General features: G+C 37.4%; 5 protein-coding genes, 2 long non-coding RNA genes and 2 pseudogenes across 18 annotated transcripts; 5 read left to right on the forward strand and 4 right to left on the reverse strand.

Annotated features, from left to right (window-relative positions):
• Window positions 1-51,663: 51,663 nt before the first annotated feature.
• Window positions 51,664-642,879, reverse strand: CFAP299 (cilia and flagella associated protein 299). Of its 3 annotated transcripts, none has more exons than XM_086704767.1 (6): window positions 642,652-642,867; window positions 629,100-629,230; window positions 410,075-410,159; window positions 135,231-135,373; window positions 68,953-69,082; window positions 51,664-51,911 (listed from the first exon to the last, which is right to left on the reverse strand). In XM_086704767.1, exons 1-6 carry the CDS (start codon window positions 642,760-642,762, stop codon window positions 51,816-51,818), a joined length of 696 nt encoding a protein of 231 aa, XP_086560893.1. In that variant the 5' UTR covers window positions 642,763-642,867; the 3' UTR covers window positions 51,664-51,815. The 3 variants fall into 3 exon arrangements, 2 of the variants coding, with proteins under 2 accessions (XP_086560893.1, XP_025778107.1); XM_025922322.2 differs by having other exon boundaries at window positions 410,069-410,159; window positions 642,652-642,865; XR_015250377.1 differs by lacking the exon at window positions 51,664-51,911 and adding an exon at window positions 88,884-89,041 and having other exon boundaries at window positions 68,968-69,082; window positions 410,069-410,159; window positions 642,652-642,879.
• LOC147581906 (uncharacterized) lies at window positions 642,541-674,607 on the forward strand. 3 transcript variants are annotated; one of them, XR_015250379.1, is made up of 5 exons: window positions 642,541-643,154; window positions 643,439-643,485; window positions 644,186-644,423; window positions 645,425-645,485; window positions 674,154-674,607. It is a non-coding gene; the product is annotated as an uncharacterized LOC147581906 (long non-coding RNA). The 3 variants fall into 3 exon arrangements; XR_015250378.1 differs by lacking the exon at window positions 643,439-643,485 and having other exon boundaries at window positions 642,543-643,154; XR_015250380.1 differs by lacking the exon at window positions 644,186-644,423 and having other exon boundaries at window positions 642,544-643,154.
• Window positions 674,608-684,163: 9,556 nt separating this feature from the next.
• On the reverse strand, window positions 684,164-708,189 carry FGF5 (fibroblast growth factor 5). Of its 2 annotated transcripts, XM_086704768.1 has the most exons (4): window positions 707,543-708,189; window positions 699,772-699,875; window positions 695,662-695,718; window positions 684,164-687,396 (listed from the first exon to the last, which is right to left on the reverse strand). In XM_086704768.1, exons 1-4 carry the CDS (start codon window positions 707,901-707,903, stop codon window positions 687,049-687,051), a joined length of 870 nt encoding a protein of 289 aa, XP_086560894.1. In that variant the 5' UTR covers window positions 707,904-708,189; the 3' UTR covers window positions 684,164-687,048. The 2 variants fall into 2 exon arrangements, with proteins under 2 accessions (XP_086560894.1, XP_025777777.1); XM_025921992.2 differs by lacking the exon at window positions 695,662-695,718 and having other exon boundaries at window positions 707,543-708,186.
• A 59,504-nt stretch (window positions 708,190-767,693) lies between these two features.
• PRDM8 (PR/SET domain 8) lies at window positions 767,694-788,123 on the reverse strand. 5 transcript variants are annotated; one of them, XM_086704770.1, is made up of 7 exons: window positions 787,772-788,123; window positions 787,119-787,216; window positions 775,409-775,659; window positions 774,266-774,402; window positions 771,709-771,929; window positions 770,478-770,709; window positions 767,694-770,070 (listed from the first exon to the last, which is right to left on the reverse strand). In XM_086704770.1, exons 5-7 carry the CDS (start codon window positions 771,925-771,927, stop codon window positions 768,455-768,457), a joined length of 2,067 nt encoding a protein of 688 aa, XP_086560896.1. In that variant the 5' UTR covers window positions 771,928-771,929; window positions 774,266-774,402; window positions 775,409-775,659; window positions 787,119-787,216; window positions 787,772-788,123; the 3' UTR covers window positions 767,694-768,454. The 5 variants fall into 5 exon arrangements, with proteins under 5 accessions (XP_086560896.1, XP_086560899.1, XP_086560895.1 ...); XM_086704773.1 differs by having other exon boundaries at window positions 767,694-770,067; window positions 774,266-775,659; XM_086704769.1 differs by having other exon boundaries at window positions 774,266-775,659.
• Window positions 770,757-773,775, forward strand: LOC147581907 (uncharacterized). Its single transcript, XR_015250383.1, has 3 exons — window positions 770,757-770,967; window positions 772,506-772,694; window positions 773,366-773,775. It is a non-coding gene; the product is annotated as an uncharacterized LOC147581907 (long non-coding RNA).
• Window positions 777,945-789,484, forward strand: LOC147581908 (uncharacterized). Its single transcript, XM_086702968.1, has 5 exons — window positions 777,945-778,006; window positions 781,951-782,043; window positions 782,787-783,318; window positions 784,604-784,746; window positions 788,368-789,484. The coding sequence occupies exons 1-4, from the start codon at window positions 777,945-777,947 to the stop codon at window positions 784,613-784,615; spliced, it is 699 nt and encodes a 232-aa protein (XP_086559094.1). The 3' UTR covers window positions 784,616-784,746; window positions 788,368-789,484.
• A 40,757-nt stretch (window positions 789,485-830,241) lies between these two features.
• Window positions 830,242-831,870, forward strand: LOC112858753 (keratin, type I cytoskeletal 19 pseudogene; annotated as a pseudogene).
• A 13,710-nt stretch (window positions 831,871-845,580) lies between these two features.
• On the reverse strand, window positions 845,581-845,976 carry LOC147581909 (large ribosomal subunit protein eL31 pseudogene; annotated as a pseudogene).
• A 32,832-nt stretch (window positions 845,977-878,808) lies between these two features.
• On the forward strand, window positions 878,809-1,049,429 carry ANTXR2 (ANTXR cell adhesion molecule 2). Of its 3 annotated transcripts, none has more exons than XM_086704776.1 (17): window positions 878,809-878,829; window positions 897,023-897,094; window positions 899,157-899,228; window positions 915,454-915,535; window positions 915,991-916,098; window positions 916,235-916,303; window positions 917,053-917,133; window positions 939,180-939,240; window positions 941,239-941,337; window positions 943,599-943,668; window positions 956,879-956,957; window positions 969,881-969,976; window positions 985,511-985,555; window positions 986,403-986,495; window positions 992,722-992,889; window positions 993,207-993,287; window positions 1,046,138-1,049,429. In XM_086704776.1, exons 3-17 carry the CDS (start codon window positions 899,164-899,166, stop codon window positions 1,046,174-1,046,176), a joined length of 1,236 nt encoding a protein of 411 aa, XP_086560902.1. In that variant the 5' UTR covers window positions 878,809-878,829; window positions 897,023-897,094; window positions 899,157-899,163; the 3' UTR covers window positions 1,046,177-1,049,429. The 3 variants fall into 3 exon arrangements, with proteins under 3 accessions (XP_086560902.1, XP_086560901.1, XP_086560900.1); XM_086704774.1 differs by lacking the exon at window positions 878,809-878,829 and adding an exon at window positions 895,452-896,312; XM_086704775.1 differs by lacking the exons at window positions 878,809-878,829; window positions 969,881-969,976 and adding an exon at window positions 895,451-896,312.
• The last annotated feature ends 104,004 nt before the right edge of the window (window positions 1,049,430-1,153,433 follow it).

Consider the following 1,153,433-nt stretch of genomic DNA (forward strand, 5'->3'; position numbering starts at 1 on the left):
CGGAATCTAGGGCATAGACTTGGGGTTAGGAAGAGGTGGAAGCAACACATTGATCTTATTTCTTATTGGATGCAAGAACCTGGGAAACAGGGACAATCATTCATCTACCCCCATTGCCTTCCCCTAATATCCTTATACCTCATTATATGCTTAACAAATAATTGTGGGACCGAATCCAATTGAATAGCGAATGATAAGATGGAGGGGTGTTATATCAAATATCTCCCACCAAGAAGATTTGTAGTCCTATATAAATATACAGACTAAAAAATATGTTTATCTTCCTATAATATGAAATGATTTGACTTTAGTCTTCACTTCCTTCCATTTTTTCTGTATTCTTTTAACTGTTTCTCAACTTTTCAAGATGTTTTTTTAAAACTTTAATGATCTTAAAATTAAAGATAACTAAACAAATATAATAAGGAATAGGAATTAGCTCCTTGAGGGCAGAAACTGTATTTTATGTATTTTCATATTAGCTGTAATCATAACAAATAAATAAACAAAACCAAAATTGGTATCTGCGGTATATCTTCTCAGCCTTCCTTTTTCTATGCCTAGAGCGTAGAATATTTGCCTATGTTAATTATATCTCTATAATCATGCAGTATTTTGACCTTTCCTGTTTAATTGAAAAGGAATTCTATTGTGAGCGACTGGATTTCTTTTTTATGCTATTTTATACTCTGCCTCCTAATTAACATATCAGAACAACACACACACACACACACACACACACACACACACACACACACTAAGATTATATAACTAAATGACATGCCTAGTCATATATCCCCTTGTGTTACTCAATGCCACCTATACTGAAAATTTGTACTGATAATGGTGCTGTGAGAATTTACAACTACACCTACCCTGCCCCCATCCCAACCCACCAAAATGAAAAGGATTTTTAGGGATTGTACTTATAACAACTGCTATTCTTCTCCTGGTAGAACGTTTTGTGTCTTGCTTACATGACAGCATGAGAAATTTTGCAAGCCCACCTTGCAGGCTGTTCTTCCGCTGACTGTTAATTTAGCCCTTGTGATTTGATGGCTGCAGTGTCTCCCCAGGTGATGTTCAGATGTTCTCCCCATGTTGTCAGATTCTTGTCTTTTGGGAAAAAATTATTACTTTAAAAAAGTCTTTTCTTCTTACAATTCATCTCTCCTTTCTGTCCCGCTGTTTTGGCGATCCCTTCCTGAGTTGGGTTTCTAAAAGCCTAACACTGAAATTATTCTGTGACGAAGCAATTGTGCCATACATAATTCCATTCCTATTTCCATAGCATTTTTCCAGGTAATCATGTCTCCCAACTCCATTAAATGCAATGTTGAAGTACATGTGGTTCCCTGTTTTCCTCTCTCTGCCTTTTGCTGTCAAGGTCAAACCCCTCTCTACCTTCTCCCACTTTCCTCTTCTACCTCCTTTTGTTCCTCTTCCTTCCCACCAACGCTTCCCCTAAATACAGCCCAGGAGATGGCTGGCAATGGGACTGTGGACTGAAGAGGTTACTGACCATCCAGTAACCTGGAACTGAAAGGCACAAGAGGGAGGTGATCTCATTTGTCACCTCAGCAACCCAGGGACCCAATCATTGCCATGGTTGCAAGCATCTGCCTTTTCACCCTGAAGGTTTCCAGGTGTAGCTGCTCAGATGACCCATGTAAAACCTTAACAAGATCAATTCAAGTTGTTTAGGCATGGTGACGAGTGCTTTAAAAATATGGACAGATGGGGGTGTAGAAATGATAAATATCACCACTGGGAACTAATTTTATTCTTTACTTTTGCTTCAGGATTTCCAGGTGTTTTTCTGTCATTTCTTCCTTGAGGGAAGTCATTTTAAACTGCCCCTGGATATCTGCCCACAGAAAAGCAAACAGCTTGCTTTGACCACAAATGATCACCACCAACTTCTCCACCCTGTTTTTCAATTTTTGAACTCTAGGGTAAATACTTGCCTTATAAAATTAAGAGCTAGATAACTCTGGCAAGGAGCCAGGTCCTGCGAACCAAATCTTTTACTGGCAATGAAGAGTGATTGCATCAATGCTATGTAAATATTTCAAGTATCTGTGTTGTCAATCCTAGTAACTACTGCTGAGCTGTGAACAGAGCAGGAGTATCTGGACGGTGCTAGGTGACCCGAGTAGAATTTGGCTGAGCAGGAATTCAGATTGAATGGAAGCTGACAGACCCTAAGCTCTGCGAGACCAAGGGTGACTGCTTTTCCAGTTTTGTAATCCCCACATTTACGCTAAGTATGCAACACATTTTCAGCGAAGTACATATTTTGGAGGAAATGCACATAATTAAAAAGGGATTTGTGATTACCTTTGCAGCTAGGTCAGTATGTATTTTTGAATTCTAAGGAACTGATGAGGAACAGCCTCAAGAATCTGTTGCTGTCCTGTGGTGGTTGTTCTTGCTTCAAACGACTGGTGCAAATTTCCTCCTAAAATGACACACAACTAAAACCCGATGTTTATTCTCTTCAGATCAGTAAATTCCAGATTTAAATGTTTTCATAAGGCCTTCCTAAATGACTCAAGACCATTATTACTTGATACATAAACATATGAGAAGTGAACTGACCACATAAAGTGGGCATTTGTGTACATTTGCATCTCCATGTCAAACATAGCTTCTTACGGCTGGGATAACTCTTTGCCTACAGTAGGTATTCATTAAATATCCTTTAGAAGAGTGGCTGAAAGAAGAACACATAGAATCAGTGACATCCTAATGCTGTCACCTAGGATGGCAGAAAGATGCAAAGAGAGGCTTCCTTTTTTTTTTTTTTTTTTTTTTTTTTAAACCCGGGCATAGTCTATTATTATGTATCTGCAGCCTCAGCAGAGTTGTACAGAGGAACTTCAAGTTGATAGAAATTTGTTTCCTTTTTGGGGTGCTTGGGTGGCTCAGTCGGTTAATGGTCCAACTTCAGCTCAGGTCATGATCTCGTGGTTCGTGAGTCGGAGCCCCACGTCGGGCTCTGTGCTGGCAGCTCAGAGCCTGGAGCCTGCTTCGGATTCTGTGTCTCCTTCTCTCTCTGCCCCTCCTCTGCTCATGCTCTGTTTTTCTCTCTCAAAAGTAAATAAACATTCAAAAGATAAAAAACGAAGAAATTTCTTTCTGTTTTAGATAGTGGAAACACGGTACTAATTATCTTTCAGTGGTGTAATTGGGAGGGGAAAAACGTTCAATATTTTTCTCTGTGCGTTCAGACCTTATACATAATGTGTGGTTGCCTTCTCTAGAGCTTTGAAATGACGCATGTCATAAAATACAGGCAAGTGATTATATAGCAAACCTCATGTCCTAAGTTCCTAGTTCCCGCTTTCCTCTTGAGTCACGTGTAATAGACTGGCTATGTGAAATTACAGAAAATCAGATTAAGTCCTAATGAAGAGCAATGGCAACCAGGAATTTGCTGGTGGTTTCAAATTGTTCCCTTTCCCCACTTCAGGTTGGAAGAGATCTTGAGTGTTGTTGAACTTGGAAATGCTGTGGAAAATGTCATCCTGCTAGGTGAAAGAGATCCCACCTGGTGGCAGTTTGGATTGTATTCTCAGCACATTTCAGGAGACAATACACTTGCTAACAATACTTGGGCACAAAGAATGTAGTTATAAAATGCTCAGGCAGGACCCCCTCGGTCCTGATGTCAGGTAGTTTTGGGCACCAAGATGACTCTTTCGTTTTTATTTCTGTCCTTATGACAAAGTAAAACCTCAGTGTACTGGTTGATGTAGTAGGACAGGAGGCTTCTCTCTGGGGATGGAGAGTACAGGGGTAAACGCCCCCCCACCCCCCCAGTAGTCGGCTTTGTGAGCTCTGAGAAGAGAACAGACTCTTCATCAGCGAGTTAAAGAGCTCCTTTCTTTGGACTCTTGAAATTCAGCCAGTTTTCAGGATCCCCCTAATAAAAGGTAGATATTCCTGGGAAGGCTAACACCTTGAGCATTATCAACTGGTGTCAGTTAACACTTTGAGGGAGACTTTGGAGAATTGCTCAAAGTTGGTAGAGAAAGAAAGAGAAAATGGAACCAGCACCTGGGATGAAGTATTGCCTCCCTGACTCTGTCATCCAGGATCAGCCCTGCTTTAGTCTCCAGAACAAGTGGACTTCTGTCTTACCTCAGTGGCCTTGGGGAAGTCATTCAACCAAGCTAGTTTCTAGTTTAACTGTTAATTGGAGAGAGTGATTATTCTTTATCTCATGAAGGGTGTTTGGAGAATTTATGGTCTATAAAACATTTGCCATTTTCAGTGTGAGGAAGTTCGTAAGTACAAAGGGTTATTATTAGTTTTATTATCGGATTGGAAAGGAGAGCCAAGTAGCACCTCAGAGTAATATTCTGTGGAAATATTTCTCTTTACTTCTGCAGACAGGAGGCCTTTTGTATCTATTTTCCATGTTGTGGTAGAAGTCCTGCTAAATACTGATGAGTGTAGATTAGGTCCTGATCTAGAGGAGATGTTGTTGGCATTTATTACCTAACACAGGTGTTTTATGGTGTTTCTTATCAGGGAGTAATAATGGCCAAATGCATTACTGAGCCCTGCTCAAAGTCAGTCTTGATAGGAGTTTTTAAAAATCCTCTGAAAAAAGTGGGAAGGCCTTCTCTTCCACACCCACAGTCATACGATTATCCTAGTGCACAATGGCAGGCCTCACTCATATTCCTGCCAGTTTAGAACAATCGCTTGCTTACATTCTCTAGCTCTTTCCACACACAGAAATAGGACAACAATATCCAAGGATGGCCTGGGGTCTTCAAGCTCCAGGAATCTATAGTGACTGTTCAGAGCCTAACATCTTTAACATTTGAACTCTTCAGTCCAGAATTTCAGGGCCTCTTTCAACAGCATCATTTCTATTTACATTTTTCCATAAACTCAACACACCTAACCATTTTGTAGCAAATGGCCTGCCTTTGTGTAAACTCTATGACTGTAAGGACAGTTATGGCCTCAGAACCATGAAAAGCATCTGGTTCACAGTAGCTGTTCAGTAAAGAGTTATTGAATGCATGAATAAATGATTTAAATCCTGAAATACTTTTCCTCATTCTCTCTCATAATCTGTGTTCCTTGAATTGTCAGAATCTGGCTCAAAACCTAATTCCTTCAGGCAACCTTTTAACTCAGTGTGATACATCTTTGGACATGCACTGCATGTATAATACTATGACCTCCTTGATTGAGCCCACCTGATTATACATGCCATTCTACTTATTTATTTTTCACTTTTTTATTTATTAAACATGTTTATTTATTTTGAGAGAGGGAATGAGAGCACACCCACTTGTGCACAAGCAGGGGACTGGCAGAGAGGGAGAGGGAGAGGGAGAATCCCAAGCAGGCTCCACACTGTCAGTGCAGAGCCTGACAAACGATGAGATCATGATCTGAGCCAAAGCCAAGAGTCAGATGCTTAACCGACTGGGCCACCCAGGCACCCCAGTTTGTCCTCCTATTTCGACTCCATACTTAAGTTTGAATTTAATTCCCCCAAGCTGCTGTTTTATAAAAGCGAGTGTTTTATTTATATGTAAGGAATTCCTTATATGTAAGAGAATGGGCCTCAGTGTCAGAAGCCAGCCTTGTTCTTTTGCCTCTCCAATTGGGATTTTGAGGTAATTTGCTGAACCTCCCTAAGCCTTAGTTCCTCTATATATTACACATACACACATTTGTACGTAATATTACTAAAATACTTGGAGGATTAAATTAATAAAACCATTCTCTCAAATCTCTACCATTCCTTGGGAGTGGAAGCAGGTTGCTAAGTGATATCTGCAAAGATTTGTGCATAGAGGGTATAGTATTATCGGGGAGAAACAAGGTTAGGAGAGGATCTTTGCAAAATTTATCTTGTGGTCCTGAATGAAAACTTTAAAGAATGCCTTAATGTTTTCTTTTTGTTTTAATTCTTGTTTTGTGGACTCTTTTACAAAACCTGGTGTCCTTAGCATAGAGGTTTCGAGGCATATATATGGCATAGCATGTATTCAGTACTTCATTCTTTTTCATTGCCAGGTAAGATCCCTTACATGGATATACCACATTTTGTGTATTCCTTCACTTGCTGATGGACATTTGGGCTGTTTTTATATTTTCATTATTACAAAATAGAACTGCTGTGAACATTTGTGTACCAGTTTTACCTTGCATTTTATGATTTCCATTTATAGGAAGTACCTAGACAGGCATGTCCATGGAGACAGAAAGCAGATTAAGGGTTGTCAGGGCTTGGGAAGAGTGATGGCTTAATGCGTATGGGATTCTGTTTGGGGCGACACAAAGATTCTGCAAGTAGCTAGTGGTGATGATTGCACAGTGGTGTGTGACTTTAGATTGGTTTAAGCAGTAAATTTTATGTTATGTGTACTTCACCATACATAACCACAGCCTAGTGTAGTGCAAAGTTAACATAGTTTGACTTGTTATTGACTGGATAACTTATGCCAACAATAATTGGAAGGATCCTGTAAATCTGTGTAACACTAATATTCCCTTTCACCATGCAATCTGCTGCAGGGAAGAGATACTTTAATTAGGGTGACCAACTTGTGTTGGTTGGCTCAAGTCTATCCTGACTTTAGGGCTGAAATGTCCATGTCCCACACAATCTCTCAGTCCTGAGCAAACCAGGGTGGTTGGTCACCGGATTAGAGTTCTCTAGAGAAATACAACCAATAGGACGCACACACACACACACACATACAGATAGATATCGTCTGTAGATCTATCAAGAGATTGATCTATCGAGAGGTTTCTCTTAAGCATCATACCTGGTTCAGTGTAGGACTCAGTTAGCGTTTAGTATATGGTGGCTACAGAGACGGTAACAGAGTCTAAGAAATTACCACGCACTGAGCGCTTTCACGGGCTAAGTATCGTGCTAGTCACTTTAATCCCCATAACCACCTGATTATGTTGTGATTGTTAGTGCCCCCACTTAATCAGTGAGGTAACCAGACTTGGGGAGGTGGTTAACTGAGATTCCAAGGTCAAACAACTAGTAAATGGAAGAAGTAGGGTTTGAACCCAGCCACTATGTTCCTAATCCTTCTAGCGCATTGGCTATATGGAAAAATGAGTAGAGGTTAAAGTCTCTAGATGAAGCTCATTTTGAATAATTATTGAACCTGTTATTCCCTAACTGGAAGGCCTTGGTCAAATTATTTAAGTTTGCTAGGTTTCTATTTCCCTATATAATGACTGAGTAACAGTCATTATAGTCAATCCTCATCATTTGCAGATTCTGTATGTGCAAATTCACCTGCTTGCTAATATTTATTTGTATCCTTAAAATCATTTTTTGGCACCTGTGCAGTCATTCATGGACGTGTGCAGAGTGGTGACAAATGTGATGTGTCCAGTGTGCACATTTCCAGCTGAAGTGGGACAAGGAGACACTCTGCCTTCTCATTTCAGCTTTCATACTGAAAACAGGTGTCTTTTTCAGTCTGTTTGATGCCACGTTCTTTTCACATTTTTATGCTTCTTTGTTGGTGATTTTGCCTCTACTATGGCCCCCAAGCACAGTGCTCAAGTGCTGTCTAGTGTTCTTCAGCATAAGAAGGCTTGAGGTGACTTATGAAGGAAATACGTGAGTTATATAAACTTTATCAGGCATGAGTTATGCTTGATTGTTGGCCATGAGTTCAGTGTTAATAAATCAACAATTTATAGAAGATAAGGTGTCTTTAAATAGAAATATACATAAAACACGGCTATGTATTGATTGGTTAATGAAAATAACTGAACAGAAGCTTGCAGGAACATAACCTTATGTTTCTTTCCCCAGGAGCATTGGTTTTCTATCCTCCAATACAGTGTTTGTGGTGACTTTACAGAAGGTGACTATTGTATAACAAAGAATTGACTCTATTTCTTAAGATTATTTATAGATTAAATAAGATAATCTAATGTGCTTGACACAAAGTAGAAACTCAGCAAATTGTAATTAGATTTCTTGCTCTTTCAAGCTACTGTATCGCTTTGTTTTATTTTTTTTAAGTTTATTTATTTATTTTAAGAGAGAGAGAGAGAGAGAGAGAGTAAGAGCAGGGAAGGGACGGAGAGAGAGGGCAAGAGAGGATAACAAGCAGGCTCTGCACTGTTAGCACGGAGCCTGATTGTGGGGTTTAAACCCACGAACCGTGAGATCACGACCTGAGCCAAAATTAAGAGTCTGATGCTTAACCGACTGATCCACTCAGGTGCCCCTCGCTTCATTCTATTTTAAAGATCATTTAGTGCAAATCTTACTAGGTTGTTCCTATATGTCATTTCTAAAAGGTACCTTTGAAAGTACATGGTATAAATGAATACATAAAATAGGTGAAGGCTATTAAGAAGCACAAACTTCCAGTTATAATATAACTAAGACATGGGGATGAAAAGTACAGCAAAGGGAACACAGTCAATGATATTGTAATAACTTTGTATGGTGTCTACCTACACTTACTGTGGTGAGCATTACCTAATGTATATAATTGTCAGATCACTATGCTGCACACCTGAAACTAATATAATATTTACATCAACTATACCTCAATAAAAAACAAAAATTGAAAGGAAAAATACATGCTATAAACTGTATCTCAAAGAAAGAGAAGAAAACATTTTTTAGAATGCTATAGTTGGAGGATCTATGGCAAAAATTATTGCCTCTTGGACCTACTGTAAATCCTCATGTGTAGATAAATAGTACCTCATTTTCTTCTTGGTCATCCCCGTGGATCATGAACAGCGTTTAGTACAAAAAGGATGTTTAATGAAGTGAATGAGTGAATGAATGAATGACTGCTACCCAGGTTCTCAGAGGGGTGTGTGCGTGTGTATTTAGATAAAGCACATTGCTCTTTTTATTCAAGGTACATAGCTAGTGGGTGGAGGGGCAGGTTAGGAAAATACTGTTCTTTCGGATCCAAAGTTATTTACATTTTATCCTTAATCTTTAGCCTCTAACATTAAATGTGGGATCCTTGAGACCTAGTGTGTTTTGACAAGGAGATCTGCTTTATGAAAGGTGGTGAGTCTGTCTGTAAGTCGATGTCCTTAAGAATAAATAAGGGGTCATTCTCAAATGTGTTTTTCTTCCTCCAACACTTACTTCTTTTTGGTGTAATGAAGGATATCTCCACGAATTGTAAAACAAACCGTTGGCTCTAATGCAGCCTATGTTAACATTAAGGATCTTACTGATGAATTTAAGATAAGTAACACGGAAGCCTAAGAACTACTCTTGACCCCAGTACCTGGAAAGCTGTGAGTGTTCTGACATGTCTTATCAGTTACCACCGGTTTGAGGAAAAGTTACTGATTTCTTGGTTTTCTATAGTTCTTAGAACGACTTAGGTCATTTACATTAAGAAATTATTCTCTATCACGTGGGCTTTCTTAACTGAAAATGTCTCATCATTTTACAATCTTTCCTTCCTCTTTTATCCTCTGTCTCTAATTATTTCCAAGTTCTTCCAGTTCTGTTAAAGGTCTCATCCGTTTAAAAATAGTCTCATTGACATCGCTCTAATTCACATTTCTTTGGAGAACGATGTTAACGCAGCTCAGGACACTCAGGGAACAGTTTCCCAACCTTTCCAATTCTTGATTTTCCTTCTCTTCTATCCAGTTTGTATACACCTAATCCACAGTCTTTCTGAAGTATGAATTGATTCTGCCTTTCCTCTGATAAAAACACATTTAATGGTTCCTTGTCATCCATTTGATGAAGGATGAAAGGTCCAGGTAACTCAGGGTATAACCTTTAGGGGAGTCTCATGAACACGTTTCTACGAGCTGGCCATAAAGCTTACGCTCTATCCCTTCTTTGTTCATGGCTCTATCCCAGGATCCAGCAGGGCCTGGGGCATAAGGAAACACTCATGCACTGTTTTTGATTGAACAAATCAATTAAAAAACAGATTTTTAAATTCTATTTGACTTGGGTTTAACTTCTAAATGAAATATGTAGTTCTAGGACACTTCGTGTCAAGGTACTGGAGTCACATACGGAGGTACTTTAAGTCTAAAGGAGACAGGAAGGTAGGAATTTAGATCCAGCTCTGCTTCCCGGACAACCTACAACACAGTCAAGTTTCCTGAACTTTTTGCCTTCACACATTAAGTTGTCCCGAAATAGCAATGGTGCATGGATGACTGAGTCCATGAATATATCTAGTTTTTTGTTTGGTTGCTTTTAGTTGTTTTTATTTATATTCCAGTATGGCTAAAGTGGGGAAATGCTGAAACAATGGGAGTATGACTATTTGGTTTCCTCCTATTTCTTCCAGGCCCAGTCCCAGTGAGTCTCCAGTTTTCTCTCCTAACACCATTCAGTGGACACAAAAGGTGAGTGGAAGTCTCTCCACTAAGTATTTCATCAACTCAGCTTTTTCTGCCTCATCTCCATTGCATCTCTAGTGATTCTGCTATTCTGCCCTGTATGTGGGTGCTCTAAGACTTTTATTTCTAAGCCAACTTTTACTATTAGGGGAAGGCGTAGTGGGTGCCTGTCTCACCAGGTGCAGTATCATTTCACATTATGAAGGCGGAATAGATCAAGTTTTCCACATTTGCTTCTATTGGGAAAAGTCTTTCAATCCTCATCAGTTGACTTCTCTACCAGTTAAATCTTGTGAATCCTTCCTTGGGTTTGACAAAGGCTGGGCTCAGCTGTGACTTTTTAAATCGGCTCTCTCGAGATGTCCATGCTGCCCTTTTCTACTTCTTTCTGACCCTTTTGTCCCTGCCCCTCTTCCTTTCCTCCTGTCCTCTCTGTGTGTTTGTGTTCTTGCCCAACATCTGCCCTTGGCCCACGGGGCAAGTTCCGCTCTGGGTATTGTCTATTTTTTTTCTTTCTTTTTTTTTTTTTTTTGCAACATCTCCCTCAGGGCAATAAACACAAATTTGCATTTCAATAGCAACTCCTGGTTATGTTTAAGAAGTACCACCCACAAATAATTAATATCTTAACACAAGAAACTCTGTGGTTCCCCTTTCTGATCAGTCTTTCCTCTGCATTCAGAAGTGGGGCTACATCTCTCACACATTGCTTGCCATGAGTGCAAGTGAAGCTTGAAATAGCCATGTTTGACTAATGGTGCTTTTCACACACCTTGACCTTGTGATGAAGGTTCTTTAGCTCCTGGTTGAAACTGCTCTCTCTCACCTTTTTCCTCAGAGACCACACCTTGTTCCACATAAACCACCTGGTGCTTAACTTACACAGGGAAGCAACGCTGACTCCCTTCTCTCACTTCACATCTGCAGACAATCCCTGGAAACCATCAAAAGGAAAGATAATTGAAGATTCTCCAACTTCCTTCTGTAGGAATGTTTACATCGCCTTTTTTTCATTCTCCCCTTAACTTCATGCCCACACCTCTAGATACTTAAAGGTAGACTGAGAGGGACAAAATCTGTGTAAACATACCTGTGGCTTTTCATTTTTTTCAAGGAAGTGAAATAAAACTTACTTGTGTACATCATTTGTAAATTCCACAGTATTCCCATTTGAAATTTATAATAGCCCTTTGGGGTAGGAAGGGACATTAAATTATAATATTATGTCTCTCTGTTTCCTTCCTTCCTTCCCTGAAGGAAGAAACTGAGGTTTAGAGAGGTAAGGTAATTAATTGCCAATTTGCCAAAAACCAAAAAATTAAAAAGCACACATAACACATATGATTTTGTAATTTCTGTCTTTTCATAGCTCAGGATCAAACTCATTATTTATTCATCCGGCTCACATTTCTTGAATTCCTGCTATGAGTGAGGCTTGGTGTTGGGGTTGGTTGGGGTGTGCTTATGTTAGATCGTGTGGCTTAAAGTTGTTCTGCACATGTCTGAATAAACCTGTCTTCCTCCCCCCCGCCCCCCTTAATGCTTTGACTCTACTTAATCACCACACAGTTGGTTCCTGCTTCCTATGCCATCTGTCCTTCCATAACTGGAGAACTAGTTTTCTAACAAGTGTCAGTTATGATCTTTGTAGCTGTTTCCTGTAATGATTCCTTCTCAAGAATTAATGGGTTCTTATTTGTTGGACTCAGATTTTCTTGCTCACACACTTTTCCAGATTATTCCTTGTATTTAGGTTGTCTTTTGGGGAAAAGAAGAAGTCATGCATAATTATTTCCTATCCCATTAAAAATATGGCATATTGACATTTCATTTGCCAACATTTTATTAGACATTAAAAATAGGAAATAAGATACTAAATAAGTATCAATACTTAATGGACAAACCAAAGAAGAGAATAGCAAACATGTCGTTGTTTGTTTGTAATTCTTGAAATACTTGAAATGTATTACTTGTACATGTAATACTTGAAGCAATTTGGTCCTGGTGTAACAGGCAGTTTCATTCATTTAAAAATATTGGAAGGGGCGCCTGGGTGGCTCAGTCGGTTGAGCGTCTGACTTTGGCTCAGGTCATGATCTTGAGGTTTGTGGGTTCAAGCCCCGCGTCGGCTCTGTGCTGACAGCTTGGAGCCTGAAGCCTGCTTCAGGTTCTGTGTCTCCCCCTCTGTCTGCCCCTCTCATGCTCATGCTCTCTCTCTGTCTCTCAATAATAAATAAACGTTAAAAAAATTTAAAAAAAATTACTGGAGACAAAGGGTGCCTGGGTGGCTTAGTTGGTTGAATATCCTACTCTTGATTTTGGCTCAGGTCATGATCTCGAGGTTATGGTTTATGGGCTCCAGTCCTATGTCAGGCTCTGCACTGGAGCCTGCTTGGGATTCTCTCTCTCCCTCTCTCTCTCTCTCTGCCCCTTCCCGGCTCGTGCTCTCTCTCTCTCTCTAAATAAATAAATAAACTTAAAAAAAAAAGAGAGAAAAAAATTATATATATGGAGATAGGTAACGAGGAAGATGTGATAATGCAGTCCGGAAGGGTTTTCCTTTAAATGAGCAATTAAAGTTATAAAATATTGGCAACAAGAAATTGATAAGAATGTGTTCTTGTTAAGTTTCTTATACAGCAATACAGTAGTTATACATTATAAATTAAAAGCAAGGTAGAAGGTAAGATAATTTTCTAGGAATGGGTTAAATTACATCAATAAATCCATAGTTCAAATACAAATTGTATGCCCTTCTTATAGTATAGAGCCATTTTTGAAGTAAAATGGCAATATCTCTGTATTGGTCTCATCTAACAGTCAACTAAATTGTTTAATAGTCAGCTTAGATAAAATACTGAATTAATTTTTAAAACAATTTTTTGTTTATTTTAGAGAGAGAGAGAGACAGAGACAGAGACAGAGCATGAGCATGAGCAGGGGAGGGGCAGAGAGAGAGGGAGACACAGAAAATGAAGCAGCCTCCAGGCTCTGAGCCATCAGCACAGAGCCTAATGCAGGGCTCGAACTCACAAACTGTGAGATCATGACCTGAGCTGCAGTCAGATGCTTAATCTACTCAGTCACCCAGGTATCCCACTGAATTAATTTTTATTGAGAACTTAGTATGTGCTAAGGGCTATCCTAAGAACTTTACATTTGTTGCCTTTCTAAATTATTTTAAAAACCTAATACAAGACCTACTATTAGTCTTCATTTTATAGCTGAGGAAACTATGGCTCTGTGGGGCTAGATTGCATTCCCTGGTTCACATAGCAAGTAAATAGCCAATAGGGACTGTGTCAAGAACCCAGGCAATCTGGTTTCAGAAACATTAACTCTTGCAATTGATTCCTTCAAGTCCAAGTTCTGTGAAACACATTTTGAAAGGAAACCCTCACAAAGCCCACTGATGGTAGATGAAGCAAAAACTTATTCTAACCATGTTTTCTAACAAAAAACTAGGATACATAGTTTGACAAATACTGTGGCACATGGGAACTACTACTCAGTAGAGTAATTGCCTGAGGTGAATAGGACAGGATGTTTGAAATCAAGGTTGTCTCAGAAAACCTTGGGAGATGTGGTATCATGTATATGCTTTTCAAGATGTTAACCATAGACCTTATGCATTAGGTGCAGATTTGACATTGCTCCTCTAGAATGGAATACTATTTGATACTCTGTTTCAAGGCGGTGTCAGTGTTCATCTAGTCCTTCACCTAGAACTGAGTCACTTAATCTGTTGTTGACTTGGTTGTAATATTTAAACTCTTGATAACACGTGAATTGATAGAATGTTACTTACCTGGTAGAGCAGGAAACTTAAAATGGTTGTTGTATTATTTATCACTAACTTTAATCTAGACTTGATTCAGCATTATGGTATATTTTCCCTGGTCAAATGGAATGCTTGCTGAAGATTTTCTTAAAAATGAAATATTGTAGGGGCGCCTGGGTGGCTCCGTTGGTTGAGTGTCCGACTTCAGCTCGGGTCATGATCTCACCGCTCCTGAATTCAAACCCCACGTTGGGCTCTGCACTGATGGCTTGGAGCCCGGAGCCTGCTTCAGATTCTGTATCTCCCTGTCTCTCTTCCCCCGCTTGTGCTCGGTCTCCCTCTCTCTCTCAAAAATAAATAAACATTAAACAATTTTTTTAAATGAAATATTGTACACTGGTTGTTATTTAGCAATTAAACATAAAATCAAGGCAAGGCGAATGGGGAGAAAAGAGACATTCTTGCTCTTTTGTTTATAAAAATAAGAAAAACATTTCCAAAAGAAACATTGCCCAGTTCCATACTCCAATAGAGGTTACAGCTTCCTAAATCACTTTTTTTGGAAAATTCAAATAAATCTGTCTCTATTTGAAATTTCAGGATGTTGTGTAAGTCAAGTCTTCACACAGAAGAGAAGCAGCAGCAGAAACAGAGCTTGTATGTGGCCCATTGTCATTCTTGCAGGCCCTAATCTCCTGATGTCACTGATATTTTTTTTTTAATTTTTTTTTAACATTTATTTATTTTTGAGACAGAGAGAGACAGCGCATGAACGGGGGAGGGGCAGAGAGAGACACAGAATCGGAAGCAGGCTCCAGGCTCTGAGCCATCAGCCCAGAGCCCGACGCGGGGCTCGAACTCACGGACCGCGAGATCGTGACCTGAGCTGAAGTCGGACGCTCAACCGACTGAGCCACCCAGGCGCCCCGTGCCGTCACTGATCTTTAAAGGAATCTTTTCAAAATAAATGCGAAAAGTATAAACTAGTTCAGCTTACTTGGAAGGCATCTCCAGCATCACCAGTGATACAGTAAAATACCATGAAATAGAAAGTCTAGATTCACTTAGGTTCTGGTGATTCTGAAAAAATGTATCAGTAAAAAAACCCATCCAGACACACCTCAGGAGGGATGAGATAACTAGGCAGAAAATGTTATATGCTTACATCACACTGTTTTATCCAGTTGGTTGTATATGTATTCCCAGTGATAATTTATGTGTAGAATTTAGAGTATGTAATTTTAAGATAATCAGTGAATGAGGGTGAATGCTATGCTTATGGAAATATGACAAGTGGATATTATAAAGACAATTTCTTTTTTTTTTTTCAGCTCACTCTCCTATGTATGTGACAAATACAATGCAGAGCCAGTTGTACCTTTAATTGTTCCATTCACAATTTTTTCTTTCAAATGTCACCCGAAAAAAAAATGAAATGAAATAAAATAAAATGCCACCTGAATGTGAAGGTCTTTGTTCCACCAAAAAAATAAAAGTAGCAAAAGTAATCACACGAAATATTCTTAGAAGCAATGGCAGGGTAGATAAGAGCGTGATCTAGGGCCCCAGTGCACGTGCTCAAACCCCAGTCCTGCTGCCTGTCATCATGTGACTCTGAGAAATTTACATGGCCCTCGTGTGCCTCAGTTTCTGCATCTGTAAAATGAGGACAATTAACAGCACTTCCTTCAAAGGGCTGCTGTGAAGATTAATTAAAATAACACAAGTTCTTAGAACAGTGTAAGTGCTACCTGTTCAAATTATCTGCAAAACTATTCCCTGATGAAGATTGCAGGTGTGCAGTCACAAAAGTATCTCATTTTCTTTCTTTCTTTCTTTTTTTTTTTTTTTTTTACAAATTTTTCTAATGTTTATTTATTTTTGAAGGAGCGACAGAGCGTGAATAGGGGAGGGGCACTGAGAGAGGGAGACACAGAATCTGAGATGGGCTCCAGACTCTGAGCTGTCAGCACAGAGCCTGACATAGGGATCGAACTCACGAACTGCAAGATCATGACCTGAGCAGAAGTCGGGCGCTTGAACCGACTGAACCACCCAGGTGCCCCAAAAGTGTCTCATTCTAATTGAGGTATGTAAGCTGTTTCTCCAGAAGCTAAAAACAAGAACCATAGCCTAGTCAACGTTACTGCACCTGATGGATGAAGAATATATCAACAGGAGTTTGGTATTGGCCAGGGGAGGCTAAGAACAATTTATTGGTGCAAAATTCGACCTGGCTGCCATAAATGGTGCTGAGCAAACTGGTTCTCCTTGTCAGGTTGAGTCCCACTGTGGAGACAGACTAACATGACTCCCGAGTTAATCCGAACCCCTTTGAGCTTACTCCGTGCTCACTCACTAGGCCCCTTGCTGAGAGGAGTTTGGTTTCTTCTGTGCTGGGAAGGGAATAGACTGGCCAGCCAACTTGAGTATTACAATGTTCTTGGCATCGAGATTTCTTGTTATAATTCTTTCTATGATTGCATTCTGGGTCATATCGAGTTCTTGTGAGTTTTACTTAGAAAGACCGTATAATGTGCAAACATTTTCAAATTTGAATGTATGAAACTATCATTCAAGAAATTTTGTTTTGAAACATACTAGATTCTTGTCCCTTTTGCTTCCACAACACACACACACACACACACACACACACACGCACAAAACGGGATTTGGCTGGAAGGTCTGGCCTGAAGTTGAGGAACCTATGTTACTTATTAATAGACACCCCAAGTGATTCTGATGCAGGTAATCTTAGACCCCACTTTGTACTGGATTATTGAGGAATGTAACTTTACAGAGAGATCAGGGTTTGAAACAAGCTCTACCTTCTTCTAAAGTCTTTTGATTTGGGAGCAAGTTATTCAACATTCCTGCGCTTCAGGTCCTCGGCTTGTGAGATGAGGTATATTGTAGGGAAAGTACCTAACATGGTCCTCGTGTGGCAGTTCTTATGACTTTATCAATGTGTGGTGGACTTTCAGAACTTATTCATCTCAAAGAGAAGCAAAGGATCTATCAAAATGCTCCAGGGGCAGCTGGGTGGTTCGGTTGGTTAAGTGTCCAACTTCAGCTCAGGTCATGATCTCACAGTTTGTGGGTTCGAGCCCCACTGTCAGGCTCTGGGCTGGCTATAGGGAGCCCACTTGGGATTATCTCTCACCCTTTCTCTCTGCCCCTCCTCTGGTCATGCACTCTCTCTCAAAAATAAATAAATAAACATTTAAAAAAATGCTCCGAGGGGCGCCTGGGTGGCTCAGTCGGTTGAGCGTCCGACTTCAGCTCAGGTCATGATCTCACGGTCCGTGAGTTCGAGCCCCGCGCCGGGCTCCGTGCTGACAGCTAGAAGCCTGGAGCCTGCTTCCGATTCTGTGTCTCCCTCTCTCTCTGCCCCCCCCCCCCCGTTCATGCTCTGTCTCTCTCTGTCTCAAAAATAAATAAAACGTTAAAAAAAATAAAAAAAATAAAAAAATGCTCCGAACTATGAATGCTCAAGACTAGAGCTCAGAAGATAGCGACCCCACCAAGAAGCCTGCCCCCTTCAGAGGTCCTGTCTTTTCTGTGCACTTATTTTAAGCATCTAACCCACAGTGAGTGCTAAATGGATATCGAGTTCCTTCTCTCAGGCATGGGCAGTAGCATCCTTCCTGAGACCTTTTACTATGTATCCCTTTATTTCAGAATTTCCAACTTGACCAAGTAAAGTTCCAAAGCACACGGTGGTACCTCACACTTTTGTTCTGTTTAGGGGAAACAGCTCTCAAATTAAAGTTAAAAAAAATTGTCTATTTTTCAATCTTACCTCTGCAGCTAAAAAAGTAAACCACAGCCTGGTGATGCTTTTATTTATATTATGGAGTTTTTCAGCTGGAAATAAACTTAAAATCATCTGGCCTTTGTCTAATGTAAAGATGAAGACACTTAGAGCTGTGTCTTGATTCCTGTTTCTTGTCCTTTCTGTTACTCTATTTTTTTAATGGTCCTCTGGATAGATGTGTCACAGCTACTCAGAGCGCTTTGAGCTGTGAGCATGGGTCAGGAGTGGCAGGTTACACATTGACTGGGTTCTGTCCACGGTAAGGAGTGGCCGTGTGAGTGACTTTAGACAGCTTTGCTGTGCTTCCCAGATGAGAATCTGACAAAGTCCAGGCACTTTGGATACCACAGCATGCTGACAAATGGCTTGACAAATGGGAGATGTAAAGAGGGTGCTGGTGGGTGGGACAGGAGGCTAATTCTCCCCTTGGGAATATTGTAGACAAAAGCTAAGGGCTACAAAACGATTCCTGAGTATGTGACTTTTTAAAAGCTTCATTTGACTTAACTGGAATGCCTCTTTTTGTCATGAGTTATTTTGTGTTTCATTTGATATGCGTTGGCAACTATCAGAGGATTGGTCCTTTCTATTATGAAGGCTAAGTTAGAAATTCATTTTAGTTTTAGATGGTGAATTCATTATGGAAATAAGAGGAAGTGTGCTTTGTCTATTCCTTATAGCATTATAATTTTTTTCTCTGTAAGATATTGGGAACTGAGAGTTACATGCATAAGCGTTTAGACCTTAAACTTGGTTTGTACACACTGAGAAGAACCAAGGTTCAGCTTGATACCCCACAAATCAATTTTTCACTCCAAGCTTTAAAATTTTTTCTTTAATGTTTATTTATTCTTGAGAGAGAGAAAGAGAGAGAGAAAGAGGGAGAGAGAGAGAGAGAGAGAGAGAGAGCATGAGCAGGGGAGGGGCAAAGCACAAGAGAGACATCGAATCCAAAGCAGGCTGCAGGCTCTGAGCTGTCAGCGTAGATCTCGATGCAGGGTGTGAACTCATGAACTGTGAGATCATGACCTGAGCTGAAGTCGGACGCCCAACCTCCCGAGCCACCCAGGTGCCCCATCACTCCAAACTTTTAATAGGAGTATTAAAAATCCATTTCACCCTCACAACACACTTTTGTCTACTCCTGATTAACAGATCCTGATTCTGTGACTTATTTTTTATATCCTATTTGGCCAAACTACTTTCCAGAGAATGAGGGATGAATTATGTGTGATCTGTAACATCGGCAAACAGTGCCATGTATTATTTCAGAGCCTTGATGGAAGGACAACAATAAGATAGTTGTGGGGATGGGGAAGACATGAGAAGGGAGGAAGGATAGAAGAAAGGATAGGAAGGCAGATAGGAAGTCAGAAAGGAAGGAGAGATTGAAGTAAGAGGGATGAAGGAGAGAGGGAGAAAAAAAAGACAAACGTCAAGGAGAATGAATAGTTTGGCTACATTAAGAGCTAATGGGAAATGGTGGTTTCTGGGAGAGTGAGGGCTTAGGTTAAGTAGGGGGAAGATCATGGGAGAGGCAAAAACTCTGTTCCTGCTCATCTCTAGGAGATGCTCATCTTTCTAGGAGTAGGGGCGCCTGGGTGGCTCAGTCGGTTGAGCATCCGACTTCAGCTCAGGTCATGATCTCGCGGTCTGTGAGTTCAAGCCCCACGTTGGGCTGTGTGCTGACAGCTCAGAGCCTGGAGCCTGCTTCGGATTCTGTGTCTCCCTCTCTCTCTGCCCCTCCCCTGCTCATGCTCTGTCTCTCTCTGTCTCAAAAATAAACAAACATTAAAAAATAATTTATCTTTCTAGGGGCGCCTGGGTGGCGCAGTCGGTTAAGCATCTGACTTCAGCCAGGTCACGATCTCGCGGTCCGTGAGTTCGAGCCCCGCGTCAGGCTCTGGGCTGATGGCTCGGAGCCTGGAGCCTGTTTCCGATTCTGTGTCTCCCTCTCTCTCTGCCCCTCCCCCGTTCATGCTCTGTCTCTCTCTGTCCCAAAAATAAAAATTAAAATTAAAAAAAAAAAAACGTTGGAAAAAAAAAAAAACGTTGGAAAAAAAAATTTATCTTTCTAGGAGTCAGCACAGATGCTACCAGACACGTCTCCCCGATTGACATATTTATTGACACCTGTCTACCACATGACTATTCCTTTGTGTTCTGCTCACCTACTCCCGGTAGAAGCATCAGGGGACTCAAGAACGTCTATGTTTGATTTCCTTAACTCAGTCTGTTGACACCATTCAGTGTGCTCTAGCAGAAAAAAAGTGGGATTTGCAATGTAACATATCAAACTAATGGCACACGTCTTCCATATGTCTACAATGTGATCTTGCACAAATTATAAAACCTCTGACTCAGTTTCCTCATCTGCTGAATAGGGATAATAATTGGCTCTTAGAGTGGGGTGCTGGAGGGGGCTTGTACCAACTCATGAGAGACCAGAGTGCCCATCTGGTCCTACGTTAGTAGATTGAGACTGAAATATCAGTAATGAAAATATTTACACTAGAGACATTGGCAAAGACTACAGATTGAGACCCTACTTCTTTCCAGGGAACCTATTGTTAAACATGTATTAGTACATCTCTGCTTATGGTAAGATAATAAATAGTTTCTCATCAATTGCAGGGATGCAATATTAATTTTCCTTTACTTGAGCAATATCTATAGAATAATGTATCTGAAAACTTTTGATCTCAACACCCCTAGATAAAACAGAATGACCATAAATTGTTATTTGGAAACACCCTTTCATATTATTATCTCCATACTTAGTTTATGGAATTTTATGTATAATTCTGTTGTTTTCTGTCTGTTTCTCTTTCAAGACAGCTCAAAAGAGATTAGAACAAATTCACCTCTTTCCTCTAATACTCCTTACACGATGAATAATACAATGTTCTGTGGAGATCATTATAATATTGCATTTTAGTGATGATTTTAAATGTGAGCATACATAGTTCAACATCTTTTTGTTTGGTTTTTGTTTTATTTATTTATTATTTATTATTTTTTTAAGTTTATTTATTTTTGTGAAAGAGAGAGCACAAGATGGGGAGGGACAGAGAGAGAGAGAGAGAGAGAGAGAGAGAGAGAGAATCTGAAGCAGGCTCCAGGCTCTGAGCTGTCAGCACAGAGCTGGATGCAGGGCTGGAACCCACTAAGTGTGAGATCATGACCTGAGCCAAAGTTGGATGCTTGATCGACTGAGCCACCCAGGTGCCCTGTTTTGGTTTTTATTTTTGAGAGACTGGGGGGTGGGGGTAAACATATGAGTGGGGGAGGGGCAGAGAGACAGGGAGACAGAGGATCCAAAGCTGGTTCTGAGCTGACAGCAGAGAGCCTGATGCAGGGCTCGAACTCATTAATCGAGAGATCATGACTCCAGCCAAAGTCAGATGCTTAACTGACTGAGCCACCTGGGCTCTCAGTTCAATGTCATCTTTAATGGGTTTTGATGAGTTACAAGCGTAACATGGTAAGTTGTATGGGTTTAACATATATAAAAGGCAGGAAAAAAGTTTCTTGAGAGAGATGGCCTTTGTGCTGATCTGTAAAATAGGGTCAGATCTCCCTGGAAGGAGGTAAGAATAAAGTATAAGATAGATGGGTCAGAGAAGTCTTAATTGCATGAGGAAGGGCAGAAACCTGGGATACAGCTGGAGAGATTTGTGTGAGTAAGGAGTTTAAAATACAGTTGGAAGGTCAGGCTGAGACTACATCTTAAAAGGCAGACAGAGGAGTTTGTACTTCATTCACTAGCAAGAGAAGGGCACTGGAGTAAAAATCATCAGAACTCTACTTAGGAAGACTGACTAGGTAGTGTGAAAGATGAAATGGGGAGAGAGCAGACCGGAGAGTAGTAGCGTATAGGTCTCCCCTAGCCTTAGCTGACTTGTCTGCCCCGTGCGGACAATAAATAATGTTCTCCTTTAGGGGTTATTGCCATGATCAGAGGCAGTCATGGTTGTAAAAGAAGCACATGAGCCTGGCATCAAGATAGATACCTAAAGGACCCTCCCTTCCTTCCAACTCTGTCTTCCTATAGTTGACTTTTTACATTCCCCATAATAATAGCATACTTCAGACATAATTGGGAGCTGATAACATACAACTGGGTGGAAAAGATGCCAGTAATCTGGAAAGACACAGATGGAAACTGTTTTCCTTTAAAACACTTAAGGGCAAGAGAGAGATGTGTGGGAGGCAGACCTGCCATAGAAATACTGTTCTAGTATGTAGGCTCTGATTCTCAGCACTCACGTAATTAGCACATCTTGACAGGGTGAAAGCGGCCACCCAGCCTCTCTGAAGGGGCAGAGGTCAATGACAGCTGCTGCTTGGGCCTTTGTGGGGGGTGGGGGTGGGGATATGCTGCTTGAGACCAGCTGGGGGAAATAGATCCTCGGGAAGAGTGGTCACTCAGTGATGAGAGCTCCGTTCCTTTTTCTTGTAAACAGTGAACACCCTTGAAGGCCCATCTGCACTGTTCCAATACATTCTGCACCTGGGTTTTTGTTTTCTTTGCTGAGGAACAGTTGCCTGGTATGCACCAGGAGTCCCCATCTGCCTCACAGATAGTCATGGAGCTCTTGACTGTGTGCATTTTATCTGAGAATGAGTTACTCAGTTCATCCCCACTCCAAACAAAAGTCTCCCCCTGGCCCCAAATCGCAATTCTATGAATGTTTCAGTGGCAGAATTCTATTGTAGTGTCCGGTAAAAAATTATGTACCTGCACACGATGTAGAAATGATACACTTCTTGCCTGGTCATTTAATTAAAGTCTCCTACTTTTTCAGACTTCGACTTCAGATTTTTTGGCAAACTTCAGTGTCTGCAAAAACACTGTTCCTCCGAAAATTCCAAAACACTTTACATTTGTCACTTGGTGAGAAGTACTGAAATTTGTATTTTGCGAGTTCAAAAAGCAGGAAACCAAAGAGTCAAATACTTGCCAGCACCCTTTTGGAAAGCCAGAGAAACAGAGGGGCAGATAATTTATGAATCCGTAAGCGCCCAAATTCTAATTCAGCCTACTAAATTCTTTACAATGTCTTTTTGTGGATTGTTCCTTCCTGCCCAGTTATTGTTGCATACAGAGTATATGCCTTTCTTAAAAGGCAGCGGAATCTGATGGAGGGGTGCTCTTTTGCCCTTTCCTCAAGGAAGGGAGAACCAAAGAGATTTCCTGTCATACCTAGAAATTCCATCTATTAACTTATTATTCTGAAAACATGTCTGCCTAGATCAGTGGAAGTGGCTGAGCAGAGCTGGGACCCCAGTCTAGAGCTAAGGAAAGTAGTCTTTTAAAGAGAGTGGACTTAATGGACCACAAACATTTTTGCTACACTGTACCACTAGGTGGCAAATCCTCTAGCTGAGCGTAGGCTGATTCCTGTTCCCCATTCTGGGTCCTAACAGCACTGGCAGTGCGATGTGGAAATCGAATTGAACTCTCTCAGCCACTCCTGGCGACTCCGAAGTGCCTTTCCACAGTGAAGAGGGCACCACTGAAAAGCAGTTCACAACAGGTTTTGACGTTTACTGCCCAGTGTGCTTAAATGAACACCCCAATTCCATGAAGACACGGGTGACAGAAAGCTTGCATATGCTTTTGACAGAATTTTATTTGGTTTGTCCCTGTCCAAGTATCTTTACCCTTAAAATGAGGGCTATTATGTACCTTACAGAGTTGTGGTGAGAGTTAAGTGAAATAACCCTGGAGAGTTACCTGGTGAGTACTAGCTTGTCAATTAATGTTTGTTCAAAGAATGACTGAATCAGTCAGCAGCCAAAATACAGATAGTTTCCCTGAAATGCCATGACTTGAACATTGCCTTGCCCCAAAAGGGAGAATTTTAAAAATTTTAAATTATTTTACAAGAAAGTAGACAAAATTGTTTTATAAAATGTGTGTGTGTGTGTGTGTGTGTGTGTGTGTGTGTGTGTATGCACAAAACTTTCTTCCAAAACTTTCTGATAAAAGGTGACTCACCTTTTGGAAATACTCTAAGAGTGGATTATCATTGTAGGTCCTGGATACAGGTCTATTATGAATGCAAGAGGCCACAGTAATTCAGTCTAATTATATTTTTTTTCCCTTTGAGCAAGGACTAGGTGGGTTTTTTGTTTGTTTGGTTTTGTTTTAGAGATAGTGAGCATGAGTGGGGAAGAGGGGAAGCAGGAGAGAGAGGAAATCTTAAGCAAGCTCCACACTCAGCAATGAGTCTGATGCAGGGCTTGATCCCACGACCCCGGGACCATGAGCTGAGTTGAAATCAAGAGTCAGATGCTCAATCAACTGAGCCACCCAGGGGTCCCTGATGACTAGGTTTTTTGAGAACTCTGTAGTTGTAGATGATGAGACATAAAGTGTACAGACTGCTCAGTGTTCCTTAGATGTTTAAAAATAAAAATGTGGATAATAATGTAAATTTACCCCTGAGTATTTTGAATAATTAAATAGTCCATTCCATGTTTAAGATTGCTTCCAGGATTTACAAGGTGGGAAACTTCATTCCATCATTTAAAAAAAGCTGTATAAGTGGAAAGAGTTAGGATATATGATGAACATACAGTCTTTTAAAAACAAATTCTCCAAACTCTATCCGTCATGGTCAGATACTTATATTTCACCAACAAAATTCATTAGAAGACAAAATAAACTTCTGTATAGTATAGCCCAGCCAGCCCAACTCTGTGATATAATTCATTTTGTAGATGGCACAATTACAGAACAACTTTTCATGTGTTTCAAAACAAAGACTCCTAAAACAGCTCCCGATTTAGTCCAATTAGGCATGTTTTTGGTTTATTTGTTCCTTTGATGATAATGTTCCTTGCGTTTGACTGTGCATCTTATACATCATTTTCACTACGTTTCTCTCTTCTACATCCCTGTGAAGTGGGTTCGTTATGAAGAGGGAGACTCCGAGACTCTGAGAGGCTGTTTGTTCTCACCTATATGCCTGCTGTGACTTGGCAAAATCAGGGTTAGAACCCAGGTCTCCTGACTATGAGTTCAATGCTCACTCACTCTGCAAGTCTGTAGGTCTCTCTGTGGCTTTAAGAAACTGGCTTCGGATACGGATTAAGTGAGTTTTAGCTATAAAGAGGAGGTGCCACTCAAGCCCGTATCAATTCAACTGCAGAAATAGTAGAGGAACAGGTACTAAGCAGGTTGGGGCAAGAAAAATAAAGGAAAAGATATCTGGAGTAAGACGAGAAAGAGGAAAACAAGAAAAACGGAGGAGAAAATGGATGGAGGAGGGGGAAGAGAGGGCCACTCATCAATTTTCAGATCACTTCTTTGGATTCTGTTGCCTTCCACGCCCACAGCTCTTATGACACCTTCAGGTGCTTCAGCCATGTTCTTCCATAGAACACTGTTCCTCTTTCATTGCAGTATTTACCACACTATATTACATTACTTGTTTAACCATTTCCTTACTTTTTGTTAAGCCCCGTAGAGACAGGTGATGTCTTTCACACCATTAATATGGATATGCAATATGTGCTTACTATATATATTTTGAATGCATTTATAAATAGGGAATAGTATCATACCTTGCACGGCTTGGATGCCACTAAATTTTGGTCACGTCTCTTCTACAGGCAAAAGATCTTGAAGCTAGGATGCTTGCTTGAAAGTGGATCTGAAATGGTTGGATCTTCAAGGAGTTGCCACTTACATTAATGAAATATTTGCTATTATTCAGAAAATGTAATGGATATTAAAGACTTTAAATGAGACTAGAGGACAAGTTCCTCTCTGTTGAGGTGTAATTTTTTTTTAAATGAATGATTGCTGGGGCGCCTGGGTGGCGCAGTCGGTTAAGCGTCCGACTTCAGCCAGGTCACGATCTCGCGGTCCGTGAGTTCGAGCCCCGCGTCAGGCTCTGGGCTGATGGCTCGGAGCCTGGAGCCTGTTTCTGATTCTGTGTCTCCCTCTCTCTCTGCCCCTCCCCCGTTCATGCTCTGTCTCTCTCTGTCCCAAAAGTGAATAAAAACGTTGAAGAAAAAAAAAAAATTTAAATGAATGATTGCTGATTCTACTCCATTTCTTTATAGTAAGTTTTCAAATTACATAATTGGCCATGATTTGCATTACAGCCATCTTAGAAAGTGAGTTTATTTCATAATACTGAATCTGTTTGGTAGTGGAAAGTTTATTTCTTTTTCTTCACTAATTTGATTAGGAAGCCCATTTCATTCTCTTATGATAATAATGGCTCTAATGTTTTTGATCTGTGCCCGAGGTCATTTATACCTCAAGAGCCTTTATGCATCTTTTCTATCTTGTTTCACTTCCTGAGTTTAAAGACGATCTTTATTAAAATATCAGGTATTTGAATAAGAAAACAGGTAAGGAAAAAAAAGGTCTTCCTGAGAAAGAGTTTCTTTAATTGAGTTTTATGTTAGAACTTATAAGAAGTATTTGAACTCTATAGAACCCTAGGGCAATTCTTTAAGGGCTTCTCTGTCTCCCTACTATTTAAATCTTACTTAAGCTGGAGGATAGGCACATGTTTTTAGAAGATGGAAAATCATAAACTGCAACTCTTCAGCTTACTCTGTATGTGAATTTCTTCACTAAATTGTATAATATGAATCATATTATTAACATCAGACTCAAGTAGATGTTTTGTTTTTCTGAAGCTTAGGACCCATTTAAAATTCTGACTTTTTGGGATAGCAATCCCAGTTCACTTGGTGAATAGTCCAGAAACGTTTCTAGTTAATGAATAAGTCTTGAAATCATATGAAATTTGAAAGACAGCTGTGTGTATGTCTGTGACAATGCATTTTGAATTGTAAAAAATTTCTTTTAATGGACATCTTCTGATTGTGCATGTTAATATGGAGCCCTCTACACAGAGGCTAGACAATTGCTAGGCTGGTATAGGGTCTGGAATTTCTGAAAAGAAAACACAATTTTAGGCTAGCCACTGTCCTACCTCCATGTAGAGGGCTCCATATTAGCATACACAATCAGAAGACACCCACTGAAGGACATTTTTGTAACTCAAAATGTATTCACATTGTTCAAACTTCAAACAATGTAAACAAATATACATTGAAAAGTGTTGTTCCAATTCCCACCTATCTCATACAGATGCACTATAGGTAACCACTTCTGTTAGGTCCTGTTTTTCTGTTTCTAATGTGTGCTTTAAGAAAGAGCATCTACTATTGGGGTGCGAGAGTGGCTCAGCTGGTTAAGCCTCCAACTCCTGGTTTCGGCTCAGGTCATGTTCTCACTGTTCGTGAGGTAGAGCTCCACATCGGGTTCTGCACTGATAGCACAGAGCCTGCTTGGGATTCTCGCTCTCCCTCTCTCTCTGCCCCTCCCCTGCTCTCTCCCTGTCTCTCTCTCTTAAAATAAATAAATCCATTAAAAGAAAGAAAGAAAGAAAGAAAGAAAGAAAGAAAGAAAGAAAGAGCATCTACTAACTGCTTAGTGTCAGGGATGCACTAGTAACAAATTACAGTCTAGAGAGTGAGGCAGACAGCAAAAACTCACACAAATAGTAGAATTATTACAAATTGCCTTACATTTCTTAAATAAAATAATGGGTATTGAGAGGTCAGTGGTTCTCAAACCTGAATGGGGAGCCGAATCACTTTTTTTTTTAAAGAATACTAATAGATCTACACTGTAAAAATAAACTATACACTATAGAAAACTATACAATAAAAACACATATATTCCCCAAGTGCTTTTCCCCAAAGGTTAAGTTGTAATATGTATAGGTATTGTTCAAGATATTTTATATATAAATTCAAACAGACTTATAGATACATATATAATGTTAAATATGACTTGTTATCTCAGAATTTCTGCTGAGGCTCCAAAAGTCTAGAACAATAAAATAGGTACCAAGTTCTCCCTTCATAGTAAAGCAAGATACTAGATTGTCTATATAGGGTGTACTCAGAAGCCTTAAAGTTTTGTGTGGCCACTGTTGGCTCATTATCCATTACAAGGCTATATACAAAAAGAAACTTGGGAGAACATTTCTGGAACATTGTGTTTCTGTTTATGGATTCCTTTCCTCACTGGGGTGGGGGGGAGCAGATTTGGGGGATCTTTCCTCTTCATATTAGCCCAAGTGGGAAAGCATGTTTTGTGAGACTTACTGACAGATTGTGACCTGTGTCATCTGGCGTTTGGAGGGCACAGGGATCCTGACTTGCGTTTGCCAAGTCAAGGGCAGTAGACTCTTGAGGGACAGAGATGAAGAGATGATAGAGGGCTGCAAGTGCTTATTTTCTGAGGGAGGAGATGTGGACAGAGGACAAATGTGGGCGGGTGAGAGAAATCCTATCAGGAATCATCTTAAAATGATCTCATCTAAGGGGACTGCTTGGAAGGACCATGTAACCTCAATAGAAGATTGGACCCTCTGAGTCCAAAGGCTGAGGGAATGACCTAAGCAACCAGCCAGGGAAGTATCCAGAGACCAGCAGTTGGAGGTCCCCAGCCTGGACACTCTGATCTCAAAAGAAGAAGAGTATAGTGATTGTGCAGCCGCCACAGCCAGTGGGGACCAATGCCAGATTATAACTGCACAGCCACCTACAGCTGTGTCCCTTCCCCTTAATCATGTCTCCTTTAAAGCTCAACCTTAGAAAGATCAGAAACAGTGGTATTAAGTGGTGAGAGGAAGACGATTACAGCAAGGAGACTAGAGAAGGAGCTAGTCACTTTCCTCTGTTCCTCTCCCCCATTCTAGGCTTCTAAGCCTCAAGCCAGCTATAGTCTTGGGGTTCGGGAAATGGGGTGTTATTTTATTTTAACGTTTTTACTATTTTACTTTTTACTTAAAAACTATTTTATTAACACCTATTTTGTGCAAAATTCATACTTTCAGTGCTCAGATTTTAGGGAGGGGATAATTTTAAGTAAAATGTTTCACTGTTACCCTCAACTAGTGTTGGTAAAACTGGATCTCACCTCCAAAAAAACCCCTGATTTTTGGCATTGGTCAATTTTGTGGTGTAAATACTTCCATTATGTCTAATATCAAGCTACCAAAGCTTTAACAACCAGTGTGAAAAACCTCTGAATAGTAGACAAATTTAAAACGAAACTGAGCTGGTGCAAGCTCAGTTGACATTGTTTTTGAATAAGCAGAGAAGAGAAAAACTATAGGATAAGTTTATCATTATGGAGTCTTGGGTGGGGATTGGTGGGAGCAAGAGAACAGGCCCAGAGAATGAAGTTACCAGGGAGTGATAAGAAATAATTACATATCTGTATTAGGGTTCTCCAGAGAAACAGAAACAATCAGGACATCTCTTTCTCTCTCTCTCCCTCTCCCCCTATCTATTATAACGAATTAGCTCATACAGTTACGGAGGCCTAAAATCTGTGGCTGGCAAGATAGAGACACAGGAGAGCCAATGGTATGCTTCCAGCCTGAGTCTAAAAGTGTGAGAACCTAGAGAGCCAATGATGTAAGTTTAAATCCAAGTCCAAGTCAGAAGACAATAGAAGACCTATGTCCCAGCATGAAGACAGCCATGCAGAGAGAAATTATTCTTTCTTATCCAGCTTTTTTGTTCTACTTAGGCCTTCATTGGATTGGCCGAGACCCCCACACATTAGGAAAGGCCAATCTGCTTTACTCAGTCTACTGATTCTGATATCAATTTTATCCAGAAACACTCTCATGGACACATCAGAAATAACGTTTAACCAAATATCCGGACACCCCTGTGGCTAGTCAAAGTTGACACATAAAATTAACCATTACAGTCTTTTTATTATTGAACTCAGCTCACTGAGTTTAAGTATCTATGGAACAGGATATTAAAAGTGACATCCCGAATGTTGGCTAAAACTGAAAGCTGAAAACAATAAGAGATAAGTATTCCCATATTCTAAAGAGAATTGCTAAATTGATCTCCTCTTTTTGCATGGTAAATGAACTTGTCTCCTTAAGTAGCAGGATTTATATCCAGCATATAGAGGGATAAATTATAATTTAGAGAGATCAAGTTTCTAAAGAAATGTAGAGAAGTAGAAAATATTTTGACTTTTCTTTTCCCAGAGAGAAGAAGAGGCTGTTTCTTTTCTCAGCCAAATAACAGCCTCTAAGTCAAGAAACATTTAGGAGGCTGGGCAGGCATGTACTGGAATTGACTGGGCTACAGGATTATGCACTGAAGTAGCCATGGGCCTTGACCAAAGCATCAGGTATGACCTCAGTGCATGTTCCCTAGTGGTGGGGAATCTAGGTTGCAATAGGGATTAGTGATCACTTCGCACCTTGAAGATCCTGAAAGTGGGAAGCTAGCAGGTTGAGGAAAGAAGGCCACAGTTGGGTAAACTGCCCATTAGCAGGGAAGTAAAGCATGTTATTTCTTGAAGATAAAGGAGCATGTAGGATGGTGGCTAGGTCTAGGTTGTCTTGAAAGGAGGGTACCCCAGTGGGCTGCCTGCTGGGCCAGGGCACTCCAACTAAAAGGGGCTCTCTCATAATTTTTAATGACAGTGAATGGATGTGTCCCAGTCTAAAGGTTTTGAAGCATAGAGCTAGGATGTAGCTCAGAATATGTATTTTTAAAAAGATTTTCCAATTATGGCTAATATATTAGGCCAAGGTTAGATGCTATCGGATTTGTAGATGGTAACCTGTTTGAACATTCCTCTACAACAACCTGCCTCATCACTGCCTCTCTACAAAAATAAACAATCTAGAAATAGTACACTTTTTCAAGCTTCTTGGAGACCACATATATAAAAATGCAAATGGGAATATACATGCAATTATAGACATGATTTCTTATTTCCCTTACTGCTCGAACAAGCGCATACTCTGTGACTTCCAAATATAATCTTTTTCTTTAGCATATTGGTGTTAAATTGCTGTATTCCTGGGAACTGACAATCAGCTACTCAGAGAAGTTGTAACTGTCCTCACTTCCACCCTTGTTTCAGAAATTAGAGGGATTGAAGTGCAATCACATATAGTTGTTTTCTGATGTTTTCTTCCTAAGTTTTAAGTTGATTTCACTCTAACATTTCAGCATCTTCTCTCCTTTTCAGTGATCTCAGTTCAACACACACAGCAATCATGTTGCAAAGCAGAATATAACATATAAATGGTGTACACACATACTTTTCTCAGGGGAAAAGTATACGTGTTTTAAGGTATAATTCTTTTTCCTGCATTTCAAAATATCACTCATACTATAAAGAGAACGGCAGTAGGGTTTAGCAGAGCAAGCTGTTACAGATGAGAATAAATCCTCTCTGGCCTGAGTACACATCCTCACTGAAGCCAGCTCAGTTCTGACAGCCGTCTGGAGAGCTGAGTTTCCCTAGGTGCTTTGGGGTGAATGTAATTCCTGACATTGCTTTTCCTTATTACCATTTTGAGACACTGCCCAGGGAGATGGCCAAGATCCGTGCTTTTAGGACACACGGCTGGCTTCGGTCATTTATTTATTAGCTTTGATTTTGAATCTATTGTCAAGGTCTATCTCTGAAAAGTTGGAGGAAGTGAGGAGCTTTCTTAGAGGTTAGCCCATGTGACCGCCCAGAGATCTGGAGCAGGACTTTCCGGAACTGTACAAAGTCTGGTTGCAAGTTGCATCCTTGAATATCTCCAAAAAGAAATCAAGAAATAAAAACCATTAAAATACACACAGATCTATATCTCTATATTGCTTCTTTTGAATAAGGGGGCATCTTAGTTTGTTTGTTTTTGTTTTTGTTTTTTCACAAGAAGAGATAGATAAAGATCCCTATTCCCTTAATTCCACATGCCATCCTTTCCCTTCTGTCTTAAAACCAAATTCCAGCCTGCTGACACTGTTCTCCTCATTTCTCCCCCCTCAGATTCCTAATCTGGTGTCGTGATTTCACAAACAGTCCAACATAATAAAAGATTCCACTGATTTCCCAATATGGGGACAGTGACACATATTCACGCCCAGACCACATCCAGTTCAGAGTGTGATGATCATATGTGTATGGATCCTGCAGAATTTTTGGTGTTCACATTTTGTACTGGAACAGAAATATTTGAATGTGTTCAGATTCTTAATTTCGCTCTGAGAAAATTTAGCCCTTGGCCTTCTGGAGTTAATTTACTACACGTATTGTTTCCATCATTAAGGGTAATATGACTGACCTATTGCAAGTGTTTGGATGGACAAACTGGCAGGTTTCGCCAAACTGCCTTTTCTACTTTCTATTGGCAAAACACTATACAAGTCTCAGAAAGCCAGAGACTAAATAAGATTTCAGAAATGAAGCTTTGTTATGCAGACCCTATGTAATGCTGGCCCCAACACAGGGAACTAGACATGAGCCTATTTAGAATATTGCCATCCAGTGTCCAAAAGATATATTACAGTTCTAGCTTATCACCTGCCACAAGACCAAATGGATTGCCATGTTCTCGAAGATGTGCAAAGCTAAGTGCCCTTAAAGTATAACTCTGTCTATGGCCTACATTTGGACTCAGAAATGAAGAGCATTTGCTAGTCTGTGACCTTGGGCGCAATAGCCAGTTACTTACAAAGCTAAGGTTTAGGCTATAGATGTCGTCAGAGATGACTGCCTCAAAGTTTCCTGAACTTTCCCGGATGTCTGTCATCTTCTTCAAGTTTTGTGAGTATTAGAGCATAGTATACAAAAATACTCTAAAACAGTGCCTGGACATCGTAGGTACTCAGTAATATTAATATCTTTTCCTTTTGCCAAATAAAAATATGTAGAAATCCTTCTAAGGGGGTGATACAGAGGTCACTTACATGCACCTTGTTCTATGTATTAATGACATGTTTGGGCAAAATTTTAGAAAACATTTTAAATGACCCATCATATTAATTTATAAAGTTTTAGCCCTTGGAAAACTTAAAGCTAATAAAGGCACTGTGTTAATACATGTGCATCAACACAATAAGACATATTTTTCTCCCGGGTCCCCTGTGAACTCTGTGCCACTTTCAGCAGGTTTGACGTTGTTTAATGGATGCCACCATCACTCTCCTAGTTTCCCAGGCTGGAGGTCACTGGGGCATCTATAGTTTCTTCCTACCTCACTCCCAACAGGTCTCTCAATCATGTTAATACTGCTTCCAAAATACGGCTAGCATTTGTTTCCTTCCTTCCAGACCTCTGTCACTGCCTTATGATTCTTGCATGATCACTGCGGTTGCCTCCTAGGTGACTCTCCTGCCTCTCATCTCTCCAGTCCAGTTTACCCATGACATTGAGCAATCCAATTACACCCCTGCAGAAGCTTAAACACTAACCAAGCCTCTCATTTTTTTTTTTTCCTTCTAACCCCATGTGATCTAATCTAGAAACAAAAATGTTCTTCCTTCCATTTTATCTTACCTCAATCCTATTGATTATCCAAAAGTTTCTGCGCGGTTCTCCTGGGTTTGTCAAAAGAAAATACAAACGCATGGGTAGAGTGTGTGAGACCTTTTGTGATCTGACTTCTGTTTATCTCTCCTTCTTCATGCTCCACCTTTCGCATCCTGCTTCAGATATTTTGTGTCAGAAGGTCTAATCCCTTAGAGTTTCTCAAACTCATCCTGTCCTCTCTTAAATCCTTTTATTGTAGATGCCTCACCTTTGCCTGGATGTTTCCTTCTTCAGGACTTATCTCAGCCATCACCTCATCTATCCAGCCTTCTAGATGTTTCTTCTGTAGACTATCAAATAATCTGGTGAAAACGTCTGTCATACTTTTTATCCCACTTAATTCAAATAGTTTAATTATTTATTCCTACTATGATATTCTCAGTTCTCAGAAATTCTTGGAAGTTCTCAGAGTCAAGTCAATTGACCACAAGTCAGATCACTGGAAACAAATCATCAAAAGTCAGTTAGCTCCTTAGTGAACTAATCAAATTTGAAATGGCTTAGAACTTCGGCTTCTTAAGGGCAAAGCCTTATATTATTAATTTAGGTGTACTCAATTCCTATTCTAGTGCCCAGCAGAGCTCGCATTCAATAAATGATCTCCCTAATATAATTTAATTACTAGTCTCTTTATGTCTCCAAACATTGTTAGTTCCAATGGCAGTGATTTTATTTTTTTCATGAAAAAACCATTTCCCAACAGTTCCATTTTAGAAGCAAAGTCAATATTCTGTAAGAATAATGAAGACATTTTCATGTCAAGAAGCGATTCTCTTTTCCAAAAATATTGAGCCAGTTTCCTTATCCTTTTTCTTTTTATATGATTCCCACTTCAGCCCATATAATTTGCATTTTCTTTGGCTAAAAAGTCCCGCAGTGCAGGAGGGCATTCTGAGAACTTTCATGTGGTTATCATTTCTGGGAAAATCATTCCCCTGCATACATATGTTTGTCACATTTGTCTTTCTCTGTCTGCCTAGGGCTCTGGGTTGACATTGTTTAGAGACTACAATGTTGTCATTTTCAAAATCAGAAAAAATAAGCAAATCAGAGGATGGGGAAACAAACATTGGAACATCCTTAAGGATCCATATCAACCTTAGGAAAGCTATCGAGACTACAAGTATGTTCATGGCCTAAAGATTATCTACAGCATTTATTGCATTGTAGGTCATTGATAGACCCAGATGATACTATTGCATCAGAAGATTTTTATGATAGCTGTCTTTCTATGACCATAACATGATATTTACTCATTAGTACCATAAAGATAATTCAATAAAATTTGTTTCAAAAGTCTGAAGCACTCTTTTTAAAGAAGATCAGATATACTATACCAGGCCCTCTTTAAACTGGTCAAGAGGAGATGACATAAAAAGAGTGTGTTTTCTACACTTATTTATTCATTCCTCTAATGTTCCTCTGTTCCAACAAAAGAATTCTTGAGTATTTATTTAGTGCAATGACCTGGACTCATTCAAAGATAAAAGTCAAGATTCTTGTTCTTGAAAAACTAATAGAGGGGCGCCTGGGTGGCGCAGTCGGTTAAGCGTCCGACTTCAGCCAGGTCACGATCTCGCGGTCCATGAGTTCGAGCCCCGCGTCGGGCTCTGGGCTGATGGCTCAGAGCCTGGAGCCTGTTTCCGATTCTGTGTCTCCCTCTCTCTCTGCCCCTCCCCCGTTCATGCTCTGTCTCTCTCTGTCCCAAAAATAATTAAATGTTGAAAAAAAAAAAAAAAAAAAGAAAAACTAATAGAAGTAATAAGGACAAGGCAACATTTTTGCATAAGGAAGATAGAAACTAAAACAAAATGAAGAGATATAAACAATGGTAAAGAAAGCACAGAAGAGAAAAATGACTCATTTCTAGCCACAGAAATCAGAGAAGGCCACTTGGAGGAGACGGAGACGGATTTCAAATTTGAAGGACGACCAGAATTTCAGCAAGTGGAGATGAAGGGGATGCACATTTCAGAAAAAGATGTGCCTAAGCACAATGGTGGGCAAGTAAGGCTCTGATTTGGGGAATGGCTTATAGACATTTCTTAGGTGTGTAATGGTGAAGGAAAATGGTGGAAGATGTCTACAATGAAAGTATAAAGTCTTTTGTATGTAAAGTAGAGTCATTTGAATTATACTTGGCAGGTGAAGGGTGGCTACAAAGTCTTGAGTTGGAATAAGGGAGTAGGGATGTTCTTAAATTGATTAACCTAGCAGCGCATGCGTATTCACTTTCATTTGCTGCTGCACCAAATTACCACAAACTTAGTGGCTTAAAACAGTACAAATTATAGGTCTGTAAGGCGGAATTTGAGGCAGGTCTTGCTGGGTTAAAATCAAAGTGTCGGCAGGACCGCATTCCTTTCTGGAGGCATCAGGGAGGAATGTTTCCCGGTCTTTGCTTTTTCCAACTTCTAGAGGCTCGTTGCATTCCTTTGTCTCATGGCCCCCTTGTTCCGTCTTCAAAACTATGCCCTTCAGGGGCGCCTGGGTGGCACAGTCGGTTAAGCGTCCGACTTCAGCCAGGTCACGATCTCGCGGTCCGTGAGTTCGAGCCCCGCGTCGGGCTCTGGGCTGATGGCTCAGAGCCTGGAGCCTGTTTCCGATTCTGTGTCTCCCTCTCTCTCTGCCCCTCCCCCGTTCATGCTCTGTCTCTCTCTGTCCCAAAAATAAAAATAAAAACGTTGAAAAAAAATTTTTTTAAAAAACTATGCCCTTCTGATCCTTTTTATTTAGTCACATGACTAGTCTCTGATCACATGACAAAAAATTTCTTGATTTTAAGAATCTATGATTAAGGTGGGCTCAGTTGAAATCCATGATAATCTCCCTATCTCAGGGCCCTTAGCCTTAATAACATCTGCAAAGTCCCCTTTTGCTTTGTCAGGTGACCGTCACGAGTTCTGGGGATTAGGACATGAACATCTTTGGAGGCCAGTATTCTGTCTTCCACAACGTAGATGGGTCGACGCCAGGAGGAAACTTGTCCTGAATAACTAATGAGGCTGCATTTGATCTAGCCTAGGCAAGGGATAGTACAGAACTGAACTAGGGTAGTGGTAGTGAGAATAGGAGACAAAGAAAGTGTTGATACAGGGATCAAATATTTAATAGATGATCTCTGAAATGAAGTGATAGTTCCTGGGTATTGACAGGAATAGAAATGTCAGGAGAAAGACAAGGTTAAGAAAAAAACAATTATGAATTCCATTTTGAATTTGTTGAGCTTGATGTGCTAGTGAATTATTCAGGCAGAAAAATTCAACAGGCAGTTGGAAACATGCATCTGAATCTTGGGAGACAGGTTGAGGCATATAAATATTATGGTAAAGATGTAGGCCCCTATAACATGGGACTACATATACCTCTCTTGACTATGTGATACATCAACTTAGATATAACATCCTTTCATAATGTTTATCATAAAAATAAAAAAAACCAGATTGCATCTTGTCAAGTGAATGCAATTAATGGAGCAAAATTGGTAGTTCCCATATCAACTTATAATTTATAACATACTCTTATTTTATGTTCTTAGCTTTCACACTGATATGTAAAAATATGACTTGGCATTTAATATTTTTGCCCTGAATTTCACTAGATTTAGTCAATTTCTTTGGCATTTTAAAAAAGTAGTTACTTTTATTTCAAAGAAACATTTGAAAATCTCAAAGATTGCTATCTCAATGTAAGATCAGGGTATTGAGGTTTGCCTCTCGAAAATGCTAACAGTGGAGATAGGATCATCTGAATTTAATTTGGGGGTTTAGTCACCTCTTTCCTGGCCTTCTGCCTGTGCTGTTCTGCCATTGCTTACTGATGTTCCACCGAAATGAACAGAACATTAGGACATGTTTTATATTGGGCAATAGGAAGAATTCGGCACTTTGGGGTGTTTTGAATTGTTCAGTATCCATAAAAACGACAGCTGGAAAAAGACATTAGTGCTAGAAAAAGAATGTATCGTTTGAAGATGACTTTAACCTTATAAATATTTTCTTCTTTCAATATTTAATTGCAAGGGATTGTTTCAGGTATTCTATGAGTTAATTTAGCAAGGGTGGATAGTATCCCTCTTCTTCATGTGAGGAAGCTGAAGCTTGGAAAATTAAATTATGATTTACTTAAAATAATTTTGCTGACATGGCACATGAATGCAGGTCTCCTGAGTCCAGTCATTGCTTTTTATATTATACTATAGCTGTCTCTCAATCTTAGAAGCACAGTTTAAGATTAGAGAATAATGCTGCTCATGGCTGTTTGTTTGTTGTTTGTTGTCTGTTCCTCACTGGAAGGTAAGATCCCGGGGTTAGGGACTTTGACCATATTGTTTGCCACTCCAGTACCAGGGTGTAAGAAGATTGCCTGGCACATAATAAGTGCTTAAAAAGTAAGTATTTGCTTTCAGGGCACTTGGGTGGTTCAGTCGGTTAAGTGTCCAACTCTCTATTTCAATCTTGGCTCAGGTCATGATCTCACAGTTCATGAGTTCCAGCCCTTCCCTGGGCTCTATCTACACTGATGGCACGAAGCCTGTTTGGGATTCTATCTATTCTTCTCTCTGCCCCTCCCCCACTTGTGCGCTCTGTCTAAACAAACAAACAAACAAACAAACAAACAAACTTTAAAACTTTAAAACTTTAAGCAAAAAGTATTTGTTCTCTGGCACTTCACGTTCTAGGACAGTTTCAGATGTAGGCCTTCAGGTGTGATGAGCTGCGTGCTGACCTTCGTCAAGGGGGTGACTGAAGGAGGGCTCACAAACTAGTCCTCAGCCTATGAGTGTGGTACTCTGGTACGATACTCAAAACTATGTGACGTTAGCCAGAGAATGATGAAAGAGACGTGCCACTAAAAAGCAGCTCAGAGTAGTTAAAGAGCTTACGTAAACTGCAGGGGGTGTATTATCAGAAGATGAGGTCGGGTCTTCTAAGGCTAAGGTCGGTGAAGGTTTCTGGAATGTGTTGGCATCTATGGTGGTGGAGAACGAAGGCATATGGTACCTTCTTGCTTGCATTTTTATAGCTATGGCTGGGCAGAGCTATGGTTAGCAATAACAGTTGCAGAATAATTTGGAAAATGTGTCTTTAGGTGCAGATATCCAAAATCATAAGTTTTTATTACTTACATTACCAAGAGCCCCTTGAAGTTTTTTATTTGCTGGATCTGCTTCCCCTACCACCCCAGTGTATGTATATATGACTTTCTAAGTTTTCAGCTTCCTTAGTACACTTTTGAACTTACACCAGAATTCCTCATTATAACAGTTAATGCTTCTTAGAGTGATAATTTGAAAGGAACACTTACCAATTTAAAAATAATTGACAAATTAGGGGCACCTGGATGGCTTAGTCAGTTAAGTGTCCAACTGTTGATGTAGGCTCAGGTTGATCTTGATCTCCAGTTCTGTGAGTTTGAGCAGGTCTGTGGGATCTGCACTGAGAGGGGGAGTCTTCTTGGGATTTTCTCTCCCTCTCTCTCTGCCCCTCCCCCATTCGTACTCTAAATCTGCCTCTCCAAAATAAACATTTAAAAAATAAAATAAAAAATAAAAATAACTGGCAAGTTAAAAACTAAGAATTTGTTTCATAAGTTCACTGATCTTTTAACTTTTACTAGTGCAATTTTTTTTTTTCATTTTTACATGCCAGCTATGGAATAAATACACTGCCAAGAAAAAAGACAGAAATTATTTTTCACTTTCAAACATTACTTATTACATAATCAGATTAGCAAACACCTACTTATTTGATTTCCTGAAAGAAGTAACCACAACATATTACTGGCTGAATGTTTATATTTCTTCAGCAGGAAATTATTTCTGAGAAAAGGAAATCTTTCAAATGTTGGGGTTTGTTGTTGTTGTTAAAAGCCACTTCAAAATTAAATGACATATTATGCTTCCTTAGAAAGTGACAGTTGTGATCTGTAAAAAATAGTCATTATTAAAATAAGATAATATTAAAATCAGTGATAAGGATTGGGAGAGCCAAATCTGGTAGTATCCATGGACCCATTTTCCAAAAGGTACAGATAGAGCACATGAAATGGTAGAGAAATTAAGAGTCCAAACCAGCCAGGTAGAGAAAAGTAAAACTAAAAGCAGAGACTGAATGACGTGTAACATCACAGTGACCAGGTACCCACTTCTCAGGCTTCTGGAGGCTGAAACCCATCAATGAGGAGACACTGCTTGATTGCTTTATGTTTATTTGCTGATCATCCTTAACTGATAAACAGGTTCCATATTACTCTGCCAGTAACTTACAATTTAAAGTCTTCAAGGAGGCTGCTATGAAATGCTCTCACACTAACAGGACCTGCCACAGGTTTTGTAACCCCATAAACACGAAAACACTAAACCTAATAGAGTCTGGAGGGAACTACTGATCAAAGGCTGGTGAAGTGGGTTGAGAAACATAATTTGTCCTCAAAAGCAAACTTGTCAAACTGAAGGCAGATCTGGAGGTGGTTCATGCATCTACTCTCATGGCCTCACTACACAAAAGCCTGACTTAGACCAGTAGTTCTCCATTGTGACAATTTTGCCAACCATGTGATTTTAGGCAGACATTTTCACTTGGCATAATTGTGGAGGAACTGCGACTAGCTAGAGGCTAGGGATATTGCTGAACATCCTACAATTCACAGGATATTCCCACTACAATAAAGAATTATCCAGCCCAAAACATCAGTAGTGCTGATGTTGAGAAACCCTGATCTATACTAACTAGAGAATTGGACAGGGGTCTCTCTACTGTATTGTCCTCTCCTTTCCCACCTTTATTTATCCTTTTTAAAGTTTATTTATTTATTTTGAGACAGAGAGAGAGAAGGAGAGAGAGCCAGTGTGAATGGGGGAGGGGCAGAGAGAGAGGGAGATCCAGAATCCCAAGCAGGCTCCATGCTGTCAGTGCAGAGCCCGACATGGAGCCCCGACTCACAAACCGTGAGACCATGACCCGAGCTGAAATCAAGAGTTGGATGCTTAACTGATTGAGCACCCAGGCACCCCCTTCCCCACCTTTATTTTAAAAATAATGTCATCGTTTGTCCAAATAAAGTATTTCTTGAAACAGAAAGCTGAAAATGCACAGAAGTCTTGGAACATCACTAGCACTGGCTCCTATTATTACTCTTTGAGATGGCTCTTAAGGCTTTTAAACATAACTTTAAGACTGAAGAATACAATTTAAAAAACACTGCTCTCTGACATGGCTACCACTGTTCTAGCACCCCTAAATAACTGGAAAAGAAGAAGAGGGGCTCCTTATAGTGGTATTTTTGTGGGCCCCATGTATAATACCCTTGGGAAGAAATAGAAATAATTTTGGTAAAACTGTCTGCCAGGAATATCAATTGTCATGGTATCCTTTGGCATTTGGGATCATGAGCATATGAGAAAGTCCCACCTCAGTGAAGGAGAGCTACGCTATATACATGATTTCTAAGGACAGCTGCATGCATTCTGGCGTGGTTGAGGAACAGTTGGGGATAGAAAATCCAAGCAACATCCAAGTGCAGAGTGAGTGGAGACAATGGACATTTCACCTGCTGTGGTAGCAAGCACAAGGTTTAGATAGACTTTACTTTATTGGAGAATTAATTGAAGAGCTAAAATTTATTAAGTATTTACTATGTGACAGGTGTTAGTAAAATTCTTACCTTAATTGCCTTTTAATCCTTATATGCTCCTGAAATTTGAAAAATTATATTAAAGATGATGTAAAAAAAAATCATTGTCGACCGTAAAAAAAAGGAATGAAGATGAGCTTGCCCTAAATATAATAAAAGCTGTAAGAATAAAGAAATTAAAGCATGCAGTGACCCAGCAATACATAATATAGAGACACTAGAAATAAGCTAAAAAAAAAAGGAGTGAATTTATAATGATAAATTTGGGATTTAAAGTTAGTCAAGAAAAAATGGATTATTTTGAAAAATACTGGGGCAAATGAATAGTTACTTGAGAAAAATTTTTACTAAATTTCTGTATCATTCTTTATATCAAAGTAAATCTCAAATGGACAAAAATGTACATCTAAAAAATGACCACAATCGTGTCAGAAGAAAATTTAAAAGTAATTACTATCTTGAAGTGGGGAAGTCTTTCCGTCATGAAGTACAACAGCTATGAATAAAAGCACCATTGAACTTGACTACTCAACACTTAAGTCCTTTTGCACAAGAAAACTTACCGTAGAAAACCAAATCACAATAAACTGGGAAAAACATTTGCATCACATATATCAGGAAAAAAAATGAGTTCTTCAGTATATCCCAAACTTTTCCAAATCAATTAGAAAATAAAGAACATAAAAAAATAACATCAAGCTAATAGGCAAAACCTAAAAAGATAGTAAAGGTATTAGATAAATATACAAAAATAAGCTTAAACTCACTTAAAATGAAAGAAATACAACTTAAAATTGCAATGGAATACAAATATTTACCTATCAGAGAAGCAGATATTGAAAAGATTGCTAGTACCTATTATCAATGGGTGGGGGGGAAGATGCACTTTGGTGTTCACTTTAGGGTTATGAACTGGTGCAACATTTTGGAATGTCAATTGGATAATATCTCTCAATGTTTAGACACACCTGCCTTTTGATCCAACAGTTCCATGTTCAGGAATTCCTCCTACATATATGTTCACTTCATTGCACATAATACATGGAAAAAATGTTAACAAAATCATAGTTGCTGACAACAGATACTTAAACATCATCAATACCAGAGTGGTTGAAAACATCATGGTACATCCATACACTGGAAAAACATGCAGTTTTCAGAAAGACTGAAATATGTTCACGCCCATTGACTCTTCATTTTGTTTAAATGCCTAAAACAATAGGTTTACTATTAAATAGGCTCTTAGTAAATATTTGTTGAAGCAAGTGGATGACCCTATTCTATGTGTAGAGCAACAGGGAACTACATAGAGTGATGATCCAAGTATTATAAAAAAAAAAGCCACATATGCATGCATGCATCCATGCGTGCACGCATGCACGCACTCACAGAATTTTCTGGAGAAACAAACCGTCAGCAGTAATATCTTTTCTGCAGTGGAATAAGTATCAGGAAGCAGGGCTGGACGCAGGGTGAGGTGAATAAGGTACCCAGGTACAAATTTGAGGAAGTAGCCTGAGATGGTCTCCTTAAATTGTGTGTTAGTTATCTCACTTGTCTTACCCTATCCCTGACCTGTGAGGAAGGAACTTCACTTTTATCTATGTTTTCAATTCTGTTTGAATTATTTCCTATGTGAATGCAACTGTAATTTTGTAATTAACAAGAGGAATAAACAAGAAAAAAAAGCTTCACAAAATTAGAATTAATTGGGATTTCATGGTATAAGAGGACAGAGGGTGATATTGAAACATTTTAAAAATAGAGCTAAGAATAATTGTCATAAATGTTGCTACAAAACTAACTTTAATTTTAAATGAATATTATTAACAATAACCAAGCTTTATGCCACCAGATTACACTAATAAACACTGAAAAATGTTGGGAGTGGTAATGAGATGGCTACTCATTTATCAGACAAATAAAAACAGAAATAAAGCAGGGTTGATATTTTGAGTTTCAGGGAAAAAAATAGGATTCAAGTTTTAAGAAAAAGGAAGTCGAAGGTTCTTTTCCTTTAGTAAAGGTACAATCCATGCTGACAATACCCATGGAGAATAGCAAAAGAGGAATTTCAAAATCAATTAAGCAAAAATTGTTACATTTACAAGCATTAAAACTGTTTTTGGTAAAAAAAAAAAAAATCTTGGTCATATCTTTGTTAGCCTTTGATGCTCCAAAACACATGCATTCATACATATGTACATACATACATGAATTTATATATAAAACAAGAAATACAGGTTTTGGATAATATGTTATTAAAGCTTAAATACATATTAAAATAAACAACATGCAGGTTTTTTTCAACCATCTGTGGAACATTAAATTAAAAAAAATAAAGCTAACTGTAAGCTAAGTTACAAGAAAATAAGAATAAAATCCTCAAAATAGGGACTGTAAAGGCAAGGTTCTTTGGCAATAATGCAATAAAATTAGAAATCATGCTCAAAGCATAGATAAAAGTAAATATGTTTACTTTGAAATTACAACAAAAACCAGCAAAAATTTTAGGCTAGAGGCAAATGCAAATAGTGCAAATATGGAATATGTATAAAATAAGAAAAATGAGAACAATAATTCTCAAAATTTGTCTATTGTGGCCAACGGTGTTCTCAGAAGGAAAAATTTTGTGTTAACGGGTTTTGTTATTTTTAAGAAGCAGAAATAAAAATAAATGACTAATTACATTTCAAAATTTGGGGAAAAACAATAAAACACGCATTGAAAAAGGCATGAAGAAGGATCTGATGAAAAATAAAAATAGAAACAAAATTAATGCAAAACAGAATCTGAATCAATTCAAAAGCAAATGGTAGGTACTTTAAAACCAAATCTCTTATAATTAAGAGAAAAGGTATAATTAAGATAAAATGTATTTTAAAAATAGGAATTAGACATTTGATATCACAAAAAAGTACACAGGGACTATATTATAAATTCTGTACCATTCTATGAAAACATATGAAAAGATTTCAATGAGGTAGATTATTTTTCTGAGAAAAACTTAACATTCAAAATTGGCTCAATAAATAGAAAACAGTAATTTCTCTAATAAAAAGTAATCAAAATTTTGTCTTCTGAAAAGCTTTGAGCCATGTGGTTTTACTGTTGAGAGTTATGTCAAACTTTAATAAAAAGATAATCCAGATATTTACATAAAGACTTTTCTGAAATATGGAAAAATCCAAATTAACTTTGTTTTTTTTTTAAATCTGTTAAAGATAGTATTTTTTTAAAAAGTATATTACTTTAAGAGAATGAAGACAGAAGCCATAGACTGGGAAGAAATATATGCAGAACAAATATCTGATAAAGGCCTCGTGTCCATAATTTATAAGGAACTCTTAAAACTCAATAATAAGAAAATGGGGAAAAAGAGAAAAGAGGGAAATAAACCACAAAAGACTCTTAAAGATAGAGAACAAACTGAGGGCTGATGGAAGTTGGCGGGTGGGGGATGGGCTAAATGGGTGATGGGTACTAAGGACAGCACTTGTTGTGATGAGCTCTGGTTGTTGTACGTAAGTGATGAATTACTGAATTCTACTTCTGAAACCAATATTGCACTATATGTTAAGTAAATAAAATATAAATAAAAAATAAATTAAAAAAAGACAATAAAAAAAAAACTGTGCAAAATATCTGAACAGATAGTTTACCAAAAAGATATACAGATGGAAAATAAGCATGTGAAAAGATGCTCGACATCAGATGTTGTTAGGGAATTTCAGATTAAAACAACAATAAGATAACATTACACACCTAGTACAATGACTAAATTTCAAAACACTGATTAACACCAAATGTTGTGAAGTATGTAGGACAATAGGAGCTGTCATTCACTGCTGGTTGTGTAGCCACTTTGGGAGACAGTTTGACAGTTTCTCACAAAGCTAAACAGTCTTAAAACCATATGATCCAGCAATCATATTCCTAGATATTTACTCAAATGAGTTGAAAACCTATGTTCACACAAAAGCCCGAGCATGGATGCTTATAGAAGTTTTACTCAAACTTGTCAAAACTTGGGAGCAACTAAGGTATCCTTTGATTGGTGTATTGATAAACTGTGGTACATCCATCCAATGGGATATTTTCAGTGATAAAAAAGACATGAGCTATCAGGTCATCAAAAGAATGGAGGAAACTTAAATGCATATTGCTAAGTTAGAGAAGACAATCTGAAAAGGCTGTATGCTGTATGATTCCATAAATGACATTCTGGAAAAGGCAAAACTACAGACAGTAAAAAGGTAGGTCGTTGTCAGAGATTAAAGGAGGTAGAGGGGGAGAGATGAGTAAGTGGGGGGCACAGAGGATATTTAGGGCTTCTGGTAGACACAAAATAGTATATATTTATCAAAACACATAGAACTGAACAACGCCAAGAGTGATCCCTAATGTAAACCATGGACTCCAGTTAGTAATTTTTCAATATTGGTTAATCAATTGTAATTCATATAGCACATTAATGCAGGATACCAATAACAGTGGAAACTAAGTGTGGAGAAAGGAGGTATATGGAAACTATGTTTTTCAGGTCAAATTTTCTGTAAATCTAATACATCTAAGAAAATAAAGTCTATTGATTTCAAAAAAATTTATAAAATTCAATAGCCAATGTCCATAAATAAATTAGAAAAGAAGGAAAAATAAAACAACTATATATATAGAAAGCATTTTCATAAACAGAATTGCAAAAGTCTCAAATAATAAATGAGTAAACCAATTTGGACAGTTTATTGAAGAAGCCACTCAAGAAGCATTTTTTACCTGGAATGTATCTCAAAATTTATGCATGCAGCATATCATCTAATTTTATTTTATTTTATTTATAAAAATAATTTCAATTAATGGCAAAACTTCGTTTGGAAGGAAACACTGACGTCCATTTCTGGTTAAGTCTCAAAACAAAATTGGGAATAGGAGTATATTTCCATCCAATATTAAAATATTAATATTAAATTGAGTCAACATCATACTTAATGGTTTCTAATAAAGTGTGTTTATAGTACGAGTTTCAAGAGATTTAATGGTACATATTTCTTCCCAGCTCATAATCCCTCCTTCTCTAGAAACAGGCCCTTGAGGAACAGGGATGGACCTCTAGGTGTTATGACTACCTTCTGACCTTGACCACTGCTGATTGATCCAGAGATAGACACCTGACCTTCCTGAGGCTGATTAAGTTTGCTCTCCTGACAGACAGAGACTGGGAAGTAGCTGTAACTCAGCTTTATAACTGGAAGTGTGTGCTAGTTAGACTTCCAGAATTCCTTTTTATTTTTCTTTCCTGAGTCTTGATTTTCAACCCTGTTGGATTCTAGTACATTCTTCTTTCTGTTTAAATGTGTGAGATGTTTTTGTGTGTGCGTGGCTTGCAAACAACAAAAAACCTCAAGTAATACAGACACTAATAGGTGTTTTATGGTGAAAATGGGGGGATGTTGATTAGTGGACAATTTGGGAACTTAGATTATTAAACAAACTGAAATCTCTTTATTTTGGAACTTCTCAGAGTCAATAATAGGTCACTTATTCAATCACAGAATTTTTCTTGGAAGAAGATACTTTTAAAAGACTAGTATGCTATGAAACATACTTAGGACAATACTTCCCAAGTGGTATTCCCAATAAATCAGCAGCAGCATCTCATGACAGTATGATTCCAGAAAGTCTTGGCCAATTCATGTAGCATCTACAACAATCTATTGGTAGCTGAGGGGAAAATCCATTCACAATAGCAGCTGCAACAGGAACAATAAAATCATAAGATCCCTCAGATTCCTTTTTATTCCAAACTAATGGATTTCTTGAGGGAAGCACTTATTTGTTGTTATGCCCCTAGAAATGTATCTGGGCCGCACTTGGTCCTTCATAAATAAGTGAGTATATATTTCCTTTTAATTTCCTTGAGATTAAGAAAGTTTATGGTTACTATCTGTGGTTGAAAGCATATTATTCTGGGAGCTACAATAACATTGAAGAAGTCGGTCATATATCAGGTAGCTTTGATTATGTAATTGTTTATCCCAGACAATTGTGTTATAAAACAGGAAGCATACAGAGAATATTCATCCTATTGCTACTGCTGCTTTGTCTTCTGTTGTCACCACCAGTGAAAAGGGGAGAAATGAATTGCTGCTCTATGATTGAGTACCTGAGCATCCCAGACTTCTCCCTTTCCTCTCTCCCACACTCTCTGCTCCATTCAACTGGATGGATTGCTGTGTCCCAGAATTACCTGCTTTTCTGAAGATTCTCATTCATTCACAAGGTTACATAGTGGCTGTAATTGTGGGGAATATATTCTGTACAGTCTGACCATTTTAGATTTTAAATTTTAATAGGGGCTGGGCTCCTGAGTAAAGCTGGGTCAAGTGTCCCTTCTCTGGGATTCTGGACTTGAGGAAAAGAGAGAGGAGAAGGGAGGGAAGGGATGAGGGAGGGAAAGAAGGAGACAGGGAGGAAAAGAGGGAGACAAATGAAGGAAAGGAGCGAGGAAGGAGAAGAGAGGAGAGGAGAGGAGAGGAGAGGAGGAGAGGGAAGGGAAGGGAAGGGAAGGGAAGGGAAGGGAAGGGAAGGGAAGGGAAGGGAAGGGAAGGGAAGGGAAGGGAAGGGAAGGGAAGGGAAGGAAAGATGGAAGGAAGGAAGTTGTGTGTCTGTTGAAAGGCAGTTCTGTTGGAAGAGAAAAATGATGCACTGAGGAACACAATAATGAGATAGAGCAGTAGTTCCCATAGTGTTCAACTTTGATTATGATTATATGATTTTTCCTAGGATTCAGACATATTCCTTTCTTTAGCTCTGGGAGACACCTCCATGTTTTTATAATAACGATTCAAATTGGATTTCTGTCACTTGCAAGCAGAGTCTTGGATAATACACTTAAACTGTCATTTGGAGAAAATTACACTTAACTTACAAAGCTATTCTATTCAGCTGAGGGAGTCTATAAATAGATTAGAAAAACAGCAAGGGAAATCATAGATGTTTTGGATTTTGAAGAGACCTTCAAGAGCCAGAATCTGGAGAGATAAAGTGATTTGGCCAATTACCATCATCAGTTTGCCAAATAGTCTGGTTCTTAATGCTCTTTACTTTTTATTGCATTGCTCAATTTCTTGTTTCATTTCCTTTTGGTCGGCTTGCTCATTCTTTGGTCCTGTGTCTTTGGCGCACTGCTCTTCTGCTGATTCTCACATACATTTCACATATTCCCTTTCTTTGGCCCTGCATTTCACTGTTAGTATCAGGTTAAATTACTTTCTTAGTGTATCCTGTACTCAAACATGACAGTTCTCTAATTGATCTCTATTCTTTACTGGGTTTAAGTCACCTTAATGAGCTTCCATGAAGGGAATTTCTAGTCTCCAATAATTGCATTAGTTTGACGTTAGAACTGTGACCTCAGAGCAAAATAAGACATGAGAAATATACTGGATACAGTCAGATACCACTTAAATATTTATAGGTGTTGTGACTCTGCAGATAGAAATATGAAAACAATGCAAAAACACAATGAAACCTTACATAGATTCACTGAATTTCAGTTGACCTGGGTGGATGCTACAAACTCAAAGCAGACTGTAAAATCAGGTACAACAATATGTGAATCCAAGGCTCTTATACAGCAAGGCAACCCACATTTGAAAGGCATGACATTGGAACCCTCAGAGGTCTAGACGTGGTTTAGCATTGGCTGAAAGGGTCTAATCATGAGAAAAATATCCTGGATATTTTTGGTCTACATCCCAAGGTAAGGGGTGAATCGTATCCCTACAGAATTCATGGTTGAGGTCTTATCCCCCAGTCCCTCAGAATGTGACTGTACTTTGAGACAGCCTTTGAAAGAGACAAATTAAGATGGGGTCATTAGGGTGGACTCTAATCCAATCTGGTGTTCTCATAAGACGAAATTTTGCTATGTGAACAGACACCAGAGATACCTACACAGATGAGACCATGAGAAGAAATAGCAAGAAAGATGCCATCTGCAAGTAAAGAGAGAGGCCCCAGCATAAATCAAACCTGCTGACACCTTAATCTTGGTTCCAGTCTCTGGAAATTTAAGAAAATAAATTTATGTTGTTTCAACCACCCAATCTCTGGTATTTTGTTAAGGCAGCCCTAGCAAATGAACACATCCCGTAATCCAACTCAAATCTCCATGCAGTACTTACTAGAAGTAAATTCAGTTCAGAAGCTAATGTAAAAAATTATTTGTGATGAAATAATTGATTTTTTAGAGTCTTAGACCTTGGGATTAATGATAGGAATAGTCTGTAAATATATTAAGTATTTTAAATATTTTATAAATACCCATAAAAATATTTAAAATAGTTAAAACATTTATGAAACACTGGCATATACTCTCCAATTTAAATTGTGATATTTGAATAATTAATTTAGACATGATTTCAATTAAGTTTTATAAATTTACAAACCATACTGAAACTTTTAAGAGAACATGAGTCTTTATATTTATACATTTAAATTATTAAACTTACAAGAGTTATGTATATGTATATGAAGTCTTATTTGCTAGTTAAATTTTGAAATAATTAGAAAATTGAATGTAATGGAGATCACAAATAAAATTTAAAATATTTAAAGAAATTTAATTAAACTATAAAAGAACTCATAAAATGACAGTAAAAAAATTCACTGTCTATAGATAGAACAATAAAATTTATGCAAATACTTAGAATATAAGTAACTAGAGTTTTGAATTTATAAATGTAATAAATCAAATACTTACTTTATTTCAAAATAATCTCAGAATTACAGAAATAGTATAGCACAAAGACCTTTTCCCCCCGAAATATTTATACATAATTTGCTGACATGATGCCTGTTGACTCCCAAATGCTTTAGTGTAATTTCCCAAAATCAAGGATATTTTCTCATATAACCACAACATAATCATCAAAAGTAGGACATAGACATTTTACATTACTACATTTTGCATTACTCATCTTCAGAAAAATTCTAATTTCACCAATTGTCCCCAAATCCCCTTTATAGGATAAGAATGTAATTCAGAATCATGGGTTGCATTTGATGATCACGTGTCTCTAGTTTCCTTCAATCTGAGACAGTTTCTCAGTCTTCTGTTTTCAAGAACTTGACTCCTTGAAGATCTCAGGCCAGTTATTTTGCATAATGTCCACAGATTTTTTTTTTTCCTGAGTTTTCTCTTGGTTATATTCAGGTTATGTAAATTTGGCAGGATTATTACAAAAGTGATGAGGAGTTCCTGTGTTCATATTACTTGGTGGGGAACAAATTCAGTTTGCCTCATTACTAAACACATTCTCTTTGATCACTTTTTGAAAGTGGTGTCTTCCAGGTTTTTCCATCATTCCCTCTATAACTAATACATGTTTTGTGGGAGATACTATGTAAATATCCTGTTCTTCATCAAACTTTGCTTTTATTCCTTTCTGTGGATCCTTATGGCCTCATAATTTCCTGCTTTCTGTTGTTTTCATTATTTTGATGCCCAACCTTTCTCAGGTTTGGCCAATGGGAACGTTTCCAAGGTGGATCCATTATTCTTTTGACAAATCCCCTTCATTTTTCAAGAACTTCTTTGATTTCTGGTACAAAAAAAAATATTCTAGCCTTTGTATTTTCCCTGTCTCAGCCCAGGACATTTTCCCAAGGATCGCTATTTCCTTTTGGTAGAAAATGGTGGTGACAAACTAAGATCTGGGTGCTATATGTGCTCATCCATATAGGGTGTTGTTGCTTTGAGGCCCTCTCTTTGAACTGAGTGAGGGAAGATGTATATGTACATACATTAACATACATTCTGTATCTGTTGTATATATTGAAAATGATAAGATCACACCAAAATATCCCATTCTAATTTAACACGACTCTACTCATTCTGAGTGGATCTACCATCTCATGTCGGGCCATCAGTTTCCTGCTGAATACACCTTGCTCACCCCATTGGAACTCTGACACTCTGCTCTGGGCTTTCCCATTCCCACATAGCAGATTTCTACCTTGCTTGGCCCAGCTGATTGCCTTAGTACTAGGTTGTTTAGAATGGGAAGAGAATAGAAAGAAGAGGAAGAAACTAATATTAATTGTTAAACCACAAGTGACCTCTGAATAATATCTTTTCTGCACAAAAGCCACCTGCAAGGGCACATTAGGAAAGCATGCTTTTCTCTAATGAAGTCCTCACTTCTCTAAAATCTTTCAGTTTCTCTTAGATTTCATTGTCATGGGGTTCATATTGTCCAGGCACATAAACATATCAAACACTTCATTCATTTTATACATCATGTCATGGGACATTTCAGAATTTATTTACTCATTTAGGTCTATTGAAAACTTTGTATTTATATTTTTTTACTCTTGTTCTTCAATTTCAGACCTTTTATCGATATTCAACAAATTTAGTAGACAGCACTGCCACATGGTATGAGTTTTGGTCCACTATATTTGGCAACAGTAGGACCTGGAACATTTTTGTTTTGGAAGATCTGAGTTACAATATAGTCACTAATTACTATATCTTTAAAGTAGCAAGAAGATTCTCTCCCATGAACTGTTGCAGTCAGCCTCAGTATTTAGGGTAAAAAATTAAAAAAAAAAAACTCAAATGGGATTAATATCTACACCACACAAAGATAGTCAAGATTATGGTTTTCTTTCTAATTTCTTTATCAACTTTTATTATTCTAATTTGCCTTCCAGCTACAGAGCTCATTTATTATTCTAATTTGCTTCTGGTTACAGCATTCATTTAAATTTAGCAAGCCCATTAGGGGGGCCATCTAGCATGTTGGTAGTTAAGTCTTTCTTCTGGAAATGTGGTCAAAAATGACAGCTTGAATGTAGAGGTCTGTCTGGATAGGGATTCTAGTAGAGTTGTCACCTGGGGGAACCTAAAATATATAAATCATATTGTCAATCAGTCCAGTCCATACAGATGATGGGCATTAAATGAATTTTCTTCTTGCTTCAATGTTATAGTAAACAGAACAAAAAGTGCTATGGCCATGGAGACATTTTCGTGTTTCCTCTCAGATTCTTTTTCTTGAGAGTAGTGATAATTCCAATCAGAAGCTTTGAGTCCCTGGGCTGTGACATTGCTGAAAATATCTAGGGTCAAAACAGTCTCCAAGGCTCATGCTTGTCTAGACTCTACTAAACCCCAAGGGTCACTAACTCTGTAGAATTTCCAGTGAAGGACTTTGTAAATGCATGTGATCACAAGTTAATAAAGCTAAAAGAATCCTATCCTAATTTCAAAGAGTATCCAATAAAAAATGAACTCAAGTTTGGAATTGATTCAGACTAGTGGAAGTACCTGACCATAGTGGGTTTAATGAAAAGCTTCTGCTCTGTTTTTAAAAACTATCTGAACTGCTTTTCCCCACCTTCAAATTATAATCTGTGAAAAAAGATTTGCTCCTTTTACCTTATTCAGGATAGTCTGATAGTCAGGCTTCTACAGGGCTCCTGTGGGAACGAGTATTCACTAATGTGGTATTGATAAGAGAGAAGAGAGAGATTCTGAAAGAGTTGGTAATATCTACAATTAGAAAATAGTATTCAATGCACAAAAGAATGAAGTTACTTGCTCTTTCTTCTTATAGGAAGAGATAAGACATTTAGATGTGGGACTGGAGGAAAGTTTTGGTCCTGCCTTGTTCTTGTGGTACTAATTTCTTATGCTAGAGAAAAAATATATTGGACCCATCTCTTATTAAGTAGAGTCAGCAAAACTGTAAAGACTGAAATGGGCAAATAAAAATAGTGGGTGTCCTGAGTAACTCACCCAGCCAAGTTTTTTCTGCCTTTCATTATTTTTTGTGTTATTTTACAACTCTTTACGATGTGGAAAACTTGATATAATGCAAAATATTCTTGTCTAAAAAGATGCAAATTAATTGTACCCAGTAGAATTCAATTAAGTAGTTCCCTGCACTGAGTCCTATCTTGCATCTATTTGTAAATTAACTTCAGTTTTTCTTATTCCCTATATATGTTTTGCTCTTAGAATTCTCCTCTGAATTGCTTGCAACTTCCTACTGGTTCCCTCTGTAATTAGTAAATTAAATAAAATAGTTGGCACATTCATTTCATATCTGTATGAGAGTCATATCATTTTTATATGAGAGTTATATCCTTTTAAGAAAAATTATTTCGGAAACTACAATGCCCAGTGGATTCACCTGATGGCTGAGGAACCTGTATTGTTGGAGGAGTGCTGTACCTCATGCATGACATAAGTCAGGGCATTTCTTGGCTCCAAGAGGTAAATTCTCTGTTGTAACAGAACTTTCACTTTGCTGATCCTCTATTTCTTTACATATTTTCCATTTTACTACTTTTGTGTTTTGTTTTTGTTTTTGGAACTTTTACAATCAATAAATTATTTCCTACTGGTGACAGTAGTGATTCAGAATTGGGATTTGTGGCCAAAATTTTGTGATCTCTGTAAATGGAGTAATAGATTATAGAGATTTATTCTTTCTTGGATGTAAGACAACAGAGAATCTGATTTATTAGTATTTTATTTTATTTGTCTACTTGTGTATTTTGAGCTCAAATTAAGAATCTGGTGTTTATCAGGAAAGGAAACAACTTTTTGATATATGGACTGATAATTTTTTTGTTTACTTTTGGCCTGTGGCTAATGTTAAAATTCCAGGAAAATGAGGAAATCAAAGTTTTGATACTTGATATATGCTATATGTAAAAGGTTATTCTTATAGAAACTCAGAAATATTTCAGACATTTAAGTTCATGCAGTTAAGGTAAATTTTTGGCAAATTAGACGAGTCTAATGATTTTGGTATAAAAAAAATCTTGTAGTCTGATTTATCAGTGTTGGGTGTAATATAAGCTTATATTCTATTCTGCTTGGGTTTGCTTTTCTTAAATTTACTCAGGTATACTGATCAAATAAGCTAACATTATTCCTACACAATATTTAAGATAATGAAAAATGTAAATTTGTATTCAACAAAATCAAATCATTATTCTGATAACTTTATTTCAATGGTAATTAGGTTTTATTTTTAGTATGTCAGCTAGAAATTAATTCCCAAGATCTTTATAGGTAACATAAAACCTTGGCCTGCTATTAAGTTGAATTATATAATGAATATTCATTTGATATCTAGATAATTTCGAAGATAGAATACTGATCATTTAATGCCTAATTATTAGGCATCATTTTAAATTTATATACTTTTGCTTATATCTCATGAAACATTCCCATTTTGTCTCTTTAAAAAGGTATGTATGTGGCTGAAAAAAGTTGCAACATAAACTTGGCTTTCTGTTAAAATGCTTTTGGAAGAGGGGCGCCTGGGTGGCGCAGTCGGTTAAGCGTCCGACTTCAGCCAGGTCACCATCTCACGGTCCATGAGTTCGAGCCCCGCGTCAGGTTCTGGGCTGATGGCTCAGAACCTGGAGCCTGTTTCCGATTCTGTGTCTCCCTCTCTCTCTGCCCCTCCCCCGTTCATGCTCTGTCTCTCTCTGTCCCAAAAATAAATAAACGTTGAAAAAAAAAATAAAAAAAAAACAAAAAAAAATAAAATGCTTTTGGAAGAGAGACCATTGTTAATTTTCTACCTCTAGTTTTCTCTATGAAATAGAAGTTACTTTACACTATATATTAACTAACTTGAATTTAAATTAAAAAAAAGATGTTCTACACACACAATATTGCCATTGACAAATACATAATTTTATTATTTCCTTTCAAAAAAAAAACCCAACAAATAAAGCTGATAGGAATAACAACAAAAGAAATAGAAGTTACTTTGGTTAAAAGTTTCAATTAATATGAATGATTGAGTTTACACTAAGTAATAGGGACAGACTAATACCACTGTCTATGGGCTTTTGTATTCCAAAGAGAAAGTAGTTTTGTCTTATAGAGGAGGTTTTAAAGTAGTGGTTTTATATATACTTATACACTGTATAAATATATACAGTAGTGTTTTTCAGGCCTTATTTTTTTTCTTTTGCTCCTTTTCAGAACCCCTATACAATCTTGAGACTTACTGGGGACTCCAAAGAACTTTTATGTGGGTTATAACCAACATATTGGAAGCTGAAATTGAGAAATTTTAAGATACTTACTGATTCACTTGATGAGAGCAACGATGAATGTGAATTAAAATGTTAACAGAAATAACATCTTAATATTAATATAAAAATTATTTTGAACTACTGGATACACTGAGAATTGCTTTGATAGAAAAATCAAAATAAAGGGAAAATTTGGAGATAACATTTACTTGCCTTGGCTTATAGTCCTTGAGTTTGTAAAGAAGTGATGAAATGTACTAAAATTTTAGTAATGCTTTTCTTATCTTGGTGGGCTTGCTTTCTTTATTTACTGGTTCATTCCTTTGCCTACTATACAAAAGATTTTTTTTTTCTTTTTGACCTTCTGTGTAATCTCTAGATAGCAAATATTCTGCATCTTATAAGAATATTTTCCTGTGCTTTATACTGAATTTATTACATTCTTGATTAACAAAAAGAAAGAAAAGAGCAAAGAACAAAAATTCCTCACTTATAAAAAATAAGGTCTTTACAATCATTTTAATGTCCATATTTATTTAAAATGTTTTATTATTTTAAATATTTATTTAATAATATATAACTCTGTATTATATGATCTTATCTTTTTTTTTTTATTAATTTTTTTTTTCAACGTTTATTTATTTTTGGGACAGAGAGAGACAGAGCATGAACAGGGGAGGGGCAGAGAGAGAGGGAGACACAGAATCGGAAACAGGCTCCAGGTTCCGAGCCATCAGCCCAGAGCCCGACGCGGGGCTCGAACTCACGGACCGCGAGATCGTGACCTGGCTGAAGTCGGACGCTTAACCGACTGCGCCACCCAGGCGCCCCTATATGATCCTATCTTAATAAATGTCCAAATATCCTCTGACAATTTTTTTTCTAATTTTTGCTTTCCCATCATTGGATTCTAAGTATAGAGAAAATTAAACGAAACTTTACACCTACTTTATACTTACTTTCCATGACCATTTAGTTATTTGCATAGGTTCCATTAGAAGCTGTTAATTTTTTTTTTTTTTTTTAATCAGGGTGTAATTGTACAAATGGAAAAACCAAGGTTTTGCTTGCAATGTCACATTTGAAAATAATGCTCACTTAATCAGGTAGGAACAGCCATTCTTCAGGGATTAAGTTTGACTTTACTTATGGAAGCAATGCCTACAAAGCCCTGGCCTACTTCTTGGCTTAGAAAGTCTAAGAATATTATATATTAAATAGATGTAACCTTAGTATATTTGGGGGACCTTGAGAAAATAGGAATTTACCCAAATTTATAGGTATTTCAGGTGAAATACGGTGGAGAGCATTTCTTGGGCTTGGTTTCCTAGCCTCAGGTCAACAAATAATAGAGGGTTTTAAAAACCCAATTTGAGATTCCTTATGAAAATTTCCAGACACAATTTAATTTAGTATTTGTTCAATGTTGTATGGTTTTAGAGCTTACAAAGGAAACTTAAGGTGTCCTATATGGTAAAATAACACTTTCACTGCATTTATGTAAACAACCAGGCAAATCTAATGGCACCAGTCTTATTTTATAAGAATAATCATTCTTTGAATTTATTATGCTAAAAAGAGGAAAGGAGACTGTCAGAAAAAAATTGAGAGAGACTCCAAAATGGGAAAAAAACAAATAGCAGCTATCATGACTACTCACTCATGTAGGTCTTCTCATCTTTAACCGGTATTACAAACCTGTAAGTTGTAGAAATCTGATAATAATGCAAATAATTCATGTCCATATAAATGCAAAGTAGTGTTCCTTAGAATGCACCTGATTTTTGCATTGATGTTGACAGGCCAGTTTTGTGTCTATTTGTAAATTCATTTCAGAATTTCTTATTCCCTTTTCACATCACTGCCCTTTGAATTCTTCTTCACACCAATCATAACATTTTACTGGTCGCCATTAATTAATGAGTTAAAAATCTTTGACACATGTTTATTTTATGTCTATATGAGAATCACGATTCTACCTTCTTTTAAAAATTATTCCTTAACAACACATAATAAGAGTTCTAAAAACAATTTTACATATACAACAAAAATAAATGATGCCATTGGTTGAGAAAATTCAGTACTTAGGAAAAACTCTGATTTCAAATTCACAGCACTGTAAGGAGCTGCTAAAAGACTTCTACTTGAAGGTCATTACTAGTTCCCAAGAGAGATGGGACTCCTAGCCAAATATAAAATAGAAGTAAAACAAGTTATTGGGATAAGATCAATAGGTATAAATTACTGAGAAATAATACTTGATTGAACAAAGTAAAAAGATTCCAATATTACTCCATAAAATCCTAGAAAAATTACAGATTTAAACAACATATCAAGGAAACCATAAACTAATCTAGAAGGAAATATAGGTCAATATTTGTTTCAGTCTTAATGTAGAAATCTTTTTAAATATAGAAACGCAGAAGAAATCAGAGAGGGAAATTAATGGTTTGAACTATAAAGTTTAAAGTAAAAAAAAAAAAAGTTAAAAGTAAAGTTTATAAAAAACTTTATAAAAAAAGTAAAAAACTATAAAAAAAGTAAAAAAACTTTATTAAAAAAAGTAAAAAATAGTTTATAAAGTTTAAAGTAAAAAAAAACCATTAAGTTAAAAAATGGATAACTAAAATATATGTCACTAAAAAGTATGATAGCCAAAGGTTTCCTACCTTTTATATATAGAATACTTAAAATTCGATTAAAAAAAAAAACCTTACTAAAACTCTATATAAAAGTGTGTAGAGGACAATAACAATTACAGAAGAAATATAATGTGCTAACATGCATATGAAAATGTTCATCCCTAATAACAATAAAAAAGAAAATGAAAATGACTCCAAATAAAGGTGAACTATAAAATCAACAAGCTTAAAAAGTATGCAGAATAAATAGGGCATGGTGAATGGTCAGCCTTCAATAGTTTAGTAAACTGATATTGACTCATGCAAAGTAGTTTGCCAGTATCTCTATAAGGCTTTACTATATATGTATCTATCTTTTCATGAAACATTTTCCAAGTTAAGAATCCATCTTAAAGATTAAATCAGAAACTTGGTAATAGACAGTTGTTATTTAAACTTGGAGAGAAAAACAGAAACCAACCTAAATGTCCATAAATGGGAAATTCCTATGTAAATTATGACTACTTCATAGGAGAGAATATTATTTACATTGGTTTACAGCTTGTTTTTTCACTTAATGTATCTTGAACATTTACTCATACTAGGACCTCAACCTCACTAAATACAGCTTTATTCTTTTTTAAGACTCAGGTATATTATTTCACTGAGCTGATGTACCATAATTTATGTAACCATCGCCCAGTCATGGGCATATAGATTATTTCCAGCTTTGAACTATTGCAAGGAAAAATGATATTCTTTTAGGACGTCCACTGTTTCTAAGTTGATACACAAGGAAGCAATATTCATTCACTGAACACCTATTCATTGGCACATTAAACACATTTTCTTATTTAATCTCCACAACAACCCTTTGTGAAACGGTTGTTTTTATGGATTTTACAGATGAGAAAATAGAGGTAGAAAAGTGCTCAGAGAGATTGAGCAATTTGCCCTAATCACAAAACTGATAAGACCTATTTAAGTCTTACTCATTTTCCCTATTTAGGCCCCTCTCAAAAGGCCTTTCCCTGCTTGAGTCCTGGTAGTTATTCCTGTCCCTTTCCTACTCCTCCTCTTGTTCTACCAGCCCCTTCCAACTGCTTCCATGTATTTTGGAGAGTCCTCAGGTCTTCAATTTTTAAGTGGAATTCATTAAAAGATTTATGATTTCAATATCCTAAACTATTATTATGCTACTTGGTGTGTATGACCATATGTGTTTTTTTGTTTGTTTGTTTGTTTGTTTAGCCAAATACATGAAATTTGTCAGACTTTTGAAATAAGTTGTATTTCCCAAAAGATTAAGAACCTATCCTCTGGAGCAGCGTCATGTGCTCGTGAGGTAGTTTTCTGGGGTACCAAGTTGGGGCTACCATTTGTTTGATTGTGTTTTACACTGAGATATCCCAGCCAGCAAAAACAATTGAGAAGTTGTCAACATAAGATTTTCCACTCTTGCCAATGGCCTTGATCACTGTTCATGCTATTGTGTTCCATGTTCCAATAAACTTCGACATCCCTTACTCTGCTTTGGGATTTCAGTGCCTCAGAAACTCTAAGCATCTGCTGGGGTGGAGAATGGTTAAGAAGGAGCCATGGGAGTTGACGACTGGTTCAACTGTTGAGACCCAGAAAATATCATGCTCCCTTTGAATTAGAAATAATCCCTTAACTGTGGTTTTGCACCTGCAATGACTCCATGCCTGACTCATGGGTTTTCTGGTGTCTGTTTCTTTGTCATTAACTATCAGGTCTTTGAAATCATGGAGGAAACAATTCTTTTGTTCTTATTTATTCATTTCATTCAGCCAGGAACCTAACCTTCCACTCTTTCTAAGGCTTCTCATTCTAATTTGTGACAATAAATTTTGCAAAAAAGTGAGCGTGAATTGGGACTAAACCTCTCTTGTTCAAATTTCTCCTTTCTCACTTCCTTGTTGGTCTTATTATACCTTTGGTATAATGTTTGACTAGGCTGCCATTCTAGTTCAAAGCTTAAAGCAGCATTTTTTTCTTTGTCATGTATATTTTATTGGGATATGTTCTTTTCACTGAAGATATTCAACTTGGAAGTGTTATCATTTATACTCTTATTACTAAGCACTAATATACAAACAATAATTCAAAATTTTATATTTAACCTTTTTCTTTCCTCCAGCTCACCTTTCTTGTCCTACACTTCATATATGAGTTCATACATTGGACACTTAACAACAATGTGCTTATCTCTGGGGGTTGTTCTGTAATACTGCATATAAAATTAAAATCAGTTTTTCAGGTCAAGAGGAGGGCATAGCATTTAAGTTTTAGGAGTTCTAATTCATAAAAGCTAAGCTCTGTTATGTAATTTTTAATGTATTCCTCAAGGCCATTGATTTTAGCAGCAGTTTGTTGAGTAAATACTTAATTTATATGTGGTAGACTTTCAGTTCAGGTATACCAGGTGATTGCCCAGGGGAGAAAATGTTTAAAAGCTTCTTAGTATGTGGGTGTTTTAGGGCTATAATCAACCAAACATTCAGTAATTTGGGCAGCAAAACCAGAAAGTTGGCAAGGCCTCAGCTTTACTTAATAACTGTGCCTGTGCCACAGTTAAAAAGGAACATTTACAAGAGGCCCCGGAGGAAAATCTAGGAGCCAGAAGAGTGGTGTTGGTAATTCAGTGTCCCTTGCTCTATTAATTCAAGTTTGCGTGGGGTTTGAGGGAACACTGTTGGAGACTTTGAGGAAACCATACCTTTGCTTAAACATATTCTATTCAGTATGGGTTGTTTGTTTGTTTGTTTTCCCTAAATGTCCAACAGGAAATATATCTGAACTCTGTAAAAAGACAGATTGTAAAATTGTGAACCTTCACTAGGAGGGTGGAGCCTCAAGAGATTAAATTCGAATCATCTGCGGACAGCCTATAGAAATGTTATGGGCCTCCATTTTGAGAGGAAGAATTTCAATCCTGTGACAGGCTCCCTCTCATTTTAATGCAGTCAGTGAACTGGGAGGGAGCATTAAGGAGGCAATTAACACCTTTCTTACTAACAGCAGCAAATACTTGGGTGGGTGTTGCTGGGAGGAACAGAACAGAGCAGAGCTGTGATAAAATACCACTATAATCTTCCTCTAGATTGACCAAACAAAAATATGTTTTTATTGGTAGGAGTTATTTTTAATCTTAAACTTTGTTCATATAGATATTATTTTGCTCATAGAAAAAGTAGAATGTCTTTTTTTTATCTGAATTAACATACCATGATGACCATACATTTACTTTAAAAAAATAATAAAAATAATAAAAATATTTTTCTTGTTCACCCATGGACATAACATATCACCACTGCCCTGACACCCAATGTCACCACTCCAAAGTTCAGCGAAGAGCCCCCAGGTTTAATTCACCTACCAAGGAGGGAAAAGCACCAGAGTCAATTACTCTGGTAATTGCTAAAAATAGCAGATTAGCTCTACATGTGTTTCTAGTGCCTAAGATCCTAAAATATTTTAAAGTTAACCTCAAAAGTTTCCAGGATTATTTTTGGCCCTACTATTCATTTCTTTAGCAAATATTTAATATTCAATTTATTCATTCCACAGATGTTTACTGAGCATCTACCATATGCTAGCACTGGAGATACAACGGTAAAGAACCAGAAATGTTCCTGCCCCATGTTTCAGTTTATGCTTTATGAGTTTCTGTAGCATATATTGATTCATTTGAGTTTCTGAACAAACCTGCCTGACAAAGTGATTCTTGGTGAGATAGTGATGGCAGCAGTTTATCCATGGAAGCATCTAGTGTGGTCAGTCATATTACCGTGGAGGTTATCCAGAAGTCTTTGGTATATGGTCTATACTTTCTAGTCTGCAGTCTCAGGAATGTGTAATTTAGGCTACTTAAAATTAAGACTGTTGAATTAAAACTTGTTTTAGAGGAGCAAAGTTTGATTACTTTATGGACATACAGTAAGGTAAAACCAACAGCTCATAAAGTATTACTAATTTACTAATAAAAGAACAATGGATATGGAATCCAGCTAATCTGTAGGATCACCTGAGGGAACATTTAAAAGTACGGATTCCTGAACCTTCCCACAGATCAGTTCAGTTTGAATCATTTGGGGTGGAGTCTAGGGCTCTGATTGGTCAGTGTGCGGAGAGGGAAAGGGGAAATCCTTTAATGAACTGACAGAAATCGCTCCTAATGAAGCCATCGTGGGTTGGACACTGATGAGGAGCACTTACGGCAATAGTTTGCATTTATTATCACATTTTATGTTTGAGCAATTACAGTTTTCAAAAGGACAGGTCTGGATTAGGGGTGTCCTGTTGTACAGTGAGGAGTATTGATGTATAAAGAGAAAATAAATACATTCTGCTAAGTCAATGTACAGTCTGCATTGCACGTGCCTTTCAAGTTCTGTGACACTCAGGATGGATCCAGAAAGGTTTATTCTATAACAATGTCTTTTGTTTCGCCAATATCCTACATCAAATAGAAGCCACACATTTCTAAGATATCTTAACATGTTTTTTGTTTGTCTGATTGTTTATCAGCCATTTACCAAGTGACTACACTCAAGGGTACTTTATTAGACATTAAACAAAAATAATTAAAGGAGACTCTGTCCTATGAAGTTTCATATTTTTCATACTGATTTTCTTTTGCACACCAAGGGAATTTAGCCCGCAGAAGAATAACATCCCCTCCTTTAAAAATTGTTTAATCATTTTCATACTCAGAAATTCTGATTCTAAGTCATGACTCAAATGGTACAGATTCTCACTGAATCGTGTAAAATGACAAACAAACAAACAACAACTCCCCCCCCCCCCAAAAAAAAAACCCTATTAGATTTGGCTTCTACTTAGAGTTCCATTTTCTCTCAGATTTTCTCTGCTATTACTCTCCTTCCTGCACGTTGATCTCAACCCTGGTTGCACATTAGAATCATCTGGGGAGCTTCTGAAAGGTAGAGATGCCCAAGCCTTCCACTTGGACCAGTTAAATTAGAATCTTTGGAGGTGAGATCAGATGTTATGTATTCTAAAATTTCCTTGGTGATTCTGACAGCTGGTGCATGCTCACAACTCCTCTTTAACCCAAAGGGGCTCTCTCCCTTCTCATGCAGCTCATGCCTGGTCCTTCCCCACCCATGTATATGAGGCTCCCTCCTATTAGAATATCCCTTCTATTCCAATCCTCACGTCCTCACCATACCCATCCCTTAAGATCCATTTCAGATGCTATCTCTTTCATTAACTCATTCTTGAATGCCTTAGAGCCAAAGTAAATTGTGCCTCCTCTCAACTCCTTAGAACTTTTTCTGTCCCTCTCAGCTCATTTGTTAGGTTGCCATTTCTGTGCACATTATATTTTCCCACCTACCCATCAATGAACCTGTAAGCTTTTTAAGGGCAAGAAACCCACCTTTCTGATTCATTTTTGAATCTCACAGTGCCCAGCAGTTACTCAGTAAACATAAGATTAGGAAAAGGAGGATGAATGGAAGGGATGCCTGGGTGGCTCAGTTGCATAAGCATCTGATTCTTGATTTTGGCTCAGGTCATGGTCTCGTATTTTGTGAGGTCAAGCCCTGCATCAGGCTCTGTGCTGACAGCACAGAGCTTGCTTGGGATTCTCTCTCTCTTCTTTTCTCTGCCCCTCCCCTGCACATTCTCTTCTCTCAAAATTAATAAATATATTTTAAAAAAGGAGGATGGAAGGGAAATTGAAAAGGCAACAGACTTACCAATGTTCATTAAGCTCACATTTTTCTCTATACTTGTCCAGCACTAGCTCATATTCTCTCTCTTTCCTGAAGGTTGGGGTGAAGTGAGACTTCTCAACTACTTTTTCCAAACATATGCATTCTCTAAGTTTTTTCTTTGCCTGAATGATCAGGTAGTTGCAATATTAAAAACTTCAACTCAGAAACTTACTAACCACAGCAGGACCCCTACTCTAGGCCTCTTGGCTTTCACCTGGATTATTGTTATGCTGGTACCTTCTTTAGTTTGTCCTCCTTAGTCTGTCCTAATGTACACCCTCTCCTCCCTTTAAAACATAACTTTCATCCTGTTATTTTCCTATAAGAGCTTTGATGTATCCTCATTTCCTACCAAGTCCAGTCTGAAATTCTCATCAGCACTGCATTCAAGTCTTTCTATGCTTCATTCCCATGACAACCCTTCTTCAAGCCAATACATCAGTCAAATTGAACCAGTGAGGTTTTCCTCTGTCTGTTTTACCCCCATCAACCTTATCTTTGCTAACTGGGGTCACTCCTGGTATTGCCTGCCTCACCATCTCTATGAGTTCAACTCCTAATCATTCTTCAAGTCCAATGAAAAGATTACCTCCTCTATTATCATCTAACCATCCCCAACCCTGTCCTCTATCATGCCCTCTCTACCGGCTCCTACCCCGGATCAATAATCATCTCTTCTTCCGTGGAATTCCCAGAGTATTTCTCTTTTTGCAAGATATCACTTTCTGCCTTATGCTTATATTTTTTAAAAGCATGTATTATTTTTCATATGTCTGTTTCCCTAAATATATTATAAGCTTAATAAAGGGCAAGGGTTGAATTCTTGCTCATCTTTAGATCCCCTATGGTGTCTCATAATATTTACATTTAAGCTCCATTACTAGTTTCTGCTAATAATGAACTATGTGACTTTGAGTAAGTAATTAAACATGTTTGAGTCAATTTACTCATAAATTAAAAACATGTTCTAATTCAACAGTCTTAATTTGAGATAGTTTAAATTATATATTCCTGGGTTTGCACAAGAAAACTTGAAAACACATACCAAAATTAAAATTTCTGTATAACCTTTACAAAACCTAAAACTACGGTTGCAAGAGCTGTTTCTGCTAACAAACTCCTGCAGTTGTGTTTTCCCAGCTTATTTGGATTAATATAGAATGAGGTGGCTATTCCCATTCTGGCTATCACTGCTATCTCAAGTATCAGAGACATAATCTGCTTCCCAACTTTTAATTAGCGTAGGATTATTTTTGTGTGTTTGGAAGGAATCATTCAACCATTTATTCCATGAATACTTATTAAGTGTCTATTAACCAGGCATTTTTCCAGGTGATGGGCTCTCACATTTAGTGAATGGAAGAGGGGAGAGGAGAAAAGCTGGTGACATTAAGGAAGATTTTTCTTTTCTTTTTTTTTTTTAATGTTTATTTATTTTTGAGACAGAGAGAGACAGAGCATGAATGGGGGAGGGTCAGAGAGAGAGGGAGACACAGAATCGGAAGGAGGCTCTGGGCTCTGAGCTGTCAGCACAGAGCCCGACGCGGGGCTCAAACTCACGGACCGCGAGATCGTGACCTGAGCCGAAGTCGGAAGCTCAACCGACTGAGCCACCCAGGCGCCCCAAGGAAGATTTTTCTTACTTTTAATTGTTTTATACAATCTGTCTCTCCAATTAGTAGATCAGGAAGGTTTTAGACCACCTAGGTTATTCTAAGACTCAAGGAAACTCTCCCATGGTTGATGCTTCCTAAAAGGAAAAGAAAAATGCCTATTTTTTTTCATTTGTCCAGATAATGTAGGGAGTGAGTGCAAAGTGCTTCCACTCAATCCTTCTAAAGATAATACACTGGAAACATTTTGGTGGGTGTGAATCACTCAGACAAGCATTCTTCACTCAAAAATAGAAACTAACTTTATTTGTTCCAGATGTTATACAGCTGCAGGGAAGTTAAAGCCAGTGGTCCTGTTTTCAATGCAACCAAACTCTTATTGCATTTGGAATTTCTTAACCAATGAACTCATATTACTTGTTCTAAGATCTGCACAATTTTCTTTTTTCCACTGTTACCGTTCACAAACAACTATGTTTCGTGGGAACCACTTTTCAGAATTAATGAGTCTACATCTGTCTTGTGCAAAGACATCCTGTTTATCACAATTTCCACCTTTCATTTATCTTGACCTTTAAAAATTTTAAGCATAAAATATTGCAAAGAGATCATCTGAAGGAAAGGAAAAGGAGAGTTGAGTTGTATTGTTCTTACAATATTTTAGAGCACATTTTGGAGTTATAAGTTATGGTGTTTATTTTAGCAAGAATTTCAAATAAAATTATTCATAACAATGTTGAGTATAAAAATGCATCTTATCATTGTGCATTTGTAATTTAAAAAAACTTGACAACTTATTTTTTGATTCTCCTGTAGGCGTGTCTACAACAGATACTGTATGGGTGCACGTAGGAGAGGTACATGATAATTTCATATCTAATCCATAAAAATCAAAATATATTTGAGAACGCTTATGTTTGAAAACAGGAGTGCTAGATCTCTTGAGATTATTGTCTTTTTATGGAGAAGCTTTTCTCAAATTGTGGTTCATAGATCATCTGTAGCAGAATCTCACTGGCTGCCTGTGAAAATATGTATGTCTGGGACCAGTGGAGTCAGGATCTCCAAGAACTGGGGCTGTAGAAGGACCCTAGAGATCAGGGAACAGCAACAACAACACTCACATGTTCCATTATGAACTAGAAAACCCTGTGAAGTTAAGTGAATTTCTCAAGGTCAGTCAGTCAGTTAACAGTAAAGTAAGGCATAGAATTTTGCTTAATGATGCTGAAACCAGCATTCTTTTCCAGTAGGTCATCTATTAATTTTTATCTTCAAAGAGATAAAATCAATATAAAAATTAAATACATATAAGTATCTAAATATTATCAGGTGTCCCACCAATAATTTTTTTATAATTAATTCTTTTAGTAATTCCTTCTTCTCATCACTAATTAACTAAACCCTTGTTCTTTCTCCAGGATTTGGAAATACCTTTCCTTCAGACTCATCATGAATCTTTTGAATTATAGTCAAATTATAATCAAAACCTTCCTCCCCCAAAGAGGAAAATGTTATATTTCATGTATTGCTGACTAAATCTTTGAAGTATCATGATTAATTATTTAGGAAATGAGTGTTTTAGTTAAGTTATTTAAACCATGTTCAAATAACAATTTGTATTCAATAATGATTCCGCAAAGACTATAAAAACTATAATTCATGACATACATTCTTGAAGTATATATATGTTGTTAGTTAAAACAGAGCCTTAAAGCTTAAAGTAGTTTAAGTGTGATATCATTCAAAACTGATTCAAAAATTTACTTCACACATCTTAATGAAGCTGTGAATAATTTTATATCTTTAGCCCTCTTTTTTTTTTTTTTAATTTTTTTTTTTCAACGTTTATTTTTGGGACAGAGAGAGACAGAGCATGAACGAGGAAGGGGCAGAGAGAGAGGGAGAGACAGAATCGGAAACAGGCTCCAGGCTCTGAGCCATCAGCCCAGAGCCCGACGCGGGGCTCGAACTCACGGACCGCGAGATCGTGACCTGGCTGAAGTCGGACGCTTAACCGACTGCGCCACCCAGGCGCCCCTCTTTAGCCCTCTTAAAGTCTCTGCAGATGTAATTTATTAAGTTTCCTGTACTTTGCCTCAATTTTGACACTCATTTGTGATAAGGAAAGGGGCACCACTAGAGAGAAGATGTGTTGGTATTCATAAATTCATACTAAATATGGCCCCAATGATTTTCAAGTTCAGTCCTTCATTTTACTAACGAGAAACCTGAGACCAAAGGGGAAAAGGAAAAAAAGGAGTAGTGTTCTTTTTTTTTTTTTTTTTTTACTTTTATTTATTTAAGTAATCCCTACATCCCATGTGGGGTCTGGACTCACACCCCGAAGATCAAATGTTTTATGCTCCTCCTATTGAGACAGCCAGGCACCACAAGAGAAGTGTTCTCTTGAAGGAGATAGTGTTGTGTCAGAAATGCTAGCTGTCTACCCAAACCTCTTTTCTCCCTTTTCCAGAACTTCTGATTTCAGCTAAGTGTTTGACCACCCGAATAAAGATTCCATTTCCCAGCCTTCCATGCAGATAGATATGGCCATGTGACTAAGCTCTTGCCATGGAACATAAGTGACCCTTTGTGAAGTAGCTTTTGGAAAACTTCCTTAAAAGGTACTGTGGGGGTGGGGGGGGGGAAAGGGGGATGTCCTTTGTACCTTTAAACTCCTTCCATGAATTCTGTCTGGGATGTGGTTGTTTTGGCTGGATTTCTGTTTTGGCCCATGAGGATGAGGTCCACCTTTGCCTATAGACTGTGGAGCTGCCATTTTAGATTTGGAGTCACACTATCTAGACTCACACTTAAGAGAGAAAGAAGCTTCTATTCTGTTTAAGTCACTGTGTTGGGGTTTCTCATATTTGGAGCTATATCTGATTGCAGACAACAATCCATTTCTTACTACAAAATTTCATTTATTCATTCTTTGAGCAACTTTTTTTAGCATTCTTTGAGTTATTGGGCAATTTTTATGAGCAAGAAATTACACTAAGTAGATATGAAACAAAAATCATTTTGTTTTTTCAATTTTAAATTTCTAAGAAGTCTTGGAAAAGTTTTTAGAACCAGACTCCCACTTTCCTTTGGTCCATCCTTGCCCTTATCCTAGGCATATCATACAATTCCTATTTCTTTCACTATGAAGGATTATTTTTCTTGACTTGGATTTTAGACTGATGCTGTCATGTGAATAACATGTTTTCCAGAAGTTACAAACAAAATGCCTAAGCAACTCAAGCACAAATGACTTTAAGTTTTAACCTTCACCTCCAAACATATGACAAGCCATGATTAAAAGTCATGATGCAAACAGTCTTTGAAAATATATAAATATTTGTCCTTGAACAAGTTCAAAATACCATGGGACATGTCTTTAGAATATTCAAATAAAATATATTTTCTAAGTTACCACTTAGAAATACACTAAGGGCAATACTGTTTTCAGTGTCAGTCACATACAAAAAGTGACGTTAAAATTCTGGGAACATTTGTGAGGTGAGAGTCTCCCTTCTGTAAATGATTCATCTATCCATTTAGAGCAAAAAGTACTAGACATCCCCAGGATCAGAACACACAAATGCATTGCTCACTGGCTCCCTGATCTAATTTTGCTGGTAGGCACAAAGAAGCATTCTCACTTGTGAGTTCTATTTAAATTCTCTCAAACCCTTCCTTATTGATTTTCGAAAATTTATTGAATTTGAAGGTTTTTTTTTTCTTTAAGAATAATGCATGCTCTACATTTCAACACAGTCTTTTATTTCTAGATTCAAATACTGAAGAATGTCAAATATTTAATAGATTTTTTAATAATGGAAGAAATGCAACAAAATTTGGAGAGATATATAAATGTAAAAGCAGTCTTACCTTTGGATCCACATTGAGAATTTTTCTGTCTCTTTTGTATTTGAAAAGTAAGCCTTCTAGATTATCAGCAATCACTTGATAATTGGGAGTTGAATTCCAAACAGCAATATGACTGTCCCAGTTGTAAAAGCTAGAAAAATAAATATCTATTAGAAATGTATATGTATGATACAATAAATTGACAAATATATTTGAGACAATATTTGAGGCAATTCAGTTTCAAGATAAATGAACTGGATCATAGTTTGCATAGCCATGGAAAACACATGTGTCATTAAAATTCTTGCAGAAGAGGGGGGCCTGGTAGCTCATTTGGTTAAGCATCTGACTCTTGATCTTGGCTCAGGCTATGTTCTCACAGTTTGTGGGATTGAGCCCCACATTGGGCTCTGCACTGACAGTGTGGAGCCTGCCTAGGATTCTCTCTTCCTCTCCCTCTGCCCCTCCCCTGCTTACACTCTCTCAAAAATAAACAAATTAAAAAGATAAAATTCTTGCAGAAAAGATTAGGCTGGGCTATTCTCAAATTATTTGAATACATATTTATGACTATTTTGTATAATATCCTCATTTGGACACTCTAGGCATTAGGTTCCTATTCCAGTATTATATTCCCTAGGAAGTCATGGAGAAAATTGACGCATTCTGAATCTACGTCTTCCAGCTCAGATTCTTCAGGGTCTTAAGAGTATTCAGGGTATTAAGAGACTGTTTACTGGAAGGAAAGGCAGGCTAAGTCACCTCTTTTCATTCAAAACAAATTAATTCATTTCTTTCAGGCTTTATTTTTTAATAATATGTTTCCCAGGGAGCGAGGAAACTCTGCGAGTTTGAGAGGTTACCATAGGCCAGACATGATGTGATGTATTCTATCATAACACCCATATGAAGCTGCTCTCATTTCACAGACAAGGCAAATAGACTAGGAGGTCAGCTGGCATGGCTGAAGCCCTGTAACGAATACATCATAGGACTAATATTTCAACCCAGATCTGTGTTTCAAAGCACATGTGTGTTCTTTCTACTGCTCAACATTGCATACATTTTATCCTATTCCTATTTTTTGTGCTTGATCTATGGAAACCTCCCACTTTTTTGTGTGTGTCTTGCTTTATACCTATTTGTCAAAAATTAATATGTTACTTAAGATGAGTTGTAAGAATTCTCAATATATTAATTTCACAGATCTTATTCCTATTAACACAATTCTAACAGTATGTTAGTATGTTCAAATGTTAACATGTTTCTCATATGTCTAATATTATCCTGTATCTGTGTTGTTTTGCCCTTTATTATTCCCTTTACTCATTGATTAAACGCACTCTGAATGAGTGTTTTCTGAGGCATTAATTTTTGTGCTATCACCTGAAAACGTAATGTTTACCCTCAAATTTTTCACTACTTAGAAAGGACTCACTACATCGATCATATATTTATATGATTGAGTGCATATTAATTAGAACCATTTTCTCTCTTCCCCTACTACTTTTTCTATGGCCAACACACAGGAATGCCTGCCCTTTCTGAAGCACAGAGTTAGGAAAAGTGGTTTTCTTTTTTTTTTTTAATTTTTTTTTTCCCAACGTTTATTTTTGGGACAGAGAGAGACAGAGCATGAACGGTGGAGGGGCACAGAGAGAGGGAGACACAGAATCGGAAACAGGCTCCAGGTTCTGAGCCATCAGCCCAGAGCCCAACGCGGGGCTCGAACTCACGGACCGCGAGATCGTGACCTGGCTGAAGTCGGACGCTTAACCTACTGCGCCACCCAGGCGCCCCAGGAAAAGTGGTTTTCTAACTATCTTTGTCTGCTCAGTCTGTTCTCCCCAAGAGAGCAAGAATGACTATTTGATTGGTAAATAGAGGAAAGATGCTGAGTATCCATGACTTTCTACATCCTTACTTTACCTACCCTTCAAAAGTGAAGTTTATCATGGCAGGCTCAGCCCTCAATAGGTTGATATTAAGGTATAGGCCTACAGCACTGGTGATAAATTCAATACAGTGGTGAAGGTATTAGGAGCCAATCTGACTATGCACCCAGGCTATATTCTCAAATTCTGTTTAATCCATAATTAAGATAATTTGACCTCCACCTAACTGGCTATTCAGTTAAAAGATTGCTAAATTGGAATAGGGGACATGGGTGTGATTCAAAATCTCATATATGTCTCTCTAAATAATTATTTATGAGACATATAGATAGGGATAATCCCAGTAAAATGCTTGAGTCATAGCTGTGTTTAGAGTGGCATGATTTATATCACACATTCCTATCTTCTTGCTCTGATCTCAAATTAAAAATCTTATTAAAGTCCAGGCAGATTATATATATATATATATATATATATATATATATATATATATATTATATATATTACATATATATGTATATGCATATGTATATATATGTATATAATACATATATATGTGTGTGTAATATATATATGTGTGTGTATATGTATATATATATGTGTGTATATATATATATATATATATATATATATATATGTTCTTTATACAAAAACTTAATTTGGGGGTTGCTTAGTTAGTTAAGCCTCCAACTCTTACTTTCAGCTGAGGTCATGATCTCACGGTTATCACATATTGAAAAGAAGAATTTCCTTCTTTTTTTAAGGCTGAATAAATATTCCATTGTATGTATAGACCACATTTTCTTTAAAAAAAATTTTTTTTAATGCTTTATTTATTTTTGAGACAGAGAGAGACAGAGAGAGACAGAGTGTGAGCAGGGGAGGGGCAGAGAGAGAGCAAGACACAGAATCCGAAGCAGGCTCCAGGCTCTGAGCTGTCAGCACAGAGCCCGACGCAGGGCTCGAACTCACAAACCGGAGATCATGACCTGAGCTGAAGTCGGACGCTTAACCGACTGAGCCACCCAGGTGCACTTACATTTTCTTTATACATTGATCTGTGCATATACATTTAGGAAGTTGCCACATCTTTGAATAGTTTCTTTTGGACTGCATATAGTTGAGTTTTTGTTTGTTTGTTTGTTTGTTTTTGTTTTTAGATGCATTCAGCCACTCTGTGTCTTTTTACTGACATTTTAATCCATTTACACTTAAATTATCAATAGGAAAAAATTACTTGTGTCATTTTATTAATTGTTTTCTGATGGTCTTAGAGTCTTTTGCCTGTCTTCTCTCTTGCTGTCTTCCTTTGTGTTTTGTTGATTTTTTTTTATAGATGCGGTTTGAATACCTTTTTTTTCCCTTTTGTGTATCTTCTATAAGTATTATTTTGTAGTTACCTTGGGGTTCACATAATATCTTATAGTTGTAATAGTCAATTTTAAACTGATAATAACTTAAGTTCAATCACATACATAAAATCTACATTTTAACCTCTCCCCTTCATGAACTTTGTATTATTGTTGTCATGGTTTACATCTATTCATAATGTGTTATCTTTTAATGTTATTTTTAGTTCTATTTTAACTTTTAACTTTTATAGTAGAATTAGGAGTGATTTGCCCACTACCATGACAGTAGTATAGTACTCTGTATTTGTTTATGTATTACATAAAGTAGTTTCCTACTTTCTCATGCTTTCGTATTTTGTTTAGCATCCTTTCATTTCAACCCGAAGGACTCCCTTTAGCATTTCTTGTAAGCAGAGTGATGAACTCTCTCAGCTTTTCTCTGTCTGGATAAATCTTTGTCTTCCTTCATTTTGAATGACAGATTTTCTGAGTATGCTTTACTAGGTAGCTTTTTTATTTCCTTTCAGCACTGTGAATATATCTTCCCACTCCCTTCTGGCCTACGGGGCTTCTGCTGAAAATGTGCTGATTGTTTATGGGAAAGGGGATTTCTTGGAGGTGACAAGTCATGTTTCTCTTGCTTCTTTCGAAATTCTCTTTGACTTTTGACGATCTGATTATAATGTGTCTTGATATGGATTTATTTGGATTTCTCTAATTGGCCTTCTTTCAGCTTTTTGGATCTGGATGTCCATTTTCTTCCCCAGATTTAGAAAGTTTTCAGCCATTATTTCTTGAATAAATTTTCAGATCTTTTATCTCTCTCTTCTTCTGGGAATCCAAAAATTTACATATTGGTCCCTTGATGGTATCCACGAACACCCTAAAGCTTTCTTCATTCTTTTATATTCTGTTTTCTTTTTAATCCTCTGACTTAATTATTTCCAATGATCTGTCTTTGAGTTCACTGATCCTTTCTTCTCTTTGATCTAGTGTAATGTTGGGCAAGAAGACACAACCCACAGCTGCCTGCTTCTTTCTGGGAAAGGAAATGTTGGAAGAGGACTTGTAGAAGTCAAATGGACTTTTTTTTTCTTTTTGGTACAATTAATATGTTCTTGAGCTCCATGGTTTCCGTATTGTACTTTTTAATATTTTCTATCTCTTTGTTGAATTTCTCACTTTGTTCATGCATTGTTCTCTTGACCCTAGTGAGCATCTTTATGACAATTATTTTGAATTTTCTTTCAGGCAAATCGTGTTACTCCATTTCTTTAGGGTCAGTTTCTGGAGATTTATTTTCCTTTTTATTTTTATTTTTTGGAACATCTTTGCTTGACTCTTGATTTTCTTTGACTCTCTCCATTGATGCCTATATGTTAAACAAAGCAGGCACCTCTCCAAATCTTCATGGACTGGCCTCATACAGGAGAAAACTTTTACAAAGAAGCCAGGCTACAACTTCTAGCGTCCTCTTCCAACATTTCTTTCCCCAGAGAGAAGCAGGCAGCTATGGGTTTTGTCTGCTTGCCCTGTAATGAGCAGGGGGGAATTATTCTATGGTGCTTACTAGCCCAAGTCACTGCCTCCCTTCTTCCCTAGGTAGATAGGTTGTGCTGATCTTGAGCTCAAAGACTGGCAAGATAGAAGTCAGTCCTCTGGAGAGCCCTCTCAGAAAAGTTGGGGGTTTGGATGTACAAACCGACTCCTTCCTCCCTTGGGAGAAACTGAGAATTAGGAGTTTCTTTTTGATCATAAGGTGCTGTGTCAACAGTAAGAATTCTGGTAGAGGGTATCCCAAACCTCTCTACTGGGTTTGATCAGTCTGGTTTTGCATTTTTCTGGGGTGCAGGGCATTTTATTAGTTCCTGGATTTTTCACAAATTGTTGCTGAATCTGTATTTGCAAGAGGAGAGAGGGTTCAGAGTTTCTTACTCTGCTATCTTGCTGATGTCACTAATCCAATTATGTATTATTCCTGAATTATTTTTAAGTGGCAAAGTACTTGTCAATGAAGAATGGGTTAATGTATATCTCAAACTTAATTCCACTCCCTTTAAGACACCTATATCCAGATCCACACTCTAAATGTTGTCATAACTCCTAACTCTTATTGAATTTTTATTGTCTGTTATTATTCTTTGTTAGTTAATCTACAATGCTATTTTTACCTCATTGAAGCCTTGAGTTCCTTGGCTCACTCTTTTTATCCTAATTTACAACAACTAATTTCTTTACTTATCCATGATTCACTTGCCAATAATCACAACTTTATTGCTCAATTGACCCTATTTATATTGAAAAATACCAGCTCAAAATTGATTCAAATGTTTGTCTTCTCTGTTTCTCCATATGGTCTTCTGACAACTCTTGCTGAAACAACTCTATCACTGATGTAATTCTAAATTCCAAATTTCTAACCCCAGTTGGATTTCAGGTGCTGCAGAGCAATTTTTTTACATGTCTCTAGTTATCTTTCTCTATCACTCATTATATTGTTCCTGTCTCCTATTCCTCCACTTTCCTCCTTAGTCTCAGAAGATGAGTTATCTCTTACTTCACTAGAAAAATAAAGAACATCAATGGAAACATGATCAATATCCTGTTCCATCAGTAGCAAATTTGTTTATATTGACAGTGTCCCCTACCTCCTTCCATTCAACTCAGAGGAATAGGTGCACCTCTTCCTTTCCAAAGAAAAAATCATATCCATCTATATTCTAAATTCCATCCCTTAATGCCTCTTTAGTTACTTCAAATAATTATCTAAAATTTTTCTGATATAATCAAATTCAGTTCATCATACATTTTCCCCCAGAACCAACAAACACACGCCAATGATCCCAACTAAACAAGAAAAGAAAGAAGGAAGGAAAGAAAGAAAGGAAGAAAAAAAAGAAAAGAACAGAAAAGAGAAGAAAAGAAAAGAAAAGAAGTAGAAAGAAGAGGAATAAGAGAAAGGGAAGAAAAGAGATTTACAAATTTCTCCAAACTCAGATTTTCTCCAGGCTGTCACATTTTTCTCCTAATACTTATAATTAAACCCACTTCCCTTATGCCAATTTACCCCACCCTCTGCTCCAGAGTTGCTAATCCACATCACCTGCTTAATTGTATTTACTGGGATAAACCACAGACTTCTCAATCTCAACATATCAAAAACTGAATTTTACTCTCTCACCTTCCAAACTTATTTATCCTTGCTGTACTCTTTCTATTTTTTTAAAGGTTTTCTTAATGTTTATTTATTTTTGAGAGAGAGAGAGAGACAGACAGAGACAGGGTGCGAGTGGGGGAGGGGCAGAGAGAGAGGAGACCCAGAATACAAAGCAGGTTCCAGGCTCTGAGCTGTCAGCACAGAGCCTGACATGAGTTCAAACTCAGGAACCGCAAAATCATGACCTGAGTCAAAGTCAGACACTTAACCTACTGAGCCACCCAAATGTACTTTCTATATTATTAAGTGGCACTCAATAAATGTTTATGGATTAAATAAATCATATATACCCATCTCTACTATTATTATTTATGACCCAATTAATAATATCAATTTCAGTTATTACAGAATTAAAACAAAGTTGAAGCAAGAAAAAATTATTTTAAAAGGAAATTAAGAGAATTGATTTAGAACACTGACCCAGTACTTAGGAAATCTGAACCCTGATGCAATGATTTCAATTTTCTCTCATCTGAAGTCAGAAGTTGAACTGCATATTTCAAAGACTCTTTACAATGTTATGATTATAAAAGCCTCTTTTGATTCAGTGAGTTCTTACACATTATTTTGATTTATGTCTCAGTCAGTGTTCACAACTTAAAAATACAGAACAAACATAGTGTATCCATAATAGATAGAAGAAATTCTGAGGTAACGTATGTAAAATTATTTAAGCTTTTGGAATAAAAGAACAATTTTCCATTTATTCCTTATGATAAGTATATTGGAAATTGGGTATTCTAGTATACAGGTATGAGTGTACTTATACACAACTTATACAAGTAAACTGTGATAATGAAGTGATAAGGGGACCTCATGTATATTTTTTGAAACAATTACCTGTTTGTCATTTATTTTGCATGATAATTGTTGATACCAGAGAAAATATTCTAATGACATCACAGGGCAACAGGGCTTTGGACCACCAGGGGGAGTAAATTTCAAAGTCATTGTCCAGAATACCTTTTTTGGCCTAGTTTTGTTCACTACCTTCCTTTGAATGAATGGAAGGGACATAGTTATAGAAATTATGAAAACACAAAACGCACAATGTTATTAAAGATTTTAAAAATTGCATTAGAATATATTTAGAGGCAAGCTAAGGTCTTCGGGGTGAATACAGAATAAACATAATGACTGTGACAATTCCAGTCACCAGTATGTAAAGCACAGAGAAAAAATGAAATCACTACCATGCAAACATGAGATTTGACATCACAGAGAACATATCAGTGGAATCGAAGCTATTCTCGTCTAAGAGATTTTTCCTATGAATACAATCAACAGTTTATAAAAATTAGAAAGGAGTTTTGTTTCAATCTCTATTAATAATGGACTCTTTCTGGATTTTATATAGTTGGACCAACAGACTTTTACAGTACCTAACACTTGCATATGGTTATAAAATTAAAACACATTTCATTTGAGATAAAAGGAAAGAAGGTATATTGATAAAATATAATTTGTAGGACAGAGAAATACTCCTATTTAAAGAAAATTTGTAAAAACAGAAAGTTAAAATCCTACCAAACTAGTTTTTGTTAAATCAAAAGACTTTATCAAAACCTAAAAAAATCAGGAGATTTCATATCAACCATGGGGACACTTAAGGGTTAAACACTATTGTTTCCTTCTTTTTTAATCTCTGTATAGACAGCCTATATGTAAGGTTGCCTGATAATTTTACTGTCAAAACTAAGATCCTCTTGGAGAAGGTAGGGATTGCTACTAATAATTGTTCCAAGACAATAAGAATAAGCTCAGATGATGCTGGACAAGTCAAGATGTGTGGTCTCCACACCTACAAATCTAAAAATTTAAATGTTGCTGTTTTAGGGGCGCCTGGGTGACTCAGTCGGTTGAGCGACCGATGTCGGCTCAGGTCATGATCTCATGGTTTGTGAGTTCGAGCCCCGCGTCGAGCTCTGTGCTGACAGCTCAGAGCCTGGAGCCTGCTTCTGATTCTGTGTCTCCCTCTCTCTCTGCCCCTCCTCCACTCATGCTCTGTCTCTCTCAGTCTCAGAAATAAATAAACATTAAAAAAATGTAATAAATGTTGCTGTTTTAGAGTTGATTCACCCAATGTTCATGTAAAATGTTTCCAAAGTTCTGCCACAGATTTGCCAAAAATATGATAAAGATGTTTAAACAATGCTAAAACATGTTTTCTTATGGTTGATTTTTAAAAACTTTTATTGCTGTGGAAAAATTACATTATATGGAATCGCAATTGTGGTATAGAGACATGGAATTTAATCTAGAATAATAAATATTCTTGTTATTTTTTTATTTTCCATATAATATCAAAGTAGTAAAACATTCTATAATACCTAATTTCTGAAATATCATGTTCCATGTAAAAATATATGTTTGATCAATTATTTTGGTTGGTGAGAATATGAAATCTAAAGTTTAGTTTTTCCATAAGTTAGTTTACTTGGTTAATGTTCATGGCTATAAATCGCATCTCTAAATTCAATAAGCTATGTAATAAATGCTCATGCCAGTTGGGAAAATATAGATAATTGTTGAACAACACACTGTAACTATTAAGATAATTGGGAACATTAAAAGCCCCAGTGACAGATAGTCAGAAGGGTCATTCAATTCCATTCAACACAATTCCAAGCATCTATTTTGTGCCAGGAATGGTCCTAAGTATTTAACAAGAAGAAACAAAAAAATAAAAAACAAAAGAACAGTTCTTACTTTCAAGGAACTCATAGTCTATGGGACATCAAAAAGGTAAACAAAAGATTATGGGAGAGTATGAAAAATCATACAGTAGAAATTTATGTAAGGCACTTTTGGACTGTAAGGGTCAGAAAAGAATATATGTATTGGTCAACTGTATTTCTAGTGAGCGTTTCCTGACAGAAGGCAGTAGAGCCAAGCATTCTAGGTAGAAAGGATAGTAAAAGGTAGATTTTATAAAAACTGAAAAATGTGCATACCTCAGTATTCACCATTATGAGAAATTTTTAGTCGTACACTGGAAGGTAAGGCAGAAGGTAAATTGCTGTGGGTTTAAAATTAAATATGAAATATGATTCTTAACTGTCTCCTACTAAAAGGCAGAAACTGTGTGTGCCTTCCCTTTGGGGACACAGTGTGCTCAGTGAAGCATGGAGAGCTAGTAAGGTTGGCTCTCCTATCATCTTAAGGCACAGGGGTACAAGGGGGAGCTCACTGCCGGTAGGCCACCATTTTTAATTTTCACTTGTGCAAGAAGACAGATTAGCACCTGTCTGGCATGCTCACCATAGTGCTTTGAACCAAAAGTATTGTGTCAGGTGGATGGACTGGTGATAGAAAGCACCGAGGGAGAGGTGAATGGAATATAATACCTGATACCTGACTAATTGTAATAGATTCCCTAGGGTAGAGAATAATGTAGCCAATATATTTCTTAGGTCACCACCAGGGAGCAGCTTGTTCTGAGGGACCCTTCTTATAGGCAAAGGTTCTGAGGAAGGATTTCATACCTCTTTCCATAATCCTTTTTTTTTTTTTAAATTTTTTTTTTTTTTTCCAACGTTTTTTATTTTTTTTTTTTTTTTGGGACAGAGAGAGACAGAGCATGAACGGGGGAGGGGCAGAGAGAGAGAGAGACACAGAATCGGAAACAGGCTCCAGGCTCTGAGCCATCAGCCCAGAGCCCGACGCGGGGCTCGAACTCACGGACCGCGAGATCGTGACCTGGCTGAAGTCGGACGCCTAACCGACTGCGCCACCCAGGCGCCCCAGTCTTTCCATAATCCTAAACTGTAAGCTGGCCTCCTCACTGGGGACCCCAGCCCTCTGGCGGGGCATCTCGAATGCTTTATTGCCAGCCCCACGCGGTGGGAAAACAGTGGGTGATAGTAACAGATGAACACATCATCAGATTTCCCCCATAATAAGACTATGGAAATAGATTTACAAGTTATACAAACTCTTTCTGACTTGTCAATCAGAGCAAGTATAAAAACATTCTGGAGCGCCTCTCAGTTACAAAACCTAGAGCGAGAACCTCAAGCTCAAGCAAAAATGCCACCAGGTAGTCCCATAGCAATTGGCCTATATGGCCATTTGTGGTAAAGAGACTGAAGAGGAAACACTTTTCCAAAGCAGAAACTTGAAGGGATGGTGCAGGGATGGAGTGAGGTTCACAGTGAGCCCTCCCTTAATCTCATTCTCTTTCTGATATTATTGAAACAATAGCTGCTAATTTTGCATTGATGTAGTGCTTTATCACTTACAAAGAGCTTTCACTTTATACTCTTGTTTAACGTCCAAAACAATCACGTGAAATAGGGTATATATGTATGTACGTGTGTGTTATAATAATAATAATTATTATTAAATTATTACTTTATAGAAAATAAAATTAGAGCTACAGAATGTTCTAGATATTATGTAGCAAAATCAGCATTCAGCCTGTGATTTTAAGATGATTATTTCATTGTTTGTCTTTACTAACTATTACTCTATGTCAGGTTTATCAGGCTAGGCAATATGCTTATATCCCATGCAAGCAGTACAGATTCTCCCCTGGGAGCAAACCATGAGGAGGAAGGCAAGGACTAAAGTCCAAATAGGGAGCTTTTTGAGCCAAATTGTCCCTTTAGGGTAAAAAAGCAGCTAAAAAGGAGTTATTTCATCTCATGGAGTGTGAAGAGGCACTCTTCTCAAAAAATTGGGCCTAATTCATCACGCGCATAAGAGCAGGATTAGAAACCTCCGAGCTTTGCTTGAGTTCACCAGGCTGGGTGTATGTAGGGTGTGTGTATTAAAATGCAGCGTAGGTTTTCTGATCAAGCCATGGTGATAACTGAAATAAAGCCTTTCTGTGCAGTCTATTTATGTTTGAGAGTCCCCTCTTGGCACACTATAGATATTGTAATGGGTGGATCTTGTAGGAACAATTGCTTGTATCACGGTTATTACCTGAGTGAGACAAAGTGTTCTCTGAGATGAACAGAATCAGAGATCTGGTCCAGGACATCTCTAAATACGTGGCATCATTCATGGAAATTTTGCCATCTGGATTAAAAAGGTGCTCCCCATGTTAGGTACCATCTGCTGTCTTCCTCCGACCCAATTAGGCCATCTAAGGGGTTCTACTAGGTAAATATTTAAGAAAATAAGGCTTTTGGAGGGTTTCTCACTTCAAAGTCCTTTGTCCAATTTTTCCTGCAGGTTAAGAGGGAAATATTGTCTAGATGCCACATGCTCTATCAAGGCAAGGAGGTGAGAGAAGTATCTGTGAAGTCATGTTAATTAATTCACTAATTCATTCATTCATTTTTTAAGAGAATAATAATGGAGAAGATATACTATATATATGTATATGTAGCAAAATCAGCATTAATCCAATAAAATCAGAAATACTATATATATCTGTATATATAGATATATATAGATATATATATCTATATATACAAGATATGCTATATATATATATATATATATACTATCTACATATATGCACATATATATATATCAAGCATATATATATATATATATATATATCAAGCATATATATATATATATATATATATATATATATCAAGCACATTTTTACATGTTTGGGATAGAATGAGGAATAACATACAGTTCCTGCCTTATAAGTTCACTAACAGGAGAAAGCAGATAATTCAAGCAATACAAATATGCCTGAAATTCGATGGGAAGACAGAGGAGAGAAACCTTACTCTGACTGAGAGAAGTTCAAAATAGCTCCCTAGATGAAGTGACACGAGGCCTCAGTCTTAAATAAGTGATAGGAATTAGCCAGGCAGAGGGATGGCATCAGGGATGGAAAAATGGCCCTCCAACTAGATAAGACATCATGAGGAATCATGCTGTGAGAAGTGAAATGGAGAATGCTGGGGGTAGGGTGGCCAACAATTCAATATCAATTGAACAGAAAGTTCAAGTAGGTGGGTGAGAAACGAGACTGAAGACATACGCAGGAAACAGGTCACAGAAGGCCTTATTTATCACACCAAACAATACTATCTTCATCCTGTAAGCAATGGGAATATCTGAGGATTATAAATAGGAAAGTGGCAGGGAAAGATATGCAGTTTAGATAGGCTATCCTGGCAGTGAATGAAGAATGGATTTAAGGAGATGGCAGTAAAGAATGCTAGAATCCAGGTGACCAGTTTAAAGTCTGTTTCATTAATCCAGGCTAGAATTGAAAAGTATTATAGGTTATGGGGTTGCAGAAACATAGATACAATTAGGGTATATATAGCAGACAGCAATTCTAGAAGTCATTACTGAGAAGCATTAGAGATGACTCTTAGGTTCCAACCAGCTTGAAGAATCGGATGGATAGTTATACTAGAACTTAGGAATGTTAGAAAAAATGCTTTTTCTGCAAGCCTCCATGAAGAAAAAGAATTTACTTAAATACACCTAGCTTTTTGCTCTACTGATTTGGTGAGAACAAGAATAGTGGACTGTGAATAGTCCTTATGAACTTACACATATCCTAAATGTTTACAAATGCTATATTTTCTTTCTGTATTGGCCCTTATATCATTATATAATGGTCTCTTTTTGCCTCTTATTATAATCTATATTTTAAACCCCATTTTGTCTGATGTAAGTATAGCTGCCTCTGCTTTCTTTTAATTTCCATTTGCATGGAGTATCTTTTTCTATTCCTTCACTTTCAGTCTGTGTGTGTCCTCAAAGCTGAAGTGAATCATTTCTAGGAAACGTATAGTTGGGTCTTGTTTTATTTGTTTGCTTGTTTGTTTGTTTGTTTATTTATTTATTTATTTATTTATTTATTTATTTATTTATTTTCTTGTATTCATTCAGACACTCTAAGTCTTTTATTGGAGAATTTAGTCCATTTACATTTAATTATTGATAGGTCTGGACTTACTAGTGCCATTTTGTTTTCTGGCTGTTTGCAATTCCTCTGTTCTTTTATTGTTTTCTTACTCTCTTCCTTTGTCATTTGATGATTTTCTGTAGTGGTATGTTTAAATTTCTTCCTCTTTATAATTTTTGAATTTGTTATAGGTTTTTGTTTTGTAGTTACCATGAGGCTTACATAAAACACCTTTAATTATAGAGTTTATTTTAAATTAAGAACTTAACTTTGAATGCATACAAAATGTTCACATTTACACACTCTCCCCTGTCTCATTTTATGTTTCTGATGTCACAATTTACATTGGATATACATAAGTGAAAATCCCAAGAAGGAGACGGAGAATTGCATACAGCTGTAGGAGGGGTTAGGCTAGGACAGTACCATAAGGACAAAGGGAAATAGAAGGTGTGAAAAAACATAACAAGTAGATCCTTATTACCAAATGCAAGCAAGAAATAAGAAAATGAAGCCAAAACATGATGGTTATTATTGGTAATAACTTTCCTTAGGGGAAAGGGGGTAACATGCATTCAAATTGTAAGATTAAAATTCTGTTCTTTAAAAATAACAAATGTTCTTTGATTTATCATATTCTCTCTATCCTAGAAGGTCTTGGAAACTCAAATTTTGTGAATATAAAATATATGGAGCTATTCCATCAACAAACTCTTCATTCATTTTTACATTTTGAATATTAAGATGCTCTTTCAGCTTATTGGCCTTCCTAGAATAGTCACAAAGTCTACATTGTAATTACCATACTTTTCTTTCATATCTGTAGATAGGCTTTTGGAATTATAATTTTTTATTCATGTGATGGGTAAAGACTTTCATTAAAAGGCATGTTAGCATATTGGAAAAGGGAATCTTGGTTCCTAGAGATCAGGTAGAGAAGTTGGGAAGAATACACAGGGGGTAGGTATGTATGTTGTGAGGAATACTGACCACTCTTTCAGGCTCAGGCTGTGTAATTGTGCTTTGAGGTGAAATGGCTCTGCATGTGTATAAGCCAAAAGAGATGTGCAATTAGAGAATCATATTATAATGAGTATTGAGAAACAAGGTTTAGCAATGTGGAGCTGTGAGGGAGCAGCATGTCCCTGGAGGTGAGAATATGGAGATATATTAGCTCCAGGTCATTAAAATGCCTCTCTTAAGTGGACAGGAGTTTTACTAGGCAGATTCATGATCAAGTTTTGATGGTAGTGCTTATCTAGGAAACAGGATCATTTGGTAGATAAGGAAGATGATTTTGAGAAGGTTGAAGTTCACTGGTAGGTGCCTGGGTTTCAACAGGGATAACTTGCTACGTCAGAAAGGGGATTTCTTGGTAATTGAAAATGGTTTTGTGAGTTTGTGTCCCTCAAAGGATAGTAACTAAGACTTATCTCTTGGTAACAGGTAGACGTGGTTGGCAGAATTAAATATATCTACTGTGATCTCTCTTGCTGTTGTATCTGCAAATATGTTACATTCTGTGTTAAAAGGGACTTTGCAGATACAACCAAGTTTATAAATTAAAATAGGAGAAAATCCTGGATTATCCAGGAGGGCACAATGTAATCACCAGAGCCCTTAAAAACAGAACAGGGAGGTAGAAGAAGTCAGGGTAATCCAAGGCATGTGAAAGATTTGATGCTCTGTCGCTGGCTGTAAGTTGAAGGCGCAATAGGGACTTCAGTTCTATAATTAGAAGGAACTGGATTCTGGCAACAATCAAAATGGGCTTGGGAGAGTCTTCTTCCCCAGACATCCAGAAAGGAATCTAGTCTGCTGACAAATTAATCTCAGCCTTGTGAGACCCTGAACTGAGAATCCAGCCATACCATGCTACACTTCTGACCTACTAACTATGACATAATGAATGAGTGTTATTTTAAGCTGCTAAATTTGTGGTAATTTGTTACTCAGCAATAATAAGTGAATATATTAGACATCATGGAAGCTTTGGAGTTACCTTAAGGGAGCGAGCTGAAGAGGAAATAAACATTTATGACAGGATACTGGGATGGACCACAGGGTCAAAATTTATTTTGAATGTTAAAAGGAATGTGACCTCATTTTGTACTCAAGATTGGGGAAGCAGGAATATAAGATATAATTAGAATGTGATCAAGGAGAAATAACAAAAATAACACTGAAACAACATAGACTAAAAGCATTGAGAATCCACATAATAGAAAAACAACCTGAGGCAGAAAGAGAAGCTTAAATGATTCACAGCCTTCTCTGGAAATTTGGTATTTCTGTACATAATGTGGAAAACTATCTCTAAAAACTCTCTGTCTACTTCAACTGTACAGAGCTAAGCCAAGGAAAGGGGTGTTGTTTCTTCTGAGCCAGAACTAAATGGGGGGCAGCTATTTGTTGGGGTCCGTCGTGGTGAGGGTGGGAAGAATCAAAGAGGGAAAACATTAAGGAGAAAGAATTAGAACCGCTCATCCAGCTATCCCTCTTTAGCTGACATGTCTCTGTCTGAAGGTCTTCTCATTTAAATAGTAAGTGAGATCATTAACTTATACTTGTTCCATAAATTCTTACACCAAAACCCTTTGCACTACACTACAATGCTATGCCATCTTTTCCTTTGCAACTGATTCTGCTTCTTCCTTTGCCAGTTTTTAAGAGTGAAACAGTAGAAACAATGTCTTATCATGTTTATGAATCATGATTTGATGGGTATGAGTCATCAGCAAGTGATACCACTATCCACCTAGTCACCTAAGCTAGGAATGTGGGTCATCTCAAGCTTTTCCCTCTCCCTCACCATGCATCCTGTCTTTCATCAAGTCTTAGAGATTCTACCTCCTGATCTCTCATGTTTATCTGCTTCCCTCCAAATGCTGCATCATACACCAATTCATACCTGAATTAATACAATAGCTTTGCAATCAGCTCCCCCTTTTGTCTTCATCCCCTCTCAGCCTTCATCCCCTTGCAATTACGATTATCTTTTAAAATATCAGATATTACATCCTTGTTTAAAATATTTCCCTAACACCAGTGGCTTTCTAAACACATTCTGTAGCTCAGCATACACATTCTCCAAAACCTGGAAGCTGCCTCTCAGGCCACCCCGCGCATTCCCAACCCCAGATTTCTCTTGGGCTTTCCCACTACGTGCTGGAGGCGAGGTGGATGGGGGGATGGGTTAAATGGGTGATAGGCATTAAGGAGGGCACTTTTCGCCATGAGCATTGGGTGTCCCGTGTAAGAGATAAATCACTAGGTTCTACTCCTGAAGGCAAGACGACACTGTATGTTAACTAACTTGAATTTAAATAAAACAAAAACAATAAACAAAAATAACACGTCATTTCAGGCCCTGCCAGGGTCTCCCTGTAAGACATCCTGTTTTCTTTGCGTAGATTGCCCTCTCCACATTTTTTTTTTCTATCTAGCTAAGTCCTACTCAGTCTTCAAATCTCATATCACACATTATCTCCCATGGGAACCTGTGACCCTCAGCTAGCCTAATTTACATTCCAGTGTCTGGGATGAATAGATATTCTACCATAGAAACTGAAGCTCTGTCCTGTAAGAATTGATTTACTATTCTGCTTCTCAGCTGAGTTAAGGGTAGAAACCAGGCCTTATCTGATTATTCCTAGAGCAGTACCCGGCACTTGTTTAGTTCTAACAAATGTTCAGATTATTCCTCTGCTATCCTGAGACTGCCATGAGGGGTGTGACTTGATATTCATCTTCAGAATCAGCTTCTCTCCTGCTCTTGTGTCTGCTTTCACCTTCTTTCTCCTCTAGTCTTCTGCCGTGCTAAAAGCTTGGGGTGAGGACACTTACATTAGTACAGAATAGTTTGTCTCTTCTTCCATTTGCCAACACCATGTATCTCTAATTGTGGGGTATCTGCTCTGTCACTATAAGAGGAGATATTTTTGAGTAGACAGTGAGGCAGTTTCTTGAATCTCCTTCAACCATATCAAATACTCAGTAACCTCTTGTTTCTACAAAGCATAACTCTCTTGTCAGTATGATGGACAGATTAAACACCCCACTGGAAGTGGAATAGCAGAGAACACACTGCATTTAAAAATCCATTGTTTCACCCTTAGAAGCTGGTAAGATATGCCAGCTTGATAATACATGATAACAAACATAAAAAGGTAAACCAGCAGTATTTTGTTCGGGACTAACAGAGGAAGAAGTTTAAGAGAGAATATGTGCCATAAAAAACCTTCAATTATAAAATTCTCTTAAAAAATGAGTTTGAGCCCCTTGTCGGGCTCTGTGCTGACAGCTCAGAGCCTGGAGCCTGCTTCTGATTCTGTGTTTCCCTCTCTCTTTGCCTCTCTCCCACTCTGTCTCTTTGTCTCCCCAAAATAAATAAATAAACATTAAAAAAAAAAAGAAATCTGAGTAAAATGAAATGTTTTTGTCTTTCAAAGTGAGGAACAATTAAAAAGCCTAGGGGCGCTTGGGTGGCTCAGTTGGTTAAGTGGCCCGCTTAGGCTCAGGTCATGATCTCATGGTCCATGAGTTTGAGTTCCAGCCCCGCGAAGGGTTCTGTGCTGACAGCTCAGAGCCTACAGCCTGCTTCTGACTCTGTGTCTCCCTCTCTCTTTGCCCCTCCCCCGCTCACATTTTCTCTCTCTCTCTCTCTCTCTCTCTCAATAAATAAATAAACACAAATAAATAAACATTAAAAATATATTTAAAAAAAGCCTACCAGCTAGGGAACCATAAGATAAGCATGCTCATTGATAGCTCATGGGAGTGCAACTTACTCATTTTTGGAAAGCAATTTGACAACATGCATAACAAGCCTGATACCTATTCCTGTTACTTGACCCTGCAATCCCACTTGCAAGAATTACAGACAGAGATATACACACATAAAGACTCTTCACAGAATCATTTACAATGGTGATGGTTTGAAATTCGCCAAACTCCCATTCTAGGCAATCAGAAGTCAGGATTCTGATTTAAATTGGGTCTGCAACAAGCAGTAGCAACGATGAGTTAGTAGTGGGAAAAGGCTGACTGGGAGGTGGAACTTGGGGAGAATACTCGTTTTTAAACAGCGGATGGTGTGTTCCTTTCTTGAATTGGAAAATCAAATTTGTGGGCCACAGCCAGAATGAAAGTATGGAATAGCATAGAATACAATGGAAAATATCGGAAGGCACTTCACCGGGAAGGTGAACAGAAGTTTCACAAAATACTTATTTAGTGTATTTATTTAGAGACTCAGTTCACCCCTTATTCCCCTTTTTAAAAATGTATTGTGGAATATTTCAAACATACCTAAAAGAAGAGAGACTAATGAATCCCCATGGGCCTATTTGCAGCTTCAACAATTCTTCACAAAGGGCCCATTGGAATCATCTCTTTCCTCCCACAAACTCACTCCCATCAACTAGATTATTTTATGTCAAGTCTCAGACATCATATCTTTTCATCCAAAAAAGAACTTCAGTGTGGATTGTGTGGTTTTGTGATATAATAAGAAATATATATCTGGTCTTCATCCTGTTTGAGGCACCGAGCTCCTAAAACCCTTGTAATTTCCTGAATGACAGGCTGAGAGGAGCCTCTGTTCTTCACAATGAGCTCCTTCCAACCACGCCTGAGTTTATGCCAATGAGGCGACTCTTGGTGGGGCCTCAGATAGCTTCAGGATAGGAGCTGGTTGTCAGAGGAAACAACCATGTGATTAGCGAGTTAGAACCTTCAGCCTGACCCTCCCATCTCTTTAGAGGGGAGAGGGGCTAGAGGGCTAGAGATGGAGTTAATCGCCAATCTTTCATACGTATGTAACGAGACCTCTATAAAAACCTGAAACAATTGGGTTTGGAGAGATTCTGGGCCAGTGAACACATTTGCATTTCATGAAGATGGTGTACCCCAAATTCCATGGGAACAGAAGCTCCTGTGCTCACAGCCTCCCAGACATCACCCTGTGAACCTCTTTCTTGGCTGTTAATCTGTATTTTTATAATATTTTTTTTATAAAAGCCCTGTAAGCATAAGTAAATCTGTCCTTGAGTTTTGTGGGCTGTTCAAGCAAATCATCAAACCCGAGGGTGGTGGTGGTGTGGGAACTCTTGACTTTGTAGCCACTGGACAGAATAGTGGGCATCCCTGAGATCCATTACTTGCAATTGGCATCTGAAGTAAGGGCAGAGTTGTGGGACTGAGCCTTTCAGAAGTGTCGTGAGCAGAGTCAACAATCTTCCTTTAATCTTTCAAAGATCACTTTTAAAACTGTAACCACATTTTATTATCATGCCTTAAAATTGTAATTCTGTAGTATCACCAAGTACCCAGTTGGTACTCAAAGTTCACCAACTGTCCCATTTATTTCTTTTCAAGTGTGGTTTGCTCAACTCAGAATCTAAACAAGATCCATATTTTGTAGGAGTCCTGAGATGTCAATCAATGGAGGACAAAGAGTCCTCGCATGCACTGAGATGATTTCGAACCAATGTGAGGTAAATGACCAAAGAACAGCATAAAAATAAGATACCGACAGCTCTTGTAATTGATGTTCATGTAGAATTTTCAGAGAGAAGATAAAGTGCTTAGACTGTAATAAGATTCAGAGTTGCATATATACAGTAAGAGAGCAAATACATTCATGAACACACCTACATGTGCAGTTGATCACTTGCCAGTCCTTGTCACTTTTGAAGAAACTTCTCCCTTCTTACAATATCACAGAGAAAAGGGGCAAAGATGTTCCTGAATCTTGGTTTCCTGGCACTGAGAGCAGCATATATACACTATATGCTGTTTTCTGTATATCCTGAGAGCAAGAGTAAAGGGTGAAAAAAGACAGTGGTCAGTGTGGTGACAGGGTCACAGCTTGGGACTCAGTTGGATGCAACTCCAACTCCCCAAGCTGGGGGGAAGCCTGAGAGTGTTGGTAAACCCCCATCCCTACCTGGCTGGGGTCAAACTGTTCTTTAGCAGAAGTTCTTTGAAGGCAAAGCCCACAGCAACCATGAAGGAAACCCTCCTTGAGTTAGTGATTTGTTTTTTCCTTAGGAGAAGGTTTTTTTAAGGAAAATGTAAATGTTTTGCAGCTTTTGTCTTTGTTTAGAAAGTAGCAGGCAAGCAGCTGATTAGACAACATACATCTGACCTACAGTCACTGACTTGGTGAGCACACAATTTTGCCCAATAGCCAATCTCCTATCTCTTTAATATATGTTTGTGTGTATGTGTGTATGTTACATATATGTATATTATATATGCTATATTTATATACCTATGAAATTTATATTTATAATATTTAAAATATACTTATAAAATTTTATAATCATAATATTTCTTTACAGTTTTTTCTTTTTGAGAGAGAGAGAGAGAGAGAGAGAGAGAGAATGAGTAGGAAAGGAGCAGAGAGAAGGAAAGAGAGAATCCCAAGCAGGTTCTACACTTATAGTGGGTTTGACGCAGGCAGGGCTGAATCTCACAAACCGTGAGATCATGACCTGAGCCCAAATCAAGAGCTACCCAGGAGCCCCTATATTCATAATATTTTAACATTTATAACACTTTAAGATTTTGAGTTGGGAACTTAGGAGGGATTTCAATTTTCTCTCTTATACTTCATACTCTTCTACAGTTTACATATTTTCCACAAGAGTAGGCATACTTTTAAATCCAAAAAGAGCAAAGTGTTTCCTTTATTTATTTATTTATTTATTTATTTATTTATTTATTTATTTATTTTTAAATGTTTTTTTAATCTATTTTGGAGACAGAGAGAGACAGAGTATGAACAGCAGAGGGGCAGAGAGAGAGGGAGACACAGAATCCAAAGCAGGCTCCAGGCTCTGAGCTGTCAGCACAGAGCCCGACGCAGGGCTTGAACTCACGGAGTGTGAGATCATGACCTGAGCTGAAGTCGGACGCTTAACCAACTGAGCCACCCAGGCGCCCCAAAAATGTTTCTTTTTAAATGGAGGAACTAGAAAATCCTTTGTTATAAGATGTGTATTGAGTAGATAAAGAAAATACTAGGTTTTCTTTTGGCTCTAAACATCTGTCTGTGATATGCTTTGTAAGATTACATGAAAAACCTTGGGGTAGAAACTGGGGTCAATTTTGAGAAACAGCAACCTTTAGGTTTTTATCTAGGATAGTAAGAATACACATGAAATCCACCTATGAATAGTTAAGCTATTGTGCTTTCAAGAACAATATTTATAATTACCCCTCAAGTTTTTAGTCATGAAATCATAAAAAAAACCAATTGTGTCTGTTTCCTTACCTTTTATAATTCAAAAGTAAAACTGAGAATGTATCTGCCAACTGTATATCTCAAAAAATCTGTACTATTCACAAGTATACAAAATAATAACAGTCACTCTTCAAAAATAGTAAGCAAAGCTGGCTATCTTGCAAAAAGAACATCATCACTGCTAATGTTAGAAAAAATGACCTCCTTGAAAAATCTCATCTTTTCTTGTTGTTTTAGTTACTGTTTATATGTTAAAAGTTCCATATATATTTCCCTGACCAGTCATCTCAGAGATTCAGACGTACCTATCTATCCATGGTGTTCTAGATATTCCACACCATTTAAAAAAAATTTTTTTTTTCAACGTTTATTTATTTTTGGGACAGAGAGAGACAGAGCATGAACAGGGGAGGAGCAGAGAGAGAGGGAGACACAGAATCGGAAACAGGCTCCAGGCTCTGAGCCATCAGCCCAGAGCCTGATGCGGGGCTCGAACTCACGGACCGCGAGATTGTGACCTGGCTGAAGTCGGACGCTTAACCGACTGCGCCACCCAGGCGCCCCTATTCCACACCATTTTAAATGCAACCTGTGCAGAACTGATCTTGATCTTCTCCCTGAGCTACCATCACCTTGAATTTTCTATCTTATGTTTGCCAATTCCTGTTTATTGAGACACCCCTGACTTTGACTTGGAATCATGTTCACTTCTTCCCTGTCCTTATAGCCCATTTACATACAATGCTGCCAATTTCCCTCCATAAGTATTTGTCCCATTGGGCAGGCCCCTTATCACTTGTCCCTCCACCATGGCCCTAATCCAGGTCCTGAGCAGCAGCTTGTTTGTCTCCTTGCCTCCTGTTTTATATCTATTCAATCCATCTTCCTCACAGCCTCCAGGGGTGTTTCTCACACATGGATTTAACCATGCAAATCCCTTTCAATGACTCATTATCACTTATAGCAGAAATTCCAACCTTCTTAATTTGGTTTGCATGGCCCTTCATGTTCTACTGCTTTGTGTTTGAGGTTTATGCTGTAGCAACCCTGAACTGCTAATAGTTGCTTTTTTATAGATCACATTTTTTTTTTTTTTTTTTTCAGTTTTATGCCTTTGTTCATGCTGTCCCCTTGGCTTAAATCCTATTTCCCTATCGTCCATGCTTGGAAATGCCTACACGTTCCATACGAATAAGTTCTATCAGCACCTCTTCTGGTTAGTCTTGCCTTTCTCCCACCCGAATTCCCTCTACAGTTTCCTTTATACTTGGATATGCCCTGGGTAAATCTAGATCACCGTATTTCCAAATTGTTTTATGATTATCTCTCTATGTTGATTATCTCTCTATGTTCCTTGAAGAAAGGAATTGAGTCCTATTTTAGCTTTCATAGAATCACCTAACACTATGCCCAATGCATAATAGGTTTACAAATAGAAATTTAGAAAATAAAGTAATAAATCACGTGTGGGAGGGTATACTCACTTCCTGGAGATTAAGGATATGACTTTGGGTTTGGTGCTTGTCTTTGTCAATTAACAGAGGGGGAAACTGTCACAAATATTTAGACTCAAGGGAGGCAAATATACCTACAGGAAATAAGAAAATGGTTGTTAATTCATGGGGAACAGAATTAGTTAATAGAAGGAATTTGTATTTTTCATAAGGATTTGGTCGAGTACCCTTCAATAAGAAAATAATATTTTATTGGTAAATTGGATTTTTAATTTCAGTCGTATTTAGAAAATCAGCCACAGGCCAAAATAGAAGTCTTCATCCTTATTTAACAACATTTCAGACCTTCCTTTCTTGAATCCCCCCAAGTGCCCCCTGCCAAAGTAGTAGAAAATGAGGTGAGAGTTCACCCCCTGCTGCAGAGAGAAGTCATAGGCATTCAGGAGACTTCTTGAGATCATTAGTAAGCAACAAAAAGAAACTGGGGGTCAAGGCATCACTATTTTGTAGTAAAAGGTCACATGTCAAAGGACAGTCTGGCTCAGAGACATCACATGGAAAGGAGCGAAAAGGAAGATGTAATACAGGAAGCAAAAGTAGGAGAAAAGGTTAGAATTTGAGGATAAGAGAGCGTCCATGTGGCATACCCTCTCGAGACCTAAGGACACGGTGTGAAGACTTCAGTCATGAGTCTTGGCCCCTTCTGTGGGACAAAGAAGCAGGTTAGGTGATGACAGTACAATCTAGCTAGAACCCTTCACGACTCCACTCCCATTGCTCAGTTTAGCTTTGGTTCAATTTGGTTCAGCCAGGAAATGCTTCCATCTCCAACAGGATCCAGTATGTATTCAATGGAAGGAAGATAGATGAGTCATGGGTAGACTGAAGAGCTAGTTACCTGGCTCCATATTAGTCTCTGGGTATTTACCAATCCTCATGATGAACTATTTCTCAGGAAAGATTTCTGATCGGGATTATTTGTCTTGCTCCATAGATGTGAAAGAAAACATAAAAGAGTAGAAGTAACTTTGATGCAAGATCTGAAGGTGGCAATATGGGTGAGAAAACACATTGTATGAGAGTAATACTTTGAGGATAATAGGTACAGCACAGGGAATATAATAATCAATGGTGTTGTAATAGTGTTACATAGTGACAGATGGTAGCTACACTTGTGAGCTCAGCATAACATATAGCTTGTGGAATCCCCATGTTGTACACCTGACATTGCATGACACTTATACTTCCAAATAGATTAATGGACTACAATGCAAACTATAAAACAATGGATAATATATAAATGATGTATAACGACAAAAAAGAGTAGTGTTTTTCGTAAAAGGAGGTTCTGCATGTCTAAATTTTTCAGAATTTTAATTTATTTACATTAATTTTATTTTTTTTGGTCATATAACGTATTTTTTATTTAAATTCAAGTTAGTTAACATACAGTGTAGTCTTGGCTTCAGGAGTAGAACCCAGTGATTGATCTCTTACATATGACACCCAGTGCTCATCCAGAAAAGTGCCCTCTTTAATACCCATCACCCATTTAACCCGCCCCCATCAACCACCTCCTCTCCAACGACCCTCAGTTTGTTTTCTGTAAAGAATTTTTAAAAATAGTTCAGATAATTCTCTAAGATAGAAATTATGTTTGTGGCCCACATTGTGGAGCTGGGTGAAGTATTCTAGCGGGCCCACAGATAGGAGAGCACATCAAAACCCTGACCGTGTAAGTGATCTGGGGTAGGCATCCAATTTTTGGCACCCGAGGCACTTGGGTTCATGTAAGAAAACTACAGTCACCTTAATTCTATCTGTATGGTGATCTTTGTAATAGTAGAACCTAACATTGGTCTGTAATTAATAGAAATTACTACATTTTCCTCAAATGAATTCAATGTGCTGAGAGTATGTGTACCAGATAAATTTGGCCTGAAACAATAGAAAATGATGTCCACCTAGTAATGAAATAATTCAAACATTGAATTGGTGAGTCACGGACTCAGAAGAAAAACATTTTCTTGTGTAGCTTTGAAAATGGAAAAACTGCTTAACTTTTAAGTAATGGATAATTCAACTTTACCTGAGGATCTCACACTGATGGTGGAAAATGGAAAACATTGCAATAGCCTGAAACTATAATAGAAAATTCTACCCATTTGAATTATAATGTGCTGAGAACTGCAGATGACTGCATTTTTGCTTAGACAGGATTGTGACCAGGGGCTAAATTCTTGAACTTCATCTACCACATTTGTCCAATAAGTTGAATTAGAGAGTTGTATGGTAATTCAACATGGTTATTAAAACATATAGAGGCTAAAATACTGATATAATATATTGGATTAGAACCCGCATTGTGGAATCTAGAAACCATCTAACTAGGAATATTCTCCTTGGCAATTTGCTCAACTTGGAGCATGCTTTAGGAACTAATATTTAGAACTAAATTCAGGTCCTCAGGGTTTTGGGTTTAGTGCCAAACTGTGTAAACTACAGACAGTCCTTGGCTTTTGCCCATTCACGTTAAAAAAAAAAAATTTTTAATATTTATTTATTTTGGAGAGGTGGGAGAGGCAAAGAGAGAGGGAGCCACAGAATCCTGAAGCAGGCCCCAGGCTCTGAGCTGTGAGCACAGAGCCCAATGTGGGGCTTGAACTCACAAAATTGAGATCAGGACCTGAGCTGAAGTCAGAGGCCTAGCCAACTGAGCCACCCAGGCACCCCCTGACTATTCACCTTATAACTAATAGTTCCACGTTCTGTTCTGTGGGGCTCTCCCCTCACTAGCTTGATTGAAAGAGGGGCTGCTATTGCGGCCAGAACCTCAACTACCATCACGTCTACAGGTCTTTTACTTTCATGTACCTTACTTACAGATGGACCCTGTAAATAAAACTTCCATCCTCTGAGACAGTTCCCTGAACCTAGAGCTTCCCTGATTTAGCAGCTGCCCCTGAAACAACCCAAACACCAAACCGTTAGATTTGTAAGATTCCATCATCCTCTCCTCCCTCCTTCCCTCTGCCCTTCTTCCTCTATTGGAGCTGCAATTGTGCAGCCTAAGTAGGGTGGGAAAGTATCCTTTTATTTTGGGGTGGGGGAATATGTATTATTGGCAGCAAAACATGTAAATTTATAAAAACATGTTTTACAAACCATTATTATAAATTAAAGATAGTTATCAGTTTGTCATTGAGAGTTTAGGCGTGCCTGGGTGGCTCAGTTGGTTGAGCGTCTGACTTTGTTCAGGCCATGATCTCATGGTTAGTGAGTTTGAGCCCCTCATCAGGATCTCTGCTGTCAGCATGGAGCCTGCTTTGGATCCTCTGTTTCCCTCTCTCTCTGCCCCTCCCTGCTTGCACTACCTCTCTCAAAAATAAACATTAAAAAAAAGTTCACACACACACACACACACCCCGGAAGTAATACTATCAATGAATTTACCTAAGTGCAATATATAACACTGTTGGGGAAAGTATAGTAAATGTTTCTAATAGCCAGTTTGCTAACTTTTGGAAAACAAATCTTATGTAAAGTGGGATCTACAAGGATAAGCTAGATATGATTAAGTCATAAATCACAATCTATTATTTATTAGCTTTTCCTTCACTTTAAAGTGGGGAGAAGGGTGCCTGGTGGCTCAGTTGGTAAAGTACGTGACTCTTGATCTTGGGTCATGAGTTCAAGCCCCACATTGGGTGTAGATTGCAAAAATAAATAAATAAATAAATAGATAGATAAATAAAGTGGGGAGGGAATTTGCTTTGTTATTCATAGCCTTGGAAACCAGAAATTTATCTCCTAATTGGAGTCAAGGCATGTAGTAACAAAAGAGACGTAAGCAAAGTACTTGTTTTAGGTTTATTGTGAAATCAACTGAATCATTATAGGCCAATTACTGGGGGATTACCCAGTGTTACCCAGCTGCTTTATTCATGAGTGGAATAGAAAACTAGGACATAATAAGAGACTGACATTTAAGGTGAATGAATCAAGAAAATCATGTTTGATTTGCATCTTCTTAAGAAGCTTTTCAAAAATGTTTGCAAGTTAGCAGAGTTAATGGTGCAGTGTATAGCACTGGGCAGAATAGCAAGAAATTTAATTTTACTTCTAACTGTGCTGTACATCTGAGCTATACCTTTCCCAACAACAATTTTTACATCTACTCAATAAGGCATCTGGAGTAGGTGATTTCTAAAGTGCCCTAGAATGCCATAATTTATGTTTTTATCTAATTAATTCAGAGTAGTACCGGTGAATGGGTTGCTACCCCAGAAAATTGTTTGTAGAGAAAATTGTGTGATGTGTTCTGGAAATTGTCTGTATCATGGAACAAACAAAATCATAATGTGTTGTGTTTCTAAAGCCTATTTCTGCTGTATGAAATCTTTCCTCAAAATGCAAAAGGCTCAGATTCTTTGGGAAATGTGCCATGAAAAGGAAATGAAAGCATTAGCCTGGCAACTGCTGGTGGGGACTATTGAACTATTTGGAGGCTTGTTTATGTGAAGGTTAGCCAAAATCCTGGTAAAGAATATGGGCTGGAGTCCCCTCAAACACAACAGTTTATGCGAGGCTTCCAATACTTGTGTAAGTAATTACACAAGAATAGCTTCCCTTGCATTATTATGATATTTCTAATTCCTTTTCAAATCTAGAAACCAAAAGGCATTCAAAATCTAAAACAGAGAAAATATTATTAGTTTTTCTTTTATGAAAGTAAGATTGACACGAGGATAGAGTTTAGAACAGTAACACGTTTAAAAAGCAACTAAACTTATCCATATTAACCATGTCTCTTTTTGTCCAGACTTAGGTCTCCTGCTCAGATCTGCTGTTTGTGAAACTGTATGTTATTTTTCAACAGCCTCCAGGACATTGTTACTTGGATGTGCCACCTTCATCATAAAACAGAAGTCCAAAACTTACTCATCATCTCCCCTTGAAAGCTATTTTTCCTTGTCCATTTCTTTTAGTATCATCTTGGATAGGAATCTTGGTAGTCATCAACCCTTCCCTTTCCATTTCTAATATCATTTTATCCAGTTTGTCACCATGCTTTTTCTGTCTAATAATTTCTTCCTTGCAAATGCTGTTCATATGAACCATTTTCTCTCTTTTTGCTGCTCTATGCTCATCACTATTGAGCAACACCTGGGTTAAATTGACTTCCTAGCTGTTCTCCCTATTTCTAGCCTTTCTTTTCTTGAAAGAACATATTACTTCATCCCAGAATTTATTTCCTTATATTGTATCATTTATATTCTCAAAAATCAGTAATAGTTCCATCTTTACTCTTAAATTAAGTTGGAACTTGGCTGTTCAGCTTGACTGTCAGTCGGTGTCTTTTATAGTTTATATTCCCTTATTTATATAATCCAAACAACCATTATTCTCCTTTCAGCTAGAATTTTCTGGAACCTGTTCTGACTACATTGAAAAAATAAAGAGTTTATTAAAAATATCAAAGGAAGAGTTCCCAGAACTCACATAGGATTGGAAGCAGTTCATGTTCTCCCCAGCCAGCATGCAGAGACCACATAATACATAGATTATTGGGAAGAATCACTGGAACAGCCTCGACCTAGATATGAGGCTATTTGGACCTGCCCAAACACAGTTTAACAAGACCTCATTGATTCCAAATAACTTAGTTACATCTTAAGACAAAGTGCAACATTCTTTAAAGGAATAAAGTATCCAGAACCCAAAAATGTAGAATCCACAGTGCCCACTATCCAATCAATATACTAGACATACAAAGAAACACGAAGATATGATCCACAACCAGAATAAAATATCAACTAATGTAAATAGACTCAGAAATGACAAAGAAGATGCAGGTAGGAGACAATTATAAAATGCCTAGTCTACATTTTATAAATATGCTCAAAATTTACATGGTAATAAAAGAATATTGAAGGTATGAAAATAACCAAATAAAATCTTAGAGAGGAAAAATATATCTGAAATAACAAATACATTTCAGGGGATTAAGATTAGACACTGCAGAAAGTAAAAAAAAAATAGTGAATTTGAAGACATGGCAATAGAAACTACCACCCCATCCCATACACACACAAAATAACAGAAGCTTAGTGAGCTAACATATATATAATTGGTGTCCTACAAGGAGAGAGGAGAGAGAGATCGGGTATCCAGGATGGTAGTAGAAAGGGAGTTCTGAAAAGAATAATTGAAGAAATGAAGGCTTAAATTTTTCCAAATTTAATGAAAACTACAAACCCAGAGATTTACAATTCAATGAACTTCAAGTAGAGCAAATACCAAAAAAAAATACAACAAGGTACCAGTGTACCCCAAATAATGAAAAATATATCCAAGTGTGGAAAGTCAATGACAAAAAGAAAAAAATATTTGAAACCAGATAAAAGATACATGGTGTACATATATAAAAAAAGGGTAAGGATGATAGACAATATCTCATCAGAAACTACGTAAGCTGGAAAAGCAATGGACTGACATCTTCAAAGTACTTAAAAAATCTTGTCACCTTATAATTCTATCTATATTTATCAAAAATAAAGGTGAAATAAAGACACTTAAGAAAAAAGATAATTGAGAGAAACTTCCAAGCCTTTTAAAATAATTTAAATAAATGGATCAAAGCAAAAATTGCAAGAACATTTAGAAGATATTTGAAATAAATGAAAACGAGGGGCGCCTGGGTGGCGCAGTCGGTTAAGCGTCCGACTTCAGCCAGGTCACGATCTCGCGGTCCGTGAGTTCGAGCCCCGCGTCAGGCTCTGGGCTGATGGCTCGGAGCCTGGAGCCTGTTTCCGGTTCTGTGTCTCCCTCTTTCTCTGCCCCTCCCCCGTTCATGCTCTGTCTCTCTCTGTCCCAAAAATAAATAAAAAAAAACGTTGAAAAAAAATTAAAAAAAAAAAAAGAAATAAATGAAAACGAAAAGAAATATATAGAAATTTGTAGGAGGACACTACAGCAGTGCTTAGAGAAACATTATGGCAATAAATGCTTATATTAGAAAAAAAATCCTCTAATAAGTGATCTAAGAAAAAAGGAAATGATAAAGATAAAAGTATGCATCAATAAACTTGAGGGCAGAACACAACAGAGAAAATCTATGAAATTAAAAAGCTTGTTCCTTGAAAAGATCAATAAAATTGAGAAGCCTCCAGTTGGTTTGATCGAGAAAAAAGTGAGAAGACATATCCTACAGATAGTAAAAAGGGTAATGAGGAAATATTATGAGCAAATTTATGTTAATAAAATTGACAACCTAGATGAGATCTGACAGGCTGTTTGAAAGGCACAAACTATCAAAGCTTAACTGAGGAAGTAGATAACCTGAAGAACTCTATATAAGTTCATGCAAAGATGTTCACTGCAAGAGTACCTGCGTGATTCAGTCGGTTAAGCATCTGACTCTTGATATTGGCTCAGGTCATGATCTGACAGTTTGTGAGATCAAGCCCTTCATGGGGCTATGCTGACAGCATGGTGCCTGCTTGGGATTCTCTCTCTCCCTCTCTCTTTGTCCCTTCCCACTTGCACTCTCTCTCACTCTCAAAATAAATAAATAAAAATAAATGCTTTTTTTTTTTTCCCTCGGGGCTCCTGGGTGGCTCAATCAGTTGAGCGTTGGACTCTTGATCTCAGCTCAGGTCATGATTTCAAGGTTCTTGGGTTTGAGCCCCATGTAGGGCTCTGTGCTGACAGCGCAGAGCCTGCTTGGGATTCTCTCTCTGCCTCTTTCTCTGTCCCTCCCTTGTTTGAGTGCATGCTCTCTGTCTCAAAATACGTGAACTTAAAAAATAAAAAGATGTTCACTGCCATTTGTCGTTAGAGAAATGTAAATTAAATCTACGATATGCCACTACATTAGTGGTTCTCAGTAAGGAGGAGTGTATTTACCCCCAGGGGACTTTTGGCAATGTCTGGAGACAATTTTGATCATTACAACTGGAGGGGTGCTACTGGCATCCTGTAGGTAGAGGACACCTTACAATGAACAGAACAAAAATTCTCTGTCTCCAAATGTCAATAGTGCCGAGCTTATGAAAACTGATACACACACACACACACACACACACACACACACACACACACACACTAAAATAGCTAAAATTAAAAAGACTTAAAATAGCAATGTTGGCAAAGATGTGGAGCAAAAGCAACTCATAAAATGCTCATAGAGGGGAACCTGCGTGGCTCAGTCAGTTAAGTGTCAGACTTCAGCTCAGGTCATGATCTCTCGGTTTCAAGCCCCGCATAGGACTCTGTGCTGACAGCTCAGAGCCTGGAGCCTGCTTCAGATTCTGTGTCTCCCTCTCTCTCTCTACCCCTTCCACACTTGTGCTCTGTCTCTCTCTCTCTCTTAAAAATAAACATTAAAAAAATTAAAAAAAAAAAAGTAAAATGCTGATAGAAGTGAAAAATGTTGCACTGTCTTTGGACAAAAGTTTGGCAGTTTCTTATAATGTTAAATATGAACATACTGTATTCAATGATCCCACTGATAGGTATTTACCCAAGAAGAATGAAAACTTACATCCACACAAAGATTATCTGTTTTATTCAGATGTATCTATTTTATTCAGATTTTCTACAAACTGGGAAGAACTCAAATGTCCATCAACTGGTAAATGAATAAACAGACTATAGATTAGATACAGATATAGATGATATAGATATAGATAGATACATAGATAGATAGATAGATAGGAACACTACTAAGAAATGAAAAGGAATAAACTATTGATACATGCAACAGCATGGATGACTCTCAAAAGCATTAATCTAAGTGAAATGAGTCATAAACCAAAAACCACTTGCTGTTTAATTTCATTTATATGAAATTCAAGAGAAAGACATACTATAGGACCCAAAAAGCAGATCAATGGGGCTAGAGTGGAGTTGGTGATTGACTATATAAAGGGGTAAAAGATCATATCTCAAAATAAACTGATTAAATTTAAGAAAGAAAGAAAGAAAGAAAGAAAGAAAGAAAGAAAGAAAGAAAGAAAGAAGGAAGGAAGGAAGGAAGGAAGGAAGGAAGGAAGGAAGGAAGAAAGAAAGAAAGAAAGAAAGAAAGAAAGAAAGAAAGAAAGAAAGAAAGAAAAGGAAAGAAAGAGAACCTGTATGCCAAACACGGGAAACTCCTCTTACAGCTAGGAGTTTCAGAACCACTTAGCCTCTGTCAAAATCAGGAACGCTCCTTCCCAGGTAGGAAGCTGCATCTACAATTTCAGCTCTCTCTGCCTCTTCAGCCATAGTGCACACCACCAAATTAGATGCTTACCACCTGCCTCTTCTCCACAAAATCACTTCCACATTGCAGTAGGGAAGCCTATCATTTAGTGAGAATCCCAGCGGTCTGAAGTGTGAGCAATGTCTTTTGTTAGCTATCCAAATTCCACAGTACATTAAGGCATGTTAAATAGAAGTTGGAACTGAAAACAAATGAGCCATTCCAAAGTATCCACCACAATTCCTTAGCTCACCTTCAAGCAGTGACTAGCTCGTCTCTGCCCCACTTCACATGTAAACTATTTATTTTCTTCTTTGTCATCTGGGATTTCTCCCTTGCTGCCTCCCAAACTTTCCCTATTTGATTACTGTTATGTCCTTCTTTCTTTTTCTCTGGATCCTTACTATCTTTCCAAGTCTACTCCCAGCCTTTCTTTCTGACAGTACTGTCCTTAGGGCAGGGAAGCAGAGCTAATATCTCAGGGGCCCCCATGCTTTGGAGTGCCTTTCTAAAAAAATCTCTAAGTTCCCTTTCAGTGGTACCTAGTGATGGGAACAAACTGTGGTAGTTAGCCCTATCTGGGTGGAGAATCAGACTGCAACAAGACCTGTATTCTCCCTGGTCCTTGTTTTTCCCTTCCTGGTGCTCTCTGACCCTTTATCCCTGGCTCCTGCTTGTGGAGTCTACCAGAAGACTCAAAGAATCTCCAGAACCCCCACTTCTGGGGTCTTCAAAACCCTCTAGCTGGGCCCCTATTCCAGGAGGGTGGTTTGGTTAATGGATGGCTCCCACTGGCTGTCACAGCATTTCCTTCATAGGATCACAGGAGATTGTGCTGCCAGATGAGGCTGAAGTTGGATTTTGAGTGATTCTCACTTATGTCAGACACAAGAAGTGTTCAGGACAACAGGTAGGTCAGCTGTCACCTGTGTTGGGACTGCACCTTAATCAGGTCTGTAGCACTCCACACCCTCTACAGGCCCCAGGCAACGAAGGAGGCAGTGTTCCAGGGGTGGCCAGGCCTGTCTCTTCCATGGGCTTTCGACACTGTTGCTCAGTCAGGCCAGTTGGTTTTTCCAGTTGAAGTCCTCTCTGGGCTCTGATAGACATGATGACATTGTGTTCTCCTGGGTCTGTCTGAGGTCATGTGGGCCTAGGAAAGCACGAGGTCCTCACTCGCTCTGCCCATGAGCCCCCCACTGTTCTCCTGGTGTGAAAGTCAGGGTGTGATGATAATTTGATGCTTAAACATTCTTTAACTGCACCCTAAATATGAATTTTGCAGTGGAGACAGAATAAGATCTTGGAGAAGAGGCACTGTATCTTAAGTATCTTTTGCATCTTTTGCTGCATCTAGCTTTCTATTAGGCACAAGCATGTGCTTATTGTTTGTTTTTTCTCTGACAGATTGATTGAAAGGGCCACAGAATACTCAATATTCTCAATAAATCAAACATTCCATTTAAGGGATCAGATGCTTAATATTTCCTCACTAAATAAAAGAAGCTATTAAATAATGTTGACTTATTACCCTAAGGTCAGTATTCCTCAAAAAAAGAAAATAAAATATACATTTTTTTTTCCTTTTCACAATTGCAGACAAATTTTGCCCTTGAGATTGGGCTCTAAGTCTTTTATAATGTCAAAGACTAAAACATTTTTTGCGTCGTCTGAAAAAAAACCAGAACAGTAAGTGAATGGGTTTCTTGAATAAGAATAAGATAAGCGCCTCTTCCTTTTTTGTAAATCATTGGCCCCTTGAAGTACTTATTATAGCATTGTGCTGATCCTGACAGAAATAATTCTGACTTCCTTTCTCTGATATGCGGTATGGTTTTGGAGGTTGGTGTGACGTACTTTAGAAGGACATGAAAGTCATCATGAATTAATAGGATTGACCAGCATGTTATTGCAGCCAAGTTTTTTCCTAACAACCCTAAGCCTGACATCAATTTGGATGATGAATGCACTCAATTTAAATTTCCTCTTAGCATATAGACAAATTAATGGTAAAAAAAAATAGGAATAGTTACCTGGTTCCAAATCTATCAAAATACTGTTAGTAGTAAAACTAAACCAAAAAAAAGTTTTGATTCTCTTTCTTTAGTCAACGCATTCACTTGTACGTTTGATGTGAAAGTTTTCGTAAACTGATTTGTCATTATGTCAGAATAATGTCTTTGAATGTGAGTTTTGCAGAATACATTGGGAGGAATGTGTGAGTGAAGAAGGTGGGGAAGGGGAGAAAAAGTAATGATAATGGAGAAAAAAAGATATAGAAGATGGATTAAAAAACCCAAAATCAAACAAAAATAAGAAAAAACCTTGAAATAATCAAATAGACCAGAAATACAAGAACACAGAATGAGACAAACAACTTGTGTTTTATTTTATTTAAATATTTTGAAGTGTTCGATTGTAAATACCTAAGTATTTTAAATATAAATATTTTAAGAGTAAAGTGTTAAATTTGAAATGAGTCAAGAAATTGAAAGTTAAAGATTAGGAAAAGTTTATGAAGATAGAGGGCTCTTGAACATGTTGTTGAATTATCCAAATTGCTTTTTTTTTTTTTTTTAATTTGGAAGTGCTTCTGATAATCTGTCTTGAGAACTAGAGAGGATGGGAGAAATGTTGCAGAGAACTCTGAGTTCATATTTCCCAGGTTATTCTACTTACAGAGTAGCCAATAATAACAATGACTTGTTATAATGAACGTAATAACTTCTATAAAATAAACTCTCTATTTGGAGATAAAGTTCAGATGTAAACTTTGATGTACCAACTTGCTAGTCTAAGAGGACTTTTTATGATCAACTGTATATTTCATGTATTAAACCTTTTCTTTGCATATTTAATTTTGATATAAATATCAATCTGTGAACTTTTTCAAACATGGATTAATCCAAGGAATTATTATTCGAATTATACTCAGTAAAAAATAGGTTGTTTTATTTCCAAGTGTGGTTTTAAAAAAATTCAATTATTTTACTATATTGAGCCATTAAAAAAACTGTTATTGTTGCAAGCCTGTTTCAGGAAAATACTGAAATTATATAAAGGGTTTAAAGCATACTGTTTTCTATATCTTACATAGTCCATTCTTCCCTTTTAGAATCACAGAGGCTTTATAGTTTTAGAATATTAAAATATTTCAATCTGTGAAAGAGAATAAGAATTTTAAAAAATATGGTAACTTCTTTTTCCACTTGAATTTTAAGAGAGGCAAGGTGTAATGAAAAAAAAACTTCCTCAGAATGAAAAATTTCAAACTGCAAAGCATACACTGCATATTAAATTTCTAGTTTAAATGTTTTCTGGGACTCCAACATGGCATAGTATTGATACTATTCCTTTGGAATATTAGACCATCATATAGATTCATTTCTCACATCTGTTTAGAATAGCAAATTATGAATTTATCATTATAATTGTTATAGTAATTAAATTACAAATTTTAATCTGGTGCAACAGCTGAAAAGTGAATCTTGTAACAAATGTCCAGATAAACTTTTCTAGAAAATATTGAACTCTTTTTTTTTTTACCACAATTATGAACCACCCTGGACACCTATTGACATCTGGTGCCTGTTGAACCTAATATAGTTAACTTTTAGTATTCAGGTAGGAGAAAAAATAAAGGCAATTGATAAGATACACTTGGATTCAAATCAAGAACTGCCACTGCAGATATGAATTTTAAGTAAGTGATGACAGGTTTTACATTTGTAAAAAGGGGGAGAATTGTGAGAATGACAGAAAGTTGTGTAGGTAGTTTGGAGAGCACAAAGGCCTTAGCATGCTGTGAAACTACCCAGAGTTTGGGGGGTGCATAAGGTCAGTGTTAGCATATGACTCTCATTACCTGAGGGTTCATATCAGGTGGAACTAAGGCAGAATGTGCACGTGTGTATGTGTGTTTGTGTGCCCACAGTCACATGAATGTGTGTACATTTAAAATGCATTTCCAAACATTTGGATTAAATCCAGAGCTGCGATTTTGGTATAGATCCAACACAAGAGTAAAGCAGTAATGAGATAGGTGAGCATTAATACCTTAGGGTAACATTAACCAACCCATTTTAGCATTTGTATCTATTGACAATGAAACAACCTTAGCAATATTACCCAAGGCATGGTGCACTCGAACCAACAAGGCAATGTGGCTTGCACGATTACTTCCAAAGGACATTTTGATCTGGAGATGTAATGAGAAGCAGCACTTCGGGAAATGCTTTCTCTCTGGTGACTCTAATGTGTAGGGGCAGGGGCATCACCAAAGCAGAGTAGGCAAGAATAAAATTCTGGCATGGAAGCGACTCTATCTTGGATCCATTCTCCACTAATTTTTTCCTAGCCTTGTTACTTAAGCAGGTAGGAATGTCATGCTAAATCCATATTCTTAAAAATATTAAAGAAGAAGTGGGGGAGAACAAAACCTGGACCCCAAAAAATACTTTTTGAAGTTTAAACACTGCGGCACATCCTATTGGCAAAATAAAGTGAGCATTATTGACTTTATGTTTTGCAGCAATTTACACAACTTTGATAAATGCGACCCACAGATCTGTCCACCACTTACATTCAAGCTGTCATTGGATACAGATGTAAAATGTCTGAACCGCAACACTACAGTTCATTACACACTAACTTAGCGGCTATCGTGGACCATTGAGCCAACAGAAGGGTTTGTCAGTTGAGAAATTCAAATACCCATGAAGAAGACACTTCAGGCTTCCTGAGGAAAGTTTGAAAACACTTTGCATTTGCTTGTTAATCTTGAGATTAAAAAAAAAAAAAAAACACATACACATAATGAAAATCACAGGGATGAGCGCTTTGCCATAGAGAGACTGCACTGAAAGCCAACGGGAACTAACAGAACTATTCTTCCATTTGCTACAAGGTGCTGGGACACAGAGTCCCGTCAGCCTCCTGGCAGATTTCTCTAGGTGGACTTGATGCTTTTTTGGCACCCATGTAGGTGAGGGAGACGCAGATTGAAAACACCATTGGATTTTCTTTGAGATCTTACTGCCGTGCACATCCAAGTCTTTAGAATTCTAGTCTTTTTAGAACAGTTATACTTTCTGGTTAAAACTATTTTAATGATTAGAAGGAACAATGGAAATCAGCCCAACAGAAGGAGCAGGAATTAGATGGTAGTCCATATTTATGGGCAAACTCCCCGGTAAGTTTGGTATAACAACTGTTTTCTTTTTCTCCTAGCTTTTACTTTTTTAAATTTTTGTAATGTTTATTTATTTTTCAGAGAGAGAGAAAGAGCACGAGAGGGGGAGGGGCAGAGAGAGAGGGAGACACAGAATCCGAAGCAGGCTCCAGGCTCTGAGCTGTCAGCACAGAGCCTGACTTGGGGCTGAAACTCACAAGCCGGGAGATCATGACCTGACCTGAAGTCAGACGCTAAACAACTGATCCATCCAGGCGCCCCCTTTTTTCCTAGCTTTTTGCCTGAATGGACTAGATGCAAATATATTGCCCATTAACTTGATGGGTTAAAATGATTCAGTGGTTGAAACAGAAAAGTTGGCACTCAAGTAATACGTAGATTTGCACTGCAACCAAAGATAATTGTTAGTTTAATTAAGCTTTTCCAGTTTTGTTTAATCTCAAGAAATAGGGACCTTACTATAAAAACTATAGGGGTGGGGATACCGTGTCTTTTCAAAAAGTGTTTAACTTAAAAAATTTGGATCATATTTTCATTACAAACTTTTCTCATGCAAAATTTCATTAGCTCACACGTACTTTTAGATATCATAAAGCTTGGTATTCAAACAAAAGCTTATCATATTGCAAAAACACTTTTTATTCGTCTCCCAAAGTAAAATATTTCTTTCCTCATACTTAGCACGTGCTTTTTATTGCCTGTGACAAAGGCTTAAAGATACTCATGTTTGCTTCTTATGACACATATCACAGGGTTCCCTGTGGATCAGTACCAGTTTCACTGCATACCAAAAGGTTCAGTTCTTCTCTCTAGGATGTATACATGCATGCTTTTTTATTGTTAGGCTTTTGTTTCAAATCTCAATGTGTTCTCTTGAGAACCACAAGGCTGACCCACAGGGAATCACCAAGGGTGGCTCTCCTTGGAGCAGGTTGACCTGAGGCCTAAAGAAAACATGCTGACCAACTCCCCTGTCCTTTTCATCTGGGTCCATCTCTAATATTGGTCCCTCCAGACCTTATCACACCAATTGTGATGAAAGTCAAACCTCAAGGAAAAGTCCTTCAAGGAAAATGTTGGGGGAAACAGCATTTCCTTTGCTAGGGTATGAAAAAAAAGGTGAAATTATCCAACATAGAGTTTCTTTAAAAATTTTTTTTAATGTTTATTTTTGAGACAGAGAGAGAGAGAGAGAGAGAGAGAGAGAGAGAGAGAGAGAGAGAGAATCAGCAGAGGAGGGGCAGAGAGAGAGGGAGACACAGAAGCTGAAGTAGGCTCCAGGCTCTAAACTGTCAGCATAGAGCCTGATACGGGGCTCAAACCCACAAACCATGAGATCATGACCTGAGCTGAAGTCGGACGCTTAACTGACTGAGCAACCCAGGTGCCCCCAGCTTAGAGTTCCATAGCATCCAAGCAAAAGGGACATGCCTGCCAATTTGACCAGGACCTTGAGGTGGGGTGGGGAAAGGCAGATGTCCTTATGTCTTCGTCTTTACTCCAGCAAGCCTCACTCACTGACTTGCTAATATGTATTCCAAACTCTTTTAAAAAGCTGAAACTGTTTCTAGTCTGACTCTGAACAATTTTCTCAGAAGCACTGTTTGGATCCAGTGTTCCTCAGACAAAAACTGTTCATACTTCCAATCAGATCATAGCATTAAACCAGGTAACACTTAGCATCATGCTTCACAGACAGAAATAAATGTAACATTTCCAAACACAATATATTCAAAACTTGGAAACTATTCTATGTTAAGTTCATAGACAATTAGATAATTGCACCTCACATTTGTTGCTTAAATAGAATCTAAAGCATACACATACATAATTATGAGAATTATTTTAAAATAACATTACCTTCATGAAGTGTATCATCAAACAGTGACAGATTTTTTTAGTGTATATGTCTTTGAGCAGTTCAAAGAATGCTTCTCCATGCTCCTTATCAAGTATGAATTTAATTTTAATCTTATTTTCTATGAATCTCTATATAAATGAAGGAAATAAAAGTTTCTTGAGACCAATGACTATGTGTTACATTATTGAGTCTGTTATAGATAGTCAACATTACTTAATGGATTTCATTGGGAACTGACAGACAGGTACCTCTCAGATATATGTTTGAGGGACTTCCTTGAAATAATTATTGTAAACAAGACTTTCTCAGAGCAATTGAAATTATTTTGTATAACAGCATGATTAAATATTTGAAAAAAGCTATATTAGGATTTACATATTTTATCTATTTATTTTTACATTGATATCAGCTTAAATACTGCTAATATTTACATCAATTCTATACATCTCAATATCTATATCTCAGTATCTATTCCTATATATATCTATATACCATTAGTAGTATATATCTATATATCAATATACCTATATTTATCTCTATATTGACATCAATTTAATATTGGTAATTACATACCTCCTCACATACAGGAATACTACAAGGCTAAAATTCAAATGATAGTAATATCTCAGAATGGTAAAATCAGGGCTGATTTTGATTTCCTTTATACTTTTGTGTACTTTCTTTATTGCCTTCATAAAAGTAAATTATCTTTATAATTACATTAAAAATGTATTATAATAAAAATTTCTTATGAAAAAGTTCTTTACATTTGATTTCACTTTTTTCTATGCAACTGATAGAACTAGACATTTGTCCTTCTGGATAATCAGTAGAGGTAGCTTCCTCCTTTTTTTATTCCCCATTTTCTCTGGAATTTTAGGCTCTTTGTTGGGCCAGAAGGAAAAGTCTCCGCTTCGCTATGCAGGCTAATCATACAGGTGTGGACAACCATAAGCACTCCTTATCCCTGACCCATCTGCAGACAGACATGATTTGATTTCTAAGCTCAGGGTGTCCCCGAGTGGCAACAGTCATCAAAACAGAAGATGCTTTGTAACACTGTATTGCTTACCCTACCCGAAAATATAGGAAACCTTCCAATATCACCTCACCAAAGATTTAGGTTTTCTCACTTTGTCTTAGCCCATAAATTCATTTAAAAGGCTCATTTTTGTGGCGCCTGGGTGGCCCAGTCAGTTAAGTGTCCAAGTCTTAGTTCTGGTTTGAGTTATGGTCTCATGGTTCATGGATTCAAGCCCTGCATTGCGCTCTGCATTGACAGCACAGAGCCTGCTTGCGATTCTCTCTCTCCCCCTCTTTTTCTGCCCTTCCCCTGCTGCTGCTGCTGCTCTCTCTCTCTCTCTCTCTCTTAAAATAAATAAACTAAAAAAAAGTATATTAAAAAGAGACTCACCTTTGAGGATTTCTAAGAATCTAGTAAGTTATAAATAATGACCTGGTTTTACTGTAATCCTTTATAAGAAATTATACTAAAACATTTAAATAGCCTTAATTTCTTTCCAACATAATAATATTCCTTGACAGATATTTATAATACGCATACTTACATAGCATTTTTAGGTATACATATAAGTCAATAAGCCACTGCCCTAAAGTCCTACATATTCCAATTTACTCTGTAGAAATAATTTATTCTCTGATATGAACAGTTATAAAATCAAATCGGAGGTAAAAAGCAGTGTATCATCTTCTTTAAAAATAACTTCCCAAAGCGTGCATTTATACAGGGCGATATTCTCTTGAATAATTTCTTCCGTGGTTAGCAAAGCGACCATTTCTTTTTTACCAAAGACCGATGATATACGCCAGTCCTAACTAGAGATCCCCTAAATCAATTAAAAAATAAATTACTAAACTGCATCCTCTGCCACGAATTTACTACAGGTGTGTAGATGGTTGGGATAGATCTTATCATCCTGGCCCCAGAGAAATAAAAAGCTCTGGGTTCGTGTGCTTCTGCTCCCCCTGCCTTAGAAAAAATATTCAAACTTTCTCACAGAAGAAATGGGACTTGAGGGAGGCACCTGAACTCAGATGAAAAATATCACAATTTTACTATCTAAAAGCACGGCTCTTGAATGTCATTTTTTAAGAAAGGCTGTATATACATGCAGAAGTGTATAATTTTAGAGATAGTTGGGAAGAGCAGAGGAGGGGCAGAGGGAAAACAAACATCAGCCTAAGCCAAAAGCTAGCTGGCTAACTCAGGAGGAAGGGGAAGAATTCAATGGGCAATTCTTAAAAAGGAAACATGAAAATTATTCTGAAACTTTAAAAGAAGAATTAATTTATAGTTCTCTTTGGACATTAGGCCCCTGGCCATAGTCAAGATAAATTAGGTATCTATGTGTGAACGAAATGAGAGAGTTGGACAAAAACCTGGAAATGGTCAGGCCAAGAGGACAAAACGTGAATAATCAATAAATCTATTGTCCAGTAACCTGTTATTCTAGACAGTGGGACCAGATGAAAATTCACACAGTGACACAATTTCCATGGGTTTTTACAGTTCCAACTAGATAAAACAAGCTTTCATATACCTGTGGCAATATCTAAGGGTCATGACAAAGTGAAGCCACACATCTTTCTTAAAAAAAACGTCTACTACCTTGGATGATAGAACAAACTCCTGCCGCTCGTTTTTTTTTTATTTTTATTGTTATTTTTTTTTACCTTTAGAAATACCCAGAATGTCTAAGAAGAGTATCTTGTAACACCCATTACATCATTATACTGCTTCATCCAGAGGAGAAGAGAATGTTTCTAGCAGATCCTGAGAGCTGCCAAAAAAATCAATGCTTTGATAAAGCAATGGATTTCAAAAATGATAACTGCTTAAGATGTGATGTGCTTATGTGTGTGTCTACGCATGTTCTAGTCTGATTCTACAAAAATAGATCCTATACCCGAAATTTTGTTTTATAATATTGAACTGGGTATATTTTGTTTACCTTTCCACATCCCTTCCCCACCTTTATTTGTGCCCCCTAGGGAGAGTCCTGCCTCGGTAGCAACCTCGCCATCTGATTTGTGCATAGCTGCTTACTATGGCGAGGATTTGTGATTTTACTTACACTGTTCCACAGCTGAACAATGTCCAGTTTTAGGGCCAAAATTATCCTGTACTTCACAGTTTTTTTTCTCAAAATATAGTTCATATTATAGATGGTCTATGAAGATTTACATTTGTACCGGCCTTTGTAAAATTTTTATCCTACGTTTTTTAAAATACCATCTTTACCACTCACTGATACTCAATACTCCTTAATAAAAAATTTTAACAATGCCTTAACATATAGATGCCTATATATAAATATAGATGCCTTAAGCATCTTCTATTATAGGTTGGTTTTCATGCTAGGTACTTTACATGCAATACTATATTGGTCATATGATCCTCGGCCAATTGAGGAAGGTATTATCCATTTGTATAAAGATGTAGATAGTACATAGAGGTCAAGATACTTGCCCAGGATGATAAAACCAGAATTAGAAATGAGGTTTGAGTGATTCCAAACCCCAGGATTTTCAAACATAAGGTGTGCTACCAGATTAGGGTGTTGTTATTTTAATATTTCCCCATTATATTCATTATGCAGTTATAGGATGTGATAATAAGAGAACAACATAAAATAATTGATTTACAATGCCGCAGGATGAAATGATTTGATTGCTTTCCAATTCCTTTTTGCTCTTACATCTCTTATCCTAAAAAAAAAAGCTTTTTCTTACTTCCCATATCTTTCTTCCGTAATTGACTGCTGTTTTCATCTACCACATGAATGCACACACAGACTGTAAATACACACACATACACACACACATTTCTTTCATTTTCATTTTCATTTATTTCTTTTCTCATCAAATTTCTACAGTTTTCTACCTATGTTGTTTCTCTTTTTCCATCTCCAAGTCACCTTTTAATCCACTACAATATAGTTTTCTCCTGACCCAGTTCCACCGGCACATGACAGAAACAGTTCTTATAAAAGTCACTGATGTTCTCCACATATCCATATATAAGATATTATTAAATGCTCATCTTAATCAACAGATGGCACTTCTTCACCTTTCCCCCCTGCTTTATTGAGCTGTAACTGACATGTAACACTGTATAAGTTTAAGGTGTATAGTATGCTGATTTAACATAGTTTTGTATTGCAAAATGATTACCAGCCACAGTGTTGGCTAAGACTTGCATAACATGATACAATTAATATTTCATTTTTGTGATGATAAAACTGAAGAGCTACCCTCTTTTGAACTTTCAAGTATATCATACAGTATTCTTAACTATAATCATTAGGCTGTACGTCAGATCCTCAAGACTTACTCATCTTATAGCTGGAAGGTTTTACTCTTGACCAACAGTTCCCCTTTACTCCTCACCACCACCCCAGCCCCTGGTAACCACTATTCTAGTCTCCGTTTCTGTGCATTCACTTTTTTAGATTCCACCTATAAGTGATCTCATGCAGTATTTGTTATCTGATTTATTTCACTTATATAACACACTCAGTGTCTATCCACGTTGCCACGAATGTCAGGATCTTTCTTTCTCATGACTGAATTCCACTGTGTATACATCCCACACCTTCTTTATCCATTCATGTGTTCATGGACTCTTACGCTGTTTCCCTATCTTGGCTATTATGAATAATTCTGCAGTGAACATAGGAGTGCAGATAACTCTTTGTTATCCTGTTTTCATTTCCTATGGATATATACTCAGAAGTGGGATTGCTGGATCATAGGGCAGTTCTGTTTAGTTTTTAATTTTTTGAGGAAACTTCTGCTGTTTTCCATTACTTCTTCATTCCTGAAATACTTCTCTCTCTTGAATTCCATGATATGACAGTGTTCTGCTTTTCCTCTTATACCATTGTGCCTCCCTTCTCAGTTCAGTTTGTTGGGTTCTATCTGTCTTCCAAACATCTAAAATTTGGGATTCTCACATTCTGCCTCTTCCCTAGTTACTAACATTCCTTCCCAGAGATTTAAGCCCTACATTTCTTTTGAATTACTTTCAAATTTGTTATCTCCAGACTTTCCAACTCAAGACCTATCTCATAGATAACTCAAACTTAACATATTTGTAAAATTAGTGACAATAAAAAACGTGTCTACTGCACGTACTATATTCTAGTCACTGTTATAAGTTCTTTAAATCCACAAACTCTAATAATCCTCAAGTAACCTTCTTGGGTAGGTATAATTATTAGCCCCAATTTATAAACAAGGTCATATGATAAGTTAAAGGGTTTGAGTGATTTCCCTAAGATCATAAAGAGAAGCAAAGGGTTTTTTTTTTTTTTTGAATTAATTTATTTATTTTGAAAGAGAGAGAGAGCATGCACACAAGTGGTGGTGGGGGGGGTGGGCAGAAAAAGAGAGAGAGAGAGAGTGAGAGAGAGAGAGAGAGAGAGAGAATCTCAAGCAGGCTCCACACTGTCAGCACAGAGCCTGACACGGGGCTCGGACCCACAAACCATGAGATCATGATGTGAGCAGAACTCAGACACTTAGCCGACTGAGCCACCCCGGCACCCCAGGAGCAACAAAAGTTTTAGCCCAGTTCGGTTCCAGAGATCTTGCTCTTTAACTACTAGACACTGTATGATCTCTTTGCCTAAAATCAGATTTTCCTTTCTCTTCTCGTGAGAAGTTATGAAGCACTCTCATCTTTTATAAATAAGCCTAAATTTTACCTATCAAGGGAAGATGCTGCCCTTGATCATCTTGTCTACAGCAGCTCCTACCTGATGATGCTCAGCCTTAGCCCCCCACCCCCCGTTCACTTCCTTGAAATCATTTATTAAAAGTTGTAAGTCACGCAATTTACTCATCACTTTTGTCAGATACCATGGACTGTTCTGCTCAATACTCTGACCACTTTCTGGTGTGCCTTCCAAAACGCAGAGGTGAGAGAGCTATAACGTACTTTTCTAAGGTTACTCACAAGTGGGTTTTCATGTGATTTATTTTTCACCAATCAGAAGCTCTCATGGGAGCATTTGATTTGGAACTAAGTTATGTGGGGGAGACACAGAACATGAGGAACAATTTTGCTCAAACAGATCGTGGCAGAAAAAGCACAATTCTAGAGAAGTCAGGTGTGGCAGCAGATTCCAGACAGTGCGGCTCCTGATTGTTGCATGAGCAGCATGCTCCTGGAGCTGTCAGCAGTGGTGGAAGCTTCCTGATTGTGGTGCAGTCTGTAGCTTTGCCAGCTCAGACACTGCAGTGTGGCTTACTCAATGTGGGTGTGCAAATTCAATCCAGAGGCTGTTTCCTCGGTCCTCCAAGTGATTCTGTGAGCTATTTATAGCCGTATTAAATCTCTGCGTGTTTACACCAGCTTCCCTAGACTCCGTTGTCCGCAACTCAGAACGCTGATTAACACACCTAATAACTCTTGGGGTCTCTGTTATCTACCAGAATATAAGCACTCCAAGAGAAGTTATACTTTTGCTGTCTATTGCTGAGGTCTCGACGCCAGGAACAGCTTAACTTATGGTAGGTGTTAATATATAATCACTGGATTTCATGGCAAATTTTTAGAAAGACATAGCTTCCCTTCCAATGATATAATATACCTTTAATATACCTTCTAAAGAACTTTCTGCCAGCCTCCTTTGCTCTTTCTCTATGTGTATTATATTTCATTTCAGCCTGGTCCTAGAATATGACATATATAGCGATTTGAGAGAGCTGAATATCAGTTACTCGCTGTTCCTAAATTTGTCATGTTTCTGCTCATATTTAGAATACCTCCACTTTTCTATTGGGCAGACTCCTACTCATTTTTCAGGGACAAACTGAATTATTTTCTTGCAGCAGCCTTTCTTGCGCTTCCCCAAATATTTAATTAATTGCACCTTAATCTGTGTTCCTATAATACTTTGTAGATTTTTTATAGCATATCTAGAAAAATAGGTGACATTTTATTATTCTCAGTCACTGTGTTATAAATACTAGGTGAAATAAATGTATGGGTAAAGATCCTGAAAAAGACATAATGCTTGTGAAGATGTGCTATGAACTCACAAATGTAAGTTATTATCTTTAGTATTACATGCAGAAGCAGAGAAAAATTATTGCTCAATTTTATTTATTTCTCTTCCCAGGTACATAGACTTCCAATTTATTGCATTTATTTTTTGATTTATTTATTTATTTTTTTTTTGTGGACTTATTTGCCTTACATGTGACCTGACTTTTGAACAGACTAGCCAAGAAGCCCCAGGAGGCCACGCATTAACTGCATGGCTGACTTGAGGAGTAGACGAATAGCAATATTCAATCAGGGTAGTTCCTCAGGAAATTGAGGAAAAATTCATTTGGAACTAGTTTATTCCTGCACACAAACATTACAGGGGCACCTGGGTGGCTCAGTGGGTTGAGTATCTGACTGTTGGTTTCAGCTCAGGTCATGATCCCAGGGTCACGGGATCAAGCCATGCATCAAGCTCCTCACTGAGAGTGAAGCCTGCTTAATATTCCCCCCCACCCCGTCTCTCTCATCCTCTGTGCCTCTCTCCTACCTGTGCACACACTCTCTCTCAAGTTAAAAAAAATTATGATACTATCCTCAACCAAACATAACTACATCATTTTTACTTCCTTTTTTTCTTTTAAATGAATTATACCCACTTTGAAAATCATACTGTATTCCAAGTACCAGAAAATAATTACTCTGGTCATTTGGAGAGTTTTTTTCATAGTAGTTAATATATTAGGTGACTCATATTCAAACAACATAAATGTTTATTACTTCCAATATTTTCACTTTCTTTAGAGACTTCGTTAGCATATGTTAGAGAGCAGGTAATATTTTGTATTTTGAATATTTTATTTGAAATATTTAGCATCTGTAATATTAATACCACATCTCCCCACTGATTTCTATTTTATCTTTGTTAACAAACCAACATTTACATCAAAAATAAAATTAAAAAATGAAAGAAGTAATATTTACAATATTAAACATAAGCCAGATGTGGAAGCATGCTTTTCCAGATTAAACATTTACTGTGTTGGCAGGAAAAGGCTTTCTTCCTCATTCATCCAAGTAAGTTTTGTTTGAATGGATTCTAGTCTCTTATTCCTTTACCCTCTTCACCATCTTTCTGTTGCTTTGTTTACCTAATCGTGGTTTTTCCTTACCACACTGCCTTCCATAGTTCTGCACAGCTGCTTCCCAGATGAGCTAAATAACTCATTTTCATCTTTAGACGAGTTTAAACTACGGGCTAATCCTAGATGGCTTGTACAGAAATAGTGACTGAAATCTCTTTGTGACAGTTCTCATTAATACCTTTTTTTTTAAAAGAGAGCATTCGGGGCGCCTGGGTGGCACAGTCGGTTAAGCGTCTGACTTCAGCCAGGTCACGATCTCGCGGTCCGTGAGTTCGAGCCCCGCGTCGGGCTCTGGGCTGATGGCTCAGAGCCTGGAGCCTGTTTCCGATTCTGTGTCTCCCTCTCTCTCTGCCCCTCCCCCGTTCATGCTCTGTCTCTCTCTGTCCCAAAAATAAATAAACGTTGAAAAAAAAATTAAAAAAAAAATAAAAGAGAGCATTCAAGGATATTGACTATAGAAAGACACCAAGAATAATAATCTGGTTCTATATCCTTCAAGTCATAGGTATTTCTTGAAAACTAGTGAGGATGAACCTAAATTTATGAAGAACATAAAGTATGCATTTGGAAAATAAAGCAAACAAACCTTTCCAGCAAAATGAGCAAGTTTCTAATTTTGTTCTTATCTATTACAGGTAGATTCACCAACTTCTATGGAGTATTTTACCCAAATGCCTTTAAAGTGGCTTTTAATCAACACGAGTTGAAGAACCAAGGCAAAAATTCTTGCTTGATGGACTCTCTTTATGTATTCACACATGAAATGGAAAGATTCAAGATTTTTCAAGTTAGGTACCTCCATATAAACGTCAAGCTTTTCTTTTTTCCTTCTTTCCTTCCTCCCTCTTCCTCCCTTTCTTTTTCCTTTCTTTTCCTTCCTGCCTCCTATCTCCCTTCCTTCCCCCCCTCCTATCTCCCTTCCTTCCCCCCTCCTATCTCCCTTCCTTCCCCCCCTCCTATCTCCCTTCCTTCCCCCCCCGCCACTTTCTCTCTTATTTCTTTTTCCCTTTCCTTTCATTTTGTTTCCTTTCTCTTCCACGTTCATTTTTCTGCACTTTCTTGATAGTGCGTCAGAGTCAAAGGACTTAGGCACCCAGCACAACCTATGATTTAAACAGGAAACTCACAAAGGTTTGGCATTGCAGACTTGCAGTCAGATGGAAAATAATGAACAGAGATTATGGGAGTTAATAAGAAGGGACGTTGGCATTCCCAACGAACTGCCTTTTCGTGTTGGGCTTGTTTTTTTCCTTTCTTTATTAGAAGGTGGGAAAGGGAAACAAGAGGTTGAATTCTGGGTTAGGACTAAATAAGCTACACTGCTTAAGAAAGTGCCATAATTCCATTTCATTACATTTTGGCACAGGTGCGTGCACGCATTACCGGGCTGTAAGGTTGGTCATGAATAGAATTACACAGCTGAAGGGTTTATCTCCTATTCTTTCTTTAAAAAATTGTTATGCAAAAAGTAAAAATCAACCATAAATAGTGGTAGGAAATAAACATGCTTGAGAGTTAAAAGAAGAGCAGTGCTGGCAGAGGGGTTTTAAATCCATGTAACCAAATTATTTTTTAACGTTTTATTTATTTTCGAGAGAGACAGACAGAGTGTGAGCAGGGGAGGGGCAGAGAGACAGGGAGACACAGAATCGGAAGCAGGCTCCAGGCTCTGAGCTGTCAGCACAGAGCCGGACGTGGGGCTCGAATTCACGAACCGTGAGATCATGACCTGAGCTGAAGTCGAATGCTCAACAGAGCCACCCAAGCGCCCCAAGTCCATGTTACCAAATTAGCTTTCCTTCTGCTGTGCCTTTACAGATGTATGGGTGATTGAATATTAATGACTCAGAATATAAATGTCTTAATAAGCCTTTACTATTTGTGTGTGTGTGTGTGTGTGTGTGTGTGTGTAAGAGTTTAAATGAATACATTATACTGCTGTTTCTACAGCTAACTAACATCTAATTTTGCTAACGTGGGAAAATTGGGCAAAGAATTATGTTAATCGCTCCTGAATTCAAATGCTCAGGAGAACTGCAGTTAGGTTTGACTACTTCAGGTGAACACGGTTAGGACTGGGTGTGAAATCTTCAAATGTTCCTGGATTTTCCTATAGAGATAATCAAAGATCAAGCATAATTGACTCAGGGTTTCTGTTTCGTTCTTCTCAAGTTAGTCGATGGATACAAATTGAGAGATCATCAAATTGAACTGAATTATTTAGTTCTTTAAAATGACTCATTTTTACTCCTAAAAGTAGGGGTAGGGGAATTGCAAAATAATATACAGATCGTTCTTTTCACAAGAGAATGCTTAACATCAATTTGATTTTTCAAAATGTCCTGGTTTTGAAATTTATGTGACATTTTGTAATATTAAAAAGGAAATCCTATATTGTTTGAAGAAACTGGTTTACCATTGTGCCATTCAATTTCTTAAAATTGGAGATGAATTTAATAATGAATTTTATAAGTAATTTGGCAGTTGAAGTTTTAAAGTTCAAGCATAAGCTTCGTGTCTCATTGCCCAATGCATTCCTTTTACATAACAAACTGGAACCAGGAAATTCAATAAAATAAAGAAAATCATTTCTATACTAATGCCAGCAGGAAATTCAGAGACTCTGTACATATCACACATGATACTCTTGGATACTTAGGAAAACAATAAAAGCAAGCTTATACTCAAATTTTAATTACTCTCTAACTTTCACTTCATGCTGTGAGACCGAATTTGATTTGGAAAACACCTATGAAAGGATTATCATGCTATCTGACAGTTTCAAATCTAGTAAAAACTCTGTCCTACCACCAAAGCAAATTTTGTGAGTCAATGGCAAATAACCAGACTTAACATACAATATAATAAAATCATATAAGTATAATACTCTTTTGACAGAATTGCTATAGTATTTAACAACCAGTTCAGTTTCAAAATTATTGTGCCAGATACCCAGGGTTATTAAAAAATAAATATCAACTCCAAGTACAAGGAATATACAACTTTTCTCTCGTGTTGGAATTGTCTTTCACAATGCTGTTTAAGTAAATATTGTAAGTGAAAACTTCATTCCTGAAAGTTTTCAAAATTGGGTTAAAGATTTCCTTAGTAAAAATCACTCGTTTCATTACATTTGTTCGTGTAATGAAGTTTTAGTAAGTCCCTGCCATGTGCCAGGCTTTAGATAGGCATGAGAGGTACAATTGTAATATAAACAGGAACATATTGCCCCACATTTCCACAGAAGAAGGGTTCTGTAGGAGGGGTAACTGATTTGAGGTGTGGCAATCTGACTTCCTTTGAGCCAAATATTCCCAGGGGTAAGGGTTGCTACACTGAAAAGTCAGCACAGAGCTACTTGGAACTTGTTTTCTTTTGTGCAATGCCTTCAGATGGCGGCTTGTTAATGAGATAGGGCTGCTGGGAGTGGGGCCCAGAAATCTGGTTTTAACAAGCACTTCAGGTGATTCAGGGGTGTGGTGAAGTGTGATGACCACAGCTCAGAGCAACTTGGTCAGGACACTCAGTGCTTGAAATTATTGGACCGCCACTGACAGATCTGATACTTTCGGCTCCAGCAGCCTCTATTTTTCCCTACTTCTCTCTCTGCTCTCTCATTTATGCAGACAGCATGATTGTGTAAACATTTAATGCACATCACACCATTCCACTGCTAAAAATTCTCCAGTGAGTTGCTTCCTATTTTACTTGGAATAAAAATGAAGTCCTGGGGCACCTGGGTGGCTCAGTCAGTTAAGTGCTTGACTCTTGATTTCAGTTCAAGTCATGCTCTCCGGTTTGTGAGTTCAAGCCCTGTGTTGCCTTCTGCACTGACAGTGTGGAGCCTGCTCAGGATTCTCTCTCTCTCCCTTTCTCTCTGCCCCTTCCTCTCTCTCCCTCTCTCTCTCTCTTTCTCTCTCTCTCTCTCTCTGTCTCTCTTTCTCTCAAAATAAATAAATAAACTTAAAATAAAATGAAATCCTTACAATCTGTAAGGCTCTATGTGATTGGGATTCTGTTACCTCCTTGACCTTGTTACCTAAACTGTTTCCCATGGCCACTCCACTGCAGCCATGCTGCGTGGCCTCCCTGATGTTTCCCACACAGACAGATTCAGGGCCTTATGTCCTCCACCTACAACATCCTTCTGCCTGGTCTCTCCGTGGCTCACTTTTTCAGGTCTCTGTGCAAATGCCAGCTTAACAGTGCAGTGAGGCCTTCTATGGCCACCTTAATTTAAAATGGCAACCAGAAATCTCCTTCCCTGTTTTATTTTCCTCCACAGCACTTATCTTGCTCTGACATTTCATATCGATGTTGAATTTGCTAAGCTACTTAACATAAATCTATATAATATATATGTATTTGTATGCATACATATAGATGAAGAGATATATTTGTCATTGGTTTATTTTCTGTCTCCTACTACTGACAATAAGCTCCATGAGAAAATGTTTACTTTTTTTCTGGCAATTGTTGTAACCTCAGCCCTAGAACTTGGTAGGTGTTCAGTAACCATCTGTTGAATAACTCCCCATGGGGATTATTGTGTTAGTTACTTGCCAGTTATAGCTATGAGAAGAGAGGAGGTACAGATATTTGGCACCCAGAACCTCCAGCATCATGGTTGTTCCTGTGTTGAAGAGCTTACAGTAAACGTGCCAAAATCAAGTTGTATCTGATACAAAGGAAAAGAGGTGGACACAGTGATATGGGATCATATTGGTGAAATCAGCCCAGAGAATTGAAGAGTTTGGAAAAGAAGGTCACACTTGAATTGTGTCTTCAAGAAAGGGTTTGCTCAGGGGGACTTGGGTGGCTCAGTTGGTTAAGCATCTGACTTCAGTTCAGGTCATGATCTCACAGCTTGTGACTTTGAGCCCCACCTTGGGCTCTGTGCTGACAGCTCAGAGCCTGGAGCCTGCTTTGGATTCTGTGTCTCCCTCTCTCTCTGCCCCTCCCCTGCTCACACTCTGTCTTTCTATGTCCCTCAAAAATAAATAAACATTAAAAAATTAAAAAAAAACACACACACACACACAAGTAGAAAAGGGGTTTGCTCAGTGGAGAATGTGGGTACAGGTACTTCTGGTAGAGGGTCATGTAAGAGCATGATGTATCTAGAAAATGGTGAGTAGTAGTTCTTTGTAATTAAAGCATGAGGAGAGGTGGGTAGACCCATGAAAACAGACAGGGAAGTTGATGGGAGTTTTTATTTTTGGGACAGAGAGAGACAGAGCATGAACGGGGGAGGGGCAGAGAGAGAGGGAGACACAGAATCGGAAACAGTCTCCAGGCTCTGAGCCATCAGCCCAGAGCCCGACGCGGGGCTCGAACTCACAGACCGCGAGATCGTGACCCGGCTGAAGTCGGACGCTTAACCGACTGCGCCACCCAGGCGCCCCTGATGGGAGTTTTTAATTTAACTTTGGAAGGTTTTGATTGTCTTGAATCTTAAAAGAGGTTTAAGTAGAATTCTATCTTACTGAATGCTAATCTCTACTCCTGAAGTTCGAGATGATTCTTCTAAAGTGAAGAGTAGAATTTCTGGGGGAAGTGGAAAACAGGGTGGGAAGAGAGCCATAAATCTCTCTGTTAAGTTCAATTTCAGAATGGCTCCACAATTTCCCCCACAGGAAGTACTGTAGATAGACCCCACTCTCCATTTTCTTTGCATGTTAACTCAGCCACCGACCAGAGACAATGGTATAGTTTGATATGTGATTAAGATAATTATTTCAAGCAAGTGGACTAGTTTTGCTTGTCACTGGTTAAGCTAGTGCTGCTTTTAAAATAAAATGAAGCAAAGCAAAATACAGACACTCAAGTCATATGTACAGATAGATAAATATACAGCATGCTGGACTCTTAAAAGAATCTGGACTACGGATTAAGAGACCTAGGACATAATAACCTTTCTATTACATCCACTCTTTTGTGCTTAAGCAAGCCATGAATCTTCTTCTCATTTGTGAGATTTACACTCAAGCATCCTTACATTTCTAGATTTCCAATAATCAGTATATTTCTAGTATTCTCCAAGCTTTAAGTGTTGGGCTTTTGAACAGAATCTACCTGGAATGTATTGACTCATATGTATTCTAAAATTAGAAACTGATCTTGCCTACTACTCCAGAGAGCAAGGTGTATTCCCTGAGGCATCACGTTACCTTACTTTTTGATTTTGTGATGGTCACAGTTATGGCATCTGAATGAACGTGATCCTGGTGAGTCCCTACTTATTTTATTAACTCAGTGAGATGGCTGTCCTATAGCTGGAACAGCAAAGGTACCGGAGGGTGGAGACATCTATCTCTTTGATGTCCTCAAGTTTCTTTTTGTTACATACAACAGAATTAATTTTTCAACAGAAATAATGGGTTTGACATTTTGTGGAATGGCCCAGTTTCTCTAGGAAAATGGTTCTGAGTTTCAAGCAATAAGCAAGTGTAATTTTGGTGCACATTGGAAGTTGTCTGTGATCCCTGATAACACTACACTAAAACTTTAACTCCATTTGATGAATTCTGTTATAACAAATACCATCTTTTCTCCTAATTTAGAAAATTAAATGAAAAAATTTCGGATACGAAGGTTAATTTGCTAATAACCTTTCTTTTAAAAATGTAGATTTTAAACAGGAAATAGACAAACAAATAAGTTTGTACAAACACATAAATGTTAGTTCATATTAGGTTAGCTACTATAAAAATTTTGCCAACAAAGGAAAATAAATATTTTCAGAGGAGATATTTAACAATTCTTCTTTAGCTTGGGGTCAAACTGAGCATTACTAATAATGGGACAAGTTGACATTAGGTATCTCATGATATGATGCAATATATAGTTACTCACCACTGAAACTCCTTGGTGAAAAAATATTTACACTTAATACAATCACTCTTTTAGACTTATCTTCCAGTTTCAAGAAAATACAGAGACAAGAGAAACAAGTTAAAAGATACCACAAGGAAACAATCAGACAAATACATAATGTGGGACAATGTAAAAAGCAACTGGCTTTATCTCATTAAAAAGTCAATGTCATGACCAAGGGGAAAAAAAAATCTTGTTGGGATGTGCAGGGGAAGTGGCTTAGATTAAAAGGCAGTCAACCCTCAGAGATACAAACAATTATCAGGGAATACTATGAAAAATTATATGCCAACAAATTGGACAACCTGGAAGAAATGGACAAATTCCTGAACACCCACACTCTTCCAAAACTCAATCAGGAGGAAATAGAAAGCTTGAACAGACCCATAACCAGCGAAGAAATTGAATCGGTTATCAAAAATCTCCCAACAAATAAGAGTCCAGGACCAGATGGCTTCCCAGGGGAGTTCTACCAGACGTTTAAAGCAGAGATAATACCTATCCTTCTCAAGCTATTCCAAGAAATAGAAAGGGAAGGAAAACTTCCAGACTCATTCTATGAAGCCAGTATTACTTTGATTCCTAAACCAGACAGAGACCCAGTAAAAAAAGAGAACTACAGGCCAATATCCCTGATGAATATGGATGCAAAAATTCTCAATAAGATACTAGCAAATCGAATTCAACGGCATATAAAAAGAATTATTCACCATGATCAAGTGGGATTCATTCCTGGGATGCAGGGCTGGTTCAACATTCGCAAATCAATCAACGTGATACATCACATTAACAAAAAAAGAGAAAAACCATATGATCCTGTCAATCGATGCAGAAAAGGCCTTTGACAAAATCCAGCACCCTTTCTTAATAAAAACCCTTGAGAAAGTCGGGATAGAAGGAACATACTTAAAGATCATAAAAGCCATTTATGAAAAGTCCACAGCTAACATCATCCTCAACGGGGAAAAACTGAGAGCTTTTTCCCTGAGATCAGGAACACGACAGGGATGCCCACTCTCACCGCTGTTGTTTAACATAGTGCTGGAAGTTCTAGCATCAGCAATCAGACAACAAAAGGAAATCAAAGGCATCAAAATTGGCAAAGATGAAGTCAAGCTTTCGCTTTTTGCAGATGACATAATATTATACGTGGAAAATCCGATAGACTCCACCAAAAGTCTGCTAGAACTGATACATGAATTTAGCAAAGTTGCAGGATACAAAATCAATGTACAGAAATCAGTTGCATTCTTATACACTAACAATGAAGCAACAGAAAGACAAATAAAGAAACTGATCCCATTCACAATTGCACCAAGAAGCATAAAATACCTAGGAATAAATCTAACCAAAGATGTAAAGGATCTGTATGCTGAAAACTATAGAAAGCTTATGAAGGTAATTGAAGAAGATTTAAAGAAATGGAAAGACATTCCCTGCTCATGGATTGGAAGAATAAATATTGTCAAAATGTCAATACTACCCAAAGCTATCTACACATTCAATGCAATCCCAATCAAAATTGCACCAGCATTCTTCTCGAAACTAGAACAAGCAATCCTAAATTCATACGGAACCACAAAAGGCCCCGAATAGCCAAAGTAATTTTGAAGAAGAAGACCAAAGCAGGAGGCATCACAATCCCAGACTTTAGCCTCTACTACAAAGCTGTCATCATGAAGACTGCATGGTATTGGCACAAAAACAGACACATAGACCAATGGAATAGAATAGAAACCCCAGAACTAGACCCACAAACGTATGGCCAACTCATCTTTGACAAAGCAGGAAAGAACATCCAATGGAAAAAAGACAGTCTCTTTAACAAATGGTGCTGGGAGAACTGGACAGCAACATGCAGAAGGTTGAAACTAGACCGCTTTCTCACACCATTCACAAAAATAAACTCAAAATGGATAAAGGACCTGAATGTGAGACAGGAAACCATCAAAACCTTAGAGGAGAAAGCAGGAAAAGACCTCTCTGACCTCAGCCGTAGCAATCTCTTACTTGACACATCCCCAAAGGCAAGGGAATTAAAAGCAAAAGTGAATTACTGGGACCTTATAAAGATAAAAAGCTTCTGCGCAGCAAAGGAAACAACCAACAAAACTAAAAGGCAACCAACGGAATGGGAAAAGATATTTGCAAATGACATATCGGACAAAGGGCTAGTATCCAAAATCTATAAAGAGCTCACCAAACTCCACACCCGAAAAGCAAATAACCCAGTGAAGAAATGGGCAGAAAACATGAATAGACACTTCTCTAAAGAAGACATCCAGATGGCCAACAGGCACATGAAAAGATGTTCAGCGTCGCTCCTTATCAGGGAAATACAAATCAAAACCACACTCAGGTATCACCTCACGCCAGTCAGAGTGGCCAAAATGAACAAATCAGGAGACTATAGATGCTGGAGAGGATGTGGAGAAACGGGAACCCTCTTGCACTGTTGGTGGGAATGAAAATTGGTGCAGCCGCTCTGGAAAGCAGTGTGGAGGTTCCTCAGAAAATTAAAAATAGACCTACCCTATGACCCAGCAATAGCACTGCTAGGAATTTATCCAAGGGACACAGGAGTACTGATGCATAGGGGCACTTGTACCCCAATGTTCATAGCAGCACTCTCAACAATAGCCAAATTATGGAAAGAGCCTAAATGTCCATCAACTGATGAATGGATAAAGAAATTGTGGTTTATATACACAATGGAATACTACGTGGCAATGAGAAAAAATGAAATATGGCCTTTTGTAGCAACGTGGATGGAACTGGAGAGTGTGATGCTAAGTGAAATAAGCCATACAGAGAAAGACAGGTACCATATGGTTTCACTCTTATGTGGATCCTGAGAAACTTAACAGGAACCCATGGGGGAGGGGAAGGAAAAAAAAAAAAAAAAGAGGTTAGAGTGGGAGAGAGCCAAAGCATAAGAGACTGTTGAGAACTGAGAACAAACTAAGGGTGGATGGGGGGTGGGAGGGAGGAGAGGGTGGGTGATGGGTATTGAGGAGGGCACCTTTTGGGATGAGCACTGGGTGTTGTATGGAAACCAATTTGACAATAAATTTCATATATAAATTAAAAAAAAAAAGGCAGTCAAGAGCCATAAGTGATGCAATTTTTGTACACTGATTGGATGATGCATCACAAAACCACTTATAAAACACATTTTGAAACAATTAAGACAATTTGAATTTGAGCTGATGATAATAGGAAATAATCACTAATTTTCTCATGTATGATAATGGTGATGTTGTGTAGGAGGATATTCTTATTCTTAGGAGATTCACAGTGAAATATTTAGGGGTGAAATCTGCAAGCTATTTTAAAATGGTATATACACACAGCAACATACTAAAGAGAGTAGAAGCAAATTTGGAAAAATGTTAACAACTGTTTAGTCTAGGTTGTGAGTATATTGGTATTTATTGTACTGTTGTTTGAACATTTCCAAAGTTAAGATAATTTTTATAATAAACGGGAAGTGTTGCATGACGATTTAAATGTATTTAGTGCCACTGGACAGTGCACTTAAAAATAGTTAAAATGGTAAATTTTATGTTACATATGTTTTACCAAAATTTTTAAATGTTGGAAAATATCTTGCATAAAGAATAATCCTGTCCTAATCACAGTATTGTTGACAATAAACTAGAGGTTGTCTCAGATCTGTAATTATTCACTTAAGGTTTACCCAGAGCATAATTTTTTGGGAAGCACATTCCAGACAATTAAAGAGACTATCAAATGATAGCTCTGATAGTTTGATTTTTTTTTTTTTAACAATGAACCAAACAGGGTCTGGATAAAATTCTACAATAGAACAATGCAGGCAGATATTTCAGTGGGTGTTTGGTAGGAACAGTTAGTTCTAGTATATTTGGGTTTTATATAGACAGGCAGGAGGAGGTCCATCTGAATCTAACTTTGGGGACCTCTCTTCTTCATCCTTGAGGTTTCCATGAGAGATAGGACTCAATGTTTAGCTTGGGATAAAGAGAAACTGAAATGAGTTAAGTACTGGAAAATTAAATTTATTTGTATAAGAATTCCAAGTAAATATTACAAAAATTATGTGAACCACAGTTCAGAGGATATGAATAGATTCTAAAAGTATCCTGGGACATAACTGAGGTTCAACAAGTCAGGGCCAATTTTTCCCTAAAGACTTTTAGGCTGAAGCCACAATTAAAGGCCACTTTTAGTTCTGTCCAGAGCTCTTCCACACACAAAGCTGTGGGACGCTGTAATTCTTACTCACAGTGACTGAAAATAAAAGCCTGGTTAAGTACAAAGGGCTGTTTTCTGCCAAGCTCAATGAAAGGAGGAAGTGGCAAGGGTGGGTACAGGATGGCTGAAATTCCCCAGTCTTAACTGTGGATAGCGGGATTGCTTCGAGTTCTGCAAAACAATCCCAAATTAGGTCTTGTCAAGTCAGATACACATCTGCAAAAGAAATATACAACCTGACAATGACTGGGATATGGAGATGAGACCAAAGGGGAAAATGATATCTTTTCATGACAGAGTCCTAAAGTAGAATCATGTACTGATTAAAAAAAAAAATCATGGCATTTGGGGTTCCACAGATCTCTGTTTGGTGCTGGATTTCTAGTTGTGAAAGCAAATGTATCTGTGTGGAACTTTGGGTTAAGCCAATTAACACCTCTACGATGCACATTGTTTGAGGTTAGAAGATGAAAAAAAAAAATCCCTAAGCCATAAGGCTGCAGTGAAGAGTAAGTGAAATAATGAATATAAATTATTTGTATATTTTTATGAGTTCCCTGTACACAGTAAGTGCTCAGTTAACTTTTATCAGCATCATAATTATCTCTGACTTTGAGTACAGCCTCGTACAGTGGCATGGAGGAACCTGAGTGGGTCTAAGGGCTGGAATTCAACTCATCCAGAGTGGTAGAGCAACACAGGGCATGACTGGACTGACGGCAAATATGACTCCTAAAATCTGAGAAATTAATTTAGGCCAGGAGTCAGAAACTCAAATGCCTGCAAGAATCCAGGCGGTACTAGAAATAGGTAACTTAAGGGGGATAGTGCAGATGCTAGTTTGTGTGAGTGGTCAAGTCCACGACTTTGTTAACCTGGTGAGAACATACCCCATCTCAGGAGGCAGCGGCTATTGAATTCTAGATCATGTTGAAATGAGAGAATACGGGCTCAGTGTGGGAAGACCTTAATTAGTTTTTAAGAGAATCTGAATCCAATATACTTTATGTGACGTTTCCTGTTTCTAAAACACTGAAACAATTATTTAAATACATTGTATAGGCCAAACAATACATGTCTGCAGCCAGACACTAACTGGATCTTTGGTCTACGGCTTCTTACATCACGCCTATCTAAGATTAATATTGGTTCTAAAATCAGGATGGGATTAAACCTCTGGGTTGAGGACAAGTAGACAGATATACACATACCCACATACAGAGAAAGAGGTGGGGGGGGAGGGGGAGGGAGAGAGAGAGAGAGAGAGAGAGAGAGAGAGAGAGAGAATTGAACCAAAACAAGAGCCACATATGCCACTGTAAATTTTCTAGCAGTCACACTAAAGAAAAGTAAAAAAAAAAAAAAAAAAAAAGGAAATAATTTTAATAATATATCTCATTTAACCCAACATATCATTTTAGTATGCAATTAATGCATATCTATTATTCAGATAGTTAATATTTTTATAAAAAATCTTCAAAATCAGGTATGCATTTTACACCTGGCATATTTTATTTCAGAGTTAGTTACATTTAAAGAGCTCAACAGCCACAGCACAGGTCTCGAATATGCTTCTCAAACTTTAATATGCATATTGAAATTTGGGGGATCATGTTAAAGGCTAATTGTGATTCACTGGTTAGCGTAGAGCCTCAAATGCTTTATTGTTGATGCTACTGGTCCATGGACTACACTTTGGACATCAAGGAGCTAGAGGGTTGTGGAAAGTCTCCTTCAGTCGGAATTCTTTTTCACTTAAAGTATTCCCTCTCTTTCAAATTCAGTAAATATCTCTTAAAGAGACTAAACTGATATTCTACTAGTTAGTCACCATATTTAGATGTGGAACAACATTCATAACTTTAAAAATAGGCAATATTTTACATACCTCTTGCAGAAGAACTGAGTCATTTACTCCTTTTTCTTTTAAACATGAGAACCTGCTAATCTATTACCAGATGGTTTCATGACAACACACTTAGGCACACGGTAAGCACAACTTTAAATTCTAACTTCAGAAGTTTGGCATGTTAAATATTTTAATAAAACAGACAATGGGATTTCAAGGGAAATTTGATAAATAATATCTCAAAGCTTGAGTATTTAGGGGCATTCCTCGGTCAAGGGTATGAATATTTCATAGACTCTCCAAAGAGAAACACGAAGAAAACTTTTTCATTTCCTCCTGACCATTCAACTTGAGAAATCGGTAGTGCTCTCTAGGCAGACCTTAGATCTTTGTGGACATGATATGGATACATAAATATGGAAACATAAGCAGCTAAATGTGGAACAGAATAGAAATCAAGGATTCTACATAGCGCAGTTACGCTCAGAATACAAAAGCTTTTAAAGCCAAAATAGTGTTCTGGAGGTGAGCAGTGAATTACAGTTGCTAAGAACTTGCTCTCACTCACCATTGTTTCTCTCGTGAACTTTACCAAGTGGTTTACCTATTCTCTCCTCTCTCAGATGGTAAGAATACTGTGTGTTGAACAACTAAGTTATTCACATATGCTGACCGAAGGTATTGAATCTTAAACATGTGGTCAGGATGGACTGACAAAACGTCAAGTTTCCAGGGCCCTTTCTTCTGCTGCATTTCATAATATTCTCAGCTGTGATATTTATATTTTCCACAACACAGGATTCCAATCATAGAACTAATGTCTCTTCCTACACAGAATAAAATAGCATGTCAAAAGGTAAGTAAATATAAAGAGACTTTTATGAAATCTTCAATTTTAAAGTCTTTGTTTTAGTTCTGAATTGAACTAAGTATGGAACTACATATACCAAATATACCCCCCCCCACCCCGGTAACAACTGTTTAGTCATTTTTTTGGCATGAAATCTGTTGAGTGAAACATCTAAAGTTTGATTGTGATAGATGGCTTAAGTTAAGTTCATGTGGTAAAAATTATTCAGTGGGATCATTAGAATAGAGATAACTTTTTTAAAAGGTCAGAAATTATCTAGCACTGATGAGGAAAAAAATGATAAAACTCACTAATATGTTAAAAGAAATTTTAAAAGGCATAAATAAATTAAGCAGATAAATGGAAGATTTAATATCATAAAGATGACAATTAATTGTACATTGGTGACAACTCAAAAGCAATTCCAATCAAAATTACAACTTTTTTGTGTGTGAACTTCACAAACCAATTCTAGAATTTCTATGTTAGAGTAAGGGACAAACGTAACCTAGATGCTTCTGAAGAAGAAAAACCTACCTTTCTTCATGCCAAGAATTATTCCTAAAATATACTAAATGAGCAAGATCCTATTATTTCAAGGAAAGACCAATAAAACTAAAGAGTGAGCCCAGAAACAAGCTAACATGTACAGAACCTAACTTATGCCACAAATGGTGTAGCAGATGTGAGAGAGATGATAGTGGACATTTCAATAAATGTTCTAGGACAAACTATGAGTCATACAGGAAAACAATAATAAAAAGTAGATCCTTGCCCAATAGCCATATATAATATTAAATCTGTCTGGGTTAAAGATGTAAAAAAAATAAAAGCAAAACCCTACTCTATAGGACAATATCATTGTGTCTTCCATAAGGACAAGGATGGTTAAACAAAACACAAGAAAGTGCAAACTTCAGATGAAAAGAAATATATTAATGAAATATATTAATCTATCAAAACCTCTGACTTCTGACCATCAAAAGTTAATGTAAAGGAAGTGAAAAGAGAGTTGCACATGGGAGGGTGGGATTTCTCAATACATACAAGAGACAAAGGATTAATCATTGTCCAAAAGATAAAAAGAATTCACAATCTATAAGAAAAAGAGGAATAAATAACTAATAGAAAAGATGAGGAAAAGTCTTAATAGATAATTCACAGAAAGGAAATTTGAACAACCAATAAAAGATACCCAGCCTGATCAGTAATTACAGAAATGAAAGTTAAAAACCACAATGAGAGATCTTTTATAATTCACTACAGGGGGAGGAAAAATGTGTGTTAACTATACAGCACTTCTGGTGGGTACAGATTAGTATAACCACTTTGAAAACAATTTAGCATTCTCTGTGTACTCTTTTGTGTTTTTGATTTTGCATTTTTTTTCATAAGTGTAGGAAAATAATCAAATGTTTATTTTGTTTTTTTGCATGAACTGAATTCTATTTTAGGATAACCAAATAAGTGATGAGGAAAAATTATTCTCTGTGGAAGAATTCTAGCTAAAAATGAGGAACAAATGACAGTAGTAGAGAATTACCATTATACAATCCTTGGTAAAAATATTTAGATACATTTCATTATTATATGCTAAAACCATTTGGGTGAAATGATGGGGAACTTTATTGTGCAGTGATCAGACTGATACCACCTGAACTCATTCATCAAGCTCACAGAGGTTCACATATTAAAAATTTTTACCTAAAAAAAAAAAAAATTGAGCCTGGATTTCATCAAGCTGGCTGACAGGAAATAGAGGGATAGAGGTGGGACATAAAACAACAGCGTAGAGTGATCAGTCACATTTAGAATACGAGACATTTCTTAGGATAAATGATGTGGTTTCTCCAACAAATCAACAGCATAAAAAATAAAAAGAAGGAGGGGATTGTTACATAGGAAAAGAATTGCAGAAGATAGAATAAGAAAACACAAAATTATTTGGATTTCGATGTGGTTAAACCAACTGTGAAAAAATAACTTTAAGACAATCAATGAATTTTGAGTAAAAACTATGTGTTAGATGATATTAAAGAATTATTAGTATGACAACATCTTGATGTTTTCTGTTAAAATGTTATCAGATAAAGATTCATACTGAAATATTAGTATGAGCAATTCATATAGGTGAAATGACACATTTTACATTTGCTTTAATATAAACAAAGATGTTTAGGTTATAGAATCTAGTATTTTTGGTAAGTTATTAGTTATGGAGTGGTGGTGGAGAGGAAGAGGTCTAGGATAACATCTGGATATGCCTTGGGTTGCAAGGGCAATGCCATTATCCAAGGCAGGGGATACAGAAGCAACAGCACACTTCAGAGATTAAAACAAGTTTAATTTTGAAAATAAATTTTAGGTGCTAATGAGATACACAGTAGGTTCTCTGAAGTAAGCAGTAGGATACATGAATATGAAATAAGAAGAGAGACCTGTGTTAGGGTTGTAGCTGTGAACACAACTCAACTCTAGAAAAGTGATCAAATCACCCAGGAGAATGCACATTATAAGAAAAGAAGCCTACGGATGATCTCTGGTGAATGCCAACATGTATGAAATAAACAAGGGGACAGCTCAATGAGGGATTCTGAAAATAAAAAGGGTATTCGAATAGTGTTGAGAAGAAAGGCTGATTAATCAGCATAATGATTAATCAACACTAACCAAATAAGGTAGAGAAGTTAAGTAAGAGCAGAACTGAAAATAATCCACAGGGTGTTGAAGTTGGCAGTCATTGGTGCTGTTTGCAGGAGTCATTCCATTTGAATAATGGTGGCAGAGAACTAATTACTGTGGGTTAGCACCTACCTGAGGAGTGAGAAATGGAGACACTTGTTATTTTGAGGAGCTCAGATAAAAACTGAAAGAGAGGGAGTGAAATAGTTGGAGTGCAAGGAAGATTTCCTTATTTGTTTATTTTTTATATTTTTAGTTTATTTTTTATTTATTTTGAGAGAGAGAGAAAGTCAGGGAGGGGCAGAGGGAGAGGGATAGAGAATCCCAAGCAGGCCTTGTGCTGTCAGCACAGAGCCCTGATGCGGAGCTTGATCTCATAACAGTGAGATCATGACCTCAGCCACAATCAAGAATCAGATGCTCACCCGACTGAGCCACTCAGGTGCCCCAAGACGATTTCCTTTTTTAATATAGAAATAGCTTCAGCATGTTTAGAGGCAAGATAAAGGGGCTAGTTGAGAGAGTCAGTTTGAGAATTTTTAAAAATAGGGAGAACAGATGAAGTGTAGCTTCAGTGGAAAGATGGATGGAAAGCATCAAAAACATGTTGAATAAATTAGCTCTAAACAGAACAAGTTGGTATTTTTTCTCTGGATTCGTAAAAATGTTGTGAGACTAGATATATGTATAAAGGAATATTTCACTTGGTAAGAATAAACTATCAATTCTTCTTCAAGAAATAAATCTATTTCTAAAAGTAGAGGGTGCAGCCACCTAAGGTCAGACGTATTTTGCTTCAGAACTGTCACCAGAAAAAAAGCCTGAGTCATTCCTAGGGCATATATCCCTTATGGTTCTTGGGGAAGCATAGGTCTCGCTGTGTTGGAAGAATGTGCACAGGTTTGCAGCAAATTGGCCCTCTGAGAACTGGGCGAATGGACAAGACAGCATGGTTGTAGGCCAAGAGTCAGGAGGAGTCATATTCTGAATGCAGATGGCAGGCCCAGGGGCCAAAGGCTGCCGGAATGGAATTGTGAGTGAAAATAATCAGAAGGGTACTCTGAGGGGAACACTGACTAGTGAGGAAGTCTATTTTGGTTGACAAAGAGAAAGAATCAGTTGGTAGTCTCTATGTTTAGACTGAACGTAATATGTGAAAAGTGAGGCAAATCATATATTGAGAGGAGTCAGTGTCAACAGTTGGCAACAAAGGTCTTGAGGGTGGGGTGGAGGTTTAGAATATTTCTGGATATTTTTTAGAATATTTCTGGATATCCACACCTCAGTGAAATTTCCTAAAATTTCCCCTAGGAGAATCCAGGAATTCGGCTACAGGTGCATTAAAAAAAAAAAAAAAAAAAAAAAGTCCGTATCAATCTACTTTTGATGTTAGCAGGATAGATACAGCCAAAGCACAAAAAGATTGGAAGAGAGGAGTTAAATGACTTGTAGGTGAGATAAGAAAAGGTGGGTCCATTAAGGTGAGGATGAGTTAAGAAGTCTTTAGAAAATAGCAATAGGATGCATAAAAATGGCAGGAATGTCAGAGGAGCAGAGTGTTATTTATTGTAAGTGTCAAATAATCTGGATACAGTGGAGAGTTCAAGTAGAATACTGCTACCACTTTTGAATTCTATGGAAAGTAAGAGAATTAAAAAGTTAGCTTGAGAGCTATTCAGAAGAAGATAGAAGGGCTGATCTGTGAATAAACTGATGGTATAGAGCAGATCATCTGTGATAGGTTGAGGTCTCCAGAAGAAAGGGCAGGGGTCAACAGTAAAAAGAATGTGGGTGGGGAGGAATCCCAGAATAGGCCAGTGATGAGAATAAATGAGGGTGAGCTAGTCAAAGGCTTGTACTTTGGTTGGTGGCCAAAGAAAAGAGGGAGGAGAATGTGTTAGATGGACTGTTCCCGAGGCTCCTAAGCAGACCAAGTCCCCAGTGGGCAAGAGCTTATGAGATTAGCCATTTTTAGGCGCTACTTATCATTTAAAAGGAATGTCACTGAAAATTTACTTACCTCATCTCTGAAAAGTTCTCTTCCTCAGACTGTTAATGGAAAAAGTACATCTATGATCATTCCCCACTTAATTTTTTTTATTTTGTATTCAAACCAATCTTATCATATTCCAAATGCATATGTATATGCATATCGACACAGATATATACATACTTTAGAGACAGAGATAGAGAGAGAGAGAGAGAGATACATACACACATAACTATATAGATATATATAGATATCTCTACTCCAGGCACGATGTAGAACATAAAATAAAGATCTTTTACCATGCCACTGAGGAGCTTGTTCTCTTATTGAAAGTGTGAAGAGTGCATATAATTTACCTCATATCTGTGGGTTTTGGAAGGAGTCTTCTTTTTCCACTAAAATAGACTTCAAAATCTTCAATCTTTAGTCTGTGGGCATAGTCAATGTATCCTGACACTTCTTGCCCATGCGAGTTTTTGTCACGAATAAAGATCACGGTCTGGTAGAACACACAAAAGATGGAGAATAGAAAGAGTAAATGAACAAAAGTTATTTGAATACATTGCATATGATAATGAAAGCTAGAGATTTGGGGCGTTACATGTATCAGACCCTATTCTTTTAAAAAATTTTTTTTTCAACGTTTATTTATTTTTGGGACAGAGAGAGAGACAGAGCATGAACGGGGAAGGGGCAGAGAGAGAGGGAGACACAGAATCGGAAACAGGCTCCAGGCTCTGAGCCATCAGCCCAGAGCCTGACGCGGGGCTCGAACTCACGGACCGCGAGATCGTGACCTGGCTGACGTCGGACGCTTAACCAACTGCGCCACCCAGGCGCCCCCAGACCCTATTCTTAAATGCTTTACATTTCAGCCTCGCCATGATCCTAGGAAGTCGGTATGATTATTTACTCCTGACAAATGAAGAAATTCATTACAAGTTAACTTCACATTCATATAATGTGCATTTACAATAATTTTATATGACAATATCAGTAAATAATTTATAGAGGTCTTCTAAAGGGCAGACATTAAGTATTTGTAGTATATTATTTACTTGTCCCCCAATCCTATGGTCTTCTTGATGTCATAATTTTTTTAAGTTTATTTGTTTATTTTGAGAGAAAGAATGGAAAAGAGAGAGAGAAAGCATGCACAGGAGTGGGGGAGGGGCAGGGAGAGAGACAGAGAGAACCCCAAGCAGGTTCTGCACTGCCAGTGTAGAGCCTGATGTGGGGCTCGAACACAAAACCACCAGATGGTGACCTGAGCTGAAATCAAGAGCTGGATGCTTAACCAACTGAACCACCCACAAGCCTCTTGTCATACTATTTTTTAGATGGGAAAACTGAGGAACAGAGAGGTTGAGTACTTCACTCATGTTCTCACAGCTAGAAATGGAAAATTGAGATTAAAACTCTGGCTCATGTGATTGTCTTTCTAATCACTACATCATTTTTCCATCTGAATGCTTATATATTTTCTGTTATAGAGATATAAATATCTGGTTCCTTCTCATGACCATGAAAGTCAAAAAATCTCTTTATAAATTAAAGTCACCTTACAAATTAATTCCATAAGTCCAAATAAACAGCAAGTACATATTTCTCATTCATCTTAATTCTTGCACAATATTGTTATTCACCTACTACATGTTAGGTTCCACTGTAAGTGCCAAGGACACAAGACAGTAAGTATCCTGGCCTCTCAGAACTTATGTTCTGGTGAGGGGAGACAGATGAGATATGGAAAGGAAAAAGTACTTCTGGAGAGTGATAAATGCCATATAAATAAAACAAACAAAGAAGCAAATAAAGCAAATAAATAAACAAAGCAAATAAAGAAGACGGTTGACTGGAGAATGAGTTGCTTGTGGTGAAGCTTACTTCAAGTAATCAGAAAAGACCTTGGGGAGGTTAATTTAAGAATTTTTTTTTTTTAATTTTTTTCAACGTTTTTTTTATTTTTGGGACAGAGAGAGACAGAGCATGAACGGGGGAGGGGCAGAGAGAGAGGGAGACACAGAATCGGAAACAGGCTCCAGGCTCCGAGCCATCAGCCCAGAGCCTGACGCGGGGCTCGAACTCCCGGACCACGAGATCGTGACCTGGCTGAAGTCGGACGCTTAACCGACTGCGCCACCCAGGCGCCCCTTGGGGAGGTTAATTTAAACCATGACTTGAAGTCTGAAGGATGAGAAAAAGTTAGCCATGTAAAGATCTAGAACAGAAGCCTCTCAGGCAAAGGGAATACCTGATGGCAAGGTCCTTAAGTGGGAACAAGCTCACGCAAATAAAAGAACTGTAATCTTTTCTCTATCGAGCCAACGGACATTGATCTCAAGTTCTAAGAGAAAAACAAAACAAACAAGTGAGGAAACAAAAAAATACAACTGTAACTGGAAGAGCTCTTGATGTATTTATTTCCAAATTGAATTCAAACTGCAGAATTTTATGGCAAAGTTCTACATTTGGAAGAAACGATAAAGAATCTTCCTTTTCCTCTCCAGCAATCATTAGATGGTTCCTTGTTGTATCTTTGTGTAGTCAATTATAGGAAGTACTAACATGGGTTACCTTAGACAGCAGAGCTTCCAGAAAACTAAAAGAATTTTTTCCCAGCCAAACCTGAGGAAACACGTTGCTAACAGTTTCCCAGTTGAAAAGCAGAAGAATAAGCCATGGTTTACTGCTAGTTGCTAGTTTGCTAAACTTCACCTGCCTGCTGTGGTTGTTTGGCATTGAGTGCTTAACACAGGATACTGTGTTAAGAAGGATTCTGAGGCACATTCTTGGCTTAAAGACAGGAAGTATGGTGACGGATTAGTACCATTTCCCATAGATATGGCAGAAAGAGCTAGCATTGTCATTCCTGTGCTCAGACTTACATAGATTCAATCCCTAGTCCTTTTCATTTTCACCATATAACTCCAGTTAAATTTAGATTTCTCCATGCTTTTAGCCACACAGTTTTTAGCTTTTGCAGCACAAATTCTTAAATGGATGGTATCTCAATGAGACTTCCTGGGACTATTACACTATTAAACCCATACCTAACATTGCTATCCCTGCTTAAACAACACTATGTGCTGTAACTATCGATGAAACTATCGAGAGATAGATAGATGTAACTATCGAGAGAAATAAAAAGTCCCAAATAAGTCCTCTACTTTAAAATGGAACTCTATTAACAGGGGGAAAAAAAGACTCCTCTGTCTACCTCTGTCTTTGTCCCTGTCTCTCTTTTTAAATGAGATGGGCCAGCCTTATTTTTTCAACAGAATGGCATACCAAATATTGTAACAGACCTTCCTGCTGAAAAATACAAATTCTGGGTAATATCTAAAAAGCAACTTGTAACATGCGTTGATGCACGGGCAAGAAAACGAGAAATACTAGTGTCAAACACTTAGTGAAACCAGACCCCCAGAAAGGAAAGCAGAGCCCTAAAGCCATCTTTGGCCTGCAGGCATGTGCCCAACCCCAGGGAATCTCAGCAAGAATTCCATGATTTGGGTGGTTGGAGGTGACCGGAAACAAAATCCAGCCTTTCAGGTAGAGAGACTAATAGGACTTATTTCCTCAACATAGGGCAGAGAAATAAAAGGATGAAAACAATCTTCCATGTGTCCAGAGAAAAGAAGAATCGTTCCAGAAGTATACATCCAGAGAAAGTATCTTTCTAGTGAGCAAAATATAGACAGTTTCAGACCAAAGAATGAGACTTTTCTTTGATTGACAAAAGACTCTTGCTCAGAGAAATCCTAGAGGATGTCCAGTTGACCCTTGAACAACGTGGGTTTGAATGACACAACTCCACTTGTATGTGGATTTTTTTTTCAATAACTACAGTACAGTACTGTAAATGTATTTTTCCTTCCTTATGATTTTCTTAATATTTTCTTTTCTCTAGCTTACTTTATTGTAATAATACAGTATATAATACATACAACATACACGATATGTGTTAGTTAACTGTGTCATCAGTAAGGTTTCCAATCAACAGTAGGCTATTAGTTAAGTTTTTGAGGAGTTAAAGTTGTATGCAGATATTTGACTGCGTGGTGGGGTTGGCATATTTAACTCCTATGTTGTTCAAGAGTCAACTGTACTTCATGCAAAAGAAAGTGACTCTAACTGAAAGGTCAGAGATAAAGAATAGAATGATAATCAAAGAAAATAGTACATATATGGAAAAAATATAAACAAATACTGACTGTGTAAAAGAATAATAATAATGTCTTCTGTAATATAAAAAACAATAATATGTCTAAAATTTTAAAACAAACATATATGTTAAAATGTTGGAATGTCCTTGGATTTTTAAGAATAAAGGCAGTTATATTGATTAATTCTAGAATCTGATAAATATACATGTATAAATCTAGGACCACCATCAACAAATAGAAAATACTGTATATGATCTTTAAATTATTAAAGGAAGAAAAAAAATGAGGAAAAAGTGATCAATCAATGAAACAGAGGGCAAGAAGGTAGATGAAAAATATGGGAGAGGCAGGAAAAATCCACATACAAGTGGAGCTGTGTCATTCAAACCCACATTGTTCAAGGGTCAACTGGACATCCTCTAGGATTTCTCTGAGCAAGAGTCTTTTGTCAACCAAAGAAAAGTCTCATTCTTTGGTGTGAAAATGTCTATATTTTGCTCAAAATGTAATGATAGTGGTATGGGCTGAATTGTGTCCCCTCAAAATCCACATGTTGAAACACTATCCCTCAGTACCTCAGAGAATGTATTTGGCCATACGGCCTTTAAAGAAGTTATTAAATTTAAGTGAGCCCATGAGGGTAGTCCCTAATCCAATCTAACTTTATAAGAAGAGGATATTTGGACCTATAGACATCAGGGGTTTGTATGCAGGCGAAAGACCATGTGAAGACTTAGTAGGAAAGGGGTACTGGCAAGCCAAGGAGGAAGGCTTCAGAAGAAACCAGCCCTGCTGACATCTTGATCTGTCTTTGACTCCTAGCTTCAAGGACTGTGAGAAAATAAATTTCTGTTGTTTAACCACCCAGTATGTGGTATTTTGTTATGGCAGCCCTAGCTAACTTATATATATGGTAGTAAATTAAAATAGTTAAGTAATGACAATGTAAATGGCTAAGTGTTTAAGTTAAAAAACAAAGGTTCTTAGAATGGATAAAAAATATGGTATAAAATGTACAGTTGAAAGTTAACTGTTTAAAGAATATGCATACGAAGATGTCCAAAAGAGGGTTGGTATTAGCATATTAGTATGAGACAAATGAGTTTGAAGACAAAAACTGTTCCTAGAGATGGAGAGTCACTAGACAATGATAAAAGATTCAATGCAGAAAGATAGAACAATTATAACCTTGAACGAACCTTTGAAAACATAGTTTCAAAATATGGAAAGCAAAAATGGATAGAACTACAACGATAGATACACAAGTCATCAGCATCGTGGTTAATTTATCTCTCACCTTAGGTTTCAGACCAATCCATAAATTCCATAATCATTCTAAAATTAATATAGATTGTAAAGAATTAAAAACACAAGCTTGAGTGCTCGGTTTTTACCTTAGCCAAATACCTAAACATCTCAATGTTTTGCAGATAAAATGACTGATGGTCTAAAACTATATATATATATAGCCACGATTTAACTATTTTATATTATTATATAAAACCTTCCCATGTGAGTTAAAGACCATTGTCCATGGGAATCTGAAGTAAATTATTTCAAATCACACTTCTCCAGCCTCGTGAGAGTTAAGTGGATGCTCTGTGATTTTTGTGACTCCTGGGATTTTTCTGAAGCTAGAGAACTTAAGTCAGGCCAAACTGAGTACAAGTGAGGGTTCCTCCAGGTTCACTGTATGCCTTTGAGTGGGTTGTTCAAACTCTTAACACCTCTCTATATTCATAAGGCTTATGCCCCTAAATTGGTTCCCGCAAAATCTAGGGAGCTTCTACCAAACAGAACTAAATACCTCCAAAACAAATAGACAGAGAAACAAACAAACAAAACCAAAATAAACAAAAGACAAAAATCCTGTTTGGACCTAAGCATTTAGTTAGCTAAGCCTTCTTTAGCCTCTTCCTTCTTCCTGTTTCTCCTTCAGCTCTATAGAGCAACAAAATAATCTCTTTCGTTTTGCATCGGATTGCTCAGCTCATAAATCAGGTGCTGTCAGAGCCTTACCTTCTGCCCTATGCACTCAATTTGTTAGCAACATGCAAATATTGCTTCTTTTTCAATGGGGGATTTCTAGTGATCATTGTATCTATAATTTCTTTTCTTTTCCATAGAAACAAATCAGTTCACTGATGACTTTCCAAGTATGGCTACATAGGTGTAAAAGTATATTTTGAAAGACTTTTTAGTAAAATAAAAAAAAAAAACTGCTAAAATAAAAAAAATCCTAATGAAGATGCTTCATGAAATCATTTTTAAAAGTTGATTAAAGCTATTGCTGTGTAGTAATTGGTGACAGATTGTCAGGAAATTACAACTTAACATTTAACTACAGAATTACATATTATAAAAGCACAGTGCAGATAACATGAAAAAATAATAAAACAGAAGAGGTAAGAGAGAGGTGCAGTATTTGACAGCTGGTTGAAATGTTATTGTCTCATTTATTTTTTATTATATGAATTGTCCAAGAATTAGAATTCAGTTAACTCACACTCTTGACTAACACATTTAATGTATTCATCTATGAAATGTATATTTTCCCCTAAAGTGGACACTAATTACTCCTACTATTAGTACCACTAGGTATCATTTCTTTTTTTTTTTTTTAATTTTTTTGCTAATGTTTATTTATTTTTGAGAGAGAGAGACAGAGTGTGAGAGGGGGAGGGGCAGAGAGAGAGACACACACACACAGAATCTGAAACAGGCTCCAGGCTCTGAGCTGGCAGCACAGAGCCCAACACGGGGCTCGAACTCACAAACTGTGAGATCATGACCTGAGCCGAAGCCGAACGCTCAACCGACTGAGCCACCCAGGCGCCCCTAGATATCATTTCTTAAGAAGACACTATGCTCTGAGCAAAGAGTAAAAGCTTCATATTCATTATCTTTTTTAATTCTCTCAAACATGTATAATGGCTAGATAGCATTGTTTTCCTCATTTTGTAAATGTAGGAGTTAAAACATTGAGAAGATTCCCTTCAAAGACCTGCAACCAGAGAATGAGATACCCACGTCATACCCAGGATGCCTTCGCACGAAGCCCATGTTTTTAACCACTCCATGGTGGACACACAGACTGGGATCCAAACATGGCCTTGCCATCTACTTACTTTGTGACACTGATAAAGTCGTTATCCTTTTTTAAGATTCAGTGTCACCTATTACAAAATGAACATGACAGCTGCTTCTCAGAGTCGCTGTGTGAACTAAAACCATTTTTGCTAAGCGATGAACAATGCTTGGCACACGGTAAACATTCTGAATATTGTCTATTGCTTTTTAAACTTTTTATTATTACCATTACTATTGCATTTATACTATGCTAAGAGTTTTATCAGTTCCTTAGGGATAAGGAAATGGAATATTTTTATCAGAATTCCATTGCCTGGGTGTGTATAATTATGTTGCAGGACATGGTTCAATTCATTTGTTACGTTCAGTCATTCTCAGTTAAAACTTTGGATGTATTTGGAAGTTAAAATTTAAACAATTTTTCCGGATACTATTATATGCAAACAGGATGGACCCAATTGACAATAAAATCATAATGCTGGCATCCAGAATGGGCAGAATAGGCTAAGAGAACTCTTTTTGAAGAATTAGCTTAAATCAGCTTGACTGTGGGGCGCCTGGGTGGCTCAGTCGGTTGGGCGTCCGACTTCAGCTCAGGTCACGATCTCGCGGTCCGTGAGTTCGAGCCCCGCGTCGGGCTCTGGGCTGATGGCTCAGAGCCTGGAGCCTGCTTCTGATTCTGTGTCTCCCTCTCTCTCTGCCCCTCCCCCGTTCATGCTCTCTCTCTGTCTCAAAAATAAATAAAATGTTAAAAAAAATTAAAAAAAAAAAAATCAGCTTGACTGTGATGCCTTTTAGTAGCTGCAAGCTTTCTTTTTTTTTTTTTTTTTTTTTTTTTTTTTTTTTTTTTTATTTTTTTTTTTCAACATTTATTTATTTTTGGGACAGAGAGAGACAGAGCATGAACGGGGGAGGAGCAGAGAGAGAGGGAGACACAGAATCGGAAACAGGCTCCAGGCTCTGAGCCATCAGCCCAGAGCCCGACGCGGGGCTCGAACTCACGGACCGCGAGATCGTGACCTGGCCGAAGTCGGACGCTTAACCGACTGCGCCACCCAGGCGCCCCTGCAAGCTTTCTTATTTGGAGCCTTGTATTGTTTCACTAGGAATTATCAAACGTTATAAATAATTGGGGCACTTGGGTAGCTCAGTCGGGTAAGCATCGGACTCCTGATTTTGGCTCAGGCCATGATCTCACGGTTGTGAGTTCAGGCCCCGCATCAGACTCCGTGCTGACAGTGTCTGCTTGGGATTCTCTCTCTCCCTCTCTCTCTCTGTTCCTCCCCGACTTGTGTTCTCTCTGTGTCTTTCAAAATAAATACATAAGCTTTAAAAAAAATATTACAAATGTTTTAAGTTTCTCTAATAACACCTTCCTTTAAAAAAAAAATAACAGCTTTATTGAGGTATAGTTTACATAACATAAAATTCACCCTAAAGTTTTAAATGCACAGATCAATGATTTTCAGTAAATTTGAAGGGCCATGCAACACAGTCCAGTTTCTAGAATATTTGCATCACCGCAAAGAGATCCCTTGTGCCCATTTTCAGTCATCTCTGTTCCCACCCCCATCCCCCGGCAACCACTAATCTACTTTCTGCCTCTATAGATTTGCCTTTTCTGTATTTTTCATATAAATGGAATCATACAATATATGGTCTTTTTCATTCTAATATTTTTTTTATCACAGTTAATTTCCCAAAAGACACATGAAAACTATAAGGGCTCTTTTAAATGATGATGTTATGTTTATAAAAAGGCAAACTTCCAAAATGCTCACTGTCCGTAGATAAAACCGTTCAGTCCTCTTTAGAACAAGTCAAAGACCAACACAAATACTTCAGTCAATCAAATGATATTCATTTGAAGCCATGAACACTGGTTTACATTTATTTGCAACCTAAGCAGAAAACACTAGTTTTTGTAACAATGACAAAAACTACAAGAACAAGCCTTTGATAAATATTAAGATACAAGTATTCCTGATTTTGAAAAGGGTTCTGACACCAAGCAGAATAGGAAATCTGAGATTTTATGAAGAAGGTCTGTGACCTCAAGTGTGAGTCAGTGTTAGTTGAAAAGACTTATGGAATGCCTAGTCAGGTCCTCATTACTTCTCATGTGTTCGGAAAAGATGAATTAAACTACAATTTAGACCATTAATATATCATTTGGATCTTTGGCTGCTTGTCTTTTCCCAGAAGTGGATTAAAATACAAATTCATAAACTTGTTATGAGTTGAGTACATGTGTTGCCTGATTTTTCTTGCCAAACGCTAATGAGGAGACATAAACCTGATACACTGAAACGGGACTTTTTCAACAGTGAAGCCAAAGTCACTTGGAAAAAAAAAAAAAAAAAAAAACATTGCAAGCAGTATGTTGCTAAAACTGAAACACCCATTTCAGCGTATGAAAGCTGTCAAGCAAGCTAAGTTCTTGTGCTGCCCCTCTGGGATGGTCAGTATGCTCCCTGAAGGAGAACAAGTGAAGAAAGAATTTGTATCTCCTGTAATTTTAAAACTCTTGGAATGCTTTCATGAATCATTAGTTTTAGGGAATCTTCTCCTTTCAGAAGAGAAATGACTCTGCAAAGGGAGTCTAAGTTCTGACAATCTTTTGTAACATTTCAAAATGTCTGTCCTTACATACATTTCTCTAAAACAAGCTCCTTTCTGAAATTTATACTGATAATTATTTTAAAATTCTATATCCTCTTACGTGATTGCAATTGGACACATTTCTTTTTACTTACACACACAATTCTCGTGGGTATGTTTAAGAGAGTTCTTTGTTCTTCCTGTTGGGAGACTTAGGCTCAGAACCAGCACACTTTTGCTTCTATATCCTATTGGCCAGAGCAGGTCAGAGGCCAGCCCAGATTCCAGAAGCCGGGAGAGGAACTTCTTGATGGGCGGAGCTACAAAAGTGTCATTGCAAAGGGGCGTGGATAAAGGACAAAATGGAGTATTGTGGCCCCTTTTTAATCTATAGTTATATACCGTAAAGAACCTAGGAGTCGGGCATGTGGCAGGTTTACTCGTTTTGCAACAGTTGGAGATTCGATTTCTGAGAGGAATCATGGACTCATAACTTTTTTCACTACCACGTTATATAACAGATCCATATCTGAAAAGGTTTTTTGCATTACCAGTGAGGTTAAGAATAATTTAGGAATATTTGGCCCCACTGCTAGTATCCAAAATGTTCTGGAAATTCTAGTGAATGAAAATAATACTAAAAGTACATAAAAGCTCTAAATACATGAAAGGAGAATAGGAAGTTATTATATTTTGTATTAAAGGGCAATGACTTAGAAAATCCAAGACAGCTAACTAAAACACTTCTAAGACCACGCAGTAAGTTAACCCAATTCAAAATATCTATGCAAAAATAAAAAAATAATAGCATGGTTTAACACTAGCAATAACCTACCAGCTACTATGCTATCAATATCTATTTAAATGATGCTTTTTAAAAAATTATAACATTTAGGGTGCCTGGGTGGCTCATTTGGTTAAGCGTCCTGCCGACTCTTGATTTTGGTTCAGGTCATGATCCCATGGTTCGTGGGGTCGAGCCCCGTGTGGGGTTCTGCACTCCAGGCTCCATGCTGACAGTGCAGAGCCTGCTTGGGATTCTCTCTCCCCCTCTCTATGCTCCTCCCCTGCTCAAGCACATGAACTCTCTCTCTCGAGAATAAATAAATAAATACATTTTTTAAACAAATTTAAAATATTGTAACATTCCTCCAAATATTTTTCACAGTTTTTTTCTAAAAAAAATAATAAAAATTAAACAAAGAGGCTACACTGCTGAAAGGAAAGTTATTATTATACAATAAATGTACTGAAATTCTAAGCAAAACACCAATGGAGCATTTCCGATTACTTAAAGCTCTACCTTGAAGAGTAAGTGGTTAACACTATCTAAGATAATTTTTAAAAGGAAAAATAAACAGCAGAACTTGTACTACTAGATATAATGCTATCGCAAGTAAATCTTGTATCATTGGTAAAGTGATAGATGCATAATGGAAAGTAATAACTTCAGAAATACCCCCATACATACAAATGCACACAGTATATATGTTTTTCTATAGGGTGATATTTTTAAATGTTCTACAATGAATATCTATTCTTCCTTTAACAACATGATCCCAAAATCTTGTCTTCAAACATACCACTCTCTGACCTCCATCTCCTGTCTTTGTAGCTCACACACTCTGGAAGCTCCATTTCCACAGTGCTTTCAGATCTTTGGAGCTGCTAATCCATTAAACCACCATGTTTCATTGTTTATTACCCTCTTCACATGCCCCCCTGTTTATCCAGCTTACGTTCCACAGTGCAGCATCATAATTGTTCACTTGCACACCCTTTCAAATTCCTTTCACACATCCTTTCGGTATGCTCACTGAAAAAAAGCCCAACATTGTTTCAAACCACCTTCCCTCTCAGTTTGCTTTTGCATAGCAACAACGGAGTTTGGCTGGAGAAAAAGAAAACTATGATGACTAGTCTCACAGATATTAACACTAGCAGCATGAACTCCCTGCAGCATTTGACTATAAACTCTATTGGCCCTATATAGTCCTTGCGTATTGATTATGATAATTTTCTTCCTCCTGCAACCTGATTTTTTTTATATTGTCTTTCCTCAAACTTTCAAAAGTATCCTTTTTCACACTCAATAGTTCTCTCTTTGAAAATAGAAGAAATCAGAGCAGGGCCCCTCATCTTCCTTCAATCAAATCAATCTATGCAAGTTAGATTGAGGATCTACGTGAGGATTTGCGTTCTTCCGTTTGTCCTGTTGTGAGAGCTGGAGTATCCACGCTTCTATCCAAGGCCAGCCTGTTGTTTTCCACATTGAACCACAATGAGTAACCTCTCTTGTTAATCTTTAATCATTGATGTTTTACCTTCTGTAATATCATCACTACTGACATATAAATATACTGTATCATCTATTATTTGAAAAAAAAAACAAAAACAGCTAGTTGCAGTCCCAAGGTTTTGCTTTTCTTTACAATTCTTATGATCTCCTTAGCCATTGCAAACAGGTTTTCCTGGAGCACTCTGATAAATGGTTCTGTCTCTCACATCTACTATTCCATCTTGCCAAATCCCATGGTCAATTCTCATTTTTAATTTCACTTGAACTCCCTGCAACATTTGACACAATTGTTCACCTTCCTCTTTCTTGAAACATTTTTTTTTCGTGTAGTTTCAGGGACATCATATATTCCCAAGTTTTTCTTTTGCTTCACCAATTTTTTCTTTATTGGATCCTTCTTTTCTTTCTAATGTCCAAGTTTTATAGCTCTCCAAGGCTCAATCTTCATCTTTTCTCTGTCTGCATTCACTCACCAATTGATCTTATCCAGTGTTCCATAGCTTTAAGTATCAGTCTTAGTCTCTCATGAGCTTTAGACTCATGTGGATAATTTTTATAAAAATCTTTATCTCCAGCCTTGAGGTTTTCCCTGAATCTCAATCAACGTTGTATGTGTTTTTGTCTACCACATCATTCTAACTGGATGCAATCTGGACATCTTGGTTTGCAGAACCATACCATCATTCTGTAAATCTGCTTTTAATTATGCCTCCTACAAAAGCAAGTAGCTTCAACATCAAAATGTAGATGTCTCTGCATTAACCCCGATTTCTCTTCTACTTCCCACATCTAATAAATCACCAAGTTCTCTTGATCATACCTTTAAATATATATTTCAAACTATGCCTTCGTTTTCCATAACCATTGCTAATATCAAATCAGATATCTGAAATAACAAACCTTATTGTTTTTCTGCTGACCTGTCACAACTACCTTCTGGGACATCGTTTTTCACTCCAACCACCTTCAAAAATATCCCAGAATTTCTGCTGTAGCACAGAAATCTGAATGTATTTCTCCTTGTTTTGGTAGTTATTTGGAGTCTGAACTGCGAACCTCTTTAATATTGTAGATTGTCCATGATCTGATGCCAAACTACCAGTCCAAGCCCACTCTCACCTCCTCTTTCATGTAACCCCTTTTGTGCAAGATATTTGCTTAATTTCACACTTACTATTTCTTTGTATATTAAATGCATTTATATATTTTCAAAGACTCAAATACTACCTCAAAGCTTATCTAGAAATACAATTTTATCTTCATCACTCCTCCTTGATCTTGGTACCTGTTCCTCACAAGAACCCCATTTACTTTTTCAACTGTTTCTAAATAACATATTAATACTGATACTTCTTACTTTTTTTTCTTTTTTACCTACTTCCTACTGTGGAAGATGATGATTTATCTCTATTACCTGTCTCCTTTTTCCTCTCAAACCACTTCTAAACCTTTCTTCTATTCAGCCCCCCAGTAGAGCAATATTATAATTTTCGGTTAAGTGCTTATGTATTGTTTACAATTTTAGTACCATTTAAACATTACCACAACTAAGCCACAGAGTTAGAGAGGTCAAGGTGTTTATTCCCCCAGCTATGATTACTTTCCTTTCTTCAAAACTTTTTATTTTCCAGAAGTTTAATGACCTTGGCTTCCCACCCCTGAAGTTTTCTATGAACCTATCACTAATCCATTCCAAAATTTTCAACACAACTACCATTGTCTCCTCAATGCATTCATAATGCAACCATTTTATTTTTTCTCGGAGACTTACTTTTTGGAGTTCAATCTTCTTTCACCTATATTTAATTCTTTCTAGTCTTCCACCAGAATTAACTACCATTTTTGGGAATTCTCTTCACTATTATCTTAGGAATCTCCTCTGCTTCTCACATGAGCTCCCATAACATTTTTTCATTTATTTCTTTATTTAGAGAGAGACAGACAGAGAAAGCAAACAGGGGAGAGGCAGAGAGAATTGGGGGCGGGAGAGAGAATCTCAAGTAGGCTCCGTGCTATCAGTACGGTGGCCAACACCGGGCTGGAACTCACGAACTGTGAGATCCTGACCTGAGCAGAAAGCAAGAGTCCGACTCTTAACCGACTGCGCCACCCAGGCGCTCCAACCATAACAGTTTTTAAAATGTTTCTATTTTGTACCTACTACTTTATATTGTAGTATTTGAGGTCCTTGTAGGCCGGAGACTGTATCTAACTTTGTATGCTTTATCTAACTTCGCATGCTTCATATCTCTCCTGGTTCTTAGTTTATGGTAGGTTTCCAACCAGCAGGTTGGAATTCAGTTAATTAAATAAAGTCCAGCAAGATCATCTGCCAATGTACTATTGATTTAATTATTCTTCACAGAAAGTGTCCCCATGCAACAGAATAATTGTGGTGCTAAAAGCTAACTTTTTATGAGTGTTTACTGTATGCCAAGGTCTTCTCTTGTTTAATCCTAACAAAAGTTCTGTAATATAGGTAATAATAATTATTAATTATATTGTTCACTATCTATAATATTATTCATTATTTATATTATTTATTTATTATTTATATAATGTATTATTATACTTATTATAGATACTATAAATATTATAATGTTTTATTATTGATAATATTATTATATTATTAATTATTATTAATTATACATACTTATCATGAATTCTATTTTATAGATTAGAAAACTAAAGCACCAGGAGGTGTTTGGGCCTAGGCTCATATAGTTAGTGTGTCATCAGAATTCCAACAGAAAACAATGGCAACACTTGTTTATTAACAAAGGAACTAATGGATGATGCACAGGGTCACCTCGAGGAATACTGCATGTAGCTGGGGCTACTAGTAGTGAAACTGACACCATCCCTGCCACTGGCTTTCTCCTTATCCCTTCAAGTAGGAGAGCTTACCAGAATCCCAAATGGAGAGAGAGATACACAGATTGAGAGCATCCTGGAGAAGAGAAGAGACCTTATATCAAGTGACAAAGAGCTGGAGGAAATTCTGCAAAAGGAGGGCCAAGGGAATAAATCCTTCCTGCAGGGGCTCCATGCTGGCTAAATCTAACTGGGGCCAGATCCCTGATATCACATATGTACTCCCATAGAAGCAGCCTCCCTGGGTAGAGAGTAGATTGGAGAAAAATGGAAGAGAATCTGAAGTAGCAAAACAAAGGTACTAGGAATTGTAATGGTAATGCTGGGATTTGTACCCAAGTATTTGGTTTTTTGCCTATGCTCTTACTACTTACTGTGCTATGCTTGTGGGGTGGCAGGCAGGAAGAGAGGATCTGCCTTCAATTCAGATTTCAGAAACAAAGTGATTCTTATGAACAAAGGAATTCTTATTTCCTTTTCAAAATCAACATCCATCTTGCGAGGAAAATACAACTGTTTAGGAGAATAAGAGACATCTTGGAACCTAACACAAAAATGACTACAACATTGCATTGGCATTCTCATTAGCAAGCAGATAGGCCCTGGGTACATTGCAGAGTGTATTGCTTTGTTTGGATCAAAGGGCTCACGCACAAGCAAAGACTAAGCAACCAGGAATAAGAAAAGCTTCTCTCAATGGGATACTAGCATCCTATGACATGCAACAAAGGATATGACCAGGCCAGAATAGAGTCTCATCAATTAACAGGTCTAATTAGGGCTAAAACCACTTCCTTGGTAGGGAGCAACTATATATTGATATCTGAATCCACTATGTAGGCTTTATAATTGATTGAATATGAATTTGTAGTAAATTATTTATCATTGTCATTATGGACTGACATTTGTCTATCTCAAGAAATCCTTTCATTGTCTCCGTACAATTCTCAATTAAAAAACACCCCTCATTTTTGTCTTTTAATACAGACTTCTGAAGAGTGTAAATCATACTATACTTTAGAGGTGATAATTCAAATACAGTAAAGCCTTGGTTTGGAAGCATAATTTATTCCAGAAACATGCTTGTAATCCAAAGCAATTGTATATCAGAGAATTTCCCCATAAGAAATAATGGAAACTCAGATGGTTCATTCCACAACCCAAAAATATTCATATTAAAATGATCACAATATTGTAACATAATACAAAATAATAAAGAGAATACAAAAGAAAAAGAAAAAGAAACAAATTAACTTGCACTTATCTTTGAAAACCTTTGTGGCTGGAAGCAGGGAGACAAGAGAGAGGAAGGTTATTGCATAGGACAACTTTCACTATCACTAAAGGAATCACTGCTATCTGTTGGCTCCATGGAATCTTTTTCTTTTTGTTCAACTTTAACAAGGGACCTATCCAATGACGCTCGCTTTTGCCTCTTTTTGGGCATTTCGCAGAAATGTGACATCGCATTATGATCACCCACAATCTCGCAACAAGTGAGCAAGCACACGCGCGAGAGAAGAACCATTGGCTCAGTTGTGATCATGATCATTGATCATGTGATGTTTGGCATCACACACTACTTGTATTGCAAGACATCACTTGTTTATCAAGTTAAAATTTGTTAGAAATGTCTGCTGGTCTTGTGGAACACTCGCAGAACAAGTTACTTGCAATCCAAGGTTTTACTGTATACTTAAAGAGAGATCAGGAGGCACCAGGTGCTGTCCTCGGTCCTGGAGATATAATGTTGAACAAAATAAGACCTTGACCTCATGGAGTTCACCGTCTAGTGAGAAAGACAGACAACTTCTCCATTCTGGAAATCTGGAATAAACTTCCTCTCCTTTACCGCTTGAGCATTTTCTCCTATCCTTTGAAACTCATCTTGGAATATTTTGTGGACAAATCCGTCTCTCTCTTACAGTGTCCCCACACAAGCCATTTCTTATCTCCTCCTTAAATGATCACACTGTATCTTATTGGTCTCTTGACTGATTTGTCTCCCTATTAGATTGTGAGCTGCTTTGTGATCAGGGATGCTATAATGTATTTTGGTTCTTCCATAGCCAAGCCTCTTGCCCAACACAGAGAAGACACACAATAATGTTAATTGATTAAATGCATAAACAAACAAAAGAAACAAGATAATAAAAATACCTTTCTTCTACCCACTTCCTATATGCTAATCTCAAAATGGGCATGAGTCATCTACATGATTGATGGTGAAAAGTATAAAGGTCACACATTATTGAAAATCCTCTATGTGACAGGGACTTTACTTGTATGTATGTTAAGTAAGGTGGTCATTTTTATTTCCATTTTTTAAAATCATATAAGAAAAACATTAAATATTTTGCCCAAGGACTCACAGCTAGTTAGTCGCTGAGTTGGAGCTTTGAATGACAGTTTATTAACTTACATCTTTGATCCCTCCATTATACCAGTCTGCATTCCAGCAAGCACGGAAGAATGTCTCAAAATTAATTGTGAATTGTTGCTATGACAACGAGCACATTCTCTACGAGGATGCCATCAACCTTATTTATAAATTAAAAACATAGCAGGGTTTGAAAACTCACACTGTCCTAACCTCCTCTTCTATATACGATTGTGCAAGATCTAAGGAAATGACTCAAATTCTTATTTCACTTTCTTTGCTTAATCACTGGGGGCTTCCACTTGAGTTCAGGGTGACTTTTTTTCTTTAACCTATAGATACAATATCAAGCTCTTTAGTTGATGGAATAAACTTTTAAAAACCTGTAATATAACTAGAGTAAAGATCAAAGGAAGTGACTATTTTTCCCATAGCCTTAAATAGACTTCTAAAATGTTTAGGTTTAGGAAAAAAGACTTTTTAAATGATATGCATACATTTAAATTTAAAAATAACATGTGGTTGTTTGGGGTTGGGGGGAGGCACAATGGAAGAACTTTGAACAGACCAGCATAAGACACATAATAGGCACTCAATAAATATTTGTTGAATAAATAGATGAATGGCTGCTTGAATTAAAGAAAGTAGGCATGACAGAAAGTCATGCTGATTGCTATCTCTTCTTGCTTAAATTATTGGGGGGGTTCCCATAAGGGGCATAGAAAATGCAAATGAAAGTGGGAAAGTTAAGAGGAATGGCATGGTAATGCACAAATAAAGAATGTACAGATAAAACAATGCGAGAAAACAGTTGTGGTTTGGAATTGTTTAAAGGGCACCGGTGAAACTCAAAGAATATAAAGAAGTCTTCATGTTTTCTGGGACCAAATATCTCCAAGTGACACTGCCTGGAAATGATGCCTTTCTGGTGGGAACTCTAGGGTCCATCCGAGGGTTTTAATAAGCGTCTCTGGGGGCCCTGGGTGATTTAGTCTGTTAAGCATCCCACGTCGGCCCAGGTCATGATCTTGTGGTTCATGAGATTGAGCCCTAAGTAGAGTTCTGCAATGATAGCTTGCAGCCTGGAGCCTGCTTCAGATTCTGTTTCCCTTTCTCTCTGCCCCTGTCCCACTTGCCCTCTGTCTCTCTCAAAAATAAACATTAAACATTAAAAAAATTTTGATAGGTGTCTCATCTCTCCTTCCCTCACCCAAAACAGAGGTGGTGGTGCCTCACCCAGCAAACAGTGAGGAAATGCACAAGGGAAGACTGTAGTATTACCAGGAAGGTAAAATGCAGGGTGATCATGTAGGGAGTAAAAGGGTTATATAAAAGATAGTTGCTATGAAGGTAGCAAAGTTCTACATATTATTACTCAGTGCTAAATTCATTTCAGAGATATTGAAAGGAGAGTAGGTAGTGACCAGTTTACTATTAAAGGAAGATACCAGGCCATTCATTTATTCTCACATTTAATAATTACTTATTGAGAGTCCATGAGCAAGTCACTGTTCTATAAACTGGTGATAAATGGTGAATAAAATAAGACTTCTGCTCTCAATACATTGCTTTTTTTGGGGAAAAAGAAAAAAAATGCATATGTAAGCAAATAATTATAAGTAGAGCTATTGTACTGTGAGGGCAATAAAATTGATATTAGTTAGAAAGGGCTTAGCTGCTTTAGACAGGAGATTAAATTGTTTCTTAAACAAGAAAATGTGTTTTGTTGTTGTTGTTGATTTATTTTGAGAGACAGATGGAGAGAGAGAGTGCACATGTGAGCAGGGGAGGGGGAGAGAGAGTGAGAGAGAGAGAGAGAGAGAGAGAGAGAGAGAGAGAGAGAGAAGGAGAGAGAGAGAATCCCAAACAGGCTCCATGCTCAGCCCGGAGCCCAACGTGGAGCTTGATGACGGCTCTGTCCCACGAACCATGAGATATGACCTGAACTAAAATCAAGAGTTGGTCAGTTAATGGACTGAGTCACCCAGGAACTCTGGAGAAGAAAATATTTTAACTGAAACTTGAATAATGAGAAAGACGTAAGAAATTGCAAGGGAAGAACATTCTAGGCAGAAGGAAAAGCAGGTGCGATGGCCCTCATACAGGAAATAGCCTGGTTTGTTCAAGAAACAGAAAAAAAAAAAAGTCAACGTGGTTGGATTACAGTGAGAGCAAAGAAGGAGTTAGGGAAGGAATGACCGGAGATAAATTTTGGGATCAGGAAGTAGCCCAATTTTGCAGGCCAAATGGGCTCAAAGAATGGCTTTCAATTTGATATAATTGCAATGGGAAGACATCAAGTAGCTTTATGATATCCCACGGTCAGATTTTCAAGTTCACTGGAGAATTTGAAAAGTGTCTTAAAGAAGGCAGTGTGGGGTTTGAGCAGATGATGCTGTGATGGGAATGAAGGATAAAACAGAAGGGATGACTGAGATGTGCAAATAGGGTGAAGCTGTGGCCCAAGCCCTTCAGGGTGAGAGGGCTGCTACAGCAAACAGGAACACAGGAGACATATAAATTCTATATGTTTTTGTTTTAAGCAGTGTGTTGACATTCAACCTACATGATGGCTAAAGAAATGATAGTAAAAGTGTATTTAGCTAGAATACCCCAGGGTCTCAAACCTTATCCACTACCCACTCCTGCAAAGAATCTGAAGGAAATAAACTTCATGACCACTTGGAGGCTTTGTTGTCAATGCCTGGTGTCATATCGTAAGGACTTAGGCTCAATCACATGAAAAGACCCTGTTATTTAGGTGTCTGAACTAAACTACAGTCGAAGATCATATCTGGCTGAAAAGCTTCTTCTTCCCTCATTCCCTTTATGCTCACACCCAACCTTTGGCTCTTGTTATTAAAATCTAATATTTACTGAATGATGAAACGGGGTCATGCACTGTGTTAAACACCTTATGTGCATTATTTCATCTAATAGTGAACATACTAAGCAAGCACACTTATCACATCCATTTTACTGATTAGAAAACTGTGACCTAAGAGAAGTAATTTTCCAAAGTTATGTGACAGAGCTGGAATTAGAAGCCAAATGTGTCTGATTCCTGAGCCCACTTTCTTCACCATTACACACTCCTGCCACTCTGTCATCCTCAGAGCAAAGAAAGCCAGTGATAGGAGAAAGGAAAGAGATGCCAACTGCTCCTTTGTGGCTGGGATAGAACTGGTAAATATTTCACTTGGCCAAGTTCACCATGCAGTAGGTGGTGGCACCAGGATTGGAACTCAGTAATCCATGGATATCACCCAAGAGCACACTGCAGCCTCTTCTATGTATAATCTATGCTTCGGTCTAGAGGAAGATTCAGCCAAAGTCGCCTAACTTTCCCTCACCAGCAGTCACCTCCCTCATACCACTCCCAAGAGGAAGTGATGGGTCAGGTTCCAGGATGAGTGTCTAGCAGAAGAGCCATAGGCTGCTGTTCCTTCTCCTTGCTTGCACACTGAGAAAGACTGGGGTGAATACAGTAGGCTAGTTCCCTCTTGTCCTATGAAAGAAATTCTGGTTTGTATTCTTGCCCAGACTTTCTCATCAGACTGGCAAATAGAGATTTTGGAGAGCTTGGTTGAAAAGGGGACAAGATGTCTTCTTAATCTACTTCAAGCATCTTAGGTTACTTAGGATAAAATCTAGTATAGGCAAAAAGGCACCCTCTATGTGGTTAGCTTAGCTCATGATGGGTCTACTTTGGGATTTGAAACAAAAGTCTCATTTTAAAAGAAAGTACCCATTTGCCTGGATTATTACCTTAGAGTCCTATTGGGGAATGTTGTCACACTAGTTTTAGTTGTCTGGTATTTAGATCAAAATATTTGGATTTAGATCAAAATATTATCATAATACTGCCTTAGAATTAACTTACATTTTCATTTGATAAATTTTCAACTACTTACTTGGTTTCTTAAAAATCTTATTAAAGGAGTCTATTGTGACAGAAATTGCTGAACCTGTGAGGGCCTGTCTGCTCATCTAGGCAGCATAACCATATAGTCAGGGCTGTGTTAGAATATCAACTTAAGGGGTTGTGTATCTGTGTAGGGACCTTTGTATGGTCACTTTGAACATCAGGATTTTTGAGACAAGTGCTCTCGAGGTGGTTATTTCCTCTGAGACAGGAAGAGTTCATGACCTTTATGCCAGTGAGACCACAAAATGAAGGCTAATTGAACAGCTAGGTTTCAATTAAGATGTTTAACTCAGTCAAAGATGATGCACTGATTCCTATGGCATGTAATAGAGTTAAATGAGCACTGGTCAGCAGCTCAATTATTCAACATATATTTATGAAGTGTTTATTGTTACTGCATGCTGGGCACGTGAATGAACAAAACACCAACCTTGCCCCCAATATTCCTACATGCTAATGCATAATTACATATTTCTCCTTCTCGGAAACATTTCATTGCCACGAGTGGCAGTTTGGTATAGTGGAAAGAATCTAGACTGGGTGGGACTGAAAACATCAGTGTCTACTCCCAGTTCTGCAATTAGCCAGCTCTATGACCACAGATAAACAACTTGAGTTCTTCGTGACTCAATTTCTTCTTCTGTAAAAGAAAGGTGGAAGGATTGGTTAGACGTCTGAATCTAAAAATCTAAAAGGCAAACCCATTTTCTGAGGCTATTTTAGTTTGGTATTTTCCAAACACTCTGGAATAACTTGTGTGCTTAATAAATATTAAATAAAAATAAAATCATCTTAATCCTCTGCTTCCTTTGCTCATAAATCCAGAGAATCTTTAAAGAACTCAAAACTTTTATGTATCATGCTAGGGAAAAAAAAAATCAAACAAACTCTGAGAATAAGCATTAGATAAAAAGAACTTCCCTTAATCCTAAACTCTCTGAAATCCAAAACATGCAGGATGTGGTTTAAGGGTAATGTGCAAATACAAAATTGTGATCTCTAGACTTAAAAAAATGATAAGTGTGTGTTTGTCTTTGTTATCTGCCCATGTAAAATCCTTCTGTTCTTAACCATAATAATTATGCCAAAATAGCATTTAAGACAAAACATCAACTTGTTTTACTTATATTGATGTCAATTTAAAATAGCAAAGTCATCCAGATCCTTTCTGCCTGTATGATTTGTTTAAGCATTTTTAAAGTTCATCAAAACGGTAAACAGCTTTGATAGACTTAGCCATACAAGCCATACAAGTAGGCTGTATTGCATTAATTAATGAAGATTGGAACATACCACATACCATCTAGTTAAGGTTACATATTTTGATTATGAGAAATATTAATTTGCATGTGGATCACTCAAATCTGAAAGGTCAAATTTGTGAATTTTTCATAAGCTATGTACTTCCTGTTAACATCAACAAAAAATAGATGAAGGGATGAGCATTTTCAATTTTCCTGAGTTAAACACTTAAAACCAATAAGCTTTTGCATAAAGGTTTTCACAAAAGTTATCTTCTTTGCAACTCGTGACGATCCTGTGAGGCGGTTTTGTCATCTGTACAGTGGGGACAAGGATAAGAAGACACGTGAAGCTTCAGAGTGAGTCTGGTTTTTCCTTGCTGAGATCCTGATCATTCCTGAGTGTTTCCCAGGGACATCAAAGTCTCAGAAGCAAGGAAGGCAAATGAGTTGCTCTAGTGTAGCACTGCAAAGCAAAACAGCAGCTTTTATTACCTTGAAACACATTCGAGGGAATTTTTATCATTGTGGGCTGGGATGATCAGGATAGGCTTGTTAGAAGATAGGAATTTAATGAGTTTTGATGAATTTGTGAATTTGAGACAAGTGTCCACATACCTAAGAAAATTAGCAGATGGGAGTCTGCTAATTTTCTCCAACACGTAGGCAACATATACAGCTAAGATGTTAAAAATGAATCAATAAATTGGTGACAATAAAATTTAAAGAAGTGCAAAAAATTATAGGTAAAATATTTCCTACCTCTAATTTTGGCTTGTTTTCCCCTTTGGACAGGTATTGATAAAACCAATCTCTCCATCTCAGCTTGCTAATTTATAAAATAAAGTAATTCTTTTTATTCACCTCAAAAGAGATCATCTAACAAGTTACTAAACCATACATTTTAAAATAGTACTATTAAAAATGATATGTACCCTACAAGCTACAAGAAAGAAAAATGAACGCATGTGTCCATTGATAGATGAATAGATAAAGAAGATGTAGTACACACACACACACACACACACACACACACACACTGGAATATTACTCAGCCACAAAAAAAGAATGAACTTGCCATGCAACAATGCAGATGAAGCTAGAGTGTATTATGCTAAGTGAAATAAGTCAGTCACAGAAAGACAAATACCATATGACTTAATTCATATGTGGAATTTAAGAAACAACAAAAAAAATGAGGAAGGATAAAAAGAGACAAACAAACAAACAAAAACCAGACTCCTAAATACAAAGAATAAACTGGTGGTTGCCAGAGGGGAGGTGGGTTGGTAGATGAGTAAAACAGACAAAGGCGATTAAAAGTACACTTATCTTGATGAACACTGAAAATGTACAGAACTGTTGAATCACTATATTGTACCCCTGAAACTAATATAACACTGTATGTTAATTATACTGGAATTGAAAAATTAATTAATTTTCAAAAAATAAAAAAAAAATGAAGTAAACAGTCCCATTTACAATTGCATCAAAAGGAATAAAATACCTAAGAATAATATTAACCAAGGAAGTGAAAGATCTGTAGACTTAAAAGAATAAGATATTGATGAAAAAATATGAAGATACAAATACATTGAAATATATTCATACTCATGGTTTGTAAGAATTAATATTGTTAAATTGTTCATAGTACCCAAAGCAATCTACAGATTCAGTATAATCCTTATCAAAATCCCAATAAGTTTTTCACAGATATAGAAAAAAAATCCTAAAATTTGTATGGAACCACGAAAGACCCCAAATAACCAAAGCAAACTGAAGAAACAAGAACAGTTTGAAAGCATCAAATATTATGATTTCACACTGTAATACAAAGCTATAGTACTCAAAGCAGTTTGGCATTGTCATAAAAATAGACATATAGAACAATGGCATAGAGTAAAGAGCCCAGAAATAAAACCATGTATCAATTAATTTATGATGTAGGAGTCAAACATATACAATGGGAAATGACAGACTCTTCAACAAATGGTGTTGGGAAAACTGAACAGCCACACGCAGAGGAAGAAATTGGACCCTTATATTACATACACATACATACACACATACATAACTCAAAATGGATTAAAGATTTGAAAGTAAGACCTGAAACCATAAAACTCAGAAGGAAATGTAGGAGGTAAGCTCTTTGACATAGGTCTTGGCAGTTATTTTTTGGATTAGACTCCAAAAGCAAAGGCAAAAAAAGCAGAAATAAACAAGTGAGACTACATCAAACTAAAAAACTTCTGCACAGCAGAGGAAATTGTCAACAAAATGAAAAGGCAACCTATGGAATGGGAGAAAATAGCTGCAAACTATTCATCTGATAATATTCATATTCATATTCATATTATATTAATATTCATAACATATAAAAACTCATACAACTCAATTGCAAAACAAACAAAAAGCTCCCCAAAAACAAAATCCCTGAAATCCAATTTAAAAAATTAACAGAGAAACTGAAAAGACATTTCCAAAGAAGACATACAAGTGGTCACTGGACACTTGAAAATGTACTCAGCATCACTATTCATCAGGGATATACAAATCAAAACCACAATGAGATATCACCTCATACCTAGTCCAATGGCTATTATCAAAAGGACAAGAGATAACATGTATTGGTGTGGGTATGGATAAAAGAGAATCCTTGTGTACTGTTGGTAGGAATCTAAACTGATGCAGCCACTATGGAAATCTGTATGGAGTTTCCATAGATTAAAAATATAATTGTGATATGACCCAACAATTCCACTTCTGGGCATTTATCTGAAGAAACATAATCACTATCTTGAAAAGATATTTGCACTGTAATGTTCTTTGCAGCTTTATTCACAATAGTCAAGATGTGGAAACAACCTAAGTGCCTAAGTGTCCATTGATAGATTAAAGAATAAAAAGCATCATATATGGTCGCTTAATTTATATAAATATATAATTTATATGTATATAATGAAACATGGTCAGCCACAAAAAAGAAGGAAATCCTGCCATTTGTAAGAACATGCACAGACACTGAGGGCATTATAATTGAAATAAGTGAGACAGACAGAGGCTAATACTGTTTGTTCTCTCTTATATATGTAATCTAAAACAACCCAAAAATTATAAAACAGAACAGATTGGTGGTTGCCAGAAGCAAGGGGTTGGGAATGGGCAAAATGGGTAAAGGTGGTCCAAAGGTACAAACTTCCAGTTATAAACAAGTTTTGGGGATGTAATGTACAACATGATAGCTATAAGTTTTAAAATTATTATGTATCCCTTCTTTAGGAAAACAACAATTCCGGTATAAAAATTACCATAACAATAATGATTCTTAAAATAGTTGAAAGCTTAGAACTGTATTTAGCAGCATTTTACAAAGGTAAAATAGTTGGATAAGTAATGCTTTAAGGACTCTTTGAAACATATAAACTACTAAAACTGAAACAGGAAGAAATGGAAAACTTGAACAGATCTATAACCAGCAAAGAAAATGACTCAGTAATCAAAAATCTCCAAACAAAAGTCCAGGGCCAGATGGCTTCCCAGGGGGAATTCTATCAAACATTTAAAAAAGGGTTAATACCTATTCTTCTCAAACTATTACAAATAATAGAAATGGAAGGAAAACTTCCAAACTCATTCTATGAGGCCAGCATTACCTTGACTCTAAAACCAGACAAAGACCTCACTAAAAAAGAGAATTACAGGCCAGTATCCCTGATGAACATGGATGCAAAAATTCTCAACAAAATACTAGCAAATCCAATCCAACAGTACATTTAAAAAAAATCATTCACCACAATCAAATGGGATTCATTCTTGGGATAAAGCGTGTTTCAATATTCACAAATCTATCAATGTGATACACCACATTAAAAAAGAAAGGATTAGAACCATATGATTCTAATCATATGATCCCCTCAATAGATGCACAGAAAGCATTTCACAAAGTGAAGTATCCATTCTAGCTAAAAGCCTTTAACAAAGTAGGGATAGAGGGAACACGCCCTGACCTCATAAAGGCCATATACAAAAGACCCACAGCTAATGTAAGTCTCAATGGGGAAAACTGAGAGCTTTTCCTCCATGGTCAGGAACAAGACAGGGATGTCCACTCTCACCATTGTTATTTTACACAGTACTAGAAGTCCTAGCCTTAGCAGTCAGACAACAAAATAAATAAAAGGCATCCAAATCAGCAAGGAAGAAGTCAAACTTTCACTATTCACAGACAACATGATGTTTTATGTAGAAAACTGGTAAGACTACACTAAAAATTTGCTAGAACTGATACACAAATTCAGTAAAGCCACAGGATACAAAAATCAGCGCACAGAAATCCGTTGTGTTTCTGTACACCAATAATGAAGCAGCAGAAAGAGAAATCGAAGAATCAATCCCATTTACAACTGCACCAAAACCATAAGACACCTATGAATAAATGTGACCAAAGAGGTAAAAAGATCTGTATGCTGAAAACTATATAAAACTTACGGAAAAAAAATGGAAGATTTCACAAAGAAATGGAAAAACATTCCATGCTCATGGACTGGAAGAACAAATATTGTTAAAATGCCTATACTATTCAAAGCAATCTATACATTTAAAGCAATCCCTATTAAAATATCACCAGCATTTTTCACAGAGCTAGAACAAACAATCCTAAAATTTGTTTGGAACCACCAAAGACTCTGAGTAGCCAAAGCAGTCTTGAAAAAGAAAAGCAAAGCTGGAGGCATCACAATTCTGGACCCTTCTAATTCTATTGCATAGCTGTAGTAATCAAGATAGTATGGTACTGGCACAAAAACAGACACATAGATGAATGAAAAAGAGTAGAAAATGGAGAAATGAACCCATAACTATATGGTCAACTAATCTTCAAGAAAGCAGGAAAGAATACCCAATGGAAAAAAAGACAGTCTTTTCAACAAATGGTGGTGGGAAAACTGGACAGCAATGTGCAAAAGAATGAAACTGGACCACTTTCTACACCATATACAAACATTCAGAATGAATGAAAGGCTTAAATGTGAGACAGGAAACTATCAACATTCTAGAGGAGAACACAGACAGCAGCCTCTTTGACCTCGGCCACAGCAACTTCTTACTAGACATGTCTCCAACAGCAAAGGAAACAAAAGGAAAAATGAGCTATTGGGATTTCATCAAAATAAAAAGCTTTTGCACAACCAAGGAAACAATCAACAAAAGTAAAAGGCAACCTTTGGAATTGGAGAAGGTATTTGCAAATGACAGATCTGATAAAGTGTTAATGTGCAAAATATATAAAGAACTTATCAAACTAACCACCCCCAAAACAAATAATCTAGTAAGTGGGCAGAAGATGTGAGTAGACATTTTTCCAAAGAAGACATAGAGATGGCTAACAGACATACGAAAAGATGCTCAACATCACTCATCATGAAGGAAATACAAATCAAGACTACAATGAGATATCACTTCACACCTGTCAGAATGGCTAAAATTAACAGCACAGGAAACAACAGATGTTGGTGAGAAGTGAGAGAAACAGGAACCCTCTCACACTGCCGGTGGGAAAGCAAACTGGTGCAATCTCTGTGGGAAACAGTATGGAGGTTCCTCAAAAAGTTAAAAATAGAATGATCCTACCATCCAGCAATCACACTACTGGGTATTCACTCAAAGGATACAAAAATACTGATTTGAAGGTACAGCTGCACCCTGATGTTTATAGCAGCACTATCAACAATAACCAAATTATAGAAAGAGTCCAAATGTCCACTGACTGATGAATGGATATATTACATTTTCTTTATCCATTCATCAGTCAATGGACACACACACACACACATGTATGTATATGTGTATCTATACATATATTCCATTATAAGTATTCCATTATATGGAATATATAAATATAATGGAATATTACTCAGCCATCAAAAAATAAAATCTTGCCTTTTGCAACAATCTGGGTGGAGTTAGAGTGTTATGCTAAGCAAAAGAAGTCAGTCAGAGAAAGATAAATACCATATGGTTTCATTCATATGTGGGATTTAAGAACAAAACAGATGAAAATAGGGGGAAAAAAGAGAGGTAAACCATAAAGTAGACTCTTAGCTATAGAGAACAAACTGAGGGTTGCTGGAGGGGGTGCCGAAGGGGGGGGTGAATTAAATGGGTGATGGGTATTAAGAGGGGCACTTGCTGGGATGAGCACTGGGTATTGTATGTAAGTGGCAAATCACTAAATTCTACTCCTGAAACTAATGTTATACTATATGTTAATTAATGTATTTAAGTAAACATTTTGGGGAAAAAAGAACTCTTGTTTTAATTGAGTAACTTTAGAAAATAAAGTTAAGATAAAAAAAATCAAAAAGGCTGTTTTCTAACAGCAATGTGAACTATTAAAGCCTCCATCACCAGAATTAGGTTGTAGGTTTTTATACAGAAAGACTATGTAACAAGTACGGTAGGCAAATAATGGCCTCCTAAAGATGTCCACATCTGAATCTCTGAAATCTGTGAATATGACACCTTACACGGCAAAGGGACTCTGAGTTTGTGATTAAAGTTAAGGACCCAGAAATGGAGAGATTATCCTGGATTGTCTGGGTCAGCCCAGTATAATCACAAGGATTCTTAAACACTGTCATCAGGGAGGGAGATTCGACTACCGAAGAAGGGTCGGGAACATGTAACATTACTGCTTTGACTATAGCGGAAGGGGACCCTGAACCAAGGAAGGTGGGCCACCTCTGGAAGCAAGAAGAGGGATGAAAAGTGATTCTCTCCATGAGTCTGTAGACAGGAACTCGGTCCCTCTGGCACTTTGATTTCAATTCAAGACCCAGGGAAGATTTCTGACCTACACAAGGGTAAGATAATAAATTGTGTTGTTTTAAGCTTCTTTGTGGTAATTTGTTGTAAGCAGCATAGAAAACAATGCAGCAAGAAATTTAGATTACTTAACTTACTTTTGTATTAGAAGGGGTCATTTAAATATTTGTTACAACCAGGGATTATTTAGAAGAATGAAATGCTATGATTAATTATATCTAGGCTTGGTGCAAAACGTGCTGAGCCAATTTCGGAGTTGCAAGAGTTAATGAATTAAGTAAATGGGCTGACTCATTGAGGGACAGCAATGTCTCTGCTGCTAAATATATGTGTTTCTAAAACTGAAGAGTAAAATGAGAAAAATAAGCAAAAGTTATATCATGCAGTTATGTGAGATCATACAAGGGAGTTTTCCCCATCAACTTCAGGTTCCTAAAAAGTGTTCCCAGAAAAGGGTACGAATTTTAATGACACTAAAGGATGAGGAGTATTTTATTTAAAAAGGAATTAGAGCTGGCATATTTGTTTCCTAATGCTGCTGTGAAAACTTTCATAGATCCTGAGGCATCAGGCAACACAAGTTTATTCTCCCTCAGTTCTGGAGTCTGGAAACCCCAGATCAAGGTGTTGGCAGGTCTACACTTCCATTGCAGGCTTTAGGGGGACAATCCATTCCTCCCCTCTTCCAGCTCTGGTAGTGGCATTCCTTGGCTTGTAGCTATATCCCTTGGACTTCTGCTTCCATCTTCACATGGTCTTCTTTGTGTGTGTCTGATCTCACTTTGTCTAACACTTGGGTTTATGACCCACCTGAATAATTCAGGAAAACCTTTTCAAGACCCTAATATAATTATATCTACAAAACCTTTGCAATATAAGGTGATATTCAGAAGTTTCAGTGCTTAGGACCTAATATCTTGGGGGGCCACTATTCATCCAACACTATAATTGATTCCTGGAGTGCTGGTAACTGCCTTTTTAAAAAATATGGATACCATACTCAGTTGTATTTACTTTATAAAATGTGTCTGACTCCAGACCTACTGAAAGAGAAACTGCACTTTAACAAGATCCCAAAGGGACTTCTGTGTATATTAAAATTTGAGAAGCACTAGTCAAGAAATATTTTAAGGTAACATTGTCTTAACGTATGAGTGGTCCAATGTGGTGCCTGGAAGTGAAGGAAGATTTGGCTCCTGCTCTGTGTGAAATGTGATAAGGGGCTGGTCTGTGAATTGAACACCAAGATTAGTAATACTTTGTTAGTCCAATATAATGGGCATGAAATTGTCACACCCTTATTCTGAGTATCTGTGTCACAGCAAGCCCAAATGGAGACTAGTCCAAGAAAGCCACTGAGTTGTTTGGCTGAAGTGTGCACAATCTGATTGGATGCTCAGTGGAAATTCTCTTAGTCATAAAATTTGGAGCTCCCAAAACGCTTGGCCTCTCATAAGGCATTAACTGTTGCAGCATAGGTAACAGCATATTAACCCTGGCAACCATCAAGAGTTTTTTGTTGCTGGACACCCCCTCCTAAAGAGCTTTAGGGTCTGCAGCAATCCTTACAACAACCCAGGAGGTAGGGAGGCACTTCACAGATGAGGGGACCATGGCCTTCCTTTGCACATCTGGCCCTCATCACTTCTTCCTCAGTAGGACCCTGGCTCGTGCAACACTGTCCAGTGCCTTTAATCACAGAGAGTCTTAGAAATACTCATGGGCATATCCATTTGGTAAATATTTATTGAATACTATGTAATGTGAATGAACTGGGAATACACATCCACTTTGAGGAAAACCAAAGGCAAAACAAAGCCCAAAAGCCAAAAAACTGAGTATTCTCCTTTAGATACACATACAGTTAGCAAACAACTATTTCCCATCTGAAATGACTGAAGGAGCTTTACTTTAGTGCTCCTCTCTTCTTGTGGATCTAATTTGTGAACTTACCACTTCCATGTACTTTGTAATGTGCTACTGATTTGGGATCTTCTCTACCAGCTTCCACTTCTTACTCTATTTTGTGCCAAGTATTAAATCTTTATTTCATCAAGAAGGTTGAATTGGAGTTGTCTTGTTTATCACTGAGCAGTAATGTCAGTGCTAGGGGAGAAAAATGTTTTGTTTTGTTTTTTTCCCACCTTTACACAGGCAGCTTTTCCCTTTGTTAGAATAGGTATATTCCACCAGACATTTAGTCTACTAGAAATCTAGGTACAGATTTTCTCTACAGGGTATGTCCCACTGTCTGCTCGTATTTGAAATTCCATATTCGTGAAAATATCTCCAATAATCAGGCAGTCATTCTTATCGGGGGAGAATCATAATGAATGCATGAAACATTGAGAGAAATCCCCAAACACACCTTTCATCAACACGCTGTATGTTTCCTTCAGCTTATTAGAGTCGCCAAGTGGTACCAAAATTGTTCCATTTATGTTTTGCCTCTTCTCTTTCCCCTCCTGCTTTCATCATAGTAGGTTCAGTACATGGTATTTCTCTCCCCATTCACAAAACGATTGATAATGTAAAAGTTACAATGAAGCATCGATCTGGAAAGGGCAAAATGAGTGTATGTGTGTGGGAGTAGGGGGCGCATTACATTGGCTCATAGCTCTCAAGTAAGTGTTAATTTTAACTATCAATATTTAATATATTTTAGGTCCAAAAACATTAACGTGTTTGTCTTCACTACAACACTCTGAAATTAAAATGATAGTACTTCATAAAATGGAGGTTTATGGGCTTGTAAATTGTGCCCTTTGTTATCTGAAATGTTTGACCCAGTTTCGGTTACTATGTTCAGTAAATACTGAAAATTCTGTTCTGCATAACCATGTGCTAATTGGGTAAAATAAAATATTGTTGCAATATATGGCAAAGAAAATATAATTAACAAAATTATAAACTGACAAAAGTTAAAATGTAGTACTCTCTTCCAGTTATGAATATTTCACATTTAAACTCTTTTATTTAGAATTAGAAGAATAAAAAAAAGCAAAACAAGTCAAAAGTCAAAGAGAAACACCTGATTTTTTAAAAAAAATTAGAATTTTTAACTAGATATTTCTAAATGGTAATAATATGCCAAATTTCTTGAAACAGTTGAGACATACAATCTTGTTACAATGTAAACATAAAATGGTGACTTTCGTTTTTAAATTTTTGTGAGAGAGAGAAAGAGAGAGAGAGAGAGAGAGAGAGAGAGACAGAGCAGGAGCAGGGGAGTGGCAGAGAGAGAGGGAGACACAGAATCAGAAGCAGGTTCCAGGCTCCAAGCTGTGAACTGTCAGCACAGAGCCCTAGATGGGCTTCAACCCACGAGCCTTGAGATCATGATTTGAGCTGCAGTTGGATGCTCAAACGACTGAGCTACCTAGCTGTCCCAAAATGGTGATTTTTATGGTGGAATCTCTTTGATAAAAATGTTTACTTAATCTCACAACAGATATCTGTAACAGAAAACATTCTCTAGGTAGGATCTCAACTTTTATGATACTGAACATTGTTCTGGAAGTGAATTAAAAATCATCTACTTAAACAGTCAAGATTAAAATAAACAATCTTAAGTTTTTACATTATAAATTAAAGCAAATTAAGGAAAAATCAGAACTTTATATTTGCTTTAAAATGGAATATTTTTGAAAATTGTATATAATTTTTTTGTGATCAGGAGCCACAGTCTTTATCACTTTTTTTTTTTTTTTTTCCTGAGCCAAATTTCATTTTGGTAAATACATGTCTTGCTTTTCTTTTATTTAGCAATGTGCTTTTATTTTGGTCAACAAGTTTACATGTACCGTGTTAAGTAATGCAAATACTTCCAATGCGATATATATAATAGGAAATGGTAAAGCGAGACATAATTTAGATTTTAAAAATTCCCTTGGGGTATACTTATTGCCTCTGAGAACTGACATCAGGGTGCACATCATAGACCACAATATGAATGGTGCCCCCTGGAGTTATGCAGTGAATATCCTGCATCACTGTATATGACAGCCTTAACTAATGGACACATGGGAGGCCAACTCCAGTGGGGGGACTTAAAAGTCCATGAGCATTAACCAACAAATATTTTGGAGCATCAAAGGAGTAGAAATCCATTCATATTGTGCTCACTGTTCTGACACAGAAAAACAAATCTGACACATGTTTTCTGTGCAAGTCTTATTTGGAAAGGGATCCTGTAATCTTGCCATGGCCTAGATTTATTATGAATGGGCATAGTATCATTCTGACATGCAAAATTGTTTGGAACACTATTAACGAGTACCAGTTCCTGCTGATTCAAGGAATTGTGTTCTCTCTTTCATTCAATAGTAACTAATTCAGGAATGATGAGAAATGAAGTATTATGTTTTTAAACAGTTAACAAGAAGGAACAGAAAACTATTTGATGTTAAAATGGTATATACTCAATGGGTAGTATCAGTGTTACACATTTGGAAGAGTAATGATATAGTTTTTATTATTAAAATATCTATAATATGAATGGAGATAAATACCATAGACTAATAGTTGTGAAAGTTTATTGTATAGAAATACCATTTGGGAAGCCAGCTCAAATGAGGTTTCTGGGCCACACTCCCAGATACTCTGATTTAGAAGCATGGGAATGGACCAAAAATTTGCATTTTAATAAGCTCTCCCAGATTCCTAATGCCAGCAATTTTGCTCACCCATTTTGAAAAACAATGCCATAAATTGTATATAATGGTGGCTCATAGCCCTAGCATCTCTGAGAAGTTTAAGAAAAATACAGATACTTCTCCCTGTATTTACTTCACGGAATGAAGTCCAGGCATGCCTAGATTTTTTTAAAATTCTACAGGTGATTTTGGTTTGCAGCTATACTGAGAAACACTAGTCAATAGAATTAACTTCCATTTGCTGTTTATTATTATTATTATTTCTTATTTTTTATTTTTTAACTTGTTTTATTTTTTATTTTTTTAAATTTACATCCAAATTAATTAGCATATAGCCAACAATGATTTCAGGAGTAGATTCCTTAGTGCCCCTTACCCATTTAGCCCATCCCCCCTCCCACAATCCCTCTCATAACCTCAGTTTGTTCCCATATTTATTGTTTTAAATGTTTATTTATTTTGAGAGAGACAGAATGAGTGTGAGCAGGGGAGGCACAGAGAGAGAGACAGAGAGACAGAGAGAGTCCCAAGCAGGCTCCGCACTGTCACCACAGAGCCCAGTGCGGAGCCCGATCTCATGAACTGTGAGATCATGACCTGAGCCAAAAGCAAGAGTTGGCTGCTTAATCAACTGAGCCACCCAAGTGCTCTTTTTTTTTTTTTTTTTTTTTTTTTGCTGTTTATTACTAAATGCTTTTAATAGTTGACTTATTTAACCTAAGAGAAATAGTAAAACTTCTTTCAACATTTAGATAATGAAACTAATAAATTAGATAAAACATCCATTTCCACTAAAGTGTTTTACAAATATTTTCATTATCTTGATCTTCTTCCCAATCCATCCTCTCCTATTTTTCTTCAGTAAATGCCCATACCACCTACCCAGGTAAAGAGAAATTTCCTCAGTACTAGATATGCGAATGGATTTGGGAATGAACAGTCTTTGATTTCAGCCTCATTTTTGCTATTTCCTATCCACATATTCTCTAGCATTTCTAAAATAGTAAATATCTAATTATTGTGATAATTACATGAAATGACTTACATTACATGTAACATGTTAAATGCAATCCCTTGGCAGTGAAGAGCCTTTTAATAAGTTAGCCATTGTCATCTTCTTAACTCCATGCTCTTCCCATAGATGGTCACCATTTTCTGACTCTTCCACTTGTTAATTAGCTGAAGTTATCGCCCACTTGTATCCATTCTTGTTTTCACTACCTTACTCCAGCCGAATCACCCCTTACCTGGATTACTACAATTTTCAGGCATACTCCTTCTAGTTGTAGCCAGGGACATCTAACAGACCAAATCCCCACTAAAGTCCTTCAGTGGCTGACTTTTACCCTACAGAGAGTCTGATCTTCCTAACGTGACTTAGTAGATACTCCTCATTCTAGTTCCTTCCCAAACCTCCAGTCTTGCCTCTTCTTCTGTGCCACACTTTAGTTTCAGACCATATTGAACATTTTTCATTCCCCAAAATGACAGACTCTCTTTCTAGACTCTCTTTTGTTTCTGGGTCTATGTACAAATATTCCCTCTGCCTAAAACCACATATCCATTTCTCCTCATCTTCTTTACTTTTTTCTGGAAGGTTATCCTGTCCTTAGGCTAGGCTTGATCATTCTTCTATGGACTTGTCTCCATTTAATACACACCATATTTTATTGCGTTTATTCACTTGAGTTCTTCTCATGCTATACTATGGGGGTCTGGATAGTTCTCACAAACATTATTTGACAACTGAGACTCTTATAACATTTTTTTAAAAATTTGATACTTTACAAAAAAAAGTAAATATATTTTGGAATAGCTGGATGACTGTACATTTTATCATCTGTATTTTTAATATTTTACTGTAGAATATACATAAAATTTGCTATCTTAACAATTTTAAGTGTGCAGTTCAATGGTATTATGTATATTTATATTGTTGTAAGCCTTCACTGCCCTCCATCTCCAGAACTTTTAATCTAGCAGAACTGAAACTTTATATGCATTAAACAATAACTTCCCATTTTCTCCTTCTTCAGCCTCTGATAACTATTATTCTACTTTCTGTCTCTATGATTTTCATTACTCTAGGTACCTCGTGTAAGAGGAATGGTACAACATCTGTATTTTTGTGGTTTATTTCACATACTGCTTTCAATGTTCCCCATGTTGTAGCATATGTCAGAATCTCCTTCCTTTTTAAGAATAATAATATTCTGTTATAAGTATCAACCACATTTTGCTTATCCATTCATCCATTGATGGACACTTCCGTTGCTTCCATGTTTTAGCTACTGTGAAAAAATGCTGCTATGGACATGGGTATACAAGTATCTACTTGAGATCCTGCTTTTAATTCTTTGGGGTATATATTCAGAGGTAGAATTGTTAGATCATATTGTAATTCTATTTTTAGTTTTTTCAAGAACTGTCACTTTATGGTCTACAACGGCCGTACCATTTCAATTCCCATTGACAGTGCACAAGGGTTCCAATTTCTCTACACCTGTTAACATGTTATTTTCTGGTTTTGTTCGTTTGCTTTTTTGATAGTAGCTATTCTAATGGGTGTGAGGTTGTATCTCATTGTATTTTTTTTTACATTTATTTATTTATTTATTTTGAGAGAGAGAGAGAGAGAGACAAAGCACATGAGCAGGGGAGGGGCAGGGAGAAATAGGGAGAGAAAGAATCCCAAGCAGGGCTTGGAGTAGGGCTTGATCTCACAAACTGTGACATCATGACCTGAGTCTAAATCAAGAGCCAGATGCTCAACCAACTGAGCCACCCAGGCACCCTTATCTCATTGCAGTTTTGATTTGTATTTCCCTAATGATTAGTGATGTTGAACACTGTTCATGTCCTTATTGGCCATTTGTATATCTATTTTGTAGAAATATCTGTTCAATTCCTTTGCTGATTTCTGAATTTATTTGTTATTTTTTGGTGAGTTTTAGGAATTCTGTATATATTCAGATATTAATCCCTTATCAGATATGTGACTTGCAAATATTTTCTCCCATTCTATAGGTTGCCTTTTTATTCTACTTATAGTGTCTTTCAATGAAGTAAATTTTTAAATTTTTCCAATTTGTCTATTTTTTCTTTTGTTACCTATGCCTTTAGGGTCATATCCAAGAAATCATTAACAAATTTAATGCCATGAAGATTTTGTCCTATGCTTTCTACTGAGAGTTTTATAGTCTCAGCTCTAACATTTAGGTCCCTAGTCCATTTTGAGTTAACTTTTGTATATGGTGGTAGGTAAGGGTCCAATTTCATTCTTTTACACGAATATCCAGTTTCCAGTACCATTTGTTGAAAAGTCAAACAAACTATCCTTTTCCCCCATTGAATGGTCTTACCATCCTTGTTGGAAATCATTTGACTATATGTGTGAAGGTTTAGTCTGGGCTCTTTATTCTATTCCATTAGCATCTATGTCTGTCTTTGTACCACACTATTTCTATTACTATAACTTTGTAGTAAGTTTTTTTTTAATTTTTTTTTTCAACGTTTATTTATTTTTGGGACAGAGAGAGACAGAGCATGAACGGGGGAGGGGCAGAGAGAGAGGGAGACACAGAATCGGAAACAGGCTCCAGGCTCTGAGCCATCAGCCCAGAGCCTGACGCGGGGCTCGAACTCATGGACCGCGAGATCGTGACCTGGCTGAAGTTGGATGCTTAACCGACTGCGCCACCCAGGCGCCCCTGTAGTAAGTTTTGAAATCAGAAAGTTCCAACTTTGTTCCTTTTCTAGTTTTTTTTTTTTTGAAATTTGACATTACATAATGAATTTTAGGATGGACTTTTCTATTTCTTCAAAAAAACATCATTGTGACTTTGATAGGGATTGCATAAAGTCTGTAGATCACTTTTGGTACAATGGACATTTTAACACTAAGTCTTCCAACCCATGAACATGGAATGTGTTTCCATTTACTTATGTTTTCTTTAATTTTTTTCTGCAATGGTTTATAGTTTTTAGTGTACAAATTTTTTACAAGTTAATTCCTAAGAATTTCATTCTTTGTGATGTTATTGCAAATGGAATTGTTTTCTTATATTCCTTTTCAAATTGCTAATTATTAGAGCATAGAAGTATAATCAATTTTTGTGTATTGACTTTGTATCCTGATATTTGGCTGAATTCATTTATTAGTTCTCAGAGATTTTTGTGGAATCTTTAAGGTTTTCTACATATAAGATCATTATCATCTGAAAGCAAAGATAATTTTAGCTCTTTGTTTCCAATTTGGATGACTTTTATTTTTTGCCTAACTGTTCTTAACAGGACTTCTAGTACTATATATTTTTTGTCCCATTGAATAAAAATAACATTTAATTTTGAACATTGATGTTTCTTTCAAATTTATACCATTATCAAAATTATATAATAATCATATTTCTATGTAAACTGTTACCTGTTTTTTGAGTATTTTTTAAGTTTTTATCCAAATTCCAGTTAGTTAACATACAGTGTCATATTAGTTTCAGGTTTACAAATATAGTGATTCAACACTTCCATACATCACCTGGTGCTTATCAAAGTACACTCCTTAATCTCCATCATCTATTTGACCCATCCTCCATCCACCTGCCCTCTGGTAACCATCAGTTTGTTCTCTATAGTTAAGAATATGTTTCTTGGTTTGCCTCTCCCTCTCTTTTTATCCCTTTGCTCATTTGTTTTGTTTCTTAAATTCCACATATGAGTAAAATCATATGATATTTTTCTTTCTCTGACTTATTTCTTAAATTCCACATACGAGTGAAATCATATGGTACTTGTTTTTCTCTGACTTATTTTGCTTAGTATAATTCTCTGTAGCTCCATCTATGTCATTGCAAATCATATGATCTTATTCTTTTCTTACAAGTAAGTAATATTCCTTGTATATATGTACCACATCTTCTTATGCATCCATCAGTCAATGGACATTTGGGCTCTTTCCATAATTTGCCTATTGTTGATAGTGTTGCTATAAACACAGGGTGCATGTATCGCTTTCAATTAGTACTTTTATATTCTTTGGGTAAATACCTAGTAGTGCAATTGCTGGATTATAGAGTAGTTCAATTTTTAACTGTTTGAGGAGCCTCCAAGCTGCTCTCCACAATGGGTGTACCAGTTTGCATTTCCACAATAGTGCAAGAGGGTTCCCCTTTCTCCACATCTTTGCCAACACCTGTTATTTCTTGTGTTGTTGATTTTAGCTATTCTGACATGTGTGGTGATATCTCATTGTAGCTTTGGTTTGCATTTACCTGATTATCAGGGATGTTGAGTATCTTCCCATGTGTCTGTTGGCCATGTGGATGTCTTCTTTGGACAAATTTCTATTCATGTTGTCTATCCATTTATGAAAATTTATAAACAAGCAGAAAAATTCCAAGAATTATACAGTGAACCCTCAGACACCTGGTGTGTAGGTCCTAAAACTAACATTTTTGGAAGAGACTATCCAAATATTAATTATATGACTTGGTAGCTGGGTAACCGTGGGCACCTTACTTAACCTCTCTGAACCTCAGTTTCCTCATCTGTAAAAGAGGGATAATGAAAGGACTTACTCTATGCAATGTTGTAAAGCTTAAATGATATAATCAATGCAAAGTACTTAATCCACTACCAGACACAAGACTGATATATTCAGTCAGTGTAAGCTATGGTAATCAATATTTGTTGGAAGAAAGAATGGAAAAAATATATATAATAAAGTTCCTGAATTTTCTAAAGGAAATTTAACATCTATATTTCAGCTGTTGGATATAGAACAGAGGCATCTTTACTTAAGGATAAGCATTCAGAAGAATATGAAAACAGAAAATGTTCTTAATCGCTGAACCAATATGCCTATATAAGAATTGTACCAACCCAGTTATTTACCACTTAAATTGTTCTGGTTACATGCAGTAAAACAAGGTCTCCAATATGTCCCTTGGATTTCTTTCATAAAAAAAAACATAAAAAGACAAAATGGGGGAAATACTCTAGTCTCTGATTCACTAATATGTAGCAGAGACTAATGGCCAAACTGATTTCAATTGTCTGTTGCAGCAAAGAGGGGAGGTATGGGAGGCAGATGAAGACCCGAACTAGGGTGAAACAGGCAACAGAAAGGTCTTGGAACAACCCAAACTAAGACCCAAGCCTCTTGCTCTCTCCAGGTTCCATCCCAGTCCCTCAGGAGTCCTAAGGACATGTGTTTAGGGTTAGGGCGAGGGGGGAGGTGCTAAGTAGGTCCAGGTGGGATTCTTTAAGGCAAATTCGCTTTTCTCCAGCTTCAGTTTTCACATAGTTTCTGCAGCTGCATTGCTGCGTAAACCACAGCTGGTATATTCTCTCCTGCTCAAGAGTGGTTTGGACGACAGGTTTTCCCTGCTATCTGAAAGTAAGGTGTTCCTACGAAAGCCCTGTAAGCTGATACGGCCTAAAGTGAACAAGCAGTTACCATTACTTTATAGAGAAACATTTTGAGCCTTCCCAGACCCCCCAAACATAACCTCTGTTACGCTTTTCTCATCTTGCTAACGGATGCACAAAATAAATCGCGATAAAGCACAGGTGCTCACAGACACAGTCCAAAGACATGATGGTTTGATGCTGAGACTCTGAGCGTAGTTGGGGGGAGGAGATTGGCAGGACCACTCTCCTACTCAGGGGGGAACACTGCCTCTATAACTTGCTGCAAAACAAACGCTGAATGCTATTTGCACTTTTCACCCTTTTAGGAAAAGTGAAAACTCAAACAATTGTCTTTAGATTTCCTTTGATTCGCGCAAACAGGTCCTGATGTAGGTCTTTCCTAAAGGCGAAGCGATGTAATACGAACTTTCAGAAAGCAGGGGATACCTGAATTCGTAAGACTTGATACAAGTGATTTTAAGGAACATCAGAAAGATGCAGTTTGCCAAGGAGAAAAAAATGAGATAAAAGATTTTAATATGCTAGGATCACTAAACCACAAATTCAGAGGCAGTACCCACATTTTTAGCCATTTTTCTCACTGAAGATCAGTGTATCATTGACAAGTTCATAAGGAAGACGTATACAAGATAGGTTGCACAATTTTGTGGAAAGAGCATACTGTAGTAGAGGTTTGGAATCTAGTACCCATCTTTACCCTGTTCCCTATTATATGGCCCTTACTTATGTTACTTCTGTGGGTTCAGCATTTTTCTATTGTTATGCCCTCTCCTACATCTTACACAGTTCAAAAATATTGCGAATTTAGTCTCATGTTTTCGAACCTGCACAATTGTAAAGATCAGCTTTCCTTTGTTTCTTCTATCGTGAATAAGCATTAGTCAAAAACACTGGGTGTACTGAATATTTTAAATCCCAAGCAGGCTCCTTAAAAAAGTTAATTATTGTATTTGAATATATTTGAAATAACTTAACTTTCATAACATGGTGCATGTTATTATATATACTCCTACTGACCCATTACCAACTTCAATCGTATTTTCTGAATTATTTAGAAAACTATTTCAGACTTGAATTCATGGAAGAAAAAAAGACCTGTGTTGTCAATTCCAAGAAACCCAGTTCTGAAAAGTTTTCAAATGTTAGTGAAGGCTTTTTAGGTGACTTGAATGCACCTGCTTGATCAGACCTTCAACAAAGTATTTTCGTTGGCAAATATGTAATTTGTGAATAAATAAGAAGTTGGATCCTAAGAAACTGTAATAATAAGCTCCATGCCTTAAAGTCTTTGTGCAAAGGCTTGCTTGCAGTTTCCACCAAACTTTTGCAAAATTAATTGCAGCAAGTCCAAGCGCTTGGGATACAAGGGGATGAGAGCATACAGAGGCCTTTTCACACGTTGCTCCCCACAGTCAGCGGTTCTTTTCTTTTAGCACTCTTGGCAGTCCAGCAGGCCCTCAGGAGGGTCCTTGGTAAACTTTGTTCGTGTGTGTGTGTGTGTGTGTGTGTGTGTGTGTGTGTGTGTGTGTGTACTGAGCCGGTGGATGGCTACCCATCCAGCCCCAGTCAAAACGTTTCCCCTTGGATGAACAATCCCGCACTGTGAGTGTTCTGCAGGTGTCTGTGGGTGTCAGCTGGCCTCTGTTTATTATTGGTGTGCTGTGTACAGGGAGGCTGAGCTGGCCATCAGTAACAACTCTCTGCAAATGGGTCAAGGAAATGAAAATAAAGCCTGTGCAGCGGGAACTTTTAGGGTCTGGGGTTTTGCTGGCCAACTCTGCCTGAGTTCCTCTTAAGGTGCTACTTTAAAATTGCTGCTTGTTTGACTTGGATGAGACTTCATATGGCAAGGCCCTGTGAGATATGTGAAGGGGGTGCAGCTGGAAGCAGGTGTGCTTGCTCCCTCTTCATTTCAGATTTTTACCAGAAGAACACATCCCCTGCTTGGTTTTGAGGCATTTCTCTTCCTCAGAAGTTTGTTTGTATAATTTGTTTTCCAAAAATGGGGGAGGGGTCCTATTTAAAGGAGTTAGGAATCATTCGCATGATTTTGAAGTATTGTGTATTTCAGATCTATTGCTCATAGTTGAACAAAAAGAAACAAACATCTTTTAAAATTTGAAATCTTTTCCTTTGCAGCTTACATTTTCAGCAACCCAAGAATAGGAATGGAGCTTCCTTATCAAGATTGCTCTGGGGGTGCCTGGGTGGCTCAGTCAGTTAAGCATCTGACTTCGGCTCAGGTCATGATCTCAAGGTTCGTGAGTTCAAGCCCCATATCAGGCTCTAGGCTGACAGTTCAGAGCCTGGAGCCTGCTTCAGATTCTGTGTCTCCCTTTCTCTCTTCCCCTCTCCCACTCACACTCTGTCTCTCTGTCTCTGTATCTCTCAAAAGTAAATAAACATTAAAAAAAAAAAAAAGGTTCTGTGATGCATTTCCAAATACCACTTAATCCAAGGGAAGATCACTGGTTTACCTACAAGGCTGACTCACAGTCACGTATGTAAAGTTTAACATCTTAACTACAATATTCAAAAACAATTTCTGCTCAAGGAATTACTCATTCATAGAAGTCACAATTGTTTTATACTAAATCAGTTCTGTCATCTTTTATTGCCATCTTTCCCTATGATTACTAATACTCGGGACTCTATTCACTACACCTAAAGAGATGTGATAAAGTTAAAAGTGGTTCAGCATTATTAGTCTGCAAATCTTTTAACTGGCTCTCAGGGCTTAAATATTTTCTGTCTAATAACATATATTACCCAAAATCATGGAATTTAAGAAGTTGCTCTTTATTATGTTCATAAAATCTATAGTCAGTCATAAACATCTTCATTCATTCATTTATCCACTCATTCACTAGGCATTTATTGAACCACTAATCTGTGCCAGGCAATGTGCAAGGCAAGGCAGTGGGGACGCAGTGGGAATGATACCACACTTGTACTTCCACACTGACCCACTACAGCTAGAGGGACCCTTTTAAAACATGAGTTGAGGGGCGCCTGGGTGGCGCAGTCGGTTGAGCGTCCGACTTCAGCCAGGTCACGATCTCGCGGTCCGTGAGTTCGAGCCCCACGTCGGGCTCTGGGCTGATGGCTCAGAGCCTGGAGCCTGTTTCCGATTCTGTGTCTCCCTCTCTCTCTGCCCCTCCCCCGTTCATGCTCTGTCTCTCTCTGTCCCAAAAATAAATAAACGTTGAAAAGAAAAAAGTGTTTAAAACATGAGTTGACCACATGGCCCTCTGCTTCAAACTGCTCCAACCACCACGAAGGCTGGCTCCTCACTCCCTCCCCACTCTCATGTCTTACTCCACCCCTCCACTCACTCTGCTTCAGCAACACTGGCCTTCCTGCCTCAAACACACCAAGTATCCATCCTTAGCTTCCTGTTCTACAGACTTTGTACATTTCTCTGTTATCTCCATGGGTTTATCTCCTGATCTGATTCACTTCTCCCTGATCTCTACTTTGGTCTGAACCCCTAATTATGTTAAGTTTCGTGAGGGCTGAGTTTCTCATTTCAATTTACTCTCTTCTATTCCCTTTGTCTGGAATAGTCCTTCGTATAGTAGAGATTCAATACATACTTGTTCAATGACTGAAGGGACGCATGAATATCTGGTCTTTAGTCCAGTTAGAAAGAGTGATATGTGAGTAAATAATCATATCACCGTAAATCATTAGGGTGTTACGGTATAACATGTTACAGTGATCATATAATTGTCTATATTTCTTAAAATGCAAATTTACTAAAAGGTAAATCCACATGATATTAAAGATGTGTTGAGAAGTCAAGGAAAACATCATTTTTTTCAAGTTTTCTCATGTTACTAATCTTTCTTTTGGCTACTGTGATACAGCCACTTCCATCTGTAATTCTCTGATCACTTAAACTGTCTGGAGTCCAAAGGAAAAAAAAAGGAAAAGAAAGAAAGAAGGAAAGAAAGAAAGAAAGAAAGAAAGAAAGAAAGAAAGAAAGAAAGAAGGAAAGAAAGAAAGAAGGAAAGAAAGAAAGATGAAGGAAGGGAAGGTGGGGAGGGAAGAAAGAGAGAGGAAGAGAGAAAGAAGGAAGAAAAAGAAGGAAAGAAAAGAAAAAAATGAATAATAGGGAGAACGACAGGGAGAAAGAAAAAAAAGGAAAGGGAAAGGGAAAAGGAAAAGGAAGAGGAAGAGGAAGAGGAAAAGGGAAAGGAAAGGAAAGGAAAGGAAAGGAAAGGAAAGGAAAGGAAAGGAAAGGAAAGGAAAGGAAAGGAAAGAAGCAACAGTTTTTCAAGAATTTTCAGCTTCTTCTCAAGAACTCTGGCTACAATTTTGAAGTTAATCTCAGGAACACTCCTCCTCAGGCTTTGACTATCTATGAGAATGGAGCCTTTTTAAAAGTCTCTAAATAGTAGGAGCATGATGTTGACAACATTGTTGTATTTGTGTTTCACTTTTATATCAAGACTCTCATAGTACTTACTTAAGCTAAAAGCTTTTTTGGATTTTACAAATTGGGATGTTTCCCAATAGATTTTCCAGTTTAGGAAAACAGAAATGATTAAGGTCAGTGTTCATACAAATCGTTCTTGTAGCCTGGAAATGAATAATTCTATTGCTCCCCTACTTATTCTTATTGAGATCATAAGTTATGTAATTTCCTCCTTCACACCATAAGCGATTATTTTTTCTTCTGACTTGTCTAGACATCAAGTTAATTTTGACCACCTACCTGGCTCATTCAACCTGAAAACTTACTTGTTTCTGGTGGATGTGGTTAAGTGATTAATGTAGCTTTTGTCTGACTCCATTCTCTTGACAGTCTCCAAAACTAGTTGACTTGATCTCTTCTTTCAACCAACTCATTCTTGACACTCGTACCCAGAAGTCCTAGGTCACCTGCACTCCACTGCTGAGGCTTGCCTTTAGTCGGTATTTTTATACTGAAGCTGTTCTAGAAACCTCCTGTGACTTCTCTGAAACCCGCAGACAGTTTGTTTTTACTCTGAATTCTTTGTTGCCTACTTGAAGCCTTCATAAATCCCACACAGCTTCTTCTCCTGAGGATTGATTGCTCAAATTTTATCATTTTCAGCATTTTCTTGCCACACATTGTATCAATTTTATATACAATGACTTCCTAATACACCTAAATCAAAGAAAATTACAGCCTTCCAGTTCTTACGCTACATGTGCCCATCAGGGCTTGTAAGCAGTCTGAGTTACATGTACACACGTCCCAAGCATAGCTTACGACACAGTGAGGTTCAAGCATTTCCTTCCTCTCCCAGGCCATTTCCTCTGAGAGACAACCTCTCAGCTCACCCCCCTTCAATGTGTGTCAGTAATTCAGGTGTTTCTTTCTTCCCTTTTTTTTTTTTAAGAACTTTAGTCAGTGAATTTTATTTAATTCAACTGAAATAATACCAAGATGACTTAATAAGTCAACATTTAAAAGGGTGGGTAAAAGGACAACATTTCAAAAGGGGGGAATGTGAAGCCGGAGAGAGGAGAGAGGGGGTGGCTTGTCGTCCAGTATTTGCCATGACAGTATATACAATCCTGCTTAGTTTACTGGCACAGACTGTTTTATGGGTAATATATTTTCCAATTCCAAATCAAGGGCTACTAGGTAATATTTTTAAATAAAATTGTATATATTTAAGATGTACATGATATACATACACATAGTCAAATGATTATACTAGAGTCAAGCTAATTAATATGTTATCTCCTCACATATTTACCTTTTTTTTTTGTGATGACAGCACTGAAAATTTACTTTCTTAGCATATCTCCAGTATTCAATACAGTATTATGAACTATCGTCATCATGCCTGTACATTACATCTCTAGACTTATCCTATGTAACTTCAGCTTTGTAGCCTTTGACCAAACTCCCTGTTTCCTCTACCCTCTCCACCCCCCAGTCCCTAATAACCACCCTGTTGTACTCTCCGCTTCTCTGGCGTTTTTGTTTGTTTTGTTTTGTTTTGTTTTAAGATTTCACATATAAGTGGGATCATACACTATTTGTCTTTCTCTGGCTGACTTACAATTTAGTTGTTTCTGATTTTTAAGGTTAGGATTCTGTTTGGAGAACACTAAAATCATTTCAAGGAAAATGGTACATGTCTATGGTCCTAGGTGACATTAATATGATAATTCACTATTTTTAGTTCCTTATGTCAAAGTGTTATCAAGGCTATCCAAATCTCTGTTTTGATATGTCTCTTTGATCGATCTACCTTTTCCAATTTCAGCAAATTAGTGTGCATCTAGATTTACTGTCTTTTCTTAATGAATGTAGGGGATTTTATATTACTTGGAAAGAATGTGAGAGAACCTAATGATATGTTAAAGAGAAGACTAACGGGGCGCCTGGGTGGCGCAGTCGGTTAAGCGTCCGACTTCAGCCAGGTCACGATCTCGCGCTCCGTGAGTTCGAGCCCCGCGTCAGGCTCTGGGCTGATGGCTCAGAGCCTGGAGCCTGTTTCTGATTCTGTCTCTCCCTCTCTCTCTGCCCCTCCCCCGTTCATGCTCTGTCTCTCTCTGTCCCAAAAATAAATAAATGTTGAAAAAAAAAATTAAAAAAAAAAAAAAAAGAGAAGACTAAGGAAGCATGTGTGACTGACAAGGTATAAAGAACAGGATAAAGCTATAATAACTTTATTATTCTATTGATAGCCAAGATACTGTTTGAGCAAGAGAAACAAATATAATACACTCAAGTACGTATAAAATAATTTTGCAACTGAAAAAGTAGTATTTCTTTTTTTTTATTTTTTTTAATTCATTACAATGTTTATTTTTTTTCAATATATGAAATTTATTGTCAAATTGGTTTCCATACAACACCCAGTGCTCATCCCAAAAGGTGGCCTCCTCAATACCCATCACCCACCCTCCCCTCCCTCCCACGCGCCATCGACCCTCAGTTTGTTCTCAGTTTTTAAGAGTCTCTTATGCTTTGGCTCTCTCCCACTCTCTTTTTTTTTTTTTTTTTTTCCTTCCCCTCCTCCATTGGTTTCTGTTAAGTTTCTCAGGATCCACATAAGAGTGAAAACATATGGTATCTGTCTTTCCCTGTATGGCTTATTTCACTTAGCATCACACTCTCCAGTTCCATCCACGTTGCTACAAAGGGCCATATTTCGTTCTTTCTCATTGCCATGTAGTACTCCATTGTGTATATAAACCACAATTTCTTTATCCATTCATCAGTTGATGGACATTTAGGCTCTTTCCATAATTTGGTATTGTTGAGAGTGCTGCTATAAACATTGGGGTACAAGTGCCCCTATGCATCAGTACTCCTGTATCCCTTGGGTAAATTCCTACCAGTGCTATTGCTGGGTCATAGGGTAGGTCTATTTTTAATTTTCTGAGGAACCTCCACACTGCTTTCCAGAGTGGCTGCACCAGTTTGCATTCCCACCAATGGTGCAAGAGGGTTCCCGTTTCTCCACATCCTCTCCAGCATCTATAGTCTCCTGATTTGTTCATTTTGGTGACTCTGACTGGCGTGAGGTGATACCTGAGTGTGGTTTTGATTTGTATTTCCCTGATGAGGAGCGACGTTGAGCATCTTTTCATGTGCCTGTTGGCCATCCGGATGTCTTCTTTAGAGAAGTGTCTATTCATGTTTTCTGCCCATTTCTTCACTGGATTATTTGTTTTTCGGGTGTGGAGTTTGGTGAGCTCTTCATAGATTTTGGATACTAGCCCTTTGTCCGTTATGTCATTTGCAAATATCTTTTCCCATTCCGTTGGTTGCCTTTTAGTTTTGTTGATTGTTTCCTTTGCTGTGCAGAAGCTTTTAATCTTCATAAGGTCCCAGTAATTCATATTTGGTTTAATTCCCTTGCCTTTGGGGGATGTGTCGAGTAAGAGATTGCTACGGCTGAGGTCAGAGAGGTCTTTTCCTACTTCCTCCTCTAGGGTTTTGATGGTTTCCTGTCTCACATTCAGGAAAAAGTAGTATTTCAAAGGAGTTGTAATATGATGGTTTGTTCAATAAAAGCCCTTGCAAAAAACACAAACAAAAACAAAAAACTGGCAAACTATTTGGGCCCAAACAAAAGAAAATCAAAAACAAAATAGTTATCCTGTAAAATTGTATATGGGTTATACACAGATTAAAGATGATCAAAAATATAAGGAAAAGTATAAAACACTAGAAGAAAATAATGGCACTAGAAGAAATCTGGGATGGTAATGCATATACTGAGTGTGCCACCAAAGTCATAAATGGGAAAATCATTTTATTATACAAATTTTTTCTTAAAAACTTGATTTCCAAACATAGATAAAATTAAGAGGCAATGAAAAGTTTGGAAAGATATATTTTGGACCTACCTACAAAAATATTTTTGAATAATAAATCATTCTAATTATAAACTGTGTGCCAGATTTGTCCTAAATGCAAATCATTGATTGCCTCTTCTCTCATAATGCTTCTAGTCTAGTAAAATTAAATAAGATTTTTATTTTATTAAGCAAATATTCACGCAGATGAATATATAGTTAGAATAGTGTGAGGAAAAATTGCATGATGATATAAGAAATAATACCAAGGGGCGCCTGGGTGGCTCAGTTAAGCGTCTGACTTTGGCTCAGGTCATGATTTCATGGTTCGTGAGTTTGAGCCCCACGTCAGGCTCTGTGCTGACAGCTCAGAACCTGGAGCCCGTTTTGGATTCTGTGTCTCCCTCTCTCTTTGCCCCTTCCCCGTTAGCGCCTTGTCTCTCTTTCAAAAATAAATAAACATTAAAAAAAAAAAAAAAAAGAAATAATACCAAGGGAATCTAATTTGTCTTTGGGGATCTAGAAGACCATGTTAAGGTAGCTGCATTTGCAATGCAATTTTAGCATATTCATATTAATATAGAACCACTTAATTTTAATTCATATTATATACTTACAAAACATATAGAATATGAACATTTCCATATTTCATATTATCACTTATGTCAATCCTTACATTAAATATCCTGTCATATTCCTAATATATAGGGAAACCTTCTGTTTAATAAGAAAACTACATTTAACCTGACTGAAAAAAAAATGGGCCAGCAAATATGAATATGTAGCTCATCAGAGAAATTTACAAATACCTAATGTAAACAATTCTACACCAAGAAACGTATCCTAAGGAAATTATCATGAGTCTGCACTAACATGTATTATGCACAAAGATATTTTCTGTAGGATCATTTTAATAGCTGAATTTTTACAAACAAAGGTCTATAAGTAAATACATCCTGTACTCTTTCACTGAACCATCATGCAGCAGTTCAAAAAGATACAAAGATAGATAAGATGGAAAATATTCATAATCTATTAAGCACTTTTGGTCAATGATTTTATTTTTGAAATAAATATATAGAAAATGTTTTTTTTTTTTTAATTTTTTTTTTTAACATTTATTTATTTTTGAGACAGAGAGAGACAGAGCATGAACGGGGGAGGGTCAGAGAGAGGGAGACACAGAATCTGAAACAGGCTCCAGGCTCTGAGCTGTCAGCCCAGAGCCCGACGCGGGGCTCGAACTCACGGACTGCGAGATCATGACCTGAGCCGAAGTCGGCCGCTTAACCGACTGAGCCACCCAGGCGCCCCTATAGAAAATGTTTTAAAAAGTTACTTTTAATGAAAATATTTATATAAAGGAAGAAAACTGGAAGAAAGTATACAATACTATTGGACTTAGGATGGATTAGAAAGCTCATTGTCTTAGGGGCTCCTGAGTGGCTCAGTCAGTTAAACATCTGACTCTTAGTTTTGGGTCAGGTCCTGATCTCAGGGTTTGGTTCGAGAGATCTCCATCTCTGGCTGATAGCACAGAGCCTATTTGTGATTCTCTCTCCCCTCTCTTTCTGCCCCTCCCCTGCTCTTGCTCTCTCTTTCAAAACAAACAAACAAACAAACTTTAAAAGAAAAAAAAAGCCAATTGTCTTAGATTGGATTACCCAGTAAGCAGATTCTGAGATGAACATTTGCAGGGAGGAGATTTTGGAGGGTGTGTTCTAGAGATCACCACTTGGGAAGAGTGAGGGATGCAAGACTGGGCAGAGAGAAGTTGAACTATAATGCAACTGTAACAGATGCCTAAATTAATCCTCTGGAGAGCTCTGGAGCCGGGATGGTCTGCAGAGAAGCCTTGATTGAGGTAAAGGGGACAGGCCTTTTTAACCCTCATTCCTAACATGGCCACTGGCTATGGGCTGCTCCCAGGGACAGGGTGTAACCTGGTACAAAGTAGCTTCTTTTGGTTGAGGGCACTCTTGGGAAGGGACTCAGTTGCTGGTAGTTGGGGAAGTGATGCCCTGGACCTGAAGGAGAATGGAGAGAATACCACAGCATCCATTATACTGATTGCTTCTTGTTGAGAATTACATGGTATCTGTACAGAGTTATCCAAGGTCTAGAATCATATTCATTATTGAATTTATCAATTTCTCCCTTAACGATGAGAAAAAGGGAATGGATTTACATTAACACAATCTGTAAGAGAGTCATATACACGTCAAAACTCCAATTTATTAATTTTCACTGAGACATATAGCTGCCACAGGGACCAACTTTCTCTGCTAAGTTGGAAAAAAAATCTCCTTTGAAATCTACTTGATATTAAAAGGTTTCTTGGTTTGTATTGTTTCAGGAAAAAATGATGGTATTAAAAGATATCTGCTTTCAAATGGAGACAGTCCCATTATGCCATTTTTTATATTAGAAAAGTTCATTTTTCTTTCCTGCTCAAGATACACTGATAATTCCTTTTCATCAAAATTTTTTTCCAGACTTAATGTAGATTCTACAATTTATTTTATCTTTCTTATTGTTTACATGTTGTTTACATTGTTACATTGTTACAATGTTTACATTGTTACATTGTTTACATGGAAGAATCTTATTCACAACCATTTATAAATCATCTGCAGGGTGAATTGTTCTTGGGGAAAATTTTCACATATTTTATATGAATTGTTATTCCAAAGAGGGTGTTTTTTTCTGTAAATGTATTTATTTATTTTGAGAGAGAGTGTGTGTGAGGGGGAGGGGGGCTAAGAGAGAGGGAGAGAGAAAACCCCAAGCAGGCATCATGCTGTTAGTGCAGAACCCCATGCAGGGCTTGAACTCATGAACCATGAGATCATGACCTGAACCGAAATCAAGAGTGCGTCGCTTAACTGACTGAACTACCCAGGTGCCTCAAAGAGGCTGTCTAAAAAAAAAAACAAAAAAAAAAACCTTACTCTCAAATTCTGACACACTCTAATTCATTGACTTTCCAAGTTGTTTTGTAAGAAAGTTTTTGTCACATAGGAGTTTTATGATTACATACACAATAATTTTCTGAGTTCAAAATATTTTTCATTGATAGATTATCTTTGGAAAGTAGCAAAATCTTTCTCATTTTTAATGTTACAAGTATTAAAAAGTATTTTATTGGGAAAATTATTCACTGTGTTTCTTTATTCCTACTCTCAATTCTAGTTCAATTACGACTCCAGAGGGAAACATTGTTAAAAATGTGATGTACACCTTTCTAGTCCTTTACCTCTACATTCACATTTATACATATACATATACACAATGATCAAACATAAGTGTGACTATAATTTACAAATCATTCTACTTGATATATTTTATTTTTAAGACTGGAGAACTTCTCAGGGCTCCACAGTATGCTTATGACAAATTCATGGATAGAGCATCTATTTTAATAGATAAATTTAATCAATTCATGTTTCTTATGATTGACAATATGTTTGCTACTTTATTTTTCCTGTCATCTTATTAATTTTAAACCAATACCTCATCAGGCCATGCTACCACTTATTTAATATTATGTTTTCCTCTTTCTTAAATTCATTTCATGTTGTTGGTATGCAAACTTCTTACCACAGTAATTTTAAGTAATTAGAATAGAAATGGTTTTTACTTAGTGACTTTCTGACACCTGACTCTGAACACTGTTTTCAATTTTGGGAATTTCTTCTTTTTATTTCTTTGTTAATTTCTTTGCCTGAATTTTCTCAGTCCTATCCTTCTAGAACTCCTATTAGACTCCTGCAAGAACATGTAAATTTCTATTTTGTCTTTTGATTTCTCTATTTTCCATATTTAGATCTTTTTGTGTCACATTTTAGAGATTAGTTTGATCTTTCAGCTCATTAATTCAATCTCCAAATATATCTATTTTGTGCTTCAACCTTTATATAGGAAGCTGTATTATTTAGATGACCACATATTTCAATCAGGGTTCAACTGCACTCTGGCTCATTAAAGCAGACAACATTTAATAGATAGATAGAATTCAATGTTTACAAAATGATCTGAAAGTTGGGATGAGGAGTCTGTAATTGAGAAATCCAAAAACAATTCCCAGACATGATAGAACTGGCCAGGGAAGGGGCAGACGCTTTTGCTATGGTGGAGAGTCTTCCACCACCATTGCTGGCTCCATGTCCAAATGCCTCAGCCACAATCCAGAGATAAGGTGCCATTACATGATATCTCTGCTGGCTACAAGACTACGCAGCCTCAGCCCTGACATGGACCAGGAAAAAGAGGTCACATACTGTCTCTGAATGCCCTTGAAGCCAGAGAATAGACACCTGGACATCTGCTGGAGCTGCCGCAGGAAAGTCGAATGCCTCCTACTTGCATTTGCCAGTAGATACAACAAAAGCAGCGAAAGTGTGGCCTCTACCTCAGCACGTTCTCCTCTGCCTTCCAAACCTCGCACATTGTGTTCTCCTTGTAAGAAGCTAGCTAGGTCCCACACAGAACCCAAGTGGTAAAGGAGTTTGAGAAACACAAACTTCCCAGTCCTAGCATGCAATAGAGTGTGCTCCAAAGGAGTTGGAAGAGAGTCACGAGAAAAGATCTGCAACATTGGCCACATCGTATTTTTAATTTTACAGACTTTTCTTTCTCTCTCATAGTAGCTTAACTTTATTTTATAGATGCAATATCCTCTCAACTCTAAGTACATTAAATGCCAATTTTAAAGTTTTTCTCTGTTTTCACTATGAACTCTTTCTGGTTGCTAAATCTTCCATTTGTTGAGTTTGGCACTTCTCTGGGGCTATTGGTTTTCATCAAATTTTGGCAAGTTTGGTTTATTTGCTTCTATTTGTACTTGATAACTCCAGTTTGCCTTTGGTGAATGTGTGGGGGCAGATTATGTATCCATTTGAGATGTATGTTTGGCATGTCTACTGGATTTTATATCCCTTGAGGTCACTACCTTGATATCTGGGTAAGAATTTTCAGTGCAGACTTTAACCTAGAACAGTCTTGTTCCTTAATATTTTTCTCTTTGACTGTCCTTATGGAGATAAGAGGTTACCTCAAGTTTTGCCCTGCTTATTTTTCTAGGGTCAATATTCACTTGGGAGTTCCTCTCAGCCAAACTGTTTAATTTATTAAGAAAGGAAACCAAGATTTTTTTAACTTCCATTTTAAATGAATAGCTGAAAGCAAGTAAAAATCACTAATTTTGCTAAATACTCCAAGGAAGTTTTTTAAATCACATACTTAAGAGTTTAAACAAGTTGGAGACATTAAATTATTCCCAAATTACAAAGAATTTCAGGGAAAAAAAAAATCATACGAACACAAAACTCACTGGGGAGTTGATTTCTTACATATTTTTCTATGGAATGTGTGTTCTGGCTCAAGTATTCATCTTTCATTGAAACTCTCCAAAGGCCTTCAAAATCCACTATAAATATGGAAAAACCTCTCTCTTATGGGTTTACTAATGACATGATGACACTCATGTCCATCTGTTTGATACCAAGTGCCAACATCAAGTGCACTTCCAAAGCATGAAATAGGCACGTGCTTTTAACAAGTTCGGGGGGTCGCCGAGGAACATGTGTGGATGTCTCAATACACATTTTAAAAGGAAAGAACATCATTAGCTCACTTGTTTAAGGAAAGTGATGAAGTGTAATAGAGTTCAACCCATTCAAACATACTTTACAAAGCTTTGAGCAGCAGAGTTCTTCTTACAGTTCTGGGAGAGAGCAATGACAGAAGACAGAAGAAAAAATAATTATGCTAAAAAGAAGTTTGCAGTACTTTTGAGAGGTAGCTAATATATATTCAAGCACCATAGACTGGAATATGTAGAACAAAGTGCCCTAACTTCTCCAAACACAATTAACTAGAAAAGAGAAAATAAACAAAGATCAATTGTAGCCTATCTTTATTTAGTAATACCAATAAATTTAGACAAATTGATTAATTTCATAATAAGCTAAGGACTTTTCAAATACTTCTTCAAATTTGCTGGGTTTTCTTTTTCTTTTTTCTATTCTGGATAAGAATTATACCAAATATTTGCCTGCATTGGGTTTGGCCTCAAATTTATATTCACACTTGTATCAATGATTTGACGGTGTTATTTTTTTTATTTTTTTTTCAACGTTTTTTATTTATTTTTGGGACAGAGAGAGACAGAGCATGAACGGGGGGGCAGAGAGAGAGGGAGACACAGAATCGGAAACAGGCTCCAGGCTCTGAGCCATCAGCCCAGAGTCTGATGCGGGGCTCGAACTCACGGACCGCGAGATCGTGACCTGGCTGAAGTCGAAAGCTTAACCGACTGCGCCACCCAGGCGCCCCTGACAGTGTTATTTTTATTTGTCTTATTGGTTTGTCTTATAATACCTATTATGAATACTCACATATCTACTTCCCCCAACCCCCAAAAGAGATGTTTAAATGAACTCCAATTTCTAGACTTCTGAATTCTCTGTGAATTAATCAAAGTGTTAAGCCATGTAAATTCTGTCTTATTTGGCACAGATATAGTTGATGAGCCATAGGTTTTATTTACAAGCCCAGAAGGCTTATTATTTGGACAAGACACCTACCTCTAATAAACACATTAGGAGAAACAGATGTTCTTTCTATAAATACATAAGGAGAGCTACCTGACTCCATTGCTTACTACCCTATATACAACTCTCCTTGATTTTCACAAAAATTCTTTAAATGAGAACAGTTTTTTTTTTTTTTTTTTTTTTTAGCGTTTATTTATTTTTGAGACAGAGAGAGACAAAGCATGAACGGGGGAGGGTCAGAGAGAGGGAGACACAGAATCTGAAACAGGCTCCAGGCTCTGAGCTGTCAGCACAGAGCCCGACACGGGGCTCGAACTCACGGACCGCGAGATCATGACCTGGGCCAAAGTCGGCCACTTAATCGACTGAGCCACCCAGGCGCCCCATAAATGAGAACAGTTTTAAGAATAAACTTGTACAGTCCACAAAAATTCCTTTATTCATGGAAATCTGCCTTTCATAAATCCAGCTGTTGAATGATAGAAAATTGCTTCTTAATTTATTATGTCAAAGACCCAAGATAATCATTATTCTCATATATTTAATGACAGTCTAAAATTTGATGATATAAGTTTTTTTTTTTTGTTCTAACAAGTATGCTTTAATTAAGTACATAGATTCTTATATGCATGTCAACATTTGGGCATACTGGAAGAATAAGCATTTTATATGCCTGTTAGATGCAATAGCTTAACAGGTGATGAGGGTTTTTCACATTACTCTTATATCATGAAGTATTCAGTTAAAATGTGTTTTAAAGCAACGCAATTTCTCCTCTAACATTTTCTGAACGTCGACTAATAGAACACTGTGAAAGAAAATAACTCTTCATGAGAAATGTCAATAATCTTTTAAAGAAATGTTCATAGGCTTCAATGAGTATGCCTATAAATAAATATATTTATTAGTGATGGTGTTAGACTCAAATGTGAAATATGAAACCAACATACACTGTAATAATTAAGACATAATTCACAAGCATATTTTTAGCTAGTCTTTAGGATACAGTGATCTGAAACTTATTTATGTAAATTATGATCAACTAAAGTATTTTCTCTTGTAACCATTCCATTCTTAATATGAATGCTCTATTTTTCCTAGGTGAAAGTTTTTATGAGTTTGAAAACAATATAACAACTATTCCTGCTAATCTAACCATATCGATTGCCCATACTGTACCGGAAGGTCCAGATTAGATTGTAAATCTCTGCAGGTTTTTCAAGTCCTCTGTAGTGCCGTGAGAATGGATGGCTTGAGAAATACTTGGTAAGTAAAGAAACAGAGCAAGTGCAGATTTTAGGGCTTCCACCACTTTTCAGAGCCTCCTTTTTCAGTTTAAGTGACATCTCATCTGGGAAGCCTTCCTTGTTCAATTTCAGGATAAAGGAGGGAATTCTCTTAGGTAATATGCAACCCCTCTGCATACAAGACTCTATTAAAACACTTGTTACCCAGGGGCACCTGGGTGGCTCAGTCGGTTCAGCGTCCGACTTCTGCTCAGGTCATGAACTCGGCATTTCATGAGTTCGACCCGCGTCGGGCTCTGTGCTGACAGCTCAGAGCCTGGAACCTGCTTTGGATTCCGTGTCTGCCTCTCTCTCTGCCCTTCCTCTGCTCACGCTCTGTCTCTGTCTCTCTCTCAAAAATAAATAAAAATTAAAAAAATTAAAAACAAACAAACTTGTGACCTGCCCTTCAACAGTATCAGCGCACGCACACACCTCTGCAGTCTCGTGGGAGGTAGGGACTATGTGTCTAGAGAAGTTTTTGGCACATACCAGGTGATCAGTAAGAGTTGAGGGGGAAAAAAAATCAAGGCAGTGGAAAAACAATTCCTGCAGCTGCGGCCCAAGTTATCTTACTGGGCACAGATGATAGACCTATTTTTACAAGCTTGGTTTTTGCAATTTTGGGATATGGGAATACATTACTCTCCGTCTCATTAAAAAGAGACTTCATCTCCCACTGTTGAAACCTTGTGGCTGCTCTTGTAATTCCCTTTCATATAATTGTTTTGTTTTTCTGCTACTTCGCGTATTGCATTTTTATGTATTGACTACCTCCTATAATCCTACTTTATTCCAGATCTGTTAAAGTCCCTGATTCTTTCCAAATTTCTGTCTTTGTATTTTGTTGCGCTTCTACATCTGCTCTCCTTTTCATCCATTTCTGACCCCAGGCCTACAGTTTACACCAAGATCAGCCTCTTATGTATGAAGTGCCAGATGCCTTATTTTCAATCTTTGAAGTCCCTTAAGTCAGCTCTCCGACAGTGCAGCTTCTCAGCTCGCTGCCCTTCGAGCAGAAAGCAGACACGGTGGACCCCGTGTTGGCAGGTCACTTCCCTTAGTGACTACAAATTTGCAAGTCAGCCAGGTGTGGTAAAGGGGACAGTCTGTAGCTGCAAAACTGACCAGGCCATAAGGAAATGAAACCTCTGGCCTTAGTCAGGTCCTTGAAACACTAATTATTAACAATTCAATGAAACAGTCACCAATGCAGCCATCATATTAACTAGATGGCAAATTTAGGTTACCCATTTTCAAGCACGCATTTTTACCTAATGAATAAAAAGTTTACATGAGAAACAAATGATTATCAGACCTGAAAACAATTTATACAACTAAGTCGTGTTTTAAAGAAGAGCTGTACTGTGATGGCCACATATTACATATAATGTTTAATTGGGGAATATGTTATGTTTTTGCAATTGGTGTTGGATACACATGCTTCTGGCTATCAGTGTGACATGATATCACTGAAAAGGTATTTAAGTATACATTTTGTATATGTTAAACCTAGAATTTGCATGCTAACAATAGCTTGGTAAAAGGTGGTTGCAACTTGAATAGTTTTTATGGCAGATTTTTCAACGGATGTAGAGAACCACATTTTTCATACAGTTCACAGGCGATTTGGATCAATCAATTAACATTTATCATAGCTTAGGGTATTAAAATTGCCATCAGGGGCATAAAAATGTGTGGGGGATCAGTTTTCATCCTTATGAAGTTGACAGTCCAGCTGTGGAACCAAGGCATACACACGTGTAAAAGCAACGAGGTAAGTACCAAATGCATGGGGCAGATGGCTCATTTCAACAAAGGTTCAGCACAGGGTGTGTTCGTTGTCAGGCTGGAGTGATTTAAGCAGTGAAGGTTTCACCACATAGGTGGGAATGGAGCAGAGACTTGAACGATGGGTAAAATGATGTTCACATATTAGTTTCCAGAGGCTGTCATAACAAATTGTCACAAATTGGTGGCTTATAACAACAGGAATTTTCCCCCTCGTAGTTCTGGAGGCCTAAAGTCTGAAATCCAGATGTGGGCAGGGTTGGATCTTTCTGGAGGCTTTAAGTGAGAAACTGTCCCATGCTGCTCTCCAAGCTTCTTGCTAGGATTCTTATGTTACAATGATCCTTGGTGTCCCGTGGCTTGTAGAGGCAACCCTCTAATCTCTCTTCTGTCTTCACACGGTCTTCTCTGTGCCTTTCCGTGTCCTGTCTTCTTTTTAGAAGGACATCTGTCACTGGACTTACGACCCACCATAAATCCAGCATGATTTCATCTCAAGATTCTTAATTAATTACATCCTCAAGGCTGCTATTTCCAAATAACATCACATTCTGAGGTTCAGGATGAATGTGAATTTTTTCATAGGTGGCACTGTTTAACCCACTGTAGATGGGCAGAATAGTGCTCACAGAAGCAGAGGACTCTGATTAAATTCCTTCAAGAACCAGGTACGCAACAAGTATGTTATCAGAAAGTAAGACCAGTCTAAAGAGTATGGAAATTCAAAGAAGTAATTAAACCTGCTTGCCAGATAGCATACTTCCGGAGGAAAGGTTCAACCAGAGGATGCACAGTATGTGTACTCCAATAAACAACAGCAATAAAATAGCTATCAGTGTGTGATTACTTATTTGTGCCAGGCACTGTTTTATTAATATGTTAAATTTTCACCAAAACCCTGAAATGTGGGTGCAATTATCAAAGTCACTTTGTAGATGAAGGTATTGAGCCCCAGGGTTGTTAAACCACTGGTTGCCAGTCACATAACTGGTGAGTGAGGTGACTGGACCTCAAACCTGGACGATCTGAACTTAAGGACCCATGGGCAATTCCCAACAGGATACTGATATGGTACAATAGGAAGGGACACAGCTAGAAGAGGAGTTTGGAGACACTTTCTGAGGTTTGTGAAGCCAGGTAAGGGAATCTGCAAGGAGCGGGAGTCACTGAAGTATTTGAAAGGATGTGTGACATGATAAAAACAGGAAGGTGGGAGGATTGTGCTAATGGTTTGTGTCCAGGAGAGACTGAAGAGTGGGGACCTTGATGCAGTCTGTTAGGAGACATTTTCACTAAGAAGCTTCTGCAATAAATAGTCCAGAGGTGATAAAAACCTGAACTAGGGCAGTGGCAATTATGACTCATTGCAAACCTATGCTGGAGGGAATAATCCTGGTAGTCTAGAGATACCTCTTTCCCCTTTTCTTTCTTTCATAGAATTTAAATTTCATAGAGTCTCTCTATGCAGCCTTTAAGACAAAATATGAAACATTATCCTAGACCACCTGTATGGTTCATTCTGTGGACAATTTTATTTCCCTAAAAGTTTCACTTCTTGTCACCTCGATCGAAACAATGCAATCCTCCCGTTCCCACCCAAAGGATTTAGCTATAATACACTATCAACAAAATCATGAGTGATCCCTTCCCATGTAATTACAGGGTGTGCCACTGTACAGATGTCTCCATGCAAAGCAGGAATAGCCTGCAATTAGCCAGAAGAATTCTGCAGCAAATGTGGTTACAGGCAAAAGGTTTACTCTAAATTTGACAGCTTGAGCTATAGTTATAAATAGTTGGTTGGTTTTATGTTTTTTGTTTTCTTTTGTGTGTGTGTGTGTGTGTGTGTGTGTGTGTGTGTGTGTGTTGGTCTTTGTCAAGGATACTTTTGCTTCATCCGAGCGTTTTCTGCAAAATAGTGTTACAGCTATAGATGCCATATGTAAAAGCTGTTTTTGCTTTGGATTGGTTTCTCCCCACTCAAAATGGTCTGAATAATCCATTATAAAAAGGTCTCTGCATTTTCCCTGCATCTGGAAGGTATGCATATGAATTTATAACGCTTATGTGAGGCATAAGTCAGTGGCTAATCCATCTGATTGTAAATCATGCGACTATGTACCATGACCACATTAAAACTTAACCACAAATAAAAAGGGAGAATGGGCTCTAACCTATAATTGTGGCTCTTAGAATCAAGACGCTCACAAGCATTTAGTCCTCAATGTGTCGCATGTAAGAGATGCTTGAAAAATCACATTAGTTAATGTCTAACATGTGCAGCACATGGACTGGCAGGTTAGCAGCATCTAAACGCTTATTTTACGGAAAGACAGAAAGGATCACTCTATGCTCGGTGCAAAGGCATTAGGGCCGGCTAACGTATACTGAAATCAAGATGTTTACTTCACACAACTCTGTGAATTCCCTGAACATCAGAATTAAGGGTGTATTTTAGAGCATTACAAAGCATGCATTTGAATTCAGAATTAAGTTCGATATTTCTGTTCATGAAATTATGGGGCTATTCTGGCGGAAAATAACTTAAAATACACATTGACAACACATAACTATGTTTGGTACTTCCAACCCTTTTGCGCACAAACGCTTTCACAAAGGTCATCCAGGGTAGCAGCAGATTATGATCGCTGAATGCCAAATTCCTTCTTCGAATGTAATTTTGATTAGTAACCAAAAGGACTCTGAACGAATATGGTTTTGTCATAATGGTAAACATATGCACTTAGAAAATGTTAACAGCCAAAATAATTAGCTTAACTCAATATTTCAGCATTTCAGTATCAAAATGGAAAAAAATTAAAATATAATTTTATGAACTTTAAATATTTCCATATAAAATCCTTTAATTTATGTCTAGCAGTTTTTAAAGTACCATATTATAAAATGTACTGCTTTCTCCCCCCTCCCCCACTGCCCAGCTTTGTTTTCTTTGTTCCTCACTAGCTGTTTAAATTGCACAGGGTCCATGGGCAGGTTCGCTTCTTGGTCTTCCTTGTTTGCGACATCTGCATGCAAATTTTAGAAATAGTGACTCAACCAAGGAGTTCCCCTCACCTCCCCTGCAACACCCCTGACTTTTAATTATGACCCACAGTGCAATGGAGTATGTTTTCATTTTAACTGCACGATACATCAATACTGAACTGAGGCTCCCTAGCATATAAGCTTTGAAATGTTTGAAAAATGTCATCCATCAGGGGAATGCAGAAAATTACAACCAGAATGATTTTTTTTAATGAATGCTTTCTGTCATGTTTATTCAGGGTGAAAGTCTTTCTTTAAACCAGATAGAGCAAAACAACAACTTTTCAGTGCATTGCCATGACTTATTGTTAATACCAGGGCACCTTTACTAAAGATCAGATTTTAAGTGTGCATTTTCTTCCTAAAGCCTCTTTACTAAAAACTGACTCAATTTTTGTATTCAAGTCATTGAATTTTTGAAAGCATTAAATAAATGTCCTTAAATAATTTCTGATTTTCCTCTGGTATTTCTTTGTGATAAATGAGTACAACCTAAACTGTGTATGGTAAGGCATAGTGCACTATCTATTAATCACATCACAGCTGGCAAATGTGTGTATTAATTCTGAATCTAAACTAACACCAAAGTCATAATGTATTCCTGTGTTGTGATTCTTGAAATGGTTGCACATTTGCAACATACATAACATGTTTCATTGGAAAGATAATTCTTTATTTAAAATATTGCTTTGGGCGCCCCCCCCCCCCCCCCCCCACCGGGGCGGCTCAGTCAGTTAAGTGTCTGACTCTCAGTTTCAGCTCAGGCCATGATTTCATGATTTGTGAGTTTGCGCCCCTCATAGGGCTCTGTGCTGACAGTGCAGAGTCTGCTTGGGATTCTCTCTCCCCCTCTATCTCTGCCTTTCCTCCATTCGTGCTTGCTCGCTCACTCTCTCTCTCTTCTCCCTCTCTCTCAAAATAAATAAATAAACTTAAAAAAAATTGTAGGGGCACCTGGGTAGTTCAGTCAGTTAAGCATCGACTTTGGCCTAATGATAACATATGCAGTATGGTCATCCTACAGCACACAGAATGTATTCAATAAGTCACCAAAATTCAAACATTAAATCAGGCAGCATGAATAGTTGATTACCTTCTTCTTTAAGAATGCACAGAGAAGAGTGCGTCCATAACCTCCCTTAGTTGGTATTTAGTATTTTATCGTTCTGGTGTTTAAGCTGCCCTCCTTCTATCTAATTTATTATTATTTCACATGTTATTAACTACTATAATTCCCCCAAATATGTCATAGGATCCTGTGCTCAGATTATTATATCTGCTTATACTCTCAGAGCTTTTAGCATACTACCGTGCTCTGGATAGGTATTCAAAAACTAATTGCCACTTCATTCGCTAAAAGCGTGTTTGCTTTAACTTAGTTTATGTTATTAATTAAAGAGATGTGGAATCTACTTTCATGAAGCATTATAATTCAATGTAAAGGTCCTATTCATATCACCTTCCTCTGAGAATTTGTGGTTCTTTTCTTTTTTAAAATGTGTGGTGACAAAAAACTGTACTCTGACAAAAGAGTTACAAAGAGTACAGCAAACGTTTGTGATTTTGTATCTCTCAATATTATCCAAAACCACCCAGTCTCAAAATTTCTTTTTTTTTTTTTGAGACTGAAATATTACAACCTAAATATTACACGTAAATATTACAACCTGAAGCTTATGTTTGTATTCTTAAAATGAAAATTCCATTAATGATAATGAATAGTTTAGCTTCTGTGTGCTTTAGATCCCTTATCTGTAAAATGGGAATGATGGTAGTGGGATTAGTACAAAGATTAAGTGATACTACAGTAAACTCTCAAACATAGTAGCGATCTTTTTTTTTTTTTTAATCATATTTTCTAGAAGTTTGGAAAATGTTCAATTTGTCAAGGTCCTTTGGAATTTCATAGTACTCTAAGACATCATTGTTCCTTGAACTGATCTACAGATAAGTTATGTGAATAAAAATAGATAAGGAACACGCATAATAAAAACAACTCAGTAGAAATAATATCTCAGAGTAGAGATGAATGGGAGAGGCAATGATGAAGTGGTCAGTTAAATTTATGCATCATCTGCATGAAAATTTCACAAACCACAACAGAGGTCTGTGTAACTGCTGTTGACCCTTGAACAAGGCAGAGGTCAGGGGTACTGAGTCCCTGCACATTTGAAAATCCATGGATAAACCCAGACTCCCCTCAAACTTAACTACTAATTGCCTACTGTTGACCAGAAGCCTTACTAATAACATAGAAAGTCTATTAATGCATATTTTGCATGTTACTTGTATTTCATACTGTATTATTACAATAAAGTAAGCTAGAGAAAATGTTATAAAACTCACTAGGGAAATACAAAAAATGCAAATACAAAAAATACAAAAAAAATTGTAAAAAAATCATTTATAAGTGGATCCAGTGTACTTCAAACTCATATTGTTCAAGGGCCAACTATATATGGATAAGAGTAATGTAAGTTTTCTTTTGGAAATTTTATTTATCTATTTTGAGAGAGAGAGACAGAGGGAATATGCATGCACACTCATGCTAGAGAGAGCTGGGTAGAGGCAGAGAGGGAGAGAGAGTATCCCAAGCAGTCTCTGTGCTATGAGTGTGGAGCCCAACGATGCAAGGCTTGAAGCCACAAACTGTGAGATCGTGACCTGAGCCAAAATCAAGAGTTGGATGCTTAATTGACTGAGCCACCCAGGCACCTCAAGAGTAATGTAAATTTTCCCAAGTTCAATCATGTTTGCTAATACACTGACAAAACGTATGCTTCCATTATATGCACAAAATGATTTACAAACCATTAAAAAATGTTTAATCTTTATTTTTGAGAGAGAGAGAGAGAGAGAGAAAGAGAGAGAGACAGATAGACAGAATCCAAAGCAGGCTCCAGGCTCTGAGCTGTCAGCACAAAGCCCGATGCTGGGCTGGAACTCACCAACCGCGAGATCATGACCTAAGCCAAGATCGAGGCTCAACAGACTGAGTCACCCAGGTGCCCCTACAATATCTTTTTAAAGGTATTTTTCCTAATGTTTTAAAAGATTCCACTATTAGATGTAAAGGTAAAAAAGAGGTCAGCAAATTCTCATTCATGTAGGTGGGTTGTGGGTGCTCTAGGTAACTGAATATTTTAGTTACTGGAGCATTATCTCATAATTTATACATTAATGATCAGTTGTCATGTGATTAAAGTTATAGCTAACACTCATATCATTTAATAGTATGCCAAACACTGCTCCATGTGCTTTATATTTATTAACTCTATCCTCACAACAACCATGTGAGAAAGGTAAGCTATTATTATCTCAATTTTACAAAAAGGAAAACTAAAGCACAGAGAGGTTAAGTAAGTTGCTCAAGGACTCACTGCTAGTAAGTAGAGACAAGATTCAAACCCAAGAAGACTGACACCAAAATCACTGCTCTTACCCTCTACACTGTGTTTCACAGAGTCAGAGTCAAAGTCAAGCATAAAATACCTGGGTTAATGAGACAACCAACTTAAACCTGTTCAGATCGGAAACTACGCATCATCCTCGGGACCTCCTACTCCCTCAGACCGACTTGAAAGTGATCTGTAGTGTCCACTCAGCTCTACTGTCAATCCACCTTTCAATGCCACCTGCATGATCACTACTTTAGTTCAAGTCCTTATCGTTACGTGGATGGCTGCAAAAACCTCTCAGCCGGTCTCTCTGCCTCCAATCTGTCCACTTTTGATTCACCTTCCAAACTGTCAGCACAATGGCATGGACTGGCTGTATTATTCCCCTGCTTAAAATATTTGCTATTTTCTGTAGCCAAATCATTCTGGATAGTAGCCACTAGACCAGTGTGCCTATTAAGCACCTGAAGTGTGGTTAGTTCTAATTAAGAAGTGCCATGAGGGGCGCCTGGGTGGCGCAGTCGTTTAAGCGTCCGACTTCAGCCAGGTCACGATCTCGCGGTCCGTGAGTTCGAGCCCCGCGTCAGGCTCTGGGCTGATGGCTCGGAGCTTGGAGCCTGTTTCCGATGCTGTATCTCCCTCTCTCTCTGCCCCTCCCCCGTTCATGCTCTGTTTCTCTCTGTCCCAAAAATAAAATAAAAAACGTTGAAAAAAAAAAAAAAAGAAGTGCCATGAGTGGAAAATACACATGAGAATTTAGTATAAAAAATGCAACATGGCTTATTAAGAATTTTTGTTTTGTTAAATATTGAAACAATATATTAGATGTATTGAGTTAAATACAGTGTATTATACTCTGCATATTAAATATTATTAACATTAATTTTACAAACTTTTTTTTAATATGCCTACTAGAAAATTTTAAATTACATGTGTAACTGATGTTATGTTTTTATTGGACAGAATTGATCCATAGGATAAGTGTAAGCTTCCTCTTCTCTGGTTTCTACCTTTCTTTTCAACCTGTACCTGATCAGTGAATCAGCCTATGTTCTGGTCTGTGATCCAGCTTGGTATATACTCCATGACCCGGCCTGTGATACTCTTAACATACGTTCAGATTTCTAAGTACTCTAATCTCTAATCTCTAAAAGGACACAGATCCTTTTAACCTCTGATTTCCTTGGTGAAATCCTAGTAATGTTGCAAAACTTATTTCAATATTTTACTCCATGAGATCTGCTCTGACCTATCCAGACAGCATCAGACACTTCACTGATGACTTTCCCACATCTAGATGCAGGTTAACGACTTCCCTTATTGCACTTTACCATAATCACTGGTGCACACTTACTCCTACAACAGACTTGAGTTTTCCTACAAACTGCAAACACACTTAATAAGTGTTTATACAACAAAATAACATAAATGGAATTTGAAGTCAAACAGATTTGCTTTCATTTACGTCTCCATCACTGATTAAATACGTAAATTTGAAAAATTTATTCAGACTCTAATATGCAAATGATATAAGATATTGGGCTGAATCTGTGTTTATTCTATTACATGCCATTTGATACTCTTTTTCAAAAATATATCCTTTATATTAGCTTCCTTGCCATTTATTTAACCCTTTGTCAATTAGAGATGTTTCCAGGATTTACAAATAAAGATGTCTCCAGGTTTTGGCTTAAGGTTAATGAGAAATTTCAGTAAAAGTTACATGAAAGAGGGTTCAGTCGGTTAAGCGGCTGACTCTCAATTTCGGTGCAGGTCATAATCTCACGGTTCATGAGTTTGAGCCCCGTGTTGGGCTCTACGTTGGCAGTGCAGAGCCTGCTTGAGATTCTCTCCCCTCTCTCTCTGTCCTTCCCTGCTCACTCACTCTCTTTCTCTCTCTCAAAATAAATAAATAAACTTAAAATTGTTTAAAGAAAAGTTACTGAAATTATACAAATTAATAATCAGGTGCCATAATTTAAAATGGCAACTTCTTGCATATTATTTTAAATTATGCAATTTTTCTAAATGTATGAAATTCATTATAGTTAAATGGTCATGGAATGCTTATACTAAAGAAAGGCTAAGTGAAAGGCAGTATAATCTTTGCAAATTATACTTAAGGAGGGAGATGGAAAGAAATGAAAAGAAGGCATGGTGGGGCTCATTTCAAATATTGATCATATTCCCAGAATTTCTTCTAAATACTGGTGGTTTCAAATATCAAAGACTGTTTTTGATGGCAGAAAGAGTGGAGTGCATCTGGGAATTTCTAAGATGGTGGAGGGAAAGACAAATGCTCATAGATGACCACTAATGAACCGACATCATAGCAGCTAATAATGAAACCATATTAAAGGCAAGAATTAAAGAACCCATAATTCTATTATTATTTTAAAATGAAATATGATAGAATAAGAATAAGAAATGAAAAATAAACAATACCATAATTATATATACCACAACTCAAAGCACTCACCCACTTCTAAAAACATATATTTTGAGTAAAGCCAGGCCTCAAAATGGATAAAGCATAAGTGTTGTAAAACCTCTGTTCCATTGCATTCAAAATATATTTAAAATTATTTACTCCTTCTTCCATTCCTATAATCTCTGCATCTTGTCTGTCTGTGGTAAAATAAGCCACGTGATTGAAATAAGAATGTTTTCAAATTCTTTAATTAAAATGATGAGTGAAACAATCATAGTTTGATAAGTTTTAAGCTAATTCATTTTGAAAGTTTAAATCATGTTTTTAAAAATATAGTGTTTTGCTCTTTATGCTAATTTGTAACTTCCTGTTTCTACAACAAAAAATGGCTTTAGAGGGACAACACAACATGTTTCTCTGACATCAAAAAGTGCTTGCAAAACACTGTGCTGAATTAGTTGAAAATGAATCAGAAACATAAGGATTGCATTTCTATTGAACTTCACAGAAGCTTGAATGTGAGAAACCAGAGTGCTTTGGGCAGAATGGGATTTGAGATTTTACTTAACCCATTCTTGTGCAAGTTAGAGGCACCTCTTTCTGCACAAAGGTTTGCTTACTTCAATTTGATCAACAATTTATTTTGCTCTCCTTTGTCCTTCTTCCCAGTTGATGTTCTAACTATACAGAAGTTGAGAAGAATCCGCAAGCAACTTACAGGTGATAACTGGAGCATGACTGACTCCCTCCCCCTTCATGGTCTCTTCTGCTCACCATGCTTCAGAAGAAGCAAGAGATCCTGGTTTAATAATTCATAAAACTGACTTGGAATGAATATTTTAAAATATAGCCTTTATTCTCTCTTACGTATGTGAATTTAATAAACAGCCTATCAATATCTTGTCAACCACTTATTTAGTTTTGGCTGACAGTGCATTTTTATTTGAATTTTACTTCATAGAAGATTTATTTTCAGAATAAAGTGATAAAGATACATATTTTATTGATAAAATCAACCCAGTAATAACATTTGTTATTATTCACAGATTCCATTTCATAATGTCTTTTTGGTGGGTACAGGGAGATAATCATTGCAGGTAGAAAATTCTCAAAACCATAGTTTCCAAAACTAGTTACTCATTTAGAAAAATGAAAATCATTTTTGAAGGTCAAAATTCATTGTTTTGTTGTCGAACAAGAAACAAGTATCCTTCAATTAAACAGCAAAAAAAAAAAAAAAATAAACAAATTGTTTATCATTAGATCCCTACTATTACATAAACATTATGGAAGGACCAAGTTCAGAATCTCCTTCTGATGCACAGCTAAACGTATGCAAAACATCAGATGAGCAAGTTTTCAAGACCCAAGAGTTGTACATGGATATATGTTGATCTTACAAAATTCAAATAGCCTACACACTGGGTTGTGGAAGGAATACATGCAGAAAACCTATTTGAATAAATATTTCTCAATGCAGGCTTTGTTTCTGTAGGGATGTAAAGAAAAGTAATTTCAGGTATGATTTACTTAACAACCCTTGACTCTTTGCTAATCAATACTGTCTCGGGGGGTGGGGGGGTTGGATGGCTGAGTCTGTTAAGTGTCTGATTCTTGGTTTCAGCTCAGGTCATGATCTCACAGTTTGTGAGTTCAAGCCCTCCATGGGGCTCTGCACTGGCAGCACAGAACCTGCTTGGGATTCTCTGTCTCCCTCTCTCTCTGCCCCTCCCCCACTCGTACTGTCTCTGTCTCTCAAAATAAATAAACTTCAAAACAAAAGCATACTGTCAAACACTGTAAAAATAACATTTAAATGAAGCTTAAAACTCATAATCACTGTAATGACAGCATCAAATATTGACACTATGGTTTCACTCAGAATTTTTTCAGTTCCTACTCATTTCTAACTTCTCTAAAGGTTGCTCAATTCTTTCACTATCTCTGGGAGTTTTTCTTTTATATTTACTTGGGTTGTCTATAACTTATGGTTTAGAAATTAAATCCAAAAGTATAATAAATCCTACTGCAACTCAGTCAGATAACTCAAATTACTTATGAGACCAAATTAACCTAGATATAATTGTGTTTTAAAGTTCTATCTGATGCCTACAAAGGCTTTACTGTCAATAGTGTGGAACAGAGATCATGGTCTTTTTAAAAATGTTATTACAGATCCAACTCAGTGCTACCAAGGAGCTAGATTTTTAATTAAATTTAACTAATTAAATTTTAATCATAATATTCACATGTAGTTAGTACTGTCATATCGTCTAATAAAAATTTCAAGCCCCACATACAAAATTATATATGCTAACATGATAACACTAAATAATAAACTCCAGGTAAAATTTATTGTGACATCAGGTTATTAATTTAAACTGATTTGGTGTGTTTTTCATTTAGTAGCCCTTTGCTGAAGTTGTTTATGTTTTTGATAACTCTGCTCTTCAGTGTTGTCTGCCATGCTTATGCTTCCAGGAACACACGGGAATAACTAAGATTTTATGCATTTCAAACATATATTCTCTGAGGGAATATGGTCTCAATTTCCTTTTTCAGGGAGATTCTACAGTTTTTATGAATTATTTATGTAGGTAGTAATACAGCTAAGCTCCTTGGATCTTCAATAATTGGTTTTTATTCCAGACTTATTTTATTTCTTTCTTTAAAAAAATTAATGTTTATTTTTTATTTTTGAGAGAGAGAGAGAGAGAGAGAGAGAGAGAGAGAGAGAGCAGGGGAGGGAAACACAGAATCCAAAGCAGGCTGCAGGCTGCAGGCTCCAGGCTCGAAGCTGTGAGCACAGAGCCCAACATGGGGCTCAAACCTATGAACCATGAGATCATGATCTGAGCTGAAGTCGGACGCTTAACCGACTAAGCCACCCAGTACCCCCAAGACTTGTTTTCTTTATAAAGTCAGCTTACATATATTGAAGGTTTTGTAAAAGTAGTAAATCATGTGTTGCTTTCAATTCATCACCAATAACATTTTCATTCCCTGATTTCAATTTTAAGTTCTAATATGCATGGAGGGCTTATTTATACCTTATCAAAATACATAATATGCCTCAGTAATTGCTACAATTGCTAATATATATTGAAGATCTTCTATGTGCAAGAATGGTAATGAATACTTTACATTGGTTATCTCACCTAATTCTCATTACTGCTTTTGAAAGGGTCATTATCACCATGGGTATCCCTTGACTAGGAGTCAAGGAGGTTAAATATTTGCCCAAGTTCACACAGCTAGGAAATAACAGAGCTAGGATTCAAATCCAGTCTCTCTGACTTGAAAGCCCACAGATTTAAATATTTTTATCCATGAAACTCTCATCATTAATAAGAAAATTTTATCTCTATATTCATGGAATAAAAGACTGTCTCAGTAACACATTTCCTTTCTCTAGAGTTATAATAAAACTTTGAGTCAGTCAAAAAATTCAACTTAAAACTTTGTTCATGTTTCCTTTAAGCCAATCACTGAAAACTTAAGAGAGTTTCCCTCCTGCAACCCGCCCCCCCCCCCGCCCCCCGCCCCAGGTAGGATGAGTATATGTTCAACATTATAAATTAGAAAACTGCAAAGCCTCAGTTACATAGTGTGTGGCTTAAGATATATTCAAAAACAAGTGTCCCATTAGAACTTTAACATAAGGACAATTTCTGCTCTTTAAGATTTGGGTGAAATATTTCTAATCTCATCATTAAATAAATGTTCTTTCCTCATATGTAATGGTTGTTATACTTTTAGCAAAAAATGTCAGTACATCACGGGTGTTCTGATTGTGGTTCAAGATGGGTCTCAGTGTTTAAGAAAAAGGAATTCATGCTGTGACCATTAAGACAGAGAGTTTCAAATCCTTTAGAGTTTGTGAAATCTGTGTTATGCTGTGGCCATGAAACTTCAAGATAGGGTGTGAACTAGAAGACGGTACAGAAGTTTCATGTGACTTTGCAATTGGTAAACATATCTCAAGGAAATCTATGCAATTAAAATGGAACCTAGTGATTTTTAAACTCTGAAATAGTAAATAAATTATAGTAATGCTTCAATAGAAATAATACTTGCTCTTCCTTTATGGACATAAAGAACTGTAACAAGAATCCACATGCAAAGGCAAGGAAATTTGGATTTGGGGGAGAGAATATAATGATATAGAGTCTGACTTTTTTGTTGGATAATCTTGAGCAAGTCTCCTACTAATTCCTACAAAGGAGATAAAATGCTAGTAGATATATTAATACTTACTTTTATCTGCCCATTACAAGTTGAATATGTAAAGGTGGAAGGTACATTTTCATTCTTAAAAGGCATATTAACCCTTGGGTAAGTGGTCTACACCAGCAAAATAATTGGATGAATAACATACAGAAAGAGTTAAGGTAGCTTTAACATATGGGAACAGATGAATAGATTACCATGCCTCGTGAAAAAGACTTTGCTGAAATGTAGTAAGTTCTACATTTTAAGTAAGAATTGTCCCTAAATCTGCTTACTCAGAGTTATTTTCTTGGGCAAATCTCTCTTATTTAGAGTTTCTGTTTGCTTATCTTTAAGGTCATGATAAAAAATGTATGTTCGAGAGCCTGAAACAGCACATGCTTAATAATGTTTGATTTTTTCATTCATAAAATGTATGAAGTAAAAAGTAACTGAACATTGATCTTTGGGTGTGTTTAGGACATATTACTTTATCAGAGTATTAATAAACTCATCCCCTAATAATCCTATATCAGATAACTTCCTGTCAGTATTCACTTATGAGGTTATCTAAAGTAAATTGAATAGGTTCTAATTTAAATCAATTGCCATTTCTTTTTTTTTTTTTAATGTTTTTATTTATTTTTGACACAGAGAGAGACAGAGCACAAGCAGGGGAGGGGCAGAGAAAGAGGGAGACACAGAAACCGAAGCAGGCTCCAGGCTCTGAGCTGTCAGCACAGAGCCCGATGTGGGGCTTGAACTCACGGACCATGAGATCATGACCTGAGCTGAAGTCGGACGCTTAACTGACTGAGCCACCCAGGTGCCCCTCAATTGCCATTTCTGAATGTTTATTATGCTTTCCTCCCTAACTCCCCACCTACATACACTTAAAATATCTGTTTATTCTTGGTACCTAAGTCACTCCAACATAGGAGTAAGATACTTCCAAAGGTATGCCCAGTTTCCAAGAGTTTCCAAGATTTCGGTGGCAAGCATTACCTCAATGACATCCTAACCACCTGGCAGCCTGAATCACCTTCCTTACCATCCAACACTGGTCAGAACAGAGCCAATTGTATATTTCTATTGGAAGATAGGTGTTCACCTGTATTTCCTAGAATTGAAGACTTTTTTTTTGTAGTAAAATCCCTCAGTATTTTAGTGTGCACATATGTAAAACCTCCAGATGGAAAACTAACCTCATACTATATGTTAATCATTATTCAAGAACTGTACTTCAGCCGCCCTCAAGTGACTCGGCAACGTGCCGAGGAGAGCAGATACAGGAGATGAAGAAAGTATTAGACGTTTATGTTAAGTCAACCACATTTAATTTAAAGGCTTACCCATTCCAATGAAAACCAAAGCTTTGAAAATTCAAGAACATATTGTCTAACCCTAAACCACTTTTAATAAACAAGGACTTTCCAGTTACGGCAAATCATGTTTCAGAGGCCTATTATGTGTCCTCTTGTCTTCTACATAGTGGCTTTTCTCTTCCTCTTGCTTCTCCTGCTCCCCACCCCCTACAGAAACTGGCCAGTATAAACTGTGTGGTCAATATGGTTATAACATAAACAGGAGAGACTTTTCAAACAAATTTCTTCATAAGTCTAATAAGACACCACTTACTAAGTACTTAAGATGTACTAGCCAATAAGCTCATCATTACACCTACACACACACCAAAACCCAGAGAGAGGATTATATCAAACACATATGTATATATGTAATATATATGTCATTACATTTAATTTAATCTTTTCAAAATAAGCAGATATGGTGGGTACTAGTTTTTTTTTTTTTTTTTTTTTTAACGTTTACTTATCTTTGAAAGGTAGGGTGAAAGCAGGGGAGGGACACAGAGAGAGGAAGACACAGAATCCAAAGCAGGCTCCAGGCTCCAAGCTGTCAGCCCAGAGCCCAATGCAGGGCTCGAACCCACAAACTGTGAGATCATGACCTGAGCCAAAGTTGGACGCTTAACTGACTGAGCCACCCAGGTGCCCCTGGTGGGTTCTAGTTTTTAATCCTTAAAGGGAGATGAGGGAACTGAAAGACCGTGACAGTTAGAATTAGTTACCCAATGGCTAGTTCATGTCCTTTGCGCACAGTTCCTGTGCATCTCCCAGGTCTGTTAGCTTTGATTTTTTAGCACCAATTGCTTACTGAGTGTCAGGCACTGTGCTGAAGTACTGAAAGCACATATAAAGACCTGAGACCAAGTCGTTTGCATTCAAGGAGTACACAGTCGAGTTGGGGAAATTCTACCCTGTCTTACATTTCCTATGTTTAATTAAAACCTGAAATAGTGATTCTCACAGTGTCATGCCTCGATTATCAGCACCAGCTTCCCCTAGAGACTATTAGTAATGCAAACTCTCAGGTCCACTGAATTATAAATTTAGGAATCTGTATTTTAACAAGCCCTCCAAGTTATTTTGGTGCAGAGTAAAGTTTGGGACCAGTGGTCTAAATAGACAGGTTGGAGATACACATATTGCCTAACTTGGAGATGTGGGAGAAGGCTTCCACAGGAACTGACACTTGGGTGAAGTGTTTCTAATCTCTCTCCCTGTGCCAGGGAGGATTTATACATCTTATTTCCAGGCAGAAGGGACAGAATTAACAAAAGCAGAAAGGGAAGAACGCCATGTGTTTGACATCCCTAGAAATTGAAAGTCAGAGGCAGGGATGGCAACAGAGAAACAAAGAGTAGACTGAGTCCAGAGTCTATGTGTACACCTTGAATATTTTAGGCCTTGTCTCATAACAGCGCTTGAAATAAGGGCCGTAGCAAATAACTTCAGCAACCCAATGTGAAAAGGAGCTGGCATTAGGCTCCTGATGGTCCCATGGGCTAACTCTTACTGACCATGGCTCCCTGGAGCAATCTAATTGATCAGATCGTTGTCCAATCAGGGAGTGCCAGGAGAGAAGGAGGGAATCAGAAGGAAGCCCCAGACTTGAGTGCTTTTGGGTAGGGCTGAAATGTCTGGGACCTAGCTGGACTTCGACAAATTTGACCAAAGGTGACGGAGTTGGAGTAAAGGGAAGGAAGAGAGGTGGAAAGATGGAAAAGGTGATTTTAACTAAAATTCTGGTTAACTCTATTCTAAATGAACCACACACAACAACAACAACAACAACAACAACAACAACAAAAGAGAAAATTAAGATTAACCACATGGATACGTATGCCTATCATATAGTTATTATACTCAATTCACAGACCGGGAGGTAGGACATTCTCTTTTCTTCATCATGATCTAAGATACTTGTGACAATGACAGGGTCAGGGATCAGCTCTGCACACTGTTCTAGCTCTTCGTGTATCCTCACAGCAATCTGTTATTTATGAGGTTGGGAGCGTTATTTTATAATCATCAAACCCATTTTATAGGGACAATCTCTGAACAGCCTACTTGTCTATTTTATTGATCAACTGTGTCAGAAGGACAACCTTCTTTGCACAAATAGAATAAACATTTTGAAGAGCGAAGGACTGCACTTGAAGTAAATATTTTGTATTAATCACTGGGGAATCTGGGTTACAGAATGTGGCTGCCTTTGAGAATCGGTAGCACTGTAGCAACCAAAAAACACTTTCGAACTCTGGGGCCTCCAGTGGCTGAGGTACAGCTACAAATTTAGCATTCCCTCATTTTAAGCATTCCAAAATATTTTAGTGATTGTCTTGATAGGATTCCAGTAAAAAACAGCTGTCAAAATGTATCATATATTTGCAAACCTCCTACACAGCACTGTTACTATAATTGGTTGAGGTTTGTTTTTTTTTCATTTGACTTTAAAAAGGTTGTGGAAAGCATAATTTCGGTTTGGTCAAACTTTTATTAATGTTCACAGGAGAAATACAGTCCATAATTAGACTTCAGTTTTTAAAGTATTTCATATTTGAAAAACAAGCAAGCGCATAGGTGGCCATTTTTCTTTACAGCTTCATTAATCTGAAAGTCAAACCCTTGTGGACTGGAGTTTGCGCATAGTATTGCAAATCACCACTTTTTAATCTGTTGTATCTGCTCCATCAAATAGCCAAAGTAATTTGGTCAGCAGTGTTTTCATTGGTTTTAATAGCTCCTTCCCCACCTCCTTTCCACTCCAAACTATGACTTAATTGCACTAGGGTTATCCTTTTAAAGCCATGACACTAAAATAGCCTGGGGCACTATAGTTCTTTCTGCAGAAACCATAGTCCACTAAACAGAGGGTCTATTTCACTACCCACACGTCTATCATGAGTGTCTTAGAATTCAGGATAACTAGTTTACTGGTTAAAACAGAGCCAAAAACAATAGCAATTCCAAACGGCAAGATTTCTAGAAAATATGTGGAGGTCCTTTCTGACATTAGAAAAGAAAAAAAAAAAAAAAAAAAGCAAAAACTTATGAGGTTTTTTTTTTTTTTTTTCATTATTCTGTTCTGCTTGGCCCTGAACATTAAATTTTGTTGCCAGACTCAAGACGGGTACCTCAAAAAATATTTTTTTACTTCTCTGAATTACTTTAACTGTGTTTTCAAGCAAGGCACTTTCCTATATTGATGAATCCAATTATAGACTCTTCCAATTAAAAAAAAAAAGTTACACTGTGGAAAATATTAACTCCAGTAATCGCCAGGGAAAATATCTGTTCATATGGCTTTAATAGGCAGCTCTATATGCCTCATAGATCAGAACTTCTATCCTGACCCTTTGCCCTCCATGCAGCCAAATGATTCTTAAGATCCATCAGACATTGCCATCTCCTTGTTATCCAAAACATGGTTGTCTACATAAGCATCCACAATTCCATATTTTCACTATTTTTAGTAAACAAATATTTGTGGTACTGAATACATGGGCCTAGCAGGGAGTTGCCAAGGTGATTATAATGTGAACTGAAATTTTGGCCATGGAAATGGAGAGGAAACGGTGGATCCCAGAGATGCTCTGCAAGAATTCTAGACTTGATGGGTAAGAGAACATCTTAGCTCAAGGACAGTGGAAAATGGGAAAGTACAAGGTCATATACAGATATCAATGAAAGAATAACCTTACATTTTCAGCAGGGAAATTTTAACACATATAAAATAAGAATCTTAGATTAAGGCAAAAAGAAAAATAACTCACAGATAAGAAGCAAACATAAAATGCTAAACCTCAATAATAAGGAAAATATTTAAGAGTTTTCTTTTGGGTGGTCCCACATAGTTTCTCACTGAAAGTTAACACTGAAATGGTAGACTGTATCAGCCAATCTGATTCTGCTAAAATAATCTTTTAAATAAAGTGATTTGATACAACTTGTCTTCTTAATCACAAAGCATTTACCTATTCTGTAATATGGAATCTGCCATGTGAACAGCAAGGCCTAAACACATTTAAACAGCTATTAAACTCTTGACTTTATGAACTAGGCAAAGCCTTCTAAATATTATGTTGGTCTCCCCACCAAAAATCAATATGAGAGGATGAAGAAATACAGGCTGATTGGGGTACTTGGGTGGCTCAGCTGGTTGCGTGTCCGACTTTCGCTCAGGTCATGATCGCAGTTCATGAGTTCAAGCCCCACATCAGGCTCTGTGCTGACAGCTCAGAGCCTGGAGCCTGCTTCAGATTCTGTGTCTCCCTCTCTCTCTGCCCCTCTCCTGTTTGTGTGCTCTCTCTCTCTCTCTCAAAAATAAATAAACATTAAAAAAATGAAAAAAGAAATATAGGCTGATTAAAGCAAGAAAAAGGAGGACAAAGGATGAAATATTAAGTATTCAGGGTATTTTGGTGAGCTATTGTTTTTAATCCCATTAATAATGTGCTCTGCATAAGATTATTTTTCACTTTACTTATAATTTGCTTCTGTCCAAATAAGTTGGTTACTAACTACAAGTGTAGGGATACTGAGTTTGTATTTGCCTCTATGAAACTTCTTTGCCCTTCTCTGCCTGGCTGTGCTCCCTGAAGGCTGGCCCTGATTGGTTTTGGCCAATGAAGATGCCAGGGATGTTGTTCCAAATGTCATAATATACACAGAATCTCTTTGAAAAAGTCTTTGCAAAGAGATGCTGCTTTAAGCCTTACTAATTTTTGTTGAAAACAAAGACATATTTCAGTAGTAAAGTGGTGGAGGGAAACATTAAATGAGTTTTATGTTTTATGGTTTTATATCCATTTATAAAGAAAAATGAGTTGCTGAATATGTTATAATTAAGTAATAATGTGTAACTTTTACTGAGTTAACAAAAAAGCACTGCACTGTGGTTAAGAGAACATGTTCTGGAAGAAGACTGGCTAGGTCCCAAATCTTGTTTCATCATTTAGTAATGTAACCTTAAATAAAGTACTTAAATATTCTAAGCCTTGATTTATCCATCTATAAAATGGATATGGTAATATACTCTGTGTGGTTAGTGTCCAATATGGCCCAATGGTCCCTGCCTCCTGATATTCCCATCCTTGGGTAATTACCTCCTACACTGAATCCAGCTAATTTATATGACCAGTAGGGTGTTATGTAAGTGACATAGTATCACATAAAATACATTGAAACTTTTGTCTGTATTGAATCATTCACTCCTCCATCTTCACAGTAGATTCTCCAGCCCCAGTCAAGTGTTCATATATCTGCAATTCTAAATGACATTTTAACTGAAACTTCATGGGAGACGATGAGCCAGAATCAATCAAATAAGCCGCTCCCAAATACCTGACTTAGAGAAACTATGAAATAATAAATGTGAGCATTCATATAATTTGTTATGCAGCAATAGATAATTAATATCCCCTGCCTGATGAGGTTGTAAGGATTAAATGGAATAATTGTGTGAGGCTCATAGAACAATATCTAGACTATAATGAATACACAAGAAGTATCAGTTATATTCCTGAGGGATATAATATCTATCTCTATATATAATAGATTATATAATATATATCTATATTATATATAGATATATAATCTAAATAATTTAATTTTGTCATAATTGATGTAAAATTTAAATATACATAAAGCACATAATTTTATTATAATTTATATAACATCTGTATTATAATTTATATAATTTAAACCTCATATAGTTAACATTCTTTATGTTTCAGGTGTCAGAAAACCTAACTCAAACTGGTTTAAGCTGAACCCCCTTCTAGCACCCCCAAAATAAGGAATTCGTTGGTTCAAGTAACCGGAAGTACAGGGGGAGAGCTTGTCTCGCAAAGTGCTAGGTTCAGGGGCTTAAGCAATATTCCCCTGGTCTTCAGATTTTGCTCTCCTCCTATGTTATTTTAGTTCTCATGCTCCTCACAGACAGATGGCTTTCAGCAGCTTCAGGCTTACCTTTTCTAGGTTCCAGTCTAGTGGGAAAGAAGTGACTTTTCTTCCCAATAATCCCAGAAAATTCTCACTGTATCAATTTTGCTCTGACTGGACACCAAATGTCTCTGACCCAATCGCAGAGCCAGGCTAAGGAGAGCATAGTTGGCCAGGTTAAATCACATGCTTCCTCTTATGAATGCATAAGCTAAAAGGGAAGGAGGGGGTGGCTACCAGAGAGAACCAGGGTCCTGGGGTCTTCTGGTTAGAAGGGCAAAATGGGTGCTGGGCAAAAACAATAGATATCTCCCATGCCTCATATCAATTATATGCAGTATATGATAATATGATCACATTCCATAGAGGACAATAAAGCACAGAGCTTGAGTGGCTTGCCTGCAATTGCACAGCTACATGTGGAAGATTCCAGAGACCTTGTGCTACACCACATTACGGTATTACCTCTCTAAGCAATCCTGTGAGTCATTGTTTTATTGTGACTTGGCAATTTGAGTTTTTACACATTTCATCTGTTCCACTCTCTCTATCCTAAATTATACTCCTGTTCTGTATAATCTGATCAATTTCTTCAATTATCCTATCTCCTCAACTATGGAACCTAAATGTCTGAATCAGATAAAACACCTCAAACTGGCTAGGCTGTCGAAAATCAATGTGGAATCTTGTTATCTAAGCCTTTCACTACAGTTATTGGATGAATAGCGAGTCTTAATAAATTCCCCCTCAGTCCTTTAAGATAGTCCTATTCTAGCTCCTAGCAGACTAGATTGAGGGCTGTGACAGGCAAGTTTTTGTTGGCTATCCCTTCTGCTCTTTATGAAATCTATTCCTTGAAGATTAGATCTCCAAAACAAAATGATCTATAGTCCTAAACTATTACACAAATATATCAGTGATTACCTACTCTTCATTTAATATATCAATATTACATATCTCTCTTTTGAAATTTACTCTCCCAGGCTCTTTTGAAGTACCACTTAAAAATCATTAGCAATCGTTAAAACCACTTTGTTAAAAGCAATCCTAAAATTTGTATGGAACCACCAAAGACCCTGAATAGCCAAAGTAATATTAAAGAAGAAAACCAAAGCGGGAGGCATCACAACCCCAGACTTTAGCTTGTACTGCAAAGCTGTAATCATCAAGACAGCATGGTATTGGCACAAAAACAGACACATAGACCAATGGAATAGAATAGAGACTCCAGAATTGGACCCACAAATGTATGGCTAACTAATCTTTGACAAAGCAGGAAAGAATATCTAATGGAAAAAAGACCACCTCTTTAACAAATGGTGCTGGGAGAACGGGAAAGCTACATGCAGAAGAATGAAACTAGACCATTTTCTTACACCATTCACAAAAATAAACTCAAAATGGATGAAGGACCTGAATGTGAGACAGGAAACCATCAAAACCCTAGAGGAGAAAGCAGGAAAAAAACCTCTCTGACCTCAGCCGCAGCAATTTCTTACTTGACACATCTCCAAAGGTGAGGGAATTACAAGCAAAAATGAACTTTTGGGACTTCATGAAGATAAAAATCTTCTGCACTGCAAAGGAAACAATCAACAAAACTAAAAGGCAACCAAAGAATGGGAAAAGATATTTGCAAATGACATATCAGACAAAGGGCTAGTATCCAAAATCTATAAAGAACTCACCAAACTCCACACCCAAAAAACAAATAATCAAGTGAAGAAATGGGCTAAAGACATGAATTGATACTTTTCTAAAGAAGACATCCAGATGGCCAACAGGCACATGAAAAGATGCTCAATGTCACTCCTCATCAGGGAAATACAAATCAAAATCACACTGAGATACCACCTCACACTGGTCAGAGTGGCTAATGCGAACAAATCAGGAGACTATAGATGCTGGAGAGGATGTGGAGAAATGGGAACCCTCTTGCACTGTTGGTGGGAATGCAAACTGGAGCAGCCGCTCTGGAAAACAGTGTGGAGGTTCCTCAGAAAATTAAAAATAGATCTACCCTATGACTCAGCAATAGCACTGCTAGGAATTTACCCAAGGGATACAGGAGTGCTGATGCATAGGGGCACTTGTACCCCAATGTTTATAGCAGCACTTTCAACAATAGCTATATTATGGAAAGAGCCTAGATGTCCATCAACTGATGAATGGATAAAGAAGTTGTGGTTTATATATACAATGGAATACTACTTGGCAATGAGAAAGAATGAAATATGGCCTTTTTAGCAATGTGGATGGAACTGGAGAGTGTTTTGCTAAGTGAAATAAGTCATACAGAGAAAGACATATACCATATGTTTTCACTCTTATGTGGATCCTGAGAAACTTAACAGAAGACCATGGTGGGAAGGGAAGGGAAAAAAAGAGTTAGAGAGAGAGAGAGCCAAACCATAAGAGACTCTTAAAAACTGAGAATAAACTGAGGGTTGATGGGAGTGGGAGGGAGGGGAAAGTGGATGATGGGCATTGAGGAGGGCACCTGTTGGGAGGAGCACTGGGTGTTGCATGGAAACCAACTTGACAATAAATTTCATTTAAAAAAAGGGAAAATTTTGAAAAATGGAAAAAAAAAAATAAAGACTTTTACTAAGGCTTCCCCCCAAAAAACTCCACTTAACATGTTAAGTTATTCAAAATCAAAAATATTAAAACGGTTCTGATGATAATGAAATAATTTCCCTCTATGTCACTTTCCCTGAAACAAAGAATGGTATTACTTTTCCCTCAAAACAGCATTCTTCGTTCATCAACAATAGAAGATATTCAGGGGCATCTGAATTTCACTCTTCTCTTCCTAATATCTCATACTAGGGCTTCTTGAACTTAATTAAATATAAGTCTTCTTGAAAGAAAAAAAATGTGGTGTGATAATATTATCTAAACATAAAAAACATATAATTATGTATGTGACAATTATGTAATGCACATTTTATATAAATCTCTTATGGAAGAATGCTGTCACAAAGAACCAGCATGAGCATAAAATAACATGACTTTGGCGGACAATTCATAGGCATAACATACTTAGCAAAAATAACAACATACCAACTCATTTTTTTCTTTAGATTTTTATTTAGACCAACTACATATTTATTTCTACCATAAATACAGACTGCATCCACCGCGTCACTGTCTGTGTAATCACTGATAGGCTTAGATAATTACTTTTATATTTGTTTCTTTTCCAGATTCAGTTCTATAGGCATATATAGGGTCAACTATTGAATTTCCATTAGCAGAAGTCATTAGCAATAACTATGCATATGATCAAAGAGACACATTTTTCTAACTGAAAGTCTGTTTATTTAAAAAAATTTTTTTAATGTTTATTTATTTTTGAGACAGAGAGAGACAGAACATGAACGAGGGAGGGTCAGAGAGAGAGAGGGAGACACAGAATCTGAAACAGGCTCCAGGCTCTGAGCTGTCAGCACAGAGCCTGACACGGGGCTTGAACTCACGAACCGCAAAATCATGACCTGAGCTGAAGTCGGACGCTTAACCAACTGAGCCACCCAGGTGCCCCCTGAAAGTTTGTTTTAACATGTATGAGGGGGATTACTGATTTCAAGAAAACTATGAAGTCTGTAAGAATCATTTGCTTGTTTCTAAAGCTACCCAGAATTCAAATGATGTTTCCCTTGAACACGGAACATATCACATAATTTTTAGGCCTCATGCTGCAATGCTGTAAACATTTAAGTTATTCATTCAACAAAAACGATGGGGTGGGCCATATATGTAGTATGCTGTGCCACTTGCTGTGGGTGGGATACAAAAAGAATTTTGCCTAATATTATGTAGAGGCAAAGATGAGACTGAGCAATTGGCATTGCCGTTCAAGAGCTGTGATGGCACAAAGAGACCATCAGCAGTGATAAATCTCAATACAAGGGAACATATTATTATATGCCCAAATGATGTATTGATGTAGGCGACAGCTGCCAGAGATGTTGGTGAGAAAAACAAGGGGTTTGGGTGAAGTTAGGGAAGAAGGTGGTTTCTTAAAAAACCTTTTAGAGTTTTTTTGTTTGTTTGTTTTTTAATGTTTATTCACCCTTGAGAGAGAGACAGAGAGAGAGTGAGAGCAGGGGAGAGGCAAAGAAAGAGAGAGGGAGACACAGAATCCAAAGCAGGCTCCAGGCTCTGAGCTGTCAGCACAGAGCCCGACACGGGGCTCGAACCCACAAACTGTGAGATCGTGACCCCAGCCGAAGCCGGCCACTCAACTGACTGGGCCACCCAGGAGCCCCTAGACTTTGTTTTAAAAGTGAATAGTATATTAACTAACTAAAATTTAAATTAAAAAAAAAAGTGAATAGGAAATGCAAATGTGGAGGAGCGGTAGATGAAAATTCCAGGTAAGAACAAAATGTCAGAAGCAAAGCACAAAACGAAAAATCATGACAACAAAAATGGAAATATGGGGAGGAGGAAAGGAGGGCCCAGAGGGGTGGAACAAGGAAGAAATAATGTAAAAGTGGAGTAAATGGAAGAAGTGTTTTCAAGCTCTGTTCCACAGAGCCTGGAACTGAGTCTTGGGATTCTGGGCTTTTTTTTTCAATATTTATTTTTTTTCAATATTTATTTTTATTTTTGAGAAAGAGAGAGAGAACACATGTGGGGGAGGGGCAGAGAGCGGGAGACAGGGAATCCAAAGTGGGCTCCACAGTGACAGCAGTGAGCCAGCCCGATGTGAGCTGGAACCCAGGAACTGCAAGATCATAACCAGAGTCAAAGTGGGACACTCAACCAACTGAGCCACTCAGGTGTCCTCAGACTATTTTTTTTTTAATACCTCTTATACACTGGGCTTTTGCATATGTTCTCTTCAATGAAGAGAATTACTGTTTTATACACAAATAAGTAAATGAGTAAGTAAACAAACAAGCAAACAAATAAATAAAAGCCAAAGATTCAGAAGATGCTATAACGCTGAGTAAGGAGTGACAAGAAGTGGGAAATGGTGTGCCAGGGGACCAGAAAGGAGGGTATGCGTCATTGGGGGTTTGGGAGGGGAGGCGGGTCTGGGAAAAGCTAGAAGATAAAAAGATATGTGTGCTCTGTTATAGCACATATAGAAACAGTATCTGAATATAGACATTTATTATCTTGAAGGGATTCAGGTGTGTGGTGACAGGGTCTGGACCTACCTATGGTGACACAGAGAAGCAATGATAGATTCAAGGGGAAGAGAAGGCAAGTAACTCTTATTATCCCTCCGACACGGTGCTAGACAGCTGATGTGCCTAGGTTCCTTTAATTGTCATACAAGTCCAGTAAAGTAGGATATAAAGCTAGCTAGGAACTGGCCAAGTTGTGACCTGAATTTAGAGTCGCCGAAAAAATAGCTATTCTGTGGCAGAACTAGATAACAAATTAAACAGAGATGTTGACTCAAAAATTCCCATTGAGTGCCCACTTAGAAAATATCAAAAAGCTGAAAAAAGGAAGATATTTGTCAGGATATGCAGCGCATATTTTAAGAGCATAGACACTGGGTCAGAATGCCTAGCTCAAGTTTCACCTTTGCCCCTGGTTTGCTATGTGACACGGGGTGAGATACTTAACCTCTCTGTGCCTCAGTATTTTCATCTTTAAAATGGAGATAATAAACAGTGTCTACTTTCTAATCATGTTCTGAGTACTAAGCGAGTTAATATATGTGAGATGCTTATGACACTGGGTATATATTAACTACTACGTGTTAGCTATTATTTTTATAAACAGTTCATTTAAGAAATAGCATCTGTAGAAAAGCATAAATGCATGGGTTAACCTATACATGTGGCAAAACTGCATTGACCTAAATACACATACGACGATGAATGCAAGTAAAATTGAGGAAATCTGAGGAAGACTGATGAGTTACATCAATGTCAATATACTGGTTGTGATATTGCAATATAGTTTGTAAGATGTTAGCATTAGAGAAGAGTGTAAAGGGTAATATTTCTTATAACTGCATGTGAATCTCTATCCCTTTATAAATCTGTGGAATAAATGTGTGTTGCAATGCACTGGTTTATGTGAATGGAAGGATTTCACGTGATGTGGAGAGAAGAGTGATCTATTATGGCCTTAAAAGCAATTTGTACCATCAATGTGTGAAGAAAGGAGGGAGAAGTAAAGTATTGGGAGAAAGAGGGGGGAGTAAATAAGTCATTTTCTATGACAAAAAAAATCAGGTTAACTGCTAGTGGAGACTGGAAAATGGAGAAAAGATTCCATAGTCCCAAAAGCTGGTGTAATCTGTTCAGTGCACAATTGCACCCAAATGAGGGATCAGCAAAGGCTGGAACTCGGACCCCAAACATGTGGCCTCCACTAGAGGAAAGGGCCTTTTTGCCTATTGATACAAAGTAGCAGTTAGAGCTAGTACAGGGAAGGAGTAAGACTCCTCCTGTCCAAACTGGGGTACAAAGCACCGTCTCTGTTGGACCTCAGCTAGGAAACCTTGGACAGTTTCTACAGCACACATAAAGAGGAAATTAAGAAAAAAAACAAGAGAGAGAAAAATCTTGATCCTTTATAAAGGGACTGAAACTCTAGAATCTAGAAATATTGTTTTGACTTTCCATGTTTCTGAGGAAATACATGGACTTAGGGCTAATAAAAGAATGCCAGAAATGCCTTTTTTGGTATGAATTGTAAGCTCATTTTGTTCAACTCAGGAAGCTAAAAGCATTTTTTTGTCTTTTTAAAATTTTGGCTTTTTTATTATTATTATTTTGTATTTATTTATTTATTTATTTAATTTATTTATTTTAATGTTTATTTTTCTTTTTGACAGAGAGAGACAGAGGCAGAGCATAAGTGGGGGAAGGGCAGAGAGAGGGAGACACAGAATCTGAAGCAGGTTCCAGGCTCCGAGCTGTCAGCACAGTGCCCGACGCAGGGCTCGAACTCACAGACCGCGAGATCATGACCTGAACCGAAGTCGGAGGCTTAACTGACTGAGCCACCCAGGTGCCCCAGAATTTTGGCTTTTTTAATAAGGAAATGTTCTAAAACACAAATATAAATATAGTTGTATAATGGATTTCCTATATCCATTGACCAGCTTCAAAAATTATCAAATGGCAAATCTTATCTCAATTATCCATACAACCACACCTCCACTGAATTCTGTAAAAGGAAATCATAAATGTCATATTATTTTTTTTAAAAATTTTTTTCAACGTTTTTTATTTATTTTTGGGACAGAGAGAGACAGAGCATGAACGGGGGAGGGGCAGAGAGAGAGGAAGACACAGATTCGGAAACAGGCTCCAGGCTCCGAGCCATCAGCCTGGAGCCCGAGGCGGGGCTCGAACTCACGGACCGCGAGATCGTGACCTGGCTGAAGTCGGACGCCTAACCGACTGCGCCACCCAGGCGCCCCATAAATGTCATATTATTAATGTGTGTATCATTCAGTTTATGTCTCTAAAAATTAAAGTTTTTTTTCTAAAAGTTTTTAATGTTTATTTATTTTTGAGAGAGAGAGAGAGACAGAGAATGGGAGAGGGGCAGAGAGAGAGAGGGAGACACAGAATCTGAAGCAGGCTCCAGGTTCTGAACTGTCAGCACAGAGCTGGATGCGAGGCTTGAACCCACAAGCCATGAGATAATGACCTGAGCCAAAGTCGGATGCTTAACCTATTGAGCCACCGAGGCACACCTCTATTGCATTCTTAATGTCATTATAATTGTATTTATCAACTTTAGAATTTTCAATTTTTTCATCCATTATACTCCCGTGGTGAGTTATCAATACTGTCATCTCTTTTCTTACATATATTAATCAGTTATTTAAAGGTATATACCTGGTGGGGAGCCTAGGTGGCTCAGTGGGTTAAGCGTCCGACTTCGACTCAGGTCATGATCTCACAGTTTGTGGGTTTGAGCCCTGCATTGGGCTCTGTGCTGACAGCTCAGAGCCTGAAGCCTGCTTCGGATTCTGTGTCTCCCTCTCTCTTGGACTCTTCCCAACGCGTGCTCTGTCTCTGTCTCTGTCTCAAAGGTAAATAAACATTAAAAAAATTTAAAGTATATGCTTGGTAACTTTAATATCTTAACCACTTTAGGGTCCCTTTCTATTATTTGGTTTCTTTTCTTGCTTTTCTGTCATTTGTTCCCATCTCTCAACATTTCTGGTAGTTATTGGTTAAATGTTAGGTGTTGAGTATAAAAAGATGTAAAAGTTCTGGATAAAAGTTATTTTCTTCCAGAGAGGATTTACTTTTGTCAAGGTGTCAGTAAAAACTGATATAAATCAATGACTTTTATCTCATCAAAGACTGAGATGAATCGGGCTGCGTGTTACTTTTATAGAGGCATGTCTCTTTTGAGTTTTCCCTTGGAGCACATAGCACAGCTTTTCAGAGGTATCAACTGAAACAGAGTTTTCTGGGGCCCTTTCTCACTGGTAGCTCTAAAATCCAATATTTATCCTTCCAGCTCCATGAGAGGGGCATCAGTTCTGCTTCTCATGCTAGACAGTCTCTGATAAAACTGGTCCACTCTGCCATTGGTTATGTAAACCAATGAGCATGTTGTGCACAGCAAGTCAGATTCGGCAACTGATTCCTGCATTAGGCCATCACTTTCTGTGCTATGCCTGAAATCTGGTTAGTACTTCATGGGGGGGAAATGTCCGAGAAAGGTGGCTCATCTAAATTTTTTTCTCGAGTGTGGGGCCCTCGGAAGCTGGCTGCTTTGGTTGCTGGTTGATTACCTTTCAAACAATGTATTTACTTACTTACTTACTTATTTATTTATTTGCCTTTTAAAATATTCTGCCCTTATAATTTATCTCAGTAGAATAGATGGTCTGATATAGATTATTCTATATTAGCCAGAAATAAAAGTTTCATCTACATGTCATTCCTCCTTGTGATTATGGAAACTGTCTTCAACATAACCTCAAGATTCTTTGATAGCTTCCTTGATTTCTAAACATGTCAGGATATTCTATGTTTATCTCCTATGTTCAGAGGGAAACAGGTGTTGCATCTTGATAGACTTAGACTGGCTTTACTTGAAAAATAAAGACATGAAGGAGAGGAAATGCTTATTATTATTATTTTTTTAATTGGGTAAGGGTAGAAGGAAGCAGGCAACAATCCAGATAAAGTAAACAGCAAATATCAAGCTTTGAAATGGGAGTTTGTGTCAGATGTTTTAAGGAACAGCAAGAAAGGCAGGATGGCTAAAGCAGAAGAGTAAAGGGGCCAGTAGAAAAATAAGTTCAAGTATAGACCTATGCATATGGTGTAAGACCTAAGAATTTACTAAGCATTCCTCAGTTTTCTGTGTATATGATACCATACAAATATAAACACTGCTAAAAATTGAATGTGGGGGAGAAGTAAGGATTAAAGCTATCCTAGAAGATTATGTATAGATTATCTTTTCCAATTCTTACAACACTGTGAATTAGATAGTATTTCCCTTTTATAGATGAAGAACTTGATGCTCTGAGCTGTTAACTGTCCCAAGATCATACAACTAATAAGTGATAGAAGTAAAAATCTGAATTTCAAGTGTTTTACATCTATATGACTTGGTAGAGATTGCCATTTTAATACCATTTTTGGTTTTTTGATTATTTGAGCTGTCTGAAAATGGAATCACCTATTTCTACAGTGGTTCTTAATTTTTTTGAGGTCACTGACACTTTTGGGAATTTGATTCAGTATAGACACTAACCCACATATTCAAAAATTCAACTATAATTTCGGGTGTTATCTGATCCCTGAACCTCATTTAGGTACCCTTATGGCATCTATGACCTCAAGTTAAGAACTTGGGAGAGACTGAGAGTTTTCTGGTTCTATAAACATTCAAGTAGAGGCTGGACAACCAGTATAGCCTGCAATTGTAGAGAAAATGGAAGCATGGATTGATGAACTTCTGGTGATGATCCTAAAATAACTGTGAAAATTGCCAAATTAGCATGATATATTTGTATGTTCCCTCTCTTGATCACCTGTACAAGTATACCCTTGTATCTTACACAGTCGTAAAAGCCTCCATCGCCTTGAAGCATTTCATCCAGTGCAACTTTTAAATTATTTCCATGGTGTTAGAGTTGGCAAGAGAGTGCTTTGAACCTGGTGGCAAGGATCTCCATCCAGGGGGAAAAAAGGAGAAAAGAGATGCAATCTGAGCCAGAACCAACCACCATCTACTCTACGAGACAATTTCTTTTATAAAATGCCAATATCCTCAAATGGCATCGAATTGTCATATTTATTTTGTTGACTCAGTTGGTTCCTAAATTGCAATTCAAATCACTTACTGGAATATTTCGATGTGTTAAAAATAATATCGAGGCAAACAAAGACTCATGCCTTTCTCACTTCATATAACCATTTTGTTTATGAATTTGCATCCCAGACAAACTTGCTTTATTTGGATGGCCAGTCTTTCAAAAATATTCTCCAAAAGTCTCACAGGCCCAAGATTTTAAACTTTTGTACAAACATATTTGTACTGATTTTTTTCACTTTTAGTGTTCCGTTGCTTCTTTTAGTTCATTTTCAAATGATTTCTTATTTTGAAGTGAAGTCTAGGGTGAAGGATATTTGGTTGGAATCTGAAGGAATATATTCTAATTTTATTCCCCAAACTGATCAACTAGACTATCTAAAAATACAGCAACTAAACAGAGCCAAATATCAAGAAAAAAAATATGGTATGTTACACACGGAAAAGGCCTCATCAGAAATTAGTAAATACGATGAATGAATACACAACACTCAATATCCATTATTTTTATTATTAAATTTTAAATCACTTTTTGTTTATGATTATTAAGATAATGCCTACTCACTGAGAAAAACCTGAATATACAGGGAAGCATAAGGAAAACCTATTTAAGAGTCTATAATTCTACTACCCTAAAATATCAAAATTATAATACTTTCCTGTCTTCACTTATACCCTGCAAATATATCTCTATAGTACTTTATTTGAAGCATGTTTATGTAAGTTTTTTATAGGTCATGTATATATGTTTATATAAATATATATGTTTTCTATCTTAGTTTGTAATAAGCATGTCTCTATGACATTACTCTTTAGAACAAAGTTTTGAAATGTCTACATCATAGTTCACCAAATATAAACACTATTTTTCAATAAATCCTCACTTTGGATATTTATTCAAATATTTTATAAGCATAACTATGGGAAATACCCTTGTCCATAAATATCTAGAATCACTAGGTCAAAAACCATGGATATGCTATTTGACACGTATCACTAATGTCTCTGACTGTTTTCCAGAAGCATTTTCCATGTATGCAAGTGCTCACTTCACATCACTAATTTTCCAACCGTGCTTGTTAAATAATTGCCAAAATGAAATATGAAAATCATGGAGTTATCTTAATATATATTTAATTGCAGGTGAATTGGAGCATTTTTCACATATTTTTTTGGCCATCTGTAATATTTTCGAGAATTGGTTTTTTAAGACTTTTGTCCAAAGAAATGTATTTTTTAAGCATGTATTTATTTTTAAGAGAGAGAGAGAGAGAGAGCAAGAAGGGGAGAGGTAGAGAGAGAGAGAGGGAGCCACAGAATTTGATGAAGGCTCCAGGCTCCGAGCTATCAGCATAGACCCGGACGCAGGCTCGAACTCACGAACCGCGAGATCATGACCTGAGCTGAAGTCAGAAACTTAACCAAATGAACCACCCAAGCGCCCCAAAGAAATGTATTTTTTTTAAAGAAAGAATATAAATTTTTACTATGTTTATAGATATATATGTATATATTTATATTAGCAGAGAAAAAAGTTTGAAAGGATACATGCCACTGAAAGGGGGTGTTTGCAAGTGCAGAAAATTTTTTAGTCTTTATAAGTACCTTTGTTTTGTCTAAATAAGTTATTACTTTTGTTTTTAAAAATATAAAGTATTATATATACTTACCTGTGTATTTATCTGTGTAAAATTTTGGTGATCCTGAGGGTAACTTTTGTGCCTGGAGAAATTATAACCATTTGGATTTCTGAAATTAATATTAAATTTGATAAAATCACAAATACAGATTTACTCAAGGTTTTAAGTTCAAATTTTAGGTTATGTTGTATTTTTCATTATTCTTTTTATAAATTGAGTAAAATTTACAAAATCTTTCAAGAAATTTTCTGATTAATGTAAACTGGAAAATTTTTAATCTCTACCATTTACAAACTTGGTTAATTCTTTGACACTATTGACTATGACTCAAGTATAAATTTAATATATTGTCTCTTTTGAGTTGACCCGTAAGCAATGTGATGGTTAAATAGGGCACTGACCCCCACAACACACGCAGCTGAAAATCTGCATATAACTTCTGACTACTTCCAAACTTAACTACTCATAGTTTACAGTTGACTGGAAGTGATAACAGTTGATAAACACATATTTTGCATGTTATGTTTATTATGTACTGAATTTTCATAATAAGATAAGCTAGAAGAAAGAAATTGTTATTAAGAAATCATAAGGAAGAGAGAATATATTTATTTACGGTGCTGTACTGTATTTATTGAAAAAAATCCAGTGTAATTGGACCCACACAGTTCAAACCCATGTTGTTCAAGGGTCAACGCTAATTCAGTTACTCCCAGTTAGTAATTTGCTAAAGTACTTAAATAACTTTAGTAATCCTAATATATTAAAACTCTCAAATACAGTGACACCTAAGACTTGAAAAATTATTTTATAAGTTTTGACTTAGAAATTGTAAGTCCTAAAAAACTGCTCAGATACACATTTAATTGGAATCTAAGGCTATCCTGCCAAATGCTCTACTATCCCCAAATGCCTTATTAAAATAGTTAAAATATCAAATAAAACTAGTTGACCAAATTACTACCAAAAAACTCTCCATTTCTAGATTTAACAGAAACATAGTAAGACTATGATGATAATTTACACTTTATCATCTATATTTTCAATTCTAATATTTCCAGAGATTGAAAGAAAATTATCCACCAAAGAAAAAAAGGAAAATTGGGTCACCATTTTTTTAATTTAATTTTTTTTATTTTCTTAATTTACATTCAAGTTAGTTAGCATATAGTGCAACAATGATTTCAGGAGTAGATTCCTTAATGTCCCTTACCCATTTTGGGATGACCATTTCTGTGAAATGAAGGAAAAAATGGATTGCAAATATCCAGATGTATTTTTTTCCCCTTGCCACTGAGGGACACATTGGGCTACTTTTTCAAGTCACTGTAACATCCATGACTTCAAATCCATATCTTCCAGATAGATTTGGCCAGCCTTATATCCTGGTCACTTTACCACTTGCTAGGATTGAATGAATCTATTCCCTCCTTCAGAGTATTCTGAATTTGTTTCATGTTCTTACAGTATAGCCAAGACACAATTCTTAGGATATTTCAATGATAAATGATTATATTCCTTAATCTCTCAGAGCTATGCTGATTCAGCAATTACATCATTTAAGTCATCCTAATGACAATTATTAAGAAAATAGTGCATATTAGGAAAATGTACTTTTTCATGTAGTAACAAATATTAACCTAATTATACATGGGATTTTAGTTTAATTATTTGCTTAGAGTCACTATTCTACTTAGCATAAGGGATGAGTTCCCTAAAATGGAAGCAACATTTGATTCAGAGCTAAATAAAATCAACAGTACCTGTTCCCCTCACAACTGTGTTCCTATGTCTATATGTGGTCAATCATACCCTCCTTTCTTTATATGCCCTGAAGCAATCTTGTGCCTGAAATACACTTTTTTTCTGGCAACTCTTGACATTTTTTTTTTTTTTGAAACTTTTCTTCAGGTACCACTGATGCTCCTATTTCCTTCATAAAGCAAAGAACTTCTACTAATTTCTTATTGACCACTTATCTGTACCATCTGTGTGTTTGGTTGGTACCTTAGGTGCTTCTCTCTGTTCCAAGCCAGTAAAACTTTAGATTTTCATAACTTGTGTCATTCTTCTGCACTATAATTATCCTACCTTTGATTAGCCAGAAATGATAGGTCAAAACTGGTCATGACAATTTCAAGGACTGGCCAATCATTGGTAGCAATTATAAAACATGTGGCAGTCATTGCTAATGGTCCTCAAATCTCCACTGTTCCTTTTTCCCATATTAAGAAAAATTTTGGCTGGATCTGTCATTGTTCACCAAAGACTAAACTTGTTAGAGTCCTTTGCAGGTAGGAATTGCCATTTGACTAGGTTCTAATGAAAATGAGATGTGAGAGGGAGCTAGTTATCTTCTTGAACAGAAATGCCCATGCCTCTCTGTTCTTCTCCTTGTCCATGTTGGCTAGAATTTTGGCAGGGGCCAGAGGAGTCATCTCAGAGTACATAATGGAAGACATGAATTTAATATGGCTGAGCAACAACATGGAAAGAACATGGGTCCCCAGTGCCACAGGGCCACCATGTCAAAACTAGATCCTTATAGTGAGCCTGTTATGTAAGGGAGGGGAAAAAAAGTATATCCTGTACTCTACCATTTATTACCAGTTGAATAGACTTCTAACAAGTAATATAAGCTAAGAAGATGCAGTGATGTGCCACACAAATTTTCTTTGGTTGAGAACACATAACAGATTTTATTAAATTGAATTGACTGGATAGGAGAAAGATAAATAGTTATATTAACTGCACCATTAACTACTGCAGTGAATGTTTGTATATGTAAAATGTTTCTCTATCAAATACCTATCTTTCTGAGTAAATATGGATTTATCTCTTCATTGGTGAGAGGTAAATAAATTTGGCCTGTGCCTAATACTTTGAAAAAGTATGTACCTCTATGCTGGCTTTAACATGCTTATTAAATTAAGAAATATGCTTCAAAATAAGCCTAAGAGATGGTGGTAGAGCATAATACAAAGGGAAGAAACTTTAGAGCAAAAAGAGATCTGGATTTGGGTGATAGCTATGCCGCTGTGGCAGGCAGAATTCCGAATGATCCACATGATTCCCACCTCCTGATTTGCCTACCTATTGTCGTCTCCTTTCTTTGAATGTAGATAGAACCTGAGACTATAATAAGATACCATTTCTATAAATAGCTATTAATCAGTTGACTCTGAGTTAATCAAAAGGGAGAAAATCAAGGTGAACCTGACCTAATTAGCCAAGCCCTTAAAAAAAAAAAAAAAAAAAATGACAGACCATTTCTAAAGTCAGAAGGAATGGAAGTGTGAGAGTTCATATGGTGAGGGGTCATGTGGCAAGGACCAAAAAGCAGACTCTAGGAGCTGACAGTGGTCCCCAATTGACATGTAGTAAGACAACTCCTCTAATCCTACTCCCACAAACAAAGGAACTGAATTTGGCAAACAACTGAGGGCAGTCAGAAGCAAAAATGTCCTTAGTTGAGCCTTCAAATGAAAAGGTGGCTGGCTAACACTTTGATTTCAAAGAAACACATTTTTGAAAGAAAAGATAAAACAAATATTAAATATGTCTGTATGTATTTGTATACATTTATATTAGCAGGTAAAAAGTGTGAAAGGGCACACACCTTTAGAGGAGATGTTTGGAAGTAAAGAAATATTAGTTTTTATATGTTCCCCATCTTGTCTTAACAGGAGGAAGAGAGATTCTTGTAATGGCAGAATGCTTAGCAAAACTCTTTCCAATTAGGTGGAAAACTGAGCTTTTAATCAATAAACTTGGGCATAAAGTTGAGATTTCCAAGCAAAACACTGGAGGTGTTGCCTGGGTGCTTCTCACTGCTTATAGTAAAATGTCAAAGAATTAGTTCAGTCATACAAAGGTTATTTCAAGAGATTAGCATTTGCCTCACACATCTCAAGCAAACCAGAGGACCTCTAAGAAAAGGGGCAAAAATGAAAGAAGGGGTTATCTTGAAAGGATTTGTGGGTATGCCTTTGGTAAAATGGAGTTAATGCCATGAAAATCCATGGAAGGCCTAAACAGTCCATAAAAATATTGTATCAGCAAAAACCTCTCAATCTTGGCCTAAAAAGGACAGAGGAAGTACAAATGAAAGACTTTGTCAGACATCACCCTCTCCCAAGAGGCAAGAAACAGGCTGATAAATTAGTCAACTGCAAATGTGGGCTACTTTTCACAAAAAAAGGAAGGATGAATCAGAGGGTAAAACCAAGAACCCAGGGAGTAGAACCAGGAGCCACAGAGAACTATTCACAATCTTTAAAAACTAATCAAGAAACTCCCATTTACTGTATGGATTACAGAAGTGCTTTGGACCGGTGACTCCTTTTTACCTTCCATTTCCACTTTTTAAAATCAGAATGTTTATAGCTATCATCCCAAATGCCTGTCTCACCATTGCATGTTGGGAATGTTGTACACAACTAACTTTTCTCTTTACTTTTATAGGTCCACAGATGGAGAGGAATTGTGCCCCAGGAGCTGTATCAATGGATTATAGTAGGGCCTCATCTGCCCCTCATGAGGACAATTTAGATGATGAGACTTTTTTTACTTGAAGCTAAGGAAATTTAGATACAATTTTGGACTTCACCTGACGAAATTATGAAATTTATAATTAGGTGACGAGATTTGGGACTACAGCTGATGATGTAATGGGATGAGTCTTTTCGGGATCTTGGTAGTGAATATATTTTGCATTAGGAAGGGCATAGCATGACAAACAGAACTGTATGAGGGCCACCATGACTTCTGCCCCCTGGTGTACACACCCTAGATAGTCACCTCCCTTCAAATATGGGTGGTTACTGTGCATATGAATATGATAGGATAGTTATTCATTTTTAGGTTAAGTTTTATGCCAAGTGGTGATGGGATTGTCATTCAGTGATTACCTGCATCATATGAGACTCCAGCACAGCAGTCAGTAGAATTATTTAGAAGTCAGAGGGATCAGCTCCTGTTGGCTTGGAAGAAAACCAACATTCACACTGTGAACTTCCCATGGGAGTCTGCTAGAAGGGGACTGTGGGCAAACTCTAGAAGCTAAGAGTGGTCCCCCACCAAGAGCCAGAAGAAGACCTTAGTTGCAGGGACCTTAGTTGCAGCCATAAGGAAATATATCATGTCAACAACAAATGAGCTTAGAAGAGGTCCCCAAGCCTCAGGTAAGAATCACAGCCCTGGTTAACATGTTGATTTCAGTTTGGCAAGACCCTGAGCAGTGGACTCAGCTAACCTGTACTTGTATTTCTGACCCACAGGCCTGTGAGATAATAAATAGGAACTGTTATAAACCACTAAGATCATGGTAATTTGCTGTACAAGAATATTAATCGGGGGCACCAGGGTGGCTCAGTCGGTTAAGCCTCTGACTTCAGCTCAGGTCATGATCTCATGGCTTGTGAGTTCGAGCCCCACGTTGGGCTCTGTGCTGACAGCTCAGAGCCTGGAGCCTGCTTCGGATTCTGTGTCTCCCTCTCTCTCTGCCCCTCCCCCGCTTACTCTGTCTCTCTCTCTTTCTCTCTTTCCAAAAAATAAATAAAAACATTAAAAAAAGAAATTAATCAAGTATAGCTACTAATAAGCTATGTCACTCTCAGAAAAATTGTGTAACACACTCACTAAACCTCAGTCTCTGCACCAGTTAAATAGCATAGTTAGTAACACCTATGTCATACCATAGTGTGCTAAATAAAATCATTCTTACCAAGCGGAAGTAAAATGTCAGGCTTAGTAAGTGCTTAACAACACGTATATACCATTATTTCTAAGAAAAGTATAAAAACCGTAAATACACTTCCTTCAACTATCTTGACATTTATCAAAGGTTTAACCTAAAGTAATCTGATGTGCTCTAATCTGTTACCCACCTGCTCTCCATCTTTGAAATACACTCCTGCACTTCACCTTCAAATGTCTCTTCCTGCCTAAAGCTTTACTTGAATCTCTCTGAAAGCCTTAATCAATCTGTTTTCAGAGTGACCACAGTATCTGCTATGTAGTTTTATTTAAAGCATACTTTATTCTACCCTATATCTGATGGTTTGCATGGCTGCATTCTCTTCGAATGGCAGGATGTTTTAAGCCAGTTTTATTCTTCTTGGTGTCTATGCCTTGGACCTTTGACTCCAGAATCTAACAAAGTGCCTGATACAGAGTAGAAACCTAATCAATATGCACCGAAATGCAATGAAACACCAGAGGGGAATTCTACATACTATACTCAGGTAATGCCACACTTTCAATTTCCTATGACCAAAAAAACAAAAACAAAAACAAAACAAAAAAAACAAATGTTTTCCTGTGTATTTTGTAATGGCTAAAAATTGGACTAACTTAGGCAAGTCAACATAGAGAAGGTGTGGTAAATTATAAATCTATTTTCATGCTTCAAATATGACTCTGTCTTTAACACTGAACCAATTACATACTAGTACTTATGTAGTATGCAACACTCATATTTATAAATCTCAATTAAAAATCATATGTTTTGCTCAGTATATATGAGTATAATATCTGCTTGACAGACCAGGTTTTTCATATTTCCACGGATGTTTTTCTTGCTACTGCTGAACAGTCTCTTTGACTTTAGGCTTTAGGGTAAGACATTTATACTCAACATAGTAAACAGATTTAAGTTAGTATTAGGGGAAGCCTTCTTACTTTTCAGGTATATCATGCAACTTCTTGAGAACATCTGTGGAAGCTTCTGTGCTTTCCAAAGGTTGCGTTTTAGAATGGTGTCATTATTAAAGTTTGGTTAATGATGATTCATCCTTCCTGAAGCAAAGAAAATGGGTGCCAGTAATGTTGATGGCACTCTAGACCTTGCTTACTAAAAGGCTCTGACTGGCAAAACTGAAAACTCTTGAAACTAAGAACTCAATATACTAAGAATATACCATAAGAATATGGTATAATACGAATGCCTTTGTATATTTATGTCTACCAATTAATCCATACTGAATTTTGTTGATTTGTTTTGTAAATTTTTGTTGTGAGCTATTTCTTTTTTGGTAGAGGAATCATTTCCAGCCCAGGAGGTGTTTCGCACTTCTCTTTTATGACAGTGAAGTCAAGTGCTATCTCTGACTAAAGATGGATTTTATAATTTTTCAGCATGAGGCTTCCTAAATTACACAGAGCACATTTGGACCTCAACACAGGCAAGTCCACATCTATCACGTAGCTTGTCCAATAGTCTTTTGTCCCCTCCCTACTCAGAATCTTGGGAAAAATAGGAAGCCGTTCTGTGCCATGAGGTGGGTTATCTCTAGATCACTCTTTCACCAAGCATACAAGTCAGACTGAGTTCTCTGGAAGGGAGACTGAAAAAAAGTTGAGAGTTCAAGCTATTCGTTGGGAAGTGTCCTTTAGATGAACACCCATGCCAGGAAAGGGAAGGAAATACAATTAGATGGTGGAAGAAGTGGAGCTGAAATGCAGTTACATTAAATGCATCTGCTTACTCGTTGTGTGGCTTTCGAGCTGGTGTGGACTTCTGTAGTTGTTTCCCACCAAGGAAACCGAGCCAGGCCTCTGTACCCCTGTCAGTCATTGGACGCTGACCGCCCTGAGAAAGGGGTACGTCTTTACTGAGACAGTTCTCTTTAGCTAGCTGAAATAATTTCTAGAGGGGGGTGGCAACAAAAGGCTGTTTGCCAGGCATTCCTCACAACTGGGGTCATAAATCCTTTATTCCTGAAAGGGGATCCAGCAGCATATTATTCACCACAGAGGACTTCAAGGGCCCCAACTCCTCCTCAGGTGAACTCCAAACGTTACCTCCTGTTCCCATGTGAACATGAAACTTACGCTCTAACTTACTGACATCAAAATTAAAAACTCCATTCCTACCACACTCCATCTCCTACACCAGGACCAGGTGCGTTAATAGTTCATGAGCTTCTAGTTCCTGTTTATAATTAACTGGAGTCATCTAAACCAAGACATTTTTGGAAGTCCAATTACACTGGAGACAAGACTGTCCCAGGCAAAATGGGAAGTACATTATTTATTTCAAGTATCTTTCTTTCTTGTGCTTTTATACAGGGGGTCATTTTTTTGCTTTTTATATTCTCCCAACCCCTGGAATTTCTTCACATATATGTGGGAAGTTTTTCATTTTATTTTAGCCCATCAATTTGCAGGAAAGGAAATGGATGTGGTCAATTTTTACAACTTAACCTGAATTTATCAGAATCGTATCAAAGGTAATAGATGCCTATTCCATTATATTTTACAGAAAATTAATATCCAGCACTATTTATGAAATAATTATTTACCCATTGATTTAAAATGATACTTTTATTATACTTGAGTCCCTGACACATATAAACATGCACCCAGATATTCAAACACTGAAATCTATTCTCATATTTTTCCGTCACCTCCATTAATCTTCTTATCCATACATTCTTTTTTTATAATTTTATCTTCAATAATTAACCTGTGTCACATAGATTTGATATTTGTGGATTCGTGATTCATTTCTCTATACACGGTCCTTCTATGCTCTGCTAACATAGGCTGTAACTATTACTTAAAACAAATGTTGACATTGCCTTTAAAACTGCACAAAACTCCCGCCAGAAATTTGATTGAAACTTCACTACATAATTAGACCTGAATATTTTTGCTATTTTTCTAATTTGTCTAGATATTTTATATTTATTATTGAATTTTTTCCCTGTTGATTATTGTAGATAGGGAGGAAAACATTTGCTTTCTTTCTTTATACATTGTGCAGCTACCTACTTCATTGAATATACCTTTGGATTTTACAGCTTGGGTAATTGAATCTAAGATGAAACATTCTCTCTTTCCTCCCCCCGTACAAATATGTCATTTTTTGAATTTTGAATAGTGCAGCATATCATTGTAATTAGAGATTAACCAGGCTGATAACAACCACAGGAAGTAATGCATGATTGTGGTTAGCAGTCTAATTCTGAGCAAAATTCCACTGTAGTTAGTTTACAGGAGAATCCTCCTATATTTTCCTTTGTATAAAAACAAAGACCACAATAGTGACCACCCAGAAGTAAAGGACTTGCTGCTAGAAGGATACGGAGAGAGAGAAAAAACTTTGCTTAAACACATGTTCTTGTTTATATTTTACTTAGACAAATTTAAATTGAGATTTTAAAATAAAATGTAATGTCTATCTGACTTACATATTTCTAAAACATCTGTGAGATAATAATAGCAATTAAACACACTCTTAACTAGCATCAGAGGTACTTTTAAAATGACAATCCTCAGATAAATGAGTTACTCTCAAAATAAGTATGGAACCAGGAAAAAATATATATATTTATAACAATTTACCAAAGAAACATCAATTTGTCCATTACAAGTTACCTGTTTCTTTTGAGAACTCAGTATCCGAGTTCCTCTGAACTTGTCTCAGTTCTCCCAAGACCCCATACTCTCTCTTGATTCTGGGGCATTTCATGCCAGTCTCCTTCCCCTTCTTCTTTCCCCATCCATCACATCTGCCCATCCATCCGTTTCCATGTCTCATTGCCTAGGAAGGTTTTACTGGTGAACTCTTCTCAAAGGACCTCAAATATTGTCTCCCACTTTTTACCTGTACTTCCTACATTTTTATTCTAATACTTCTTATCTTTTGCGCCTGAAAAAAAATTGAATTTTGAGGAAAGGGGGCATTCTCTCTTGTAACTTTATCTTCAATAATTAACAAGGAGCTGGACAAGTAGTCAATGCTTATTAAATAGCTGTAGACTAAATGAATGAATATGTAAATGATTCTTCAAAATAGCAGTGTGGTAGTTTTGCATTATGTCAACTTGGCTAAGCTGAAAACTGTTTCTCAGAATCACCTTTCCTATATAATTCCTGGTTAAAGTTAGGGAAGAGAGAAATGAGCACTTTTAGAAACTGGAAATTAAACAGCAGTCATTGCATTTTGAATGTCATTGTGGTTCAACATGGCGGAAGTAGCTGCAAAGTGGGTGATAGGTCTCACTTTGTCCTTGCCCTCCCTCGCTTTGCTCCAGGTCTCCTTCCTTCCAGACCCCTAGTTACTCCTCAGCTTCTTCCAGAGTTACATGAGGTCTTATATGGAGTCCTTTATTCCATAATTCTCACACTAGTCCGGCTTTTCTGATAAAACTGTGAGACATACAGTAATAACCACAATTTCTCTCTTTCAGATTTCATCATGCTTTGTTAAAAATGCTGAAGATAAAAAAATTAAGGTTATGGATTTCCTATGAGATTTTCATTGCAGAAAAAAAAAAATTGAACCAATTTGGAAATTAAAAAAAAAACAAACTCACAACAGCCTATCCTTATGAAGAGTTTATAAAATCCATAAAATAGACTAAATCAGGGTAAGCTAAATAAACGAAGATTTTTCTCTGGCCTTGGACACATTTCTTAGGCTTGTGAAGAGGCTCTCTGCAGCTGTGTGCAAACCTACCCATAACATAATCCCAAATAATAAAATATAAATATAAAACATAGAAATATAAATGTGAATCCAGATATATATATGTATAATATATTAATATGTTATATGTAAAGCTGAAGAAGACTAGGTCCACATCGAGGTGAGGCAAGTTATGGGAAAATCAGGAATAAAATATGGAATGAAGTCATGGAATTAATTAAGTTACTAAATAAATGTTATGTAAATCATTGTTATTTCTATTTTTGTTAAATCCCTGTAAAACTGACTTCAAATAATTCCAGTGTGTCATGTTTACTGGAAAATCTTTCTCTAACAATAAGAACAATAAAACAATTCCATAAAGACATGAAATAATGGTGGTGTTAAAATTGCCACGGATATACAATAGTCAATATTATTAATTTGATATTTTTTCTCCCTATTTCTAAATATCTATGAGAAAAGTGGTTGAAAGGAGAAAAATAAAACAAAACCAAACAAAACAAAAGACAACTTTGCTCATTCTTCTCCTCTATAGCATTTAAACATAACCATAATCATAACTGCCCTCAGTTCAGAAGTTTTCAATGAGTATGGAATAATGTTCTAACTATAATGATGGCATCCACAGTTTTCTCTTTAATCAAGATTGCAAGCTATTACTTTAAAATTTTGTTCTCATAATCGCAAGTACTGTCTACATTCTACATCAACTGTTGGGACAATAAGTATCTTGAGAACCAGGCCTACACATTCACCAACTCTGTATGCTCTTCTGAGCCTAACATGGATCCTGGAACATAAAGGGCATTTGAAAAGATTTACTGAATTAAAGCGATTTGAACCATGCTGGAAAAAAAAAAAAAAGCCTAGGAAGCTTTAGGCATGGATATGACACAAATCAATTTGTGTCTTTTTGTAGTCATGACTCATTTTTTTTTTAATATAAATATATTTCTCAAAATAATTTGAGTTAGCTTCACTATTTTTTTTCCATAGTTAATTTTAAGAATAAGAACTGAGGACAGGACAAAAAACATAATAATGTTTTTCTGCTGTTTTAATATTTAGAAGATTATAAGAATTCTTTTTGGCTAATATAATTTGCCCTGATTTTATCCATACTTGAGAAAGTTTACCTCTGTTTTCTGGTTATCTTTGACATATAATTTTCTCTATTTTTCTACCCTTAGAAAACACATTATGTTCACATGACTGACATGCATTGTTTTTTGGCAATCAAATTAAAATACTTTGGGAAGGGCAATGGTGTTATACCTGTATCAATCACGCAGGTCTACAAACTTCTGTCATTTGGATATCCTTTATTATCTCTGTTGGTTTATAGTATGAATATGTTATAAATCATAGGTCCATGAGTCCTCAGTTTACTACAACTGAGTTTGGGAAAATATGAAACTGATGCCATGAAAAAGTTAGAACTACTGTTTAACAGTGAAATAATGTTGACATTAATCTGCTAAGGTCTGATACTAGATTAGCAAACCAAATAAAAGGAATCAGCTCTGGTAAGAAAATATAGAAGCTTTTGGGATAGAAGTATTGTCTTGATATTAGAAAGACTATAAAAGAATATTTGGTATAAGTAGGTGAGCTGTCAGTATATGCTTTGAAAAAATCAATATAAATTAAAATAACAAATTTTCTACTGAAATTATCTGTGAAACATTGCTATTCTCATTGGTGCTAAACTCAATTGTTTGTAGTCATGGGAAAAATAATTTTAAAATTATTTTTAAACGAACTTTTGAACACTAAACAACCTTTTGGGTAATAAGATATTTTAAAAACTGAACTTTTAGTAAATATCTGATATTTTGTTTCTAGTTATAATTTTGCTTTTTAAAAAAAGTTCCTTCCAATGCCTCGTAAGTGAGATAATGAAGAGAGAGCTTATTAGAAACGACTTACTAGAACACAGGAACCACCAAACATGGATAGGTTGTGAGAATAGAAATATGATATTAATTTCTATGTGTGATTTGAGTAATCATTCTCATTATTTTAAAACTGCTCTTCACATGAAATGATTAAATGATTAAAAGTCCACCCATGTGTGCATTTGGGGAGGTATCAGTATTAATGTCAAATAATGTCAAAATAATGTCAAATACATTATTTTGTAAATATCCGGTATATCTTAGGAAGCCATGAATTCTAGGATAAAGTTGACAATATCCAGCCCTTTGCATCATCTACTGTTAAGCCCACTTCTTTCTCTTTGAAATATTATAGATCTTGATCAATCTAGACACTTTATATACAGCAGAAGTCAGCAAACCTTTTCTTTAAATTGGCAGGTTATAAATATTTTAGGGTTTGTGGGCCATATAGTTCTCTGGCAACTACTTGACTCTGCCATTGTAGCAGAAGGCAGTCATAAATAATTCAAAAAACAAATGAGTGTGGCTGTGTTCCAATAACACTTTATTTATGGGCACTGAATTGTAAATGCCATATCATTTTCATGTGTCATGAATATTATTCTTCTTTGGATTTTTAAAAAAAAAAAAACATTCAATACATGTAAAAAAATCATTCCTAGCTCCTGCGTATACATAAAACAAGTGGTGGGCTGGATTTGGCATATGGGCCATAGTTTGCCAACTCCTGATATAGGGTATAAGGTGCCTGTCAACTGATTCCATAACAATCTTGATTGATAACAACCTTGAGCTTACTGATGGTGGTCAGACATAAAAAATTAGCTCAAATACATTTTTATACTTAAAGAATAAACCATAGTAAGTTTATATAAAGATAAGTAGAAGGAGTGACATTATGTGAAGGCAACCAGACAAATATCTGAACTGTACCTCCTTCACAGAAAGAAGAAAAAAATGGAAAAAAACCTGGGGCACAGAAAATAAAAAATAAAATTAACAAAGTCACACAGATGAATCTATCATGCTATTTGATTTTCTGTTGGAGAACTATTACAATTTATCCAAGATTAGCATACATAATATTTTCTATATTAAAACTATCCAAACAACAAAGCAGAGGCATATCAGTTCCCTTTAAAAACATAAAATTGTGGTGGACAACAAGGGGTATAATAGAGAACATGTGTTTTCCCTTCATTCCACAAGCTTGGGTAACTGATATTTTCTTGAAGGTGGAGAGAGCCGAGTTCACACAATTCAGCTCTTAGAAATGTCTAATGAGAGAGACCATGGGCAGGATGGTAAAACTGCCCTACAACTAGACTAGTCATCTGTTACCAAAAGTACCAAAGGAAAGAGAAAGACCCCTCTGAGCCAGTCTTTTTAATTTATTCATGTTAAAGTACAAAAATACTTACCAGTAAAGTAAATGGAGTGGATGTTTCTGCTAGCCACAAAATCCTAATAAAGCTCACACTGCTTATTACACAACAATTACATCTTAGGAAGGGAGACTTTAACTTTCTTGAGCAATGGCAGAGATCTATCTAGGATTTACCATTAATTGTATTACGTTGGATTTACACTTCCCACTCAGTTTGATTTCTACTTTTATTATCCACTTATCATCCTACAGAGGAAAGGGTGAATTTCATAATTCAGTGGTAAAGTCTTCTAAACAGTCTTCTAAGAATTTGTTCTACATTATTTATGGCCCTTTAATTTAATTCCCAGGATACTTTGTCATAATATATAATTGAGAAAATACTGAAGAATGGCTTCAAAATCCATTAAATGAAGTGGAAAGAAGTACTAAATTTTAATGTCTTACCAAGAGCTTAACACTGCTCACCCATGATTTTTGTTTGGTCGTTTCTTTTCTTTGTTTCAGCTCACCCCAAAGTAGCCATTTTTGCATTTAACCTAATGCTTATGGTTGTATTTATCTCTCTCAAAGAGCAGATTAAATAACATCCCATTTTGATTCTTTCCATAAAGTAATCACACAAAAATTATAGGGAAATAACATCACTGCCCACTTATCTACCTATTCCATCTTTGAACTATTACAGACTCTACTCTATCTCATTTGATGATCATTGACCTAGAAAAATCTCAGAATGCCCTGATCCCTAGGACTAAGATTCTTGTTGTCTCTTGATAATAAAAGACTTAAAAATAAATATCTGGTTCCACACAGAAAATAGAAAGAAGGAAAGAGCATTGTTGCTACCCCTATAACAACAACACCTTTAACAATCTGCAAACACACAACTTTTCCTGAACTCACAAGAGAGTTGAAGTCACAAACTAACTACCTAATATGAAATATAAGGCAGATGGGCACCTCCACAGACACACAGAATACAAGCTCTTGTGTACCTGGAGCAGATACCAATGAACATATAGAAGAACTCAGTTGAAAGTTTTAACAAATTACTGCAGGCTAAATGTGGGACAGCAATAGAAAATAGAACGGTTGGGAACCATAGACACAAGGAAAATTCATACCATCTCTCAGGCTCTTTTCTCAAAAAAAGACCAATGAGAGTCATGAGAAAGCCTCCTATAAGGTACAAGCCTATTAGTATCTATGAATAACCACTTTTAGAAATGGCACAGACTGCCAGATCGTTCCCCTCATTTATTCATGGGGAGAAAAAAAAGTCTTAAAATGGTGGTGGAATGGCAACAAACAGTATCACTCAGAGGGACCTTAAGAAAACTCATTGCAACAGGTGAAGGGAAATAAACACGCACACACACACACATACACACACACACATGCACATGCACACACACACACACACACACACGCAAATGCACACAGACACACACACACACACACACACTCCTTGGAGAAGAAGGAGAGTACATGCATGGCACAGACCTAAATCTGGGTTTGGGATAAGTCCACCAGATGGTCCTACTTCAATACCCATTGAAGAAGTGTTTGCCTAAGATTAGGTCTTAATCAGTTCAACAAAGAATGCCCCTGTCCCTCTCCTGTGGGTGGGTGAGAATCAGCAGTCTTTCTACTTTTGAGAAAGGGACAGAAGCTTGTAGGAAGACACTCTAAGGCACCATGCAAAGAGAAGACCTAAAGCTAAGGGTGGAGCATCCTAAAATACATACATTAGAGCAGAAAAAAAAATGAAAATCAACAGTCCTAAGCATTCATCTAAGAGAGACAGAAAACAACAGTAATATATATGAATAAAAATATAATGAAAGGAATATAAAAGATAAAACAATAGAAAGTAACATGGAAACAAATGTGAATCTTTGATTATAACAAAAATTATCCCCTGGTGATACTGATAAAAAAAGAATTAAAGCATAAAAAATCTAATAACAAGGTTGAAAAGGAACTGTACTTCAGATCATATAGACTTTAAAAAGATCGTATAATAAAAATATCAAAATAATTTTACAAATAAGTTTATGCCACTAAATTAGAAAATATGTGAAGATATAAAATTCTCAGAAAAGCACAGTCTACTAAATTGACATAAGAAGAAAATAATTTCCTTGAATCCATATTTTTATTCAAATCAGTAGATACAAATCTTGTGAAGCTATTAGAACAAATAAGTGAATTCAGTAAAGTTGCAGGATTCAAAATTAATGTACAGATCTCTTGTGTTTCTATACACTCATAATCAATTAGCAGAAGGAGACATTAGGAAAACAATCCTATTTACAATTGCATCAAAAAAGATTAAATACCAAGGAGTAACTTTAACCAGGGAGGCGAAAGGCCTGTACTTTGCTGAAAAAAGCTGAGGGAGACACAAATAAATTGAAAGATATACCATGCTCATGAATTGGAAGGATTTTGTTAAAATGTACATACTACCCAAAGCAATGTGCATTTTAATATAATCCTTATCAAAATGCCAATAGCATTTTCCATAGAACAACAATAGATAATCCTAAAACTTCTATTAAACCACAGAAGACCCCAAATAGCCAAAACAATCTTGAGAAACAAGAACAAAGCTGAAGGTATCACAATCCCAGACTTCAAAACATACTATAAAGCTATATTAATCAAAGCAGTATGGTACTGGTACAAAGACAGACAGATCAATGGAACAGGATAGAGAGCCCAGAAATAAACCCACATTTATATGGTCAATTACTCTATGACAAAGGGGGTAAGGATATGCAATGGAGAAAAAGAGTCTCTTCAACAAATGGTATTAGGAAAACTGGTCAGCTACATGCAAAAGAATGAAACTGGACCACTTTATTATACCACACGTGCACATGCACACACAGACACACACGCACACACACACCTTCAAAATGTATTAAAGACCTAAACGTAAGACTTTAAAGTATAAAAGTCCTAAAAGAAAACAGAGACAGTAAACTCTTGGACATCAGTTTTACTAATATTTTTCTGTATCTGTCTCCTCAGGCAAGGGAAACAAATGCAAAAATAAACAAATGAAACTACATTAAACTAAAAATATTTGCACAGCAAGCAAACCATACAAAACAAGAAGGCAACTTACTGAATGGGAGGAGATAAATGCAAGTGATAAATCCAGTAAGGATATATTATCCAATTAATACCCAAAATATATAAAGAACTCATGTAACTCAACACAAAGTCAATCAACAAACAATCCAATTAAAACCTAGGCAAAAGACCTGAACAGACATTTTTCCAAAGACATACAGATGGCCAACAGATACATAAAGAAATTCTCAACATCACTAATCATGGGGGAAATGCAAATCAAAATAGATAATTAGCTCATGCCAGTTATGATCACTAGTATAAAAAATACAAGAAATAATAAGCAAGGATGTAGAGAAAAGGGAACCCTTATGCATTGTTGGTGGGAATGTAAATTGGTACAACCACTCTGGAAAACAGTATGAATTTTCCTCAAAAAATTAAAAATTGAAATACTATGTAATCCAGTAATTTCACACCTAAAGAAAATAAAAACACTAATTTGAAAAGATATATGAACTTCTATGATTGTTGCAGCATTATTTATAATAACCAAAATATGGGAGATACCTATTGTCCACTGATAGATGAATGGATTAAAAAGATGTGGTATACACACACACACACACACACACACACACACACACACACACACACACACAAAATGGAAAAATTACTTGGTCATAAGAAAATGAAATCTTGCCATTTGAAACAACATGGATGGAAATAGAGATTATTATGCCAAGTGAAATAAGTCAGAGAAAGACAAATACCATATGATTTCACTTATATGTGGAACCCAAGAAAACAAAACAAATGAACAAACTAACAGAAACCAGAAACAGACTCATAAATACAGAGAATAAGCTTGTGGTTGCCAGAGGGGAGAGAGGTGGGGGGATGGGTAAAGAAAAAAAATCCCAAAACTTTTATACAACAAAACTCTGCCTCAGATAATTTCATCGATAAACCTTATCAATTAATTTAAGGAAGAAATAAGGTCAGTCTTGTAAGAACTCGTTCCTAATATGGAGAAGGAGAAAATGCATCCAAACTTGTTTTATGGAGCCAAAATAATCTTGATGCCAAAATCTGAAGAGAATATTATAGGAAGAGAACATTACAAGCTGATTTCATTGATAAATATAGCTGAAAATATTCAAAGTATTGACAAACCAAATCTAGTCATATATAAAAGGAATAAAGTGTCATTACCAGGTTATATTTATTAACAATAGAAAATCAATTGATGTAATTCAAGACATTAACAGAATAAAGGGAAAGGGAATCAAATTCTTGTCTCAACATCTAGAACAAAGCATACATACATTTATGGTTAAATAAATAAATAAATAAATAAATAAATAAATAAATATTTAAAAAGTAAAATAGAGATTAGAAGGGAATATATATATATACCTCTTTTTGGATCAGGTCAATTTTATTGATTTGAGTCCACTAGAAACATCTGTGCTTAGAAGGGAATATTCTTAATCTGATAAAGAAGATCAACAAAAAAAATCTAAGTAAATCCTGGGGTGCCTGGGTGGCTCAGTTGGTTGAGCATCTAACTTTGGCTCAGGTTAAGATCTCATGGTTTGTGGGTTCAAGTCCCATGTCAGTTTCTGTGCTAACCCCTCAGAGCCTGGAGCCTGCTTCATATTCTGTGTCTCCCTTTCTCTGCCCTTCCCCCACTCACACTCTGTCTCTATCTCTCAAAAATAAATAAACATTAACAAATTTTTTTTTAATCTAAGTAAATCTCATACTTAATGGTAAATCTTTCCCTCTGATATTAGGAACAAGAAATGGATGTCCACTATTAGCACTATATTCAAACTGTAGTGGAAAGCCTCATGAATAAAATTTTTTTTAAAAAAGAAAAAAAAAACAGAAGAAAGCAACAACTATGAATCTTAGAATGAACAAAATATATAATTTATTTGTACATAAGATGACTATGTATATAGAAAATGCAAATGAAAACTTTTTTATAGTAAATAAGTGAGTTTACCCGTTTGGCCTGATAATCAGTATTTTCAAAAAATCAATTCATATTCCTATTTATCAGATACACAGAGTTAAGAAAATTTTCAAGTCACCATTTGTAATAAATAATAACACATCAAACATTTAGAAATAAATTTAATAAACATTTTAAAGCATTATCTTGAGACACTAAATAAATCTTAAATAAATGGAAGGAAATATCATATTTATGAATTGAAAGGCTCACTTTTTAAAAAAAAATTTTTTTTAACGTTTATTTATTTTTGAGACAGAGAGAGACAGAGCATGAATAGGGGAGGGTCAGAGAAAGAGGGAGACACAGAATCCGAAGCAGGCTCCAGGCTCTGAGCTGTCAGCCCAGAGCCCGACGCGGGGCTCGAACCCACGGACCGTGAGATCATGACCTGAGCGAAGACGGACGCTTAACCGACTGAGCCACCCAGGCGCCCTGAAAGGCTCACTTTTAAATGCCCCCAATTTTCTCCAAATTGTTGTGTATAGTCAATAAAATTCAAAATCCCATCAGATTTTTTTTTTTTTTTGGTATGAAAATTGACCAAATGGTTACAAGATGGTTATTGATATGCGTAGGTTAAATAGTCAAGACAACTTTGAAGAACAAGACTGGAAAATTTACTCTTCTTAATATCAGGACTTATTTTAAGACAAAATTAACTCAGACATGTGTGTTTGTGCAAGGACAAATAGATCAATGGAATAGAGAGGGAAGCAGAGAAATAGATCTATAACATACAATAATCTCATTTACAAGAAAGGTGCCTCCAGTATCAAGGAAAAAGTGCAGTTATCTTAATAAATGGTCCCCAATTCAAAGGAAATCTGTTAAGGGGAAAAAATAAAACCTAACTTCCATACCTCATATTATATATAAAAATCCATTCTAGGTGGTTGGTAAACATAAAGATGAAAGGTAAAACAAGATAACATGGGAGAATATCTTCATGTCATTAGGACAGGGAAACATTGCTTAAACATGGCGGGAAAAAGGCACTAACCATAAGAAAGAGATCATAAATTGTACTACAATCATATTGGGGGCTTTTTTTAGATCAAAGACACCATTAGGAGAATGAAAACATAAGCTATACAGTAGAGATGAGAATTTTCTTTTTTTATGTTTATTTATTTATTTTGAGAAAGAGAGAGAGAAGGAGTGGGGCAGAGAGAGATGGAGAGAAAGAATCCGAAGCAGGCTCCACGCTGTCAGTGCAGAGCCTGATCCAGGGCTTGATCTCACCAATCGTGAGATCATGATCTAAGCCGAAATCAAGAGTGGGATGCTTAGCCACTGAGCCACCCAGGTGCCCCAAGATGAGAATTTTCTTAAAGCTCTAACTGATTACCACAAACCTATTGAATTAAGACAACAGAAAGATATTCTTTCAGAGTTCTGGATAACTAGAGTCTAAAATCAGTGTCATCGGACTAAAATCAAAGTGTCAGCAGGCCCTAACTGAGAAACTGCTCTTTGCCTCTTCCAGTTCCTGATGACTGCATCAACTGTGGCTCTAAGTCCTGTGCCCGTGCCAAATCTCCCTCTGCCTCCCTCTTAAAATGATGCATGTGATTGTATTTTTGGTTTACCAAGATAAACCAATGTAATCTCTCCTTCTCAAAATCCTTAATTTTATCACATCCAAAAAATATTTATCATATTAGGTAACATTTACAGATTCCAGGGATTAAGACCAGATACAGTTAGGGGGCCATGATTCAGCCTACTGCACAATGTAACCAACTATGGACTCAAATCTAAATTATATAAAGAACTCTAATAAATTAACAAGATAAAGGCAATCCAAGAAACATAAAAGATACAACTTCATAAAGGAGAATATCCAAATGGTGAACAGATGAAAAGATGGCCAACTCTATTAGAAATCGTAAATGCAAACTCAAAATAGAACGGCTAAAAAGGAAGCTGACAGACCTCAAATTTTGCTGAGACTAGAGAACTGCAAGTCTCACACTCTCCAGATGGAAGTAGGAACTATTTAACTGCTATGGAGAACTGTTGGTATCTTCCACTAAATGAGAAGCTAAGAGCAATACATACACAAGTCCACCAAAAGACAAGCCAAAGAATGTTCACAGCATCATTATTCATAAGAGCCCAAGGCTGGAAATCAACTCAAATGTCTTTCAATAGTATCATGAATAAGTAAATCATGGTGTATTTAATACAAAGGTATTCTATTTGTAACAGGTCTTATAATGCTCCACCCATATCTCCTTGTATCACTTTGCCATTTTCGTGCATGTGCTTTCATTTTCAACAGCCAACACTTGCATCTCTAGATCAGAAGGCTGTGCACGGAGAGTGCACATAAATCTTCATGTACCCTATAGGCGACCCTAAACTAATGAGTGACAGATTCAAGAGCACGTTTCCCAGCTCCTTTACCCCTGATCCAGACACCTCTGACTTGAAGTTACACTCTGCCCAGAGCTCCCCTGTGAGATGGACAAGCACCCCTCCTGAGAATTTTGCTATCGTACTCATGCCCTCCAACCTTCCCAAACCCACGTCCACTGTCCCCTACCATTTGTTTCCTGAAATTTTATCAGGAATGATAAAATCTCTTTAACACAAACTGTGTTTGTGGTCTCGGGTTTTGCTTCCGGGAGCATAGTTTAAGACATTTTCAAACATGAAAATTAACACACTACTGGTACACAACGACACAAACGGAGCTGAAAATAATAATATTGAGCAAAATAAGAAAAGAATACATACAGAATGGTTTATTTGTGTAAAGTTCAATACCAGCAAAACTACCCTATACAGTTAGGAGGTCAGGTTATTGGTTTGCTTTGTGGAAGAGGTTGAAAAAGAAGAATACTGCATCAATGATGAAATGGGTAAAAGGAGTGTTTCTGGGATACGGACAGTGTTTTATTTCTTGATCTTGGTATTATTTATGGTGGTATGTTCACTCTGTGGTACCCTGAGACACAGACTGGGGACTTGCGCATTTTCTAGATAATAGTATATATATAAAGATTTAAAACATTAACAGCCACATAATTGCATAATAGCCATAGCATAGCCAAAGCTATAAATCTGTCCATGGATCCTCTGTTTTCTTATTTATATTACAGAAAATATAAATGTAAATTTTAAGACTGTATAAATATATATTTAATATGTGATCAAGTAATTAGGTCATACCTCAATCATAACTAATTATTCACAACAAAACCATAAGCTAGATGCACATATAAACTCTGAGATAAAAGATCAACTTTAGGCAATAGTGTTACTTAGATGCACTTACTTTGGTAGCCTGCCATTTTGCCTAAAATTAACCCTAATGACATTTTTAGAAAATTCTGAATGTCAACTTCCACTGCACTAAGAATTATTACCTTGGTAGTATAACAGAATTGAGAGATGGATAATACACTTAGATATAGGAGATATTATAGCTGTTGGAAAGCCAAGTTTTAGAGATAATGAGCTTCCAAAAGTGTTTAGAGTTGCCTGGCCCCTCTGGACCAGAAGTGATAAAGAGGAAGCAAAGACAATTTCCAGCTACTTAATCATCTTGATTAATGAAACTACAGCTTCACCATCACCAGCATTAGCATTCTTGTTGCAATCTTCAACTTTGTCATCATCAGTACAAACCAGTTAAGTACTGCAAATTCTTAAGTAAAGCCTCTAGATTAAATCACAGTGTGTATGACTTATAAAAAACTATTAGATTTTATCTTTTGCGATTTACTTATTTAAGGTGTCTAAGGTGGCTCTTTCCCTCTAATGACAGATGGAATTCTTCAAGTTGTTCTTGATATCCAAATTTGCAGAGACGTCGTCTGTAATACAAGAGACTGGGTGGCTCATGAACAACATGAATTTATTTTTCACAGTTCTGGATCTGAAGTCCAAGATCAAGTCACTGGCAGATTCAGTGTCTGGTGAGTCCCTGCTTCCTGGTTCACATATGCTGTCTTCTCACTGTGTCTTCTTGGGTGGCAGAAGGGAGAAGGGAACGCTCTGGGCTCTCTTTTATAAAGGCACTTATCCCATTCATGAGGTCTCTGCCCTCAGGATCTAATCCCCTCCCAAAGGCCTCACCTCCAACTACCATCAATTTGGGGATTAGGTTTCAACATGAATTTGGGGGGTATACAGATATTCAGTCTACAGTAGACGTGTTACATTAGTATGCAGGGGAAAAAAAAACAGTAATTACATTGTAAATAGAATGCTTTATCGTCTCAGTATAGAAAGAGTTGTAGACAATAGAAATGTAGTCTGAACTTAAACCGGTCTGATTACAAAACAGTAACAGCATTCCTTCTTTTAAAAAAAGATTTAACATGTAACAAATAGGAGACAACTCAATTTAGAATTCTTGCATACCTTTCTAGTTTTTCATTTCTGGGTTTATAACGTGTTAATGTTTTAAAAACTTGAGCATATAAATAATGGACTTTTGTTTTCATTTTAAACTAAACCTATCTAACTCTTGTGTATTTCAGGTTCTTATCCCAGAGTGGTAGCAAAGAAATAAAACTACAGGGAAATGTATTAGGGTACATACATTTGGAAATAATTTTGGGAAACAACCTATGTATATGCTTATAACTAAAACATTCTTTAGTACAAAATATTTCTTTGAATTGAATGTTAATGCAAAGAGTTTGTCATGTTTCAATATTTCTCTTACATAAATAGTAGCTAAAGACATCATATATAGCTTGCCTCCTGCAAAATTAATCCTACTTATACATATGACATTACATATTCGATATAGTAAAAATTGATTGAAAATCCCCAGAGCTCTAAAACTCAAAACTACCATTCTATAATGACATGTATATGAATTTAAGAATATATACTCCCTCTATCAGAACCTATCTCAAATTTCTCTGGCTGGAATTAAATGTTCTACTCTGTGTATTCTCATTTGCTCAAAAATCCATTATAGAAATTTGAATGTGTCCCCCGCCCACCAATTCTTATGTTGAAATCCTAACTCCAGTACCTCAAATTCAATGGTATTTAGAGATAGGGACTTTAAAGAGGTGATTAAGTAAAAGTGAGGTCATGTGAGTGAGCCCTAAGTCAATAAGACTAGTGTCCTCATAAGAAGAGGAAATTAGGACACAAATACACAGAAGGAAGACGATGTGAAGACACCAGAGGAAGAAGGCCATCTACAAGCCAAGCTCGAGAGAGGCCCAAGAAGAAATCAACCCTGCTGACACCTTGATCTTGGACTCCTAGCCTCCAGAGTTGTGAAAAAAGAAATTTCTGTTGTTTGAAGCCATCCAGTCTCTGGCACTTTGTTATGACAACCCTAACAGAGTACACAATACATTGTCTCTAGCTAGAGACCATTACACATGGGAATATTTTAGACACTGGAAAGTAGGGATCTCATCCTTTTCCTTCTGTAATACCTCTTCCTGTCTTTTTTTTTGCCCTTTCTTTTTTGCCCGTTTTTTCTCTTCTTCTACTCCTTCCTCATGGTGTCTCTCACAGTCCCTGTGTATTTGTCAATAAAGTTTTTAATGAACAAAAATATGTGAACAGCAACTCTAATATTTAGAGAAGGAAGAGGAGAGAAAATAGTGGAGATACGATGGGGAAAACAAAAGTACTAATATAACCTAATATTTGCCAATGAACACATTTTAAAGGATAAGAAAATTAGAAAGGGAATGATCTCTCTTTTGAACAAAGCTCCCCACATACTTCAACTTTCTCTACTTTCTCTTACTCTACTCAAGTCTACTTGATAGACTTTTTGCTGGAAATTTATTATGCTACCTGGAATCCTGGCTTTCTTTTTTCCTCCCTTCTACTTTCTCAGGGCTCTATAAGTTGTCAAGTTAAAGGTGCACCAAACTCCTGGAAGTCTGAACATAGTATTAACTTACAACATTCTTTATGATTTTGTCTTTCTTAAAGAATAGTTTAAGCAGAGCCTAGCATAATCCAAAACACGTTTTGTTTCTGATGTCTTCACTACATGATCAAACCATGATATTGCCAAAGCAACTCACACATGGGCTGCAGCTTTCAACATGACTTAAATCAAACACAAAGTCTGTCCTATAAATAACACTAATGGTTCCAAGCCCATGAGATAATGAAAGAAAGAATATAATTAATGACCACTGTGTGTTCTTATCTGAGAGACAGGTGCACTTTCATTGGTGTTGAAAAATTATGGCTGAGTTCCAACATCATAAAGCCACAGGTGGATCCCTCTTATACAAGATTTATGATACTCATTCACAGATTTCATTGTTACCATGCATGTAATGAGCTTGATAATGGCATTATTCCACACATGAACTCAACAATTATACTTTTTTGTATATCAGAATGTTACAAAACCTAACTATGACTTGAGTATTAAGAGTAGAATCCTCTTCCCACTTAAGTATGTAAGGTACTCAGCAATTTTTATGATCTAAGTATGTCAAACATGTTATAAATACTGTAAAGTGTTATTATTTAAAAATATTACTAGTTTCAAATGTAATTCTACAAGGGTGGTGGAGATACTTTTTATTATAATACCATTTTGCACAGTTTGAATGATTTAGTATTTATATACCCTACTTATACAATGTCAGAAATATTAAATTTGAAAAGAATAAGTCTTGATATATCAGATTTAAATATTTTATACTACAAGCAAAAATTTCAAATGAAAGATTTATCTTCCTAAGTTTTACTTTAGTGATTGCTAAGATTTATTAATTGCTTACCACGTGCAAGGTACTATGAGTGCTTTCTTTCTTTGTTCTCACAATAGTTCTACAAAATAAAGTTTTTTTTTATTTCTATGTTATACACAAGGAAACAGAAAACAAGGAGCTTGAATAGCTTTCATGTGGTGCAATGGAAATTCAAAACCAGACTGTAGATTCCAAAGCCTTCTACCGAATAGTCAGCACTGTCTCACAGGCATTGAACAGCATGTAGCATTATTATTCATGATTCTCTAACTACTCAATAAATATCTTAAAATAAACGGATGAATGTTCTCTACCTACTTAATGACATATAAATAGATCTCAAGCATATATGTCTGTAGAAATGTTGCCTATTAAGTAGTGAAGGTGAAATGGTTAAAGAGAAAAAAAATCATTCTATAGAGAAAGAGGAAGCTAAAATAGTTAAATAGTAATTATTATGGTAATCATAGTGCTGCATCATGTAGGTAGACAGAAGTTTATTTGTAATATTGCACCCTAAATTTTTGCTAAAAAAAAAAGAAAGAGAAGGAAAGAAACCTGTTATTGTTGCCGTATGGCTCAGAATGTATAGGCTAAACACATGGGCAAATGATCAGAACATATAATCCTTCTAAGAGGGCAAAGCTAGTCCCAAGGCCCATAAGCAAATAGTGGCAGAAATTCTGCACAGCGTATTGATGAGAGGAGATCTCCTTGGGGATATGATAGAGTAAAATGTTGTACTTAAAATGAAGTTGAACAGATTCATAAATAATATTAAACATCTAAAACCAAAATAGTGATAGTTCCATATAAATATGAAAAGAATATCATGATACATTTTATCCATTCAATAAAAATATATTGAACGGCTACTAAGTGCCAAAACAAGTGTTTTTCATGGAGTTTAAATCTGATAGAGAAGGCAGACATTTACTTAGCAGAGTGAAAAGAGATGAAGCTGAAGAAGTCAGCAAGACTAAATTATGCCTGATGGTTTAAGCTATTTTAAAGCATTAAGGAATTTTTATTACCCCAAATGCATGGGAAATCATTGAAGGGGGTTACACAAGGGAATGACAAGTTAATATTTGCATTCTAAATAGGTAACTCTTCAATGTGAAGGAAGGGATGGAGTTATAGAGTAAATGCAAGGGGGCTAATTAAAGACTTGTTGGTATCTGTCAATGGCTTGGTAGTGGCTTGAAAAAGGGAAATATTTAATAACAAAAAAAAGAGGCAGGATTACATACCCTAGTAAATAAGGGATGATAAAGAAAAGATGGGTACAAAGGATGATTCCCTCTGACTTGTACTTGAGGATGTATGGTGGTATGATTTACCTAGTTAGAGGACACTAGAGAGTGGTAGAAAGATTACGAGTTCATTTTTGGACATATCTGATTTCAAGTGACTGTAAGACATCCAGGTAGAATTATTATTTGGGTCTATAAATCAGAAATTTGGAAAGGATGTTTGATCCAAGGATATAAATGTGTAAGTCATCTAATATGGGAAGAATACCTGAGAAGGAATACATTGTGAGAAAAGAGGAAAATCTAGGAGAGGGAACTTTATGAATTTAATCATTTCAAGTCAGATATCATAGAATTTAGAAAAGACAAAAACGCAACCGACAAATAAAATCAGTCAAGAGCTAGCTATGTCATGGAAGATAAGGGAAATAACAATTGAGTAATTAGTATATAGTCAACTATGCAGAATTCTACCAAGACATTATAGAAGTTGAGAATGTAAATAATGCAAAAAAGAAACCATAGCCAAGATTATTCTTATCATTGTCTATGGCTGCTCACTGCCCACAGATCTTCAGGAAGGATAAAGATAAAATTTAATTCAGAACTCTATTATATAACTATCAGATACAGATATGTCTCTATCATCAGTCTATCTATCATCTATATATCTATTTCTTTATCTATCTCCAATAAGAGAAAAGATTAACAAATTGGATACATTCATTTTGAGAGCTTCTGTTCATTGAAACATCATTAAAGAAATGTAAGCACAAGCGATAGAGAAATGATATTTACAATCCATATAACTAACAAAAGCCTAAAATACAAAGTATGTAAAGACCACTTAAAAATCAACAAGCAAAAGAGAAGTGAATAAACAAAATAACAACAAGAACAAAAACTGGCAATCACCTCCATAACCTCACAAAAGATATATCCAAGTGGCCAGTAAACATATGAAAACATTGTCAACCCCATTAGAAATCAGAAAAATGCACATTAATACCATAATGTGGTACCTCTACAAACTCACCAGAACAACTAAGAAAGAGATCAACAATTGCCAGTTTGGGTGAGATTACAAAGCAACTTGAAGTCTCACGCACTTGCAGTGGGCATTTAAACTGTTACAACTATTACAGAGAACTGTTAATATTTTCTACTGAATGTGAAACCACCCATGGCCTAGAAATTCTTCTGCTGGTTATATTTCCTGTAGTAATGTATGGTCCACCATAAAATAAATGTTCATGGCAGCATTATTCATAATGGCCAAAACTGGAAACAACTCAAATGCCTGGAGTTTCCCTATCTCTTCCTGATCCTAATATTTCTCTTACAAAATCCTGCCCAATTTTAAATCATATTTCATAAGAATTATGTCATCTCTTATATACATCACATCAAATCACTGAAATTAAGGCATCCCTCCCTATCCAAATCAGAAATAATTTTAAGTAGGTGAAGTTTATGTCAGAGTGGAACAGGCATGTGTTAAGTAACACACACATGGAAACAAAATCGTCACTGGTTGGTTCATAGCTTACTCTTTGCTACCCCAAGACAAACTACAGGGCTCATACCTGTGGAAATCTGGAAAGTGTCATTATGAGAATGAATCAAAAAGATGTGGATGAAGGAAAAAGAGAAAGAAAATAGGCATCAAACTTTGCTTGGAATTTTGATTTTTTGTGTGTTTTTTTTAGGGCTCCAGATGAGTGCCATCTATAGGACAGCGACTCTATTCAGTGAGAGAAGTCTTTATTGTTTTATAACTGTGATAAACGCGTACCTAATAGCTACTGGGTACTAAAGGATAGTGCCCTCAAACCACTGATAATCCCAGTGGGCAGATGAGAAAGCCCTCAGCTAACAGATGCATAGCAATAATGGCATACCACTGTGCGGTTAAGTGCCAACTCTCTGCACTCTTGTTTTTTTTCTTTCCTTTTCTTTTCATTTTTTTTTTTTTAAGTGACTGTTCCTTGTCAAAGTAATTTGATTAGTAGTAAAATCACAGACTCTTGACTGTTTAGAACTATTGCCTTGGCAATGTATGTATGAAGGCTGTTTTCGGGAAACAAAGCTGCATGCTTGGGATATTGTCTATAGATATGCTGACGTCATGGCACCTGGATTGGAAACAGAACATGTACTCATCTGTAAGCCAGTTGGACTTCAAACATAAGGCTGCCATTTTGTTGCCTGCTCATTGAGTAATTTCACTGAGGCTTTCTAGTTTCACTATGCCCCTCCTAAAATAAGTAAATAAATAAATAAAATTAAATAAAGGAGGCTTCGATCCAAGAATACTTGTCTTTCTTGTGCATGTAGCCATTTTCCCCCACCTTTCCAAAATTTGTTTAGGAATATTGGCTATATTGAAAGCCTCAAGGCTTATTAATGTTGACCCTGTTTTGTTCCTATGAAGCAGTAAACAATGAGACTACCAAACGAGTCCATATTTTCTATGATTATAATTACAATTATTATCTAGAATATGTTCAAGTTTAAGGCTCAGTTGAAATTTTCTAACTTGGGAAGAGCACATTCCTTTAACGGAGACATCAGTAAATAATACTTGATTGTCATGCCACTTTATAATTTTCTAAGTATTTGATTTCGAGTCTATACTAGATTCAATGACTCCACACAACATTATTTATGGATGAAACAATTCTAGCTTATAGATGGTCCCAACATGAAATGTTTGCTCAAAACAATACAGATTTTAAGTAACAATCTAGCTAGAATTCAGGATTCTGGTCAAAATAACTTTTGCTCAATTTTTAATTTTTATTTTATATTAATAGTTACATTTTAATGTGCCAAACTACATTCTTTAGACCTTAATTATAAAAGGGCATAATAGGATATATAGGATTTAATAAGTACTATTTTGCATCACTTGATTATTTGGTTCATTAATTGCACATCTTCTTTGTTATTTTTGGTTCCTCTTATTCTAATTGTGGGATCTCTTCTACTAAAACATGGCAACCTTAATTCCTAGAGCTGAAAAGGAAGTATTATGTGTATTTTATAATTTCATTAATTACTGATTTCTGGCAATTGTTTAAATTAATTTATTTCTGAGTTCATCTTAGAGTTCAGTGTCAAGAATTGATGTGATCATTAATATGCCCTTACACTTAAAATAAAATTTGAATAAGTTTAGTAAAAATAAAATCACTATCAAACCAGTATTGCATTTATTTTTTTAAGTTATTTATTTATTTTGAGAGAGAGAATCCCAAGCAGGATCCATGCTGAAAGCGTGGAGCCCCACAGGGCTCGAATTCACAAACCATGAGATCATGACCTAAGCCGAAATCAAAAGTCGGACACTTAACCAACTGAGCCACCCAGGTGCCCCTAGTATTACATTATTGAAAATTAAAGAGATTTAAGGGAATTTCATTTGTAAATTTCTTAGTCATATACTCTGTGTATATTAAATTTTAACATTCTTTCCATACCTGGTATTTTCTGTAACTTTAGTAAAGTCTTAAAGAAGGCTATAATATACACATACAAAGAACTGTTACATATTGTTTCGAGCAAATAAATTTTTATTCTTATTGTATGTATTAGTTATTTCTTTTCTCTCACAATAAATATTTATTCCCATTTGAATTTTCAGATCACTACCCATTTCTTTATATTCATAGCCTTAGAAAATAAGGTTGAGCTTCAACCAAAATGAAATAAGTCCTCTTTATATTTAGATATACTTTATGAATATATGGAAACTGCTTCAGTGAAAATGTAGAAAATCAAACTATTGCAGTTCTTTTTTGAGATTCTTATGACTCTATTACAATCGTGGAGAACAGGTTAGCTAAACTATGAAACAAAACAATCAAATATTCAGTTCATCCAAGCAAAAGATATAAATCCCCTTTACCATCACAGGAGGATCAAATTATAACTGCAAAGATTTCCACAGTCTTTCTAACATGTACCAGTGCTGTCCTCACCTTTTTTTCTGTATCTTTATTTACATTTCCATCTCAGAGGACTTAAACCATCATTCACCTGCTTCAGATAAACTTAAAATTGTCTTAGAAATAGGGATTTCTTCCAAAACCAAATTAAATGGAAAACAGGAAGAAGAAACAGAGAACATTAAATTTCCTTTAGGCCCCCTGCCTAATTCTTCTTGGGCTCAGAGCCCAATTTCCATTGAGCCATTCTGGTTTCTTTAAAACCATGGACACAAAGGCCAGTCCTTATTATCATGATCACTCAATCTTATCTAGCTTGTCATATTCCATAGACCATTTCCTAGTTTTTAGTTTTTAGGTTTTTTTGTTGTTGTTGTTGTTGTTTGTTTTTCCTAATGGCCTTATTTTGCACGCATGATTTGAATGGGCTTGATTAGGTTACTTTTCACAAGCTAACTGAAAAATGCATTACAAATAAGACTACATATTATCTCTTGCTATTTTTACTATCCATTTGAATAGAAGTCTGTGCAAACAGCTGTCTGTCCCAATACTAGATTATTTTCACTATAGAATTAACTATTGTTTGACTATGAATGTAATTTTAATCATTAATTACTCAAAGATGATCACCTGACCATTCTCTGCTCCTGAAAGAAGTCATGTCAACCTGACTGATACCAATCTCTCAATTGATGAACAAACTTTAGCACTCTAAAAACTGAATAGATTTTTTACTCAGAGAAAGAGCTATGGTGTCATCCTAGTGAAACTATATGCAAAAATGTTACTTCCCTTAGGACCATACATATTTTCAAATTAAATATTTTCACAAATTAAGTGGGCTTACTTCTGAAATCCCTCATTTTTAATACATTTTTATAAAAACCTATTCTATGCTCAACTCTTCTTATGTAGTATGTGATACTATTTTAAAGCTACTATTTATTAATAGTTTACTATGTCCAGAAATTACTATATCAGAAAGTAAGCATGCTTCATTCTTTTAATTGTCACAACACCCTCTAATGTGGAAAGTGGCCCTTTACTGATGAGTAAACTGGTTCTAGGAGGTGAATTTACTTGGCTATGTACAAAAATCTAATAAATGAATCAACCTGGCTCAGGTATAGGTCCTTTTTACCTTCAGTGACATTCCCAATTCTTTGCATTCAGAAAAGCTCCAGGTCCTAACTTGTATCTCAGGGTCTTTACTCCATGATTACTTGAGCCCAGATAGAATTGATAGCCACAAGACTGTAGAAAATTGGAATAAAATTTTGATTCCTTGGGAAATATCTTAGTTTAAGACACATACATCAAATGAAAACATATCAGACAAATCTTTACTGAGGGATGTTCTAACCAGTACTCCTCAAAATTGTCACGTATTCAAAAGCAGGGAAGCCAACAGAAGCCTAAGAAACATGATGACTAGGAGCACCTGGGTGGCTCAGTCAGTTAAGTATCTGACTCAGCTTGGGTCCTGATCTCATGGTTTGTGAGTTCGAGTCCCGCATCAGGCTCTGTGCTGATAACTCAGAGCCTGGAGCCCGCTTCAATTCAAATTCTGTCTGTCTGTCTGTCTCTCTCTCTCTCTCAAAAATAAATAAATATTTTGTTTTTAAAGAAAGAAACATGATGACTAAAAGTCTGTTTCCTTACGGGTGAAATGGGAATAACAATAGGTAGCTTAAAGATTGAGGTTAGGGTGAAATGGGAGAATGGTATCAAGTCTAGAGGAAGATCTTCATATATGTAAGTTCTTTTTTTTTTTTTTCAACGTTTATTTATTTTTGGGACAGAGAGAGACAGAGCATGAATGGGGGAGGGGCAGAGAGAGAGGGAGACACAAAATCAGAAGCAGGCTCCAGGCTCTGAGCCATCAGCCCAGAGCCTGACGCCGGGCTCGAACTCACGGACCGCGAGATCGTGACCTGGCTGAAGTTGGACGCTTAACCGACTGCGCCACCCAGGCGCCCCTATGTAAGTTCTTAAAATAGATTACTACCCTATTCAAACATGATTTTTGGGTACAGAACATCAAATTTTGCTTCCCTGCCTATAACCATCTGAAAACTTCCAGAGGGTATGTGGAACAAGGTAGAAATAGCTCTTTAATATGTCTCTACAAGATGGGCCGAGGCTCGTCCGGATGAATTAGCAAACACGGGTAGTGAGGTTAAAGTTACAGCACAATTACATGCAGTCACCATTTCTGAAGACTTGCTGTCTCGTTGCTTCAAGGTCATGTTGTTCCCTGTGACTTAATTAATGCCTAACTCCACTGTGGAGTTGGCTTCGACACTTAGCATGTTTATGATTTTTAAAGTCAGTTTTTATGTCTTTTTCAATTTTTTTTAGCCAAATGAGCTGTTTGTCTTTGTCTTGGTTGAAATGAACAACGCACTGGGAAACTCCTCTTCGCTGGTGTAAGCCTTAGTTCAGAATGCTTTTATTTCTCTATCAGAAATGTTTTGTTATCCTTCAGGAATACACACTGCCATATATGAGGTGATCAACCCAACTCCCCAACCAGTCAAGTAGCATTTTACATAATATTTTTTAAAGAAAGTGATCTGCATCTGAGATGATTTGGGTCCTTCTCAATCATGGAACTCACTTTCACAAGATGGGGAGAAATTTGAGGCTTATTAGTATTTAAAAGGTTGGTCGCATTCTTAACAAATCAATGTACTTCTGTCAACTATATAAATGACTCCTAAGGAATAATTTACGTGCTGGGTGTATCTTGTCTGTTAATAAAGATTAACAAAGTGAGAAGACATCAGAAAGAAAAGAAAAGGAAGACCATAACTGGTAGGGGATAGGCAGTGTTCATATGTAGAGAAGCAGGTCTATTTACCAAAAAAAGTGCCCTAATATGCAAATGTTAGGCTGGCCTGCAGTGGCAAAATAGGTACGTCATTTTTCTCAAAAATGGAGATGAGTGTCTATCCATTCATTCACTATTTTTTCCCAGTTCTTTGAACCACAGTAAATACCTCTGAGCTGGCTGCCACAAACCAAGATATAGAATATAGCAAGGATTCTAACCAGGACCTGAATGAGGCATGCCATCCTTGGATTCTTCCTGGGACATCAAGACAATGGAAAGATAGCAAGACCACTTCTGTTAAGGTCACTATATTGCTTTCTTTAAAGTGAGATATCTCTGTTATGAAGAAACTGCCATCTTATTTTATTACCCTTTTCTCTTATTATCTTCTTTTATAGAAAATTATGAACATTCAGTCCTCATATGAATTACATAAGTAAAGTTATACATATCTTTGAGACATAAATGAAATAATCTAATCTACAGTTTGTAGCAAAGTACAAAGATATTATCTTTATGGAAAACTCACATCTGTTAAGAGTTGCAAACAGACTGAACCAAATTTCCCGAGGAACAGCCTGGGTCCATATTTACAATCTGGCAACAATCATATTTACTATAAATGATGAAAAAGACCACTTGTGTTGTACATGTAGGCATGAAAGACCTTTAGATACATTTGCTTTTATGGCTTCTGACATGTGGCAAATGAAGTCATATTTTATAGATTTCAATTCTACTCATTCTCAAATACCACTGAACAGCTGAATAGTCTCTTTTTAAGATCCCTACTTAGGCTAAGCCCAAAACTAGTTGGTAAAAACCAAGTCATTATATACTGTGGACTCCAAATTCAATTTACTGTTATTTTGCATTTAAAATCATTTATCTACATATATTAGTGGCCATCATCAAATGCTATTCCTATTTTATCAGAGGTAAAAAACTAACTGCAGGATCAGATAAATCTATCTGTGTGTGTGTGGAGGGGGGGCAGTGTTTATAGAAAATACAAATTTATATACAAAATAAGTTGAGTTATGATATTTCAAATTTTCCTTCCTCTTAATTTTTGGTCATTTCTAACAACAAGTTATATGTCTATTAAGTAATAGCTCTACAAATACTTTTTGGTGAATGTTTTCATGCTGGTTTGAAATGGCTCCTTTAGCGTTTACATGCTGGGTTACGGGATTAGTGGGGGATATTCAAATGACGTGCCTGGGGTGCCTGGGTGGCTCCGTTGGTTAAGCTTCTGACTCTTGATTTTGGCTCAGGTCATGATCTCATGGTTCATGAGTTCGAGCCCTGCATGGGGCTTAGCACTCCACGCCCTGTGCTGACAGCATGGAACCTGCTTGGGATTCTCTCCCTCTCTCTCTCTGCCCCTCTCCTTCATTCTCTCTCTCTCTCTCAAAATAAATAAACTTAAAAAAAAAATAATGATGTACCAAAAGTGAGCATTACTACTGTGGAGTGAAACCTAGTTATGTCCACAATATATTAATTAACTCTTTGAAGTCAAGTGTATTCATTAATTTAAATGCATACTTAATAGTTATTTTTATGAGGTTTGGGGCAAAGATGTAGATCTTCTCTATAAGGAAGAATTGGCAATTATTTTATGTAGCTAGATACATGCTTTCAAGAACTAATATTTATTATTTCCTTGTGTGTGTGGTTTTTTTAAAATCAAAACTCACTAAATGGAAGTGTAAGAGTTTGATTTAGTTTTAGGGATAACATATCCTCTCAAATCCAACTCTTTTCTGCTGGTGAAGTGAACACAGTTCTATCTTGTTTGAAAATATTACCCACCTCCTGAACTTGAAGGAGACACCTGATGACTGAAATCCAGCTTCGTCCTAAAAATTAAAAATAATACACTACTGTTTGCCATTAACTGGTTGCTTGCTAATCTACTCCGGAGAAATCCAAATACTTTAATGATCATTAATAAAATAATGTTTGCAAACTGGCCTGAACCTCTCTATAAATGAAACACATTATTATCTAACTTAAATGCATCATGCATGTAAATACACACACATATACTTATATAACTCCAATGACACATACAATAAATATTTAAGTTTGACAACAAGCTACACAATCAGGTTGAGTCAACCACACAATTAGTTAGATGCCACTACGTCAACTGACTTCACACTTTCTGGGTGAAATTTTTAAATACATTATCGATAAATATTTTCCTAAACAGTACTGTCTACACATCTATCTCAATCACCTTTTCATAAACGAAGAACCAAGACAACTGAATTGCCAGAAATGAGTCGCATTTCCTGTAAGATAAAATATTGCCTCTGTTTCTGACATAAAATTGTCCTGCTTTGAGCTTTTAAATACAGAACACCGAGGCTGTCTACATGTCAAATTAAATTAAAACAAATATTTTTTGGCTTCCTGGGCATCCACAGTTGGTCTCCTATATCTTACTCTTATCTAAAGCATTATCTATCATCTTTAAAATTACCTCACTTGTAGAAAACATGTTCAGATCTTGATATCATCATTCTGATTGATTTTTCCCCTTACCAACTACTAAAATAGCCCACTCAGTCTTTGACCCTTTTTTCTTCTTAGCACTTATAAAACACTGATATTATTCTTTCTTTTTTTTCTTTTTACCCACATCACATGAGTGTTGCTTTATTATGAACTAAATTAGGTTCTAGGACAGAAAATTAGAGAATTTTTTAACTCCTATTATATCTTGATAGCCAGGCAATAAAAAATTGAGAAATACAAATTCATACTAGTTACATATGTTTATAGCTTGAATTAATTTGTCATTTGCCTTTTCTTCATTTCATTTTTTTAACTGTTGCTCAATGTTTTTACATAAACTTTACAATAACCATTTTAGTGGTGCATATTACAGGTAGGTTCTAAATTTACTTAACAATCCACTAAAACTGATTAAACTGTCTTCCATTTTCCACAAATGTAAATAATGCTAAAATAAACATTTCCTGATGATACATTTCTCCATATTTGTATATTTATCTGTCAACATAGGTATTCATAGAAGGCTAATGGGTAAAGTGTCTGCATGTTTTTCGTCTTCGTTTTATTATTGAAATATAGTTCACACAGTTACACTAGTTTCAGTGTTCAACATAGTGACTCCACAACTCCATACATTGTGCTATGTTCAGTAGCCATGACTTTATTCTATCCACCCAACTGTTTGTCTATGTTCATGTGTGTCTGTTTATCATCAGACTATGACAGATTTTTTATGATCTGTCTTCACAAATAGAATTTCACCCTCCTTGAGGGCAGGGAATTTGTTTTACCTCTTGCTGCAGCCTTTAGAAACTCAATAATTATTTCTTGAGTGAAAAAAAGGAAATTAATAAATAAATGTAATGCCTTTCATTAGAAAATGCCTTATTTTCAGGGCGCCTGGGTGGCTCAGTCGGTTAAGCAGCCGACTTCAGCTCAGGTCTGATCTCACTGTTCGTGAGTTCAAGCCCCTCATCGGGCTCTGTGCTGATAGCTCAGAGCCTGGATCCCACTTTGGATTCTGTGTCTCCCCCTCTCTCTTTCTCTGTGACCCTCTCTTGCTCTCTCTCTCTCTCTCTCTCTCAAAAATAAATAAACATTAAAAGAAAACAAGAAAATGCCTTATTTTCATAAAATTCATAAAAGTAGCTATGTACTTTCTTTTATCCCCTGTTATAGTCCTGTGTTAAGCTGTGAGAATATTAGCTGCTCATTAAGACTGGTGTAAGTTCAGGGGCACCTGGGTAGCTCAGTCATTTAAGCGTCCAACTTCGGCTCAAGTCATGATCTCGTGGTTTGTGAGTTTGAGCCCTGCGTCGGACTCTGTGCTGACAGCTCAGAGCCTGGAGCCTGCTTTGGATTCTGTGTCTCCCTCTCTTTCTGACCCTCCCCAGCTTGTACTCTGTTTCTCTCTCAAAAATAAATAAACATAAAAAAAAATGTAAAGACTGGTGTAAGTTCAGAGTAAATTAGTGGTTCATTAGAAGTTTATTTGCATGTCTTTACAAGTTTTAATTTACATTCAATACCCATTCATAGATTTCCAGTTATAGTTCAGACTGGTAGATTTATGTAGACTTCAAAATTATTATATGCAGAATTTATTGTATTATTGTCTCAAAGTTACAGCCACATACAGATAATAAGCAACCACAGTCACAATACTGATTAGTATTCCTGGGGTTTTGAAGATAACCCATACCAAACACTTGAATGAAGCTTTTAATTTATCAAGAGTTAGAAAACAAAGTTAAAATTACTGCCAGAAAATGATAAATTTATATTGAAGCTCTTCCTTCTTGCTTCCTTTCCTCAAAACATTTATTGAAAGTCTATTAAATAGCAGACTTTTTTCTCACAAAAGAATATGGAGAGGAATGAGCTCAAAGTCTAGAGGGATACAAAAAAGTAAACAGAAAATAAGAATGCAGAGTGATAACTGCTCAGTGTGGGGACCCGAAAGCAGTATCAAAGAAGACTTTTCTTAAGGATTTTGATCTCGATCTTGAAGTATAGAAGGGGAATTTGTCAGGAAAAAAGAGACGAATGAAAGTTTCTAAAACTTTCTGAAAGTTGAAAAGGAACAGTAAGAATTAAAGATTATATAATGTTTCAAAAGAATTTTTGTCCAGTTGCTGTTTCTTTATTGGATAAGTAGATTAAAAACTCAGATGCATTTTCTAGCTAACTCTTGTGTATGATCTCACTGTCTTCTGTACTTGCAGTCAATAATGAAGATAATTTCTTAATTATTAAAGAGCTGAGGAATCAAGGTTAATGTGTAACAGAGGAACAGGTAGCAGGTCATTCTATGCATCGGGAAACAGTGAGCAGAACTCATAGTACAAGGTGTGTGATTCTTAAAGCAAACTTCCAGAGTATCTATGGCTTTTATCCAAGTGGACAACAAGATTTGTGGAGGAAAATCATGAAATTGAATAATTTCTTTCAAATATTCTACCCTTTCTGGCACATTTCCAATCAGGTTGGTTCTTTTCCTGCTTAGAGTGTCTATACTCAAAACACGCAATTCTGTTTGTTTTACTCCAGGGAAATCTTTGCACAGCATTTTTAAAGACAGATCATCTATAATAAAGAGAAAAGCTTATGGAAGCTTTTATTAATGAGACAATTAAGATAGCAAACACATGACAAGCTGATAAGTTAAAAATTATAAATTATAAAAATAAATCAGGGCCACACTGAGGGCTGATAGAACTAAAAAAAGTTCAGGGATTTTTTTTAGAATTCTATGCCTAGGAAATGAACAGGTAATAATTGCGACGTCATGAGGAAGGCAGGAGTAGCTGATGAAAATAAACTCGGCCAAAAGCTTCCATCGTTCTAGGCCAATGAACTTAAGAATAGGAGATCACTCACTGTTTGATCTTGGTGACATCAAGGAATTTTTTTTTTCTTTCCATGGGCAAATTGAGCTCGCCATGGCAGTGCTAAGAGTGATGAGGGTAGGCAGATGGAGCAGGTAGTAGGGGAACAGTGAGTGATAACCGGGATCAAGTGAAAACAAAAACAGAGTAAGAAACAGCTGCACCTGCACCCATTAAAGGCTGGTAATGGCCCCTGGGCCTCGACAGAAACCAGAGGCTCAACTCCTTGTAATTTGAAAGTTATTTTACAAGCCATTATTGTGCATTTCCTCATGCATGCCTTCCTTTTTATTGTCAGTGGAGGTTTCAAGGAAAATTGCCACAGGGCGTTTTTAAAACGCAGAAGATCTGGTGATTTTACTGTGCCTGCCTTTGTTTACCCACGTATTCCAAGGTAACATTTATTTTAGCAATGTGGAACCACCTTGTACCTACTTCCACATGGGACTTGATTGGCATTCTAAAGCTTTCAGAAGTTAAAAATAAATAAATAAACCAGGCACCTACCACTCTCACAAAGATTTTCATTTATATTTTTTTTAAGAGGGAAAGCAGGTGTCCTCTTAGAATACACACACACAGACAAGAGAGGCATGCAGAATTCGATGGTATACACGCGAGTCAGCATATGTCATTACAATAGAATGTGAGTGGTAGGTACAAAGCACAGAAGTAATGCAAGGGGAGTGCTTGCACCTCAGGAAATCTCAGAGAGAAACTGAAGAACAATCAGAGATGAAGGGGTGGGCCAGGAAGAAGAAAGGCATATGAAAAGGCTGGAGGAAATGAAACATGGTATGTATGGGAATAGCTAAGTAATTCAATATTTTAGCAGTGCAATTAAACTAATGGTAGCCAATGAATTGCATGGAGGTGCGTGAAGAATGTTGCAGTTCTTATCTATGGCCCAAATTACCCCCCCAAATTGAGCTGCTTCAAACAAAGTTTTATTATTTCACAGTTGCTGCGAGTCAAGAATCTGTGTCCAGCTTAGCTGCGTGCCTCTGGCTCAGGGTCTGTCACGAGGCCGTAGTCAAGCTGTTGCCCAGGGATGCGGTCATCTCAAGGCTTGGCCGGGTCTGAAGGATCTACCTCAAAGCTTGCTCAAGTGGGCCACTCTCCACAGGTCGCTCACTGGTCAGCTTATTTGCCCTCAATCCCTTCCAGTGAGTGATCTAAGAGAAAGTGCCCAAGAAGGAAGCCACAGGCTTTTTATAACCTGATCGCAAGATGGCATACCATTATGTCTGCTGTATCCCATTTATTAAAAGTGAGCCACAAAGCCCGGCCCACTCACAGGGAGAAAATTGTCTGTGTGCATGAATATTAGTAGGGGAGGATCACTGGGAGCCATCTAAGAGGCTGCCTACCACAAACACATGTGTATTTACTTCCAGGCATGGGTTAAGGTAACATTGCTCAGGCTGAGGAATTAGCAACCAGAAGAGTATTGAATTGGCCTTGGTGTAAGCCAAAGCCTTCACACAGAACCTTTTCTGTTGTTCCATGAGACCAAATTGGTGGTCTCAACTCCGCATATGGCTAGGAAATCGCTGAAAGCTTTGGAGCAGTACCCAGAGCTACAGAGAGGGTAAAGATGCATCTACCTTCCATTTTTTATAATGTCAACCTCATCACTGAAGGGCGACAAGCCAACAATATCAACTAGCAATCTTTTTTATTTTTTTTTAATTTTTTTTTTTTAATTTTTTTCTCAATGTTTATTTATTTATTTGGGACAGAGAGAGACAGAGCATGAACGGGGGAGGGGCAGAGAGAGAGGGAGACACAGAATCGGAAACAGGCTCCAGGCTCTGAGCCATCAGCCCAGAGCCTGACGCGGGGCTCGAACTCACGGACCGCGAGATCGTGACCTGGCTGAAGTCGGACGCTTAACCGACTGCGCCACCCGGGCGCCCCTAGCGATCTTTTTTATATAAGAAACTTGTCTTGGTTAATCAAACTCATTTTTCCTTATTACAGGAAAAAGGAGTTGATCTTGTTTGGTTGTATATGGGTTGGGGGTAGCTTTTAGGCTGTGCATCTTTTAGAAACTGAGTTTACTATTGGTGCAAAAGGCAAAGCAAGACATTGGACAAATAAGCAGAAACTAGGAAAGACAGACTGTCTCTCACACTAAAGAGCTTAGATTTATGCTGTTGGAAACATCTGATCTCTGAAGGGGATTACATTTTACAGAGAGCACATTGACAGCTACGTGGAAAGAGAGTGGGTTTAAGGGGTTTGTGGAAAGGATGATCATTTCTCCAAAAGTCCTCATATTAGGGACTAGGGAAGCAACTATGATAGGGGCAGAAAATTCAGAAAGAGTAGAATTGAGAAATTTTTAAGAAGCAAAATGCATGGCACTTAGCAAATGACTAAATGTAGAGCATATGAAAGAAGAAAGGGTTTAGGTCACTTCTTGGTCTCCTATTTTTGTTGATGAGATCAACTAGGAATGCGGAAGGAAATCTAAGTCTGAAAGAAATGATAATAGGAAAGGATACACAAAGGATAAGGCTCTGAATAGTTTTATAAATTTAAGGTCAAAGTGAAATGAAAAAAAACTAAAATAACAATTGTGTTACTGGAAAAAAGTATTTATTATTATTACCATTTTTATTTTTATTTTTTAAATAAATTCCATAGCTCCATGTTGACGGTGTGGAGCCTGTTTGGGATTCTCTCTCTTTTCCCCTCTCTCTGCCCCTCTCCCTCTCCAAAATAAATAAATAAACTCTTTAAATAAATAAACAAACAAATAAATCAATAAAATCCATAGTAACATCCTCAGTCTACCGTTTTTTTGGTTTTTCCACAATACCTTTTAGTCTATTACTCCTTTGTTGTTGGAATATGTGTAAAGTGTTAAGCCAAAGTTTTATGGACTTGAAATTAGAGAAAAAAAAAGCTCTAAGTTTTGAGAAAATAATAAGTCTACAGGTTTGGAAACATAAGGGGATAAAAAAGGATTTTACTATTGTTCAGTAAGTCATATCAGTTGGAAAGTTACTTACTAGGATTTGAATATGGAAATATTAAAGATAGTTTTCTTTCCAAAACCACCTGGAATTTTTTCTTGCTATTAATTTTTAAATTGTAATAGTTCTGGAGGAAAATCCCTGACATTCATGGTTTTAGACATAGAAATTGTTGTTATTCATTAAATTAAATGCATAATTGATTTGAGCTTTCCTTAGGTTGCAAATTAACTATGACAAACAGATTTTTCTATTTATACATTTATTAATATTGCTATCACTTCAAAATAGTACAAGGAATTTCCTAACATATTTTATAAAATTTTCCAGACTGTTTATCAAACATATTTTCTAGACTGTTTTCTTTTTTTTTAAAAAAATTTTTTTTCAACGTTTTTATTTATTTTTGGGACAGAGAGAGACAGATCATGAACGGGGGCGGGGCAGAGAGAGAGGGAGACACAGAATCGGAAACAGGCTCCAGGCTCTGAGCCATCAGCCCAGAGCCTGATGCGGGGCTCGAACTCACGGACCGTGAGATAGTGACCTGGCTGAAGTCGGACGCTTAACCGACTCCGCCACCCAGGCGCCCCTCTAGACTGTTTTCTAAATATATTTTGCTTGTCAGTGAAAGCCTAGGAGGTCAGGAATCAAGACCTAAGGTGTCTGTCCCAAATCTAACAATAGAATGTACTTGGGCAATATTTTGAAATAAGCTTCTTCTATTCAGTAATAAAAATAATAGTTTATGATAATGACAATTAGTACATAATATTTACTGAGTTCTTCCTAAGTAACTGACACTATCTCATGCTCTTTATGTCTGTTACCTTTATTTCTTTTTTTTTTTTTTAAGTTTATTTATTTATTTTGAGAGAGAGAAAAAGCATGAGTCAGGGAGGAAGAAGAGAGAATCCCAAGTGGGTCCCAACACAGGGTTCAAACCCACAAACCATGAGATCATGACCTGAGCCAAAGTCAGATGCTTAACCGACTGAGCCACCCAGATACCCCTGTGTGCTACCTTTCTTTAAGTTACTTAACATTTCTATGTGAGAAATTACTAGCCATATTTAAAAAATGAGGAAACCAAGGGCCATGCTTCCATAAGACAGTGGTGGAATCCAGATTTGAACTCAGGCAGTCTGGCTCAAGAGTCCATTACTCCTAACTGCCTCTACATATTTTTTTAAGCATTTTTGTTATTGTTGTTGTTGTCCTTAAAGCAAAAACATATAACAGTAGCATGTAAGTTAATACAATTAGTGTTCTACAATCTTTATCTTTTGGAAGAGTAAAATGAAGTACAAGCTGGTTAAATATTTTTCTGAAGATATTCTAGCTATTTTAAACTATTAGAGTAGTAAAACAGTAAATAAAATATTCTAGAAGAAAAGTAAGAACATGTAGATACTTTCCTTAAATGACCTGGAATTCTGAGCTATGTCATATTTTACTAGTGATCAAATAAAAATATTTTTTTTCTAGAAAGGATACATAGGTGTTCTTTCACATGGAAAGTAAATATTTTTCTTAAAATATTGAAATGTTATCTTGGAACATATAGGACATTGCTCTAACTCATGAAGATCTGTTTTCTTTTATTTATTTTTTACTTTATTTTTGCTGGAAGGCTGGGGGAGAAGTGTGGAAAGAGGAAAATAAGATTTTTTTTTTTTTCCCCTGAACTAAATTACCAAACTGAAAGAAAAACAATACAATCATGAAAAGTATTCCAGATGAGAAAAGACCAATTGATAAACACATACCTGCATCCAACTGCTTATATAATACCCCATGGGTGCTGTGGTAACACTGTAAAAACATGGTTTATATCTTTGAAATATCAAAGTTAATTTAAATCAATTTCAAGCCAACTACTTTATTCCACAACTGGTGAGTAACACAGCCAGTCCCCACAATGTTTAAGTTAGTGAAGAAATGGAAAATCAGGGAAAGAACATATGCTAGTCTTGATCTGCTATGTATGTGAAATGCCAAAAGCATTACAAAGAAAGATAGCTCATAACACATTTCAGCACTAGTGAAGTATGGGGGAAAAAAAGTTAATCTCTTCTTGATACATTTTGTTTTTTCTTTTCCTTTTCATTCTCATTATTTGATGGTTACTTATCCAACTGTGAACACAGGTTGAACAAATATACTTGTTTTAATTTAAGTAAATTTAAAAGAAGTATAGCATAAAATAAATATGAGATAAATATATTTGGACGTTTTTAAACAGACATTTTATTCTCTTTTCAAATACAAGTTACATTTATCAAGTATAAATGATCCCATCACATTTATGGGTTAAAAGTTTTTAAAAGGCAAAAGAAAACCCATGCAAATACTTGAAACATACAGGCCTCTTCAATATATAAAATTTAATGTTATCATCCTAGTTATGTCATAGGGGAAAAATCCAAGCTTCCAGTTAAATATGATAGATTGAACACATACTGTACTTATGCTCCCACTGGAAAGCCTAATGAAATAACAGTAAAGGCATACAAATTGTATAAATTCCTAAGGGCAGTCAGAACTAGGAGGAAACGAATGAAGAAGAGAGAAATCCACAAAACTGTAGAAGATGAAAAGCAGATTGTTAAGCCATAGTTAATACAACAGAAGAGGTTAATACCCCAATGTTCTCTTCAGAGGGGAAAGAAAATTAAAGGCACTAGGTAGTTGAAGGCATGAGTAGATGTGGGGCCAAAATCAGAATTATGGGAAAGCCTGTATAAGGACCAGTTAGAACTACCTTTCATATCCTCCCTAACTTTGGCAGCAAGGAAAGTATCCTTCCCTCCCCAATTCTACAAAAGTTTTGAGAAGTTGAAAAATACAGGGTCTCTGGAACTCAGAAATCAAGCAGGAGCATCAGAAGCCATATTGAAAACAGGATCATGAAGTGAAAGTCAACAAACCTGAAGGTCTGAATAAGAAGACCCTGGCTGGTCCCTGGTTCCTTTTTTCTTTTCTTTTCTTTTCTTTTCTTTTCTTTTCTTTTCTTTTCTTTTCTTTTCTTTTCTTTTCTTTTCTTTTCTTTTTTTTTGTTTTCTTTTCTTTTTTTTTTTTTTTTTTTAACTCTCAGGTTGGCAGTGAGGTCTATATTTGTCACCTTTTTATCTCCATTATGGGCAGAAGATTAGAGAAGTCTTTGCTGGTGAAACTGACCTCTGAAAAGAAAGAATAAAACTTGGGGAAGGTCTTCCCTAACTAATCAATGGCTTCTTCACTGGATACCTCCATGGTGAGGTACTGGTACCTTTGTACTTTTAGGAAACGCCAGCCACAGGGATAAAACTTTCCAAAAGGCTTTTTAGTGCTTTTTTTTAAAAATATAAATTAACCAAGGGTTCTAGATATTGGAGGGTGGCTTCTAACATGAAACAAAGATTATAAAGAAATCAAACAGAAAAGAAGATTCGGAGAAAATACAGTCAATGAAAACAAAATAAAAACCTAAATATAAATATGTAAAATTAATATATTCAAAGAGTTAAGAGAAAGTAGTTCATCCACGATATGAAAAAGAAACATATCAGAGAATGAGGCAAAACTTTGGGAAATTAGAAAAGTGATGGAATATTCAATAGCAAATATTCAGAAAGTACTTGGAGGAAGCGGTGTATCTAGGATGGGGCAACGGGAATGGTCTTACCAGGGTGCAGGCAAGAAGGAGGTACGCTCTGTGCAAAAAATTTAACAATAATGAAACGACTAAAAGTAGGATGTCTGGTTTTTTTTTTTCTTTTAAGTAGGCTCCACACCCAGAACAGAGTCCAATGGGCTGCTTGAACTCATGACCCTAACTGAGATCAGGACCTGAGCAGAGATCAAGAGTCGGACCCTTAACCAAGTGAGCCATCCAGCAACCCCTAGTATGCTTTTTATTATTTTCCTGAACCAACAATTCTAAATAATGTCAATGATAAAGTATTAGTCACCAGTTTATGTGCAGGCAGCTTTTAGACATTTGTGGAAGTTGCTGTTGGGTCTAAGAAATAAACCCAAGGAGACAAAGATATGGATGGTATTAAAATGTCTGAAATTCACTGTGTAATGAAATTTTTATGTTTTGTTATTTATGTCATCATTTCTTTGTATAATTTTGCTTCCTTTCCCCTTTTTCTTTATTAAATTAGCTGGTCTAATTTGTCAATTTTTTTCATAGCAACAGATTTTGGTATATTAGTTAGGTGGGCTATTTTTCCACTGTCTACCTCATTGATTGCTACTTTTATATTTACTAACTCCTCCTTAAGGGCTTCTTTGGTTTATTTTGTTGTTTTTTTATCTAGGCTTTTTTTTAAAAGGGGTGAGTGTTTAATCCATTTATGCATTTTATTATTTTTAACAGGTACCACTGACTTACATTAAAATATGCACATATTTAAAATGTAATACTTATGTTTTATCTGAGTAAAACCCATATATCATCCTGACAATATGGATAATCAATATCGTATCACCCAGTTAATTTTTTCTTTACCTTCTGTAACTTTCTTCCTTTCTCTCCCAACCCCTCATCCCAAGAGAATCACAGATCTGTTTTCTTTCAACGTAAATTAGTTTGCAGTTGTAGAATTTTGCATAAATGGAATCACCTGTGGACTCTTTTATCTGACTTCTTTCACTCAGTGTAATCATTTTGGGATTCATCCATGTTGTCACATGTATCAGCAATTCACTTGCCCTTTGCTAAGCGGTATTCCCTTGGATGTCTACACCACTGCTTCTTTATCTTTCAGCCTGTGAGTGGACATTTGGGTTGTTTCCAGTTTGGGGCTGTTATGAATCATGCTCCAATGACCATTCATGTACAAGTTTTTGTATGGGCATATCTCTTTCATGACTAACTAGGAAAATGGCTCAGTCATATGGTAGGTGTATGTTTAACCTTTAAGAAACTGTACAAAATTTCTCCAAAGTGATTGTATATTTTACATTTTAGCACTTCCTTAGTGAGACTAGTAATGTTGAACATCTGTTCAAGTAGTTCTTTGCCACTCATATGTTTTCTTTGGTAAACTGTCTCAAAAATTTTGCCTGCTTTTATTAGTGCATTGTTTATTTCCTAAGCATTGAATTTTGAGAATTCTTTATATATTCTGGATACTAGTGTTGATTCAGATATGTTTTGACTGTGTTATCTCTCAGTAGGTGATTTGCCTTTCATTCTACTAAATATCATTTGAAGAACAGACATTCTTAATTTTCATAAAGTACAATCGATCAATTTTTCTTTTATGGATTATGGATCTACATGTGTTAGAAAATCAATAATTCATCATTATTTTTGCTTTAAAGTTTATTCTATTTTAAAGATATTTTAAAAATTTAAAAAATCTTTCAATTTACCAATGTACTTATCATTTATGTCTTTTCTTTCTTTCTTCCTCTTTCTTTCTTTCTTTCTTTCTTTCTTTCTTTCTTTCTTTCTTTCTTTCTTTCTTTTTCTTTCTTTCTTTCTTTCTTTCTTTCTTTCTTTCTTTCTTCTCTTTCTGTCCTTTTCTTTCTTTCTCTTTCTTTCTTTCTTTCTTTCTTTCTTTCTTTCTTTCTTTCTTTCTTTCTTTCTTTCAGAGATAGAGAGAGAGAGAGAGAGCATGAGCATGAGTTGGGGAGGGGCAGAGAGAGAGAATCCCAAGCAGGCTCCGTGCTGCCAGTGCAAAGCCTGATGCAGGGCTCAATCCCACACACCACAATATCACAACGTGAACCAAATTCAAGAGTCGTATGCTTAACCAACTGAATCACCCAGGCACTCCTGATTTCTTATATTCTTTATTCCTTTGTGTAGATCCAGGTTTCTATCTGGTCTTATATTCCTTCTGTTTGAATGACTTCTTTTAACATTTGTTGTAGTGCAGATCTGCTGGTGATGAATTATTTCAGCTTTTCTATGCTTGACAAAGTATCTTGCCTTCATTTTTTGAATGACAGCTTTGTTGGGTAAAAAAAATTCTAGGGGGACAGGTTTTTCCTTCAGTTCTTTAAAGATGTTTCTTCACCATCTTCCCATTTACATTGTTCCCTACCATAAATACACTCTCCTTTATCTTTGTTTCTCTGTATATAAAGCATTTATTTTCTCTCTCCTTGCTGCTGCTGCTTTTAAAATATTCTGTTACTGGTTTCAAGGAATTTGATTGTGATGTCCATGATGTAATCTTCTTTATATTGCTTACACTTCAGGATCATCGAGTTTCTTGAATCTATGGGTTAATAGATGCCATCATATTTGGAAATTTTCAGCCATAATCTTCTCTTATACTTTTTTTCTCTCCTTTGTGAATTCAAATTACATGTGTATTAAGCTGTTTGAAGTTATCCTGCAGCTCACAGAATTGCTATAGATTTTTTCATTCTTTTTCTCCCTAGGCTTAATTTTGGTTAGATTCTGTTGTTAATTCTTTAAGTTCAGTAAATGGAAGAAGTCCCAGTCGCCTAATGGATAAGGCATTGGCCTCCTAAGTTCACTAAATGGAAAAGTTCATTTTTTTCCTAAATGCCTAATCTAATGTCTAATCTGCTATTAATCCTATTCAGTGTATTTTTCATTACAAACACTGTAGTTCTTATCACTAGAAGTTCAATTGGGGTCGTTTAAAAAACATCTTCCAACTCTTTACTTAATATGTTCAGTCTTCCTTCTAAGTTCTTAAACAGATGGAATACAGTTATGATAACGATTTTAATATCATTGACCTTTTATTCTATCATTTGTATGAATTCTGAGTCAGTTTTGTTGATTTTTCTCCTCATTCAATAGAAACTATTATGTGTAGTATTTTTCTGTTTCCTTGTATTTTGGATAATTTCTATTTTCTAATTTCTTATTTTCTAATTTCTATTAGATGCCAGATATTGTGAATTTTACCTTTTGGGGTAAATTTGGATATTTTTGTATTCCTATAAAAACTCTTTAGCTCTATTATGGAAAGTGGTCAAATTACTTGGAATTAGTTTTATCCATTCAATTGTTGTTTTTAAGTTTTGTTAGGTGGGGCCAGAGCAACATTTAACTACAAGTTAATTTTCCTTACTACTGAGGCAAAACCCCTTTGAGTAGTCTACCTGATGCTGAGTCATGAGATTTTCCACTCAAGGTAGTGGTCTTGTGTTGGCTTTCAAAATTGTTCCTTTTTTATCCATTCAGATAATCCACTCCCCTTACTCCAGATAAACTGCACATTGCATCCCTGATACTGGGCTCAGTGCTTGAGGGGGACCCTCTACAGATATCAGATGTTGTCTCTCTGTGCAGACCACTCGTTTCCAGTCTACTGGCCAGTGAACCACAGCTGCCTTGGCCTCTTGAACCCACCAGCTTTATCTGTTCAACTCATGGAGACTTCCAGGCTCTACCTGGTTTCTTTCTCTCTGCACTGCAACCAAGACACTTTCTCTGGGCAGTAATTTGGAGAAATTGTAGGACTCACCTCATTTACTTCCCATTTCCCAGGGATTACTGACCTTTTCCCCTGATATCCAATGTTATAACAATCAGTGTTTCATATTTTTTTAGACATTCATTTAGTTGTTTCATGAGGGAGGTAAATATAATTTCATGAGGTAAATAAAAACAACATTTACTTAGTTGTTTCATGAGGGAGGTAAATCTGGTTACAGTCACATGTGAAAATCCCTTAACTATTTTATAAACCACCCAGAACTGGTGTTCCCTTCACCTGCTTCTCCTTCCAATTCTCCACCTGTGCATTAAGACAGCAGCAGCAAAAGGGCTCATTGATTTTTTTATTCCTTCATTTTTTTGTGTGATAAAAACATTGAGTGCTTTGAAGTTTCTTCTGATTACTGTTTAAATATATGCCTTTGCTCCTGGTATGTAGTATCTTTAATTATTATTACTGCTTATAAATTCTATTATTTCAGTTTATTTTTCTCTTTTCATCTAAGAACTGTTTAATAGAAGATTTTATTTTTAATTTATAGATGAAAGCATCTTTTTGTCTTCATTAGGTCAATAATTTCTAATTTTATTGCCCTGTGATTTAAGTGTTTTTGTTTTGTTTTGGTAATATTTTCACTTTAGGAAAATAACTGATGTTTTATTTGTGACCTAATATATGGTTAATCTTTTGAATAGTAATCTGTATTCAAGTTCTTCAATACTTTTCAAACCTTCTCTCTGACTTCCATTAAATTCCCTAATAGCTCCCCTACCATCGTTGACTCTTGACAACTGTTCCAAAATAGTACATAGAGACATGTCTCCTATATGTTCCTACTGATGGAAAGAGCTGTTTTAAGCACATTCCTTACCGAAGAAATCCTTTCCCTGCCACCTATATATTCTTCAATTCACCAAAAATTTATTGATCTTAATGTGGGTACCATAGATACCGTGCTAAAGACCTGGGTTTTTGTCCCAGAGGAAGCATGGTAATCTGTCCTGTTTTTGTCTCCTTGAGTTTTACTAGAATCTCTTATGGTTTTGTTTTCATAGTTTCACACAGAATGTTCCAAGGACTTAATACTGCCATAGGCTGTTACCAAAATTAATGTAGACCTTATTTAGAAAAACTATACTGATGATCACCAATAACAAGATTGTATATCTTCGTCTTTTCATGTTCTCTCCTCCCTTTCCTGGAGTTACAAAAACTCAGGCTTTAATAATTAGTAGGGCACTACTGTTACCAACTTTAAAATAAAGGAAAAGCCAGAGAAAAATAATGTATATCAGCAAGTTAATGTATCATTATAATTTTAAAACTAAAAATGGTAAAAAAAAAAAAAAAAAAAACAACTACAGTGATTAAAAATGAAAAGGTATTTGTGAAATGGGGAAGTCAAATGTTTCAACTGGAAGATAGCTGTGCTCCTAATATTTTATAAAAGTAAAAACTTCATGATTAATAGACTTAAGTGAGATTTGGACTAACTTTACCTCAGTTTTTACTTGCACAAAATGGTGATGAAAAATATCAATCTTATGGGGTTGTTGATAAGATCAGAATCAATGAGTACAAAAGCTTTCCCGACACATAGCAAGCATTGGAAACATGGTAGTTCTTCTTTTCATTATTATTAATTCATTCTTTTATAAATATGGGAATTAAAAAAAGTTAAACATGATCCTAAGACATAAATAACGTATAGGCCTTTCCAGAATACATTTTAGGGGAATTGAGATGTTTTGTCTACCAGTAGCTGGAAAGAAAGAGTAGTAGTCATATGTGATTTCTGCTGCCCTGAGTTTATTTCCAGTAACACACAGTGGTCACAACAAAGCATTCAAATATGACTTTGTATATCTCAAATGTCATGGGAGAAGCTGGAACTACACAGGAGAAAATCATTGCCAGACGTTCTGCTTCTCTTCTCTTACTTAAAAACAGCTAACTCAACTCATCCTTCAATTTTCTGCTTAAACATGCTCACTTCCTCAGTGAGGCCATCATTCCCTTTAGGCTGGACTCCTCTAAATGGTCCCATGCCCTAATCTCAATTTCCTCTTATCATAATATTCATCACATTTTTTCATAGTTATTTTTTAGTTGCACTTTTTTCCCAGTATGTTGCAAACTCCTTAAAAAGATAAGACATGTCTGTTTATTCAGTGTAGCCCCACCACCAAGCAGATAGTTTGACATAAGGTTGACAACTCAATAAATATTTATTGAATAGATGAATGGGTAAATGAATAAATTCTCTAACAGAGTGTAAATTTATGTCCAAATTTAAATTTAGGGCCAAAAGTAGTTCTAGAATCTGGTTCTGAAGCAGTCACCAAAGAACATGTAAACATACATTTCCAAGGATTTTGATGGAATGAAAAAATGTTACTGGCATTCCCAGAGCAACCTCTTTATCATTGGTAATCATCATAGACACTTAGAGATCTTCTGGATAGTATCGCTTTGGAAACAGCTAGGACTCCTTCATCCATAGCTACACATTGAATGTATATCTATTCAGACTCAAATACTACTTTGTAGAGAACTATGTACCAGACTAAGGGCTCTGTGTCTCATCTTATGATTTCACTCAACAGCACAAACTTTAATGGGGCAGGATAATCATTTCTATTACAAATAAGAAAAGTGGCTACAAAAGGTATCATAGCCTGAACAAAGTCATTTAGCTTGTTAGTAGAAGAACCAAGATGCGTATACAAGATGGAAGCTTCCATGGTGGGAGCGGATGTTTTAGGGTAAGATGCAGTAATGTGATTATGCTCCACTTGTTTTTGCATATGGGAGTAGGCAGGTCTGAGCGTGTCATCAGTGAACTCAGCTGAAGCCCAAATGAACTGCTTATCTTAGGAATCAGATCAGAGCTATTCTTACTGACAGTCACACTTGCTGTCAGCCATTAGATATTTAAGCATCTAAGCTTAACTTTCCTCATCTGCAAAGTGAAAATACTATGTGTCTTGTTTCTTTCACATGGCAATTGGGAGGAACCATAAGATAACCATATAGAAGTCACATTGTACTAATATAGCACTTGAGAGTTTTAAAAGCTTTATGAGCACAGCTATTATCTCGATTCTCTTACTCTGTTCCTATTCCACCAAGTAAGGTTTGTTCTCTTTCTTATTTTCATTTAGAGTTTTATGGACTTATAGGTTACTACTCCTGCATTCCTTCAGCGCTATGAACATTATCCCAGAATGTTTAAAAAAAGATAATTATTTTCAGATTCTGACACAATGAAAATCAAATCAGGTTCCCAGAAAAATAACAACTGCTTACATTAAAGATTTGCTATTTCATGGTTATCATTAAAATGAATGCAACTTCAAGAAACTTTGATGGAAATAACATTGGGCTTGACGTTTAAATATAGCTCTGCCTTTATTACCATCACGGCTTTCAGTTTGAAATCCTCATCAATAAAATGGAAGTAATAAACTCAAGCCTTAAAACCATCAAATTCCATCAGATTGTGAATGGCAAAGTGATGAAGAGTTTAGGCTGTACTCACATAGTTCATACTTAAGCAAGACATACATCCAAAGGAAAATATGTAGTTTCTATATTTGAAACCAATTTTTCTTTTTAAAAACATTTTTTTATTCTGAAAAGCATTTGCCCATAATTGATGATTGACTAAATTGATGAGCAATTTCTCTGACAACACCCTGTAGACTCATTTTGACTTTTCATTAAGTGCAATGTTTATGACAACCCTCAGGATTTTCAAAGGTATGCCATTTCCACATCAGAAACAACAACAACAAAAATAATTTACGCCATCACAGAACAGAAAACAAACCTTTTTGTAGAATAAACTGCTTGATCTTAATAGATCTACAAAAAGGTTTGTTTCCCATAGTAATCTATCAGTAGCAAACATACCTACGTATTGCCAGGATTTGCAGGGAGATCAAAATATATCTGAGGTAAACCAACTTGTCACTTTTTCTCCTCTTAAAGGCTGGGTCATATAGAGGCAGCAAAATGCTTTGTGTTTCTTTTACTGTGTTCCACCCAAACCACATAGCAAGTTTCAGTTCCATGGTGTTTACATAGCGAACTTCAAACACCTATTTCCTAATTTGGATTGATCAGAACATCTTCAAAACATCTGCCCAACTTGGTACACTGCCCAGGAGGCCTAATAACTTTTGAGAAGAGAAAATGTGATTTATTGGCTTGGACAGGGAACTACCTGGAAAATTATGAGGTTTTAGCACGACTATCAGGACTCGTTACTTTGCCAAGAGTAAGCCATGTGGAATGCAGTAAGAACTCTAGGCAGCTTTAAAATAAACTCTTTGATTAAATGCAATTATAAGAAATTGTCAGCTGTCAGAATTGATATTTTTCCTTGGAATAGGTAAAAAGTCATCAATATCGGAAGTATGATTAGTAGATTTCCAAACCTGACTTCATTTTCCTACATGGTACGTTCTGGAGATAATGGGAAAGACTGCTTTCTCAAAACTCTATCTGCCTTCCAAGTTCTGGGATACTTACAATCTGATTTTCTCAACAGGTCTTATAAGACTTTCTAAAGGGAAGGGGAACATAGCAAGGTAAGGGGATAACATAGGAAAACAAATTGGATTACTGCCAACAGCATTAAAGGAGAGCATTTTCCTTGGTGGGTTCACCATAACTCCAGACCTATCCTTGGTGTCTTAAACTTAGAAATTTGATTTGTGAGCATTCTGGAACCATTTGTGGAACTAACTCACATTAACCAAAGTTACAGATATGTAATGGATAAAACTAGATTCTTTTTTAAGGATTAAAATGGAGAACTATAACTACCCATGTATCCAGGTACTTCAACTTTTACCCCAAGAATTCTCTTCAGGAAGTCTAACCACATGGAAGTCGAATTCTAATCAGAAGTCTCCTTTGAAGGACAGAATCTGGAAAGGATTATTTATTATGTGACTTGAATGTTTAAATTCATCATACCAAATGACTATTTAAAAATTAGAAACTAGAGGGGCATCTGGGTGGCTCAGTCAGTTAAGTGTCTGATTTTGGTTCAGGTCATGATCTCACAGCTTGCGAGTTCGAGCCCTGCATCTGGCTCTGTGCTGACAGTTCACAGCCTGGAGCCTGCTTCCGATTCTGTGCCTCCCTCTCTCTCTCTGCCCCTCCCCTGCTCTCATTCTGTGCCTCTGTCTCTCAAAAAATAAACATTAAAAAAAATTAAAAAAAATAAAACTTAAAATCTTGAAACCAAAAAATCCATCGGTCAGTCAATCAATCAATCAACAAATAAATAAAAATTAGAGTTAGTCACTTTAGGAAACCACCCTTTCCAAATACTCCTGAAACCTCTCTTTTCCCCTCTCTCACTCCCTCTCTCTAGCCCTCCAGGGGGAATGTACCACTGAGTCACTAAAAAGTACAGATTTTCAAATCAGTTTCTTAGAGAACTTTTATTCCAAGAACTCAAGAAGACAACATTAGATCACAGATAACCTAGGGACAAGGATAAAAGGCAACAGGAAACAGGGTCAAGGGGTAAGAAATTCTGGAGATATATTTTACTACTTCAGAAGTCTTGTTTATTTGTTTGTTGCGTTTGTGTTTTTATAACTTCCTAAGTTTACTAGGGTCTGCTTGGTGGCTTACTTCTATTTGGGTATGAGCAATTTCCTTCCCTGGAGTTCAGGCACCCATGAAAATGACTGCAAACTTGGAAGTGAAGTGCGTCTTTGAAGCAAGGGCAAAAGTCACAACACCCATTTACTTTGATTACTTCAAAAGAGAAATTTACTCAGTTTTTATTCTGAAAAGCATTGTTTTATTATTTTATGAAAACTTGGTTATAAATTGAATAAGCTTAATTGCATATAGTTGTTAGGACCATAGCTCTAAAAAAGATCTGGCTTTTGGAGTCTCAGCTCACCCATTTCCTGGTTCTCAAAACAAGGTAATAAAGAGAGTACCTAACTCACAAAGTTGTAGTAAGGATTGCACTGGAGCATGCCATCTCGGCAGAGTGCCTGGCACATGGTAAGTGCTCCATAAATTCTGGTGGCTACTAATGTTATCATTGTTGCTCTTGGTGATGCCTTTGTGGGATTCTTCTCATATCCTCGAATTCTTCCCATAGTATAGAAAATAATTTATTCTCTATGGAGTAAGCACAGCCTCATTCAGACTGTTGGATCATCTCTTGCCTGGCCTCTTGCCTTAAAATCTAATAATTTTCTTCCCAAAATTGTGCATAACTGCCTATTGCACAACTGAACACGCAATTCTCCTGACTTCAACTCCTCAATGATCCCCTACATAGGATCAAGCCCATTAACAGGATCCTTATAGCCAAGCTCTTGCCCAACCCTCCAGTCTCTTCTTTTTTAGTTTATGACCCATCAACACCATTAACCTTTAGTCTTTTACATATTGTTCTGTCTCTCACCTCCATGCATTTGCTCCAGTCTCTCTGCTCTCCTCGAATACTCTCTCATCCCCTATCAGGTTAGCTCCTACATATCCTTGAAGAGTCAGTTCTTACATCCTCTCCGAGCCCCCAACTCAATGGCTGGCTCACTACTACCTCATGCCATGCTTCAGTACTTGGCACACTGTAGGCTCTCAAAGAATAAATGGATCAAACGATATCCCCTTTGATAGGATACCTGGGTACAGAAAGATGAAGAAATGGAGACACAAGAAATTTTCCACTTGCATGTTTGAAATACAATATCAGTCAGGCTGTGAAAAACAGTCTTCATATATATAAACATAGCAGAACTTTTGGTACCATTTTTCTAAAGTTAATTTTATTTATTTTGTGTGTGTGTGTGTGTGTGTGAGAGAGACAGAGAGAGAGAGAGAGAGAGAGAGAGAGAGAGAGAGAGCGCACGCGCAGGGTAGGGGCAGAGGGAGAGAGAGAGAGAGAGAAAATCCCAAGCAGGCTCCATGCTGTCAACATGGAGTCCATCACAGGGCTCGATCTCACAAACATGAGATCATGACCTGAGTCAAAATCAAGAGTCGGACGCTTAACTGACAGAGCCACATCAGGTGCCCCTCAGTGCCATTTTTTGAATGGTCAGTGGATCATTTTAGGACAAACTATTCACTGATTTGTTAAATTAATCCAGTTATTATAGAAGCACAAATCATTCCAAACCATTTCTATATCTGATTTTTAAAAAGTCTTTGGACTTTTTAAATACAGTTTTTACTAATTTGAAAGTTTAGAGTACACTTGTTTTAGTGAAAAAAGTAATTAGAAAATTTTTAAGTATGGATCCCATAGTCAGTTACCTCTACTGACTTACACATTTAATTTGCTCAAGTCAAAATAAGACTTTTTCACACAGCCAGGACCAAAAGCCCAAGCTAGTAGCTAAGAAATGAAGATTGCCATTGTTAGTTGGTGTTCATCATACTTTTTGTTATTACATATAACCTAGATTTGGGACTTAGTGCTTACTGAAGTTTTTGTTGATACATAGGGCTAAATGTGGTTAACCTATTCTATCCCAGCTGTGCTGGTTTTGGAATATTAACAGTTGCATGAATGCAGGGTGTTTTTCTCAGTATGCTAAACAGCCATAATTCTAACAGTACTTAAGAAGCAGACGTTGGAAGATAATGGTATGGAGGACAGCATGGCTGTTAACAAATAACCAAGTGCCTTAAAAACATAAGTGGGGCGTGTTGCCTGAGATTTTTACCTTTAATATGTGAGAAGTGTGGTTATCTCATAACCATAGCTTCTACATATGTGAACCTCCCAGAAATTTGGCTTAATGAAGCTCAGGAGAAGTTTTTGAATGACATTTTGAACTAGATAACTATTGCTTCCTCATTACTGATATTAGAATTTAACCACAGAGGATCCTATATTTTAGGAATGCAAGCAAAGGATGTAATTCGAAGCATTTAGGTGAAAACTCCGACTTGTTAATGTTAATTAACATTAATCTGCTTTGGGGTGCCTGGGTGGCTTAGTCAGTTACGCGTCCGACTTCGGCTCAGGTCGTGATCTCGCGGTCCGTGAGTTCGATCCCTGCGTCCGGCTCTATGCTGACAGCTCAGAACCTGGAGCCTGCTTCTGATTCTGTGTCTCCCTCTCTCTCTGACCCTCCCCCTATTCATGCTCTGTCTCTCTCTGTCTCAAAAATAAACGTTAAATTTGTTTTTTAATAAAAAAAACCATTAATCTGCTTTAAGAAAACAGAATTCACGGACCTTGTGTTCTATAACATCTGGGTAAAAAAATATCTGTTAAGACTACTAGAACGGTCCAATCTTGAAGCAGCTTCATCTTGATAAAAGGTAGCAACTAATTTTTCTGGCATAATTAGAAAAAATGTTAGTCTAGATGAGGACATCTCCCAGATAACTAAATATTTCTACTTTTTAGGTCTATACTTTTTAAAATAGCAATAGTAAACAAGAGTTGAAGGAAGTATGGTATAATGGGAAAGACCTTCACCCTGGGTTCCAGTTAGGTGAAAATTAGGACCTGGGCCTGGCTACTCACAAGCTGTGTAGCTTTAGACAAACCATTTGATTCTTTCAGCCTCGGTTTCATAATTTGTAAAATAAACATAATGTTATAAAATTACCTTGTATGGTTATTCTGAGGGTTAGTGTCAGGCACATAAAAGGAGCTCAATAATAATCAGTATTATTGTTCATTCTATCCTTATATGTAGAGACTGATTATACATTGTATGTAGAGACTGGAATTTTAGAGCCAAAAAGAAGGAGAAGGAGAAGGAGAAGAAGAAGGCGACAACACTAGAAAGAGAGGTACAGAGGCCTTAAATCCAAATGCTACCAGAGGCAAGCTAATGCATAAGTAAGGGGGACAAAGGGTGGAGTAGTGGAGCCCTGGTAGAATCAGGGAACATATAAATGCCTCTTTTTAAAATTTTTTTAAAATGTTTATTTATTTTTGAGAGAGAGAGAGAGACAGACAGAGCACAACTGGGGAAGGGCAGAGAGAAGGAGACACAGAACCCGAAGTAGGCTCCAGGCTCTGAGCTGTCAGTACAGGGCCCAATGCGGGGCTCGAACTCACAAACCGCGAGATCATGACCTGAGTGAAGTCGGGCGCTTAACCGACTGAGCCACCCAGGTGCCCCCATATAAGTGCCTCTTTAAGGCTTTTATTCAAAATCTTTTAGACACTACACACACACACACACACACACACACACACACACACACACACAAACTCACTTCAGCTCTTCAAATTTGTTCCCAGGCCATCAGTCCATATATGGTCCAGCTTGATATTTCAACATGATTGTTTTAAAAGTGTGAAAGTCACTGCTGAGAGAGACTGTTACTTGTCCTAATCACTCAGCAGCTCAGTGGCAAAGCTGGAATCAGCATCTGCTTCTCCAGTGTGTTTACTCGAGCTTCTTTCTTTCAGCCCCAAGTTTGTCTCTTTCTGGAATCCCTAAGAAATCTAATTTCCTTTTCCGGTTTCTGCATCTTGCTTTCTTTGGACAAAGTTAAATCCATTTTCCTCAACCATCCTGGCCGATGAGAACACAACTTCATCTACCTCCACATTGGGCCTCAAATAATGAGGCTCAGATAAAATGTTCTCCCAGCTCACATTCTTCTGATTTTTCAACCTTGAAGATAGAACTGAGTTTTCTTCCCTGTTGAAGCCTCAATTTCTAAATCCTCCAAATTTCTTTCAGCTACACTATTATTACCACTGCCTTACGTAATGCAATCTTGATTTATCTTTCTCATTGTTTTGAGGTCAATATCTCTAGCTGGCATTGAGATGAATCTGATACTTGCCTAATAGCCACTGATTTTTATTGCTTATCAGAGATATGAGGAAGTCAGACATTTGTGTACTACTTATTATATATGGATAGCTGTAAAGAATAAGTATACAGGTTCTAGTATGCCCTGGCTAAATAACAGCTGTGATCGTTGCAAACATTCATTATGTACTTCATAACTGTCATAGGGAATTTCCATGTATTAATTCATTTAATTTCTACATTAGAAAGCAGGTGCGAGTAGGCACCTGGGTGGCTCAGTCAGTTAAGTGTCTGACCAGCTCAGGTCATGATCTCACGGTCCATGAGTTCGAGCCTCACATTGGGCTCTGTGCTGACAGCTCAGAGCCTGGAGCCTGCTTGGGATTCTGTGTCTCCCTCTCTCTCTGCCCCTCCCCCACTCACACTCTGTTTCTCCCTTTCTCTCAAAAATGAATAAATGTTTAAAAAAATTAAAAAGTAAAGAAAGTAGGTGCTAGGATTATTCCCACTTTACAGATGAGGAAGTTGAGGCATACAGACATTTAGCGACCGGTCTGAGGTCACACAGATGTAAAACATGGAAGCCCGCTCCAGAGCACGTGCCATTAATTATTACACTCATCTCTACCTTGAAACATATTTGTATTATTTAAACAAAAGTTTTATTCGGCTAAAAGAATTTTAATAAAATGAGAGTCCCCGTTACACATTGGCCCAAACTCTCTCTGTCTTTCTGTTTTCCTCAGATATGCCCTGAGCTAATACAATATTGAAACAATATAGCAAGACGTTGCACATTGCCACCAACATGAGTGAAACCTGGATCACCACATGAAATGTTGACTTCACAAACAAATTTCTTGATCAACCAGTCTGTTCAACTCTATGCCTAATGACCCCAAGAACCCAGTCTGTGTTTGTGTTCCATTTTATCTAGCTTGTAGATGACAGAACACCATGGGCCCTTTGCTGAATCGGACTGTCCAGCGTCTACAATACCAGGGGCAGGTGAAACAGACCCATTCAGATGAAGGAAGCGTTTTAACTTGGGAAGAAACTTGCTCAATAAATTTTCTTAATCATAGAAGTAGAGATCTATATCAAACTATGAATGAGAAGGGCAGCAATATGTAACAGTGCTTCTGATATTTAACCCAGATTATTTATATGTATTACAGACTTATACTTGTTTGCAAATCTGGCAACATTTTTTTTTTTTTGTCTTTATGCTTTACAACAGCATCATTTGCTTTCATTTACCCATACAACAGAGAGGCTGTAAGTCAAAATGTCTTTCCGAGAAGCCACATCCTTTAACAAATGTAAAACATGTGGAGGACTAAAACAGTTAAACTCTAAAAAGAAAAATAAGTTTCTCTAGCTACTGACTGATACCTAAATGCAAAAAGATTTGGCTATAGGAATGTATTCATTTTAGTTAAAACATTTATTGGGCTCATTTTGGTTTAGCATATTTTTTTCCAGCTATTGAAAAAAAAAGTAAAAGTGTTAATAGCCATAGTATTTATAATAGTAAAAACAGAGTTGATATTTATTTTGTGTGGCTTTTACTGTTTTAAGGCTGATATTCTACAGATCAGATGGCAAATTAAACCATACCTTGGGTTCCTATATTAATCTTTAAAAATGTTTTTCTTTATATTTGAAAACAATGCCTATAGTCAATTATTTCAATATTTTTATGTTGTGAGTTTGTTTTTGGTAACTGAATGCTTAAATTCAAGGGCACTTTCTCATGATGTATCAGTGTTAAGTATTACTTGTTTTTAACCATACTATTATTTAGATTGTTTCTGTGAGTGAGTGATCATACAGAAAAAGCTTATACTATCACAATTTTGAAACTTGCCTAAATGACTCTCTCCATTGAAAGAAAGCTATTTGGACAGGTCCATATGTCCTGTTCTCAGTATGTTAAAAATGCTAACATAAAAGGTATTTTATTCATAAATATTTTCACTACTTTAAAATAGAATCCTTACAAGCCTTATAAGAAAAATACCTACCACCAGTCTTTCCCAGTTGAATTTCTCTATGAAGAATATAATTTGCACCGTAAATAATACATTGAATCTAATAAAGAAAATGCCAGGAATTATGTGGAATGTTGGACACATTTTTACTTACATTAAGTAAAGCAGAATGAATTTAGAATACATTCACATAAAGAACAAAAAGACAAAGGACAAATCTGTTTCCTACTAGGATTGAACTCTTAACCTTGGAGATCTGCAAAGGGAACACAAATGTAAAAGCATAAAGCAAAGATAGACCAGTCCTTTCTTTCTAGCCAGTTCAAAAAGAGAATTTATTAAAAATCTAACAGGAAAACCTTGTGTATACATCTAACACCCAAATTGAAAATCACAACAAATGAAGCAACTTAAACTGAAAAACTTGCCAAGAGTTGGGTTTGCGGGGGGGGGAGTAGCTGCTACCTGGATATATACTAATAAATTTACCATTCCTAACTGCTATCAATACGGAGTCTGGATTTCCTGATTTGGAACCAATAGTCCCAAGCTTCAACTACCTGTTCCTCAAGGATGATGACAATAGATAGTTCCTGACTTGTGTTATGTGGACCTTCAGCAAATCCTATCTCAGATTCCTAAAATTTTCTTGCCTCCAAAGACTACTCAGTCTAATTCATCCCAGCAAGAGTAGCTGTGGCAAATGACTACATGTCCAATCATACTTTCTCAAACTAGAAGAGATTACTCTTTTACTCCAATTTTGTATTTGCTACATAAATAACTATAATTGAGCAAGATGTGTGACTCAATCAATATTCAAAGTTGGAAATCATGGGATCGCTATGCAGACGAGAGACAGAAATAACGTTGAATGAGTCATCTGGGGCTCTAGAACTTATTTTCTACGCCTAGGACCAGAAGAGTGAGAACTAAGAAGCATTGTGAAATAAATCAATAGTAGGCAAGCTGAGCTATTGCGTTGTAGTAATGGTGAGGTTGTGTATACCCTAGACATTACACAATTATAAGGGTCCAAATAAATGATAGCTAGGGCATGGCCTAAAGTAAATGTCAAAGTGAAGAAAGTAGATTATTGGTGATAATCAAGATTATCATTATAAAAAGATAAGATAAAGGACACCAGGTATGTTAATGAAGAGCATTGTTTTAAAAAGATACTGGAGATATTGGAGATGAAGCAGTTTTGAATGACACACAGAGCAGCCTTACAACTGGGTAACTGCCATAGTTGTTGGGGAACCTAAATGAGTTGGGAAGGAAAAGAAATTATGAGATCAGCACATTAAGGTTGTCATATAAATGTCAAAGTTACTGAAAGCAAACATAACTGATGAGTGAAGAGAAAAACAGTGTTTGCTATTAATTTACTTGAAGAGGACAGATTCAGTCACTCTTTCATTCAACCATCTAATAGTTGGTGTAACTGTTAAGTTCCTTCTATTTTTCAAGGACATTAAGTTTATATAAATTTAGATATAAATGTGAGGACCAAATTTATATGTGGATATTATGGGTATCAGAAGAAGCTCACAAAAACTTAATTCTTAGAACTCTGTTTGACATAGAATTTTATTTTATAATATCACCTCTTTTTACTTGCTTTTTACTGTAAAATAAATAGAGCAGATATATAGCACCCTAGTCCTTGGCCTTTACTGAATATCTCTTCATGCACAGCAGAGATGCAGAACTGATTAAGTATTTTTTTTTAAATTAATCTGAATTGGAATCAGTTGTTGGAATCTAAACTCATTTTTTTTCCTTTTTCTAGCCAAATTTACTTATCCAAATTATTCTGCTTCCAACAGTGCAAGTGATTAATTTTTGTAAATCCACCAGAAAGTCTCCTGGAAATCACGGTGACTATTAAAAAGTAATAATAAATAAATCTTATATAAGGGGATAAAATGTTTCATGGTTTTCTTTATTCAGTCAACATTTTCTAAATAACTATGTTCCAAGCATAGTGAAAGGAGTCTGTGCTTGGAAAATTCATGTTCAAGTCGTTGGACACAAATGTAAGCATGTAATATGAAGTAGAATGGAATAAAATAATATCAGAGCTATCCGGAACCTGTTGTGTAGGAGCAACTAAATCTGTTAGGAGAGTGAGGGAAGGCTTCATAGAAGAATTAATAATGGAAATGGGTTTTTTTAAAAAAAATTTTTTAATGTTTATTTACTTTTGAGACGGAGAGAGAGACAAAGTGTGGCAGGAGAGAGGCAGAGAGAGAGGGAGACGCGGAATCCAAAGCAGGCTCCAGGCTCTGAGCTGTCAGCACAGAGCCCGACGTGGGGCTCGAACTCACAGACCACGAGATCATGACCTGAGCCAAAGTCAGGCTCTCAACAGACTGAGCCACCCACGTGCCCCAATAACGGAACTGGGTCTTAAAGGGTACAAGAAAAGATTGCAAAACATGTAAGAATCTCCTAGGTAAGAGAATGGTACAGGCATGGAATGCTGACAGGCATGTAATGTTTAGAGAATGATACAAAGTAGTTACAGCACTGAACTGCATAGGTGGTAGATTGGTATTGATGCGGAAAATGACCTTCTCAAAACATAAATCTATAATGTTTTCCAACAGTTAAGACTCAATAGCTTATCCTTTCAGTTAGAATTAATCTAACTTCCTTTAAATTGTGCAATGCCTTGAATAATATGTCTTTTCCCCCTCATCTTGTGTCTCTCTTTTCCTCACATGCTATACTACACTTTAAAAAGGGCAGGCTGCAGGGGTCCCTGGGTGGCTCAGTTGGTTAAACTTCTGACTTTAGCTCAGGTCATGATCTCACAGTTTGTGAGTTTGAGCCCCCACGTTGGTCTCTGTGCTGTCGGATCAGAGCCTGGAGCCTGCTTCGGATTCTGTGTCTCCTTCTCTCTCTCTGCCCCTCCCCTGCTTATTCTCTGTCTCTCAAAAAGTGAATAAATGTTATTTTTTTTTAAAGGGGATGCTGCAGTAGGCAAAACAGGTCCTGCCTCAGGATCTGTGCACACATTGCTCCCTTAATTAGAGCATTCCATTCTTTGTATGAACAGATTTTCTTATCATTTAGGTCTAAGCTTTGTGTTCATTATAGGTAAGAATTCCCTATGCATTCAATATAACGGAGACCTTGATCATTCACTTTTGCAATTCTTGACTGTTTCTTCCCACTAGAATGTAAACTCCATTAGGAAAAAAGATTTTTGACTGCATGGTTTACTGCTGTATCTACAAAGCCTAGAATAGTGCCTGGCTTAGAGAAGGTACCTTGGTAAATATTTTGAATGAAGCAATGAATGAATAGTATTAGCTATAACTGATAAATATATTACATATTTGAGAGGATTTTTTTTACTTTTTATTTTATTTTTGTTCTGCTTCCCAAACTAGAATGAAAACTCATAGAGCAGGAACTAAGTCTACCTTGTTCACCCTGTATCTCCTCATGATGACAAACACAGTTCTTGGCACCTAAAAGATGGTAAATATTTAGTAGTCAATGAAAAGAAACGGAGTTGTTGAGGAGGTAGGGAGAATGAAGGATACCAAAATAAAAATTCAGGGAGAAGAGTGGGGCCATTTTGCTGGTTTGTTTTATTCTGGAGAAATGAAAAACTGATTTAGATTAGACATGCTAATTAGACAGGCCTTCTCCATAAAAGTTTAGAATATGAAACTTAAGTCTAGAATTCTTTAAGGAATATATATGGAATCTTCTGTGGCCAAAAACAAACCAAAGGAGCGAATAAGATGATTTTAGGAAATCAAGAATTATACCCTTTTCAAATTGGAGGTCAGAAATGGAAATACACAAAAGGTAGATTGATTTATTTTATTGAAGGATACTTAGCTGTACCTTGATCTTATGAGATTGAATCTTTCTTAGGGGAATGATTAGTGTCTTAATTTCAGTAATATACACAGAACTTTTATACAAGCATTCCACAGGTCTCATTTTCAACTCCAAGTTTTTACAATAGGCTAAAAAGAGCTTACTGATGGAAACTCCCACTAATAAACTGCCCTTTTCACAAACCTAGGCCAGTTCTGGCCTATATATGTATATGCACACACCATTATATAGCTTCTAAACCCACTAGGAGATTTATCGATAGAAAACCCTACATTAAAATTTCCAGAGCATGAAATTTATAATAAATAAATAATAAAAAACAAAGCTTTTAAATAATAACACTTAACCAACCTGAAAGCTAAAGATGTAGAGATATGTAATGGTCAAAAGAGAACTGCAAAGATGGAAGTCATAGAGATATTCTTGATGAGGGTGCTGTATATCTAGCCCTATTTAGGAAATCACAAAATCTATGGACTATCACTATCAACATGGTGCCACAGCAAACTGCATGATTCTAAAGCAATGGGTGGCAAATTTTTCCTTTAAAATAACAGAGAGTAAATATTTTAGGCTTTGTAGATCAAGACACAAAATTGAGGAAATTATGTAGGTAATTATGTAACAATAAAATTTTTTATTGATGAAATTCAAACACTAAACATAGAGTTCAATTTTTATAAAATAGTTCTGTTACTAAGAATGGGATTCCTTGTTCTTTTCAATAATATTTCGCTTAATTGGGGTTCAAATATATTGTTCCCTATCATCAAAATCAAATGCAAATGTTCATCTGTTAATAGTGATCTGCAATAAGATTTTATATATTTTATATTTGAAAATGTCTTTTCACTCAGACACTGCCAAATACTGGTATCAATACACAAAAATATGATTTTAATTGAGTGCACTCATTACTTGGAAGGCATTTATAAAATTCCATTATATGGTTTTGATATTTCCCTTTTAACATGTTATTACATTGCAGATTAATCACTTTCAGTTGGAAGTTATGTGGAAGCTTCTAAATAGCACAGTTAAATGGATTTTTAAGTATGAAAATTTCCTCTGTTCTTACATAGAAGCCTAAAAACCACTACTGGATCTGGAGTTTGAGTTCCTAAAATATAGCTGCTGCAAATTTGTGTGGAAATAAAGACCTCACTTTTCATTTTGCCTTCTGACAGCACAGGAAGTACAGAAAGCAGCCTGACATCACTTCTATGTGGTAGGCAGGATTCCAAGATGACTCCCAAGATACTCACCTTCTGGTATATACATCCTGTATAATCTCTGGGATGGCGAATAGGTTGGATTTTACTCTCGTGATCAGGCCTGACCACAGGAGCCCTTTACACTTGGTCCAGAGTTCAGAGATAGAGGAAGTCTGAGATTCCAAGGCTGAGAAGGATTTGATGCACCACTGCTTGCTTGAAGGTGGAGAGGCCATGTAGCAAGGAACTTGGGCAGCCCCCTTATGCTGACAGTGCTTCTTGTCTGAAATCATCAAGGATGCTTGATTTTCTGTCCTCTAACTGAAAGGAACTGAATTCTGCTAAGGGCAAGAGTGAACTTGGAAGTGGGTTTTCCTCTAGAGCCTCCAGAGGAGAACTCAGCCCAGCAGACACCTCGATTCCAGCACACAGACTGTGAATTGATAAATGGGTTTTGTTTTAAGCTGCCTAGTTGCTATTAATCTGTCACACAGCAATGAGAAAATAAAATACTGTATTCAAACAATGTAAGTTATTGTTGAAATGACTTTACTGCAGTACAATTTCACAAAGAAGCACTGTTTTGGTTGTAAATTTAAGTTGAATCCATTAAGAAACATTATCAAATCTGGGGCGCCTGGGTGGCTCAGTCAGTTAAGCAACCAACTCTTGGTTTCATCTCAGGTCATGATCTCATGGTCTATGAGTTCGAGCCCCACGTCAGGCTCTGTGCTGACAGTATGGAGCCTATTTGGGATTCTCTCTCTCCCCCTCTCTGTCCCTCCCCTCTGCTCACTCATGCTCTCTCTCTCTTTCAAAATAAATAAATAGGGGTGCCTAGGTGGCTCAGTCAGTTAAGCATCTGACTTCAGCTCAGGTCATGATCTCACGGTTTAGGAGTTCAAGCCCTGCATTGGGCTCTGTGCTGAGAGCTCAGAGCCTGGAGCCAGCTTTGGATTCTGTGTCTCCCTCTCTCTCTCTCTGCTCCTCCCCTGCTCACTCTCTGTCTCTATCTCTCAAAAATTTTTTTTTATTTTTTATTTTATTTATTTATTTTTTTTTGAAAAAAGTATAAGTTTAAGGAGTTTGTATAAATACATACATAGTCTAATAAATTCTTTTTTTTTCCACTGTCCAGATTTTTATTAAGATGATCCGTGTCTTCTTTTTTTTTTTTCACTATATGAAATTTATTGTCAAATTGGTTTCCATACAACACCCAGTGCTCATCCCAAAAGGTGCCCTCCTCAATACCCATCACCCACCCTCTCCTCCCTCCCACCCCCCATCAACCCTCAGTTTGCTCTCAGTTTTTAACAGTCCCTTATGCTTTGGCTCTCTCCCACTCTAACCTCTTTTTTTTTTTTTTTTCCTTCCCCTCCCCCATGGGTTTCTGTTAAGTTTCTCAGGATCCTTATAAGAGTGAAACCATATGGTATCTGTCTTTCTCTGTATGGCTTATTTCACTTAGCATCTATCTCTCAAAATTAAATAAGCATTAAAATAAATAAATAAATAAATAAATAAATAAATAAATAAATAAATATTTAAAACATTCTTTAAAAAAAGAGAAACATTTATCAAGTTTGAAGCAAAGCTGATATCCAAAATCATTTCATATTTGAAATAGTGGTTCAAAGTTGTTCTTCCCATATGTTAAACCATTCAACTGCTTCATGGTGGGGCAACTCAGAATATTCAGTTTTTATTTCTGACAAAAATTTATGGAACTGACAATGGGTAAAACCACACAGTGAGAGAAGTTCATCATTGACACTATTGGTCCAATAATACACTATAGAGTCAAATATCTTCCACCAGGTATCTAGTAATGAATAATACCTTAAACACATTTTCATTTTCACAAACTATAAAGCTGCACAACTAATCCTTTCTCTGCTCTATACATATTTTCAACACCATTAGTTATAATATCTTGGCTGATTCCTCCTCAGGGTGTACTGTATTAGTGTTTTCTAAACTTCTTTAAAAATCTCTTGCCCTGGCCATGGTTGTTCCATGCAGACTATTCACAGGAGCAAATTCTTCAGCTGCTTAACACCTGGCATTGACCCCACCAGTAACAATACTGAGCAGTACTGGTAACATCTGCTGGTTGATCAATAGTCTTGGAAACCACTCAAAATCATTTGCTTTTGTTTTTCAGTTGACTGTTACGTTGCTTCCAACATCCTTAATTCTTTCAGCAACTGTTCTTGCAAAAAGGCCTGAAGCAAGTTTATTTTCTCTGAATAAATTTCCTCAGCTATTTCAAACACAATTTAATTAACTCAATAGCAGCAACTTCCCTTGCTTGACTAATAAATGAGTGACTCAGAAATTTACTTTGGTTGCAGGTTCATTTTCATTTTTTACTTTTGTGCATGAACTCTGCTATGATGAGATATTCCATTGTAATTTTCTAATTCTGTTGTCTTCTTATGAGTTGGGAATACTGTTGATGAGTACTTAGTTTAGTGATGTTGACATATGTTGCATTACTTCAGTACAACTATAGAACCACTGCATATTAAAGACAATGCTTTATCAATGTTTCCTATGACCATACCATAGAACTTGAAAGACTACAGCATTACAACTCTGTCACTGTGATTAGTAGTACACTCAACAACAAAGCAAAGTGATGAAAGCACAACATATGGTATCTGTGATGGCTACACAATTTTGTCACTGTAGCGCATCAACAGCCATAGTAAATATATAAACAGATGAGCGTGGCTATATTCTAAAAAAGCTTTATTTATGCACACTGCAATTTGAATACAGTTTTCACGTGTCATGAAATATTCTTTTCTTTTGATTTTTTTCAACCATTTCACAATGTAAAAACTATTAATTCGTAGGCCTACCAAAAACAGGCAGCGGGCCTGATTTCACATGCATTCCATAGTTTACCAGTCCTTGTTCCAAAGCTTAGATGTTTCATGCTCAAAAGCAAAACACGGTGAGCTATGGATCAGGGTCTCCATGTGTCACTACAGGATTCAGATTAAATGTGAATCTCAAGGGCACAAGATATTTGTTTCAGAAACATCACTTGCTTAAACCCTGATATAAGATGCATAATAAAAGAGTCCACCATTGAAACATCTCTTGATGTATCCCTGTAAGGCAGTGTTCTTTGACATGTGATCAACAGATCAAGCGCCTTGAGGGGAGTACTTGTTTTAAAGGCATATTCATGCTCCTCCTCTCATTTTATTTCATTAGAAATTTACATTTTGATAAGTAGTCCAGTTAATTTTTGTGTATACTAAAGTTCAAGCACAACTTCTTTAGGATGGATATATTTTGGTAAATATTATAAGTGACCAAATCAATGTTTCACACTCCTACATGAAACCATGTGTGTATCTAGTGGTCTATAGACATATTATTAAAAAAAGAGAAATGTTATCAAAACCGACTGCAGCATAAACCCATTCAGTAAATATCCCCCAAAAAACTGGTACTAGGACAAAGGGAAACTAGGAAACTCAGTCTTACATGTATGCTAAACATACACACATAGTACACACACACAGACAGACACATAGACACACACACAATCTTCTGTCCCTCCTTAGGAGACAACTTAATGTATCTATAAAATTTTTATGGCTCTCTTCTTATAGTTATTCAGGCTAGAATTTCATTATTGATATCTATGATTATAGGAAGTTTGTATTTTTATATGTTGGGAAGGTAGTAGGAAAGAGTAATAATTTTAAATCTGATTTCAATTCTTATTTTATCCCAGAAAACCCTTCCCTTTGGCAAAACCCTTACTCTTTGACTAAAATTTTCAATGTTTCAAGGATGTTCACACAAACTCAACTCTCAAATATGAGAAGAACTAAGTTAAGACATAGCATAGGGGCGCCTGGGTGGCTCAGTCAGTTAAGTGTCTGATTTTGGCTCAGGTCAGATCTCACCATTGGTAGATTCAAGCCCTGCATCAGGCTCTGTGCTGACAGCTCAGAACCTGGATTTGACTTCAGATTCTGTCTCCCTCTCTCTCTGCCCTTCCCCCACTTGCACTCTGTCTCTCTTGCTCTCTCAAAAATAAATAAAAACATTAAAAAAACTTAAAAAAAAAGACATAGCATAGACCACATAGTAACAAAGGCCAATAATGATGATAATTTTTTAAAGGAATGTATCTGGATATACTGGCTTATAAGAGCCCACATTCAAAGTCAAGTTAGGGTTATAAGGAAAGTTTAATCTGAATTTAGAAAACTCTATAGCAGCCATTTACAGATAACATATACATTAGTATATCTTCACATATGCACTTACCATATTTGAGAAATTAGTACTCATCATTTCAAACGTAACTTTTTCTTTATTGCATAAATAATATTACAGCAATAGCAGTCATTTTACTTTTTGTGTTTTTTTTCAGGCATTTTATTTATATTTTACCTTCTTCAGACATTTTAAAATATTTTCAAAACTCATACAAAATTCCACTACCTTAACAGATCAATATTCTCCTTCTCCCTAGTCAAAATGCACTCATTTTTATAGTTGCCAATCATAGTAGGAATAAATCTTCGCATCCTTGGAAAAACAAGAATTTCCCATGCTGCCTCATTATCATCATTAAGGGTCATTTATAATAATGACATAGAGTAGGTGAATTCTAATTATATTCAACAATCTCTAAATGTGAGATAATAAGGTTAATCGCTGATTTCTTCATTTTAATATGTCTTCATACAAGAACTAACTATGAGAAAACCAGCCGAGTGTTCCCAAACATGAAGTGGAGATTGGGGTTGGGTAGGACATAGCTTTCCCTATTAGGTCAATATAGTAGCTGTTCCCACACCTCTTACTCAGCAGTTAGTATGGCACCAAGTATGAAACTGAGTTCTTCCACACCTCTTTTTCTGGGCACACAACTAGATTACATTCTCAGTTTCTCTTGCAAATAGGTTTGGCCATATGACAGAGTTCCGCATAATGAAAACATTAGCGTAATCAATGCACAACACTTCCGACTGGCCTCTCAAACTTCCCATAGCCAACCTCCATGATCTTTCTCATTTGCCCCTTGAAAGGAGAGAACTCTACAACCTTGGAAGCCACATCTTGAAGATGAAAGAGATTCCATCAACCTGGGTCCCTGAATGACTAAGTGGAATAGAGTATCCCCTACTTTCCAGTAACCGAGAATAGCTCAGGGCTGTTTTGTGAGCAAGAAATGAACTTGTAATTGATTAAGCAATTATAAATGTTGTGGTCAATTTTTTGTAGCAATTACTATCACTCTATAATTATGTAACTGGGGAGATAGGCGAAGAAGAGGTTGTAGAGACTCTGGTCCCTGCAATGCCTGTACCACTTCTGAGTTCAGTGTCATCACCCCACCTCTAGTCTCTCCTTACACCTGTAGTAGCTGTATGGAAGCATTGAATCACTACATTGTAAACCTGAGACTAATATTATGCTGTATGTTAACTAACTGCAATTTAAATAAAAATGAGAAAAAAATAAAGACAATAGTTCTATGCTCTCCCGTCTGTAACAAAGACTGGGTGAGCCTTATCCAATGTCTATCAGCACATCTAAAAACTGGTATGATAACCATTTAATCCTGTAGTCTTATTTCTTCTTAACTGACAACTCCATGTATAAGACCATGTATATCAATATCTTACAAAACAGACTAAGTTAGAATTGACTGAAATCTCCAAAACTGCTTAGTACATCTGCAGATATAGTTCTGTCTAGGACAGGCAGGTCTGGTATTACATTAGATAGTTTTGGCAACCGATATTTATCCTTTTTATTAAAATGAAAGGCTTGAAGAAAGGCATGCTGCTTCTGCAATTTCAGGAATGTTTGATCTTTTGCCAACAATAACACTGACATCTAATTAGGCCTGTTATCTGCTATATCTATCATGAACCCAGCCAGAGAATGTACCAACACAGCATTATGCCTTATTCTTAGAAACGAACAAAATAGGAGATTCCTTAAGTGCCACTTGCACCATCTCTATATGTATCTAATCTCAACTAGGTCTTCCATTTAACTTCGCATTCCTTAAATGCAGCTGACAACCTATCTTATTTCCTATGATAGCTCTTCCAGAACCTTTCTACTCTTTTTAGGGTCCAACCCCAACCCTGCATTTCTCATTTTCAGGAGTTATGTTACTGAGAAGATGCAGACCATCCTAATGAGTTCGCTCAAATTCTTCACCTTTCCTCCATCTGTATACCCTCATCTCTAGGTTCCTCCTTACTTCACACAGCAGAGGAATAACTTTCCTGTATCTCTCTGAAGCCTTATCGTCTACCTCCTGGACTCTAGATACACACCCACCCTTACCCTTGATTCAGTTTATTTCCACTTCCTCCAGATCTCCTCTCTCAAACTTTCTCATTTTCCTAGTACATACAATTTTTCTCCCTCTCTATTAACTTATTTTTCTCAGTCTAAAGCAAAGCTCTACATATCCATAAGGATTAAAAAAAAAAAAGATAAAGGAAATCTTCCTTGAGGACTCTCAATGTTATTCCATCTTTTTTTTTTTAAACTAACCTACTTCTAAAAGAATAATCTATATTTTCTGCTTCCTTTCTTTCTCCAGCCACTGGTTTCTTAACTTCTTTTTTTTTTTTTTTTTCAACATTTATTTATTTTTTGGGACAGAGAGAGACAGAGCATGAACAGGGGAGGGGCAGAGAGAGAGGGAGACACAGAATCGGAAACAGGCTCCAGACTCTGAGCCATCAGCCCAGAGCCCGACGCAGGGCTCGAACTCACGGACCGCGAGATCGTGACCTGGCTGAAGTCGGACGCTTAACCGACTGCGCCACCCAGGCGCCCTGGTTTCTTAACTTCTTAATCTAGATTTATGAGGAAGTGAGCTGGATATGGATTTCTCCATAGAAATAGGAGAACAAAGGCAAGACAAAAAGGCATGTTTGGAGGGGAATATAGTTGCTGGGTGGTAGAACTGTACAGTTACAGGGGGAGAATAGGGGAAAGAACTGGGAGAGTAGATATGACAGAATGTAGAGGGCTCTGAATATAAAGGTCCATGTAGACTATTCAACGGTTTCACTGTAGTTATTTTTAAGCAAATAAATATGTCACAACCTCTAAAACCACCACAATACAAAATATACTTTAAATTGAGGGAAATAGGTAAGTAAGGGATCTTAGCTAATGTTCTTAGTGCCTGCTGAAGCAGTGTCCATGGGCTGACCTTGCATAACTATCTACAGGAAATGACAGCTGACACATATGTTCTAGATACTGTTCTATATGCTTTATATCTATTAACTTATTTAATTCTTAAAATAAGAAAAGTTGCTCAGAGAAGGTTTTTTTTTTAATTTTTTTTAATGTTTATTTATTTTTGAGACAGAGAGAGAGAGACAGAGCGCAAGCAGGGGAGGGGCAGAGAGAGAGGGAGACACAGAATCTGAAGCAGGCTCCAGGCTCTGAGCTGTCAGCACAGAGCCCGACGCGGGGCTCAAACCCACAAACTGCGAGATCATGACCTGAGCTGAAGTCGGATGCTTAACCGACTGAGCCACCCCAGCACTCCGAGAAGGGTTTGAACTAAAATGGAAGAGGCAGTATGTGCCCAGACAGGTGAGTACCTGGCTCATGCTCCTACCATCACACAATTTGGGCATTTCCTATGGCACCAAAATCTGCCACTTATATATACAACTTATCCTAAGTCTGTTAAATTTAGTAATAGTGTGCAGACAACAGAGGCAAGGAGTATTTTCACAAAAATGCTACATTTTAAGGAAAAGTGACCTGAGAAAAGATGCTATATTTTTCCAATAGCAAACAAATGTGCTTGGGTCAGTTTCTGGTTTTCCAGATCAGAAAGCAGATGGCATTGTTCTGTAATAGCTAACTAGAAATTAGATTGTTTTTCTGGATGGAAGGATAGGGCCAAGATTACACACTGATGATTACAGAGGGACAGATGGACAGCAACGGGGCATCAGTCTTCTAGATGTCAGAGAATTGAGGGGAACAAATGAACAGGGAAGAGAGGAGCAGAGACCAGAGAAGATTCTGTAGATATTTGTACAAATTTCTATAGATATTTCAATTAGTTGATGAGCCATACTTTCTCAGAATTTAATTTAAATTCTTATTTCTTAAAATTTTCATCCTTGGTCATAAGAAAGATGCTATTCTTCTGCACAGGCCTAAAGTAATGCTGATTACCATTGTCATTTCAATAATCTAAGGGCTATATTAGCACTTTACTGTCTTTAAGAAGATATAGAGGACAAGCTAAATTATTATTTACTTAGGTCTTTCAGACACTGACCTTTCCTCCAAGATAACAGACTACTAGTTATAGATGGCAGTAGGTCAACAGATCCAGGTCCATCAGACAGTCTTTGGTCAGAAAGATTTCAGTTTTGGGGCGCCTGGGTGGCTCAGTCGGTTAAGCGTCCAACTTCAGCTCAGGTCATGATCTCGCAGTTTGTGGGTTCGAGCCCCACGTCGGGCTCTGTGCTGACAGCTCAGAGCCTGGAGCCTGCTTGGAATTCTGTATCTGCCTCTCTCTCTGCCCCTCCCCTTCTTGTGGTCTGTCTCTATCTCTCAAAAATGAATAAACATTAAAGAAATTAAAAAAAAAAAGAAAGATTTCAGTTTAATAAAGAAGAAAACTATAGATGTTAACTGGAGTTATTAACCTGTAGCAAGCAAGACCTTTTAACTTCTTTATTAGGTAGACATAGACTATGTTTATGTTACGGGTAGGTGTAGATTCCTCTCCAGTTCCACTAACTCAAGACAGGAAATGGAAGGTAAAATAGGCTTAAGTAGAAAAAAGACAGCTGAGTATATGTAGAGCCAAAGGTTGATTTAACTATGAAGGATGGCCTTAGCACAGTTTATTTCCATGGTATCTTTCCAAAGAGTTAAGCATTTTTTTTTCTCCTACTATGTAAATTTTTCCAAGGCTAGTACAGAAATACCCCATGAATCAGAATACAGAGTCAATTGGAATAGTTTTCGAGTTTTTCTGACGAGGCTTATTTGTTATATGACACAAGACTTGAAAACTCACTAGCAATTAACTAGGATAAAACACTTAATATAGGCAAATTGAATTTAAATTTCAAAGGTTTACTTTTCACAATATAAAATAAAAAATACTTGCAGGGATGCATTTGCTTCTTACTTAACAGAAATGGTGAGGCAAGATAGCCAGGAAAAACAAAACAAAACACAAACAACAAAACATTCAGTAACATTCCAGAATCTACCCAAATGGCAATAATTTTAAAAGGGATAAGTAAAAGTAGTTGTATGTTCTTATCTGGGTACAGTTTTCTAGAATGACCTAATCACCAAAGACATGCAGATTAGCCTGCACTCAGACATTTGCCAACACCTCAGACATTTGTTAAGGTATTTATCTCCATTCCACTCAAACAGCACAGCGCTGTATATTAAAGCAGAGAAATAATTTATCTCTTCAGCATTTCCAAGAGAAATTTTCTGTGCCATAAGTTTCTCTAATTGATAAATGTCTTTTTAACAGAAAGGGAAAAAAATGAATAAACCAAGTATGGATTTATGAAATGTATATAAAAGTGTTTCTAAGAAAAGAAAATTTACAAACGTTGGAAGATGGCCTCTCCATTGTGTAAAGCAAAAGAAACTACAAAGTATGTAATGAGAGCCTCCTAACCTTGTGATTCACTTGAGTAAATGAAAAAGGCTGAGGAGATTTTTGGAAGTATATTATAAAAATAAAGCTATTTACGTATGCATCTCTTCAAGCATCACTGTAGAGTTGTTCTACTCCACCTCATTCTCCCACCTGTTTGGAAAGACATGTCCTGGCAGTGTGTCCAGGACCTCATATCATTCCTAACCACATACAAAGTGAATTCCAGCTTCATAGCATCAAATCTCTGGGGAATAAAATCTAGCCACATACAAAGAACACAAACTGTTCCTTAACAAGATGGCAGGTCTTTGGCACATGATTTGGGTTTTGTTTAAACAAGCTGATTAGCAGTATCACATTGGCAAGTTCATTGTTTATAATCATTCTATTTCATTTGCCTATAAAATGTAGAAGCACATATTCTGCTTTATAAGCCTGGTATGAATCAATAAGAATTCTTTTTTTTTTTTTCTCCCGAGTAAATACTGCATAGCTAAAAACAAGGGGAGGGGGAGATAATTTAAGTGCAAAAGATTTTAAAGCCCACCAACACTGCCATGAGAAAAAAGTTTCTGTTAACAATTACCCCATTAACCACACTCAAACTTTTGTGGGGGAAAAAAAAAGACACACCAGTAAATCTCACTCTATTTTCTGCCTAAAATCAGTGTAGATAAATGGACTCACATCTAGGAATATTACTTTTAATGTTTATTTATTTTCCAGAGAGACAGAGTGTGAGCGGGAAAGGGGCAGAGAGAGAGGGAGACACAGAATCCAAAGTAGGCTCCAGGCTCTGGGCTGTCAGCACAGAGCCTGATGCAGGGCTCGAACTCACTGACAGCGAGATCATGAGCCATAGGCAGACGCTTAATGGACTGAGCCACCCAGGCACCCCTAGGATAATTATTTTTAAATATCACTTTTAAATCCTTCTTGCCAAAGGAGCTTTAGCACTTTCTCAAGAGAACCAACACATTTAGGTACTTTTGAAAAGCAATAGCTTGTTAAATTCGCTTGACGACTGGATGTTTGACAACTAAATATTAGGATTCAGACACTGTTAATACAAATAATGGTTTTTTTTTTCTATTTTCACAGAGGCAGAGCTATGGGAAATCTATTTTCTATAACCTCTTACTCATTCCTTTCTAACCCAACCCAAAGATTCCTAAAACATATCGCCAACTATTTGATGCACTTTATTTTCCCATTCATGCTCTCAATCCTAATCTCATCTGCCATTTTTAGGATCATTGTCTATGGTCCCTTTTATTCCAAGTATAGTAAGCAGAACAGTACAGTGTTTAGAGACATGAGTACTTGAGTACCAGGCAGTCCTGGGTTCGAGGCCACACACTCCACACTAGCCTTTCAAGTACTCATCCAGTACCCATCTTGCTTGGTTCTGAGGCTCCAGGAGAATAGTGCATATACGTTCTTAGAACAGTGGCTGGCACAAAATAAGCACATCTTTCTATTTACTATGATTAATATTAGTTGTCATAATGATTTTTAAGTATTTTCCCTTCCTTTCCTTCTTCTGGCTTTGTATAAATTCAGTCTATACATATATTAAATCTATTCCGTTTTTATTTAAAATATTTTAAAATTGTATTTAAAAAGTCTTTTAAAAAGGTTCTCCCTCTCTCTGTTGACTTCCATACTCTCTTTTTCCCCTTCTCATATATAACTTCTTGAAAGAATGTGTTAGACATCCTTTCATCACATTCTCATTTCATTTGTTCCTGAACACATTGGTTTCTGTTTAGTACCTCAACGCCAGCTCTTTTTTTTTTTTTTTTTTTTGATTTTTTTTTTAAGAAGGCAATCTTACCTACTCATGTTCTTCTAGCCAGAACCCTTGCGAGAACTGCAGACTCATCTTCTGGCTACACATTGCTACCTGGATTAATGACTGGCATGTCAGGCTCAATAAATCTTAATCAAAACACCACTTCAGTTTTCGAATTTGCCTTGCCTCTTGTATTGCCCATTCTGGTTTATGACACCACTATCATCCATTTGATAGTATTAAAATCATAAGCATTATATTCACTACAAACTCTAATGGAAGTCACTAAAACTATCTGGATATTTACTGTGTGCCAAGCATTGTTCTAAGTTCACAAATATTAACTCACTTAATGCTCACCAAAATCCTATGAAGTAATTACCACCATTATCTGGTGAAGAGCCAGCTTATGTAACTTGTCCAAGGTCATACAGCTAGTAAGTAGTAAAACCAGGTGTCCTGCCTGGAGCCTGTATATTTAACTACTTTACTGACTTTAGCTTGGAAGCCAGAGGGATGCTTCAGTTTCTCAATTCACTTCACTTCTTTTATTGAGTTAGTACTAAATTTTACTCGTTTTAGCTCCACTATACATAGTAAATGGATCGCTTCAGAGTCTCCTTTTATCTCACCTATATGATTGCCAAATTCTTTGCTTCCAGTTCTTTCCAATCCATCTACCCTAATCCTGCCAAAAGGATCTAATATTAAATTCTGATGAGTTACTTTCCTGCTTCAATGGTTCCCGATAGCTTGGAGGATAAAAAGTAAGTTTCACTATACAAACACTGCCTATCTCTTCAATGCCAACTCCTGTCACTTTTATCCCCTCATATAATGTTTCAGGAGAATAGGAATCACAAATTGAGTCTAGGCTGTCTCCAGGGCTGAAGTTCAGTCATGTGTGATAACCTATCAGAGGCTATTGAGCAGGAGACTTTAGAACTTCCTGGGAATATTAAAGCCTAGGGAAAAAAAAATAAATCAAGAACTGGGCAAGAAAAAAAAAATGGGATAAGAGATTAGGAGTCAGGGTAAATTTGAAAGATAACATTATGAAATAAACTTCAGAAATATTAAATTTGAAGAGCCAGTGGTAAATCCATATGGCAATATACAACAAATAAACTTGCACCAGTCACAAAGCCCTAGTTATCACAGATCAGGAATTGTTTCAAACACAGCACACTGACCATCTCTTCAACTCTGCTCTGTAACTTGACCACTTGTAACAATTGAAGACACTGTAAAATACTATTAGCTAAACCGCATTTCTTATAACTCTCTAATGAAGTGTAAGTCAGAAGAAAGAAGGTCACCTTCCCCTTGCCCATTTTGCCACAGGTTACTTCCCACCTTGATACTTGGTACCAAGTTCTCTCTGGTACTGCCTAGTGGAATAGTAATTGAGGTCTCTGTATCTGGAAGAAATGTGACAACTGATGGTGAATTCTTAAGTTTGGAAAAGCAGCTGCAGATAACATGGTATCTGTTGGAACAGCAATGAAATGCAGAGCAAAATGCTGACAGGCCACCCACTGCCCACCAGAGCAAATACAAAACTTATTTAGAACAAAGTTTTTATAAACACATTTGAGATAATACTGACTAATCTCAAATATAACTATGTTGCTGGGAGTTGGGGGGGCACATAATCAATTATACCCCTCTGGGGTCTGGGAGCCTAGGGCACCTACTATAAAGAAGAGGCAGAATTTAAGTGTCACTGTTAAATTAATTACTTCTTTGGTATCAATAAGCTTATAGGGACTGGGAAAATTCAAATTATGCCAGAGATATTACTTAGTAATTTCTCAAATACACTTGACATGCTTACTTTCTAACCCTTATCTGTGTTGGAATTATTTTGTAGTATATGTTGTGAAGTCTTGAAGGCGATGACCACCTCACCCAACAGAATTATTAGTACATAGTCAGCACCTAAAAATAATTTACTGTACTGGGTTGAATAAAAGTTGAGACAAATCCAATTAATTTAACTTATTAAGAAATTCAAATTCAGTAAACATTCATTTATTCATCCATTCTTTTATTCATTCCAAAATGTTCACTGACTGCTAAGGACTAGGCTGGGTTCTGAAATGTAACTGTATGAAAGATACAATTGTGCCCTCAAGGAATCCACAGTGATAGAAAACAGGAATGGCAACTGCTAATTTGGGTACTTGCTGTAGACAGACATCATGTTCGTGTCTACAAATTAATCATCTCATTTTATTACCACAAAATAATGATGGAATTTGTGTTATTTCCCCCATTTTATTAAGAAATGTTCCCTCAAAGGAGGCACCTGGGTGGCTCAGTCGGTTAAGTGTCCGACTTCGGCTCACATGATCTCGCGAGCTTTGTGTCATGATCTCGCAGTTTGTGAGTTCAAGCCCCGCGTTGGGCTCTGTGCTGACAGCTCAGAGCCTGGAGCCTGCTTCAGATTCTGTGTTTCCTTCTTCTCTCTGCCCCTCCCCTACTCACACTCTGTCTCAAAAATAAATAAAACATTAAAAAATGTTTTTAATAAAATTTAAAAGAAATGTTCACTCAAAGATTAAAGTGGTTGGCCAAAGTCACAGAGCTAAGAAGTTACAGAGTCTGAATTTCAACTTTGGGGTCTATGTTAGGTTAATGCTAGCATCTCTCAGCCTCCCATCATTTATCTATGACACTGACGATTTTTGTCATAGTAGGGACTATTTCCATTTAAATAGATTTGCTTGGACGTTGCTACATTAATAATGTCTATGAACTTATTAGTTTGAGTTGTTTATTTGTTATAATATACCCTAAAGTACATAAATCTCTATCAAAATAAAAAGTTTGTCCTCCTATGATCCTAAATTATCTTGAGTGCCACTTTGTATGGACACATCTTGGGACACACCGCCTTACGTCATGCTACCTGATGCGAAATAGGAAGAAGGTCAAAGTGAAACCGGGTGTAGCAGCCATAAATCCTGCTTTTTGGTCTGCTATCATTTTGAGAAATCTAACAGTTACAATCACTCTTGCCCTCCACTATGGTTGTCCAAAGCCACTATTCAGCACTAAGAGGTATCCATGACCCATCCCAGGGAGTGGTACCCACTACTGCCATCCAAGGTCATTGCTAAGGTTTAGCCTAAATTTTTTAGGTTCATCACATCAACTCCAAAATGCCAGGAACCACTTGATTCTCATTTCAGTCTCTCTCTTGCTGTTATTGCTTTGTTTTGTTGACGTGTTTTGCTTTGGAAATGGGGGTAGTTGTGGCTCTGGCGTCTGTTCGAAAGTTGAGACAATATAGTTCTATTATGAGAGTAGCAGGGATTAAACAACAGCAAAACCAGTGATTGTGCAAACATATTTGCTTCCAGAATAACCTGCAAACCTTAGACTATCCTATAAAGAAGTTCATCCTCTTCAAGGCCTCATTAAACCAGGATCTCCAATTTTGAGTTCTTTCACATAGATCATTTTTCTGAGAACTAGAAACAACTGCTTCAAGGAGTGCCTAATTTTTAAAGATTTAACTACTTTGATTAAAATCTTTATGAAAACAGTAGTCCTTTACATGTCTCAAGTGTACTAAACTTCGCTTCATCTTTTCCATGGACACAGTAGAATGGAACTCAAATTTCTTCTCTGCATAAATGGTCACATATGACTTGTGTCTGGCTACCTCCCCACACTCATCTCCTACTACTCTTCCCCATGCTCACCATAGTCCAAATACACTGAACTTCTCACTGTTCTTCATGCGCATTAAGCTCATTTGTGCCTCAGGTCTTCACACTCTCTGTTCCTTCTGCCCAGAACACTTTCATCTGTTCTTCCCGTTGCTCTTTGCCATTCAGACTCCCCTCAAACATCACCATCTCGGGGAAGCCTTTCATAACCACCCTTTGAAAGTTGTCCCCCATTCTTTACCATGTCCCTCAATTTTATTCCCTTTTGCATTTATCACAGGATAAACATAATTTAAAAAAATAAAAATAAGTTTATTTTTTATTTATGTGTTTATTGTCTCTCTGAATAGAACATAAGTTTTATAGGAAGAGGGACTTCTACTCTGCTCTACATCATCAGTGTCTGCAATCTTCACTGTTTTATTTCCTTGCTATCTAGACATAACAGACAATAATTAATAATGAAAGAAGCATTTTAGAGACCAGGTGGTGAAGTTTGTAGATTCACCATACCTTCATAGGTCTTATGTGCCTTCTTTGTCTTTCTGGCTCTTATATTGGTATTTGATTGCCATTTGTCACTTTTGACTGCTACCGGAATGTTTTCCTCTCGCATGGTGTGGTAAGACCACGCTATCCCTCATAAATTCAGCTTCTTCTCCTTCCTGTATCCTTCATAAATTCAGCTCCTTCTCCTCCTTCTCCTTCTCCTTCCACTAAACAAATGAGTCCTTTGAAATTAGTATATTTAGGACGTAGTGAAACAAGTTTTCCTTCTACCTTTTTAAACATTCTCTCTCTATATAAGGCTTTTATATGCTTATGTCCGAGCTTTTGTAAAATTTGAGATAAGAATAAGACCTTCTATATTTTCTACTGTAGTACAGCATGTGTGTTCTGCATTGCTTGATTTCTGGTGTAGTCAACTCTAACTCTCCGAAAGGAGAGGATCATTTGAGGATATAGTGGTGGGAAATAACACAAACTCACATCCATTTGGGACACATTCTAATTCTGAAAAAGAGCATGTTGATGAATAGAATACAGCTTGTCCCTTCTGAGTAGTGAAGGTGTCTGCTGAAGATGGCGGTTGGACCTCACTTGCATGTGAGGAAGCTATCCTGGAATAAGGTAAGAGGGAAGCATCTAGGAGGTGAAAAAACAACGAAACAAGAAGGTCTAGCAGTCCGCAGATTATCACTAGACTTTACCCAGAAGACACGCTAATGGAACTGATTTTCTACCGTATCTGAAATTACCCATAATACTCCTCCCCACACTCATCTCCTACTACTGAAATATTTTCCTAAACAAATACTTGGATATGGATGTGCTACAGAAATATCACCCTGTGTCCAAATATGGACACCATCTGCATATTTGTATTAACTTAACTCTCATCACATCTAAGTGTATACTTGGTTTGTTTTAATGATGCTACTATGAGACATTTCCAAATACTATAGAGTGCATAGGGTTTGTTAGCAAACCTCAGTGATCTGGTCACCACTGGAACAATTTTAGCCCCCAAAATCTGATCCCTGCATCTAACACAAGGCCAAGTTATGGTGACTCATCTAAGCTATTGCAAATGAAGTTTTTGTTTCTGCACGGAACTCTAAAACTTACAGTGTATTTATTCTGCACAATTCAACCAGAGTAGTTTTTTCACCTTATTTTAAAAAGGATCAAATTCAAGACACAATGAAAATAATTGCATCTAAATATGTGTTGCAAATAATCAGAGATATCTTAAAAAGAGTATACAGGCTTTCTACCCCCAACTGACATTTATAAATAATGAAGACAATGATTTCTACTGAAAGCTGAAACTTTTCAAAGGGCTATTGCCAAGTTAGAATTCAACATATTAATTAAAAACCATTTTATCTGGCAAGTAATAATTGAGTGCACAAACACTGTGTAGAATTCACTGTGTAGAAATTGGCAACTCTTCTGCACACCTGTTATTACATATTACAATGAAATTTAAATATTCTGAGTATTTGGCTGGTTATCAAAGTTCAGAGCAGCATATCAGTATATACTATTCTTTCCTACTAAGAAAAGTATATAAAACCACTGGAGATCAGCATTTGGCTTTGCAAAATAAAAATAAAAAAATACAGACTCCTCCACTCCCAGTCAGGTGGCACGAATGGTGAGATTTTTGCTTTTCATTAGAATCTGCTGGAAAAGAGCTGAAGAACGCCTGTCTTGTGAGACGTATGCATTGACCTCAAAGGGTGAAAAGCAGGGCACTATTTATTCAGGTGAAAAAATACAAAGCTTTGTGTGTTGTTCAGCAGTGATCAAACAAAGAAGATTCCAAAGAATGTACTCCATGTGTGACTTTCAGAACTCAACTGTTGTATTTCCAATAGTAAGTAGTAAGGTAGAAACACCACTGCTATTAAGGCAGTGACAATTTTTATCCATAATAAATTTTCAAATAGAAGGTTTTAATAGTTTTTGTGTATAATCAGAGAAATACCAGGAATGATTTCTTCTATAACTAAATTTAACTGTTTATGACAGCTATGAGGGAAATAATCTACTAAATTGAATGAATTAATTTACAAATTGTTTTTGCTAAAAAGTTTCTAATGATGGAAGGTAATAATTCTACATTTTGGATAGCCTATAGATTACTAACAATACTCTCCATATTCTATCATGTATATTTGATCAGGATGTCATTGTCAAGTTATTTACAAAGAATCTATTACATACTTGTTAGGTGATGGGTATAAGACCCAAACCCTGATCAAAGAATTTACAATCGTAATGCCTTAAGTCAGGGTAAATCACCCCTCTGTATATCCTTAAAGATTTCCGTGATCGCAAGCTAGTGATTTCATCCTTCATGGGTCTCAGTATGAGGATATTGGGGTGCCTGGGTAGCTCAGTCAGTTGAGTTCCGAATTCAGCTCAGGTCATGATCTCACAGTTCACAGGTTCAAGCCCCACATCGGGTCCTGTGCTGATAGGTCAGAGCCTGGAGCTTGCTTCAGATTCTGTGTCTCCCTCTCTCTCTGTCCCTCTCCTGCTGCTGCTCTCTCTCTCTCAAAAAATAAACCTTAAAAACATTTTTAAATGAGGATATTAAGACAGATCATTTACAAAACTCTGTTTAGGTATGAAAATTCTGAGATTCTACAATAACCAATTTCAAGAGTCCTAAAGCTGAAGAGATCATAGGTAGTGGAGCTGGGGTTTAAGACAGGAATGTGGAATCTGGGGCTTTAATAAATAGGGAGGTGGGGAGCACATTCCAGGGAAATTGAATTGGGCAAGCACAGGTTAGAGGAGAGCTAACAAACGAGTATCAGAAATCCAGTAATGGACAGACTTGCTCAAGTGGAGATGTACTAGGAGGGGAAGCAGGAGAGAGAGTTGAATGTACGTTAGGATATATGGTGGAATGACCTGATTATCCAGCCAGAGCTTCAGATTTTATTATAGAGGAGAGAGTATTTTCTAAGGCAAGGGTAAATTTTTTAAAGTATGCTTCATGGAGATTTATGGGACAGATACCTACAGGACGTAGGGACGTAGGAACAGGTATATAACATGTATCATTACTCAGGTGGTTTCAGATGGAAGTGTAAAGGAAGGAAGGAACAGAAGAAGTGTTATACCATGCACATGGTCTCCAAATCACTCCATTATAGGGTGAAGATCTGTGTTGCAAATGTATCTTTGGAGAAAATCTGTCCATATTTCACTTGGCTGGGCAGATACTTTATATCACAGCAGAAATCCAGGCCCAGGAAAGGCTATATCCTGGATCAGTGGGTGACACAAAGATATGATCAGTAATTACATTTTCTGGAAATTTTCATACTCCTAAGAATTTGGGATGGTATCTATGTGCTGCCATTGCACCATGAACCCCACTGTTGCCAAACAACAGCAGTAAAATACATAAAATAGTGAAAGCTGGGGCAGCATTTCTGAAGCCAATAGGGTGACAAAATTTTCCTTCACGCTTATATGATTTATGATGAACTACAGAATTACTTAGCCCTGATAATTTTTTAAGAAAGAGAATAATATTTGCAATGAAAATAAATAATTTTTATAACAGCCTCGGAAAGGAGCAAAAGGAAAGTACAGAAAGCTAGGGAAGCCTAAGAGTACCTAGAGCGCAGAAGGTTGCAAAATGTGGATTTCATGAGATAGGGAAAAAATCTAAAAAGGTTCTCTTAGGGGTTGACTCTAATAGCATTCAAAGAAAATTTTCATCAAAGTTCTCATGGATTTATTTAATCCTCAACACACAGACTATATTTGGTTGGTTAGTGCAATTTGCAATTAAATCGTGAAAATGGTTCTTAGCATGTTACCTCTGGGGTCCTTTTTTCTAACTTGGTTCCCACAAGAAGATGAAAAATATTAAGAACCTGAATCATTCAGTATTACTTGTGCCAGACACACTATGTAGATCCCATGGCAGGCATATTTAATGAGGGAGTCAATTGCAGCCTCAGTTTTAATTTAGCCTTTCCCAGTGTCCAATATGTTTCTCTCAGATGAACTGGTCCACAGGGAGCTTCAAAAAGTCAGGGTGTGTGAAGAAAAGGAACAGGAAAATTTTCAGCATTATGACAGTTTTCTACAAGCTTTATTTTTTATAAAATTATGTCAACTGACTTCCATGGTTTAAATTAAGCAGAGCAGAGGCACTTTAATTAATCAAAAAATTCCCCTTAATATTGACTCACACAAATGCTACCACTCCACTGTGGAGTAACATATTTCTGCGTTGTCCTACATATGGTCCAAATTAGCACCTGCATAGTTCAGTTATTAAATGAAAAACAGCTCTTTACTTGACCTATGGAGTTCTTGTATACAAGAACCTATCCAATAGCGTTATGTCTTCCCTTATCAGATGTGTGTGGTATGACATAATGAATGTAACACTTCAGTGCAATTGGCAAGATTTCAATTCCCAAGCATGGGGTCACATTTCCCGGCTCATTGTTTTGGAAGCAGACGTTATGCATTGGGTAGCTAATGGTGAAGCTCTGGGTTTTTTCCCTAAGAGATCTCAAACCAAATCTGAGAAACTAGTAACCTAAATTTAATAACAGTCCGAAAACTCATTTGCTGAACAAGAGCTTCTTAGAAAAAGTGATGAAAACTCCAGAGAAATGTTAGGTGAATGCGTGGGCCAGGCCAAAAGTCTCTTTTATCTAAAAAGTTATAAAGGACAATAGCATTACGTAGAGTATTTAATTTTGGTTTGGTGGATAATTTTCCTATTTGTTACCATGATAAAGCAACATCCAGCCCCAAATTTTAAATAATTTTATACATCTTTTAAATTAAATATAAATGTGCAAATAATACACGTCAATATCATTGTACTATTAATGTGAACTTCAGTATTTTACCATTTCTATTTATTTCCATTTTTTTTCTGGACTCTAAATTGGGACAAATATAATATACATATATGTCTAAGGTGCCTAGGCTTCAGCAGAAGAAAACAGAGTTTTGAAACTGTGTAACAGACATAACAGAATCTACAGAAAAGTGTTGATCTATTTACTCAGAAAAAGAAAAAAAAGCACGAAGGTGGTTGTAATAAGAGTTTTTAATGATGTAAAACACTAGTGGTCTTGTCAAATAGTGGCTAAATCCTATCCACTGAGTCAAGAATAAGAAAAATGGAATTCATTAGGAAACAGAATAAGTCTAGTTTAGATAATATTAATGACTTCCTGATTCTAAAGATTTAAATCAGCATATAGTAATTAGAAAAATTTAAACACGATACCTCAGTGTAAATGACAGAAATAAAAGACAGACAAAAAAGTCTTCAGATGCCTTTGAACAATGAACAATGGCCATGTATACCATTGGAAGCTTACATTCTGATTGATCAGTTGTAGAAAAGAAAAGATATAACCAATTTGACATGATTCAAGTGTGGACAATGGCAATTAACAAGGATGTCACATAGCTCCCATACAGAACTGTATTGGAAACAACTGGAACTCCAACTTAGAAAATAAAATTCAAAAATAGATAGGATTATGAGATTCTGTGTTATAAAAGACAGACTTATCTGCCAAGGCACTGGAACTAACGTGCATTCCTTGGCACTTAAAGAAAAAAACTGTTTTATAATTCAAAAGAGGAAATGCAATAGATTTCCACAATAACACAAGAGTCCTTCAAACAAAAGTTTACTGAGCATCTGTGTAAGGCACTGTGTAAACAGTACATAAGCTCAATATCTCACAACTTTTGTGCTATTCCTATTTTCTGAAACTAAAGATATAAAAAAGTTCTAAAACACTTACCCTAATCAGTTAAGCAGGAAGCATATGGAACTCATTAATTTTAAAAGTTAAGCTAAAAATACAAATATGACCAGGAGATATTTCATTAAATTCAATGTTGATGGATCCATATTAGGTAACTTGAAAGAAAGTAGAGACTTTCCATGTCTACCTGTAAGTTTTATGTTATAAAATAAACATCAGTTTCCCCTATTACACATCTCTTGGTAATGACAGAATCAGAAAATACATGTTGAGAAATGAAGGGGAACTTCTGTAGGGCTTCTGACCTTATCAAAATTTAGATATCAGTCACTGACTGATGAAGACCCATAGAGATTTAAAAACTGAATGATATAAATATTAATTTGTCAGTACAGAGGTAGATGTATTCAGAGACTCTTTGAGATACTTCCCACTTTTGTGAATCTATGTAAGCAACAGTTCATAGAAGCTTTACATTTACATTGCATGCCTCCCACCATAATCATCACCACATCGGTGGTGCTATAGGGTAGCAAATTAGTTCTGATATTATCTTTGAGATAGGTGCTATACTAGAGGAGGAGACATAATTTGACAAAATCTGTGGAGCAGATGAAGAAAAATGGGAAAAAAGATTTACAACCTGTAAATCAGCAGCCCTCATTGAATGAAGGATGAACTGATACATCGTAGGGAGGGCTGTCTGGCCGAGGATCTCAGGGCTCTGTGCTTGGTACAAACCTGTTCAACATTCTTGTCAACAACTGGGATGATGACAGTGGAGGCATTTTCTAATGGCAGGCTTCAAGAGCTAAGAGATTGGTGTGGGATGGCTGAAATAAGATTAGAGGGATTCCAGTAGGCCATAATTGATAGGGTGAAACTTGAAAACTGAAATCTAGGTAATATGCATAAAATGCTGCTTTGCAGTCTTAAAATAAAGGATAGGGAAGATCTAGCCAAAAACACAGTGCCAGTGTGACCTTTGAGGAATGGACTTAATCTTCTAACTCTCAGTTCCCTCAGCTATGTGATGAGGTAATACTAAGATGGGTACAAAGAATAAATGTGCTATGAATATAGAATACATAGTAATTAGCAGTTAGTAAGGGCTTAATAAATTTTAGCTTTATTGTTCTTCTTATGAAATGTTTTGGAGAGGGTAATTAGAATCTTCAAACATCTGACTCCATGACAAACTATCAAAATAAAACACAATGATGGGGTACTAGGGTAATTCAATCAGTTGAGTGTCTGACTCTCGATTTCAGCTCCGTTCATGATTTCATGGTCATGGGTCAAGCCCCATGTTGCGCTTTGTGCTGGGTGTGGAGCCTGCTTAAGATTCTCTCTTCCTTTCCCTCTGCCCCTCCCCTACTCATGCTCTCTCTGTCTCTCTAGAAAAAAATAAAATAAAACATAATGGCAAATATCATGTGCTATTCAATAGAACACACTACTTTTCTCTAGTCATTAAAACTGTATTACTTTTAAAAATACAGAATGTTAGTAGTATTTCAGATCTTTTAAGGTAAAGTGTTAAGCAAAATTTAGGGAGTAGAAACATGGACTTTGCAATGCAACTGACCAGCTGTGTCACCAAATACCAGTGTGATTATGGGCATGTTACTTTAGGTCTCTGTGCCTCAGTGTTCTCATGTGTCAGCACAAGTCTGGCTCACAGGAAGCACTCAGTAAATATTAGCTATCGTTACTGTTAACAATGTGTACTTATCATCTGAATTAAACAATTCCAACTGAAAGAGAATGGAAAGGCCTTTAGCAATACTTTGCATGTCTTCACAATAAGTCTTGCTTTAAACACAAAAAAACCAGATACAAGTGAGAAAATATGTATTTTGCAAAGCAATTTAATGAAGTTAAACTTTCATTATCTATCAGATAGTAATTATAAAGAAACTGAATTAGTTCCACATTCTGATGATCTTATTATTAATACTTGCTACTGATTAAAAACTTATTTTATGAAAAATCCTATACATGAGACCTTCATTGGATATTCATTAAATACTAACTTCATGTCAGGGCTGGTGTCTAGAAGATTGGAAAGAAAGTGGTAGTTCTCCAGAATTGAGCTTTCCCCAGCCTTCCTTTTCTGCTAACCTGTCTTCTCCACAATGTTTTCCCTTATGTTTTTTTTTTATTTGAAATAAAAAGTTATATGTTGTTAAACTGTTAACATCTGACAAAGCTATAATACTTCATCTCACATGTATTTACTTTTATCAAGAACTGAAATCTTAAAACATGTGACTGTATCCATCAACTCAGGTTATCTGTCCAGTTGTCCAAAAATCATCCCCCCTGCAGTCGTGTACACCTTATCTACATGTGTTGGTCATGTATGTTTGTTTCCTAACAAAAAGATGTTAGGAAGAGGGAATCAAAACCAATGCATTTTCAAGGGCAAGTCAAGATATTCACTCTTTAAGCTCATAAATCAAAATAAAAAGAGCTTGAGGATTATTGGACCTTAAAAGTGATAATGCTCCTTTCCCCTAATTCTCCTTGCAATTAGGCAAGAAGAAAATCAGAAAGTTGGATAGACTAAATCTGTTCAATAGATGGAGTATAATTAATATACCTAACTATCCTTTGTTTATGTGAAATAAACAAAGAACACTAACAATTTGAAAATAACCTTCTTCAAGACAGGGAAGTCAATTTGCTTCCATTTTTAAGTCGTTCTGTTTTAAAATAAAACTGAATCTATGTGTTTCTGAAACTTTCAGACTTGCATATTGAAAACTCGTTTTTAAATGATTTGAGTACCTTTAAAAAATATTTGGAGACAGAGAAAGAGCACGAGTTGGGGAGAGATACAGAGGGGAAAAGAGAGACTGAGAGAGAGAAGACATCTTAAGCAGGCTCCATGCTAGGTGCAGAGTCCAATATGGGGCTTGACCCCATGACTCCAGGATCATGACCTGAACCAATATCAAGAGTTAGATACTCAACCAACTGAGCCACACAGACACCCCATGATTTGGGTATCTTTTAAAAATTTCTCTGATGGCTTTGAAAATGTGGGGGAAATGTCTAGGAAATAATCCATTTCCTTTCCTCCCTGCTTTTCAACAATGGCTGCAAACAAACCAAATGCATGGAGTTGAATATTAAAATAAGCATTTTGTAAGTACAATAATGAGATTTATAACTTTAGAATGAAAAATGAAACCTTCAAGAATCAACCTGCTGCTTGTGATAGAACTGAGGGATTAGTTAGTTGGATAGTTGCTACTACCCAAGGATTAACATGGCTTCCTCTGTGTTCTATAATTTCTGTTCTGGAAATCTTGCTAAATAGAATGTTAAATAAAATTTTCTATCTGTGTCTCAGAATTTGGCTAACAACTTGACAGTGAAGACAATAGTTAACAAGTATTCCCACATTATAAGAGGGATGCTAGAAAATAGGATTTACTGGGTAGCTCTCTCTTCTCAAATAGTCTCTCTTCTCTGCCCTAGGCCAAGAGAAGGTTGGAGAGTTATGAGGAGTTCTGGGGGCTCAAGCTTTCAGTGGAAGGTTTGAGATCTGCCCTCTCTTCTTGCCTAGGATAGGAGGACTGCTTATTGGGACAAGAGGAACTGAGCCCCAACAATAATAGACAATATTATATAACATGTGCCAGGTATTGTTCTAAACACTTTATACATCTTTAGTTATTGTATCTAAGTGGAGAGTACAATTCCAAGTCTACAAATGAAAAGCTGAGATATTTAATAACTTGCCCAGTGGCACAGTGCTTGTTAATAGCCCTTATTTATTTTTCTTTATGGCTGGTAGATTGTATAGTTGGAGAAAGAAACTGAACTGCAGAGATTAACCAGAAACTGCATCACTTGTATCAGGATGCTGTATAGAAGGTACCCCATGGTTGGGGTGAATGGGGGAGGTCCTCCAAAGAGCCCACCAGCAAAATCTATGAGATAATCTTTTTTACACCATTCATGAACAAAGAATTAGTTGAAATTGATGCTGAATACAAGAGCATCAGTCACATAGGACCATTCTCCCCTCTGTCTTCAATCTCTCTTCTCGTTCTCTAAACATGAGGAATCAGATGAAGGTAAAGACAGGTTCAAAAGAATATGAAATAACAAAACAGATCATGGCTTCATACCACAAATGAAAGGTAAGACTTTATCAGATAATAATTAATCCACATTAAAGATTTGATTTAGACTGAACTGAATTTTTAAAAACTGAAAGAAAGTGAGTTTGAGTTACCATGAGACTATTTTTAATGGGTTAAAAAAATAAGGAAAGTTATGACTACAATATTGTCCAGGGAAAAGGAAGGCATATTCCACAGAAGACATTTGAAAGCAGTAGATGGAGAAAAATAAACTTGTTTGTATATTGCACTGAATTACACACATTCAACCAGCTAACTGCTACTTTTTTATATGTATTCTGATATCACCTTGTATCCCTATTCTCCACCAGTTCCTGACATTGTAAATTTCCAAGGGCTTTCCCAAAGCTCTGGAAGTTTCTGGTACGCTAATGTTCTCCAGGTTCTTGAATTCTCCAGGGCTGCCTCTGCATTGGGCTACATGTATACAGGTATGAAAATTTAAAAATAAGCTCTTTGTCATTTTCCACACACAAAAATATTTCTCACACAAAGCATTCATGACCTTAGGGGACTTTACTGAATATTGGTAGCTACTGGTCAGGATCACATTATGCATCTCACACATTTTATCTTCTGTTAAATTACTTTTGGCTAATCCTATGCTACATTATATTACATTTTCTTTCTAATTTCATCCTATTTTTATGCTTCCTTCTTCCCTTTCAACACCTCAAGAATATTTCTCTTTTTCTCTACTTCTGTATCTCTAGGTCCCTGGGCAACTAAAGAAGTAGCCATCTCTAATTCTAGTCCAGATACTTGAGTAGAAAGGTCCTCTGCTGCCCAAGTTTCCAGCATTCTAGTTGTAAACTTTCCACTTCTCTACACTTTCCACTTCCTTTACTTCACTGGCCACTCACAATTTTTTGCCTCTAGTATTAACACTTTGTGATAGCTCTTGTTTACCTGACTCATTCCTTTCTGCACACCTGGATACAACTTGTCCTTCATCCTTTGTTAAAGTTCCATCTCATCAATCTCCTGGTTGATGGAACATTCATAAACATATGCATGTACAGAATCCACAAGACAGATTTACCTCTGTCACAGGACAGGATACACATAATACACATTCAATAGAGAGAAGGGCTATTTTTTCATAGTCATAACATTAACTAGGTTTAGGTAGGAAAAAGGAACTAAAACACTATCACGCAGAGTTTCCAAAGATTATATTCTCCATACAGTTTTAGAGTCAGAACACATCTTAGAGATAATCCGTTTCAATACCCTCAGTATAAGAATGAGGAAACCAAGGCCCAGAAGGATTAAATAGCTTGTTGATGACCACACAGTTAGTTTGAGGTTAGAACCAGAGTCTCTCAACTTCTCAGACGTTATTCATGATTGTTTGCATCACACATTACTGTCTTTGTAATCTAATGGTTCAGATATTATTAACATCAAAAATATGCAATATTCTCCAGCACTAAAAAAAAATGATAAAATACTAATTGCTTTTATTCTTATGGCAATTTGTGTGGCTAAGCAAGAAGAGGCCAAAAAATGTGGTTGAAACTAAAATTTATACGGCATCTCAAGGGACCCAGCATAGCCAAAATAGTCTTGAAAAAGAACAAAGTTGGAGGTTTCATATTTCCTGATTTCAAAACTTACTAGAAAGTAACCAAACAATGTGGTACCAGCATAAAGAGAGACGTATAGACCAATGGAATGAATACAGAGCCCAGAAATAAACCCTCACATGTATGGTCAAATGATTTTCAAGAAGGGTGCCAAGACCATTCAGTGGGGAAAAGGATATTCTTCTCAACAGATGGTGTTAAGAAAACTGGTTATCCACATGCAAAAATAAATAAATAAATAAAGTTAGACCCTTACCTTATAACATATACTAAAAATGAACTCAAAATGGATCAAAAACCTAAACATAAGATCTCTTAGAAAAGAAACAATAGGGAAAACTCTTAGAGGAAACAAAAGAGGAAAAGCTTCATGATACTAGATTTGGCAATGATTTCTTAGATATGACACCAGAAACACAGGCAACAAAAGAAACATAGATAAATTGTATTTTACCAAAAGTACAAATTTTGTGTATCAAAGGACATTTGAAACAGAATGAAAAGGCAGCCCACAGACTGGAAGAAAATATTTTCAAATCATATGTGTGATAAGGGATTAATATCCAGAATACATAAAAGAATGTCCACAGCTCAATAACAATAACAACAGCGACAACAACGAAACCTATTAACAAGTAGGGCAAAGGACTTGAATAAATATTTCTCCAAAGAAGAAATACAAATGGCCAATGAGCACACGAAAAGATGTTCCATATCCTTAATCATTAGGGGAATGTAAATCAAAAACACAAGGAGATACTACTTTATACCCACAAGGATGGCCACCATCAAAAAGAAACAAACAGAAAATACATGTTGGCAAGGATGTGATTAAATTCGTGCATTGCTCGTAGGAACTTAAAATAGTATAGTCACTGTGGAAAACAATATAATAGATCTTCAAAAAGTTAAACCTAGAATTATCATATGATCCCGCAATTCCACTTCTGGGCATATACCCAAAGTAATTGAAAGCAGGAACTTCAACAGGTATGTGTACACTTATGTTCACAGCCACATATTCACAATAGCCAAAAGATGAAAGCAACCCCAGTGTTATTGACAGATAAATGGATAAATGAAATGTGATATGTACATCCAATAGTACATTCAGCCTTAAAAAGTAATGAAATTCTGTGACATGTGACAACCTCAATGACCTGTGCTAAGAGAAACACGCCAGTCACAAAAGAACAACTATGACATGATTCCACTTATATGAGGTACCTGGAGTAGTCAATTTCAGAGGTAGAAAGTAGAACGATAGTTTGCTGGGGCTAGTTATTGTGAAAGGGAAAGTTTTGTTTAACGGGTAGAAAGTTTTAGTTCCGGAAGATAAAAAAATTCCTAGAGATGGGTGGTAGTGAGAGTTGCACAACAACATGAAAGTAATTAATGCCATTAAACTGTACCCTTAACAATGGTTGAAATGGCAAATTTTATGTTATATGTATTTTACCACACTACAAAATATTACCACAAAATAAAATAATTCCATTCGTGTCTTAGTAGTCCTTAACCAAAACCATTCATTTGTTCAAGTTACTTACATATTCAAGGTCTCAAAGCTCCTGCTAAAAGCTGTGGGGGTACAAAGAAAATACAAACTGTACCTTAAAAAGTTATAAAATAGTAGAACAGAAAAAATCATCATATAAATAAATGAATTTCAGCGTAGCAAATGATATGAGAAATAATAGAAGATGAGTATCTACGAACAGTAAGACTATACTTGCAGGGGTGAGGTTAGGACACTATATGAGGAAGAAAATGCAGGGGAAAGACATGATCACAGGAAATTATGGTTTAAGTATGAGTATGGCTCAAGTATGGGCAGCTCTGTTTATGCATAGTACACCTCAGTGCAAGGGTGGAAAGAACATAAAGGTAGATGGGCTGATAGTGGAGAGCCTTGAATACTGGACTATGGAAATTATAGGCAACTCAGTCAGGAGAAATGTTGAATCATTCTTCATCCCTTGGCACCTTTGATGTGAGGGACTCCGCTTCAGCTGTCCAGAAAATCAGATGATATCCTCAAGGCTCGACAGAAGGTATGATGCTTGCTGAGTGTGATTACTACTTCTTTTTGTTCAGCTCCTCCCTATTTGGTGGGTTTACATCACATGTAAAAACCTAGTTGCTAGAGAGACAGGAAGTGTATAATTTTGTTATTTTCCAGCTTTAGAATATGAGAAGTCAAGATCAAAGTGGGCTGGAATGGATGCTGAAAGAGACAATCTGCAGTAGGTTTTGAAAAGCTAAATTTGATAAGCCTCGATGAATGTTGTGAGAGGTAAGGTGAGAAAGAAAAGCGTGTCTATAGGATCATGTCCACGGTCCTAGCTTTTTCAAATGGTGGCGTGCAAATATGGGACGGGGTTCAAGTTGGAATAGGGAAAAATGAAAAATGATAAGTTTCATTTTGGATAAGCTGAGATTAAAGTATTTGAAGACAACTCAGTGGAGATTTCCAGTAGCACTTGATGATGGTTTTGGAGTTCAGGGGAGAAAGATGAGATGAGGTGAGATCTGTGAGCCTTGGGCATGAGGTGAAAACTTGAGGGGAAAAAGTACTCGGGGTAGAGTAAGCTTAGTAAGAAAGGCATACACACAAATATGAATAAAACACTGAGATACATTTAAAAGAGGCCAGTAGGGACATGAGAAATAGTACTAGGTCTAGGGGTGGGAGAAAGAGTTTGAAAGAGAAAAAAGCATACATGACTGATACTGTCAAATGCTACAAAAAGAATCCAATGAATAAAACTCCTAGAAAGGGACAATAGATTTAGCCACACTAAACAATTCTAACTCCAGATATCTCATACTTTTGAGACATACAAGTAATATAGTTTTTAATTTAACAAATGTTTTACATTGTATTTAGAAAATATTTTTGAAATATTGATAAAAATTCAAAATCATTTGCCACTTCAAAATTCATAACAATGAGTACCAAAATAATGCTCACACTTTAAATATTCACTTTCCTTCCAAGGCATCCTGCAGCATTTAGAATCCACAAGGCATAAACAAGGTAACTGTAGACGATAGATACATTTTTAGCATTATTTTAAATAATAGATGCTGAGTGCAAAAGCAAGTGATACCTAATAGTTTTCTTTTTGTTTGGAAATTTTTTATTAAAAACTCCAAAGCTACATATTACAATTGAAAGCATACTACAAAAAATTAGTAAAAATTTAAGGCAATAATAAAGTACATTCAGAGAGGTAATATTTTCAAATATTAAAGTAATAATTTCAAAATAACAAGGAATGATTAAAAATTGAATATATAGGTAGACAGACACAAGAATTGAATAAAACAAGGGAAACTAATGAGAAGTCACAAAGTTCTAGCACTGTCCTAATACGGAATATGTGGGAAGGAGCACCAAATTTTCAAGGCTTTGACAAGCACAAGTGACTATCGTCAAAAGTAGGATTAATAATTCCAAGGGGTGGCATAAAAAAGACTAAATAGAATTTTTTAGAAACTTTGAAAAACAAACTTTTTTCTAGCTTTTGTCAGAAGCCGCTAAGAGTTTCCAAAGCATACAGGAAGTGACTTAAAATATATCTCAAAAGTCCCATAACAATAATAGTCCATTTTGAACAGTATCAAACTGCAACAATAGCTGTTCTGCATCGATTTTTTTTTTTAAAAATGCCTTAAAAATGTTCAGTGTGAACACTGAAAAAGCCAAGGCGATAAAGTTACACTTTCCTTTTAATCTGAGCTGAGCACTGGCCTATGTGTATTCAAAATGATGTTGTGCAGTTTAGTGCAGCTGTTCATAATGAGCAGATAAGAGGAAATCATTACAGCAACTTCCAACCACCTGACTTCTACCTTCAATTGTAAGAGATTAGTGGTAGAGAGCGCAAAGATGGTTTGCATGCCCCTAATTGGAAGGGGTTAACAAAATGTAAATTTCTTTGTGATGTATGTGAATGTTGTCATAAAAGGCAGTTGGTTGGCAGCTTGCCAAGATTTCCTTGGGGGACCCCATATTTATGAATCCAGTAGCTAAAATTCACATAATTACAATTTCAATTTCACTTTGTGAACATTGTTGGGCTTCTTTTGTGCCTGATCAACTGAACAGCTGTGTGTTCAAGCTGAAGTGTCTACTCACGGTTTCAAACATTTTAAGAAAACAAAATGAGGATCATATTTGGGACTACTATTAAAAGGAAGAAAAAATATCCCATGCCCTTGGAAGATGAGGGGATTGCTCTTTCATTTGCTTTGCAAGAACACATGCAAAGCATTTATGAAGCCAACACAGCTGCAGGACCCACTTACCATATCCATTGTCTACACAGTATCCTTTCTAGCTTTTACAGATTCACATTTAAGACACATAACATGTATTCCCTGCCATGATCCTAGAATATTTGATTTCAAGATCAGTATTTCAGTGATACTGTACAAGGCACCAATGAAAGATAGCTTATCATAATATTTTTCAGCGTCACCTGTACTTTGGTAAAATCTTTCTTTATTCATCATGCTAGAGAGACACTTTGGCAAAAGTTAGGTTACTGGAAATGATAAATGCACAACTGATATGCCATCAATAATTTAATGAACAAAATATATTCTAGTAAATCAGTTTCATTGAAAATCTTGACTGTCTTTCACTAATTCTGAACAGAGGACAAACTCCTGGGGCATTATTTTTAAATAAAAGTAGTAAGTGAATATTGATAATTAGGTGGCATCACCTAAAATTTACCCTTAATGTGTTTTATAAAAATATTCTATTTTGGGGATCGGACTAAAGGACTAGGAAACCGAAGTCTTAGAGTAGCTCTTACTAAAATAAATATCTATTATTCTTTTTTTTAATTTTTATTTTTGAGAGAGAGAGAGACAAAGCATGACTGGGGGAGGGGAAAAGAGAGGGGGGACACAGAATCTGAAGCAGGCTCCAAGCTCTGAGCTGTCAGCACAGAGCCCCATGTGGGGCTCAAACTCATTAACCATTAGATCATGACCCGAACTGGAGTCAGATGCTTAACCAACTGAGCCACCTGGGCGCCCATGTATTATTCTTTAAAAATAGTAACTCAATTCTCAACAAGATAATAGCAAATCGAATTCAACAGCATATAAAAAGAATTATTCACCATGATCAAGTGGGATTCATTCCTGGGCTACAGAGCTGGTTCAATATTTGCAAATCAATCAATGTGATACATCATATTAATAAAAGAAAAGAACCATATGATCCTGTCAATCGATGCAGAAAAAGCATTTGACAAAATTCAGCATCCTTCCTTAATAAAAACCCTCGAGAAAGTCAGGATGGAAGGAACATACTTAAACATCATAAAAGCCATTTATGAAAAGCCCACAGTCAATATAATATCATCCTCAATGGGAAAAAACAGAGCTTTCCCCGAGATCAGGAACATGACAGGGATGTCCACTCTCACCTCTGTTGTTTAACATAGTGTTGGAAGTTCTCGCATCAGCAATCAGACTACAAAAGGAAATCAAAGGCATCAAAATTGGCAAAGATGAAGTCAAGCTTTCACTTTTTGCAGATGACATGATAATATACACAGAAAACCTGATAGACTCCACCAAAAGTCTGCTAGAACTGATACATGAATTCAGCAAAGTCGCAGGGTATAAAATTAATGTACAGAAATCAGTTGTGTTCTTATATACTAATAATGAAGCAACAGAAATAGAAATAAAGAAACTGATCCCATTCACAATTGTACCAAGAATCAAAAAATACCTAGGAATAAACCTAACCAAAGATGTAAAAGATCTGTATGCTGAAAACTATACAAAGTTTAAGAAAGAAATTGAAGAAGATATAAAGAAATGGAAAAACATTCCATGTTCATGGATTGGAAAAATAAATATTGTTAAAATGTCAATACTACCCAAAGCAATCTATACATTCAATGCAATCCCAATCAAAATTGCACCAGTATTCTTCTCAAAGCTAGAAGGAGCAATCCAAAAATTTGTATGGAACCACAAAAGACCCTGAATAGCCAAAGTAATATTGAAGAAGACCAAAACAGGAGGCATCACAATCCCAGACTTTAGCCTCTACTACAAATCTGTCATCATCAAGACAGCATGGTATTGGCATAAAAACGGACACATAGACCAATGGAATAGAACAGAGACTCCAGAATTGGACCCACAAATGTATGGCTAACTAATCTTTGACAAAGCAGGAAAGAATATCCAACGGAAAAAAGACAGTCTCTTTAACAAATGGGGTTGGGAGAACTGGACAGCAACATGCAGAAGAATGAAACTAGACCACTTTCTTACACCATTCACAAAAATAAAGTCAAAATGGATGAAGGACCTGAATGTGAGACTGGAAACCATCAAAACCCTAGAGGAGAAAGCAGGAAAAAAATCTCTCTGACCTCAGCCGCAGCGATTTCTTACTTGACACATCTCCCAAGGCAAGGGAATTATAAGCAAAAATGAACTACTGGGACCTCATCAAGATAAAAAGCTTCTGCACTGCAAAGGAATCAATCAACAAAACTAAAAGGCAACCAATGGGGTGGGAAAAGATATTTGCAAATGACATATCGGACAAAGGGCTAGTATCCAAAATCTATAACGAGCTCACCAAACTCCAAACCCAAAAAACAAATAATCCAGTGAAGAAATGGACAGAAGACATGAATAGACACTTCTCTAAAGAAGACATCCAGATGGCCAACAGGCACAAAAAATGCTCAATGTCACTCCTCATCAGGGAAATACAAGTCAAAACCAGACTGAGATACCACCTCATGCCAGTCAGAGTGGCTAAAGTGAACAAATCAGGAGACTACAGATGCTGGAGAGGATGTGGAGAAACAGAAACCCTCTTGCACTGATGGTGGGAATGCAAACTGGTGTAGCCGCTCTGGAAAACAGTGTAGAGGTTCCTCAGAAAATTAAAAATAGATCTACCCTATGACCCAGCAATAGCACTGCAAGGAATTTACCCAAGGGATACAGGAGTGCTGATGCATAGGGGCACTTGTACCCCAATGTCTATAGCAGCACTGTCAACAATAGCCAAATTATGGAAACAGCCTAAATGTCCATCAACTGACAAATGGATAAAGAAGATGTGGTTTATACACACAATGGAATACTACTTGGCAATGAGAAAGAATGAAATATGGCCATTTGTAGCAATGTGGATGGAAGTGGACAGTATTATGCTAAGTGAAATAAGTCAGGCAGAGGAAGACAGATACCATAAGTTTTCACTCATATGTGGATCCTGAGAAACTCAACAGAAGACCAGGGGGGAGGGGAGGGTGGAAAAAAAAAAGTTACAGAGAGGGAAGGAGGCAAACCATAAGAGACTCTTAAATACTGAGAACAAACTGAGGGTTGATGGGGGTGGGGGAGAGGGGAAAGTGGGTGATGGGCATTGAGGAGGGCACCTGTTGTGATGAGCACTGGGTGTTGTTTGGAAACCAATTTGACAATAAATTACATATAAGAAAAATAAAAAATAGGGGCACCTGGGTGGCTCAGTTGGTTAAGCGGCCGACTTCAGCTCAGGTCATGATCTCACGGTCCGTGAGTTCAAGCCCCGCGTCGGGCTCTGTGCTGACAGCTCAGAGCCTGGAGCCTGTTTCAGATTCTGTGTCTCCCTCTCTCTGACCCTCCCCCGTTCATGCTCTGTCTCTCTCTGTCTCAAAAATAAACAAACGTTAAAAAAAAATTAAAAAAAAAAAGAAATATATCAATGTATTAAATCAGCACAATGTACACCTTTAACTTACACAATGTTATATGTCAAGAATATCTCAATAAAAATTTTATTTAAAAAAAAACAAATGTAAGTGCTAATGTTTTCCTTATGAACTCTACTGGCTTCATATTGCCCACCCCTAAGGTTTGTGCTTTGGAGACCGCTGATATGGATGCTGAAGGCACATTATGATTTCTGAACAGGAGGATGTTATCAACAGATCAATATCCTACAATGTTCACTCCGTGTCAAAAATAAATTTAAGTTGGCAAAATGACAGATCAATAAGGAGGCCATTCGCTATTGTTAAAATAATTTTTACTACATGCATAATCTAGCTGAATAAGAACGAAGCCCTAAATTACAGCAATGAGAGGGAAGGAGTAAAGGAAACAGCTGATAAAGACGCGGTCACTGGAAAAGGAGGGGTAAGGGAGGGAAGGATTTTATGGGTACCTCCTATGTGTCCTACTTATACTACTTGGCAGTAGCCCTGCAATTTATCAAGGCAGCACAGGAGGAGGAGGTTTGGGGTAAGTAGGAAAATTATTCATTCAGTTTTTAGTATATGGTTGATACACAAGTAGAGCATGCATCTGAATGCAGAGGTGTGGGGTGGAGAGAAGCGGCTGGGGTAAAAATTAAACATCACCTCCCAGTTTTAAGTAGACAGCAAAGGCATGGGGCATAGTCTCTGAAGGCTATCGCTAATACGAAACAAGGAGAGAAGAGGCTCTGTGTCTTATATTAACAACTTTCATATACAGCAAAACCTTGTATTGCAAGTAACTTGTTCTGTGAGTGTTCTGCAAGACAAGCAAACATTTCTAATATATTTTAACTTGATAAATGGGCAAAGTCTTGTGATATGAGTAAAACTGTCACTGGATGTCACAGGACCACAATTGAGCCAATGATTCTTCTCTCTCTTTCTCTCTCTCTCTCTCTCTCTCTCTCACTGTGGGATTGTGGGTGATCAGAGTGATCGTCTCCCATGCTCAGATGCTCTGTCTCATGCTGTGGTGTTTGGCAGAAATCAGTGATTTTCCAGAACATTGGAAGGTGCCCACAATTGGCACTAGTGTATTTTTTTTTTGTCACTTCAAAGCACCTATGGACAGTCTTTTGCTTTTCCATACAAGAGTAAGCTTAGAAATGTTTTGCTTCATTCTAGGTCAGGCTCCTGCAGATACAGACCCTTTTCTCTGCTGCCTTATTGCCAGTTACAATAAACAGAGTATATGACAAGAGTTAATTAATACGGTATTGTAGTCAACATCCATGCAAGCATACACAATGGCCTCCATGCAGAAAAAGGTTAAAAAGAAAAGCAGTAAGAGAAGGAGATGATTACAGTGGAAGTTAAGAAGGAAGTCATCGGGAAGTACAAACGAGGTATGCAAGTGGCCGAAATTGCAAGATTTTATTTTTTTTTTAATTTTTTTTTCAATGTTTTTTATTTATTTTTGGGACAGAGAGAGACAGAGCATGAACGGGGGAGGGCAGAGAGAGAGGGAGACACAGAATCGGAAACAGGCTCCAGGCTCTGAGCCATCAGCCCAGAGCCTGACGCGGGGCTCGAACTCACGGACCGCGAGATCGTGACCTGGCTGAAGTCGGACGCTTAACCGACTGCGCCACCCAGGCGCCCCGAGATTTTATATGAAGTCTATGTCTGCATCTCATCTGCAGAGGAGGGGGAGAAAAGGCAGAGGAATCCCTCACTTCAAATGAGATTAGGGAGATGTGGGAAATGTGGGAAACAGTGCAAACTTTGGTAGCAAAGCACCACCCGAATAAGGCTGTAGCAGTGTGAGTGATGCATCTGTTTAATGACAATGCAACGTCCCATTTCCATGAAATCCTCAAAAGGAGGCAAAAGCAAGTGTCATTGGATGGGTTCCTTGTTAAAGTTGCATGAAAAGAAAAAGATTCCATGGAGTCAATAGATAGCGGTGATTCTGTTAGTGATGGTGAAAGTTGTCCTACACAATGACCCTTCTCTCTTGTCTTCCGCACACCAACCCTGAAGGGTTTCAAAGGTAAGTGCATGTTAATTTATTTTTCTTTATATTCTGTATTTTCTTTATTCTTTTGTATTATATTACAGTATTGTAATCATTTTTATATGAATATTTTGGGGCTGTGGAATGAATCATCTGAGTCTATTTTTTCTGATGGAGAAATTCACTTTGATATACAAGTACTTTGGATTACAAGCATGTTTCTGGAATGAATTATGCTCGCAAGCCAAGGTTTCACTGTATTAACTTCTTAGACACACTGATTCTCCACTTGGAAAACATGGGGGCATGTATCTGAGACTCTATGGCAATAGGGCACAGGTAAGGCAAGGAAATTGGAGGTGAGTCAGGGTTAGAGGCTCAAATTCATTTGTATGCTGTTTGGAGAGAACTCTCCCAGAATATTTCTGCAGAGAAAACTCTGGGAAGCCAAATAAGGCAGACAGCCACCAAGAGGAGTAAGGGAAGACCAGAGACAGAACTGAGACACAAGGCAGGTGGGAGGTCAGTACAGTGTGGGAACGTGACGAGGAAAGAGGAACCACAATGTGAAGGGAGTGCCTGGAACACAGGACATATCCAGTAAGTCCTGACAGTTATTGTGTTCACTTTGAACATTTTCATGATTTTTTAAATTAAATATAAAATATTTTAACACTTATTCAAATATAGCCTTGCATAATGTATAAATAAGGAATAACATTTAAAAAAAACAACAACTGTGTAACCGCCACCTATTAAACCTTTTCAGTGCCATTGCTGCCCCCTAATTACCCTCCCTGATCACATCCCATTCCCTCTCTCCCTGAGGTTACTATGAACCTGAAATTTATGTTTGTAATTTCTTGCTTTTCTCTATAGTTTGGCCAAATGTATAAATACATATTTTATATAATATTGCTCATAAAATTTTTTTTACCTGGTGAAATTTTACCCCATGCAGAGAATCCACTTGTTGAAATATTTTTGGCCCTGTTGAAGTCCTACATCCACTAACAACAGTATTTCATCATGTAAAATGCACAGTGTCATTTCTAATGGGAAACATTTATTGGCAGCCATGGAGTCAGTTTTAAGCTCTCATCAGATAAAAATGCAGTTGTGACAATCACAGTCTAATTTGTCTTTAGTGTTTTCAGAGACTCATTTATAGCAGTGATTTTTATCTGGTAGCATTAAATGAATAGCTTTTCATCTTCCTAGGAATTCTCTCCTCTGTATTTTCAAAACCACCCAAGTACATTGATTTTGAGTAGCATTCATTGTGGCTTTTGATTGTGAAAGTAATCCATTTCTTTTGGAGAGAATTCATTAGCCCCACAGTATTTTAAGGCTCAACCTTGCAACTTAAATGACTCTTCAAGCCCATAAATACATAGACTATTTACATAGGCTCTCTGACTTTATCCTGAATGAAACGGAATAATACGTAACGGGTTAGTATTTCAAAATTTACCTGAATGCCTTTCCCTTATAAATGCCACTTACTACAGCCCCCTATCACAAGCACACAACCCCACACACAGCCCCACCACCACTCTGCAAGGACATGTAAATGCACCTAACAGCCCAGACAGGGTAGTGTAATCTTTAGATTAGACTCAACAAATTATAAATATCTGCATTTCAAAAATACCTGAAAGAACATATCAAAGCAAAGGCCAAGAGAAAAATACTTGTAACCTAAATGCCAAAGGCATCCATATAAGTTTGTAAAAAGTGTGTAAGTGTGCAATTCACAAACATACACACAAACACAAGTAGCCAATGAGTGTAAAATATGTTCAATATCAAAGAAATTATTTTTAAGTAGAAAACTATAAAAATTAAAAAAAAAACAAACAACCAACACAAAAATTGAACAATGGTAGTGCCCAGAATGGGAGAGTTTAGAGAAGGCACACATATACACTGGATAGCTATTTCATAATATGAATCAAAAAGCCTGAAGACACTTACTGCCTGTATACCTGTCCCCTAAGACATGGGGACAAATATTTAGATCTCTGAAAATCCACACCCATGGTTACATTAGAGATAATCTGAACAGTGCAAATGCCAACCACAGATGACTGGCTAAACAAAATATGATACATCAATCTGATAATATTTGCATGAGTCATTAAGATCACATTCTTGAAAAATATTTAGAATATTGAAAGATAATGAAGGGATATACTGAGTAAAGAAGTGATGTATTAAGGCAATTTTTAGAAGAAAATAGTAAAAAAAAGTAATTTATAGAGTTTTATGTATACAGAAAAGGTATATGTTACAAAGTATTTTGGGGGTGGTAAAATGTAAGTATTTTTTTTACCTTACCAATGTTTCTAAAATATTTTTCTTTAAGTATGAATTCAAAATTGTTTTTTAAAATAAGTATCCTAATACACAAAAATTATAGCTCTTACTATATGCATGCTGATTTCTGCAAACTCTTGCAAGTATTAACCTTCCCAACATACTTCAAAATTATTCTGTATATATGATCTGTGTTCATGTTTTCTTATACCATACATATTATATAAGGCACTTCTGAACTATGAAGCTATTTTATTGCAATTTTGCTTATTTACAAGCTAACTTCTCTACTGAAAGCCAGTACAGCACTAAAGAAAAGATAATTGCACTGTTTTTCCCTATTAGTATTTTCCCTTTTACTCATATATAAAACTGAAAGTCCATTTTGTAAGAAACATTCTTCAGTGATTTATGGAAGGAAACCCCTAAATGCCTAAAGATATTTTTCTTCAATGTACACGAAACCGAACCATATGACAACAATTAGGAATCTTTCAAAATATTTAAAAATCCAATTTCGGTGGCCTTTTAAGAATAATACAATCTGAGCAAACATTTCCTTTCTCTACACAACAAAATTGTATCTTTAGTTTCCCCTTCATTTTATTCAGGAATAATGATCCAGTTTTGATCTAAGAACTTTTTAAATTAATCTTTCACTTTAAATTAGTCAACTGCTTCCAAGGTACTAACTTAATGGTGGAATTTCTGAATATAAGTAAAAAGGAACAATGAGGTCGAAGAAAATAAAATTTCCTTAATTTAAATTCCACCAACTTGAAATTTATTTTTGAAAATCAACAGTAATTGCTTTTAAAAGAAGGAGAACTGTTTTACTAAGTTTGTGAATTATTTTACATTGCACTATATCAGTATTGATGTATCTACCTCTGGTCTCTTCCCTCTTGAAACAGTGCCTTGTAACCAGTCCCAAAATGTGTAACCATCAAGTCAAAATGAAATGCCACTTTCTCCATCAGGAAGCTTCTCTACAAGTAGAATTAGTCATTGGGTCTTACAGGCTCTCTCCTAATATTTTACACCCATCTTAACGAATGTTCCATTTCAGACTCAGGCCAACGTCAGTGGCTCAAGTAAGTCATTTGAACTTTAAAGTTTCAATGCCTTGGAGCCTCAGGAGGCCCTCCTTCACCTGACTTCAGAACCAAAAGCTCCTTCCCTTCTCCAGAAATATTTTCTGCTCCTCTTGTATTGCCCTTTGCTGGTCATTTCCTCTCTGTGATCCTTTCCCTCTGGCTATTTGTCAGAAAACTGCTTTATTTTTTTGAGGCCATGTTTAAACCCCACCTCATAGGAAAAGTCTCCTTCATCCCCTTAGTTCCGTTGATGTGGTGCCGTCCTTACTCTTATTTCTTGGGAGCCCAGACCGGGTCTGAATCGCATTTGTACATAGAGCATTTGACATATCTTTTGATAAATAAACACTTGCCAGATGAAAATGTACATAGATCTCCCAATATATTAAAATGTGCTTTAGAATTTCTTACTTAGGTTTGCATTTATGATCTTTACTAATTTTGTAGTTAATCAGTGAAAACAATGAGGCTGTTTGGGGAATTTGAAAGTAGGAAATCTGAATAACATTTATTTTCTTGTCTATTAGCTGTACTTTCCCACTTATTGTTGAATTTTCTTTAGGTTATACAATATTAAAAATCATGACTCAAACAATTAAGTTGCAAATGTTAATAGATTTTAACACCTTGTCTTTCAGTCTCAAAATCTTTCAATTATTTTGCTGCATATGCACAAAAGAGGAATGGAAGGAAATGTCACAGTTGAATTATAGTAGATGTCCTCTTTTTTTAATTTTCTTTTGTTTTCAATTTTTTAATTTAAATTCTGGCGAGTTAACATATAGTGCAATATTGGTTTCAGGAGAATTCAGTGATTCATCATTTACTTATAATACCCAGTGCTCAACACAAGTACCCTTCCTGATATCCATCACCCATCTAGTCCATCCCCCTACCCACCTCCCCTCCAGCAACCCTCAGTTTGTTCTCTATTGTTAATAGTCTGTTTTATGTTTCCCTTCCTTTTTTTTCCCATGTTCATCTGTTTCATTTCTTAGACTCCACATATGAGTGAAATCATATGGTATTTCTCTTTCTTTGACCTATTTCTAAAATTCCACACATAAGTCAAATAATATGTATGTCTTGCTCTGACTTATTTCACTTAGGATAATACACTCGATCTCCATCCACGTCATTGCAAAAGGCAAGATTTCATTATTTTTGATGGCTCAGTAATATTCCATTGTATATACATACCACATCTTCTTTATTCATTTATTAGTTGGTGGGCATTTGGGCCATTTCCATACTTTGGCTATTATTGATAATGCTGCTACAAACATCGGGGTGTGTGCCCCTTCAAATCAGTATTTTTGTGAATTATAGTAGATATCCTCTTAACACATAATTAGACTGGAAATTAGACTGTCGAAAAAACAGTTGAGAGGATCATGAAAGATTACAAATTTAATTTTTAAGTAAAACACACAAAGGTTCACAGTTACTATTTTTAAACTATAGATAAGTCCTTTTCTATGTAAGTGATTGCTCCTTAGTGCTACTTAACATCTTTCTTACACACAGTACTCCAAGGCATCATCTATAAAGTTTAATATTAATTTCCTTAAGACATAACAGGAATTTAAAGATATCTAAAATATAAGCAACTTGCACATGAAAATCATCTAGATTTTTGACTTTTGTTTCCAATAATTTATAATTGGTTTTTCTAATTTAGCTATGATTTTAACCAAGACATTCCAAAGCATTTACTGTACTTTTCTTAGAAACACTCCTTGTATTTTACCTGTATTTTACCTTTTTATGTAATAAGCAATTCAATTCCATGAACAATTACGTATTAAATTTAATGTAATAGGAAACCTGAGAATAACTAGCATAAACAGGTTTGGAACAAAAATAACTAGCCCTTCATTAGCATACAGCACATGTAGAGGGGGCTGGTGTGCAAGGGCATGCACCCAACTATTTCACTAACTTTGAACATCTATCCTGCCATCGGCTTTCAGAGGAAATGGGTTATTTTATAGTCTAGTGAGTCACACAGTGTAGATTTAGAGGGTTCTGTTGTACTGATTACTTAATATTTGGACTCCCTATTAGAAATATAAAATGCAGAGAAAACATTAAATGTATATAAAAGATAATCTATAATATTATTTTACTACTTGCCATTAAAATATTAGTTGCTACTGTTAGACTATAAAGACAAGAGCATATACTAAAACAGACATGACTAAGGTTTGTCTGGCATGTGTTTGAGCTCTATGCAAGTGAGTGAAGTTATAATTAATTAATTTAATTAATAATATTTGACTCCCAAAATATGCAATAAACTGTGCATATTCTAGAAGCACACTAATAAAAAGATCCTTTTTATTTCCTTTTTTGAACTTCTGTTTTCGAGTTGCAGTCTCCAAACTCTTTCTTCACACATTTCTACCAATACAAATATCTGAGGATTACCTATATATGCTTATCTATTTATAGGCATATAATTATGTATATACTTATATGTGTATACACACATGTGTCTAGTTGTAAATTACATTTATGTACATCTGTACGTATTATGCTTTATGAAATATGCACAATTTTGGATTCAACAGTTATTTTACTTCCACCATTTTATATCAGGGAACATGTGTAAAAGTGAGTTTTTCTTTATAACATGACAAGTGTAAAGATACAATCATCCATTTGATTTAAAAAAATTGAAAGATGAGCCATATGCACAGTGATTGAAAGAGACAGTTTATTGCATGGCTTACACCAAAAACAAATAAACCTATCTGCGTAAGTCAATAAACTGGTGGACACAAAATGTTTTATAACACATGTGAGAATGTTTTAAACTATATTTTAAGGAAGTTTTGTAGAGCCTTGGCAAAATCCTAGCATTTGAAGACCATTGCTCTCTGGTCTGAAGCATCAAGTACAGTGTGTGCCCAGATGTTGTCTGTGATATTTATTACTTGACAAATGTTATTTTAAGGAGAATTGTTCATACACTCGAGCAACAAACTATATTTTTACACTTTGCTTTCTAGTGACTTAGAAATATCTCTAGATTGAAAAAATTTGAAAAACCTAATTGAAATCCAGTTTCATATTTTTTTTAACTCTATATGCTTCCAAATCATAGTGTCAGATTGGAGGATACATTATAAAGCTGAAAAATTCATTAATCAATTCTGCATTTATGTTACCTTATTAGCGTAACTAAATATGGCTTAGGGTTTGGAAGGAAAGAGAAAAAAGGGAGGAGGGAAGAGAGAAAGGGCAAGAAAAAGGAGAAAGGGGAAGGTGGAAAGAACAAACACAATATCAAGAGTTCTCATGTTATCTGGTGTCTACGATTCAGAGAACAGTGGAAATCATTGTATGTCATTTTTGAAAAACAAATACCATAAAGTTGTGGCACGTAACCTTGTTTTTGATAAAACCTTAAAAATTATTTGGATTCTTTTTTTTCTAACCTTTTAAAGACACTCAAAAGTTAAAGTGGCCCACACAGAAGATAATAAAATGTATAATTTGTAAACATGCAACTGAGAATAAACTTTCTCTTGGAATAAATTGAAGCACTCTTGTTCTGCACAGTAGATCTATTGTAATCAGCTGATTAAAAATCAGGATAATCAGTCACCAGCCATCGTCAGTTTAAATTGAGTACTGGCTCCATACTGTTCTGTGACAATAAAGCCACAGGCATGGTGAAAGAATTTCCAGGCTAACTAAGTATCACATCTGGGTAAAGCATGTCTACTCTTTCCTTTTTTTTTATTTTTTTATTTTTTTTTATTTAACAAATATTGCATGGGATGAAGGAATGTCAAGGCTAAATTCTCTAATACAGATGTAGAACACATGCATTTGTGCCAGCTCAAAGCAAGATTACAGACACTGGAGGCACTGTTGTGGTTTGGCAGTTAAAATCATGCATTTCATTAACTTGTGGTTCAAAGATACTACCGCATTTAGGAAAGGAGGCTGCCTTTTCGGTGACTATTGTGTTAAAAGCAAAGTCCTAAACGCTAAAGAGTGGAAAGAACCACATGTTTGGAGATCATGCTAAATTTCAAATATTTCAACTGAGAGCAATTCAGTCACAGCACCGTGTTTTTCCAAACAAAAATTCTTTGCAGATAATGCCGACAAAGCGCTACCTTCATTTTTACTTGTTATTGTTTGTGAGGAAAGGTACAACTGGCACTTGACCTTCCAAGTCATTGAAGAACTTTAAAACTATGCCAAGTTAAAAGAAAGAGCCCCACACGACAGAAGTCAAATATCCCTTCCCTGACTCAAAAATAATTCAAGTGATGAGAAATCATTCCAATTATCCAGACAGCTGTTGGCTCTTCCTTTTTTTTCCTAGTTATTTTACATCCCAAATTGAAATGGCACACAACCCAAACGTCCCGAGTTCTGTAGCTATTTTCCCAACTGACTGCTGCATGGGGGTAGAGGGGTACTTTAAAAATTAATTCAGCTTCGGGGCGCCTGTGTGGCGCAGTCGGTTAAGCGTCCGACTTCAGCCAGGTCACGATCTCGCGGTCCGTGAGTTCGAGCCCTGCGTCAGGCTCTGGGCTGATGGCTCGGAGCCTGGAGCCTGTTTCCGATTCTGTGTCTCCCTCTCTCTCTGCCCCTCCCCCGTTCACGCTCTGTCTCTCTCTGTCCCAAAAATAAATAAACGTTGAAAAAAAAATTAAAAAAAAAATTAATTCAGCTTCTAAATACAATATTACTTACTTTAAACCAGCTATAAATCTAGTTACTTGCATTGTATAAAGTCAAACCTCCTGCTCTCGATATTCACATCATTTATTTGAATGATGATATTTCATCTATGCTTTCAAGACAAAAATAGAAGTTACCTCGACAATATAGAGGAAAGTCTGTCCTGGCAGTATGATTCTGGGCTAGCATTGACCATAAAAATCACAGTTTTGGAGATGGATGAGAATTGTTCATTTTCTACATGGGGACTTGGGTTATAAAATGCCCATGAAAAGGAGTTGATTAAAGGTGGGGATTGGGTTGGCATCTAGTGCCACTCTGCTACAGGCTGCTTCCTATCTGCACAGCTCTAGCCACACTGAACAGGTGCGGCATCAGGAGATTCACTATCACAAGTAGCCTACACATAAGGGCGAAGCACTAATTATCTCCAGTGGCCAATTGATTTTATTCTCTTGGTCTACTGAGTTTCCAGACTCATAAGTTCCTATAAACTTGTTGCGCAAGTGTGATTATATGGCAACATCTAAGAATACATCAGAGGAAGGGATGTACCTGACTCCGTAGCCACTCATGCTATTCATACCACGGCTGCTCTCACATTCTCTCTTTCTAATGGCTTTATAAATATTTGACACCCTAATGCCACTGTCCCTTTGTTATGTGTGTGGTCATGTGTGGGAAGGTGTAATTTGCATACATTGTCTAGGGTGAAGTCATGTGTTAGGTAGAATAGTGGCTCCCAAAGATGTTTACATCCTAACCGCTAGAACCTGAGAAGCTGCTGGTTACATGGCAACGGGGAAATCAAATTATAGATGGAATTAAGTTTGCTAATCAGCTGACTCTGAGAGTGGGAAGATAATCCTGGATTACTAGGATGAATCTAATGTAATATTAAGACATGTGGAGGAGAGAGACATAACGGGGGGGGGGGGGGGGAATGGAAGCATGAGGAAGATTCAGCCCAACATTGCAAGAGGGACCAAAAGCTGAGGAATGCACATGGCCCCCGATAGCTGGAGATGGCAAGGAAACAGATCCTTTCCTTGCACCTCCAGAAGGAATGCAGCCCTGCCAATACGTGCATTTTATCCCAGTGAGCCCTGTCCTACCTGCAGAATCTTAGGATAATAAATTTGGGTTGTTTTATGCCATCAAGTTTGTGGTAATTTGTTACAGAAGCAGTAAGAATCTAATATGGGCTGTAAGGAAACAGGTAAAATCAAAGCGGATCAAAGATGCTAATTATCAGACTGTCTAAAGGCTCACTGGAGGACAACTGGCTTCTGAGCTCATTCTCAGGGTTATTGGCAGAATCAAGTACTTCATGGGCTAGTGGACTGCAGGCCTCATTTCTTTGCTAGCTGTTAAAATGTATCTTCACAACTGGATGAGTGATAGTTATCTCTCTGGTTCTCTCTTCTGCTTCTCTGTTCCACTTATAAGAACTATAAGGATTTATAAATTCATTGGGATGGCAAACGCTGGAGAATAATGATGGAAAAGATGGGGTGTTCAGCTTGAACAATGTCATGTTTGAGATGTTTTGATCTAATGAAGAGGATCCGTAACTTAGTCTGGAACTCAGGGAGGAAGTCTGAGCTGGAAGACAAAAATGCAGGTAAGATTTCTGTGGAAGAACGTTGCGTGACAGATGCAATAGTCTTATAAGAAGGAAGACTTGATTAAAAGTGACAAACATTGATGAAAGATCAAAAAGAAGCTGAAAAATATTTCTGCATCTAATATCCCTTTTTTGCTCATATATTTTCTATGAATTAGGCATTCAAAAATTATTTCCTTTCATATCAAAGCATGAGAAATACTACACTATGAGACTAGGCAACTGGCCCAACATCACACACTGACCCATTACAGGGACAGATGCTGCCTCTGGCATAAAATTCTTCCAAATAATAGGGTGAAATATGTACTCCAGGAACAGAAGTTGGCATTCTCTAAACATTCTGCTTATCTGAATTAGCCATCATAAAACACTCAGACTAATACTTGTCTTCTTCACCCCAATTACCAATTGATCTGTAATTCCATGGGTATGTAGAAAGAAGAGAGTAGTATAAAAAGTCCAAAATATTCAAAAAGTCAACATTTTTTTTTATGAAAAGATCCATAAAATTGAATTGTTAAGTCTGTTCAGTTAGTTTTTAATTTACATATATATATATATATATATATATATATATATATATATACACACACACACACATATACATATATTCATTATATCATCAGTGAAATTGTGAGAAGATCTATAAAACTAAAGCTGTTAATTTCCCCATCGCCTTTTTGTTCTCAGCCCCCCAAAAGGCAACTAATGCTAATTAGCCTACTATGTATCCTTCTGCATTGTCTATTCCTAGTAATAACATGACACATAAAAATACACACAGGACACACATTTTGTTTGTTTCTGTAAAATCTGAGATCAAAACGAGCACATTTGTAACTGCTTTGCTCACTTGACAAAGACCTATTGGAAATCCTTCTAGTCCAATAGCTACAGACCTAACTTAAGTTTATTTTCTAATGGCTATATTATATAGCCATATATAATGCCATGCATAGATACACCATAATATATTCCGTTACTTCCCTAATTATGCACATTAGAAATACCGAAACTTTATCTTAGAATTCACATGATGCAAAAATCAGTATCTCACACAGATACTAAAGAGCCCTGTGCTGTCCAATGTTATAAATATCTTTCTTTTAAAAATTTTTATGTTTATTATTTAGAGAGAGAAAGAGAGAGTGCGTGTGTGCAGGGGAGGGGCAGAGAGAGACGGAGAAAGAATCCCAAGCAGACTCCATGCTGTCAGTGCAGAGGTTGCAGATCTCGTGAAGTGAGATCACGACCTGAGCCAAAATCAAGAGTCAGATGCATAACCAACTGAACCACCCAGGGGCCCCACAGATATCTTTCAAAAATATATTACATTATAACATGAAATTATTCTGGTTTCTTTTTTCTTTTAAATATGTAATAAAATCCTGTTTTCCTGATCATTGATGAAAGGTACATAAACAACTCCTCATTCTTGGCTAATTTCCTCGATTCTTATTTTTCTGGAGTGAAGGGAAACCAAAGCAGTAAGAACAGAATTTCCACAAGTTTCCCCTTACAAATCTATCAGTCCCTGCATCTACACTCTAAAACTCTGCTCCCTCCTTATCCTGCAGGATTAACCATCCACATTACTATCCAAGAGCTGACTCTCCAATTTGTAAGCTGGATGCCATTGCCTCTCACCTACTCGAAGACATTATTCTAGAATTCTTCCCTTTACTTACTCTATCGTCACTTTTCCTTTCTCTGGTGGATTCTTCCATCAATATTCAAATATCCTGCAATGTCATCCACTTCAAAACAGAGAAGCCAACAACCCTACGACCCTTCTTTCCCCCCACCACTGGCCTATTTCTCTATTCTCCTTTGTAGAAAACTCTTCTCACCAGTGGAATGATTGTCTCTACTCATTCCCTCTTTTTTTTCTTGGCCCCATTCCACTCAGGCTTCTATCCTCACCTCTCTCCAAAACAGGTCTTAACAAAGTCACCAACAACTCCCATTTTGCCAAATCTAAAGACTGTCTGTCTTCCTCTTAATCCACCAACAGCATGTGGCCCCATAGGTCCCTTTCTCCTTCTTTAAACAATTCCTGTGCTTCTACTTCAGTTTAGCATCTCTCCGGATTTTTCCTCCTGTTTCACTCAGTCCTTTGCTGTTTCTCCACCAATGAAATGTAGGTTCCATGAGGGGAGGGTTTCTGTTTTTGTCTGTTTTGTTAACTGCTTAATATCCCAGCAGTTAAAAGTAGGGTCTGACATGCAGCGCCCCATATAGTAGATCCACAGAATGCTGGAAAAATTACTGACTTTTCACTGAATTACAAGGTACATCTAAATTTGGCATTATGGACCTCAAGAGTTTCTATTAATTTGTGAAATGCCTAGACAAAATTGATTATCTTCTTTCATAACCCAGCATTTCTCCTGACTTTCCCTAGTTCAATTAGTAATGCCACCATTTATTTCCCTGGCCAAATAGATTATGCAGAACAGTGCTTAAATCCAAATTTAGTTACTTGTTAACTCTTATATGTTTACTATATCCCTTCCAGCTAGATCCCTCAGCCTCTATCCTTTCATAGCTCAAATTATTCTTCACATTGTTAACAGGTTAATCTCTCCTAAACAGAAGATTGAGATAATTTGGAATTTGTAAATGTTCTCAGTGCCCTAAAAGCAGCAGGTTAAATACAAACTCCTCAGAATGGCCTCCCCAGCCCGATAAAATGAACAACCATCCCCCTTCATTGGCTTCACATAGTTACCCCTAAATATCCATGAAACTGAACCATCTCTTCTTTCCTGAAGTAAATAATGCTTGAATCCAGCAGTGTCACTGATTTTACAGGTTCCTCTCCACCCCGAATGACCCCTTCATTAAGTACTGATCAAACTGTGCTTTGCTTGACTTCAGCTTAAACAGATTCTCTCTGTCCCATTTGTCTCATCCGACACCTCTTCCGTGTTCAGCTCAATGATACACACACGTCTCCCGCTGTGTGGCCATATCCATGTGGTGCTGGTTTTCTCTTGGCTTTCTTGTTAACATCATTTGTACGCTTGCATAAAATGGAAGCTGTGGCTAGATTTCTTACTCATATAGCACCTAGCACAATACCTTGCACAGAATATATGCATACTTATAATTTAAGGTGACAAACGGGGCAAACGTTGTGTCATCTCCCGATAAATACAATTTTGAAATGAGATTTAGAAGAGAAACTATTTAGTGTCTACACTTACCATGGTGAGCACTGAATAATGTGTAGATGTGTCGAATCATTATGTTGGCCACCCAAAACTAATACTATATTATTGTGTGGCAACTAAGCTTCAATAATAAAAAGAAAAAAAAAAAGAAACTTTATGTAGCTAAATATGCTGATGGATACATTTCAAAGAAATGACTGTTAAGTAATAGATATCATACTATAATTATACAGCAATTCCCTAGATATAAAGATTTAGTTGTAAAAATACGCTCTGATGATCCAGAAAACAGGAAGTCTTGCAAAACAAATCTCTGTATAACAAAATTGTTCAAATTCATGTAATTCATCTGATGCCCTATTTAGCAAATATTAAAATTTATACCTCTGGTAACAAAATCACCCAGAAAAATTTAATTCAAGGACAGAGCCTATTTGTTTACATATTACTTTAATAATTGCACTGAAATGTAAAATATTTTCATCTGGATTTTGTAGAGGAAAGTAATTGATGATATTCCCCAATGATAAACTGCAGAACTTGTCATTTTATATACACAGGAGAGAACTAATTAATCTTGTGTAACCCTCTGAGACACAGAATATAAGCAATGCGCACATGGGAAGAAAATAATAATTTACCGGAAAACAGACACAGAGAAAAAACAGAGTACATTTAGACAAATACAGTGAGTATTATAGGTGATATCTAGTGTCACCATTGGAATTCATTTTGGGGAATTATGCAATTCCCAGGGCTAATCCTGAAACTTAGTTACATGTTTCCCAGTACTCCATGGGGAAAAAAAATACATGAAGACAAATTTGGGTCTGCTGCTAAACTAACGACTGGCAATGGTAACACTCTGAATACTACTCTGTTTTCATAGGCTACTCAGTATTAATCCTGTGAGATAGCATTACCTTGCCCAAGGAAACTACCTGAACAAAACAGGTGGCTTATTAGGAAAGAAGGGTAAACCTGGTTGGATAGGCAAGCAACACTGTCTACTAAAATGACCTGGTCTCAGCCTCCGGGTCCAGCTCTCATCTCCTGCCATCCTTGATATACTCACAAAAATGTCACTGGTATATTCCAGCAAGATCTAAGCACTTAACCATTTCCTGAGCTTGCTGCCAATCAGAGGATGGATTCATGGGCATACCTCCTAACAGCCGTACAGCACCCTGGACTCAGAAGGGCCCACACTTGTTTTATCTATTTCTTATTGTGGTAAAATATACACAACATAAAGTTTACCATTTCAATCATTTTTTAAGTGTACAATCCAGTGGCATGAAGTACGTTTACACTGTTGTGCGACCATCACCAACATCCATTGCTGGAACTTTTTCATCATCCCAAGATGAAACTCTGTACCCCTTAAAAATCACTATTTCCCCTCAGCCCCTGGTAACCACTAGTCCACTTTTTGCCTCTTTGAATTTGAGTATCCTAGGTACTTCACATAAGTAGAATCATGCAACAGTTGTCCTTCTGCCCATACTTGCTTTAATGCTCTACCATCACTTCCTTGAAATTCTTTTTTTTTTTTTTTCAACGTTTATTTATTTTTGGGACAGAGAGAGACAGAGCATGAACGGGGGAGGGGCAGAGAGAGAGGGAGACACAGAATCGGAAACAGGCTCCAGGCTCTGAGCCATCAGCCCAGAGCCTGACGCGGGGCTCGAACTCACGGACCGCGAGATCGTGACCTGGCTGAAGTCGGACGCTTAACCGACTGCGCCACCCAGGCGCCCCTGAAATTCTTAATAATTTTAGAACAAGTGCCCTTCCATTTTCATTTTGCCATAGTTCTCTCAGAAATTGTATAGCTGGTCCTCCTGTAATACTTATAATTCCATACCTACATCTTCTCCACACCAAACACATCTCCATGTCCTTCTGAGCTCTACTTAAATTTCATCTCTTCTGTGAGATGAGCAGATGCTTCTTAAGAGTGTCTCTTTTTTATATTTATTTATTTTGCAGAGACAGAGAGCACATGAGTGAGGGAAGGGCAGAGAGAGAGGGACAGAGAACTTGATGCAGGCTCTGCGCTGACAGCACAATGCCAATGTGGGGATTGAACTCACAAACCATGAGATCATGGCCTGAGCTGAATCTTGGATGCTCAACCACCTGAGCCATCCAGGTGCCCCTCTTCAGAGTGTTTCTATTTTGCTTGTTAGTTAATGGCATTCTTCCCCTGGATCCCTTCTTTTTAAATCTGTCATCCCAGCTAGAGGAAATGTCGGTGTCTTATTTATCTTTGTATCTTTCAGGTCTGCTATAGCACCTGTGCAATGGACTAAATCGTGTCCCTCCAAAACGCGTATGTTGAAGTCCCAATCGCTATTGTGCTGAAATTTGGAGATGGAGCCTTTGGGAAGTCATCAGGTTTAGAAGGGTCATATTGGAGGTGGGGTCTGGCTCATGACGAGTTTAGTGTAGTTATACTAAGAAAAACCAAAAAGCTTGCTCTTATTCTTTCTGCTATGTGAAGGCACACTGAGAAGGAGGCCACCTATCGACCATACCAGCACCTTGATCTTAGTTTTTCAGTCTCCAGAAAAATGTGAGAATATAAATTTCTATTGTTTAAGCCACCTAGTCTACGATACAGCAACCTGAGCAGAATAAGACAACCTGATAGAAAAGGAACGATTTGATATGTGCCCTGAATATAAGAATGGCTGCATACACCCATAGATGATTACCTCTGGAATCACTATTGGACTTTAAATTTAAGATCTTCAAAAGAACATCAAGAATTGTGATAGTTTTGGTGATCCAGAAATTCTAGTCATAACTGGAGCCAGTCACTGAAACTGTGAACTGTAACCCGGTGCTTATATTCTCAGGAAAGTGCTTTAAATTATCCAATAGGCGTGTACTAGTGTTTCTGATTCTGGAAGTCTCCAGCTCCTTTTCTTTGAAATAAGAATATGGCTACCTTACTTGTTTGTATTTTTCATGTAAATCTTATATTTTCACCTGAGGACCTGGGACTAGACCCAGGTGGGATGGCTAAGTAGCCTTCATAGCTTACAGTACACAAACACACTTATCAGTAAGCCCTTTATTATAACTTAACCCTTGTCACACCTCTACAAGTTAACTGAATCAAGGTTCTCCAAGGAGAGAAATTAGAGGGGTACTGTGCAAAGAAAGATTCCGTGACAGGAAGCTAGGGCCATTTGTTTCTGGTCTACCAGCCACGCTCCTACCCATGGCATAACTCTGATGAGGTTCCCAGAGCCTGTTTCCTCAGCTATCAACACAAGAGGATTTGGTGAGGTGAGCATAACAAAAGTGAAAAACTTCCCTCCCATCTAAATGCTAAGGGCAAGTAGAAAGTAAACAAAAAAGGAATTTTCTTCATTGCTAGAAATCAACCATGATATTTTAAATTAAATATTTTAAGATAGTCACCTATTTGTGACGAAAGAGAAAACACACTGTACTGACTTTTTAACAGTGGCCTCTCCAGGGAAGACTAGGAAGTAAGGCACTATGACCTTTAGTTGAACTACTGCTTGGACATGTTATTTTTTAAAGGACATGATTGAGATTATACACTTTCGTTAATTATTCCTTTTGCTATTCTTTTAAGTCATCTAATAAGCTTGCTCTAGTGTTTTTCTTAGCTCTTTTCCTATGGAATGAAACTACCTTACTTGTTTGTGTCTTTCCTGTCAACCCTGTATTTTCATTTGGGGACCAATGACAAGTAAACGAGCCTGGCTGGTGAAGAGCTTTACATAAAATGAAATGCTATAGTGCTGGGAATTCTTTAATTTTAACTTTAAACTTGATCTTTTGGTTGCTTGACTGACCACCTTATTATTACCTGTACTGAAAAAGGTCCCATAGATACTGAATGTCTTAGGTCCACAGACCAAAGACAAATGTTGCCATTGTGTAGCATGGTATAATTTGTCAGGTAAATGCACAGGCATTGACAACCATTTCTTTCCAAAATAAGAGAGTTTCACAAGAATGAAAATGCATGTCTATCACTTTTTACTGTACATTATATCTATTATACCTTGCTGACAATTATAGTTTTTTTCAAATTTTCCCTCTATTTTATTGGAATACAATTTAGAGAATGTTATCTGTAATTTTTTATTGACTTTCCATACTAACATTTTATTCTTTATTAAACATAATATAATATAATGGGTCTTAGCTTCTTGATCTTTCAAAATGAACAGAAGTAATTTATGAGGGAACTACAGCATCCACAAATGGCCATAATCTTTATTGTTCATTGGAGATTTAGAGCAAAGTTTAAACTGTTTCTTTGATAGGCACATTGTATAAGACTTTTTTTTTAACTTTAATTTTTTTTTTTTCTGGCATATACTCAAACCTACTGTAATGAGTCAGATAGTATATATATTTTGTGAGCTATACAGTCTCTCTTACAATTAATCAACTTTGCTATCGGGTGCAAAAGCAGCCATAGACAATGTGTAAATGAGTGGCAATGGTTACGCTCCAATAAAACTTTATTTACAAAAACAAACAGCAGGCTGGATTTGGCCAACAGACCATAGTTTGCCAACTCTAGCTCTATCTTATTCTATAAGTGATGTTGTGCAAAACAAATACAAGATGTCAAGATATGTTGATTTAGAACAACCTTCTCCATCAACTATGTCACTTTGGGCATGACTCTTAATCTATCTGAGCTTTTGTACTGATAATTTGAAGATGTTTGTTCTAAGTGAATGTTATCAAACCCTAATATTTCTTTGAGTATGTTACTTGAGCATGTCCTGACTACTCATGAACAAATACTAAGAAGCTAAATGTTAAAACATATAAACTTTTTTAAAAAAATGTCTTTTTAACATTTATTCATTTTTGAGAGGCAAAGCACAAGTGGGGGAGGGGCAGAGAGAGAGGGAGACACAGAATCCGAAGCAGGCTCCAGGCTCTGAGCTGTCAGCACAGAGCCCAATGCGGGGCTCGAACCCACAGACTGCGAGATCATGACCACACCAAAATCAAGAGTTGGATGCTTAACTGACTGAGCCACCCAGGCACCCCAAACATATAACCTTTTTTTAATCTTACAAGGTCTCTTTTGCAAAATATTTTATTTTTTATTGCTGTCTTTTGAGAAATGAACTTGTAGAATCACTCAATAAAATTTCTGAGTGGTTATAAATGAAATACTCCATTCATCCACAGCTAAACTTTTAATATTGAAAACAGTCTGCGTATGATCTGCCCGTGATGTCTGATACCACTTGAACAGCCAAAATTAAGTCAGTTATTCTGCCCAGCCAGGCAGACACTCATTTTTGCCTTCCCTAATTCCTATTTGTACCTCTGAAAAAGAGAGTGAACTTTCAGGAAAAAAAAAAAAAAAAATGGGCCTTCATTTTCTGACCCTTCTGAGAAATATTAGTGAACATGGTACATGACGATTGAGGTAGGACTCAAAACGTTTGTCATTTTGGTAATACTATAGAACTCCAATTAGCAGAAATCCAGGTAAACATTTGTTTTTTTCATGGTACATTTCCTTTGGGTGTTAGCAAATTTATGTGAAATTTCTGCCACACAATATATAATTTCTATTCCACAGAACGTGAAACTACCCAATCATCAGTAGGGTCATATTGGAAAGAAGATCTAAGATCTCCAAGTTTGCTGCAGCTGCCTACGGTAGTAAAGTTGAATAAATGAGGGCCCACGGTTGTTAGAATACCACCAACGGGCAAATGAATGCTTGCCGCTGCTTTCAATACTAATATTGGTCATAAATATCTGCGTTCTAGCAAATTACTACTATATTACATGAGAGGAAACAGAGGACAACTGCGGAAATGTAAATAAGTATGTAAAATACTGAAATAAACTGTTTACTGTATCTTTAAATTTCTCTCATTAACTTAATTATAAGAATAAGTCACAGAGGACAGTATTGAACTCATGATCAATTTTGTTTTAGAGTATTTATCTTAGCTTTTAATAAAATGCTGAATTTTGACAAAATTTTAAAAGGTAAATATATTTTCTTTGAGCATTATTTACCTTTGGCTATACATAAATAAAGTAGAAAAGTAAAAACGGTTATTATTTATAGGATGCTTGTTAGTAGTAGGGTGAAAAAAGGGGGAAGGAAAGAGCAAATTCTAGATCTTTAACTTATGGTAGGAAGATCTCATTCCAGATTCAATGAATCTGTTTCACGAAATGCACTTTTTGCAGGGAAAGCTGCATGTGACAATCACTATTTTACCTGTTTTCAGCTTAGTGCTATTTATATTAAACATCAATATGAGTTGGATTGTCATACATAAAAATTTTTCATAAACTCACAAAATTCATTTACTATTTTATAATTCTGAATTATAACATTTTGGAAAGCTAGATTACTCTAAGGATGCTTATATTAAGAAAAGTACAATTTATACAATTAATCAATTCATATATTAAATTCCTTTGGGAGATAGCACAATAAATAATTTACAATGACCTCAGTGAGATACATAATATTAACAGTATTTCACTCTACACATTTTGTTCATTTCAAGTTAAACAAAGGTCATCCTGCATCTTTTATATTTTAGTCATTCTAATTTAACTGGCATTCACTAAATGGAACTCTTTGTCAACCATAACTTTAATATGACTGCCTTAAATGATAGTACGTAATGTTCATAATGCTGTCTCCAAAGAACTGAAAAAAAAATCCCTAAATGCTTTTAGAATCTTAGAAAATTCAACTTAGGAGGTCTGATCTGGGTATATTTTTAAGCACAATTTACTAATTCAATTACAGTAGTCTACTAAACAAAAAAGTGTATTTTGTCACACATATTCAACCTGCATGCTCTAAGACTATGCTGCTTTATAATAATTGAAATCAAAGTACAATGGTTTCAACAGTTAAGTGGGAAATGTTAAAAATAAGAGCTAACATTAATATAGTATTTATAAAATGAGGAGCCACATTCTTTTAAATATGCCATTGTATATATAACGAAAATAATACTCTGACGGAGATATCTTCTTTATTTTACCCATGAGAACACTGAGGACCAAAGAGATTAAGTGACTTGCTTGAGACTGGCCACAGGACTGATGTGAACTGAGCTCCATCCAGCACTAGCACTTAGACCCCTACTCTTAACCATTATGCTGTTTTGTTTCAAGCGTTTTCCTCTCAGTGAGCAAGAATCTACATTCATTTTTTTTTTTGTTTTATTAGTTCCATGGTTTGCCATTCTGTTCTCCACATTATTAAAAATGTTTAAAAATAGAAGCTATCAAACGATGAAGAAAAAAACCCTGTACTTAAGATAATTATTTTCAGGAAATACTGCATATAATACATGAATATACCTGGTATTACTGTACAAATTTGGTCTCTGTGTAAAGTATATAATCATTACAGTTAAAAAGTAATTATTCTCCCTTGAAATTCATAAGAAAGTGAAGGAGCAAGATTTTATTATTTTAATGGCCAGCTTAGTTGTGATCTTAATTAGGTGAAAAGAAAATTCAGAAGGGAAAGTATCTACATTCCTGACAGTATCCTGCCATGTGTAAAACCTTAAAATCATGGCATAATCTAGTAAAATGTGTCAAAGAATGGAAAATTAAATCAAGTCATAAGGTTTATTAAAATTAGCATGGTAATTTTTCAACTGTAATTTAAAAAGGTAAGCAGTCATGTTCACATTTTCTTGAGAAAAGAGAAGTCTACTAACAATGCATATGATTTGCACATTTTTCAATTTTAAGAGAAAGAACAGTGTTAAGATAGACACTTAAAATTTCTTTTGAAAACAGCATTTTAAATGAAAAAAAATGATGTTTAGCATATATATCCTTTCAGTAAATGTTTATAATATCTTAATTGTGATATCCAATAAAAGTCACTCATATAAATTGTCCACTCATTATAGTGAGTTTCCAACATGATACAGACTGTACTTATTGAAGTTATATTATTCACAAAGTAGATAATCTTCAAACTCTTCTCTCTCTTTTGTTTTTTTTCACAAATCAAATCAATGGGTTAAAAAATTCTATCAGTGATATTTTAGAAAATATTTAAATTTCTTTACTTAAAAATACATTTTTTAGTTCTACTATCTTTAAGTGTTGAATGTATGCAAAGAAACTTCCAAAAAGGCATTTCCTCATCAAAAAACTATTTTATTTCTCATTATATGCATGAAAAGTGATAAGTGTATATATTCTCATGTGTAGGTCTATGTAAATTAGTCTGCTCACACAGCCATTATTATTGATCTCTATTTCTTTCATACTATTGTAGTTATCACCATATTTCAACCATTTGTTCACTTCTTTATTGTCCATCTCTCCTGTGGAGAATTAATTTCCATGATGTCGAGACTTGTAGATACTGTCCAATATTTCATTACCAACAGCTAGCTGATGCTTTATAGCTAGGCACATAATAGATGCTGAATAAATGTAGATTCATTGAGTCAATAAGTTAATAAACTAATATGGAAACAGGGGGTAATAAATAATTAAGTTTTCATAATAACAAGGCATACTTGGCCTTTGTGAAAGGAAAACTGTGTTGTTTTAAAAATAATTTTGATACAAGAATATTATTTTTATAAAAAACTGTTTACATTGTAGAGGTACCTGGGTGGCTCAGTCTGTTAAGTGTCCAACTCTTGATTTCAGGGCAGGTTGTGTTCTCACAGTTGGGAAATTGAGCCCTGCATCAGGCTCCCACTGAGTATGGAGCCTGCTTGAGATTCCCTCTCTCCCTTTTCCTCTGCCCCTCCCCTGCTTCTCTCTCTCTCTCTCTCTCTCTCTCTCTCTCTCTCTCTCTCTCTATCTCTAAAAAACAAAAAAAAAAGTTTGTATTGTAATGAAATAAATTTTTAAAAATGAACTACAACAAGAAACTATAGAGAAAATGGTCTGAATAACTCCCAGTTTCCCAAAATGATTTTACTATTGTTAACATGACTTAAAAAAATCATAATCCATGATGAAATGCATTAAAAGAAAAAAATGCATAGGGCACCTGGGTGGCTCAGTCATTTATGCATCTAACTTTGGCTCATGTCGTGATCTCATGATTCATGAGTTGGAGCCCCAATCTGGGCTCTGTGCTGACAGCTTGGAGCCGGGAGCCTGCTTTGGATTCTGTGTCTCCCTCTCTCTTTGCCTCTCTTCCACTCACATTCTGTCTCTCTCTCAAAAATAAATAAACATCAAAAAAAATTTTTAAAGAAAAAAAAGAGAAAAAATTGTTGAAAGAAAATTTATAAAAATTGACTAACCAGAAGTCAATATGTTCATACAAGACAGAATTATGATTACTTGTTGGAAGAAGGCAAAGGGAAGTATCTCCTCATTTTCAAAATGAAACATATATACCTGAACATCTGAGCTACTAGGATTTTATATACCAAACAACATAAGGAAAGGATGCTTGCTTCATGGCAAATCATTAAAAGGGGAAAAAGGCTTATAGCTAGGAATCCACCATATATTTTTCTTTTTAATATTAAATTTTATCAACTATTTATTTCTAGCCCTATACTTAAATTCATAGTTTACTCTTCATATTTATGAGAGCATCTATTTGAAGTATTTGCATTGAAACTCATGAAATTTATATAATTTATTAGCCAATAATACAGATGTAAATAAAACTTGAAAGACATATTAAAAACTATATCAATAAATATTTGACATAAAATATAGAATAACAACAGAGTTTACTATTTTATCTGCTAATCTGGCAACTTTCAATAACCACAAAATCAATACTTTTATTCTTGAAATTAAAGTTAAAAAGATAAGCCTATTGACTATGATAATCATTTAACGTATCAAAGGCTAAGCTAATTGATGTGCAAATGTTGTTTTATAATTAATTTAAACAAGACTACTTTAATACAGGAAGCAACTATATTTTATGAATAGCCCTACAACCTATCATACTTCTTTTATGCTTTCTAATTTTAATATTTTAGCAGCCTAAATGGCATCTTCCTGTCATTAATGGGAATTGGTGAGGGTCTATTCTCATTTTAAACATAATTAATCTTTAAAGTATTCTGTGCTAAAGTAATATGCTAACATAATTCTTAAGTATATTTGGGTAAAAAAAATAATTGAAAAAATAATTTACAAGTCTTCCTATTCCTGTCATTTATTTAATGGAAAACCTACCACTAATCAAGTAATTTCATTTAAGTACTTATAAAAATACCATGCAGGGGGCGCCTGGGTGGCGCAGTCGGTTAAGCGTCCGACTTCAGCCAGGTCACGATCTCGCGGTCCGGGAGTTCGAGCCCCGCGTCGGGCTCTGGGCTGATGGCTCAGAGCCTGGAGCCTGTTTCCGATTCTGTGTCTCCCTCTCTCTCTCTGCCCCTCCCCCGTTCATGCTCTGTCTCTCTCTGTCCCAAAAATAAATAAACGTTGAAAAATAAAAAAAAAAAAAAAAAAAAATACCATGCAGGTATGATCAATATATTACTTAATGATAGATGGATCATATTTCCCTCTATAGTAATAATAAAAAATGAATAAATAATTTAAATTCCATGTACTAAATAATTAAATATATATGCTGAAAACTTCATCATTTTATCTTTGTCCTTTAAATAAGTCCCATGGCCTTAATGAAATTCATTTTCCAATTCTCTCTCAAATTTTTGACAAGTTTATCCAAGTAGGAAAAAAATTAAAGATTTTAAAGGAGGAAAAGCAAAATATAGAATCCAGTTTCCAAAATATGAGGACAATTCATATTTTCAAATACAGTGCAAAGGAAACTATTTTGTAAGTTGTAAGGTTTGAGGAAACTAAAAAAGTTACATTTATAAGCAAACTCTTAGAAGATAATACGAATTCTTAGACTGGTTTATAGTTGTGATGTACTGTGCTTGTATAGCATATGTCTTAGCAAATCAAGTACTTCTACAATTGCAGTATTAAAATATCCCTAAAATTTTCAACATATTGCATGACCCAATTTAATTTTTTTTTAATTATCCTAAGAAATTGTGTAATTTGGTATGTGTTTAGAGTCAGGATTATGATTGTCAACCATCACTAAACTGTAGATCTGTTGAAGTGGTTATCAGAGCTTTTGCTGTTAATTTTACGTCTCTTATTAGCTTTGTAATGAACAAAATATGATTATATAAATAATATAAACATTACCATTGTCACTGAAGTCTTTTCTAAAGTATCCTAAAACATAACATTTCTTAAAAATTCATCGTTTCATAATTCATTCAAAGTTTGCACTCTCCTTAATTAAGTCATCACTCAACTTAGAGCTTTCTAAAATTATGCTACTTGCCAATTTATAAAGTAGAAGACAAATTTAGAGTGAGTTGTGAATTTTCCTTTTAAGACATCTTTAAAGATGTTTCTGGTAAGAGCTAAAATAAGCTGGGCATATGCAACTTTCACAAACGTAGAGTGATGAACATGAATCTGCAATGATCTTACTCTAACATTAATCAGTGTTTTCTTTTTCTCTGCCACAAAGAAAAAGCAAACAGGTGCATACACAAATGTTGATTTTGTACCGCTACTTCCCTTGGCTTCTAGAAGTCAAAATTGGTTGGAGCCTCCCAATCTATCCTTTACATCTCATGATTGTTTTATTATGTTTTATTATATCTCCCATCTCTCCTGTCTGTGCTGCTTTTGGAATGAGTTCCTCAGTTCTGTTACCCAGTTCCCTAATTTTCTCTTAGTCAATGTTCAGTCTAGAATTTATTCCATCTGGAAGTTTTATTAATTTCAATAAAGACAGTTGTCACTCCAAAAGTTTCACTTGGTTCTCTTCTTGCCTGATTATTTTTATTTCCTTTCTGCCTTTTTTTTTTTTTGTTTTATAACTTTTGTTCTTTTTTCATAAGTACCATTATCAAATATTCCCTAGAATTAATTTCATCCTGGATGCATTCTTGTGAACATTCACCTAGTCTATTGGCTGTGTTTCTTAACATTACTTTGGAATGTACTTAACATGTACTTTGGAATTTTGGTTTGCAACCTCATTTGAATGAAAGGGATATCCCCTCTCTTCCTTCCTTTCCCTCCCTCTTTTTTATTATAAGCCTTCCTATTCCTCTGTGTTTTAGTTCCTTCCACTTAACCCCCTAATGAGCTAAGTCCACAGCCAAACCATAAAATAGTTCCTTCTTTATGGTGAGACCAGGGATAACAGATTCAGTCACTACACCAATGGACAACCTTAATCACTTCCAATTAAAAAAAAAAAAAAAAAAAGATGTATTGGTGATTTTACCTACTTTGGCTTACAGTGTCTTACAAAGCCATTGTTCCAGGTTCATAATTACAATCATAATCTTAACTGCCTATTCTCAATGGAAGTGGATTAGGCAAGAGTCACTCCCATCTCAGACAAAGCAGAAAGCTCACAATCTCTAGTTTCAATTATTGCATAGAAATTTTTTAGACCATATGATTCAGTAGCTGAACCCTAGCAGACCATAATTTTAGACTTACTCCAAACTTTATATTTCTGAAGTAAAGAGAGACTGATATTGCTTTTTAGCCAGCTATATCTTTTAACAATTTTTTTTAAATGTTTATTTTGAGAGAGAAAGTGCAAGCAGGGGAGAGGCACACACAGAGAGAGAGAGAGAGAATCCCAAGCAGGCTCTGCACTGACAGAGGGGCTCGATCTCATGACCTGAGCCAAAATTAGGAGTGGATGCTTAATTGACTAAGCCACCCAGGCACCCCAAGCCAGTTATATCTTTTAGATTTTCTCTATTTTCATCTTTCACTGTTGTTGCTTAAAGCAGAGTTGGTGCTTTAAATATGAACTCTTGTGCTATTCCAACCAGAAATGCGAGCTATTTTTTAAAATATATTGATAAAGAAAAAATTGAAGGCCAATGAAGTTAACATAGTAATGAATGAGATAGTTTTAGAGAAGATATCCATATAAGTATCATTATCTAAGAAAGAAAATTTTGGCACGCTGAGATTCAGAACAGACTGCTTATCAATAGTATTTCATCTAACTCATTTGTGGATGGCCTGATCCAGATAACAGGACCACAGGGCAAGGGAAATCATTGTGTGTTGATCTGAAAAGGAAAACAGCAGCCTACTGTGTAGTTCACACTACACCTGAAATACTGTATTCGTATTCGATGCTACTGCCCTTTATTCATCGTAAGTCCTCTCTCGCCTGGACTTTTACAAAAGCCTCCAAATTGGTTCCCCATTGTCAGTTGTTCTTCTTCTGTAACCAGAAAAATTATCAGTCTAGTAAAAATTATCATGACAGATCTTTGCATTAAAGGATCCAACTCAGAGCGCCTGGGTGGCTCTGTTGGTTAAACATCTGACTCTTGATTTCTGCTCAGGTCATGATCTCACAGTTCTTAGGATCAAACTCTGCATCAGGCTCTGTGCTGATAGCATGGAGCCTGCTTGGGATTCTCTCTCTCCTTCTCTCTCTACTCCTCCCCGGTGCTTGTGCATGCACATGCTTTCTCTCTCTTTCTCTAAAAATAAATAAATAAACTTAAAAAAAAAAAAAAAAAGATTCCAACTGTTTTCTTAGAGGAAAGGATCTGACTTCCCAAGCACAGCACTGGTACTCTAGGCCTTTGCCATCTGATCTCAACTTACCTCTACAGTGTTAGCTTACAGTACTGACCTCAAGTGCCTTCTTTGTTCACAAAACATTCTTTTTTTTAAACATTTATTTATTTTTGAGAGAGAGAGTGTGAGTAGGGGAGGAGCAGAGAGAGACAGGGACAGAAGATCTGAAGTGGGCTCTATGCTATTGAGACCCTACTAATTGAGCCTTTGGCAGCCAAAACATTCTTAACACAATTGTTTCACTCTAAAACTCTAGATCTTTCTCCCTATTGTCTCCTCTACCTGAAATATTTTCTCTTTTCCCCAATACATTCCTCTCAGAAGCCCCCACCTCTCCTAATGGCCTAGAAAATTCATAATTCCCTAAAAAAGGAGACCAAATGTCTTCCTTTTCTGAATGCCCAGCACTTGATTAACACCTCATTTGAAGAATTTATCATGTTGTATTAATTATTTGTTAACACATAATGATCACTAAGATCTTCTAGTGAAAATCCTTGTCTCATTCACTCCAGGATACTCATGTTAATTACTAGTTAAGCTTTTTATTCGGTGAGTCCAAAATAATTTTTAATGGAAATTATATTTAATATTTCATAAGTTTTCATAATATAACTCCTCTCTTAAGGGGTGTTCAATAGTCCAAGCCTACTCCTGGGGAAAAGGAAAGATGTAATCTTCATATGGTGACATTCACAGCACACATTTCAAAGCATCTAAGAAAAAAGTCAGCATGGCTTCACAACTGTAACTGGATCCTCGAGAAAAATATTTTTCATGATATACCAAATATTTAAGACAATAATTAAAGGAGGGAAGCACTTTACTGGAAGTACTCACTGGGGACCAGTAGAAAAGGGTGTCAATGACTTTGCTAAAGGTCACTCACTTGGTGATGAAGTAGACAGAGCTGTTGAGAGAGTGCAGAGCCTGAAAGTAGCAGCCACAGAAATAGTAGCTTCAACTTATTTAAATATTCATTGTAGGCCAGGTGCTCGGCATACTTGTATCATTTAGTTTTTGTTACAGACAACCCCCAAAGGCAGATATTATTTCTCTCGTTTTATACACCACGAAAATACAGCTAATACAGGATAAATAGCCAAAAAATCACACAGCCAGAAAGTGGGTAAGCCAAAAGTGGAATCCAGGTCTACTGTATTCCAAAGTCAGTAATCTCACTTCCTGCAGGGAACAGATTTAAGAAGGCAAAAGACACAGGAGACGTTATCGGTCGGTCAGTATAAAGCTGATTAAACATGACCTTGGAGAGCTAATTAAGTCAAGCAATGAGAATGATGACAGGAAAAAAGAGACCAAACTGAATTTATCAGGTTGGCATCAGGAATCAAGCCGTCACCTTGAACCAACAGTAACATAGTTTAAATTCACTCAATTGTAGATCAAACACTAAATACAGAATACAAATGAAAGATTTGTTAAATTCATGTTAAATTCATTTGTTAAATTCATGGACATCTTTGGAAAAAAATCACAGCGACTCTCAATCACAAAGCCTTTTCAGAAATCTTCATTGCGATTTCTGAGAATAGAACAACATCTCCTTCATCACCATGATATCCCCGGCACCTCCACAGTCATCCCCTTTCAACAAATTGTTCTTTTCATTCTTCTCCGGAGTCATCCACTGATGAGCCAACCATAAATGAAGTTATTCATTGTATTATTGTTCTTACCAAAAAGTAAGGGTAATGGGAAACATTCAATCCTAAAGATTCTTGTTCATAAATTCCCTGCACAGCCTTGATCACTGTGCTCTGTTTTCAGGTGTTAAGTCAGATAGGTACTAATGGGAGCATTTTTTTTTTTTGCATCACTTTCCATAAACGTGATTCAAAATATATAGCATTTAATATAGAAGCAGTATGAACAAATAAAATCAGTATGAACAAATGCAATGAAGTAAATAAACATCACATGCATAAAAATTGTTTCCACAACTCTATGTTATTCTCTCCATGCCTCTGATGGTTGATGATATTTTTCAATAACATATCAATATGTTCCTATGAAATTAGAAAATAGTAATCTTAAAGATTATTCATTTTTACAGTAAAAATGCACAGCATGGCAAATCTCAATATTGCCCCTTGCAATAAAGAGATATTACACAATCACTGGATAAGACACAATCACCCTGGAATATATGGCTCAATATAAAATGGATGTGTGAACAGATATTTAAAAAGGGAAGTCAAATCAATTGTCACAGCCAGTGATAGGAGTCTGGAAAGCAAGAGTTTTAATAGGTGCTTAGTAAATACCTATTTGCAGTGAGTTTTGAGATGAGGGAAAATATACTACTCTTCAAGAGTATTAAATACCTACTGAACATTTAACTACATTCTAGACACATAATATATGTAAGGCATCTAGTTAGGTCACTGGAGCATAATCTATCATAAATACATGCCCCCCCCCCCGCCCCCATTGGTTTCTTTTTTTCTTCTTTTGGAATCGAAGAGTGTAAAAAGTTCATGGAAATGAGTCACTATATGTTTTTCAACACTAAATGTATTCAGAAAATCCCATGCGTCTTCAGCAGGAAGTTCAATTACCAAAAAATGTAAGAAGGAAACAGAATATCAAATCTAAAGAGAAGAGCCTTCAGTGCCCTCTGAAAGGGCCCCACCTTGAGCAGGCCACTGCCACCTTGTGGCATTTTGATTCAATGAGTTTTGATAGGTGATCCATCCCTAACTTATCAAAAAAAAAAAAAAAAAAGTGTGAACTGGAAGGTAATCTTTCGCAAATATTTACTTTGAGAGTAAACAAATTCCATCTGGACTTTTCATGCTGTCAAAATAATTTTTTTTTTTCTATATCTTAGTTTGTGTTTTCACATGTTCACAGAAGTCGACTAATTACCTTCCAATAAATAAAATATTCAACCACTTAAAATTGTCCCCGATTTCTGAATGGCTTGAAAAAGTGGTAGGTAACTAAAGATCATTTTAGTAATTGTGTTATTGTGATTTATAAGAAATATATATATTTGGTCATTCAGATGACCAAAATAAATTTCTCTTACATATTTGGTCTTCACCCACAGTTCCTGGCTCACAGTTCCCAAAAGCCTTGGAATTTCCTGAGCTAGAAGAGCAATGGGAGCATCTTTTATTATAATATTTATTGGTCATCTGTCCTCTTCTTGAATATGCCTCAGGTCCATCAAGCTGAAATGGATGTCATGTCATTCACACAAGTCCCTTTTCCACCATAACTGAGTTTATGTTAATGAAGTGATTATGTTAATGAAGCTGCCTGGGGAACCAACCACAACCAGAGGACTAGAACTTTCAGTTCCACCCTAGATTTCTGGGGAGGTAGAGAGGCTAGAAGTTGAGTCAATCACTAATAGCCAATAAGTTAATCAGTCAAGCCCATGTAATGACACCTCCATAAAAACCCAAAAGGAGAGATTTCTGAGAGCTTCCAGGCAGAGGAACCAGAATGCTTCCAGATGCCATCATGCCAGGTCCCAAGCCCCCAGAAGACAGAAGCCTCTTTGTTCAGAGCTTCACCCTATGTATCTTTTCATCTGGCTGTTGATTTGCATTCTTTAACATCCTTTATAATAAATCAGTAATCTAGTGAATAAATAGGTTTTCCTGAGTTCTGTGAGTCATTTTAGCAAATTAACTGAACATCAGGAGGAGGTCATGGGAACGACTGATTTAAAGTCAGTCGGTCAGAAGTACAAGTAATAACCTGGGCTTATGATTGGCATCTAAGGTGGAAGGCAGTCTGTGGGATTGCCCTTTGCCTGTGGAATCTGATGCTATCTCTAGGTAGACAGTGTCAAAATTGAGTTGAATTCTTGGACATTCTGTTGGTGTCCAAGGATTGCTTGTTGGTATGGGGAAATCTACACACACACACACACACACACACACACACACACACACACACACACACTGGAATTGGGTCCGGGAACCCAAAAGAGTAATAAATATTATACACTTAGATGTCACACTTCCTCTCTTTTTTAATGAATAATTTTAGTATGGCTTCACATGTGCTTTAAATTAAAATTTTATTTCCTTTCTACTATTGGAGTATATTTGAGTCTTTAATAGCCTGTTTTATTCATAATATAGTATACTTTACTCTGATTACACTAAGTAAAAGTCCACTTGTTATAGCTACCTCCTCCTCAAACAGATTGGACAAAAAATTGATTTAATGATTTTTTTTAGTTTATTAGTAATAAAAGCCATGGAAATAATGAGAGTTAATGTGGCTGATTTGGCTGCAAGACCCTTCAAAAAGTACTCCTTCCTTTCTTCCTCAATTATTTTCATATGATTTAGATTTGTGTTTCCATTTTATCTCCTAAGACTTCATTGGTATTTACTTCATATCATCTTACCTCTAAGTTATTTTTATTTCTATTTATCTCTATTTTTTTATTTTTTAATGATATTTTTAAGTTTATTTATTTGAGAGGGAGAGAGTTACATGAGCAGGGAAGGGGTAGAGACAGAGGGAGAGAGAGAATCCCAAGCAGGCTCCACTCTCAGCACAGAGCCCAACATGGGGGCTCACCTCAGAACCTTGAGATCATGACCTAAACGAAATCAAAAGTCAGACACTTGACTGACTGAGCCACCTAGGTGCCCTACCATATTTCTTTTTTCCAGTAAAGGCCCTCACCTTTTTTGTATCATGGTAAGCCTTTGAATATAGGAATATTTGACCACAAACTCGAAACAATTATATTGAAGAATCATAAAATTACTCGCTTGGTTGTTCTCAAGTGTCATGTATCTGTTTGAAAAAAACTGTTTACTCTCTTTACTTACATGGCATGAGATGAAATTCTTGTATGTTGTAGATATTTTTTTCTTTAAAAAGAGATTGAATTCATTAAATACCTCTTACTTCTTAATTCTAAGAAGTTTACCTTGCTCCTCCACCTTTTATTTTTTCTACAAAGATCTGAAAAACTAAAGCTTATTTCTTCCAGACTTGACTTTCATCCATGACCATGTGATGCTTCATATGTAATCAGAGATTCTTAACCCTTCATCATCACTTTATATGTATGAGGACGGCCAGAAGGCCTGGGCCCATAAAGGATGACTCCTGTCTGGTTTCAAGCTTGGCATCCAAAATGCACAGATGAAAAAAAAATTAAATTCAAAATGCACAGATGAAAGCTTACAGTTTACTTGGGAGAACACACACAAAAAAACTGACATGGACATGTGATTTGATACACAATACAATATGACATTTTAAAATAATTTTATGTGAGGTTAAGATGTGAAATAACTGAGGTTGTATTGACCAGTTAAAGGAAATAGCTCCCCTTTCATGGAGAGGGTTAGTAACTAAGTAGCGGATAATTAAGGCTAATTACCAGCTCCTTAACAGCGGAAGAAATGGAGTTGAGGGTGACCGCGAGGGTGCTAAACTCTGAAGAAGGTACTGAGGGTCCAGATATCCACAAAGCTAAACTCACCCAGCTAAACCTACTCTACTCCATGATCACAAGCAATACTGTGGTTTCTTCCAATAGTACCCTAAAGGTCTTGAAGAGGTTGCTGAGTGAAATACGGAAGGCATAAGTCACTTCTAAGCTATTTTTGCTAGAAGTTTCAAAAATTCCACCTCAGGAGGAATCAGTGGTGTCATTTTTCTATTTCAAAGTAGACACATTGCAGATGGGTATTAAAATATTCCCAAAGCTTTACTTTGTGAAAAAGTTTGATTTCCAATAGCCCATAATACTTTGGTAAAAATAGATGGAAATATTAGAAAAAGTAAACACGTTGTTTACTTTGCACTTGTACAAGTTTGATTTCATATCACTATTTACCTAGCCAATGAACAATATTTGCCTGGTAAATAGCCAGTAATTTCCAAATTCTGCACTGTTTTTGCAGTTCCCTAATCTCAAATCAGAGTTCCCAAAGCCTGGTAAGCTAATTTGCTCATATTAATAAATATTAGGAGCTTTGGTCCTCAGTATTAGCCAAACTTTACTGGCTATACAGAGGACAGGAAAGTGTTAATGCAATAAAAATATAGAAATTTTCAAATATAGTATTAAAATACAAATGAAGTTTGAATACTCCTTACCACTGAAGAAATCCATAATATAACACAGGATTTAAAATAGAATTAGTTGAGGGGCACCTGTATGGCTCAGTCAGTTAAGTGTCCAACTTCAGGTCATGATCTCGTGTTTTGTGAGTTTGAGCCCCACATCGGGCTCTGTGATGAAAGCTCAGAGTCTGGAGCCTGCTTCGGATTCTGTGTCTCCCTCTCTTTCTGCCCTCCCTCACTCATGCTTTGTCTCTCCCTCTCTCTCTCTCTCTCTCTCTCTCTCAAAATAAATAAACATTAAAAAAAGTTTTAAATATAATTAATTGACAAACATTTATATATATCAATGAAGTAATGGGAAAGTTGAGGCTACAATTATACTGAAAAGGATTTGGTATAAATGCAACAAAGGAGTATCCTAAACGTTGACATAAAAATTATGTTTTTCTCTTCTGATCAGAAATCATTTCAAAACACTTCAACTTCAAAAAACACTTTAATAGTATGTTATGCAGTGCTTTTCTTGGTAAATGGGATTCATTGAAATTCAGTGCTTGTAAGCACATTTAGAAAGAGCCACATTGCCAGTAACTGTCAGCATTTAACTTTCCAAGTTTAGACAAACGAAAGCATTGTCCACATCTTCTAATTTCTCTGTTAAACAAACTATACTAACCTTGCCTCCTAAACTTTCCTTAGTGTAGTCAGACTTCCAAGGACACAGAGAACACATGCTTCTCCAGCAGAAGACCTGGTCCCCATTCTTCCCAATTACCCACATCAAATCAAAGCCGCCATCTCTAATTAGACTATCTGTGATGTCTATTACAACAATATCTTCTTTTGAATAGTAGTGCCTTAATTGAGAGTCGGTGCCTCACCACTGGCATGAACTGTCTGTCATCCCTATTAAATATACAGCCACTGGGATCAGGTCATTATGAGTCACACAAACGTACCTCTTAGGACATCTTCTTCAGGAACACACTTTTCATTTGTTTTGAATGACCCTTAAGATTTAAAACATTCTAAGGTAGCAGTTAATTTTAATCAAAATTCTTCCCATTAAGATAGAAAAAAATAGCATAATTTCAATGCACTCTGACATTTACATTCCTTTGGGGTGAATTTAATTTGTAAGTGAATATGTTATATATATAAGAGAAGAAAAACTGAATACAAATTACAAATGTATTTAACAACTAAGACAGGGACCCATGAACAATAGCATCAGTTAACAAAACCCAACTCCATATTAATTGGGAAACAACTATAATACTTAAAATGGGAGAGAATGAATCAAACATGTGCCTGCCTGCTTTTCTGCGGCAAAGGTATAGGGAAGCACAGCCAAAGTGATCCTTTACAAGCTGAAGACAGGCTTGTTTTCCCCATCATTTTTGTCTCCATCAACAGTATTTTGGTCAAGCATTAATCTTTGCAGGTGCAGATCAATTGTAAAATGCAGTCACCTGCAAAGCGCCATCCTCTTACAGTACAAAGGGAAACGATGTTGAACTGAAAGGCAGTGGTTCTCAGACTCTGTGCTCTTAAGCCCCAATCCCTGATGACTTCATTCAGCTTTCTACAAAAGCAATACGGTGATTCTCATGCCGGTGATGTGTAGGTTGCTTTTGTAAAATACTGCAATGCGGTATGTGTGAATATCAGTAAAACATAAAAGCCAGCTGAAATTTGGGGGCCGGGGGTGGGAGATGGACAAGTGGTATTATTTGCCCTATTATGTAGGTGACACCTACATAATGTGACACCTACATAATATCAGAGAGAAAAATGAAAAAAAAAAAAGGAATGTGGGCTTATTATAAATTGAGTTGAATGAATCATTTACATTTATTTAAGACATCATAGGTGCCACATCCATTTCAGAGGTAAATAATTCAAGCAAGGACAATAAAATACGTAAAATAGTTATCTTTAATTATCTTTAGAAAATGAGAAGTTCCACAAAAGACATGATGTCAATAACTTCAAAGATCCGTATATTTTAACCATTTCTATGGATCTTCCTAAAATGAATTCTCTACTTCTTGTTCCAACAAATATGCAAGACGTTTAAACTTGTATAGGTGACTTACGTCATCTCTGTGAACATTCACCACTGACTTAAGGTAAAATACCCTGAATTAATATCTCATATTTGCTTGCTATTTACTAGCCTTGGGGAAGTTGCCTGCCACATGTCCTATGCCTTAGCATACTTATTTGTGAAATAGTAATGTACCTCATGAAGGGTTTGAGGAATTAAAATATAACACATGCACAAGAGCCTAATAACATATCCAGCACGTTACTGTTACTGTTCCCTTTTCTCCTTAGCTGTTAGTCTTTCTTTTATAACTACTGCATATAATGCTTTTAATTTGATGCTTCTTACCTTCTAAAGGTAAATAAAACAGGTAAATAAGCTTGTTAAGAACCATGTATTAAAGAGAAGTCTTGGAGTGAGCGCCCAAGGCCACAGTATTAGGACTTGGGAAGATCAGAGGCATTTCGTATTCAATTCAGAGGACTGAGAGTATTCAGTTCAACCTCTATTTAAGTGGAAGTATTAGTTGACACTTTAAATTAAACTACAAATGATAAGGAGAGCCTGGATGGCTCAATTGGTTAAGCTATCACCTCTTGATTTCAGCTCAGGTCATGATCTCATGGTTTGTGAGTTCAAGCCCCACATCGGGCTCCATGCTACAGAGCCTGCTTGGGATTCTCTCCTCTCTCTGCCACTCCCCTGCTCTCTCTCTCTCTCTCTCTCTCTCTCTGCATCTCTCTTTGTCTCTCAAAATAAATAAACTATAGAAGATCACTTAGTATAAAGATGATTTGGGTAACAAATAGAGATAATTCAAATTTCACAAAGTATTTATACAGATACAGATACTTGACAAAACATAATATTAAATAATAGTAATTTATTTTTAGCCTTACATGTGGATGAAGTTGTTTTATAAATAAGGATATTACTTGGTTAGGCTTGATAGACACTTTAGTTTTTTTCTTATCAAACCCTAATGTAATCATTTCTGGAGAAATTAAATTCACATTGTGCTTTTGAGATAAATTATTTAATTTTTTTTACCGTTTATTCACTTTTGAGAGACAGAGAGAGACAGAGCATGAGTGGGGAAGGGGCAGAGAGAGGGAGACACAGAATCCAAAACAGGCTCCAGGCTCCGAGCTGTCGGCACAGAGCCCGACGCGGGGCTGGAACTCACCAACTGTGAGATGATGACCTGAGCCGAAGTCGGATGCTCAACCGACTAAGCCACCCAGGCACCCCTGAGATAAATTCTTTAATAACAAGCTGAGTTAATCCATCCTTTTTACCAAGTTTTACGCTCTTTTAGTTTATTGTGTTTGTTTGTTTTTCTCTTTATGGGAAATAAGAAAAGGGAAGACAGGGTAAAAAACAAGATATAGAAATAGAGGAGTTAAATACTTCCTGTATGCTCTGTTAAAATAAAAAAATGTTTTACTAGCAATTGTGGGTAGCTAATTGTAGTCATGTATTCTTAGTTGTATCACTAATCTAAAAACAACTGGCATATACTTTCTCCTTGAGAGATATCAACACCAACAGCAACAAACCTGTAGAGCATGACCATCGTCAGTGATCTGTGAAATTCACACAATATTCATTTGTTCTCTAGTTCAGTTTTAGGGCACTGATGAAAACTTCTCCCCTCACACTCAGGTATATGAAGCCACGTACATTTGTTTTAAAGCACTCTCTTTACATACCGCCTGGGACAGTGTATGGCTATGGATAGTAATGACATAATTAAGTTATTTTCATTGTTTAAGGCAAGATCTACCATCATGAGTTGTAGCATTATGGGTAAGGCATTTAGTCATCTGGCTTTCCTCCTTTGGCTAAGAGACCAAGTCCTCAAAACTTTCAAGAGAACTCAAGAGAGTTTGCTCAGTGGAGTTCAAATATCAGGCTAAGAACAAATTGCAACTTTGATTTCAACTCTGCTTCCTACTAATGTCTCAACCCAGGTGTGGCCTGCATTTGATAAAACATTAACTTTGTTCTCAATGTAAATAAAATAGTGGCTGCCCAGGTGCACCTGCTGTATGGTATTACAGGCAACCACAAAGTTATCAGAGCGTAATGTAGAAAAAATAAACAGAACAAGTGTGCTAAGGGGCACATTTAGATTGCCGTTGTAGATTATGTATACAGCTAAATCTTTCTGTCAAATAAGTTTAATGTAGTTACTGAAAATAATGTATAACTCGCACGGAAGCTAATTCCCGCCCCCCCCCCCCCCCGCAACGTTTTGATACCATTCCTCAAATTAGGTGGATATTTTAAAAATATTCTCAACAATTACATAACTGGAAGGTATTTAAAAGTACTACAGAGAAAGGAAAACAAAGTGTTGCTAAGTAAATATGGAATAAGCTATGCTTCCTTTTAATTTCTTTTGTGCAATGACAGAATGATAGAGAGTACTGGGAACATTTATTACTGACAGGTGTAATTTCACCCCTACTTGAAAGGCCATGACTTTAAAAGGAGATGAAAGCCTCCAGCTGATGAATGAGGGAAGAAAAGTCTGACAGGAATAACATGACTGTCTCAAGGGAATTGAGTCATGTGGTCCTGCGGTTTACCATTTGGCCATGAAGTTACAAAGATTTACAGTGTGTTCTGAAGGGGTTTGGAACCCGTTTATTTGCATTGACTTCTGGAGAGCTGATAGAACAACTTAGTGAAATTACAAACAGTGTGACCAGCTCATCCTGCAATTGATAATGACATAATGGTTATAGGCCACCCAGAGTAAATTTAACCATGACTGATAAAACCCATGTGCCAGCAAGTTTCTGGGCTAATAACAAGATTTAGATAGTAATCTGGGTATAAAAGCCTTTATAATTTTAACAAAAACCTTAGGTTTACATTTAGAAAGGGGCTTATATCACTTTTGTAGATTTTGTAGTAGCAAAAATAAGGTCTCAAAGGACTTTTCAGCTTTAAGCCTATTCTGACAAAACGTGAAGATCAAATGTCTTTAAGTTATATTGAATAATTAAGCCAACGGACATTCTGTACCATTATTTTTAAGCTGATGGGCTTAGAAACTGAGTCAAGGAATATTAAAATTGTAAAGGAGATAGATGTCAAGTATTAATTACTATAATGTAAGGAAAAATGGATGAGAGTCATAGGAAATAAACAAGATAGAACAAGAGATGAAAACAAAAAGTGGCTATTGGTCTGCAGGCCTTAAAGTAGCATAACATTTTGTTAGAATTTACTCACTTTTGGGAGAAAATATTTGAAGACCATGTATGTGATAAGACATTAACATCCGAATTATATACGGAATTCATACAACTCAATAGCAAATAAATAACCTAGTTAAAAAGTAGGCAAAGGCACTGAATAGGCATTTTTCCAAAGAAAACATACAGATGGAGAACAGGTACATAAAGATGTGTTCAACATGACTAATCATCAGGAAAACGCAAATCAAATTACAATGAGATATTACCTCACACCTGTTAGAATGGTATTACCCAAAAGTCAAGAGATGATAAGTGTTGGTGTGGAGTAAAGGGAATCCTCGTACAGCTGTTGGTAGGAATGTAAATCAGTACAGTCATTATGAAAAAAAAAAAAAAGTATGGAAATTCCTCAAAAAATTAAAGGTAGAACTACCATATGATCCAGCAGTCCCATTTCTGAGTATATATCCAAAGAAAATGAAACCTGGATGTGAAAGAGATATCAGCACTCCCATCTTCATTGCAGCATTATTCATAATAGCCAAGATACGGAAACAACTGAAGTGTCCATCAACGGTTGAATGGATAAAGAATATATGGTATATGTGTCCCATTGTATGTATGTAATATACATATATTATTCATCCATAAAAACATTACTATATCATTATATCATTCGCCCCCTAAAAAAGAAGAAAATCCTGCCATTTGTGACAATATGAATGAATCTCACTGGCATTACGCTGAGTAAAATAAGCCAGACACAGAAAGACAAGTGCTGCACGATCGCATTTAAGTATGGAATCTAAAAACAATCAAACACACAGAAGCAAAGAGAAAATGGTGGTTTCCAGGGGCTGGGGGTAGGGGGAATGGGAAGATGGTCAAGGAGCACAAACTTAGTCATACAATGAATAGGTTCTACGGCTCTGATGTACAGCCTAGTAACTGGAGTTGATAATACAAGTAGTGCAACTTGATAATGCTTCCTAAGGGTAAATCTTGTGGGTTCTCTCTCTCTCTCTCTCTCTCTCTCTCTCTCTCACACACACGCACACACACACACACAGTCACACACAAAGCAACTATGTGAAATGATGGATGTGTTAATTAGCTTGTTAATTACCTTACTATAGCAATCATTTCACAGCGTATATTATATCAAACCATCACATTGTATACCTTAAATATATACAATTTGTCAACTGTATCTCAATAAAGCTGGAAAAAGGTTGCTCTCTTTTCCTTAAATGTGTATCTTTTCACTACTTTAGTACTATGTCCAGTTGGGGAAACTGAGGGTTCAGATGAGTTCGGGGCCATTCATGCCAGTGAAACCTGGGTAATGTCTTCTATAAACAGAAACCAGACCCTCATTTCCTTCTACACCTTACTGGTATTTATTTTTACTGGAGCATCTATTAAATTTAAAAAGTTGTTAATGTGATCAGAAAGTGGGGCTATAGAGAAAGGAAAACCAGAATCTCCTCAATTAATAAATTACTTAGAACTGCCTCACAAACAATAAGATTAAATAAGTATGCAAATTGTCTGAAAATCCATAGGTACTAACGAGAATTATTCAGTCTTTTGAACTTCTTAAGAAATTTCCCATGAGCAAAATGGTGCCCATATAGGACTAACAGAAGGATAGAACTACTAAAATGCATTTGGTTTGTTCAAACACTGCTTAGAATTTTTGGCTTTGTTTCACCTTATCATTTCGAGGGTCATTTATGGACTGTTCAAACAAAGTTATTTTACCAGACAAACTGTATTAGTAGGTACAGGGACACAAAAACTCATAGAATGTAGCATACAAACATGCAAATATATAGATAGGTTAGCTGTCATGGGAAAGCTACCAAAACATAGTTACATATAAAATAGAAATTATAAAAAAAACTCCAGAGGTACCAAGTAAAAAAAGAAAGCATTGCAAAATTAAATGCATCATGAAAAAATCATTACAGCATTGTTTGATATTTACCTAAAGTTGAAAACTTATGTCCACGCAAAAACCTGCACAGAGATGTGCTTTATTCATAATTTTCCAAAACCTGGAAGCAACCAAGATATCCTTCAGTAGGTGACTGGATAAGTAAATTATGGGACAAGCAGACAATGAAATATTCAGAACTTAAAAGGAATGAGCTATCAAGCCACACAAAGACATGGAGGAAACTCAAATGCATATTATTAAGTGAAAGAAGCCAACCTGAAAAGGCTACATACTGAATGACTATATGACTACCTTTTAGCTATATGTCATTCTGTAAAAGGCAAAACTATGGAAACAGTAAAAAAATCAGAGGTTGCCAGAGATTAAGGGGAATGGATGAACAGGCACAGCACAGGGGATGTGGGGGCAACGAAAATACTTTGTATGATACTGTATATGTTATTGTATATTTGTTAAAATCTGTAGAATGTACAATACCAAGAGTGGGTGGTAATGCAAAACTATGGACTGTGGGTGTATAACAAATATACCACTCTGGTTAGGGGGGATGTTGATAATGGGAAGGCTATACACGTGTGGGGGCAAGAGATTTAGGAAATCTCTAAACCTTCCTCTTAATTTTGCTGTAAAACTAAAACTGCTATAAAAAACTATTGTATATTTCATTATTACTGTGGCCCACTTTGAAAGAGAAAAAAAAACAAGAAATTTATTTAAAAATAAAATTAGCACTTATTACTCTGGATTGCTTAAAATTAATATTAATGAACTATCCTATTGAAATAATCCAACATTAAGAAAAGTAAAAATCTTTACACTTTAAACCATATAAACCAAACTGTGGAACATTTCTAAAAGGATATTCTCCAAAATAACTTTCTTCTCTCACTACATAGCTTCCTGACCTTGGAAATATTTGCATACACAGCATGACAAAGTTCTTAAGATTCTTTAATACAGTTAAATGAGATCACAGAAAATAGTACTTTGATAGCTGTGGATATCATTCAGATTTCACACTAAAGTTTTGCAGTGTGAATAATTATACACAAGGCAAGAGTCCTATTTCTTTACAAAGTCATATTAACATAATGCAAATCATTTTTTTTTTCCTAATATGACCTTAAGTTTCTGGACCTAATAAGGTACTCAAATAGCAAATAGGTTTAGTATTACAAAAGCAAATGTATGTATTTTAAAAGCCTTGGAAAGTTTTCCAGGAAATTTATCCATGCATTTCTTTATATTGAATTATAGGCCCTGATTTAAAAGTCTCTCACACTATGTGAACTTCAAATATATAACTAAAATAAATTTAAAATGTTGGTAAATCCCAAGTCATATGAGAATTGAATTTTATCATGCAACATTTTCACCCAAAATTTCCTTTTTCTCTCTCCTTTTCAGCATCCTCTCTCTTTCCCTCTTTCTATCTCTCTGTATAGACATATATGGAATATCTATGTGTATATATGTGTATATATATTCATATATGTATGTATATTCATACATACACACATACAAACACACAAACTCTGTTAGCTGTATCTAGTTTTATATAAAAATTCTAACCCCTTTCTGACCTCAACATGATTATTCTATTTCTAACTATTATTACTCATTAAATCTCTGGCTACATCCCATTAGGTAACATCTGCTTTCTATCAATGCCAAGGAAGACAGGTTCTTTAAATAAACTTTCTTAAAAAATAAGAATAAGAATGTAGGAGCTGTATGGATCTTTAAAAAGTGGAAATGTAAGTTCTTTTATTACAACCAAAATGAGGTTTTTCAATATGAAAGCATTCCATTTACTCCAAGAAAATTGTGGAAAATATCAACATCTGTACATTGCAATAAAAGCCCTACTTGTAACTGCCATTCATCAAGCCAGTGAGTAATTCGGAAAACAGTAGCAACAGACCTTGGAGTGCAGTATATGTAGGATGAAGCCAAAATGTTTTTCTAACTTCTAAAGGAAACTTCCATGAGCACTACTTTCTGCCCGTTGCTTCTTCAAGGTATGAACAGCATTGAACCCCTGTTGATTTAACTCCAATAAATTGAAAGGAAATCCAAGTGAGGCATGTCCCATATGTTAACAAATCCTCCTATTAAAATATAATTTGAGCCTCATTCTCTCGTATTACAGGAATCAGTCATTGGTTGGCCACAAATAGATATATGCGTGAGTATAAGTATGAGAATATTGATAAAGTAAAATGAACAACCTGCTATTAATTATTTGAATACTTGATTTATTTTCCTTTCATGAACTCACTTTCTAATGTTGGTGAAGAGAGACATATGACCCAAGAAAGAAGTTACTGAGAGATAGGTAGAAGAAGCAAGAAGCTTACAAACTGAATAAACTATTTTCTAATTATTTAGATTTAACATTTGTGAATGGTATAAAATTTAAGATAGTTCATTTCTTTAATGTGAGTGTCTCAATCGATTGGAATTATGAAAACATATGTGTGAATGTATGTGTGTGTATATATGTATACATATATATATATACACACACACATACAGAAATATTGACACAGTTACAATATATTAGAATCAAAAAGAAATTTTAACTGGAAAATGTTTTATAAATGTCTCTGCTACATCACATGCTAATCTAAAATAAAAATAGGCAAATCTGCTTCATAAAACCATTACATTGTTATATTACATGGGCTCCTAGTTCAATGTAATTTCCAAGCTTCCGCCACTATGATGGATTGATGACTGTAATTACATTTCCATTCCTACGGCAGCAGGTAATAGAAAGTAGGTATTCACCTTCACTTGCTCAGTTCTCTCTGCACAACTTAAATTACAAGACAAGCCCTTGAAACAATTTTGATCTAGACACTCATAGCTTTTACCCTGCACTTAGAAGCCCAGCTATATACATGAGCCTGGGTTTTCTGGAACATGATCCAAAGTTTCCTGATTCTGAAGTCAAAAGTACTGAGATGCCTGTAGCTCAGTGCCTTTTTTCCTTTCTTATCATTCATCTTAACATATTTCTCCTATATTTATACCTCTAAACTTCTTGTTCCCATCCTGCCTCCCCTCTCTCCATCCCTCCTTCTCTTCCTTACTTTCTCTCTCTCTCTCTCTCTCTCTCTCTCTCTCTCTCTCTCTCTCCCTATCTCTTTCTCTAGATCTACCCTGTGTGGGGGGGGGGCACTCCCTCTAATTCTCTTCCTCCGCTTTTTGCTTTTAACAAATGCCAAGCACCCAGACAAAGTAGAGAATATAGTGACAAATAAGATAGGCACGGTCTCTATCTTTATGGTGTTCCTTGCTTCTTGTCTATCTGAGAGAAAGACTGAAAAAAATGCAAGTGTGATTAAAAAAAAAAGTTGAAAGTAGGACAGGACCATACAATAAAAACATTTAACATTCTATTTGTTATATTCTTTCTGATACTTGTTATATCCTTCTATAACATTCAAGCTGGCCTCTAAAAGATATAAAAAGTCCGTAATATTTTAAAAAGTACAGAAATAAAAAGATTCAAAAGCACAACAGAAAATTAGTAAGTAAAGGCAATCACAATCTTCACTGGGAGGTCCCTGTTCTCTTTCACTTAAGTAAAGGAAACTGTTCCCAAAAGACCAGCCTCCCTGACTTCCTTCCCTTTTTTCCTCAGTCCTTTCTTCTTTCCTTCTACATTTATTCAATGCATACTATGTGCCAAAGACACAAAATTTCAAACAGTGATTATAAAAATTATGTAAAAATTATTATCACAATTTACATGCACAAATAACCCTGCTAGAAATTGTTTTACAGGAGACCTTACATAAGAAATATACATGTAAATGATGAGTCACTAAATTCTACCACTAAAAGTAATTTTACCATATATGTTAAGTAACTAGAATTTAAATAAAAACTTGAAATATTTAAAAAGAAAAAAAAAAGAAGGGCACCTGGGTGGCTGAGACAGTTAAGCAGCCAACTCTTGATTTTGGCTCAGGTCATGATCTCATGGTGGTGGGATTGAGCCCTGCATCAGGCTCTGCACTGACAGCACAGAACCTACTTGGGATTCTCTCTCTCTCCCTCTCTCTCTGCCCCTCCCCTGCATTCTCTCTCTCCCTCTCTCTCTCCCTCTCCTTCTCTCTCTCAAATAAATAAACATTAAAAGAAAAAGAAATAGATATATACAGCAAATGTTTTCATGTTAATTTTTAAGCTTATTTACTTATTTATAAGATAGAAAGGCAGGGAGGAGCAGAGAGAGAGGGAAAGACAGAGAATCCAAGCAGGCTCCACACTGTCAGCGCAGAGCCTGATGTGGGGCTTGAACTCACGAGCCATAAGACCGTGACCTGAGCTGAAATCAAGAGTTGGCCTCTTAACTGACTGAGTGACTCAGACACCCCGGCAAATGATTGTTACTTTTGTAACAGCAAAAAGGAAAAAGGAAAAAAAATGCTTATTGCTTGGGATACAGATTAAACAATTAAAGTGTATCCACCCATAATATCTATAATGCAATATTATATACTTTTAAAAAGACTGAGGCAGAGCTACATGAATTAATACCACAAGCTAGTTCAGCTATATTGCTATGTGGAAAGAACAAGCTGCAGAAGAATGCAGATAGTAGAACCCCATTAGGCAAAATACAGAAAAGCATGTTTAAACCTGTATCTGTAATTTTATTGACAGGTGTATTTACACTTCCTTATCTGTCTATAACTTTATACCTATCAGTATAGCCATGGCTATATATCATATATAAATATATATGTTATAATACACATATGTGTGTGTGTGTGTGTGTGTGTGTATTTCTAGAAAGATTTATAAGATAGTGTTAGTTGCAGAAGAAATGGTGAGGTTGAAGAATGAAACTCCCATGTTTGAAATATACACCTATTATTAAGACATTTATTTGCTTACATACTCATTTGTTTGTTGTTTTTTTGTTTATTCATTAGCTGGAATAGTTGGAAGCTTCCTAGACTCTTCTTTGAACCAGTGGAGTGGTCCTTCTTAGGATTACAAAAGAATGATCTGGCCACTACTGCCCTAAGGCGATTTCTGTGGACTGGTAAAAAATTGTCCTTCCCTGAAAACCATGGTAAACAGGGATACTGTCTATGAAATACACAAAAGAATGCAGCATGACTTTTGCTTCAGCACTCAATATGTTAAATATTTTGAAAAGTGCCATTAAAAATTATAGATAACAAGGGTGAATCTGGGTGGTAAAGGATATACAGATGTTTTCAGTGTTATTCTTGTCTTTTTTTTAGTTTGAAATTATTTCTAAGTAAAAAGATTCAAAAACAAAAAACAAAAAAAAAAAAGCTAATGATACACTATCAAGTAGGAAACAACAAACTGGTGGTGTTGTTTTTAATATAAAAACAAATGTCCTCTTTTCATTTCGTTTGCAGGTTATATTTAGAGCCAGAAAAAATACCACAAGTAAAAAGCTCATTCCTGAAAACACATTCCTGACATTTGTTTCTATTTCTTTCACTTAAAAGGTGATGTAGTAATATCAGTAAGAGTATTTCATAACGTTATTTCCTCTTGGGTATACAATCTAGTTTTCCAGTTTTCCAGTCTGTATTCAAAGTAAGATATATTGGCGTGACTTCCTTTATGTTTAAGGAAAAACGATTATTATGAAAACACTTTAGGAAAATCATTTTGGTATTTTCCTTCTCCTCCCATTAGGCCACCTTTTACCTTTGGAAAATAAAGTCACAGACATGCTTATTAAGCATTTGGTTGAAAAGTAAATGTTCAAAAGAAAATATATTTGCGCAGAAGTATCTCTTCAATGAAAATCATCTGAGTCCCACTTTCTAAAATATGAATAAATTATTTTAACATGACCTCAAGGAGAATTATAAACAACCATCTCTCTTTTAATTGAGGTATGAATTTTACATAACTCAGGCATGAAAAATGTAGCTTTTAAAGTTTTTCTCTATAACTGAACTTAATTTACCTTGTGAGCCCCCATTTTCACTGGTGGCAAAACATGTGATCTTGCCAATGTAAAATAAATGCAGTTATTTTTTTCTAGTTTAAACACATCTCTGAGGGAAGTATTTGGTTGGCTCAGAATTCTCCTCGCCCCCATTCTCCTTCTCACCCTCCTAGGGTTAACATTTTTCCTTTTGATATTGCTGGTCAGATTTCAGGGCACAGGCATCCAATCCAAACTCACTGACATCTTTCCATCCTGCCTTTCTATGTGATACACAATTCACACTTTTGTGTAATTCATACTCTGGTTTTTGAGTGTTGTCCATGCATTCACCTTGAAACATGGGTATTTCTCTTTGCTCTCCAGTTGCCAAGCCCACCCAGCTCATTGTCAAATGATATTTCCTCCCCATAAAAATCTAGCTTTTGAAATATAAGCTTTTTTAACATTGTGAGTCCGTCCAATTTTTCTTTAGATTGGGTCCTCCCCTTCTCTAGGACAAGCCCTTGAAAGAATTAAGTATGGTGAGGATGATTACAATGGCCTTAGTAAGTGAAATCCTTGGTTTAAATCTCTAAAGTTAGTAATTTTACACACATGCTCCTTTTGAAGCAATCACTTTATTTTTGTGACCACATCAAGTAATGTATTGCTAGAAATTTTGAAAATAAATGCACAAAGAACTGAAGAAAGACAAATTAAAGCCCCATAACCACCACCTGGAGATGATCAGACTTTTGTGAATAGCCTTCTGAGGTGATATGATAAGATAGATGGGGCTTTTTGTTCTTGAATTACATATCGACACCATTTTTAAGCCATTGTGTATTTTCCTGAAGCCTCATTAATAGTTATATAATATTCCATCATATGGCTGAATCATTATTTAAGCAATTCTCGACTGTTAGAATTTAGGGTGCTATCAATTTAGTTTTTCTAAATTAAAAAAACAATGCACTGAGACTTCCAGGGAAGATGGTGGGGTAAGAGGACCCTAAGGTCACCTCATCCTACGGGTACAACTAAATAAAATCCACATCAGTGTAAATAAACCAGAAAACGACCCAAAGACTGGCAAAACAGACTTCTCCACAGCTAAAGGTAGAGAAGAAGCCACATAGAAGAAGGTAGGAAGGGCAGAAACAGGTCCAGAGCTAAAAAAAAAAAAAAAAAAAAAAAAAAAAAAAAATCATAGGACTGTCTAAGGGAAGGAAGGATGCTTCAGGCTCAGAAAAGAAAGAGGAATGGACCCCACACTAGGCACCCCAGTCATGGGAACCCACAGAGGGTAGACAAATCCCCAGAACATCTGGCTTTGAAAACCAGAGAGGCCAACTACAATCAGTGGGACATAACACCAACACCTGGAACTTTAAAAATCAGTGGGCTCTGCTCTGGGAGAGCCAGGAGGGTAATAAGAAGCCGAGTCCCTGCCCTTAAAGAGACAGCACAACAAACAGCTACACAGAGATACCAGAATAGAAGCAGTTTGAAAAATGCCTGAGGTCTACAGGATGAAGATTTCTTTACTAATCTCAGAGCCTTGCTGGAGGGACAAGGATTTGGGGGAGATTTCTCTTAGAACAAAAGAGCCCATGGCCACCATTTTCCCTCCCACCCCAGCCTAGAAACACAGACACTTTAGAGAACCAGGGTGATGCAAATGCTCTCTACCTAGCTTGCTAACAGCACATCCTGCCCCTGTGCCCTTTTGTGGATATGCCTCCTCCATCCTGGCCTGGGAAGAAGGTTCCCCTGGTGGCTGCAGGTCCCCTCCCACAGTGGACTGGCATGAACCTTGTTGGCACAGCGTGTCCTGTCACACTCTCCTGCAGATGGCCCTGAGACAGAAGGTTTCTAAAGGTGCTCCAGCCACCCCCACCCCCACCCACAGAGACCTGTGCAAACTTTACTCCCTGCCCTCTTCTACAGACCTGCCCCCTCCAATATACCTTTGGCTACAACCTATCCAAAGCACTGACACAGGCCTGGCAGTGTGCAAGCAGCCCCAACAGGGGACAGCACAACTCGAAAGTGACTCCTGCTCAAGGGTGAAGGGAAGATAAACACACAACAGTTTGACTGTAGCTTTAGCAGTGGGCTGGGGGCAGATACCTGGTCTGAGTGCAGATTCTGCCTGGTAATTAAATCTGTTCACGGGACACCACAGGGAAAGCTCCCTGAAGTTCAATGCTACTGTATTTTTGGCAAATGCCTGGTCTGACTCAGCTCAAGCCCAAGGTGGCCCCAGACTGGCCCATTAACAATACAGGAACTAAATCTTGCCTGCAACAGGCAAAGAGAGCCAATTGCAGACAATTGGACTGAAGGAAAAAAAGCTCAGCCACAACAGTAGGACATAAGCAACACACACAGGAGACATACCCAAAGTGCTGGGCTCTGATGAACAGGGGATGTGCACTGCTGGGCCTGACAGGACCTCTTCTTCATAAATCCACTACTTTCAAGAGCAGGAAGAGGTAGCTGAATTTTCTAACACATAGAAACAAATAGAGAGTTAGACAAAATGAGGAGATAGAAGAATATGCCCCAAATGAAAGAACAGGACAAAATCTTAGCAATAGAACTAACTGAAACATAGATAAATAATATGACTGATACAAAATTTAAAGTAATGGTCATAAAGATATTCACTGGACTTGAAAAAAGAATGAAGGACCTCAGTGACACCCTCAACAAAGAGACAGAAAACATTTTAAAAAATAACCAAAGATGAAGAACTCTATAACTTCATCTTCATTTAATAAGAAATTAAAAACACAGTAGAGGGAATAAATGTAGGCTAGAGGAGGGAGAATGGATCAGTGACCTGGAGGACAGAGCAATGGAAAGCAATCGAAGTGAACAGGAGAAAAAAATAATAATAAATAAAAATAGACTTAAGGAATTCAGCAACACCATGAAGTGTAATAACAGTCACATTATAAGGATCCCAGGAACAGAAGAGAGGGAAAAGGGGGCAAAATATTTACTTGAAGAAATAAGAGCTGAAAAGTTCCCAAATCTGGAGAAAGAAATAGAAATCCAGATTGAGGTGGCACAGAGAACCCCCAACAATATCAACCCAAGAAGGTCCACACCAAGACACATAGTAATTAAAATGGCAAAATGGAGTGATAGAGAATTTTAAAAACAACAAGAGAAAATAGCACAGTTACATACAAGGGGAACCTCATAAAGCTATCAGTGAATTTTTCAGCAGACACTTTGAATGCTAGAGGGGAATGGCATGATATATTCAAAGTGCTGAAAGAAAAATACTTACAAGAATTCTCTATCCAGCAAGGTTAACATTCAGAACAGAAGAGATAAAGGCTTTCCCAGACAAACAAAAGTGAATGGAATTCATGACCACTAAACAAGCCCTATAAGAAATGTTAAAGGGGACTCTCTGAGTGGAAAGAAAAGACCATAAGTAGGAATAAGAAAAGTTGGAAGCACACAAAAGCAGTGAGATTAAGTGTAACTATAAAAATCAGTCAAGGGATTCACAAAGTAAAAGGAGGTAAATTTTGACACCATGTACCTAACACATTGTGGGCAGAAGAATAAAGAATGGGCTCGAACCTAAGGAACCATCAACTTAATATAGACTGCTATATACAAAAGATGTTATATGTAAACTTAACGGTAACCACAAATCAAAAAACAGTACTAGATATGCAAAAAAAAAAAAAAAAAAAAGAAAGAAAGAAATGAAATAAAGAAAGAAAGAAAGAAGAGAATTCAATTATATCACTAAAGTAAACCAGGAAACCATGAAAGAAGAGAGTAAGAGAAGAAAGGAACAGAGAAGAACTACAAAAACAACCACAAAATAAGTAACAAAATGACAATCAGTACATACCTAACAATGTTTACTTTGAATGAAAATGGACACTCCAATCAAAAGACATAGGGTAACAGAAGGTATAAAAAAGCAAGACCCATCTATATGCTGCCTAATTAAACTGAGTACGGAGCCTGCTTAAGATTCTCTCTCTCTCTCTCTCTCTCTCTCTCTCTCTGCTCCTCTCTCCCACTTGCATGCTCTTTCTCTCTCTCTCTAAAATAAAATTTTAAAAACCCTATGAGGTGCCTAGGTGCCTCATTCATTTAAGCCTCTGACTCTTGATTTTAGCTCAGGTCATGATCTCACAGTTTGTGAGTTCAAGCCCCACATCAGTTCAAGCTGCACCATCAGCAGATTCTCTCTCACTCTCCCTCCCTCTCTACTCCTTCCCCCACCAACATAAAAAAAAAAAAAAAAAAAAAAAAAAAAAAAAAAAAAAACTTAAAAAAAGTAAAAATAAATAAAATCCTGAAGATTGCACCAAAAAACTAATAGAACTCATAAACAAATTCAATAAGATCATAAGATACAAAGTCAATATACAAAAATCCATTGTATTTCTATACACTAATAATGAAACAACAGAAAGAGAATTTACAAAATACAGTAAAACCTTGGTTTGTGAACTAATTCATTCTGTAAACATTCCTGTAACCCAAAGAACTTATATTTCAAAGTAAATTTCAAGAACCAATGGCTCAGTTGTGAACATGTGACATTCAGCATCATGTACAACTCATATTGCAAGACATCGCTCGTTTACCAAATTAAAATTTATTAGAAATGTTTGCTCATCTTTGGAACACTCGCAGAACAAGTTACTTGCAATTCAGGGTTTTAACTGTAGTCCTATTTACAAGTGCATCAAAAATAATAAAATACATAGGCATGAACTGAATGAAGAAGGTGAAAGACCTATACTCTGAAAACTATAAAACACTGATGAAACAAACTGAAAAGAACACAAACAAATGGAAAGATATTCCATGCTCATAGATTGGAAGAACATCTTGCTAAAATGTCCATACTACCCAAAGCAAGCTACAAAATTAATGCCGCGAAAGACCCCAAATAGCCAAAAAAATCTTGAAACAGAAGAACAAAACTGGAGGTATCACAATGCCAGATTTCAAGTTATACTACAAAGCTGTCATAATCAAAACAGTAGGTTACTGGCACAAAAATAGACAATGGAACAGAAGAGAAACCCCAGAAACAAACCCACAATTATATGATCAATTAATATTTCACAAAATAGGCAAAAATATACAGTGGGAAAAGGTAAGTCTCTTTAACAAATGGTGTTGGGAAAACGGGACAGCAGCATTCAATGAATGAAACTGGACCACTTTTTCACACCATATACAAAAGTAAATCCAAAATGGATTAAGGACCTAAATATGAGACCTGAAACTATAAAAATCCTACAAGAGAGCACAGGCATCAGTTTCTCTGACATCCGTTGTAGCAACATTTTTCTAGATACGTCTCCCAAGGCATAGACAACAGAAGCAAAAATAAACTATTAGGACTACATCAAAATAAAAATCTTCTGCACAGTGAAGGAAACAATCAACAAAACTAAAAGACAACCTACTGAATTGGAGAAGACATTTGCAAATGTCATATCTGATAAAGGGTTAGTATCCAAAAAATAAAGAAGTATATGACTCAACACCAAAAAATAATAATAATAATCCAATTAAAAAATGATAAGACATGAATAGACATTTCTCCAAAGACATCCAGATGGCCAACAGACACGTGAAAAGGTGCTCAACATCACTCATCACCAGGGAAATGCAAATTAAAACCACAATGAGATATCACCTCACATCTGTGTTTTATGGCTAAAACCAAAAACACAAGAAACAAGTGTTGGCAGTGATGTGGAGAAGAACGAACCCTTGTGCACTGTTGGTGAGAATGCAAACGAGTGCAGCTGCTGTGAAAAAACAGTATGGAGGTTCATTAAAAAATGAAAACTATAATTACCATATGATACAGTAATCACACTACTGGATATTTACCCAATGAATATGAAAACACTAATTCAAAGGTACATTGCACCCCTATATTTATAACAGCATTAGTTACAATAGCCAAGTTACGTAAGCAGCCTAAGTGTTAGATTGATAGATGAATGGATAAAGAAGATGTGGTGTATGTATGTATATATAAATATACAATTATTACTTAACCTTAAAAAAGAATGAAATCTTGACATTTGTAACAACATGGATGAATCTAGAGAGTAAAATGCCAAGTGAAATAAGTCAGCCAGAGAAAGGCAAATACCATATGATTACAGACATGTATAGAATTTAAGAAACAAAACAAGCAAAGAAAAAAAAAAGAGACAAACCAAAAAACAGACTCTTAACTATAGAGAACAAGCATGAGCACCAGAGGGGAGGCGGGGTGGGGGGGATGGGTGAAATATGTGAAGGAGATTAAAGAGTATGTTTATCATGATGAGCACTAAGGAATATATAGAATTTTAGATCCTTATATTGTACACCTAAAACTAATATAATACTATGTTAATTATACTGGGATTGAAATATAAAAAAATATAATATATACAAGCAGGATATATACAGGAATTGTTTTTAAGGAAATATTTAAAAAGGTAATATAAAAATATAAAAAATACATAATCAGTATCAACCTAATTAGTATTAGTTGCACTAATACTCCAATAGCTAATTCCTTAAATACATTTTTAATATTTCCTTGAAAACAATTCCTATAAGTGGTTAAAGGATATACATATTTTCTATTTATAGCCATGTGTTGCCAAAATGCTCCTATCAATAGTAATACGTGACCATCTCTGACTCTCAACACTAAATGATAGTTATTATCATATAGATGTCCAATTTGAGAAGCAAACATTGTGTCTCATTATTGTTTTAACTTAAATATTCTGCATCATGCATTTATACAGTGCTCACCGGACATCTGAAGATTTTTTATGCCCACGTATTCCTCCGCATTCCTAAATTTTCTATTAAGAAATACAACTTTTTAAAATTGATATGTAAAAGATGCTACATACAATTTTCACATTTGTCCTCTTGTATATTAATTTTTCATATAGAGACTTTTAATATACCAAAGCCTGATTTTTCTCAAATTATAATTCCCTGCCTCCAACATTGCTGGCGTTTGTGCCATCCTTACAGATCTTTTTTACCCTAAAGGCATAAAACATTAGCTTACACTTTTGTGAGCACAGGGGTCATTGGCGCATGCCACCAGCACTTCACAGTGCAGACAGAAATGGGGGTTATCAAGGGAAAGCTGATAAGCAGAGAAGCAGTAGACCACACACCATCTCCAGCCCTCAATTCTCATTGCCCGCTGCCCAGGTCTGTGTGCACACGGCCAACATTCCAGCAGACAGGAAACCTGAGTTAGCAATACTTCACATATTTATGAGTCTAAGGGGCACGGGGATCTATTTGATCTGTAACAGTGGAGGCCACCTTGTCAGGGGAGGGCTTTGGTGGAAAGGGGCAGTCTCGGGTCCCCAGCAACTATTCTTTTCTTCTACGCTAACTCAGACTTGCTGAGCCAGCTCTCCGTGAAGCAACTGAATCAGAAAGAGATTAGCCATCAGAGCCACTGGATTTGTCTCTCCTCAACCTAAATCTAATGGTTGATTATTTTTATATTTAAACTTTTATCCTGGTATTCTCTGGCAGAAGGCAAAATCTGATGATATTTGGTCTCCCTACCAAATTTTCTTAGGAGTAGTTTTACTGATTTTTCACTGAGTTCTCCTGAACTTTGGAAGAAATGACATCAATGTCCACTACTGACACTTTGGATTCTTCCTTTCCATGTTTATATATTTTTATGTATTTTGTTATGTTGCTTCTTAGGCTTGCACCTCTAGGATAATCTTACACATGCGCAGTGATTGCCGATGTTCTTACCAAGTATTTTAACTTTAATAAGCACACATCTAGGGTTCATTCCTGCCTTCCCCTCATTTACATTTACTTAGAACTTCTTGACTAAAAACAAAAAACTGTGCTGTGGTACCCATATTCCTTTCCTTAGACATGGAAAATTTAGTGGTGCATTAGTCTCTTGACTAGGTGGAGCCAATCAAGCAAAAGCTGTAAGTATGAAGTGGAATAGTGAGTCTATGTAAAAGTCCACTCTGCAGAACAGAATTTCCTTTAGGCTAATTTAATTGCTCCAAACTCTAGGCTGGGAAAAACAAACAACAATGGAAAACCCAGTTGCTCCCATCATACATCTGATATGATTTTTTTCTTTTTGAAAGTAAATGTCATTTTCTTATTCTATCTGACTTTCGAGTCTTCTCTCAATCAGTTCCAAATTTAAGCGAGGAACAGAGAAGTTTTATATAATGTCCTCAAACTCCAACATTATTTATTGTTTATTTACCCATATGCCACTTACACTCCAAAGTGTACAAAACATCGTTATGTTTTCTATCAAGAAAAATTCACCAAATGAAAAATTTCAGCAAGTATCCAAACCCGATAAACTTAAAATGTAGGCAAAAATAAGTCATAGTAGCACATTAAATAATGCTGTATGAGAAAACAGTGAGATTAGAAGCTTAACCTGATTTATGTTATTATATCATTGAGATGGCTATAGTAAGCTGTCACCTCTTTGAGTCTCAATTTTATCATCTGTACACTAAAAAGAATAGAACCTTGTAAGCTTTTCCTGGTGGTTCCTCCAATCAAACATCTGAAAAGGTTGCTACTTGACATAATAATGTCATGTGTAAATCTATTTTTTTAATTTTTTAAAAGTTTTGGGGCGCCTGGGTGTCACAGTCGGTTGGGCGTCCGACTTCAGCCAGGTCACGATCTCGCGGTCCGTGAGTTCGAGCCCCGCGTCAGGCTCTGGGCTGATGGCTCGGAGCCTGGAGCCTGTTTCCGATTCTGTGTCTCCCTCTCTCTCTGCCCCTCCCCCGTTCATGCTCTGTCTCTCTCTGTCCCAAAAATAAATAAACGTTGAAAAAAAAATTTTTAAAAAGTTTATTTACTTTTTGAGAGAGAGAGAGAGAGAGAGAGAGAGAGAGAGAGAGAGACACGGGTGTGAGCGGGGGAGGGGCAGAGAGAGAGAGGGAAACACAGAACCTAAAGCAGGCTCTAGGCTCTGAGCTGTCAGCACAAAGCCTGATGCGGGGCTCGAACCCACGAACTGTGAGATCATGACCTGAGCTGAAGTAGGATGTTTAACCGACTGAGCCATTAAACCTTAAAAGTAACTAATATTTATTAAGCACTAACTACAGGTACCATACTAAGCACATCACGTATTTCATCTCATTTAAAGCAACCCATAACTCCATGAGTGGGAGCCATTGTTACCCACATTCCACAGCACAGGGAACTGAGGTCCTGAAAGGGCATATTATTTTCCCAAAGTGCTCCAACTAGTGAATATCAGAGCTCAACTATGAACCTAAAAGTCTGACTCTAGAGCCTACCATCTTCACCACAGAGTAAGCCTAAATCATTTATAGAAACTGTCCTCCTTATATCTTGGACACTCCCAACCCTTTATGTGTTTTCCATTCCTATTTTTAAAAATAGGAATTTTTTAGTGGTGAAAGCATAATAGACAATCACAGCATGCAATAGTAGTCATGAGAACTATCGTACAGACTTGATGAAACATTATTAATTTTGTCATATTTTACAGCTATAAAGACGGAGACAAAGCTTGTTTTTCATTTCATAATAGCACAGGGAACCCAGTCTGTATTATCATATGTTATATTTGTAAAATAAATTTGCACTGTCACGGGAGAAAACTGACTTAAACAGAAGGTGATTAAATGTTTGAAAATAATTCAAGGCACTCTACCATTGAAGTGATTCCAAAAGGTGACATGGATGTAATATAAGAACTACATTAGAGCTCCAGGATTTAGCAAAAGGGTAAGAGCGGAGTTCATTCACGTAGAGGAAGAGAAAATTTTCTTTGGACTAGTTATATCAGATAATATGTTTGTTTAAGGAAAAATAAACAGGTGGGAAAAAGTTCTGCATGCCTAACGTGGAAGGAAAGCATATTTGTGCGTAATACATTGCAGAAACTGTTTTAATACAGCTCATTCTTTCAAAAATATTGCCCTCTACAGTGGCCAAGGTCAGTATGAATTTAGGTAATCTGCTGCATATAAGTGCAGATCATATATGTTAAACTGATCTCAGAGGTATTTGACACCCTACCTTTTGAAAATATTTTCTCTGTTTATTATTCATGGATTACTAATTTTTCCCTTTGAGATGTGGTAATCTTTAGCTTTTTGTTTTGTTTTGTATCCCAATTTCAAGTGTATAACATCCAAGTTTCCTACTGATAATCAACAACCTTCATTCCTTATTGCTAAAGGCACATGTTATGATTTGGTCCCATGCCTTATAAAAGCACTACTGTAAATGTTTCAGGAATAAACGATCCCTTACAACCTAAACACAAGTTTCAGACCTCAAAGACTTCCTGGGAGTGTAACAGTAGTAGCTTGCAAGAACAGGAGCAGCAGAACCTTATTTTACGTGAAATTCATAACAACGCCATCATGAGGTGCACCTAAGAGAGTTTTGAGTCTGTATTCATTGTTAACAGGGGTCTTTCAATCCAATACCTCTGCAATTTTGAAGTCAAACTTTGTGAACTAGCGGGGGGGAAATAGGACCAGAGATAAGGGAATTTATTTCTAGACCCCTCTGGACCACTAACTGCATGGCTTATCCTCTAAAAGACCTAGTGTTCTTATCTCTCATTACCAATTCTCTGTATAAAAGCAGAGTATCAAAGGTGGTTCACAGGGCATAAATGTTAGTTAGGCACACGCTTGTAAAAAGCCAAATATCATCACTGCTAGTTAAGAACTTAGAAAAGTGTCTTGCAACAACATATAGTGGTATCTTTTAAGAAACAGTGCGATCGCAGGATATAATTTAGGAACAAATTCTTAAGGAAGTTAAGATTATAGTGCCGTGGTTCAACAGCAATGTAAGGGACAGACCTAGAGATGATATACAAGGTGAGTTGGCAGGGATCCATAATTCATTTTATGCCCTTCATAACATCTAAAACAGTGCACTGCATAAAATAGGCACTTTGTAAATGTCGCAACTGAAATGAACACATGCTCAGAGATGTTTCCTTCTTAAATTTGGCTGAATAAAAACTACTGTGCACCGAGTTTGTACTTTCACACCGTGGAGCTGGCTAGAGGTGAAGTGTGACATCTGGGCATGGATCATAACATTTTGTGGATAGTGCTTTTCGCAGAAGTGAAATAAATTGACACTGGAAGTAATTTACTCTGACAAGAATGAGGCCAAGGTTCCAGTATTAGGTGCCCCACTACAGACTATATGAAGTGAGAATTCAAAGAGAAATGGCTTTTCTCAAGATTTCCTTCCTAGAAACAATGAGGAAATACGACCTGGATGACTGAAGTTTAGATGTAATTGAACAGCGTTTCTCAAACAAGGTTTGAAACTGGAGCAGTGTCAGCTAAAGGAGGAAGGTCCCTGGTGTACCAGTCACAGATTTCTGGACATGATCCCGTAGGATCCAACATTTGCTATCAGCCACTTGCCTATCAAATGTACAAACGTTGAATGTGTGGATGTATGACAGATAGCAAGCATGGTACATTAATTACTTAGGATTCCAAAATATTAGGAGAGGCTGGGACAAATGACCTGAATAACATGAAAGCATCATAGAGTGTTTTAAAAAAATGTAAATTGCTGTTTTTATAACCAAACTCATGAAATCTTTTAGTGCAGAATGAAGGGCTTGGCTTAATAATAATTCAAATTAAAAATATGATGTTCTGGCTTACCATAACATTTTAGTTAAGTTTATATCCTGACTTGATGGTGGCATAAGACAATACAATCGGGATACACTACTACAGGTAGTGTCTAGATGACAGAAATCTACAGTATACTGTGCTCCGTGTTACTATATTGTAGTCTACACTATCATGTAGCAAAGTAATGAGCCTAGTTTCAGGTCACATATTGGAGCTCCAATATGGGCTAATATTAGACCCATATTGGGTCTAATATGGGCTAATATTAGACCCATATTGGAGCTCTAATATGGGCTCTCCCCTCAAGTTATTCTCAACCTGTGCTCATGTATTTAGCAATAGTATACAATCTCATAGCTTTAACCAACATCTGTACACTCAACAAGCCCCAAACTTCAACTTTAATGGAGACTCCCACTCCGAAGTCCAAATTTTTACATCGATGCCTATTTAACATGTTTGCTGGGACATACAATAAGTATCTCAATGGAATTTGACCTCTATTTCATGCCACACACGCAAAAAAGTAAATGCAGGTAAAAAATACATCTAAATATAAATAATACAACTTCTAGAGGATATCATAAGAGTATATATTTGTGACTTGGGGATAGCAAAGATATCATAAACAGGACAGAAAAACTCCACCTATAAAGGAAAAACAAACTAATAAATTGTACCACATTAAAATTAGGAACTTTCATTAATAGATTGAGTCAAAGTAGAGCTAGAGAAAATATTCCCAAGCCAAATAATCAACAGAGTTTTAATCCTGAACATATGGAAAATATCTTAAATTGTTAAAAATGAAAAAACACAGTAGAAAAATGGGCAAGAGTCTTGAATAGACATTTTTCAAAAGAGGATATCCAAATGGCCAATGAACATATGAAGACCTCATCAATAATCAGAGATATACAAATTTAAACCACAATGAGATAACATCACGGAGATATTTAAAATCTCTAAAATAGGGGCGCCTGGGTGGCGCAGTCGGTTGAGCGTCCGACTTCAGCCAGGTCACGATCTTGCGGTCCGTGAGTTCGAGCCCCGCGTCGGGCTCTGGGCTGATGGCTCAGCGCCTGGAGCCTGTTTCTGATTCTGTGTCTCCCTCTCTCTCTGCCCCTCCCCCGTTCATGCTCTGTCTCTCTCTGTCCCAAAAATAAATAAATAAACGTTGAAAAAAAATTTTTTAAATCTCTAAAATAAAAAACTAAAATACTAGGGGCACCTGGGTAGCTCAGTAGGTTAAGCATCTGACTTCTGCTAAGGTCATGATCTTGTGGTCTGTGAGTCTGAGTCCCTAGTAGGACTCTGTGCTGACAGCTCAGAGCCTGGAGCCTGCTTGGGATTCTGTGTCTCCCTTCTTTTCTGCCTCTCCCCAACTTGTGCTCTGTCTCTGTCTCTCTGTCTCTGTCTCTCTCTCAAAAATAAATAAACAGTAATTTTAAACATTTTTTTGAATATTTATTTTCGAGGAGGGGTGAGGGGTAGAGAGAGAGGAAGACACAGAATCCGAAGAAGGCCCCAGCTCCGAGCTGTCAGCACAGAGCCCGACGCAGGGCTCGAACTCACAAACCATGAGATCATGACTTGAGTTGAAGTCAGGCGCTTAACTGACTTAACTACCCAGGCACCCCTAAAAAATTTTTTTTAACAGAAGTACCAAATGTTAAAGAGACTATGAAGCAATAGGAGCTCTCACACATGGTTGCTGGGAATATAAATTGCTCAGTTATTTTGAAAAGTGACATTATCTACTAGAGTTGAACATAAACATATTTTATGACCTAACAATTTCACCTGTAAATGTACATGCAATAGAAAATCATATATCTATGTGCACAAGGACATGTACAAGAATGTTCACAGTGCCATTACAGCAGCCCCAAACTATACACAATCCACTGTCCAGAAATAGAAAAAAAAAAAAAAAAAGGAAAAATAAATTGGATTACATACAATGGAAAACCACAGAGATGAAATAGTATATACTATAATACACACAATAACATGGGTGACTCTTACAAACAAAATATTGAGTTAAAGGCATCAGACAATATGGTTCTATTTATATAAAATTTCTAAAGTGACAAAACTATTCAATGGCATTAGAAATTAGAATAGTGATTATGTTTGGGGTTAGGGAAGTAGTGACTAAATGGGCTGGAAGGGGGCTTATGTGATCACCTGTAATGTTCTTTTTTTTAATTTGGGGGTACTGATCAAATGGTTTGTTCATTTTATGGTAATTTATGCAGCCGCTCATTTATGAGTTATGTATTTATATCTGTATGCTATACTTTGATTTTTTTGAGTTTTAAGGGATATTGAAAATGGGGGAGCAACAAGAAAAATTTAATGAGAATACTGAAAGCTTAAACAGTGATTGAAGGAATTAGAAAATTTAACTTTAAAAAGCCCAGAAAATTCAAAAGAAAAAAAAATGAAAGTTCTCTTCAGACATTACACTGTGGCAACAGCATTATTTTATATTGCTCAAGAAGAGGAATATAAAAGAAGGTAGATATTCCCAGCACTATCAATGATTAGAACTCTCTAAAATAGAAATAACCTGCAAAGAACTGAGCTACCTATCATTGAAAATATTTAAATTATTGAAACAGAGGCTGCATAGCCATCTGCCAGAAAAGCTGAAAAAGTTATTCCCAGTTGAAAGAGAAGCTGAACAAGATAAACTCCACTCTCTTCATTTCTAAGATGCTATGGCTCATGATGAAATCGGCATTAAAGGTATTTGTCCCTCTCTCCTTTCCATATTCACTCCCTTTCTCTCTCTCCCAACTCCAAAAAGATAATAATAGAAAATGAGATTTTTTTTTTTTTATTTTCTCAATTCTATGCCATCCAGGTGAATCACACCAAGACCTGCAAGTATGACGGGAACCCTTGCCTGGGGCCAGGTATCGAATGCTAAGTATTTCATTCCCTGCCAACACTTCCCCCAAAGAGGAAAGTGTTTTGGAACTGGATGTTCTTCCTCCTCAAATATTTTTCCAAGAATCTTGGAGAACTCCGTCATCTCAGAAAACACACAGGAAAATATGTGCATAATTTCCCTTGCTAGATAATTTAACTATTTCATACCTGATCACAGATGCCAAAGTGGTGTGCAATTTCCTTTCAATGACACACCTTCATTGCTTAGGTCTATAGAACCCCCCGTAAACAACATCACTTTATTGAATTTTATATTCATTTTGACATATTAGTTTTAAATACTTAAGAGATAATTTTATTTAATCACTCTTTTTCCCATCCAATAAGGTACAGAAAGCATTTGCATCAAAAAGTCACCTTCGTAATGGCTTATCAAGTAGCATCTATTGCCAAGCCACCCAGACATAATACCCAAAGAGTTCCTATATCATTTGATACACATATTATCTCCTGTTATTCCTAAAAATCTTTTAAAAATGGGAACATCTGCTTTACCAAAAATTCCATTAATAAATGAACAAAACTTTTTATATAGGTATATGTAAATTACATATATACATGAACATATTATGCTTATATCAAACATTAGATTCTTGGTAGTAAGCAGATAGTGACATAATTCTACTTTAAAAAATAAAGAACTGTAATTGTTGAGAATTAAAATATATCTAGCATTATTAACAAAAGGCGTACAGGCATAGTTGAGCTTATTCATGGAGGAATAAAGGAAGGACAAGAGAAAACACTGCATCCAATAAGAAAATCAGTTTTATCAGCTAATCCATGGAGAAGCTCAGAACTCAGAAATTATAGTTACACAGAAGTCAAGGAGTGAGAAGTGGGGTCGAGAAGGTCAAACAAAAATACACTCCACCTGCATGAACAGAATTATCAATAGCCCGACAGCCATGCCCCTTAAATGCCCAGAAAAAAAGACTGAAGATTACGACCTAGAGAAACTAACAAAACCCCTGGAGAGAATGCGAGCAGGCACTGGGTGTCACAGAACAAAGTCTTCCACATTTAAGAAAGTCTCTGTCTAATGGCAAGTTTCCTGACCAATCATACATAGGTTAATGCAAAAGCTGTCAGAACTCACAGTCAACTTTTAAGTTGCCCTTTTTTTTTTTTTTTTTTTTTTTTAAATTTTTTTTCAACGTTTATTTATTTTTGGGACAGAGAGAGACAGAGCATGAACGGGGGAGGGGCAGAGAGAGAGGGAGACACAGAATCGGAAACAGGCTCCAGGCTCTGAGCCATCAGCCCAGAGCCTGACGCGGGGCTCGAACTCCCGGACCGCAAGATCGTGACCTGGCTGAAGTCGGACGCTTAACCGACTGCGCCACCCAGGCGCCCCTTAAGTTGCCCTTTTCTTAAATATGAATGAATAACCAAGGATCACTGGACATTTGAGGAAAATCTTGCAACAAATACATACAAGAAAAGATTTAGCCTGGAAGACACAGAGGTAATTTAGGAAACAGAAAATTACTGAGCAAAACAAAACAAAAAACTCTAGTCTCCTCAGAGATCACTTAAGAACAAATACTAGAGTGAAGGCACATCTGCTAACAGTGATATGTCTTTCAGCCTGTTCATCTCAAATGATAAGATCAGGACGGAAAAGGAATAAGAGGAATAGGTAATCAAAGTTAATAAATTAATCACAGACACTGAGGCAATTTTGGAAACTGAAAAATACCCAAATACTTAAAAACGAACAAATTTTAGATAATTTATAGGTCAAAATAATCAAAGGAGAAATCAGAAAGTAATTTGTACTGCATAAAAAATAAATAGCATGGAAATGAAAATGTGACATATCAAAATATCTTGTGGACTAAAACAGTGCTTAGAGGGCAGGGTATAGCATGAAAACACCCATGTTAGAAAATAAGTCTCAAATCAAAAACCTAAACTTTCATCTTAAGAAACTAGAAAAAGAAGATCAAGTTAAACCCAAAGTAAGCAGCAGAAAAGAAATAATAAAGAGCAAATATCAATGATATAAACAACACAAAATCAATAAAGATCAATGAAGATAATAGTTGGTTCTATGAGAAAATCAATAAAAGTGATAAACCTAGGCCAGACAGCTCAGGAAAAAAGGAGAAAACAGAAGTCACTAATATCAGGAAAGAAAGTGGATAGCAGTATTTCCCTTCAGACATATAAAATTATAAAGGGAATACTATGAATGACTTTATGCCAAGAAACATGACAAAATATGAGTAATAACACAAAATAGGCATTCAACAAAAGACAACTATCTTTATAATTGTAATTGTTAACACTGCAAAAGTTGGTTAAACATGAAGAGAAATAGAGATTGAAAAAAAAAAAAAAAAGAATGAAACTTTTTTTTTCTGCTGACCCTGCTGAAACTTTTTTTTAAACTGACCCTTCTGAGATTTTCTGCCCATCTCTCAAGATCTAAAGAAGAATATAAATGTATTTGGCCCTTATGCTAAATGAAGCAGTTATTCTTGCTATCCTGACTGCAATGAAGACATTGGTTCAAATCTAGTCCCTTCCCTTAAACATCTCTACTCAGGATGAGTAAAAATACAGACCCGTAATGGTCAGATATGTAGAACTGGTCCAATGAAAAGCACATACCAACATATTTACTGCTTGGGGAATTTTTTTTTTTTCATCTAAAGGAACACAACCTTGTGAAGACCCAGCTGTAAAATATACCATTCCCCGGGGACTCAAGAGTAGGAGACAGGAATGGGAAAGTCCAACTCTGGTTCCTTTTAGCTATCACATCTAAACAGAATACTACTTCAAAAGCTTAGCTGTCAAGAGCATTGAATTAATTCATAGCATACTGGAGTTAAGGAGGAAAGGAGAAATCAACATGATTGCCAGATTTGTGTTGGTGACCCAAACCTTGCTGAGATCATACATACCAATGTCTTAAAGTTTGTTTGTAAAATAGGAAAATCTTTTGAATATGATGCAATACAATTTTCTCTTAATACTAAAAACATTAAATTACAATTGTTAGGTATTACAATTTTCTGCCAAGTTCACCATCACATTCTGCAAATTAGATTTTGCCATAATGCTCATAAATAAAGAGTAATGAACTACTCATAAAGAGTGATCACAAGTTGTATTCCTCTTATTGCTCTGAAGGTCAGCTCTGTTATTTATTATAGTACAGTCAACATCTCCTCTGACAGCTGATTTTCACTAGAATCTTCCTTATGAGGACCACTGTTAGTTTTAAGAAGTGAAACTATTTGTTGACAGAAGAGCTATTTAATTCATTCATTTCTAATAAAATATTGCATTTTATTAGAAAAAAGAATTTTTCTCTTCATTGCTGTTTTGAATCATTCACAATTTGAAAGCCATTGTGTTTGTTAACATTAGGCAGCCAGAAGTTTTTAGTTTTTAAATTTATGCATTTGAAGAAAAAATATTACTATCATGCTGCATCAAGGATCAAATACTTTCATGAATATACTTGGCTCTCACTACACATGTCCAAACCCAAAACAGTCTATAAATGTTTCTACAGTTATCTAGGGAAGCACATTTTACAATTTCATTAAGACATTTCAAAAATAAAAGCCCTTACCATATCAGCACACACAATAATTTTACATTTTATTGGAGCCATTCTATTTTGATTTTCTCTTTCCAAAATTTGTAGCAATTTTTCAATAGTTCTTAGTTAACCTTTAAATTGCTGTGTGAAAACACGGTATATAGAAGTGGACTGAGAGGAAGTGATAGCTTTCTTAGATGCCCATAGAGCATGAATCCATAGACTCCAACTTAACCAATGCTTTTTGTGGTTTCCTCTGGATGGATGGAACTGGAAGCTACTGTTCTCATAAAAGGATTCCGTGTTAGAGAGAAACCTTACTAATTTTAAGATTGTAGTCAAGGTTCCTTGGCTGTAAACCAAAAATTGGACTGTAAGCAAAATGAAGAATTTTTGGAATGGTCCTGCAATATATCTCTCCCAGATTTATAATTTGTTTAATGTTTCTTTATTTCTGAGAAAGAGAGAGAGAGAGAGAGAGAGAGAGAGAGAGAGAGGAGAGAGAGAGAGAGACAGAGCGTGAGTGGGGGAGGGGCAGAGAGAGGGAGACACAGAATCTGAAGCAGGCTCCAGGCTCTGAGCTGTCAGCACAGAGTGGGGCTCTTACCCACTAACCGTGAGACCATGACTTGGGCCGAAGTCGAACGCTCAACCAGTTGAGCCACCCAGGTGCCTCTATCTCTCCCAGATTCAAAGGCAGTGTTGAATATTTCATACATAGGAGTAGATCAGGGACTTCAGCAGCTGTTGGTCATGAACCATTTCTTTAAAGGGGTTAGTGTCAATGATTCCTTGGCTCTCTAACTCACCATTTCTAATGTTCCTTCCCAATCAACAGAATCCAATTGGCCTAGGATAAATCAGTTATCTAAGAGGACAGGAATAGGCAGGACACACATGGCCTCTAGAGGGCCTCTTCTGAATCTGAGTTCCATTCCCAGAGAAAAAAAGAATTCTAAGTTGCCACCCCAAGATTTGCCCTTTTGGCTACATTTTTTATTTATTCTTTATAAACATTTTACTTGACATAATAAATTCACTGGTAATTACTCATTTAAATTTTTTCCAAAAATAGTTCCCTGCTTCCATTTATGACTGTGAAATACTTCATGCATAAAGAAAATTATAAAAGAGGCTAACACACCTAATACTTATTAACATAACTACCATGATTAATACTCAGGTATCCAACATCCAACTAAGCAGATTACTCAAATCTTTCTATTCTCCCATACTGGCACCATAATTTGTGTAGAAATAAGACACATAAGAGCCTATTTTCATTTCTATTCTTCTTCCCCATTACCCTTCTAACCACCTTCTGTCTTGCACAATGGAACGACTTTCCAAAATTCAGTGTGTATTATCCTTATGTAGTTTTTTAAAAAAAAATTTTTTAATGCTTACTTATTTTTGAGAGAGAGAAGGAGAGAGAGAGCATGAGTCGGGGAGGGGTAGAGAGAGAAGGAGACACAGACTCTTAAGGAGGCTCTGGGCTCTGAGCTGTCAGCACAGAGCCCGACGCAAGGCTTGAACTCAGGAGCTGTGAGATCATGACCTGTGCCTAAGTCATAGGTTTAACGCGTTTAACTGACTCAGCCACCCAGATGCCCCAATCCTCATGTAGCTTTTATGATTAGAACATGAGATTATCTATAAAAAAAAGACTGTCAATCATTCTGTATGGTTTTTAAATTTTTAATTTTAAGTAATGATTTTTGTTGTTTACTGTATTCTAAAAATGTTCTAAGCACTTTGCCAGCAGCAGTTCCTTTAATATTCATGTCCATTTTACTAACTTGTTATTGTCATTAATCCAATGGGCAGATAAGGAAACTGAGATATAGAAAGGAACAGCACTTGTCAGTGACTGAGGGAGGGTCATCCTGCACATATCATTCAGAAACATGCCTTTTTTTTCTCTTACATGATGTTTTTAAGACAATCCACACTGATATACAGAGTACACCTACTTTTCACATTGATTGCTGTGTAATGTCCCATTTTATAAATGGGCCACAACTTGTTCTCATGTCTATGAACACTTAGGTTCTTTTGCTATATTCTAAGTAATGCTACAATGCATGTGCTTGGAATTACCTTCTCATACATGATTGACAGTTTCTCACAGATACATATCTACTAAAGATTATGCACATCTTTCTCTTTATCAGACCTTATTAAACTGGTCTCTGAACTCTGCCTAATAATGTATGAAATGTTGAATCACTGAACGTGATTTCTTACTTCTTCACATCCTCACCTGCATTTGGCAAGATCTGCCATTTTATTTTGTTTCTTATCTGTGTATGTAAAATATATAACTCACTTTAATTTTCATTTATCTGATTACGAGTACAGTAGAGCATGAATCGATTCATGTTCCTGTGCCATATTGTCTTAACAAGGGTAGCTTTTTAATATGTTATTATATGATAAGACTAGTTATCTACAACATTACTCCTATTTTTCAGTTTTCCCATTATTTTTAGAAAGCGTAGCATATTCATTTATTAAAGATAACTAATGGCCTTAATTATGAAATAATTTTTCTGTAATTAAGTCCTTTGCTTTGAGAATAGGACATAGCAATAATATACACATACATATATGTGGCAGGTACCATGACCAATAACATGTTGCTTTCCTTCTGCCACTCAGATGGACCATATTTCCCAGTCTTCCCAAATAAGTGTGACCATATGAATGAGTCCAGGACAGAGTACTGTAAACCAGATTTCCAGTTCTGACCTGTAAAGAATCTTCTGAATGATTCTTCTTTCTCTCTCCCTTGAGTGATTCTCAATATCCAGAGCATTTTCAGAAGCTAAGGAATAAAGATAATGGAGCTTATCTACAATACAGGTCCCTGAATAAGTACATGAAACAGAAAAAGCTCTACTGTGAGTTTAACATGGATAAGCAACTGAGCTAAAGTGAGAAAGCAATAAATTTTTATTATATTAGACCATTAAGATGTTTTTTGTTTTCTTATGTAGCTCATTTTACCATAATTAATACTTCACATATATATTATATATAATATATACAGGATTATATATATAATTATATATATAAAGAATTATAGATATAATATACAGAGAATTATATATTAAAGAAGGAATATATATATATATATATATATATATATATATATATACACATATAATCTTTTATCTGAAAACTCTGGAGCTAGAATTGTTTTAAAACTCAGAATATTTTTCTTTTAGCAAGGTAATATGGTAGGTATACATATACAAATCAACATTCCCAGGTAAGCCTAGGACAGCATCCAATAACCAAACACATTACTTTTTCTGCAATGAACCAAAGGCACAGCCACACTAAATGAGATAAAATCTATAAATAGTCTCATTTCAGATCAGGTTTCATTGCCAAATTACTCGGTTCCAAATTTTAAAAATTTCTTTGGTTTTCAGAACTTTAAGGATTTTAGACTGGTAGTCAAAAGGTCACATAAACTTTATTGGAGCATTTGCTATGAGTAAATCAGCAGACCATTTTTGCCCTTATTTTTGTTTACAAAGAGGAGCAATGCATTCTTAGGTTATTCATACTTCTATTAATGTCTAAACAATCCTATTACATTTCATTATTAGACAAATAGCTAAAGCCACTTGTTTGCATAGAACTTTGGGAATTATAGCAACTCAATAATGTGACCAAGCAATTCATTTTTCAAATTTTAGCGACTTACGTCAATTTTCTTCTTTTTTCTATTCCACAAGTGCCCAAAAGCATTCAGATAGACAAATGCCATATGATTTCACTCATATGTGGAATTTAAGAAACAAAACAAATGGGTAAAGAGGGGAAAAAAGAAACAGAGAACAGCAAACCAAGAAACAGACTCTTAACTATAAAGAACAAACTGATGGTTACCAGAAGGGAGGTAGATGGGAGGATGGGTTAAATAGGTGATGAGGATTAAGGAGTACACTTTTTGTGATGAGCACTAGGTGATGTATGGATGTGTTGCATCACTATGTTGTACGCCTGAAACTAATATTACAGTGCATGTTAACTAACTGGAATTTAAATTAAAACTTTGAAAAAAAGATTGCACTAACTTTGAAAATGCTCAGTGTTTAGAAAGTAGTAAACTATATTCCCACTCCTATGACCACAGTTTGTATATCCACAAACGTGTCTTTCATGAATGCATTCTGACATGATGCTGGTTCTGAATCATGAGTAGATTCGCTGCCTTGATTCTGTCAGTCCAACAAAACAGCACCCATTACATATGGGAACATGTACTAGTGGGTATAAGATTTAAATGGAAAAGTTTATTATATATGCAAAATTTCTGGACCCAAAAACCATGTTTGCACTTATGATTATTTGTAAACGAAGAGGACTTTGCAGTAAAATACGTTTTATTTTAATTCAAATAGCTGTTCTCATTTTAGAAATGGGACACTAAAGAAGCAATTAAAGCTTCATATAAAAATGATTGATAAATTTAAATATCTTAAACAAAAATACTTTTTTGCGTATATACAATTACATTATTGAAAGAGTAGCATTCTTTTCTTTCAAAAATGGCTAAAACTAACCTTTTGCATCTGCAGTGCATGTTGGCAGTGTCCCTCCCAGATCCCCTTTCCCAGGCTGGTGCACCCAGCTCCAGATGCTGCAGGTGTTAATGGCTAATGGTTCACACCTGCTCTCTCCTCAAAAAGAACTGCCCTTATCTGACCTGAGCCACTTTACTCCCTCCTTCCCCAACCCTCTCGGCAGCTGATGATTAATTGATAGACACAGGAAGGGGGAAGGAGAATGTATATATAGCACACTGCCCCTCTTGCCTCCAGGAAAAGCAAGCTCTGAAACAAATCATGCGCTGGTGCTTCCTGTGTGATCAGAGTGAAGCTAGATTTCCACTGAAATCACATCTCTGCCCACTTTTGTCTTCTATACTATCATGCTTCCATCATGCCCTTAACGGGTTTCACGTGAGAGACCTTTCTCCTTGAATTCCTTCCACTAAAATCTGCATCTTAGGCTCTACTTCTAGGGAACCAGAAGTAACAAAACACATATTACAATTTATTTTTTACAGAATACATATTCCTTATATTTTGTTAAACACCTACTAAGTATTAGTTTATTTGTGCCTTAAACATTATACAATTTTTTTCTAGAAATATCTCAACTGTATGAAAATGATTGCCTCCATATTGTGGGTAGGAAAACTCAGGCTCTGTACGGTTGAAATAGTGTTTAGTGTTTAGAAAGTAATGGTTAGCCTGTAATAAGTGGGAAATCCAAGAATCAACCCAGATTAACATGGCTCTATAACATCTGTTCTTTCCAAAATTTCTCACTATCTCTATATCATATTTTTTTTATCTAGGAACTAAAGAATTAAAGATCTATTCAACTCTACTCTTTTCAGTAAAATGTAAGTTGATGTGCATTTTATTTTCCAAACACTGATGTCATTTGTTTAAAATGAAGGTACCATTGAATGAGTCATATAATTTCCATAAGGGTTTATTAATGGACAGGCATGGATTCAATTAAAAAGGAAATAAACATCTGTATAATACCTTCATTTTCTTGAAAGGGAACATTTTATAGAAGTTGGAAAATAGCAAGGAGGGAAAAGATCATGTCAGCACAATGTTACTGGTCATATACAACGCAATCTTATGTTTCATAGAGATTTCAACACAGGAAATGGGTATATTAGGAACTGCCTAATTCATAGGTTTTCCTTACCCATGTACAGTGGTTTCTTTGAATGACTCTGAAGGAAAAGTTGTAAGCAGTGCTTTTATACCAGCTTCAATAATGCATATTTCAAAGCCCAAACTAGTCAGCCATGTAACTGTTTACACAGTCAACATTCAGTGGGAAAATAAGTGTCAACAGGTTCCACTTTCTCAGCCCGGAACAGCATGTGACCTTTCATTACAATCCTCATGAGTCTCTGATTAGGAAGGGCATATTTTATTTTTGTTTTTTTTTCCATTCAATAAATTCAGGATTCTTAGTTTACTACCATATGAAAAAGGATAACTCACCCCAACCCATCCCCACTCTGCCACTTAGCCACTTAAAAGAGTAACATAATCCCTATTACATTAGAAATAGTGTAGGGAGGGTCAATGTCTTTTCCATCTTTGTTTATGGCAAATGGCAAAGTGGTTTGCAGAGAGTAGAAAAGTAATAAAGTAGACTGTGGTTTCCTATAACATAAAACATAATCCATTACGTAAAGTATTTGTTTTAATATTCTGATTTCTATAATATCTTGCTAGTGGCCACCAATCTTTAGATCTCTAACAAAATCTATATCTGATTGTCTTAAGGAAACCTTTCAACCATCTTTTCTAAAAAGAGATGCAAAACCATTCAGTGCTTCCCTTGAAAACTATTGCATGTTTTCTACAATTTCTTTTTTATTGACTATTGTAGCTCTAGCAACACTATAATTTTCTTTTACTGCAGAAATCACACTTGTTACATATTTGTCATGTATCATGTAGTGCGCCAATTTTCTTTTCTGAATTTTCTCTTCAATAATCAATATTATGATGAGGGTGTTCTTTCACTCCCTATACTATAGAACAGGGTATTTGGCTTGGAAAACTTAGCACAGACCTTTTGTGATCTGTAATACTGGGTAAGCAATAAATCTAGACCTTGAATCTAGTTCCTATCCACCTCTAACTTGTATGCTCTTAACTACTTGAATACAGTAAATCTTCTAATGCTAGGATCACACTTGTCTCCCCATTAAAAATTATCAACTGCTCATGCCCTACTGAATCCCCCAAATAGAAACACAAGAATAGTACTCAACCCCCATTTCCTACATCAAAACAAATAACATGCTTTGCAGTTATCTCCAAAATTACTGAACTCCATCTTTATCCACTATTCATTCTGTCATTTCTTTATCCCAGCCTTTTATTATCTATTATCTAAAATGTTATAGTGGCCTTTCAGTTGGCCTCCCTTCTCTTATCTTGTTCCCCATTCCTACAGAGATATTTATTCCCACCTACTGCTGCCAGTGTATTCTTAAAATGCATGTCTGATCACATCAACCATTTGTCTAAGTTCTTTGAGTGTTACTCATCATCTACAGAGCACTGTCTATGCTACTGAGCACAGCACAACAGAGCCCTTAGAGATGGCTGTTGCCTATCTCTTTGGCTTCCTGACCTTTTACCCCACATTAATTTGAGACACATTTACAATGTAAAATTGACTGGGCTTGGTGACCAAGTGGATGTAAGATCTGAGGAGTAGAGGAGGAAAAGAAAATTAACTTCAATGCATACAAATGTAAGTATCTGAGGCATAGCAATGTGTAGATAAACACTGGAGTAGACTTTAGGAGATCTTCTTTCTTCAGTTATCTACTTAACATTTCAACAACTTCTTTTGTCATAACAACTCAAACTCAATATACCCAAAAGCAGATCCATGATCTCTTTTTGCCCCATTCCTGATCTTTGAGTGCACCATATTTATCCATCCATCTCTCCAGCTGTAGAGGCCAGTTATCCATGTCCACTCCCTTTGTTTCAACCCTGGTCTTAACTATATCTTGTCACCACATCCTTTTCAATATTACCTTCTAAATATCTCTCAAATCAGTTCTCTTTGTCTTCCCTCTCATCTTCCTGATCCAAGCTATTATTTCATCTTTTCAAATCTGATTTTGCATGTATTGGCATGTATCTTGCATGTTTTATTCTCTCTGTAGTTCATTCTCCATACGAAGATGTCCTAATTATTTTGTCTGAAAATCTGATAGCCCAAGAAAGAGAATGAAATCAAAAGTCAGAAGAAAGTAAGAAAGCTAAAAGATAATTATATCATAGATACCAAAATAGGAGATAAACCTATTGATAAACTATGTAAAGAAATCTAGAGTAATCTAGAAGGAAGTAGAAAACTATTGTCTCACACTGACCCATTTTACTTCTTTATTCTAATTTCCACCTAGTATTTTCTTCACACAATCATCACATTTTGACCATTAAAATTTTCTTTAGTCTCTATCATAGCCATGAAATGTTCTCAAGATATTACATCTTCATTCAAGCAACCTCTATAATTTTACCATTTCTGTAAAGGTATTTTTGGAGATTGCAAGGGAAAAAAGAACACTCTTAATCCCAGCTTCATTTAAATATTTAACCTATTTAACATTTTCACTGATTTTTCTAAGAAAATGATTTCTCAGAAATCATCTCAGAATATTTCACATGAATATCTCACGTATTCACACAATACGCTTAGTTATCTGATTTTTTAAAGTTTTTATTTAAATTCCAGTTGGTTAACATACAGTGTAATATTAGTTTCAGGTGTACAATATAGTGACTCTACACTTCCACACAATATCCAGTGCTCATCACAGCAAATGCACTCCTTAAGCCACATCACCTTTTTAACCCATACCCCCTACCCACCTCTCTTCTCATAACCATCAGTTTATTCTCTATAGTTAAGAATCTTTTTCATGGTTTGCTTCTTTCTCTTTTTTCCCCCCTTTGCTCTTTTGTCTCTTAAATAGCACATACGAGTGAAACTATATGTTACCTGTCTTTCTCTGACTTATTTCCCTTAGTGTAATACTTTCTAGCTCCATCCATATCATTGCAGATGACAAGATTTCATTCTTTTTTATTACTGAGTAATATTCCATAATATGTGTTTTTTCCATAATAATATTCCAATATGTGTATATATATACATATATACATGTATATGTATATCTTCTTTATCCATTCATCAATTGATGGGCATGTGGGCTATTTCCATAATTGGACTATTGTAGATAATGCTGCTATAAACATCAGGGTTCATGTATCTCTTTGAATAACTACTTTTGTATTCTTTGGATAAATACCTAGTAGTACAATTGCTGGATTGTAGGGTAGGTCTATTTTTAACTTTTTGAGGAAACTGCATGCTGTTTTCCAGAATGGGTGCATCAGTTTGCATTCCTACCAACAGTGCAAGAGGGTTCCTCTTTCTCCACATCCTTGCCAACCCCTGTTGTTTCTTATGTCATTGATTTTAGCTATTTTGACAAGTGAGAAATGATATCTCATTGTAGTTTTGATTTTATTTCCCTTATGATTAAGTGATATTGAGCATCTTTTCATGTGTCTATTGGCCATCTATATGTCTTCTTTGGAAAAATGTCTATTCATGTCCTCTGCCCATTGTTTAACTAGATTATTCATTTTGGGGGAGTTGCATTTTATAGATTCTTTATATATATTGGATACTAACCTTTTTTTAAAAAAAGAGAGAAAAAGTGCACAAGTTGGGGAGAAGACAGAGGGGGAGGGAGAAATAATCATAGGCAGGCTCCACACTCAGCATGGAGCCTGACACGGGTTTCTATCCCAGGACCCTGGGATCATGACCTAAGCCAAAATCAAGAGATGGACACTCAACTGACTGAGACACCCAGGCTCCGCTGACTACTAACCCTTTATCAGATATATCATTTGCAAACATTCTCTTCCATTCTGTAGGTTGTCTTTTAGTTTTGTTGATTGTTTCCTTCACTGTGCAGAAGTTTTTTTTTTTTTTTTATTTTTATGTAGTTCCAATATTTTATATTCGCTTTTGTTGCCCTTGCCTCAGGAAACATATCTAGAAAGAAGGTACTAAAGCTGATGTCAAAGAAGTAACCACCTTCTCTTCCAGGATTTTTATGGTTTCAGGTCTCACATATAGGTCTTTAATCCATTTTGAGTTTATTTTTGTGTATGCTGTAAGAAAGTGATCCAGTTTCATTCTTCTGCATGTAGCTGTCCAGTTTTCCCAACACCATTTGTTGAAGAGACTGTTGTTTTCCCATTCGATATTCTTTCCTGCTTTGTCGAAGATTAATTGACCAAATAGTGGTAGGTTCATTTCTGGGTTCTCTTTTCTCTTCCATTGATCTATGTGTCTGTTTTTGTGCCAGTACCATACTGTCTTGATGACTACAGCTTTGTAATACCGCTTGAACTCTGGAATTGTGATGTTTCCAGCTTTGATTTCTTTTTCAGGATTGCTTTGGCTATTCGAGGTCTTTTGTGGTACCATACAATTTTAGGATTGTTTGTTCTAGCTCTGTGAAAAATGCTGGTGGCATTTTGATAGGGATTGCATTAAACGTATAGATTACTTTGGGTAGTGTAGACATTTTAACAATATTTGTTCTTCCAATATATGAGTATGGAATGTCTTTCCATTTTTGTGTCATTTTCAATTTCTTTCATTAGTGTTTTACAGTTTTCAGAACAGAGGTCTTTCATCTCCTTAGTTAGTTCATTCCTAGGCCTCTTATTGTTTTTGGTGCAACTGTAAATGGTATTGATTCCTTATTTTTTCTTTCTGCTGCTTCATTATTGGTGTATAGAAATGCAACAGATTTCTGTACATTGATTTTTGTATCCTGCAATTTTACTGAATTCGTTTATCAGTTACAGAAGTTTTTTGGTGGAGCCTTTCAGGTTTTCTGTATATAGTATCATGTCATAGAAGGAACATACCTCAACATAATAAAAGCCATATATGAAAAATCTCACACCTAATATCACCCTAAATGGGGAAAAACTGAGAGCTTTTCCTCCATGGTCAGGAACAAGCCAGAGATGTCCATTCTTACCACTTTTATTTAACATGGTACTGGAAGTTATAGCCACAGAACTAAGACAACAAAAATAAATAAAAGGCATCCAAATTGACAAGGAAGAAGTCAAACTCTCACTATTTGCAGATGACATGATACTGTATACAGAAAACCTGAAAGACCACCAAAAATCCATAAATTTATGTCCATCTACACATCAGTGTGATTTGCCTCAGAGTTTCTGGATATCTAGAACCAAACTTACTTATTTTTTTTTTCCAAGCACTTATCATAAACATGCACTTAATGAATGCCTCACTGAGGTGGTAGTGTTTAAAACTTCATTAGCATAAGCAATTAGAAAATTACACTTTCTCAGAAAACAATAAATCTCCTTATAAATGAGAAAGAAATGGTTAATTATTTTAGTTTTTAAAGAATTTTTGTATCTTTAATATAAGAATCATGAGGTAGAAACATTTTCATACATGCATGGAACACATTTAAAATAAATTTAGGGGCATGTAGGTAGCTCAGTCAGTTCAGCGTCCAACTCTTGATCTTGGGTCAGGTCATGATCTTACAGTTCATGAGACTGAGCCCCACATCAGTCTCTGGGCTGACAAAGCAGAGCCTACTTAGGATTCTCTCTCTCCCTCTCTCTCTGCCCCTCCCCACCTCAAAATAAATAAACTTAAAAAATTTAATTTAATTTAATTTAAGCTAAATTAAATTAGTTATCTTAGTAGGAAAACATTGTATCTGTCATATGAAGCACTACATACTTAATAAAAATCCTTTTAATATTTTGTATATGAATTGTACATAAGTCTCAATGTTTTGTCTAATCTAAAACAAGAGTATTTGCGGGAAAATGTAAGGAAAGGATGTGTTTTTGTATAAAGTATTTATATATGTATATATATGCATATTCACAAATTATACATACACTTATATGCAGTATATACTACATATGAAATTCAGAGACATTCATAATATTGATTATTGAATTAAATCAAGTAATCTTCAGATTAATACAAGCTTTAAAAATGATTTATCTAAACAATATTTAAGTCCATAGCATTTGACCCACTGATTCACTGAAATCTTTATTTATTGTTTTACATGTTTATTTATTCTGAAAGAGAGAGAAAGGGAGAGAGTGGACACACAAGAGCAGGGGAGAGGTAGAGAGAGAGGGAGAGAAAATCCCAAGCAGGGTCCGCACTGTCAGCATGGAGCCCAACGTGGGACTCAATCTCATGAACCATGAGATCAAGACCTGAGCCAAAATCAAGTCAGACACTTAACTGACTGAGCCAACCAGTTGCCCCTCCACTGAAATCTTTAAAGGAATTATATTTCCAAGAATTTGTATTCTTTTAGTAACAGTTATACAAACTTTTAATTGTCATAAAACGCTGTTCCTTCCCAGGTCATAAAGCTAAGACTACATGTCTACGCAGTAGGTTTGTAGAAATGGTATGAGTGTATATAATAAGCAAGTAATCCTATAACTTCAGCATTGAAAGTATTAGGGTGGAGGCCCACTGGGAAGTGGGGACAGAGAAGAATGACGTTTCCCCAAGCTCTAGGCTCTATAGCAGAGTAAATTCAAGGCCTAAATGGAGAAAACTAGTAAATCAATTTTGCAATTAGTTGACCAGAGAGAGAAAGAGAACACCCAGAACAAGATTCAATTACACCAAATAGCATTTGAAACCTGGGATCACCCAACTTAACAATAAAATAAAAAGTTGTGAGTGTGGGAAAGTAAATCCAATCTTTTTCTAATTTCCTAGATGCATTTAACGAAAATTACCTAAGAAAATTGCTATGGAATTAGCCCTTCAAGCCTTATTAGGCCATGCAGATCAATTATGTCAGTTCTAAAACTATATCATAATTTTTCCAGCGTGTACTTTCATTAAAATGAAACAAAAAGAGTAGCAAGTGAGCCTCTGGGTTGAAATTCTCCATTTATTTTGTACTCACTATGTAGAGAAATACTAATGCTTAGGAAATAGTCATGTCCCTTGTAGAGTTCAGACCTCATAAAATTCACATATAATTTCTGCTGACAGCAAATTAATATAGATTCAAATCTCATGAATATTGTATACTTTATAGAACTACTTTTTAAAAAGCATATCCATTTACTAAATGGCTTTTAAATAAGCTTGTGATCGTCATAATTAGCTTTGTCTAAAACATGTTGTATCCTCTTATAGTTTTCTATAAACCCATTTGGAGTCTGCTTTAAGCCTAGAGTAGGAAATAGAAAATTAAGCCTTAAATGCCACTCTTGATATAATGATATGTATTCTGCTGATTACAATAATACCACAAATTCAAAGGCCCAAATAAATGACCATGTTATTTTCGTGTCAGCAAACTATGAGTCTGATAAGATTCCAATTTCAAAATCAGTGACCACCCATCCAACATAGAATGTTAACTCTTTAGCATACTCAATAAAAGTTAAATCTGAGGCCTTCTCTAGGGAAAAGACAAATCCATAATGATGTAATTAAAGATCATTCAGAGCAATAATGCAGAAAAAATAGATACACTCATAGCAGAGCTGTCTCATCTTCCCAAACTCAAATTCACCAACCAACTTAGCTGGTGTGCCTATAGATCTTTCTTCCCTCCTGCTATAACTTTACAAATGGCTTCTGCCCCTCTCAAAGACAAACCCTTCCCTAGTGTTCTGGACCCGATCTTCCTTTTAAGGACTTCTTTTCATCAATCATTTCCTTTTTCTCCTACACCATCAATACCCCTCTCTCTACTGGATCATTCCTATTAACATAAAACATGGGTTAATATTATCCATCTAAAATTAAAACACAACAAAACAAACTACTTGGACTCCAAGCCTTACTCCAGTGACAGTGCAAAAATCAATAAACAGTTGTTTCTCCCTATCTTACACACTTTTTTCTTTTTTTCTACCCACTCCAATGAGACATTTACCCATTCCCATCACTGAAACAGCCCTTGCCAATGTAACCATGATATTTACCTAGCCAAAAACAATGTCAAACTATTTATCATTTGTTGTGGGTTGAATCATGCCCCCCAGCTGTCCAAAAAAGATATGTTGAAGGTTTAACCCTTGGTACTTATGAATGTGACCTTATTTGGAAATAAGGTTTTTGTATGTATAATAAAATTAAGATTCGATCATATTCAATTGGGGAGGAGGATCCAATATGATCGGTGTTTTTATGAAAACAGAAGACAGAAACACAGGTGCAGAAGGAGAATTGTGTGATAATGGAGGCATAGATTAGAGTGATAGGTCTACAAACCAAAGAACACCAGTGATTTCCAGAAACACCAGAAGTTAAGGGAAAGGCATAGAAGAAATTCTCCCCTAGATCTTTGGAGAGAACTTGGTTCTGCCAGCATCTTCATTTCAGACTTCTGTGAAATAAGACTTTCTGTGAGAAAATAAGTTTCTGTTGTGTTAAGCCCCCCAGTTTGTAGTAACTTGTTACAACAGCCAGGGGAAACTTAGGCATCATCTTATTTGACCTCTCAGCAGCATCTGACATGGTGAGCATTCTTTCCTTTAAAATTGCTTCTTCTCCCATGTTTGTAGCATTGCTCCCACTTGACTTTTCTTCTACTTTTCTCCTACTTGCTACTTCTCAGTATTGTTTGCTGGCTCTTTCACACATTCCAGATCTCTAAATGTTGGGGTTTCATAAAGATTTATCATTGGACTTCACTTTTCTTTACCTATACTCTCCGCCTAGTAAATATCTGCAAGTCCATGACTTTCCATACCATTTAGGTATAGGTATCTTTCAGATTTATATTCTAGCCAAGACTTCTCCTCTAAGTTCTAAATCCCTATACATAAAAGACCAATCAACTTCTCCACTTGAGTACCTAAGAGGCATTACAAAATTAACACTGCCAGCACTGCACAATTTCATCATTGACTCTCGAAACCAGCATTCCTCAAGAGTTCTCCTGCCACAGTGAGTAGCAACATCATCTACCTCTTGTTCAAGCCAAAAACCTAGTAGTCATCTTGCTTTTCTTTCTTTAATATTCTACATCAAACACATCAGAGTCCTTTCTGTTCTGCCACCAAAACACAGACAGGATTCAGTAACTTCCCTCTATCTCTAATAGTACCACCTTGAAAGAGTTTCACCTCCTGCTGGTTGATTACAAAAGCTCCCTATCTTACCTCCTTGACTCTGTGCTAGGCCTCCTTCGCACATTTTCCACCCCATACAGCAGCAGTGAGATCAATCTTTCTAAAGTGTAAACCAGATTAGGGTTACTTCTTTAAGTTGCCCATCAACTCTCTAGTTCAAAAATTGAAGAATATAAAAATTAAAATTAAAGAACAAAATCAAAATTCCTTAAAACCTATATGTTCTGGCTGTGACTTCCACTCTGACCTCATCTGTCTCTACAATCCCTTTCAATAAATATATTCCAGCCATTCTGGTCTTTTTACCATCTTTGAATATGTCATAATTGCTATTATCTCAGGAACTTTTAATATGCTGTACCTTTTTCTTGGGCTATCTCTCCCTCTCAAATCATTATCTGTTTGGGGTGTCTCTCCCTTCAAATTCTGTGGCTATCTTCTTCACTTCTTTCAAGTCCAACAGATGTCACCTCCTCAAAGTTATTTTCCTATATACTGTAGCTAAAGCAACCAACTACTCTCTATTCAATATCTTTTTATTCAATTTTATTCTTTTATGTTTTCCATAGTACCTATCCAGAGCTGAAATTAATTGTGCCACTTTTATTTTGCTTACTTATTTTCTATCTCCTTCTCTCAACTATAAACCCTTTAAGGTCATGGATTCTGCAGTACCTCAGTGTCCCAGGGACTAGAACAGTTCCAGGCAAGAGCAGGTGCACAAGAAAATGTATTGAGTGACTGGCAAATGGATGGGAGGTGGGTAAGAAAATACATAAGTGTATCATTTAGGATGCTATGATAGCAATTTACTTAAAATAGAATGGTAGTTTGAATCAAAGTAAATGATAGTTGAGAGGGTGAAAAGTGAAGTGACTTGATTTATACTTAGGAGAAATTAGTGGTTCGTTCAACATGAGTGAGAGAGAGAGCAGGGAATCCATAGTGACTGACATGCTTCTATCTGGGTAAATGAGTGGGTAAGTCTGCACTCATTATTAAAGGAAATTGCAATAGGAGAGAAAGACTTAAAAAGATATTTTTGAGAGGAAGTATGCCACTTTGGTTAAAAATGTGGGTTTTGGGTCTCTAAAGCTATTTATGTTTGTTGGTTCTAATGTCTAACCATGGCCATTTTTTTCAACTTTATGGATTCAAATTTCCACCCTTACTATAGATGGAATTTTTCTTGTCAAATATATATATATATATATATATATATATATATATATATATATACACATATATATGTATATATATATATATACACACACACACACATATATATATATATATATTTTAATCTGTATGGATGTTTTTTTAATCCCTGTCTTGTTTGATCACTAATGATCATTTGCTCCTTCTTGTAAGTCCTTATGATGGATTCCTGTGCCATCACATTCTTTTGCCTTTATTCCCATCTTTTTAGCTGCTCTTTCTATTTGGAGTCAGGTAAATTTCAAACTTTTCTGTTGTAATTTACAAGGCCTATCAGAGTTTACTCTTTATCCATATTTCCAACTTCACCTCTTAAACTTCACCTGTCCAACTCCTCCAAGAATCTCCCTAATTTCAAGTCCAGGTTAATTCTATTCAATTGGCTGACCAAAATATGATCTTTTCTCTCTCTAAAGTATAGTGAGGATTTTGTCCACATGTAAAATTTTCAAGGGCCCTGACAGTGAGAAAAATTCCAACTACTTTTTGAGAAAACTTTAGTAAAATAGACCTCCTTATACACATATTTTTCTGTTGCTATAAATTTTTCATCACACTACTTCTGAGGATTTTTCTGTAGGTCACATTTGCCTTTTTTCATCCTTGACTTGGAACGTTTTAAGACCTACAGAAGACTGATATTACTAGTATTATATTAACAAAATGTGAAAGTAAATATGTATTCCAAAAATATTAACACTTTTACATATATTATCTAGCATACATTTTAATATAGTAATAATATATTATCCATGGTGATTAAAAATTATGCTTCTCCATCATGTGGTTTGTATCACATCTCCAAATGTAGGACTACAAGGCAGACGACAGGACTATCTTCTGAAGGCAGTATGAAATCAGGTAGGCATAGGGAAAAACTTGGGGGACAGTAGATGATGTGACTTGGTAGAGCATACCAGGAGGCTGAGCTAGAGCAGGAATTTTCAGCATAAGACCAGCACAAAGAGTCGTGCATTTTCTCTACAATAGATGTATGGGATTCTATTTTTTATTCACCATTTGGGTACTTCCACAGTTGTAAGTGGGAATAAATTTTTTTTCTATATAAATTGTATAATATATAAAACAAAGAGCCTTATTATATCCCTCATGAATTACTTCTCAGGGAAGATATTAAAATGTATATTATTGACACCAACTGTGCCTTTAATGTATACACTTTTAGGATGTAGGTACTCACGCTCACTTTTCCATTGTGATTGTCTTCTTCTCTCACTGCCAGAGCCTTCAGAAAATTATCTTGCAGGTCTTTACCAGCACTTGTTAATGTCCTGCAAAATGCAGGTCTTCAGTTACAATATATTAGAAAACAAATATATTAAAGGCACTCAGGGACCAACAACCGCACTTTATTCCAAGTGACAATTCCTTATAACACAAAAACTATACACACAATCATTATAAATCGTACACAATTATTATAATTTACTACATTCCTCGATATAATTTTATACAGTTATAGAATCTTTACAAATAATTGGAGTCAAGTGCATAAATAATATATACGTCTATATCAATACTCAAGCCAGAAACAGTTAATTTCATTTACATGCCCATTTTATTCTTTTTATCATACCATTCAAATTCAATGTATTTATACCTCTCACTACCCACAATAATTTTAGATTGCCTACAATTTACATATAATTTATTTACTTAATATAAGAAAATTAGAACACTAGAAACCTAATCCAATTCCCTTACTGGGATAAAGCATTAATCTTAGCTCTATGAGGATATAAACAAAGCAAAAAAAAAAAAAAAAAAAGGAAACTAAGTTGAGTTATCTTTGTCAGATAAAAAGAAACAGGGGTGCCTCTGGCTCAGTTAGTGGAACATACGTCTCTTTATCTCAGGATTGTGAATTCAATCCCCACATTGGGTGTAAAGATGACTTAAAAAAATAAAATATTTAAAAAAAAGAATTCAAGAGAAGTAATAAAATGAGTAAGCTGGGATGTAATATACAACACGGTGTAACTATATTAACTATAATTAATAATACTGTATATTTGGAAGTTGATAAGAGTAGATCTTAGAAGTTTTCACCACACAAAAAAAGAATTTATAACTGTGTGTGGCAATGGATGTTAACTAGACTTACTGGGGTGATCATTTATATACACATATATACATATATTGAATCATTATGTTGTACATCTGAAACTGATATTATATGTCAATTTTGTCTTGATAAAATAAATTTGAAGAATTCAGGAAAGAAATGGCTATTCCTGGAACAATTTTTTTTTTAAATATTGATGATATCAGGGCACCTGGGTGGCTCAGTCGGTTAAGCATCTGACCCTTGATTTCGGCTCAGGTCAAGATCTCATGGTCATGAGATCAAGCCCTGTGTCAGTCTCCACGCTGAGTGGAGCCTGCTTAAGATTCTCTCTCTCCCTCTCTCCCTTCCCTCTTCACTTGTGCCTCAAGCTTGACCAATGCCATTTCACCTCATGAGATTGTATGCCATAAACAGAGAGACACAAGAATAAAAATCAGTTGGGGTTATAGTGTCTGTTTTTAATTCCTACTACATAGCTACTACATTCCTACTACATTCAGCCTTTTCTTCCTATCCATGATAATAGGTATCGGTACTCCTCCAATAAATTCATTTTTTTGTTTAGTTCATTAGAATTAGTTTCTATTGGGGCGCCTGAGTGACTCAGTCGGTTAAGCGTCTGCCTCTTATTTTCATCTCAGGTCATAATCTCATGGTTGTGAATTCAAGCCCTGCATCAGGCTCTGTGCTGACAGCATGGAGCCTGCTTCACGTTCTCTCTCTCCTTCTCTCTCTGCCCCTCCCCTGCTCACTCTGTCTCTCTTTCAAAAATAAATACATAAAGTTAAAAAAAAATAAGAATCATTGATATATATCATTGATCAATTATATAAATGATATAAGGTTTTGGTTGTGAGCAACCAAAACCAACTATCTTAATTAGACAGCCATTGTATTCCAATTAAGATAAGCTATTCAATTAAGATACTCTAGAGTCCTAAAGGTTTCCACATAGTAAGTCTCCCCACACCTCCCACCCCAAACACACCTCATTTTGTTGTAAATCCTCGGATTATTACAGATAAATTATAGTCAAATTTGATTACCAACCTCAATCCCACAACAACCAAGGTAACATATCATTATCCATTTTGCATGCTTCTTTTAAATTTATCTTCTATAGTTTATGTATATACTTGTATAATTATAAAAACATACATAATATCATTTGGTGAGTTGTTCAATTTATTATATATTTTGCACTTATTGTTTTATTCCTATTGTTGTTATTGTTCCTGGGAACAGATGCTTATGAGAGTGCTGAGGAAGATCAAAATTATTCCCAGGTATATCAGACATGAAAAGCTGGAAGAACAGTATTTAGGTACTATCTGTTAATGAGAAAAGAACTCCTGATATTCTGCCAGGCCTGGCTCTCTTGTTAATGACTGAGGTTTTTAACAGACATCTAGGCCAGACAGGAAAAAGAAATAGTAAGAAGTAGAATTCTTGCTGCCCCTGGGCACTCACTATAACAAACACTGACCTCCCTTTTCCATAAAAATTAAGCCCTAGCTTTTAGCTGGGCATGAAGCTTCCTGGAATAAAGACTGCATTTCCTAGCTCCTCTTGAAGCTAGGTAGGTCTGTATGGCTAACTTTTGCACAATGGATTCCAAATGAAAATTATATAAAACTTCTTAGAGGAGGGAAGGTACACTTTCTCCTGTAGCTGGAGAGCAGTATAATGACTGTTGCTTGCTCCAGCTGCTATCTTGACTTAAATTGGAGGCCACCATTATGGAGAAACAAGGAAAGAAGCAGCGACCCTGACACCCAGGAGCATCAGTCAGCCTAGATGGGTAATATCTCCACTGCTGAAATATGAAACTGAATTTACATTTTGTTTCAGATACTGTTTGGGGCCTTTTCTATTATTTTTCACTAAACCTAATCCAAAATAATATATTCACCACATGAAATTTGCTCACCCTTCTGAAGAAAGATGCTGTGGAATTGGCCTGGGGACCAAATTGGACTTTAACCTTATTTGCAACAGTCTAAAGATTTCCCAGGGGACTGTATTATTATGTAATTAAATTATTTTTTAAATAGTCAGAAAGTTAAGTCTTTTAAATGGAAGCATGAGGTAATGACAATTAAGCTGATATATAAGATGGGACATCAGTCTTTAATTCCCACTCACCAACTGATTAGTCCAAGTCACCACATTTTTCTGAACCTAGGTTTCATAATGGACTAAATAATCGCTAAGCCTCTAAGCACCTGTAAAACTTGTGATTTAAAATGATCATACTTGGGGCACCTGGGTGGCTCAGTTGGTTGAGTGTTCCACTTTGGCTTAGGTCAGGATCTCACGGGGAATCAGGAGTTTAAACCCTGCATCAGGCTCTCTGCTGTCAGCGCAGAGCCCGCTTCAGATCCTCTGTCTCCCTCTCTCTGCCCCTTCCCTGATTGCACTCTTTCTCTTTCTCTCTCCAAAATAAACATTTAAAATAAATAAATAAATAAGATGATCATACTCTATCATCAGTTAGCATATATCCTTAATTTGCAATTAGTCTAAAAGTGACTATTATACTGACATTATATTAAGATCATGCTGCTCTTTTTTTTTTTTATTTTTAAGTCTTACATACATAGACTCGTATCATTTCCTATAACCTCTATGAGAAATATAAAAGTATTTTTGTTACATAAACTGGGAACAGAAAGGATAAGATCTAAAGCTCCTAAGCTATATGCACCAGAGTAAAAACGTTATATAAATAATCGATTATTATACCATGCTACATCTGAGAACCGGAAACTTCTCAGCAAGGGGAATTATTGAGCAAGAAAGTTAATGCAGTGTGTGGTAAGGAATCCTTACATCTTTAACCTGCATTACTCTACTTAACTAGATTTATTTAACAGTCAGTGACCTGAGACAACTTGCTTAAGTAAATATTACAAAAGAAGTCACTTCCTCAAGAAGTGAAGTAGGTCTGTTACAAAATATTAGGGTTATAAGTTTTATAAAGGCAAATACTCCATCTTTGTCATTTACACTCCACTATACTTTGAAAATGGATTAAAAGATCTACAGATGATTTAATTTTTTACCAGCCATGTTTAATCATTAGCTAATGAATTTTATATAATCACACAAGAGTGAATCTAAATATATTCTTAATCCTCAACAATTAGGCTACTGTTTTTATGATTTAGTTATATTGTTTGTGTTATCACACATATTCGTATTACTAGATTAACACTCAGAGTAAATTTTAAAAAGAGGAAAAAAATAGAAAACTGTTAAAATATAATATTTCCATAAGTTATTTTCTTGAGTTCGCTTATTTTAAAGATTATAAATTCTTTCAGTAAATATTCATGAGCTATTAATCATCTTAAAATTTTAAATGTAAAATTGAAAGTTTTCTAATAAGCAAAGTTTGAAGGATCACTGGAATGTGTTGTAATGAGCAGTTTCTGAATAAGCACTGAATCAAATTTGAGATTAAATCGGTCTTAATAGAAATACTTTTTTTATCTATTGGGAGTCTTTGTACTAGTCTCTATGCTAGGTATTTTGCAAATACTTTCAATTACCTTCAAATCAAGCCCTAAGGGAGGACATGTTTATTTCTACTTTAGCAATAAACTTGATTGTAATCAGGTGGCATCAGTTTATAACTTGAATATCACTAACTCCAAAGTTTTATTCTACTATACTGAAGCCTCACAATATATCAAAACATCATATTGATATCATAATATTTTGACAGAAAACAATGAGAATTCACTGGTGAGATGAAACCTAAATTAACAGGAATGGGGATTGACCTTCATCAGAAGGTGCCCCTAGGAATTATCAGGGGCTGGTGGTCTTGAAACCTCTGTGGAAAGCTAATCAGCCATAATCATCATTCCAATCTAGCCTAGAATTCTGATCAACCACTTGTTCAGAGGTAGCTTTGATTTTTTTTTAAATCAGTAAAATCTAGCATAGCCCTATATTCAATAATTCTAGAATTTACTAGAATTCAGTAATTCAGCTCATCTGCACTTGTTTGAATATGTGATTCAACTTCTCTATGCATCAGTTGCTTTGCAATGATGTTTTTGTATACTTATTTTGGAAAAATTTAGTGGAGAGTAAAGTCATCTCACCAGTCAAATATTATCTTTGTAGGAAATTAGCACACATCTATGAAAATCAGTTTTCAGAAATACCTTTATTTTCATGGATAAGTTTACCGACCAAGCTATTTGTATTTGTAGGGTCTCAAACAATACAAATTTTGGTTTTAGAGGCCAAAATGGAAAATTGTTTGCAACTTTGATTAAAGATATGATTTGATTTATCAGTGTGTATATTTGTAGACAATTTATTTGAGTATTAAATATGGGAGCTATATTTCTTTTTATTTTTTAAAAATATTCATTTAATTTTGAGACACAGAGACAGAGAGAGTGCAACAGGGGAGGGGCAGAGAGAAAGGGAGACACAGAATCCAAAGCAGACTCCAGGCTCTGAGCTGTGAGCGCAGAGCCTGACACAGGGTTTGAACCCATGAACCATGAGATCATGACCTGAGCTGAAGTCAGATGCTTAACTGACTGAGCCACCCAGGCGCCCTTGGGAACTATATTTCTATTGCACTTTTATGTAGATCACCTGTTGCTTTGTCTTGTACATTTTCCCTAGGACAATACTTTTTTTTTTTTTTTTTGCCTTGCTTTTACATAAATTAGGAGGAAAGAAAATCCTACTTTTCCTCAAATCACGTTTTATAAATGTTTCTAACATTGATAAACATCTTCACATTCCTCCTCTCAATGTATTATTGTATACTTTGCTATGTATAATCAAGCTGGGCTGCTATAACAAAATACCATCGATTGGGGGTCTTAAACAATAGAAATTTATTTTCTCACAGATCTGGAGGCTGAAAGTCCAAGGAGAGGGTACCAGCATGGTCTCCTTCTGGTAACTGCTCTCTTAAGCAACTCACTGTGTTTGTACTAGTATCTCATTGTGCTTTTATTTATGTATTTATTTGTTTATTTTGAGAGAGAGAGAGAGAGAGAGTGCGAGCAAGTGGGGGAGGGGTAGAGAGAGAGGGAAAGAGAGAATCCCAAGCTCCATCTCACAAACTATGAGATCATGACCTGAGCCAAAATCAAGAGTTGGACACTTAACCAACTGAGCCACCCAGGTGCCTCTCTCACTGTGCTTTTAATCTGCATTAATCTGATTACTTTTGTTTTGTTATATACATACTTTTTTTTCTAAATTGTGTATCCTCCAAAAGCTGCATGGATACCAACATTTGTAGAGAAGGACTAAAAGCAACTAATGAACAATTTCAAGTCATTTCCTTTGAGCATTAATTTAACAAAAGAATCTACCTTTGATATCTAAGGGATTATTTTTTAAAGATCTAAAAGGGAAAAATAGTTGAGCTAAATCCAATGTGTGGTTTTGAGTCTCTTGTATTTTCTTGTAAACTATTCTTAGTGGCTTTTTCTTTCTTTCTTTCTTTCTTTCTTTCTTTCTTTCTTTCTTTCTTTCTTTCTTCCTTTATTTTTTTAATTTAATTGAAACAAGCTTCCTTAGGAGTCAGGTGTATCAGGATTACATTTAGAGAGATTTATAGTTTAGGAATTTTTATACTACATACTGTGATCTCCATGGAATTTCCAGGAGGTCATCAATATATATTCTAATAACTTTCAGAGAAGAAAAAAAAGACAACTTGACAAATGAGATTCATTCATTGGTAAGAAGGAATGAGAATCAAATTTCCATTAAGATAAATGGTACCACTTGTCCCCTGCCCCTTTTCTATATGAAAGAGTTTATAAATTACCAAATGTAAAGCTATCAGAATCTCCGGGAAGAAGTTTCAACTATTAGAAGCACACAGAAGAAAAATAAGAAGTGCTAACATGCACACTAGACAGCTGTTTCTTTTCATATGCTATTTTGAGGAAAAACTAAGTGGGAGTCCTGAAAACTGTGCTATCTTACATCAGTCAAACTCTACTCCCCTGGATAGAAACTGGTGCTCTTCTTTGAAGGGAAAAAATGGCCTGGCTTCTGTCTGAGAAAGTATCCCTGAACTCCTCTTCTTTTGGTATATCTGGCAAGTTTGTCTAGTTAATTCCTAAACATGGTAGGTTAAGATGTTCTCACACTTTAAGAGGGATTAAAAAAAAAAAAAAAAAAAAGGTTGCTTAGACAGTACATCAATGTTATTAGTCTCTAAATGTGATTTTATTCTGAAAACACATTCAGATATAACTTTATTTTTACTCTCTTCTGGGAGGTATCTAAACCTTTTATCTGACTTGAAATATACTTCCAGATCTTCTGGCTATACAGTGAAAGCCAATAAGAAAGCAAATAAAGTAAGCTCTTATTTGCTATCCCTGCGTCCAGACTCCTCTTTACCTGTGGGAATCCTGCCTCATCATTCCATAGAACACTGAGCAAGTAGGCTTTAGAAAGATGAAGGCCTTCAGGCTCAGCATCTTTAGACTCTACATGCCTAATCTCAATGTGTGTGTCTCTAGTTAATAATACTTCTAAGATATTATATAAAGAGGTGTAGAATTTGATACAATGGAAGAGGGCTTGTCATAAATGAGGGTGGTGGGCTCCCATCAGAAAAGCATACAGATAAGGGGAGGGACTGTAGGGAAGAAGAGATGTATCGATGTGAGACTTTGGGAAGAAAGATACCTGAAGAAGACTGTTAGGAAGGCTTGCTGCGTTATGCCCTCTGTATAAACTCCTGTGTTTCCTCTCTAATAAAACTGGCAGAAGCTCTTAACTAAGAGGTTAAGTCTGACCTCTAGGGATAAAGAGAGTTTAGAAACGAGACAATATTAGAATGAGAGACAGAAACAGAGACAGAAGGGGAAAGGGGGGTGGATGGAAGTATCCCAGACTATGGTGTCATCTAAGGAAGGTTCAGCAAAGCCATATCCATATCTTGAACCAAAGTCAGCCAATACAGATTCATGGGTCCACCTTACTATCCTGGTCACACTCAGTCATTGGGAGAAAGCAGCCCAGGGTGGGGAGGTGTGGTTTTGGTGCAAATGCACAACAGGTTTCAAAGAGCAGCATCTGAAGGGTTACACTTTCTGTATAAGATGTATTCTTTTCACAACCACAATCTCTCATCCAAACCCAAACTCTCCAGGTTCAAAAACACCAACATAATAACTTCATTTGTTTTACCATAAATATAGTCTCAAAATAAAATTGCCAATATTATCATCAACATTATGCCTACTGAAAACACTTTAAGACTTTTTGCAGATCTTTTTCTCCTTAGGGTATATACTTCTGGGGATAAATGGCCAGATTACTGTGCTTTAAATACACTTCACTTAGAGAAGTTTCTTACTTTATGCTATGATACCAGCTAGATACACAATTAGGTTCATTGTTGATTTTGTTTTAATTTGAAAGATATTTCCAATTCAGCCTTATAGTTACATAAAAATATTCATAATTCTAAAACCAAATCTATAATTTAGAGTTTTAGAAGTCTAGTTTCCATCTCCCCCAGTTCCATCTACCCTATTCCATTCTCTCCCTTCAAAATAGAGCATCATTTTATTTTAATTCCAGTTAACATGCAGTGTATAACATAGTGATTCAACACTTCCATGCATCACCTGGTGCTCACCACATGTGCCCTCTTTAATCCCCATCACCCATCTCCTTACTAACCTCCCCTCTGGTGACCATCAGCTTGTTCTCTATAGTTAAGATTCTGTTTCTTGATTTCTCTCTCTCTCTCTCTCTCTCTCTCTCTCTCTCTCTCTCCCCTTTGTAGAGCATCATTCTTTAATTTTTTTTTTTGAGAAAAAGAGAGAAAGTGGGGGAAGAGCAGAGGGAGGGAGACAGAGAATCTTAAGTAGGCTCTGTGCCCAGCGCAGAGCCAGATGGGGGGCTCAATCCCACTACCGTGAGATCATCACCTTAGCTGAAGTCAAAAGTCGGATGCTTAACCAACTGAGCCACCCAGGTGCCCCTAGAGCATCATTTTTAAAAATATCCTCAAATTGCTTTTTTAACTGTTATTATTTTTAACATAAGCATATCTATTTGTCATCTAGCTAGCTATGTATTTACTTCTATAAATAGTAGTCTCCTACACATTTTCCCCAACATTGCCATTTCACTTAGCATTATATTCAGGGAACTATACCATAGGAGTAAGAGACATTTATAACTATTTTTTTAGTTGCATAGTGCTCCACTGTAGGAATATATAACAGTTTAGTCACTTAGCTACTGACGGTCATTGGTTTGCTTCCTGTTATTTGCTATGATAAATATTGCTTCAGTGTTTAGCTTTATGCATACATCATTTCATATTTTTGTCACTATATTTTTGGGATAAATTCCTAGAAACAGGATTACTGGTCAAAGACTACATGAATATTTTATTTAGTTAAACACTCCCAAATTACCCTTCAATGGGGTTGGGGCACTTTGCAGTCCTCCCTACAATTTACAGGAAAGCTACTTTCTGCACAGCCTTATTAACAAAGTAGTCTGTAAAGCTTTTAGATTTTTGCTGATCTAATACATGAGAAGCTATCTCAGCATAACTGTGTATTTATCTTATCACAGACAAAAGTGAACATATTTTCACACATTGAGAGACCATTTGCACGTCTTCTTTAAACTGTATGTTTATACCTCATTTTTTCTATAGTATTATTGGCCTCTCCTTTATTTTCTTCTTTCAACATGAAGAATTTTAGCTCTTCTCTGTGATATAAGTTGCAAATATTATCACCAGCTTTTTGTTTGTCATTCTACTTGTGCTGCATTTTACCATGAAAATGTTTTATTTTATATTATTAATATGATCTGTAAATGGTATAAAGCATTCCCTTATTATAGATTTTGAATCACTTACCAATTTTCTATCATGTTTTCTTCTAGATCTTGAAATTTTTCTTTTTTTTTATGAATTTGGTATAACATTTATGCCTCTAATTCCTTGGCAATTACACTGATGCACTGTGTGATAAAGTAATCCTCTTTTAACTTTTCCATTTGGGTATTCAATTATCCCAACACCAATTATTTAAAACTCTATTTTTACCACTTACTTTGAGATGATGTCTTCTCATATACATTTGAGTCTATTTCTGTGTTTTCGATTTTGTTTCATTGCTTTGTCTGTTTGTGTATCAGTACCACATTAGCTTGATAACAGAAGTTACATGTTTTAATATCTGGTAAAGGTAACCCTTCTCGTTGTTCTTTTTCAGGGTGTTTTGTTTTGTTCTGTTGTGGATATTCTTGCTTATTTGCTTTTTCCAAATGGATTCAATAATTAAATTATCTAGGTCATGAAAAAACAAACAAAAAAAAAAACCCTCAAACACTGATGACGATTTTTCAGGATTATTTTAAATTTCTAAATGTCATAGTTTGTGATTTTAAAGATGGCTGCCTTGACTAGAATGCTATGAAAGACTGGAATGAAACTGGAGTTGCAGCTTCTCTGTGTCATGGTAATCCATGTGTACAGTGGCTCCTGTAGATGTGAACTTGATATTGCCATACTTCTCAAAAACAGGAACATATTCTTCTTGCCATACCTCCAGTCCTATGTTTAATTGATTCATTAATTTAATTAATTAAATGTTGTATTAGATTAAAACGACAAGTTTGATGAGTGTGATCATCAAATTGATCTCATAAAAACTATCATACTTTGTACCACTTACTCTGTTTTTGTCTATAATTACAGTGAACCTCTACTGTGGCCTATTTTGGATAGTTGCATTTATCTATAAAATTTATATACTTCCTCTAATAATATTTACAAATTTACTTTCATAGTGTTGCATAGTCTCTACTGATTTTTTTGAAGTCTTCTGTTTTAATAACTATACCCCATCCTAGTCATTTCTCATTCTATGTATTTTCAATGTTTTCCTTTTGTCTTAGTTGAGTTAGCTAGTAGTTTGACTATTTTGTTGATTTTTTTCCCTAACGAACTAGCATTTGGATTTATTCTACATTTTTTATCTTACCCATTTATTTCAGATTTTTTTTTTTAAATTTTTTTTTTTTTTTCAACGTTTATTTATTTTTGGGACAGAGAGAGACAGAGCATGAACGGGGGAGGGGCAGATAGAGAGGGAGACACAGAATCGGAAACAGGCTCCAGGCTCTGAGCCATCAGCCCAGAGCCTGACGCGGGGCTCGAACTCCCGGACCGCGAGATCGTGACCTGGCTGAAGTCGGTCGCTTAACCGACTGCGCCACCCAGGCGCCCCATTTATTTCAGATTTTTAAACTAATGTCTTCTTTTTCTTTTCCAGGATACTCTGTAGTCTTTTCCTACTTTTTGAATTGGGTGCTTAATTCGTTTTTATTTTTTTTTCATTTTTATTTATATAGATATTTAGTGCTATATATTTTACTCTGAAAACTGCTTTAACTATATCCCATAGATTCTGACAGTTGTATTTCCACTATTCTTATTTTTAATAAATTCTATTTATTTGCTTCCCCTTTGACTGAATAGTTATTTAATTAGATGTTTTTTTAATGTCCCACTTTAAAAGACTTTTTCATTGTTGTTGTTATTGATGTTGTTTTATTGAATTGTGGTCTCTTTGTAGTTATGGGAAAGGGAGTAGTTAAGGGGTTTTTTTTTTGTTTTTTGTTTTTTTTTTGGTGTCACTGTATGTCAAGAGATAGTCCAATTTGGAGAATGTTCCATGTGGACTTCAAAAGGGAAGGTCTTTGTTATCAGAGTTTAGATTTGACTATATATTTATAAAAAAACCTAATTAATTGTATTGTTTTTTATTTCTTTAGTAAATATTTGTCAATTACTCTGTTTGGATTGAGTGAATGTATTAAATCTCCTATTACTGTTTCTGCTATTTATCATTTCCTCTACTGTGGTTTCTACTTTATAAACCTGTGTTATTAGGTTGGGTAATTATTAAAACTCTTATTTCCACAATTGTGAACTATAACTTGAAGCCTTATAATTTGTCCTTCATTGTCTGTTAATGCCTTTTTGACCTTAACACTAATTTGTTAGATATCAAAATTGTAACTCTTACTCTTTTCTTTGTGTTTATCTAGAATATTGTGTTCTTTTATTTTTTATTTCTGTGTTTCTTTAAGTTAGATTTCTCTGTATAAAATATAAACTACTTTGTGTTTATGGTTCAATTAAAATCATTTACACATATTGATGTGATCGATAAATGAGGCCTCAGTTTTCATATTGCTATATATATATATATATATATATATATATATATACATATACACATATATATGGATACGGATTTCTATTGTATCATAAACATTCACGCACACAGTTTTTCACTAAGAAGTCTATGTTGTTACATCTTCCTCTATATATTTCGTGGCATAAACGGGTTTGTATGTTACGCAAATGATTATATGAAACTCTTGTCCTCTCTCCCCCTCCCTTTTTTTAGCTAATATTCATTGTTTCTACTATGAAAATATTTAATTTCAGTACCAGTATTTATTCTTCCATTCTTTCCTATTGCTAAATATCTTATTTGAAATACTATGCCTTTTACTCTCAGTTAACACCTATACCGCAGTTAGTAAACTTACTCTATTTTTCACATACTTTCCCTTATTTTCGATAGTTTCTGTATTATCAGTGCACATATCATTTTTATACTATGCTGTCTCCCTTATATCTAATTTAGTCTTAGTTTTACAGATAAATATGTATTTAATGTTTACACAAGTCCTTTGGAAGGTGTCTTCCCAGTCATTTTGGGGGTCTGAAATACATTCTTCAATTCTTCAGGAAGGGTTCATGGGAACAATACTTCCCGAGTTCCCACATGCTCATGATAGCATGTTTACAGCCTTTATACATGAAGTTTAGTTTGGCTGGATATAGAATCTTTGGCTCATATTTTCTTTTCTTGAGTCTCTTAAATGTTACTACACTATTTGTGGGCATGAAACATTGAAAAATCTGATGACAACCTGAGTGTCTTTCCCAGTAAGTCTTGGCCTTTTTGCCTTTATTCCTAGGGGCTTTTTTTTTTTTTTTTTCCTTAAATTCCATTTTTCTAGACCATGTCTTCTTGTTGGCTACTCTGTGTTTTTTCCCAGAAAGTTAATGTTCCCTTCCAGTGTGTAATTTCAAGTCTTTTATTTCAGAAAGTTTCCTTAAGGTATAATGCCTACTTTTAATTCCTTTGCTTTGCTTTTTCTTCTCCAGGGACTCCTATTACATACACTTGTTATCCATGTTCATTACCATTTCATCTGGTCTTAAATATGTATTACTTCCCTTCAAGCCCTTTTAAACTCTTCATTCTGAATAATATTTTTTTTCTCCTTTTTGTCTACTACCCCTCCTAAAGCACTGTGCGTGGTATTTATTCACATCTATTTTCCTTTTAGTTTATTCTTTACTTAACAAATGTATTTTTTCTTTCTAAATTTTCCTGTGTTCTGTTAGTGCTCTAGCTTTTATAATAATGGGAATCCAACTTTTTTAAAAACTTATTAACACTGTCTACAAGATAGAACTATATACAAGGTGATGTCACTCTGATGTCAAATGCAAGCGTAAAACAAAGAAAAAAGCACTAGACAAATTCAACATTGATGAAAATGTCTAATTGCTGCCTTTTACCAATTCTTGGCAACCCAGAATGAACCAGAATGAAAAAAAAAAAAAAGAAATAACAGTATATAATGTAATATGATTGCTGTGGGGTTTGAGATAATTCATGCAAGGCCCTTTTCACTTCACACGGCACATGGAAGGTACTCAGTAAATGAAACTATTTTTGTTATCATTATCACTACCATCATATGATGGAGGAGCAAACAGAGATAGCTGAGGTGGTAAATTTTGGGTTATGTACTTTAACACTTAAATTCTGAGTCTCTTGCTGGGCTTCTGGGAAGATGGAGACGTAGGAGGACGCTGGGCTCACCGCGTCCTACGAATCACTTAGATTCCACCCACACCTGCCTAAATAACCCAGAAAATCACCAGAAGATTAGCAGAACGGATTCTCCGGAGCCAAGCGTAGACAAGAGGTCCATGGAAGAGGGGCCCCTCCTGAAGCGGATCACCGAAGGAAAAGCAAGCTGAGCCTGCCCCTTCCGCCTCTGTGCACCTTGCCAATCCACCCCAGATAATACGCCAGATCCTCAGCACCACAAGCCTGGCAGTGTGCAAGTAGCCCAGAGGGGCCACGCCACCCCACAGTGAATCCCGCCCCTAGGAGAGGGGAAGAGAAGGTACACACCACTCTGACTGTGGCCTCAGTGGTGGGCTGGGGGCAGACATCAGGTCTGACTGTGGCCCCGCCAACCAACGCAAGTTATTCAAGACAGCACAGGGGAAATGCCCTGCAGTTCCGCACCACTCCAGGGACTATACAAAATGCTGAAATGTAAGGATTCCCCACAAAAAAAACGAGGAAATAACGACAGCTAACGAACTGATCAAAAACGATTTAAACAATATAACAGAAAGTGAATTTAGATTAATAGTCATAAAATTAATCACTGGGCTTGAAAACAGTATAAAGGACAGCAGAGAATCTATTGCTAAAGAGATCAAGGGACTAAGGAACAGCCAGGAAGAGCTAAAAAATGCTATTAATGAGCTGCAAAATAAAATGGATATGACCACAGCTCGCATTGAAGAGGCAGAGGAGAAAATAGGTGAACTAGAAGTTAAAATTATGGAAAAAGAAGAAGCTGAGAAAAAGAGAGATAAAAGAATCCAGCAGTATGAGGGGAAAATTAGAGAACTAAGTGATGCACTAAAGAAAAATAATATACGCATAATTGGTATTCCAGAGGAAGAAGAGAGAGGGAAAGGTGCTGAAGGGGTACTTGAAGAAATAATAGCTGAGAACTTCCCGGATCTGGGGAAGGAAAAAGGCATTGAAATCCAAGAGGCACAGAGAACTCCCTTCAGACGTAACTTGAATCGATCTTCTGCACGACATATCATAGTGAAACTGGCAAAATACAAGGATAAAGAGAAAATTCTGAAAGCAGCTAAGGATAAACATGCTCTAACATATAAAGGGAGACCTATAAGACTCGTGACCGATCTCTCTACTGAAACTTGGCAGGCCAGAAAGGAATGGCAGGAGATCTTCAATGTGATGAACAGAAAAAATATGCAGCCAAGAATCCTCTATCCAGCAAGTCTGTCATTTAGAATAGAAGGACAGATAAAGGTCTTCCCAAACAAACAAAAACTGAAGGAATTCAACACCACTAAACCAGCCCTACAAGAGATCCTAAGGGGGATCCTGTGAGACAAAGTACCAGAGACATCGCTACAAGCATGAAACCTAGAGACATCACAATGACTCTAAACCCATATCTTTCTATAATAACACTGACTGTAAATGGACTAAATGCACCAAACAAAACACACAGGGTATCAGAATGGATAAAAAAACAAGACCCATCTATTTGCTATCTACAAGAGACTCATTTTAGACCTGAGGACACCTTCAGATTGAAAGTGAGGGGATGGAGAACTATTTATCATGCTACTGGAAGTCAAAAGAAAGCTGGAGTAGCCATACTTATATCGGACAAACTAGACTTTAAATTAAAGACTATAACAAGAGATGAAGAAGGGTATTATATAATAATTACAGTGTCTACCCGTCAGGAAGAGATAACAATTATAAATACCTATACACCGAATATGGGAGCCCCCAAATATATAAAACAATTACTCACAAACATAAGCAACCTTATTGACAAGAATGTGGCAATTTCAGGGGACTTTAATACCCCACTTACAACAAGGATAGATCATCTAGACACACAGTCAATAAAGAAACAAGAGCCCTCAATGATACATTGGATCAGATGGACTTGACAGATATATTTAGAACTCTGCACCCCAAAGCAACAGAATATACTTTTTTCTCGAGTGCACATGGAACATAGATCACATACTGGGTCACAAAACAGCCCTTCATAAGTATACAAAAATTGAAATCATACCATGCATACTTTTGGACCACAATGCTATGAAGCTTGAAATCAACCACAGGAAAAAGTCTGGAAAACCTCCAAAAGCATGGAGGTTAAAGAACACCCTACTAAAGAATGAATGGGTCAACCAGGCAATTAGAGAAGAAATTAAAAAATATATGGAAACAAACAAAAATGAGAATACAACAATCCAAATGCTTTGGGACGCGGCGAAGGCAGTCCTGAGAGGAAAATACATTGCAATTCAGGCCTATCTCAAGAAACAAGAAAAATCCCAAATACAAAATCTAATAGCACACCTAAAGGAAATAGAAGCTGAGCAGCAAAGACACGCCAAAGCCAGGAGAAGAAGAGAAATAGTAAAGATCAGAGCAGAAATAAACTATATGGAATCTAAAAAAACTAGAGCAGATCAACAAAACCAAGAGTTGTTTTTTGAAAAAAATAAACAAAATTGATAAACCTCTAACCATGCTTCTCAAAAAGAAAAGGGAGATGACCCACATAGATAAAATCATGAATGAAAATGGAATTATTACAACCAATCCCTCAGAGATACAAGCAATTATCAGGGAATACTATGAAAAATTATATGCCAACAAACTGGACAACCTGGAAGAAATGGACAAATTCCTAAACACCCATACACTTCCAAAACTCAAACAGGAGGAAACAGAAAGCTTGAACAGACCCATAACCAGGGAAGAAATTGAATCAGTTATCAAAAATCTCCCAACAAATAAGAGTCCAGGACCAGATGGCTTCCCTGGGGAATTCTACCAGACATTTAAAGCAGAGATAATACCTATCCTTCTCAAGCTATTCCAAAAAATAGAAAGGGAAGGAAAACTTCCAGACTCATTCTATGAAGCCAGTATTACTTTGATTCCTAAACCAGACAGAGACCCAGTAAAAGAAGAGAACTACAGGCCAATATCCCTGATGAATATGGATGCCAAAATTCTCAATAAGATAATAGCAAATGGAATTCAACAGCTTATAAAAAGAATTATTCACCATGATCAAGTGGGATTCATTCCTGGGATGCAGGGCTGGTTCAACATTCGCAAATCAATCAATGTGATACATCACATTAATAAAAGAAAAGATAAGAACCATATGATCCTGTCAATCGATGCAGAAAAAGCATTTGACAAAATTCAGTATCCTTTCTTAATAAAAACCCTTGAGAAAGTCGGGATAGAAGGAACATACTTACACATCATAAAAGCCATTTATGAAAAGCCCACAGCTAACATCATCCTCAATGGGGAAACACTGAGAGCTTTCCCCCTGAGATCAGGAACACAACAGGGATGTCCACTCTCATCACTATTGTTTAACATAGTGTTGGAGGTGCTAGCATCAGCAATCAGACAACAAAAGGAAATCAAAGTCATCAAAATTGGCAAAGATGAAGTCAAGCTTTCACTTTTTGCAGATGACATACATGGAAAATCCGATAGACTCCACCAAAAGTCTGCTAGAACTGATACATGAATTCAGCAAAGTTGCAGGATACAAAATCAATGTACAGAAATCGGTTGCATTCTTATACACTAATAATGAAGCAACAGAAAACGAAACTGATCCCACTCACAATTGCACCAAGAATCATAAAATACCTAGGAATAAACCTAACCAAAGATGTACAAGATCTGTATGCTGAAAACTATAGAAAGCTTAAGAAAAAATTGAAGAAGATACAAAGAAATGGAAAAACATTCCGTGCTCATGGGTTGGAAGAATAAATATTGTCAAAATGTCAATACTACCCAAAGCTATCTACACATTCAATGCAATCCCAATCAAATTTGCACCAGCATTCTTCTCGAAGCTAGAACAAGCAATCCTAAAATTCATATGGAACCACAAAAGGCCCCAAATAGCCAAAGTAATTTTGAAGAAGAAGACCAAAGCAGGAGGCATCACAATCCCAGACTTTAGCCTCTACTACAAAGCTGTCATCATCAAGACAGCATGGTATTGGCACAAAAACAGACACATAGACCAATGGAATAGAATAGAAATCCCAGAACTAGACCCACAAAAGTATGGCCAACTAATCTTTGACAAAGCAGGAAAGAATATCCAATGGAAAAAAGACAGTCTCTTTAACAAATGGTGCTGGGAGAACTGGACAGCAACATGCAGAAGAACGAAACTAGACCACTTTCTTACACTATTCACAAAAATAAACTCAAAATGGATAAAGGACCTGAATGTGAGACAGGAAACCATCAAAACCCTAGAGGAGAAAGCAGGAAAAGACCTCTCTGACCTCAGCTGCAGCAATTTCTTACTTGACACATCTCTAAAGGCAAGGGAATTAAAAGCAAAAATGAACTATTGGGACCTCATGAAGATAAAAATCTTCTGCACTGTAAAGGAAACAATCAATAAAACTAACAGGCAACCAATGGAATGGGAAAAGATATTTGCAAATGACATATCGGACAAAGGGCTAGTATCCAAAATCTATAACGAGCTCACCAAACTCCAAACCCAAAAAACAAATAATCCAGTGAAGAAATGGGCAGAAAACATGAATAGACACTTCTCTAAAGAAGACATCTGGATGGCCAACAGGCACATGAAAAGATGCTCAACGTCACTCCTCATCAGGGAAATACAAATCAAAACCACACTCAGATATCACCTCACACCAGTCAGAGTGGCCAAAATGAACAAATCAGGAGACTATAGATGCTGGAGAGGATGTGGAGAAACGGGAACCCTCTTGCACTGTTGGTGGGAATGCAAACTGGTGCAGCCACTCTGGAAAACAGTGTGGAGGGTCCTCAAAAAATTAACAATAGACCTACCCTATGACCCAGCAGTAGCACTGCTAGCAATTTACCCAAGGGATACAGGAGTACTGATGCATAGGGGCACTTGTACCCCAATGTTTATATCAGCACTCTCAACAATAGCCAAATGTGGAAAAAGCCTAAATGTCCATCAAGTGATGAATGGTTAAAGAAATTGTGGTTTATACACACAATGGAGTACTACGTGGCAATGAGAAAGAATGAAATATGGCCCTTTGTAGCAACGTGGATGGAAATGGAGAATGTGATGCTAAGTGAAATAAGCCATACAGAGAAAGACAGATACCATATGTTTTCACTCTTATGTGGATCCTGAGAAACTTAACAGAAACCCATGGGGGAGGGGAAGGAAAAAAAAAGAGGTTAGAGTGGGAGAGAGCCAAAGTAAAAGAGACTCTTAAAAACTGAGAACTGAGGGTTGATGGGGGGTGGGAGGGAGAGGTGGGGAGGTGATGGGCATTGAAGAGGGCATCTTTTGGGATGAGCAGTGCGTGTTGTATGGAAATCAATTTGACAATAAATTTCATATATTAAAAAATAATAAATAAATAAATAAATAAATAAATAAATAAATAAATAAATAGAATAAAACATCAACAACAACAAAATTCTGAGTCTCTTTTGTCTTCACCTGTCTCTCCCTGTGCACAGATCAAGAACATATGTAAGTATCCCAAGTAGGCTAATCATAAAGTGTCCATATAGAGCAATGCTTTTTAAAAGATTTAGTGGACATTGTGTTAGATTGTATTTTCCAAAATGGAAGCAATATTATCTCCCACTCTACATGCTCTTAAGCATTGTTCTATGCCGTCCTTCTTAGCAAGAGGAGTAGTCTTTTTTCCTCTACCTCCTTAAGTCTGATTACTTTGAACAATAGTATACAGGGAAATAACATTGTGACAGTTCTGGACACACCTTAAAATTGAACTGGCATCATCTCTCCCTCCCTTTGGGAATGTACTGTTTTATAAGCCAGCCATGCTGGGAAATGTCCAAGCTATATGAAGAGATCCTGGAGAATGAGCTGCCAGTTGGGGAGAGAAAAACAGGCAAACAGAGAGAGAAAGAGAAAAAGAGAAAGACTTGTAGAGAGATCACTTAGGCCCACATATAAGTGAAGACGCCATCTTGGAAGTGGACCCTCGAGCTCCAGCCCCATCAGATGTTACCAAATGAGTTGATACCAGCTGTCCAGCCAAGCCCTTCCTGAAGTCCTAACCCAAGAAATGTGAGCAAAACAAAATAGATATTTAAAGCTGTTGGGTGTTTTGCAGAAGCAGATAACCACAAATATTTATTTAGAAGGTGTAGAAGAAAATTTATTTCCTGTGAAAAAAGGTATCAACCTTTATTTTATGCTCAAAATAAATGATTTTTACATGCAATAAATAGAAAGCCACATTTTGTTTTAATTTATCTTTCATTTCATAAATTTGTCTATCATTCATAACTAGCTATTCATTCATACATAGTCTAAGAATAAAACTGCTGGATATAGTAATAAACTCTTATTAAAAATGTATTTAAATATTTAAAATCAGCTTTCATGTTAGCAAAATGTTTCCCTTTTTTTATGACTCTTTTCCTCTCTGCAGTTTCCTTTGTAATATTCTAGACCATACAAATACTTAGACATAGTAGAAAACTCTAAAGCCTAGAAAATAAAATAAACCACTCATTTCTAACAAAAAAGCATTATGAGCCATGACATGCTGGTTGAGAATTTCACCCAACTGGATCAGAGTTGGTGGCACGATTATATACATATGCCATGGAAACATTTTACAGATGAGGGCCAGGGAAAATGTATTTTTCATTTCCATTTTAGGACACTCTCTACTTGAGCAAAAGCAGAATCTATTTATATTTTCCCAATTATAAAATCAATCAAGTGTGGTAATCTGAATTAATAGCACCATATTTCTAATTTAAGCCAGTAATATTTTAATATCCTTTTGATGTCCCAAGCAGTATTGTTATGTTGCCTCAATAGAGAAAACCAACTAGATTCTATTATTTTAATGAGTATTTGTATCTACAGACTCCCTCAAAAGGCACAAAATGTCATTATGTTTTTATCCCTAATTAATGATTTCAGCTCTTTTAAAAACATTAATAGACACATTACTTACGTGAAAAGCTTTTATATATAAAAATTCTAGTTATAGTCATGTGAAGAAATCTGAGGTTTAATATTGGAGGAATTGTACACATGAATTTCCATGTATAAAACTAAAAATCATTCCAAGAAAAAAAATTTTAACACAGGATATTATTTATAGTACAGTTAGTTAATATCTCGACATAGAATATACATAAAATAGAAATAACAATGTATATGTTATGAGAATAAATGTATTTTATTTATGTATATCTTATCTTTCTATTGTATTTTTAAATTTGAAATTAAAGATTTTTAAAATGTGCTTTCCTTTATAAGAAGTTATTGGATTAGGAAGTCATTTTTTAAAAGCTCAGACTGTTAGTCATTTTGACATTGTTGGCATGTTGTCAGCTGAAAAATCTACTATAAAAATTTGATTGCTACTTACATAATCTAATGTACAGGAAATGCCTTTGTAAGAACCTTAATACCACATATTTTATTGTTTAATAAAATGAAAAAGTAATTGTAAAAACTACACTTACTCTAAGATATTTGAACCTCCACAGAGTAAATGATTTAAAAAAAAAATATTATTATTGCTCACATACTTCAGTTGAACAGTTTCCATGGCTATCAGAATTTTGGCTTACACTGGAAGTCCACACCTGACCAAATATTGGCACGAATGTTTCAAACAGTTAACAGAGCTACCAGCAGCGTGGCCCATGTCACTTATCCAGCATTAACTGTGTGTATATATATACACTGTATGTGTATATATAGATACATATACACACATATACATATATATAAATATATGTATATATATTTTAAAATTTCTTTATCAGCTTTCTGCTAAGTTTATAAAACCCACCACTTCCAAAAAGGGGGAAAAATTTAACTGACAAGCTCTCCTTAAGTGGTTATAGCATAGTTCAGCATAAAAGAAGAGATAATTTCTGTCCTTCATATTTCTTATTTTTAGAAATGTGTGTGATACTTTTCAATATGTAGAAAATCCAAATGATATACTTTGCTACGATTCTGAATCATATGGAAAGTTAAGTTAGGGACAGTGTCCATGTTAGAGTAAGAATGGTAGGGATTAAAAGAAGAGGGATGGAGCCAAACTCCAACATTTGTGATATGACTAATTAATAATAGTAAATAATAAAAGAGAATCTATTTTTAAGCCACTTAAGAAAATATTACCAAACCAAAGGTCAAAAGATATTTGAGCATTAAATTGAGACTTGACTAGGGGAGCCTGGGTGCCTCAGTAGGTTGAATGTTTGACTCTTGTTCTCAGCTCAGGTCATTATCTCTCGGTTTCATGAGTTGGAGCCCTGCATCTGGCTCTATGCTGACAGTGCTGAGTCTGCTTGGGATTCTCTCTCTCCTTCTCTCTCTGCCCCTCCTCTGCTCACACTGTCTCTGTCTCTCTCAAAAATAAATAAGTTAACTTTAGAAAGAAAGAAAGAAAGAAAGAAAGAAAGAAAGAAAGAAAGAAAGAAAGAAAGAAAGAAAGAAAGAAAGAAAGAAAGAAAGACTTCACTATAAAAAAGTACAATCTGCCTATATCAAATCAGCCAAACATATGTAGATAAGTGTATATTTAAACGTAGGAAGGAAAGAATCGTATATGGTGACTCAGGATTCAGTGATCAATCAAAACATAAGGTGATAACGTGCACTTAATATCAAGCAATATGTATTAATATTGGCTAAATATTTACTAGATATAACATAATTGTCATGTCTTTCATAATTTTATATGCCACACATGCCTAGTATAGGCTTAACCTCAATAAATTATTGTTGAATAAATAAAACCTAATGTGATGGACAGATTAGGGTAGAGTGTGTGAAACTTTAAGTAGCTTCATTTGTTTTATCCTATCATATACAGTCATTATAAAATATTAAAATTATAATGGCATTTTATAGACTTAAATTCTGCATAACATAAAAATGAATATGTTATTTAATGAACCAGTAATGTGTAAGGAGTTTGAATGGACAGAGAAAAATTTCACAAAGAATGATATGTACAGATAAATTTTCTTTTCTTTATTTTACTTTACAGCAATTAGAAAGTGGATTTTATAATACACAAATATTTTACTGTTTAATAAAGTTATTAAAAAATATATTGTGCTTCCAATGTTTTTTCCCAAATCCCTTCTCCTCTCAATTCCTGCAACACATAAATACATACCTTCATGTTCTTACACCAGATAGTAATATGAGGAGAAGAATGAATTAAGTAAATCATCATATCCTTATCAGAATCCTAATGCATACAAATCCACAAAGAGAGATGGTAGGGTTCTCCTTGTGACAATGAGACAAAAACACATTATAGTCATAAAACCTGAGCCTTTTATATCTTTCCATAATGATGTAGATGGATATTTTTAGAGCCTAGCTCTCATGTTTGATAATGGATTTGAAAATTATTATTTTCCTTATGAATATGCCTTCTGTCCTTGATTCCCTTTTTCTTCATTGGCCAATGGCTCAGTAGTGGCCTAGTACCATGATAATATCTAAACTACCTAGAGTGCTTACCACATTATTTTAGAGTTCCCATAAATTCACACAGAATCCCTTTATTTTTCTTTATAGCACTACATTTATTTTTGAGTTTAATTGTTAAATGTCTATTATCCACACTGGGCTGAATCTAGTGAGACCAAGAACCTTATCTATTTTGCTTAACTCTGTCTACCCAAAGAGTAGCAGAGTGCTTCAATAAATGTCTGTGAACTGGATGAATTATATGAATTACCTAATGCATTAGTTACTCTGGTAAAGGCTAGAAGAAATGTGATAATGTCTAGTTCCTCCCCTTAAAAAGTTATAAAGTTATAAATGAAGACAGAACATTAAACAGATAATTAGAGTTTGATAAAAGCTATGAGGCATAGTGAATACCAAATAAACCTGTAGAAATGGTGTATAATACTACATCAAAAATATTCTAAGGTTCTCTTAACTAACATAATGCTAAAAAGGAAAATACTCATATATATCTTTAACACATTTACAAATTTGATTGAACTACCCTATTTGTTTCTTTGAAAAAAATGTTTAATCCTCATAATGGTCAGAACTAACAACCACAATGAAGCAACATGGAAACAATGAATTCAAATAAACTTAATCATGTTTGTATGGAGTACACATAAAAAGAGAAACTATACCTCTACATTGTATAAGTAAAGTTAGGGGAAAACTGCATGTATATTATTTCTCACAATTATATTTTATGTCATGTAAAATAGTTATTTTCCATTCATATTATGTCTACATCACATAAAATAATATATGCATCATGTTGTGTTTTTTTTTTTGAAAAGGCAAAATATATTACTAAATGACTTAGAGGAGCAAATTTGTCTTTTATAACAAGGTTTTAATTTGACTAGGACATAAAGATCAGAGCAAAATTGAATCATCTGATTTTCTGATCCTTCTCTGTGGTTAGCAGCTGTGATAATTACCAAGTATAAAAATCCCCATCAGAGGAACATATGAGAGCTTTGCAAAAGTTGAAAGGGTTTCTTAAATAGTTCCCTGCTAATCACTACAAAGGTTTCTTATATGGCACTGAAAAAAAATCACTTGGAGCCATTTGTTGTGTATTAAGAAGTCTTCATTATTTCTGTCTCAAGTATACAATATTTACTTTACATCATGGAAATAAAATCTACATACAGAGAACATATATACTCCAACCCTCTTATTTGAACCAGAGGTTTTTTAGTTTGCTTTCCATGTGTAGGGTAGTGCTGGATATCCTGATGTATGATCACCAACTCTGTCTCTTCTCTCTTTATTACACACAAACAGACTTTGTTTGGTTTCCAGCTAAAGTTGCTCATTAGAGAGTCATTTTCTTCTAATCTCTTTCTGTCATCAAAATAGTCACAAAAGTCTACATTTATAATTGCAGTTTACAAGTTAGGTTGCCAACTATTATTTCTGTCCTTGTTTGGGATATTGGAATTATACAGTCTTGTATTATTTACTTAACCTGCTTCTCCATTTCCTCATAGGGTACAGTAGCTACTTATACTCAAACCAGAATTATTTTATTGATATTCTCACCTAATTAGCATAATTAAATATATCTTCAACTTTTTTTGTTGACATTCTCTATTTATTAAAAGAAAATTCAGGAAAACATAGACTACTATAAATTCACCATATTCCTCAATGTTCTTAGTTGCATACAACAGAATCCATTCTGGATAGCTTAGCATAAGTGTAATTTATCAAAGGATCTTAAGGAGCATACAGTACTTCAAAGGTCAAAAATCCAGACTCAGAAACTATTGTTAAAAAAAAAAAAAGAAAGAAAGAAACTATTGGAAAATGCTCAATCACAATGAACTGACTGCCTTCGCGAAAAATAATATTGGCTTGTATCATAGCTTATATCAAAAATACTAAGACTAAATTCCAGAACATTCTCCACTGTTGCCCCAAGAAATAGATGCTTTACTTATCAAAAGAGATATTCCCAATGTTCTTGCTTCCATAACTTTGGACCCTTCCAAATCCAAATCTCTTGCAATGCACTGATTCATCAAGCTGAAGTCACATGTTTATGCCCTAACAGCAACAGAAGCTAGGAATATGATCTCTGGCTTCTATTATAGGGAAGTGTTCTGTGTTTTCTTAAATTTTGTATTTGCCTATTGGCACCAATTAACCACAGAGCCAAATTAACAGCCAAAATTGTTTACATCTCCTCCATGATCTAGTTTTCATGGGCATATAAAGATTATAGTACAAAAAAAAAAAAAATATAGTACAAACCCTCCACAACCAACTGGAACTGTATACTCCCAACCATCTCCTTTATCTAACTCTTACATGTCAAGCCAATATTTCTCCTGTCCTAAATCATCCAAACCCACATACTGAACAACTAGAGACCACCTGTGTTTCCCAGAGCCTGCTGATGTTATTCAAACTAGTCAATCCTAAACATTTCCTTTGCCCTGCCTTGTCTTTCCCATGGAAAACACAATAAAGGCTCTGGCTCATGCTCTCCCCCTCACTCTTTCTTCTGCTTGCTGACAAAACCTGGTGCTTCTCCATGTGGCCCTGCACAGCATGTCATGCTCCCTTCCCTTCAGAAAAGTAAGTAATCAATTTGTCTTTCAAAGGCAGTTATTTATGTGTCTGTTACCTATCATACCAAATTGAAACAAAATCCAGAGTACAAATTTTAGAACAGAAGTCCAAGGCATATAAGTCTGACGAACCGTCCAAATATACGACAGGTGTTCTAAAGATGTTGTATAGCCACAAATATGATAAATGACCAGTAGATCTCATTTGTAAAGGAGACCATTTTATTAGTGTAAAGTTTTCCATTGTTAAATTTAGCAAGAGAAATTGTAGACATATACCAATTAAGGATACTTCCCTCGAAAACCACCAATATGTCCTTTCAAGTTATCCTTGATTTGAAGATATCTACAGAGTTGTGAAGCTGACTAAAAACCTACTAAGAAATTCCCAGTGGAGAAATGTAAACTCTACTGCATATGCAACAGGTTTTAAAGTACCTTAATCTAAGAGTTGTGGAAGATATAGCATTGTTCTATTAGTCTTTGTTAATAAAATACTATTCAACTGGTGAATATATATATATTCAGAACATATATAATGATTCAGAATTGCCTGGTGGGATAATTATGCAGATTTGCTTAAGTAGAACAAAACTACAGAATCATAAAATCTGAGGATCTAAGGATTCCTACTCAGTATAGGAATCCACTTAGTGACATTTTGAAAGGCAGTACTTCATATTCTGCTGCAATATTTTCAATGGCAGAGAATTTTTGAAGGCAATTTATCCCACTGTTGAACAGTTCTGATTAGAAAATGGTCCCTAACACTGAGTTTAAATTTTCCTCTCTTTAAATACCACCTACTGCTTCTAGTTTTGTGTTCCCAAACCCTATAATTATGTCTGTCCATCAGGCACATCTTCAACTATTTGAAAATAGCTTTTATGTGATCACCTTAGGCCTTAATTTTTTATGCTAAATATCAACAGTTCCTTAACACCTTCAACACCCACAATGGTTCTAGAGCTCTCATTAGTTTTATGACCTTCCTTGGAATGCCCTCTAATTTGTATTTCCTACCAAATTAAATTCTCCCAATTCAGAATTATATTCTTCAGGTAATCAATTGAGGGTATGGGAAACCATTTGTGTTCTATATTTGTAAGCACTAACATCATGCTGTTGACACATATAGATCTTAAACCCTGAAGTCACTTTTAACTAATTACCCAAGGTATCTGTGAGGTTCAGTCACATCCCATTAAAGCACAAGGCTAAATGAAGGACAACCAAGCTAGCAAATTTATCAAAACAGGAAAAGAGTTTTTAAGTTTCTTGTCCCTGAGAATCGAGCATTAATTTCTCCCCTTCACTCATTTACCTAAAATCGGTGGTTTATATCCCAAAACACAGCTAAGGACTTAACTGAAGCTCCTCAATCTAGAGTTGCTGAAATTGAACTCTTCTTCCCATTTGGAAAACTGGGACAGGGTCCTCTGTCAGGTCTCACATTCTTCGAAAGGACTCCTAAAGCAGAATGACTGTTCTGTTCCATCTTCTAATATATGTGAGTTGTGGGGGATGAGAAATGAGAATTAGAAAATGTTTCACTCCTAACTTTTTATATTTTTATGATGTGTATTTTGCCCTACCCAGCTTGAAGATGTTTCTCCTTAAAGGGAAAGGCACATACACAAAGTGGCTAAACTATGAGTCTCTTTCCTCTGTCTTGTAGTTATCTCACATCATCTCATCCAGGACTGGCACAGGAATGGGATGAAAGTTCTCTTTCAATCCTTATTATTTTTATTACTCAGAAATGAAGTGAAAACCCCTGCTGAATCTAGAATTCTAAAAAGACTTCTTGATATTCTTATAAATTTATCTCTATTCCTATTGTCCAATGGTTTTAATCATTCTTATATTAAAAAGGGGATACTTCATAGTGAACTAAAAATGTTGATCAAGAAATTCATTTATTTTTTTGTAAACTAGCAGATGCCATTCATAATTTTTCTTAAAGTATCTTTGACCCATAACTGTGTTAGTAAAAGAAAATGTCTTTAGTGACATTTGTTTTACATGAGCCCATGGTTAACTTTCTGAAATAAGAAGAAAATGTCTTTTTATTGTAAACATAAAAATAAAAAAGTATTATTTTTTTGTAGTCAACTGATGGCTGCTGCTAAAACAACTAAATTAGGCCTAAACTAGAGTTTTCATGCTAAGCCCCATGTTAGCAAATCAAAACTTAATTAAGTTTCTATGCTTGGCTCTCGCAGAAAAGGAAGGACTACATTAACCATTCAGCACCTACCTGCTTGGTACATGTTACCTGACCTTGCCCTAAGACTTCCCTTCTCTCCACAAAAGGGAAGTAACCTTGCCTTAATCAATCAGCAAATGCCCCATATAAACTTCTTTGTCCCTGCTCACTTTCAACTATAAAATCCTCTCACCTTATACAACTCTTTGAAACTCCTTTCTGTTTTCTAGACTAGATGATTCCTGACTCATTGATCACTCAGTAAAAGCCAACTGGATCGGTAAATTGTGGAAAATTTAAACAATACACTAAATCATCTATATTTCTATAGATAAAAATAAGGAAAGTAAATTTATTAAACTCTAAAAAAAATCATTAAAATCTTAGATAATTTTCTAATTATCAAGATTAGCTGTGCATTGTACTACTTTTTAACTACCTAAGACCAATCCAGCGTAAACTACAAAAGCTAGATGAGATGAAATCATCTTACACAGAAATGTTATAAAAGTAATCTGAACTTTCTAAACCTTAATAAGATAAGAAAACTTTGGTTGATGTCTTTACAAAATTAGTTGTTTGTTTAACTTGTGGATAATTTATGTTTTTAAGGAAAATTTCTTAACAATACTTTATTTGGTTATTTCTGATGTTATAAAAATAACAAATTCATTTTCTCAAAGGTTTGAAAACCAGAAATAAACAAAAATAGAAAAATAAAATGCCCTTTAATCCCACCTCCAAGAAATGTTCATTTTTTACTGCTTTGGGCAATGCTTTTAAATACATAGCATTCAGATGTTAACACCTTTTCTTTTACCCATGACAGATACCAATAATTAATCATGGCATTTTATCGCAGTGATCATACTATTTGTCTATGTAAAGTACCCAATCCAATTAATATTTATATATATTTCCATTGTCATTGTTGCTGTTGTTTTTATTTCTTACTTGTGATGTCAAGAATATATTCCCAGGTCATGAAACAGTTTTTTATAACACCACTTCAGAAGACAGCTTAATATTCAACTCTACATTTTATTGTGGAAAGCTTCCCAAGTATTTTATATCATAAAAGTCTACGAGGAACAGGAATTCATTTGCCTTAAAACACTTCTAATATGTATTGCTTAATTGTTGTTAGGTTTTTTGAAATATTGAAAGTCTGTGAGAAATGATTTTATCTTACATATTCAGTCCCTACACTTCTCTAATCCTCTTATGAGGTTTCTTTGAGGCAGGAAACCCAGTAGCTTTGTTTTGACAACAGTTAATGCTCTTCTATAATTAAAATTGCAAAAGGTATCCACCCTAAAAGGAAAAAAAAAAAGTAGTGGCAAAAACTTCCTTTCTAGCTTGAAGAGTCAAAAATAAAGTTTAAAGAAGAGTCTGGGACATTCCTGTAAAAGAATTTATAAACAGGAATCCTAGAATTCCACACCTGTGCATACTAATAAATGTTAACAATATTCATTCAGCTTTGTAAAGAGTAAAAGGCAGACAGACTTAGGGAACCATACTCGAATAGTGTTTTAATCTTTTGTTTAGCCAGGTAACCACTGACAGCTTCAATTACCCAGCTCCTATTATGCAAATGAAACTGAAGCCAGAAGTTGTGCACCTGTGCTTGCCTCTGGATTTAATATTTCTAATGAGTTCCTAAATCCTGTTCTACAGACAAACCTGTGAGATTGCTCAACTCAGATTACAGTAGAGCAGGTGAAAAGCTTTTCAAATGGAGACAATACTTTCAAGGAATTCAATACGGCAGTATATGTAAGATTTAGACACTGTCAGATGGGAAAGAGACACAACAAAAGTATAATAAATTATTAAGATGTTTGTTAGTACTGAGATGCTTGGCCCAGTGACATTAAAGTAATGAGAAGAAAAAGGGAAAGAATAGTACTTAGCTATTCACAAAGTTTCTCTTTGTGGGAGGTCCTTTGTATCTCTCCGCAGCTGCCCTTGGTGTAGCTCTGTCAGATCTGTGGTCCCCTCTAGCTCTATGTTCTTCTTGTTTCATAAGCAGTGTGTTCAACTCCCACTTTATTTGCAAAATTGTTCACTGTGTTAGTCAAACATAAGAGCCTCTGAATATCAATGGAAATAATAGCAACAACAATGATAATAGCAGTTAACATGTAATTAGCTCTTACCACCTACCTGACATAGGCTACAGGATTTCAGGGCATGTACAAAATCTACCTATGTCATTTATTCTTGAAAAGAAACTAGTGAGAAAAAAATTATCATTAATCTTATTTTATAAATGAGGAAACTGAGGCTTAGCTGGATTAGCCAACTGACCCAAGACCACATAATGACTAAGGCACACAAGCAAGAGACAATCCTAACTCTACCAGACACTACTGAGAAGTGAGCGAGCAAGATGAACATGCCTTTCCAATCACACAAGCCAGAATGTTGCAAAGAAGTGAACAAAAGCCAAGAAGTTTACAATGGACCAATTACTATTTTTAATACCATGTCCCCTTCTGGCAAATCTTTTCCCAACACTTACCAATAAGTATCCAGAAAAGAGTCTCATTTTTCTTTATGCTGATTTCTGTCATTTAACAAACACAAGTATTTAACTATACAGAACAAATTGATGGCTACTAGAGGGGAGGCTGGTGGGGGGATGGGTGAAATAGGTGATGGAGATTAAAAAGTACAGTTATCAAGATGAGCACTGAGTAATGGATAGAATTAGGTGAATCACTATATTGTGCACCTGAAACTAATAGAAGACTGTATATTAATTATATTGGAATTAAAATGAAAATCTTTTAAAAAATAAATGCAGGTATTAAACAGTGATAAGACATTCTCTAAATAACCAGATCTCTGACATTAAATACTCAATCAGATTTTAAAATGTCTCAAGGGGCACCAGGGTGGCTCAGTCAGTTGAGCATCTGACTCTTGGTTTCGGCTCAGGTCATGATCTTGTGGTTCATGAGCTTGAGCCCTGCGTTGGGCTCCACACACTGACAAGCACGGAGACTGATTGGGATTCTCTCTTTCTTCTTCTCTATCTGCTCAAGATCCCTGCTTGCTCTCTCTCTCTCTCTCTCTCTCAAAATAAATAAATAAAACTTAAAAAGTAAAACATGTCTCAAGTCTAAGCAAAAAGAGAAAAAAAGTCAGTAAGAGACAGTGTTATGTCACCTTTGTCTCAAAAAGTCTTTCTTAGAGCCTTATCAGGGACTTTGTGTACCTGTGCTTGCTTCTCACATCATAATAGCCAGAACTGAGTCACATGGCCACATCAAATTGCAAGAGAGGCTAGGAACATATTTTTAGCTGGTCACACTGTCACCTTGAATCACATCAGAAATATATTTTTAATGACAAAGAGAATTGATATTAAATAGGTCACTATCAGTTGCTTCTCATAGACTGGTCTTTATCATTTTTCTCTGTAGATTTTGAAAGATGACAAAACACAATAATTTAGTATTATAATTATAAACTTGAAAAGTATATCAACTGCAGGTGGTGCCTATTATCCTGGGGTGGCAGTTGAAAACAAATATTTGAGCCATGAGCTAAAATACTAAAAACTAGTAAAATTAACAAGCACTTAGTTTCATACTTTAAGAAACATTTAAAATTATGCTCTAAGCATTAAAAAATGTATAACGTGAAGTATAAAGGTAAAACTTTTAAATAATTCATGATATCTTTCTTTCCGTCACATTTCACATCCATTTTTTGAAAGCTACCTTCAAACTACGTCTGGAATCCGGCCATCGCTTTCCATATCCATCCTTTTACCATCATGGTCCACGCTGTCCTCATCTCTTGCCTACATTATAAAACTAGTCTTCTAACTGGTCTCTCCCAACTCCCCTTTGTCTCTCAACACAGCAACCACAGCCATACTTGCAAAATGTAAATCATTTATTCACCTCTACTTTAAACTATCTAAAGGATCCCAATCTTTTTCAGAACGAACTCCCAAATTTATATATTGACATACAAGGCTCAATGTGATCTGTGCTGTCATGCCACTGATCTTGATTCTCATTTCCTATCAGCTCTCTCACTTATCCACTCTAGCCACTCCTTGAAACACCTGTCCCCACCCCAGGGTTGCATGGGTGGCTCAGTTGGTTAAGCATCCGACTTCGGCTCAGGTCATGATCTCACGGTTCAGAGTTCCAGCTCCCATCGGGCTCTGTGCTGACAGCTCAGAGCCTGGAGCCTACTTCGGACTCTGTGTCTCCTTCTCTCTGCCCTCCCCACTCACTCTCTCTCAAAAATGAATAAACATTTTTTTTTTTTTTTTTTAATTTAAGAAACACCTGTCCCTCTCATGTTCTCTGCTCATGCTTCCACTCTGCCTGGAGCACTTTCTTCCCAAATGTGCTTTGCTTTCTTCTTCACTTCTTCCTAACCGTATCCATTAGGCACTGCCTGACATGCTTTGGTGAGTGACAGTGCACCCCTTCTTCTCTAGCACTCCTTACCTACCCCTCCTCCTTCCTTTTCCTCCAGTGCATTTATCATCATGTAATATACAATACATGGTCTTGTCATTCATGTATTGTCTCTCTTCTCTCCACAGAGTAACCTCCATGAAACCAGGGAATTAATTTTTTGTTCACTGGTGAATCCTTGTCCCTGGAACATTGTTGGCACACAGGAGGCACTGAATAAATATTTTTTGAATGACTTTATAGACATCAGTATTCAAATAGAAAGATAAAAAGCTTAATTAAATGATTTCTTGGGGTGCCTGGGTGGCTCAGTGGATTAAGAGTCTGACTCTTATTTTCAGCTCAGGTCATGATCTCAAGGTCATGAGTTCAAGCCCCACATCCGGCTCCACACGGAGCATGGAGCCTGCTTAAGATTCTCTCTCTCCCTCTATTTCTGCCCCCCCCCCACTGTTTTCTCTTTCAAGAAAGAAAGAAAGAAAGAAAGAAAGAAAGAAAGAAAGAAAGAAAGAAAGAAAGAAAGAAAGAAAGAAAGAAAAAGAAAGAAAGAAAGAAAGAAAGAAAGAAAGAAAGAAAGAAAGAAAAAAAGAAAGACTTCCTCTTTTGTATGTGATTTCTACAAATGATACTCTCTAGAAAATACCATCTTGGTAGCAGGGCACCCAAATTATTTTTAAAAATTTTTTTTTCAACGTTTATTTATTTTTGGGACAGAGAGAGACAGAGCATGAACGGGGGAGGGCAGAGAGAGAGGGGGACACAGAATCGGAAACAGGCTCCAGGCTCTGAGCCATCAGCCCAGAGCCGGACGCGGGGCTCGAACTCACAGACCGTGAGATCGTGACCTGGCTGAAGTCGGACGCTTAACCGACTGCGCCACCCAGGCGCCCCACACCCAAATTATTTTTAAAGTACCCTAAAATCATTTCACTTGACTGTTTCGGAAGTACCTTATACAAAAATACAGACAGTCTCCACCTTATGATGGTTGGACTTACTATTTTCAACGTTACAAGGTACAAAACCAATTCAATAGAAACCATACTTTGAATTTTGAATTTGGATCTTTTCCCAGGCTAGCAATATGTGGTACAATACTCTCGTGATACTGGGCATCAGCAGTGAGCAACAGCCATGTGATCACCAGGGTAAACAATGGATACCTATACAACCATTCTGTTTTTCACATTCAGGACACTATTCTACAAATTACATGAAACATACAACATTTTAGTAAAAAAAAAAATAGGCTTTGTATTAGATGATTCTGAACAATTGTAGGCTGATGGAAGCGTTCTGAGCACATTTAAGGTAGACTAGGCTAAACTTTGATGTTCAGCAGGTGTATTAAATTCATTTGGATTCACTATATTTTCAATTTACAGTGGGTTTATCTGGACATAACCCCATAATAAGTCAAGGAAGATCTGCATGTACTATTTCTGAAAGGAATCTCCGATATTTACATGGCATTTTTGCTGCTCTGCATTTCAAATTTTGAAACACTGTGATCATAGGTACAGATATATTTTCAAATATTTTTGTGATGTCATTAAAATCACATTCCAAAGCAAACATCTGGAAGTTCCAATTCCTTGTGTACTTCATATAAATATTTTCACCAAAATGGTGAATGTGTGATCTGCTCTGCTAACCCACATGCGTTTAAAAAATTAGTATTATAGTCTATGGGGGAAAATATCTCAACTTGGTGATCTATACAATCTCTTCCCTCAGGCCACATTTATTTTTCCCTTAACATCTTCAGATACTGTTTTCAAACCAAGAAGTTAGGTGTTATAAATTTTGTACCATATTACAAAAAGGAAAAGCTTCTATCTTTTTAATATAGTTAATTTGTGTATAATTCACTTTCCTTCCTCTGGGCCCAGAGGTCTGCTCTATTATCTCCTGTACATGGAGGTCAGCGCTATGATCCCTTTGCCCTCTAAGTTTTTCTTATAATCTATCTGGTTGCCAGGAAAAGGAAGGCATTGTATCCAAACAGTACCAAGCACAGGTAAACAAGGAGTTGTCACCTTCACACTAGGCACACAGAAAAGAAAAGAATTAAACACAGCCATTCCAAAATAGCTCTTTAAAACAATTCTCTTGTAAAATTCAGGATAAAAATGTGTTCATGGAAGCCACTGGAAGGACTGTATTTCAACAATGATTAACGTGTCAGTGAGACCAAAGAGCCAGCTAACCCTACTTTAAATAAGCAAAACTATCATCACAGGCTGAGAGGAAATGAACAAGCTGACACAGACATACAATACCATTTAGTACTTTTTTTTTTTGAAAGTTCACAGTATGCTAGCTAATGTTTAGAAATAATAATGTTTAGAAATGTTTAGAAAATAAGGACACAGTCCTTATATGATGCAGGACATTCTAAAAATGAATCAGTGAAGGCTTCTCAAACTGTTTATATGACTAAGCTGAGACCTGAGACCTGAGTCATATTTATTCCCAGGAAGGGAACTGGGACAGAGTCTCTGAGGCAGAGAAAACAGCACACACAAAGGACCAGACAAAAAAATATGGTCAGAGAGAGGGGCAAGTAACTGACTGCAACCTGAAGAATTAAGCAAAAGAGAAGAAGAAAAGCAAGCTGCCAGCAGATCTTGGAGGGTCTAGGGGTCACCGAAATGTTTCATTGAGTTTTAGGAAGATTGTTTTGGTTACATGTAGAGAATAGATGGTGATGGAGACATTCTGAAGGCAAGTGAAAACGCCTGTGGGAGTAACCCACACAAGGTGGCTCCACGACCTGAAATAAGACAGTGGATGAAGAGATGTGAATGCATTTGAGATCAATAAGGTAGTAAAAATGGTGGGACTTAGGAATTGTTTGGGTAGACAAGGAAAGAAAAAATGGTAAAAATAAGGGAGGGATATTGCTCTCTTTCATGGGACACTGGGCAGATGGTGATACCATTCACTGAAATTTAAATACCAGAAGAGTGAGACCTGGAGAGAATTGAATTTAGTTTACAATATATTGACTTTGAGGCTCCTGTAGGATATTCAAGGCTAAAATCCAGGAAGAATTCTGGTCTCTTCTCATCCAGTCCATGAGCAAATCCTATTGGCTCTTACTTCAAAATATATCCAGAATCCAACCTGACCACTTCTCATCATTTCCTCTGCTCTGATCCTGGTCCAAGCCACCACATCTGTCTCTGGGATTACTGCATAGTCTCTTAAATTGGGCTTCTTGCTTTCTCCCTTGTCCTTTCACAATTGATTTTCAATATAGCAGTCAGAGTGATCCTTTTAAATTTAAATCAGATTGTGTCACTGCTTGGCTCAAAGCCCTCCAATGACCTCCGACCTCATACAGAATAAAATCCAAAGGCCTTAGCATGGTAAGGTCATCCCCGCTCCCCCATTCCTGCATCTGACTTTGCCCCCCTCACTGTGCTCCTTCCCATTCCTGACAAAAGCCAAGCATGCTCCCATCCAGGGCTCTGTACATGTTCCTCCTTCAGTCTGGAACACTTTGTGTAGGATATCTGCATAGTCTGTTCCTGTATTGAGAGTCACTTTATAAGGGAGGTCTTCCCTGATAAACCTACTTGAACCTATCTAAAATATCACCCTGCCCCTTTCTATCTGTTAATCAACCTTACTTTCTTTATATACTTATTACTACCTGAAATTATATTATGTGTTTATTTATGTATTGATTGCCTTTATGGAATGGAATGGAATGGAATGAAATGAAAAATTATGAAAAAATTGGTCTCTATGATCACTATTCCTATCACTTGGAAAAACACCTGAGACACAGTAGTTGCTCGAAAAATATGGTTTGAATGACTTTAAGAGGAGATATTCAATAGACAGTTGGATATATGAGTATGAAAAGATCCTAGCCATGGATAGGTTGAAATATAGATTTGGTGGTCCCCAGCTACAGTAATTAAGAACATGAAAGCAAATATTTCTCTAGCATTTAAGTGCCCAATAACAACAGAAGAAAGGCACAAATACAGAGAAGTCTCCAAAATCTGGATGTTGGGATTCCACCTTTCTCTTACAGGTTTCATTCTCATATTTGTTTAATTCTTCTAGATATCTCTACCTATCACAAAAGTGTCCCTGCTAGATTGCTCCTCTTCTTATCACACCCCCCATAGTTATGATGCTTTATCAAATCTAGTACCTAAATTCTCTCCTTACATCTTCGTCACCTCTGCCAGTGCATTCATTCAATTATTCATCCAACAAACATTTATTAGCTATCTATTACACTATACTAAGATACGGGAATGCCAAGATAAATAAATCAACAAACACATAGTTTAGTGAAGACAGGAATGTAAATAACTAGAATGCAATGTGATGCACTGCAATTGTAAACACAACGTTGCACAAGAGAGGGTGTGAATTCACATTTTGGAAAGGAGGGTTGGTAGCGATTTGTGAATGTCTTCAAGGTAACGAGAATTGCAACACAGTATGGGGGGGACACAGAGTATTTCTGAGGGGGAAAAAGTCAGCTTCAAAGACAAGGGGGGGGAGGTACAAAACAGTACAGTATCTTGTGCTTCTGGAAGTACAGATAACTGGATATGTATGGCTGTAGCATACAGTGTAAAGAGGTAGAGTGGCAGAAGCACCAGAACTTAGTAATTATCAGCAATAAAACAAGAAAGATTTTCTTTTTCCTAGAGAAAGGGAATGTTGTCAAGGACAGTAGGTTGAATTCTCTGAAAACCGGACTTGCGATTCTGAACTTGAGGTGTAGGAGGCTTACTGGTGAGTGCTCTCGTAACTGCTGTAAAGCAATGAGAAAACAGGATTGGGCAAAGGGAAAATTAACTATAGTGTGGTTGCAACAGGGGTCTCACAGAGCTAGTACACAGGTGTTCAGAGTGGTACAATTTGACACGAGGAGACCGGACATTTATATGCTGTCATCAACTGGTTATTGGATGTAGGCTGCACCCAAGGTCTGGGTAGTAGGGCTGGGAGGTGGCAGTTAACCTTGAGCCAGGCAGTTTCCTTCTGCAAGGGCAATTTCTGGAAAGAACTCCACTGTAAGGCTATAGCAGCCATTACTCTCCTCGCAGCTGGAGAATAATGGCCTTGATCTTAAGGGGGACTGCTATAAACTGAATGTTTGTGCCTATCCCCCACCCATGTTCCTTTGTTGAAATCTCATCCCTATTGTGGTGGTGTTTAGAGATGGGACTTTGGGGATGATTAAATCGTAATGGTGGTGTCCTCATGAATGATATTAGTCTCCTTATGAAAGACACCCCATAGAGCTCCCTCACTTCTTTTGCTATGTGAGGACAAAATGAGAAAACAGCCATTTATGAACCAGGTGGCTGTCCAACCTAACACTGAACCAAACACTGAGTCTGCCATTGCCTTAACCTTGGACTTCCCAGATTCCAGAGCTGTAAGAAATAAATTTCTGTTTATAAGCCACTCAGTCTATATTACTTTTGTTATAACAGCCTGAACAGACAAAGATGGGGATCTGACCATGTCTCCATGATGTCTACTACAAATTGAGGCACTAAGACATTAGATATAGAATATTCCACAAGCCATGACTATAAAGGATATGGGCTAGAGGTGGACACAAGAAAGACCCCATAAACACAATAAGGTTGCAAATATAGGAGAGAGGATCCAAGGCTCAAAACAGGACTAGGAGTTCTAAGAACTGGATTTAAGTACAAAGATTAAAGGACTTCTAGTATAAGATGAAAACTATTTAGCAGTTTCTCATCTATCCTCCCCTCCCTCCGCTGCCACTCCCATTAACTTATGAGAATAATACACAACAAAGTGGAAAATGCATCTATACTAGAAACCAGGAATCTTAATCAAAACCTATCAGACTCCAAAAACTGTCTATTAACCACAATGTGGATGGGGCTCTGAATCAGGAAACAGGATCAAACAGGAATCTGGGGTGGTATCTACCTACTGCAACTTGTAAGCCTAATGCAGACATTAGTGATATGTCCATCAGGAAATTAGTGATGTGTCCAGCAGTCATTCCCTTCTTCGTGGTCTGGATGACTCTTCAATCACTCTTCACCCATCAATCTTCTTCCTCAGGTAACAACAGCACTGAGTGTCCCTTCTTTTCAAGTTGACACATACTATTGACAAAAGCAATCATAAGAAACCACAGAGACCTAATATATTCTGAAACAGAGGGGTGACACTAGGCAAGTAGAAAGGTGTGGCTGGAAGGGCAGAGGTGAGACTGGTCATGTGGTGTGAGTAAAAAAGAAAGCCAATCAGTCCAGGCCTGCTGGGGCAGTGTGGATAAGGGGAGTAATAATTATTCTGTGAAAGATGTGGGGAACGGCCTAATAATTATTCAAACTTCACCCTCTATTCTAACTTTGCATGCTGTCCTCTAACCAACAGAAAGTTATCAAAGGCTTTTGAAAAAGGTGGTCAATGATGAAAGTGGTATTTTAGGAAGACTAATAAGGCCCTGTGGCCCTTCTTTTGCTTCTTCATTTCCAATACCTACAGATACACAAACATTATAAGGAAAGATGCAAAAAATAGAAAAAGGACTCAGATAAATTCTTATAATACTCTCCTGTCTCTTTCTACCTTAATTTGTCATGAAAACTGCTTCCAATATGAGTAGGATATTTTTTTTATAGAAACAAATGTTACTATTAAAATTAAAAAATCTTACTATCAAGTCCTCAGTGAATTTTAGGACAAGAAAGCATGATTTAGCACTGAGGAGCATATTTCTGAACAATGATGATGAGCTTATGTAAATATAGGACAAACGGGGCAAAGTCCTCCAGTATAGGACAAAGATATAGGAAATAGCAGAAAGCTACTTTCACAGGAAGGAAAGACCAAATTAGGTAAACAGGAAAATAGGTCTGTAGACCACTGTGGGGTAAAGTTGCCCAGAGTGGAGCTAATTAGCAAAAGAAAGATGCCTTGTTGACCCTGAGATAGCATGTTCCTCTTCTGGTACCCTAGGCCACTTTAGATAAACACAGGTGGGGCCTCATGTTTGCTGTAAACAACTTTCCACCCAGCACCAGAATCTTGTTTTGTATTGACCCAAAGCCCTAACAGGCATATCTCCAAAACCCCCTTTTCCCCACACCCATGAGTTAATGTTGTCATGATTTCCTTGTCTCTTTGTGTACACCTATTATACTTCTAAGCCTTCTGATCCTAATAAAAATGGAGCAAGGACCCTTACTGGGGGCTCTTGTCTCCTCCCAGACATTAGCTTCTCTAGAATTTTCAATCTGGCATCCTGCTCCCTTGCTGGACAAGAGAGAACTCCAGACCCAGAGTCTACAACATGTAACAAGCAAATAATAATTACTAATATTTCCTGAATATGCTTAGCATAATCTAGGTACTCTGATAAAGCACTTGGGTGCATTATCTCATTTTATCCTCACACAATAGATGATGTAGGTACTAAATGAACAAAATGTAACTTGAAAAATTTATGTACCAGTGCCAAGGTCACAGAGCTGACATCTTGTCCTTATACACTATACTTCAGAAAGAGATTGGAAAAGTTCAAAATACCTTTTTTGCTTAATTAATTGTAACATCTTAAAATGAAAGCCTTATATATGTGTTTATTTAAGAACTAGATATTAGGCTCTTAGACTATGTACAGTGCTAAACTGAGAACTAAAAAAGATATAAGATGGGATGCAATAGAAGAGCTAAGTTAAATCCATTCTGCTTATATGTCAGTGTGTTTATGTTTATTGATTAGTTTACACTAGAATCATAGCTTATGCCTTATGACATAAGGTTATAGAATAACCTTATAACAGAAATAACACAGGACTAAATGCAGCAATTAAATAATGGAAATAACTCATTTTATTTTAACTTATAATTTGAAAATATAGGGTGGGTACAGATATAAAAAGAATCTTTAGAATATTCAGAAGGTTTCACTTCCTTTTTAATTGCTAAGATAAAATGATATTAAAAATGATGTATAGATTTTTAAATTTAAATTTGTTCCTTAATAAGTATATATTAGAGACTATGACACTAGTCTCTAGAGATTTATGACTTTGATTTAATATGTATTAGTAGAATTTGCATAAAATATTCATTTTAACTGGGTAGTGGAAAGATTTGGGGTCCTAAGGTAATAAGGAATTATTTTTCACTTTGAACTCTGTTCTTTTTTTATATAATGAACTTTCTGCTTTCTGTGTCAAAAAGTAAGACTACTTTTCAAGCCACTTTCCACATGAATATATTTTCTTTTTTCCTTTTTTTTTTTAAAGTTTATTTACTTATTTTGAGAGAGAGAGAGAGAGAGAGCGAGCAAGCATGAACAGAGGAGAGGGAGAGAGAGAATCCCAAGCAGGCTCGGCACTGACAGCAAAGAGCCTGATGCCCCAATGTGGGACTCGAACTCATGAACCATGAGATCATGACCTGAGACAAGAACAAGAGTTCAACACTTAACCAACTGAGCTACCCAGCTACCCCTAATGAATACATTTTCTTAAACTCTTGATCAAAATTGATGTTATTCATCTCAGTTGAAGTTTTCTGAACATTTAACTGCAGCCTTGTTGAGACTCTGTCTTAGTCTGTTTTGGGGGCTATCGCAAAATACCATAGACTGGGTACCTTATAAATAAAACACATGTATTTTTCACAGCTCTGGATGCTGGAAATCCAAGATCAAGTCACCAGCATTGGACCCTCTTCCTGTTTCATAGCTGGTGTCTTCTCTCTGTATCCTCACATGGTGAAAGGGGCCTTGGGATCTCTCTGGAACCTCACTTATAAGGTACTAACTCCATTCATGAGGACTCCACCCTCATCACTTAAGCACCTCCCAAAGTCCCCACCTCCTAATAATATCATCTTTGGGTTTTTAGGACTTCAGCATATGAATTGTGAGGGCACAGTATCTAAACCATAATAGACCCCAAGCAGAGCACTCAGCTAAGCTATACCCAGACTCCTGACCCACAGAAATTGTGCACAGTACATAACTGTTAAGTAGTGAATGTATGTACTATTCTTATTTTAAAATCAGTCAATATTAAAAACCAAACTTAACGTACCCATATCTCCTTTATGACTACAATTTTCTGAATTATCTCTTTGATCAATTATTCACCTAAGATGATAGATAGATAGATAGATAGATAGATAATTATGTGCTAGGCATAGTGCTTCATGATGAGGCCAAATAGTAAGCAAAACCAAAAAGAGTCCCTGCCTTCATAAAGCTTGTTGTCTAGTGGAGAAGAGGGAAATTATTCATTTAATCATATACTCACTAATAACATGGGGACCACTATACATTCTAAGAGGAGAAATTTGTCATAAGTGGAACTCATAGAGGCCAAAAAGTGTCTCTGAAGAGGAAGTTGGATGAAGATGGAGGTTAAGATATTTTTTAGTTTGGAAGGAAATGCCTACAGAGACCCTGGGCAAGAGGAAGCAAAGGATCTGAAAGAAGCCAAAATGACTGTAGCAGAGACATTAAAAGGGAACAGTGAGGGAAGAGACCAGTGATCTAGTTGGAAGTGATTAGATTATATAGAGGTCTTGTAAGTTTTGATAAGAAGTTTTATCACATTGCAAGGAACTTTGGAAAGACTGAAAAGATTTAATTGAGAGTGGGACATGAACATATTTGCATTCAAGGAAATCACCTTGTCTATGTGGTAGAGAGTTGATTAAAGAAGGCCAGATTAAATACAGACAAACTCACTAAAGAAGATACTGCAATAGTTGAGGTAAATGATGATGACAGGTTTTAATAAGTTCATGATAAAGACTGAAGAGGTGACAGAAGGTGATATATATGAATAAACATACTAAGATGAAATTCACAGATATTGGTGATGTGTTGATTTTCTAGTGGGGCAATAACATGCTAAGATGACCCCCAATAAGTCATGCTTTTATATAATCTTCTTTCCTTGAGTATGGGTAGAACTTATGACTTGCTTCTAACCAACCGAATATGCCAAAAGGAATAGGATTTCACTCCCTTGATTACATTATATCATAGAAGATAGTCCTAACACACTGGAAAAGAGAGATTCTTTTGACGACCTTGAAGAAGCAAATGCCATAATATGAAGTGTTTATGGAGAGGACTAGCTGGTAGGGAACTGTGGACAACCTCCAGGACCTGAAGACAACTTCCACCCAAGAGCTAGTGAACAGCCAGGGCCTTCAGTCATATAGCGACAGGAAATGAATTTTACCAACAACCAAAAAGAGCCTAAGGTAGATTTTTCTCTAGTCAAACCCTCAACTGAGAATAAAGCACTGCTGACACCTTGACTGCAGCCTTGGGGGCATAGCCTCGGCAGATCAACCAGCTAAGCTGTGTCCAGACTCCTGCCCCACAAAAACCGCAACACAATAAATGTGTGCTGTTCTAAGCTGCTAAATTTGTGGTAATTTGCTATATGACAACAGGGATCTGGATTGCATAGCCAGAGTATAAGGATAAATGAATGAATAAGCAATGGTAAACACCCAGATTTATAGGCAGGAATTCCACAATGCATTTTGCTTTGGGCATGTTGAATTTGAAATTCCTTGAGACATTGAAAAGGCAGGCCAATTAGACAATTGTATATATGGGGCTGGAGCTCATGAGTAGCCTCGGGCTAGATCAGTAGTGACTTTGCACCTCAGGAACATTTGACAATGTCTGGAAACATTTTTTATTGTCACAACTGGGGGGTTATTACTGGGGTTGAGTGGGAGAAGCCAAGAATTTGACAAACATCCTATAATCCACAGGACAGATCTCCATGCCTCCCTGAAACTCTGGGCTACATAATTTATACATTTATATATCGATGACGTATGTATGAGTCAGTGGGCATGGATGAAACTATCTAGAAAAAAGCATACAGTAAAACATCAAGACAGTTTAGGATTGAGCCTTCAGGAAGGTCAACATTTTATGGCTGGATAGAGAAATATTAATCTGCAAAGGAAACAAAGATGGAATTGGAAGAAAAGTACAAGAGAGAGTACTATATTACACAAAGGTTTGAGTTCTTCCAGAACTTGTCCTAGGTATCTTCTCTTCTAGGCTGTACTTTCCTTCAATGATTTCATCCACTATTGAGTTGCAAAAGAAGTGAGTGTTCCAGGGTTAATCCCAAGCCTTGGCTGTTATAAAACTCAGTGGTGCATGATTTGATTCCCATTACCATGTTCTCAGATATCTGTGGATTAGTATGAAAAAAAATCACCCACGTTGATTTCAATCTTTAACTAATAAGCCGGGCCAATAAAAGCACTCACCCAATAAGGAACACATTACAGCATTTCATCATTAGTGAATAAGTTTATGTTTAATTTATCAGAGTCCCCATGGTCTCAGAAATTTAAATCAATTCTTCTCTTGGTCTTTACTTGTCCAATATAAATCCAAAATATTTCATCCATTTCAAAGAGAAACCTACAAATGACTCTTTAACTCTTCTTTCACGTCTTAGAGGGGTACTCAAACAGGATCTTCAGGCAAAATAAAAATGAAGTCTCCTGGAGGCCAAAAGACATCCCTGAATTTTACTGATCTTAATGACTGCAGTAATTTAAAAAATGGCTGGTCAATTGTCTTGTTGTAAATAAATATGTAAAAAGGTGTTCAACAACAAGTCTGGAGGCAGGAAACTCAGTTAGGTGCTGTTATGGGTTGAACGGTGTCTCCCCGTCCCCTGCCAAAAGATATGATGAAGTCCTAATCCTAGTACCTCAGAATGTGACCTTATTTGGAAACAGGGTCATTTCAGATATAACTAGTTAAGATGAAGTCATATTGGAGTAACCCAGTGTGACTGGTGTCCTTATAAAAGTGAGAAAGAATGCCATATGAAGGTGGAGGCAGAGATTAACATAATGCATCCATGAGCCACAGAACACCAAAGGATTGCCGGCCACCATCAGAAGCTATTGGAGAGGCATAGAACAGGTTGTCCCTCATAATCCTCAGAAGGAACTAACTTTGCCAACACTTTATTTTCGGCTTTCTAGCCTTCGGAACTGTGAGAGAATAAATTTGTTTTAAGTCACCCAACTTAGGGTACTTCGTTAAGGCAGCTCTAAGGAAACAAATAAAGGAGGTCAGAGCAGTAATATAGAAGAGTGGAATTAGGGAAATGGTATTAAAGGTGAATAGGAGAAAATACATTCCAGAAATATTTATGATGTAAAATTGGCAGATGTTAGCAATTGACCAGAAATTGGGAGCAGCGCTGTGGAAAGGGTCCAGGATGACTCCCAGTTTGTATGAGAGATGTGGTGAATCCAAATGACATAATGAATATTGAGGTATCTACTTCAAGGGGGGCATGTGTTCATTTTTCAATGGATTTAAATGTTAAGGTAGAGGAAAAGTTAGGGGATTCAAAAAATAAATTTTAGGAACACTGAGCAGGTGGTAGGTGTCCAGTGAAGTCACCCATCCTGGGGCAAGTGATCATCAATGAGGGTCTTAGTGTCACCAAGTTGTGGGAAGACAGGCAACCGTTTCTAGTGGGAAAGCTTAATATGTTCTGGTAAGCAACAAGGCTGAAGAATCAGGGTTCCAGGACTATCTATGTCTAGACATAGACAATCAAGGTCTCATCCTTTCATATACAAGACTGACCCCAGTCCAGCCTTAAGAATCATGGTTCTTTGGCCACATAAAGTAGAACTTCAAGTTGGGAGAAATGAGAACTGAAAAGAAATCAGCATAGGACTTGAGCTTTTAGAATCTATTCTGTTCTTCTTCTTCTCTATTCTTCCTCCCATGACCCCAAGACTGTTCACTTGATAGGTACAATAAGTAAATACTACTATAGAAAAAGCATTGAATCTGGAGATGTTGAATTTCTAAGACATTTGTCTTTAATTATTAAACTGGCATTTGAGTTTGAAACCTAAAGTGACAGTGAGGGGAGAGATTTTTGAGTAAGAGTTGGTATGACTTGGCAGTCGTTAGCTCATATACTACAAGTTAAAACTTACCTTATCTACTTAAAAAGCCCTTCGTATATTCCTCTTTCTCCAACTCCTATTAATTTCTGTGCTGGCTTTAGGTCTCATTTTAATACATTTGTATTAGTCTAATTTCTACTATCGGACTAAAAACTCCTGTAGGGCTGAAGATACATCATCTATAACTTTGTTTTTGGCTCCAAAAATAGCACAGTGCTTTGAGGAAGCTGATGTTTATTAAATGTTTGTTGAATGACTGGACTGGTTTTCAAGGTTACCCAGCCTAATAAGTAAAAGACTGGGTCAGCAAATTATCTGGTGTGTTACTCATTTTGGATGAATTTCAGCTGCTTCAACAGTGACTTGGGGCATTCCTTGCAGTTTGCTCAAAATGATAAATAGTCTCTGGTTTAAATACCATAACTAGTATTTTTGTCATTCTCTATTTTGAAAATATCACGTCAGGCAAGATAGATTTCCATCTGAATGAGCATAAATTACAGTACTGATAGTACGGATTTGTTCAAGTGTATACTGTGATCAAAAACAGAACTGAGAATGAGATTTAAAACCTTAGGTCCATGTCCTGCAACCACTAGATTATGAAATTTTTCCCCCTGAATTTATTGTACCACTTATTTGTTGTATTTACCTTTTATTTCAGGAAGTTTTACAAGTGGTAAAATAACTTCAATGTTTTATTTAAGCAATTTACCATTTTAAGAAAAGCATACAAAATATTTGGCACAGGGCAAGAAATTTTATGCATGTGAAAATAAAACCTGCTTTTGTCACAGCCAAAGATTATATGTCATAAAACTAATTTCAAGTATAAAAACATTAGTTTCATTTAACAGAAATAGAAACCATTGCAATTTAAATCAATAGTAAATTATTCAAGTGAACATCAATTTTGTGATAGTCATATAAGAATTAAAATAAAATTTATCTTTTATTGTATCTAAGTAAGATCTGTACCAAATCTGATATCATTTGGTGAAAGTTTTACTTACAACAACATATACAAGAGACTTTTTTGTCAGGCTAATCCCTCAGGAACGAAGCTAAAACCTCCATTATTTCAGTTCCTAATCTGTAACTTTTTGTACTATTTTTAAGTTTTTAAGTGATCCTAATATATTTTTTTAATCTACCTATTTGGTGTTATGGCAAAAAGTTTCTCTCCTTTTCTTTCTTTACTTACAGAGTTCCTTTTTTCTTTAACTGACAAAAAACTTAAGTTGGTGCCCCGCAATTCATGTGCATAGCCCTTTGTGGTATATATTTTCATACGAGTCACAGATCCATTTTCGTTTTTTTTTTTATTCATTTTCTTTCTTGTTTCTAATATATCCTTACTTGCTATACGGGTCTCAAATCATTTGTGAAATAAGTTAGAATTAATTTATAATTTTTAAAAGCCAGCAGAAAGTCTTCTTAAACGTGCATGGTTATAGCCCTAGTTTTCATATTTTAAAAGTTGTCTATTATACTATCTATTAAGTTACTTTTTAAAAGCAGTATGATTAGGGAATTTTATGCTAGCCCAACCACATATCGCTGAGTAGACCCAGACAACTGAAGTCTCATCTTCTCATATAGAAGGCTGACCTCAGTCCCTTGTGAGCTTGCATGCCACTGGGGCATGATTTGGTGAAGCTATTGCCTGGGGGGAATGTTTAATAATCATACCTCAGAATTTTTTCCCCATTTTATTGGAATATAATTGTCATATTACATTGTATAAGTTTAAGATGTAAAAGGTGTTGATTTGATATGCTTATACATTGTAAAAATGATCAATGCTGTAGCAGTAACTAAGACCCCCCCCCCCACCACTTCACATAATTACTATTTCCTTTTTGTAATGAAAACATTTAAGATTTAGTCTCTTAGCAACTTTAAAGTATATAATACAGCATTATTCACTATAGTCATCGGGATGTACATTAGATTCCCAAAATTGATTCATCTTTTAACTCTAAGTCCATGCCCTTTGACCAATATCTCCCCATATCCCCCACCTTCCAGCCTCTGGTAACCACCATTTTACTCACTGTTACTATGAGTCTGGCATTTTAAAATTATACACATAAGTGATGCCATACAGTATTTACCTTCTATGCCTGACTTATTTCACTTAACATAATGCCCTCAAGATCTATCCATGTTGTCCCAAATAACAGAACTTCCTTCTTTTTCATGGCTGAATAATATTCCATTATTCATTCCATATATATATACCACAACTTCTTTATCCATTCATCTGCTGATGGCCACTTAGGTTATTTCTGTATCTTTGGCTATTGTGAATAATGCCACAATAAATGTGGGAGTACAGATATCTCATTGAAATCCTGCTTTCATATCCTTTGGATATATACACAGAAATGGGATTGCTGCATCATACAGTGGTTCTATTTTTAATTGTTTGAGTAACCTTTATATTGCTTTCCATGGTAGGTGCAACAGTTAACATTCCCATCAACATTGCATAAGGGTTCACTTTGCTCCACATTCTTGTTAACACTTATTATTTCTTGTCTTTGATAATAGCCATTCTAATAGGTCTAAAGTGATATCATTATGGTTTGATTTGCATTTCCCTGATGATTAGTAATGCTGAGCACCTTTTCATGTACATTTTGGCCATTTGAATATCTTCTTGGGAAAAATGTCTATTTAGAACTTGTCTGCCCATTTTTAAAAATCAGATTGTTTAGTTGTTTTTATTTTATTATCATTAGTAGTAGTAGTAGTAGTAAAGGTGTTTAATTTCTTTATACATTTTGAATATTTCCCCTTTATCAGATATATGGCTGGCAAATAATTTCTTCCATTCCAACTCATATAAATATATATTTTTTTCTGCTTCAAGAGAGTGCTGAAACTTCCCTGGAAACTTGGACTTCCAGAAAGTTTTTCTTGTCTCTCTGAAAAGGACTACCCAAGTCATTGTTCTCCAGGTGCTCCAGATCACTACCAAAAGGGGCTGGACCTGGTTCACAGACTACTTCAGGCTTCACAGCTGGTACTGAGGTCTGTCAGGCTATTACCTGATGCACAGATGGGCAAGACTCTTTCTGGGTCCCTTGGCATATGTTGCTGGATCCCACCACTTCCCCAGAGGCACTTCTTTCCATGGATGAATGGCAAATTTTTGTTGTTATGGGGGGAGAGGACAAAAAGGAGGGACATCTTATGTGGGCATGATGCTGATATCACTATCTTCTTGAGAAATGTTTGGACATTTTTATGTTAAAGGCAAAAGAGAGTATTTTAAGGGGAAAAAAAAAAAAAAGAATCTTAAACAGTAAGTACATTATTTAGACCAGTCTTAGTAAAACATAACCCTCCCTAGAATGTCAAAGAAGGTTATCACAGAAAAATGCTGATGGAGAACAGGACTTGGTGAACTCTAAAATTCTGCTGCTGGATATACCCCACCTGGCTGGTACAGTCAATATTTTGGTGCTCAGAGAAGATAAAATGAGATAAGGAATGCCCCTCCCAGAACATTCTTTTAACCAGGTTTACTCCTGTCTGGTTGTGCTACATAATGCAATTAAACAATTAAACATATTAGGTTCTCCAAAGAGAGTAAACACATAGGTTTAATAAAGAACATTTAAAGAGCTTTAGAAGTCAACATGTGCGTCTTTCATGATGTCTCCAAATACCTGTTGCTGGCTCTCCAATGAGACCACAAACTAGTGATTGCCTAAAATGGAGACATGGAGGCAGGGAAGGAGTAGAAAATCTCTCTTGTATGCCTCTCTCTGTCCTGGCCCATCCCAACACTCACTAACTATAGTTCTGTCATAAAACTATGTGCTCAGGACTCAAAGTGAGTCTCCAGGAGCAGACTGACATGTAGGTTATAGGGTTCTTAACCCACTCTGCTGTTTCAACTTCTAGTATGCAAACACATTTGTAGGCCCATGATGTTTGGCACTTCTGCGACAGTGTTAACACGTTTGCCTATGATCAGCTAAAACCCCTACATTGTCTAGTCCTGAACTGTTCTTCAGATGTCTCACACCAAATCACCACTCTCACTGTGCACTTAGGTGGCTGACTTTCAGAACATGAGGCTAAGATTGCAAATTAGGCCATATATTAATTATATCTCAGTGTTTGGGGCCCATTCCAGTCTGTCTTCAAGTCTTCTGAATTCTAATTCAAGCGTGTTAATTAATCCTCAAGGTTGACCGTCACTGCAAATATATTTGTTCAACAATTATCAACACAGTGCTCTTTATGTACTAGTAACTACCAAAGGAGTGGCATTACAGAGATGAAAAAACACAATTGATTTTTATTTAAACACCAGCACTGACAAAACTTTTTACTCCTTTACAATCAAGGTATTTATGTTCTATTACTACTCTAGCCCACATAGCCTGTTCCTTTATCCACATTGGACTTTTCAGCATTCACTTTCTTGACAAGTATTTTTATACTTGTATGTAAATCTTCGTGCATGCTACTTTTTTATGCTTATTATAACCTCCCTTCCATCTTTTCTAAGTAAAATCCTACTCATTTTGTCAGGACCTAGCTTAAATCTAACCTAGGCCATAGATGACTAATTCTGAACTACCTGAGGGTCTCATACTCTCATTCACCTGGGTGGGAAAACCCAATGGCCATATTAAGCCAGCTTGCCTCACAGAGTGCCATTATCTCTCCTTGATCACCACCCAAGGTACAAGCTTCTTCAGTCATTTTCTCTCTCTTAAATTCATATCTATACTATTCTGTAATTTTTTTCACCTGACCAGGCACTTTAGTGTTGTCCTGCTTCTTAAAAAAAGTATCCTACCAGAAAAAAAAAAATGTTTTCATGAATAATAAACTGACCTGCATTCTGAACATCTTCATTGAATATTTTCTCTATGTCTTTACTTTAATTCAAATGTCGTTCTCCCCTATAAAACCACAAGTAAAATCTATTCATTTTCTCATATTCTGTTTTATGTTGGAGTCAAAATTGTCACCATTGTCCTAAATCCTCAATGATGCCTCCAGATCTTTATACCTACAAAATTCTCTGAGAACCTTTGATTTTTATGGGCTTACGAAGCATTCCAGCTGTCTACCCTCTATCTCTCATCACTATTCATCTACCAATCTCTTGGTCATGCCCCCACATTCCCCAAAGGCTTCTACACTTCTCTCAGCATCATTTCCGGTATACCAACTGCTAATGTCATCTTGGGCGTCTCCAAGTCCAAAAGGACAATCTTGATTTCTTAGTTCCTCCACTTCTTCACCTTCAGCGAACCTCACTTCAACTCCATGTTACCATCCAGTTCTCATGTCCATGACCTGGGTCTTGTAATCATCCATAAATGATATATACCACCAAACTCTGAAATTCAAACAACCACAGTGCAGCTGTCCATTACTCTAGCTCCACCTTTCAACTTTTCTCTCTCTTTTACTAGGTGTTAGATCTCAGCAAGGCAACCAGTTCCTAAATGCTTCTGTATTCTCCCTACCAAATAGCCTACTCATGTCTCTACTTGATTTCTTCTCATATTCAACTCTATAGCGCAGTACATCAATCACTCTTACCACGTCCTCAACTCCCTCACTTGTCCCTATACCACTCACCCACTGATTTAAGCTGAATGTCTGCCTCCTCTACCTGGACAGTTGAACTGTGCCAGAGAAAACAAGTAGTACAAGTCAGTGTCAGTATAGGTCTGTGGCTCCAACACCAACACTCCAACACTGCTGTCTGGAAATATTTCCAGGTTTCACTTGTGAATGTTCCCTTCCCATTCCCCATGTGGCCACTTCAAAATATCTCCACTCATCTCAAAGCTCTGCGTACATCCTTATTAAATATCAAATAATAACCTGCATATCCCACAACAAAAATTAAAGCCAATAAGATTTACAGATCTACATGTTTTCTGTCTTCCCTCTTGTTACCGTGGGGAAAGGGATCTGGCCACCTTGAAACATGTCATTGATCTTCTCATGGTATGGGTCACACCTCTGACAGCTTTTCATGGAATGAACTCTGTTAATTCCATTGTCTATTTTCAGGAGGCTTCCCACCAGCATTTCAACATATTCTGATCTTTCTCATCTGCAACAGAAACCCTTATTCAAGCTAGTTTCCTTCCCACCCCAAAATTAAAATTTTGAAAGTTTGCGGCACACAGGCTTATGTTTAGATACCTCTCATTTAGTCCTCAACACATTGTGAAACCAGACATTTCACTCAAATACCAGATCTCACCAAAGTCACAAATAGTTTCTGGTTGCTAAATCCAATGAAAAGTTACCTTTCTCTTAACCTACTCACTCATTCAATAAATATTTACTGAACCCTTATTTCATCAAAGCCATGAACTAGGAGCTGAAATAGAATTATAATAAATAAACACAATTGCTGCCCTTGTGAATATGAATTCTGATAGGCTACTCTGATAATATGCTAACCACACACTGAAAGGTGGACTTCCTAAAAAAACATCTTTACACTCCCCTCCTCGCTGACTTTTAAACCTTGTAAACAGATCCCTAACAAGTTTTAAGATGGCAGCTATTTTCTTAAAGGTCAGAGATGACCAAATTTCCTGTTCTTCCATTAAGCATCAGATCTTGCTCCTCTATAGCCATGCACAGACTTTTGACTTTATATTCTTTCTTGTATTATGACCCTATACATTATCTGACTCATTCTTAACCATAAGCTCCCTCAGCACAGGTTTTATGTTAAATTATCCTTTTGTTCTTCCAGAGCCTTACACATATAAAGATTTCCAAAATATTGTTAAGTAAACAGATTATCAGATAAATGGATATGTGTGTCAGCACAAGAAAATGACTTAGCATTAAATACACAATCACCACCCTGCCCCCAAAAAAGAAAGGCAGTTTTCTTCAGTTCTATAGATTCTATGAGGCAAAGGAATCATTTATTTATTTATTTATTTATTTATTTATTTATTTACTTACTTACTTACTTACTTACTTATTTTTCAATATATGAAAAGGAATCATTTAAACAATTTATGTTTTCACATCTTGTTTCCCTAACTCCCTGTGACACTAAATTTTCTTTTTATTCTAATTATAAAGTTAAGCAGAAATAAATTTAAACCTCTTCTGTCTTAATTGTTGGCACATAAACTAATCGTAAGCATTCTGAAGAGGAAAATAGTACAAAACTGTAAACTTTTCAAAGACTGAGGCAGGGTATTCAGAATGCTGCTAAGTTTTTGCCAATGTTTTAAATAGAAGGATTGTGCCTATAGAGACAAAATGAGCTGAAGAGCATAGTAATTATCTAGAAAATCAATTAAGACAGACAACTTAGATAATAATGTTAGACTTTTCTGCAACAATATAGTGTAGAGGATAATTTGTGTCAACAACAATCTCTGTTTTTATCATAATTTCATGTTTTAATAGTCTCTACATACAAATATATTTCTAGATGTTTTTATCCCTCAGGAAATCTTGTTTTATGAAAAAGCAACAAAGGGAAATTGCAACAACTGATGTCTGGTTTAAAAACATCTCTCTGGATTTTAAAGTTAAAAAAAATGGTTCAAAAGAAAATACATTTAGATCATTTTCTTACTCTGTAGAATAAACTGCTAAAATTACTGCATGCAGTCTTTGATGTTTGAGTGTTACATTAAGAGACATTTAAGCAAAGAAGTTTTTGCAGAACTTTTCCCTTTCTTTTAGAATAGACATAGTCCTGAGTAGGCTGAGGTAATTCATTAATATTTTGTGTCTTTTATATCACAAAAACTGTTCTGTTTAACTTAAATTTGGAAACAAGATAAATTATTCTTTAATACAACAATGTGAGATATTACATTGCTGGGTTTTTTCCTTTATTCCATCAATCTCCGTAGTTATTGACTTTGAAGTGGCCATGCTTTTATTTCCACTAGACTTCTTTTTTCCTAAAAGGCTATAATTTGATACCCTTTTTAAACAACTAGAATCTATTCAAAGAAGTAGATGAAACCAAGAGAAAAGAGTGAGAAAGGCAGGGAAAGTATCACCAAAGATGTGGTTAGGAATGACAAGAAGCCTTAAAGTTTAAGGCTTTGATGTGATTCAGCTGTAGCCTTAAGGGACTAGGGGGCTTTAAACAATCATTTTAATTTAGTAGAGGCTTGCCAGTCCCCTTTTGGTAATTCACCTGAATTAGTCCATTTTAATGCCAATAATTCTCTTCCTATTGACTTAAAGAGTTAAAGACTTTTAAAATTCTGATCCACTCTATTGTTGTCCTTCTCTTTCCCTGTGATGCTATTATGGACACTTAAAGTTTATTATAGCTATTGGTTACCTCTTAGTTAAATTATAAAATTGGCTTAAGTGTTATTAAATTCCTGAGAGATTAATAACATGATTAAAGAGCAAAACCCATCCCTTAAAACATAGTTTTCAAACTTTGGTTTTAAATTATCATCTGAAAAGTTCATGGTCTACTGGTGTCCTAAGCTCTCCTCCTCTATAACATGGTGTATTTTTTAACTGATATTAGGTTAAAATCACAAGCCATGTCTCTGACCATGAATGGAATTTGTAAACATAATATGGAAAGTATATTTTTAAGGAGATCCAGAATGATTGATAGGTTTTCAACAGTAATTCTATAGTAGAAATTCATTAGAAAGCCATTCAACATGACAAGAAATTCAGATTTTTCATGGTATTTTCCTCTCCATGTTGCCTCTTTTTCTCCTTCATATTTAAACCTATATGGGTTAAAGTTTCTTAGGTAGTATCTTACAGATGGTAATTTAGGTACCCTCCTTTAGGGTACAATTCTCCTTTAGGTACATATGTATTATGTTTAACCTAATAAATGTGGATAGTAGTGATCAGATATGCCTCAAGCAAGAATATTATTATTCTCATTGTGGCTTGAATAACTTTTTAAAAATGCTGTTGACTTATAATAAATTATTTTTTTTAAGTTAAGAAAACTTAATTGCTCCCCGCTCATTCAATAAATGTCTATTAGGAACTATTGCATAGCAGGGATTATGCTACATCCAGGGGACCTTTCTGGAAGCCAAGGGTTTTTACTTGGGGATGAAACTATCTAACAATGGTGTAGCTTCTAGAAGATACTTCTTCAGGTCTACCAAATCACAATACAAACTCTTTGCGTACTGCTCACATTAAAATCAACAAAAACAAAATGTTAGAAAAACATGAACTTACATTTTAGACTGTCGTTTGAATAACATGTGCTACTAAGCAGTAATATGTTTTTACTTTAAAGAGTATGGACTGCAAAATATTTGGCGGAATGCATCACAAAGTGGCACCAGTAAGAATGAGCAGGCAGAAGAACTGACACTTGCTAACTGAATCTAATTTTTGGCACTACTTGTGGTTCATAGCTGTTCCCTGAAATGTTCCAGAATGTTTTAGGTTATCACAACACTTCACAAGCAAGTTCCTTGCACTGGGTAGAATGTGAATATGCTTTATTTAAACTAAAACACAGAATTTGTGAAAATCACAGAAAATGTTGTGGCTTATTATGCTGAGACAACTGATAATCTGAGACTATCCAGAGCCACATGCATGTGGTCTCCTGAATATCAAGGGAAATAATAATGTGTAAGTCTTCCACAATTTCAAAGTTCTAAAATTTGCACACAGCTTAGGTTATAATTGGAAATATTCTTGATCTATTTATTTTATGTTTTCAATTAATTACTTCAAAAACATGCTATATACAATTTATTTTAATCATTATCATTAATCATTCAGATAGAGATAGCGAGAGAAAAAGAGAAAAAATTAGAAAAATGCCAAACATGGAACCACAGGTCATTGAAGTTTATCTTGTAGAACCAAGTACAAAGCATTGTTTTGCTCAATATCATTATCGGTTAACATCAAATGCATTTTGCTCAACTTTCTTGGTCTTGATATCCAGAGATTGACTGACTGACTGATTTTTTACTTGCACAAAGGCTCTACTCTAATTTCTCTGCAGCTGTATGTTAGTTAACATATTGGTTGAGAATTAACTTAATGGTGCTTATCAGAAGGTTACATTACAACGCCTGCTCAAACTTGTTTATTTAACGTTTATTTATTTTTGGGACAGAGAGAGACAGAGCATGAACGGGGGAGGGGCAGAGAGAGAGGGCGACACAGAATCAGAAACAGGCTCCAGGCTCTGAGCCATCAGCCCAGAGCCTGACGCGGGGCTCAAACTCCCGGACCGCGAGATCGTGACCTGGCTGAAGCCGGACGCTTAACCGACTGCGCCACCCAGGCGCCCCTCAAACTTGTTTATTTAAATCTTATGGCCCAACTACTTCTCCCTAAAATAGCTCCTGCGAGGCTATATTCTGAGTACTCTTCAGAGTTTCTGTGGGCATTTTCTAGGCCTGGCTTTCCCAGAGAATGTCAGTGGAACACCTCTGAGAGAGGAAAACTGGTTACAAAGCATGTATATTGTTCTGGCTTTACTCTCAGTTATAGCTGTGTTAGCATCCTCTTTGGCCTCAGGAATAATGCAAATGCAATTGGTGCACATGTGTATTGCAGTTGTGTTAAAAATGCAGAAGCTGAGTTTGAACAAATTTTGAAAATCTCTCTACTCAGTATCAATTCTGTTTAAAATTCACAAAACTTCAACTTTTATAAAACAAAACCAAAACCAAACCAAAACAAAACAAAAAAACCTGTGTTGAAGACAGCCAAAAAGAAGTCAAAATGAAATAGGTACACTTCTATTTCTTGTATTCACCTTGCATTTATTTAGCACACACCCTGGGAGATACAGTGGATAAAGACAGCCCACAAGATCTCTGTCCACATGTCTCCTGTCCCCAAACAATATTCAAACATGCAAGATAATTTTAGATACTGGTTTAGGAAATAAACAATAGGAAATAAACAGTAACTCAGAGACAGTGACCCTAAATAAAAATCACTGGTGTTTACCCTAGTTTCTAGATTCTTCTCTTTATCATTCAATGATACTCATTGTTCACTATTAGCTCTAAGACTATCACCTCTTTATAGTCAGTGTCACCCAAGAAGGTGTCAAGTCCCGTCTTCTATTACTCATGCCTATTAAAACCAATCAAAAAGGACAACTCAAATTTCACTACTTCAGAGTAAAGGCGCAGGTTTTTTCCATCAAAGGAAGGGAGTCCCAGGTACAGCTTAGTCAATCACACCGTAGTGTGTATTTGTTTATGGCGTGTGGTCCTAAGTGCTAGTCAGCAAAGAAAAAGGAATTTGAAACTGATTGTGAGGGTAAGAGCAGGCAAGAGGTTAGGAAGTTCTTATTTTAGCACCTTGAGACAGGACACACAGAGGAAAGTGCTAGTGAGAAGGGCTTTAAACAGTGTAGGCAGCTTAAAGGTACCATATTGACAAGAGTGACTAAAAGCAGAGAGTATCAATACAGGAAGAGACAAGAGTGCAGAAAGAGAGATGGGATACAACAAAAGGCAAACATCAGCAGCTGCACTATTTTTACCAGTCCATGCCTGTGAAAGTATTACTGAACGGTGTGGTCTGCCTTCTCTCCCCTTATCCATTGAGAAAGGGGCAAGAGTAGCAATGGTTTTGGAGGAAACCACATACGAGGATGTGGATATTCTTCACATGTGCATGTTGTGTGTGTATACGGGTGTGTGCGTGTGTGTGTGTATCTTTAACCGTCACATAAACCCTATGAAGTACTACCATAATTTGTTTCATAGATGAGAAAACTGAGGCATAGAGAGAATGGATAATTTTCCCCAACATCAAACTCACACAACCAGCAAGTAGGTGAGCTGGAATGTGAACTTATGCAGTCTGGCCTTGGTGTCTGAGCCCTCAAACTCTAATACACTATAGATATGAGTACTGGGGTTGGTGGTGGAGACTGTGAGAAAGGTACAAATATTTACTACCTGCTAACATTTAAGTCTAAAGTGTAATTTTCAAATTTGTACATTAAAACTATAAGTTCAAATATTCCATGACTGAATTTAATAAAAATTTTAATTACACTCTTTGACTTCATGTAAGAATGCAATTTTTAAAATAAAAACATGCAATTCAAACCAACAAGTTTTGTGCTTTATTTTCACTAGCAAGTTTTTGGCATGCTTTTAAATACTAGAAGGTGTTAGAATGTGAATGTGGCCTTAATTCTGTGCTATCGTGCCATTACAGTAGTTCTGGAGAGCTAAATATTTGTGATTGTATTTAAATTAGAAAATCTGTTCATTTTTCTTGTACAATGACTTTGAAGCTACATGTTAAAGACTCATAGCAGCTGGTTCCTGATAATTTTTCAGTCTTCCAAGATACATTAATGAGACATAATGAGGTAAACTGGATTTTTACATAGTTATGCTTATGAACATATATTTTACCTGACCTAGTCACAAAATACTATATCTAAAAATTATAAGCATTACAAAATATTTCAAATTCCATATTTAAAAAAATGTTTATTTTTGAGAGAGAGACAAAGTATGAGTGGGGGAGGGGCAGAGAGAGGGAGACACAGAATCTGAAGCAGGCTCCAGGCTTTGAGCTGTCAGCACAGAGTCCAACATAGCACTCAAACCCATGAATGGTGAGATCATGACCTGAGCCAAAGTTGGGTACTTAACCAACTGAGCCACCAAGGTGTCCCGACAAATTCCATATTTTTAAATAATAGCACAAAAGGGCAAGAAATCCCAAAACATTTTAACAATACTAGCTACTCCACAGTACAAACCAAAATAGAAACATTTTTTTCTTGAATTTTGTACAGAGTTTGGTAGTAAATTACCAAATAGTAAAATTAAGAATAGTCAACAGTGGCGTGCCTGGGTGGCTCAGTCGGTTAAGCATCGACTCTTGGTTTCGGCTCAGATCATGATCTCATGGTTCGTGGGATTAAGTCCCACACTCTGCACTAACAGTGTGGAGCCTGCTTGGGATCCTTTCTCTCCCTCTCTCTGCCCCCTCCCCGACACTCACTCACTCTCTCTCTCTCTCAAAATAAATAAACATTTAAAAAACAGTCAATAGTTTTGAGTGGTCTCTAAGTGCTAGGCATTGTTCTAAGTATAATAATCAACTTAATCTTTTAACAGCCCCATCAGGTAGTTCTAATTTTACCCATGTTTCAGATGAGAATACAGAGTCCGCATGGCTGGTACATGGTAGAACTGGCATTTGAACCCAGGCAGTGTGACTTCTTCAGCTTCACAGCTAGTTCCCTTCCTATGGTGCCTCACTACTAAGTGGCTCTTGTTGTCTCACACACGTAATGCAACTTCCTCATTAAAAGCCTTGAGGACTGCATCTTTATCTGGATCCATAATATGGTGCTATACTGAGCGTTACGACTTAGAGCTGTTTTTTGTGTGCTCCCTAAACGTGTTGCTCCATAAGTCGTTCTCTGTAAGTTGGGTATGATTTTTCTTTTGCAGGACACAACACTTATTAGTATAACATGTTGTGTCACCCTCTCTCACTGTCTTCAACCTAGAGGATATTTAGGTAATCAATATCAATCAGGGAGATGGCTGATGGAAAGGTGTTGCTTTCATATATATATATATATATATATATATATATATATATATATGCATATATACATATGTGTATACACACGTATATATGCATATATTACATATATATTATACATGTATTATAATACACACACACACACACACACAACTAGTGTATGCAGTGTAAAATGTGTGCCTGCCATCACTATCAAGTAAAGTCGAACTTTTTATTATTTTCCTCTTCCGTGGTTGCAATTACCTTTGTTTAAATCTGACTTCCCACATATAAAAGGGTTAGGAGTTGAAGCTGAATAATTTGACTTATCCCATTTCCTGAAAACTCTTACAGGGTGGGAGGGGACTCTATCTTAAAAAAAAAAGTTTATTATAAAAGTTGATCAATAATTTCCTAAACTTAAGAAATATTAAAAACTCCACACCTAGGCCTCTATGAATCTCTAAGATTTCATATGAAATCTTTAGCCTTAGTAAAGCAATTTCTATAATGATCCCAAGAAAAATTAGATTAAAGTGATTCCTGAGTTAATATAACTTTAAAGAGAAGAGGACCTGTTATTTTATGCTTGGTTTGACTACAATGATTGAACATACCATCAAGATCTATAAAGATTCTCTTTGCTCAACATTTAGGTCACATGATGGGCTTGAAGGTCACTAGTTTTATAAATGCCATATATGATTTGTTTGAAGATTCTGGTTTTTAATACCATCCAAAGGAAAGAAGCACAACTTAGTGCTGTACAATAAACAATTTCATTATCACATCCATAGCCACTACCTCCATTATTAGTAACCACTGACCTACAAAAAAATAGACATCAAAGTATCAGTTGTAGTCACTTTAGTGGAAAAGATGAACAAGTACTTTTGAATACTTCAATACACTATAGTTACATTAAACCATGATTTCGTTCTCTCAAAGAAAAGATTAGCCCTATTAATATATATATATAATCACTTTATATATTCAGAAAATTTTACGTACACATCAGCACTGATTACAGATATAATGCACACAAACATAAATTATTACATGCTATGGACACCTCCTATTTTGTATGTCAACAGTAACAACCACCAATATCAACATAATGTTTCCTATGTGTCCACAGCTCTAATCTTTTCATATATACTAAGTTTATTCATGAAGTAGGCAGGTACTTTGGATAAGAAAAGACATAGATTAAATAGATTGCCCCAGGTGATATACAGATAAGTGAAGCGGGATTTGAACTCAGATAGTCTAACTTTAGCATTCGTGATCATAACCACCACATTATAGTGCTTCTCCAACAAACAGATATATTAAAGATATTATACAGACAGGCAATATTAAAAATTCCTATTAGATCTGAATAAGGTCCCTCTCAAAGAAGTACTAAATTCATCTCCCCTCCACTGGCTAAAGCGGTGCCAGAAGGTTGGAAAGTTATCCATTATCCATCAGACAGAATACAGTGTTGAATGCCTATTTCTCTTTCTTTCTTTTTTTAAGTCTATGTATTTTGAGAGCTAGAGAGAGAGCACCAGCAGGGAATGGGCAGAGAGAGAGAGAGAGAGGGAGGGAGAATCACAAACAGGCTCTGTGCCATTAGTGCAGAGCCCGATGCAGGGCTCGATCCCATGAACCATGAGATCATGACCTGAGAGGAAATCAAGAGTCAAACACTTAACCAACTGAGCCACCCAAGTGCCCCTGAATGCCTATTTTCCTAAGACAGCACTAAAAAGGACAGGATTCTAGCAATCAGTGATTAAGCTAATACAGAGTTTTGAATCTACCATTATACACACTACAAAGAATAAACAGTTGGAGTGTTACACATTTTGCAAGCCTTGATTAATTCACCTTTTGTTTCCACAGATTTATTATGAAATCACACTTACACTATCTTGAATAATCTTTCTAATCTTTCTACCTAGAATATATTAATGTTATTTTAAGATTGCAAGCTTTTTTATCTTTTTTCGTTATGGTGTTATACATCTTAAAAAAAAAAAAAAAAAGAAAAATATGTTGGTAACAGCACCAAGTTAAAAAGAACTGAAACACACACAATGTGGTATCATAGAAAGACACTTGGTCTTTGTCTCTGATTCCTGGCAAGGAGCATCTAAAACCTTGTACTTCCTGAGTAGTAGGGTTGAGAGGAGTGTCTTCTTTTGTACACAACAGCCACTTTCAAACACATCTGAGTTTATGCCAATGAGCTGGCTTTGTGGGCCCCTATTCAGGGGGAAGCTGGTTGCCAGAGGAACCAAGCACCTATGTAAAGGCTTGGCACTTCCTCACCTCAGATCACTAGGGAGGGGAGAGGGCCTGGAGGTTGTTTTACAGCCAATGGCCAGTGATTTAATCAATCATGCCTACATAGAACCTGCATAAAAACGCCCAAATGACATAGTTCAGAGAGCTCCTGAGCTGGTGAACATGGAGGTGCTCGGGGGATGGGGTGCCCTGAGAGGGCGTGGAAGCTCTGCACACACCCTACACCCTCAACAAACCTTGCCCTGTGTATGTCTTCTATCTGGCTGTTCCCAAGTTGTACTCTTTATAGTTAGGCAGTAGTTATATAAAGAACTTTCCTGAGTTCTGCGAATTATTCTAGTGAATTACTGAACCTGAAGTAAGTAATCAGAATCCCTGAATCTGTACCCAACTAGGGAAAAATGTGGGCAGCCTGGTATCTGAAGTGGGAGAAGGCTTATGGAGCTGAGCCCTTAAACTTGAAGTCTCACTCAAATTCCAGGTAGTTAGTGCAAGAATTACATTAAATTAAATTGTAGGACATTCAGGGTCAGAATTGATCAAGAGGGGAAACACAATTGGACACACACACACACAAATATCAGCAGTTCCTTTTCATCGAGGAATTTTATCATTATAAAAATGTCTGATAGCTTTTATATCTTGCAGCTGGCTATACACAAGAAATGTCTGATAATTGTCAACATCCAGCTCCCATGTGAAAAATAAACTCTGTACTTAATAAATTAGATATTAATGCTGCCCTATATATCAAATAAGACTTTAAAAAATATTTAGATTTACAATTATAGCATCACTGAATTTCTTCTGGCATATTACCAAGATAAGTTTTTTATCCATTTTTTTTGAGCAAATTATAGATTCCCATGCAGTTAAGAGAAATAATACAGAAAAATCCAGATTACATTTTACCCCCTTTCCCTGAGGGAGTACTATATACAACTACAGTATAATATCACAATCCAAATATTAACATTGTACATCACACCAATGTTATTCAGCTTTTCCCAGTTTTGTATTCAGGTGTATTAGTACATATGTACGTGTGTGTATTTAGTTCTATACAGGTTTATCAGAGGTATCTCTCTGTATGCATCACCTATTCAAGATACTGAATAGTTCCATCACTGTTAAGAATCCCTCCTGTTACCCTTTTATAAACATACTATGGCCCTCCTGCCCTCAACCCTTCCCTTGTCCCCAACCTCTGATACTCACTAACTCATTAGCTAATGCATTTTGTCATTTCAAAAAAGCTCCATAAATGGAATCACAGCATGTAACCTTTGGTGATTGGCGGTCTTTCATTCAGCCTAATTCCCTGGAGATTCACCCAACTTGTTGTATGAATCAATAGGTCTTTTCTGTTTTATTGCAGAATGGCATTTTATTGCAGAATAGTATATAAGTATGTACTACAGTTTGTTTAACCATTTACCTGTTGTTGAAAGACATCTGGACTAATTTCAGTTTAAGGCTATTACAAAGAAAGCTGCTATGAACACTAGTGCATAGGAGTTTATGTGACTATAAATTTTCATTTCTCTGGGATAAATGTCTCAGAATGAAATTACTGGACTGTATGGCAACTATGTACTCATTATATAAGAAACTGTCAACTTGCTTTCCAGAGTGGCAGTACAATATTACACCCCCACCAGTAGTAGTGTGAGTGGTCTAGTTTCTCCATATCCTCACCAGGATATGGTGCTGTGTTTTTTTTAATTTGCCATTCGGATAGATGTGCACTAATATCTCACGGAGATTTTAATTTGCATCTCTTTGATTACTAATAATATTGAACATTTTTCCATCTGTATCGTCTCTTCATTGAAATGTCTCTCCATGTTTTTGTCCATTTTCTGTTTAGACTATTTTTTTTAACTGTTGAGTCTTGGAAGTTCTTTATATGTTATGTATTTTCTATGACTAGCAGCTTGAAAATATTTTTTTCCCAACCAGTATCTTTTTTACATGGGCTTTTCCATAGCAAAAGTTTTTAATTTTGAGAAAGTCCAATTTATCCAGTGTCCTTTTTATGGATCATATTTTTTATGTCATATCTAAGAACTTTTGAATAGTCCTAAATCCTAAATATTTTCTCTAAAAGTTTCATACTTTTACATTTTACATTTAATTCTATGATCAATTTTGAGTTAACTTTGGTAGAAGATGTGAAGTTTAGGTTGAGATTATTTTCTTCTTCTTTTATTTTTTTTACATTTTTATTAATTTTTTAAGCCCATGGATATATTCAATTACTCCAACCCTAGTTGTTAAGAAATTACCCTTCCTACATTGAAATTTTTTGCATGTTGATCAAAAATCATATTGAAAGAATTAAACCTGTACCCCCTTCACAGGAATCTTGTATGCCAGCTGGCACACCTTCTTATTCCTGTGAACCAGTTGAAGACCTCAAATTTCTCTTTAAACGACAATAAAACACTGTAGGAAAGTTAACAAAGGCTTTTTATTCAGGCTTTTTCTTAATCTTTGACAAAGCAGGAGAGCATGTCCAATGGAAAAGACAGTCTCTTCAGCAAATGGTGCTGGGAAAACTGGACAGCAATATACAGAATGAACCTGGACCACTTTCTTATACCACACACAAAAATAAACTCAAAATGGATGAAAGACCTAAACATAAGACAAGAAGTCATCAAAATCCTCAAGAATAAAACAGGCAACAACCTCTTTGACCTCGGCCACAGCAATTTCTTACTCAACACATCTCCAGAGGCAAGGGAAACAAAAGCAAAAATGAACTATTGGGACCTCATCAAGATAAAAAAAAAAAAAAAACCGAAAAACAAAAACTTCTGCACAATGAAGGAAACAATCAGCAAAACTAAAGGGAAACCGACAGAATGCGAGAAGATATTTGCAAATGACGTATCAGATAAATGGTTTAGTATCCAAAATGTATAAAGAACTAACCAAACTCAACACCCAAAAAAAACCCCAAAAAACAAACAAACAAACAAACAAAAAACCCCAAATAATCCAGTGAAGAAATGGGCAAAAGACATGAATAGAAACTTTTCCAAATAAGAACATCCAGATGGCTAACAGACACATGAAAGATGCTCAACGTCACTCATCATCAGGGAAATACAAATCAAAACCATAATGAGCTACCACCTCACACCTGTCAGAATGGCTAAAATGAACAACTTAGGCAACAACATATAATGGCGAGGATGGGAAGAGAAACCCTTTGCACTGCTGGTGGACTGCAAGCTGGTACAGCCGCTCTGGAAAACAGTATGGAGATTCCTCAAAAAATTAAAAATAGAACTACTCCACAACCAAACAATTGCACTACTAGGTATTTATCTAAAGGATACAGGAGTGCTGATTCAAAGGGGCACATTCACCCCAATGTTTATAGCAGCATTATTAACAATAGCCAAAGTATGGAAAGAGCCTAAATGTCCATCGATGGATGAATGGATAAAGAAGATGTGGTGTATACACGCACGCGCGCACGCACACACACACACACACACACACACACACACACACACACACACAATGGAATATTAGTGATTAAAAAGAATGAAATCTTGCCATTTGCAAAAATGTGAATGGAACTAGAGTGTATTATGCTAAGTGGAATAAGTCACTCAGAGAAAGACAAATATCATATGACTTCACTCATATGAGGACTTTAAGATACAAAACAGATTAATGTAAAGAAGGGAAGCAAAAATAATATAAAAATGGGAGGGAGACAAACTATAAGAGACTCTTAAATACAGAGAACTAACTGAGGGTTGCTGGAGGGGTTTTGGGTAGGGGAGATGGGCTAAATGGGCAAGGGGCATTAAGGAGGACACTTGTTGGGATGAGCACTGGGTGTTATATGTAAGTCATAAGTCACTTAATTCTGTTCCTGAAATCATTATTACACTATATGTTAACTAACTTGGATGTAAATTCAAAAATAATAATAATAATAATATTTTAATACATATAAAAAATCGCATAAAGCATATTTTTGTGGGTCTATTTCTGGGTTCCCTATGCTATTCTGATCAATATGCCCTTCTACCCATAGCAAACTGTCTCCATTACTTATCTACATAGTAAATGTTAATATTGGATAGAATGACTCTACCCACTTTATTCTTCCTTGTCAAGATTGTGCTAGCTGTTCTAGCTTCTAGGTCTTATGTATAAATTTTAGAATAAGCTTATCCTTATCTAAAACAAACCTTGATAGGATTTTGACATGTTTATTATGTTGAGCCTCCCAACCCTTGAACCCAGTTTTGCATCCATTTATTTACATCTTTCTTTCATCAGCAGTTTTTTTTTTTAAGTTCATTTATTTATTTTTGACACAGGAAGAGAGAGAGAGAGAGACAGAGAAGACCACAAGCAGGGGAGAGGCAGAGAGAGAGAGAGACAGAGACAGAGAGAATCCCAAGCAGACTCTGCACTTCAGTGCAGAGCTCAATGGGGGGCACAAACCCATGAACAGCAAGATCATGACCAGAGCCAAAATCAAGAGTCAGATTCTTAACCAACTAAGCTACGTAGGCACCCCTTTTGTCAGCGGTTTTAAACACTTCCAGCATCCAGATCCCTAGCATGCTTTACTTAGCGTATAACATTCTTTTTTTTTCTTTTTCTTTTTTTAATTTACATTCAAGTTAGTTATCATAAAGTGCAACAATGATTTCAAGAGTAGATTCCTTAATGCCCCTTACCCATTTAGCCCCTCCTCCCTCCCACAACCCCTCCAGTAACCCTCTGTTTGTTCTCCATATTTAAGTCTCTTATGTTTTGTCCCCCTCCCTGTTTTTATATTATTTTTGGTTCTCTTCCCTTATATTCATCTGTTTTGTATCTTAAAGTCCTCATATGAGTGAAGTCATATGATATTTGTCTTTCTCTAATTTCACTTAGCATAATACCTTCTAGTTCCATCCACGTAGTTGCAAATGGCAAGATTTCATTCTTTTTGACTGCCGAGTAATACTCCATTGTATATATATACCACATCTTCTTTATCCATTCATCCATCGATGAACATGTGGGCTCTTTCCAAACTTTGGCTATTGTTGATAGTGCTGCTATAAACATTGGGGTGCATGTGCCCCTTCAAAACAGCATACTTGTATCCCTTGGATAAATACCTAGTAGTACAATTGCTGGGTCATAGGGTAGTTCTATTTTTAATTTTTTGAGGAATCTGCATACTGTCTTCCAGAGTGGCTGCACCAGTTTGGATTCCCACCAACAGTGCAAAAGAGATCCTTTCTCTGCATCCTCACCAACATGTGTTGTTGCCTGAGTTGTTAATGTTAGCCATTCTGACAGGTGTGAGGTGGTATCTCATTGTGGTTTTGATTTGTTTTTCCCTAATGATGGGTGATGTTGAGCATTTTTTCATGTGTCAGTTGGCCATCTGGATGCCTTCTTTGGAGAAGTGTCTATTCATGTCTTTGGCCCATTTGTTGACTGGATTATTTGGTTTTTGGGTGTTGAGTTTGACAAGTTCTTTACAGATTTTAGATACTAACCATTTATCTGATATGTCGTTTGCAAATATCTTCTCTCATTCCATCGGTTGCCTTTTAGTTTTGCTGATTGTTTCCTTTGCTGTGCAGAAGCTTTTTATTTTGATGCGGTCCCAATAGTTCATTTTTGCTTTTGTTTCCCTTGCCTCTGGAGACACGTTGAGTAAAAAGTTGCTGTGGCCAAGGTCAAAGAGGTTTATAAAATCAATGAACAGAAATCAGTTGCATTCCTATATACCAATAATGAAGTAACAGAAACAGAAATCAAGGATTCTATCCCATTTACAATTGCACCAAAAACCATAAAATACCTAAGAATAAATCTAACCAAAGAGGTGAAAAGTCTATACACTGAAAAACTCTAGAAAGCTTATGAAAGAAACTGAAGAAGACATAAAAAATGGAAAAATACGCCATGCTCCTGGATAGGAAGAACAAATATTGTTAAACTGTCAATACTACCCAAAGCAATCTATATATTCAATGCAATCCCTACTAAAATTGCATATATCATCTTAACTTGCCAAAAGTTTTTAATCATAAAAAGATGTTGGATTTTTTACTTGAATAGTTTTTAGTCTTCCATCTTGATTTACTTTTAGTGCTTCTGAGTATATCTCTTTATATGGTTTTTGTAGTGTTGCTCTCAGCATTACAGTCTATACATGTGATTTATAATAATTTGCTGGTATCAACATTTTTCTACTATCAGTTAAGTGTGGACATCTCACTTCAAGTCCCTTTACCTTCATCACTTTTAAATATCATTGCCTTGTGTGTCAAATGGTGCTCTAATTTTGTTACAGTCTTTAAAACATTATTTATAAAACCCATGAGGAAAAGGATAGTCCATTATATGTAATCATACTTCTGATATTTCCATTGTTTCCTTTCTTCATGCTTCCTGAGGCTCCAATATTTTTTTTCTTTTACCAGTTCCTTCCCAAATATTCTCTAAGGTGCCTCTCATTCTAATATTCTACAAAACCTTTCAAGGAAACAGTGAGTTAAAAGTTAGGCACTCAGAGAAATAAACATTTTTAGAAGTCTGAGAGAGGAGACCAAGCTGGTCTGAAGCTGAGGTCCTGACTGGAAAGACCACACTAGGAAGCTGAAGAGAACAGAGTATCTATGAAAAAAGAGTAATGGAGCAAATTTTATAACCTCCATAATTATGTATTGGACAAAACAATTTAGTTTTGTTTAAATTTATAAAGAACTTTACCATTCAAATGAACTATCCTAGAAAGTCTTTTATTCAAACATTATAGGACACCTACAACGTGCCAGGAGCTGTGCTGGGTGATGGAGATGCAGAGATAAGAAATACATGGTCCTTGTCCTAATTCATGATTGGCTCAGACAGGAGTACCTAGAAGCAAAGCCTAAGATGGGGATTCTGGTAATTGTGTACTGTTAAAAGAACGTTCAGAGGAAAACAATAGTGAGGGGAGTGAGAGGACAGGCCAGAAGGTGAAGTAAGACAAGGATGTGGGCTCAGCTATAGTCTACATTAGTCTGATTGAAAGAAGACCAGAAAGAGCTCTGCAGTATGAATGACATCACAGAGCCCACCTTAAGGCAAAGACTGAACTTTTGTACCTCTGTAACAGCACAATTGTAGGGAGAAGGCCAATTGTGGGCCATTAGCAGCCAGCATTCATAGCAACCAGAAGATTGGCAAATTGTCTGGGAATAAAGATCTGAGTGGGTACCAACAGTATCCACTGCAATGGTCTGGGATAGCAAGTAGATGGTAATCAAATAATAGTGGAATTTGGTATCATGGTTCAGACAGGTACCAAAATAACCATAAGAACAAAGGGAGGAGGGGTGTCCAGCTGGCTCAGTCAGAAGAGCATGTGACCCTTGATCTCAGGGTCATGAGTTTGAGCTCCATATAGGGTGTAGACATTACTTAAATAAATAAAACCTGGGGTGCCTGGGGGCTCAGTCGGTTAAGCATCTGACTTTGACTCAGGTCATGATCTCATTGTTAGTGGGTTCGAGCTTCACGTCCGGCTCTGTGCTGACAGCTCACTGCCTGGCACCTGCTTTGGATTCTGTGTCTCCCTCTTTCTCTGTCCCTCCCCTACTCATGCTCTGTCTCTGTCTCTCAAAAATAAATCAACATTAAAAATAAATAAATAAATAAATAAATAAATAAATAAATAAATAAATAAATAAATAAATCTATCTTAAGGAAAAAAAAAAACAAAGAGGAGGAAAGAATAAATTCTGTCTAGGGCAGCTGAAGAAGGTTTCCCACATAGTTTGTGGGAACCAGTGGAAAATGAAAATGTGGGACACTTTGTTCAAAATTATTAATCACTTCAAAATGATGACATGGCACTAAACCAAGAACAGAGCCCTTCTAAATGTGGGGCTCTGTGCAACTGCATAGTTCACTCACCCATGAAGCTGGCTCTGATGAGGAGGAATCTGTGAACCATGAGGAATCAACAGAGTTGTGAAGGAGATGAGTTATAAGCTCCAATCTGTATTTCTCAAAGCAGTTTCCAGAAGCAGGGCAGAGGATGATTAGGGAATCATCTTTGTGATAAATTCATGATGTTTTTTAGGCCATTTAAATGCCTCATCACTGGTCTCAATGAAACAAAATGTTCAATCTTCATCATGTATGGTGATTTTGTTGCTGATTAGTTAATACTAACGTCTGTAATAGTCAATTCTATGTGAAGAAATAATTATATATCCTTAATGAATAATGTTCTAATGAACAATGTTCTTCAAATTATAAATATGAAGATATTTATATATCTTATATTATATATATTATATATAATTATATAATATAATATATATAATTAATAATTATATATAATATTAATATATATATTAAATATTATACATATCAGGTCATAAATATGACCTGATAAATTCTGTACCTAGAGACGAATTGTCAGAAATAGGCAACTTTGTAAGAGCACAGTACAGAGTTCCAACATTCGCACTCAGAGGTCAAGATTGAAGATATATCTAAGGAAAATTGTGAGCGTATGTAACAATCTATTTTTGACTATAAGCCACACTCACATGTCAAGAGAACAAATTTTTTTTGTATTTTTTCAGTTTTCATTTCATTCTAAGTAAAAGCCTACTTCAGATAAAAGCAAATCGATCTTAAAACTTTATTTCCTCTGTTGTTAATAGATACATTTAATTCTGCCTTCTTGACTCAAGTGTTTTCTAAAATGCTTTCACATAAATCCGAGATTTAACAATGTATTTTAGCATGCCATAAGCTAATAAAATACAGAATGTGATGCTATTACTTTTATAATAAGGTATTTCAAACTAAAATTATATAATTTCACATCTTTGGAGTACATGGGCAAATATGTTTAATATTCAATTTACATCAGCCATTTTTAGGCAGCTATTTCCAACCACACTATATCCTGTGGTTTAAACATCTTCCCTCATTCCCTTTATTAGTCACCAAGATCAGCATGGAAACATCTGGGGTCAGGAAGTTATCTTCAGGATTTACATTCATAAAACGCTAGAGCTGACCTCTAACTCTGGAAGTTTGTGGTTCTCTTTTTAAAAATTACTCCCAATCATGTCCCATATTTCACTGTTAGAAATGTGTCACTTGGCCTGTTCTGGTGTCTAGAGAACTGTGTTCCAGAGTAAACCTATAAACATTGAGGGGAAGAGACAATTTCCCATGAACTTGGGAATTACCCAGTGTTAGATCTGAAAGCCTAAAAATCTGAGTGTGGCTTTTATCTACTTACTCTAAGGCACAACAGATGGGAACTTATTTACTCATGGTGCTTTTGTGTATATGATGAAGAATATCTAGATTCTCCTCTTGTACAGATCTCAAATGACTCCAAGGTCAGGCAAATCCCAATTCTAGAATTCCTGTAGAAATTATTTTTGCCAATTAGAGCCTTACAAAGTTCTCCATATGCCAGCCAAGTGGTCCCTGGAATGTAGCTAAGTAAGCAATGATCACCTATTATCATGTGATTATGGTGTCTAATGAGTCAAGGGTATATATTAGTTAAAATTTTGAAAAAAAAAAAAAAGAAAGAAATGTGTGGAACAGGTATGCATCTCCACACACAAATTAAGTTGTGGGGGAAAAACTTTATGTAACAATTTCATTTGTAAACCCATTCAAAATCCAGCTATTTTTGCTTAGGACTGAATCTAAGTGCCAAGGGTCTTGTGTAGTGTTAAAAAATAGGTTTGGGAATACTCCTTGGCATGATTTGTCCATGTTAACATTCTCTGAATCTTATCTCTTCTGTGGTCTGGTCCTTGGAAGATAGTCTGTTGAGGTTACAATTCAGTCAAACCTAGTAATTTTCATCCATAAGGTCCAGTCCAGAAACTCACTCTGCTATTTTCATAGCCCCACCAGATGCCTGAAAATTTTTCATCACTTCAGAGCAAGATAGTCCACGGGAAAGTTGTGGGTCAGCCTTGGGCCATTCTGCTCAGAGATGTTAGGTAGCCCTTTCTACTATGAAGATTAGTCCCTCCTCCCCAGGTCTTGGGCCCTTCCACAGAGGTAAGCTCTAGGTCTCCTCTGCTCTGGAATCTCAAAATCCTCTCTGGGATCTCTATTGCTCTTTACCTAGGGCTCAACTATTAGAAGGAGATAGTCAGGGGACATGAGTCCTTTCTCTACTATCTCCCAGACTGGATCAAAGCCCTCATTACTTCTCCTTTGACTTCCTCCCATCTCCATCACCATACCCTCCTGAAGTAAATATTCTCTTGCTTTTCACTTTATTCTCAACATTTTTGAGTAATCCCTTCTCCGGAGAAATGAACAAAGACTTCCTAGCATACTGAATAGTGGAGGAACCAAGAGCTACCAAACAATCTTGGGGGAAAAGTAGGTTATACTTTAAAATATTATCAACTAAGAGCAAAAGAAACTTGGTCAGCTGGGAAAATGGTGGAGTAGGAGGACCCTAAGCTCCCCTCATCCCACAGATACAACTAGAACACTCACATCCGTGGGAATAACCCAGAAAACTATCCAAAGACTGGCAGAACAAACCCCACAACTAAAAGTAGAGAAGAGGCCACATCCAAGAAGGTAGGAAGGGCAAACGTATGGTTCGGGAGCAAAACAATCTGTGGCTTATGGCAGTGGGGAGGAAGCTGGTGGTGCAGAGAAGGGCAAAAAGCAGACTTTCACACTGGGGAGTCCACGAATGGGGTGAATGCCCATGACATTTGCCTTTGAAAGTGAGAGGGGCTGAATTTCATGAGTTCTTACAACCAGCAGGACTTAGAGCCTGGAATTTTAAAAATCGGAGAGCCCAGCTATGGGAGAGACTGGAGGGCACTAGGAAACAAAGTCTCCACCCTTAAATAGTCAGCACAACAAACAGCCCATGATGTGACAGTGTAGAACTAACAGTTTGAAAAACGCCAAGGGGCAAATGAGACGAAAAGTGATTTGCTCATCCCAAAGTTGGTCTGGAGAGACATGGGTCACAAAGAGACCCTTCCAGAAACAAAAGAGCTGGCAGGCACCATTTCCCTCCCCTAGGCCCCAGCATAAACAACAGCCACCTGTGGGAACCAGCCAGGCACCAACTCTCATTACCTAACTTGCTTGTACTAAGCCTACCTCTCCCCATGCTTCTGGGGATCTATCCTTCCCCGTCACTCTTGCTGTAGTCCCAGAACTGTGGGGCCCCTCGTCCAGAAGACCTGAGCAAACTGCCAACACCACATCTCCCCACCTGAACATTTATGGGACTTCAGTTCCAGTGGTGGCAGGGGCAGGTCTCATTTCACAAACAGACCACAACACCTTGCTTAAAACGTGCCTCATCCCTGCTAGGGACCAAATACTGCCCACAATAGGCAAAAAAAGCCTCTGAAGACAGCTAGACTGAAGGAAAAAGAGGCCAGATCTGAACAGCAAGGCACACACAACACACACAGGAGACACTTACTGAAGGGACAGGCCCTGGGGAACAAAGGACCTCTTCTTCATAAGGCTATAATTCTTAAGAACAACAACAAAAAAATAGCGGATTTTCCTAACACAGATAGAAAGCAGAAAAAAGTGAGGATACAGTGAAATATGTCCCAAATGAAAAAAACTAAACCAAACCACAGCAACATACCTAAAGAAAACAGATATAACAAATATGCCTGATAGAGAATTTAAAGTTATGATCATAAAGATATTCACTGGATTTGAGAAAAGAGTGGAGAACATCAGTGAGACCCTTTACACAGAGATAAAAAAAAAAGTGAATCACAAATCAAGAACACAATAAATGAAATTAAAAATGCTCTTAATCGAATAAATAAGCTAGATGAAGCAAAGTAATAAATTAATGACCTAGAAGACATAGTAATGGAAAGTAACCAAGCTGAGCAAAGGAGAGGAAAGAAAATTATGTAAATTGAGAATAGTCTTAGGAAACCCAGTGATTCCATCAAATATAATAATATTTGCATTATAGGGATCTCAGAAGAAGAGAGAGAAAAGTGGGCAGAAAATTTATTCAAAAAAATAAGACCTGAAAACTTCCCTATTTAGGGAAGGAAACAGATATCCTGGTCCAGAAGGCACAGTAATTCCCCCCAAAAATTCAACCCAAGGAGGTCCACACCAAGACATGTAGTAATTAAAATGGGGGAAAAGTAGTTATAAAGAAAAAAAAATTAAGCAGCAAGAGAAAAGAAGACAGTTACATACAAGAAAAACCTTGTGAGTCTATCAGTGGAATTTTTAGCAGAAACTGCAGGCCAGAGGATACATTTGTAGTGCTGAAAGGGGAAAATCTGCAGCCAAAAATATTCTATACAGCAAGGTTATCATTCAGAATAGAAAAAGAGATAAAGAATGTCTCAGAAAAAAAAAATCTAAAAAAGTTCATACCAGTAAACCAGCCCTACAAGAAACATTAGAGGGGATATTTTAAGTGGAAAGGAAAGACCATAAGTGAGAGTATCAGAAGTAAAAAACACAAAACCATTAAAAATAAGTATTTCTATAAAAATAAGTCAAGAGTTTCATAAAGTAAAAGGATGTTAAATATGACAGTATATATCTAAAGCATGGTGGGGAGAGTAGTAAAGAATAGATATGAACTAAGCAACCATCAACTTAATATAATCTCTTATCTGCAGAAGATGTTATATACAAACTTAACAGTAACCACAAATCATAAACTAGTGTGTGTGCGTGTGTGTGTATACATGTGTGTATGTGTATGTGTGTGTGTGTGTGTGTATGTATATATATATATATAACTAGTTATGATTACTAGTTTATTATATATATATACACATACATATTATATACATATATATATATACACACACACACAAAGAATAAAGAGAAAGGAATTCAAGTATATCACTAATGAAAGCCAACAAACACTATGAAACAGAACAAGAGAAGAAAGGATTAGAGAAATTGTAGAGAAACAACCACAAGACAATTAACAAATAGGCAATAAATACATATCTATCAATAATTACTTTGAATGTAAATGGACTAAATACTTTAATCAAAAGAAATAGGGTGACAGAGTGGATTAAAAAACAAGACCCATCTATATGCTGCCTACAAAAGACTTATTTCAGGCCAAAAGACACCTGCAGATTGAAAATGCAGGAATGAAGAAATATTTACCATGCAAATGGTTGTTTTAAAAAAAAGCCAGGGTAGCAATATTTAAATTGGGCAAAACTGACTTTAAAACAAAGATTATAACAAAAGACAAAGGAGAACACTATATAACAATAAAGGGGACAAGCCAACAAGAGGATATAACAATTGTAAATATTGATGCATACAACATGAAAGCACCTAAATACACATAGCAGCTAATAACAAATATAAAGGAAATAATCGGCAGTAATAAAACAATAGTAGGGGATTTTAACACCACATTTACATCAATGGACAATCATCCAAACAGAAAATCTACACGGAAACAGTGGCTATGAATGACACACAAGACCAGATGGATTTAACGGACATATTCAGAACATTACATCCTAAAATGGCAGAATATACATTCTTTTCATGTGCATACAGAACATTCTCCAGAATAGATCACATATTAGGCCACAAAACAAGCGTCAACAAATTCAAAAATATCAAAGTCATACCATGCATCTTTTCTGACCACAATGCTATGAAAGTAGAAATCAACCACAAGAAAAAACCTGGGAAGGCACAAATACATGAAGGTTAAATAACATGCTACTAAAAAATAAATGGGTCAACCAAGAAATGAAAGAAGATATAAAAAATTACATGGAAACAAATGAAATGAAAACACAATGGTCCAAAATTCTTGGGATGTAGCAAAAGTGATTCTAAGAGGGAAGTTTATAGCAATACAGGCCTACATCAATAAGCAAGAAAATTTTCAAACAATCTAAACTTACACATAAAGGAGCTAGAAAAAAAAGAAAAAACAAAACCTAAACCCAACAAAAATAAGGAAATAATAAAGATTAGAGCTAAAATAAATGATATAGAAACCAAAACAAAACAAAATAGAACAGATCAACAAAACCGGAACCTGGCTCTTTGAAAAGATCTACCACATTGATAAACCTCCAAAAAAGAGGTTAACAGAGAGAGAGAGAGAGAGAGAGAGACCCATTAAAAGAGAAAGAGAGAGGGAGGACTCAAATAAACAAAATTACTAATGAAAGAGGAGAAATAACTACCAGCACCACAGAAATACAAACAATCATAACAAAATGTTATGAAAACCTATATGCCAACAAACTGGACAACTCAGAAGAAATGGATAAATTCTTAGAAACATATAAACCACCAAAACTAAAGCAGAAGAAATAGAAAATCTGAACAGAGTAATCACCAGCAATGAATATGAATCAGTAATCAAAAAACTTCCAACAAACAAAAAGTTCAAAACCAGATGGCTTCACAAGGCAAATATTTAAATTCTACCAAATTCTATCAAATATATAAAGAAGAGTCAAATCTTATCCTTCTCAAACTATTCCAAAAAATAGAAGAGAAAGGAAAATGTCCAGATTCATTCTGTATCTTATGAAGAAGCCATAGCCAACATCATGCTCAATGGCAAAAAACAGAGCTTTTCCCCAAAGGTCAGAAACAAGATAAGAATATCCACTCTCACCACTTTTTTTTTTCAACTTAGTACTGGAAGTCTTAGCCACATCAATTAGAAAACATACAGAAATAGAAGGCACCCATTGGGGCACCTGGTGGTTCAGTCTGTTAAGCATCCCCAACTTCAGCTTGGTCATAATCTCATGGTCTGTGGGTTTGAGCCCCACATGGGGCTCTGTGCTGACAGCTCAGAGCCTGAAGCCTGCTTCAGATTCTGTGTTTCCCTCTTTCTCTACCTGTCCCCTGCTCACGCTGTCTCTGTCTCTCTCAAAAATAAATAAACATTAAAGAAAATAAAAAAAAAAAAAAGAAAAAGAAAAAGAAAAAGAAATAAAAGGCACCCAAATTGGTAAGGAAGAAGGAAAACTCTCACTATTTGCAGATAACAGAATACTATGTATAGGAAATCTAAAGATTCCACAGAGAACTGATAAATGAATTCAGTAAAGTCAGAGGATACAAAATCAGTGTACAGAAATCTGTTGCATTCTTATACACTAATGCTGAAGCACTAGAAACTGAAATTAGGAAAACAATTCCATTTACAATTGCACCAAAAACAATAAAACATCTTAGAATAAACTTAACAAAGAGGTGAAAGTCCTGTACTCTGAAAACAATAAAACACTGATGAAAGAAATTGAAGATGACACAAAGAAATGGAAAGACATTCCATTCTCATGGGTTGGAAGAACAAATATTGTTAAAATGTCTATACTACCCAAAGCAATGTACACATTTAATGCAATCCCTATCAAAATGCCAACAGCATTTCTGATAGAGTTAGAGCAAACAATCTTAAAATTTAAGAGAACCACAAAAGATCTCAAAAAGCCAAAGCAGTTTCTAGTTTTGGTTTCTTTAAAAAAGAAAATCAAAACTAGAAGAATCATAATTCCAGACTTCAAGTCATATTATAAAGTGGTAGTAATTAAAACAGTATGGTATTGGCATAAAAACAGACACAGAGACCAACAGAATAGAACAGAAAACCCAGAAATAAATCCACAATTATATGCTCAATTAATCTGCTACAAAGGAGGAATGAATATCCAATGAGACAGTTTCTTTAACAAATGGTGTTGGGAAAACTGGACAGTTGCTTGCCAAAGAATGACACTGCACCACTTTTTTCACCCTACACAAAAATAAACTCAAAATGGATTAAAGACCTAAATATGAGACCTGAAATCATAAAAATCCTAGAAGAGAACACAGGCAGCAATTTCTCTGACATCAGTTGTAGCAACATTTTTCTAGATATGTCTCCTGAGGCAAGGGAAATAAAAGCAAAATTAAACTATTGGAACTACATCAGAGTAAAATGATTCTGTACAACAAAGGAAACAATCAACAAAACTAAAAGGCAACCTAGTGAATGGGAGAAGATATTTGCAAATTATATATCTGATAATGGATTAGTATCCAAAATATATAAAGAATTTATACAACTCAACACACACACAAAAAATAACCAATTTAAAAGTGGGCAGAAGACATGAACAGACACTTCTCGAAAGAAGACATACAAATGGCCAGCAGACACATGAAATCATCAGGAAAATGTAAATCAAAACCACAATTAGATATCATCTCACACCTGTTAGAATGGCTAAAATTAAAAGCACAAGAAACAACAAGTGTTGGCGAGGATGTAGAGAAAAACAAACCCTCTTGCATTGCTGGTAGGAATGCAAACTGGTACAGCCACTGTGAAAAAAACAGTATGGAGGTTTCTCAAAAAATTAAAAATAGAACTATCCTAGTATACAGTAATTGCACTACTGGGTATTTACCAAAATAATTCAAAACCACTAATTCAAAAGGATATGTGAACCCCTATGTTTACTAGAGCCAAGATATGGAAGCAGCCCAAGTGTCCATCAGCAGATGAATAAAGGATATTATTCAACATAAAAAAGGATAAAATCTTGCCATTTGCAATAAGATAGAGCTAGAAAGTATAATGCTAAGTGAAGTTAGTCAGAGAAAGACAAATACCATATGATCTCATTTATACGTGGAATTTAGAAACAAAACAAGCATGCAAAGGGAGAAGAGAGAAAAAAAATAACATAAAATAAAATATTATCAACTACAAATGATTTCATGTAATGTTTATGAGCTAGTCAGTCAACTTTATATGAACACACTTATTTATACACATTTTTAATAAAATACTGCTGAGCCTGAGATAACTTACTAAATGGTTAAAATGTGCATATAATACTTTTTAAAATAATTACTTTTGTGTTAATTTTTTTCATGTGTATTATATAACTAATTAGAATGAAACTATGCAATGGCATTTTCTATCCCCAACATTATCAAGAAATAGTAGCGCCACACATTTTTCAGATATCCAAAGTGACCATAAGCATTTACAAACCAAGTTTACCTTAGCAATTTTATCAAGGTCTTCTAACATACATTACCCCTTTTTCCTTCTTGTTAAATAAGGAAATAAGAGTAGACATGAAGACATGCCCCCTAAAATATTTTCCAAATACTTGTGTTGCTTCAAAGACTTTTAAATCTTGGTAATTTATTATAAAGTTTAATCTCTGAACAATACATATAGTGCTGACTGCACTATATGTAACTAACATTCTTTCACAAGCCATCAAAGTGCCAATAAATGTACACAATGTGTGGTGATCTATCTGGAGACATCATGAGACTTTCAAAATATATGAAAATGTGAAACAACTGGACTATGTTAAAATGATATTCTGTTGTATATGTTTTCAGGAATAAATGAAAAGTAATTTTTACTTTGCTTTTGATTTTACTACATGGATAGTCAGCGTTTGGTTTTCATCATTACACTTAAGTTCTATGTGAAGCCAGCTGGTACTTAAGGGAATATAAGAAGTTAGATTCATCTAAAACAACTTACTTGACCTCTTTCCTCAAAAGAGAAGATGGGAAAATACAGATCATAATACTAATAAATACTATTGAAGATATTGAACTTGAATATCATCTAGGATTTCAATCTGATAATGGGCAACCAATCAACAATTAATTCCCTGAGATACAGAAAACATGGTCTGAAAATTCATCAAACTGTAATGAGAATATTATTACAAACATTTACTAATTGATAATAATCAAGTTGCCAAGATTGCCAATTTTAATCCAAAGAGAACTAGTATACTATTACACCATGCATTTGAGAAGAGCTTTGAAAGCATTAAACAAATCTTAACTTCCAACAAAGATAGTCTTCAAGAATTGGATGAATAGGGGCGCCTGGGTGGCGCAGTTGGTTAAGCGTCCGACTTCAGCCAGGTCACGATCTCGCGGTCCGGGAGTTCGAGCCCCGCGTCGGGCTCTGGGCTGATGGCTCAGAGCCTGGAGCCTGTTTCTGATTCTGTGTCTCCCTCTCTCTCTGCCCCTCGCCCGTTCATGCTCTGTCTCTCTCTGTCCCAAAAATAAATAAACGTTGAAAAAAAAAAAAAAAAAAAAAAGAATTGGATGAATAAAAAATATTATTCCTTTGATTCTGGGGGAATTCCAACAGAGAATATATATGTGATTTATTTATTCAATAAATAATTATTTGAATACCTATTATGATGCAGGCACTGAAGGTATGGTGGTAAACACTCGGTCTTTGCCCTTCATGAGGGCCCATCTAAAAATACAGGGATAAGGTACAAAAATATGGGTTAGTCTAGAATGCAATGACTGCAACTAAGAGGTGCAGCTAATTCACTCTTGATTTGGGGGCAGGAGGAGAGAGACACCTTCCTGAAGATGTAAAGTGTAAAATGGGACTGGAAGAATAAAAAAAGATTACACGGTGAAAAGGAGAACATTTGCATTTTGTTTTATGTTCATTAATTTAATAAGCACTGTCATAGCCCCAGCACTGTCCCAGGCACTGGAAAACCAACAGGGAAAAAAACTAGACTAAATCCCTGTCCTTGAGGAGCTTTCACTCAATGTGGAGATAAACTATGAACATATCAGCAAGTAAAAACACTAAGTCATATGGCAGGTGGTCAAGGTCAGCCTAAATGAGAAGATGAAATATAAGCAAAGATGCAAAAGAGGTAAGAGGATGATCCATGACGAAGGGTATGATCTGGAGGAAGAGTGAGCTAGGCAGCAGGAACAGCAAGAGCAAAGTCCTTCAGGTGGAAGTGTATGTGATATATTCAAGGTCAGTGTGGCTGCACTGAAGTAAGTAATGGGGAGGACTAATAAGGTCCAAAAGGTAAAGAGAAGCCAGTTTAGGTAAGGCTTTTGTAAAGCCATTGTGAGGATTCTGACTTTTATAATGAAGGAGATACATTGCGAGGTTTGGGTGGAGAAATGAATTAATCTGATTTAATATGATCAATCTGGCTGTTAAGAAATGAAAGTGGTGGGGAAACCAGTAAGGGCACAGAATCTGGCAGAATAGTTCAGAATCTATATATCGTATATAATGTTGCAAATTAGAAATGATAGTATACAGAACAGGGATGTAGCAGTGGAGGTGGGGCATAATGACTCAATTCTGTGTGTGTGTGTGTGTGTGTGTGTGTGTGTGTGTGTGTGTGTGTGTGTGTAAAGTTTTTATGTACTTATTTTTTAGAGGGGTGGAAGGGGCAGAGAAGAGAATCTCAAGTAGGCGCCAAACTGTCAGCAGGGAGCCCAACACTGGGCTGATGCAGGTCAGTTCAATTTTAGAAGGTCAGAAGTTCAATTTTAGACATGGTAGGTTTGAGTTGCCTGGTAGGTAACTGAGTGGAGATGTCCAATAGGCATTTGAATATAAAATTCTGGAGTGAAGGGTAGAAGTCTGGGTTGAAGGTATAAATTTGGAGGTAACACCTTGTAGTTGGATATGAAGAGGTCAAGGTCTTAGCTCTAGAGTTACCAGGCATTTATAAGTATGGAATAGAGGAAGTAACCAGTCAACAAGACTGAGCAGGAATGACCAATAAGGTAGAGCAGAAACTAGAGGGAATGTGGTTTTCTGGAACAGTCTTGGGAAATAAGTAAGATATTATTTCAAAAAATAAAAAATAAAGTGATTGTCTCCAGAAGTGCCTGAGTGGCTCAGTAGGTTAAGCATCATACTCTTGATTTCAGTTCAGGTCATAAACTCAAGGTCCTGAGATTGGGTCCTGCATCAGGCTCCATGCCTAGCATTGGAGCCTGCTTAAGATTCTCTCTCTCTCTGTCTCTCTGTCTCTCTGTCTCTTTCTCAAAAAAAAAAAAAAAAAAAGTGATTGCCTCCAGCTGACCAAAACTACAGATCAGCCATTGGGAAAACAACATGGAGATCAATGGTGAATGGAACAAAAGCAGATTTGGTGAAGAGGTGGGGATGGAAGGAAGCTTGATTAGAATGGGTTCAAGAAAACCACTGCAACTTTATGATAGGAAAAGCAATGGCATGTGTCTCTAGTCACAGTATCTTGCATTAAGACCATACCAGAAAACATTGTTAAGAAACTACGTCTCCTGCTAGTAAAATATAGTCAACTCCAAGATAAAATGGTAATTCTCATTGTCACAAATCCAGCTACAAAATGCCTCATGAATTTTTTAACAAGTGAAATGTCACATTTCAGTATCCTTTCATTGGGAATTTAGTAAAGGGAGGCTTTCTTTAGGAACCATGCTTTTAATAACTTAAATGAAAACATTGGTGGGGCGCCTGGGTGGCTCAGTCGGTTAAGCGTCTGACTTCAGCTCAGGTCATGATCTCGCAGTCCATGAGTTCGAGCCCTGCGTCGGGCTCTGTGCTGACAGCTCAGAGCCTGGAGCCTGCTTCGGATTTTGTGTCTCCCTCCCTCTCTGCCCCTTCCCCGTTCATGCTCTGTCTCTCTCTGTCTCAAAAATAAATAAACGTTAAAAAAAAAAAAATTGGATAAAACTCATTAGTTCAAGGAATCATAAAAACAAAACATCTTGTGTACTACATGGTGCTTATTAATAAATTTGAATATAATTTTTTCTAGCGTGAGAAATAATGAGAGGAGTTGAATGCAGAAACTATAACTATCTCAAGTACTTTGCTGTAAAGGGTAATAGTGAATTGAGATGAGATCAAAAGTGAAATATGGGCTCAAGATAGTAATTTATAAGATGAGAAAAAATTACACCATATTTTTCCACTAGTGTGAATGACCTAACAGTGAGAGAAAGTTTATGTTGAAAGTATAGAGTGAGCCTAGAGCAATGCCCTTGAGTTGGCAAGAGAGGATGATATTTAGTATATCAGTATAAAGATTAGCTTTAGTGAGTTCACTGATCAAAGCAGGAGAAAAGTAAAAATATACGGGTTCAAATGTAGATGGAATGTTTTAGAGGTAGTAGCTGTTATAATTTCTATTTTGATTGTTTCTATTTTCTCATTAAGATGGGAAGAAAGGTCATCAGCTGAGAGTGAGGATCATGGGGGAGGGTAGATTGAACAAATGAAGAAGATATGAAAAAAATATATATCTAGGAGAGTAGAAGAGCAAATGGATTAGGTAAATGTAATAGACCTGCCAGGAAGCACTAACAAGACATCTGGCTTAGTGATCATGAAATTAGAGTGAATTTCAACATAGCATGCATTTTCTTGGCTTGCTCAGCTCCATAGGTACAGGTACCTATTAAGCAGAAAACTGGGTTTTACCAAGTCTGGGATTTTACCAGGTGAATATGAAAGTGAGAAAGGGGCAAAAAATAATAAACTGAGTAAAGGAAGATATTGAAATCACCTAGAAATGTTTTATAGAAACTGATATAAACCACAAACTTCTGTCTGCAAGCCCTATCAAAGTATAGATGATGTCCAGCTACTATCTACTGAATTAACAGCTGAAATAAAATTTTATTATAGAAGAAAGCTCAGAATTTAATGGTAATCCACATCAGCCTTAGTTTCCCACTTTCTTTCATTCTTTTTTTTCTATCTCTGTCTCACTCTGCCTCTCCCTCCCCCACTACATCCTCCTTCCCTCTCTCCCTCTCTGTCTTTGTGTGCGTGGATGTGTGTGGAGAGGCAAAGAGACAGTATTGTTCTTCCAGTAAATTTACTTTAGTCGAATGAGCTGATCAGTGTTAAAAAGATGAAGAGAGTCTGAAGAGAAGATTCCCTTGGTACTGCAGGACAGGGGCATTACAAGGTTTATAAAACTAAGTTCTTACTGCAACATTTCCTTCCTTATTTTTTACTACATTTGACATAAAACAAATCAAAACAGAAAAATTGCTTATACTGGACCATCCATTTCATAGAATTGGTTGTCATCAAAAAAAAAAAAAAAAAGAATCTCTTTCACCCACACTACAGAAAATGACTGTATAGGTATCACAAAATGGTATCGTTAGATAGCCCTTCTCTTGTGAAGCAATGTATTGAATAGATAAGAAATTTATTTGGATATTAATACTAAAAAGGCAGAAATGTGGCAAATTTCAGAATGTAGGTAAATGAGTAAGAAAAAATCAAACTGATAGTAACTTCCTTCCCCTAGAGAAATAACACCTTTTTCTGTACAATCTAAATATATATATATTTTTTTATTTTGTTTCTTCCTGGTGTGCTGTAGACATGACATAATTTTTAAGGTCTCAATTATGGATTATTCTTGTATACCAGCTGAGACCTATTTTAAAAATGTATCTAGCTAGTATAATTAAAGTTATTTTTGGTCTAATTATAGTGTATAGTACGCAGACAAAACTGTTATTTTAAAGTGTCATCTATCTTTACATGGAAATCAGTTGTAATATATTACTTTTTAATCAAGGATATGCAACATAAATCTCTAATAAGAGAAGCATCTGGAACCTAAGAGTCCAGAAAAAAAAAAAAAAGTCGTTACAAAGGTTCCTGAGGTTTGGAGTTTGGCACTCATAATACGCTTCTGTTGTAAAAAGCATCACATGGTGGGCTTGTGAGGAAGAGCAGAAGTATAAGCACCCAGTCCAAATAGGAGGCCAAGGTGGTGGCTGTCTATGGAGGAAATGAGGTGACTGAACCATAGCAGTAGCAGTGAAAATGGGTAGATGTCAATGAATTTAAAATCTCTTTTTGAAGTGAAATCAACATGATTTTGTGATAGCTTAGATTTCAATTTAAAGTGACTCTTCCAAAAGAAGACTGAAAAGAACCAAGAAAGCAATGCTTCTAAAGCTAGTATGATAAAATTGATGCAACACTCTGTACTACGTGGAAAAATTGCTTCAATTCTTTTTACAGGATTTGGTTCTAAAGGCTCTTAAATACACTAGTAACATTTTCAAGTGAGTATTTTTTAAAATATTTATACATTAGGAGCAAATGGGGTAGGAAGACCATGTGATGCCCCTAAGAATGCCGCTCCCACCCTAGTGCCCAAAATTTGTTCTTCTGAAATTTCACTATGAACAATACCTTCATGGCAATGTGAGAACCTGAGCTTATGGGCAGCTCCTGTCCCATACTCAAACACATTATCTGTGTAAACAGAAGAGATAAACTTCCATGAAAGAATGTGTGTAGATATAAGATGCAGGAGTGTCAAAAATCTCTAGAACCAGAAAAAATAGAAAAATCTGAAATTGGGTTTAAAGTGATTCCATTTAACCTGAGAGTAAATTCAGTTCTCAGTGAAAATGCAAATAACCTTGGAAAGCATAATATATTTATCATCTAAAAATGGAAAATATTGTTAGATAGACTTTAGTTCATAGAATTGGAATAATCACCATTGGCCTTGCATGGCCACCTTTTTCCTTTCCTTTCCTTTCCTTTCCTTTTTCCTTTTTCCTTTCCTTTCTTCTTTCCTTTCTCCTTTCCTTTCCTTTCCTTTCCTTTCCTTTCCTTTCCTTTCCTTTCCTTTCCTTTCCTTTCCTTTCCTTTCTTTAATTACACGGAACCTACATTAACTAAACAATTAACTCTAGAACAGAAACACTGAGAATAATTCACACTTACCTATGTGTTATTTTCTTATCCCATTGTCTTTAATTTACTTATCAGATAACTGAGAGTTGAAGTTTATGAGATTGAGATAAAGAATAGCTGGGTTTAGAAACAAAAGAAGAGATTTGGGAAAATAATGAAGGAGAAAGAGGAGAAAAAAGCCAAGTTTTATCTGCTTCACAATTCAGTTAAGGACTTCCTGGATACTGTATATAAAAACACATCAGTTAATATGTTGACAACTAATTCAAATGACAGAGAAATTAAAATTCATTCCCCAAATTTTCTTTTCCTGCAAAATCAACAGTAGAAAATAAAATAAGGCTGGTAATAAAATTTTCATTCAATGTATTACTTAGAAATAGTAAACCATAGACTTTCATTTAACTAGCCTAGTCCCAATGAGATTTCCCCTCCTTCAAGAACACTATCTCAACTACAGTATTTTTCCATGCATGCAACCCGCACTGATTCCAGTAATAATCCTCTGACTACAAAAAATAAGATTTCACACATCCAGGAATCTCTTTATAAAGATATGGATTTTAAATAGTCTCACCTGGATTTAGCATGGGCAAAAATTCTTAAAATAAGAACTGATGTTAAAATATATGTAGATCCCATTACTCAGTCTGGAGATTCACAAATGGCAGTGCTTTTACATTCAAAGTCACAATCAGTTAAATGCCATTTTTTATCACTTACATCTAAAAAGCATCTCCTCTACTGACTTGGTAAAAAAAAAAATCATAAAATGAGTACATTCAAATTTATCCACTAGTAGAAACTACTAGGCAGACTTTTTTTTTTAAGAACACAAATGTATGACCCCGAGGATTTCCTTCTGAGGTAATAGAAAAATATTTTTTCTCCACATAGTATAAACCTTAACCCTTGAGATAAAGTATCTTCTAAGATTTCACATTAAAAGAGGGCTATTTTCAGTTCACATATATAACCACACATGGTTTTACTTTAATAGGCACCTTCTTTTATTGCTTAGTATCCAAGTGTTTTGGCTGGAAAATATGACATGGTGGTTGAGCCTATTTTTGCCATTATTTGTAACAATTTTCACATTTTATAAAATGACTTCAACTTTAAAATTTTTTCAGTAATAGCCAATTTTGCATCGTGAGTTTTAACAGTTTTATTCTATCATTCCTGGCCTCTGTTAAAACAAGTGCAACTGCACATGACAGAAGGTGATGAAAGTTCATGTCCCACCCCTGTAACAATAGGATACTATTTCACACATCTATTAGCACCTACACAAGTAAATTCATGGAGAAAAGATCATTACTTTAACAGGTACCAAGTTAATTCCTCCACTCAGAAAAGAACTAGATTATGTTTTGGTCACTACCCATATAACCCAGCAGTTACAAGGCAGCATTTTTCAAGGAGTATGAAAGAAACAGAAGTTGCAAATTCTAACTACCTAGTCTATTACTGCTCTAGGAAAAATTATGAAAAAGATAAGATGTATTTCCATCACTTTTTATGTATTTCCTCATCATATACATATATATATATGTGTGTGTGTGTGTGTGTGTGTGTGTGTGTGTATGTATACATACATATATATCCTAACATCATATACATCTTTTATATATACACACACACACATATATATCATTTCGTATATATTACAGATATCCCTTCCTCATCTTCCTCTTCACTTCCTTTTAGATCCCACACAACCCTTTCTAAACCTGCTTAACTTGACCTTGACAAAAAAATACTCCATGATCCCTCACTTCTACATTGCCTTCTTATCCCCTATTCTCCACAAACTTCCAAAAATCCCAGAAATCAAGGTCTTAATAAACTAAAACTATGATAGTTTCATGTTCTGCCTCTCTAGTGATGCACATGTTTTAAAAACAGAAGCTTCATTTTATTCTCACAATGGCATTTTAAGAAGAGATGAGTCATTCCATTCTTCTAAAAAACAAAAACAAAAACAAAAAAACAAAAAACAAAACAAAACAAAAAACTATAATGGTGATATTTTAAGTAAAATTTAAGTAAATATTTAGGTAAAAATTAAAAGTAAATAAGTAAGTGAAAAAGTATTAACAGTAAAGCACAAAATTTAAGTAAAAATGCTGGGCAGCTGTCTACTTTGTATGTTTTTAAGGCTTTCCCTGGATATAAGCTCTAGGAAGGAACTTCCATATGTCCAATGTGATACATCCTGTTGTTTTTTTTTCTTTTAATCCACCCAAGTCTAGTCATCTTTCTAACTTTACCTAACCATCATCAAACTACTAGATTTCATCATCTTCCCAAGATATCAATTTATATCCTTTCCAGGCATATCCATCTGCTCTCCACACTGCATGCACAGAATGATCTTTTTCTCTAAGTGCAAAACTGATAACATCCAATACTTAAAATGATTTCCCTTATTCTTACAATATAAAACAAAGACCTACAAAGACCTACTTCTACTGCCCCATCTCCTCTCATGTTCTCTCTTCCTCTCTCCGTCCTGATCACACCAGCATCTTTCCCTCAAGTTCACCAGGTTCTCCCCACCATCTGGTTAATATTTACTCATCTGTCTCATCACAAAGCATCTATCACTTCCTCAGGGATGCCATTCATAAATTCTCAAACCAAATCAACCTCTTCCCCATGGTAAGCACAAAAGAATGCCACATGCCACTCCTTCGTAGCACTAGGCATTGTTTGAATTATACAGCTATTTGCATGGCTATCTGATTAACATCTTTCTTACCCACCATTCTTTGTGTAAAAATCACAAGAGCACGAGCCTTATTTCTTTGCTCACCAATTTCTCACTAGTTCCTAGTATTGTGCCTAGCACAGAGTAGGTACTCACCAAATATCTGTTGAATGATAAATGGTTCTGATGCATAATATGAAATGCCATCCCCATCCATTAACTGAAGCCTAAACTGTAACACTTAGGCATCTCTTTCACCTCAACCTAACAATATCTATTTTTTTTTTTCATTTATCTTGTGGTCAGGAGAAAGGTGAATAGCACAACTTCTGCTCCCAAGAGGCTTGTAGTCTGAAAGTGCTGGAAGATGTATAATAAAAAAGTGACTACAACAACTAAGAAATTAACTGCTTAATAGAACTTAGTCACTGTTCTAAGAAATAAATATATATGACCCTTACAACAAGCCTATGAGGGAAGTACTATCATTAACTGATATAATATCACATAGGTAATAAACAGAAGAATCAGGATCCTGACTTTGGGTGGGTCAGAGCCACTGCTTTTAGCATCTCTACAACACTGCTTTTTTGTAAGAATGCTATGATAAAAACATAACAAAGTCATATCAAAAGTTCTGTGAAAACCCATGGGGTATAAATTTCACAGAGATACAATAATATTTCACTGGGCCTTGCACTCACCAGGACAAAGAAAATGTGCAACAAGGAGGACAACCCAAAGCAAAGAGAATAGTAGAAAACAAACGACAAAGTCTTAAAATGTGCACTTATCTTTTGGGACTAACAAATTATATCACAGGGAGTTCTAGAAATAAAATGAAAATTTTAAAAAGAAAAGAAAAGAGATGAGATGAGAAGAGATGAGAAAAGAAGAGAGGAGAGGGGAGGGGAGGAGAGGAGAAGAAAGAAGGAAAGGAAAGGAAAGGAAAGGAAAGGAAAGGAAAGGAAAGGAAAGGAAAGGAAAGGAAAGGAAAGGAAAGGAAAGGAAAGGAAAGGAAATTAACTTAAGGCCAAGATATGAAGAACTATGAGCCCTAGACTAAAGATTTTAACTTTATTTTGTAAATGATGAGATAGCACTGAAGGATTTTAATCAGAGATAGCTACTATAAGAATGATGTTTGCCAAATTCAGTTTCAGACAAGTATAAGAATCTTGCTTGTGCCTCTTCATGACATCATATCCATCACTGCCTTCAAATTTCCACTTCAACTATCAGTTCCTGCAGGAAGCCTTCCCTAACAATCTTTTCCAAAAATTTTAGATTCTCCCTTTTATTTTTTTAAATTATTTTTTTATTCCCATAGCTCCTCTAATGCCTACCACAATGCATAATGATCTTTCATGGATGATCCAGGGTCATGAGCTAAGGAAGAGTAACGTATGCATACAAAACTGGGAGTCATTAGTAGTTGAAGCTGTAGAAATAAATGAGAGACAAAGAAAAACAGACCAAATAGATGCAAAAAAATGGATGTGAGATACCAGCAGAATACCATCAGAGTAAAGTTAGGCAAAAGTAGATCCAGGGGAAATAGCCCCCAAAAGGATCCACGGAGGCAAAAGGAAAGCTAGGAGAGAAGTACAACGTGGTAGGCAGGAATTGAGATAGGATCAAGGAGGCATCTGACTCAAGTAATAAATGCTATACTGATATCAGGCAAAATAAAGAAGGTGGCCGACAGCTTTGGTTTTTCAGTATGAGAGAAAATTCATTAAGGCAGGTGATTTTCATCTCCTATTTATGAAAATATAAAGCATAATGCTCTATTTTCCTCTTATTTTAGTTAACAAATTACCTGCTAAATGGATATCTGCAAAACCTCAAAACAATACAAGTTCCCAATGTTGATAAAATTAGATTCTGGCCCATAATGGTCTTGAATTAAGTTGTGGTTTGCCAACACCACACAAATGTGACTCATTCGTCTAAGAATTTCATAATATAAAAATAATGGGAGAGGTATTATATCATGGCCTTTTATAAAGTCAGTCATTCTTGATCGAGAATAATTACAATGGACCACCCAAAACATTCAAGTATTTCAAATTATTTGCCATGTAGTAAAATATGGGGCAGTTGAGCAGAATCAAGACAATGAATTTTAACTGTATCAAAATGATCAGAATAATTAAAATCTATCCTGCAAAAAAAAAAAAAATAGATGAAATAGGTGAAGGGGATTCAGAGGTACAAAGTTCCAGTCATAAAATAAATAAGTTGCAGAACTGAAAAGTACAGTGTAGGGAATATAGTCAATGATAGTGTAATAATGTTGTAAGGTGACAGATGGTAACCACACTTTTTGTGGTGAACAGTGTATGACACAGAATTATCAGATCATTGTGCTGTACACCTGAAAATAGTAAAACACTGTGTGTCAACTATACTTCAACAATAAAAGTAAAAAATAAATTAAAAAATATTTTCCAAACTTCATAATCATATGAAGTACACTTCATATACTTTGTTTTTTCCATTATGTTATAAACAAAAAATAAAGGAGATAAATATTACATAAAAATAATGCCAATCTGGGGCTCTGGGGTGGCTCAGTGGGTTAAGCATTTGACTTCAGCTTAGGTCATGATCTCAAGGCCCACACTGGGTGAGCTCAAGCCCCATTTCAGGTGAGCTCGTGCCCCACTTCAGGGGAATCCCTCATGGGATTCTCTCTCTCTCTCTCTCCTGCTCTCTCTCTGCCCCTCACTCACTCTGCCCCTCTTTTTCTCTCTCAAAAAATAAAAAATAAATAAAAATAATGCCATCTTTGAACACTGTAGAAATTTTTTTCTGTGATTAAAAATATTGAGACAAGTTCAAACTCAGAACCCTATCCAAAGTCATATGAATAGATACCCCTTTAATGTTTACTTAATTTTAATAAATTTACCTGCACTTATATTTACTTATTTATATTTCTATATTGAAATTAATTAGGAACACAGTACTTTAATTATGAAAAGTAGGTACCTACTGAGAAAAACTGAACCCACTATTAATTCCATTTTTAGTAACTTTGTTCCCATTTAAAATAATTTGAGGATCCGGAGGGAAGATGGCAGCATAGGAGGACGCTGGGCTCACCGCGCGTCCTGCTGATCACTTAGATTCCACCTACACCTGCCTAAATAACCCAGAAAACCGCCAGAGGATTAGCAGAACGGAGTCGACGGAGCCAAGCGCAGACGAGAGGCCCACTGAACAGGGTAGGAAGGGCGGCGAGGCGGTGCGTGCTCCACGGACCGGTGGGAGGGAGCCGGGGCGGAGGGGCGGCTCGCTGGCCAAGCAGAGCCCCCGAGTCTGGCTTGCAAAAAGCGGAGGGGCCTGAAGGACTGTGCTCCGACAGCAAGCGCGACTTAGCGGCTGGGAGGTCATAAATTAACAGCTCTGCTCAGAAAGCGGGAAGGCTGGAGGACAAAGGGAAGGAGAGCTGCTGAGCCCCCTGACGACAGAGCTCAGTTTGGTGGGGAACAAAGGCGCTCGCCAGCGCCATCTCCCCCGCCCATCCCCCAGCCAAAATCCCAAAGAGAACCAGTTCCTGCCAGGGAACTTGCTCGCTCCGCGCAAACACCCAACTCTGCGCTTCTGCGGAGCCAAACCTCCGGCAGCGGATCTGACTCCCTCCTGCTACCACAGGGCCCCTCCTGAAGTGGATCACCTAAGGAGAAGCAAGCTAAGCCTGCCCCTCCTGCCCCTGTGCACCTTGCCTACCCACCCCAGCTAAGACGCCAGATCCCCAGCATCACAAGCCTGGCAGTGTGCAAGTAGCCCAGACAGGCCACCCCACCCCACAGTGAATCCCGCCCCTAGGAGAGGGGAAGAGAAGGCACACACCAGTCTGACTGTGGCCCCAGCGGTGGGCTGGGGGCAGACATCAGGTCTGACTGCGGCTCCGCCCACCAACTCCAGTTATACACCACAGCACAGGGGAAGTGCCCTGCAGGTCCTCACCACGCCAGGGACTATCCAAAATGACCAAGCGGCAGAATTCCCCTCAGAAGAATCTCCAGGAAATAACAACAGCTAATGAGCTGATCAAAAAGGATTTAAATAATATAACAGAAAGTGAATTTAGAATAATAGTCATAAAATTAATCGCTGGGCTTGAAAACAGTATAGCTGACAGCAGAGAATCTCTTGCTACAGAGATCAAGGGACTAAGGAACAGTCACGAGGAGCTGAAAAACGCTTTAAACGAAATGCATAACAAAATGGAAACCACCACGGCTCGGATTGAAGAGGCAGAGGAGAGAATAGGTGAACTAGAAGATAAAGTTATGGAAAAAGAGGAAGCTGAGAAAAAGAGAGATAAAAAAATCCAGGAGTATGAGGGGAAAATTAGAGAACTAAGTGATACACTAAAAAGAAATAATATACGCATAATTGGTATCCCAGAGGAGGAAGAGAGAGGGAAAGGTGCTGAAGGGGTACTTGAAGAAATTATAGCTGAGAACTTCCCTGAACTGGGGAAGGAAAAAGGCATTGAAATCCAAGAGGCACAGAGAACTCCCTTCAGACGTAACTTGAATCGATCTTCTGCACGACATATCATAGTGAAACTGGCAAAATACAAGGATAAAGAGAAAATTCTGAAAGCAGCAAGGGGTAAACGTGCCTTCACATATAAAGGGAGACCTATAAGACTCGTGACTGATCTCTCTTTTGAAACTTGGCAGGCCAGAAAGAATTGGCACGAGATTTTCAGTGTGCTAGACAGAAAAAATATGCAGCCGAGAATCCTTTATCCAGCAAGTCTGTCATTTAGAATAGGAGAGATAAAGGTCTTCCCAAACAAACAAAAACTGAAGGAATTTGTCACCACTAAACCAGCCCTACAAGAGATCCTAAGGGGGACCCTGTGAGACAAAGTACCAGAGACATCACTACAAGCATAAAACATACAGACATCACAATGACTCTAAATCCATATCTTTCTATAATAACATTGAATGTAAATGGATTAAATGCACCAACCAAAACACATACGGTATCAGAATGGATAAAAAAACAAGACCCATCTATTTGCTGTCTACAAGAGACTCATTTTAGACCCGAGGACACCTTTAGATTGAGAGTGAGGGGATGGAGAACTATTTATCATGCTACTGGAAGCCAAAAGAAAGCTGGAGTAGCCATACTTATATCAGACAAACTAGACTTTAAATTAAAGGCTGTAACAAGAGATGAAGAAGGACATTATATAATAGTGACAGGGTCTATCCATCAGGAAGAGCTAACAATTATAAATGTCTATGCGCCGAATACCGGAGTGCCCAAATATATAAAACAATTACTCATAAACACAAGCAACCTTATTGATAAGAATGTGGTAATTGCAGGGGACTTTAACACCCCACTTACAGAAATGGATAGATCATCTAGACACACGGTCAATAAAGAAACAAGAGCCCTGAATGAGACATTGGATCAGATGGACTTGACAGATATATTTAGAACTCTGCATCCCAAAGCAACAGAATATACTTTCTTCTCGAGTGCACATGGAACATTCTCCAAGATAGATCATATACTGGGTCACAAAACAGCCCTTCATAAGTTTACAAGAATTGAAATCATACCATGCATACTTTCAGACCACAATGCTATGAAGCTGGAAATCAACCACAGAAAAAAGTCTGGAAAACCTCCAAAAGCATGGAGGTTAAAGAACACCCTACTAACGAATGAGTGGGTCAACCAGGCAATTAGAGAAGAAATTAAAAAATATATGGAAACAAACGAAAATGAAAATACAACAATCCAAACGCTTTGGGACGCAGCGAAGGCAGTCCTGAGAGGAAAATACATTGCAATCCAGGCCTATCTCAAGAAACAAGAAAAATCCCAAATACAAAATCTAACAGCACACCTAAAGGAAATAGAAGCAGAACAGCAAAGGCAGCCTAAACCCAGCAGAAGAAGAGAAATAATAAAGATCAGAGCAGAAATAAACAATATAGAATCTAAAAAAACTGTAGAGCAGGTCAACGAAACCAAGAGTTGGTTTTTTGAAAAAATAAACAAAATTGACAAACCTCTAGCCAGGCTTCTCAAAAAGAAAAGGGAGATGACCCAAATAGATAAAATCATGAATGAAAATGGAATTATTACAACCAATCCCTCAGAGATACAAACAATTATCAGGGAATACTATGAAAAATTATATGCCAACAAATTGGACAACCCGGAAGAAATGGACAAATTCCTGAACACCCACACTCTTCCAAAACTCAATCAGGAGGAAATAGAAAGCTTGAACAGACCCATAACCAGCGAAGAAATTGAATCGGTTATCAAAAATCTCCCAACAAATAAGAGTCCAGGACCAGATGGCTTCCCAGGGGAGTTCTACCAGACGTTTAAAGCAGAGATAATACCTATCCTTCTCAAGCTATTCCAAGAAATGGAAAGGGAAGGAAAACTTCCAGACTCATTCTATGAAGCCAGTATTACTTTGATTCCTAAACCAGACAGAGACCCAGTAAAAAAAGAGAACTACAGGCCAATATCCCTGATGAATATGGATGCAAAAATTCTCAATAAGATACTAGCAAATCGAATTCAACGGCATATAAAAAGAATTATTCACCATGATCAAGTGGGATTCATTCCTGGGATGCAGGGCTGGTTCAACATTCGCAAATCAATCAACGTGATACATCACATTAACAAAAAAAAAGAGAAGAACCATATGATCCTGTCAATCGATGCAGAAAAGGCCTTTGACAAAATCCAGCACCCTTTCTTAATAAAAACCCTTGAGAAAGTCGGGATAGAAGGAACATACTTAAAGATCATAAGAGCCATTTATGAAAAGTCCACAGCTAACATCATCCTCAACGGGGAAAAACTGAGAGCTTTTTCCCTGAGATCAGGAACACGACAGGGATGCCCACTCTCACTGCTGTTGTTTAACATAGTGCTGGAAGTTCTAGCATCAGCAATCAGACAACAAAAGGAAATCAAAGGCATCAAAATTGGCAAAGATGAAGTCAAGCTTTCACTTTTTGCAGATGACATGATATTATACGTGGAAAATCCGATAGACTCCACCAAAAGTCTGCTAGAACTGATACATGAATTTAGCAAAGTTGCAGGATACAAAATCAATGTACAGAAATCAGTTGCATTCTTATACACTAACAATGAAGCAACAGAAAGACAAATAAAGAAACTGATCCCATTTACAATTGCACCAAGAAGCATAAAATACCTAGGAATAAATCTAACCAAAGATGTAAAGGATCTGTATGCTGAAAACTATAGAAAGCTTATGAAGGTAATTGAAGAAGATTTAAAGAAATGGAAAGACATTCCCTGCTCATGGATTGGAAGAATAAATATTGTCAAAATGTCAATACTACCCAAAGCTATCTACACATTCAATGCAATCCCAATCAAAATTGCACCAGCATTCTTCTCGAAACTAGAACAAGCAATCCTAAAATTCATATGGAACCACAAAAGGCCCCGAATAGCCAAAGTAATTTTGAAGAAGAAGACCAAAGCAGGAGGCATCACAGTCCCAGACTTTAGCCTCTACTACAAAGCTGTCATCATCAAGACAGCATGGTATTGGCACAAAAACAGACACATAGACCAATGGAATAGAATAGAAACCCCAGAACTAGACCCACAAACGTATGGCCAACTCATCTTTGACAAAGCAGGAAAGAACATCCAATGGAAAAAAGACAGTCTCTTTAACAAATGGTGCTGGGAGAACTGGACAGCAACATGCAGAAGGTTGAAACTAGACCGCTTTCTCACACCATTCACAAAAATAAACTCAAAATGGATAAAGGACCTGAATGTGAGACAGGAAACCATCAAAACCTTAGAGGAGACTATAGATGCTGGAGAGGATGTGGAGAAACGGGAACGCTCTTGCACTGTTGGTGGGAATGCAAATTGGTGCAGCCGCTCTGGAAAGCAGTGTGGAGGTTCCTCAGAAAATTAAAAATAGACCTACCCTATGACCCAGCAATAGCACTGCTAGGAATTTATCCAAGGGACACAGGAGTACTGATGCATAGGGGCACTTGTACCCCAATGTTCATAGCAGCACTCTCAACAATAGCCAAATTATGGAAAGAGCCTAAATGTCCATCAACTGATGAATGGATAAAGAAATTGTGGTTTATATACACAATGGAATACTACGTGGCAATGAGAAAAAATGAAATATGGCCTTTTGTAGCAACGTGGATGGAACTGGAGAGTGTGATGCTAAGTGAAATAAGCCATACAGAGAAAGACAGATACCATATGGTTTCACTCTTATGTGGATCCTGAGAAACTTAACAGGAACCCATGGGGGAGGGGAAGGAAAAAAAAAAAAAAAAAAAGGTTAGAGTGGGAGAGAGCCAAAGCATAAGAGACTGTTGAGAACTGAGAACAAACTGAGGGTTGATGGGGGGGGTGGGAGGGAGGAGAGGGTGGGTGATGGGTATTGAGGAGGGCACCTTTTGGGATGAGCACTGGGTGTTGTATGGAAACCAATTTGACAATAAATTTCATATATAAATTAAAAAAATAAAATAAAAATAAAATAAAAATAAAATAAAATAATTTGAAATTCAATAAGCAATAACTCATGTTATAAATACAAATGTCCAAGGGCAGTGATAAGATAAGCTAGACTTATTAGGGCTTAGGCTATGTTATAAATTAACAGAAAGGTAGATTGTGAATGCACTGATCTGTACTTGCTGTGACCACATAATTTAGAAGCTTCAATGAGCTTTATTAGAAACCTATTTTTAAAACAATCAGGTTTAGCTCACTGTGCTTTTACTTATTTGTCCACATTTTATTTAAGTAAATAAGATCATGTTCCATTTGTTTATTCCAGTAATTTTGGAGTACTTAGAAGATTCAGGAAATCTAAAATGCCATGGTGAGCACGTAGACAGCCTGATGGAGGGAAAAAGTATTTTAAAAAAAGAACTAAAACCACTTCCTGTGGTTAACATTTTAGAACCTAGTCCAGAAGAGTCAGTACCAATATAGTGGGTTTGTTGTATCTTCTTTATGAGCATCAGAAACAGACTTGCACTGATGCCACGTTTTGAGTAGGACACATGTGTGAGACAGATGAAGCTTGTAGATCAGATATAATTAAAAACTCATTGAATACACCACAAAATACCGCAAATATTAAACTATTTTGGAATGAATTTACTATTGCTTTGATAGCAGTTTCAAATAAATAGCTGGTTAATCTAACAAATGAGAAATTCAGTATATTGAATTAGTAGAATTACTGGAATTTAAAATATGGCTTGGTGTAGTCTAGTTTTATCAATACTATAGTACAACCTACACATATTCAAACTTAAGGATTTTATTATAATAAAATACATCAGGTTCTTGTCCATGAAAGTTAGGAAACAGCTTTTAAATGAGCTCTCCCAAGATGAAATTAAGAAGTCAGAAGAGAATGGAGTCAAAGATTGAATACTGAATGAAACTACTAGACATTCCCTGCAGTGGAAGAAGACCACCTAAAGGAGACTGCCCATTAGGACACCATTCTCTCATAGTTTCCCACCATATTCTTCTGGGAATCCATTCTCAATACTGCTAAAGGCTTCAGAGAGATTAGCTAGAATAGCAGTATTAAATGACCAAATGGATTGATTAACTAGAAGTCACAGGTGATGATGGCAGGAGCAGTTTTAGTTGAGATGGGAATTCAACCCAGACAGCAGTGGTTTTAGGACTAAACAGAAGTTTAAATAAGAGCTCCCCCACAGCAAAATAAACTTTGAACTTATTTCAAAACACAAATGCATAAGCTACTCATTCAAACAATAAAAATAAAGAAATGAAATTACTAAAATAAATTATGTAAATCAAGGTTGGCTATTAATAGCTATTATACATCCATAAAATATGAGATGTAAAATGGTATGGTTTAAGGAGAAGTGTATGATACGTTGCCACCATACTCTAGAATGGGGATTTTAATCAAATAAATACTGATTGTAGCTTATTATTTACCTTCAAAAAAAAGAGCTATCAAGAAAGGATAGAGAGAACAACCTAAGGGTCCCTGTGTCCATCATATATAATATATATGTACATATCATGTATAATATATATGTGTATATATAATAAATATATAACATATATGAAATATATTATTCAGACTTAAAAAAGAATGAAATCTTGCCATTTGTGATAACATGGAAGGACGTCGAGGGCATTATAAAAAGAGAAAGATAAATACCATGTGATCTCACTTATATGTAGACTCTAAAACACCACCACCACCAACACCAATAGCTCATAGATACAGAGAACAGATTGCGGTGGTTACGGCAGTTAGAGTTGAGGAGTGGGTAAAATGGATGAAAGGGATAAAAAGATAAACTTTCAGTTATAAAATAAATAAGCGATGGTAATGTAAGTTACAGCATGCCAAATACAGTTAATAGTACTGTAATGCATATTTGAAAGTTGCTAAGAGAGTGATTCTTAAAAGTTCTCATCATAAGGAAAATTCTGAAACTACATACGGTGGTGGGTGCTAAGTAGACTTACTGTGGTTATCATTTTGCAATATATGAAAATATTGAATTATTATATTGTATAATACACAGCATAACATATATTGGATATTGGATAATATACACTATAACATATATTGTATATTGTATACAATATACAATAATATATTGTATATTATTGTATATTGTACACATGAAAATAATGTCAATTACATTTTAATTTTACAGAAAGAGATAGAACTAAAATGGCCAAAGCAGCTCATGTACCTAAACTCTTTCATGAACCCACCCACTAAAATTAATACAAATTAAACAAAAAATACTGTAAATGGGCTAAATTCCCTTCTTAACTATCAGAGATTTCCAAATAGATGGATATGTAAAAAGAAAAAAACCCACATACATATACAATTAATAAGAGACATACCTAAATCAAAATACAAAAGGTAAAAATTAAAGGGATAAAAAAAGTACATGAGATAAATGTTAGTGATATATGCAGTAATGTAGAAATGTGAATGTCTGAAATATTAGATTCAAGGGTTAATCATTACATGATAAAAATAATCTCTGAGTGGTCTAGAAAGCAAATTCAAGTTTGAAGTATATTATCATTATTATATATATTATAGAAAGAAAATAGTATCCCTAATGAAATACAAAGTGCAATAACAATCCTAAATGAAACATGGTATGTCTATATTATGATAGTGCCATTAAAAATTATCTTATATGAAATCGCTTTCTTAAAGAGTTATCCATACTATGTTCACTGACACATTATTCACAATACCCAAGGTATGGAAACAACTCAAGTGTCCTTCAACAGATGAATGGACAAAGAAAATGTGACTTATACATACAATGGAATATTATTCAGTCTTACAAAAGGAAGGAAATCCTGACATTTGCAACAACATGAATGAACCTAGAAACCATTACGCTAAGAGAAATAAGCCAGAAAGACAAAACATATACCATATGGAGTTACTTACATGTGGAACAAAAAGAGAAAAGAAAAGAAAGGAACAAACAAACAGTCAAACTTGTAGAAAGAGAGAGTAGAACTGGTATTGGTGGTTGCCAGGGCCAGGGATGTGGGAAAAATAGAGAGAATATGGTAAAAGGGTAAAAACCTTTTGTTATAAGATACATTTATAAAATGGTGACATAGTGGATAATATTGTATTGTTTAATGGAAATTTGCTAAGAGAGTAGAACTTAACTGTTCTTCAAAAAAAAAAAGGCATATATGTGAAGTAATGGACATGTTTTTTTGTTTCTTTCATAATTGTTATTTAAATTATAGTTAATTAACATACAGAATAATATTGTGTTCAGGAATAGAATTCAGTGGTTCATCATTTACATATAACACCCAGTGCTCTTTCCAACAAGTGCCCTCCTTAATGCCCATCACCCACTTAGCCCATCCCCCACCCACCTTTCCTCCAGCAACCCTCAGTTTGTTCTCTATTTAACAGTCTCCTTTGGTTGGCCTCCCTCTCTGTTTTTATCTTACTTTTCCTTCCCTTCCCCTATGTTCATCTGTTTCTTAAATTCCACATGAGTGAAATCATATGATATTTGTCTTTGACGGACTTATTTCACTTAGCATAATACACCCTAGTTCCATCCACATTGTTACAAATGGCAAGATTTCATTCCTCTTGATTGCCAAGTAATATTCCAGTGTGTGTGTGTGTGTGTGTGTGTGTGTGTGTGTGTGTGTGTGTACATACATATACCACATCTTCTTTATCCATTCATCAGTTGATGGACATTTGGGCTCTTTCCATAATTTGACTATTGTTGATAGTGCTGCTATAAACACTGTGGTGCCTGTGTCCCTTGAATCAGCATTTTTGTATCCTTTGGGTAAATAGCTAGTAGTACAATTGCTGGGTTGTAGGCCAGTTCTATTTTTAATTTTTTGAGAAATCTCCACACTGTTTTCCAGGCTGGCTGCCCCAGTTTGGACTCCCACCAACAGTGTAAGAGGGTTCCCCTTTCTCTGCATCCTTGCCAACATCTGTTGTTTTCTGAGTTGTTGATTTTAGCCATTCTGACAGGTGTGAGGTGGTATCTCATTGTGGTTTTGATTTGTATTTCCCTGATGGTGAGTGATGAGTGATGTTGAGCATCTTTTCATGTGCCTGTTGGCCATCTGGATGTCTTCTTTGGAAAAGTGTCTATTCATGTCTTCTGCCCATTTCTTCACTGGATTATTTGTTTTTTGGGTGTTGAGTTTGAATAGTTCTTTATAGATTTTGGATACTAACCCTTTATCCGTTCTGTCATTTGCAAATATTTTCTCCCATTCCGTGGTTGCCTTTTAGTTTTGTCGATTATTTTCTTTGCTGTGCAGAAGCTTTTTATCTTGATGAGGTCCCATTAGTTCATTTTTGCTTTTGTTTCCCTTGCCTCCAGAGATTTGTCTAGGAAGAAGTTGCTCTGGCCGAGGTCAAAGAGGTTGCTGCTTGTGTTCTCCTCTAGGATTTTGATGGTTTCCTCTCTCACATTTAGGTCTCATATCCGTTTTGAATTTATTTTTGTGTATGGTGTAAGAAAGTGGTCCAGTTTCATTCTTCTGCATGTCACTGTCCAGTTTTCCCAGCACCGCTTGCTGAAGAGACTGTCTTTATTCCATTGGATATTCTTTCCTGCTTTGTCAAAGATTAGTTGGCCATACATTTGTGGGTTCATTTCTGGGTTCTCTATTCTGTTCCATTGATCTGAGTGTCTGTTCTTGTGCCAGTACCATACTGTCTTGATGATTACAGCTTTGTAGTATAGCTTGAAGTCTGGGATTGTGATGCCTCCTGCATTGGTTTTCTTTTTCAACATTGCTTTGGCTATTGTGGGTCTTTTCTGGTTCCATACAAATTTTAGGATTATTTGTTCTAGCTCTGTGTAATATGTTTAATTTTGTCTACTATGGATGTTATTAAGCTGTGGATCAAAATTATTCAACTTTAATAAAAATAATTGCAATATGCTTTTCAGGAAGGACCACACATTTAATGTAATGATTTTAATGAGCAAGACTTTAAAAAAAATTCTAAGGATAATTTTGCGGTTTAAAAATAGAATTAATATAGGCTGGACACCAGGTTTTCCATATATTTATATGTTCATAAAAATAGCAATAGTAAATGGAGTTAGAATTCTGAATATTATTTGATAAATACAGTCGAACAATAATGAGCTTTGCTTAGTTTTTAAAAAAAGAACTCATCTGGAAAATGTATTATGCAAAACAACACATATAATATGCATACAAATATAACAGTTAACATTCATAAATAGTACATAAGGTTAATAAAGCCATTTTCTTTCTCTATTTGAAGAAATGTTTTAGTGTATTCAAATAAACACAACATAACATAGCCCATATATTTGCATAATTACTTTGAGGAACTTTTACTTTTCTCTCATTCTCACCAAATTTCACTGGTTAATATCTTTGACAATCCATTGTCAAGAAGAATTAATGATAGGGATGTTTGTGAGAATTACATAAGCATATAGTGCCTCATGATAAACTAATTCCTTGGAATATCCAGGGAAATCATTATAACCGGTAGGAAATGAAAGGTGGAGAGTTTTATGTAGGGGGAAGCAGAGGGACTTGGAAGTATGTGTAAGGAGCCAGAAAGCAATACAGTTTGGTGTAGTATAACACTGGTTGCTAGTCTGAATAGTTTCACTGGGCTCTGGAATAAAGTGCTGTCTGTCGTTGTCTGGTACCTGCTGGAGTAATTAAGGCAGGAGGATAGTACCCCAGAGTGTGAGAGCCCTGTGAGAGCCTAATAAAAGAGGTGGTTGAGAGTATAGTCTTTGAATCTCTTGATTTTTAAATTTTTTTAATGTTTGTTTATTTTTGAGAGCGAGAGGGAGACACAGAATCCAAAGCCACAAATGGGCCCACAGCGCTATGGTTAACTAATCTTTGACAAAGCAGGAAAGAATATCCAATGGAATAAAGACAGTCTCTTCAGCAAGCGGTGCTGGGAAAACTGGACAGTGACATGCAGAAGAATGAAACTGGACCACTTTCTTACACCATACACAAAAATAAATTCAAAACGGATATGAGACCTAAATGTGAGAGAGGAAACCATCAAAATCCTAGAGGAGAACACAAGCAGCAACCTCTTTGACCTCGGCCAGAGCAACTTCTTCCTAGACAAATCTCTGGAGGCAAGGGAAACAAAAGCAAAAATGAACTAATGGGACCTCATCAAGATAAAAAGCTTCTGCACAGCAAAGAAAATAATCGACAAAACTAAAAGGCAACCACGGAATGGGAGAAAATATTTGCAAATGACAGAACGGATAAAGGGTTAGTATCCAAAATCTATAAAGAACTATTCAAACTCAACACCCAAAAAACAAATAATCCAGTGAAGAAATGGGCAGAAGACATGAATAGACACTTTTCCAAAGAAGACATCCAGATGGCCAACAGGCACATGAAAAGATGCTCAACATCACTCATCACTCACCATCAGGGAAATACAAATCAAAACCACAATGAGATACCACCTCACACCTGTCAGAATGGCTAAAATCAACAACTCAGAAAACAACAGATGTTGGCAAGGATGCAGAGAAAGGGGAACCCTCTTACACTGTTGGTGGGAGTCCAAACTGGGGCAGCCAGCCTGGAAAACAGTGTGGAGATTTCTCAAAAAATTAAAAATAGAACTGGCCTACAACCCAGCAATTGTACTACTAGCTATTTACCCAAAGGATACAAAAATGCTGATTCAAGGGACACAGGCACCACAGTGTTTATAGCAGCACTATCAACAATAGTCAAATTATGGAAAGAGCCCAAATGTCCATCAACTGATGAATGGATAAAGAAGATGTGGTATATGTATGTACACACACACACACACACACACACACACACACACACACACTGGAATATTACTTGGCAATCAAGAGGAATGAAATCTTGCCATTTGTAACAATGTGGATGGAACTAGGGTGTATTATGCTAAGTGAAATAAGTCCGTCAAAGACAAATATCATATGATTTCACTCATGTGGAATTTAAGAAACAGATGAACATAGGGGAAGGGAAGGAAAAGTAAGATAAAAACAGAGAGGGAGGCCAACCAAAGGAGACTGTTAAATACAGAGAACAAACTGAGGATTGCTGGAGGAAAGGTGGGTGGGGGATGGGCTAAGTGGGTGATGGGCATTAAGGAGGGCACTTGTTGGAAAGAGCACTGGGTGTTATATGTAAATGATGAATCACTGAATTCTACTCTTGAAACTACTACACTATATGCTAACTAACTTGAATCTAAATTTTAAAAAAGGAAAAAAAAAAACTAATGCTTTTTCTTGAAGAGAATACTGGCACTACAACCTGGAGTTGTGGCAAAGAATGCGTACAGGTCTTAGAAGGTGCGATACAAAGCCAGATATTAGAGCTAGAGCTTCCTCCTTCAGTAGTCAAAACTGGACAGGGGTTCTCTGGATCCTTCTGGTTGAAGAAGAAAATCTGCTTCTATAGAATTTGCATCTCAGAAGTATGATCTAGACAACACAGCTAGAATTTTGCCCTAAGGAAGACATCCCTGGGGGTTGAAGCCACTGGCATTAAAGGCTTCATCTAGAAGCCAAAGGTAAGGAGAGGACTTTCTGGAGAGGAAACCACATACATTGTTCCCATTCTCACTAATAGCTTGTGTACACAAAGTACCTAAATATTATTTACACCAAGGAAGCACAAGTTATTTAGTAGTATGTTATGGATTCATTTTTAGTAAACACACATTTATAAGTACACAAATGTGTGTGCCTGTTTATATATACACACTGTATATATATATATAGTGTGTGTATATATTATATATATATACTGTATATATATACAGTGTGTGTGTGTGTATATATATATATATATATATATATATATATATATATATATATATAGTAACTAATCTGCCTAGGTTAGAACTCAGTGGCTATGTTCCAATAATGATACTTTACCATGAAAAATTAAATTTAGCTCATTAGTGTCTAAGGTATTATCACATGTACCAAACATTGTAAGAAATGAAATTTTAAAAAGAAAATAAATTAAAAAGGCTTTTACTATATTATATAGAAGTGAATATTATTGATGCTAAAATATATTAGGCTAAAGGTTAAAAATTATCAATATTTTGCCATATTTGCTTCATCTATCTTTTTGTATTTTTTTATCTCCCTCTTTTTTTGATATTATTTTAAAGCAAGTTATTCAAATAATGTCAATGTTCCCCTTTATATTTCCATAGGTATCATAGAAAAAGACATTTTCTTACATAATTACAATGACTACACCTAACAAAATTATCAAAATTCTATTGTATCAATAGAAATTCTATTGTATCAATTAATATCAAGCCTATAATCAAATTTCTCCCAATTATCTTCAATAATATCTTTTAATAATTGGCTTATTAAAGTGAAGACGCCAACAAAATCCACCCATTTGATTTTCAAATTCTATTTTAATCAAGAACCATCCACTCCATTCTCACCCACCCATCCATGATACTGACTTGGACAAATTGGATTGGTTGTCCTAAGGATACTTCATATTCTGAATTTTTCTGCTTACTGTCTTTTTTAATTCAGTTTGTGACTTTATCCCCTACATATTATAAAAGCTATAGAGTTAAAGGCTCTGTTAGAGTCAGGTTTGACTTCTTTAGCATTACTTCATAGGTAGTTCTGAGAAATCCTTACAGCATCATATGAGGGGCACATAATGCCTAATTATCTCCCTTTAGTGATACTATGCCTGGTTATTATAGCCTGGTAGTTCCATTATAAATCTACTTGTCACTCTTTCCCTTAATGGTTTCAGCTTTCAGTGAAACTACTGACTAATTAAATTCTCCAAAGTGATTGCAAATGTGACTTGCTAATGTTGTCATTCTTTCTATATTTCTTAACTGAGATTTTTGTATAAAGCCTATTCTCCAATAAACTGAAACCATTTCTACTCTGAAATACATTTGTCATAGGATAAACAAGGCAAATATTCCTTTTCCTTTATGTCAGCTATACAAAAATATATGCACTAAAAGAGCCAAACACTTATCAGTGAGTAGATTAGCATATGCTGAAATTTATAACTTTTCTTTTTATTAAATTTTCTATAATAAAATTGTATTCAAAATGGAAAGCTAAAAATAAAATTTGTTATATAAACTTTCTGACAAGGCAGAAAATCTTACAAGGAAAAGTTTAAGCTTATAGCACTGTAGTTTAAACAATTCTGGCCATCAATATTCATTTATACTCATTCAGATAAAAGTATTAAGTTACATTTATAAAACGCATTTATTAACACAACAATGCATCTTATTAGCTATCTTTAGTGAATATGATTCAGATGATCTTAGTAGAAATCAATTTTAATTATTTATTTATTATTAAATGTTTATTATTTATTTTGAAGAGTGGGGGAAACAGAGGGAAAGAGAGACTCCCAAGCAGGCTCTGCTCTGTCAGTGCAGAGCCTGACATGAAGTTCGATACCACAGCATTATTTACAATAGCCAAGATATGGAAGCAGCCCATGTGTCCACCAATGGATGAATGGATAAAGATGGTGTGGTGTGGTGTGTGTGTGTGATGGGATATTACTCAGCCACAAAAAAAAGATAAGATCTTACCACTTGTGACAATGTGGATGGAGCTAGTGGGTACTATGCCAGGAGAAACACATCAGACATAGGAAGACAAATACCATATGATTTCATGTATATGCAGAATCTAAAAAATGAAATAAATGAATAAACATACATACAAAAAGCAGAAACAGACTCCTAAACACGGAGTATAAACTGATGGTTGCCAGAGGGAAGAGAATGGGTTGATGGGCAAAGTGGATGAAGGGGAGATACAGGTTTCTAGTTACAGAATGAGTAAGTCACAGGAATAAAAGGCATAGCATAGGGAATATTGTCAATGATATTGTAATAACATTGTAGAGTGGCAGATGATAATTATACTTGTGACCATAGGATAACACAGACTTGTCAAATCACAATGTTGTACATTAGAAACTAATGCAACATGTGTGTCAACAACACTTCAATAAAAAAATCACTATACTATTTCAATACCTCTTCCGTATTTGAATAAAGAATTTGTTCCTTTAAAGAAAACTTTTGAGACTGTTATAAAAACTAATGCTTTAGGGGCACCTGGGTGGCTCAATCGGTTAGGCATCTGACTTCGGCTCAGGTCATGATCTTGTGGTTCGTGAGTTCAAGCCCCATGTCGGGCTCTATGCTGACAGCTCAGAGCCTAGAGCCTGCTTCATATTCTGTGTCTCCCTCTCTCTCTGCCCCTCCCCTGCTCACACTCTGTCTCTCTCTTGAGAGAGATCTCAAAAATATGTTGAAAAATAAATGCTAGAAAATTAAAAAAAAAACTGTTTTCAATACTACTGCCAAAAAAACATATATTATAAATGGTACTGAACAAAACAGCACTTTGAACATTCAATTGTCCTAATTATTTAAGTATAAAAGAAAATGTTTTTACAGGAGATTCAAAATTTACTTAAGTAATTAACAACAACAATAACAGGGGTCTTTGATCACAAAAGTATATGTTTGGGATAAAAGGAACAAATAAGGGGGAAAGTTTTAAGAATGCTACTTTTTAAAATTTTTTTTTCAACGTTTTTTATTTATTTTTGGGACAGAGAGAGACAGAGCATGAACGGGGGAGGGGCAGAGAGAGAGGGAGACACAGAATCGGAAACAGGCTCCAGGCTCTGAGCCATCAGCCCAGAGCCCGACGCGGGGCTCGAACTCCCGGACCGCGAGATCGTGACCTGGCTGAAGTCGGCCGCTTAACCGACTGCGCCACCCAGGCGCCCCAAGAATGCTACTTTTTAAATATGGTCAACATTTGATGTATATTCTTTAGATCAGACTACTACAAATGACTCTTTTTGTATTTTTAAAAACTGACCTCATATTTCATCTAGTTATAACCTACGCTTTCATCTCGCTTAAAGACACTTCATAAAAGTTTACAGAGAAACTTCATATATGATGAAGACAAAATTAAGAATGATGAAAAGATTTTAATATTTTACCCATAATCCAATGATGAGAATGAAGAATAAGAAATCATCAATGCAACTCACCTAAAACATAGTTAGAAAGAAAGAGAATACTAAAATTGCACCCGCTATATTAGTTTGCTATTGCTGCTCTGACAAATTACCAGAAACATGTGATGTAAACTAACATAACTTTATCATCTTACAGTTCTGTAAACTAGGGCCTAAGAGAGAATCCATTTCCTTGCCTTTTACTCATTCTAGCTCATTCGTATTCCTAGGCTTCTGGTTTCCTTCAATCTTCAAAGCTCGAAAGGTTAGGTTGAATCCTTCACCACAGCATCATCAGGACTTCGTGTTCTGCCTCTCTTCCATTTTCCAAGACCCCTGTGATTACACTGGAAAACTCAGGGATAATCCAGGATAATCTCCCTACTTTAATGTCAGTGATTAGCAATCTTACTTCTATCTACACCTTCATTTCCCCTTTGCCATATAGGTAACATGTTTACAGTTCCAGGGATTAGAACATAGATGTCTTGGAAGCTCCTGCTTTGGATTTTACATACACACTACTAAATATACTTAAAAGACAAAAGTCAAAGTGATATTATCATTCACTGAGAGCTAGTGTTCAGAGAGAAACCTGGTTCAAATTTCAGCTTTGGCACTTACTGGCTATTTGATTTAGTGTATTTTTGAAATTATCTGGGCAATGTTTTCCTCATCTAAGAAAGGGAGACAAAAATACCTCATAAAGATTATTGTGAAAATAAAAGTAAGTCAGGTAAAAGAGTGTACACAATGCTCAACTTAGAAGTCCTTCAAAGAAAACACGAGTTAATGTTATTAGACTATTAAAAAATATATACTATTTGCTATCTCTTCAAACTTCTACCCAGGGTTAAGACTGTTTTCCTTCATAATATTCTTTTCCTTTTTTTTCAATTTTTAATGTTTATTTACTTTTGAGAGAGAGACAGAGCACGAGTGGGGGAGGGGCAGAGAGACAGGGAGACACAGAATCAGAAGCAGGCTCCAGGCTCTGAGATGTCAGCACAGAGCCCCACATGGGGCTCGAACTGATGGAACTGCGAGATCATGGCCTAAACTGAAGTCAGACCCTTAACCAACTGAGCCACCCAGGCGCCCCTCCTTCATTATTTTATACAGCTTTATTCCTTACTGTTTGACTAAGTTGAACAATTGCTAAAATGCATATGTCACTATAGCCTGCAACCAAGATATTTTATTAACTTTATGTGCTTAAACGTTCTCATTTCTTGGATGATTTAATAAGAGATCTCTTAAGGGTATTATAATCTTGAATGGTATTTTAATCTTTCCCAAAATAACATTTTATAGGTAATATTATTATTAGACACATGACAGAAATATCACCTAAAAAAAAGTGGCAGTCCATGGGATTTTACTCTGAAATTCCTCTCATTCTCTGCTATCTGTTCATGGTCAGAGAAAAGGCAGCTAGAGCCAGTGCTGGTATAACTGAGTTTAATATGTACTTATTTATTGATCTAGTACACATTTCTGGTAAAAGAATTTCAAGCATCATAAAATCTTTCCTTAAATTCTGTATTCCCAGATAGTTGCCACCTGGGCCGTTATAGAGCCATTTTACAAGATTCTCTGATTCTTCCACATCTTTTATTACTGTCCAGCTTTAAACAGTAATCCTCTCTCATACAATCACTCAGAACATGTGTGTTCCCAGATCTTCAAATCATTTTCAAACATAAATATTCTGTCTTTTCACTTCTTGGAATGGGATGTCTAAATTAAATGCTTGATATTGAATATTAGCCATGACCTAGATCCTAAATACAAACCAGGATTATACTGGAAATTTCTTAGTTGAACAGAATAAGTGGGGGGGGGGGGGCAGAATACATGGTAACAGAATTATCATTGTATAATAACTGGTAACAATAAATATACAATCATTCAAATATATTTTCTATTTTCAGGTTTGGAAGTAGGAACACCTACATTTTAGCTGCAGCTCTGCCAGTAAATAGCATGTAGTTTTTAAACAAGTCACTTTTAGGTTTTGGGGTCATGCCTGGTTTCCTCAATCTGTAAAATAAGAAAAGAAAGGCTAGGTCTCCAAGTTTCCTTCCAGTTTTAAATTTTTATCCGCACTGAGCGGCTGCAGTCAGTAATCACAATTCTCTCAAGAAAAAAAGAATTCATATTCATAAAATGATTCCTGGGTACTTTGAAGAGCCAGTAAAATAGATGAATTTGCTCTTTCAACTGAGTTCTTTAAAAATGCCTTAAACTGAGCACAATATCTGTAGTAAGTTTAAATTGTGTTAATTAAAAATTCAACAGGCCTCAGGCACGTGGGTGGCTCAGTGGGTTAAGCATCCAACTTTGGCCCAGGTCATGATATCCTGGTTCGTGAATTCGAGCCCTACATCAGGCTCTGTGCTAATAGCTCAGAGCCTAGAGCCTGCTTTGGATTCTGTGTCTCCGTCTCTCTCTGCCCCTGCCTCTCTCTCTCTCTCTCTCAAAATTAAAAATTCAGCATTAAAAATTATTTAATAAATAAAAATCCAATAGTCCCTAATATAGACAGACAGATATACACATAAATAGGTATTAAAATATTATGTTATTGCTATGAGTTTTGAGGTATTTAACTGGTGGGAATTTACAATTTTAGCACATTATTTTGTTTTTGTGGCATATAGATATTTTCCAGAAACAATCAGCCATGAACTTCACCAGAGCATCCTCATTTCACTGAAGTACTGACATCTGTGTCTGGACTATTTGTCTTTACAACTCAAGCCTAAAATCCTCAGAAGATCTGCTGGCTGCCTTTACTGATATTAAGCTTTTTCAACAAAGTGTTGCCTCTTGTTAGAAGTATCTATGACTGTGCTTTTCCAGCTGCCATACATGACAATGTCATTATCTTAGAACATGCCATTTCTGCTTACATGGCTTAAAAGGACCAAGAGTCTAAATATGTCTCTTGGGCATTTTGATACTTTTCCAGAGATAATGAACATATTTGTGGCCGTCAGTTGATCTTTAACAAGAGCATTTATTTATTTAGAAGAATTATGAACTGAATTAATATAGCATAATTTTGAAAAATACCTCATGGACAAATGTATCTGATATTGCACTCTTTGTAGGTTAAGTTGAGCTACAAATAATGGGAACAAATCCAATACCAGAACTTCATAAGTTTTTCTACATATACTGTAATTAGGAATTCATTTGAATAGGAATATGGTATCTTTGGAATGTAATGTTTTGAAACAATCAATCCCATAAACAACAGCTAGCAACATCTTCACTTATCCACCTAAACACCTTTATCCTTGAAGTACTATGTAGTCCATAAGAAAGCATGGGGATAATTTTTGTAGAAAGAATGCTGTTAAAAGGCGTGTGCACATACGTATGTATAAATATATATGTGTGTGTGTGTGTGTGTGTGTGTGTGTGTGTGTGTATTTAAGAAAAATGCCCTACTACATAAATAAAAGATCAACCAGGTATTGCCCAGATCTATATTAAATTGCTACAGCTGAGTATAACCATACACACACACACAAAAATTTGGATCCAGCCATTAGCAGATACTTGGCCAGCATAAATCAGAACATATGTTTTAGCTTTATGGCAAGGGGCTGCTAGTCTTTTGTCACTTGGTTCTCTTAAGGCTTCCCAAAATGTGTTAATGTTCCAGGTGTCCACTTAATTCAGTTAGTACCAACATAAAGATATTTCAAGATGTAGTCTAACTTTATTGAACTAAACAAGTTTATTGGACTGAAGTGATATAGCTCTCTATTATGTTGCAACAAGTTCTACGTGACTACTTACCATTAAAATATCTAGTTCAAATTTATTTAATTAATGATTAGTTTACAATGTTCTCTATTATTCAAAATAGACCAATTTTCAAAACAAATAATTCATTACTTTATCAGTCTGCGGCAAATGTTTGTGCTTTTGACCAGGAATGTGTCCTGATCTTACCTGAAAGTTGAAAAGACCCATTAATGATAGAAACATTTACTTAAAACTGAATTTTAATTCCACAAAATATGAAAGCATTTTATCTCTTTTCTTATGCACATTAGCATATTAAATTGTCTGAGAAATCTTGCAATAAAGAAATCAGTTTCATTTTCTTTAACTCAGCATTTCCCAAATTCATTTGACTATGGAATCCTTATATCCGATAAAAGATATTAACCTCATGCAGAAAGTACTTGCCTTGGGGTGAAAAAGATACCTCCAAGTCTTCCTTGTATACTTCATTTCTAATTATTAAATAATTTGTTTTCAAAATTTTCAAATCTATATATTTTTTTTATTCTAAGCTCTCTATGTCTCATTCTTCCCCCTCCTCCTTTTAACAGAGGCTATTGATGAACTGGTAACTTTAACATCAACTTTTATATAATCCAATTCAATGCAATAAATATTCACTAAGGAACTGTGTTTGGCATTATGAAAATGTTATACTGTCCTTTAGTTTTCACTTTGGTAGACTAAATAGACTGAAGCCCCACTATTGGGTTTTCCTTTATAAATCACAATTTATACTCATCTGATCACCCTTCTGGAATCTAACCTTTTCAAAAGCATCTATAATCATTTTGAATTATAATAATCAACACTAGGCATATTAGTCTAATTAATGAATCCTACTTCATGAATTAGGAGCCACCTTAATCATCGAGATTTGTCTGATATTACTGCTGTACACTTTTTTGTAACAAAAGTCGAGTTCACTATATTAACACCCTCCCCTCTCCCATCAAAAACTATGTGGGTTTTTTGGGGTTTTTTTGTTTTTTGGTTTTTTGGGTTTTTCTGTCTTATTTTTCCCAGGACACTCTACTATAGCAGTGTCTTTTTAAGCAAAGTATTTTAAACTCCATAAGTAAGTAAGTAAGTAAGTAAATGACAACAAATTGAGACAAAGGGTTAAACCCACATCTAAGAACATATAAAGAAATAGAATCAACTCATACCCAACTATTGCGTTACAAAACAAAATGGGGAAGATGGCGGCGTAGGATGATGCTGGGCTCACCTCGTCCTGTTGATCACTTAGATTCCACACACATCTGCCTAAATAACCCAGAAAACCACCAGAAGACTGGCAGAATGTACTCTCCAGAGCCAAAAGTAGATGAGAGGCCCACGGAAGAGGGTAGGAAGGGCGGAGAGGCAGTGCACACTACACGGACTGGCAGGAGAGAGCCGGGGTGTTGGAGGGGCAGCCCACCTGGCAAAGCAGAGCCCCGAGTCCAGCTTGCAAAAGCAGAGGGGACAGACGGAGTGTTCTGACAGCCAGTGGGACTTAACATCTGGAATGTTAAAAGTCAACAGCTCTGCTTGGAGACTGGAAGGGTGAAAGGACACCGGGAGGGAGAGTTGTTGAGCCCAGGAGGACAGAGCTCAGCTCAGTAGGGAAACAAAGGCGCTAGCAAGCGCCATTTCCCTCTCCCTTCTCCCAGCCAAAATCCCAAACTGAACCAGTCACTGAACTTGCTTACACTGAGCAAACACCCAAAGCTTTGTTTCTGTGGATGCAACACTCTGATGGGTCTGCCTCCCTCCTGGTGCTGTAGGGCCCCTCCCACAGGGGACCACTGATGCAAAGTGAGCTAAGCCTGCCACTCCCGTCCCTGTGCACCTCCTGGATCCACCCCAGCTAATATGCCAGATCCCATGGAAGCAGCACCACAAGCCAGGCAGTGTGCAAGTAGCCCACACAGGGGCCACACTGCTCCACAGTGAGTCCTACCCCTGGGAGAGGGGAAGATAAGGCACACACCAGTCTGACTGTAGCCCCAGTGGGCTGGGGGCAGACATCGGGTATGACTGCTGCCTGCCCACCAACATAAGTTACCCCCTAATGCACAGGGGAAGTGCCCTGCAATTTGGAGCCACTGCAGGGACTACCCAAAATGATGAAATGGAAGAATTCTCCTCAAAAGAAACTCCAGGAAGCAGCGACAGCTAACGAATTGATCAAAAACGATTTAAGCAATATAATGGAACAAGAATTTAGAATAATACTCATAAAATTAATCACTGGGCCTGAAAAAAGCATAGAGGAAAGCAGGGAATCTATTGCTACAGAGATCAAAGGACTAAGAAATACTCATGAGGAGCTAAAAAATGCTATAAATGAGATGCAAAAGAAAATGGAGGCAGCCATAGCACGGATTGAAGAGGCAGAGGAGAGAATAGGTGAATTAGAAGATAAAATTACGGAAAAAGAGGAAGCTGAGAAAAAGAGAGATAAAAGAATCCATGAGTATGAGGGGAGAATTAGAGAACTAAGTGATGCAATCAAATGGAACAATTTCCGTATCATAGGAATTCCAGATTAAGAAGAGAGACAGAAAGGGGCTGAAGGTGTACTTGAACAAATCATAGTTGACAACTTCCCTGATCTGGGGAAGGAAACATGTATTGAAAGCCAAGAAGCAGAGAACTCCCTTCAGAAGTAACTTGAATCAATCTTCTGCATGACATATCATAGTGACACTGGCAAAATACAAGGATAAAGAGAAAATTCTGAAAGCAGCTAGGGATAAACGTGCTCTAACATATAAAGGGAGACCAGTAAGACTCGTGACAGATCTCTCTACTGAAACTTGGCAGGCCAGAAAGGAATGGCAGGAAATCTTCAATGTGATGGACAGAAAGAATACGCAGCCGAGAATCCTTTATCCAGCAAGTCTGTCTTTCAGAGTAGGAGAGATAAAGGTCTTCCCAAACAAACAAAAACTGAAGGAATTCATCACCACTAAACCAGCCCTACAAGAGATCCTAAGGGGGACTCTGCGAGTGAAATGTTGCAAGGACCACAAAGTACCAGAGACATCGCTACAAGCATGAAACCTACAGACATCACAATGACTCTAAACCCATATCTTTCAATAATAACACTGAATGTAAATGGACTAAATGCTCCAACCAAAAGACATAGGGTTTCAGAATGGATAAAAAAACAAGACCCATCTATTTGCTGTCTACAAGAGACTCATTTTAGACCTGAGGACACCTTCAGATTGAAAGTGAGAGGATGGACAACTATCTATCATGCTACTCGAAGTCAAAAGAAAGCTGGAATAGCCATACTCATATCAGACAAACTAGACGTTAAAGGCTGTAACAAAAGATGAAGAAGGGTATTATATAATAATTACAGGGTCTATCCATCAGGAAGAGATAACAATTATAAATGTCTATGTGCCGAATACGGGAGCCCCCAAATATATAAAACAATTACCCACAAACATAAGCAACCTTATTGATAAGAATGTGGTAATTGCAGGGGACTTTAATACCCCACTGACAACAAGGATAGATCATCTAGACACAGGATCAATAAAGAAACAAGGGCCCTGAATGAAACACTGGATCAGATGCACTTGACAGATATATTTAGAACTCTGCATCCCAAAGCAACAGAACATACTTTCTTTATCGGGTGCACATGGAACATTCTCCAAGACAGAGCACATATTGGGTCACAAAACAGCCCTTAAGAAGTATAAAAGAATTGAGATCATACCATGCACACTTTCAGACCACAATGCCATGAAACTTGAAATCAACCACAGGAAAAAGTCTGGAAAACCTCCAAAAGCATGGATGTTAAAGAACACCCTACTAAAGAATAAATGGGTCAACCAGACAATTAGAGAAGAAATTAAAAAATATATGGAAACAAATGAAAATGAAAATACAACAATCCAAACGCTTTGGAATGCAGTGAAGGCAGTCCTGAGAGGAAAATACATTGCAATCGGGCTGATCTCAAGAAACAAGAAAAATCCCAACTAAAAAACAGCACACCTAAAGGAAATTGAAGCATAACAGCAAAGACACCCCAAATCCATCAGAAGAAGAGAAATAATAAAGATCAGAGCAGAAATAAACAATATAGGATCTAAAAAAAACTGTAGAGCAAATCAATGAAACCAAGAGTTGGTTTTTTGAAAAAATAAACACAATTGATAAACTTCTAGCCAGGCTTCTCAAAGAGAAAAGGGAGATCAGGGCGCCTGGGTGGCTCAGTCAGTTAAGCATCCGACTTCGGCTCAGGTCATGATCTTGGGGTTCGTGAGTTCAAGCCCTGCGTCGGGCTCTGTGCTGACAGCTCAGAGCCTGGAGCCTGTTTCAGATTCTGTGTCTCCCTCTCTCGCTCTGACCCTCCCCTGTTCATGTTCTGTCTCTCTGTCTCAAAAATAAATAAACATTAAAAAAAATTTTTTTTTAAAAAGAGCAAAATGTTTAAAAAAAAAAAAAGGGAGATGACCCAAATAGATAAAATCATGAATGAAAATGGAACTACTACAAGCAATCCCTCAGAAATACAAGCAATTATCAAGGAATACTATGAAAAATTATATGCCTACAAACTGGACAACCTGGAAGAAATGGACAAATTCCTAAGCACACACACACTTCCAAAACTCAAACAGGAAGAAATAGAAAACTTGAACACACCCATAACCAGCGGAGAAATTGAATCAGTTATCAAAAATCTCTCACAAATAAGAGTCCAGGACCAGATGGCTTCCCTGGGGAATTCTACCAACATTTAAAGCAGAGATAATACCTATTCTTCTCAAGCTGTTCCAAAAAATAGAAAGGGAAGGAAAACTTCCAGACTCATTCTATGAAGCCAGTATTACTTTGATTCCTAAACCAGACAGAGACCCATTAATAAAAGAGAACTACAGGCCAATATCCCTGATGAATATGGATGCAAAAATTCTCAATAAGATACTAGCAAATCGAATTCAACAGCATATAAAAAGAATTATACACCATGATCAAGTGGGATTCATTCCTGTGCTGCAGGGCTGGTTCAACATTCGCAAATCAATCAATGTGATACATCACATTAATAAAAGGAAAGATAAGATTAAGAAAGGATGCTGAATTTTGTCAAATGCTTTTGCTGCATCCTGTCAATTGATGCAGAAAAAGCATTTGACAAAATTCAGCATCCTTTCTTAATAAAAATGCTCAAGAAAGTTGGGATAGAAGAACATACTTAAACATCATAAAAGCCATTTATGAAAAGCCCACAACCAATATCATCCTCATTGGGGAAAAACTGAGCTCATTGGAGCTCTCCCCCTGAGATCAGGAACATGACAGGGATGACCACTCTCACCACTGTTGTGTAACATAGTGTTGGAAGTTCTAGCATCAGCAATCAGACAACAAAAGGAAATTAAAGGCATCAAAATTGGCAAAGGTGAAGTAAAGCTTTCACTTTTTACAGATGACATAATATTATACATGGAAAACCCGACAGACTCCACCAAAAGTCTGCTAGAACTGATACATGAATTCAGCAAAGTCGCAGGATACAAAATCAACGTACAGAAATCAGTTGCATTCTCATACATTAATAATGAAGCAACAGAAAGACAAAGAAACTCATCCCATTCACAACTGCACCAAGAATCATAAAATACCTAGGAATAAACCTAACCAAAGATGTAAAAGATCTGTATGCTGAAAAGTATAGAAAGCTTAAGAAGAAATTGAAGAAGATACAAAGAAATGGAAAAACATTCTGTGCTCATGGAATGGAAGAATAAATATTGTTAAAATGTCAATACTACCCAAAGCTATCTACACATTCAATGCAATCCCAATCAAATTTGCACCAGCATTCTTCTCGAAGCTAGAACAAGCAATCCTAAAATTCATATGGAACCACAAAAGGCCCCGAATAGCCAAAGTAATTTTGAAGAAGAACGCCAAAGCAGGAGGCATCACAATCCCAGACTTTAGCCTCTACTACAAAGCTGTCATCATCAAGACAGCATGGTATTGGCACAAAAACAGACACATAGACCAATGGAATAGAATAGAAATCCCAGAACTAGACCCACAAAAGTATGGCCAACTAATCTTTGACAAAGCAGGAAAGAATATCCAATGGAAAAAAGACAGTCTCTTTAACAAATGGTGCTGGGAGAACTGGACACCAACATGCGGAAGGATGAAACTAGACCACTTTCTTACACCAGTCACAAAAATAAACTTAAAATGGATAAAGGACCTGATTGTGAGACAGGAAACCATCAAAACCCTAGAGGAGAAAGCAGGAAAAAACCTCCCTGACCTCAGCCGCAGCAATTTCTTACTTGACACATCCCCAAAGGCGAGGGAATTACAAGCAAAAATGAACTTTTGGGACCTCATCAAGATAAAAAGCTTCTGCACTGTAAAGGAAACAATCAACAAAACTAAAAGGCAACCAATGGAATGGGAAAAGATATTTGTAAATGACATATCAGACAAAGGGCTAGTATCCAAAATCTATAATGAGCTCACCAAACTCCACACCCAAAAAACAAATAATCCAGTGAAGAAATGGGCAGAAAACATGAAAAGACACTTCTCTAAAGAAGACATCCAGATGGCCAACAGGCACATGAAAAGATGCTCACCGTCGCTCCTCATCAGGGAAATATAAATCAAAACCACAGAGATACCACCTCATGCCAGTCAGAGTGGCTAAAATGAACAAATCGGAGACTATAGATGCTGGCGAGGATGTGGAGAAACGGGAACCCTCTTGCACTGTTGGTGGGAATGCAAACTGGAGCAGCCACTCTGAAAAACAGTGTGGAAGTTCCTCAAAAAATTAAAAATAGACCTCCCCTATGACCCAGCAGTAGCACTGCTAGGAATTTACCCAAGGGATACCGGAGTGCTGATGCATAGGGGTACTTGTACCCCAATGTGTATAGCAGCACTTTCAACAATAACCAAATTATGGAAAGAGCCTAAATGTCCATCAAGTGATGAATGGGTAAAGAAATTGTGGTTATATACACAATGGAATATACGTGGCAATTAGAAAGAATGAAATATGGCCCTTTGTAGCAACGTGGATGGAACTGGAGAGTGTTATGCTAAGTGAAATAAGTCATATATAGAAAGACAGATACCATATGTTTTCATTCTTATGTGGATCCTGAGAAACTTAACAGAAGACCGTGGAGGAGGGGAAGGAAAAAAAAAGTTAGGGAGAGAGCCAAAGCATAAGAGACTGTTAAAAACTGAGAACACACTGAGGGCTGATTGGGGGTGGGAGAGAGGGGCAGTTGGGTGATGGACATTGAGGACAGCACCTGTTGGGATGAGCACTGGGTGTTGTATGGAAACCAATTTGACAATAAATTTCATATTTAAAAGAAAGTATCAAAAAAACCCCACAAATATAACATCAAGTTCCAGCAAAAAAAAAAAAAATGGTTTCATTAGGTCCACATATTTATCAGGACTTAAAAATTAAGTCAGTCTTCTTTTTGACACTGAATTTCCAGTAATTTTTTTTAGGCTTAATATTGTTTTTCAAAATATGTAACAGATTTTTATTTGATCAAATGCTTACTAAAAATATTTGTACTGATAATAATTCATTATTTAATTGCTAGAGGATTATGCTGACAGAAATAAAGAATTTTTAAACTTTGATTTATGTGCATTTTTATTCCAGATAAGTATGATAGAATAATAAAAGGAAGGCTACCAAACAAACAAACAAACAAATACATTAGAATAAAATAAAATTCTGTGGGGTAAGTGGACTGAAAATGGAGTCAAGAAGAAAAATGAATGATAAATATTTTCAATTGTTATAGAACAGTCTGTCTGGGTATTTAAATGGAAAACAGTGGATATCACCTGCTATAGCATTTAGTTTCCATTGGATAGATTTTAAAAGGTGACACACATACATCAGGTGTGACATCCTTTATAATAATTTAAATTAGGGTGAAAATATTAGACATAAACTTTAAAAATATATGAAGAGGTATATAGTTTTTTTCAAGATTCTTCAAGGAGGCAAATGAATGATATGTTTGAAGACCACCAACTTAGAAAAGTGGGAGAATAAATAAATGCACTTGAAAAATGTATCAGGGTTTCTGGAGCACTAAGGGTCCACAAAGTCTAGTTTAAAATGAGGCCAGTCACTTTTGCTGGTTTTTCTCCAGCCATGCTCAGGTCTACAAGTGCAGGTGTGGAGAAAAAGGAGGGTTGGATTTAACCAGAGTTGGAGTTTCACCAGACAACAATAATAAAGCAAAAAATAAAAGGAAGTGAGCTGATAGTGTTGGGAAGGCAGTGATTATAATGATAGCCCATGGAATCTAAGTAGGGAGGGAAATGGGAGAGTGGAGACCAAAGGGATAGTTTAAAAAGGTGACAGGAACAGTGGGCTATCAGGCTCATGGGAGTCAGAGAATAAATCTAGAGAACTAAGAGCTGTGGAAAGCTCAGTGGTAGTGCTGTGAAAGTGGGCTGCTTGAAGTTGAGATTCTGGAGGGTTTGCAGATATCAGTAATAGAAGATCCAAGGTCTAAGGATGGAACGAGATGCATACCCTTGGTTGGTGGACAAGCTCATTGAAAGAGAGTGAGTGTCACACACTTGGTTCCTGGACCAGTTTTGAAAGTAAAAGCAGCACTATGGTTCTATTAGTTATATTATTAACTAAGCTCCATGTTCTGTTCTGTTCCCTACTCAATTAGGTTTTAGGCACCTCTAAAGCCCTATGCATGATTAACCATTAACTTTGCCCCTTTCACTCTACACCTTGTTTGAAAACTATATGACTTACCAGGTCCCAGATTAGCCCCTCACTGTCTGAAAGAATGCAAAGCTTCAGATTGTTTCAGGCTCCCGCTCCACAGGGTTTCAAGAAACTCATCACCCTCCTTTCATGGATTCACCTCCTTCTCCAATAGACTGTACCTAGGCTCAACAGGCCAAGGCAGCTTTGGGATCAATCCCCTGCCTTCTCATTGGACTTCTGGGTATAAAGCTTTCTTTCCTTCAAAACTTGTGCCTCAGACATTGGCTTACCAAGCATCAAGTGCAAGTTTGACAAGTTTGAGTTCGGTAACAAGAGGAGGGCTAGAATCTGAGTAGACAGACTGGAAGGTTTATATCCATGCCTACTGAATCCCGAGAGTTAGAACAAGCATTGGGATTGTTAAATTAATTAACAGGTCTTCGGACTGAGATGAGTCTAATGCCATGAAGGCCTACACAAGTAAGCAAACCAAAATCTAACCTATGAATGCCTCAAGATTACAAAACCTAGGGACAACCAATCACAAACTGCCAATTAGGCTTTAAGCTTACAGTCAGTCAATAATTTCCTTCTTTGCTTCTGCCTTCTCTATAGAAGAGTCTGTCTCCAAACTCCTGTTGATGGAGCACTTTTAATCATTTCCGATTTGGCACGAACCAATTAAAATTGATCTTTGCTCAAAAACTTGAAATTTTTTTAACGTTTATTAAAACATTTTTGACAGAGAGAGAGAGACAGAGCATGAGCAGGAGAGGAGTGGAGAGAGGGAGACAGGCTCTGAGGTGTCAGCACAGAACCCAACGCAAGACTCAAATTCACTAATGGTCAGATCATGACCTGAGCCGAAGATGGATGCTGATCCAACTGAAATGTCCAGGCGCCCCCAAAACTTGAAAATTTTAATATGCCTCAGTTTAACTTTCAACAATAGGAAGAGACTGACAGATCCAGGAGACCAAACCCAAGTCTAAAGATAACATCAAGACATATGGTGGTGGATGGTATGGTCTGAAGACATGACCTTCAAAGCTGGGAGTTTGAGGCAGACAGAGGAAAAGTATCTGGAGACAGCAGTCCCAGGGGTATAAAGGTATAAAACTCACCACCACTCAAGAGGGTTGAGGGGAAGATAGTGTCCTTGATGAAGAGCCAGCTGGCAGTGAATAGAGAGATCAGAAAAGAGCTTCAGAGAACACGGCGGATGGGACCCAGAACTTGGAAAGAGACAAGAAATAGAGCCAGAAAGAGGGATACATAAATGAAGTGAAATTCCAGGGAATAAGGAATCCTGGAAATCCTGAGTTCCTGTATAACTGACACAGTGAAACAGAACAAAAGGAGATTAATCTTAGTGTTATTGTGGGGGACTATTTGGACCCCCAGAGTTGGTATATAGATTATTTTAAAATGAAAACATTTGAACCAAAGAAGATATGGAAAGAAATCTTATCTGAAATTCACTTACACAATTAAAGTACAGCCTCCCCAAAATAGAACTACCTTTAACATGCCTCCAAAGGAGTTTCCTATGAATTCAGCTGCCAAGAAGACAGACTGCCCATTCTTATCAGCATCAAAAAGTCCAGCAGAAATTCCCACACATTCCCATGGAAGCTCTAAACCAATTCTCCCCTTGGGAAATTGGGTATGTAAATCTTTTCCCTGTGGCTATTGAGTTGTTCCTCACTGGCATGTATTCCTATGCCTGTGAACACATACATAAACCTTGTCTTTTCTCCTCTTAATCTATCACTTAATTTGCAGGCCCCCAACCACTGGACCCGAGTTGGAAGTGAAAAAGTTTTCATCCCAACACTATCAGGGCAGAGAGCGGAGGGTGGTGAAGTCATGAATGTGAAGGGGGAAGAGGGAATAGGGAAGGAGGGATCTTTCCACCAGCTTGGAGAGTTCAAGAATTCCTTTGTTACTCCTGCCATTGATGCTTTAGAGGCTGGAGGAGAGACAGCTTATTAGAGCACTATGTGGGTCTCATTTTATATAATTCATCCATTAAAAGCACAGACCACTTGGTCTCACCAGGAACTACAGACAGTTTAGCACCCTCTTTCTTTTCTGACCTCTAGAGGATCTTACTCTCTTGGCTTCCACCTTGCCACACTGGCCCTCTTTCTCAGGCTCTTTTCTAGATCAGCACCCTCTCCAGGTGCCTAAATTTTGGAGTGGTCTAGTGCTCTGAACTTGGTCCTCCTTCCTTCCGTCTCTATCCCGGGGGCCTCTCAACTAGTACTCTCACTTTAAACACCAAATATTCATTGTCGAGGTTTATCTGTTACTAAATGTACAACTCTAATCCTGACTTCATCCTGAATCCAAAACTTCGTCTTGACCGAACATCTTCACTTGGACTATAGAAGGTATCTCAATTTCAACCAGTTCAAAAGATACTCATTCCCTGCATGTCCCCAGAACTACCTTTCTCAGCTTTCCACATCTCCCCATCTCAGCAAATGGCACTACAATTTACCCAGTTGCTCAGGCCAAAAGTAAACTAGGTATTTCAGGATTCTCCTCTTTCATTCACTCTGCATATCAAATCCATGAGTATAACCTGCCACTCTATTTCCAAAACAATAGTCCCTGATCCTGTCAGCCTCTACTACCTCCTGGTCATTTCTTGCCTGGGGTACCGCAATACCTATTAACTGCCTGCTTCTGTTTCTCCCTACAAAGTTCCCTCCACACAACGGTCAGTGGCTTGGGGGCACCTGGGTGGCTCAGTTGGTTAAGTATCAGCTCAGGTTGTGATCTTGCGGTCCGTGAGTTTGAGGCCCGCTCGGATCCTGTGTCTCCCTCTCTCTCTCTCTCTGCCCTCCCCCACTCACACTCTGTCTCTTTCTCAGAAATAAACATTAAATTTTTTTTTTTAAAGTCCGTGGTTTTGTAAGATGCAAAGGTGTTCACAACTAGTACCCTGATTTAGCTCTAAGTTAAGTACTTTGCAAAGTCTTCACAGGGCCTCCAAGTCTTAGAACACAGAGGCACCTAGTATGTCTTGAGTTTCCCCTCCTCTTACAGGCCCTCTGACCCTCTGCTCCAGCCCTGCAGGCCTTCTCACCAGTGCCCATTGTGTCACCCTAGGCCCCTCCCAGCTTTGGTCTCTTCTGCCAGGACCCTCCAGGACCCTTGCAGGGCTCAGCTCTGTCCAAATTTCAAGCCTCTGATGGACCTTCCCTGAGCACACGAAGTAAAATAACCTGCACCCCACTCAAGTCAACATCATCACCTCATTCTGCTTCATCATCTTCATAGCATCAATCACTGCTTGAAACTGCATTTCCAAAATTGATTTCTTTACTCACCCGTTACCTGTCTTCCTCACTAGAATATACGCCCCATGAACACGGGCACCATATCTTTTCCATCCCTGTATCCCAAAAATCTAGGATAACTGCTCCATCAACAAATAATGTTGTTGAAGAAATAGATAAAAAAAAATCATCGATTTATAAATATGGTCTGCATTTTCATTCCTTTTTGTTGCTTTAAATACTAAATCTCAACATCTACTCAATTACACAACTCAATTTAATTCTTCTCTGCATACTGCAAAAATTTTCTAACTTGACCTGTCTTCTGGCCCCATTATATAATATAAAACCATATTTATTATTTTTAATTTTTTTAACATTTATTTATTTTTGAGAGACAGAGCTTGAGCGGGGGAGGGTAGGAGAGAGAGGGAAACACAGAATCCGAAGAAGGCTCCAGGCTCTGAGCTATCATCACAGAGTCTGACTCCGGGCTTGAACCCACCAACTATGAGATCATGACCTGAGCCGAAGTTGGATGCTTAACTGACTGAGCTACCCACTATGCCACTAGGCACCTGCACCTATAAAACCATATTTAAATAATGATCATTGTATACTGACAGTGAGATGCAGAAAATTGTTTCAAAGTCAAATCTGAACATACGTGTTATCCATTCCGTCCACCATGTCAAAGAAGAAAAATTGAATTTGTCTTAAATTGTTTGTTTTTGATAGATGAATAGGGCAATTATTTAGTACCTTATTAAGCTTCAGAAACTGACTTTAAATTTGCAGTGCCATCCAGGAAATTTCCAAGTAGAAGAAACAGATTCTAATTATAATCACTTTCTCATATCCATTTTAAAAATAAAGAACATTATTTGTCATGTAGGTAACCTCACTTCTCAGCTTTTTGAAAAGATTCATAATTCAGTAAGTTAAAATATATATAAAATCATATTTATCAGAGAAAATACGTAACCAAACATTATTGTTCCAAATAAAAACATTATTCTTCTTGCTCTTACTACTCAGCCTGTTCTTTTGCCAAGATGTGAGATAGTCCTCCTCCCTAAAAGAGTTCCATGTTGGAATTTATTTTTTATTAATGTTTTTATTTTATTTTATTTTGAAAGAGAGAGAGAGAGAGAGAGAGAGACAAAGCATGAGAGGGGAGGGGCAGAGAGAGAGAGAGAGGGAGACAGAATCTGAAGCAGGCTCCAGGCCCTGAGCTGTCACCACGACGTAGGGCTTGAACTCACAAACCATGAGATCATGACCTGAGACAAAGTTGGACACTTAACTGACTGAGCCACCCAGGCGCCCCTGGATTTTTTTTAAGCATGGGGCCATTTAAACATACCAAAACTATAAAATTTAAAGTTAAACTTCAGAGCCACTTGGAAGGAATAATGGTACTGGCCCTCAGCCTCATTTTATTCTGTTTTACAAAAGTATGTTTTTGGTTTGGGAAATTCACATATGCTCTACCTTCTGCCTAGAATATTCTTTATTTATCCTGATCCTTACCTGGCTGGCCCCTGCTCACCTGTCAGGTCTCAGCTTGGCCAGATGTCCCCCTCTGTGCAAGCTTTCCTGGCCCCACAGCCCCTGGGTTAGGGGTCCCTCCTGTGGATTTCCAGAGTACTTTGAACTTCCCCTTCTCATATTTATTTCTTGTTGCAGAGATTGATTTCCTTGCCTCTAACCCCTAATCAATTTTAAGCTCCTTTGGGGGCAAGAGCTGATGTTCTTCTTCAGTAACATATCTGTTGAAAAGCAGAGTCGTTTTTTCATAATCAGTGAATTGTGTACCAATTAATCACTTGGGTCACACTAACTGTTCGTGGAAATATCCACAGTACTCGTTATTTCCCAAGAAATCAAGAGGTGAATGCATTCCACTATTTATTCATCAGGTTCTGACAGCAATGGTATATACTTTGAGGAACAGATTCATTTTGCATCAAATTTTTCATGAAAGAGGTAGCACCCAAAAACTTTACCACTGCAAAGGTGTGCTATTATAGATTTCTTCCGCTTCACTATATTGCATATGAAATCCAAGAAACCTAGGAAAAAAAAAAAAAAACCCATCATCCCCCCCCCCACCTTTCCGGTTTGCTATCTGCTTTACTAAATAACTCATTTTCAGTCCATGATTCCTATTTTCCAAGGGATGCAAATGGGGGAAAATATCTTAAGTCCATATGAAAGCAGCAAGCTACATGAAAACAAACCCCCCTACTCCACCCCCTTTTTAAAGTTCAACGGTATTTACAAGACATAATCGATTCCAGTTTAGGATTTAAGAAAATGTCTGTGTAATGTTCTAAAATGAGTGAGATTCAACAAACTGATTTATAGTAAATTCCAAGCCTCGGACTCATAAGTCAACATTCTAACAGTGCTAGCTAGTGAAAGTGCAGGGACAGCGTGGCTTGCCATGGCTGAAAGCAAACCGAAAGCCGTGAGTGAGGGATGGCTGCGGGGTCATGTGCTGCCAAGGCCTCAATGTAAACACAGGTGTGTGGGAAGGAGCACACGGGCTCTCCCATCGAGCAGCTAAAGAAACACTGGCAGTCACGCTGTGGAGCCTGAATGCTACATTTTGAAAATAGATCATTTTTGTGAAATGGACCCCTCTTATTTCACATGTTAATACATCCTCAACTTAAATGGGTCATGAAGCACACCGGAACCTCCTATCATTGTTTTCTATTGAAAAATTAAGAGATTGGAAAGCCGATCTTTTTTTTCCCCTGCTGAGCATCTCCCTGCTGAGTCAAGTAGTTTGAAGTTATTACCACCTCATTTGCTGGCATTTTGCAAGGATTCTTTTTACCGTTGCGTGGAATTAATGCCGCAGGAGGATTTTTCCTGCCAGAGTCTGCTAAATGGCATAGCAGTGCTTCTTAAAGATATATTATGAATATGTCATACATTATCAATAAGTTTATAAATATTAATAATAATATTTATCAACAGATTTGGGTTTGGGGGCATTTGTTTTTATTTTTATGGTTTTTTGTAGTTGTTGTTTTGGGATTCTTTTTTTTTTTTTTTCTGGAGGGGTAAGAGGTTGGTTTAGTTTTCTGATATAGCTGTCTATTGTTATCAAGAATAGAGTTAAAATAGTGTACGATAACCTTTAGGGTAGCCAATGGTTATGGACATAGGTTTCGAAAGCAGACAGTCTGGATTAAATGAGTCAATACACAGAAAGCACTTAGCATAGTACTTGTTAATCATGTAAAGTAACTATTACTATCACTATTACCTTTTTGTTATTAGTATCAGCTTATTTCATTTAGAATTCCACTTCATTTGACATTGTTTCCAAACTGATTGTATGAAATGACTGACTAAAAAATGCAAATAAATTTATTTGTAATTAGTTTCTCTACTAAAATATAGTATTTCCCCTAATCCTTTCTTCTCAGTTTTAAATTTTTTTAATGTTGATTTATTTTTGAGAGAGAGAGAAAGAGACAGAGTATGAGCGGGGGAGGGGCAGAGAGAGGAGAAGACACAGAATCCAAAGCAGGCTCCAAGCTCTGAGCTGTAAGCACAGAGCCCGATGCGGGGCTCGAACCCACGAACTGTGAGATAATGACCTGAGCCAAAGTCGGTCAGTCAACCAACTGAGCCACACAGGTGCCCCCAGCTTCTCAGTTTTAAACATTTCTCTTGAGGCAATGTTCTGCTGGATGAAAGGTGGCACTTTGATAAAAACTGTCACAATGCATTCTTGGGCCTCATTAATAACATGCCATGCAGGGCGCCTGGGTGGCTCAGTCGGTTAAGCGTCCGACTTTAGCTCGGGTCACAATCTCACGGTCCGTGAGTTCGAGACCTGCATCAGGCTCTGGGCTGATGGCTCAGAGCCTGGAGCCTGCTTCCGATTCTGTGTCTCCCTCTCTCTCTGCCCCTCCCCCGTTCATGCTCTGTCTCTCTCTGTCTCAAAAATAAATAAACATTAAAAAAAAAAATTAAAAAAAAAACATGCCATGTTATCATTCCTGATTCACAAAATAACGACAAATATTAAGTCAACATAATGTTCTCATAAAATCAAAAGAACTGTCATATGACCAACTGAAGCTGAAGAAAACAAAAAGAAGCATGGGCCATTAAGTGACATCAAGCGATTCAGTAATAATACATCCAATAATGATTACACTTGAAAAAGGTATTTAAAAGGATCTCATTTCCATTTGTGGTAATATCTACGTGAAATGAATACCACATACTGAATGACCAAATGAATTTGATTTCTTAAAACACTACCCTAAATGTTGTTCTGGAAGCCAATATATTCAGATACAACACTAGCAAGACAGGGAAAGAGAAGGTAGAATGAGAATCTATTTATTCCCTGTTTACTTATTTATTCAACAAATACTATCTACGTGGCCAAAATTTTGTGTACGTAAGCTTCAATGTGCAGAGTGCTTTGTTGTGTACCATGCATTTTAACATTTTAACATACGTTTTCTTATTTGGTCTTCATAAGCTATTTGAGAAATGAGGGAACCAAATACATGGTAGGTCCAAGGTGGCAGAGGATTTGTGGTTGGTTTTCTTAAACACTATCTAGTGCTCTTTTCACTACGTGGTCCTGGAGAAGCATTTTTTCAAAGGAGAGGCTCAGCCTGAGCGAGTTCGTGACCACAGAAAAAACACAGAGACATCTGTTCAGCATGGAGACTTTCCTGACATTCCTAGCATTCTTAAACAAAGTTATTTTGTTAAATCAAATGATACTCCTAGACTTTCTTCTCTCTTTCATTTTTTACTAAGACAAAAAAAAAAAAAAAAAACGGCATGAGGCAGCTTATAATTAGGGACTTATATAAAATAAGGTTAATTTTTTTTTTTTAATTTTTTTTTTCAATGTTTATTTATTTTTTGGGACAGAGAGAGACAGAGCATGAATGGGGGAGGGGCAGAGAGAGAGGGAGACACAGAATCGGAAACAGGCTCCAGGCTCTGAGCCATCAGCCCAGAGCCTGACGCGGGGCTCGAACTCACGGACCGTGAGATCGTGACCTGGCCGAAGTCGGACACTCAACCGACTGCGCCACCCAGGCGCCCCAATAAGGTTAATTTTTAAAAAATAGGTGACAAGAAGCATGCAAGGAAGGAAGTAAATATATTATACAAGAAGCCTAACATAATTGATATGTCTAAATATCAAATTTGGCCCTGAGTATCCTAGCAGCCAAAGTAAAAATGAACACATGAAAAAGTATACAACTGACAAAAATGAATAAGAGTATTTGTTTGTTGAGGAAAAATAAGAGATCTTTACTGACATTAAATTTTTAAAAGGAAACATCTCACCTAATCTCTTTGGTTGGAGACTCATGGACAATGCATTAAATGATGCCCTTTCCTAACATTGCAAACCAGTGTCCTTCCGTATACCGTCAACATTATTGTCAGCATAATTATTATTGTTTTATGCAAAACAGTGCAAGGTTTTTATGCACTTTCACACAGACTGTCTTTTGCACTACATGCTCTTATTAAGTTGTGGACTTATAATTGCATGCTTTTTCTCACTTAAAGATGAGAAAATATTTATACAAATGAGAAAACAGTAGCTTGCCCTAGGTCACATCAATAGTAAATAATTATGCATTTTACTCAGAAATATTCATGCACAACTTATTATCCAACACCCACGTTATTTTTCAGATAAAATGACAGCACTGAACTGGCAGTCACCTCTATGGCCAAGGCCCAGAACAGTTATTCTCAAAATGTCAGCAGGCATCAGAGTCACCCAGAGGGCTTGTGAAAACAAAGATCTCAAGGCCCCTCCCTCAATCAGAATTTCTGATTCAGTAGATCTGAGTGTAGCCCCAGAATCTGCATTTGTAATGAGTCCTTATGGGATACTGATGCTGCTGGTCAGGGACCACATATTGAGAACCACTAGTCTAAAATTTGAGAGCTTCTAAATATATACCACACTGAACTCACTGATTGCTTTTTCTCAGTCATCCAATTTATTTGGTGAAGTCCCTGAGATACAGAATAATGGAAGGGGAGCTCCAGGTGATATCTAGAAATACCATCCCTTCCTAAACCACACTTACCAATGAGTTTTCTAAAGCTAACAAAGGAACCAAGGCTCACTTTGGTTCTCACTGCCTTCTTTTAATAAGACGTTGACAATGTCCACATACTTCCTTTCTTCAATCTTATTTTGTAAGTGAAAAGTCTGGATTACATAGAAGAGCTTAAAAAAAAAAAAAGGAAAAAAAAAGAAGAAAACCCAAACAGGTGACATTATGCCTATGTGGTACCCACTTTTTCTTTCTGTGCGTTGGCTCTCATTCACATCTGTATCATATCGCTTGGCATTAAGATATGCATTATTTAGTCTGTGTTATATATTCCAGAGTTGGAGGGCACATGAGAAAAAAGTGTTCTCCCACATGTTGAGCAAGAGGGAGGATGCAGGTACAGAAGTTGTGGACTTACAAGCTTGCCAGGTTGAGACTAGGCAAGGAACTGGGGACAGCTTTCTGGGAAGAGGTTGGGGAGGCAGATGAGTTTACAATAAAGGTAGGGAGGGACAAGTTGGAGATGGGGAGGGTGGGTTAGTCCAGACAGGAAATCTGGAGGAAATGAAATGAGAGAAAAGGAGAAAAACAGAGGCAAGGTTTGCATTTTAGGAAGTGGTTGAGTGATACCACCAAAGTATTGGCTTAGCGTGGCCTTAGCTGCTCTACTCCAGGTACCATCAACGTGCCCAAATCCGGCTGGGTGGTGCAGGGAGGAGAGAGAGGCCCTGATGGTCCTCGTTTGCCCGTGTCCATGGTGTAAATGTGGAAACACTCCCACCTTGACCAAATTCAAGCTGTCAACAAATGGCCTATCTGGGAAGAGAGAGTCCTAGTCGACTTGCCGGCTTGTAAAAGCTACCTCCAGCACACCCAAACCCACCTCAAATAAAAATACAACCTACAAGACAAAATAACGGACTTGCTTTTCAAACACAGCTCCAAGACAAGAACTCTACAGACTTCTTCACAGCTTTCAGCCAGAATGTTGATGCTAAGGTCCTCCTGAGTCGAATGGAGAGCCATCTCTCCTCTGTAACTGATAGAAGCATAGGATTAAATTCATTCAAGTTCCTTTGTTTAGAAAGCCTGAGCATGCAGTTGTTTCTTCTTTTGGTCTTGACAGACATCTCTAGCTGGTCTCATTGTACATATACCCTGCAGCTCAGGGGCTGGGGTGATATAAAACTGCAGTAGCCTGGGATGCGAGAGCATTTGGTGGGGTGGTAACGATTACTTGCTGTCAGCTACAGGGGGCCAGATCGGCAAAAACAGAATTCAAGAGCTGACAGATTAAAAAAAAAAAAAAAAAATGCTGCCTTCGGCTGACTCCCCAGGGTTTGGGGTGGGCTGGTGAGGAAGATAAGCCTCTCTACCTCAGTTGAATTCAAGGAACTAATATTAAAAGCAATGGCTCCAGGAGCAGAAAGCCCTCATGACCAGGTACCAGATTTCCAGTGCTGGTAAACACTCCAGAAAAGGATCATACCTCAAAACTGAGCCCTCAGTTTAACATTTTGCATTATGGTTCTAGATACCTTGCACCTATTTGAGACAGTTATGACTATTTTTGAAAAAATACTTTTGAGTGAAATCTTCAAATTTCCTTTCTTCAAACATTTATAAGCAATTCACGTAGAAGCTTTAGAACCTTTAAATACTTGGTTCCTTTGCTTTGAAAGAACATAACAATGAATATTTACGGTGGGATTTCTCTGACTTCCACTTGTTATTTCTTTCCACAAAAAAGGTTTCAGAAAGATTTTGTCTCAAAAAAAGCTTCTAATTTGTACTTTGACTCATTTTTCCCCCCACTTATGTAGATGCCATTCAGGTCTTGGATGATATTCCATAAAAAGCAGATTATTTTTTGTGTAATTATTAGCTCATATGCATTTTAAGTGACCAGAAAATGATTCAGGTTTTTTGAGGCACTCTGAATTATTTTCAGGTATCATCATTTAAGCTTTAAAAATTACAGCTGGGGACCTCAAAATTTGGAAGTTTTGAGCCCTCCTCTGGACCTCTGAGAGAATCTGTTTCTTCCCAGAAATTGTGGCTGCTGAATGAAAGAGTTTACATTCGCCTGTGTGTGAAATACAGCTTGACTTGCCTGGCTGCAATCCTCAGGGTTGTGAATGTTAATCATATGAAGTGTTTATTCATTAGGCATTCCTTTTTTTGTTTTCTTTGGGACTGCCTGTTTCAGAAGCCCTGCTCATGTATGTTGAAGGGAAGAACAGGCTACAGAGGGTTAAAACACTGAGGAAAAGTTCCAAAACGTGTGTGGGAAGGCTGTGATTTGTTGGTTTGTGCGTTGGTTTGTGGTATTATTATTATTATTATTATTATTATTATTATTATTATGTATCATTCTATTTCTTCCCTTACTTTTCCTTCTCTTTCACTCTCCCAAGAAGGGGGGAAGGAGCACAGGAATCTATTTAAATTTCCTCATTAAATAGCAATACTCTTTACAGTGTAGAAGAGATGGGGGGGGGGCGGGATGTGAAAGGATATGGAAAGTTGAAGAAACCAATTCCCTCAGCCCCTTCCCTGGGATCTGTGGGGGTATTTGGGGATTTTTCTTTCTGCAACCCTTTACCGCCTCTTTTCTAATGCAGTACATTTTGCCCCTTACTGACTCTCCCTTCATGGGAACTATGGCCTGTCAACACCATCACCCTCCTCACCTGTCAGCTTAGTCTATACCTCCAGCAATTCTACCTGAGTTATCTAAACCAGGGTATCAGATAAGACAGAAACACCAGATTCTACTTTTGTCTTTTCTTGAATTGCGTCTGCTGGAAAATAAGGTCCAGTGTATAAGTGGTAGTAGTTTAACAAAATAATCCGGACCCTGAGGTTCCACACACAATCAGGAATTACAACTTTTATTCTGCTATTGACTGTAAATAAAATTCGATCAATACTGGAAAACAGCTTAGTGATGAGAAAGTAATTTTTAATTGGAATTATGAATGATTTATAATTTTAATACTATTTTTAATAAAACGATTAGCCTCATTACAGAAGAGGAAAAAAAAATACTTGTCTGTTTTATCTTGCCAGAGTCGAAAATTAAATAACTGGAAACATAAAAGATAGACACATTCTGTGCAGTTCACAGAGTCCTTGTTTTTCTGTTAATCAGTAATATCCCAGGTACCTTTTTAATACGAAGATCACTAGAAGATGTCAAAATATTATGACAAGGTGGAAGAAACTATAAAATTTCTGGAGTTTACAGTTTTTATGCCATTTGGTCCAACTCACAGAAAGCTTAGCATTAGAATTGATTAAAAATGAACTATTTTAGTATTACTAACTTTATCTGAAAATGGCAAATGCACCAAAAAAAGTGTGTTTAAAAGGAAAGGTTAGAAAAATAACAGAAGTAAAACACAAATGAAAAGTTTGCTAGTTTGCAGTTTATTTTTTAAGTCTTTGAAGTTTGGAATCCTGGACGATATACCTCATCTGTAAAGCTCTGAAATGTTGGGAGCAAAGTTTTCAAATATTGGGAAATTGAAAGGCACTCGTTGTTTTTAAGGTCCTGCATCACACACTGTGAGTGCAACATTTAGCATTGCCATGTTTTGAGTGGCCAATGAGTGTCACCTTTTTTCTTTTTTTTTACCTCTAGGTAAAAATCATCCATTTTCTCAGTAAATGCTGAACAGAGTAAAATGCATAGAAAATACATTCACATAGTTTTGTGTATCTTGAAGCATGCAGCTGCATTCAGTTTCCTTTAGCTTAAGTGCTAGTAACATAAGTAAATATTACAGTAAGCAATTTGCAGCACAGTGATGTGAAGGATCTCACAACCTCCCACATTTTAGGGAGTTATAATTTGGTCTTAATATTGGCTCCAGGCCTAAACTTGGCAAAGAAATTCTTGACTGGAGTGAGCTATTTTATTTTATTTGATATTATTTTATATTATATTTTTTATTTCATTTTATTTTTTGTAGTTTACAAAATAAAGTCAAAGTTAATTTTCTTGTTATTTAGTCAAAAGTGGCCAAAACTAACATGGTATTGGGAGTATTTAGATATTAGACACTTTTTTGCATGTCTAATTTAAAATCAGTTTTAACTTGAAAAATGAAATATTGCAGACATTTATAGAGAATGAAGACCAGGTCTGACTGGCAGAGCTTTAATGGATGTGCATGTGAGCAGACACATAGAGTAAAAATGCTACCTAGTAAGCAAAACATCACTTCAATGAACCTCTACTCTGTTTCGCATAATGTTATTTACTGAACTGTGGCCCCTCAAAATTCATATGTTGAAGCCCTAATGCCCAGTGTGACTGCATATGGAGATACAGCCTTTAGGGAAGTAATTAAGATTAAATGAGGTCATGGGGTGCCTGGGTGGCTCAATCGGTTGAGTGTGCAACTTCCGCTCTGGTCATGATCTCATGGTGCGTCAGTTTGAGCCCCGTGTCAGGCTCTGTGCTGACAGCTTGGAGCCTGGAGCCTGCTTCAGATTCTGTGTCTCCTTCTCTCTCTGCCCCTCCCCTGCTTGCTCTCTCTCTCTCTCTCTTTCTCTCTCAAAAATAAACAAACAAAAAAGATTAAAAAGATTAAATGAGGTCATATGTGTGGGGCCTTAACCTGAGAGGACTAGTGATCTTTTAAAAAGAGAAAGGGACACCACATGGATCTCTCTCTCTCTCTCTCTGCGTGCGCACTGAGAGAAGGATGTGTGAGGACACAGTCAGAAGGCAGCCATCTACAAGCCAGGAAGAGAGGCCTTACCAGAAACAACCCTGATGGCACTTTGTTCCTGGACTTCTAGACTCTAGAACTGGGAGAAAATAAATTTCTGTTGTTTAAGCTACCCAGGCTGTGGTATTTTTTTTTTTATGGCAGGCTGGGTAAACTAAGATGTGTAAGATATGAAAAAAATAGAAGGACCTAGGATTATTTCAACTAAATATCTATATTTCACCTAAGGTCATTTTCCTTTTGTTTGTGAAATTCTTCAGAAAGTTTCCTCTGATCATATCTCATGTTCTTTCTTCATATAATTTTATAGCATTCATTCTTGGTTGATTCATTCCACCTATAGCAATAGTTATTTGCTATAGATGATTTTCAAAGTTTTGCATTTCTTCTGAGTGCTTCATCTGGTGTTTCTTTTCCTCTGTTTTTTTTTTTAATTTTTTTTTTCAACGTTTATTTATTTTTGGGACAGAGAGAGACAGAGCATGAACGGGGGAGGGGCAGAGAGAGAGGGAGACACAGAATCAGAAACAGGCTCCAGGCTCTGAGCCATCAGCCCAGAGCCCGACGCGGGGCTCGAACTCACGGACCGCGAGATCGTGACCTGGCTGAAGTCGGACGCTTAACCGACTGCGCCACCCAGGCGCCCCTCCTCTGTTTTATAAAGTTGTAATAAGTCTTACATTAAAAAGTTGTGTGTTTTTTTTTTTTAAATGCTTTAGTCCTTTTATTCCAACTCAGTGTTGCCAAACGATAGATTTTGAAGATTGTTCCTGTCCCACTCACCATTTGGGGAAGAGCAGGTGATTTCTTTCCTCAGATCTACAACTTGAAAATAACCTGATATGCGTACGTCCTATTCTACTTCCAATGTGGCTCAGATATTCAACTTGTCCTATTCTGTTGTCCTCAGGAATTACCATCTCCTGCCCTCATTACCATATTCTCTAGTACTCTAGATTTAAGTGGGATGTTGAAGAAAAAAACTAAACTAAAATTTTTGGCATATGCTGTTATTAAGATTTTGCTTTCCATTGAAAACAAAAAAGTTAGGAAAAGGAGGAAGTTTCCTTGGTGACAGGCTGATGAGCACACTTTGGACATGTTGAGTTTGAAGCATCTATGGATCATTCAGAGGCATCCCATGAATAGTTGAATAAACAGATCTGAAACTGGGCAGACGTGGGGGCTGTTGTAAATTGGAAACCCGGGGTGGAATGAGATCACTTAGAGTCTATAGAGAAGAGAGCAAATAAGTACTTGGTAGCATTTGACAGATTGATAGTGCGAGGGGAATTGCAGAAAGGTAAGGAGAAAACCAAAACAATGTGCCAAAAAAATATGTTGGGGTGGGGATGGGGGAATGACAATAGTGTGACATTCAGCAGGGAAATCAAGAAAACTAAGTCCTGAAGAATGTTGATGTAATTTTAAGAACTACAAAGTCTTTGCAACTTTAGCACAAACAGCTTAGTGGAGTGACTGGGACAGAAGTCTAGTGAGAGCAGGTTGAGAAGAAGAGTGCATATAGACAACTTCTCAAGTTATTCATGAATAGAAGAGAAATAGAGAAGGAGGCTGAGGAGCTTAAAGGTTGAGGAAGTTTTATTTACTTGATCTGTTCTTGATTGGAACAGAATTGACTATATACTAAGGAGAAAAAGTGTCAGCAGAGAGGATGATGTTGGAAATGTTGGAACTATAAGAAAGGAAATGCATTTATCTTCTCATCCAAGTAACTTGTTTTGAATACCCACTGTGTGTTATGCACTGTGCTTCATATTGGGGATCCAAGGAAGGGTTAAATGAGCACAAATGCTGCCCTGTTGAGAACCCCAGATGGGCCAAAGTTTTTATGAAGGTAAATGAAGTGAGGATCCAAATGGAATCATTAGCCTCAGGGAGAGAGAGAAATCTGTTCTTTCACAGAAATGAGGTAAAGTGAACATGATGAATGCAGACATGTTTGTAGATAGAGGGAAGGGGACAGGAGTTTGAAGAAGTTCATGCTTCAAGGTCTTTCTAATTCTATGGCATAGGATAAAATCATATGCCCAAATGAAGATGTTCATAGTAAAGACTCAATTATTGAAGGAAATGAGAAAAAGAAGCAACATGATACACAGCATGAATGCCAAGCACAACTAATAATCCAGCTAAAGCTGAAGATGGTAGATTTGAGTACAAATCCACATGATGATGTAAATTCCTCCAGCAGCACTCAGTGGTGGACCAAATATGGGAAGAGAAAAGGCAGAGATGTAGATTTATCTTTGGTTATGATAACACTCAGATAACACTATGCTGTACCATGTTAACAGAAATTGCAATGATTTAACACAATAGAAGCTTATTTCTCATTGATTTGAAATGCTTCAGAATAGGAGTAGGGATTTATTCATAAATTTACTTAGGGAGTAAAACTAGTAAAGAATCACCCAATCTTCAGCATGCAACCCCCAAGAATACCGTGGGTGTTCTCATCCCACCAGCATATGGGAATGAGAGAGAAGGTCATAGCAGAGATTTATATAGGCCAGACCCAAAGTGGTACACATCATTTCTACTCACAGCCCATTGGTCAGACCTCAAATACATTCCAAAACCTAACATAAGCCTGTGTGCTAAGAAGAAAGAAAATAGGTTTTGGTGAATAGTGAGCCAGTTTCTTTCTGAGACAGGGTGGTTTCATGAAGATAAATGGATAGATAGACAGATGGAGGAAGGAAGGAAGGAAGGAAGGAAGGAAGGAAGGAAGGAAGGAAGGAATGAACGAACAAACAGGGGTAAAGAAAAGAGGGAAAGAGAGAGACAGACTAAGAAGTTGAGAACACAGGCAAAGGAAGATTAAAGTAGTAATAGAAAATGAAGCCAGAAGGGGAAGAAGAGACTTGAAGCAGTTAAGGGACTGAAGATTAAGATTGATGAGTAGGGGTGAGAAAACTGAAAAATACTGGAGATTATAACCAGAGGTTAAGACAGTAGAATTTTGGAGTCCAAAGACAAAGGAATGTTTGGAATGAGGGTCCAGGATGTAGCCACTAGCAGGTTACTGTAAGAACTGTGAACTTTCAGAGCTGTGTGAACCACAGCAAGTAATGATGAAAAATGACAGCACTTGGCCTGAAAAGTAAAATTGGGACCCAAGTGCCAAAGTTCTTGACAAACACCAGAGATGAATTAATGTGCCAGAGAAGGATGAATGGATGTCAGGAATAAGTCTCAAAGTAGAAGGAGGATTTTTACTGGAAGATGCAGGAAATGATCCAGAAAATCAATAGGGAGTTACAAGCCCTGTGAAACGTGGGATGGATAAGTAGTCTCTGTTGTAGATGGTTGCCAGAAAAATCATGTCCTCAGCAGGGGGCCTAGTTTCAGTTAGGGCAAAGATGTTGCATGAAGCATTTCATGAAAAATGAGTGTTATGGTAGAATGTGGTTACAAGAGGCCATGGAAGACACCTGAAAATGACCCATGGGGCAAAGAAGAATTAGCAAAATAGTGTTGGCTCAGGAGAAAAAGTAGAACCACAAAACCTTGGGTTTGGGGGAAGTAGCCTAGGAATCAAGAGCAAGGATGAGAGGTATGATGGTCCTACATAAAACTCTCACACATAAACTTAATCCAGTGCCTCCTGTAAGTCACAAAAGAATGGCATTTGTTGTCTCCAGCCACATGGGCCCAGGAAGCTAAAGGCAACCAGCCCCTGCGTCACACCTGCAGTACAAAATCTGTAGTGTGGGACTCTCCATTCTAAGGGCCCAGGCTCCCTAGGCCCACTGTGCCCAGTACTACTGAAAGGGCGGGCCTATGCCGGCCGACTCCATCTTGTTCTGTGTCCTTCACCTAGACCACGTCTCCTCCCCTTGAGTAACCTTCTGCTCACCCGTTCAAACTTCCTGATCAAAACACGCCCAGCGACCTGCGTAACAGGACTCTGACCCTTCCCCAGCCAATCGGCCGAGGCCACGACCCTTCTCCAGCCAATCAGCTGAGGCCACAGCCATTACCTCACCAACTGCCCCTAGGCCCCAATAAAACCTTTGTGCTTTTGAAACTCGCTCTCTCTCCCTGGTATCTCACCGCTGCGACGGTGCAGGTAGGGGATTGAGCTCGAGCTAGCTCGAATAAAGGCTCTTTTGCTTTTACATCGGACTCGGCTCCCTGGTGGTCTTTGGGGATCACGAATTCTGGGCATAACACTACTCCAAAGTGGGGATAGATCCCTTCCTACTCAAAAGATCTCACAACCTCTATCCTACTAAATTGAGAATAAATTCTGTTATGCATCTTTTCTTATTTTCAAAATAAGAAGAGCTCTCTCTCTCCCCTTGAGGACTCCAAGCAGAAGCCCTAGGAAAATAAATGACACAAGGAAATGCAAGGACCAACAGATAATATCTTTATAAGTTAACTTACCACATATTGATATATTTATAGCAAATGAAGTATTGACAGCACTCTAGGTACTCAAGAATATATTAAAAGTAAGAATATTTCCTGCTCCTCCGACAATTCAACCAAGCCAAAGGAATTCAGCGGGTAAACATCTGTCACCCATTCAATTTTGCTTAAGTGTGAAAACTCAAAAGAGTATGTTTTTAAATACCACCAACACGGAAGCCTCTTTGACTTCCTTCCCCTAACTAGGGAAATTACCAAAAAACAACTTTCCAACATACCCCAATAATGATTTTGGTTTTCAGAGATGCTATTAGGACATAGGCAAATAACAAAGAGAGTTACTCAATTTTCCATGTGACTTTTGGCCAGGGTGGGGTCAGGGGGCAATGCTGCCTGTGGATCATCAAACAGTACGACCCTTGCCTTTCAATTCAGTGGTTAACTGAATAATTTATTTCTACTCTGCTTACTTCAAAGTTGTATTTGAAGTGGCTACATTTTGGTAATGCAAACTACTTGTGCAGAACTTTTCCATTTTCATACACTCTCATAGGCTCATAAAATAATAAGAGTACTACCACTACCCATTCGCAGATGGAAACATTTTTATAAAAGCCTGTGGAATGGCTGATAACTGCCTCCTCCTCAAAATACTTTCCTCTCCTGGTATCCAGAACACCATATCCCCTTTGTTCTCTTTCTGGCTCTAACCCTTCTTTGCCTCTGCAAAGAACGTTCTTCCTCATCACCCAAACCTCTCTGTGTTCAGGTGTGCTGCAGGGCTCATTCCCTGTACCTCTTCTCTATCTTACCAATTCACGTGATTTTAAATACCACTGTATTTGTATGCCTCACACATCAATCTCTCTAACCTAGAACTCTCCACTGAACTCCAAAATGCTTATCGCACCACCCTCTCCATCACCACTTGGGATTTCTACACAGCACCTCTAACTTGATAGGTCTGAAACACAAACTTCAAATTGCAACTCTCCATAAAATCCTCCTCCTTCTGTCTTCCCTAATGGAAGACTTCAGGAAAACACCCGAACTCATCCTGGAGTCTTTCTCCTCTTCACACCTTACATTTGATCGTCAGAAAAGCTTATTTTTTCCACTTTCAAAATACATCCAGAACCCAGAGACACCTTACCACCTTCATCGTTACCGTCCTGGTGCTTGTGGCAGTATCCCTTGCTTGGCTTCTTACAATAGCCTCTCCCTGAGATCCCCATTTCCATCTTGATCCCTTCTGAAATCTAATCATATTACAGCCAGAGAGAGATCCCTTACATGAGTTTTTGTCACTCCTCTGAGCAAAGCCCTTCAATGGTTTCATATCTCAAAAGGGAAAGCCACAGTCTACATTATGGCCTGTCACGAGTCTGTCCCATTAGCTTATTTCCCTGGCCTCATTTGCTTTTAAATCACTCCACGTGCCAGATTCAGCAGCCTCCTCCTGATGTCCCAAACACGCCAGGTTTGCTATTGCATTAAGGTATTGGCTTGTTTCTCCATTTGCATGGAAGTATCTTTCTCTGTATCTATCCTTTTGGCTTGCAACCTTGGTTCCTTTTCGCCCAAATGTCATCTTCTAAATGAGGTCTTGCCTGTGGATCATCAAATAGTACAATCCTTGCCTTTCAATTTAGTGGTTAACTGAATAATTTATTTCTACTCCGCTTAGTTCAAAGTTGTATTTGAAGTGGCTACATTTTGGTATGATGCAAACTACTTGTGCAGTAAAACTCTTCCATTTTCATACACTCTCATAGGCTCATAAAATAATAAGAGTACTACCACTACCCATTTGCAGATGGAAACTTTTTTATAAAAGCATTTTTAAAACTACAACTCCATATCCAGCACCTTATCTCCTTTACATGCTCCCCTCACCCCCGGAAAGCACTTATGACCATGCATTCTATATTTTGGGTTTTTTGTTTGTTTGTTTACTGTCTATCTTCCCCAGCTAAAACATGAACTCTGTGAACATAGAGATTTGCATATTTTTATCATTGTTTTAACTACTACTTGGTGCTTAGAGTCATGATGGACACAGAGTTGATGCTTGATCAATACTTGATAATGAATGAATAAACCATAATTCACTGACATGTTCATCACTGAATATTATATACTAGTGACTGCCAAAGTTATATCTGAAAAAAAATTAACTAAAAAACTGAAACCCATTTCAAGGAAGTGCTTATTCCCTGGGGCTGCATGTTACAAAATGAAATAGATCACTCGATATATTTTTTTTCAACTCTCTAGGACTTTTTCACTACTTTACTGGTACTGCTTTTGAAATCTATTACACTACCTTTAATTTTTTTTTTTTTTTTTTTGGTTCTCCAAGTGTTGCTATTGCATGCATAGCATTGTATCATTGCTTTTAAGAATACTGAATAAAGGGGCACTGGGGTGACAGCTCGTTAAGCATCCAACTCTTGATCTCAGCTCAGGTCATGATCTCACAGTTCATGAGATCGAGACCCATCGGGCTCTGTACTGTTAGCACAGAGCCTACTTGGGATTCTCTCTCTCCCTCTCTCTGCCCCCCCACCCCCGGCTCTCAAAATAAATAATAAATAAACCTAAAAATAAAAGAATACTGAATGAAGTGTAAAGTACATATGATTGCATGGTGGAAGATTTCACTAAAATGCCCATATAATTTGAATAAATATCAAAAATTTCTATGTAATTTGAATAAGTATCTGGTTCATTTGTACCCATGTGTGCATCTATGGGCATGTTTACACATTTTTCTTAGTTTTTTCCTTATTTTCAAGCTTCCCTGAATACCTACTGAACCATAGTTGTCTTTAGGAATGTGTGCATGGGTGATGGTAGGATTTTTTTGGTGATGAGCAGGTTCTAAGGCTTGAGAATGCCTATATCCCAGAATGCTGAGATATTTGACCTGGGCACCAACCCCCAATCCAGACTTCTGAAGGGAAGAACTCTCCAGTATTCTGCCTAAGGGGGTAGATACTCATTGTTAAGTATTCTACCCATCATGTGAAGTATAAGATTATTGTGACCTTTCACATATAGATGTCTGAAGCTCTTATTTTCCAACTCACTCTTCACTCCTGTGACTCATCAGACGTGGTGTTCCTGAGCCTTGAATATGTTCAGGATTCACCAGGACAGATAATTCCTTCCTGAGCTCTGGCCCCTCTATTCTGTTTCTTCCGATACCTCTTTCCAAGTTGTTTTCTGTCTGCCAGAGAATTGTTGAAAATGGTCAACCATTAACACTCACCTCCTGTTATCTTCATGATGATGTGTTTATATGTTTTAATCCCTTTAACGGAGGTGTCTGAGATGGTAAAAGACACAGCACCTGTGATTAGTGTGCCATCAGGAACCAAAAATCTTCTTTGATCTTTAAAGCTGCTATAAAGCCAAAATGCTAGGAAAATAGCTAGGTTGGTAAAAATGAACATCAGGGATACAGGATTATTTTTAAGAGATAATTTGAGGAATAAGTATATGGGAATTGTTTAAATCACTCTTCAGAGCATTTGGAAACTTGGTTAAAAATTTAGATTATTGGGCCATGCCACTGACTAACTAAATAAAGATTTATAGGACACATGCACATGAAAATCTGAGGGCAAATGATATATGAGAACTCACGTCTTAGTCTGCATACTCTTTTTTTTTTTTTTTTTTTTTAAATACTTTTTTTTTTTTTTTCAACGTTTATTTATTTTTGGGACAGAGAGAGACAGAGCATGAACGGGGGAGGGGCAGAGAGAGAGGGAGACACAGAATTGGAAACAGGCTCCAGGCTCTGAGCCATCAGCCCAGAGCCCAACGCGGGGCTCGAACTCACGGACCGCGAGATCGTGACCTGGCTGAAGTCGGACGCCAACCGACTGCGCCACCCAGGCGCCCCTTAGTCTGCATACTCTTAAAGGAGTTTAATTGCTTCTGTCTGAATGTGCAGAAAATATGCCATTGCCTCTCAAAAATTGGAATTTTTGTCTTATGCAAGGTTCAGTAGACCAAACATGATCTGTTCTAATAGTCTTTATGATTTTAAAACTTTTCCTTGGATATAAATAAAGAAAATGGATTGAACTCTCACTGCTTCCTCCAAAACCCTGCAGACTAGTAGGTGAGTGCATGTTACGTCAATCACATGAAACCTGGTAAGACTACAGTTTCTATGAGACCTACTCAGGGTTTACACTGACTCTCTGTGTCAGGCATTTTAATAATTTGTGCCAATTTTAGTTTCTCCTCTGTTCTCAAGCCGTATGGAAACACCAGGGGCTGCTTTAATGTAAACATTCTAAGTACCAAATGTATCACACAGCCATCTGTTTTTACTACCCTTTCTCATGGTGTCTCTGACTTCAACTAATAATGCAAACATCATTTTGAAATTAATCAACAGAGTAGTGTGAATTGTTTTAAGTTAAATTAACATCTCTGAAGATGACTAATGGAAAACACCAACATGGACAGATGTTTTCATTTGGGGAAATGTGTTATATCCCTTCAAACAAATCCCATAATCTACCCCCACAACTTCTACTGCTTAACAAGTAATCAAGTAAAATGTAATAATTTAATTACATTATTTTGCAAACGTATTGTTGTACCACATTGTTCTCATTCAGCTTAGTTTTATGGCCCTTTTAATGTTAACAATATTAACAATAATAGCTCCAGCTCCAAAAGGCATTACATTTCTGTCTTCTAGAATAACCAACTATCAAATATATTTTACAACAGTCTTTTACCCAAAGAGCAGCATGTTAACATAACTCAGCTAGTTCCATACAGGATACCTGTGGCCTTTACAAACCTAGGAGCCCAAAAAATTCTCAAAAGAGATTCTAAAAGGAATTTTATCCTCTTTGCTTTCCCCAAAATGGCAGTAGCCAGAAAAAAAACTAATTTGGAATCACATATCCTATCATTTATTCTGTTGGGTGTTTGAATAAGATGATTAGCTAAGGGCCTGTTTGCCCCAACAGTATGATGTAATTGACAGAAAGATACCCACAGAGCCACATGAAGGCTACATCTTCCTTTAATGTAAGGAAACGATCCAGTTTACAACATACGGCTACTATATGCATGGAGGGTGACATGGCAGAATTTCCAAGCACAGGGCAGCCTTCCCAGCCTCAAGGCCCCGCAAAACCTCTATCATCGAGATAATGTCTCTGTGGGGTAAAAATGTGCTAAGGCCTTCTAGAAATTACTTTTATATTTCTTCTGGTGGGTTTATACTTTCTATCTCCATCAAATCTTCTTGGGCCACTAGGCACAAATGGACAGGTAACATCCCTACCACACTCCTGAGTGTTTACTGAAAGGCCTGGTGGAAAGTCAGTTTCCTAAGAATAGTTTTCCAAATACCAGGTCTGATGAGATTTAATCTTTCACTGATTCTATCAGATCAAAGCAGTCAGTCTTAAACTCCATCTTCTCAATAGTATAGTGTGTTTAGAGATATGGGTGAAGGTAAGAGAGAAACTAAAATAACCTAAGCTATTTATCACTGGAACTTTCTATCGTTTAATCGTGTAAAAGAGTCCAAAGAGGAAAGGAATCAAATATGTTGTCAAAAGATTGAAAACTAACTCTAAATCAAGCACGTTAAAAAGTTGGTTTAAATGAAAGTAGTTATTTCTGTAGATAATTAGATAACAGTGTATCAGACGGAACTATGTGTTCTTTATCATTACTGAATAACATAAAATCCATTACTTCACAAAATATAAACTCAACTAAATATTTGAGAATGAGCTCTTGACAATAGTCTCAATTGTATTGACCCCTATGAAGGGCTGAATTATATCCCCCAAAACTCCTATTTTGAAGTCCTATTCTCCAGTATCCCAGAATGTGACTCTACTTGGAGACAGGGCATTTACAGAGGTAATCAAAGTTAAAGAAGTTATATGGGTGGGTCCTATTCCAATCTAACTGGTGTCCTTATAACAGGAGGACATTTAGACACACAAAGAAATGCCAAGAATGCTTGTGCACAGGCGAGAAGGCAGCCATCTATGAGCCAAGGAGAGAATCCTCAGAAGAAACTAACACTGCTGGGGTCACCTGGATGGCTCAGTCAGTTAAGTTTCCGACTTCCACGCGGGTCATGATCTTGCGGTTCGTGAGTTGAAGCCCCACATTGGTCTCTGTGCTGACAGTTCAGAGCCTGGAGCCCGCTTGGGATTCTGTGTCTCCCTCTCTTGCTGCCCTCCGCCCAACCCTGCTCAGGCTCTGTCTCTCTCTCAAAAATGAATAAATATTTTAAAAATAATAATAAAAAAATGTAACACTGCCAACATTGTGATCTCAGACTTCTAGCCACCCAAACTACGACAAAATAAATTCCTGTTGTTTAAACCACTCAGTCCATGTTACTCTGTTTTGGCAGTTTGAGCAAATTCATACAATCCCCATTTACTCAACAAATATTACCTAGGCAAGAAATTGGCTGAGCAGGTGCTAGGTGTTAGGGTGGGTGCAGCTTTGGGAGATAGCTCCCCTTCCAGCTGGTTGGTGTATTATAGAAACACTTTCAACATGTTTCTCGATCAAAAATTATATAAAAATCGACGAGGCTTTTTCAACTCCCCACCAAGAAGTTATCATCCTTTAATCTATTTTAGATTCACCTCATCTGTTTTTATTCAGATGAAAAATTATCCAGCTCATTTAGTCTAACTTTCTGTTGCCTCTTCACCTGACTAGTTTGAAACATGCTGCGTTTTTAATCCTTATAATTCCACAAATTATTGATTCACTCTCCTCCCCCACTGAATTGTATAGAAGTGGCTCACAACTTTTTTAATGACACACATAAAAATAAAATTTTCATGATAGTGAATTTGGCAGTGTCTATATGGGGCTTGGTGCAAAAGTACTGCATTTTCATTGTATTTTTATAATTAAAATATAAATAAAATACAAAGTATTAGAGAAGATTTTAATATAATTTTTTTTTTCAACGTTTTTTTTTATTTATTTTTGGGACAGAGAGAGACAGAGCATGAACGGGGGAGGGGCAGAGAGAGAGGGAGACACAGAATCGGAAACAGGCTCCAGGCTCTGAGCCATCAGCCCAGAGCCCGACGCGGGGCTCGAACTCACGGACCGCGAGATCGTGACCTGGCTGAAGTCGGACGCTTAACCGACTGCGCCACCCAGGCGCCCCTAGAGAAGATTTTAAATATTGAATATCAATAAATTTTCCAAATTGTTTTCAAAATTTTAATAAAAAATATGAAATTTCTTCTACAGACATAATGCTTTAGTATATGGTTTTATGTTTGAAATGGCTATACCAAATCCTTACCAAGCCGTTCTAACGATAATCGCCTTCGTTTTTTATAATAATATCAGTGATAAATTTTGTTCACACAAGTAAGTGGTAGCAAATGAATATATATTGCCTGTATTTCAATTGTTGAAAATGGCTCTTTTACAGAATTACCACAATTTAGGGGCACCTGGGTGGCTCAGTCAGTTAAGCGTGTGACTTCAGCTCAGGTCATGATCTCAGGGCTCGTGAGTTCGAGCCCCACATTGGGCTCTGCACTGCTTTAGAGTCTCTCTCATTCTCTCTCAAAAATAAATAAACATTAATACAAAAAAAAAAAAAAAAGAACTACCACAATTCAGACAGTTCTATCAGGGTACAATCACTCCTTGAAAATGTCTTTCTATTTTCATGACAAGTATAAGAGTGAACATTCTTGTGGTAATACGGATTCTTAAACTTCAAGTGTTTTAAAATATTAAAGATTTTCCTCAAGCCACACAATTGCCCTGCCCCTCTTAGTTCTTTAGGATTCAAACTTCTTCACTGACTTGATCAGTACCCATTAAAATATTTTGATTAAGCTTCTCAGAAGCTGAAAAAAAACCGTCAGTCAGTGCCACTATTTTCAAAGCCAAAGACAGTCCCCTTAAAAAGTGAGACACTAGTCCTTCCTCTTCTTTCCACTTCTCTTTCACTCCCTCTCTTTCTCAAACATGCACATACAAAATTAGTCAATTATTTTATAACCCTTGCCTAACTCTCCTTGGGCTACCAATGCACTTTGGTATGAAGTAGTGCTCTGACCAAATTTCTTTGAGTCAAGTTAAAAACAGTACTTTAACAGCTTGGATTTTATTATACTCACCGGTTTTATAAGATCTTTCAATATGTACTGTAGATCTATAGACAAACATTTATGTGAGCATCTCTAATGTTAATTAAATAATAACATTATTTAATGTTAATATTGAAACGAACTCTTGGTGTAAATCACCTATAGCCTCCTGCAACCAAACATAACCTTCAGTGCCCAAAGATCTAGTGTTTTCCTAGTATTTTATTCGCATCAAGTGTCCCTTTACGACTTTGAACATTTTATTCTCAGTAGTTGAATACACAGTTTCTTGAAACAAATAACATTCTTCCAACCATTCATCTGCAGAGATTCTAAACAGTATGACATTAGGTATAGTTACCACTTGTATGGAATCACACATTTGCAATGAAATTTTGGTGTACTAATTTTCTGAATTCATGTTTTGTCTCTTATGTTTGATACAAATGTCAGTGTATTTACTAATAGCAATTATTTGAAAAGAAAACATTTCTATTCCCTTCTTTGATAGTATTGATTAGTTTTTAATTAAACCAAAATTTGTAGAAGAAAAAAAAAACAAAATTAAATTTATATTGTCAGAGTTAGGATGACCTTAGGAAGCTGGACATAAAACAGATAAGCAACAGTACCTTTCTACCATTCCTCAGACACACATGGCCAAGTCCAGTCTCAAGGCCTCACGCTTCCTGTTGGCTTTTCTTAGACTTCTTCCATCCAAGATACCCCAAATAGTGTCAAGATTTGCTCTCTTCCTTCAAATTTTTATTCAAATGTTATCTTCTCAGCTTTTGTTCTCAGATTGCAACCCCCCCTAGTCTCACTATTCCCCTCTTCCTTTCCCCTGCGTTAATTTTCTCCTTAGCAGTTGCCACCATCTAACACAGATTATTTCATTTATTTATCTTATTTATTATCTAATTCACCAATTCACCTGAAAGCAAAGCTGTTTTTTCTGGATTGTTCACTTCTCAGTACCTACAAGACTACCTGGAACTTATTACATGCTCAAAACTTAGTTGATAAATAAAGGGAAGAATGAATACAAAGTCAAAGAAGTGAGAAGAAAATACAGAGAAAATGGTGTCATTTGAGCCAGAATGGGGACAATGACAATAGTGCTGAAAACTGTAAGAGACCAAGTCAGATACGTGGACAAAAAATTAGAATGTTACTAAAGACTTTGGCAAGAGTTGTTTGGGAGACCATTCTCCACAGGTCTCTCATTTCTGCAGGTACTGATAGCAAAGATACTGACTGTCCTTGATTCCAGAATATATTTTCAAGCATATTTGTATAGTGAACAGCCTTGGAAGAACTCTGGAGTAAAAGGCAGGTTTGCTTCCAACTTTGTAAGATCTAGTGTCTCCCCTCTGGAGCAAAAGGCAGGCATCCTTACTGCCCATTATACAAAAATTGGGGTTCTCTGCACTCAGGATTCTTCTCCTGTAATGCAACTCACTGAATGTGCAGATATCAACTCACCCTCTTTGTACAGTTCCCTTATGGGAACTGGGACACAGAGAACAGGTGGGAAAAAAATGCTAATACTCTGCTGCTAACGTAAATAATAAACTGCCCTTCATCTCTGATTCAGGAATCTTGTTCCCCGTAAGCATCTATAAAACTACAACAGGCTAACTTACAGTGTGCAAGTAGGGTAAAATGCCAAACCTTTTACGGTTTTAGAGAGATGGCAGAATGACAGGATTTTGTTTAGGTACTAGCATTAGCAATGATATAGTCATTTACTTCCATTCAATATGATACCAAATCGCACCTTAGAAACGTCACTCAACTTCTCCTTTACCTAAATGATATTCATAAACGCATAACATCTGTGTAGGATAGCTCACTATACTCATTTATCTGGCATTCATAATTCATGGCTACAGCAATATACCCACTGTGGGTAGCCATATGATCCCAGGAGAAGAGAGATAATGAAGCAGAATTTCCCAGACAACCTGAAATATGAAAGAAAGCTGTTCTAACCAATCCTTAAAATCAAGAGCAAGAAATAAATGCTTATTTTTATATGCCACTGAGATTTTTATATTGTTACATGGCAGTTAACTACATAATACAAGACCCAAAATATCAACACTCTCGATGTAATAAAAGTTTATTTCTCCCTTGTCCAATAGTCTTGAGGTAGGCAATACAGGGCTAGTAAGGTGGCTCTGCCATACAAAGTTACCCCCAGGACAAAAGCTCCTATCGTGTTGCACCTCCACAAAAGAGAATTCTGAAGTCCCATTGGTTAATGCACCCAGTTAAATGTGTCTCCTCCCTGGATGATGTCTAGGCCATTCCACTGAACAAGGATGTTGAGCCTGATGACTTGGCAAACTGTAAACTAAGACACAAGTTTATCTGTCCCCAGCACAGTCCATACTCAAGGCTTGTGTAGAAAGTGGATATGGCAGGGGCGCCTGGGTGGTTCAGTCCGTTAAGCGACCGACTTCAGCTCAGGTCATGATCTGGTGGTTCATCTGAGCCCTGCGCTGAGCTCTGTGCTGACAGCTTGGAGCCTGGAGCCTGTTTTGGATTCTGTGTCTCCCTCTCTCTGCCCTTCCCCCACTCTTATTGTGTGTGTCTCTCTCTCAAAAATAAAGACATTTAAAAACATTAAAAAAAAAAAAAAGAAAGAAAGAAAGTGGATACAGCAAACTAAACTGTTCCTGTTGAGTAAAGAGGGATTGAGAAACACATAGCAGTCATTGGGCTGTGGTGATAAATCAAATCCTGCTATGTAGGAGTTAAAAATATTCCAAGTCAACAATGGAGTAAATCCCTTGGTTAGTCTCATCTGAAAGTCCCTGATTCTGCTTTCTGGGAGGAAATGTCCATTTTCCTCCAAAACCCTAGGTGCTACCCTCTAGAAGGTGCTTCCTATCTTTTGTCTTCCCTTGTCATGAATCAAGTAGGTATTAACAAAAATTGCTCTTCTTGGAGACTGCAATGTTTTTGTAACCTGATCCTTGTTGGTCCAGATTGGGCAGCCCAGGGATTTCCTAAGGAGTTGAACAATTACAGGTTTTTGCAGGCCATGTTGTTGTTCTTTAGCCATACAATTCCCTCAAAACCTTAGCAAGCTTCCAGGCAATTTGTTTTGGATTAGTTCCATATGTAACTATAGCCAAAGATCTAATCTAGATGTAGTTTTTAAGCCTAAAGATGCTTGTCTTTTTCTTATTACTTCGTGTGCTTTGCTTACCCCCTCTCTGGATGGAAGCTACATCCAGGCTATCTGAAGGATTTTGTTTGGGTGGAAAAGCAATACCCTTAATTTGATTTCACCTCTGGACAGGCTCCCAGATCTGGCAGGGCACTGAGCTTATCTTCTACTAAGGCAGTTGCTTTGAAGCTACCAATTATAACTTTGGTTTGGAGTAGTACTGATGGAGTTGACTTTCTCAACCCTTAAAGACCTCAAATTATAGGACTCTCAGTGAAATTATTTTGTTAACCTGGCACAAAGAACCTTTCTTAACAGAACTGTATTTCTTTTCACCTCTGCTTACAGACTGGCTAACTCTTGAGTTCATCTCTGTCACAAGATTTTGCTGGGACAGCAAGAAGCAGCCAACACACATCAAGATTCTGCAGCTTTCCTATGATTTCCCCTAATGTTATTTATAGCTTCGGTTACCATTTAGTCTGCCTTCTAAAATATTGCAAGCAACAGTTATACCAATGCTCTGCCTCAGCATATCAGCACTTAATCCGCTTTCCAATATATAAGTCTCTGCCTCCTGCCTCCCAGTTGCCAAACATACTATACCATTCATATCTAGCTTATGTCACTTTATGTGCCTCACTTCTGTTACCAAATCCCATCTTAGTTAGGATGTAGGTTTGAAATGTGTAACGGGAATGTAGTCACTCCATAGCCACATGTCCTGCTACAAAACAAGAGTCCTTTCTTTTAAAAAAAAAAAAAAGTTTATTTTTGAGAGAGAGAGAGAGAGAGAGAGAGAGAGAGAGAGAGAGCTCAAGCGGGGGAGGGCAGAGAGAAAGGAAGACACAGAATCCAAAGCAGGCTCCAGGTTCCGAGCTGTCAGCACAGAACCTGATGTGGGGCTCAAACCCACAAACCGTGAGATCATGACCTTAAATGACTGAGCCACCCAGGTGCCCCAAGAGTCCTTTCATTATAGGAGAAGGGGAGCATGGATTTCAGGGAACAAAAAACAGTACTTGCTATAACCTTAAAACAAGTGACATTATTTATTTGGATCTGAGATATTGGTGTATTGTGAACAAATATTTATAACATAAGAACTCAGTTGACTGGAACATTATTTTAAGAGTAGCTGCTGGTCAAGAGTGCCTGTGTGGCTCAGTCGGTTAAGCGGCCTTCAGCTCAGGTCATGATCTCACAGTTCGTGGGTTCGAGCCCTACGTCGAGCTCTGTGCTGACAGCGCAGAGCCTAGAGCCTGCTTCAGATTCCACATCTCCCTCTCCCTCTGCCCCCCACCCACTCGTTCTCTGTCTCTCGAAAAATGAATAAAAACATTGAAAAATTTTTTTTTAAAAAGAGTAGCTGCTAGTCTAATGATATTTATATTTCACCAGATGTAACATCCAAAATATAAATTTGGGGAAAAATAGGTGTAAATTTCTAGTTTACCTTTTACATTAAATGCCTGATACATAATAGACATTTGATAAATAATTAAGTTAAAGGATTAATGAACTGACCAATTAACAAATATTGATTGACCACTAGCTATAAGGGCCACATAACTGTGTTAAGGCACCAAAAAGATTTAAAAAGAAAAAAGTACAATATATGGTCCTATAATAGAAGTTGGCAGGATTTTACTTGATACTGACAATGCAAAGTAATGGATATATCTAATAAAAGTAAAAAAATAATACATACATAAATAATAAATATAATAGTATAACATATAAATGATAAATATAATCATAAAGACATTGTCAACAAAAAAGCCTTTCTAAACTAAATATTTTTTCTTAAAATAATTTTGTAATTTCAAATAAAATATAAAAGTTATCTTCTTTTTAACTTGATCTGAATAAGAAAGTCACTCCTAGGGCAAATGAATTAATTTGTATTTATTTACCAAATTGGTAATCAAATACTCCATACTTAATATTTTAGTAAAAAGTAATTACACATTTAGCATGAAATTGTGACATGCAATTATTTTGCTTAAAATTAGGATGTTTCTGAAGTAAACTAAATCAATAACAAACAAGTGGACTATTTATTTACAACCATCAAAACCATTTGTGCTTTTACATGAAGAATAAAATAGTTCATTTATAGTTTTGAGAAACTGAGAAAATCAGAAATTGAAGCAGTACTTTTTAAAAATATTCTTCTCACTTTATTTCTCTTTTCTACTCTTCCATTTCCACAAATACTTCTCTTTTCTACTCTTCCATTTCTAGAATCAGAATTTAGCTATCACCACAGATCATTTTTAGGAATACAAAACCAGAGACATTGGGATATATTATTTAGAAGGCTATCCATGCATTAAGTGAAAAGATTTGTCTACCTACATATAAGATGCTTGTTTTAATCACTCAGGTACAGGACACATCCATATCATTTCCATGAAATAATACCTGAGGAAAAATTACTCGCCCTTCTTCAGCCTTTTATAATTCTTTATTTCTCTATAGTTTTGCAGGGAACTAACAGATGAACAGAATAAATTCAGGACAATGGGTGCAGGAAAACAACAGCTCGGTCTTTGCCATGCCACATCAAGAACAGGTATTTTTTAAAGTCTCCTTGATAAGCATAGATTTTTGTTCCTTGAGGTGCACAAGGTCATGCAGTGCTTTACCAGACACATGAGTAAAAAAGCTGAGAAACATTTTTACTAAAACTAAACATTGATCAAAATATTCTGGCAAAGATGGCAAGCTAGACATACTCATTCCCCTCCATCCCACTCCTGATTCCCACTAACCTGAACAAAAGTATATTTTAGAAAATGGGGTGGACATTGTGTAAGAACCAGAAACTTTGTGCCAAAAACTACAAAGACTCTTTCAGAAACATCACAGATGTAACAAATGAAAAAGAAGAACTAGGTGCTAATTTCTAACATTTTTTTTAAGTTTATTTATTTATTTAGAGTGAGAGAGAGAAAGAGAGAGGGAAGGGCAGAGCGACAGCAGAGAGAGAATCCCAAGCAGGTTCTTCGGTGTTAGCATGGAGCCTGACGTGGGGTTTGAGCCCACAAATTGTGAGATCATGACCCGAGCTGAAGTCAGGAGTCAGATGCTTAACTGACTGAGCCACCCAGGTACTCCAGCTAATTCCCAACATTTTATTATCGTAAAATAGTTTCTATCATATGAGATTTAGACATTCCTTCATTCAACAAATATTTATTGTGTTCTTTTTGTTAACTGGGCTGTGCTCCAGGCCTTGACATTCAGGAAACGTCCTTATCCACATAGGGCTTACAATTTACCATCACGGAGAACAAGGAATGATTCTGTGAATGTAGCACAGTATCACGGGAAGTAAAGGAGGGCCATTCAGACCCACATGGGTAGGCAGCAGCGGAATACTCACTATAGGAAGGAGCCCGTTCCCAAAATGGAAGAACTTCCGCAGCCACAGATGAATGGCATTCAATGGCTACTGCACTGCCAGCAGCAAAACTCAAACTGCAGGGCTAATGGGCAGTGACCTTAGAAGTAAAGAGGCTTTTCTTGGATGTCCAGGCATCCAACACCTCAGGAAGACTAGACACAGACTTTCCCCATAAACAAGTGGCCACCAATCTAAATAGAGAGCTAGGAAAAAAAAAAAAAAAAAAAAAAAAAAAAAAAAAATATATATATATATATATATATATATATATATATATATATAGCCCTAACTCAGTGGCTTCTCCAAGCCTGTTAAGAAAAATGAAGAAGAGGAGGAAGACAAAGAGTAGGCAGAAGAGGAGGAGGAGAGAAGAAAGAAGGAAGGAAAGAAGGCGGTAGGAGGGAGGAAGGAAAAGGGAAGGAAAGTACTAAGGAAGAAGGGAGGGCAAAAACCCTGCAGGGATGTGGTTCCTCTGCTACCAGAGCCCCACATCCCATTTGGGACACACTGTGTGCCAGGCGAGATTCCAGGTCCTGAACAAAACAGATGAACATTCCTGCCCATGGAGTTCACATTCTAGTGAGAGACGAGCTTGCAATAAGTACGGAATAAGTAAAACATATAGTGTGTTAGGGATAAAAGCAGTGAAGAAAAACTTAGCAAGGAACATAAATAAGGAAGAGATAGCTGTTGTGGGGGGAAGGGGGTGTATTTTTTAAATGGATTGGTCAGGGATGGTCTCACTGAGGTGAGTTTGGAAACAAATATGAAAAATGTGAGGGAGTGAGCCATGAGAATATCTGGGAGGTGAGATTTCCTGCAAAAGGCCCTAAGGCTGGATCCTACCTGGAGCCTTGGAGAAACAGCAAGGAGGCTGGAGTGGCTGAGTTGGGGAAACCAGGGGTAATGACATTTAAAAAGGCTATGGATTAGAGATGGGTTAGTAGAAGAGGAAGAGAAGTGAATGATAACTCTTAGACACTGGGCTACAGTTAGCATTTACTGAAATGGAAAAGCGTGCAGGACAAGCTGATTTGGGAAGGACACCCAGGAGATTATGTCTATCAGATATGCAAGAAGACATGTGGAGTAGGCTGGAGATCCGGGGAGAGTTCTGAGTTGGAGACTGATGAGCAGGCAGTTGTCAGAGCAGAGAGTGGACTTAAAGCCATGCTAATAAATGCAACCACCAAGGATGCAAAGAACACAAACAGGAAAAATTCAAGGACAGCCTTGGAGCACTTCAACAGTAAAATCTGAAAAGATGAGAAGGAACCAGCAAAGGAAATAGAGAATGAACAGCCAGAGAAGAAAACCTGGGAAAATGCCACAGCTGAGTAAGGCAAGTGTTATAAGGTAGAGAGAAGGATCAGCTGTGTATGCTGTTGTTGGAAGTCAAGTAAGAGGAGGACTGAGAATTGGCCCTTGGATTTGCTTGTTTTCTTTACTGTCTTCTCTCCTGCTGTAATGTAAACACCACTGTGGCAGGAATTTTTTTCTATCTTAGTCATTAACAAATTCTGAGGGGCTGGAACAGTGGCTGGTACATAATTCATGTTCAATAAATTTATGTTAATAAATGAATGAATCTCAGTTATGCCTATAAAGATAAAAATCTAAGATAAAATAAAAGGAAAAACATTTTCTGATGGTAGATGAAAAAAATGTACAACTTTGCTATAAAGCTTCAGCCTTTAGGTGGCACCAATCTGAATACAAAATTCAGAGAGTGATAGTATGTAGGAAAGAAAAACTTGAAAATAAAACATAAAAATTTGCATTCCTAATTTGTTTTAGCATCCAGATTATTTCTTTTGCCTATCTACACCTTGAACGTTTACAAATGGCCACTTTACATCATGCTTTACAATGACACATTACAAATTATAACTCTTAATCCCAAATCAACTTCTTTCAAAATGCTGTATTTTAATTTTATTAAAATCCACTGAAGAAGTCCACTAGAATCACATTAGGTATTCAGCATTCCATAGCCTGCTCACACTCCTAAGATCAAATTTCAGACGCCCACTCATAATCAATCCGAGTTTATCCTATCTGAATGTGGTATAAAATGTCCATAAAGCAGAGTTTGTAGTTCAAAACGACATAAAATTTCAACATCAGAGCTGCCAAAATAAATGAACAACTGAAGAATGTTGATGGCAGGGGCGCCTGGGTGGCTCGGTCGGTTGAGTGTCTGATTCTTGATTTCGGCTCAGGTCATGATCTCGCAGTTTCGTGAGTTCCAGCCCAAAGTCAGACTTTGTGCTGGCAGCTGGCAGTGCAGAGCCTACTGGGGATTCTCTCTCTCTCTCCCTCTCTCTCTCTCTCTCTGCCTCCCCTACTCACACTATCTCTGTTTCTCTCATATAAATAAAGTTTAAAAAAAAAAAGTTAAAATTAGAATGTTGATGCATAGTAAGAATGCAACAGTATCATGTCATTAAATGACATCAAAGCAAAAATATTTCTAGGAAGTTCCTACTTAGGTTTTATACTGAGATAATGTAATAAGGTATTTCTATACCAATATCTTACAAATATTGTAATTATTATATAAATAATATAAAGATATTTAAAATTCTCAAAGATACAAATTTAGCATGTATAATTTAACACCAATTTTCTTTTAACTTTTTTAATGTTTATATACTTGAGAGAGAGAGAGCAGAGGCGGGACAGAGAGAGACACACACACAGAATCCGAAGCAGGCTCCAGGCTCTGAGCTGTTAGCAGAGAGCCCGACCCGGGGCTTGAACTCACAGACCGCGAGATCAGACACTCAACCGACTGAGCCACCCAGGCGCCCCAATTTCACACCAATTTTTATACAGAAAACTACTGAAGTCTTTCAATTAAATGTGCCCTATTGCTTCAACAAAGCTACTGAAGAGTCATCTTATTCAGATAAATGACTCTAGAGCAATTGGTTAGTCCTAGCTGATGACTGATTTTATAATATTAGTTGAATATTGGGTGGGATACATGGAAACCTACCAGAATTTTCCTAGGCGATGTGCCAGAGAGAATTCTTGTCAAGAAAAACAGCACTGTGATTTCAACTCTGAACTCTGAACTGTACATTGTGTGAACTTGTCAAATACTCATCCCACAAATAACCTCATGCTCTTTCTGAAAATCTTGCCAAATGCAATGAATCTGATTTAGTAGGAAAAAAAAATGTTTAAGGCCAAGAAAAATACATGCATTGTGTATAGAATGTCAATAATTCTGGAAATATTAGTTTACCTCTATACATGATTTCACTTTAAAAGAATGTAGTATTGTTTCTGTTGAAATATTTTTACCATAATTAGTTCATTTTTCTCCCAAGAAAACATTTTCTTCATATGTTACTACATTGGCACATTGTTTTCTTAGAATAACTAGTTCATTTGGTGAAAATATGATGCTACTAAGGTCAAGATTTCAGATTCTGCAGCCCCAGCCATGCCCCATTCCCATGCAGATTACTTAAATTACTAAAATTATACCCTGTGACCTAAATTCTGCCTACATCACTTTAAAGAATACAGAAAAGGACAGTCCCTACCTGTTTTCAATGTACAATAGACCTTTTATAACAAGATATTGGCTGGATAGGAATGGTAGCAGAATGAAAGTAGAATTTTCGTGGAATTAAAAATCAAACTACAGATAAAGGAACAGTCATTACATGAAGGGAAGTGTAATACGGAGCCAAGGAACAGCATCAGAATAGATATCAGAAGTAATAAGAACAGGGGTAATTCGTAGGGCTTCTCAATAAACTGCCAAAATTTCATCTCCTTAATCTGTTATGTTTATTGGGCCACTGGCTTCTGCAGTAGATTGTTGTCTAGCACATTAACTTTACTAACTATCTTTTGAGAAATGTAAAGTTCAAATTAAGAGCTATCCCTTAAAAATCACCTGATGGACTTTTTTTATGGTATCTAATATATGGCAAATAGTCACTACTTAATAACCATTTGTGAATTAATATAAATAGATTTAAAAACAAACACATCAGGAATCTGAAGCATTAATGAAAAAATAAAGTTTGAATCTGCTAATATAAAAAAATAAACAGTATGACTTCCCCTCCCCTTTAATACAAATTCTAAGCATTATGGGTAATTGGAATAAATAAATAAATAAAATGTACTAAATGCCTTCATCAGTACATTATAATATATCTTCCTATCTTGTTTAAATTCCTAAATTGCTATTGAACACTGCACCTTGATTTGGGAAAGGAAAAACAAAATGGTAGCAACCTCCTGTAGAGGAGTGGGCCTTAATCTTTTATGGGTCACATAACTCTTTGAAGATCTAATTTTAAAACAATGAGCCCTTACCACAGAAATGTGCACATCTTATGCAAAATGCCATACTCAATTTTGGGACTATTCATGCCATTCATTAAAACCTGAAAAGGTCCATGGGATCCAGGTTAAGAAAACCTCCTTTAAAGGAGATGAACAGTAAAGTTAAAGATTTGTTATTATCTCTAAAAAGCTTGGAAGATCAATTACATCAGTGCATACTATAATACACTATCCAATGTAGACACCAAATAAATTACTTTTAATTTTTATTTCCCAAGATAAAATTGGCTTCAATAGGTATTAATAGACTAAGAGTTATTAATTGGTGATATGCATAAAACACTGGAAAGGGATTATGAATTTCAATAAACTTAAAGTATTAAATTATGTAGAATTATATGATTACATGCTAAATCAAAGTTAAGCAAGTATTTCTTCACCTCAAAAATTATGAGAGCTTTTATTATATAAACATGCAAAAATAGGATAGCATTTTCTTGACTTCTTTTGACCGTAAAGTCTCCCTTTCTTCAAAATACCTATTACCTCTTGTTGAAAATTACTATGATAAGCGTGGTGAGGAGCTACAGTTGCTTTTATTAATACTGAATTTTGAATGGAAATAAATGTACATTTAATCTACATTTTATTCCTCTGGAAAGAAACCAAGCTATAAAAATAAAGAAAAGAAAAGTGATGTATCTGAACAGATGCCTTAGAAAGTTTCTTTAGAACAAAAAAGACAATGTTGCATACTCCTACATAGAGAAGCATTAGCTCTGAATTACCTGAGAGAATTCGGAGAGCAAGGTAGGGTCACAGGTAACACTGAGGCAGTTTGAGCCCAGCAAGAAAGGATCCTGCTGAGGATGAGGGTGGAAAACTCATCCCACATATGGTAGACTGTAACCACACTGAGAAATGGCACCAGGTTTTACAATTCTTCCCCCTAATTGTCCTTTAATTGCCTCTACTTTTTTTGCAGACGCTCTTTAGCAGGAAACTTGAAGCAAGGGTACAAATATTGAAAAACAGAAACTAATTTTTAAAACATTATATTTATTTTTGGAACACATTTCATACATTTTTGAGAAAGAATGCCAAATCTCTCACGGTTCATAACCCACACAAAATGAGAAAGCTATCTTATGAGAAAAAAAATGACAAGAACTAAAATATTGCCCTGATCCTCACTGAACTAACCCTACTCCTATACCCCAGCTCTACCAAGAACGCTAACTATTTTATATTCCTGAACTCAGCTAAATGGCATTGGTATTACCCCATCTATAGCACTTTACCTGCGATTTATATTTTATAAGTAGTACGTAGGGTAGTTCAGTGGTAGTTATGCTAGAATGAAGCAAGGAAGAGGTAAATCTGCTTTTAAGTAACTGATGGTTGAAGCAAAAATTGTAACACTGTCTGACGGATTTAAATGTATATAGAGAAGATAAATAAGACAAAAACATTATAAAAAAAAAAAGGAGAGTAAAAGGATTAAGAAGTAAGGCTTCCATATTTCACTCAAACTAGAAAAATGATTACACCAGTACATTGTGATAAATTGTGCATATATAGGATACATATATATATGTATAATATTGAGAGCAACTACTAAAAAGCTATCTAAAAAGACACGCTCAAAAACAATACAGATATGGGGCACCTGGGTGGATCAGTCGGTTAAGCATCAGACTCTTGATTTCGGCTCAGATCATAATCTCACAGTTGTGAGATTGAGCCCTGCATCAAGCTCTGTGCAGGGCATGGACCCTGCTTGTGATTCTCTGTCTCACTCCCTCTACACACCCCCTCAAAATAAAATAATTAAATTAAAAAAACAGTACAAATAAATCAAAATGAAATTCCAAAAAATGTTCAAGAAATACACAGGACACAGGAAAATGAATACAAGAAACAAAACCACAAACAAAACAAAAAGTAAAATGGCCGACTGAAACCATAACATCAATATATACATTTTATGTAAATGTATGAAACATATCACTTAAAAGACAAAGACTGGAAAAGTGAAATAAACACTGTGGACTCACTATAAGCAATCTACAATAAACTTACTTCAACCATAACAATATAGGCCAGCTAGAAGTAAAAGAATGGAAAAAGATATATCATGCAAACATTAGCCAAAAGAAAACAGTAGTGACTATATTAATATCAGATAAAACAAACTTCAGAGCAAAGATGACCAGAAGCAGAGAAACACATTTTATAGTGATAAAAGGGTAAATTGACCAAGAAGACATAACAATTCTAAATGAGTGTGCACCTGACAACAGAGCAGCAAATTATGTGAACCCCAAACAACCGAAAGGAAAAATTAGTAAATTCACAGGTATATTTGTATACTCCAGCATCCCTTTTAAAATCAACAACTGATAGGAAAGAAAAACAAAAAACAAAAACAGAAAATCAAAGACAAGAATTTAACAACACTATCAACCAATAGAATCTCAATGTTTATAGAACATTCCTCCCAACAACAGAATACACATTTTTCAAATGCTTAAAAAATATATACCAAGAAAGACTATATTATGAGCCATAAAAAAATCTCAATAATTGAAAAGAATTTTAATCATATGCAGTGTGTTCTCCAACAAAAGAATTAAACTAGAAATCAATAAGAAAGACAACTGGAATATCTACAAACACCTACAACTAACCAACACACTTCTAAGTAGTAAATGGATAAAAAAGGAAGTCTCAAGGGAAATTAAAAAATACACTGAACTAGGGGCGCTTGGGTTACTCGGTTGGTTAAGTGTCTGACTCTTGATTCCAGCTCAGGTCATGATCTCACTGGTTCATGAGACTGAGCCCCGTGTCAGGTTCTGCACTGACAGCGTGGAGCCTGCTTGGGATTCTTTCTCTCCCTGTTTCTCTGTCTCTCTTCTGCTCACATGTCCACTTTCTCAAAATAAATAAACTTAAAAATATTTTTTACATACATTGAACTGAGTGTAAATGAAAACACAACATATCAATTTGTGGGAGACTGCTAATATAGTTCTGTGAGAGACATTTATAGCATGAACTGAATACAGTGGAAAACAGAAAAATCCTGAAATCAATAATTTGAACTGTCACTTCAAGAACCTAGAAAAAGAAGAACAAAATACACCCTAAGGAAGCAGAAGAATGGAAAAAGTAGAGAGCATACATCAATGAAACTGGAATAGAATAAAGAGCCCAGAACAGGCCCACACAAATATGTGTAAATAATTTTTGACACAAATGTAAAAAGCAACTTGATGTGAAAAAAATCACCTTTTCAATAAATGATGCCAATTAGATATCCATAAACCAAAAAATGACACTCAACCTAAGTCTCATTCTTCATACAAAAATTAGTTCAAAATGGATCACAGATTAAAATGTAAAGTATAAAGCTATAAAAGTTTTAGAAAAAAAACAGGAGAAAATCTTGGGGATCTAGGATTAAGCATTGTGTTCTCAGACTTGACACCAGAAGTATAGTCCATTAGAAGGAAAAAATAACAAATAGGAATTTATCAAAATTAAAAACTTTTGTTCTGCAAAAAACTATGTGATAAGCATGAAAAGACAAGCTATAGTCCAAGAGAAAACATTTATAAACCAGGTATCTGACAAAGGACTAGTATCTAGAGTATATTAAAAAAAAAAAAAATTCTCAAAACTCACAATTAAAAAAAAAAAAACTAAACTAAACTAAAAAAACCAAATTAGAAAATTGGCAAGACATGGGGTGCCTGGGTGGTGTCGTCAGATGAGTGTCTGATTTCAGCTCAGGTCATGATCTCATGGTTTCTGAGTTCGAGCCCCACATCAGGCTCTGTGCTGACAGCTCAGAGCCTGGAGCCTGCTTCAGATTCTGTCTCCATCTCTCTGCCCCTCCCCGGCTCATGCTCTGTCTCTCTCTTTCTGTCTTAAATATAAAATTTAAAAAGAAAAAGAAAAAAAAAAAAGAAAATTGGCAAGAGACATGCCAACGAAGAGGATATGCAGGTAGCAAATAAGTACATGAAAAGACATCCAGGATCATTAGTCAGTTGGAATGCCTGAAAGCCACAATGAGAGATCACTGTATACCTACAAAAATGGCTAAGATAAATACTTGTAATACCACCACATGCTGTTGACTATGCAGACTCTGGATCACTCATCCTTTCCTAGTAGAAATGTAAAATGGTACAGGCACTCTAAAACGTTTGGTACGTTCTTTCAAAAACTGAAATGTAATTACCATATGACCCAGAGATCTCACTCCTGGGCATTTATCCTAGAGAAGTAAAAACCTACATTCACAAAACAACCTGGACACCAATGTTTATAACAGATTTATTCATTATAGCCCAAACAACCCAGATATCCTTCAATGGGTAAGTGATTAAATAAACTTGAAACATCCATACCATGAATAACTACTAAGGAATAAAAAGAAATGAACTTTTGATGTACACAATAACCTCAGTGAAGCTCTAGAGAATTATGCTGAATTAAAAGAGTTTTTAAAGAAGAGACAACAAGACCAAAAGGGAGTCACTTGTGCTAAGTCTTATGTCACCAAACTGAGAATGAAAAAAAGTAATCCCAAAAGTTACATATTGCATTATCTCATTCCTATAACACTCTTGAAATGACAAAATCACAAAAATGAAGAACACATTAATAGTTGCCTACAGTCATTATGGAGAGAGTTGTGGTGAGGAGAGGGTGTGGCTATAAGAGGGCATCAGGAGGGATCCTGGTGGTGATGGAAATGTTTTAGATCTTGACTGCATCAATGTCATTATCATGGCTATGATGTATTACTTTTGTTAGTTACTACTGACAGAGATGAGTAAGGGGCGTATGAGATCTTTGTATGATTTGTTACAACTGCAAGTGTAAACATCTCAAAATAAAAATTTTAATTCAAGAACATTCACCTGAAGAACACTAAGGATGTTACCAGTCTTTATCCACAGAAACTTAAGAGATGCTTGTGGAAATCAATACATGAACCCTAGTTTCTATACTCAGCTCCATCACTTATCTCAGTTATCTCGGTTTTATCTCTGAGTTCTGTTTCAACCAACCTATTCTGCCAAATGCTCAGTCCAATTCTGTGCTTTTACTTTACTGTATTTCACATCTTCTTCCAACAATGCAGTGCAGTCCAGAAAGCAAGCAAGAAATGTAGGTTTTTTTTTTTTTTTTTTTTTTTTAAGCATTTGCTAATCCTTCATCTTCTACTATAAGTTTTCTGTTCTAAATACATTTTAAAATCCAGGGAGTCATGAAGACAGACCTGTCAAAATAAACACCAGACCATGAAAAGCCAGTACTTTCTAATAGGTGTGGTGTGCTGGTACATATCTACCAAAGAGCTTTGGGGGGAATGGTGGAGGATTTTGTCGAATTTGTCAACTTGTGAATATTCCTGCCATGTTCTATTTCAAGGTACCAATGAACTTGGGAAAAGATAGGCACAATTGGCTCTTGTGATACCAAAGACCAAACAATGAACAGTAAACTTCCTAAGATTTTGACCTTCAAGCCTTAAAATTTGTGATGAAACTAGCAGGTTTTAATGAATTGAAGTAAACTTATGTGTTTTTTTTTTTTAAAGTTTATTTATGTGTTTTGAGAGAGAGAGCAAGAGTGAGAGGCTCTACCCTGTCAGCAGAGTCTGACACGGGGCTCAATCCCAGGAATCATGAGATCGAGATCATGACCTGAGCTAAAATCAAGAGTTGGACACAACCGACTGAGGCACCCCAACTTATGTGGTATTAAATTAATTAATCAGGAAGGCCATTACACCAAGGTGGTGCTAATGCCAGGATAGCCTGCATAAACAAACCAAAACCTAAACCTGTAAAACCTCATGGTTACAAGACAATACACTAAGGACAACCAAACACAAACAGCCAAAGTAGGCTTTAAGCTATAGCCTATCAAATAATTTCCTTTCTCTGCATCTGCACCTTCTCTATGTAAGTCTTTCCCCTGGCTCCTGTCCAAGAAGTGTTTCTAACCACTTCTAGTTTGGCACTGCTGGATTCAAATTGATTTTTGTTCAAGTAAACTCAAAATTTTGTATATGCCTCAGTTTATATTTGAACAGTGGTCACTCAAAATTGGTCATTTTTTCTAAACATCTCTTGCTTAGTACCCTCTAATGATTAAAGGTAAGTCAATGCTAAGACTCACTATCAAAATACATGGAAGACAAAATTAGATTCATAATGAATTCAGCCACATGTATAAACACCTACATCAAGGAGGCACAAACCCAGTTATTTAAGCTGAATCAAGTCCACACTCGTCCTTGGGTTTTCCAACCAGGGCCTCATATTAAATGAAGACGGATTAAGAGATAAACATAGCATTCTAGAGGCAGGATTAGCTGAGTGTCTAGCTGAATCATGAAATAAATGAAATGGCCCCTCCTTTAAGTGGTAGGATAAAGGACTGAAGGAAGGTCTACATATCTGTATTAGTCCAAAGGAATTATGCTGCTGGATGCTCCTAATTTTTCTGCCCCAGAAATGCAAAAGTGGTGATGTTTATACAGTTTCTACCCAACCCACATAGCTTGAAAGCTTCTATTTCATCAATGAAAAATTACATCTAACATCACTTGTATTGGTTAAAAAAACCCTCTCTTGCAGATTCAGATAATTGTCTCTCTCAATGCTAACTTCCCTTAGCCTGTGGATTCCTTATTAGATCATTTCAAGTGTTAACAGATGTAGATTAAAAATAACTTACGTGGCACAAAAACAGACACATAGACCAATGGAATAGAATAGAAACCCCAGAACTAGACCCACAAACGTATGGCCAACTCATCTTTGACAAAGCAGGAAAGAACATCCAGTGGAAAAAAGACAGTCTCTTTAACAAATGGTGCTGGGAGAACTGGACAGCAACATGCAGAAGGTTGAAACTAGACCACTTTCTCACACCATTCACAAAAATAAACTCAAAATGGATAAAGGACCTGAATGTGAGACAGGAAACCATCAAAACCTTAGAGGAGAAAGCAGGAAAAGACCTCTCTGACCTCAGCCGTAGCAATCTCTTACTCGACACATCCCCAAAGGCAAGGGAATTAAAAGCAAAAGTGAATTACTGGGACCTTATGAAGACAAAAAGCTTCTGCACAGCAAAGGAAACAACCAACAAAACTAAAAGGCAACCAACGGAATGGGAAAAGATATTTGCAAATGACATATCGGACAAAGGGCTAGTATCCAAAATCTATAAAGAGCTCACCAAACTCCACACCCGAAAAGCAAATAACCCAGTGAAGATACGGGCAGAAAACATGAATAGACACTTCTCTAAAGAAGACATCCGGATGGCCAACAGGCACATGAAAAGATGTTCAGCGTCGCTCCTTATCAGGGAAATACAAATCAAAACCACACTCAGATATCACCTCACGCCAGTCAGAGTGGCCAAAATGAACAAATCAGGAGACTATAGATGCTGGAGAGGATGTGGAGAAACGGGAACCCTCTTGCACTGTTGGTGGGAATGCAAATTGGTGCAGCCGCTCTGGAAAACAGTGTGGAGGTTCCTCAGAAAATTAAAAATAGACCTACCCTATGACCCAGCAATAGCACTGCTAGGAATTTATCCAAGGGACACAGGAGTACTGATGCATAGGGGCACTTGTACCCCAATGTTCATAGCAGCACTCTCAACAATAGCCAAATTATGGAAAGAGCCTAAATGTCCATCAACTGATGAATGGATAAAGAAATTGTGGTTTATATACACAATGGAATACTACGTGGCAATGAGAAAAAATGAAATATGGCCTTTTGTAGCAACGTGGATGGAACTGGAGAGTGTGATGCTAAGTGAAATAAGCCATACAGAGAAAGACAGATACCATATGGTTTCACTCTTATGTGGATCCTGAGAAACTTAACAGGAACCCATGGGGGAGGGGAAGGAAAAAAAAAAAAAAAAGAGGTTAGAGTGGGAGAGAGCCAAAGCATAAGAGACTGTTGAGAACTGAGAACAAACTAAGGGTTGATGGGGGGTGGGAGGGAGGAGAGGGTGGGTGATGGGTATTGAGGAGGGCACCTTTTGGGATGAGCACTGGGTGTTGTATGGAAACCAATTTGACAATAAATTTCATATATAAATAAAAAATAAATAAATAAATAAAATGGGGAAAAAAAATAAAGTAAAAAAAATAACTTACGTATACATAAATAATACATTTTCTATGCATAAGTATTTAAAAGAGTTTAAAAAAAGAGAAAACCAAAATGGAGTCACTTGTGCTAAGTGTCATGTCACCAAACTGAGACTTAACACCTAACTTAATTAGTCTCAATCTTCCCCATGAATGGACCCTTAAACCAGTCAATCTGGAATTTCCTGGTCAGCACTCATGAGGTAATCTGTTTAACAGATCCCTCCCATCCCCTAATGAAGGTGACCTTGCCCCAGTCAGCCCTTTGCTAGTATGACTTTTATGTCACATCTCCTTCTCTATAAGCCTTTCATTGTCTATAGCTCTTCTAAGTTCCTTTCTATTTGCTAGATGGGCTGCTGCTAGATTCATAAATCAAAGAATAAAGCCAAATAATAAAGCCAATAAAATAAAGCCAGTAACATCTTTAAAATTTACTCAATTAAATTTTGTTTTTTAACAAAGGAACTTACAGACAGTAAAACAAAAATCACCTTTTAGATCTGTTGCACTATTTTACTTTAGGAAAAAAAATATATATATATATATATATTATATAATATATATAACATAATATAAATTATATAATACACACACACACACACACACACATATACACACACACACACACACACACACACACACACACACACACAACCATGAAATCGTGACCTGAGCCAAAATCAGATGCTTAACTATTGAGCCACCCAGGTACCCTGTTATATATTTGTTTAAATACTGGAATATATCTGGTAGAAATGTGCCTTTTCTTTAGGAAAAAGCTCAGGAAAGACTGGATTAGCTTCAAGGAACTGAAAATAGCATGCTGGTTTATTTGATTCACACATTAAATAATTCCCAACCTACTTAAACAAATTACTGGATTTTGATGAGAGACCATAAGGCAAACTGAGGGCCAAGCACAAGCTAGCACAACTCCCCTACCCACCCCCCCCACCCCTGGCCAGGTGGGATATGTGTGATATTCCTCAGGCACTCCTGGCTGCCCAAGAACAAAGGGCAGAAAACAAATGGTTAACTGATAGTCTCCATCAGTTTACAAATACCTTAGTAATATTACAAGAAAAAGGCAATCATCAATAGCCTAGTCTCCAGAAACCTATGGACTCAGTTTCCTGGAGCCCCAACAACCCCCTCCCCTCCACAGTGATGTGGGGAAGAAAGGCAAGAAGGAAACGGCAGGTAAAATTAAATTTCCTATAACCTGCAGCCCATTGACAAACACTTGAGGCAAATTCAGAGTGTAACATTTCTCCATGAACCCCCTACCATCTTAATGTTAAAGCCTTACTAGAGGAAAACAACCTTAGACAATGGCAAGGCCTCAGGTATCTTAAGAGGCCTCTTTAGCATATCAAAGTCCTTCTGGAGGCCACCCTTTTGCCTTTACCTCCCCCAACTCACTCTACAACCCCAGTGCTGAGTCCTGTCTCCATGCTTAAATAAAATCACCTTACTTGCACCAAAGATGTTTCAAGAATTCTTTCTTGGCCGTCAGCTCCAAACCCCCACGATTCCAAAACCTCATCATTCCCCACAGCTATCCTGTTAAGAAGTGGTAAAGTCAAGGTTCTAACTCAGATATTCTAGTCCCTAACTCCACTCTTAACTACTACCTACTATTTCTATGACTAACAAGCCTTTCAGGCCCATCTCCGTGGAAATTCAGATTTAATAGGGCTGGGGCCCCCAAAATCTACTTTAGTAAGGGGTCCTGCCAGATGATTAAGAACAGGCAAGTTTGGAAAATTCCACATTATGCTGCTGAGTCTCTGAAATTTCTAACATATATGTAACCAAAATTCTAACATATATGTAACCTAAACTCATAGTCTGGCTTAGATTCACTTTTTTTTTTTTTCTCCTATGAGGATAAAAAAAGCAGATACTGTCTCATCTTATATTCTCCACCTTTTGGAAAACTGTCAGAGAACTCCATACCCTAATAGAAAGAAAATATCCACAGCTTTCTAGAAAATATAGCAAAACATAATATAATGTATTTAAATATACAGCAAAACATGCAATAAAAATAAATGAATAGGAATAAAATATTTTTTCCTCTCATAATTCACTTCAAAAAGATAACTGAAATAATCTCTATTAAATAAACATTGCATATGTTCAGGTAAACAATTGTAGAAACAGTTAATATGTTAAATGTCAGACTACTGTTTTTAAAAAATCAAATTTAAAAAAAGCTAAAAGCTCTAGAAACTCTGTTAAACTGTCTTTGGTAGTATAAGGGAGAAACAATAATTTTCCCTCTACCCCTCTAGGTTCTTGGTTGAGATCCCACTATAATAAAAGAAAAATTAACAGGAGAAAAACAAGTACAAGTTTAGTATCATGTATAATCTCTATTTACTTGGGAGATACCCAGGAAAACGGAGTAAATTCCCAAAATGGCCCAAGCCACCACATTAAATACCACCTCCAGCTAAACACAAAAAGGTGTTGGACAGGGGGGAAGCCAGTTATGGTAGGTTATCAGGCAAAATACAGTAAACAAGAATAAGGTTTGTTATGTAGATTTAGGTCAGAGCCTTCTCCTATGATAAGTTTCTTGAGGTTTAGCAACCTCCTCTTATTACAAAGAGGGAGACAGCCTTACAAATGGAAATTTCCCTTAGAAATGTAAAAGTCCCTTATACAAGAGTAATTTCTACTTGGTTCTCAGAGTTTTTTGTCTGCTGTTCTGTAAAAATGAACCAGGTCAATATAATCCTTATTCCAAAATGGCATATTTTGAGTGGCAAATTCTGTTCCCCTATAGTGGTCAATTTTATTAAACATACTAATGTTATCAAAATATTAGTATACATAGCTGTTGACTAAATAATCCCTTTCTTGTGCTTGGACAAAAATCCAATTTCATCTATAAATTTAAACACACACACACACACACACACACACACACACACACACACACACACAGCATTTCTAGTGAAAACAACTTTCATCCACATTGTTTACCAGACTTTTTCACTTTAACCTGAGTGTCTGCTATTTTTATACAAAACTATAATCATCCCCCAGTGTAAAATCACCCCCCCCAGGCCATTCAGTGGCTTAATTGGCAAGACTACCTTTTTACTAACAACTGCACAATAAAGGAAATGTTTTTAAACAGTGAATACGTAACAAGGCAACATGTGATTAAAATTCAATATATTATCTCTCTCGAGTTTTATTACTGCAGGTGCAGAACACAACTGTTCAGAGGCTTCCTAAGGCCAACGTTCCCTTTCATTGAAAACAATTCTATTTATACACCTGTGTTTACAAAGATTCTAAGTGAAAAGATCTAGGAACAGAAAATGGAACAAGAAAGTACCACTAAACATTGTCTTCACAGAAGCCTGAATCAGTCCTTCTCGAAGGAAAATGTAAAAGGAGATTTCAAGATGGAACAAGCAAGCCTAGCTAAGAGAGTTTCCTTTAAAAAAAAGGGTTGGGAAGCCATAAAGGAGTAGGAATTTATGCTCGTCCTCATTGAAGGAACTATGAACTTTTTGAACTTGCAAGCTAGCAACAAAACCCCCAGCCTGGATTTAGCATCTCCCTCACCATGGCAACTGAATCATCTGCATTCTTCACTTCCAAAGGAACCAATTCAGTTAACAAGCTTCAATGCATCATTTGCATATTAACCCAACCAATCCCAACTAACTTAATTTCAAACCCTGTTTTGTAAAGGACCTAAATGAGAGCTGCACTAGCAGAGGTTCACTCTGCCCCCTCTCCGCCTTCCTCAGAACCCAATTGGCATTTCTACTGAAATCTGTGTCTCCTGAATTGCAATTCTAACTACCCCCCAAAAATGCCTCCTTCCTTAAATTTCAGGGAATCCTTTCCCGATTGATAAAAGGAAAAGGTGAGAATAATCGACTTAGCGAAGCTATCCCCAGAACTACACATGCTCTCAGAAATTTATATGTACAAATAAATGTGTTAGATTATATGGGGAAAATGTTTTTTTATCATTCCCCCAGGGGAGAAATAGTTACGGGGAGCAAGAGCTAAGAGTTTGCACCATGTCATGTCTTACACAGTTCAGGTATGTAAGAAGTATCTATTATACATTTAACAAATATTTGTTGAGTGCCTAGTAGATGTGCTGAGTATACAAGATGAAAACGATGTGAGAAATTATGGGCGTGGCTGTGCAAGAGATATAAATAAATAAATAAATAAATAAATAAATAAATAAATAAATGACTAATAGATAGGAATACTAAGTAGAGCTTACAATCCAAATACTATTAGAAAGCATACTGTACTTTGACTATCTAAAGTAACAAAAAGTGCTATAAGAATTCAAAGATGAGGAGAAGGAGAGGTACACTGTGATGCGGTGAAGACTTTTAGAGTGTCTTCCCTATTCCTGACCTCAATTCACTTGCTTAAATCTTTTTTTTTTTAACTTAGAAATTTAAACATGTAGGAAGAGTAGTGTATTAAGTCCCCAAGCACCCTTCACTTAGCTTCCACCATTATCAATGCTTTTTGTCAATCGTTTTATCTACCATCTCCCATTCTTGCCCACCCCTCCATTATTTTATTTTTTAAAACGGTTTTTAATTTTATTTATCTATTTTGAGACAGAGGGTGGAGAGAGAGAGAGAGGCAAGCAAGCAGAGGAGGGGCAGAGAGAGAGGGAGAGAGAGAATCTCATGCAGGCCCCACGTTGTCAGCACAGCACCAGACACAGGGCTTGATCCCATGAACCTCAAGATCATGACCTGAGCAGAAACCAAGAGTCGGACACTCAGCTGACTGAGCCACCCAGGCACCCCTCCCCACTCCTCAAGTATTTTAAAGGGAATCCCACACATCTTATGATTTCATACTTATCTGAAACAGATACAGACATAGAACACGTGTTGATCCATATACATATAATACTATTATCACCCATAACAATTTATTATAAAACTGAAATTCTTAAACAAATTTAAAATAAAATTCCTTTGAACCATACAATCCAATCTTCCTGCAAATGATTTTTTGCTAGTTTATATGGACTTTGTTATAGAATTTAGTTTACTTTTCAGTTTCTCAAAAATCATTTCAATCTTTATGCGACCGTGAGTGTTGACACAAGAGTGTCCCAGATCTGGCAGAGAGATTTCCAAGTGGTTTAATTTTGTTTAGTTCTCCACAGAAGAGGGGGCATTCTTCCCCATACCTCCACCACCTTTTTAGGTGTCCATGTCCATACGCAGTGTCTTGGGTAGCTTACAAGTCCTCAGACCATTAAGAGAGGTCCTGTCCCTCACCAGGAGATGGGTATTGAACAATCTCAAGGAACAGATGGCACCATTCCTTTCTGGACAATCCCTGGACAAAGTGCTCGTTCTGACTGGGCTGCCCCTAGAGTATACAACACCCCTGTCATGTAAACTATCTGATTATATAATGTATTAAAAAATGCATGAGGCTGTATGATGTTTAGTGATTGATGACAATTTAGTATAATGGGTAGAGAAGAGGTGCTTTAAGTTTTTTCGTTTTTTTTTTTTTTTTTTAATTGGCCAATTAGTGCAGTGACAATTCTCCTAAGTCTAGGTATCATGTCTTCTTGAACAGATCCAGCAACTATCTTTTCATCTTCTTTGTTATTAAGTACGCTATTCTTGGTTCATTTCCTTTTACCATTCCCTTCAGCAAGGGAAAGGTGGGAATTATTACTTCCAATGCCATGGCTCTTTGAAAGTTGTTTGCATTGGGACGCTATAGATCTTCTTGTCTGCATTAACCATAATTTAACATAGTACCAGTCCTTTCATGCTGATTACGGCATTTCCTAAGAAGCTGCCTCATCCCTGGTGCTAACCATGAATGCTGCCAATCACCGACCCTCAAGAGATAACACTGTACTTTACTGCTGATAACCACAAAAACAAGTCTTACCCAGAGCATGCAGAGAAGTGTGAATGATAATGCCTTTTCTGGTCATGTCAAATTTACCTTTGGAATTTTATAACACAGAACAAACATCTAATAGTGCCTCTTTATGAACTCTTTAAGCTATAATCACTGCATTGCTAGCATGAGATCACAGAGGTTAGGAGAAGAGCCATAGGCAGAGAGAGAAGAATCCCACTGGAGCAAGGAATGTCCCTCTCTCTTCCGACCTGCCACGAAACGAATTAGGAGAACATGCGCCCACATAGAGGGTATCATTGGGAAAAACCAGTGGTGTCCAAAATAGTTTCAAAAGTCCACAGAAGGCATGGGCATGGCCACTCAGAAGACTGCCTGTAGAGGGGTGGGTGGACACCCTAGATGTCAGCAGTTGTGGGGGACGGTTACCTGACATTAGGGTGCAGTAGCCTGGAGGCAGCACCACAGTTGCAACACACTGACAAGTAACCTGCACAATCAGTTCCAACCCACAGCTCAGTCTCCCATAGCCCTAAATTCATAGGGCCAACTATCGTTAACTATAGCCACCACACAGTACATTACATCCCCAGTACTTATTTATCTTAGAACTGTAAGTTTCTATCTTTTGACCAACTTTCTCCGATCATTCCTCCCTTAACCCCTGCCTCAAGTAACCACAAATCTGATCTCTTTTTCAATTGGTTTTGTTTTTTAAATTTCTTTCCTTTTCTTTAGATTCCACATATAAGTGAGATCATGCAGCATTTGTGTTTCCCTATCTGACTTATTTCACCTAGCTAAGTTCCCTTGAGATCCATCCATATTCTTGTAAGAGGCAAGATTTTCTTTTTTATGGCTGATTATTATTCCATCGTGTGTGTGTGCACACACGTGCGTGTAGATGTGCGTGCATGTGTGCATGAGCACATATACACATATATATGTAGGGTATATATACCACTTTTCTTTACCCACTTATCTGTTGATGGACACTTAGGTTGTTTCCATGTCTTGTCTACTGTAAATAATGCTGCTATAAACATGGAAGTACTATTCTTTCTTCAACACAGTGTTTTCATTTTCTTTGGATATATTCTTAGAAATAGAATTATTGGATCATATGGTGGTTCTTTTTTTTTTTTTTTTTTTTTTTTTTTTTTTTTTTTTACTTTTTTGAGGAACTTCCACATTGTTGTTCATAGGGGCTGTACCAATTTACATTCCCACTAACAATGCATAAGAGTTGGCTTTTCTCCACATCCTCATCAACATTTGTTATCTCTTGTCATTTTGATGATAGGCATTCTAACAGGTATGAGGTGATATCACATTGTGGTTTTGATTTGCATTTCCCTGATGATTTGTGAGGTTGAGTACCTTTTCATGTACCTGTTGGCCATTTGAATATCTTCTCTGGAAAAATGCCTATTCAGGTACTTTGCCCATTTTTTTTTAAAGTAAGCTCTATGTCCAGGGTGCCTGGGTGGCTCAGTCAGTTAAACACCTGACTTTGGCTCCAGTCATGATCTCACAGTTCGTGAGTTCAAGCCCCCAGTCAGGCTCTGTGCTCACAGCTCAGAGCCTGGAGCCTGCTTCAGATTCTGTGTCTTACTCTCTCTGCCCCTTCCCTATGCTCATGCCCTCTCTCTCTCTCTTTCTCTCTTTCTCTCTCTCTCTCTCTCTCTCTCTCTCTCCAAGATAAATAAACATTAAAAAAAACTTTTTTTAAGTAAGCTCTAGGCTCAACAAGGGGCTTGTACTCACAACCCCAAGATCAAGAGTCACATGCTCTACCAATTGACCCATCCAGACACCCCTTCTTTGCCTGTTTTTAACTGGATTATTTGTGGGGGTTCTTTTTGCAATTGAGTTGTATAAGTTTCTTATACTTTATGGATATCAATCCTTTGTCAGATATATGATCTGCAAATATTTTTTCCCATTCTGTAGGCTGTCTTTTCATTTTGCTGATCATTTCCATTTCTGTGAAGAAGCTTTTTAGCTTAATGTATCCCCACTTGTTTTTATTTTGTCGCTTGTGCTTTATGTGCCTTATCATTGCCAACACCCATGTCAAGAAGCTTTTTTCTTATATTTTCTTCCAGGAATTTTATGGTTTCTGGTCTTACATTTAAGTCTTTAATCGATTTCAAGTTCATTTTCGTGAGCGGTGTAAGATAAAGAGTCCGGTTTCATGCGTTTACATGTGAATATCCAATTTTCCCAGAACCATTTATTTTTTAAATATTTTTTAGACTTTATTTACTTGTTTTAAGAGAGAGAGGGCATGCGCAAGAGAGAGAGATCATGGGGGAGGGGCAGAGAGAGAGGGATAGAGTCCCAAGCAGGATCTCTGCTATTAGCAGGAAGCCCAATACAGGGGCTCAGTCTCACCAACCACAAGATGATAACCTGAGCCGAAACCAAGAGTCAGACACTTAACCAACTGAGCCACCCAGGTGCCCCCAGCACCATTTACTAAAGCGACTATCTTTTCTCCACTGAGTATTCTTGGCTTCCTGGTCAAGTATTAGTTGACTGTATAGAATACTTCCTAAAATCATGTTTTCAAGAAGGGCACACGGGTAAGAATGTTTTCCAAACTTTGGCACATGTGCATACTTACACTGGTCTTTACATACAGATGACAGTATGGGTTTCACAGAAATGACTATGAGGCCTATCTTATATCCACTCTTAATAGAAAACCTATCTTTCTGGCCTGGATACTTGTACTGTACATGCATGCCAGACAAACATATTGATCACCTACTAATATTTTATTCTACTTAATTATTTACATGGCCACCGCAGGGTATTGGCTGCCTGAAGGCTATGTCTTCCTCATTATTGAATCCACAGTGCTCAGTCCTGGCACAGGATACTTACTCAATAAAAAGTGGTCAGATAAATAATTGAGTTAGTGAATTCCACTTAAAGACAAAAAAATAACACAATGGAGAAAAGCAGACAGTTGAAAAAGTGCAAGACCCTGGAAGTAATCTCATCTGTAAGGAACTTAGGATCTCTATATGACTGTGCTGGGAGATGCACTTAGAGATGCAACTCACTACCATGGTGTGGGGAGTTAAGTTGACGATTTTTTTTTTTTTTTAATTTGGGTAGCACTGGAAAAAGCAATGCTTTTAGATTAGTAAAGGAAAAAATTATTTATTTCTTAAACTAAAGAGGCCTATTTCGCACCAGGTATGTTATACCAACAACTTTACAGGATACTGAATCAGCTCAGGTCACAAGTATAGATTCAGGCAAATGAGTATCATTCCAGAGTCACCACATTCTCTGGTTCCTCAAGCCTTGGACAGGTTTAAGGAAGGCAGCATTTTTTTTTCCCCACTCTCTTAGTATTTAGGGAACAAATCATATGCTCTTCCATAATTGCACACCAGCCCTTGGGACCACTGCCTTCACATTTTTGTATTTTATCTAAAATAGGGGGGGAAAAAATCTTTGACATTCATTTCTCTGAGTTCTACTAATGAATGATCTCTTAGCAGACTATTCTAAATGATTGTTTCTATGGCATGGAGCTTTGCTGAAAATCATAACCTCTAAAATTAATTTATATGTAGAATTAATACCCTTCCATATATAGTGACATTCTTTCAAATGCCAGGATAAAGTAGAAAGATGAGAAGAGTGGATTTGTTTTTTGTTTTGTGTTGTTTCTGTGTAAGAGATGCCCTCAAGAACTGGATACAAACTACCGACTCACCCACCACAAGATCTGCATATGATATCAAGGACTTCCCAGACCTTGGAATGTCAATTCACAGAGTCGCCTCTCCAAGGAGTATAGGGGAATCCAGGCACAAAACTTGATTTGGTCTACATTAAATTATTTCCTATTTTTTTTCCTCCTACTTATCTTTATTTTCCGAACATCTTAAATATGGGGAAGATAAGATGGAAATAAAAATTCCAGGGGCTGTAAGTAATCAATAAGTGCTAATTTAGAAAGCTCTGGACCAAGACCACAAAATGTCCTAAAGTAGATATATTGGTTTACTAATTTCTCAACACAGAAACCAGTTTGAATTCAAACTGGTTTAAAATCTAATTTTAGTTATTTATTCCACAAATGTTTATGACAATCTACAAAGTATCATGCTAGGGATTAGTGGGAAAGCAGAAGAACTAAAATAGAGTCTAGGTCCTCAAGGACACCATAATCTAATAAAAGCTCCAAAAGCCTGACATAAGTAATGATAATCAAAACTGAATGTGATTTATCATGTGAAAAATACAGATAATACACTGTCATGAGATCCCAGAAGAAAAAGAAAATAGGGCTATCTTGGGATATCAAGAAAGACTTTATAAAGGGCACCTGGGTGGCTCAGTTTCAACTCTTGATTTCAGCTCAGGTCACAATCTCACAATTTGTGAGATCAAGCCCCATGTGGAGCACAGTGGGGGAGGGATTCTCTCTCTCTCTCTCTCTCTCTCTCTCTCTCTCTGTCTTCCTCCCTCCCTCCCTCCCTCTGTCCCTCCCTCCACTGCTTGCTCGCACTCTCTCCAAATAAATACACTTGGGGAAAAAAAAAAAAAAAAAAGACTTCATGAAGTATTTTAACTGGGCCTTGAATGATGGATAGGATTATCTACGAGGAGATTAAGAAAATGGCCATCTTAATGAGTGGAAGAAGAGTGCCTAGCACAGAGAAGGCCCCAACACAGAGGTATCCAGCAAATGAACAAATAAAGGAATAAGCAAAGGCAAAAATAAAACAGGGAAGTCCAAGGCCTGGTGGGGCACAAGGAGTAGTTTGTTTTGGTGAAAATAAATATGAAGGGGTGTTGGGGTGGAATTAGATAGAAAAATGGGCCGGAGCAGTGAGTGAGAGGAAGCTATTAAAGGGTTTTGAGCTAGAGAGAAACAAAAGTAGAGCTGCATTTGGGGACAACAGGACATAAAATCTAAGGGCACAGCCATGGAATCATGGGGCACATCATAACCACTGTGACAAAACTTCCCTCCATCACAACATATTACCGAATCTTGAGTACAAAACACTGGAAACACTCTCAATGTAATGGAACATGAAATATGATTGGATTTCAAATTCCCAGCAATTATGAATTTAATCCTTCTGTAATAGTAAAAATGACTTATTCTTGTCAAAATATAATCAGAATATGCTGAGTACCTCCCCCAGGAAACAGCTACCACTATAATGTCAGAGCATTTATCTCCTTAAACTTACATCCCAGAAAGGGGCTAGTTTACTGTTGGTGAGCTATTGTGATAGAACTTCTGTCCCAGTGCCTTCTTTTCTTGAATGTTAATGTTATGGGCCTTTACCAAATCTCCAGGCTTCAACATCTAGACACAGGAGATCAATACAAGTTAATTTTTAAGTCAGTAATTATAAAACGATGCAATTTATAAAATATCTTTAGATACTATATGGTTTGCTCATTATAATAATATCACCTAAGTTACTAGTGGCAGAATGAAATTTATGGAAACATCTTGAAATGTTATAAAGAAACCTGCTATATTTCTTTTATTTCTGATGGGAAGATATATGTATGTAGATTTACAATTCCAGACAAATAAGTAGCCCTGTGGTTTACACATATGGTGAGATTTCTGTGTTATCTCTGTCTGCTTTTAACACATTTTCAGCCAAATGTCCTAAATTATAAACTTTCAAGAAAAGAACAGTAGGCCCTTTGTCAAAACAAAACATAACAAAAATAAAATAATGTGAAAATAAAAATAATAAAATATGTATGAGGTAAATTACAATCAGAACACAGAGTCTTAACAAATCTGTGATGTAACAAAACCACAATTTTAAATGGCTAAGTCAAACAGACCATTATAAAGACATTCCATAATTAAGATTCTTCTAATAGAACTTTTTAATAACCCCGGGGTGCTAGGGCTCCTAAACCATGGGTATCAACTGGTTTTCTAACATTTATACTAATGACAATTTATACTTGCTTTCAGCAACTTTTTGAGAAAGAAATATTTTTCGAAAAGCCAATGGAGAATGAGAGGCAGGACACAGACTAGGAGAAAATATTTGCAAAAGACACATCTGATAAAGGACTGTTTTCCAAAACGTATACAGTAAAACCTTGGATTGTGAGTAACTTGTTCTGCAAGTATACTGCAAGATGAGCAAACATTTCTAATAAATTTTAATTTGATAAAGGAATGATGTCTTACAATACAAGTAGTACATAACGCTGAATGTCACATGATCACAACTAAGCCAATGGTTCTCCTCCCTCTCTCCCTCCCTCCCTCTTTCTTTCTTTCTCTCTCTCTCTCTCTCTCCTCTCTCCCTCCCTCCCTCCCTCCCTCTCAGTGCAGGATTGGGGGTGATCATCTCCCATGCTCAGCTGCTCCATCTCAGGCCACAGTGTTTGGCAGAAATCAGTGATCTTTCAGAACGTTGGAAGGTGCCCACAACCGGCACTCGTGTATTTTTTGTCATTTCAAAGCACCTATGGACAGTCCTTTGCTTTTCCATATAAGAGTGAGCTTAGGAATGCTTTGCTTCATTCTAGATTTGGCTAACTGCAGATATAGACTCTTTCCTCTGCTACCTTATTGCCAGTTACATTAAATACAGTACATAAGAGTTTATTAATACCATACTGTAGTTAACATCCATGCAAGCATATACAATGGCCCCATGCAGAAAAGTATTCCATTGAGCCAATAGATAGCAGTGATTCTGTTAGTGATAGTGAAAGTCGTCCTACACAATAACCCACCTCTCTCTTATCTCTCTCACACCAGTCACAAAGGTTTTCAAAGCTAAGTGCAAGTTAACTTGCTTATTTCTCTTTATATTTTGTATTTTCTTTGTAATTTTATATTATATTACAGTATTGTAATCATTTTTATATGAATATTTTTGGATTGTTGGAATAAATCATCTGAGTTTCCATTATTTCATGGTTTTTTTATAAAGTTTTTTAAATGTTTTTATTTTTTTTTTTTTTGAGAGATAGGGAGACAGAGCACGAGCTGGGGAGGGACAGAGAGACAGGGAGACACAGAATCTGACACAGGCCCCAGGGTCTGAGCTGTCAGCACAGAGCCCAATGTGGGGCTTGAACTTGTGAATCACGAGATCATGACCTGGGCCGAAGTTGGACGCTCAACCGAATGAGCCACCCAGGCGCTCCATGAGTTTCCATTATTTCTTATGGGGAAATTCACTTTGATATACAAGTGCTTTGGATTACGAGCATGTTTCTGGAACAAATTATGCTCACAAACCAAGGTTTTACTGTACACAGCTCTTATAACTAAACTCAAGAAAACAAATGGCCTGATTTATAAAATAAGCCACAGACCTTAACAGATATCTCATTAAAAAAGACATAGAGATGGAAAATAAACATATGAAAAGATGTTCCACATCATGTCATCAGGGAAATCCATGTTAAAATAATGACATACCACTCTACACTTACTAAAATAGCCAAAACCCAAAACACTGACAACACTAAATGCTGAAGAGGATGTGAAGCAAAAGGAACTCTCATTCATTGCTAGTAAGAATGCAAAATGGCACAGCTACTTTGAAAGAGTTTGGCAGTTTTTTTACAAAACTTAACATATCCTAACCCTGTGACCCATCAGTTGCACTCCTTGTTATTTACACAAAGGAGCTGAAAAGTTTGGTCCACCCAAAAACATGCACGTAGATATTTATAAATGCTTTATTCACAACTTTATTCCAAGTTCAAATGCTTTATTCCAAGTCAAAACTTGGAAATAACTAAGATGTCATTTAGTAGATGACTGGATCAACAAACAAGCTGGTACATCTAGAAAATGGAATGAAAAGACACAGCGGAAACTTAAATGCATATTACTAGGTGAAAGAAGCCAATCTGAAAAGGCTACATACTGCATGATTATAATGATGTGATGTTCTGTAAATGGTAAAACTATAGAGACAGTAAAAAGATCAGTGGTGGCCAGGACCTTAGGGGAGAAGAATGAATAGGCAGAACACAAAGGTTTTTAGGTAAGTGAAAATATTCTATAAGAGACTATAATAATGGATACATGGCATTATATTTTTGTCCAAACCCATAGGATGTATGACATCAAAAGTGAACCATAATGTAAACTATGAGTTTAGGGTGATTATGATGTTGTCAGTATAGGTTCACCCATTGTCCATTTCTTCTAGGATGTCCAACTCATAATATCCTCTTACAATCCTTTGTATTTGTATTTTTGTGGTTATCAGCTGGTACTTCTCCTTTATATCTGATTTTATTTATTGAGTCCTCTCTTTTTGTATGGATGAGTCTGACTAAAGGTTTATTAATTTTATCTTTTCGAAGAACAGCCCCTGATTTCATTGATTTGTTCTATGGTTTGGGGGGGCTTTTTTTATTCTCTATTTCATTTATTTCTGCTCCAATCTTTATTATTTCCTTTCTTCTACTGGCTTTGGGATATGTTTGTTCTTCTTTTTCTAGCTCCTTTAGGTGTAAAGTTAAATTGTTTGAGATTTTTTTTTTTTTGATGTAGGTCTTTATTACTATAATTTTCCTTCTTGGAACATCTTTTGCTACATTCAGATTTTGGACTGCTGTGTTTTCATTTGTCTTCATGTATTTTTGTTTTGTTTTCCTGCATGATTTCTCAGTTGACCCATTCATTGTTTAGTAACATTTTATTTAGCCTCCATATATTTTATTCTTTCCAGACTTTTTCTTGCGATTGATTTCTACTTTCATATTGTTGTGGTCAAAACAAATTGTGTGATATAATTTCAATCTTTTTGAATCTGTTGAGACTTACTTTGTGGCCTAATGTGATCTATTCTAGGGAATATTCTATGTACACTTGAAAAACATGTATATTATGCTGTTTGGGGATGGAATGTTCTGAATATATCTGTTAGGTCCATCTGGTTCAGTGTATCATTCAAAGCCACTGTCTCCTTAATAGTTTTGTCTTATGATCCATCCATTGATATAAGCAGGGTGTTAAAGTTCTCTACTATTAGTATTACTGTCAATTTCTTTCTTTATGTCTATTAATAGTTGCTTTATGTATTTTAAGAGCCCCCATGTTGGATGCATAAATATCTACAATTGCTATATCCTTCTGTTGGATTACTCCCCTTATCATTATGTAGTATCCCTCTTAGTCTCTTGTTAGTCTTTGTTTTAAGGTCTATTTGGTCTGGTATAAGTATCACTACCCCAGCTTTCTTTTTACTTCCATTTGCTTGGCAAATGTTTTTTCCATCCCTTCATTTTTAATCTGCATGTCATTGGGTCTGAAGTGAGTCTCTTGTAGGTAGCATATAGATGGGCCTTACATTTTTTATCCAGTCACCCTATCTCTTTCAGTTGGAGCATTTATTCCATTTGCATTTAAAGTAATTTTTGATAGGTATGTACCATTTGCCATTCTGTTACTTGTTTAGGGTTATTTTTGTAGTTCTCTGTTCCCTTCTTCTCTTACTCTCTTCCCTTGTAGTTTTATAGCTTTCTTTAGTGTTATGCCTGCATTCCTTTCTCTTTATTTTCTGTGTATCTATTATAGATTTTTAATTTGTGGTTATGATTAGGTTCACAAATATCTTATGTGCGTAACAGTCTATATAGAGTTGATGGTTGCTTAAGTTTGAATCCATTCAGAAAGCACTAAATGTTTACATCCACCCATGTTATGTATATCATACTTTACATCCTTTTATTTTGTGTCCCTTGACTGATTTTTATAGGTATAACTGATCATACTGCTTTTGTGCTTTAACCTCCACATTGGTTTATAAATGACTAATCTACTATTTCTATTATATATTGGCATTTACTAGTGAAATTTTTTCTTTTCCTAATTTTCTTACTCCTGATTAGGGCCTTTTCTTTCCACTCAAAGAATTCCCTTTAATGTTTCTTTATTTTTTTAATGTTTATTTATTCTGAGAGAGACGATGTGTGCATGGGGAAAGGCAACAAGAGAGGGAGAGAGAGAATCCCAAGCCGGTTGTGCGCTGTCAGCACAGAGCCTGATGTCAAGCTTGATCTCACGGACTATGAGATCATGACCTGAGCTGAAATCAAGAGCTAGACCCTTAACCATGGGAAATTTCTATATCTCCCTCTCAATTTAGCTATGAACCTAAAACTTTTCTAAAAAATAGTCTTTCTGTGTGTGTGTGTGTGTGTGTGTGTGTGTGTGTGTGTGTGTAAAAACCAAATTCAAGAATTTATTGCACTTTTACTCAGCCATAAAAAAAAAAAAATTGAAATCTTGCCATTTGCAACGACATGGATGGAGCTAGATAGTATTATGCTGAGCGAAATAAGTCAGTCAGAGAAAGACAAACACCATATGATTTCACTCATATGTGAAATTTAAGAAACAAAACCGTCAAAAGGGCAAAAATGAGAGAGAGAGAAGAGACAAACCAAGAAATAGACTGTTAACTATAGAGAACAAACTGATGGTTACCAGAGGGGAGGTGGGTGGGTAGGTGGATGAATAGGTGATGAGGATTAAGGAGTGCACTTGTTGTGATGAGCACCAGATGTTGTACGCAAGTGTTGAATCGCTATGTTGTATGCCTGAAACTAATATTACAGTGCATGTTAACTAACTGGAATTTGAATAAAAACTAAAAAAAAAAAAGAATTTATTGCACTCTATTTCAATGAGTTGAGATAGGATTATACACAAATTAATAATCTACTACACAATTGGCAGTAGTTTTATGCAAGTGGTAAATGTTTACAAGAGGATTTCTTTATCTCATTTGCAGTATAGATTTGTTTGGAGGGAAACTGAGAAACAGAAAAATACTAGTAACTTCTATGTCTCTTTAAGTCATGTTTTAAACCTGAATTTCACATTAGCTAATCCAGAAAAACTGCAAAATTTTCATTAGGTGTTGTCATAGCCACAACTGTAATATTACCACGTAATATTAGTGATAGAGGTTATATTTTCATTTTTAAGTTGACTTAAGTCATCAAATACTTATTGCACAACCACTAGACTTTTGTTAGGGGAGTTTTTTTGTTTGTTTGAGGAGTGCAATTTTATTTTAGTTTTTTTAGATTAATTCCAGTGAGGTTAACATATAAGTTCCAGGTGGACAAGACAGTGATTCAACAGTTCCATTTATTACTCAGTCCTCATCAAAATAAATGTATTCTTAATCCCCTTCACTTATTTCACCCATCCCCCGGCCCACCTCTACTCCTGTAACATCTGTTTGTTCTCTGCAGTTAAGAGTCTGTTTTTTGGTTTGTCTTTTTTCCCCTTTGTTCGTTTTGTTTCTTAAATTCTACATATGACTGAAATCATCTGGTATTTGTCTTTCTCTGACTTGCTTATCTCACCTAGCATTATAGACTCTAGGTCCATCCACACTGTTGCAAATGACAAGATCTCATTCTTTTTATGGCTGAGTAATACTCCATTATATATATGTATACACCACACCTTCTTTATCTTTTCACCTATCGATGGAACTTGGTCTGCTTCCACAGTTGGCTATTGTAAATAATGCTGCAATAAACATAGGAATGCCTATGTTTCTTTGATTTAAGTATTTTCGTATTCTTTGGGTAAATACCCAGTAGTGCTATTACGGGATTGTAGTTCTATTTTTGATGTTTTGAGGAACCTCCATACTGTTTTCCAAAGTGGCTGTACCAATTTGCATCCCCACCAACAGTACTCAAAGGTTCCTTTTTCTCCATATTTTCTCCAACACTTGCTGTTTCTTTGGTTTTTGATTTTAGTCACTTTGACAGGTGAGAGGTGATATCTCATTATAGTTTTGATTTGCATTTCCCTGATGATGAGTGAGGTTGGCCATCTTTTCATGTGTCTGTTTGCTACCTGTATGTCTTCTTTGGAGATATGTCTTTTCATGTCTTTTGCCTGCTTTTAATTGGGTTACTTTTACAGGGTGTTGAGTTGTATAACTTCTTTATATATTTTGGATATGAACCCTTTATCAGATATGCCATTTGCAAATACTTTCTCCCGTTCAGTAGGTTGCCTTTTAGTTTTGTTGTTTCCCTTGTTGTGCAGAAGCTTTTTATTTTGATGTAGTCCCAATAGTTTATTTTTGCTTTTGTTTCCCTTGCCTCAGGAGACCTATCTAGAAAGATGTTGCTACAACCAATGTGAAAGAAATTAACTGCCCGTGTTCTTTCTAGGATTTGTATGGTTTCAGGTGTCACATTTACATACTTAACCCACTCTGAGTTTATTTTTGGGTATGGTTTAAGAAAGTGGTCCAGTTTCATTCTTTTGCATGTTGCTGTCCAGTTTTCCTATCACCATTTGTTGAAGAGACTGTCTTTTCCCCATTGTATATTCTTGCCTCCTATGTTGAAGATTAATTAACCAAAAAAGTATGGGTTTATTTCTGGATTTTCTATTCTGTTCCATTTTTCTATGTGTCAGGTTTTGTGCCAGTACCATACGGTTTTGATTACTACAACTTTGTAATATAACTTGAAATCTGGACTTATGATACCTCCAGTTTTGTTTTTCTTTGTCAAAGTTGTTTTGGCTATTCAGGATCTTCTGTGATCACAAATTTTTTGGAATGCTTATTCTAGTTCTGTGAAAAATGCTGTTGGTATTTTGACAGGGATTACATTAAGTCTGTAGACTGGGTAGTATAGATATTGTAACAATATTTCTTCTTCCGATCCATGAGCATAATATGTCTTTCCATTTCTGTTAGGTGAGTTTTATAAAAGTTTGACATGGTCCCTGTCTTTATAAGTTTACTGATGTATTCAGATTCATTTAATACAACTATTACTGCAGCAAATCTGTGTTCCAGCCAACAGTCTGGGTTGGAAGGGTCATATGGCGGACCCAACAGACCAAGATTCACCCTTCATAGTCCTTAACCCAAACATACATGAAACTATTCACATGAAATATATATGCCAAAATGAAGAGAATTAATTAAAATAAATATGTTGAGAAAATGAAACTCCTGTAAGGCACCCCATGAAGAATGTCATGTGGATATTGGGGGTGAAGAGAAGACTAGAAATAGAAGTGGAAGATGCAACTTTTTAGGATATCATAAATATCCTTCAGAGGATGGGTTAAGAAGGGTTCCATGACACAGCATTCCATGTATATCTGTTTTATCTTGTGGAGTTACACATAAGATTTCATTTGCAAAAAAGATTCTGCTGAAGGAAAAAAAAAAAAAAAACTTCGAAAATCATTGACCTAATTACTGTGCTTCATTTTATTCCTTACACTTGAAAAACTACTTTAGAACTACATAAAAATCCTTTGGTATTGTGGGAGAAGTATTAAACCGGTTTCTATTTAAAAATCAAATTTGTAATAATATTCTTCTCTAGTTGCATTTTCCAGACCCATCCCACGACACTAGAAATGCCCAATTTTTTCTTTCATTCTCTTCACACCCCTCTCCAAGAAGGCCACTGGGTCTGCCTGTCCGAGAAGATACTCATGCCCATTAAGAAGACAGTAGACCAAAGACTACTTCCTTAGCTGGAAGTGACTGGATCTGGGTCAATCACATTCCACTACCACCACCACCACCCTGGAAATTTGCAATTGCATTCACTCACACCTTTTATCCATTTCTGGTTGCTTGAACAGAAAAACATATAAGGCTGCAACAGTCATTTTATGGCATCGACACAGAGTAACAGAGAAGCAGGTTTGTAGTTAAAGACAGAAAAGAATAGCACAGACGTGTATACAAAAGCAGAAATGAGTGACTGTGAGACTCTGGAGAAAAAAAGGAAGGGAAAGTAAACTTCATTTCTGACTTCCGAGTTCCTGGGTTCTGGTGCCTCATGTGACCTAACTCTAAAACGGGCTTCTGTTCCTTTTATCCAGAATTTCTAAGGCATCCACTCTCTGGAGTTCTCCAGTATCTTAGTCCCCCAGATTTTCCTCCCTCTTGTTTCACTCCTGTAGAGTGAGTTTCAGCCTCAGGAGTCTGTGAGTACAAACAGGGCTTTACTAAATTAGTAATAGGCTACATTTGCAGGTATTATCCCATGTCTGTATAGCTACAAATATCTCTAGCTCCTGAATCCCACCCTGGGAGGTGTCACAGGTAAGCTCACACACAGTCTTTTTTTTTTTTAATTTGAATTTCATATTTTTACTGAAAAATGTAATAACACAATAGTAGATTTAAAATGCATACCTGAAACAACAAAGAGCAAATCTGTTAGAAGAAAATGACATTAGTGTTGTGGAGGAACTTAAAGAAATCTTCCAGCATTTTTTTAAAAATGTTTCAAGTTTTTGTTTAAATTCTAGATAGGTAATATATAGTATAGTATTCATTCCAGGAATAGAATTTAGTGATTCATCACTTTCATATTAACACCCAGTGCTCATCACAAGTGCCCTCAATACCCATCACCCATCTAGCCCATCCCCCAACCACTTCCTTCCATGAACCCTTAGTTTGCTCTCTATAGTTAAGAGTCTCTCATGGTTTGCCTCCCTCTCTTTTTTTTCTTTCCCCTATGCTCATCTGTTTTGTTTCTTAAATTCCACCTATGAAAGAAATCATATGGTATTTGTCTTTCTCTGACTAACTTATTTCGCTTAGCATAATATTCTCTAGCTCTATCCATGTCATTGCAAATGGCAAGATTTCATTCTTTTTGAAGACTGGATAGTATTCCACTGTAAGTATATGCTACATCTTCTTTACCCATTCATCAGTCAATGGACATTCGGATTCTTTCCACAGTTTGACTATTGTTGATAATACTGCTATAAACATCAGGTGCATGTGCCCCTTTGAATCATTATTTTTTATCTTGTGGGTAAATACCTAGTAGCACAATTGCTGGGTCACTATTTTTAACTTTTGGAGGAACCTCCATACTATTCTCCAGAGTGGCTGCAACAGTGTGCATTCCCACCAACAGTGTAAGAAGGTTCCCCTTTCTCCACATCCTCGCCAATCACAAGAGTCTTTTTATCTTCCCCCATTCTGGTCCCTCTTGAGAATGCCTACTGCTTGCATAATAATCTAAGGGTAAGACTTTAGAGTCTGTCCAGTAGCATAGTCAATACCCAAGTAATGACACTAATGTCTGGGTCTGTGCTTGGGTCTGTGCTTGCTGCCCAATTCTGCTCTTCCCATTCTCTCTTCAACCCATTCCAATTAGACTTTTAGCCATATTGCTGATGTCAGTGTATACATGGCTTTGGGATGAAACAAGATTATCCAAATTCAAACTACCTTCTTCTCTAGCCTTCTAAAATCTGCTGATAAATCTTAGTTATAAGCCTAGAAATGTTTAAGGCTCTATTCAGCAGTCTTAAACATACTAAAATGCACTCATCAGTTCAATATACTTAATTTCCTGTTTAAACACATCAATTGTTTTATTGGGTAAAAAGCTTTCCGAAGTATTTAAATAATTTTTATATAAGTTAGTATGTTAAACATATAAAGGTCAATATTAACTCCTCTTAAGTGTTCCAATACAGTAGATAAATTTAGAAACATACATAAAAATCACAAATTGAAACCCATTTCTTGATTATGCACTTTAATTTGAAGTTACTAGGCTATCATTCCAAAAGGATGAAATTTGCTCATTTTAAGCAAATACAATACTAAATATGAGAAGATTCTTCCCTAACACACTAATATTAATGCTGTAATTTTGAGTCTTAAACACTTTCACACTCTTTTAAATATTCTTGAGGTTGACAAATGCATACCTATTAAAGAAGACAATCACAATAAATTAACTGAGATTAGGCAGAGGTTTGATAAGGGTGAATAGACAGATGGGTGGATATGTGTGTGTCAAGGTGCCATTTCCCAGTGTTCACAATCCAGCAAATAATTAAGATATACATCTACACATTTCTGCATTCCCCAGAACTCTCAGTAGTCAAAAGTGGCTGAAAAGAATGCCCCTATTTCCTATGCTGCACATTGTGTCCACATGTCTCACAGGCATTCTGTTTAATACAAATCTTTTAGGTCTCTTTCCTAAAGCAAGGTCCATGGCATCAAACTTGCCAAATGAGAATGAATCTCTCCCTCCTCTGTGCTTCTGGAATATGTTGTTTATACTTCTGTACCAGTTAGCACCTTCTGTTTCAAGCAACATATTTAGTTCAATTTATGTATTACTCTCCTCTCTGAACTGCAAATTCTTTAATGAAAGGGGCTGTTTCACGCTTAACTTTTATCCCAAAATGTATCATGCAAAGCAGTTTGTAGTAGCTTATAATAAATATATATTTATTTGAATTACAAAGATTTTATGATTACTGTTTAATTAGTGAAAAATAAGAACTGTATGTTGATTCAGACCAATAATCAGAAATAAAGTGCAAAGAGCTTCCGACAGTTGAAATGACCATTACATGATTTTGCACAGGCAAGCAGTCTCAAATAGAGAGGCAGCACAGTACAAGGCTAAAAGCATGGTCATTAGATTTCTCTGGGCATAAATTCTGACTCTTCCATTTACTAGCTGAGTGGCCTGGGTAAGCTATTTAACCTCTCTGTGATTCACTTTCTTATTCCATACAGGGCCTAATAAAAGCCCCTAGATGAGATATGGTTATGAGGATTAGATGAGATAACTGTAGAGCATCTCCATTAATACATCATAGTGGGCACCTGGGTGGCTCAGCCAGTTGAGCATATGACTCTTGATTTCAGTTCAGGTCATGATCTCACGGTTGTGAGATCCAGCCCTGCATCAAGCCCTGCGTTGGGCTCCATGCTGGGAGTGGAGCCTGCTTAACATTCTCTCTCCCTCTTCCTCTGCCCTGCCCACCCACACTCACATGTTCTCTTTCTCTCTCTCTCAATCAAAAACAAACAATAAATAAATAAATGTCATAGAGAAAGCAACCCACTGCACAGAACACACCAGAGATGATGCCCTCTGTAGGCAGATAGCAAGTGTTCAATAAATGTTATCCACTATTATCATATCAGTATAAAACTGTTCTCTCAGGGACACCTGGGTGGCTCAGTCGGTTAAGTGCTAGACTTCAGCTCAGGTCATGATCTCACAGTACATGGGTTCGAGCCCCGGGTTGGGCTCTGTGCTGACAGCTCAGATCTTGGAGCCTGCTTCAGATTCTTTGTCTCCCTCTCTCTCTGCCCCTTCTCAACTCATATACACTCACTCACTCTCTCTCTCTCTCTCTCTCTCTTTCTCTCTCTCAAAAATAAACGTTAAAAAAGAAAAAAAAACTGTTCTCTCACTTTACTGTTACAAAGTAAAAGAAGTCTAAATTATGGAATGCAAAATAGAAATTGGGTAAAAGGGAATCTTATCCCAGAAAACAATTTTCAAGGATTCTTAACATCTATTTGCTTAATACACTTCCAAGGATTAGATCAGGATCAGATGGTATTATAGCAACAAAACAGTAACAAAAAATGGTGAAAGAATTCACATTTCTACTACCCTAACAAATTAAGAGTGCACAGTACACAGCCTCAGGTTCTTAAAATTTTTCTCCATTAGCCTGCTTCAGATTCTGCATCTCCCTCTCTCCCTGCCCCACTCGCACTCTGTCTCTCTCTCTCTCAAAGATAAACATTAAAAAATAAAAATCATTAAAATTTTCTCCATTAGAGTACTATTTTTCTAAAAAGAAAATCAACACTTTAGTATATTAATTGCTCATTTTTAAATTTTAAAAATAGATTGTTTATATCCCTTTTATGTATCTAGATTTCCCCAGGATTATTTTTTACTAGAAATAACAAAGATTCGTAGTGGATTAACTGTAAACAAACTTTAATAAGTGATAAAATTAAATAAAATAATGAGTGAGGACAATTAAGAATTAGTAAATTAAGCATGAATTATATGTATAAATTGCTATTTATTTAAATTTCCTCCAAAGTAGTTATATTATATTATCATTCTGTGTTTAACTCAATTGTGGAAGTTTGCAACATCCCATGTATTTCATGCTTTCACAATATTTCATGCTTTAAAATTATAATTGCAAAGTGCTTACAGTTCATGGGATCACCGTTCAAATGTCCTAATTATGGATCAAATGGCCAAAGAATCAACCTTGGAGACACACATTGCTGATTTGATGGAGGGGAGCAATTTATTCTTTTTAAGTTTTTATTTTAATTCCAGTTAGTGGGGAGCCTGGCTGGCTTAGCTGGTAGAGCATCCGACTCTTGATCCCAGGGTTGTGAGTTCAAGCCCCACGTTGAGCATGGAGACTACATAAATAATAATAATAATAATAATAATAATAATTCCAGTTAGTTAACATACTGTGTTATGTTAGTTTCAGGTACAGTGATGCAACACTTCCATACATCACCCAGTGCTCATCACAAGCCCCTTAATCCAGAGGGGTGCAATTTAATTATGACACATATCACAAAACATCACCAAATTTACCTCAAACCTAAGTCTTGGTCCTCATTCATTCAACACATATTTTCTGATGTTCTCCTAATTGAGATGTTGCTTTTTGGAGCCCATTCCAATTCTTAAAATAACAAAAGCTGCCAGTATCAATAGACGATGCTTCTAAATGTGTGTAACTTCTCCTCAGAATAGAAAAAAGAGACAAGAAGGCCAAGGTTTGAATTCTGCCTTTCTCACTGACTCACTAAAGGACCTTAAATTAATGACTAAATTCTCTAAATTTCATTCTCCTTATCTGCAAAAGGAGAAAGACACCACCTCCCTGTGACTAAAATAATTTAGTGCAATGCCTGACTTCCTATATAACGGTGACTAGTATAATTTCCTGAATGATCACTGTAGGTTCAGAAAACTCCAGGAAGAAAGACACCATATAGTACAGTTTTTCAAATAAACGAGTGAGAAATACTTTCTCATCTCTGGTCTAACCACTAGTATCTACAGAGTTGGGAGGAGATCAGATACTTAGAGGCAACACCAGATAGATCTTTGAGCTCTGCCTCTGCTGAATTCTAGTCTAGTTTCTATCCTTGCATAAATACTCCTATCAGACTATCTTCCAGGTAACTCTTCAAGATTGGAAACAACATGAATAGAATCTCAGAGCTGGACAAGTTTCAAAAAGAGATACAGGGTAGCTCCCCACTGAGGTGGAAGGAGACAAACCATCCAAGGCAGATGGCTATCTATTCCTAGTTTTAAAGATCTCTAAGGATCGAATTTCCCATTCCTTGGTTACCTGTTTCAATGTTTAAACCCTTCTTTATAGTTATGTGCATCTTTATGACCAACTGAACTTTTTCTCTTGCTTGAATTTAAAAGTATTTCCTTTTATTTGGTCTCCTGTGGAAGTAAAGAACATCTGTTCTGCATCTTCCATATAATGACCTTTCAAATACTTGAAGACAGTTAAATCACTCCTTAGTCTTCCCTTCTCCAAGTCAAACAGTCCTGATCCCACTGAGCCCTCTCTTAGGAGCTAGTCCCCGTTCCTTACATCACTTTTGCTGATCTTCGCTGGACCTTCTCCAGAGTCTCCATATTCTTTGCCAAATGCAAAGACCAAAATCGAACACAGCAATAATGCCAAATAAAGCAGAAGGATTACTTTTCACTTCGGTATCCCTCTCTTGATAAAACATTCCAAGTGGTATGCTTGCCCTTTTTTCCAAAATATATTGCTGTTTCTAATTCTCTTTGCTTTGTAATCATGTATACTCTCATGGTACCTTCCTCCAAGGCTTATATCACATCTCAGGTGCTTCCAATAATTACTCCCTGTCAATAAGAACCAAATTTGGAAGAGCACATCTTCAGAACATTTTTTACCTTCTATAAAAGATAAAAGAGAAAAGCTGTGAAAACAAAATCCAAGTGCAGACAATTCATGAAATAACCATCAACATTTACATCTTGATGACATTTTAGGAACATGTTTTCTTCACATGTTCATAGAAATCCATCTTCTTTTAATTTAAGAATGATTCAACTGACAGACTTTGTACGAATATCTTGTAAACAAATAATAAAACAAATAAAGAGACTAAAGTTTACGGAAGGCTTTGTCAGTAAATTTCTGAAAATGGTGAGTCCCCAGTGTATTTTAAATCTGGTTTAAATTTTATGATTTTAATCTACACACTATAATAAAACACACTGTGACAGATGGTAGCTTTACTCATGGTGAATATTGCATAAGGTATTAAAAAATACACATTAAACATACATTTTCTGACACCTGTAACATTTAAATGTTTGAATGTATTTATTAAGAGATAGGTTTCTGAGGGCTTTAGGGTTGCCAATAACTAACTTTGTTTATGTTGAGCTTTTATAAATAATTATATTTGAAATCACCTGAAATGTCTCATTTTTTCCCTCTTTCTGTTCACCATCATGAAGATACCTGTGTACAAATTCTCATTTCATAACCATGTTAAGCCAAAATTACATAGTGCCGTAACACATATATTTATCACCTGTTTATATTTTTAAGCCATTGCTTAACCATTTTATTGCTTAGGAATGCTGAAATTGAAAGATGTAAAAAGAGAAGTATCACAATGATTAGAAGAGAAACAGTAAAAGCATGTAGTCATTTTAGAAATTCAATTTTTTCTTTTAAGTAGGGGATTTTCTTTCCAATTTCTTCGATCTCTTCAGAGCCTCTTCTGGGTGTTGCCATTCTTCACCATTCTCTCAAAGAGCACTGCACAATCTAGGGAATGTGTGGAGGAGAGGACAATATCCTTTTCGGCTGTAAACATGTGTAACTTACTCTATGAATCCTAATAACTTCATACTCAAGTTAATTTCACATTCTGTCAAAAGACATGTTATGTTAAGGAAGAAGGTAAATTACAAACTGGGAGAAACTACTCAAGTACATGAAACTGAAACAAGTTTAAATAAAATATTCCTGGGATATTACTCAGCCATTTTAAGAGAATGAAATCTTACCATTTGCAATGACGTGGATGGAGCTAGAGCGCATTATGCTAAGTGAAATAAGTCAAAGAAAGACAAATATCATATGATTGCACTCATATGTGGAATTTAAGGAACAAAACAGATGAACATAGGGGAAGGGAAGCAAAAATAAGATGAAAACAGAGAGGGAGGCAAACCATAAGAGACAAACTGAGGGTTGCTGGAGGGGAGGAGGGGATGAGTGAGATGGGTGATGGACATTAAGCAGGGCACTTGTGATGAGCACTGGATGTTATACGTAAGCGATGAATCATTAAATTCTAGTCCTGAAACTCACATTACACTATATGTTAACTAACCAGAATTTAAATAAAAACTTGAAATATTAAAAAATTAAATAGGGGTGCCTGGGTGGCTCAGTTAAGCATCCAACGTCAGGCCATCATCTCACAGTTCATGGGTTCAAGCCCCATGTCAGGCTCTGTGCTGACAGCTCACAGCCAGGAGCCTGATTCAGATTCTCTGTCTCCCTCTCTCTCTGCCCCTTCCCTGCTCATTCTCTTTCTCTCTCTCTCAAAAATAAATAAACATTTAAAAATTTTAATGATAAATAAAAAATTAAATAATTAAATAATTAAATAAAATATTCCTACAAATAAATAAGAAAAACATAAATAACCCAATAACCTTTGATTAGGGAACACAAATCAAGACTACAATGAGAAACTAATTATAAAATATTCAAATGGTAAAAATAAAACAAATTCTGACCATACAAGCATCAGACAGGATGTAAATTCAAAAAATATTTTACTAACTGGTAGTAGGAGGGCAAATTAATGCAACCACTTTGGAACTAAGGTGAAACATTAACACACCCTACAACTGCTACATTCTACTGTATGGCCAGGAGATACTTTGCATACATGCATTAAGAGACATGGTCTCTTCATAACAGTTCTGTTCACAATAACAAAACCTTTAAGTAACTTGAACCCCACTAACAAGAATGTTTAAAAGACTCATTGGTACATACTCAACAAAATAATATGCCGAAGCCAAAAACTATAGCAACACACAACAACGTGAATGATTCTCAGTAATAAAATAATGGGGCGCCTGGGTGGCTCAGTCGGTTAAGCAGCTGACTTCCGCTCAGGTCATGATCTCACGGTCCGTAAGTTCGAGCCCCGTGTCGGGCTCTGTGCTGACCGCTCAGAGCCTGGAGCCTGTTTCAGATTCTGTGTCTCCCTCTCTCTCTGACCTTCCCCCGTTCATGCTCTCTCTCTGTCTCAAAAATAAATAAACGTTAAAAAAAATTTTTTTAATAAAAAAAAAGTAATAAAATATTATGTGAACCTAGGTCCCAAAAGTGTATATCTAACAATATAATCTCTTTGTAAAGTCAAGACAACTGAAATTTAAGATTTACTTTGTAAGAACACATATAGATATAAAATTATATAAAAAGGAAAGCAATAGGATGAGAATGTGGAATTCAGGATGCTGGTTAATTTCTGATTTCAAAAATGATTCCAATTATTACAAAAACTGGGCTAATCTTTCATACACCATCTCTCTACAATCTTGCACCTTCTTTCATCAAGAGGTCCTTTTCTCCACCCATTGAACCTGGACTGGCCTCATGACTTGCTTTAGTGAACAGAATACAGAAATGAGAGTGTGCCAGTTACAGGTCTCGGTCTCTCTCCCTTAAATCCCTGCCTCCATCAGGAGAACATGCCCAGGACCAGCACTTACTGACCCACAACCCTGGAGGTTAAGAGGTCATGTGGAACAGAGTTGAGTCATCCTAGCCAAGGCCATCCAAAACCAGACAGTCCCAGACAACTCACCAACTCACCAGAGACTCAAGAATAAGCCCAACTAAGGTCATCTGAGCCAGTACCATAGCAGCAGGACTGAGCCCAGCCAACCCATACACTTGTGAGCTGAATAATTTATTGTTGTTTTAAGCCACTTAGTTTTGAGGTGGTTTTTAATGCAGCATTTTCATGATTCATAACACATATACTGCAGTTGGAAGAGTCAGGGCTCTACTCTGTATGTTTTTATTGTTTTGTGTTCTATTCATTGTTTTAAGCTACATTTCTGTTTATTGACATTATACATGTACCGACAATCTTAACTGTTCTGTTGTATTTCATCTTAATGATCTATCAGTTTACTTAGCCTCATTATTCTATCATGAGGCAGCACTGCAAAAGTCACTCTGATTTTCAAAATAATAACTTCAAGTAATACAAAATTTTACTATCGTTATGTTTTCCACTGTAAAACCTTAACCTCATGGATGTGGTATAGCAACAAACTTTAGAAATATTCAGACCCCTCCCACTAACCAGCTATTTGATCTTGGGAAAGTAACTTAACTTGTCCGCACCTCATTTTCATCACCTACATGATGGACATGAGTACACTTATCTTTCAAGGTTGTTGTGGGAACCACATGAGATGCTGGTCCACCGTTTTTACATAGTAGGTAATCAACAAATACAGTCATATTGTGGGGGGTTTCACAAGTACTGACTTAGAAAAGTCTTTTCCAAAAAAAAGTTTTTCCTTTCACATTCTGATAAATGTGAATGATACCTAACAGTTTCATTTAGTAATGAATGGAGTATGATCTGACACCCACTGGGAAATCAACACCACATGCCTTTACCTGAGGTTTAAGAGTCTATTAAGCTAGGTCTTTTGACATTTTGGAAGAAAATTTACAAGATCCACTAAATAACCTGTGTGCTGACATCCCTATGTTTATCCAAAATAATTTCTCTTGAGGCACCTGGGTGGCTCAGTCAGTTAAGCATACAACTTCGGCTCAGGTCATGACTTCATGGTTTGTGAGTTCAAGCCCCGCATCAAGCTATGCACTGACAGTGCAGAGCCTGCCTGGGATTCTCTCTCACTCCCTCTCTCTCTGCCCCTCCCCAATATGCACATGCATGCATGCCCATTCTCCCCCTCTCAAAATAAATAAACTTTTTTAAAAAAATAATAAAATAAATAAAATAAAATCATTCCTCTTGGGTCTGGTATGTGGTTACCTTCTTTATTTTTCAGTTCAGACATGACATAGCCTGATGGGTAGGTATAATTAAAAAAAAAATCACTCATAATGCCATAGTTTTGGATCAGCTAAAAAAAAGGACATGGGTTGATATCACTAATAACTACTGTCAAAGATATATACCATTATTATATCAAACTTATAATTAGTACTTTTTCAGGAGCTGAAAAAAGGCTCTAAAATGAAGAAAAATAATATGCTATTCAGGAAATCACAAAGGAAATTCTGAAATGTTCTACAAAAGAATGAACTTTGAGGATATTATGTTAAGTGAAATAAACCAATCACAAAATAAACGATACTGTATGATTCTACTTCTGTAGTTATGTTAAGTGAAATAAACCAATCACAAAATAGACGATACTGTATGATTCTACTTCTGTGAGACATCTAGAGTAGTAAAAGAGAATTGAGGTAGAAAGGTGGGTGCCAGGGACTGAGGGAGGGGGAAATAGGAAGTTTTGTTGACTAGGTATAGAATTTCAATTTCGCAAGATGAAAAAGTTCTAGAGATTGGAAGCACAATAATGTGAATATACTTAACACTACTGAACGGTACACTTAAGATGGTTAAGATGGTATATTTTGTATAATGTATATTTATACTACAAATATAAAATTTATATTATACATACACATATATGTGACATAACCATTAAACAGCAATCTAACTTAGAAGCAGTTTGCCTAGGGGCACCTGGGTGGTTCAGCTGGTTAAGCGTCTGACTCTTAGTTTTGGCTCAGGTCATGATCTCATGGTTCATGAGTTCGAGTCCCGAGTAGGGCTCTGTGCTGACAGTACAGAGCCTGCTTGAGATTCTCCCTCTCTTTCTCTGCCCCTCCCCTGCTCTCTCTCTCAAAAAATAACTAAACTTTAAAGAAAAAAAAAGCTTATAAAAAAAGAAAAAGCAATTTGCCTAAGAACATAATTATACATAGAAGTAAGTTTTTAAAAGATATATATGGGTGTAGGTTGTGGTAATATGATTTTTAATTTTTTTTATTTAAAAAGAGTTGACATACAATGTGACATTAGTTTCAGGTATACCACATAGTGATTCAACTTCTCTATATGTTATGTTGTGCTCACCACACATGTAACTGCCATCTGTCATCATATAGTGCTATTGCAACACCATTGACTATATTCCATATGCTGTACCTTTTAATCCCATGATTTATTCATTCCATAACTGGAAGACTGTATCTCCCACCCACCTTCACCCATTTTGCCAAACCCCCCCCACTCACATCCCCTCTGGCAACCATCAGTTTTCTCTCTGTATCAATAGCTCTGATTCTGCTTTTTGTTTATTAATTCATTTGTTTTTCAAATTCCACATAAGTGAAATCATATGGCATTTGTCTTTCTCAGTCTGACTTATTTCGCTTAGCATAATACCCTCCAAGTCCAACCATTTTGTCATAAATGACAAGATTTCATCTTTGTATTGCTAAGGAATATTCCATTGTGTGTGTATACACACACACACACACACACACACACACACACACACACACATCTTCCTTATCCATCCATCCCCTGATGGACAGTTAGGTTGCTGTTATACCTTCGCTATTGTAAATAATGCTACAATAAGAACAGAGATGCATATAGCTTTTCAAATTAGTATTTTTATTTTCTTTGGGTAGATATCCAGTAGTAGGATTACTGAATCATATAATATCTGTACCGATTTACCTTCCCATCAACAGTGAACAAGGCCCAATGTATTATGGACTATGTATTGTGATTTGTCAAGACATTGGTCAAGATGATTTGAACAAGAGAATAAAGATCCCTGCTCATAGGGAGCTTCCCTGTAGCTGAGGAGAAAGATTGCATATATTAATCAATCAATACAAACAAAAACATATTAGGTGTAAGAGCTCAGAGAAAAATAAAATAAGCAATGCTGTAGTAAGTAACTGGGTGGCTGATTTAGACAGACAGTCTGAGGAGACTTCGACTGAGAGGTGACATATGGACTGAGATCTGAATGACAAAAAGGAGCCAGCCACGCAATGATCAACTAGACAGAAGGTTTTCCCAAAGAGACCAACCAGTGCAAAGTCTATGTCAGGAACAAGCTTCACGTTCACAAAGGAGAAAAAATATTTTTAGAAAAATATTTCTTGAAAAAAAGGAAAAGGATTAAAAACAGCAGAATCATTTTAAACCTTTTCATAACAGCCCTGGACTCCACAAATTATCACCTCTGGCCCTTGTGCTTGTTATAAACAACAATCCTCATCGAAAGGAAATGTTTTGTTGCACCTACATAAACAAATTTTATTTACTGCTGTGGGCTTTTCCAAAACTATTTAGAAATAGAATATTATAAAATTACAGAAAAAAAAATTTTAGAGTCCAAATTATTCTTAGGCTGAGAAAGTTTGTTATCATTGTCCAAATCCAGGTGCAAAAACATTTTTTGCTAATGTTACCAATACACTACTTAGAGAGAAAAGCTACCCAAACACACCTGCAGCTTTTCAAAACTGATTTAATACTGTGTTAAAGTAAACATATTAAGGACATGAATGTTAGTCATCAAAAAGCTCTATTGCCCAATTTGCTACCTAGAGTGAATGCAAGCTACTCCGTTTCCGATAAGGATAAACCTGCATTTTGTGACTTCTTTTCCAAAGTCTTAGTGCTTATAATATCACTTTAAAATTGGTTTGGTCTTATGACTTACACGACTGAGAACACACAGAATAATGCACAAGGAGGAGGCTATGTTCTGAAGATATGGCATTAATGCCATATTTCATTATATGAGGCGACAGAGTGCAGGAGATAAGAATCCAGGCTCTTAACACCACACTGCTAGGGCTCTCATTCTACTCCTGTCACTTACTGGTTGCTTAAACTTGTATGTAAACTCTATACTCAAAGTTTTTCTATCTGGAAGATTGAACAAGTTAAAACATACAAAATGCTCTACAGTGCCTGACACACAGCAGAAAATGATAGTTATAATGATACTAATTATTATTATACACAAAATACACTCAGATCAGTCTACTGTCAAACTATTCACTCCCATCAAAGTTTACATATCTAAATATGTATATCAACATATGGACATAAAGAGAATATATAAAGTAAGTGAAGGACAAAATGAAAAAGTCAGCATTACTCAAAAAAACACGAAATTTTAATTTTTAAAATCAAGTAATTCTATGATGATAATTAATTTCAAGGATGTGCCATGCATTCCTGTTATCTTATGGCAAAAACAAACAAATGAACAAATCCCTCCGGTTTAAAAGAAAAACTGTTTTTTTAGAATGGATAAGTTATGCCAAGTCAAGAGATGAGCTCACATCTGGAAACTGTTTCACCATTTAAATTAAAAAGGGGAATCATACTAAACAGATCATTTGTAATCACTTTGACTTGGATAATCCTACTAGTATATACATTAGAAAGAACTTACTGCATATTACCCATCTCTAAAATTAATACTGATGCTAATAAAACTCATAGTACAAATTTTTAGACCTCATTATCTAAATGTTATAGACATGAAACATTACATATATAAAACACATTTTATTTTCTCAGTGGGTGTTTACAATTACCCTTGAAAACATGTTTGAGGCAAAGAGGGGTATTTGATGTTATGATGTAGTGAACTTTTTCTCATGAGAAACTGGAAGAAATCCTGTTTACTCAAGCCCTGACACCTATCCATAGTACTCACTGATTGAGTACTGATAAATGGACATCTCTAACTCCAAATGGAGCAAAGGACCATTGTGGTGGGCTTGTGACATCCTCCTCTTAGATCAAACACATGGTTTTCTGATTATATTTTAAAGACATTTCCCATTAAATAAAAATTAAAACAAACAAGAAAAATAACTTGGCAACTAAGCAAATTAATAATTGAATATGCTTTAAAAATTGAGAGCAAAATGTATTATCTTGGCAAATATCTACTGCTGTATTTACTTATTTTCCTCTCAGTAGTGGCTCTAAACACATTAAAAAAAGAGAGGGAAAGGAAGAGAAGGGAAAGAGAAAGAGTTGTGTGTGTGTGTGTGTGTGTGTGCCTGTGCATGCATGCCAGGATGTGTGTGTGAGCATGCACATAAACCTGTGTGTATGTAGAACATAAACTTTTTTTCCAGGCTATATCATATACCATTTCCATGTTCGTTGATTGTAATGAATACAGTAACCAGGAGTTAAAGGAAGTTATAGATTGTTAACAGTAATTATTACTACAGTACTAAACCAATGACTTGATAAAAATGAAGTTTGATAGGACTGAATTTACTTTTCAATCTTCATTCAACTTGGTAAAAATGGCAAAAAAAAATACATCCCACAGGCTTATTTAAATCACTCCATTTCTTTTGTAAGATGTCTTCTCTGTTAATTTGTAATAAGTTAAGATTTATTAAACACAAACTATAAGATTCTCACTTAAGGCATGATCCTCAGAAAAAAAAATTAAATCTGATTTAAATCTCTGATAATATATTGTTAAAGTAGAAAATCACTGTAGGCTGGGAGCCACTCTGCCTGGATTTTACTCTTCAGCTAGGTTCTAGCACATTTCTTTGTGCCTCAATTTTATCATTCATGAAATCACTTTAAAAACTAAATAAATACTAATAAAATTATTTTAGTACTAACTCTCTGAATTTTAGTATGTGTTCAATAATGTTAGCTATTTATATTATCAATTAAACAATGGAGGCATAAATTAAAAGTGCTTTAACTGAGTTAGTCAATGTAGTACCAGAATACGAGTTACCCAGGCAATAGATCTTGATCTCTCAGTAACGAAATCAAGCCTTTGTCCTCCAATAACCATTTTCTGCCAAAGCCTTATCATTGCAGTCATCCCTGCTACCCTCTCACAGCTAAAACCAAACTGCATTCCACTTATCCTTCTTCCATCATATACCATTGAGTTTCTGCTCTGGTTTTTGTCCACTCTTGCTTGGCCTATAGGTCTAGTAAGGTAAGGATTGTTCTGTTTTTTAGTTCCATGAGTGTAGGACCATAGATATGATAATTGAGTGTGTTTTAATAAATCCTTAGACTCTTTAAAGGGGCTTATAAAAGATTTATTTAACCCCAGAGGTGAAGCAGGGTAGTGGGACAGGGAGCTGGTTAGAAGGTGAAGCCCTGAACAGAAGAGCTGTTTGTTTTACGATGATACCAGGTAAAAGTGATTAGCAGATGATATTGGTAGAAAAATCCAAGAGACAATCCAGATAATTTGTCATCTAACTGAATCCAACAATGAATAATAAAAATGATAAACATGACCAAGTTGAGTTTATCCCAGGAATGCAAAAATAGTTTAGTATTAGAATATTCCTTAAATACTTTGTACTACTTTAATAAAGGGAAAATACCATATGATCATCTATCTCCATTAACTGCTTATAGAAGGGAACTTTCCATGTCAAACACACACACACACACACACACACACACACACACACACACACACACATGCCTGCACACCACTATAAACAGAAAAACAGCAGACACTATCCCTTTAAAACCAGGAACAAAAGGAGAAAGCCCACTATCAACAGTCCCATTCACCCGTGTACTGAAGTACATTATAAGTACAATAAAAAAGAAGAAATTAAGCAAGTGATTGGAAGAAAGTCAATATAACATCATTTGCAAATGATATGACTACCTACATTGAAGCCCCACTGTCCTAAACAATCTAGTAACAAATTATAAGAAATATAGTATATAAAGTGCAATTCACATTACTGTAAAAATTTAAATATTGTACTAAAAAGTATATATTTAAATAAATGTACTAAAGGAAGAAAGCAAGGGAAATACATATTCTAGGATAGGTGTGTACAGGGACCAAATGTAGGCCACCCCAAAATGGGCCACTTTGGTATGAACATTATTTTGAGTTAAACAATCCCAACCCAGCAGATTCAGGGAAAAAACTCTTTACCTCAACTGTCTGCTTTACCAGGAAGACAGCTATTAGAAGAGATTCCTCTTTAAGAAAATTGTCTGCATAATAGGGCAACCTTTGTTTTCCAAACATCTCTGTTCACCTTCCTGCAACAGTCTTTCTCCCCTTTGGGTCCTCAGGCCCCTCCCCCTCTCCTTAGCTCATATAAGCATCATGTTGCCTCACTGTCTAGAATTTCCATGTTTTTGTGGATTCCCCATACACACACTATCAAATCTGATTTACTCCTATTAATCTGTCTCAGGTCAATTTGGTTCTTAGTCCAGCTAGAAGGACCTTGAAGGATAGAGGAAATTCTTGCTCCCCAACATATGTGAGGAGGAAGAGAAATGTGATTAAAAATGGGAGTTGTAGGGGCGCCTGGGTGGCGCAGTCAGTTAAGCGTCCGACTTCAGCCAGGTCACGATCTCGCGGTCCGTGAGTTCGAGCCCCGCGGTCCGTGAGTTCGAGCCCCGCGTCAGGCTCTGAGCTGATGGCTCAGAGCCTGGAGCCTGTTTCCGATTCTGTGTCTCCCTCTCTCTCTGCCCCTCGCCCGTTCATGCTCTGTCTCTCTCTGTCCCAAAAAAAATAAATAAACGTTGAAAAAAAAATTTTTTTAAATGGGAGTTGTAGAAGGAAAACACTTAAATTTTTTTTCACTAAAGAGGAGCCTAGCAGGGACTCATGGTAATAGTGTGCTATGAAATGAGAAGCACAATCAAATCAATTCTATGTTCCTGAGGTCCTTAAATTAAAAAGGGAGTAAGAGACTTGACATCAACTTTGCTTTCTGAAACAAATACTTTCAATGTTCTGGACTCATGTGCTAATTTTTTCTGAACAATTTCCTTCCCTCCCTCTATTCACATCTCCTAAACCATGTATGAAACTTTTGTCCTGATTGACTACTAGATAAGTATTTTTCCTCTCATCTCTTAAGATGGGTACCACAGCCAGTGCATTTCTTTCAAGTTCACTCCAGCACCCAAGCAATCACAGTAGTCAAATATGCAGACAAAATGAGTTCTGAGGCACCAATAGTAACAACTGACAGTTTCATTCATAGATTGTGAATGAAACACTGCTAGTTTAATGCCAGTCTTTATACAGATTGATTTTCTAATAACAACATCATTAGAATACTTACGAGTAATATAGAATCTACTGAATAATTTTGCTGTGAATCCTAAAAATAATCTTCACCATAAAAATAGAATATATAGGGCGCCTGGATGGCTCAGTCATTAAGCATCTGACTTTGGCAAAGTTGGTGAGTTTGATTCCCACATGGGGTGAGCATGAGCCCTGCTTCTGGTGAGCATGAGTCCTGCTTTAAGTGTGCTTGAGCCCCACTTTGGGTGAGCCAGTGCCCTGCTTTGGGTAAAAACACAAGCCTCAGATGAGCCCCACTTCTCTCTCTCTCTCTCTCTCCACCCCCCCTTCTCTCTCTCTCTCTCTCCCTGCCCCTCCCTTACTTGCTCTCTCTCTCTCTCTCTCTCCTAAAAAAAAAAAAAAAAAAAAAAGAATATAGGCCCCTATGCCTATGTCTAGCAGGCACCTTTTATATTCTGAGTTAAGTGTCCTGGTCCTCTGGTTAGTAGAAAAAATGAGTAAGCAGGTAGGAGAACAGATTGATGTGTTTGGGGTGTGTGTGTGTGTGTGTGTGTGTGTGTGTGTGTGTGTGTGTGTGTGTACGTACTTGAGGTAGGGAGATTATAAGTAATGAGTAAGGGAATACGTAAAAAACAGAAAACAATTCCTGGGAGGCAAAGAGCACTAGCTAGGTAAGACATTTTTAATAAAGGTCAAAGTCAAGCAGAGTCAACGTCTCTTGAGCCTTAATAGCCTAACAATAGTATGAAAACCTTCCTAATCTCCCACCATATCATACTGAATGTCTCAGCAGATCAGCCTCAACTGGATATCCAAAGCAGCACAAGAACAATGTCAATTTTTGAGAATCTATGTCTTCTTGAATTCTAATGAGGAAAAGTAAGCCAGGAAAAACAGAACAATTTGGATAAAGAGAAATAAAAACAGCAACATTTCTGATGACTAACATTAAGTTAAGATAATTGCTCAGCATATTTGCTTATAAGTAGTAATAAAAGAAAATTTCTGGTAGGTGAAATCAGGTAATTTAGTAGGATTTTAAGAAATGTAAGGGATAAGAATTCCTACTGATCCTTTAGGGCAAGAGTGAATCGCTTTTTCCTGTAAAACTTGGTATTATTACAACTATAAAACGTTGATGGTGGCATGGTTCACTCTGTCATCCTACGTTGCCATTATCTAACTCCTTAGAGGGTAAAAGCAGCTCAGCTCCGATGGGGCTCAGGTCACACTACCCCAAAATACAGCACCTTGGCATTCTGAAAATTTTAGGCAGAAGTGGAAGGTCACTCTGACCTCCTCCCTCCTCATTCCTCTTCCTTGAAGCGGTCATAAAACCCTCATGTTAGAGGCGCCCTCCCTATACCCAAAGGAAAGGAGCATAGTTTTCTCTGAAGGCAAAGGACTGCCACAAAGAATCCCCCAACAAACAAGCCTCACTAAGTATCCCCCAGTTTACTACAATTAGCTCATACTCCATAACCTATCACTTTCCTCCACTACCAGCCATTTTTTGTCAGAACTAGCACAAAATATTCCAGTGTGCTTCTTTGGGTCTTTCTTCTCTCTTGAAGGCTCCTGTGTCACATAAAACATATTAAATAAATTTTAATCTTTTCTCCTGTTAATCTGTGTTTATCAGCTTAATTTTCAGACCCATCCAGGGACCCTAAGAGGATCAAGGAAAATTCTGCCTCCACTACACCTCTTAGAACCAGGAATATCTACATTTATGGTCAATGGTTTTGTTGTTCCAGGTGGAATTATATAATGTAAATATTTTCCTCTTGGAATTATCTTCCCAAATCTAGCATATGTTTCAGGCCCTAACCTCAACCTCAGCCTCATTGCATTTTTTCAACGTTCATATTTTATTCTCTCCACCTTTCAAAATCTTATTGCCAAGAGATTCATATTTCCCATGCAAACCACCTCAAATTCTTTTTGTAGGAATGCAGATTTAGATAGCTGATAGATAAAGGAATGTAAAAGGGTAGGGATGAGAAGATGTTGTGAAAGCCGTTTCACAGAAGCATGATGTGGCAACACAGTAATAGAAAATGAGGAAAACTGAAGTTGAGCAATGTGGTGAGACACTGCAATACACCAAGTCAGTCTAAAGAAAAACTGAATTAGCAATGTACAAAAGGAGGGGCAAATGTATGAATGTGGGAGCAAGTATAAACAAGAGTCAACCAGTATCCATCGTTAACTGCTTTTTAAAATTGCTTATCAAGTAGACTTAAAATGTAAAGCTTCTAGATTAAAAAAAAAATGGTATTTGTGTATGGGGAGCAGGCAGACCTGTAAGAGAACAAGAATGGGAGGGTTTTTTTTTTTTTTATTTTATTATTGGTTTGACAACATAATATTAAAGGACAGATATGGAGCTAAAATCCCCGAAGAGAAATCAGGACTGCAGATCTGACTCAGGATAACTGAAAACCTAAAGGTGGTTGAGACGAAAAATAGTGAAATACAAGTGAGGTGAAAATACCAAAGAACTGTCCTTGGGGAGAGATCCAAGGTGGTGAGAAGAAGGAAGCAGAGACTGACTGCAGAGATAGCAGACAACAGCAACACAGAAGAAAAATGGTAGGTTATAAGGTAATAAAAGTCAAAGGAAGGGAACATTTCAAGAAATCCCAAACTGCTGTTAAAGGCATCTGCAGAGCTCAAGCAAATCCACTCAATCTGAGAAGAGAACCTTAAAACTACTTACAAAGGGATTATGAATGACTACTGAATGCATTAACAAAATTTAAGCCAATAGCTAAATTAAGAACAACCACAAAAACAGAATCTAAATAATACTCTGAAGAAAAGGGCTATGACTTTTTTAAACATGCCAATTTTACTTGCTTTTTAATTTATCATTAGCTGATCTATCATCAGTATTGCACTTTGTCTACATGGTTTTCTCTGTGACTCTGTTTAGGTTTATTTTAAGCTCAAAGAGGCTAAGATCTATAACTAAATGTGGCAATGGTGACAATACGTCAAATACAAAAATAATCAGTTCATCTAAGCAATGGGTCTATTTACTCCCTGAGTTAAAATTAATTGCACTTATGAATATGTTCATATGTGTATTCACCAAAAAAGTAGTAATATACATTTGTTGGTAGATAAATAGATAGCTATGATGTTTCTTGAAAAGATCAACAACATCTATAATTACTTGCTTGTTGGAGAGAGGAAGAGAATGAAAAAAGAGGGAGAGAGGGTGAGGGGATGAGAGAGGAAGAGAGGAAAAATTCAGTGTGTAGGTCTCAGTGATTTAAAATATCCAACTAACTGGGGCACCTGGGTGGCTCAGTCGGTTAAGCATCTAACTTCGGCTGAGGTCATGATCTCACAGTCCATGAGTTCAAGCCCTGTGTCGGGCTCTGTGCTGACAGCTTAGAGCCTGAAGCCTGCTTCGGATTCTGTGTCTCCCTCTCTCTCTGCCCCTCCCTGCTCACACTCTGTCTCTCCCTCTCTTAAAAATAAAATAAATATTAAAAAAATATTTTTAAACAATAAATAAAATATCCAACTAATTGATAGTGAGCATTTATTGATATTACATAATTTATAGTCTCAGCGAATGTCTGTGAAATAATCTTTTGATTTAGCCACACCTTAATTGCATGAGAGAAGACCTCTATCCATTATTTTTGCTGTAGATATTAGGAAAATGTTGCATTTGAAATGGTTTCTCAATAACAAGTTCCATACAAGCATTTATTCAGAAGAATTATAATTCTACAATTGTAATTCTAATAAACTTGAAGCAAAGTCAATTATCTCATAAAAATAAATAAAAAGAATTTAAGAAGAATTTCTGACAGTATTCATGGTTATGTAATTGGATATAGGAATTTAATGAGAAATTGGAAGATATTGCTCTTATAATTAGTAATATAACATACTATAATTAATTACACTGTACTTTATGTGCATAAAGTAACAAGGTATCACTTACAGTACTTACTCCTTACAAATCTAAGAGATAGAAATGATCCATCTTTTTTATTTATTTTTTATTTTTTAATGTTTATTTACTTTTGAGAGAGAGAGAGAGAGAGAGAGAGAGAGAGAGAGAGATGAGAGAGGAGAGAAAGAGGGAGACACAGAATCTGAAGCAGGCTCCAGGCTCTGAGCTGTCAGCACAGATGGGGTGGGGAGCTTGAACTCATGAACCATGAGATCTTGACCTGAGCCAAAGTTGGATCCTTACCCGACTGAGCCACCCAGGTGCCCCATGACCCATCTTTTAGGTGAAAGCATTGACAATGATCACTTGATCAAGCTCATAATGCAGAAAATGGTAACTGTCAGAACAAAAGCTAAGCCAACAGACTATTAAATGTTAAATTTCAGTCATACGGCAGACACAGAGATGCACTGCTGCTAGAAAAAGAGCAAGAGCATGGGAGAGAGAAAGTGAACCTGACCACCCGGGCACAGATGTGCAGAGATTGCTGACACACCGCATGTGAATCTGAAAACTGAACTCTATACCCAGCAACAAATGCCTTCCAAAAGCAAAGGAAAAATACTTTTCTCAACAAATGATAGGGGAGGAAAATTCACTGCTAGCAGACCTGTACAATAAGGAAGCTTAAAAGGAGTTATCGAGTTAAAACTTCCCTCTTCAAATAGAAGTTTTGAGGCACACAAAGAAATGAAAAGTACCAAAAATGATCAAATGAGGATAAATGTAAAAGAATGCATTTCAGGGGTACCTGGGTAGCTCAGTTGGTTAAGCAGCAGAATTTCGTTCAGGTCATGATCTTGCAGTCTGAGTTCAAGCCCTGCATCAGGCTCTGTGCTGACAGCTCAGAGCCTGGAGCCTGCTTCGGATTCTGTGTCTCCCCTTCTCTCTGCCCCTCCCCTGCTTATGCTCTCACTCTTGCACACTCGCACTCTCTCTCTCTCTCTCTCTGAAATAAACATTTAAAAAAGAATATATTTCATTTTGAATCACTTAAAATGATCACAGTCTTACTAACAATGTACTGTAGAATTTGCAATGCACTTAGAAGTAAAAACGTATGGCAAAAATAGAACATACATGCGAAGAATGAATGGAACCCGGGCAAAGATCTTTCACACTATGTAAAGGAGTCATAATATTATTTGAATGTAGACTATTAAAAGCTAAAGCTAAAGCTGAATGTTACCAACTCCAGCAAACACTAATTTTTAAAAGAGCTATCACTAAAAAAAAGAAAGCTTAAAGAGGTATAAATAAGTCAAGTATGAGATTAAATGGAATCATTTTTGAAAACTATATTTAAAGGAAGGCAGGAAAAGGTAAAAATCTGACACAGAAACAGCAAGATGATAGATTTAAAACATATATATAATTATGAAAACATAAATCACCCAAATATACCAATTAAAGGCAGTGCTTGAAGACTGAGTTTAAAAAAGCAAGATTCAAATATATGCTGTCCATAAGAAATCCATCTTAAATATATAAATATTAGTAGTTAAAAGTAAAAGTAGAAAAATATACCATGCAAATACTATTTAAAAACTCAAGTAACTCTATAAGTATCAGAAGATGCAAACTTCAGATAAAGGAATTACTATCGGGGATACAAAGAATAGTAAAAAAGAAATGCTATGGGAGTCATTTCTTGACTTTTATGTCAAGAAAACATAGAAATCATGAAGTGTATGCATCAAAACACATAAAGCAAAAACAGATAAAACTGAAAAAATATACAGAAAAATCCATTATTATACTTGGAGTTGGCAACACTCATTTAGTGACACTGTCAAATAATTAATTGACAGAGCAAGTAGACAGAAAATCAGTAAGAATACAGAAAGCCTGAAAACACAATCAAGCAAACTGACCTGTCTTTTGTAGAATTTTCCACCTACAACAGCAAAATGTTTTCAAGCGAACCTGGAACAGTCACTGACATAACCCATATTCTGGGGCAAAATAACATATCTCAGTACATTTTAAAAGAATAAAACCATACAGAATATATATTCTCCTTTTATAATAGAATTTAACTAGAAATCAATATCAAAAAGATATTAGAGGGGCGCCTGAGTAGCTCAGGTGGTTAAGCGTCTGACTCTTGACTTTCGGTCAAGTCATGATCTCAAGCTTTGTGAGACTGAGCCCCAGTTTGGGCTCTGCATTGACAGCATGGAGCCTGTTTGGGATTCTCTCTCTCCCTCTCTCTCTGCCTGTGCCCTGCTTGCACGCATGTGCTCTCTCTCTCTCTCAAAATGAATAAATAAACTTAGAAAAAAAAGATACTTAGAAAAGCTATAATATTTGGAAGTTAAACAAATTCAAAATAACTGGGTCGCAAAGGAAATTTTAAAATCTTTTGAATTGAATGAAAATCAAGACAAACATCAAAATTGTTGAAATGTAGCTGAAATAGTAACAAGAAGAAAATATATAGCATTAAACTTTACATTAGAAAAGAAGAAAGGCCTAACATCAATATCTAAGATTCCACCTAAGACCCGAGAAAAAGAAAAAAACTAAACCGAATGCAATCTGAGGTAATACAGAGCAGAAACCAATGAAATAGAAAAGAGAAAAATACTGGAGAAAATCATTCAAGTTCAAAAGCTAGTTCTTTGAAAAAATTAGTAAACTTCCATACAGTTAAATTAGGATCAACTTACTAACATGAGGAATGAAAGAGGGAACATCCTTACAGATTCTACATATATTAAAATGATAACAAAAATGATATAAAAATATGACATTTTTGTGCCTGTATGTCTGATACACAAATGTAGTGAAAAATTTACGTGAAAAATACAAACTACAAAATCTTACTCCAAAAGAAATAAGTAACCAGAACTTCCCTGTTATCTACAAGAAATTAAATTTGTAGTTAACAGGCTTCTCATAAAGAAAATGTCAGGGCTAGGTTTCACTGGTAACTGCTATCAAACAATTAAGGAAGAAATAATATCAACTCTACATACTATTTCCAGAATATTTGAAAGATAAGTAAAACTTCCCAAGGCACTTTATGGGACCAAAACTACCTCAATACAAAATGAAGAAAACACAGTTACAAGGGGAAAAAAAAAAAACTGAAGACAATCATCCTTCACAAAAATGGAAGCAAACATCCTATTGGCAAGTAGAATCCAACAATACATACATGCCATAAGGTAAGTTTAACCCAGAAATGCAAGGGTAATTAAACCATAAAATTAATCAATGTAATTGACTTTAGCAACAGTCTAAAAGTGAAAGCCATAATATCATTTCAATAAATAGAAAAACATCACTTGAAAAAAATCTGACTTTTGTTTATCATAAAAAAAAACCCTCTTAGCAAAGAAGTAGAATTTCTTCACCCTAATAAATATCATCTACAAAAAACCTATAGCTAACATAATAGTTAATAATGAAAGAGAAAATGTTTCTTAGGGTTGGGGAAAAAGCAAAGATGTCTATTCTTTCTACCTTTATTAAGCATTATTTTCCAGCCTTTACGTAGTACATGAAGGAGAGGGAAAAAAGCATACAAAAAGAGAAGTAAAAGTTTTTATTGATGTTCTTCTACAAAAAAAAAAAAAATCACACACACAAAAAAATGCTACTAGACGTAGTAAGTTGAAGAAAGTTATGACACAAGGTCACTACAGAAAATCCATTTCACTTTTATATATTATATATAGCCAATTGGAAACTAACATTTAAAAGACAATACCATTTAAAATAGCATGACAAAGATGAAATTCGAAGGATTAAATCTAATAAAACATGTACAAGATTTATACATAGAAAACTACAGAATACTTCAGAGAGAAATAACCAAGATCTGAATAAATGGAAGTTATACAGTGTTCATATGTCAGAAAACCCAATATGTTAACATATTATTCTCCCCAAATTTATCTACAGATTCAGATAATATATTGGTTGGTCTATTTGTACAATTTGACGAGATTATTCTAAACTTTACATGGAAAACCAAAGGACCTAGAATTCAAAACAAGTGTGTTTTTTTTTTTTTAAATATTTTTATTTATTTTTGAGAGAGAGAGTGAGGGAGAGGCAGGCAGAGGATCTGAAGCAGGCTCTGTACTGATAGCAGAGAGCCTGACACGGGGCTCGAACTCATGAACCACGAGATCATGACTTGAGCTGAACTCAGACACTGAACAAATGAGCCACCCAGGCACCCCTCAAAACAAGTTTTAAAAAGAAGAACCAGAGGGGCGCCTGGGTGACTCAGTCCATCGAGCGTCTGACTCTTGATTCTGGCTTAGGTCACGATCCCAACGTCATGGGATTGAACCCTGCATTGGGCTCCATGCTGAGTGTGGGGCTTGCTTGAGATATATTCTTTCTCTCCCTCTCCCTTTCTTTTTCTCTCTCTCTCTCTAAAGAAAAACAAAAAAGAACAAGATTGGAGGACTCGTATTACCTGATGCAACATGATAATGTGTTATTTGCACAATGATGGACACATATAGGTCCACGGAATAGGATAGAAAATCCATTAGAAATAGACTCATACATACAGTCAATTGATTATTGGCAAAGGTGTCTTCAAAATCCAATGGAGAAAGGATAGCCTTTCACAAATACTGCTGACAACTGGAAATCCAAATTTAAAAACAAAACAAACAAAAATCTTTGACTCTTACCTTGCAAAACATACCAAAAAAAAAAAAATCGCAATGAATTATATACCTAAAGGTAACACCTAAAATTCTAAGAGTCCTAGAATAAAATAAAGGAAAATATTTATGACCTTACAATATGCAAATAATTCTTCGGGCATACAAAATAAAACTGAATGATTAAAAAAATGGTAAGTTGCACTTAATCAAAATTAAAATCTTCTACTGTTTGCAAAATAGCATTAAGGAAAAAATATGCACAAAAAGATAAAAGAAAACATTTACAAAATGTATATTTACCAAAGAACTTATAACCAGAATATATAAAGAGCAATTATAACCAATAATAAGAAGACATTTCACCCAAGAAGAGATATGTACGGCAAAGGAGCACATGGAAAGATGCACAACACTCTTAGTAAGGAACAATACCCCAAAACTGTAATCAGAAACCATTACACCCACTACTTATTAAACTGACAATACCACGTGTGTTATCAAAGAAGTGGGACAAGTGGAGCTCTCAGACATTGCTAGTGGGAACATAAAATGATACTTTGGAAAGTAGTTTGAAAGTTTCTTATAAAATTAAATAGACACCTGCCATATAAATCAGCCATTCCACTCTTGGGCACTTACCTAAGATAAATGGAAATATGTGTTCTTACAAAGACCTATTTGTGAATATTTACAGCAGGTTTGTCAGAAAAGCCTAAAACTAGAAACAACCAACTATCCATCACTGGAGAATGGATGGATACACATATTGTTGTCCATCCATAAAACAGAATACTACTTATTAATAAACAAAAAGAAAGATACATGCAACTCCCTGGTCTCAAAAACCTTAGTGAAAAAAAAATGGCTACATACTATATGATTCTATTTGATATGACATTCTGGAAAAGGCAAAACTCTAAGGATAGAAATCGGAGGAGCAGCTGTCAGGGACTGGGAGGAGGGCATAAATACAAAGGGGTATGAGGAAACTTTTGGGGGTGATGAAGACTGTCGTGAGAGTCTCACTACTGTATATGTTTGTCACAACTCATCACATTAAAAAATGTAAAAACACCAATACATCCAACTTTCACAAATGAGTTGTAAAATTAAAGGACTTGCTTCCTGAAAGGAATTCAAGAAATATGGATAGCTGATTGCTTCCAGTTAATTTTTTTGGTTAGCCTCAACAAATAAGCAGATGTCATGCTGTTCTCAGGGTGGCCTCCACAGACAATGGTTCGAAGATCAAACAGTCTCCACCAAATGTGGGACCTCTCTAACAGGTGATCTGCTGGGCAAACATTCCACTGATGTGACAGAGTCTCTGCCAGGTGAGCATTAAGGTCTAACACCTCTCTGGTCTAATCTTGCTTCCACCTTTTCTTTTTATTACCTCCCAGTTAACCTTTTGAATTCTTAACTCCACCTTTGGGCCTGCTTCCTACAAAGATAAGTCTCTGTCAGACTTTACCTGGAATAGCCTGAGGAAGCAGGCAGTGAGATGGGGTATGGGGACCGTATCTCTCACCATGAGCCCTTTAACAAGAAGGTCCACAGCCCTGGAGGTATTTTCAGACAACCCCAGCACAAGGTAGTGATCCAACTGTTAAAAAGTTCATTCACATGTGGAAAACTGGGATGCTGTATAATTTAAGTGGAATGCCCTAGCCAACGGGATGATTCAGGTATCTGACATGTATGGGGAATGATAAATATGAAAATAATGCAATTACAAATACTTGTTGCTAAATTGCATTGATGCCCTAAAGGTTGATAATGCAAAGTGGAGGGCAATTAACCAACAACTATAACAAAATAAAAAAGCCGCAGTTTCTTTGCTAGCTTACAAAGAAGTCCTCACCTCAGGCAGGGGGCAAGCAGAACATGAATCAAGCAGGGGATTTGATAGTCACAATGGCTAAAGTCCAAAGACAGTTGGACATTTAGCAAGGGCAGGTCTATACACCAAAATCAGAGTTCTGATTGAGAAACCCAGGATTCTGACACATGGGATGCGAAGAACTGAGTAGAGGTTCCTGAAGATTCCGACCTCCCCAGACCTCTTCTGAGCCTGAAGAAGTGATCTCAACCTCTCCATTAAGAGCTATCACACTCCTACCACCAGCAGCAGCAAAGTAAAAGGAAAATACAGAGGTCTTTCTCCCATGGAACGTGTGTCTACCTCAGGAAATGTCTCCAATTCTACTTCTGATCACCAGGTCTATAAAAGATTAGGTCACAGCCAGGGACATGTTAGGTCTGATAAGAAAGGAAAGGGGAATTACCTGAAAGGAGCCACAAGACCTAGATAGCACATACAAGCAGGACTGGGGAGAGGAATCTAGACCAGAAAAGCCAGAAATAAAACTGAATATATCAGCATTTGTTGACTTGTGGCACTCTCTCAGACCACAGGACATAGCATTTTGACAAGGACCCCAGAAAATGGTACAAACTCACTGGCTCCAAAAAAACTAGAAACAAGCAATGACCTACACTGACTATGGTTGAAATGCCTACATTGCATAGAGAATTCTGAGGAAAGGTTAAAGGCTCAGGAAAGTGGGCATGCTAGAATAGACATATTATCTGAGGCCAGAAGATGCATCAAAGGATTATGGTCCATGGAAGGATTCAGTCACCAAGGTCATCAGAAATGCACTGGTCAGAATAGAACCAAACTCACTAAAAAAGAGATTCAGTGGCTCTCCTCTGTGGGCCAGGGTGAATGTAAAGAGCCTGTCATAAATGTTGACTTGCTAAAAGGAATGGGAATAACAGTGCCTTAAACTACTAAATATACCCCAAGAACCCAATACTCAACCTGTGTTGCAAACAGTTAAGGTCCATCTCTCCATCACCTGTGGAAATAAAGTGACCTTCTCTGGGCACCTGGGTGGCTCAGTCGGTGAAGTGTCCAACTCTTGATTTCGGCTCAGGTCATGATCTCATGGTTAGTGAGGTCAAGCCCCATGTCAGGCTCTGTGCTGCCAGTGAGGAGCCTCCTGGGGATATTCTCTCTCTCCCTCTCTCTCTCTCCCCTCTGTCCTTTCCCCACTTGTGCACGCCCATGTGCACTCTCTGTCTCAAAATAGACATTTATTTCAATAAAAAATAAATAAACTGAACTTCTCACTACAAATGGAAATTCTCCAGAACTTATGATGGGAATGCCTCATTAATATACCATGGCCACACCGTGGAGAGCAGAACATTCAGTCTCGACAAAAAGTTCACCAACTAAACTATACCCATTCCTTCTTCACAACATTTAAAGCCTCTGCCTTATGGCCACTATACCAGCTGCCATGAATCTCAGTGCAGGGCAGATGAGAGATGATGTTTACTTGATAATAAAGCAGAGATGGTTTTGAAGCAAAGATTGTGGGAACTAGGCAGAATGAAAAACCCACTCACTACCACACCACCCCAGAAAGTGTAGAAACAAGTGGCCTCTAGCTGGCAGGGCTTTAGGGGGAAAAGTCTCAGCAAGAGAACAGATGCATGTTAAGACAAAGAGGTAGAGAGAAAGATTTGTGAAGAACGGGAGTTTGTCACCAGATGGAGTTTGTCACAGGATGTGTCCATCTCCACATACTTCTTTGCCTGGTTAATTCCTACTTATCCTTTAAGAGTGAAGTTAGCCGTCATGCCTTCCGAAGAGCTTGCCCTGTTCTTCCCATCCACCAAATCTTGACATAGTGCCACTTCAGGGTGTCACCACAGCGCCTCTGACGGAATGCATTATTTTCTGTCCTATTTGTTTTTATTGAGCCATAATTCACATGCCATAAAATTCAAACTTTTAAGGTGTACAATTCAATGTCTTTAGTGCGTTTACAAAGCTGTGCAATCACCTCCAGTATCTAAGTCTGGAACATTTTATCACCCCAAAAAGAAAACTCATACCTATTAGCAGTCATTTCCCATTCACCCTTCCTTCCAGCCCTTGGCAACTACAAGTCTCCCTCTGTCTATGCATTTTATGGAATTACCTACTTTGGACACGTTATGTAAATGGAACTACACAGTATATAGTCTTTTTTTCTCACTTCTTTCACTTAGCCTGGTGTCTTCAAGGTTTATCTTTGTTGTAGCATGTAACAATATGTACTTCACTCCTTTTTATGGCTGAATAATATCCCATTGTATCTATATGCCAATTTTTTTTTTTTTTTTTTACCCATTGATCAGGTGATGGACATTCAGATTATTTCCACTTTTTTTTTTAATTTTTTTTTGTAACTTTTATTTATTTTTGAGAGACAGAGCATGCATGAATGGGGGAGAAGCAGAAAGAGGAGGAGACACAGAATCCAAAGCAGGCTCCAGGCTCCAAGCTGTTAGCACAGAGCCCAACGCGGGACTCGAACCCATAAACTGTGAGATCATGACCTGAGCCGAAGTCAGACGCTTAACCACCTGAGCCACCCAGGCGTCCCAGGATTATTTCCACTTTATGGTGACTATGACTAATGCTGCTATGAACATTAGTGAACAAGTTTTTAAGTGGACCTACATTTTCAATCCCCTTGGAGAGACGCCTAGGAAAGGAATTGCTGGGTCATATGGTAACTCTGTGTGTAACATTTTAAAGAGCCCCCAAACTGTTTTCTGTTTCACAGTCCCACCAGCGATGTAATTGTCTCTCATTTATCTAGTGCTCAAATTTCTTAAGGGCAGGGATTGTCCTATGTTCTATCATATCCCCAGCATTTAGCACAGTGCCTAATGCAATATAGTTGTGTTATGAGTATTTATAAAGTGAATGAGTAAATCAAAAGCCCACAATAATTTTTTTTCACCTTATGCCCTCTTTTGGAGAAATCCTTATCAAAATACCCCTTCATCACAGTGCTCCCTCCAATATCTAACTTTCTTCTCTCTAGACTCCCCCTCTGAAACTAATCAAAGTAAATAACTTACTTTTAGGTGCCATCACTTGTTTTTTTGTTTTGTATTGAGAGAAAGCGTGTAAGTGAGGGAGAGGGACAGAGAGAGAGGAAATAGAATCCCAGTTAGGCTCCACACTGACAGCATGACCCCATGACCCCAAGATCATGACCTGAACTGAAGTCAAGAGTAGGACACTCAACCAACTGAGCCACCCAGGTACCCCACCATGGGTGCTCTATGATTACCAGACCAGAGGATGGGGATCTACGTGGGACTCCTCACCTGCACATTAGATAAGTTAATATAAGGTAATCTGATAGTAGAATCAAGCGTTTCCATGTTGGCACCAATTGGCAGACGGGCAGATGTTCATGTGCATTTTTCAAAGTGATTCTCCAGCAAATCTAGGCCGAGGGCATATTTGGCTCTAGGTCACCCTCTGCTGGCCCTGCTGTCAAGAAACTACAATAGACCTGGGAGGGAAAGGAGCAAAGTGACTCCCAGATGGGGCAAGAGGCAACATATGGGGCCCATCCCGTTACAAAATCACTCAGAGAAGATTTGCAGATGAAAGGCCTTGGGATTCTAGCAACACTGGGTGGGGATTAGCCTCCCATGGTGGGTACTTAAGCAGCCTGATGACTTCCAGTTCTGGCCAGTTAAAGAGACTATTGCATGGAGTAAATACTTTGATCCTCAAACACAAAATGGACATGTACACTTGCACTTTAACCGTGGCCCACTCCTCTTAACATGAAATAGGGCACACCTCTAATAAAAGATGAATATATTTTAATTCCTTATAAAATCTCACAAAACTCTGTCCACTTTTGCTCCTGATAAACATTTACTGATACAGAAAGAGAAGACTCCCCTGATAGTCTATATAAGACACATCACATTGTACACATATAGTTGGCATCATTTCAAATTTTTAAGAATAGAAGTCATGCGTAACGATGTTGAATAAATTATCGAACTTTTATGTAAATTACCTGTGGTAAACAGAATGCCCACCTCCCAGGATGCCCATGCCCTAATTCCTAAAGACTGTGAACATGTTACATTACATGGAAAAAGGGACTTTGCAGATGTAATGAAGGTTATAGACCCTAAAACAGGGATATTATCAGGATAATCTAGATGAACCCAGTGTGACCACATAAGCCCCTAAAAGGAGAGATCTTTCTCTGGTTGGAATAAGGAAAGATGCTGCAGAAGGAGAACTCAGAGAAATCTGAAGAGCAAGAGAATCTTGACCTCCTCTTGCTGGAAGGGGACCACACAGAAAGCATGAGGAGGAATGTGGGCAGCCTGTAGGACCCCACAGCCCAGCCCCCAAAAGACCAGCCCCCAGAATGACAGCTGACAAAGAAATGGGGGTCTCAGGGTTCCACAGTCACAAGGAACTGAATTCGGCCAAGAACCTGAATGCGTCTGGAAGCAGATTCATCTTCAGAGCCTCCAGAAGACGGCTCAGTCCAGCAAACACCAGGATTTCAACCGTGTGATGTACTGACCAGAGAACCCAGCTGAGCCAATGTACCCTTGACTTCTGACCCACAGAACATTATGAACAAAAACATTTGTGTTGTTTTAAGCCACTAAGCTTGTAGTAATGTGTTATGGCAGCATCAGATAACTAATACATTACCAAATGTTGATATATTAAATCCCAATATTCTATGGTAATGAAACACAGTAACTACTAGAACAATCAATTAAAATCGCACACTCCTGGAACTAGTTCATGTTCCACTCCCAAACGTTACGTGCTATAATAAACACATGAGAAATTTCTACTCATAATTTTGGGGTAGTTTAAAATTATACTTAAGAATAATACACCAATTCCTAAGTAATTGTCCTCTCCAACATTTACAACATTAGCATTCATTTTTAAAAGGTAAATAGATAATTGCTTTGTCACATCTTTTTTTTTATTTTATTCTTTTTTTTGAGAGAGAGGGAGAGAGAGAGAACTTGTGTTCTCTCTCTCTTTTTTTAAGAGAGAGGGAGAGAGAGAGAACATGTGCGCAGGGGAGGGAGGGAGGGGGAGGGAGAGAGAGAGAGAGAGACAGAGAGAGAGAGAGAGAGAGAGAGAGAGAGAGAGAGAATCTTATGCAGGCTCCACACCCAGCACAGAGGCCCACATGGGACTCAATCTCATGACCCTGAGATCATGACCTGAGCCAAAATCAAGAGTCGAACGCTTAACCAACTGAGGCACCCAGGTGTCCTGCTTTGTCACATCTTTCAAATTAGCTTATCAGTTGATATAGTTCACTTTAGGTGTACATCTCTTTTATAATATGTTTAATATACTTAATTAGATTCCTATTTTATGCAACTATATATTAGTCACATTAACAAAAGCCAGAGACCGTTAATAAAGTGAAATGAATCAATGTTCACAAAAATGTAAGAACATAAATGATGCCAAAGATGTAAAGGTCTCAAAAGTACAAAGAATTCTAAGACAAAAGTCACTCATAGTCTTTACTATATAAATACATAAAGCCTATAACACTGCCTTACTTTCTAACAAGACTTTCAGTATAATAAAATAGAAGTATTTGGGTACTTCTATTTCTTAAGTTAGTAGCTCAAAGCTGCATGTGGCTTCCTGCAAGCATGTCACAGTTCCTTCAATCCCTGGTCTGCAGAGCACATGCTGAGGATATTCTAAGTTCTACCCGCTCCGGCCCGTGTTCCTAAATGACAACAATGCCAGCGAGATTGGGCTTTTACAGAGACTCTACAATATAATATAAAACCCAGGTTGGAAACACAGACACTTACTTTTTCTGAGTTCTTTCAGCCAGCCTTGCAATCTCTATAGCTGCCTTTCTTGCTTCAAAATCTTCCCTTTTCACCACCTCTCCGGTCCCCCGGTAGCCTAGCTCCACCAACTGGCGAGCCAGGCCTTCATCCTAAAGAGAAAAATCAGTTGTAAGATTTGTGCACGAATTAGACATCTTATTTTATTCGATATATGCTGAATAAAGGAAAAAATCAGAATTATCTTAAAATGAGACATATTAGATATGAAAACTCAGAATCCTTCCTAACAATACTTTCATAAACATCTGATTTGTCATCCTTTTCCCACAGATGTAAGATGAAGAGGGAAAAAAAAAGGAAATAACATCAGTCACTAGATTTTCTCTAAGGGATTGGAGGACAAAAGTCTGTTGTGTTTTTAATCCATTTACAAGAGCAGCTGTAGGTAATTAATAGAGTATCTTTAAAACAATAAAACTGGAGACAATAGTACTCATACAAGAAAGACATTTTTAAAAACCAATTGCACAAAAAGAGAATTGGGTTGCTCTCATAAAGTTCAACATTTCAGAGACTTCCTTCCTTGAGGTCAACGAACTGATGACACAGAGCATTAAAACTTCAAATACAAAATAAAGAGCAGATGAATTTCCTATTTAACTGGAAAGATATTGTTTCCATATAATGTTGGTACCAATAAAAACAGAAAAGTAGAAACCCAAGAAGATGGCAACAAAAAAGCTTCACGCTGAAAAAAGTTTCCCCACAATCCTTTAGGCCTTTTATATTACAGCTACTTGAAAAAACGTTCCACACATTTGTGTCACTTGCATAGCATTTTCAAAAATGAATAAATATTATTTCCCTATTATGTGAAGAGGTGTCATCTTACATTAGGTTGCTGATATAAGGACTAAAGTATTACATTTCAATATGTATACATTAATAATGTTCTTTATATCGGGGCACCTGGGTGGCTCAGTCGGTTGAGCGTCTGACTTCAGCCTGGGATGTGATCTCAGGGTTCATGAGTTTGAGCACCATGTCGGGCTCTGTGCTGACAGCCCAGAGCCTGGAGCCTGCTCCGGATTCTGTGTCTCCCTCTCTCTCTCTGCCCCTCTCCCACTTACTCTGTCTGTTTCTCTCTCTCAAAAATAAATAAAAACATTTAAAATTAAAAAAAAATAATGTTCCTTATGTCTTCTTAGTTAAATATGACATAGCTGAACTATAGTGAAAACAACATATATATATACGTATATATATATGTGTGTATATATATATATAGATATATATATAGATATATACGTATCTTTTCGTAACAGACACTTACTGAATACATCACTGTTGAATGAAAGAACCATCTGACAGGATTAAATGAGAAAACTTAAGATGCCTAGTTAATAATCTGTTCACCCCTCAGGGGCTGTTTTAAAGTTCCAACTATTGGGAAGAAAAAATTTAGACACTACCTACCTAGAAAACTTGCTACTGTCCTTTGCTAAACATTAAAAGCAAATACAGTTGGCCCTCAAACAACAAAGGATGAACTGTGCAGGTTCACTTATGCACATATTTTTTTCAATAAATATATCGGAAAATTCTTTGGAGATTTGCAATAATTTGAAAAAACTCACAAATGAATCATGTAGACTAGAAATAATGAAAGAATCAAGAAAAAGTTACATGTGTCATAAATGCATAAAATATAGAGACATACTGGTCTATTTTATCATTTACTACCATAAAACATACACAAATCTATTGCAAAAAGCTAAAAAGTATCAACACTTACAGACTGTACACTATCTTCTCATTTGTCATGTCTGGTGTTAGTAACACATACATCGACAGTGTTCTGTATCCTGTACGACAATATTGATGTAGGTACCAACAGACAATTCATCTTGTAAACAGTTGAGGTAAACTTATGGTTTGGATACATACCATACTGTAAGTGTATTTTCTCTTCTCTGCTGTTCTTGACATTCTTTTCTCTAACTTACTTGATTGTAAAAATAAAGCATATGATACATATAACATACAAAATATGTACGTGTGTATGTATAAGTTCTCTGTTCAACTGTTTATGTTCTCAGTAAGGCTTCCAGTCAACAGTAGGCTATTGGTAACGTTTTGGGGGACTCAAAAGTTATATACAGATTTTCGACTGCACGGAGTTTGATGCCTCTAACCTTTTCGCTGTTCAAAGGTCAACTGTAGTGAACTCTGTGTAGTAATGAAGATACGTCTGCCAAGCTAATATAGCCCAAAGCACCAGATCTTGGGAGGGTTATTTGTCTTTTTTCTGACTTGTTCCCTACTTATTATATGTGTTATTTTTAAGCTCTTTAGTGTGAACCACAAAAACTAAGCAAATGACTCCACCTAGTGGAATTAATATTTAATAGAAACAAAAAAAAACAATGATTTTAGATGTGATTTACAAAAGAGATGATTTGAGTATAAGTTTGCATAAATCTGTTACTAAACGTGGACATATGGGAAGAATTCTCAGCTAAACTCTGTGAGACTGTGGGGGTTTTCCAGAAGAATATCAATGGCTTGTGATCAACACAGTATTTTACATAATAAAGACCATTAAAAAGTTGTTGTATTAATTTCATATATTGGAGTGAATTGTGCATTTCTGTGTGCCTTACCTGGGCCACACAAAATGATCTGGGTAGTTCTACACTCATCTATGTTAATTTATATTGTAACAAGAAACAAGATCTACTGAGAAAAAAAGGAGAAAGCTCAAGTTGGTTGCCTCACCAACCATTACCACTAGTAGAATCATAAGTCATCTGTCCACTTTATTTTTTAAATGTTTTTTTTTGAGAAAGAGAGAGACAGTGTGAGTGGGGGAGGAGCAGAGAGAAGGAAACACAGAATCTGAAGCAGGTTCCAGACTCTGAGCTGTCAGCACAGAGCCCCACACAGGACTCGAACCCACAAACTGCGAAATCATGACCTGAGCCAGTCTGACGCTCAACCGACTGAGCCACCACCCAGACGCCCCCATCTGTCCACTTTAAATGGTCAATTATCTTTAAAGAGACAAAATACTAAAATATTTTTACTTATTCACATATTAAGCGTTTCTGGTGCTTTTCATTCCTTTGTGTAGATCCAAGTTTCTTACTGATATGATTTTCCTTCTACCTAAAAAACTTTGACATTTTTTGCAGTGTGGGTCTGCTAACAAATTATCTTGGCTATTGTTTGACTGAAAAAAATATATTTCACCTTCATTTTTGAAAGAAATTTTTGCTAGATTAGTGTTCCAGGTTGACTTTTGACTTTTCAACACTTTAAAGATGTCATCCCATTGTCCCAAGCCTTGTATTACCTCTGAGAGGTACTTTATTTTACATAACGTATCCCTTCATTTTAAATTCCTTTAAGATCTCTTTATCACTGGTTTTCAACAATTAAGATAGCCCTTGGATTGGTTTCTCTGTGTTTATTCCACTTGGAACGCATCATCTTCCTTGGCTCTATGGATTTACACTTTTCACAAAATTTGGAAACTTTTCAGCCATTATTTTTCCAAATATAGTTTATCCCCTACTTCCCTCTGATTCCTCTGGGATTCCACTTACATTTATTTGGAAGGGCAAAAAGATGATAATTTTTTATAAAACTCTAATGGTTTTGACTATAACAGTTCATCTTAGTAAAAATACGTGATTAGCCATGATAATCCAAGTATATAAATAAGGCAATAATTTTTTTTAAGTTTATTTATTTTGAGAGAGATAAAGTATGAGTGGGGGAGGGGCAGAGAGAGAGAGGGAGACAGAGGGAGAGACAGGGAGAGAGAGAGAATCCCAAGCAGACTCTGTAGTGTCAGTGCAGAGCCCGCTGCCTCGAACTTACCAACCGTGAAGTCATAACCTGAGCCGAAGTCAGATGCTTAACCAACTGAGCCACCCAGGTGCCTCAAGGCAGTGATCTTTTATTAATTGTCAATGTTCTTTTCTCATGTGATCATAAGTCATTATTTCCGGATGCTAGCAGTTTGGAGAGAGCTAGCTATGAGGAGGCGTAGTGCAAAACAGAATCCAGAGATGGCTTGCCCTTATGGAGAAGGCTTCCTTACTATACATGAACTGCAAAACAACTTGTGGCAGAGCAGAGGGCAGCAATTAAGTCTGTGGAAGACTTAATTCTGACTGGATGACTATCCTCCTGGAACAAATTTTAGACATCTCTCAGCTGCTGGGAGGGACACCTGGTCCCGAGGACGTACAATGGAATGGTGCCTTCCAGCTGATGCTGTGGCCTTGGACCTTGGCAGAGTTGGACTGGGACGGCAGGGTTTCATCCACCCCAGAAGCCCACAATACTGCTCAGGGTCCTACCTATTCCTAGAAGGCTACAGATGTGTGGCCTGGCATGCACAATTCACTACTGTTAAGAGCCTTGGGGCTGTACTGTCCCCAGTCTTGGGCCAGAGCCCACTGCCACCCCCAGCCTGGCTGTCCCCCTGAGGCAAAGCACCTCTTATACTGTTCCTCTAGTGGGGTGAGGGGTAGATGAAGACTGGGATTTGGTGTCAGGTGGCAAGAGCTAGACTCTGAACAGGTGAGTCTGGAACAAGGGGGAGCCGGCGTCTGGGGTGCCGAGGTGTTTCTCATCCAAGAAAGGAAGGAGGACGGGAAGGAGGAAAAAGGAAAGAAAAGGAAGGGAAGAGAAGAAAGGAGGAAGGGAGGGGAGGAGGAAGAAAGAAAAGGAAGGGAAGGGAAGGAAGGGAAGGGAGAGGAGAGGAGAGGAGAGGAGAGAAGGGAAGGTGAGGGAAGGGGAGGGAAGGGAGGGAAGGGAAAGGAAAGGAAAGGAAAGGAAAGGAGGGGAGAGAGGAAGGGGGGTAGGCAATGAGGGAGGCAGGAAGTGAAAGGAACAATCCAAATGACAGCCCTGCCTTAGTTTAAAGCTAGGTTCTCTTTTCTGCTTACTATGGATCTTTGATAAGAAATACAATTGCTGAGAAGTCTGTTTTGCTTGCTGTTTGCTACGAGCATTGTGAAGCCCTTCCTGAATGTAACCCGCTGTGTAGTAGAATGGGTTGTAAACCTTCCTAAATGTAGTCTGATAGGTAATGGAATGAGTGATTGTACATAAACTAACTGGCATTTCTCGCTTCTGTAAACCTGCTTGCTTAAGCACATTCCCCACCTACCCTACCCTCTTCCCCCTTCCCCCTTTTTTTTTCTTCCCGCCACAAGTAAGGGACAAAGCCTTCCCGCCAAAGGACAGACAAAGGACGCCCAATCAGAGAACAACAAATGTCCTTACTTTAAAATCAACTAATCAGGCCCCTCATAATTTGAAACCTCCCCTGTGCTATTTGTCTCTGTCTATAAAAACGCTGTACCAACCCTGATCGAGGCCTCTTGCGTCACCGGCGACGAGTGCGCAGAGGACCAGGTTCGAACCTGCAATAAACGACCCTTGCCGCTTGGCTTTGACTTACGACTCTGGTGGACTTTTGTGGGAGGTTTCGGAACTTCGGGCATTACAGAAGAAAGGAATGCAGGAAGGGAGGGAGGGTGGCTTGGTTTATGGCCACCCTTGACATTGTCCTGAGAGTACTGAGGCTCCCTTCACTTTTGTGTCTTTTGTTATTATGTTATTTACTGCTGGAGAAAAGAGTTATTATTGTAGTTCAATCTTCGATTTCTTCACTAAACTCACTGACTTGTTCTAATAGGGTTCCAGTTAATTTTCTTATATTTTTTGTATCATGGCAGATAATCATACTACCTTTATAATAATAATATTCTGACTCCTTCTCCCAAGTATTTATGATACTTTCCTTTCACTGTAGCATTGCCGCAGCCAGATCACCAATAAAAAGTTAAGAGTACTCGCAAACATTTTTATCATGTTTCTATTCCCATGCTAAACTTTGAAATGTTTAACCACTGAATATGAGGTTTACAAGTGTTTGCTATATACTCTTCATCAAGTTATGATATGAGGAAGTTTGAAATTTTATCCTATGCTTTTTGTGCATCTATAGAAGTTATATTTTTTTCTTTTTAAATTTAATGTCATGAGTTCATCCTTGCACTCCTATGATAAATCACACTAATCTTACTCTGATCTATTATTTCTTAATATATTCCTGGATTCGTTTTACATTGCTTTTCATCCAGTTCATAAGGGAAATTAGTCTTTAGCTTTCTACTTTGTGCTATCCTTTCTGAATTGATGTCAGTATAATGCAATAATGTCAGTATATTATTTAAGAAAAGTACATCCTTGGGACACTTGGGTGGCTTAGTCAATTAAGCGTCCATCTCTTGGTTTCAGCTCAGGTCGTGATCTCATGGTTCGTGAGATCGAGCTCTGCGTCAGGCTCTGCCATCAGAGCCCGGAGCCTCCTTGGGATTCTCTCTCTCCCTCTCTCTCTCTGCCCCTCCTCCACTCATGCATGCTCATGCTTTCTCGACAGATAGACAAATTAAAAAAAAAAAAAAAGAAAATTATATCCCTCACTTTTTTAGTGTTAATTATACAAGTCAGATATAAATACATTCTCCCTGTGAAAAGTTAAAAATGGCAGATGCAGTGAATTTGTATTCTGTCAACTTGGCTAAGCAGAAACTCAGTTTCCCATAATTTCCTCTCCTTTGGTATGTACAGGTTAGTTTGGGCCATAAGACACGTCTGCAATAGATTTGGAAAGCACAAGAAGCGACCATGTTGTTCTAGTTCCCACAAGATCTTCTTCGGCTTCTCCAACTCCTGGGCCATGTTTAGCTCCATAACTGAAGATGCCAGCCTCTCCTGTAGGTCACCCCCACACCACAACTGATGGCCTGCTACAAGTTCTAGTTCATCCTTGCAGGTCTCTCCGTTTGCCCCTGTTCCCCCCCGTTTCTCATGTGCCTTTCCTTCCGGGCTGTGTGTCCTAGTGATTTCAGGCTTCAGCACCAGACACCAAAGAAACAGCCCTTCACTCACCATTTGAACAGTTCTCTTAACTGTATAAGGTCAAATCTCGGCACAAAATCATATACGTGGAACACACACACCTATACATATATGTATTGTGTAAGTGTGCATGCATGCGTGCCTGTGCGTGTGTTCTGCTTCTCTGACCGAACCCTGAACCACAATCAGCTACTGGCAATGATTCCAGAAGAAGAAGAATTGAAGGATGGGCTTTCTGATTAGTTCTGGGTGACCCGGCACGGGATCTCTGATCTCATTAAAGGCATTAAAGGCCCTGTTCCCAGTGTGAAGGAGTCCAATGCAGTCCCTGGGATGCAGAGGCAAAAAGATACCTGCCATGAAGATGGGGCTTTGGGTAACCAAGTGTTTGCTGCCATCTCTGCTGCCGGAGGACGTTTTACTGGCAATAAGAAACACGACGGGGTTGGTTGCCTCTCAGTTTGCTGAGGGCATTGGGGAAAAATGAGCTCAGGACTTGGGATTAGCCAGACACTTGGTAGCAAGTCAGTTAAGGGGGAAACATTTGGTATAGTTTCATGATTAAAAAAAAAAAAAAATTCCCATAAGTGACAGTCTCTCTATATATGCAACTTTTCATATAATTATTACGCTTAGTATCTATATAAGAGTTCTCTCTGTTAAATTTGCTCATTGCTCTGTAAGATTTTATCTATTTCTTATTGATTCACGGGGCTTTACTCTAGATAGTAGGTCCTGGTTGATTATACATTTTGCAAATACTTATTTGCAAGTAATTGCTTGCCTTTTGACTTATTTATGACGTATTTTGTCATGGAGTTTTAAATTTTTGGCAAGGAAATTATATAACAAACCTTAATAAAATATAGAGAAAATAATTCCATCCATGTATTTACTAGGGAAAAAACAAGTTTGAAAATGAACAGCTAACCATTCTACTTCAAGAAAGTAGAGAAAGAATAGCAAAGGCACCTAAATAATACAGAAGTAAAGAATTAACAAAAACGACAGGAAAAATAAAATAGAAATTAAAATATATAAATCCAGTAAGCTTTGACTGCTTAATGAAAGTCAAGAGCCTATCCTTTTAAAAGACTAATAAAATGGATAACATTTGGCAAGATTGATGGTAGAAATAAAGAACATGCAAATAATTTTAAAAATCAGAAAAGATGGGGCGCCAGGGTGGCTCAGTGGGTTGAGTGTCTGACTTCAGCTCAGGTCATGATCTCACAGCTCATGAGTTCGAGCCCCGCATAGGGCTCTGTGCTGACAGCTTGGAGCCTGGAGCCTGCTTTGGATTCTGTGTCTCACCCTCTCTCTGCCCCTCCCCCGCTCACGCTCTGTCTCTGTCTCTCTCTCTCTGTCTCTCTCTCTCTGTCAAAAATAAATAAACATTCAAAAAGAATTTTAAGAAAATCAGAAAAGAGCCATAAAACAGACAAAAGAAAACTATACAAATTTATAGCAATAAATTTGAAAAATTATTTGAAAATATATGAAGTATTTGCTCAAGTTACAAATTCAGAAAAGACCAGCAGGTCGTTTTAGAAGTCCCTCATTTCCGCCCCAAAAAGTCTTTCCTTTGCACTTCCATTGGAATGCTAAATAACTTAGTCAGTCCAGGCAGGAAACAGATGACACATTTAAATGTAGTAATTGAAGGAAATTGAGTGGCTGAGTTAATTAACAAAGGTATAGACCGGGTTAAGAGAAATCCTAGAGAGATAATGAAGCACCCTGCAGCTAGCAACAGCAATAAGCTATTAACGGCCACTAACTAACTAGTCCAATAAGGTAAGAGGAGGGAACAGTTAATAGAGCCCAGGGAAACAGCCGTAGGGGTAGGGCCCGAAACTAAATTGTGGCTTTGTGTAAGAAAATATCCACTCCTAACCTACAGCACAGTATGGAAGGAGTCCGGGGGTGGGGGTGGGGGGGATGCCTAACCTCTCTCTTCTGCTGGCTTCTAATTTCTTGCTGGTGCCTCTTATTGGCTAAACCCAATTGGCCAAAGGGAAAGGGGGCCCAGTTGAAACAGGCAACAGAAATCAATCTCTTTGGGGCACAGAACAAGGTAGGGTATGACAGCATGTCGATCTCAAGGGCCAAACGGAAAATATCTAACACAGCCAGGGAAAGAATTCTAGGTCCAAAATAAAATTTTTTAGAAGTTTAAAGATATTTACTCCTTTTTCCTTTAGGAATCGCTACTGGGAATGCAAAGTCTAAGATCAAGCTGATTTATAGGTACTCTGTAGACACTCTGAATTATTTTTTCAATTTGTATAAAATATACAAAATACAAAATTAACCATTCTAAGTATATAGTCCAGTGGCATCAAGTACATTCATACTGTTGTGCCATCATCATCCCCATCATCACCAGAACTCTTTCATCTTACAAAACTGAAACTCTGTACCAGTTAAACAATAACTCCCATTCTCCCTTTCCTGCAGACCTGGCAATGACCTTTCTACTTTCTGTCTCTGTGAATCTGACTACCCTAGGTACCCCATAAAAGTGCAATGACACAGTATTTGTCTTCTTGTGGCTAGATTATTTCACTCAGGATAATGTCCTCAAGGTTCAACTATGTTGTAGCATGTGTCAGAATTTCCTTCCTTTTAAAGGTTGAATGATATTTCATTGTAGATGTAGCACATTTTGTTTATGTATTGATCCATCAATAGATACTTGAGTTGCTTCCACCTTCTGGTTATTGTGAATAATGCTGCCATAAACATAAGTATACAGGGGTGCCTGGGTGGCTCAGTCGGTTGGGCGTCCGACTTCGGCTCAGGTCATGATCTCACGGTCTGGTGGTTCGAGCCCCATGTCGGGCTCTGTGCTGATAGCTCGGAGCTTGGAGCCTGCTTCGGATTCTGTGTTCCCTCTTTCTGCCCCTCCCCTGCTCATGCCTCTGTCTCTCTCTCAAAAGTAAATAAACATTTAAAAAAACAAACAAAAAAAAACATAGGTATACAAATATCTGTTCTAGTCTCTGCTCTCAATTCTTTTGGCTGTATACCCATGAGTGAACTTGCTAGATCATATAGTAATTCTAACTTCAATTTTTTGAGGAGCTGCCATACTGTCTCTACAATAAGTGCACCATTTTACACTGCCACCAGTGGTGCAGAGTTCCAGTTTCTCCATATCCTTGCTAACACATTACTTTCTGGGTTTTTTATATATATTTTTTAAGTCTTATTTATCTATTTTGAGAGGGGCGGGGGGGGGGGGGAGCACGAGCAGGGGGAGGGACAGAGAGAGAGGGAGAGAGAAAATCCCAAGCAGGCTCTGCACTGTCAGTGCGGAGCCCGATGCAGGGCTCAAACTCACAAACTGCGAGATCATGACCTGAGCGGAAATCAGGAGTCGGATGCTTAACCAACTGAGCCACCCAGATGCCCTATTTTCTGGGTTTTTTAAATGGCTATCCTGAAAGAGGTGAAATGGTATATCATTGTGGGGTGAGTTCTTTTAGTTGACAATGTTACATTAGTTTCAGGTGTACAACTTAGTGATTTTACAAGTTTATACATTATGCTATGTTCACCACAAGTGTGTCCCATTGCATCTACCCCATTATACCATGATAATATCATTGATTATATTCCTTATGCTGTGCCTTGTATTCTCACATGACTTATTCCATAACTGGAAGCCTGTATCTCCCACTCTCTTTCACCCATTCTACTCACCCCCCATCCCCCTTCCCTCTGGCAACCATCAGTTTATTCTCTGTATTTATCTGTCTGATTCTGCTTTTTGTTCACTTTTTTTAAAAATTCTACTTATGAGTAGAATCATGTTATTGGTCTTTCTCAGTATGACTTTTTTCACTTAGCATAATACCCTCTAGGTCCATCCATGTTGTTACAAATGGCACAATCTCATCCTTTTTCATGACTGTGTAATACTCCTGTGTGTGTGTGTGTGTGTGTGTGTGTGTGTGTGTGTGTGTGCACGCCACATTTTCTAGATATTAACCCCTTATTAGATATATAATCTGCAAATATTTCCTCCTATTCTATGGGTTGCCTTTTCACTCTATTGATAGTGTACTTTGGTGCACAAAAGTTTTTAATTTTGATGTCATACAAGCCAATTTGAATTATTTTTGAATTACCATTTTATTCTCAGAATTATAAAATTCTACCACTATCTACCTAGGGATGAATCTTTTTCATTTATCCTGCTTAACAGCTAATGTGCTTATCTGCAACACAGAAAAATTTTTTCATTATTCAATTGATTATCACCTTCATTTTCTGTATAATTTCTTTCTGGTAAGTTTATTAGATATTGAGCATCATAAAACTATTCTTTCATATTTTCTTTCATAGAATTCTTTCTTATTTTCCTCTTTTTTTTTTTTTTTTTACTATATTCTGGGTAACTATATCACCTTTAACTTCCAGATAATTAATTTGTCCTTTAAAAAGTGTTTATTCTATTAGTTAGCCCTTTCAAAAATGTTATCAATTATATTTTTAAATTCTAAGAATTCTTTCTTGCTCTCTGCTCCCTTTTCATAGCAGTCTATTAGTTTGCTTATAGATTTGATAGATATTAAAATGCCTCTGGGATAGAAAATTAGAATTTATTTAAAGTTCTCTCTGGGTTTTAAGTGTTTTGTTTGACATTAGTTACCCTCCTTACTCACCTTGGGCTATCTCTTTCGTGCTATTAGGTTTGCTCAAACATCTGTAGACACACATGAACAGAGGACTACATTAACTGATATGGACATAAGTGTGGATTCCCTCTAGTTGTACAGACCTAGTTCCCTAATTGGACTCACCTTGGAATAGGTGAGCTGCGGCAGTTATGTGTAAAAGAGACTCCACTTGAAGATATGTGGGCATGAAGAAGGAAGCAAAGGTGGGTTATATCCCACCCTCTCCAACCTAACTGCTGAAATAAGAAGGGCTTGGCAAGGGGCACCTGGGTGGCTCAGTCAATTAGGCATCCTACTCTTGATTTTGGCTCAAGTCCTGATCTCAAGGTTTGCAAGATTGGTTTGCGAGATCGAACACTGCATTGGGCTCTGCACTGACAGTGAGGAGCCAGCTTGAGATTCTCTCTCCCCCACCTCTCTCTCTCTCTCTCTCTCTCTCTCTGTCCCTCCCCCCCAAAATAAATCAATAAATAAACCTAAAAAAAGAAGGTCTTGACAACAGATTCTATTTTTCTCTTCAGCACCTAGTCTGAACTTCTAGCACTATTTAGTTACTCCGAGCTCAGTTCTGATTATCTCTCAGGCCCCTTTACTCCCTCCAGGTCCCCTTATTAGACATGTATTTCACTTTCTTTGGAGAACAGTTCTCTCATTTATTCTTGGGTTAAATACTGCCAAGCGTATATGCTACGTATAGCGTGTACCTCTGCCTTAGCTATGTAGAATTAACGTTCATATCTAGCACATGAATGCATTTCAAAGAATAAGCACTTTTCAAACCTTGCAATCAATATTTAAGTAAGCATGTAAGAAAAATCTTGCTAACATGATCTCTGGAGCCCAAAAATCCACCACAATGCAGAATTATGCTGTTGCAGACACGGGGTTTAGGGAGTTGACTACTAGATGCAAACCCTTCAAAGATTCGGCTGTGGTTTGGCACCACCCAGTGGCGCTTGTTCTGCCTGGCCTAAATAGGAAGGAGGCATTCTGGGGCTGAGTCTTGGCTCCCCGCCAGCAGAGTCTCCAGGGCAGTGCGCCTTTAGTCGGCCTGGTCTGGCAAGATCCCAGGGCTATAGGGATCCACCGTTCACCTCCTGCCTCTCAGGACCTCTCAGCCTGTTATTTTCCAGCCCATCCTGGTTCGCCTCCCAGAAGACAAGAACTCTCTGCCGCCCCCACTCCATCATCTCCCCCACCCCAACAAACACACACCTTTAAAGACGAGGGGAGGAAGATGGTTGCTGAGTGGAAGACAGTGGCCAACCCCATGACGTCTAACTTTGCAGTATAGCAGGATCTTTTTTTTTTTTTACTCTCAATATTAGTTGTGATTCGCAGCTCGATAAACATCAATCAGGAATATGCCTACATATTCCTGTAGTGCCTACCCATAATTAAGGGTACGAGAGTGGGGTGGAGGTTTATGGGCCCAGATGCCCTATATGACACCAGATACACCAGGTTGGTGTCGCCACTTGCCCTGGAAGGCTACTCTCTTCTGTTCTTTAATACAAAGTGGCAAAGCAAAGAGAAACAGCGTGCCAGACCTGCATTACAGCCCAGCGCAAGGGTCTCCGCAGGTCTCCGCATCCAGCCACCTCCTCGCAGGCAATGACTTTGGAAAGAATGGGCCGGGAGGCCTCATGTGAGAGGGAAAGACAGATTTTGAAGACTCCTGCGGGCGTGCGGGCGCACCCGCATGTTTCCACACGGGCCGCCACCTCCAGGGACCCGAATTCTGGCGGGACTGAGGCCGTACGGGGCGGGTTCAGGACCCGGTGATTCAGCTCCCCGCCCCTCTGGCGCCGCCGTCGGGATACTGCGGCGCCTGACGTCGCTGGAGTCCACCGCCAGGGGGCGACCACTCCATGAATGGGGGATCGGGAAGGACTAAGAGGAAAACGGGGTCCACTCTGCGGTGCCGCAGTTCTTACCTCCAGGTAGTACAGGTCCACGGAAGTGATCTGCGAGTCGAGGAAATCTTCATAGGTGTTGAACTGAGTGACTATGTTGTCCACGGCCGTCAGCCTCTCTTCCTGGTCCATCTTGTTGCCTTAGCCGAAGCGTCCCTAGCGACAGAGGCGCCAGCGTCAGGTCAGGAAGTTCCACCCCCTTCGTGTCTTCTTCCCGATCAGTTGGGAACCGGTGCGGAGCCTCGGAAGTTAACCCCACCCCCACCTCCACGCCCCGTGTTCGTTACTGAGTTTCGTGTTTCCCCGTAACTCCTAGGAACGCGGTCTCAAATTACCCGCTTCAAATTCAAGCCTGACACCCGTCAGCTGATTCAAACCTTGGTGAAACGTGGAGCCACGTGAAAGATGCAAATTGCAATCCAAAATTAAATATTATGAGACTGCCAGCATGTGTCGACAAAATATTCTAGATCAGCACTCTTAATCTCATTCTAACGCAATGTTATGCGGACAAAAATACCGAGGTTAGCCCTCAAGAAAGTGAAGGTCTATTTTTGCAAGAAGTGTATCTCAAAACTGAAGTCTTTGGAAATGGTCTTGTATCCAAAAACAATAATAAAACATTTAATGATTTGTTATATTATTTTAAAAATAAAACTTAAAGGCAAATTATTGCTAATGTTTGGATATGAGGAAGAATTTATGAATTTCCCAAATGAAAGAAATTCAGTGAGAATATCTTTGAAAACCTCTTTTGGCCCCAATTGCTTGTTTTTTAAACTTGTTTTTTTTTTTAACTTTCAATAAGCACACAATGAAAGACCTTGCCTTTGTTGAAGCTGCCTTTTTTAAAGGGTAAGTAAGATATCTGTGGAAAATTAAAAAGGAAATGTTCTTACTAAAGACATTCCCCTTAGAACAAAGTTGCATTTTTTAAATAGGATTTAAAGTAATCTAAAGTGGCAGCTGGTGAAACTTCAGAATTCTTATTTGGATTTTAGTATTTTACAAATCATATTTGCAAATTAACACACAGTACAATACTGAGCCTCTGGTAGTTGGTCTTTAAGTACTTACAGAATTGATTCTGAAGATTTTCAGGTGTGCTAAAAAGGTTTCTTTTAATGAAGATATCTGGTAAGATACTTGGCAGTCAGCTTTCCCAATTTAAAAAGGTCATCTCAAAAATCACGGTGTCACAAATGTACAAATTTTAAGTGATGTGGGCACAATAATCTCTAAGATATTACCGACTTATTTTTTTTTTTAAGTTTACTTATTTATTTTAGAGAGGGAGAGAGCAGAGGTGTGTGGGGAAGAGGGACAGAGAGAGAGTACCAAGCGGCCTCTGCGCTCAGCACCGAGCCCAATGAGGCTCAATGCCACGACCATGAGTTCATAATCTGAGCTGAAATCAAGAGTCAGACACTTAAGGGACTGGGCCACCCACGCACGCAGAATCACTGACTTGTTTTTTAATTAATGAATTATCTCTTGAAATATTTTAAAAGGCATTTTGGACATTTTTTAAATGCAGTTTAATCATGGCATTCAGGAGACCAGAAAGGATAGAGAAACCCTGAGCACTCAAAATACAACAAAAAAGAGGGATGCCTGGTACAATGTGCCTACTGTACTGAGTAGAGCATGCAACTCCTGATTTCAGGGTCATGAGTTGAAGCCCCATGTAGGGCATGGAGCCTCTTTAAAAAAAAAAAAAAAAGACAAAAGTATAACAACAACAACAATAATAACAACATTTATTGAACACTCTCTGCACGTCAAGCACTGTGGTAAGTGCCAACAATGAGTTACATCCTTAACTACTATTTGTGCTACAATTAACAACCACCACCAACTTAACATCATCTAATATCTGAAAAGATATGAAAATTCAAATAGCCCAAGAATGAAAAGAAATCATTCTTGCAACTTAAGACATTCTAATAAGGGGCATAACTTTCAATATTCTCTATCGTCTAGAGAAATTCTATAAGTCACTCCTGAAAGAAGCATTATTTAGTGTGAATTGAGCACAAGCAAAGGCCTGGAAAAGTTTCAGCCACTTACTGTATACAGAAAATACAAGTATTTGCTTTCTTGTAATATTACTAAGACCTTACGATGTGCCAGTTCTGTTCTAAATACTTTCTACGCATCAACTTGTTTAATCATGACAACAAATCCACTAGAAAAAGTAGCATTAGCGTGATTCACAACATAGAGTGAATCTAAATGAATTGGTTTGAAATCTTAAAGATAAAAATAGCAACACAACTTATGAATCCTGATTTCCCACAAAGGGAAGCTAAGGTAAGTAGAGGTTTGAAGAGCCACATGGAATTCATTACGAAAGTTGTTTTTTTGTTGTTTTTTAGAAAAAAATATATATATGTTTTTTAGAAAAAAATATATGTATATATTTATATATATCCAATTGAGAAAGGCAACATGAACTTAGCACAAATAACAGGAGCAAAAGGGATGCATATTCTAAGATGTGGAGGAAAGAAAGATCAGGTTCTGCGTAGGGGAAAGCTGCACATTGTTTTGATGTTATGAGGGGGCCCCTAAGAAGTGTAAAGGAAAAGAAGGTTCCCTGAGGAAGAAACTTGGTCGGGAGGCTTTGAGTGCTAGGTTGAAGAGTTTGCAAAAGGTAGTAATCATGTCCTTGAAAAAGGCTAGGCTACAATAACAATGGCTTTGAGTGATGATCGTGCACTACTGAAAAAATTCTGTCTTCCTGTCAAAGTGTCTGGGTGCCTATATTTATATTGATTATATTTGCTTTAAGGTCCTCCTCCATCAAGATTTCATCACTTTCAAGAAGCAGTAAAGCATCTAGAAAATCCCAGGTTCGTTACACTATAGCACTTTGATTACAAAGGCCTGTATTTTAGTAAAGTGTGCGGTCTTTGTTTGAATATTATACTATTATGATCCATTGGGACTGTGCATTTTCAGTGGAAACCTCATTAAATTTACTATTTGGTAAACAAGTCTTTGATGAGGTAAGCTCTAAAGCACCCAAATTTAAACAATTATGCAAATACTTTCAGTCAATGAGTCTAGCTGTGTCTCCTAACTCAAAACATTTAGGGTGATTTTCAACAAATAGATTTCTCTATGAATATTTAAAGAGAAAAAGAAAGTTTAGAAGTTTAGCCTTGTTCCTTACAGAAAGGCTTGAATTATTGTAGGTTTAATTCAATTGTCTTTTGTTTAACTTTCAATTTAAGTTCAAAACTACTTTTTGACAAGTGCCTGAGAAAAAGACAGTAAGAGAAAAATTAATGAGCTTCAGCAAGTCCCTATTTCCAACTGCAAAGTCTTTGTTATGATTGGGAAATACTTTATTTTGGAAAACAATGCATTCCTACTTAAAGTCTGGGATTTTTAAAGATTGAAACCTGGAATTTAGCCACAAATCCCAGCAACTTCATTCCTTGCAAAAGGACCAGCAAGGAAAAAATTTTTTAAAAATTAAAAAATAAAAATTTTAAAAAAAAGGACCAGCAAGGATTATGTATATTTACAGTATAACTCCAAAATGTAAATGAGAATAAATATGTGCTATGTGAGAATAACAGGATATATGCCATATTTAGGTTGGTGTTGAGTAGGAAAAAAAAAAGCACAAGGGTAAAACAAAGGTCAGGAATGTAGGAAAAATCTAAGTATAAGTGTGTCTTTAAAATAAACAGGCATTGGTACTGTACTTACCCTGTAGAACTATGTAAAAGAATTTCAGGGGTGCCTGGGTGGCTCCGTCAGTTAAGCAGCTGACTTCAGCTCAGGTCATGATCTCACAGTTCAGGAGTTCAAGCCCCACATTGGGCTCTGTGCTGACAGCTCAGAGCCTGAAGCCTGCTTGGGATTCTGTTTCTCTCTGTCACTCCCCTGTTCATATTCTCTCTCTCTCTCTCTCTCTCTCTCTCTCTCTCTCTCAAAAATAAATAAACATTAAAAAAAATAAATAAAAAGTAAAAGAATTTCAAATTAAACTCTACAGTTTTCTATTTCCAGCTATTCAGCAATATACTATGGTGTCTGGGAAAATGAATAGAAAACATACTTTTGGTAGGTTGACAAGATCGGAAGCGGAATGCCTTGCTTATTATGTCGATGGGATGCTAAACACTCTGAGTAAGAACTTGAGGCTCTATTAAGATGGACTTAACACATTATCATCACTTAAGAAAGAAAAACATATGCTTGCTCTAATAAGATAAGAAATTTGTGTGTGTTGTTGCCCAATTGCTTATTAAGTTTCCGTGGATTGCAAATGAACACTATTGCTTAATCATGAACCAAGGAGAGCTCTTTTGTGCTTTGTAGTAATGATGACATTGAATTTATTTAAGATATTTCTTGTGATGAGATCACTGGACCTTCACACCGTCTCAGTTATTCTAACGTGCTGGAGTTCTGGTTCCACAGCTTCTCCGTCTGGAGACACAATGTTTTCCTATGCCATAAGTCCCAAGTTTTCTCTTCTCTTGACTGTATCTAACAGTGTGTAAGGAAGGATCCAGAAGAGAGAAAGACAAGTCCCAGGAGCAGGGTTGACGGGTCTTAGCAGCTGATAAAAGTTGAAAATTACTACTGTGCTATGAGATAGATGAGAGATGTCATAGCTACAATCATCTCTTTGGACAGAGGAAAACTTGGCCTCTCAATGGCTCTTAGAAGGTTTGTCTAACAATTTCACTGAAAATTCCCTCAACTTATTTGTCTACATGGGAATTAGGATCTACTCTATAACAAAACCTCCCTTGAGTGGCCGGTCTCAGAACACATCACGTGGAAATAGAGGGCCACCACTGCCGATGCAAAGCTGCCTATTTCAAGTGGGGGTACTCAGCACTGACACCACAGTCCTAACTGTTTTGTTCCTTCGATTCACTCTTTTCTACTGTGCCTTTCCCTATTTTCTCTTCTGTCTTTAATCCTGCATCCTCCTGTTTCAAAGCAGGTAATCTTGACTTCTATTCCACAAAGGAATAAAGTAAAAGCCATCAGATTAGATATCCTTCATTCAGATACACAAGCTTACTCACACCTCGGTTCTTCTTCCCTTTTGTTTCAAAGGAAGAGATTTACATCCTCTTAGGCCTCTCCTTCTGCCTTCCCAGGATTTCTTATTTTGATTATCCCCTCTATCATTACTTTCTCTCTCTTCTCCTTCCTTTCACTTCTCTCAAAATCTCCCCCGTCTCCCCAGCCTCTTTCCCATTTTAAAACCAACCAAAGGAAATTAAAAACAAGCCTCTCAACTCCACCGCCCACTTCAGCTATGGACTCTCCCACCTTTCATAGCAAAGCTTCTTGAAAGAGTTAACTTCAATCACTCTCTCCCTTTTCTTACCTTCCACTTTCTGCCCAACACATTTCATCTAGTTTTATACACAGTTCCACTGAAATTTGTTACCAGTCAGTTATGACTTCCTTGCCCTTGAGGGTCAATGGACATATTTTTTTTTTTCTGTCCTCATACTACTTTGATTCTCAGGTGCACTGGGTCTTGTGAGCACTCCTTTTTCTTCAAAAGTTTCTTAACTTCCCTCGCATTACTTAGCCTTGAGACTAGTTGGTTGGTTTTCCGTCAGCTTTTTTTTGTTTGTTCATTTTTTAGGGTTTCTTTTTGCTGGCTCCCCTTCCCCTTAACTACTTTTTAAATTTTTTTTAATTTTTTTTTTTTTTTTTTTTTTTTTTTGAGACAGAGAGAGACAGAGCATGAACGGGGGAGGGGCAGAGAGAGAGGGAGACACAGAATCGGAAGCAGGCTCCAGGCTCTGAGCTGTCAGCACAGAGCCCGACGCAGGGCTCAAACTCACGGACTGTGAGATCATGACCTGAGCCGAAGTCGGACGCTTAACCGACTGACCCACCCAGGCGCCCCCCCTTAACTACTTTTTAAAAATTTAGAATGTCTCAGGGTTCTCTACTAGGCCTTTTTCCTGCCTCTTTACCGTCTCACTTTGAGATCACACCCAGGTCCATAACTTTACTTCTGGCCTACATGCATATGGTTCCCAAATCTAGAACTAGCCAGGTTACCTTCTTGAGCTCCAATGAAACATCCAACTTCTAACCAGATACCACTGGATGTATAACGTGTATAAAATTGGCTTGTTTCTCTTCCCCTGCTCCTCATCTTGCTCCTACCCCAGGGTTCCCTCTATCAACATACGGCCTCCCCTTCTTTTGGTGGTTCTTGGAAACAATCTGGAAGACAGTCATGACCCTTGCTTCTCTTTCACCCCTGAAATATGCAGCCTATTATTTTAGTCTCCCAAGTATATCTCTTGTAGGCTTCGATTTCTTCCCAGTCCCGTTGCCATTGCTTCCTTGACTAAGCCAGAGACTGACACCAACACTCCCAAAATAGCCTCTTTCCTGGTTTCTTTATACCCCACTGGCTCCATTCTACTCGTCCCAGTGTAATCAGTGATTGTTTAAAAACGCTGATGTTATTTCATCATGTTCCTCTGACAACTTCCATTGTCTTCCCATTGCCCCCTTAGAATAATATTTTTTTAAAACATGGCTTACGAGGCCCTCCACATTCTGACTCTCCTCTGACCCCTCCGTCTCACCCATGACATGTTCCAACTACACTGGACTGCCTTCAGTTTTTAAAGAAGCCACAATTTCTTTTGTCACTGGATCTTTAAATATGCTGCTGGCCTCTACCTAGAACATTCTTTCAAAGTACACATTCTTTTAACTATTAGTTCCATTTTACAGATATTGGTATAGACAGAAGTATAGAGATGTAATAATTGATCTTCTCTTATATATTCCCAGAGCAGTTTCTACTCCCCTCATTGTTATGAACATCTCACTTATAAGGTATTTGCAAAATGTCTATACTCCTTGTTAGAATCTATACACATGAGGGGCGCCTGGGTGGCTCAGTTGGTTGAGCATCCGACTTCAGCTCAGGTCATGATCTCACAGTCCGTGAGTTCGAGCCCCACGTCAGGCTCTGTGCTGTCAGTTTGGAGCAAGGAACCTGCTTCGGATTCTGTGTCTCCCTCTCTCTCTGCCCCTCCCCCACTCACGCTCTGTCTCTATCAAAAAATGAATAAACGTTAAAAAAATAAAATATTTACAAAAAAGAATCTATACACATGAAGGCAAAGACTTTATCATCCCTGTTCACCTCCATTTTCTCAGCATCTGACATGGCACCTGAAATATACTGGGTCTTCAAAACATTTGCTGAATAGAGGCACCTGGGTGGCTTAGTTGGTTAAGCATCTGACTTTGGCTCAGGTCATGATCTCACAGTTTGTGAGTTCGAGCACCATGTTGGACTCTGTACTGACAGCTCAGAGCCTGGAGCCTGCTTCAAATTCTGTATCTTCCTATCTCTCTGCCCCTCCCCCACTAGTGCTCTGTCTCTCCTTCAAAAATAAATAAACATTAAAAAAAATTTTTAAGTTGCATAAAAAACCATTTGCTGAATAAAAGTTTCCTGTATGTTTTACTCATTCACTTCTGGAAACTACCAAGTAAAAGGCAATACACTCAGTGTGAGAACTATAAACAACCTAAATGTTAGCACCCAAGTTTTAGAAAGGTGCTTTACATTACTAGCATAATAATAACATAAGACAAATGATATTTTTGAAGCACTATGCAAATCCAGAGCAGCTAAAAGTCACTTCTAACTGGAAGATTCAACAAAAGTTTAAAGCATAACATGGCCTTTGTAGTAAATTTGAAGTATTGAGATAGGAATATGGGACTCTGAATAAATGTCCATGTGACATGGTCAGAAGCTGACCATGGTGAGATTTGTCAATTTAATAAGCTCCAACTGTATTGTCCAAGTAAAGGAGAATCAAAAGAAATGTTTGGAAAGAAATGCTAATCAGAATTGTACTTTGGAAAGATTATCCTGACAGCAGCAAATGACTGGAAGGTTGGCAGAAAGACCTCTTAGATCTAGAAGAGAGGAAGGAAGGGAGTCGGAGTTGGAAAGTAAGTGTAGGAAAGACAGATTCAACAAACCTTGGGGGAAGGAATTCTATAGAGCAGTAACTGAGTTCAAGTTTAATACCTACTTTTTACACCTGAGTAAGGTTAGAAAAGATTTTCATTTTCAATCAAACTTACACTGGCTTAAAATAAGAAATACATCAATGTGGTTGGTTTTTAATGAAAACTTGCTGATACTTAATAAATTCAAATAATGAGGCACCGACTTGAAGATAAAAAATTCAGATGAAATTTCAGAAGAAAATAAAAAGTGACATCTTTAAAACCCCAGATACAAGGTGGAAACAGACTGCCTCTCTGAGGAGTATATTTAGCCCCTCTAAAATACGCAGTGACCTCTATAGAATTCCTAAGAGGAGAGGCTGGATCTATTTTAAACCACTGTCTTCTTTCTAGCCTCTGAGTACAATGTCAGAGCTCATTAGATATTCAAGTATTTTCGCAGCCATGGTAATAACACAACCTGTTACAACTAAGCCAATATAAAAAGGGTCTGGAAGGAAGATCACTATACTTCACTAGCCTCTCTAGAAGAAGCATTAAAGGAAAAGATGCCAATTCCATTAAGAGCTAATTAACTCATTGTACTTGGCTTTGCTTTTCCAGGATCTCAAACATTCTCTGACTGCAGATAAATTAAGCACAATAATTACAATAAAAGACATTTTGAGCCATCTCTCCCACTGACTCTTACTTATCAAAGCAAAGGTAAAACTTACTCACCCAGCAATAATTTAACATAACCAAATCAAGCTCTGTGCTACGTAGGCCCTGAAAGTACAATCAAAAATAAAGTCTGGTCCTTTTTATCTTCAAGGATATTGACATTTTGGGACAGGAGACACAAAAGGGGTGAACTGGTAGTTGATTGAAGAAAAATAAGACGAACTAAGCAGGTTTGGGGAAACGACTTTGTAAATAAATGAGAAAATAAAACTTTATAGAAGTTATGATAAAAATGTTTGCAAGGTACAACATGGAATGGGGTAAAAAAAAAAAGTTTTCTATGTGGGAAGGACAGACTTAACAGAAAGAATGCAAGCATGTTGCATCTTAAGAAATCAGAAAATCATTTTGTCTTCTCTAAAAGAATGAGTTTAGGTTGGATGATCTCTGCGATCACATCTAGCTTCAAAATTCTGTAATATTCTGTTATAACGTACGCGTTCATTAAGCGTTTACGTCTAACCTGGAGGAAGTCTCTGAGAAGAAAGGGAAACAGTCGAGTCATTATCCTATAGTGCACTTTGATGGAAGAAAATACATACTGTATTAAATGACTACAAATAACAACGTGCTTGGCAAGATGACCATATTGTCTCAGTGTGTCTGATCTCTTGTTCGATAAAAACAAATGTCTATTTCACATCTTTTTTCCATTCAAAATTGTCACCTTCCTCTCCCTGTCTTTCCAACCCCTTGACACACTCCCCATCTGCCCATTTATCCATCTCTACCTAGCAGTTTCACTTTTAAATATAAAAACAGGTAAAATGAATATTATTTTTAGGAAAATGCAGATATCACTAGAGCTAACCCTCGCCAAGTAATCTGAACAGTCAATATTTTACTATCTTAGAATATGTTTTTGAAGAAAAGTTAAAAGATTTTATAAATGGGCACTAGTGTCATTTGCCAAAATGATGTTAACATTAGCCAAAGGAACACAAAAGTATTGATTTCAATAACCAAGAGTGAATATTTCTGGCAACTACAGTGTTTCAGCAGTAAATATTTTAAATGCACACTTAATTTAACGGACAGAACACAAATGTGTACTTATGTGACCATACTAAAGCATCCCCCCGTGTTGTCTTTTCTATCAGGACCTCATTAACATTTTTACTTATCAGATTTCTTTTTTAACTTTCTCCGAAAACAACTCCTTTTCCATGTCCATGCAGAATACCTACTATCATGTGAATATTCTAATATATAATTACTGGCCCACATCTGTGGGGAAATAGGTGCAACTTACATAAATGGGTTAGAAAAAAGCTTAGGGTGGAAAGTCGCCACCAAGAGGCAAAAGTACCAGAGCTTAGCTAGCGAGATATTGTAATAGGATCACAACTAACTTGTTATATCACCTGCAGGAAATTAATTTCCATGTGATGCCAATATCACAAACTCCAGTTGCCCCCCACCCCCAGACCCTTTGCTTCTTACACACACAAGTTAATGATGACTGTCTGATTGTTTTCTCCACGTTCATGTGTGTAAGATCTTGTTTTCTTCACATGGGTAATATCTTGAGAGCTCATTAAATATGGAGACAAAACCCCTCTTTGGGTCTCTTGTCTCCTCCCAGACATTAGCCTCTTTTGCATTCAATTCTGCATCTGCCCTCTTGCTGGACAAGAGAGAACTCTAGACTCACAGTCTGCGACACACATCTTTTTTATTTTTTCAAAATTGTTGCTATCCTCAGAATTTCAAATTTCTTTGAAAATTGTTTTCTCCCAGGGCACATCAGTGTTAATGTCTCTGATCTGCATTATAGAACATCGAAACAGAGGAGGTAATGATAGCAACACAATTGAGATGGCTGTGACTGAGTCTGATAAAATTAAAGTTTTCGTAAAGACTAAAACTTGAGGGGCACCTGGGTGGCTCAGTCAGTTAAGCATCTGACTCTTGATTTCACCTCAGGTAATGAACACATACATGGTCACGGGACTGAGCCCTGCTTGGGATTCTCTCTCTCTCTTTCCCTCTGCCCCTCCCTTCTCCTGCTCCTGCTCTAATATGCACTCTCTCTTTCTCTCTCTCTCTCTCAAAAAAAAAAAGTTTAAAAAAATCAAAACTTGAAAATGTGGCTCTATGTGCATGCTTATCCATAACCAAATGCATTAATCATAATTCAGGCCTCTGCTTTTGATGCCATGCATAATGAACCATGCTTCTTAATGTTTCCTCTTTCCATTTACTATTTGGTTTATGAGTCAATTATTGGATTTTGAGGGGTTTTATAAAGGACTGATAATAAAAATTGATTGCAAAGTACTCTGAAAGCCTCTCCTGATAACTGTTCTAGAGAGAAAAACAGGTTTTTACTCTTCATAACGTTTCCCAGTAGATTATGTATTCCAGAAAGAGTGTACATGTAACATAAATTCCTAAATTTTCTTAAAATGTATTTTAAGGATATTGTCCTTTACTTCAATTAAAAATCTAGTATTTGCCTTGAAGCATTACTGCACTGGGAACTATCAAGAACAATAACAGTATTGGCAATTATTTTGATTAAATTAAATCACTCAAAGTTTCCAAATAATTACTAATACACAGAAGGGGATCTAATTTCTAATTTAGAAGAGACTAAAAATAACCTAAGTAATTTCAAAATAAAATTTAAACTCCTACTGATTTCTGGAAGTTTGGCCTGCATAATTATTCAAGAGTAAACTGTTATTTTATTTTTTTTTAATTTTTTTTTCAACGTTTTTATTTATTTATGGGACAGACAGAGACAGAGCATGAACGGGGGAGGGGCAGAGAGAGAGGGAGGCACAGAATCAGAAACAGGCTCCAGGCTCTGAGCCATCAGCCCAGAGCCTGACGCGGGGCTCGAACTCACGGACCGTGAGATCGTGACCTGGCTGAAGTCGGACGCTTAACCGACTGCGCCACCCAGGCGCCCCTAAACTGTTATTTTTATAAAATACTTGAACACTGTTTATTAAAGACCTATATAATTTATTGACCATTATAGTATACATGATTACATAACCAATTTGTTCCTCCACATGTTAATCAACCTTAATTAATAGCTTTTTTAGGCTAATGCAATTTTTATATAGGTCTTTGGATACTAACAGAAAAAGAGTAATTAAGCCATTTGATAGGTCAAGAAAAACTATTTAAGACAATTTTCCTGAGAAGCCAACACATAATAACACAATGCTGATTTGGATTTTAGAAAAGTCAAAGTCTGGTTGTGTCTATTTAATTGGGAACCATTATCAAATCCGGTAACTCCTTCGTATCTTACTTTATCTATTGAGAGACGCTGGTAATAAATTGTAGCTTCCTTCAAGTCATACTAAACAGGGAAGTTAATTGAGAGGTATGAGCTACATAAAACAGGCACCATGTTTTCTACTTTTCATTTTAAGTCATGAGCCCTTAAATCCATGAGGCACTGAAGACATCAGATGACAGCTGCTTCCAATCACTGTTCAGGTTCTTGATCCAGAACCAATTGCCCTGATTTATACACTATGTTCCGATCAGTTTCTAACCTTTTTATTACTGATGACATTTGTCATTCTTCAATTTATAATCTAACTTGGCCTTTCTGCCAGATATTTTATCCTGTTTTTCCAGTACGACCTTGACCATCGCTTCCGGCCTGGATTTTTCTTCTACGTTGCTTCATCTTTCCCAGAGTTATGCATTTAGCCCAACCTCCTGTGGGTGGCGCTCCTGCCTGAGTCTCCCCAGCCTGAAAGCAGGATCCAAGGGCTGCTTCTTCGTCTGCCAGCAGTGCCCTGAAGAAACAACTTTCCCCACAGGCAAAGGCCATGATATGGTGTGGTGGGAAGGGCATCAGGCCTGCCAGACAAGAACTCCCCTGGCAGCCTACCTGAGATTCCAGCCAAGGATCATAAGTGTTGCTCTTTAAGATAACTTTGTTTTCAGAATCCGTATCCTCCTAACTGCCATTCCTACCTTTTTCTATTGAAATAATTGTTTTCCTACGTGATTATTGAGAACTCAAGGTTTCTTAAGATTTCAACAATTGTGTTATAGCAGAACAGATGGTGATCGGTAAACAAGATTTTTATGTTTCTTGTAATCTGTCTCCCCTTTATTCTGTTTTACTACTGAGAAAGAAGTAAGTATTTACGAAAGTTTTCCTCTCACTAACAAGAGACTGTACGTGCACCAGGGGAGAGTGGCCCAGGGGTGATGGTAACAGAAGTGATAGAAACTAAGCAGAATGAGAAAAATCCAAATGGACCCAGGGAACAGTATCAAGACTGATCCTCACCAGATGATTCGAATTCCTAAAATCTGGGACGTACTGAGTTTTTGTTTCACTGTGGAGGTTGCTTTCCTTACACATGCCTTCTGAGCAGAAGTAGATTTTAACAAGATTAAGCCTTCTGTTGCCTGGAAAAAAAGAATACATTAATTGGTAAATAAATCATCAAAATACGTTTCATTAAGTACGTAAGCACAGAAGCACAGCACTTTCTGGAATAAAGGGAGTCCTAGCCATGTTGATTTGGGGTCAGCAGGGATGAGGTGCATCGAAGGAGAGGGTCTGGTCCCTCTCCTTGAGGTAGCCCATGGCTGCTGGAGGACTAAGAATGGCCTGTAATAAACATGGGGATATACTGGGAAGAAATCACCAATATTAAGAGATGAATAAAGGAGAGGTTAAGGGGAGATCTTCATCAACTTTACCATTTTGGCAAGGTTTACAGTTCATTTGTTCTAAAGATGTGTGTTCCTTGAAGAACACAGGAAGAAACCATGGAAATATACACATAGGAGGATGTCTTATAAAGAATAGTTAATATGTACTCCCAGTCCCAGCCTCAAAATTCGGATGGCCTGGAGTCCACTCTCCCTTCTCCTCATATTCCTGATGCACACACATGAGGACACCCCAACCTGAAGGTTTCATCTGGCTCCAAGACCAGCTTGACCACCCCATACACCTGCAGTGTGGGGACCCTGTTAACAGGAAATTCTGGAATCCTAGGTAGCTAAAAAGAAGGGATCCAGGTCTGGATGAACATGTTCTTTTGGCCACTTAACTCCTCAAATTGGGAGGGGCAGGGCAAGAAAAGGCAGGTACCCTTAAAAGTATGGAAATATAGCCTCTTCCTTCCCATCCCCCCACCAGTGACATTACCCTAGTGTTATAAATACATGTGCACAATGTTCATTTAGAGTGACTTTCAGTTTAGTTCAAGACATGTACAAGACTTTATTAACACCACCTAGAAAAATAGGGAACATCTCAGTGAATGAGAAAGCACTGTATTAAGTGTGTAAGTATTGGTAAAAATTGAGATTTCTTTGGAAGAAAGGTCAAATGTGTTCACCTCTGCTCTTTGGATCATAGAATAAACAAGTTTACAGCTTAAAGATCATGTTTCATTTTGCAGAGAAGAGTGAAATTGAATGAGTTTCAATATCTAGATAGTATCTTGTACCTAGTAGCAGCATATAAATATTTACTGAATGATGAAATTATTACCCAAAACTAAAGAAAGTGAGAGAGCCAGGAGACTCCTGATTCCCCGTAAGTTGTTTTGCAGTACCTATCCCCGTGTTTTCCCCAGCCATATTCAACAATGCATTAAGACATAATCATAGCCTCATAGGTCCAAAAGCCAATATGTGAAGGGACAGGGGAAAGCAAAAAGACTCTTCTCCCAATCACAGGAATATGTCTTTGTGCACTTCTAGTTAAGAAGAAGAACACCATAGTTCCAATCCTTTTAAAGGGTATAACAAAATGACCCTGGCAAAAAGGAAGCCATGCTAACTGTCTGCTTAAAGGGGGCTAGAAGAAGTATTTTAGCTTCTTTAGCCCAAATACACACAAAAAAGATATTGAATCATACCCAAGTGTACCTAAAACCTCTTTCTTCTAGTGAATTATTGGACAAAAATCTGGCCTACTATCACTTCCTGGTTCCCTCAGCAAATGGCCTGTGCCAATTTTATTTTATAGTATCAAACATTTTATCTAAATACAGTAGTTACTTGAGACAGAGGACTGGATTCAGTAAGTCTTTTATTAGCATTCCATTGTTTAAAAAAAAGAATACAACTACAGATCGGCTAAAAGCATGGAGTCATTCTCTACGAAACCAATGTTCCAAATGTAATTCCATCTGCTTGATACTTTGACATTTTAGGTCTGGAAAAGCACAGGGTGAAAGATGGCAGAGAGCAGGGAAATTTTAGTTCGGAAGTGCAACAGCTCACTTAGAGCTTCACGAAAGCAGAACACAAAACCACTGTGACTAATACATTTTTCAGATGTATTAAGTAGAAAGGCTCAGAGGCAAAGGAGAGACAAGAGGCAAACACAACTGGCTCCTGCACCAGCTCTTCAGGATTCTGGTGTGATGCCCTAAGATTATTTTCATAGCTGGGCAAGAATGATAGGTTGTAAATGTATAACTCACTGGCAAGACAATACTTTCTGAAAATAGTATTTTCTACTGAGATATCAACAACAAAAAAATGGATATAAGGGTTACAGCAACTGTTTCTCTAGATAGGGTGCACCTGTTTAAGAAAGAAAAATGTCTAAAGAATTTGTTCTCCAATTTCACATCCCTTGACCTTTGCGACCATTCACTTCACAGTGCTAATAAGGGACAGCCCAAAGTTTAAATCAATCTGTACTTGGAAAGTATATTGGATGTTTATTCATCCAAACCAAATAAAGTTCTCTTCGAAAGACAGTCAAAACTTTTCCTTATTTTGCACAAATATAACTGGAAAATCCATATTGAAAGGGCTAGATACGTACTATTAAAAGTATGTGATTGTTGCTTACAAAATAATACCTTCTTTTTTGGTAACAGCTTTACTGAAATACAATTCATGTATCATACAATTCACAAACTTAGAGTGTATAACAATGGATTTTAGTATATTCACAGAGTTGTACAACCAATCAACACAATCAGTTTCAAAGCATCATTATCACTCCCAAAAGAAATCCTATAGCCTTTAGTTATCACCCCACCCACCTAGACTCTGAGCCCTGTCATAGCAAACTACTAATTTACTTTCTATCTCTGTAAATCTACCCATTCTGAATACTTTATATGAATGGAATCTCATAATATGTGGTATTTTGTAATTTTTCTCTTAGCATAAAATTATTATGGTTCATTTATGTTATAGCATGTATCAGTAATTCATATTTATTATTGACTGAATAATATTCCACTATATGTATTAAATCACATTCTGTTTATCCACTCATTAGTTGATGGACATTTGGGTTGTTTTCACCCTTTGGCTATTATGAATAATGCTTCTATGAAAATTAGTGTATGTATCTTTACATGTATAGGTCTTTATTTCTCCTGAATATATACCTAGGTGTGGAATTCTTGGGTCAAATGACAGCCCCACGTTTAACTTTTTGAAGAATTGCCACGTTGCTTCCCAAAATGGTTGTACCATTTCACATTCCTACCACCTATGTAATGAGGATTCAAATTTCTTTACATTCCCACCAAGACTTGTCATTATCTGACTGTTTGCCCATTTCGTAAATGGTTTATCTTTTCAGTATTGAACTGTAGGAGTCCTTCCTATATTCTAGATACCATCCCCTTAACAGATGTATGATTTGTAGATAATTTCTTTTATTAACAAGAGTTGTCTTTTCACCCTTTTGAGACTGTCCTCTGAAGCACAAAACAATTTAATTTTGGTAAAGTCTATTTAATATTTTTCTTTTGTTGCTTATGTTTTTGAAGTGTATCTAAAAAACCATTGTCAAATCCAAGATCATGAAGATTTATCCCTATGTTTTCTTCTAAGAGTTTTATAGTTTTAGCTTTTTTTAAAATATATTTGAGAAAGAGAAAGCACACACATGAGTGGAGGAGAGAGGCAAAGGGAGGGAGGGAGGGAGGGAGGGAGAGGGAGAGGGAGAGGGAGAGAGAGAGAGAGAGAGAGAGAGAGAGAGACTCTTAAGCAGGCTCCACACTCAGCACAGAGCCTGACATGGGGCTCAGTTCCATGATCCTGGGATCGTGACCTGAGCTGAAATGAAGAGTCAAATGCTCAACCAACTGAACCACCCATGCACCCCGGTTTTAGCTTTTATACTTTGGTCTTTAATATATTTCAAATTAATTTTCATATGCAATATTGAAGTAGTAGTCCAACTTCATTCTGTTCAAGGTGGATATAGAGTTGTTTTAGTGCCATTTAGCAAAAATACTCTTTTTCCCATATTGAATAGTGTTGGAACACTCACTGAAAAACAATTGACCAGAGATACCTGGGCTGATTTCTAGACTTTCAATTCTATTGATAGATCTATATGCCTATCTTTATGCCAATACTATGTTGTCGTGATTACTTTCATTTTGTAGTTGGTTTTAAAATTGAGAAATGTAAGTCCTGCAACTTTTTCTTTCCCTAATATGCCTTGGCTATTTTGGATACTTGGCTTTTATATATGCATTTAGGGATCAGAATGTCAGTTTCTACAAAGAAGCCAGCTGGGATTCTGATAGGGATTGTGTTGAATTTATAGATCAGTTAGGGAAGTATTGCCATATTAGTAATATTAACTTTTCCAGTTCATGAACACAAGATATCTTTCTCTTTACTTAATTTATTAGTTTCTTTTTAGAATATTTTATAGTTTTCAGAGTATTAGTTTTTCATATATTTTGTTAAACTTATTCCTAAGCATTTTATTCTTAATTTTTTTTATTATTTGTTTATTTATTTGAGGGGGGGGGGGGAGAGAGAAAATATCTTAAGCAAACTCCATGGTCACCAAGGAGCCCGATGCAGGGCTCAATCACATGACCCTGATATCATGACCTGAACCAAAATCGAGTTGGACACTCAAGTGACTGAGCCACCCAGGCGCCCCAGGATCTTATTATTTTTAATGCTATTTTGAATGAAACTGTTTTCTTGACCTTATTTTTGAATTGGTCACTGCAAGAGTATATAGAGTAGAATATAAACTCTTATATATGCATACAATATGTTGACTTTTATATCTTGATCTTGTTGCCACAACCTGGCGGGATTTGTTCATTAGTTCTAATAGTTCCTTGGTGGATTCCTTAGTGTTTTCTATATACAATATCATGTCATCTCAAATAAAAATAGTTTTACTTCTTAGTAATGCTTTTTAAATACTAATTCACAATATTTTAGCATTAAATGAAACAGCTGAATGTATTATGACCAGATGTAAGAACTTAGACAAGTATCTGGATTTTTCATTTTTATCAAAATCTACTTTCTACTAATGTATAATCATCTCTGATAAAACATTCCTTTTCTCTTCTTTTTGTTTTCTGTTCTTTAATATAGATTACTTAGAAAATTGTTTCTTCTGCCCACTTTACTTCTTTACAGTAAAACTATTGCCTTGCTGCAAAAATAGAGATGTAATACCATTTATTTTGAAACAATTATATCATTTAATCAGTCGCAGGGTCAGTAGTCTTTTTTTAAATATTTATTTATTTTGGGGAGACCGCAAGCAAGGAAGGTGCAGAGAGAGAGAGGGACAAGGATCGGAAGTGGGCTCTGTGCTGACAGGCTAACAGCAGTCAGCTTGAACTCACAAACCCCGAGCTCATGACCTGAGCCAAAGTCAGACTAACTGAGCCACCCAGGTGTCCCACGTCAGTAGTCTTTGATTCAGTAAAATAAACTTCTTTATAAAATGACTTTACACGGAAATCAAAAGTACAGAAAAGCAACATCATATCACTGTGCAGTAAATTTGTACCAATATAGGTAAAACAATAGAACATCCGTCCACAAAAGACCAATGAAATGTTTGATGTACATATCCCCCGTATCACAAAATGTAATAACTGCCACATACGGCACCTTTTCCCGTCCACGTAGAAAACTGCTTCGGTCATCACTTTGCAACACATTGAGTAGAAAACTACAGCATCTGGCACAAGACTGATACAAAGCAATAAAACTTAGTGAAGAATTATTTAACGGATTCTGTGGATACTGAGGCTTTCAACACGTCTCTCTGTCTCTGTACAAAACGCATCTATCATTCCCATATGGCTCTCTTTATTAGGATTACGTTTCTGAGGCACTCATTAAAGAGTTTAGCTGATGTGTTACCCCAGAGGGGATTGAGGTCAGGGGCAACCTCTTGACCCCAGGATGCGGTCTCCAGAGCCAAGGAATATTTCAAGGAGGGAGACCATGAAGTTTCCCTAAGAAAATATTATCTCTTTTAAGGAGATTTATCTAGAAGTTAGAAGACACACAGAGATGCTGCAGTTAGGGCAAGGTTAAAATCTCTCATCAGAGACAAATAGATTAACCTGCGACACAACTTTAGTGCTGTGCTATTTTGTATTATGTGCTTGTATAAAGGAAATATATATAATTGCAGGAAAAGTTTAAGCAATTAGTCTTCTAGTCTGGCTGGCTGTATTTCATATTTTTGACAATTACCCACTCACATTTTTTCAAGACAAAGGTTTAACTGTTATAAAAACAGTTATTGAATGTATATTAAAATTTGGCAGGGCTGATAGCCTATGTTATCACTAATTCATAATAAAGCAAACCACAAGAATGCTTACTTACAAGTGACTTATCCGAACATGCCCCCATAAACTATATTGAAATGCTGTTGATTTTAATCTCGATGGAGCACTGGAGCGTCCTTATTAGTAAGAAGGTAGGAAAATCAATCTAGAATTGAGTTAGCTATTATGCAGAATGATCTGAATTTTAATCTTGATCTGACTTTTAAGCTGAGATCTACCCTTTGGTGACTGTCATATTGGATAAATCACAGAATCTCTCTTAAAGCCTGTTTTTGTTTGTTTGTTTGTTTTACTGGTAAGCTAAAAGTAATGAAAAGTACTTAGTTTATGAAGTATTTTCAGGATAAGATGAGAAAGTGCACAATAGAAAAATTCAGTACAATGCTTGCCACGGGGTTCTCAAATAGACTTTGCTTCTTAATCCTGTTCTTAGCCTATCCGAAAATCTAAATAATTTATGTCATATTCACATCTACTTATGATTAAGAACTAATAATACACTACAGTTTCCTCATTTACAATATATGCATTGATAACTGTCTACTAGTAATGGAAATGAAACACTTTAAATTAAAAAAAAATAGGGGCGCCTCGGTAGCTCAGTCAGTTAAGCGTCTGACTTCCGTTCAGGTCATGATCTCATGGTTCTCGAGCTCCAGCCCCATGTCACGCTCAACTGCGCAGAGCCGGATCCTCTGTCTCCCTCTTATTGCCCCTCCCCCACCCCAATCCCCCATGAGCTCTCTCTCAAAAATAAATAAACAGGTTTTTTTTTTTTTTTTTAATTTAAAAGATAAATATACAGGGGCGCCTCGGTGGCTTAGTTGGTTAAGTGTCCAACTTCGGCTCACATCATGATCTCACAGCTGGTGAGTTCCAGCCCGGCTTCAGGCTCTGTGCTGACAGCTCAGAGCCTGGACCCTGCTTCAGATTGTCTCCCTCTCTCTCTGCCCCTCCCTTGCTTGCGCTCGGTCTATCTCTCTCTCTCAAATATAAGTAAACGTTAAATTGTTTTTAAAGATAAATATGTAATAGGGATTATATTTTATATATACTATATAGCTATAAAGTACATATATTATGCTATATATATAGCTATATATATTTATATATATAAATACATATTTATATATATAGCTATATATTATAGTATATCTATTTAATGCATATATATTTTATGCATATATATAATAAAATTTCCAACTTTTATACCTTAGCATTTGGATGAAGGACTAGTAGGTAACAAACCACAGCCTACATTGAACCATATGCCCCATTAATTCAAAAATTGCTATTCTGGCTAGGGTATGTCTTTTTCACAGGCACTAGGAACACACTAGATGAGACAGGACAAGTCCATTTTATCTATGTATCACCTAGAGCTCTTAGCATAGTACCTAGGAAGTTGTAAGAGCTTGAAAATGTTCAGTAAACAAAAATTACATCTCACACCTGATGAAAGATAGGGAAAGATGATAAGGTAGATTAAAATGCTAAAAACACAAGGAAAATGTCACATTGGATATGCTATAAACATAAAAATATTTTACTTTAGTAAGTATTATTGAAAACTATATATTGGTACAATAGTAACTTTACACAGTTTATAAATAAAGATATAATATCATGGATACGGGCTCAAATAAGTTTTTATTAATAGGGTTGATTTCAAAGGGTATGGAGACTTTGGTGGGGGTGTTCAAGTATTTCTCAACCATACACCTATATTTCTATCTACCTATTGATCCATTTTTGTTTTTAGCTTGAAATTTCTCTCACTTGAAATTTTTTGTTTATATTCTGATATGATGGAAGAAGAGTGCAAGAGGTATGATTGAGTGTCAGTGGGCATAAAATGAAATTTTAGAAGTCTCCTAGGTATCTAATTCCCCAAGTCTCATAGAGACCACACACATTATACCATAAAGGAACTCTATTTGTCAAACTCTTGATATGTATTTGAAATACTTCAAAACTCATAGTTGGAGAATTTATCTTGATATGCCCTTTGCATCTCTCTTGCTGAATGAAAGCAATCACCTTCTTATAAGTCTTCAATAAGATTTGTAGAGGTTTTGGTTTGTCAGTTTTCAAAAAAGGATAACTGCCTTTACTTGTAGGTAAGCCCAATACCCTAATTCATCTACTTAGGGATCTTTTTGTTATTACTTTTCTGTCACAGATTGTCCCCTACATAGATGGTCTTTCATTATCAACATGAAATATCAATAGATTTATATATAATTATAATGTAAATATATTATTTATATATGTATACATAATACAATAGATTATATAATTTATACTTATATACAATACATATTATCTAATTATATATAACATGTATTATAAGTATATATGAATTGGAAATTGAAAAGAAGATAAAATGTAACTTACAATGTGTTAAATAATTGTTATTTATCACTGCTTCAAATAATTTTGATCTCACTGATATTTTACTTTTTTGTTAAAGTCTTGATTAAAAAAAACTTATTTTGAGAGAGAGAGAGATTGGACATGAACAGGGGAGGGGCAGAGAGAGAGGGAGAGAGAGAATCCTGAGCAGGCCCCATGCTCAGCACAGAGCCCAACATGGGGCTCGATCTCAAAATGCAGAGATCATGACCTGAGCCAAAATCAAGAGTCTGACGCTTGACTGAGCCACCCAGGCGCCCTACTGGTATTATTTTAATTGAGAACAACATGATTATTTTTTTTAACTTGATTTGAACCCTTGAGGTACAGCAATTCAAGACTATGGCTTTAAATTCAGTTTGTTTTAAAATATGATTTTAATGAAAAACATTCTTTGCAAGCTGCATAGATCCAAATGAGAGAGGTGCAACATAGGCTCTGCTTACTGAATCACAATATCATTTTTCAATCCCAATTATATAAAAGATTTTTTTAATCCAGCATTATATCTCTATCTTCCCTGAAAACAATTGGTTATTTTTTCAATGCTAGTTAGAAGGTACTGTGCATCTTTAACTAGAGGAGGTCTTGTTTCCTCCAGCCCAGGACTTCCTACTTCACCCTCCAGTCCTGGAGCACCTGACTACCTCCAAGATCATCTGTCAGTGAAAGAGAAGAAAATGGTTTTTCTCTCGAGGCTGCAAAAGTGGGGAGGGGGCACATACGTATGGATGTGTGTGCATGTACATGTGCATATGTGTATTGATTGACATATATGTGTATCAAGGTTTGTTAAAAGAATATGATCGAAAACTGGCATTTATTGGTTGACCTGTGCCTCAAAATGAAAGTTTATATGAAACTCTCCAATGAACTTTTCTGAGTTAATAGTTCTCGGAGATATGCTAGAGTAAGAGGGAAAGAGGGAGGGTAAGAGGGATGGGAGAGAGATGGGAAAAGAGAGATGTTTTATGCTAGCGGAAGCGGAAGAAATATTTACAACATTAAAATGCAAAAAGGATAGACTGCAGGAGCAATAAAGGTAGAGGCCATATCTATCTCCTTCCTAAGTACTCCATTTAGAATCTGATCCTTGTATGGTTTCCAAATCCAGCTGTTGAAACCAACCATGATGAATGGACCGTAATAATTGTGTGATACGCTTCATATGGTACCTCTCAGAATTGCATACGATCTGGAGCATCATTTATAAGAGGAAAAGAATGTGCTTCAGCCAAGCCCTTCTCAGCGTATAAGTTGGCCTCAAGAATAAAAAGTAAAAAAGAATCATGAAACCAAACATAAACACCTCGAACAGTAGTTGAAAATAAAGGCAGCCAGGGAAGCTTCTTACTTTCCATGGCCAATTCCATTTCTTTTATCAAAACTTGACTTTCCAGGTAACTTAACAGATTGTACCTGGTGTCATTTGTGATTTTTCAGTTGGAAGAGGTAAAGTGGACATTCTCAGTTCATAGTGTGAGCGTAATTCTGGCAACTTCTGCATTTCCCTTAGAACATCCATAAAGGTATCAGAAAGTGAAAGGTTAACTTTAATTTTAAAAAAAGTCAAAGGAATAACACTCAAAGGTTGAGATCTGTGGTGCATTGAACTAGGTTGTCTCTTAACAATATATAAATGTAAAAATGTCCACTTTTCCTGAAACAAAAGAAACCATGAGTAAAGCTTTTATTTTTAAGCCGGAAGGAACCTTACTGGGTGGAACAGATAAAGAAACAAGTGCAGAGCATTTAAGTTATTTGACCTAGCGGTATAGCTTGTTAGTGGCAAGGCAGGTGCTCCAGTGCGAATTTTCTCACTCTGAGACCAAAATTTCTTCCCTGAGCTTCACTACTTTCCCCTCACACAGAAGTTAGTTGTAAAGGGGCCACGGACTCAGTTTAAAGGTATACACCCCTACTGTATATGGGCCCAGCAGACCTTTAAAGGCTGCTAACAGGTCACAGTAGGAACAATGGCAGTAGCTTTGCAGTGTACATCGTCTCCTCATCATGACAGGTCTGGTAACTCAGCTAAATGACAGCTGTTATCACCCAGCCCTTAATTAAATTTAGAAAATTTAAGAAAATGTGACTAACTTTCTGTCATGGTATTTTAAGTTTTGCAGTGTTCCAGACTTCAAGTCTCTACAACAGTAATTGTCAACACAGGGGCGCCTGGGTGGCTCAGGCAGTTGAGCTTCCAACTTTGGCTCAGGTCATGAGTCCACAGTTCATGAGTTTGAGCCCCACATCCAGCTCGCTGGTGGAGCCTGCTTCGGATCCTCTGACCTCCCCCCTCTCTGCTCCTCCCCCCCTCAAAAATAAATAGAAACATTAAAAATAACAATAATAATTCTCAACACGGGCCACCACACTAGAGTCATCTGACGAACTGGTAAAAATATGGAACTCTGAGGCCCCACCTCAGGACAATGAAATAAGAATGGCTAGGAGGTAGCACAGGGTGGGGGGTTTTGTGTGTCTTTTTGGGTATTTGGTTTTCTGCTGTTTTCAGCATAAGCCACTTTGGAACAGCATTTTTTTTTTTAATTTTTTTTAACGTTTATTTATTTTTGAGACAGGGAGAGACAGAGCATGAACGGGGGAGGGTCAGAGAGAGAGGGAGACACAGAATCTGAAACAGGCTCCAGGCTCTGAGCTGTCAGCACAGAGCCCGACGCGGGGTTTGAACTCATGGACTGCGAGGTCATGACCTGAGCCAAAGTCAGACACTTAACCGACTGAGCCACCCAGGCGCCCCTGGAACAGCATTTTTTAAGTGCCTCCAGTGATTCCAATGTGCAGCCAGGGTTGAAAATCATCTGGACTTCTGTCCTCCTGTTGCTTTTCATTGTCCTTATGAAAGACTCTGGTGGCAGTGACAGACCAGTCATAACTAAAATCTCAGGTCAATGTACTTTCTACCCTTTTTGGTCCTTTCTTGAAAAAATTTGCTCGAGGCCAGTGTTGTCAAACTTTCTGATTCATCAGAATCCCGTGGAGGGCTTGCTAACACACATATTTCTAGGCCCCATGCCCAGAGTTTCTGATTCAGGAGGTTTGGGGTGAGACCAGAGAATGTGCGTTTTGTCAAGATCTCAGTGGGAATCACACTTTGAGAACCACTACTCTGAGCAGTAGGTAAAAATCTACCAGGTTCCTTCTTCCCTAGTGGTCTTTTCCCACCAAAAGCAAGATTCTTCGACTACTACGTCTCCCGAGTCTATCCCTGCTTCTCTTCTGATCAGTGCCTAACCTCTAGCAAATGTATTTGCCTCTCAGTAGCTATAGAAAGCTTCTAGCAGATTTTACCAGCTGGACTCTTCCATTTGCTTTTAGTTCTTAAAGAGCAACTCTCTTTTCCTTGAAACATTTCAAAAACATTTGAACTGAGTGACTTTCTTAAGAAATATTTTCCCATAAACGATGCGCAATTGTGGTTATGCTACGTCTTTAGTGCATGCCATGCAGACATGAGAGGACACAAGTATGTACATTTGCTTTTTCACACAGTACAAATAAAAGGGTGAACACCTCCCCCCCCTTCCCCCCCCCCCCCCCGCAGTGACTTTCCTTCCTCCTTCTGAATGCATTAATTTAAGGAACTCACTGCTGGTAAGTAGAAACTGATGCCCAAAGCCCGTGGAACACCGAGATAAACTTAAATCAGGAAAAACTTAAAATTTAAAATAGAAAAGGAAGACATTTACCAAGCACATACTATGGGCCTGAGCATTAAGCATTTTTAATTCACAAGACAGCAATAGTTAGTAAGCCCTCCAAGTGATTCTCAGGCAGGCTAACATTTTGAGAACCACTGATCTGAGGAAATATTTGAATGTTGGCATTTGCGCAACATTCAAAATAAAAAGCACTTTGGGGCTTTAACAGGTCTGGGGGAGGTCTCCTCTGAAAGAGAAACACCTGATGAGGGAAACGAGGTAGCTGGGAACTTGGGGAGAATAACCGTTGGGGGGCTGAAGCAATGAATAGAGGAGACATGCACAGCAGTCACCTGCTTTGGGTGAGCTGCGTGCATTGCCCTCTTGTGGGTTGTTAGGGCAGAGTATGGTAGGAGACCCGTCCCGGAGAGGTAGAGGAGGGATGTTTTAGACATCGCCTTACTGGTGACTTTCAGGCTGCCTTCTTACCCCTGGGACTCCACCATTGTGAATGGTCCTCACAAATGTCAAAAATCTAAATGAATTTCTAGATAGGGTTAAGAATAAATCAGGTTTGGGAGGAGAGGTGGGTGTGGCAAAGCAGGGGATGATGGAGGGAGGGTGTTGCCTGAGTCAGATTCAGGCTTCATTCTGATAGTCCCTTCCTAGCTGGTGATCTCAGGCAAATTACTTAATCTAACTCAGGTTTTGTCCTTATCTATAAAAGGGGATAATCATACCTACCTCAGAGAATTGTTGTGAGGATTAAAAGAGATAAAGACCTGCTTGGCACCCAGTAGGAACTCAATTGTCCAAAGGCAGCTGGCAGACCCAGCTCTCCCTCCGGCATAATGGAAGCAGTCCTACCTTTTTCTTAAGTAGAAGCTTTTCTCCATGGGTTTTGCTTTTCATTATCTGCTTTGTCTTGTGTGAATAGAAATGACCAGAGAGAAAGAGCTGTGTCCTCCTCTGAGAGTAGGTGGGAACTGGTTGCATATCAGCTTGTTCTCTCATCCTGCTCCCCAACCTTCCCAGGCTCTCCCCTCCAGCTCTTGTGTGGGTGGGGGTGGGGATGTTGCCACAGGCATGTTTATGTACTCCTGCAACACTCAGCTTTGCTGGAGGAGAATCGGTCTTAATTACTCATTTACCTAGCATAACTCAGCAAATCTGTGTTTTAAGGAGAATTATTCTATAAAGACCTTCATGTCTCCATTTCCCATTTGGCCTCAGAAAGGTGACATGGACTATTCAGGAGAGAGGAGGTTAGGTCACATTTTTTTTCTTCCATCCTGTTTTGGATTTGTGAATTTTAAAAGTAAATGCTTACAATGCATGGATGAATTCTGCATGCCAGCTACCTGTCAAGTGTAGCAAGAACTCAGGCAGCTACTGCATTAGGTTTTGGTTTAAAGCCACTCTAAATGATTTATTGTTTTTAAATTATTTATGTGGCATTATTCCTTTCTTGTAAAATGCAAAAGTGCTGTCAGGAACAGCACGGCAGCAAGGTTATGAATGGTACTACAAGTAAATCAAGGTAATTAGAGGCTTCAAGTTGCAAATACTGACAAGTTCTCCACCAGCTACCACTTCACTGATGATAATAAAATTTGCATGATTTCCTGACATTATACTCACCACATATTTTCACTGCACGCTCACCGTAATTACTTAGGGCATGATCTCACACTCATGGCAAGCAGAACTCTCACTGAACCCAGCTGTGACTATTACAGATGCTTAGAAATGAAGCGGGTGGAATTAAGGGAAGAGTTCCCTACATAGCTTTAGGGATCTGTGATGTATCAACTGAATTTTGACAGCTCAGAAAAAGGAAAATAATCTCCACTACTCCTAAGTCACAATCAGGTCAAATTATAGTGAGAATAAAGGATCTCAAAGACAGGATTTGGGTCCTGGGTTTTGTGACTATTAATTTCTACAATTTGGGTTCTTTTGTTTGTTTGTTTGTGGGTGTTTTTGTTGTTGTTGTTTTGCTGTAATAAAAAAAATCAAAGGTTATTTTAATCCTTGATATGACAGGACATATAGGCATGACTCTAGGTGTGATTATGGAAAGAAAACTTCTGTGTTCTTCATCAAGGGTCAGAATGGACAAGTCATAGGAATTCAATACACTAAAGATCCCATGGACACCTCTTAAGGTGTGAGGTAATTAAAGCAGGTCAATTCAATACCTGTAATCCATATCTAACCTCTCATTTTGTCCAGTTATTCCCCAGGGCTCAGTGCACCCCTCATATATGCCAGCACATGAATCCTTATATTCTCCATGCTCAGGCTCAGAGAAACAAACTTACATCTGACCATTTGCTCTTTTCTAAGCCCCAATAGAGAAGGGAACATTTAGGTTTTGAGCCATGCAATATATAACAGAGTTCCAAGGATGAATATACCATATAAGCTAAAGCTAGGAATACAAAGAAACCAAAGCTGATTTGATTCTCATCTTTGCCTTGTGATCTGAGGAGATTGACATAATCCCTCTGCCTCTGATTTCATCAACCTGAAAAGTGGGAAATCACTCATTCACGTGAAGTAGTTGTGAGGGCTGAAGAGATAGGGCAAAAGCACTGGGCACAACACCTGGCCTGTAAGAAGTAATGGTCAATTATGAAAGAAAAGATTATCAATTATCCAGAAGTGTCCTATTTCACAGAGTTTTTAGTAAGTCCGCAGAGACTAGAAAACCTTACTGTGGAAAGTTAGTGTCCGAGTTAAAATTAGGAAATAGCAAGAAAAGGCACTTTGTTTTCTATATTTTAATAAAACTCTCTCAGGTGTGAAAAGAAGGAGGATTTTAGGACTGAACGACCTCTCCCCACACCGTGGAAAGCAGCAAGTGTCATGGCAATAAAAGCAGCCTCGTTGAGACAATTAGATCTTAGACTTTGGAAGTTACTGCTCCAAATCATAGTACTCCTAAACCCAGAGGTGTATCTACTGGTAAATCCTTAAAGTAATGAAATTCATGAAAGATTCCTCTATCTTCTCCTGGCACTGGTCAAAGTTACAACCATCGTTACTGATGTTACCTCCTGTAGAACAGTTACAATGCAGGTATCTTTTCTTTGCAGGAGCACGTTATGGGGGGCGGGGGGAGGGTCACTTTTGTAATGGTAAGCCATATGAACTTGTAGTAACATATATGCAATCTTTAGAAAAGCAGAATAAAAGTCCATTGTAAATAGTTTGTGTTAATTACCCTAAAAGATTACATCAGCCTCTGCGGTAGGTTTACTCGTCTTTAATTATATCCATTTTTAGACCAGTAGTAACTTATGAGATTTCTGGAATGTGTTTAGTAATCCACTGAGGAGACTGACTCAGAGTCACAGAAGAAAGATACTCAGAATGTCCAATTGCCGTGACTGTTGACCTCTATCATTTGTTACCCACACTTTAACATGAATAGAGAATGCATCAAAAGTACAGTTCAATTAGCACAATAGCAAGCATGAAGCTATTATGTAGATATGACATATTTTATGTTGAATCACATGAGTGGTCGTAACTTCTGCTAAAAATATGCATGTCATTTTTCTTAAAGTGCCCTTTCCTTTGCCCCCTACTGTATTTTGAAGACAAAACAGACCATCTTTTGTAGAATTCAACAGTTTACTCATTTTGTTGTTGTTGTCCTTAACAATAGTGTTCTCATTTCCTCAACTCAAGATCTGTGGAAAATTAATCCTAACAGCCCTCCCGGAGACAAGATCACAAGCTTTCTGAATGAGTACCTCACTATTGAATGTATGGCTTATCACTGCGATATTTAAGCACATCGTAAGGTCATTTCCTGTGAGTGTTATTACCATGGTTTTCCACTTCTGTGAGATTTTGAACAAATGACACAAATTCCAATTAATGTAGCAGCCAATCAATCAACATGTTTACAACTAGTAAGTTTTACGTATTTTTTTAAAAGCTTACATTTGGATAGTGCCTTAGAGGCAATTTAATCCAACTTGCTGTACCTCAGTGTATACATTTATTTTTTGCCTTTTTTTTGGTCATTTTTGTGTTTATAACTGTTAGATTTTTTTTTCTCCCTTTCTTTTCATTTGGAAAGAATTCACTCTCAGAAGGAATAAAAGAGTCTTAGAAATGAGCTTAGGGGCGCCTGAGGGCTCCCAACTCTTGATTTCAGCCCAGGTCATGATCTTGTGGTTCATGATTTCAAGCCCCATGATGGACTCTGTACTGACAGTGTGGAGCCTCCTTGCAATTCTCTCTCTGCTTCTCTCTATGTCTCTCCCCGACTTGTGCTTTCTCTGTCTTGCTCTCTCTCAAAATAAATAAAGAGAGAGAGAGAGAGAGAGAGAGAGAGAGAGAGAGAGATGAGCTTATATATCAGTAGATGAATGGTAGCTCAGCTAAGATATGTGACCTATTTTGCGAGTCACATTGAAAAAAAAATTTTAATCTACTGGGAGAGTTTAAAGGTTTTGCTTATCTCTACCTTGCGATGATCTCATCCGCTCCTTCTACTCGAGTGGAATGAGGTTGAAAGACCTTTGACAGTTGGCCTATAGCAGCAAAGGAAGAAATGTTTGTCCATTTTTTTTCATTCACTCAATTAACATTACTGATCAAATTAACCATATACTATTGTCATCCTCTCCTCCCTTGTCAGTAGTCTGTAACTATTAGATTGTTCATTCCTACGTGCACCACATTCAAAAGTTTCAAGAACTGTGTGTTCTTACAAAAGACTTTTTCTTGTGCCTCTCTGTCCACTAGGACCTTTCTTTCTTTCTTTGGTTTTCACGCTTTTTTATTTTCTTTTTTGAGAGACAGAGAGAGACAGAGTGTGAGCAGAGGAGGGGCAGAGAGAGAGAGGGAGACACAGAATCTGAAGCAGGTTCAAGGCTCTGAGCTGACAGCTCAGAGCCCCATGCAGGGCTCGAACCCATGAATGCAAGATCCCGACCTGAGTCGAACTTGGACACTCAACTGACTAAGCCACCAGACAGCGCCCCCACTAGGGCCTTTCTAAAGGGAGCTTGCAGAAGTCTCAGAAGTTTTGGTGAAAGAACACAGTTCTCCATGATTTACAATCTGAACAGAGGACAGCTCTAAATGCAGCCAATCTGGAAAGTGAGCTGAAGGGGAAGCAGCAGAAAACCTAGTTGAGATGGTTAATTTTATCTGGAAATTAGACTGGGCTAAGGGATGCCCAGATAACTGATAAAACATTATTTCTGAGTGTATCTGTGACAATGTTTCTGGAAGAAAGTAGCATTCGAGTTGGTAGACCAAGTAAAGAAGATAGCCCTACCCAATTGGATGGGGCATCATACAATCCATTGGGGGCCCACAAAGAACAAGAAGATTGAGAGAGTATAAATTCAATCTCTCTATTTGAGCTGGGGTACTTCTGCTTACAGATAGCAGATTATGGGATTTCTAGGCCTTCATAATTACATGAGCCAATTCCTATAATAAATCTCTTAGATAGATAGAGATATATATCTTTGGATATATACAAATATAGGCATAGACATAGATATAGACATAGACATAGACATAAATATAAATATAAATATCCTGTTTCTCTGGAGAGCCCTAATACACCTGCTCACTTTGCAGAGGAACCTTACAAATCATCAAGTTAAGCCCCATTAACAAGTTCAAACCCTTCTAGTGAATTCATGGAAGTGCTGAGGTCAGGACACAGACCTCCATCTGCCAGTCTCAGTTCTTCCCATTATAGAGCAGTGATGCCAAATGGCTCCCAGTTTTGGCAACAATATACACGAAACAACCAAAGGAAGAATTAAGTCATCCTCAGTCATTTTTACGTATCTGCGTGTAGTACATGTTTGAAAAATATTATCTAATAATAAAATGTGTGGTTCCTTAAAATAATAATAAAATGGGTTTTTTATATATAAATCTATTTTTATTTGCGGCTGACCTATATGATTTGAAACTGATATTATTTAATAATGAATCTATATTTGACCTGCAAAATGAAATAAAGCATGGAGATTAGGCAATTGTCAGCCCAGTTTGCTGAGTCCAGTAATAAGGAAATACCGCTGAAAATTTGAATCCTTACTGCATTGTTAGTGGTAGACATCAGACCTAAATTATCTAAGTCGTATCCTCACTTCTTTTGCCACAGCCAATACTACACAGCAAGACGACTTCATTTGAACACGATCAGATTAAAGATGGTTGCCAGAGGTGAAAACTAAGGATGAATATCAGAAGATACAAGACAGAAGTGTGCCTGGCACAGTAAATAAGAACACGTTGTGACTTACGCATAATGCTTCAATCTTTTTGCTTTATCTGTAAAATCAACTTTTCTAACTCTGATTTTCTGGGAGGATAAAAGAGCCATTTCTGATATAGCCCAGCATATGCAATTTCTAAAACTCACTGCAATATGCAGAATTGTGCAGTAAAGACCCCGGGACCCATGAGAAAATGGGGCTGGGAACACAGCACTCAAAACTTCACGAGAAACGCGTAAACGAGGATAGAAACCTAATAAAAAATGACAGTACAGTTCATGCATGTTACATAGTTAAAAAATACATAAATACTATAATAAATGTGGCATTTTACCTTCACGAAGGTCTTATGTTTGTTGTTTACTTAACCTCCCAATGTAACAGAGAAAAAGGGAAAAAAAGTGAGACAAAACTTTTATCACAAAAGAGACGATGAAAAAAGAATAGAGAACAGAGAGGATGAGCGAGAAAAAGGCAGAAGGGAAAAGAGGAGGAAAAAAATTAAAAGGAGGGAGGGTGCTGGCTGCGGGAAGAGTTGTAGCTTGTGAGTTATCGTCAAGCGGTTTGCCTTAGTCGGCTAGTGCTGTCATAACAAAATACTACAGAGTCAGTAGCTTAAACAACAGAAATTTATTTTCTCACAGATCTAGAGGCTGAAAGTCCTAGATCAAGGTTCTAACAGATTTGGTTTCTGGAGAAATTCTCTTCCTGGCTTCCATGTTGTTGGAAAACTGACCTCTGTGCTCAGGAGCTGAAATATGTAACATGAGGAAGCAGAGTTTGTGGATAAAGAAGGAAGATAGTTTATTGCTTTGCTGGGCAAAGGAGGCTGCAGCAAGCTAAGGCCTTCAAAACTGCATACCCGCCAGGAGGAAGGGGCTGGGGGCATTTATAGGGAATTACAGGACGTAGCCGGTTTCAACAGGAATTGCATATGTGTGGCCAGCCTCCTGGCTTGTTTTCAGGGTGGTATAGGGGTTCCAGAAACAAAAGGCTCAGAAAGGAGCAGGAGAGGTTGGCGGAAGAGAGGAAAAAAGTTAGTGTAAAATCAAACCTGGCTGAATCATCAGTGCAGCCATTTTGATTTTTAACTTTATGCTTTTAAGTGGTTTCACACAGACAAGTGCCTTCTTACTTTGTCTTCACGTGGCCTTTCTTCTTGTGTGGGGGGGAGAGGCAGGAGAGTGAACTCTGGTGGCTCTGCCTCTTACAAGGATACCAGTCCTATGAGATTAGGGCCCCACTCTTATGACCTCATTTAACCTTAATTATCTCCTTGAAAGCTCTATCTCCAAATATAGTCACATTGGGAGTTAGGGCTTTGATATATGAATGAGGAGGGGGGTTGGTGCACAATTCAGTCCATGACATGGTTGAAAGAAATCAGGTGGAAAGTCATAAAACCAGACGAGGGCAGGTGTGGCTCACCGACCTCATGAAGCAGGCGTAGTATATGTTGTGTATTCCTATGCTGCCTCATTCAGCTGAAATGCCTAGTATTTCTGACAGAAGAAATCACATAAGCAAACCAAAAATTCACATCATGCTCACATTGCTCCATTATATAGCAATCGCGTGAGAACAAATTAATATGCTCAAAGCAAATGCTATAACACAGCTGGCTGCATTCAGTCAATCAATAAATATCGAGTATTCAAGGTACTTACATTCTACTGAGGGCATGACTCACATTCCCCTGGGGAAACCAGTAAACACAGGGAATACAAGATTATTAAGGAGTGTGAAAAATGACCTAAAGAGAATAAGATGGGGATGGAACCGAATAACTTGGGGAAGAGACTCTATAGACAGAGTGGTTAAGGAAAGCATCTCCAAGGAGAGGAGTCAGTGAAGAGCTGGAGGGACAGCAGCCCAGTCTGCTGTGGTTAGAACCCTGAGGTGCACGGAGAGCAGGAGATGTGATAGGAGAGTGAAGGAGGGACCAGATCCAGCCTAGTGGGCTGGGAAGCTACTGGAGTGTTCTCAGCCAAAGAATGACATGATTTATGTTTTAAAAATTTCATTCTGACTTCTCTATAAAATCTCCGCCAGTGGGAAGAAGGGAGACTAGTTGGGAGGCTGTAGCATTGGATCAAGGTAGAGAAGAGGGTAGCTTGGACTGAGGTATAGAACAGAGAGAAGTGGTGAGATTTAGAATTTATTCTGAAGGTTTAGGCAAAGGAGTCACTGGGGGCTTGGATGAGGGTTATGAGGAAAAGAGAAGGCACAAGAATGATTCCTAGATTTTTGGCTCAAGGCACTGAATAAATAAATCATCATGCTGTTTATTAACCTGTGGAAGTCAGGAAGATTAACCGGTTTGGGAACAAGAGTTGAGTTCTGGACATGCTAGGTTTGAGATTCTTGTTAGACACACAAGTGGTAATGTGGAGTAGGCAGCGAGCTTGTGAACCTGGAATTCTGGGAGAAGTGGAGGCTGGGGATTTAGATTTGGGGAGTCATTAGCACAGAGAGAGCGCTTAGAGCAGAGGTGAGGTCACATAGGGAGTGAGTTCAGAGAAAGAGAACAGAAAAGAGCCAGAAACAGCCCTGGGGTCCTGCATGGTTTAGAGACCAGGTGGAAGCAGAGTTAGACGAAGAGACAAGGACAGAACAGCCACGGAGCTGCCCAAAGACCAGGAGCTTGTGGCACTTTGGAAAATTTGTAAGAAAAAAATATGTTCCCTGAAGGAGGAAGTGATCGACTCTGAAGAGACTTTCAGACTGGTTAGTCACAAACTGATTACATGCCCTGTATTATTTTAGGACATATAGTCCACGTGCTTTGGTATAATACATATACACACACACAGACTCATAGCTAATATCTTGTGCGGTAGAGCCAAGAGTTAAAGCCTCGAGATCACACGTGGAATAAATAACATTTTAGGATCTGTATAGCCACTGACACTTCTGAATTTGTCATTGCTTAGAACAGGAGAGTCTTGAAATGTGTCCCCCCGAAATGTGAAAGATCTTTCCAGATCCTCTTCTTGTTCCCCTCTGAGTTTTCCTTTATCCGGGGTTACCCATGGTGCTTATCGACCAAAATAACTTTTCCTAGAGAATGAATTTCCTGTAAACAATCTGTGGCAGAGAATAGCGCTCAGGTTATCTAGGGAGGGCTCTTGCGTTATACCTGTAAATAGAGTGGCCAAATGTAATCAGTAAAAATACAGGATGCCCGTGCAATATTTAAATATATCACACTAAAACAGCATTCGCTTTTTAGCTAGTTTATTATCTTTTCACTTTTTAACGGAGCCTGTTGTATTTTGTCTGCATCCTCACCGATTCCAAAGTGGAGAAGGCAGGGTAGAGGGAGAAGGTGATCCTGTGCACAGTTACGACAGAGACTTCAGCTGATCCTAGCAGTGCTTTGAAGCTAGGATGGCCCTATATGTGTTACAGACTGCGGTAAGTGGGCCAGGCCATTGTATCTCTGGATCAGCCAGTCATTGGTGTCAGGGTGCCTCTGGAAATAGGAGTAACCTGGGACAGGACAGGGTGGTTCTGCAAGGTCCAGGGACACAGCCTCCAGCAGCTGGGAATGAGTGTCCCGGAACTGAAGAGGAAACCTGCACAGAGCACCGCAGTATCCAAAGTTCAATGCTAACGCTTCAGAAGCTATTCATTTCTCTCTATTTTTTTAAGTTTTTATTTATTTTTTTTATTTTAGAGAGAAAGAGAGAATGAGAGAGAGCGAATCTTAGGCAGGCTCCATGCTCAGTGCAGAGCCCAACGTGGGGCTGTGTCCCATGACCCTGGGATCATGACCTAAGCCAAAATCAAGAGTCGGCTTAACCAGCTGAGCCACCCAAGCACCTCTCATTTCTTTTTAGATGATTTCCTTCTATATCTAAATAGATAAGGTAGTTAAATACATTCTGCAAACAAAAAGTGCTAAACTGGAATGTGCTGTTCAAACATAAGGTGGTCGTAGTAGTTATTATAGTCAAGTCACTAACACTAATACTATTGCCTGCTGAGCCCAGCCCCTCCACCATAGGATGTATGGGGCTTATTTCTTTAATTGTACATCTTCCCATTTAGACTTTAAGCTTCTTCTTCTTTTTCTTTTTCTTCTTCTTTCTTCTTCTTCTTCTTCTCCTTCTCCTTCTCCTTCTCCTTCTCCTTCTCCTTCTTCTTTTTTCCTAAGTAAGCTCCATGACCCATGTGAAGCTTGAACTCATAATCCTGAGATTTAGAGTCACATGCTAGGGGCGCCTTGGTGGCCCAGTCTGTTGAGTGTCTGACTTCGCTCAGGTCCTAATCTCGCAGTTGACAAGTTTGAGCCCCGCGTCAGGCTTGTGCCGACAGCTCAGAGCCTGGAGCCTGCTTCAGATTCGGTGTCTCCCTCTCTCTCTGCTCCTCCCCCACTCATACTCTGTCTCTCTCTGTCTCAAAAGTAGATAAACGTTAAAAAATTAAAAACAAGAGTCACATGCTCTACCTACTGAGCCAGCCAGGCACTTTAAGCTTCTTGAAGGAAGAAACCATGCCTTATTTCTCTCTGGTTACCCAATCCTTTGTACAATATTAAGTGTACAGTAGGTACTCATCCAATGTCCATAGAAAACAAACAAGCAGGAAATAAATAAGCAAGCCATCCAAATGATAATTTATAACAGCTAGACCCACCCTCCATTAGCTGACATGGCGTTGTCACTTTTCCTCTTATTCTCTCTAGTGATACAAAACTGGCTCTACTTTCTCTGGCCTTTGGGTGTCTTTATTAAGCAGTTAGAAACTTGAGCAAACCCTGAATCATGCAGCTCATCAGGTATTTACTTGGTGCTCTATTGTTTTGATGCACAACTCACGACATGTTTTGAAGAGTTAAGGAGGCATGGATCCCTTCCCACTTCGGTCCTCCCTTTTTGGGAACTTTGAGGACCCTTCCTACAGGGCAGACAACATTGTAGTTGCCTTAACCATGAAAGCCTGGTGAGGAGTACAAGAGGCCTCTATTTCTCTCTTAACCTGCAACCTCACCTCTTATGAATGCTTCCTTCCATTAACCCTTGAGTGAGTCACACTGATGCCTGACGATAACCCACTGGTGGACATGCTTCTCCTCCCAGAATGAGTGTTGACATGAAGAAGTCTCCAGATCCCCTACAGCCAGACCAGTGATCCCAAATTTTAACCACATTGGATCCTGCCTGTACATCCTGCCTCTGGCTCAACACCCACCTTTACGCCCACGGCACGGAGCTGTGACCACAGAGGCAGATACTTGCAGGGTGGTCCCTGAACACACCCTCGGGTCAAGAGACATGAAATATTTATTGACTGTAGGCCAACGTTACAGGCACGCTGTCTGAAACCACTGCAGGGGTGCCTCTATAACACCCAAGGTAGACAGGGCAACATTTGCCAACTCCCTCAAATGTCCTGGGGGAGGTTCGTTTGCACTAATCCTAGCAGCGCAAAAAGCAGCAGCTGTTCTCAAGGGGAGTCTGATACAATCCTTTGTTCAAGACAAACAGTGGGAGGTAGGGTGTTATTATTATTTTTTTTAAGGGCTAAATTGTTAACAATTTTCCAGCAAACAGGTAAAAAGAGAGCTGAAAATTTAGGGGGGACCCAGGGCCACATTTGCCCCTTCATTTTTTATTTATTTATTTATTTTTTTTATTTTTTTAAAGGTATTTTTTTTTTAACGTTTATTTATTTTTGAGACAGAGAGAGACACAGCATGAGCAGGGGAGGGGCAGAGAGAGAGGGAGACACAGAATCAGAAACAGGCTCCAGGCTCTGAGCTGTCAGCACAGAGCCTGACGCGGGGCTCGAACTCACAGACCGTGAGATCATGACCTGAGCCGAAGTCGGACGCTCAACCAACCGAGCCACCCAGGCGCCCCAACCCCTTCATTTTTTAATACACGCACTTGTTTCTATCCTGTGTATGTCTCTGTCTTGGGAAATAAATCAGACACTGGCAAATACAAATCAGTTTTTCCCATTTCTGAGAAATATTAAAATTAGATGGTCACTGATCTTCCCATCATAGCTATCAGGCCAAGGTTGGTCATAACCGATGGAATTTGAAGTCTCTTAAAAAGCCTACATTCCATTTTCCTATGTTCTATCAGACCCCCAATTATCTCTTAATGAACACAGAATAATCTTACATCTTTGTCAATAATCAGTGGAAAACATGCTATAAATTCTAATAGGGGAGCCAAAGAAATTGGTGAATACTCCCAAAGCGCATACTGTCACCTACAGCTTAAGCTTTTGAGTCTACTATGGGAAGTCGTATCCTGACTTATTCAATTCCTTTAACAAGAAGTGTCATTTTCGACTCACTGAGAACTGGATGTAACACACAGAAGATATGATCCATTGCCCTGATAATAGAAGCCAGAGTATAAGTTTTCTCCCACACGGGTCCTTTATTTAGTTTTATTCCTAGAATTCAGCACAATGGCAGTGTACTTTAAAGGGTTAAATGAACATTGAATGTTTTCATTAGAAATGTATTAGAGATTCCTGCCATAAATTGTTAGCAACCAAGAAATCATTATTCATTTAGTTGGGGCAGGCTCCTTTGGACTGGGGAGTTTGCTAGACTGAGTTGATTTCACATCATTAAACATTAAACTCCCTTGACTAGTAGAGAGATCTTGTGGTTTGTGCTCTGGGCCAGCAAGCTGGGATGTGTGTCTCTTTCCCATTTAGTATCTCGCTGTCCAGATGGTAAAGGCTGAGAATCTCAGACAACAGGATTTCTTTTTCTTTTTTAATGTTTGTTTATTTATTTTGAGAGAGAGAGACAGAGACAGAGACAGAGAGAGAGAGAGGGAGAGAGAGAAAGTGAGCATGAACACGCAGGGGAGGGGCAGAGAGAAAGGGAGAAAAAGAATCCCAAGCAGGTGCCATGCTCAGCGCAAAGTCCCATGCCAGGTTGGATCTCATGAACCATGAGATCATGACCTGAGCTGAAACCAAGAGTTGGACGCTTAACTGACTGAGCCACCCAGGTGCCCCTCAAACAACATGATTTCTAAGGTGAAAACTGACTCTCTCTGAGCCGATCCAATTTTATTATCCAGAGATATGACTAACGTGGCAACACATATGGGTGTGACTTTCTTTCCTAATCATAACTGACAAGAGCTGCAGGCCTCGAAGGGGAGTTACAGGGGTCATCGACGTGACTTCTATTCTGTCACTACTTCAACAGAAAACATATTTCTACCTTTTTGCAATGCATCCTTATATGCATAAAAAAGGCTAGGCTGAGAACGTACAGCTTGTACGCTGCTATTCCTTTCTAAAATGTAAACTTATTCTGTCCCATGCTCCATTAGGATGTGACTGTTAGGGAGGTCTTGCTATATCCTTTTGGTCCATTTAACATTCTAGCATGCAGTTACACTTACTCTCAGGGGCCCTTTACGGGGGAAAATGTAGGACAACCAGCGGACTTTAAAAATGTAAATATGTAACCTGTGTCAAAGTATGGAAACGGGTTACGGAATACATGCATCCTTCAAAGAGAGCCCTATGGTAAAATGAGGTGTTGCTGTGGAAGCAGAGACATAATTGCACTCCAGAGAGTAAAAGACATTGTGTTGCCTCCTCAGCAGAAATTCACCTCCCTTTATGAAAATCTGATAAAATTTCCGGTTTCCCACAGAGAAAATGACGGAGAATTTAATGAGAAACACATTGGAACCAGACCTGTCACCTTGTGATTATGTATTCACTAATCTCTCTGTAGGGTACAGCAAACGTCGGTCTTCTCTGAGAGAGTTTATCTGAGTTGAGGGGAAAAAACACATCTAGAAATAAATTACCAAAAAGAAACATCTTCACTCTCCCACTGATACCTACTGACATCCCACTGGACTCTTGTTTGGCCTGCAAATAGCAAAAGCATCAGGATTTGCACAGTAACCTATTTTTATGATTACCAACGACATTGAAGTTTCATACAATGAGTACTTTCTTCATACTTAAATGCAGCTTGCATGTGCCTGGCATTTTTAGTTTGGACTCAGGATTTGTGTTTGAGAAGTCCAAGTACAGTGAGAGGGGTAGCAGGTGTTCCTTTTCTTGCAGGAGCCATTTCCTCTGTCATATGAACTTCTGTTATCATTATCTTCATCAAATCTTACTCAGCACTATATCCATTCCATAAGCATTTTTGAGCACCTGTGCTCATATGCTAGGGACCTATGCTAGGTCATATGCTAGGGACCTATACATAAATATATTTATATACCAAGTTCTGGAATAAGTAGACTATCCCATAGGCTCCACGGAGTCTTTAAGTCAGAGAGACATGTCATTCAAAATTGCTATCCTCTAAGAGTGTTTCTGAAGTTCTTTTTATCAGCCTGAACTTGGGCTGGGTCATGTACAATGAAGGCAGATATACTCGTTCCGGAAATTCAAACTCTGAGCGTACATTGATGTTAATATCCACAAGGAACATGCTGAACAAGTATTGAGCAAATAAAGAAATGTTTCACTAGTTGAATAACAAGTATTGAGCAAATAAAGAAATGTTTCACTAGTTGAGGTCCTGTATAAAGCAGGATCTCAGAAAATACTAAATACTAAAGTAAGGGAATGAGGAGGAAATTTATGTCACAAGCTATACTTATTTGGAGGAGTGGCATCAGGACGAGATTACTTATCTTCCTTTATGAATTTCTAGGAGGCTTCATGGAGAAAGTGGGATTTCACTCAGAACAGAGATGTTGAAAAATTGTATGTTTGACAAGGTCTTAGAACTATTAATTATCGACAAGGATACTACTCTGACCATTCCCCTCTGGATTCATTCAAACTTGCAAAGTCCTTCATAAAGCTAAGCCCAGAGTTGATCCCCATTTTGTAAATCTCTTGATCCAATCTCATGCTTAGTTTATTTTTTTTAATCCAAGACAGATATCTCTTTTAAAAATATCTCTGTTTATCACCTCATTGACAATTTTTTTTCATGTGGTTATCCAGTGTAATCTGCACATCAATTTTTAGTTTTATCTGAGAAGGAACCATGTCCTTTCTTCAGTACCTCGACATTTTAAGACTTGTACGATCATTGATGACAAAGCAGGAAATGACATTAAAGATCATATGATGGATGATAAAACAAGGCCTAGAGAGTAATGTGGAGTAGATATATGGCAGAGCCAGAAAAAAAAGGATAATTTAACAAAAATAAAAAGTATGTAAGAGCTCTTGATCTCTGATCTACTCTTTTATTACATAAAATTGCTTAAATATGGATGCATGATTTGTAGCTCAATTGTCTCATAGTGTTTCTGAATGTTGTTTGTGATTCTTACATGTAAGAGTGTCTCCATGACTCAGCTAAGGCTGGGTTCTCCTCCCTTCTCTCTCCTGAGACTTTCCAATAGGTAGAGTTAGATGGAGAGCTAACTCTTTTCTTCAACTAATATCTACTTATATGATAATCATGTCTCAAAAACTGGTTAGTACAATTGGACTACTAAAAGAAAAATTAGATGAGTCATGTCTCAAAGCTTCTCTCAAAACCTTTTAAAAAGATTATTGGCTTAAAAATAGATTTCACATGATCAACATTTAGATATAGCAATGAAAGAAATCTTAAAGGAGGTATAGAATCTCTTCAACAAGTGATTTTCATTTGCTTCTCATTGTAGCAATGCCAGCACAGTGCCAGAATTCAAGGTTTTGGTTAGTGCAATATTTTCATTTTGTTACTGAAAATGTGGGAAGTCATAGTTGGTTCCTCCATCCTATGGAAGGGCAAACATGACAAGGTAAGAAAATTATTCAGTTTTCTAGTTCGAGATCAATTTTATAAAAAATTTACCTGGCAGATGGTTGTTTTGTTTTCAGTCATAAGAAATAAAAGCATCTGAAGCAATATAATTATTATATTCAGAAATAACTTTTGTTGGTATCCTTTATTATCATCACATAATTTTGAACTTCTGGCTACTATAACTCAGCAAATGAACTAAGATAATTTATATACATCCACCCTCTCAAATTAGTTTCGTCAGAAACAAGTGATGGTATTATTTGTGAAATAAAACCACAGTATTATTACATCTTATTGGAACCCTCTATTTACTTCTATAGATGTTCTAAATAAAGAATATCTTAAACATAATATAATTAATAGAACTGAATTCTCAATAGGAAGGTATTTACTGTCTCCTAGGCAAATTAGGTTCCTAAATTTTAATGTCAAATTCATTGACGTTTTTAGGTAAATGTAACCATGATTAAACAACTGTATTTGATGTTAGACGGGCCAAGTTACTTAAAAATTATCAAAAACGATGTAAGCAAGGACCCCCTTCAAATGTTCTAGGTATTAGTAAGGAGTTACATTTATACGTGTTTTCTGTACATGAGTTCATTCAATTAATTAATTTAGGTAACTTTAAGCTTCAGTGAGCATTAATTAAATGTAATTGTGTATGGCCAGTAAACTGAAGATAAGTGTAATTTAATTTTTTTTTTTTAATTTTAGCTTGGCTTTAAATTTTGAAATTAATGAGTCCTGACTTGCATGATATATATTTAGTAACTATCCTACTTTAACTTTCATGTACTAATCAAATCATACTAGAGTACAAGATAAGCTATTATTTTGCAGTTTAACCTAAACTACCAGCAGCATCAGCCTAATGTAATATATGCATTAATTTAGTTTGTTGTTAATCATCATTAATATCATCTTTTCCTTGCCCATTTAGGAACACGTCTACTGTTCTGTTTTACAATTTTAATTTTTCATGTGTACTAAGAATTTGATACACGGTGTACAATTCTTAACAATATATGAGAGTAAACTAGAGGGTTGTTTTCAGCTTTGTACTGTGTATATAAGGTGATATGCCAGCTGGATGAGAGTTGGACATATTTTGTTTCCAAAACCCTGTTTCATTTAACCCAAGAGAATTTTAATTTATAAATTAAATAAAAATTTTGTAGTATCTCATTTGATATGTTTTAAATCATGTATTAAATGCAAACAATGTCTAATCAGACTATTGGCTTTATAATAAAACACAATACTAGAGTAGAGGCATGATGATTTCATTGATGGGTGATTTCATATATATTATATGTGTATAGTTTATTTCTATTTAAATAAGGCAATCTGCTTAAGTAGTAGTAAGTTCAATTGTGATAAATTGCTACTTTGCATTTGTGTGCCAAAATAAACAAAACTTTAGAAAAGTTTGTTAGTATCCTTTAAAAGAAAAGAAGCATGCTTAAACATACAACAGAAACTTTCTGTGAATTCTTCTGCTCTTCCTGTGAAAGACATACTTCTGAGAATTAGCTGTACCTTTTTTTACAGGCACATTTCTGATATAAACACTTATATTTTATAGAACTCCATAGAAATGATTGCCCAGGAAAGTAAATAAATTACAGAAATTCTCTTAAGTCAAATTTTCTGTGATTTATGCCCAACATTCAGTATGCAGGTTGAGAATTAAAGTGCTATTTTCAATCATCAAATTCCCAAATTAAATTTCCCCTATTGCACGGCCACCTTTTTTAAAATATACATCAGAGAGTATCTATTCTAAAGGGCAATCTATTCATTGGGATGGTTACCTTTAGGACAGCAAACTCAAAGGGTGTTTGGCTGAGTAATAAGAATATTTTTGACAACAGAACTTGACGTGCATAACTGTTACACGATTCATCTTCTTCGATTTTCCATGTTTTTCTGCTAAGTGGGTTGCTCCCCGTGGATCTATACAGTGGGGATAGCAGAGGGTCATAGAAGAGGTATTTTTAAGCACTCTGGTTTCATAGTGTGTGCTTGATGGACAGAATAAAATGTATTCCTCCAGCTGTTCAAGAATGAGGGCAGGGGAGTAGATAAAAGGAGAAATGAAGGCAAGACAGAATCAGATCCCAGTAAATGCTGCAGACTTAGTGTAGTTGTGCCTCAAATCCTTTTCCTTACCTCCAGTGTATAATACCATCAAAAAAACCCTTAATTTTCTCCTTACTCCTAAGCCATTATAGCCCAGCCACCAAAGGGGTAGGATTCCACATACTGTCATGAATTTACACGCAAACACACACACACACACACACACACACACACACACACACAAATCTAAGCTGAGCTTTTGGTGCTGTTGAAGACAATTTAAGCAGTGTAAGAGGATGGACTAAACTTACATTATCTGAGGTATGGTAAAAAATAAAAATAAAAAATGAAAGTGCGATGAATAAGAAAAATGAAAAAATCCACATGTTACAAATGGGCTATAAACACATTTATATTCATAAACTGCATTCAAATGGTTATGTCATATTAATTAAAATAAAAGTAAGAAAATATGCTCAATGCAGAGGTACTTTTTTTAAAAAAAACAACAAAAAACAAAAAACAAAAGTTAATAAAATATTTTATCTGCATCAAAATATTCTTTGGAAACCAAAAATAAAAATGTATCATGTATGTTCTTTCAGGTTGATCTGTAAAAGTCAGAAAAATACATAGTCCACGCTGTTTAACTTTCTCAAAATACAGAGTATGCATGAAGCATAAAGCAAAAGGCTTTATGTCGTCCTGACTGAAGCAGTGTGCTCCCTATGTTGGACAAAGAATTCCAGTTCAGTTCCCATCAGAAAACAGTTTTGTTTCAGTCACGCTGAAACAAGTGACTGGACTTCACTACGGTGGAGTGTAGCTGCAGGTGTATCCGAACGTTTTTCTTCAGAGCCATAAAGACACCCGTGGAAACTCCTGAGGCGAAGGCATGGTTTCTCACAAGGCCAAGAAGAATATTATCCAAAGCGAAATTTGAGTCTGTACTTCACGGTGTTGGGACTTTTCCGAGGTGCAGAAAGGGGAACCTTTGGCTTGACAGGACTGGGTGGCTTTTTCTTCTCAGGAACAGTGACTGTGAAAGAAAGTTCTGGCTGCTCTAGCTGCTTGAATCTTGGCAGAAAGTGGGTAGAGATGTGCTGGGGTTTAACCCGCGGGCTGCAGCCTCGCTTAGCTTTCCCTCTCTTATTGAGGGCCACATACCATTCCCGGCCTGCTGGCTCAGTTCTGTGTATTGCTGAGGCATAGGTATTATAGCTGTTTTCTTGGAATCGCTCCCTGAACTTGCAGTCATCGGTAAATTTGGCCTGGTGGGGGGAAAGAAGAAAAACTTGTAAATAGTAATAATATTTTCAGCATATAATAAAATGAGGTCTTATACTGTAAAGGAAAACCAAAATTTCCACTGACGGAAAGATTCCTCCTCCATTCTCTCTTGTAAAGACATATTGGCCTCTTTTTTTTTTTAAGTTTTTTTTTTTTTTATTATTTAGTTTGAGAGAGACAGAGAGAATGTGAGTGGAGGAGGGGCAGAGAAAGAGGGAGAATCTCAAGCAGGCTCAGCACTGTCAGCGCAGAGCTCAACGTAGGGCTTGAACTCAGGAAACTGTGAGATCATGACCTGAGCTGAAATCAAGACTCAGACAAATGCTTAACTGACTGAGCCACCCAGGTGCCCGAAGACATATTGGCTTCTTTTAAAAAGTTGCTTTAAATTACTATTTTCATTTCTATCTTCCTACTTTATTCATCTTTGTAATGCTGATTTGTGTTTACTGTATACTTAGTGAAATAACATCAATGTATCTAAAAATGATAACAGGAACCCTTAATATGTTGAGATTCTGTTATGGTTTTTAAATTACTTTGAGATTTGCAGTAAAAAAATAACTTCTAATATTTTAATATTTTTCCCCTCTTAAGCCATCAAGAAAATAAATAGAACTGAATTACTAAGGAACAATTGCCTGATAAAACATGAATGCATGTTTCGAGAAATGGGGTCATATTATTCCTTTGAAATAAGAATACATTTTTCAATGTTATCAGTGTGATTCATGGTGCTGAGAGAGGGGTAGCATATGGCCCTATTAATATTGCATGTGTTAGAGTTCTTTAGGAAAAAATATATCTTCACACAGTGATACAGGAGAGAATATTTGATGCCAAGAAGAAAAAATTACTTTTGGAGTCACTAGCAATACTTCATCCAGATCTCTCTCTCTCTCTCTCTCTCTCTCTCTTTCTCTCTCTTCCCCTCCACAGACACAGACACAGACATAGACACACAGACACACACACACACACACACACACACACACACACATAATGTCTGCCCTTGAAATGTTCCCAGAATAGTGGCAAAAGCAGACAAGTAGACATCCGTCATGGCACAGCTTGATACAGGGAATGAGGACAGCGATATGCAGAGGGAACAATGACAGCATAGCGGAAGGGAATCTAAGAGGATGGAGGCGGCTGGCAGAGGGCAAGGAAGTTTTCCTAGAAAAGGTGACATCTGAGCTGAGTCTTCAAGTACAAGATATTAGCAAGGTGACATGAGAAATGATTCTCAGGGAGCAGGAACAGTGTGTTCACAGGTCAACATGACACTTACTATAGGTAGTAAGTAATTCAGTATGACTTCCAGGTAGGATTCATGGTAGAAAGAACAAGAGATAAGACTGACAAAGTAGGCCAGTAAAAGCTCTGAAAATGCTTAGTTTGCTCTGGTTGTAATGCTGATGACTTCTGCTTACTGTGTACATAGTGAAATAATATCAATGTATATTTAAAAAATAGGAACTCTTAATATATTTCAATTCTGTTACTGTCTTTAAATTACTTTGAAATTTCTAGTTAAAAAGTTAAGTTTTAACAGAAGATTCTGTTAAGGAATTAAAAGAAGATGGTCTGGGGGTGTAGAGCATAAGCGTGCAGACAGATCTGTGATCAGATACCAATTCTGCCAATCAATGTCTTAGTGTCAGGCTCCTTATCCACAGGTCTTATCCACAGGGTTATTGTGAATACCAAAATATTTTTCCAGGAAAAATATTGGTAGCTTTCATCAAACCCAAAACAGGCCATAACTCTCAAAGGATAAGAATTCCTATCCTAGATCATTGGGTTTCACAATTTCAGGGAGCACCATTGTATAGAATTCCTCGGCTTGCAAATACCAAATACACTGATGTCTATATAGAAAAACACTAAATATATATATGATACACTTTCCATATCAGACCAAGAGATACTATACTAGAATTAAAAGTTATTTTTTCTTACTTTTTCTAATAATGCCAAGCTTTCCTCTGCAATACAGATCACAAAGCTATTATCTGAAAGTCAGAACTGCGGAAGGGAATCTACCTAGATCTACTGTTGACGGTCATATGAATATTTTGACTTGTGCAAAGTAGAGACAATATTGGAAGACAACCGATTTCAGAGCACTTCCAACAGAGCATTTATGTTACATACGACGGTTAACCCAAGTTCCTTACATTCAAGTAGAGTTCAATCAATAAAGCTCTTTATTTGAGAACTATGAAGCTATATATCTAGAATCTCCACAAGTCTACTGGTGATTCCCTGGATTTGATCTCTAGCTTCTGGAAACAGATGTTTTAAAGAACTATCGCTTATGGTATTCCTGTCATCTTGTCATACCCTACCAGCCTATGTCTAGGCCAAGGGACCTATGCTGACATCACTGTCCTATTTTTCTTTTTTTTTTTAATTTTTTTTTTTTAACGTTTATTTATTTTTGAGACGGGGAGAGACAGAGCATGAACGGGGGAGGGTCAGAGAGAGAGGGAGACACAGAATCTGAAACAGGCTCCAGGCTCTTAGCGGTCAGCACAGAGCCCGACGCGGGGCTTGAACTCACGGAATGCGAGATCATGACGTGAGCCGAAGTCAGACGCTTAACCGACTGAGCCACCCAGGCGCCCCATATTTTTCTTTTTATTAAAAAGACTTTCTTACAAGTCAAATGTAGCTTTTCTTATAGTTACTTAGCTCTTAAAAGGACTTAAATGCTTTCCCATTTCATTAGATAATCCCAAAGTTTTATTTAAAATAAATGTCATATGGGGCGCCTGGGTGGCTCAGTCGGTTAAGCGTCCGACTTCGGCTCAGGTCATGATCTCATGGTCCGTGAGTTCGAGCCCCGCGTCGGGCTCTGTGCTGCCAGCTCAGAACCTGGAGCCTGTTTCAGATTCTGTGTCTCCCTCTCTCTGACCCTCCCCCATTCATGCTCTGTCTCTCTCTGTCTCAAAAATAAATAAACATTAAAAAAAATTTTTTTTAATAAAAAAAAAATGCCATAGCCATTTGTAATGTTTTCTGCTACATAAAAGCATAAGCATTTTAGGAAGGTATAGGGGGCTTAATCAAACAGAGTAGCAGGTATATTTACCCTGCCTCATTTTTTTCTTCAAATGTATTTGAAAAACATTTTTAAAGACATATAATACATTATACCCAAAACCTGACTTCTAGTCCTATTTTGCAAAAGTCTATTTTCTGAAATAGAAATAGCAGTGACCACTTTATCCAATTTTGACAGGTTTTTTAAAGTGTACTGCATTATTTAACCTTTTCTTTTGTTCTTTTTTTTTTTTTCAATGTTTATTTATTTTTGCGACAGAGAGAGACAGAGCATGAACGGGGGAGGGGCAGAGAGAGAGGGAGACACAGAATCGGAAACAGGCTCCAGGCTCTGAGCCATCAGCCCAGAGCCTGACGCGGGGCTCGAACTCCCGGACCGCGAGATCGTGACCTGGCTGAAGTCGGACGCTTAACCGACTGCGCCACCCAGGCGCCCCTTTAACCTTTTCTTTACTGGCACAAACACACACACACACACACACACACACACACACACACACACACACCACGGTGAATTAAACCTGTAGCAATTCCATCTTAGAATCTTCAGATGAGTGAAAGCTCACCGACTCCACCTGCTAAAATCATTTCATCTAAAACCATTCTCTTTTCCTCCTTAAGATTCACATCCATAGTTCTTTCTTAACACAAAGGAAGGCTATTTGGGCTCTAGATTTTCAAGAGCTACTTAACTGTCACCCAGGGCAGAGATGTTCAGAACCTAAGGACCCACACACCACGTGTAACCCCACAGCCTTTCCAAAATCCCGCATTAGAATAGTAGTAAAGGCGGTCAGACTGTTTTGGATTTCTTAATTGACTTCTAAATTAATGTTTTGTCTGAAAAATTCTTCCAGCTGTGATGGAACAGCACCATTTGAAACAAAGATTTCAGCAAATTTTTTTCACCAAGAGATCTGGTTTCTTCTTGAGGGGATTGACTGTTCCTGCCACTATTCCTGGCCTTGTTCATTCAGACAAGACGGTGACCCTAAACAATGAATTTCAGCTTCTAATATCATGCGTGAACCAGTTTTATAGCAAAGAGTCACTGAGCAATATCGTTCTTAGCTACAGGTGTTTGAACATATAGATGTTTACCATTACACAGTTTTGTATAATAAATCTTCCAGGCTACTTTTAACTTTTTAAATCCCCTTTGAATTATCAGAAGTCCTTTGGCAAAATATATACTTTAAAAAACTTTTTTAATGTTTGTTTATTTTTGAGAGAGGGAGAGAGAGAGAGACAGAGCGTGCGTGGGGGAAGGGCAGAGAGAGAGAGGGAGACACAGAATCCGAAGAAGACTCCAGGTGCTGAGCTGTCAGCACAGAGTTAGATGAGGGGCTTGAACCCACAAGCCGTGATATCATGACCTGAACAGAAGTCGGTCGCTTAACCGACTGAGCCACCCATGTGCCCCTGGCAAACTATATACTTTTAAAACAATAGAACTACATTGTTTCCCTAGAAAGAGTGACATTGACATAAAGACTTTTTCTATAGTTGAGGTGTGAGATAGAGAGGTGAATGAAATTTCAAAGAAGCTATTGAAAGCAGGATCCCCGTTGCCTCATCGTGCTAGCACCATCAGCCACAAGACCGAACATAAAGAACCAGTATCTTGGTTTCAAATCCATTTTTTACCAGTCTATTTTTACCAGTCTTTTTGACTACGTATCACAGGCCAGGCACTGTGCTAGTTGCCACTTTTATGATGAGAAGCAATACAGACATGGTCCTGTCCATGTTCCTTGTTGAGCTACATTATATGTTTTGCTCCTTAATTTTTTTTTGATGTTTATTTATTTGAGAGAGAACATACACACATGAAAACACACATGTGCGAGTGTGAGCAGGGGAGGGGGAGAGAGAGGGAGAGAGAGAGAATCCCAAGCAGGCTCTGTGCTGACAGCCTGAGGTGGGGCTTGATCCCATGACCCTGAGATCATGACCTGAGCCGAAATCAAGAGTCTGAGGCTTACCCAACACTCAGTCATCCCTCTCCTTAATTTCTCCTTGATCTTGCAAGTGTAAAAACAAGTTCCATTCAACAAATTATAACTGCAAAATTAAAATGAAATGTTCAAGCCAGCTAATTTTTATGTAATTTAATATAGTCCTAATGGACAAAACAAATAAACCTTAAACAAATTTAACTATTTTTGCTTGGATAACCTAATAACTCAGAGTAAGGGAAAGAGTGCAGTTAAGGAAAACATGAATTTTGGATTAGAAGGGTGCCGTGCCTTAATTCTACTCACCTCTTCACACGGTGAGAACACACAATGGATGTTTAGAAGAAAGGTCAAATTCAGTTCAAAGAAGGTAAAATTTTGGTTAACCGGGATATTTTAAAAAAGACTAATTCTGTGTTGTTGAAATCTGAGCATCAAGTAAGCCAAACAAAAAATTCTTTCTGAAACAATATTTTTCAAAAAGCTTTCTAAAACCTCTCAACATAGTTTTGTTCCTTAGTACATATCGTGTTGTATGATGAGTGAGGATCCTGCAGTTAATGAGTTGAGTCTATGCAAACAAGTACCAATTCTCACTACGTGCAACAACACAAGTAAATACATAACATATGAAAGAGGTATGGAGAGAGGAGTGAATTTGCACCAACGTGAGTATAATCCTTGGAGTTTGTGGGGGTACTAAATCAAGTCTACTTCTTTATTTTACTTCGTTTTCTTTGATTTGCCTCCCTCTTTTGAAAAACCTTATGAAGAAAATAATTAACCAAATACAAATAATTAAAATGTCATTGTGGGCTGCAATATTATTAAATAATTAAAATATTATTATAGACTGCAATAAAAACAATTATAAGCCAAATTGTACTGTAAGCAAAGTTTCCTGACTGCATGCATCCCTGCTTCTGGCTCCCTACCTCCTTTTAGTGCTTCTTGGTTCCTGTCCCTACTCCCACCTACGGGGCTGCCCGGCCAGGTGCCCTTAGCGGAGGCTGTTTTGTGTGGTTGTGCTTAAAGCTCCCTGAACGAAGGAACCCACCTTTGGTGGTGATTAAAGGCTGAAAGGCAGCCCCTGCTCCCATCGCTTCCAAGCGGAACAGCCCAGTGCCGGGCGACATGCACCCAAAGGGCTGCCGTTTACTCTTTACTACATAGGCTTTGTATAGGTCAGTTGCAACCATACTATGCTATCTCCAGGGCATGGCCTATTTCCTGCTTGGCACTGGACATCTTTCCATTATATATCTCAGTTCTTCATCCCGAGTGACTGAGGGAATACACAAGTTGGATTTCACAATAAACCAGCCTGAAGTAATGTAATGAAGAATCACAACCACAGGATTTGTTCCCCTCCAAACTTTACGAACTGACTTAAAATTAGTTGGGGAGCCAGTTCAAAATGCAAATTCCCCAGGCCCTATCTCCAGAGGTTATGTCTTTAGTAAATCTAAGGTGAGACCCTGGAATTGTATCATTAACCAGCACCCCGTGTGATTTGGTGCAGGTGAAGTAAGAGTTTTCCCTCTGATGCTTTTAACAGCTCAAAAAGAGGGGCTATTGAGGGCTACTGTATGCACCAGGGGTTTTGCATCTATTAGTTCACCTTCACAATAATCTCATGACTAGTAGGATGCTATTGTCTAATCCTCCAGTCAGAGAAATAAAGACAAAGATTCATCTAAAGCCCCATGTTTACCAAATGCCAGGGTCAGCACCTGTGACTTAAATCTCCCATCTTCTGATTCTTAGATTCCAGCTCCTTCACGCTATAGAGACCCAAGGGCATCTCCTAGATTTCTGTATAGACCTACTTGTCTTGAAGTTGCCGATACTACAAAAATGCTGATAAAACACAAAGCCATTCCCCCAACCATTGGAGAAATAGAACACCCTCTCTCGCTGTAGGCTGAAATGAAGCTGCAAGTTAATTCATGGCACCCAGATTTTCGCAACAAAATAGGCTCTCTAGCTCGGTCAACATCGTGTGAAATTACGGGAAAACCGGCATTTACTGTAAAGGCAGCACCCTGACTCCAGTTTTGAGACTGAATAACTGGACACTCAGTTTTACTACGTAAATTGAAAGCCTTTAGAGGGCAAGAGAAGTTTCTATTCAAATGCCTTTAAAGAGCTCATGGTCTTGACTGGGAGAGTGGAGTGCTTAATAGGTTATTTTTTTATGATAATGATGGTAACTATTGCTCAAGCGTCCATTTCCCCTTTCAGTAAACATGCCCAGCTCTTGAGGCTGCTGACTCCTGCTCACACTGCCCCCAGCGCAGGAAGTCCAGTCCAGACTCCCATCCCGGGCAAGCCAGCTGGCACCCTCCGAAACCAGGAAAGGAAGACGTTCTAGTCCTTGCTTAGGGCTGATCAAGCATACATTCCATGCCTGTTTCGTAAACTCTGCAATTAGCTTTCCTTCCAAACATGATCCCCTAAAACCCTGAGAAACAAAAATAATTCTACCACATGCTTCTCTCTGGACCTTTAAAATAAGCTAAAATGTTTCTTCCCCAATAGGTAATGTGCTATCATTCGTGCTTTACGAAAAGGCAAAAAGAAAAAAAAAAAAAAAACATTACAACCATCTTTTCCAAGATTTACATTTTCTTTAGGAAAAGAACAAGATGCAACAGGGTTCTAAAAGTGTTATGAGATTATGATCATTAAGAAATCCTTGCCTCTTTAAGACCTTGAGCCTGGGAATTTTGCTTTCAAATTAGGTTTCTTGAAAAAAAGGAAACTCTGGAGATAAGGGGCTCTTGTAGGCACAAAAAGTGCCTAAAAGTGGACCTAAAGGAAAAAAAAAAAAAGGTCAGTGATAAACAGGATTTGGGGCTGGTCTAAATATCTGAAGGGTCACAGCTGCCTGACCCCCAAATCAGAAAGTCGTCTTCTAAGAGAGGAGACAGGATCATCAAACAGCTGCCTGAGAGCAAATTAAGGAAGATCTTTTCTAAATTAAATGCTGAATACTTCCCAGGCACTATTCTAAGTATTTTATATGTATTATCTTATTTAAACTGCGCAACTATCACAATAGATCATGATTTTAGTCTTTGTCCTTTTACAATTCATAAAACCACAGAAGCGAAAGATTAAGTAAAATGACTAGTTTTAATTTAACTACAATGACACACTCTAACTATGCTTGTAACCACCACACTTGAGGTCTCTCACTCCTACATCTGCACCCACCTCATATAAATCCAGAAAGGTGCTCGCTCTATGGGGATTTCCATAGAGATAACAAACCTGAGGAGAGAGCAGGAACAGAGTGAGGAGGGAACAGGAACAGACGAGCAGTCAGAGACACAGACAGAAAGAGAAGGGTGCTCTTTTCCACAAGGTACCTCAGCCTGGAATGAGTTCAAAAGGACAGTGGAGGTCTCAGTGAAGGCTCTGACTCACCCTCATGGCTCTTTGGGAAGCAGTCACCTACTCCCACTCTCGAAGATTCCCAACACATCTTGAAGAAGGAGAAGACCATACATCTTCACCCTTGTAAAGAATGCTGAAAAAACCTGCATGGTAGGAATCTGGCTGCACTGTGTATTTGAAGTATACTAGTAAAGATTTTAAGGAGAGCTGCATATAGATTGCAACACGTGTAGGTTGAATGAGTCAGGAAGCCATGCACACTGAATTAACAAACTTAGCACACGCAAAAAAAATCAGTACAAATATTGCCTAAGTGTACCCATTCTGGGCTCATACTTTGGTTTGCCATTTTTGCGTCCACTGATAATGAAGCATTTTATAAATGAAATTTTTCAGTGAGCAAAACATAGCTCTCTTCTGCTTTGAAAGTTCATTTTGAGAGGCGTTTCCTATGTGGCGCATCATCACATTGAACCACCAATGTGTGCAAAACTCTGTGATAGGTTCTGTGGCAGACACAGAAACTAAAGACACAGAAATAGATGGGAAAAAAAGAGTCCGAACAGAGCTTGCGTAAGATGGGGAGGCGACGCACGAGCAAAATATTGTAAGGATGTGCCACAATATTTATTCTTTGACATGTAGTACAAAAATATTACTAAACTGTGTGATTGTTAATTCCTGTAAAATAATAGGTGAAAACAATGTAATTGGTTCCAAACAAAATTTAGTATCTTCTCTCAACTAAATTTTACCTACAAAGCATTGTAGCATTTGCAGAGAAACAGGATGTTAAAAGGATGGTTCTGGTTCAATTGCTTGTTAACTGTGTTAACTTAACGAAATTATTTAACATCTCTAAGACTCTTTCCTCACCTAATCATGTAATGAGATAATGTGAGTGAAAGAATTTTTAAAGAACTATGCAAATGCGTTGTCTGTGCCCAGCAACTAATTTTTAATATTCTAATTGTTACTATAAAAACTAAGCTGAGAATCTATAATTATCCATGAATATTTCTTAATACAGTATGGAAATTACTTCCCCCAGAATTATATGAATGCTTCATATTTTTGGTTCATATTTATTTTATATATAAAACCTTAAAAGTACTCTATTAACTTAAAATGTTTTCCAGTTTTATTGAGGTATTATTGACATGTAACATTGTGTAAGTTTAAGATGTACAATATGATGTAAATATACACATATATATAGAAAAATGATTATAAAGGTAGGCTTTAAATGCCTCTGCACAGTTACTAATTTAAAGCAACTCACAAATTATACATTTAATCCTAAAAATATAAAGGTTTTTAGCGTTTTTAGTGACCATCCAATTTTGTGAAAATCAAGACTAAATCAAATGATTATATCTAAAGTTACAAGAATAATTTTTCAACGTGTTTAACTAGAAGAAAACAGGAAGAAACCATCTGGGCATAAAACTGATAACTGCTAGGATTAATACTATTTCCAAATTCAACTTCCTTAAAAATAAATCACGTTATAATTTAATTAGGTTTCCATCTAGAGAAAAAGTGCTAATAAAAGCTCAGATAAGAGAAAGCAGGCTTGGACAATAGGTTTAAGAAGAATCCACATAATCATAGGGCTTAATTTTTTTATCTACAATTCAGCTCAAAGTCATTAGAACGACTTTAATATCAAAGAGCTTCAGTGAGTGACAAGAGCAAGACTTGCTTTGTACTGTTTAAAAGTCATTATTCCATGAAATAACTTTAGCCTGCCAAGATGAGAAAGAATAACAGATGCTGTTTTTGCATTATCTGCATTATTTCAGCCAGCCAGCCTTAGACATTTGGGTCAAATTTCTGGAAATTTGTTTCTTGCATTTGACAGAAGAATCATGTATCCTCACCTCTCAGTGTGACCTTTCTAATTGGCATCCATTTGTAATGCTTCGAGTTCTGTGGCAATTACCCTGAAGCTGGCCCAAGTTTGGTCTATTTTTTGCATGTACTAGGGCATAAGTCAGAACAATTAAAAAATTAAGGTGCTTACCCAAAACAAAGCAATAAGAGAAAGTTTCTTTACATGCACCACACTTTATTATGATGCTTAGATTCCAAAAGTGTTTCAATTTTTTACAATCTTAAAGTAGACTGGGGGAAAGGATTGTGTTCAGATGCGTTTGGTCATTGTTTTCTATTCTGCATGCGGATTTTTTAAAATCAATTTTTTTTTTTATAAAATGGCATGTCCTACTTTTCCACAGTGATGCAGAAGTTTGCCTCTTAAGATAAATAATCAAAGAGTGATTACTTGATGAAAACTATAGTAGAGCTTGCTAGAATACAATAACCACCTCAGAAAATGAAGTAGGTAAACCTTTTTATAATTCTTGCAATGGGTGATTAAAGAGATTAGCAAAGGTTTTCCATTTATCTCAACCAACTGAGTTTTAGAATCTATTATATTTAGTTTGCCATATAACAGATAGTATTTCTTGAGCACTTACAGTGTACCAAATACTGTTTTAAAAGCTTTAAATGTATTATCTCATTTAATCCACAAATAACTACACAAATAGCTTGAATTCTGCTACCCCCTCCAAGAGGTATTAAAAAATCACCTTGAGATGCTAGAAAAAAGAAAACTGAAATTCTTACAAATTGAACCAAGTGAAATTCTCACTGAATTTTTTAAAGTTCTATAGGTAAAAAATCATAGATAGTAAGTTTCAATTGATTACACTCCTAGCTGAAAGTTCCTACATACTTCAAACACTAGAAAGTGATATTTCTCCAACTCATTCAGTAGGAATTAAAGAAAATAAGAAGTGGAGGACTAACGCTAAATGATAACTACTTTGTACAAATGACCTAATATGACAAAGCTACAGAAAGAGCCTAAGTCACATTTAAGTGCTGTGCATATGGACCTAATACAAGTAAACCAAACCTGTGAGTAGAAAAACTAAGTTAAACATATTTGTTATCTTTAAAAAGTTTTGATGCTTCCCAAGTAATCAGCATTTTTGGAAAAAAAAAAAAACATAGAAATCTTTAATTTGTAAATCAGTTACAACACATATATGTGGCTTGTAGAAATTTTTGAGTACAAAATTAGTCTTCATAATTTTGAGAAGTATTCTATTTAATGCAACAAAAATACAAAATGAGAGTTCCTCAAATGAATAAATTAAATTTCTCCAAGAAACAAAAATCTTCTCCTTATTGGTTTCTCTCCATACTTACTGATGTGAAAATAGGTTATATTACTTTGGCCTAATTTGTGACATCATGAATAGCTTGTAAAATTGAATAAGAACCTAATCTACTAAAAATGCACACACAGCCACCATAAACATGTACATTTTGGGGCGCCTGGGTGGCGCAGTCGGTTAAGCGTCCGACTTCAGCCAGGTCACGATCTCGCGGTCCGTGAGTTCGAGCCCCGCGTCGGGCTCTGGCCTGATGGCTCAGAGCCTGGAGCCTGTTTCCGATTCTGTGTCTCCCTCTCTCTCTGCTCCTCGCCCGTTCATGCTCTGTCTCTCTCTGTCCCAAAAATAAATAAACGTTGAAAAAAAAAAATTAAAAAAAAAAAAACATGTACATTTTAAATGTTCTATATTATTTCCATGATATTTCTCCTCAGTTGGGCCAATTTCAATAAATGAAAAATGGCAATCAATTTGAGAGTGCTATTTTCAAATACATTCACCCTTAAAATTTTTTGTGGACTGTGTATTATCTCTTCAAGTAAATAAAATATAAAAATGGTTACTTGCAACAACATGTACAATCACCTTGGTTAAATGTACATATAATTAAAAAACACACACACACATTAAGTCCTCTGAGCAAATTGTCCCTCTACCAATGTAGAAAATCACTTCATTCCATTCTACAAATGTGAAATCTCCGTAACACCTTGAACAAACATAAAGTGGTTCTACTTACACTTGCATGGAGTTTTCCTTTTTTTGACATCGCTAAAAATTTGTTGCTGAAAACTCCTCGTATTCCTACAATCCCCTGAGACACAGCAAATATTTCCAAAATACCTAGGATGACAGAAATCCCAAAATAAAACACAGACTCCTCCATATACCATTGTGAAGAATTAAATTTCTACACAGATTCTTTTCATTCTTTATAGTTTCGATTAAAAAAAAAAAAACCCAGTATTTAACATCCTTATTTTCCATAACATTCATTATGTTAAAAAAGAAAAGCCTAGCAGTCAAGTGTTCATTTAAAATAACAAATTTTAATATTCAAAAATTTAGTCCTGGTTCATTAATAATTCTTTTTTCCCTTACAAATAATAAGTCATTTTTAGTAAACAATGTTTAACAATAGAAATAATCTTCTCAAGTTGTAAAGGAATCGGAAATTTCTTTAAATGTTTTTCAAAAGAATTCCCATCCATTGTTTTCTATCAGAGATAATATAATGCTTTTAATATTGAAGCTCATAAAGTTTGGACCCAATACTAATAGAAACTTGAAAGCCAGAGACAAATAATACTTACTTACATGAACTAAATCTCTCTTCCCAAATTGTAATAACTGTACAAGTACAAATCAATATATACCATATTCAATCATTCAGTGAGTAGTTCATTTAAAGACTACACATAAAAAGTTGTTGAAAGCATTATAAATAATTTGGGATTATTGGCTCAATGAGTGTTTAATGCATTATGGTTTGAGACATCTTGTATTTTAAATGGCTTTTCTGGCAAAAAAATTAATAAGGTATTTTATTACATTATTGTTTATATTTAGTATTTCATAGTTAACATTATCAAGTCAACATCCCTCTGTCTCCTATAATAATTTGAAAGTCCAGGGGCGCCTGGGTGGCTCAGTCGGTTGAGCGTCCGACTCCGGCTCAGGTCATGATCTCGCGGTCTGTGAGTTCGAGCCCTGCCTCAGGCTCTGTGCCAACAGCTTGGAGCTGGAGCCTGTTTCGGATTCTGTGTCTCCCTCTCTCTCTGACCCTCCCCCATTCATGCTCTGTCTCTCTCTGTCTCAAAAAAAATAAATAAACGTTAAAAAAATTTTTTTTAAAAAAAGAAAGTCCACATCCACTGTGTCATGAGAATCACATACCACAGTTTACAGAGTATTTTAGAAGATGAAATTTATAGTCTGTATATAACTGGAATTCCTGCCTGTTTATCGTAAACTCATACATAATGTTATATGAACATGAGAAAATGGTAGTGCTTTTTGTTAATTGCCTACATCAAATTGCAAAAAATTGGGGGGGGGGGACAAAATAATATGGTTCACTATAGCTAAAAAGAGACCTGTCCTAGGAAGAAAGGAAGGAAAGAAAAAAGGATGGAAAGGAGAAGGGAAGAAAATCTCAATCTTTCAATCTATTATATTCTGAACATATATACTAATTAGGATATCTTAACAGTATTCTGCTGAACAGATAAATTCACCAGATTTTCTTAAAATAGCAACCTCCCCTGCAGTATTGGAAGTACATATAAAATTATTTCATTTATTAAAAATGTAGTATTGAGAATAACCATATATATAAGATATATACATATATATGAATATATTCATTGGGTACTTTTTTGCACAATGTGAGCTTATACTTATAAATATAGCAAATACTGCTGCTTATTTATTTATTCAACTTGACTTCTTAAAAGCACTTGATTAGAAAGTTCATGGGGGAAAAGGGTAGCGGAGAACTATTGTTTCTGTTAGAAGAGTATTTAGTCCAGAGTAAATAAAGCACATTTCAAGAAAACTGCCACTACCACTTTTATTAGTAGATGTTTCTTAAAAAAAAAAAAAATTATTAGGAAGGAACTAGTTTTGCTTTTAGGAAGAAATTCCGAAAGAAACTGTCATCTCATAAATTATTTTCTTCAAAATGTTTTCAAAATGCTCTTTTCAATAGATGTTGCCATATAAGTTATTTGTGATGCGCACCCAAAGATTTTGAAGCATTGCCATTTTATCAAATAGTGACAAAGCACACATAATGCTTTGTAAAGTTAGATACAATGTACAATGCAATATACTGTAATAATATAATTAATAAAGCATAAATAGAACATGATACAAAGTTATATATATACAATTACAGAATGATATTAAAAACAGCATTGATGATTTTAGATATTTGGAAGATGGGGGTTATGATTGTGAATGCTGTGTAAACATGTGTTAAAAAGCAAGAAATGGAAACCTGATAAGTTGTCTAAGTGTGGAACAATAGAAACAAAAGAGACAATATGGGATTGGTGGAAAAGGAGAGTCGGTTGTATGTTTTCCCCCAATTTACTCATGGTTCTACATTGTTAGAGCATTTCTATTCCATTCTACAGAAAAGCATTTGACTTTGTAAATGCAAACCTGCATGTTAGTGAAAAAATACACCATAGCATAAAAGATAAAATTCTTATTGGATACATATGTTTATAGGTTAATATTTGAAAGATCAAGACAAAGGCTCTAGAAATACTTGTTTAATGGGAGCATTAATGCTTTGTCTATGTGAGCTACAACTTCTGACCATAACATATTCTATTTTTAGAAAAACCTATTTTGAGTCATTTAACTTGTTTCCTAACACACTGTACATTCTGTGTGTATATGTTGTGTAAACTTTCCATTGTGATAAATTAGATGGGAGAGATAAGATAATATATGTAAAATGTTCTTATTTTATTATATACTGCATGGTTTCTTTTCTTGCAAGTTCTACTATAAAAATGATATTTGTCTGAGAATGAATGGATTTTATAATTTTTTTAAAGTTATATTTAATTGAAAGCTTAAAAATATACCTTCACATATATTATTCTATTTAAAATTATAAAGAATGCAGGAAAGATAAAAGATGAGATCAGATAAAATAACACATAAGGCAACTTTGAGATGATCTTCTAAATCTTAACATAATTATGATGTAATATTGGGAATGCTATTAAGATCATAATTTCCAAAGTAATTTCAACAGTAATTTCACAATGTCTTTTTTACTAGAATGTTGGAGCAGATTCTACAAGCCCTACAATTCAGCTTCCTGACCCCACCTCCAAGAGATCACACCATTATTGATTTTACTATGCCAAATCTCAGTAACTCACTAAGGAGTCCTAAATATTTTAAACCCATATGCATTAAATCACACATATAGAAATCCCAGAAAACATTTCTCTGAAACTAAATTTTTCTCAATTTCAGTAATTTCCTGACTTTTACTAGGATTCAATAACAATAAATTTTATCGGAATTTACAATTCACATTACGGATACCAGGATGGTATCCCTAAAGCAAAATTCTGGAAGGCTAAGTGTATCTCACAGACCATAGATAGCCAATACATGTTTGCCAAATTGCATTGTTTTCTTTGACCTTGTCACTACCTCTCTTTCCTTTCTCAGGACACCTGCACATACATACAGACACAAATGAGCATTCGTACGGACACAGGTTTCACTTTCCTGCAATTCTGGTCCTCTCCTACTTAGGAAGTGGGGCAAGGAGAGAGGATCAGTATAATTATTTCACATTAAGGTGCTAGAGACAATGTGTTATCTTTCCGAGGGAGTTCACATGTAAGAGGATCAAAAGAAAAAAGCAGTGCTGAACAGAAGGAACCATTTTTCTCTTGGTGTAATTTGGGGGTTGACATCTAGATTGAAGGAGACAAGAATTTATACACACATTGTTTAATCCACTTACTTGCAAGCATGGGCATATATTACAAAGTAAGTTTATTTCAAAAAGAAAATATATGTCTACATTTTTACCTTAGTCCCCTCCAGAGTTTTTAATACAACAGGACTCTATTAATGGTGGTTGATAAAATTACGCAGATTTCTCACTTTTCCCATTTCTTAGTAAATAACATACTAGAATGACATAGATATCCCATGTTCAGAAGCCCATTTGAAAATCCTCAAAGAAAAATCATTTAAAACGGAAGTTTCTCTACTTGTGTTCACATAGACACAGATGTCTGGGTATCATTATCAAATCTGAGTCTTAAAATGTCCAGTGTAGCAGACCTTGATGATTAAATCAGCAATAGAAAATTTCCATTTGAGTTTTTCTATTCAGTAGATACAGATTCTGGGGGACTATAGAAAGGTTGATTCTATAGGACACTAAAATTGATAGTGAACTTCAATGTTTAAAAATTAGTAAAATTGAGGATTCAGTTTAGTCAGAATATATGATTGTAATTTTCCTATTTTATGTGAACTTTGGCTTTGTGCAGCCATAACCTTCAACTTTTGCTCCCTGAATTGAGAATTACTTGACTGCCTATTCTTCAATGGCCCACCATAAGTCAACAGAAGCATTGAAACTAAACTTGAAAGCTCATGAATTAAAGCAAACCCTTTGTTTCTATTCAATAATTGGATTTTATCATCTGTCTTGTCTTGTCCATCTTTCTTCATTCTTCCCTAGTATTTCTTCATAATAAGAATGTTATGAGCTTGATTATTTTTTTCTGTGTCCAAAACTTGGGCTAACTACTGTATAAGAGAAGGTAAGGACATATTAAGTGGTATGCCTTAACCAAATAAACTGTGTTTCAAACTTTATGGCCTGAGTGTACTTCTGATGGTGAAACTAGAAAACATTCACAGTTTGCCGAAATTTTAACATCAAATGATAGTTGTAAAACATATGTATATGTACAGATATATGTATCTGTCCTGACAAACATTACAGAAAATTACTGAGTTTAAAAAAACCATTTAGACTGCAGTTTGGTGGCAAAGTTTTGACTCTTTCTGAAGTAGCATGCTGTGACCAAAAAAAGAAAAAAAAAAAAAAACCAACTGTAAGTTCTCTATCATTGCCAACTCACAGACAGTAAAATGAGATGATGAGGTACCTCTATGGCCCTTTTTGGTCCAGCTCTCAGTGTCTCTTGTGAGACTTACACAATTGTTTCCTTGTGTACTCTAACCAACAGTCCATGACCAATGCTTTAGTCTATGTAATGTGTCAGGAAACTGTCAAGTGCTGCTTTCAAAGAAGTAGATGACCAGCCAACAATTAGCAGGCTTCTGATTCTCTTTCACAGATATTGAGGGCAGAGACTCATTTGAAATTTCCAAATTATGTGCTCCCCCACTACACATGACATATTTCATAAATTCCTCATCCACCAGTGGTAGAAAAATCATAGTTAGTAGTGTTGGACACTCCAGACATCACAAAGCAGAAAATCGCTGTGATTTAAACACTTAAGTTATGGTTTTCTCTGCATGAAACAGCTATGGAAGGCAAAAACAAATTTTAAAAAATCCTCCAACTCCCAAAAGCAATCGAAATATCAAGCTTGATGAATTAAGTAGCCTATTATAGGTGCATGAATGAATGAATGAAGAGTGAGTGAAGAATGATGCAAACCATATGAAAGATACAGACTAAACCCTGAAAGCCTATTCTAACCTGGAATGAATTAGGAAAAGTATTAAATTAAGGAAGTTTTATTTAGGCACTGTTTTGTAAACATCCTTGTTCTTTTTAAGTAACTTTCAAAGTGGATTTTAAAATAAATTGTATCTTGGAAAGAAAAGATATTGGTCAATGCCTTCTTTAGCTGAATGTATTCTTTGCTGGTGGGTTCTCACTTTCCTTTCTCTGCTTTTCTAGAACTTCCCCTCTGGCAAGGCCTAAGGTGCAGAATCTTTGTCTTTTCCAAGAGAAGAGAGAAATATCTTGGGAATGAATCTGGTTTTCAGAGATCCCTACTACACCAAAACCCACCAAAGACACATTCTTTTATTCCCCTGAGCCCCAACCTGCAGCGTGGTGCATGCTAACTTTGTGCCTTCCCTTGGGAACACAGAAGTTATCTACTGCTGGTGCTAATTTCCTGGGTAAACTACAAGAGCAGAACAGAAAAAGGTTTCCTGAAAAAGAGAGGTGGAAAGATTACTAGAAGCGGGGAATGAGCTCTGGTGTCTGATGGACTCAAGAGTTGGGTGTGGGGAAATGAGAGAGACAAAGGGAAATACTGAAATTAACGTGACTCTCCCTGACCCTGAAATCTTGGAAAATTCCCCTTCACCCTAACAGACCTTGCCCTTTATCTCCAAAGACGGTGAGTTGTTTCATAAAAGTGAAATGAACCTTGAAACGTAGAAACAGCCTCCCCCACGGGGCGCGTGGGAGGCCCCGGGGAGGAGCCCCCTCTCTGGTTCAGGGGGTTACCACGTGTAACACCTACTACGTGTAACACGGCCAGCTGGAGCAGCATAGCTCAAAAGACGGGTGTGGGGCAGGGGCGGGCGCGAACCGGCAGGTCTTCCACATCCCGCCTCCTGTCCCCTCCGGAGGAGGCTTGCCAGCGGGGTACCCCATGGACGCGACACCTCCAGCCCTGCTTGGCAAGCGGCTCCCAGACTGCCTGCCCTGCTGGGGCTCCCGCGCTCCTCTGCAGCTCCGGTAGTCAGAAGCCCACTGAATGGCCCGTAGGGCTATGGGTTTGAAAGGAAGCAAGCTAAGTACATCTGGGAGCTACCAGGCGGCCACACGGAGCCAGGTGACCGTACGCAGCGCGATCTCCTGGCCCCGTTCCCGCTCTTCCTGATTATCTCGCAGGCCCCTGCTGTGTCTATCTGTTGGATTATCGCTGGATGAGCGATCTGGCCCAACCGAGGAAAAGCCTCAAAGAGATCGCCCCGGTCTCGCACACACCCCCAAATCATCTCTCCCCTTGGCTACCTAGAGGCGGTGAGAGGAATCAGAGGCGGGGCAGCCAGCGAAGGTCTGGAAACACAGATGGCGTGGAAGGAAAGAGGCAATAGGAAGAGGGGGGAAAGACAGCTAAAGAGAAAACTCAGAAAGAGAATGTAAAACTTAGCTTAAAAAAAAAAAAAAAAAAAAAAAAAAAAGCTTCCGTACACCTGTACGGAATTGAACCTCCTCTGACCTTCTTCCAAAATAAAGAACTTTTCCTTAATCGTCCTTGGGGACCAAAGGCTGGCCGCTTCCTAACAAGGTGTTGTCATGGTCTCAACATACTTAAACGTTGCTAAACCCAACTCTGGAATTAATAATTCGAATGTCTATCACGTATCCCACTCTAAACGTGTCCAGTTTTCCAGATCGCTGTCTTCTTCCAACCAGGGGATGTCTGATCTCTCCTATATTCTATATGTATATAATGTACAAATATGCATATACAAGAGATATAGACGGATACATGTATGTATCATGTACCTTACTTTGGGGTTTATGGTGGCAGTTGGGGGGACCGGCATGTGAGATCTGATTCTTCTTTTAAAAAATAACTGTTCAGTTATAGGCAAGGAAAGGGGATGCACTTTGATGCCTCATGAAAAATGTTAGCCTAGTGAACAGAAGCAGAAGGTAAACAGAAACTAAAGGAGCAAAAGATTTTTGTTTTCTTCTCCAGGCACCGGCTGGAGGCTTCTCTTTGGGACCCGGGCAAACTGGAAACAAGGTACCTGTCTTGTGCGCCAGCCTCCGGTAGCCTACACCTCAGGAATCGCCATTCCTCATACCCACAAGAGGGGTGCGCGTGTGCGCTCCATGTAGATGCACCTCCACCCAACCCGCCCCGCGGTTCCGAGGGACAGCTGAGTCCCAGGAGCCAGGGCTCCGGAAGGTGCGCCTGTGGGCCAGGGAATAGCCTCTGTCCCTCCCGAATCCCCCCATCGCCCGCTTAGGACGCGCTTTGCCAGGAGGGCGAGCAACTTACTTAACATATTGGCTTCATGGGAGCCATTGACTTTGCCATCCGGGTAGATCTGCAGATGGAAACCGATGCCCACTCTGCAGTAGAGGCTGCCGGTCCGGCGCCCCGAGGGGCTCCACTGGAAACTGCTCTGCTCCAAGCCGCTTCCTTGGTTGCCCAGAGAAGCCGAGGGGGAGGAGGAGACGGAGGAAGAAGAGGAAGACGTCGTGCCCCTGCTGCTCCTACTGCTGCTGGCGCCCGCCGGGTTCCGACCGGTGGCTGCGGGTCCGGGTTGCCCTTTGGGGGCGAGGTGCTTCTCCCCGTGAGCCCAGGCGCTGAGGATTAGGTGGCTGAGGAAGAGGAGGAGGAGGAAGGACAAGCTCATTCTTCCAGCCGCGGGGGTTCTAAGTGCATCTTGTAGGGTTGGTTCTGGGCTCCGTAGCCCCCGCGCGGCTGCGTGCCTCTGGCGCTGCCCCCCTCGCCGCACCGGGTGGACATAGCCTCGGGGAAGAGAGGGAGGGAGAGAGAGAGAGGCCACTCGAATGGATCTCGGCGCAGGAACTGGGATATTTATAACGCCAGTGATCTCACTGCTTGGTGCACGCCTGCGAAGCTTCCCCTCACCCGCCGCTTTGTGTACTCTCTGGCCGGTGCGGGGAGGGAGCTTCGCTGTCCCGGGGGCGGGGGGTGTGGAGGAGGGAGGAGATGGGAGCGAGTGAGTGGGAGGAGAAGCCGGGCGGAGAGGAGCTGTACCCCGACGCTGGGCACGCGCAGACCCGGGCCACGCACCCCAGCAGTTCTCACGCGCCGCACGGCCACCCTCCTACCGGAGCCAACGGCGCGGAATTCACCTCCGCGCGAGCATGGGAGTCTTCCAGGGGGCAGCAGCCGAAATGGGGGGGGGGGGTGCTTTAAACGTGGAAGTGAGTTCCTGGACTCTCCCACCTCTGCTGCACGCCTGCGTCCCCGGAACGCACTCTCGCCTACCCAAGACCAGATTTCCAGGTTCCCTTCCCGTTGCCCCGCAGACCCTGCTAGCACAATCCTGGCCCCAGGAATCTCTCCGGAACAAAGTCCGGCCGTGAGAATCCCAGCGCTTCGAAGTGCTTGCGGTGGGGAACCAAACCAAGATTCGCACTCCAACTTGGGAAGCCTTTGGTGTGGCGCGGCTGGAGGAGAAGGCTGTTGTTGCCTCTAATGTATTTAACGGGCTTGTTTGGTACTTAGAGAGCCGCCCTGAGCCATTAGGCCACAGTTCGAGTTGCTTTTCTATTGGAAACTCTGGGTCACGCTAAACATTATGCCGAATTTGTTTTTCCGTATGGGAAGTTTTCGGTCTGTGTCCGAGAGGGTGAGCGCACATGCACACCCGCGCTCACAGCAGGGCAAGAGGGGCAGGTCTGGGCACCAGCACATGTGGCTGACTGTCCAGTTGTCCTCTCTCACCCCAGGATCCCCTTAGCAGGAAGGATTAGCTAAGGGCTCGCTGCGGCTTACTCAGAGCTGCAGTTGACTGAAAGATCGACCCCAATGAATGATTAATGATGCGCGCTCTGGGTTTCAGGAAACCTGAGAACAGAGAATTTCCATGTATGCAATGCCCCTTCTGTCATTTATCTGAGAAATATACCTGACTTGCATTCTTGGGATATTTCTGTCCGAAAACATATTTGGAGCTTTAAACTACACTCTGATACATTATTCATTGGTCATTTTAATGAAAAGGCCGTGATTTTGACCTAGAAGGTCAATTCACATAAGCCAAGGTTGATGTGAAGATGCGGCCTTATCCATTATTGAACACCCATTTAAAGGTTCCTATCTCGATAATGAAAAGCTTATAAAACGCGTGTAGATTTTTCAGGATTGGAAATATTCCATGACTAGAATACTTAACATCAAGGCAGCTGTGACACAGGAAGTCACCTGTGCAGTACAGTGAAGCCACTGTGGGGAAAAAAGGTCATATCACAAATGGGTGTGCATAACTTGAACACATGCCACTGACACACTCTGAAAGATGCTGTTCGGGGCTGAATGCCCTTTCTCTTTCCACTGTTCTAGTCTCAAGCTCTATGCTTCCGGCTTTAACTAGTGTGGGCAGGCAGACATTGGGAACAGACGTGGAGTCCCTCAGAACAGTGTACTTTACTGAAGTAGTCTCTTTCCTGAGTGAATGATTATGGGATGCTAACCTGAGCACTGTGCCTTCTGCAAGGTGATGCCCTTGGTTCTGTGACAAGCTGTCAATTAAAGGCCCATAGTGGCGCTGGATGCCATCAGTAAGTTCCCTTTCCTGTCACACAGTCTATCCCATACTTCAAGGGGCGAAGATTTTCCAAACAAATCCAGTTGCTTGTTTCTCCTCCTCCTGTTCCCTAGGAGTCTGCTGAAAGAGCTGGAGTATCTCCTGCCCCAGACTCACTGCTATAAGCCTCTTCCCCAAACCTGGGGAGCCAAAAACCACTCGGCTGAGCTTCTGGAGACTGAGATTTGGCCTCTTGTCTGTCTTTCTTTCTTTCTTTCTTTCTTTCTTTCTTTCTTTCTTTCTTTCTTTCTTTCTTTTTCTTTCTGCTTCTCAAGTTACACCCCTATGGAAACAACCGTTCTTGTATCCATCCCTCTCTTCAGCTGCAAGATTCCAGGAGAAGATCAAACTTTTGCCTAGGGATGAGCCAGGAAAGCCAAGACACTTGCTTGAGCCTCAGTCCACCTAAACCTGGTGGCTGGCAAGTTTCACTTAGACTTCCTCTGGGGTCCGAGGGGAAGACTTTAGGAAGAGCCAAGTGTTTACGACAGAAGTGACCGACTCTTGTGGGCAGGGATTGAATTTGGCAGCCAGACTCGGTTCTTTTCAACTCTCCTGGATACTGGGGCAGAAGTAGTTCTTTTTTGGGGGGGGGGAGGCGGAGGGGGGGGAGTAGTGCGGGCTTAAAACCGAATCCTCGTGGCGTGCGCAAGAAAGCAGGGTGGAGGCCACTGAATTTTTAAAATCTATAAAACAGGATTAAACGTGTATTTGAGTCATTAAAACACACACACACACACACACACACACACACACACACACACACACACACCTGCAGGAGCTGAACAGTGAAAGAAGACTGACAATGCACGTGATCGGGGCGCGAAACCGGCAAGCCGCCTCCTCCACAGCTTGGCAGAGGCAGGAACCATCACCCTGCGCTCCTGGGCTGCGCCGGCCCTGACCCGCGCCTTGCCTAACCCGCGCGCGGTTCGTCCCGCTGCGCGTCTGCTCACAGCAACTGTGCGGTCGGAAAAATGCTCATTTCACCTTCTCGACTACTCCGGGCAATATACTCCTCCAAACTCCACTCAAACAGAGTGCGAGTCACTTTTTGTCTGGTTACTTCCGGGATCATCGAAAGCCCCCTGGCTGGAGACATCCCTGTGGTCCACGCACTAGCCTCGGAGCCTGGTCAAGGTCTCCTGGGCGCTGGCAGACGCGCGCCCACGGCCAGTACACGGTGCTGTCCTTAATTCCCCCATTCTCCAGGCCCCGAACGCGAGGACCAGGAGAAGGTGTATGCCGCTGGCTACCTGCAGAGGTAAAGCAAACGGTCCTCAAAGACTAGTTTCCACTCATCGCCACCCGACGTGGAACCGAAAAACGAATCCACAGGTTAGTGGGTCCCACCACTTACGCGCCGGGTTCCCAGTGCGCTGGCGTCAGCTAAGTCCTCCACCCCTTTCCGGGTTACCTGCCACCGCCCCCATCAACCGGAAGTCACTTTCTGCAGCTCTTAAATCCTTCAGCTTCATGGTCGGTGGCCCCGCCACCTCAGGACCACCTCTTGTAGCCCCAGCACACGAGCTTTCTTTCTAGGCCTTTCCTAGTTGTGTCTGGGAAACCAGGTGGTGAATTTCTCTTACGTCTTCTGCAGCTCTAGATATGAACCAGTCACTCGCGACAGGAATCCTAAGCTGTCTCCTCAGGCTGACAACCAAAAGCCTAAGGAGAGAGAGAGATCAGGGCAAGAAAGTCAATGCCCAAGCTTCCCTTCACCAAAGGGAGATGCTCACTATTTACAACCTTCCTCTGGTTGTAAACAGAGGCCAGAGTTTCCAGTGGCCAGCACTGGGAGGTAAGGCAGTGTCTGGTCCATACTACCTGTATGGTGCTGAGACAGGGGAAGGACAAGAGGTAAATACTGGGATAGGGTGAGCAGTCCTGGGCAGTGCCAGCTCGAGTCCTGCGAGGCTCTCCAGTCTGGGAACCAGAATGCCACCCTCCCAGCAGACCTGCACAGGCTTTTGTTCAGAGAGCCTCAGTGGCACCAAATCTCTGTTCTGGAGGTACCACACTCTGTGAGATTTGCCTCGTCTGAGGTTTGTTACACTGGCAAGCAAGGACGGATTTTCTTTGTTTGATCCAAGGACACAAGAGCCCAGACGTTTTCAGAACGTTTTCATGAGTAAGCTGCTTGAACCTGGCCCCAAAGCACCCTGTGGCCCTCCCTCTCTATTCCTGCCACCCTTCCACACACTGAGAGACTGTATCCAGATAGATAGCAGGACCACTTTTTGCTAACCAGGTCCCCAATGACCCTCCAGTGACTTCTAGTTCCATACAATGTTTAATGGAGGCACAGTGGTATTGTGGGAGGAGTCAGGAGTTGACCCTGTTGGGGCCTTCAGTCTATGCTCATGCCAGGACCCTCTCTTTCCTCCAGGCCTGGCTTCTCACCAGCCAAGTTGGCAGCAACTACATAACAAATAGCCTGTGGCTGAAGGAGCAGGGAGCAGGCTGAGAAGGGTGGGAAGGCACTGTGTGGGAAGGAAACAAAGACAGAGTGCACAGACAGGGTGGCAATGGTGTGGTCAGAAATTCTGCAGGTCCTGAGATTAGAGCTTTTCCTCTGTCTCCAGCATCTATTACTTCCCTCTGAGGAGGCAGTTGTTTTGAAATGGCCACGGGCAGCTGGTCTTTTCTATTTCTTGTGGAGTCAGAAAGCAAAGCAACTTTTGCCAGTAGAAGTGGGTCTTTTGTGATCTGAATTGACTCAATGAAATCAGTTACCTTTCCTAAAAAAAAAGAAAAAAAAAGAAAAAGAAAAAGAAAAGCTCAACTATAAAGCTCAATTCAGGTGCCCTCCAACTAACCTAGTGACTCTTGGTTTTTTAGCTTCTGATGAATCCCTGCGCTGAATCCCAAAGCACTTCCAGGGACCCAGGTCCCTTAGCATGTAATATCCAATTGCAGGGAAATCACTGCCCCTCTTCCTGTTGGAAAATGCCCCTAGCCACAGAAGATGTGGTTCCTTGTGCTTATTACACAAGAGTACAAAAAATATGTATATTTTTAAAGATCATGTCACCATCCCTTCCCCAAACAGGGCCCATTCTGCCCTTTGTAACAGGTTTTGTTCCTGGCACATTCAGCATTTAATCATGTTTACAGAGGCCATTCTGAGCACATTTGGAAAGACACGATTCCTCAGTCTTATTTCCCCACGCAAAGTGTGTTTGGTGGTAAGAAGAGTGGGGAATCAGAGACTTCTCATCTATGAGAGGAAAAATGGTGAAGCAGCATTCCTGCTCTTGGAATCACCCTCGCGTTCTGGATGTTTGGTTTGTATCCAGAGAGACAGGCCATAAGCAAATGGGCACTCATTCAAGAAAAATGAGGGCGGGGGATCGAGAGAAAGGAAGCACAGTGTCCTCTTCTAGGACATCCTTCTTGTGCCAAATGAGACAGGAGGGAAGAGAACAGAAGTGAGACCAAGCCTGGTACCAGTGATAAACAGATAAGAAGCTGCTGAAACCCAGAGCGCATGGTCTATCCATTCACCAGCCCAGTCAAAGGCCATTTGTTCAGAAAGTAATTTGATCAAAACTGATTTCTCAGACTAAGTCTGAAAACAGTCCACACAGACTAAGTTTTTTTCTCCAATAATAAGATGCTTTTTTTCCCCCCGAATGTTAAAGGGATAAGGGGACCAAAATTGGAGATGAGACTTTTTGACTGAGAAGTACATGGAGTTGTAAAAATATCTTCAGCAATAGCAAGTGGATGTTTTGATTTTTAGTTTTTTTCCAAGAAAATTTTAGGTATCATATTCTAGAAGAATACTCCTTGCTTACTTTTCTAAAATCTGGAATTTTCTGAGAAGTCCCAAACCAAAAGCTGTTTATTTTTTTTTAATTTTTTTTCAACGTTTTTTTATTTATTTTTGGGACAGAGAGAGACAGAGCATGAACGGGGGAGGGGCAGAGAGAGAAGGAGACACAGAATCGGAAGCAGGCTCCAGGCTCTGAGCCATCAGCCCAGAGCCCGACGCAGGGCTCGAACTCAGGGACCGCGAGATCGTGACCTGAGCCGAAGTTGGATGCTTAACCGACTGAGCCACCCAGGTGCCCCACCAAAAGCTGTTTAAAACAAACAAACAAAAAAAGCAAATAAATAATAAATTAATTAAAATTAAAATTAAAAAAGAAAACCATGACAATGATAAAAAAGCACAAAGAAAGTATCCCATTCCTGTGACCTTTAAGAGAATTATTTGTGAACGGCCCTTTTTGTTTCTTCCTCTCCCCACTCCCCCCACTGCCCTCTACATTGCAAGACTGCTAACTCAAAAATCCTGGACCATTCTTTTGATAATCACAGTATAAAAGCATTCAATAATCACAGTATATAACAGCTAAAATTGTGCCCTCAGCACCCATGTAAATGTATACAAATGAGATTTAAAATGAAACAGAAGGCCCTAGCACATATAATTTATTTTGAATATTGTGATTGTGTATGCATAATATAAAAGTCATGTTGAAAAAGTCCATGAGAAGAAGTGTCTTTGCTGTTGGCCCATACCAGATTAAAGCAATGACAGGATCTTTAGCTCCTGAAAAGAAATGACACACTTACAGATTTAAAAAAAAATTTTTTTCTTAATGTTTATTTATTTTTGAGAAACAGAGAGATAGAGCACGAGGGGGGCGGGCAGAGATAGAAGGAGACACAGAAAGCAGGTTCCAGGCTCTGAGCTGTCACCACAGAGCCCAACGCGGGGCTCGGACCCACGAACATCAGGATCATGACCTGAGCCAAAGTCGGACGCTTAACTGACTAAGCCATCCAGGCGCCCCACTCACAGATTTTTTGTTTTAAAGAAAGATATACTTTATGCAAACCACTCTAGTATCTGCCCTATCTGTGAAGCTCCTGTGTAGTCCTTAAGTGAGGGGTTGAGGAACATACACGGTATTGTGATCAAGACTTTTCTTGGTTGTAGATGAAGCAATTTCCTGATGGGAGGCCAGAGGGGCACACAGCAGAAGTTGGTGCTATAAGGAAGGTCACAACTAAATGTATTGTGATTCAGTTATGCTTAGCTGTGTTTCACTTTTCTTATGGGTATGTATGGTCTCCAATTAATTATAAATTCCTCAAAGGCAGCCTCTTTTCAGCATACATTGCCTTATAATCCCCCAAATACACAATAATGTGAATCCTACATGAGGATCCTTATCGGGAAAATTTCTCCCCAAAAGAGATAAGAATGTTAGCATTTAAAAGTACATTGCGTATTCATTTGTTTTGTTTTTTAGATTCCGTATATAGGTGAAATCATGTGGTATTTGTCTTTCACTTAGCATAATACTCTCCAGGTCCATCCATATGGTTGTGTATGGCTAAATTTCATTCTTTTTTATGGCTGAGTAATATTCCACTGAGTATATATACCACATTTTCTTTGTTCATCAATCGGTGGACATTTTTTAGGTTGCTTCCATATATTGGCTGTTGCAGATAACACTGCAATCAATATACGGATGCATATATCTTTCCAAATTAGTGTTTTCCTTTTCTTTGGAAGCAGAAACAGAAGCAGAATTACTGGAAGCAGAAGCAGAATTACTGGATTGTATGGTATTTTTATTTTTAGTTTGTTAGGGAGCTTCCATACTGTTTTCCCTAGTGGCTGCACTAATTTACTTTCCCACCAGCAATGCACAGGGATTCCCCTTTCTCTACATTCTCAACAATAGTTGTTGTTTCTTATCTTGAGACTAACTGTTCTGACTGGCTTCAGATATGTCATTTGCAAATATTTTCTCCCATTCAGTAGGTTGCCTTTTTGTTTTGTTGGTGGTTTCCTTCACTGTGCAAAAGCTTTTTAGTTTGATGTAGTCCCAATTGTTTGTTTTTACTCTTGTTTCCTTTGTCTGCAGAGATAGATCCAGAAAAATGTTGCCAAGGTTGATGTCCAAGAGATTTACTGCCTGTGTTTTCTTTTAGGAGTTTTATGCTTTCAAACAAACGAAAAACAACAGAGAGAAACAAGGCCTACAGATATGGAAAACAAATTCATGGTTGTGAAAGGGGAGAGAGGTGGGAGGATGGGCAAAATGGGTGAGGGGGATTAAGAGATACAAACTTCCAATCATAAGATAAATAAATCACAGGGATGACAAGTACAGCCTGGGGAATATGGTCGATGATATTGTAATACACTCATTGTGGTGAGCATTTCATAATGTATATAATCGTTGGATCACTAAATTGTACCCCTGAAACTAATTTAACATTGGTTGTCCACTATCACTTCAATTAAAATATTTTTTAGAAAATTTAAAGAAAGAAAAAGCATCAGACAAGAAATAAATGAAGCTATTTTTTTTTAAGTACATCGCAATGCTGGAGGATTTGTAGTCTGTGATTTCCTCTACCAGGGGGATGAAGGACTCCAGAGAGTGTGAGTGTGGATGTGTGTGCGTTTTCATCGTTTGCATTACCATAGCTCTTAATTATAGTAATCATTTTCACAAATGGGCTTTGTTTTCTACTCTGGCTCCTTGGCTTTTGGCAGGCGGCACCAGGCAAACACCTGTTGTCTGGTTATATAGAGAAACACCTGTCAGTGGAGCCACTAAGTACTGACATAGGGGTTGTCATCCAGAGTCTTGGGAACCTTTGCTATTAGTCGGCAGAAAGGAAGGAGCACCTGCTTAGGGCCCAGGAGGGCTGAATGATTGCTCATTGACTTCTGACAGAAGATGTCAATGAATCCAGTCCTCTTCCCAGCCTACTCCCAAGAGATGCAGCCACAGCTGCAACATCTGTTAATTAGTAAAGGAAGGTGGTCAGATTCAAGGAAAATTCCTTTTTAAAGGAAGCTGTAATTTAACAGATTTGAGGACGTTGAGGCATCAAACTCTAAATGGCTTCCAAGGATGAATATCCAGTCGATAAGAGTAGAGGAAGGAAAGCAAGAAGAAAAAAAGAGACAATGGAAAGAAAAAATGGGACAAAGAAGAATTTTTCCATATGATACTCTCCTTCAGAAAATCACCATTGTGAGTACATGGGTGTTATGAGCCTGCTTCTATGTAGAGATAGATATATCCAGTCTAATAGGCATCACTAGAAAAGTCAGTGTCAGTTCCTGAAGCAATCAATTGTTCTTTGACAGTTTACATATTTAGATATGGCTTACACCCATACATGGCAAATGAAGAGAAAAAAGTGATGGAAAGGTCTGGGAAAGAGGGGAGGGAGGAGATACGAAGCCTACATTTTACAAAGATAGGTTTTTAAAAATGTTTATTTATTTTGAGAGAAAAGAGATAGAGAGCAAGCAGGGGAGGGGCAGAGAGGGAGGGGGACAGAGAATCCCAAGCAGGCTCCGCAGCTGTCAGCACAGAGCTTGATGTGGGGCTCGAACCCACAAACCGTGGGATCGTGCCCTGAGCCGAAACCAAGAGTCAGATGCTTAACCGACTGAGCCACCCAGGTGCCCCTCAAAGATAGATTTTTAGCACCAGTATTTATTTATCAATTTCCTAACCTTCTGTTCCCCATGTCCCAGATACAGAGAAATCCATTCCAGCTCCGAGAGATATCTTGAACCTGACTCATCTCATAAAAGATTACCCACAGAGCTGGGCATTGTAAGGATGGGGCTGTTGTGCCTCTCCATTTGTATCTGTCTCCTGCTGGGACTGTTCGCCAGGATATTCTGTGGGAGGAGCTGCCAGCCCGAAATCCTCCTCCAGACGGAGTTTTCTTTTCTCTTCTGCTGTGTTGTCTCTCACAAAACCACTCTCCTTTCCTTACATTATGATTTTTTCTGGACTTGGGAGCTCTCGTGGCATTAGATAAGTAATGCCAAAGAGAAAAACAGAGGAGGGGGATGGGTACAACTGGTAGGAAGGAAAGCAGACAGGAGAAATGATTAAGAGGACTTTTAATTTTGTATTCATTTGTGACTTTTCTCTGTTCTGCACCCACTATATGCAATTCACCAGGAACTCCTTTTGGCTTTATCTTCACCAGGCATGTAGAATCCAAACATTTCTTACGATCTCCATTGCAACCACCCAGGTTTAAGGCGTCATCACCTCTCTCCTGAGGCTGGTCTCCCTGCTTTTGGCCTTGCCTCCCTACAGTTTATTTCCAATGCAGCGTTGTAATCTTCCTAAAGATTAAAGTCAGTTTGTGCTACTCTTCTTCTTAGAGCTACCAGTCGCTTTTGATTTCACACTTAAAATAAAAGCTAAAATCCTCCCAGTGGATTTTAAGCCACTCCCTGATCTCCAGGCTTACTCTCTTCAGACCCTACTGGCTTCCTTGGAGTTCTCCCAACTCAACAGCTACATGCTCACCTTAGGACATTCACAAAGGTTACTTCCTCTGTTGGGATTGCTCTTCCCCAGCATATTTGTCTGACTAACTCCTTCAAGATTTTGCTCGTATATTTCCTTCCTTCTCAAATGTCACCTGACCATGTATAGTACGACACCGTCCACACACCCTCTAACACCCACGCTGCTTTTCTTTTCATTTTTTTCACAGCAGTTATTTAATAAATAGCTTTATAGCTCTTACTCTGGGTCAGCCATTTTTGCCAGGTATTAATTCATCTAATGCACATAGCAACCTAATGGAGTAGGCACTATTGTCTTGTCATCAGAAAACAGAGGCACAGAGAGGGTCAACAGCTGACCCAAGTCACACAGGCAGGAAATGGCAGAGATAAGGTTTGAACTCAGTCTGTCTAGGAGCAGTACCTCAGCAAGCATGCTTTCTGTCCTCCTCATTTTCTGACATACGGTAGGATATACTCTGCATTATGTTTATTGTTTACTGTTTTACCCTGCTAGCATGGAAGCTCCATGAAGCGAAAGATCTTTCTTCTGTTCACAAATATTTACCAAACACCTAGAATGACGCTTGACATACTGACACCCAACAAATATACGCTGAATGAGTAAATGAACTTGATAATTGAGAGTCTGCTCCTCAGTTTGAGACACCTTATTTCAGACTTATTACTGAAATACCCACTTCTTTTTTTTATTTTTAAAAAAAATTTTTTTTCAACGTTTATTTATTTTTGGGACAGAGAGAGACAGAGCATGAACGGGGGAGGGGCAGAGAGAGAGGGAGACACAGAATCGGAAACAGGCTCCAGGCTCTGAGCCATCAGCCCAGAGCCTGACGCGGGGCTCGAACTCCCGGACCGCGAGATCGTGACCTGGCTGAAGTCGGATGCTTAACCGACTGCGCCACCCAGGCGCCCCTGAAATACCCACTTCTCAGGCACCTCACTTTATCCTCTATGAGCCTTCACGTAGAGCAGAACAAGGAGAAAGGACATTCTAGTTCAGGTATCTTATTTAACTCTACAATTTGTATGTATGTATGTATGTATGTATGTGTGTATTTAGAGAGGGAGCACAGGGGAGAGAGGGAGGGAAAGAGAGAATTCCAAGCAGGCTCTGCACTGTCAGCACAGAGCCCGATGCAGATCATGACCTGAGCCGAAATCAAAAGTCAGACCCTTAACTGACTGAGCCACCCAGGCGCCCCTCACTCTACAATCTGTGAGTGAGTGACTGCCTCAGAGATGCTGCTTTCATTTCCCTCTTAATTTTTTTCCGCCCGAAGTTCCCCTTCCAATTCCACCTACCCTCTCCATTTCCAGTTAGGGGCAGGTAGATGTGAGAGGGCATTAGTGCAGAAAGGAGCAGGGGGCTCACTCTCTTTCTTACACATACGTACTAAATACCAGTTCACCTTTCCAACCTTATTTCCTGTAAGAACTTTGTAGGAAGGACAACACACAGAGAGAAGGGTTTGGAGCCAGAAAATGAGGGCTATGTGGCAGAAATGCGGCTGGTGCTTTGTGGTGCCCACACTTAACAAGACAAAACAATCTTTATACAGCCAAATGTCTTAAAACCTCAGCACCATAGAGCGGAAGACTGCAGTGCCTCAAAACTTAGTTCATTTAGTAAAGACACCAGGGGGAGCGGTGGAAAAGACCCCCCAATGAGAACCAATATCCCTGAATTCCAATTCTGGGGCTCACCTCTGCACGTAAACACACACACAGAGAATAACAAGGAAGCCTTAGTTAAACCTGAGAGGCTCATTTTCGTTCTCTGTAAAAACAGGGGTAATAACTTCTGTTCTGATGTCCTTTGTTCTGAGAAGTAAGTAAGAACACAGGTATGACTATGAATGTGAAATCATTACACAAATTTAATTTATAATTATTATTACACAAATTTAACTTATAAATAAAATTATGTAATTATAAAAATTATAATTTTTATGTTAAATTTGTCAAAATAATGCATTTCCTTAATATACAAAACGTCTAACTCATGTATGAGTATAAAAATATAGATTTTTTTTTTTGAGAGAGAGAGAACGTGCATGAGTAAGGGAGAGGGACAGAGGAGAGAGACAGAGAAAGAGAAAGAGAAAGAGCATCTTAAGCTGAAATCAAGAGGTGGACGCTCAACAAACTGAGCCACCTAGGTGCCCATAGTATAAAAATATTTAAATCAGTTCATCTTGCCTTTGGAAAAATGCAGATAGTAAAGAAAGTAAAATGAATGCTCCTCTATGTCATAATTTGTGGCAGGAGAATTTGGTTCAGTCTCTGTTTGCAAGTTCGGGTGGTGACTTTCTACAGGTATTTCAGCAGCTGAAAGGCAATTCCAATGCACATTCGTGAATGATAGAATAAATGAGATTTATCTGCCTTATTCAGAAGAACTCTAAAGGAAAGGAAGATAATGAAAATAAAGAAGCCTATCTGCATTTTCAACTGTTTTCTTCAAATAGTGATCCCTTTTCTTGCTAGAATTATATTTACATGAAGCCAGCAAGAGTCAATGGTGTGCCATCTTTTCTGACCCTGAGGCCTCTGGCAGGTGCAATGGTTTGCAGGGTGTAAGGATCTGTTCAGATGATTTGTCCACCCTTTAAAAGAAAGCGATTTTCCTTTGGATTTCCATATCAGAATACCTTTGTAGCAGCCACCTGATGTCATGGTGGTTAAAGCTATGTGTCTTAAAATCAAACAAATAATCTCACATTGACTGAATTGAATAACTTCACACAGCTGAAGTGCTAGAGATCACTTAAAACTAACTTGAACCTGTTTTCATCTCTTTTTCTCCATTTCTAAAACTGAGATACAAACCTGTTAGCTTTAAGAGTGTTTCTTACACATGATTAAATTTTAAAGTTTAAAAAAGTATTTTAGAGCCTCAAGTCCATTAAGTTTCATCTGTAATGTGCTTTGATTTGTTGGAGAAAGATGAGCAACAGGATTGTATGTTTAATATAACAACATTAAAATGAAAGCTTTGGGACATGTCTAAGATTAAAAATGTTAAAGGTCAGTGTATTGTAAGGAAAATAGAATCATAAAGGAATCATCTATTTCAACAGCAAAGTTTATGTTCGTTTGTTACCAAGGTAGAGCATTTTGAAACATTTGAAATTGTAATTTAAAATATTGGCTTTGTATTAATTAATAAAGGGAAGGAAATCTCGCACATCCCATTGCGATTGCTTCATCCCTAATCTTATTGTCATTGAAAACGGGATTCGTAATGAACCAAAACCCTGGGGGAGGATGATAGCTTCTTAAAGGGAATCAAAAGAAACTACCTTCTATGTAAATGCTGGGAATCAAGTCTGAGATCTCAATAAGAATTGACACAAGCCACAGGCATCCAACAGTAAGAAATCAGCATGCACCTAAACATCAGAATTAGAAGATGTTTGGGTGAATTCCTCACCATTACTCCTCTCCACAAGCACAGCTGACCTTGGCACATAAAACACACAATCAGTCCTCTCCAACCTGAACAAGGCTCAGAACACTTCCTAGCTCTGCAACCTGGAGCAAGTTTCTTTCTTTCTTTCTTTCTTTCTTTCTTTCTTTCTTTCTTTCTTTCTTTCTTTTTCTTTCTTTCTTTCTTTTCTTTCTTTCCTTCAGTTTATTTGTTTATTTTGAGAGAGGGAGAGAGACCACAAGCGCACCTGGGAGCGCACACAATAGGGGGAGGGGCAAAGAGAGAGAGGCAGAGAGAATCCCAAGCAGACAGTGCAGAGCCCAATGTGGGGCTGGATCCCAAGAACTGTGAGAGATCACGATCTAGCCCAAAGTCTGACGCTTAACTGACTGAGCCACCCAGATGCCCCTGGAGCAAATTTCTCAACCTCTCTGGTCCTCACTCTCCTGATTTGTAAAACAGAGTCAGTAATAACCTCTGCTTTTTTGATTATCATTGTGAGAACCAAGGAGCTAATGCATATAAATAGGGCAGTATTATTCTTTTCTGGCACATTGGGTTCCTCAGTACCATTAACCACCATGCAATCCCTTTTTTTCTTCTTAGAGAGTTTAGAGAAAAATCATTTTGGAGGAGAGGGGGCATTCACATTTGGATGCAAGTCAACAAATGCATCTAAGTGGATTTTTCTAAGTCCGATTTCTTCAATTCTGTAAAAGGTAGAGAAAGAGTTATTTAATCTGAGTGGTAAAAATCCCAAGGGATTTCCTTTGTCATAAATATCAGAGACAATGTCATCAGATGACACATAGAGAAACGACAGGCCTCCAATTTAACAGCAATGCTACACAAGTTTTGCAGGGTATGCAATAATGATCTTTCATATCTTCCCATAACTGCAGTGATGACATTCAGGCACTTATATCATGTGTTCTACCAGTGAGTATTGCCATATCTCTTCTAGATAACAAAGACACCTGTCATGGAATGCCAGAATAAAGCCTTCAAATAGCACTACATTTGTCAAATCAGTATGTTACAAAACATATTTTTCTTCTAGGGATTTTCCTAGCCTGTCTAAATATTAAAGCCATACTAAAAAGTCCTTCTTGTGTTAGAAACCTAGAATATTCAGACAAACAAAAGCAAACTTTCTATTCACAAGGGGAAGATTAGAATTTCCAGGAAGCACACATAATCCCGTGCACACTTACATTACTTTTGCTTTTCAACATGAAGACAAAGAAGCAATTGGACAACAGCAGTCAATACTCTATTTAATTTATATTTTGTTTTCATTTCATTTAAAAAATTATAAATGGTAAAATTCATTCTTTTTGGTGTACTGATCTAAGTTTTGACAAATGCATAGACACACAACTATCACCACAATCAATATCGTAATTGGGTTGTAGTTGGCCCTAAGATGTCATGCCATATAAATGATAAAGTGTAAGTGATTCTGTCCTTTAAATGAAAAACATGAAGAAGGGGAGGGGAGTGTTCCCCCCACTTCCCACAATTTTCCTTGACTTATTTCTTCTTTTTTATTCCTTTATTTATTTTAAAAAATAGCTTCAAAGCTGCTTTCTCCTAAGAGCTTTCCCTGACTTATCTCCCACCTCAAATCCAGATTAGGTCCTTCCATGATGCATTTTCAAAGTATTCCATTTATTTCAAAGTATCTCTACTTATCACAACTGTGCCTATACAGTTTTTTTCTACATAGCTTTTTATGGGATAATTAGTCTAATGTCTGTCTCCTACACTATGTAAGCTAAAAAAGGAGCGAGTGTGTGACTGGTCCTGCTAGTCTCTCCAAAAACAGCATGTGTTTCAATCATTTTTCCAGGCACTAGGTTAAAATAAGCCTAGTTATTTCATCAAAGTTTAAACGACACTGCACCAGCCTTCCCCTAAGGGTTAGATAAGAGCTGTGTGAAAGTAAAGATCAGTGTGTACAACTAAAAATCAGCAGTATGATTTACAAAGTACATAAATAAAGTTAAATGTGGAAGCCTTGTTTCCAACCAGCAAATGGCATAAGACCTGCCACCTGTTATACTCCTCCTAGGATTAGACTCTATACTTAGCTACATTTTTGAGTAGCTTTCACTGGACAATAAACTCTAAACCAGGTTAGTCCACTAAAGTTGATATGGGTTCAAATACTGGCAAGAAAGGCAATCTAGATGCTAGCAAAGGCTGCTTTCACTTTGCTCTCCTACAAAGCAAGGAATCAAGGGGTGTCAAGGTTATACACCACAAGAGTTTATAAGGGAATGTATGTGATCATTTCTTCTTAGTTCCTCATGCTACTGTGTGTAAAGTGGGTTGGTTTATTCAGTCCCTTAAAGAACCAATCAGGTAAGAGAACCCAAAAAAATCATAAGGCTTCTGCCTTTTATACTTTTAGGCCAGGGGTATAGGCCACATAAGCAGCCAAGATCCTATCAACTGGGAACAATTAAATGTTCCCAAGTTCTCTTTCTTATGTCATCATCAGATATACAGCAACCCAGCCATGGTCTACCATGAACTCCATGAGAGCAGGAACTGTGTTTATTGTAGTCACTATTTGAATTTGTATTCCCTAGCATTATGACTGCAACCAAAAATGCACTCAGGAAATATTTATTGCATGAGTGAAGAAATGAATGAATGAATGAATGAATGAATGAATGGGTTCTGGTTCTACCTCTGCCATTGATTAACCATGTGGTTGGCTAAATTACTTAGTTTATCAATGTATCAGGCTTTCACTGTAAGATGTAAAATCTATAAAAGCGATTAGATAATCACTAGGATTCTTTTAAAAACAAGACAGATGTCACAAACAAGATCAACAAAAAAAAGTCACTTATTTCTACTGTTAATCTTGGGTATTACTGACCATACTGCAGCTTATTTCAACTAAATTTCATTAAAAGACAGAAAGAGTAAGTTTTAGTCCTGGCAATGCTGATTATTGGAATGTGGCTCTGAACATATCACTTAAACTTCATGGACCTTCATTTTCTTATGTATAAACTTAGGAGAATAATGAGAATACTTATGACCTTGTTTTTATCAACATTTGATTACTCTGGTTTATTTCAGATGTTTTATTTAAAGTTGCTCTTTTTTTTGGTGAAAATCCTTGAATTAATGTCTTTTAAATGCTCTATTTCCAATGATTCTCTTTAAACTTAAGTCAAATTAACAAGTCCTCCAAACCTTATGAAGAGGATAAATATCATGGGGAAAAGTTGCTTCCAAAAAAGACAATAGAGAGTAGGTATAGAAGTGGGAGAAACCAAGCAGAGGGGGGGAAATGATATCCTAGGAGATGGGGATCACCATGCCTGCAGAAGGATTAGGGTATAGAAACATGATCACAATATCCTTGTGACAGGAAGAGAAAGAGTGCTCTAACTTACAAGGGTGGATTAATCATCATTTCATCTCTCAAACTTTCCATTTTTTTCTTCTCTTTGAGACAATTTTGATTCAAGCAGAACAATTTTACTTCTCCTAGGACAAATTGCTTTCATTTCTGCGAACATTTCTTTTAGCCTTTGGAAGGGTGCCAGAGATCCAGGATTTCTCCAGATTTCAGCCACATTTCTGACACTGTGCATCCAATAAGATATGACACATGGACATAATGGGTTCCTAGAGGTATATTTTTAAAAAGGAAGAAAATGAAACATCTTTGTTACAACTCTTGTAGACTGACAAAATCAGGCAGGATCAAAATACTATTTATTGTATCTTTCACATTTAAAAAAAATACTATTTTGCATTTGATGAAATAAAGGCATAGAGAAAGTAGAAAACATGCCCGTATTCAGTGCATTAGATTAGGGAAAAGATTAGATGTGACTTTATGGCTAGAAACTCAAGAGGGTCAGAGATTCCCTGAAAAGAAACTAGACCTGTATATGGTCGCATATAATTCATTTGAGGAAGAAAAAAGTGAGGCATTTTAAACAAATTTTCTCTTAAATTAACTTTCTTAGATCTCAGGCTTAAAAAAAAAAAAACACAGTGAAATAGGAGAAGGGGCACAGAACAATACAAAATGTCAATGAGTGACAGAAAGAACAATTTTTGGAAAGATAAAAAGCAAAATAAATCAAGACAATGGAAAAGACGTTATTTTTGAAATGACACTAATTTCTAGCTTTCTAATGGACATCTTCAACTAATCTTTCAAATAATTCTAAACTTTACTTGTCCTGTCAATCATTATCTTTATCTTGGTTTTGATCAGAGCCTGAGACAAGGATTGGGTGTAGATAGTTTATTTGGAAGATGATTCTACAAAGCAGAAAAGAGGGAATTGAGAGAATGAAACCAGATATGGGGAAAAGGCCAAAATAAAGGGGGTGGGGGTAGATTATTGAACTGGTTACCAGCATCATTAGCTGGGGTTCAGATCCAGTGGGGACATGCTGGGCACCCTGTAGAATCTGCATCAAAACTGTCTCACAAAAGCATGGGAAGATGGAGCTCTTACTCCCTGATTCCTCTTCCTCTTCCTTCCAGGATGCATCTGTGGGCTGATTGAGGGTGCTCCTGCCTTAGAAGAAAGCCCTGAGGTAGAAAAGCAGAGAGAGATATAATAGTTCCCATTTGAGATAGGACCCTGGCAATGCACGAGGAACTGCTTCATCCAGCACTGCCGAAATCATTTGGGCAAAGAAAAGATGGTGCAAAGTATCACAGTATCTATTGTTCCTCCTCATATATATTCGTTTTTTTTCTTTAATGCAATCACACTCTACCAAGTTATCCAAGGCAGAATGCTTTGAGGGATAATATACTTCCCCATCTACCCTACCTAGTATTGAGAAGTTTTGCTCTTTCCACACTTTAAAAAGTTTATGATAAAACACATGTAACATACAACTTACCATCTTAATCATTTGGAAGTGATGTTAGTTCAGTAGTATTAAGTACAGTCCCACTGTTGTGAAACAGACTTTCCGAAATTTTTTATCTTGCAAAACTGAAACTTTATACCCACAAAACAACAACTCCACTTTTTCCTTTGCCTTTTGTACTAAAGTTGGGGGAACAGGCCACATCAACAGCCAAGATCCTATAAACTAGGAATTCTTGCTACTCTGCAATTAGATGTTTCTAAGTTCTCTTTCTTTTTTTTTTTTTTTTTTTTAAATTTTTTTTTTTTAACGTTTATTTATTTTTTTTTGGGACAGAGAGAGACAGAGCATGAACGGGGGAGGGGCAGAGAGAGAGGGAGACACAGAATCGGAAACAGGCTCCAGGCTCTGAGCCATCAGCCCAGAGCCTGACGCGGGGCTCGAACTCACGGACCGCGAGATCGTGACCTGGCTGAAGTCGGACGCTTAACCGACTGCGCCACCCAGGCGCCCCACTAAGTTCTCTTTCTTATATCATTTTTTGAATACATGGCGGTTTGTTCAAAAAGGATGAAGGTCATTTTAATTTTTTTCCAGTTTTATCGAGAAACAATTGACATACATTGTTGCATTAGTTTAATGCATATAGCTTGATGGTTTGATTTACGTATATCGTGAAATGATTACTATAATAGGTGCAGGTAACACCCATCTTTTCATATAAATATTAAATGAAAAAAGGAAACAAAATTTTCTCCCTGTGATGGGAACACTTAGAATTTACTTTCTTAACAACTTTCCTATGTATAATAGAGCAGTGTTAGCTGTTGTCAAGTTGTACAGTACATCCCCAGTACTGACTGGTATGGGGACGCTTGTACCTTTTAACCAGCTTCCTCCAATTCCCCCTCCACCAACTCCCACCCCACCCCACTCCTCCACCTCTGATAACTACAGTTTGATCTCTTTTTCTATGAATTTAGTTTTCTTTTTTCTAAAGGTTACACATATAAGTGAGATAATGCAATATTTGTTTTTCTCTGCCTGACTTATTTCACCAAGCATCATGCCTTCAGGATACTTCCATGTTGTCACAAAGAGCAGGATTTCGTTTTTTAATGGCTGAATAATATTCTTGTGTGTGTGTGTGTGTGTGTGTGTGCGCGCACATCACAACGTCTTTATCCATTCATCCTTTGATGGACACTTAGGTTGTTTCCGTGCTGTGGCTATTGTGAATAATGCTGCTAAGAAGATTGGAAGTACAGATAATTTTCTGAGTTAGTGTTTTTCCTACCTTTGAATATATTGCCAGAAGTAGAATGTCTGGATCATATGGTAGTTCTGTTTCCATACCGTTTTCCATAGTGGCTGTACCAATGTATAATTCCAGGGGGAAATCCCGCTTGATCGTGATGAATGATTCTTTCAATGTGCTGCTGAATTTGGTTTGCTGGTATTTTATTGAGAATTTTTGCATCTATTCATTAGTGATATTGGCCTATGATCTTCTCTTCTGGTAGTGTTCTTTTCTGGTTTTGGTATCAAGATAATTGTAGCCTCATAAAATGAGTTTGGGAGTATTTCCTCTTCTTTAATTGTTTTGGAATAGTTTCAGAAGGATTGATGTGAATTCTTTGTGTTTGGTAAAATTCACCTGTGGGGTGGTCCTGGACTTTTCTTTACTGGGAGATTTTTTTAATTACTGATTCAATATCCTTACTCCTAATTGGTCTATTCAGATTTTCTATTTCTTCTTGACTTAATCTTGATAAGTTCTATATTTCTGAGAGTTTTCCATTTCTTGTAAGTTACCCAGTTTATTGGCAATATAGTTGTTCATAGCAGCCTTTTACAATCTTTTGAATTTCTATGGTGTCATTTTAATGTCTCATTTTTCATTGTTAATTTTGTTGATGTAGGTTCTTTTTTTTTCCCCTTTGGTTGGACTGGCTAAGAGTTTGTTAATTTTGTTTCTTTTCAAAGAACCAACTCTAAGTTTGGCTAATCTTTTCTATGTTTTTTCTATTCTCTCTATGGCATTTATTTCTGTTCTAACCTTTATTTGTTTCTTTTGTTCTTAACTTTGATCTCAGTTTCTTCTTCTTTTTCTAGTTCATGATGGCATAAAGTTAGGTTGCTTATTTGGGATCCTTTTTGCTTTTTAATGTAGGTATTTATTTCAATGGATTTCCCTTTTAGAACTGTTTTTGCTGCATCCTACAAGTTCTGGTATGTCGTGCTTCATTTTTGTCTCCAAAAACATTTTTACTTCTCCTTTAAGTTCTTCTTTGTTCATTGATTATTCAGGAGAATGTTGTTTAACTTCCATGTGTTCATGAATTTTCCACTTTTACTCTTGTTTTTTATTTCTAATCTCATACCAGTGTGGTCAGAGAATTTACTTTATTTCAATTATTTCAGTCTTCTTAAATTTGCTAAGACTTGTTTTGTGGCCTAACATAAGGTCTATCCTAGAAAATGCTCCATGTACATTTGAGAAAAATGTATATGTTGCTTTTGTTGGATAGAATGTCCTGTATATGTCCGTTAGATCCATTTGGTCTATAGTATTGTTCAAATTTGCAGCTTCCTTATTGACTCTTTGTCTACATAATCTATCCATCGTTGAGGTATTAAAAGTATTATTGGGGTATTAAATCCTTCAGTATTGTTATAAAGTCCAGAAATACTGTTATATTTCTGTTTGTTTCTTCTTTTAGCTCTGTTACTTTTTGCCTTATAGATTTAGGTGCTCCAATGTTGTGTGCATAAATATTTACAATTATTACAGCTTCTTGATGTATTTACTCCCTTTATCTCTATATCCTTATCTCTTTTTACCATTTTTACTCTAAAGTCTATATTGTCTAATAAAAGTATAGCCACCCTTGCTAGTTTTGGGTTACCATTTGCTTGAAAGGCCTTTTTCCACCCCTTCATTCTCAGTCTACATGTGTCTCTAAGGCTAAAATGAGTCTCTTGCAGGCAACATATTGTTGAATTTTGGGTTTTTTTATTCATTCAGTCATTCTATGTCTTTTGATTGGTGAATTTAATCTGTATATGCTTAAAGTTGTTATTACTATGGCCATTTTGTTCATTGTTTTTTTAGCTTTTGTAGATCAGATCCATTGTGCCTCATTTCTTTTTCTGCTGTCTCTTTTTGTGTTTTGATGTCTTTGGGGATCAGTATGCTTCAACTTTATCATGTTCTTTTGTATAATGACTGCAAGATTTATCTTGTGGTTACCATGAAGCTTACATGAAATACCTTAAGTTTATAATACCTTATTTTAAACTGATAACAACTTAAATTCAATACAATTAATATGCTTTACACTCTTACTTCTTCTCCTCCACACATTTTAGGTTATTGCTATTACATGTTTTTATATTGTGTAATTAATAACAGATTATTGTATTTATGGGTTTTTTTTGCTACATTCTTTTTTTTAACTTTTCAACTAGAGTTGTGACTTACACACCACTGTTACCATAGTGCAGAATCTATGACTATATATTTACCATTGTCAGTGAGATTTACACTATTTTTTGTGTGCTTCTATAATGTTATTTAGCATTCTTTTACTTTCACTCAAAGAACTGCCTTTCACATTTCTTGTAAGGTAGGTGTGGTGGTAATGAATGCCCTCAGCTTTTGTTTGTTTGGGAAAGTCTTTATTCCTCCTTTGTTTCTGAAGAACAGCTTTGCTGGGTATAGAGTTCTTGGTTGACAGTTATTTCATTTCCATATTTTGAATATGTCATTTCATTTTCTCCTGGCCTGGAAAGTTTCTTTTGAGAAATCTGCTGTTAGCCTTACAAGGGTTCCCTTGTATGTAACTTCTCTCTTTTCTCTTGCTGTTCTTAAAATTATTTCTTTGTATTTGACTTTTGACAATTTAGTTAAAACACGTCTCCATTTTAGCCCTATGAGGGTTCAACTTGTTTGGGATCCTTGGGGCCTCCTGAATCTGGATATCCATTTCCCTCCCAGGGTTCAGAAAATTTGCAGCCATTATTATGTTAAATATACTTTCTGTCTCATTCTTTTTCTCTTCTTCTGGAATTCCCATATTGTGAATATTGTTTCTTTTTGTTGTGTCCCATAATTCCTATAGGTTTTCCCGGGGCTTTCTTTACTCTTTTTCATTTTTTCTTTTTGATTTTCTGACTGGGTAATTTTCAATGCCCTATCCTCCATGCCACTGATCCTTTCTTCTCCACGGTCTAGTCTACTTTTGAAACTATCTATTGGATTCTTCAGTATAGTTGTTTTATTTTACAACTCTAGGATGGTTGCTATTGTCCTGTCAAACATCTTGTTTTGTTAAAGCATTGCTTTCTTATTTTCATTTGGTTGTTGGTCTGTGTTTTCTTGTAGTTCAGTAAACTTGTTTAAGAACATTATTCTGAATTCTTTGTCTAACAGTTCATAGATCTCCATTTCTTTAAGGTCAGTTATAAGAACTTTATTATTTTATTTTGATGATGAAATATTTACCTGATTTTTCATGATCCTTGATTCCTTAAACAGGTATCTGTGCATTTGAGTAATAGAACTTCTCTTCCAATCCTTATATGTCTGCTTTGACGGAGGCAGTTCTTCACCACTCAGCTAGTTTAGGTTTTGGAGTATGGCCACTGATCATGTCATTGGGTAGGTGTGGCCTGCTAGTATGGCCTATTTGGGGGTAAAGTAGCTCTGAGGACAGAGATGGAGGAGATAAGCCACTGGCTGCATAGAATTGCTTGCTTGGTTCCCTACCCAAGTGAAGCTGTGGTATGAGCGCTAGGGTTGCCTGGATTCTCTGCTCAGGCTTACTAGACAGTCACGACTGAATACTATATTCAGTAGTAGGTGGAGCTATGGGTCCCCTGGCAGCAATAGGGCAAGGCCCAGGAACTGTACAGGTCATTGTTTGGGAGGCTAAATCAGGCCTGAGTGTGCACTGAATTCCTTGGTCAGGTGAGGCCACCAATTTTGTTTTACAGATGGGGGAAGCCACGGACAATGCTCTCTGTTCAAGCAGCACTGTAGGTAGAGCTGTTGAATGGGCAACATGGCTTCCTATGTGCTTCAGTTAGGTTCCCTGGTCAGGCTGGCTATTCATTTTTTTAATAGATGCTTATTTATTTATTTATTTATTTTAATTATTATTATTTTTTTAACGTTTATTTATTTTTGAGACAGAGAGAGACAGAGCATGAACGGGGGAGGGGCAGAGAGGGAGACACAGAACTGGAAGCAGGCTCCAGGCTCTGAGCCATCAGCCCAGAGCCCGACGCGGGGCTCGAACTCACGGACTGTGAGATCGTGACCTGAGCTGAAGTCGGACGCTCAACCGACTGAGCCACCCAGGCGCCCAGAGATGCTTATTTATTTTTGAGAGAGAGTGAGAGAGACAGAGCACCAGTGGGGAAAGGGTGGAGAGAGAATGAAAAGCAGATTCTGAAGCAGGCTCCCAGGCTCTGAGCTGTCAGCACAGAGCCCAACACAGGGCTCAAACTTGTGAACTGCAAAATCATGACCTGCACAGCACTTAACCAACTGAGCCATCCAGGTGCCCCTAAAGGTTGTATTCAGTAATCAGAGGGCTATGAATTAGATTTCTTCCCTGAATGCAGTGGAAGAAGCAGCTCTAAAACTGGTAAAGCTCTTTGTTGTCTTAACTCAGGCTGACCTACACCCCAAGTTCTCTGGCCACACAGAGCCACTGGCTTTGCTCTACAAACCATCACTCTGTTGGCCCTTCTATTGGCTTGTGTGCTGGTGGGCTGCATAGCTTCTAGGAGCTGGTCAAATGGGGCTGGAAGACTTTTTCCACAACAGGTGAAATTATGTTTCAGCCCCTTGCCTGGACAGGCCATAGAAGGGGTGTTCCAGGTTAGTCTCAATTTCTCAAACAGACTTCCTATTTAGAAGGGGCTAGGATCTACCCTCAGCTTTGGCTATGAATTAATCCCAGCCTGTGCAGAGCATGGGGAAACCACCATGCTCAATACTAGTTTTGCTTGGGATGGAGGGTTGGGGGGAGGCAATCTTTTCTGCTTGTCTGCCTCTTGGCTTAAGCACTGCTGGGCCACACGACTTCCAGTTGTTGCCAGCCACTCTGGTCAGATGGAGCAAGAAAACACTGTCCACGGCAGATAGGGCTGTGATTCAGCATCTTGGCTAGGCCTGGGCAAACTGGGCTCTTGAGCCAGCCAAACTCCTTGTTTGAGGAGTGAAATCAGGCAGATCTGCAACCCACTGAGTTCCCTAGTCAGAAGGTGCCCCCAGTCTGTTTCTGCAGATAAACAAAACTGCTGGTGGGGATTACTATGTGGGCACCACATGTATCAACTCAGTCTGCCAAGATCCATGTGCAGGTTGTTGCAAGCCCCTCCTCTCTTCTCTGTCACAGTTAGGTTCCCAGTGGTTGAGCCCTGCAGATTCCTCTGCAGTCCTCATGGTGTGAGGTCAGAGGTTCTGCGAAGTGACCCAGAGTGCTGGGGGAGACTGGTTGTCTTTCCTCACTGTAGGAAATGGAGGCTCAGGGGAGACCTCTCTGAGTAGCACTACACTGGTGTGGGGAAGGGACAATAGGGTCGATATACAGCAGCTTCTCTTACCCTTCTAATACAGTCTGTCTGGTTTCCTGAGGTATGGGGGGATGGGGACTACTTCAGCCTCACCCCTGTGTTCTAGGAGTCCTTCGGTGGTGTCTTGTTTAGTAGTTGTTACTTGTTCTTCTTGTGAGAAGGAGAAAAGTCAGGAAAAACCTCTGTCACCATCTTGGTGATGTCACTCTCCCTTCTTTTAATTTTTTCTTTAAAATAATATAACTTTTCACTTAAATATAATTAAAGAAACTATCAAAAAGTGGGGGAGGGGAAATCACTTATGATTCTGACGCCTAGCCACATTCATAGTCAATAATTGTGCTCTGTTTATTTTGTTATTTCTTTTAACAAGTAGGTTTATTTTCTGCATGATTATAATCACACTTTATGTATGATATAGTTCCTTTTTTATTTTAACGTGGCAACCACAATCAAATTAAAAATAGATGATAACGTCCTACATGTAGACAAAAAAAAAAAGATCAACTGCTCAAGTACAATTGATAGAGGATCTATGTAGTTTCTATTAAAACATTCATGGGGCGCCTGGATGGCGCAGTCGGTTAAGCGTTCGACTTCAGCCAGGTAACGATCTCGCGGTCCGTGAGTTCGAGCCCCGCGTCGGGCTCTGGGCTGATGGCTCAGAGCCTGGAGCCTGTTTCCGATTCTGTGTCTCCCTCTCTCTCTGCCCCTCCCCCGTTCATGCTCTGTCTCTCTCTGTCCCAAAAATAAATAAAAACGTTGAAAAAAAAAATTTAAAAAAAAAAAAAAACATTCATGAACACAACACACAAGGAAGAGATGTGGGGCTGTTAGTTTGCCACGACTTCAAGGTAAATCTCTATTGAAATAAGCTGTCTAATATCAATTGCAATATTGGGATACTTTAAGAAATATATGGATAAATGTTTCCAAGGCAGGATAACATATTTTAAGATAGAAACAGAGAATTACAGCCAATGTGGTGTAAAAGATCTGAGAATATTATCATTTGATTGAGAGATCCGGGGATGGTTAGCATAGAAAATAGAACTGGGAGGACTATATCTTTTTTGGAGTTATAATTTTTTGACAATGTTTATTTGGATGCATTTCCAATTTCAACTCAAATATAAAAATGACTACTTAAAAAAACAATCGTGGCCTCATTGACTTAACTTTGTTAGAGTTAATTCTTACTAAGATTCTTAATGATTCATGTATGAAATCCAGGTACGTTTGTCACAGTGACTGGGAAAATGAGTGTAATTTCCAAATCAAAGAAACCCTAGAAGCACATTCTGTTATAGAACAGCATAGATTGAACTTTACAAAAAAATATATGTTTTGTGTTTTTAGCTATTAGATCTTTTACATTGAAAGAGAAACGCAAATATATTCAAGCAAAAGAGATGTATATGCTTTTAATATATATAATCAATGTTGATGTGAAGTATGTTCTTCCATGTTTGTTAAATCGTATTTCAAACATATATCTTCAGATATATATTTGAGTTGCTCCTTGTTTGCTTTAAGAAATGAGACCTTATAGGGGCCCCTGGGTGGCTTGGTCGGTTAAGCGTCTGACTTCGGCTCAGGTCATGATCTCACGGTCGGTGAGTTCGAGCCCCGCGTCGGGCTCTGTGCTGACAGTTCAGAGCCTGGAGCCTGTTTCAGATTCTGTGTCTCCCTCTCTCTCTGCTCCTCCCCTGTTCATGCTCTGTCTCTCTCTGTCTCAAAAATAAATAAACATTAAAAAAAAATTGAAAAAAAAAATGAGACCTTATAATACACATGGTTGTGCTTCCCTCACATAAAAATATACCAAGGGCAGCCTTCTTGGATTACATAGAGATCAATACACATAGACCTAATTAATTTTTTAAATATTTGCTTTATGTTCCATGGGATATATACAATTAATATGTTTTTATGGATATTTCAGTTATTTCTAATATTTTGTTTACCATAACTACTCACAATGCAAAACATCCAAGCGTACTTCTGAGTTTATGTCTATGAGATAGACCCCCAAAACTGGAATAGGTTTAGATCAAACGTGAAGTGCAATTTCTGTTTGAGTAAATATTGATTACTTTTCAAAAAGTAATATTGCTCCCCACAGACCCCTCTAATAATGCATGAAACTCTTGAGTCTCCAGTTCTACAGAAACATGGCTATTCTGGATCTTACATTTTTGTAAAGTTGTCTTCAATTATTTAAAGGGATTTCCTAATGAGATAGAACTATTTTGTGTAATTCTAGAGTGATAGAATTAGTATAAGTGAAATTAGCTGTTAGCTTGGTATAATTTTTCTAGCAGTTTGAGCTGTTCATAAATGCAAAAGGCTGCCTTACTGAGAAATCAGGTTACTGTTTCTGGAAGCTGTGCTTTGGAAATAACCTGGTTAAATATAATCTTTATAATAGTTTATAGTTTACATAGCACATTTGTATCTTTTGATTTCTTTTAATCTTTGGAACTCCCTTAATCCATTCTATGCATATACAATTTTTTTTAAATCTTGTTTTCTGAAAATTTTTATTGTTCTCAAATATATTATTTCATTGACCTTTTCTCTCTCCCAGCCCCAATTTTTCTCTTTGGCATTTTGGGAAAACAGAATATTATGGGGCCCGTCATTTATCCAGAAGTATGTCGTATATCACCACTATCCTAACTGTATATCTTTTACAGATGATATACCAAATCAACCTTCACGATAAAATCTGAAAGTTTAGTTCAGACTTACTCAGAAGCATACTAGGTATCTTTGATTTAAACTTATTTCTATGCCCTAGCTAATGTCAGAGATACTGGAACCAAACTTTTGCAATATATATCTCCCTCCCTCTCCCCATAACTAAATTTTGATATGAAAATCAGGGAGAAGTCTTTAAAAATAAGTTTACTAGAGTACTCTCAATTAACAGATTTTATTTTGGCAGAAGTTGCCATTCTTAGAAAGCCAGGGAAAGAAAACATTCTTAGAACAGTAAACATCACAGATCTCAGAATTTGGTGGTTAAATATCTTGGCAGCAATGACACGAGTACACCATCTCAAGGACAGGTGACATGATATTTCCCAGATGTCACTGTTTAGTTGTGTCACTGTCCAGCAGCAGCCACTGATTAGGAAAAAAACGCCTTCCTCCCCCTGAAGGAGCATGGCCAGCACTGAAGGCAGTAGGGGAGATGTTGGCAAAGTACCGGAACAGGTGGCAGCAGCAGGTGTGATAGGCGAGAGATGACAAGGGCACAGAGTGTGCTGTTGGCAAGCTGTCGGTAGCCAGAGTTCAGGAACTACTGATAGCAGAGAAAGAGCAGAGATGGTGGCATGGGGCTAGAGGAGCAGGGCAGAACAGACTGTCATAGCAGGATGACAGGTACCCCCGGAACAAGCACAAACAGGGAACGTGATGAGAGTGGAAGCGGGGGCCTGCAGCCCCAAACTGGCTAGGGAGGATCACACCACGATGACAGGGAAGCCTGCAGTCCTCCAGCAGACGTGAGAGTCACTCGAGCTCACGTGCCAGAAGGCAGCCCGCACACTGCAGCCACCGCGGAGAGAAGAAAACAAAGAGAGAGGAAACTTAGGGATATTTTATTTTCCATTTATTGATGCTGCTGCCTTTTTTTTCCACGCAAGGAACAATGATGTGAGGGGAGCATCTGGGTGTCCCCAAATACTCTAAGAACCCAGAGTTTTTAGCTTCAGAACCAGAGATTAAACATCTTGTGACAGCCCCAATTCTATAGCCATTGGAGACCACATATCATGATGGCTAATTATAGATGATTGTGAAATGCTTTCTCATATGATTTAATTGAATAAATATTACTGGTGTCAGATTACTGCATAAAAGTTCTGTACAATAGGGAGCCACTGAGGACTGCTACCATGCTGGACTGGGGTACTGCTTTGACACTATGTGACTACACAGTGTGAAGACATTTAATTCAATGTGATAGAACTCCATCAATATATTACTATGTTCGCTTTGACAAAGAGTCTCACAAAAGAAGATATTCCTGGAGAAAGATAGTATTCCAAAGTGTCAATTCTGCTCAAGGAAGAGTTGAGTTGCAAAGCAAAGTTAAGCTCCAGTAGCTATAGTATAGTACGTTTTCTGATACACTTAATGATAATTTTAAAGGTAATGGTTTTTTAAAATTCACGATCTAGCAATGACAAAATTGGTTTATTCATTCAGAAAAATTTCCTTAGTGCTTACTTTGTGCCAGGTGTTATTCTGGTTGCTGGAGATGTCATAATAAATAACAACAAAACGGCCATGACCTTCGTGGAACTTTCGTTGCAGTGAAAGGAGGCAAATGATAAATAAATACACCACGAAAAAATATTAAACACAGCAGGATGGGGATATTAGGTTGGAGAATAGAATGTTGTTATTTTATATAGAGTGGTCAAGTGCAGCATTTCTTTTTTGACAAATTGTCATTGGTCAGAGACATATAAAGTGAGCAAGCCATGCAGATATGAAGAGAAAAAAATATTCTGGAAAAGACAGCTTGGTGCAATTCATTCAGGAAGAACAAAGAGGTCAATGTGATGGAAACAGTGAGAGAGAATTAAGAACAGTAAGGAGAAAAGGTCTGAGGGGAGCAGGATGCTTATCCCATGTGACCTTGCAGATGATGATAAGGATTATGAATTTTATTCTGAGCGCTAAGGGAAACTGTTGAAGGGTTCTGAGCAAAACCATGTGGTCTGAATGAATTTTCCAAAGGCTCACTCTGGCTGTTAGATAGAGGATAGACTGTAAGGGACACAAAGGTCAAAGCTGGAAGTTCTACTAGGAGGCTAATTGAACTCATACGGTGCCGGGATGATATGTCTGATGATGTGTGTTGGACTAATGTCTTTTCAGTGGATGGGATTGAAGTGGTTGGGGGCTGGCTACATTTTGAAGATAAAGCAACGGGAGTGGCTGATGGATAGAATGTGTGGATTACACAGGAAACAGAGGGAGCCAGAGAGCATAACAAGATTTTTGAACCAAGCAATTTAACAGAATGGATATGCCATTAGCAGAGATAGGGAACACTTGACTGGCAGAGCAGATTTTTGAGGAGAAAATCAAGAGTTCTGTTTTGTTTATTGATTGGGTAACCATGTGAAGATGTTAGGTGTTGATTGTAAAAGTCTGGAGTTAGAAATCAGCGCTAGAGATATAAATTCAAGAACCATGTGCATAAAGATGAAATTTAAAGTCCTGGGACCAGATGAGGTCACCTAGGAAACTAGTGTAGAGAGAAGAGAAGTGTAAAGACTTCAACGTGAAGCTGTGAGTAAAAAAAAAAAGAGCAAAAGAGACAGACAACCACCACCCAGTGAGGTCAAGGAAACACTGAGATAGGGGCGAAAATCCCAGGGAAGAAATTTCAAGAAGCAGGCAGTGATCAGTCATGTTAAATGTTGCTGGTTACATCAGATGAAAAGTAGGAATTGACCATTAAATTTGACCATGTGATGTTCAACAGCAGATGGGGAGAAAGCAAGCTTGATTACAGTGGGGTTAAGAAACAATGAGAAAAGAGGACTCTGGAGACCTACACTCATTCATGACTTTTGTTGCTCAGGGAACCAGAGAGTTAAGGAGGTGGCTGGAAGAGAAAAAAAGTTTTTTCAGATGAGCACTGTTAATGGTATGATGGGAACAATCAAGAGGAAAAATTTGGAGATATGAAAGAGGGAGGGGAGAGGTTACTATTCACAGCAGGAGAGGGAGTGGGGGAAGTAACAGCAGGAAAGTAACCCAAAGGTATAGGATGTGAATATGCTTCTTCTTTCTCCTTTTTGGAAACTGACAACTCCCGGTCGGCTATACCAACTGGAATGAGTGAAGAGGGGAGAGTATGGAAGGACCTGAGAGTAGGGAAACTGAACACCTGAGAAAGGAAAAGGAAGGAAAGTGAAACCACTGGGGGAGGAAGTGTGAATGTGAAAAGGTATTCCAAGCATTGGCGTGTCCCCACTGAAGGAATGGAAAGTGAGCAGAAATTGGATTTAAAATAGAAACTGGTCATCAGAATAAAATTTAAGGAAGGCAGCAAGCACTGAGACCTTTGTTAAAACTTACCTAAGAATAGATAGCTTAGAAGCTCTATCAAAATCATACAAATATAATCACAGAGATATTTTTAAATATTAGATATCATATGACCATAATACCATATAATATATATGTAAATAATTTCCAAGAAAAAAGAATACTTTCCAAGAAAGTTAAACAGGTGATATAGTCAAAAATGGAATACATTTAGGATACTACTGTGCTGCTGTGTGAATGGGAAATGTTGATTCATTTGGCCAGCCTTTCAGCTTGAATGGCTTTCCAAATTCTTTTTTTTTTTTTAATGTTTATTTACTTTTGAGAGAAAGGGAGAGAGGAAAACAGAGAGTCTGAAGCAGGCTCCAGGGTCTGAGCTGCCAGCACAGAGCCCGAAGTGGGCCCCGAACCCATAAACCATGAGATCATGACCAAAGCCAAAGTCAGATGCTCAACTGACTGAGCCACCCAGGCACGCCCAACTTTCCAGATTCTTATATGTTGCCATGACCAGAAAGAATATCTGGCAGCGGTTCTGATTTCAAGTATGAATATGTGCAACTTCAATTTGGGGGGAGAAAATTTATTCAGCATTTTCAAGGAAATAGGGGGCTTGGGGTTGGTTTTATGATGTTTGCACCCATGTTTTGTAACAGTGAAATGCTGAGTTCTGCTTGACAACAGAGGCCACTGCAAAAGGGCCAGGCCTGATCACTCAGCCCCCTCTTTCACTACCCTCCACATCTGACCTGGAAAACAAGCACCTGCAATTTTAAAATGTACAGGAATAAAGAATAATTTATTAAAATTTTTTAAACGTTTATTTATTACTGAGAGACAGAGAGACACAGAGCGTGAGCAAGGGAGGGGCGGAGAGAGGGGAGACACAGAATCTGAGGTAGGCTCCAGGCTCTCAGCTGTCAGCACAGAGCCTGACGTGGGGCTCGAACTCACGAACTGTGAGATCATGACCTGAGCTGAAGTCGGTCACCTAACCGACTGAGCCACCCAGGTGCCCCAAAAATACTTTATTTTAAAGTTATTCTATTGTGATTTTATGTTTTTAAAGTTTATTTATTTTGAGAGAGAGAAGGGGGGAGGGAGAGAAGGAGAAGGAGAGAGAGAATCCCAGGCAGGCTCCACACTGTGAGCATAGAGCCCAGTGTGGGGCTCGAACCCTGAAGCAGAAGATGATGACCTGAGCTGAATCAGGAGTCACTGCTTAAAGGACTGAGCCACCCAGGTGCCCCAATTCTATTGTGATTTTAATGGTATGTAACTGTAATAGGCTACAAACCCAAATGACTGTAATAGCTGCAAAATGGCTATTTTATTTGTTTGTAATGAAGGCCTATTTCCTCAATTATAGACTTGGCAGGGGCAGGGTGGGGAAGGCTAATGTATAATTTCTAGAGAAATTCTTAGAAAAGTTTAAAACGAAGAAGAGGGGAATTGTATGTTAATATGTGCTATTTAATGTATTATTTGTTAATTTCTGTACATTGGTAGATCGTTCCCAGGGTTGCCATGAAGATGAAGTGAAAAGTATGTGAAATGCTTTGGTAAATATAAATACTAAAGACGTTTTAGCTCTATTATTATTCATAGTGCTCCTGAAATAAGTCATTGTAAATATGCATTACTGATAGTTCAACTAAATGAAAACATTAAATGATAAAATACATCTGAAGAAAGATAATTCGGTTCCTGCACATTTAGAGACAAATGAAGTTTGGAAGACACTACAAATACTTAAGAAAGAAAACCAAGGAATGTTGACCAATGTTTAACTAGTGAAAATATTTACTACTAATACTCTTGTAAGGGGATAATGGCCATCCCAACACAGAAACTTACGATGTTTACTCATGAGGAAAAATTTGTGTGGAAATGCCTTGTATTTGTAGAACATATTTCAGAAAGAACAAGAAAAATAGACACACAATAGTTTTGTTAGAATGTGCAATGTTGATAAATGATTTTGTAAAGACGGGGTAGTGTGGTAAATAGGCGTAGTGTCTCAGATAATTTATATGACTGACATACGGTGATGTGAACTATAAATGAAATGAAAACAAAACAATGTAAAATAAAATAAGAGGCCAGTTGGCAACTGAAACTGTACAAGACGAGTGTAAATGGTGAAGGAAGATTTTCTGAAAAAAATTTCCTTGGAAGATTGAGGGAAAAGGGGAAAGAGGTGACGCAAAGCAGAACAGATTGGTCCCACTGTGTATGGAAGCCAGGTGTCTGCCTGACTGATTTCAGGAACATCTCAAATAGGGTCACTTTCACGGGCATGACCTGTGCAGTTGCACAGGGCTCAAGACTCAGAAATGACCCACTTGGTTTAAAGCTCTGCTGTTGCCATCCTGAAAGTCTTAATTTTATCTTTAAAATTATGTTTTGGAAATGAAGTCAGACACAACATTGGAACATGTGAGAGAGCAGAGGAGATATCCCCAACACGAGCGTCCATCTCTGTTCCTTGCTGCATCAATCACATATTGTATTTGTGATGCCCGTGAGCATGCGATTCTAGTGACCCCATGACACAGGGGAGTTCCACGAGGCTCAGAGCCAGTGAGTTGTTATGTCTAAGACTAAGTAAAGATGGGGATGAGGGCAAGTTGCTGACAGTCCCGGGAGGCTTTCTGGTTGAACTAAAACTTACTTTGAATGCAGAAAGAAGGCAATGTTAGTGTGTTACCTCCCTGTATTAGCCGACCACTTATGGTGAAAATAATGACATAGAAGAAAAAGGAAAGATGGGGCCATCCGCAATTCTTCTGGCTTTCAGTCTTCCTTACTTAGCAGTAAGCCAAATGTCGCAAGTATCGGCAGAATGTGTACCTATCAAGGAAGGAAATAAAAACACTTAATTTTGTGCAGATTTCCACTATTCTGGTAGGAACAAAATACACACACATGTACATGGGGCACAAAATAGAGTTGTATAATTTTGGTGCTTCTATTTATAAGTTAAATGTCCTTATATTTACATTTAAAACAGGCATTGTATAATACAAAGACTAATTATAATATTTCTGCAGTGATTTAAAATTTTAATTTCCTTGGGTCGCCTAGTTAAGTGTCCGACTCTTGATTTCGGCTCAGGTCATGATCTCACGGTTCGTGAGTTTGACCCCTGCATCAGGCTCTGCACTGTCAGTGCCGAGCCTGCTTGCTATGATCTCTCTCTCTCCCTCTCTCTCTGTTCCTCCCCTGCTGTGCACTCTCTCTCTATCTGTCAAAACAAGTAAAGTAAAACTTAAAATTTTTAAAAATTTTCTTTACTTAAAACATTATATGAACATTAAATAGTCATGACAGTGTTGAGAAGAGAAGCAGAAGGAAAGGGAAACATATTTCAGTACCTGTAATGGCATTTTTTTTCCTGCATTTTGAACAGGAGACCCAACACTTTCACTTTGCACTAGGCCCTCACATTATGTAGGCAGTCTTATCCCGACGTCTGGGCCACATCCCTCCTATCACCCTAAATCCCCCTCCACTTACTGGGGCCTTAAGTTCTGCTAAAATAACACAAGAATTGGCCTTCTACAATGACAAAGAAGCTTACAATGCACAAAGAAGTATAACAGGGAGAGCAGTGGACTTCACTGGAAAAGAGGAATCCCCTCCCAGCACTGTTACCACGTATATTTGGGGAAGTTACATGTTTGGCCCCTAATTTCCTCAACTGTAAGATGAGCTAAATTATCTATCTGTAAAGCCACTTCAAGCTCAAGGGCATCCATAATTAAATCCATATAAAGCATGTGTAAATGGCTAACTTGTGGAACTCGGCAGATCTTGAGATCACTTGAAAAAGACCCTGATGGGGGCGCCTGGGTGGCGCAGTCGGTTAAGCCTCCGACTTCAACCAGGTCACGATCTCGCGTGTCCGTGAGTTCGGGCCCCGCGTCAGGCTCTGGGCTGATGGCTCGGAGCCTGGAGCCTGTTTCCGATTCTGTGTCTCCCTCTCTCTCTGCCCCTCCCCCGTTCATGCTCTGTCTCTCTCTGTCCCAAAAATAAATAAACGATGAAAAAAAAAATTAAAAAAAAGAAAAAAGAAAAAGACCCTGATGGCTGAAAGAAGGAAGCAAGGCTCTAAGCATGAACTGCTGCATTCTTTGTGAGACCAGCCCTGTGAACGAAACACTCAAGTAGAGGTTTTACAATGAAGTAAGTGAAGAATGGAAAACTCTGTGTATAAAACACCTGCGGTGCCAAGTGCTTTTCACGTTGTTCCTACATTGTTAGGAAAGGGATAAGGTCTTGAACCTAGGCTTGGGTGCTAACAAATAGCATACTCTTTCCACTGTAGCAGAAAAAAAGTTTTTTGGTTAGACAATGAAATTATAAGAAATAAAATGTTCAAAAGTTAAGTATGCAAGTAACCTGGGGAATGAAACTTACGTGTTCATTCCACTTTAGCCTCAATCAGGTGATCAATCAGGAGTCGAAGAAGGACATTCATGATGATGGAAGTAACATAATTTTTAATGTTTTGAATAACAATAGAAAGGAAATATATAAAAATCAGAGTAAAAGATATAAAATCTGTATATATTTCCAGATGTTTCATTGTACTCACTTTATGTACATTTTCATATTACCTTAGAAGCTGTCTTAAAATTTAGAGTTAATTAGAGTAATGGCTATGGTCCTTTTGAATTCATTAAACAGTGTTAAAACACCATGATTGTGTTGATATTCTTTTCTAATATAAAAGAAACTTTCTAATCCTACAATTCTTTTGTAAATATATCTAAAATATGTTCTTTGTAAACCAGCCTGAATTAATTCTGTTTATTCCTAAGTCAATTTCTTTAGAACGTTGTTTAATGGAGATTGTTTTTTTTTTTTTTCCTCCTAGCCTCTCGATCCTACAATCAATGCAAAATATAACTGGAAAAGTTAAACTTTCATCTTAAAAACATCCATAATTTCTTCACTTTGTCTGGTGGAGAACTGAAGACAGAGGTCACTGCTTGCCTACATTCTCAAAGCAAGTTAGGAACACACTTCCAAGTTTTATACTTCTTACATTACATTGGAATAATTATTTCTGCTTGCTCATTTCCACCCCAGCTAGCTATATAACTTGTGACCCAATCCTGGCAAGTTGATACTCAGAATATTCAGGTGAGCCAAATTAGCAAAGATTATGTGATGTTGCACATACATATCCTTTGACTCATTCATTCCTCATTGTCCAGAGCAACACCACTGTGAACATTGGCAATGCAATACTTATTTATGGCTAACAGCCCTCCTTATGAGCAATAACTTTTGAAGACTGTGAAAGAAAACCATTTTTGGTTCCCTCATTTGTAATATAGAGCAATGCTACTTAACTGGAATAACTCACTGTGTTGTTCTGAGGTTTGAACGAGGTAATATATGTGAGGCAGATTTGCAAATTCCAAAAGAATCACTTACATGCAAAGTAACATTATGGAAAATAAAATCACAAAGCTTATAGTTACATATGAGACTGCTGGAAATTATAACGTGTCTGTATTTCAGTGGCATATGGGAATAAAATAAAATCTGGTGTTTTGGGATGTTTTCGGAAAAATAAACTTGGATAAACATCTCATTGTATTATTTCTTGTGGTCAATGAGTGATGTGTATTACTCTTCAACATTCTTTCTCTCTGTATTACAGCTAAAAATCTCCCAATCAAGAAATAAATTATTTTATTTTTAAATCCTCAACTGAACTATTTAATCTCTTCAAGCTAGAATCTCTGTTGTCTTTCCTTTCTTTCATCTTCTAAATCCACTCTCTCCAGGATAAGACAGAAGAATTCCAGCTAATAATTGAAGAAGAAATGTTAGAATTAGAATGGCACCATTTTTCAACATTTAATGAAATTATGGATCAAGGCAATACCCATCAATGATCATTATCATTCCTAAATAAATCAGCCTGACAAATGACTCCTGACGCAAGTTTACAATGCCACCTATGAAGAATTCTGGTCAAGTCTATAGATTTAACTGCCAGTTTACAGGAAATCAAAATGGCAGAGAAACATAATTTACTGACACCACAATAATACAACCAGAAAAATCTGGAGTGTATGAAATTTTATAGGACAAATGGCCCAATTTCCTCACAAAATTAGGTGTGAGAAAAAAAAATGAAGAATTTGTACATATTAAAAGCTTTAAGGGGCATATAAATCAGGTGCAGTTTTGATCTTAACTCAAACAGATTGTAATATTAGTAAGAGACAATTAGGGAAACTTGAAAATTGGTTTTGGTACTCGATGATGTCAAGAAATTAGTCCTAATTTTTAAAATATAATACTGTTTCTGTTTGTTTTAAAAAGATCCATATCTTTTAGAATTACATATGGAAATATTTATGGATGAAATTATTTCCCATCTGGGACTTGCTTCAAAATAATCTATTCAAGGAGAGGGTAGAAAGTTGTAGATGAAAAAGAATTGGTCGTGTGGTAATCATTGTTGAAGTTGGGAGATAGTTACATATGGGTTCATTATTCTATTTCCCATATGTTTGAAGTTTCCCATAATGGAAAATGCCCCAAATTTAATAATTTGCTGCCACTATTTCTACCACCACTAGCCCAGTAAGAGCTACACTCACCTCGCACCTGAATGATTGCAGTGTCTCCTAACTGGTCACACGGATCCCACTTTTGCCCCACTTTACAGTCCATACTTAGCCCAGCTGCTAGAGTAATTACTTTGGAATTTAAGTCAGAATCAAGTCACTGAAGCCAGAAAAGAGTTTCAGTAAAGAGAAACCTTGGGAGGTTATTATAATAATCCAAGCCTGAAATCGTCATGACTTGGACCAGGCAGTTTGGTAGTAGAAATGATGAGAGGTACCTTGCATTCTGATAAGTGTTGATGTAGAGCTAACAGGATTTGTTGATAGATTACATGTGGAATAGGAGAAAAAGAGAGGAATTGAGGATAACTCCAAGGTTTTTAGTATGATAGATTGTGATAATAGAATTGCAAATATTTTATGAAGAATAATTACATTTTCCAAAACCAAAAGTAATTTAGTAGGCAGAAAAGCACTGTTTTACATTTTTAAAGATCTCTTTACTCCTGGATTAAAAGAGAGCTGGATTCTCATATCTGCGTTTGGTCGGTCGAGATAGTGCATGCCCCATAGCCTCTGAAACACTCCAATCCAGTATAAGAAAGTGACATCCGAGATAGTGTTGACGTTGCAGCCTCCTGAAAAGTGTCTCGGCATCTCTGAACTTTCAGAATTGCCATTGTACACCACTGATCAATTTTTAAGTTCAAATATCTGTTTCTACCTCTAGAATATGGGAATGACAATTGAATCAATTCCTCAGATTTTCAGAGGCATGATCTCCCTCCAAACTTCAATATTCATTTTCTATGCCTGATACAGAATAAGCATTCTTTAACTGTTTTGTTGATTGAATTTCAAGCTCCCTATACTCTCATTGGTTATAAATATTCATTATAAAAATGTCAAGACCAATATCAGACTGCCTCTTAGCTGGTAAATCTTAAGCACCAGTGTTCTTAGGAAAAAGACTTGACAACATATTTATTATGTAGTTTAAAATTGTTCTGTACTTGTTATTTTAATCAACACCAGTGATATATTCTTTATATCTTTGGCAACAGATTTCACTGACAAGCAACCTCCAAAAAAAGGACTTCAATGAAAAGAAAATCTAAAGGTTAGCTGTTTCAGCTGCCTCTGAATATTTTCTGGGATTAGCCCCAGCTTCACTTACATTGGATGTCTAATAGACTAATTTATATTGGTATATAATTTATTTGGAGTATGTAATTTATTTACTCTGGGCAACAGAATAACTCATTATAGCTCAACACTTAGAAAATAGTGATTTTTCTATATAACAAGAACAATATTTTACTATGTTATATCCAAATTTAAAATTAATGCTGTGTTCCCTAACTTAATGAAGGGTGACTGTTAAAACACTTTAGCAAAATCATAATGATAACATAATAAAAATTTCCCATTAAAGCCAAAAAAAGACATAGATGTCCAATATTCCTTCCATTCAACATTTTCAAGATTTGGTTAATGCAATAAACTGGGAAAATAAATAAATAAATAAATAAATAAATAAATAAATAAATAAATATCTCAGGAAGGAAAAAATAAAACTGTTATTATTTGATGATGATATAATCACTAATGTAAAAATCACCCAGGAGGATTACCTGAAAAAATATTAGAATTAATCCACTGAGATAGACAGACACAAAATCAATCTTTAAAAACATGTAGCTTTCAGCCCTAGGTGTTGTATATAAGTGATGAATCACTAAATTCTAAACATGAAACTACTATTACACTGTATGCTAAGTAACTGGAATTTAAATAAAAACTTAAAGAAAAATAAATATCTGTAGCCTCCTTTTATATAAGCAATCATGAGAAATGGCAAATGAGTAAAACACTCCATTTATAATATCAATAATTATACCATGACTGAGATTAAACCTGGAAAGACCAGTCTATTAGAAAAATAAGTTAACTGAAGGACATTTATGACATAAAGATTTCAGCGATATATATATTCATTGATGAAAGGAGTCAATATGCCATTTCTCTTCAGATTAATATGCAAATTCAGTGCAATTCTTGCTTTCGATAGAATTTTTCAATAATTTTAATAAACCAATTTTAAAATTAACACGAAAGAGTAAATGAGCAAGAATAGCAAAGATAATTTTGACAAAAAATGAAGGAAGAAAAATTTTGATATGCCAGTTAGCAAAACATGTGTTAATTTTTTAAATGTGGTGTTACCCAGGAATACACTAATAATAATAATTAATAATAATAATTAATAGCAAAGTGCCAAGAAATAACTCTGTGAACATAAGGAAATTTACATTATCATATAAGTAGCATTTTAAGTCAGTCGGAAAATATGAACTACTCATCAAATGGTTTCAGGATTGTTTGTTATTCATTTGGGGAAAAAATGCAATGAGATATGTACCTCACACATGAAAATAATCCTTAGAAAATCTGACTACTTAAATAATAATTATAACAACAAAACCAAAAAAGAATCAGAAGAAAATACAAGGTATAAGATAAATGTATAAGATATACCTTTGTTTTGAGGGTAAGAGCAGTCTTCTTAAGCAAGATACCGAAATTAAAGTCACACAAGAAAGAATTCATGAATGAACAGTATAAAAATAAAAAATCCTTCATGACAGAGAAATCATAAGCAAAACTAAAACTCAAGAGATGGACTGGAAAAATATTTGCATGAATATAGCCAACAAGTATTTGATATTCAAAATATATAAAAATCTCCTAGAGATTGGTAAGAAAAAGCAAATCAAAAAATGGGCAAAAATTATAAATAAGAAGTTCACAGAAGAAATTACAAATACCCAGTAAATGTATGGAAAGATGAGGAACCTAAATAATGGTAACAAGGAGGCAAACACAACTTCAAACAGGAGATACCATAGAAATGACGAAAACTGGAAAGCCTGATCCTGAATGCTGACCAACGTGCAGAGAACCTACTATTCTCCAATTGTTGCTATTTGAGAGGACATTTTTTAGGACTCTGGGAGAGCTAGTTGGCAGTGTCTACTAAAATGTTCAATGCCTCCTTTTAATGATTTAGCAATGCTCTTCACAATACCCACCGGAGTGGAACGCTTGATCACGTGCAGGTGGATAAACACAGACACATTGCTTCTAAGAGAGACAAGATAGAAACAAACTAACAGTAGTTCCCTAGGAAGATGAGTAGTTAAATTATGGATATGTACATTTTCAAAGACATTGTCCCCTAGTTCAAAAGAATGACACAGATTTATAGAAGCTGACATACAAATAACTTCAACATCTATTATTGAATAAAAATCAAAAGTCTAAATGACAGAAACAATTGTTCAATGTTTCACGACATTTATTTAAAAAAGTGTATATAAAGCAAAATGGTATGATATATATTCTAGGTGTACTCACATTTGAATGTAATGTAAATTTCTATCAAAAGATCTGGAAAAATACACAGGAGTTACCTTTGGGAAGGTTGGGAGATTAGGGCTAGTAAACATTGCAGCTTGCAGCTTATCTGCAATATTTCAGTATTTCACATGAGAAAACTATTTACGAATTATATTCATGCATGAAAATAACTTTAACAAGTAATCCTATTAAAATTATGTGTATTATATGTATAATGATTTAAAGCATACCTGGTGTTTTAACCCTCTTATTTTGTTTTCAGATTTCAAAGATTCTCTTCCATAAGAGCTTTTCATAAGTGGTAGAAATTATGTTAAAGGGACCTCTGCTCTAGTGTGTGTTTAGATAAGTTAGCAGTACATGAATGATATAAAGAGATAGACATGCTTTTAGAAGGCAAGAATAAATCTCTATGTGATTTCCTTATAAATGTCTCCATTTCATAGAGAAATGAGATATTGCCGAGTTTTAAAACTGCTGATTTGGGGTAAATTTTAAGAATAGTTAAACAATGTTTTAAAACAATACAGTTACAGATACAGGGAAGATATAGTGGGCATGTTTTTCTTTTTTTTTTTTTTAATTTTTTTTTTCAACTTTTATTTATTTTTGGGACAGAGAGAGACAGAGCATGAACGGGGGAGGGGCAGAAAGAGAGGGAGACACAGAATCGGAAATAGGCTCCAGGCTCTGAGCCATCAGCCCAGAGCCTGACGCGGGGCTCGAACTCACGAACTGCGAGATCGTGACCTGGCTGAAGTCGGACGCTTAACCGACTGCGCCACCCAGGCGCCCCTGTGGGCATGTTTTTCAATAGGAAATGGGGAAATTGTAACCAGGTGTCTTAGTAGAAAATACACAAAACTATAAATACACAAAGATATAGATAGATAGATAGATAGATAGATAATGTTGTAATGTTACTTCTTGTACAAGTAGTGACACTAACAATGTAATAGCAGCCTGTGAACATGTTTATGCTATTCAAACCCTTAAGCATAAGGAATAAAAGATAAAGTATATCAAATATCACATTGTAAAGTCATTGTTTTTTAAAAAGTAGTTCAAAACATACCTCACATGGATTACAAGAGAAATTAAATCGAGAAAGATGAAACTCAGAGATTCGTCAACAGGTGTTGATATTGGATATTTTTCTTCAGCACTAGGGTTTGTGGCAAGGAGCAGAAATTGAATGGCTGCTTCTAAGTCCTAAGAAGGCTGGACATCTCCAATTCTTTCATTCTAATACAGCATTGTGGGTTTGAGCCCCACGTAGGGCTCTTTGCTGACAGCTCAGAGCCTAAAGCCTGGTTCAGATTCTGTGTCTCCCTCTCTCTCTCTGCCCCTCCCCTTCTTGCTCTCTCTCTCTTTCTCTCTCTCAAAAATAAATAAACATTTAAAAAGTTTTTTTAAAAAAGCTTGGGAAATAGACACATGTTGCTAGTGTTCAAATAGTGACATTGAAAAAATAATAATATAGATTCAATTAGGTATCCAAGAAAATCATTTAAAAAGTCACAGTAGAAAATATATGTGATATATAAGAATATATGACCCCAGTGTCAGAAAGATTTCTGAAAAAAAACAACTTTGAGGAATAGCAGAAATTTTTTCTGGGAAGAAACGAAATTTCCAACAGTGGAAACAGAGACATGAAAGATTCAATGACGGGAATCAAAGCTAAATTTTTCTGTTTTTAAGGGAAGTAAGTTGAAAAGTGACCTCTAGTGGACTAGCTTTCTATATAAAGCTGGCTTTTCTTATTTTGAAAAAAAAACTAAAAGTTTTTATTATGAATGTAAGTTGCTGAGGACATGGAATCTGGATGGTGTATTTAAAAACACTGCAACATTGTATTTATTGTGATTGCTTCCAAAGTTTTAAAAGCATTATTACAAAAGAAGTTCACGAATTCCCCTGATATGTTATATATTTAAAATAACATAAAGTTTAAAAGGTGCTTTTCACATATGGAATAGCACTTATGGGCCAAAAAAGCATCTTCAGTATGATTAGGACAGTTTAGATTCAGGACACGTGATTGGTGAGATCTCATTAGCCCACGCATTTGTGGGCCTGATAGTTCCTTTCTTTTACCTCCCACATTGCTGGTCAATGGCACACCTCCGCAAGACTGACCCCACGGCATATGCTGGTTTCTTACATTCTAAAATAAGGCTAATCCTCTCCAGGAGCCCAGATCCTCTGCTGAATAAGTGCCATAAACCAGCACCCCTTGTTTTCCAACTTCAAGATCTTGAAGGAAATTTGTTAAAAAGCACAGACTGGAAACGAAATAGTGATTTATAGTACTGTGATGAAATAGTAAAAGTAGAAGAGATCCTCACCACATTAAAGATGAGATTTCTCTTTGAAAAGCACAATAAAATAGTTCTTTAAAAAAGGAGAATCATTTTTTAGACAGCAAAATAAGTAAGATGAAATTCATTGAGTAAAAAGAAAGTGTACTCAGAAACCATGTTTCCAAGTAAACATAGAAATTCTGTGCAAGTTCCAAAGAGCATAGAAAATTCCCTGAATAAATCCTTTTACTTTTTCTAAACCCAAGAAAATTGTCAAATCAGTAATCACCTCGAGATTAGATTTTTAGAAGGAGAACTTGATAGGTCTTCCTCAACTAATATAACATAATTTTATAGGACTACTGAGATTTCTGTAACTGTTGAAAACCTCTGCTAGTCCAACCCCACACCCATTCAAAGAAATATTGAATGGAATGAAGTGTCTAAGCTTAGTATTACTTTCACTTACTTTTCATATACAACTTCCAATTTAATTCGGGCTGAAACTAAATTAAACAAGGATTGAATTTTACCCTCTGATCCCGTGTTTTGTTCTTTCTCTTTCCTCAACTCTCTTAGAATGGAAACTACAGAACCTTGAGTTTTCTATCCTTACTGGTTCAAATTGTTCTGGCACCTAGGTAATTTAGAAATAAGGAGACTCGAAAGGCTATTTAAAGAGATAGCATAATTCTTTTCCAAAGCCAAACATAGATACTTGAAAATATCCTCTATAGAATCATTTTTAGTGCTCCAAAATGATAATATGTTAATAAAATCCATGCTTTCATTATTTTTGAATGCAGACTTTGTAGCGACCACTTGGTAATTTGTCTCACCAGTGTGTACAAATGCTCAGAATGTATTTTACGTCCTTAAGTAGCCAGCTTATCAGGACCTCCCACGCTGCTCGCTCTGAGCATGAGTGAGCAAACAGGTCTGGTGCTGTGCCCTACAGGCCAGCATTCCTGGGCTCCACCAGACCACCAGGGAAGGGAGCTCCCTCGAGTGGTGAGCTTCCAAAGGAGTCTGGGGAGTGGATTTTTCCCCAAGATATTTAGGGGAGATAGGGAATCTATGCTGACAAGTGGAGGAGCCCTTGGTTCAGACTCTGACTTCTTTTGTCTTCTCACCTGCAGTTCTCAGGAAATGAAACAGTTTATATTCCAGGATATCTCCTTTCATAGTTTCCCAACAACATCCTCTTCTTACAGAAAGAAAGGACATGCCTCCCTTTATTCACAAAAGGCAGAAAAGAGTTGACAGCGGTAAAGTTGAGAAACCACAAGAAAATGGAAAATTCAGAAAGGCCTATAAAGGGGAATTACGAAAATAACAATTTTCATGTATCTAGTGCCTACTATGTAGACCTCCATGCTTTTATCTGCAATCTTGATAACAACCCCGTATGGTGGTCAATATTCTAGCTTACAGGGGAGAAAACAAGTTCAGAAAAGTAAGCTGGCTTGCCAACAGGACACATCGCAACAGAACACTACTGAGTGGTAAGGCCAAGGCCTTTCTGACCCCACGACTCCTTGTTTTTGCTGTTCATCCCAACATAGCCCAGAAAAGCAAGGAAGGGGGGTGGTCATTCCTTAAGTCACCAGTAATCTCAATGTCTGAATGATCATTTTTATTAGCTGCCTAGCCAATAATTCTAGACCCTGACTTCAGTTTCGTTCCATCTGTGATCTAAAAAAAAAAAAAAAAAAAAAAAATCAATAACAAAACAAACTAAAATGAAGACTTGTGACTTTTCTCAAGCCATCTAGAAACCAAATGCATCCACTTAAGCACACAGAGATAGTAAAGATATCAGATATGAACCCCAAATGAAGGCTCTATCTCTAAGGTAGATATGGAAGGCATTCAGGTGCCTGATGTAGCCTGTCAGTTAATATACTTTTTAGAGTGCAGCAATAAGAGGTCAAAAAAATTGTCCTGATTTGAGATTTTAAGAAAGAAATGAAGACTTTGAATCTCTGAGGCATTCAACTCTTAGAACACTAGAATATTCTACGCTGCTTGCCAAATGGATGTTTGGCTGAATACAAATAAGTTTGTTATCATACATATGCATAAACGTGTACAACAGAATTGAGGGTTAATAAGACATTTTACACCTAAACAGACCAATATTTTGTCTGAAACAATCATTGTCAGTTTTGCCTATATTTCTGGGACATTTTACCATCTTAGCACTCTGAATTGTAAATACCAGCCATATTTCCAAATTATTTCATTATATTGCAAACTCTTTCAATTATGAGCCAGAGAAAATGCTTAGAATTTAACATGTATGACTTCAGAAATCTCTTCTCATTTAATGTGACAAAACCTTTAACTTTCTTTTTTTATGTTTATTTATTTATTTTTGAGAGAGAGAAAGAGAGAGCATGAATGGGGCAGGGGCAAAGACAGAGGGAGACAGAGAATCCCAAGCAGGTTCCCCTGAGCTCCACGCAGGGCTCGAACTCACCAACCGTGAGATCATGACCTGAGCCGAAATCAAGTGTTGGAAGCTTAACTGAGCCCCCCAGATGCCCAAACCTTTAACTTTCTTAACTCCACTTCCTTGGAATGTGTATCAGATGAATGTGCATTTAGATAATAAAAAGAAAAAAAAAATCAATGTAGTCAAAACAAAGTTACCCTATAGAGAATCCTTTCATGAGGCTGCACTTAGGATTCCTTCATTAACTGAAATGGAATATTTTAATTTTAGATTACTAGAGAGGGCATATCTCACCATTACATATGCTATTTAGTACTGTTGCAGTACAATACAAGGAAAATGCTATCTTTTTTTTTTTAATTAATGTTTATTTATTTTTGAGAGACAGAGATAGAGACAGAGCGTGAGCAGGGGAGGGACAGAGAGAGAGGGAGACATAGAATCCAAAGCAGACTCCAGGCTCTGAGCTGTCAGCACACAGCCTGAAGCGGGGCTCAAACCCACCAGCTGTGAGATCATGACTTGAGCCGAAGTCAGACGCTTAACCAACTAAGCCACCCAGGCATCCTGGGAAAATGCTATCTTTAAGAAAATAATAATAGTAATCAGTTGACAAATGTATGTGGCAAAAAAAAAACCCACAGATATATTAAATTATGCTGAAATTTAAGTGGTAGATCAATCTTAGAGGGTTTTTTTTCAAACCTACTGAAATTGCTTCCTTAATGACATGTGTCATGATCTTTAATTTGTCCTTTTCCATCCAACTGTTATGTCAGGCATACAGTATCCTCTTCCAGATTTTATTGCTAAAGCTACCTACCTAAGGAATTACAAGACACATAATAAGCTGGCAACATTGATAATGAAAGTGATGTGAGGCAGCCATATAATCTGATAGAATAAAGAATGTTTCACTTTATTCACTGAATTTTTTACCTCTGAAATTAGGTAGATCTGGCTACTAAACTATTTGTATTAAAAAAGCAATAGAGTAGAGACAGTTGTTCATTCTAAGAAGGCAGGTAGTTTCCAGCTTGGTGTTTGAGACTTAGAACATTATTTTTCTGCTGTGTTGCTTGTTTCAAAAGGAAGTAAATAGATAAGTGGGCAACAAATACTACAAAATGAATCTGAGAATAAATATTACTAAAGAGAACATACAAAGAGTTTCTAAGAAGCAAAAATGAGACACTAGAAGTCTTCTCTGTTCCTCCTAGTTGTTAAAAGCAACTTTCCCAGACTTTATTCAAAATAAATGTGCTCTGGGAAATTAACTTTCGTTCTTACTTTCTTCCTTCCTTCCTTCCTCTCTTTCTTTCTTTCTTTCTTTCTTTCTTTCTTTCTTTCTTTCTCTTCTTTTTCTTTCATTCATTCATTCTTTCTTTCTCTTCTTCCTTCTTTTTCTTCTCCCCCCTCCCCCACCCCCTTTCTTCTTCTTCTTCTTCTTCTTCTTCTTCTTCTTCTTCTTCTTCTTCTTTTTCTTCAATGGGATAAAAGAAGGAAGAAAGAAAGGAATTTACTAGAAATCATATAATTAGCTTTCTTGAGTACCTTATCTCTGGACAAAGTCTCAAACAGAAGTTTGATATCAATCTTTCCTTTGTCCTTTATTTTATTAGTGCTTGTATAAATGCAGTTTTTCACATCTAATTATTTAAAAGTTGAGTGAATCTAACAACCTACCTTCCTATAGTATTTCATGACACCTGCTAGTTTAGCATACTTCCTTATGTCCCACAGACATATTGACATTTTCACATGAAGCCCCTCCTGTTTGAAAGGGAAAGACTTCTGTGTTTATGCTGTAGAGAACAAGATTGTATCCAAGAATTTAAGTTAATAATGTGATAAATTAAGCTCCCAAAATCACATCATTTGAAATACGACCTTTCCAGAGGGCATACACATAGTAGGGTTAACTACTTAAGGCTTGTGACATTCTTGGAACATACCAAGGGCTATTAAAAGGGAAATGTCCTTAAACTCTCCTTTCCTTTCCTGGCCTATGGCAAGAAAGACTTATAGAATTACCAAGTGGTTAATGTCATCCTTCATGGTTATTAAAGGTCAGCAACAGTAAATCAGTTAATAGCAACCTTCTAAAAGTTTAGGACAGGAAACAATAAAGGATGCTATAACCAAATAGAAGCTGCAAGGATAACTTAGCTGGGTAGAATGTAATTGCAGAAATTAAAATTAGCCAGGTCACCTTACTCTTAGGGGGGGAAAAAAAACAACCCTGGGAACCTGGCAACCAAATAAATAGATGGGAACTTCCTTTCCATTAACAAGCTTCTTTTAGTTCTGTGCTGCAATGTTATTCCAAAGACACACACTTATTAACTCACCAACACTGTTCCCTAAACTAAGTTGGGTACTCACATAATTCTTAAAAAGACCCTGAGCTTAATAACTATAAGTATGTACTATAGATATATGATCTGATCATATTATAATTGAAAATATCTGATCAGTTATGTAGTTCAATACCATTTTTTCTCCGATAAGGAAACAGGTCCAGAGCTGTGACTCATCCAAGTTTAATCATATAGTCGTTTGCTATACTCCTAACCTTCTGTGCATAGTAAATATTCATTATATTTGCCTGTAAATACCTTTGTCATTTTAGCTAACTGTCCTTGAGAAAGATTATGCTCAACTTAACCACTCATCATATAACAGTAGCATTTGTATATGAGTAGTTGCTAAATAAAAATAAAGAATACATAACTTAAAAGTTAAAAATAATATAGAAGCTAAATGTGGAAGACATCATTTAATTAACAAAGTGTAGTTATTCAAGATCAAAGAACATTTTTAAACATTTCTTGTACTAAGCATTTTGTGGTTTAAAAACTGAATGACAACCAAATGATTCAGCCTATTTTCCACTAGGTGGCAATATATCTTTTTCTTTATAGTCTAAATATGTTTTTCCAGGGTATGTTGAAAATACTTGAGTAGTTTCTCTTTGAGTAGACCCAATTGAAAATTAAGACTAAGGAAATATTAAGAAAGAGGCATGAGAAATTAGGGATACATTGGATAGGTGACAGGGTTGTCTTATAAAATGTAGAATTAAAATTAAAATAATAAATTCTGTTTCATGTATACTCATAATTAAAATTTACACTAAATTTACATGACCACATTAAAAATTTGGTAGTAATTTATTGTTTAATTAAAATCAGGCTTGCTATTTATGATTAGTAGCCAAAAGCCCTGGAAATTTTCTTAGTGCTGTCAACTTAAAACATCATCCTCAAAATTAGGTCATAGTATTTTAAATTGCGTTACTTACTTCACAGCTTATCTTTAATCAGGACTGTGAAAAAATACTCATTAAATCATTTTCTTTTTAGTTTATTTGTATCTGTGCAAGAGATAAATTGGTTCTGAACAATAATAAGACAAACTATTTTCTTTAAAGTCAGTTAGGTTTCTGAAAACTATTCAACTAATGTATTTGTTGCTGGGGCCATCGTAGCACAACACCACAAACTGGGGGACTTAAACAATAGAAATTTATTCTCTTACAATTCCAGAAGCATAAAAGTCCAAGGTCAAGATGCTGACAGTGTTGGCTTCTTTTGAGGCTTCTCTTTTTGGAGCAGATTGCAGCCTTCTCCTTGTATCCTTACATGGCTGTTCCTGTCTTGTCTATGTCCTAATCTCCTCTTCTAAGGACAGCAGTTATACTGGATTATGGTCCATCCTTATGGCCCTCTTTTTTTTTTTTTTTTTAATTTTTTTCAACGTTTATTTATTTTTGGGACAGAGGGAGACAGAGCATGAATGGGGGAGGGGCAGAGAGAGAGGGAGACACAGAATCGGAAACAGGCTCCAGGCTCTGAGCCATCAGCCCAGAGCCTGACGCGGGGCTCAAACTCACTGACCGCGAGATCGTGACCTGGCTGAAGTCGGACGCTCAACCGACTGCGCCACCCAGGCGCCCCCTTATGGACCTCTTTTACCTTAATTACTCCTCTAAAGTCCTCATCTCCAAATACAGTCACATTCTGAAGTACTAGGGGCCTAGGACTTTCACATATGAATTTGAGGAGTATGAATATGAATATGAATATCAGTCCATATTTCTAAACAGAGGTATTGTGGTATAGAACCAAGAATCCCAGATTAAAAGACAGAGTTCTAGACCTAAGGAAATACCTTAAAGATTATCTAATCCACCGATTCTCAACCCCTGCTGCACAAAAGAACTTTTAAAGCACAGCTGCACCTGGTACCCCATCAGATATTCTGATAAACTGATTTGGAGTGGGACCAGTCAAGAGTATTTTTTAAAACTTTCCTTGTGTTTCTAACAGAATACTAGAGTGGAGAACCACTGGTTCAGATATTTCCCAAATGTGGACAGTGAGTCACCCAGAGTTTATTAAAATGCAAATTCTTATACATAGGGCACTGTTGCCTTCATTCTGAATCTCCAGAAATGGAGCCAAATCCATTTATCAAGTGCCCTAGTAATTATTATAACCCAAACGTCTGAGAAGCTCTGCTCTAACTCTCATTTTACAGGTGAGAAGACTGGAGTTTGCAGAAGTTAGTTCATGCAAGGTCACACAGCTGGGGAATGGCAGAGCCAGAAGCAGATTAGACGTTCCATCTCGTGCAATTTAATCGAATTATTTTAGCAGGATTCTCTGTGCTAATGAAGAACTGTATGGACCTAAAATCATCTTGTAGCTCTGGCTCAGTTTCACGTTGTACCTATCTTTCAATTCAGGCATATCCTGACAAATCTAGAAGCCCAGTAGGCTAGGACAAGATTCTTATAGCTACGTTTACATTTTAAAAATGCATTTCAGGGGGCGCCTGGGTGGCGCAGTCGGTTAAGCGTCCGACTTCAGCCAGGTCACGATCTCGCGGTCCGTGAGTTCGAGCCCCGCGTCAGGCTCTGGGCTGATGGCTCGGAGCCTGGAGCCTGTTTCCGATTCTGTGTCTCCCTCTCTCTCTGCCCCTCCCCCGTTCATGCTCTGTCTCTCTCTGTCCCAAAAATAAATAAACATTGAAAAAAATTTAAAAAAAAATGCATTTCAGGACCCCATAACCTGGTCAGGGATAACAGGCAACATCAGAGCTGATGGGTTACTGTGGATGCTGCACTACATCTGGTGCTACCAGGCTCTTCTGGTCCCACCCCCTCGGATTTAGATCTGAGTCCCTAATGGAGATGGTAGTACAAGTTAGCAAACTCAGTGAGATGAAGCCAGCAGAGGAGGGGTCTGTTTCCGGGGCACCAGTAGCTTCTGTAGTCTGAGCTGGTGGCTGGTGGCTTAGACTCACTCACCATCAGAAAATAGCAGTCTCTGTGCAGGCATGGGCTGTCAGAGAAGCAGCAGTGGTTGATTGGGGAGTTGGAACAGGGAGCAAACTGTTAGCTTAAGAGATTGTCAATTCTGTTGCTATTATCCATTCAAAATCCATGGGTAGAGAGAGTCCTTAGGAGTTTAGTGTCAGAGCCTGATGGGTGAAGGCCATGAACGGACATCTACAAATAAGTTGTAACACAATTTTAGAAAACCCTGAATTATTGAAAACCCCCCAAATAAAAAGCAAACCCCTCAAGGGGTGATGATCCATGAACATTTAAAAATCTTTCCATAGGGGCAGCTGGGTGGCTCAGTTGTAAGCATCTGACTTTGGCTCAGGTCATGATCTCACGGTTCGTGAGTTCGAGTCCCACATTAGGTGAGCTTGAGCCCTGCTTCTGGTGAGCAGGAGCCCCTCTTTGGGTGAGCCCTGCTTCTCTCTTTCTGCCACTACTGAGATTCTCTCTCTCTGTTCTCCTCACTCATTTGCACCCTCTCTCTCTCAAAAAATAAGTAAAATAAAATAAAATAAAATAAAATAAAATAAAATAAAATAAAATAAAAAAAATAAAATAAAAATTGTCCATAAAGATTGAACTTAAAAGTTTTCTTAAACAGAGGCTTTCTTATGAATTTACGCATTTTTTGTTGTTGTTTATACAAATGACCCAGGCCTGAACGGGAAAGAAAGAGCAAAATGTTGACATGTTATCAACCACCAGGAATTAAAAATTGATCTGAAACAAAGACAGAGCATCACTGAAGATTGAAAAAACAACAACAAAAACTTTTACTGTATATTTATAACACTGTAATTCAATTTAGGCTCAGTATTTCAGAAACATAGCAAGGTTCTAGACTGAGGTACTCATATATTTTAATTTGTTTCCATAGGGCTAATTATAGCTTAAACCCTTTGCAGTGTTTCTCAAAGTGTGGATCAAGAACCACCTGTTCTGGGGGTGTCTGGGTGGCTCAGTCAACTGAGTGTCTGACTTCTGCTCAGGTCATGATCTCACAATTTGTGAGTTCAGGCCCCACTTTGGGCTCACTGCTATTAGCGCACAGCCTTCTCCTTCAGATCCTCTGTCCCCCTCTCTCTGCCCCTTCCCCACACTTTCTCTCTTTCTAAAGTAAATAAACATTTAGAAAAATCTTTAAAAAAAGAAAAAAAGAACCACTGCTCTAGAATCACCTAGGATGATTACTTAAAACACAAGATTCTGGGCCCCTAATGAGATCTATCCAATTTCTGGAAGTTCATCTGGGAATCTGCATTTTTAACAGTTAGTAGATGATTTACAGAGACCTCTTACCCAAGGAATATATTCCTCTATAATGTCCTATAGACATTATTGCTTTTCTGGGAAATATTACTTTTCTATTATCACTACTCTGTGAGCTCTTAATATCTATCATTTCCAATGAAAATTTCTGAGAATGGGAGTTTTGGGGAAATTACCGTCTTTTGGAGTTGTTTCCTTACAGCCAAGGAAATTGTGAAGTCATTATCAGAGGTCCTCTCTCTTCAGTATCTTTATCTGTCTTGCCAGTTGACCATGCTCTTGGATCCCTGAGCAGGCTGTTGTAAAGAGTTATGATAGCGACTCAGAAACTGTACATATTAAGCATTAAATTCTTTCTCCTGAAATGTGTTCAAAGGAAAGCCACCAACCCAGAGAAGAGAGAAATCTGTGGTATCTGAAATCCCAAGTCCTTCTTTCTCAACTGTCATAAAATTGGCTTAATACTGGGTCACCTGGCTGGCTCAGTCGGCAGAGTACATGACTCTACATCTTGGAGTTGTGAGTTCGGGCCCTATGTTGGGTGTGGAACTTACTTAAAAAAAAAAAATTGGCCTAATATCAAAATAAATGTATTTTGAATATTTAAAGGATTTAAGAAATTCAGATGTGAGCTGCTGGCAATCATGTAACTTGATGAAACTTGTTTTACTATGCTATTATCTTTACTATGCATGGAATTCAATTTTTGAGAGGTAAGTTTTCTAAATATCTCTCTGGTTTTATGTTTAGGCATGTTTGGAAGCTTAATAAATACTTTCAAGTACAGCCTCAAAATAAAAAAAAAAAAAAACTTCTGATTTGGAAGTCGTTTTAAGCATTATCACCCCAGGAAGAGAAGTTCTGCTGCATAACAATGCCTCGTTCTTCTTTAGACAGTTCCAAAATTAGAAATGAAGCTCAAAGTAAACTAATGGAGGGAAAAATACCTTCATGTAAATTCAAACGTTTCTTCTTTGCTATTTACTCATACCAGTGGGAATTTGGCATGCCACCCCTTTGCTGGAGGGGAAAGGACTAAGGGGGAACTAATAAAGCCTAAAGGCAGAGGCAGCGGAAGAAGGAAGTTCTGAGCTGGAACTCAGAGAGCAGATTACATTGTCTATGGGGATAAGCTTCATGGCAGTCACTATTTACCTCTACCAACTCTGCTAAAGTAAATAGTTTTACCTGTACTCTCTCCAGCAGCATTTTAATGGGAACTTCTAATTTACCCCTCTTTCTAAGAGTGACTCTGCAATAATAGTCCCTTTATTTTCTTTCTTCCATCCTCATTTGGCTCCCACACTGAACCCCTGAGCCTACAGAAGCTTAGGGATACTAAGAGTTTTTAACTGAATGATTTGCATCGATTTCTGGGCTGGGTGTCGCTGTTAGGCTATGTTTGTCTTTCTCAAAGACCCAGTGAAATCTTGCCAGAGGGGAAAACAGATCTTAATTCATTTGTTTGTCTGGGAGAAAAGAAGTCATCAAAAGCTTTTTTTTAAAAAAAGTTTCACACTTCACAAAAAAGTAACTAAACGCAGAAAAAGCTACTCTGAGTTCTACAAGGGATGGTGTAACCCTGGCACACCCATTCAGAGATGAATCCCCAGACAAGAGTGTAATCATGCTACATTTCTCCAGATTTCAACCCCCAGAGCAGATGTGCTCTGGGATCCTGGTCAAGGGTGAGACCGTTTTCTGGATTCCTCCCCTGAAACCCACACTTCTGCTTTTCTCCAGAGGTGGGGAGAAGGATGAGAAGAATGTGGAATTGGTAGCTGGACATCTGCAGACAAGTGAAGGGATAAAGAACTGATAGTTATGTTTGTCCCATGGCTTTTTCTTCCAAATGTAATTCCTTTTCTTGGTTCACACACACACACACACACACACACACAAAATCTTAATATTTCTCTGAAGAGTTTATTTCTTGAAGAATTTGGGAAAAAGAAAAAGATATTGTATGTATCCTTCAAATCTCTTTAAAAGCCAGGAAATGTATAATGAAATAATGCACTGTCGCTTAAGATCCATTTAAAAACACTAGGAAATGTGAGCTGGAGTCAGGGGTCCCTGCCAGATCAAAACTCAAAATCAGACCAGCTGTTACTCCCACTTCTGCTTAAAAACGAGCAAAGATCACTAAAGGAAATTAAAATCACAAAAGATCTCTTATGGAGGTAATAAAGCATCCTAACCACCTAAGGAAAGTAAGTTAAGGCTAAAAGCACATCTCTTTCACCAACAGGGAAGACAGTCATGTATAATAAATGAAAAGCTTCTACGTGAATGATTTGGTTTGCTATTCAAGACACAGTTGTGTGATAAGACCAGAGGTGGTATTATTCACAAGTTCAAGTAAAATAAACTGAGACGCATGCATGGAAAGGCCACAAATTTTGGAGCAGGCCGTCTGACTTAGAAGTCATTATTCTTTCCATTACCATGTATTAGATTCATCTTTTTGTTCCAAGATGACAGCCATACTCACCACACAATCCTAAAACACGAAGGAGTGGAGTCTTTAGCAGGCTTCTTCTTGGGTAGGTTGTGAGAATTAATCCAAATCGACAAATGAAAAGTACTGAAAACAATGCCTGCCTGTTGTGTGCCTGTGTATGTGTGTACTAAATTGGATATGTACACTGGTATATATAAGTATATATGTGTGTATATAATATATATATGCCATGTGTAAAAACATGCATACATATATATTTCAGTACACACACACATACACACATAGCTTGAAAAGGGATAAGTAAATAATAATGAGTATAACCAGGTTAGCTATTTACATAGGACACTTTACCAGACCTCTAATCCTACAGATTTAAAAAAAAAGAATTTCTTTATAGAACTTTTTCTTCGGTTTCCTCATCTACCACCACTGGAGAATAGATGTGTTTCTGAAAAGTTTTAAGTTCTTTTTTTTTTTTTTTGATTTGTTAATGTTTATTTATTTTTGAGAGAGAGAGAGTGAGCAAGGGAGGGGCAGAAAGAGAGGGAGACACAGAATCTGAAGCAGACTCTAGGCTCTGAGCTGTCAGCACAGAGCCCAACTTGGGGCCTGAAGCCACCAACTGCAAGATTGTGACCTGAGCCAAAGTAGGACACTTAACCAACTGAGCCACCCAGGCACCCCTGAAAAGTTTTAAGTTCTAATTTAAAGTAAGAAAAACTAAAGTTCCCTTAGGGATGGGATCTGTGAAGTAGAGAGTCAAAATGTCTGTTCTCCCTGCCCCACCAGATTACAAAGTCAGGGGGCATTCAAGCCCACTAGTCTAAGAGATGGCTTCCGGCCTCAACATTCTAGGCCTCATGGCCGACCTGTCAACCAAAATGCATGTGGAAGAGAAAAAGGAGGTGGCCGAGCTTCTCATTCCATTTCCAGTTCATAAAACTTCTGGGCAGGCTAAAATTATTACACCTGGCGAGGTGTTTTTGCACCTTCAAGGGAAGACAATGACATTTCCAAGCAAGGCCAAAAGCATATCAATTCAAAAGCCAGGCAAACTGCTTCTTCTCCTAGGAAGAACTTGTTGTAGAAGTGTGTGTGTGTGTGTGTGTGTGTGTGTGTGTGTGTGTGTGTGTGTGTGTGTCTGGGGGGAACTGGCACGTGTCCATCTCTTTGAATCCCCAGATCAGGTGTGGGGGGAGTCCTCAATACCCAGTAAATTGACAATAAAGTCTCCTATTGGGCTGGTGCAGCTCCCAGAAAAGTCGGTTGCCTGGATGGCTGAGAATCAGCAAGGGCAGGCTTCTATGAAAAACTCCAGGAATGTCTCAAATCTTCAGAAATGATTGAGACATGGAGGTGAGGAGGGATTGAGGTAAGGGGAGACAGAAGACACCACGGTAGGAGCCAATAATGATTTCAGAGCACGGGACTGGGCAAGGAGAAAAAAGAAAGAAAATCTAAATCTAACCCCCGCCCCCCCGCCCCCCCCCCGCCCCCGTCCCCCACCTCCCGGGGCCGGATCCTTGCTCGCGCGTTGGCCCCAAGCTCCGTGAGTCGGCAGTGGTCTGCCCCAGGGGACCGGTCTCTGGCTCTCCGCAAGGTCTTGGCTGTCAAAGGGGTGTGCACGGATAGTGGGTGGAAAGAGAGCGAGAGGTAGGAACCTCCGGATCCACCCGGCTAGGCCGCTCTAGGGCTCGGGTCCTCGGAATCGGGATGGGCGGGGGAGTACTTCCTGGACGGTTACTGGTCACGGCGTCTAAGGGAGAAGCTGCGGGGAGGGAAAACTTAATACAGGACGGAGAGCAAGCGGTGCATCACAGTTCAGAGATTGAGGGTGGGAGGTGGGAAATGCAGAACTAGGGCTAGAACACCTGTCCCCCACCCCCACCCCGTCCACCGCGGCGCGGAACTGCGGCGGCAGACGGGTGCCTGGAACTGGCGCGATTGGCGGCCACTGCAAAACTCGAGACTCTGGGCCTCCAAGAGCCGAATAACCTAGAAGTGGGCCCGGGACCTTGGGAACTTTTCTCGGGCGGGTCGGGTTTCGGTCTCCCCTCTGAAACGCCTTGGAACAGGTGCAGGATCTGCGTGTCTTCTGGGGCCCTTCAGTTGCCCAGCCTATGGGCGTAAACTATACCCTGCAAGCAGATCCTGGGAAATACAGGCGCCCCCCCCACCCTCCCCGCCCTTAGCCTACCCCACTGACAAAAGCCAAAAGAGGAGAGGGATTCAGAATCTGCTCAGAGAGCACGCTTGGAGATCGAAGGCCCTAGGCACCTGGTATTCTGCCCCAGACTGGGACAGAGCAGATCCTGGAGCAGCAACCGGTTGATTTCCCTTTCCCCGGTGTTTAGAACCTTCGGTCTCAGGGCTGTGAGCTCAGGCCACCTGCCTGAACTTCAGCTGACCAATACAGCTGCAAGCCTGCATGACCCTGTGACCTTGTTACCTTTGCAGCTGTGAGCAGACATCTATGCCCCTGGCCTCAGTGACCTCGGCTAGCTGGGCAGATGGGTGAGGCTATGGAATCTTAGAAAGTCTCATCTGAGAAAGTTCAGACGTGGAGAGACTTAACATACATCAGAAAGCTTGAAAATGCAGCATTAAAATGAAACATTTCTCAGTTTGCCTTGGCTGAAGGCAGACTAGCTCTGAGCACCCTTCCCCTAATAATTCCCGCCAAAAAGATCTCATGGGCAAATTGATCAGCACAGGAGCCCAGCCCTCAAGTATCTGCTGTGAACACACCTACCTGCATTGCCTGGGCCGTAGCTCAGCCAAGATTGAGCATTACTCCTGATAGTGTGACTAAATTAACGATCATACAAAAGAAAACACAAGGGAAATCTACACATATCCTTCAAACTACATGTTTCCAGACTTTACAAAAAGCAGCATCTACTTACCTTTTTCTAGACCTAAGTTCATCTCTGAATCCCCAATAGGTAACAAAGCCAGCTGATGAAGAGGAGATTCTGGACGACTGGAACAGAAACATAGGGGCATTTAAGTTTTTGGGGGGGGTTGTTTTGGAAAGTGAGGCCCCAAGCAACCTGTATTGTTTGTTGATGGGCTGGTTTTAAAGATATTTTGCTCGAAAGATCCACTAGCATCTCAGGTATGGACAATTTAGTTAGCCTCTCAAGCATTGTGATTTAAGGATCTCCTGAGGCCCATGTTTCATTTGTCTCCAAATACCTTTCTCACTTCTTGCCATTGAATTTGCTTCATGACCATTCTTGGTCTTTTCTCTACACATTCCCCTTTAGATTTAATTGGGACCCGATTAGCCCATTAGCAAAAATAATTCCCCATTGCTAGAAGTAGTTTAACCTGCCTCACTCATTGTGTAGATGAGAAAACCAAGATGCAGCTAAATCAAAGGATGCCAGTAATGATGCAGAGTCATGTTAGTCACGAATAACAGAACTGAAATTTTGGTCTGTTCTCATTCCACTTTACTGGGGATTAGTGTTTCACATCGTCCAACTGTTGCCTGTGAAAACTGAGAACAGGCCTCAGAGTAATGTGGCACAGAACAGTACTTAGATGATAAGAAAGTCAACCTACTTTTCTGCCAAACAGGGTTCACACTGTGGATACAATTCTTTGCCCTACCCCTGGTCTTTGCTTGATCCCAGCCCTAATCATAACTTTTTCTGTGGTCACCTTAAGATAATAAAGGCTTTGAAATCTTTTTAGAGGGGGAACCATTGAATGCCTTCAGTGAGACAATATGCAATTTTCATTCTTCAGACTTTTTCACAGATGTCCTTCTGACATAGGGGAAGGCTGGCAAGATGTGAAGAAAGAAAAAATAGGAAAGAATATCTCCTGTGATAGATAAACCAGTGTAGTATTTGTTAGGGGAGTGTTTGTGGATTAATGGATTAAATGCATGCTACTGTAAGAACTAAAGGTTCATCATTTATTTGGTTTTGCACCTAATGGTTGCTGAAGAACTTAACTAAGAATTGTCCATATATGAAGAGTACAGAGAGACTTTTCATAAGAGGAAGAGCAGAAAGAGGAGGAGAATTCTCAGATTCCTCTGTATGGTAATTCTCCAGGACTGGTCCCCCCCCCACCCCCGCCCCCCCCCCCCCCCCGCAACTACCACCCCACAAAGGCTGTGCAGTGCAGCTGCTCAAGCCTTTAGAGGGAAAGCTGAGCCCCGCAATACATAGACTATCATGGTCATTTCACCTTGGTTTCTAAAGAAACTCCCCCATTGGGCCTCCTAATAGGTAGTGACAGAATGCTGAAGGATTCTAGAGGACAAGATACTTCTCCATGTAGGCATCACTTAGTAGAATTAAAGTGGCCCTTTCATCTGGCTTCTCTGATCCAGGCCTGAAAATTGTCTCTGGCCACTCGTGAAGATGCTAATTACCCTACTGCTGAAAAGAATGCTGACACCCCACTGACAGGCTAGCTTCATGGCAGACATCTTTGTCTAAATGATTTGTCCTTATATGAAGAAGACCACCACTTTCCAGCTAAAGATTTTCCCAACAATAATCAAGCTTTGTCTTCTCCCTTTTAGGCTCAGTATCGGCTTAGGGTGAATAAATATAAGTGGGACGGGATTAATTATCCCTCTTTTGCTATCACCTCCTCCTTCAGAGACTCAATGAAAATAGGTGGTCTCTACTCAAAGTGTAGCCCTGAGCTACAAAACAAGTATTTTAAAACACTTTCCAAATAATTGCTTTGAAGAAAATAGTCATTTATTGTCAAAGCATCCAACATACCTGGATAATCTATAAAGTTTAATAAATCTTTCCAGGGATAAAAGAAACACATAACTATTCAGACTCCATTTCACTGGCACAAAATTACACTTTGTATTAAAAGGAAATACATATTTACATAATGATGACATTCTTCATTGAAGTCCATAATCATTTCATGATACATGCACTTCCCCCTGGAAACTTAAATTGAATGGTGACCCCTTTTTATTTATTTTATTTTTTGTAAGAACACAAACTGTCATCAAGAAATGCAGAAAGCATCTCACCTTCCTCCTTTACTTTATATCTAAAATAAATTTTGCCCTTACATATAATTATTACATCTAAACCGTAAGTGCTTAATAATTTAAGTAGAAACGTATGACAAATGCATCAATATGTTGCAATATATGACATTTTTAAAAATGTACCTTTGTTTTTGGAAAGTGAAAATGCGTGCATTCAAAAGAAAACCCCTCGAACAACCCACCCAATCAAAAATCCACCATCCTGTCTTGTATGCGTGCGTGCGTGTGTGTGTCTGCGTGTATAATGCAGGTCTCGGGTAAACAGGTCAATGAGAAGGTTGGGGTGGCACGTGTATGTGTGTGTGTGTGTCTGTCTTTGGGTGCAGTGTTTCAGGTCACAAGGAGGTGGTGGATGTCCTCGCGTTTTTCCTGTAGGTGGCTTGACTGTGACTGTGCGCGCGTGGAAAGCTAGGGTCCTTTCTGTGTCAATTATGCGAGGTCATGTGCCTGGAGAGGTGGTGGCGCTCCCTGAAGGACTCATTGCAAATGGGGCACTTGAGTTTCTCCTCCCGCCGCCGCTTCACCAAGGGCTCCATCGCGTACTCCTTTTTGTGATGCGACCGCATGTGGTACACCAGGTCGGAGGTCATGCGGAAGGAGGCATTGCACTTGGCACACCAGTTCTGCGCGGGCAGACACAGCGAGGTGAAGGAAGGCGGCAGCAGCGTGAGCGCCGAGGGCAGCTGCAACTGCAGGGGCCCCGCGGCCGCCGCGGCCGCCGCCGCGGCGGCAGCGGAGCTCTTGGGCCAGAAGGCGGTGGCGTAGAGGAAGGGGTTCTGTTTGGGCAGGCCGCCGCCGCCACCGCTCGGCAGGGCCCCGCAACCTCCGTTCAGGTCCGCGGCCCCCTGGAGCTTCACGGCCAGAGGGTCGGAGGCGGCGGGGTAGAGTCTGGTGGGGCCCACGCCGTCGCCGGGGTGGCACGGCTCGAGCGCGCTCAGCTTCTGGCCCAGCACCAGCGGGGACAGCTGGGAGAAGGAGCGCGCCGGCTGCGAGAAGGCGCTCTTGCGCTCGTCCGACGCGGCGCCCTGGCCGCCGCCCGCTCCGCCGGAGGCCCCGGCGCCCGCGCCGCCGCCCGCCCCGTTGCCGCCCGCGCCGCCCAGCTGCGGCACCGAGGTGAAGGCGCTGCCCCGCGCCGGGCTGCCGCCCTCCAGCCGGCCGGGCAGCGGGCCCCCAGGCCGCGGGGCCAGCAGCTTGTCGGCGCCTGCCGGTGAAGCGGCCACGGGCGTGGAGGAGCCGCCGCCGCCGCCGCCGCCCGCGTCCTGGTCTTCGGCGGCCGCGCCCCCGCCGTCGGCGGCCGCGTCCTCCTGCAGACCGGCCGCTCGGGCCGCCTTCTTCACCTCCACGAAGGCGCTGCGCTTGGCCTCGCCCGTCTCGGGGCTGGGCGGCGCGAAGAGGCGGCCGTTCTCTTCCAGGCTGAAGTAGCTGCCCGAGGCGCGGTACTGCTGCGGGGTGCACACCAAGTCCTCCTTGGAGGCGGTCAGGGGCCGCTCGGCGAAGCGGCCCCGGCCCCCCGCCAGCCCCACGCCGCCGCCCCCCTCCGCCGCCTCCTCCGGGAATTTCCTCTTCCCCTTGCCGCCGCCTGTGGCGTTGCCGTCGGGACTCAGCTCCGCCTCCTGGTGGCCGCTGCCGCCGCCGCCGCTACCGAGGCCCCGGACGGGGGAGCAGCTGTTGCCTCCCCCCGAGTTTTCGAGCTCCCGGGCCAGGTTGTGAAAGTCCGTGGAGGGCTTGGCGCCGCCGCCGCCGCCTGCCGCGGGCTGGTTACTGCCCTCGGGGGAGGGGGCCGGGTAGTGGTGGATAGGTCCGGCTTTGCCGAACTTGGGGCCGGGGCCCAAGGGCGCTTCCTGTTGCTGCGGCTGCTGGTCTTTGCCACCGCCCCCGCCCCCGTGATCCTTGGTGCCCACGCCGCCGCCTTGCTCTTCTTGGGGGCTGGCATCAGCGCTGTGAAGTCTCTTGGGGCAGCGGAAGCGCAGATGCGCCACATAGGGGAACTCAAACTGGAAACGTTGGCTGCATTCCAGGCATGTGTAAGGGGACGACCCTGCTTAGTGAGAAAACACCACACACCCACGCACGCACACACACACACACACGTGCGCGCGCGCGCACACACACAGGCACACCACAGGATTACTAAGCATCGTCTCCAGACCGGTTTGCCATCACCCTTTTCACAAATCCACCTTCATCTCTCAGGACCTGAGTGCCTGAGAAAAGAGTATCCTGTCCGACCTGATCTAACTTTCCCTCCTGATTTGGGGCGCGGGGGAGGAGTGCAGTCATCAAGCCTAGTGTCCCCGATTCATCCTCACCTATCTGTCCCAGCTCGAAGTTTCCCTGCCCAGTCGCCCTAAGGGAGGAAAGACGCCAGTGCGCCCGAGGGAGCCCCCGCCTCTCCCTGCGTCTTCCCCGCTAGCGAAGGGCCCCGTCGCAGGTCGCGAGCCAACCTACCATTCATTTTGCTGTGGGATCTAGAGGGGCAGAGCAAGAGTAACTCAGTCAGTTCTTTCCCGTACCAAACTAGTAACTCCTCGTCTTTGGCAATCCTGCGGAGAGAGCGGTAAAACAGCTGTCCGTTTTTTATATAGGCTTCAAGGTTCTGTTCCTCTTTATCTCTGGCTGATTGGACGAGACGCAGCCACATGAGACCTTCCGAAGAACCATTTGCTGCTGAGGTGTCTACCTACAGTTTGGAAAAAAGAAAGAATACAAGGAGGTAGGGGATGGGGGTGGGGGGTGGGGGAGACTCCTGTGAGAGAATGAAGCCAGAGGAACCGGACCATTTCCTCTATGTTATTCTTTTCCAGAGAATTATCTGAGCTCAAGCTTAACCAAGACCCAGGTCGGCACCCATCTTCGTTTTTGTAACCAGGAGGCAAGATAACCGTCCTTTGAAACACTGTATCAATCATATAGATGAAACTGTAGTTTTCATATATTGGTGAGGAAATTTTTCCTTACAATTTAAATTAGTGTTAACCTCTTGAGAATGCACTTCTCAATTATCTCACATTACACAAGTGTGAGGGATTTTGTCTGTTTCTGGAAGTTAAAAAAGCAAGTTTAGATCTTAGAAATTATTCTGTGGCATTGATTCATCCTCCTAATTTTGCCTTAAACAATTAATAGTTTTTCTTTGGAAAGACAGAATGAGAGAGGAATTATATCTTGAAACTCATACAAATTTAATGCTGTTTTATTGTCCAGCCATTAACATCTTTATTAAATACAAATTCTGGGTACTAGCTAGCTTACTAGAAAGAGTAACATTTAGGAGAAAACTAGGCCTCCTAGGTTGGAACACAAATGCAGCCGATGCTTATAATAAAAGAACTTACAGAGAGTAGTTATTATGCAAACAGCTTCAACCCTGGTTGAAATCTGCCCCAAAGTTAAGGAAGTTGTGTTTATCACCAGGAAAGCCTAGGACTGAGGCAGCAATTTAGATATACCTGGTACTCCGAATCAAATTTTTGTCATTTATTCCAGAAATCAGTTGCCAATAATTTGAGTTTAATTTTTGTTTTTCTGTTTTTAATGTTTTGATCTGTTAAATAGGATGTCTCACATTATTTCACTTTCTACATTCAGAACCTATCTCAGATTGTCATTTGAATGATTCTTAGTCAGTTTTCAACAGGGCATTACCCTCATACCCTGTGCACCACTGGCCAAGACTTACCCGGAAGATATAGGGGACTGTTCTCTTGTCTGTGGACTTGAGCGCAATGAAAGCTATGCTGTCATACAGGGAAGTATGGCTCAGGATGCAGGGACCGAATATAGCATTCTCAGGGATGTCGCAGGTGGTGTAAACGCTGGTAAAAATATCTGTTAGACATTGCTGGACAGCCTTGGCATCTCCATCCCAGATGCCCCGCTGGATGCCTGAATCCTCCATCACTGGAGACAGATACACAGGACAAGGAAACAATTTATATTATTCCTTTTGCCTCTATGAATCCAGGCAGAACATTTCAACTCTTAGACAAAATTTTCTTGAATTTGCCTGATTTTTGCATAGCCTTTATTTCCAAAATAAAGCCAGTGGCAGATTAATCTGGAGCATTCTGAAAATGACAACTAAGGAGTACTTTCCTCTCCTTCCCACCCCTCACTCGCTTTTTAAAATAATTGGAAGAGTGGGAGCTCAGAGTGCACTGCTCTCCAGAAGGAAAACAGGGCTAGGAAAGAGAAATCGGGTTTTTGCATCAGTTCGGGGGAGGATGGGCCAGGATTTGGGACCAGATTAGGGGAGAACAATAGGATTTTTTCTTTTTTCTTTTTCTTCCTTCCTTCCTTTCTTTCTTTCTTTCTTCCTTTCTTCCTTTCTTCCTTTCTTTCTTTTTACTAGCATATAGTTTCCTGACTGAAAATAACTTTCACCCTTGGGAGAAAGCTCTTCTCCTCTCTTCTTGTTTATTGAACTGAGTGGCCAGGAGTTGATTTGTTTTGTTTTGTTTTGTTTTTCTTCCAAAGAGGGGAGCAGCCTTAGTGAGCAAGCAGAGACAGCCGAGCATGGCGAATGGATTTCAAGTGGAGTGTCTGGGCCACTGATTCTGTGTCAGCTAACCTTTCTCTGCAGCCTACAAGAGGGGACGTATGTCTGCTCATTACCATAATCCAACACTGTCCCTCCGAGGCTTTAATTAAAAGCAGCAAGCAGAGGTAATTATTTTTTTCTCGACATGCTTATTTATGGATGAGGGTGAATCCCAGTTACCTTGTTATACAAGGGGGTGGATTGAATTGCATGTACCTCATGAAGTAGCAGGTACAGGGCAGGCCTGAAGTGTCCCCTGGTTGAAATACTGTGTGTGCAGTGCCTGGTGAAATCTCCCTTCCCCAGATATGACCCTGTCTGGGCAAGAGGGGGCAGCCCCACTTGTGTAGACCTCTGTGGGCTCTCTGACTAATCCACAGCAATGTAGAGAGTAATGCCCTGATGGAAGGCTCTGTATTAAACTGTCATAAAGAGACATTTTCCTTCCTTGGCCACGGGACACCCTTCCAAAACTTGTCATTTTTAAACAAAAACAAAGCAGGAATTTAAATTTTAAACTGGCCTTGAACTAACTGCCTTCTTAACTCTGACTGATTAAAAGACTCCCCCAAGTTGGTTTTTCCCTAACAACGTCGAGATAGGCAATAATTTATGTATGCTTTGTATAATTTAAGTAGCAGGAAAAAGTAGACCTAATTCTTTTCCTGAGTAGCTGTTCATTATGGAATAATATTAGTAATGTCCATTTTTATCCTAATGTCTATTAACCAATTAATCTTGCAAATGTGATTACAAGGTAGAGCTTTTTTTTTTTTTTTTTTTTTTTCCTTTCCAGCTAACAGAGCATGAAACTTTGGTCAGCCTCTTTTTCCATTCACTCCGCTACATCCGGCAAATGTCAAGTATTGGGCTGTATCTGCCAGACAGAAATAAGAGAAAATATCCGTAAAGTAGAAACTTACTTTATCACAGCATCTATCTCTGGGCATCTTTTACCCCACACACGTAGCCTTTCTGACCTCTAACTGCAAATTTAAATACGTTAAAAAATAAAAAGCCTTCAGAACCTCTCATCTCCTTTTCAACGGAATCCTATTCTCTCCTTTTCAGTTTCCTCAATTCAGCGTTTTATGCCTCAATTTCTCTCCTCCTTTTAAAAGTCTCTTTCACACAAGCGTTTCATTGTGCCGGGAGGTCGCCCCGTCACTTCGGGCAACAGCAGGGACGCAATCATTAAAATGCAGTTCTACCTAACAATATGGTGAAAAGATCCTCGCTACGCCGCGCTAATAGGGGTTCGCGTCGCCGCGGCGGCCGCCACGAGCCTCGAGCCGGCCACAATAACCGCTGGGCGAGAGCCCGGGCTCGCCGGCCGGCGTGCGGTCGCCCGTGCACCCAGCCGCTCGGAGCTCCGCCGCCGGCTCCAGGCCCCGCGCTCAGCGTCCGGGGGGGAGGGTCCTCCCCAGAGCCCGCGGGGCTCGCGGAGCGCCCGCGGCTGCAGCCGGCCGCTCGCCCTCCCGATAGGCAGGCATTGTCTGGCGGCCGCGCGTTCCCCAGTCGCTCGCTTCTCCCGCAAAGTGCTCCCCACCCGCTCCTCCCTTTGTATAACCGTATTGCCGGGAGAGATCCCTTCTCTTCTGGTAGATGACGAGCCGGACGGCAAAATTTTCCACTCTCCCCTAGCAAACCTGCCTTCGTCCCCATCCCCCTCCCACATCAAAGCACGGACACTTACCAGGAATAAGGTCAGGAACGAATCGCCCAAATAAGGCCACCTGGAACCGGGAGAGGCAATCGAGTGCTTCTTTTGCCTATTGTATCAGTGCATTTCCATGTCAAGAGGTGTTGATATTGCTGTCTCGTAGGCTGTGCCTAAAGAGAGGAGAGAGAGAGAGAGATGGAGAGATGGGGTGAAAGAGATGAGGAGAGTAAGAGGGGTGAGAGCGAGAGAGCGAGAGCGAGACAGCGAGAGCGCGCGGAGAGAGTTGTACAGATGGACCCGATGCAGTGACTGACTGGCACGCAGACACACACTTTTTGTTTGCTGCACATAATCTGCCCAATGACGCGTGACAGCCCACGTCCCCTCCCTTTAACTCTTTGCTGGGCTGGGCGCTCCCTCCGGCGCCGCCTGCCTCGAAGCGGTCTCTCTGGCCTGCCTGCGCCCCGCAGGTCCTGAGCTCCCCAAGTGGCAAAGCCTCTCTGGGCGCAGCCTGGCCCGCATCCTCCTAAAGCTTCGGCCCTCTGGGACTGTGAGGAGGGGGAAATCAGTGTCGAGGTCAGAAAGGGGAGTACCAAAAGACCTGGAGCGGGCCTTTCTCCGTTTCTCTTGGCACTTGGAGAACCTCTGGCAGAGAGCTGGCCACCCAGCGCGCGCACGGACCCCGCGCGCCTTTCCCGAGTCTGAGTTTGGCGAAGGGGAGGAGGGTTACGGATTAGCCCCGCGGGATTCTCTGGCCACTGAGCCACCGCTGATTTGCGCAGCTAGTTGCCCGGGGGTGATAAAACGGCGCCAGCTCTCCCTTGGAGCGCTCACCGTACCATGCCCTTCCGAGCAAGATTCAGAAAGGATGCGCTTTGGTGAGAACTTGGCTCTGTCTCCCCCCGGATCCAGAGATGGGGTGAGGATGCTGGAGCGCGGACGCCACCAGATCGCAGCAGGGGACTTACTGGGGTCTTCTGGTCCCAGAACTCGAGTATCCGGGCCGGGGGAGAGGTGAGGGGGAGAAGGGTGGGAAGAATCCAGGTTACTAGGCTCAAGCAGTCCCAGCTCTTCCGCTGCCTGGCGAGCTCTTCGTTGTCCCCGAGGGGGTCCCATGTTGGGGGCGGCCCGTGTTCTAAGACCTCGGAGGGGGGTAGTCAAAGTAAAAATTATTACCGAGATGGGCTCCGGAGAGCAATTCACGTGCAGCCGGTGGTGGAAGAGCGGATGGAGTTGCCGCGGCCGTCTCGGGAGCCTCGTTTGTGCGCTAAGCCACTTAGAGGCGCTGGCTTGCCCCTTTAGTGCAGCAGCTGAAGCTAATGACTTGAGGACTTTAACAGCCTGAAAGTTGACTCCTTCCACAGGGGCCGCAACACATTTTCGCTGGGGATTCTCAGGGTTCTCTTTCACCTTTCAACTACCAAATCCTAAGGGAAGAAAGACCTTTAGTGTATAGACAGCTCCACTCTCTCAGCCCCACCCACAACACCACCAATTTGAAGGGGGGCAGTATGTTAGCTTTAGGATGAATCAGATTGTGTAGCCGGCTTAAGTGGACCGAACAGAACCACGACTTAGGAAGGACACAGCCTCGGTTTTTTTTTTTTTTTTTAATCCAGGCTGCAATAAGGTAAGTGGTTTGGGGGTTGTCAGAGAGTACCTTAAAAGGAAAGGGTGCATACAGTGTTTGACCCTCTCTCAACTTCGAGACCTCCCTCTGGCTCCCAGTGGGACAGCGAAGAACGTGCCCTTCCTCGCCGCACCCGCAGTCCAAGGAGGCCAGGGAAGGTTTTTGCCGAGGAGAAATAAAAATGTGGGAGTAATTTCCGACTACGTGAGTTCTCTTCTTAATGTCTATCTCCCCCCTACCCACCCACCGCCATTTCCACCCGGTCTTGGTTAGCCCCCTTCCCCGCCCCCCCCCCCCCCCACAAGTTCTGAGTTCTTCTGATCAGACCGGGCACCTGCCTCGGTGTAAACTGGGACTCCGGCAAAGAAGGGTTGCAAAAGCCCTATATATTAGGCAAAACCCTATACCTTAGGGAGGATGAGGGGAATTTCCAGGTTAGCTACTGAGTTTCAAAGCTTCTTAAACGGGAATTGTCTTTCATCTTAACCTATCATTTCTTTTATGCATGTATGAACACTTTTAAACATTGTGGCAAAGGGCAACTCTGACCAAAGCTCAATGTTGAGGGCTTTCACAAGTCCATATAAAAGAATCTGAGTGTTTTAGCCACTAGTTGTCTTATGACTGGATGCTTCATTCATATATCCTTTCTCTCTCTCTCTCTCTCTGCCTCTCTGTCAAGAAAGCATCTCTCCTTCCCCTATCACTTGTTTTAAAAAAGGGTGGAAGAATTAGAAATGTCAAAAAAAAATGCCTCAACATATGGAAGAAAACCTGCAGGGATGAAGAATAGTGGCCAGACACTTAAGTGAATTCAGAGAAAAAAAGGAAAAAGAAAGGGCAGGAGGGGCACAGATGTTAACAACAGCAAGTTAAGATAAAGAAGTAGCCAAAAGAGAGTTGTGGTCTCTTAGAGAGGTGTTCCAGCCTGACAAAGTGACAGAGTGTGTGTGTGTGTGTGTGTGTGTGTGTGTGTGTGTGTGTGTGCAGTGCCCAAGACCCTTATTCCATTAAACTGTTGATCAGAACACTCCTTGGAGCCTCCTTTTGCTGTTATGCAGAGTACAGAAAGTGTTCCTTTCCCAGGAAGAGTCATCTCTCCATTCAATTCCATTAAAAAAAATTCTCCTACATATTGTAAATATAAAAGCATCCACTTCAGTGTGTGGGCACTTAGATAACCTTAAACTCTAAGTGGAAAACATTTTTCTTTCCGTTGGCCTTTCTTTTCTTAAATATACAGGACACTTAGACTATGTCTCCTCTGAAGTTCTGAAACCTAAACTCCAGTTTGTATAAAAATTAAAAAAAAAATGCTTCTGACACTTAAGTTGGGTGTGGGGAGCTTGACTGTCCAAATCCCAAGCCAGAAAATAGCTAAGATTCTATATATCAGTGAGGGGAGAGATGTATTGAGAATCTGGTCATCAGATACTTGTTCTCAATTCCACTTTTCTGACCCCTAATTAAGATTTCCCCTACTGATTTCAAATTAAAATCCCCAAATAAAAGAATTTCTAACATTCTATGAATCCAACCAACTCTCTATCTTATGTATTGAATGACTGCTATAGCAAAAAACAACTATGGGTAAGATTAAGCTCAGCATTCCTACTTTGAGGGTTTTCCAGTATTTTAAGTGGTGCACATTTTGCCTGGTAATATAAATGGTCTTAATGACAATTATTAATAGGATGTAAAGAAAATGTAGAAATTACTTTTATTTCCCTAGAAATTTATGGGCTAAAATGGTGCATAAACTACTTTGAAATCACTCTGCGTTATTACTTCCTGGAATTCACTGATACTAAATGAAGGATTGAGGCATTTATTCAGTTGCAAACAGTATTATAAAAATGCATCTCAGTCAATAGTTTGATCTAATTCACATGGAACAATGGGTTTATATTTGGAGCTCTTTTCCCTGGGATTTTATTTCCAATTAAATAATTAGAGAGACAACAATGAAGAGTGAAGGTATGTTCACCTTGCTCTGCCTTAGCAAGGCTTCCTGCAATTATGGTACACACACACACACACGTAGACAACTGCAGTATTGTTTTGGAAGAGAAGGCTGGAGAGATGTTGATGAATGATTCCGGAGGTGGTGCCTTTTATGAACTAAGTGAGAGGGTGGAGAAAGTGTAAGAAAGGAAATCTGATTCTTAGAGAGTATTAGAATGGAAATGCCCTTTCTCCTCCCAGGGTAGAGAAATGGGGCCCCCAAATACCTCAACTTTAGTTGATAGGAGGCTGGTGAAGTCTCCAAGAATAACTCACTCAGGAGGAGTATTACCCTTTAAGAATGAAAGCACATTATTTTGCTTTCTCTCTTCCTTTCCAAGTCCTGGTCCATCCCCCTCTAATCCTATTTCCAAAGCACTACACCAGCAAGTTTCAGTAGCCAAAAAAAGAAAAAAAAAAAAAAAAAAAAAAGCAATTCATGCTGAGAGGGAAAATGCACTGGGAGACAAGAGGATGGTCAATGAAACAGACTGTGGAGACTTTTTCCTACACTTACTAATTTCACACAGGGAAGTCTCTGGATGAAGCTGTGAGTGTTGGGGGGAGGTACAGAATGGAACTTCATGGAGGGGTATTGCATTACACAGCCTTATCTTGGAGAATAAGAAATGTTCTAAGGGATAACTCAGAGATAAGAAGAGGCAGACTTGCTGACTGGGTAAAAGTTTACAGGGATGGGGGGCACTTTGTTTTGTATAAGTGTACATGGCAATCTTAGTTTGGGTCTATTCCTTGCCTAAGTACTATAGGTGGTTCATCAGGGATAAAGGAGTGAATGTTTGCCAGGCTGGTCCAGGGACAGCCAGACTCTCAAAGGATGGATAATTCTGTAGCCTGGGAGGAGGGACTCCAGTCTCTCAAGTTCAGAGATCATTACTCCTGACTCACATTTTTCTTGCTTCATCCTGTTTCTCAATACATGGTAGTTGTTTTTTAATGCTGCTGCTCTACTACAACTATTCTCATTATGATTATAACCTACCTTTCTCAAGCTTATAACTCTGAGGGATCTCAAGTTCTCCTTCCCCTTCTTTTGGGAGTTCAGCTCTGAGCTGGATAGTCTTTGAGGACTTTGTGTAATTCATTTCCTCTCCTGGATCTGAGTCCTAGTTAACTGGCTTACTAGCTTCTGAGTATGACTTTTAGCAGGGCTGGCAAACTGAGGTAATATTGGAGACAACTACCACAAATCTGAAATCAGTGCCTCATGCTCATCTGTGTGACTGTGACCTGTGAACCAAATCCAATATCCGGCATCTGACCCGTTAGGTTCTCCCAGCTTTTATACCACTCCCCATATAATATCTATAGAGCTGGCAAGGACTATCCCAGTTTTGTCAAATCTGTAGGTTACAATGTCCTTCCTAGACTCAGACACCACAGTGCTTGAATAGGTCTCAGCAGGAGGAGAAGGGTGGACAGAAGGAACTATAAGTAGGGCCACAGTCACCACTCCAAGCTTTCTCACTCCCTGATCCCAGCTGTCCAGGCAGACTGGGGACCAAGGGCTGTGGAGCAGTCTCAAATGGGAGAGAGCATCAGATTTTAAGAAGACTGACTCTAGGCCTTAGGAATGTCACCACGTTGAGAGGTCCTACATCAAATTTTCTTACACAGCCAGGAGAAGAGACATTATCCCAACACTCAGTACTTGAATCTCACCTCTTTATCTCTCTATTTTAGGCTGTGTATGATTCCTGAGTTAAAAAGACAGGTGCTGATAGACTTACACTGGGTTAATACTAGGAGAAATACCTAGCATCTGATCCCAGCTAGTTCTCTGAGGTATGGACTTTGATTTTAAATTGGGCTGCTGGGGGATGAGCAGCATAAACATTCCTCTCCTGGGAAGGGGGTCTAGGAAGAATGCACACATGCCCAGAACTTTCTAGCTTGGAATCTGTCCATGGCATACTTTCCTGAAGGCTAATGAGAGAGGCAGACATCTGATTTTCTCTGAGGAAAAGGGAGGCAAATAAAGGGGAAAAAACTGAAAAAGATTTGGGGGAATAGATATCAGTCAGTAACCACACAGCACCAAATCATATTGCTTTGCTAGAGCCTTGGAAATATAGTTTGATTTCTTCACAAACTATGCTCTCATACCTCCACTGCTCCCCTGGTCATATAACATATTGGGACTGTTTGACTGAAAACCATCTTTCATGATTTTGATTCAAGCATCATAGGCACTTAAAGACTACCAATGTAAGTCTTTCTTCAATTCTAATACTTGGAGAAGTGGTATCTCAGAGAATTCAAAGATCAACTTGCCACAAACAGCAATAACTGCATGACTACTATAAACAATACTGTAGATACATCACCAAATATTAGAAATAACATGCAAGGAGATTGAAAGTTATATTTGTTCTCTTGCTGATTGAAAGGCCAGTTCCCAGATTGATTTGATAGTCTTCTGGTAATATAATATAAACATAACCAAGATATAATTCATAATCTCTTCTAAAGTTTTGAGGAAAATTCATATTTTAAAAATAAATAATATCCAGAAATATCAAATAAATTATTCACAAAATCCTAAGAAAAATAGATATATTGAATATAAAGACCTGGATGTTGAGGTTTCCCAAAGGCCTAGAATTCAGTTTAGGTCTGAACAATTTTTATATCTAATCAGATATGGTTCTCTAGCATGTGTGTGTGTGTGTGTGTGTGTGTGTGTGTGTGTGTGTGTGTGTGTGTTTAATCTGGTTGGGAGTGAATATTGTTGAGGGTAGCAATTAAAAAACAACATTCAGGGGGCGCCTGGGTGGCGCAGTCGGTTAAGCGTCCGACTTCAGCCAGGTCACGATCTTGCGGTCCGGTCCGTGAGTTCGAGCCCCGCGTCAGGCTCTGGGCTGATGGCTCAGAGCCTGGAGCCTGTTTCCGATTCTCTGTCTCCCTCTCTCTCTGACCCTCCCCCGTTCATGCTCTGTCTCTCCCTGTCCCAAAAATAAATAAACGTTGAAAAAAAAATTAAAAAAAAAAAACATTCAGGACTATCATTTTTCTTGGCTCCAAGTTCACAAAGTAGGCGGTGCTCCTTGTTGTATGTTTTCACGTAGGATAGTTCTGGAGAAGATAGTTTGTGTGAAGTCATATAGAAGAGCAATTGTTCCGGGAGAAGCCAAATTGAATAGAGTTCTAAAGAATAGATTTCCCACGTATGGTTTTAGTATCTAGTACCTTGTGTGTGTGATCAGATGCCTCATAGCATTATCTACATTGGAGAATCAGTTTACCTGGGGTTCTAGGAAGTTAATGTCTCAGACAAGTGGGGATCATCTGAATGTGTGAAAATATCTTGGGGAAAGTCAATGTACTGAGAGTGTGGCTGGTTCCATGCTTTATGCCTGCTACACGCAGACAATTTCTGATGTCTGGAGTCCCTGGTGTCCATCTCTTAGTAAAGAGCACAGCGACAAAGCTGAGTGCAGAGAAGGCCAATGACAGACATGGGGTTCGATGTGGGCTAACAAGGTCACCCTGGGAGAGACTCAGAAGATTACCCTGACAGTATCATGAAGGGAAGACACGGCTCCCACTATGTTTGGGATGAGTCACCAAAGAGTATGGAGCCTCACACTAGACAGGACCTGAACAGAACAAGACTTGCCACCTTCAACAGGGGATCTCTCTTTTAGAAGCAGCTCACGTAAACCATGAACGTGAGGGAGGGGGTGGGAGGGAGAAGAGGCCACGAGGTGAGCTGGGTGTGCTCCAGACACGCCCTGGACTGAGCAGGGAGGAAGCGCCATGTTTTCCACAGTCTCCAGTCTCCTGCTGCCTCCTTGGAATTATTGCCAACCCTTGTCTCCTGCTAGGCGCCACTTGCCTCCCACTTGCCTCGCAGAAAGGCGTCCTGAGGGCTGGGCGTGAGGGAACAGCAATGCTCTTTTTACCACCACCCTCCTCCCAGCCCGCTTGGCACGTGCTTTGGTAGGCAGTGTCCGCGCCCGCCCCCCGCCATGCACCCACCCCCTTTCCAGAGGCACGGGTCTGCATTCTTATATATGCAGGGTTGCCGGTGACCTCTCTCAGCCTTGGTTTTCCTCCTCAGCAAACTAAATCTGCAAAGGGCTGCCTCCTGGGTCGCGGTGAGGACAGAAAACCAGGGCGAACGACTTTTGGAAAGCCAGTTTCTGAGCAGATGGTAAGGGATAACTTCCAAGAGCCGGGGTTAGTTTCATTTCAGTCTTGGACATCCCAGAGAGGTCGCAATACCTTTATTAGGGAGCATTCTTTTGACTCACAAGTCTGGAGAACTGACCCAAGAAGGACCAACAACTCAGGTTCAGGCCCCAGCTCCACTAGGGGAGCTAAACTCTCTGGGTTCGAATCCTGGCCCCTGACCCCGGGCAGATAATTTAACCGGTCTGTGCTTCAGGCCTCCATCTGAGAACCGAGAGTGGTAAAGGAAATTGTATTCATAAAGTTATCGAGAGGGGTGAGGTAATACTTAGCGAGTGCGGAGAAAAACACCTGGCGCATATTAAATACTTATTTCAGTGCGGGCTAATGCCACTGTTAGTAACACTGCCTGCGTTTCCTTTTTAAAAAATTTGGGACTTGTGCACCCGCTTTCAAAGCCACTCAGCGAAGGCTACAGGGATTCTCGAAGTTTCTAGGGAACCCGGAAGGAGGTACGGGAGGATAGAGGCAGGAAGAATCTGTTCAGGTATTCAGGGGTCGCTGCTACTGAAGGAAGGGCCCGAATGTTCCAAGCAGGGGCGGCAGTCCCCATTCCCTCCTCCCCTTTACGGAAGAGGCAGCACTTTTGTGCCAGGAGGCCGATTAGACTTCCATCCCTCAGTCGTCAGGGGGTCCTTTCGTTAGAACTGATAGCGGCGCCACGTTAGAAACGCAGGGAAGTGAGGGCAGCAAAGGCTGAGGCAGTTCGACCCCGCACGTAGGACAAGCAGCACGGGATGCCTCGCGGATTAACTCAAGAGCTGCAGCCAGAAAGCCAAAGTGTGGGTGGGCAGAGAAGCCCGGGGCACCACGCCGCCGGTCTGATCGGGGCCCAGGGCCTCTGAGCGACGCTGCCCCTTCTCTGCCTCGAAGGGCGGCGGCTCAGCAGCGGGCGAGCTCTGGAGCGTGCAGGGCAGCCGCGGCTCTCCCCTCCACACCCAAGTCTGGGGAGCGAGGTGGGCCGCTGCCCGGGGGACTTCGAGCACAGCGAGTTCTCTCACTCCCACTGCCTCTGGCCCCGCCCCGGACGCCCGCACGCGGGCTGCGCGCGGAGCATTATGGGCCGCAAGGCCGACGGAGCCCCTGTCGGGGCCGGGGCTGCGGTGCTGAGCTTCCTCCCCGGGCCGCCCGCCGCTTTCGCGCAGCCGCGGCCCGGAGCAGGCGCGTTGTCCGCCCCCACGCCTGTAGCCTCGAGCTCTGGGAAATCTCCCGCCCAGGCCGGGGCCCGGTGACAGAGGTCAGTTGCGGGCTCCTTATTGCTCTTTCTTGTGAAGGATCCCAGGGGTGGTGGTTAAGAGCTCCAAATTTGGCTTCCTAAACACTTTTACTAGGAATCTGCTAGCTCTGTGTCTTTGAGCGAATCACCTAACCTCTCTGAATTTGAGTGCCCGCATTTGGAAAGTAGCAAAAACAACATTTATCTCACAGGGTGGCAAGAGGAAGCCGGGGTTCAGATCCCAGCTGGACTTCTTGCTCGGGCTAGTTAGCCTCTCTGTGCGTCTGTTTCCTGTGAAGGAAGGGGATCTGTGAACTAGAGAGAATAGCGTTTGACTCAGAGGGTTATAATTAAATGTGATAAGCCTGGCAGAGCATTCGGCCTAGCATGCAGCAGGAGCCCAAACAGTTAATTACTTCAAGTATCTCAGTGCTTGCCACTTTGAAATCTAGATAAATGTAATTTTTAAATCTTGCTTTTCCTGCTTCACTTTCCCTTATTTTCAGAGAGAAACAGTGCACAAAGGTGTGTGTGGGTATTTGGGGTGATAGTACCCACAGAATTGGGAAGAATTAGCTTGTGGCTGGAAGCTGCATGCCTTTCCTTCCTCCTAGCTTCTCCTCTTCAGTTTCTAGGGACAAGGTAAAATAATAGGAAAGGCAGAGAAAAGGAGCTTGGAACACGAAAGATTCTCAACAAACGTTTCTTGAGTAGAAAATGTCGTTTCAAATGTTAAGAAGATAAGGGGTCTGATGTGGAATGGGAGACCCACGATTGGACGTGGCTTCCATGTCTCTGTGCCCAACTGCCAGTAGGCAAGTTGGGAGCATTTCTGTCTTTAGTCATGGCCCCTGGGAGGGGGAGACCTAAAGGAGGGGTAGAAGACAGGGTGGCACTGCTCTAGGGAACAGGTTTGGGGGGCAAGAGGAGTAAAGGTGCAGCCTACTGCATACGGAGAAGGGCTGCATTCCTGCAACAGACAGAGAGCATACCTGACTCAAGAGAGGTAAAACTCAGGTGAGGGGAAGAAAAGAGAAAAGACGCACGGGTCAGTCATCCTGGGGTGCGTTAGACCTTCAGCGGAGTGTTGGAATCTCTATATTCCCCAAAGCTTGAAAATTCGAGGAGGAGCCCCAAAACTGTCATTCCCAGACATCCCTTAATCATCCTCGCAGCTCAGACCCTTTCAGAGTGGGGAGCATACCTACATCACCATATGCCTCATCAGGGCCCCACTCCTTCAATACCAGTGACCTCCTCTGATTTTTCGGATGGGAGCACTTACATCCTTTTTTGTTCCCTATAGAGAATAGCATAATGGAGGATGATGTTTTACCCAGGAACTAACAGGACGTCCGGGAAAACCTGGCCCCAGACAGCGTTCAAGACCATTCCCTTCTGCTTTTTTCCTGAGGGCAGAGAATGCTGATGCAGCAACAGTCACCTAAGGTATTTCATAACCTTCTGGCTCTTAGTCTCCTCTCCTCTCAGACTGACTAAGAAGTGATGTTAGCGGAAAAGAGAATACAATAAAATAAAACCAATTCCTCGGTGTTTTGACCCCCCCTCCCACCACCAGCAAAGGAGACAACTGGTGAGAAGGAGCCACAACTTGGAAAAGATTTATTTTTCCTGGCCATAAATCTCACCACCCTTGTTCCTCTGCCCAGCGAAGCATGATAAAGTCCTTTTCCATAAAGTATTCAGTATTAGAGCCACAAAGCTCCCCCAATCAGTAGCCATCTGCTTCTACCATAACTGCTGCTCCCGAAGCAGGGAAAGCAGCAGCAGAGAAAGGGCACCACTGTTAGGCTGCTGGACAAATGAGGAGACTGAATAGCTTTGGTTTTCCTTGTGTATCTGTATCTATAGAGACAGGAGAAGAAAGGCCGCATTATATTGATACAACAATTGTAAAACAAAACACGGAAGAGGCATCTAAAGGGCAGTATCGCATGCATCAGGGGTCCCCAGATAAAAGGGGAGCTAACAGATTTATAGAAACCTTTAATTGGTTTTCAATTGAAAGCTAAAGAGGCTGGGGCGAAGCTGTGAAGAGTGGCAAAGTGCCCTCCTTCAGCCGTCTGGGAGGCGTGATCGATTTCATGGAGGGAGAAAAGAATAAGGAACCGTCCTGCGCCTCTGCGAGAGCAGGGAGCCATGCCGTGTTACAAGCTTTTCTCTTTGGCTAGGGAGTTATATGATCATAAGAACAGAGTCTCTCAGTCTCTCTTTTTCTTCCTCCCCCTCCCTTCCACCTTCCCTTCCTCTCACTTTCCTTCAGACTGGCAGACAAGTGGAGAGGGAAGGAAAGGATGCACAAGTAAATCTATTGATCTTCAGAAGAAATAGATCCCAGCCTAAAAACACCCAGCTTTAAATCTGTTCATCTGCCAGGAGGGAGGCCCCTTTGACAGGAATAGGAATCCCACCCTCACCCCACCCAAATCCTCTCCTCTCTCTTTTTCTAGACTCAAACAGGAAAAGCAAAAAATCTCAGGAGACTCTCCACTGCGGTAGTACAGTGAGAAGTCTTTGCTTGTGCCCACTGGGGTTATTTCAGAGCAGACGCTCCACTCAGCCCGCCATGAGCGCCTTAACCCCTTCCGGCCACAGCCCATCGCGGCTCCAACCGGCTCGGTTGGCAGTGCCCCACCCACACAGTACCCCCCACCCAACCGTCTGTCCATCCGTCTGTCCCTACGCCTGATTTATTGACCCGACCCTCGTTATCTTCTTCGATTTCCTAATTAATCGCAGATAAAAGGCAATGGTGCAAATTACAATGATGAAGGGCTGGAAGATGGTTTTGATCAAAATGGGAGAAGGGAGATATGATTAATTGGACATGAGAATGAAATCTCAAGTGCGAGGAACAGGCCTCAGGGGGTCAAACCCTGACCCCTGAATGTTGTGGGTGAGCCCTTCTGCCTGCTTTAGCGCCTTCATGAGGAGGTAGTCCCTCAGATTAGGTCACTTGGGTCCCCAGCCTGTGGAGGAGAGAGAACTGGGGTTCCTCTGGGGCTTCCAAACTCTCTAGGTGCCTGCTGCCCAGCCCACTCTCCCCCCTCCCCGGACATACTCTGCTGCTGCCCCTGCAGAATTTCGGGATCCCTGGCCAGTGATTCCACTGTCCAACAGGTACGCCTTTTGGCTGAAGTGCACCCCGTTATTGCATAAATGCCTGGCAAGTCTCTCACAGTTTTCCTGTCTTTGAACATTCCTCTAGTGAGTGGGGCTAACTCTTTGTGAAACTGCAGGAAAACAAGTCTAGTAGGTCAGAGATTGTATTTGTTCGTGTAAGGGATTAATAGAGCCCCTTTCTGATGCTGCTTTCCAGAATTACATTCGGGATTAAAAAGCAGACACGGCACGGGCACACATTTTGCATTCACTGGTGGTTGTGATTAATGTTTCCGAGGGGATTTGTGCTGGGAGCTTACGGAACGTGCTCTCGGGGGTCTAATGCCCATCGGCCGCGGCGCCGGGGTGAGAGGAGGGTCTGCGGGCACGCGCCAGAGCACGGGGGATTAGAGAGGACCTCAGATGGGCACAGACGCCCGGTGCGGTGGCCTTTTAGTGCCGCCCCGGCACCCGGCAAAACTGCTTAGGAGGAGGAAGCTGTGAGAACTGTCCCAGGGGACGGACTTGGGGTTTTTAGGGATATGTGTAAAGGGAAGATGCCCTCGAGTGGCCTGACTTTTGGGTGGGAGAAAGGGGCTCAGTACCAAGCCTCTGAACTTCATACATCCGTCCTGTGAGAGGAGTTCGTCCCCCACTCCCGGTTCAGGGGAAGCGCTGCTCCCGGACGCGTCACTCACCGGCAAATAAAGAGTCGCCCGGCCCTGGCCCGCGAGAGAATGACCTCAACCCCTGCCGCCAGTCTCAGGGCTGCTGTGTCGGGCACTCAGAGGAGCATCTGTGGAGAGGAGCCGGAGTCTAGGCTTGAAATGCATCCCCTTCCCCAGCATCCCCCCCGCAGGCTGCCAAACCCTTCCCCAAGCGTGTGCAGGGACGAAGGAAGGAGAGGAAAGTTCCAGAATGGAAGGAGGGACACGGAGGGTAGGAACGGAACCTGGCAGGCAAAGTAAAAAGAGAAGCAAATTGGAAGCGAGAGAGGGTGGTAGGAAGAAGAGGAGAAAATGGGGAAGGGGGCGGCCGCAGCTGCTGGACATTACCGCTCTCCGGCAGAAGGGGGCACTCCGCCCGCCGAGACAGCCTCCCACTGGGCTGCGGCGGGATCCCCAGCAAAGCCCGCCCTCCAGCCCCGGCTCAGGGGAGTTGGGCGCCCCCTCCTGGCAGCTGCACGGTCGCTCCCCGCGGTCTTGCGGGTGCTCGGGTCCAGCTACTGCTCCGCCAGGACTGGGAGGTGGTGCGCGGAGGAAGGCCAGGGACGGAGAGTGGGTGTGAGGGCGCCACGAGAGTGGCCCGGCTTTCCCGTCTTTTCCTGCCCCCTCCGCCGCGGCTTCCTCACCTGGGGCCTGCAAAGCTGCTTCCCCGTGAGCGCGGCTCCCGCGTGCCCCTCCGCGGCGGGGCTCCCGTCCCAATCAGAGCCTGTGCAGGAGCCTGCCCTTCTCTCAAAGCAGTCCATCCTGGTCTCTGCCGCAGCAGCTGGGAGGGAGGGAGGGAGCGACCGCCGGCTGCTGCTGGGCGGCGTCTGGGGGCCTCGAGCCCGACGCGAGGAGCCGCCATCTGGAGCCTCGGCAGCGGGAGGGGTGCGGGTGCGAGGGAAGGGGCCTGGCGGCCGGGGCTCGGGCGCAGGCGGGCAAAGGACGGGAGTCTGCGGCGCAGGAGCGGCCTGAGTGCTTGCGTGTGTGGCGGAGAAGGAGAGGCCTGCCCCTGCCATGGCCCCCGAATTTCGGGGCGGTTTCGATTGGCAGGTCTAGCGAAAGCGGGGGACCCAGTAGGCAGTTCCTCCGATCCCCGTTCCCAGCCGTTTCCCCCAGGACAGGAGTGTGGAGAGCTGGGCGGGGTGGGGGTGGGTGGGGTGGGGAGCCAAAACACACCCGCTGTCCGTCAGAAGTGTTTTTCTCATTTCCCTTCCTTCCCACTTTGTTCATCCCACTTTAGGAAACATTCCTCTCCAAAGGCATGGATTTTTGGACACCTACACATTGAGACAACTACTCAGCCAGGACGTGGGATAGTCACTGATAGGATATCACCCTTGGGGACAAATACACTCTAGTTTCCAGTGGACGGTGGAAGAGGAAGGGGATGAGGTGAAGAAAACTCTTCTTGGACATTTAGCATAGGGAAGGAGAGAATGGGGGAGGGGTAGGAAGTGTGGTTCCTCCCCTTTCATTTCAGATCCTTCCAGTGTTTTTATATCTTCAACTTAAAAACAATTCCCGAGTTTGAATGGGAGAGGCGAGCAAACTCAAGGAAGGAAAAAGATGTGATGAGTATAGGAGAGAGCCAAGGGATCTGTTCAGGGAACTCCAGCTCTCCAGAGATGCCCTCAGCCATAGGTTTTAGCCTAGTGTAAGGGGAGCTGATTGGGTACATCTGCTGTGGCGGGAGATCTGAATTAAAAAAAAAAAAAAAAAAAAAGACTCCATGGCATTAAAACATTAAAATATACTCCCCTCCCCCAGCTGTCTCCTGTCCGGCAGAATGGCATTATGTAAAAGATCTGGCATGTCACCCAGTGGCACATCTGGTAGGTGTAGATGGCATTCATTAGCACAGGGCTTCTACTCTGCAGCATGCCAAAGCCCTGACAGAGATACCCGCTGCCAATCATTCATTCGCTGCCAATCCCTGAGCGCGGCCGGGCGGGATGGCTCCCTTCCACCCTGGCACCAGGACTGGAGGAAACAATGTGTTGAGATATGAAGAGATGAAAGCGGAGCTGAGGATGCAAGGCACCCAACAGATGTATCCCGTGAGGAGATAACGGTGCGAAGAGTCATTTAGCAAGGAAGCATATGCAGGATCTCAGGAGGGAGGCTCGGGCAGGGGTCTGCCTGACTAGGACTGAGCGGAGGGAGGGGCCGGGGAACCCCTTCAGAAACCTCAAAGTTGAAGTTTCTTCTCTGAATACAAAGACCACCCCCCAATCCTAACTGTGAGACCCTCTCCCCATCCTGTGTGTACTCTGTTCATCTAACCAGCTCTGAAAAGATGAACTCAGTCCTCCCTAAGGCTTTTGGTTACCAACATAAAGAGAACCTTTAAAACCTGCTGTTTTTTTTTTTTTTTTCAACATTTATTTATTTTTGGGACAGAGGGAGACAGAGCATGAACGGGGGAGGGGCAGAGAGAGAGGTAGACACAGAATCGGAAACAGGCTCCAGGCTCTGAGCCATCAGCCCAGAGCCTGACGCGGGGCTCGAACTCATGGACCGCGAGATCGTGACCTGGCTGAAGTCGGACGCTTAACCGACTGCGCCACCCAGGCGCCCCAAAACCTGCTGTTTTTAATGTTGCACCATTCTCTTTGCCTTGTAATTTGAGAGGGGAGGGAAGCTGTCAGGCTGTCTACTGAATTTTAAAACATATAGTGTGTTGGGGGGCACCTGGGTGGCTCAGTCGGTTAAGCATCTGACTTCAGGTCATGTCTCTCAGTCTGTGAGTTTAAGCCCCACGTTGGGCTCTGGGCTGACAGCTCGGAGCCAGGAGCCTGCTTCAGATTCTGCATCTCCCTCTCTCTCTGCCCCTCCCCCATTCTCTCTCTCTCTCTCTCTCTCTCAAAAAACAAATAAACATTAAAATTTAAAACATACAGTGTGTTGGGACCAAAGTGTTTCATATATTAGCAACATGGATGAAGAAAGAACTCTAAAGGTCTTGATTCCTAGCCTTTCAAAGGGGATAAAGATGAACAAAAGAAAGCATAAGGGATTATTAAAATGGCAAAAGATAAACAAAATCTAGGATAAAGCTTGCCTCTGAGGTTGTCCTTTTTCTTAGTCTGAGTGCCGATTACCTAGCTGGTCAGTGTATTGTTTTTCTTTATGACACGTATTATTTTATGAATATTCTTTTCATCTACCCAATATTTAATAAAGCAACAACAGGAGTCAGAGGTTTGAGGGTTTGTGGAATGAAAATTTTTAAGTTAAGTTTAACAGTTCTTTATTGCATATGTACTTGTATATAATATATAAAATTATAGTACTCTTTTTTTTTTTTTTTTTTTTTTTTTTTTAAATTTTTTTTTTTCAACGTTTTTTTTTTTATTTATTTTTGGGACAGAGAGAGACAGAGCATGAACGGGGGAGGGGCAGACAGAGAGGGAGACACAGAATCAGAAACAGGCTCCAGGCTCTGAGCCATCAGCCCAGAGCCTGACGCGGGGCTAGAACTCACGGACCGCGAGATCGTGACCTGGCTGAAGTCGGACGCTTAACCGACTGCGCCACCCAGGCGCCCCTATAGTACTCTTTTTAATGTAAGTATATACTATGAAATGTTTGGGGCATTCTTATACTGGTTCATGGTCACAACATGACTGCTATAATTATCCAGACATCACACCATTGTTCTAAGCATGAAGAAAGGGACAGGGGCAGAGAAAAATAGTTCTTTCCTTTTATCAGTAAAGGAAAAACTTTCATTTTTCATTAGCCAGACCTGTGTCACTTGCCTACAGATACCCACAAAGGAGTCTGGGGAAATTAGCCTCTAAAGTGCAGAAAGATAGGGATAAGGGAACTAGGAATGGTAATGGAGTTGTAATGCAGGGTGTCTGCCAAAAAGTCAAAGGCAAAGAAGACTTAAAATTAGCACCAGGCAAAAGCAGATTATCAAGTTTTATCATTGTTTTAAATAAGAGTCTTTTGTTCTCATTATAGTTATTAAAGCTTATCAGTTAGGGATGCTGTACTTGAATTAGTGATTTGTGAACTTAATCAAATTATGTTTCAGAATAAGGGCTCAAGCTTAATTGATATATTCATAAAACAGTTGATATAAAACCTTGTTTATATTTAAATAAAATTAATCTTTGGAAAAAAGCATAAATAGAATTTGTTTACAAACTTAAATGGAAAAAGGAACATGGATTTTGTTAGGACTAGAGTTTTAATACCCACTCTGATACTAGATGTGTGACTTTGGGCATTTTACTTGTCTAAATCATATGTCCTAATCTATAAATGGGAAATAATAGTATCTTGCAGGGTTATGGTAAGGCTTAGATAGGCTTTATTTATTATTTTATTTTATTTTATTTTATTTATTTCATGAGAGAGAGCACATGAGTGGGGGAGTAGGGCAGAGGGAGAGAGAGAATCTTTTTTTTATTAAAAAAATTTTTTTTTTTTTACGTTTATTTTTGAGACAGAGAGAGACAGAGCATGAACGGGGGAAGGGCAGACAGAGAGGGAGACACAGAACCGGAAGCAGGCTCCAGACTCTGAGCCATCAGCCCAGAGCCCGATGCGGGGCTCGAACTCACGGTCTGTGAGATCGTGACCTGAGCTGAAGTCGGACACTTAACCGACTGAGCCACCCAGGTGCCCCGAGAGAATCTTAAGCAAACTCCATGCTCAACATGGAGCTCAACATGGGGCCAGATCCCTGAGACATGGGATCCCTGGGACATGGGATCTCTGGGACACTGGGATCATGACTTGAGCTGAAATCAGGAGTCAGATGCTCAAGTGACTGAGCCACCCAGACACCCCAATAGGTTTTAAAATGTAGTAATTGTTAGGGACCCAGCAGGAAACAGAATTCAGTCCAAATGAAGAGACTATTTAAAAAGATGTGGGCACAGTTATGGGAATAAATGAGATGATGAAGCATACAGAAACAGCTTAGTAAGAAACTCTTTGGAGAGAAATTAGTGTTTCTGGACTGCAACTGTGAAGGAGTGGCCCAGTGAAATAGAGATACAGCTACTGCCAGGGAGCAAGTGGTATAGCAAAAAGGAAGCAGGAAAGAATGCCAGTCTCTCTCTTCTCAAACATTCCAGTTTCATGTTGATATCTTCCATTGGCCAAACCCAACAGGAAACTAGGTGGCAAGGTGTTGGAACATGGTGATGAGTCTGCATGGCTCAGCTTCTGAGGACTTCGAGCTAGGCATAGAAGGATGCAGACTGAATCTCAAGAAGACAAATGGAGAATAATCAGCCCACAGTTGTTATTAGTCATAAATAAGATTCTCGGAGAACCCTCTCCGCAAACATTTTTTCAACTGAGAGTAAAAACAGGCTTTGCAGACGTAAGCATCCAAGTTTTTAAGAATCATCTTTCACAGCGCTTTGGCTGAAAGGTTCCTACTGGCACTCATGAAAGATTTCCTGAGGTCTTGGCAGACTTTGCAAGCCAAGACCTAGAATAATTGGAGAGTACGCCCTATGAACTTCCTTTGGGCATCCCCAGGTCTCTCATCATTTTGTGGCTTCCTGTGTCAGGATCAGTCTTGCTAAGCCTGGTTAGTCACTTGCTGACTGTTACTTTCAAGGAAGCCAGCCAGGCTTCAGCAAAAGGTGACTACCTCATAACATATCAACCTCACAGTAACAGGAAGTCCTACTAACTTCTCCCCATGAGTTCAGAGTCTTTGTGGACTTCAGACTGCGGTAACTTTTCCTCTTTCCAACTTTGCCATCCCTATCCTTTCCTCCTAAACCTGAATTAACCAACCCAGAGATAAAATGATAAAAGAGGACAGTGGTAGAGACACCTATTTTCTTCCCTAATTTTAGATAAATATTATAACTAGTATCAGAGTCTTCAGTGTTCACTCTGGATATTAACAAACAAAAGCCTCATTTCTGAATTTCTAGAAGCTAAGAGTTTGAGAAATTGAGAGTACTGATAATAAAACTAGCAGTCACTGAATGCAAACTGATGCAGGCACTCTGGAAAACAGTATGGAGGTTCCTCAAAAAATTAAAAATTGAGCTACCTATGACCCAGCAATTGCATTGCTAGATATTTATCCAAAGGATACAAAAATGCTGAATAAAAGGGGTACATGCACCCCAATGTTGTAGCAGCTCTATTAACAATAGCCAAATTATGGAAAGAGCCCAAATGTCCATTGACTGATGAATGAATAAAGAAGATGTGGTATAAATATTACTTGGTGACTAAAAAGAATGAAATCTTGCTATTTGCAACAATGTGGATGGAACTACAGTGTATTATAAGTTTTGAAATAAGAGAAAGACAAATTTCATATGATTTCACTCATATGTGGAATTTAAGAAACAAAACGGATGAACATAGGGGAAGTGAAGGAAAAATACGATAAAAAACAGGGAGGCAAACCATAAGAGACTCTTAAATACAGAGAACAAACTGAGGGTTACTGGAGTGGAGGTAGGTGGAGGGATGGGTTAAATGGGTGATGGGCATTAAGGAGGGCATTTGGTGGCATGAGCACTAGGTGTTATATGTAAGTGATGAATCACTGGGTTCTACTCCTGAAACCAGTACTACGTGGTATGTTAATGAACTTGAATTTAAATTATTAAATTTAAAAAAATATGTTACTTAGGAAAAAAATTAGCAGTCATTATTTCAGTGGAGAGAAACAAATTAACTCTAGAAAAGTTAGTGAGAAGCAAGCATGAATACTTTAATAAGTACCATATACAACTAAACAATGCAGGTAACTGAAATAGACCAACTTCTGACATGACAGAATGGGGAGCTCTATTGAACCATCCCCCAGTGAAACTAGTGAAAATTGTATATATACAAAAAATAGTCCTTTAAAGGACTGCCTGAAGGCAAATAGCAAATGAAGAAAGGTCTATTTTTTTAAAAAAAATTTTTTTTTCAACGTTTATTTATTTTTGGGACAGAGAGAGACCGAGCATGAACGGGGGAGGGGCAGAGAGAGAGGGAGACACAGAATCAGAAACAGGCTCCAGGCTCTGAGCCATCAGCCCAGAGCCTGACGCGGGGCTCGAACTCATGGACCGCGAGATCGTGACCTGGCTGAAGTCGGACGCTTAACCGACTGCGCCACCCAGGCGCCCCAAGAAAGGTCTATTCAAGAAAATCTATGAAAATTTGGTAGGATCAATTAAAGTCTGTGGTATTTGAACCAAGAGCACTTCCTACCTGCCTCTTACCAACTCAGTGGGGCATAGACTCAACTGCAGACTGCTGCAACCAAGAACATAGGGCTCACTTTATCCACCAGATCCGAACTGGAGGATTTCTTTTTGTTTTTGCTTGCTTGTTTGTTTGTTTGTTTGTTTGTTTTTTCAATTAAGAGCAAGATTTCTGCTTTTCTAATCTTGCCCCTAGCTTACCTGTCTCAGGTGAGTGTGGTCAGGAGGTCAGAACTTCCTTCTTCTGCCTAAGCCTTACTTGTGGAATAGAGGTTCTACTTTGGGTATGGTGCTTTGGGAATCGTGGGGCCCTGGTGTCACTCAGAAGCTTGTCATTGGCCCTACCCCAGGAGACCTAGTTCAGAAATTTTGCCTGTGGGTGGAGGGGGGGAACCAGTCATGAAGCAGATAGCTATTTATCTCTTCCTGAAAGAATTGATTTCATTTGTAATAGTAGTGAAGTTTAAACCTAAGGGTGACTTTCAAGAACTGTATAGGTTGTGAGGTGTCTCTCTGGCTCAGCAAGTAGAACAGGTGACTCATGATCTCAGGATTCTGAGTTTGAGCCACATGTTGGGCACAGAGATGGCTTAAAAACAATAACAATGCAACAGTGTAAGTTGTGACAAAAGGTAATTGGAGGGAATTTAGTATAGCCAAGACTGTAAGCCAGCTAGTTTGTATGAATGAACTTGGGAATAAGAGTTGGGAGGAGTCCTCCTGGGTTTGGCACAGAGATCAAACACTGAACTCAGAAACTATTTTTTCCAAGGAGCTACAATATGATTGAATTAGTTTGTAGAGGAATTCTGCTCCTGTTTTTTTCCCTTTATTTCCAGCTTTATTGAGTTTTAATTGATAAATGAAATTCTGTATATTTATGCCATGTAAGGTGGTGATTTGACATACATATACAGTGTGAAATGATTACCATAATCAAGTTAATTAATACATCTATCACCTTATATACTTACTTAATTAGGTGAGAATGTTTATTAAGATGTACTCTCCTTACAAATTCCAAGTATACAATGCAGTATTATTAGCTGTAGTCACCATGCTGTACAATACATCCTCAAGACCTATTCATCTTATAAGTTTGTATCCTTTGATTAACATTTCCCTATGTCCTTATTCTCACCTACTTGCAACACCCGCCCTCCCCACCCCTGCTGCCAACAGCCCCTGGCAACCACCATTGTAGTCTCTGATTTTATGAGTTTGGCCTTCTTAATTTTTTTATTTTTTTATTTTTTTTTATTTTTTAAAAGATTTTATTTTAAAGTAATCTCTACACACAACATGGGGCTCAAACTCACAACCCTGAGATCAAGAGTCATACATTCCACTGGTTGACCCAGGCAGGTGCCTCAAGTTTGATCTTTTTAAAATTATCTAAGTGAAATTATACAGTATTTGTCTTTCTCTTCTGGTTTATTTCACTTAGCATAATATCCTCAGGGTTCATCATGTCAAAAATGGCAGGATTTCCTTCTTTTTGATGGATGAATAATATTCCTTTTTTTTCTTTTTTGTCTGTGTGTGTACCACATTTTCTTGATCCATTCATGCATTGACAGAGACTCTAGTTGTTTCCATATCTGGGTTATTGTAAGACTGCAGTGAACATGGGAGTGCAGATATCTTGCAAGATACTGATGGTTTCCTTTGGATATTTACTTAGAGGTACGATTGCTAGATGTTATAGTAGTTCTATTTTCAATTTTTTGAGGAACCTCTATACTGTTTTCCATTATGGATATACCAATTTACATTCCCACCAAGAGCATACAAAGGTTCCTTTTCTTCACATCCTTGCCAACACTTGTTATTTCTTCTTTTTGGATAATGGCCATACTAACGGGTGTGAGGTGATATCTCATTGTGGTTTTGAATTTGAATTTCTCTAATTATTAGTGATGTTGAGCATCTTTTCATATGTTTGCCTCTTAAGCATCTTTTTTTGTGTACCTATCTTCTCAGGTCTTTTCTTCATTTTTAAATCGGATTATTAATTTTTTTGCTACTAAGTTGGATGAATTCCTTCCCTTTTTGGTTATTGATCAAATATCAGCTAGATGGTTTGCAAATATTTTCTCCCACTTCGTAAGATGCCTTTTAATTTATCTTTTCATTATTTTTTATACAGAAGATTTTTAGTTTGATATAGCCCCAGTGTTTATTTTTGCTTTTCTTGCCTTTGTTTTTAGTATCATATCCAAAAAATCACTGCCAAGACTGATGTTAGGAAGCTTTTTACCTATGTTTCTTCAAGTGGTTTTAAGGTTTCAGGTCTTACAGTTAAGCCTTTAATCCATTTTGAAATTATTGTGAATGGTGTAAGTTTGTGGTCCATTTCATTCTTTTGCATGTGGATACCCAGTTTTGCCAAAATCATTTATTGAAGTGACTGTCTTTCATTGTGTGTTCTTGGCACCCTTGTCAAAGGTTAGATGAAGTATATGCATGGGTTTATTATCTGTTCTATTGGTTTATAAGTCTGTTTTTATGCCGTCGCTATACTGTTTTGATCTTTATAGCTTGGTAATAGAGTTTGAAATCAAGAAGTGTGATGCCTCCTGCTTTGTTCTTCTTTCTCAGGATGGTTTTGGCTACTCAGGATCTTTTGTGGTTTCAGACAAATTTTAGGACTGTTTTTTTTTAATTTCTAGAAAATGTGAGGGCGCTATTGAAAACATTAGGGCAATACTCCAGGAATTATTAGAATTTAGCACCTGGATGTGGTCAGGAAAATGTGGAAGAGAATCTTACTTGTACCACTGTCATTCCAGAGTAACTATAGGCCGTGCCACCCTAATCACAGAACATCAGAGGCTTAATATTGTATGTGTGTGTCTATGTGTACGTTTGGGAGGGAGGATAATAACAACAAACCTGAGGCAGGGAACTAATTCCCAGAGTTGCTACAATGAGGTGTCTAAACTGTTTAGTTCCCATTAAAACACTACAAGGCATGAAAAGGAACAGGTAAGTATGACCCATATACTGGATAAAAAGTAGGCAACTGAAAATGCCTGTGAAAATGACCAGATGTCAGATTGAACAGAAAAATATTTAAAACGTTTAAATATTTAAAGTACCCATTACAACTATGTTCAAAGAACTGAAGGAAACCATGACTAATGTAAAGGGAGGTATAATGACAATGTTATATCAAATAATATAAGGAAAGAGATAGAAATTTTCTTAAAAAAGAAACGGAAACTTTGTAGTTCAAAAGTGAAATAACAGACATAAAAAAATTCACTGGAAAAGCCTAACTGTAGATTTGAACTGACAGAAGAAATAATTAGTAGACTTCAGTATAAATTCATAGAGAGTGTATAAGCTGATGAACAGAGAGAAAAAAAGAAGGAAGAAAAATTAACAGAACCTGAGAAAAGTATGGGACACCATACTTAAGTGTACCAAAGTGTGTATAGTAGTAGTAATATCACCAGAAGGAAGAAGAAAGAGGAAGAAAAATAAGAAATAATAACTGAAGAATCCCTAAATTTGTTGAAAATCAATAACCTACACATCCAGGAACTCAATGAATTTCAGTAGGATAGATGAAAAGAGACCCATAATCGGCACATCATAGTAAATACGGTGAAAGTCAAAGGAAAGGAGAAAATCTTGTAGGCAGAAAGAGGAAAATGACCTGTCACTTATCAGAGAACCTCAATAAGATTAAGAGCTGACTTCCCAGCAGAAATAGTGGAGGCCAGAAGGTTATGGGGTACCATATTCCATGTGTTCAGAGAAAAATACAAGCCTGCTTGGTTAAACCAGCTCTCTGGGAGCTATTCCCACATAGCCCCCTGAGTGGTGTGTCATGTCTTTCTCTTATCACTCACTGTTTTGTGAGTATAAGAAATATCTTTAAAGTATATACATCTCTCTATGCTTTTATTTTGTGTCCGTACCTGACTGATCACCAGAAAAACTCATTTTAAGTAATATAATTATTCCTTATAATGTAACACCATATACAAAATTTAACTCAAACTAGATCAAAGACCTAAATGTAAGAGCAAAAATTGGAAAACTGTTAGAAAAAAACATAGGGGTAAAATCTTCATGACCTTGGATTTGGGAAAGGTTTCTATGACATGGCACCAAAATCACAAACAACAGAGGAAAAAAAATAGGTAAGTTGTGAATTGGCAAATCGTATATCTGATAAGGGTCTTATATCTAGCATATAGAAAGAACTCTTACTACTCAGTAGTAAAAAATTAAATAACCCAATGAAAGATTGACCAAAGGATTTGAATAGACATTTTTCTAAGGAAGACAGAAAGTGGCCAATAATCATATGGAAAGATGCTAAACATTATTATTCATTGGGGAAATGCAAATGAAAAATGAAATGCTACATCACACACACTAGTGTGGCTCTAGTAAAAAAAGACAGACAATAACAAGTATTAACAAATATGTGACAGTTTCTCAGAAAGTTAAACATAGAGTTATGTCATCCAGCAGCATTATTCATCACAGCTAAAAAGTGGGAACAATCCAAATGTTCATCAACTGATAAATGGATAAATTATTTTATATTTAGAGAATGGAATAATATTTAGCCCTAAAAAGTAATGATGTACTGATATAAGCTGCAACCTGGATGAATCTTGCAAACTTATGCTGAGGGAAATAAACCAGACATAAAAGAACAAATATGCTAGGACTCTATTTATATGAGTTAATTAGAGCAGTCAAATTCATGAAGAAATGTAGAATAGTTGGGGGAGAAGGTAGGGAAGTTACAGTTTAATGGGGTATAGAGTTTCATTTGGGGGTGATGAAAAAGTTCTGATGATAAAGATGGCACAATAATGTGAATGAACTTAATTCCACAGAATGGTACACTTAAAAAGGGTTGAGATGGTAAACTTTATGTATATCTTACCACAACTCAACACACTGAAAGTGAGGAAACATTTTCTGATGGAATTTTCATTGTGGGAGAGACTAAAAGGACACCTGTGGTGGTAATATATCTATATTTTGCTTCAACTGGTGAAATATTCATTCTAAGTAGATTGTGAAAAGATGACTAGTTATCTTATATCCTTAGAGCAGTTGCTAAAAACGCTATGCAAAGAGAGATAGTCAGAAACATAATAGATAAATTGAAATGAATACCCAAAAACGTTTACATCACCCAAAAGAAGTCAGTAAAGGGAAAACAGAGTAACAAAAAAACAGATAAATGAACAAAAAGAAATAATAAAGTGGTAGACCTGAATGCAAACATATCACTAATCACGTTAAATGCAAATGGCCTAAACACATCAATAGAAAATACAAACATGGTCAGAATGGATAAGAAAAAAAAAAAAAAAAACATTAACCAAATTTATGCTATCACAAAGCAATCATTGCAAATATAATGACATAGATTGAAATTAAAAAGATAAAAAATAATACCTGAAAACATTAATCAATAGAAAGCTACAGTGACTATGTGAATAGCTCACATAGATTTCATAGCTAAAAAGTACCAGGGATAAAAAATGATCATTTATCATAATGATAAAAGGGACACATTATCAATAATTCATACAGTCTTAAATCTGTATCCACCTAATAACAGTGCTTTATATTACATATGACAAAAGTGAAAGCAATTACACAGTTATATTGCAGATTAAAAAAACTCCTCTCACAGTAATAGTTGAATGAATAGAAAGAAAATAAACAAAGGTGTAGAATAATTGAACATCACCATCAAACAGTGGGACTTAATTTTAACTTCTGGAACACTCATCCAAACAACAGTAGAAATACTTCTTTCCATATGTACATGGTTACTAAGGAAAAACCAGATATCAGAAAGATAGTAAGCAAGAAACAAATAGGAAAATTTCCAGACACTTATAATTTAAACACATTTCTAAATAGTCCATGCATCAAATTGGGAATTTTAAGAGAAATTAGAAAATATTTTGAAATGAAGGAAAATAAAAATGCATAACAAGATTTATGGGACAGAGTTAAAGTACTTAGGAGGAAATTTATAACATTAGATGCTTACATTAAAAAAGATTAAAGTCTCAAATCAATAGTCTAAGCTTCTACTTTAAACTAGAAAAGGGAAAATAAACCCAAAAGAAGGAGAAGAAAATAAGAAAGATAAGAATAGAAATAAAAAAATTTAAAAAATAAATAGAAATTATAATCAATGAAAACACAAGCTGGTTCTTTGAAAAGATTAATAAAATTGAGAAGCCTCTAGCAAGACTGAGAAGGAAAAGGCTGACTATAAAACGATGGACAAATCTATGAGATTAGATGAATGCCGATTCTGTGACAACCACAAACTACCAAAACTCACCCAAGATGGAACAGATCTATAACTATTAAAGAAGCTGAAATCATAGTAACAAACAAACAAAAACAATCTTTCTGAAAAAGAAATCTCCATGCTTACATGGCTTAACTGGTGAATGTGCTAAATGTTTAAAGGAGACTTAACAGTAATTCTACACAATTTATTTCAGAAAATAAAGGAGAGGGAAATATATCACAATTAATTTTATGAGACAATGTTCTGAAACCAAGACAAATATGGGAAAAAACCAAACCGAAATATTTCACAGATCAATAGGTCTCAAGAACATAGACACAAAGTCCCCAGGAAAATATTAATACATTGAATCCAACCATCCAGAAAATGAAAGTGACACTAAAGAAAAATGGGATTTATCCAAGAAATGCAAGGCTGGTTCAATATTTGAAAGTTAATCAACTTAATCTACCCTATTAACAATTTCACAAAGAAAAATCCACATAATTGTGTCACTTGATCCTTACGTAGTATTTGATAAAATTCAACATCCATTTTTGATAAAAATTCTTTGCAAGCTGGAAATAGAGAACTTTTCATAAAAGACAACTACAAAGAATCTGCAGCTAATATTGTACTTGCTGGTGATAGAATGTTTCCTATGATTTTTTTTTTTTGATACAAAAAAGGTAGTTTTATTAAAGTACAAGGACAGGACCCCTGGACAGAAAGAGCAGCACTGGGATTGTGAGGAGTGATTGGTTTTATATTTTTAAGTTGGGAGGGGTAGAGATAAAGGAAGTTTCCAAAAAGATTTTCATATGTTAAAGAAGACTTATAGTATAGCTGACTATTGTCAAGTTAAGGTGTTTTTTTTTTGTTGTTGTTTTTTTTTTCCCCTCTAGGAAGGCATTGAGATAGTTGGGAGTTCCTGGAGGAATGTCATACTCTGCCTGTCTCAAGTATTTGTCAATGGGCTGCAAGTTGTAAGGAGATTTCATTTTATCTACATTTTCTTTTGCCTTTGTTCTCCACGTCAGTCCCCTCTGAACAATTTTGACTCAAATCTTCAAGGTTGTTGAGAGTGGAAAGTCTTATCTTCTCTAACTTCTTCCTGCTGAGTAGGGGCATAGAGTTGTCCCTACCTATGGCTCAACATTGGTCAGTTGGGGAATTTTTATATATAGGAGTTACCAAATGCAGTGAAGTAGTCTAGGCACCAGGCACGGAGACACTGGAAAAGAAAACAATATAAGGTTAATATTATTATTATTCCTCATAATATTATGAGGAAAATAAAGCCCAATAAAAAAAAAGCCTTTCATCATTGACCAAAATTGTCCTCCACTCCAGGAGTTTAATCACTAAAGAACAGAGACAGAGACAGACAGAGAGGGAGAGAGAGAGACAGATCGATCATATAAAGCACCAATTGGAGTATTTATATCTTTTAACAATCCTGTTACATTTTTGTGATAATCTGGAATATATACACAGCATTCTGTTTTTATGATAGCACATGTTCCACCTTGTGCAGCAGTTAAAATATCTAATGCCATTTTATTTTATAAAAACTGCATTAAGCATTTGTGTTACTTTAGTATTTAATAGGGAAGTGCTATTTTGAGTGTAATTTAGGTCTTTGAGTGTGTACTTATTAAGAGCTTCCATGTGCCAAGTGACGTGCTCTAGTCCTTCATTGTCATTTGAAGAGAAGTTTGAGGTCTTCCACAGATTCACGGCAATGAGAAGGCATGTTAGCAGTCACACTATATTCCAAGTTTGCACTGAGGGTCGGAGTCCAGATGAGAAGACTCAGGCTGCATGTTGGGCACCAAAATAATGTGATTTGATGTGGCTTAGGGTCTGGAAATGAACTGTCAAGAAAGAATTGTTGAGATATTTTTGGTGCAAAAAGAATGGCTTTATTAAAGTACAGGAACAGGACCCATGGGAAGATAGAGCTGTGCTTAAATGTTTCCTATGACTGGTAAAAGGCAGAAATGTCCACTTTCATTATTATTATTGAAAATCATCCTGGCAGTCCTAGCCATTTCACTAAGGCAGGCAAAAGAAATTAAAGATGTTTGGGGTGGAAAGGAAGAAATAAACTGTCCCTGTTTGTAGGTGACATTATTTCCAACATAAATAATTTCCAGGAATTTGTTTTTAAAATTTTAGGACAAATGTATGAGTCAAGCAAGGTCACTGAACACAACTTCATAAGGTCAGTACACAAAACAATCATTTTGCATGTTGCCAATGAACTATTAGATACCAATTTTTTTTAAACTTAAAGAAGTTTCTGACAAAAAGGGGAAATGCCTATGAATAAATCTAACCAAACTGTGTAGTATTTATATGCTAGAAACAAAAATGCTGACCAAAAAAATCAGAGAAAATTTAAATAATAGAGAGATATGCCTTACTTATAGATTGAAATACTCAATATAAGAAAATTGTCAATTGTTCCTAAATGTATGTATAGATATAACACAGTTATCAAAATTACAGGGGGATATTTTGTAGATATAGACTAGATTACAAAATTTATATGGAAAGACAAAGGGAATAGAGTAGCTAAAACAATTTTGAAAAAGAAGAATAAATTTAGAGAATTTATATTACCTGAATTCTAGACTTACTATGAAGCTACAGCAATCAAGACAGTGTGGTATTGGCAAAAGAACAGACAAAAAGAACGGGATAGAGAATACAGAAATAGACCCATAGAAATAAAACCATTTGATTTTTGGCAAAAGTATAAAAATTATTAAATAGGGAAAGAACAGTTGTATCGACAAATAGCGTTGGAACAATTGGATGTTCATATCCCAAAAAAACCCCAAAAAACAAAAAAAAAAACCCAAAAACCTTTCCAAAAGAAAACAACTAAATTTCACACTTTATACCAATATTCATGCAAATAGATCAGCTCTACATGTAAAGCCAAAAACTATAAAACTTGTAGAAGAAATATAGAAGCAAATCCTCATGATGTGGCATTTAGCGAAGTGTTCTTAATCATAATGTCAAAAGCATGCTTGATAAAAGAAAAAATATAACTTGGATTAATAAACAGCCTTTATTTGGGCAACACTTTGGTGAGTTTGAGCATGAGACTGTCCAGAGGCCACAGGTGGGGGCCATCACTTGGAAGAGGGCAAGGGAACTTGTAAGGGTTGGCAGGTAGGAGAGGTGAGGTCATTCAGCAGCCCAACAGAAGGATTCTCTAGGTCAGAGAGTTCTGAAGAGTTTCAGCACTTTAGGGTCTTTATCTTGTCTGTGGCTAATACATGTATGTAATTGTATGGGGTAGCAAAGCAGGCAAGCTATACATGGCTAAAAAATCTGCTTATTTGGGGTAAGTTTAGAACAGTTGGTTGTGTGAAAATTTGAGTTTGACACTGGTGGGATTTTGAGTTAATGAGTCACAGTCTGCTGTTAAGAAGTAAACAACATAGAAGACAGAGGTGATCTCTGGGTATATAACAACTGGGTAATGGGTAGTGGCTAGAAGAAATTTGAGCACATAGTAGAAAAATCTAGATTGCCTTGAGGAGACAGTTGGTCGAAAAGGCAATTCTGGTTAAGATTCAGAAGGAAAAGAGGAACACATTATTGGAAACTGAAGGAATTTTATATATAACTGGAGGAATTGTTATATAGTGGTATAAAACTTGGCTGCATTGTGCTCTACAGTTGTGGAGAAAACAGAAATTGTAAATGATGTAATTGAATATGTTGCAGAAGAGTTTCCAAGCAAAGTACTGAAGATGCAGGCTGGTATTTTCTTTCTGCTTAGTATAATGCTAGAGGAAAGAGATAAATTAAGGAAGAAGCTGTGAGGAAAAAGGAGCCAGCACTTGATTTTGGAAGTTCTTGGTCTATCCAGATTTCAAAGGATGCTAACATTAGGAAATTCACTATCAAGAAAGTGTGTTCTGGAGAGAGAAGACCGAGTGTATGGCTGGATTAACTTGCTGAAACAATTAGGGTGTAACTCATGGATCCACTCAATCATCTGAGTAGAAGGCAGGAGTGATGGGGTTATCCAGGAAATATCTAATACTGTAGACCCTGTGACATACATGAGAGACCCACATGTCTTTTGAGAATCTTATATCAGCAGGAACACTGCTAACTTGGACTGAAAGGGACAGAAACAGGACATAATGAGAGAAAGCTGTTGGGCTTCCAAAATTACTCAAGCAGGAAATTGCAACTGCAAACATATGCTACCCTTCAGGAAAAAGTAATAATGATTCCAAGGGTAGAGCCACTGAAGGTTGGTTGTACAGAAGCCTATGGAGTCTTAGTGGGCAGAGCATTAAGACAGGGTATTATTCACAGCCCTTAAAACTTAACAGAATTTTTCATTATGTATTTCAAACTTACCTGGGACTAGTGACCCCTTTATTCCTTGCAATGACTCTCTTACTCCCTTAGGGAATGGGAATGTCTATCCTGTCTATGTCTAATGTTTATGCCTATCCCACCATTTTATTTTATTTTATTTTATTTTATTTTATTTTATTTTATTTTATTTTATTTTATTTTAATTTTATTATTTTATAAGTTTATTCATTTATCTTGGGGGGAGAGAGAGCCTCATATGTGTGAGGACGGGCAGAGAGAGAAAGCAAGAGAGAGAATCTCAAGCAGGCCCCACGCTGTAGCACAGAGCCCAGGTCAGGCCTTGATCCCATGAACTGTGAGATCATGAGCTGAAATCAAGAGTCAGAGACTTAACCAGCTTAGCCACCCAGGTTCCCCCCACCATTGTATTTTAAAATACAAATAACTTCTTCTCTTGTTTTACATGTCTACAGAAAGAAATTTTGTCCCAGGATGGATCATATTCAGAATGTAACTCATACTTGATGTAGATGATGAGATTTGGGACTTTTAAGCTGATGATATTTAGATGAGGTTTGGGACTTAGAATTGATGCTATAATGAGTTGAGACTTTGGAGGATGTTGGGATAGAGTGAATATATTTTACATGTGAGACAGATGTGAATTTTAGGGGGCAGAGAACGGGTTGTATTGGGTTGAATGCTGCTGCTCTCCAAAAAATATGTCCACATTCTAGTCCCTAGAATCTGTGAATGTGATCTTACTTGGAAAAAGAGATTTTCAGATGTAATTAAGTTAAGGATTTGAAGATGAAATCATCCACATGATGTGAATGGGCTCTAAATCCAGTGTCAAGGGTCCCTTTTATAAGAGACACACAGAAGAGAGACATGATCAAAGGTGAGGAGAAGGGCATGGAAAAAGGGAGGCAGAGATTGGAGTTATGTAGCCACAAGCTAAGGGATTCTTGGATCCATTAGAATTTGGAAGAGACCAAGCAGTTCTCCCTTAGAGCCTTCAGAGAGAACAACACCTTGATTTTGGACTTCTAGCCCCCAGAACAGTGAAATAACTAATTTCTGTTGTTTTGCTACAGAGTTTGTAGTAATTTGTCATGGAAGCCCTAGGAAACACATATATGGTTTTAGGTTTAGAGCTCTGTCAAGGGAATCATGCTAGCATTACAGAATAGTCCTGATGTACATTTAGTTTCTTTGGGTAGGTGTGGGATCCTGGGATTCTTGGTTCTGGAATGATTAGGACATGAAAAATACAGCCCTTAGTTTACATAAATCTCTTCATAGACCCCATACAGAATAAACTCTTAGGAAAAGCTTAAGATTCTATGTCACATACAATTATGCGTCTTATTGGGCAACATACAATACTTCTGAAAGAGGTATCTTGTTACCAGACTTCCAATTTGGGGTGGGATTGTTTCAAGAATACAGGAATACCTGGAGATAGCATCAGATTCCACAGGTAAAGGGCTCAGTCCCACAAGATGCCTTCCACTTTAGACGCCATTTGCAAGCCCACGTTGTTACCTGTACTTCCAAACAACCGGCTATAAATCAGAGGTTCCCATAACCCATTCCTTGCGTTTTGATGATTTTCTAGAACAGTTCACAGAAGCCAGAAAAACATTTTACTTACCTGATTACTAATTTATTACAGAAGATATTAAAGTATATGAATCAACAACCAGGTGAAGAGATATATGGGTGAGTCCTGAGCAAAGGATCTTCTGTCTTGGAGCTTGGCTCCTGGCATTGATGGCATGTGGACTCATTCTGGCTCCCGAACTTGGAAACTCTCTGAATTCCCTTCTTCTGGGTTTTTATGGAGGCTTCGTTACATGGTCATGATTGATAACTCATTGGCTGTTCGTGATTGATTCAGCCTTTAGCCCTTCCACCTCCGCAGAAATCAGGGGGGAGCTAAAAGTTCCACCCCTCTGGCCATAATTGGTTCCCTTGGCAACAGTTCCAGTCTTAGGTGCTCCAGAAGTCACCTTTATTAACATAAATTGTGGTAGAATAGGAGTTTGTGTGAATAACAAGATACCTTTTTCAGCTTTATGGCTCTGAAGCAATTTCAGGGCCTGAGAATAAGAGACCAAATATTATAACAAAAGATGCTCCCATTACTCTTACAGCTCAGGGAATTCCAGGGTTTTGGGAACTGTGAGCCAGGAACTGTGAATGAAGACCAAATATATATGAGAAATACATTTTGGCCATCTGAATGATCAAATATATATATTTTTTATAAATCACAATATCACAGTTGGCTATGAGATTTTGTTTGTTTCTCTGTTTTGAGAGAGCTAAGTATTCAATTATGTTGATTTTAACTTTAGAGTCTTTCTGTGTCTAAGAACAAAAACAAAAAATCCCTAGATGCTAGCTGAAAAATCTCAATCAAAAATCTAAATAAGTATTGCAAAATAATTCCTAATATTTGAATTTTCTGTTTTAACCTAGATTTTAGATGTCACTGACTATAACCTTCATGTTAATTAATTTCAATCAAATGGAGATTATGATTTTAACAAGAAATGTCAGAAAGAATAAGATAAGAAAAATATGTCAACTCTCACTATTCACGTTGCAGCCTTTAGCTCCAAAATAATAGAATGAAAGGCTATCTAAATTTATTCATACAAAACAATTACTTCCCATATCTGATTCATTACCATATAGCCATGTTAAGTCATGGTAGATTCATTTCCTTTATTTGCTTTCTCTGAAGGCATTTTTTTTCACTTTACTGTTTACTGCTTGTCCAATATTTTGTTTTTTCTACTATTCTTTGTTCAAACTGCAAAAATCTGAAATAGAAATATAATATAGAAGTATAGGCATCAGCTAACATTTTCTATGGCATATGGTACTTCAGATGCCATATGTACCAGTGTTTAGTGATTCTGGCAAAGAGGCATAGAATGGTGAAGTCCAACTGCCAGGATTGCTGAAAACAAATATGTAAATGCTCCAGGGCTTTTGTTATTCATAACATACCTCTAACACAGCACATACAATATGCTGTTCATTCTGTAACTAGTATAACTAATAAACCACATTTTCCTCTCTAATTTTTTAAGGCTTCTCCAAGTTTGTGTGGTCTTCTGCCTCTAACCTTGAACCCCATTATTGAACTCTGCCTTTCATGAAGCTCATATTAATGAAAGAAGCCTAGGAGAGTGCATCCGTCCTTTTCAAGGGCATTTATTTATTTTCCAAATTAAAATCCAAAGTCTTCTGCGGCTTCTTCTGTGGAACAAAGAAAATGCACTGGGCATGTTCTCTAGACAGTCATTAGGAGAAAGCAGCTAACACCAGGAAAGGCAAATTTGGGCAGGAGAACAGGAAAAGTTTCTTTACCGTGAGGCTGTTTCATGATCTTCCCAACAGTGACATTCTCTACAGGATGTAATGTGACAGGAGGTCCGTGGATATAATTATTTTGAAAAAGGGATATAGCAATACTTTTAATAATTTTTAAGCTGCTACATGCATTCAAGTCCATGTAAGATGATCACAATTTAGAGAATAAAAGCTGACCTTGTTTTGTTTTGTTGGTTTATTTCTGCTGATTTAGACTTGGCTAATGGGAGGCACACCTAATCTCCTTTTTTCTGTTTCATAGATAGGCAATCCACACAAAGTGGAAAGAATAGCAGACTAACAGCTAGAATCCTTAGAGGTCATTACTTTCCATTTGTCATCAGACAAGCTGTTTAACCTCTTTGAGCCTGTTTCCATATGTACGATGAGGATAATATCTTCCCTGGGGATATTAGTGTGAGGATAATATGATATAATCTTTGTGGAAGTGCACTTATCTAGTATTATTATTATTAAAAAGAAAACATCTGTAGATTTGCTGGTAGTTTAGAGACCTAAGGAGGCTTGTACTACTTACCACTGCGTGTTTTTCTATGGACACAAAACCTAGAAGGAAATTGGAAATAGAAAGTTGTGAACATGCCAGTAAGATGGGAAGCAATGCAAATGACTTTTGCTGGGTTTACTTTTTTGGGTTGAATCAAGTGAAATTGCCATTTTTATAGGTCAAAGTGGTCTTAATATAGGAAATTTCACTTGGTTCTTCCTGTTTTGATGGATTCCTGATGATAACAAATGTGCATAAACACACACACGCACACGCACACACACACCCACCCACACCCACACCCTGGCACCCTTTCCTTTCAAGCAGTGACTAATAACTAGAAGAGCTATCTGATTTCCATTTCTGCTTAATATCTTCTTCCCTTTCTATCACCCCCTCCCCAATTAGGCGTCAATTTTTCAAAAGTGTATTTATTTATTTTGAGAGAGAGAGAATGCACGTGAGCACAAGCAGGGAAAGAGCAGAGAGAGAATCTCAAGCAGGTGCTGCACTGCCAGCATGGAGCCCGATGTGGGGCTTGAACTCATGAACCATAAGATTATGACCTGAGTGGAAAACAAAAGTCAGATGCTTAACCAACTGAGCCACCAGGTGCCCCAGCACCAAATTATTTTGATTGTAACTCTGAACTGTCTTGCAAATGTGAACCTCTCATTTCTACTGCCACGCCTCAGTCCAGGTCTTCATTTCTTGTCTAGATTACTGAAATCTTTCTATTCAGTATTTAACCTAGCAATTCTCTGTGGCAGCAGCAATGGTAATTTGAGGGCATATGGAAGGTGCGTGAGAATGACATGCAGGATCAGGAAACTGTTTCTAGATTTAGTCTGAGGTTCAAGATATAATTATGATGAGATGTTAAGGACCTTAACAGAAGGTGGGAGGAGAAACAGAATGCTGAGGAGTGGGTGCTAAGAGCTCTTCAAGAGGAAGATAAGATCAGGAATCAGGAAGCTCTAGGACAAGGTAACAAAATCTGTATTAGAACAGTTACCCAAATTGCCCGTTCTGTAATCTCATTGTCAGCCATTGGGATTGGGGGATAAACCTCTTCTTACTTCTAGGTAAAGATTGGAAGGATTGTTTCTCCAGAAAACTTGAGAACTTGATTTTTCTACCGGAAAAATAGATGGAGTTATGTTAAAGAGGACCCTATGGAAAAATTCTCAAATGGGGCCCGAGGTCCCTGGAATGCTAACATGTAATAATAACTTTTCTTTCTCATGGGTCTACAGTTAAGACCGGTAAATTCTATTTTTGTTAAACAACATGGATCAAAGTTGCTGAGCTCTTTTTTTGAAATGTTCCATCACTGAATTGAAAGAAAAATGAATAAAATTCCTTTTTTCAAAGCTCCTTTTGTTAGGAGTTATACTCGATTAGTATTTTGATATGTATATATCCAGATATAAGATAAGGAAAGACTTCTCTTTGCTTTCCACACAAAACAAAGAGAAATTACAATTGAGTTTTATTGCAGGAGAAATAGTTCCAAATTTCATCCTGGAAAAAATAATAAAAAATACTAAGTATAAGAGCACTTTCTCTCCTTCCAGATAGGGCATATTGGACAAATGTGCAGAGAATCAGCAATTAGCGATCCCTCTATCATTGGGCCCTGATTACTGAGAAAATAATGTTAATTCTGGAACCATTAACAGTTAAAAAGTTTTATCTTCAGAGATGCCTGGCTTAGAAAGGAAAGCATCTTCAGATTCAACAGCAACTGTGACAAATAGTTATCATGATTTTATTATTGGCCTAGGACTTGTTAGAGATATATGCTCCTCTAGACAAGTCCTTCAGTTAGAAAATAAAGGTATGAGTGGTGATGAAAGCTTTCAAAATAATTTGTCCCTGATCATTCAAGGGAACCAATATAATGCAGACATACTCCAGGGAATGGTATCATCTACCATTGATGATAACAATTCTCAAGTGAGACTAGATCATGATGCCTGCTTAGATCTTAGGTAAAAAAGACAGACTTCAAAAGAAATACAAAGTAACCTCAGGAAGTTTTAATAAATACATTTTGAAAAATTCAGAAAGGACAGAGACAAATGCTTCATAATAAAGTAGAGCTCCTGAGTAGAGAACCTAGGACAGACATGTGAATCAATGGATCAATTAGTTAATCAATTCAATACCCTAGAACCAGAATCTATAAGAGACACTGAAGATGGAATATAAATATGACACAGTCTCAACTCTTAAGGAGTTTGTAGTCTAATAGAAGAGGAAGAAGAAAAAGACCAAAGACTATAATGTGACCCATTATAGCCTAGGTAAGAGGTAGAGAGTGATTCTGCCTGGGTGGTCAGAGAAGGATTCCCAGAAGGAGAATTATCTGAGCTTGGTCTTCAGAGATGAATAGTAGCCTGCCAGAAAGGGAGGGAAGACATTACCGTCAGAGGGAACGGCATGTAGCAGAGTTAGAAAGCCTGGAAGAGTTACACTGGAAAGAGCAAGAAGTAAAATGTTGGGATTTATAGAAAATATGGATTATAGAAAAGAAAAACTAGTGAGATGAAGAAAAAAATAGAGATTTGGAAATTTGGAACATATAGTAATTAGATTTGATTAGTCATTTTTTTTTAAATTTTTTTTCAACGTTTATTTATTTTTGGGACAGAGAGAGACAGAGCATGAACGGGGGAGGGGCAGAGAGAGAGGGAGACACAGAATCGGAAACAGGCTTCAGGCTCCGAGCCATCAGCCCAGAGCCTGACGCGGGCTCGAACTCACGGACCGCGAGATCGTGACCTGGCTGAAGTCGGACGCTTAACGACTGCGCCACCCAGGCGCCCCGATTAGTAATTTTTAAAGTAAGGAAATTATCAATGGCACAGTTTTTGTGCTCCCTCAGCTAATAGGTACAAAGCATAAATTGGCTTGAAATTGGGATAAATTGGGTATGCTCCCCAATGACAACAGGTAGTCATATATCTGTAATTCTGATTTTCCCCCACCTTCTTTATCCCTTCACTCCCTTCATCTCCTGACCCTCACTTGACTAAATATCTCTGTGGTTAATTTATATGGCATTCTGGCATGGTTAAACAGCTGGGAGTTTCAGGAGCATCTAATTTTATCACAGACTGCTATGCATGATTCCATGAGTTATACCAGGGACCTTTCTTGGATGCCCCTACATTGTTGATCATGCCCTTACTCCAGACTGATTTTGCCCATTCTTGAAATGACCAAAGTAAGGAAATATGCAGGTGAATTCTGGTCAAGAAAAAAAAAATTAAGAGGAGGGGCAATGGTATCATTTTTCCATCATATGCAGAGGGAAATGAGTGGGGTAAAACTTTTGACTACCTACGGAAAAAATAGAAGCTTATCAGTATTCTTGTATTTTATTTTATTTATTTTTTTTAACGTTTATTCATTTTTAAGAGACAGAGGGAGACAGAGCACAAGGGGGGAGGGACAGAGAGAGAGGGAGACACAAATCTGAAGCAGGCGCCAGGCTCTGAGCAGTCAGCACAGAGCCTGACATGGGACTCGAACCCGTGGACCGCAAGATCATGACCTGAGCTGAAGTCGGACACTTAAGTTATTGAGCCACCCAGGTGCCCCAATATTCTTGTATTTTAAAACATACATTCTGTTTTCACTATGACTATAGTGGATCACTTTTTACGACATGCAAAAGTGATGCTGGAAAATACATTTTAAATAGAGATAAATACCATAGTAAGGAGGTAGTATTTTAGCATTATTCCATCAACATAATGTATTTTCTAAGTAAATAATTATTGATCATTATAATAGCTCAGGTAAAAATGTTGCCATTAAAGAATTAAGAAAATATTTTCTATATATACATTTATGTCTATATATTTTATAGAATATTGACATATATGTGCACATGTGTGCACACACACACACATGCACAAATGCACACAAACATACACAATGTAGTTTAGGAAAGCGTCAAGCCCCTTTCTGACAAATTTGCCAGCAGAATAAACAATCTTGAATATAATGAAAAGCTTGCCAAGTCCTGTCAGAAAACTCTTGTGGTTCAATGCAATTCTCAGATAGTGAAGAACCACTAAAATAACCCCTTCACTCAGACTCCTGTGATTCGCTGCAGGGAGCCTTCATTGCAGTTGTCACTGAAAAAGCAATCAAATTTAACATATAGATACAGGGAGTGGAAGCATGTGAGTGTGTGTTATGTTCTTGTGCATGTATGTGTTATGTATGTATACAGAGGAACAGCTGAGGTCTTTGCTCTAGTACAATGTATGTGAATAAAAAATGTAGATGAATAATTGGCAGAAGAGGTCTGTTAGGATTTCGGTGTCTTTTTTTTCACTCAATAGAGTTTGAACTTTATTAAATCTAATGGAGGTTTTCATTCAGGTTCTATTAATAGATTTTTAAGTCCACACTTAATAGGACAAAATAGTCACATAGAATAGTATTTTTCAAATGACAGGTTGTGATCATTAGGAGGTTGTAAAATCAATTAATAGGGCTGTGACCAGAATTTTACAAAATGAACTTGAATAGAAAACAATGAGAGTATATATAACATATTGAAAGTGTAAGTAGTGTGTGTGTGTGTGTGTGTGTGTGTGTGTGTGTGTGTGTGAAATGTGTGCGTGCATGTGTGCATTTGGTCATGATCTCCACTTTTAAAATGTGGCTTATAATTTTAAAAAACCCTGATATTTGCTAACTGTATTGGTCTGTCCAGGCTGTCTTGACAAAATACCATAGACTGGGTGGCTTAAACAGTAGAATTTATTTTCTCATAGTTCTGGGGGCTGGTAGCCTGAGATCAGGGTGCCATCATAGTTGTATTCTGGTGAGGACTGTCTTCTTGGCTTGTAGTCAGTTGTCTTCCTCCCATGGTGGAGAAAAGGACGGAGAGAACAAACTTTCTGGTGTCTCTTATAGTGATATTAAACCTGTATCATGAGAGCCCTCAAGACCTCATCTAAATCTAATTACTCTCCCAAGGGCTTCATCTCCAAATACCATCATATTGGGGGTTGAAACTTCAACATACACATTTTGAGGGGAGGAGCACAATTTAATTCTTAGCACTGACATAGAGTTTGTATCTTAATTTTATGCTCAGTTTACAGTATTCTCATGCTGGAGACTATGAACTTTGTGAAGGCGAGCATTAGATATATTTCATCTTTATACCCTCCACTGCCTCAGGAATGTCATGCATTTACTAGCAGATAAAAAATAGTTATCAAACAGATGTTGAGAGCTCCAGATACTTGTATTTAAAGGGATAATAAGATAATTGCACTGATATGGCTTTTACTACCTTTCAGAGTGCTTTACATCAATGATATCGCTGATAATTCAGAACTATTCTGTTAGAAGGAAGCAAACAGAATGTTGTGTTAATAAGTTTAATTATTTTTTAAGTGTGCTCCACGTTACAGTGGTAGACAATAAGATATTATTTAAGTAGGGGTAGGTTAAGTGTCTCACTCTTTGTTTTGGCTCAGATCATGATCTCACAGTTCGTGAGTTCGAGCCCCACATGGGGCTCTGCACTGACAGTGCACAGTCTGCTTGGGATTCTCTGTCTCCCTTTCTCTCTGCTCCTCCCCTGCTCGCGCTCTCTCTCTCTCTCTCTCTCTCAAAATAAATAAATATTTTAAAAGGGTCTATTTAAGTAGACCCTAAAATTTGTGTTTGTGAGGGACCCATGTTTTGTGTGGTCTGAAGCTTGTACAATTTTGGAAAACTTCACTAAAAACAAGAATAAAAAATAATGAATAAAAAATTAGGTTACAAGAGTGAATATTTGTTAGAAGGAAAAAATAAATTGCAAAAATTATAAAAGTTGACAGAAACCATGAACCTCCTCAGATCCAGGAAGATATAAGTAATATGAGTTTTTATCGGTGGCTGGCACCTCTATAATACTTTCCACTTTTTTGGTTGCATGTGCTTTGATTGCCTCTCTTCTAAAAACATTTTTAAGACCCTTTCTAGTAAGAGAATAGGTAATTTCTTTAGCATAACTGATTGATTTTTCCCTTTTATTATTGATAAGTAAGATTCACAGAGTGCTTGATTTCACGCACAGTTAAACTTAGTATTTGGAGTACTGCGACAGACTTCTGTCCTTCAAATACATGGATTCTTATATGTTATATGAAGTATAATTGCATTAAAAAGACAAAAAAGTTATTATGGTTTTATAATTGTATAAATTGCACTAGTCAATGCATATCTGAATGGAGATAACTTCTGTTTTAAGTACTCATGATAACTAAATCCTGTTTATGATGTTACATAGCTGATGTTAGTAGAGCTTTCCACAGGTTAGTTTCTTGCTGAATACATTTTAAACTCATAAACTGTATATATTAAATATGTCCAGCTACTGGGGCGCCTGGGTGGCGCAGTCGGTTGAGCGTCCGACTTCAGCCAGGTCACGATCTCGCGGTCCGTGAGTTCGAGCCCCGCGTCGGGCTCTGGGCTGGTGGCTCGGAGCCTGGAGCCTGTTTCCGATTCTGTGTCTCCCTCTCTCTCTGCCCCTCCCCCGTTCATGCTCTGTCTCTCTCTGTCCCAAAAATAAATAAACATTGAAAAAAAAAATTTAAATATGTCCAGCTACTTACATATTTTTTTTTTTACAAATTTTACAAAATACATCACTAGAGGAATATATTTCTTTCTTTTTTTTTTATTAATTTATTTTTCAACGTTTTTTATTTATTTTTGGGACAGAGAGAGACAGAGCATGAACGGGGGAGGGGCAGAGAGAGAGGGAGACACAGAATCAGAAACAGGCTCCAGGCTCCGAGCCATCAGCCCAGAGCCTGACGCGGGGCTCGAACTCACGGACCGTGAGATCATGACCTGGCTGAAGTCGGACGCTTAACTGACTGCGCCACCCAGGAGCCCCTAGAGGAATATATTTCTAAAGGATCCCTCAGGAGCTTGGAAAGGGTTCATGCAGAGGGGGGTCTTGAAGCTTAACATTCATTATCTTCATAGTAAATCCAACTCTACTTTTATTAGATATAGAAAAGGACCATTCTTTCTTTTAGTGTATTTGGTATAATCGGTTCTATGACTGCTTAATTGTGTGTCCATTTCCTATTGTAGCAGGATAGAATCTTTGTTCACTAAGGTCTACATAGTCATAATCTATCTTATCTCATATAAAGAGGGTGTCTGAGATGGCTAACTGTCCACCAAAGATCCATGCTCCCTTTTGTACTAATTATTTGCCTATTTGTTCTTCCTTGCTATGGTCTGTGTTGCAGGGGCTCTATTCCTTATCCACTGAAAAATGCATGCATATAACATCTCATTTTAATCCTCTCAACTACTGTATGATGTAAATGTCATCATATTTTCCATTTTATATATGAAGAAACCAGGTAATGGTGAGTAACTTGATTAAAGTAAGAATAATGTGTTCAAGTAAATAGTGAAATTAGGATTTAAACACAATTTGACTCTACATCTTGTTCTCTTAATCATAATACTCTTCACTAAATATTAATTCTCTTATAATAAAAGTTATTTAAAAATTATATGTAAATGTCAGGACTATTAAGAAACTCTGACAGAATACACAAACTCAACATTAGTTTGCAGTCTAAGCATTTCTAATTAAGCCAGTATCAATTATAAGCTATGCATTTTCTGGAGTTGAATGACTCACTTAGGATGAATAATCACTGAAAAGAATTTTCAGGCATTCTCAGAAGATTGCTACACAAGTTTCTTACCAGACCTTATGGAGAATACTTTCTCTCTGCTACAGAGGTTTTTTTCTTTTTTTTCCTCAAAATTATTTCGGTTATTCTAGTTCCTTTGCGTGAGTACATACATTCAGTTAGAATTAGAAATTGTCAATTTAAACAGAGAAGACTTCTGAGCTATTGATTGGGATTCAATTGAATATTTTAATCAATTTGAGAAAAATTGACATCTGAACAATAATTGAATGTTCCTGTCTATGAATATGGTATATCTCTCTAATTATTTAAGTCTTTTAAAACTTCTCTCAGCAGTGTTTCATAGTTTCCTGTATATAGGCTTTGCCCATTTTTTTTGGTCACGTTTATCCCTAAATATTTCCTACCTCTGGTTACTATTGTAAGGGTATTGTTTTCCTAATTTCAATTTCCAAATATGTATTGCTAGAATATAGAAATAAAATTGATATATATATAGATTGACCTTGTATCTTGTGACTTTGCTTTAGCTCACTTATTGGAACTAATAGTTTTTTTTTTTGGTAGATTCCTTAAGATTTTTCACATAGAGCATATGTCTTCTATAATTTTTTTTTTAATTTCTTCCTTTCCAACATGAGTGACATTTATTTATTTATTTATTTATTTATTTATTTATTTATTTATGTTTATTTTATTAATTTTGAGAGAAAGAGGGGGAGAGAGAGAGAGAGAGAGAATCCTAAGCAGGTTCCACACTGCCAGCACAGAGCCTGATGCAGTGCTAGAACTCATGAACCACGAGATCATGACCTGAGCTGAAATCAGGAGTCATTTAACCAACTGAGCTACCCAGATGCCCCAACTTTTATCTATTTTTATTGCTTTATTTCACTGGCTTGAATCTCCAACAAAATGTTGAGTTAAAGTGCTAAGAGTGATCATCCTTTATAAGTTTTATTACAGGTAAAGTAACTGGTCATTCACCACTAAGTTTTAAATTGGTGATAGATTTTTCATGAATATCTTTTAGGTTGAGGAAGTTCCTTTCTACCTATAATTTATAGAGAGTTTTATTGTAAGTCAGAGTTGAATTTAGTCAACCAGATTTTTTTTTGCATCTATTTAAATGATCATTTCAGCAATTTGATTATTATGTTTTGGCATGTTTTTGTTCATTTGTTCTGCTTTGGGTTCATTAAGTTTGTTAGGTTTGGGGTTCTCTATTTTAGTCAAATTTGGAAAAAAATTTTCCACTGTTTTTCAAATACTGTTTTGTCTCCACCTCCTTCTCTCTTTTTGGGGACTCTAATCACTTGTGTGTTTGATCAGATTACAAATGCTCTGTGAATTTATTTTTTCATTTTCTTTTCCTTTTGTATTTCATTTTAGAAAGTTAATATTGTTATCGCTTTGAATTCACTGATATTTTCTTCTCCAGTGTGTAATCAGCTGTTGATCGCTTTCCATCTTTGTTTTTTCTTTTCAGATATCATATTTTAACATGTCTAGAAATACAGTTTTTTAATATATACCCACTATTTCTCTCATCATGGCTATCTTTTTCCTTACTTTTAAAAATATGTGTAACTTACTTATATTAACAGTTTTACTATTCTTGTCTGCTAGTTCCATTATTTATGTCATTTTTATGTGTGTTTCATTTTTATTCTGGTTATGTGTCATGTTTTCTTGTTTGTGTGCATGCCTTGTAATCTCTTTGTGTGCATGCCTTGTAATTTTTTTTTAATTTTTAAAGTTTATTTATTTATTTATTTTGAGAGAGAGGGGAGGGGAGGGACAGAGAGAGAGGGGGAGAGACAGAATCCCAAGCAGGCTCCACGCTATGGCACAGAATCTGATGCAGGGACCAGTCTCACGAAGTGCGAGACCATGACCTGAGCCGAAATCAAGAGTTGGATGCTTAACCAACTGAGCCACCCAGGTGCCCCATGCCTTGTAATTTAGATTAGAGGCCAGGCATTATGAATTTGTATTGTTGGTTGATGGATTTTGATTTATTTTTTTAAGTAATGTTAGATTTTATGCAGGTACACAGTTAATTAGTTGTATCCTTTCAAGGTTAATCTTTGTAAGTATAGCGAAGAGAACCCATTAGTCTGGGACTAATTTAGTCCCACTACTAAGATGATACCCTACTGAGAATTCTTTTTGAAGACCATATATTGTGAAATCTGTTCACTCTGACTGGTGAGAAGGCAGACTTTTCCAGTCTTGTGTGAACTCTGGAATTGTTTTGCCTCTTCCTCTTTGGTAGTTTTTCCTCCTGACCTTACATAGTTTTCTCTTATACATTTGCAGATCAATACTCAGCTAAAGACTCAGTGGGATCCATCTGCAAATCTATGGAGCTCTTTCTATATAGAGCTTCCTTATCTTCGTTACTTTGTCCAGCAAATTATATAGTTGCTTTAATCTCTATTCCTGTCTCCTCAACTAGGCAATAGTGATGATCTTTGTTTGGGTTCTAACTTCCTGCTTTGTGGGCTGGAAACTGCCTCTAAGCAATAAGCTGGTGAAAATGCAGGACTCAGCTTGTTTGCTTTCCACAGTCCTGTGTTGCTTGTTGTCCCATCTGAAAATTGTTTCTTCTATTTGTCTGTGTTTTTACTTGTTAAAGTGGGAGAGTAAATCTGGTTTGTATTTCATCTGGTCAGAATTTGAAGTCTACAACATTGTTTATAATGTCTGCATAGTATTCCATTTTAAGGGTGTACTACAATTTAACTAGCTATCTATTTTGGATATTTACATTTTCTAATCATAAAAATTCTTATGTATAAATATTATGAAAATAATTATTCATACATGTTTCAGACTTCTTTAATTTTTTTTGGATAAAATTTATGAGTCAAAGAATATAAAAGCCAAACTTTTTTGTAAACTGAATGGATATTACTTAACCCCTCTTAAGTGCTGGAATTCCTTAGGAACTCACTAAATAGCAGTCTTCTTCACTACCTAATTTGTTTTTATTTTATTATTTTTTTAAAGTTTATTTATTTATTTTTGAGAGAGAGAGAGAAGGAGGGAGAGAGAAGGAGGGCAGAGAGAGAGGTGGAGAGAGAGAATCCCAAGCAGGTTCCACACTGTCAGTACAGGGCCCGATGCAGGGCTTGATCTCACAAAGTGTGAGATCATGACCTGAGCTGAAATCAAGTCAGATGATTAACTGACTGAGCTACCAGGCTGCCCCTTCACTCCCTAATTTTTTAATAAACATGCTATTGCAAAGGGTTGTAGGTGTAGGCCAAAAGAGCACCTCCGTTGCCTAGGTAAGGTAGGTCATGTGAAGTCTAAGTAGGCCAACCTACTATACTCAAGTTGAGTAGAATTGCCCAAGAACAAATAATGCTGGAGTATAAGGAGCTTCACTATATGGACAGAGTTTGTCTCTTAGGGAGTAATGGGTGGCATGTTCCCAGCAGAAGGGTATTAGTAACAGGTTTCCAGGAGGAAGCAAGAAGGAACTGAACTGAAAACACTCCAGTTTATTCTTCCCAAATCTATCAATCAGGTGAGTTTTTTCACCCCCTGGGGCAGATGGAGTGAAGTTTTATAAAAGACAACAGCAGTTACGGTAATTAAGGTCTTATAATACGGAAAAAAAAATATCGGGAATGAGTAAGAAATGTTTCTCTGCCAAGAACATGTAATAGTCATTGATAATGTACTATATGCCAAGTTAGCAAGTATTATTTCATTCAATTCTTACCTTAACTCTATGAAGTAGTATTATTTTATAGGACAGCCTGAAGATCTGTACTGGGGATTTGCTCAGTAGAGTTCACAGTATTTCTCAAAGTGTGGTTTGCAGGCCACCTGTGTCAGAAGTACCTAAGTAGCTTTTAAAACTCTGGTAAGTAATACAATTTCCAGAATATGTGGAAAATATGACTTTTATAAAATTTTCATACAGCTAAATTTAATTTATGCCTAGAGCCATTATTCCCAATAGATGACAGAAATATTAATTTAATGACATTTAGTTAAAACCAGGAATTGATGGGGCTGCCTGGATGGCTCAGTTGGTTAAGCATCCAACTTCTGCTCAGGTCATGATGTCCCGGTTTGTGAGTTCGAGCCGCAGGTTGAGGCTGTGCTGACAGCTCAGAGCCTGGAGCCTGCTTCAGAGTCTGTGTCTTCCTCTCTCTGCCCCTCCCCTGCTCACACTCTGTCTCTCTTTCTCAAACTAAACATTAAAAAAAAATAAAAAAAAAAAACAGGAATTCATGGATTATTCAATCATTGTAGGTTTAAATTTATTCAGATTCAGAGTTATGCTCTACCCCTTTTCCTCAAGCTGTATCTAAGTTCCCAAGTTATTTTTTTAATTTTTTTTAATGTGTATTTATTTTAGAGACAGAGCACAAGCTGGGGAGGGGCAGAGAGAGACAGAGACAGAATCTGGAGCAGGCTGCAGGCTCCATGCAGGGCTCGAACCCATGAACTGTGAGATCATGACCTGAGCTGAAGTCAGACACTTAACCAACTGAACCACCTAGGCGCCCCCAAAGTTATTTGTAAATGATTCCACCAGAGGTTTGGTCTTAATTGTCCATTAAAGTTCTTGATATTTGCCTGCCAGGAATTTCACATTCGCAGATAATTCTATTCTCCTTCTTCAAGGTTTCTGTTCTTCTAATGGGCAGATTTCATCTACTCTTGGGCTGGGGTGGGTGGGGAGGGCTGACTCTTATCCAAACTCCATGGTCTATGTTATAATACTTGGATTTTACTGTTCAAAATAGCACTTTTTTCCCCTTTCAAAGTTGTGGGCCCTGTGGAATTAAAATTTTTGTCAAACACTAATAGATCCTTGTTCTTGTTAATTTTTTTGTCCTGAGAAAATGCTGCCTGACTGAATAGGGGAAGAACAAGAAAATTTGGTGATGGGAGTGATAAATGGGGAGAGAAACACCTCAGTTGTTATCTCAAAATATTAACTTCTTTTGTGAAAATGCAGAAGGATATTTTGAATCACAACTTCAGGGCCTGGGGCCTGGGAACAAGCATTTTGGCAGGGTCCCCAGTTTGGATACTGATCTCACATGGACTCCAGAAGATGTTGAGGAGGCAGGAGATAACCTAGTGGGTGTCATAATGATGTGACTACTTGGCTGCTCAGACTGGACATAAACATTTACTCAGATTTATCAGAATGTGTGTGCTGCAAAGCCTTCTGTACGGTATTTTAGCTTTCAGTCCTTTCTCTGTTCTTTTCCCTGGATCTCTGCTTCTTCCCTCTCTATGTTCAGTATTATTTACCCAAGGTTCTACTTCTTCCCTCTCCTAGTTGTGGGAAGTGGGTTTGAATGGGGTAGGAAGATTAATAGTTATTGGGCATCTATGATGTTCCAGAAATGTTATATGATCTCACTTAATCTGCACAACATTCAGTTAATTCTCAGAAAGGTTAAATAAATAAATTGTTCAAGATTGCACAGGTAGCAGGTGGCAGAGCTAGGATTAAAACCCAAGCCCATCTGGTGTCAAAACTGGGCTTTAATTACTTTATGTTGCTTCTGTCCTTGACAGAGGCTGTAGTGATACCTCTGATTCCCTCCTTCTCAACATTTCCCCTACTTCCTTGCCATATGGAAAGCCACATACTCACTTTTTATTTTTCCCATACTCATTATCATATTGAGTCTGTAAAATAAATTTTATGTTATATTGTCTTTTCCGTTTTAGATTTCCAGTGATAGTACTCTTGTTTATATGGCACTTTACAGAGTACTCTATAGTTGTGATTTAAGGCATCTTTATACTGACATGGCTTTGAAACTCAGGCTAACAGTTGTGTGGACAAGTTAACCCCTGAGATCTCCACATTCTTCTTTCAGTTTCTGTATTATTATCCATGGAGGTTTACAAAAATGTGTGTGTGTGTGTGTGTGTGTGTGTGTATAGGCACCTGGGTGGCTTAGTTGGTTGATTGTCTGACTTTGGCTCAGGTCATAACCTCCTGGTTTGTGAGTTCAAACCCCATATTGGGCTCTGCACTGACAGTGCAGAGCCTGCTTCAGATTCTCTGTATCCCTCTCTCTCTGCCCCTCCCCCACTCTCTCTCTTTCTGAAAAATAAATGTTAAAAAATTAATATATATACATATATTTAAAATGTAAGAAAGTAAATAAATAAATATAAACATATTTCTTCCTCTGAATGAACTTCTTCAGATCTAAGGAATGTAAAGATTTCCTTTGTGTTAGATTATCTTTCTTAGTAGTATTTTGGTTCACAGTGGCTGAATTATGAATTGTTAAGAGAAGACTATAGGGCAACTATAGGGGAGGTGAGAGAACAAGAGTTTGCAGAAAGAAGGAGAAGGGACAGGGATAGCTATTATTCGTTTTTTGGCCTGTTGGCCTTTTCAGTTTCCCTGAGGTCCAGCATCCTTTAGTCCACAGTGTTGCCTCTTTCCTGGGCTCAGGTGGGTGTGACTGGCTACATCTAAGGACTCTCCTGTCTGTGCAGCCTGCTGAGCTGATGCGTGGACCTTCCTCTTTATATCTCTAGAAAGTGTGAGTGTATTCATAGACTTCTTGATGTGCTTGAAAAATTAGATACTGAAAGCATTCTTCCCTTAATGCATGAGGTTAAGTGTGGATTCAGTTAAATCTATATAGTTGAAGTGACATTATCATAAAAATTTTCCTCTTGAGCCCTGCTTTGCTGGATACTATGGATTATGCCAGAGCAGAATCTAAACAAGCCAGTTAAAATTGTCTCAGTTTCTTTGTTTAAAAGTCTCATTTTGTGTAATTATTCGGACATTCCAAAGTTCAGCTTTTTCTGAGGACTCCTCCTCTCCTATCCTGTTGGAAGGATGATACCTGGATTCAGGAAAAAATGTCATCATGGTCATGCAAAATGAGAAGATTTAACTTTGTGGGGCTTTGGGTTTTCCCTGGGTTCTGAGCAGAGCCCCTTGTCCCTCCTCATCATTGGCACCCTCATGGAATTGCCTGCAGAAGTCTGGGGATAATGAAACCTGTGGTCTGGCCTCTTGGTGTGGTCAGGGCACAGTGATCTTCCACTTGTAGAAGTGCTCTGCCTTAACTCTCTTGGTGGAATTGCTGACCCCCAACAGCTTCAACAATGATGATACTTACTTCTCATCTCCATCTAGTAGGCCTTCTGGCTCTCAACTTTACTTTACATGACAGTTTCTGAATTCCTTATGCATTCCACAGAAAAAGACTCAAAAATGCTACACCTTGTCCCTTTACGGCCCCCAAGTATTGCACCACAATTTTTAATGTCCCTCAGTTATCCTGTGTTGATTATGGGCATCTTAGCTGGTGATCTGCTAGACTTTTGAATGAGAAAGGGAAGAAATTTCTTGCTTCCCATTCTGCTTATTTGTATATCTCATATGCATTCCTCCCCAGAAGCAGCTCCAGAAACAAATATTTGAGTCCACTTATTTGGGAGAGGATCCATGGAAACATCAGTAGGGGAGAGAGGAAATGAGACCAGGAAGGGAAGAAAGCTGTTGAAGAGTACATTATCCAGCGACTTATGATGTGATTTTAAACAGAGTAGAAATAAGGCTCAGAGTTGTCCCAGCCAAGGTAGGAGGGGGTTGGGATATTTATATACTATGTGCACCAGTCATTGATTGAGGGTTGATCTTGTGGGACATTCATTCTCAAGAAGTTTGTGTTCACTGTGTGTGGAGGCAGAGCAGGCTTTGATGGCCTGAGAAAGCCATCGGGCAAAGAGATGGAAATGCCGCAGCTAGAATTCAGGCTGGCATTATCGGGTACGGGCATCACTCCTGGACCTTCTTGGTACACTCATGACCCAAGATGAGTTTACTGGGTTCTGCTGCCGATTCTTCAAATTTGTGGCTCTGGTCACAGCTTCAAAAAACCAAAATAATACTAAAACCCCAAGTAAAGTAGTTGACATGAAAGGGCTAGTGGAACAAACTACAGACCCCATTTCTGTATTTAATGCTGTGGTTGTAACTGAAATTTATCTATTTTCCTCCTCTGTTACACATTGTAGATTCTTCTCGCCTAGGGACAGCACTTTGCTCATCTAGATTGCTCTCTCAAGTATTCCAAACCTTCATTTGTGGGGAGTCTGAGCTCCTAGTCACTCTACCTTTGTGTGGCTGTGGTTGCTGTAATTTTTCTGTTTGTGGTTACCATCAGGTATCTAGACACTAAGAGGTGCATCAGTGAGTGCCCTGAATTCCAGACATATTTTCCCTATTTGATGTCAGCCAGTGTAGTGCTGGAGAATGATGATCAAGTAGTGTAGTAACTTTTCTCTGTCAGAAACAGCTACGTGGCAGGTGGAGCTTTAGGTTTATAGGAAAACTTACTATATACCCTGGTAGAAAAATTCACCCCCCAGGGAATCATGAACTCTATTTCTGCAGAACTTAAATTGTGCAATGGGAAGCACAAATTCCCTCAAATGGCATGAGAGGCCATTTCCACTGCCATGGATTCAGCACCATATAATGGCCATTGTTTCAAAGTGTATGGCTCACCTTGAAGGATAGCCACTAGTGCACAGGGCATCAATCCTATCTAGCAATTGGCTTCAACTTAAGAGGTCATTCCTGTAGTCTGTGAGGTTTGCAGCTTCTGGAGGATGCTGTATGTTGTAGAATAGGGGATCCACTAGTTATGTCTTAGTTACTTCATTATAAAAAGTTTGCATTGCGTTAGTATTATCTCAGTTTTTATAGCCCTGTAAATTTTGGTGTATTCCACCTTAATCATTGTAAAATTTCTCTCATGAGTGGTTATTAAGTCACTCTGGTGAAGTATAAGGGGGGTTACTCTTATATACGCTTGTAGTGTGCAGGCTCCTTCCTCAAGGAGTTTGGCCTCCCCTTTGATCAATGGGCTCTGGGTCTAAGAACGGGCCTGGATCTGGAAGCAGGGTGAAGGATCATGACATTTAATTGCAGTGGCTGACAGCAACCTTCTGCTTATTTTCTCTTGATCTTTTATGGTTATACAGATGAAGCAATACCCATATTATCTGTCAAGTTTGCCTCTTGGAACTCCAAGGTCTATTCCCTGTTGCCATATGTTCTTTGTGGGCAAGGACCCCTCATTGTCATCCCAGCTTCACTGCTTATGTCTGTCTTGCTTCAGGAAATTAAGTGCTACCGCCTGGCCTCTCCTATTTTAGAATCCTGTCTTCCCCTCTGAAACTAGGGGACCCAGTTCTATTAGAGCATGCACCGTTTTCATTTCTGACCTAAAAAAGAGCAGCCATCTCTACTCAGTGATGCCAGTGCCTTCCTTATTGCTTTAATGAAAGAAGTATCCGTTAGGCCCTTATGAGGAACACAGCTAATGGGTTCTGTGGTCATATATATATAGTAAATCCATTTTAATGTCCATTTCTCTGAGCCTTTTGACTCCATAATTAATACTTTACCAAGGTAATTCTATCTGACATAGTATAGGTTACTATCATCTCCACATTTCAAGAAGCTGTCCCAGCAGTATTAGGATTGGTTCAAAGCATTTTTGTGCCTAGTGTCCTGAGTCACAGGAGAATGTCTGCAGATCAACAAACTTAAAACTGCTTTATATCTGCTCCTCTCACACCTTAGCCTTCACATCCATTTTGGGGCATCCAAAATGGCCCCCAAATGCCCCCATTTTCACATCCATTTTGTTGGTTTCTACAGGTACACATTAGTCAGGCTCTTTGGCCTTTTTTGGTAAACAACATCTTTCTTCCCAACAGAGATAGTACTTCCCAGTGGAAGTCCTTTATAGACTTCTTTCTACACTTAAAAGCAGTTTTAAATAGGCAGGGTTTAGAATACAAAGACTTTGCACAATAGATCACTGAAAAGCTGCTGAATCATGGAGAATATGAGATGCAAAAAATTATGAGAAACAGAGAGGATGCACAAAAAGATTGCTTAATAATTTTTATTGACCAGATATGAGTTTGAATTCTTACAATTTTGTAGACCTGAGCTGCTTAGGCTAAATCAGGAAGTTTTTCATTTCCTCTTTAGAAAACTAAATGGTGAGGTTTACTTACCTGATTGCCTTTCATAATAGCAAAAATTCTTAGTGGTTTACAGAACTTCATTTTTAAAAAGTAAGATAGTATTAAATTAAAATTTTGAAACTTGATTCTAAAAAGAATTTATTTTTCCATATGTTTCACTAAAATTTAACAGTATCAGCACTCTGTCCTACAAGAGCACAAATGTGCATATTCCTAATGCTAAGAATTTTGTGTGTGGTTTTTTTTGGTTTTCTTTTTTTTTTTTTTAAGTTTATTTACTTGAGAGACAGAGTTTGCATGTACGTGTGCATGGGGGAGGGGCAGAGAGAAGGAGAGAGAGAATCCCAAGCAGGCCCTGCGCCATCAGTGCAAAGCCTGATTAGGGGCTCGAACCCACAATCTGTGAGATCATGACCTGAGCCAATATCAAGATTCAGACGCTTAAGCGACTGCACCACCCAGATGCCCCTGAGAATTTTGTTTCTGACACTATTTTCCACTAAAGGAATCACATCTGCTTAGAGGGCATCTATTTCCATGTCATAGAATAGGAGACAATTAGGATTGGGAACAGCAGGTCTGAAACATACCCTACAGTTTTTTTGGTGAGAGAGCAAAGAAATTTTTAAGAATGTCAGGGGATAGGGGCACCTGGATGGCTCAGCCCATTAAGCATCCAACTCTTGATTTCCACTTAGGTCATGATTCATGGGTTCGTGAGATCAAGTCCCACATTGGGCTCTGTGCTGACAGTGCAGAGCCTGCTTGAGATTCTCTCTCTCCCTCTATCTCTTTCCTGTCCTCTGCTTCTGTGTGCATATGCACTCTCTCTCCCTCCCTCCCTCCCTCCCTCTCTCTCAAAGTAAATAAATAAACTTAAAAAAATTTCAAGGATAAAGACTAAAATGATAAAGAAGCAATGTAATGACATTCAAATCATGAAAATTTGAGCATCAAAACACAATAGGGGCACCTGGGTGGCTCAGTCAGTTAAGCATCTGACTTCAGCCTCAGGTCATGATCTTGCAGTTTGTGAGTTTGAGTCCTGTATCTGGCTCTGTGCTGACAGCTCAGAGCCCAAAGCCTCCTTCGGGTTCTGTGTCCCTCTCTCTCTGTCCCTCCCCTGCTTGCACTCTGTCTCTCTCTCTCTCAAAAATAAATAAACATTAAAAAAATGTAAAAAAAGACCACAATAAAAATTATTGTTAATTGACATAAATTGAATGTGTGAAAGCCTATGAGTTCATAATGATATTCCATAAAAAGCTATAACAATGAAAAGTTTGAAAACCAAAAAGGAAGACAATGTAGTAGAATAGGATTATTTTTTTAAAATTTATTTTAGTATGTAGAAGAAAGCTTTATTCTTTCTACTAAGCATATGAGTTTTCAATATAGAGAACAGTGAGTAAAACAAATGATGAGTACTGATTATGGTTACCCATAATACTGGTGTATGATCCATGGTCATACACAATAACCAGGTAGAAAGTAGAAAAAATTACCTGTGTATCCTGAGATGACAGATTAACCAAGTGTCCTACAAAGGAGATTTACCTTCACATTTCACAGAAGAAGATTTACCTTCTTGAGCTAGGCGATGAGACTTCTAGATGGCTCTAGTGATTATAGTGAGATACAGATATCAGTAAATTTCCAATTGTAAGTGTCTTTGAAGATGATCCTCATCTTCTAGTATTCACGTCTTTGTGTAATCTGACCCTGCCAAGTCACTCACATCTAATGAATAGATTAAAACAAAAGTGATGAGGTATCATTTCCTAGACTAGGTTTTTTATTCTTTTTTTTTTTTTTTAGATTAGGTTTTGAAAAGACTTGCTTTCATCATTCACTGTCTTTCTCTGGCTTTTTTGGCTTTTTTTTTTTTCTCTGATGAAGCCAACTGCCAAGTTGTGAGCTGCTCTATAGCATTCCCAACAGCCAGTAAATACAGAGATCCTCTATTCTACAGTCCAGGAAGAACTGAATTCTACCAACAGCCAAATGAATAACTTTGAGAGGTCATTCAGTTGAGCCTTGTGATGACTGCATTCCTGGATGATACCTTGATTACAGCTATGTGAGAGACCTTGAACAACAGGACCCAGCTAAGCCAAGCCCAGAATCCTGACCCACAGTAACTGTGAGATAAAAATGGTGCTGTAAGCCACTAAATTTCAGAGTGATTTGTTGCTTGCTAATGAATAATTAATACACCAACAATGATAATGCCAAAGAAATGAAGTTTAGGTGCATCCTTGTCCTATGTCCAATCAGGATTGATCGGCAGATGATTCAGAATTTGTGACCTGGGCTAGAGACAAAACTTTTTCAGTTGCGTCTGTTGAGGTTTCTACTAGGAAGATATGTATGCTAACTAAACTCACTGTTAACCATGTCTAAGAATAAGAACATGCATTAGGATGGGAATAAAGCTAACAAAGAAAAAAATGTAAGAATTTTAAATACCAGAAAAAGTTTAACTGGTTTTAGTGTATGCATTTTTTCTATTTCTTAAAAAGTTTAAGGCATTAAGGGATTCTTATATAGTAGATTCTAATATAATGGTATATGAGATTCTAATGGGAATAGACTTAAATTGAGTTTTGGAATAGTTTGAATAAATAAGTTTATAGTCAAGGTTCAGCGAATATAGTGTAGATGTTTATAAGAATGTTAATCTTTAATTTTTGAAGGGTTATTACATATGTAATATTTCCATTGGATAAATAATTTGGATGTTAGGAATATTTTTTTGATATATTAAAGCTCCTTGAACGTTAAAAAAAAATCTATCAATATTAGTTATTAACTGAGGATTTCTAAAATTTTAAATGCCTATGAAATGTCAATGCCTCTTTAAGCTTTCTTCACCTATTATAAATGGGAGTGAATTCTAATGACTTCCAGTGTTATACTTTCATTTCAAAGTAACTCACATTCATATCTAAGAGAATTTCTCAATTACCTTTTAATGGTAATTATTGAAAGTAGATGACATTAACTACTGGTCAAAAATCAAAGGTGAGCATCTTGAATATTGGCTATGTTACTGAACTGGTTATTGTTATGGGGGAAGGCCAGACCTCTAGCAGAATCACACAGAAAGCACATAAACTTTTCTTTCCAGAGAACAGAAAGCAAATGCTTTCATCCAATGACTGTGTCATTTGGGTGAGTGTTGCCTTCTGAGTGTCTAGACTGTGTCTGGACTGTGTCCATTTGGGTGAGTGTTGCCTTCTGAGTGCCTTTTGGGTGAGTTTGCATTTCTGACTATCTAGGAACCCCAATCCAAATGTATGCAAGGAACTCTAATTCAAATGAAAGAATTCAGATTAACTCATTCTTGAGTCATTTTTTAGGTAGCTAATAGAGGGCCGTATTTACTTTGTAATCTCTCATGTTATCCTCAAATTCACCCTAACAAGTACTTTCTTTTTTTCATAGAAACTAATTGTAGACAGTGGTGAGGTTTGTAGGAGATTGTGTGATATTTCAGAGAATGACAGATCCAGAGAAACTTCTTCCCAGTCTATTGGGGGTGTGTAGTTTTGCTTTGACCCCACTCCTAAAGTCTCCTTCTACATGGAAGGTATAGGCATACCTCAGAACTATTGTGGGTTTGGTTCTAGACCACTATAATTAAAAGCAAATATCACAATAAAGTGAGTCAAACGATTCTTTTGGTTTTCCAGTGCATATAAAAGTTATGTTTACACTATACTATCGCCTACTAAGTATACAATAGCATATGTCTAAAAAACCCCAACATACCTATCTTAATTAAAAAATACTTTATTGCTGACTCCTCCCACCAACCACTTCTCCTCCGACCAGTGTCACCCTCCTCCTCCTCCTTCTCCATGACTTCCTTCAGTTATTGCCACTTGTCCACCACCTCGACCTTGGGGGCCTGCACAGTGGCTCCCTACGCTTGGGGCAGGAGGTGCCTTCTGCATGCCCAGCTGCCCCAGGGGCTCAGACGGCCTTGGCGTGTGTCTGTGTTCTTCGCCAGCTTGATGTGCTTATCCTTTGGGGCTACGGCGACAGCTTTGTTGGAGGCTGGCCGGGTCCTGCGGGCTGCTGGTGGGCAATGAGATCACCAGACACAAGCTCAACAGCCACCTGGCCTCCTGCCTGCACATGGTGTGCGCCCTGGAGAAGACCAATGGCAGTCTGGAGGTGAAGATCCACCACTGGTACCAGAAGCAGGTGCTTAGGCCGCCCGCCACTGCAGCTACCACCTCAAGACCATCAAGGACCTGCAGGACAAGATTCTTGGTGCTACCATTGAGAACTCTTAAGATTGTCTTGCAGACTGACAGTGCCTTTCTGGCTGTGGATGACTTCTCAACCAACTTAGAGACAGAGCAGACCAGTCCATGAGAGCTGAGGCCGACATGAACAGCCTGAGCAGGGTGCATGCTGAGCTGACTCTGGCCAGCTTCTGGAGATGCAAACTGAAGGCCTGAAGGAGAAGCTGGCCTACTTGAAAGAGAACCACGATGAGGAAATCAGTGCCCTTCGGGGCCAGGTAACTGGCCAGGTTAGTGTGGAGGTGGATTCCGCTCTGGTCATGGACCTTGCCAAGACCCTGAGTGACATGAGAAGCCAATATGAGCTCATGGCTGAGAATAGCCAAAAGGATTCTGAAGCCTAGTTCACCAGCCAGACCCAGGAGCTGAATTGGGAGGTGGCTGGCCATACAGAGCAGTTACAGCTAGGCAAGGCAGAGGTCACTGAGCTGTGGCTCACCCTCTAGGCTCTGGAGATTGAGCTGCAGGCTCAGCTAAGCATGAAAGCTGCCCTGGAAGACACACTGGCAGAAACAGAGGCCTGCTTTGGAGCATGGCTGGCCCAGACCCAGGCTATGATCAGCAGTATTGAAGCCTAGCTGAGTGATGTGGCGGCAGACACTGAGTGGCAGAACCAGGAGTACCAGCAGCTCATGGACATCAAGTCGGGGCTGGAGCCGTAGATCGCCACCTGGAAGGCCAGGACACCCACTCTGACAACCTGCCCACCCCCAAGGCTCTCGAAGTCTGGCAGCCTGGTGGGCTTCCTGTTCTTCTGCAGAGGGGCTCCCTTGGGTAGGGACATGGGAGAGGAGGAACCCTGTATCTGGATGTTCCCTTGACCTGCCAGTAAAGCTTTTTGGCTCAAAAAACCCACACCAACTTTATTGCTAAAAAAGTGGCAAACATTATCTGAGCTTTCAGTGAGTCATAATCACTGATCACAGATCACAATAATAAATATAATAATAATTTGGAAAAAAAAGTTTGAAATATTATGAAAATTACCGAACTGTGACACAGAGACATAAAGTGAGCAAATGCTGTTGGGAAAATGGCACCAGTAGACTTACTCAGTGCTGGGTTGCCACAGGTATTTAGTTTCTGTGAGGTGCAATAAAGCAAAGCACAGTAAAAGGGATATACCTGTATTTAATTCATGAGCTATTCATGGCCTCTGCCTGTGCCCTTACTCCTCCATCAGAGGAGAAAAAGGAATTTATTTGGAAGTTGGGTTTGGAAGGGGAAACTAGGCAAGCATGGTTTATTCCTCTTGACTCCCATTTTTCTTGGGATCTAGCTGTACAGAGAAAATGCACTTGCAGTTTGACTCCTCCTGCCTTAAATTTTATGGTGGTAGAGCCTTTCCCCTCAAGGTGCTTATGGTGATAAGTTGTTCCCTGTGATTGAATGAGTATGAGGAAAGCTCCTAGCCTGTTAGCCAGTGTAAGTAATAATGGAGATATTTTGATTTCTGTCTGTTTGATTCCTCTTTGTTTTTCCCTTAATTGGAACAAATTATGGTTATGAAAAGAAGGGTGTTCTCTATTATTCCTAACCCAACATTGTCTGACCTTTAAGTCACAGAAGTGGTTTGAAATTTCCTCACAGACTTTCCCTTTTTGTATATACTTACAAATATTAGTGATTGTAGTGTTATGTAACTTCCTAGTGAATGTAGTTCCTTTTCCACCAATCTCATATCTACAGTTAGATTTGCATTTTTTTTTCCAAATCAGACATACATTTCCAAAACTTTGGTAGGATTGTGACATATTTTTTGTCATTCTTCTATGATTTTACTTCCTGACAAAATCATTATTTTTAAAATTTATTTTTTATTATTTGTGTGTGTGTGTGTGTGTGTGTGTGTGTGAGAGAGAGAGAGAGAAAGAGAGAGAGAGAGAACCCCAAGCAGGCTCTGTGCTGTCAGCACAGAGCCAGATGCATGGCTGTATATCCCAAATCTGTGGGATCATGACCTGAACTGAAATCAAGAGTTGAATGCTTAACTGGCTGAACCACCAAGGTGCCCCCTCACAAAATCATTCTTTTTCTTCTTTATTTTTCAAGTTTATTTGTTTATCTTGAGAGACAGAGAGAGAGAGTGAGAGAAAGGGGCAGAAAGAGGAGAGAGAGAATCCACACTGTCAATGCAGAGCCCAATGTGGGGATTGAACTCACAAATTGTGAAATCATAACCTGAGCAGGAATCAAGAGTCCGATGCTTAACCGACCGAGCCACCCAGGCACCTGGTCACAATATCATTCTCAATGGACAAAAGTTATTTTTATTTTATTTGTTAATGACATTCATGTTCCCTGTGGTTAACTTTACTGGCTGATAATATGACAAATTGCCCTTTTTTCGGGTATTAAAATGGACTGTTCAATGACAAGTATCTTGGTAAGTCTGATATACAGATACTGTGCTAATTTGGGTTCCCTGAAAGCTGAGGCTGACAGAAGTGCCTCGGCTGCTGCTAGTTTATTTGGCTGGGGTTGGAGAGGGAGTTGTGGTTAGAGGTTAGGAGAGTGAGGCAGGAAAGAAAAGCCTATGAAGTTTGTCTTATTGAGTTGGTTTCTGCCGTGTGTACCTGGAGCTCAGTTCTACCGGAGGTCCTCTGAGGAACCATATAGAATGCACTTAGAATTGTCCCTCCAGGCCAGGCCATTTGTCTAGTGAAATTTACTGCTCAATTGATGAGGGTCACCCTTGGGAGAATTAACTCTCCCCAACTTCTGGGCTGCCTCCAGGCAAGCAGAATGAAGAAAGGTGGAGTGATACAGCAGGGACTTGAGGAGGGTGGGGACACTTGCAGCTTGCTCCAGATCTATCTACCACAGCTACAGCTAAAACCCCAGATGGACTGAGGAGATGTGGCACAGGGCTCTATAAGCAGCTGCTTCCAGTGTCATTCAGAAAATATCTGAAACCATTCACTCCATTCATCCCATCAATCAGTACCTTGACTGTTGAGCTGATATGACTAAACAATTGTTTGCTTTTTCATAAATTAAAGTTAACATGCTTTAAGTCCTTCAAAATTCCAGTCAGATACATCTGCATCTTTATATCTGTTTATATTTCTCTCTAATGACCTAGTCAAGACTTCCTATATATTTCACTGACTTTAAGAATGTATATTACTTGACTAACAATTGTGTGTTGATATTGACTAAAAGTAACATCAATTCAATTGATTCTTATAAGAAAACTGCTCCTCCTTTAGCCTTGTAAGTGTGTACTTCTGGTACAAAAGTTGGGCTTGTCTTTTGATTTCAAGATGATGACTATCCTACTGTGACTTACTTCACAAGAGTAAAGTCATGGCTTTGTAGGTTACAAAGTACATTTCCTCTTAAATGGTGCTATTGACAGGGAAAGAGGGCTATCTCCAGGGAGGGAACTGAATTTGAAAGTTTGGGTTATTGAGTGGTAGGTGGTGAAGAGAACCTCTTGGAAGCCAGGCAATCTGGGTAAGATGAACAACTTAAGCTCCAGAAAAAGAAAATCATTATTTATGGTCCAGATTCTCTATATTCAAGTTTTTTTCTTTGTATGTTTTTCTTTTGTTGTTTTCCTGCATTAAATACAACCTTGTTGAAATGTTTTAGTTTATTCTCCATCATGCTTATGACTATTAAATAAAGATTTGGTGTTCACAATTGGCCCTTAGTGTTAAGGGATAATAGTGTTTACATCTGGTGTACTGGTGGTGGTTTATGAGCAAGTTAATCTCCAGGAAGAATCTCTAGTTCACACTGTGGAGATTTCCCCTTCTTTGTGTTTGGTTAAAGAACAAAGTACCTGCTACCTACTACCTTTGGGTCTCACTGTAAATAATTAAGGGTCTCCTTATTTATTGTTTTACTTCTACACCAGTTGATTTAATTAATGTCTTCAAGCAAATCTTTTGTATTGTTATAACAAATGTAGAGTTTAATTTTTTTCCACAAATTGTTTTATTTTAGTGATCTATTTAACCATTTAGTATTAGGGATTAGTTCAGAGGCTGGTCTTATTAACATCTTTATAAATGATGTGGAAAAGGAAGTATACACAATGAAATTTCTAAGCTCTTCTGGTTAATGAAATGACAAACTGATGGGGATAAACTGCTGGAAGACCTCATGAAGCTACATTAGTGGACAGAATATTGATAGATGGAGCTCAGAAAGGACAAAGATAAAATAATGAGCAAGTGCATTTAGGAAGAAAATAGTCCAAAGTATACTTTCAAGGTGATGGGCTTGGAGTTATCCATTACAACTCAGGGTTCATTGTAGACTCTTCTCTGAGAGCAGTGGGGAGTTTGTTAAAGACTGATAAAATTCTGACAATCACCAGGAAGGGAAGAGAAAAAAAAAAAAACGTAGTATCCTCTTCTTACAGAAAATCATGGTGTAGATGTACCTGTTATTCATAGTTCTGACCACTATATTCAAGAATATAATAAAAAAGAAAGCACTAAAGGGTAAGACATCTAAAACAACCAGGAAGAATGGCAAGGTTGCCATGTGAATGTAGACTAAAAAGATATAAATTCTGATATAGAATAGCATAGTTTGAGAGAAAATAGAGCCAAAACCTTCAAAATATTTAACAATTCTTTTTTTTTTTTTTTAATTTTTTTTTCAACGTTTATTTATTTTTGGGACAGAGGGAGACAGAGCATGAACAGGGGAGGGGCAGAGAGAGAGGGAGACACAGAATCGGAAACAGGCTCCAGGCTCTGAGCCATCAGCCCAGAGCCCGACGCGGGGCTCGAACTCACGGACCGCGAGATCGTGACCTGGCTGAAGTCGGACGCTTAACCGACTGCGCCACCCAGGCGCCCCAACAATTCTATTTTGTATATGAAAACTGGTTAACTCTCTTAAAGGAAACAAAGCAAAGACAAAAACTAAAGGAATTTTTAATTGATAGAGTCAACAGAAAGTGGATTTCTGAAACTCATTTTGAGAGAGTTCTTGACAAAAGAAGAATTTCCAAAAAGATTTTGATAAACTCTTGTAGTATGCATTTAAGTTGTTATTTAAGGGGGAAATGATGATTGTGGATTCATTTCTAGCTTTTAAGCTGCATATTAGTATCTATATATGCATTCTTACTACCTATCCTTTGGTATCCATCAGAGGCAGGAAAGAAAAAGGCAGCTGTTAAGAGCCAATAGTTTCATGAGTTGAGAAGTTAAAAATGGAGACATATAATTAGTACATGAGTTTCTCACACATCTGTCACATCATATTGTTTAGTTACTATTGAGACAAGGCAGTGAACATCTAACAGATTTAATCTTTGTAAAACAGAAACATTTCTCAACATTTTTCTTTCTTAACCAAATCAATGAATTCTCATCTGGGGGGAGATTAGCCAATATTAGCAAAATCTCTGATGAAACAACCTGAAAACTCAGAAATTTATTTATGATTTGAGTTTACGTGTTTAAAATTACTGGACCACAACCATGACTGTTTCAGTACTGTTGATTTGCAATACCTAATTAAGAGTACCCTGGTGTAGAATCAGTCTACACAGTGTGACTGGCACTTTGTAATATTCAAAGACAATATAAATGGTTAATTTGATAGCCATCCATAGATGGAGTCTACTTCTAAGAAAATTATACTTTGCTAGCTACAGTCTATTCTCATTTGTCTACTAGATTTTTAAGGATGAACAATAGTAAAGAATGATGTAAAAATGATGTAAAGCGGGGTCAACAAACATTTTTTGAAAAGGTCCAGATAAAAAACATTTTAGGCTTTCCGGATCACATGCACTTAAGCTTTGCAGAGCAGTTTGTTAAAGTCTGTTTGCTTAAGAATACCCTGATTTTGCTCTTTTTTTTTTAATGCAAGTACTCAACCCCCCTGTGGTAGCACTAAGACATCTCTAGACAATACATAAAAAGATAGGTGAAAAAAAAAAAAAAAAAAAAAAAAAAAAAAAAAAAAAAAAAAGATAGGTGAGGCTACTTGTTCCAATAAAACTTTACCTCCAAAAGCAGGCACCAGGCCAAATCTGACCTTTGAATTAGCTGACATCTAAACTAAGGGGAAGCTGAGAATAATGAAACATAACTTATGCAAGCTTTCCAAAGTAAAGGCATTAAATAGAAGTATCTATTTCATAGAAATCCCCTTAATTTAGTTTATGTATATGGTATACCTTTACTTTTAAGACTTGTTCTGCTCTGCCCAGCGTTTTATGTTGACAAGAATCTGGGATTTGCAGAGAGATGGCCTGGGCTCAGGCCCTGTTCTTACGCTTGCCACCTGTGTGACCTTGAGCAAGAGGCTTAACTTTTCTAAGTCCTGGTTGTTTCTTCATAAAATGGAGCTATAATAATGATTAGCTATGAGAATTAAACGAGATAATATGAATGTGAAGGATTTTGTAAAATTTACCTACAAATACTTAAATACAGTAACAGTTACTATGATTACTGTCCAGGGTTGCTGGCCATTTTTCTCTTTGTATATCTTCATAAGTTTATTATCTCCATGCGCTTTCCCTAAGTGAGAAAAAGCCTATCCCACAGAGGGTCTTTCAATATAATATACTTTATGAAAATAATTAAATTATCCATTAATAATAAGCTTTTTAAGAAATGTACATTTGTAGAGAAAAAGAAACCCCACAGTTTATAAAAACAAGAAATAAGAGGAGTTATAGTAGCTGACATAAATGATAATAGGAATTCAAGAAGAAAAGAATATTAGAAGGTGACCAGTTAGAGCAAATAAGTGGAAGAGGAAAGATAAGTCAAGGGGGCAAAGCCAAAAGAGGGCTAACAGTGGGGGTTTAGGAGGGAAAGGAATTTGAAAGGCAAAGTTAAGCCAAGTAGGTTTTGTTCAAGGCAAGTATTAGAGTCTGCAGGCGAAGCACTGTTTAGGAAGTGTGTAGCTCTGGGCTTATTTGTCCCTATGACCAGTGTGACCATTTGACTTCTACACTCTGTTCTAGTTATTACACTTAGGACCTTTCCATTTGTATCTGTATTTACTGACAGGCATCCAAAGATAGGAACCAGGGAAGCATTTAAAATAATAGTCCACAGTTCTGTTGGTTCTGTATTTCTAATCAGAGAAAGCTTCCTTGAGAAAAATGACGCCCATGTGCCCTGACTACAAAATGAGTTAAGGTAAATGAAGATTAAATAGCAGACTTGTTAATCAGGATTTGGGGTAGACTTAAATTTTCACAGTCCATTTTCTCGCTCTCACTTTCTCGCTCTCTCAAGCCTGTATTCCTGCTTATACATTCTCACAACACACATCCACACCCACGCACGCCTGTCATACTTTCTCTACCCAGATGGATGAAATGGACTGAAGTTGGGTGCACCAATGTGTCTTTTATAATCAGTATTCACTGTCTCAGAGTCAGACAAATGAGGAGAAAATAAAGAACATACTTTTTTTGAAAACAGAGAAATGACATTCCTATTTTTCTTCCTGATATGACTCAAACTAACCTATCCAGCCAGGTACCACGTTCACATTAAGTGGATAGTCAGTTGTACCATCTGGCAAACAGAAGGTTAAAAGTATGACTGTTTAAGGAGAAACAAACAATTCAAGAGCGTTTTATTTTCATTTCAAAAAAGAAGTATTTGAAATATGTCTCCTCGTCCCCAAACATAGTTATTTTCATTCATTGGATTATATGTGGATTTGGCTATACCAGCAAAAATATAAAAACACACTGAAGAACTGTATCTTATCTTTTGTTAATTTGGATTTTTAGTGGATTTGGAAGTTTGGGCTTACTGGAAAAAGAAGAACAATTAAATAGTGGGAGCAAGAAGATTAGGAGTGCTTTGATATGTGAGAGAAAGGAATTAATTGCCTTGTTGGAAAAATGTTGAAAATTCTATGAAATACTATCTAGGGTTCCCAAAGATAGAAAACCTTCTCAGAAAAAAAAATTAAGATCAAAGTATTAATGACATTTTCATATTTTTTTTCTGAGTTTAGGAATGGAAGAGGATATGTTCTGGATACTTCCTAAATATCCAGGGGGATAGTGCATGTTCCAGTGGCAGTAACATCTCTGTTTGATTTTAAGCAATTTAGGTTTCACTCTGTAATGAAAAGCAGATTGAATAGGACTCTCCTTCAGGCCCCAGATCCCCCATCTTAGTAAGATAAATCATTCTGTTTTGTTCTTTTACAGAACTTCTTCCCCCCCTCCCTGCCCTGATTCCAAGCTTATTTAAACCCCTTCTATGCAAAGGAAAAAGATTCCTAGGACTATGCTTCCAGTATATGTTCTTCCAAAAAAGAGCAAAATAGTCCATATAAGTTTCATTATTTTTAACCCAATTGATAGAGAAATCAAGAAGAAAAGACATAAGGGTTAAAGGTTTCCCCCAGAACTCTCCTCACCCTAGGTGGACAGGTATATGATCTGACGTTGTATTTCTATTTTTATAATAGGTTCACGTCTTATCCCCATCACCCCACCTCACTTGTAGAACAGTAGTTTCCAAACATAGCAAGACCCTTATTTTAACCAGTAACTAAAGTGAAGACTTGAAGGTGTGACCTGAATTGGATTGAAATTGCTTCTCTCTAGCTTGCCTTTTAGATAATTATAGATACCTGAAGTAATCAAACACATGCACTTAAGCTTTGCAGAGCAGCTTGTCAAAGTCTGTTTGCTTAAGAATACCCTGCTTTTGCTCATTTTTTTTAATGTATTACAGAAGAAACACTCTACTGTGGTAACATATGATGAAAGTGACTCTGATTTCGAATGTAAATATATGCAGGGTGTTTTAAACCGACAGCATTTTGTATGAAAAAGTACTTTTAAAAATATATACTGTATTTGAAATTCAATCGACAGAGAGTAAAACAATAACAATCATTCTATTGTAATTTTTAACATGTACATTGAAAGGATATTCACTCAAGGATGTAATTTTTTACTTTGGAAGAAAAGAGTGAATATGTTACCCAGTTATTTTTAAATACTTGGCTATGAAGTGAAGCTGGTTGAAAAATTGGCTTTTCATTAGGTGGAATCATATGAAATTGCTGATTTTCAAGTTTTCTAACCTACATATAGAATAATTCCACATGGTTCAACCTAAAATATAAGGCTTCCTCAAACTAACAATGTCTCTTCGAAAAAGGGATATTCTTTAAAGCAGTAACCTTCTCATGTTTTTTTTTTTTGTATTTTGAATGGCATCTAAAGACTTAGATGGCTTACAATTTATCAGAGATATATTCATTCCTGCAATTTCCCAGGGCTATTTTTTGGAAATTGTATGAAAAATTAAAAATCCACATGGATTTAAGACTCTAAGCTCACATTTTTTAAAGTCTTGAATATACACATTGGTTTTCTGGGACAATTTAAAACATTTTGTTACATTTACACACCCATAAATCCACCACCACAATCCAAATGTTAAACATTTCCTTCACCCTACTTTATGCTCCTTTATAACCAAAGCGTCGCATCCCTAGCCAACCACTGATTTGACTTCTATCATTATAGATTGATTTTACTTTTTTTTAAAGTTTATTTACTTATTTTGAGATAGAACCAGTGGGGAAGGGGCAGAGAGGTAGTGGGGGCAGTTTCCAAAGTGGGCTCTGCACTGACAGCAGAGAGCCGGATGTGGGGCTCGAACCCATGAACCGTGAGATCATGACCTGAGCCAAAGTCAGATGCTTAACCTACTGAGCCACCCAGGCACCCCAACTTTACCTTTTTTTTTTTCAAAGTTTATTGATTTATTTTGAGAGAAAGAAGAAAGCATGTGTGTGTGTGTGTGTGTGTGTGTGTGTGTGTGTGTGTGTGTGTGAGTGAGCAGGTGGGGGTTGGGGGGGAGGGAGAGAGAGAGAATCCTAAGCAGGCTCTGCACTGTCAGCCCAGAGTCCAACTTGGGCTAGATCCCACAAACTGTGAGATTAAAACCTGAGTCGAAATCAAGAGTCGGATGCTTAACAGACTGAGGTTGGTTCGGTGCCCCTAACATTACTTTTCATAGAATTTATGAAAGTAGAATTATATAGTATGTACCCTTTTGTTCTAGGCTTCATTCAGCATAATGCTTTAGAGATTCATCCATGTTGTTGTGAATATCAATGGTTCATTTCTTTTTATTGCTATGTTGTAGTCTTTTATATGAATATATCATAATTTTGTTTATACATTTACTTGTTGGGCTGTTAATAGTTTTTGGCTATTGTTAAAGATGCTGTGAATACTTGTGTATAAGACTGCATGTTTTTATATTTCTTGAGCAAGTACCCAGGAGTAGACTTGTTGGATTATATAGTAAATGTATGTTTACCTTGTAATAAATTACCAAATTATTTTTCAAGGTGGTAATGCCATCATCTTTGTTTCATAGCTTCTTTATTAACTTTCTTATTGCTGCTACAACAAATTATCATAAATTTAGTGGTCTAAAACAATACATATTTGTTATATTACAGTCCCGGAGATCAAAAGCACTAAATTAGTCTTCTGGTGCTAAAGTCAAGGTGTCAGTAGGGCTGATTCCTTGTGGAGGCTCTGAGGGGAGAATCCATTTCCTTGCCTTTTTTATATTTACTTGAATAATCCAGGATAATCTCTTATCTCAAGATCCTTAAGTAAATCACATATGTAAAATTGCTTTTCACAAATACATTAATAGTCATAAATTCTGGAGATTATACCCTGGACATTTTGGTGGGCCATTATTCAGCCTACCATACTTGTAATACTTGTAATCAAGTAATTTCAACTAAAATTACTCATTCAGCCAAAACTCTAAGGTGTGTAAACATTTTTTGTATAACTTCCCAGGCTTAATAGCTACTTGCAATTGTTGATTACTGTGTGCCAAACACTGTTGCATAGAGTTTGCAAAATCACAGGATGATGTAGGATCAGGTTTTTTGTTTTTTGTTTTTTTGTTTTTTTGTCATTTAAAAGAGATGAAAGTGTAATCAGCTGGTGGAAGATGGAAATCTAAGATGGCCCCAGTGATAAGCTTTAGTGGTGCCAGAAAGGGCTCTACTTACTTACATTTTGGGGAGTCTAAACCTCAAAGGGAAGGCAAAAGTCTGATGAGGTATGTGGGGACCTCAGAGCAGATTGGATCATGGTGGAGTTCCATGGGGCTCAGCCTCCAGTCTGCAAAATTTAGAGAAGCCCCAAATCCAGCATCATGCCTGAGTGGTAGATTGGCAATGCTGGAAAAGATATCTGATCAACAGGTTCAAAGACAGCCTCTCAGAGCCCCGTGACACGCTAGTGAAAGAGGTGAGAGCGGAATGTAGGTTCGTAGGTTCGTAATCCCAAAAGGGGCAGATGGTTTATCTACTAATGACCGGAGGCTATGACAGGACAGGTTTGTCAAAGACAGGACAGGCATCAAAACAGAGTGAGCAAAACACTCACCATTGGGCAAGTGAAGACTGAGCCTGGCACACTTCATAGATATTCCTGGCCTGATACTGGAGACATAATGTAAGCCTCATAGAACTTAGATTATCCGTTGTGGGGAGGGGAAACAAGAAAGTCATGAAATAATAGATTTTTAAATCCAAAGAGATCGAGGCATATCTGGGGGTGACTGAGCCCCCTTGAATTGGGAAGATTAAATTTCCCATTAAAGCGCATGTGAGAGTTAAGTGAAAATCATTTATAGAGAAGCAAAAGTTACGTTTTAGCAAGGCTGACATGTTGCTTGAGAGCTTCATGCTTCTTAAATAGAAGGTATATAAAAACACTTTAACAAAGATGATGCAATTGCCAGGCGTGATGACGATTACTTGATCATAAATATTGTTCCTTGAGATTTCAGATTCTTTGTTCTTAGGATCATCAGGAGTGTTGGCTTTAGAGATTTTTTTTTAGAGATTAATCTTAGATTAACCTTCCTTAAGATCACTGGGAAGGTTGTAAGCGGTAGTATGTGTGAAAAACCCATGGAAAGTCCTATTCTCATATGAAAGACCATTGTTTTCATTTTTTAAATGGCAAAGCCGTGTTCTCTTAACTGCACGGTCCCTTTCCTTTTCTATAATATCAGATACGTTATCTTTCTAGTCATAAATTCTCCTTTCCTGCCCCAACTACTATAAGATGACAATATCACATGATGATGAAAAGGAAAGCGCTCAGGTTCTTCTGTCTTCAAGCCACACAAAGCCAGGGAATATTAGGTGTCTGACTAGTTGTTAATAACAGCTTGAAAATGTGAGTGTCTCTGGGCTGTGAGTATTTTCTAAAGTTCATCATTTTGGCAATTTAATGTGAGATATTTCATAGGGGAGGGGTGGATATAAGAAGATGCAGTTTTAGCCTCCATTTCTTGTTGATTGTAATCACGTTTGTCACTCACCTGCTTGAACTGCTAAAACCCTTTAGGAGCCTGATTGTAGAAGCCTCCTGTTAAGTGGAAAAAAGTCTCCCCTGCCTCTTAGCAAATCATGGTAAACATGTCAACACATTATGGGATGTGGTAAACTTTGGAATATGTGAACATCTGATGAGAAGATCTTTTTGATCGGAACTTTCATGTTGGTTCAATAGGCAGGACTAGTTATCCATTTTGTTTACTTTCAGGTATCTGAGACAGTTATACACACATGCTGGGACTTGGGGTCACCTCTCTGCAAAATGTATGGAAACACATTTAACACATGGGCTTTTGAATCTCCCCGTCAAACCCGGCACCTCTCCTAGTATTTTAAATGGGAGGTCCTGCCTCTAAGATGGTGCCTAGATATTTTAAAATAGACACATTAAATCAAGTACAAAATGTGGTTAGATTTTTTTTTCCCCTGGGTGTTTGCAGCACATTTGTAAAAGTTGTTAAAAGACTTGTTTTGCTGAATTTTCATTAGCACATTCTTAGTGAGATAGTAACATTCAATATCACTGACAAATGTATTGGGCATCTCTAGTAAGATTTTTTTCTAATTATTGGATTTGTAGTGATTCAGGAGTTGGCAGAAATTCTAAATACTAATAATTTAAGGAATCTAACAATTACTGTGATGACCCTAATATTCTAAATAGTAATAACCACAGCTACACTCATTGAACATTTATTATGTCCCAGGCATTATTTACAGTGCTTTCCATGTGTTGCCTTACTAATCACAACAACCCTCTGAAGTAGGTACCACTATTATTCCCATTTTGCAAGTGAGGAAACAGACTTTGTTAAACACTTCTCTAACTTACAAAGCTAGTGAGTGGTAAGCTATAATATGAACAGAGTCAGTCCAATATTCTTAATCACCATCCTAATTAAATTCAACTTCCTTTAGTCTTTATTTAATATTTTTAATGAAGACTATTTTTTCACAGCAGTTTTAGGTTCACAGAATAATTGAAGGGAAGGTACAGAGGTTTCCCACATACCTTTGCCCCCCAGGCATACCCTCACACTTTATCAATATCTCTCACCAGAGTGGTACATTTGTTACAACTGATGAACCTATATTGACACATCATAATCACCCAAAGTCCATAGTTTAAATTAAGGTTCACTCTTGGTATTGTACATACAAGGGGTTTAGACAAATGTGTAATGACATGTTTCCATCATAATGATACCCTAAAAATTCTCTGTATTCTACCTATTCATCCCTTTTCCTCAACCCTGGTAACACTGATCTTTTTGTTGTTTCATAGTTTTGCCTTTTCCAGAATGTTATTTATTCAAATTGTATAGTATATATATCAGCTTTTTAGATTGGCTTCTTCACTTAGTAATATGCGTATAAGGGTCCTCTATATCTTTCCATGGTAGGATCACTCATTTCTTTTTAGCACTAAGTAATATTCCATTGTTTGGGTTTACCACAGTTTATTTACCCATTCATCTACTGAAGGAAACGACTTGGTTGCTTCCAAGTTTGGGCAGTTATGAGTAAAGCTACTATATAAACATCCACATGCATTTTTTTTGTCTGGATGTAGTTTTCAATTCCCTTGGGTAAATACCAGGAAGCACTATTGATGAATCTTATGATAAAAGCGCATTTAGTTTCATAAGAAATTACCAGATTGTCTTGCTAAGTGGCTGTACCACCTTGAGTTTTCACCAGCAGTGAGTTCCTATTATTCCAACATTTGGCATTGTCAGTGTTCTGGATTCTGGCCATTCTAATAGGCAGGTAATGGTACCTCATTATTGTTTTAATTTGCATTTTCCTAATGACAAATGATACGAAGCATCTTTTCATCTGTTTATTTGCCATCTGTATATCTTTTTTGGTGAGGTGTCCGGTAAGATCTTTGGCCCATTTTTTAATTGGGTTGTTTTTTTATTGTTGAATTTTAAGGATTCTTTGTATATTTTAGATAATAGTCCCTAACCAAATATGTTCCCTCTCACTCTGTGGCTTGTCTTCTCATTCCCTTGGCATTGCCTTTTGCAGAGTTCAAGTTTTTAATTTTAATAAAGTCCAGCTTATCAATTATTTCTTTCATGGATTATGTCTTTGGTGTTGTATCTAAAAAGTCATTGCCCCTACCCAAGGGCATGTAAGTTTTCTCCTATGTTTTCTTCTAGGATTTTTATAGTTTTAGATGTCACATTAGGTCTGTGATCCATTTTGAATTAATATTTTGTGAAGTGTGTAAGGGGACTCATTTTTTTTTAAATGTGGATGTCTAGTAGTTTCAGCACCTTTTTCTTTTTTGCAGTCTTATAGCTTTGTTTGACAATCAGTGGTTAGTTCTCATCCCCATGAACTGTCTGTGGATTTTTGAAAGTGGTGACGGGTACATAGGCAACCAACGTATAGAGCTTATTTGGTGAATCTTCATCCTCGTTAAATTTTCTGGACAACTGCACATGGAAAAGGTAGGGAACATTCCTTATTCCTTTGGCCCACACAGCTTTGTTGAGTGTGGTGTCATTGCCTACAGCTGGAGTTCCCATCTCCTTCATGGCAAATTTTCATATCTCTTTAAGTGCCTGAGGGGCACGCTTCTTGAAACCCACTCCATGGATGCACTTGTGAACATTGATGGTGTATTCTCTGGTGGCAGAATGGCTCTTCTTCTCACCAGGCTTCTTTGTGGGAGCCATTCTCCCAGCCTGGTTGGAAAGCTCAGCACCAATTTGTTGAAGACACTATCTTTGCTCCATGTATTCCCTTTTCTCCTTTGTCAAAGATCAGATGACTATTTATGAGGGTCTATTTCTGGGCTCTCTATTCTGTTCCATTGATCTATTTGTTCCTTCACCAATACTACACTGTCTTGATCACTGTAGCTTTATTTATTTTTTAATGTGTTTTTACTTTAATTAATTATATTTTGGAGAGAGAGAGAGAGAGCATGTGCACAACAAGTGGGGGAGAGGGGCAGAGGGAGAGAAAGAGAGAGAGAGGGGGAGAGAGAGAGAGAGAGAGAGAGAGAGAGAGAGAGAGAGAGAGAGAATCTTAAACAGGTTCCATACCTGGTGTGAAGCCTTGTGTGGGACTTGACATGAGGCTTGATCCCATGACCCAGGATCATGACATGAGCTGAAATCAAGAATTGGTGCAACCAACTGAGCCACCCAGGTTCGTTCGTTCTTTCTTTCTTTCTTTCTTTCTTTCTTTCTTTCTTTCTTCCCATGCAAATTTTATCTTTGTTCCTCTATATGTAAAATGTTTTTCTCCTCTGGATTTTTCAGCACTTTTTTCTTTATCTTTTTAAAAATTTTGTTTTGTTTTTCTTTATCTTTGATTTTATGTAGTTTTAAAATGATATGCCTAGGTACAGCTTTTTGGTATTTATCTTGCTTGATGTTCTCTGAGCTTCCTGGATCTCTGGTTTGCGTTCTGATATTAATGTGAGGAAATGGTTATTATTGTTTCAATATTTCTTCTAGTCCTTTCTCTCTGTATTCTCCTTCTGGTGTTCCTGTTGCATGTATGATACACCTTTTGTAGCTGTCTCACAGTCTTGGATTTTCTGTTCTACTTTCTTTTTGTCTTTATTTTCTGTGCTTTTTTATTTTCACAGATTCTACTGATATCTTCTAGATCAGAGAGTCTTTCCTCTGCTGTGCCCAGTCTACCAATAAGCTTGTCAAAGGTGTTCTTTATTTATGTTACAATGTATTTTATCTCTAGCATTTTTTTTTGTTTGTTTTTTTCTTAGTATTTCATCTCTGCTTACATTGCTCATCTGTTTTTACATGCTGTCTACATTATCCATTACAGATCTCAGAATATTAATCATGGTCATTTTAAATTCTTGGTCTGGTAATTCCAACATACTTGCCATGTCTGGTTCTGATGGTTGCTCTGTCTCTTTAAATTCGGGGTTAATTTTTGCCTTTTGATATGCCTTGTCTTTTGTTTTTTTTGTTTTTTGTTTTTTTTTTAAATAACCAGACATGTTGAGTACTGCTATAAGTAACCTTTGGATAACAAGTGCTTTGCAGTCTCTGAGTAAGCCCCAGTCTTTTAGTGTGCCTGTGCCTCTGAACTGTGAACCCCACAAGTGTTTCTCAGTCTTTTCTCTCCCTTGGTTGGGACGGGATGTCTAGAGTGGGCAAAGGTTGGGTATTAACCCCGTTTTCATGTGGAAGGCTGGAGCTGGCTAGAGTTGGGTATTTCCCAACTTTTCCCAGAGCCAGTCAGGCTGTGACAATATCCCAATAGGTTAGGCTCTGGTTAACTAGTTTCCCCAAAAGGAAGAGTGCTCTGGCATATTTCCAAATGGTTTCTTTTCTTCTCCCCTTGCTGGAAGTGCAAGAGGATTTTTCTCTGATATTTACTATTGGAACCTGGCCAAGTTCCTACAGATAAATCTCAGAGTATTTTGGGGTCCCCCTTATCACTGAGGCCCCCTGGAGTTTTCACTCTCAGTCTTGTCCTCACTGAGCCTCTAGCAATTTGTTCAGTTACAGTTCTTTCTTCCTTGGTGGTTTCCTCTTAAGAGTCTGTCCTCTGATAAGCCACCACTCCCTATATTCATCTGCTTGTCTCTCCAGTCTTGGGGACCACTGCCCTGTGTCTTCCCTGTGTCTTCCCCTTTCTTCTGGATCCAATAAGAGTTGTTGATTTTTCAGTCTGTTTAACTTTTTACTTGTTAGAATGGAATGGTGCCTTATGCATGCATAAGGGGCTAGTTATACATAGAACCAAAATCACAAGTCTAAACTCTATTTTTTGTTTTCCTTTCTTTTTTTTCCCAATTTCCCCTAATTCTATTTCTTGTTCTTCCTTTCTTTTTCCCTATATCTTTACCACCTCCTTTCCTCATTTTTACTTGCTCATTTTACTTGTCCCTCCTATTCCCTTTCTCTCTCTCTTTTTTCTCTTCACCTTACTTCTTCTAAGGTTACATTTTCCAAGGTGTTCTAAATGTAGAAAATGTATCACTAAACAAGCATAAATGTTGGTTAAACTCAAGGTTTAAATTAGGGGCTCTTAAAGAAGAGAACAGGTTGGAATCATGAGTTCTAATACTGAGAGAAGTGAGGGGGGAGATATTTCACCATTTGGGTTGAAGCTTCATCCAAAGGTATTTAAGACATTGAATTTCCATTGGTACTCAATGTTCTGATCCCAAATATCATTTTTTCTTCTCTGTTTTGTTTCTACAGGGGAATTAGTAGGGGAAAAATGCAAATGATAAGGCAGTATGTAGATGTGATTCATTAACCAGAGACTGGTTTAAAATGTGAACAAACCTGAGAGTGGGAAATGACTCACCCAGGGAAATTCTCTCATGAAAGAAGGAAAAACATTAGCTGAAAGATAGGTGGCCTTTGGAAAAGTTGTTAAAGATCTTCAATAGGCAGAATACCTGGGAGGTTTGAACCAAAGTTCTCTTGTTCATACCTAAAGATTGTTTATAATTCTCTTCCCTATTTTAAAATACAAAAATAAACTATAAACAGGTAATAGTCATACAGAGCATCTTGTGTAGCTATGAATTACTTTATCTTCATAGTAACCCCATGAAGCAGACACAGATATTATCTGCATTTTTAAGATAAGAAATCTGGGAAATTAAGTATCTTGTCTAAGAATACACAGCAAGGATGTGACAGAGCCAGCATTAAACAGAGGTCATCTAGCTGTAGAACCCAAGTCTTAGTTCATTGGGCTGCTATAACAGGATAGCATAAATTTGGTGGCTTAAACAACAAAGATTTGTTTCTCATAGTTCTAGAAGCTGGGAAGTTCAAGATCAAGGCACCAGCACCTGGGTCATAGACAGCCTGTTCTCCATGTTTGAGCTCACCTCCTGGCTGCTCTCCATGTGAGGACATAGTAGAAGTGACAAGAGAGCTCTGTGGGGTCTCTTTTATAAGGGCATTGATCCCATTTTTGAGGGCTTTAGCTTCATGACCTAATAATTTTCCAAAGTCCCCACCTCTAAATACCATCACCTTGGAGATTAAGGTTCAACATTAATTTGGTGAGAGGGCACAAATATTTAGTCTTTATGAGCCCACCAGCATGCACACTTTTTAAATATTGCTTTAATTTAATTTAATTTTTAATATTGCTTCCCATTATGAGTAAATGACTAACTTTTATCAATAAATGACTAACCTCTAAATACCATCACCTTGGAGATTAAAGTTCAACATTAATTTGGTGAGAGGACACAAACATTTAGTCTTTTTTTTTTTTTTTTTGGTGTCTTACTCATTTTTAAAAATTTATTTATTTATTTATTTTTTATTTTTTAATTTAATTTTTTATTTTTTTTAATTTACATCCAAATTAGTTAGCATATAGTGCAACAATGGTTTCAGTAGTAGATTCCTTAGTGCCCCTTACCCATTTAGCCCATTCCCCCTCCCACAACCCCTCTAGCAACCCTGAGTTTGTTCTCCATATTTATGAGTCTCTTCTGTTTTGTACCCCTCCCTGTTTTTTGTATTATTTTTGCTTCCCTTCCCTTATGTTCATCTGTTTTGTCTCTTAAAGTCCTCATACGAGTGAAGTCATATGATTTTTGTCTCTCTCTGACTGACTAATTTCACTTAGCATAATACCCTCCAGTTCCATCCACGTAGTTGCAACAGGCAAGATTTCGTTCTTTTTGATTGCCGAGTAATACTCCACTGTTTATATATATATATACCACTTCTTCTTTATCCATTCATCCATCAAGGGACAATAGCCTCCATGGCTATTGTTTATAGTGCTGCTATAAACATGGGGGTGCATGTGTCCCTTCGAAACAGCACACCTGTATCCCATGGATAAATGCCTAGTAGTGCAATTGCTGGGTCATAGGGTAGTTCTATTTTTAGTTTTTTGAGGAACCTCCATACTGTTTTCCAGAGTGGCTGCACCAGCTTGCATTCCCACCAACAATGAAAAAGAGATCCTCTTTCTCCTCATCCTCGCCAACATCTGTTGTTGCCTGAGTTGTTAATGTTAGCCATTCTGACAGGTGTAGGGTGATATCTCACTGTGGTTTTGATTTGTATTTCCCTGATGATGAGTGATGTTGAGCATTTTTTCATGTGTTGGTTGGCCATCTGGATGTCTTCTTTGGAGATGTGTCTATTCATTTCTTTTGCCCATTTCTTCACTGGATTATTTGGTTTTGGGGTGTTGAGTTTGATAAGTTCTTTGTGGATTTTGGATACTAACCCTTTATCTGATATGTCATTTGCAAATATCTTCTCCCATTCTGTTGGTTGCCTTTTAGTTTTGCTGATTGTTTCCTTCACTGTGCAGAAGCTTTTTATTTTGATGAGGTCCCAGTAGTTCATTTTGCTTTTGTTTCCCTTGCCTCCAGAGACGTGTTAAGTAAGAAGTTGGTGGGGCCAAGATCGAAGAGGTTTTTGCCTGCTTTCTCCTCGAGGATTTTGATGGCTTCCTGTCTTACATTGAGGTCTTTCATCCATTTTGAGTTTATTTTTGTGTATGGTGTAAGAAAGTGGTCCAGGTTCATTCTTCTGCATGTCGCTGTCCAGTTTTCCCAGCACCACTTGCTGAAGAGACTGTCTTTATTCCATTGGATATTCTTTCCTGCTTTGTCAAAGATTAGTTGGCCATACATTTGTGGGTTCATTTCTGGGTTCTCTATTGTGTTCCATTGATCTGAGTGTCTGTTCTTGTGCCAGTGCCATACTGTCTTGATGATTACAGCTTTGTAGTATAGCTTGAAGTCTGGGATTGTGATGCCTCCTGCATTGGTTTTCTTTTTCAACATTGCTTTGGCTATTCTGGGTCTTTTCTGGTTCCATACAAATTTTAGGATTATTTGTTCTAGCTCTGTGAAGAATGCTGGTGTTATTTTGATAGGGATTGCCTTGAATATGTAGACTGCTTTGGATAGTATTGACATTTTAACAATCTTTATTCTTCCTATCTAGGAGCATGGAATCTTTTTCCATTTTTTTGTGTCTTCTTCAATTTCTTTCATAAGCTTTCTATAGTTTTCAGTGTATAGATTTTTCATCTCTTTGGTTAGATTTATTCCTAGGTATTTTATGGTTTTTTGTGCAACTGTAAATGGGATCGATTCCTTGATTTCTCTTTCTGTCACTTCATTGTTGGTGAATAGGAAAGCAACCCTATTTCTGTGTGTTGATTTTATATCCTGCAACTTTGCTGAATTCATGAATCAATCCCTGCAGTTTTTTGGTGGAATCTTTTGGGTTTTCCATATAGAGTACCATGTCATATGCGAAGAGTGAAAGTTTGACCTCCTCCTGGCTGATTTGGATGCCTTTTATTTCTTTGTGTTGTCTGATTGCAGAGGCTAAGGCTTCCAATACTATGTTGAACAACAGTGGTGAGAATGGACATCCCTGTCTCATTCCTGACATTAGGGGGAAAGGGTTCAGTTTTTCCCCATTGAAGATGATATTAGCATTGGGTAGTTCATATATGACTTTTATGACCTCGAGGTATGCTCCTTCTATCACTACTTTCTTGAGGGTTTTTATCAAGAAAGGATGCTGTAATTTGTCAAATGCTTTCTTTGCATCTATTGAGAGGATCATATGGTTCTTGCCCTTTCTTTTATTGATGTGATGAATCAATTGTTAATTGTTTTGCGGATATTGAACCAGCCCTGCATCCCAGGTACAAATCCCACTTGGTCGTGGTGAATAATTTTTTTAATGTATTGTTGGAGCAGGTTGGATAATATCTTGTTGAGGATTTTTGCATCCATGTTCATCAGGGAAATTGGTCTATAGTTCTCCTTTTTATTGAGGTCTTTATCTGGTTTTGGAATTGATGTAATGCTGGCTTCATAGAAAGAGTTTGGAAGTTTTCCTCCCATTTCTATTTTTTGGAACAGCTTCAAGAGAATAGGTGTTAACTCTTCCTTAAATGTTTGGTAGAATTCCCCTGGAAAGCCATCTGGTCCTGGACTCTTGTTTTTTGGCAGATTTTTGATTACTAATTTGATTTCCTTACTGGTTATGGGTCAGTTCAAGTTTTCTATTTCTTCCTGTTTCAGTTTTGGTAGGGTATATGTTTCTAGGAATTTGTCCATTTCTTTCAGATTGCCCATTTTATTGGCATATAATTGCTCATAATATTCTCTTATTATTGTTTTTATTTCTGCTGTGTTGGTTGTGATCTCTCCTCTTTCATTCTTGATTTTATTTATTTGGGTCCTTTCCTTTTTCTTTTTGATCAAACTGGCTAGTGGTTTATCAATTTTGTTAATTCTTTCAAAGAACCAGCTTCTGGTTTCATTGATCTGTTCTACTGTTTTTTTGGTTTCAATAGCATTAATTTCTGCTCTAATCTTTATTATTTCCTGTCTTCTGCTGGTTTTGGGTTTTATTTGCTGTTCTTCCTCCAGCTCCTTAAGGCATAAGGTTAGGTCGTGTATCTGAGATCTTTCTTCCTTCTTTAGGAAGGCCTGGATTGCTATATACTTTCCTCTTATGATGCTTTGCTGTGTCCCAGAGGTTTTGGGTTGTGGTGTTATCATTTTCATTGACTTCCATATACTTTTTAATTTCCTCTTTAACCTCTTGGTTAGCCCATTCATTCTTTAGTAGGATGTTCTTCAGTCTCCAAGTATTTGTTACCTTTCCAAATTTTCCTTGTGGTTGATTTTGAATTTCATAGTGTTGTGGTCTGAAAATATGCACAGTATGATCTTGATCTTTTTGTACTTACTTAGGGCTGATTTGTGTCCCAGTATATGGTCTATTCTGGAGTACGTTCCATGTGCACTGGAGAAGAATGTATATTCTGCTGCTTTAGGATGAAATGTTCTGGATATATCTGTTAAGTCCATTTGGTCCAGTGTGTCATTCAAAGCCATTGTTTCCTTGTTGATTTTTTGATTAGATGATCTGTCCATTGTTGTGAGTGGGGTGTTGAAGTCTCCTACTATTATGGTATTACTATTGATGAGTTTTCTTTATGTTTGTGATTAATTGATTTATATATTTGGGTGCTGCCACATTTGGCGCATAAATGTTTACAATTGTTAGGTCTTCTTGGTGGGTAGACTGCTTGATTATGATATAATGCCCTTCTGCATCTCTTGATACAGTCTTTATTTTAATGTCTAGATTGTGTGATAAAAGTATGGCTACTCTGGCTTTCTTTTGTTGACCATTAGCATGATAGATGGTCTCCATCCCCTTATTTTCAATCTGAAGGTGTCTTTAGGTCTAAAGTGGGTCTCTTGTAAACAGCATATAGATGGATCTTGTTTTCTTATCCATTCTGTTACCCTATGTCTTTTGATTGGAGCATTGAGTCCTTTGACGTTTAGAGTGAGTATTGAAAGATATGAATATTGACATTATGATGCTTGTCGAGTTGGAGTTTCTGGTAGTGCTCTCTGGTCCTTTCTAATCTTTGTTGCTTTTGGTATTTATTTGTACTGTCTTTATACACTCCTTTCTGGCCTGCCAAGTTTCTGTGGATAGGTCTGCTGCAAACCTGATCTGTCTTCCCTTGTAGGTTAGGGACTTTTTTTCCCTTGGTGCTTTCATGATTCTCTCCTTGCCTGAGGATTTTGTGAATTTGACTATGATATGCCTTGTTGATGGTCGGTTTTTGTTGAATTAATGGGGGTCCTCTGTGCTTCCTGGATTTTGATGTCTGTGTCTTTCCCCAGGTTAGGAAAGTTTTCCCCTATGATTTGCTCACATAACGCTTCTACCCCTATTTCTCTCTCTTCCTCTTCTGGGACCCATATGATTCTGATGTTCCTTTTTAATGAGTCACTGATTTCTCTAATTCTTAAATCGTGCTCTTTTGCCTTCATCTCCCTCTTTTTTTCTGCTTCATTATTCTCTATAAGTTTGTCCTCTATATCGCTGATTCTCCTCGCCCCATCCGTCCTTGCTGCTGCTGCATCCATCTGTGATTGCAACTCAGTTATAGCATTTTTAATTTCATTCTGGCTATTTTTCACTTCTTTGATCTCTGCAGAAAAGGGTTCTAATCTATTTTCAACTCCAGCTAGTATTCTTATTATCGTGATTCTGAATTCTGGTTCAGACATCTTGCTTGTATCTGTGTTGGTTAAATACCTGGCTGTCATTTCTTCATGCTCTTTCTTTTGGGGTGAATTCCTTTGTTTTGTCATTTTGAAGGGAGAAAAGGAATTAATCATGTAGAAAAATTAAAATTAAAAAAATTAAAGTTAAAGAAATATTAAAATTAAAAAATTAAACACACACACAAATCGAATAAATGATGCTAGATTTTAGGTGTGTTTTGTCTGGGTGTTGAAAGTGGTTTGACAGATTAGAGAAAGAAAAGGGGGGGAGAAAAAAATTTAAAAAATTAAAAAATTAAAAAAAGAAATCGTTTGAGACGTTGACAAATGAATTCACTGAAGTAGACTAAAATGAGATGATAGGAATAAAATATAATTTGAAAAAATATGCACAAAAGTAAAGAATAAAGTAGAAAAAATTAAATACAATTAATAAAAAATAAAAATAAATATGAATCTTTTCCTTTTCTGTATTCAAGAAAAAGAAACGAAAAAGAGAAAAAAGATAAAAAAAGAAAAAAAAGGAAATCATTTGAAAATTTGAAAAAGTGAATACACTGTAGTAGACTAAAATAAAATGATGGAAGTAAATAGAATTTGAAAAAATTTACATAAAAGCAAAAAATATAGTAAGAAAAATAAAGGAAAATATTTTTAATAGAAATTGAAGGTAAAAATGAAGTTTTTTTGTTTCTGCATTCAAGAAAAAGAAAAGAAACAGAAAAGAGAAAAAAGAAAAAGAAAAAAAGGAAATTGTTTGAAAATTTGAAAAGGTGAATACACTGAAGTGGACTAAAATAAAATGGTGGAATAAAATAGAATTTGAAAAAATTACACAAAAGTAAAAACTATAGTAATAAAAATTAAAGAAAAACATTTTTAATAAAAATTGAAAATAAAAATGAGTTTTTTTCTCTTTCTGTATTCAAGAAAAGGAAGTGTAAAAGAGAAAAAAGAGAGTAAGAAAGAAAATTGAGTAGATGGACCTGTTAACAGATTGAAGTAGGACTGAAATTATTTCGTTTTCCCCTAGAAGTCAGTCTATGTAGTGGTTTATAGTCCATAAACTAAGCCGGTGGTGAGACTTGTGTTCTTGAGAGCAAAGTTGGCCCAGTTGGGCGGGGTTCATGTAACAGCTCCGTTCTCCACTAGATGGCACTTGTAGCCTACTGGGGTGGATTGTTGTGGTGCTCATAGGTGCCAATGGGCATGTGTGGGAGCAGTGAAAATGGCGCCACCCAACTACCCAGTCTGTTCTCCTGAATCAGCAATCGTGCACCCGTTGTCTGTCTTCATCTTTCATCCACTCCCTGCTTTTTCACTCTGTGACCAGGCCCCAGGCAGTATCTCTCTCCTGAGTTTTGTCTCAGATGTGGCTGTTTTCCCTGGCCCCTTACTTCTGAAGGACTGCAGCTTTGACCTGTTCTGCCACTCTGCAGGACCGTCTCACCGAGCAATGGCTGAATGAGCAATGGCTGAATGTCAGCTGCACCCAGAAACGCTTGATAGATCCTGCTGGTGCCAGTGCCCCAAGACTGTGGCCAGATGCCAGCTGCCCCAGAAAAAGTTCATGAAATAGTGTAGCAGCAGCATTTCAGGAATTATGGAAAATCACAACACACATCTGGCACCAGGCTTCACCCTTACGACCTTGTTCCAGCACCAGCAAATGTGGCCATTTTCTGGGGTCTGCTGGGACCAGGTGGCTTCAACAGTCTCTGCCAAATGTCCTTCCAGCAGTGTAACCACTTTTCCCCATGTGGCCAGAGAACCTCCTGGACCCTACTCAGCTCCTGGGGATTTGCCCTTCCCATCAGAGCACCGCCAGATATCAAGCTGCAGAGTTGCAGCCTTTGTGCTTCCCTTGTTTACACTCTTGATGGAATTTAAACCCTCTCCTTTCTTCTTTCTCCCTTTTTAGTTTAGATTCTGCAGCTGTTTCCAATTTTCCACTTTCTCTCCAGCTGCTTTTGGGGAGGGGTGCTTTTCCTATATTCTGCCCCCCCCCAGTCTCCATCCTCTCTCTACTAATAAAAGCACCTCCCTTCCTGCACCTTCTCGTTCCCCAAGTTCTCTTCTCTGTGCCGCATACATGCTGAATTCTGTGGTTCAGGTTGTGCAGATTGTTGTGTTAATCCTCCAGTCTGTTTTCTAGGTGTGTAGGATCATTTAGTGTTGGTCTGGCTGTATTTCGTGGAGGGGAGACACACAAAAAACTTCCATGCTGTTCCACCATCTTGGCTCCCCGCCTGACAAACATTTAGTCTTTAAGAGCCCACCAGCATGCACACTTTTTAGTATTGCTTCCCATTATCAATAAATGACTAACTTTTTAGTTAAGAGATGAGAAGATAATAATCTCTTTTACTCTGATAGGAAAGCTATGAGAAAGGATAAGAGAGATTGAGTGACTAGAAGGGAAGAAAAGGGAAGGTGAGATATAGTGACAATTGAACAGAGGAAAAGGGTGATAATATTTAAAATAAAAATAATTAGGGGCGCCTGGGTGGCTCAGTCAGTTAAGCTTCTGACTTCAGCTCAGGTCATGATCTCACAGTTTGTGAGTTAGAGCCCTGCATCGGGCTCTGTGCTGACAGCTCAGAGCCTGGAGTCTGCTTTGGATTCTGTGTCTCCATCTCTCTGCCCGTCCCTCATTCACACTCTTGTCTCTCTCTCTCTCTCTCTCTCTCTCAAAAATAAAATAAAATTAAAATTAAAGTAATTAATAATACAATTTAACACCAAGAAAATAAATAATCTGATTAAGAGATGAGTAGAGGACCTGAATAGACATTTTCCCAAAGAAGACATACAGATGGCCAACAGACATATGAAAAGGTGCTCAATATTACTAATCATCACAGAAATTCAAATTAAAACTGCAATGAGATATCACTTTACACTCAACAGAATGGATAAAATAAAAAACAAGAAATAGTAGGTGGTAGGATGTGAAAAAAAGGAACCCTGGTGCACTATTTGGATTGCAAATTGGTGCAGCCACTGTGGAAAGCAGGCAGTATGAATGTTCCTCAAAAATTTTTAAATAGAATTGCCATTTGATCCAGTAATTCTACTATTGAGTATGCACTCAAAGAAAATGAAAACACTAATTTGAAAAGATGTATGCACCCCTGTGTTTATAGCAGCATCATCTACAATAGCCAAAATATGGAAGCAACCCAAGTGTCCATTGAAGATGAATGGATAAAAAAGATGTTACACACACACACGCACACACACACACACACACACACACACACAGAACTTGGACTATTACTCAACCATAAAAAAGAATGAAATCTTGTCATTTGCAACAACATGGATGTATCTAAAGGGTATCATGCTAAGTGAAATAACTCAGAGAAAGACAAATACCATATGATCTCAGATGTGGAATTTAAGAAATGAAGACCATGGGGGAAGGCAAGGGGAAAAAAATAGTTACAAACAGAGAGGGAGGGAGGCAAACCATAAGAGACTCTTAAATATAGAGAACAAACTGAGGGTTGATAGTGGGGAGGGTTAGGGGAGAGGGGAAAATGGGTGGTGGGCACTGAGGAGGGCACTTGTTGGGATGAGCACTGGGTGTTGTATTTAAGCAATGAATCATGGGAATCTACCCACCAAACCAAGAGCACATTATATACACTGTATGTTAGCCAATTTGACAATAAATTATATTAAAAAAAATAAACCTGCAAAAAAAAAAAAGAAAAAAGAAAACAAATGGACAAACAAAACAGAGACAAACAAGCAATACATACATACATACATACATACATACATACATACATACATACAACACCAGACTCTTAAATACAGAGAACAAACTAATGGTTGCCAGAGGGGAGATGGGGGGGTGGTGGTGGATGAAATAGATAAAGGGGATTAACAGCACATTTATCTCGACAAGCATTGAGAAATGTATTGAATTGTAGGTTTATTATATTTCAGATCTGAAGTTAATATAACATTTTGTTAATTATATTGCAATAAAAATTATACTTAATAATGTTTCTTATGGTTTTTTTCTGTTATAGGAACTTGGTTAGGCAGTTTGTATATATATATTACTTCATTAAATACTCAAAAATACCTTATAGCAGGTGCTTTTATTTTGGTTATTTATATAGGAAGAAACAGGCATAGAGAAGATAAGCAACTTGCCCAACATTGCACAGCTAATACATTGCAGAGCTAGGATTTGAACTCAAGCCTAGATGTCATTTTTCTTCAACCACTTTACTAGGCGGCTTAAAAAATACCCTTATAATGATAATTTGGAGGTAAGTCTATCGGTGTGTAAAAGCACCAAAATAATCATCTTTTGGGGTCTCTGACATTTTACTTACAATTTAATAGTTATAGTCTAAATAATCTGTACCCCTCCCAAGATTTGTTATTGAGAATCATGAGATCGAACAGAGATTAGGACGCTCATATGGGGATAGCTATCTTAAAATTTTAACAGCGGGGCAATAATTTATAATATTCTGTCTGTCTTAATGACCATTCTCCCTTCGCCCTGCCTGGTGAACATGTAGTTATAAATGAATGAATGAGGCCTGTGTTGCTGAGTCAGGATGGATGCTCAGCTGGAGAGTGGACAGTATGACCCAGTATAACATAACAGAAGGACTTGTTGGAGGGAAGAGATTATGGAAACACAAGAGTTTCAAAGCCAAGAGAGAGAAAAAGCCTGGACCTGGCAGGCAGGATATAGGTTGTGCTAGAGGTGGGTATAGTATCACTGTGGCTTCTGCTCAAGTCAGCTCTTCATGATTTTAGATAGATGAAAGGATCTTGGTCTTTCAGAGACCCAGAGGACTAGAGGCCAAAGACAATATATATTATACAAGATGGGTTGAAGCAGAGTCTGAGTTCAAACTTCATGGTTTAGACTAAAGCCTATTTGTTGAAAGAGCAATACACCCTGGTGGGGACTACAGAATTCTCTGAGTCCTCTAAGAAACTTGGGTCATGTGGAGTGGTTTGCTTGTGGAGTGGTTGACTACTCAGGATCCCAATTATGAATACCTTCAGGAAATGTTATTCTTATGTGTCAGCAACATTCATTTGTTTACTCAACAAACATTTGTGTTATCATACTGGCAATAATGAGGTGGAAAGATAGACTGAAGGAGGTTAGACCAAAAACAAGAGGACAAAATATCAAGATTATAAATCACCTTTATCAAGGTGAAGATAGAGATCATGTTTTGTCAGCATTGTAGGTCATTTAAAGATAAAACGTTTATCAGGGGTGCCTGGTGGCTCAGTCAGTTAAGCCTCCAACTTCAGCTCAGGTCATGATCTCACAGTTTGTGGATTTGAGCCCCGCACTGGGTTCTGTGCTGACAACTGGGAGCCTGGAGCCTGCTTCGGATTCTCTCTCTCTCTCTCTCTCTCTCTCTCTCTCTCTCTCTCTCCCTCCCCTGCTCATTCTCTGCCTCTCTCTGTCTTTCAAAAATAAATAACTGTTAAAACAATTTTAAAAAATAAATAAAGAGTTTTTCTCCAATTTTCTAACTTAGGCTGTTTGATGAATTTGTGCTTGAATATTTTTTTCAATATATGAAATTTATTGTCAAATTGGTTTCCATACAACACCCAGTGCTCATCCCAAAAGGTGCCCTCCTCAATACCCATCACCCACCCTTACCTCCCTCCCACCCCCCCCTCAGTTTTTTCTCAGTTTTTAAGAGTCTCTTATGCTTTGGCTCTCTCCCACTCTAACCTCTTTTTTTTTTTTTTTTCCTTTCCCTCCCACATGGGTTCCTGTTAAGTTTCTCAGGATCCACATAAGAGTGAAAACATATGGTATCTGTCTTTCTCTGTATGGCTTATTTCACTTAGCATCACACGCTCCAGTTCCATCCACGTTGCTACAAAAGGCCATATTTCATTCTTTCTCATTGCCACGTAGTATTCCATTGTGTATATAAACCACAATTTCTTTATCCATTCATCAGTTGATGGACATTTAGGCTCTTTCCATAATTTGGCTATTGTTGAGAGTGCTGCTATAAACATTGGGGTACAAGTGCCCCTATACATCAGCACTCCTGTATCCCTTGGGTAAATTCCTAGCAGTGCTATTGCTGGGTCATAGGGTAGGTCCATTTTTAATTTTTTGAGGAACCTCCACACTGTTTTCCAGAGTGGCTGCACCAATTTGCATTCCCACCAACAGTGCAAGAGCGTTCCCGTTTCTCCACATCCTCTCCAGCATCTATAGGCTCCTGATTTGTTCATTTTGGCCACTCTGACTGGCGTGAGGTGATATCTGAGTGTGGTTTTGATTTGTATTTCCCTGATGAGGAGCGACGTTGAGCATCTTTTCATGTGCCTGTTGGCCATCTGGATGTCTTCTTTAGAGAAGTGTTTATTCATGTTTTCTGCCCATTTCTTCACTGGGTCATTTGTTTTTTGGGTGTGGAGTTTGGTGAGCTCTTTATAGATTTTGGATACTAGCCCTTTGTCGATATGTCATTTGCAAATGTCTTTTCCCATTCCGTTGGTTGCCTTTTAGTTTTGTTGGTTGTTTCCTTTGCTGTGCAGAAGGTTTTTATCTTCATAAGGTCCCAATAGTTCATTTTTGCTTTTAATTCCCTTGCCTTTGGGGATGTGTCAATTAAGAAATTGCTATGGCTGAGGTCAGAGAGGTCTTTTCCTGCTTTCTCCTCTAGGGTTTTGATGGTTTCCTCTCTCACATTCAGGTCCTTTATCCATTTTGAGTTTATTTTTGTGAATGGTGTGAGAAAGTGGTCTAGTTTCAACCTTCTGCATGTTGCTGTCCAGTTCTCCCAGCACCATTTGTTAAAGAGACTGTCTTTTTTCCATTGGATGTTCTTTCCTGCGTTGTCAAAGATTAGTTGGCCATACGTTTGTGGGTCTAGTTCTGGGGTTTCTATTCTATTCCATTGGTCTATGTGTCTGTTTTTGTGCCAATACCATGCTGTCTTGATGATGACAGCTTTGTAGTAGAGGCTAAAGTCTGGGATTGTGATGCCTCCTGCTTTGGTCTTCTTCTTCAAAATTACTTCGGCTATTTGGGGCCTTTTGTGGTTCCATATGAATTTTAGGATTGCTTGTTCTAGTTTCGAAAAGAATGCTGGTGCAATTTTGATTGGGATTACATTGAATGTGTAGATAGCTCTAGGTAGTATTGACATTTTGACAATATTTATTCTTCCAACCCATGAGCACGGAATGTTTTTCCATTTCCTTATATCTTCTTCAATTTCCTTCATAAGCTTTCTTTTTTTTTTTTTTTTTAATTTTTTTTTCAACGTTTATTTATTTTTGGGACAGAGAGAGACAGAGCATGAACGGGCGAGGGGCAGAGAGAGAGGGAGACACAGAATCGGAAACAGGCTCCAGGCTCTGAGCCATCAGCCCAGAGCCCAACGCGGGGCTCGAACTCACAGACCGCGAGATCGTGACCTGGCTGAAGTCGGACGCTTAACCGACTGCGCCACCCAGGCGCCCCAAGCTTTCTATAGTTTTCAGCATACAGATCTTTTACATCTTTGGTTAGGTTTATTCCTAGGTATTTTGTGCTTCTTGGTGCAATTGTGAATGGGATCAGTTTCTTTATTTGTCTTTCTGTTGCTTCGTTACTACTGTATAAGAATGCAACTGATTTCTGTACATTGATTTTGTATCCTGCAACTTTGCTAAATTCATGTATCAGTTCTAGCAGACTTTTCGTGGAGTCTATAGGATTTTCCATGTATAATATCATGTCATCTGCAAAAAGTGAAAGCTTAACTTCATCTTTGCCAATTTTGATGCCTTTGATTTCCTTTTGTTGTCTGATTGCTGATGCTAGAACTTCCAGCACTATTAAACAACAGCGGTGAGAGTGGACATCCCTGTCATGTTCCTGATCTCAGGGGGAAAGCTCTCAGTTTTTCCCCATTGAGGATGATGTTAGCTGTGGGCTTTTCATAAATGGCTTTTATGATGTTTAAGTATGTTCCTTCTATCCCGACTTTCTCAAGGGTTTTTATTTAGAAAGGGTGCTGAATTTTGTCAAAGGCCTTTTCTGCATCGATTGACAGGATCATATGGTTCTTATCTTTTCTTTTATTAATGTGATGTATCACATTGATTGATTTGCGAATGTTGAACCAGCCCTGCATCCCAGGAATGAATCTCACTTGATCATGGTGAATAATTCTTTTTATATGCTGTTGAATTCGATTTGCAAGTATCTTATTGAGAATTTTTGCATCCATATTCATCAGGGATATTGGCCTGTAGTTCTCTTTTATTAATGGGTCTCTGTCTGGTTTAGGAATCAAAGTAATACTGGCTTCATAGAATGAGTCTGGAAGTTTTCCTTCCCTTTCTATTTTTTGGAATAGCTTGAGAAGGATAGGTATTATCTCTGCTTTAAACGTCTGGTAGAACTCCCCTGGGAAGCCATTTGGTCCTGGACTCTTATTTGTTGGGAGATTTTTGATGACTGATTCAATTTATTCCCTGGTTATGGGTCTGTTCAAGCTTTCTATTTCCTCCTGATTGAGTTTTGGAAGTGTGTGGGTGTTTAGGAATTTGTCCATTTCTTCCAGGTTGTCCAGTTTGTTGGCATATAATTTTTCATAGTATTCCCTGATAATTGTTTGTATCTCTGAGGGATTGGTTGTAATAATTCCATTTTCATTCATGATTTTATCTATTTGGGTCATCTCCCTTTTCTTTTTGAGAAGCCTGGCTAGAGGTTTATCAATTTTGTTCATTTTTTCAAAAAACCAACTCTTGGTTTCATTGATCTGCTCTACAGTTTTTTTAGATTCTATATTGTTTATTTCTGCTATGATCTTTATTATTTCTCTTCTTCTGCTGGGTTTAGGATGTATTTGATGTTCTGCTTCTATTTCCTTTAGGTGTGCTGTTAGATTTTGTATTTGGGATTTTTCTTGTTTCTTGAGATAGGCCTGGATTGCAATGTATTTTCCTCTCAGGACTGCCTTCGCTGATCCCAAAGCGTTTGGATTGTTGTATTTTCATTTTCATTTGTTTCCATATATTTTTTAATTTCTTCTCTAATTGCCTGGTTGACCCACTCATTCGTTAGTAGGGTGTTCTTTAACCTCCATGCTTTTGGAGGTTTTCCAGACTTTTTCCTGTGGTTGATTTCAAGCTTCATAGCATTGTGGTCTGAAAGTATGCATGGTATGATTTCAATTCTTGTATACTTATGAAGGGCTGTTTTGTGACCCAGTATGTGATCTATGTTCCATGTGCACTCGAGAAGAAAGTATATTCTGTTGCTTTGGGATGCAGAGTTCTAAATATATCTGTCAAGTCCATCTGATCCAATGTGTCATTCAGGGCCCTTGTTTCTTTATTGACCGTGTGTCTAGATGATCTATCCATTTCTGTAAGTGGAGTTTTTAAATCCCCTGCAATTACCACATTCTTATCAATAAGGTTGCTTATGTTTGTGAGTAATTGTTTTATATATTTGGGGGCTCCGGTATTCAGCGCATAGACATTTATAATTGTTAGCTCTTTCTGATGGATAGACCCTGTGATTATTATTTAATGCCCTTCTTTTTTTTTTTTTATTTTTTTTTTCAACGTTTATTTATTTTTGGGACAGAGAGAGACAGAGCATGAACGGGGGAGGGGCAGAGAGAGAGGGAGACACAGAATCGGAAACAGGCTCCAGGCTCTGAGCCATCAGCCCAGGGCCTGACGCGGGGCTCGAACTCACGGACCGTGAGATCGTGACCTGGCTGAAGTCGGACGCTTAACCGACTGCAGCACCCAGGCACCCTAATGCCCTTCTTCATCTCTTGTTACAGCCTTTAATTTAAAGTCTAGTTTGTCTGATATAACTATGGCTACTCCAGTTTTCTTTTGACTTCCAGTAGCATGATAAATAGTTCTCCATCCCCTCACTCTCAATCTGAAGGTGTCCCCAGGTCTAAAATGAGTCTCTTGTAGACAGCAAATAGATGGGTCTTGTTTTTTTATCCATTCTGATACCCTATGTCTTTTGGTTGGCGCATTTAGCCCATTTACATTCAGTGTTATTATAGAAAGATATGGGTTTAGAGTCATTGTGATGTCCGTAGGTTTCATGCTTGTAGCAATGTCTCTGGTACTTTGTCTCACAGGATCCCCCTTAGGATCTCTTGTAGGGCTGGTTTAGTGGTGACGAATTCCTTCAGTTTTTGTTTGTTTGGGAAGACCTTTATCTCTCCTTCTATTCTAAATGCCAGACTTGCTGGATAAAGGATTCTTGGCTGCATATTTTTTCTGTTCATCACATTGAAGATCTCCTGCCATTCCTTTCTGGCCTGCCAAGTTTCAGTAGAGAGACCGGTCATGAGTCTTATAGGTCTCCCTTTATATGTTAGAGGACGTTTATCTCTAGCTGCTTTCAGATTTTCTCTTTATCCTTGTATTTTGCCAGTTTCACTATGATATGTCGTGCAGAAGATCGATTCAAGTTACGTCTGAAGGGAGTTCTCTGTGCCTCTTGGATTTCAATGCCTTTTTCCTTCCCCAGATCAGGGAAGTTCTCAGCAATTATTTCTTCAAGTACACCTTCAGCACCTTTCCCTCTCTCTTCCTCCTCTGGAATACCAATTATGCGTATATTATTTTTCTTTAGTGCATCAGTTAGTTCTCTAATTTTCCCCTCATACTCCTGGATTTTTTAATCTTTTTCTCAGCTTCTTCTTTTTCCATAATTTTATCTTCTAGTTCACCTATTCTCTCCTCTGCCTCTTCAATCCGAGCCGTAGTTGTCTCCATTTTATTTTGCAACTCGTTGATAGCATTTTTTAGCTCCTCCTGGCTGTTTCTTAGTCCCTTGGTGTCTGTAGCAAGAGATTCTCTGCTGTCCTTTATACTGTTTTCAAGCCCAGTGATTAATTTTATGACTATTATTCTAAATTCACTTGCTGTTATATTGTTTAAATCATTTTTGATCAGTTCGTTAGCCGTTGTTATTTCCTGGACGTTTTTCTGAGGGGAATACTTCCGTTTCATCATTTTGGATAGTCCCTAGAGTGGTGCGGAACTGCAGGGCATTTCCCCTGTGCTGTCTCGAATAACTTTTGTTGGTGGGCGGGGCCGCAGTCAGACCTGATGTCTGTCCCCAGCCCACTGCTGGGGCCACAGTCAGACTGGTGTGTGCCTTCTCTTCCCCTCTCCTAGGGGCGGGATTCACTGTGGAGTGGCATGGTTGGTCTGGGCTACTTGCACACTGCCAGGGTTGTGGTGCTGGGGATCTGGCGTATTAGCTGGGGTGGATCGAGGGGGCGGGAGGGGCAGGCTCAGCTCGCTTTTCCTTCAGAGATCCGCTTCAGGAGGGACCCTGCGGCACAGGGAGGGAGTCAGACCCGGTGAAAGGATGGATCCGCAGAAGCACAGCATTCGGTTTGCGAGGTGCAAGCCAGTTCCCTGGCAGGAACCAGTTTCTTTGGGATTTTGGCTGGGGGATGGGTGAGGGAGATGGCGCTGGCGATCGCCTTTGTTCCCCTCCAAGCTGCACTCTGTTGTCCGGGGCTCAACAACTCTCCCTCCCGTTATCCTCCAGCCCTCCCGTTCTCTGAGCAGAGCTGTTAGCTTATAACCTTCCAGATGTTAAGTCCCGCTTGCTGTCAGAACACACTCTGTCTGGCCCCTCTGCTTTTGCCAGCCAGACTCGGGGGCTTTTCTTTGCCGGCAGCTGCCCCTCCGCCCGGCTCCCTCCCGCCAGTCTGTGTTGCACGCACTGCCTCTCCGCCCTCCTACCCTCTTCTGTAGACCTCTCATCTACACTTGGCTCTGGAGAATCCGTTCTGCTAGTCTTTCAGATTCAAGACTAATTCAAGAATCTTTTAGATTCTTTCAAATCCGTTCTGCTAGTCCGCAGGATGTGGTGAGCTCAACGTCCTCCTACACCACCATCTTCACTTGATTTTTTTTTTTAATGTTTATTTATTTTTGACAGAGAGAGAGAGAGAGAGACAGAGCATGAGCAGGGGAGGGGCAGAGAGAGAGGGAGACACAGAATCCAAAGCAGGCTCCAGGCTCTGAGCTATCAACACAGAGCCCGATGCGGGGCTCGAACTCACAGACGGCGAGATCATGATCTGAGCCGAAGTCGGACGCTCAACTGACTGAACCACTCAGGTGCCCCTGTGCTTGATTTTTAAGGAACAAACTTTTGACTTGACTGATCCTCTTATTGTAGGTTTATTTTTATTGTATTAATTTTTTCTTACATGTTTTTTCTTCTCCCCACCCCGTTATTTATATAGGCTGTTCTTTTCCTCTATAGGAATAGGAAGGGATGCTTAAATAATTGAATTTCAGCCTTGCTTTCTTTTAAGGTCATAATCTCATATTTAAGGTCATAATCTCATATTTAACTGTATCCATGAATTTTGATAAGTAGTATTTTTACTGTTACTCATTTAAAATATTTTCTTAAAAAATTTTTTTAATGTTTATTTATTTTTGACAGAAAGAGAGAAACAGAGTGTGAGTGGGGGAGGGACAGAGAGAGGGAGACACAGAATCTGGAGCAGGCTCCATGCTCTGAGCTGTCAGAACAGAGCCTGATGCAGGGATTGAACTCAAGAGCTGTGAGATCATGACCTGAACCAAAGTTGGACCTTAACCTACTGAGCCACCCAGACTCCCTTCATTTAAAATATTTTCTAACTTTAAGATTCTGATTTCTTTTTTAGCCTTCAATTGTTTACAAATGTATTTATTATTTTCAAACACACACAAACACACACACACACACACACACACACACACACACACACATATATATATATATATATATATATATATATATATATATATATATATTATTGGTTTTAGTTTCTTTCCATTGTGGTCATATTTATACATAGTTAGTGCACAATTTCTGTTTATGGCCCTGCATATGGTCACTTTTTGTCAGTGTTCTATGGGCATCCAAACAGATTGTATATTTTATAATTGGTGAATACAGTGTCTATTTTTATTTGACAATAAGTCTATTTGTTAACCATGTTGATGAAATCTTCTATATCTTTCCTAATCTTTTGTCTGCTCATTCTGTTAGTTGCTGAGAGAAGAATGTTATAATATCCTACTATAGGTATTGACTGATTGATTTTTCTCAGTTCTCTCAATTGTTTTCATGTTTAGAATTATTGTATCTTCCTGATAAATTGACCCTTTTATGAAGTGTTCTCATAACACTTGAGGCCTAGTAATATTTTTTTTCTGAAAAGTGTTTTTGGTTTGATATAAATAGGCTATACCAGCTTTATTTTGGTTAATGTTCACAGCATATATCTTCCTTGTTTTATCCTGTTACATTCAATATTTTCATATCTTTAAATTTGTTTCTCTGTAGGCAGCAAATGGTTGACTTTTTTTTTTAATTTCACTTTGACAATCTTTGTCTTCTGGGGGAACATTTAAGCCATTTACATTTAATACAATTACAGATGTATTTGGATTTAAATCTGCCATATTTCTGTGTAATTTCTATTCATCCCAACTCATGTATTTTTTTATCTCATTTTTTTTTCCTTCTTTGGATTGATTCCATATTTTTTCTATTTTTCTAATTTCTCTGTTATATTAGTAGTCACACATTCTTTTACTATTCTTTTAATGATTACACTAGAGATTAAGGTATGCATCTTTAAATTATCAAAGTAATCTAAATTAGTACTCTTTTCTTTTTTCTGCCTGATACAAGAGCCTTAGCACACTTGAATTCCATTTATCCTCCCTCACGATTTTTATGCTATTGTTGCCATCTATTTTCTTTTATTTTTTTAAATGTTTATTTATTTATTTTTGAGAGAGAGAGTGTGAGTGGGGGGAATGGCAGAAAGGGAGGGAGACAGAGAATCCCAAGCAGGCTCTGTACCACCAGTTCAGAGCCCAATGTGGTGCTCGAACTCATGAACCATGAGATCATGACCTGAACCAAAATCAAGAATTGGATGCTTAACTGACTGAACCACCCAGGCCCCTGCCATCTGTTTTAATTCTTAATAAATATTAAAGTTTACAAAATATTGTTTTTGTTTAAACAGTCAAAATATGTTTAGAATTAACCACCTAATTACCTTTTTTTTGCTTTATTTTTTTTTTGATTCACTGAAATTCTATCTAAGACCATATCCTCTCCTCATCCTCAATACTGTCTAGAATTTTCTTCAGTGTGGATTTGAAATAAACTAATTCTCTGTTTATATTTGTCTTAAAATAATTTATTTCTCATTAGTTTTTGGATGTTTTCTCTCAGTGGCAAATTCCAAGTTGGCAGTTACTTTCTTTGAAACTATTCCATGGTCTCTGGTTTCTATTATTTCTATTCATCCTTCCCAATGTTCTCTCTTCTTGCCTTCTTGGTTCTCCAGTTATACATGTGTTAGATTTTTTTCGATGGATCTTTTATGCCTTTAACGTATTTTCTTTATTTTTCTACTTTTGTCTCTCTTTGAATCGTTTCCTCTGACTCACCTTCAAGTTCATTAATGATCTCTTTACCTTGTCTGCTTATAAACCCCTACATAAAGTTTCTAATTTAGGTTAGTGTATTCTTCCTTTCTAAAATATGCTGTATTTGTTTCTCTGTCAAAATTATTTTATTTTCTTTAACATATCAAGCATAGTTGTTTTAAATATTTGACATCTCTATGACTCTTTTTATTTTCTCATGTTTTTCTTGAATTTGATCAGATTGCTGTTTTGTCTCCTTTTTTCCTCTTTAATTCAAATTGCATGTCTGACATTACATATGGAACATTGTAGAGATAACTTCAGGCCTAAGAGATAGTGTCTTTCTCCAGAGAGATTTTACATTTACTTCTCAGATATAGGGACACTTTCCTATCCCTTTAAGTCAGTCAGAGATCAGGATAATTTGAAGCTTGACTACAAAAGACTTATTTTCCCTTCAGCTATCACTGATATTTTTCTAGTATTCTGAAAACAGTGCCTTAACTCTTGCTGTACCATCTGTCCCAAATCTTCAATGGCATCCATTGTCCAGAATTTACAATTTCAAATTACATGGTTGGTATTCATAATTCTCTTAAATATGACTGTTATTGACCTTTCCAGTCTTCCATTTTTCCCCAGAATGTACTTTCATTTTGTGAAAACAATTTCTCTAGTGCCCTAGGGATATAGTCACCCACTGTCTTATTTCTGTGCTAGCATCCTGTTGACTGGAAAACTCTTCTTCTTCCAGATTTATCCTTTGCACTTAGAAGTCCTACTCCAAATTTCATCATGTTTGTGAAGTCACTTTTTGTAATCAAGCTCATAGCATTGTTGCCTCCTGTGGATTATTCCCTCACCTTTTATTTGGCAAGTATAATGCCTTGGTTATAGGGCTAGTACAACGAGTGACTTATTTTCCCAGCTAGTTGCAGTATGAATTCCTTAGAGCAGGTACTTTGATTCTCTCACCTAATTACTTCTGTAGCATCTAAAGATTTAATGTGTGATAGTTATGAATCTAATAGTTGCTTCTATAGTACAACTGTATTTAAAAATTTTTGTTGTCGTTGAATGCTTATTTATTTTTGAGAGAGAGAGAGAGAGAGACAGAGCACAAGCTGGGGAGGAAAAGAGAGAGAGAGGGAGACACAGAATCTGAAGAAGGCTCAGGGCTCTGAGCTGTCAGCACGGAGCCTGACTGGGGCTCAAACTTGGGAATGGCAAGATCATGACCTGAACCGACGTCAAATGCTTAACCAACTGTGCCCCCCAAGTGCCCCAATACAAATGTATTTTAAGCCTCCATGGTTTTCTTAATATCTGATAAGGTTGTTTGGTCCTGAGTGCATATTATATCCTGAGTCAATTTTTTTCAATTTAAGTAAGGTGAGAATTCCTTCTAAAAGTGTTCTTATGGACCCTGAGAGATGAACTAAACTATTTTATCATAATGATTCTTCAATTAAAACAAAAATATTGGGCATAAATATATAATGTGTATATAATACACAGTATAATAGTATATATATTATGTATATATTATACATATACAATTAGTATACTATATTATATTCTACATATAACATATACTTACTATATACTATTGTATGTGTACATTCTTCAAACCTAAAAATCCCCCAAAAACTTGTCATCAGACTTTGAGGAGTTATATCTACAGATTCAGCTTGACAAACACTTTCTTACTTGTTCCTTTATTATCAATTTTTTTTTAATGTTTATTTATTTTTGAGAGTGACAGAGTGTGAGCCTGGGAGGGACAGAGAGAAAGGCAGACAGAATCCGGACCAGCCTCCAAGCTCTGAGCAAGCTGTCAGCACAGAGCCCTACGCTGGCTCTAACTCACAAACCTCGAGATCCTGACCTGAGTTGAAGTTAGGTGTTTAACCTACTGAGCCACCCAGGCACTCCTTGTTCCTTTATTATTAAAATGTCACGCATTCTCAATCCTTTATAAAAAGCTGTTCTTTTTTTTTGTAATGTTTATTTTATTTTTGAGAGAGAGAGAGAGAGAGAGCATGAAGGGGGAAGGGCAGAATGAGAGAGAGAAAGGGGAACAGAGGATCTGAAGCGGGCACTGTGCTGACAGCAGTGAGCCTGATGTGGGGTTCGAACCCATTAGCTAAAGTTGGACGGTCAACCAACTGAGCCACCCAGGTGCCCCAAAAAAGCTATTCTTGATTGCATGCCTAAAGAGCAGTATGTCAGTATTCCAGTATTTTCAGAATTCCAGAACTTCTTCTAGTTTTAGTAGCTAGAATAACAAATGACACTAATATCTCTTGATTTTCTTTTTTGTTGGTAGAGCGTGTACTTTGGTTCTTTGTTACACATCCTCTTTGCCACATATAATATTAGCTGTTGCTACCATGTTTAGTTTGTTCCCATAGGCTCAGACTCCTCTCATGTTGATAGCATTTACTATACTATGTATTTCTACTTTCTTCTTCAGGGAGTTCTCTAAAGTTATGGCAACCTACCTGTGCTCCTTGGAGGTATGGGGATATTAACATTCTCAGGGTGGCTGTCTTTCAAAAGAGCCACAGCTAAATGATCCCATCTCTTGTTTCTTGAGTGGAGAGTTCTGTGAGTCTTCTGTACATAGCTAAGAGGTTCTGGGCAGGGGACTGGGCGGGGGGTGGGGGGTGGAGCTGAGCTCCTGTCACCTAGAAAATGAACTTGAGGGGCGCCTGGGTGGCGCAGTCGGTTAAGGGTCCGACTTCAGCCAGGTCACGATCTCGCGGTCCGTGAGTTCGAGCCCCGCGTCAGGCTCTGGGCTGATGGCTCAGAGCCTGGAGCCTGTTTCCGATTCTGTGTCTCCCTCTCTCTCTCTGCCCCTCCCCCGTTCATGCTCTGTCTCTCTCTGTCCCAAAAAAAATAAATAAACATTGAAAAAAAATTAAAAAAAAAAAAAGAAAATGAACTTGATTACAAAACTTTGTGTTGGGTTTGCTCTTCCCCTAATGCACTCCCCTATAACTCCCTCATTTCTGCTTCCAGAGTTTATTTTCTATATAAACTACCTCAATCTGAGTCCTTCTCTGGTGTCTAGTTTAGAAAACCCAAATTAAGACTGTTAGATAGTTTTTTAAAAATGGGTTTAAGTATGGACTCCAACTATATTCAACAGATATTTATTGAGGTCTACAGTGTTCCAGGCACCACTCAAGTTTCTGCTGGAGATGAATGAAGAAAACAGACTAAAGGTATCCCTTCATTAAGCTCACAATGTAGCAGAAATCACAGTCAGGTCCTCAGGTTTTTCCATAGCAAGTGAATCTGGATTAGGTTCATGAAGGAGCAAAATTGGAGAGAACGATTGGAGAAGAAATTGGAAAGAAAGATCTAGAATTTAGGTAGAGAAAGGTAGAGAAAGAAAAGCAGGAAGCCACTAGATTCCTGGAGGGACAGAGACATATTTACAATTTGTTAAAAGTTGGAGACAAAAAGGAGCTGAGCCCAGCTCTGCCTGTGTCACTATTCTTTACAAGGCTCATGCCTAGTTAATAAATAGATGCTCAATCTTTTTTTTTTTTTTACTTTATTGCTCAATTGATAGTTATCGATCCATTTACAAGTTGAAGTCCAGATTCTAGTGCTTGTACATGTAATTTAACTTCTCTGTACTTATTTCTACGTGTATAAATAAGGATAATAACAGTACCGACCTCATTGGATTGTTGTTCAGTGCAAATAAAGGTTTATGCGTGGAAAGCTCATTTTAAATTATAAAGCAGATATGAGTATCAGTTGTGGGGTCTGAAGTGCAAAAGGATATAGTATCTGTTAAAGATAGGTTAGCAGACATATGTGCCAGAAAAATTCAAGGTTCATATGGAAGGTTCTGTGACCACCGAATCAGTCATATTTTGCTTTTCCACCTCCAACTACCATACAGTTGGGTCAAGCTACTTGTTAATTTTGACATCTGATAAAGGTATTATCAGCTTACTGTGGCTTATAGTCGATCCCTAATCTAAACGATGCTGTGTTTTTTTGTTGACAATGATATTGTCATTGTAAACGCAAGGAAAGCAAGAAAGAAACTGCCCTTTTAAGAATAACCATATAATGGTATTCTTTTCATTTGTAGACCATGGTGGACAAGCCTAAGCCTCATCGATGTTAAACAGCATGGCTCTATCACTATGCATGTTTTCTTTCTTTTTTCCCCTGCGTGCTTGAAAATGCCAAATTAGAAGAGAAAACAGTATTCATGTAAGCCATTGTCCTCAGAACTATTAGGCAAGCGAATGAGTATTTCATAGACTTAACGTGACAATGAATTACACGTCCAAAACAGGTTGTGTGTGTGGTTTAGCAAAACAAAATTAAGAGTCATTCTAGGGAAGGACATTGCCACAGCTTTGGCATAATTAGGAATCATCATAATCAAATACAGGAAATTGGCACATCTGCTTTTCAGGCTGTTGATCCAACTGTGAGGCTGCCTGTGCGCACTGGCACAAGCGGTTCTGATGCATCTCGATGTGTTCTGCAAAGCTGTCTTTGCATAAATATTTACATAATTTTCTCCAAACGCCACTATAAGCAGTTGTTTTTTATCACTTTTTCTCCCTTGGGTTATTATTTCTTCCCATCCCTACTCCTGGTGAAGGAGTGATCATTTGTTATTCTAAGGGTTTCTCTTTCTTTAAGAGAAGTTGAGAGGAAAATCGGGGAACCTGAGAATTTTATAAAATGACACTGAGATGGGAGCAATGCGTTTAGTTTGGCATGTTTTTCTAAGTATGCAAAAAGAAAAACTAGACACAGCCCAGCTGCGGAGAGTGCAAAGGAGAATGACGAGAGAGAAGTTGGGGAATCCACTCGGGGTTTGAGACTGATAAAGAACACAAAGTCAAATTAGGTGAGGTGGAATAGCATGGCCTTGAACAAGTGATCTTCCCCTCCCCGCATTTGTTCTGTTAGTAAAGGTTTAAAAAGTCTTGTACAGAAGCCTGGGTTGAGTTCTTATACTTTCAGTCACTTAGCGCTGACAGGTTCCTTTTCCTTAAAGTGATCTAAAGGATCTCTTTTGTCTCTCCTAAGTTTTGATGTTCTGTTTTACATTTCCGACATATTTTTAAATGATACATATTTTTTACTTAAAAAATCCCACTTAAAACATCTACCATCTTTTCTATTTCTCAAGCATTGTTTCACTTACCGATGTACACAAGCATTCTATTTTTATTATTGTAAGTTTTATTAATAACATCTAAACTGCAACAGATAAAATATTTGATAATATTCTAAATATCTGTATGTATTCTCCAATGTGGAAGGCTTATTTGTCCTATATTAATATGAACCCTTTGCCTTTGAGGCAGATTTTTGCTGACATATCCTAGGGAGCTTGGGATATTTACGTTTGATGGTGGTGCAGGATACATTTTCATAACAAAATGATTGGAGGATTTACATGGGGAAATGATATATTTGTTTTTCCTTCCAAACGCATTGGAAAAAGGCTGCTTTTCAGCAATTTGGAAATAAGAAATGAGAAAAGGTTCTAACTAGAAACAGGCAAGAAATATCCCTTAGTCATATCCCCTACTCAGGGGGATATTAATATTACATTAATATACAAATTCTGAACTATTGTCAGTTTTCAGTATATGTATATATGTGGATGCTAGATTGAATGTGTATAAGGTGCTTATTTTAAATTTTTTAGTGAGCTATACATAGTTTGATTATAGAATATAAATCACTTATTTTCAATGAATTCTTTTGTTATATTAAACCATATTCAATCACAAGAATCTCTTCAAGTAATATTAAAAAGGCCTTTTCCTCTTTTTAATCTCCCATCTTTATTGTTTTTTGTTCTCATGCTGTTTTTTCATGGACCCCAATAACTGCAGCAGCACCAAAAAATACCAATTAGATAAAAGGTGAGAAGTGGGCTGTTTGAAGACCTTATGCTAAGGACCTCCATTTGCTTTCTTTTACTCTCTTTTCTTCTGGTGTCTGTCTTATCCTTTCCACTCCCCTTCCCAGACTTCTTCATTCAGTTTTCCAGATGAGCTGGTGAAGGCTTCAGGTCCGTGACCACTGGGTGCTTTCATTTTGCCTGCAGAGGACTCTGGGAGTGTTAGCTGCCCAAAAATGATCCAATGAGTCAGCGTCAGATTTAGGAATAAAACCACGTGTCCAGAGTTTGATCCACAGTGTCATGTAGTGACAACTCATTCAATCTTTTGTAATTTTAGAGTTTATCCAGACTGTTTTCATATGATGCACAGGTACACCTGTGGATATTGTTATAACCCTAAAAACTCTTGCATACATATGATGATGGTGGTGGTGATGGTATTGTGTGCGTGTATCTTTACAAATCATTCTTGTTTGTCTATAAATGAGATGTTAAATTTTTCAAACTTCCCCTTTTCTTCTGAGAACTCTGGATTTTTCCTTTTTTTTTTTTTTTTTGGCCAGGTCCTGGGAATAAACACCTTATGTCTTTAACTGGTCATGGTTGTAATCCGATTTAAAGGCTGAGGAATTGTCTGCAACTTCTTTGATCCTATCTGTATCTCACAATCAGCTAGTGCTTTTAAATTTTTTCTGCTTGCATTTATCTAGGGCAAGACTTTTTTTAACTCCACATATGTCTTAGCATATTTGCATTTTATAATATAGTTATTATCATCCCTGTCTCTACTTAAAGCTAGTCTGAAAATATATAATGCATACTTCAAAGTTTGAGAGACAGTGTTGTGTGGTGAAAAGAGCTCTTTGCCAGGAGTTTTGTGTCCAGGGGCTGCAGTTTTTCATCTATAAGTGAGGAAATTGGACCGGAGAAAATTTTAGTCAACATTCACTGAGCAACTACCATGTGCCAGCAACTCTTGCAGGTGCTAGTAAGGAAGAGACAGTCCCAGAGCTTACGATGTTGTCAGAAGAAAAAGTCAATTCGTAAGCAATTACAATAAATTATAAAAAGACTCTATTAGGAAATTCACAGCATGCTAAGGGTGGATTTATTTTTCTCTTGAGAGAGCCAAGGACAAATTCTTGGAGTAAACTACGTTTATGGTGAGAACACAGAGTAAAAGGAGCAGTACGACAGCGAGAGGTGGAATAGTATTTTAGAAGTCCCTATATGGCCTAAAAAGACTATTATTGGGTCATTTTCACTGCATTTATATAGCAGTTGAGCAAATAAGATTACTGACCTTTTAGAAATATGCAACTTTCGGCTCAATCTGTAATGATAGATCCTTACTTATTTTTAATTTCCTGTTATATATTTCTTCTTCAAGAGCTCCCTCTGGGCCTGCTAATTCAGAAAAGATATATTCGTAATTTGAGCTACATGATTGACATAAAAGAATGTTCAAGCTGGAAAGAACCCACAAGTTTATTCAGTCTAGCCCTCTTATTTTGCATGTTTCTTTAAGACAGAGATCAGGAGACATGTCTACTAAGTTCTTATAGCTGGTTAGTGGTTGAGTTGGACTGAATGTAGTTTTTGACTCTTAGCTTAGTAGTGGCTCAGCCCTGTCAGGTTATCTTTTTATACCATGAGGATAAATAAATGTACATTTCCATCGTATTTTTTATCCAAAACCAGAAGAATAAAATTGTAAAAAGGAATAGAGGCAGAAACGAAATGGGATATGTTTTTGGTTTATTTGTTTTGTTTTGTTTTTGGCTCTCTGGTTAGTGGTTTCATCACTGTGATAGTTATGAATGTGTTTCTAAAGTTAAAGAAAAATGGACCCATTCACTCTCACTTTCTTCAGGTTACATTTCAGTGTTATTTATACATATGTGCTAATATTTCAATTGGTAAATAAATATTACTTTAACCTAGAACAGCTAATATGATTTTTCCTAATAACATCTAATTTCTTGGTACTATCTTTTCAATTACAGTTTACTTAAATTCTTACACCAATTTGTCTTGCTGAATATGATAGTAGTTAAAGAGTTCAGGTTCTGGCGTAATTCCTGGTTAATTCTGGACTCAGTATTTGCCAGCTCTGGGACTTTAGGAAAATAATGTAACTGCTCTCTATAATCCTATTTCTTTATCTGTAAAATGGAGAGGAGATCCTGATGGGGATTTAATGAGGAAGTTTATGTAAAGCATTTAGCCTAAGTCCAGAAAAAGGTTCACTGTATGTCAGTTGTTATTATTGTTATGATTCATAAAAAGACAAGTTCTCAGTAAAAATATGGTTGGAGGTGGTCTCCAGAAACACTGCTCACAGGAGTATTTGTCAAAACAAATTAAACAAAATTTTACATTTGTGGAATGGACCAAACTAGTTTTGATATTGATGTTACCACTGCTGTTGCTGGAAACCAGATTTAGTTTATGGGTCTTGGCTGCCAGATGAATGAAGTGGAGAGCCAATTTTGTACAAGTGGGCCCCACATGATTCCTGGGAGTGTCCGGAATGTGAGGAGGGCGCAATGTGTGTTACTGTTGCAAATCTCTCTTCCTGCCAGGAGTGACATTATCCGGATAGCTTGGCTCAGCCTGGTCATCCCACCCTACTGGCAGCAAGACAACTGTGAGAGAGAAACAAACAGCCTGGGCCAGGCGAAATAAACCACTGGGGAATGTGGGAAGGGGGTGCAGGGAACTCCCGGAAAGACAAATAAGACAAGGAAGAGGTTTGGGAAAGATGTGATAAAATTAAAATTGAAGTTGATCAACTCCATGGGATTCCGATTGAAAAGGGTGGGATAATACTTTTGAGATATTAATCAAGTTTTTCTTGGCATTTTCCATTCCCACTGTCCTTTCTCCTAAGCCCGTCCATCCTTCACCCCTCCCTCTTTGCAGACTGAATTGGTTGGTACCCGCCATGCAGATAGATGACACTGCGGACCAGATTCTACCTGTCCTTTCTTTACTTCTTCCACTCATATAAATGCCCTGATACTAAAGAAACCCATCTGATTGTAGCTGCACCCTAAAAAAAAGGGAGTGTGGAATCACCGGTATTGACTGAGATGTTTAATTATATCGGGGGCTTTCTACCCCAGTAGGAATTTAGTAGTTAGAGCTAAGAAAATAATATTTAAATTCTTGAACATCTGAGTTTGAAGATGAGATTCAAATGTGAAGCATATATAAATTTATACATTTTTTTCCTCTTAAATTTTCAGTGTCTATCCAAAGTAGACACTAGGTAGAATATCTTTAAAAGGATTCATATTCTTATAATAGTATTAATCTTATTTTGTTGTATTCTCCAATGTCTCTCTGCCTGGTGCCAAGACTCTTTCACTGGTATAACTTCAATAAAATAAAATAAGATAATAAAATAAAATAAAATTCATATTCTTGTATTACTTGTGAACAAGTAAGTACAAGGAAGTTTTTCATGAGGATTTCACTGCTGTTCTTTATAATCATGAATCATAATCATTTCCTGCTGAAATGAACTAAACCTCCACCTGAGGGATAGCTCTTTGTGTTCATTCTTTCAGCAAACATTTATTGAGCACCAATAATAGGTCAGGCAGCATGTTTGGCACTGGGGATATACTGACAAGAGCATATACGGTCCAAGGAGAGGGATTGTTTGCAAGTAGTCAAGCTAAAAGTCTATGTGAAATAATAGGGAAGTATGGATCTTATAAGTAATTTATAAGTAACATAAAGTTATTTAATAATAGACTTGAATGGATAATCTGTAATTTCCTCTCTCAACCAACATTCCCTTTCCCTAAATAGCCTTGGAGAAGGCCAGGATCCTGAGAACTCTGTGGGCAAGTGTGTTCTCATTGGTTGATCTGGCTTGCTAATTTGAAGTGGAAGAATTCACCTCTCAATCACTCACTTAACATTCCGGTACATTTTTGGAACAACAGATAATTTTGGAAGCTGCCAAGCAGATGGATGAATGGTAACTGACTTAGCAGGTCTAGGAAAGCTGAAACCGAAGCCTACCAATAAGTTAATTAAAATTGCTGAACCCTGGAAAGTCTCCCAAATTGAAACCACCAGGTGCTCCTGAAGGTGAGAATGCAGGGCAGAGCTGACAGCATGAACAGGTTGATAGTGTTGTAAGGAGTTCCCATTCCTCCTTATTCCTACTTTTCCCCATGCAGAAGCTTGGAGGTTAACTGGTTGAGTCATAGACGTTCTCCTCTTGGAGATATCAGATACCGCTAAGCATAGATATGCTGGGGAGACACCATAATAAATATGGGGGAAATGTGAAAGTCTACATTCTGATAAATGAGACACTCAGAACCCCTTTGCATGGCGTTCTTAACATCCAGAATACTGGAGGCTAACTTTATATTCCTCAGGCAGGAGATTGTAGGATTCTTCTCTGTAAAAACATAGCTCATGAGAAAGACCTACAGATATTATCAGGAATACAGCTTTTCTGGAATGGAAAGATGGGGGGAAGGAAATGTTTGCATGTGAGGCAGTGGTAGAGGGAGTTAAATCCCCTCTTTTATAGCATGCAATCATTAACAAAAAAAATCAGGATATATCACACACAATAAGCATGTTACTTGTAATTACATAGTATTGAAGACATAGAGATAACAGCAGAAAATGCTGCTTATTTTCAAATATTTGAAAATGTATTTGTCAATTTTTCTCCTTCTATCAAGGATTGGGAGTTGGGTAAGTAAAGGAGAAATGTGTTACTTTTTAAAAAATAAAAATATAAAGACAATCAGTAGAGTGCCATGAAGTCAAATCTGGATTCAAGTTTTAGCTTCTCTACCTAAAAGCTCTGTGACATTGGTCATATTGCTTAAATTTTCTAAACTTTTCTAAAGAACTTAGTTCTTTCCTTGGTAAATGGGAAAACAGGATCAAGCAGACAGTAAGCAGTCAATAAACAATAGCTACATTTTAGGGTTATTTTGAATATTAAGTGAAATAGTATATTTAAATAGTATATACACAAAAAAACTTAAGCAAGACTATTATGACAATATTTTGTGAAAGACGGGAAGAAAAATCAGAGTAAGGAGAGGAATAAATATTTGGCTCTGAGTACACACACATACATACGCACAGACAGTATATAAAAAGAAGGAGAGGTGAGTGAGGAGTAGAACCAGATTAAAAGAAAGAATGCCGGAGCGCCTGGGTGGCGCAGTCGGTTAAGCGTCCGACTTCAGCTAGGTCACGATCTCGCGGTCCATGAGTTCGAGCCCCGAGTCAGGCTCTGGGCTGATGGCTCAGAGCCTAGAGCCTGTTTCCGATTCTGTGTCTCCCTCTCTCTCTGCCCCTCCCCCGTTCATGCTCTGTCTCTCTCTTTCCCAAAAATAAATAAACGTTGAAAAAAAAAATTAAAAAAAAAAAAAAAAGAATGCCAATTCTAGAAAGAAAATGAGAGATAAATTTCCTAAATAATCTTTTGCTGTATCACCTTAACTCCTTTGTGGAACAAGGTGGCATGTAAATAAATGTGAAGAATTTACTGAATATCTGCAATGTGGAAGGCACTATTTTTAATTACAAAATTACATAGCTGTTACATTTAATATATCTTTTCACTTTATTTTCATAATTGCCCTGCAAAATACATAGGTTAACAGTTCATAGTTGGAGGTAAAAAATGGGGAAGAGTGGTAAAGAGAAAAGGAAACTGTAAAAGTTGCCTAACCATTAGCATAGCTATGGAAGCAAAATAGAAATAATAATTTTGTTACATCTACCTATTTTTATAATGCAGTGCGACAATTTGTTTCTTAATTTTCAGTGAAAAATACAATTGCCAAATGAGCTAAAATACTAGTATCACCTGCTTTGCACATTCTCTTCCATGTAAAAAAAACCCAAAAAACAGAAAACATTTCCATGGAGATTCAAATGAGTTGGTAGCAATACATTCAGAACGGTTATGGGATGTTTTAAATGGCTCATATCATCAAATTATGACACATGATGTCCCCCAACACACTCTAAGGGTATATTTGCCAAGCAACCAGAATGTCCATGTCAGCTGGCCAAGTCACCTTCATCTCTGGGTGGTGCTGAAACTACACTGACAGAATTGTGTTCCTTGACTTCATGCAGACCATCTGGTGACATTTATTCTTTAGCTGTATCAGTACAGTTGGTTAGGTTAAAGCCTTCTCTTATATCAAGTCACATTCCAGGCATGCCTTCTTGAGTATTCTGTATTTTAAATGACAGTTGGAAAACAGTTCTGCAGGGATTAAAAATGAGTAATATATCCATATGGTTTTCTAATATTCTTTTAAGTGCATTAAAAGAAAACCCAACAATTAACTAAAATGAACTCGAGTTCGTTTTGATAAGAATGAAGCTAAAGATGATTAATCTATTGGATTAAACAAATCTGCCATTAGAAGCGTAGGTGCTAGTGTCAGAGTACAGAATGCACAGTCTGTGATATTCTTTATATTGTGTGTACATTTAAGATACTATCAAACTCTTTTAATCACCACCCTTATGTTGGAAGCTTTGTTTGTCTTAGCTAGTGAAATGTCACTTCAACAAAACCAAAAGAATTTTAAAAAATACCCACATGCTTAGAGAGCAGAAAATAGCAAAATGTGGGAAAAAAGTCATCTTTGCAAGGAAAGGTCGGCAGAAACATATGGATCCCAAGTGAAATTAAAATAAGGTTTCTGTACAGACTAGATACTGTGGCAGATAACGATGCCACAGGCCAGACAGAAGGTTCCCAAGGCCCCAGGCTGCTTTCTAACTTCTGCTCGGCTGAAGACTTTATCCAACATTATTTTGGTGATAACACTTGTTATACATCCTCTGGATCCTCAGATGCTAAATCATCCTGTATTAGTCTTCATCCAGGAAACCTAAAGGCCAGCCATATTTCATCATTTCTTAAGTTTCAGTGATTATAAAACAGCCATCTGCACATGTCTGGAAGCATATTTTTATTTGGGTTATTATTTGATAATGTACAGACAATCCAGTCTCCAATCCTCTCTAATGTGCCTACTTAAAAAAAGTCCATAGGAAATTCTTAAATGGTTATATTTTTTATATTCATATTTTATTTAGTTGAAATGTATACGAGACTTCTTGCCTGCATATTAGATAGGAAAATTACATGGGATGACAAAGAATATGTTCATTGAAAACTATTTGACTATATTATCTCATTGATTGATTGATTGATTGATTTTTAGTGAAGCAAACTGCCCATATGCTTAGAATTGGAGACCATATATAAGCATTCTGTATTGAAAGCTCTTTGGAAATTTTCCATCTAAAAACACTCTTTTACTCTTGTTTAATTTAATGTATTACCTATCAAGTTTTATCTATTAGATGTTTTTATTACCAATCAGATTCAAAATAGGGAGAGAGTAAGTTCAATGCTGTAAACCCCTCCTCTTAACTACAGACTTTTGAGCTTAATGGTCAAGAACATCTGATCGTAAGCCACCTGCAGCAGATGCCTGGCAGGCTGACATGAGATGTTTATTCTTTGAGATTAAGGCAAATATGCAAATACTGTCGGCCAGTTGGAAATGGGGTAGAAAGGTAATACATTACTTATTTATTAGTGATCTAAATATTAATGTGAATGTTTAAAAACATTGGATTATTTTCTTTTAATGAGGAAAGCTTGATGAGCTTGTTTGTCTAGAACAAAGATAGCAGGAGTGAGTACTTCAGTGGGAGCAAGGGACAGAGCAGTTGAGATGGAGCATGGTAGAAATGGGAAGTGGGATAGAAGTTGGTAGAGAGTTGGAGAATGCTATTTAGGGTTACACCGTGCTAATCAGGTTCCTGGCAGGAAACAGAAAACATTCAAAAAGATAATTTAATAGAGAGATGATTTATAAGGGATGGGGAATGGATAGATCAGGAAGGAGAAGATTCTAGAAACAGAGACCTGTGTAGAGAGGGCTGCCTGAGAAGTTGTGCCCTTCAGTGGGAAGGCCATGTAGAGCAAGGACCAAGGCATTGTGGAAAGGAAAGGAAACTACATGTGGCATCCATCTAAAGACTTGAATTTAAGTCTCTGCTCCGCAATGTATACTAGCTAAGTCTGGATTTTCTATGCCTCAATTTTCTCATCCAGAAAAGACGAAAAGTATTGTGAAGGTCAGAATATATAATTTGTATAAAAGCTCCAAGTGCAGCACCAGAGAAGAAAGTTTGGAAGAAATGAATGTTTAATCTCAAGAAGATGCAAAAATTAAAGGCACAGGTAAAAAGGAAAGAATACCTTCTTTATCTGAGGCAGGTCCTAAGGCTAATATATGGGAAGTAATTCATCTACATGCTCACAAGCAAATGTTTCAGAGACATATGTGTATAAATAGGGATCAATAAGTCAGCAAAGTTAAGGTGAGAGGACAAAGAGGGAGAGGAAAAATACTCCCCCAATAAAATCCAGAACTTTTTCCTGAATCATTAGGATCAAGAATATTAAATATCTGTTTTGCTAGTGGAAGTCTGACTATCCAATCATAGGGCTTATCCTCCTATATACTGAAAATGGAACAGCTTGTAGCTTTGAGTAAAGCGGTGATTGCAAATATTTGTCATAATGCTTCAGAAATTTATTTCACATTCACATATATATATATATATATTTTAGTCTGCACTATTAATTTTCTTGGTAAGCCACAGAAGGAGAGTTTAAAACACTATTTTTTTTCTCCTTGTTTCCCCATGGAACTAGCTTTCAGTTTAAATCCCAGCATAGAGTAATGTATGAAGAATGTCAATGCACTTTATCTCCTACAAGATACTCTTGTAAGAAGGATTACCAGTTAAAAGGGATGATACACTTCTTAAGTCTGCATCAGGGAAAAGAGAAATTATTTGTTTGATCTCATGAGTTTGGTATTGTGTTGTGATAGCATCTAACATGAATGCAGTTTAAAATTCTATGTGAAGTCCCTCTGTTTGGACTGTCAATTCAGGGTGGAAAACCATTTTGTTAGAAGTGTCAAGAATATGATGAATGGTGAAGATATCAACTGTGTTAGCTTATTTTTTTGACTGCCACATGATTCTTCTTGTATTATAGCATGTATGAACAAAAAAGGCATTAATTCAAAGACTAGAAATTCAATGAGTTTCAAACTAATCACCTCAAGGTGCAATGAATTTATCAGCAATATCTTTTACATATTGATGTCTGTGTATACTCAGCTCCCTTGGTTTATATTCAGTATTTGTGCCACAGAAAGGAAATCATTAATGAATGTCTTTAAAATGCAAATTTGTCAAGGTCAGAGTTTCAAAAACAGTAGCTTGTTGGTTGAACTATGCACTGCATTTTATTTCTCTTTAGTAGTTGGTTGGATTATCAATCAAGATGTTGACTATAATTGTTTAAAAATTAATCTATAAAAGCCATTTTCAGCCTTTTCTTTGTCTGATGTGAGAGAGGAGACAGGATAGGTTGGTATATACAATACAGATATTGCACTCTGTGGAACGGAGTTATCCTAAAGAATGTGGCTGAAAGCAGTATTTTTGCAAAGTGAATCTTGCTTCTTTGTTGACTCTCTACAAAAGGCGTTACATTTCTTGTGGAGGACACCTTTGGAAGTATCTTCCTAGGAAGTTCTCTTCCCGTCTCTGGGAAATGTCCTCTCACCATTAGGGACGGCACCCTGTCTGCCATGTTACATGTTCATGAGTGGTTACATGTTCGTGCCTCAGAACTTGACCTGCAGTGCAGGGTGGACACCTGATCCGAACTAAATCAACACAGCAAAACCTTCTTGCCTGAGAATTTGATATTGGGACCTGACTTTCCAGGGTAGACTGTAGTCCCATCCATAAGTGCCATTACAATCCTCTCCTTAGTTTCCATGAGACATTTTATAGCTTAGCAATATTTATTTTTTCTTTACCTGGTTCACATTGGTATCTGATACTATAACCACATTTACCTCTTTCTTGGGATGATCTTCATGAATTGGATTCAAGACTATTTTAGAAATGACAGACTTGCTATTAACTATAAAGATATTCTGGGACCCTATTCCAACAATGAGATTTCCCATATGTTGTTTCCCCTGTGCCTTCCCATCCCGTCCATGCACAGTCGCTCCATCTCCAACTCTTTTCCAGGCACATCTTACCTATGTATATTCCTCTGAGGTGTAGAAATTCCCTTACCTTTCCCCTCTTAAGAATGTCACTCTTCTGATTTTACTGTTAAATTTACAATTTTGAGTGAATCTAGGCTATAGTATTTCATTGAAGGCAAGATAAAAAGCAATGTAATAATACTACAGTTTATCTATTTTGCAAGTAGTTTTAAGGGCTCCTGGCTCCTCAGTGTCTCTCCTCTCTAACTTGTCTTGCCACAGTAACCTGAGTGTCCTTCCAAAAGCATAGCCTGTTCAAACCTCTCTGATGTTTAAATTTATTATCTTTACTTTTTCTACACAAAGATGTACATACACTAAAATGTTTTTACCTGAGGTAGAGGTTGGCAACCTTTCTTATTAAAGACCAGATAGTAAATACTTTAGGCTTCTGGAACATAAGGTTTGTGTCTCAACTACTCAACTCTACTATTGTAGCACAAAAGTAGCCACAAGCAGTGAGTAAACAAACAGGAATGGCTGTGTTCAATAAAACTTTATTTATAAAAATAGATGGTGGGCAGGACTGACCTAAAGTATTCTATGTATTGGACCTTATCCAAATTTGTTTGTTTTGCTTTCCACTCTATCCCATCATGCACTCAGCACTCAACTGAAATTAAGTTTCTGTGCCCTTTAGATGCTTTATACATTCATTATTCTATGATTCTGTTCCCTTGGATGGGGGCTGGGGTGGGACACAGGGAATTGTCATTTCCCCAGGCACATTTCCTATACATAATGCCTTTGCATCAACTTTTAAGATAATATGTGGTCAGCCTATTAAAAGTATGATGACAGTACTCCAGAGAAAGCATAATAAAATGCATGATTAAAACACAATGCTGGGGTGCCTGGGTGGCTCAGTGGGTTGAGCTGCCGCTTCTTGATTTTGTCTCAGATCGTGATCCCAGGGTCCTGGTATTGAGCCCTGAGTTGGGCTCTGAGCTGAACGCTGAGTGTGAAGCTTGCTTAAGATTCTCTCTTTCTCTCTCTTCTCCTCTCCGCCCCCCCATTCACGTACTCTCTCTCTAAAATAGAAACAAAACCAAACGCAATATTAATACTATGATACAAGTGATACTATGAGACACCTAAGGAAGGTAGTGAAAAAGTTGTGCTTATTTTTAAAAATATGCTTGCTCTTGTACTCAACTCAGTAACTGATGCTATCCTTCTATCACTCCCCACCCTCAGATGGAAGCTGGTTATGCCTTTTCCTCCTGGAGCTTTCATCCCTTTGTCTGCACTAATCTTAAAAGTACTACCTATCTTTTAAGATGCAGTTTAAATGCTCTTTCTTTTATTAATCCTGATCTCTCCAGCTAAGAGTAATTTCTCATTCTTTGGAATTTCTATTGCCCTCTATCATGTCACTTTACTCTCGGTCTTATGGTTATTTGTTTAAGTATCTTAGTTCAATCGGTAAAATATATAACTAGGGTATCTTTCTTAACAGACTCTGGGTATCCCAAAGATCAGTGCTTTGCAGAGAGTAAGGATTAAATAGTTATTTGATTAATACATTTAAAACATTTGTAAAAATGAATTTTTTCAATTGAAGTTCCATTTATTTGATGAAGCTATATGAACTCTGTAAAAAGATCAGGGTCAAAAGCAAACCTCTGGTTTAGTTATCTTTAAAAATTATCCTCAGGCACTTGTGGCCCAATATTATTGAACTTAAGTTGTATTTTTGCTAGCCAAATTTGCTACATATGAAACCCATTGGCCATTTGGGGATTGACAACTTTCCTACTGCTCCTTTCAAAGAACTTCCCAAGAAAACTGGGATAGATAATCTATGTGCCATATGTGCTGTTAAAATAAAGTTGGATATGCACTAATCAAGCGGTTTCCATGAGAAACACAAGGACTCAAACTATGAAAAATCTTTTTAATTGTAGTACTTATGGTAGGCACTCCAAATAGCAAAATTACATTTCAAACTTTTTTATCTAAAAAAATAGTTTATACCAAAGCTTAAATATCTTGGAGCAGAAACACTGTGACTGTTTAAATGTTATATAAAAAAGTTTGAAACAAGCAAAAAAAAAAGTTTTCTTTTTCATGTTGCCTACAAAATCTTTAAATTAGTGCTTAGCTTAGAAGAGACTTAATTTTTTTTCTTTTGCTTTATGATAATGGTGGAGACAAGGTCTAGGATGCCCCTTTCCCATGGCGGATTGCAGGCAAGAAAAAAAAAAACGAACTTGAATTTCTCACCTGAATGGATTAGCTAGGAACTCTGTCATTTAGGTATCATCCTTAGGTATAATTCCCAGGGTCATTCAGTCTTTTTTATTTGTTTGTTTCTTTTGAGGTGAGAGATAAGGAAGAATTAAGATTGAAATACTGTTAATTTTTAATGCACCCAGCATCTAAGGTCAGCTGGTTGAAAATTTGAAATATTTATCAAAAAGACAATGAGGATAGGGGCACCTGGGGGGCTCAGTCGGCTAAGTGTCTGACTTTGGCTCAGGTCATGATCTCACTGCTTGTGAGTTCGAGCCCCAGGTCAGGCTCTGAGCTGACAGCTTGGAGCCTGGAGCCTGCTTTGGATTCTGTGTCTCCCTCTCTTTCTGCTTCTCCCCCACTCATGCTCTCTCTCTCTCTCTCTCTCTCTCTCTCTCTCAAAAATAAATAAACATTTTAAAAAAGACAAGGTAGATAGAAGTATCTTAAAAACTATAAATTGTTATCAAAATTCACTTGTATTATTTTCCAAGTTTTATACTATTATAATACATAATAAAATAAATATTACAAGGATAATTTAAATTCTTCCAAGCTATCCTGTATTGTAACCTCTTAAAAGTAGGTGTAAACATGCAACTTGTTTGTTTAAAATAGCCTGGGAGAAGCAAATTGAAAGATTACTTATGTCCTTTGCAATTTTAAGCATTCCTAGCTGTAACTTGTTTTGTATCCCTTCTGAGTTGTGTTTCTATCTACAGTCATTCCCATTCTTTGAATTTGTTATTTAAAATTCCTACTTCTGTGTCCATAATCAGCTAAGAAGATTTGTACTTATCTTGCAAGATTCTCAAAGAAGTCGATTGGATCTTCTTTTTTAAAATCTAATGTCCCTTTTTCACCAGAGTATCTGAGTTTATCAAGGAGAAGGATTATGTCAAATAAATGCAAGGGGTAATTCAAAAATTCACAATTTCTTATCTTTTTTCTTCCATTTACAACCTTTTATTGCAATTATAGATGCCAGCAAAGTGACTAACTTAAGGTTCACAGAGATTACATAATGTTAGAAATTGTAGATGTCTTTAAAAACAGAATGTAGTATAGCTTCTTTAAATGAAAGGTATTTGTTAAGGAGTGTAAACAGCTTAGAGAGTCATGTGGATTGTTGAAGAAGGAAAGTGAAGGCCGAGCTCAGGAACAACTCTTCAAGTGCAGTCCACACTGGGCTATAAGGGAACTGCCTGCCCGCTCTGTGGAGATCAGGGAGGAGGTGGGCCAGGAAATCACCTAAAGAGTCCCAGATGCTGCCTCTCGCACACACCTTCGTTGCTGTGACCTGCACCAGCAAAAAGGATACTTCATGCCGTCATCTCTCCTCCTGAAACTTGGTTCTGATTCAAAGTCTGGCATAAGCATATATGGGTGGATTCTAAACCACAAGGAGACCTGCCTATAGGGCAGTTTAGGAGATGCCCACATTAAGTTTTTTCTAGCATGCAGAAAAACATGGTAGTTAGATGTCCAGTGGGTGCATTCATTGTGTCCTCCATTGCAGGCAACTTTTTCTATTCTGTTTTCTTTGATTCTCACTTCTTCCCTAGCTGGGATGCTGATGAACAGCAAAATGACTAGAATTTGAAAACTGGAAGATGAATCAAGTTGTGTCAAGATGTGTCAAGGACTTATGAGAATAACTATTTTCCCACTTCCTAATTTGTAACTTCCTTATCTGATGGTGAAAAATGTAGCTTCCACTATCTGTATTTCCTTAATTTATCAATCCTTCTGTATGTAACCACTTTCTTGTCACCACTGCTATCTTCCCCCCAACACTGATTCCTTCATCCTGCAGGAATTCTGACATTGTCACCACCCTGCACCCCCACTCAGACTCTGTCACTCTGTACCTGGCTGCTGCATTGCCTGGGCACTTTCTACACCCTGTGGGGGGGGGGGGCGTAACATTTGCAAAAAAGTCCTCTCTATATTACTTGGGTTTCAGTATCCCCTGCCAGTCTGCTCCCTCTTCTGAAGCTCTCCTTACTCTGTTTGGGTTCAGCTCCACATCAAGCTGGTTCCCTTGTGCAGAATTCCTCTTCACACTGCTGGTTCTTCCACCCTGCACTGTGCTACCAGCTGCCTTATTGCCCCACTCAGGTTCCAACATTCTGGACAGCTTGTCTTCCAGTATAGACTCTCTCCTCTCCTTTTCATGCTTTGATACCCTGCAGTGGGGGTGACATGCCTGCATGGAAGTCCATGCTTGGACTCCAGCTACTCCGCAATGACCATCCCTCTTGTACAGAAGTTCTTCTCTCCTCTCTTAGGCTCAGGAACCTCATATTGGACAGTGCTACGGCTACACACATGCACACATACACACTCAGAGATGATCTCCTCACCTGGGCCATTCTCTGACTCCTCATGTTAGGCCACTACCGTCCCATGTGGACATTTCTCTTCTTCTTCTTGGGCTCCAACACCCCATGCCAGGCAAGCCCCTCCCTGCACCAGGAGGATATTCCTCAATCTGCTTGGCTTCTGACACCCTGCTCTAGACTACTATAGCTCCTGTCCACCCTGACACTGTTTGCTTGCACCCACCTAATGGCTTTCGGCCTGAATTGTTCTGTAAGGGAATGGAGAGGAAGAGAAAGAAGAGATCGAATTTGACACCTGGAACATGATGTCAGGTAACGGGGGCACAAATGAGGTGAGACTCAAAGGTGCAGTTGTATATATGATAGTACAGTGACTATCATGGTTCCTCTGGAGCCTAGTGTATGTGAGGGACTTGTCAGAGGTAAGGATAGAGAGCTAATCTGTGCTGCTGTTGTGGAGGGCCTTAAATCGTTTGGAAGCGGTCTCTCATTGGCAGTTGTTAGGTAGGTGATTAATGTGATTGGCTTTACACTTCAGAAAATAAGTCACATTGAAGTGTGTAGGTGTAGGAAGACGGGATATGACTATAATACTACTTTAGAGGCATTCCACTGAGCACTGAAAAACTGATCTGGAGAAGGGAGACAGATACATGATGTTATCATTCCAGGACACCCTTCTGAGCCTGACCTAGTTTGTGAAGGTCTGACATTACACAGGAAATAAGGCTTTCGTCACCCAAGCTGCCACGTCTCCTGGCTTTTTGTGGATGTTCTGGATGCTGTGGCTGCATCACCTAGATTCCTGCTTCAGAACTGAGGCACTCATTCCCCACAGCCAGGAGCTTGGCTGCTGACAGCTCCCAGCTGACCTTCTTCTTATACTGGCCCTAAGCCAGAGGAAGCTGCTTTGCCGAAGGGTATGCTTCCTCTGTAGGGGCAGCCCACATTTAATGACTGGTCCGTGAGGGGACACAAACACTGGCCGCATTGCCCCACTCAATTCAGGACCATTGTAAAAGACCATTCCGAACTCCAGAGCTGCCACTGGGGTTGGCTGAGACTTCCTTTGCAATTGTGCCATGCTTCAACCTTCTCTCTGACCATCCTGCTTCCCTCACCCCTCCAACATTTTGCTCCTGAGAGGATGCTCCAGGATACATCCTGCATGCAAATCTCAGAGTCTCACATCTGGTTCTGGGAAACTGGATTTAAAATACACTTAATCCCAAATGCAGACCCTGTTGTCATACATAGAGATGTTAATTTAGGAGTAATCAAACCTTCCGAAAACATTTCCTTCACTCTCAGGAACTAGTTCAGATACTGGGGAAATCTACTTGTAATGACTGTATTCTATAAAAGTTAAATAAGCTTTGTCACCTATAGATACTGAAGATTTATTTTCTTCCTCTGAATCACTGTAGATACCATGTAATGAATCACTCCACATGTAATGTGGATATGAATCACTTCCAGTGTGGTACTTAACTTCCAGGAGAGTCATATTTGTCATTGTGGATGTCATACAAAGATATGTTTACTGAAAACAATATAGATTATATGATTTAAAAAAAAAACTTAATGTTTATTTATTTTGAGAGAGACAGACAGAGTGTGAGTGGGCGTGGTATAGAGAGAGAGGGAGACACAGAATCCAAAGCAGGCTCCAGGCTCTGAACTGTCAGCACAGAGCCTGATGCGGGGCTCAAACTCACAAGCTGCGACATCATGACCTGAGCCGAAGTCGGATGCTTAACTGACTGAGCCACCCAGGCGCCCCGATTATATGATTTTTTTTTTTTTACACATATAGGATACGTGTATTTTATTTTACTTTCCTGTTTATTGTCATTTATTTGCCCTTTCTGTCAGTTGTTTGTGGGCTTTGGGGGAGATGGAAAAAACTTGGTGATAGCATATTGGAAAGGTGAACTCCTGAGAACAGGGAATATAAGATTTGTGCTTAGAACATTAATAGTTACACAGTAGATATCAATAAACATTAATTAAAGGAAAGTCAGTAAATAAATAAATAGATAAGTAAGTAGATAAATAAACAAATAAATAAATAAGTAAGTAAGTAAATAAATAAATAAATAAATAAATAAAATCTAACATGAATTCCATAGGAGCTCTGTAGGTAAAGGAGATAGACAATGATAGTGAACAGTTTTTTTTTTTTAAATTTTTTTTTTCAACGTTTTTTATTTATTTTTTTTGGGACAGAGAGAGACAGAGCATGAACGGGGGAGGGGCAGAGAGAGAGGGAAACACAGAATCGGAAACAGGCTCCAGGCTCTGAGCCATCAGCCCAGAGCCCGACGCGGGGCTCGAACTCACGGACCGCGAGATCGTGACCTGGCTGAAGTCGGACGCTTAACCGACTGCGCCACCCAGGCGCCCCGATAGTGAACAGTTTTAATTATCAAGTGTCAATCTCCAGCAAGTCTAACTGCATGATACTGAGTCTAAAATGTTTTTGAACTTATTAGCATATTTTATGTAACATGGTAATAGATTCTAACATGGAATTAGAAGTTTGGTTTGGTACAAATAGTAATTTTCAAAGAATGGATGCTTGCATGGATTGTGAAGCAAAATACTTCAGCAGAAATCCAGATAATTTGATAAAAGAGAATTATTTTAGGTTTGTGTATCTAAATACCTCAGTCTAACCTCTCTCTTTCTGCTTAGACGTCTGCATTGTGCATCCTATTCTTGATTTGGAAAGTTACACAGGGTCCCAGCATGTCTGTCATGAGGCAGAAAAGGTCAGCTTGAAACCTCACCTGGCTAGCGTCCAGCTGACACACTGCCCGAGGGAGGCCTCTTACCTGTTAGATGGGAACAGAGAGGGTTGCTGTCGATACTGCTCCTTCTTCATGGCTTGGTGAAGTTCCCAAACCTTCCCTTGCTTACACTGTCCCTCATTATTGCTTGGAAGCAGAGTGACCAACAGCCTCCTTTGCCATGGACCACCCCAGGGACTGCTCCAGTTTTAGCGCCGAAAGCCCTATCTCCTTGGACACCCCTCAGTCTGGGGGAAAATCTGGACAGCTGGTTGCCTCCATAATTAATGACCTTTCCCTAATTTTTACTAGATGAAAGAGAGTTGATTAATTATTGGTTTCTGCTAGGCAAGGCCAATTCCCTGCTTTATTATAGGTCTTCCATGAGCAAATGAGTGAAATGAAAAAAAGTTCCAGAACTGGGCTCAATTAATTACCCAAACAAATAACCAAAAGAATGGTAATATGCTTTAGTATTCCATCGGCTCTGCTGGTCTCATAGTCAGGAAAGAAGGACTAAGTAAGGAGACCTGAGGCGGTCCAGGGAATTTTGAGGAAGAACAAGTTTTAAGTCCAAGATATTTTGTTTTAGTGTAGGCCTGGACAAGATAGATCCTTAGATTAGTGTGTGTGGTCCCAGAAGATGAGCAGGTTATGAGTCAAGAAGCTAGGGGAAAGAAAGCCAATAAATGTGAGTTTAAAATACTTCATCATGAGGATAGAGTACATAGTTGGCATCCTGTCTCTTATTTCCTCACCTTCTGTCCCCTTTTAAACCAGTTGTTATTACTTTCTGTCAGATTTTTCTCCCAGGTTTTATTCAGTCAAATACTGATACAGTATTAATTGCTAAAGGTATATCATACCTTTGATTTTATCTTGATTAAAAGTTGAAAATGGAGACCAGTTTTAACCAACGGTGAACACTAAAAACCTCGACAAGAGATGTTAAAAAGCTGTTAATACAAGTTTCCTGAAAAGGTCAGCCTGTTTCAGCTTTGTTGTGGGAAGTCAAGGAGATTAGTGTATCTATAGTTGGACCCAAATGTGAAACAAAAGGTGATAGCAAATCCCTGGAGACCTGATGGCTACAGAGGAATTAAAATTTCAGAACCTCAAGAAAAGATGAAGCCAAGGAGGAAGGAAAGATTTAGGATTCTTTTAATACAGTCATCCCTTTCCTTAGACTTTCTTCTGGAGTTCAATTATTTGAACACAATGTGTTTATTCTAACAGAAGGCTAAATGATCTTCCATTCGTTCAGTCAACCACTTGTCCTATCAGTACCCTCCCTACCCCAACAGGTAAGAAGTGGTACATCCAGTGGATGGTCCTGGAATTTCCATCTCCAGGTAGCAAATATTTCCAGACTGTGGGTCTGTCTGTTTTTTGTGTGTTTTTTTTTTTTTAATGCTTATTTATTTTTGAGAGAGACAGAGACAGTGAGAGAGCCTAAGAAGGAGGGGGAGGGTAAGAGAGGGAGGGGAACAGAGGATCCAAAGTGGGCTCTGCACTGACAGCAGAGAAATCCATGCAAGGCTTGAACTTACAAACCAAACTGTGAGATCACGACCTGAGCCAAAGTTGGACGCTCAACCGACTGAGACACCCAGGTGCTCCTGTCTGGGTTTATTAAAGCTTTTGTCCATTCATATCCCTCAGTTAAGCTGCTGTAGGGGCGATGGTCCAAGTACTGTTTTACTGTGCCCTGATACTGAAATAGTTCCTGACTGGCCTCCTTGCTTTCATTGTTGTTGCTTCCAAATACATTGTGGCATATCAGCCAGAAAGATTTTTGAAAAACATAGATCATAGTACTTTATCCTCTACCCCATCCCAGAGGCTAAACTCCTCTAATGGGCTTCTATCACACTTAATAGAATATAAATGTAATGTAATGTAAAATATCTGAATTGTTTATCACAATTTACAAAGCACCACATAATCTGCCCACAGCCTGCCTTTCTTACTTCATCTTACCCACAAAGCTGTAGCCATACTGCTTTCCTTTCTGTTTCTTAAATGTGCTAAGCTAATGCCTATGGTGACCTGCAAAATCTAGGGATTTCTGTTTTGGTTCTTGGAATAGCTGGCTGCCTTTTGTTAGCCACCTAGTCAGTCATTCCCTGTCATATTGCCATATTTGAAATCTCTGCAAACCACCTGCTAATATGGACATTTACTTATTTTTGTCTGCTTTTCCTTCTCAACCAGACTGCTCTTGTTCTGTGCCTTCACTGTAAGTCCTAGAACAGTGCTTAATAGATAGTTGGTACTCAGTAAACCTTTTTAAAGTGCCTGGTTTCTATCCTCAAAGAGCTTACAAATCTGGTTGTATATCAAAGGTAATGTAAGTGAAAAGTTAAATGCGTATGACAACAAACGAGATGCTAAAAGGTAGTATATGATTAAGTACTACATGAACTTTTTATCATAAAGCATCGATTTAAATAAAATATAAAGGAGGAGGGGATACTTCATTTTCCCCTTTCATCATACCAGTGAAACTTCAAGTCCTAAAAGCCATTTTCAACAACGGGGAGGTCACAGGTGGAGGTGATGGGGAGAAGACGGGAGGAAGTGCAGAATGAGTAAGCAGAGAATGTGAGTGCCCTTGGACCTTCAGCCCCGGCCCAAGATTGACAAAGACGGCCTACCTTGCCAGGGGATGAAATTCTTAATTATTTGGAACTTGGGGGTAACGCCAGTTGGATGGAATATTTTGAGGTACAACTTTCCGCTCCTAACGAGTTCTGCGGAGGCTTCTCCTCCCTCCTCCCCCCCCCCCCCCGCCCTTTCTGCCCTCCGCCCCCGCCCGTTTTGGCTCTGCAAGTTGAAACTACAAACCAGGTTTACAAAGAGGAAGTTGCCTTAGGGAGGTAGACCCGCAGCAAGTACAGCTGCGAGGGCGTCGGCGGTAGTGGGGGTGGGGCGGAGGCCACCACCTCCCTTGGAATTGCTAGGCTTTGGTCTCGCAAACACAGAGTGCCTTTCTGCACAGCTGCTGAAATAGGCCAGGCCTGCAGGCTATACGGATATGTTTAGTATCTAGGGGACACTTGTTTTTGTAAACTCCTTTTCCCCTTTCAAAATCTGGCAAACGTTAGTCAACTTGAACTCAGGCACGAACCCACAAGTGTGCGTGTGTGCTTTCAGATCAGGCCCCGCCCCCGCCCTCAGACGCAGGCTGACACACAGAGAGAGACCTGGCCAGATCTTGCTCTTGGCCTTGATTGAAGCGGCTTCCCTGGAATCGCTAGCCCCAGGGCCCGCTCTGCCTCCTCCCCTAAAGGGGACCGCCCGGCTGCGCCGCGCCAGAGCAGAACACTGGGAAGAAAGTTTGGAGCGCGGGCGGGGGGAGTCGGGCCGCCGGAGGAAGGGAACGAGCGGACGGGGATCTCCGCTGCAAGTTTGCGCGGCCGTCCCCGCGTCCCGAGGGCGCCTGCCCCGCCCGGCACTGCAGCCGCCGGACATCAGCGCTCCGGGCGGAATGGGGCTTCGGGTCGGGGTCCGCGGCTGCCGCTAAAGGCTCGGCCAGAAGCCTGGAGCGAACTTCTCCTGAGCGCTGTCGCCGTGGGCCCTCATTGTCTGCAGGAACTCTGCGGAGGGGGAGGACTGGATCGCTCTTCCACTGGGATTCGTCAAGAGTTCCGGCGGCAGCTGCGGCGGTTGCAGTGTCTCCCTTTGTCCTCCTAGGACCTCCCTCCCTTCCTCTCTCCCTCCCTCAGTCAGTTAGTGGGTCCTGCTGCCCCGGGCGCCGGCGCCCTCGCTGCTCGCTGGCCCCCACCCCAGGGTGCGTCCCTGGTAACTCCTGCCACCGTAGCGTCCCCACTGAGTCGAGTCGAGGGGGCTGCGAGCAGGAGGCAGTCGCAGGCCCCTGGCCGCAGGATGGTGGCGGGGCTGTCCCTGGCCCGCAGTCCCGGGAGCTGGCTGGTCCCTGGGCTGTGGCTGCTGGTGCTCAGCTGTCCTGGGGGGCTGGTGAGCGCCCAGGAGCAGCCCTCCTGCAGAGGAGCCTTTGATCTCTACTTCGTCCTGGACAAGTGAGTGCCGGAGGGAGGTCCAGGGTCTTCTGTTGGTGGCACTGGATGAGCTGTGGCTGAGGAGACAGAGATGTGTCTGCTCTCTGGGGAGGGGTGTTGGAAACCCGAGGACGGGTACTTTGTGCCCTGTCCAAAGGGCAAGCGCTTTCTTATCTGTGCCGGCTGTGTGTGTGTGTGTGTACGTGTGTGTTGTGGGCGGGGGGGAGGTGATCGTAGGAGCCCGGAGCTGCTGGGCTCTCTGGGGAAGTGGGGTAGTCACTGTTTGCCAGTCTTGGGGCCTCTTGGGAAATGGGAGCGTGTCTGTTTGGGGTAGCCGTCTGCATCTCTGTAACCCAGATGGGCTTGTTCCTCGCCGTCCCCCCCCCCCCCCCGCCCCCGCCCCCGCCTTGTCCTTACCCCTCACTGGCTAGTTTGCCTGGTCTTCTCCTGATCACTGCGCTTTCATTGTGGCCAGGAAAACCTAGGGTCCACACACTCAGGGGGTTTTTCATTTCCTGTGAGGGGAGGTTGTGTTTATTTTGAAGAGTTGAGATCTACTCCAAACAATTGGGCAGGTGGTCCTAGAAGATGGCTTGATTTCCTTGATTCTTCTAGCGCCTAAGTTTTAGCTACTGATACACTTAAATTTTGCTTGAAGAGGAGGTCAGGTTACCCTACGTAAATATTTTTTGTTTTTGTTTTTTTCTGATCAGTTCGTTTTCATTTTACAGGTCTGGGAGTGTGGCAAACAATTGGATTGAAATTTACAATTTTGTCCAGCAACTTACAGAGAGATTTGTGAGGTATTTCTCCCACTTTACTTTTCTAGGCAGGGAGGTTTGAGGTGGAAGGAAGTAGACTGAAGTGTAAGGTATCCCTTTTTTGAAAACTTTTTAGGGAGAGTCTTTACTGAGATGTTGATTTTTCAGTGCCTCAAGATCATTATTACATACATGTAGTTATTAGGACAGCCCTTCAGTTGTTCAGGGCTTTTATCATCTGGATCCCAGAAATTTGGCTCAGGCCCTGGGGAAGCATCTTCAAATACTATTCCAAATGTCTTTTCCTTTCTGAATTTTCATCTGTTTTGAATTTAAGTTATGCTTTCTCATAATTTATCACATTAAACAAATTTTATGCTAATAGTATCCATAATATATTTTTCTTTCCACACAGTTCTTAGCATTGTAGAGGTCCTCATTAAGAAAAAAAAAGTGTTGGTAAACTTCAAATGAACATGTGTTAATAACCCACTACCAGAAAAGGCACTTGTGTGTGTTTAAAGAAACGAGTTGTGTTTACCCAATGTGTGGGTGTGTGGCTGGTTTAAAATTTAACTGTTCTATATATGCAATAAGCCTTACTAGGAAAGACTGGTTTTCTCTCCTATAAAAAGCATAACTGCTATGAAATCCAGCTTACTCTCTTATTTAGAGGTAACTAGAAATTAGTGGCATCTCTGTTTAAAAATAACCCCAGGACACCAGGCTTTTGAGCCTTCTTTTTCCTTCTTTTTTTAAAGGAAAAAATGCAACGAGCAAATGCAAGTTTATCAAGATAATGCAAAGGACACAAAAAGGAGTGTATCATTAAATATTGCTTCTTTCAGTCTTGTTAGCCCAAATGTTTTCTGTAAAACAGGCTTGGATGATCAAAACATTTTGAAAGTCATGTTGCAAGTAACTTCAAACAATCTGTAGAGGCCTAGGCAATCCTTGCTTTCGGTTATTGGCAGCAGTAAACTTATCCCTATAAAAATGTATGCTTGTCCATGTTCAATCATCAGTCTCCTGCTTAAGAAGCCAAGTATAACACTCTCATTTCTGGACAGGGTCTGAAGTAAAACTGTCTAGGAAAGAAAAATAAATAAGCCCTATATCTTTAAATGTTAAAGGCAGTAGAGACAGTTGTTTATAAATTTTCTGATTTAATCCGAGAGTGCAGAACGTATCACACAGATTTTGATTGAAAGCAACGGATCCTTTCAATACAACGTTTTTAAGAAATGGGGCCTTTATTTATTTGGTCTGGTTTGCACGTTAGAATTCTGTAATACACAGTTCTCTGGCTCAAATTTAGTTGCTTAGTTACTGACTCATAAAACATTGTAGGAAGTGAATAAAGGGTGACTGCTGCAGAGAATGACTTCAAATATGGATAAGTCTTTGAGATCATTCTGATCTTCAGTTTATAGATCTTTGTTTCCTATGGGCAGTTTCAGGTCTTAGTAATAGTTGCATAGAGTATCATGGAGTCAAGAACCATTACGTGAGATAAATGCCTAAGCTTAAAGGATGTAGCTAACTGGGGCAGGTGTTGCCATATAGAAATATGATGTTTGAGACTTGGGCAATTGAAAATGTCTAATCAAACTAATTGCTTGGTCTCTTTCACATTGTCCATGGCACTCTATAAGTATTCTAACTTCCAGATAGCTTTTGTTTGAACTCCTATCGTAATTGTGGTGATTAAATCAAACCAGCTGCTCCGTAGCCCTAAATATTGTTAATGACAATCACTCAGAAGGGTCTGGCTTCCTTTAAGGAGATGGTAGAACCAAGGGAAGAAGTGTTTTCTACAAAAGGATTTTACATTGGCCTAGAATTTATCTTTCTAGTTAGTCTCTTCCTTAAGTGGCCCTATGGGTCATGGAGGATTGCTTGAGTGCTGAGAAGCACTGATTGAATCCGAAATGGCTTATGCAGTAATGTTAAGCAGAGTTAGTGTATCTATTTAGGGAGTTCTATTTAAAAGAAGCCTGGACCATCAGAGTCCGATTTTAACTGAGACTCCATAACTATATATCTGTATTGTATCAATATTTCTTTTAAAAATGTTTTAACTGCCTCTTTTCTTATTTTGCAGCCCTCAAATGAGATTATCTTTCATTGTATTTTCTTCTCAAGCAACCATTATTTTGCCATTAACTGGAGACAGGTTAGTGCATTATCATTTCACTGTAGGCTCTTAGTAGAGACTAATCTGGAAGGAATGATTGATATTTCCAAGTGGTGATTTGGGCCTCTCAGTGGACTCAAACAAATGCACAGATAATTCAGCTCTCTTCACTAATAGAAAGGAAAGGAGGTATGCATAATATAAAAGACCAGATAATCTGAAAATCAATATCATTCGTATTGTCCATGGAATGTACAATGAAACCCAGATCTCTGTCTTAGTGGTGTATTTGCTGCTTTCTACCTCTCTTTTGCTATAAGTAGTTCTACATCTTTCTTGTTTAAATGTAATATATTAATCGACTAGGAATTTGCAGAACATTAGGGAGGAGAGAGATATAGATCTCTTTGTATAATTACTAGATTCAGGAGACATCACAGATCTTCAGTCTTATGCTGAGGTCCACCGAAGCTGAATATATTTATCCTTGTAAAGGAACTTGCTAGTTTTATTTATAATGTATATACATATAATATTATATATAAATTTATAAATATATACAAATAAAATATATATTATATGTTTAAATATATATAAAGATATACAAATACAAAGATTATACATGTAAATGAAAAAATATATAATCTTGTGAAAGTTGTGTTTTGCTTAATATGCAGATTTCTGAAAAGTTATACTTGAATACAGCTTTTTTTATAAATTATTTTTTTCTTTAAAAATGTCAAGAGAACATAATTCTTATTTGTTTGTTTCAATTTTTTATTTAAATTTTAGTTAAGGAACCATAATATTTAAAAGGACTCAGGGAAAGAACTTATTTATACTTCACAGAATTAATTTGGAAATTATGTTTATATATATGTACATATACATATGTATATACATATATATATATATATATAAACTTCTTTTTTCTTTTTTTTTTTTTTTTTAATTTATTTATTTTGAGAGAGAGAGAGCACGAACATGGGAGGGGGAGAGAAGGAGAGAGAGAATCCCAAGCAGGCTCCATACTGCCAATGAAGAGCCTGACGTGGGGCCTGAACCTATGAACCTGAGATCATGACCTGAGCCAAAACCAAGAGTTAGATACTCAACCGACTGAACCACTTAGGTGCCCCTAAGTACATACATATATATGTACATACATGTATATACATGAATGAACTTATAATTTATTTGTGCTTTAAGTTTTACTTTTTCTGGAGAGGAAATAAGCTCTGTAGGTGAGGAGTCCAGCTTATGCCTTCAGTCGTCTCATCAATACTTTCCTTCCATACTTTCTTGTATGCATCTGTGTGCCATCAAGAGCCAGAGCAATAGTAGTCCCTTATAACCCAGCTACAATAGCTTTCTATACCTGGTGATTTAATACTGTTTGCCTCCGTGAGAAGAAATTTTGTTCATTGCTCAGCTTAATTTTCAAAGAAACAGCTTTGGATCCAGATAGTTCTAATGGAGTGTATTCATTAAGAGAAAGAAAGAACAGTGTTAACACTTATGGGGTGCATATGCAGGGAAAAGCACTTAGCATAATGCCAGACACATAGTAGACTCTCAGTAATTGTCACCTGCATATGTTGTGCCAGGTTCTCTGTTAGGCACTTTACATATGGATCTTCCAGCACTTGGAAGATGAAGTGTAGTCATTGGTCAACAAAATTGGTATTGCTTAGACATGCGTGGAAATGGTTTAAATCGTTAATCTAAATTAGAGATTTTTCCTTTATCACTGGTTGAATCTAATTGAGGAAAGGAATGGGATAAAGAGGCTCCTATTTCAAGAGGCAGCATAAACATAAGCATTTTGCAGTTAAGAGTCACTGAACCAATGTAGTAGCCAAATGGTCATGGACAAGATACTTAATCTCTTGATGCCTCAGTTTTGTCCATTTATTTGCGTAGTGATGACAATGATGATTGTGATAACAATATCCGCCTCATAAGATTGTTGTGAGAACTAAATTCAGTGAATGTGGAGAATGCAGGACAAGAGTCTGGTACGTTTGTATTCAGGAGATGAAAGCTTTGTTGTTGTGATTATTTAGTACTATTATTATTGTTTGGATCTAGGGAATATGTAGTATTTTAGTGGTTAGCGAGGAATTATGCTTATTTAAAGGGACAATTGTCCTGCTTGAAAGGATTTATAATATTCTAGGAGAAATTTCAATAATGCTACTTGCAACTTATATACAGTTTGCTCCTTTCTCTCTTAAATAGGGATACATTCAGTTTTAATGAATTGCACTATTTGCGACATGCTGAACTAGTATGGGATGGCAGAAAGTGCACTAAGAGGGCCTAGGTTACAATTACAGCTGTCCCACGTACTGATTTAGAGACTTGGGGCAAGTCATCTACTCAATGTGTCAGTTTTTATGTCCATGAACTTCGGATATAGTTGGCCATATTTTTTTTCTCTTTTTGCAATTTTTATTATTGATTATCTGCTGTTTTCTTAAGAGAGTTATGAAGGTCAAAATAAGACATTGCATAAAAAAGTACTTTGTATATCACAGGACAAAGGATATTATTTCTTAGTTGTTCTTTCACTAATTTTATTTTATTAAATCAGTAACTTCTCAAATTTCTGTGGTTCTGTGTATTTGGATATAGGGTCACTTGTCATCTATTACACATTCTCTGGTGTGTGGAAATCTTTCACATATTTAGATGCAAAATCACTGAACAAATGTTTCCGCTACTATTGTGGATCTTTGTTTCAAAACCTAGAAATTGGAATTCTACATGTGAACACTCTTGATGTCACATATCACACTCACAAAGAGAGCCGGGTAAATGGGAAACATGGCAGATTTCACAATTTTGGTTCTGTTGCTCATAAATCTACAGTACAGTGATTATTATGAGAAGTACTGCTTTCATGTTTTTCAGAGTATTGCTAAATATTTTCAGTAGAGATGAATCAAGATTGGAAGGCAGTAAGTCCTTATGATAGTGCAGCGTCTTCTTATGGGGTTTCAGCATGGGGTCCACTACTATGCAAATACATGAATAGAATAATAAACTTGGCAAGAAGGGATCAGTTATACATTTTGCATACTCATAATACAAAAACTTTACTCTTTTAAGTGTTTCAGTGAAATACTTTCTTCTTTTCTCTCACCCCCATGATTTTTGTCCTCTGTGTATCTGTTAGCCCATCCTTCCACCTACCTACTTACCTGCTTGCCTACCTTATGTATGATGTACTGAGCATTATGGGCTCTGGGACCAACACAGAGATGAATAATCTAGTGTGTGTGAGAGGAAGGAGTGTGCACATACACATAAATAGCTCAGGGCTGTATCATAGGATCAGATAGGAGAAAAGTGCCATGTTGATTCAATATGGACAAATCCAGCCTCCCAATAATAGAGATTTGAATCAGGACTAATTTTAAAAGATATTTTTTTGCTATTAGGCTGCATAATTGGGGATGGTGAACCATGCATGCTCACTTCAGTTCAGTGTGATCTTAATGATGTAAAAGTGATTTAGTTGAAAACATTTAGTGAACAGTTATTATGTGCTAGGCAGTGTGCAGAATGCTTTCCATTCATTACCTCATTTCATCCTCATATTAATACATGTAATACATACTATTATTATCTTAACTTTACAAACGAGGAAATATCAGCTAAGAAACGTAATGTAGCTTATCCAAGGACATACACTTAATACGTGGGGAGCAGTATATTAGCCAGAATGCTCTTCTAAAGTATAAAGTAGAGCATGTCACTCTCATGCTTAAGGCAGTTCTAATGGCCTAGAATAGAAGGCAGATGTCTCCTGGTGGCCTAAAAGCCCTACCTGATGGCTTTACCCGGTCCTCCTCTACAACATTGTGTGCCGCGTTTAGCCCACAGATCTTTCCATTCCCTGAGGCGACTGAGCTTGTTTCCAGATTACAAATTTTGTTCTCCCTCTGCCCCAGAACTTCCCCTGGCCAGCTCATTCTTACCATTTAGGCACCATCCCATGTGTCCCCTTCTCTAAGACCCCTAACCTACAGGATCAAGTCTACAGGAATGCTGGCCCTCCTCCCCAGAAATCTGTCACAATACTCTATTTGGTTATCAGTTTTTGAAATTGTTCTATTAATTAATTTTTATCTCCATCACCCTACCATAAATTGTGAGAGAGCAGAGGGATCTTCTTTGTCTTGTTCGTTCATATATTCAACACCAGAACAGAGCCTGGCACACAGTAGACGCTCAACAAATACTTGTTGAATGAATGGTTGAATTGGTCTGACACTAGAACCTGAATTATTAAGTTCTGTCATATATTTTCTTTCTTTGAGAAATGAGAAATGATGACTTAGATTTTCTTTCCTATTCTTATAGATCAATTATAAACATTTCCAACTCTCTCTTTTTGAATATATTTTTAAAAAATTTAATGTTTATTTCTGAGAGAGAGAGAGCGCGCGTTCATGAGTGGGGAGAGGAGCAGAGAGAGAGGCAGACACACACTCCAAAGCAGGCTCCAGATTCTGAGCTGTCAGCACAAAGCCTGAAGTGGGACTAGAACTCACCAGTGGTGAGATCATGACTTGAGCCGAAGTTGGACGCTTAACCGACTGAACCACCCAGGGGCCCCTCCGATTGTCTTTTTAATATATTTGTTCCCCATATTAAAAATAAATCATATAATTGTTTGACCTGAGAAGTTTCCATAGGCAAACTTACAGAAAATTAAATAGAAGTCATTTGATTAAGTTTAGATGATATATACAATTCTGTTCTTTAAAAAGATTTCTTCTAATTCCTTAAAATCTGAGTTAAAAATTTACTTGTAATAAAATAGCCCTTCATAAGAATTGGGAACTTATAAATTGATTCATTTATTTTGCACAGAAATTTGGCAGTATCTGTAGAAGGTTAGAAGGTTCCTATCAGCCATTCTACTTTTAAGGACCATGTTCCACTGAAAATACTAGCACCAGTGTGCAAAGATAGGTATGTGCAAAATTGGACACTGCAGTGTCGTTCATAATAGTGAAAAACATTCAATCTAGATGCTTATCAATTGATACTGTAATTAAAACATATATATATAGAATGGGATACTATGTAGTCATTAAATGAATTGGAAAATCCATATATATTAACATGAAAATATATTTAAGATACATTAATTGGGAAAAGCAGGAACAGTCTGCTAAGTATGATATTATTTTTCTAAAATAAAAACAAAAATCTTTAACTGTTCTTATGGTGTGTGTGTGTGTGTGTGTGTGTGTGTGTGTCTGTGTGTGTGATCATAAATGCATGGAAAAAAGTCTGGAAAATGTGCAACAAACTGCTAAGGACAATACTGTCTTCGCAGTGAGATTCAGGGTGGGGAGAATCTTAATTTTTTAATTTCCTTACACTTTGGTTATTCAATTTTATTTCAACATTAATTTATGATTTGTAAAAATTTAAATAAATGCTCAAATTAAAAAAAAGCGGGGGGTTAGAGAGAAAGCATTTGGGAATAACATATCCAATTGCTACCTTGGAGGGTCCTGAAAGCTCCTTGTTAAAATGAAAACACCAGGAGTGGACCTTGAGTCAAGTAGACATGGAAACTATATACTAGTTGTGTACCTTGGGCAAGTAATTTCATCTTTTGTCGGCCAATTCTTGTCTGTTAAGAGGAGCTAATCATTTCTCCCGTAGAGCAAGGTGGGGATGATTAAAGACATATGATGCATGAGAAGGCCTAACTGATGTTGGGTGGAAAGGGGTCTCAGGCTGAGATGGGATTTGGAGGTTATCAGTGTATACTACCATCGTTATTTTCATCCTAATGTGCAAGGATTCTAACAGTAGTATGGAGACGTCAAATGAATTTGCTCGAAGTGACACGGCCAGGTAGTGAGAGCTGGGATTCACGCCCAGGTCTGACTCCTGAGTGTAAGCACTTAACCACTGCATTGCCTCAGAATTTCTATGTTCCCTCTTCCCGACATCTCACAATTAATCAGAATGTGTCATAATTCAAAGACGCATTCATCTTCCAAATTTACTCTGTTCTCTTACAAACTTTTTTGCAGTTTATCCGTCATGCATTAGGTGAGAAGTGACTATAATTTTTTGCTTGTTGCTAATTATGTTAGGGAAGTAATTACTTCTGCTTACAAAAGTAAGTTTTGGCCAGACATTGTACTAATCCTGAGAGGTCTGGGCAAGATAGCAGCTCAGATTCTAGTCATGGATGTGCTAATAGTTACTTTCAGTGCAGTCCTACATCTGCTTTATAGTCTAGAAAATTAAATACATTGTTACTCAGATCTGGGAGACAAACCCGCATACTGAAGTGGTTAAATGTAGAGGTCAATTTCTCATGCCTCAGTAAAGCATAGTGAAATGGCATAAAAATATACACAAACTGCAGCGAGTATGGACTTCAGGTGTGAACCATGTAGCATACATTAGTAAGTGTAGACTAAATTGGAGGGAATGTTTTTCACAAAAAACAGATTGTGCAGAGCATCTTGTAAGCAGATAGTTTTGAGTCCAGGACTGTTACCTTGGATTCTTTGGTTTGGACTTTGGGCCATGGAGACATTGGCATATGTTGGTCTTAGAGTGACATGCTAAATAAACAATGAGCAAGTTTTTATATAAAGTACAATAAAGTTAGCTAAACCTGTTAGTTCCTAAGATATTAGAATGCATTAGCAATGTTTGTGCTTAGAAGATAACTCCTTCCCTGCTTTGTAACCTTTAAACATTTTTTAAGTTGAGGAGCTAGTAGAGAGCAATTACTTTTTTGCAGTTTATCCTTCATGCAGTAGGTAGTATAGTAGTATATAATAACATGATTAAATAAAGTGGGTATATTTCAGTGAATGAACAGATTTTCCTTCATTATTTTTTTTCTAATTTTATCAGCTTGGTTAATATCGTGTTTTGTTATTATTATTTTTTCAATGTTTATTTTCTGAGAGACAGAGACAGACCAAGCATGAGCAGGGGAGGGGCAGAGAGAAGGGGAGACACAGAATTCGAAGCAGGCTCCAGGCCCTGAGCTGTCAGCACAGATCCTGATGCGGGGCTCGAACTCATGCACTGTGAGATCATGACCTGAGCTGAAGTCAGAGGCTTAACTGACTGAGCCACCCAGGCGCCCCAGTATCATGTTTTATTAATGGAAGGAGGCAGTAAAAGTAGTAGATGGAGTTTATTGAGCACTTACTATGTGTCAGAGATTTTGCTAAGTGCCTTATATGCAATAGCTCGGGTAGAGTACTAAGGACTAAAGTGCTAAGTGGATTGTAAATTATTGGTAATTTGTAGAGATGTAAAATAACACGTTGAGAACAGTGTTTCATATTCTACTCAATCTGCTAAATTTTACCTTCTAGAAAACATTTAATTGGGGCACCTGGGTGACTCAGTAGCTTGAATGTTCATCTCTTGATTTTGGCTAAGGTCATGATCCTGGGGTCGTGGGATAGAGCCCCACGTTGGGCTCTGTACAGAGCGTGGAGTCTGCTTGGGATTCTCTCTCTCCCCCTCTCTCTCTGCTTGAAAGCATTCTCTCTCCCTCTCTCAAAATAAATAAACATTAAAAAAACTGTATAATTCTATGTAATTGGCTGATCATCACAAAGTTACTGCATCGCTACATTTTGTTCGCAGTTACTATTTATTTCAAGAATTAATGTTCCTGGCTAATAATCTCTTGAAGACAAACAGAATTGACGTATGATACAAATATTTATAACGTTTATGCACATGCACTTATCTAAATTGGCATTTGGTAGCATAAGTATATGAAGCTTTGTAGCTTTTGTGGCGGATTGTTCTGTGGCTTCCATTTAAGTAAAGAACACACACATATATATATATATATATATATATATATATATATATATACACACACACACACACATATTTAAATACATAATTAAATTACATATATTTAAGTTTATAAATTCATTTAAATATAAAGTTTAAAAATCTGGTGTGGGCCTATGGCTGACTTAAACCAATAGAGTTCAGCCCATGAAAACATGGAACTAAGCCTTAATAAGGCATGGGAGTTTCCTTTCTTGTGCTCCTAATAGCCAGCTGTCATATAAAAACTTTGATTACCCCAAGACCACCATCGTAAGAGGAAATCCAACCTAGCCATGTGGAGAAGAGAATGATCAACAGTCCTAGCTGAGCTACGCAATAGCCAGCACCAGTTCTGACTTGCCAACCATGTGAGTGAAGCATTTCAACTCTTCTAGCCATTCCTACTTCCTAGCTGACAATGTGTGAAACTTAGGAACTGCCCAGTCAATGCACAGGATTATGAGGAATAGGAAATTATGTTTTTTACACCACTAATTTTAGTGTAGTTGATTATGGCCAAAATGGAAATGTGACTGAGGTAGGTGCCAAATGACCTTGAAGAGATTGATAGTGAAAACTGGAAGGGCAGTGAGCAAAATTGTTAAATTGGAGGTTGAAGCAGAAAGGACCATTATCCTTTGGTGGTAATGTGCAAAATAGAAAATGTACATAATTTGATACATGGAGATCTCATAAAATTTTAATTTTTTTTTTTTTTTTAGTGTTTATTTTTCAGAGAGATAGAGGGGGACAGGGTATGAGTGGGGGGAGGGGCAGAGAGAGAGGGAGACACAGAATCTGAAGCAGGCTCCAGGCTCTGAGCTGTCAGCACAGAAACCATGAGATCTCACAAACCATGAGATCATGCCCTGAACTGAAGTCAGACGCTTAACCAACTGAGCCACCCAGGCACCCCAATCATAAAATTTTTAAAGGGCTTTTTTTCAACTTGGATTAAAAGAGTTAGAGATTTCAAAATGAGAGACTTCTGGGCTTCAATTTTATATGGGCAGGAAGGAATCACACGTGGTCTACTTGCGAAAAAAGAATGACTCAGAAAGTAAGACCAAAGCCCAGAGGGTGGAGCTGGAAGCCACAAAGATACAGTTCCCCTAAGTAGAGTTGAGCCCTAATCAAAGAATTGGGAATATCCACACAGATGAAATATGACACTTCTGGTACCAATTTCTCTTTTGATTCATGACAAAACACCCCAAAACTTAGGGGCTTAAATAAGAACAATTTTATTACCATTAACGATTCTGTGGTTTGAGGGCTTGGCTGGGAGGTTTCTCTGCCCCATGTGATATTACCTGGTGCTGTAGTCACAGAGGCTGGTTTGTTTGTGTTTGAGGCTGGTTGTTGATTCTGGAGCTCAGCTAGAGCTGTTTAATGGAATAACTTGATTCTCCTCCATGGGACCTCTGAATGTGGCATAGTTTCTAACAGCATGATAACTGGGTTCCAAGAGAGAGCATTCCAAGAGCAAACATTACAAGATGAAGGAAACAAAATCCCTGGTTTTCTTAAAGGTTGGACTTAGATGTCCAACAACATCACTTCTACCTTATTCTATTGCCAAACGGTAACAGGAGTAGACCAGATTCAAGGGGAGAGGAGATAAATGTCATCTCTTGATGGAAGAATGGGCATACATGAGTGGGAAGGAATTGACAGAGGTCATATTTGGAGATTATCTACTAGGGATTTTATAAAAAGTAATAATGAAATTCCAAGATGAATCTCTTCTGAAATAAATATGTTAAGTTAGAGAAAAAAAATATAAAACTTGTATATAACCAAAATAACAAATGAGATAGGTGATTTTGGTGCTAGTCTTCAGATTCTAGTATGACCCATAATCCATCTCAGTAATTTTAAATGCCAAGTGTCCTTTACTTTTATTATTTATTATTACCCTTTTCCTCTCATTCCTTTTGTTGTTTTCTATATATTAAAATATTTATTAACAACATTAATACATTCCCTTTTGTTATTTTAATATTACCATTATGTCCTTCTTGAGTTATGTTAGAATAGATTGGAACATTCTGCTTTATCTCCATGATTTTGGATGGTATTATTAAATTTAAACTCTCAAGGACTTAATAATTAACAATATGCAGAAATACTTTCTAATACAACGTGAGGATGGAAGTTTTATTAATTAGAAATGACTGAAAATTTAAAAAAATATCTTAAAAATTTGTGCTGTAAAAGAAGAACATTTTGAGATTGTTGGTATTTGACTGTTTACTCAAGAGCCATGGTGAACCTTATGCATATGATTTGTAGTTCGTGTGATTTAATGTACAGTTTTAAAATGGTGTGTTTCATCAGGGACGATTAAAGGGATAGTTCTCAAATGAGGCTTATAAACCATGACTAACAAAGCTGATAATTCATGCTTATGTTCTCTTTTATGGATAAAGAGATAGTACAGTGAATAGACATAAAGTTGGTATTGATAATTGAATACTTATGTGTCATGCAGTATACTAAGTGTTTTACATATAATAGTATCTTTAATTTTTATAACAACTCTACTATGTAAGTACTACCATCACCCCCATTTTTCAGGTGGGAGAAATGGAAGACTAGAGAGGTTACATAACTTACCCAATGTTGCAAGACTAAGAGGCATTAGGGCTAGGAACTGAGGCCAAGGCCCCATTGCTTGACCTGTATGCTACATTCATTATTTGATGCAGAGTGACATAATGAAAGAATTGAGGGTTGGCTTGTGGATGACCCCACTCCATCCCTGACACATCATGTGATAAGAGAATAATAACTAATGTCTACATAGCACTCACTTTGTACCAAACACATATACATATGCATTATATGATAGATTTTCCAGAAGAGTAATATAGCAATGAAAATAAGAAACTATAATGAAGAGGATTTGTTTTGGGTGCTAGTCACTTTCTTTCTCCTGTCTTTCTCCTAATACCCTCTCTGACCAGTCACTTCCTTTCGAATGCTCAAAGGTGCCAAATAACATTATGTTGTAAATATCATAGTGGACACACAATAAGTACGTATAAAATGAACGAATGAAAACCTAACTGGAGCAGGCATTATTATTTACATTTTATGGATATGGAAACTGAGCTCCAGGAGATTAAATAACTGCTGGTATTATATAGCTCGTGAGTTGCAAAACCAGACTTGCAGTTCATTTTTAATTTGCTCTAATCCTTGAGTCTTCCTACCTCATTACATAGCTTCCCATTTAACTTCTTTCCAGGAGTTCACTATAACTCTTTCCTCTCTTCTTTTTCCTTTTCCTCCTTTCTGGTTTCTATATCAAAATGTTCAACTCTCAGTTTGCTGGGTGAGCTCTCCTTAGAATCAAGGAGAAAGTAGACTGGGTGAACAAAATCCTACTAACACGGGAAATGACTAATATCAACTTAACAACAATAGTAGCTACAGCTTACTCAGTACTTATGTGCCACTGAATCCTCACAATGGCCCCATGGGGTAGATATTTTCACCTCTATTTTACAGATGAAGAAACAAGACAGGGCTTGGAATTAATCTGTATTATCTCTGGCTGTAAGCTGTACCATCTGAGAAAGTATATTGTACAATTTAAAAGGTTATCCTAGGTACCCCCCAGCCCCTTCAGTAGAGGATTGACTGGCAAAATAGTTAAGGAAAAGAGCATTCCAATAACATGCAAAGGTTTTTTAAATTAGTTTAGATTAGAAGTTCTTAATTCTGGCTGCACATGAGAATGCTCTGGGGAGTTTCTAAAAAAATACCTGAATCTTTCACAAAACAAGTAAATTAGAATCTCTTCAGTTAGAGCCCTGAAGAGATTTTTTTAAAGCCCATCATTGATTCCAGGGTACAGCCACGGTGGAGAACTAAGGTGCATCTGTAGAGATGTGTGTGGACTATTTGTGAGCCCTTCTCATATCACCACATAGATTCAGTGTTCACTTGCGGTGGGTGCTCAGCAGGGGGATATAGATTGACTAAAATCTGGAAAGAGCTTTGAAATCTGAAAAGTTCAATTACCATACAGATATACTGTATAAACATAATGTCCTTAGTCACAGGTAAAAGTTACTTAAAATAAAAAAAAAATGTGCCTCAATTGTGTTAGTTGGGCAAGTTAGAATTCTTTGCCAACCATTTTATTATGCCCCTATTTACAATATATATTTATGTTTAGTTATGACATCTTGAACACTTTTCAAAATCCAAAGTGTTCTATGCGTGGGGAAAAGCCACTGATGTAGCACATTATATGGCAGCTGTAGTTGCTGTGTTTCCTTTCCTTCTCTTGTCTTTTTGTCCTTTCCCTTCCCTTTTATCTCTTCCTTTCCCTACTCAGCAGAGAAATTTGAAAGATACTAACAGAGTGGAAAGTGTTATTTTATAGATTTAAAAAATGAGTCTGTGTGTTTTTGCCTTTCTTCCCTGTCCCTCTCTCTCTCTCTCTAATCAGTATAATTACAACATAAAAAAGAAAGAGTTGATTATACATTTTGGCCCCCTGATTCTCAAGAAAAAAATCGGAGCTTTAATGTCCCATTTTACTTGTTTCAAGTCTCTTTCCAAAAAGTATTTGAGGCGTCACTGAACATAATAACATTGCAGAAAGATAACAACATAAAAAAAAAGAAAAGTTAAGATCTTACGAAAGAGGATGTAGCAATAGGTTAATCATAGGAGCGTAGCAGAATTCTGTGAATGAGTAAGAAATTTACCGTGGGCTTCCCAATAATCAGGGCAAGAAATAGTTCATGTAGTTGTAGTTAGCAGAATGGAGGAAGTATGTAGCGATTACTCAGGGATGACAAGAAACTTCTGCCTCGAGACCTTATAGGGGACATTATGTGTTATGATAGCAGTGCCCTTGACTACCGCTTCACAACAAATACCAAAGTAGTTTTGGTATCTCTCTTCCTGTAGTTGAACACCTAAAGTTAAAACCAAACTTGGTGAGGATGATCTAAGATGCTGTGGGATTTGAGCTTTGTAATGTGTAAATATTTTTTTGTTTTCATCATTCCTCACTTGCCTTTTTTTTTTTAAGAGTCTTCTTCAAGTCTTAGTGTAGATGAATGAGTCCTGTTTTTAACCTTCAACATCATTTGCTTTCCCCTAAATTAGCTGTTTACGAATAGACAAATTTAGAACTTCTTTTTAGTGGCTTGGGATTTTTTGAAGCCCTGAGATCTGCCCTGCCTTGTTTTAGCTTTCCTTCCCCCTAAAGTGATACTTGTTGAGGCAGTAGAGGCTGACAGACTGTGTGGTTACACTGGAAGGAGATAAGACCAGGGCTCATGTGTGTTGATGTTGACTGTGGGCAAGAAACGCTTTTCCTCTAGGGACAGTGCGGCTGCAAAAGGAATGATGGAATTCAGTGCTATGTAGAATGTTATGGTATCATGTGTGGGTATGGATAGAAAAGCCAGGGCACTCTACTTCTAATGAAATGAGCTAGCTGAGACATCCCTTCCAAAAAAGCTGTGAATTCCACACTGGGCAAGTTCATTTAACTTAGAGTTGTCTGCTGCTGTTGTCTGGTGTCTGGTTCTTAGAAGTAATTAAAAGGTGAAGTGAATCTAAGCTGAACGGAGAGGGTGATTTTTACCTTGCAGAATCTGTGTAAACTTAAATTTCAGTTTTCTTTTTCATTTCCTTTTTGGTAGCAAACAATGCTTGAGGCCATGCTACCACTCATTTCTGGGAAGCATCAAAGAGTTGGTTTTTGTCCGCATTGAGACAGCATCAGCTTCAAGTTGTTTCTGTAGACACTAAACATAAATATTTAGGTAAAACAAGCTTATAAATTATGTGATTTACTCCATCATCTGTGGAATTAGAAATCTTTTTCCTAGGACAGTTTGAAACATTTATTGAACACTTACTTTGTAAAAGGCATTATAGGGGCCCCTGGGTGGCTCAGTAGGTTAAGCGGCCGACTTCGGCTCAGGTCATGATCTCACGGTCCGTGAGTTCGAGCCCCGCGTCGGGCTCTGTGCTGACAGCTCAGAGCCTGGAGCCTGTTTCGGATTCTGTGTCTCCCTGTCTCTGACCCTCCCCCATTCATGCTCTGTCTCTGTCTCAAAAATAAATAAATGTTAAAAAAAAATAAAAAAAAAAAGGCATTATAATAAGCAGTAAGTGCGGAGTAAGGGGGTACATTATAAATGATAGACACAGTGATAGCCCACTGTAAACTTGCATTCTAGTTGAGAAGTTAAAATATGAGATTCAGTTAAATTAAATTAGTTACATTATTTCGAAGTAGAATGTTTTTGAGAGCCAAAGTATTCTTTAAAGTAAAAGTTGAACAAGGGTCTATTTGCGGTACCTTACAAGAAAGAGTGTGATTAAATTAAAGATAGGTTCAGAATAGGTTGATTTTATTTTATTTTATTAAAAAAAATTTTTTTAATGTTCATTTGTTTTTGAGACAGAGAGAGACAGAGCATGAATGGGGGAGGGGCGGAGAGAGGGAGACACAGAATCCGAAACTGGCTCCAGGCTCTGAGCTGTCAGCACGGGGCTCGACGCGGGGCTCGATCTCACGGACCGCGAGATCATGACCTGAGCCGAAGTCGGTCGCTTAACGGACTGAGCCACCCAGGTGCCCCCAGAATAGGGTGATTTTAAACCAGGTATTAAGAGAGACAGAGATGGTAGGAAGAGATGACTGAATCAGGAAGGAAGAAGATTAAGATCAAACTTTGAAAGTTGTCTTGTGTTTTTGGAACATTTCTTGAGATGGAAAACTTGTCTGATAATAATTTTCATTGCCATATCAACATATAATCAAGAAGTTACTTTTAAAACATGATTGAAGCTCTGGTAAATGGTTCATTTATTTCAAGTATTTGACATACAACATTGCTGCATAAGTTTTTTTTTTTTTACTATTTCTGACATGTTTTAATAGTGTATTATACACACACACACACACACACACACACACACACACACACACATGTTTATGTATGACTCCAGTAGTTCCTTGATGTTCAGATAATTCACTTTTTATAATTAATTTTTCATCTATCATTCTTAGTAGTGCAGGTGCTCTTCATGTTTTATTTAAAGTATTACATTTCAGGGGCGCCTGGCTGGCTCTGTCGGTTAGGCATCTGACTTCAGCTCAGGTCATGATCTCATGGTCCGTGGTTTTGAGCCCCGTGTCGGGATCTGTGCTGACAGCTCAGAGCCTGGAGCCTGCTTTGGATTCTGTGTCTCCCTGTCTCTGTCCCTCCCCCCCATCTCTCTCCCTCTCTCTCTCTCTCTCTCTCTCTCTCAAAAACAAACATTAAAGAAAAAAAATTAAAAAAAAAGTATTATACTTCAGTTTACCATTGCAAGGCTCTTCTGTTTAGAAAGGTATTTTTCTTTGCTTCTTTTTAAAAACTAAAATTTCAAAAACAATATGTTAAGATCTCTCTTCTGGTCTTTTAAACTTAAAATTTTTAAATGAAATTTTAAGTTTATCTCAGATTGTTTTTGTAAAGTTGTTATATTTATCTCACATGACTCTTACAATTTCTTTATTTTTCAAGGGGTCTTTGGAACCTGTATTTAAAAAACCCTGAAAAAGGAGTCTTCTCTTACTAAATACACATAAAATAGCTCTTAATAGTGTAGTCATACTTCATTTAGACATACCACATTGGAACACTAATTAGTCATGATGGAAAAGATTCTTCTATAGTTTTTCATCTTTTTCATTTATACTGCCTCTTGCAAGAATCCATTATCATCCATCCATCCATCCATCTACCCATCCACCCATCTACCCATTTATTCTTTCATTTGTTCATCAAATATGTATTACTACCTGCCGTATTCAAGACAATGAGCTGTCCAGTGTTCGGATGGGTGAGATGTTACAAAAATGACTAGATTCTGAGATATTTGACTCTGGAAACAAAAATGGAGAATGTTGATTTCTATAAGTTGAGGATTAAATAATGTGCCTTGGAAATTTGCAAATAACAAAGAAAATTTTCAACGTGTAGGGAAGTGGTTAAGTGCTTCAGAAAGGCTTTTTTCACTTCAGCTGACCTCCTCAGTCCTTGTTTATTTTGGATGAAGGAAAATGTTTTAACATTTAGTAAAAAATACAATAGAAGTTATCTGTTCTCAGTTCAAAAATGCCTAGAATATCCCTAGATTTTTCAAGATGTTTCACATCATCAGTACTTTTACTTTTTGTAGTTAAAATATAAATGCTATTAAATACTTAACTAAAATAGCGAAAAGTATGAGAAGTTATCTGTCCTCAAGGTCCATGTTCTTTCCTCTTACTGAAGAAACTTGAGTTGTAATACTGCCATGTTTTTTGATAAGTGCTTATTGTGATCTTTGCTCATTTTTCTTTGGTTTGATGTTATAATGCATTATTTTTCAGGGGCAAGATTAGTAAAGGCTTGGAGGATTTAAAACATGTTAGTCCAGTAGGAGAAACATACATCCACGAGGGACTAAAGCTAGTAAGTTCTTTTACATTTATAAGCATAGGGGAGAATGTTTTCTTATTCTGTAATACAATAAACTGTAACTCTCTAGTAAAACTCAAAGGCCCCATTACATGTTTATCTTTAAAAGTTTTTAAACATGCTTTTGTTATTCTAAGGATGAGACTGACTTACCATGGTGATAAGAAAACTTTGGATGGCATTTTGCTTTTTAAGGAATTTTTCATCTTCTGTGTGATTACATTCAGACTAGCCAATCAAAGCTTAAAATTTATCTCCTTTAAACCCAATAGTAACTACTCTATACTGTGAATATATGCACATTTCAAATAAAATAGTTAACCCAAAATACCCTGTTTTAAAAGTCAGTCTATAATATTTTGATTTTGTCAGACTCCTAAATTCAGCTTGATGGAGCATGCTGGTTAAAAGCTAAAATTCTTAGTTGGACAATTATTCTTCATTTTCAGGCAAATGAACAAATTCAGAAAGCAGGAGGCTTAAAAACCTCCAGTATCATAATTGCTCTGACAGATGGTAAGTTGGACGGTCTGGTGCCATCATATGCAGAGAGAGAGGTGAGTATTGAACTGAACCTGTTCTTTATGCCCCAGTGTATTTTGCTGTGTGTCTCTGTATGGATAGCCTGATATTTGGATAATTCACGTCTGTCTCTCTCCCTCTGTCTTTCTCTGTCTTTCTCTCTCTCCATAGGCAAAGATATCCAGGTCATTTGGCGCTAGAGTTTATTGTGTTGGTGTCCTGGACTTTGAACAAGCTCAAGTGAGTACAACAGATCTGCAAACTTTAATCTAAATTACATAATTGTCCTAAGGATAGCTTATCAAATTTTTTTCACTGATGACTTACTGTGATGCTAACCATTTGCCAAAGGTTTTCTATAAGGTGGCCATATGTCTTGAAAGCTGCATCAGTCATGTCTAGTTTTGATAGGTTTCATTACTGAAAACAAAACTCTGAATTTCATGACTATTCATTTGATTTGAAGGAACTAATATTGTAGGATATACATTTGGATTAAAATAATGTGAATGCTCTTTCTTGAACTCAACTGACAGGATTATTATGACAGTCTTATAGAGGTATTTTAGTTTGATTGAAAACTTGACTCTTAGGAGTGCAGGGATTTGGGAAAACAAAATTTTTTAATTAAGTTTTGAGGGTTTATATATTAATTTTTTTTTTCTGCTCACCAAGATGACTTTGCATTTAAACTTTTGGTTGAATGTGACATAGGACTCCTGTGTCTCATGGCATTTACAGCTAGCAGAGCTCTGCACTGCTTTGAGATTCAAACTTGGGGCCAATGTAAAGGGGCTGTGGCTGATTCATTTCATTGTGATACATTTAGAATGACACTGGTGCCGTCTCCTTCAATTCCTGACAGGCTACCCTGGTGAATTAATCTGTAGTGTAATTTTTCAGATGAACATAACTGAAACATAATGAAGTGTGTAAAATCTTGTATGTCTCAACTACCCGTTAATTAAATGTTCCTCCTTTTACTAAAGCTGGAAAGAATCGCCGATTCCAAGGAACAAGTTTTCCCTGTCAAAGGCGGATTTCAAGCTCTTAAAGGAATAATTAATTCTGTGAGTATTTTTCTGGGAGTAAGAAAGGCTCATAATTTTAGATACATTTTACAAATGTTGGCAGTAATCTTGATGTCCAGTTCAGGTAGTCATTGTGTTAAAAAGGAAGTTTGTTTGGTACTGTGAACACAGCATAATTCGGAAGATCTGAGATTTTGTTTGTGAGATTTGGTGTTGATTCTTAGACGTTGAACTCGGTGAGCCTGGGTTTGTGATTTCAAGTTTAAGATCTTAGACAGCCTGAGACCCTTATATCCTTTGAACGTGGAGTTCCTCACTGTCTTGATATCTGGTAAGTTTTATAGGATTTATGGAGGAAGTATAAAATAAAAATTTGGATTGGAATTTGTGTGATTTCTCCCTCCTCCAAATACGGTGTTTCGTGGCTGTCAGGCACCTTGCCCCAGCGGCCGAGTATTTGACTGCTGTTGTTGTTCTTTCCGTTTTAATGATTAATAGTTTCACTGGAGCTCATAATATTTCTGTTTGGAATTCAGTTGCTCTGTCTCTGGTGATCGTTAGAATCGAGGCTACCCTAAAGAGTATGATGGGAAGTGGGATGATGAAATGTGAAGCAAAACTCCTAGGCTTTCACTGCTGAGGTTTATGTTTCATTTTACTGCCTTTTGCTAGAAGCACTAGGAACAGTTGCTATTAAGTATTTATGATATTTTGGTAAACACTATCCTAAAATGGAAGCGAGTAATATATAGTCTCTAAGCTAGAGCCTTTCCTTTAATCTTTAGGTATTTACTGAAGGGCGGTGGGGTGGGGGGAAACAACTCAGTGTCTTTGGATGTTTCGTTCTGGCTTTTAAAATTTCTCTTTAAAGATCATTCATGTGTTTCACAACCAGAGTGAGATGGGTTGATTTTGTTTTTAAGTAGCATGCGAGTTTTTTTTGCCCCCCTCACTCATGGAACTTTCCAAAGAAAAAAATACGATTTGGTTCTATCACATATCGGTACTTCTAGTGGGCAGGCCGAATGTAAATACAGAACGGAACAGAGATTTTGTTATTTTAGGAGTTTAATTATGCTTAGTATTTAGAAAAAATTGCAATGTAAAAAACAGTAAATATTTTTATACTTGGATTCAAGGTAAATACTCTGCAACTGTGATTTGTTTTAAAATACAGAAACATGCATGGTCAATGCAAAAGGGAGGATAATTTGATCCTATAAATAAACAAACCAGCAGATTGTGTTTTAAATAGAATTTCATTGTGCTTGGGAATTTGCAGTTATTTTTATAATTATACTGGGAAGGAGAGAAGACCTCTCTGGATTATTTTATTTGGATTTTTTTTCTCTGTATAAAAAAGGTTCACTTCAAAAGACTAATTGGTTTTTTAAAACTCTTTGCTTATGGGCTATGACTGCATATTTCTCCTGTAGGAAATTAGTAGTTGACAACCAGAGAAGATACAGTTGTTGTTTTATTTGTTAAACTTCATTTATTTTATTTGTATTGGAGAAACTTTAGAATGGAATTTCTAACTGCAGTCTTTCTGGCCTGGAGTTCTTGATGGACTTTAGCTTGAGTAAGTTATGTGGAAAGAGTTAGCATGAAATTAGAAAGACTTGTGTTATTTTAGCTACAGATTGCAAACAAAGCCTCTTGAGTTTCATCTGGTGGAGGCCGATGGGTATAGCGTTCATTTTAATACAGTTCCACTTCAGCTATTTTGTCACTAAAGGAGGAGTAAATTCTCCTCAGGGAAGCCAACCTCTGGGGAAAGCCTGGCAGTAACATGGCAGAGTTGACAGGGGGACAAATGGAGTCATCACAACCAAAGTTAATCTCACTAATGGTTGAGATTTTTATCAACATGATGATAGTTTGGGATTTTTGCTTACTTTGCAGAAATTTAAGGCAATTCAAACACTTTATCTCTCTTCAAGGCAGAGATTGCCTCACCTCTGATAATATACAAAAGCTATAATTCTGCCTTAAATTTGAATTGCACTTTATACTGACCAAGTACCATGTTATCTTCAAAAAATTATATTTGGTATTTAAAACAAATATACTGTATCTATTTCAGGGTAAGGGCAGAGAGAAGAGATGATCTCTTTATTCTTTATGATTTACCAAACTAGTAGACAAAATTGTGCTGTGAAATGTATTTATGCAAAGCTAAGCAAATGTAAAAAGTTAGAAAATTTAACTCTTTCAGATGTCTGGTACTTTGATTTTTTTTTAATATTCATTTTTGAGAGGGAGAGAGAGAAAGAGACAGAGTATGAGTGGGGCTGGGGCAGAGAGAGAGGGAGACACAGAATCTGAAGCAGACTCCAGGCTCTGAGCTGCCAGCACAGAGCCCGGCAGGGGGCTTGAACTCCCAGACCACGAGATCATGATCTGAGCCAAAGTCGGATGCTTAACCAACTGAGCCACCCACGTGCCCCCACATGTCTGGTACTTTGAAGGCAAAATATTAGTTAAATTGAGAGATAATTTCTTTTTCCTGCGAGAAGTTCTTCAAATACATCTGGCTTTATTGCCAATGAATGAATTTTTTTGAAGTTAATCTTTAATTGAGAAAAAATGTCATGTGTTTTTCTTGCTTTCTCAATCCTCTCTCGCCTGCCCACCAAAATCCAGTGATCTAGATGGTCTGGTCCCTTATTGTATATCACGTTTTGTTAAGACATCGTTTGTCTAAAATCCACTTCTTAATCAGCAAGGATAGGTGTTTCATTTTGGAGCCTTCCTTCCTGTAGTTAAAAAAAAAGAAGCTCTGTAGCAGTACTGTCTTCTGTAACTTCAAAAGCAAGGGACTGAAAAAGGCCTTTGTTGTGAACATTTTGCATGTTAACAATATAATACCTTCTCTAAGATTTACTTGATTCAGAAAATCATTTTAATGTTTTAATTTGGAATGGAATGAATCATTTCAAAATTTTTAGACTTTTAGGCAAACGTGATATGTGACATTTTTTGGAATATGGGTTTAATCTCCAATCTTAATTAGGGATATTAAGGTTTAAAATTCATTATTGTCTCAAGTAGATGCTGGTAAAACTTTCCTCTTGTTCACCTCTTTTCCCCCCCATTATCTAATTTATTCTTTCATTCATTCATTTATTGAGCTCGAACATGCTTACGGCACTGTTAAGCTCAGAAGAAGGGACATAAACTTAAATAAGACAAACTCTCTGTTTCTGAAGGAGTTTGAGGAATGACGACTTGGGGTTTGGAATATGGTTTTCCCCTTGCAGGAATTGCAAAATGCGCAGACAAGGAGGCGGGAAACTTCAGTGAGTCACTCTAGGTGATAAAAAAGAATCCTATCATGCAATTTGTGTTAAGATGCCAGTATGGCTAGAGTAAAGTTAACAGAAGGATGGGATAAGTTTGGATATGTTAAGTAATGGAAGACTTTGGGTGGTGGAATTTGAACTGTGCTCTGACAGTTGGAGTAAATTAGAAACAAGGAACACAGAACTTGAGAAAGAACCTGGGCTGAGTGGCTGAAGCACAGGAGGCAGTGTGTGGCCTGGCTTGGATTATGGAGGGATATGAAGGATATCAGGCTGGATCCAGATTCTGGAAACTCTTAAGTGTTTGAATGGGGAATTGGCACTTATTTCATAAGTAATTGGGGAATGATGGAGGAGCAGTTTGGGGATGGGATTGATATGATAGCTGAGAACGTTTAGGAAGAATATTCTTGCAGTAATGGATAGGATAATTTGGAATATGGAAAGGTGTGCTGAGATTGGGAATAGGAAGACCTGAGTATGAGTTCTGACTCTGCCACTGTCTAGCTATGTGGCCTGGTGTACTTCCTAAATGTAATCTCTCTGATTTTTAAAATTCTCATCAAGTCAAATGGGGACAATTCTATTTCATTGGGTTGTTTTGTGAATAAAATGAGACAATGATTAAGAATGATCTAACTCAGAAGGGTTGGGTTTTAAACCATTTGGTAGGCAACTAGGAATGGCAGGAAGTTGGGACCGTATAGGATAGGTTATTGATCTTTCTGCAGGACAGTCCACTGAGAGAGATGGCTAGAATTCTAAATAATCAGTGTCTTAGAAGAGCATGACACTGATATGTGAGAGGATCAAATCTAGCAAGTGGGTCGTAAGCACAAGGATTTCTAGATGGTGTAGCTAACCAAAGTCAGATATTTGGCTGTGTCCTAGTTCTGAATCTCCAGGCCATGGAGCTAGGACCCAGCCAACAACTGGGAAAGGAGATTCAGTATTCCCATGACAAAAAAATTGTTTTTGGTAGAATGTCACGTAGAATTTCAGGACCCTGCATTCAGAAAAGAGTCACAGTTCTTGTCAGGGAACTTGTAGTGCTATTTAGTGATTCAAAGTAGAAACCTAGTTGTTAAGGGGGGAAAACCATCTTCAGTGGACCATAGTTCCTTAGGGCTTATTTTAGGTACTGAGATTCTAGGTCTTTCCCAATAAAACTAGGTCAAGGACCACAAGGAAAACATGTAATAAACTCTCTGCCCTGGTCAGAATCATGTCAGGAACAGGGTGGGGCAGAACCTCCAGGGATAAAATTGTTTTCTCTTGCTGAGCCAGTCTCTAATGGGTCTGGAAAACATTAACTGCTGTTATTATTGTGATGGCAGTGAAACTGGAAATAAAAAGGTACATTTGGGAAACCTTAAAAGTTAATAGAACCTGAGAGATGACTGGATATAGGGTGAAAAAGACAGAGGGAAATTGAATATAACTTGGGCATTTTGCCCCCCATCTGGAAGCAGTGAGAGTGAAAGCTGTTTTTACAGAGGTGCACAGAGTGCTAGAGAACACGCTGGAATTGGACAGAGGGATAGAAGAGAAGTGGGGCTGGGTCTGGGAAGTCCCTGTGGGGAATGTCCCTTTGGGAAGTGGAGGTCCAGCAAAATGTTCAAGTCAGAAAACTTCAGAATTGAGTCATTGTTCCTCCTCTTGTGTTTTCTCCCCTCCCGTTGCCTACAAACACAGGACATAATTCTTCTGTTTTCCTCTTTAGATTATCTTTAATATGTTAGAATGTTAAACAATTATTTTGGGTTTCTTGGAAAGGTGATTACCAGGCTTTGATTTGAAAATGAATTTTGAACTAGTATTCGAACTAGTATAGGTCAGACTGACGTGTGAGTACCACATGGGTACTGGTTCAGTGTTTCATAATGCAGTGCTTTGGATGGTAGCATTCAAAATAAAATAACACCTCAGATTGGTGAATAATATGGAAAGAATAAAAATAAAAATTCTCTGTGGAAAACCCCTCTCTCTCCTTTTCTTTTCCCCTAAAAGCAAGGCCATGGGATGTTATACTCTTTGCAATTATTTCAAGAATTTTTTTATAGAGTACCTCAGAATGTATTAAGCAGAAGAGATAAATCAGTTGTGAAACTGGTTTTATAAATAACCCCGATCCAAAAGAATTAAGAACACTATATCCTAGGTGATGGCAGCTAATGCCAGAGTTCCTAAGTACCTAACGGGGAAGTATGGGAACATAAATAGGAGGGAAATGATCACTTATACGTGTAGGACATTTAAATAAAACTGTAATAGGTTGTTTATAAAGGGGGAAAAAGTGCAATATACATTTCAAAAAATAGCTTCATTCATAGTACTGGAAATGTAAGCTTCATCTGACCTTTGCAGCCAAATTGTTTTTTCTCAGTAATGTCTATTGTTGTTGTTTTGGAAAGTTTCTAAGAAAGGTGTCTACATTATGTTTTAATGAGATGAGAAGATACTGCAAAATTGTTTTCTTTACAGGCAAATCATTTTCATAGAAGGGTACCTAATGAACATTCTGATAAGACCTCAGTTTAAGTGATTTTAGCAGGTTCTGCTACGAATGTTGACTGCTTAGTTGTGAAAATCTCTATAAAATCATGGTTTGATGAAAAAAATCTAAAGTCTGAGCTAACTGTAAAGATATATCCACAGGAAAATCCCCAAACTGGTAGGATTACTCAAAATTGGAAACCAGTTTCTAGGGCTCTTTTTAACAAAAGATTGACTATAATATGAGGCTCACAATAAATCAGCTTCTTTTGGGCTTCTATTTATCCAAGAATCTTTAGTACTGAATATAGATGAAGTGTCTCATTATAACATCTTTCACATTAATGGTAGGAAGGTTGGGACTGTATTTCCTCCTAATCCTTTTTTTGTCTAGTGCCTAATATAGCACTGGGTAAATAGTTATTGGTTAATTTATATTTATCAATGAATGGAAAATAAAATCAGTGCTTTTTGAACATATTTTCATAGTTTTATAATATAGTTATGGTGTATTTAAAGATTAAAAAAAATCAAATTTTTTCTTTGCCAGAGAATATTTTGAATTAACATGATTCCATATAACTTTTATTTCATCTTCTTATTTATATTCCACTTTATTATGACTTTGTTTACAAAAACCACATTCATACTAGCTTAAGAGGAAAAAAAAAGTTATTGGCTGATATAACTGGGTGGTGCAGAGGGAGGAAATTACCTCAAGTACAATTGGATCCAGAGAATCGGTCTATGTTCTTAGGATCTCTCTTTGTAAAATTTACCCATGATTTTATTAGCCTCATACTTTTCTTGTTCAAATGAGTGTCCGATAAAGGTAATTGCCAAAGGTTTCAGGCTTCTATGGGCCTCAATTACCAAGCATATTGGAAAGAGAGAGCTATTGTTCTGGGGCATCAGTATACTCTGTCCCAGATAAGGACTCTGAGTGAGTCAGTTGAGTAAAGTGCTCATCCCTGTCAACATATTTGGGCCAGCCTGAGCATCATGCCTACCCCATGATAAGAGATTGACAGCAAGGCAGAGAAGGAGGAGGTATCATGATCCATAGCATCACTCAGACCACATGGACTGGAGAACACTTTCTCATTAGAAAGGAAACACTGTTCATAGACATGTTAAGGGTGAAAAAGTGTTCTGGGTAGGGAAAAAAAATCAATAGCTATTATAGTCCACCATATTCAAATACATTTAAATATTTTTGACATCTATTCTTCTATTCTATTCTATTCTATTCTATTCTATTCTATTCTATTTAAGACAGAGAGAGTGCAGGTTGGGGAGAGGGACAGAGAGGAAGAGAGAGAGAATATTAAGCAGGCTCTGTGCTCAGCATGAAGTCCGACACAGGGTTTGATCTCATGACCCTGAGATGATGGATGACCTGAGCCAGGATCACAAGTGGAATGCTTAACTGGCTGAGTCACCCAGGCATCTCTGATGTATATTCTAATTAGACACTTCATTCCTTCCGGATGTTAATTAACTAAAAAATACAAATAGAAAATTTGTTTTAAGTTATTCATTTTATGTACTGAAATTTTATAATCTTATCTTGATGTCTATAGTCCAATGCTCTGTTTGCATTTGCATGATAATTTTACTTGATAACAATATTATTCTTTTTCTTTATGTGGTTGGGACTATAGTTTAAGAAAATCAAACCTACTTTGAATAAATACAGCTTTGTGATATTTTGTGAGAAAACTAAACTAGCCATAGCATCACATAGCCAAACTCAAGTGCCAGAAGGTTGTTTTTTAACATCAATCTGTTGGGCTACAAAAGATGACCTTTGGAGGCTTACCTTTTCTTGAAAACAAATTCAATCAAGTAGAAGGACCTTGAAAAGGAGGCTACAGTGATTAAGATTTATGAATTAAATGTACCACCAATATGAATTATAATAGATAAATGCATGATTTCTGAGTTATATCTTATTTTTACCCAAATATAATAATTCTCAATTTATTTGGAAGCATTTTTTTTTTAAACTAACTATGTTTAACACACGTTTATGGTGTTGGGTTACAAGGATAGGTATGGTACCCTTGACTTTTCTGAGTTGACTGCTTTGAGGCATGTTTGTTTGAATGTAAAACTAAATAGAAGAGTTGATAAGGCTTTTTTTTTTTTTTTTTTACTATTCTTGTTACATAGGGAAATATTTTATTTGCCACTATGGATTTTAAAAAATCAGATAGGACAAATATTGACTTAGAATGACAGATGGATTTCATGTTTTAGTTAAGAAAACAAGAGAGTGGGCAAATAGGACTAATATGAAATAATATATGCATCAGAGTGAAAAACTTGCTGGAACTCAATTTCTTTAGATTCTGAAACAAATAGTTCATTTGTTATAACTTTATCCATAACTTCAGTGTGCTTTTTATGGAGATTCTTCATCCTTTAAGAAAGCACTAAATGATTATTCTGAGTTTGTGTTGACTAAAAAAAAAAAAAAAAAAAAAAAAGATAAGCTTTTGTTTCAAATCGCAACCATTTTTGGCAGATTTCTATGTTGTAGCAAGAAAGGAAGACTTGCTAATATGAATCGTTTTTGAAAATTGTAGTTGTGAGATGCGGAGGACCTAAATGTCATTTGGGGTTTTTGTTTCACAATTTGTGATATGGGCATTATTGTCACCAACAGTATAATCAGAACGACTCATCTGTTATGTTTGGAGCTGAGAAGAGTAAAAGGCAATGATTATAACTCACATTCTTCCTTAGATTTCTTAGAGTAAAAGTTTGTTTAAAAATTTGTCACTTGTGCTTATACAACTCGCTTACTTGGAAGGAAGAGAGAATCCATTTTTAGCAATGGGCCAGTGCAGAATGAGCTGTATTGAGCAACTGGTATTTTGAAGCTTCAAGCACTTTTTAGAAATGAACTCAACCAAAACATGTGATTACAAATTACTTTTTTTTAAAGATTTTATTATTTTTTTTTAAGTTTACTTATTTATTTTGAGAGAGAAAGAGTGAAGTGTGTGAGCAGGGGAGGGGCAGAGAGGGAGAGAGAGAATCCCAAGCTGACTCTGCCCTGTCAGCCCTGAGCCTGAGGCAGGACTGGAACCCACAAACTGTGAAAGTGTGACCTGAGCCAAAATCAAGATTTGGACGCTTAACCGACTGAGCCACCCAGGCGCCCCAAGATTTTATTATTATTTTTTTAAAGTTCATTTATTTGTTTTGAGAGAGAGCAAGAACAAGCAGGGCAGGAGCAGGGAGAGAAGGGGACAGAAGATCTGAAGCAGGCTTTGCACTGACAGCAGAGAGCCCTATGTGGGGCCCAAACTCATGAACCATGAGATCATGACTTCAGCCGAAGTCAGATGATTAACTGACTGGGCCACCTAGGCACCCAGCCACCCAGATTTTATTATTTTTAAGTAATCTCTACACCCAATGTGGGGCTCAAACCTGCAACCCTGAGATCAAGAGTCACATGCTCTCCTGACTGAGCTAGCCAGGTGCCCTATGATTACAAATTATAATTGTTTTTCATTGATGTATCACCTCGTAAAGAAAAATATATTTGATAGGGATGTTTGGCAGCCAGAGAGAAAATAAAGATCATCTGAACACTGAAAGCTAAAAAGCAAACAAGAAAAGACTGTGAAAACATCCTTACAATTGTTTTAGCTGCTTATTTTATGCAAATATATGGTTAATTACTAAGGCTTCATTTTGTTGGGACCTTTGGAATAATGCTGTTTAGTGATTTTTCCTTATGAGATAGAAGCTTGGAATCCTTAAAAGTACTCCCTGAGTAAGGAAAAAAAATGCTTGCTTTTTTAGACTTATTCTTATCCTTACAGATATTTTCTGACATGTTGTATGTCATGGAAATTCGCGGTTTCTATCTGTTAAAGATACACCTTGGATGCCTGTAAATTATCTATAATGTTCTACTGTAGATGATGTTATATACCCAAAGTCAGTGTTAAAATTTATTGCTAGGATGAATATTTTTAATTTTTAATGACGTTTAAAAAATGTTATAGATGTTTGGGTAGCAGTTGAATTTAAGTGTAATGCAATATTCTATTTTGGGGGAAAATCTCTAATATTTAGAATAGACCTTTAAAAATGAGATCACAAAGGAAACCATTCAGTGGGATTTATTTATTTATTTCTCTTTTCACATATCCTGTCTAGAATTAACCTTCTTTTCTTAAGAAAATAACGTATATTAGGGGCACCGGCTGGCTCTGTTGGTTGAGGCTGTCTCTTGGTTTTGGCTCAGGTCATAATCGCACAGTTCATGAGTTCAAGTCCTGTTCAGGCTCTGGGCTGGCAGCCGGGAGCCTTCTTGGGATTCTTTCTCCCTGTCTCTGTCCCTTTCCTTCTGCTCTTCCCCTGCTTGTACTCTCTCTCAAAATAAATAAATAAACATTAAAAAAAGAAGATATGTATATTAAATTCATGTTTCTTTTCACGTTGTTTTATTGTTCCTTATTTTTTTTCCATTTGGTTTGCTGCTTTATGGGTGCGATTGATTACCAAAATTTGTACTATGCAAATAAGCTTTCTCTTCATGTGTGTGACTGAAGATGTGATTTGATTATTTCAAGTAGCACCTAATTAAGCTCTGTATTTTTTTGTATGCTTAACTGTTCAATGTTACACACTTCATTTATTTGTCTTATAGTCAAAATGCTTATGATTTTTATTAGAAAGTTTTACAGGTACTCTTTCAATTAATTCAATAAACATTAATTGAGCAGCTGCTATTTTTAATATATTGTGCTATCTGCTTTTTATATTAGATTGGTTTTGAATATATGGCATTATCATTCATTAGAGAAATGTTTACCTAGTTTCTTCTGGAATGGGCTCTATTCTATTTTCCAATATTATAACCTTTCTATTGCCATTTAGAAATTGGAAAAAGTACAGATGTTAAAATCTATTTTGGTTTATCTTAGTTGTGGGAAATTTTTCTTTTTTTTAACTGAATGCTTGATTCTCAAATCATAAAACCTAGATATTTCAACATAAACTTGAGAGACATGGTATGTCCTAAGTCATACTTTGACTTCATTTCCCCATCGTAACTAATTTCTGCTAAATTTTATCTTGGGTATATCTCAACCAGGGTTCTCCACTAATTAATCCCATTTTATCGTAAAGGCCAGAAGAAAAAGGCCACAACTATATACATTGTATGCATTTTTTTCAGGCCATAATATGGCTTTCACTACTTCTTCCATGCCCCATATCTATAATTATAGCCTGTGTTCATGATGTAAATATGTTGAGGAATTTATAAGATCTCATTACATGGTTTAATATGCTTCTTAAAATATCTAAGAAAGAAGAGATAAAATATGATGCTGTCTGGTTATTTCTGTTGTAGATGGTTCCTCAATAATGCTGTCATTTTGCCTGATTATTATTCCATACATATAAAGAACTGGTTGTAACTTTAAAGACAAACAAGATAAAAAATCGCTTTGTAACCAATGAGATTCTTGAAAGAGTTGTGTCTGACTTAGCAGTTGTCCTTACCTGTGCTCCCACAAATATTGCCGGTTCTAGCTTCAGGATACATCTCTGCCGCTTGTTACTTTATATGTAAATTTGGCCTACCGTGAAATCCTGCAACCGGACCACATGACATTAGATGTAGATTCAATCCAAATTAATTTGGAACATGCCTGGAGTAGTCAGGGTGAAACACCATTCTGGTACTTCATTCAAGTAGCTCTGCAGAGAAGCGACAGCACAAAGGGGTCTACTTTGATCTTCTGCCAAACATCTATAGTCTCAGAGAGGCCAGCAGGCACAAGGTCAGAGCTGACTCCTAAGGCTGCATCTGGTCTTACTGCTAACCAACAACCAACCCAGAGGGAGGCATAAATAACCTTATCTATTCTCTCCCCCTCCCTTGCCCAATAGAGAAATTCCATGAAATTAGTATTTACAGTGTACACGGAACTAATGAGAAATTTTGATTATCAGAATTGTGCAAATAGTGAATTAAAATTATATACAACCAGTTAGCAACAAAAAAATAATGACAGTTTGTAAGAGTGAATGCTATTGTTCCACTTGGAGTTTTACCCCAAACAACTTGGAAGAGGGGAAATATTTAGGTTTTGACTTTATTGTCATAATGCATGGCAGACTTTTTATCATACATTTAAAAGAAAGCATTCAAGACAAATACATTTAAAATTCTTTTTAATGTTTATTTTTGAGAGAGAGAGTGGGGGAAGAGGCAGAAAGAGGGAGACACAGAATCCAAAGCAGGCTCCAGGCTCTGAGCTGTCAGCACACAGCCTAACTCGGGGCTCACATCCACGAACTGTGAGATCATGACCTGAGCCGAAGTCGGACGCTTAACCGACTGAGCCACCCAGGCATCCCAAAACACACACATTTTAAATAGGACAGAAAGTTTTGATAACGAGAAAGGACAGTGACTGTGATTATAGAGATTAAATATATAAAACCATCTTTAGGCATTTAATTCACAGTTTGGGACAACATGTTGGAATGTAGAATTTTTACACAAAGAACCAGAATTTAGAATTCTATGTATTTTAACTTCTTTTCTATTATAGATTTGCACTGGCTTATAAACACAAGTCTTGCAGATGGCCTTGTGTATACCAATGGCTACTTTGCTTAGATCTCTCTCTCCTGGAAGTTCATACCTTCATCTCCTACCCAGCCTGGCCCTGTGGGTGCAACTGTAGGTTACACAGTTTTCACAAATGTAGGAGAGAAAGATACCAAGAAAAAGAATAACCGAGGAACAAGTCTCTGTCATGCAGACATATAAGCAGACCTCATTTTCCGATGTAGGCATCCCATTTTAGAGAACATTTTCCCTCATGCTGCTTGCATTTCTTGCTTTACTAAATGGTTGTGTTACCTGAATTTCCATATGTAGGGATTTTTATGGGTAAAAAATTTCTCTTCAAGGTATAACCCCATCTAGGTTGTTTGAAAGGCCATCATTTCATATATTTATGTATGTATTAGTGTGAATAAGTTCATGAAATGAGAACAGCCTCATTGAAATAGAATATTTTGGGCAGCAGAAAACCTGGACAGTGATGGCATTTAGAAAAGGGATATCTGTGTGTCTAGTAACCTAGGTGACACCATGAGTGAGGGAGGCACAAGGACTAACTTACTCTGTATCAAAAATTCTCCTAAAGCCAGTTCCACATCCAGAAAAAATGGAGAAAAATGAAAGAAAACAAAACAAAACAAAAAACCCAAATGTCCTTCTGGCTCCAAATGTCCTTTCTGTTCCCAGGACTCAGGCAAGTTCTAGAAACACATGAAACCGAAATACCCTTCAATGCCATTGACATCATTACTTTTATGAAAAAAAAATATGTGTTCTACGATGGAGTAACAAATTAAGTTTTCTAAACACAGTTTGATTTTAGTTTTCCAAGTGCTTCTGGTGCCCTCAAACCAGAGTTAGGACCTTTTGTGGTTCTAGCATAGCCTCTCTTGTCTTTTTTTTTTTTTTTTTTTTTTTTTGATTTTTTTTTTAACGTTTATTTATTTTTGAGACAGAGAGAGACAGAGCATGAACAGGGGAGGGGCAGAGAGAGAGGGAAACACAGAATCTGAAACAGGCTCCAGGCTCTGAGCTGTCAGCACAGAGCCCGACGCGGGGCTCGAACTCACGGACGGCGAGATCGTGACCTGAGCCGAAGTCGGCCGCTTAACGACTGAGCCACCCAGGCGCCCCATCCTCTCTTGTCTTTTAAGTTCTGGATTATGCTGAGAAGTAAGAAGTACAAGTGTTCTATCTGAACAAAACACATTTGAGATAGAAAGCGATAATAAAATAAGACAATAGAAAGCAAAAATAAATCAAAAGAGAGAGGGCCCTAAGCATTTGCATATCCTATATATTACTAATTGATAGGATGATCTAAAGTTTTAATTTATTCAAAGTCAGTGGAATTCGAAATTTTAAATCTATAAAAACCCCATCAAATGTAGATGAGGGGTGGCTGGATGGCTCAGTTGGTCGAGTGTCTTACTCTTGATTTTGACTCAGGTCATGATCCTAAGGTCTTGGGATTGAGCCCCGTGTTGGGCTCCATGCTGAACATGGATCCTGCTTAAAATTCTCTCTCTGGCTCCCTCTGCTCCTCTCCTCCACTTGTGCTCTCTGTCTCTAAAATAAAAAAATAAAAATAAATAAATTTAAAAAAAGGGCGTGAAATCTTCATGGAATAGTTTTGAAGATAAAATATAACATAAATTTTACTTGTTTTTCATGTTAAGATAGCTTTGTTGAAGTATAATTGACAGATAACAGACTGCATATATTTAAAGTGTACCATTTGATAAATGTTAACAGATTTTTATGTAGAAAGTATCCATGGAAATACCACCACAATCAAGATCATGAACTTATCCACCAAAGTTTCCTCCCTCTTTGCCCTTCCCTTTTTTTCCTGGAAGCCACTGGTCTGCTTTCTGTCACTATAGAATGTCCTTTGTCTGTATCCATCCAGAGTCTTGGAAATATCAGTATCTATTGACATTGACCAGTAATTAGATTTTTAATAATCTTTGGGCCTATATGCATACATAGTATACACTTGATAAATGTTTGTATTATTCCTGCCTTGTGTGTAAGGATTATCACTCCATTGATGTGATATTTCACTGCATATGAGCCAGACATTGAAACTTATGTGTGTTCATTATTACTGGAACATATATATTTTCTAAACCCTTGCTACTCAGTGTGGCCCACAGACCAGCAGTCTGTGGCATCATTTGGGAGGTTGTTAGAAATGCAGAATCTTGGGACTCTTCTCAAGACCTACTGAACCAGAACCTGTATTTTAACAATATCCTAGGTGATTTGTACACTCATTAAGATTTGAGAAACACTGTTCTAAGACATCATTTAATATTTGTAAACTATCCGGATGTGCCATTATTTACTTGACATGGGGAGAACTTTGTAATTATATTAACTGAAAAAGCAAACAACAACTCCATATAGTAGGATTCAAATTTTGTTTTTCAAAGATGCAGCTTATAAAATGCATAGAAGTGCACAAAAACACAGGAAGGAAAGAGATAAAGACGGAGTGAGTGATATTGCTGAATAGAATTGTGATTTTTATTTGAAATGAGATAGATTTAGATCATTTTGATAGTGTAAAAAGAATCTGGGCAAAACAGACAGATAAATTGCACAAGTTTTGTAGATATTAGATTTTGTAATGATTAGACTGTCTCTCACAAGCCTGGAGGATAGCAGAGTGCTATCCTGATTACAATAGGCTTTAGAGTCAATCAAACCTGAGGAGATCTTGCTATGCTATTTAGAAACTACTTTCTTAGCAAAAAAAAAAAAAAAAAAAAAAAAATTAACAGTAAAGAAAATATCTCTCTAAGCCTCAGTTTTCTCATCAATCAAGTGGGGATAAAAATAGTATGTATTTGGGGTGCACCATGGGTGGCTCTTAATATCGGCTCAGGTCATGATCTAATGGTTTGAAAGATTGAGCCCTGCGTTGGGCTCTGTGCTGACAAGCACAGGGAGCCTGCTTAGTATTCCCTTTCTTCCTCTCTCTCTGCCCCTTCCCCTCTCTCTTTCTTGCACACATGCTCTCCCTCTCTCTCTCAAAATAAATAAATAAACAAAATACTATGTATTCATAAGACTTGAGAGGATTAACTGAAGAGATTTAGATAAAGTGCTTAGCACACTTCCTGGAACATAATTAGTCCCCAATAAATGATAATTATTATTACCATTGTTTGGGATTCCTTTGAATTTTTTTTTTAAATATGAAATTTATTTTCAAATTGGTTTCCATACAACACCCAGTGCTCCTTCCAACAGGTGCCCTCCTCAGTGCCCATCACCCACATTCCCCTCCCTCCCTCCCCCCATCAACCCTCAGTTTGTTCTGTTTTTAAGAGTCTCTTATGTTTTGGCTCCCTCCCTCTCTAACCTCTTTTTTTCTTTTTTTCCTTCCCCTCCCCATGGTCTTTTGGTAAGTTTCTCAGGATCCACATAGAGTGAAAACACATGGTATCTGTCTTTCTCTATATGACTTATTTCACTTAGCATCACACTCTCCAGTTCCATCCACGTTGCTACAAAAGGCCATATTTCATTCTTTCTCATTGCCAAGTAGTATTCCATTGTTGATATAAACCACAGTTTCTTTATCCATTCATTAGTTGGTGGATATTTAGGCTCTTTCCATAATTTGGCTATTGTTGAAAGTGCAGCTATAAACATTGGGGTATAAGTGCCCCTATGCATCAGCACTCCTGTATCCCTTGGGTAAATTCCTAGCAGTGTTATTGCTGGGTCATAGGGTAGATCTATTTTTAATTTTTTGAGGAACCTCCACACTGTTTTCCAGAGTGGCTGCACCAGTTTGCATTCCCACCAGCAATGCAAGAGGGTTCCCATTTCTCCACATCCTCACCAGCATCTATAGTCTCCTGATTTGTTCATTTTAGCCACTCTGACCGGTGTGAGGTGGTATCTCAGTGTGGTTTTGATTTGTATTTCCCTGATGAGGAGTGACGTTGAGCATCTTTTCATGTGCCTGTTGGCCATCTGGATGTCTTCTTTAGAGAAGTGTCTATTCATGTTTTCTGCCCATTTCTTCACTGGATTATTTGTTTTTCAGGTATGGAGTTTGGTGAGTTCTTTATAGATTTTGGATGCTAGCCCTTTGTCTGATATGTCATTTGCAAATATCTTTTCCCATTCCGTCGGTTGCCTTTTAGTTTTGTTGATTGTTTCCTTTGCAGTGCAGAAGCTTTTTATCTTCATGAGGTCCCAATAGTTCATTTTTGCTTTTAATTCCCTTGCCTTTGGAGATGCGTTAAGTAAGAAATCGCTGCGGCTGAGGTTAGAGAGGTTTTTTCCTGCCTTCTCCTCTAGGGTTTTGATGGTTTCCTGTCTCACATTCAGGTCCTTTATCCATTTTGAGTTTATTTTTGTGAATGGTGTGAGAAAGTGGTCTAGTTTCAATCTTCTGCATGTTGCTGTCCAGTTCTCCCAGCACCATTTGTTAAAGAGACTGTCTTTTTTCCATTGGATGTTCTTTCCTGCTTTGTCAAAGATGGGTTGGCCATACATTTGTGGGTCTAGTTCTGGGGTTTCTATTCTATTCCATTGGTCTATGTGTCTGTTTTTGTGCCAATACCATGCTGTCTTGATGATTACACCTTTGTGGTAGAGGTTAAAGTCTGGGATTGTGATGCCTCCCGCTTTGGTCTTCTTCTTCAATATTACTTTGGCCATTCAGAGTCTTTTGTGGTTGCATACAAATTTTAGGATTGCTTGTTCTAGTTTCGAGAAGAATGCTGGTGCAATTTTGATTGGGATTGCATTGAATGTGTAGATAGCTTTGGGTGGTATTGACATTTTAACTATATTTATTCTTCTAATCCATTTGCACGGAATGTATCTTCTTCAGTTTCCTTCATAATCTTTTGAATTTTTGACTGCTGATATTTGTACTACATTTAGGAAGTTTGACTTTTAGTAAATTTCAGTGTTGTTACACATATTAATATTTGAGGACTTAAGAGTAGGGAGTAGGTAATAATGTACCTATTATTTTCATTTGTAAATATCCCTTAACACTAATACTACTTTTTGAGTGAACAGATGCTTGTGAGTGAACAGATGCTTCAGTAGTATACTTTTCTTCATGGTGACCATCAAGTTCTTTGCCAATTTATATATATATGTGTGTGTGTGTGTGTGTGTGTGTGTGTATATATATATAAAATATATATTATATATATACATATATAATATAAATTATATATATGTATATATACATATATAATATAAATTATATAGATATATATATACATATATATGTTATATTATATATATGTATATATACATCTATATAATTTATGTTATATACGTATATATACATATATATAATATACATTATATGTATATATACATTATATTTATATGTATATATACATATAATGTATATTATATATATGTATATATACATATATAATGTATATTATATATAATATATAAATATATAAAATATAATATATATTATATATGTATATATACATATATAATATATATTATATATGTATATATGCATATATATAATTTATATTATATATATGTATATATGCATATATAATTTATATTATATATGTATATATATGTATATATACACACACACACACACATATATATATATATATATATATATATATATATATATAAACAGTTCAGAGTCTCAAATGATGCAGTTTTGCATCTAGTGTGTGCAGTGCCCTGGTTTTATTAATAGCACTTGGCATGTCTTTAAATTTGGTCTATGGTGCTATTAGCTCTCTCTGATGTCACCCAAGGCCAACCTTTAGTGGAAACTATTTTCTGTGTCTATTGAGATATAATGAAGACAGATGGCAACACATATTTGAAGAAACATCCTTACAAGATGCTCTGTTGTACAAATGATGGAAGTGCAGATATGAAAGATAATGCATCAATTATCATAGATGGGACACCTGATCCAGTGTTCAATCAATCAATAACAGTATTTAATTTAGTAAAAATTAGCTAGAGTGTTTAAAATATTTGCCGTCTCTGTCAGTTGTCATTTAGTGATGACAATTTTAATATAATGGGCCTATTTTGATATCTTGAACATTTGAACTTGTGCAATTACTTGGAGAAAATAAATTATAAACTGTTTTGTGTTTATGGAACTGTTTATACATACAAACATTGAATTATTTGAATTTCCAGTTGTTTTCCTTTTTTAAAAAAATGGTTATTTATTTATTTTGAGAGAGAGAGAGCATGTGTACAGGGGATGGGGAGAGAGAGAGAGAGAGGGAGGGAGAGAGAGAGAGACGGAGAGAGAGACAGAATCCTAATCAGGTTCTGTGCTGTCTGTGCAAACTGTACCACGGGGCTTGAACTCAGAAACTGTGAGATCATGACCTGAGCTGAAACCAAGTGTCAGACGCTTAACTGACTGAGCTACCGAGGTGTTATTTTCTTAATACAGGAACATGGTAAACACTAGATGGAAAAATCCAATTTAGGACAAATTTTATTTTTTAAAAATGCATACACTCTCCTGTCTCAATTTCTCCCCAGTGCATTCTCCGTCCCTCTCTTTGATTGTTTTTCATTTGGAAATGTTTTGGGTGGTTTGGGTGAACTTCCTCTCAAATTATGGGTTTCTGGATTTCCAACATTCACAACTTACTGGCTTTTTTCACATAACTTTATTCTGCTTTATCATAGTCATAATATGGTTGTTGCTTTGCTTACTAGAAAGACATTTTTTATATTCTCATTAATTCATGTAACCTGTATTCCCTAAGCATTTATCAGTTGTACTACATGTACAAAACAATTTGCTAGTTCTAAAGGGTTGTATAGTATAATATCCTATTTTTATACCCCAAAAGAGTTTGTCTTTAATAGAGGAGGTGATTCGTATACTCAACTAATATAACATAAGGTCCAAAGAAATATATTTAAAAAAATCAATACAAACTTTAGAAGGGGGTAGGTAATGTCCTGTGGGGAATTCAACTGAATTACTTTAGATGATGAGTCCAATTTTATGACTCATTGTCTAAAATGCTTACCCTTCTTTTTTCTTTTTTTTTTCTTCTTTTTAAGTTTATTTATTTTTGAGAGAGACAGAGACAGCATGAGTGGCGTAGGGGCAGAGAGAGAGAGAGGGAGAGAGAGAGAATCCCAAGATGACAGTGCAGAGGCTGATGTGGGGCTCGAACCCATGAAACTGTGAGATTATGACCTGAGCTGAAACCAAGAGTCAGATGCTCCACCAACTGAGCTACCCAGGTGTCCCCAAACTACTTGCCTTTCAATGAATGTGTTACTGGAGTCACTTTTCCATTCAATAATGTCATTTCTATAAAATTCATTTTATTAAAATAAGTATTAATATTAAACTAATGTAAATGTATTCTTATATATTATATAAGAATATAAATGTATAAATGAATGTATAAATGAATGTAAATGTATAAATGTATATTATACAATATATTGCACTATAAATTTTTTTTTTTCAACGTTTATTTATTTTTGGGACAGAGAGAGACAGAGCATGAACGGGCGAGGGGCAGAGAGAGAGGGAGACACAGCATCGGAAACAGGCTCCAGGCTCCGAGCCATCAGCCCAGAGCCTGACGCGGGGCTCGAACTCACGGACCGCGTGATCGTGACCTGGCTGAAGTCGGACGCTTAACTGACTGCGCCACCCAGGCGCCCCTAATTTCTTTTTTTTAATTTTGACTTATTTTTGAGAGAGGCAGAGAGACAGAGCACAAGTGGGGGAGGAGCACAGAGAGAGGGAGACACAGCATCCAAAGCAGGCTCCAGGCTCTGAGCTGTCAGCACAGAGACAGAAGCAGGGCTCGAACCCACGAACTGTGAGATCATGACCTGAGCCGAAGTCCGATGCTTAACTGACTGAGCCACGCTGGCGCCCCCTCATTGTAATTTCTTGATTTATCTTATTCTAAGCAATTTTTAAAAAAATGGTTACAGTTTCCAGTGGATTCCGTCTTTAAGCCTCTCATAATTTTTCTTGATGTTTGAAACATTTTCAGTAATGCTGCCAGAGGTGTGCCTGAAATAACTAATAAAGAAATTGAGAACTGATCTCCTTAAGGGATCTATTTTAAAATAGATTCCCTCAGACTTGCTGGCAGGTAGAGTAGATATGGAGGCTTTACGGTTTTCCTTTGACCCCTCCGTCTGTGTGGCTCACCGTTCTTTTACCTCAGATCGGCCAAAGTGAATGCTATAATGCTCCATTTTTGTCAGAACCTTTTTAGCTCCATATTCCTTTAGCAAAACTTTTCTGTTTTGTTCCTTTCAGAGTCTTGTTACCTGTATCGTGTTAAAATATTTAAGGAGGTCACTGATTTGAGATACTTGCCCTCCAAGAGGGCATGTTAACCTTTGACAGTGGTCCTCAATTCTTTCCCCAATTCTTAATTGAACAAAGGTACACAGTCTTCAGAGGAATGAGTGTTGATTATAGGAGATAAAATAACAGACCAAGAGGAGGTCTTTGGCCATTGAAAGGTCTGTGGGTGACCATGGAATCAATCTTTTTGGTCATTTCTGAGTTTAAATAGGCCTCATCCAGAATGTCTCAGATATAAAATTTTACTGTATTTGTTTCCTAATCACTAAAGCTTCAGTTGCTTTGTGAAAAGTGGATTCACTGAGAAGTGATCTTAAAAAGTACAAATGATTCCCCTTTTCAGTGATGCATATTCAGCAGCAAAAATTACCAGCTGACTTTTAGAGTCTGACAATTTATACTTCCACTGTTATTAAAGAAAGCATAGAAAGCGTTTCTATTTCCTTCTTTCCTGTTCTAGTTACGAGCAGGAGATGCTAGAGACCATTGTACGTCATCTGTCTTCAACTCTGTCAAGAAAGGAATGTCGTTCAAAGATCATCTGGAATTTGTCTGAATTTGATAATGAAGTGCAGAGCAGTTCTAAAAATAAAGACAGGATTGTTGGGTCCATTCAGGCCAGCTTATTTCATCATTGTTGTTTTTCACTTGTAGCCTTGTGCCTTGTATGGTGGTTTCCGTTTCTCAGAACGAGCTAAGAAGGGCCATTCTGTTCCTGTGCTCTGGGCATGCTGGAGTACAGAGTCTGTGTTTTTGAGGAAAATGTTGGGCTCATCTAAGGAGCCTGTGTCCTCCAACCATAAGGTTTGCTGCATACAAGGTGGGTTAGAATCCGTGGGAAAGGAGGCTGAGAAATCGGATAGAAATGCCAGAAATACAGAAGTGCTTCTCTATGGATATTGTATCGAACCTCTTAATAAAATCACATTAAATTTTCAGAATTAAAGAGGGGGTCTGATTTGCTATCTTGTTTTTGCCTAATAGGGAAAGTCAGCATTGATTTCATGGCCACCAAGAAATTTTAGTTATCTGTTTGTATTCAAGGCTACCAGACTTTGAGGCAACATCCACTTTATTGGTGCCTATTTATATTTACTCTAATCGAGTAAGCGTTCCTACAGTATACAATTGTAGAATATATACTGGAAGACAGCACAGAAATTTCCTAAGAGCTTGGTAGCTATATATACGATAGTTAATAGGTTTTTCTCTGCCATCTATTAAAGTTAAGGGGAGGACCTTGAGGTTATTAGCAATCTTATAATGCACTTTACATGTTATAATTTAGTTCTCTATCTCGGTCTTCTTTTTTCCTTTTTAGATACTAGCTCAGTCATGCACTGAAATCCTGGAATTGCGGCCTTCAAGTGTCTGTGTAGGGGGTAAGTGGTTAGAATTTAAAAATACCATATAAGAAATTGTATTTTTTCCCCCTAGTTAAAATATATGATTTGAAACTCGTGTTGGAATGAGAATAACAAAATTAACTTTTTTGGCATCCTTTTCTGTAAGAATTTTTAAATAATTCCTTGAAATATTTCTATTTTAAATTCAAATTTTTTAAGATTGGAGTGTTATTTTAAATAATGAACATATTGTGTGACAGGCTTTTAGAATTTTCTGTATATTTAGTTCATGTTTGAGACCTTTCCTATGACAAGTAAAATAAAATATGATTTTTTTTCTTTTATCTGATTATACAGTCATGTATCTGTAGACTTTGAGCTCCATGATTTGATGACCGGCCCGAAGTACAGTGCCCTCCAGCTCAGGGCACAGAAGGGAGTGATGTATGGGTAGATGGCAGGAAGGAAGCAGGTGGCTTCATTAGCTAAGAACAGACTCAGGTTTTAGCATTTCCAGGCTGTCCTTACCCAAAGAGAATGTGATTCTCTCTGGCTTGTTCTGTTTCTTCTTCTTCAAGTCTGACCTGGAGTTCATTTTAACCTGACTTTACTAGAAAAGGAAAAATATATTGGGTCTGATGGAAGAGGAAATGTGCTGTGTAATTTACCACAGAGCCTCCCAATCTCTGGATATAGTCTTAAGTTCTATATCTTTTAGACTCCCTAATTAATGGTTGAGATGTTTAAAAGGAATAGTGCATTTGAACGTCACAGAGCATCCCTTTGCCTTTATAACTTTACTTGATCTTCATACCAGCACTATTTGACATTTTTATAATCACTGGTTCAACAGATGAGGAAACCCAGGCAGAGTGGGTCAGTATTTGCTTTAGTAATTGTCCTATTTGACTCTTGTCTATCTGACTCTGAATCCCATGATCTTTTGCACAGTCACATTGTAAGTTTTACCTGCCCTTTATAAGTAAAATTCCTTTTATAATATACTCAATGCAGAGTGGCATAGCGATATTTTCTTGATAATACATTCCTGTATATATGTTAGATTTTGCTAGGAGATTGCTTGAGAAGATGGAGAGTTAATCACTGTTAAAATAGTTAATATGCCTTCTTCTAGCTAAATAGCAAATGTTTAATGGCCTATCAAGGTATTTGATCAGTTAACGTTTTTTTCTAGCATTTTATTTTACTGTCTAACATTTAGTGACTACTTCCCCTGTATAGAGTCCTGAGCAATATGTTGAATAAACTTCCTTTGACTGGTCATAGATGATTAGTAATCCAAAGTTCATGTCCTCTGCTGGGTTCTAAATCTGTATGCAAAAGAAAATGAAACCAGATTAGTAATGTCAAGAAACTGTTAAAGAACTCTGTATGGGGTGTCAGAGATTAAAGAAAATACAAAACTGTTCTAAGAAACAAAGAACATGAATAAGTAATTTTCTTTACATTCCCACATCTTAATACTTGGGAGTACAGAAAAACAAAGAGGGTTCTTTCCTACTGATATTTGCCTAAGGATAGAATTTCTTCCTCCCTTTCTTTCTTTCTTTCTTTCTTTCTTTCTTTCTTTCTTTCCTTCCTTCCTTCCTTCCTTCCTTCCTTCCTTCCTTCTTTCTTTCTTTCTTTCTTTCTTTCTTTCTTTCTTTCTTTCTTTCTTTCTTTCTTTCTTTCTTTCTACTGGGGACAGAGAAGACAGGGTAAGGGGAAGTTCCTGTGGTACGTGGGAATAAGTGTTAGGCTTTTAGTTCTAATTTCTTGGTTACTATTGGAAACCACTTTGTTTAAAAAATTAAATAATGTCACCTTTCTATGTGACAATCAATGATATCTTCCCTGAATTTCCCTAGAGGGTCTGAGAAAGCAAGTAGAATTGGAGACAACGATGTCTTCATTGTTACTAGTTGGCTGAATACTATGAAGAAATTAATTCTGTGTACCTTGACCTTTCAAGTTATGTCTTTTTATTTTTTGTAAAGCAGGGGTTAAAATGTTTGTTTTTCTTTTTGCTTCTAGAGGAATTTCAAATTGTTTTGAATGGAAGAGGATTCATCTTGGGCAGTCGGAATGGGAGTGTTCTCTGTACTTACACTGTAAATGAAACATACACAAAAAGTAGGTTCCTCATAATCTCTATGTTGCTTGAATATCTTTACAGCATGTAAGTACCAAGTGTTTTCCTCTTTTTCCCAGCTGAAATCAACTATGCTATATTTTTCAATCAAGGAAGAAAGAAATGAAGTCTGGTGAGAGTACCAGTAGTAATAACAATTTTTTGTTGTCGTTGTTGTTTCCTGATTACAACCTTTGTTCATAACTTAAGAGATGCTGAACCCTATCCTGAGTAGCCTCATTTTACGGGTAGTGGTCCAGTGGCTGAAAGAGTCAAATAACTTGCCTGTGGTGACACAGCCAATAATGGGCAGAGCTGAGAGTTGAACCCAGTTTTCCTAACTTGATTCTGTGTGGACTGCATCAACTGCTTAATTTAATTGCCTCTTTCTCCAGATTTATTTATTGTCACTCTTGCCTGAAAATCTAACTATCTTGGACCACTCTACTACTTATTGCCTTATTTTCTGCTCACTCATTTTCTTCATCTAATGTCCCAATAATTTGCCAGTCAGCTTCTTGAGAGAGGCTTTTTGCCTTGTCGATACTTCATATATTTTATGTTTTTGAATGTGTCACGTATTTTTATCTTCAGTGCCCACCCAGCACTGTTTATTGAAAATTATCATATTTATGGAATGGGGTTTTATTTTCCCTAACATGGCTTTCAAAAAAGCAGATGAGGATAGTGTTTTTAATCTTCATTCTGAGAAAAACTCCTTAAATAGATCTTAAATATTCTGAGCGTTTTGGGTCTCTATTGAGACATTTTTTCCTTATCGATGATTATATTGGCTTCTCAAATTTTAATCTGTAAGGCAGATACCATAACTCTGTGAACTCTGGTGGAATTATGTTTTGAGAGGTGCATCTACAATTTTGCTGTTTTTCTGATGGTACTAAGCACTCCAATAGCACAGCTTTGGCTATGTACACAGCAACTGTTCAGTGTGTGTTTGTTGAATTAACGTGGTGAGGATCTCAGCATGGTAAATGTCAGAATTAATTCCTCTCTTTCCTGTTAGGATCATCATTTTGGTAAAGCAAGACAATAATATTTGTAACAAATGCTTCATAGTAGATGCTACAATTGTAGAGGACAAAGTAATTTTATTTTTATTCACTAGCCATCTGAATCTAAGAGTTAGCTTTACTTAGCTCCCTTTGGGTACGTGTTTGATTATAATATAAACATATTTATCCCTTAGCTACATAAGATTAAGTTTATTAAACTAAATTCTCAAACAAATGAGTAGAGTCAGGTTGTATTTTCATCCCTCATATCCAGGATTATCCATTTGTTTATGTAACTTTTCTGAATATTTATAGTCCAGATTTTTTTGATCCTATATTATTAAAATTATTAGGGCAATTTAAGCATTCTGTTTTATGAAATGTATTTATTTATTGTAGATACAACTATTTTATTGAAGCCTTGAAATACCTTCATTCTTCTTTGGATATTCGTCTTTTCTCCATTGTTTTTAAAATTTTTTTTAATGTTTATTTATTATTGAGAGACAGAGAGACACAGAGCGTGAGCAGGGGAGGGGTAGAGAGAGGGGGAGACATAGAATCTGAAGTAGGCTCCAGGCTCTGAGCTGTCAGCACAGAGCCCGACGCGGGGCTCGAACTCACAAACTGCGAGATCATGACCTGAGCCGAAGTCGGTCACTCAACCGACTGAGCCACCCAGGCGCCCCTCTCCATTGTTTTTAAATTCTGCTTTTAAAATATATATCACTTATCCTTAAAAGCCTAAGATACTTAAAAAATGGAGATGGAGAAGATGATAATTTTATAGTATCTACAAATACATGTGAATTTAGTCTAAGAAAAAAATCACAATTTACCAACACTGTATATCAGTGAGGCCTAGAATCTCTATTTTTTTCATTCTCTTTTCCTTCTCCTCTTTTTCAATGAGAATCTATTTGGTTTTTCATTCTAATATATATCTAATGTTCCACTGTTAAACCCTTCTTGCCATTATGTTTTAATGTAATTTAAATATTATTTTTCAAGTTTATTTATTTATTTTGAGAGAGAGAGGGAGAGTGGAGGAGAGAAAGTCCCCCATATTGTCAGTGCAAAGACCAATGTGGGGCTCGATCTCACAAACCATGAGATCATGACCTGAGCTGAAATCCAGAGCCAGATGCTTAACCACCTGAGCCACCCAGGCACCCCATGTTTTTCATATTATTAATGAAACTGAGAAAAAATAAAGCTCTTTATTAATTCAGTGCCATTTTATTTTCTAGGTGTTTACCCAGTAAGTGTGGAGCTTAATTCTATGCTTTGTCCCGCACCTACACTGAATAAAGTTGGAGAGTAAGTACTTCATTTAAAACATATTAAAAACATTTTAGGTACAAATTATTAGGAAATGGTGACAAATATGCATTACTTATTTTATTGCATCTTTTTTTTTTTATGTACAGAGTGAACATGAAATAGTAGTTCTAGGCAAACTACTCTGGCTAGTACTTTGACCATATATACTCTTAGTAGGTTGAAAATGCTTCAGTCAGCTTTATTGTATTTCTTAAATATTGATTAAAAGGCTCCATAAGTATTTATCTGGATGGGTAAGAGATATTGTTAGAGCCTTTAAATAATCAGAGCCAAAGCATTATTTTGAACCGTGTAGTATTAAGTTTACACATGCCCCTACACACATCTACACACACATGAGTTACAAAGTGAGATTTTGACTAATTACTATGGTGTTTAAATATCAAGATTAAAGAGCAAAAGGAGCACGGCTCACTAAGGCATACCTTGGACTAGGAAGTATTTGTGCTTTAATTTAATATCCACATCCTATAAGGTCTGTTTTCTCAAGTTCTTTGGTGTGACAATATAAACCATAATGATAGCTGGTTAAAATAAAGGATGTTAGTTTGGAAGAAGAGCTTTTATTTATTTATTTATTTATTTATTTATTTATTTATTTATTATTTTTTTTTTTTAATTTTTTTTTTTCAACGTTTATTTATTTTTGGGACAGAGAGAGACAGAGCATGAACGGGGGAGGGGCAGAGAGAGAGGGAGACACAGAATCGGAAACAGGCTCCAGGCTCTGAGCCATCAGCCCAGAGCCCGACGCAGGGCTCGAACTCACGGACCGCGAGATCGTGACCTGGCTGAAGTCGGACGCCTAACCGACTGCGCCACCCAGGCGCCCCGAAGAGCTTTTATTTAAATCACCTAAACAGATAATTTCGTTAGTAATTTAGTATTTCCATTTGTGATTTTTTTTTTTACAATCTATTATGAAGGAAATGATTGCGGACAGTTCAGATATTCCTTAGCCCAAAAGTAGTGGAAGGAATATGTTTAGGATAATAGATAAGATACAGAATTACTTTAAATTGATCTTGCATATAGAGCAGAGGCAAATAAAATATTCAAGGTTTATTAGCCTCTCCTGGTTTTTCTGCTTCTGTTCTTGGCATAGCGATCCTTTTAAAACTGTTCATTTATATCACCTTTCCCTTAAATCCTTGATAATATTTCCTGTTCCACTCAGAGTGAAAATCTAAACATTGCCATGTTCTACAAGGTTCTGTAGGATCTGGCCCCTCACCATGTCAGAGTATTCATCTTCCTTTTGCCCCTTTTGTGATGGTCACACAGGCCTCTTTGCTGTTCCTCAACTACGTTGGCACTTGTATACCTGTTGTTCCCACTGCTTGAAATGCTCTTCTCCTCGTGGCTCATTCTCACCTTCTTTAGGTCTTGTTCACATGTCACCTTCTTGGTAAACCCTTCCTGGTCACCCTATTTAATCAATACAGTCTTTCTCCTCTTGCGTTTGGCACTCCCTATTCCCTTCTCATGGTTATTTTTTTTCTCCCAAGCATTTATTTTCTCTTGGATCTCTTTCCTGCTAGGATAGATTTTGTTTTGATTCCTGCTGTATCTGTAACATCAAACACAATGCTTCGCACACAATAGATTCATAAATGTTTGCTAGATGAGAGGATGGATGCGTTTTCCTCAAATATTTTGAATTACGAGTTATATTAAGAGCAAAAAAGTACCTTTGATTGCTGGGGGTGGTCAGAGACTTATATCAGGTAGGAGAAAAATGCCCAGAATCCTATGGGAGGGGCATACCATTTAAGAGAATAGAGGGGTGCGTGGGTGGCTCAGTCGGTTGAGCGTCCAACTCTTGATTTCAGCTCAGGTCCTGATCTCACCGCTTGTGGGATCGAGCCCTGCATCGGACTCTGTGCTGACAGTGCTGAGCCTTCTCAGGATTCTCTCTCTTCCTCTCCCTCTGAGTCTCCCCAGCTCTCTTTCTCAAAATAAATAAACATTTAAAGAAAGGAAAAAGAGAACAGAAAACTATCTTGACTTTTTAATAGCAATGATTGGTTAAGGAAGACATCTTACCATCTTTTCCAAAGTAGTTATAAAATGCAGTATGCCTGTTTTATCCCAGACACTGAGTTTGTATTCTCTAGAATTTGCCTCTTTTTTTTTTAAGAGACTATAGAGACTGCTGATATTCTTCAGTGATTTGTAGATTGACTAAATACCCAGGACATGTGATTTAAAAAAAACATATAGAACATAATAAATATCAGACATGAGAAGTCATCATTTATTTGGCTTTTGACATTAATATTTCACCTACAAGAGAACTGGAGATTTGGGGGGAAGGACATTTTAGATAATTACTTTTGCTTTCTCTTGCTTTCCTGCTTTCTTTTTGGTATCAAGCACATGATACCACTGAGGCAAAACATGAGGTTTTATTTGTTAGTATATTGGGCACTTGGGGATATCATTATTGTTCTTCTAAGTATGTTGCAAGTAATTCGGACCTTTCCTTTGCCTTGACTTTTCTTTAGATACCTCTGTAGGTGACGAGCTCTCTTATGAGATTGGATAAAAATCAACACAACTGAAACAGTTTAGCCTTGTAAGGTGACTGATGCTTAATATGTTTGCCTAATTAGCTTTTGGCTAAGAATTCAAACCCATTAAGTAGCTAGTTAGTCTATGTTTCAAATAAACACATCTGGCCCAAGAACGAATGAAGGGTTTTCCTGTGTGAGGGTGACAGATGTGGTGATGGTTCCCCCTGTTCTCTCACTTCAATAATTAACAACACCCTGGTGAAGTAACCCTGGATAGACAGCCTCAAAGCCAGATGCCTAGTCTCAGAGCTGGACCCGTGGACATGTGCCTCATCTCATTAACCTGCTCTATCAGTTCCTTTCGCATCTTGCTGTTACTTCCTGAATTCCATTTTTGTTTGAGGATTATTCTTTTAAAAAAACCTAAACACTTGTGAATGTTAGTTTGTAAAAAGGTTAATATGAAGATGCTTTGCTTGCAGATAGGGACAAAGAATATAGCAGCAGAGCTAGGACCATAGTTTTGCATTTGGAAATTGATGTTGTGGAGTAAACAGACATTAAAACTGCCTGGGCAAATCTTATCCAGGCCTATCATTAGTTAGTGTTATTGAAATGGGTCTTTGAAGTACTTTCTTTGAGAGACATTTCTGTTTATTAAATTTTTTTATTTGATATAGATTTCCAGATTGAGATGAATGGATTCTTAATATTTATTTATTTTATTTTACTTAAGTTTATTTATCAATTTGGAGAGAGACAGAGACAGTGTGAGTGGGGAAGGGGCAGAGAGAGAGGGAGGAGGGAATCCCAAGCAGGCTCTGCACTGTCAGCGTGGAGTCTGACACGGGGCTCAAACTCTCGAAACCACGAGACCATGACCTGAGCTGAAACCAAGAGGTGGACACTTAACTGGCTGAGCCACCCACGTGCCCCTGGATACTTAGTTTTTAAATGGGAATAATGTAAAGGTGGTGGTAATGAGGTCGTTCTTCTGTGAGAAATCTGTAGATTGTTGGCAGTTTACTTCTGCCAGTGGCTCACTTGTACCAGTGTTTTAAGTCTGAATAGGAAAGACTCTGTGGAGTTCTTTGAATCCTCCCCACCGCAGGGCATTCGCCTTATGGTGTAAGTGCAGGTGTCCCCAGTACTTGAAGGATGGGCTTCTCCTCTGACCCTTTTTGAGTGAGATGTCAACAATAGCACAGCTGTTCTGCAATAGTTGAGATCCTCAAACCTGTAATTTGGCAAGAAGAGCAGAACAAATTGGGTAAATATACATAAACACATTGTGAAGAAAGAAAAACAGAACAGAATGAACCAGAGCCTTATCCTACAGCTTGTTTGATAGAGATGATTTAAGGAGGCATATGGTATAGTTAAATGTGCTTTCAAAAACATTGGCCAGAATCTTCTGGCAAATATGAAATAAATATCTAAGTCAGATGAAACTGATAGTATTAGTTCTCTTAAAAGGCAATGTGGGAAGACACATGACAGAGTGTTTTGAGTAAGAAGTGGTGGGACATTAGCGTGTGTGGAAATTTTTAGGCATGTGATATTGAAGGTTCATTCAGGTGAATGGTGTGGCCACCTTGGGGTTAGAGCCTAACTTGATAATAGAACCTTTTTATTTTCTTCTTCAACATTGTTAGTTTTTCAGTATGATCATTTTACCTGGAATAAAATTGATTCATTCCACTTCTCTTTCTCGGCTGGACAAATTCTGCCTTTAACACAGCTTCTCACATGAACACTTCTTTTCAAAAATATACCTATGCATGCATGTGTATATATATCTATACAATACCTAATAACATTACCTTAGTAGCGATGATATAAGAATGCCTTTATTCTCTCTTGTTTTCATTATGAGGAATGACACTTGATTTATTTATTTTTATCATAGATTCTAGGACAGTAGTTATGTCTTTACTTTGAATGTAAACATTAGAATCTTGGTGAGATGGGTTAAGGCTGAGGACCATCTCTGTTTCTTTATTTCTCTATCCCCCACCCCAGTGGTGGGGCATTTTATCTTTTTCTTTCCCATAGTGTATTGCTTTCTGATTATACGTATAAATGTGATCAGTTCACCTAATCCTTATTGGGGCTCCATCCTCAGTATTATTTTTAGTTCTGGAAATTGTCTTTTAAGAGGAACAATTAGTTGGAGCACATCTAGAGGTGGCCAACAAGATGTTGCCAAGTATGGAAATGCTAAATACGATGTAATTGAAAATACTCTAAAATATGATTCAGGCATGACATATTAGATGTCTTCAAACATCAGCTCTGTCATGTGAAAGAGCTGACTTATTCTTTATTGCTCTAAGGAAAGGAGAAGGAAAGAGCAAAAGGTAAAGAGAGGCACATTTCAGCTCAATACAAAGAAGATCTCTAACACTTTAGAGAATGTTTTGGTAACCACAAGTGTTCAAAGATGGACAGATATATGATGAGATAGAGATATCCTTAGATATGTGTTTCAATCCTCTTAAATACTGCTTCTAAATTTTGTATTATCATTTTATTTTTACTTTTTTTTGCTATTAATAGGGGATTTGGTTTTTTTTGGATGAAAGGCACTAAAAATGAGTGATTATTTCCAAGTATCTTTTCATTATTTTATTAAAATATGCAAAAACAGTTAGAAAGGGATTATTTTCAGGGTAATACTGTAAACATTTTCAGTACAGCTTCAGGTGTGATGGCCAGCACATTTCTGAATACAGCTTTCTGTTCTTTCTGAAATCTAGCAATTTCCCAACTGCAATGTTTGTTTTAGTATACACATCTTTTGAAATATCTTAAAAAGAAATTATTTTATTCAAGAACCCTTTAACCACGTTAAAAAGATATCCTACAGATATCCTTAGATAAAGCATTATTTACATATATACTTATCACTATAAGTGAAATCTAGTGAAATCTTTATTCACAAATATGAAGACTTACTTTTCAACTCTTCATCTTTATTATGCACAAAACTAACTTTTAAAAAGCTCTGCAGAGTATTTAATAGTAGCACTTGATTTCAAAATATCTTAAGTCACCATAATTTTTATAACTTTTTGAGTTTTTGCCAGCTTAATTTTCAGTACGTGCAAATTGGAGGTAAATTATTTATTACTTCTGGCAAATACCTTTCATAATTTTATTTAATTTCTTCATCTTTTTTAATGGATCATAAAATGGCATCTTTTATTGGCTACACAAGAAGTCAGTAGTAAATGAATACTTTGCAAATAGGCTACCATGGATTGAAATGTCAACCATAGTTCATGGTGTGTGAAGTTTCTTAGATCAAAGTAGCTCTAACATATGGCACTGGGCTATTCTGTTTGGGAACTCTCCTGCATCTTTAAATAAACTCACTGTGACCATTAGGACTTACTGAATTTTATTTACTTAATTATATATCACAATACTATTTAATAATTCATGTGGAATGAATTCAGTTTTATCACTATTAATTGAATACCTGTTGACATTAAAATGTACTTCAAACAATCTTTTGCTATGGTGAGTTGTTTGGGTTTCTTCTGTCCTTCTACTTTGTTTTGCTTTTTTGTTGTTGTTTTTTGTTTTTTGTTTTTTTGCACTTAAATGAGCTTTAGACCCAACATGGGGTTTGAACTCACAACCTGGAGATCAAGAGTTGCATGTTCTATGGAAGGAGCCACCCAGGCACCCTGATCCTTCTACTTTGAAAAAAAAAAAAAAAATTCCAAGGATGGAACCAAGAGTGTATTAAGATATTTGTGAGCAATTCTGAACAATGTAGAACCAATTTATAGAAAAGGATGCTGGAAGTTTTCAGTTCTTAGACTGATCTTCCCTAACCACCCTGCATTAGGCACTGTGGGCCATTCCTGTCTCAGAAGGTTCTCCCTTTGTCTTTCATGACTTTTTATTCTCACCTAGCTGGCTGTTTCTTCTCAGATGTCACTGCAGGCTCCTCTTCTTACTGTCCCTTACTCTCAGTTATCACCCTTGTTGGCATACTGATTCATAAATGCATGTTCTTCAAGGCTTCCTTTTCTTGCTGAGGAGCTCCAAATCTCAAGACAAGATCTTTTTCGTAGCTCTAAAGGCACTATCCGAAAGTCCATTATCTGAAAGTCTACTGCTTCACTTGGATTTCTCATGGCCCATTCAACTTGAAGCTCCCAAGTTAAGCCTAGGTACTTCTGTTCAAACCTGCTCTGTTTCCTGTGTTTCCTATGCAACCCACCTCACACCAAGGTAGAAACTGTTAAGTCATCATTAACTATTTCCTTCTTCCTCACCATTAACATCCTAAATGTCCAATGATTTTTATTTTAACTCCTTAAGATCTCCCAACTTTCATTTTCACACCACCCTTATTGCCACTATTTTAGTTCATTTCTACTTTGGCTCTAATGTGAAATATACCACGACATCCATAAATGGTGTTTCTACTGTAGAATCTACTCTTCCAATCCACGTTCTACACTGTAAAAAAGAACGATATTTGTAAAAAAACAGTTCTGACAATATTTCTACATAATTTAAAAACTCTCAAGACTAATTCCAAATGTCTAAAGATGGCATCCTGGCTTTTTCCTGATCCTTTCCTACTCCCTTTTCCAGCCTCAGGCCATATATTCTCACTCTCACATCTTGTGATGCTGCTGCGTTGAATGGTTTTAGTTCCTTGACTGTTCTGTGCCGTCCTTACCTTCCAGCCTACCAAATAGCCTCCTTCTTCGCGGATCCTTTTCTAATCTCTTTTCCTTATTATCTCCTGGTCATTATTTAGGATTCATCTTTGAGTGACTTCCTGCAGGAAGCCTTTGTTGATGTCCCCTTGGCAAAGCTGAACAAGTTGTATCTCTCACAACTAGGTCCGCTAGTACTCCTGTGCTTATACCTCTTTTAGTTAATGTCACACTCTATTGTAATTGTTTATGTGGCTTCCTTTCACTTACATTTGTAATACTGTGTTTTATTTGTTACCGCAGTCCTGTTACCAAGCACAGCCTAGCTTGGCCTATTGTAGCAATTTGTAAGTATTTGTTTAATTAACTAGTAATAGAATGATTGAGTGATTAAATGAATCATGAACTTATTGGCAAACGTTCATAAACCAATTTAGAGTGCAGTTTTAGGTTTGAGGTGTAAACATACAGCCCAACACAGCTATGATGTTGGGTTTAATCAGATGATGTTTTGTAACAGGAAGGAAATAACACTGAAACATTTCTGTACAGGAACCTGGATGATGTTATATTCTAGGCAGTTTTTGAACAATTTATCTGTAGTTTTACATGGCAGTGAGTAGAAAAGTTCTTTGAGCCAAAAAGTGTTAGGTAATTATTTTATTGCTGCTAGATATTCTTCTGTATTATCTGTGTTATATTTTCACTTGGTCTAAAAGGTTTATATAAAAGTACCTTGTTATTCTGAATAATCTGTTAGAAAAATAGTCAAGTGTTACAGTAATATAAGAATAACTGCTGTCTCCTAGGTTGGGTATTTTATGCTTATTATTTTGCCAGGCTCTCTTCCCCCAAACAACTCTGAAATAGGTAAAATTATCCCCATTTTACAGATTGAAGAATGCAAGGTTGAGAATATAGGGACTAGGCTTCAAACCCAGGACTCCTGATTTCTCAACTTGTGGGCTAGACCTCTCCCCTTTTATAATTTTAATTGATTCTTGGGACAAATGAAAAATGAACTCTCCCCTCACCTCTCACTTCTGTGTGGAATTAGGTAAAACCAACATGGCTTTCATACATTTTCATCCATAACAAAGTGTCTATCAACTGTGAGTGTGGGTTCTACTGTTAGTAATACACTAACCAGAAGTAGGGGTTATGTAGGAATGAGCAATGCATAGATACGAATGGAAATGACATAAAATAAGATGGCAAACATTAAATATATGTATTGGAATTTTGAGTCAACAAAAGGTCAGGGTATTAGGTTTGGGTTAGAGGGTGAGGTGGCTTTACCAATCTGCATGCAAAGGAGCAGCATACCTTTGGGCAAAGGTATCATTCATGTGCCAGTATCATACCAATAATTTCAAAAACGTTTCACTAAAGAAACAACAACATTTAAATGCAAGAGTAACTTTTGGAGCGTGTTTTTTGTGTTATCTTAGCAGTTAGTAAATGCCATTCTAGTTAATGAGCAATATGGTAAATGTATTAGTATGAGCAATATGGTAAATGAATGTAGTAAAAACCTGGAGGAGTGTTACTCAGCTCTTGCCGATGAGAGAAATTTAAATGTAAGATTCTCACATATTTATCAGGGATGAAAGAAGTATGTGGTAGAAATAAAAGAAGCACTTGGACTCCAGAGTCAGAGAAGTTTAAGGTTTGGGCAAGTTACCTTTGTAAGCTTCAGTTTCCTCTCTTGGGAAGTGGAGAAAATGCTGCTGCATAGCTCAGGGGGTCTCTGTGAAGATTAAATGAGAGGAGAGCCGTGTGTCTGGCTCGTAGTAGGGACTCGATAAACGCCATCGTTATCAATGCTGCTGCTGATGGCCATGCTCTGCTCTCAAGAAGGTAAAGATCATATTGTTTCAGTTGAGTCCACATGTCAAAAGAAACATCAGGTGCCTTTCCATCTGTGGAGACTTGTATCAGTTTTATGTGAAACCAGCCACATGATACTAGACTGAGTTTTGGAGACAACTGCAGTTATATTGGCTGCCTAGAAGATCTCGTTGGCATGCATTTCTACTAGAGGAAAGAACTTTGTTGTAAAATAGATCTTCTGTTCTTATTCCACTTGGATAAGCATTAAAATCCTTTTTTCTTTTTTTCTCAGTCTGGAAGCATCAAAATTTTTAATGTTTCCTTCATTAATTAGAGAACTGGTTTATTTCTGGTGAGTTCTAAGTGCCAGGTTATAAACAACTTCAGTTAGTATCTGCTGAACGCATAAAAGTTGAATCAGTAAGATTATTTGCAACAATCATACATTATTGTGAATCAGATAGTCCCTTCCCCCAAACTAAAACCATACTTACCATGTCATATGCTTTCTGGTACATTTCAAAGTAGAGGAATTGGGAACTAGGAAAGATTATTTTTGGATTCAACTCTGCTTAGTCTTCAAAAAAAGTAAATAAAACAAGGCACTTGGTTCTGCAGAATAAGCAATTGGGTTTAAGTTTTCTTTCTTAAATAAACCACTTGGCATTCTGTGTTGAACTAGTTCAAAAGTTCAAACAAGTTGATATAAATATCTTAAGTTCTCATTCTTTTCTGGATATAGCTAAACCTTTTTTTTTTAACAAAGTATTTTGAAGGGAATAATTTAAAGAAATATTTTAAACAGAAGTATTACTGATTTTTGAAGAAGAGTTCAGCTTCGGGTTTGCTAGGAGTATCTTCCCTGGTGTCTCTTGTTCCTGTGTGAATCCAAACTAAATATCACAGTGAGAAAAGAAACACACTAAGGACTCTGATTTCAACAAGCTTGAGTGGTCTGATGGAAAGACTTCAAAATTAGTTAGAACCCTAGCTTTACCACTTTAGGCAAGGTAATTAGCATTTCTGGGCCTGATGTACCCCATCTGCACAACTGTGAAACTACTACTTTCTTTAAGGGCTGTTGTGACGATGAATGAGATGATGTTCATAAAATGCCTAGGCTGGGTATCTGGCACATAGCAGGGGCTAAATAATATTTCTCATCCCCCATCTCTGGCATCGTAATTGAAATTTTACCAGTGGTTTGAGATTGCTTCTCTTTTATCAGAATTCTTTGTAACTGGTAGTGAATTTGGCTTTCAATTCAAGGAATAGAGAAGAAAACTTCAAAATATAACATTTTGTTGATTCAGAGTAATTCAGGCAAAGTTTTTAGCTATTAATTCTTGGAATTTAGGATATTTTCGGAGAATGGGAGCATGGCACTGTATAGAAGTTAGATTACCAAAATGTTATCTACTACTTTCTGCCTTAATGAATGGATAGCTTTGAAATATTGGCATTCCAATTATTATAGGATAATATACTGTGTAAACTATTTTGGAAAAGGGCTGTTTCCTTAATATTTTAAAATCCCCTTGTCATTTTTTCCCCTTTTGATATCTTAGAGCTATTTTTTAGAAAGTTAACCAACTCCTGGCTGACTGATCACAAATAATTGCTAGAATCTGAATTAATCAAATTTTAACTATTATTAATTATCTTAAAATTTGAAATCATGTTTCCAAAGTAAGAGCTGTATTCTGATTCTGATGTATCTTAGCCATGAAAAAAAGAAATTATTCTTTCTTCTTGTACCTTTGTCAAGATATTTTTTTTTAATATATGAAATTTATTGTCAAATTGGTTTCCATACAATACCCAGTGCTCATCCCAAAAGGTGCCCTCCTCAATACCCATCACCCACCCTCCCCTCCCTCCCACCCCCCATCAACCCTCAGTTTGTTCTCCGTTTTTAACAGTCTCTTATGTTTTGGCTCTCTCCCACTCTAACCTCTTTTTTTTTTTTCCTTCCCTTCCCCCATGGGTTTCTGTTAAGTTTCTTAGGATCCACATAAGAGTGAAACCATATGGTATCTGTCTTTCTCTGTATGGCTTATTTCACTTAGCATCACACTCTCCAGTTCCATCCACGTTGCTACAAAAGGCCATATTTCATTCTTTCTCATTGCCACGTAGTATTCCATTGTGTATATAAACCACAATTTCTTTATCCATTCATCAGTTGATGGACATTTAGGCTCTTTCCATAATTTGGCTATTGTTGAGAGTGCTGCTATAAACACTGGGGTACAAGTGCCCCTATGCATCAGTACTCCTGTATCCCTTGGATAAATTCCTAGCAGTGCTATTGCTGGGTCATAGGGTAGGTCTATTTTTAATTTTCTGAGGAACCTCCACACTGCTTTCCAGAGCGGCTGCACCAATTTGCATTCCCACCAACAGTGCAAGGGGGTTCCCGTTTCTCCACATCCTCTCCAGCATCTATAGTCTCCTGATTTGTTCATTTTGGCCACTCTGACTGGCGTGAGGTGATATCTGAGTGTGGTTTTGATTTGTATTTCCCTGGTAAGGAGCGGCGTTGAACATCTTTTCATGCGCCTGTTGGCCATCCGGATGTCTTCTTTAGAGAAGTGTCTTTTCATGTTTTCTGCCCATTTCTTCACTGGGTTATTTGTTTTTTGGGTGTGGAGTTTGATGAGCTCTTTATAGATTTTGGATACTAGCCCTTTGTCCGATATGTCATTTGCAAATATCTTTTCCCATTCCGTTGGTTGCCTTTTAGTTTTGTTGGTTGTTTCCTTTGCTGTGCAGAAGCTTTTTATCTTCATAAGGTCTCAGTAAGTCACTTTTGCTTTTAATTCCCTTGCCTTTGGGGATGTGTCGAGTAAGAGATTGCTACGGCTGAGGTCAGAGAGGTCTTTTCCTGCTTTCTCCTCTAAGGTTTTGATGGTTTCCTGTCTCACATTCAGGTCCTTTATCCATTTTGAGTTTATTTTTGTGAATGGTGTGAGAAAGTGGTCTAGTTTCAACCTTCTGCATGTTGCTGTCCAGTTCTCCCAGCACCCTTTGTTAAAGAGGCTGTCTTTTTTCCATTGGATGTTCTTTCCTGCTTTGTCAAAGATGAGTTGGCCATATGTTTGTGGGTCTAGTTCTGGGGTTTCTATTCTATTCCATTGGTCTATGTGTCTGTTTTTGTGCCAATACCATGCTATCTTGATGATGACAGCTTTGTAGTAGAGGCTAAAGTCTGGGATTGTGATGCCTCCCGCTTTGGTCTTCTTCTTCAAAATTACTTTGGCTATTCGGGGCCTTTTGTGGTTCCATATGAATTTTAGGATTGCTTGTTCTAGTTTCGAGAAGAATGCTGGTGCAATTTTGATTGGGATTGCATTGAATGTGTAGATAGCTTTGGGTAGTATTGACATTTACCTTTGTCAAGATATTTTGATGTCCTAGGATCATCTACAACAAATACCTACATGGACATTGCATTCTCGTTTTTCTTCAGTTTCTCTCTCCTGTATTATCTCTTTCTCTATATTTTAACCTTGAATGGTTTATTATTTCCAATTATTTATTTATTTACCTATCTATTTTTTAAGAATTTTTTTTTAATGTTTATTTTTGACAGAGAGACAGAGTGCAAGTAGGGCAGGGACAGAGAGAGAGGGAGACACAGAATCCAAAGCAGGCTCCAAGCTCTGAGCTGACAGCTCAATGTGCGGCTCTAACCCACAAACCATGAGATCATGACCTGAGCAGAAGTCGGACACTTAACCTACTGAGCCACCCACGTACCCCTCCAATTTTTTATTCTTAATAATCTTGTGATGGTAGTAATGTCTGAAGACAGGGGAAATATGGTAAATAGGATCTAAGTGGTTTTTTTTTTTTTTTTTTTTTTTTTATCCTTTTTAGGGTATTGGGAAGACAGCCTCAGCATTTCTCTCAAGGAATTTTTTAATGTTACTATTTATGTTAATCTTTCTTTTAGGAACAATTAGATCATTTAAGGAATTTGCCTCTGGCTACTAAGTAATGACTGGAGCTAAGAAAGAAAAAAGTGGGGATAACTGATCAAAAGTAAACATTCTTGCTTGTTTTGAATTATATGCAGAAATAAAAATCTCCCACAATCCTCTCATTTTTAATTTATTTTTAATTATTGTTTCTTTCATTTTCTTTCAGAACTCTTGATGTTTCAGTGAGCTTTAATGGAGGAAAATCTGTTATCTCAAGCTCATTGATAGTCACAGCCACAGAATGTGTAAGTAAAAAGTTGCATAAAGTTACTTTTTAAAAATGATTCCATCCAGAAATAATTTACAGATTCTGAGTGCTGTTGCATATTATAATAAGGAAGATGCCAACAATGACACTGGAGAGCACCACAAGGAAAACTTTGTATAGAATTCATTCTAGATTCTGTTTTTTTCCTTTAGTCTCATTAAAAAGAGATTTTAAGATAGGATAAATTTTGTTCTGATATTCATAAAGTTCAGAAGTCATTTAAAATCAAAATAAGGTAGGAGAATGATTTTCAAATGAAACATTTTTATTAAAACATTAATTATCAAAATGGAATAATTTTTTTTGTGTGTGTTATGAAGGTTGGGTTATTGTGTCTAAGACATTGATCACGTTTTTGAAATTATGAGTGTGTTTTAATGGTGAGCTCATATTTTTGTCCCTTTTAAATGTTGGTGCTTTCTAACATGAGTAAATAATTTGATTTCAATAGTTTGCTATATCTTAGTTTGAAACTCTGTTTTAGTTGAGATGATTGATTTGTATTACCTAAGATGCAATAATTTCAAATGTAAACTTTGTTGTTAAGATGGTGTTTTCCTTGTAGATAAGTTTTAGGGTTCATGGAAAGTTTTCATATTCAGTTGAACATGAAAACAGAAAGCACTAAAAGGGACTGATCACATGGCTATTATTTTTATGAGTATATTATCTTTGTAAAAAGTACAGTAATCAAAGCAAGAAACCCCAAATTCTTGCCCTTCAAAATACCAAAATTACAAACCAAAACATTTTCTCACATCTCATGGTTGCATGGGTTTATATTTTGATCTTCATTTTTTAAGAAATGTTTTCATTTTTATTTATTTTGAGAGAGAGGGGGAGAGAGAGCAGGAACGGGACAGAGACAGAGGGAGAGAATCCCAAGCAGCCTCCACGTTGCCAGGGCAGAGGACTTGAATCCACAAACCATGAGATTATGACCTGAGCCTAAATCAGGAGTCAGATGCTTAACTGACTGAGCCACCTAGGTGTCCCTTCCTTCAAAAAACAAAGTAACTCAATATTATCTGTATAGAGACAGTTGTCTTTCTCACTGTAAGAAACCATTGCAAGGAAAACAAACATCCATAAGGACCTTGGGCCACTACTAAATTTTCTGGATAACTCTTTATCAACACCTGTCTCTGTTTGAAAATATCTAGGTTTTTTTTTCTCTCTTCATTTGCAATTCATGTTGCAATTTGCAAGTTTTCTTGTCTCTCAGGATGTGGTTAGATTACAAATTACGTAGTTTCTCAGTGATTAGCTCACTAAATGATACTCTTTCTCCGTCCTTCCTCTTATTCTGTTCCTCTAGCCATCTCTTCTCATCCTTGTATAGGATACAAAGACTTGTATCCCATAGGCACTCACAATTTTGGTGTGCAGGGAAGCTGAGGTTAAATGACTCATTTTCGAATTTACAAGTCATTGTACTTTTAAGGGAGTCTTCTAGGTCTTTCCAGTTCTCAGGAGAGCACATTGTGACTCAAGGTAGTTTAAGAGTAAGGTGATTTTAGAAAGAGTGACATTGGTTGTGTCAGAGATGGAGAGAGTGAAGGTGCAAGTTGTAATATTAAGTAAGGGATGAAAGTAATTTTTGTTGCAAACGTGAGATATGAATAAAGACTTGAGGAAGGTGTGAACGTGAACCCTGAAGACCACCCAAGGGAAGAGTGTTTTATGCAGCAGGAGCAGCTAGAACAAAGCCTAAAGGGTCATTCTGTCTGACAAATTTAAAGCAAAGCAAGGTGGCCAGTGGGCTGGAATGGAGGTATCCTGGGAGAGCAGGAGTCTCAAGAAGAGTAGGAGAGAATGGGGGGGGGGGGGGGGCGGGGAAGGGGACTGATTGGATAGGGTTTTGTAAGTCATTAAGGACGTGAGTTTTTCTTCTGAGTGAATTGGGAAGCCATTGTAAGGTGACATGATATGACTTAATACTTTGAAAGGATCATTCTGGCTACTGTGTATAAATAGATTTTGCAGAGAGGGGCAAATGTGGAAATACAGAGACTAATTCCTTGCCGAATTCAGTAATCTAGGAGAGGGGAGAATGACTCCACTAAATGTGAGATAGTGAGAAGTGATTGGATTTGAATACATCTGTGTAAAGATGGAATCTATGGGATGCCTAGACAGAGTAGATGTGGGTGTGAGAGAAGGACATTCACAGTAATTCTTTTTTTTTTATTTAAAAAAATTTTTTTAATGTTTATTTATTTTTGAGAGAGACAGAGACAGAGCTTGAGTGGGGGAGGGTCAGAGAGAGAGGGAGACACAGAATTGGAAGCAAGCTCCAGGCTCCGAGCTGTCAGCACAGAACCCGATGCAGGGCTCGAACCCACGGACGGTGAGATCATGACCTGAGCCAAAGTCGGATGCCCAACCTACTGAGCCACCCAAGCACCCCCACAATAATTCTAAGTGTTTTCACATGAGGGACTAGAAGAACATGTTGTCATCAGGTAGAGCAGTGTTTGGAAAAAGATGAGGACTTCTTTTGTTTTGGAAATGTTGAGTGAAAGATGTCTATACAGCCATTTCAGTGGAAATATCATAAAGCTGTTGAATATACAAGTCGGGAATTCCAGAGAGAGGTCTGGGTTGAAAGTACACATTTGGGCATTGTATAGAGTGAAGTAGTCAGTGAAATTCCACATGATTTTTACTGAAAAAAGAAAAAGAAAGTGACTTTCAAGAGGTTAGAGCAAGAAGAGAAAGAGCACCAGAGAAAGGTTTTGTTTTGTTTTAATTTGGAGAATAGTTGACATACAGTATTGTATTAGTTTCTGGCGTACAGCATGGCTGATTTGATATTTACGTACATTTCGAAATGGTGACCGCCATAAGTGTAGTTACCATCTGTCACTATACAGAGTTGTTACCATATTACTGACTATGTTCCCTGTGCTGTACGTTATATCCCCGTGTTTCATGTGTTTTATAACTGGAAGATGGTACTTCTTAATCCCCTTCACCAGTTTCATCCATACCCCCAAATCCCTCCCCTTTGGCAACCACCAGTTTGTTTTTGAGAAAGGTTTTGTATTCATGGAGGAATCAGGATAAACTGGGTCCTGAAAGGAAAGCAGGACCTAGGCAAGAAGAAAGGAGGGAAAAGCCGATTACAGATGAAGAGAAAAATGAAATTGAGGGTGGATGTATTTGATTGGAGTGAAGATGGGAGGGAATCTTGAAAATAGAAAATTTAGACCAGATTATCAGTAGCCTCAAAGACGAAAACAACCAGGTGGAGTTTAGAGTTCATCCCATAGGCCTGTGGTTCCTAAACCCCAGTGCACAGAAGTCCGTGCTGAAATGAAAAAAGAAAAGAAAATGGATTATATTTTTCATAATGCTAGATTTATTCAACTTGAAAGAATTCTTTTATTCTGAAATTGTTCTTTCTGCCACTTTAATTTTGCAATATCCTTTAACTGAAGAAACGATAACTGTAATAATTTGTTGGATCAGCCCTTCCTTCGTTTTTTATTCCCTCCTTCCCTCTCTCTTCCCTCCTGGCTCTCCTTTCTTCCTTGGAATGGGAGAAATATGTAACAATAAAGAAAAACTGCACTCAACAACATTAAACAGGTAAGGAAGACCTTATTCAAGGTTATTATAAGGGTGCCTGACTGGAGCATGTGACTCTTGATCTTGGGGTTGTGGGTTCAAGCCCCACATTGGGTATAGAGATTACTTAAAAAATAAAATCTTGGAGTGCCTGGGTGGCTCAGTCGGTTAAGCGTCCGACTTCGGCTCAGGTCATGATCTCACAGTTCGTGAGTTCGAGCCCCGCATCGGGCTCTGTGCTGACAGCTCAGAGCCTGGAGCCTGCTTCTGATTCTGTGTCTCCCTCTCTCTCTGGCCCTTCCCCTCTTGAGCTCTGTCTCTCTCTCTCTCTCAACAATAAGTAAACATTAAAAAAATAATAATAATAAAATAAAATAAAATCTTAAAAAAAAAAGACTATTGCAATAGGGGAGAGATTGAACTCAACAGAGGTGGGACAAGGGAGGGGAAGGAATTGCAGGCCACCTGTATATGCTAACTGGTTTTACCCAAAATAGAAATAAACTTTCTCTTATTTTACTGACAGGGGGTAGTGTTAAAATTTGGAGCTAGGCACCCATGAAGTTAGGCTACTGCCCTTCCACAGAGACTGGGAGATAGGGTTACCATCTTGTTTGGTGAATACATTTCAAGGGGGTAGCTCTCAGGTTGAGAGAGACCTTCCCCCTTGGATCTGTAAAACTGGAAAGAGACTTAAATATATTTCAAAGAGGGAGGGAAAGATTTTGCAATTAGAAGTTTTCTTTTTTTTCTTTTTTTTTAAGCTATGAGCACAGTGCCAGACCATTCAATATTTATTCAATCAAGAATGCTAATTCAGCTGTATATAAACTAACAGGAGGAGACAGATATGCAAACATATCAGGGCAATGGTATTATACAACAGATAACACTGTTATCTGTGTGAAGTAGGTATTATTTTTTTTCAATATATGAAATTTATTGTCAAATTGGTTTCCATACAACACCCAGTGCTCATCCCAAAAGGTGCCCTCCTCTATACCCATCACCCACCCTCCTCTCCCTCCCACCCCTTGCAATTAGAAGTTTTCTAAAGTAGATTCTCTCAAAAAAAAAAAGGGAGGTCATGGACCTATTGCCAAGAGGAAACTTATCTGAAGTTTAATCAAGATGAGGAAAAATGTAAGCCTATGTTGGTCAATAGAATTAGTGAAGTGAATGAGAGAAGGAACAGTTCAAGAAATGGGAAAACCAGGACACTTACTATATAAAGGAGCCGAAGGAAGATGGAACTCCAATATGAAAAGAAGGCAGCATTAAGTGCTTCAGAGAGGTGAAAGAGGAAAGGTCAGAGGGGTCACAGTTACCTTGATGCTTCAGTCTAGGTTGATGATGTATAGTTTTCTGTGGGAATTTTATTATTCCAGTAATTATTATAGGATAATAAATACTATAATTTTCATTATTGTATTGCTAATAATCATAGCATAATTCATTTTTCCTATTAGAATAGTCATTATTTTGTACTCAAACTCAAATATCTCTAGTGTGTGGCAGTGATATTATATAACATTTGTAGATGTGAAAAGTGAGACCATTGCCATGAGATGCTCCTGCTGATGTGTGCATTAAGTCTCTTTTCAAAACAGACTAGGATAGTGGGTAAGATGATGATAAACACTCGGGTGTTGTATTAAGTGGTATTCAGTCTGTCAGGCATTTTCAGATATGATGAGATGCAGTTAGTAGTATTACTCATTCTAGGATGATGCTTTTGGCTTTCACAGATATTTGAAAGCCAATGAAAATAAAACACCATTGCTTTGGCAATCGATTAATCCTCATAGAAATCCCACAAATAAAGCAGCCCTTCTGTGTGCTCCCAGGGCATCCAGGCTCAGTTCTGTTAAGGCACTACGTCACTGAACTGTAATTTCCTGTTTACTTCTGGGCTTTTCTTACTTGTTTCGAGATATTGACAGCAGGGCCTGTCTCACTCCCTGCCTTCCTCCCAGTACTTGGTCCTTACACAGGGCTTGTGCTCCAAAATTATTTGTTAAATGAATGGATGTAGATCTAGTTTACAAGTGGGCAAATGAAGCTTCGATTTATGAGATTTAAGATTAGGGCCCAAGGAGGGCTTGTATTTAGACAGTCATCTCTCTTTATCTATGTCAGAAGATCTCCTAAATGTGTCTCTGCTTAAAAAAAAATAGTGAAAGGTATCTTTCTTCCCCCTTTGAACCACTGTTCTTCTGACTCTTGACATAACAGTATCAAAAGGGTTTCTTGAGCACACAATGCCAGACACTGTGCTAAGCACTATACATGTGCTAAGCACTTTATGACTTCATTTAATACTTAAAACTTAAGAGGAGGCTCTTACTGTTACCTTAATCTTACAGATGAGGAACAGAGAGCCACCTCTTAATCTCTCGTACACATATATGCAAACACATCAGAAGGTGCTTCTTCTATTAGGTAGACCCAACCCTCAGCAGGGGGTATGGCTTGATGAGAAAGAACATCGGTTGATTTTAGCTCTCACTGCCCCTGAGAGGGGGGACATGGAGCCTGGAGGCTCTAAAGGTTAAATTATCTGCTCATATCAAGTAGGTGGCAGAATCAACAATTGAATCCAAGTCTGTCTCCGCCCACCCTGGCCTGACCACTTGTGCAAACTGCCATTTGTAACTAGGTCCTAATTTGATTTATATAAAACAGGGGTTGGCAACTTTTTTTTTTTCCTGTAAAAGGTCAGATAGTAAATATTTCAGGGTTTCAGGGCTACACAATTTCCATCACAGCTACTCAACTCTGCCATTCTAGCACAAAGGCATCTGTAAATACTATGTAAACAAATCCATGTGGCTGGTTCAACAAAGCTATGTACACTGAAATTTGAATTTTATGTAACATATTCTTTTATTATTATTATTATTTGAGAGGGAAATGGGAGAGGGGCAGAGGGAGAGACACAGAGAGAGAGAATCCCAAGCAGGTGCCATACTAAGCGTGGAGCTCGATGGAGGGCTTGATCCCACAACCTGGGATCATGACCTGAGCTGAAATCAAGAATTGGACAATCAACTGGCTGAGCCACCCAGGCGCCCCATAACGTTTTTGTTTTTGTTTTTGTTTTAATTTCTTTTGGCTATGTAGTAAGATAAAAGAAAAAAAATCTTAACTTGCCAGGGGTTTTATGAAACACATGAGCTGATTTGGCCTTTGGGACATAGTTTGCTAATTCCTGATATCAAATGTTCCAAAAGAATCCATCACCCATTCTGTTACTGATTTTTCTTCCCTGAACTCTAAATACATAGAAACAAAAATTGTGGAGACCCATTTCCCCTTCTCTGAGTCTCTCTTTGTTTTTTGTTTTTTGTGGTTTTTTGTTTGTTTGTTTGTTTTTTTAATGTGGTTGCTGTGATTAATTATTTTCTAGGTAGCTTACAACACTTTTGAAATTTTTGAGTGATTCTTTTCTCATAGTTATTTTGCAAGTACAGTACTGACTGATTTGTTTAAAAAGTTTTTTTTAATGCTTATTATTATTATTTTTTTTTTGAGACAGACAGAGACAGAGTATGAATGGGGGGAGGGGCAGAGAGAGAGGGAGACACAGAATCCAAAGCAGCCTCCAGGCTCTGAGTTGTCAGTACAGAGCCTGATGCGGGACTCGAACTCATGAGCAGTGAGATCATGACCTCAGCCGAAGTCGGACGCTTAACCGACTGAGCCACCCAGGCGCCTGTGACTGATTTGTTTTTATACTTCTATGATTCTCTCAGCCAGAATTTCACTTACATTAGGCAGAGTGAAGTTTTTGATTGGAAAACTTACTTTTAATGGAGTAAAGGAAATCAGATGCAGATGAAATTCAAAAACTTAGTGTGTCCAGGATGACTACAAAATATGTTCTTTCTACCCCACTGTCGAGCTCAAGGCTCTGGTATGTCCTCAGTTAACCCTTAAAAGAGTTTTGGCTTCATAGCTATAACCATCATCTGGGTAGTAAGTCTCAAACTGGACTCCTCAGCTAACTTGCACAACCTACTCTTCACAGACATGTGAGAATGCCATTTTTTCAAAACTATGGTTAGAAAGATTCAGTCCAACAAATGGCCAAAAGAAAGGTTATCCAACAAATGGACATTAATCCAACAGATGGCCAAGTCTCTCTGTATTAAAAAGAACTACCACTTTTGAGAACTTTGTGTTTCATACCCTCTCTTCAGCTTCTTCAGGTGCTACTAAATCCCCTCTACCTATGTTCCACCCAAAGTTGTCTTTCTCTTGTCCTTGAAGAAGCCACTATTTCTACCATACTTTCTCCCTGCACTTTCTTACTTCCTCAAAGTGGTCCTCTTAGAACTATAGACCAGGTTCATCTCTACTTGTCTCTATCGTAGTTGCCTTCCTTGCTCAAACCTTGCTCAAGGTTTGTCTCTCCAGCTAACCTGTGGGCTTCATGAAGACTTGTCCAACTTGGTAACTTTGGCACCTACTTATTTAAAAAGTGGCTTGTAGTTTCTGCCTGTGACACAGATCTATGTGTCATCATGGCTAGTTTCATTTGTCTCCTAAGTCTGCAGTTTTCATCTTGCTGTCTGCTCTTAGGACTGAAGTCTATGTGTTTGACCTTTCCTTAATTTGTTTATAAAGCTATGTGAACAATGAAATTATTTCCCTTTAAAGATGAAGTCTTTCATGCTCGGATAATGGCTCTGGAAAATGAAAACAACAGAACTGGGAAAGCCTGAATTTGTATCCAGTTAACTGAGCTAATTTTTGGGACTGGGGCATCCAGGGACTGTGTCATATACTTATGGCACTGATGGCAAGGTTGGGCTATATTATATTCTTTGCTTCCTTTGACCTGCTTTCCATCATGCTCAGGTTAAATTTGATAAAGATTAGGTCTGTAGGTCTTTAGAAAGTGTGTATTTTCGGGGTACATGGGTGACTCAGTTGGTTAAGTGTCTGACTTCGGCTCAGGTCGTGATCTCACTTTGAGTGAGTTTGAGCTGCGAGTCTGTGCTGACAGCTCAGAGCCTGGAGCCTGCTTCAGATTCTTTGTCTCCCTCTCTCTCTGCTCCTCTCCCACTCATGCTCTATCTCTCTTCGTCTCTCAAAAATAAATAAATATTAAAAAAAATTAAAAAGAAAAAGAAAGTGTGTATTTTCTTTTTAATTTTATTGAAGGTGAATCTTTGGAGTCCGTTGACATGACAATATTGTCATAATAAATATATATTTGTGTGTGGATGTGCATAGTGTCTTATTAATGTTCCTAATAGAGTTATTTTTTTGGAGGAAAAATTAAGAATTTTCACTGCCTATCATGGTGAGCCCATCTACTGTATATTCTGTCAGTATGATTTTCTGAATTTCCTGCTAATGACACATTCATAGAAAGAAAAAAAAGACACCAATAAAATTTTAGCAGATTCGTATCTTCTGGTTGCATGTTCTTATTTCTGAACACAGAGTTTGAATTCTAAGAAAAGAGGAAACCAAATGTTCATAGAACCTTTTTGAAAACTGTATAGCACAGACAAGTGGTGAGCCATTTCCATGAGTGCTGTGACTAGATCCTAATGTGGGAAAAGACTGGTAGGGAATGCTGTATTCATTCTGTACATAAACAGTCAGATGGGGAGTATCTTATATAAGACCTTATATTTGAAGGTAGAATCATGAATTTATGCATTTGACAGCATTTCTGCCATAGGATATCACATTTTTCTATGTGTTTCTTTGACATTCTTTTCCTGTCATATTCCTGTTTGCCTAGATTTTAGAGCTTAGCGTAATCAAGGCTGTGGAGAGTCACATGATTTGTTCATGAATGTTTAGAAGTCTGTGTAGAAAGATGTACTTTGAGTATTTCTTAGGTAGCCTGATGTGTGTTCTGAATTGTTTTCTTTGACTTTAGGAACAGAGAACTTAGATATTTGCCTGAAAATTTCTGAAAAGTATTTATATTCTCTCTCTCTCTGTCACACATATGTACACACACACACACATACACACACACACACACACAGGAATTTCTATGTGCAAGACAGTGAGTGATTTAGATATTTCAGATATATTAATAACTAGATTTGAGATTATATTTTCATTCTACCAAACTCCACATCAAGAAATTGCTACATGAGTCCATGTCTTTTTGTTTCTTATATTTTAGGTTAATTCTTTATGGTAAATATCATGTAGTTGCATCTTCTAGAGCCTTAAGAATGGTCATATAGTGAATGATAGAACTCGGTGAAGATAGTGTGTGCCTGTGTGAAGTTTCGAAAGTTATGTTTGTTGTCTTCTGTGAGAAAAGTTAAATAAAATGATCAAAGATTCTAAGTGATACCTTGGTGGTGCCAGTTTGGGTTCATTTGCAACCTAATAGCAGCTACAGAAATTTACCTCCTATGGTTGTTCCCTCTTCCTTTCAGATGCAAAATCAGAAATCAAAGGATAGCTTTAATTGTTCATGTGTAGTTGAATCTTAATCTTCTGAAAGTTTCTGAAAGTAATGAATGTTTTATGGTTTATGCTGCTCTGAGAATTAATTATTTTAAAAGTAGATTTATTAAAACTGAAAGGCTGCTAGTAATTGGTATCTATAAACATTGATCTGTTTTGGGATAGTTTCCAAGCCACTATATGCTCATCGTTTTTCCTTTTTCTTCCTTTGTGATAATACCTGGTGTACAGGGAAATGATACGCATGTCAAGATTTTTCTGATTAGCTGAACCAAGTGTATTTGGCTAGCACTTCTTGCCACTTGTTTTGAAAACTACCTTCTCTTCTCTTCTCAGTTATTTACATGTAACTGTCTACATAGTGATTATTATCTCTTTTTGTGTGTATGGCATTATGTTTTGCACTTTAAATCCCACTATAAAATGTTCTGACTGAACACTACCACCATTGTCACTGAAACATCAGAAAGTCTCTCAGCTTTGATCGATCGATCCCATCAGTTCTCAGTGTGGATTCTAGGGAATCCTAAATTTAAATATTTAGATGTTTCAAATGTTATGAGAAAAACAATGGTTCTGTGCTGATGTAAGTTGAACTTCTTTACTGCAGAACCATTCAGATACTTAAAAGTATGTTAACATGCAGAATGATTTCCTACAAGAGAGAGATAAGAGTAATGGCTTTTTTCACAAAGAGTTTCATGCTTTGGGAACAACTGGCTTTCTTGTTTTGTAGATTAGAAAACCGTCCCTGAGAAATTAAACAACTTGCTTAAAATTAAACGTCTAGACTAATACTTTTAATGCAGTGCCATTCCAAGAGGGATACTGCTGAGTCCCCCCACACCTTGCCACCCCTCTCGCTGTCAGCTTTTGTGATACAAGTAGCTCATTCTGACCTCTGGGCTTGTACTTCTTATTTGTTTTGAATGACAGGACATGTATTTCTGAACAACTGCCCATGAAGTTCCAAATTCCCACCTGAAGAGTGTATTGATTTATTTACATTTTTTTTCTTCCCTGCATTCTTTCCAAGAAAGAAAGAAAGAAAGAAAGAAAGAAAGAAAGAAAGAAAGAAAGAAAGAAAGAAAGAAAAGGAAGGAAGGAAGGAAGGAAGGAAGGAAGGAAGGAAGGAAAGAAGGAAGGAAGGAAAGAAGGAAGGAAGGAAGGAAGGAAGGAAGGAAGGAAGGAAGGAAGGAAGGAAGAGAAAGACACACATACCAAAAAACAAAACATTATTACTGGGGATTCCAGAGTAGGATTTTAGAGACACGCTTTGTCCCGTTGGGAACTTTATCCCCACACTGAAAATTCAGTAAATACGAGTCTTCGCATCAGTGGCTTTTGTAGTCTAGTTTTTTAGAGTTCATTTTCTTAATGCCAAGTTCATAATTTTAAATGCCAAGCATGGAATGTACATGGGTAAGTAGGTTGGTTGTAACCCCATGGCTTTCTAGAGCTCCTAACGAATAGTGGCAGAAAAGAGAAATTAAAGAAATCAGTTTATCAAAAGTAAACAAACAGGGGCGCCTAGGTGGCTCAGTCGGTTAGGCGTATGACTTTGGCTCAGGTCATGATCTTGCAGTCTGGTCTGTGAGTTTGAGCCCCTCGTGGGGCTCTGTGCTGACAGCTCAGAGCCTGGAGCCTGCTTCGGATTCTGTGTCTCCCTCTCTCTCTGCCCCTCCCAAGCTCACACTCTGTCTCTCTCCCCCTCTCAAAAATAAACATTTTAAAAAAAACTAAAAAAAAAATTAAAAATAAATAAATTATGATAATGTTAAAGATTGAAGTACAGAGAACTATGAATTGTGTAATAAAGAGAGATGTTTTCTATCTTTTCTTTTTTTTAGAAAATTTTTATTAGTTGATGGAACACTTTGTTTTTGTTTGTTTTTCAGATTTTTATTTAAGTTATAGTTAGTTAACATATAGTGTAATATTAGTTTCAGGAGTAGAATTTAATGTTTCATCACTTACGTACAATACCCAGTGTTCATCATAACAGTTGCCCTCCTTAATACCCACCCATCTAGCCCATCTCCCACCCACCTCCCCTCCATCAACCCTCAGGTTATTCTCTATTGTTAAGAGTCTCTTATGGTTTATTTCAAGGAGGGGCATTTTCTAGCCAGAGGGTGCAAGACAGGCTTCCTGGGGAAGTGACTTAAGCTGAGCACTGTAGGATGAGTAGGTGGTGGTTACAGGAAGGGGATTGGAGGCAGAGGTAAGAGCAGGTTCCGTAGGGCTGGAGGATCTTGGCATTAGGAAGCGAGCAGACACCAGTGTGGTTCTTGAGTGGTTAGTGCTTGAGCTGTGGTGAGAAATCTTCTGGTATGTGAGTGCAGAGGTTGCTTTCTTGCACTGATGCATATGAACTGTTTGCCAACAAGAACCATTGTTGGTTTCTCATTTGCTTGGTGATTTTTGATATTCCTCTTGCCCTGGCATTTAAATACATAATGCAAGTAGTTTTCTATCATCAAAAAGTCTGGGAAAATGCTGCATACATTCTGCCCAGAAGTAATCATGCTTGCAATCAAAATAATCCATTCCCAGAGACAAAGATAGAGACCCAGACTGCCCATTCATATAACCCCAGATAGTGATTTTTCCTGCATTCTTTAAGCCATCATTTAAAAGTGTCTATAGCACTTTGGAAGGTTTTGTATTTATTATTGACTGTTTTAACATATATGAAATAGACTATAAAGGAATTTACCGAATTTAAAGGAATATAATAGAACTCTGATTTGACATCATTATGCTTTTCGCATCGTTTTCTGGTGTTTCCTTAAAAAAACAAAAACAAAAACATGTATTTGGGATTTAACTCTGCGCTTTACTGACCACTTTGTTTTTGTCTTCTGCCTCTTCTAGTCTAATGGGATTGCAGCCATCATTGCTATTTTGGTGTTACTGCTACTACTGGGCATTGGTTTGATGTGGTGGTTTTGGCCCCTGTGCTGCAAAGTGGTGAGTAAGGAGGATTTTCAACTCTACTTGTTTGTAAAGCAGTGAGATGTCAAGTAAAGCCTGGACTGTGAATCAATGCCACTTGGTCAACAACAGCAAAGTTTCAGTTAGCAAATTGAATTTTAGGAGCTTTTATTACTATAATAAGTTCTAGAAAACATGCATGCCAATAAATGTTTCTTATAAAACTTCATCTAAAAAAACATTTCAAAATGAAGCTTGGAGGGAGAAGGTGAGAGGGTGGGGGAAGAGGTAGTGGGGATAAAGGGCTTTCTACTGCAGTACAAAAGAATTTCCAGTAAGTTGAATGATACTTTCTGTTGGATTCCTGGGGAGAAGTTGCTAATCTGTCAGGTTTTCTTGTCAGTTGCTTATCGAATCTTTCATTACCTCTTTGGAAAATCTATTTCAGGATCATCTCTGCCTCTCAAAAAAACATTTTAGAAATAAATTGTGTGCAGATGTTAGGGTTGCACAGACAGTTTTGAAGTTACAACGGTTTATTTGAGTTATTTTTCCTGTTTGAGTAAAACCTTTGAAAGACTACAGGTTTATATTTGTTTTCTATCGCAACTTGAACAAATTGCTCTGCATTCCGTGGCTTAAAGCAACACAAACTTATTATCTAACAGTGATTTAATCACATATCCAAGATGGGTCTCACTGGACTAAACCGGGCTAAAAGGGAATGGCAGAGTTACATTCTTGTCTTAATGCTCTGGAGGAGAATCTGTTCCCTTGCCTTTTCTGGCTTCTAGAGACCACACACGTCCCTTGTTTCGTGGACCCCTTCCTCCATCTTCAAAGCCAGCAACATTGCATCTCTCTGACTATTCTTCTGTAGTTGCATCTCCCTCGGGTCTCAGCCAGCTGAGAAAGGACCTCCAATGTTAGGAAACCATGTGAAGAAATTGGACCCAGGTGGATAATCCATGATAATCTACCCTCTTAACATCCTTAACTTTATCATATCTGCCAAGTCCCTTTTGCTATGTAATGAAAATTGTTCATAGTTCCAGGGACAGCTTTGGGGGGACCATTATTCTGCCTACCACAGGATGGAATGTTGAGTAGTAAAGTTCAGCACATTTATGGGGCACCTGGGTGGCTCAGTCAGTTAAGCATCCGACTTTGGCTCAGGTCATGATCTCACGGCTTGTGAGTTCAAGCCCTGTGTCGGGCTCTGTGCTGACAGCTCAGAGCCTGGAGCCTCTTCAGATTCTGTGTCTTTCTCTCTCTGCTCGTCCCCCGCTCACACTCTGTCTCTCAAAAATAAATAAACGTTAAAAAATTTTTTTTAAGTTCAGCACATTTCACGCAACCCAATTTGGATTGTTCAAGTTTCATAGAAAAGATTATCCTGAAGAAGCACTCATTCAAAGCATACCTCCTACTTAGTTTGATAGTATTCTTTTTATTATCAGCATATTATGTAGAACTTTATATTCTGTAGATCACTGTGGTGTTGTACCTAATATTACTGGATTGCCTTTTTTCTCCCTCACCTTTGCTGACTAATTCCAAGTTCCTTATAATTTAAGGCACTACTTTGCATCACTCCTGCATTTATTATTAATTGTACTTCAGTCCGTTTTCATGAGTCAACTTTACAATCCTTTATCTCAGAGCAGTTGGCCCATATAAGAGGTATAGAATTAACTCAGACAATGGTAGAGACAAGAAGCATCCTGTCTCTTTGCTGAACTAATCAGTTTCCTGCCATAGCAGTTTATGCTCAGACAGTTTCCTGTTGTAATCTCGATCATCCTAGATATGGCTATTTTCAGGTGGCTAATGTTCTTGAGTCAAATTGAAAGCAGAAAGTTGCCCTAATATGATTTGTGCTCCTTGGTTTTTTAATTTAAATATGGCCGTGGTGGATGTCCTTTCCTTCCTTACTTTGCAGTTTCATTTATTATTGATCAGAGGGCTCAAAAGTGTCGAAGTATATGATTTTTTTTTAAAGACGTGTGAAAACCAAGATGGGCTTCTTTGGAGCATTGTTAGATGCTCCAAAAATGTGGGCAAAGTTTAAATGGAGGGGCATGAGTGTCCCAATAGCAACATTTATAAAGCACACTAAGAACATAAGGAGGAGGGATTTGCCAGAGTCACGGGGTTGTTTCAGAGAAACCTGACTGGGCTGATGACCCCACACTGAGTTTTGAATAATGAATAAGATGTTTGCAGTTGAGAGAGATTTCAGATGAAGTGTGTGTGTGGAATTATACTGAGTTATTCTGGCATGCTTTGGGGAGCACTAGGCTGAGGCTTACCTAGTGTGCCAGTGAAAGGGAAGTGTGAAAGATGGTTTGGGATTTAGGTAGGAATCTCATTTAGGGAGGCTTCCTCTGTCTTTTAGGAAGTTTGAGCTCACCCCAGGGATGATGAGAAGCCACTGGAGAGATTTGTTCAGTATAATCCCCTGAAAGAAGCTTTGCTTGCTTTACAGCAGTGTCTACTCAGGTCTGGTCCTGGTGAGGATTAAGTCTGTATCCAGCTGAGTTTCCATCAACAATTGAAATGGAAAGCCAGTGACAGATGATGCACCTTGGATATGGCCAAAGCAAAGGAATGCTAACAAAGTGCAGATAGGAGTTAAGGTAGAAGCTAAGTGAGCTAGGGAAAAATGAAGAGGTGATGTGAAGAAAGGGGCACAGGGACTTTAGCCTTGTGAAACAATCTTGAGAGTGTCAAAGGGTGTTGTGGTGCAATTGCAGGATATTTGTTTTACTTTGTTCCTTTTAGAGAATATGTTTGTGCAATGCTGGACTTAGAATGTAGTTAGCTAAATAATTCTTAGCAGTTAAATTATTAAGGATCAATTTAACTTTGACTATCTATTGTTACCAGTAATATTACTTTCTAATGTGAAATGAGATGCATTTATTTCAGCTTGGTGTTGTACAAATTTTGTTTTGTTTGAGTGCTTTTAAAGTACTAGTGGCAGGGGCACCTGGGTGGCTCAGTTGGTTGAGCATCAGTCGACTTCTGCTCAAGTCATGATCTCACGGTTTGTGAGTTTGAGCCCTGAATCAGGCTCTGTGCTGTCAGCACAGAGACAGTTTCGATCCTCTGTCCCCTCTATCCCTCCCCCCACCCCACCCACTCTTGCATGCCTTCTCTCTCTCTCTCTCTCAAACATAAATAAACATTTAAAAAAAATGAAGTACTAGTGGGAAACATTTAAATTTAATGTTTCTGGGGTGCCTGGATATCTCAGTCGGTTAAGTGTCTGACTTCAGCTCAGGTCATGAATTTGCTGTTTGTGGGTTTGAGCCCCATGTTGGGCTCTGTGCTGACAGTTCAGAGCCTGCTTCAGATTCTGTGTCTCCCTCTCTGTACCTTCCCTGCTCACGCTCTGTCTCTCTTTCTCCACCTTTCTCTCTCAAAAATAAATAAACATTTAAAAAAATTAATCTTTCAGCAGAAACATGACTAAAGAGCTTAAAAATGTCTGTTCTCAGGCACATTTAGATTATGTCCATGGTCCACTTCCTTGGGGATCACATGCTCAGGGGCTCTTATAAAGATAGAAAGCCTTGATATAAAGCTCTGAACAGAGTCCATAATATTTGTCACACATTCTCAATCATTTCATATTTTAGGTAAATATCTTATGAAGTGATTTGTTCATTGTTCAGAGATTAAAATTTCAAAATTTCACATTTACCTGATCAATAACTCAAAAATGGCAGTGTTCCTTATACTTCAGACAGTGGTTCTCATTTTTTTTTTTTTTTTCCTGCCCCAAATAACCAGAAGGTCTCAGAGCAGTAGGGGTAAGATTTCCCATGGTGATGATTCTCCCTGAAGGGAAAGACAAGGCAGTTTCTCTAGGATTCAGTGCCATTTGGAGAAGCCTGTGGGGTTTGCTGAATAATGGTCTCCATAAAGATATGCAGGTCTTAATTCCTGGAAATTGTGAATGTTATCTTATATGGCAAAAGAGACTTTGAAATGTGATTAGATTAAGGATCTTGAGCTAGGGAGGTTATCCAGGAGGACCTAAATGCAGTCACAAGTGTTCTTGTAAGAGGGAGACAGAGGGAGATTAGCCTACTCAAGGGGAAAGAAATGGCAGTGTGACCATGGAAGCAGAGACTAGAGATGCAACTACTGGGCAGGGAATGCTCACCGTCACGAGGAGCTCAGGGAGGCAAGCAACAGATACAGTCCTGGAGCCTGTAGAAGGAACCAGCTCTACTAATACCTGATTTTAGCCTGATAAGACTCAGTTCAGACTCCTGACTTCCAGAACTGTAAGAAAATAAATTTTCTCTGGTCTTAAGCCATTGCAATTGTGGTAACTTGTTGCAGCCATGTTAAGAAACTAATACAGTTCTTAAATGATTCTGATATTCCCCAGGGTTGGGAATGACTGCCCAGGGCTATTGATTTTGGCAATTCTTATGTAACACGTCTTCGGAGCAGCTCATTACAAAAACTGTTCATGGAGTACAAGAGGTTGTAAAATGGAAGACAATGAAATATTCTTTAAAATGTTAGCAGTGGTTCCAAGGCTATTAAGAAATCAGTATGCATTTTTAAAAATTAGAATTACGTTTCTGTTTTGTTCTGAGTAACCATAAAATAAATGTGCATAATGTTTTATATACTGAGTAGAAGTTACTTACTGTTTCAGAGTGACAAGGAATTTTTGGGAAGAAACAGGTTTCTAATTTTCAGAAGTATTCAAGGCATATATGTCATTAGAACCATTTGACAACAGGGATCCATGGACGGTCCCCTCGGGGTGCTTGTTATTTGCTAGAAGAGGCCAGTACCATCCTATTCATATTCAGAAACTGAACCACTGAATTCCTTGAAAGCTAGAAAGTGACCATTTTACTCTGCAAGGAAAAGCAAAGAATTCAAACATTTAACTAAATATGTCTCTGAAACTATGACATATACTTCATTAGCTGTACCAAATTAGCATGAGGAACAAGAAACACATCAAAATCGTAACTATCCCCTCTAGAATATTTTATATTAAAATTTTAACCAACGGGTGCCTGGGTGGCTCAGTCAGTTGGGCATCCCACTTTGGCCTAGGTCATGATCTCTCTGGTCTCAAGTTCTAGCCCCGTGTCGGGCTCTATGCTGACAGCTTGGAGCCTGGAGCCTGTTTCAGATTCTGTGTCTCCCTCTCTCTCTGTCTGCTCCTCCCCCACTCACACTCTGTCTCTCTCTCTCTCAAAAATAAATAAACATTAAAAATAAATTCAAAATTTTAACCAAAATCCTCAAAAAGTCACCCAATGGTACATTTTTGGTGATACTTAAATGAAATTAAGATTAAACGATTATTTATGTGATCATTTGTTGAACATTTCTCTCACTTTATAGTGTACTAATTTCATGAAGTCAAGTATTGTGTGTATTTTAATCATAGGCGTGTTATACGTTATCTTCTTTGAACTGTTTCAATTCTTAAAACACTTGACATCTCTTTATCTGGAAGACGACTTCAAAATAGGGTAATCTGTTGCCAGTTTTAATCAAAATTCTGTCAACTATGGAGAAGCATTTTGCATGAGAGGATTTATGGTATACTCTTAGTTCTTTGTATGATTTTCACTGATTTTATTTAAAAGGTATTCTTTATAATGTATATACAATAGGAAAGGTGGCCTTTGCCATTTCTATACAACAAGAAGTAAGATACAAGTACATAAAATTGTTTATTATTTTTAATTTTTTTTTTAATTTTTAAAATGTATTTTTGAGAGAGAGCGAGAGAGAGAGTGTGAGAAGGGTAGGGGCAGAGAGAGAGGGAAACACAGAATCTTAAGCAGGCTCCAGGCTCTGAGCTGTCAGCACAGAACACAACACAGGGCTTGAACTCACAAACCACGAGATCATGACCTGAGCTGAAGTCAAATGCTTAACTGACTGAGCCACCCAGGGTCCCCAAGAATTTTTTATTATAATAAACCTCTGAAGTAGAAGCAATTTAACTTTAGTTGCTTCTATATACACCCCACAGGGGTTTCAAACCTGAGGATTGTGAACTTGGGTGGGAAAAAAAATCTTTCTTTTTACTTCCAACTGAAATTTATCATTTCCTTCATTTATAAATGTAGGCCGCTATTCACAAAACTATTGTCACCAATAGTAATTACAGGTATCCTATATCACATACAATTCTTCAGATATTTTTGAAGTATCTTTTACAAGTAACATAACTTCAAAATTAGGATAGTTCTCAGTTCTCATTATTTAATGAATTAATAAAGAAGCATATATTTCTATATCAAAAATTTGTGTGTGTGTGTTTACAGAATTGATCATTATATTTCAATATAATTGGATTCCTTAAACCTTTTTTATTTTAATGTCACTTAATTATTCTGGGAAGAGATCCATCGGTTCACCAGATTGCCAAAAAAGGGCATAGAATAAAAAATGTTAAGGAAAAACCTGTGCAGTAAAAAATCTGTCCACTCACAGACTACTTACTGGGCACCTAGGTGGCTCAGTCAGTTAAGCATTGAACTTTTGGTTTCAGCTCAGGCCATGATATCACAGTTCCTGAATTGGAACCCTGCATCGGGCTCTGTGCTGACAGCATGGAGCCTGCTTGTGATTTCTCTCTCCCTCCATCTCTGCCCTTCTCCGGCTTGCTCTCTCTCTCAAAAGATAAATAAATAAACATAAAAAATAATGAGACTACTTACAAATTTTAAATCTTTCAGTTCTGTTTAATGAGTGTTTTCAAGGATAAGAGAGAGAAAGAGGGAGAGAGAGAGAGAGAGAGAGAGAGAGAGAGATCATTTAAAATGTTGCAGAATAGGGGTACCTGGGTGGCTCAGTCGGTTAAGCGACTGACTTAGGCTCAGGTCATGATCTCATGGTTTGTGAGTTTGAGCCCGGTGTCGGGCTCTGTGCTGACAGCTCAGAGCCTGGAGCCTGCTTCTGATTCTGTGTCTCCCTCTCTTCGCCCCTCCCCCACTCATGCTCTATCTCCCTCTGTCTCTCAAAAATGAATAAAAGTTAAAAAATATTTAAAAAAATTAAAATAGGGGTGCCTGGGTGGCTCAGTTGGTTGAGCATCAGACATCAGCTCCAGTCATGATCTCGCGGTTTGTGGGTTCGAGCCCTGCACCCAGCTTTGTGCTGACAGCTCCAAGCCTGGAGCCTGCTTTGAGTTCTGTGTCTCCCTCTCTCTCTGCCCCTCCCCGTCTTGTGCTCTCTCTCTGTCTCTCAAAAAACAAATAATAAAAAAAAATTTTTGATTAAAATATTGCAGAATAGTGTCCTCTGTGTACCAGAGCTTTCCATGACAAATAGAAATCTGAAACAATGATAGTTGGAAAACTACCTAATAATAATCATAGTAAAAGAGTCTTCATGCCAAGCTGAAATTTTTAGGCACTATCATTAGTGAATTATAGAGTGTGTTGGGTTTGCAAACTATTCCGTAAGGGGAAAAGTTCTCATTTTGTGTGAAGTTATTTCTTACCATCTGTTTAAGAGTCTGTATCCTGCTCATTGAGGATCCTCACATCCATCCTTTAGAGCTGCTTTTCTTTAGCAAAGACATCAGCTGCATCCTTCCTTAATCCTTAAATTAAAAATGAGGGCAGGAGAGGTTAAAAAAACTTATCATGTACTGGGTCATGAGTGGAATATCAGAAAATATGGGTGTTTTCATCATTGTTTAGCTTAGAAGTTCTGTTGAGTTTATGACAGATTTGTTTTACTGCCAGGATGGCAGAAATGACAGTCCTATAGTTGTATCATTGGAATATCCAGACACTCTGCAGAATTACAGATGTAAGGCTAATGAGGTGGCAAACAAAGGCTTTCTGGAGTGTTGTCAATTAGAGGGTGTTCTACAGCTGCAAATAAATATCTGAATATGCTGGAAATGATAAATGTTCACTTTGCTCTAGTGTCCTTGGCCAAAGTTCTTCATCCTCAAGGGAAAATTGCAAGCTCATTTTTCCTTGGAGCATTTAAGACTTTACATAAAGATCTCATAAATCTTAATTTAAAAAACCATTTTAAAAAGTTATCTTTTTAAAGCCCAATTTGCTTATAAGTAAGTTGAGCTTTCATGATGAGGATATATCTGACTGCAGCTCCATGGAATCATTTTCTTAGGCAGCAACAGCTGTGCTGTTCTTTCTAAATAGTAATAATGCTTCTATATTGCACTTGTCTTTTATTGTTGAGGAGGGCTTTTGGTGCCTTTATTGAGTTACTTTGAGAATAGCCTGATTTTTTGGGGGGGAATGCACAATAAAATAGAAGTAATTTGAATTTTAATATGCCTTCCTTGCACCATTAATTAAAATGATTTATGTTTGGTTGCCTCCTCGAAATAGAGTGTGATGTTAGTACTTACAGCTTCCATGGTGATGTTTTCCAACAGAACATCATTTGCGAAAACAGGGTATCAAACTCTCCCTGGTATTAGTTTATTTGCTTTGACAGCAGCACCTTTACTTAACTCTTGGCAAAATACACTCTCACACTATTCTTCCCAATCCCCATTTGGCACTTTAAGTTATATTTATTGTCCAGACCTCCCACCAGCTCTTTATTTGTTCAGAGTAGGAATCTTTGATCATTGATGAGTGTGTCAAGGAGATGAGGAAAGGGAGGATGAGATAAATCAGACCGTATTTTGATCTGGATGATGAAAGGATCTAACCTGGTGAGATTCAGGGGAAAAAAAGTCCCAAATACGAATGTAAGAGAACTTTGTGTTTATGCACTTCAGAGGAAAGGCACCACACTTGCTCTCTGATCTTATCAAAAAGAAAAGGAGAATGAAAGGAAGACCCCATATATGTCCAACAAACTTTTCTAAACACTGAGAGTGACTTCTCTATTGTTTGTGGGCTCTTAGTCGCTTAGATGACATTGCTGATAAATTGGGCATTTGTTTTTGTCACTGGCAAGAATCAGTCCTGAAACATGACTTGATCTACAGGCGTTGTACAGTATCTTATTCTTTTTTAATCCAAGGCAGTTCACTGTTGACAGTTCTTTTCACTCTTTTCTGAATATTGGAACATATGATTGCATCAAGCTGGCTGCAGGCTCCAGTGCTGACATTTTCTAGCGCAAAGAATGCCCACATCACTCGAACATTTGAAAAGTGTTAATGAGCGGATCAAAAGGACTGTTGCCTGAAGCAGCTAACTTTTTTTTTTTTTTTTTAAGAAATCGGCTCTCCTCCAAACTGAAATCTTCATTCTAGCAGCTAAGTAGATGAGATGTAATCCTCCCTGATGATGATAATAACAAATGAAAAAAAAAATTGGAGGAGAATCAAACTCTACATATGGTTCATAAAGTGGTGAAAGTGTTTTCCAGAATCTTCAATACAGAACTAAAGGATGCTAAGTGGAAAAAATCCTGGCAACTAGGCAATATTATGCCTTTTAAAATCTGCAAATTCTCATAAAATATGGTGCATATGAATACATCCTTTTCTGAAATGGATGTGTTCTTGCACTATTTAGTACAAGAATGGGATTCTCATGACTGTTATTTTTAATGTATTTACATTGACAGTAAGGTTTCCTTTTCTCCTGCACTAGTGTTACTGAAATGTAGGGATATCAGTTGGACACAGATTTTTGCCATTTTGGCTTTTGAACCAAATGGCTTCAGATTATTTTCACCGTCTTTGGTTACTTATGAGAGCCTGTAATAGAGTGGAGGGGGGGGGAACATTTTGAAACATCACATAAAAGCCGTTTTATTTCTTGTTCCAACATTTCTAGGTCAGTGATGTTGGGCATATTAATTAACAAGTTATGTCTCTATAAAGTGGGAATGATAACCTCTATCTTTCATAGTTACTATAAGGTTTAAATTAAGCTCTATCTCTCTCTCTCCCCCTACCTACCTACCTACCTACCTACCTACCTACCTACCTACCTTCTTATTCATCCACCCGTCCATCCATCTATGCATCCATTCATGCATTCTAGCAATTAACAGATACTCAACACATCTTAGGTCTTTTTTCTTTTCACCCTTCCCCTTTGTAGTCCAAACCTTATTTTATTTAAAAAAAATTTTTTTAACATTTTTTTTTATTTTTGAGAGACAGTGTGAGCAGAGGAGGGGCAGAGGGCAGAGAGAGAGGGAGACACAGAATCTGAAGCAGGCTCCAGGCTCTGAGCTGTCAGCACAGAGCCCGATGCAGGGCTCAAACCATTGTGGGATCATGACCTGACCCGAAGCTGGAACCTCATCCGACTGAGCCACCCAGGCGCCCCATTCCAAACCTTATTTTAAATGGATGCCATGTGGCAGAGGAAGTTGAACTCAGAGTTTGGAGATAGATAGACCTGGGTCCTGGATTTGAGTCCTAATTCTGTTTTCTCTTTGTGCATCGCTAGACAAGTTATTGAAATTAGCATCTCCCTCTCCTTATATTTAAAATGTGGACAAGTATGGTAACTGCACAGGGCTACTATGACAATAAGGGAAATATAGAGCATGTGGCATATTGTAGCACCAGTAAAGGGTGGTTGCTGTTAATAGTCATAACAGCACAGAGATGAGCCTGAGCTCTGGTTCAGTTTCTGAAGGTGCTATTCATTGTGGTGGTGGTTGTGTCCCTTAATTTACGAGATCAAAATTTGATGTAGACAGAGTTTTAAGGGGTGTATTTCCATTGTTAACAATGTAGAAAATATACTTGCTAGAATTTCAGAATCAATTGAAATTTATAAGTCATACATTTAGTCATAAATAAGATTACACATTATCGGAAAAACAAACCCTTATGTTCTTTTCTGGAACCAGGTGGATACAAATGCATGTTGATATATGGCCTACTTAATTATGGAAAGGCCTAGAAGCAAAGACCTGCTGGAAAAAATGTGATACGTATTTTTTAAGTGTTCTGTCAGAATTTTCATGTTGGAAATGACCTACAATTAATCAAATTTATTTCCCATATGAAGAAAGTTAGGATGGTCTAACATCTTCCCACCTGCCATTTAGTTAATTAGTTCTCTGATTTTATTGGTTGAAAGAGAAATTTGATGCTTCATTTTTTTTTTTTGAAACTAGCAGTGTTTTAGTTTCATGGGAACCTGTGTCTATTTGCTTATCATTTATATATTTTTTCTCAGTATTTTTCTTTAAATGTAGAGGTTGGCTACAAGCCTTTGTGAACATCCTCAGCTAGCTCCTTCAGGTTACTTACAATCATATTTTTAGTATCGCTATTCTCAGAGCACTTTCTGAGGAACTGGTGATACTTGTAAAGAAGGAGAAATGATTATTGCCCTTAAGAAGTCTACACTCTTATGGGGTAATTGAAAAATTCCCAAATAAACATATAAGTCCAAGCTAATGCAGCATGAATGATTCAACTGTGCAGCAACATTTATTTTTAGAAGTTTTCAAGATTTTAGATAAAGCAGTAGAAAGTTGGGGGAATGGTTCCGTGAAGGTTGGATGGGACTTAACATGGAAATGGGCATTTTATTTGGGTCAAGCAAAATAATCTTCACTTTTTCTGGAGTAGCGATGCACATAGGGATGTTTGTAGATAGGATGTGAGAGCATAACTGCATCATACTGATGCATTTGAACCATGAGAATAAAATTGCTGGTTCACATATATGTCCTGTACTGAAAAGAAGCTTTGGTTTTCCAGGTTGTGGCTTATAAAAAAATGCAAAGATGCCTCTTGTTAACCTATTGTGAGTCTGTTGGCAGTGGTCATATGAAGAATTTATATTAAAACTCAATTTGCCCGTATAAACACTAAAACTAGATGCTATGCAGGATAATGAATATGACAAGTATGATGTAAAAAAGGATGAGTCATGGAGGAAGATTTTTCAGTAATTTTCAGGAGGATATAATATAGAACCAGTTTGGGGATACTGTTTATGTCCTCAGAAATATGTATAAAAGTACAAGATGTATAGGTAATAAGCAGAGCAAATATGAGATCTTTATGAGGAAATGAAAAGGAGTTCAGATACAATGTACTCACACTTAGTGGAATGAAATATGTACCTTGGTCTTTTTCTAGTGAAAAACTCTAGGGAGTACTTTAAGGTAATTTGCAAAGCTAAGAGTAGAAGCATCATTTATAAGGATCATCCAGTACAATTCACTAATTCAGTGATTTCAATTGTGGTCATTGGAACCATTGATCCATTTTGACCAGAGAAACACTTAGGCTACTGTTAGAAAAATATACCTAGTTACACAGGTTAGAATGAGGGATGGTCGGAGATAGAAAAACAAGATAAATGTCTAGTTTAAGTAAGTAGAGCATGTGGACATTGATGCCAAAAAATCTATGGCAATTATTGACTACCAATCAATGTTATCAGTGTGTCATTAGTTAAAATGCATAGAATTGAAGTAAAAACTGGTGAGGGTGCATCTGTTTTATGTGAGTACCATATATTTACTTATAATGGCTTGGTTACACTTAAAATGCTATTATCAGTTCTGGAAAGCCCGCTTGGAGGTATTGATCAAAAGAATATGTACTAAAGAAATGGACCAAGATGACTGAATAACTCAGAACCATTGCATGAAAAATTGTTGTGATGTTTAGCTTCCAGATGAGTAGGCTCAGTAGATATATGGTTATTATCCTAGTATTCAAAAATAGGAACTGCCCTCTTCTGGAAGAAAGATTAGTTGTGTGTGTGTGTGTGTGTGTGTGTGTGTGTGTGTCCATCCGAGTGTGTGTGTCCACATCCTAGGATCTGGACTAAAGAGTGGAAACTACAGAGAGAGAGGCGCTTTGGCTTCTTTGGGGGGGGGGGAACTTTCAAATGATGCAAATTATTTGCCAATGGAATGAATTGCTTTGTGAGGTAGTGAATTTCTCTTTATTACGGGAATTCAAACATAGTTGGACTACAACTTGGTGAGAGGTTGTCAGAATCTTGAAGTTTTGGTTGAATGTGCATTGGAGAAGTTGAAAAGTGTACTAGATATTTTTAAGGTCCAGAGAATTGTGAGTTTATGATTTTAGGTGGAAATAGTGGGAATAGAATGCAAAGAATCCTTCCTTCTTCCCTTGTTCTTCCTCTCCTTCCTTCTTTCCTTCCTTGTTTCCTCTCTCTTTGTCCCTTTCTCCCTTCTTTTTTTTCTTCCTTTCCCATCTCCATCCTTTTCCTCTCCTCCTAACTTCCCTTTATTCCTTCCTTCCTTTCTTACAAAATAGAAAACCTATTTTGGGCCAGACAATTTACTAAGTACTGGGAATGCACTGAGGAACAAAGCAGACATGAATTTCCAAATAGGCATTTATGCATCTGAGGGGAATCTTACCTGCATTGGGAAGATTGGGGACAGTCTTGGGTGGGAAGGTGAGGGACACAGAGAGAGAGAGAAATATTTCAAAAAATCTATTGGACATGGTAAATGATTTGGTGAAGTCATATAGAAATGAAGAAGAAATTATTGATTATGCAAAAATTTTGAGGCTGCAACTGGAAAAAGTAATTTACTTGAAAGAAACATGGAAGAAGAGTTGGATTTTCGAGTGCGAAATGTTAATAGACACAGTTTTTACTGATTGCGTTTGGACATGCAGTTTGGATAATGATATGTGGCACTTTCTTTCTATAAATGCACCTGTAGCTTGATAACCTTCACTTTGTTTTAAATCTTATCCTCCGCTGGCATTTATTTCTGGGCTAACTGTAAAAATTCACAACTTTTTATCCTTCAAAATTACTAAAGAGAACTGAAATTTTGTATTGCTGATAAAATAAAATTGAATTAAATAAAAGGGCTAAATAGAAATAACAGCATTGTTGGTAGCATTCGAAGTTTTAAATAAGTTAGAGATTCAGTCAAACTGTCAAATTACTGTCTAGTTACATCTATGTGGAGACTGGATCTATCTGAAATTTAGATCCAAACTAAAATTTGATCAATGAAAATATTATACATAAAGAAAAGTAAGAGTTGGTTCTCTCAACATTATCAATAGCATTGCATATTAAAAACCTTTCACTATGGAAAATCTCAAACATATAGAAAGAGAAAGTCTAAAATAACGAATTCCCTCATGTCTCTTTCACTCAGCTCTCAATTTATGGCTAATTGTATTTCATCTGTAATCCCTTCCACTTACCCATCCCAAATTATTTTGGTGAAATATCAGAATCATATCATTTAATCTGAAAACTTTTCAGTATATATCTTTAGAAAGATGAACATTCTTTTAAAACATACTCATGACTACAGTAATATACCTAAATAGTAATATAATTCTTTGACGATACTCATTTTCAAAATTATTATTTTAAACTCCTTAAAAAATTTAAAACATAATTGAAATATTTGACATTAAGGTGAAGCAGTTATATTTTCAAACAGTTTTTCCTCTTTGTCTAGAGACTTGGAAGTATGTCTAAATTATCAGAAGCCATTGAGACTTGGTCAGTAATTTTCTATCACGATGGTGTGAAAGTCTAGCTACCTCAGTACTGGTACAGGTCGTTTAGATTAGATCTTAGGCTTCATTTCTATCACTTAAAGAATCGGCCATACACAATGTCATGAAAGAATATATTGAGTAATGATTCACAGAAAAGGCATCTTCATTAAGAATGTCTGTTTCTAGCTTAAAGGGTGCGGAAAGAGAAAATGTTAATTTCCCCGTCATCTCTTCCAAAGCAAGCTAACTTGTGCATTTTAAATTCATGGAAAAGTCAATGAGTCATAGAAGGAAGATGTTGCTAGTAAATTCCTGCTCTGTTTGAAGGGGCATACTGTAATCTAGTGAAAAGTGGTTGCATTTTGACATTAGAAGAACCATTCAGTGAAACTTTGTGCAAGGTATTTGACAATTTTTGATCTTGTTTTTCACCCGAAAAATGAAGCTACTAATAAGTCTATGGCCTAAAGCTAAAAGGAATGAATGCATATGAAGGAGTTTTGTAAATCGTTAGGTGCTTTTTATTTAGTGCTGCCTAACAAACCACTCCACAGCCTAGTGTCTTCAAGCGACAAGTTCTGTGGAAACTGGCTCAGGCTAGGAAATTCTTACTCTGGGGTTCTCTCATGTGATTGCGGTCCGGTGGCAGCTGGACTGGAGTCTTCAGAAAGCTCAACAGACCTCCAGGTCTGAGAGAGCCATGCTTGGCACTTCAGCTGGGATGGTTGGCCAGGCACTTCTCTCATTACCCAACCTTTCCGTAAGGTTATCCTGGGCTTCCTCCTGGTCTGATGGTCTCAGGATAGACTTCCGACACAGTAGCAGGCTCCCTGCAGAGTGCGTGTTCCAAGGAAGAGGGAAGTGGAAAAGCTTCTTTTGACCTAGCTGCAGAAGTCACGTGGTAGCACTTGTACTTCATGCTAGTCAGTCAGAAGCTAGTTACAAGCAAGCCTGTATTCGAAGGGAGAGGCATACACATGGAGAGGCAAGGATCACACGGCACTACCAATATTTCATTAGCACTACCACATTATGTTATTTAATCTAGTTATTTATATACATCTTTGCTGTCTCCTTCCTATGCCACCAAAGTTTTTACATTTGATTTTTTTTTTTTTTTTTTTGGACAGGTTATCAAGGATCCTCCTCCACCACCACCTCCTGCACCGAAAGTGGTAAATCAGTGCCTAATAAGTGATGTGGATATTTTTTTCTGTATTCAGATACTATCCCCAAATATGATCATTTACTTTGTTGTTAGACAACGGTGATACCTGTCATTGACTTTTGAATTTATGAAAATTCATTGTTATTTTTCATCTTCTTATGACTTCTTTCATGTGCTTGAGGAATAGAACCTTCAAAAAATGACAAATATAGCCTGGCCATGAGGATCAAAAGCGCATAGAAACTTACTTTTCTTTTTATGTCAATACATCAATAGTCCGGATGTTACTTATAAAAAGTTGTAAGATCCAAGCTGACGGTTTAAAGATGCTATTCCTTTCTTCAAGATGATTCTTTTATATTCCATTCTTTGTTAGCCAAAATTGAGTTAGTACCATGAAATATGGAAGGTAGTGGTATAGTGCATTTTCAAAACTTTGCAACTGCCTATCTTTTTAGTACAAATTTTGCAGTTTAACTTCAACATGTATGTTGATGTTTTAAATGATTATTGAAATGCTGTTCTAAAGTTAATGTCTTTTTAAATATGAAGTGATGTATAGAACTGGAAAAATCAATGATGCTCATAGTTAGGGAGCAACTTCTGGTGATCTGGTGAAATAAGGGAGATTCCTAAAATCGGAAGGGCAGGAGTCCTTGTATTCTGTAGAATTCCACTTGAAATTTATGCATGTAAGCGTAAGTACATCCTCATGCCCTCTACGTAATTGTTACCACATTTCTTTCATGTCAGTGGCATTATTTGGAAGAAACGTTTAAATGTGAGTTAGTTCTGATGAAACAGTATTTTAAGAAATTAATTAAGCCCGTGTTTAAAAACTTGTATCTACCCAGGAAGAAGAAGAACCTCTGCCCACCAAGAAATGGCCCACGGTGGACGCTTCCTACTACGGTGGCCGAGGGGTTGGAGGAATTAAAAGAATGGAGGTTGGTATCTTTAAAAAAGAAAAAAAAAACCCAGAAGCTGCTAATCTGAACGTGTAATTCTAGAACTATTAAACCATGGAAACTGTGCTTTTCACAATTTAATAATACCGTCCAATTTTATTTAACACTGGCTCTTTTTTGGATATAATTTTTTTCTATGGGATCATCCTGGCCATTTCAAAACCATTCAAGAAGAACTGACTTCATTTAGTCAAAGCATCGCATTGATAAGATGTTTGAACTCTAAAGGGCAAAACAAAGTTAGGGTTTTTCTCACTATTTTGGAAAAAATTACTGCAGACAGCATCAACTTTGTAGAAGCCAGCCACTTAAAGTTGCAACAATGCTTTTCTTTGAAAAGATCCAATAGTTATGTACTGTTTAGAGATAGAAATGTTAAAATATTCAGTGATATGGGTATGACCTTATCACAAATGTAAGGAAGCACATTTAGACTTTTTTTTTTAAACAGCTTTTAGTTACCACTTATGAACAATTATAATTAACTTAATTTATTTTTTTAAAGTTTACGTATTTATTTTGAGAGACAGAAACAGACAGTGTGCACCTATGAGCAAGTGCAAATGAGCATGAATGGGGGAAGGGCAGAGAGAGATGGAGAGAGAGAGAGAGAGAGGGAGAGGGAATCCCAAGCAGGCTCTTAATGGTCAGCACAGAGCCTGACATGGAGGCTCGAACTCAGAACCCATGAGATCATGACCTGAGCTGAAATCAAGAGCCTGATGCTTAACCGAATGAACCACGTAGGCACCCCCATCATAGTTAATTTTAAATATCACTTACAGAATGTATTGAACTTTTAAATTTTTTTTTAACTTTTTATTTATTTTTGAGACAGAGAGAGACAGAGCATGAACGGGGGAGGGGCAGAGAGAGAGGGAGACACAGAATCGGAAGCAGGCTCCAGGCTCCGAGCCATCAGCCCAGAGCCCGGCACGGGGCTCGAACTCCCGGACCGCGAGATCGTGACCTGAGCTGAACTCGGACGCTTAACTGACTGAGCCACCCAGGCGCCCCTGTATTGAACTTTTAGACTGGCTCAAATTGAACTTTAATATTATATCTTCAAAATGAAATGTGGTCTTCTTGCCACCACAGAAATAGTTCTCAAAGTGATAGCTTAATTAATAATAAGCCATTATTGCCAGCACTGAGCCCTTAGCAACAGTGTAGACAGGCCAGCATCCCACCTCAAGGAACAGTTGGAGGAATTTTGTCATTGATAGGCTGACTTTATTATGAAACACAGATCCTGGCATTTCTTTCTTACTAGTTACCTTTTAACTTTACTTCTTGATAAGAAGGAGTTTTTATGTGCTCTGCAATTATTGTGTATCTCCTACCACCGTATCTGCCTTGTCGTGTCACTGCCAGCAAAAACCAGTAAGCCAATTAATAAACCACCTCACAACGGTTGCAGTTTTCTCTTTTTATACTTTTCTATAAAATTCAGATTCCCTAGGAGAGTTTCCCCTTTTCAGAATAAATTTCAGTATTCTTCCAAAGAAGTGGTTACTCAAGCCATCTGATAGTGATTCTCACTTTCTTGACCACATTAGATGTTAAAGTAATGCACACTTTCCATAAAAGCATGCCACTGTATTGCTGAAATATCCACTGAGACAGGTACGTCATTGCTAATAAGCCATGGAAAAAGGAGATGCAGGAAGCTATTAAGTTTGTCTTTTGGAGGACATAGTGCGTATGTGTTTTCTTGTGAGTGATTGAGAATATCAAACAGTCCACAAGAACGTGGCTATGCTAGCTTTTGTTGCCTGACACAGAACCAGGAACATTTCCTTCTGCTTACTTTTGTCGTGTCATTCAAGGCTTGGAGGGGTGGGGAAAGAATAGACTATGTCATCTAATGTATATGAAAAATAAACTTGGAGATAAAATAGTTACCTCTGGATATCCTAATATTGTTTATCTCAACTTATTTTTAGCTTATTTCACCTCATTCCAAAATGTGCATGTAAAAAAATGTGTGCAAGGGGAAAAAAGTTTTGACAAGACATACTACAAAATGTTAGTAGATTTCTCTGGATGGAGTGATTTTCAGTTTGTGCTATGTATTTCCCTATTTTTCCTAACTCATTTGATAATGAGCATGCACTACTTCAGAGTCAAAATAATACATTTAATTTTATTTTGAAATCCACACATATAAAATACCACATGACCGTGAAATAAGGATATGCTAGTAAGTGAGCCTTAACTGAATAATGTTCTTGCTGAAAAAACGAGGAATTATGCCAGATTTTTGTGAGTCCAGTATTCCAGTGTACCAAAGATTGAGATCTCTTTCTAAAGGGGGGGAAAAAAAAGCATACACATGAGCTCCTGAAGGGGTCCTGAGTTCAAAGGAATAATACTGGTTTATGATCAAGAAAGCCAAAGGCTGATGCACATTCTTGAGTAACTCACATTTCAAGTTCTAAGAGTTATTAACTCTTAATATGTGAAACGATATTGCCTGTCCTTTTCAGTTTAAGAAAACTTATGAAAAGGACCCACTTTTAATGATTGGGGTGCATTTTAGCTTTGGACAATTTTGGCTACATTGTATAGGGTATTCCATACATAGGGTATGTAGGTATATAGGGTATTCCATACATAGGGTAAATAGGGTATAGGGATGGAAATGGGAATGAGAAAAAATGAGAAAGGAAATGTGAACATTACAAAAGGGAAACAATACATAAAAATACACAATAAAAATTGAATCAAGAATTAAGCACCATGAAACTTTCTCAAACCTGATCATATTTAAACTTAGGGAAAATAGAAAATTTAATCTGTTTTAAAACCATGCCTATTTAAGCCTGGAAAGTATTTTCCTTAAAAAATACCTCTAACTAGGAAAAATAAATGGAATTCTAGAAGTTATGTGCACATCTGAATTACAGAACAAATCTTCATAACTAATGTTATTTTAAGGCAGGATAGGGATTTTACGTAGATTTTTTTTCTTACTCTTCCTTTAAATTAAATATTTAAACGTTACGGTAATGGCAATTTGCAGAACGCTGGAACTGAGCTGATGTTAATAACAGCTGTTAGCACAACTGATCCACAATACCTAATGACTTCAAATGTGTGTTTCTGCCAATTCAGCGTGAAACTGTTTTTGTTTCTTTTCTCAATTCTAAAATTGCTCCTTTATGATACAACCTCCTAGTCATCCAAATATACCCTGGCAATTATGGAATTTTATTGTTTATTATGAAAGCCAAGTAGAGTTGGAAGGATTTAGCTATCAAGCTTGCACTTATTTTTTTTTTTTTCCATAGTAAAAAAGCCAGGTATATTAATTCTGCTAAAGTTCCCTTTAGCAATTTATTTGTCTGTTTTTTTTAAATCCTTTTGTGACTATCTTAAAGTGGTTAAACTAAAATATTAAAATTTATACAACTAAATGTATATATATATTTGCTGGCATACCTTGTTTTATTGCACTTTGCTTTATTGTACTTCACAGATACCGTGTTGTTTTTTAGAAACGGAAGGTTTGTGGTAACCCTGCATTGAGCACGTCTGTCAGCATCATTTTCCCAACAGCATTTGCTCACTTTGTGTCTTTGGGTTATGTCTTGGTAAATTCTTACAATATATCAAACTTTTTCATTATTATTGTATTTGTTCCGATGATCTATAATCAGTGATTACCACTTGCTAAAAGTTAAGATGACAGAAGCTTTTAGCAATAAAATATTTTTACTTAAGGTACATACATGGCTTTTTTAGACATAATGTTATTGCACACTTAATAGACTACAGGACAGTGTAAACATAACATTTATATGCACTGGGAAGCCAAAAAATTCATTTGACTCATTTATTACGCTATTTGCTTTATCGTGGAGGTGTGGAGCCAAATGCGCCATATCTCTGAGGTTATGCCTGTAATTGCTTGGAGAGTTTTAGGAAAAATCTATGAAGTATTTCCTAATTTTAGACTTTGAAATTGAATGGGAATTATTTGTTTTGTTCTTTGTATGATGGTGACGATGAAGGACCAGTTACTTTAGGAACTAACACTAAGGATTCAACTAATGAATTTCCTTTAGACCTCAGCAACTCTACTTCACAGAATATAGTCTTTTAATAGTTGAGTGTCTAGAAATACATTGAGTCAGAACTCCAGTTCAACAACCTTCTTCATGTTCTTTATCTGAGAACGGTGCCAGTGATAATTGGAGAATATGATTACCATTACCTCTAAGATACCAACTGTGCAAGCGAGCCTGGAGAGCTGTGTATGTTAAGTCTATAAGTTCTGAATAGATCTAACCTTTATCTACTTACATTTTTAGTTTGAATTACTTTTCTGAGTTATGACATTCATTTGTTTACTTAATTGTGTTATTTTTTTGTTTTCTTTTTGTTTTTTTTTTTCCCTTAAAATTGAGACTTCACAACTGCCAGAATAATATCCTGGTTTTAGAGGGTTTTGTTTTGTTTTGTTTTTGTTTTTGTTTTTATTTTTTTAGCTCAGGTTAGCTATATTTAAAGATTTCATAAGTTTTAGTTTATCTAGGTGAAGACACTGTGATTTGAAAGAGAAGGTCATTTCTCTGGAAAGAAAACCAACTACCTAGCTCTAAAGGTTTAATGGTGTTTAAAACAATTTTAACAACCTCATAAAGAACATTCTAGTACCACTGATCACACTGAAAGATACAGATACATTTTAATGACTCAGCAGGGTCTACTTGAAGTTGAAAGCCTGTTCTAAAATTGTAGTAAAAAAGGTAAAAACATCTAAGTAAGCCTTATCGAAAAGCCATGAATAGTTCTTCCTGTGAACAGTAATCATCTGTATCCCTACCCACTAACTCAGGTCATTAAAATGCTTTAAAAAGTGCCTGGTTTTTTTTTTCCTTTGTAGAAATCATTTAACTCTGGTGAATCAGCGTGCTCTGGACAAGGCTTCGTATTTCTTTTTAGACCTTCACTTATCTTATCCTTATCGTCTTTGTTAATGTCCTTGCTTTTTGTAGGACTTCTCCACTGCTCCTGGTTGGACAAAATCTTTCTCCAGGAGTCACATCCTATTCCCATACCTATACAGTGGTAAAGTTTAGCTCAGATTTAGCTCTTAATTCTTATTCATTGAAGAATAAAGAAAACAATCATTTGACCCTATAGTTTTTCAATCTCTAGAGCTTTCAGAGAAGGAAATACCCTAAAATGTGTGGAATTCTCTGGTGCCTCTGAATTTTTCTTTTCAAAGCAGAGTCTTTTCAGATTTGCCTTCCTCTCAAAGAAGAATTGACCTGTCAAATAACCATACCCAAATAAGCATCAGAACTAAAGACTAAAAGCTACTTTACAAAGTCAAGTTTTACAAATTAAAGAAAAATTGTATGTAATGATTTTATGTGTACAAATATTTTTTAAGAGACTTTTTTTTTTAAATGTTTTTATTTATTTTTGAGAGGAAGAGAGGGAGAGAGACAGTGCATGAGCTGGGAAGGGGCAGAGAGAGAGGGAGACACAGATTTTGAAGTAGGCTCCAGGCTCTGAGCTGTCAGCACAGAGCCCAACACAAGGCTTGAACCCACGGACTGGGAGATTATGACCTGAGCCATAGTCAGACATATAATTATTTTACTTCTAAAATCTAAATGTTAAAATCATACTTTTTGATTTAGGCAAACTTGACGAGAATTTTGGAAGGAACAACTTATTCCTTTGTTTAAAATACAAAGTTTTTTACAAAGTTGTAAAATACATGTAAATTATATTTGTAAAATTCAAACCTATTTGAAAGGTACTTATTTCAGACTGCTTACGTTCAAATCCCTGCCCTGCCACTTGCTAGCTGTGTGACTTTGGACATATCACTTAACCTTTCTGTGCCTCAGCTTCCTCATCTGGAAGGAAAAGAATATAGTACCTATACTGTCTATTCCATTGCATTTTTGTATGGATTAAATGCAAATTGGCACATGGTAGCCATTCAGTAAATGTGAATTGTCATCATCATCTCTTTCCCCCAGTGCCATCAGTACATATGGGTACATATTTAGCTAGAAGAGGAACATACCTAATTTAGTCTCAGAAGAGGAGAAATTGAGAGTTAGTATACTACTCATCTGTTTATTCCAAGATGGTGAGCCAAAAGACCATCTACTAAATAAGAGGTTGTTCTTCTAGGACACTATATGTCTGATACAAGTATTTCCCCATTGTTTTGAAGGTCCGTTGGGGTGATAAAGGATCTACTGAAGAAGGCGCGAGGCTAGAGAAAGCCAAAAATGCTGTGGTGAGGATTCCTGAAGAAGTTGAGGAACCTGTCAGGCCTAGACCACCTCGTCCCAAACCCACGTACCAGCCTCCTCAGACAAAGTGGTACACACCAATTAAGGTAGTTGTTTAAATTTTGTATGATTTAACTGAGAAACCGTAACTAGAGAAAATGTGACTTCTTCAGCTCCCCCAAGCTCCCAACTGTCTGAAGGAGGACCAAGGTACATCAAGTAGCAGACATTCATCATACATTCTAACAACTGAATGCTGCTTTCTCGGCAATAAGAACCTCCATTTTTGTTATTATTTGTTTAATTTAGTAAAGAAAGGAGAGAGAGACTAAGACTTTACCTTCTTCATTGTAACTGTTTGTTTATTTAGTAAGTAGAGGTTGAATACGTCCACTAAGAATTTACAAATCATGTTTCCCTTTAGGGTCGTCTTGATGCACTCTGGGCTTTGTTACGGCGGCAGTATGACCGGGTTTCCTTGATGCGGCCTCAGGAAGGAGATGAGGTTTGTATGTGGGGATGTGTTAGGAAAGAGCGGAGTGCTTGGATCGGTATAATGAAGGTAGGGAAATAATGATCAAAAAGAATTTAAAGCCCTCATCACACTTGAGGAAGGAATCATCGTCTTACATGTTCCTATTACACGTTCCTATTACATAGGGTGCTTAATAAATTATTTTCTATTGTTGCACTATATTTGCAAGTCAAGGCTCAACACAAGTCCCTTCTCAAGTAGTATGTAAAAATTGTGGCCTATTGTCCACATACTTTCATATGCACACTCGTTGCTTCAGCCTTTGACTTGGACGACATCACATTCTGAGGTTTTCCAAGGTGGGAAGAACAGACTGAGGACTAGTAGCAGACATATGTCCTAGCAGACTAGGACAGACTGAGGATCCTTTCTCTGGCATCTACCAGCAGAGAGGCCCAGGGAACATAGGTGAACTTCATTCACATCAACTTCAGAGGACTTTAGGTTCATTCAGGTTTGATAGGCTATTTTTTTTTTAAGATGAATGATTAATGACACTAATATTTATTTTACAGTGCCAAATTAAGTTATGTTTAGTGTTATATATTTTAGCTTGGTGCTTAACATACAAAAACATCTAAATCCTTAAAATTTTACTTCTAGGAAAATGGGGGTCATTTAAAAAACCTCTGAGCTCAACTATTTAGGAAATACAGTTTGAGACTTCTCAACAGATCATTTACCCTTTGCTTGGACCATAGGTAGAGTGAAGCAGGTGGTTTATGGAACAACCTCGTTCATTTCCAGACCACTGTAGTTAATAGAAAGTAAACTCTATTTACTCTTTAATATGCCAGCCTTTCACTGTGTGTCTTAAAATCATTGTTGTGCATCTTCTTAGTTTTCTGTTCCCCAGATTAGACATTAATTTATTTGTTTAATAACTTTCACCTGTACAAGTGTTGGGTATTGTGATAGCACTAAAGATGTATTAGCTGACAAAAGCAGGCAGTGGTTCTAACATTCTTGCCAATACTGTATATATTCTTTTCACTCTTATGATTAAAATTTAGTTTTGTCTTTCATCATTTCTACTAATTCTGATTTAATTTAGTAGTTTTTGAATTATATATGTGCCTTAGTAATGACATCAGGTACTAGTGAGGGGTAGATAACAAACTGTAGCCTTCACCCTTAAGAAACCTAAAACTTGTCTGGGAAACAAGACAGCTAGGAAAGAAATATTTATTCCAGAAGGTGATCTGAGCCACAGTATAGGTAGTTATCAAGTACTCTTGAGTGTACAGAAGGAAGAGAGATGAACAAGTTCTGGAGGAACTTGGGAATGCTTCTTCAAAAATATAGGTCTTCTATCTTTAAATATGAATAGGATTTCAACAGGTGGAGTTAGGTGGAATGAGCTTTTCCATGGATGAAACATCAGGAACAAAGTCTCTGAGGCAGCCAAGAGCACAGTGATTCGTGGATTACTAGTCTGAGGGTTGGGGATTGAAACCAGAGTGATAGGTTGGGAATAGAAGAGAAGAAATCTTTTGAGATTGAGCACAGTAAATATTGTTATTGACAAAGCCAACCATGCGACTCTGTGATATTTGTGCCAAAAATTCTACACCAATCATAAGGCATACATAATCATAGTACATGTTGGGTCAACTTTATAAAAGACTGTACAATAACTGAAATACTTGTACATCTTTTGACCCCAAATGTCCTGTCTTGTTCTCTTGTTACCCATGTCCTCTCCCCACCATACTTACTACTCTTCAGATATGTTCAGTCCATTTCCTTGAGTATGCACACTCTCTCTTGCTTTCTTTTTTTTTTTTTAATTTTTTTTAACGTTTATTTATTTTTGAGACAGAGAGAGACAGAACATGAACAGGGGAGGGGCAGAGAGAGAGGGAGACACAGAATCTGAAACAGGCTCCAGGCTCTGAGTGGTCAGCACAGAGCCCGACGCGGGGCTCGAACTCATGGACCGTGAGATCATGACCTGAGCCGAAGTCGGACGCTTAACCGACTGAGCCACCCAGGCGCCCCATATCTTGCTTTCTTAACTCCAGGTCAAATAATATTATCCAGAAAATAATATTTAATTGTTTATATGAAATCATGATTGCATGGCACCATGGCCATAATCTGTATGGACATTCCAACATCCCACAAATTTGATTTTAAAAAAGAGAGCAACAATATTTCTTAAGTTCCAGTACCTTTTTACCTTTAGAGTATCTTTCATTTTAGAAATAAAAGTGATTCACCTAGTAAGAAAATGACCTAGAGGTAGAAATAGAATTAGGATATGGAGCATATTTTGCACTGCTAATTTTGATGTACATTTGGTGTAGGATATTAAAATGGGATGATTTGCTTTGGTAAGGCTTTATTTATTCATGAGAAGCAGACTGGCTCACCATTACCTTCTACTTACTATGGCTAGTTAAGCCCTCAAAAACTAAATGGACTGAACTGTACAATTTTCACCAATTCAGTGTATGTAGACATGGTTTGTCTCCCAGGATTACATGGAGTAGAGAAAATTTTAAATTTAGGAGAGTAAGATATTCAAATGGCAGAGGCCTCCACTCCTCTGGCTATTCTTCATGTTGAATACTCCAAGTAGGCCAGAATAGAATCATTGAAGGAGTAAATTAGTCTTGGGAGGTTTTTTTGATAGCTTAAAACCATACTTACTAGTGACTGGATGCTGTAGCATGTGGCTGGGTAAAATCCTATCTTCAACTTTACTCCCCTGAAGCCAATCAGTACCTAATTAAACTCAGACTACTCAAAGTACTCATGAAAGGTTTGATACATGTGTGTGTACAGCACACATGTATACAGTAAAGACAATCATTGTCCTTCCAAACTTATTACTTTGATTTCACAAATCTATTTTTCCATTAATTTTTCCCATTAAATAATAGGGAATTGGTAAATAGTATTGTATCAGCGTAGGTATATTGATTCCCACAAAAACCGTTCGCATATGAAATAATGCACTGGAAAAAATGTTATTAGCTAGTCAAGGACAATCTTTTTAAAAGAAACTTTCTTATCAACATACAAATTGGTGAAAAAATTTGCCAATAATTTTGTTATTTTCCTGTGCTCATAAAATCTTGTGCGTGTTTACCTTTGATTATACTTCTTAGAAGTATTTGTACAATGTCATACGAGGCATGTGTGTATATATGGGCAATTTGTACGTTGTAGAAATTAAGAAGACTTTTGGAAGAATTGTCTAGTCGTTGGAAATGGATAGTTTGTTTCATATTGTCAAGGAATAAGCAAGAATGGTTTCTCATTTGTGACTTTTAAAGGAAATAATAGTCTCTTTCTTAAAAAAAAAAAAAAGGCAAAACAAAGTTAGCGCTGCTTGGGAGACAATAAAACAATTGTTTTCAGGTTGTGGCTGATGGTTCCAAAATAACGGAACCAATGCCTAGTCAACAGCACGTTTTCCACCTTGGAAAACAATCTTGTCATTTATTCATAAGTTGTTTACTGCAGATTCTGCCTCTTGAGAGTTTAGTTTAATAAACAAATCAGCGTACGTAGAACTAAACCCGGAGTCAAGCACATTTACTCTGCAAGTCCCGTCACGCTGAATTTCAAGCCAAATGTTCTCCTTTTATGGCTCCGGGGCCGCACCGGGCTCATTTGCAGAAGAATTCACTGCTGAATTGAAGTCCTTGATCAAGTAATTGAAGTTCAGGCATAAAGTATCAAAGCGGCGCGAGAAATCTCTGGCCCGTCCCTCGCTCCCGCTCGCTTTCCGCGCCGCCAGCTCCTGCGGAGGTGGCGGGGTCCGCGCGCGGCGCACAGACCAGGCACGGGCTTTGATTGTGGCTGCAACTCCTCTGAGTCATGAATGTTTCAGCGCGCGGCGCGCGAGGTTAGGGCCGCGCGTCCAGGTGTAAGCTAGCAGGTTGTCGCCGACATCTGTTTGCAGCAGCGGCAGCGGCCTCCCCAGCCCGCAGCGAGCGGCCGGATTGTCAGTGGAGGTAGTTGAGAGCGGCAGAACCATTTTGGTCTCACACTCGCTGCCTGGAGGCCTGAAACACCAAAGGTAGGAGTGGGGGTGGACACAGCTGCGCTCCCAAACTTGCCTTAGGCACAAATAAAGAGATCTAATGCAGTTTGACTCCGTTGCGGTGGGGAGACGAGGACAGAAAGCCACTTCAGAGACAACTTAACGCTGCAACATCTGCCGCCAAGTTTCCAGGGAGTGACGGGGGACAGCAGGTACAGATTGAAGTCTCCACATAAACAACCTCCATTAAGCCATGGACTCTTTTGAAGGGCCTCCATCAAACATGCTGGAGTCCGCAGCAGGAGTTTGTTTGGTTTTCAAAGCGGTGTTTTGTTTTTGCAATAACAAGGTAATTTATAAATGATGCATTACCACGCGTTCTCCTTTTTCATTTGAAAAGTGAGAGTTGGAGAAGCAGAAAGGCAAAGAAAGAAGAAAGCGCGGCACTAGTTTTGGAGTTGTTCCACAAACCAATTAAATCTCCAAGGAGCTTCTTGGCTGTGATGGAGGTTATGTTAAGTTAACCTTCAGACCGCAATCCCTCATTCACCAGTAAGCAGACATAAATTTATACGCTGCAATAGAAGAACCCTGGTAATAGTAACACCCATAAAGCGCATCCACTCTTTGCTTTTAAACTTCTGTCATGCGGCTTTTTACTACTTGGGGTGAAATGAAATTAGATTTTTTTCAGATGGATGTAAATTTTTAGCAAAACAAAATTGAGAAAATTCTATTCGCTTTAATTTCCTATTTATAAAAGACTTAATGCCTATAGTTGGATAGTAAAAATACAATTGTAAGTCAAAAGTAAGAAGTGCATGTTCAAGGAAACATTTTTCTTTCTGAGGGGTTTTTCTGCTCTCCCACCTAGATTCAGCCAGAGAAAAATTCAAGAACGTGTATACTTTTCAGTGGCAGTATTGCAAAAGCTCATAGTTGTGCACACACTCATGTGACATAATTAGAATTGGTTTAAACATTAGTGTGACAAAGCTCCAGGGTACAGAAGATAATATTTTATGGTAATGTAAACTGTTATTATTAATAAAGTTTAGGCTTCCTCACCTGAGGAAATACCTGCAAGGCTACTCTGAGATAAAGAAAAGGTGCTAACTCAGAGGTATCCTTTGGAGTGGGAATAGCCAGGGAACAATGGCCTAGGGAGACCTGCTAGACTGTGGCAAAGTTTTCATCAGTCAGTAGTGAAATAAGCAACAGAAGTGCATAGTGAGTTTCCAATTAAGCTAAATTTATGCTGAGAAGACTTTTATTAATCGTACAGATATAATTTTCAGTTTTTGAGATGATTGATGGTAGCTGCTTTAAAAGACAAAGTCCATTTTGACAGAAGCCAATGTCAGTCCTCCAATTAAAAAAAAAAAAATCTGCAGGGAAAAAGAATCCCTGAGAACATAGATAGCACAGGCTCATTTAAAACGCACCAGAGAGGGGCACCTGGGTGGCTCCGTCGGCTGAGCGTCCGACTTCGGCTCCGGTCATGATCTCGAGGTCTGTGAGTTCTAGCCCCGCGTCGGGCTCTGTGCTGACAGCTCAGAGCCTGGAGCCTGTTTCAGATTCTGTGTCTCCCTCTCTCTCTGCCCCCCCCCCCCACCCCGTTCATGCTCTGTCTCTCTCTGTCTCAAAAATAAATAAATATTAAAAAAAAAATTTTTAAAGGCACCAGAGAAACCTGATAACCTCAGTGGCAAATGATTAAGGCTGGGCCTCTGATGTTTATATCTCTAGTTCTAGATTTATGTTCACTCCTCTGCCTGTCCTGCATCTGCATTCTCAAGTTCAAAACAAACCGGCCTCACTGTCTTCAATGGCAGCTTCTTCAATGATCCTAACCTCCTGAGGATCGCTGTGAAGTCCATCATGCTTACAAATCCCCCAGTGCTCAGTGCTATTATTAAGTCACTTCATCTTCAGACTGAATAGCATTTTGGTAGCAGAGATTTTGTGTCACACTGCCTTTAAGTTCCTCATCACATTGGCAAAATGTAGACCACTTGTGGGTGTTTATGAACAGATTGAAACCTTCACTCACATGATTTGAAATTTCAAATGTTTTCAGTGCTTGGAAGTATGCAGCTAATGACTGCATTTTTACACTTAGTTTTTAGGTTCCATCTTAATATTTTGTATCATATAGCTGGACTTTGCAATCAATTTTAAGTGCTATAAGAAAACCCTTTATTTTAGCCTGAGTCATTAAGTCCATACTATACACAAAAATGCCCCTGGGGCATTGAGGAGGGCACCTGTTGGGATGAGCACTGGGTGTTGTATGGAAACCAATTTGACAATAAATTCATATTTTAAAAATGCCCATGGTACTTTCAGATCTTTCCTTTTTTTGAATTCTTAACTCAGAAAAATATTGAGATATTTTAAAACTCAGATGATTACCTTTATTTTTGTAAGGTCTGAAATTTTACATGATCCTTTAAACTAATTGTGATGTGATATCGCTGGGAAAGAAAACCATCAGATTTTTCTACCCTCTTTGTTATCACCAGTGTCTTTCATTCTTATTATCTCTTGTCTTAATATTTTAGGGCATTCTGAAAATACCTAAAATATCCCGTTTAAACTAGTAGAAATAATTTACTTGGTTTATATACATTTGAAAGATAAATTTTTACTAGAATAACACAAGATAGACCTGCCATTATTACTACAATCCCACTGAGTAAGTGTATGTATGTGTGTGTGTGTGTGTGTGTGTGTGTGTGTGTTTACTGTAAATATTTTTGTGTGTATACCTATAGAACATATTTTCTCTGTGTGTATGACATCAACTAATGCTTGTTTAAGTAGAAAATAACAATTTCATGAAATAGAGTGCTTTTTTGGATACCATTTCTTAGCTTAAATAAAACTATCTCTTAATTATGTGTATAAGCTGACAAAGTGTTGACTTCAGTTTAGTTCCCTAAAGTGAAATATAGAATATGTGAAATGTAATGATTTAAATTGTAGAGGAAGACTTATTTTTTCAAAGAAAGTATAAATAAATCTAGATACTTACTTGGCTTTTTAACCCCCCAAACCAGGCATAATTTGTATTTAGTGGCCTCATACATATTTTATGTATCAACTTATAAATAAGTTTAGGTAGAGAGATTTCTTGGTTAAAATTGATCAACAAGTTTTTGATTATCAAGAGGCAAAAATTATTATATTAGCATGAATACCCTCCTTCCAAAGCAATGTGCTGACTTTAGAAATAAACTTTTTTTTTTCATCATCCGTGAGCCTTGGCACACTAAAACAATACTTTAAAAATACCAAGAGTTAATGTCAGTTGTCTAGGGCTAAATACATTATTTTCTTAGGCTTAATATACAGCATTGCTGTAGAACATCTTGAGGACATCAATTCAGTCATCCAGCTGGGAGCAGAAATGTCAGCACAGATATAATTTTAAACTTCTCTTTTTTGCCGTTTTGAGTACTTTATGTATGGCCTTTTAATAATGTTAATTGCAGAAGATTAAGTATATTTAAGTAAATCATCTTATAATTCCTAATGATTTACAAAAATGTATATTATAAGTTTTCAATTTAGAGCTCAAAGGACACAGTCCAAGGGGTGGGGGGAAGTGCATCATTTTTGTAGACAGTTTATTATTTTACCAAAGCACATTACGATGGTGCCTTCATGTCTACCAGAGCCCCAATTTATAAGTTTAGTTTAAGGAGAGCTTCATAACTCAGTTAAGGAAATTGGCTTGAGTAGGAAGCTTTTATTGTTCCCTTATTCTTAAAAAGGAATTTGTATTAACACATTATACAAATGTATATACTTTTAAGGAATGTCTTTTCTTGCTAAATACCTTTCATTTTTATTTCTAAATAAAATAAAATACTAGTATTTTTATAATATACCCTTTTAATCTTTAAGTAAGTCCTTTTTAAAATTACTTCACATAATCTTTGTATTTTCCCTTAATTCTGCCCTGAATCAAATCACAACCTCTAACACTTGAAAAACTTAAAACTTACATAATTTTGAAGTATAAAATAAAAATGATTTACTTTTCAAACTTTGCAAGAAGTTGTTTAAGAATACCAGTAGACATTTGTTTACCATTGTATGACTTTGGCTTAAAAATTAATTCTTTTATTTCAAAGGGTTATGAGAAATTTCTTGTTTATTTTTCTTTTGGCTTTTTTTTTAATTAATGAGATTGGGATGGTTTTTACAAACTTGTTCCCATTTCAAAGTGATTTTATTCTCTGATATACCTCATATCTTTCTCCTAGAGAGTTCTTTTCATTTAAGACTGTGGAAAAAAGGAATGCATCTAATTTCCTAAACTTTAGATTCCCGTAATGTTTTTTAGCAAGCAGGTTAATGTAGTGAAAATAATATATATTCTATTTATATTTTAGAGTCTTCTCCAGTACTAAGCACATTTTGGTTTTGGGTCAAAATTAGATGTTTTTTTTTTTTTCTTAAATCAAGCACTGTTTCCTGCTTACAATAAATTCTTCTATTAGAGCCATTTCCTGACACTAATGATATCTTAACAAAGAGTTTATAATGAATTCAATAAATTTTATTCAAATAGCATTAAGATCTACCCTAATGAGAATTGGCTATACACACACAGGAATATATGGTTTTGCAATTATACACACTGATATCATATTATATATCAAATCATATCTTACTTGCCTAACAAAGTAAATCTGTAAAACATATTTCAATGAAGAATTCAAATAGGACATCTATATATATATAGTGTAGAGATAAAAGCTCTAGAGTTAAGAGTGTTTATTCTCTGATTTCTTTCTCTACATCTTTCATTTTTCTCTCTTCTCCTTCCTCCTAACTTTTATTGGTTCCTCAGGTTTAACCTTTGGTCTCCTGGTATTCTCACATCTCACTCTTCTCTAGAGATCACATGGACTTTCACTGCTTTGCTATCATCATTAAGTACATCATTTTTAGTCGGTTCGTTTCTCTCTCCTAAATTCTATTTGCACGTCTCTGAGAGCTTATATGAATTTCCTCTTGAATGTTCTCTTGTCACCACATCATCTGTGTTCACCTGGATTTCTACTGTATTCTTTATGTATGGCTTTCAAATTATAATTACCGTATAACTTTTCAGTCTGTTCATCTCTGCCCCTCACCTGATGTATCTCAGCTGAGGCCCAGCTGACTTCATGATTCCCACCAATGCAGTGAGCACAGTCAAGACTTTAACTTTCTCATTCTGGATAGGAAGTCCTGTGCCAACAAATCACAATATTTCACTATAATGTGCACAAGATATTGAACAGAACTGTGTGTATTAATGTCTCTTAGTTCTATTATAATTGATGGAAAATAAAGATGAGCTGTTGAGGAATATATGCATTAGACTCTAGTGACTCTTGAGAGACACATCATTTTGACTTTGTACAATTTCAAAGCTTTTATTATCACGACTTATGATTTTAGGTTCATGATTTTTCCCCTGACTATGGGACTACAAAAATCAAGACACAGAGCAGTTAGGAAATTTGATAAATTTGAATTATTTCTTATAAAGATATAGCTGAGGATGCTGATACATAAAAATGTTATTTATATGGTGTTAAGATTTATCATTTTGGATGATGATTAACTTTTATAATTAAATCTATTAAACATTTTCTGAGTAATAAAAGCATGACACAGTCTTTTCCTTTTAGGTGGAATTCTGAATAGATGAAGGCTTGTAATTTTTATTAATTCTCTTTATCAAGATACGTTTATTATTTTGTTGCTTGCAGCTGCATTCTGCTTATTTTTTTCTAAAACAGATTTAATCTTTGTTTCATATTTGATCCAAGAAGAGTTTTCAGTGATTGGGATTCTTGTGAAGCCTGTATTTGTCCCAGTGAAATCATACATTAATGTCAATCTCTTCCATAATCATCTTTCTGCAGGGCTGTATGTGGCTTATGCTAGCCTCTGAGTTCAGTTTATAGAAATGCTGGCTCTTCCCAGCAAACAGAGAGAAGGGAGCTGCTGATTGAATTCAGTTCCTACTCTCCAGAAGAGGTGTGATGTCTTTATCTATCCTCTGAATCCAGATTTATGAACTAGTCCTGTGCTCTTAACTAGATTAGTTCCTTTTCCATTAACCGCTTAAAGTAGGGCAGAGCTGTCTGAGCTGTTGGTTGTAAATTTGCTAATGTCTACTTCGTTAATCTCAGATACAAAAGGCAACAGATAACAGGAACAAAGTTTTGGGACACTGTGTTTTCACAGCCTGAAATGAGCGTGGAGTGGTCACAGAAATGAGAAATTAGAGATAGGAAGGACTGCTACATTGAAGAAAAGGGAATGACTTCTGTCATTAATCTTAATTAATTGCCAAGAGTTTTAAATCTGAGTTATTAATACTGAAACTAAGCCCTTAATACACTGTTCATACTTTGGCATCAGATGCTCTTTTATGAGATAAGAGGTTTAGGAGAGGAGGGGAGACGAGGGGAGAGGAGAGGAGGGGAAGGAAGGGGAGGGGAGGGGAGAGAAGGGGAGAGAGGGGAGGGGAGGGGAGAGGAGGGGAGAGGAGAGGAGAGGAGAGAGACTTACATAAATATTTTCATTTACATCTTTCAAACATTTCCCTGGGTTAATATTCAGGCCTTCACCTTTTGACAGTTACTGTAGGGCAGTTAGGAATTATAGACAAGTAACAATAAATCCAAATAAAATCCCTAGGTATAGCATCAGCAGTAAATCTGAATAATATTACTTTACTGGTTACCAGCATACAAAATACTTCACTGAAGACGACATGTCAGATTATGGGCTGAGATAGAAAGAGGGAGGATCAGGAGCAGAAAGAGGAAAGGAAGAAAGAGGAAAAAGATGTGAAAACTGGGGAGGAAAAATGATTCCTCTTAAGCACATGCGGGCAAAAGGAGGTTCAAGTGTTTATTTATTAAGTAATAAGCTGCAGATTATATGTTTGTAGGGCTTCCTGCTCTGCTGGACTTCAATTTGGAATGAAATTGACCCTCAAAATGACTAAGCCATCTTCTTAAAATCTCTTTGTTTTTCTCCCCCCTGTGGCTGTTCCATTCATGTTTGTCAGGTTAATCTCCCTTCACTATTAAATCTATGCTATTATTCTGTGATACTTTTCCATGTGAAATCACAGCAAACTGTATTCATTGTATTTTGTCTGTGAAAAATGGCCTGCAATTCTTGCAGAAGAACTCCTTAAAAAGCACACAAGGCTCGAAATTTAAGAACATGATTTCGGTCTTATGTCTCATGTTCTCCATGCATTTGGACAAAATAAAAAAAAAAAAAACCAAAAAGCTCTGTAATGAAAATATGCAACACGCTAAATCCATTTAGCTTCTACATGTATATCTTACTTCTGATAACTGTGAAGTCAGTTTCAGTAGAAAGTTGTCATCAGTGGCTTGAATATTATTGTGTGCAAATTTGAAATCCCAGATTTGGCTGTGAGACATATGTTTATTCTTTGCAGCAATGTTTCCTTTTATGTTAGCTTTAAGTGTAAGTAGGGGAAAAATGTGAAAGTGAAATAGCATTTATTTTACGTATTCAGCTATTTATTTTGTACCGAGGAATTATTGGAGAGACAAGCAAAAATCTGCAGGTGTCAAGGGTTTAGATTTTAATTTATAGTCCATGGGGAGCCAGTAAAGGATTGGAGCTGGGCAGTAACATAAATAACATTAGAACTGGGCTCTTGGAAGGTTCTCAAATAAATTTGTGACAGGACTAGAGATAATTTGTGTTTTCCTGTATGGCTTAGCCTTGCTTTCAATGTTTTTGTCTTTGAATATAATCTTTCATCATGAGTCACAAAAAAAGACTTGTATATAAATTTTGATATAGAAAGTGTGGTGGATTGTCAAGTCATCAAGTGGTTTCTTGGGTAAAGTAACGCTTTTCCAATAGGAATCCTATCTTTTGTTCTTGTTGTTGTTGTTGTTCTTGGGTGGATATCAACTTAGGTTTATTAGCTACAAAAAAAAGAGATTCCTGGCTTCAGACATTTTTCTTGATATTACCAAGGCTCAGGCTTGTAATACCGATAGATAAAAATGCATGTGTGTGTTCATGTGTACATATGCATATATATTTGCAGTGTTTATGTATCTAATGGGGGTGACAGTGCTTTGTACTTGTTGAGGGTGCTCTTAATTTCAGGAAGGAGGAAATCTTTCATAGGATAGATTCAGAACTCAAATTAGCTAACTGTCATTGACTGCCTATTATGTTTTACGTATGTTCTGTATATTCAGTTCCTCACGGTGCTAACAGTTGGGTGTCATATTATTCCCATATTACAGATGAAGAATATGTGACTCAGAGATATTTATTTATTTTTAATTTTTTTTAACGTTTATTTGTTTTTGAGACAGAGAGAGACAGAGCATGAACGGGGGAGGGCCAGAGAGAGAGGGAGACATAGAATCTGAAACAGGCTCCAGGCTCTGAGCTGTCAGCACAGAGCCCGACACCGGGCTCGAACTCACGGACCGCAAGATCGTGACCTGAGCCGAAGTCAGACGCTTAACCGACTGAGCCACCCAGGCGCCCCGACTCAGAGATATTTAGTGAATTTCCCAAGGTGACATTGCTGAAAAGTAACTGAACTTAGATTCAAACCCAAGTTTTTTTGATTTCTGGTTCAGTGAGCAACTCCATTGTGCCGTGCTGTCATTTTACAGTGCAGCACTTTATTTTTCTCCCTCTTTCACTCAATAACAGACTGAATGAAGACTATTATACATGTAGGAAAGTACTTTTAAATAAATTTCAATTTTGAGTCTGATTCTCATATGGAAATTATTAATACTGTATTGATGCCAACGTCAATAAGTCGTTTTGGAATATATACAGAATGCATGCATGTTCTATTTCTGTATATTATATAATGTACATTTAATTTTGCATGCATTTGTAAATAGAAGATAACATTTAGAAGTGGCAATAAATTCCATAGAAAGCTAATAAGCTGCATCTGTAAATAAAAGATAATATTTAGAATTGGCAATAAATTCTACAGACAGTTAATAAGGATCTTTTGCATCATAAAGGACCTTAGAAGTTGTGTAATTCATCACCTTTCTACGCAGAAACTTCCCCTCCATTTCAGTTCTATGCCCCAGAAGGTAGAGCATGTTCAGAGGAACAAAAGGGATGAAATATCTGTGTATTCCAGGAACAGTTGTGTTCTAGGCTGGCACAAGAGCGTCAGAATTGGGGAAGTAAGTTATGAGAAGAAAGCAGAATTACCGAAGTTCTAACGCGCTTGGTGATGTATTGGCAAAATCACTACACTGGGGGTCCAGAGACTTGGATCTCTGTACTGTCATTGATTAGCTTGGAGCCCAGCATAAATCTCCTCCTCTCTCTGGTCCTCAGTTTTCTCATTTATGTATAGAGAAATAAATGATCACAAGGATACCTTTGAATTCTTGCAGTCTGGTCTTTTTTTTCTGATTCCAACCAAGCCAGTTTTATGAAGACAGGGCTTTTCCTGTAATGTTCCCTGGGGTATCCCCAGGACATAGTGCATTACCTCTCAGAGAGTAGGTTTTAATAATAATCTTTGGTGAATGAAAGTTTGTGTAAGTAGAAAGTTTGATCTACTGTTTACAAACCTGTTTAAACTAATTTATACTTTTTTAGTAATTAGACATTTTGTCAGCCCATCAATAATTTAATAATACATAGAAACAACCTGAAACTAATATAATACTATTTGTTAACTACACTGGAATTAAAATAAAAGATGATAATACATATAAACATTTTACAAGTTACCATAAGAGTTAAAGAATAGTATATATTCCTCACAGTATTTTGGAGTATGTCTGAATAACTGTAACAGTATAATGATTTTAGATCCATAATATATATTTTGCTACTATTATGCTTTAAATAAATTGAAAATAACTGCATATGAAAGAAAGTAGAAAGAATACAGATTTAAGAGAGCAGCATAGTTCAATTTTATGCCAGTTTTCTGTCTTTATAAGACTAGTCTATTACTGCTTTTTTCTTTCAAAATAAAAGATATTTATGTGTGATATTGGATTATCTCCATTGTCGTTTTGATATGTTGCAATTTCCTGCATTGTGTCACAACTGCAAAGTAATTTCAACACAAAGTTTCTTTTATTTAATGCTGTTATAAGTAGTGAAGTACTAATGTGTTTCTGTCATTAAATATATATAGCTAACATGGAACCCTTCTCCCATTGGGTCACTCTGAAATTGATTTTCCAACTTGAGTTATCAGTAGTGGACAAATGTTAAATGAAAATCAATCATTTTGATTTAAATTAACCAAATACACTCCTTGTATTAAGTGGTCTTTTCCCCTAACTAGATGACAAATAACACTTTTGGTGACCTCCAGCCTTTGAAAGCTTTTAACATAAACCTCTAAGGACAATGGTTTTTATCATAGTTTTATTCTTATAGTAGAATTATTTTACTACTCTTGATCAGTTAGATAAAAACATATTTTAGGTATTCTTTATAAATTGAAAAATCCCATCAAATTCTTAGATCTTTAATATTTCAAATATATATCAGAAGTATTTCATTAAGGGGGCACCTGGTTGACTCAGTTGGTTAAGTGTCCGACGTTGGCTCAGGTCATGATCTTGTAGTTCATGAGTTCGAACCCTGTGTTGGGCTCTATGCTGACAGCTCAGAACCTGGAGCCTGCTTCAGATTCTGTGTCTCCCTCTCTCTCTGCCCCTCTCCTGCTCATGCTCTGTCTCTCAAAACTTAATAAACATAAAAAAAAAAAAAGAAAGACTTCATTAAGAATACAATGTGGATATAAATAGCAACATGTTATTGGGAATTATAAAGATGAAGACATGGAAACACAGCAACATTTAGTAACCTTTAGCTTCTTTTTTTTTTTTTTTTCTGGATCATAGATTATATGGTAGTTTTGTTTTTAATTTTTTGAGAAACATCCATACTGTTTTCCATAGGCTGTACCTATTTATTTGCTTATTTATTATTATTATTTTTAACTGAAGTATAGTTGAGACATGATGTTATGTCAGTTTCAGGTGTACAGCATGGTGATTGGACCGGTCTATATGCCATGCTCTGCTTACCACAAGTATAGCTACCATCTGTCACCATACAGCACCATTACGGTACCACCCACTGGGTTCCCTGCACTGTGCCTTCTATCCCTATGACCTTAAAACAGGCAAAGATAGGGGAGCCTGGGTGGCTCAGTCGGTTAAGCGTCTGACATTGGCTCAGGTCATGATCTCATGGTTTGTGGGTTTGGGCCCCACATCAGGCTCTGTGCTAGCAGCTCAGAGCCTGGGGCCTGCTTTGTGGATTCTGTGTCTCCCTCTCTCTCTGCCCCTCCCCCACTTGCACTCTGTCCTCCTTCTCTCTCAAAGATAAAATAAACATTAAAAAAACACAACAGGCAAAGTTAAAAAATCAGGAAAGACCCCAATGTGACATAGATCTTAGGTAATTATAGTGATGTTGGGACGGTGTCAGGATCCAAAACTGTGATGGCCAGCATTGAAAATCAAAACTTGAATAGACTTGACTAAAAAAATTGCCTAAGAATTTAGTTCTATGGAAGGCAGCACACCTCACCATCATTATTGATACCATCATTAATTTAAAAACCCAGCATTATTTATAGAGAAGCAGCTCTGTGCCAGGTACTGTGCTAGTGACTTGTATATGTTGCTCTAATTTTCATAGCAACTCACTGCAGAGTATGTTTATCCCCATTTTATAGATAAGGAAACTGAGGCTCAGAAAGGTCAGGTTATTTGCCGGAATCACACAGGTAGTTGGTGAGTGAGCAGTATTAACGTTCTTTGAAATTTAAATATATTATTGGAGGAATTTGTTTGCCAATTAAATTCTACTTTAATTTATGTTTTAAAGCTAATTGATCAATTGTACAGAAAATGCACCACAGTTTAAAATTCATTGTTTTAGTTGTAATATATAGGCTCATGCATTGAATTGAGAAGATCATACCAATGAAATTAAATTGAAAAGGCCAACATAGACATGGGAAATACTACTAAACTATTTAAATAACCTAAGCATCACTAGTGACTATTTAAACATAAAATATTCAAAACATAAATATTAAGCATTTTAAACGCAGTGTTGTAAATATTGGGGTCAGAAAATCATTTGTGGATTGATTTTTGATCATCTACAGATACTATACAAGGACCAAGCCTTAGGAACTATTATAAAACATATTTTCCTTAAAAAAAAAAAAAAAAGAGAGAGATAAGTAGTGGTAGCAAATAAATCAACAGGTTACTCTTTTTATTTTTTTAGAACTTAATTCCAGTGCAGTTATCATACAGTGTTATATTAGTTTCAGGTGTACAATATAGTGATTCCACAGTTATCACTCAGTGTTCCTCATGATAAGTGCACTCTTAATCTGCTTTACCTATTTCATCCATCCCCCCACCTACCTGCCCCTCTGGTAATCATCAGTTTGTTCTCTATAATTAAGTGTCTGTTTTTTGGTTTGTCTCTCTTTTTTCCTTTGATCATTTTCTTTCTTAAATTCCACATATGAGTAAAATCAGGTGGTATTTATCTCTCTTCGACTGGCTTATTTCATTTAGCATTGTACTGTCTAGCTTCATCCATGTTGTTGCAAATGGGAAGATATCATTCTTTTTTATGACTGAATAATATTTCGTTGTCTATAAATACCACATCTTCTTTATTTATTCATCTATCGATGGTCACTTGGGCTGCTACTGAGCTTGGCTGTTGTAAATAATGCTTCAATAAACAGGGGTGCATATATTCCTTCGAAATAGTGTTTTCATATACTTTGGGTAAACACCCAGTAGTGTGATGATTGGATCATAGGGTAGTTATATTTTTAATTTTTTGCAGAATCTTTGTACTTTCTTCCACAGAGGTTGCACCAGTTTGCATTTCCACCAACAGTGCAAGAGTGTTCCTTTTTCTATACGTACTCTCCAGCCCTTGGTTCTTGTGGCGTGTTTTGGATTTTTGTTTTGTTTGTTTGTTTTTTGAGAGAGAGAGAGAGAGAGAGAGAGAGCCCACATGCATGTGCAAGCGAAGAAAGGGCAGAGTGAGAGAGAGAGAATGTTAAGCAGGCACCATGCCCAGCGCAGAGCCCAATGGCAGACTTGATCCCATGTACTGATCCCATGATTCTGTTTTCAACGAGGCCTCTTGAAAGATTTTCATGTCATAGCATGCTGATGTCATTATTATTTTTGTTTTTATTTTGCTGAGAAAATACCTCTTTACCAAATTATAAGAAATAATAAGTCTTTTTTATTCCCAGGTTATGTTCAGTGTGCTCCCTTCCATATAAAGATACTAATATTAATAGTGATAGTAGTGATGAATTTATGTAACTGAAGGAATTAGGACAATGTTTATATGAACTAAATTTTAAATCTTAAGTTATAAGATTTAGAATAAATAGTTTTCTAGTCATTTCTAAACATTGCTTTGTTTTTGTAAGTAAGAACAAGGAAAACACAGGAATAATTAATGATATTAACACAATTATAATATATGGTCTAGAAGTTTACAGGTGAATATTCAATTTTGAAAATTATGAATGCTAGAATTTTATTTCTTGGTGTATGGAAAAAATGAACATTTAAACACATTTCTTACTTTTGTCTTTTCTGAAGTTTTGGTTAAAATGTTTTTTAATAAAATTAGACCAAGAGGAAAATGAACTACAGTCTTGTCAATAAACCCTTTAAAAAATTTAGTGATAACTAGATAGTCCCTACTTACTAGGAATTTATGGTCTATTGGGGCAGGAGATCAAGAAAAGCTCACAAATTACAACTCAAAGCAAATCGGGTAAAGTTCAATTAACAAAAACAAAAAATGAAGCCAGTTGAACAATCTAGATGGTTTCTAATTCTTAATCCAACTTTCTACTATTGTATTGCCTGAAATATATGACTATGTTGCTTTTGATAAATATTGTATTTTGAAGAATTAAAATATTTTTTGCTTTATATCAATTCTTAATAATATATGCATGAATGTGTTACAGATAATCTATAATACGTATTTATAATATGTATTTATAGCAAAGCCTGGTCTCATATACATATCTACATATGCATATATATGTATGTACGTGTATATATATATGTATATCTCCATAACTGCAATTCCAGAAACAATTGGTAGTTTAAAATAATGAGAGGCATAAAAATAAAATGATTCATTTCTTTTTGAACACTCACTACTTTAAGCTATCTTTGAGACCCCAAAATATTTAGTACACAGTCCTCGATAAAATTATAATCTACTCAAAGGACCAAGAATGCACATATAGAAAACAAGATAATGGAATATTTAAATACCAATTCAAGGCAGTAACAGAGATGTTGTGAAAGTATCGTTTGCTTTCCAGATGAATGGTCTAGACATTAATTGCTATTGGAGTTATCAGGGAAGAACACTTCAGACTAGGAGATTAGTCTGAAGGAGATTAGCACTTCAGACTAGGCTAGTTAACAAATGAAGAAATAAACATATGAGTTAACTTTGAAGGATTTGTACAGGTGGAAAAGGTAGGAAAGTTAACATTTGTTCTAGGAGAGTGGTTCAAGTATTTTCTCTAGGAACTTCCAAACTATATGGGGGAAATAGTAGGGAATAAATCAAGGTCATGTCCATTCTCAAGGGTCTAGGATATTACACTTAACATGTAGCAATCAATGTCCAGCACATACTTATTGCTCTGTGTCTCAAGTTTTTTTTTAAAACCTTTGCCCCACCAAAGATATTTTATTGAATTCTGTTTTCTTGATGAAAACATTTTTATTTTTTAAATTTATTTTTAATGTTTATTGACTTTTGAGAGAGAGAGAGAGAGGCAGTGTGTAAGAGACATGAACTGTGAGATCTAAGGTGAAATCAGACGCTTAACAGCCTGAGCCACCCAGGTGCCCCCATGAAAACATTTTTCAAAGGAATTAGCTTGGTGATCCACACTATATATACTCCTGGATAGGTTGAAAGAGAGAACAGAAGAAGGCTGGACTAATGCAGGAGGAAGGGACAATGGGATTTCATCAGAATGGGAAATAGGAATTAGAAAGGGGCTCCTAACAAGACTTCATTACTAAGTGGCACTAGAGAGAGCCATACATCTAGAAAGAAAGAGAGGCCGAAGAAAGAAGACAAAACACTTGAGGATGGTGCCATGGAATTGAGCTTGAAAAAAAAAGTTGGAAATGCTCAGTAGGAAGTTGGAAATACTAGATGTGTCAGAAAAATCAGACCTGGATATGGAGACCAGAGAGGCTCCTTATGTAATTGAAACTGCGGCAGTGTTTTAAGAGATTGAGGATCAGTTTGTCCTACTTTATATCACGTATTTTCTGTCTTGCAGATCAAAACCACATCTGTTTTATTTTATTGTTTTAATTAGAAATATCTTACTGACCACTCGTTGGCAGTTGTTTTTATTTCCCAATTCTTTGCCATTTTTGGTAATATGAAAGATACAAAAAAGGAAGGGTTTGAATAATCTACGATGGAGGCTGGATGGGCAGAGAGAATGGAGAAGAAGGGAGAAGAAAGAAGAAATAGTAGCTTTGGTTTGTAAAATTCTGTAGCTATTAACTTGCAGCTGTTTAGAGCAGCTTAATTCTTTTAAGAGCTAGAGATATATGTAGCTACCAGAGATGTGGTTTTTCTTCTAAAGCAGTGAGAGTTTCACAAATGAACATGGATAGTAACTGAGAGATGTGGGTCTGTAGGTTCTTGTGAGCTATTGTATCTGAAAACAATGTTAAAGAATGATGTGAATGATGATATATTTTTTAAAACAAATTAACGTTTTATTTTTGAGAGAGAGAGCAAGCGCACAAGTGGGGGAGGAGCAGAGAGAGAAAGCGACAGAGACAGAGACAGAATCCCAAGCAGGCTCCAGGCCCTGAGCTGTCAGCACAGAGCCCAATGCAGGGCTCGAACTCATGAGCTGTGAGATCATGACCTAAGACAGTTAACTGACTGAGCCACCCAGGCGCCCCATGAATGATGATACTTGATGTATTAAATGGTACAGATAGGGGGCGCCTGGGTGGCGCAGTCGGTTAAGCGACCGACTTCAGCCAGGTCACGATCTCGCGGTCCGTGAGTTCGAGCCCCGCGTCAGGCTCTGGGCTGATGGCTCAGAGCCTGGAGCCTGCTTCCGATTCTGTGTCTCCCTCTCTCTCTGCCCCTCCCCCGTTCATGCTCTGTCTCTCTCTGTCCCAAAAATAAAATAAAAAACGTTGAAAAAAAATTTAAAAAAAATAAATGGTACAGATAGTAACTACTGCAGTCTTAGAGTATGAATGAAGATATGATAAAGGAAATTGGGGCCTTTTTCTACAACTATTTCTAAGATTGATGATCCAACAGAGAGTGTCAGGATGACTGTTCAGTTAAAAAGAATATACCAGATACTGAATAAAATAATGAATATTGAGTGGGAATTTTTTAAAGAAGTTTGCTAGTGGTTTTATAAACTTAGTTGGAATGATGCATATTCAAAGAGGACAGCACTGATATGATAGCCATTCTGTTCCCTTCCTACGCGTATAAATATAGTCATCAGTTGTATGCCTTATTTTTAAAATATTGGACCATAATTCAGAAGTTATAGTAGTTATAAGTTGATGTATTTTTCAGCAAAACTTTGTAAGAATATAAGAGTATGTAAGAATATGTTCCTTGGAGAAAGCAATCTTAATCTAGATTTGATCAGTTTGTTCAGTGGATTAGCAGATAACAAAACTTTATCCCATAGCTTCTTTGTGCCAGCTGTGTTACATTTGGTTTTTAACTTAATCCTTATAAAGAGTAGGTTTTCCATTATGCACAAAGGAATTTAACAAAAATAAAACAGTGGTTTGTTTAAACTCAGAGTTTGACGACATCAAAGCTCTCACTTATATTACCCTGGAATTAGCGCCTTATACAGACATAATCTACGAAGGAGTAAATTCTTGGGGCATTGAGGACACTGAGATTTTCTGTGCATGTTTCTGTATATATTATTACTTCTATTTTCTAAGCAGATGTAGTAAAGCCCGCACTTTCCCAGGAAGGACCTCCATAGAGATAAGGATTATGGCAGTATGGTTACCCACCTGGGACAGTGACAGGTGCTGCAGCCGAATCCAGCCCTTGTCATCATTAATGACCTGCATGTGACACTTTATCCCAGCCATCCTTGTTTAGTGTACAGTGTATTGCATTAAAATAATTACTACCTGTCACCCCCTATTTAACAGAGCTCTTGGTCATCCCAGACATGTGAGCATCATGTGACATACCAAACCCATGTTAGCTCCTGTGCTCTCATCCTGTTTGTGGATACCTGTGTCCTCTGCCTTTCTTCTTTTCTCATGGTGTTCCGATACACTTTATACTTAAATGAAGCATTTTCATTTTGTCATTCATATTGAATGTTCATCTCCTTTGTTTTAAAAATAATGGCCAAAGGATGTACAGTCTCTATTTGTCCTGCTAAAAATACTGGAGAGCTAAAGTAGAAATCAGAGGAAGGAATGGGACTCAAGGAAACATGATGACCAAATCCAGAGTATAAATCCTGTACAGAGGGTATTATAATGCTGATAAGAAAAACTTTGTTTTAACTTAAATCTGAGTTACTTCCGAGGACAATTTTCTTTTCTTCCTCCCTTCTTCTCTTCTCTTCTCTTCTCTTCTCTTCTCTTCTCTTCTCTTCTCTTCTCTTCTCTGTTCTTTCTTTTCTTTCTTTCTTTCTTTCTCTGTTCTTTCTTTCTCTCTCTCCTTTCCTTCTTTGTTTTCTTTCTCTCTTTTCTTTCTTTTTCTTCCTTCCTTCCTTCCTTCCTTCCTTCCTTCCTTCCTTCTTTCTTTCTTTCTTTCTTTCTTTCTTTCTTTCTTTCTTTCTTTCTTTCTTTCTTTCTTTCTTCTCCTCCCTCCCTTCCTTTTTTTATGCATTTAGTTTGAGGGAGACACAAGGGATTCACTAAATTACTCAAATGGAAAGGACCTCCATCATGATGTTAAGTCATTATAATATTCTTGCAATATTTCTTGAATGGGTTTAGAAATTGCTTTGTCTTAGACATTGAAGGTTGCAACTTTTTTTTAAGACTTGTATTATCTTTATTTTGTTTAAGACCCACTCATAGGCATCTGTTATGGTTTATTTTACTTAAGCGAGTTAGTCTAAAATGTGCTTCTGAATTGCTGTGTATCTTAATTTGACAGCTTAAGAAAACAAAATAAGTCATGCCTGAAATTTGTAATAATGCATGCCTTGTATTTATTATGTGATTTATCCCAGCTTTATTGTCAAAAGTCCAGATTCAAATACCAGATTTTGAATTTACAGCTGATTGGCCTTGAGCAAGTTATGTAAGCTTTCTAAACCTTTAAAAAAAAAAGAATTTTTCAATTGAGGCTCCTTAGCTGAATCACAGAACAGAGGAAATATTTTAAGGGACTATCTTCTCATTGTCCCAAGGATGCCATACAACTAGCATAAGGCTTGGGTGAGAAGTTAGTGTATCATATACAAATAGATACTTCCACAGGTCTTGAGGATAAGAAAATTTTCCACTTTACATATTTTTACCACTATTTTTCTCATTAATTGCAAAAGGCTTTGGTTTTGCAAGCCAGAAGTGAATGCAGCCAACTAGCAATTTATTTATTTTTTACTTCCCAGAGTATCACTCAAGGAAAAGGAGGTTGATTTCTCTGAAGTAAAATTAATTTCTCAAATATGGGCCTTCTGGATAAAGCATAATTTTATAACAATAATGAATAGAAAGGACAGAAGTCTATTTTTAGATGGGTTTATTCAAATTTATATTTGTGGGATTAAGTTTATGTGTATATTAAATTTGGAGAGCAAACTTTTTTAGAGTTTTGTGATATACTGACAAGATAGTTAGGTCATTATTGTGCATGTGTATATACGTTTTTGCAAGAAGTTGTAGCATCACTCAACAGTGACCTTGTTAGGTGAGAGGGCAGGCAAGAGAGGCTTACACTGCCTCTTGAGAGCAAGTGGAGTGATGCGTATCAGGAGAAGACACTAAAGATTTATTGTCTGTGGCAAAGGAAACACAGATCTCTGCTTGTGCAATAAGTGTTTTTGACATTACCCGTAGTGAAGGGTGCTTAGGAGCGCTAAGTTAGAAAATGTTCTACTGGAACAAAATAATAAACATTTTCACGTTGTTTGTATTAAGAGCTTGTCTCACTGTTTCTTCTTTGTAGCACTTAAAACATGAATAATTGTCCTGACAAACCAATCCTTGTTGTAAATAGGACCTTGCTATCCAAATAACCAGATTTACCTATTTGAACCAGTATGTAAGAGCAGATTTGGTGTGAGAGGTAGCACTATAGAGCTGCATAATTACCATTTTTTTCTTCCAGTTTCATATTTTCCTTATGTGAACTTTCTTCTCTGTGTATACTGGCTAGTTTAAGACAGATGTGATCCTCTTATCCCAAAATTTGAAGGAAGGAGAACAATTGTAATGGGAAGAACTACTGTCCTTGGGTCTTCACGTAGCCCCATCTGGCTAAGGAATAGGGATTACAGTTCAGTTATTGTTGTTTGTTCCTACTCTGTTTCTGGTCAGAGGAAGCAGGCATCTCACACATAGTAGAGATTCATAGCAATTTGAAATATTGTCTCTGTGGGTGTATGAATCTTCACTTTAGTAAGAAAAGAGAGAAGGCATTGTGCCCTTTTTATTTTGTATGGTATCTGCTTCCTAAAGTTTTAGGATTACCAATATACACATACAGGATGCAAACTATCTGGTATGTAACTTTAGGTAGATTAACCATCCTAAAAAATAATGTCTTCAGTTAAAAACAAAAACAAGGAGGTTTTTGTGGCTCATCACCTATTCTTATTCTTTTTTTCTCCTCCATCCCTCTTTCTTTCTTCCTTCTTCCCCTCCCCATCCTTCTCTCCCTGTCTCCATCCCTCTCTCCCTCTCTCTCTTTCTTTTTCTTTCTTTCTTTCTTTTCTTCCTTCCTTCCTCTTCCTCCCTCTGTCCCTCTTTTTCTTCCTTCCTTCCCTCCTTCCTTCTTTCTTTTCTTTCCTTTTCTTTTCTTTTCTCATCTCTTTCCTTTTCTTTTTTTGTCCTTCTTTTCTTTTCTTTTCTCTTTCTGTTGAGCATTTCATGAAAACCATAGGAAAACTATTTCCCCTGACGGTTCAACAAAAACAGAGTAGGACCACCCACATTCAAGGGCTAATTGATGTGAGGTGCTCAATTCAGAACAATTTGGAGGGCCTTACCCACTCCAGAGATCCCCAGTAAAGTGGGGAGAACTGCAACACAATACAAATTCTTGTTTTGCCCAATCCTGCTTTCTTCATGGAAACAGGGCTGTTTCTGAAAGCACTCCCAGGGAACATTTTGCAGACAAATAATTACCTTAGAGTCTGTTTGCAGGGGGACATGACCTCACTTAGTAACCCATCGCTTTCTTTTCATATCTGGCTTCCATTCCTGGTTGTACTATTTACTAAGTCTGCCTTGACACAAATTCCTAGGCTCTCTAAAGCTCATTTCTCTTTTTTTCAATATTTAAAATAGAAATTGTCGTATAACAGCAGTTTACCACAAAGGGTTGTTTGGAGATTAAATGAGATAGTAAAGCACATAGCCCAGTGACTGAAACCCAGAAAGTCCATAATAAATATTTGCTATTATTATTTTTACCATGATGATTATTATATTGGTAGTCTCTATTTCTCAATTTCATTCTCACGCCACATTTTCCCACCATACATATTCTACTTTAGAAGAGCTTACTTCCTCCCCACCCCCCGCTCAGTTTATTTTTATTTTATTTGTAATTTTTTAGGTCATTATGTAGTGAAAAAATCTGGGATATGCATTTATGTGTAAGAACAAATATATTAAAGGAGGGCCTATTTGTGATGACCAGAATACATTTAATTTAGGTTCTAGCTGTTGTAACTCAGACCTTGTTGAATGCATGGGGCTCCTTCTTCCATTCTTGTTATATCAGAAGCAGGATGGCCCAGTGTTCTGGAGGGGTGCCCAACAAACACCACCGAGTGAGTCTAAATGCTGTTTGACACAAAGGAGCCTCATAAAAGCTGAGTATCTCAGCTTCAGCTTGTATTGAGGATCTCACATCAATAGATAGTAATTTTATTAAGGCAGAAAACAAAACTGCCTCCCTGGCTTCATGTTGTGTCATATAAATACCCTGCTTCATTTCTGTGGAGGTCGTAGGAGTTAATTCATGCGAAACACTTAGAGCGTTGCCTGGCATAGAGTAAACACTCCATAAATATTACCAACTATTTTAGTCATTAATTACAATACATAGGAAATCAGTGCATTTCTTCCAATAAAATGATATGGGATGGATGATGGTTGACATGAAAATCTGGAAGCTGAAATTATAATGAGAATTTCGGGGAAGAGGATTATTCCATATTTAGGTTAACTACTGCTATATAAAGAAACTTTAAGGCACACTCCTAAAAATGAGATTTCCATATTGAACTTCTGCACGCGTTGCTTACTGTACTAAGTTGACTTCTAATTGGGCGAGAGATCTGCACATACTTGCTCTCTCATCCCTGCCTTCAGTGGGCAATGCTGAGCAGAAGAAATGTGGCAGAAAGAAGAGAGAACATTCACTCACACGGTAGCAGCTCTAGTGTGGATGCATCCATGATCTCCAGTGTAGCTGCTGGAAACTAAGCCCACATTCAGGAGTTAAATAAGTCAAGTAATGCTTTAAAAGTCAAGAATGACCTGTTGGAAAACCATTTATGCTTGGTTTTAGAAAGCTCAAGCGTAGAAAACTGCCGTGTCTTGAGGGAATTACAAAACAACTCTAATTTTAGCTGAATTTCTTTATTGTTTTGTTGGCAAGAGTCACTCTGTGGAAACCTCCAGCTCTAGGGTGAGAATCCTGGGCTAGAAGGAAAGACAATCAAAGGGGCAGGGCGTCTGGCAGCAGTGGTGGACATGCTTAATGTATTTAAAGGATTAATAGGCTATTGAAATGAAAATCGCCAACACAAGGCATGTTATACCAAACTCACACACGTATGTATAACAACCATATGGGCTACAGCTTAGGCCAGTGGCTTGCTTTTATATTGTGACAGGCATAGAGTAGGCCTTTTTTTAGTGCGAAGGCTCAAAAAAAAAATACCTTTTATTTGTCACACAAATTAGAAATATACACTTAAGTACAAGAATTCATGTTCACATTTTTCCCCCCAAGCAGTACAGTACATCATTCTTTTGGTATGGTGCCAGAGTACGATACTCTAAAAATCTGAATGTTTTTCTCCTACTGCAGCAGTTTCAAATGGTCTTGTGATTTAGTGGCTTTTAATGAGTATAACAGTAGTAATTATTCCTATGTATAATATAATATATTAACCACCATGGATAACAAAGTAGCGATACTTAAGGTAATGTACTACTTTCTCAGCATTATTTAAATTTTTCTGTAGGGAACTAAATTGGTTATAGAGAGCTTGGCATGAAAATACAGAAGTGTTTCAGATACATTTAATGGGCTTGAATTCTAGAGCTCTCTTCTTTTTCCTGCTTTTCCATCACCATTCTGAATTTCACAAAGATACCTTCTAGAGTAAAATATTTTGTTAATTTGTATGAGTAGCACTACCAGTGTTGTTAGGCTTTGCAAAGCCTCTGGAAGGTTTTAATTAACTTGATTCAAACTCAGAAATGAATGATGTTTTGCCATCAGACTTAGCAAGATTACTTGCCATCTTGTTCAGTGTTCTTTCCATGTGACCATTTCTGTCTAAACGGACAATAGTAATGCTTATGATCAACCTCATGGAAGCTTTTGCAAGAAGTTGAAACAACAAATTCCTAAAAATATGGAATGGGAAAGGCAGTCATTTATTAATAAAAACTAGAATGAAATAGGAACCAGCTGTCAAAATATCATTTCTTGTTTTTACTGAAAAGCAATGAATTATTTGATAGTATTAGGGAGTTTTAAAAACACAAGCACAGTGCAAGGTACACAGTTGGTGCTCAGTATAAAAAATTGCCTCAGTAGACACTTAATTGCTCAAGTTGTACTTTGTTAGTGACAAACAACATTTTTTTATTTCTCTGTTTCTAGTTTAGATAGTGAAACAAATCTGCTTTTTGAGAATGACACAATCTGGGTAGTACCTCTATCACGGTAGATATAAGTTGGAAATCAGAGTTGAGAAAAAGGAACCCAGGTGAGTGGCGAAAAAAGTAACCTGCAACTGGCCGATTTTTTGTGGATGAACTATAGTGAGGACTTTGATGAAAATACATCCAAGTGTAAGTAATCAGAAACCAGCCGCGCTAGCCTAAATTTTTATGGATATTTAAAACAGTCTTCCGGAGACTTTCTTCTTCTGCCCTATGCTGTACAGTTTTAGATGGTTCTATGAGATTGGTTTTCAAGGACCTTAATTGAGCCAAATCTGAATCTTTTGAGGTTTTCCTATTACTGGTAATTGCCTCATTAAGAAACTGAAATGGGCACCTTGTTTTCTTAATGCTGCTGTTGAGACTATAGTGATTGACTCCTATTCTCTATAACTGAGTTAAAAGCTTAATTAAGTTTATGGGTATTTTTAAACTGCATAAAATTAGGGCTAATTCATTTATTTCTTAAGAGTAAAGAAAAAGATCAGCAGTACATTTTTTTTCTTCTTTGTAAGGAAGATAAAAATGAGAAATGCCTCCAAGTGATTGAATGAACACATAATCAAATTATTCATTACTTGCTGACTTTGTTCCTAGAATTGTATGAGAGATAGAAAGAAGAAAAGTATAGTTCTTACCTTTAGTTAGTACCCTTGTGTATATAAGCATGCTTATATAAATAAGTATAGTATCTAAACCTTGGATACTACTGTTGTATCATGTATAAGTGCAAAGGTCAAAATCCACAGTGCAATAAATCACCAGAGCTTAAAGTTAATTATTTTAAAGATTGTGCAATAATTTTTTAATTAATTGCTTTCTAATTATTTCATGTAGTTTTTTTTTTTCTTCACTATCTCTTAGGTTTAATAAAGGATATTTATTTATTTATTTATTTATTTATTTTTGTATCATTGGCCAGTCTCTAAGAGCAACTTGGATGCTATGGAAATACCTCACTATTTTCTTCCATCAGCAATTATACATGAACTTTTATGAGGGAAATAAATTCTCTTAAAAGGAAAAGAAGCTTTAATAGAGTTAGAAAAATGTGAGAATATTTCGCCTGTTCATTTGGGTTTTGGAGTGAGATAAAGCTTCTCGTATGGGATGTCTCAAAGTAGGATTCTAATGTAGTGCTACCAATTATAGTGCTGACTTAGGGAAAAGAATGGTAATAGTTTTGAAAGAGAGTAGCCAAGTGCAGATGAAAGAAGATCTGAAAATAGCACAGCTAAATAGCAGTGTATCATTTTACTTTTTTTAATGTTTATTTTTGAGAAAGAGAGCACACGCATGAGTGAGTGAGGGGTAGAGAGAGAGGGAGAGAGAGAATCCCAAGAGGCTCTGCACTGTCAGTGCAGAGCCTGACATGGGGCTCGAACCCATGAACCAGGAGGTCATGACCTGAGCTGAAATCAAGAATAGGGCACTCAGCTGACAGTCACTCAGGTGCGCCACCCCCCCCCCCCCCCGTAATGTATCATTTACAAATTTATCTGAATGGGGATCGATTTTTAAAAATCCAGCAAAAATTAATGTACCTATGAATTAAATAATTATATCATTTGTAGTATTTACTTGAGTGATGTTTGAAACCACTGGCCCCCTTAAAAAGTAACATCAGAGTAATGCTGGCAATGATGTCTGGTTACTTCCTACATTTAGAACTGAATGCTATCTCTGTATTAGAATATGTGATCTATAGTTAAGTTGTAATATGTCAAATCCTGGTAAATCACATTTTCTTACAACTTTAGAATGGGATCATAGTTCTTGGTCCTTTTTGGGGGGCATGGGTTGGCAGATGCACTTATAGTTTAAGAAACTAGATCCTAACAGAAGCTAAGTCATCTCCGGAGAGTATACTGACTGGAGTGTCACTCTTTAATATGACTATACAACACCTAGACCGTGGTGGAATTGCACCGCGTATTATGGCAGTGATGTGAAATGGCCAGTGTTCCTTCTGAAAACAAGCAGTCAGTGTACCCACAAATGGTCACAACATACTCCTTTCTAACCCACGTTAGATTTCCAAGTCCTTTGAATTTTAAACACATCTGACAATTTCTTTCCATCACAATTTCTGTAGCCAAAAGAAATAAGACTTTCTTTCTACTTTATTCTGCATACCTTCAGCACTTCATTATAAATAGCAATGTGCTTGCTTGCACTTTAGTTTCTACTCTGTTTCCTCATATTAGCATGACCCAGCCTTCACCCAAGTCACTGCTCCTTCTGGCATTTCCCTGTTTCAAGTCCCCTTTTTGTCATACCAGCTGGCCTTTGAGCTTCTCTTTTTTTAAAAAAAATTTTTTTTAACGTTTTATTTATTTTTGAGACAGAGAGAGACAGAGCATGAACGGGGGAGGGGCAGAGAGAGAGGGAGACACAGAATCGGAAGCAGGCTTCAGGCCCTGAGCCATCAGCCCAGAGCCCGACGTGGGGCTCGAACTCACGGACCGTGAGATCGTGACCTGAGCTGAAGTTGGACGCTTAACCGACTGAGCCACCCAGGCGCCCCTGAGCTTCTCTTTTTATGATCAGTATTTCTCCCTAGACAATCCGCTGCCAACTCTTTGTCACTATTTCCTTTTCACATTTGTGATCCATGATGTCCCATCACAAGTTACCTTTAATTTCAGGAATGCTGTTTCTAGTTGAGCGAATTATGCCCTTCATAAAGGTAAAACCTGAGGGAATAATGGAGGATCATTGAAATCCCGCCCACTTTGTGTTGGCCACCCTGAGTCAGCCTGGAAGAAAGGGAGCTTGTTCTAATTGGCCAAGGCAGTGCCTTAAAAAAAAATACCCAGAACATATAATTTTTAAACTCTTCACGTAGGTAGAGGGCATGCACTTTAATTTTAGGAGAGTGTTATAAACCTACCTATTTTTAGCAACGGCTAGCGCTATTTCATTGTTTTCTTAGAATGCTCAGAGTCTGTTCTCTTAACACACAACAGGATCTCTCTCCCAATGACTGTGTGTGTCCCTCATGAAAGAAGTTCTGAATAGGTAGATAGTTCTTTGGTTTGGAACTTGACTAATGAAAGTTCTGTTTTTTGCTCCAATATCTGCTTTGAAGTTATAGTTAAAATAATTCCATGCATCAAACTACTTGTCATCTCATCTCTGTTAGATGGGACTAGTAGTAGGAGCAGGAGTAATAGTAGAATGAGGAGCAGCTGTAGGAATGGCATTTATGCATGTTTATCATGTGTTGAAGGTTGGGCTTCATGTGCAAGCTCACACTTGTCCCACTAATTCTATGAGGCAGTACTATCACTTTTCACATTTTATCAGTAAGGGAAATGAGGTGGAAAGATGCGATCTTCCAAGTCAGATGCCTCTCAAAATGGCGGATTTGGTTTTCAAAGACAACAAAAGCCTACACTCTTAACCACTGCTTCCATCTTATTCAAAAGCATTGACAGTCATTTACTGATACTCTTGTCACAGAAACTCTTTTCTGTTGCTTTTTCCATACACTTGTAAAAAAATTTTTTAATGTTTGTTTATTTTTGACAGAGAGATACAGAGTGCGAGTGGGGAGGGGCAGAGAGAGGGAGACACAGAATCCGAAGCAGGCTCCAGGCTCTGAGCTGTCAGCACAGAGCTTGATGCAGGTCTTGAAACCACGAACTGTGAGATCATGACCTGAGCTGAAGTCGGATGCTTAACCAACTGAGCCACCCAGATGCTCCCATACACTTTTTTTTTTAAACGTGCTACAGTTTATATCTGAGGGAAAAAGTAAAATTATTTGCAACTAATTACTTTCTTCCAATAATTTGATTTAGTGGGAAGACAACAATTTAGAAAAAGTAACTTCATGTTTCTTGCACGTGGAAGATGGGGGTAAATAGATAAATGAGGTAGTAAGTTTTAAGTTTTTATTACAAAACAAATATGTACTTTATATTAAAGAAAATTTGCAAAAGTTTCAGGACAAAGAAAAAAGTATCTTCCCCTATCACACAAACCAAAACTAGTAAAGAAAGTATTACCTCAAAACTTTTTCTGAGCCTGTTTTTAAATATAATTGAAATCATACTATATAAATACTGATTTCTAGTCTCCTTTAAAACTATATGATTATTATTTTTCATATTGTTACATAGTTTTTATGATAACCGTCATATGACATTTTCCAAGCATTTTACTATGATCAGTTTAGGAATCCTCTGTGTTTGGATATTTAATAATTTTCTCAGTGATGGGAAGGACACTATTGTAACCAATGCAGCAGTGATGAATCTGATTGCAAGTTAGGTACATTTGAGGAGAAAATGAATAGGTTTATAATGACAAATTAGGAAGGAAATCTTTTTCCAAGGAAAATACACCACTCCTTTATGCCATTAAGAGTTATTGTGAACCATTTAAATAATTATACAAGGAAATTTCTTTCTGCGCACAGTCGCTACCTTCCTGAAATGCCTCCTTCACTAATCTTTCTGCTCTCTCTAGACTGAATCACACATTAAATGTTTAACCCTTTTCTCCTCTTGGGGGCAGTCTTCATGAAACAAACTTAACTATGAGGTGGGCACAGGTGGGGTTACTTAATAAAGGTCATTTTATTAATGTTTTGCTTGTATTTAGAATTAACTGAATATGAATAGTAAAGGCCTGACTTAATATACCTATATAATGGATATTTTTGGGGCATTCCAAACTTAGAGTATGCTAATTTGACTTAGTTAATACTTTCTTTTTCTTTTTTTAAGATGGTCTTCAAGTAATATTATATTAGCAGTTTACAATAAATTTGTATGTCAGAAGAGTTTTAACGTGTGAACGTAGGTGACACATGAGTGCCTTTATATCCTCCTTTATTTTTCTTTAATATTCATGGAGTTAGCAGTTTATTACTATGTACTGAGAGGCATCAGTGGACAAGACAGATCAGGTCTTTCTTCTTGTGAGGTTTACCTCTAGCTCAAGAGCCACAGAACAAATAATTTCTTTATGGAATGTGAAGTCCTGTGAAGAATTCTGTGAATAAGAGTAGTGGGGGGCATATTTGGTATATTAATAGGCAACCAATAAGATTCTCAGGTAACAGGAACTCTGAAGAAAACAAAATGAGGTAAGGAAATAGAGAATAGGTGGGAAGGGTCTACGGATACTCAGATACACATGAATATGTGAATGCATTCAGGGGGGTGCACAAAAGAGAGTATCCTCTTCTTGTATTATTCCTAAGGATACATCATTCATCTAAATACCATCTAAATTAATGCATTTGTGGCAAATAAAATGAATTAAATATGCTTATTTGTTCCAGAATTTCTATTGTTGCTCTGGGAACAAATAGTGAGCTCTCACAGTCGCCGCTTTAACCTTGCCAATCACAGACTTCCTGTAAGTGCACTGCAGTTATTTGGAATCTTTTCTGGGTTGGCGTTGGCATTCTTTTACTAGATTACATTTATGCATTAGTACCATCTGTGCCTGCTGTACCTTCTGTGAGTTAGCCCTGGCCAAATGACTGGCATTTATCTGGAAGGAGAGAGAGAGAGAGAGGGAGAAAGAGCAAGAGAGAGAAAAGAAGAGAAAAAGGAGGGGAGGAGAAGGAGAGATCTAAGAGCATTTATTCTACTCTGTTGGCACAAGTGGAATTTAGGAGACAAGACACATCAGTGAGCATAAAATATTTGCAGCTGGTGTCCCTGACTCCAACCCTTGTAAAGCTAACTCTTCATTTGCGTTCTCTTAAAAAATAAAATATAATAGTTATTTACTTTTAGCCTGTGATATGCAAAAGAAGATAAAACCAAGCATTTAAATAAGGAAGTATAACAAAGCACATTTGCAAAATTTTCAAGTTGAGAAAAATTATGTACAATTTGAATATGTGTGCGCTTATATGACAGTGAATATACATAATGTGAGTTTGGTTTTGTTGTTTAGATTTGGTAGACTGCTCGAATTGGACTCTATTTTGGTAAACGTGTTGAAATGTAGACTTAAGAATATTACAATCATGTAGGAACAGTATGGCTCAATATTCAACATATAATCAGGATACTGAATTTATTCTGTAGAATCTTCATGCAATTATATTATAAACCACAGTTGACCTTTGAACAATATGTATTTGAACTGCATGGTTCTCTTAATAATATTTTCATTTCTCTAACTTTCTTGTAAGAATACAGTAAATAATACATGTAACATAGAAGGTATTTGGTAATTGACTATGTTATCCGTGAGGCTTCCAGTCAATAGGAGACTGTTAGTAGTTGAGGTTTAGGAGCTAAAAGTTGTATGTGGATTTTTAACTATGGGGGGAGAGGCACGGTGATGCACCTAACCTCTGTGTTGTTTGAGAGTAAACTGTATGTGGTATTACAGAATAGATCAGTGATTCCTATACCTAAATCACACTGTAGAACTGTAAATGCAAAGAAATAACTCTCTGATCAGTAAAAATAGATGTTGAAGAGTTCCGGCTCATTGGCACTATTATCTATTCTTATCTCATACCTACTTTTAGTGGGCTTGATTATCTGGTTTCCCTATTGGTGTCAAATTAGAAGAAGGGATATAGAATTGAGGCAGAAGGATAGATATCTATCTATCTATCTACAAAAGATAGATACGACACAGTAATGAGAGGTCAGCATTGCAAGGAGGAGAACGAGAGAAGATAGACAAAAGACTTAGACCAGCACTGCCCCTGGGGGGTCATATGATGTAGGAAGAAAAACAGCCTCACATTCCCTATTATCCTCTGAGGACATTATTGACTACATCCTAGTATAATAATTAATATTCATCATTACAGAGTTATATCATGATATGAGAACATGTGCAGATAACTCAGTTTAAGATGATGGAAGTATGAATACATTCTCAAGGAGAGTTCCATCCAGATTCTAAAATATACAGAGTTTTAGGACTTAATGTAGTTAATCTACACGTATCTTTACATACTAGCTTGTATTATGTTTTCAGTTCTAGATATCTGAGTCACTTTCTGCGGTCTCAAATTAGGAAAAGTCTCTCATATAAGTTTCCCTAATATATTTTATATTCTTTTTCATAATGCTCTTCAGACTAAATTTGTCCTGTATTTAGTTTTTGTATTTTCACTGGATTTAAGTTTCATAGAAGTGGGCATTTTTTCATCCAGTAATATTTTATTATGTCTAATGTAGTTTAAAAGACCTATATAAATATTCAAGATACAGAATTTTGTTAGTGCTAGGGTGGCAATGATTATGAGTGTTGGAAGCTGACACTCGTGGGTCCAAATCCAGGAGCTGCCATTTACTTGGGATGGACTTTGAAATAAATGATTTGCCTTCTCCAAACATCAGTTTCATCATCCATAAATTTTGAATACAATACCTGCTACATAGGGCCTTTGTGATTATTAAGTAATACCAGTACTTATAAAGCCCTCAGAAAAGCATTTGGTATATAGTAAGGACTAAATTGTGTAATGGTTAGTCATAATTATTGCTGCTGTTGTGAGAAAACAACTGATTATATACATGTGGAATATAATTGGTTATGGTTCAAATTATATTTTTTAAAAATGATTATTACTGATTTCTTTGCTGTACTATGTTATGTGTATTTAGCTATGTATCTGTTTGGAAAAGTCTTCAAACTCACAGTCGTATTGCAATGTTAGCACTCGGAGAAAGAAATGCCATAGCATTTGCTCCTGTCCTGGGCTCTGGGTCCTGTCTCTGTTGGAGACACTCATGGTGGCAGCAGAATTAAGAACAGCTAAGGAGAATTTTCTTTTGCTAACAATAGCTAAGGTCTTACATCTTAATCTTTGGTGACCAAGTCTGCCAGCCCAGTGGTGGCTACTTACGTTCATCCCCAGTAAATGGCAGCTCCTGGATTTGGACCAGAGGGTAGGCAACAGGGGAGAAGACTCTTTACCAGGGCCAACTCAGATGACTGGGAACAGAACAGAGGCTGGGGAAACCGGCAGTTTCTTTGCCTTCTCCTCTCAATTAAGAGGATAATTAATTGTTCCACTCTGAATTACTTGTTTCCCTGCTATTACATATGGTTAAGATTTGGTTGCTTCTGTTAGCATCTATTTGGATAGTACAGTAATATATCTAAACTAGATTTTGAGTTAATTTTTGAGGTGTCAGATATTTTCTTATCTTATAAAAATACATATGAGCCAACAATTAGTTCTTTCTTACATGCCATCATTAGTTTTTATAACATTAAAGTGAATTGACCAGCATGGCAAATAAAATAATCATGATAAATATGTAGAGATAACCACGTATTAGGAATTTATAGTAAAATTTGTTATATATTTTTAATATATTAATAAGTGTTTTTATTTAAACATAAATATTCCATAATATTCCTAACTGAATTATTATTGGTATATGGGATATTTTGATTTTTTTATATCTTGAAATCACCTTATCACTGACTTCTACAAATTATGATATTTCAGCTGATTTTAAAATCATATAAATAATAATTGTTTATCGTGGTAAAATATGCATCACATAGATTTACAATTTTAGCCATTTTTATGTGCACAATTCAGTAGCATTAAGTACATTGACATTGTGTAACCATCACTGCTATTTATCTCTAGAACTTTTTCATCATCCCAATTAAACAATAACTCCCCCTTCTCCCTTTCCCCTAGCCGCTGGCGGCCATCATTTCATTTTCTGTTTCTGCGAATTTGACTATTTTAGGTACCACATAAAAGTGGAATCATACAGTATTTGTCCTTATTTTACTTAGCATAATGTTTTCTGAGTTCATCCATATTGTAGCATGTGTCAGAAGTTCATTCTTCTTAAGCCTGAATAATATTCCATTGGAGGTATATGCCGTGTTCTATTTATCTGTCGATGGACTTTTGAGTTGTTTCCTTTGGCTATTGTGAAAAATGCTGCTAACTATATGAGTGTGCAATAAGGACTGTACAATACCTGTTTGGGTCCCTACTTTCAGTTTTCCCAGAAGTGGAATTGCTGGAACATACAATTCTGTGTTTAATTTTTTGAAGAATCACGATACTGTCTTCCACATTGTGCCATTTTACACATCCCCTAACAATGCATGAGGATTCCAATTTCTCCACATCTTCTCCAACACTTGTGGGTTTTTTTTTCTATTTATTTATTTATCTGTGGTTTTGAGAGTAGCTGTCTTAATGGATGTGAAGTGAGATAATGATAAGCTTTTTTTAGTTTCCACTTTTCTACTTATTTTTCCCATTTGTAAACAGGTAGTGTGTACTTCCAACTCAGGCATTTTGCTTGGCATGGAAATACAAAGATAAAAGACTTATCTGATAAATTATGGTAACCTCATAGCAGCTTTCCCATATAAGAAACATAGTTGGATTTCTTAGTTCATTTAAAAATATCTACAGACATGTTATGTTCAGCTGTCTCCACATTTGATGAAATTGATTTATTTTTAAAATAAAATAGTTACTTTCACATGCAAGTCTTTACAGATCTTTATAAATTCTCATTTTCCTTTCTAAGCTTAAAATCATATCTCTTAATTTGCTTCAATATGGCAACCATCTCACTTCTCTTTCAACTCACATAAGCTAACACAACCTTCAAGATAGGAAGCTGACATGTAGTCTATAAAATAATAAGGTTTAGAACTCGAACCTTACTTCTGACATCATGTTAGACACATTTCCTATCTCATTGACAACATGGTACTGTAAACTGTTTTCATAGACATGATTGAAGTTGCTGTGTTTTGGTAAGTGAAATATTTTGGTTAACTAAACTTTCTCAAAAACATGCACAAGGGGCGCCTGGGTGGCGCAGTCGGTTAAGCGTCCGACTTCAGCCAGGTCACGATCTCGCGGTCCGTGAGTTCGAGCCCCGCGTCAGGCTCTGGGCTGATGGCTCAGAGCCTGGAGCCTGTTTCCGATCCTGTGTCTCCCTCTCTCTCTGCCCCTCCCCCGTTCATGCTCTGTCTGTCTCTGTCCCAAAAATAAATAAACGTTGAAAAAAAAAATTAAAAAAAAAAAAATGCACAAGAACATATGACTCTTCAATTGATTATTAATTCTTACAGAAATTGGATTCAGATTCTCATTCACAAATATCGGCTGATTCACTCAATGCATATGAATCACTATTAATTCAGCACACCCTTGGCAATCTTGAAAGGTCTCCAAAGGCATCATTTTGAATCAGTTTTTAGTGTAGAGGTCTCCAAAGGTAAATAACCTAGGACACTGAAGTGACTGTTTAAGAACACACTGATTGGTGGAAGGTAATTTCTAAGATCATTTTATTAGGTAGAATTTGTCTTTTTCCCATAAAAGTGAAAAGCAACCAAAGAAAACTGCTTGCTTTAACATTTGTCTTGTCTTGAGAATGCCTGAATGATGTCAAATTTTCTTTGTCACACTTTGGTTGCTCAGTACTTACTTTTTCGTGGACACCACATCTGTGATAATGCAGTTAAGTGGATAGATGAAGGTTGTTATACTAATAGTATTGGTTGCTGTTAATTAATTTATTCACTGGCTGATTTGTACAAGTGTTATTTTTAATATTGTTCAATACAAAATGACCCCAAGTCATACAAGGAGAAGGATTCTCTTGATACAATCTTTAAAAATCCATGAATAAATTTGGTAGAACCTGAATAGTAAGCCATCGACTGTGGAAACTTTAAGTCCTGAAGGTTAGTATGATTACAGTAAAGAGATTATGTTTCTGTTAGTTCTGAGTCTCCATAACCTGCCTGATTTGAAACTACAGTAAAGTAGCTTTTGAACCAATATTTGAGGCTGGAATTCAGATTTTCTTTTTCTTATTTCCGTATGCTCCGTTTCAAACGTATGTTACATTGTGTATTTAAAGCAAGAAGTACCAAAAATCCACATAAAAATATGTTTTCTTCATTATTAAAAGCTTCAATGCCATCATCATTTGGGAAAAAAGAAACGGTGAATATAATTCAAATCTATACAACAGACTTTTAATAGCACCAAATAGAACGAACATCTGGCTTTCTTTTTGCAAGGTGCATTGATGTTGTCAGAAGAGAATAAAAATGCTGATATGATTGTCCATGTTTGGGGTTTGCCAATACAGAATATTTTATTCATTCAGTGTTCTCTGAGTTCCAAAGATAGGTGTTGACTTTGATGAAAAAATACAATGATATATATTTAGAATGACCAATCTTTCACATTTAGATCTACAAACGTGCTGCTGCAGTTGGGTTTTTCTCAGGGATGCCATTCAAGCAACACATTACATTGTCATCTCACATAGCCTTTCTATTTGTGATGATAGGATGCCAGGTTAGAGGATGACAGCTTGGCACAGCTTTTATTATGGCATTGTACTGATGCATGACTACCTCGCTTTTGTTTCAGTCAAAGAGATATTTTAAAGTGGCAGCGTTTTGAAAGTGAATTTTCGTTGTCATATTTAAAAAGTGTACCAGAGGCTGAATTTAAAGAAAGCAAGCTTTCTGAATATTAGATGTTTTGCAATTGCAAGAGGCAGTTTCCTGTCCCTTCCTTTCACGTTTCCTGACTCTGAAGAACATTCTTTGCTCGAGTCCTGCCATAGAATTAATACCCTCTCACCAAAAGAACAACAATTCCAATAATGGAATGCGGGTTAAAGATGTATTAATTGACATTGATTTTTCAAGTTACATTTATCCTTTTAAAGAAGGTTCTCAGTCTTTTTAAGCCCAAATCTTTCTTTTTGATAAAAAGAGCCCCGTATCCATTAAATCCTAAACTTTCACATTTGTCAGCAAATGCCACCAATGTTGAGAGTATTATAAAAACGTGTATTTTGAAAAATCTGCGTAAATTGTGTTGTATTATTTTCAAATTCAATAATGTTAGTAACAAATGTAGAATAATCCCTCCTTGATGCATAACTTAGTCTCTGGAATTTTTTAACACATGTAGAGATAGAAAGTGGTATGCCACTTGTGTGAAGAAATACCATGTTTCTTCAAATATTGATTTCTTTGACAGGGAATAACTGAGGGATAAAGGAAAATAAATGCCCAGGAAATCAGTTAATTAACTCGGCATTGATTTAATGTTTCACTACTTCATAACATGTTTACATGTGGTTGGGTTGCTTGTAATGACTGCTTCCTGCTTGTCAAAGCATGTGTTGATTTAGATCTAAGAATCATAATGGGCTTAGAATATATACTTTTATCTCTATCTTCTCTGTTGGTGGTTTCAAGCATGAAACAGACCTCACTTTCTACCATCTGCTCTCCATTTAAAATTGACACCAAGTTCAGTTCCTCTCTGATGCCTACTTGTTTCCCAGCTTAGAACAATTCTATCCTGTGGTTCAGCCATCTCCCTATTAAGCCTACCCATTGGCCTGGCATATAGGAAATGGAACATCTAGGACGGCTTGAATATTCATGTCTCAAAATAAGCCAGAAAGACTTTTGCCCATGGAATGATGGCCACTATTGCTTAATTACAAGGCAGTTAGCAAAAACTGAAGTACGGTTTTGTTGTTTTGTGTTTTAATGTTTAGACAAAGTGAACTATTTTATTTTATAGGTTGCTAATCATTGTGTTACTAGATTCAACTATCTCAGTAATCATATGGATATCTATGTCAGTTACATGTTTCAGAGAGATATTGGCTGCATAGGTTAAATTTAATATTTCAAACCCTGTAGTTATTAACTCAGCAAATATTGTTAAGGAGTTAAACTGTAGGGTGAACACTGTCTTAGGAATTTGCAAAATGGTGGTGGTGGGGAAAAAACATGGAGCTTGCAGTCTAGGAAAGAAGACAGAACTTAAACAATTACTTAGATTTCTTTGTCAAAAATAAATTAGAGGGGCGCCTGGGTGGCGCAGTCGGTTAAGCGTCCGACTTCAGCCAGGTCACGATCTCGCGGTCCGTGAGTTCGAGCCCCGCGTCAGGCTCTGGGCTGATGGCTCAGAGCCTGGAGCCTGTTTCCGATTCTGTGTCTCCCTCTCTCTCTGCCCCTCCCCTGTTCATGCTCTGTCTCTCTCTGTCCCAAAAATAAACGTTGAAAAAAAAATTTTTTTTTTTAAATTTAAAAATAAATTAGAACTGTTACAATGCTGAACAAACTTTGCTATCACCCAGAGTCTATTTTTTTGTAGTAGGATAAGATATTGGGCTAGTAATATAATTTTGGGTTTAGAAAATCATTTTGGCCTAGAATATCAGAATTTGTTTTTCTAAACTAACTGAAAAATGACTCTATATTCACATCAGTGTGTCTATATATCTTCCTATCTATCTATTCACCTTTTTATCTATCATCTGTTTTGTACAAACATTAGACCCAATACTTGTAGATAGATCTAAACTCTACTGGGATTTATGTTGAGTAATTACATAGACAGTCAAATGGAGATTAAATAAAGCCAATCGCTTTTTGTTCCTTGACCCTTCAATATACATGTCTTCATCTTTTTTGAGTTCTATGGACCAATAAGCAAACTGTCCTTTGTGTATAGAGGTAACTTATTACACACAAGTGAGTAATTAGTAGTTGGAAACACTATCATAATCATGTTTGTTCACTTATTTGAACGCATCTGTGTGTTTTTATGTGTATAAATGTTTAAACTTTGAAAGTTTAGTCTTCCTGTTTGGGGAAATTATGTTGGATTAATTATATCTCCAGAGAGGGTCTAATACTTCCACAGTTGTTTCAGAAATCAGTCTAGTTAGTTGATATGTTATTTAGACTAGGAATGTCTGTATTGATTAAGGGACAAATTAATGCATGTTTAGTTTCTTTTCAAACTGTGAACAAGGGATTCTATTAAATACCATTTTATTCTCACTGATCAGTGAAATGACATCTGGGTCACAGTAGTATCTATATTTGCAATATAAATCCCTGTGGCTATGTTTGAAAGGTGTCTGCACATAAAAGTAAGGATAGATTTCATGCTGCTACCAGCCTAATTTTGGTATATACAATTTAAGGTGCCACTTGAAGTTTTGTTCTCCATGGTATAAGTTTAGTAATAAATGTAGTCATTTGGATGCTGTGCTAGCAGTCTAGAATGTAGAGGTATAATGTGAAGAATTATAATCCACATTACTCAAATGTTATAGAAAAGCATATATCATTTCGTATCATATATCTAAATATTAGTCTCTAATAAATATACAAAATTAAGTCCTGACTTTGGGGATTTGGATATCTTCTCAGTAGATATAAAAGCGACTTAGCAATTGTTTAAAATTGTTTTTCCAGGGGCACCTGGGTGGCTCAGTCAGTTAAGTGTTTGACTCTTGGTTTCGACTAAGGTCATGGTCTCATGATTAGTCAGTTCAAGCCCCGTGTCTGATTCCATGCTGACAGCACAGGGCCTGCTTAGGATTCTTTCTCCCTTTCTCTCTGCCCCTCACCCGCTCATGGTTGTGCGCACGTGCTCTCTCTTTCTCTCTCTCAAAGTAAATAAACTTAATAAATAAATAAAATTGTTTTTCCAAAATTTGACAAAACATAAGTAAAGTAAGTAAAGCATAAATTTGTTGAATACATACATATATTTTCTATTAAGACTGAACGCCTTGAATGAGTTCATAAATATTTGCTATGCTGAAAAGAAAACAGTATCAGAGGAACTAATTTTCCAGCTAAAGCGGTAGGCAGATTTTTCATAACATTTTTTATTTATAATCTTCTAGAAACTAATCTGTAATTACTCTTCAAAGTGAAGCTTTAAAAACTGTACATTTCTATAAAGTATCTTTAATTGATATTATTCATGCAATATCAATTTAAAAATTTAAAGTGAAGTTTTTAATAATTGGTTTTCTTTGAAAAATCCTAGTCTCAAATTAGCCGGGAATTTAGCTATCTGACAAATGACCCAAAGAACTGTGAATACTTTTAAGTAGAGAGAGCTAATAAAAATCTGTGTGACTCAAGTGCAGGCTGAATTCATCAACATATTTTTAGTTATTAATTTTTGAGTGGGACAACACATACTGTTTCAGGGTCCCAAAAGTGAGGATTTAATTCTTAGAAATTTAATTTAGCCAGAGATGCATCATTACATCCCTAGGGTCATATACATGAGGAAAATCTCTCAATGATTATTTTCAGTGCTAATATGTGTTAAGTATTCAGGATTTCTTTTAAATGTGACAAAAGCAATTTGATAAGACAAATTTTCTCAGTGCTGATTTTCTAGGAAAAAATCCATGAATTGCATGTAATTTTTTTTGCTCTGTGATATTAACACAAAACTTTAAGTTTAGAAATATTATAGTGCAAATTAGTATTTTCACATGGCATTCTTCCACCGTGAGTAAATTAATTTATTCTATTTCTCACCTAATTTAACAGTAGTGATTTAATATGTCTTTCATTTGGATTTTTAAAATTAAAATTTTCCTAAATGCATAATTCAAATATGGATTGAGGTTTCAGTTAGCCATTATTTGATATAATGGTGGGTATTTGAGTTCTTTATTGTGATATTGTGTGTGTGTGTGTGTGTGTGTGTGTGTGTGTGTGTGTGTGTGTGTAAGAAAGGGAGGGAAAGGAGGGAGAATATTTTGGTACGTGTGAATCTTAAGAACTTTGAAAAGTAGCTCATTTAACAGCTTAACTCTATCTACTGTAAAAGAGATGAGAGGGATCCAGATGTTAACTTTGTATAATTAGTAACTTTGCTTTTACAAAGGAGAATTTGTAACAGGTACCCTACAAAGCTTTTGCATTATAGGATCTCTACTTCCTCTCTGACTTCATCTTACACTTTCTCCATTGCTCAGTCTACTCCTGCCACACTGGTTTACTTGTCTATAGATATGCCAGAGGTGTTTTACCCCAAGGTCTTTGCAATTGGTTTCTCTAACAGAATTAGTCTTCCACAGATAGTCACAGTCTCATTGACTTCCTTTGAATCTCTGCTCAAGAGCTACCTCAACATTTTTTAAACAATTACAACTTCTCCAGCAATGGTCCCCCACACAGACTGATATATACTGATACTCTGTACCCCCTTACTCTGATTCAGATTTATATTTTTCTTTAGGCATGGATTCTTCACAAGTGGTGCTGTGCACTTTATAATGCATCACATCAATTTCTATTAGGTAGCCAGGATAGATCAGAGAAAGCAGGTTGTAAGAGTCTGATCCATCATATTGATTATTATATATTTGTAACATGGCCCACATTAGTGTTTAATAAATTTATTTTATTTTGGCATAATGTGTCCCAGATTCATCTTTTACATTTTGGTTTTAAGACTGGAATAAACCAGGGCGCCTGGGTGGCTCAGTCTGTTAAGCATCCGACTTCAGCTCAGGTCACGATCTCACAGTTCATGAGTTCAAGCCCCACATTGGGCTCTGTGCTGACACCTCAGAGCATGGAGCCTGCTTTGGATTCTGTGTCTCCCTCTCTTTCTGCCCTTCCCTGTTTGCACTCTGTCTATCTCTCGAAAATAAACATTAAAAAAATTTCTAAAAAAAAAAGAAAAACTGACATAAACCATTCAACTCCAAAGAGCCCAAGATGTTTTTAGTAGATAATGGTATTTAGAGAACACATTTTGAATATTAGGGGTGCTAATTGTTATTGGGCTGTCTTGCTTCTAAGCATTTCAGAACATAAAGCTAGAAAATTGAATAGTTTTGAAAAATATCATGAATTTATTATGGTATATTTTCAATTCTAACTTAGCATTAAGAGCTCTTACTGAATATTTTTAAAAATTTATACTTGTATCTCTTTTACCTTACATGAAAAATCTAGGCCTTAAACGTACTGAAGTATTTACTTATTTGCTTTAACCTACCAGATACATACCTACAAATTAATAATAAAGTACTGTTAGTAAAATTAAGATTGATTAATGAAATAAAACATTTCTTTGCTGCCATATTTGTCTTTGGATTATATTCTGTTGTTGGTATACAGGCAAAATACTGTTTTAGTCACTTGAAATACTTATTTTCTGGATGTACTTGTGTATCCAATTCATTTGTTTCAGTTTGTATCCAGTTCTTACATCCACGTATTTGATTTCTATTTGTTCTATCCATTCTTCATTCCGTTTTTCCTTTTCTGCCCTCTTTGTGCTAACGTAGTCGTTTTGTAATCCATTTCATCTCCTCTCTTAAGTAGATTTTTGTGCTGTTTTTTTGTGGTTGCTCTAGAAATAACAATTTGCTTTTAGAATTTTTCACAATTCATTATCACATAATATAGCAGTTTAAGACCAATATATAAACATTACAGTGGCCTAATTCACATTTCCCCCTCTAACTCTGTGTGCTTTTGTTGTCATATATTGTATTTCTACATATGTTAGGAATTCAATAATAGGATTTTTTTTACTTTAAATAATCATTTCTTTTCTATATTTGTATTTCTTGTTTGTTCACATATTTCCTCCTCTGTTTTTCTTTATTTCTTCCTGCAACTCTAGGCTTCCATCTAGTGTCTTTTACTTTAGTTTCAAGAACTTTTATCACTTGTTATCTTTGAAGTCTGTTGTAGATAAATTTATGTCAGGTTTTGCTTATCTTACAATGTTTTTATTTTGCCTACATTTTTGAAGGGTATTTTCTCTGGATATGGAAATATAGGTTGATTTACCTTCCCTTAACACCATTTAGCATATTTTGGGGAATTCCATTGTCTTGTGTCCTCCACTGTTGCTGATAGAAAGTTGGCTGTCCTGCTTGTGTTTTCTTTGTATGTAATGTCTAGGAAGGGTGATGAGGTACAGAGAAGTATGTTTTTATGATATTCTTTGGTTTTCACAACTTTTACTGTTTGTTCCCTGATATATTTTTCTGTGTTTTAATCCTGCTTGAGCGTCACTAAGTTTCTTTGATCTGTAGGTTTATGCCTTTCATGAATTCTAGGATGTTCTCAGCCATTATTTTTTCAAGTTTTTCTTGTCCATTATTTCTCCTCTACTTCTGGGACACCAATTACTCATTAATCCATTAGATGTGTCCCCACAAATCTCAGATTCTCTTTAGTTATTTTTTTTCTTTGTTTTTCAATGGGAACAATTTCTATTCCCCTACCTTCAAGTTCAGTAAGTTGTCTTCTGCTGTGTTGTCTATTTTACATGAATCAAAAGCATTATTCTGATATTACAGTTTTCTCTCTAGCTTTTCCATTTCATTCTTATTTATAGTTTCTGCTGAAACTCACCACATTTTTATGCATGCTACCTATCTTTCTCACTGGAAATTTTAATATTTTTATCATAGTTATTTTAAAGTTTGTATCTTTTGGCTGCATATTTCTCTATATTGACTGTGTTTTCCAGTAATTATGGGTCATGTTTTCCTACTTCTTTGTGTATACTATAATTTCTTATTTTATGCTGGGCACTGTACATAAAAATAGACACTGGATAATATTTACCTCTAGAAACATAGCTATCACTTCCTCTGTCATGTTGCTAATCTGTAGCTGAGCTGGGTCACAGTTTGTTGCGATTTAAGTTATTTTTATTTCCCTATTGGCTTAAAACATTTTGAGGGCAGGATCAGGGATTTCTTTTCATCAGAGCGCGCTCTCTCTCTCTCTCTCTCTCTCTCTCTCTCTGTCTCTCTCTCTCTCTCTGCTTTACAGCCCACCTGTGAGCTTTGTGGGTAGCAGGAGAGTCTTCTTCGCTCTCCAGCTGCCAGTATCACATCCCCTCACTCACATCCTCTGCAACTTTCTGTATCTTGAGAGACCAGCTTCCATATTGATTCCTGCTTATAGCCTTTAACTGACCAGTGACTTGCACTCTCAGAAAGCCTCATGAATCTTGGAGGGATTTTTCTCAGTTCTCCTGCTCTCAAGCTTTCAGTTGGCTGCTAAGGCCCAGGTGCCTCAGGGTTATTTTTCTCATCACTCTTGCCATTCCACAAACCTTCAGTGAGCTGCTTCCTTTCCCTGGAGGAAGGTCCCTTTGGAGAGGGAAAGATTCCTATTCCTTCCTGCCTTTCTCCCATCTTTTAGTTGATTACATTCTTGTTCTCAGGGAAAACTTCTTGTACTATGGAGGGATTTCCCTTAGCTTTTCTGCCATGTCCTCAGTTTTTGGCAGAGTTTTGACTTGCACTTAGTGAAGCCTATTTTAGTTTGTAGGGATTTCTTTTCTATTGAATGTTTTTGCAAATGTATGTATTTATGATTGCATTTGATAGTATATAACAAGATCTGTTCAAAGATCTCCTTTACACCCTCATCCTGGTCCCAACCTGAGTCCCCTCTTCCACCTATCAGTAACTGCTTTTATTTTCAAAGCAAATATTGGCTTTTAATTTCCATTTGAAAATATAAGTATGTAGCAATTCTAGTGTATTTTTCTTCTTTGTAACATAAAATATAGCATAATGTATATGCTATATGCAGCTTGCTTTTTCTCTATAGTAGTATAGAAGCCATTTTTCTATAGTAGTATAAAGACATCTCCTCCATTCTTTTTAACAGCTGTATATGATTTATAATATTCTATTATCTATCTGTATCTTATAGTTTATTCATCTTGTCTCTTACTGATGGGTATTTGGGTATTTTTCAGTTTTGTTACATACCCATAATGTTACACTGTGCATGTACAGAACTTATATTCTGTTTTTCTATAGCTTTAAGTTATATTTTTAAGTAGTTATTTTTTTACTATTGGTTTAAGACCTAAGATACAACTAGTACTCTAATTGAGATTAGAAAGAAGAAAATTATTCCTACACTACTTACAATGTATCCAACTAAAACAACGTATGGGATTCTGATTTTACATAAATAATTCTACTGGGCATCTTCTTCCCATTACAATGTATCATGAGGCCCAAGAACGTATTGCCAACAGTGTTTTTGGAAAACCATCAAAGTTTTACATATGTATGTGTGTGTTTGTGTACGTGTGTGTGTGTGTGTGTGTGTGTGTGTGTGTGTATAAAGAAAAATTAAGAGACCTGAATATTTGCAAAGTAAATGTTAGCAGTGCGTATAGAGTCACTAAAATTTTGCAGGTGCCATAATAGAAAGAAAAGGGGAAAAAAGCATTTGAAAGTAAATTTGTCAAGCAAACTCAGCACTTCACTTCATGACATCTACTGAATATCCATATGGTGTGTGGTCTCTAACCATAAATGAGATTTTTATAGGTTGAACTTCCATTACAAGACAGTATGTGTAATTTATATTTCAGCTCAAAATCTTGCACTTTTGGTTTGAGCAGAGGACAGTAAGGATTCTCTCCTATATGTGTGTGTGTGTGTGTGTGTGTGTGTGTGTGTATATATGTATATATATATATATGATGTAAAATTTTATGTGTTTATATATATGAATTGCTCTCTTGATATATATCTCATACATAGATAGATCTCTGTTGCATATATAGGAGAAAGATGATAGTATGTGCCCTCTCTTCAGTCTTGTACCTTCAGTTGCTTCAGAAAATCTCTGCCCAAAGAGCCTATTGTGTCCTCAAGTCGACATTCTTTCCTGATAATCATGATTTTCTGGACCTCTTGAATTGTTCTGTGTCTATTTCTATATGTATCCACGCTTTGTATACAATTTTAAATTTGAATCACTGTTTACTGTTGCACAAAGCACGAAGGTTTAGTACATTTAGAAGTGGAGATATAAATAAATCAGCTATCTGTGTTTGAAAAGTCTAAACTAAAGTGCAGTTGTATGCTTCAGCTTGTCAATGGATATTTATGAGGTGAGCATAATACTATAACAGTTATAGCAGTGAAATATATCCTGTGCAGATAGCTAGTAAAGGAGTTCACTAGCATTAATGCCAGCAGAATTTTAATGCTGAAAAAGATGGGAAACATGGCACTTGCTCTGGCTAACGCTACTCTTACTGGCTACAGTGAAAATGAATAGGTGAAATCAGTTTTCAAATATTGCAAAAGAGTTAGGGTCTATATACTTAACCAACAGCAAATATGTCAGTTTCGACTATTATCTTGTTTTCATCTCTTGGTTTACTTAACTGTAGAGCAGTAACAACACCAGATATTTTTATTTGGGGCATCAATTTCCCTTTCCCACTTATTAAGAGACCCAAAAGAAGATATTTCCAACAAGGATTTCTGGAGAAATGTCAATGAAATTCTTACTCTAATAGATACTTGTTAAATGCCTGAAAATCACTTAAGTGATGTTAAAGATGACAGATTCTAATTGTGAATTTAGACTTTGTGACTTTAGAGTTTTATATGTGATTTATCCTTGGTACATTCTGTTCCTTCTCAGGTGGACGGAAAGTGGATAATGCAGTAAATCTTCTGCATAGAGTTCTATTCTAATAGATGAGTTGAGATGTTAATGTATTTCAAGTTTATAAAGAATCATATTGTGCTTATTTTTTTAGAAGCCAAAGAAAACAAAGTTAAGCTTTCAATCTTTAGACCTAGGATATTTATTCTTGTAGAACTTTTGGGATTTTATGAAGAATAGTATAGTTTTAATATGATTACAAGTATAAACTTCAAGTTCATATTAATTATCTAAGTTAACTAAGATTAAGTTCAAATTAATAATCATTTGACATCAACTGTCTGCAGAATACTTCATTAGGTCCCACCAGAATAAGAAAAAGCAACAAAGAAGGGAAGTAAACATGATATTGTCTTTTGGTATAAGATAGAGGTTGAGGCAATTCATTTGTTGGAGGGTTTTGAAGGTTTACCTGAATATGGAATCTTTATGTGTATGAAAGTTGAGAATTAAGAAAGAAATACATATTAGTTTAAATTTACTTATACCTGGTCTACTTATAAAGAAATCATAAGAAAAAAACATACCATCAAACTACAGAATAAAAATATAGTCACACTATATGGACACTAGAAAGTCACACTATATAGTCACACTAGAAAATGAACGCTAAGGGCCGTCATAGCTTCTAGAACATCATGTGCCTGCATTTTTTGAAAGCCAAATTACAAACAGAAAGGCTGAGTTATATAGTTGCCATTATGTAAGGGTAGCACATAAACTTACCAGAAGTGACAAGCTTTAATCCTAGTTAGCTCTTAATTTCAAGAATTGATCCCTTAATATCTGTGTTCTCAATAGCAATTTTCCAAAATATAAAATTCTCTTTATATGACCAGAAGTCATCTGGGCTGTTCCTATGACCAAAAGTCAAGGGAATAATGCTGTAATGGTGTCATAGATCTAGGAAGGCATGTCTAAAGAAGAATAAAGAAACCAAAGTCCAGATATATAAGTAGCTTATTGGTGACCTGCCTTAACATAAGCATGAATATATTGAATAATAGTTATCAAATTTCATTTTAATACAAATAGAAACAAAATCTTGTAGTGAATTGCAATTTTAAAGGTAGGTGAGATGGACTTCCTTGAGCCAAATGAGGATTGAGGGGCTTGCAGTGTGCCACCTCATTCCCTTCTTGTGCACCGTGCCAGCCATGGTACCTCTGAGGCACCTACAATGGACTACATGGACTACAGTATAAAACCTGACAGAGAAATACATGGCTGGCATTTCACTTAGAAGTTCCCTCCCAGGTGGAGATAATTTTGCCAACTGATCTGGAGAGACAGGATTCCAAAGTTATTGCCATTAGTGCCAGAGGTAAAATATTCTACGTTGTTCATTGAATAGAGAAATACGTACCTCTAGATACCAGGCATATGGTTAGAAAGATCGATGTGGTATGAAAATTGAATAGCTTTCCTGTATTATTATTTAAATATAATCAATCCCAGCATGCATAGAACTTCAGATAGGCTGTGTGTAAGTGGTTGAACAGGCATTTCATGGAAACTCTTAGAAATGTGTATCATAAAAATGAAATGCTGACTATGGGTTGTAAGATGTATTCATAATTGGCTTTCATCATGACCATGCACTCTTTTTTTTTTTTAATTTTTTTTAACATTTATTTATTTTTGAGACAGAGAGAGACAGAGCATGAACAGGGGAGGGTCAGGGAGAAAGGGAGACAGAGAATCTGAAGCAGGCTCCAGGCTCTGAGCTGTCAGCACAGAGCCTGATGCGGGGCTCGAACTCACGGACTGCGAGATCATGACCTGAGCCGAAGTCAGACGTTTAACCGACTGAGCCACCCAGGCGCCCCAAACCATGCACTCTTGAGTAGAATTGCATTCAGATGGATTCAAACAGGATGTTAACTGTAAATACAACCCAGAGATGAGTAAACAAGGTGATCTATAGGAACATTGAAAACTTTGGCATAGTTGGTAGCTGGAGGTGACTCCCAGAGTGAGTAGTCAACAGATTCCCCTAGGAGTAAGATCCCTGATGGAATACTGAATAAAAATTCCTTTCTGGCCAATAGTTTTTTTTTTTTTTCTTGGTTATCGTTTTTATTTTTCCCTTTTTAGGGCTAATCTCTTCCAGTATCTCTATATTTTCTTCTCTCCTTCTCCACTGCTGTATTTTTCTCCTTTGTAATCCTTTTTCTCTTTCAAATTTATGTTTCTTCTGTCTTCCTATTTTTGAGGTCTGGTTATTATGTATTCATTCATTTTTATGTTCGTCATCCATCCATTCATTTGTTTCTAAGTGAATATTTATTACAGGTTGGATCTATGTTAGATACTGCAGTGACATTGTACAGGACATACAATCCAAAAGGCTCCAGAAGATAATATTTTTATTAAAAAAACAGTCCATCACTGTTTTAATATCCATAGTTCAGAACTATATCTTATTGCACATGAAGTTACACTATCATGGCTTAGAAGCACTGTTTTATTGCTTTGCTCAAACATTTATTAATCATGTCATTTTTTTCTACCTCTCCCCCTTAAAAAATGTTTAGAAAAGGGATGTGTAATGAAAATAATGTTTTTAATGTTCCCATGGCTTTTGGTGTCATACTTAGTTAATCTGGAGAAGAGCATCTTTTCACTTAATATTCATCCTAAAGTTCTTGTTTGAAGGTTCTAGACAGTACAAAAATACAGTCTGTGTCCATGACCTATGACCAAGGAATTTTGACCTCATTCTAAGAGGGTCTTCTCTCTGCTTTTCTCCCACTCTCATTTGCACAGATATTATTTGTAGACACTAGGTACAAAGTAGGTAATAAAATTGACAGTTGTAATAATGTTGCCTCCAAAATTGTTTAGAAGATGTATAATTTTTGAAGACTGTCTGCCTTTTAGGCAAAAGCTGATGGAAACAAGTTTGCTTTTATGCTTTCTCTTTTTTCATTAATTTCTGAAATTTCTAAATTTATTGAGCAAACATTTTTGAGAGGAAAATGGACCAAAATCTTGTTTTTATGTTCTAAGCTGTCTTCTCCAACAATATTTGTTGTTTTTTTGAATCTTACCATATATTGGATATTTAAAACAAACTTATTATTTACATTTAGAGAGAAGTAAAGAGAAGTTCTAAAATCTGAAGTTAAAGAGCAGATATTATGACAAATAGGAAAATCTCAGTAAGATGATAATCTTTACCCAAAACTAGAAAAAAGCAGTATGCTTAGCTTTTGGCCTGTTGAGAAATCTGGATGTGGTTTATGTCGTACAGAGTATCACCATGGCTGTACCCAGGAGACCAAAAGAGGAGATCCTTTATCAATAATTTAAAACTTTGTTTTCAAATAATTCTTGGATTATTTACAATTACATAAGAAACAATGTGTCTCCATAACCTTCCTTGAAATGCTAAGAAATTGGGATGACAGTCTCTGAAACGTGGAAAGTAGTGGTGCCTGGGTGGCTCAGGCAGTTGAGTGTCTGACTCTTGATTTCTGCTCAGTCATGCTCTCATTCTCATGAGATCAAGCCCTAAGTTGGGCTCTGCACCGGGCATGGAGCCTGCATGAGATGCTGTCTCCTCCTCTCCTTCTGCCCCTCCCTGGCTCATGCACGTGCACACAGGTGCTTTCTCAAAAAAAAAAAAAAGAAAAAAAAAGAAAGCAAAGAAAATGTGGAATGCAAATAGTCGCCCTTTGTTAAGAACACATAATGATGGTGTGTAGTTGCACACAGAGAAATGGTCAACAACAGAGGATGAGTTTTCTACTGTCTTTGGCAAAAGCCTGTTATTAAAATGCAAACAGAAAGAGATGCCATCTCTTCCCTTTCTCCCTGACTCCTTATCCTCCGTCTCTTACTACTTCTCAAGTGCATTCTTCATATATACATTTTAGAAGCACCATTTTTATATCAGTTTTAAAAGCACCAGATTGCATAAAGAAATACTTTCATTTAAATCCATTATAGAAAGAAACATAGGGTTTGGCTTTGATATTTTTATTGCTAAGATAGTAATGCTATACTTTAAATAGCAATAACATAGTTCTGTTTTACATAGAGTTCTTTCCACTCTAGTTTTACCATACGGTTGTGTAGGTGAACTTGCTCCAGAAAAGATCTGAATGAACCACCACCATGCTTTGACCCAAGGGAAAAAAACATGACTTAACGGTTCATCTTAACATTGACGTGTTCTTGGGTAATTGTCTATTATGTCATGGTAGGAAAACTAGGTATTCTTATGCCTTTTTATAATTGCTTTAATATTTCAATAGTGATTTTTTTTTCTTTTCTAGGGCCGGTGCATAAACTTCTCTCGAGTTCCATCTCAGTAAAAGGAAAACAGGAAGACCAAGAAGGTATGAAGATACATCTTCACACTGCTGATTTCCAACCAAATGAAAAAAATATGCATTTCAGAAGTTTTTGGAAGAACAGCTTTATTCCTCTCAGTCAGGAAATGTTTTCTCTGCCTTCTGCTTTGCTTGCACCAAACATTTTTAAATACTTGTTCTGCCATCTACACGAGAGTTGATGGAACCCAGGAGTAACTCATGATTCATGACATTGAAAATAAAGACTAATGTTAATCTACACGCTATGGTTTATACAAGAAAGTGCATTTGAAAGTGTAGAAGAGGAAAAAGCAAAAACGACAGCATGAAGATGATATCAAAACAGGGACCACGTAACAACTGGCCATGATGGATCTGTAACGGAGAGAGGAGTGTTTTATATGGAAACATGGCACTTGTGTTTTCACAGCGCAAGATTGTTAGCCACAGGCAGAGTATGGAATATCCCACCAGGCCAAGCAAATAAAGGAGTCCATTGCCTTATAGCTATGTCAGATCACAAAATCCTCCCAAGTCCCCTATCACAATGTGCCTTACGGGAAGCTTCTGACTGGAAAATCTTGTCATTCTAACACTGAAAAGTGCACACGCATGACAAAATGTAGACAGGATGCCTCAAGGTGTTGGTAGCAAGCAAGATTTTGCCCTTTAGTTTTTGAAGACACCTTTCTTTCATTATGCACCCGGGAAAAGAAGAAAATTAATAGAGCGTTATTCCATAGGAAGACAGCCTGTAAGCAGAGATCTTGAATGGAGTTTAAGGGACTTGTGCTTTGAGAACTTGTCTCTGGGATCGGTAGATTTACCCCTCTCTCTATGTTTAGGGTTTAGTAGTGCATAAAGCATTAATATCTGTAAACATACCAGGAGTTTGTTTTGCTTTTAATTTAAAGGAAGCAGTAACCACAAAGCTTCCGCTCAGGGTTTTTCCTTCCTCCAAGTCTCCAAGGGCTCTTCAGCGTCACAAGCCAGCAACTCTCTTTGCATGAAAATTTCAAAGTTTAATTAATATAATTAAAGGCAACAGCAAGCAGCAGCCTGTGAAGATTTTGCTCATCTTTTTTATGCCTTTTGACATTGAATGACCTATTACTGTATGCGCATTACTTGGATTTTGAGGGGCACTCCACCTTGGTTATGATTCAGTAGAGGAAAAAAGACCTCCTCTCATCAATTTATAAATTAAATTTTCAGGAGGATCGGCCACCACAAAACACCGAAATGTATGTATTATAATTTTTTAGAAAAACCACCATCGTGTCACGTCGACGATGCCAAATTATGTTAGCGTGAGTGGAAACACTGTGGGGGAGGAAGAAGGCAGCAGCTGAAGAAAAAAGCTCAAATGATCTAGTCACTTTCGATACTGTACTTCAGATGCGAAATGGATATTCGACGCGAAACCTGACAAAGCGCGCCTGCTTTGATGTGAACTGGTATAGACAATGACCAGTGGCTGGGTCAGTGGGATGTCTCTCTGTGAGCACAAAGGCTTATCAAATGACACTAAAAATAAGTTCAACAACCATCACATTGGAAGGGAGAAGGCGAGCATTTCATGTTTGGCGGGCATGTGTGTGCACAAGATGGAAAGAGCGATTTGGAGCATCCCAGTATAATTACCCCCATTGTGCTCTTAATGGAAATTTCAAAGGACGGGAGTGATTCTGTTGGTTGGTGTCCAGATCTGTGGCACTGCTCCGAGAAGCCTTACTCAAGCACACACAAATATAAGTATACATGCATATCCTCTAGCTTGAATCTTTTTGCTCAAGTTTATTTATGTCACTGGCTGGCTGGATCCAAAGTCATGTGTCTACATATTCATAAATAAAATTTTACCTGTGCCTCTGCTACCATTTTCTTTAAGCCCACATAAACTCAAGTTTTGTTTGGTTGAATATATAATTGTCCTGGTTAGTTTCAGGACAGAATTCTACTCAGTTCCAAAATGTCGCTTATGTTCACAAATGATACTATTGCAGTAATTATCCATGTGTGCAAGTGTGACTTAGAAGCCTGATATACACCCCATGAGTTCTTGTAGACCTTTGTTCTACATTTTTATATCTGGGATGGCATTTACTGCTGTTTTCTCAAATTGGCACTTCGTTTCTGATCCATGCACACCCATAAATGGTATTTAAGAGCACCAAAGATAGTACAGAAGCCAAGGCTGTTTCTTCAGTAGTTACTTGGAATTTGTCTACTATCGTATGGCATTTGTATTGAGTTAGTGTTTTGCTACATGAGCAATGGGAGTAGACCTCTGCCCTTAAAGGGAAAAATAGCTTTCTGTAGATTGGAATGTAAATGGGGTTCCAGTTCTAATACCACTATGAAGAGCTCTCCGTGAAGAGGGAGAAGCAATGGCCTGTATGTGTAGACTAAAAGAGTACAATTCATAAAGTTCAAAGACAGATGGATTTTCACTGCACTTAATGATACGAACCAGATCTATGCCATTTTCTCTCATTTTGCTATCTAGCAAATAGAAGAATTTGCTTTGAAAGAGTACTCTTTTCTCACCAAAGAACTAAATGAAAAACCTCTATACCTTTTAGTCAGGAAAATAAAAGGTTAGAATAAAGCCATTTCTATAAGTTTAATAACATTTTTTAAATATTTTGTAGAGAGGAATCGGTCCTGTTTAATTTTCTGGACATAATGTCAGTCAAGATCTACTATCTGTGTCTAAACGAATAAGTCTTTATCCGTAATCCATTTGTGTTGCATAAGGTTGCAACGACAATTAAGTGGGAAATGACTCCTAACTTATGTGTCTACTCTGCCTGGAAAGAAAGTTTTGAAGGCATCTATATATATTTCATAACAATGTCTGTTCTTTATGGATTTGATCCATAAATATTTATCTATCTGAAAACTTTGATACTTGGAATGTTTTCCTTAAAGCATTTGGTGCTCCAAGAAAAAACATTTGGTGCTAAGAGTTACAGCACTGATGCCTTTCCCCAAGTTAATTCTATTTTAAAAATTTATATTTCCTTCCCAATGAGATGCAGAGTCAAATTTGAGACCCTCCATTAAGTAGGGCGCAGTACCTGCCATCTACAGATAATTCTTATTTTGACAAAAATATAGAAGGCTTAAACCTGTATTTCAGATTGTTTGAGAAATGATTTGCTTATATTCCACCTGAACTTTATTTGAATGATTTAACATCATAAATTATTCAATATCTGTTTTTCTAATAAATCTTTACTGGATGTAAGATCTGGGTGTCTCTGTGAAGTTAGTAACTTTAATAGCTGTGTATCACTGACCACTGTTTACTGCTCAGAGGCAATTTATTGGTTTATGTTTAAAATCAATACACTGTCTGTATTGTGGCCAAAAGGCATCTAAAACATTTTTGATTGATCACTTCACATATATTATTTTTGAGTTTTAAGAGAGCAAAATATAATCAGGCCACAATTACCAGTATTGTAAAGCACGGTAACCTCCTCCTCCATGGCAAAACCCGTGGTTAGCTTCTACTAAGTGGTAGATAGCATCACATTACTTGAGGAAGTTTATAAGTGTTTTATTACCAAAAAAGTTTTTGGTGGGTATGTAATTCAGGAAAGAAATATATCCATTCTTTATTTTAATATGAAAGGAACTGTATAATGTAGAATCAGAATAACTGGTACACCTGCCGTATATTTAAAGAAAGAAACAGGCAGGTGAGGCTGGAGAATGTTGTCTGTAGATAATGAAGTGAGTGCAGCCATGTGTTCTAGTCTCGAGGTTTAATTTTGGTATATTCCTACACTTACTAGGATCTAATTCAGTCAAATTGGTCAAAGGAGAAAAAAATTTTTTGAAAACTCATAATGCAGCAAGCCCTGTGCTATTTTTTAAAAGTGTACTTTATTTCGGTGCTCTTCTGCCAAAAGAAAATGCTGATAAAAAAGTACACAGTAGAACATGCAAATTTATATTAAAATGTGCTTGTTCAGATTACGAGAACTATATTAAGGTAGTGTGTGTGTGTGTGTATATGTGTGTGTAAGAAAGAGAGAGAGGAAGTCAGTGTGATGTGGTACACATCATCTTCTGTTAGGAATCAGGTGATGGATGTCCCGGCTCCTAGAGTGAGCTACAACTAGCTTGCTGAAACTGAACTGATCAGCTTCTCAACCATAGACTAGAGGTGCACTGGAGAGGTCTCAAGTTCCTTCCAGCTCTGACAACATTTCTGTGAATACAGTCATATTGGAGGTTTTAGTACTTATATATTTCATATTTTTAATGACTTTCCTCATTTGGAGAGCACAGCAGTATTAGCTCTGTAAACTGCCATTTAGTTACCAAAAAGACATTGAACCATACTACATAATTTTATAATTAGCCATAATAGAGCAATTTCTCAGTTAATTTCTTACAACTAGAATTTGTCAAAGAGGCAACTGATAATAAAATTTATGTCTGATGAAACCTCTGAAATGATGAGTAAGATAGTGGGAAACATATCTTGTGTATTTCACTCTGACTTTACAGTCATAGCAGGTGTCTCAAAGGCATGTATAAAGATGTACAGAAATCGTTACAATATATTTATGTTACTAATTTTAATGAGGAGGTACTGTGTACTCTGCAGAAAGTTAAATTATTCTTTAAGTGAAGTTAAGAAAAACTAAACTTTTCTCTCCTTAGTCGAAATTGGAAAACAATCTTCATTGACAATAACTGTGCTTATATCCCCCATGGGAAGTATTCAGTGGAAGACATTTTACTGAGTAATTTCAATACTACTCAGGATATGTAGTATTTTAGAATTGCTAAACTTCCACAGTTACCATTGTCTTATTGTAGAAGAGAACTTTGGAAGTAAGAATTAAAAGAAAATGGATGCTTAACGTTGTCTCCTAATTACTATAAAGTTATTTATGTTTTAGGTAAATAATACTCACAAGATTGTAAACGTCAGTGGATAATCCAAAAGTAATTGTAAAAGTTATTAAAATGTACATTTAAGTAGATCTCAATTTGGTTAGAAACATCAAGAGTTCATCTTCTAGAATGTATACTATCCAAAGGATACGCATTGCCTTTATGCACTAAAAGGCAAGGTGATTAAACAATGTAGATGCAAAACAAAGGAACTGAGAGCTTCCAAAATCATGGATGATAGAAAAAAGAAATTGTTACATCATAGGCTAAATTAGAAGCGAATGTAAACCTCTAGCCATGCTTTTGTACGTCACCATCTGATTTGTGTAAGTAGCTGGGGAAAGAAAAACTCACAATATAAAATAAGATTGACTAGTTCTAGCAGATGACACCTGTAAATAGAATTACCAGTTGAAATTCTGATGTGAAATGAGATGATTAATATTATCACGCTAAAGTCTTCTTTTGAGTTCTTTTTTTAACATCTTATAATCCGAAAAGTCTCTGTTAATTAAATAGAGCAATGACAGACCTTCATCTTCTTTAAATACTTTGTTTGTGTGAGGCTGTCACATGGGGAGAAAGATTATATTTTATTTTTTTTTTTTTTCAACGTTTATTTATTTTTGGGACAGAGAGAGACAGAGCATGAACGGGCGAGGGGCAGAGAGAGAGGGAGACACAGAATCGGAAACAGGCTCCAGGCTCTGAGCCATCAGCCCAGAGCCCGACGCGGGGCTCGAACTCACGGACCGTGAGATCGTGACCTGGTTGAAGTCGGACGCTTAACCGACTGCGCCACCCAGGCGCCCCAGAAAGATTATATTTTAAACAATATGTTCAAGTGTAAAATATCTTCAACAAATTCTTAATGTTTAAAAAAAATGGAAGAAGCTCCATGACTTCTATAATTAATTTCATGGGATTCTTCATAAGGAGCGGAATATTTCAGAAAGCTTTAAAAGATTATATATATATATATATATATATATATATATATATATATATACACACACACACAAACACACACACATATATATATATACATACATACACACACACACGTATATAGTTAATTTTTTAAATGTTTATTTTTGAGAGAGAGTGCATGGGGAAGGGGAAGAGAGAGAGGGAGACACAAAATCTGAAGCAGGCTCCAGGCTCTTAACTATCACCACAGAGCCCATTGCGGGGCTCAAACGCAGGAACAGCGAGATCATGACCTGAGCAGAAGTTGGATGTTAACTGGTATATTTTTTCAAAGGGTATCAAAGACCAAATTATATTGGTAAATATTCAGTGTGTTTTATCTCATTTTAAAGGATACTGATGTGATTAGAATAATATGGCATACCACTAAAAAGAAAATCACAGTGGCATTAATTTTCAGTATCTCTGTATTCCTACAACCATCCAGAAAGCATTGAAATGATATGTTTATATCAATGATTTTTTAAAAATTCAATTCAAATGATAAAGACCAATACACAAATGGTTTCAAAATTATTAAATCCATTGAACTGGTAGAGTAAACCTAGTATACACATCAAATTATTTTTTCTAATCATGTATAAAATGGGAGGGATTACTATGCTTTAAAAAAGATTGCCCTCAACTCTTCCAAAATCAGTCCAAAAATTTCAACCCAAGGACATTATGCATATGTCTATAATTTCTAACTCAGAAAAAAAATGTTTTTGATAAATCAATTAAATTGAAAAGAGAGGGCTTGTGTTACTTTTCTATTGCTTCTGTCACAAATTACCACAAACTTAGTGGCTTAAAACACAGATTTATTTTCTTACAGGTCTGGAGGTCAGAAGTCCAAAATCAGTTTCAATGAGCTAAAAAGTTAAGGTTTCAGCAGATTTTGTTCCCTCTGGAGGCTCTGAGAGGAGAGTTTGTTTCCTGGTCACTTTCAGCTTCTAGTTTCCTGGTCATCCTCTGTAACCTTTGGCTTGTGGCCCCTTCTTCCATCTTCAGAATGTATTATTCCAACCTCTACTACAGTCACCTTTTGTTTTTCTGATTTCTTTCCTCAACATCCTTAACATAATCACACCAGCAGAGTCTCTTTTGCCATGTATGGTAATAGTCACAGGTTCTGGGGCTTAGGACATAAACATCTTGTGGGGGCATTATTCAGCTTACCACAAACATTAGAATGATTTACCTTCACTAAATATTTTCCTTGCATCTGACACCCTAAGAAAATATACCAGTTGAGTTCAACTGTCTCCATTAAATCCTTGCCTGCCCATATTCTTTAGATCTTGTCATCCCACAAGTGATTTTGTTTTTGGAGGAATTCCATTTGTCCCCATTCTACTGCTTTATATTTTACTTGAAATTCTTCTCAGAAAAGGAAAAATGCCAAGGGATAAATTCTTGGAACATTTTTTTTTTGTCAGATGATAAACCTCACACAAGGCTGAGAAGCATATGGGCAGTTTTTTGTTGCCTCTGGAGAATTTACCTGGCCTATCTGCACAAGCCCAGAAGTTAACCTAGATTTAGTCCCTGTAATACTTTATGCTATGGTACTGAAAATCTATTTAGAAGGTATTTAAATATCACTAGAGACAAAGGACAAAAGTAAGTGGATGTTGCTAACATCAGAAATACACATGTAAAAAAGAACTTGAAAAACCTTTCTTAAATGCTTGTATTGACTATTTTGTCCCAAATCCTGTGGCATTCACACATGACACACCCTGTGTTTATATAGGTCATTGGCTGCGATCTTACCTCATATATATATTTTATATATTTATTTCTTTATTTTTAAATTTTTTTAACGTTTATTATTGACAGACGGAGAGAGAGCATGAGCATCGAAGGGGCAGAGAGAGGAGGAGACACAGAATCCAAAGCAGGCTCCAGGCTCTGAGTTGTTAGCACAGAGCCCGACGTGGGGCTCAAACTCACAAACTGGCGAGATCATGACCTGAGCTAAAGTCAGACGCTTAACAGACTGAGCCACCCAGGCACTCCTATATATATTTTTAAGTTTATTTTGAGAGAGAGAGAGAGTGTGTGTGCACATGGATGAGCAGGGATACAGAGAGAGAATCCCAAGCAGGCTCCACATTCCATGCTGAGCCCAGTGCGGGTCTCGATCTCACAATAGTGAGATCACGACCTGAGCCAAAATCAAACGTCAGATGCTTAACCGACTGAGCCACCCAGGCACCCTTAAAATGGAGTCTTAATCGTATTGTTTGGTCCCATGTATAATGTCACTCCAGAACACACACTCCACAACAGAAAATTCAACAAATAACTATTGAATGCCTACTGAGGGCCAGACAATATGTGGATCACTAGGGAAGTGATATAATAAATAAGTGAGCTTACATTCTACTGGAGAAGAAAATACCTTAAGTGAATAGGTAACAAGTAGGATGCGTATTTTAAATGTGTGAGTGCTGTGTTTGCAAATAGTGAAGACTTAACTGGCTTGAGGGTTTTAGTGAAAAACTGGAAGAAGCAAGAACTTGGAAGGATAAGGACAGAAAGGAAGAAGGAAAGAAGAATGTTGTGGACAGTGAAAAAGCATGCCCTAGAATTAATAGAAATTTAAGCTACCTGGGAGGACCAAGAGATATGAATTACAGCATAGAGAGCCAAGAAGACTGGAAAAAGATGGCACAGGGTGGTTTAGGAAGGATCAGACAGTGTAGGGCCATGTTCACAATTTTTACTGTCTCTTCAGGTTGAAAAGTCTAAAGCATTGAAGGTCTAAAGCAGGAAAACAATATTTACTAGGTTGACATTTTGAGGCATAGATTAGAGAGGAGACTATCAGGGAAAGGGTGTATCACAAATAATTCAACATCTCTCCTAAAGTCTCACATCACTGCACTGTCTGGATATTATATTTCTGAGCTTGTTATACCCTCTTGAATTATGGGAGCCTTTAGTTTCTACTGCCTCAATTAAAACATACCCCTCAGTTTTAAACAGATGCCATGTGTTTAAAGTTAGAACTAGTCATTCTTGCTTCACACTTGTATTTTTTTTTCTGTTACTTTTAAAGATTCAAAAAGAGTACTACTATTTTGAATAATTTGGCCATGGTACTACCTACCCCCCCCCCCTCCATCTCTTTGGGACTTGTCACCCCTGTGCCTAGATCCCTGGGGTCTGGCCTCCCCCTGTGTCTCTTGTCATTCTTAGATTCCTTACCCTCACATTAGCTAGGCGACCTGTGAGTGCTAGGCGACCTGTGACCTGTGGAACCAGTTCCACAATCACAGCATGTTCTGCCCAGAAGATCTAGTGTAATGCACATTTGGATGTCACTCCTCAACTCTTGAGGCTTCTGCTACACCTTAGACAAAAGACTCCCATTTTAATGTTATGTCATAATTTGTTTAAAAGGGTTTTGGGGAAAGAATAGCGAAGGGGGATAAGATCTCTGGTTTTGTGGATTTTACATTCAAGTGAGGAACTAGAAAATAAACAACGGGACTTCCAGAGATGGTCTCTTAAAGTGACAAATATATAATACATGCCACGTGTGCTATGAAGAAAATAAAGCAGGATGAGATAAAAACTGAGCAGAAAGGATTTACAGTTGAGGTGGTCAGGGAAGGTTTCTCTGAGGGTGTGACAATTCCAGATAGAGGGAAAGCACATTCTCAGGTGCTGAGACAGAAATGAGCTTGGTAAGAACAAGCAGTTGAATGGAAAAGGGCAGGGGGTTTGAGAGGGAGAGAGAGAGTCTGTGACAGGAGAAGAAGATGAGTCAGCAGAAAGCAGAGCGTGTAAGCAGCCCCCAAAGGCCCCAGAGGGAGAGAAGACGATACTCTCAGATACTCTCACCATGATAGGAAGCAAGCTATTGGAGATGACCAGGATAGTGATGCGTTATGTTTTAGACATGGGAAAAAATGACTCTAACTCCTGGGTGGAGAGTATTAGGAGTCGAAAATGGAAGCAGGGAGATGTGTGTGAAGTACTGAAAGATCTTCTCTTCCTTAAAATTTTGTGTAAGTTCATGCATATGTTTCCCAAAGAACAGCGATTCGTATAGAGGAATTGTATTTCAAGTTGGTATTATTCAAAGCAATACGAGGAGTTAAAAATATCTTGTACTCTAGTTGCCTGTGCGCTTGGGTAACTGGAATAATAAACTGCCTTTGCTCTCTTCTTTGTAACGAACGAAAGAGCATGACAGCCTTTGTCTTAAGAACTTAACTCAGAGAGGAGGGGCTCTTGTAAGTCGTCTCTTCGAAGCTTCAGTTCAGTTCTCCCACGTGACATGAATCTCCAATCCGCGTTCTGCAACGGCGGCTGAACAAAACTGAATTTCTCTGCATAAAACAAATCTTGGAGGCATTCCCCCCTCCCCTGAAATAGAAGGGAAATAAAATGGAGAAAAAAGAAGACAGAGAGAGAAAAGGACTGAGCAACACTGTAGGAGGTTAGAGCATAAATTGAGAAAATGATAGGAGATGTTTGTGTTTTTAAGAATGGAAATGCCTGGTGCTCTGTTTTCAATGGCAGGCATTCCTGCAGTGTAAGCCCCACTGCCTGATAGTTTCACTTGTCTGCTAACTCCGTTTTTGTGTTACTTAAGGAAGTTGCTTGAGTTCAGGAAAACTTTCAAGGCAGGATAAAATGATCCTTAAGATTAATATAAAAATGAGCTTCTCTGAAAATGTGCAAAAATATTGAGAACTGGCCATTCAAAACTGATGAATGGGTTTAAGGTAATATTATATAGATCTTATATAGTAAGTTGCCCCCACCTATTAACTGTTTTCCTAGAATAATATATATATTATACACACACACACACAAACGTGTGTACATATATATACATATATATACGTGTGTGTGTATATATATACACATATATACATACATATACACATATATATAGTAAGAAAGGAGAGTGATCTTAAAGTCAATAAAACTCACATTTATTTCAAACATTGTTCAAGTAGCAATCAAATTGATAAACTCTAAATGATAGAAATAAAAGGGATCAGTTTCTCCAGATTTCCCCTAAAATATTATATCATGTGCCAATGAACCTTGAGTTCTTAGGAAGAAATTATTAGATTCCCTACATGCGATAGGAATAGCATTTACATCTCTCATATTTTTTACTTTATATAGCTATACACACACACACACACACACACACACGCTCCTTCTAATAAACATATTTGTGTTAGAAAATGCTATAAATGACCCAAACTATGAACTTTTGTGTACAGCTTCACAATCCTAATGATATCCGGATTATTGACATAAGCATTTTGACATCTGAAAATAATGATTTCTTAGCACGTTCAAAGAAAGCCAGGCAAATCACTTAACACTCATAACTTGCATTTATATATCCTTTTATAATTTTCCAAAGTACTTCCACATGTATTTTTCCTTGTTTTTATTTAATAAATATGTATTGGCTACATACTACGTATACAGTGCAAATTTGGTGAAAACCTACGCAAATTGAGTGTGAAATTGTGGTATAAGGGTACGGGTGGAAAAAAAATGGCCTTCCCATGATGCTCAGTAAAAAAAAGTCTTGCAGCATGAATCCTGAGTGGCCCATTTAAAAATAAACCCTGATCACATAAAATGAGATTTAATGCTAAATGGGGCCTGCTTTATATGGGAAACCCTAGATAAACTCTGTACCGCTGAGAGTATCTCATTTTGCTGCCACACAATTTTCCGTGTATATTAACAGCCTTTCTGAGGAAGCAAAATACTTTTAAATCATTTAACGTACTTTAAAACATTACTTTGGTCTAACTCACAGATAAGTTAAGCCACATAAAAATTTAATATCCCCTAAGGGTAAACAAAACAAAACAAAATACCATAAAAATGATGAGGTTAAGAAGGTTGACGTGATTCCTAGGAAAAATGAAGGTTTCTGTAGGAAATTGTTTTCAGGGCCAGCTGAAGGACATTATGATAGAGATCATTGCTTTAACATAATTTCAGAGGCAGTTAATGTTGAACAAGAAGGCAAAGAAAACCCAAGACAGTAAAAGGATAATTAATTCAGTCTTGGTTTTAATTTCCAAGGATCATATGGTGAAGTGACCCTTCACCATGGAAAACTGAACTCGATTTATAGTTTGCGTTTTTATCTTGTGACGATTAACTCTTCCAGGTATTTATTCTACTTTGACATCGATGTTTCCCCTCCATTTTACCAATTGACCTACACAAAGCAGGTGAAGAACAATGCTGCAGAGGATGAAGCCACGTATCACAATCCTTCAGCACCTAATGTTCCCATAGCTCCTGGAGAATGGCGGCATGATGTGTCTGGGGTGGAGTCCTGGGGGTAGGAAAGGTTAGTTGTGCTTAGTAGCCAGGAATGTGAAGACCGCCCCCTCCCATGTGTAAATTCAGGGAGTTGGTTCTGTTGCCAAAAACTGACCAAGGAGGTCAGAAGCCAACGCAGCCATTTTACAAGGGATGGAAAGCAAAGGTAAGAGCAAAGTCAGGCAGAGAGGAAACCGACTTGGATTCACATATTTAGCTAATTTAATGAATACTGGTGATGCCTACCTAGTGCCAGTCTGTGTACAGGGCGATGGGATATTGCAGTGAGAAAGACAAACTGGTCTCGGCAATCTCACTGGCAACTGAGGACATTGAACAAGACAATTCCAGGTCATGAGTTCTGTAAAGGGGAAATATAAAGTGGTATTGGGGCATGTAATGGGAGGGGAATAACCTAGTGTGAGTCATTAGAGAGGGCAGTGAAGTTGTCGCTGAGACTGTGAGGGTTTGTAGTGTTTCCTTCCTTCCCTCTTTGCTTTAGTCCTCTTCACTTAGCAACATAAATATAACAGAACAGCGGGGTGCCTGGCACATACTAGGCTCTCAATGAATATTTGTTAATGAGCTAGAAATTGATTATTCAGACTTCCAGTTCCTCCATGACTGAGTATTCCCAGTTCCTCCCATGTCCTCCCTATTGCAATCCAAAATTCCTGCACATAACACAACAAAAACAAAAACATAGGAAGCCCGTGAAAGGTGGAAAGAAGAAGGCAGAGGCCATAGAACTCGAGGAATGACACGCAGGTCCCTGGGTTTTCTTACTGCATTACCCTGGAAAGGCTTCCCCAACAACCTCCAGCTGGGAATCCCCAATAGGACATAGAAAACCCCAAAGAAAGCCTCTTTCAACCAGCTAAAGGATATGGGAAAGGGGGCCTACCAACGGAAAGCTTTTCTGGCAATACTTGGTCAAATCCAACCAAATAACAACAGAAACAGGCCACGCTCACCCAACCCTGGTGTTTACACGGGAGCCAAGTGGGAAGCTGCTGTTCCAAGCCCCCGTGCCTCCATCATTCAACCCCTTCCCACTCCATGGAAGCAGCCAGTGAGCTCTGATTCTCCTGCTGGATTCCATCTTCCATCCAGTGGAAATAAGAGGCAGTGACTTGAGGGGCGACCCTCAACTAGCAGCCACGAGGCTTAACTACAGGTTGCAAGGCTGAACTAGTGACCACCATGCCTCACCTCCACCCCCTGAGAGCAACAGCAAGTTCATTGAACCTCCACACCCAGAAATTCCGTTTTTGGAATTGCTGCAACATACATATTGTTTGGCTATTTTTATCATGTTTATAAATTGACAGATGTGCCATTTCCTCTTTTTTTTTCTAAATTGTAGCCCAAGAGTTAAGCTTTCCTCTACGAAAGAGTATAATTAATGTGTGTGTGTGTGTGTGTGTGTGTGAACATTCTTTTGAACTAGTATAACTTGTTCATTTCCATTCAACACTAAAAGGCCTCAAGGCCACTGCTATAACGAGATTCACATTTTGGAGCCAACAATAGTATAGCAATGCATTTCGTGCTGTCGTTCCATAATTTGCCTAATCAAATAAAATGAGATCAAGCATTACATTGGAAGGATCCAACCTCCCCATTCATACAAAGCTATATTTAGCTAATCACATAAGAAATTACTCTTTTGCCAGGGTTTTGTTTAAATTTTTAAGCTAGTTATAAAACAGAATTTAATTTCTATTCCTCTTCTAAACTCTAGTGAGACTATTTCTCCTACTAAGAAAAGCCAAAATAATGAAAACAATGTATGCAGCTTGATTAATTAGTTAAATCAATAGATATTTACTGATTACTGGCAACATGCTAAGGCTCTTTGCTGGTCACTGATTCACAGCAGTGAAAAAGATAGAAACATGATTCTTGACTGTTACGAGGCTTCTTATCTCTAATTTTAATAGTTTTTTTTTTATTGCTGATATAACAAATTGCCATAACTCTGATGTCTTAAAACAACACAAATTTACTATCTTCCAGTTCTGTAGATCAGAAGTCCGACAGCATTTTTTATGGAGCCAAAAGGGAGAATCTCTTTCTTTAAGGTTATAGGATTAAGGTGTCTGGGTTTCTGTTTGGGACAACCCCATCCACTGGCTCCTGGCTTCCTTCCTCCTCCTTCAACGCCAACCACGGCAACTCAGACTTCCTCACTTTGCAGGTCTCAGACCTAGTCTTTTGCCTTTCTCTTCCACTTTTAAGGAATGATTAGATTGGGTAGAAAACCCAGGATAATCTCATTTCAGGGACCTTCATCTTAATCACATCTGAAAAGTTCCTTTTGACATGTAAGGTAACATAATCACATGATCTGGACATCTTTGGGTGAAGGGAGTATTATTCTGTCTATCACACTAACATAGAGAATGAATTTAAGAATTTGGCCTGTGAAAATATTTCCTTGAAATAAATTTATTTCAAGTAACAATTTAAATTCATATCATATGCTTTGAGAATGAAACTGAATTAAAAATTACTCAGATCTGCATAATGGCATTTGAAAATTTATGTTTGTTTTAATTTCAGATCAATCCAATTTATTGAAACTCAGGTGGAAAAATTCTGGTTTTCCTCATGCCAACCAACACCTTTTTACTAGTAATTTTGAAAGACTCAACAGTATTGTTCTTTGTCTATAGCCATTGGCCACACATCCACCATAGCAAGTCCCTAATTCTGAATTATTGCTTTCAATTTTCCTGTTACAAAGCTAAAGAACACTGTGAGAGGACATTGAGTCAATCACAACTGGCACCATTAAAAAAAGAATGTGTGTGTGTGTGTGTGTGTGTGTGTGAGAGAGAGAGAGAGTATGTGTGTGTAGTTTTCTAGTGTCATATATTGTTCTACTGTTATTGAGAATAAATAACTCTTCTGGAAGGCAATTAGTATGTTCATTCTCTAGAATCAAATAAATTTGCTTTATGTTTTCTAAAAAAAGAAAAAAATTAAAGACAAAATTGTAACCATATGATTAAGTATTGTAACAAATCAATAATAATAAAGGATTGGAACCCATCTAAATAACAATAATAGGGCAGCAATAAATTAAATTCTGGTACATATGATATATTGAAGAATACTCGATCACATGGGAAATGTGTAGTATATATATATGCGTATATAAGTATATATATGTATATATATATATATACTTATTTAAAAATACTAGGTTATAATATGTAGCTATACTATGATTTCATTATAAAAACTATTAAAATCACATAATAAATGCACATGAAGATTTAGATACATAAATTTAAATATAGCAGTTGATGTACAGAAAAGAGTGATGCTACTGAATTTTATTTTTAAGAAATTATAATTTTACTCAAAAGCAGATATATTTCCTTTTTAAAATGCCATTTGGATTGAAACCTCTGATGCAGCTATTTATAAATATCCATAATTAAAGGAAAGAATGAAATTAAAAGTTAATAATGTGAGATACAAAGACTACAATAGTGAGATGAAGAGGAAATTAAGTGAGTTAAGGTAAAAACTAGAAAGAAACTAAAATTTGAATAGCTAGATCAACAAAAAACAATATTACCAGAATAGATGCTGCAGAGTCTTTAGTCACATTGAAAACACAGAGAATCTTTTTAAATTAAGAAAAAAGAGACAAAAGATAAAACCATGATAATGAACTTGAAAGACCTTACACTCTAAATCACTTACCTCGCTTAATCTGCTAACTTATGTTGCAAGAAAATTTTCCACAATCTAATGACCAAATAGGCTTTTATTCAGCGATTCATGAATCAGGCAGCATCCAATCAACAGGTAGAAAGGAACTCCAAAGAGGTGCATGAAGAGAAAGACTTTTATAGACCAGCATGAGCAGAAACAAAGAAATTACACTGGGTGTTTGCTGAATGGTTAAAACACACTTCTTTTACCTAGAGCAAAGGGCAGTCGCAGAACCTGGTCAGGTAGCATGTGTTGAGATTTTACATACGGGAGAATAAGAATGTGTAAATTATTTATTGAATTTGGTGTTTAGAATCACTTATGTTGAAAAAAAATTTTAAAGTCATTTCAAAAGTAGACATTTATAGAGCTAAAAGTAAATTATTTATTTCCAAATAACTGAGGAAGACAGAAATAAAGCTAAACAAAACAAAGTTGTTTATACGAAGATCATAAAAAGTAGCAATAAAATAACCATAAAATAAAGACAAACTATGGAAACTAAAGTTCCAGAATGACAGACCAAGTATATCATTTACAATCACAAATAAAAATTACTTAAATTCTTTCTTAAAATTCAGTGGTTTCCATTTTATCATAGAAAGATTAAAATAGAATGGAAAGTAAAAGTAAGTCTAATTCAATGACACAAAAATATAATAAATAAAATAAGTATAGCAAAGCATAAATCAAAATAAAATTTAACATATCAAATACAAATAATATAAAAGATGAGCAGTGGGGCACGTGTGTGGCTCAGTCGGTTGGGTGACCGACTTTGGCTCAGGTCATGATCTCACAGCTGGTGAGTTCAAGCCCCGTGTCAGGCTCTGTGCTGACAGCTGGGAGCCTGGAGCCTGGAGCCTGGAGCCTGCTTCGGATTCTGTGTCTCCCTCTTTCTGTCCCTCCCCTGCTCACACACTCTGTCTTTCTCAAAAATAACCTTAAAAAAACTTAAAAAAAAAAAAAAAAAGATGAGCAGTTAATGAAAGATAAAATACAGAAATCAAAAATTCAAAATATCTGAAGACCATATATGTTACAATGACTAATGTTTGACTACTTAAAAAATTCAGTGGCTCATATCGAGTGAAAGAAGACACAAAATAATCATTCCTTTTATATTATGCCCAAGGATAGGCAAAACTAAACTATAGTGAACGAAATCAGCAAATGGCTAGATAGGCAGTGTGCAGAGTATTGGGTTTACTGGAAAAGAGAATGAAGGAATGTGTTGGGTATGAATACAATGCTCTATAACTGGTCACTCTTGAAGGGTGGTCCAGACCAGCAATGTAAGTACTACCTGGGAACTTGATGAACATGCAAATTCTTGGGTCCCACACCAGACCTACTGAAATAGAAACAGGAATTCAGAAGGAGGGACCCAGGAATCTGTATTTAATAAGCCCTCTCACAGATTTTAAATGTATGCAAACCTTTGAGAATCAGTACTTTGTTTTGGGTGATAGTTACATAGATGTAAGAAACTATCAACAGAACTAAGTGTTTAGAAAACTTTTTATGTAAATTATAATTTTTTTTTTTTAAAGTCAAATATAAAGATTCACTGTTCAAAAAAAAAGGCTTACATTTTGGAGTAAATATAAAACTACCATAAAAATAAACCCACTAAACAATGTAAATGTCAGAAGAACATAAACTAATTATCAGCAAATAAAGTTTAACAAGGAAAACACACGTGAAAATAGAGGAGTAGGTTGCGGGGGGCAGTGGGGGGGGGGCACCTGAAGTTAAAGGAATGTGATGTCCCATGACTGGCTTAGATATACAAACTGGAAGAAAAATTAAATGGCTTATTTCAAAAACATCTATTGATCCCTATGTGATATGAGATTAATATATAAAAAGGAAAATGCAGGTCAGTTTTATTTAATTAATTGGACAGAATTTTGTATAATTTTTAATGCTCTTTAAAACATTTAGAGCATGAGATATCAAAGATCTTTTAGGACACAGATTTCTTCAACATCCTGCTCAGAGATTTGGCTTAAAAACAAAGTTTATTTCTATGGAATAGGGAAATTCTCTATATTCGGAAAATTTAACCAGTCAGTTACTGGGCAAGTACTAACAGCTGTGTTCCATTATAGACAAAATATGAATTCTAAGGTAATCAATCTATCATACTTAATATGTATTTGTATAAATCCCTGATGCCTTTTACAAGATAAATGTAGTAGCTCAGAGTAGTGTATTGAAGCATTTAAGGAGCAGTATGTCAGTGTTGTTAAAGTAGGAGTTAGTGTTGTATCATTCTAGGAGAAAATTTTAAAGTCCTTTGATGTCTTTGTGGGCAATTTTTAAAAAAGTTCAAATGCTTGATAAATTTGTATACACTTACCCCATGATACCATTGTGAACTTTTTAAATGGTTAAATTTAATACACAGGAAAAAACATATATTTCTGAATGGAGAAACAACCCAATTTGGTGATTTTCACAAAACTCATTTATTCTAAACGTAGGACATCATAAGGACAGTGAGAATCCAGCATTGTTTGGGGATGGTTCTCTAAATTAAACAGGAGAAACAGGAAAATGTTTAATGAAGGATCTCCTGTTATAAAGTCAAGTTGTAGAACAGAGTTTTTTATATTAACTTTGGACAGTGACACAGGAAGTATCCACCAGGATGTGCAACTGTCATCTCACACTCAACAACTACCACAGCAACGACACGAATAATCTCTCATCTTGGCCTCTGCAGAGCTTGGCATTTCCTATGTCTGTCAACTCATCAACTAATCATGACATCTAGAAATCATAACCAATTTCCTCCTTTCTTTATTCTCCTATTTCTTGCTAGCTATCATTAGTTTTCCCTTTCTCTTCTTAAATATTCCTGTTCCAGTTAATCTAATCTTAGGTTGCACTGTCCAATAGAACCTGTTAGATAATGGAAATCTGTAAATCTACACTGTACAGTAGAGTAGCCACTAGCCATATGTGAGCACTTATAATATAGCTAGAAAGACTGAGAAACTAAATTTTCAATTTGACTTGCTTCATCCATACATGCATTTGGTCATTTAAAAATATCTTCTGGGGGGTGCCTGGGTGGCTCAGTCTGTTAAGCATCCAAATCTCTATTTTGGCTCAGGTCATGATCTCATGGTCATGAGATCAAGCCCTCCTTCGTGGAGCTCTGCACTGGGCATGGAGCCTGTTTAAGATTCCCTCTCTCCATCTCCCCCTGCCCCACCCCTGCCTCAAAAAAATCTTTCAGGGGACATCTACTATGTACGCAAGCATAGTTAAGCTTCTAATTCCAAAAGGGTCCAGTGGCAGAGAAAAGAAAGTGATAGATATTTGTGCATAGGGGGTTATAGGAGAGTGGACAAATACCGACTAGGTACTCAGAAAAAACTTCTTGGGGAAGGTGATGCTTTAAATGAGACTCAGTAGGTAAAGAGTACAGATGAAGGAGGAGCAGAGAGGCATATATAGTATTAATGAAGCAAAAGAGAACATGGTCCACTTGGGGGGAAATTACAGAAGTTTAGCATGGCTGAAATCTGTAATTTGAAGTGAGGAAAATGTCATGAGATGAGCTTAGAAAATTACTCAAAGACTCCAGTGTCATGTCTAACCATTCCCTGCCCCCTATTTTAAAGTGCTTAGAAGATAATTGTTTGGTAATGGACTAATCAGGACTATTTTGTTAATTAAAATTTATTTTTAAGGAAAAGAGATATAATCAGATGTGGAGTTTGACAAGTTATGCAGGAGAATGGATCAGAGTGTGCAAAATTTGTGGGGCTGTCAGTGGGAGATTGTTGCCGTGGTCTTAGCCTGTAATGACAGAAGAGAAAGAAAGTAAAATGTATTGGAAAAAAAAATTATTATGGGATTAGAATCAACAAGATTTGTGACTGATTACCTGTATGGGGTGAAGGGAGTTGGGGAATCAAGAAATCCCACAGGTTTCTGACTCTGGCCCCTTTAACTCGCAAGAGTCATTAATGTGGAAAGGTTTGACTTGGACCAAAAATTATTTCTAAGATAACTCACTCAGGTGGCTCTTGACAGAAGACCTCAGTCCATAGACACATGAACCTCTTGACAGAGTTCCATGAGTAGTGTCCCTATGACTTAGAAGGTTTCACCCCAGAGCAAGTGTGAGAGGAGAGATGAAAGAGAGAGAGAGAGAGAGAGAGAGAGAGAGAGAGAACACAATGCTTTCTAATGACCTAGTTTTGGAAGCTGTGTACCATTGTTTCTGCCTTATCCTATTCATTAGAATGGAGTTATTAAATCCAGCTCATAGTCAATGGGAGGGAATTAGGCTCCACCTTTTGAAGGGGGGAGTGTCAAAGAATTTGTGGACATATTTTAAAATTACTGCACTAATGTAGGGGACAAACAAGCTTATTTATTCCAGCAGTAGGCTTCACTCTAATTATTGTGGGGGACAATGAACTTAGTTCTGGTCCCACCCACTTGCCTCTGTGAAATATATAAATGGCAATTTTCAATAGACTGTCAGGGAATACCTGTAGCAGGAATATATGGATGGAAGTAGAGCCCAAAAGTGATTGTAAAAACTGATAGTCAAATTGTGTGAGAGAACCAAGAAAGAGTGATGTGTATAAGTTAATGAATCATAATATTTGGAAAAGGAAGAAGTGGATATAATACACAATGACTTTAGGTTATAAGTTACTCCTGGAAAGGAAGAAACAGGGAAAGGATGGCATCTTTTATGTTTTATTTATTTATTAATAGAGTTAAAAAATATGGCAAAATGTCTGTATTCGTTTAATCCAAACGATAAGTAATGAGTGTCTGTTATATTTATTATGTGAATTTTTATATTTGAGACACGTGTGTACTTGAAATACTTACAATGTTAATAAAATTCCAAAAATGGATTAACTTTTGAAAGTCCTGAAGAAAGTTAAGTAGGGCAAGGACTGAAAAATATCCATTGGATTTAGTAATCAAGTGGTCACTAGGGACCTTGATAAAAATAATTTCAGTGAACTAGTGGTTGTAAAAGCCAGATTTCAGTGGGATAAGAAGTTAATGGGGAGGTTGGCTGGAAAGGTCAGATATTGGACTTCGTAGATCAAAAGAGATAATATTTTTGTTACCGCTTCCTTCTAAAACAAGGTGACTTCAATTTATTTATTGACCAAGGTGTGGGGAAGCCAGTAGAGAAGGAAGTCATGCGATACCAGACCCGAGTCCCCAAAGAGCAGAATAAGATCCAGAATGCACACAGAAGCCTTGTCATGAATGGGACGTGGGCCTTTCTTTGTCTTTTTATGTGGTGGGGAAAAAAAGGTGAGAAGGTGAAAATAGAGCTTCTAGAAATAGCAGGAAATTGAGGGAGTCACTGAGATAAGAAGGATAAGAATGGATAGGGCTTATAAGCATCATAAAAGTCTGGACATCTGTTTTAGGAATCAGAAACCTATCACAAAACACAGTGCCTGGAACTACCTGCCTGAGCTATACAGGCTGGTTTCTAAGAAGCAGATGGTGAAATGGAGTTTTGGGTGCAAATGTTTATTGGGAACCAATGCTTATGAAAAAGTGGAAATCATCTAATGCTTTTTTTGTGGACCACAGGGTGAATAGCCATGGAGCATTCATATTGTTAAAATAAATGTATCAATATGGAGAAATCCCAAGAATAGAACATTGAGTGAAAAAAGTAACTTGCCTAAAGGTATCTGTCATAAGGTAAAATTTGTATAAATTTTTAAAGCAAACAAACCAATAGTATATGTTATGGATAAATATAGACAGAATAAAAGTACAAAAACCCCTAGGGGAATGATACACATCAGTGTAGGTACCTCTGGTCGGCACGAAATGGAAAGGAGCGGGAGGTTCTGTGAGGCAATTATGTCAAACCTCATTCTTGACACCTAATACAATAAATAAGTAAATAAATAAATAATACAATAATATAATAAATAAATACAATAGATGTTAACTAATACAATAATAAAACATATTAACATATGTTTATTCTCACTGGTATATATACAAGTATCTATTATAGTATTTTATTTTATTGTTATTATGTTTAGAAGCATTCGTACTTGATGATTTTAAGGAACCAAACACCATCAGGGCCCCTTTCCTAATTATACAAGGCCAATAATTTCCAACATGATATGTGACTTTCATCTCAACTTTCTGAGGGCCAAACTTCTATGAATTAATTGGTGATGAAATGAAATAGTCAAGTCAGTGGCATACTGTTTGAATACACACACGCTCATATGCATGAACATCCTCTTCGTGTAACATAAGCACCAATAACCTCATTAAAGGCTAAGGCCAAGTGCATCTGTCTTTCCTCTTTATCTGATGAATTCTTCAAGGGTAGGACAGTGTCCCTTTACGCTCTGCCAGCCGTCCCTGGCATATTGTGAGCACTCAATAAATAATAATTACTTCAATCCCTTAATAAACAATCATGCATTTCCTCAATAAATAATACTTAATGATAATGTAATGACTGAAAAGAATGGCAAAACTTGAAAAAAGTTCTAAAGGAGATATACCTGTTTGAACCTAATTAAATATAATTTTCTGAAAAGTGTACTTAGAAATTAACCCTGTAGATTTCATATAGGTATTCTATGCCTTAGATTTTAGGACACTATTGTTCTTTTAGTTCATATTATCACTAATGTCTCAGCTATATTCACATTTATATAAACCTGTTATGCATGTGTGTGTGCATATACGTATATGTGCATATCCCTCTATAAGTGTATGTGCATATATGTATTCGTATATATATTTGTGTATGCACAAATACGTTTTTTCCATCTCAGTCTATAAATCACTGATTCTCAGCAAGACTGTGAGGCATTACAGTTCTCTTTGTGGGTGTGAATGTGGGAAGAATATTCTCCATTTTGCAACACCATTGATACTATGTGGCCTAACTGTGCCCCCAACCTTTTATGCCCTGTGTCCTCAACTATCACAGGTGTTAGCTAATATTATCACTATCATCTTACTATTTAGCTAATTTCATAAACTAATTTGTAATGAGGTATTACTATGTCAATGAATTGTTTTCTTACTTTAATAAGGACTGTTGGTACTTTCCTCTGAAAAAGTGATTGACAGTATGAATTCGAGACATACATACCGTCCAGACATGCTGTGTTGGAAATGCAGTTCCACAAGGATCCTTTGGTAGTACTCAGATTATGACATATGTAATATTCTTGCTACACAATTCAGATGAAAGATAAATTCACCCTGACATTTGTTCTCAGATATCTAGCTTTTTCATCAAACAAATAAAACAATAGAAAATATTGATTTTATTTTACTTTACTTTTAGGTTGTACAGCATAGTCTTACTAAAATTTAAACTGATGCTGGTTGGCTCAGTTGGTTAAGTGTCTGATTCTTGGTTTAGGCTCAGGTCATGATCTCATGGTTCATGAGTTCAAGCCCGCATCAGGCTCTGAGCTGACAGCACAGAGCCCGCCTTGGATTCTCTCTCTCCCTCTCTCTCTGCCCCTGTTCTGCTCTCTCTGTCTCTCAAAATAAATTAAAAGGTTAAAAAAAAAATTTAACTTTCAGAAATGCATTTTGTAAATAGAGTAGCAAAATCATGTGACATGTTGTAAACCAATCTAAGTTGATATGACCACAGTTATTCACCAACTTTCCATTTTGATTTTCACTTGGACATCTTCTTGAAGACTCATCCATTTCCTCCTTTCCCTTCTATAACTACAACTGAAATTAAATACTGTTCATCTCATTCAGGATCCAGGATGTGCCTCTCAAAAAAATGAATGACTGCCCTTTCTGAGTTGGTTCCATAGAGTAACTTTAAAGAGTGAACACCACACTTGAAGAACTATGTAATTCAGACAATGCTTTCATTGATGAGAACAATTTTGCTTAAGTGTGAATGCTTTTATAAAAGAGGATAATATGAGAAATAGATGTAATAAAAGGAATGAGCCCTTTAGATGACAATGGGGTGATAATAAGCTTGTGATGCTGTGCTTATGACTTATTTTGTTATTTTAGTCTAATGGCCTGAAAGGTCCTTTAAAAATCATCTAGGTGGATATATATTACATGAAGATAATAGTGTAGGTGGTTGTTTCCATTTGACTTTAAAATAAACTTCAAAGTCAGGAACTTTTTGTATTATGTTGAATTGTTCAATTATGTACTTTTGAAAGGCATGGTTTTCATATGCAAAATATCTTCCCAACATGTGCATGCTTTAAAAGAATTCTTTTACTCGAAATGTAAAAACACAAAAATAAATACCTCAATTCAACCAGTGAACTTGGTTGATGAATCCTCTAATGGAATAGCGTGTCAACTCTGCCCCTTTTAAACTCACCTTTGTCTCTAATGCCTGAGCTATCACTGAAGATTAAAGATGGGATTCAAAGAGAGCTATTCTTCATATTTTACCTGCTCATTAAATGCCAAGATAGTTTTTTACTCAATTATACATCTGCCAATGAAAATGGTGAGCAAAGACAACACCAAGGCCATGTTTTCCTTTCCATCATTGTCCCCTAGTGAATTACAAGGTTGCGAGCTCTCTTAAAACAATTTATATTGACCCAGGCTTCATAAATCTGGTACAGGAGACTGAGTTGCTGAGCTATATGTTGTGGTCATGTCTTTCTGCCAACAACATTAATCACTTGCTCAAGAAGAAGTAGCTGTTCAAGAGTGTTCTGTCTCAGGCTCTTGTCAGAAAGGACGTCTCAGCAGAAGGCTTTAATGTTGCCCTTTCCCCTCTGGCTTTCTACACTCCTCTCTATAGGTAGGTTTTCAGGCTCTAACCTACCACGTACTCTTTATTAGGTAACGTCAAAATGAACAAAAATGTACAAAGAATCATATGCTCGTGAGAAGAATATTATATTTGTTAGCCACAGTTTCTAAAGAATGGAGATAAAATTAAAAAGACACTAGATACATTTGCATATGAAAAAAGTAATCTTCCATGTTTAGAATCACTTGAAGTTGGAGATGTATTTGAGATGAAATGATTTTTATTTGTGCCCTTGCGATGAACTGCTTCTAACTCATTTTTTAAAACAATTTTCTCCTTAAGGAACTACTAAACTTAACCAGAAACCAGCCAGCACATCTGTCTCTGAAATGTTCCAGGGGAAGACATTAACAGGACTCTGGTACGTTATGCATCTGGCCACCAACATTTGATTTGGAAAAAGAAAGAGGGCTATGACTAATATACAGGAAATTATGTTATTTGACACCTTATTATATTAGAGAAAAAAACAAAACAAAATATTAGGCTAGAATGAATGAAATGAAATAAATGAGATTGTTTTAGGTATTATATACAATAATTACTCCATTTCTTCCCATTGCCTTAGTGAATAAACAGAAGCATTACTATAATATTTTTACTGAAAGTAAATGAATAATATGCCCTTTTAAAATTTCTATTTTCGGGGCGCCTGGGTGGCTCAGCTGGTTAAGTGTCTGACTTCGGCTCAAGTCATAATCTTGTGGTTTGTGAGTTTAAGCCCGGTGTCAGGCTCTGTGCTGACAGCTCAGAGCCTGGACCCTGTTTCAGGTTCTGTGACTGCCCCTCTCTCTGTCCCTCCCATGCTCATGCTCTGTCTCTCAATAATAAATAAATGTTAAAAAAATACTTTAAATACAAAAATAATAAAATCTGAATTTTCATGTGTCTTCCTATAACTATTATTAAGTAACTCTTATAGGAGACTTTTGTTCTATGCGCAGAGCAGTTTGTAATCAACCAGTTGATTATTTTAAAACTGAAGATATACTTCGTTGAACACTATTCTCCCTGACACTACTGATGAGTGCCTAGAGCATTTCTTTCTTTCTTTTCGTTATTCTCCTGCTTTTTTAAAACTTCCATGAAGTATAGAGTATGTAGGGGATGCTTAGTTTTAGTTCTCAAAACAAATACGTTAGCATTTGATTACAGAGAGGCAAATAAAAGAGTGCTCAGAATTATTTTTTTTCTAGCCAGTATAGAGCATGTGCTACACTTTTAGAAAATTTGGTTCTCATCCTTCATTCCTTCGTTTGTGATAATTTTAGAAAACCACTTAAATAAGAGTTTAATTGTATACAATTTATCAGGCTGATCTCTTTCATATTGCTGGCAGTTTTAATTACTGTTGATAATATTGATTTGCCAGTTATACTGAGTCTGGAAGTAGAAAGGTCAATTGAATCGACTTGTTAAAAAGTATAAAATGGTAATAATTATCCCCAGCCCCATATGCGAAGTTGCCAGGTAGTGGCAACTTGTACAGCCATCGATCGGTTCCCTCTGCATTATCTGTATGATAAAGACCATTTTTAATGCTACAGTCTCATGATGGATATAGAACCAGATTGCTGAAGATTTTTCCCTACTTATTAAGTCATCTTATACCATCTGTACCTGGACTACATTTTGCTTACAATAAAATTAAAATGAGTCTATGGGTAATGAAGACATTTAAAGGAATGCTGGATAATACAATTCAAAGCATGAAAAACAATACCAACACTAATATTTTGTACACATATGACGCAGTAAGATAGTGAAGCCACTGTATCAATAATATTTATTTTTTAATGATGTAAAATAATGCTTACAAATCATAAACACACACACAAAAATTAAAGAAGGAAAAGCACCTCATAATCATAGAGGGATTAATGTGATTTTAGAACTTTTACTTCCACTTTTTTTTTTCACTCCATATGCTACTTTGTATTGGATGCAAATTTCCAAATTAAGATATCTGTGGAATCCTAATCTGCACTGAAGCAAAAACACTGTGCGTGATCAAGAAACTCTTCTTGCACACATGGAAATCATGTAAGTCACAGAAAAGAATATCTTTTTATTTTCTAAATTTTTTAATGTTTATTTGAGAGAGAGAGAGAGAGAGAGAGAGAGAGAGAGAGAGAGAGAAAGGGAGCTGGGGAAGAGGCAGAGAGAGGGAGACACAGAATCCAAAGCAGGATCCATGCTCTGAGCTACTGGGCACGGGGCCTGATGCAGGGCTCGAACTCACAAGCTGCGAGATCATGACCTGAGTCAAAGTCAGATGCTTAACCGACTGAGCCACCCAGGCACCCCAGAAAAGAATATCTTAAAAGGGGTATTTCAAAGGGTAGATGTTTGACAATATCTTTCCTCCTCAAACTGTAATTACTTTACAAAACTAAGATCAAGTTTGATATTTCAACATTGAAGTATCAGTAGGTTTCTAGGAATATCCCAAGAAAAATAAACAGTTAAATGGAAGGATTGAGATTATGATAGGCGTTTTGAGATTTTCATGCAGAAGATTATTTTAGATTTTTTTTTAATATATATATAGGGGAGGTAAATGACAAGAAATGAAAACAACTACTTCAAGAAATGGCATGGTAATTACCACAACACAACACAATTGAGTTGATCTATCTTTAAAAAGCTAATCTACTTAGAAAATACTTGAGCCATATTCTTTCTGGAAGCTCTTATAGCGTTGTCAATGTGCCATAGAATTTTAAGTCTTTATCTCCAGTGAGGTCTCTCTTACTCCAGACTCGTTTTACCCACTGTCCCATACCAATCATTTGGATAGTTCAGACTCAACTTGTACTCAACATGTCTAAAACAGAACCTCCCACATTTTGCCTAAGCCAGAAATCAAAGGGGGAAATGCTCTTCCCTTCAAACTCCAAATTCAATCAATGGTCGAGTCCTGTTATTATACTACTTAAACATCTGTAGCCCGTGTTTCACTTCTCTCTATCCCATGATGATTCCCTACATTTAGACCACCATTGCCTTTCATCCAAAGATGCTATAATAGCCTCCTGGCTGGCTTCCTGGTCTGCTTTCTCTCCAATCCACATTGCAGTAAGGGAGAGAGATAGCAGGAGCCATGGAGAAAGGGAGGGGGGACTGAGTGAAACTCTGATTTAGACTCATCCTTGACAAAAATCTTTAAATATTTTCTTTAAATTTGTTTTTTTTTTCTTTTTTCTTTCTTTTTTTAGAGAAAGTGTGTGAGTAGAGGAGAGGGGCAGAGAGAGAGAAAGGGAGAATCTTAAGCAGGCTCCATGCTCAGTGTGGAGCCTGATGTGGGGCTTGATCCCATGACTCTGGGATCACGACCTGAGCAGATATCAAGAATTGGATTCTCAACTGACTGAGGCACCCAGGTTCCCCCAAATATTTTCTGAGTGTGAACAACTGGAAGTGGATTGCAGTGGCTCTTATGACCTGGTTCTTGCTTTCCTCTCCAGCATGTCTCTCTAACTAAACCTCTTGCCTTGAACCCACTGAAATATACTTCAATGCAACACATCCCTCCCTTCTTGAATCTGCGAACATTTTTGTCTTTGTTGAGTATTATGTTCTACCCTTTGCCTGGTTAGCCCCTACTCAACTTTCCAATATCATCCCTCAGAACACTTTCTAAATGTAAACTTCACTGGCCCCAAAGGCTTGGCTAGACACTCTTTCCCCCTACGCTTCCAAAGCACCTGTATTTTCTTCAGCAGAGGACCTATCAGTCTGCATTGAGATTCCTAATTACTTGCAAGGTATAAGGCTAGGAATTGAATCTTTTTAACCATTATATCCTCAGGTTTATATTTTCCAGATTTCTCTCAGTTCTCATATGTAGGCATTTAGGCTCCATTCAGCTGGACCATCCAGAGCCTGGTGAATTCGCCCCTCTTCTTCTTCTCTCCATTATTTTCCCTTGAAATCACTCATGTTTCCCCAAATCTTACTTGTTCTTCTAAGTTCTGTTCATTTGGCACCCTTTCCAGGAACCCCTCACCGGTAAAAAGTGCACAACTCCTTAGAGCCTTTATAACAATTATATAACACTTACTTGGACTTGCATGTTAGAGGCCTTTTTGGTAGTCTTCTCTTTCTTATAGCACATAGACAGAAACTATATATTATGCGTCTGTGTACTCTTAATTCCTACCACTTAACACTAGTACCAGGGAATAAGTGTTTAGTGTATAAATAAATGCCTGCTGATCTTTGGACTAGTTTAGAAACTCACATGTCACATATACTAATCTCTGTCTTGGTGTCTCTCTTCCTGACATGCCTTCTCTTCCCCCCCCCCCCCGAAGTCCATCTGTCCTTTTCCCGATTCACCTCCTTAAGGAGGCATTTCAAAATCATATTTTCCAGGGAAGCCTTTTTGAATCCACCTGCCACACCCTGACTTCTCCCCCACTCTCCTTGTCTTGTATGCTTCCTTAGTATTTTATTTTATATGATATTATTTTATTTTTTAGAATATTACTTTGTAGATGCTAACATATCATGTTGGTTGTTTTCAGGTTATTTCGAGGATATTTATTTTGCCTCCTAAAATAACTTGTAAGTTCTGGACAGAAGCTTTCCAATACGACTCTCTGCCATGATGGACAAAGTCTATATCTGTGCTATGCAGCAGAATACTCTCTAGACATATTTAGCTACTGAGCACTTGAAAAGTGTCTCGTGTAACTGAGGAACTAAAATTTCAATTTTATTTAATTTTCATTAATTTAAATGTAAATAGCTACATGTGGCTAGAGGCTACAATATTGGGCAATGCAGTTTTCAATGCCAAAGAGAGTATATTTCAAATTATTCCTCTTCCCTAAAGTGTCTGGTACTTAACAGGAAGCAATGCCTCATGTTTATAAAGTATTTTACAATAAATATATAAACTCAATTAAATACAGAACCCTACTCAAGTTTCAGAATTACTCTTTCATGCAGGTAGGATAAATATTATTAAACCCATTTAATTTTTTAAAAAGTTTTTTTTAACGTTTATTTACTTTTGAGACAGAGAGAGACAGAGCATGAACGGGGGAGGGTCAGAGAGAGAGAGGGAGACATAGAATCTGAAATAGGCTCCAGGCTCTGAGCTGTCAGCACAGAGCCCAACGCGGGGCTCGAACTCACAAGCCGTGAGATCATGACCTGAGCCAAAGTCAGCCGCTTAACCAACTGAGCCACCCAGGCGCCCCTATTAAACCCATTTTAAAATAACCGGGAGGGTAAATGACTTATGCAAAGTCATATGGAAATCACTGGCAGATTGGAATCTGCCCCTTTAAAAAAATATATCCTAATCCTTTTCTTTTCAATGTTATGTTGCCACTCAATAAAGTCTACCAATAAACTGAATTATCAAAGCAAGAATTTAATTTGATCACAGAATCTTCATTACCTGGTCATTTATTTCTTCACTCAAAAAATATTTATTGAATCCCGGCAGTGAGTCAGGCATGCTACAAGCTGGCAGTAAACTGGTGAATATGTGGTTCCTTGCTCAGAAGGGACTGATTGTGCGTGGGTTGGGGAGTGGTGATGGGTGACAGTGAGTAAGCAAGTCGGTAAGTAAATAAATAAATGAATACAGATGAAAAAAAGTGCCGTGAAAAATATAAGCTGGGTGGTTAGGTAGAGAGTAACTGGGGAAGTCTTTTTCAGATAAGGTTATTCGAGGAGAGTTCTTAGAGTATATAAGATATGAATTGAGATCTAAAGGATGGAAAGAGTTGGAAACTAATTCTGGGGAGGAGGAACAGCAAGTCCTGAAGCTGAGAGGGATTAGCTGAACTTGAACTAAAACGAGGTTAATGTGTCTAGCGCCTGATGAATAGGGTAGGGGCTGTCTTAGTCTGCTCAGGCTGCCATAACAAAATATACAAACTGTGTATTACACAGCATACAGAAAAATTAATTGAAGATAGACCATGGACCTTAATGTAAAAGCTAAAGCTGCAAAGCTTATAGGAGTAAATATATGAGAATATCTTCATGACCTTGAGGTAGGCAGAGAGGTCTTAGGACAAACATATATAATATAATGCATCAATTGTCAACCAATTATAAATACACAATAGAATACTATGTGCTTTACGATTAAATACTACATAGTTATAATACAATTATACAATACAATATAATGACAATTGGACTTCATCAAAATTAATAAAAACTTTCATTTGTGAGGGCACCTGGGTGGCTAGGTCAGTTAAGCGTTCAACTCTTGGTTTCAGCTCAGGTCACCTTCTCATGGTTCATGGGTTGAAGCCCTGCATCGGACTCTGCGCTGACAGTGCAGAGCCTGCTTGGGATTCTCTGTCTCCCTCTCTCTGCCCCTCACTCTCTCTCTCTCTCTCAAAAATAAATAAACTTTTAAAAACAAAAACAAAACCTTCTGTTTGTGAAAAGACACTGTTAAAAATGAAAAGACAAGTGATACACTCGAAGAAAACATTTACAATGCATTAATCCAATAAAGGATTATATCCACCATGTATACAAAAGGTCTTAACTGTATATTAAAAGTATAAACCACAAAAAGATGGGCAAAGGACACTTAATGAAAAAAGATATATGAACAGTCAATAAGTGTATGAGAAGATGTTCATCATTAGTCGTTGAAGAAATGCAACTTTCCTGCACTCACTAGAATTGCTAAAGCAAAAGAGATAGGCAATACCAAATGTTGGTGGTGATATGGAACAAATCAAGTCTCAGATATCTAGTAGAATTGTAAAGTGGTTTAACCAGTTTAGTAGAACCTGATAAACTTACATATACACCTACCTTATAGGCTAGCAATTCTACTCCTTTGTATTTACCCAAGATATATGAAAACATATATTTGACAGAAACTTGTACATTCATGCCTGTGGTATATTTATTTATAACAGCCAATAACTGTAAACAATCAAGTGTCTATCAAGATAAAAATAGAACCCAATTTGCGTTATATTCATTTGATGAAAAAATAGTAACAAAAATACTGATACATTCAACATCATGGATGAATCACAAAAATATACTGAGCAGAAGAAAAAAGAGTACATACAGCATGATTATATTTATAAGAAGTTCAAGTTCAAGCAAAATTAATTTAAAGTGATAAAAACTTTAAAGTAAAGTTTCGGGGCTCCTACGTGGCTTAGTCGGTTAAGCGTCGGACTTCAGCCTAGGTCTTGATCTCGAGGTCTGTGAGTTCGAGCCCCTCATGGGGCTCTGTGCTGACAACTCAGAGCCTGGATCCTGCTTTGGATTCTGTTTCTCCCTCTTGCTCTCTGCCCCTCCCCTGCTCACACTCTGTCTCTCTGTCTCTCTTTCAAAAAATAAACATTAATTTAAAAAATAATAATAAAATAAAGTTCCAGGAAGGGGTGAGGATGATTGTCTAGAAAGGAAACCTTCAGGGAGTAAAGGAATTCTACATCTTGAGTGGGTGATATTACATAAGTGTGTCATTTGTCAACATTCAACCAACTCCACACATAAGCTCTGTACATTGTACTATGTGTAAAATATATAAAAGAAAAATGTAATTTACTAATAAAATGTGATGAGTAATAAGAGTAAAATGCAAAGCATCTGACTGAAATGGAAAGGATCAGGAGTGAAGTTTATAATTTAACCCATCTCATTCGGGAACCCATGTTGGGCCCAGACACAGAGGACTGGACTGACTTGACAATAGTATTTCACTCTACCAGGCACATCGGCCAAGCTCAGTGGCTGGATACTTCTTTTCTTCCTACCTTTTAAGTACAAACAGATACTCCAATAACTACCAGGAGATTCTGATCTCAAGAAGAAGGTAAGTTAGAACTTGGGATGCGATATAAATGCTCCCATTAGTGATATCCATTGACTTCATCAGGTCCTGAGTTTGAACTCTGCTAGGACGGTGGAGAATTTTCCATTTTGGAACTCATTTATGTTGTTATTCTGCTGCAGCCTGAGAGCTCTAACCTCCAGGGCACAGGGCAAGCCTCATCTGTTTAGCCTCAGTACTAAGAGAAGGGTGGTTCAGCTGTAGTCAGTTTGGCAAGGGTGGAGATGTAAATATTTTATGTTTTCACTTGCTAAGTTTAAGTACATGCATAAGGCCAGTGGTTGAATACTAGCTTTAAATTCAAAATCAAAATAAGGCAAATTACAACTAATAAGTCCAAGACATCAGATTAAAAGAATTTCAGCTTTTTCAGAAAGATGCTAGAAAATAAAAATGAACATACCTGGGTAAATATTTGAATAAGTAGATCTTCATGACCCCGGTGATACTCCTTTTAAAGGCCCTATACAACTAACTACCTGTTTCCCTGACATGCTTCCCCTTTACTTACCATCTCTTCAGATACACCTGCTGTATTTCTGCAGCTAAACTCTCAATTTTTTGAGCCCAAACACTACCATGTCACCACTATGATGTCATTGAGTCTATCCTGTGACGTATGTACTATTATAATTTCTTATTTACAGATGTAAAAACAGAGAAGCTAAATAGCTTGCCCAAAGTTGCACAGCCTCTAAGAGAATCGGGATTTTAACTCAGATCATCTAATAGACATGCTTGGTCACCAAGCAAAACCAGCTCTCCTCACCTTGCCCCTTTCCTTCGCTTCCTCAAGCACTGATGTGCTTTTGCATATAATATTTAATATAATTCTTGTAATGACTTCGAAAGATGAGATGTCAAATCTTTACTGACTAAAAACAAACAAACAAACAAACAAACAAACAAACAAACAAAAACCAGAACACTGAATTTCAAAGATTAACTTTCCCAAGTTTGCATGGCTAGAAAGTGTTGATGGCACCTGAATTTGAATCCTTATCTACCTACCTGCAGCGCTGTGAGTTTTTCTACCTAAAAGACACACTTTTAACATACAATTTCTCCCAGGCCCTTTTGTGTTTTAGAAACCATTTCCATATACGGCTTACTTAATTAGGTTTTACTGAAGCTAATTTTAAAATAGTTTACATTCTTTGGGCAAATAAACTTGAAGGGAACCCAGAAGTGAGTTGGAGGCCATCAGAGAACTGGGCAGTTGTGGATATGATTGAAACAGTGTGGCATTCACACATATTCCATATGTATTTTTCAAAACCTTGAGATCTCTAGTCAATATAAAATGTTAAATTTCTCTAAGTCTTGTTTTCCTTATCTTTAAAATAAAGGCATTGAACCTGCTGATTTTTAAGATCTTTTCCTACGAATCATTTTCTTTTCTATTCTGTAATATGCTCTGCCTATGTACTTTTGTGTTTTTTAAAAAATACAGAAGTATACAGGGCTTAGTATACTAAACACCTTGGAGGCTTAGTCGGTTAACATCTGACACTTGATTTTGGCTCAGGTCATGATCTCAGGGTTCGTGAGATCGAGCCTGGCATCAGGCTCCATGCTGTTAGCACTGGTAGCCTGCTTGGGATTCTCTCTCTTTCTCTTTGCTCCTCCCCTACTCGCATGCTCTTGCTCGATCTCTCTCTCAAAATAAATAAATAAACTTAACAAAATGCAGAAGTGTAAACAGGATGGATTCATTATTTCATTTGTTCATCTGATTTTCCATTCCACAAATATTTATTGAGAACCTACTAAGTGCCAGTCAGTCTGTTGACTCTGGGGCAACAAGCATAAATAAAGCATAGTGTCTGCCCTCTGGAAGATCCCTTCGCAGAGTTGGATAAAGCTACACAGTACAGAGGGATGGTGCAATTCTCATGGGTGACATTCTTCTCAGAGATGACAGATGACAACTGCTCTTCCTTTCATCACGAAATGTACAAAAGGTCCGTTTACTTCATAAGCTAACACGCACACCTCCCTCTAATAGTGCTCTTATCTTTTGTGTAACTTCTTCAGAACCAGGAAGGTTTTTTTTTTCTTCCTCCCCCCCTTTTTTTTCCGCATAAATGAATAATACAGGAGACAACCAATAGCCAGTTTATACTCCCTGCTGTCCTTCCAAAGCTTCATAGCCCAAAATAAAGGTGCTGCGGAGGTGGAGAACCCAATTTCCATTCTAAGTTTCACACAGTGGGTTTCAGTCAATTAAAATTTCTGTTCCTAAGATACAGTTGCTTATGGAGGCAAGTAGCACCCACATTTTCTGGAAACAGTGATCCTAGTCTAGAGGAATGGTCTTTCCCCAGTATCTGCTGAGACCCCAAAGGATTCTATTCAGTTGCTGATGCAGGATTTCATCTCCTTTCTCAGGCATCAACTTCCTCTTATTACCTGGGTTTTGACTCCTCTAAGCAACACAACAAACATCTTAAGGGGGAAACAACATGTTTGTCATTCTTTTTATCCTCACTAATGCATTGGAAGTAGGCCATCTGGCTGCCTTTTGGGTAAATCCATTTTATAACAAGATTTTTTTGTGTGTGATTCAGTAATTAAACCCCTTTGGATAGAGTTCAAGATGGACCTGCCTTATGCTGAATTTTGCTTTAGAGCAAACTGTTAGTCACAGGTGCCAGTGAATTCGTAAATCAAGATGAAAAATCTTTTATAGATTTTGGAAAATTAGTCATCTCTCTGAGTTTCTTCTGGCCTTAGGTACATTCTTCTTCAGAGGTGAGCAAGGTGAGAATATCCTTAGGATTGCCCCTGGTCTAACATGGCTAAGATTGTGATCTGCCATCTATTCTAAATCTAACCTCCTAGGGCTGAAGTGTTGAAATTAAGATAAGAGACTATTAATAGTGTTAGTCATTGCCATAGACACCATAATAGATTTATTCACACACTCATTCATTCATTCATTTATTCAGTAAACATTTGCTAGCTGAAGGTACAGAAATAACTAGAAAAGCTTGTGAACTCAACTTCATTATGACATGATTTGTTCTATTAGAGACCCAATGTTCTTTGTGTGTGTGTGTGTGTGTGTGTGTGTGTGTGTGTGTGTGTGTGTTTGTGTGTGTGTCATTTATTATGTGGGGGCTTCAGTTGTCAAAATCTGATATGACATAACATCTCCTTTGGAATATTTTCTAAGAATAATTTATTTCTTTGGACAAATGGCCCCATCTCTTAAACCCAAAAAATATAAATCAGTACAAAAATATGGTTAAAAGTCAAGTAATCAGTCATGTTTTGTTGGATATCTTGTAGGAAATATTTCCTCTTGTTGGCTAGTTGTGCTCCCAATTTCTTTTGCCATGAGTCATGGAAAGTTAATATTCCATTTGAGAATTTTCTTCTGGCCACTGATTCTTATGAAAATCCCTTTGCAAAAAATCATCACTTTGATTAGACCCTATTTGCCTTTCTTCTTGCTTTCTCCTTGGCATCCACTTTCTGGCTGATGAGATGACCTATTCCTTAACATGCTTATGTCTTTCCTTAACTATGATCTAGTTATAATGTCATTCGTTTCAGCAGCCCTGAGAGCTTGTTTGACAAGGAGAGCAACCCTCTATGACAGTTAATTGGGTAACAACTCACTTTTATATCAAGCTAAGTTGTCTGCATCTTTTAAATAGATAATGAGCTTAGAATCTCTCCTCAGGCATAAGAGTGGCTTGCTTTGGGAGGAGTAAACTCTTTGAGTTGGGGCATTTTCCCTCCTTGGGCATAGATTTGCTTTACTTTTGGACCCCCACGAATGGTCACTGTGGTCTAGTGTCATTGAGTAGAGACATAATGTTCCTAAATTCCTGGAAATTCACCAGATGGTACCAGACTTCAGCAAACAAATGGTGACTTTGGCTTCCTTGTGGATTCTGTCTTGACTGACATAAATCAGCCTCCACAAGTGGACAGCTGATGTCTGTAGTCAGAGAGAAATGTGCTCTATGGCTTAGGTCTAGATTCTGCAAAGACTAAAGAGGTAACAATGGGTTTGGGTGCATTAGAACAATTGTTGGAATTACATCTGGGGTCACACTTGGGAAAGGTTTTCATCTTGCTCTCACTGAGATTCTTAAAAGCTGTTTATCCAATTGTAATTCACTTTGAAACTTTCTGAAAACAAACTTCATCATGAGATTTCTAAGGAATTTTTAGTTCTGGTTGGGTCCCATACTAAGAGAAAACTATCTAAGTAGAAGCCTAGACTTGCTGCAATCCAGACATGTTTATGAGGAGGCAAATTACCACAGGTGTAAGAACCTCTCAAGAGCTCACCAAGTTTAGATAAAATTAAAAATAGTTCATTGCAATATTGTGAAATGTATTTTCGTCACACATTCTTGTGAGTACTAAAGCATGGTTATTTCAAAGGGTTGTCAAACCGATCTTGTGTTCGCAGAATTTTTTGTGTACTAATGATTTATTTTTTGCTTGTGGGTTTGGTTCTTCTTGGCCACAGTGGATTGTTCTCTGTATAGTGTATGGGTTGGAAGGGCTTAAAAGACATATTGATGAGGTTTACAACTTGCTAGCTGGAACCCTTCCTTGTTAGTGAGGGGTAAATTCCAAAGACTCCTCTGCTGAGAGCAGACTTGAGGACATGTGCCTCCTTAGGTAAGAATAGGATGCTCTCTCAGACTGAGGCACCCAGTTCTAATGATCTGGGCTTGCATCGGTGGCTCTGAGACTTCATCAGAAGTCTACATGAAAAGGGGTGAAAGGCACAGTGAATATTTAGAGTTGCAAACTTAATGTACATCAAGAGCATTGCCTGTGCTGCTCAAATTGGTGACCAAAGCAATGTAGTGTATTACTGTGTAAATGAATGACCTGGTTTTTCAAGAGTTAAACTTGGAAGAACCCCCAGGAGAGAGGCAGGTGGGGTTCCAGGTAAGGGACCACACAAGACTTGATTTTCTCTGGCAGTACTGGCAGAAATTATGCCATTGATGGAAGAGCCATTATTACATGAAGAGGCCAGAAGCCTTTGAAGGTTAACAGAGTTTTAAGTTTTATATTTCTTCTTGGATACATTAAGCCATGCGTTTAAATTTTGTTTGAATTAAACTATGTACAGAGGTTTCAAGTAAAGCAAGTGGTCCACCTATCATACATTGTCCATCCTTGAGTTCCACTTCTCAATGTGAACTTTTTTTTTGCTTTTGCTTCTGGTATTCATCTCCATTTGTCTAAATAGCAAAATATTTCTTTTTTTTTTTATTTTTTTTTTATTTAAAAAAAATTTTTTTTTCAACGTTTATTTATTTTTGGGACAGAGAGAGACAGAGCATGAACGAGGGAGGGGCAGAGAGAGAGGGAGACACAGAATCGGAAACAGGCTCCAGGCTCTGAGCCATCAGCCCAGAGCCTGACGCGGGGCTCGAACTCACGGACCGCGAGATCGTGACCTGGCTGAAGTCGGACGCTTAACCGACTGCGCCACCCAGGCGCCCCAATATTTCTTTATTTAAAAATGTTAGACCTTATTATTTGATTTTTTACTACAGACAATAAATATTTATCCCCATCCCTCCCACAGCCCTCTCTCAGGTGTACATGGGACTCTCCCCTATCATTCTAATACAGTTGTTTTGCCACTTTTGATTAAGTCGGTATTCAGTATTTACATTATTTTTGGTTATATAGATGTCAACTGCTAAGCCACTTGATATAATAAAGTGACTTTCCTATATTTTTACAATTTTTGCATTTTGCATTTTGAGGTCTTTTTAAAAGCTAATAATTCTTTTTTAGTTCATTTACTTTTGCATTCTTCAGTCATAAAAATCTCTGAAAGAACTGATCAAACACATCAAATAAGAGGTCAATTTAATGATTTTTTTTCTTTGAGTTCTTTAATATTTCTCCAAGAGCTTTCAGTTTTCTTTTTCTAATCTTCCCTGTCAATTGCCAGATCTTCCAGGATTTTTTCACAGCCGTCTTGTCCTTGTTTTGTCTTGGATCTCACATTGCTTTCATGTTTTCTGCCCTATTGATTCACTCCCTAATTTTGTTGGAGTGCATTCTCCAGTAGCTTTCTGAGAACAGCTGTGTAAGAGATGGATGTTTTGAAGCATTGCATGTCTGAAGATATCTCTATTCTATTTTATCAGCCATTGGTACTTTGGCTATAGGATTCTGGGTTGTGTGTCATTTTTTCACTATCTCTTATTTTAGCTTCCAGCACTACAGCTAAGCAGTTTCATACTATTCTGATTACTGATCCTTGGTAAATGACTTTCTTTTTTGTCTCTCTGGAAGCTTTTGCAATCTTTTATTCCTTCCTTCCTTCCTTCCTTCCTTCCTTCCTTCCTTCCTTCCTCCTTCCTTCTTTCCCTCTTTCCTCTTTTTCCCCTCTCCCCCATCTTTCTTTTTTCCATTTAGGGTGTTCTTGCTGAGAAATTTGAAATCACAGACACATGTTCTTAAGTTCCAGAAAATTGAAAACTTCCTTGTATTTTGTCATCAATAATTTCCTCTTTGATTCTTTTGAAAGATTATTTTTCTAGAACCCCTATAAGTTGCAGGTTGATGTCCCATATTGATCATTTTCTGACCTCCCCCCTCTGTTTGTCTTTTGGTTCTACTTTCTCAGTCAATTCCTCAACTTTATTTTACAGCATTCTTATTGGCTATTTATACTTCTTCTCTCATATCTTTAATCTCCTAAAGCACTTTCCCATTTTCTGAATGTTTCCATTTATGTTATTCTGTCCTTATTACATGGTTGTAAACTCATTTCTAACTTCTGTGGGAAAATTAATTGAAATGTTTCCTTTAATCCTTTTCTTTGGCGTCTTCTTTTATGTTAGAGTCTTTTTCCAATGCCAGGTTTTTCTTTATATTAAAGAAATAAGATGTGCCCCTGTTTCTAGAAGTACAGAAGATTATTCTAAAATTTCCTCTTAATTAAAATAAACTTATGGAAAAAATTATATAAACTTTTAATTAAATGCTTTTTAGGCCTGCACAAAAGAGTCTGCAGAGACTAAAAACAAAGTGAAAGAACCTTGAGGTTAAGACACATCCAAACATGCCTCTATTGCGAGGAATTCTAAAGAGAGAGAGAGATTGCTGGATTGGATGGGAGGCTGGATGAGTAATTCCAGCCCTACCCTCTTTGGACACCCTTTAAATATATTTTATATAATTTCTCATTACCTTAAGTTTCACTGCAGCATATACAAAGTCTTTATATAGTCTCCCCTCCCCCCCAATTTTACCATTGTGTAAGGCTATGAAAAGCACAGTGAAGATTAAGGAAGCGGGTCAGATACCAACAAGATTCTTTATGGATGAAGTTTTAGAGACTTTTGATCTAATGGGAGCAAGGGAAAGCTTTCTAACACTTAGCAACAGAACTTTAGTGGAATAAAAAATATTTCTATTATTTCCTTCCACCCAAAACTCTTTGTAGGGATAAAGTGAGCTAGGTTTTCCATAGGTGACAGCTTCTTTCATTTTCCAACTTGAATTTGCCATGTTTCAATATGGATTTTTGTTTTGTTTTGTGAGGTAATAAGCATGAGATATTTCTGTGTTCAACGTTTTATCAAATCTCCTGTTGATGCTTGCTTAGACCTTTCGTAGCAAATGACTATTTCATACTTTCCAATTGGGATAGCATGGCTAAAACAGGAAGATTTCCTTTTCCCATTTTAATGACAGATCCTTATTTCCCTTTCGTTGTTTTTCTTTTAAACAAAGTATAAAATATCTTACCTCACTAATTAGCCAAGAAAATGAGATTTACCCCCTCATTCTTTTGAGTTTAAAAGAGAAGTAAAACTCTAATATCAAGGGTCTTTAGAATAATGTCTAGATTAAAAGTGCTTCAGAAACACAAGTATTAGAAAAGAGAGAAACATATGTCTCAGGAAGCAGGTGGCTGTACAAGAAAAGAATGTCTATACTGGCTGGCCTGCATTTCTGGAAGCCAGAAATACTGCACAAGCACAGCCTTAATATAACCATAACAGACAGCAGGGTATGACTTAATGATCAAATAATAAATAACAAAGAAAAAAAATGAAGCTACAGGTGTTAAATGGTGAAGTGTGAAATGGAAGTCCTGGGCTATGGAGCAGAACTTAGCAAGTAACTTAAGCACTTCTGCAGCACTGTAAAGTCTCTGGATTAAACTAAAAGCTTTTTTAAGAAAAGAAATTATATATATATAATATAAATGTTTTATTCAAATGTACTCCATCTATTATTTTTGTTTAAAGTTTATTTATTTATTTTGAGAGAGACTGAGAGAGAGAGAGCGAGAGAGCGAGAGCGTGCATCTGAGTGCCGGAAAAGCAGAGAGAGGGGGTAAGAGAGAATCCCAAGCAAGCTCTGCACTGTCAGAGTCAGAGGCTGAAATCAGGAACCATGAGATCCTGACCTGAGCCGAAACCAAGAGTCAGCTGCTTAATTGACTGGGCCACCCAGGCCCCTGTACTCCATCTATTGTGGCAGAAATTGTTTCTAATTGGCTGATCATCATCCATTCAATGACTTACTTAACAAACCTTAACTGAGTGCCTGTTCTATGCCAAGTCTTAAGCTAGGCACAGTGGATGCAGAGATATCCCAAAGTTCATAGTCTAGTAATAGAGACAAACACCAACTTTCCAATTAGCACTATAGGAAGATGAGTTCTGTGGTGAAAGGAGGCAACAGATGCTGTGTAAGAAGAACTACCTAACCCAGCCTAGAAGACTTTCAAAGGCAGCTGATATTGAGGCCACATAAGAGTGGAAAGGTTAGGAGGGTTCTTCTAGGGAGGGGAAGAAATATATACAAAAGCCTGAGAGACTTGGCTCAAATCAGCAATTTTGAGTTGAGTATATTGGTATATACAGTGCAAGGACTAGATGGGTAGACTTAGATAAAGGTGTTGCCTAAAGTCACTGTGAAGGCATGGCAGGATTTAGAAAGATCAAACTAGTGGCTAAAAGTGGAGGTTGGGAGACCAGATAAAAGGCTGTTATAATAACAAAGTGAGAACTAATAAAGTCTTAAACCAAGGAAATCACAGTTGACATAAGCAGATCCCCCAAATTTAGGAAGTACTCCAAAAGAGCAGAAATAACTGTAACTGATGACAAATTTGATGTGGAATAGGGGAGTAAGGGAAGATGATGAGTCAAAGATGATATTCAAGTCTCTGATTTGACGAATGGGTATGGGTGTTGCCAACTATGTAGTTAGGGTAATCTGAGAAAAGAAGCAGATCTGGAAGGAAGCTAATGGGTTCACTTTGAGATGGGTTCTGTTTATGGCATATTTTTTGGCATCCAAGTGGAAATTCCAGTGAGTGGTTATATATAAAAGCCTGGAAGTCAGGAGGAGGGAGATCTGGACTTAGACATGTACAATAGGGAATTATTGAATAGTCATAATAGTTGTTGTCATCATTAGTATAGATGTATTTGTCAGATTGGCCAAGAGATAAAGGTAGAGAAATATTAACTTTCAAGGAGAAGTGGAAGAAAGAGTATGTTATAAAAGGGACTGAGAAGGACTAGCTGGTGAAGTCAGAGTATAACCACGTGAGAGTGGTCTTCCAGAGTCAAGGAGCTCAAAGAAAGAGCTGGGTCACAGAGGTAATCGCTGCAATGCAGTCAAGTAAATTAAGGATCAAAAAGTTGAGTGATGATATAAATCATCATCCAAAATAGAATAAATTTGAGAGAGAAGGGACTGTGATGGTCGCTTTAAGCGTCAACTCAACTGGACCATGCAGTGCCCATATATTTGGCTAAACATTATTTCTGGATGTGTCTGTGAGGGTGTTTCCAGATGAAATTAACATTTGAATCATTAGACTGAGTAAAGCAGATTGTCCTCACCAGTTGGGGTGGGCACCATCCAGTCAGTTGAGTCTGAATAGAACAAAAGGGCAGAGGAAGGGAGAATTCACCATTTCTCCACCTGAGTCAGGTGAGTGCGAATATTGGCTTCTCTAGCCCTCAAACTGGGATTTACACCATTGGCAATTCTGGTTCTCAGACCATCAGACTTGGATTAGAATTTACACCATCAACTCTCCTGGCCTTTGGTCTTGGACTGGAACTACACACAGCCAGCTTTCCTGGCTCTCCAGTTTGCAGACAGCAGATCTCAGCTTCAATAATTGTAATAAAACCCTTTCTATATCATTTATCTCTATATCTGTTTCATCTCTATCTTTCTCTTTATCTATCTGTGATCTATCTATCTATCCATCTTATATCTACCTGTAAATCTCTTTATCAATTTGTCTACACATTCTGTTGGTTCTGTTTCTCTGGAAAATCCTAATACAGAGATTGTTACTGATAACTATGATAGGACAACAAGTATAAACCAGAAGTTCTCTATGCAAAGAACTAAATTTAGAAGAATTATTTCAATGAAGGAGTTGGAGTGGGGTTGTAGATGGCAAGAATAAAAGAGTGAAGTGAATAAGTAATTAAAATACTTTTTAACAGACTATTTTTTTGAACTGACTTCTATTTAAAAGGGGAGAGACTGAGTGCAAATTAGAAGGGGATAGCAGGTTAAAGGCAAATGTTTTGCCCGGCAGAGGCTTGAACAGCCCTGTATGCAAAAAAGAACAGGTCAATGAAGAGGGAGAAGTCAGGGAATTTACCATAAGAGAATTAATGATTGAACCACTGCTGTATGGGAACTGGAAGGGATGGCAGGATTAGCTTTAGAAAGAAGGATAGAATATCTTGCCTAGAGAATGATGGTCTCTGTCTTCTCTGTAAAGCATGACGGGAGGCCTAGCGCTCAGTATGGATTACATACATACATTAATAGGGAGCTTGGGAGACACAGGTAAAATGGTATGTTACTCTGGATAGTGAGGGACAAGCTGATTAGGAACATGACAGTATTTTCAGGCAATATTAAGGGCCTACTGGGCACTATTAACTTGCAGTGACATGGACCTACAGAGTTTCATGTTTTATTCTCCCCCATCCATTTTAAGTAGTGGGGATCATGGCATTGGTACAACAATATGATGCGTGAAGGAGTGGTTTGAGTTCTGGATTATTGTCCCCATGGAAATGGGGACAGGAAGACGCTGACTGATGGGTTAGACTAGGGAAGTCAATAAACTTCAAGTCTCACTAAAGTTGGGAAACAAACATGCTATTAGTACAAACACAGTAGCTCAAAGGATAGGAAACTGTGGATAGGTTGGACATAGAACTTTAAGATTTCAGAGGTGCGTGAGCTTGGGGTGATGGTGAAGTCCTGGCTATGGCCATGGTTGCATGTATACAGTGGAGATGAGATATGTTCTGGAGATGCTGTTGGCTAATTCAGCCGCATGGTTGCAAAAATTACTAAGAACAATGATAAAAGTTAAAGCAGAGAGGAAAACCTTAAACCAAGGATCACTGAGATGACTGAAGTAAACAAAGAGATGGAGATAATGTGCATGATATAGCTCTTATTTTTTGCAAGAATTTAGAGAAGCGAAGATTTTGTGTGGCCACACAGAGTTGAAACTGCAAATGCTGCCTTTCAGTATAATTCTTCAGTGGGCTTTTAGGCGTATGCTATCATCAGAGATTTTCACAAAGACATTGAGATCTAGGAAATGTCCTGTGAAGAGAGTGGAAGGGTTTACAAGAATAAGAGGATTGTCATGAGATAGGAATAAAAGACGAGCTGGGAATAACAGTAATGAAGAAAAAAGTATAACTGAGAGGTCAAGCTGCATTTTTGGAGGTGAGGAAGGATGAGAGGCATTCACTTATCGAAGTTTCTACCCTGTTCTAGCCTTCCTAGCACTTAATAGCCCCTGAAATGTATGTGTAGAGCATGGGCTGTAAGCTCCAAGACAGCAGAAATTTGTAGCATTTTGTTTATTGCTGTATCTAAAACACACCTGGCACAGAGCGAGTGTGCCGCATTTAGGTGGGACAATGGGTAATGGGCAATGGGCAGCGGTTAAGAGCATGAGCTCTTAAATCAGAGAGCTCTGAGTCAGGACCCTGGTCAAATCTTGGGCAAGTTGCTTAACTTGTTTAAATTTCAACTTCCTTATCTATGAATTCTAGGTTAGGTTGGTAACTATACTTCAGAATTTCTGGAAGCATCTGGCACCTAGTTGGCACCCAGTAAATGGCAACTATTGATGGCACTATTACTTTAACTGTTTTATTTGTTGGGAGGAAATCTGATAGGACAGTATATAATTTGTAGCTAGAGCTCTGATATATATATATATCTTGATCTTTGGCATATATATATATATATATATATACACACACACATATAACTAGAGCTACAAATTATATACAATTATATATATATATCAGAGCTCTAGCTACAAATTATATGCTATATATATAGTGTATATATATAATATATAATATATAATATATAATATATAATATATAATATATAATATACTATATATATTAATTTAACCAGGCTTTCAAGCAGAATATTGGTTAAAAATCCCAGAAACGTTATACCAGTTTCAGAATTAGTTAACTCCTTAGAAAGTGAAAAGCCTTCCTTGCTTTTAATAAAAACTGCAACATTTCTACCTGGTTACTTTTAACAAATGTTTTTTGTGTTTTTTTTTATATCAATTTTTTGCCTACACCTGGACACCCTAAGCAGAAATATAGGATGTTCTTTTTTTATTCTGTGAATAATACAAATATTTTTCCTGTTTCAAATCTACTCAACCTGGGAAAAGGTAAAACATTATGGGAGTGTGTGGCTGTGCTTTCTAGTTAGTTTGCACCTTTCCTGAATTTTCTTTGACTTTGTAAACTCTTGAGTTCCAATGACAATCACTGCCTACAGTATTCAATTTTCCTAGAAATCCTGAGTGCACATGAGTTATGAATAAGAAATATTAACATGAAATTATTTTAATTTACTTAATAGGAAATATACTGTCTCCAATGTGCCCATGGGTAATTTGGCTATGATCTCTATCAGCAAACCCCTTGACTTACCTAATCTGCTATTTTGTTTCTCTCTGGGTTTACATTGGGATCTTGTGTTTTAGATGAATGTCGGCTTCCCCCCCAACCCCCCGCCCCAGTTGACTCTAATTCCTTCTCTATCAGCCCTGAAAACATCTTGTTGGGGGCCAGTAGCTCATTCCTTTTCCAAAACTTCACTCTAATACCCTTAGAATGTACATGACTCATGGGAAAGCCAGGAAAATCGCTTCCAACACTTTTACACTGATTCTGGCCCAGCCTACAGTTTCCTCATGCTATGATCCTTTTGCTTTTTTGCTTTCAAAATCCACAGACTGCAAAACAGCTCCCACCCATTGAAATGACTTTCCTCGCAGATCACCAAAATCTACTCTAATCTTTCCATGTGGGGGAGGTGACTTGATTCCTTTCAGTGTTGGAAACCACCTCTCATTTCCCCCATCCACCAGCGGACTTTGCGGCCTTTTCAAGATTTTGCTCCAATGCCAAAGATCAAGTCCAACCTTCTGTGACATATTCTTGATTTATGGTTGTGGGGTTTTCCAAATGATGTTGAGTGTTCAACCCGAATATTTTAAATGAAAACTTGAGACATTTTTTTTTTTTTTTCAACAGAGCCATAGTCGTGAATCTCTCATGTCTGCTCTCCTGGGTCAGTTTGTCTTACTGGACACAGAGCCCTCCTAAAAGCCCACACAGTGTGGGGGGTGAGGGGGGGGGTCTCCACATGATGGTGTGATGCTGCTTTGACACTGCAGCTGGCCAAGTGGTCACTGGTTGATTTACCCAGCAGGAGATTTTGCAAAACTTAATTTGATGAGAGTAAAATAAAACTATGCCTCCCCCCCACCCCCGGAAGCTGTAGTAAAAAATGAAGCAATAAATAATTTTGATTATTTTGATTAATTTTGATTAACTAACCCTAAAGAGACAATAGAAGAAACATAAGGTCATTCATTGGTAAGGGTAGTTGCTGGAACCCTACTGAAGCAAATGCCGGTATTGTTTTCAAGGTCAAAGACTAAAAGACAGTGAAGTTAAACTTGGCTTGTTTCTCCTATGGCATGTGCTGAATGTGGAAATTCAGGGAAGTTTAATCTCTTTTATACACAGATTGAATTATATGGTCATGAATTTCTGCATTACTAACTAGCTTTAATCCAATGAGAAATAACTTGATAGAGGAAGAATACAGTGCCTGAAACAACCAGAAAACCTGAAAAAATTTTTATTCTATGTTGTGGCTGTAAAGAACACTGCAGTATTAAGCAGAATGAGATAAGAATTTTTACCTCTTTTCTTTCTGCTGCTCGATTTGCTACTGAGCCTTCTCTCACTCATAAATGCTGAATAATCTGTGAAGGAATTAGAATGTAAATCAGGCTTATGTAACTGTACCTGTAAGTGCTAAACTTGTTCGAGACTAGATGCAGTTGAGTATTAAGGGGTTTGTTTTTTTCAAAATCTTTTTCCTGATTAAAAGATCAACTCATCCACACACATCCACACACACACACATATTGTTAAATTGGTTATTAGATAAATATTCAGGTATGTAATTATTAGATTGTTGTGTATGAGCAAAGAAATGGGAGAAATTGAAAGCACTGAGGTAGTTTCAATGAACTCATAATATTTGATGTATTTTATTACTTAAAATATGTCTCTGAAGGAAGAGAAAGATGAACGAATAAAGTATTGGGGGCACAGCTTCACCTGAAAACCTCATGTGAATTTTGTGCTTTACTGTGTATTTACATCTGTATAATGTCTTATACCTACAGTATCCTTTTAAGAGGAAGAAAAATAATGCCAGTTTTTCTTCCCCAAATCTTTGAGTAACATTAGTTTTCCAGAGAGACATGTTCCGTTTTTATCCAGTAGTTTTGTGTACCGCTGAGCCCACGGGAGTTGCCCTAATTCAAAGGGTCAAAGCTCTGTCAGAACAGTGGACACACTAGGGTACCTATATAAAAATGCCAACTGCTGTGCCTCGCCAAAGTCCAATTAAATCTGAGTCTCTGGGAAAGATTCTTAGCATTGATATTTTTAAAAATCTCCCCAGGTGAATCTAGAATTTGCCCAAGGGTAAGAACCAGTGCTATAGGTGGAGGCTTACTACAGCTTGAGGACCAGGGAGGAGGTTATATTAGATATGATCTGTCGTTATACCTTTCTGCACATCAACCTCTCTTTGAACTTTTTTCCCTCATCACTGGGACCCTAGAGTAGCGAACTGATTGCCACGAAGTAGAAACACGGTCTGCAATGAAATCCACGCCTAGTGTGTATAGCCCAATGGGATCCAGCATTCAAGTCACTAATTCTACAGCAGAGAAATAGAACTACTAATTCTAAACGCGTTGGGCATGGGTTTTTTTCTCCCTCATGGTAACTTCCTACATCTGAAAAAAATTTTAACGTGATGAATTCCAAATTGTTGAATTTTGAATGTATTTAATAATTATGATTTTTATCAGTTTGACTTTTTAAAACCCCACCAAATTCTCCTGCAATGTTTTCAGTATTTGCTGAAGGATGACATCCCCCTTGCCTTAATCATGTGCCAGATTACTCGTAAACCTGGACCATATGCCACTGCAATTTGCTGATGGGCCCAAGCTGTTTTGGTAGATAAAAAATCCAAGGGGATTAGAATGGCTCAATCCTCACTGTGAACAGAGCAACGGCATTAGGGCAGCTCTGTGCTTTCCGCTCTCTCCTTGTCCATGCATTACCTAGTAGTTTCTCTTCGTTCAGGTCACTGGTAACCCCAAACCAGAGATCGCATCAATGCCTGCAAAAGATGTATATTTCACCCTGATAAGGCTTTCTGTAGCTACGTCGACAGAAACCAAGTTTCAGAGACCCGGATCATGCAAGCAAGGGAGTAAAAATCATTATGTGCAAAAGTAGGAAATATTTCCTCACTTTTGGCTTTAGGATGGTCCTGGGGGGTGGTAAATACTCTAAAATTGATGAGTAACAAAGCATCTTTCTCCTTTATTTGGCTCCTGGTTTCTGCTCATACAGTTAATGGTGATATTCTCTGTCATTAATATTTGAATGACTACAAGTTTTTCTGTTTATAATAAAGTGAACCTCTATGAACTCACTTCAGAACTCCTCTGAATCTTGAAATCAGAATCAGATGGCTGATTAAATTGTTAAAATTCAAAATGACCTTTGGGAAAATATAATTTTCTGGAAGACACTTTCCCACACTCCCCTTATCCTTTCTTTGCAGGTGAAACTTTCCTCAAATAAGGAGGTCATTGTGATTTATTTCTTGTGTCTTGAAATCCATTTTCTTGATAGCAGCCCTTGTTTTAAACCTCTGACATGGTGTGCTTAAAGATAAAGCAGTAAAGCATTTGGTTTGAAGTATACTGCTAAGAGTGCTTTAAAACAGTAGGAAAATGCTGGTTATTCAGATTTCTAAGTTACCATTAAATAATTTGCATACTAAATAGTTAATAGTCCCAGTAGTGGGGAGTTTTTTTCATTAATCACACATTAATTAATTAGTTCATTGATTTACTAACTTCTTACATTGTCTCTTAATCAAGTTTCTTTTAGTTAAAAGTGACACAAACATAACTCTACCATAAGAAACAAAGGAACTTTTATTATTATTATTATTATTACTATTGCTGTACAAGCAAGACTCAGGTACAAGATTGCAGGATTCCAGCAATGTAACCAAGACTCCCTTTCTCTTGATCTCTTGCTGTTGGGGGGAAAACCACACGTAAGAACACTTCTGATATCAGAGGTGTGGGTTGTGGGTTTATTCCCAAACTGCCCAGTTCTCCAACACCAGCTGAGTGTTCACAATTCAATTCAATTCTGACACAATCTCCCTGGAGATAGCATCAGATTCCAGAAGTTAAGGGCTCAATCCCACAAGACTGTCCCCCCTTCAGATACCAGTCACAAGCCCCAGGTTGTCACCTATATTTCTGACTGCCTAGCTATAAATCAGGGTTCCCACAACCCCCTCTTTGGGTTCAATAAATTTGTTAGAAAAACTCATCAAACTCAAGGAAACATTAACTGATGGTTACTGGATTATTATATAATAAAGAATATGATAAAGGATAAAAATGAACATTCAGATGAAGAGATACACAGGCAGAGGTCCAGAAGGGACCCACGTACGTACAGAAGCTTCTATCCTTATGGAGTTGGGATGAGCCACCCTCCTGGCAGGTGGATGTGTTCACCAAACTGGAAGCTCTCTGAACCTTGTGCTTTAGAGATTACAGGAAGTTACACGTGTTTTAAGAGTTCTGTGTGAGGAATCAGGATCAAAGACTAAATATCAGCAGGAACAAGAGGCAGAGACTAATATATGTATCTTCATGCAGAAGGAGGACACAAAGATAGTGCCCACCTTTCTAAGGTCTCTGGAGAGGATTACAGAGGGTGTTTAAAAGTATGTTGAACTAGCAGCCTGCCCCTCAGGCCACAGCTCTGAAGATAAACTAATAGGCCTTTCTCACAGAAAGACTGGTTTGAGCTGGTTGCTTCTGTACTGGGCCCTGGGGTAGAGCCAGGGTGAGTCTGCATGAACTATTTAGGAACTGTTTCCCAGGGCACTATAGCCTTGTGGGTCTTGTATATGCAAGCTCCATTGACATTCAAAGCTAGATGTTTTGGGATGTGTTCTCTCAGCACAGGTCTTAAAAGTTGGGTACCCAATGTGGGTAAAGCACTGCTTCTCTGAGGAAGCTGGAGGTTATGAGTTCCCACCTGATGGTGGATCACTGCACTGGGGCTGCGGTTTCGGATGAGATTGTGTCTCAGGCTCTCCTACCCATTTTGATGCAGGTTTTTCTCATTCATCTGATATGTATTGTCTGGAGGGAATTTAGGTTTCTCGTGTTTTCCAAATTATCACTTTATCTGCTATGTTTCCATTTTCTCTAGTTATGGAACAGGCTGTAACATAAGGAGAGGTGCAACACCATTGAGGAAGGAACTATATATATTTCTTATTATTTCACACCTGTCTTTGTTGGTCTCATTCTCTCCTACTCTATGTAAACTTTTCCATGTGGCAGGTGATATGTTTATACATAGCCTCAAGTTCATATCCTCCCAATTCAGGGAACTCACAGGAATAAAAAAGTTCCCAAAAGCTTCTGCATGAAAAAATCTAGGGATGGTGGCCCCTGTATGTATACCTGAACTGGTGACCATGACCATTGGATTGATACTGTGAGTGGTCAGGTCAGAGTCACATACCTCACTTTGTACCCAGGTTCCAATAAATGAGTTTTTACTTGGTCTCTTGTCTTTTCCACACTGGTATGGAAGGCAAGGTGTTATGGTAAATGTGCACATAATTAATGTGACCGCTGTGAGCTGAGGATTTCAAGTTACTTTCCTAGTGATTTTTGGAATACTCCAAGCTAGTGAAACATATTTTTTTAAATTATTATGCTTCTACTGCTGAACTCCATCCCTGAACTGGCCTACAAAGTGAATCCATTTCTAAATTTTTTTTTTGTTCTGAGATCAATTATATCATAAAACCCACAAAAAAATCTCTGCCACATGGAAAATATGTTAAGATAGATTGATTTATAGTGGTCAGAAAATAAAACAACAGAATTTATGATAAATGCCCTGAGTTATAAGAAATGTCTTTCAGCTATCAACTTAAAAAATGTCAAAGTCCCTTTGTGTCAAATGGAAGCTTAGTAATACCAAACTTGTATAAAGATGTATTTACTAGGTTCTGATAGTTAAATAAATAACCACTTAAAAAATTCTTAAAATCTTCAGATCTTAAATAATTCCTATAAAGAGAGTATAAGATGTGGGAAGTGTGAAACCAAAAATGTTTTCACTCATTAGAGATGACCTTATATAATTTCACCACTTCTGAGTTATCAGGGCATCTGTAACTTGTGAAAATGATTTTCATATTTTATTCCCAAATATTATGTATTTTCCCTTTATTTTGGAAACATGTAAACATACAAATGCACATATTGAGGGACATAGCTTCCATATTTAGTTACACCAAGTTGTTAGAATATGAATTAAAAAAATCTATTTGATAAGGCATCCCAACAAAAGCATAACTAAGTATAGCAAAATTCTGTGTCCTTGTTCCTTCACAGAAAAGGTCACCTTTCCAGAGGTGCAACAAACTGGAGCATTGGGATTAGAGAAACGTCAATAGAGTCAAGTACATTTTTCACTTGTGGCCTGAAGGCACAGTTGGGTAAGCATAATTTTTTTTTAATTCTTAAAAAAACAAAAAGCAAATAGTGAATGGAAGATCAATGTGCTGGTTTAAAGGTTAAGCAGATAGAGAAAGGGAAGTCTGTTTCCAAATCTATATTCATACAATCAGTTTTGAGAAGGTCATGAGAGGCAGTATTTTAAATAGGTTAGAAACTGCAGACTGATTTTTTAGTATGATTATGCCAGTTGACATCTGTATTGGGTGCTCACATGTCCTGTCTTACATCTTCTTGGGCCATTTTTACTCCAGTTCTTGGTGCAGCAACCAGGGGTGTGAGGCTGTAACATGACAGGACTTTGCCTCAGCTGCACAGCCACATCTGGGCTTCCATGCAGTAGAATGAGGCTGAAATTGAGTCAGCTGGTGCAAGTGCTATAGACACGAGGAAGCAGGAAAAGGCGACCAAGGATAGGATAGGGTGCAACTTTTAATAAGGTGGTCGCTGAAGACCTCACAGGGAAGACAGTACTGCTATGAAGGCCTGAATGGAGTGAGAGAGTGAGCCTTGTGGGCACAGGAAACAGAGTGCAGAAGCTCTAAGGCAGCAGCATTGTTGGAATGCTCACCAGGGCCAAGCGTTCCTTGACAGAAACCAGACAGGCAGAAGAGCAGGAGAAGAGGGGAGAGGATGATGCCAGGATGTAGAGATCCTCACAGGCTTCTCTAAAGATGGTGGTGTGGTCTCTGATGAGCCAGGAATGGAACGGAAAGTTTTAGGAGAAGGGCTGACATGATGTGGCGGGTGTTGAGACTAGAATGCAGAGTGTGTGGGCAAGTGTGGAAGCAGAGACATCTGTTAGGAAACCAGTGTAATAATTCAGTCAAGAGACAATAGCTTTGTGAAAGGTGGAAGCTATAAATGCGGAAGATGAGGTAAGAATCTGGATATATTTAGAAGGTAGCACCAAAAGAATTGGCTGATAGGCCAGATATGAGGAGAGAAATGAAGGATAATTTCAAAGTTTTAATTGAAAGACAGGAGGGAAAACATTGCTATTAACTGAGGTTCCAAAGACTGACAGTTGTGAAGTTTGGGGGGGGGGGGTCAGGTTTTGGATACAATAAGTTTGAGATACCTAGTGGCCATCCAAATGGAAATAGAAATAAGGCAAGAGGGTGGGCACATGCGTCTGAAATGCAGGAGAAGGTCTGGGATGGGTTGTAAATTTGGGAGTCATCATCCTATAGATGATATTTAAAATCACAAAACCAGATGAATCGCCGAGGTCGTGTGTGCAGAGAGAAAAGAGAGGAGGCCTGAGGGACTGAGCTCTGGGTCATGCCAAGGTGCAGATGTTGGGGACCTAACAAGAAACTTACAAGGGAGCCAGGGAAGGAGTGGACACGGAGGTATAGGGCAACTGGGAGAGTGTGAAATCTTGGCAGCCAGATGGAGAAAGAGTTTGAAGAGTGTCAAACCCTGAAGGGAGGTGAGGGGTAAGGACTGAGAATTAAGCACTGGATTTAGCAATGCAGAAGTCACTGGGGACCTGGAAGAGCCAGTTCAGTACAACGGTGGGGGCAAAACTCAGAGTCAGGGAGAAGAAACTTAAAAACAATGAATACCATGAATGCAAACGACTTCTAAAAGGAAGACCAGACCAGAGTGGACTTAGAGCTGGAGGGGGTCTGTGAGTAGAAGAGAAGGACTCTTTCTTTCTTCTTTTTCTTTCTTTCTTTCTTTCTTTCTTTCTTTCTTTCTTTCTTTCTTTCTTTCTTTCTTTCTTTCTTCTTCCTCTGGGAGAGATGATAGCATGCATACAAACTGTTGGAAGTTATTTGGTGGAGAGGGAAAACGGGAAAAGAGAAAGAATTGCAGGATGATAGGAAGCTTGGAAGACTGCATGTGCAAGAAGGCAGAGAGGTGGCTAGATGTGGTGATGCAAGAAGCTGTGGGGGTTGCATTTCCATTGTTTCTCTTTCCCTGTTGAATAGGAAGCAAGGTCAACGGCTCAAGTGAAGGTGGAAGCAGAAATGTGGGGCATATGAGCATAGAGAAGGAGGTTCCAAATGGTCCTCTAGTTGTGGGGAAGTGGATAGATTAGGGAAATGGATGTGGTTTCCAAGGAAAATCAGGGGCCTGGTACACAGTGGTGCACATTTGAACTTGTGTGCTTTTCCCAGCCGTGTTCAGCCTGGGGGAGGAACAGGGCAATCAGAGTTGAACTTAACCGGGATGAGGTTTTTGTCAGTCCAATAGGCTAAAGTGAGAGATGTGCAAAGGAAGGGAGGGTTACACAAGACAGGATTTCCATGATTGCAATGGTTTTATGCTAGAGAGATTCATGTTTTCTTTCAAATAAGTTTCCTACTGTGACTTCAGCCTTTCTACTAAAGGTAATACCTCTTCTTCATCCTACTTCAGAATTCCAGAATCGTTGTGTTTTCTTTCCTCTCACTCTCCAGTTACCCCAACCACCAAGCAGCAGCATGGTGTCACAGAAGCTACATGTCCCACTGGTGACACTGTCACAGAAGATACATGTGGGAGCAGACCATACACGGAGGGGTTAGAGCAGGGTAAGGCGGGAAAAGCCGCTCAGTGTCAGGATATGGAGGTTCTAGAAGGCTGAGTTAAATACTATTCTTAATTAGGCAGGCATCCTCAGAGTGAGCATCCCAGGAGAATCAGGAGGAAGCTGCAGGGTCCTTGGTGAACTAACCTCAGTAATCTGACTTAAGGAGGAACTTCTTTTTATAAATAAATGTTATTGGAACACAACCACATCCATTTCTTTGCATGTTGTCTATGGCTGTTTTCGCACCAACAGCAGAGCTGAGTGATTGCAACAGAAACTATATAGTCGGAAAAGCCTAAAATCATTACTACGTAGCCACTTAGCGGAAAAGGTCTGCTAACTCCTTCTCTAAAAAATAAAAGTGTCCTAAGCGAGAGCTTTCAAACTGACCAATCATGGCCTTTGTTGTAGAACGGAACCTCCTAACATGCAATGAAAACCTACAGTATTTATAGAGCACTATCCACAAAAAGATCAAATTTCTCAGTGAGATTAGAGGGAAATTCCTACCCCTCATTTCCCCTCTCCAGAGATATTCCCTAAGACAAGACAAAATACATGAACCGCACCCAGATTTAAACATTAATTTTGGGATGTTTGCCAGACCAGATGGTTAGAAAAGCTAAATACCATTGATTTATTTCTTACCCTTTATGAAGCAACATTAGAGACAATGGACCTTATCAGAACAAATGAGAATAAACAACAGAATGCAGATCAGAGGAGAATTAAGAACAAATGCTATTGGATTTTATTATGCTATAATTAATTTTGTATATAGAAAAGCACTAATTATTAGCAAATTGTAAACTCCACCAACCAAGCTTTAGTTTATAGCAGCTGGGCAAGGATGGACTTTTCTGTTTTATGAATGTCACTTTTCCTCGTGTGACACTTTTCCATCATTTCCGGTACCCAGAGGATGTTCTCTTGCAAATGCAATTAAATATCCATCAAATACCTTTTGAGAACTCTACACGTTAGCGGCCAGGAACACAGGATCCCTGCAGACAATGTCTCAGTATAGTGGTGATTTGCACCCAGAACTGTAACAATAGTTCTTACTTGTTTTGGATCACAGACCCTCACGAGAATGTGATCAAAGCAGCAAACCCCTTTTTTCGAAAAACGTGCAAAGGCGCATATAAACAAAATTCTGCATGTGATTTTGAGAGTTTATTTTATTTCCTGAAGGTCATTTGTGAAACTGCATTTGGGGGCTAACCCTGTTTTTAGAATCTTTGTGGAATAGCATGGGCACAACTGAGTAAATGTGCGTGTGTGTGTGTGCATGTGGGCGCCCATGAGTATGTACAAATGTCTTAGTTCCTTCAGGAAATTAAGATGGAAACGTATTTTCTAGGTGGGCGGATTGGTTTGTGCAAAAAGTGATGAGACAGACATGACAGAGGAATTGAGGGAGTTCAGGCAGTTTGGGATGACACTACCATAGGGAGGAAGACTGAGGCCTTGGGAGAAAGGGCTGAGAAGAAACTATAGCTTGGCTCCCACAAGTCTTTGTATGTTGTATGAGTACTTACCTCTTTTCCTTGGGGAATCGTAGATCCTTAAGGAGCACACACGCCATTGGAACTGGCATTGACCACAGAACACTTAAGGACCTACATTTGCTTGCTCTTGGCTGGTTGTTTATTGCTGAGTTTCTCTTCCTTTTTGTGTGTAAAGTATGTTACTAAACAAGGATATTTATGTGTATCCTTTCATGGTATTTAATTTTGTAGCAGTCTAGATTTTATTTTACCTATTTCACTCACAAAAACACTGAGAGACAGGGAGATAGCTAACTTGCTCAAGCCCACACAGCTGGGAACTGAACATCCTTTTTTTTTGACTCTAGTTTCTATCCTTTTCCCTCTAGGCTTACAATACTGAGCCAAATAAAACTTTTTTAAAGGAAGAACTGATCATTTCTGGCTAATGTAGGTATTCCCTTAGGGTAAGTCAGATTATTAATTAAAACCATACTTTTTTTTTTTTTTTTTGAGTCTGAAACATCTTTTGTTTACTTATTTCCATAGGGTATTTCTTTCTCTTTTTTCTTTTTGTCACAGGATATATTTATATATTTAATTTTTTAAAATGTTTATTTATTTTTAGAGAGAGAGAGCACGAGCAGGGGAGGGGCAGAGAGAGGGAGGCACAGAATCTGAAGCAGGCTCCAGGGTCTAAGCTGTCAGCACAGAGCCCAGTGCGGAGCTCAAATTCACAAACCATGAGATCATGACCTGAGCTGAAGTTGGACGCTTAAACAACTGACTGAGCCACCCAAGTGCCCCTATTTTTTTTTAACATTATATTCAAGTTAGTTAATATACAGTGTGGTCTTGTCTTCAGGAGTAAAACCCAGTGATTTCTCTCTTACATATGACACCCAGTTCTCATCCTGAAATGTGTCCTTAATGCCTGTCACCCATTTAACCCATCCCCCTGTCCAACACCCCTCCATTAACCCTCAGTCTATTCTATGTATTTAAGAGATGCTTATGGTTTGCCTCCTCTGTCTCTATCTATCTTATATTCCCTTCTCTTCTCCTGTGTTCATCTGTTGAGTTTCTCAAGTTGCACATATGAGTGAAATCATATATCTTTCTTTGACTTATTTGGTTAGCATAATACCCTCCAGTTCCATCCACATTGTGGCAAATGGCAAGATTTCATTCTTTTTCATCGCCAAGTAGTAGTATTCCACTGTATATATAAAAACCATACTTTTTAGTAAGTATTTTTATTTAGTAGTTTTATTTAGGCTGAGAATTTTGGAGGGTATGTGTTAGAGGTCCTTCACTCGTGCCTACCCTTCCTTTGGTTTTTATTTTAAGAAAGATAAAGCTGGAGAAAGGCTCATAGCTGGGGTTGAAGTGAGCAAACTGGACAGACTGGAAAGGATTGGCAGGGCTAAGACCTGGATTACAAGACCCTGGGAAATCCTCCAAGATAAGAATTCCAAGCAATAAACAAAATGACTGTACAAGATAAAGAGAATTACACATTAGGAATTTTTTAAAACGTGTTCTGCCTTCTCCAGAGGTGGCAAAAATACATAACCACGAAGTGGAGAAGGCACTGGTGGCCCAGGGACAGGGGAAACTACCTATTCACAAATAAAGCCCTCTCCAGTGTCAGGTATGGCTTGAATTCTCCCTGTGAACTTTGCTTTGGGGCATAATGGTTTATTGGCAAAAAGGCTGTCCAAAATTTAAACCTAATGAACACCTGAACTCTTCTTGAAAACTACATGCCAGTTAAAGACCGCAGATTCTGAGGTTATAAACTAAGAAGGGGACAGTGTCTAGTAAATTCGGGTTGTGATAAGCTTTAGACCACTGAGCCATCAGGGAGATCAGGCTTAGGTGTGGCACTTTGACGTCAGATTAGCACAAAGTAAATACTCAAAATTCAACAAAAAATGCAAAGATAATGGTGACGGACGACGCCAAAGAGGAGGAGGCTTCCGTGGATGAATCTGGCTTGCTTCACGATTGTGCTTAGGGCCTGCTCTGCAGGTCAGACAATAAGATTCATCATGTGGTGAAATAATTTGTAATGAGACCATGAATCGTATTCACAAGCCACGGGAAAATATTGTCAAAGGCCCCTCCCACTGGTGCATAAATGACAGGGAAGCGTTTCTGGAATGGGGCTTGCTGAGTACTGTTTGTGTGTTCCCCTCTGCAGGACAAGCAGCCTCTAGTCCTGCTAACACACAACCGGTCAAGTCACAGATGTTTATGTGGAAGTTTCTGTGACCTTTCCGGAATGCTCTCCCCTAGCTGGATCCCAAACACAGTCCCATTTCACAGCCTTGCATCATCTAGTAGGAACCCAGCCAGGTGGAGAGGGAACAGCCTGGGAAGGGATGAACAGGAAGAGCCCCAAGGATTCTACAGTGGGTCCAGAAACCCCTTCGCTGAGTAAACTTGAGGAGCCCAAGGGCACTTTCATCAAGCTGAGAAGAGACAAAGCAAATGCAAGTTGAGAGTGTGACCACGTTGAAGGGCAACTGACACTTGTCACAAGGCTAGAAGTTTTGTATGTTTTTTAGCACTTGGTAATATGACAGACATATTTACTAAAGCCTAAGAACAGATGCTCTTGATACAACCATAGGGCGTGAAGTCCCACAGTATCTTCATAACTGAAATACATATTTTTTAAGGTCCTTTCAATTGTTCAGTGGCACTGATCACATTGTGACCAATTTTTTTTTTAATGTTTATTTTTGCAGGAGAGAGATAGAGCATGAGTGGGGGAGGGGCAGAGAGAGAAGGAGACACAGAGTCTGAAGCAGGCTCCAGGCTCTGAGCTGTCGGCACAGGGCCCGATGCTCGAACCCCCAGACCGTGAGATCATGACCTGAGCCGAAGTCAGATGCTTAACAGACTGAGCCACTCAGGTGCCTCTCATTTTTGTTTTAAACCTGTTTCTAAAGCGACTCTTCAGTATTGTCGAGAGATCCATAATAAGAACTAAAATTATTTTAAGGGAGTATCAGTTATCATTTACTCTTCTCCCATTCCCCTAAACTGAAAGACATGGTCATGACTGCAATTCTCAGAGATAGGAAATGATTTTCCCCTCTATTTTGGTTCTTTGAACGGTTTTCCTTGCTGCTTCATGGTTTCCAAGCTGGCTATTATTGTGGAACCTTTTAATCTCTCTGTGCCTGTGGAATTGTGGCTACCAAATGGAGGTGACATCAGAATTTACTGGATACAGTTGTTGGAGAATGAAATGGAATGATAGATGTAAAGTGCTTAGCAAAATGCTGGGACACAGAAAGTGTTCAGTAAGTGCTAACTATGATCGTCTTTATCATCACCATCATTATTCATTTAAATTCAGGTTAGTCAAGGATACAGTAATTTTTAAATGATACATTTTATGTTTGAAGATAGCATATAACTTCTGATTATTAACTCTACATAATTATCACTGCTATCTAATTTGAAAATGCCCCAAAAATTTTTTCAGCACCCTCCACATTTGCTTGGTAAGGGTGTTATATGTACGTAGGAAACATTTTTTAATTATTTTAGATTTTAAAAATAACCAGATTTAATTTTCAGGCATGACAATATTGAATTTGTGAGAAATCTGAAAAGCTGAATGATTAAACTTTGTTGATAATCATTTGCATTATATGTTTTGTCTAATCTTTAAATCTACTATGCCAGCAGAGAGACTGTGATGTTTTAGAATTTGTTTATTCAAAGAAAACATGGAAACATTTGCGTACTGATGTGGAATGCTTAAAAAAATGTGCCACGCAGAGGAAAGTTGGAAGCAAGGTCTGTGAACCTCAAACTCATCTTGCTTCTTGCATTTTTAGGGCACCAGATTCCCAAGCTGTGTCGAGAAATGTCCAGAGATGAGTGGAAGTGTTTTGAAATCAGTCTGCCACAACATGGAGACCGCCCTTTGTTTAAAGGCGAGCCAAGCATTGTCTCTGGACCTTCGTGGACACATCCCAGTGACATAACTGGGAGTGTCAGGTTGAGATCCCTCTAGACTTGGCTACATCATGTGCTGGACTTTTAAAACAACCTAGCTATCAGAATAGTTTCCAGGCTTAGAATCAAATGCAATGGGGATAAAATGCCCCCATAAATTAGTTTTCTGAAAGCTTCAAATATATTTTAATTGAGGTGAATCCTGATATAATAAATGAGTTTCCCAGGTTCCTGTGTAGAAATATAATGCCTCCAATTGGGTAACACTATCATGTTTCAGAAATCCCTCCATTCTGGCTTACCATAACGTTAGGTTTCCTAATAATCACTTGTCTTAGACATTCTCTGAAGGCAGATTCTAAGGCAAAGGCTTTTGTGCAGGTAGTATATTCATGAATTGCTGGAAGGCAAGAAGGAAATGATACTGGAAAGCAAGATGTGGAGGATCAAACAGGAAGGAGGAAAAGCCAATTTAGGGATGAGTTACAAGGTTGGCCACACCAGTGGTACTCAAAGTGGTATTCTGTTTTTGTTTTTGTTTTTGTTTTGTTTTGTTTTTCTAAAGAGCCTTATGTATGTGTTTCAGAAGTGACTAACTAGGGTATCAAAATGGTGGATACATCTTTTATCTTCTGTCCCCCACTGGTCAAGGGAAACCACATTAATGCTCCTTTGCACTTCTGAATGATGCACAGGTTCTTATATACTTTCCACACAGGTGCATCAAAACCAAAACCAAACAAGGGCACCTGGGTGGCTCAGTCGGTTAAACATCTGACTTCGGCTCAGGTCATGATATCAGGGTTTGTGGGTTCAAGCCTCACGTTGGGCTCTGTGCTGACAGTTCGGAGCCGGGAGCCTGCTTTGCGTTCTGTGTCTCCCTCTCTCTCTGCCCCTCTCCCGCTCATGCTCTGTCTCTGTCTCCCTCTCTTTCTAAAGTAAATAAACGTTAAAAAAAAAAAAAAAAAAAAGCAAAATACCCAGGTAGAAACTGAGAGATACTTACCACAGGCCTCCGTCAAATGTTGTCAGGTTGCCCCTATGGAAAGCTGGGTGAAGCTTTCAAAGAACAAGTCATCACGGCAGTCCTGGAGTAGGATGTGGAGAGGGTTTGAGGCAGAGTTCAAGGCACGTCGACTACAGTCCATCCCTTTTACCTCTCAGTTTCTCTCGTTCCCATGACAGAGTCCCTTTTAAGGTGGTAGGCAAATTTGAGAGGATTTAATAAAAGATTAGTTGAATGAAGGTTATCCTCACTGCTTGGATGTAAATCCTAAAGCCATAATCAGTATTTTCTTTCCTCCACTATGTATTTTGAATTTCCGTTATATTTGACTAGTAGGAGGGTCTAACTGCGTGCCCAGTGGAGCGACTCGGGACCTTTATCCTGAAGCCTTAGCCGCCTGGCCCTTGTTGGGCTGTGGTTGCTGTACCTGCTGATTCTTAGGTACCACTAAGTGCTGAAGCACCAAAAGACATCCCAGGGAGCCTCCTTTTTTTCAGATATATTCCTCCCTGTCCCCAAGGTGTAGCAGCAATACTAACTCCCCCATGGTTGTTAAGGTCAATTTTTATCCCCTGTAGAGTTAACTCTTTGCTTATTGGTTCCCTGGCATGACGAGCCCAACACAACCAGATGGTAGTTGTACCTCCAGCTACACTAGCATGCTCGCAGTGCACCCTGGGAAATAGAACTAATGATGACGTAATGTAAAGGATGGTGATGAGAAGCATGCATTCTGCAAGTGTGTCACCAGGAGTGATGGTGAGAAGTACCAGCCCCACTTCTACCCTTGGTTCCCACACCTGTATATCCAATGAACTGGGGGCACAGAACCAGAAATGAACCATTCGTTCAGAATACAAACCACATTCTGGAGGACTACACCTCACAGGATGCTACTTGAGCTGGTGCCTTTGCCAAACCTCTCTACTATATTCTATAGTCCACTTTTCTACTTCAGCTGATATCATACATGGTAAGTCTAAAGGGTTCTGTGGATATGTATCTATTCTTTTGCCTCTTTTGGGGTAAAGTGGGTCTATTCTCAAGATGAAGCAGAGAGAAGAAGGAAAGTATATGACAAATACATGTGCAGTTTTCTATTCAACTTAAATAATGATTTCGTGGTGGACGCAACCTGTTAGGGCAACAAAATTCATTTTGCAAATTATTCAGTGAATCCAAAGTGCCATGCAAAAGTTGTGGTTGTTTACAGTGATCACAGGATAGGGAATTTGGCTAAGAAAGCCATCCAGACTGGTGCAGAGCTGTTTTTTTGATTACAGATAGAGCCAGGCTGATGGCCTGAAGTACATGGGCAGCAAAAGAGAAACGTAAATCCCTTGATGTCTGCTATCTCCTCCTCACTCTCCTTCTTTCTGCAACAACTGCCTTAGCTTCAGGCACCTTGAGTACTGTGGGCAATTTAGAAAAAGAAAATACAATTTGAAATTCTGAATTTGCAAGGGACTATAAGAATAATTGATAGTAATGAGTTTAAAAATCAACGTTTGAGGGGTACCTGGGTAGCTCAGTTGGTTGAGTGTCAGACTCTTGATTTCTACTCAGGTCATGATCCCAGGGTCATGGGATTGAGCTCTACATTGGGCTGTACTGAGCATGGAGCCTGTTTGAGATTCTCTCTCTCTCTCTCTCTCTCTCTCTCTCTCTCTTTCCCACTGCCCCTCTGTTCTGCTCTCTATACCTCTGTCTAAAATTTAAAAAACGTTTTTTAAAAATCTACTTTTTATTGCCATCTTACTAGCTGCAAAATGTTTTGAACCATGAATTTTTGCAATAGTGCAGCACAGTACATTTTTACACTTTGAATAAAGAATAAACTTCACAAAAGGAGAGCAGGCAGAGTGTGTATACAGGCCATGAGGTAGGCACAGCACAGCACGTGTGAGGGGTCAGGACAGTCAGGAGAGGTAGGTCCGTGCTGCTGGTGGAGCTCAGACATGGCAGCTGTTGTTACTCACCCAAAATCCTCAGCAACAACTGGGCTGTGAGGGCCATGGAGCAGCTGGAGAAAACAACACCCTGTGTTTAAGAACATTAGCTTCAAGGGGCTGGAAGTAAATATGTTAGATTCCCCCTTTCTGTCTCGATCCCCATGCAGCTTATTACGAAGACGTCTTGGGTTTTGAGCAGTTCTCCACAGTGAAAGGAACTCACCTGGGCACCACAGATGGGCACCTTCTCTGTTCAATTTGCTACAGGGTGTGTCTCCATCTCCCGGCAGCATGAGATGATGGAACCGAATGTTTCAATGACACCCGTGAAAGTGAAAGTGCGGGAAATACAGCATTGGGTACATAAGAGAAATGTGTCCTCCAGTTTCCAGACCAAACAGAAGCTTCTTCTATAGAGTACTCAGAAGAGGAGTCTGCCTTAACTCTGGCCCCAGAGGGAAGAAAGAGCTGCCCACAAGACTGTGACTGCTCACGATATGGAGTCAGACCTCAATGCCAAGGAGCGTGTACTGTGTTTCATCTTATCGTGAATTTCAATAAACATGTATGATACATCTGAAATGTAAAAAGCAATACCTGTTAGTGTGCGGCAACGTTGTACGTGACACCATGCCAATGGTTTATCGTTAGGCAAATCTCTAATGGTAGTGCTGGAGTTGCTCTGTAGACATAAAAGAAAAACCCAGATGTCAATTCTGGTAAGGATGATCAAGGATGGATGAAGTCCAATGCAGTGGAATTGAAATCAAGTGATTGGCTCTTCTCTTCCATGACGGTGCTACATTGCCACTGGTGATAGGGCATTCAGTAATGGTAGCAGCTAGATCATTCTGGATGAGAGAGAGCCCATGCTGTATAGTCCATATGTAGTCTTTATCTCTGGAACAATGGCCACATCATTCATAACTCATTGTGTCAGCCCCACTCGGCTCAATAAATACGATGATTGACACAAGATGGATCATCTTGTCCAGTGAGTTGTTGATTTCCTTTTCTGTGTTGAATGCTCTTCAGTAGCTATTAATGTAAGCCATGAACGTTTGCATACTCTGTCCACTTCCATTGTTCCATCAACTGGTCTATTCTCCAGACTTTCTTGCCTCTGATTTTTTATTATTGTTCCCTCAGGCACAGGAATCAATGTATACTCATAACTCAACCTTCCCATAACTCAACTATCCCTTCCACACATGGTAAACAATGAACTGTACTGCACACAGTTTTTAACATTGATAGAATCTTCTTAACCACAGTCTTTTGGGGCCACCTCTGAGTGAGGCTGTGGTGTGGCAGCAGTACATTTCTGGCTAGTCCCAATGTATTATGTATTACCATCTGTGGACCAGACCTGAGGTTTTCCTTCTCTGTTATTTGGACATAATTGTTTCAGGTTGGGTTTCCTAGGAAGCAGACTCTGTTTAACATGCAAGATTTAACATGAAAGACATTTATTAGAGTGTGCTCTTGAGAACAATATCTGTGGAAGGAAAAAGGAGGGGGCAGGATTGGGCAGGAATAAAATTGAGTTGTGACAGTGTCTGTGGAATGCCTTAGATAGCCCTGAAGAGAAGGCTGAAGACCAGAAGACTCTTGAGAGCTGTCCTGAGCTGGATAAAGGCACCAGACCTTTCTTTGTATCCTTTATCAATGGTCACAGAATGTAGGGTACCCAAGAAAGGAAGAGATCTTAGGTAAGGAAGCTCTGTTCAGCTGAGGCAATCCAAAAAAGGGCTGACAGCTGAGGGCTGGTTATCACAGTATGTGGGGTTAATGAGTCCTTTATTCCTGAAGGGAGATCTGGGTAGCAAATCTCAGCATATGCCAGAGGGGTCAACCTTTAGAAGATATGATTTGAAGGAAAGGCATTGGTACAACAGTGATGGCTTCCATGGAAGTCTGTGAATGTACTTTGCTTGTTCTTTCTGAACCTGCTCAAGTCTGAACCTGTAAGAAACATTCTCCCCATTCACACACAGGATTGCTATTATGCCCCCTGAACCATTTGGTTTGGTTGGTAATACCCAGCTTGTGATGGGCAGCTCTGGCCACAAAGGTATTTGTTATCACAGGTAAAATCTCCTGATCTGAATACCTATATTTTTAATTCACTGGAAGCAAGAAAGCCAAATTCCTATCTGGAAATTTACCACATTGATGAAGAACTTATCCTTAGAAACTTATTTAACTTTGCTTTTAATCAGTATGTTTATCGATGACCATAGCAATCTCATGGAGAATTAGGGTATTAGAATACTGGGGCACGAATCAAAGTTGAGCATTCACGTATGAACTCATTCTCTTGAACAGAAAAATTTCATGGATGTAACGATGAAATGACTGAGCAAAAGAACATGCATATGATAGGAATGCTTACAAGATGTTTTCAATTTGCTTTTTTGGCAACCAGTATCTGAATAGACTAAAATTGCAATTTCTTTGTGTATCCTGTTTTATTTCAGAATATGGATTTATAGAACCCTTAGGTTGCTATAAATTTTAAAACATTTTGTAGTCAGTGTCTTTGCCTATATTTACACACCTATGTTAAAAAATTAATCCTCTGGAAGAAACACTATTTATTTATCTATTTATCGGTCTATTTATTTTATTTGAATATAGTTGATGCACAATATCACAGTAGTTTCAGGTGTACAATTTAGTGATTTGACAAGTTTATACATTATGATGTCTTCACCACAATTATAGTTACCATCTATCTCATCACATCGCTATTGCAATATCATTGACTATATTCTTTATGTTCTGCTTTTATTTCCGTAAGTTACTCCTTCCATAACTGGACACCTATATCACTCTTCCATTTACCCATTTTGCCCAAACCCCCTCCCCTCTGGCAACCATCAGCTTGTTCTCTGTATTTATTGTTTTAATTCTGCTTTTTGTTTATTCATTGTTTTAGATTCCATTTATGAGTAGAATCATATGGCATCTGTCTTTCTCAGTGTGACCTATTTTACTTAGCATAATACCTCTAAGTCCATCCATGTTGTCTCAAATGACATGATCTCATCCTTTTTATGGTTGTATAATATTCCATTGTGTATAAATTCCACATTTTCCTTATCCATCTGTCTATTGATGGACACTTATGTTGCTTCCTTGTATTGCTACTATAAACAATGCTGCAATTAACATGGGAGTGCATATATCTTATTGGGAGTGCAATTAACATGGGAGTGCATAGTGGAATTATTGGATCATATGGTAAGTCTATTTTTTAGTTTTTAAAGAACCTCCATACTGTTTTCCACAGTGACTATACAAATTTACATTCCCACCAACAGTGCATGAGGGTTCTTTTTTCTCCACATCCTGACCAACATTTGTTGCTTCTTATCTTCTTGATTTTAACCATTTTAACAGATGTGAGGAAATGTTTCATTGTAGTTTTGATTAACATTTCCCTGATGATGAGTGATGTTGAGTATATTTACATGTTTGTTCGTTAATAATCTATTTTAAAACCTGACAATTGTAGTTGAATTTTCCTAATGTCTACACCTATCTATCTATCTATCGATTGATTGATTGATTGATGTAGATGTTGGGAGAATTTATGTATAAAATATACACATATAAAAATATATATATAACATGTAAGGTACATGTATAATAACAAGTAAACTATCTATATCTACCCATCTCTCTCTATATATAACAAATATATTATATACTCCTGGTATAAAAAAATATAAAACCTTAAGAGAAAGTTAACAAAATTACATGGACTATTCATATCTCAAATCTATAGGATTATGTGGTGGTTTAAAAAAAGTTGTTTGCATATCTGCTCATCAAGATTTGGGGTCTAAAGTTCCCTCCCATTGAATCTTGTAATTCCCAGGGAATTCCTGGTTCTCTCCCAGTGACTCTTGTAATTAAGATAATGTACTAGATGTAACTATGTAACTTCAAGGTCAGATCAGAAAAGATCATGAATCTTTCAACTGGCTCTCTTGGGAAGTTTTCTGTGGGAGAAGTCAGAAACCATGTAGTACATCTAATTATCTTGATATTTGTATGCTGGAGAAGACACAGGTAGACACTCCAGCAATGGTGCAGCTAAACTTCCAGCCTACAGTCAACTCCAAGTGTCAGCATTTGAGCGAGCCATTTTTGACATCCAGCCCATTTAGACTTTCAGATGATTGTAGTCCCAGCCAACATCTGAGTGCAATAGTATCAGAGAACTTTAGAGTAAATAGCCCAGCCAAGTTTTACTCAAATATATAACCAATACATGAAGAACAAAGTAAAATGTTTGCTCTCATAATTTTGGGGTAATTTGTTAGGCAGCAATAACAACCAATTAGTATGTGCCATTTTACTCTGCTCTGTACATTATCTCTACCAACTCCCTTAATCTTGTCTATACTGCACAGTGAGTGTTACTGCATTTTAGAGATGAATGAAGTGAGTTTCAGAGAGGTTAACACTCTCATAATGTCACACAGCTAGGAAAAAGTAGAGTTGGAATTCAAACCCAAGCCTGCCTAACTGAAATCTAAAAAATAAAATCAAAGGAATCTTAAATTTGTACAGTAAGGCCTACTCTTCCAGCAGAAAAAAGATAAAAAATTGGCAACATATCTGAGATCAATTGAATTAGAAATACCCACGTTCAAATAAAATAATTAAAACACTTTCTAGAGTTCAGCATGTGCAAGCTACAAATGAAAAATTTGGTTGAGAGGGCCCTAGTGAAAAACAAATTTAACTATTACCATATGAACATTGTTGCCTGAATAGTGAAGACGCCAAATGGCTGAGCAAAAGGTATTGGAAATAATCTGTAACAACTTCTGTAAAGATGTTTTGGCATGAAAGTGTACAGCAATTTCATTTTGAAATACTGAAAAGCATGAGCGAAAATATAATTAGTATCCATAAAAAGCGAATAATTACAGCCCTTTGCTTTAAATGACCTTTGATGAAGTTCTAATTCTTCAATATACCATTACCCATTTAACCTAACATAAAAAAGGAGAAATCATCTTCTATACTTTTCATCCCTTTAGACGTCTACCGTCAAAAGGAAATATCAAACTTAAACTGCCCTATCATATGCCAAGACTGAGGGACTATAATTGTGCTCGTTCACACACAAGACTAAACATATTTTTTAAATTTGTTCTGATTGTATTTGTGGCTTGCAACTTATTTATCCCAAATAAACATTTTCCATGTCTCTTCTGTCGGACTTACAGTTTTTTACATATTAACTCTAAATATTGGCAAAGAAACTTTTCATCACTGAACAGTCCTTTCATCCCTTCACCTCTGATTGCTCTAGTGTCTTCTTCAAAGGTTCTTTGCTTTATCCCAGGTTAGTGTTTGATATATTGGGAATAGGTTGGATGTTTCAAGTATGTCTATTAGAATTTGATTTGTTTGATCCATAGTTCTCAAATATTTGTGTGCTTACGAATCATCTGGGGAATGCATAATAAAAAACTAGATTCCTAAAAAAGAAGGGGAGGGGGTGCCTGGGTGACTCATTTGGTTGAGCATCCTACTTTTGATATGATTTCCACTCAGGTCATGATCCCAGAGTCGTGGAATTGAACCCCGCTAAGAGTGGAGCCTGCTTAGGATTCTCTTTTTCCTTCAGTCCCTTTTCCCCTTCTCACGCACACTCAATCTCTCCCTCTCTAAAACAAATACACAAAAACAAAACAAAACAAAACAAAACAAAACAAAACAGCCTAGATTCTTGAGCCACATTGCCAGAGATTCTGTTTGGAAGGCTGTGGGGTAGATCCAAAGGATGCACATGTGTAAGAAGGACTTTAGAAATTTCTTTTGCAGATAGTCTGAGTATCACATTTGGGCAAATGCTGTCCTAAGTATTATGGCAGTAATTTTAGTAACTACCATCAGATTGTAGGATGCCATTTACCATAAATTGCTAAATGTATAGACTTCATCCATATAGTTTTTAAAAACAAGAAAAATAAAAACTTTCATACTTTAAAAATATTACTCAAAATAAATTAAAACTTGAATACTTAAGGTAAAAACACAAATATTTATTGTAGCTATTTGGATATATTAAAATATAATTTATCAAAATTTAAGTGTATACAACAAACAGGACAGAATACTTACAGTATAATGTTGATCATAATTATATAGGATATATACTTATCTAAGAGTATACTTATCTGAAATAATTTTCATAGATATATAATTATCTAAAGCCATTAACATTAATAAAATAATCATTTCTTAATTTAATATCGCTATCTACCTTAAACTTTTCATGAAAATTTGCAAATAATAAGAAGTAACCTATGTTGAAGTGGTAACATAGAGGTTACATAGTGTTCATGAGCTGGTTGCTTATTTATTTGTGTATTCTTTTGTCTTGAAGTGTCAGAAGTTGATGTAAAGCCTATGAATGCTCCTAATGATTTAATTGCTCTTAGACTTGATTTATCTTTGCCAATATAGAGTCCTTTAGGCTATTTACCTCCAGTGTTTCTACATAGAATTTTTCCTCATAATCTACAAAATTATCATATATTATCTCAAAATGATCAACTGAAATTAAAAATGAAACAACAAAGCCATTAAAGTTTCCCCCACCATAATTCATTTTTGTATTAACTCAGCAATAAACCTATTAAATAATCTCTATTATGAGACACTCCCTTAGCCCTCACAATATAAAATAACACAGGGCACCTGCTCTCTAAGGTACCTGTTCTGATAAGCCTCTGTACTTCAAAATCACAAGTAAGTTGTCTAGAATTTTTCTGAAGTAATTATTTCTCTTCTATATCCCCTCTTTGTTATTAAACTAGTTAGTGTTATATATTAAGAGAAGGAGCTTTCAAATCTGTATTTTTAAGGACTCTATTCAAGTCCTCGCTCACCAATGAATTGCGATGGGAAATAATAACAATTTCTTTATAAAAGCAACATAATAATACTTAAATTCACAGAATTTTTTTCAAAGTATTTCAAAACATTCAAAGATAAAAGAAGGTAATATGCAAGCTCTACCTCCAGTAGGGTAATAGTATGAGGAGTTCTGTGGATATGCTTCTCTGAAAAGCTAATGACAAATATCAAAAATCAACCTGTAAAGGGATGTAAATGAAGAAGTGTTTATTCAAGAAAATCTACTACAGTTTGGCAAGAACAGTGAGAGTGGGTGGTATGTGAATGAAGACCCACTCCCTCCTTTGTTCTCCCGTCTCAGCCACGTGGAAAATCCAGTCTAGGTTTGTATAGCTAAGAACCCAGGGCTCCCTCTCATCCTAGCTCCAAGTCAGAGGGCAATTTCCCAGAAGAAGCAGGACAACCGCATTTCTCAACCTGCTCTGAGCTATCTGTTGCTCAGGCTAAGTTCTGGGTCAGTATGACTGACAAGTGGGGCTCCTTTCTTCCACTCTGCTCTCACTCATGGAACAGAGACTCTACCTTGTGTACAGCATCACCGAGAATCCTGAGGCTTGCTTTTTCTTGGTTTGCCATGCTGAGAAAGACAAGCTGAGAAGACCTGAGGCTATCTGCCCCTTTCCACTCAGCACTCAGGTACTAAAGCAAATGTCTCAGAGAGAGACGAGAGACTTAACCATCGTACCATACCTAGCTCCAGAGTTATCACTAATATATTTTGCCTAGAGAGAGATTCAGGATATATATTACAGAGCTTTGAATCTCTTCCCAAAGGAACTGACTTCATTTGCGACAGAGTATGGAGAAATTCAAGCCTAAAGGTTGCTTTCAAAATCAGTAGGAGTTGCGGTGCCAAACAATGGGTAAAAGATTGGTAGAATCACTGGGGACATAGGCAATAGTGTTGGCTAGCTAGTTTGCCAAAGAGAGTCAGGGAAAGAGACAGCTGGGAGGAGCACTCCTAGGTCTAGAACAAATCTCAAACAATGGCCTAGGAGCTATCCCTTCAAAGGAGCCCAAATGTGATTGGATCAGTCTGTTGAACTTTCTTGCCCCAGGACATTGTTGAAAATAATAAAACAATTAGCTGACAATTATTGTAGTTTCAGCTAGGTGTGGGCACAGAAAGAGACCAGAGAGAGTCCTGCCAAAACCCTATCATACCAGGGTCACTGTGGGCTATTCAAGGCTGTGACCGCGGGCTATTCAAGTAGTGGGTGGGGGTGGCATGGCGTGGGTGATACACTTTGCTAAAATAGTCCAGCCAGTCATTAAACAAATAGAAAAGCAACAGCAATGACAATCCTTGGAGGGGAGGGACCAGTACCTGAATTGCTGCAATACATTATCCATTATGTCATTTCCAACAAAAAAGTATGAGGCACACAAAGAAACAAGAAGATACGATCCATACATTGGGGAAAAAGCAGATTGTGTGAATGACTAAATGTCAGATTTAATAAAGACTTCACTTCAAAGTAACTATTACTAATATGCTCAAGGAACTAAAGGAAACTATGATTCAAGAAGTAAAGAAAGATTATTATGACAATGTTGCAACAGACACACAGTATCAATAAGGAGATAAAAATTATTTAAAAAAAAAGAACCAGATGAAAATTCTAGAATTGAAAATTTCAATAACTGAAATGATAAATTCATTGGAGGGGCTCAACAGTAAATGTGAACTAGTAGGAGGGATAATTAGCAAACTTGAAAGTAGGTTGATAGAGATTATGCAATCTGAAGAGCAGAAAGAAAAAAAATGAAGACAAATAAACAGACACTCAGAGAAATATGAGACCCTACTAAGTATATCAAACCACAATCATGTGAATACCAGAAGCAGAGGAAAGAGAAAAACAAAAGTATTGAAGAAATAATAGTTGAAAATGTGCCAAATTTCTTATAAAACATTGATCTATACATCAAGGTACATCAAAGCAAACTTTAATCTCCACATCGGTAAACTCCACAGGATAAATGCAAAGGGATCTACAAGTCACAGTAAAAATGCTGAAAGCCAAAGGCAAGGAAAAAATCTTAAAGGAGCAAGAAAAAAATGAGTCATCATTGCAAGGGAACTCCAATAAAGTAAACAGGTAAATTCTCTCAGAAACGAGGGAGGCCAGAAGACAGTGGGATAGCAAATCCAATGTGCTCAAAAAAGAAACTGTTAACCAAGAAACCAATATTCAGAAAATTCTGAATCATTTCAAACGAGAAAGTAGGAAAAAGACATTAAGAGATAAGCTAGAAGTGAAAGAATATATTATTCACAGATCTACCTTTGAGAAATACTAAAAGAAGTCTTTCAGGCTCAAAGCACAGGATCTTATATTTTCAAATTCATACAAAAACAAAAAAAACAAAGGACATCTGTAAAGGTTATTGTGTAATTATGAAAGAGTGCAAATGTTTATTTTTTGTCTTCTCTTAACTATTTTAAAAACCAATTGTATAAAACAAATCAATATATGTATAATGAATTATTGAGCCTATGACCTATAGAGATGAAATATATTTGCCATTAACAGTGAAAAGGAGGTGGGAGAGAACACAGCTCAAGTGGGCTAAGGGAATGGCTCCAGATGGTAGCTCAAATCCACAGAAACAAATGCAATGATAAATAATGGATATTCTTGGTCTTTCCCATAACCCCTCCTTGCTAAATGTGATATTGATTTCACATGCTGTTTCTTACCCTCTCTTGGAATCCCAAGTAGCTCCTGCACTGATATGCTTTTGTGATGCAGGAGGAAAAGGAGACAGAGGACAAGAGGCAGGACCCAACAATCAACAAGGGGTCTCTCCACTTCATTGCCAGGGGGAGTCAAAGCCAGGGAGGGTTAGAGTTTACACATGAGGACAGAGAAACTAAAGAAGTATGGTTGTGGAGTCTCATCATGATATTCAATTAATTCAAACAAAAACTTGAGAACTTATTTTGAAATTAACTTTTATTTTCTTATCTGCTCTTTTGATAGATAACTCTCTGAGTTATACTAATCTTACTGGGAAAGTGCCAGATACATTCTCTACTAGCTTTTCTCACACCTGCTTCAAGCCTTTCATTAATATATATATATCTTTTAATCCTATCTCTTGGACATTTCACCACTTGGTTCAAATAGTATGTTCTTTTCCTTTTTAAATCAATAACGTTAAGTAGCACAATAACTATCAATATTTTATCAATAATATTAATTGTTAACATTTGCTAGCCAAGTAAGTAGTTTGAAATAGTGTAATTGAGTAAGGGATGTGTATTTTTGTATAGTTTTCACTATAAGTATCTTGCTGTCTCTGGAGTATCTGTTTAAATTCTTTGAATACCAAATTTCTTACCTGTTAAATAATGGAGATGGCTTGATCACGGGTCACAAAGATCACTTCAGCAGGTCTATATATACCCCAAAATTATATGTGCAATTTTCTCATTACATAGGTTTGTGTTTGTTTGGTTTTTATTAGAAAAATGCATAGCTTTCAAATGATTTTCCAATGGGAAAATGATTCCCTTCAAAAGGGTAGAAAACTCTGCATGGAGTTTTCCAAGGTCTCTTTATAGCTTTAAAATGATATAATACCACTAACTAAATCTATATTTTCAGTCTTGAATGTTATAAACTTGCTTACCTCTTACCACAAAAAAAGATTATTTCTCAATCTATTCAATGTTCAGTCGTCCATAAAGGAACTGGCTCAATGATTACAAATGTGTTCTTGGAACCTCCTGGTATGAGCTTCGATCTCTACAGTCCTTCAATGCACAAAAGATTTGTGATTGGTCTTTTACTAGTATCAAAAGAAGTACCACCTGATTCTGGTTTTTATTTGTTTGTATCAATTTCTTTCTTTAGCTCAAGAGTCTTAACAGATCAGTCTGTCCAGCTCTGAATGTTGAGGATGAGGAAACAACCCATTCACTGACTTTCTTAAAACCACATTTCATGTCTCGAACAGCACTGGATTTAGTACCATTCCACTACGCTATTCAGTCCTTCTAGATCTAGAGCCTTTGTGTTGAAATTTTACAGTTCTGTTTTATACTCAGATAGGTGTGAACAATGCATATTTTTTAAGAGCTTATTTATTTATTTATTTATTTATTTAGAGAGCAAGGGGAGGGCAGAGAGAGGGAGAGAGTGAATCCTTAGCAGGCTCCATGCTGTCAGCACAAAGCCTGTGGTGGGACTCAATAACATGAACCATGAGATCATGACCTGAGATGAGATCAAGAGTTGGACACTTAATTGAATAAGCCACCTTGGTGCCGCCTTTTATTCTGATAAAAAACAAAAAAACAAAAAAAAAAAACAAAAAAAAACCTTCACATTTAATTTTCTGGAATATGGTCATTTGTTGAGTTGAAAAAAGTAGAATACACTGGAAAATATGATAATGTGATTCAGTCAGTGGTAGGATGAAGTAAGAAAAAAGTACAGTTTTCAAACCATAGGAGATTCTTAAATACAGAGAACAAACTGAGGCTTTATGGGGGTGGGGAAAATGGACGATGGGCATTAAGGAGGGCACTTTTCAGGATGAGCACCGGGTATTATATGTAAGAGATGAATCATTGGGTTCTACTCCTGAAACCAAAACCACACTGTATATTAACTAACTTGAATATAAATAAAAAAAATAATAAAATAAATAATACATTGAACAACAACAACATAATATTTAAAAGGCATGTGTGCTGGTAAGCTTTGAAGTTGTTTCATTTCCAGTGAGGAGACTAAGATAATTTAATTACATCTTGTCTATTAACTGATACACAGTTTACACTTGTTATGCTTGAAAGCAGAGACTGCAACTTTAGTTATAATTTAACACTGAATTCTTATCTTTAGAGTCTTAGCTAACACTTCTTATAGTCATCTAGGATATGACTCAGTACGCAAAATACAAAGAGAAAGAAGAAGGCTTATTTTATGTGTAATGTTAAATGCAGAGAACGTAAAATCTAGGGAGTTTAGGTGAGCTCTATAGAAAACAAAATCTCTGTCTCTAATGCAATAGGGATTCCTGTTTGACTCTTGTTTATAAAGAACGGTGGAGTATTTTCCAGGTGATTGTTCCTGATGTAAACATGTGGAGCTCATAGAGAAAAATCCATATGCATAAGCAATTTTCATATAACCAGCTGTGGAAGAATGTAGGGCAATTTCTAATCCTATAAAACAGGATTTACAATTTATCCTGGTTAAGAAGGTATATCAGTCAGTGTCCTGCTGGGACAAAAGAAACCATTTCAAGTCTTTCAGATGAAGAAACTCGGTGCAGGGAGTTGCTGATAGATGCAATGGAAGAACTGAGAAGCCAAACCAAGTCAGGCTGGGGTAACCCAGAGATTAGTCAGCAGGAAGTCTTTACCTTCCTAATGGATAGCGACCCACAGGAAGACATGATATTATCAGAACCCAGGAACTGGGGTATCTGGTGAGAGGACAAACCCATGTCAGATGCTGCCTGACAGGAGCTGGAGCCACAGATAAAGTGTAGCACCTGCAAGAATGGCTGCTGAAAAACAGAAGTGTCCTGTGTTTTTCTCTCCTCCCTCTCCCTTTCCATGAATTCCTCCCATTACTGAATTTACTGGGAAGCTAGAGAGTAGGCAGCCTGGTCAAAGTAGATGAAAATAACGCAGAGCAAAGCAGGGAAAGAAGGCAGTGTGCATCTGAGAGGTAGAGGCCAAACATTGGAGGATAGCGCCTATTTGCGGAAACGATACCAAATGCTAAGACAATTATATGACAGCATAAGAAAATATGTAACCAGGTGCTCAGAATTGTACAGATAGAAACCACCAGGGAGTTAAGTGTGAGAAATGCCTCTGTTAGAAGGAGCATGGGTGCAGAAATCAGGAAAAGCTGAGATGAGACAAGACTTGACCTGTGAGTTGATGATTTGGAAGGACAACAGGAAAACATCTGACAGAGGAAGTAGAGCATAAAAAAAGGCAGATAGTTATCCTGGAGTATGTGTGTGAGGCGAAGGTGGAGAAGGAAAAAAGCAGGAGGTGTGGTCAGTGAGAAAACCAGAACAGCATGGGTGCAGAAATCAGGAAAAGCTGAGATGAGACAAGACTTGACCTGTGAGTTGATGATTTGGAAGGACAACAGGAAAACATCTGACAGAGGAAGTAGAGCATAAAAAAAGGCAGATAGTTATCCTGGAGTATGTGTGTGAGGCGAAGGTGGAGAAGGAAAAAAGCAGGAGGTGTGGTCAGTGAGAAAACCAGAACAATTTCCCCCCTCCCCTTTCACCCTTACTTCCTTTCTCCATTATGTCAAGTATTTATTGAGTACCTTCTATTTTCCTGATACCTACAGTAGCCTCTAATAGGTACCAGATATGCAGAGAACATAAAGGTCTAGCTCTTGCCCTTGGGAAGCTTATAGTTTAATTGAAGAATAGAAAATAAATCAGGAAACATAGAATATCTATAATTTCAAGTGTTGGAAAGGCTATAAAGAACACAAACAGGACTACACTGTATGTTAACTAACTTGAATTTAAATTAAAAAAAAAAGGACACAAACAGGGTTGCATCAAATAGAAAAATGTTTAGTAAATAGAGATATATCAGGGCTTTTGACCCTTCCTGTGGAAAGTGCTAAACAGTATTTTGGAAACATTTCTGGCACTGTGGAAAAGGATTCATTGCAGACTGGACTCACTACACTAGGCTGTGACAGCAGCATAAACAAAAATTGTGTCAGGAGTTGGGGACATGGGGAACACAGCTGAGATATCACAAGACTTAGTGACAAAGTTGACTCTGGAGAATAAATCCAAGCTTAATACATTTAACATACAAGTCCAGAATCATAGTGGCGACATCAATAAAGGAAGACATAGGACAAAACAGCAAATTTAAAGGGGAAAACGATCAGTTTTGAAAATATCATCTTAAAGACAATATCCATTCAAGGTAAATGGCGACTTACAAAAGTAATGTAGGAAAGATAATTCTCCCAGAAACAGATCCACTTATAGATAGTTAATAAAGAAAAGTTGGGGCTGTGGGGACAGGCAAGGGTGATTCTTACAAATTTGGAGTTATATAGTTGCATACTAGCAGGGCAATGACAGATAATATAAAATGGGATTATTCTCACCCAATATGATTATCTATCTATCTAAAATTTTATTCTCATCCTATATGATTATCTATCTATCTAAAATTTGTATGCCCACTGAAGTCTAGGAAATGTGAGATAAATCTTAGATACTCAGAATTGTTTCTGAAACACAGTAGGGACTCAAGCTGTTTAATGATGATTAGATCTTTGAGAAGGCAAAGATATTTCCCAAAACCATCTGAGCACTGATTCTCCTTTCTTTCCCTGATTGTTATGTGTCCTTGTATATGAAGACATTGATACAAAAACACAGAAAAATCTAATTTGTGTGAACGTTCATATGAGTGGAAATGCGTAGGGTAGACCAATGCCTAAGGCATTGACAACTGTGGCAGACGCCGTGTCACTCAACCCATCTCCAGTCAGGTGTCTATTATTTCCCATACATGAGCTCTGTTACTTCTCAGAGCTAGCCACTGAGTCTCTTGGTAGGCAAGTGCCCTCAGACCTTCAGATCCCACTTTCCTACTTGCATAGAGATCTAAAAATACCTGGGAGTTGAATCCTATAGACTCACCACCATGGGCAGTGAGGAAGCAATGTCCAGGCAGAAGAGAATTAGGAACTCAGTCCCGTGGATGTTTAATTTAGAATGACTTGGAGAAGTCACCCACACTGTCTCCAGAGCTCCCCAGTGGAACTAAGCCAAAGTCCCATGGACTTAGCTTGGAATGGTTCCCTTGAGTGGCTTCCTTTCCTTGCTGATGTCACTTCCCTCCACCCCTAAACATTTTTTTTTTCTGGGAACACTTGCTAATAAAACATTTTCATATGAATCCTTATTCCAGAGCCTAAAACCAGCCTAACTAAAGAGTAGTTGCTTTTGGTTTGCTGCTCTAATAAATTACTACAAAATCAGTGACTTAGAAGAACACAAATATGTTATCTTGCAATTCTGAAAGTCAGAAGTCAAAAAGAGTTAAAATCAAGTCACTGTTAAAAGCTACTCACTGGACTAAAACCAAGGTGTTGTAGGGCTTCATTTCTTTCTCAAGGCTCTAGGGGAGAATATTCTCACAGATTCTAAAAGCCACCTACATTCCCTGGCTGATGACCCTCTTTTTCCAACTTCAAAACCAGCAAAGGCTGGCTGAATTTCTTCTCACATCATATCACTCTGACCTCCTCTTATGACTCCCTCCTCATTTTAAGAGACCCCTGTGATCACATTGGGCTCCTTAAAGTCAAGTATTAGCAACCTTAATTCTATTTGCAACCTTAATTCCCACTTTTCCAAGAAACTTAGCATAGTCTCAGGTTCTGGGGGGAGGAAGGGGGTACCACTCTTATATGTTATAATATAGTATATTGTAAATCCTGAGTATAAAGGCCTCCTGGTATAAAAAAAAGTAGACTGTTTTCTTAGATAAGGCATTATCCTATGCTGTTCAAAGTGTTATCCGTTTCTGCCTTTTTAGTGAACTGGAGGGCCAGGAAAAGTCACATCAAGATAAATTACATCTGTGTCTCACTTGTGTGGTCCATATTGCTTCTGTTAATTATTTGTGTCCATGGCTAATTAAATCCAGAATTTAATCTAATGTGTGTGTGTATATGGGGAGAATGGGGGAGTCTCTTCTTGCCAGTCCAAACGCCAGAAATTCAGCAGTGATGTAGTTGTAATGCACAGTTTTTTTTTTTCCACTTGGAAGTCAAGAACAAAATATGTGAGCAATGCTTCTCTGCTTGTGAATTCCCTTTAATCTCAGTGTTTGAGGAGACACTGAGTGTCAGCTGCATATGGACATTACAGTAAGAGTTCAGAGTGTAAGAGGGATTCCACTAGATTGTGTCAAAGACATATTCTATTGTATCTTTTATCATTTTCATTGTATCAACACAACAGATTTAAAAATGACTCGGGAATTGTCTTTCTATCACAGTGTAATTCAACCAAGGAGCCGTCAGTCAGCAGGACAGAAAAGGAACCTGTCCCTGCAGCAGTAATTGCCTGCATTCTGAAGAATGAATGGGGAAAGGACGGAATTCTGAGTCACATTACAAAGGAAGCTTTTCAATTTCCAGGCAAGTTTGGAGAACTTTCCTTGGGAGACTCTAGCAAGGTGCACAGAGCCATGAATTAAGTGCTTATGCGAGAGAGGATTTTAGAAGCCAGAAGAAGCTAGATGTTTAAATATGCTTATGCTATTTTATTTGAAGCCAAAAAAGGAGACACTAGAATTGTTTGTCGTATCTGAACTGTTGCTGGGAAACTAAGAAAGGTATTTCCAAAGCAGGATGCCGGCGAGCACTGAAAAACCTTGGGGGCTGCTTGCCAACACTGTAAACTCCATTTGTCACAGAGCCTGTGTAGTACCGAGTTTCTTCTAAATTTATCTTCTCCATTTGTTTTTGTCATACGATTATAAACAATGTGAGGTTAGACACATGAAACAGCTATATGTGTTGCTTCTTTTAGCTTTGTCAGAAGCAGCTTTGTTTAGTATCAACTGCACTGTTAGAATCTATGAGGACTCAGACCCATTAGATCCTAAAGTTTTGAGGGTTGGAGATGCTGTCTTGTTCCTTTCCAGATGTTCTGAATTGCTCTGCCCGTGGCTAGTACGTCCTAAGTATTACATTCCAGGCCAGACTTATGAACCAATGAATGAATGAAAGAAGAGAATGAATTACCGATGAAAAATCAATAGAGAGGTGTTTCTTCAATGCTTTGTGAAATATAATATTAAGCAGACACAGTAAATAGAACCAGATCAAATTGTTAAGACATTACTATTTTTAATCTACAAAATGGTCATTTCTCATGTTCAACTGAGTAGATAACTACCAGTAGTTCACTACTACTGACTAGTCCCTCCAAATATATTCAGAATAAATCACACTTTAGTAGGCCCCTATTTAGAGCCAGGTATTCAGGTAAGTGTTTTTGCATGTAATTTTATTTCACCCTTAAAAGAATACTGCGGTAAGCAAAATTCTGAAATGGCCTCCAAGATCCCCATACTTGAATATTTTTATACATTGCTCTTGGGACTGCAAATCTCATAGGGTTTACTTCTGTAATTACATGACGTTAGGTAACAGTACTGACTTTAAGAAAGAGAGACTGTCTGGGTGGGTCGGATCTAATCACAAGAACCCTTTAAGTCTGGGTTTGTGGGTCAGACACAGAAGTCAGAGATGAGAAACAATAGGTTTTGTGTGAGAGGTTTCTCCAGTGCTGGCTTTGCAGATGGCGGGACCACGTGGCAAGGAATGTGGCCATCTTCCAGGTGGTAAGACTGGTCCCACACCTGCAGCTGGTCGGAGAATGAGGGTGTCAGTTCAACACCAGAAAGGACAGGAATTCTGCCAATGGCTCTTGCACTCTGAAAAGGACCCTGAGCCACAGATGGCAACCAGAGACCCAGCTGACAGCTGAGTTTCAGCCCGGTGAGATCCTGAGCAGTCCTGTGTGATACACAGAAAACAAGAAATATTACATTTGTTGTGTGTTGAAGTCCTTATGTTTAAGGTAGGTCATTGGTTACACAGCAATAGAAAACTCATCCGAATCCCCTTTCACTTCATTTTACAGACGAGGAATGGAGACTCAGTGCAAGTAACTAATTTTGTCAAGGATAGGCAGAAAGATTTTAATACAAGACTTTGACTCTGTCTGTGGTTAGTATTTTTTTCTAACGGGCCCTACTCTTTGGAAGGAAAAGAGGGTTGGAAGAGGAAGTAAGAACTAGAGAATTAGAGTTCTGTCAAGTCAATGGTAAAGTCTCACGTATATGAGGTCACAGAATGTCATAGGAAATGTCCCCTTACATGTGGCTTTACTAGAGTTTTTAAAATTCTGGTTGTTTCAACAAGGAGCATACAGATCAAAAGATATTTGGCAAGAAAGAATCACATGGTGTTGGGTAAGATTAACTGTGCTTCTGAAGTGAGAGACGCATCTGTGGTTTGTGGGAACTTCCAGAATTCATGTGATTCCTCCTTATTTATTTCTTCCTTGCTGAGAAAACAACACACCAAGCCCAATATTTGATGAACCAGTTTCTTGTAAATCACATTATGCTAGTTTAGCATCATATGTTGCTGTTTCCTGTGGATCTCTAGGACTAAGAAATGCAGCATTTAGCAAGATAGCCAAATAGGTTCCATATCTTATTACATTAAACTGTGTGTGTGTGTGTGTGTGTGTGTGTGTGTGTGTGTGTGTGTGTGTGAGGTGGGGGTGATATCAAACTATGCAATCTACTTAGAATTGTATTTTATTTTTTAAAATAAATAGATTTTATTGTTTTATTGTTTTCAGCTGTGATGGTCACATTTCATATAAATCATGTAACTAAGAAAAGTTCTAAGGAGGCTTTTTTAAATTATTCGTCATCCCAAAAACTAGAAATAATTTTGCTGTTTTTAATTACCTTTATTGTAGACATAGTTTTATGTATATATACAGATAAAAAGAATAGAACAAAAATGAACATACTGCAATAATATCTAATAATAAATAGAGTTTTACTTGAGACAAAAAAGTAAAGATAAGCTGAACTTTAGATATATTCTGCTGCCTCTATTAGACACCACTCCATGCTGGGACATGTGGGCAACCCCACCTGCCTCACGAGGTCACCAGATCACCAGGTGCACTGGTCAACTTCAGGTGTGTCCAATGGACATCGCCTCTCATGCCACCTCTCCATCCAGAAAAAAAAATAATTTTTTTTCTCACCACATGACATGTTAGTTCTAGAAGAACCATTGCAAAAGCAGAGGTGGAAAAACTCTTTCTGTAGAAGGTCAGAGAGTAAATATTTTAGGCTGTGATGATTTCTGTGTGTGTAGGGGGAGAAGGGGGCGTTTTACAATCTTTTACAAATTTAAAAACCATTCTCCGGCCCAGAGCTGAACAAAAACAGGCCAAAAGCCAGAAAGAATAAAATATTATGCCAAACATTAAGAGATTAGAGTAGTTTTTAGCAAATTATTTTATTAAAGTATAATATACTATAGAAAATACCCACATCATGAGCTTAGGGCTCAAAAAGTTTTCACAAGGTGAGCTCACCTGAGTAATAAACCGAAGTGGGGTGAAGAAAGCTACATTTTTGGCAGCTCGGAGGTCCCCCTTCCGCCCATGGCGGCCATGGAAGTGTCGCTCCCATCTCTCTGTGAGAAAACACTTGTCTTCATCTGCCAGGAGTGCAGTGAGCTGGCCGCCACTTTTCTGTGGCAGCTTAAGCTAGTCGCTGAGCACACAGGTGGTTACTAAGGCCTGACCATTTGTGCCTGATGTAGAACTCCTCCATGTGGTAATCTTTTTGGAGAGTTTCCCCTTGGATTGGATGAGACTTTCTCAAATCCGCATTTGACTTTGAGGCTCTTCTTGCTCACGTCTGTTTCCTTTCACAGATGTCAGATCAGCATAGGGTATAATGGCTTCCACTTCCCAGTCAGGCTTCCATTTCACTTCTAAATCTCAGTTGTTACTTCTCAATAAACCTATCGCACCCCTAATCTACCTCGGCTCCTGCCCCCTGGAGGACTCAGACTGACACCTGTCCCCTTCCATCTGTTCCTTCACCTTCTCAAGTGGACACCACACTAACCTCTAACACGTAGGTAGCTTCCTGGATTGAACTTGATATCGAGAGAATCATGCACCGTGAAGTCTTTTGTAATTGGCTTATTTTGCTCAGCATTTTATTCGTGAGATTCATCTTTCTTATTCTTGTAGTTGTAGATTGTCCATTCTTGTTCTTTAGTTTTCTGTGTGAATGTGTCCTTTGTGTAAAATATACCACAATTTATTTGGCGACCCTAAGGTAGATGGACATGAGTTTGTTTCTAGTTTGAAATTATTACCAATAGAACTGCCATAAGCATTGCTGTACCTGTCTTTTGGTGAACATTTCATTCATGTATTCAGTTTCAGTAGATTTTGCCAAACAAATTTCCAAGTTCTTTTACGAACTTCTAGTCCACAAGCAATGTGTGAGTGCCTGTTGCTCCACAGAAAGAGTATTTTTTTATTTTAGCCATTCTGTTGGGGGTAAAGATATATCACATTATAATTATCATTTAAACGTCATTGAAAAACAAGTGAAGTTGAGGACCTTCTGTGTGTTCTCCTTTGTCTTCAGGTATTTTGCACCTTTTCCATTCTGTTGTATTCTGTTGTGTGCATTTTTCATATTGATTTTTTTGATGTTCTTTAAATATTCTGGGTAGGAATGTTTTGTTGAATGTATATGTAATTCAAACATATTCTGCTATTTTTACTCTTTTAATGGTGCTTTTGATGAAAAGAAGTTCCCGACTACAATGTGGTCTGATTTATTAAATTTTTTGTTAACACTTTTTGTATCCTGTTCAGAAAATATTTCCCTACTCCAAAGTCATGAAGATACTCTCCTATGTTTTCTTCTAAAATCTTTATTGTTTTAACTTTAATGTTTAGATTTTGACTTTATTTTTGTACGTTAAGTGAGACAGTGGTGATAATTTATTTTTTATGAATATTCAACTTGCCCAGCACCATTTATTGAAAAGACTATCTTTCTGCAATGCATTGAATAGTCACCCAGACCGTAAAAGAGATGATGATTTCTCTACTCTCAAATTCTGTTCTATTGGCTTATTTCTTTTTCCTTGCACTATTACCATATATTCCTAATTATTAGACCTTTGTAATAAATCTTGATATCTAGCATTGTAACATCCAGCCTTGTTCTTCTCCAGTAATTCCTTGGACATACTTGGGCCTTTTCATTTCCATAAATTTTATAATCATCTTGCCAATTTTCATATGGTTAGATTTAATTTATACATTAATTTGATGACAACTTACAATTTTACAATACTGAATCTTCCAAACCATGAAGGTGGTATAACCTTTCATATTTTTGGATGTTAATATGGTCATGACAATTTTCTTATGCGTATTATCTTCGTGGTACATGTTTTCATATTTATTTATTCCAGCTATCTCTTAAAGTGAGTCATTTATAGAAAGCATGTAGTTGAGGGGCGCCTGGGTGGCTCAGTCGATTAAGCGTCCGACTTCAGCTCAGGTCACGATCTCACAGTCCGTGGGTTTGAGCCCCGTGTCGGGCTCTGGGCTGACAGCTCAGAGCCTGGAGCCTGCTTCCGATTCTGTGTCTCCCTCTCTCTCTGCCCCTCCCCCGTTCATGCTCTGTCTCTCTCTGTCTCAAAAATAAATAAACGTTAAAAAAGAAAAAAAAGCATGTAGTTGAATCTTGCTTTTTTATATAGTCTGACAATCTCTGATTTTGAAATGGAATGTTCACTTTACATATAATTCAATCAACTTATTTAATTGCATTTATGTCCACCATTTGCTATTTTCTTTTTATTTGTTTCCTCAGGTTTTTATCCCTGTTTCTCTTTTGCCTTCCTTTGAGATAATCGGACAATTTTTAGTATTGCATTAAAATTTTTCTTTCGGCTTTTTATTAAACCTTTGCATACTTTTAAAGAAACTAATAGAAGAAAAATGCACATAACCATCATCCCCCGTGTTCCTCATTTATTTCTGTAAGTCTGATTTTTCATTTGGTGTCACATACCTTCAGCCAAAAGAACTTTTAGCATGTCTTGCTAAAATTTTCCATGTTTTGATTTTTCTGGGAATGCCTATATTTTCCTTAGTTTTTGAAAAATAACATTGACACTGAATATAGAATTCTTTTAGCATTTTAAAGATATTATTTCAAAAAAACGATATCATTTCATTATCTTCTGGCTTCTCTTATTTCTAATAAGAAGTCTGCTATCATTTGTATCACTTTTTTCCTGTGTATAATTTGTTGTTTTCTCTGGCAACGTTAAATATTTTTTCTTTATCTTTGGTTTTTACCTGACTGCTTGGTTTCATTCAGCTTCTTGCATTTGTAAGCTTATGTTTTTTATAATATCTTGGTAAACTTTAGCTAGTATTTTTTTTTTTTCGGATCTATTCTCTCTTGGCCATGTCTGAGATTATATGTTATTTGTAATAGATTCCTTGATATTGTTCTCCAGTCCATTGAGGCTTACCTTTTTTTAATCTCCTATTTACAGATTGAATATTTTCTATTAGTCTGTCATTAAGTTTACCGATGCCATCTTTAAGCAGCTGTTAAGCCTATTCAGTGAGTTTATCATTTCAGATACTTTATTTTAGCTTCTAAATTTTAATTTGCTTTTGTAAAAAAAACATAGCCTCCATTTCTCTGTTGGAATGGTCCATTTATTAATATATTGTGACCCTCCTTTACTTGGTCTTGGAAAACATTTATAGCTGCTTTGAATTCCTATAAACTAATCCTGACGTTTGGGTCATCTAAGGTTTGGTTTCAGTTGGCTACTTTTTATCTTTATTACCAGTAACATTTTCCTGTTTCTTTGAATGTCTCATAATTTTTAATTTTATCCTATGCATTTTGGGTCATCCATTGTAGAGACTCTAGTTCTGTATATTCTCTGAAAGAGTGTTGTTTTACTTTGAGAAGGCAGTTAACTTGGCTTCACTCAAACTCAGCTCTCTCTCCTGTAGAAGGCCAACTGAACTCTCTACTTGCTAGCGGCTGTTGTCTCCTGCTCTTACCAGAGTCAGTCCACTTGTCTGCAAACTTGGGTCAAAACAATGAGAAGTTCATACACTAAATTTTGGTGTTCTCCAGTGGCTCTCCCCAACACAACACCTTCGTCTTCCTGGTTCTAGCTGCTCCAAACTCTATCCTGGCACCTCTCCAGCTAGGAAGACTACAGCTTTTTACTATCTTGCTAGCACTGGGAAGTGCCCTCAGTTGAAAAGCCATGTCACATAGTGCAGTTCCCTTTTTCTTAAAAGGTTTTTTCTAGAAGTTTCTTAAAAGGTTTTTTGTTGTTGTTGTTTGTTTGTTGTTTGTTGTTGTTTGTTTGTTTTGTTGTTGTTTTCTTTAAAGGTTCTTAAAAGGTTCACTTTCTTCCAGCTGTTGCCTGTTCCTGGTTACTCTTCAGTGGTGCATATGGTTGTTTGGTTGTTTTTGTATGTCTTAATAACTGTTATCTGTGCAATGAGTTCAATACAACTGTTCTGTCAAAAGTGGGACTTCTGTATATCTCTTTGAATGTCCTTTTGTGTGATTTTCCCTATTCTACCTACCATTTTCTCTTTTAAGTCACATATGTTTTGCTGCTACTTTTAATGCAGATTTCTTCTCTGAATGTACTTGTTCTTCTTACATTTGATTTAAAGTTTGCTGGTCCAATCTCATCGCTTGATTTTTCTTTTTTTTTCCTTTTTTTAAAAATTTTATCTTTGAAAGCTTAGTTGTATTTTTTTGTCTTTACAAAATACAATGATGTCCATAAAGAATTTGTATTTTTTTTTATTTTTACAGTTCATGGCTTTTTCATTGTTTTTTTTTAATTTTCTTTTTTATTTTTTTAAAATTTACATCCAAATTAGTTAGCATATAGTGAAACAATGATTACCCATTTAGCTCATCCCCCCTCCCAGTAACCCTCAGTTTATTCTCCATATTTATGAGTCTCTTCTGTTTTGTCCCCCTCCCTGTTTTTATATTATTTTTGTTTCCCTTCCCTTATGTTCATCTGTTTTGTCTCTTAAAATCCCCATATGAGTGAAGTCATATGATTTTTGTCTTTCTCTGACTAATTTCACTTAGCATAATACCCTCCAGTTCCATCCACACAGCTGCAAATGGCAAGATTTCATTCATAAAGAATTAGTTTTATGATTTCCTTTTCTGTTTTCTTAGCTGTTTACTCTTGTGATATGCGTCTTTCATCTGCATTTAACCTATGTTCCAGTTCTTTATTTATCCCCTTCCCCACCTAAAAGTTTTATACTGGTTCCATTGTTGTCATTACCTTAAATGAAGCTAACTATTTGTTAAAGAATCGTGTGGGGAGAAATCAGCTTCTTCTTGGAATTACGGTTGCGAGGACTCAATAAATGTGTTATTTCCTTTGCCTTGAAGACAATTTACTTGTCATTGTTGTTGTTGTTGTTTAGTGCCCAAGAGGTTTATTGAAGACGTCTTTACTTGGCAGCTGTCTGTACTGCTACCATATAATCACTTGATACCTTTACTCCTTCATCCTATTTTCCCCTCCAGTGGCTCCGCACACGGACACAGAGAACGTAAAAGTACCTGATCTACAGTTGATCCTTCAGGTCCACCTCCCTTTGCATTCTGTGGTCTGAAACAGAAGCTCTAACAGCGTCTCATCCATTCTCTCCGGTGATGCACATATACCCCCGGTTCTCGTCTCTCTCCTCAACGTTACATTTGTCTGGGCCCTTGGAAATGACACTCCTTACTTTTAAGAAAAGTCTGAGGAAAAGAGGTCAAATCTCCTCTTTATCCTGCATTTTGGTCCCGATTTTATATTACTTTGCAAGTATGTTTTAGGTTTAAGTTTTTCTGTATTTTTAATATTATTTTCCGCTCGTTTCAAAGAAAAAGAATGAGAAAAAAAATTGCCGTATTTAACTGGGAGTCCCCACAGGACTCTTCAAAGCATTCAGTTTATATTGCGCCTTTTAGATAAAGATGATAAAGTGATGTCAACGATTTACGATACTTCCTTTGCGCTTCAGGTGTTTTAGAATTTCTTGAATCCTACAGTACAAATTTTTACTGCATCTTGAATAAAACCTTCAGCCCAAGCAGTACTCATTAAAGGAGATAGTGTAGTATAGAGGTTAATGTCACAGTTTCAGAGTTATAATGGCATGGGTTAAAGCATCAGATGCACCCATACCTGTTGTATGATAATTGAGAAAATTGCTTAATTTCCCAATATCCTAATTCAATTTCTTCATGTTGGCAATGGAAATACCCACCTCACAGAGATGTGGTAAGGATTAAATGAGATAACACAGAGAAAACAATTGCTACATAGTATTGCTAAATGAACAGAAGTAATTATGATTATTATTCTAGATTATATTTTGTTGAATCAAATCATGATATCAATTATCATAAAATTTTATTGTACTTTCCATATTCCTTAGGTAGAAAGATATGTGTAACTCTCCCAATACAAGTAAAATTATTTTTCTGGAGAAACAGAAGAAAGGTTAATGATTCCTGTGTCTTAGGAACTTATTATCTAAGGGTTGAACTTGCTGGGAGAAAAATTTTGCTTATGGAAGTGCATGCCAGCTGCTGGCATGTTATCTTTTGTCTTGTCTATACCCTGACCTTTCAGCTTTATAACTTCCAAATGTTTATGTAATGAGAACTGCCCTTTTAAAATTGACACAGTGATTAAAATTGAAAATGAGATCCGAGACTGTTCTCTAATAAATAGGCTGGATCTGAGCATACATCTGTCCAGCAAAAATCTTCTAAGCAAGTAGGCACACAATTCTTTGCTTGTATGGAAAAAAGTGAAGGTGACATTTATACCGTTCAATAATTTTTCTCTCCATCTGCTTATTCAATGGTAAGATTTAAGTTGGCAAAACGCTACACTCACACTGATACTACTACTAGGCTATTTGTCAAATATTCAGCTTTTAGAAGCATGCATCCAGGGCCTTATTGACACATAAATTTCTTATATATTCCAATTTATAAGAAAACACCCTTTCAAAAAGAGGATGATAATCAAAGCAGAACCCGCCTTACTCCAGTAGTTCGTCTTGCTAACAGATCCTCCAGTTCCATCAAAGATTCCCGGATCCCATAACAGTTTATCCTATTTTCTTCACTTCTGCCCATTTATATATACATATGTATATATACATATATATACATATATATACATATATATACATATATATATGTACATATATGTATACATATGTATATATGTGTGTATATGTATATGTATATGTGTATAACTTTCTTCTCATCTGAATAAGAAGTATGAATGAAACTTTATCAAATTTATTGATTCCAACATTTTTTTTTGTTTTAAACTAGGATCTAAGCTAGGATTACATTAAGCCATGGTAACCACACCTCTTTCATCTGTGCTCTGCTTTTCAGGTAAATAGAAGGAGGTTTCTTTTATTTCAAAATACTGAATATCCTACTTGTTCTTCCACTAAGTCCTATATCTGAATTTGAGGGACACATCTAAATTTTACTTATTTTCTAGGAAAAAAACATTGATACCACTGGGTCAAATAAATGTGACTCACTCTTTACATTCACACTGTTCTAATCATTTCCCTCCTGTGGGAGACAAAATGCTTATGGCATCTCAACATGCCAATTTAAAATATTTAAATATTTAAATATCTAAGTAATAATAATAGTTTTCCATTATTCAGAAACCTACCAAAATTCTGAAAAAATAGGAAAGTCTCACCACTTTGTATGTGTACTTTATTATTGAAGCATGACACCATTCTTTTTATTTTTAATTTCTTAAGGTTTATTTATTTTTGAGAGAGAGAAAGTGGGGTAGTGGCAGAGAGAGAGTGAGACAGAAGACCCGAAGCAGGCTCAGGGCTGACAGCAGAAAGCCCAATGCGGGGCTCGAATTCACAAACCGTGAGATATGACCTGAGCCAAAGTTGGACGCTCAACAGACTGAGCCACCCAGGTGCCCCAGACACCATTCTGTATGGTTTAAGAAAGGACACTAATTGTTAAAAGTTGAGAGATGTAAAGGATCTCGAAATCATCCAGTCCAACTACTTTCCAGTGCTTAGATTCTCTGCATAGATTTCTCCAAAGTTATTGTCTTATAAGCCTATGCCTGAACACTTTTATTAATAGAATTGACATGGTGATTTGAGACAGTAAATCCTGCCTTTGGACAATTTTGATTGTAAACAAAAAACGATGTTGTGATTAAATATTTTTCTGAGATGTTCTTCAATTGGTTTCATTTATATTCTGAAATATACTGAAAAGTTATATTCCAATTACCAAAACGGTTTTCTTTTTACTATTTCTGTTGTGAAAACTACAGGTCTTATAATAAAAATTCAAATAATATAGAAGGATATGCAATTAAAAGTATCTCTCCCTTATTCTATCCTGGTAGCTTTACTCTCTGGAAGTTATACTATCAAAATTTTCTTGGAGGATTTTGGAGAAAATTCTCACCTAAAAACTCATACCTACTGATATATAGATATAAATTATGTAGAGTTTTAAATGCCACTTGGCATGTAAAATATACACTATTCTGGTTTACTTTTTAATTTTACAACTAATTCTTATTTCCCCATGAAAATGTACACATCAACCACATTCTTTTTATTAGCTGCAGAGTACTCTATTGTAAAAATCCTGACACAAGTTTACATGCATGTGCGAGACTATGCAATGGGAAATTTTTCAAAAAGGTTTTGTTGGGTCAATTTCTTTTATTTCTGAGCAAGAATTTTGCTCTTTTCAAAAATAATTAATTAGTACTTTGGGAAAACAGTATGGAGTTTCCTCAAAAAGTTAAAAATAGAAATACCCTACAATCTAGAAATTGCACTAGTATTTACCCAAAGAATGCAAAAATACTAATTCAAAGGGACACATGCACCCCGATGTTTATAGTAGCATTATCTATAATATCCAAATTATGGAAACAGTCCAAGTGTCCACCGACTAATGAATGGATAAGAAAGATGTGGTATATATATATATACCACAGTAGAAGAATACTCAGCCATAAAAAAGAATGACATCTTGCCATTTGCAATGACATGGATGGAGCTAGAGAGTATCATGCTAAACAAAAGAAGTCAGTCAGAGAAAGACAAACGCCATATGATTTACTCATATGTGGAATTTAAGAAACAAAGTAAAGGGGAAAAGGGGGAAGAGAGAGTGGGGGGGGGCAAACCATGAAACAGAGTCTTAACTAGAGAGAACAAACTGATGGTTACCAGTGGGGAGTGGGGGGAGGAGGATGGGTGAAACAAGTAATGGGGATTAAGGAGTGCACTTGTCATGACGAACACAAGGTATTTTATGTAAGTATTGAATCACTATATTGTACACCTAAAACAAAACTACACAGTATGTTAACTACTTGGAATTAAAATAAAAACCTAAAAAATAAATAAGAGCACTGAATGAAATAAAATGACATAATACAATCACTTTTTTCAAGTTTCATAACAAGTCTTCTCTTTGACAGCAACAAACCTGAAATAAGTATTTTGTGCCTGAGATTCAATCTTCTTTAATTTTTAGAAAAACAAGATGAGGTTTTCAATATTGCCTTTGGTTCAGTACTTAAAACCTAGCAAGCAAATATATAATTTTTCTACATTGAAACAATAACATGTTTTTACATTAAATTGTGAGAAATTAGGAAGTGACTGGGGCGCCTGGGTGGCTCAGTGGGTTGAGCGTCCGACTTCAGCTCAGGTCATGATCTCGCAGTTCGTGAGTTCGAGCCTCGCGTCAGGCTTTGTGCTGACAGCTCAGAGCCTGGAGCCTGCTTCAGATTCTGTGTCTCCCTCTCTCTCTGCCCCTTCCCCGCTCGTGCTCTGTCTCTCTCTGTCTCTCAAAAATGAATAAACGTTAAAAAAAAAAGAAGTGATTGACACTTCTGTTGTGTTTCAAAGATAAACTTGTAGAAATGCATCCGTTTTTATAATTCTTCTATAATAAAACTTTTTAAAAAAAATTTCGAATTAACTTTAAATTTACAGAAAAGTTGCAAATATAGCACAAAGAGTTCACACATAACCCTCACTCAGATTCCCAAGTGTTAATTTTCAAAACTGTAGTACAATGATCAAAGCCAGGAAATTAACATTGCTGTGCCACTATTAGCTGGACTACAGATTTCAGTGTTCCCCTGATGTCCCATTTTGATTCCACAATCCAGTTAGAATCCCACATCACAGTTGTGTCTGAGCAGTGACAATTCTCAGTCTTTCCCTATCTTCCACGATTTGACACGTTCTGAATACTGGTCAGTTATTTTGTAGTGTATCTTTCAGTCTGTTTTTGTCTGCTGTTTTCTCATGATTAAAATGAGGTTATTCATTTTAGCAAAAAAAACTGGAGAAGTGATGTGTCCTTTTCACTGCATTATAACAAGGGGGAAACGATTTTCATATGGATTGTAACTAGTGGTAGAACCCTCAATCATACGGCCAATGTGGTGTTCCCTCGGTTTCTCTAATGCAAATTTACCATTTTTCCTTTGTAATTGATAAGCATCTTGGGGGAGATATTTTGAGGCTCTGTAAATATTCTGTTTCCCCTCAAATTTTTATTCATTGCATTTTTCATCCACTGGTGGATCTTGCTTGCAGCAATTATGATGGTGGTGTTTATCTAATGATAGTTTTGTATTTCTCTAAGTCCTTCTACATTTATTAATAGGAATTATTTTATTAAAAGGAGCTTCTACTTCCTTTATTTATTTACTCAATTATTAATTTATATAAATACAGACTCATGGATATTTATTTTATTCCAAAAATTATAATTGACTTCTATCTTTATTTATTTTCTTATTCAAATTGGCTATTAAGAATATAACAAAATACCACAGACTGGGTGGCTTAAAAAACAGGAATCAATTTCTAACAATTTTGGAGACTGAATTTCAATATCAAAGTGTAGCCAGGTTTGATTTCTCCCTAAGACCACTCTCCTTCATTTGCAGATGGCTGTCCTCACATGGCCTTTTCTCCATAAATGCAGATCTCTTGTGTGTCTTCTTACAAGAACACCAGTTGTAGGACCCCACCCTTATGACCATATTGAACCTTAATTACCTCTTAAAAGGTCCTGTCTCCAAATACAGTCAAATTGGGGGTTAGGACGTCAACATATGAGTTCAACAGCATAACAGCATATTTATCTTCCTGTTTGATTAATAGTCAAGGTTGGCTACCTTTCATGGCCTCTTCTTTACCAACAATCTGCTTCTGCTTAAGGCTGTCTTGTTTCCCTGATTCCTCATTCTGCCTCTCCCTCTGCTCCTCTGTAGTATGAAAGGGCTATAATGACTCTCACATTTTCCACTCTGTCATTTTTAGTGCAGAGTCATTGTTTGAGCCCTTCAGGCCTGGTTGATTATTGGAAGACTGAATGTTATGAAAGATTGGCAGATGTTGATGTCCTCTTAAAAAACTTTCTTAATTTGGTACAAATTCCATTGGATTTGACAGCTCTCAGTCACAGTTAGTGGTTTTGCTGTGCTTTCCTAGTTTTATTTTAGATGGAGTTTCTCCACTCTGTTTTCCATTCTCTTTTTTGTGTTTTAATTGGCTTCAAGAAGAGTGGAGTGAAGTGCCTTTATTTGGCTGTTATCTTCAATTAAAGAGAAACTAAATTATTCACTGTTATTAGTATTACGGATTTTTTTTTGAAAGAGAGAGAGAGAGAGAGACAGCAAATGCGTGAGCAGAGAAGGGGCAGAGGAAGAGAAAGGATCTTAACTGGGCTTCCAGGACCCTGGGATCATGACCTGAACCAAAATCAAGAGTCTGTTGCTCAAACGACTGAGCCACCCACGTGCCCCAATATTATGGAAATTTTAAAGAGAGAACTGTGAATATATTAATGGAAATTATATACTGATAAATGTTGAAAATGTTACCAAAATATAAATATAATAATAATATATTTTATAATATAATAATATTTGTTTGTGCTAAGTATAATAATAATTAAAATAAGAGCCACCAATATTTATTGAACTCTTACTCTATCCCAGGGATTGTGCAGGAATCCATAAGGAAAACCTAATTTACTCTTATAACCACTATAAACCAGAGATAACAGTATTAAATTTTACAAATGGAAATACTTGTTCAAGGCTACACAAGTGATAAATGTTAGAGCTGGGTGTCACACACAGGTTTACCTATCTAAATTATTCACAACCACCATGTCATAGAGATTATCTTTGGAAGAAAAGAAAACAAATAAATCAATACAAAAGAAACAACAAGATACACCTCAATATTTTCTAATATTATTTTCTTTACTAATTATCCTATTTCCAATAACATCACTGCAAAATATGTTAACTCATCTTATCAATGTACTCATAGAATAAAACAAGCACATATGTCATGGTCACTACTGTATATAATTCTTCACTTACAAAAGCAATATATTGCCTCTATTGTGAGTGGCCTATTTGTTTCAGTTATTTATTTCTTTATATACCAAATCTACACAGGAAATGAAACCCTGGCACTGGTTACTTTACACTAATATGGCCAATACAGACTGATGCAGTTTTCTTTCCATGCCCAAACATCTATTAACATGGAGAAAATCTGGATTATCTGGTACTGAATGTGCAAAAATGGGTTTAGCTTCCTGTGCTGGATGATTGAATGCATCCTTGGATGAGCCTATCAAGGTTTAATTGAACTACAAATCCAATGATAATTGGAATAGAACTCCAGTCCAAAACAGGACGCAAATATTCTAAGCTTTAGTTAATGAACAGAAGCAAATGGAGATTTCTGCTTAAATTTATGGCATCCTTTGACTGTGTCAGTCATTCAAAAAACGCAATATGGCAATATTTGAAATGAATAGTTATGTAACAATAATTAGACAGTACCTACTCTGTGCTCAATAAATGAGACTAGAAAACTAAAATGTAAGATGGGAATATTTTAAAATAACTCAAGTCCTCATCTATATTTTAGGTTCTTCAAGGCTATATATTTTTCTTCATACAATGTTAATGCAGTTTTAGGTGTATCGTAGTTACTAAATACATGTTTTATTTGTATGTATAAATGGTTAGTCTTTGGGGTGCCTGGGTGGATCAGTGGGTTGAGCATTGACTTTGGCTCAGGTCATGATCTCGTGGTTTGTGAGTTCGAGCCCCACATCAGGCTCACTGCTGTCAAGAAGAGCCTGCTTTGGATCCTCTGTCCCCCCATCTCTCTGCCCTTCTCCCGCTTACACCTTTTCTCTCAAAAATAATTAAAAACATTAAAAAAACATTTAAATGGCTAGTCGTTGGAAGAAATAGATTAGTAGATGAGGCATAATACATTGCATTCATTATTAAAGTCATTTAATTGATTTTAAAAAAAAGTGAGTTTACTGAATAAAAGGATATATACTAGTCAGGACTGCAGTTGCCATTGTCAACATGGTCATCTGGTATATTGAACGAGCTCAATGGCTTATAATCACCAGAATTAGGTAAAACACATGCAAATTCATTTAACATTGTCTAAACCTCTTACAAGATTTTAAAGCTGTGATGTTTACTTCTGAAATGTTTTTGAAAGTTTCATTACTGTGACTATTCACAATTACAAATGTACATAGAACTGAAGATAAAGGTGACTGCGTTAATCAAACTGACACAATTATGGAGAAGAGATTAGTGATTGCTAGGGGTTCGAGATAAGAGAAGAGAGGGAGAGGACTGTTGACTCTAAGCAGTAGTGGGAAGGATCCCTTTGTGGTGGTGGAATAGTTCTGGACCTGATTGTGGTGATAGCGGTAGGAATCTACACATGTAATACACATGTTGTCAGTGGCACATGAAATGAAATGGCACATGTTGTATCTATAGCAATTTTCTGATCCTGATATTGTTCAGTAGTTGCATAAGAAGTAGTCATTGAGAGGAACTGGGTGAATGACACACAGGGCTTCAGTAATTTTACAACTTTTTGTGAATCTATAATCATTTCAAAGTAAAAGTATAAAAAATGATTGAGCAGAGTTAATCTTGACTTGCATAAGAGTTGTGGGTTTTTTTTTTTCTCACCACTTACATTTAAATGTTTTCTACAATTCTAGTTTGAATGATGCTATTTACAAGCTGTACATACTTGGGCTTTTGACAAGCAGTTGCAGGTGGCATATCAACTCATCAAATGCATCATGTACTCTTGTTTTTCAGTGATGAACACATGGCAGTCAATCTGATATTTTTCTTTAGAGGGCAGAATTTCTCAAGTGTTTTGGTCGAAACACTGTTGTGACACTTGCTCGTTTCTACCTATATTGCAAATATGGTTTTATATATTTCACCAGTACAATAAAAAAAAATGTGAAATACTGGAGTTTTCCTGATTTTATAGTTCCTCGGGGATTTCAAGTATACTTTGAAACAATATACCCATATTTTGTTATTCACATATTTTTTTCTGTGTTCATGTATATTATACTTAGGTGAATGGTGTAGATCTTCCTGATGATGCATAAAGGATGCTAGAAGACGCATGGATGGTATGTAGGTATATGTGTATAAAAGTCGATGAGAAAGGTATTAGAATTCTCCTGCCCTGCCAATCTCTGTCAATGCTAGGAACCTTCCACAGGCAAATATTCCATCTCATTGTTTCAATTTTTATTGCCTTAAAAACTAGAAAAAGTGAGCATTTTAATATTTATTTCAATTTGTGTTTCCTATGAACACTTATGAAGTATCTAGTGATTTGCTTAGTTTTTTCTTCCTAGGTAATGTTCTTTTCCCAGGTGATCCAAGGAACTGCTTCTGTTGATTACACAGAGCTCCTGTGGTATATGTTGCGAAGATCCTTCTTAAAGTATCATCAATAGGAGGACAGGAAACATGGTATATTCAAGGAATTGAAAAAAAGAAAAGCAAACTTGGTATGGCTGATGCACAGAGATTAAAGGGAGTATAAGTGAAAAACTGTGAGAGGTATAGAAATACAGAGGCTACATAAAGGATTTTAGTTTTTATCCTAAAGCAAGAAGATGGCAGTGGAATGGTTTATGTTGGGAGTGTGGGTGGGATAAAGTACAGAGATGATGGTCGTGTTGTAATTGAGATTTATTGTAAAAATTCTTTCCTTTTCTTTATTTTTTAAGTTTATTTATTTATTTTGAGAGAAAGCAAGAGTGTGCGCACCGCACATCAGGAGTAGAGGGGCAGAGAAAGAGAGAGAAAGAGAGACACAGAGAGGATCCCAAGCAGGCTCCATGCCATAGGCATGGTGCCCAATGCGGGGATCAGCCTCAGAAACTATGACATCATGACCTGAGCCAACATCAAGAGTCAGTCGCTTAACTGACTGAGCCGTCCAGGCACCCCTGTAAAAATTCTTTTCAAATAATATATCTAAAACTCTTAGCAAAGAGAACGGCACATAGTTCCAGATATTTAACAAACATCCAAATTCATCGTTAATATGAATATATTTATCACTGTTAACATTTCTGTCAGGGGGAGACTCTGAAGTCTGGTGAGGCTGAATGATGATTCCAATGCGATAGCTATAAAGAATCACAGATAGCTGTTTCTAAGCTAAATCTCATTCTCATTCTGATATCCAGAGTGTGACTATGTCTACAGCAAGCGATTTGTGAGCTCACAACACAAATCTAGCCAGGGGAGTGATTCTTTTACAGACCAAAACATTAAGAATATTAAAAACAAAAATTCAATCACTCATTGGGTCACTCTCATGGGAGTCCTACCAAGTGCATGTGATTAATGCATTGGAGGCCAAAAGACTTGGTTACAATAGCACTTACACAGAATAGGTTTTGGAAAACAATACTATCCTCATTATAGAGTTAGTCTGCCAGAATTTACAAGTGCCATTTTTCAAAATTAAATAATCTACAAGCTTCATGTTCACAAACATGCACATACTCCGTGAGCCCTCAATAAATACTAACTGACTGACTGACAGATAAACAGCCTCATAAACGGATAAACACTTCTAAGCGAACTGTCGCCATATATTTAAAGAGGCAGTATCAGATCTACGTGTATCAGCTGGAGATTAAGTATATGAGAAATGTAGCAAAAATACAAAAGTGGAAACATCTATTTAAATTGTGAGTTCCTCGACTAGCAAATGAAGTCTAGCATTTTTTAAATTATCCCAAATGAAAGTTTTGTAAAGTAACTTCATTCAACAGAATAGGGACTCTTGAAAGATTATGAACAAATCCATCTTTGTAACTTCAGATCTGTAGGCTGCTTCTTAATTAATCTGTAAATAATGGAGACTTTGGTCTTGTGTATTTCTTGTGTGATATGTGTGACATCTCTTGAGAAGGAGAGATATAAGGAAACCGCCAAGACAACATTAAAGATCAAGAAGTGGACATTTCATTACACCCTCTTCTCTCAGGTTTTATTATACTGAAGTCTTATTAAATATCCTTACCTATATCAATGAGCATATCCCTACTAATTTAACTGAAATGTAGCAACAATTGGGCTAACAATCTTGAGTTCAGAACTTGCTTACTTGATGAACTTAGGCAAGATCTAACCTTCCTGAGTTTAAAATCATTTTATCTCAACAATGGGAATAATTCATTTCACCATTTCTTTTAACAAACTATTTTTTCAAATATGTATAATATCTGGCACAGTGCTGGACGTTTCATGGGAACGAAGTGAGTCTTACTCGCTGATATTATTTATTAATTAATAATAACAGTGACAATTTCCCCAGTAACAAATCTCCATTTAAGCATTCTCTCTCTCTTGATAATGAGACTGTGGTGGGGAGTTCTGTTGCGGTAGCTGAGTTTACAGGGTGACAGAATAGAATAGCCTTTGTAGGATAGGACAAGTTGGGATTAAAGGAGGGTCTTGCTCTCTGGGTTGGCATAGCCAGGATGTTTGAAGTGTGTTAGTTACCCTGGCCAGACCCAAAAGAGAAAGTGAAGACCACACAACTACCACGTGCTCCCCTTGTGAGGAAGAAAAAGGGAGTAAATGGCTTTCAGTAAGAGTTAAGGGGAAATCCAAACCCTGGATTGAAGACATAATTCTCCAGCCTATTACGTTAAAGGTCAAAGAAAAGGATTTTGTGGCTGTTATCTGTTTTGTTTTGAGAACTTGGAAGCCCCATTCCTTCCAGTTGTGTTACATGTAGATTTCAGTCATGCCTGAGACTAACTAAAGATGTTTTGGTGATCACGATCGCTCCATGGACGACTGCATTTTCTTTTTTTTTTTTTAATTTTTTTTTTTTCAACGATTATTTATTTTTGGGACAGAGAGAGACAGAGCATGAACGGGGGAAGGGCAGAGAGAGAGAGGGAGACATAGAATCGGAAACAGGCTCCAGGCTCTGAGCCATCAGCCCAGAGCCCGACGCGGGGCTCGAACTCCCGGACCGCGAGATCGTGACCTGGCTGAAGTCGGACGCTTAACTGACTGCGCCACCCAGGCGCCCCGGACGACTGCATTTTCTATGGAGGTTAGAGACTGCTTGCAAGGACAATAAAAATACAGCGATGTATTTTAAAGGTTGATCCAAGTGCTACAATTTGTGACTACTGTATTAGTAGGATATTAATTAATACTGCTAATGGGGAGGAAAGTGACTCATAAATGTTGAAAATTATGCTCTTTTTATATTCGTTTCCTCACTTGCCTTCTTTCACTACAAATGGGACTAAGCTTAAATGGAAGGTATAGGCTGAGTGTTGTGCTTTGGCATTACATTTGCCTTCTAAAACTACTTCAAATGTTTTCTTCTTAAAATCCTTAATCATTCCAAAAGAGGCTATTTTTAGGCCAAATTTAGTTGAGAAAGTTGATGTTTAGACTAGACAAAAGCAACAGACCGAATATTAAATAACAGGTAAGAGGTAGACTATGAAACTAGTAATTTTTAAAATTTGGGAAGATATACCATGTTTCTGATCGAAAAGCATAAATATTACAAGGATGTAAAATGATCCCTATATAATACACATCTAATAAAATTGCAATCAGAATTCCAGCTCGTTTGAGCTGATCAAAATAAATAATATGTGGAACAGTAAGAGCATAAGAAAAATTCCCAAGACATTTTGAGAAAGAAGAATATTAGGGAAGAACTCCCCCATCACTTAATAAAACATTATAAACCTGGAGACATAATCAAGGACAGTGAGTAAACAAAATGGTCCTGGACGTAATCAAACTGTTTTATAAAATAACACGCAAAAAGAAACTCAGGACTGCATACCTCAACCTATCTCTATCTCTGTCTCTATTCGTAACCAAATTACTACTATCACACTCCTCTCTCTCTCTCTCCATCTGCCAAAAACAGAACACACACATACTTTCTCTCCCTCCTCATTGATCTGCCCATTATCTATCTAGTTATTTATCTATCTGTCATCATCCATCTACCATTTATTTATCTATCTTCTCTATCTATATCTATGTACATAGGGAGTAGGGAAGAACATTTTATCCAAGATAAATATATTGGAAAAGACTGACAGATCTGATTATGAAAAATATTTTCAAAGTTTTCAGAGAAAACATTTTCAACAACAGAATCAAAAGGCAAATGATATGATCAAAAATGTTTCTAACAATGTGCTAATGGGTTATTCCTAATACACAAAGAGCTTTTATTAATGAGTAAGAAAATAAGCCAAGCAGCTCAATTGTAAGCTGTATAAAGAAAACAACTAGGCAAGCCAAACTCTATATGAAATGTTACCTGGGCAGTCCTGTCTGTTATTCACTAAGATACCATCTGAACTTCTGTCAAAAGTTAAGTAGTCACAATTCTATCTCCCTGCCCACGTGTTTCTTTTTGTTTCTCTTCTTAATCCATAACCAGAGAATTCAGTACTCTGAATATGTTCTTCCCTAAAATTCCTTCATCCTCCAAAATTTGTAGACTTTCAATTAAAATTGGAAGTTGATTATAACTACTACTATCAGCTAGAAATTAATTTTTAAAAATACACACTAAGGTGAGAGAAGTCTTATGCCTTCTAAGGTGCCTGCATTTGCACAAGTAAATGACACAAATGTTATTGATCCTATTTTATAGACTCAAGAGGCAGAAGGATTCTACTGATTGCTTATGCTACATTCAGGAGGGACTACATTGAAAACTAGAATGAAAATTGAGGGATAACTATCTTCTAAAGAAGTTAATCTTCATTTTCAGAGCTATAGCATAAATACTCAATATAAAATACTCGAGATTGTCTTTTTAAAACGTGCAAAAATTGCAAGAGAGATTTGTGTCACACACTGGATTGACTTTAAACTGTGACCCAGAGGAAAACCTTCATAACAGTGATATCTGATATTGCGGATGATAATAAAGTCAGAAGAACAGTAAATAATAAAGAACTATGCAGTCAGATACAGAAGCTGGATCACTTAAGTACCGGGGCTAAAAGATGGCAAATGCCAGAAATCAATGCAGATAAATGGAGAATACTACATCTTGAGAAGAAAAAGCATCAATGTCTACAAAAGTAAAGGAAACAAAGCAACTCTGACTGCCCTGAGGTGAAATCAGGAGACTATAGATGCTGGAGAGGATGTGGAGAAACGGGAACCCTCTTGCACTGTTGGTGGGAATGCAAACTGGTGCAGTCACTCTGGAAAACAGTGTGGAGGGTCCTCAAAAAATTAAAAACAGACCTACCCTTTGACTCAGCAGTAGCACTGCTAGGAATTTACCCAAGGGATACAAGAGTACTGATGCATAGGGGCACTTGTACCCCAGTGTTTATAGCAGCATTCTCAACAATAGCCAAATTGTGGAAAGAGCCTGAATATCCATCAACTGATGAATGGATAAAGAAATCGTGGTTTATATACACAATGGAGTATTACGTGGCAACGAGAAAGAATGAAATATGGCCCTTCGTAGCAACGTGGATGGAAGTGGAGAGTGTGATGCTAAGTGAAATAAGCCATACAGAGAAAGACAGATACCATATGTTTTCACTCTTATGTGGATCCTGAGAAACTTAACAGAAACCCATGGGGGAGGGGAAGAAAAAAAAAAAGAGGTTAGAGTGGGAGAGAGCCAAAGCATAAGAAACTCTTAAAAACGGAGAACAAACGAGGGTTGATGGGGGGTGGGAGGGAGGGGAGGGTGGGTGATGGGTATTGAAGAGGGCATCTTTTGGGATGAGCACTGGGTGTTGTATGGAAACCAATTTGACAATAAATTTCATATATTGAAAAAAAAAAAGAAACAAAGCAAAGCAAAACAAACAAACAAGAAACACTGCAGCTTATTTCCTGAAGCACAGATTTGGGAGTTCTATGGCAATATTCTCCACAGCTAGCACTACATTGTATACATAGCCAATGATGAAAGAAGAAAAGACTGTGACACACTTCCCCTGAAATACAATATGAATCACAGGGAAATGGGAAGATTTTCAGACACTCTCAAAGAAAGTAAAGGAATCTTTGGAGTACATGACTGGTATTATTAGCCAGATCTACGGACTGTAAGACAGAATGGTAGACGGGGCATCAGAGACCTAATTTTAATAGCATTAGAAGTTAGAATTGAACTTTTTTCCACATTTTTGTCAAAATAGCTTTATGAATTCCTCATAGGCAGTAAACTAAATCTCATTTTAAGATTTTGAATATCTGTCAATAACTTTGTTATTAAAAGGAATCAGTACTTTTACATGAAACCAATCTTCTAACCCAATATATACCTCTCGAAATACTGAATTGAAAGGTGTACAAACCTTTTTCTACTTTAGAGAAGCATTTTTGAAAATAATTCCTGTTGACAAATGCTCATTTCTTTGTTCCCTGGCTGCCTCTTGTCTCCACTTCCCTCTTTTTCTCTTCTTTCCAAATAGCAGTTGTTTTCTTTTTCCTAACTTTCCATTACTGCTATATTTCAGTATCTTTTAGAAGATCTTAAACACGTATTTACATTCGTTTTTCTTCCCTCGAGTATTAAATTCTTTGGTATCTTTGCCACAATGGACATATAATTAATTTAACATTTTGGTAACTGCATAATAAATTTTACAAGATCAATAACCTGTGATAGTCTTAAAAATTCTGGTGTGCTTACTGTGGGCCAGGCATTATATTAAGCGCTTAATTTTTATTTTTATTACAATTCTGTGAGCGAAGTCCTATAATTGCCCCCTTCCCCCCTTTCAAGGAGGAAACTGACATTCAGAAACATGAAGGTCACAAGGCTAGTAAGAAGCAGAGGTGAGGTTCCTGAGGGGAAAAGTGTCTGAATCTAGGGTACCACTTACACCCTACCGTGTCACTGCTCTATAGGTCCTGGGACCAATACACTCAGCTCTTGTGGGGACACCACATTGATTCATGGTTTCCAAACAATTCAAGGTGTTTAGAAATATAACATTACATTCTGTAATCTCATGGCGGGTGAGGAACTGTGTCAAGCCCTGAGAGAGAGAGAGAGAGAGAGAGAGACTTTCATCTCTCTGCTTCATTCTTCTCATTTCCTTATACTTGTTAGTAAAATCTAATGAAAATCTATGAAATATTTAGTGAACAACTTGGCTTTACAAGGAGTATGTGCAGCCTGCTGGTTTCATACATTTTCCAGACTATCATATAATTATTTTAGTTTATTTACTTTTTTCTATTCCAGGGATAAAATGAGTAAATTAAATCCCAGCCCTCATCTTTGTTTCTAGGTTGAGATCAGAGCAAGCATACCTTCAGGTTTTGCTCATCAGAAAAGACATCCAGCTTCATTTCAATAGTCAACTGAGCAACTCTCAAAGATACCTTGCCATTAGAAGGAGAAGTAAGAAAGAGTGTCAAATTACTAAAGACATGACATCCTAATTAAAGGAGTCCTGTGTAGAATGCCAGAGAGGGTTCAGGCAGAGCCAAAGTGATTGTGAAATCTTGTCTCTCCAAACGTCAATATCCCCAAAGCTGGTTCTTTAATTAGAATCTTCTTTTATTTTGTCTAAGCTCAAGACATGAAAACTCACTGCAGTCACCCTGCCTGGAAAGGGAGTTGCTTAGAACAAAAAGATGTGTCCCGGAAAGAGAAAGTCAGGGTTATAACCGGCGAGACATATAAATATGTATATGGACTATCATTTTCTTGTAACAAATGGTAAACAGCTATGCCAGTGACAGTGAGAGAGTCACGTGGAGGGTCTGCTTTATCACCTCCCTCTGACTATTTCCCAGGCAGCGCTCTCTCCGGTCCTAAACCCGGGGCCGTCATTAGTCCCCGCGCATGGAAGCAGTGAATGTGTCTCTTAAAGTAAATCATTGGAGGATTTTTATAATCTCAAATAAAATTTTCTAATATTTTTTTCTAAGTTTTCCAGGTTTAAGGTTTTAATCTTTTATTATTTATTGTGCAGCAGTTTTGAAGAGCGTGGTGAGGAGTCTTGGATAAATAGTTGGATGGCAAGATCAGTGCCGTGCGATGCTCTATTAAAAACTAATGAGTTCTTTCTTTTTCATATTACCACTGTTCTATCTTCTGGTGCTTAAAAATTAATAGCATGTGGGCTTAGAAACCTTTGGCTGTCGATCAGCAAAATTGCTGATAAATATATTTTAGAGATTGCACAGGCAAGAAAGTCTGCATATAAATTTTCTCTTCAATCACCAGGAAGACCATAGGCATCCATTTCAACTGAACATATTTTCCAGTGTTTTCTTTCTTTCTTTCTTTCTTTCTTTCTTTCTTTCTTTCTTTCTTTCTTTCTATGATATCAGGACAAGGAAAATTACATATCAAAAAATGTATTTCGAACTTCAACTTTGAAAATTAATAGGAAAAGATGTTGATAAGACAAATAGTTATGGAATAAAGGTAAATATTTCTTACTTCCTACCTATCAGGGTTTGAAAAATTAACAAATCGTCACAAATCATTTTTTGTAGAAATAATGAGAATAAATTCAATAAGGGGAAAGGTACCTTCTTCTTACTTTTTTTGAAAGTCTTGAGTGTCTGTATTTATTTCTGGTATTAAACAGAATTGATTTGCATCTACCAGTGAAATCTTACATATGGATTCACTTAGAAAATTAGGACCTGAAAGGGTCTGGCCTTTATCTAATGAGGAAAAAATAAAAAGCAGACACACTGAGAATCAGTACAAAATGTGAAGTCATAATGACACGGACTCTGAATATTATTCATGTGTATTTATACATTTGTGAGTTCAACATACACAGGAAGAAAGGCAGGAAGGCAGCAATAAGGGATGCCAGGTAGAAAGGAGAAGAGGAATGATTGAAAAAACATGAAGGAAGGACAAAAAATGATGAAGGCGAATGATTACTGGTTGAGTGTGTGATGAGAACTGAATCCAATATAAAAGGGTTCTAAGTCTTATGCTGCTCCTGTAGCACAATTCTAGCTGTATTTTTTCCCCTCAGTTTTGCAACAAAATATCACATCTATCCCTTGAAGAGAAGTATTAACCTTCCTTCTCTTAGACTATGATTTTGAAAAGGCTCTCCTCTAATTTTGGATTATGTATGCCATTTGGACCTTCAGTTTATTTGCAGCAGCAAGCACTCTGATAAGTGTACTGTTTGTCCTATAATTGCTATCTTCCAGAAAGCATTTTGTTCCATTATGATCTCCTAGAACATTTTATTCTCGAAAAGACGTGGCACAGGCTGATTCTTCATTCTAAAGATGCTCCTTGAACTTCTCCAGATTGTAAAATATTTTAAATTATCTTTTGAATAGTAAAAAGTTGAGGGGGGGGGGGAAGGAATGCTCGAAACTGGGATCCATGTTTAAATTCATATTGAATATTTCAATTTTTATTTTGAAAATGAGAGTGTGTTATAGAATAGAGCCGGACACAGACAGCTCATTCATGATGTGCATTAATAATACAAATAAGTAAGTGGAAACAAATTCAGTTGTAGACACATACAGTAATTCTGAGTACTTTTTAGTAAATATATATACATATATATTGCTTTCCTTAGACAGGTTTCATCATGAATGCAGTACTGCTATTTTTTTTAGTATCTTTTAAATAATTTTTGTAATGTTTATTTATTTTTTGGAGAGAGGGGGAGACAGAGTGCAAGTGGGGGAGTAGCAGAGAGAGAGAGACAGAATCCGAAGCAGGCTCCAGGCTCTGAGCTGTCAGCACACAGCCCTACGTGGGGCTCAAACTCACCAACTGTGAGATCATGACCTGAACCCAACTGGGACACTTAACCGACTGAGCCACCTAGGCACCCCTACTGCTGGTTTTTAATAAAGACTATCGGGTTTTTTTTTTTTTTTTTTTTATAAGTAAAGGATAATGACTTTATCTGTTTTATGAATGTTATATTGTTGTCCACAAGCTATCTTTGTGATGTTTAAAAATGAGCAATGAGTGATTAGGAGAATATGCATTTTATTTTAAGCATATTTAAGTAGTTTGAATTCTCATTAACATCGTATCAAGGCCCATGTGAAAATATCTTGTAAGAATTTACTACAGAAAGAACTGTTTAAAATGTTTACATACTTGTAAAACATGATCTGAGGTGACACACAGAGTAACAGGATGGTTATAAATAAAGTTAGAGAGGTCAGAAAACATAGTCTTCAACAAAATGTGGTTGACGAAAAAAATTATAACAGGAACATATGACAAGGCACTACGATTTAGATTTAAATACAGCTCTGGGCTTCCAGATTGCCAAGTCAAATAAGAGTACAGTTTCCATTAAATGACAAAAGAAAACATACCAAATCATCTGACAAGAAAAGGTATAGTATCACTATGCAAATAATATGTAAAATAATTCTGCTAGGAAGAAGCCAATTCTTTTCTTCTTCCTTTTTCTTTTTTTCTCTTCTTTTCTTTCTTTTCTTTTCTTTCCCTCCCTTTCCTTTTCTTTCCTTTCCTTTTTTTTTTTTTTTGGAAGAAGCCAATTCTTAAGACACAGGTTATAGATGGACTTATGCGATTATATAGATTGAAATTTCTGAGATGTTTTTGACAGGAGGAGGGATCATTATTACTTCCCATGACTACTGACTTTTCACATCCATGTACAAGCCCACATCACAATCTCACATACGGTAGAGTGAATGGCATGTCTCACACTTCTAAGGTGTCTGCCTGAAATGAACTCCTCCCTTGATACATTTAAGGAACTCCTACTTACCCTGTAAGCCTTACCACCGACTTTATTTCTGAATGGAAGCTTTCTCCAAGCATCTAAGCTTGCTCATAGCACGCTGTTACGGCACTTTTCATTCTGTGTTGTCATAGTTGATTTACTTCTCCCCACTAGACTATAAACTTCCAGAAAGCATGGAATATCGTGGTTAATGTTTTATTCCTAGTCTCTAACATGGTCTTTGACACCTAGTAGATGTTCAATAAATCTTTGGTGAATGGGTGGTTGGATGAATGGATGAATGAGTGAATTTAGGGCCATGCTGAGACTCTTGTTACCAGCGGGTTTGGGGTGAGGTAGCGAAGTGAGAAGTGAAGGGAAAAAAAGACTGTACCACATGTAGAGGTGGCTGGCGTGTCTCAGCTCTGAGCTCAGATTTCACCTCCTTCCTGGAGCAGCTTCCCAGACATTAAAAAGTCAGCATGGATATTGATTCTTAGGAGTGGAATTCAGTGAAGGATGAGGAAAATTTTTATTTAATCACATTCCCAGAGCTCAAGCTGTGGTACTCCAGGGCTGATGGAGAGAACCAGAGAAAATCTTGATACAATTCTATTCTATGAAATGGATTTTTCA

This window comes from Puma concolor, chromosome B1 (assembly GCF_028749965.1).
Source record: "Puma concolor isolate L17-30 chromosome B1, mPumCon1.1.hap2, whole genome shotgun sequence".
NCBI classification, from domain to species: domain Eukaryota; kingdom Metazoa; phylum Chordata; class Mammalia; order Carnivora; family Felidae; genus Puma; species Puma concolor.

Coding starts and splice junctions, on each gene's coding strand:
- CFAP299 (XM_025922322.2), bottom strand. CDS start 642,762: ATGGACCAGGAAGAGAGGCTGACGGCCGTGGACAACATAGTCACTCAG. Junction 410,160..629,099: donor GCTGAAAGAACTCAGAAAAA/GTAAGTGTCTGT, acceptor TGCATTTTGCAG/GACATTAACAAGTGCTGGTA. Junction 135,374..410,068: donor ATCACAATGGAAAAGTGAGC/GTGAGTACCTAC, acceptor GTGTTCTACCAG/ACCGTGATCTTTATTCGTGA.
- FGF5 (XM_086704768.1), bottom strand. CDS start 707,903: ATGAGCTTGTCCTTCCTCCTCCTCCTCTTCCTCAGCCACCTAATCCTC. Junction 695,719..699,771: donor AAGGAAAACTCCATGCAAGT/GTAAGTAGAACC, acceptor CTCTCTCCTCAG/GTTTGTTATCTCTATGGAAA. Junction 687,397..695,661: donor CCTTTCTGGATTTATATGAG/GTGGGTGCAGAT, acceptor TCCCCCCACCAG/GCCAAATTTACCGATGACTG.
- PRDM8 (XM_086704770.1), bottom strand. CDS start 771,927: ATGGAGGATTCAGGCATCCAGCGGGGCATCTGGGATGGAGATGCCAAG. Junction 770,710..771,708: donor CAGTCCCCTATATCTTCCGG/GTAAGTCTTGGC, acceptor TCCAAACTGTAG/GTAGACACCTCAGCAGCAAA. Junction 770,071..770,477: donor ATCCCACAGCAAAATGAATG/GTAGGTTGGCTC, acceptor TTTCTCACTAAG/CAGGGTCGTCCCCTTACACA.
- LOC147581908 (XM_086702968.1), top strand. CDS start 777,945: ATGTTGATGAATGATTCCGGAGGTGGTGCCTTTTATGAACTAAGTGAG. Junction 778,007..781,950: donor AGTGAGAGGGTGGAGAAAGT/GTAAGAAAGGAA, acceptor TTTCCTCCTCAG/CAAACTAAATCTGCAAAGGG. Junction 782,044..782,786: donor AGCCAGTTTCTGAGCAGATG/GTAAGGGATAAC, acceptor AGGCTGAGGCAG/TTCGACCCCGCACGTAGGAC.
- ANTXR2 (XM_086704774.1), top strand. CDS start 896,161: ATGGTGGCGGGGCTGTCCCTGGCCCGCAGTCCCGGGAGCTGGCTGGTC. Junction 896,313..897,022: donor CTCTACTTCGTCCTGGACAA/GTGAGTGCCGGA, acceptor TTCATTTTACAG/GTCTGGGAGTGTGGCAAACA. Junction 969,977..985,510: donor GGCCCCTGTGCTGCAAAGTG/GTGAGTAAGGAG, acceptor TTTTTTGGACAG/GTTATCAAGGATCCTCCTCC.